Genomic DNA, 1,153,433 nt, shown 5'->3' with positions numbered 1-1,153,433 from the left:
TTGACTCCACTAGCCCCTAGAGCTCTATCTAACTCTCTCTTAAATCCATCCAGTGACTTGGCCTCCACTGCCCTCTGTGGCAGGGAATTTCATAAATTCACAACTCTCTGGGTGAAAAAGTTTTTACTCACCTCAGTCTTAAATGACCTCCCCTTTATTCTAAGACTGTGCCCCTGGTTCTGGACTCGCCCAACATTGGGAACATTTTTTCCTGCATCTAGCTTGTCCAGTCCTTTTATAATTTTCTATGTTTCTATAAGATCCGCCTCATCCTTCTAAACTCCAGTGAATACAAGCCTAGTCTTTTCAATCTTTCCTCATATGACAGTCCCGCCATCCCAGGGATCAATCTCGTGAACCTATGCTGCACTACCTCAATCACAAGGATGGCCTTCCTCAAATTAGGAGACCAAAACTGTACACAATACTCTGGATGTGGTCTCACCAGTGTCCTATACAACTGCAGAAGTACCTCTTTACTCCTATACTGAAATCCTGTTGTTATGCCCATAACTTTCTTAACAATTAAGAGAACTGAATGAAATTTTCAGTTATTATAGATTGAAGCATTATGAAACAAATATGAAACAATCTTACTTGGATGACCTGAAATTAAAGCTTATAATTAGTTAGTTACCTAATTGTAGCTAATTACAAAATAACTATAACTAAACATCTATCCATTTCTTAAGAAAAGGTTAACATTTTTAAATAACCTAAGTGTCCAAATAACATTCACACAAGATTTCACAATATAACATGATTTTTAATTCTCATTGTCACTAATTTATAGGCCAAATGGAAGGAATTTAGTGTTTAATTCCCGTAAATTAATGGGCAATTAAATCATCTTGCGAGTGAGATTTTATGGAACGCGATCGTTTGGAACGTTGCGGTTGCAGTGAATTTAAACCCCATATCGGCAGGAAAAACACTGCCGGTTCGTATGGGGCCATAATCACATTTTTGCCACTGAAATTTGGATTAAAGTAACCCTAAGAAGCAAGTTTATCTGTAAAATAGACGACTTACCTTATGTTTTGTCCCCTACGTGAGATCCGTCCTGTTGTCAGCGTTCACGGCGTTAGAAGTAGCTTTTTTATTTCACTCCAGGGATTAAATTGTCTCGCGATTTTTTTTAAAAACTTCCGAGAACGCTAGTCGGATCGATTATTCTTCAGCAGCTTAACAGCCTGAGAAAGATCGACTCCGACAGGCAGGGGAAAATGGCATTTTAATCCCGCCACCTCCCTCAAAGGCGCCAAAGTCGCGCACACGGCCAGTGGCAGAACTGCAGCGCCGCTGAAGGTAAGTTTTGTAACATACCTATATATACTGTCGAAATAAGGATCTGCAGATGCTGGTATATACCAAATATGGACAGAGTGCTGGAGTAATTCAGCGGGTCAGTCAGTCTGAAGAAGGGAGCCGACCCGAAACATCACCCGTCCCTTTTCTCCACAGATGCTGCCTGACCAGTTGAGTTATTCCAGCGCTTTGTGTCTATCTTTCATATTCAATATAAACTCTTTGTTCCACTCTCTCCATTTTTATGATGCAAGCATTTTGGGCAGCTTGAATCGTTCCTTTGTGTAATTTCTTTCCTGAATCACACTGCCTCGAATGCACGTTGACACATTCTCCACTGGGAGAGCTCACACCTGGCATTCATTATTTCAGTTCAGGCTCAGCATCTGATTGCTGTAATCTCATCTCGTCTGACACCATGTTTCAGTGTTTTTCTTATTTGCTACACAAGATATTGGAATTAGCCAATAATTTAACTACCAAAAAAGGTACTTTACTCATAAAACAACTTACAGAGCCAACAGGTATCTTAGCATTTGGCTCCTTTGCAACAGCCTCCTTCTGGAGCTTTCTATCCTCCATAGACTATTCCATAATATGAATTAATTAGTAACTGAGTAATTAATTAATAACTTTAAAAGTTGTGAGTTTTGGAGAAATAATCTTGTCCATGAACCAATAGTACAGATGATACAAATGTTAACGATTAACGTTACCAAGATCAATATGCTACCTCAATAGGAGTGTAGCAGTTCACTATTCCTCGATGTGTAATGCCCCTGTCCCACTTAGGAAACCTGAACGGAAACCTCTGGAGACTTTGCGCCCCGCCCAAGGTTTCCGTGCGGTTCCCGGAGGTTGCAGGTGGTTGCCGGAGGTTGCAGGTAGTGGACGCAGGTAGGGAGACTGACAAAAACCTCCGGGAACCTCCGGGAACCGCACAGAAACCTTGGGTGGGGCGCAAAATCTCCAGAGGTTTCCGTTCAGGTTTCCTAAGTGGGACAGGGGCATTAGGCTGCACTTGTTTTACGAACAAAGGTTATCAAATTCCTGCTTGAAACGTATGGAAATGGACAGACCAGTTCTGGCCATTAAACCTCTGCTTTCTAGCATTCTGTAACAGCAAGGAAAGGTGATGGGGAGATCATCAATGTTGATCCTGGAAAGGGGAAGCAGATTGTGCTCCACCCACCACAGCCAGAACCCTGGGGCAACACGGCATGAATCTAGAAAACAGATTGGTACACATTCGTGGTACCATCAAAAGCCCTTTGAACCAGACTGATATCTAAAGCTGGGAACAGTCTTGGGCAGATGACTGACCTTGTAAGACACAACTGCTGGAATGCAAATTGACACATCACACACTGGTTGCAAATGTCAGTCAGCACTTTAACGTTGGATGGTCTCCAACCAGAGGGTTGTAACCTACCTCCTGTGCATCTCATCAAACAGGGTCAATGCTAATCAGGTGCCCTCTTTCATTCATGCTCTACCATCACTTACAGCAAGCTGTAAGGACTCGGTAATGACATCCACCAGTCATTCCAGCCAAATGCACCTCATTATTAAGAAATGTATCTCGTCTTTAATCAGTCCAGCTAATTTGTTCCAGTGCTGGTCACTCACAAAATTGTTCCGCCGGTGGTGTGTTAAAGCAATCAAATGATCTGATGCTGCAGTGATATCATGATAATGAGCAGATAATACAGATTATCTAAGCGCCAGGTTCAGGCATGGGTCACTCCTGCGTCAGGGTCACAGCTTGTATTTTCTAGCACCATGCAATTTAGCTCATTTAGTTCTTCCTTTCTGAAAATGGACATTATCATGAATCATTTTCAGTATTCATCCGGTTAGTAAATTATTGTAGATGTTGAATAAGCCAGAACATTTCCAGACCCAGCTTTTGGGCTGGGTGAATTGCTGGCATCTATGCTATTTTCTTTCCAGTTGCTGTTTGTGAAAACGACTACTGCTAAATCTCACTGAATGCTTTATCATTCCCTTTGTCCTTGGAGTTTGCTAATCAGGATCCTGCCTTTATTTATTGAAAGTAATCGAATAATGACTCTGTGCCAAGCCGACACTGAATATTTATGTCCCAGCACGAGATAACTAGCACCAACGAAAACAACGTTGGAAGCAATCATCAATTGCATCAGACTTGATATCTTTATATCCTTTTAGTTGTATTTGTGGATTGCTTTTAGAATGAAGGATCATCACTGATGTAAAAAGGATGGAGTGAGGAGCCAACAACATATTTAATCCAACAGACAAATGATGCGATAGAAATTTGTTTGTGTAACATCAGAGAAACAGATTCTGTCAAGACAAAAAATTGCATTTATACAGTTTTAAGGAATTCTGCTCATGCTTCTGGCAGTTACCGTCAGATGTTGATAACATATGGTCTTTTTGGTGTGAGATTTTTTTTAGCGCTAACATTATTTACCTGGTTTAAATAACAACTCGAGCTGCTCAGTCAGGGAAGAAACAAATTATCTTAATGTTGCAAGCTTTAGTGTTATCTAATGGGTTAGACACATATCTTTCTGCATTCGGAGGCAGAGCATTGTGCATTTCTCAAGCAAACAAACCTGAAGTATAATGACCAAACTTTATCAATCATCACACCATCAGAAAGTTCTACCCTCAGAATGTAGGAACCAAAGGTGTCAGAAGGAAATCTTGTCAAGAAGTAATTCAACGTCCACCAGATAAGTGAAAGGAAAAAAAAATCTAATAAAGCTATCTGATAAAAGAGTTACCAACCAGCAGTTTTTTACAGCTAGACTGCAGGAGAACTAGTTGTGCAGACTAATCTTTCACAAGGTCAATATATCTGTGGTCTCAGAAAAGTATTTCATTGGTAGTAAAAACCTGTCAGAATTATTGTGCTTGTGAAAAGCAGCCTATAAACCTCAAGCGCAAGGTGCCTGAATAATTAACTGAAAATAAAGAATTTGCAGCAGTGTACAGGTGGGGGGCAGCAGAGTGGGATGAACAAGATTGTTTATATCTAGAAGCAGTTACAGACTCGGTATAATCAATGGCCTCTTACTGTGATGTAGCCATTCTGTGATTCTGTGAATTGCAATCATGTAAGGCAGATGTTCCTTCTGTATTCTTGGAAGCACAAACAGCACAACTTAAATATTAAAATGGCCCACCAGTCTACGCCGCATCTGCACCCAGGATGAGGTGTTCCACACCAGAGCATCGGAGATGTCCTAATTCTTCAGGGAACGGGGGTTCCCTTCTTCTACTGTAGATGAGGCTCTCACCAGGGTCTCTTCTATACCCCGTAACTCTACTCTCACTCCCCATCCACCCACATTAACCATTACAAGGTTAATTCCTGGGATGGCAGGACTGTCATATGCTGAGAGAATGGAGCAGCTGGGCTTGTACACTATGGAGTTTAGAAGGATGAGAGGGCATCTCATTGAAACATATAAGATTGTTAAGGGCTTGGACACGCTAGAGGCAGGAAACATGTTCCCGATGTTGGGGGAGTCCAGAACCAGGGGCCACAGTTTAAGAATAAGGAGTAAGCCATTTAGAACGGAGACGACAAAACACTTTTTCTCACAGAGAGTTGTGAGTGTGGAATTCTCTGCCTCAGAGGGCAGTGGAGGCAGGTTCTCTGGATGCTTTCAAGAGAGAGCTAGATAGGGCTCTTAAAAATAGCTGAGTCAGGGGGAATACGACTTTTTGTCGCATCCCCCTTCTCTGCCTCCGTCTGCGCTGTGGCCTAATGGCGGAGCTGGCGACCTCGAGGCTCCGGAGGCAGAGCCTGTCAGGACTCGCCCTGGGCTCGCTCCCGTGAGGGCGGCCTGACGAGGGGCTGAGACTCTCTCGTGAGGGGCTGTGACGCTCCCGTCGGAGTGGCCCAGCTCGAGGTGGAACGGCGCTCCCGTCGGAGTGGCCCAGCCCGAGGTGGAACGGCACTCCCGTCGGAGTGGCCCAGCTCGAGGTGGAACGGCACTCCCGTCGGAGCGGCCCAGCTCGAGGGAGGAGCGGCACTCACGTGAGGGCGATCCGGCTCGGGGCTGGAACGGTGCTCCGGTGGCTGGGACGGCGTTCTGGCGACAGCGACCTGAGTCCTGGGTCAGCCACGGGCCAGCGGCTGCGTCTGCTGGACTGGAGGGCGGCAGCTTCGACCACCCTGGGCTTGAACCAGCCCGTTCGCGGGGTTATATGGGGAGAAGGCAGGAACGGGGTACTGATTGGGGATGATCAGCCATGATCATATTGAATGGCGGTGCTGGCTCGAAGGGCCAAATGGCCTAATCCTGCACCTATTGTCTATTGTCTATTGTCACTCGTAACAAAGGCAGAGTCCCCCTTGTCCTCACCTTCCACCCTACCAGCCGTCACATACAACAAATAATCCTCCGACATTTTCGCCACCTCCAATGGGATCCCACCACATCTTCCCATCTCCTCCCCTGTCTGCTTTCTGCAGAGACCATTCTCTCCATAACTCCCTGGTCACTTCGTCCCTTCCCACCCAAACTACCCCCTCTCCTGGCACTTTCCCTTGCAAACGCAGGAAATGCTACACTTGGCCTCCCACTTTGACTCCATTCAAGGACCCTAGCAGTCTTTCCAGGTGCGGCAGAGATTCACCTGCACCACCTCCAACCTCATCTATTGCATCCGCTGCTATAGGTGTCAGCTGCTCTACATCAGTGAGACCAAGAGCAGGCTTGGCGATCGCTTTGCCCAACAGCTCCGCTCGGCTCAGGACTTCAACTCCCCCTCCCATTCCGAATCCAATCTTTCTGTCCTGTCCTGGCCAGAGTGAGGGCCACCGTAAGAATAAGGGCTAGGCCATTTATAAAGGAGAGGAGGAAAAACTTTTTACCCAGAGAGTTGTGAATCGGTGGAATTCTCTGCCTCAGAAGGCAGTGGAAGCCAATTCTCTGGATGCTTTCAAGAGAGAGTTAGATAGAGCTCTTAAAGATAGCGGAGTCAAGGAATATGGTGAGAAAGCAGGAACGGGTTACTAACTGTGGATGATCAGCCATGATCACAGTGACTGGCGGTGCTGGCTTGAAGGGTCAAATGGCCTACTCCTGCACCTATTGTCTATTGTCTCTGGTGCTGTGAGGCAGTAACCCTACCAGCTACACTGCTGTGCCATCTTCAAAGAGCTGCCTAGTCTGTGACCTTAGAAGCACTCATCAGACTTGAATGCTGCCGCCAGTTCTCTTCAAATCATCTTACTTGGAATCTATTATATAAATAAAAGTCTTGAATCTATTTGCTCCGTCGCGCACCAGTCATTCACTTGACAAACAGGACACAGAGTCAAAGAAATTTAAAAATAAGGAGAAGAAGAAATCAAGTTATTTCATAATGGGTTTTACTGGTCCGCAGCCAAAAATTTGTAAGCCGTTACAATTGCCTTCTGCTTGACCTCATGGGCACCAGAATCCATCAGGCTGTTGACACTTCAGTTATATAGGTAGAGAGGAATTTCTGCCCACTGATGTATTGCATTACTGACCCTTCCATAATTCACAGTATCGGTTCATTACCATATTGAGTGGGTAGCCAGAAATGGTCCAGAAGAATAATATGTTGTTCTGTTAGGAGAGGGGCGGGGGAGGTGCACCATCTTAAAAACCACTGCAAATTAAGGATTCAAGTGAATATCTGCTGCCGCAACAAAAATTGATATGATCTCTCTCTTAGCTTTAGTTGGAGTGCTTTGCTGCAATTATTTGTCATCTTATTGTCATCTTATCTAAGGGGGGATCTTATAGAAAGTTACAAAATTCTTAAGGGGTTGGACAGGCTAGATGCAGGAAGATTGTTCCCAACGTTGGGGAAGTCCAGGACAAGGGGTCACAGTTTAACGATAAGGGGGAAATCTTTTAGGACCGAGATGAGAAAAACATTTTTCACACAGAGAGTGGTGAATCTCTGGAACTCTCTGCCACAGAAGGTAGTTGAGGCCAGTTCATTGGCTATATTTAAGAGGGAGTTAGATGTGGCCCTTGTGGCTAAAGGGATCAGGGGGGTATGGAGCGAAGGCAGGTACAGGATACTGAGTTGGATGGCCAGCCATGATCATATTGAATGGCGGTGCAGGCTCGAAGGGCCGAATGGCCTACTCCTGTACCTATTTTCTATGTTTCTGTTTCTATGTCATTCCCCTAGACTTCACCATGGCTTAAACTGGCAATTAAAGGGATCAATGAAAGTGGTGGCTGAAAGAGCAGAGCCTATGTGTTCTCAGATGCTGATGTACAGACCCTCCTGCATGAGATTTGCTGGAGCGCACAATTTAGCTCACGCAGAAGGGAGATACCAAACAGAAACAGGCAGAGGAATGGACTGTGATGCTAAGCAGCAGTATTCTCAACATTGCAGCAGGCTAATGATGGAACAATGAACTGGCAAGTAAACAGCTAGTAAAGCCTCTGCCTCTTCGCGTCAGAGACATGAGTTCAATCTGACCCCGAGGGTTATCACAGTAGAGTTTGCACATTCTCCCAATGAATATGTGGACATCTTCTGGGTGTTATGATTTCCTCCCACATCACAAAGACATCACAAAGTTAGTAGATTAACTGGCCACTGTAAATTACTCCCAATATGAGGATGAGAGATAGAATCTGGGTGAATTGATGAGATTGTGAGAACATTTTTTTTAATGGGAATAATGTGCAATTAATGTAAATGGGTGGTTAATGAATGGTACAGACTCATAGGCTGAAGGGTCTGTTTCCACGCTCCATCTTTCTACAATTCTAAAGACAGCGGCTTGGTGGCGCAGCGGTAGAACTACTGCCTTACAGTGGCGGAGTTCCGGATTGGATCTTGACTACCGGTGCTGTCTGTATGGAGTTGGTACGTTCTCCCAGTGACCTGCGTGTGTTTTCTCAGGGTGCTCCGGTTCCCTCCCACATTCCAAAGACGTACAGGTTTGTAGGTTAATTGGCTTTGGTAAAATTATAAATTGTCCCTTTGTGTTGGATAGTGCCAATGTACGGGGATCGCTGGTTGGTGCTGACTCGGTGGGCCGAAGGGCCTGTTTCCGTGCTGTATCTCAAAACTAAACAACTAAGCCCACAAGCATGCAAAAACTTTAAACTAAACAGTCTCATGCCATTGGATCCCTTTCCATCATATCTGCTCTCTGTTGTCACTTATCATCCACCTTCATCTGATGCTCTTCCATGTCAATCTGGTGTACAATCCATTAGAGACAAAGATGAAGTGACCATGTATGGAAGAGCACATGGATTTTGAGCAGCAGGTTATTGGGAATACATGTCATCTAGGTGGTCACTGAAAGCAAAGTTTGTACTCCACTATTTGGGACATTCAACTAAGTAAGGAGAATACATTACCAGTACTGTGGCATTTCAAAGATGCAAATTGACTTAGACACCACGACTGCCTCTGTCTGCTCGCCTTCTTTCAGTGCAGAATACAATTGCTTATCCAAATTGCTTTTCTGCACTAGATTCAGCACATTGATGGAAGTGGGGTAACAACCCTTCACTCTTCAAGAGTAGTCTGAAGGTGGCTTGGGGAGTACAAGCTTAAAGGCTTGCTGCAGAAGACAACTCCCTATTGTCGACCATTACCCAAGGTAAATTGCACATCCGGAATAGATGTGTCTGGTGAGTTTATAGGTGTGGCTATGCATAATCGTACATGCATAATCTGTGTCTGTATTCACCAAATCTCTCATACAATACACACAGCTGGTAGCTGTTATCAATAATGCTGTAAGGGAAGCAAGTGATGTAAAATGGACTCCAAGTTATGTTAACCAGGTGGCAGTTTCACCGCTACATCTGGGAACCATTCATCATTGTAAATTAGCCAGTGCTGTCATTAACATGAAGCTGAAACCGGCTGCTACCTTATTCTGCAAGTGCTTCGTTAACTTTTTAGATGTGGAGATCAGCAACTCATTCTCAGAGAACTGAGGACTGCTCAATGATGATGAATAACATTGAGTTTCTCAAAGATCATTCTTAAAGAGTCTGAACCAGGACAGAAAGGATGCTTCTAATCAGCAGAATGCCGTGGCACGACACGCCAACTTGCTGAATTCATGCCAATTTTAACAAAACTATGGGTGTAAGTGTGCAGAGGAATGGATATCAAAGAAGACAAAATGTGTGTTCCCCAGCCATCGATGAACCGTGAGGTCCACTCGCAGGTGAAGTCTGCAACGTTCAAGTTGAATCACCCCAATCAGTGCAAGAAATCTATTTATAACCTTTGCAAAGTCATCAAGGATGCCAAGAGAGAGTTCCAGATCAAGCTGTCCTGAGGCAATGACACAGGCACACACCAATTGTGGCAAGGTTTGCATGATATAAAGGCCTACAAGGTGAATTTGGGTACTAGCATTGACTACAACGTGTCGCTAACCGATCATCTCAACGCATTCTGCATCCACTTTGAACAGAAGGTCAGTGGAAAGATGCCACCCACTCCATTAACCTCAGATCCATCTGTACCAACAGTCACTGTGACAGATGTAGGATCGGACTTCCTGAGAGTGAATCTGCAGAAAGCAATTGGCCTGGATTATTCCTGGCTGCATCCTCAGGACCTGTACAGATCAGTCGGCAGAAGTATTCACAAACATCTGTAACCTCTCAATATTCCATTTCCCTGTCTACTTTAAAAAGGCCACTATCACCTCAGTGCCAAAGAAAAACACGGTAACATGCCTCAATGTCAACTATCCAGTGGCTCTAACACCCACCATCATCGAGTAATGGTGCACATCAACTCCGGTTTTCCAGAGAGCCTTTTCCACAGCAGTTTGCTTACCATCACAACCAGGTCCAGAGCAGATGCCATTTCCCTTGCCCTAAACTCATCTCCAGAACACCTAGACAACAAGGATACCGACATCAGTTCCTTATTTATTGGCGATAACTCCGTGCTCAATATCATAATCCTTTAGATTAGACTTTTTCTAATCTCTTACCTCAACGGAGATGCAATTTTTTCCATATTATATCTACGTCCGCACTGCAGCCCAACATCGAGGAGTTGGCAGCCTTTGCTGGAGACCAACTTTTGAGAGCTCCAACCGAGGGTGCTTGCAGACTTAGAATCACGGAACTCGCGGTCTCTTGTTAGAGACCGACTCTGGGAACGCCAAGCCGCAGGAGCTTCGACTTCCCCGACACGGGAGCTTCGATCGCACCAACAGATGGTTCGACTGCCTCAGCCGCGGGAGAATAAAGTGGAAGAAGATTTGACCTTTTTGCCTTCCATCACAGTGAGGAAGGTGGGGAATCTGCTGTGGTGGATGTTTATGTTAACTTTTATGTAGTTGTTTGGCTTGTTGCTTTTTTTTCATATAGCTGTATGGTATTCGAATATCACTGTATCTTAATTGGTACTTGATACAATAAAAGAGCTTTGCAACCTTTGAAACTTTCTGACCTAAGACCACAATAAGTGAGGATAGTGACAGCACCTCCTCCAGAATAATTCTAAACACTCTGGTGCCCACAGGGATGCGTTCTCAGCCCCATGCTATACTCCCTACACACTCGCGACTGTACACCCAAATTGGTGCTCTAACTCCATCTACAGGTTTGTGAATGATATCACTGTGGTGGGCCAGATCTCAAATAATGACGGTGTACAGGAAGAAGACCCTTCGCCCCATAACCCCTGACATCCTTACCAATCAAGAATCTGTCAATCTCCGCCTTAAAAATATCCACTGGCCTCCACAGCGTCTGTGGCAATGAATTCCACGAAGTCCGAGCACTACTAGAATGTAGCTTATATTAACGCTCCCAATATCATATTTTAATGGCTACTCAGTAAGATCCATTTGAATTTAGCTTCAGCACATTAACCATTTAACATGATGAAATCATCACATTCAAGATATCAAGAAATATCAATTATTTACATACAACCCTGAACAAACATTAAAAATCTGCTCATGTCAAGTGGTTTATTGGTCATTGCAAATCAATTAACACACACCTTGGCCTTCCTGGCTACACCAGAGTCCTAGATCTTGTTAAATTGCAATGAATGCTGTGAATCGAATTTCTAACACATTTAATTGGTTGTAAACAATAAAAGATCAGCAGGTGATATGCTAATCTTCAAGCTAATGTAAATGATAAAGAGCATCAGCAGACAATTGAGAATGTAAACTGAGTAAAGCATTAGCACTCGCCCATTAACGACTTATTTTTTTCCACACCAGACTAAACCTTTTGAATAGACTGCATAATTCACACTGAAAACGTAGCATGGTAAGGTGGAAACTCCATATATCATAGTACATGTATATAGTAAATTCTCACAACCTCTCAAGGTCCAAAGTCCCCACCTGCTTTAAAAAGCATTTGGAGTATTGTGTGCATTTCTGGCCGCCCTATTACAGGAAGGATATGGCAACCTTAGGAGAGAGGGAAGAGAGGTTTACCAGGTCTGAAGAAGGGTTTCGGCCCGAAACGTCGCCTATTTCCTTCGCTCCATAGATGCTGCTGCACCCGCTGAGTTTCCCCAGCAATTTTGTTTACCAGGATGCTGCCTGGATTAGAAGGTATTAGCAAGAAGGAGAGCAGCAGGGTGGCACAGTGTCGCAGTGGTAGAGTTGCTGCCTTACATTGCCAGAGACCCAGGTTCGGTCCTGACAATGGGTGCCGTCTGTATGAAGTATTTTATCTTTCATTTTAGGTGCAGCAAGCAGTGAAGAAAGCGAATGGTATGTTAGCTTTCATAGCAAAAGGATTTGAGTATAGGAGCAGGGAGGTTCTACTGCAGTTGTACAGGGTCTTGGTGAGACCACACCTGGAGTATTGCGTACAGTTTTGGTCTCCAAATCTGAGGAAGGACATTATTGCCATAGAGGGAGTGCAGAGAAGGTTCACCAGACTGATTCCTGGGATGTCAGGACTGTCTTATGAAGAAAGACTGGATAGACTTGGTTTATACTCTCTCGAATTTAGGAGATTGAGAGGGGATCTTATAGAAACTTACAAAATTCTTAAGGGGTTGGACAGGCTAGATGCAGGAAGATTGCTCCCGATGTTGGGGAAGTCCAGGACAAGGGGTCACAGCTTAAGGATAAGGGGGAAATCCTTTAAAACCGAGATGAGAAGAACTATTTTCACACAGAGAGTGGTGAATCTCTGGAACTCTCTGCCACAGAGGGTAGTCGAGGCCAGTTCATTGGCTATATTTAAGAGGGAGTTAGATGTGGCCCTTGTGGCTAAGGGGATCAGAGGGTATGGAGAGAAAGCAGGTACGGGATACTGAGTTGGATGATCAGCCATGATCATATTGAATGGCGGTGCAGGCTCGAAGGACCGAATGGCCTACTCCTGCACCTAATTTCTATGTTTCTATGTTTCTATGTTCTCCCTGTGACAGCTTGGTTTTTCTCCGGGTGATCCGGTTTCCTTCCATACTCAAAAGACGTACAGGTTTGTAGGTTAATTAGCTTCTGTAAATTGTAAATTGTCTCTATTGTGTAGTGCTGGCATGTGGTGATTGCTGGTCGGCACGGACTCAGTGGGTCGAAGAGCCTGTTTCCACTTTGTATTTTGGAAATCTAAAGAGAGGTTCGACAAACTTGGATTGTTTTCTCTGGAGCCTCAGAGGCTAAGGGGGGAGCTGATGTTATGGGAGGTATAGATAGAATAGAGGTGGTGGTAGATGCAGATACCTATAGTGACCTTTAAGAGTCTTTTGGATAGGTACATGGATATGACATGCAGAGATTGGGATGACATGAATTATGTGCAAGTAGAAAGAATTAATTTAATTTGGCATCATGTTCAGCACGGATATTGTGAGGTGAAGAGCCTATTCCTTGCTGTACTGTTCTATTTTCTATATTTAATTGAATTGATTTTTAAACTTGCTTAAAAAAATCTTCTGCACATTCTGAGAAATAGTTTAGTAATAACATCTAAATGAAGGGAGATAATCTGCACTGCTTCCTGTTTGTTTAGAATGGAACTCCCATGCAGAGTGAAACTACATGCAACAAAGGAATTGTTAAAATGGCAGAGGGTATTTTGGAAGAACATTTTATCTTTAATTTTAGGATTTTATAGAGCACCAGAGCATGTGAATATCATTCATGCTTAAGGAAACTAAATGCTTTTTAAATTCGCAGCAACGTGGTTGCTGCCAAAGCACCTGCACCCATGAGCAGGTTAGAAAACCATAGAAAGGTCAGAATTATTTTCTGTTTTTCAGTGGATTTTGTGAGGTAGCATAATTAATATTGCAATTGTTTTCTTATCTTCTTGCAATGGCCTGTTTAATGGGCATCAGGGTACCTGATAATAGGATATAGGAACTTTATAACCATGAAACAATGAGCTTCCAACCCGTACCTCTCTATCACCACAAAACCTTTATTTCCATTTTCATAACATTGTCTGAGTCCACTCCGCCTCTGATTATTGGTTTCTCCTGCCTGTATCCACACCCTCCTCATCATACGTCCTGTTTCGCCTCAAAACATCCTCTAAATTACACTCTTCCTTTTCATTGCTTCAGTTCTTCACTCCACCACTTTGATTAGGCTCTCCATATTCAGGGACTTTTGCAGTTGAACAGAGCTGACCAAATTGATAAACTGCTTGTTGATAAGGAAAGGGGTGATAAAATTGGCAATTCTTTGTTAATGAGGTTTGACTATGAAATTATTTCTCATTTCTCAACTGTTTCATAGCCTGTCTGGCCAAGGCATGCTGAACACAATGAAACAGTCTTACATTAGTCCCTCACATATAAAGTTTTCCCTGTTTCAGTTGAACATAAAAACCTCACCTTGTCTTGCAACTTAGTGCGAAATAATTTCCTTAAAATCTTCTTTCCCACACCACTTACTATCTTCAAATTGTTATTTGTGTAGAATAGACTAAATATGTAAGCAAAGCTGATGTTGTTTTGCCAAGATGTGATGGCTAAGTGACGTTCTCCATATTACACTGACCCAAAGTCCTCTACAGCAGGTAAAAGGTTTTCCATATGCATTGAAATTCATCATTCATTATTAATACCTCAACTAAAAGCTGCTGCCCACTTTAGAATACCCAGTGGAGCCAAGCATAAAGGATGTTAAGAACCAGGATTGTGAAAAGTTAGTAATGGGCCTGTCCCACTTAGGCGACTTTTTAGGCGACTGCAGGAGACTATGCAGTCGCCACATGTCGCCACATGTTTGTGGGTGGTTGCCGGGGGAGTCGCCTTCATGGCCGTGAGGAGTTCCCACATTCTGGGAACTAGTTGCGGCCTCATTATGGCCGTCGCAAATTTTTCAACATGTTTAAAAATTAGCAGCGGCTAGAATGAAGCCGCCATGGAGAGTAGCGAGAATTCTCGTGCCTTAGGTGGGTCGCCAGGAGGTCCTAATGGGTTGCCAGAAGGTTGAAGGTTGTCTTAGGTTCTCGTATGTTGTAAGCCGGTGCAGACCGGTGAATTCATTGGCTCATTGAAGAAAAAAAAAACGTAAGCAGTAGTTTTCAGAACCAAGGATAACTGACCGGTAATGTTAAATGTCCACCGAGCTTCACAGCCGTGTATCTCTGGTTTCTTAAAAGTTGTCCTCCACTCCTTCTCCCCTCTACTACCCCCTCTCTCTCCCCCCTTCTCCCGCCACCTCTCTCCCCCCCTTCTCCCGCCACCCTCTCCCCCTCCCTCTCCCCCCCCTTTTAAAGGACTTACCGTGTGTGTGTGTGTTGTGTGTGTGTGTGTGTGTGTGTGTGTGTGTGTGTGTTGTGTGGTGTGTGTGTGTGTGTGGTGTGTGTGTGTGTGTGTGTGTGTGTGTGTGTGTGTGTGTGTGTGTGTGTGTGTGTGTGTGTTGTGTCTGTGTGTCGGTGTCGGTGTCGGTGTCGGTGTCGGTGTCGGTGTCGGTGTCGGTGTCGGTGTCGGTGTCGGTGTCTGGCTTTTCAGGGGGGGAGGGAGAGAAGGGGGGGGAGAGAAGGGGAGGAGAGAAGGAGGGGGGGAGAGAAGGGGGGGGAGAGAAGGGGGGGGGGAGAGAAGGGGGGGGGAGAGAAGGGGGGGGAGAGAAGGGGGGGGAGAGAAGGGGGGGGAGAGAAGGGGGGGGAGAGAAGGGGGGGGGAGAGAAGGGGGGGGGGAAGAGAAGGGGGGGGAAGAGTAGTGGGGGGAGTAGGAATGGAGACACTTTTAAGAAGCCAGACAACTTTTAATAAGCCAGAGATACACAGCTATGAATTTTAGCGGGCATTTAACATTACCGGTCGGTTTTCCTTGGTTCTGAAAACTCGTGCTTACGTTTTTTTCCCCCCAATGAGCCAATGAAAATGCCTGGTCAGCAAAGGAGATTTAATAAAACTACCTACGGCTACATGGCGACCCCACTACCACTGCACCTACGACTACAGGATTATCGATTTTCTCTATGGCGACCAATTTTTGGTTGCAGAAAACTTTTCATGTTGAAGAATTGGCTGCGACCAAACTGAGACCAACTAGTTCCCAGAATGCTGGAACTCTTCGTGACCATGAAGGAGACTCACCAGAGACCACCAGCGAACATGTGGCGACCATGTGGCGATCATGAGGCGAGCGCAGATTCTCCTGCACACGCCTAAAAAGTCATCTAAGTGGAACAGGCCATAAGGGTCTATGCATACCAAATTCCTACCTCAATTTCTGAATTCAGACATTAGGATCATTTGATACCTGATGAGCCATTGGATAGTCTAGGTCAAGGGGTTCCCAACCAGGGGGTAAATTTCGCCTACCCAGGGGGTAAATTTGTTGATTCTGGATTTGTACATATTTTTTTCTCATTGACTGATTGTGTTTGGTTCCGGTATACCGGTATCTAATCATCATTAGTTGTTCATAAATAAGTGAAATAACATTGTTATGTGCTATTAAAGTTGCCACGAGTAAACGCAACGAAAAAGGTTGGGAACCACTGGTCTAGGATGTGATGCCTATGGCAAGAATCACCATTAACTTAATGTTTATGTTACAATTGCAATCACCAGTACTGTTCCAGAACCAGGTAAAATACTCACCCCATCCTCCCACTTTGATTGTTTTATATGATTTTGCAGATAGAAAAGAAATTGAAGTGCAAACAGTGTAATACAAAAATCAATAGTGAAAAACAACAAATATTTCTATTCTTTTTTTTTAGACAGGCCCTTGAGATTAAAGATGACTCGCTTCAATGCTGTGGGTTCTGAAATGACTGACTAAATCAATATGCAATTGGAAATCCGTCCACGGAAGGGAGAGAGGTCATCAGACAGACAGGTAGGTAGGTGGGTGGTTTATTTTTTTATTTTTTTTTTTTTTTCAATATTTTTATTAGAAGTGATGTACAATAATAATAATATAATTCATGAATAACGTATTACATTTCACGTACAACTTCTTATTTTTAATTTAATAGTAGAAAAAAAAGGTAAGAAAAGCAAGAAATATGGAGATAGAAAGTATTGTATAGCTAGGTGGGTGGTTTAAGAAGCAGTGAACTACTCCTGCTGGTTTCACAAAACTTCTGCATACATTTTGATTTGAGGTTTCACGATACCATCTTGAACCCTCTTTCTCTACTCTGATTGGTCTTGGGTCAGGTCTTCCTAAGAGTCAGCGAGGATTTTGCTATTTTCTAAGGAAGCAATGAAAACATTGTTCAACCTTTTCTTCTATCCACCTTATAATTCCTTCCTATGTCAGAGTTTGGTCTTGCGCAATGTGTTGGATGCTGGGCGTACACATATGTTGGTGTGCTTCCGTGCCAGGGATTTTGGCTCGGCAGTGGACCTGGACATAGGCTCCACTGACTGTGGAGATGTTTGCAGAGACACAGGTGGTTTATCTTTCCTGTGCTGAGAGATCTCAGATACACACGAGGGCCAAAAATGCTACTGCAGTGCCCTCCATAATGTTTGGGACAAAGACCCATCATTTATTTATTTGCCTCTGGACTTTACAATTGGAGATGTAATAGAAAAAATGACATGTGGTTAAAGTGCACATTTTCAGATTTTGTTAAAGGGTATTTTTATACATTTTGGTTTCACCATGTAGAAATCACATAGTCCCCCCCCATTTCAGGGCACCATAATGTTTGGGACACTTGGCTTCACAGGTGTTTGTAATCGCTGTGTGCTCTAATGCCTCCTTAATGCAGGTATAAGAGAGCTCTCAGCACCAAGTCTTTCCTTCTGTCTTTCCATCACCTTTGGAAACTTTTATTGCTGTTTATCAACATGAGGACCAAAGTTGTGCCAATGAAAGTCAAATAAGCCATTATGAGACTGAGAAACAAGAATAGAACTGTTAGAGACATCAGCCAAACCTTAGGCTTACCAAAATCAACTGTTTGTAGCATCATTACGAAGAAAGAGAGCACTGGTGAGCTTACTAACCGCAAAGGGACTGTGGAGTACAGAGGGAAATAAATAAATGATGGGCCTTTGTCCCAAACATTATGGAGGGCACTATATGTGATAGACATTGAGTTTTGTACTAATTCTGAGGTCTTGATCTTCAAATTGTCTTTTCCTCAATCGACCAAAGGCTGTGCCGGTACATTAAAAGCAGTGTGAATTTCATCATGAACTACTGCCTTTGCCAAGTAAAGTTTCCAAATATAAGAGAATTAGTCTTTGCTTTCTTATTGTGTCGTGCTCCCTACATTTTTCTAGGGATTGTTGTACTAAAAAGGCTCAAACAAAATAAGCACAATCATAAATAACCTGCTAACCAGTAATGAGTACTCACCTTGACTAAGTATGTTTGCACAGCTCAGGACATATATTGCTGCAACTTGTTAAAATGTTTGCCAACGAGGCAAAGGAAAAGAAAGCTGAAAGATTGAACAAGTGATAAATTCACAATATTATGTGGGATGAGCCATGCATTAGCCATCAGCATTGCAACACTGAAAAAGAGCTAGTGTGTTTTTTTTTTGCTGCTAAGTGATTTGTTAGTGACCCAGATGTCAAGTGTTCCGAATTTTCTGGATCTTATTAATTGCCTTCATAAGTGCAATGCTGCCAGGAGAACTTTACTATTTCAGAATATAAAATCATGGTACATTGTTAATAAAGCCTTCTAAAGTTGTGTTTAATTTATATTTGAATGTAAGAACAAATGTGCTAAATATATTTTCAAGAAGCCAAATAGAAGATGATGGATTTGGGGCTGCGGGGTTAAATAGAGGAAAGATTCCTTGTTAAAATAGTTTGAACATAATTTTAAAGGCCTTCTCTGTTTATTTTTTCTATGGCCTAAATTTGCTCCTTGCAAGAACTCTCATCTCCAACAGATAGTTGAGCCCCCAAATCCATCATGGTAGTTTCTTTCAGAGATTATCAGTACTATTATGCCATTATACAGTACAAGTATATGGTATCACTGCATTAAATTTCAACAGTACATACAGTACTACACTACTTTCTCTCCATGAAAGTATAAAAATAATTCCTTGGAAACTGAATGTGGCTGCTTGATATCCTGTTATTATTCTGGAGAACCTGAGCAAACTTGATACACAGCCAATGAAAGCTGGTGGACACTTTTCTACCTCAATGCAATTGATGTCTATATTCCAGAGCTGATATTGACTCTCCATTACTGGGAACAATACATGGTAAAGCTCCTCATAAATGGTGGTCTCATCAGAGCATGTAGAGGCTTGGTAGGGTTGGAGCACTTCATCCTTGTCTACCTGCAGGGAGGGGGGATTTATAAAGAGTTACTGTTAGCTTGGACAGCAGTGAGTTAGAAGAATGTACTGCTTAAGAATATCTGATAGTGCTCAATGGAAAGTGCATGCATGGCTGAAGGCATAAGTGTTTCCATGGAAACCACTGTCTAAAATAGACTAATGTTAATCTCAATGGCCCAGATAGTTGAAATAGATTGGCGTTCTGCAGCAAATGGCAACATTTTAGTTCTCCATCCCTCAGACTTGCACAAAGGTGTGCTGGCATTTCATGTTTCATTCAAAAGATGGAATCATGAGTTCTAGAAAAAAAACGTACAAGTTTAGCATGTTATTTTGTATCTTCAGCTCTTATTTTCACTACTATTCTGATTCTTTGTAAATCACTATCCTTCTAGGATGTCCCAAACTGAAGATTTGTATCAACATTAGTTAGATTATTTGCCAGTAGGAACATTACCGGATGTCATTTCCCTAAAACCATCCCAATTAAAGACAATGTGATTTTCAGTTACACTGGTATTCCAGACACTCTGCTCTGCTCTGCCTGTCCTTGGAATTGTTGTAATACATTCCAACAAATTAGCAAACTTTTTAATGTGTAGAATTTGCAATGTTGATAATTAATATTTCATGAGGTGAGACGCATGTATGGAGAGCGCCATGACTTTTAGAATAGCATAAATAATAGCACTTATAATTAATTAGATATTAACTTAGTTAATAAATGTTTAATCTTCCTGAATACATAAAAATTGTCAAATTAGCATAGGTGGGAACATTCCTTGCCTAGACCTGTGGGGTTCACATGGCACGTTCAGACTTGAATACATTATCCAGATAGCCACTTCTTTATTGTGAGGATTGTCTGAAGAAGTGTTCCAACCCAAAACCTATCCATGTGTATCCATGTCCTGCAGAGATGCTGCCTGACCATCTGAGTTACTCTAGCACTTTGTGCTTTTTTGTAAACTAGCTTCTGCAGTTCTTGTCTTGCCATTATTGTGAGGCATGAGTTCTCAGTGGACTCTTAATCTCCAAGGGATTAGGTCATGATATATTATGATGGTACTATTCATTTGGTTCCTCCAAATGCCTGTCCAGGGTTTTCCATGGCGCTATTGTCATGTTCTTTTTTTCAAAAAGCCTTATGAGCAAGAACACATTGATGTGTTATTCTTTCCAATGCTCTTTGTTATGTGAAAATAGTTTGAGTACTTGTGAAAATGACAACATGCAACGTCTTTCAAGAAAATTAACTATATCCTAACCACTATTTTTCCTCAGGAAAAAAGGGCAGAAGAAATAATAAGAATTTCAAGCGCCAGACATGGTCAGACCAAATCCCCCATAACACGAAGAACTGTATCTATCTGTTAGGTACAGTCATCTGACAGTGATGGAGAGAATTACCCTGGAGGCAAAGATTCAGCAGCAAGAATTGATTACAGTGTGTTGTTTACTTCAACCTCCACCAAAAATTGGCAATGACAACGGTTCCCAAGATTATCAAGCCTTTCAACACTCCAGCCCCTCACAGAATATTTGCAGTGGCAGCTAATTTTCTGCTGACGGGCATATAAATTGATGACTGATAGATTGTTAGCAGAGTTACACTTCATCGTTCTACTAAATAGTTTAACCAGTTTTATTGGGTCTCTAGGTATCCTGTCGTACAGAGGATGATTGCTTGCTGTATATTTCACTCCCAGATTTGATCTGTGATGGCTTGTGGCACTTATTGTTTGTCCCTAGTTGTTTTAATGAGGTGTTGGTTTTACACGAATACTGCAATGATATTGATAACACCACGCTGATGGCCAGGTAAGGAATTCCAGGATTGGACTCAGTGAAGAGGACTAGGTCAAGATGTTATACAACATTTAGGGGCGATGGGAGATAATCATGTTCCTCATAATTATATTACTTTCAGTTTTTGCAGTGGAAAAAGACAGGTCGGGTGATGTCGTTCATGGCTAGGAAGATTGTTGCAGTACTTAATGGAGGCTGTATACCCCAGAGCCACAGAGTATTAATGGTGGGAAGAATAAATTTTGAGTCTGATGATTGACTGTGAACCCATTCAACGGCCTCGTCCTGGAAGATTGATCATCTTAAACGGTGTTGTAGCTGCGCCCAGGTAAACTATAAATATTTCATAACACTCCAGAAATGGGTCAGAATGTAAAGAATTGGGCTGTGAAGCACAATTATACATCAGACAAGATGCTGTGGGACCAAGACTCCTGAGCATCTCTGTAATTAGGAAAACAAATGTATCACTTTATCACTGTATCATTTACACCAGAAAGAAGGGTCATTAGGATTCCCTATTCAATGGATCCAGATTAAAATGAGGAGGCAGTTGCTCAGTAGTTCATCAGTGCCTCTAATGTGTAGTAAATAGATGCTACATTGATGTTTGGGGGGAGGATCCACATCAATAACTATGATAAACGTGTAATACTAGGAACCAAGAATAACATGATGAATAGATAAGATTTATTCCTAGAATAGGGATGCATAAAATCTTTATGTTTGGAAGGGCATGTAAAAGTCAGTGCAGCAGAATTTTCTCTAGTACATAATGGTAAATTCCACATAATGTATTAATGCCTGGGTGTAGGATATTCAACAGTGAAAGCAAACGATGTAAAACATTCATTTGATGTCATTAAGATGTCATTACTGAGAGTCATTAAGTGCGGTATTTAACGACAACAAGTATGACTACCACGGTAATCTTTGTACTTGCTTTTGAGATCTGTGCACACTGTGTGTGCTCGCAGAAGTCTGTGTTGTATGGCTGCTTGTCAGTACATTGTCCTGTTTGTATGTTGAGCCACGTCAAAGAAGATTTTCTGTTGCGACAGATAATAAAGTTTTCTGAATCTGAATCTGAATCTGAATGACAAAATACCACTGCACCAACAAAGCCTGCAGGAATATTATAGTATTGAGGTCTACTTTGAGTTTAGCAACAAGTTTAGCAGCATGGAGGTCCTATTGCAGTTATACAGGGCCCTGGTGAGGCCGCACCTGGAGTATTGTGTGCAATTTTGGTCTCCTAATTTGAGGAAGGACATTATTGCTATTGATGGAGTGCAGTGTAGGTTCACCAGGTTAATTTCCGGATGGCGGGACTGACATAAGATGACAGAATGGGTCGACTGGGCTTGTATTCACCGGAATTTAGAAGGATGAGAGGATATCTTATGGAAACATAAAATTCTTAAAGGATTGAACAGGCCAGACGCAGGAACCATTTTCCCGATGTTGGGGGAGTCCAGAACCCAGGGTCACAGTTTAAGAATAAGCGGTAGGCCATTTAGGACTGAGATGAGAAAAAACTTTTTCACCCAGAGAGTTGTGAATCTGTGGAATTCTCTGCCACAGAAGGCCAATTCACTGGATGTTTTCAAGAGAGAGGTAGAGTTAACTCTTAGGGCTAAAGGAGTCAAGGGATATGGGGAAAAAAGCAGAAACTGATTTTAGATGATCAGCCAATAGACATTAGACAATAGACAATAGGTGCAGGAGTAGACCATTCGGCCCTTCGAGCCAGCACCGCCATTCACTGTGATCATAGCTGATCATCCACATTCAGTACCCCGTTCCTACCATCTCACCATATCCCCTGACTCCACTACCTTTAAGAGCTCTATCTAACTCTCTCTTGAAAGCATCCAGAGAATTGGCCTCCACTGCCTTCTGAGGCAGAGAATTCCACTCTAGATCCTCTGGCCACTAGTACAACAGGGAAATTATTTTTGTCTCCCTTAGTGAAGACAGATCCAAAGTACCTGTTCAACTCGTCTGCCATTTCCTTGTTCCCCATAATAAATTCACCGGTTTCAGTCTTCAACGGTCCAACCTTGGTCTTTACTAATTTTCTCCTCTTCACATACCTAAAGAAGCTTTTACGATCCTCCTTTATATTCTTGGCTAGCTTACCTTTGTACCTCATCTTTTCTCTGCGTATTGGCTTTTTAGTTATCTTCTGTTGCTCTTTAAAAGTTACACAATCCTCTGGCTTCCCACTCATCTTTGCTATGTTGTACTTCTTCACTTTTATTTTGATACTGTCCCTGACTTGCTTTGTCAGCCACAGTCGCCCATTACTCCCCTTGGAATCTTTCTTCCTCTTTGGAAGACTGAAGCGTAGGAGACTTTGGCCCCCTCTTCCTACCATCCTACTGGCCAACATACAGTCACTAGAAAACAAAGTGGAGGACTTAAGGGCGAGGCTGCTTTACCAAAGTGAGCTGAGGGAATACTCTGTGTTCTGTTTCACAGAGACATGGCTCACCCCCAGCTCCCCAGACCCAGCGGTCCAGCCTGAAGGATTCTCCGTCCACCGTGTGGACCATAAGCAGGCATCTGGGAAAGGGAGAGGATGGGGCGTCTGCCTCATGGTCAACTCTGTGTGGTGCTCAGACGTTCCAGTCCTATCCAACTCCTGCTCTCCACATCTTGAACATCTGGCGGTGAAGTGTCCTCCCTTCTACCTACCATGGGAATTCTCCTCCACCATCCTGACCGCGGTCTACATCCCAACCCAGGCAGACGTCCGTCTGGCACTGGAGGAGCTGCACGCCGTGATCAACAAGCATCAGACAGCTTACCCCGAGGCTTTTATCATCGTAGCCGGGGACTTCAAAAAGCCAACCTTATGAAATTGCTTCCTAACTTCCACCAACATGTCTCCTGCAGCACCAGAGGACCAAACCCTATTGACCACTGCTACACGACCATCAAGGATGCCTATCGCTCTATCCCTCCCCCTCACTTTGGTAAATCTGACCATACCGCGGTGCTGCTTCTTCCTGCCTACAGGTAGCAATACAGGCACACCCCCAGAGTTGAGGACTGTACAGAGCTGGTCGAGGGGGGCAGAGGAACAACAGGACTGTTTGGAGTCTGTAGACTGGGCAATGTTAAGGGACTCGGCAACGGACCTGAATGAATATGCCACAGTTGCTACAGACTTCATAAAGTAATATGTGGATCACTGCATCCCAACAAAAACCTTCCGAGTGTTTCCTAACCAGAAGCTTGGATGAACCATGAGATCTGCAATCTACTGACGACCAGATCCCGGGCATTCAGGTCTGGAGATACAGAGGTCTACAAGAAGTCCAGATACGACCTTGGTAATGCCATTATAAAGGCCAAAAGAGACTTCTGCTCCAAGCTGGAGGATGAGACGGATGTTCGGCAACTTACCCGACTCCACACAGCGGCTTACCCGACTCCACACAGCTGCTTTCCCGACTCCACACAGCGGCTTTCCTGACTCCACACAGCGGCTTTCCCGACTACACTCTTGCGGACACAATCAGCACGGCTTGTTTACTCAGCCCCGCCTCTGGGGCTTTATTCTCCAGCGGATGCCAGAAGGGGCGTTACCTTCATGGTGATTGACAGGCGATAAGACCAATCTGCTGATCTCGCGCTTTTTAAACCTTCATAACTTTTCTCATATTTCACCAATCGGAACAAAACTGGGTGACTTGGAGCAGAGGAGGGCAGTGAGTAAGGTGGCATAAAAATCCTAGCGATATATGGTAGCGTTTTTGTGCAAATTTAATTACAACGCAGACCGGAAGTGGTCAAGATGAGAGTTTTAGTAATAGTATAGATAGATAATGGGAAACAAAGAAATGGCAGACCAGTTAAATGACTATTGTGGTTCTGTCTTCACTGAGTAAGACACCAACAATCTCCCACAAATACTAGGGGACCAAGGATCTAGTGGGAGAGAGGATCTGAAAAGAATACACATTAGTAAGGAAATGGTGTTTGGTAAACTGTTGGGACAGAAGGAAGATAAATCCCCAGGGCCTGATGGTCTGCATCCCAGAGTACTCAAGGAAGTGGCCCTAGAAATTGTGGATGCATTGGTGATCATTTTCTAATGTTTTCTCGACTCTGGATCAGTTCCTGCGGACTGGTGGGTAGACAATGTAACCCCACTTTTTAAGAAATGAGGGAGAGAGAAAACGGGGAATTATAGACCAGTTAGCCGTGCATCGGTAGTGGGGAAGCTGCTTGAGTCGATTGTTAAAGATGTTATCGCAGCGCATTTGGAAAGCAGTCACGGGATCGGTCAAAGTCAGCATGAATTTATGAAGGAGAAATCGTGCTTGACTAATCTTCTGGATTTTTTTGAGGATGTAATAGGTAGAAAGGATAAGGGAGAGCCAGTGGATGTGGTGTATCTGGACATTTAACAAGCCTTTGACAAGATCCCACACAATTGATTAGTGTGCAAAATTAGAGCACATGGTACTGGGGGTAGGGTATTGACCTGGATAGAAAACTGGTTGGCAGACAGGAAGCAAAGAGTAGGAATTAACGGCTTTTCAGAATGGCAGTTAGTAACAAGCGTGGTGCCGCAAGGCTCGTTGCTCGGACCATAATTATTTACAATATATATTAACGATTTATGCGAGGAATTAAATGTGATATCTCCAAGTTTGCGGATGATACAAAGCTGGGTGGCAGTGTGAGCTGCGATGAGGATGCTATTAGGCTGCAGGGTGTCTTGGATAAGTTAGGTGAGTGGGCAGATGCATGGCAGATGCAGTATAATGTGGATAAATGTGAGGTTATCCACTTTGGTGACAAGAACAGGAAGGCAGATTATTATAGGAATGGTGTCACATTAGGAAAAGGGGAGGTGCAACGAGACCTGGATGTGCTTGTACATCAGTCACTGAAAGTAGGCATACATGTACAGCAGGCAGTGAAGAGAGCTAATGGCATGTTGACCTTCATTGCGAGATGATTTGAGTTTTGGAGCAAGTTTTGCAGTTGTATAGGACCCTGGTGGGTCCCCTAATTTGAGGAAGGGCATTCTTGCTATTGAGGGAGTGCAGTGTAGGTTCACCATGTTAATTCCCGGGATGGCGGGACTGACATATGATGACAGAAGATGCAGGGGAAATGTTTCCAATGTCGGGGGAGGCCAGAACCAGGGATCACAGTTTAAGAATAAGGGGTAGCCCATTTAGGACTGAGATGAGAAAAAACATTTTCACCAGAGAGTTGTGAATCTGTGGAATTCACTGCCACAGAAGGCAGTGAAGGCCAATTCACTGGATGTTTTCAAGAGAGAGTTATATCTAGCTCTTCAAGGGATATGGGGAAAAGGCAGGAACGGGGTACTGATTTTATATAATCAGCTATGATCATATTGAATGGCGGTGCTGGCTCGAAAGGCCAAATGGCCTACTCTTGCACCTATTTTTCTATGTTTCTATGTTTCTCTCTCCTGCTGGAGAGCCTGAGACATCAGATGCCTCCAGTGTTAATGATCACTCGACCATCTGCTGCATTTGTCTCATTTTCTGCCGATCGCCCTTATATATTTATAATGGGAAACAAAGAAATGGCAGAAAAGTTAAACGAGTACTTTGGTTCTGTCTTTACTAAGGAAGACATAAACAATCTGCCAGAAATACGAGGGGACTGATGATCTAGTGGGAGGGAGGAACTGAAGGCAATCTGTAGGGATCGGTACTGGGGCTCAGCCTTTTATAATTTACAAAAATTTGCTGATGGCAGAAAGAAAGGTAGGAATGTAAGATATGATGAGGATGTAAAGAGGCGGAAGAGAAATGTCGGCAAATTTATGTGAGTGGAAAAAGGTTGAGAGTGTAATGTGGGAAATATGAAGCTGTTCATTTTCACAGAAATAATAGTTCTAATAGATGTGAAGGAGTCTTGGTGTCCATTCCATGATTTGTTAAAGGCAATATGCAGGTTCAGCAAGTAATAAGAAAACCTATTAGAATGTTATTCTTTACTGCAAGGGGAATTGAATACCTAAGTTGTGAGGTTATGCTTCAGTTATATCGGGTATTTGAAATACTATGTATGTGTTCCCTTAAAAGCAGGATTTTTTCAATTCTCTTAGAGAAATATGAGCCTTTGGACCTTTCTTCTTTAAAGGGTGATGTTTAATTTAGTTTAGAGATACAGCATGCTCTCAGACCCTTCGGTCCACTGAGTCCACGCCAACCAAATTAGTTCATACTAATTTTGTTATCTCACGTTCACATCTAATCCCTACACACTATGGGCAATTTACAGAGGCCAATTAATCTATAAACCTGCACGTTATGATGTGGGAGGAAACCAGAGCACCTGGAGAAAACCCACACGGTCGTGTGCAAACTCCACACAGATTGCACCTGAGGTCAGGATCAAACCTGGGTATCTGGCGTTGTGAAACAGCAGCATCTGATGGAACCAGATTACTGTGGGTAGATGGCTAAGTGGAACTATGATTACAAACAGATCCCTCCTGACCTTTGCCTTAAGTGGATGACTATATTTTAACTATGTGGTTTTACTTAATGTTGGCGTTTAATTGTGGGGTCAGGAGGCCTATTCCTGCTACTGATTGGTAAATTAATCTACTGGATTCCCTCTGAACATCTCTTAGATTTGACACTCCATCCACATGATCCTATCACCATCCCCATATAATCATCTCTCCAAATTCACCCCAAATATCATCTCTGCAGATCCCTTCCAGAATCTTCACCAGGCCCGTGTGCAATTCATTTTCTGACCTTCATTCCACAAATATTTTATTGCCAACCCCTCCCTCCCCATAATTGTCTTGAGTTATTCTTTGTCACCTGCAATTCTCTCTCCACCCATCATACTACTGTAATTCCACGATACCCACTCTGTGCAAGTAGAGAGAGATGAGAATATGGAACATTTAAATTGACAATTAACCGGGTAGTTTCGGGGAATGGTCTAGATGCATTTAAGTAACTGTGAAGAGAATTTTGTGGATGGATTTTAGTGCCCAGGTGTTTATGAATAAGACTTGGGAAGTTTGACTAGTCTGTGATTGACTTTGCTATGTATGGACTCAGTGTACAGCTCAGTGCCAGGTGGACATTTCGCATTATCCTAGTTCTATTTATAAATAATTTGGATGTAAATGTTGGTTAGTAAGTTTGCGGATTACAACAAGATTGCTGGGGTCATGGACTGTGAGGAAAGCTGTCAAAATATGGAGCGGGATACAGATCAGCTACGGAAATGGGTGGAAAAATGGCAGCGAGTTTGAGGTCTTGCACACTGGTAGGTCAAAGGTAAGGGGTAAATATACCATTAATGGCATAGCATTTAACAGCATTGATGTATAGAAGAATTCTAAGGTCCAAGTCCATAACTCCCTGAAAGTGTCTGCACAGGTCGATAGAATGGTAAAGAAGGCATATAGTATGTTTGATTTCATAGGTTGGGGGCATTAAGTATAAGAGTCAGGAAGCCATGATGCAGCTTTATAGTCAGGCCGTATTTGTAGTATTGCGTGCAGTTCTGGTCGCCCCCATTACATGAAATATGTGGTGGCTTTAGAGAGGGTGGAGGTTTACCAGAATGATGCCTGGATTAGGGGGTATTAGCTACAGGGAGAGGTTGGACAGATTTGGATAATTTTCTCTGAAACGCTGGAGGTTGCCGGGAGACCTGGATGAAGTATATACAATTATGAGAGGCATAGGTAAGGTAGACAGTCAGAACCCCATATCAGAATGTACAAATCAATACTAGAAGGCATAGCTTTAAGGTGAGGGGGCAAAATTTTAAGGAGTGTGGTGAGTGCCTGGAACGCGCTGCCAGGGATGGTGGTTGAGGAAAATACTACAATAGACATTTGGGTAGGCAGGAAATGGAGGGATATGGATTATGAACAGGCATATAAGAGTCGGTCTTGGCATCATGTTGTGGATCGAAGGGCCTGTTAAAGCCCTGTACTGTTCTGTGTTCTAGATTCTATGTTCTATTTTTAATAATGACAATATCCAGCTGAGTAGCTTTTGTTGCCATTTTAGAAGGCACTTTCATTGCTGCAGCTCTGGTGTCATACAGTATACAGGCCAGATTGCTGGCTGGCTGGGCCTAATGTTTAGTTACTTTCTGTTTTTCTGGTGCAATTCTACATAATAACACAGGCAGAGGAAATGCAGCAGCTTTTGAAGAGGTGAATCAACATGGCAAATTTTACAAGATTTCACTTTAATAAAGAAATAATTTAAAGGCAGCATAGGTATTATGAGAACCTCACTAAAGAACTCCGCTTGGCTGTAATCTGCTCAAATAACAAAGCATAGAATCAGAGCATAATCTATTTTAATATGATAAATTACAACTGCTTACCCCATTCTTTCCTAACACCCATTAGGTATATGCATGCATCTTTCTCCCTTCTATTCCAAGGTTCTTCCTCATTGAGATCTGAGAGCCAGCTGGCTCCTGGCATGGTGCTGACTATGACCAGAGAGTCCAACCAGGCAATTTGGTCTCACCTCCCTGCTGACGTGACTCCAGAAGGGAAAGATTAAATCCACCTGAGAGAGGACAGTCACAATTCAACCATTATTGATCCATTAGGCCTGAAACTATGGACCTGCTGGAATTGGCTGGTCTGATGGTATTGTCTGATCCTGTAAAGCCCCAAGACAGATCGGCTGTAACAATCTGGAATCTGTTTCGATTGCCTGCAGTGTAACAGAGCTCACTTCCACAGAGGAACTGACACTAACAGGCACCGAGACCTGCTGCAGATTTCATTCCAGCTGCCAGTTGCAGAATTAGTCGACGAGGAAGACAAAATATCTGAGGTATTGCCACAAAGGAGATCTGAAAGCATGCAAGCTTGTTGCCACACTTCCTTGTCCACAGGGCCTGTAACATGCCTGATGTTCCTCAATATTATCCTTCACAGCAAATGCTCAAGAGGTTTGCCTCTGTCACATTCAGAGCTTGAAGCAATCTAGTTCCAGCCTCCACTATAATTGTTCCTCTCTCTGAAATGGGAGTTAGAAAGGGAGCAGTCATTAAAAAAAGTGTGGCATGTGGCAGGTTACAAATTAAGTGATAAATGGGATATCGTTGTGACAGATAAAGTTTTGAGGTTCTACAATTCAAAGGCTGTGTGTGATTATTGTGTAGGCATTAGCCCAGGCTCTGGATTACTAGGTCAGGAAAAATTATGGCATCATTAATATTACCATGCACTCTTTGATGAAGAATCTAGTAGTTAAATGTGTTGCAAAGGAAAAGAAGCATTAATATAGTTCATTTTACAACGTTGGCCTATACATGGGACATAAAACATTACAGCACAGGAACAGGCACTTTGGCCCACAATGTCCATTCTGGACACAATGTCGTTAAACTAATCTTTACGTGCATGTTATTTCTCAACATTACCTGCATATTCAAGTACCTATCTGCAAGCCTCTTAAATGCCACTATTGTATCTGCTTCCACCACCACCCCTGGGAGTGCGTTCCAGGCACGCACCACACTCTATGTAAAATATTTGCCCCACACATCACCTTTAAAACTTTGTTGCTCTCACCTCAAAGCTATGCTCTTTGGTCTGATACTTCATCACTGGGAAAAAAACTTCTCACTGTTTATCCTCCCGATGCCTCTCGTAATTTTCTATTCTTCTATCAGAATATCTAAAATGTTTTACAATCATTTCGGTATTTCCAAAATTGGAATAGCTGTCAAGCAGTAATGCAGTAATTACCAGATGATCTGCTTAGTTAAGGAACAGATCTACGACAGGGGAGCTGAGATCCTCCATCGTTCTTCTTTAAAACAGTGCCATGGGATTTTTTTACATTTGCCTGAGAGGGTAGACAGGCCTTCGGTTTAACATTTCATGTAGCACTATCTCAGTGCAGTACTGGGTATCAGCGAGGATTATGTGCTAATGATTGGAGTGGGAATTGAATACACAACATTCAGCCAGGGGTGAGATTGATTCCAATGAATCACTGAGGCTGAGATGAATGGTGATGAAAGGGAAGCATGGTGAGTTGCTCTAGTGTCAGTCTTAGTCAAAACACTGAACTTCTTTTGACCGTTTTGCTGTCCTGGGAGTGAGGGATTTGGCAGTGATGCTAATTTTCAGCAGATATCCCCAAGCAATGATGCAGAGTAATCAAACCCAGCCTGAAGTGCTCTTGCCTCAGCCAACATCCTCACAGACAAACTCCGTAGCAGAGTGTTGTATTTTGATGGAATTCAATGTTAAATGGACTCAACGATGTAGCTCAAAGAAAAGTGGGAGATAATCCGTTTTCAGGATCATTATTTACCCTGCATCTAATAGCTGGAAAAGACAGATTATCTAGTCAAGATAAGATTGCTGCTCTGTTCTGAACGTCCCCGTGCACATGAGAAGAATAGAGAGGCTGTGTACAGAACAGAGAGTTCTTTCTGTGTACAGAATAGGGAGTTCTTTACCCAGGATAGGATAATCTAGAACCAGAAGACTTAGGTTTCAGGTGATATTGACATAATTAATAGGAACCCGAGGGACAACTTTTTCACTCAGATGCTGGTAAGTATATGGAACAAGCTGTCAGAGGAGGCTGCTGAAGCAGGTACTGGAAAACTTAAAATTCCTGGACGTGCATATTTCCGAAGATCTGTCCTGGACCCAGCAGACTGATGCAATTATAAAGAAAGCACATCAACGCCTCTACTTCCTGAGAAGATTACGGAGATTTGTGTCAAAGAGGGTTCTCTTGAACATCTACAGGTGTATTGACTGGTTGCATCATGGTCTGGTTTGGCAACTTGAATGCCCAGGAGCGATGAAGACTGTAAAAAGTTATGAACACTGCCCAGTCCATCACCGGCTCTGACCTCCCCACCATCAATGGGATTTATCGGAATCGCTGCCTCAAAAAGGCAGCCAGCATAATCGGAGACTCACACCACCATGGCCTCACATTCATTTCACCCCTGCCATTGGGAAGAAAGTACAAGAGCCTGAAAGTGGGAACGTCCAGGTTTAGGATCAGTTTCTTTCCTACAGTCATTTGGCTATTAAACACTGTAACCTCAAATAAGCCCTGAACTACATATAACTTTTCTTCCTCTCTATATTGTTTACAGTACTATGTTTACATATTCTGTTGTGCTGCCTCGAATAAGAATTTCATTGTTCTATCTGGGACATATGACAATAAAACACTCTTGACCCTCTCTTCTCTCTCTACTATAACAGCATTTGAAAGATACATGAATAGGAAAGGTGGAGAAGGGATATTTAGCCAAACACTGGCAAATGAGTCGAGCTTAGATGGGGTATCTCAAAACGGCATGGTCGAGTTGGGCTAAAGGGGCTGTTTTCGTGCTGTGTAACTCTGACTAACTCTTTTTTTTAATTTATTTTTTTTATTAGAAGTACAGTCAATTACAGTAATACACATCACATATATCTTATTACATTTGTTGTACCACTTCGTTTTTCGAGCTTTAAAAAAGGTAGAAATAAAAGAAGTAAGGAAAGTGAGCAAGAATCGTGAAGGTGCAGGAAAGTGTTGGGAGAAGAAAGCCCCTTGGGGAAGAAATTAGAGAAGGAAGTAAAGAAAGGAAATAAGACCCTAGAAAGAAAAGAAAAAAAAGGAAAAACAATCGCTCTATTGTAACACAAAACTCCGCAAAAAAGGATATACCAACCGTGTTTTAAAAAAAAATTTATTTTATACTTCCCGTTACCAGATCCTGGTACCATTTATATTTTAAATTACTATTGCACCTTATGCTTGTAATAGTTCCGTAAATGCAGACCACATCTTTTGGAAGTGGTCTGCTTTGCCTGCTAGGAGGAGTCTCATCTCTTCCAAGTGTAGTGTTTCGAACACGTTTGAAATCCACATTTTTATTGTTGGTATTGGAGCATTTTTCCAAAATTTGAGTATAAGCTTTTTCCCCATTATTAGCCCGTAATTAAGTAAGTTCTTTTGAAACACATTTAATTCGGGATTACCTTCCGATATTCCAAAAATGATCCATTCTGCTTTTGGTACAAGTTTTATTTTAAATAATTTTGTGAAGATTTCAAATATTTCGTTCCAGAATTTTTGAATTTTTATACAGAAAACAAAAGAGTGCGCTATGGTAGCTTCTTGTGACTGACATTTATCACAAATGTGTGAGACATTGGGGAAAAATGTATTTATATTAGTTTTTGAATAATATAGTCTATGTAATGTTTTATATTGAATTAGAGTATGTCGTACGTTGATCGAGCATTTATGCACATATAGTAAGTGTTTATCCCAGCTCTCTTTTGAAATTTTTATAGCTAGTTCTTGTTCCCAGTCTCTTCTAATACCATCGGTTGTAGGTATTTCTATATTTAAAATAATGTTGTATAAGAATGATATTAGATTTGCTGATTCTGCCTTTGTCTTCATGGCTTCATCCAATAAGTCTGGGGGCATGTTATGATAGTCTTTTGTGTATTTTTTCAGATAGTCACGGATTTGAAGATATTTAAAATATCGATTATTTTTCAAATTATATTTCAGTTGTAATTGTTGAAATGATTTATTTATTTATTAACCTTTATTTAACCAGGAGAAGTCTCATTGAGATTAAAAATCTCTTTTACAAGAGAGTCCTGGCCAAGACATGCAGCAGCACAGTTCCAGTTACAGACAATAATTTAAAAACAACAGAGAACATATAAATAGAGTCACAGTCAGAACATCATCAAACAAAGCATGTACAGACAGAAGAGCCCGCTTCAACATCATTAAGAAGGGATTTAAATGATAATAATTTTCCTAATTCATACAAGTCTCCGAGCGTTTTGATTCCCATTCTTTCCCATTGTGTAAATGATTTATCTATAATTGAGGGTTTAAACGACGGGTTATTGACTATTGGCATTAAAAGAGATAGATTTCTTAATTTTAGATTCTGTTTTATTTGTTTCCAAGTTCTAATTGTGCTATGTATCATTGGATTTTTATTATAATTTTTGTTATTCAGATACATTGGTGAGAGGAGAGTCGCTCCTGTATTACACGGAGAGCAGTCCTCTCTCTCCATTACAATCCAGTCCACCTGCTGGGCAGAGTTGTCCAGCAGGTGAATCATATTTTTTATATTTACTGCCCAATTATAGTACATAAAGTTAGGGAGCGCTAGACCACCCATCTCTTTTGGTTTACTAAGGTGTGCTCTTTGTATTCTGTGGGATTTGTAATCCCATATAAAATTTGTAATGTCTGAGTCTAGTTTTTTGAAAAACTTTTTTGGAAGATATATTGGAATTGATTGAAATAAATATAGGATTTGTGGTAAAAAGATAATTTTTATAGCATTTATTCGACCTATTAAAGACATCGGGAGCGTTTTCCAGAATTTAATTAGATTATTTAGTTTCTTAAGTAAGGGGCATTAATTAGCGTGATAATTTCTAGTGATTTCAATTCCTAAATATTTAAATTTTTCTGTGGCTATTTTAAAGGGGAATTTCAAGAGATGTGTTGAGTCTTTCGGTTTTATCGACATAATTTCACTTTTGTTCCAGTTTATTCTGTATCCCGAGAAAGATCCAAAGTCCTCAATTAGATTTAATATGTTTGGTATACTGATTTGGGGTTTTGTGATATACAGTAATACATCGTCTGCGTATAAGGATATTTTGTTATTTGAATATTTTGTATTATAACCGTAAATATCCGTGTGTGTTCTAATTTTTTCAGCTAAAGGTTCAATTACCAGAGCGAATAACAGCGGTGATAATGAACATCCTTGTCTATTGCCCCTTGTTAATTGGAATTTCGTAGATAGTATATTATTAGTTAATATTCTAGCCGTGGGTTTGTTATATAATAATTTTATCCATGCGATGAAGCTCTCTCCCATTTGAAATTTTTGCAATACTTTAATCATATAATCCCATTTTACTTGATCAAACGCTTTTTCTGCATCCAATGAAATGATAGATAACTCTTGTTCTTGAGGTTTGTGAGAGTGCATTATGTTAAACAGACGTCTCAGGTTATTAAATGAATGTCTCTTAGGTATAAATCCCGTTTGATCCTCATTTATTAATTTACTAACATATTGACAGTCTTCTAGCTAGTGTTTTCGCTAATATTTTTTGATTTAACAAAGCAATAGCTCTATATGAGCCTGGTTCTTCTATATCTTTATCTTTTTTAAGTATTAATGTCATCGTTGATTCTGCTAGTGTTTCAGGTAAGATTTGTTCTTTAAAAGCGTATGTATACATTTTCTGTAGACGTGGTGTAACTATGGGGTTGGACAGGCTAGATGCAGGAAGATTGCTCCCGATGTTGGGGAAGTCCAGGATAAGGGGTCACAGCTTAAGGATAAGGGGGAAATCCTTTAAAACCGAGATGAGAAGAACTTTTTTCACACAGAGCGTGGTGAATCTCTGGAACTCTCTGCCACAGAGGGTAGTCGAGGCCAGTTAATTGGCTATATTTAAGAGGGAGTTAGATGTGGCCCTTGTGGCTAAGGGGATCAGAGGGTATGGAGAGAAGGCAGGTACGGGATACTGAGTTGGATGATCAGCCATGATCATATTGAATGGCGGTGCAGGGTCGAAGGGCCGAATGGCCTACTCCTGCACCTAATTTCTATGTTTCTATGTTTCTATGTCGTAAAAACATTTATAAAATTCATTACTGAATCCGTCTGTCCTGGTGTTTTTCCATTCTTAAGTGTGTTTATTGTGTCTTCTATTTCCTTAGATGTAATTTGTGCTCCCAGTTCCTCTTGTTCCTTCAGTTCTAGTTTTGGAAGTTTACAATTGACCAAAAATTCTGAAACCTAATTATTGTCTATTAGCGTTTTCGATGTGTATAAATTCTTGTAATATTGAGCAAATCTTTTATTGATATCATTAGGTAGTGTTAATAATTCCCCTCTATCTGACTTAATCTTTAAAATTGCATGATCTTTTTCCCGTTTTTTCAGTTGGCGTGCCAAAAGTTTATGGGGTTTATCCCCAAATTCGAAATGTTCTTGTTTTGTAATTTGGAATAATCTTATAATCTTCTCTGATAATAATTTATTTAGCTTAAAGTTCAGTATTAAAATTTTATTATGTTTATCCATAGTTGGGTCTTTAGCATTATCTATATCTAGTTGTCTGATTTGTTCTTCTAATTGTCTTTGTTCATTCTTATTCTTTTTGTTTTGAAAAGCTTGATACGAGATAATGACTCCTCTAATAAATGCTTTGAAGGATTCCCATAATAAAGTGGGCGATATATCTGGTGTATCATTTGTCTCAAATAATAGGTCCATCTGTTTTTTTAGATATATACTCCCTTGTGGGTCTTTCAGAATTTGCGAGTTAAACCTCCAGAACGATTTGTTGAAATCTCCAGAACGATTACCATTGAATAAAACGAGTATTCCCTTCCAGTCGGATTCGCATTCCTCCAGGCGTCTGCTATATTTGTATTTTTTATATATGTATTTAAGAGTTCACTAGTTTTAGATTTCATATTACCTCTTTATTTTTGCATCGATTATCTAAGTACGGATCTAAAACACAGTTGAATTCTGCGATTGTATTCAGGATTTTATTAAAAAATTGAGGATTATCAAAATTGGGCGCATATATGTTTACCAAAGTGATTGGCGTAGCATGGATCTCTCCTGTAACTATAAGATATCTCCCTTCCTTATCTGATATAATGTTCTTTGATTTGAATGGTATTCCTTTGCGAATAATAATTGCAGTGCCTCTGGATTTCGACGTATATGAGGAGTGAAATGTTTGGCCTATCCAATTCGCCCTCAATCTCATCTGATCTTGATGTTTAAGGTGCGTTTCTTGTAGAAAAGTAATGTCCATGTTATATGATTTCAACTGAGCTAGTATTTTGCCCCTTTTAATTGGTTCATTAATATCCCTTATATTCCAGCTACACAGTGTGATTCCTCCCATTTTCTTTTGTTTATCATCTTGCATTTTCTCTGATTTTAATACCCTTATTTATTACGGTGCATCCATACCTCAGGACTCTGGATATTTGGGGGGCGTTTATATTATTAACTTCCTTGGTAGATCACTTTTGCGATTTTCCGTGAAAAAAAACACATAGTAGTGACATATTGTGATTTAAAAAAAAATTGAACAAGTAAAATTACAGTGTCTGAAGTATTCGACACTGTAGTGCGTGTCCCACGCGTCTGTGGGATTCGACATCTATTCGACTTCCGAAGTTGATGTTGTACAATTAGCTCCGCTCCTTTTATTACTCTAAACCTAAGAAGGCGGTGCCATTTCAAAATAAATTATATTTCACCCAATTACACTATATATATATATATATATATTTCATTCAGACTTATCAGATCTGTGTTCAGCTACTGTGAAATTTATTTATCTAACACTTTCATCTACTAATTATTTATAATTAGTTATACCTTTGATAATAGTAAGCTGTTAGCTGTAAGGGTTAACCAGAAACAGGCTCCTGGAATTATGCCAGGTGCCTGAGTCTCCTCCCTTCTCCACACGAACTACATAACACTTAACCTTTCAGTATTATCTAATTTAATTCTAAAATTTGTTATCTCTATATACGAGCTAGTCAGTCTTATTAGCAGATTATTACATTTTGCCCATTATATAGTTCAGGTTAGTTTCCATTTATATTTCTATATTAGTATTGTTAATAGTAAGATTAAACGAGAACTTACCAGTTTGAAGTTTGATCTTTATTTTATGAGGAGTACGTTGAGGGAATACGTGAAGAAGCCCCGCTAGGACGCATGCGTGTCATTCTTCAAAGCAGCGGTGTGGAATCATAGATAACTATAATGACTAAACATAGTAAGATTAGAGAGAGATACCAGTTGAGTATATGATCAAGGGTGGGAGCGGAGGGCACGTATTCCCTCAACGTTACTCCTCATAAAATAAAGATCAAACTTCAAACTGGTTAGTTCTCGTTTAATCTTACTATTTTACTTCGGAGTCACGTGAGTGACTACGTGAAGATTTCAAAGCTCTGTGATTTCAAACCGTGTAACAGTTCATACTTCACTCGCTGCCGAAGTCATTCGAGGGAGGAAGTATGTTATCGTAATCAACCATGAATCTGTTTGTAAAATGTACTCTTTGAGATGTTTTACCACACAGTCGGTCATCTGCAGTCTAGTTATTGAAAATCACTTTTAGGCCTGCCGATCCATGTCTGTTCTGTTTTACCAGTTCCTGGATGTAAAAATGTAAATTTTCCTGCGAACTGGTCATGGTATCCAGCCTCAATTTGTATAGGGACTGCGCCCTTTGTGCTGTGACCAATGCCATCAGCATGACCGTTTTTAAGGTCAAAGTCTGTAAAGACAGGCTAGTGGCTGGAGTCCAGTTACTTAGTAGATTCAGAACGATGCCAACATCCCATATATGGGTATATCTGGCCTTAGGAGGGTTAGCATTGAATATGCCCCTCATGAGCTTGGCTACCAAAGGGTGTGACCCCACAGGCTGTCGTTCCGTTTCTCTCCAGAGGTAGGTAGACAGGGCACTTCTGGCACAGTTGATGGCGCTGTACGTAAGTCGCTCGTCATGGTGTAAATTTACCAGAAATTCCAATACCGGTTGAATGTTTGTAAGTCTGTGGATAATGTTGTTCTGGTTGCAATACCTGTGCCATTTTCTGATATATACTAGGTATTGATTTTTTGTTGACTATCGCTGGGCTCCAGCGATCATGTTCATAGCTCTCGTTGTTAAGCCCAGGTGTAATAAAGGAGCTTTCAGACTCTACAAACCAAAACGTTAATGTGACGGTGACAAGGATGACTTGTCCTAGTTGCTGGATTTACCAGTAGATCCGGTCTGTGTTGAATGGTGATGTGAGGTTCTAATATCATCTCCTGTACCAATGGGAACCATGGTTGGGTAGGCCAATCGGGTACTATTAAGATACCAGACGCAGAGTCTTGTCTTATCTTACTTAGTACCCGACTGATGAGGCAGAAGGGAGGGAATGCATAAAAGAACAATTTCCCCCAATGCAGCGAAAAAGCATCTGTAGCTTCTGCCCCAGGGTCTGGTTCCCATGATACATATTTTGGCACTTGGTGGTTAAGCCTGGATGCGAATAGATCGACATCTGGTGTTCCGTATCGTGCTGTAATTTCAGCAAAAACTTTTTTTTTTTTTGTCCAACATCCATTCGATGTTCTCATTGAATTTGCGTGACCTGGTGTCTGCCACTAAGTTTTGTCTACCTGGTAAGTAGGTAGCTGATATCCAAATTCATCTGTGGATACACCATTGCCAGATCTTGTTTGCCAGATTGTCACATGATGTCGATTTGTTTCCACCCATGTGGTTGATGTATGCTACCACAGTGGTGTTATCAATTTGTAATCTTATATGCTGGTGAGATAACCCTAAGCAATATGACTTAAGGCCGTGAAAAGATCCCAACATTTCTAAGTAATTTATGCCCAAAGTGTGTAGCAATGATGACTGCTATTCATTCCATCTCCCACCACAGCTGGTGATGGAATCCGTGGCACCCCGTCCGAGAGCACTAGCATCCGTTTGTAGTGTGATAGACGGATTGCTGATAATGATTGGATTGGAACAATGCCTAATGTTTTCTTTCCACCATTGTAGTTCTAGTATGGCTTCTTTTGGTAGTACCATAGGTCTATCAAAATGACCTCCATTGTATTTTAGAGCTCTTATTTTTGCCCTTTGTAAATTCTGATAATATAAGGGTCCGAATTGTGCAGCTGGAAAGGCTGCTATTATCTTGCCAATCATTCTCGCCACCTGTCTAATAGATGGTTTTCTTGTGTCAATGATTTTGCCGCAATCCTCCTCGAAGGCTATTGCTTTGTCTTGTGGCAAAGCCACTGACATAAGAACTGAGTTAATGGTAAATCCCAAGAAATCCATTGTTGTTGAAGGTTTCAATTTTGATTTAATTGGATGGATAATGAATCCTAGGCTTTCAAATAATTGTATAGTGGCTGTTATTGTTAATTCTGCTTGTTTTACCCTTTTGCCCAATATCAATATATCATCCAAGTAAGCCATCACAATGTGTTTATGTTCACGTAGGAAAGCTAAGGCTGGTTTTAATATTTTGGTAAATAACCTAGGTGCAGAAGTAAGACCATTTGGTAGTGGTCTGTATTGCCAGCGTTGATCCATCCAATTAAATTTCAAATAACGTCTGTGGTCACCTGTTATGGGTAAGCATCTTTTAAATCAATGCTTGCCATATAGTAACCTTTGGAGATTAATAGTTTAGCAGTAGCAAAGGTTTCCATTTTGAAATGAATATATTTTACAAAAACATTCAAATTACTCAAATCTATGATGATGCGGCAACCACCATCTTTCTTATGTTTAATAAAAATGTTGGACACGAATTCTAAAGGTTCGTGTTGGGTTTGTTCAATTATCCCCAGTTTATGGAGTCTCTGCAGTTCAGCATGTGCTTTTGCTTTATCTTCGCCGTTAAGCCTGAAGACTCTGTTCGGTACATGCTGGACTGGAGGATTACGTGGTTGTAAGAACTCTATCGTATATCCCTGGATGCTGCTTAGGATATAAGTATCTGATGTCAACTTATACCATGCATCCAGAAAAAAGTGTAATCTGCCACCAACACCCATGCTATCGTTAATAAGTAAGGGACCAGACCCACCTACCTCTATGGTTACCAGTGGTCTTATTTCTTCCCTTGTCCCCGAGGACGTTGAGGCCCCGGTGTCTTGATTTGTGTTGTAGATGGGTGCATCTTCCACGAGGGCCGGCCTGGGCCATGTCCTAAAAAAGACCGCTGTTGAATTGGTCTTGCCCTCGACTGTTCTCCGGAGTAGTCCTTGCGACCAATGAGTGCATAGGGGTGGTACTTCTGGGGGTAGCGTTTGGTAGCTTTTATAATTCCCAGGGCTTTGGATTCTTCGTCCAAATCTTTTACCTGTTTTGGTAGGTCCCCTCCAAACAGGTAAGCCTTTTCGGTGGTTGTTTCTGTTCTGCATAATCCCGCAAATTTTGGGTCTAGTACCGGCTGTATACTCTTCTTTCTGATATTATTCAGTTCATATTGGGTATTGCAGAAGAGGGCGAGGGCATATTTGTGGTGTTGACTCATATCTTCCTCATCCAGGGTTCGTGTGAATGCCGTTATCCCTGCGGTGAGGGTTTTCAGTACTTTTTGTAGTAAGACATCCCTGGTCCTGATGCTTGCTCCTACATGCTTCCAAATACATGCGTTCACGGTTGGGACATTAAGGGATTTACAGTTTCCAGGTTGCAAGTGACGCCCCATGGTGTCAATTAGGGCTTGTCCCTGTAGCTGGTTCAGGGACATGTAATTAACACTTGCCGCTAACCTGGCCTGTAAATCATCCTCTGTGAGTTCTGGCTTCGCGAACTGAGCCACCATTTCAAGTAAGTTGCCACTTACCCCTTGTACTGAGTTGTCCATCAGTTCCTGTTCAGGGTCAGTCCAAATCTGCCCTGCTATGCTGTCCTGGGAGGCAATAGACACTGGATACAGCCCTGAATAAGGTACTGCAGAGGGGCTGAATGTCTGCCCAGTAGAGCCAGACCCCCTCTGGAGTATTGCCTCCATCAGCCGCTCCATTTTCGTCCAGTGCTCTCGGGCACCTGGCTCTTGCGGCTTGTCCTGGACCAGCTGCTGCTCCAACGCGGTACAGAGCTTTCGAGCGCTGCCCGCTCGCGGTCGCTGGTCCCGCAGCTCAAACGCATTCCAGTGATCTCGGTCACTGGTCGCTTGCTGCTCCTCCAATTCCTTCAGCCCCACAGGCCCCTGAGCGTAGGTGGCGTGGGGCTGTTCGAAATCCGAGTCATCCGAAAGAACGGCTCGGTCGGTTTTGCGTTTAGCCTTTCCACCCGCCGGTGGTGAGGCTAACTTCGGCACAGGTGCTCCCGACAATGGAGACAGCCCTGCCGTCTGCCGCTGCTGGCTGCCCGTTCCTGCACGGCTCTCCCCCGCCAGCTTTTTTGCAGCTTTGGTCCGTCTTCTGTCCATCCTAGAGGTAAGAAAAACGTAGATCTCTTACCTGTCTTCGCTGGTTGTATACACCAGCCCTTTAGGAGGAACGTCCTTCCTCCATTGAAATGACTCGTGCAATGCGTGTAGCGTAATGACACGCATGCGTCCTAGCGGGGCTTCTTCACATAGTCACTCACGTGACTCCGAAGTAAAATTATTATTAATTCTCTATATTTTGTTAAGCTGTTTTAAGATCTTAAACCGCCATTTGTCCTTGTGGTGTTTTCCACATTCGGCTCTGCTGTTCATCTCTGCGTTGCTTATCAATCTTTCCTTCATTTTGAACAAAGAATGTCCTTGAGTTGAATTCCAAAGCGTCCAAAGGAGATAAGGTGTCTAGACCAGCGCACGTGGAAATTCTCTTCCATTTTAAACTTTTAGAGAATGGTGTTTCTTCCCTTATCTTCAGGTGTTCTCTGTGAAGTAATAAAAGGAAAGAAACTGTCCATATCGTCCCGCTGCCATGATTAATCTTCTGTTTCTGCCACAATTCTTGGGCATATTTATAAGATGCGTCCGAATTAGTGAAAGTTTTCTCTTTTCCCTTGAAAGTAATGTGCATCCTGGCCGGATAAAAAACGTCACATCTGACATCTTTAACTCCATGGAGAATCTGTCTTATCTGTTCGAACTTTCTTCTCTTTTGCATGATCTCCTAGGGATAATCCCAGAGGAGTTTGATAGTGTCGTTTCCAAAGGTCATCTTCACTCCATATTTGATTTTTTTCATCAGCTCTTCAAGTGCTGAAATGTCCCGAAGTTTGACTATGATCTGTCATGGGTGGGCTGGATCTGCTTGTGATCTTGGCTTAAATCTGGGTATTAGATGTGCCACTTCAATTTCCGGTTCCACAGGTAAATTGAGTATATGTTTGATTAAGTTGGCAGTGAACTCACGGGCGTTGTTCCCCTCTGCCCCTTCTGTTACTCCCAGTATTCGTAAATTTTGGCGTCGTGAGCGGGCTTCGAGATCAAGACATTTATCTGAGACTTTCGCCAGTTGACTCTTGAGGCTGTCTAGTTCTAGCTTCATTCCCTGCATATCTCAGCCATTTGATCAACAATTGTTTCCATGTCTTTTATTTCAGTTACATGTGAAGAAACAATTACATGCACAGCCTCAAACTTCTTCTTAGTTTCTACTTCCCCTTTATTAATTCTCCCCATTAGCTCTTCATGCACATCCTCAATTCGTTTTTGTATAATGCCAATGCAGTCAATAACTTTTTGATTACCAGCATTGATGTTCGACATATTTTCCATTAATTTAACATTAATATTTTCCATCATTTTTGAGTTTCCAGCCTCAATATCCTTTCTCAGTTCTCTTACCGAGTTCTTTATCTCCTCCATTTCATTTTTCTCCTTAGTAGCCATCTCAGTCTTGGATCTTGTAGCCATTCCAGAATCCACTTCAGAGGTCTGTTCTTCAGTTTTCTGTGTTTTCAGCAGTTTTGAGATTGTTCTCTGAGGGCTCTGAGCTGAAGACAGTTTTTTCATTTAAAATCCTTTATCCTCCGTTTTAAATCACAGCGCTTACTGATGACGTCATCAGCGTGACGTCCCGGGGCTCCGGTGAGTTTTTGAATTGGTCCCGACCTCCAGACCCGATTTTAACGCGAAAAATCGCGATTTTACAGCAGCGGAGCTAAAAGTTGCGACTGCTAGTCCAGCATGGCGCCACGACTCTAACTCTGACAAGTTGTCTTTTGCATCTTCTCTGGCACACCAGTTACTACCTTTCAAAATTATTTCAACAGTTGTGAAGTGCTTTGTGAGGTCCTGAAGACATGAACAGCTTTACACAAGTTCAAGTCTTTAAAAAAAAAAAAAAAAGACCACTGATGGAAGTAGTTTTTTATGTATCCAAGATGAGCTAACCCAATGTGGGAACGTGCCATAAAATGTCAGGAGACACAAAACACTGGAATCTTGTGCAAAAATAAAGAAATAAATGAGGCTCTATAAGGCGCTGGTCAGGCCGCATTTGGATTACTGTGAGCAAATTTGGGCCTCATATCGGAGGATGGATGTGGTGGCACTGGAGAGGGTCCAGAGGAGGTTTACAAGAATGATTCCAGGAATGAATGGGTTGGCATATGATGAGCGTTTGACAGCACTGGGCCTCTACTCGCTGGAGTTTAGAAGGTTGAGGGACGATTTCTGAAACCTACAGAATAATGAAAGGCATAGATAGAGTGGATGTGGAAAGGATTTTTTTCACTGGCGGGAGAGTCCAGGACCAGAAGTCATAGCCTCAGAATTAAAGGGTGCTCTTTTAGAAAGGAGGTGAGGAGGAACTTCATTAGTCAGAGGGCAGTTAATCTGTGGAACTCAATGCCACAGAGGGCTGTGGAGGCCAAGTCAGTGGATATTTTTAAGGCAGAGATAGACAAATTCTTGATTAAAACGAGTGTCAATGGTTATGGGGAGAAGGCAGTAAAATGTGATTAGGAGGCAGGCATCAGCCATGATTGAATGGCGGAGTAGACTCGATGGGCCGAATGGCCTTGTGAACTTGTGAAATTGCTGGAGAAATTCAGTGGATCAGGCAGAATCTGTGGAGGGAATAAACAGACACTGTTTTGGTTTGGGAAGAAGAGTCCCAAGCCCAATTATTGCCCGTTCCCTTCACAACTGTTGGGTGACCTGTTGAGTACATCCAGCAATTTGTGTTTTTCTTAAAATGTCATAGTCTGTACAGCTGAGTAGCGTGAACTTTGACAGCGTGCATCGTTACTTTTATCGTTAGTTTGAAATTCTGGAAACACATTCTATTGTCCTGACCCAAAACAAAATCTGTTCATATTCTCCACAGATGCCGTCTGACCCACTGAGTTACTCCGGCACATTTTCCCTTTTTTTCCTGGGATGGCAGGACTTTCATATGAAGAAAGACTGGATAGACTCGGCTTGTACTCGCTAGAATTTAGAAGATTGAGGGGGGATCTTATAGAAATTTACAAAATTCTTAATGGGTTGGATAGGTTAGATGCAGGAAGATTGTTCCCGATGTTGGGGAAGTCCAGAACAAGGGGTCACAGTTTAAGGATAAGGGGGAAATCTTTTAGGACCGAGATGAGAAAAACATTTTTCACACAGAGAGTGGTGAATCTCTGGAATTTTCTGCTACAGAAGGTAATTGAGGCCAGTTCATTGGCTATATTTAAGAGGTAGTTAGATGTGGCCCTTGTGGTTAAAGGGATCAGGGGGTCTGGAGAGAAGGCAGGTACAAGATACTGAGTTGGATGATCAGCCATGATCATATTGAATGGCGGTGCAGGCTCGAAGGGCCGAATGGTCTACTCCTGCATCTATTTTCTATGTTTCTATGTTTCTGTAGTCCTTTATATTCTGTGGTTTGCAATTCAGGTTTTTGATATCCAGAATTTCAGGCAAGCGGTTTTAGTTCTCCATGGTTTCCTCTTTTAATGAATTATTTCAATAATGTATCAAATCTTGTGCCCTGATGCATACCTCATGGGATTTATGACCGTTATCCTACACTTACTGTCCTAGTTAGTCACATGCATCACTAAGAGCAGAAAGCCTAAGAAAAGTCAATGATGATGGAGGATCATCCTCTTATAACGCTTAAACGATTCATTCTCGGTGGATAAGCTGATTTAATTTATTCTCGCATGTAGCATTGTGTTGTTTGAATCAACTTATTCCTACCAGTCAGTAATAGACACAAAATTCTGGAGTAGCTCAATGGGTCAGGCAGCACCGCAGCAGAAAATGGATAGGTGACATTTCGAATCAGGATATTTCTTCAGACCTGAAAGGTTACCCATCCATTTTCTCCAGAGATGCTACTTGACCCGCTGAGTTTCTCCAGCATTTTGTGCCTATCTTTGGTATATTCCAGCATCTGAAGATCCTTTTTTATTATATTATTACCAGTACATGTTATATGTTATATGACTGGTCACGTAAATATGGAGAATCATTGTGGATATCATAGAACATAGAACAGTGCAGGAAGGAACTGCAGATGCTGGTTTAAACCGAAGATAGACACAAAATGCTGGAGTAACTCAGCGGGACAGGCAGCATCTCTGGAGAGAAGGAATGGGTGACATTTTGGGTCGAGACCCTTCTTCAGACCCGTCACCATTCCTTCTCTCTTGAGATGCTGCCTGTCCCGCTGAGTTACTCCAGCATTTTGTGCCTATCTGTAGAAGAGTGCGGCACAGGAACAGACCCCTTGGTCCATGCCAAACATGATGCAGGGTTAAATTATTCTCCTCAGCCTGCAAATGATCCATATCCCTCCACTCCCTGCATATCCATGTGATCAGAATTTTACATTGTTAAAATTGAATTGTATGGAAGCAGAATGTCACCACCATGGCTTTTGTTCGGAAGCAAGATTGTTCATTAGACTAAAGTGCTCAGGGACTGGGGATAAGGACATGAATCAAATAAATGATTTTATTCAAATAGTAACATAGATGTTGTGGAATATGTGATTAACATAAACTAATTTGAAAGCCAGGTATATAACTTTCTTTGGAGGAGAGTAGTGTAGAGATCGAAAGATGGGCAATCTAATTTGGTCAAAATATTTTTCTGTCACTAAATGTAATGTGATTTTACAAAGAAAATGATTAGAAATATGGCTTTCCAATTTCAATACAATAATCCCATTAAATTTTCCTGCTACCTGTATTTACTTAGTTACAAATATAATTTATCAGGATGTAATAAATATTTTTGCACAAGAGATTAAAATACACACATAGATTACCCCGGCTGAGGGTATCTCTCTGTTTCTCCCCTACCCAAGTCGTCGTACTAGTTTTACTGTCGTCCTACTGAGTTTCACTCTTTGTATAACGCGTTATCACCTTCTCCACAGCCAACAATGGCCCATTGTGGGCTCCACCTTTCCTTGATCATTGTGCTGGCTTCGATTTGCCCTTTTGAATTCATTTTTTCTATTTACTTTTTCACATCTCTCGTTTCCCTCTCTCCTGACTCTCAGTCTGAAGAAGGGTCTCGACCCGAAACATCACCTATTCCTTTTCTCCTGAGATGCTGCCTGACCCGCCGAGTTACTCCAGCTTTTTGTGTCTATCTTCGGTGTAAACCAGCCTCTACAGTTCCTTCCTACACTTCGATGAACCACTGACATCAATCAGACAATGATTAATTATGGAAGTAATCACCCCGTCTCACTGCCTGGTCACAACCAGACTTACATCTTGGGCAACATGGTCAGTGAATTCAAAGAATAAACTAGTTTAACACTAGATTATTGTAGTGCATTTTTAGGGATTTCCTTCAGAGAAAAATGAAAATGTAAATATTCCTTTAGAAGCATAACAATACCATAAATTGCCCAATAAGAAGCTCAGGTAAAAAGCAATGAAAATAATACAAAATCGCCATGACAACTCAAAAACCATCATGAGATTGCTATTTGAAAATAATCAGAAATGCTATGGTAACAAATAAGATCCAATCACAAGTCAGTTCATTTTGTCTTTGTAAATGGAAACCGGAGCAAAAGATGATAATTCCCACACTGCCGCCTTGGCAGGCCTATCCACTGTTGTGACCTGTCCAGCAGAGTAGGCAGGCAATGAACCGTAAATACAAACATCACGTGTCGGAAATCAACTGTTGCAGTTTCAGTATGAATGCTTACTGCAACAGATGACTGACTGCCCCAAGGTTCATGACCGGTTATAGCCTCCAATGCATCCCCTCACGTCCAGTCCCATCTCCAGTTCTACTGAGTTGTTCCACTTGTGTGGCAGATTTAGTGGCCGGTACTGTGGGCAGAGATTAATTTCACAGATTTTGTTTTCCATGAAGTAAATTCTAACCAAATGGCTCAAAGAAAACTTGGACTAGTACCAAAGCATAAGCAGTGGAGAAATGTAGTTTAGTTTAGAGAAACAGCATGGAAACCGGCCCTTCGATCCACCAGGTACACACCGACCAACGATCACCCTACAATCGTTCTATGTTATCCCAGTTTTGCATCCTACACATTAGAGGCAATTTACAGAAGTCAATTAACCTAAAAACCTGCATGTGGGAAGAAACTGGAGAGTCCGGAGAAAATCCATGCAGTCACAGGGAGAACGTGCAAACTCCATACAGACAGCACCCATAGTTAGGCTCGAACCTGAATCTCTGGTGTTGTAAGGCAACAACTCTACCGCTGTGCCATCCAAAAATTCTAAAAACAAGGATGGGACTGCAATATATGCAAGCCATTTGGGTGCTGGTAGACACAGCTCTAGACACAGTTTGGGAAGTGCTGCTGGTCATTAAGTGATCTGAACTGTCTAGTGTTTGTATTTTAAAGCTTTCTTTGTCGGAGCAGCAGCAATGTTCAGGCATAAGGAAGAAACAATAAGCATCAGACATTAAGACTGGGACAAAGAGAAGTAATGAATCTAACAAGCTAAAGTAGAGAAAGGGAAATCCATACCAGGAAAGGAGGTGGGTATGTGGAATGAGCTGCCAGAAGAGGTAGCCGAGCCGGGTACTATAACAGTATTTAAAAGACACTTGGACAAATATATGGATAGAAAGAATTTAGAGGGAGACAAGACAAACACAGACCTAAGATGGGGAATCTTGGTCGGCATGGACAAGTTGGACTGAAGGACATGTGTTTGTGCTGTATGACTCTAGGTAAACAGAGGGACAACATATTATACAAGGAACAGCTGCAAGGCAGAGAGCAAAGAAGGAAAATGGAATAGCAAAGAGAGTTTTGGACTGAGTGTTCCAGGATAAAAAAAACGACTGTGAATGACCAAGACGAACATATCTGAGTGCCTAGGACACAAAGTCAAACTGCAGAAAAGGCACGGAGTTCACAGTGAAATTAAAATTCACGTGTTGCCTGCTGAGCATGTAATGACAGATTGCACAAAAAGAGAAAGACTAACAAAGCTAATGCTTCAGCTCCAGAAAACCATTGCAGGAGCATGCAGGGACAAGTAGATAAAATGTACCACAGCAAGATGATAGTGTAGAGGTAAGCTGAATTCATATTTGATTGAAGAGGTTCTTTTGTGAAAATAGGTCTTGCCATACTTGTAAGTAATCTTTGTGAGTCAGGGAGTAGGCTTAAAGGAAAGGATTTATAGCCAAGAACTAGGAGCGTTAGAGTGGCAACAAGTTTTTCAATCCCTTGAGCCTTACAATTCTGTGAAATTATGACTATCCATATCATAACTTGATCACTCCATTGGCTCCATTACCTAGTAATTAGATGGTTCCAGTAAAGAATCAATGAATAGGCTGGAGCTCAAAGTCTATAAGCAGTTCCTTCAAGGATCCATTGCAGCAATATTCAGTAGCCACGAGGCCCAATGCATCACAAACTACTCAATAGGTATTGAGTCTGAAGAAGGGTCTCGACCCGAAACATCACCCATTCTTTCTCTCCAGAGATGCTGCCTGACCTGCTGAGTTACTCCAGCATTTGTCTACGTTGGCTATCATGTTCTTCAGAGATGATGCCTGACCTGCTGAGATACTCCAGCATTTTATTTTTTTGCAATTCCTTGTGTTTATCTTCTCTAGATGTACCCACTCACCTCTTCAAAATCCTAAGTTTCCCTATAATATCATTCTTACCCTTCTATTCCATGGAATGTAAATTCAAAGAGTAATGCCCTACAGAGAGATCAAGGAATGGGAAAGGATATGCATCCCTGTCAGTTGAGGAGGAATAAAGAGATAAAAATCGGCAATAAAATGAGCATAGTACAGTGTGCACTGAGAACCTCTGTCCTCTGTCTCCATCAATGGTGTTGATGTTCAGTTTACCAGGGACTACAAATAGCTTGTAGTGTCACTGAAAGAGAAGGGACAGAGCTGCCTGTACCTTTTGAGAAGGCTCCGCTCCTTCGACCTCTGCTATAAGATGCTACAGATGTTCTACCATCAGTGGTAGCCAGTGCCATCTTCTTTGCTGCTATGTGCTGGGGCAGCAGGGCGAAGGCTGCAGACGCCAATAGGATTTACAAACTCATCAGAAAGGCTGGCTCCCTCCTGGGGGAGGAGTTGGATTCATGGGAGTGGTCTTGGAGGGGAGGATGCTCCTCAAACTACGGAGCATCCTGGACAACACAGCTCACCCCCTCCACGACACACTGAAAGGTCTCAGCCCAAAACATCACCCATTCCTTCTCTCCAGAGATGCTGCCTGTTCTGCTGAATTACTCCAGCATTTTGTGTCTATCTTCAGCATCTGCAGTTCCTTCCTACACAAAAAGACAGAAAATTGGCTTCATGAAAGGAAGCAGGGAGTGAGGATGAAAGATTGTTTTTCAGACTGGAAGCCCATGACTAGTGTGTGCCTCAGGGATCAGTGTTGGGCTCATAGCTGTATGTGGTTTTTGGATGAGAATGTGCAAGGTATGATAAGTAAATTTGCAGATAACACTAAAGTGGATGGTATTGTAGATAGTGAAAATGGTTATCAAAAAATACAGCTGGACCTTGATATGTTGAGCAAGTGGGCTGATGAATGGTTATTGGAGTTTAATGCAGATAAATGCAAGGGGTTGTACTTTGGGAAGTTAAACCAAGGTGGACTCTTGACAGTGAATAGCAGGTCTCTGGGGAATGTGCAGAATAGAGGGATCTAGGGGTGCAGGTTCATAGTTCAGTGAAATGACATCACAGGTAGATAGGGTAGACAAGAAGGCCTTTGACACATTGGCCTTCATCTGTCAGGGTAATGAGTATAAACATTGAGATGTTATATCACAGTTGTACATGTTGGTGTATTGTGGAGTGTTGGTGTTGGTGTATATTTCAGGTAGTGTGCTAGTTTTGGTCACCCTGCTATAGGAAAGATGGTGTTCAGCTGGAAAGAGTGCAAATAGGATTTACAAGGATTTTGCCAGGACTTGAGGGCCTGAGCTAGAGGTGGAGCTTGTGCAGGCTATGAATTAATTCCTTGGAATGCAGGAGGATGAGGGGTGATCTTTTAGAAGTATATAATATCATGAGGGGAATTGATAGGATGAATGCATTGTATTTTACCCAGAGTAAGGGAATCAAGAACTTGACAAAATCGGTTTAAGGTGAGAGGGAAAAGTTTAATAGGAATCTGAAGAGCAACATTTTCACACAGTGGGTGGTGGGTAATATGGAACAAGCTGCCAGAGGAGGTAATTGAGGCAGGTACTGTAACAACATTTAAAATACATTTGGACAGGTGCATGGATAGGAAAGGTTTAGAGGGATATCGGCCAAATGCAGGCAGGAGGAACTAGTGTAGATGGGGCATCTTGGTTGGCATGGACAAGTTGGGCCAAGGGGACTGTTTCCATGTTGTATGACTCTATGATGTGACTCTAAGACAGAAGAAAAGCTATCTCTTGAATGTAGTGGTGGAGAACTGCTCTGAAAGCGAGTGGGTATGAAGCCTGCTTCTCTGAATTAGAACGTTTTGATTGGAAAGGTATTTCTACAAAGTGAACAAGTGCAAGAAAAACAATATAAAATTCAACACAGAGAACAATCACAAGGTGGTATTACTGTGCTTGTCATACACTTATAAATTCAATTTCCAGAGTAATTACCTACTTGTTTAAGATTTCAGAGTTCAATTTGATCATAGATTTATAGGGAGTAAGATTTGTTAAATCAATTGAAGAAGTGTTGCAGTGATTTAATGTTTAATCTTTCGGTGAGTAAACTTGATATCCATCCTTTATTGTCTCTCTACTCTGTTGTCCCAGCATCCATATCAACCTCAGTACAGCCAGAGTTCTTACAGCCTTCTACAGCATCTTAATCGTTCTACACCATGTTCACTTATCTTTGGCTCTTACTTTCCTATCACTCCAATGTGTTGATTTAATGACAAGAAGATTTTAAGAATCAAAGCACTTTGGGTGGTATGATATGATTACCTCCTAAGAGAGTTCTAGATCTACCAGGAAGTTTGCAAAAAATCATGTTAAGATGTGGTGGTCTCAGAAATGGCTTCTGCAAAAGTTTCTTTGCTGCAAACATTTCCAGCGCTCTGTGAAGATGCATGTAAACCACAAAGATACTCATCATCATGAATTCTTAATACTGCAAAAGTGATTATTGTTAATGCACGCTACTGCTCCTGACTTTGTGGCTGAGTGGTGCAGACACTCAATCTCTGAGCAAGCTACGCATAACTGTATGCATTTCAACCTTTGATTTGGGTTTTCTGCTTCTCCGTTTTACTGGCATCTGCTGTTGCATTCAAATATCTGTGGAGTTTCACATGGTTATTTAACATTCAAAGTCATGAGAGCTCATTTATAGAGTGAACAGGGCCTGTCTTTGATGAGATACACTGCTCAATCACTGGACTTACACAAGAGACATTCATTTCCCTCTGCCTTTATCCGTTGCCATGGTGCACTCTTGTGGGCTCGAGCTTCTGCATTATATCTTTTCCAAGGCAAAATCTAGCTCAATGTTGCTTAGGTTCCATACAGGAATTCCCTTGCCAATCTCTGAATGGCGGAGGGATGTCCAATGCATCTGAACAGACATCACCCTCATAATGCTTCATTAAAAGGGATAATACAATTCTATCTGAGGGACTCCTGCTCAGAGGAAGTTTAAATGTTACCAAATTGATCATCATCTCCCACTGCTTATACTTCCAGCAGTACCTGAATGAATGAGATATTATGATCAGTGATTATGTCCGATCACCAAATCAGGAATGCATGCCACAGGATGTGGCTATCAGCCCAGTATATCCTCATATTCACACAACACATTTTAAGTAAATTGCACATCTCAGCTCCTGCTCTGACACCCTGTGTGTTCTGTTTTTTTTTCAAGTATTCATTCTTATATATTTTCACAAATCTGCTGAGAGCTTCTGTATCCATCACCACCTCAGGGATTGAGATCAGACTCCCATCACTTGACTCCCTTCTAATCCTTCTACCAGTTCATTTAAATCTGCGCCCTGAGTTACTGACCTCCATAAGGGAAATAGATCTTTATGGTGTATCCTGCCTGGGCATCCTATAATTTTGTGCACCTTAATTAAATCTCCACTTTACTCTACTTTATTCTAAGGAAAATAATCCCAGATTAAACTGGGATTTTCTCCTCAACAATATAATTCACTAGCCCTGATATCATTCTCATAAATGGCCTCTGCATCTTCTTGATTCAACAAACTTCCTCCAGGGACCCGTCTTGACTCACCAGTATTCTACTGAAGAAGTAAAACGGTGTATGATTTTTCCAGCTAAAAAATGGGAGCTGCACTATTGCAAATAGATAAAATGGTGGTAAAGGTGGTTGGCAAGAGCTAAATAAAAATTAAATTGGGAGCAAAGTAAATTGGGAGCAAATGAACTTTCACCTGAGCAATTCTAGATGTGTGTTGTATGTGGACATGTTGATCAATTAATATACTTGAAAATGCTGCTGCATGAATTGGGATGTACTGTATGCCTCCTCAATGTTTGCACCACCAGATAATCTGTTTCTGTCATTCGATGTGAATAATGCTAAATTAGGTGGGTACTAATGTGGGTGGAGATCCCACACAACAAGTGGGAAGAAGAGGAACATTCTGCAGAATCTCTATGTGTCATTGTATTATATCATTTGGGCAAACTAGTTTTCCATCATAATCTAGTGTGAATTCAGACTTTGCTAATTATCAGTTAGAATAATTTGATCTATTGATTGGTGCCCCATCCTCTTCACAATCTATTTCGTTACTTACCTTTTTGTCATCAGTAAATTTAGCAACCATATCTTCAGTCCAAGTTGTTTATCTAAACTGTATAAAGTCGAGGTCCCAGCACCAATCCCTGTGGAACACCATTGGAACATCTTGCTAACTTGACAATTTTCCATCCATGTCATTATGTTACTTCCTACAAAGAGAACATTTATTTTCCACTGTAATCTTATTAAATGCCTTATCGAAATTGAAACATGGCATCCCCCCACCTTTCATCTTTATCCATAGCACCTGCTAATTCACCAAAAAAATCAATTGAATTGTTCAAAAATGATTTCCTTTTCACAAAACCACATGGACTTTGTCTGATTATCTTGATTTTTTTCCCAAGATCCCTACTCCAATATCTTTAACTATATCTTTAACAATAACATTTTTTCTAACATTTATTTTCTTGACGTAAGAGGTTATTGCCCTTGCCATTCATGTCAGGTCATTGAATTTTACATGCATGTTCTCCATGCTTTCCCCTTGGCATCCTACTACCTTCTGCAAAGCACAACATCCAATCCTAACAGATTGACATCCACCTTGGATATTGTCTGGCTTTGTATCCCATTCTAGCATCCATTGGGATCCACAAAGGATAATGCGTATCCCATTACTACAATAGGATAAAGAGCCCGATTAATAGCAAGCATGATACTTACCCTGTGCCTGGATGTAAGAACAAGTAGGAAGCATTACATCCAATACCTTGGTACTAACCTTGATTCTGTGAGGTGAATGTGCTTTGTTTGCACTGCCATTTGCCTTAAAGCTCTCGGTCCACGTTACTTACTTACATTCTGAAATATTGCTGAGATTACGACAAAGCATTTCTATTCAAGCATGTGTGAAATCTGTTGGCCCCAAAGGGTTAATGACCCAGATTAGCATGTCACTGCACAGGGCAGACAAGAAGCTAGTGAATCTGCAGTTGAAAGGCCCGGGCCTGATTTATTACCAGAGTAAATGGAATGAGTGCCATGCAGCAAAGCTCATAAGTCCTTGGGGAATGGCAGCCCTGAGAAGAAAGTCTGATTGCTGGATCTGTTATTGCTTTTGTCGCCATAAATAATACAGAAGAATAAAAATAATAATCAGCCCTGTGGTAAACTCATAGGATTTTATAAATCTTTAACCTTTAGTAGAGTTTGAAAGTCACTCTTGAGTTTCTCCAAGGACAGCCAGCGGCACTTGATGAATTGTGCTGGACTAGGAAGATATGGTGCTTTCTCGTTTATCACTTACTTTTGCCTGAGATGCTGGGAATTTGAGAGGCTGAACTGTAAATCTAAATGCCTGACACAATTCCCAACTGTGCTTCTGCCTCTGATTTTGGTTCAGTAGCACAGACTAAAGCCGGTACTTTCCAGGCCTGTCAATTTTTGCTGCTCAAAATAATCTAGCTCACAAAACTAATTTAACGGGGTAAGTTTTATCTTTGACCACAGGTGATAAATGTGTGCAAGGATGCCTGGTGTTTGTGGACCTTGTCCCCCTGCTTTTGGTTATATATGATGAAAGAATGGATCGATTGGGGTTACAGTATATTCACTGGAATTTAGGATGAAAGGGATCATATAGAAACATATAAAATTACTAGACTAAGTGGGACCCGTTGGGTCCCATGTTCACACGGGATGGCTGGTCCCCCAACGGAATATTCCAGCTCTCCACCAATTCCAATATTGGTGACCAGTGGGGAGTGGGGAGTGGGGGGGGGGGGGGGGGGGGGGGGGGGATTTCTGGCGTGCTAGTATGGGTGTTGTGGGCTGAAGTGACTGGTTTCCACAGGGCTAGTATGGACATTGTAGGCCAAATGGATTCTTGTGTTGGCACCTCAGTCACTCAAGCCTGATGTGCTGGCAGCTCACTCACGGCTGGTGGGCTGGCAGTTGACTCATGGCTATTCCTTGAAATTCCATTTCAAGCTGGGTGCAAAGCCACCAAATTCAAATGCAGTTTCCTACCATTTCAAGCAGGGTCCAAGACAACCAAATTCAAGTGCAGTTTCTTACCATTTCAAACAGGATGCAAGGCCACCAAATTCAAGTGCAGTTTCATACCACTTCAAGCAGGGTGCAAGGCCACCAAATTCAGGTGTAGTTTCCTACCGCTTCAAGCAGGGTGCAAGGCCACCGAATTCAAGTGCAGTTTCCTACCACTTCAAGCAGGGTGCAAGGCCACCGAATTCAAGTGCAGTTTCCGACCACTTCAAGCAGGATGCAAGGCCACCAAATTCAAGTGCAGTTTGAAACTACTTCAAGCAGGGTGCAAGGCCAACAAATGCAAGTGCAGTTTCATACCATTTCATGCAGGGTGCAAGGCCACCACATTCAATTGCAGTTTTATACCATTTCATCCAGGGTGAAACCACCATAAAACCTTACAAAACACCACAAAACACAGCATAAACACCACACTCACAGTTCAGTAGACATTCAGTGTGTTCGGTAGATTCACAGCTCAGACAGTCGTGACCTCTCCATCCCCCATCTTGCAGAGACTGAGCCACACCCACACTTCCGAATTTTATAATCACTCCCCCCTCCCACCGGAAAGGGCGTGGCCTTCATGGCGTGATTGACAGGAGAGAGATTCTCAACATTTTTTAAACACTAATAACACTTTTATTGATGGGAAGAATCCTCTGCACCTGATGAGCAGAGGGGGACTGAGTAAGATGGCCAAAAATCACAGCCATAAGTGGTAGTGTTTTATCTAAAATCAATATACAGTGTAAACAGGAAGTTGTCAAGTTTAGACTTTTAATCATTTGCCATTTCAAACCAACCACCACCTACCATTTGCTGTGCTTTATTTCAAACCAACCACCACCAACCATTTGCTGTGCTTTATTTCAAACCAACCACATTTTCATTTTCAATTTCAAACCACATTAAGGGCACTCAAGGTCAGTAAAACCACATTCACAATTTAATAGACATGTGTTCAGTGTTATTTATAGTTCAGACTGAGAGACGTGACCCTCTCGCTCCCCCATCTTGCAGAGACTGACTGAGGCACTCAACATTTCCGGGTTTTATAATCCGTCTGTAAGGGGTGTGGCCTTCAGGAGAGATAATTTTTTAAACACTAATAACTCTTTTATTTTTCATCAATGGGAAAAATCCTCTTGTCCTGCACAGCGGAGGGGCCAAGATGGCCAAAAATCACAGCCGTAAGTGGCAGCATTTTTTCTAAAATCAATATACAGAACAACAGGAAGTGGTCAAGATCAGACTTTTAGTAATATAGATTAAGGGATTGGGCAGGCTAGATGCAGGAAAAATGTTCCCGATGTTGGGGGAGTCCAGAACTAGGGGTCACAGTTTCATGGTGACACATCACGGTAGCACAGAGGGAGAGTTGCTGCCTTACAGCGATTGCAGCGCCGGAGACCCGGGTTCGATCCCAACTATGGGTGCTATTTCTACAGAATTTGTACAAGAGAGAGAGAGAGAGCGAGAGAGAGAGATAGAGAAGGTTTTTTTCAAATGCCTGCAGTTTCTATATATAAGAGTGACTGTGATGCATTTCTGCTGACTTAAAATTCAAAACCATTGTATTTCATTTAAAATTGCAAAGTCTCACAAGTTGATTTCATTCCTTCCTGAAGACAAAATTACTATAAATATGAAGTGTCAAGTTCCCATTACTGCTACAAACACTTTATGCTGCTTCTGCTTTTGACTTATTGTAAGTCTATGTGCCATGCCAGCATGTATGAATTGGCTGCCCTAAAAAACAATGCAAAGTGCTAGAGTAACTTATTGGATCATGCAGCATCCCTGGAGAACATGGACAGATGAAGTATCAGGTCGGCACCCTTCTTTAGTCTCAAGAAGAGTCCCGACCCAAAGCGCCACCTATTCATGTTCTCCAGGGTGCTGCCCCACCTGTTGAGTTACTCCACACTTTGTGTCTTTTCTTGTAAACCAGCATCTGTAGTTCCTTGTTTTTACATTCTGAATTTATTCCCCTCACTAGTGTCCCCAATTAGTCCTCTCTTTAACCCCATCCACCACCAGCTTATCAGACCCACTGGTGCAAGTGTGCAAGCATGGGTCCATGAAATCACCCCCTGAATTAAAAAATAAAGGTTGAAACCCCACTCCAGAAATTTGAGAGCTCAATCCTAGAATGGATCAGTAGGCGTGTTGCTCTTCTCAGTAAAGTACTATACTCACTGCTCTCTGTGATGAATTACAAGACCAATAACTGGGTGACCGTTTTATCCTCTAAACACCAAAATAGTTGAATTAATTAATTCCCTTCTGTTGTTAGAGGCTGGTTATATTTATCAGTGCTTATTTCAAATGTACTTCACCAGCAATGTGTTTATGAAATGCAACTTAGTAGCAACTGAAACTATTAGACAAGGTTAGTGCTTCTCTGGACATTTGAAGCGGTTTCCTCTTCATTTCCTGAGTAATGTTTATTCAGCATCAGTCATTAATAATGTTATAATCTTATGACTGAATGACTGGACCTAAATGGAATTCTCTTGCTCCAATGAAATTCATTAAGCTAAGATGCACATTATAATAATTAATTCATCTGAAGCTTCGTGTCAAAAAAGTAGGGCATGTAGTAACCCAAACCAATGCCGAGACTGATATTGATTGCAGTCTCGTTGAAATGAATGTCATACATAGCTGCAACTGACAAGAAAAAAATAGTATTCCATCCAGATCAGAGCTTGGTAGGTGCAGAGTACTGAGCCTCTCAGCTGCTCTTTTATACAAACCGTTGCTCCGCCTGTCCTAGACAATCACTGTGAAGATGGCAAAGCAGGTGTCAGTTCCAGACAACAAGAGCTGGGTTTTACTTGTTGGAGATGCCTGCCACTTATCTGGCATGGTTGCCACATTACACATATCACCCGAGCTGAATGCCATCCAAGTCCTGCTCTGATCTCATTCTTGGAGGATTTATGAATGGAGAAAATTGTCAATGAACAGTTAGTTTCATGTGGCAGCTGGCCAACGTCATGTGTTCAGCAGAATGTTTCCGAAACTCACCCAAGGCCATGAAGCTTTACAGAATTCAGAAATAAAGTCAAGCATATTCAGAGTCACCCCTAGTTTATTGAGACTCATCAGTGATAGACCCATATATATTTAACGGTAATGCATGAATTAACTGGTAACTTGAAAATGTATTTAATTCTGTCTTTGACTAAGCCAGTGCTTTCAAGCTGAGCATTAGTCTACTGTCATTGATGAGAGGAAGTTTACAAAGATGACTTAACTCTGGCCCTGACTCTATGCCAAGGTCATGGATTATAGCTCTGTTCACTTTTCTTCACATAATAGAATTTTGGAACAATTGTTTATGACTGAATAGTTACCTTGGCAATGGGCTCAACAAGTTGTCTGGATTTAACACGCACAGCACCACCATCTTCACACGTTGGCTGATCTTCTGAAGCCAACAGGCTTCCGGCAACCCAGAGCAAGGTTCAAGTGGTGAATAAACCTCAGATGTCATCCTGTATCCTGTAGTCGCTAGAAACATAGAACACCTGCTTTTAAAGGCATTTGATCAATTTTGTTAGTAACTCTGATTTAAAATAACTAATACAATAAAAAAAATTAAAAAGTAAACTGTTTAAAAAAAAATCAAAAATAAATATGATTACAACACAACAAAACACAAATTAGCACAATTAAAATAAAATAAAGCGCTTACCACCACTTACATTTTTGCACATGGTTCACAATCCTATTGAAATATAATGGGTCAGCATTTGTACTCCAATCCCTGCCTGCGTAGAGCTGAGGATGTGGAAGGCACCCAGCCACTAGCCTCAACAAATCACTGGTCAATAATGAGTCCTGTAAAGAAACAGCTAGTCAGGGGCAACTCCAACTGACCTGCAGCTTATCTTGGATTTCCATGGCAACCGTTCACGTATGGAAGTCCAAGCTATCATGAGGTGCAAAAACAGAGAGTCAGTTGCTCCCTTTGAATCCTTCAACAATTAGACAACACAGTTTGACCCATTATGCCAGCTACATGCTGCAGTAAAGGTTCTGTGCATAAGATGGCCTCCTACCTACTCCAATGAAATAATCTCATTCCTTTCTGACACCACGTAAGAATTTTGCATTTATTACTGTGATTGGGGTTATGAAATGTAGGCACCCTGTCAAATACCAAAACTCCACACTAGCATGTAGCAGTAGTCTGCAGTAGATTTGCCAAGAGTCCCTTCTGAGAAGCCCTGACCCATGACTGTTCAAAGTGGCAAAGGGGCTTTCTGATGAGTGTTTGTCAGGAGCACAGGAGAATACAGTGGAAATAATGGAAGGAACACTCCTCTTCACAATCTAAGTCATTCCGCTCTCTCAAATTCCCATTAACTTACCATTGGCAAAGACAGTGGCCATATCATCACAGAACCAGAGTGGAAGCTGGTCATCTATGATCCCAAGGGCCCAACTAAAATAATTGCATATTAATTAGTTCACTGTACAAAAGCCTTTCATTGACTTATCAGGATGTATAAGTATATCATTTGTCTTCCTTTTTGTCTCACAGCTTCATATGTCAAGCAAAGATCCTTAGTCACCAGAAGGGTAGTACATCTGGCCATGGAGGAGTTAAGTGGAAGACTGGAGAGAGCAGTGTATGAGAACGAAAAAAATCAGGAAGAGGAACGGCATTGAGTAATGAACGAGTTAACTGGAGAACTGGAGAGGGCAAAGTGTGAGAATAAGGAATCAGCAGAGAAGGCAGTGAAAGCACAGGAAATGCTAATGGAAAAGTGTGCCAAGTCCAGGAAATGCATTCAAAGGCTACAAGGGCAAGTGGAAGACTTCCAAGCTCAAACTCTTCAAAAGGTTAAAGAACAGAGACTGTGCATCACAAAAAAAAGCAACAAAAACTAAGAAGGCGAGGGTGAAAAAATAGGAAATAATTGAAAGCCTCTCAGATACAGGCAGAAGCATACCCAGGGTTATGGGAGGTTGCTGAGAGCTGCCGTGTTTGCCCAATACTCACGACATGTATTAAGGACATGTGTGTGAGTGTGTTTATAGGTGTATAATAGGCATTTGTTTGAAGGAAAGAAGCATCAATCTCTGTGTGCATCCTGGTTGCAGCAAAACAACAGCTGGAAGGAAAGAATAATGTGCACCCCACACATCTGTATACAATAAAAATGGAAACATGATAAAGAAAAAGACGTAATTACTTACATGCTGCATGGGTGTGTGGATGGTAATAGTGAATATAATTAAAGTGGCAAAGTAAAACAGTTGGGTGATCAGTTAGTGAAGGCACATGTGAATATTAACAGCAACATATTGGGACGGGGAATGACGGTGGTTCCTGTGATTTATTCGTTGTGTGGATAGTAGGAAATAAACCAGGAGTATATGTAGTCCTGCATAATATGAGCAGATTTTTTTTAAAGATACAGGTGAGACACTCTCCAAGAACAAGTGGAAGGGAGATGTAATAAAGCATATGGAAAATGTAGAATAGAGATGAGAGAGATAAGGCAGAGGAATTCAGCACATATTAGAACCATGGGCTTGATTGTTTGGGGTTTCCCCTAGGAAAGCAAACATAGAGAGGTAATTGGGAAGAAAGTTTTAGACCTGTGGTTAAATAACTACGATCAGTAACAAGTATCCAGCGGTGTACAAGAGTGGATGGCGATTTAACTTTAGTGCAGGTAAGTGATGGCATGGAACTTACACATTGATGCAGCACTGACACTTAGATGGAAGTGATGAGGAAGAGATAAATCAGACAAAATAGTATTAAAGAATATAGTGTGGAAATTAGATTAGAATATTATGTCAAACCTGTAGAGTGGAAATTTAAAAAATCTAAGAAAGTTCAGGCAGCAAAACTGAATTATTGCCTTTAAGTAGACCAGCTGAGAACTGGATTTAATCCTGACTTTAGGTGCTGTCTGTGTGGAGTTTGTGTGTTCTCCATGTGACCATGTGCGTTTCCTCTGGATGCTGCAGTTTCCTCCCACTTACCAAAGATGTGTGGGTTTGTAAGTTCATTGGCCACTGTAAATTCCCTCTAGTGTGCAGAGAATGAATGTGAATGTGGGTAAACACAGAACCAGTGTTAATATGTGTTCAATGGTCGATATGGACTTGGTCGGCAAAAGGGCCTGTTCCATGCCCTTTCAATCAATTCAATCAATCAAGTTCACGTTTAAATGCATTAGGCCTTATCATATTCTCAATCAGGTGTTCACCTCTCAATATTCTCAATCAGGAGATCACCTCTACAGCCTGTGTGAATTCTCACTGAGAAGAGGTTTCATACTTGTTTGGAAGAAGCAGTAAACAATTTGTTTATAGTCAGTTACAGAATAGATCCATTAACTGATGACCATTTGGGGGATGTGAGTATTACAGGCACATTGAGCATTTATGGTTTATCCCAATTGTCCTTTAACAGTGCAGCTTGATAATGTCCACGATAACATCGAAGACGATAACGACAAAGACCATGTCAACGACATATGATACTATACGATACAATAGAACTTTATTTATCCCAGAAGGGAAATTGATTTGCCAACAGTCATAAAACACAAAATACATGAAACATGAAATTAAAGTGATGAATGGAAAGGTTGGAGATGTGCAAAGATTGCGGGGGGAGGGGAGTCAGTCTACCCCATGACAGAAGGGGGAGACTTTGTATAGTTTGATAACCACAGGGAAGAAGGATCTCCTGTGGCGTTCTGTACTGCATCTTGGTGGAACCAGTCTGTTGCTGAAGGTACTCCGCAGGTTGATCAGTGTCATGGAGGGGGTGAGCTGTATTGTCCAAGATGCTGCGCAGTTTGAGGAGCATCCTCCTCTCCAAGACCACCTTCCATGAATCCAACTCCGCCCCCAGGACGGAGCTTGCTTTCCTGATGAGTATGTTGATCCTATTGGTGTCCGCGGCCTTCGCCCTGCTGCCCCAGCACATGACAGAGAAGAAGATGACATTGTTGGTCTACAATTCTATGTAAGCCTGACCAAATAAAGTCAGCAGGCTGTACTTCATGACAAAATGAGACGAAGTGTTTATACAACAATCCCATTATTGATATTGGATTTTTAATTTCTAGAATTTAAAATTTAAAATTCAGGTCTCTGTATCACTAAAGCAGGTCTCTTGTAGGTAAGCAACTCAATCTGCTGCCGTATTTGAGGGAGATTGCTCTTGGGATAAGGAAACATCCTTTAAATAATGATATGTAAAGGCTGTGTATTGTATAGATTATATATTCTGCATAATCTAGCAATGACACCCGTGCTTTGGTTGGAAACTGTGTCTTGAAGATCAGGTATTTCACTGCAGTTGAGGGAAGAGTGAAGGAAAATCTGGTTTAAATGTTATTAACATCAAGAAGAACCTCAATACCAATGGAAAATATTGACAAAGAGTTTGAAGCAAGGTCCCAACCCGAAACGTCACCCTTCTCCGTTTGTTTGAGATGCTGCCAGACCCCCTGAGTTATTCCAGCACTTTGTGGCCCTACATACAAGCCAGCATCCTTGCTTGCTTCTACAAAATATTGTGGATACTGAGCATCTGTAATTTCCTTGAGGTAGATTGAGAAATTGGAGCATTTGCAAAACATAGCCAGACTCAGTTGTCAGTAGCGAGCACTGGTGGCTGACTGCTGACTTCCAAAGCAAATCTGGATTGACCTTTTTATTTCTGCAGTGACTTCTGAAAGGCAGCCAGCATTGCCAAACATACACACCACCCTGGTCATGCTGATTGCAATCCTGCAATTGGGAAGAAGGTATAGGAGCCTGAAAACTGTGATGTCCAGGTTCAGGAGCAGCTTCTTCCATACAACCATCAAACTCCAACCTTCACTACAAATCACTACAACTAACCACACCGACCTCCAAAGAAGCTCAGAACTATGCAAACTTGGGGGGCATTGTTTTTGTCTTTGCACTACTATTGTTTGTTTTATTATATAAGACATTATATAAGAAGGGTCTCGACACAAAACGTCACCCATTCCTTCTCTCCTGAGATGCTGCCTGTCCCACTGAGTTACTTCAGCAAGAAAGAATTTCATTATTCCATTTCAGGACAAATGACAATAAAACACTCTTTACTCTTGAAAACTGCTGGAGAAGTATTTTGTGATCAGACCCTGCATAGCAATGAGGCCTTTGCAAAATAAAGGGTCAAATGGGGTGACCAAATTATTTCAAATTCACAAAAAGGAAATGTTTTGACAGTGACCTTAATCAAGTTTTCAATTTAGCTGGAACTGCAAAGACTATCAGAATTTAAATGAAAATAACACAATACTAAAAATGAAAAATCTAAAATACTGGAAAACCATTAAAAGATTTCCAATTACTTTTAAACACAATGAAAAAGTGCTCATCAACAATTCACAGGTTTTAAAATATGTTGGAAACATTAGAATCAGTTTGAAACTAAAAACCTACAATAGCAAATGTTTACCCTCTGACTGCTATTGCTTTCTATTTGAATCATGTGGAAAAGACCAGGTATAACTATTAACCAACACAGGATTCTTCACTGAACACAAAACATCGGGAATTTCACCCCCCAGATACAACCCGAGACAGCAAAGTGGAGGTTGACATACATAGAATGGTGGAAGCCATGATAGACACAAAAATCTGGAGTAACTCAGCGGGACAGGCAGCATCTCTGGAGAGAAGGAATGGGTGATGTTTCGGACCGAGACCCTTCTTCAGAAATCTGAAGACAGTTCTCGACCTGAGAACTGAATCCAAATGCCCTTGGAACTATCAGATTGTGATAAATACCATCTGATCCACCGGTCTCATTGAACAAAGGAAGCCAGCTGCCTTGAGTTGGTCAGACGTCACAGTGAGTTTGGATCCTATACAATGTGTTTGGCTTTTAAATAGCTTAGAATTCAGTTTAAGCAAAATGACCACTCACTAAAGGAGTACTTTCACCATACAAATTGCAGTGCTTAAAGCAAATGGCTCACCACCGAGTGTCGAAGGCAATTAAGAATGGGCAATAAATATTGGTCTTGCCAGCTATGCCCACATCCTGGGAATGAATGGAATTTAATCAAAATATTACAGTTGTAAGGAGCATAAAAAAAAATTCTAGATTGATCTTAAGTAAATTTTACAATTTCTGCCCAAAGCATTGGCAATAATAATGAAAGCTATTGTAATGTATAAATCCACCGTAGATTGTAAGAGAGGTGTGAGACTGCTAAATTATTTAATTTTATTTCACTGCTTGATTGAGTCAGTAAAAGAATAATATATCCTCAAGTTCAAGTAACTCTGCCAATATATTAAAGAACAGGTTGAAGTAGCACTGTGGGTGTTAGAGACTGAATATCACAAATATGCTTCCTCGCTAATATCTGTCATCTCAGCTGTGTGATAAAGTAATTTCTCCACAAGGCCCATCTATCACAGTATTCAGGAAGAGAAGAACAGTCCACAAATGAGCAAATGAACCTGACAGAAACATCATCAGTGAGATATTACTCTTCGACTAGAAGCCCCAATACAACAAACCTGATGTCAGCAAATATTTTATCAATGTTCTTGTGTTTCAGACCTAAACCATAACTATAGATAAGCAGGAAGGTCACTGTCTCAGAAAGGTCTTGTTTTTGTTCTATTGCTAATAGACACTGGTGTTTGAAACCATAGGAACAAGAATGATACGGCTAAAGTTTAAAATGGCATACTCTTCGTAAAAACAGTTTGGCAACTTTTCATTATTGTTGGAGAAATATGATCAAAAAGAGATATGTTCGTAAATATGCCTTTTTACAGCTTAAAGCACATTTAAACATTTAAAAAGAATTAGAGCGTTAACATAAAGTAAAACAATAACCCTAACTTAGGGCTGCTGTTTCCCTAACTTAGGGCTGCTGTTAAGAAGCCAGGGATACACCTTGAGTGGTGGACCATCGAGTGTGGCAGCCTCGGCAGAACTGTCTTCAGACTTCTGAAGAAGGGTCTCGACCCGAAACACCACCCATTCCTTCTCTCCAGAGATGCTGCCTGTCCCGCTGAGTTACTCGAGCTTTTTGCGTCTATCATGGCTTCCACCATTCTATGTATGTGTCAACCTCCACTTTTGAGCATCAAAGATGCTTTGAGGGAGCAGTCAACTTCTTTTTAATTGGACTCCAAGAAAGTGTTGGACACATGCTTCACTAAGTGCTGTAAGTAAATAACATTGCCAAGTCAAACGAACCATTAGGGATTGATCAGGAATCAAGAAGACAAACAACCATTCACAGTAATTCATTCTGTTGGGCTGTAAACATGAGATCAATATCATTTGTTTCACATGTTCTATACCTAAATTCAATTGTGATTGACAATTGTCTTGGACATCCGGTGGCGGTGTTGCTAGCTGTCTCCGCCTTCAGTCCGGTATTTATTATTATTTTTTGTTATGTTGAAGTGTGTTTTTTGTGTTTATTTTTAATGTATTTTGTGGGGGAAGAGGGTACGGTAAGGGGGATACCGTCCTTCAGTCGCTTCCTGGAGAGGACGCGACTATTATTCGAGTCGAGTCCTCGCCCTCCCCCCAGCGGCCTACCTACTGGATTGGCGCGGCCTTTCCTGCCGGGACCGACCAGAACTCCAGCAGCGGCGGGGCAGCGCTGATACATCGGGGCTGGCGATGCCGTTTGGAGCCCCGGAGTGCTGGGACTGCAGCACCGACATCGTGGAGCTGTGGTTCGCGGAGCTCCCCACGCGGGCGGCGCTGATCAACAACGCGGAGTCCTGCGACTCCGCCCGGCTCGGCCTGTGGACTTCGGGAGCCGCGGACTCCTGTGGGATGCGGCTGATCTGGAGGTCCAGGCCGCTGAGGATGTTCTCCGTCGAGGTTTCGCCATCGGTGTTCCATCATCCTGAGGGCCTGAGCATCGGGCCGCCCATGGTGGCGATTGCAGGTGCTCGGGAGGCCCCGACCACGGGTGAACATCTGGGAAGATCGGCGGGGAGGCTAGCTGGACTATGGTACCTTCCTCAACTTTGGTGCCACTGTGGGGTTGTGCTGTGTCATGGACTACTGTGTTTGTGCTTTAAAAAAATATATGTTTTATTTATTTATTATTTATTTTATGTTACTTGATTGTAAGGAAAATCCATTTTATTGTCTCTTATGAGATAATGACAATAAATTGAATACAATCCGAATACAATCCAATTTTCACCTATTTTAGCAATTATTCCAGATGTCATGGAGTCATAGAGTGTGGCAACAGGCCCTTCAGCCCCAACTTGCCTACACTGGCCAATATGTCTCAGCTACACTGGTCCCACCTGCCCGCATTTGGTCCCTATTCCTCCAAACCTGTCCTATCCATGTATCTGTCTGTTTCTTAAATGTTGGGATAGTCCCTGCCTCAACTACTTCCACTGGTAGCTTGTTCCATATACCCACCACTCTTTTTGTGAAAAAGTTACTCCTCAGATTCCTATTAAATCTTATCCCCTTCACCTTAAATCTATGTCCCCTGGTCCTGAGGAGCACCTTCAGCAACAGACTGGCTCCACCAAGATGAAACGCAGAATACCACAGGCGATTCTTTTTCCCTGTGGCTATCAAACTGTACAACTCCTCCCCGTTCCGTTGTGGGGTAGACTGACTACCCTCCCCCCTCCTCCCCCTCCCAAATCTCTGCACATCCCCAATCCTGGACTTTCCACTCGTCACTTTAATTTCATGTTTCATATATCTTGTTGTGTTTTATGACTGTTGGCAGACCGATTTCCCTCCTGGGATAAATAAAGTTCTATCGTATCGTATAGTATCGTATAGTAACTCCGTACAGACTGCACCCGTAGTTAGGATTAAACCCGTGTCTCTGGTGCTGTAAGCACCAACTCTACCACCATGCAACTGTGCCGACCCCGGTGCCACTTATTGGATTATTTCTATAACCTTTAATATTTTTTAAATGGCATAATGTCAGATACATTTAATAATTGTTCAAATGTCTCACATCTTTGGCAGGAGGTGATGCTCCGGATTCAGCTTTATCTCTTGTCAATGACCTTATTGAATGATCCAATTGTATTTGATTGCTATCTGTAGGCCTTTGAGAGAGTTAGGCTCAGCGTGGGCATCAAAATCTCTTAATTTCATTCCGAATGAAAATGGATTATCTGGGGGTAGTTTTATAAAATCACACTAGTTAGTGGAGGATAGCTGTTGAGAAATTGCAGACTGCTGCCCATAACCTTAATGGATTGAAAATTGTATGCGGACATTCTTGGTGGCAAATGGTCAAAGCTCCTCAGCATTTGTACGACCTCGAATAATCTATCCTAGAGTGTTTTAATATTGAGGTCAATGCTATTTTACATTAGGGTCACTGTAGAAAATACAATTTCTTGTCTGAACAGACTCAAAGACTTTGGTGGATGATTGACAAATTTGAATGAACTATTGTAAAATTAGACAATAGACAATAGACAATAGGTGCAGGAGTAGGCCATTCAGCCCTTCGAGCCTGCACCGCCATTCAATGTGATCATGGCTGATCATCCCCCAATCAGTACCCCGTTCCTGCCTTCTCCCCATATCCCCTGACTCCGCTATCTTTAAGAGCCCTATCAAGCTCTCTCGTGAAAGTATCCAGAGAACGGTCTCCACCGCCCTCCGAGGCAGAGAATTCCAGAGACTCACAACTGTGAGAAAAAGTGTTTCCTCGTCGCCGTTCTAAATGGCTTACCTCTTATTCGTAAACTGTGGGCCCTGGTTCTGGACTCCCCCAACATCGGGAACGTATTTCCTGCCTCAAGCGTCTCCAAACCTTTAACTATGTTTCAATAAGATCCCCTCTCGTCCTCCTAAAATCCAGAGTGTACAAGCCCAGCTACTCCATTCTCTCAGCATATGACAGTCCCGCCATCCCGGGAATTAACCTTGTAAACCTACGCTGCACTCCCTCAATAGCAAGAATGTCCTTCCTCAAATTAGGAGACCAAAACTGCACACAATACTCCAGGTGTGGTCACACTAGGGCTCTGTACAACTGCAGAAGGACCTCTTTGCTCCTATACTCGACTCCTCTTATTAGAAAGGCCAACATGCCATTCGCTTTCTTCACAGCCTGCTGTACCTGCATGCTTACTTTCATAGACTGATGAAAAGGACCCCCATATCCTTGATTTTGACTTTATCTCTTACATTGCATTCATGCCCCACAGAAACTCTATCCTCCAGCTGTCCTCGCCTTGTTAACCCTCCTTTAACTCACAGAGTTCAACAAGTCAGCAAACCTGATTTTGTATTTGATTCAGCAATACGTTTCTTACAACATGCCACCACCATGACTATTTATTTCTACCTCCCTTTACTTTGCCTGTGTTTGTTGTCACTTTACTGTACTAATAAAGTCATAAGGTCATAAGTGAACAAAGAATTAGGCCATTCGGCCCATCTGCCATTCAATCATGGCTGATCTATCTCTCCCTCCTAACCTCATTCTCTCTATAACCCTTGACACCCGTACTATTCTGAAAGCTTCCTTGGTGACCCTCCATCATCTACTCATAAACGTGAGATCACTAAAGACTTTGTTGCCCATTAGCAAAGCTGCCATGCTCTAGTTATTTTTATTCTAAAATTAGACTTGTGACCTCCTTCCTACATTTCCGTTATTTTCTGTGTCCTAAATAGTAACTGTAGTAACAACAGGTGGCTGTGTCCTTGAAACCCTAAGCTTTCAAATTTCTGCCCTAAACATCTACGCCTCTCTAAAACTCTGCCCGCGGATAAAAATAAAACATGGCCAGAACACAACTCAACCATAGCAATCTGAACCTAACTCACATCTGAGAATGATTAACCCGTTAGGTACCCATCGTTGTCTGCCTGGGCCAGCAGATCTGATCCTTGTCTGCCTGGGCCAGCAGATAATGACACATACCCACTCAGTCCTAGAACACACAGTTCGAGGTGGTGGGAGATGCAGCTATGATAGTGGCTTTTAAGAGGCTATTGGATAAACACATAGAAATGCAGGGAGTGGAGGGATATGGATCGAATGCAGGCGGAGGAGATTAGTTTAACTTGGCATCATGATCGGCACAAAAATTGAAGGCCGGAAAGCCTTTTCCTGTGCTGCTTTACCTATATGCGGTACAGTGGTAGTATTGCTGCTACACAGCGCCAGAGGCCCAGGTTCGATCCTGACCTTGTATTGTTGTGCAGCCTGCACATTCTTCCTGTGACTATGTGCGTTTTCTCCAGGTGCTCCAGTTTCCTCCCACATTTCAAAGATGTGCAAGTTTGTAGGTTCTAGAATTAGTCAGTGTGGGCCTGTTTCCACATTGTATCTCTAAACTAAATTAAACAATATAGGACACCCTGATCTATATTGATATCACATATCACTGATATGTGAATGTATTTCTTTAGACTTAATTTGTGATGTGTTTTATAAATTATTCAGAATTTGGATTTAAGAGATGGTTCAGCATGTAACTGATGGTTTTAATGTTTTTTCAGAGCTGCTCGGACCTGCGCCAGCATTTATAGCTGGTTTCTCTATGGTCACAACCAGGATTTGCACCTTTCTTTGCCTCTGTCCTCCTCTCAAACATTCTTTAAAATATCTAACTTTGGCCATCTGCTCCAATATCTCCTGTGTGATTTGGTGCCAAATTCAATTTGTTAATGCTCCCATGAAATGAATTGATGTCAAGTCAACTCAAATCGAGTTTACAGTCGCAAGTAATCTGAAGTACAGGCACAATAAAAGTCTTGCAGCAACTTCACAGGCACATAGACTCAGACAACACACAAAACATACATTATACGTAAACTATGCATAAATTGTACATACGTGCTACAAAACTGTGAATAGAAAAAGAATGAGCAGAGAAAAATACTTTAGTGCAAAAATACACAATTAGGAAACAAGTCCATCGTAGTGCAAGTAGTAGTCCATTGTGTTTCATTGCTGAGGTAGGATTAGGGCAGTGCAAGTTTCAATGTTGTACTGAACCTGGTGGCGTAGGACTTCAAGTCTCTGTACCTCCTGCCCAACTGTAGCAATGAGAAGAGTCTATAGCTCAAATGGTAGAGATCCTTGATAATACAGTAGACTCTTCTTGAGGCAGCACCACATGTCAATGCCTTTAAGGGTGTGGAGGGCTGTTCCCATGATGGACGAGGCTAAGTCCTCCATTCTCTGCAATCTCTAGTGTTCCTGTTCCAATTAGGATACTTATTATAGTGTAGAAATAAGGAACCACAGATGCTGTCCCATACCAAAGATAAACACAAAGTTCTGGATTAACGCAATGAGTCGCTGGAGAAACAGGATGGGTGACATAACAAGTTGGGACCTTCTTCAGACACAAATCAGAAATGCCACCAATCTTTTTTTCTCCAGAAATGCTGCCTGACCCATTGAGTTACTCCAGCACTTTGTGTCATCATTTTTACATTGCATCTATTACAATTTGTTAGAGTATTCGGTGAAATGACAAATCTCTTTTAAGCTTCTAAGAAAGTAATAGGGGCTGGGCTGCCTTGTGCTCAAACCACTGGAGTGGGAATTTAATTTAGAATCATCCAACCCAGAGAAGAAGTTAACTAACTGTGTTGCGGCTAACACTGGGAGTAATGGCTTAGCATGAATAAGAGCTTTAGGTGCTCATTGAAGCAACTAATTGCTGTGAGATTTACTTAATACCACTCTGAAGGCTCAGTTTGGAAATTCAATTGCAACTTGGCATTAATAGAACCTAAAACACAGAATAGTACTGCTCATGAACAGGCCCTTCAGCCCACAATGTCAATGCCGAACATAATGTCAAGAGTAACTATTATCTGCATACACATAATCTATGTCCCTCCATTCCCTGCATATCCATGTACCTATTGAGGTCTCTTAAATTCCATTATCATATCTGCATCCAGCATGTTCCAGGCATCCACCATGATTTATGTAAAAAGGTGGCCTCCCACATCTCCTTTAAACTTTGCCCCTCACACCTTAAAGCCTGACCCTCTTGCATTGGATATTTCCATCCCGGGAAAAAGGTTCTGACTGTCTACCCTAGGTATTAGTGTTATAGTTCCAGGGAGACGTTCTATTTGGCTAGAGCCAGTCTGAAAAAGTTTTTTTTTCCTGTTTTCAAGACAATATCTAATCAGAAATACAATGAGAAGACTTGGAGGGTGGCACATGGTGCAGCGGTAGAGTTGCTGACTTACAGCGCCAGAAATCTGGGTTCATTCCCAACTACGGGTGTTGTCTGTACGGAGTTTGCACGTTCTCCCCATAACGCATAGGTTTTCTCAGAGATCTTTGGTTTGCTCCCACCTTCAAGAGACATACAGGTTTGTAGGTTAATTGGCTTGGATAAGTGTAAATGGTCCCTAGTGTATGTAGGATAGTGTTAATTTGTGGTGATTGCTGGTCGGAGCAGATGCGGTAGACCTTTGGGCCTGTTTCAGCGCTGTATCTCGAACCTAAACAAAACCTATTGCTAGGACCACCCAACTAAAATGTCCTTAAAATTAAATAAAATTAGCAAATGTGTTTTTTACACAAAAAAACTCCAGCACTTTTTTTGTAAACGAGTGTTAATTCTGGCCAAGTTGGAGATGCCAGGACACTAAAATTGAGTAAAGGCTTCTGGGCTGCTTGGTCAATTTAAATGGGCCTTCTGCAGAAATTGGACAAGCTGCAGAATGGTACCAGCTTGACTAGAGCATAGATAAAAGTTGCAGGGAAAGAATGGGACATCTGCAGAATCTTACAATTAGGTGTAAATTGCATGAAACAAATTGGGTGAATGCAAACCAGACATACACATTGTAAATATTGTTGCAAAGCTTTACTTTGCTAATTGATGATTGGTCAAACTGTTGAGCCTTGGAGGAACTGTCTGAATCTCAGGGCACATGTTGCTATGTTTGCTTCCTTTTAGAAGTTTCTTTCAACTACAGGTGCACAACCTTTTATCCGAAAGCCTTGGGACCAGACACTTTTCGTAATTCAGAATTTGTCGGTCTTCGGAATGGAATTTCTTTTAGCGTAGATTTTAATGGCTGGCTCAGTGGTAGAGTGCTCGGCTCATATCCGCAAGGTCGCGAGTTTGCGCCTTGATCCTGGCAGTTACTCGGTCGCGAGTTTGAGTCTTCAATGTCGTTTATTCTTGCAGAATAAATGTCTGTATGAAATGCAGCGTGTTGAATGAATTCCTGAATTTGTAAATGTGCCCGCAGCATTGAATCACCTCTCGCACTCATGTCACCCTAGCGGGGCTACATGCCCTTAGGCGGCCTAGTTTGCGCCTCGATCCTGGCAGTTACTCGGTCGCGAGTTTGTGTCTTCAATGTAGTTTTTTCTTGCAGAATAAATGTTTGTATGAAATGCAGTGTAGGAGAGGTGTACTGAGTGTGTGGGCAGAACTTTGGAAGTGATTGCCCACCAGTCTAAAAAGCCGTTGTGTCTCCCTGTCCCTGGGATAGCAGGGGGCGATCAAACAGCACAATACCCCCCTCCCCCTCCAACTCCAGAGGAATCCGCTCCCCGATGGGCCGCTACGGCGACAAGTGGCAGTTTGCCCACAGCCCGAGCTGCGCCCCCTCATCCGCCACCCCAAGAACAAGACGTACCTTGCACACCATCAGCTTCTGCCCCTACGTGTTCCTCTGGAGTTGGAGCGGGGCTGGGCTGGAGTTGCTGCTGGCTGTGGGTCTCTGGGATCTCCGTGCTTGCAGTGGGCCTGGGGGTCGGTGTCCCGTTGGTCCTGACGTCTCCGGCCACCCCCCTGGACTGGAGCTGAGACTGGGAGTTGTACCGCCCTTGCCCCCTCCCTCTGCAACTGCAAACAACCCCACTCTCCTGCAAGGGTGGTACAGTTCCCGGAGGATGGCAGGTGGCCGGCGACGTCAGGACCAACAGGAACCCGCTCCCCGATGGGCCCCTACGACGCCCAGAGCTGCGCCCCGTCATCCGCAACCCAGGTTCCTCTGTAGTTGGAACCAAAGATCTTTGGTTGGAACGGGGCTGGGCTGCTGCTGGCTGTGGGTCTCTGGGATCTCCGTGCTTGCAGTGGGCCTGGGGGTCGGTGTCCCGATGAGGGGGCGCAGCTCGGGGAACGGCTTCTGGTGGTCCTGACGTCTCCGGCCAGTTTGCAGTTTTCCTCTGGAGTTGGAGCGGGGCTGGGCTGGGTTGCTGTTGGCTGTGGGTGTCTGGGATCTCCGTGCTTGCGCTTGAAAACGTTCACCGAGGGCGGCCCGAAGAGGTGACAGCGGAACCTCCGGTCGGTCCTCGAAGAAAGGGGAACTAAATCCCCATTCATAAAAGAGAAGGTGAGGGTATATTGCGCGGGAAGGTTAATAATTGACAATCTGCTGCTGCCTGCCCGCTGAGTTAAAAAGTTCCCACGGTAGACTCAGTGTATCGTGAGTCTACCGTGGGAACTTTTTAACTCAGCGGGCAGGCAGCAGCATATTGTCAATTATTAACCTTCCCGCGCAATATACCCTCACCTTCTCTTTTATGAATGGGGATTTAGTTCCCCTTTCTTCGAGGACCGACCGGAGGTTCCGCTGTCACCTCTGCGGGCCGCCCTCGGTGAACATTTTCAAGGACCGAAAAAATGGCCGCTATTCGGAGGTTTTCGTTATTTGGATCTACGGATAAAAGGTTGTGCACCTGTACAATGTATATAAGATTATATTATTGGATTAGGGAACTGTCAATTATGTACTGTTAGAATTAATATGTGTGATTGGTTTGTTGGGGTTGCCTTCCCCAAGTAATGTCACGCCCTTAGTTTGGAGGGGTATAAGAGGATGTGTAATTCTTCGAGGTTTGTCGGTTGAATGTAACTTCTGTTCTGTTTGCACGAGATATTGTAGTCTTGCGTGGGTGGATCAGCAACCATCCCTGCAGTTTGTTCTTCGATAAAGTAAGGTTTTGGAACCAGAGTTTGAGTTAGTGTTTGACTAAACCAGACTAAGGGGGTAAGTCTAGATACTGGAATTTACACGAGCATCTGCAGTTTCTTGTTTCTAAAAAAATATTGTCAGTCTTTATAAAGTAACAGAATGTACACCATGTTTGACAACTGACCAGCTTCAAGGGCATTCAACCAAATGTAAACTCAGGTTGCCTAAGTTTGTAGTTCGCTGGAACCATAATGTTCATGCAGTCTGGTCATGCGAGCTGATATTTCTTTGCAGAACCCTTCCTAAGAATTGTTATTTTCCCATGGGGTGACAAACATCTTTGCTCATTCTATCTTTTCCACACAAAAAGGTCCCATTTATCAAAATATCGATTGGCCTGATTCGCTCACACTGAAGTTGCTTTGTTTGACCTTCTGATTCTGGTTAGAATGATTCAACAGAAAAGGATTTGTCGAATGCTGGAGCAAAAGACAGATGCTTATTGCTGTCTACTTGTGGCAGATGTTTGTTTGGATAGCAGCAGTGCTGAACACCTTTAACAAATTGCTTCTGGTCTGATATTTTTCTTCAAACGTTTCAGATCCAGATTGTAAATTTAAGGTGGACATTAAAGTTCCCACAGCACTATTTTGAAGACGAGCACAAGAACTCTCCGCAGAATTCTGACCAATATTTATCTCTCAATCATCAATGTTAAAAAAAGATTATCAGGTCATTACCACATTGCTCTTCAGTTTGAACAGATCAAGTTTCAGATCCAGATTTCCCATCATAATCATCATTATAATCATACTTTATTAGCCAAGTTTTGCAACATAAGAGGAATTTGATTTGCCATAGTCATACCAATAAAAATCAACAGTACACACAAAATACATTTTAACATAAAAATTCACCACAGTGACTCCTCCACATTCCTCACTGTGTTGGAAGGTGAAAAAAAATTCAATCTCTTCCCTTCTTTGTTCTCCCGTGGTCGAGGGCCTCGAGCCTTCCGTTGACGAGGCGATCTTCGCTCAGGTAACTGTCGGCGTTTGGGCCCTCGCGTCAGGGCGATCAAGCTCCTGCATCAGTGGGGAATCTCAGCTCCCCTGCACCGGGAGATCTGACTCTGGGTCGGGGCTGGTCGAAACCTTCTATGTTGTTTGGAGGTTCCCGACATCGGTCTCTACCCGAGACTGCGAGCTCCTCGAAGGTGAAATCCGACGGCTGCGGTTGGAGCGTCGATCCCAGGCAAGTCATCGGCTCCGATGGTAAGTCCACGTCCCCAAAGTCAGTCTCGAGCAACGCTTCCAGCTCCATGATGTTAGGCCGCAGAGCAACTGGAGATACAATCCAGAAAACAATCGTATCTCCGGCAAGGTAAGAGATTGAAAAAAAGTTACCCCTGACCCGACCCCCCACATAAAACGAACCAGAGAACATTAACACAAATTTTTAAAACACACTAAAAATAACAAAAAGAAGATGAAAAGACTGACAGACTGTTGGCGAGGCTGCCATTGTGCGGCGCCCCCTGGTGGTTCCTACACTACACCATTAATTTCACTTCAAAAGTAACTAATTGAAAGGAACATGGAAGGCATTAAATAAATGTAAACGTTCATTCCCACCCTACAGGTTCTATACCAGCCATTCCCTCTTTTCCCAATCCAGGCAGCCATCCATTCCATGGATTTTCCCACCTCTTTCCTCTCTTCCATCTCTTCCAGTAAAATTTCCAGCACCAAAGACTAGCACTCGATTCTTTAACTGCCCAGTGTTAAGAACATTGCTACTAAAACAAATGCTCTTTGTTGCCCATTGCTGTTGTAGTCTTCAAAACTTCAAGAGTTCAGAGTCTTTCCTTTGAACATCACAGAGGACACTATCAAGGTGTCCCATTTTAGGCCAACATAAACATTACAATTCGTCAGAGATGCTGCCTGATCCGCTAAACTACTCCAGTCTTTCTTAATAAACCAGTTCCTAGTGTCTCACTTGTCTCTTCTGTTTATACTTTCTATAACTGACCTAATAAAGGAAAACTATCTACCTGCATTTTAACCACCTTTTTGACCCACTATTCTCTCACACCACTCATTGTGTCATTGCACATTCCCTTGTCTTGTATTACCTCCATAAATATATTGCCATGCATTTCCCTAGATTAGTTCAAGTTCAAGTTCAAGTGAGTTCAAGTTCAAGTGAGTTTATTGTCATGTGTCCCTGTATAGGACAATGAAATTCTTGCTTTGCTTAAGCACAGAAAATAGTAGGCATTTACTACAAAACAGATAAATGTTTTGTAGTAAATTACAATTGTAATTACATTGTATTTATTATGATTCTACACAGCTGAGCAGACCACCCATATCAGTTTATTTATGCGTTTGCAGGCAGGACAAACTTAAAATCAAAAAAGGTTCATGGGCCACCTACGAAAATAATATTTTATTTAATGCCCCCATTACTGGATATTTTTAGTTATGTTTAAAGATACCTATGCCATATTTCTTGTTGCACCTTCACCTTTATATAGTTGCTCCACTCACTGCCACTCAATTGCTTCCTCATCTTCTCTTTGCATCCCATTGTTGGCGAGTTTAAATCCTGGAATTCTCGACTCAACTAAATGGTGGGCATGGCTTCAGGAGCAGCACCTTAAGACTGCAGCTCACCGCCACCTTCTCAAGGGCAATTAGGAATACATTAGCTTTGCCAGAAAAGCACAGATGAAAGAACAAAAACAAGAGACTGTATCATGAGCCCTTGGGAACACCAGTGTAAGCAACTTTGCCACCATGAGAGCACCCATCAACTTTACTTCCTGAAACTGAATGCAGCTAATGAGAGAAATAAATTGGTAGACGTGTTGGCAGAACCCCCTGACAATTATTGCTATTCTTAAGATCCATTTTTCCATTCTTTCTTGAATGCCATAAGTTTTTACAATTTTGTCAAAATCCCTGCAGATGAAATAAAATTTGACCTCTCTGTTGCCTGTTCAAAAAATGTAATCAAGTTAATCATATAGGAAAGATAGACACAAAGTGCTGGAATAACTCAGGCAGCATCTCTGGAGGAAAAGGGCAGGTGATGTTTCAGGTCAGGACCCTTTTTCAGACACAAACACAAAACGTCAATGGTTCTTTTTCTACAGAGATGCTACCTGACCTGCTGAGTTACTTCAGAACTTTGCGTCTAGCTTTGCAGTTCTTTGTTTCTTCTCTATTCATGTTCATAAATGATAGGAGCAGAATTAGGCCATTTGGCCCATCAAGTCTATTCCATCATTCAGTCATAGTTGATCTATCTCTCCCTTCTAACCCCATTTTCCTGTCTTCTCCCCATAACCCTTGACATCCAAACTAATGAAGAATCTATCCATCTCCGCCTTAAAAATATCCATTGACTTGGCCTCCACAGCCTTCTGCGGCAATGAATTCCACAGATTCACCACCCTCGGACTAAATAAATTCCATCATCTCCTTCCTAAAGGAACATCCTTTAATTCTGAGGCTATGACCTCTGGTCCTAGACTCTCTCACAAGAACAGAACTCCTGCTGGCAGTGGTGATGAGTCCCATTTAGGTTTTAGATAAGACACTAACCTTTCACAGCAATCCAGACCTGAAGGTTTGATAACATTCACGTTGAGGATAATTTGCTCAACTGGGAACTGAAGATTTGAAGTTTCTTCAGAACTTGCTGGGCCTCCCTTTGTTATCAGAGCAGCATGGAGTTATTGTAACATCACTGTCAACTTTTCACAAAGGGTGTTCCAGATGAGTAATTACTGGCAACTCATATTCACGTCGACCATGCAAATCACTCAGCCTTTGAGGGACAAACCATCTGAACGAGAGCTAGGCAAAGTATGTTTTCCATTTTTCCATGTATGCATCAGTATGTCGAACCGTTCAAATGTTTACTAATGTTTAAACAAATTCACCCCTGATGTAAAACATGAGTTTGTTGCAGGAGACAGAATCACTCTAGGATTTGCAAGGTTGGATTTCTGGATTAGCTTGAAATGACCTGGAAATTGTTTTTAACTATTGTGTTTAACTTTGGGCAAAAATCAACCTTCCTCTGTTACAGAGAAAGAAATAGCAGTTCAATTCAACTTTATATGTGAAAAAAGACACAAAGTGCTGGAGTAACTCAACGGGCCAGGCATCATCTCTGCAGAAAAGGAATAGGTGACATTTTGGGCCGAGACCCATCGATACACAATTGAATTCTCAACTTGCAAGACAATTAAATCCATGACAAAGTTCTTCTCCACACTTTAAAGGCTGGACCTTTTGACTTTGTTCTTCCCTCTACCCAATCAAAAATGGATACTACAGAAATCAAAATCAAGGTCAATGAAAACTCTTCTTTCCACAACATAACTTGCTCAAAAGCTTTCTTGACCCAATTCTAATAGGCACCAAATAAAATGATTATATCGATGTGAGCCAAAGCAATTTTAACCCCGAAACGGCAGCAGGCTCTCCAAGGCAAACAAGAAACTTGTTTTGATGAGATTAGAAGACGCAGGTGTACATTTCTTGATGCCACAAAAATCTGCAGCAGTCGTAGATTCCTTATCCCCATTTCTGAAGTCTTCCCAATCTTACTGACTCACCATTTGACCTTGCCCTGGGTTAGTCGACCATTCTTGTACTGGATTTGTACTGGACTAATCCTGGCATTGTCAGGGCACCCAAGTCACTTGAAAACTATGCATTAATCTGAAGGACTATTGGCGTATCTGCTGTTCATGCCCCCCGTTGTAAGCATTTCTTCTCATCTTACATCTATAAAGCCATTGAATTTCAGTTTCAATTTTCACCGGAAAACAAAGTGAAATGTAGAATGTCATTGCGAATTGTAATCTCTGGAGAATGATTCCAAAATGAAAAAGGGATGTAATTTATTCAGGCATCTTGAAGGAATGGTCATGGTCCATTGTTTGTATTCTAGGGTCGATTTTCAGCTGTTTGTAACTTTTTGAACTGATAGCTTTTTACAAACTATCAATCTTTCCAAGTTTTGGTGTTTTGTACATATGCTATCCCCAGGTCTAAAATGACAATTTTATTTAAATGACACTCAAAGGTAACTGATCTTGGAAAGAGAAACATAATGTGATGTTAGCTACTGTGCCTTCTGGGAATGAGACAGGTGAATATCTATTGAATTACTAGCAGAATACATACAGCTCCTCTCCAACCACCTACCAACATTACTATATATTTTCTGAGCTGAGACAGGAATAGGCAAGAACTTTAGTTTAGTTTAGTTTATTGCTACGTGTACCGAGGTACAGTGAAAAGCTTTTTTGTTGCTTGCTCACTTTGTGAATGTTTATGGACTATGGCCCCAAAGGTCCATCAAGCTGCCTAATGCTTCTTTTGCCTTTGAGCACGGAATCCTACCCAGAGCTCATTTTACTCAGTAAAATCTATTTGGATTAGTCTCTAAGAATTACTAAAGCTACATTTAAAGAGGCAAACAGTTGCAACTAAGTAGATGATGGATTTTCTGTGCTGTTTCAATTTCCAAGAGAATTTTCAGCTGATAATTGTGAGAAAGTGGTCGAAGTAAAGGATCAGTTGTAATCTTATCAAAAGACTGTGTGTCAAATGACATACCCCTGTTTCTCTCTCTTCTACAATACTACTTTCTGTTAGTCTTTGACTACTTTAATCTCAATCCTCATTCATTACTCATTTCATTTGAATGGAAAGATCTTCAGTAGCCACAAACCATTGGGTATATTAGACAAACACAAGTAAAGTAGTTCTTCATATAAGGTAATCCCCAGCACCCAGGTCGCATAAGTGAGGTTAGATGTAATGATCTAAGGAGCAATGAATGTACATCAGGAAGCTTCACCTCTCTGGTATAGACTGATGCAGTTCAAAAAAGTTGATCTAATTTAGTTGGTTGTTAAAAGAAAGCTATTTATTCTGGTGAAGGCAATAAAGAACATAAATGTTGAGACTAAGAAATTCAATCACCCTGGATAGAATGCTTAAAAGGTATATCTAGATGACCCCAGAACTGATCGACGTCAACCAAAATTTGTGCATGCATCTTGTGTCGTTTTCTGTTTGAATTTTCAGAGAGAGTGGTGAGTCTGTGGAATTCTCTGCCTCAGAGGGCGGTGGAGGCAGGTTCTCTGGATGCTTTCAGGAGAGAGCTAGATGGTGCTCTTAAAAATAGCAGAGTCAGGGGATATGGGGAGAAGGCAGGAAAGGGGTACTGATTGGGGATGATCAGCCATGATCATATTGAATGGCGGTGCTGGCTCGAAGGGCCAAATGGCCTACTCCTGCACCTATTGTCTATTGTCTATTGTCTAATTTTAGAGATACAGTGCAGAAAGAGGCCCTTCTACCCACCATGTTCACACCAGCCAGTGAACCCTGTTCTATCCTACACACCAGGGACAATTTACAGAAGCTAATTAAGTTACAAACCTGCACGTCTTTCGAATGTGGGAGGAAACCGGAGCACCCAGAGAAAACCCACACAGTCACAGGGAGAATGTACAAGCTCCATACAGACACGCACCGATAGTCAGGATCAGACCCGGGTGTCTGGCACTTTTAAGGCAGCAAATCTACCACCGCACCACTGAATTGAAAAATCTTTGCTCAACTCACTCCTAAATAGCCAATCCCTTATTCTGAGACTATGCCCTCTGGTGTCAGACTATTTAGTGAGGAGGTAGAGCTAATAGGACTTGATGTTTCAATCCCTGTAATAAGTCGGCACTCTTGCTATTTGCAGTGGGATTGGAGTGGTGAAAGGTAGGGTAGGTACATCATCGGGGTCATCAGGTGGGCACCCTCCTTCTTTGACGTTTCATTGATAAGCCCACAACATCTCCAGAGGGATCAACGATGATGCCTGGCGTCCCAGTTACACCCCCCTCAATTCCATACCCTCCTGTCTTCATCTTGCAGCACAATTGTTGTCTCTCCTTTTGATAAAAATCCAATTGCTGTTTTTTTCTGCAGAATTTGATAATGACTTGATTGCTTGTTGGAGGGAGCGACCCCTCACCCCCATTTTCTTTAATAGCCTGGTCATTGATGTAGCAACAAATCCCCTGCATCCCACTTCGACAGGGAAAATCTTGGTCTTCCAGCCATTCTGGGAAGCTTCATTTGCCAGTTCAGAGTACTTGGTCTTTTTCCTCTCATAAGCATCTTCAACACCATCTTCCCATGGAACTGTCAATTCCACAACGTATGCCAACTTGGCTGTTGTGGACCACAGGACCATGTCTGGCCGGAGTGTTGTAGCCACAATGTCTGGGGGAAACGCAAGCCTTTTTTCTAATTCCACTTCTATTTTCTAATCCCGAGCAGGCTGCAGAATGCTTGCATCCATTGATGTTATCTGGTGCTCTGGAGGTTGGCCAGCTGGTACAAATATTGTGAAGTGGACATTTCCTGCCGATGTTGGTGGGGAAGCATTTCTGATCATTCGCCTCTGTTCAAGGATTGATGCCAGCTGTCTGAGAACTTGGTTATGCCGCCAAGTGTAACACCCTTGGCCGAGGCTCATAGTGCATCCTATTAAAATGTGCCTTAGTGATGCAGGTGCTTGGCAAAGGGAGCAATCGGGGTCTTCTCCGAACCACTGCTTCAGGTTCTGGGGTGATGGTAGAACGTCATAAGTGGCTCTGATGACAAAACATAGCCGAGATCCTTCCATTTGCCAGATGTCACGCCAGCTGAGTTTCCTCTTTTCCAGGCTCTCCCAGTTAGTCCTTTGGCCCTGCTTGGCCATCGAAATGGCCTTGACGTGTCGCTCTGCCTCCTCCCGTCTTCTCACCTCCTCCACCACGAGCCGTCTTTTCTGCACTGATGTTGCCTTGTGCCATTGAGGAGCTTTTGAGACAAGCCCGAGCCCGGCTCTCCTGTGTTGGACTTGGCCAACCACATCCCGGGAATGAAGAGCAGACGTAGCACTCTGAACAGCTTCAGATGGGGTCCACTTCCTCCCCGTTGCCACACGGGGGGGCCGCTGTTCGAATAACAGTATCTTCAGATTCAGTGAAGGTCATGACCAACCTTGCTTTAGTGCATTTCAACTCTTCCACAAGTCCTGCAATGGGCAATTCCAATTTTCCACTCCCGTACAGTCCGACAGCACTTAAGCATCGTGGAAGTCCAAGCCACTGTTTCACATGTGTGCTGATCAGTCTTTCCAGCTTTTCCACTTTGTTGATGGGGATTTCATACATAGTTAAAGGCCAGATGATTCTTGGTAGTATGCTAAATTGGAAGCACCACAGCTTGAGTTTTCTTGATGCAAGCTCTTTTTCAGTTGTTCAAACTGCTCGGTGTCCTTGCATCATACCATTGGCCCAAACTCTTCACTGGCATTTCTGAAACAGTTGGAACAGTTATTCCGTCAATATGAAATCTTTGATCCTTGACTTGACCTTTGACAAAGGAGATGCTGCTGCTCTGGGTTTAATCTTCAGCCTTGCCCATGTGATGTTTTGATTAAGTTTTTCCAGAAGTCTCTTGGTGCAGGGGATTGTTGTTGTTAGTGTTGTTATATCGTCCATATAGGCTCGTATCGGTGGCAATCGCTGACCACACTGTAGCCGTTTTCCTCCCACAACCCATTTTGATGCTCTGATAATGAGCTCCATTGCCATAGTGAAGGTCAATGGGGAGATGGTGCACCCCGCCATGATGCCTACTTCCAGTGGCTGCCACGCTGTGGTAAAGTCTGATGTTGTGCGACAAAATTGCAGATCCTGGCAGTTGCTTTTTACCAGATTTGTTATTATTGCAGGCACCTGAAAGAATTCAAAAGCAGTCCACAGTAGCGAATGAGGAACTGATCCATAGGCGTTGGCCAGATCGAGGAACAAGACATGCAGATTATTTCGTTCTTTCTTAGCAGTCTGGATTTGATGCCATATGATGCTGGTATGTTCAAGGCATCCCGAGAAGCCTGCTATGCCAACCTTTTGGACTGACGTATCAATGAAATGGTTTTGTTTCAGATACTTTGTAAGTTTTTTTGCCACCAAATATCCTGACTGCAACTAGCATATTAAGCTTCACAATGATTTTGAAAATTTCAATTAGGTCTTTCCTACTTCTTCTAAATTGTTGAAAATACCCGCACAAACACACAGGAGAGTAAAAGTAGACCGTAGGCCCATAAAATCTGCCCCACCATACAATCTGATCATGACTGTCCTGTCCCAGATCTCACTCCACTTCAATGCCAGTTCCACATAGTCATCAATTCCCTCATCTTTCCAGTGTAGGCCGTGTGAAGTTTGCATATTCTCCCTGTAATTGTGTGGGTTTCTTTTGAATATTCCAATTCCCACCCATGTCCCAAAGACGTATGAGTTGGCATGTTAATTGTCCAGAATATATTGCCCTAAGTGTGCAGATAAATGGTCGGATTTGATGGGAACGTTGAAAAATGAAACGAGATTAGTGTAAGAATAATGTAATAGCTGCTTAATGGTTGATGGGGGCTCAGTGCAATAAATGGTCATACACGTTGTATGACCTCATAACCCAGGGAGGTAGAAAAGACCACTCTCTTAGGGAAGAAATTCTTACACATGTAGTTGTGAAGATAGTAAAACGTCTTGTCACTATTTTGCAAGACTTCATGGATACTGGAATCATTCTTGAGAATTGAAAGGTATCAAACGTAATCCCACCATTCAAGAAAGGAATGAGATGGAAAACAGGAACTACCAACCCATTAGCTGCAGTAACCTAATGGGAAACGTTAGAATTTATAACGATTGATATAATAAAATAGAAATAACTGTGTGCAGAGTCAATGCGGATTTATGAAAGGAAGGTTATGTTTGACTGACCTGCTAAAGTTCTTTGAGGATGTGATTGGTGGAATAGATAAGGAAGAATCAGTGGGTATGGTATATTTTGACTTTTAGATGACTTTTGAAAAGCTCCCGCCCAGCAGGGTGCCATAGAGGCAAACATTAATCGTGGAAGAGATAACAGAGTAGGAAGCAGATAAGACAGTGGCATCAAAGAGAGTTTTAGATAGACATGGACATAAAGGGAATGGAGCATGTGCAGGCAGCAGGGATTAGTTTAAATAGGCACCATATTTAACACCAACATTGTGGGCTGAAGGGTTCATAAGTCATAGGAGCAGAAGTAGGCATTTCGACCCATTGAGTCTACTCTCCCATTCTATTATGGCTGATCTATCTTTCCCTCTCAATAACCCTCAACACCCTTACCTATCCAATATTTGTCAACCTCTGCCTTAAAAATACATAATGACTTGGCCTCCATAGCAATCTGTGCCAATAAATGCCATAGTTTTACCACCCTCCGACTAAAGAAATTCTTCCTCATCTCCATTATAAAGGTACATTATTTTATTCTGAGGCTATACCCTCTGGTTCCAGACTCTTCTACTAGTGAAAACATCCTCTCCACATCCATTCTATCCAGGCCTTTCACTGTTCGGTAACTTTCAATGAGGTCCTCTCTCATCCATCTAAACTCCAGCGAGTACAGGCCCAGTGCCATCATAAGTTAACCCAGTTATTCCAGGGATCATTCTCGTAAACCATCTCTGGACCTTTTCCAATGCCAGTACATCCTTCCTCATATATTGGTCTGTTCCTGTGCTACACTGTTTTATGTTCAATGTTCTATGTTCCAAATGATTGGCAAAAGGCCTTTAATGGAGTACCACAATGGTTAATAGCTAATCATAATCTACAACAATAATTTGGCTGATGGGAACAAATGTCATATTTCCAAATTTGTTGATACTAAACTAGGTGCGATTGTGAGTGGAGTGGAGGATGTGGAGAGGTTTCTAGTGGATATGCAAGCACAGTAAGTGAGCAATGAAAACATGTGAAATTATCCACTTGGGTGCACAAAACAAAAAGGCATAATATTTTTAAATGGTCAGAGTTTGGGTAATCTTGTATTCAAAGGAACTTAAGTGTATGTACTGAAATTCACTGAAGACCAACCTGCACATATAACAAGTGGTTAGAAAACCAAATAATATAAACGCCTTTATTATGAGAGAATTTAGGTACAGGAGTAAAGTTGCTGTATTATAATTGACAGGGGATTTGTCAGACTGCATCTGGAGTATTGCGTAAAGTTGTGGTCTCCTTCCCAAAAAAAAAAAGAATCTGGGAAAGAGAGTGTGGAGGAGATTCACAAGATTAATTCCAGAGATGGGGGGTTTGCTGAAAGAAGAGAGATTCAGCAGATTAGGTATGTAGTCTCTAGTTTAGAAGAATGATAGTGGAGTGTTTCCTCTAGTTATGGAATTTAAAATCAGGTGCCATATCTCAAATTGTGGGGTGGTAATTTAGGACAGAGATGAAGAAAGATTTCATTTTGTACAGAATAAAAAAATAAATGGAATTCTCACAATGCAGGCTGTGGGAGTTCTATCATTGCATTCTTTCACACAACAGATCAATAGATTTTTGAATATTAATGTAATCAAGGGAAATAAGAGTTCAATGGTTCATTGACGGTTCAATGTTAAGGGCCTGTCCCACTTAGGTGACTTTTTAGGCGGGTGCAGGAGACTCATGGTCGCCACATGTTTGCTGGTGGTCTCTGGTGAGTCTCCTTCATGGTCGTGAGAAGTTCCCGCATTCTGGGAACTAGTCGCAACTTAGTATGGTCAACATGTTAAAAAAATTTCTGCGGCCAAAATTGGATAGCATGGAGATAATCGATAATCCTGTAGTCGTAGGTGCAGTTGTAGTGGGGTCGCCATGTAGTTATAGGTAGTCGAGGTAGTTGTAGGAGTTTTACTTAATCGCCTTTGCTGACCGGTCATTTTCATTGACTCATTGGGGGAAAAAAACTAAGCAGGAGTTTCAGAACCAAGGATAACCGATCGGTAATGTTAAATGCCCGCCAAACTTCACAGCTGTGTATCTCTGGCTTATTAAAAGTTGTCTGGCTTCTTAAAAGTTGTCTCCACTCCTTCTCCCCCCTTCTTCCCCCCCCCCCCCCCCCGCTCTTTTAAAGGACTTACTGTACACTGTGCTAGCCGTCTTAATTACAGCGCCAACCTTCCTGTTCATCGCGGTGTGTGCCTGCATCACCTTGCTTTTGCACCATGTGATTTTCAGACAACGTTCCCCCCGCTTGCCCTGGCCCCCGCCTTTGCGATGTGTTTGTGTGTGTGTGTTCCACTCTGACAGTCGCCGTTCCAGTTCCCAGTTTTTCAGGTGACTGCCGGCAACTTGACAGTCGCTGGCAGTCCGCTGAAAAATCGCCTAAGTGGGTCTGGCCCATTATTTTATTGTCACATGTACCTAGACACAGTGAAGTTTTTTTTTTTTTTTTATAATTCAGTAAAATCCTGCCATACCAAAGCACAATCACACAAGTGCAAGAATGAAACTATTGTAGTGTAAGAACAGTAGGTTATACTGAGGCAGTGCATAAAGTATCCACGTTTCCAGTGCCATTTTGAATCATTTGAGTTTTAAAGTTCTTAAAAATATAGACTCTTACCTAGGCCTTAAAGGCCCATGGTCCTAGTGGGTGCACCGGGTCACTGTTGCAGTGGTCGGTTTGGCCTGTGATACTGTCGATGTCCTCCACCGTTAGTCTGCCGCTGCAGGCCACGTCAGATACATGTGGTCATCCAACCACTGTGGGGCTCGAGCAGTTCCTGATCCACACTGGTGTGAATGAATGATCAATGTGGACTCAGTGGGCTGAAGAGTGTGTTTCCATGCCCTATCTCTAAATCATGGACTGAAACTTGGGGAAATTATGTTTGGTATGGAAGATCAATCATGTGGATGAAAAGCAGAGCAGGCCTGAAGAGCGAGTGGCTTACTGCTTTTATTATGTTCTTTTATTCAAAGTAGACATTTGGATAAGTCCAACCTTGGACTCCACATCTTTCATCTTTCTATTACTGTGGAAAGTCTTTTTCATAACGTAAAACCCATTTAAAAATTGACCTTGTGTAAACTGCAGTTTGTGGTAGAATGTTGCAAACTTCTATAAATCCTTGAGTGTAGAAATGTTTCCTAATTTCACTTCTAATCTTTAGCCGATATCTTGTAGTCCTTCTGTGCAGGAAGGCACTGCAGATGCTGGTTTACACCGAAGCTAGACCCAAAATTCTGGAGTAACTCAACGGGATAGGGAGCATCTCTGGAGAGAAGGAATGGAGTCTGAAGAAGAGTCTTGACCCAAAATGTCACCCATTGGTTCTCTCCAGAGATGCTGCCTGTCCAGCTGAGTTACTCCAGCTTTTTGTGTCTACCTTTGATACAAACAATTATCTGCAGTTCCTTCCTACACATTATGTCAGGCACTGACATTATTATACAGAGGGTAGACTAAAAGGGCATCGGAAGTACTGTAAAGGAATCAGGAAAGCACAGATTCGCAAACATTTTGACAAGAATAATCAAAGAAAATCCAAATATATTTTATCAGTACTTGAAGGGAAAGAGAATAACCAAGGAATGAGTGGAGTTTTTAAGGAATCAAAAAGGTGACCAAGTGTAGATGCAGGGTAGGTTCTTGCAGGATATTTTGTGACTATATTTTGAAATTAAGATAATGATGCCAATCATATAGTTCAGATGAACAGTTGTGAAATATGGGATCGGATTATAAAATAAGAATAATTAAGGTGTGTCACATCTTTGAAATTGCAAAAATTGTAAAGCCCCACTGAAATATACCTCAAGCTTATTAAATAAATGCAAGAGGTGTAATTAAAAACGCTCTGACAGCAATTTTGCATTCTCCCTGTGTGCAGGTGCCAGAGGTTCGGCGCCCCACCAATGTTGTACTATTGTTTAACAAGGGAAGAAGAGGTAAACCAAGTAATTACAATACAGTTAATTTAAGGGTAGGCAAATTATTGGAATTCATTCCAAGGGACTCTCATTTGGAAAGACACATGAACAATCAGCATGGATTTGTTTAAGGGAGTTTGTGCCTGACTAATAATTAAATTCTTTGAGAATGTAACATGGAAAGTAATTTGATGTAATTTACATTGATTTTTACCTGTAATTTATAAGATCCCGCACAGCAGGCTGTACAAAAAGCAAAAGCCCATGGGGTCCAAGAGAGATGGCAAATTGGATCTTAAATTAGCTCCAATTTGCAGAGGTGCTGCCATGATTGGAAATCAAGCGATGTTCCACAGGGCTCAGTAGTCAGTTCTTTGCTTTCTGTAATGTAAATTAGGAAGCATGATAAAAAAGTTTGCAGGTAATACAAACATTATCAGTGTGATTGACAATGAGCAGAAAAAGTTTAGACTGCAAGAATATATAGATAATTTGGTACATGGAATATGAGGTGCATAGGTCTTCTGTCACCCTGGCAAATAAATCTAGCTCAATCACTTGCCTTCAATTTCAATTAGCTGACAATCTCTTCTGAGAGATATGATCAGATGTCTTCTGGAGTCTTCTGGAGAGGTGTATATTAATAATATCCATTGAAAAAAACTACTTTGGTTACTTCTTCGTAACATGCAACTAGCTTCCCCATCCATGTTCTGTCCTTTACAAATCTATCCTAGTTCAGTTTAGTTTATTGTCACATGTACTGAGGTACAGTGAAAAGCTTTTGTTGCATGTTAACCAGTCATCGGAAAGATAATACATGATTACAATCAAGCCATTCACAATGTACAGATCCATGGGAAAGGGAATAACGGGAATAACGTTTAATGCAAGATAATGCCAGCAAAGTCCGATCAAAGATAGTTTGAGGGTCTCCAATGAGGTAGATAGTAGTTCTGGACTGCTCTCTAATTGTGGTACGATGGTTCAGTTCTCTGATCAGCTGAAAATGTTCAAACATTCAATCATTTAATGATCAGACGTTCAATCATTAAATATAATTGCCCACAACATCTTTTACAGAGTATTACAGGCTAATACTTTTACAGAGATGTTTCCCTCTCTTACTTTTCTGAAAAAACAGGATGACGTGCAGTCCCATCTCAAGGAATTGTTCCTAAATAATTAAACTTTGCAAGATCAGAGAGCATATGTACTTTTATTACCATTAAAAGATCCATGAAGCTGGGGATTTGCCACTTTCTAGTGCCAGTAATTTTTCCCACATGGTTAATTTGCTAATAAAATTTTAAGTATGGTTTATGGTTTACTACACTGATTGAATGTTAGTTCCTTGTGATGCTTTTATCTTCCTCTATGGTAATACTAATATAAATCAATTATTTCACATGTCTGTCATATCCTTATTTAGATATATGACAACACCATTAATTTTAAAAATATTGTTTTTATCTATTGAATAAAATGAATTGTTTTCTCTTCTGCTTTTGATATCTGTTTGAACATCCTGAATGCTTTGTTATCCTCTGTAGCTCTTTGGATTCTTCCAATAACCATGACTTAACAACTCATGATTTTACTCTAAAAGACTTACCTCTTTAATCAGTGCGGGTTGCATTTCTATGACAATTTTGATCCCAAATGGTGCTCCTAATATATATTGTCATCAGATGACCATTGTGTTGGATGATTTAATTTTTGCAGTTCCTCATTTGCGCGTTAGGTTACATTTTACACACTCAAAATGGGTGAAATCCAGAAATATCAGTCATCAGAGAGTCTTACAGCATGAGAACAGGCCCTTCAGTCCAATTCATCCATGCCGACCGAGATGCCTATCTACACCAATCCCACTGCCAAATCTGCAATTGGCCGATATACCTCTAGCTTTTATGTTTCTTTGTTCATTTCATTTCCACCTAACTGCCTTCAGTAAATCATCAAGAACACTAATTCATCAACAATTTATCCATATGGCAACCCTAGCTAGCCCATTAAAAATATCCCCTTTGTCCTGTCCATGTCTCCCCTACCTTCTCTGCAAGTTAAAACATCCTTGTTTACCCTCTTCGCCAGATCTGTTGAAGGGTCTTTGACTTGAAACCTTAACTCGTTTCTCTTTTCACAGATGCTGGGTGTTTTCAGCATTTTATGTTTCTTCATTTACAAGCACATATCAAGACTCACAAAAGATAATGTGAAACATAACTTTTCTAGATTTTTTGTTTTGTTTATTGGCAGCTGCATACAGTATGTACTTCCAAAGCCCACATTTTTGTGACAATGATCTTAACAATGTGAACTGCATGTGACACATTTTGCCCAGGTCCACTCACCACATATAAATAAATTAGTTAGCTTGCTTTTGGTAAACTTTATCTAAGACTCTATTGGTGCAGCTAATGCAACAGTTCAGTCTTGAAGTTGATCGTGGAACTGAAATAATCTCTGAAGTTAGCTACTTCCAATATCCCACGTAGTCAAGAAGGTACAAAGTTATCAAGAACTGTTTGACAAAACCAATACAGGCACATCCCGGGTTATATTCGATGTGATTTACAAAAAAACTGACTTTATACAAATTCTCCGATACATTTTTAAAGCATTTTTCAAAATAGTGATAATAATAAAGTGTTTCATAGTATTCATTCATGACTAAATACAGTATGTATTATGGATAGTGTTGGGGGTGAATATTCAATGAAATGAAAGAATTATTGCCATATATGTGGAATAATATAATGTGGTTAAATATAGAAAACAGATATTTCTGACACAGAAAAAATCAGCTTATGGGCAGTTCTCGGGAACAGAACTCTTACATAATCTAGGAACCGTTTGTACTCGCATAAGGATATCACTGAATAAATAATAAGGCCTGTTTAGAAGAAGTATCTCATCATCAAAGAAGACAGTTTACAACAACATCAAAAGGACTCTCCACACAAACTCAAGGGGTTCCAAATTTCTGGCCGAGCAATAAGATAGTTGAGATGAAGGACATCTATGATTCTTTGATGCAATCTGTAGGGCACAGTCTTCAGGAAGATCTCCAGTACTGAGGAGTAATAGTAGCACATTATTCATTGACAGTAAAAACAACAAAAAAGAACAAAATAATCTTACATCTACAATCGATAATCATCTATTGGTGAGGAGACATAAGCTAATATCTCCCATGATGTTAATCCTCCATCACTGAATGAAGCAGGAAGCAATTGACATTCTGTCAGATTTCAAAGCACTTGGAGCAGATATTACACCAGCAAGATTAGACAAGGCCAAATACTACCAATAGCTGTGAGAAGCTAAACTCTCACAGTCATTGTAGATTATGCCCGAATTTAAAATGCTGCAGTCATTGCCCAATTATGTAAACCAAAAGGCAACAACAATCTTATAAAAAATATTAGGTCTTATCCAAAGCGTTTAGCCAGCAAAACCCAAGCCAGAATGCTACAGAATCATCAAAATCTTTCAATACTATTACAACCTGCAAGTTAGTATGGCTTCATGGTAGTTGTAACTCCTCAGCTTCAGAAATCTTTCCATTTCCATTGGCTTGACAAAAACATTTGAGACACCATGGAAGAACATGGCGGAATTTGCTGCCTCGAAGGAAATGACTGACTTGTCTGGCTGCAAGTTGGCCTCATTCTTTAATGTGTTTACAGATGCCATTTGTGACTGCACCACCATGTTTGAAATAAGGTATAGACAATAGACAATAGGTGCAGGAGTAGGCCATTCGGCCCTTCGAGCCAGCACCACCATGCAATGTGATCATGGCTGATCATCCCCAATCAGTACCCCCATATCCCCTGACCGCTATTTTTAAGAGCCCTATCCAGCTCTCTCTTGAAAGCATCCATGGAACCTGCCTCCACTACCCTCTAAGGCAGAGAATTTCACAGACTCACCACTCTCTGTGAGAAAAAGTGTTTCCTCATCTCCGTTCTAAATGGCTAACTCCTTATTCTTAAACTGTGGCCCCTATTTCTGAACTCCCCCAACATCTGGAACATGTTTCCTGCCTCTAGCGTGTCCAAGCCCTTAACAATCTTACATGTTTCAATGAGATACCCTCTCATCCTTCTAAACTCCAGAGTGTACAAGCCCAGCTGCTCCATTCTCTCAGCATATGACAGTCCCGCCATCCCGGGAATTAACCTTGTAAACCTATGTTGCACTCCCTCAATCGCAAGAATGTCCTTCCTCAAATAAGGGGACCAAAACTGCACACAATACTCCAGGTGTGGTCTCCCTAGGGCTCTGTACATCGACGACAGCATTGGTGCTACCTCCTGCACACACACACAACTCCCTGACTTCATCCATTTCACCACTAACTTCCATCCGGCACTCAAATACATCTGGACCATTTCCGACATTTCCCTACCATTTCTAGACAAGTCAAGAGTCAAGAGAGTTTATTGACCTCACTATCTCCATCGCAGGTGATAGACTTCTGACCGACATCCTCTATAAACCCACTGACTCCCATGGCTATCTGGACTACACTTCTTCCCACCCTGCTTCCTGTAAGGACTCCATCCCCTAATCCCAATTCCTCCGTCTACGCCGCATCTGCCACCAGGATGAGGTGTTCCAGACAAGGGCATCGGAGATGTCCTCATTCTTCAGGGAACGGGGGTTCCCCTCTTCTACTATAGATGAGGCTCTCACCAGGGTCTCTTCTATACCCCATGACTCTGCTCTCACTCCCCATCCCCCCACTCGTAACAAGGGCAGAGTCTCCCTTGTCCTCACCTTCCACCCCACCAGCCGTCATATACAACAAATAATCCTCCGACATTTTCACCACCTCCAACGGGATCTCACCACTGGCCACATCCTCCCATCTCCTCTCGTCTGCTTTCCGCAGAGACCGCTCCCTCCGTAACTACCTGGTGAATTTGTCCCTTCCCATTCAAACCACCCTTTCTGCTGGCACTTTCCCTTGCAGCAGCAGAAAATGCTACACTTGTCGCTTTACCTCCCCCCTTGACTCCATTCAAGGACCCAAGCAGTTGTTCCAGGTGCGGCAGAGGTTCACCTGCACCTCCTCCAACCTCAAATATTGCATCCGCTGCTCTAGGTGTCAGCTGCTCTACATCGATGAGACCAAATGTAGGCTTTCTCGATCGCTTCGCCCAACAGCTCTGCTCGGTTCGCAATAACCAACCTGATCTCCCGGTGGCTCAGCACTTCAACTCCCCCTCCCATTCCGAATCCGACCTTTCTGTCCTAGGCCTCCTCCATGGCCAGAGTGAGGCCCACCGTAAATTGGAGGAGCAGCACCTCATATTTCCCTTGGGCAGTTTACACCCCAGCGGTATGAACATTGACCTCAAATTTCAGGTAGACCCTGCTTTCTCCTCCCCTTCCCAGTTCTCCCTCAGCCCACTGTCTCGACCTCTTCCTTTCTTCTTATCCCTCCCCCCCCCCCCCCCCCCCCCCACACACTCGCATCAGTCTGAAGAAGGGTCCCGACCCGAAACGTTGCACATAGGAGATTAGTGGGCAAAATTAGGGCACATGGTATTGAGGGTAGAGTGCTGACATGGATAGAGAATTGGTTGGCAGACAGGAAACAAAGAGTAGTGATTAACGGGTCCTTTCAGAATGTCAGGCAGTGACTAGTGGGGTACCGCAAGGCTCGGTGCTGGGACTGCAGTTATTGACAATATACATCAATGATTTGGATGAAGGGATTCAAAGTAACATTAGCAAATTTGCTGATGACACAAAGCTGGGTGGCAGTGTGAACTGTGAGGAGGGTGCTATGAGAATGCAGGGTGACTTGGACAGGTTGGGGGAGTTTGCAGATGCATGGCAAATGAAGTTTAATGCAGATAAATGTGAGGTTATCCACTTTGGTAGCAAAAACAGGAAGGCAGATTACTATCTAAATGGCGTCAAGTTGGGAAAAGAGGAAGTACAGCGGGATCTGGGGGTCCTTGTCTATGAAAGTCCTTGTCTATGAAAGTTAACATGCAGGTACAGCAGGCAGTGATGAAAGCGAATGGCATGTTGGCCTTTATAACAAGAGGAATCGAATATAGGAACAAAGAGGTCCTTCTGCAGTTGTACAGAGCCCTTGTGAGACCACACCTGGAGTATTGTGTGCAGTTTTGGCCCCCTAATTTGAGGAAGGACATTCTTGCTATTGAGGGAGTGCAGCGTCGGTTTACAAGGTTAATTCCCGGGATGGCGGGACAGTCATATGCTGAGAGAATGGAGCAGCTGGGCTTGTACACTCTGGAGTTTAGAAGGATGAGAGGGTATCTCATTGAAACATATAAGATTGTTAAGGGTTTGGACACGCTAGAGGCAGGAAACATGTTTCCGATGTTGGGGGAGTCCAGAACCAGGGGCCACAGTTTAAGAACAAGGAGTAAGCCATTTAGAAAGGAGACAAGGAAACACTTTTTCTCACAGAGAGTTGTGAGTCTGTGGAATTCTCTGCCTCAGAGGGCAGTGGAGGCAGGTTCTCTGGATGCTTTCAAGAGAGAGCTAGATAGGGCTCTTAAAAATAGCGGAGTCAGGGGAGATGGGGAGAAGGCAGGAACGGGGTACTGATTGGGGATGATCAGCCATGATCACATTGAATGGTGGTGCTGGTTCGAAGGGCCGAATGGCCTAATCCTGCACCTATTGTCTATTGTCTATTTCCTTCTCTCCACAGATGCTACCTCACCTGCTGAGTTTCTCAGGCATTTTTGTCAACCTTCGATTTTCCAACATCTGCAGTTCCTTCTTAAACAATTGTCTAACTAAGTTAGTTCCATTTGCCTGTGGCTAAACATATTCCTCCAAACCTTTCCTATCATTGTATCTTTCTGAGTGTATTTTAAATGTAATAATTGTTCTCTACCACTTTCACTGGCAGCTCATTCCATGTTCGCGCCACCCTCTGCATGAAAACGCTGCCTTCAATCCCATCTAAATCTTTCCCGTCTTACTTTAAATCTAGTTTTAGCCTCCCCTGCCCTGGGGTAATGACTGTGGCTATTCATCCTATGTCCAATTCACCTCATCTATGCCTCTGTGATTTGTAATTTATGATTTTTCTTGTCCTGCTTTTATGGAATAGAAGAAGAGCGAAGACAAGTGCACTTACAATGCTTGGGGCAGAGACATCTTTGTAGATAGTGTTGCAGAATATTTCTCTAGCTCACTGAGGAACAAAGACTATTCAGGGAGCTGTAGACCTTCTGCAGGAGAAACTGCAGCCACACTCCCAAAACCACCAGCTTGAATTATTTTAAATTTCTATCCTCTGAACACCAATAGGATACTCAGTATTTTGCCAGTCAGCAGTACAATCATGTCTAGGAATTTAAAGATGGCAGTGGGGTTAACAGGGAGGGTGTGTGCAAACCCAACTCATCTGATTTATTGGTGTGAGATATTATTCTGTAATGGAAAGCCTGATCTCTTCATAAATTAATGATATTCAACAAGGCATTTGCAGTTAAAGAAGTGATTCATGCAAGTGTAAAAATCCAATATTGATAACATCCACTGCTGTTCTACATAACAAAAGACCCTAAGGTTATTCACAGAAGCACTTAGTAAAACCAAGTTCTTTCTTTATTGTATCTCAATGTACTTGTCAGCCATCTAATACTTCTGTAAGTCTTCCGTCTTTTCAGTTTCCTAACAATAATCCACCATTTGGTAGCATCAGCCATTAAAATAAGTGGAAAATAAAAGACTGCACTTTTGTGGGTCAAATCGCTATGCAAATCCAATCAGTATGAAAAAGATCATTTACTTTCTCTATTTTCTGTCATCATTACTTCTCTATTCGTGTACCATGTACAATGCCTTCAATACAATTTGCATATATTTTAGGAACATCGTTTATTTGACACCTTAACAAATTCCTTCTGAAAATTCATTCATGCAATATATTTTGAACTCCATTTAGTCACACATTACGGAAAATTCAATTAAATTGGTGATGAACGACCTTTCTTTTGCAAATCCATTCTGACTCCCTGATTAACCCATGCCTTTGTTAAACAGTCACTAGTTTCAGTAAATATGGATTCTGGGAAGCTTGTCTCAACCAATGTAAGGCTAACTGGCCCATCATTTGTGCAATGTCCCTTTCCCTATTCTTCAACATGGCTACAGCATTTGCTGCAGTTCAGTCATTTATTTACTCTTCAACCAAGCCTCTGGTCACTGCTCCTATCAATTTCTCATGTTGCCCAGTGAAAAACATTATTTTTTGCCAGTTTTTGCTTTAATTAGCTTGAGATGTTTTACTTTGTTAATGTCACCACATCAAGGCTGGTTGTGATCTGCAAACTTATTAATCATGCCTTGTACATACTCATCCAATTCATTGTTATAAACTACACACAGAAATGGGCTCAGCTCCAGTTCCTGAGGCACACCATATGTCATATCCTCCAGTCGGTAAAACATCCTTCCACCACCACCACCTCCTTCCTTTCATGATGCCAATTCTGTACCCATTTTGCTAGCCCTCCTTGGATCCCATGTAATCGAACCTTCCAGAGGAGCCCACCATGTGAAGCCTTATCAATTGCCTGGCTGAAGCCCTAATGGACATCGATGGCCTTGTCCTTGTGAAACCTTTTGGTTAACTTTTCAAACACATTTCAGTCAAATTCATAAGGGTACAGAGAGGTTTTTTGATGATGTTGCGAGGACTATAGGGAGAGGTTGAGCTATAGGGCGAGGTTGAGTAGGCTAGGATATTCCTTGGAGCACAGGAGGATAAGGGGTGATCTTATGGAGGTGTTTAAAATCATCAGCGGAAAAGATTGGGTAAATGCACAGTCTCTTGCCCAGAGTAGGTGAATTGAGGACCAGAAGACATGGGTTTAAGGTGAAGGGAAAAAGATTTAATAGGAATCTGAGGGGTAACTTTTTCTCACAAAGGATGGTTGGTGTATGGAACAAGCTGCCAGAGGAGATAGTTGAGGCAGGGACTATCCCAACATTTAGGAAACAGTTAGACAAGTACATGGACAGGACAAGTTTGGAGGGATATGGACCAAAAGCAGACAGGTGGGATTAGTTTAGCTGAGACATGTCGGCCATTGTGGGCAAGTTGGGCCAAAGGGCCTGTTTCCACACTGTGTCACTCTATGACTCTATCTAGCTGCCAATCCCTAATCAACCTGTGTTTATCCAAATGCATAAATATCATCCGGCACCTCACCAGTGTCCGACAGTGATTCATATATCTCAGCCAGAGCTCCCACAATTTCTTTCCACATATATCCCACAGCATCCTCAGATATATCTGATCAGGTGATTTGCTACCTTGATATACTCTAGAACGCTCCGTACTTTGATTGTAATAGGGACTGTCCTCAAGCTGTCTTCATTAGCAGACTCAAATTGCCTGTCCTTAATTTTTTTCTCCACGTTAAAAACAGCAGAAATATTCATTGAGGACCTTGCTCATCTCAAGCAACTTCTCATAAAGATGTCCGCCTTAGTTTTTGAGGAACCCTGTTCTATTTCTAATTACCCTCTCTTTCTTAATGTAACAATAAAATCTAATGTCCTCAATTTCATTTCAGTGAAATAAATCTATGACAGGATCCTCCAGGATGTCCATTGATTGCCATTGGCAGCTGCACTTTTTAAGAAAGGAAGGAATGGGAAAAGGGAGAATTATAGACCAGGTAGCCTAACATCGGTAGTGGGGAAGATGCTTGCATCGATTATTAAATATGTTATAGCAGCGCATTTGGAAAGCAGTGACAGGATCAGTCAAAGTCAGCATGGATTTATGAAGGGGAAATCGTGCTTGACTAATCTAGGATTGTTTTAAGAATGTAACAAATGGAATGGATATGGGAGAGCCTGTGGATGTGGTGTATCTGGACTTTTAAAAAGCCTTTGACAAAGTCCCACACAAAAGATTAGTGCGCAAAATTAGAGCACATGGTATTGGGGGTAGGGGACTGACATGGATAGAGAACTGGTTGCCAGACAGGAAGCAAAGAGTAGGAATTAACGGGACCTTTTCAGAATAGCAGACTAGTGGGGTGCCGCAAGGCTCAGTGGTGGGACCCCAGTTACTTACAATATATATTAACAATTTAGACAAGGGAATTAAATGTCAGATTTCTATGTTTGTGGATGACACAAAGCTGGGTGGCAATGTGAACGGCGAGGAGGTTGCTATGAGGCTGCAGGGTGACTTGGATAAGTTGGGTGAGTGGGCAGATGCATGGCAGATGCAGTATAATGTGGATAAATGTGAGGTTATCCACTTTGGTGGCAAGAACTGGAAGGGATTAGGAAAAGGGGAGGTGCAACGAGATCTGGGTGTGCTTGTACATCAGTCACTGAAAGTAAGCATGTAAGTACAGCAGGCAGTGAAGAAATGGCATGTTGGCCTTCATTACGAAAGGATTTGAGTTTAGGAGCAAGGAGGTCCTTGTACATGGCCCTGGTGAGACTGCACCTTGAATATAGTGTGCAATTTTGGTCTCCTAATTTAAGGAAGGACATTAATGCTATTGAGGCAGTGCAGCGTAGGTTCACCAGGTTAATTCCTGGGATGGCAGGGCTGACATATGATGACAGAATGGGTTGACTTGGCTTGTATTCCCTGGAATGTAGGATGAAAGGGGATCTTATAGACACATATAAAATGTTTAAAGGATTGGACAGGCTAGATGCGGGAAAAGTGTTGCCAATGTTAGGGGAGTCCAGAACCAGGGGTTACAGTGTAAGAATAGGGGGTAGGCCATTTAGAACTGAATGTTTTATGTTTTCTGTGTTTCTATGTCATATCTATGTCAGTCTGTAGAAGGGTTTCGGCCCGAAACATTGCCTATTTCCTTCGCTCCATAGATGCTGCTGCACCCGCTGAGTTTCTCCAGCACTTTTGTCTATCGTCTCGGTCCATCCAGTTACAGGGTTGCTCTTATCTTTTTCTTCATTCATGACTATCTCTCAAGCTTTGGTACAAAATCGAGCTTGATGGACTTACCTTTTGCATCATCACCGCTTCTATCATGTTCCCTAAAACTTTCCTGTGATTTCCGGTAAGAGTTATAAGAAATGAGCCTCCATGCAGTGTCAGCACGTCATCAACTGGTGCCAGCCATCTTTCACTGGTTCTAGCCCCTCACAAAATTGGACCCTGAGGAAAGACAATATGTTGCACAAGCATGGAGTTTGCAATGACTAAATGCTTTGAGAGCAATCAGACAGAAGCACAAATTTCATGTTTGTGTGATGCCAATTCAAAACAATATGGGTCAATAATACATCTCATTCTCAGAATGCAATTGAAGTGATATCTAATATAATCCTCAACATTTTAAATAATGCCACAGTTCCTCAAAACTGTAGTGAAAAACACTATTAGGAGCAAAAGTATTAAAAATACTTTAATTAGGACGACTGAGATAAATCTGTTAGGGGTCAGTGGTGTGATTGTCACGCAGATGGCATGCTTGATCCATCATACTGACAGCAGCAGGGCTGCTGAAGGGGAATATGTTGACCTTTCTTCCTTCAGCTTGTAAGTTTCTCTGACATGTTCTTCATGTGAAGGCAGCTGTAAAAGGCATTGTTGGGAGTTGAGGTCGTTGCAAGCCATTGAATCATGTTATTTTGTGCTGAACAGGAGTGAAATTCAATTTCAGCAGTTGTACAGAACAGGCCATAGCAAGTCAGCAACCCATTTTACTGCTCTCCCGATTTTCATTTAATTGAAGGAAGATTGGGCAGAGTGTAAACACATCAACCTATTCTCCACTGCCTGTTTTGCACAACTATCAAAGAGACATTTTTACCCCATCTGTATCTTCCCGAGTCTGGCAATAATCAGCAGTGAAATTGTCTAAAAGAGATGTGTCAGTCTGCTTTCTGAGGCTACAGCTCTGATTAGACACCACAGCTGCTACTAAATAAAGCTGCAGAAAATCTTCCGTCTGATGGAACTGTCATCTCTCATATTAAGGAACATTACAAAAATATCAACATCAATTGAATGCACTACAAACTACAGCAAGCCTTGCACACCTTGGTCTCTTTTACTAATACTACTGTCATTGTAGATCAATCATAATATATATACAATGAGTCTGGATACGTTTCCATCCAGCAGCCATGATAGGAAGTTGTGGAATGGACAGTTTTTCCCCCCCAAAATGTCTTAACATGTCTATAACAAACTGTCTGTGAGAGGTATTGAACTGACACCCAGTTTTACTGCTCTGCTTCTTACATTTCAACTGTCAACTAACATTAATAAAATTTGTAAAAGAGGACTTATGGATTTGAACTTAGACTGAACTTTAGAGTAACCTGGAGTAACTCAACAGGTTAGGCAGCATCTGTGGAAAACATAGAGGGGTGACGTTTCGGATCAAGATACTTCTTCGGTCTACCTCATATTACCACAAGATCTTTATAACTGCGTCATACTAACCTCATCCACCATGATCCATTGGAATAACATGACCCATGTTGACTAATGTGCCATTATCACATCCTTACTCAGTTAGGATTAACATTCATATTGTTTCACGTTTGACATTTGAGTATTGTTAAACAGTACAGTGAAAAAGAGGGGTTTTCATTTTGAAAAACTAATTGATAAATGATAACGACCTCTGAACATATTTTGGGTACATGTGAAAAAGTTTGCCTTACGTTCATTGGTGTATCAAAATATGTGAAATAAATGAGTTTCTCCTAGTTTGATACTATTTTTTGGAATGAAAAGCAATGAAGTAACATAATTCTGGCCACATTTATACCTGCCATTGGGATGGATTATCCTTCAAGATGTGCCATCAGCTGGATTTCAGCCCAGAATTCAGGTACAGAGCTTCATCTTCACACACTTGCATATTTTCGGTTGTGCCATTTTCTTCCTTTTCTGATTTCAGGTTTTGTAGGTCGTGAAAGCAACACTGAGCATGACTGACACATTCTGCATCTTTCCCTGCTGTACAATGGGTCAGAGCTTTTTTGAGAGTGGCCCTTGTACATTTTGTCCACATATAGCCCCATATCCAATTTATTAGCCATCAAGCTGTTGCAGATCTCTCAAAAGCCGACACAATTGCATTCTCCTGTATTTCTAGTGCAACAAATAAGAATATTTTGTACAAATATACCACAAGGTAATGATGAAACAGTTTTAAGCTTTACACATTTTAAGGTAATATTTTTGAATGAAGCCAAGTCCACCATAAGAACATTGAAGTTTTAAAGAAGGTTTAATTATACCAATACAAAGAAAGATTTTAAAGCTGGTTTTCTTATTAAAAGTCCCGGGGAGCCGCGCGCGCGCGGCGGGAGTGTCCTGGAGAGCCGCACAGGTCCGATCCACCCTCAGAACAACCACGCTGCCAACCAGAACTCACCCTGGTAGGCCCGACTCACCCCACAGGCCTCCCAGGGGATTGCGGCAAAACCAGGCGACGAGGCCTGTCCGGGCCGAAGGAGTCCCAATGGCGGCAACGATGGGAGCCTCAGTGGCGGCAGCGGGTGCCTCGGTAGCAGAATGAGTCTCAATGGCAACAGGAGCACTGGCGGTGGTGGGAGCCTCAGCGGGGGTGGGTACGGGGGCCTTGGCAGCAACAGGGGCCTCGGCAGTGGCGGGAACCTCTGGGGCGGTGGGGCCTTGCGATTGACCCATGATCAGCGGTCAATGAGCGTGAGGGGTGAAGGGGAAGACAATGGGGACCCAGCGTGGGGGGGCCGCCGTGAGGGACGGTGGGAGAACAAAGGGGGGCCCAGTGTGGGGGAGGTACGCTAGTTTACAATCTCTGCCCAGGGGATAAGTCTGTGTTCGTTTGTGTGTTTGTTCATTTGTTCCGGTGAAGGCACTGTGCACACGGCAGACAGACAACAGTCACTTGTCTTTTTCTTTTTGTTTTCACTTTTAATTTCAAGTTTTCGTGTACCTTGTTGTGTGTTGTGACTGTTGGCAGACCAATTTCCCTCCAGAGATGAATAAAGTTTTATCATATCATATCGTAAAATTACTCTGGATTACAGCATGGTATAAGAAGACTGTTAAAACATTTGAAAAGATGAAAGTTTGGGTTTGTATTAAAAGGGCCATATATATATTTAAAGAAATATAAAATAGCAAGTTGGTGAAGTGTCTATACATAAAATTGTGGAATTTATTTATATTGTTCGTGGTTAAGATGATAACCATAAAATAATTATATCATTCATGCAGGGTTTTTTTACATCTCTTTCAGGAAGTCCAAATTGTTTTGAAGTGAATATGGATCAACTGACATTCTTATCAGAACTAAAATCAATCTGATCCATCTGGCTTGCACAAAACCGTTATCCATCCGGATGTATAGTATGGATTTGACCTGTGCAGATCATTCCGCTTCCTATAATCTACTCTCCAGAAGCAGAGCTGGTCTCTGCTTCATCAGTGATTAGTATTTCTTTGCAAGTTGAATTGAATCAAAATTCATTCTAGTGCAAAAGAAAAAGGATTAATCATGCAAATAAATTGTAGCATGTCTTCATCAAATAACAGTTGGTGCCATTGACTTGTGTAAACAAATGTTGAAACTGCAGACAGACATCTAGTATGGTATGAAGAAAATTTTCTATTTTCATCCCTGTGTAACCTAAACCATCTTTTTCCTTTAATCATGCATAGTCTTTGCGCAGACTGGATAGCACACAACTATAAAGCTTTTCACTGTACCTTGGTACACCTGAGAATAATAATCTAACTAAACAATGTCCCAGAATCCAGACTCAACGCAACCTTGATGTCATGCCTGACATAAATGTCCATTCACAAGCAAGGTACAGATGGTTCCGTGCACTGTTTATGTAGCACCCTTTCTCCAATAACAGTAGGTTAACTGTGAGTGGTTTTCTATTTTTACAAATTGTATTTCATGGCAAGTAAGTGAGTAAATTATCATGGGTATGGACAACTTTATATTGCCTGACATTAGGAATCTGCTGCAAATGTGAGGAGTTTCAACAGCTTAGAATTGGGAAAGCAGGATTAAATGGCAGCCCCACAGCAAATGGTACCAAACTAAAGCAAATGTCAGGAGTAAAAATAAACTCAAGGCACTTGGGAAATAAGCTTCCAGTCAGTTCTTAAGAAGCACCGCTCTTCCTTTTATTCACTTGCATCTTTCCTGCAGTGCTTAGCCATGTTAGCAACTACTATATATGTGCATAATTGCTGCATGTACAGCAGAAATGACAGAAAAATTTAGATGTAAGATATCACAGCTTTAATATTGAGTTGGTGCTTTGCACTCCCCAGGATGTAATGGCAGCAGGTCACTCTTGTCTCAGCTCTCCTGATCACTGTCTAAATGCATGCAATATTCATTGGGAAATCCTGAGCACTGAATTTCTTATCACTCCCCATTCTCCTTCAATCTTTCAACCTTACCCCCAGCTATTTCCATGCCATTTGTGGATGTACATCTCTTTTTCTTCCATTTTGGCGCACTTTAAATTCTGTTTTCCTAAATATTCGTAGATTTTATTTCATCCTTGGGGAAGGTCATGAATAAATAATCCTTATTTTAGGTCACATATATTGTTTCCTCGTAGATATTTCAGCATCCGACTTGCTAACCACTCCAATTCGAACACAATCACATTAAGTTCCTGCACTGGAGCTTTCAATATAGATTAAGAATAGCAATCATTGGAACATTCAAAACAACACTACACATATTTGAACGTCATTCCTCTTGTCATTAATTTTGAGCATGTGCGTAATGTGTCTCAATAAGGTCCTCCCTGGGTTACTGCACGGTTATGTTCCTGCTCTAAACAGTTTGCAAGTCAAAAATGTCGCTATGAAACAAATTCTCACACTACTGAAGATAATAACATGGGTAGGTTGTCCAATACTCCCATAGATAGTCTAGAGAAGGATTTCAAACTTCTTTTACCATTCTAAATAATAAAGTCGATATTAACAAATTTAGCCTGAACCTTTCTCTTTCAAAAGATGTTTCTGCAGATGAAATTTTAAATGTTGTTACTAGTTTTAAAAAGGACATGGCTTGGACACCATTTCTCAGGACAGGATTCTCAAAATGGACATCAATGTATTAATTAGTATTCTTCCTGGATTCGTTGTGGCACAATTCTAGCTGGTGTGAATAACATTTGCCTGCAGCCCTGTGGCAGCCAACAAATCCATCCCGCCAGTCACCCAAACGTTTGATTGTATGTACAGTCTGTTTATAAATTGGGCACATAAACTGAAAATGACATGGAAATTGTTTTTAATTCCATTTTTCTACATAATACAATGGCATTGTCAAATTAACTTTGTCACATGAACAATGGAAACTTACGTAACCACAGAATGTATCACCAGTCAGAAAGATAATACCCTTAATAAAATAATCATCTTGGTCAGAAACCATCTTCTCTTTCTGCTACAATTTAATTATTTACTAGTTTATTACAATATATGTCAGTAGTAATTCTGGTTCCACGATTTAACCATTTTTTGTGTATCACAAATAAGTTTGTACTTTCCTGGATTGAATTGAAAGCTGAGAATATCTGGGTTTGTCCACCATCAAGCAAAGCCAAGCTCAGTCTGTTCAGCATTACATAACAAAAAAGCAGCCAATATCATCAAGATCCACATCATACCTGGCCATGCTATTACCATGGAGAAGAAGGTACAGGAGCCTGAAGGCTCTTGAACGCTATATACCACTAAGATCAGCAATTATGATCTTCTATGCACTATGTCTATGGTTGCACTAGGACTTCAGTTCTTTACTGTTATGGTTACCTTGTATTTGGTTATTGATTTATTGTATTATGAATTATTATATATTTATCTATGTGTTTTTGCATTTATGGGCCTGTTAAGCCGCAGCAAGTAAGAATTCCATTGTTCCGTTGCCGGTACATATGACATTTAAACACTTTTGATTCTCAATCCTTTGGGTTTACTATGAATATTTCTGTGGCACAAACATTGCAAAGTGCTAAACATGTCACCGTGTGATACTTTAATAACAGGCTTTATACCATCTGATTAATACTGCAATAAGCAGCCACTGCTGAAATGTTACACAGTGCGAACTTACTGCAAAGAAAGTGGTCAATCAGTTATTTCTGTTACATTCCTTGTTATTGTACCTCACACTTAAGTAATATCTTTAATATCGTTGGATATTACTTGAGATGCAGAGAGTGCAAATGGTACGTGGAAAGTATTCCCCCTCTATAAGACCAGTTACTCCATTAGTTGCGAAAAGCTGAGTTGCCCGATTGATTTGTTTCACATTTGTAAACAACATACCATAGCCTGTCAGGTAAACATCAGTAACAACTAGGCACCAAGCATACTGAAACAGAGAGAAAATAAGCAGAGACAGAAAGAAAAACAGAGAAAGATATTGAACGTAGAACATAGAAGTGTACAGCATATGAACAGACCCTTCAGCCCTCTGTCTGCACTAACCATGATGCCAGTCTAACTAATCTTATATGCCTACACGTGGTCTGGATCCTTATATTCCCTGTCTAAATGCCTCTTAAACATTGCATTTGTATCTGCCCCCATCCCCTCCCTAACAGCATTTTCAAGGAACCTACCCCTCTGTGTGTGAACATTTTGCCTTGCACATCTCTGTGTACTTTCTTCCCGTCTCCTTAAACACATGTCCTCTCATATTTGACATTTCCACCCTAGCTAAAATGTATTCTATCTATGCCTCTCGTAAGTTTATAAACTTCTATCAGGTCTTTCCTCAACTTCCAATCTGCCAGCAAAACCAATGCAAATGTGTCCAACCTCTCCTTGCAGCTAATACACTCCAATCCAGACAACATGCTGGTAAACATCTTCTGCACGTTTTCCAAAGCCACCACATCCTTTCTATAATGTGGTGACCAGAACTGCACATAGTACTCCAAATGTGGCCTAACTAAAGTTTTAACAGCTCCACATGACTTGCCTATTGTGGACATGAACCCCAATATCCCTCTGTATATCAGTGCTCCTAAGGGTCCTGTCGACCACAGTATGCTTTTCTCTTGTGTTTGACATCCCAAAATGCAAAACCACATACTTCCAGCTGATCTATATCCTGCTGTAACATTTGACAACCTTCTTCACTATCCACAACTTCACCAATGTTGAAGTCATAGAGCCATAGAGTCATAGAGTGATACAGTGTGGAAACAGCCCAACTTGCCCACACTGGCCAACATGTATGTCCCAGCTACACTAATCCCATCTGCCTGTGCCTGGTCCACATCCCTCCAAACTTGTCCTATCCATGTACCTGTCTAACTGTTTCTTAAACAGTTGGGATAGTTCCAGCCTCAATACCTCCTCTGGCAGCTTGTTCCATACACCCACCACCCTTTGTGTGAAAAGGATATCCCTCAGATTCCTATTAAATATTTTCCCCTTCACCTTGAACCTACAGTATGTCCTCTGGTCCTCGATTCCCTACTCTGGGCAAGAGATTCTGTGTATCTACCCGATCTATTCCTCTCATGATTTTATACAGTCATCTGTAAATTCATCAGGCCACCTACATTTTCATGTTGATCTTTTATATTTATATTATGTTTTCACAGACCACTGATAAACACTTCTCCACCACTGCCCTTAAATGACCCAGCAAATTTTGTATCCAACTTACCAGATCACCATTAACCCCATGTGACTTAATCTTCTGGACAGCCTATGATGAAGGACCTTGTCAAATAGAAACATAGAAACATAGAAATTAGGTGCAGGAGTAGGCCATTCAGCCCTTCGAGCCTGCACCGTCATTCAATATGATCATGGCTGATCATCCAACTCAGTATCCCGTACCTGCCTTCTCTCCATACCCTCTGATCCCCTTAGCCACAAGGGCCACATCTAACTCCCTCTTAAATATAGCCAATGAACTGGCCTCGACTACCCTCTGTGGCAGGGAGTTCCAGAGATTCACCACTCTCTGTGTGAAAAAAGTTCTTCTCATCTCGGTTTTAAAAGATTCCCCCCTTATCCTTAAGCTGTGACCCCTTGTCCTGGACTTCCCCAACATCGGGAGCAATCTTCCTGCATCTAGCCTGTCCAACCCCTTAAGAATTTTGTAAGTTTCTATAAGATCCCCTCTCAATCTCCTAAATTCTAGAGAGTATAAACCAAGTCTATCCAGTCTTTCTTCATAAGACAGTCCTGACATCCCAGGAATCAGTCTGGTGAACCTTCTCTGCACTCCCTCTATGGCAATAATATCCTTCCTCAGATTTGGAGACCAAAACTGTACGCAATACTCCAGGTGTGGTCTCACCAAGACCCTGTACAACTGCAGTAGAACCTCCCTGCTCCTATACTCAAATCCTTTTGCTATGAAAGCTAACATACCATTCGCTTTCTTCACTGCCTGGTGCACCTGCATGCCCACTTTCAATGACTGGAGTACCATGACACCCAGGTCTCGCTGCATCCCCCCTTTTCCTAGTCGGCCACCATTTAGATAATAGTCTGCTTTCCTGTTTTTGCCAACAAAATGGATAACCTCACATTTATCCACATTATACTGCATCTGCCAAACATTTGCCCACTCACCCAGCCTATCCAAGTCACCTTGCAGTCTCCTAGCATCCTCCTCACAGCTAACACTGCCCCCCAGCTTAGTGTCATCCGCAAACTTGGAGATATTGCCTTCAATTCCCTCATCCAGATCGTTAATATATATTGTAAATAGCTGGGGTCCCAGCACTGAGCCTTGCGGTACCCCACTAGTCACTGCCTGCCATTGTGAAAAGGACCCGTTTACTCCTACTCTTTGCTTCCTGTTTGCCAGCCAGTTCTCTATCCACATCAATACTGAACCCCCAATGCCGTGTGCTTTAAGTTTGTAAACTAATCTCTTATGTGGGACCTTGTCGAAAGCCTTCTGGAAGTCCAGATACACCACATCCACTGGTTCTCCCCTATCCACGCTACTAGTTACATCCTCGAAAAATTCTATAAGATTCGTCAGACATGATTTACCTTTTGTAAATCCATGCTGACTTTGTCCAATGATTTCACCACTTTCCAAATGTGCTGCTATCCCATCTTTAATAACTGACTCTAGCAGTTTCCCCACTACCGATGTTAGACTAACTGGTCTGTAATTCCCCGTTTTCTCTCTCCCTCCCTTCTTAAAAAGTGGGGTTACGTTTGCTACCCGCCAATCCTCAGGAACTACTCCAGAATCTAAAGAGTTTTGAAAGATTATAACTAATGCATCCACTATTTCTGGAGCTACTTCCTTAAGTACTCTGGGATGCAGCCTATCTGGCCCTGGGGATTTATCGGCCTTTAATCCATTTAATTTACCCAACACCACTTCCCGGCTAACCTGGATTTCACTCAATTCCTCCAACTCCTTTGACCCGCGGGCCCCTGCTATTTCCGGCAGATTATTTATGTCTTCCTTAGTGAAGACGGAACCAAAGTAGTTATTCAATTGGTCCGCCATATCCTTTGTCCCCATGATCAACTCACCTGTTTCTGACTGCAAGGGACCTACATTTGTTTTAACTGATCTCTTTCTTTTCACATATCTATAAAAACTTTTGCAGTCAGTTTTTATGTTCCCTGACAGTTTTCTTTCATAATCTATTTTTCCTTTCCTAATTAAGCCCTTTGTCCTCCTCTGCTGGTCTCTGAATTTCTCCCAGTCCTCCGGTATGCTGCTTTTTCTGGCTAATTTGTACGCATCATCCTTCGCTTTGATACTATCCCTGATTTCCCTTGTTATCCACGGATGCACTACCTTCCCTGATTTATTCTTTTGCCAAACTGGGATGAACAATTTTTGTAGTTCATCCATGCAGTCTTTAAATGTCTTCCATTGCATATCCACCGTCAACCCTTTTAGAATTAATTGCCAGTCAATCTTGGCCAATTCACGTCTCATACCCTCAAAGTTACCTTTCTTTAAGTTCAGAACCATTGTTTCTGAATTAACAATGTCACTCTCCATCCTAATGAAGAACTCAACCATATTATGGTCACTCTTGCCCAAGGGGGCACGCACAACAAGACTGCTAACTAACCCTTCCTCATTACTCAATACCCAGTCTAAAATAGCCTGCTCTCTCGTTGGTTCCTCTACATGTTGATTTAGATAACTATCCCGCATACATTCCAAAAAATCCTCTTCCTCAGCACCCCTGCCAATTTGATTCACCCAATCTATATGTAGATTGAAGTCACCCATTATAACGGTTTTGCCTTTGTCGCACGCATTTCTAATTTCCTGTTTGATACTATCTCCAACTTCACTACTACTGTTAGGTGGCCTGTACACAACACCCACCAGCGTTTTCTGCCCCTTAGTGTTTCGCAGCTCTACCCATACCGATTCCACATCCTGCAAACTAATGTCCTTCCTTTCCATTGCGTTAATCTCCTCTCTAATCAGCAACGCTACCCCACCTCCTTTTCCTTTCTCTCTATCCCTCCTGAATATTGAATATCCCTGGATGTTCAGCTCCCAGCCTTGGTCACCCTGGAGCCATGTCTCCGTGATCCCAACTATATCATAGTCATTAATAGCTATCTGCACATTCAACTCATCCATCTTATTACGAATGTTCCTTGCATTGAGACACAAAGCCTTCAGGCTTGTTTTTACAACACTCTTACCCCTTATACAATTTTGTTGAAAAGTGGCCCTTTTTGATTTTTGCCCTGGATTTGTCTGCCTGCCACTTTTACTTTTCACCTTGCTACCTATTGCTTCTACCCTCATTTTACACCCCTCTGTCTCTACGCTCACACATTTAAGAAACCCTTTCCCTTTAACTCCATCCTCCACTAGCCCATTCGACACCCCACCCCCCTTATTCAGTTTAAAACCACCCGTGTAGCAGTGGCAAACCTGCCTGCCAGAATGCTGGTCCCACACCTGTTAAGATGCAATCCGTCCCTTTTGTACAGTTCCCCCTTACCCCAAAACAGATCCCAGTGATCTAAGAATCTAAATCCTGCCCCGTGCACCAGTTCCTCAGCCACACGTTCAGGTCCCGTATCTCCCTGTTCCTGCTCTCGCCAGCACGAGGAACTGGAAGCAAACCGGAGATAACAACCCTGGAGGTCCTGCTTTTCAGCATTTTTCCGAGCTCTCTAAATGCTTTAACAAAATCCATACAGACAATATCCACTGCCCCTACCCTAATCATTCTTCTTTACCACTTCCTCACAAACTTCAATAAAACTTATGAGACAAGATCTTCCCTGCACAAAGTCATGCTGATTTTCCATAATACGTCTGTGCTTTTCCAAATGGGAGTAAATCTTGTCCTGAAAGTGTACCATGCTTTGTCATACCCACCTTACTCAATGTTTGTGAGACATGGACATTGTACAGCAGACATACCAAACAGTTTAACCACTTCCACATAACCTGCCAGCCTAGGGCACTTGTCAAGTGGCAAGACAAGATTCCAAGCACACAGATTGTGTCTCGGACAAATATCGTTAGCGTGTATATTTTGCTGAAAGTATCATAGATCAGGTGAGCAGGATATGTCAAAAGAATGTTTGATGACAGAATATCCAAGTAGTCACTTTATGGAGAGCTGAATGAAGGCAAATGATCAGAAGTAGTGATTCAAAGGATCTCTTAAAACATCCCTGAAGAGTTTCAACATTGACACACACCAAGCATTGGGTCTGAAGAAGGGTCTCGACCCAAAACGTCGCCTATTCCTTCTCTCCATAGACGCCGCCTCACCTGATGAGTTTCCCCAGCATTTTTATCTATCTTCGATTTGTCCAGCATCTGTAGTTCTTTCTTAAACCAAGCATTGGATCATTCTGTTTGGCATACCCGCATAATAAGTGATGCTACAGCAAGAAGGATCTCGACCCAAAACGTCACCCATTCCTTCATTCCAAAGATACTGCCTGTCCTGCTGAGTTACTCCAGCTTTTTCTTCGGTTTAAACCAGCACCTGCAGTTCCTTCTTACGCAGCATCCTTATATCTCTGTCATCTGTTTGGAAAGAACATCCAAGCCCAGATTAGTCTAATCAGCCATCACATTACACATTATGAAATAATAGATTAAACGTCATGGCCTTACTCGAGATCAGGTGGCGAACAACTACAAAATCCTGAGGAGAGGCTCATTTTCCTGGTTTGTCCCTATTGCCTTGTAAACAAAGGAACACCAATAGCAGGAAGCGAAACAAGGATGAAGAGGGCAAGGAATAAATATTCACGAAAGGCACAATGAAACAAAACAATCACCTCTAACCATTTCTAGCAGAAGACAGAGGGATCATAAATGAAAAAAGATGAAGGGAGAGACCTCATGGGTACGATAAGTAGAAAACACTAACCGATGCAGGCCAGGGCAAAGATTCAGTAAATGTGGGGGGAGTGAAACATTCAGGGAGAATTAATAAAGGATGTGAATCAAATAGAAACAAAGACAGAAAGAGGTTTTAAAACATATGCTCAGATTACAATATGTGTTTAACCTTCTATCGATTTGACCCGTACAAAATTTATGCTGACTGGTCAATATCAAGATGTCAACATGTTATTTAATTGCCTCAGTGCATCACCAGCTTTGGTAAGAGCTATCAAGGTTCAAGCTAACACTGAATAATACAATGCCTTTTAATTGAAGAGAAACTGAGAGAACCTGGGAAGTTTAGGTTAGTTTAGTTTAGTTTAGAGATACAGCACGGAAACAGGCCCTTCAGCCCACTGAGTCTGCACAGATCAGCAATCCCCGCACATTGACACTGTCCCACACCCACTAGGGACTATTTACACTTATACCAAGCCAATTACCCTGCAAGCCTGTATGTCTTTGGAGTGTGGGAGGAAACCGGAGATCTTGGAGAAAGCCCACGCGGTCACAGGGAGAACGTACAAACTCCGTACAGACAGCACCCGTAGTCGGGATCAAGCCCGGGTCTCCGGCGCTGCAAGTGCTGTAAGGCAGCGACTCTACCGCTGTGCCACCATGACCGCCACTGCGCCACCGTTATTCTGAAGACCCAAGCGGCTCCCTGTGAGGGATAATTGAAACATTGTTGAGGATGGGCACATAGACATTCCAGTCCATCACTGTAGGCCACTGTAGGAGATCAAGAGGAGGACAGAACGCCTCTACCTACAGTGGCCAGGAGTGTGTCTCAGTGTGTCATCACATGTGTGGTCAGTGAATCTATCTTTAGGTCTCATCTGTGTGCGCCACTGACCTTCCTATGAGATTGCAGGATGATTATAGAAACATAGACATAGAAACATAGAAATTAGGTGCAGGAGTAGGCTATTCGGCCCTTCGAGCCTGCACCGCCATTCAATATGATCATGGCTGATCATCCAACTCAGTATCCCGTACCTGCCTTCTCTCCATACCCTCTGATCCCCTTAGCCACAAGGGCCACATCTAACTCCCTCTTAAATATAGCCAATGAACTGGCCTCGACTACCCTCTGTGGCAGGGAGTTCCAGAGATTCACCCCTCTCTGTGTGAAAAAAGTTCTTCTCATCTCGGTTTTAAAGGATTTCCCCCTTATCCTTAAGCTGTGACCCCTTGTCCTGGACTTCCCCAACATCGGGAGCAATCTTCCTGCATCTAGCCTGTCCAACCCCTTAAGAATTTTGTAAGTTTCTATAAGATCCCCTCTCAATCTCCTAAATTCTAGAGAGTATAAACCAAGTCTATCCAGTCTTTCTTCATAAGACAGTCCTGACATCCCAGGAATCAGTCTGGTGAACCTTCTCTGCACTCCCTCTATGGCAATAATGTCCTTCCTCAGATTTGGAGACCAAAACTGTACGCAATACTCCAGGTGTGGTCTCACCAAGACCCTGTACAACTGCAGTAGAACCTCCCTGCTCCTATACTCAAATCCTTTTGCTATGAAAGCTAACATACCATTCGCTTTCTTCACTGCCTGCTGCACCTGCATGCCCACTTTCAATGACTGTTGTACCATGACACCCAGGTCTCGCTGCATCTCCCCTTTTCCTAGTCGGCCACCATTTAGATAATAGTCTGCTTTCCTGTTTTTGCCACCAAAATGGAGAACCTCACATTTATCCACATTATACTGCATCTGCCAAACATTTGCCCACTCACCCAGCCTATCCAAGTCACCTTGCAGTCTCCTAGCATCCTCCTCACAGCTAACACTGCCCCCCAGCTTAGTGTCATCCGCAAACTTGTAGATATTGCCTTCAATTCCCTCATCCAGATCATTAATATATATTGTAAATAGCTGGGGTCCCAGCACTGAGCCTTGCGGTACCCCACTAGTCACTGCCTGCCATTGTGAAAAGGACCCGTTTACTCCTACTCTTTGCTTCCTGTTTGCCAGCCAGTTCTCTATCCACATCAATACTGAACCCCCAATGCCGTGTGCTTTAAGTTTGTAAACTAATCTCTTATGTGGGACCTTGTCGAAAGCCTTCTGGAAGTCCAGATACACCGCATCCACTGGTTCTCCCCTATCCACGCTACTAGTTACATCCTCGAAAAATTCTATAAGATTCGTCAGACATGATTTACCTTTTGTAAATCCATGCTGACTTTGTCCAATGATTTCACCACTTTCCAAATGTGCTGCTATCCCATCTTTAATAACTGACTCTAGCAGTTTCCCCACTACCGATGTTAGACTAACTGGTCTGTAATTCCCCGTTTTCTCTCTCCCTCCCTTCTTAAAAAGTGGGGTTACGTTTGCTACCCGCCAATCCTCAGGAACTACTCCAGAATCTAAAGAGTTTTGAAAGATTATTACTAATGCATCCACTATTTCTGGAGCTACTTCCTTAAGTACTCTGGGATGCAGCCTATCTGGCCCTGGGGATTTATCGGCCTTTAATCCATTTAATTTACCCAACACCACTTCCCGGCTAACCTGGATTTCACTCAATTCCTCCAACTCCTTTGACCCGCGGTCCCCTGCTATTTCCGGCAGATTATTTATGTCTTCCTTAGTGAAGACGGAACCAAAGTAGTTATTCAATTGGTCCGCCATATCCTTGTTCCCCATGATCAACTCACCTGTTTCTGACTGCAAGGGACCTACATTTGTTTTAACTAATCTCTTTCTTTTCACATATCTATAAAAACTTTTGCAGTCAGTTTTTATGTTCCCTGCCAGTTTTCTTTCATAATCTATTTTTCCTTTCCTAATTAAGCCCTTTGTCCTCCTCTGCTGGTCTCTGAATTTCTCCCAGTCCTCCGGTATGCTGCTTTTTCTGGCTAATTTGTACGCATCATCCTTCGCTTTGATACTATCCCTGATTTCCCTTGTTATCCACGGATGCACTACCTTCCCTGATTTATTCTTTTGCCAAACTGGGATGAACAATTTTTGTAGTTCATCCATGCAGTCTTTAAATGCCAACGATAGTCCAGCAGGGGAGAACTCGACTTTGACATCTTCCTCTCACCAACCAGTGTTAATATTGGCTAAATTAAATACACCATAAAATGGAGGATCCCTGCACTTGTCAGAATTGTTTAACCCTTGTCAGCTGAACTTTACAGGCTTTGATTGGTGCCAGCCAGTCTAGGCTCAGACTGGTATGCAGGATGGTGAGGGGTCCAGGTGTTCTCCCTGTTTCTCCTAAATTGATAACATGTATAGCAGTTTTACAAACGAACCTTAAATGCAACATTTTGATTGGATTACTGCAAAAGCATTGTATATAGTAAAAATAATGTGGCAAGATGGTCATCCTGTTAATCGATGATTGGCCGAACTGTTGAGCCTTGGAGAAACTGTTTGAATCTCAGGCAACGTGTTTCAATGTTTGTTCATGTTTGCTTCCTTTTGGAGCTTTCTTTCAAATACAATGTATTAGCTACTGTATTATTGGGTTAGGGAAATGTCTGTCATGTATGGGGTTAATCGATATCTGTAATTGGATTGTAAAGAGACCACCCCCATGTGGTTCGGCCCCTCGAGGTCCGGGGACCTATAAAAGTCCGCTGCCACGAGGTCCTGCATCGATCTTCTGGGCGAGCGCTTAGGACTGCGTGACCTTCTGGAGTGTCTCTGTTTGAGCGAGGCCAAGAGGGCTTGATCAGGCAGATACGAGGATCAAACCACAGTTGTTAGGTACAGTAGTTGAAACTGTAATTGTGTTTTGTCAAAATAAAGTTTAGATGCGCAAACGCTTGACTCCGTGATATTTGACTGAAACTAGACTGTGGGGAAGCTTAGAACGAGCAATTTACACCAGTACTTGTGTTCCTTTACCTCCTGTTGTTTTACTTGTGCCTAAAGTTGTTTGTGGAACAATAATGATATCCACAGAAATGGAGACCACCACTTCTGTATAGTACAAGGGTCTTCCAGAGTTGTCCAGATTAAAATGTTGTTAGAGTGCACAAATGGTCAGCAACTCTCACTGTACACCTGGTTTGCTCTTGTAAGTGGGTTTCACAGTGCAGTCAAGAGCCAAGTACAGAGGAACCTAGTGGAGGCAGGTGGTCTTCCAATAGCCAGTAGGCGCCTCAAAGGTGGAGGGCACAGTGAACTATTGTAAAATAAAGAGAGCATGACTGCTACCTAACTGATTTGTCTACCTTCATATATTCCAGAATGTCCAGTACCTCTTTGATTGTAATAGGGACTGTCCTCAAGTCATCTCCATTAACTGTCTGAAGTGACCAAGCCTTCATGTTTATCTCCATGGTAAAAAACAAAGCAGAAATATTCATTTCGGACCTTGTGCATCTCAGGCAGCTTGTGGAACTCCTTAGTATTCAAATCTGGTGCCTTCAAATTTACATGAGTAAGGTTATTGGCACCCTGTACCTTCAGGAAGTCCACATCCCTGAATCTGTGTGCTTCTGCTATCTGCTATCTGTCAATCTGAGGAGATAAAAGCCCCTTTGCATTTGAGTGCTTGTGTGGCCTCCCTAATACAGTGGTGTGCTGCAAAGTTGTGTCCTCCAAAAGATCAAATAACATAAAAGTAACTATGACTTTTCTAACCAGTAACATAAGGTTTTGACTCTACGCTCCAACAGGAATTGTTGCTCCAACAGAGGTAAGCATCTCAAGTGAAGCAGAGCCTCCAAATCCATCTATCATTGCAAAGGTAAAGATGTCCTCACAAACACTCTTGCTGAGCACAGTTTTCTTTGTGAGCCTTTTTCTCGAACGTCCTAGCCTTTTGGTAGTTCACTCTTGTTCCATCTGTCCTCTCTTTAATAATGTTGCACTCTGAAGGGAATTGTCACCAGGGCAACCTTGTCTGTCAGCAAGAGCATTCTACTGAAAACTGGTCAATACACATTCCTTTTAATCTGTAAAACCAGTCAATGTAGACACTGGAGCTGCCAGAAAGTCAGGGGAAAGGCAAATACATAACTTATTCCAATTAACACGCCAGAAATCAATCAACTGAAAATCAACTTGTAACTGAAGATCCCTATAAAAAGCAGTTGATGTGAGGTTGAGTTCAAGATCAAGAGAGAGTTCAAGAGAGTTTATTGTCATGTGTCCCAGATAGGACAATGGAATTCTTGCTTTGCTTCAGCACAACAGAATATAGAAGGCATGAATACAGAACAGATCAGTGTGTCCATATACCATTGTATAAATATATACACACATGAAGAAATAAAACAGATAAAGTGCAAATAAACAGATAATGAGCTATTAATGTTCAGAGTTTTGTTTGAGTTGAGTTCAATAGCCTGATGGCTGTGGGGAAGCAGCTGTTTCTGAACCTGGACGTTGCAGTCTTCAGGCTCCTGTACCTTCTACCTGAAGATAGAGGGGAGACGAGTGTGTGGCCAGGATGATGTGGGTCCTTGATGATGCTGCCAGCCTTTTTGAGGCAGCGACTGCGATAGATCCCCTCGATGGTAGGGAGGTCAGAGCCGATGATGGACTGGGCAGCGTTTACTACTTTTTGTAGTCTTTTTCATTCCTGGGCACTCAAGTTGCCGAACCAAGCCACGATGCAACCTATCAACATGCTCTCCACTGTGCACCTGTAGAGGTTAGAGAGAGTCCTCCTTGACATACCGAATCTCCCTAATCTTCTCAGGAAGTAGAGTCGCTGATGTGCTTTCTTTATAATAGCACAGTGTTCTCGCACCAGGAGAGATCTTCAGAGATATGCACGCCCAGGAATATGAAGCTCTTGACCCTTTCCACCATCGACCCGTTGATATAAACGGGACTGTGGGTCCCCATCCTATCCCTTCCAAAGTCCACAATCAGTTCCTTGGTTTTGCTGGTGTTGAGGGCCAGATTATTGTGCTGGCAACATTTGGTTAGTCGGTCGATCTCACTTCTATACTCTGACGCCCCCATCAGTGATACGTCCCACAACAGTGGTGTCGTCAGCGAACTTGATGATGGAGTTCGCGCTATAACCGGCTACACAGTCATGAGTATGGAGTGAGTACAGCAGGGGGCTGAGCACGCAGCCTTGAGGTGCTCCCGTGCTGATTGTTATCGAGGCTGACCCTTTTCCACCAATTCGAACAGTCTGTGGTCTGTGAATGAGGAAGTCGAGGATCCAATTGCAGAGGGATGCGCAGAGACCCAGTTCTGCGAGTTTGGTAACCAGCTTGGAGGGGGTGAATGTATTTAATGCCGAGCTGTAATCAACGAATAACAGCCTGCCATATGAATTTTTGTTGTCCAAGTGGTCCAGAGCGGAGTGGAGAGCCAGCAAGATCGCATCCACCATTGATCTGTTGTGGCGGTAAGCGATCTGCAGTGGGTCCAGGTTTTTCTCGAGGTAGGTGTTGATTTGAGCCATGATCAACCTCTCGAATCACTTCATCACCACCGACATTAGTGCCAATGGTCGATCGTCCTTGAGGCATGTCACCTTCCTCTTCTTGGGCACTGGTATTATTGATGCCCTTTTAAAGCAGGTGGGGACCTCAGACCTCAGAAGTGAGAGGTTGAAAATGTCTGTAAAAACTCCAGCCAGTTGGTCCGCTCAGGATTTTAGAACACGACCGGGTATACCATCAGGTCCAGGCGCTTTTCGAGGGTTCACCCCTCTGAAGGATTTTCTGACGCCGTGCCTCTGTGACTGTGACTAAATACCATCACAGCGAATGGGGGCTCGAGAAGGGGGCACATCAGTGTTATCCCTATCAAAGCGTGCGTAAAACGCATTGAGCTCGTCAGGGAGTGATGCTACGCTGACATTCGAGATACCTCCTGAAGCAAAAAAAAACAAAGTCTGTAGCCAAATAGCAGTAAGTGAGGGAAAATAAGTGAGTATGTAGAGGGTGTCAACTTGTGGCCTGGGAACTGAGTGCATGGCATTTTTTTAATGGTGCATTTTAAATGAAGCATAGTTATTTTTGCTGAAGTGGGACATAAAAACTACTCCAAAAATGTGACTGGGTACTTCTCCTTGCAATAACAACATGAACCAAAGGCAGAGACACAAGGAATTGCAAATGCTGGAATCATGCATAAAATACAAAGTGCTGGAGTAACTCAGCAGGTCAGGCAAATTTTGAACGGTGGATGCATTGTACAATAATCTTCATCTTTGGGCTGTTGTGGACATAGGACAGTCCCCTGAAAGCCAGTGAATGACTGAATCATAAGAACCTTCCTCAGTCGGATTTCCAGCAGTGGCCAAGGATCTGATCAGGGAAGCTGACTTCAAATATCATTGCATGAAAGCTGATGCCTAATTTAAAAAATGATTGTCCTGGAAGGCTCCCAATTTCCTGGGTAACATTCTAAAAGAATGCTGCAAGGAGAATTACATCATTCTGTAGGTAGAACTTGGTTAGTGCTAGTATATGGGGATCACTGGTCGGCGCGGATTCGGTGGATTGAAGGGCCTGTAGCTCTAAATTAAACTAAATATTCACACATATCCCATGCTCGATTGCCAAGTAAACTGGCAGGAACCTATATTATATGTGTATAACCAAGAGAGAGGGGATAATGTCGCCGATTACATTAAGCTACTGCAATCTCTCAACTCAAGTAAAGAAATAGATCAAAACAGAATAAGATATTGTGATTCATTACATCCCCAGGTAAGACCGCTGGAAGTAGTTCAATTCCCACCAACTGTAAGTGGAGGTCGGCTTGGTGGGGCCATTTTGTCCCACAAAATAATGCATAGAAAGTTGAATGCACATTAATGCACCTGTTAGGTTTCATCACATTAAGGCTTTGTTGAGTTCGTCCACGGTGAAAGGTTGGATGTACCATCCGTCGTTTCGGTTGTTGCCATTAACAACCTTTTGGGGCGGAGGTTTCTTACCACTACTCTTGCTGTTTAGCAACAATTGGTGGGCAACCTGGTTAGCAGTCACATTTTCACATGGTTTATTGGAGGCGGAGTCTTACCGAGACGTCTCAGTGTCGCCCATGCCTTCCTGCTGCTGTGTCGTAGGTCTGTTGTTTCATAGAAACATAGAAACATAGAAAATAGGTGCAGGAGTAGGTCATTCGGCCCTTCGAGCCTGCACCGCCATTCAATATGATCATGGCTGATCATCCATATCGGTATCCTGTACCTGCCTTCTCTCCATACCCCTGATACCTTTAGCCACAAGGGTCACATCTAACTCCCTCTTAAATATAGCCAATGAACTGGCCTTAACTACCTTCTGTGGCAGAGAATTCCAGAGATTCACCATTCTCTGTGTGAAAAATGTTTTTCTCATCTCGGTCCTAAAAGATTTCCCCCTTATCCTTAAACTGTGACCCCTTGTTCTGGACTTCCCCAACATCGGGAACAATCTTCCTGCATCTAGCCTGTCCAACCCCTTAAGAATTTTGTAAGTTTCAATAAGATCCCCCCTCAATCTTCTAAATTCTAGCGAGTACAAGCCGAGTCTATCCAGTCTTTCTTCATATGAAAGTCCTGACATCCCAGGAATCAGTCTGGTGAACCTTCTCTGTACTCCCTCTATGGCAAGAATGTCTTTCCTCAGATTAGGGTTTCTATTAGCTCCTGCCATTGTCTGCGTTTTGCCTCATTGAGTGCATCTGTGAGCTGATTCCCCATCTCAGCTGTTTTGTCTGCGAATGGGTCTTCATCGAAAAGTTCTTCGTACATAGAGAGTAAATCAGCCGTTTCAGCGTCCACGCCTGCAATGTAGTTAAGCCGGCAGCCCCGCGGAATGGTCTTGCATGCTGCTGTGTGGGTCGCATCAACAAACTGGTTGTAGTTGTGTGATGAACTTTCGATATATTCCACAAGTTCATCAGTAGCCTTAGCAAAAGCCTCCCAGTCCGCCTTTCTGAAATTGAATCGTTGTTGGAATACGGGAGGGTGATGCAAATCCCAATTGGTCAATGCCGAGACCCTGGGATTGGCTGTTCAAGCGTTTTGTGGCAATTGGTGATATTTCTTGTGAAGATCAGGTCAGGATTGTAGCTTTTCTTCCATCTACAGCTGTTGAACGGTTTTGGTAGTTTAGCATCATGAAGCAGCGTCAGTCCGCCATTTTCCGCCCACATGCAAGCTGCCTCACCATCTTCATTGTTTTCATTGTAGAGCCATTGGGTGTGGTGGCAATTAAAGTCACCAATCCAGATTTGGGATGCAGCAGTTGAGGCATTCACTGGAGATGGCAGATTCAGTTGCTTTTGCGTTAGTTTGTATACTGATGTGATGGCCACCGATGTGAAGCTTAATGTGATGGTCTCAATACCTCCTTCCTCGGAGACAGAGGTGCTTAAGGCAGCTGGCTTAGACTACATCAGAACTGAGATGTTGCAATATCTGGGTCCCAGAGCACGAGAATGGCTGCTGGAGATGTTTAACATCTGCAGAGCAACCAACTGCTTTCCATGAGTCTGACAGAAATCCAAGGTTGGTGCTTTACCAAAACCAGGCAAAGATGCCAATTTTCCCAGCAGCTACCAGCCTATATCCCTGCTGTGCCACCCATACAAACTGATGGAAAGATGCATACTGAACTGCATCACGCTGGATGTAGACGATGTTTTGATACCTGAACAGGCTGGATTCCGCCAGGGAAAGTCAACAACAGGACACTGCTGAGCCTCACTCAGCACATTGAAGATGGCTTCGAGGGGAAGCTGATCACAGGTGCAGTATTTGTAGACTTGTCTGCAGCATATGACACTGTAAACCACCATACCATGAAAGCCAAACTGCAACAAACACTACAGGACTCTCATCTTGTCCAGTTCATCATGACAATGATGGAGAACCGCCGCTTCTTCGCATGCCTGAATGGTCAAAACAGCCGTTGGAGATGCCAAAAGAATGGTCTACCGCAGGGCAGTGTCCTTGCCCCAACGTTGTTCAATATATACACTAATGACCAACCCATCACGCCGAAAACGAGGTCATTTCTGTATGCTGATGACTTATGCATCACAACGCAATCCTCAGACTTCAGCCAGATTGAGACCATACTAGAGGCTGCTCTGCAGAATATGACAACCTACTACCAACAGAACTCCCTGCGCCCAAACCCAACAAAAACGCAAAGCGCAGCTTTCCACCTCCGGAACCGGGATGCGAAATGTCAACTGCAGGTGCGATGGAATTATGTCCTGTTGGAACACTGCAAAGCCCCAAAGCTTGTGGTCTAGGTGTGGTCCTCGATCGCACGTTATCATATCGCCAACGTTGAGAAAACCAAGGCAAAGGTCAACACAATGTCATCGGAAAATTGGCAAACAGCACATTAAGTAGGTTTTTAAAAAAAGGAAATGGACAGAAATTGGTCACTGCGCTTTCCCAGATTACCCCAGAAGGTTTGGATCAATACAGGAGGATATATATACATGGGTTGAGCAACTGCATATTCTCTACCACAATATGTCAGTAGATTACCTGGGGAAAGCTAGGGGAGAATAAAAAAGGCAGATGAAGATTTTGGTCAGTGACAGATTATCCTAGAAACTTGGCTGGGCCAGCAGATTTCAGACTCCTAAATTAAGGGTCAAACCAGTGAACAGAACCATTTTATATGCCAGAGCTGTGACATTTGCGTAATCTGTCCTATACGTGTGAATGCTTAGTTTAGATTTGAGATACAGTGCAGAAACAGGCCATTTGGCCCACCAGGTCCAAGCCGACCAGCGATCCCCACACACTAACTCTATCTTACATACACTAGGGACAATTTACAATTTTACCAAGTAAATTAATCAACAAACCTGTACGACTTTGGAGTGTGGAAGGAAACCGGAGCACCTGGAGAAAACCCACGTGGTCACAGGAAGAATGTACAAACTCTATACAGGCAGCAACCATAATCAGGATCGAACCAGGGTCTCTGGCGCTGTAAGGCAGCAACTCCACCTCTGCGCCACCGTCTATACCTCAGCTTAGTCAATTCCTCAGAGCAGTTTGCGATCCCAGTCAGATTAATATATTCAATGTCCAATATCTCTCAGTGAACTGATGTTTTTGCTCTCCATGGTCGAGTGGGGAGGTTTATTCACATTCCATCAGTTGGGGGCAAGTTTGTTGAACCGAGGCAATTGTTCAAGAAGCATATTGTTTTGTATTCTGCATGAAAAAGGGCCACGAGTAGCTGGTAACACCATCCCCGCATGAACAGAGCATTACTTCAACACCGGCACGAAAAATCCCATCTTTCTTTAGTCCTTTAATGGGTCCACAATGTAATTTTCATGAGCCTTTTGCACAATCGTGGACTCTATAAAATATTCACAACAAAAAATCTGTTTCCTAACAAAAATAGTTATTTTAAGAAGTGCATCAAGATTTCTGGAAGTGGCAATCTGCCCTCGTTGCTGTCCTTCTAATCATGAACTCTTTGCTGCTTCCTCAGCTGCTCTTGAGGTGCAGGTCAAGGCTCTGCTCATCCTGAATCTCACTAAGAATGCTGAAGAAGAAACACATCCAGACAGGCAGCTGCATCAGATGCCAATGCAGTGTTGCTGAGCTGTTTTCTGTTGATTGATCAGCACAGAGGTTGGGGTTGAGCAAAGCCAGACAAGAGTTAGGTGGAAGCTGGTGGCAGGGGTGGTGTGGTGCTGGAGATGGTGACAAAGGCTGGAGGTGGACAAAAGGACAATAGACTGTAAGATATGGAAAGAAAAGGAGTGAAATGTAAAGCTGGAAGGAAGGATATGGATTGCAGGAGACAAGTAGGAGGGGAAAAGAGGTTGAAAGGGAAAGAGTAGGAAGAGGTGAGACATAAGTAAAAGGAGCAGGGAAAAGGAGGGCGATGGGAGTGGTGGGAGAAACTTAAGCGCACCATTTTCCAATTTTGTTTTTTGTTGTTTAATGCGGGTTTTGGCAGCTATCCCATCTCAACTTTCATGAAAAAAACTGGATGTAATCCTCTTGAGACTGTTACAATCTCACAAGCCAAACAGTTTAATTTCCCTTCCCATGCTAATCTTTATGTCCTATGCCTCCTCCATTGACAGAGGGAGGCTAATTGCAAATTGGAGGAACAGCATCTCATATTTCGTTCGGGCAGCTTATAGCCCTTACTCTAACTTCAAGTAACTCCTGCACTCCCTGTCTCTCCATCCCTCCTCCACTCATCGCACCAGCTTCCCGTTCTCACCTAGCTAACCGCTAACAATGGTCTGTTTTGTTTATCATCGTTACTTTTCTACAAATCTTTCATTTCTTTTGTTCTTTCATCACTGTTTATATCTCTCATTTTCTCTTTCCTCAAATAGTTTGAAGAAGGGTCTCCACCCGAAATATCACCCATTCCTTCTTTCCAGAGATGCTGTCTGTCCCGTTGAGTTAATCCAGCATTTTGTGTCTACCTTCCCTTTAAACCAGCATCTGCAGTACTTTCCTACACTTTACAACCTGCCAGATTGTTCCTGCCGCTTACGGTCATAAAACATCAGAAGGCTGTAAATTTTGGGGTGCTGTTCCCGGAACAATGTGTTACATGAATAAAGTGGAGGTCATTTAAGACTGAGGTGAGAAAAAAAAAATTTATCCAGAGAATTGTGAATTTATGGAATTCCCTGCCACAGAGGGCAGTGGAGGCCACATCACTGGATGGATTTAAGAGAGAGTTAGATAGAGCTCTAGGGGCTAGTGGAGTCAAGGTATATGGGGAGAAGGCAGGCACGGGTTATTGATAGGGGACGATCAGCCACGATCACAATGAATGGCGGTGCTGGCTCGAAGGGCCAAATGGCCTCCTGCACCTATTTTCTATGTTTCTATGAGGAAACGAGCACTAACAGCAGTTACTACAGCAATTTATGTTGATCTTTGATTTAAACCAGCATCTGCAGGTCTTTCCAGCGCAGCCAACAAATATTACCTCATTCACTAGTTCCCACATTCATAAACACCTCTCCGCATTTACCTTGAAAGATCATTAAGGCTTACTATTATTATTGGTTTATTATTGTCATGTGTTCCGAGGTACAGTGAAAAGCTTTTGTTTACCTGCTATCTAATTAAATCACATAGTACTATGCAAGTATACAGTTATAACAAAGAGGAAAATACCAGTGTGCCGATATACTGTTCAGCATTGTAGCATTCAAGTTCCACAATAAATGTCCATGTCCACAATGAGGAAGGTTAGAAAATTGGCACAACATCCGAGCTCATGGGAGAACCATTCAGAAGTCTGATAGCAGAGCAGAAGTAGCATTTCCCGAGTCTGGTGGTACATGGGTTCAAGCTCTTGTATCTTTCAAAACCTCCATTTTGCAACATATCACAATCTTAACTTTTACTGCTTGCCAACCTGCATGTATCTTTTGACAGAAGTAATGAGGTTATGTTGTTAAAGCTGTTTCAATCCACTTCAAGGGTTGTATACCACGTTGGGGTGGACTCAAGTCTGTACACCTCATTCATTAGGAAGTGGGGGTTCCCCTCTTCTATTATAGATGAGGCTCTCATTAGGATCTCCTCGATATCCTGCAGCTCCGCTCTTACTCCCCCTCCCCCCATTCGTATCAAGGACAGAGTCCCCCTTGTCCTCACCTTCCACCCTATCAGCCGTCGCATACAGCATATAATCCTCCAACACTTTTGCCACCTCCCAGTACTGGCCACATCTTCCCATCTCCACCCTTTTCTGCTTTCCGCAGAGACCGTTCCTTCCGAAACTCCCTGGTCAACTAGTCCCTCCCCAGGCACTTTCCCCTGCAACCGCAGGAGATGCAATACCTGTCCCTTTACCTCCTCCCTCAACTCCATCCAAGGACCCAAACAGTCTTTCCAGGTGAGGCAGAGGTTTGCACCTCCTCCAACTTGCACCTCCTCCAACCTCATCTACTGTATCCGCTGTTCCAGATGTCAACTTCTCTAATCGGCGAGACCAAGCACAGGCTCGGCGATTGTTTCACTGAACACCTCTGCTCAGTCCATCTGATCAGCACCTCATATTTCGCTTGGGTAGTTTATACCCAGGCACGTGCCGTCAGGGTCGGCAAGGTAGGCATTGCCTACCCTGACTAAAATTATAACATGGTAATTACTAAATATAAATAGTAAAGGCATGGGAGAATTATGTCTATCTAAGAGATCGATCTCTTAGGTAGGCATAATTCTCCGTGCCTTTCATCCGCAGCGCTTGTAACACGCGAAGGTCTGTGCAGCCCACGTGCCGTCAGCGCTGCTGGAAGCCGTCAATTTCAAGCGGGGTTGAAGGCAGCTGAAACTCTGCCTTTGCAGCACTGTGCAGGCACAGCAGCCTACTGCGCATGCGCAGCGCTAGTTTCTTGGCGGGGTTTTCAAATATGGATTGTCATTATTTTAAGTGTACCTTAGGAAACAAAGAGAGAAGAATGGAGCTTGTTTACCAATGATGTGGTAAGTACATTTCTTGGTGATGTTTTTAAATACCGTATTTCCCAGGGTGTGGGGGTGAGGGGAGAGCTCCTTTCACAGTGTTTGGGGAGTCTGGCCCGGGGTAAAGTTGTGGGGCGGGTAGGAGCATTGAGAAGGAGGGGATCTGGATCATACCAGTAACCCACTTGCGATGCTCCTTGCACGGAGCCACCGCATTGTGGCCGGGGGGCGGGGGGGGGGGAGGAGTAGCTTGGGAGGAGCAGCCGCCGGGCCGGACAGCGGAACCAGCCGCCACCTCAGTGCCACCTCAGCGCCTTCTGCCGGCCCCCGCTCACCTCTGGCAGCTCTCCGTCTAAAAACTTTTCAGCGGACTGTCTGCGACCTTCAAGCTAGGGGGCACTCGCCTGAAAAACCACGAGCTGGAACGACTGTCAGAGTGGAACACAAACAAACACATCGCAAAGGCGGGGGCCAGGGAAAGCGGGGGAGCGCTGTCTGAAATTCACACGGTGCAAAGCCAAGGTGATACCCGCGATGAACAGGAAGGTTAAAGATGGCTAGCACAGTGTACAGTATGTCCTTTAAAAGAGCCAGGGGAGGGGGGGGGGAGAAGGGGGCGAGAAGGAATGGAGACACTTTTAAGAAGCCAGACACCTTTTAATAAGCCAGAGATACACAGCTATGAAGTTTGGCGGGCATTTAACATTACCGGTCGGTTTACCTTGCTCTGAAAACTTGTGTTTACGTTTTTTTTTCCCCCATTGAGCCAATGAAAATGCCCGGTCAGCAAAGGAGATTTAATAAAACTACCTACGGCTACCTCGACTACCTACAACGACATGGCGACACCACTACCACTGCACTACAACTTCAAAAGCATCGATTTTCTCCATGGCGACCAATTTTCAACATGTTGAAAAAAATGCTGCGACCATACTGAGGCCGCAACTAGTTCCCAGAATGCAGGAACTCCTCTCGACCATGAAGGAGACCACCTGCGACCATGTGATGAACATGTTGTGAACTTGTGGCAAGCGCAGAGCCTCCTAAACTCGCCTAAGAGATCACCTAAGTGGGACAGGCCCTTAAACAACCTGTAATTACTTTGCATTATATCTTCCTATTTTGTAAACAATTATATAATGTTACAGTCTTTAATTCTCTTCTGGCATCAGTCCTGTTGCAAGGAATGATTGAAAAATAATGCTACAATTTCTTCCTTTAATTGCCTGGGAGTTGTATTTGCCCCGGACCGCTGACTAATCTGAAAATGTCACTACCCCTTAATTATCCCTCTTTTAACATATTTTCTGTCCAATATTTCTTACTCCTCTTCCTTTCAATATTGACATTTTCAATTTCTTTATGTTCAGACAACTGCAGTGTTTTTCACTGAAAACCTTACCCTGGTCCTTCACTCCACACATAGAAGTCTACCTTGATTCCAAATCCACCCTACTTGATTTTGATATAATTGCACTTGATATAATTATAAAACATCATTAAATTTTCTTTGATTTTCTTTGCCAGTGATTTATCATATTCTGCTATTTCTTTCTTATTTTGTCTTATGTAATTTTGCCCCTGGATGTTGTAGTTCTCCACACTGTCTGCAGTGTTGAGCTCTTGGTTTCTGGCATCAGCTTTCATTTATTGCCATGTGCACCTTGGCATCCAAGATTTGGCATGTCACCCTTATTCCTGTGGGTACATGCTTATCCTGATCTCTTTCTTCACTGCATTATTTTATTTACACAGCAGAAATTAATCCGGAAACACTGGCTACTCAGGTAGAGAGTACTTATTCCAGTCAATATTGTTACAAAACAAACACACCACATGATTGTTCCATGCAACAGGATCACAGCAAGAACACATATAATTGGACTGAGTGTATTATGTTTTTACATATAGATTTACTCTTGTCATCATCCTTTGAGTGTTGCCAGAGTAATGAGCTCTCCCACTCCATCAACATAACATGCTTGATTTCACAGAAGTATTTTCCCATTGTTTGTGCAAATTTCAAGCAGGTTTCTCTGAATCATTTATATCATCTGAATAGCATTTGACTCCTCCAAACCAATGAATAGGTCAAATGCAAAGCAGATAATCAACATCTCATATTCTGGTGGGTCGCTTATGAGCATGGAATGTGTGAGTATGGAATTTTCCAACTTGTGCTAACCGTGGAGTTCTTCTCCTTCTCACATTCGTCTGTCCACCTCTCCCTTTGTTCACCTTTCCCAATCCCTTCCCCCTCACTCATGTGGTTCTATCTACCATCATCTCTTACTCATCTCGTTGCACCCCTCATCTACCAGCCTCTGTCCCATCTTTCCCTCATACTGCTATATACTGGCAATCATTGGGAAAGTTGGGAAAAGGGGAAGTACTACAAGGTCTGTGGGTCCTTGTTCATCAGTCACTGAAAGTAAGCATGCAGGTACAGCAGGCAGTGAAGAAAGCAAATGGCATGTTGGCCTTCATAACAAGAAGAGTATAGAAGCAAAGAGGTCCTTCTGCAGTTGTACAGGGCCCTAGTGAGACCACACCTGGAGTATTGTGTGCAGTTATTTTCTCCAAATTTGAGGAAGGACGTTCTTGCAATTGAGGGAGTGCAGCGTAGGTTCACGAGGTTAATTCCCAGGATGGCGGGACTGTCATATGTTGATAGAATGGAGCGGCTGGGCTTGTATACTCTGGAATTTAGAAGGATGAGAGGATAATTGAATGGATAATTGAAAGGATGAGATAATTGAAACATATAAGATTATTAAGGGATTGGACACGCTAGTGGCAGGAAACATGTTCCCGATGTTGGAGGAATCCAGAACCTGGGGGCCACAGTTTAAGAATAAGGGGTAGACAATTTAGAACAGAGATGAGGAAAAACTTTTTCACCCAGAGGAATCTGAGGGATTCTCTGCCTCAGAAGGCAGTGGAGGACAATTCTCTGGATGCTTTCAAGAGAGAGTTAGATAGAGCTCTTAAAAATGGTGGAGTCAAGAGATATGGTGAGAAGGCCGGAATGGAGTACTGATTGTGGATGATCAGCCATGATCACATTGAATGGCGGTGCTGGTTCGAAGGGCCGAATGGCCTACTCCTGCACCTCTTGTCTATTGTCTATTGCCATTCCCCTTCCCTCTCAGTCCTGATGCAGTGTATCAACCCAAAACATCAACTTACTCTCTTTGTCTCCAGGGATGCTGCTTACTCCACTGAGTTCGTCCAGCATTCTGTTTTTTTACTTCCAGCATCAGCAATCTCTTTTGTCTTTTGAAAACTATGTAGACTGTTTCTAGTTTTTGCAACATTCATGCAATTCAGGCTGTTTGAGGCATGATTTAGTAAATTTGGCCTACAGATTGAATAGTTTAAAATTCTATAATTTTATGCACCGGGACCTCCATTGAATGCTGGCTTTTATCAAGCTGAGATCCTCACAGACAAATATAATAGTTTTATGCAATGTAAATTGGGACAGGGCGAAGAGGAAGGGTTGCTATCTTACAGTGCCAGACACCCAGATTTTATCCTGACTCTGGTGCTGCCTATAGAGAGTTTGTATGTTCTCTCTGTGACCACTTAGGTTTCCCCCAGGTGCTCCGGTGTCCTCCCACACTCCAAAGACAAGCAGGTTCCTAGGTTAAAGGTACACAAAATTGCTGGGGAAACTCAGCGGGTGCAGCAGCATCTATGGAGCGAAGGAAATAGGCGACGTTTCGGGCCGAAACCCTTCTTCAGACTAGGTTAATTGGCTTTGGTTAAAATTGCAAACTGTTCCTAGTGTGTAGGATGGTAGTGTATGTGGTGATTGCTGGTCAGCACGGACTCAGTAGGCCGCCGTATTTCTAAAGTCTAAAAGACACAATATTGTTGTTTGTCCTATTTTGTCTGATATCATTTTAAGTTGGTCTCCTGCCTTAGACATTGGCAGCACCGTCTTCATTCCCTTGTCTGGTTCCCTCAAAGTAAGCCTTTGCTGGCTGCTTTCGAGGTTCTTTACTGTTGACTGTCAGGAGTAGCTGGTGGGGAGGTAATGACATCCTGGTGGTGACCTTTCAGAAACTTCCCTCAGTTCAACCAAATGGATGTCAAGGTGAGAGCGCCACCACAAGGTCAATTAAAAAAAATGTAACAAAGTGTTGGAGTCACTCAGCGGGTAAGTCTGAATGTGGATAGGTGACGTTTCAGCCCAGGACCCTTCTTCAGATTGATTGTAGTATGGTGTCTGTAGCTGGTATAAACCAGCATCTGTAGTTGCTTGTGCCTCGAAGAATAATGTTGGAGGAGCTTTGAATGCAATCCTCCAAATGATGTAGGGGTGAACAACCAAGGTTCCATCTATAATCACTAAATGATGGCCATAGTATAATTAGCTGTGAGCTCATTAATTTTGAAGTGACCTCCCACTCCAGGTTCAGGAACAGCTTCTTCTAGATTCAGGAACAGTTTGTTTTCAGCTGGCATCAGGCAACTGAACAGTCCGCTCATCAGCTAGAACATAGTCCTGACCTCCCATCTACCTCATTGGACATCTTTGAATCGGCTTTAATCAGACTTCAATTGTTATATATTGCACTGAATTTTGTACCTTTTGTCCTTCACTTATGCACTATTGGACATCTTGATTGTCTTCACATCTAGTCTTTTCTTGAACTGGATCGCACACAAAATAAAAACCTTTCACTGTGCCTTGGTACACATGACAACAAGAAACAAAACTAAACTGAAATGGAATCACAAGAGACTGCAGATGCTGGTTTACAAAACAAGACTCCCTGTTCCCATCAGTGTTGTGGGTTTGGCTCCTACACTAGCCTCAGGTCAGCTAGGCTAATTTCCCTATAGTTGACAGCTCCCTTCAGGGAAGCTGTTTGGTCAATTTGCAAATCCAAATTCTTTCATCGATATTTGTATGAAAGAATCAAGGGCTAGAAACGTTCTTCTCCAGTTCTGCTTCTAATGCGAAGAAGTAGATAGGAACTTAAATGTGCCAAATCATCACTGATGTTCAAAGTCTACATTTGCTATTGGAAACACCATCATTTATCCTGTGGTGAGTAATAATCAGTTGAACAAGTCATTGATTTTTCATCAGCAGTCTGAATTTCTTTGATAGTATCGTGCCACTAATGGCATTCACGCAAGCTGAGTAGGTTTACACTCTGATACTGTTTTCTGTCAACAGTCTCTATCTGAACTTGCAAGGGTGTCATGACTTATTATTGAACAGTCTGCAGAAGTATTAGTTCACATGTCAGTGGTTTGGCTTTTGATCAACACCTAAGCTCGAAGGGTGCTAGTACTGCGTATTGCATAGTTACTGTACTGTTGTGGATGAACAACCAGTCGGAGAATGAAGCTGGTGAAGCAGAGCCTTTACTCTCTCTTAACACAAGCATATATGCAGCGGAGATAAGAAAGAGGCGCTCTATGGGAATCAAAATAGTATGTTTTTCTACTTTCTGACAAGGTGTGAAGATAATTGATATCACATCAGATGTGGCCATGACTATTTTTGTTTCAGGTAGCTATCTGGCATCTCTCTCATGGTACGATGCATAAACCTGAGACAGACGGCCCCCTTGATAATCACATGCTAAAATGGTGCATGGTACCTCCATTCTGTCCTTAAAGCTTGTCTTTCTGTATCTTTACTGCTCTGAGCTGATAGCTATTATCAGCCACTGAGTCTAAGTAATTTTCAGCACTATTATACATTTTGCATTTTGCTCCTTTTCTCCTCATTTCATCTTTGGCTCGGAACTTTGATGCGCTTGTCAACCTGCAGGTGGAATCCTGTAAACTCATTCCTTTGGCCAAGAATGCCAGAATGTCTCATTGTAATTTGTGGCTGTCTTTACTGACTTTGATGCAAATTCATCTAAAATTGTGCCAAACACGTATCACCAATGTCCTCCAATAATACCAAAGGAAGGAATACCTGAGATCCTATCATCCAGTGATTTTAATGACTTAGTTGTCATTGAAATCGCAGAAATAGTCTGAAATCTTGTACTCCTTATTATCAATGTATTTTTTAGTTTAGTTTATAGTTTAGAGATACAGCGCGGAAACAGCCCCTTCAGCCCACTGAGTGAGCCAGTGATCCCCGCACGTTAACACTATCCCGTAAGGACAATTTATATTTATACCAAGCCAATTAACCTACAAACCTATACGTCTTTGGAGTGTGGGAGGAAACCAAAAATCTTGGAGAAAACCAACGCAGGGTCACAGGGAGAACGTACAAACTCCGTACAGAAGCACCCGTAGTCAGGACTGAACCTGGATCTCTGGCACTGTAAAGCAACAACTTTACCGCTGCGCCACCATGCCGTCCCGCTCTTAACTAATCACCAGGTTTCAACTCCCTCCACCTCTCTCTATTTCTCTCTCCTCCATAACAGTACAATCTCAGCTCCTCATTGAATTAACTTCCATGCAACAAAAACAGACAAGGCTGGAAACACTCAGTGGGTCAGGGTGCAATAAGAAAGCGAGTTAGTGCCTCAGGTAAATGTCCATTTGCAACAGATGGAGCCGGAACAGCTCCAGTGTTTCAAAAAATTCTGTTTTTATTTTAGTTGTCCAGCTTCTGCAGTTTTTTTAACTTTAAAATTATGGTCCATCAGTCCATTGTCATCTCAAGTTGCCACTGAAATTACTTTCATTTTTTTGTCTTAGCCTCGCATCTGCAGGTTGTCAAAATGCATCTTTTTTGGCAATTGAAACTTTTGACTATTGTAAATTGACGAGATTGTAGAAGGTAACGGCTATTACTGATGGCAACTGAGCAAAATGGTCTCAGTTTTGTCGCCTTCGAGTTTTCTTTAAATCTCTCACTGTGCAAGTAATGAGCAAAAGCTTCTCACATCCTTCATCTGTATCTTGTCACAGTTGCATTGACTAAGTCATTCATTCCCTAATTCATACACAAACCTATTACGTAAGGTCCAATAAAAAGACAACTGAAATGGAATGAAGCAATGCACTCACTAGTTATGTCAACTTCTTTCTGGCTCCTTATTCAACACTAATAACTTTCAGCTATTTCTAACAGCTTCAGATAAAATGATTGTTGTGCTTTTGGCATATATATATTTTGCCTTTGGGGTGTTTGAAGATACTGTCACTAGATTGTGTATATCTCATTATTTTAGATCTTTTCAATGTTATTTTCTTTTTTTGCCTTCATGATAATGCTTGGATTGATTCTTGAGCTTTCAGTATATGCTACACATGCTAAAGCTCCCAATATGACCAACTGGAATACCATGTTGTCCTACAGTCTGGCCATCTGTGGCATGTGCATCTAATAGTGTAGGAAGGAACTGCAGATGCTGGTTAAAACAGAAGACAGATGCAAAATGCTGGAGTAACTCAGTGGGACAGGCAACATCTCTGCATTTCCCATCTCAACCCAAAACGTCACCCATTCCAGAGGTGCTGCCTGTCCCGCTGAGTTACTCCAATATTTTATGTGCATCTAATAGTGATGGATAAACAAGTAGGCCTTGGACAATGAGTTTCCATTTCCGTACGTGGAAGACACTGCAAAAATTCAGTGTTGGTGTTGCAAACTCACCTAAAGCTGGCCAGGAAAGGATCATTAACATCACTTGTTAATGTTGTAGAAAAGTTACCCAAAATCTGTCATCAATTTGCAAACTCCTCACAAATGCATTACAGTAATGTATGTATAAACCAAAAGAGAAACACAGTCATACAAAACTTCTGACAATTAAAGTGGCAATTATATCCACGTCAATTGAAAATGGACCACCCAGGCTAAATCCACACTCCTATCACCAAGTGAACATCCAAGTACTTTGTAAATGTGGTGATGGATTCTGCCTTCACCCCTTATTCATCCAGGTCCTGACTCCAGTCACCATCCAGCTGATAAATATTTTCTTCTTCCACTTTCAACCCATGCACTTCTTTAATCTGCATTTTTACTGGGGGGGAAAGGTAACATAAGAAACATAGAAAATAGGTGCAGGAGGAGGCCATTTGGCCCTTCAAGCCAGCACCGCCATTCATTATGTTGATTCATTGGCTGATCATCCACAATCAGTAACCCGTGCCTGCCTTCTCCCCATATCCATTTATTCCGCCTTGGCCTTGGCCAGCTCCTCTCTCATGCCTTCATATTCTCCTTTGTTTAACTGCAACACTGACATTTCTGATTTAACCTTCTCCCTCGCAAATTGCAGATTAAAACTTATCATGTTATGGTCACTACCTCCAAGTGGTTCCTTTACCTTGACAACACTAAATCCATAATTGCTTTCTCTCTGGTAGGCTCCAGTACAAGCTGCTCTAAGAATCCATCTCTGAGGCACTCTACAAATACCCTTTCTTGGGAACCAGAACCAACCTGATATGCCCTGATATGCCCAGTTGAAATTTCCCATAAGCACAGTGGCATTACCTTTGTTACATGCCAATTTTAACTCCTGCTGCAACTTGCACCCTATATCCAGGCTACTGTTTGAGGGCCTGTCGATAACTCCCATTAGTGACTTCTTACCTTTACAATTCCTCAATTTTATCCACAGCGACGCTACATCATCAGTCCTTATGTCACCCCTCGCAAGGGACTGAATTTCATCCTTCACCAACAGAGCTACCCCACCTCCTCTGCCTACCTGTCAGTCCTTTCTATAGGATGTATAACCCTGAATATTCCTAACCCGATCCTCCTGCAGCCATGTCTCAGTAATCCCCACAATGTCATATCTACCAATCTCGAACTAAGCCTCAAGTTCATCCACTTTACTTCCTATACATCGTGCATTCGCAATAATAATTTAAATCCATTAGTCACCGCACCTTTCACATCGATTCCTATTTCACTTGGCCCTACTCTCCTATCCCTTCGTGAGCTTTCTGCCCCGTTAATTCTGGTGTCTTTCTTAACTTTTCCTATGCTCTCTTTCCCTTTAACTCCATCCTTATATCTCCAATTTGTCTCCTCCCCCCCACTATTTAGTTTAAACCCACCCGTGTAGCAGTGCCAAACCTGCCTGCCAGAATGCTGGTCCCCCGCTTGTTAAGGTGCAACCCGTCATTTTTGTACAATTCATTCTTACTCCAAAACAAATCCCAGTGGTCTAAGAATCTAAATCCCTGCGCTCTGCAGCAGCTCCTCAGCCACAGATTCAGATCCCCTATCTCCCTGTTTCTGCATTTACCAGCACGAGGAACTGGAAGCAAACTGGAGAAAACCACCCTGGAGGTCCTGTTTTTCAGCCATCTTCCGAGCTCTCTAAAGTCACGCTGCAGAATCTCTTTCCTCTTCTTCCCGATGTCATTTGTGCTGACATGCACTACCACTTCCGGCTGCTCACCTTCACCCTTGTGGATGCCCTGCAATCGGTCCGTGACGTCCTGGATCCTGGCATCAGGGAGGCAACACACCATCCTTGAATCCCGCCTGTTGCCGCAGAAACCTCTGTCTGTACCTCGCACGATGGAGTCCCCAACTACCACCGCTCCGCCTGACATCTGCCTTTGCTTCAGCGCCACATTTTGACTCGCAGCCCTGTCCGCTGCTCAGACTGGCAGTGTCTTCTGTCCCGACAGCTTCCAAGAGGGTGAACCTGTTTTCAAGAGGTACATCCCCCGGGGTCTCCTGTACTCCAATCTCCTTCCATTCCTCATCGTCACCCAACTTCTCCCTTCCAGTACCTTCAGTGTAACGATCTCGCTGTAGGTCCTGTCCAGGAAAATCGTTTTCCAGGATGATCCTGAGGTCATCCAGTTGCTTCTCCAGTGCCCCAACACGGTCCTTCAGGAGCTGAACCTGGACACATTTTGCACAGTTGTAGCAGCCAGAGGCACCAGCAGTGCCCCTGACCTCCCACATCCTGCAAGCCTCACACTGAATCTGCTTACCTGTCAGTTCTTCACTGCTTCTCACCCTCTCCATCTTTTGGCATAGTCTCCTCCCTCTGCCTCCGAGCCAAAGACTCGAGCCAAAGACTTTCGAGCCAAAGACTCGCACTTTTTTCACAAGGCACTTCTCTCGACAAGGCCACTCCCAGACAGGCCTCTCCCCTAGAGCAAAGCTTGCTGATAAATTGACTAATTCGAGAACTTACTGATTTGCAAATTACTGTACATTTTTCAGCCAATCCCCGCACCTACTCCTTCTCCTGCCGCTCCTCTGCCGACCCTGAAGGAATGTCGTTAATGGGTGGAACAAAAGTAATGTCTGCAATAGGTTAACATGATATAGCCATCGAATGGCCAGTCAAGCTCCTTTCTCATGTAAGATGGTGCTGCTGTTATGTAGTCTGAGCGATGTTGTGTCTGACCTGCTCCTACATGCTCCTCAGCAGGCTGCATATACAAATGAAAGAAGATTAAGGGGAGAAAAAAGGGAGTAGGGAAATGGGAAACACAAATGGTCGATGAATGGCAACCACAAGTACCCAGTCTAAATACTGAACCCTGGGAAACTCATTGCAAACAGCTTTCTAGTCACTAAAGCATTGATCAACCATTGTAGTGCCCTTTACATCATAGAGCTAATTCTCCAATCCCCAATGAATTCCATGGGATGGCATAGTGGTAGAGTTGCTACCCTCACAGCACCAGAGACCCAGATTCGATCCTGACTACAGGTGCTGTCTGTATGGAGTTTGTACATTCTCTTTGTGACCGCGTGGGTTTTCTCCAGGTGCTCTTATTTCTGCCCACACTCCAAAGGCGTAGGTTTGTAGGTTAATTGGCTTCTGTAAAGTGTACATTGTCTCTGGTGGGTAGGGTAGTGCTAGTGTACGGGGTGATTGTTGGTCAGTGTGGAATCCATGTGCCAAAGGGCCTGCTTCAATGTTGTATTTCTAAAGTATAAAATCCATGGATCAGTTTGGTCAGCCTGCTTGTGGGATCTTGTAAAACTACATGAAAAATCACAGTAAAGTACATCAAACAAAATTCCCCTAATCCACTGGACATGTCACCACCTCAAAAAAAACCATTAAGTGAGTCAAACAAAGCCTTCTCTTAATAAATCCATGTTCATTCTCCTTCATTAATCTGAGCCTCTCTAAAATAGAAACAGTCCAGATTTGATTCCAAAAATCACCCATCACAATTGTTAATCTAAACAACCTGTAAATACTTTGCATTATATGTTCCTATTTTTTTAAACAATTATATATAATGTTTAATATATATAATGTTACATCTTTCATTCTCTTCTGGCATCAGTCCTGTAGCAATGAATGATTGAAAAATAATGCTACAATTTCTTCCTTTAATTGCCTGGGAGTTGCACTTGCCCCGGACCGCTGACTAACCCGAAAATGTCACTACACCTTAATTATTCCTCTTTTAACATATTTTCTGTCCAGTATTTCTTACTACACTTCCTTTCTATATTCACATTTTCAATTTCTTTATGTTCAGACAACTGCAGTGTTTTTCACTGAAAACCTTACCCCGGTCCTTCACCTCCACCCATAGAAGTCTGCCTTGATTCCAAATCCACCCTACTTGATTTTGATATAATTGCACTTGATATAATTATAAAACATCATTAAATTTTCTTTGATTTTCTTTGCCAGTGATTTATCATATTCTGCTTTTCCTTTCTTATTTTGTCTTATGTAATTTTGCCCCTGGATGTTGTAGTTCTCCACACTGTCTGCAGTGTTGAGCTCTTGGTTTCTGGCATCAGCTTTCATTTATTGCCATATGCACCTTGTCATCCAAGATTTGGCATGTCACCCTTATTCCTGTGGGTACATGCTTATCCTGATCTCTTTCTTCACTGCATTATTTTATTTACACAGCAGAAATTAATCTGCACACACTGGCTACTCAGGTAGAGAGTACTTATTCCAGTCAATATTGTTACAAAACAAACACACCACATGATTGTTCCATGCAACAGGATCACAGCAAGAACACATATAATTGGACTGAGTGTATTATGTTTTTACATATAGATATACTCTTGCCGTAATCCTTTGAGTGTTGCCAGAGTAATGAGCTCTCCCACTCCATCAACATAACATGCTTGATTTCACAGAAGTATTTTCCCATTGTTTGTGCAAATTTCAAGTAGGTTTCTCCGAATCATTTCTATCATCTGAATATCATTTGACTTCTCCAAACCAATGAATAGGTCAAATGCAAATCTGAAAATTAACATCTCTGTTTGGGTTGCTTATGAGCATTGAATGTTTGAGTATGGAATTGTCCAACTTGAGTTAACCCTGGAGTTCTCCCTCACTCCTGTCTGTCTGTCCACCCCACATTCGTCTGTCCACCCTGTTTACCTCTCCCTTTGTTTACCTTTCCCAATGAGTACCCCTTCCCCCTCACCCATGTGGCTCTATCTGCCATCATCTCCTGCCCATTTCATTGCACCCCTCATCTACCAGCCTCCGTCCCATCTTTCCCTCATACTGCTATATACTGGCAATCATCCCCCTTCCCTCTCAGTCCTGATGCAGTGTCTCAACCCAAAGCATCATCTTACTCTCTTTGTCTCCAGGGATGCTGCTTACTCCACTGAGTTCTTCCAGCATACTGTTTTTTCACTTCAAAGTTCCAGTATCTGCAATCACTTTTGTCTTTCAAAAATTATGTGGACTCTTTCTATGTTTTGTAGCACTAATGCAATTCAGGCTGTTTGAGGCATGATTTAGTACATTTAGCCTACAGATTGAATCGTATGAAATTCTATAATTCTATGCACAGGGTCCTCCTTTGTATCCTGGCCCAGTAATTAAATATTTTGACCCAAGGTTTGGTTTTGAATGTATTTACGCTGTTAGAAACAACATGAATCACCTGTTGTCACAAAGGATATTTCTCAAAATGCACTGGCCAAAGAGCAGATGGATGATCTGCAGAGATCTTCAGAAAATGCAACTCCAGAGGGCAACCATGCATGGAGTTGTTCAATTGTTCACCGAAACCTTCATAGTTTGTCACAGAGTTAATTACTACTTTAGTTTAGTTTAGTTAAGAAATACATTGCGGAAACAGGCCCTTCGTCCCATCGGGAGGGGGTCCACACCGACCAGCGATCCCCGCACATTAACACAATTCTACATACACTGGGAACAATTTTTACATTTACCAAGCCAATTAACCTATAAAGCTACACATCTTTGGAGTGTGGGAGGAAACTGAAGATCTCGGAGAAAACCCACGCAGGTCACATGACCATGACTACTGATATTGTGTTGTTGATCTGTATAATTACATGAGATGCTTTCATTAATTTCCTTCCATGCATGCATAGGTTTTATGAAGGTTGGTTTATGCTTTTTATAAAAATTGTAGTAATTGTTTTCTATTTTGTTGTCAACAGTCTTTGTGCCTCACTTTGGTGCTGGCCAGTGGGAAAACTTGTTTTACATCTTAGCCAGTTCCACAGGAAGGGAAGTAAGATCATAATTTTTAATCTATAATTACAATTGTGAATTTTTACCAGAAACAGAACATCAGGGTTTTGGTTTCTGGTAAAAAATCTCTGTACTAATCTGTGAAAATAGAGAGCCAATGGACACAGTTTACAGGAAGGAAAGTGAGATTATGATTTTTAATCTATATTTACAATTACATTTTTTTTAAACAGAAACATCAGGCTTTTGCTTTCTGGTGAAAATTATCTGTAGCATTGACTCAAAAATAGAAAGTCAAGGGGCATGGCTCACTGCATTTGTGGCGGATTCAAACTTCTAACACAATCCAATAACCCCATTGATTCTATCTCCATAGCAACATCGATTCCTGAAATATTGCAGTCTCTTTTCACTTTGTATTTCCATGGTAACAGCAACATTTGGATTGGTCTTGTGGAGTTAAGTAGACAAAATATCTGATAAAGCTCCTCACAATGAGTTCTCACAATGCACTCTCACCAAAAGCAAGAAGCAGGGACAAATGGCAGGGCTGTTAATCCTCCAGTCTCAAAAAAGATGCATTAAACCAGAGTTGTGCAGGAACACCCCTCCAGCCCCACTAGTTTCGGTGTCATGATTTTAAATTCAGTTCAAGGGAATTAGACTTAATGTAACTGCCCATCCCTAATTGTCCTTGTGAAGGTGGTGGCAATCTGCCCTCTTGAACTACAGCAGTCCCCGAGGTGTACGCACACCCACAATGCTGTTAGGGAGGGTGTCCCAGGATTTTGATCCAGCGATGGTGTCAGAATGGCAATATAGTTCCAAGTCAGCTTGGTGTGTGGCTTGGAAGGAAACTGCCAGGTGGTGGTATTCCTATGCTTTTTCTGCCCTTGTCCTTCTAGCTGGTAAAGGCCATGGGTTTGAATGATGCTATCAAAACAGTCTTGGTGAGTTGCTGAGCTGCATCCAACTTAATGAACTGCATGAACTCATGTGATGGCACAAACTGCTGCTACGGTGCTCAGGTGGTGGAATGAATGACTGCGTGTGAATGGTTGTGCTTGTCAAGCAGGCTGTTATGTCCTGCAAGGTGTCAAGCATCTTGAGTGTTGTTGAAGCCGTACTCATCCAATCATGGAGTCACAGAGAGACACAACATGGAAACAGGCCCTTCAGCCCACGGAGAATGCGCGTCAACCATTACGCGCCCATTTTTGTCACCAAACTTGCCCTGACCCATTTTATTCTCCCCACATTCCCCCAGAATTCTCCCCAGATTCAATCACTCATCTGCACAAGGGGTCATTGTTATTGCAAATTAACCAACCAACCTGTGCTTTTTTTGGAGATATGTGAGGAAATCAGGTGAAGCCTACGTGGTCACAGAGAGAAAATATGAAGTCCACATGGACAGCATCATCTTAGCTGGTATCACATGCACAAGCCACCCTCCTACCTTAATTACTTTTAGACGTATCTAAATAATGTCCATTGAAAGCAGAATGCGCGTTGCTAATCGGGTTTACACTTGAGAATCGCACAGTTGTAATGATTTTCTGTTCTGCTTGGAAGGTAGCTGCAAGCTTGAAAGCCTCAGGAAAATATACAGGTATCATTATCTGACATAAATCCATTCAATAAGCATCATGGAGTTATTGGTGTTTCTCTGTGTAAAGAATCCTTTGAAAATTAATGATGGGCAGAGAACAAGTTTATAAGGAGAAAGACTTTAAGAGGACAAAATCCATGAAGAGATCAAAAGATTCCAAGTGTATAGAGAACACCCACCAAGCAAAGTTAATTTCATATCTCTTTTAGATTGGCATCCCGACTTTGAAAATCTCAAGTTTTGGAATTATTTCACGATTATATAAGAGAGTGAAACTAAATAAGATGAACACACATATGTTAAAAAGGTGTAACGTTTTATGTCAACTACCAAAGCATGATGATATATGTATGAAAGTGGATTTAGAAATGCAATTTTTGAAGTAACCAATATCATTCAAAGAGGATAAGAAGAATTTGTATCAGAAATATTACAACAGGCTTATACTCTATGTAAGCTTTCCAACTGTTGGCTTGTGCATGACAAAATCATTATCAATTGGAAAAATGATACCTATGACTCAAGGAGATATTATCTGAAATACAACAGTTAGGATTCATTTAATTCTAAATGAAGCAATGATTGAGATGAGGTAGAGTGGAGCAGATCAGGCAACCCAGTAGAAAGTCAAAGCATCACCCAGTTGGAAAATAAGACCACACCATTGTACGATTATTGCAATGTTACAATATTTGAATGCAATATTCTGCAATAAATATTGCGGAAACAGAGTGGAGGACCCTTGAATGAATTGTCATTCTGGATTGAATGTTGGAAAGCTGCAGCAGATTGCAAACATTTGTGTCAAATCTACACAATTGTTGCCGGCACGGACACTTTAAGGAAATGTACAATTTCTTACATTTCTGCAGAAATGCCCGACGGGAGGTAGTATTTTAACTAAAATAATGGCTTAAAAATTCCAGGTGTTACTAACTACTTCCCTAAAACAAAAGTGGAACAGAAACCTTGTATATCCACTCAGCTCATCTCTGGTCTTCCCTAAATTCTAAGACGGCACATTTAAATATTGCCAGGAAAGTCATCATGGAAACTCACCATCAAATGCTTAATTACACTAGGAGATATGGAAAACATGAAAGGTTTAGGATGGGCTGAAGAAGATCAACCCCAGATTACTGCAGTTCAGGAAACAGAAATTCACCCTTATGGAATTGACATAAGGGTGCCCGTACACCATAGCCACTGAATCACCCTCATCAATCCTACTAGATACATCTTACAGGGTTATTCAAACCCAAATTCCTTTCAATAAATTAATGTTGACTCCACACGATCATATTATTATTTTCTCAGTGCCATGTTGATCCTCTGATATAGGTTTCAATCCATTTTTCAACTGCTAATGTCAAACTAGCAGGTTAGTTTTCCCAAGCAGTTCAGTATTGCCATGTCCATAAAGAGTAGGGTCACATTTGCCCAACCTCCAATTGTATGGACCACTCGAGAATACGTGGAATTTGGAAGGTGAATATCACCTATTATTCACAGCTTCATTGTCATTGAATTCTAACTTTTTCACGCACGTTTGATCTTTGTTTTGTGTTCCCTGTATATTGTGAAACACCCAAACTGTAGAAAGTTATATATAGAGAAGACCCATGATACCAACATCAGGCCCAAGAGCAACCTATCAGTTAATATACCACTGATTCATTTGGTATAAATGAAACATTTATTCACCACGATTGTCTTTTAATCTTTCACAAACTACTATCTACAAATGAAACAATTCACCCATAAATTTAACAAATACATCTATAGAGCACCTGAGGAAATGACATGAAAAACCATGCACAAGAAATGTATTGCATTTCATCAAATATAGGTTGTATTTCTTCAGCAAATTCTATGTTGGCTTCTCTCACTTAACCCATTTATCTAGTTGAGTATTAATCATATCCTATATTATGACCTGTTTTGTTCTCTGCCTTTACTGATATTATGCTGATATACATGTCTGCAGTTACTTGTTTTATCCTCTTGGCAATCTTCCAGCCCTCTTACATTTTTCCACATCAATGAATATTAGAAAAGCAAGATGAATGAATCAGGAAATCAGCAGTAGTACAGCGTGCAAACTTCTTCGCTTTGGCATTTATATTACTTGCACATAGTTTATCTGTGTATAATTAAAATTACATCACATCATTGTTCTTTTCTTCCTGGATTTACTTTAATTCGGTCACATATCTCTTCACCTCCTTTTCATTACTTGGCTGCCTGCGTACTCTCGATAGAATAACGTAATTCCATACTTCTAAATAAACAACTTTTACCCCCCCCCCCTATATCACCCTTATGAGCCAGCACTGTAATGGAATGTTTAATCCTGCCTTTTCTCCCTTATTTGAATCCTTTTGTATATTTGTAACAAGGCATGTTTAGCTCACAAAGTCACATCTTTGTCTATTTGTGCTTCCAATTCTTAAATATTACTCCCAATACATGCTTAAAATATCAGGTTGCATAGCATCAAGATTTTGTTCACTAACACAATACAATTTTCATGAAAAATAATGTATGAATAATAATCAGGGATACTACGCATTGACCACAATATTTGTGGTTTTCCTCCCAAGATCTCTCATTCATTTGACACTTAAAGTCAGAAGATCCTGGACCTGAGTGTGGTGGTTAATAGCATGTTTGAATGCTATTTCCAGTATTTGCATCTATGTATGTATGCAGGCCACCCCCATAGAAGTGAACTTCTAATGTGCCTCTGAACATTATTGCTGCATGAATTACAGGGAATTACCCCAAGAGATTTGCAGCCCAATACTGAGAGCAGACTCAGATACATCCCCGTAAGTAACTTATTTGCTTATCTATCCCCAGTCCACAAGAGCAAAAACCTACCCAGCCTCTAAATGTGCATCCCTTGACCAAATCACACAAAAAAATACAATAATCTGATTCAACCTGGCATCCAACCTCAATACTTACGATGCCACTGATCATTGATCATACCCCACCAACTACTAACCCCCTCCTAATGCCGGCACACAGCCTGACCAATGATTACAACTGCCCAATTTGAAACCCTCCCTGACCAAATATAACAATTCCACAACTAAATTAGCACTCCATTCCAACTGCAACCACTTTCTCCATTGACCCAAACAGCCCCTTCCCCTATGTTATCAGGTTTCTGAACAGCCATCCTATAAGCTAGAAACCCCACCTCTACTGCATCGAGGACATTGGACATCGACCATGGAGCTGATGCATTACAATGCTAAGTACTATTTTCTGCCCTCTCTATCTTCTCTTTCGCTCTATCTATTTTTCTATCTATCTATCTCTCTATTGTATTTGGGTTTGCCTTAATTGTATTATGTATGATATATTTGCTCTGTCTGGATACCAAACATTTAGTTCTTACAATTGAATCTCCATAATTCAACAAAATGCAGCAATTAAATAGCAACAATTGGGCAGATAACACAAATCTTTTTTTAAAATATTTTTTATTTTTATTAGAAGTACGGTAAATTACCATACTACACAACACATATGTCTTAATACATTTTTTGTACCGCTTCATTTTTTGAGCTTTAAGAAAAAGATAGAAGTAAAGAAAGTAAAGAAAGTGCGCAAGAGTCGTGAAGGTGCAAGAGAGTGTTGAGAAAAGAAAGCCCCTTAGAAAAGGAAGTAAAGAAAGAAAGAAGACCCTAGAAAAGAAGGAAAAAGAAAGGAGAAACAATCGCCCTATTATAACATTAAATTCCGCAGAAAGGGGACTACCAACCAAGTCTGCTTTTGTTATTTTATTGTGTTTTTTTTGTTTTGTTTTTACCCCCCGTTACCAGACCCTGGTACCTTTTATTTATCTATTTATTTATTTATTTATTTATTTATTTTTAATTACTATTGCACCTTATGCTTATAATAGTTCCAAAAACGTAGACCACGTCTTTTGGAAATGGTCTGCTTTGCCTGCTAAGAGGAATCTCATCTTTTCCAGATGTAGTGTTTCAAACATATTTGATATCCACATTTTTATTGTTGGTGTAGGCGCATTTTTCCAGAATTTAAGTATGAGCTTTTTTCCCATTATTAGCCCATAATTGAGTAAATTCTTCTGAAACACGTTTAGTTCAGGGTTACCTTCCGATATTCCAAAAATAATCCATTCAGGTTTTGGTACCAGTTTTATTTTAATTAATTTTGTAAAGATGTCAAATATTTCATTCCAGAATTTTTGTATTTTTGTACAAAAAACGAAAGAATGCGCTATGGTAGCTTCTTGACACAGACATTTATCACAGATGGGTGAGACATTAGGGAAGAGTTTATTTATTTTAGTTTTTGAATAATATAGTCTATGTAATGTTTTGAATTGGATGAGAGTATGTCGTACGTTGATCGAACATTTATGCACCTGTAGTAAATGATTATCCCAGCTCTCTTTTGAAATTTTTATAGCTAATTCTTGTTCCCAGTCTCTTCTAATTCCATCAGTTGTGGGTATTTCTATGTTTAAGATGATGTTATATAAGTACGATATTAGATTTGCTGATTCCGCCTTTGTCTTCATTGCTTCATCCAGTAAGTGTAGGCATATTATGATAGTCTTTTGTGTATTTTTTCAGATAATCACGAATTTGAAGATATTTAAAATATTGATTATTTTTCAAATTATATTTCAGTCATAGTTGTTGAAATGATAGTAATTTTCCCAATTCATACAGATCTCCGCAGATAACACAAATTAAGTGATCAAAATAAGTGCTCGATTTTTATTTTGCAAATTTTTAAAGTAATTAGTGGCAAATTATACACACTAGGAACTGCAGGTGCTGGTTTACAAAAATGAACATTGAACTGTCCAATTTACCAACAATAACCCCCCCCCCCTCCACTTTTTTCCCCCTCCCCCCCCTGTGCCCCACCTTGATGCGTACCCATTACTCCCACTATCCTTCTCCCCATTTCCCCTTTCCCCTCTATCCCTTCCTCTGGCTTCATATTTGCACCTCTTCTCTCCTTATCCCACAGTCTTTTCTCTGGCCTTTGTACACCCATCTGCAAATTAAAATCCCACTTACTTGTATTCACCTATCACTTGCCAGGCTTTGTCCAACCTCCACCTCTCTTCCAGCTTTCTTCATAATCAGAATCAGATTTTAGTCGCCAAGTATGTTTTGCAACATACGAGGAATTTCACTGGCCATGTCAGTCACACAATTAAAAGCAACCTAACACTAACCCTAACTCAAAAACATATTTTAACATGAACATCAACCAGCCTTTGATGGTAAGTCCGCGCCCTGCAATAGGGCTCACGACAGTCTGAGGAGGCCTCCAGCTCCAGCGATGGTAGGCCGCAGAGCCCAGAGAATGTGATCCAAAAATTGATCACATCTCCGGGAAGGTAGGAACTTGAAACAAAAGTTTCCCCCGATCCCCTCCCACCTCCCCCACATAAAACAAACCGAAGTACATTAAAACAAACTTTTAACAAACACTAAAAATAACAAAAAGATGAAAAAATGAACAGACTGCCGACAGGGTTGCCATCTCCCCGGCACCCCTGGTGTTCCCCCACTATAATCAGCTTGAAGAAGGGTCCCGATCTGAAACGTCAACTATCCATGTTCTCTGGGGACATTGCCTGACCTGATCATTTACTCCACCGCTTTGTGTCTTTTTTAGTGGCAAATCACATTGTGGATGAGAAAAAAAGGCACATTTATTCCTTTCTATTTAATCAAAACCTAGCTACACCAAATAAATTCATAGATTTGTCATTTACAGACATTGTTACAACCTTTCAAACCCAAGACAATCTTCAAAGCACAACCTCATTGTTAGATTTCATTGTCAGAGAGAGGGGTGAAAATCGTTCTCTGGTGATATCAATGCATCTGACAGGCACATGTGTTTTTTGAGCATCCATAGATATTACCATCAGACATCAGTTTGTACATGATCTCCAAGGGGAAGCTTAACACAAATGTCTGTTGTCATAAGGGGATTTGTCTTTTAAGTCAGCCTGTGATATTGCCATGGTTTTGAAAATTACCAAAGAATTAACACACCATTCTGACCAAACCAGAAGGGCTGTTAAAGAGTCCACACAGCACCGAGGCAACACATGCATTTAAGGATCTTGCATCCATTGATGAAATGGAGGGGTGCTCACTTTGTCAACACACAAAGTGAACCCACTCCATTTCATCAATGAATGCAAGATCTTTAAATGCATGCTCCTCAAACAATTGCCTGGCAACACAAACAAGTATGTTACCATTGCGATGAAACACCCTAATTGCATTTCCTGCAGACTTTATCAGGCAAGATGCACAATCATGCAAAAAGGAAACTTACAGAGAGAATCCAAAAGTGCACAATGTACTATGTGCACAGTATGTGATTAAGACCAAGGGAACCAATGAACTTTAGGAAATATCATTAGTGTTATTAAAGATCTTCGCAACTTGAAGAAGTAGAGTCAGGATTTACCACCGGATGGACCTGACAGGACAAATTGTGAGCATGTAGCAGGATACTGGGGCATCAGCAAGACAGTGAAACGACTACAATGTAATGGTCTGAAGAAGGGTCTCAACCCGAAACGTCATCTCCATGGATGCTGCCTCACCCGCTGAGTTTCTCCAGCATTTTTGTCTACATACAATGTAATGGTAAATCACTATGTAAAGGCTGAAACATATCATTGCCCAATACAAAGGATTTATTTTGCCAGTAAACTTAAGTTATTCTTCAAATACCCGCATCTGAAGTTGGATCCCACAAAGGCTGCACCAATATCATCATTTGTGTACAGCAGTTAATTATTACCAGGGAACCTCCGGCGCTCCATGGGCCAGTTTTTTTGCATAGTCTGGACCATTCCTGCAAAATTTATTGGAATACCTTGTCAATTAAATTGATGATCGAGGCCTGCATCCAATTCAAAGCAAAGATGATGCAATTGCTAACACATCTGATCCAAATTATATGACAGAACTCAACTTATTCTTGGATTCATTGAATTAATCTGCCTGGAAAAACAGCAGTTGAGCATCACGAAGAAACTGATGAGGAAGACACCACCACATCCAACATTTTCGCCACCTCCAACGGGATCCCCACATCTTCCCATCTCCACCCCTTTCTGCTTTCCACAGAGACAGGTCTCTCCGAAACTTCTTGGTCAACTGGTCCCTTCCCTTTACCTCCCCCCTCGACTCCATCCAAGGACCCAAACAGTCTTGCCAGGTGTGGCAGAGGTTCACTTGCACCTCCTCCAACCTCATCTACTGTATCCACTGTACAGGTGTCAACTTCTCTACATCGGCGAGACCAAGCGCAGGCTTGCCGATCATTTCACTGAACACCTCTGATCAGTCCATCTTAATCTTCCTGATCACCCAGTGGCTCAGCACTTCAACTCCCCCTCCCATTCTCAATCTGACCTTTATGTCCTGGGCCTCCTCCATTGTCAGAGTAAGGCCCAATGCAAATTGGAGGAACAGGACCTCATATTTCGCTTGTGCAGTTCACACCCCAGCGGTATGAACATTGACCTCTAACGTCAGATAGCCCTTGCTTTCTCTCTCCATCCCCCTCCTCGTCCTAGTTCTCCCACTAGTCTTACAGTCTCCAACTACATTCTATCTTTGTCCTGCCTTCTCCCCGACATCAGTCTGAAGAAGAGTCTCGACCCGAAACGTCGCCCATTCCAACTTTTCAGAGGTGCTGCTTCACCCGCTGAGTTACTTCAGCATTTTGTGTCCACCACATCAAATGTATATTCATGGCCAATGGTTCACAGCCAATTGATACTTACATCTGAAGAGTAGTCAATGTTATTACGTAATCGCTGGGAGATCCAACAAACAGCACGTTGAGGACATGATGGCGAGGTGATAGTCTTGCTGATTGAGATGAAAATCTCCAAAGATTTAAATGCTTAGCCACACTCCCAACCAATTGAGCAACTAGTACTGGCTCAGTAACACTGATTCGGCAAGTTACATTTCTCCCATAAAGGGCATTAAAATCTGGGGATTTAGGCAATATTTTTATCTCAACCAGCAAAATAATTGTATCTTCAAAACTTTGATGTTGCACCAAAAAGGCACACCAACACATCTACTTCCTGAGGAGACGGAGGAAATTCAATATCTCCAATAACTCTAACAAACTTTACAGATGCCGATCGAAAGCAGACTGTTGGGTCGCATCACGACTTGGTTTATGAACACCTCTGCCCAAGACCACAAGAAATTGCAGAGAGTTACGTAACTCAGTCCATCAAACAGACAAGACTTCCCATCATTAACTCCATCTACAATTCAGGTTGCCTCTGAAAATCAGCTAACATTATCAGACATTCCACTCTGGTCATTTATTTGTCTTCCTGATCCTGTCCTGCAGAAGGTACAGAGGCTTGAAAGCACACTCTACCAGACTCAGGAACAGCTCTTCCCTTATGTTATCAGGCTTCTGAACGGTTCTTCCATTGGCTAGGGTACTGTTGGATTCATCTCTACCCCATTGCGGAATTGGATGTTGTCCATGGAACTGGGGCGCTACAATGGAGAACTATATTCTGCACTCTGTATCTTCCCTTTTGCTCTACCTATTGTACTTGAGTTTGACGATTTTATTTTTATGTAGTTTTATCATATATAATTGAATAGATTGCAAAAGAAAGCTTCTCACTGTACCACAGCACATGTGACAATTATAAACCTAAACCTGTTAATTTTAGAGATACAGCGTGAAACAGGCCCTTCGGCCCACCAAGTCTTTGATCACCCACATACTAGTTCCATGTTATCCCACTTCCACATCCTACACATTAGGAGCAATTTACCAATTAATCTGTTAACACTATCTAACACCACACTGCTCCAACCCTGGGTGCTTGCGGACTTACTATCGCGGAACTCAGAATCCCTTTGGCAGGGGTTGACCGCGGAGCTCCAACCGTAGGTGCTTGTGGACTTAACATCACGGAGCCAGCAGTCTCTGGAGAGAGACTGACTTCGGGAACTCCAAGCCACGGGAATTTCGACCGCCCCAACGTGGGAGTTTCGATTGCCCCGACACGGGAGTTTCGGTCGCCCACGACGCAGGGGTTTTGGGAGCTTCGATCGGCCCGATAGATGGTTCGACTGCCCCGACACTGGGAGAATAAAGAGGAAGAAGTTTGGACTTTTTTGCCTTGCATCACAGTGAGGAATGTCGGGAATTGTTTATGTTAACATTTATGTAGTTGTGGATGGTTATGTTAACATTTAGGTAGTTGTGTGACTTGTTGCTTTTTTTTGAATGGCTGTATGATAATTCAAATATCACTGTACCTTAATTAGTTACGCATTCATTGAAAATGTAATAACCTTCTCTTTCACTAGCTGGTTCCACTCCATCACCCTGCAAAACAGAAACCGCCTGTTGAATGTGGTCAAGGTCTGCTCAAAAATCATTGAGCAGCCCGTCCGAACTCTCACTGCCCTATGCGACCAACAGTCTGTAAAGTTAACACGCAGGATTCTTCAGGACCCCTCTCACATCCTGTTTCCTGAGTTTGAGTGGCTCCCCTCAGGACGCAGACTCCGCCGTCCGGGTTGCCGGACACAGAGGAGGAAGGCAACCTTCATCCCCAGGGCTGTCCAGCTTCTTAATGCTGATCACTGACTCATGAACATATGAAATGAAATAACCTTTTATATGCACTTTTTAATTGAAGCACTAAGGAAGCACTTTAAAACTATTACTATGTGTTGAATGTTGATGTGCGGTGTGTGTTGTGTGATTGTGCAGTGTGTCAGTGAAATGCGTGTGTTGGTTGATTGTGCAGTATGTGTGCTGCTTATGTTTGTTGATTGTGTCCCTCTTTTTTTTTAAAAGCTACTGTAATGCGCCTTTTTAAATTGCCCCTCGGGGACGAATAAAGTGCTTTGAATTGAATTGAATTGAATTAGCACATGTGACAATAAAAGATCTTTGAAACCTTTGAAAGGCTGGGACGGCTCTCACACGCTGGCACAGTGAAAAATTGCATTTTTCAAGGACAATGCAGTCGTATGGCCTTCTGCTAATATCAAGTAAGAACTGCAGAATTTGGCATCGGAACTGTTAATAATATTTTGCACATTACAGTCAAAATAATAATTCCAGAATATTCACATGCTACAGAGAGTAAATCAGAAGTAGCAAATTAAGTTGTTTTAATATTTATATGCGGACAACACTTAATAATTCGAAGTCCCAGATTAATATTAATTGTTTCTGAGTAAAAGCACCTTCATCAGAATTTAATATTATGATGCTCCAGCTCACAATGCCTCTGGGAACACTCTCTACCATGGTATGAAAGTTAAACAGTTTTCAGCAGACAGATTAGTAATTCACACTGGGCATTTGAGAATATGCTTCACCAGCTAGACATAACATTCTCTCTCAGAGGGAGCAGTGACTGTCAAAATAGTGGATACTGTTGTAATTAACCACAGAAATCAGAACCTGTGGACCACAGCTGTGCTATAAGATGATCAAAAGTATAGTAACTGGCAAAAATGTAGTGTAACGGCAATTTCTAAACTTTTCAATGTCCAACTTTTAATTACCGATACTACTCGAGGATGTGGTGGAGATATAGTTTACGCAGCACTTGTCGATAAGAAAAAATAATCTTCCAGTCGTTGTTTTTTGATTAATTGGTCTTTTATTGAAGTAATACAAACAAAGAAATAATTCATAACTTTTCGTTCTTACTAACTGTTTCATCCATGTGGCGTCTCTTGAACATGAATGTGAACGTGATCGTGAACGTGATCGTGAACGTGATCGTGATCGTGATCGTGAACGTGATCGTGGTAAAAACTGTTGTCCACACCATCCCTCGAGGCAAATTAAACTCTAAATCTGCGCTAGCCTCTCCAGATGAAGACACACCCCTCTACGTATCAAATCCCACCTACCAGCGTACGTACAGATAAGAACTATAAATATCTAGACATTACTGTAATATTCTGACTTAAGCATAAATGGATGCTACATGTAGTTTTTTTTGTCTTCATGTATCTGCCCATAGGACTATCTGGCAATCTCCCATTAATCGAGATCTCTACCATTCCATCAATGGAGCCTTCCATTCAACCACCCACCCATACATTCAAATATTAACAGATCCAACACTCTACAATTTTTTTCCTTCTCTAGTTCAATTGTCATAAATTATAACTTAGAATAGTTTTACACAGTCTTAGAATAAAGGAGAGGTCATTTAAGACTGAGGTGAGAAAAAACATTTTCCACCCAGAGAGTTGTGAATTTATGGAATTCCCTGCCACAGAGGGCAGTGGAGGCCAAGTCACTGGATGGATTTAAGAGAGAGTTAGATAGAGCTCTAGGAGCTAGTGGAGTCAAGGGATATGGGGAGGGGACGATCAGCCATGATCACAATGAATGGCGGTGCTGGCTCGAAGGGCCAAATGGCCTCCTCCTGCACCTATTTTCTATGTTTCTATGTTTCCATAACAAAATAATGTTATCCAGGCATTACCTAGCTGTCTGCCAATTCCTCCATCCACAGATCTGTCCATTCCACCATTCATCCACCTCCAGGACATTTGCTTGTCATGCAATCCATGCAATTCAATCTGTCAATTACTTAGTTGATCAAATCACCAGATCATCTTTTTCCTGTCAATTTCATATCCTCTCTTCTATTTCACACAGCTGTTGGTGTGTGTATATGGAATGAACTGACAGGGGAAGTGGTAGTGTAATGTTTAAAAGACACTTAGACAGGGTAAGAAAGGTTTGGAGGATATGGGTTAGGAACAAATAGGCCTAGTTTGATTACATGGCCAAGTTGCAAAGATAGTAAAAAAAGCCTGTAGTAACTCAGCGGATCGGACAGCATCTATGGAGAAAAGGAATATGTGACGTTTCGGGTCGAGACACTTCTTCAGACTGAGAGTCAGGGGACTCTCCAAGTGGTCAAGTGAGGTCTGTTTTTGTGCTATATAGCCCTTTGACTATGACTATTATTACTCGCTCGATAATCTGTCAAATTCACTACAGATCAGTTCCCCCATTTACTACATATTAAGGCATCCACCAATTTTCCTCATCAACCATTCAAAAGCTCATCTATTGAAGGATCATTTAGTGCCCCAACTTGCGTTACCATTTGTGCTTTCATTGTTTAATGCATCTATCCCTTCATTGTATACATTGCTCTTGTAAGGCTTATTTACCTGTTGGGTACTGGTCCTCATATATTAATATAGCTTCGAAATGAACAGCTGGTTCATCCACAATCCTGTCTATACACTGAGCTATCTATAAATCCTACATAGATATCAGTTTAACCATCAACAGCTTAATTCACATAACTGTCTACCCATCCAGCAGAAAATAGGAATCATGTGCTTGTCAGAATGGAAGAGGAAAACAGCAGCATTGTAACAACAAATACCAACAAAGTGTCACGTCCTGGAGCCTACTGAATTCTGCATTAATTGTTAGTACTATTTTGGTTCCACAGCATAGCTTCTAGTTTTTTTCCCTAAGGTTCGTTGTACTATATTAAGAAAGTTTTAAACCAGCAGCATTTAATAAACACTCGTGTAGGAAAAATAAATCAGCAATAATGTATGTGAGCACATTAAAAAAAACGTTGTTGTTTCATTCCATTGTGCAAAGTTCTCTCCATGGACTGAGGAGCTGGCTGATTTCGAGAACCCACTGGAGTAATTTGTACGCATATAGTTTCCTGTAAACTTGAAGTAATTCCAGCATGCACCAATCGATTGGGAGCTGAAGATAAACCCATGTGTGTACTGCTTTTCTTAATGCTTCTGGATGATGAAAACATCACCCAAAAAATCAATTTGATTCCGACAGGTTCTCCTGCTAAGGCTCGAATAATAAATAACCCTGATAATTGGGAATTATTCTCCACAATCTGATGAAAAATGGATAATGTGTCTGCAACACTAGCCCAAAACTGAAGGCCTGAGGATTGCTGAAAACTGGCTTGAGGCTTCCGCCGCGCGGCCAGAAGGTTTACCGATGGGCCGCGGCTGTGGACTGTGAACGCGGACGGAGGCCTTTATTGAGGCGCCGCAGTCTCGATGCCTACCGATCCGCGTGGAAGCCCGGGTCGGTGCCCGGCGGGGACCTCGCGGGTCTGAGTCTGGGTCAACGGAGCGGCCGGCGGAGCCCGCGGCTGGGGCCCGGGTCGACACCACGGAGGTGTGAAATGGGGCATCAACAGCAGAGAGGCCTCGGCAGTGGTGAAGCGGCGGCAGCAGTGAAGCCTCGCGACGAAAGGGCCTCGGCGGCGGTGAAGCGTCGACCCGCGGTCGATGGTCGATGAGAGAGTGGAGGACCGTGAGGGGAGAGGGGAATAAGAATGGAGGACCCGGCATGAGGGGACTGCCGTGAGGGGGGAGGGGAAGAACAATGGACAATAAGGGGGGGGGGAAGGAACAAAGGACAATGGGAACCCGGCGTGGGGGAACTGTTGTGGGGGGGGCTGGGAGACAAAAGGGGGGGCCAGCGTGCTTTGAAACTTTGTCAGCACCGTAGGTGGCTGCTATTTGTCATCATATCGGCAGTCACTCAAAACGAGTATGACTGACCTCTCCTCTCCGTAGGGTCGTCTATTTGTGGGTCTGCAGATGTCTATAGAGGCCGATCCGCGATCCACACACCTTGGTGCAACGTGGGCAGTGGAGACTGGTGGTGGTTGGTAGTCGTCGAGTCCCCTTCTCTCTCTTCACATTGTGTGTGCAAGCAAAGAACGTCACTGTGCTTAGTCACATGTGACAATAAAGTATTCCTATTCCTGTTGCCAGGAGTACTGCACCTGCAGGTTCTCCTCCAAATGACACACAATACTCTCTTGGAAATGTAATACTGATCATCATTGCTGTTGCTCAAGAAGAAAATTCACCTTTGTAAAGGCAATTACAGAATTCCAAATGTGAAACTATGCGTGTCACCAGAAAGAGGAATCCAGGCGAAACATCTTACAATATACTTGGTACCACCCTTGAAGAATCCAAACAAACCAAGTATCTGGGCATCAAATTGCAGAATGATCTGCGTTGGAATGGTCAGACTCATCATGCAACGGTGAAAGCAACAGGTGTCCTAAACTTTCTGAGGCGCAACTTTCATAATTGTTCAACTTCTGTCAAGGAGAAGCTATAGTTCACCCTCGTTAGACCTCATTTGGACTACGCAGTTGCAGCATGGGACCCATACACAAATAAAAACATTTCTTCCATCGAACGTGTCCAAAGACAGGCAGCTCAATTTGTTACTAACACCTATGAGAGAGAAGCGAGTGTCACCAAACTTTTGAATTCTCTGGGGTGGAACTCTCTCCAAGACAGACGTGAAGCTCACCGTTTGACCTGTTTTTACAAAATGTTAAATGGTCAGCTCGACATAGACTACAAGACCTACACCAAACCCAAACCAATTAGGAGCAGACGAGGGCAATCGATCCAATTTGTGATCCCAGCTACAAAGACAGATGTGTACAGCAATTCGTTCTTCCCCTGCACAATTAAAGCATGGAATAATCTCCACCCAACTATAGTTACCCAACCAGATGCAACTAAATTTAAAGTAGCTCTTTCTTCCCAATAACTGATTCTTCCCAATATGATTTTATTGAATTTTTAGACAATAAGCAACACTGTGCAGCCCTTTTCATTGACCTATCAAAGGCTTTCGATACTGTGGATCATGCCTTATTGTTACAAAGACTATGCAGCATCGGTTTGTCTGATCAAGCTGTCTGTTGGTTTAAAAACTATCTATCAGGCAGATCCCAGTGTGTGCGAGCAGAAGGTATTACTTCTAGCTCTCTTAATGTATCCAAGGGTGTGCCACAGGGATCGGTTCTAGGACCTTTATTATTTACTATTTATATTAATAGTCTAGATCATAAAGCTCCGAACGCAAATTTTCACTTTTATGCTGACGACACAGTGATATATTGCTCTGCGTCTACCCCAAATCAGGCTCTCTGTCAGCTCCAAACTGCTTTTAACACTGTGCAACGTAACCTGTGTGATTTAAAACTTGTTTCAAATGCTGACAAGACAAAGCTCATGCTGTTCACTAAAGCTAAATCAAAGCCCTCGGACCTCCCTCCTATCACCACTTTGCAGGGCTCTGTGGTTGAATCTGTGTCTCAATATAAATATCTGGGAATTATAATTGACGATTCTCTCTCTTTTAAACCTCATATTCAGCAACATGAAAAAACTAAAGATAAAATTAGGTTTTTACTTTAGAAACAAATCTTGTTTTTCTTTTGAAGCCAAAAAAAGACTTGTTGCTGCAACGTTTATGTCTGTGTTGGACTATGGTGATGTTTTATATATGAATGCACCTTATTTATAAGACTATCCTCGGTGTTCTTCCTTCATACCTGCAGAAGTATGTAATTCGAAAAAGTACAGGAACTTATCAGCTCCGCTCTGAGGACTTGTTCTTACTAACTGTACCTAAAGTCCGTACTGAACTGGGGAAAAGGGCATTTAGTTATGCTGCTCCCTTCGCATGGAACCAGCTGCAGAATGAACTGAAACTTAAGGAGCTGGTTTCTATAAACAGATTTAAATCCCTTCTTAATGATGTTGAAGCGGGCTCTTCTGTCTGTACATGCTTTGTTTGATGATGTTCTGACTGTGACTCTATTTATATGTTCTCTGTTGTTTTTAAATTATTGTCTGTAACTGTGGAACTGTGCTGCTGCCTGTCTTGGCCAGGACTCTCTTGTAAAAGAGATTTTTAATCTCAATGAGACTTCTCCTGGTTAAATAAAGGTTAAATAAATAAATAAATAAAAACCCTTTCTGGCTTAAGCCCTCCCTTCACCACCTCCAGTTTAAATTCCATTTGGAATATTTTGGAGGACCAAGAAACCAAGAACCAAGGGTACTAAATGCTGGCCGTGCAAAGAAACAAACCATTTAAAAAATTGTTTTAAATGCTATGGTTCTGAGCAGGTTTGAACACTAATTGAATAGCTTCACTCTGCTTGCCATGAAAGCCTTGGTCAGTTTGACTAATTCTGATGCAGAGCCTTTGTGTAGATAATTCCAGAAGGACAGAGTGATCTGGGTGTAAATGGAAAAGGGGCTTAATGTGGCTACACAGCAACAGCCTGCATTGTTTCACTCCCCATTAAGATAAATTATTAACATTTATGGCCATCTTGCAGACTGGTGATTGGCAAGTCGCCCAGAAACAGAGCCATGAGAATATTTGGCACACTGCTCTATCTGGTTTTGGATAGATTTGGGTCTCATGGAACAAATATTAAATCTCTGGTGGCATTTCCTAGTGATCTAATACAGTGAAGCTCTGATAATCTGTGATCCTATCATTCAGAAACCCGATGGTTCAGCCATCTAGTTCACCCGGTGATGTTTCTGACACTTTCTTTAAACATATCGTGTTCCTGAATCCCATGCTCCTATTAAACGCTATAGGTTCCCTTTAAACATGCTGGGGTCACTGAAAATTGTATTATAATACCATAAAGTGACTAGTGACTAGTGGGGTACCGCAAGGCTCAGTGCTGGGACCCCAGCTATTTACAATATATATTAATGATCTGGATGAGGGAATTGAAGGCAATATCTCCAAGTTTGCGGATGACACTAAGCTGGGGGGCAGTGTTAGCTGTGAGGAGGATGCTAGGAGACTGCAAGGTGACTTGGATAGGCTGGGTGAGTGGGCAAATGTTTGGCAGATGCAGTATAATGTGGATAAATGTGAGGTTATCCATTTTGGTGGCAAAAACAGGAAAGCAGACTATTATCTAAATGGTGGCCGACTAGGAAAAGGGGAGATGCAGCGAGACCTGGGTGTCATGGTACACCAGTCATTGAAAGTGGGCATGCAGGTGCAGCAGGCAGTGAAGAAAGCGAATGGTATGTTAGCTTTCATAGCAAAAGGATTTGAGTATAGGAGCAGGGAGGTTCTACTGCAGTTGTACAGGGTCTTGGTGAGACCACACCTGGAGTATTGCGTACAGTTTTGGTCTCCAAATCTGAGGAAGGACATTATTGCCATAGAGGGAGTGCAGAGAAGGTTCACCAGACTGATTCCTGGGATGTCAGGACTGTCTTATGAAGAAAGACTGGATAGACTTGGTTTATACTCTCTAGAATTTAGGAGATTGAGAGGGGATCTTATAGAAACTTACAAAATTCTTAAGGGGTTGGACAGGCTAGATGCAGGAAGATTGCTCCCGATGTTGGGGAAGTCCAGGACAAGGGGTCACAGCTTAAGGATAAGGGGGAAATCCTTTAAAACCGAGATGAGAAGAACTTTTTTCACACAGAGAGTGGTGAATCTCTGGAACTCCCTGCCACAGAGGGTAGTCGAGGCCAGTTCATTGGCTATATTTAAGAGGGAGTTAGATGTGGCCCTTGTGGCTAAGGGGATCAGAGGGTATGGAGAGAAGGCAGGTACGGGATACTGAGTTGGATGATCAGCCATGATCATATTGAATGGCGGTGCAGGCTCGAAGGGCCGAATGGCCTACTCCTGCACCTAATTTCTATGTTTCTATGTTTCTATAAAACTTCAAAAAGATAAGTGTAAAATAAGCATTCAGATTTTAACACGGATAAATGTCTAATTATTCAGAAAATCTGTCAACTTGGCACTACTAAGGTCCTGAGTGTGCTGGCTCTTTGGACCTGTACCCTCTGTTCTAACCCAGCATCTCAGCCACATAGATCTCAGCCTCCCCATTCTAAATTTGATTGTAATAGGGATCAGTATGATGCCAAATGCACCCCCCACCCCGCACACCTTCACTTCTTGCACATTTATTTCAGTAATCAACAAAAATACTGAGTTACAGAATTGTGTAAAATAAATAAGCATATTTCCCAACACAAAAATGTAAACCAACTGGGGCACCATTCCCATGTCAAACTCTTTGTCACCTGTACATTAATGTCATACTCTTTAGTGCTTAGTTCAAATTCAATGTTCTAGATTGCACTAAATTGAAGCTCACATTCTGAACCAAGAACATGTTTCCTTCGCCTCTCCTGGCAATCTGCAGAAGGAATCTGATTAGTATTTGCTCTTAGTTCCTTAATATTTCCAAGATTTTCAGTGCCCTTACATTTTTTAGTATAAGTGATTTCTGGCCAATGCTTTGGATGATTTCATCCTGAGTAAGAAATCTAGATTGAAGAGTGTGAACATTAATGTGGATAATTTGGAATCCCCTTCAAGGGTAGCCTAATAGGTACAAAATGCGAGAACTTGTTCCTCGAAAAACAGTCACAGGTTTGAATCTCACTCTCCCTTTGGTCGCTACCGAGCCAGTTTTGAGCTATTGAATGAGGAACAATATTGCAAGGTGACAAGCTTCTTTTTCCATTCAATGGAACCACAACCAGGCAGTAGCACTGATAATTGTTGAAAATATTGACTGAATTCTTCTGAGCAAAGGACTGATGTGAAGCTACATTTTGATGCGACAGTAGGGATTGGAGATTGATAAGATAGCTTACGATACCAAAACAAAGGAAAAAGCAAACATTACAAGTAACAATATCAAAATAGATAGGTTCCCTGACTGGACTGGTTGAACAGACGTGGAAGACTAGAATCTTTGTATTATTTTTATATCATCTATAGGTTTTGATTAAAGTAAATAACTTGCTTTGATATTCTGCTGCCTGGTTGGAATCTTGAGAATATGAGAGGGATGAATTGAATTGCCATTGAAGATGAAATATGATGATCTTTCAATCTGTTCAATCAAAAACATTGAGATGAAAGGACAGCCTGGTAGCTTTTGCACATTCCTCGTGGAAAATAAATGCATCAAAGCCGTCCGCCTTGATTAAAAGAAGCTCTCTTTGATTCATTAATTTAAATAAAGGTCTTTCAGAAAAGGAATATTTAGGACACATTTTGATAACTCCCTAGATATCATAAGGACTAAAATATTAGAAGTTGAGAAGTTTATTTCTTGAATTACATGTTTCTGAAACCAAATACCGTCCAAGAGCAAACTACAAGTGCAGAAGCACTTAACTCATCTGTATTCCATTCATTTATCCTCCATTTTAATGCAGATATTAACCTTTTTGTTTCAAGTGAGTTAAGGCCTCTATTGAAAGCATGGACAAAGAATGTCTAGGCATGTATTTATGAGTTTATTTAGTTAAATACTTTTCATTAAACATTTCCATAACGTAATTAAGCTAAAGGATTTCCTTGCATTAAAAAACACATCATTAAAACATCAGGGGCCAATTTTCCATGTATAAAAGGCATGCAGCAACTAGAGCATCAGCAACACTTTACTAGTAACAAGGGAAAGCCTGAGTAATTTTCGTGGAGCCAGAATCATTTTAATATCAAAGACAGGCTGTCAGTCTGTCTATCCTTGTTGGAAGATGGGATTCTGATGGGGTTCCTGTTATTTAACGGTTGTCTACACCATTTTAAATAGCAGGCACAGATTTTTATAGCTCAGCTTTGGAACAGTATCTCCATTGTTAGATGAATGTGGGCAGGGGGCCAAGGTTTGTATGTGATAAAGGAGGAGTGCTTATCTAGCAAGTTTACAGCGGAAGGGATGGTCTTTCCATGGCCATCAGCTGTCCAGGCAAAATGTAAAGCAGAAGTGGAATGAGGTAGCCTTTCCTTGGATAATCACCAACATCATGTGCAAAACGTGTCAGCGATATTTTTTTAACCTAAAAATGAACTTCATTCAGAAATTTGCCCCTGGGGTGATATCCCTACCCTTGTTTGACGGGTGTTCCCATCGGACTCTGCCCCTCAATGTTCAGCAGCAGAAGGATCCTCTATTGTGGTGCACTCCCACAGAGCCTTCATGTTGGCTGCAGGCTGGAATGGGCCATTCGGCAACATTCCCTGACAGACATATCACTGTGCTGTGAGATCAACAGGCTTCGGGCAGAACAAAGAGCATCATTCACTGAGATGATGGTCTTCCAGAGCCACTTGATGTTCTTCCCTGAATGTGTTAGCTATTCACTGCTCCGGTCTCCTTTAAAACTAAGAATCAGTTAACCCTGTAAAGAATGACACTACCAATATATTGATCAGCATTAAATCCCATGGATTTCTGAAAGCTAATGGCTAGCCTTTCAATGAATAGCCAGTGAAACTACTTGTGCATTGGAAGCTGCCTACGACTGATTGCAACAGTTATTAAGATAGTCATAACCTGTAGTATATCAACATAATTTAACAAACCCCCACTTAATGTTCAGCAGTCTTCCATCTAAAGGACTGGAGAAGTACTACAAAACAGCACTAGAACAGCCGAAAGCATAGGAGATATGGTTTAGAGGATTGCCAGTAAGATTATGTTTGCTTTTGAAAATATAAGAATTTAAGACATTTAAATTTGTGCTTGTGTTATTTAAGATACATAGTCATGGCGTCATACAGTGTGGAAACAGGCCCTTCGACCCCAATTTGCCCACACTGGCCAACATATCCCAGCTACGCCAGCACCACCTGCCACCATTTGGTTCCATATCCCTCCAAACCTGTCCTATCCATGTACCTGTCTAACTGCTTCTTAAATGTTGGGATGTTCCCTGCCTCAACTACCTCCTCTGGCAGCTTGTTCCATACATCCACCACCCTTTGTGTGAAAAAGATACCCCTCAGATTCTTGTTAAATCTTTTCCCCTTCACCTTAAACCTACTGTATGTCCTCTGGTCCTCGAATCACCTAGAAACTCTGTATTATCTAAATGGTGTCAAGTTGGGAAAAGGGGAAGTACAACGAGATCTGGGGCACCTTGTTCATCAGTAAATTAAAGTAAGCATGCAGGTACAGCAGGCAGTGAAGAAAGCGAATGGCATGTTGGCCTTTATAACAAGAGGAGTTGAGCATAGGACCAAAGAGGTCCTTCTGCAGTTGTTTAGGGCCCGAGTGAGACCACATCTGGGGTATTGTGTGCAGCTTTGGTCCCCTAATTTGAGGAAGGACATTCTTGCTATTGAAGGAGTGCAGCGTAGGTTTACAAGGTTAATTCCCGGGATGGCGGGACTGTCATACACTGACAGAATGGAGCGGCTGGGCTTGTATACACTGGAGTTTAGAAGGATGAAAGGGCATCTTATTGAAACATATAAGATTATTAAGAGTTTGGACACGCTAGAGGCAGAAAACATGTTCCCGATGTTGGGGGAGTCCAGAACCAGGGGTCACAGTTTAAGAATAAGGGGTAGACAATTTAGAACGGAGACGATAGAAACATAGAAAATAGGTGCAGGAGGAGGCCATTCGGCCCTTTGAGCCAGCACCGCCATTCATTGTGATCATAGCTGATCGTCCCCTATCAATAACCCGTGCCTGCCTTCTCCCCATATCCCTTGACTTCACTAGCCCCTGGAGCTCTTTCTATCTAACGATGAAACACTTTTTCTCACAGAGAGTGGTGAGTCTGTGGAATTCTCTGCCTCAGAGTGCGGTGGAGGCCGGTTCTCTGGATACTTTCAAGAGAGAGCTAGATAGGGATCTTAAAGATAGTGGAGTCAGGGGAGATGGGGAGAAGGCAGGAACGGGGTACTGATTGGGGATAATCAGCCATGATCACATTGAATGGCGATGCTGGCTCGAAGGGCCAAATGGCCTACTCCTCCGCCTGTTACCTATTGTCTATCTACCCGAGCTACTCCTCTCATGATCTTATACACTATAAGATCACTTCTCATTTTATTAATCCATGCTATTTATAATCTCCACTACACATAATCAGCTTTACACTAACAAGGTCAGCCGGCTCTCACACAAGCCACGGCGAGCTGGATATGAAAGGCTGGCAGTTTAAATATTCCTGATGTCTTATGGAATAAAGATTGATCTTTCACTATGTGTGTTGTTGTGGATTATTCACAAACATGGTGTCAGAATCTTGAGCCACTTCTCCAACTCTTTTGCCTGAATTTATTTTAGTTTCTTTTTTTGACAATGAACCATTGCTCTGTTATCAAGGCAGGATCGTTTCGTAAACCTGATCCTTTGGTATTCGGCAGTGAACTTGCCGAACGCTGACGCATCTTCGAGGTGGAATTCTGAATTTTCATAGACGCTGCCTACCTGGGAGCTGCTCCCCACACCGTGGCATAAATTCTCCTCCACGTAGCAGGCACAGAGGCTGCCCTGCGGGCACAGGATTTCTCCCAGAACATAGCGATGCAGTAACACAGGTTGTGACCCTGGCAGAGTCCATCAGAGACCCCACCTGCCTTCTCTGAAAGTTCTGAGACCTGTGCCAACTTCGCACTAACATTAACATGGAGCACCACAAGTTATTTTCCCGTGGCCAACAAGAGGGCGGGATGGTCGAATCCTACATTGGCGCCCTGAAGAGCATCGCTGCAAGATGCCACTTCCAAGACCGCGACATACTCATCCACGGAAGACTCGTATATAGCATCCTGAATGACAAGGGGAAAAATGAATTACTCCGGGATGAGGAGCTTACACTGGATAAGGTTGAACGTGCCTGCAGAGTAGCAGAATACACTGACACCCATACTAAAGCCCTGGGACCGGGACCCCACTCTGCCTACGATGTCCATGCCTTGTATAGGACCCCGCGGCAAACATTAACAACCCCTCGACAACCACCTACAGCCCCAGGAACGGTAGCCGACCCTCTAGTCTATAACTGTGGTAATTGTGATGGCTCATACCCGACATTTCGCGAGCAATACCTCGCTTATGGCAAAACTTGCCATTACTGTAAAAAGAAAAACCACTTTGTACGGTGCTGCCGCGCTCGTGGCAACAGGGCCCAGCCACAACAATCTCACTATGCGCTCGAGCCCACACTTTCCCACGAGGCACTGACTGAAACAGCAGTTGTAGCAGAACCACGACCGCAGCACCTGCAAGAAGACAGCCAAAACATACATTCCTGTATACCCGACCCACCGTCTAAAAACAGCGATCCCATGACAACGCTCAGTATCAACAATACCAAAGTCGCTGCAAAGATAGATACCGATGCACAATGCAATGTCCTGTCCTTATCAGACTTCCAAATAATTCACAACAACGAAACTGTCATGAAAACAAACTCCACGTTACATCCATTTGGTGAGGGGGAGTAGCAACTGGTTGGTAAGGTCACATTACAATGCCATCTAGCGTCCCAAGTTTACAATCTGGATTTGTAAAAGCTGAGCTGGATATGAAAGGCTGGCAGTTTAAATGTTCCAGATTACTTATGGAATAAATATTGATCTTTCACTATGTGTGTTGTCGTGGATCATTCACAAACATCATCCTCCTGCACTTCAAGGAATAGGGTCCCAACCTACTCAACCTCTGCCTAAAGCTCAAACACTCTAGTCCAGGCAACATCCTCATAAATCTTCTCTGAACCCTTTCCAGCTTGACATTCATTATACTTCATTCATTAGGGCTCCTGGGTTCTCCAGTTTCCACTGTGCTGCAACATTTTATAGTCATATTTAATTTAAATAATGTGCTTTTTCATTCTACCTTCCAAGGTAGATAATCTCACATTTCTCTACATTATATTCTATTGCCAGTTTCTTGCATACTCACTTACTTTTTCTATGTGGCTCAGCAAGCTCTTGTGCTCTCTTCACAACTTGCTAACCGACCTACCTTTGCATCATCAGCACATTTGGTTACAGTACACTGGGTCTCTTTACCTAAATCATTAACACAGATGATAAAAAGCTGAGGTCTCAAGATCTCTGTGACTATTAAATTTGTCAAGCACAATTTACATTTCATATAACCATCTTTACTTTACTTGATTTTCTTACAATATTCTATATATTCTGACTCAATTTCCTTAATAAAGACTTCCAATATTTTTTCAATGACAAATGGCAGTCTAACTGGTGTCTCTCTCTCTCTCTCTCTCTCATTCTCTCTCTCTCTCCCTTTCCCTCTCTCCCTCTCTCTCACTCTCTCGCTCTCTCTCTCCCTCCCTCCATCCCCCTCTCTCTCTCTCTCTTGCTCCCTCGATCCCGCTCTCCTTCTTCCCTCTCCTTTCTTGAATAATTTTGCTACATTTGAAATGTTCCAATGATCTGGAACATCTCGTGAATCCATGGAATTTTGGTAGATGGTAACTAATGCATTTATTTTATCTGTAGCCGCTTCCTTTTAGACAGTGCAGACCATGAGATCAAGAGCACGTCAGCTGTTAGGCAATAAAAAAGTCCCTCACATACTGCTGCTCTGAAAGCTGTTGGTGTGAGCGACACACGTTTTGCACACTAAACTCCAGAGTCTATCCTAACAATGGCAACAGGCATAGGGGCATTGCTCTGGGGCATTGCTTCCTATAGGTTGACGTGCAGTGTAATCTGCCTAAAATTGGCCAAACAATCCAAAGTTAACTTAATTTGCAAATTGCATAATTTTAAAAAAATGCACTGGACACACACCCACAACATTGCAAGAGATCCCAGATCAAAATAATCAAACAAGTCTTAGTTAATTGTATCCATTACAGGTCATTGAGATTCTCGTTAAAATTACATTGTTTTGAGCATAATGACTTTAATAAGCACCTTCTGAATGTTTTTGTTCATTAAGAAAGTTTAATTTACCAACAATGAAACCAGAAAATGACACTGCATAATATTTTGTGATTTTTAGCTATTAGTAACAGATAATGAATTAAACACTCATTAAAAACAGTTTACTCTTTCTGGAAGAGCAATTTCGACTGCAATTTCGACTGCATTAAATAAACTGTTAGATTACCACTTTTTGTACCACTTCAAATGTTAAGGTAGGAAGGTACTACCAGGTCACACTGATGAATTTATCATTTTCAGTATGCAAATAACTGAGAACAATTTAAATTCAAGAAACTTGCATGATTTTGAATGCAGTTTGCATCTAGAATGCTGATGGCTCTTGAAAATAAAACTCCATCCTAACAGCAAAGAGAAGTCTTTCCAAATTATTTATTTAAATTACCGATGAGATGTTGCTCCATATTCTTGCCAAAATAAACCTGGATTATGACTGATTAACAATAAGTCTGCACCAGAAATTAGGTTGAAGTTAGTGCTTGGAGCATAGCATCCCACCTTCTGTAGGCAATGATCAGACTCAAACATAGTGATTAGAATCCATAGTCTTTCATTAGCAACTCTGCGGAGGAAACACAAGGTGCTTTCGTCTCCATGCATTCAGCTAGTCTAACTGGAGAGAGAGAGAGAGCTCACTAATAAGCCTGTGGGCGGACCAGTAGTATGAGTGACATAAGGAATGTGCGGCAAGCATAATCTGTGTGGTAACATATATATTGTATCGACACACTAATCTACACTTTCTATATTCATCTGATGCTCCTGCTTATTTCACGCAGAAGCACGGGATGCTTGCTTCAGCACCCGCACAAATTCCTGTTTTATCTTGAGTTCCACCAATTATTGTTCAACCACTCCCTCATTCTGGCCAGAGAACAAAGGAAAATCTGGTGTTGCCTCGTCCCATTAGTGCATTAATCCAGGATGTTCAATTACCTACATTCAGTGCGGCAACACTGCATTTCGTTGTCTCTGTACTGTACACTGCACAATGACACATAAAGTTGAATCTGAATCTATGGGTTATTGGTGTGTTATTGTGAATGTAGAGTAGATTATTCCAGATTGCTTTTCCTCTTCCTTTTAATGCCAATGCGGTAAACAGTTTCCAAGGACAACAATATACTCCAAATAGTATTTTCTAAATTTAGAAGAAGGATCTTGCCAGAGAATGGAAAAATTAGCTGAGCTGGTTAATGAGGTTCATGTGGTAACAATATGAAATGATCTGATACGATAGAACTTTATTTATCCCAGGAGGGAAATTGAACTGCCAACAGAAATAAAAACACAAGATACATGATGAAACATGAAATTAAAGTGACGAGTGGAAAGGATTAGGGATGTGCAAAGATTTGGGGAGAAGGGAGAGGGGAGTCAGTTTATCTCACAACAGAAGGGGGAGGAGTTGAACAGTTTGATAGCCACAGCACTCCATGCACTCATAACCATGCACTCTCCACATATGGAGCAGGTCCTGGCAGATGGGTCAGGTTTGTGAGGTAGTCCACATCTTTCACTGATTCAAAAGAACCTCAATATGGACTCAATGCTTATCCTCTGATTTTTCGACACCATACTGAATGTTTGTTCTCAACGGAGTGGTCATGCACCAAAGGATCCCAGGAATCAGCAGGAAGCTACATTTCTTCAGAGTAGCATTGAACACCTTTAGAATCTAAGATTTTCACCGTATTTTTGTGCACGTGCCAATAATAAACCAATTCTAAGGTGCGGATGTCCAAGAAGGAATGTGAAGGGCACCATTTTAATCAATGGTTATCTTTCAAAACTTAGACCAAATCTACCTGCTTGGAAATTTTATTGTGGAGAACAATGATTTTACACACTACTCAATAGAGTTTTATTGGAAAAACTAAGTAGCATTGAGTAACCTGTGCCAACATAACAGATTTCCTTAAGTTGTAAATAGACACAACTGGTGGAGAAACTCAGCAGGTGAGGCAGCATCTATGGAGCGAAGGAAATAGGCAACGTTTCGGGCCGAGATCCTTCTTCACCCCGATGTGAGGGTGTTGGGGGGGGGGGGGGAGAAGAAAGGAAGAGGAGGAGCCAGTGGGCTGACGGAGAGCAGAAAAGGGGAGGAGAAAGTAAGGACTACCTGAAATTAGAGAAATCAATGTTCATACCGCTGGGGTGCAAATTGCCCAAGTGAAATATGAGGTGTTGCTCCTCCAATTTACGGTGGTCCTCACTCTGGCCATGGAGGAGGCCCAGGACAGAAAGGTCGTATTCTGAATGAGAGGGGGAGTTGAAGTGCTGAGCCACCGGGAGATCAGGTTGGTTATTGCGAACCGAGCGGACGTGTTGGGCGAAGCGATCGCCGAGCCTGCGCTTGGTCTTACCGATGTAGAGCAGCAGATGCAATAGATGAGGTTGGAGGAGGTGCAGGTGAACGTCTGCCACATCTGGAAAGATTGCTTGGATCCTTGAATGGAGTCCAGGGGGGAATTAAAGTGACAAGTGTAGCATTTCTTGCAGTTGCAAGGGAAAGTGCCCAGAGAGGGGGTGGTTTGGGTGGGAAGGAACAAATTGACCAGGGAGGTACGGAGGGAGCGGCCTCTGTGGAAAGCAGACAGGGGAGGAAATGGGAAGATGTGGCAAGTGGTGGGGTCACGTTGGAGGTGGCGAAAATTACGGAGGATTATTTGTTGTACATGACGGCTGATAGGGTGGAAGGTGAGGACAAAGGGGACTCTGCCATTATTACGAGTGGGGGGATGGGGAATGAGAGTAGAGCCACGGGATATAGAAGGGACCCTGGTGAGAGCCTCATCTATGGTAGCAGAGGGGAACCCCCATTCCCTGAAGAACGAGGACATCTCCAATGCCCTTGTGTGGAACACCTCATCCTGGGTGCAGATGCAGCGTAGATGAAGGAATTGGGATTAGGGGATGGAGTCCTTTGAGGAAGCAGGGTGGGAAGAAGTATAGTCCAGATAGCCATGGGAGTCAGTGGGTTTATAGTGGATGTCGGTCAGTAGACTATCACCTGCGATGGAGATAGTGAGGTCAAGAAATGGTAGGGAAATGTCAGAAATGGTCCAGGTGTATTTTTTTTTTTTTTTTTTTTTTTTTTTTTTTTTTTTAAATTTCTATATTGCACTACTACGGACTGACGCAAAACTGCATTTCATTGTACCCATACTCAGTATTTGTGCAATGACATTAAAGTTGAATTGAATTGAATTGAATTGAAGGTGTATTGAGTGCCGGATGGAAGTTAGTGGTGAAATGGATGAAGTCAGTGAGTTGTGTATGGGCGCAGGAGGTGGCACCAATGCAGTTGTCGATGTAGCAGAAGTAGAGTTTGGGGATAAGGGCCACGGTACGTCTTGAACAAGGATTGTTCGACGTACCCTACATAGAGGCGGGCATAGCTGGGGTCCATGCGCGTACCCACAGCTACACCTTGTATTTGGAGGAAATGGGAGGAGTCAAATGAAAAGTTGTTAAGGGTAAGGACCAGCTCCACTAGGCGGAGGAGTGTATCAGTAGATGGGGATTGGTTGGTTCTCCGGTCGAGGAAGAAACGGAAGGCTTTGAGACCCTCCTGGTGGGGGATGGAGGTGTAGAGTGATTGGACATCCATGGTGAAGATGAGGGAATGGGGGCCTAGAAAATGGAAGTCCTGAAGTCGACGAAGAGCATGCGAGGTGTCTTGAACATAGGTAGGGAGGGATTTAACCAGGGGGGATAGGATGGAGTTGAGGTATGTGGAAATAAGTTCGGTAGGACACGAACAGCCAGAAACAATGGGTCTGCCAGGACAGTCAGGTTTGTGGATTTTGGGGAGAAGGTAAATTCGGGCCATGCGGGGCTGGGTAACGATGAGGTTGGATACTTGGGAGGGCAGGGAGCAGGAGTTGATGAAGTCAGTGATGGTGCTAAAGAGATAGTGGCCTGGATAGTGGCCAAGGATAAGTAGGCGGAGGTGTCTGAGAGTTGGCGCGTGGCTTCAACCTTGTAGAGATCAGTGCGCCAGACAACCACGGCACCTTCCTTGTTGGCGGGTTTGATCACCCAGTCCACTCCATAAGTTATAATGTTACCATTTGGGAATAGGACAAATATGTACACAAAAGCTGCTGGGCAGTGCATCAAATTCATACACCATAAAATATTACTTTTGTTACTATGCTAACATGAAATATGAACTGCAAAATCCTTCAATGAAAAATCGTCTCAACTAGAGACCGTAACGCAAACGGCACGCCCAGCCTATACTTCACTGGGGAAAAGCTTACAGGATGAATTGTTCATTCTAAATGTTGCAGCTTGATCAACACTTTTCGTGACTACTAATCCCCACATTTGATCTCCACTCCAACTCATGTCCTCTGATCTCTCTTGGGTCTTTACCAAATCTTTTGCCTCCTCCACGCCATCAGTCATCTCCTATCCTCCTCCTACAATCTTTTTTTCCAGTACCTCCTGATTTCTCACTACCTGACCCTTCCACCTTGTCTCCCAACCCTGGCACAACCTTACTGCCACCTTAGTCTTCATCTCAGCCCTCTCCAGCTCCATAATAACTCCACCCCAAACAATCCCAGTCCCACCAGTTAATCCTCCCTCTCCCACTACAATCTTCCTCCCAACATTGTGGAAGATTACAGAAGCAAGGTGAATACACATACAAAGCCAGGACTTTCAATTTTGGCCACCAGGCAGGGTATAATAATAGATCCTCACTCCCTCTCTCAAAGTTGATATCCTGGAGATTTAACGGTTGTTATCCCTCAGTAATATTACAATGAGATTATGAGAATATTATCATAATGGTGTTTAAGGGGCCTGCCTGTACAAAAATTGGCTGCTGTATTTTTTAAGCAAACACAAAATGCTGGCGTAATTTAGCAGGTCAAGCAACATCCATGGAGGTGACATTTCGGACAGGGCCTCTTCCTCAGACTGATTATAATTGGGGGGGAGCTGGAAAAGAGAGGTGGGGGCAGAACAAAGCCTGGCAAGTAGACACAAAATGCTGGAGTAACTCAATGGGTGAGGCAGCATCTTTGGAGCGAAAGAATGGGTGACGTTTCGAGTCAAGACTCTTCTTCAGACGTGCAAAACAAAGCCTGGCAAGTGATATGTGTATACTTGTGAGTGGGGGTTGATTAGCAGATGGGTGGAGTATATGATAAAGGCTACAGATGGAAAATAGACAAAAAGGATAATGTAAAGCCAGAGGAAGGGATATAGGAAAATTGTCTCCATTTTGCCATATTTCTTGTCAATTGACTTGCTAGCAGTTTGATTGTCCTGAGGCTACATAAATGCAGTTTTTTAATTTATCCAGCGATCGCAACTGGAAGGAGTGCACATGGAGTAGCCTGTTGGTTTAAGTGCAGTTCTAATGTCCTCATTATCGCATCATCTTATTCTCACCTTTCTTATCTTGAAAAGCAGTCACACGAGATGGATGCTGAAGTACGACTGCTGTCTGTGGAATATGCTGCCTAACAGTACATGGCATTTATGTGAACAAAGGAAATGCCAAAAATCGGACTGCAGCATTGACACTTTTTCCTTTTCACATTTTCGTGTTCATTTAGTTTGCACAAAACTTGAGAGTCTTTAATTTACAACAGAAGTCTTTAATGCTTTACTCAATGCTGGCACCAAGACTCAAAATGGCTGCAAACACACACTGTCTACAGACAGGATAAACTATATACAAAACTTCTCCCTTTGCCTGTGCAGCGCCACCTGCTGCACAGGAGGAGCAACGGGTCCTCCCACCCCACACAGTCCACCAAATATCACATTCCCCCTTTCCAGTTTGAACGTCTCCATTTGGCTGGACCTCGCTTCACTCTTTTTTCCCAGCCTTTTTTGCATTTCACAACCCTTGCTAAAGGCTCAGAATCAACTGAGTTTTCCTCAGTGTTCTCTTTTGAAGAGATATCAGTAACTGCTTTATCTGGACGCTGTTCTTTTTCGACTTGATTGTAGTTTTTCTCGGTGGTCGTCAGCGTTTTAGATGCAAACGCGATTGGTTCTTCCTTGCCGTTCGGCGCCGTTTGTGAGATTACTGCTGCAAGACCAGACGGCGTTGCATCGGTGGCCAGCGAGATCGGCTTCGATGGGTCATAGTGGACCAAACGCCTGTTCTGGGTGAGCATCTCCTTCAACCTGGTGAATGCATGGTCACACTCTTTGGACCAGTGCCATTCGACGTCCTGTTTTTGCAGGTTGTTCACGCATTTACTGACCATGTCGCAATCCGTGGTAGATGACAATGCCATAGTTGATCCATCGTAGATCAAGGCATTCATGTCAAGCTTGAAAGCATGGATCCAGTCGATGGCGCACAGGGATGTACCTTCTTTGCCAATGACGATTAGCGGCAACATCTGCGTCAGACCATTACATGTGATTCACCTGCTGGACAACTCTGCCCAGCAGGTGGATTGGATTGTAATGGAGAGAGAGGACTGCTCTCCGTGTAATACAGGAGCGACTCTCCTCTCACCAATGAATCTGAATAACAAAAATTATAATAAAAATCCAATGATACATAGCACAATTAGAACTTGGAAACAAATAAAACAAAATCTAAAATTAAGAAATCTATCTCTTTTAATGCCAATAGTCAATAACCCGTCATTTAAACCCTCAATTATAGATAAATCATTTACACAATGGGAAAGAATGGGAATCAAAACGCTCGGAGACTTGTATGAATTAGGAAAATTATTATCATTTCAACAATTACACTGAAATATAATTTGAAAAATAATCAATATTTTAAATATCTTCAAATCCATGACTATCTGAAAAAATACACAAAAGACTATCATAACATGCCCCCAGACTTATTGGATGAAGCCATGAAGACAAAGGCTGAATCAGCAAATCTAATGTCATACTTATACAACATTATTTTAAATATAGAAATACCTACAACCGATGGTATTAGAAGAGACTGGGAACAAGAACTAGCTATAAAAATTTCAAAAGAGAGCTGAGATAAACACTTACTATATGTGCATAAATGCTCGATCAATGTACGACATACTCTAATTCAATATAAAACATTACATAAACTATATTATTCAAAAACTAAAATAATTAAACTTTTCCCCAATGTCTCACCCATTTGTGACAAATGTCAGTCACAAGAAGCTAACATAGCGCACTCTTTTGTTTTCTGTATAAAAATTAAAAAATTCTGGAACGAAATATTTGAAATCTTCACAAAATTATTTAAAATAAAACTTGTACCAAAAGCAGAATGGATCATTTTTGGAATGTCGGAAGGTAACCCCGAATTAAATGTGTTTCAAAAGAACTTACTTAATTACGGGCTAATAATGGGAAAAAAGCTTATACTCAAATTTTGGAAAAATGCTCCAATACCAACAATAAATATGTGGATTTCAAACATGTTCGAAACACTACACTTGGAAGAGATGAGACTCCTCCTAGCAGGCAAAGCAGACCACTTCCAAAAGATGTGGTCTGCATTTACGGAACTATTACAAGCATAAGGTGCAATAGTAATTTAAAATATAAATGGTACTAGGATCTGGTAACTGGGGGTATAAATATATATTTTTTTTAAACACGGTTGGTATATCCTTTTTTGCGGAGTTTTGTGTTACAATAGAGCGATTGTTTTTCCTTTTTTTTTCTTTTCTTTCTAGGGTCTTATTTCCTTTCTTTACTTCCTTCTCTAATTTCTTCCCCAAGGGGCTTTCTTCTCCCAACACTTTCCTGCACCTTCACGATTCTTGCTCACTTTCCTTACTTCTTTTATTTCTACCTTTTTTAAAGCTCGAAAAATGAAGTGGTACAACAAAATGTAATAAGATTTATGTGATGTGTATTACTGTAATTTACTGTACTAATTTTTAAAAAAAATTTTTAAATAAAAATTAATGTACTGTGAAAGAAGTACACGGCAAAGTCAACATCAAAGCCATTTTTATAAGGAAGTGGCTGTTGTGATTTCCTTGGTATTAAAAGTTGCCTGTCAAATGAAAAAAAAAAAAAAAGAAAAAGAAAGTCCATTACAGGAAACGGAGACAGTGCATTTGCCTTTCGTGGGAATGGGCTGTCGTCCATATCCTCGCCTTGTTGGTGATCGTAGACACACCGAGCACTTTAATACGGTGTGTCTACGAGAAGTCTTTAATGCTTTACTCAATGCTGGCAGCAAAACTACTCAAAATGGCTGCACACACACACTGTCTACAGACAGGATAAACTATGTACAAAACATCTCCCTTTGTGCTGTGCAGCACCACCTGCTGCACGGGAGGAGCAACGGGTCCTGTGGGGTGGGAGGACTCGTTGCTCCTCACAGTCCACCAAACATCACACACATTTAGATTTTCAACATCAACAACGTATATAAAATACTTTTTGCAGTTGTTTCTGCAAAATCACATTCATAGTCAAAATAGAGAGAACTCAGTTCTCAAGTGGCTCTTCTAGTTAATGAGATTCTTGCTGTGCAGTTGGAGATGAAATTATCACAAGGACATAGCTGCTAGTGACATATATACCATTATCATCTCACTAGCATCCACCTTGCTGCTGCAGTTAGTGGTAATATTTTGATATATAGTAATTGAGAAGCTAACTGTCAAACAAATTCCAATTCCTCAAAAAAATGATGGTAGTAGGCATACATTTGTTATTTGAATTGCTATCTGCAGCATGTATATGGAATTTACTCACTGGTTAAATGTAAGCAATGCAATTTTCTGTAGTGCTATTTTTAGTGCACTGGTTAATATATTTTAACTCAGTCCCTGACTGCGTCATTTAACACAGTTGTAACTGGTTTAAAATAAATGCGCAGAGAAAAATAAACCCTAATAAAGGAAATTTGATTTGGTTGAGCACCTACAACAAGCTGCAGGCCGTAACAATTCCAAATTATTCTGATGGCTGCATAAAGATCAGTAATTCCTCACGAGGGATTCTGAGCAAATGGGGAAGCACCAGGGATCTAAACAGTGCATAATAAAAATCACATTCTGAAAGGATAAGCAGATACCTGGCTCTGAAGTGATCTTATATGGCACTATAAAGCTCCTGAGATGTCCTCTCCTTTTGTTATGCTATTCAAGCAGGTAATAATATAAAAGGTAACTCACAGGAAGGGAGATAACAGGATTACTGAGTCAGCAGCATACATACACGGAGCTGGATGATCATAAGTTTATTCTGCTTCTCTGTTCAGCTATATTTTTATTATTCATTCATGGGGATATGGAAAGATCAATATTTATTATCCATTCTTAATTGCACTCTAAACTGAAAGGCTAGCGAGGCCATTTCAGAAAACAGTTAAGAGTCAACCACAAGGAGGATATCCAAAAGGCTATAGATCAGGCTAAGGATGATAAATAATCTTCACCAAAGGATTTTTCATTCTAAGTTTATGTAAACCACTGAATATGTTTAACAACTGTTTTGGGGGCAGCACAGTGGCGTAGCAATAGAGTTGCTGCCTTACAGTGCCAGAGACCCGGGTTTGATCCTGACGACAGGTGCTGCCTGGACGGAGTTTGTACGATCTCCCTGTGACCGCATGGGTTTTCTTTGGGTGCTCTAGTTTCCTTCGACATTCCAAAGACGTGCAGATTTGTAGGATAAGTGGCTTCTGTAAATTGCCACTAGTGCACAGGATAGACCTAGTGTATGGGTGATGGTTGGTCGGCATGGACTAGGTGGGCTGAAGGGACTGTTTCCATGCTGTATCTCTAAACAAAACAAAACTGATTTTTATCTGGTGACATAAAGGGGTTGTATTAGCCTTGATGGACGCTCAGGACAAGGTCTAGATTGAATGATTGTTATTTTTATTTTACGAAAGTAAAATTGTGTTTACATGAGATGTCCTTCATAGTTGAATCACTGAAATCATTAATTGTCAAATCTTACAAAATGAGACCATTTATTCCAAACAGTGAAATAAATAGAAAAATACCTTTTTTAAAATTATGTTCAAAAACAGACATGTCAAAAATATTGAGTAATATTTTGCAAATAACACATACACTGTCTTGTATCTAATACTTTTCTCTGCACAACAAGTAAATTGCTTTTTGTCTTCTGAGACACAATCATTTCTGAAATATAAAATTGGAAATACTACTTCATGTTTCTATATATGATGCTTCTACAAAAAAAAACTAATCTGGATAAAATTTGAAAAGAGGCACAGGGTTCATAATGCACAATTAATTTGAGCTATTTGACCAGATGCAGACCACAAAACAAATTTGTGTTGCCAACTAGTTAGAATGAATTTAGTGTCTAATTGGCCCTAGTTATGTTAGTGACTCGGCTTGAATGGAAACCTCCACAATGCCTTGCTACATTGGTAGAAGTTAATGTGGTGATCATTGCAATTTGCCAAAATACTCATTCATGTAGAAGAGGTCTTTGGATTTCAGTGTTGAAATGTGTGGGTCTTGATTAAGGAGACAATTCCTTCTTCTTCAAGGTTCTCATGAAAAAGAATCAAAAGGCAGTGGTGAAGAAAGCTGTATCAATTAATGCTTGGAGTCTAGACCCAAGGATATTGTTCTGATAAGGCATTCGCTCGAGATCAAAGAACAAATGTCATCAATTGTCATCAATGTCATCAATTCTATTATATTTGTTTTAAATGTCATCAATTCTATCATATTTTGATTCTGTCCACCACGGACGTAACAGTAAAGGGCCTGTCCCACGAGCATGCGACCTGCATGCGGCAAGCGCGACCAAACCTGAAGCGGGGGCCGCGCGGAGGTCGAGTGATCCCCGTACAGGACCGGTCCCTCCAGCATGCGCCTGCATGCGGCAAGCGCAACCAAACTGGAAGCGGGGGCCGCGCAGAAGTCGAGTGAGTGACGTGAAGTTCGAGCGAAGTCCGCGGGAAGTTCGCGCGTGATGTACGGTGTCAAAACGCTGCGTACTGCGTCGAGACGCTGCGCACGCCCGTCGAGGCAATGTGTATGGCGTCGAGGCGGCTGCGGGCCGGCAGGCCATTGCCGCACGGAATTTTTGAACACGGTCAGTTTTTCGGAGCCCCGCGCGATGTCGGGACCAGCCCCGCACAACTCCATACGGCTCCGGCGATCGAAGTGGGACCGGCCCCGCGAGGCCGTATGGCTCAAGCGACCATGTTAGGTCGCGCTTGCCGCATGGAGTCGCATGCTCGTGTGACAGGCCCTTTACTCTCCAAAAGTCTCAAACAGGACATATCTTTTGCATTCGCATGATCTGCCGCACCCTCAAGCATGCAGTACTGCTGCAATCTTACACCTAAATCACTTGCATACCCTTTCAGCTCTTCCGCAATAATAGGCCAAAATGGGCCTTAATCCCCTAAATAGTGTGGTGAAGGCATGCTTGCCTTCATTAGTATGCAAATTGAGTACAGGAGTTGGTACATTATGTTACAAAGTATTGCCACATTTGGAGTACTATGCACAGTTCCAGTTGTCGAGCTCTAGGGTGGAGGTTATTAAACAGGAAAGAGCGCAGAGGAGAGCTATGAGGATATCACTGGGTCTGGATGGTTGAGTTACGAGAGGCTAGATAGTGTTGTTCATTTTTCCTTTGACCCTAGTGGGCTGAAGGTCGACCTTAGAGAGATTTATAAAATCATGAAGGACATAGATAAGGTGAATAGTTACATTCTTTAGAATTAGAGGCAATAGTTTAAAGTGAAAGGAAGAAGTTTAAAAAAAACCAGAGTGGTAACTTTTTCTCACAGAGCTTGGTGTTTATGTGGAATGAGCTACCAGAGGAAATGGTAGTGGCAGGTACAACTATGATATTTAAAAGACATTTGACAGATTCATAGATGTGAAGGAATATGGGCCTGCCCCCAGTAAATGGAACTAGCTCGATGAGGCAACGATTGTCATGAACGAGATGAGCCAATGGGGCTGTTGCTGTTCCTTGCTGTAAATCTCTATGACTCTATGAGAGAAAAGGTTCAAGATATGCTCAAAGCTTTCTTGATAAAATGCAACATCCTCGCTGACTTTTGAATATCACATTTTGGGACAACAACCCACTCAAAGTGAAGAAGGAGCAAAGAGGATGGAATTGAAAAGCTCGATTCCATCAGTCACGATCACACAGAATCCATTTGTTCGCAACAGAAGCTGCTACCATCTCACAAATGACCAATGTGGCAGGTCAGTCAATCATGTGGAAGTCTGAGGTTCCTTCATTATCCTTACCAGTCAGCTTGGAACCCTTGAAAGCAACAATTAATTCCTGATCCTGAGGACTGCCAAAGAAACATAATTGTGATAATGTGTGAGTGTGAGTGTCAGTATGAGTGTGAATGTGAATTTGAGTATGAGTGTGAGTGTGTGTGCATGTTTGTGATTATCCAGGCGCGCATGCACCTATGTTTATGTGTACATATGCGTGTGCATGCATGAGTAGCCAACAGATGTTTAACTTTGAGGAGACACTGAATGACCTTGGAGGATTTATTTCAAGTAATACTTGAGTGCTTGCTCTGGACGTGATGCTGCCTCAAGAAGGTGGCATCTATCATCAAGGATCACCAACAGCCAGGCCATCCCCTCTTCTTGTTGCTACTGTTGGGCAAGGTGTAAAGAAACCTGCAACACCCCCAGGTTTAGGAACAGCTACTTTCCCACAACTAGTTAGTTCTTAGCTGATCTGCACAACCCTAATCCTACCTCAGCAATGGAACTCTATTGATCACCTCTTGTTCTATCTTGGACTTGTTTTCTAACCATGTATTTTACACTAATATCTTATTTTGTTTTTTTACAGTCTTTGTCTTTTCACTGTGTGCTTGTGATGTTAATGCAAGTAATATTTTAATTGCATCTGTACCTCACTTGCATACATGTGCAAATGACAATAAACTTAAATGGACTTGACTCTGACATGGTTTCATATTACAACAGCATTCTGGGCTGGCACTGCCTGGTACCAGTGGGATTGAAAGTACAAATGCTGCCATTATGAAAAGGTTTAGCTTCTTGGAGGCACTTGCACTGGCTGAGGTGTTAGTCTGCCAATCTTTATAATGTACTCGACAGCAGATTAATGGTCAATTGAAACTCTGGAATGGCAGCAAACAGTTGTATCCTGCACAGCAATAGCAACTGTCTGTTATTCTTCCTTCCTTTCACTCTCATCTCAGCTTCCGCACATTTGTTCCCACTGACTCTGCAATCGTGGCTATGGATTAAGCAATCACATTGATCTACATTCCCTCCTACCACTTCTTCCTTTGATTGAGTGGATTCTAGTTACTCGGGTCCCAGTTGTATGTCCCTATGGGATGCCCTGGCAATGGTTCAGCTGCAGCAGCAAAAGCATTTGAACATATTCCACTGGCACACTCCCTCTTTTTCCACAAGAGGATAGTATGGAATGGTTGGCAGCAGGGCAGAACTTATAGGGAAAGGAAAAAGTGGCAGAAGCGGGTTGAGGTAGTGGGAGAATAAATTATATGAATGGTATGTTTAAATTTACTCAGTGGCAAGAACAGGAATGTGAATTTGATTGCTTTTAGAAGGTTATGTTTTGCTGTCAGGAGTATGTTTTACATGCCAAAGGAATACTGAAGAGTCTGTGCCCTGACTTCTCATTGACTCAATGACTTGTGCAGCACACCTGCACCATTTGTTACGTGAGTGAAAAGAGATTTGAGAAAGCGAGCAAGTGCATTGAGCGAAGGAGGATTGTATACAGTTGCACTATTACTCGATCTGTCTAAATAAGCCAAGCCAAATACTAGACCTCAGGCTCTTTCACATGACAATAGGCACTATCTTTGCTATGGGGATAAATGAAACAGATACTCCTCTCTCCTACAGTTCTTTACTGCTACCAACTCTGGGAGAAGAGGGAGTGTGTCAGTGCAATATGTTCACATGCTATTTTGCTGGTTCACATGCTTGATCTATGGTGTTTTATCATTAATGTTTTGTTATTATTAATGTTTAGTGTTTTCTGAGTCATTCGTAACTGTCACTGTATGTCACGTTGTTACTTGTGGGCGGAGCACCAAGGCAAATTCCTTGTATGTGAATACTTGGCCAATAAACTTACTTACTTACTATTGATGTGACGGCTGAATTGTGTCCCATTGTGTCCCAGTCTCTGTATGAAACTTGAAATCAAGTGTGTGACAAGGAGGTGAAGCAGGTGAACTGAAGGCTGTGTGTTGAGAGTTAGGTGGGAGATGTACTTGCAGTGAATTGAGCAGTGGATTTGGTGGGTGGTGCATTACGATCATTAAACCACATTCTGCACCACACACATGCTTGGAGTGATACAGCTCTACTGTAACCACTCCCTACCACTCTCTGAGCGTATGTTTGCAGATTCGTCTGTAGGAAGGTACATATTACATATTTAAGGCTGATGATTGAGAATATAAATTTCAATCCATTGTTGGAAAATGTTACCATGTTGTATCTTGTCTAACTGTTCCTCAAGGTATCTCCACCAGATGCACTTTTCAAAATCTCCCACAAATTCTTGCAGTGCACCACTGCAGTTCATCTCCACCAGAAAAGGTGAAGCTGTCTTTAACAACTGCCAGACCACCAATGTGAATAACACTGCTAATCTGAATACTAGGCAGGATTTATAGACGTGCACTTTTCCCTCATGTATTCTAAATACAAATGCCAGCAATCTTGAGTGTTTGTGACTTGTTCATGAATTTTTTTAGTAATCCATGCACACAGACTTCTGAGTCATTTTGGATCTCCATTGTTTATGGTGTTTGCCATTTCGAAGATGCAAAACATACAAAATATTTGTTATATAATAGTCAAAAAAGTTGCAAATTACTCATGATGTGGCTACAAAATAATTCTTCTCGCAAAGCTAATAAATTCTCTCACACACTGCTAAGACCAAATGTTTATGGATTATTGCCTCCCTGTTCTGTAGTTCCTAAATTATTATCATGTCTGCACCAGCAAAAATTAAATCCAGAATTCCAGATCTTATCCAAGTTCAACTACTGCCTCCTTCCTATATAACTCTACTTCTGTGGAAAAGTTACAATATAAATGCATTATTTCTTTTGTTTTCCTTTGAGGTGTTAAATTCATGTGTTTTTTTCGTTCCAATGCCACGTCCATTTGGTTTTCCCTCTTTCTTCGTAAATATTTTTCAAAAATCACAAATTTTAAATTTGTAATTTAAAGAATAGGCAGTTACTGTCACAGCAGCCTGCTTCTCCACTTTTAGAGCAGGTATTAAATTATATCCTCATTAACAATCTGATTGCTGCAAAACCACAGGATTGTGGTTTCAGTGATGGCACAAGATTATAACTTTTATGTGGCTTCGAAGGAGGAATGTTGAATTATATTTTCAGTTATCAAATTATCTGTCATTGCCAATGTTCGTCAATTTGCAACAGTCGGAAGGGATTTCGATCGATAGGTCAAGAGATATAAAGTTGTGGATTAGATAGTAGAAATGAGAATGTGGTTTCGGCTTAGGCAGTCCCTCAGGATCAAAGATAACTTACTTTCACGAGTTTTCTAAGATGTCAGTGGCTGTTGAGGGCAATGTGGGAACTGCAGGCTCTTCCTCAGCTGCACAAATAGCTTGTAAATTGGTGCTACTGATAGACTTCAGGCACTCTATAGTTTACTACACGAAACAGAAGCAAAATCACAAGTATGCTGACAACCTTTTGGGAAATGGCAAAGAGAGCTGGTATGTGCAACATGAGACAACGAGAACATTAGGACCAACGATCAGGTACAATATTGAACTGATAAGGTCAAACAAGTCTGCAATGCTAAGAGATAACTAGTTCAAATTGTAAGAAAGGTCAGAAGTGTCCACATTATTCCAATGATAGCAACATGAGATATACCTGCTTTCTGCTCCAGGTGCTATCCAGGAAGGGAGATACAGGTCATTAGCGATATGTGTCAGAAGGTCATGAATTAATCAGATAAAAACATAACTGCACACCAGAGGCCCAAATCCAGTTAAGAACATCCAAACATCTCAGAAAACCAATTAGTAGAAAGAACCACCAATTGCTGTACGTGCATGACAAAATTGCCTGCCAACATGTACTTCAATAAAGATGTAGCATAAGACGTGAAACTCTCGGCGATTCCTCAAGATTATTATATGCAATCTTCAGCCATTCTACCATAATGGGTCACAAACCACCTCCCAGTGCTCTACAGAAAATATAGAAGATCTAATAAATTCTTCAGGTGAACAAGTTTGTGTGTCTGTTGTTCATAACTGGCTTTGCTGCAATCCCGGAGGACAGTTTATAGCAATCATGCAGGAGATTAGTGTTTTTTTTCTTTACTCTTGCCAATTAGTTGAATTCATTGTAATTATGTGGAATGATTTCCTCCAGAGGATAGAGGCCTGATGGTATAAAGACAATTAAAATGTTAGTTTAATTTGCACTATATGCTTGCACAGATTTGTAGTGATTGTCAGGACTGTGAGCAATTAAATGTCCAAGGCATGCACTGGAAAAACAGTTCTGTTGCAGAGACCGATTAAGAAAATTATCTCTGGCCCTAATAGCTGGGCGCAATCTGGTTTCTGTGCGACAAGGGAGAAAAGAATTTCATAATGCGTAGAGCAGCCACCTTTCAGAGATTGACAAATGTGAGACATTGTTTATAAAATAAATGGCAAGGAAGCAGTTAGATACTTGAGAAATAGCATATTGGAAGGAGATGTGAGCCAAAGGCAGTGGGATTAATTGACGAAAAGAATGACAGAGAAAGGAGTGAATAAAGACTGACACATAAATCACAGAGGGGAAGAATTTGTTGAGGCTGAGGATAGATTCACCCTATGAGTGACTAAACATGTGCATTTGACACAATCAGATAATTGGTGAATGACAGATTCACCTCAAAGGGCAGGAGCCAGTTCCTGGCATCAGATAGGAGGGATATATTCCGGTAATCATCATTTATTCCTGACAATTTCAGGCAGTACATTCTACATTATCTCTCTTTTGCACAATCATTAATAATAATAATTGACATTTACATAATAAGCAGCCTGGGAGCAGCAGCAGATAATCTGACACCGAACCGTATAAAATAATGTTATGGCCAAAGGAATGGTGTGGCTGAGGAATTTAGTGTTAAAGGCTGACTTAAAGGAAGGAAGCTAAAATAGTTAAAATATTTAGGCAAGGAGGTACAAAATTTAGTAGAAAATCGCAAGCCCAAGATATTAGTTTTCTATAGATATTTAAGGCTTAATCCAATTTAATATGAGAGTAACACAACAACGGCAGAGGTAGAATTACCTAATTTCCATTTTACAGAGATTTATATGGTCTAGATTAGGAAGGGTGTACAAGATTACGAGGATAAAGCAAGTGAATGGGATTGAAAGGCGAAACTGGATCAGCCATGAATGAATGGTGGAGGAGACTCGATGGACTGAATGGCCTAATTTTGCTCCTTGATTCAATATAGAATGCATACAGCCAGCCTAGCTCATCTCTGATAATGTTTATACTCCATTCCATTTTCCTTATTTCACCCACTTTCAGCACACCTTTCTATTTGTTTTTTTTCTCATATACTCATTTACCAATTATCTAAATTCTTTAACTCAACCACTTCCTGTGGTATTTGGTTCCACAGTCGAATATTCTCTGAGTGAAAAAAATGGCTCATTATTTACCTTTTGGATTTAGTATATCTATATTCAAGCTTAGGAATCATCTGTCACATGGAAATATCCTCTCCACATCTACCCCAACCAATCCCTTAAAAATCCTACCAGGTTATCACTTGGTATTCTCTATTTCTGAAGAGTTGAAATATTTCCTAACAGCTCCAATCTCTATTTTTTTCTGTTCTTTGCAAAGCTTTTATTGAATCTTCTCCAGTGTGTTTTGTAAAGGTGTCCAGTCTGACACACTGTAACTTTACTGAGTCTTTAATAAAGGCACATGTCAAACACGTCCCAGTACTGATTGCATCTAGTCTTCAGGCGTACTGGAAACAAGGGAGGAGCAAGGGGAAGATATCACAGTTATACTGAGATGACTGGGTGTGGTTAGTGGTATTGAGGTAGCTACATTATAGGTTGCATGCATAAACCATCTACATCCTTTCCCTTAGAAATCTAAAATTGAAGTTATAACAGTGGCAGTGTGATTATACAACACATGCAAATTTAACCCAAATCACCGTAGCGGACAGGAGGTTTGACAACCCGACCCGAGCGTGTGCGTATAGCACCATCACCCTCCCCACCAGAAAGAAGAGGAGGCGGAGCAGTAGCAGCCGGGAAGGAGAAAGTCGGCGGAGACACAACCGGGAATGCGGGAGGTGACCCAACCGGCACAGGTGATCCAGGAGGAGGAGACGGAGGAGAAGGAGGAGAAGGAGAACGGGCAGGGGAGGAGATCATCTGCCCGAAAGCAGGAAGGGCAGAGGGAGGAGAACGCGGCAAGCGAACTGACCGCTGAGGGGTAATTAGTAATGACAGGCTTGAAACGCAACGGAGGAGCGTAGGGATCCGCAGGAGGAGGCAGAGGCTCGTTAACGGCCAACAGGTGCTGGCGGCTCCGGCGGTAGACAGTTCCATCAAAGTCCACCAGGTAAGATCTCGGGGAGTCGTCCACACCAACAACGGTCGCGAGTCGGGAGTATCCGGTGGCTGTCTGCATGCGGACGACCTGGCCAGGCAGTAGTGGTGAGAGCGGGCGGCAGGACTTGTCGTGAGAGCGGTGCTGTACCTCATGCTTGTGAGCAATCCGTTGCTGGACGGCGGCAGGCTGGAGGACCTTGGGCACCAGGGATTGTTGGGCGATCGGCATCGGTGGGCGAAGCACGCGGGATATCAGACGCTGGGCAGGGGATCGCATGGTAGGGTCCCGTGAGTTGTGGCGATGGTTGAGTAGACCCAGGTAGAAGTCACCATTGGAGAGACGAGACTGCTCGAGCAAATTCTTGGCACTGCGGACAGCTCGCTCGGCCAGGCCGTTGCTCTGCGGGTATTCGGGGCTGCTGGTATAGTGAGTGAAGTTCCACTTCACAGCGAAAGTCTGGAATTCTGCGCTGGTGAACTGATGGCCGTTGTCGGTCTGCAAGCGGACCGGGGACCCAAAGGTAGCAAAGTGTCGGCGCAGCTTACTGATAACCATTTCAGAGGTGATAGCAGGGAGAAGATCCACTTCGAACCAGTTGGAGTATGAATCAACCAACACCAGGTAGTGCTTGCCTCGCCATTCGAATATGTCAGCAGCCAGCGATGACCAGGGCATAGCAGGCGCAGGCTGTTGCAGAAGTGGCTGGCGCTGCTGATGTGGGGCAACAGTGTTGCAATCAGGACAGGAGGCTACTCGGGCTTTAATGTACTTGGCCATGCCGGGCCAATAGTATTGTTCTTGGGCATGTGAGACGGTGGCATCGGCTCCGGGATGCCCCATGTGGGCAGCGTTGTAGTACAAGTCGTATAGGGAGGCAGGGACGACCACCTTGTGACCCTTGATGATGATCCCGTCCCGGAGCACTAGTTCATCGTGGACCAGAAAGAAGGGGTGGGCGCCCGCAGGCAGTGAGGTGCGTCTGCTGGGCCACCCCCGCTGGATGACAGCTGCAAGCTGTTGCAGGTCGGGGTCGTTGGCGGTGTGCTCAACCAGGCACTGCAGCTGCTTAGAGGGAACAAAGTTGACATTGAGTACCTGCAGATCCTCCTGCTCGTAGGGGTGCCTGTCACAGGAGGACAGGGGGGCCCGGGACAGCGCGTCGGCCGCATGCATCTCAGTGCCCTTCTTGTACACGATCTGAAAGTCGAACCGCTGGAGCTGTAGCATCATGCGCTGGAGTCTAGCTGGAGGGATGTGGATAGGCTTATTGAGGATGGTCACCAAGGGTTGATGATCGGTCTCGACGGTGAACCTGGTACCGAAAAGGAAGTCCTTGAACTTGGAGCAGGCGAATACAACCGCAAGAAGCTCCTTCTCGATTTGTGCATAGCGCTGCTCAGTGTCTGTCATGGTACGCGAGGCATAAGAAATGGGCTGTAGCGAGCCGTCATCGTGGAGCTGCAGGCAGGCAGCACCGAGTCCGAAGCGGGAAGCATCACACGTAATTACAATTGGACGTTGCAGATCGAAAAACTTGAGAGTCTGTGTGCTAATCAGCTTTGTTTTGAGAAGGTCGAAAGCCTGCTGGTGTTGGGGAAACCAGGACCAGGCAACGTCTTTTTTCGTCAGTTGCCTCAGGGGTGCGCTCAACTCGCTGAGGTCGGGGATGAACTTTCCCAAATAGTTGACCATGCCCAGGAAACGCTGCAGGCTGGTCATGTCGGTCGGGGCAGGCAGCTCGGAGATAGCATTGGTCTTCTGCGGATCAGGTTTCAGCCCGTGGGCTGTGAAGATGTGGCCAACATAGGGTACTTCAGCTACGCGGAACTTGCACTTTGACGGGTTAAGTTTTAAGTTGATCTGGCGAGCGCGGTCTAGAATCCGTCGGAGGTTGTGGTCGTGCTCAGCAGCATCTTTCCCATAAACCAGGATGTCATCCACGATAATGGCACACGGCAGGCCAGCAAATAGTTGCTCCATGGAGCGTTGAAACACTTCGCTAGCAGAGTTGATGCCGAACGGCATCCGCAAAAATTTGAATCTTCCGAAGGGGGTGCCAAAAGTGGTTAAGTCTGAGGAATGTTTGTCTAGAGGTATTTGCCAGAATGAGCTCCTGGCATCAAGGACAGAAAACACCGTGGCCTGACCGACCTGGGCAGCAACATCTTCTACAGTCCTCATGGGGTAATGAGGGCGCCTTATTGCCAGATTTAAGTCTTTGGGGTTGATGCACACCCATATCTCGTTCTTACCCTTCTTCATGGTGGCGACCATGGTGGAGACCCACTCGGTGGGTTCGGTGACAGCTTCAAACACTCCCATGTCAACCATGTTCTTCAGCATGGCTTCGACCTTGCCCTTCATGGCAAACGACACCCTGTGTGGAGTACGGACCACTGGTACAACCGACGGGTCAGTTGCGATCTTGTATACAAGGGGCAGCTTACCCAGATCATCATCGAATAGGTCAGGGTACTCGGAGAGTGGATTCAGCATCACCCGCACTTCGTGGACAGTACGGTCAAAGGACACCAGCCCGAGATCCTGACACGCCTGATTGCTCAACAGAGTCACACAGTCACAGTCAAGAATGAAAAACGACAGGGCTCGCGAAGATCTCTTCAGCACACAGTGGAAGGTGGCCCTCCCCACAGGTTTTAGCTCCTCTCCCCCATAAGCACGCAATGTGGAGCGATCAGCAGTTAACAGCTCATTATTTCTTATCTTCCTGAACAGGGATGTTGACATAACATTCACTTTCGCCCCCGTGTCCAGCTTAGCAGTGAAGGACTTGTTGTTGACAGTGACAAGCACAGAAGGATCGGGGAGGCGAGATTGATTATGAAGGAGAGAATAAACACTGGCATCTCCCATGGAAATACTGGGCTCGAGGGCAGTGTCGACAGAAGACTGGGAACCGAATTCGTTATCAACTTGTTGAAGGTTGTTTAAAACTTGTCTGGGAGCTGGAGGAACGTTCCCACGGGAGCGACAGGCAGCTGAGAAATGGTTCATCTTCTTACAGAAATTACAAGCTTTACCAAATGCTGGGCACTGCGACTGCATAGAGTGGACATAATTGCAGTTGGGGCACTTCTTGACAAGCGGGACCCGAGCGGCATAAGTCAGCCGTGGTGCAGGGCGAACGTTGTCTTGCTTGCGACGGGGCATAGCAACACCAGTCAGATTAATAGCCCGATTGTCAGATCCCCTCTGCCCATGTAGCGGGGCAACCACCTCAGCTATTCGGCATGCATGCATAGCCTCAGTCAGGGTGAGATCCGGTCTTCGCAGCAGCTCTGCTAGTAGCTTCTCATCTAGCACGCCGGTGACCAAAATATCTCTGGTGAGCTGATCACGCATGTTCTCGAAATGGCACCGCTGAGCAAGGTAGCGCAGGTCAGCGATAAAACATTCAATAGGTTCATCAGGCTGCTGTTTCCTTGTAAAGAATCTAGCCCGCTCCAATATACGGTTGGAGGGCAAGTCACAAATCTCCGCAAACTTGCGTAAGAGACATACCGGGTCATTGGCGGATTCCGCCGGCTCGACGATCTGGTCGTTGTCATCCAGGACCGCTGGATTGTAAGTGAAAGCCTGAGCACGCTTCATAGCATTGGGACCGGCAAGGTTCAGCAAGAGTGAGGCTTTGACCGCATCAGGGTCGTTTCGGTGCACGATGTTGATGAAGTGGTTATAGTCCATCATGAAAGTAGCCCATCGCTCCGCAATGTCAGTGTCAAAGACAAGGGGAGAGGGCTTGCAGCACGAGAATGCCATAGTAAATAGGGGATTAAACACTAGTAAAACTAGGAGCAAATAAAACCCGATAAACAGGAGGCGTGCATTTAACTTACTGACACCATGTAAAGGTGTCCAGTCTGACACACTGTAACTTTACTGAGTTTTTAATAAAGGCACATGTCAAACACGTCCCAGTACTGACTGCATCTAGTCTTCAGGCGTACTGGAACCAAGAGAGGAGCAAGGGGAAGATATCACAGTTATACTGAGATGACTGGGCGTGGTTAGTGGTATTGAGGTAGCTACATTATAGGTTGCATGCATAAACCATCTACATGTTTGAACTCAGTTCAGCAGTAATTAGGGGCCAATAAACAATACCATTTTCCAGCTCTTTCTTGCACGATTGGTTTTATTATTAAATCTATGGCTAAACAATCGATTTACATTGTCCTTACACACGATACACAAAGGAAATGGTTGCCCTATAATTACTAGTCATTTTAATGCTGGTCCCATTTGTATAATACTGCCTCGCTGGAAGGTCTCACAAGAGGGCCATTCATTATTTCTGGTAATCTTATTGCTTGCTCATTAAACACTTGTTATGGTAGAAAGGTTATTAAATATCTGTAGTTTATAGCAATCACAAATGAAGCGTTACTGATAGCAAATATCTGATCACGCGTTCATCAGTAATGTGACTGAATTTTTTTCTTCTTCTCATGTGATATTTATCGGCTGAATGTTTTGAAGCCTGCAATGTCTATCTAAAGTGCCCTTCACATGCAAGTTGGGATCCCAATCAAATATTCCTTTCTTCACCCCGTACAACCACACCTGTGATTACTCAACATGCGCCCTAATAATCAATTCCTCCCCTGCGTAGGTGAAAGTTATATGGGTTTGGAGAGGGCGAAAGGGTGTGGGACTAGCTGGATTGTGCCATGTAGCACCATAGTAGGACAGTTAGATAGAACGTGGTCTCCTCCATCACATATGATGTAAACCATTCTGTTATTCTGTGACGTTCAGAAATCTCTGGCAGCTTCTCACAGGGTTTCAACACTGAGGCACCATCAGCTGCAAACAAGGAATATTGAATATTTCATTGTAGAAACATAGAAACATAGAAAATAGGTGCAGGAGTAGGCCATTCGGCCCTTCGAGCCTGCACCGCCATTCAATATGATCATGGCTGATCATCCAACTCAGTATCCTGTACCTGCCTTCTCACCATAGCCCCTGATCCCTTTAGCCACAAGGGCCACATCTAACTCCCTCTTAAATAAACTGGCCTCAACTACCTTCTGTGGCAGAGAATTCCAGAGATTCACCACTCTCTGTGTGAAAAATGTTTTTCTCACCTCGGTCCTAAAAGATTTCCCCCTTATCCTTAAACTGTGACCCCTTGTTCTGGACTTCCCCAACATCGGGAACAATCTTCCTGCATCTAGCCTGTCCAACCCCTTAAGAATTCTATAAGTTTCTATAAGATCCCCCCTCAATCTTCCAAAAACCTAAATTCTAGCGAGTACATCAGCAAGAACATGAACAAAGGTCTAGGTTTTGTTTACCTTTTTTATTGTCACGTGCACTGAGGGCCTGTGAAAAGCTTTGTTTTGCATATTATTCAATCAAATCAAATAACACTATACCAAAATACAATCGAGCCTAAGTCAAACAAGATAGTTAGAGCAAAGTGGAATATACAGAGTCTAGAATATAGTTCTCAGCATTGTAGCGGGGTCAAGGAAAGGGCGTTCACGTCGCGGCCCTTTCCACCACCACGCACAAGACGCACAAGAAGCACAAGACAGACACCATTGTGCAGATGCCGAGAAGTGTGTTCAGCTCTGGCTGAACAACTTCTAATCTTGTGTGTGGACTTGATAAGAAGAAAAATTAGCATTGTAGCACATCAGTTCCACAGACAAAGTCCAATGTCCACAATTGGTAGAGGTGAATCGGGCAGTACCCTCGCCTACGGAAGAACCATTCTGAAGTCTGATGACAAAGGGAACGAAGTTGTTCTTGAGTCTGATGTGTGTATCATCTGCCTGACAGAAGCGTGGAGAGGAAGGAATGACTGGGATGGGACAAGACTTTGATTATGTTGACGGCTTTTCTGAGGCTTCTTCCCTTTCTCCATTTTCTCCACCTCCTGCTCCAACTCCTCCTCCTTCACCTCTTCTGCTTCCACTTTCTCCTCTTCCATCTCCATCTCTATATACTCACCCACCTGCTCCTCCCCACTACTTCTTCCTTCTTGTTCACTTCTCGGACCTCCTCCTGCTTTAGCTTCCACTGTCCATTCGGTGCCCTTCTTGACATTTTCTGTAACCCTCATCCATCTTCTCTGTCATCTTCTCCTCCATCTACACCATCCACCGCTGTATTTTATTTGATCTTCTGCTCTCCCTCTTCCTATATCCTCTTTCTCTGCTTTTCCACTACGCCCCTTTCCTACTCCTTTTCCTTCAGCACCTCCACCTATTCCATTTCCTCCTACATCCTCTACCTCCACATCCACTTCTTCCACATGCTCATCCACCTCCTCATTTCCAAACTCTTCCGCCACTTCCTCTACCACTTCCAGGTCATCCTCATCCATACCTTCTACCTAAACCTTTTACAGATGCTGTAATATATTCCATCAACAGGCCATACCTCACGACCTCTCCATGTAGTGTGAAAAGCAGCACCCAAATTCTGGATCCTGAGGGCCAACTCGGGGTCTGTCTGAAAGGGCAAAGGCTTGGAACATTGAACCCAGAGAAGTCCAGCACAGGGATAGACCCTTTGGCCTACAATGTCTATGCTGACCATGATACTCATTTGATAATGGTCAACTAGTGTCCACTGAGCCACATATGGTCTTTATTGACTGGGATTCTGACACATGGCATCTTCCAAATTTGAGACTGATGAGTCTCAACCCGAAACATCACCTTTTCTCCAGAGATGCTGCCTGTCTGGCTGAGTTACTCCGACATTTTGTGTCTATCTTTGATGAGATTAATCTTTGACTCCTGACAGCCCAGGCACGGAAACTGGAAGTGTGGTGAGCCTGATACTCGTAGAGGTTTATCTCACCTTCTTTTCCCCCTTTCTGTCATCTTTACTTGTGGCTATTTACTTTCCCATGTAGATTAAATGAATAAGAATGCAACTTGTACAACGCCCATTGGAGACAGTGGGCGTGGATGGGCAGAATTGTTTGTTCTTGTTTGAGGATGTTACAGTGATAAGGGAAATTAAAGCATTTACAGCACACCTTATTACACTCCTTTTAAACCTCTCAAAGACTGTCACATAATTAATTACATCTAATTGCATTTAGTACTTTAATGTAGAAAAATAAGAGATATACCTCAATGGAGCCTGTTGTGAAAGGAGGACTACAACAATGAGACAAAAGTTATAAACAATAGAGAACAGGTATTTTCAACTGAGAAGTTGGGTTTTGGGGCAGGAGCTAAGAGAGAAGGTCAAGAGTGTTTGATTGTCAAATGTCCCGAATCAGAACAATGACATTCTTACCAATCCAGTATTATCATCCAATAAGTGAGAAGGTTGACAACCAGTCTAAGTTTAAAATTAAAGTTGAAAATTAGTTGAAAGACCTGTCTTCTGCTTGAAACAAACAAATGCAATGTTCTTGGCCTCTTGAGAAGTTTTGATTCTGTGATCAGACTGTAACAATAGTCATGACCTTCAGCGAACAATCCATCAACTTTTGAAATGCCTTAGCTATGATTTGACATATGAAAGACCTTCAAAAACACATCAACAATGGGAAGTTAGATCAACAAATGATCTCCCTCCTAATTAAAAATAATCCTTCTACTTAATAGGCATCTATTTCCAGAATCACAAATGAATGTCCTCGGTTTTTGATTCCGCTGTTTCCCAAAAGGATTATGAGATCATACAGCTCTCAATGGTTCGGACAGTTGCCTATAAGGCAGTCAGTCAATTAAACTGTTGAACATAGCTTCCAGAGGTTAACACTTGACAGCAATCACTCTAATCCCATCAACGGCCATAAAAATGAAATCATTTTAATTTTCCCAACACGTAAAACATACATCTCTTTCTGGGCTGAGAGTGGGCATCATCTACCTGACAAATTGTGTAAAAATGATTCTCATGAGCTGTAATTGTATGATTGAAGGTTTAAAGAGACCGATATCTTTTTGCTGTAATCGAAAACAATCTGCAGACAAAGTTGCTCTGTGTGTCTTTTAAGGGCCTGTCCCACTTTCACGACCTAACTCACGACCTCTGCCGAGTTTGCCCGTGACTCATACTCGCAGCATGGTCATCACGAGGTCGTAGGAGGTCGTAGGAGGTCGAAGGTGGTCATAGGAGGTCGTAGGTAGGTTGTAGCAGGCCGTGATGCTAGTCGTAGGTACTCGTGGCATCAAGTAGGTCGGGGCGTTTTTTCTAGCATGATGAAAAATGTCCACGAGTAAAAAAGGTCGTAAATTAGGTCGTGAAAGTGGAACAGACCCTTCACTTTATTTTCAGGACTTCCCAAGAAATCTAACGTATATTGTTAAACAATGCTTGGAATTTGCCTCCTATCACTTAGCATGACATTTGGCTTCCAGAGACCACTAAGCTTCAATGTTGCTTCACTGGGAGTTACCACTGGGAGTTATCAGGATTACAGAGTTATCAGGATTCCAAACAGACAAACTGGACACACAACCCACCCAACTATTAATCACACAGAATCTTACTAAAATTCATAATGGCCCATCATATAAGGATCTTTCTGAAAAACACATTTAATTCCAGATTGTATGACTGTATGGCAAATCAAATTTCACTGTACCTTGGTACACGTGACAATAAAGTACCATTGAACCATTGATTACTTTATCATTCTCAACCTTCGTATATCCCTCACTGCCTTTTCCATATTGATCTGTAATTATAAGTGTAGTCCTTGCTTTCTCTCCCTTTCCCCTCCCCTTCCCAGCTCTCCCACAGCCCACTGCCTCCACATCTTCCTTTCTTCTCCCCCCCCCCCCCCTCCCCACCCACACATCAGTCTCTAATGTGAGTTTTGCCCATTTTCATTGTTTGCCTACCTGAACCATTCCCGATGTCCCATTGGCCATGAATTTACCTCTCTCTACCACTCCACAGAGAGTCCGGGAGTAGCTAATCAATGGTACATACCTCCTTTGCCGTTATCTTTTCCAATAAACTCTTCATTACCCACCTTCCTTTCCTGTTCACAATCTCAGTTGATTTGTAGATGTTCCTCTCTTCTCATTTACTGTCACTCATCTTTCAATACCACTCACAGTATTTTCTGTATTTTCTGAAGAAAAATCTACCCACGAGCTGTCTTCCTTGGCAACTACCAATCCATCAAGAACTTACCTATTTTTGAAATGTCATTGAACATCCAAGGCCCTTGTCACTCAAACACAATAGACCAGTTCTTGCACTATTAATGCACACAAAAAGGCCTTTTCTCTATTCACTCTGCCATTTTGCAGTACATATAATACAACTAATTTTATTCTAAAAGGTTATCATGTAGTTCACATAAATATTCCACTGAACAAAATAATCTCTGGGCGCTTCTCATTGCTGCTTAATCAATAATCACGGACAATTGAGGCTTGGTAAATGTAAAAATTGTCCCTAGTTTGCGTAGGATGGTGTTAATATGTGGGGATCGCTGATCGACGCACACCTGGTGGGCCAAAGGGCATGTTTCTGCGCTGTATCTCTGAACTGTATCTGCATCTGTATCACTAGAAACACTCAGCACGTTAGGCAGCTTGTGTAAGGACAAAGAAAGTCAATGTTTCAGATGCAACACATTTCAGCAGACCTGGTAAAGGAAATAAAGAGTATTCAGTTGCAGAGAATGCAAGAACACAAGAAAATAGACACAGCAGTAGGGCACCAGGCCCCTAAATATTGCCAATTCATTCAATATAATCTACTCAAGGCTTCAATTCTTCCTTCTATTCCCCAATCAAACCAAAACGCATCTACCTCCACATTAAATCATTACAATGGGCAGGCTTCTATAATGGAGTTGGGAACACTAGAGATTCACTACCTCACTGAGAAGAAATGTCTGCTTTCCTCAGTTAAAAATGACTGGCTCTACATCCAGAAACCCTTTGTTCGAGATTCTCCCACTAGTGAAAACATTGTGGCATCTATTTGTTGTATCTCCTCAGGATCTTAAAAGTTTCAATAAGATCGTCCACCATTCTAAAAAACTCCAAAGAAAACAGACCCAACCTGTTTAATGTCTCTTGATAGGACAACCCACCAATCCCAAGAATTAAGGTACAAGGAACTGCAGATGCTTGAATCTTGCACAAAAAAAAAAACAAAGTGTTGGAGAAACTCTGTAGGTCAATTGGCATTTGTAGCGGGAATGAACGGGCAACATTTTGGGTCAGGAGTCTGAAGGAGGGTCCCTAACTGAAAAGTAGCCTGTTCATTCCCCCACAGATGCTGCCTGAACCGTTGAGCACATATTTAGCTTGGTAAATCTCTTTTGGACAGCCTTCAATGCTGCTATATCATGTGGGACCTAAACTGTGCACAGAGCATGAGGAAGGGATAGAACACGGAATAGCTAAGCATGGTGAGATTAAATTAGTTTATGTGACAGAAGCAGATTATGTTTCTTTGTCTGTGTTGTGTGTTCCTAATACTAGGCCTCTGAAACACGAACAATGGGCCAGGCTATACTGGGAGAACTGCGTTGAATTCATGACAGTAATAACTGGTGAGATCTGACCATAAAGAAAGAGAGAGTTACCCAAAGTTGGGGAATTCAATATTGAGTCTAGAAACCAGAAGAGCCTGCACAATCTGGAGAATGACTTTCAGCATCACAGATTTTATTTCAGATTTTCAGCAGCTTCAGTGTTTTTTAACCATAATCTAATTAATGACATTTTGTGTGTGCCTGCCTTACATACAAACTGAGTTGTGGTGAAGGTTTCTAGTTCTGGGAGTGTTGGGCGTCTCCAAGAAGGAAATTCAATGTGTATTCATTAACTGGTTTTGGAATTACGTGTTTTATTTGGAAGCCCAGGATGACACCAGGTCATTGATTCCACTGGCCATTCCTGCTTCCAGCCAATGCCACATCAGCCTATTGCAAACAGAAAGACTAGAAGAGCTTTGTAGAAAGAGGATATAATCAGTTATCGTGGCTGGGTAAATCCTTTGAATTTGTAGACATAAATTCCAGCAAGATTGCAGCCTCATTTTCATATCAGGTTTAATAGGTGCAAAATGTAATGAGTTTTTATAACACATTCAATGATTGAATATTTGCGTTTTCAGCTTTAATTTTATAATTACATCTAGTGCAGTAACAGCAGATAAAGTTACAATCATTTCATTCTGTAATCTGTCTCTTTTTATTCTATTACAAACCCACTGACTCCCACAACTATCTAGACTACACTTCTTCCCACCCTGCTTCCTGCAACCCCTACTCCCAATTCCTCCGTCTACGCTGTATCTGCCCCCAAGATGACATGTTCCATATCAGGACATCCGAGATGTCCTCATTCTTTAGGGAACGGGTTTCCCCTCTCTCATCATAGATGAGGCCCTCACTCGTGTCTCCTCGGTACCCCGCTGCTCCACCCTTGCTCCCCCTCACCCTAGTCGCAACAGAGACAGAGTCTCCCTAGTCCTTACTTTTTATCCCATCAGCCATCACATACAACACATAATCCTCCAAAATTTCCACCACCTACAACGGGATCCCATCACCAGCCACATTTTCCCATCTCCACCTCTATCGCCTTCTGCAGAGACCGTTCCCAACGCAACTCCCTGGTTAAATCATCCCTTCCCACCCAAACCCCAGGTACCTTCACCTGCAACCACAGAAGATACAACACCTGTTCCTATACCTCCTCCTACGACTCTGTCCAGGGACCCCGACAGTCCTTTCAGGTTAGGCAGAGGTTCACTTGCACCTCCTCCAACCTCATCTACTGTATCCATTGTTCAATATGTGGACCCTTATACATCGGCAAAAGCAAACAGACTGGGCGATCGTTTCGCAGAACACCTTCGCTCAGCCCGCACGAACAAACCTGATCTCCCGGTTGCTAAACACTTTATTTCTCCTTCCCATCCCTACACAGACCTTTCTGTCCTTGGTCTCCTCCATTGTCAGTGAGGCTAAACGCAAATTGGAGGAACAGCCATCTCATATTTCGCTTGGGCAGCTTACAGCCCAGCGGTATGAACATTGATTCCTCTCACTTCAAGTAGCCTCGGCATTCCCTCTCCCTCTATTCCTTCCCCACCGAAGTCGCACTAACTTCTCTAACAAACAGCTAACAATGGCCTGTTTCCTTTATCATTGTTACTTTTTTGCATATCTTTCATTCTTTGTTCTTTATCTCTCTACATCATCGCCTATATCTCTCGTTTCCCTTATCCCCAACCAGTCTCTCCAGAGATATTGCCTGTCCTGCTGAGTTACTCCAGCTTATTGTGATTAACTTCTTATGCAAGACCTGATCAAGACCAACCAAGTTGAGAAAACAATCAGACAGATCTAATAAATTATTCAGTTTGTCTCTGAAAAAAATCTTAAGCTCCAGTTCGCCAACCAATCCACTAGTATGGTGATTTCTCTCCATTTCCTTCCATTCTTCTCCCTTGATATTCCCTTGTTTGGGTGGAGAATCCAGAAAAAAATGCTTCAATTAAAGCTAAAATTGTGCCATTTTTTGAGAAGTAGTGGACCAAATTGACCCAGATTCAACTTGCAGACTGGAATTACTACTTTTATCTTAAGATAGACAAGTTGACACCATCTCCCCACCTCCCACAATTGCACCACTGTCCCAGACCTGAGAAGCATTCATGAGGTGTAGCAAGGGACCAACAGTGAATTGATGCCACGTTGTATATCTTCTGGACTATCCAATGCCTTTTGCAGGTGGCAAGGCACACAGTTGAACTCAAAATTCTGCCAATGTCTGAAGCCTATTTAACAGTAAGATTAATCCAAATTAATCCAATAAATCTATGAACCCTCGTTCAAATCAATAGGGTTGCCAATCATGTACCATCCCTGAGTGGTACAGGATCAATGATGGATTCCACAGTGTAATACAGGAGAATCCCAGTATGATTAAGCTCCATCACCAGATTCTAAAGTGTAGTCAAGCAATGGAGAGGAGTGGCACATATGACCTGGGGGGACTGGGGATTTCACAGCAAATCCGTATGTCTGAAACTTACTTCACTGGAAGTAGTTGGAACTAACAGGTTTCAAGGAACCTTCAAGCAACAAGTTTCATTCAGCCTGTTTAAGTGTAATAATGGGTGGGGGGGGAGGTGGGGTGAGAGGCCAACAGAAGAGTGTGGAAGTGAATGTTTGTAGGTTATTCTCCTGGATGTGATAGTCTGAAATTTCTACTGTCAACTCTAATAATAAAATAGCTATGCCTTAAGTCTACCCTGTGCAAGCTAGGTTATTACCCAGCTATGCTCACCGATAGAATGGCCTAAAGGAACAGCATTGGCAAAATGGAATACAGCTAAAACCGTCATTAACACAACCGACAACTGTATTTTGAAATTGGTTGAGAAATTATTATAATGTTTCTTCCAAATGTTAGAACAGATAATAATGACAACATATAGTTTCATGGCAGAAGGATTATTTGCAATTGTAAAATCTTCCCAAGTTTCATTGCCAGATTACTGCCCAGACAGATAAATAGACAATAACCCCCATTTTCTCTGAATTTAAACTTAGTCTCCATTTCAAAAGTCCTCTATTTCTATCTCTGTAAGACTGCCCACCTCCCACCTCAGTCGATTTATCTGTCAATACCATCATCCAACTTTAATTTTGATTATTTGAATCCTTTTTCTGTGCGTTCCTGCCCTTCGCACTTCATAAATTTGATCTTGTTTAAAGAATATCCTGTCATGCACTAAATCTGTCTCATGAGTTTGGTCCTCTGGTTCCCCAAAATCTTTAATATAAAATAGTGCATTGACTTTTCCCCTCAATTTAATCTCCTCCAGTCTTGATAGATATTAGACAAAGGTGATCGGCACAAAATAATTAGATGAATATTCTGTTGCAAACCCACTGTTTCCTGCACCACAGATGCTGGCAGGTCTGACGAGTGTTTCCATATGTTTATAATATATTAACACAAGCCTCCACCAGGGTCCAAGAGGAAACTTTAAGAAAAAGATAAGTTCCAGTGTGGGCATGCAGTCTAACTGTTCATTACATCATAAACTCGTGGATAGAAGGAAGCTCAGCTTCTGTTAGAAAATGTACAGACAATTTTAGAACTGGTTAACAACGACTTCAAAAGACTACTCTGACAAGATGAGAATTCTGCTTTCTTCACATTTGTAAATGTGGTAGTTAAGTGATATCACACTTGGATTATAGAGAACAGGAACACGTGAAAAAAAGTAATGTGTATTTCACAGTCAGGCATGGGTTTATTAAAATTGTGTTAGAATATGTTGGACATAGATGTAAGAGAATTAGAAGTGGTGTTACAAATCTTTAATTCAACTTAGACAAGGTTGTAATTGTATGTACTTGAAAGGGTTCCTGGTAATATAGAATGGTATAATGATAATTCATTGAGTTTATAGTGTAGTCAATTAGTTTAGTATTTGCTTTACGCTTTGATGAGTAAATTAATTTACAACTGTGAATAAAACTATGCTGCATGCGAAGGCAGTGAAGTGACGGAAAGTAGATCATCTCATTCTGAGATGGATGGATGGATGGATGAGTTCCCTGACCCTGGCATCATGCTCCTGGGTAATTTGCTTCTCTGTTGAGCTGGAAGCTTGGTTTTCAACACCCACTTGCCTCATGTTTATTTGATTTATTAATTTTCAATGTCAGGGAATGAATTTGAATTGTTTGGGACTGGATTATGTTGGGAGACCAGTGGAAGGGTTAATTACAGACAGAATATTTACACAGCACAACTGAATTCTGTTGCAGGCTAATTAAGTGTACCGATTTCACTGGACAGAAACAACCTTTGTGACTATGTGAAAATATCCATCAGTCAGGCTATGTAGTTTCCAGCATACTAACTAACTAAATAAAGACATGTTCAATTCTATTCATCCAGCATGGATGAGTAGCAGCAAAACCTGGCGTATGTTCCCTTTCGTTCAAGGATGCCGAGGGCAGTTGTGGTACCTAAACTGCTGTCCTGGCTGAGTATAATTAACTCAGCAAAAAACAAGTCTTATACCTGAGCCCTTTATGATTCTTTACCACACAAGCTAGACCTTTCTCAATGAATTGTGTGAAAGGCTCCCAAATTAAAATTAATACTTCACATTAGTAGATATATAATTCTGATCTCAAAAATAGCAACAAACCATTTCAGCAGGGAAAGTTGTCTGGTCAATTGTTGCCTCGGATAACCTCTAGGATATCGTCACTGTGCTCATCTAATTAATGTCAATGCCTGTTTTGAAGAATTAATTTATTTCAAAGATATATATTTGCCTCTAATATATTGCAACCTTGTCAGGTATGGAATTAGAGAAAATACATTTGAGTGAATAGCATATTTCTGCCTCACCAATGTTGTTATGTCCTTTCATATCCACCCACTATTGTTCTCTCTTCTGATGTTCTCCTGTTACAGATACTCTCTGTCCCCAGTGTTCTGGAATGAGATTGATATTTTAGTGTGATTTATGTTTCTCTGTGACTGACATGTCTTCGTATATCTAGTTTTCTTTGCTTGAGTGGATTGTGCACAAGGGAGTTCTGCCAACATCAGACACATGAATATAGTTTACTCTGACCTGGAGGCATTCACTTCCCATGTACATAATATCAAATGTATTGACAACAACACCGAAATGGACCAAATCCTGTGGAGCTAGTTAGTAGCACATTCTCCTACAGTCAATTCCACTTTAGGAGGAACAACAGCTGTTTTGTCTCTGTTGGAATGGATATTGTGCATCTCTGTTATCCCTTAAAGGATTCAATACCTGCTATTGATTTCAGTCCAGCATTATTACACTATTGTACTGAGAGCTGCCAACTTAATGTAAACCGTGATGCTCTAACAAGCAGATGAGTGGCAACTCCGTGACTGGCAGTGATTGGCAATCATCGCTACCTTCAAAGTAGGAGATCAGGTTAACTCATTATGGACCAAATCATCCAATAGGCAATAGACAATAGGTGCAGGGGTAGGCCATTCGGCCCTCCAAGCCAGCACCGCCATTCAATGGGATCATGGCTGATCCAGAAATCTTTAACTTTATTATGTCTGTTTTCTCTTCACTTTGCAGATATACATATGGTACATAGAATTCACAATATACAACACTGCCTCTGTAGGGTTATCTTTTTTTATTAAAGAGACTCTGCTCCATAGTTTACCTAATGTCTTTACTGCAAATGATATTCCAAACACCTGTTCTGAATTTCTTTGTGAATCTAATATCCTGGAGAGTTAGAAGAAAAGTTAAATGCTCCTAACATTGGCTTCAAATGCCAGAATGTAAATTAAGAAATCACTCATTTGGGAAATATCGTTTTTCTATCATAGGTACATAGATACATAGAAAATAGGTGCAGGAGTAGGCCATTCGGCCCTTCGAGCCTGCACCGCCATTCAATATGATCATGGCTGATCATCTAACTCAGTATCCCGTACCTGCCTTCTCTCCATACCCCCTGATCCCTTTAGCCACAAGGGCCACATCTAACTCCCTCTTAAATATAGCCAATGAACTGGCCTCAACTGCCCTCTGTGGCAGAGAGTTCCAGAGATTCACCACTCTCTGTGTGAAAAATGTTTTTCTCATCTCGGTCTTAAAGGATTTCCCCCTTATCCTTAAACTGTGACCCCTTGTCCTGGACTTCCCCAACATCGGGAACAATCTTCCTACATCTAGCCTGTCCAACCCCTTAAGAATTGTGTAAGTTTCTATCAGATCCCCCCTCAATCTCCTAAATTCTAGCGAGTATAAGGCGAGTCTACATCGATTATATTTTGTAGATTGAGCATCATGGGTGCACAATTTATTTATGTCTTCCCCTAACAAGCAAGGCTCTGCTTCAGCAAAGCACAGTTGCAATGTTTATTGAAAAATATTACTCTAGAGTGCACATGGCAAACACAGGGGATGGAGATTAATGTGGTTTTATTCGGCACCTATGGCATGTCATACCTGACCTGCACATATTTGATGGGGCAGCACAGACGCAGTTTCAGCCTGCAACTGTTCCATGTTGCTGTTTCTGAGCTGGGATTGTGGGCAGGCAGCATGGTACATTTGACTGTGTGTCGTATTCCCCAGAACCTGAGGAAACTAACACTAAGCCAGCCTACCACCACTGTGAATTAAAATCATAAGTAGATGGATATCTGAATGACTTCATAAATACATTTCATTTTTTAATTGAAATATCAACTTTCACTTGAGAATCATTTTAGTCAATATCCTCCATGGACCACAGGGAAAAATAATTCAGCTGTTTTAAAGGGTATTCTGTAGTTAATGGAAAATCAATAAAATCGCCTCAGCCATATAACACATTACTTAAGTGAGGGAAATGGACATCACATGCTCTGAAAAATTGAAAGAATCTCCCAGCCAGCAAGGTATTAATATGATCCTCCACAGATTAGAAAGAGGTTGTTGCTGGGAATGAAATCTAAATTACTGCTTTAGCGGTACACAGGAGCCATACTCATCCAAACTCAAGCAATCACTTAACCCCAGCTTTAAATCCATATGAATCCATCACAAGTTCAGATTAAAATACCTGATTGTAATGTTATTTTCACCCAAAGCATGAAAGAAGGTTATCTTGGAATTAAACACAGCCACTTTCACAGGGAAATTGAGTGGCTTTTCCCACTGAGCTCAGGTGCAAGAGTCAACTGACATAAATGATTCTGCCTGCATCTTTGGCAATCTTTTTTCTTATTTTTAAATCTTGTCTAAGCAAATAAATATAATTTGTGAACACTTACAAGCACACCAATACGTGCAAAGGGAAACTGCAACACTGAGCACACAAACACTGAGAATATTTTAAATTATGTTTCTATCCTTCAAATGTGGATTTATTAAATGCACAAACTGTTTTATCAAATATTTAAAAAATATGATTATTTTCACGTTTCTCTCATTTTCTCGTAGTCTCTCGTTTTATGAGCAATTGTATTTAACTAATGACATGATCTGATCGTCAAGAAATGCAATGAAGTACGTACCCACATCACACAATGGAGGAAATATTGATGAGAAATTCTACCGTATAAGGCTGTCAACGTTGTGAAACTAATGAATCTTTTTTTCTTCAAATTGAAGCATGAGAAGGACTAATTGAGAGGTTTTGCATCTTGACAGGAAAAGAAAAACAGGAACTTTTTGTGAATGAGTAAACTTGATGAGTGAACTGCTAATGTAATTTCCCCATTGAGCTACATGGGATGATACCAATATCTGTGCAAAGGTCTTTTTTGGATTGTTGTTGGAAATTTGATCCATGTGGATCCTAAAAGTGCACACCCTGTACTGTACCTACACTTAACCACTCCACTGATCTTGCTCCCATCTCCTCATCTGGTTTTGCAGCACGTGACCCAGTATTTACATGACTGTCAGGCTCTAATCTCCCAATCTGTTTATCCAACCTTGAATTTCCAGCCCTTACCTGCTGAGTAACAGTCCTCCGAACTCCATGACTGGCTGAGATCAGGGCCTTGAATTGGACGTCCGTGTGGGTTTGAGAACTCCAGAATATAACTGTGAAGATGTACATAGGAGGGCCAGTGTACTTTTAGAAATATTTAGAAATATTCCCAATACATTGTTGTGCCAGAGATTGTAACAATATACTGTAGCTTGGTCAATTCTTAAAGCTATCCTTGTTATTTGCCTTATTGAGCAGATATGCAAAAGAAGTTGCTGCCTGAGGGAGGTGTAGGGCAGTAATGAGAAGCAAAGTTAATGGAGAATATCGTTTGCTATTTGGATGACCAAGTTAGCGAGCTTAAGAAATACAACTGAATTCAAATATTTGTCCTGTACACAGAACAAATAGAAACGTTCCCGAGGGTGAATAATATAATATGAAATCCCTAGATTAGGATACAGTACAGAGAAATGTGACCACATGTACTGAGAATGCAAACTTGTTACGAGTGTGTGGGGCAGGCACCTACAAGACTTCAATGGTGCAAACCACAGACACGATCTCTTTCAAGGTCAACGCAAACACTTTGAGAGAGCATTTTAACCCAGCTTTCTCAAAGAGTTCAAATCTTGGTACATCCAGCAAGAGACCAGAGGAAAAAAACAAATAGAACAACTACCCATTTCATTGGGTATTTTTAATGCGGAGATTAACAGATACTTGATTAGTGAGGGCGTCAAGGGTTATAGGGAGAAGGCAGGAGAATGGGATTGAGAGGGAAAAATCAGCCAAGATTGAATGGTGGAGTAGACACGATGGGCTGAATGGCCTAATTCTGGTCCTATGACATAAAAATGAACTTATGCGGAAATGCAGAGTGACGTAGGTTTTATTCAGTAAAATCACATGAACATTACAACTGGTGGGAAGGCAAACTAGGAGTTAATGTGGGTGCAAAAGGCATGGGGAATGCAGGTGTAGCCCTGTGTAACTTCATATTAGTTTTTCTTATTAAGAAATTTATATAAGTTTTGCTGTGAATATGTGTTCTGCATTTGATTTGTTGTTAATGAGTTAGATCATTTTTCCTGTGTGGTGATTGGTTTGGGGGCGGGAGCTGGGAATTGTGGGTAATCGAAGTCCAGGGGAGAGAGAGAAGAAGTCCAGAAGAAGACAGAAGAAGCCTAGGCTAACTGCTACCCCTTCAGCTCGGAGGGGTGGATTAAAGACTGTCGCTGTGTGGACTTTGTGATTACGAGGAGAGTGAGAGCAGCGGTTAGCTGAGCCCTGGAGACAACGAGGGAGAAGGAAGATTTCTGCCACATGGGGTCCTCTCTGGTCAGCCAACTCCCCGCCATCTTGTGAGCTTCTGCACTGTGCACTTGTCGGCTTCCACTGTATTTGGCCGCGACGCTCTCCAGCTTCGACCAGGCCTGCAACGTGGGGTTATTCTTGTTTTGTTTTTAATGTTGCCGGTTTGTGTGAGTGAGTGTGTGGGCCCACATAGTAATTAGTACTTAAAGGTACTATAAAAGATTGATTTATTGAGTGTTGGTTTTTTTTTGAATATCTGTGTGAGAAACACCAGTAAAACACCATATTTTTGGTTATTGATTCAGATTCAGATTCAGATTCAGAAAATTTTATTGTCTGTCGTAACAGAAAATCTTCTTTGACGTGGCTCAACATACAAACAGGACAATGTACTGATAAGCAGTCATACAACACAGATTTCTGCGAGCACACACAGTGTGTATAGATCTTAAAAGCAAGTATAAAGATTAAAAACTGTAAAAATAGACAAGATAAAAGTTGTGGATACGTGTAAAGTGACAGTGCGTCAGGGTTAATTTGTTCATTTTTTATTTAAGCTGTTTATGGCAATGGGTATGAATGAGTTTTTATTTTGTATTTCCCTGACCAACATATCATTTATTTTAATTAATAGAATAAATGTGAAGGTAATTCATTGGAACATAGTTGTCAGTTGATTTATTTTAACTGTTTCTACAGTAGGGTATACCATTTAATATTGAAATGAAAGGTGCCCTATTGTCCAAATTAAGAGAGTGCATAAATACTTAAATTAAGGGTTAACTAACACCTATAAGGGAATTAAAGTTTACGAACCTGGGGCGCAGCTCATGTAGAGGGCAAAGAAGCGCTACACAAGTTATGTGCAAAATACGGGAAACCTTGTCATGGATATTCGGGAAACAACTTAGTCTTAGAATGATTGTCAAGGAAAGCTGGCAAAAGGTAGAACACATGGCACAGTGTACAGGTCCCTGAAGAAACTAATCAGGTAAACCTGAGACAGAATGGGAGTGCAGGTATAGATCAGCCCAGCTGGGCTACTGCAAACACAATCAAATCAGAAAACACGGAATTGGAAAGAAAAACAGATTGTGCAACACAAGAAACTACAGATGCTGGAATCCTGAGCAAAATACAAATTGCTGGAGAAACTCATTGTGTCAGGCAGCATCTGTGGAGGGAATGCACAATGTTTCGGGTCAGCTCTTTCTTCATACAGATTATGTGACACTCATTGCATAACCAAAGGGAATGATGTAATGGTATCTAGACAACCACAAGAGTGATTGGGAAAGCAACGGTATCCTTACAGCAAGTTGGTCGGCTATAAGCCAGGACGTGCTTTGGAACTGCATTTCCTTGTCTATTGCATTTCGTTGTCTCTGTACTGTACACTGCACAATGACAATAAAGATTGAATCTGAAATACCTCCACCACTTTCTATTGAGGTAGAGCTAAATGTTTGCAGGCACCTACATGGAACACACTCCTCAAGTTACAGGAAGACAACCCTTTGCGAAATTACAATTATTTTCATATTTATGGGCCAGAAGCATGCAGTAGAATCTTGTGCAGACTCGATGGTGTCATGGATTAGACCAAAGATTCCGAAACATGTTCCAGGGTGCATTCCATCGGCTGAAACTATCTGTTCAGCTTCCTTCTAGGTGAGGAATCTTTTGGATCTAAAATTTTGGATCTATCATGCAGTGAAATTAAAACTCCCCAGTTTGTGGAGAACCTTATCTATTGGGGCACTTGTTTAAATCTGCTCCACATTCCCTGTTCACATTAATGCCTTGGTTCTTGGAGCTTTATGAGTAAGAAGGTGGATCTTTGAAATATTTTGTCAAGAATTTCTTTCTTTCATGCGTCCATGTATTATTTTTTCGTCAAATTTGTCTCTAAGCAGCAAGATATGTTTTAACTCACTCAGTAAACCAACTACCTTTTATACACTAGGTCCCGACTGAACTAGCAAAAAGAAAATTTCAAATAGCAAAGACCCTTCCCTAGGCTCTACCCAACTTCCAGAATTTATCCGTTAAGAAGCAGAGGGAGTTTTCTTTAATGTGTAATGATTAATCATTGTTCATTAAAGGTACAAGGAAAAAACAGGAGGTCACAAGAGTATTCCAGTTTTGAACATTTCTAAAATAAATTTGAAGCCAAAATCCAGAAGGAATCGGCCTTCCTGACTCCTATGACAATGTACCTAATCAGCAAGAAATCTATGATTCAAACTTACCTTCCAGCCAGCTTTGTATTTCTTTCAAATTTATCACCCAAAAAGGATTCTGAATAAAAACTAAGTTTTCCGTTCTTGAGATCAATAGAATAAATAGTTAAGATCATTCATGTCTCACCTTACCATGTAAAAGGTAAATGGAAATGTCATAATAAAAAAGAAGCATTTTTAAGTATCTCACATGAAAAACATACTTCAGATTTCTGGATGGAGCTGCAATAAAGGATCAAGTGGTTCTTGGGAACAGAGGAGACGATATTGGAAGAGCCAGAACTCGACTCCACGAGATTTCTTAGCCTTAAGCCCCTGTCCCACTTAGACAATTTTTTCGGCGACTACAGGTGACTAGGTTGGCGCCACATGGTCGCGGGATGACACCTGTATGGTCATGAGTAGTCTCCTCAAGTCGCCTAAAGAGACATAATGTTTTTCTGATTGCAGCTGGATTTTGAAATGTTCAAAACTTTTCGGTTACTGTGGGCTTGACGTAGCTTGTCGTAGATGCTGTCGTAGGTTGTCGCCAGGATAATGCAGGTTGCCGCCAGGTGGCGTTAGTTGTCGCCGGGTGCTGAATTTGGTGAATTCCATTGGGACTGCCTACATCAACCTACGTCAACCGGCGACAGGTACCGGCGACTGAATTGTCTTCAGTTGTCACCGACAGGGTCGTTGCTTGTCGTGGCTTGTCACGGGTAGACGTAGGTTGACTTTGGTTGTCGCCTGTGTGGTCGCCAGTTGTCGTTGGTGCGGTCGTAGGTGGAAGTCCTAATGGGTCGCCGGTTGTCGGTAGCTTGCCGTAGCTTGACGTCGACTAGGTGGTGGGTTGTCATTGCTTGTCGTAAACATTGTCATAGGGGGGGGTCTAGTCGCCGCTTTTTCGGCAACCTGCTACGACTGTGACAGTTGTCGGCAGTCACTGAAAAAATTGTAAGTGGGACAGGCCCTTTACAGTTTTGGTGGGCACCACCCTAATAAGCTGCACATTAACACTGGAAAGTGTAATACTTAAATATAGGATCTACAGGATGCCAAATAAGTAATGGCAAGTAACTTAAATATGATGCATCATATGATGGGCAGCATGGTGGTGCAGCAGTATGGGTGCAGTCTGTATGGAGTTTGTACGTTCTCCCCATGACCACTTGTGTTTTCTTAGAGAACTTCGGTTTCCTCCCACACTCCAAAGACGCATAGGTATGTAGGTAAATTAGCCTGGTAAATGTAAAAATTGTCCCTAGTGTGTGTAGGTTAGTCTTAATATGCGGGGATCGCTGGGCGTCGCGGACCCGGTGAACCAAAGTGCCTGTTTCCGCTCGGTATCGCTAAACTAAACTAAACTAAACATCAGAACTTTATATGATTAAATAAAGACATTACAACTAAACTAAAAATGAAAAGAGGCTTCCAATAAACTTAAGGCTGAGCATATTAAAGAGAACAATTACTGGGACACATTGGGACCATAAAGTGGAAAGTTAGGATGTTTAATAGAAAATGGCAGGCAAATGCAAATGCAAATGCAAATGCAAATGCAAATGCAAATGCAAATGCAAATGCAAATGCAAATGCAAATGCAAATGCAAATGCAAATGCAAATGCAAATGCAAATGGATTTTTTTTAAATATAGGACACAAAATGCAAGAGTAATTCAGAGGGTCAGGCAGCATCAAGGGGTATGGGGGGAAGGCAGGCACGGGCTACTGATTGTGGATGATCAGCCATAATCACAATGAATGGCGGTGCAGGCTCGTAGGGCCAAATGGTCTCCTCCTGCACCTATTTTCTATCTCTGGAGAATGTGGATCAGTGGCGTTTCAAGTTGGGACACTTCTTCAGACTGATTGTAGTTGGGGGCGAAGGGGGTGAAAAAAGCTGGGAGAAAAGAGAGGCAGGTGAAAGGGGGGAGGGGATTCATACGCAGATGGAAGAAGGCCAGAGATGTAAACAAAAAGATGAGACAAGGATAGAAAAGGTACAAATTGTGAGGCCAGTGGAAGGAATATATGTGGAAGGGGAGGAGGAAGGGAAGCTTATCTATTGGGACACCTGCTCTCTTCCCTCTGCCCTACTTGGACGTGTCCCCATTTCTCCCCTCCCCTCACCTTTCAGCTTTCTCCTCGCCACCCCTGTCCCACCACCACAATGTCTCAAAAATGGTACTGACCCGAAATGTCACTTACATAGAAACAGAAAATAGGTGCAGGAGTAGGCCATTCGGCCCTTCGAGCCTGCACCGCCATTCAATATGATCATGACTGATCATCCAACTCAGTATCCTGTACCTGCCTTCTCTCCATACCCCCTGATCCCTTTAGCCACAAGGGCCACATCTAACTCCCTCTTAAATATAGCCAATGAACTGGCTTCAACTACCTTCTGTGGCAGAGAATTCCAGAGATTCACCACTCTCTGTGTGAAAAATGTTTTCCTCATCTTGGTCCTAAAAGATTTCCCCTTATCCTTAAACTGTGACCCCTTGTTCTGGATCCTTAAACTGTGACCCCTTGTTCTGGGCTTGTTCTGCACTTATCCCTGTTCTCCAGAGATGCTGCCCGACCACTGAGTTACTTCGCACTTTGTGTCTTTTTTTGTAAACCAGTGTCCAGTTGTTTTTTGTAAATAGTTCCTTGTTTCTCCACGGCTTTAATAAACATCGGAAAATAACCAGAATTGTTGAAGAAAGAGTGAGCATTTGAGGTTGAATTAATTTTGGAAGACAAAGTTACAGCGGAAGATTTAAATAAATAACATATCAATTGTTCTTTGCAAATTATGGTGTCACTGAGAAATATGGGAGGAACTGGAAGGATGGAAGTAGCTAACTGTAACAAAATAATTTTCTGCAAAGAAATAAATAAGAAATTGGCCTCTGATGACATACACATTTGGCTGTTAAAGAAAATATGTTAGGGGCCAATAGAGGCTGCAGTTCATTTTTCAATACTGCCTCACTATCTAAATGAGGGATGAAACTCTCTAATCCAGCACTCTTTGGACCCAACCAGTGCAGGGCCACAGTAAATGCTTGAACACAGAAATTATTCCTGATTGTCCTCCTCTGAGCAGGAGATCTGGTCTTTACACACTGGTCAACCTGAGGAATGCCTTAATCAACAGACTGGTTCCACCAAGATGCAATACAGAATGCCACAGGGGATCCTTCTTCCCTGTGGCTATCAAACTGTACAACTCCTCCCCCTTCTGTCTTGGGGTAGACTGACTCTCCCCCCCCCCCCCCCACCCCATCCTCCCCTCCCCCCCATCCTCCCCTCCACCCCATCCTCCCCTCCCTAATCTTTGCACATCCCCAATCCTTTTCACTCGTCACTTTGATTTCAGTTCGTTTCCTGTATCTTGTGTTTTATGACTGTTAGCCGATCAATTTCCCTCCTGGGATACGTGAATATTATTTTCCTGGGAACTGTTTGTAACCCAAAGTTTCTGCTAAATCGTAAGGATTGTCAGCTGAGATTGCTGTTGGGTGATATCACAATAGTTGCAGTGGTAGGTTAATTAGGTACAGGTTAATACAGATCTTCATTAATTTGAGATCCTAATTAGATCTTAGTTAGAATTAACTAATTGTTACAGATCATTACGAGAGATTTAAATCATACCAGATCATGGCATTTGGCAGGCCATAAATTCCAAACCAGAGTTTCAGTCTGCATTGCCATCATTCTGCTGAGTAACTGATGTAACAGCCCTCCTCAAGAAAGACGGAAATTATAAACAGAGTAATTATGGATTAATTTGGGGGCACATTTCAAGGACTGATTTCAAGTCATTCTGCCTTATCTAATTCATATCAATTCCCTGCATTTACTACATTTTTACATCTATTTTTCACTTCTTGTGATTTGGCTTGAAGCGTTCACCTGGAAAGATCAGTGACCTTAGATTATTTACGTTGAAATTCAGTGACATCAATAGGATTCGAGTAGTGAATGGAAAAGCAGAATCACTTGGTGGTGCAGGGCATGAAACAGCATTGGAACTCATGATGGGGAGTCTCAGGAGGCTGTAGTTGGGCCACTGTAAAGCTAAAGGTCTAATTGCAGATATCTTCCCTCACTAGGCCTGAGAGCCCAGATCCGCCTACTTCCCACATCAGGAGGTTGTGCTTCACTAGGCAGTCAGTGATATTTTTACACAGTGAATTACAGCCTACTGTCCCAGCTGACCATGCATTCCCTGCAGCAGTGAAAATTACTGTGATTCCTGTTTCATTGATCTTGAGTGCTCACCAGGATGTATTTGATGCTGGCAGTCCTATCAGTCAGTCTCTGCATCAGCCTGCAGTATCACTACAGGCTTCCCCAAGTTCAAGCTATGATAGATTGTGACTGTGCACCCCCCCCCCCCCCCCCCAAACCCCCCACACTAAGCCAGGTGTCATCTCGAGAAAAGTTTTCTCTCCTCCAGTGCGGTGACCTGTAGTGAATTATTCAACTCTATTCCCATTTTGCTGGGAATGTTCAAGATGCCAAAGCAGAACACAGAACATATACAACAGTACAGCACAGGAACAGGCCCTTCTGCCCATGATGTCTATGCCAAACATGACACCAAACTAATCCAGGCAACATCCTGATAAACGTCACCTCCAAAACCTTCACAGCCTTCCTGTAACATGACTTCCTGGTTCTTATCTCAATGCCCTGATTGATGAAAGTAGGCACATAATATGCCATATTTACCACTCTATTTGTGTTGCCTCTTTTAGGGAGCTATGGACTTTGACGCCAAGATCCTTTTGTATATCAATGCTGTTAATGGTCCTGCCATTACTTTGCCCTTACGTTTTGTCTCCCAAAGTGGAAGACCTCACATTTTTCCAGATTCAATACCATCAACCATTTCTCCGCCCATATTCATAACTGATCCATATTCTGCATATCCTTTGACAGCCATTTTGATTGTCCACAACTCCATCATTTTTTTGTGTCTTCTGCAAACTTACTACCCACCCATCATCCAAGTAATTTATATTTATATCACAATGGTGGTCCCAACACTGATCACTTGCAGAACACCACTCGTCAAGACCTCCAGCCAGAATGACACCCTTGTACCACTACTCTCTATCTTCTCTGGATAAGTAACCTTACTAAGGTCCCTATAGATACCATCCACTGTCCTACCCTATAAAGTGCATTTGTCACCTCCTCAAAATAATCACTTAAGGCTGTAAGACATAACCAGCCCCACCACCAAACTGTCCCCAATTAGCCCACTTACTTCAAAATGCAAATAATTCCTATCCCTCAGAATCCTCCCCAATGGAATCCTCCCCAATTATGGTGAGGGATAATACAAAAATTGGTGTCAATACTCCAGTAATCACCTCTCTCAGTAAATCCCATCAGGCCCTGGGACATACTGTTCAAGATACCCAACACCATCTTTTTTGTGATTCAAAATACTCTAGCATATTAGAATACCCCACACTGATCTCCATGTCTTTTTCCTTGGTGAATACAGATGGGAAGTACTCAGTTAGTATCTCCCCTACACCCCCTACATCCTACAGCATAAATTCCCGTCCTTTATCTGTGGGTGGTCCTACCCTCTTGTTGGTTACTCTCTCGTTTTAAGCTTATGTATAAAATCTCCTGGGATTCTCTTTGATCTGACTAGTTATTAGTATTTCATGGCCCCTTCCAGCCTTCTTTATTCCTTGCATTTTATTCCTCAAAGGCTCGAAAACCTTATATATGCCTCCATCTTCAAGGGAGAGGGCTTCAAAGTATATTCTCATTTTTCACCCATTTCAGTAAATCAGGGATTGTGTGCAGATTAGAAGTTTCAGCCATGAGATGAAAGCAAATTAGTAAGGTCATGGTGACAAGCAGATTGACTCATTCTTGGGGCAAGTGAGGGACACAGGTGAGGAGACAAAAGGACAACAAATGGCGATGAATAGAATTGTTAATGAGAGATGTCGAGTAAATAGCTGGAAGTCCAGAAGTGATCTAAGAATGCATTTTGTTGTCCATGCAGAATAGCATGAAGCACATTAGCATTTGTTCTTGACCATTTTTGTGCGCTATTGACACAATTTCAAGGTAAAGAAAAAATGGAATAGAAAATCGTGAACTGTCTGTGTGGATTTATATGTCCATGTTCACAAACCATTCATCTAGAAGGAGGCCTTCACAACATCAATCAAACATGCTTCAGCAGGACTTAAACCATGTCCACTATCCCAAGTTTGTGAGCATCAAACACTACCTCCAAGAGTTCATCACCAAGCCCTCAAGCATAATTCTCCTATCAATGATTGAACTCTTCCCGACTTTATATTGTATTGTATTGTATTGTATATCTTTATTGTTATTTTCCTGAGTACTCACATACCCAGAGGAAACAAAAAAACGTTACTCAAACCAGTGTCCATTCAGTGTGCAGTAAAAGATAAATAGAAATAAAAATACATATATCATGAACAAGTTTAACACTACTCTCAACTAAACATCAACAGGCGTTCCGATCGGCAGCGGCACGACAGTGGCTCTGTCCAGGTTGGTGGTTGGTGCACGATACTTTGGCAGGGGGCAAAGTCCGTTTAACAGTCTTATAGCCTGCGGGAAGAAGCTGAGGAGCATCCTGCTGGTTTTGCAGCTAATGCTCCTGTACCTCTTCCCAGATGGCAGGATGGAGAATATGTGATGCGATGGGTGGTAGGGGTCTTTGATGATGGAGATGGCTCTGTTGATACATCTCTTCCTGTATATGTCCAGCAAGAAAGGGAGTGGAGCACCAATAATCCTGCTGGCGGTCTTCACAATCCTGTCAAGTTGGTGCTGTTCGTACGCCTTGCAGCTCCCGAACCAGGAAGTGATGCCGTTGGTTAATGTGCTCTCGATTGTCCCCCTATAAAAAGTTTGTAGATGTGTAGTGGGGAGACCTGCTTTACGTAGTCTTCGGAGAGGGTGTAGTCGCTGCTGGGCTCTCTTGACCAGTGCTGTGGTGTTGGTTGTGGACATCAGGTCATCTGACAGGTGGAGTCCTAGGAACTTCACGCTGCTGACCCTTTCCACATCAGCTCCATCGATGTGCAGAGGTGTATGGTGTTGTTTTCCCGCCCTCCTGAAGTCAACCACCATCTCCTTAGTTTTTCCCACGTTGAGAATGAGGTTGTGGGATTTGCACCATCCTGTGAGCAGCTCCACCTCCATCCTGTACGCCGACTCATCATTGTCACTGATGAGACCCACCACTGTTGTGTCATCAGCGAACTTGTTGATGAAGTTGTTATTGAGTCTAGCAGTACAGTCGTGTGTAAGCAGACTAAACAGCAGGGGGCTTAGGACACAGCCTTGGGGCGAGCCAGTGCTCACGGCTATGGTTTTTGATGTCCTACTGCCCACCCTGGCTGTCTGCTGCCGTTGTGATAGAAAGTTCAGGACCCAGTTACTTAACAGATTTCCCCCCTCAACTACAGATTGTTATTTTCCAATTACTCAGCCTCCCCCAATTACAAATTCACCAATCTCTATCCAACCCCAGTAGCTAGCCATCTCCCAGTATCTCTACCTCTCAAAACCACAGCTAATCTTTATTTGGTACATCCACTTTTAGTCTTCTGATTCTTGATTCTCACCTGGGCTGCTCTCTCACAAATCTCTGATTGTTTACCATATTTTGTGGGTAAGGGCCATTTAGCAACCTACAATAACTTGTACCTCAGGAGATACTACCCTTCTCAACTTCAAGTTCACAAGCAAACACATACCAACTGGCTAATGTACCTTCAAAGTTGTAGGCTACAATGTCATGAGCATTGAACAACATAGATTAGACAACCATGCAGAAAAGGCAAGTAATTTGAATGGGGGATGTTAACATGAATGTGGATTGACATGAATGGACTCAACCCTACGAGAAAGAAAATGAATTATTTGTTCAGGATGGGTCTTCTGCAACAACATGCCATAGAACCAATAACAGAGCAGGCTCTATCAGATTTCATAATGACTAATGACCCAGATATGGTTAACAACCTAATGATGCGTGAACATTTGTGTAATGGGGACTGTAAAATGATTGAAATTAGAGGCGTTTGAAAAGGAGTGTGGCACAGTGATTAATTTTCCAGATGTAGGCAAGGTTCACTTTAATATGATGAGACATAAACATAGTCCACAATCAACTGGACAAATAGTGTTCTGATGTAGAGCAGATCACAATTATGTCATTACATTGTGGTAAAGGGGGTAGTTGGTAGCTAGATTCAGAATGTAGAAATGCATGCTGGGAAATTTTCACAGAACTTCTCTTGAATACTACAACAACATTGTGACTAGCACAGGATCAGGTGCTAAAATTGGCTGCATGTGTTGTTTTCATTGCAAAGAGATGCTCTCCACAGGTTCTAATGGGAGCAGTCCGGAACTATCATAGGATTGTGCATATGTTGGCACATGCTTCATGGTGGCTGTCCAGTTTCAACCTGCAGCTGCACTGTACTTTTGCAGCTGCGCGGTTCTCAATGAACCGCTGGCGTTACTTTGAAGCACAGCAGGCTGCAACAATGTGTGGGCTGCAGACAGCAAGTGCCAAAGCTTTATCTATGAACAGCCCTAATGCCCTTTTGGCAGTCCCTACTCTCTGAAGCATTTCACTGCTTCCATATGCCTCTGATGACCAGAGAAGTGCTGGAAATTAACTAATTGAAAAGGACATTAGCATTTAATAAATTTTAAACCACAGGGAACAATTGTTAATTAAGAACATAAATACACTGGAAAGTTTAAGAAAAATAAACAAAACTTATGTAAACTTCCCATTGAAATGAAAATCAGTGACTCTATTCAAATGACTGGCACCAAGCTAGCATCACCAGTAATGCTGGCATAAAACTGAGGGGGCAGGTGATGCAAACATTGAGTCTGAGGGCAGGATGAGAAAAGTGATATGTGTTCATTTGACTTCCAGCCTCCACACTCCAGTGCACAGGCATGCAAATGCAGAGATATTCCGCACTCTAGAGCTCTAGAGACATTCTTGCCGTAGAGGGAGTACAGAGAAGGTTCACCAGGCTGATTCCTGGGATGTCAGGACTTTCATATGAAGAAAGACTGGATAGACTCGGCTTGTACTCGCTAGAATTTAGAAGATTGAGGGGGGATCTTATAGAAACTTACAAAATTCTTAAGGGGTTGGACAGGCTAAATGCAGGAAGATTGTTCCCGATGTTGGGGAATTCCAGAACAAGGGGGTCACAGTTTAAGGATAAGGGGGAAATCTTTGAGAGTGGTGAATCTCTGGAAATCTCTGCCACAGAAGGTAGTTGGCTATATTTAAGAGGGAGTTAGATGTAGCCCTTGTTGCTAAAGGGATCAGGGGCTAAAGGGAGAAGGCAGGTACAGGATACTGAGTTGGATGATCAGCCATGATCATATTGAATGGCGGTGCAGGCTCGAAGGGCCGAATGGCCTACTCCTGCACCTATTTTCTATGTTTCTATGTGTCTATGTTTCTAGTTGATGGTTTTCTGTAGATCATTCCCATAGTTACCAGTGCCCCTGGGGCAGAGAGGTCTTTGACGACATGCAATACCATCAAGGTAAAATGTGAGGTTAACCCATGTTCAAAGGAGTAATGCCAGAAGAAATATGACATCATTAGATATGTCAAGGTGACCCCAACAGCACAATGTGAATGCAAACACACAGTCACAACATAATAATATGCCCTTACAATTTCAGATATATATAAGGCCTATAAATGTATAATAAAAATGGTTATTTCATTCATAACCTCCATTAAGGCAGTTGCTCTCTACACAAAGCCAATCAGATGTGAAGGAACCACTCTAAGGGACCATACCGTACCAAATTGGAGAAGGTCCTGATCCTGAAGGGCAGAGAAAGAACATTAGGTACCCAGTATATAGGTTCTAGTGTTAAATTGTCCCAAATATACTCTTTGCTAGTTTGCACACATGCTGCTTCCTTTTGGACGTGTTTGGGCAGTCTCCAGATTTGAAGGAACATCATTTGCAGAGAAGTGGAAAAGAGTGTGGAAAGGATGAGGAAGAATACATTGACTTGATGGACGTGCCTTCCTTCTTCGTAACAACCTTTTACAATTCTGTTTGAAAGATTACAGAGAGCATGAAACTCGCAGTAAGTCCACGCTTTTCCTTTGCAAATGATGCATTGAAATTTCATCACAAAACACAAAAAATCTTATCAGTGCACCTTTCAATTACCAAAAAAAAAACTAAAAAGGAAGATAATTTTACTCCTGAAATGTTTTTGTCTTATTACAATGACAGGGCAATACATTTCTTTTGATAACCAACAATACCATAATTATATTGAGATTCTTCTGCACTGCTGCAACAGGACTGAAATCCATTTTAACAAAGGCCTGGTGTGTCCAACATTCCTGAAAAATCAAGTTGTACCCCCATAAAATTTCAGGAAGAGGATAATAATAGATACATAGAAACATAGAAAATAGGTGCAGGAGTAGGCCATTCGGCCCTTCAAGCCTGCACCGCCATTCAATATGATCATGGCTGATCATCCAACTCAGTATCCTGTACCTGCCTTCTCTCCATACCCCCTGATCCCTTTAGCCACAAGGGCCACATCTAACTCCCTCTTAAATATAGCCAATGAACTGGCCTCAACTACCTTCTGTGGCAGAGAGTTCCAGAGATTCACCACTCTCTGTGTGAAAAATGTTTTTCTCATCTCGGTCTTAAAGGATTTCCCCTCTATCCTTAAGCTGTGACCCCTTGTCCTGGAGTTCCCCAACATCGGGAACAATCTTCCTGCACTAAGCCTGTCCAACCCCTTAAGAATTTTGTAAGTTTCTATAAGATCCCCCCTCAATCTTCAAAATTCTAGCGAGTACAAGCCGCGTCTATCCAGTTTTTCTTCATATGAAAGTCCTGACATCCCAGGAATCAGTCTGGTGAACCTTCTCTGCACTCCCTCTATGGCAATAATGTCCTTCCTCAGATTTGGAGACCAAAACTGTATGCAATACTCCAGGTGTGGTCTCACCAAGACCCTGTACAACTGCAGTAGAACCTCCCTGCTCCTATACTCAAATCCTTTTGCTATGAATGCTAACATACCATTCGCTTTCTTCACTGCCTGCTGCACCTGCATGCCTACTTTCAATGACTGGTGTACCATGACACCCAGGTCTCGTTACATCTCCCCTTTTCCTAATCGGCCACCATTTAGATAATACCACCATTTAGATGTTACCTCATCACCTCCTGTACAAATGTTTTTGAAAAGGTGTTGTTCAGATTGTGAAAAGCGCACTCTAAACCGAGCAATTATTGCCTTAATGTGGCATGCACACTTGCCATGGCAAAGTACAGTCGCACACCTTTCTCAGGTAACAGCAGTGCCATCTGGAGACCATCAGCACCATGTTGACACTGAAAATCTCCCAAAGAAATATCTGTGCCTCTTCCTCACTTTATCAGTGATAATGTGAGAAGAGATCTTTAATTCACCTACTGCAGCAAAACAACGTATTATTTCCTTTTCACTATGCTGCAGTGCCCTCTTGTGTTCAAGTAATCTTTACATTGACCACTTGCAAGAAGAACTGTCTGTCCTTAAAATCCTGAAATAAAACCATAATACCAGATATAGGAATAGAATTAGGCCACGCGGCCTAACAAATCTATTCCGCATTTCAATTACGGCTAATATATTTTTCCCTCTCAACCCTATTCTCCTACCTTCTTCCTGTAATCTTGGATGATCAAGAACCTATCAATCTCTGCCTTAAAAATACTCTGCCTTAAAAATTGGACCGATCATATTTGCCCCCACAAAACTGCACAAAAAAACCTATAAAGAAAACCCCATAATACATAGTGGAATACGAATTTGGAAACAAATAAAAAAAGATTTAAAATTGAATAATATACCACTCTGCCTTCCCATTGTAAATAATCCTTTATTCAAATCATCCTTTATGGACAAAGGTTTCACACAATGGAAAAATCATGGAATCAAAAATATAGGACATCTTTATGGGAAAGGTACTTTTCTTTCATTTCAAGAGTTACAACTGAATTATGGACTGCACTCAAATAATTTCTTCAGATATCTACAAATTAGAGATTATGTTAAATCTAATACACAAGTTTACAGGAATAGGGAATCAGAAATTCTTGATGAATGTCTGAACAAGCATCCTAATACTGAAAAACTAATAGCTTATATTTATAACACCCTACTAAATAACGAGGTACCACCGACCGAACCATATAGATACAAATGGGAAAATGAAATAGGTCATCCTATCACGAAAGATATGTGGGACGAAAGTTTACAACAAATACATCAATGTTCATTAAATGCCAGACATACTTTAATACAATTCAAGGTCTTACATAGACTACACTTCTCTAAAATAAAACTAAATAGAATCTTCCCACAAATCTCTCCTATTTGTGATAAATGTCTACATTTAGAGGCTAATTTAACACATACGTTTGCAAACTGTATAAAACTTAAACATTTCTGGACAGATATTTTTGAAATAACTTCAGAAGTTATTAATACAAAACTGGACCCAGACACAAAATTAATAATACTTGGAATATCAGAACAAAGCTTAACACTCACAACAAACCAAAGAAACTTCCTCAATTACAGTATAATAACCGGAAAAAAATTAATATTAAAATTTTGGAAAGGCCCTACAACCCCCACAATTAAAATGTGGATTACGGAAATGTCGGAGACCCTATACTTAGAAAGAATTAGACTTGTCTTAATGGACAAACAAGATCTTTTCCATAAAATTTGGGCTCCATTCATTAACTATCTGAAGGGATAGATTGGCACAGCACGAGGACCCAGCTGAAACTTGAACTCAGGAACAGATGAAAAGCTATACTTTATAACCTACGAACCTATCTCCATTGATGTATCTACTTCTAATAAATAAATTAAAAAATAAAAAAATACGCAGTGTCTTGGACACCCCAGCTGTCTATGGCAATGAATTATAACAACTGAGCCCAGTTCATTTCTCTATTTTGTGAAGTGACCAAATAACAATTGAAGGTGGACAAAAATGCTGGAGAAACTCAGTGGGTGAGGCAGCATCTATGGAGCAAAGGAAAAAGGCAACGTTTCGGTTTGAGACCCTTCTTCAGACTGATGTGGGAGTGGGGGGGGGCGGGAAGAAGGAAGGAAGAGGCGGAGACAGCGGGCTCTGGGTGAGCTGGGAAGGGGAGGGGAAAGAGAGAGAGAGCAGGGACAATAATTGAACACACGTTTCTCCCCTCAGATAGATCAAATAAATCTGATGTCTCAATGTTCCTTATAAATGATTTTGTCCTCAAACACTCAAGAAGATATGATTTTCTATACAGCTGTCCCCTGCTATCTGTAATTCACTCTATTGGTTGCAGACCAACTTTATTCTGATAGTCCAATCCTAGTGTGCTAACATTCTAAATCTTAATCTCCAAATGTCACCCTCTTTTCCTAATATTCCATTCAGTTGCCACTCATTGTACCAAGCAACAGACCCAGGACTAAATCTCTGCAATATGAACGTAATCTCTAACCTGTTACTTCACTTCAGTTGCCGTAGCTTCACCCAAATGTGGGAAATGGGGCCGAGGGAACTAGGCTTCCACTCCTGGTCAACAACCAATGATTCCCCACACAACTCATGTGTGGCCATTTGATCAGATGAAGATAAAGACAATGCTCCCTCCTTTGTCAAATATATTCACAGTTTGGATACTTGTCCAATTTTGGCAGGACAACAGTATGCTGTCAAACCAGAGAACAACATCTCAGCATGAACCAAGAGAGGAGTTGGGAAGGACTAAATCTCCTAAAAAACTTGGCATGGAAAGTAATTCGGAAAATATTGTTCAACGCTGTCCCCTTTTTCCTGTATACAGATTTCATACAAGCTTGATTCTTATAGTTAATTCTGATAGAACAATTTCTATGACTTTGTTCATTGTTAATGTATTTTCTGTGTTGCTGTGTTGCTATCCTATGTGGCTATCTTGTTCTTGCCATTTATTAGGAATACTTTAATTGCTCTCCCTCTGGATGATAATATTTTTTGGGTGGATCTATCCATTCACCAACTTTTTCAACCATTGCCTACATCTGTCCTCCATCCTCCAGGATTAACATTCATGATATTCATTTTCACATCATATTTAGGAGACTTGGCAATTTCCCAACTTGACACCTTTTAATGTATCAATAGCACATAAACTATTTTGCCTAGTTCTGTTTCTTAATTGTTTTCAGGAATTTGTTTAACAAGAAAATTAGTTATTTCTATAATTTTAATCGTGCTACTAATATACCAGCACTGAAATCTTGGTATGCTTGGTACAATTTGCATTGGAGCTTTCTTAAGAAGTTTAGTTGCAGACTTTTTTTTATTAATCCCACTATTCAAAAGTGTATTATTACCTTGCCACTGCACAAGGACAGAAAAGGCTGCAATTTCAACACACACAGCAAGTCCAGTTAATATATTTATGAACGGTACGCCGTGTAACCCAAGAGAGTGTTTTTACTGAGTAGTGTGATCATTCCATTAGGAATACAGCAACGGTTGTGATCTCCTTTCCTGTTGTACTTTGCTGGTGAAATACTGTAACTGGAGGGAGCATGTCTGTTTCTTAATGTTTCTCGTGTTCCTTTATGTGCCTTTGACACTGACACCGGCATCTAAATCATTTAATTAATGTCAAAGATTAGGTGCTGACTGTTTAATACTGAACCTCTTTATTCAAGCTGAATGTTGAATGATGCATGATTCATTTGTTAATGCTCCTCGAGGTTAGCAGTCTGTGAATTACCACCAGTAACACAGAGCAAATTCTGCAATATCACAGGCCAAAACAAATGGATTCATTATGCACCAGTCTGGATAAAAGAACAATTGACTCAAAATCCATTCCCGTTGGTAGCACTAAATGCACTACATAATAACAGCTCTGCGTTTTACTCAGCTTACAAAATTATTTCCCATGGAACCAAAAATAAATTGCTTGAGGAACCTGGTGGGCCAAGCATCAACTGTGGAGGCAAAAGGGATGAGTAAACACTTTGGGTTAATACTCTGCATTAAACCCATACAGGGCCTTGAGCCGAAACACCAATACACCTTTTTGCCTGCACAGATGCTGCTTAACCTGCTGAGTTCTTCTTGTGTTCTGTTTTTTGTTCCACATTTCAACATCTGCAGTTTATTTTGTCTTCTTTCTCATTGACCTCATGGTACATTCAGTAGTAACCGTGGGAGGTGAATTTAACTTAAGTGCCGCATGGACGTCTCCCTGTCACTTCCTATAGCAAACTCCTTCTTTCCCTAATACTGATTTTGCTTCATCTCCTACCCCACAGCCCCACCACTAGTGACTGTACTTTCAGTAGTCTTGGATCCACATTTGGAATTACCTCCATTAGCCTCTCTGCCTCTCCACATCTCTTCTTCTTTAAGATCTTCCTTAAAATGCGTCTTTTTGACCAAGCATCTGATCAACCTTCCAAATACTCCTGCTTTTCCTCATCATCTAACGTTCAATTACTCCTCTATGGGATTTTCTTTTGTTAAGCATGTAGGGTAAATACAATTTCTTGTTATGATATTCCAAACTAAGCAGTCATGAAGAGAGGCAGGGTTTACAAGCATCTCAAATATGATGTGATCGTAGGATAATTCTAGATCAAAATAGCTACTCAGAACATTTTACTCCCTCTACCCACATAAATCTACGGACCTATATTAATAAATGGTTATTTTTGACAGATTCCACAAATATCATCTCCATTAGTTTCTTTGGAATTGATTCCTTCCATGACCGACCATGTGAAGAACCTCATGACCACAATCTACACTTATGTTTTATTAACTTCAGCTCGAGCAACAATATTTAAATCACATATCTCTCAATATTTTGTATTCAAATAATTCTGTTCATTGCTTACCTTTTACATGCCTTTGGCTATCATATAAAGTCACCTCTCATACATTTCCTTTCTAACCAAATTTCTCCAGAAGTTCTTCATTGCTAGGCTGTTTGATATCAGAGATCGGCTTCAATGTTTGCATAGACCTCAAGGATTACGTATGTTTCAGTAACCAAAAGCAAACTTGTCTCCAACAAATAGGGGAATTATACATTCAATGACAATACCATCATGATCAATTTCACCTCTTTGGGTCACCATTGAACAGACACACAACAAGATTAACCTATCTTGTTTCACTGCCAGAGCTACTAGAGTTGCTCGTGTACTGAAGCTCCAAAGCCATCCTTGTGATAAGGCTCAAGTCAAGAATGTGATGCACTCTCCACATGCTGAAGTGCAACCAGTAATGAATAACAAATCCCAGTACTGCTGATGATTGATGAACAAATATCAAGTAAAACTGCATCTATTGCATGGCATGTAAATTGATTAGAGTTTAGACCACAGAGTTTGCAGGCACATCTCTCATATTTGTATTTTAATTTTCTGGATGTATTATATTATATTGGAATGGTTCAATGCTGCTCTACATTGGTTCAACTTGTAAAAATATCAAATCTGCTTAGTCCTTAATCCCTATTTCATCTGCCACCTTGACCTTCTCTATATGAAGTATTTAATTATTATATTTCCATATTTGCAATACTTTACATCAACCTGCATTAAATTATATTTTCCATTGTTCCACTAAAAATATGGCCACCATATATGTTGGGGTAGGAGATGCTGTCATAACCCTTGCAAGCAAGACTTCTATCCACTGGTAAAGTGTGCCACTGGCCCTGATAGAATTTATAGCAGTAATGTATCATCTTGTTTACTGAGCAATCAGAAGTACAGTCCCCTGAAATATGAAAGTGATTTGTTTGGGAAATAGAAAATGAATATTTTATGGTAGGATTTACAGGTAGTTAAAAGGAGATTTAAACAGAAAACGTATTAAGAGTTCTTAAACTGGTGGATGAGGGAATGACATTCCCTCTTGTGTGAAAGTCCAGAAAAACTAGGAGTCATTGTTGAAAAAAATAAGGGGCCATTTAAAAAAGAGACAAGATAAATGTTTTTCTCACTATGGTTCACGAGTCTTTAGAACTCACCTTTTCAAGTTTTGCAATTTTGCAATAGCTGAATGTTTTTTAGACAGTGCAAATAAGGTTGATAAGCAAGGGAGTAAGGTTATTTGGGTGAGAAGGGAATGTAAAGCTGAGGTTACTATCAAATCAGGCATGATCTTAGTAAGTGCCTGGGGCCATGTGACCTACTGCTCCCAATGTGTATGTTCATATGTGACTGCAGCTTTCCAGGGACAAGGCACATAAATGGTGTTTTTCGCTGCCGACCTTCGACAAGATTGTTCAACACATGAGATTTTTTTTTAATCGAATACTGCCTCCGTATTCTAAGGATTTCATGGTGTCATATCATGCAGGATCACAAGGAAAGGCCTCAGGCAAGTATGGTAGACTAAAAGGTAAATCTAATGTGAACTTAGAGACTCTTCTTTGTGTGATTTTATGGAAGAAAGCTCACTTCATGATCCTTGGGGAAAGAAGTTGCTGTAATGTCCTCCTCAACACTGTTGGTAGCAGCCTGTTTGTCACCACTGGAGGGAGTTTCATGATGCTAACTCATCGTTACTAGAGAAAACACTCGAGGCAGAGGTAATGAATCAATGGCAAAATCTTGGATTTGATTAAGTTTGCTGCATTTTAAAGAGCTGTCAAATAGTTGGTATAATAAAACACTTCCACAGACAGTGATGGAGTTGGTGCTGGAAAAGTGGCAGCTGTAGATGATTGTGTTCAATGTTGGTAATTACATTCCTGTGGCATTTTGAAACATCAAGCTACCACAGTCTTTTCTCATGTATCCAGCGCTCCCCATCCACTTGGACACCCTCTTTTGGCTTTTTACATTATCTTGATTTTTTTGTTTTCAATTGCCAATGTAAAATTGACTCCACTCACCCACTCCAACCTCACCCCCTCTACATGCACAGTTCACTGATCATTTCACATCCACCCTGGCCTCGTCATCAAAGCCACAGACAAGGATGGCTCCATTGTGGTCTGGCAGACTATCCACTGCTGTGAAAAGACCAAATGGCAACTCTCAGATATCTTCCCAAACCCACCCCTGGACTTTGACCCCACTAACAAACATTACAACACACAATTAACCTCCGAACTGTTTCAGATCTCAGTACATCAGATCTTCCCTCCATAGCCTCCAACCTGATAGTGCTGCAACCCTACACTGCCTGCTTCTACCTCTTCCCCGAGATCCACAAACAGGGCTGCATTGATATTGTTCGTGCCTGCCTTTGCCCACTGTGCCTCCTTTTCGCTTATATACTGGCTATCCTCCCTCTGCACTCTCAGTCCTAAGGCAGTCTCCACTTGAAACATGGACTAAACCTTTGCCTTAATAATTGCTGCCTTACTTGCTGAGTTCCCCCAACATTTTAAATTTTTGCTCCAAGCTACCATTGATTTATAATGTTTAAGATTGAACTGCAGATGCTGGAAAAATTGTAGATAGACAAAAAAGCTGGAGAAATTCAGCGGGTGAGACAGCATCTATGGAGCAAAGGAATAGGCAAAGTTTCGGGTCAAGATCCTTCTGACTTCAACCCGAAACATCGCCTATTCATTCACTCCATAGATGCTGCCTCACCCGCTGAGTTTCTCCAGCTTTTTCGTCTACCATTGATTTCTAATGCTGCTCTTACTATTTACCTTCTGTGAATTGTTCTTATATACTTTTATCTTGATACCTTCACTGCCAGATTCATGTTACTCAGTGTAAAATAAAAATCCCCTCTAAATCCCCCTGCCTTTCACTTTATACCAATCCCCTCTATATTTTAAACACTCACCATGAGAAAAAAGTTATTACCCTCCACATCTTTCCCACCCTCCTCTGCTCCAAGGAAACTAACCCCTGCCGATCCATTTTCCCTTTATAACGGAAATGTTCTAATCCAGACAACATCCTGATAAATCTCCTCTGCACTTTCTCCCAAGCAATCACATCCTTTCTATACAGTGGCAATCACAAATGTGTACTCCAGGTGTGGCGTGACCAGTATTTTATAATGTTGTAACATAATATATCTATTTTAATGCTTTATGCCACGTGACAAAGGCAAGCATTCATGGGTGTCTTCTTCACCACTCTATCCCGCTGTGCTGCCACTTTTAGGCATCTATGGACTTGTACCCAATGACCGTATCCTTACCACACTCCCTAGGCTCCTATCCTCCAAGAATAGATGAATCCTCCTCTTATTTGACCTTTCAAAGTCCATTACTTTCCACATCAGCCAATTTTCATAATCAATATCCTTGCCCTAATCAATATCATCCTAAAATAATCTTCCTCATCTTCTACGACACCTCAATTTTATATGTCATCTACATATTTACTAATTGTCCTGCCCGAATTCCTGATGTTCAATGGAAAGGACTTCAAGTGACAAGTGATGTACTGGTGAAACCTCCATAGCCCAAGGATCTCAGCAAGTAGCTTTTTCTCAATTCTCACATAATGCATCATTGCATCTGTCAGAGCTTCTTATCAACTTATCTTATTGCAAGATCATTGCTGTAAGATGCATTTCTGAAACATCTGCCTGCAGTGTCAGCTCCCTCTTGTCATAAAAATATCTTAACATAGTCTCCGTTGTGATTGCCTCCTTCATTCATTCGATCACTTGCTCTTCAGCATGCAATCTACAGCAAGCTACATCCTTTTTGGTCAGCTGGCAGAGTGACTCACCCATCTTAGTAACTTTATCACAATGGTTGCATATTGTACTCCTGCAACATCTGTTAGACTTACCATCTCCTTCGCTACATTGACTTGGTTTGGTCTATTTTCAGATCATCGTTTGGTGATCAACTGTCCTTTGAAGAATTTTTTTTCATTTTGAACATCAACTTTTACTTTGTCTTCAGTTGCTCATCTCCAAAATGACTCATCGTGGAAGTTTGCTTTAATCATCTGATTTTCTTCAGCTTTTATAATTTTATATTTACCATTTCACAAATATACAAAAAATCCATTGGAATACATTAACAAACTTACTTCAATAACATTAGAAATAATTCAGATTTTTTAAAAGATTAATCTCATTCTCCAACCATATAAGAGCCTCTACTCTACTACACAAGATCAATATTGTATCAATGCTTTTGCTCAACCGAAATTCCTAATAGCAATTATCTTTAAGACCCACATTAATGATCATTCACAGCATGAGCTGAATGTCTGGAAACATTATCCATTTTCTTTCAAAATTATAAAGTGAAGCCACTTGTAGCCACTCTGAATAACATTGTTACATAGCTCTTGATAAACAATCTAGTGATAAAGGATTCATTCTGAGAATATCTAATTTTGAGAAGTACAGTTTCTATATTACTATTCTTGTTTCTATATTACTACTTTCTATATTAGTTTCTATATTACTACTTGCTATATTTAAGAGGGAGTTAGATGTGGCCGTTGTGGCTAAAGGGATCAGGGGGTATGGAGAGAAGGCAGGTATGGGATACTGAGTTGGATGATCAGCCATGATCATATTGAATAGCGGTGCAGGCTCGAAGGGCCGAATGGCCTACTCCTGCAACTATTTTCTATGTTTCTATGTTTCTATGTTTCTGGAAGGTCGTGTTAACCTCAAACAATCAACAAGGTGGCGGAGGTATGCGTTGGGGAGCACTTCGGGTCCAGTGATCACAATACCATTAGTTTCAATATAATTATGGAGAAGGTCAGAACTGGACCTAGGGTTGAGATTTTTGATTGGAGAAAGGCTAACTTTGATGAGATGCGAGATGATTTAAAAGGAGTGGACTGGGACATTTTGTTTTATGGGAAAGATGTAGAAGAGAAATGGTGGACATTTAAAGGGGAAATTTTAAGAGTACAGAATCTTTATGTTCCTGTTCGGTTGAAAGGAAACAGTAAAAATTGGAAAGAGCCCTGGTTTTCAAGGGAAATTGGACATCTTGTTCGGAAAAAGAGGGAGATCTACAATAATTATAGGCAGCATGAAGTAAATGAGGTGCTTGTGGAGTATAAGGAATGTAAAAAGAATCTTAAGAAAGAAATTAGAAAAGCTAAAAGAAGATATGAGGTTGCTTTGGCAAGTAAGGTGAAAGTAAATCCAAAGGGTTTCTACAGCTATATTAATAGCAAAAGGATAACGAGGGATAAAATTGGTTCATTGGAGAAACAGAGTGGGCAGCTATCTGCAGAGCCAAAAGAGATGGGGGATATATTGAACAATTTCTTTTCTTCGGTATTCACCAAGGAGAAGGATATTGAATTATGTGAGGTAAGGGAAACGAGTAGAGTAGTTATGGATACTATGAGTTTCAAAGTAAAAGAAGTACTGACACTTTTGAAAAATATAAAAGTGGATAAGTCTCCAGGTCCTGACAGGATATTCCCTAGGACATTGAGGGAAGTTAGTGTAGAAATAGCCGGGGCTATGACAGAAATATTTCAAATGTCATTAGAAACGGGAATAGTCCCCGAGGATTGGCGTACTGCGCATGTTGTTCCATTGTTTAAAAAGGGTTCTAAGAGTAAACCTAGCAATTATAGACCTGTTAGTTTGACTTCAGTGGTGGACAAATTAATGGAAAAGATACTCAGAGATAATATATATAAGCATCTGGATAAACAGGGTCTGATTAGGAACAGTCAACATGGATTTGTGCCTGGAAGGTCATGTTTGACTAATCTTCTTGAATTTTTTGAAGAGGTTACTAGGGAAATTGTCGAGGGTAAAGCAGTGGATGTTGTCTATATGGACTTTGACAAGGTTCCTCATGGAAGGTTGGTTAAGAAGGTTAAACTGTTGGGTATAAATGCAGGAATAGCAAGATGGATTCAGCAGTGGCTGAATGGGAGAAGCCAGAGGGTAATGGTGGATGGCTGTTTGTCGGGTTGGAGGCAGGTGACTAGTGGGGTGCCTTAGGGATCTGTGTTGGGTCCTTTGTTGTTTGTCATGTACATCAATGATCTGGATGAAGGGGTGGTAAATTGGATTAGTAAGTATGCAGATGATACCAAGATAGGGGGTGTTGTGGATAATGAAGAGGATTTCCAAAGTCTACAGAGTGATTTAGGCCATTTGGAAAAATGGGCTGAAAGATGGCAGATGGAGTTTAATGCTGATAAATGTGAGGTGTTACACCTTGGCAGGACAAATCAAAATAGGACGTACATGATAAATGGTAGGGAATTGAAGAATACAGTTGAACAGAGGGATCTGGGAATAACCGTGCATAGTTCCTTGAAGGTGGAATCTCATATAGATAGGGTGGTAAAGAAAGCTTTTGGTATGCTAGCCTTTATAAATCAGAGCATTGAGTATAGGAGCTGGGATGTAATGTTAAAATTGTACAAGGCATTGGTGAGACCAAATCTGGAGTATGGTGTACAATTTTGGTCGCCCAATTATAGGAAGGATGTCAACAAAATAGAGAGAGTACAGAGGAGATTTACTAGAATGTTGCCTGGGTTTCAACAACTAAGTTACAGAGATAGGTTGAATAAGTTAGGTCTTTATTCTCTGGAGCGCAGAAGGTTAAGGGGGGACTTGATAGAGGTCTTTAAAATGATGGGAGGGATAGACAGAGTTGATGTGATCAAGCTTTTCCCTTTGAGAATAGGGAAGATTCAAACAAGAGGACATGACTTCAGAATTAAGGGACAGAAGTTTAGGGGTAACATGAGGGGGAACTTCTTTACTCAGAGAGTGGTAGCGGTGTGGAATGAGCTTCCAGTGGAAGTGGTGGCGGCAGGTTCGTTGGTATCGTTTAAAAATAAATTGGATAGGCATATGGATGAGAAGGGAATGGAGGGTTATGGTATGAGTGCAGGCAGGTGGGACTAAGGGAAAAAAGTTGTTCGGCACGGACTTGTAGGGCCGAGATTGCCTGTTTCCGTGCTGTAATTGTTATATGGTTATATGGTTAAACACTTCACCGATAATTTTTCCCCCATTAATTTTATATCAGCTAAGATAAGGATCTAATTTCAATATTGTGCTCAGTGCAAATATAGGCCATAATGATTGAATGACAAAGATCCAGCTCAGCTTCAGTTTTATACTGTCTTTGACCTAGCAAGAATTTGGCCTGATTAGACATCTAGAGTCAATGGTCTTATTCCAGCAGTAGAATTTCAGAGAATGGAAATAGCTCCATATAGTAGCATCCAATTGCTGTGCATCAGATTTCTTAAACAGGCCACCAGATTTGATTGTCGCTATGGTAAAATGGCAGACACAAAGTATTTTTATTGATTTTACTCCACTTACGAATGATTATTTCATATTCCTAAAGCAGACAAGTCAATTGCAAAATAAAATACCATGCTATAAGCAGATAAATAAATAACTGGATCAGGTGTTCTAAAGTACAAAAGTCTAACCTAACAATCTAAATAAATATCACAAGATATGAATCCAAATATAGTTTGAAATATGTACCAAAATATGGTGTAAAGCTTAACACAATACTTGATTAAAATATTTTCGGCATTGCTGTAACCTTGAAACACTGCATTTAATATTACACCATTACCAGAAAAAATATTCTCAAAGGGTGAAATCGAAAAAATAATTGTTTCCCCTAAAAAAGGGTAATGACTGAAGATATGTGCTTTCATTCAAATTCATTTGCATTTTCTTTCATCCCTTTCATATTTTGGATTCCATGTCAATTGGGCAAAGCAGCCCAGAAATGCAAGGAATTTGTTCAAATGTAGGATACAAGTCTCACAAAGGACTCCCAATGCCACTGATTTCCTTTTCTCAGCTGCACAGTGTACTGTCTGGTTACGACAGTCACTGGCCACCTAAGTTAGCAAGGTAATAATAATAATAATATTAATAATAATAATAATAATAATAATAATAATAATAATAATAATGGATGGGATTTATATAGCACCTTTCTAGAATACTCAAGGCGCTTTACATCGCATTATTCATACATTCCTCAGTCACACTCGGTGGTGGTGAGCTACTTCTGTAGCCACAGCTGCCCTGGGGCAGACTGACGGAAGCGTGGCTGCTAATCTGCGCCTACGGCCCCTCCGACCACCACCAATCACTCACACACATTCACACACAGGCAAAGGTGGGGAAGTGTCTTGCCCAAGGACACAACGACAGTATGCACTCCAAGCGGGATTCGAACCGGCTACCTTGGTGGGTTTGGGCAGTCATTGTTTCAATGTGGATATCAGTTCTGCCCAAAATCTATCACTATGCTTTGGCAGAGACTCTGAACCAATAATATGATTCTATCTGAATGGATCACTGAACTAAAAAAGAAGTGAAACTTGACACTCTAAAGCCCCTGTCTCACTTTCACGACCTAATTGGCGAACTCTGCCGAGTTTGCCCTTGACTCATACTCGCAGCATGGTCGCCACGAGGTCGTAGGAGGTCATTCGTAACTCTTCCTCGTGCTCGTGAGTGGTCTCCACGTGCTCGTGACCTCAAGTAAGTCGCGGCGTTTTTTCCAGCCTGATACAATATGTCCACATGTAAAAAAATGGTTGGCATGGAAAAAAATGATACTTTTTACTCATAGGTAGGTCGTAGTAGGTTGTGATGGTAGTCGTAGATATTTGTAGGTAGTCGTAGGTAGTCGTAGGTCGGTAACTGGCCTGAGAAAAAAAATGCAAACATGACATCATTTTATCATGTAATCATTTCCACTCGAAGCTAGTCGTAGTTGGTCTTAGGTGTGGAAGACTGAGGTCGAGGGGGGTCGTAGGAGGTCATAGACATAGTTATAGGAGATCGTACACATAGTCGTAAGAGGTCTAGACATAGACATAGTCGTAGGAGGTCGTAGACATAGTTGTAGGAGGTGGTAGGTGGTCTTTTACTTCAGCGAGTCAACATGACATTTTTTTCAAGTCATCTAGGGTCTTCTAAACTCGTGGATTAGGTCGTCCAAGTGGGACAGGCCCTTAACTCAAACAGATTCCTGGTCCAAGGTGACAGAATAGACAGAGATATTTCTGACCACTGATTGCTTGTGTATTTTGCGCTCACGCATTTTGTTTGAAACTGATCGTTGAACGCGAGCTTTTCGTCTCCATGTAGCAAGCGCAAATTTTCCTCGATAATTGTCTCCAGCCAGGAAGTACAAAATAGGGTCAATGCAGCTGTTGATGCTGGCCAGTGGTCTTGTGATTTTATATGTGAAATTCACAATATTAAGTGCATGGCAGTTCTTCTTGAGTACCCGGAAGGTGTAATACATTGTTCTTGTGATGTGAAAAGGTACAAAACACAGAAAAAAGACCAGCAACACGATGATGATAAGTTTAATGGCCTTGTTCTTGACAATGGATGAGGCTGTGCTGTAGTTGGATCCATGTGCTTTGCTCAACTTTCTGGTCATTAAGCTGTAACAGATGGTAATGGTGAAGAAGGGAATAACAAAAAGAATCACCATAATGGCAGAACTGTACAAAACGTACCGTGGAAAATCCTCCCTGCGGGTTGTGTCGTGACAGAGTATGTCATCACCTCGCTTGCTTGTTGTGACAAACAGTAAATTGGGGATGAGGCAGATGATGACAGAAATCCAGACCAGCATACTCACAATCCAGGCACGTTTCACTTTCGTCCACTTGAGTGATTGAATGGGGTAGCACACACCCAGGTACCTGTGGACACTGATGCAGGTAAGAAAAAGGATGCTGGAGTACAGGTTGGCATAAAAGAGGAAGCGGGTTAATTTACAAAGGACTACCCCAAATGGCCAATCGTTACGATTGGCATAGTAATATGTAAGGAGTGGCAGAGATAACACATATAGAAGATCTGAAATGGCCAGGTTAAACATGTAGATTATACTGGCAGTCCATGGCCTCATCTTACACACAAACATCCAAAGTGCTGTTGTATTAAGAATTAGGCCCAGCACACACACTGTTCCATAGGACACTGGCAATAAGATGAATTTGAACTCCTCATCAAAATGACAACTGTCATTTTTACCACCAGAGCCACTAGCATTACCAGAAGCTGTTTGCAGGGACTCATATTCAGGAGGTCTTGTGATTGAGGTTGTTGAATCAGTAGAGCGCAGATGATAGTTCAGAAGTATTCTCCCTGCCATTCAAAACTCTTCAACGTTAAAGACAAACCTGGAATAAAGAACAAGCAATGCTCAGAAATCCCTTGCATGGAATATAATGGTATCAAATTCCATATGAATCTTGCAGTAGAAATAAGTACACCCCATACACTAAGAGGTTTTAAAACTCAATCTTATAGCAGATCGATGTGTTTGACATACATCGAAATGCTGTTGGTAAGAGTTGCTATATCTAACTTAATTCAGACATGTGTGTTGGGTCACAATTTAATTTAGAGGTTGATTATAGAACTGGCTATGATACTAGTGGGTGCTGTGTTGCACTGTCGCTGGCATACACAATGGAAAATTTCATGTCATGAGGAACTGAGTGTATCTGGGGATTCATTTCAATTGTAGGCAGATCTGAGACTGCAACCGTGATGGGCAGCCAGAAGTCAGACTGAAAGGTGTGTGCGGACAGCCAGCCCTTTCTCTCGGGCCCAATGTGGTGTACAGCTTCAATATGAGTGAAAGACTTCAACAGGGTACTCCACACTTGATCCATCTGATGCATCCAATGTGGAGGTGAGGAGAGTGGAGGTGAGGAGAGTGGAGAGTTAGATATGACCCTACTTATTTTCTCCTTCAGATTCCTTGAAAATCTAAATTCATCTTGTGTGATTAGAAACTCTGGAGGAATATTTGGCCTTCTGTTAGGTGAGAATACTGTAAGATATCCCTTCAATTTTTACTTTGTTGTCAGATGTTTTAAGCATATTTCAGATTTTTTATTGCTTTGAGATCACATATATAGTCCATTATTTCTTATGTCTGATTCAACAAAAACAAATATTTTCTGTAGCTTAGTTAGTTACTATGGTGCCATTTGCTTGGCACACCCAATTGCTTTTCAAACAGAGTGTCTCAAAGATTAAGGTTATGTGGCATAATGGAAATATACATGTGATGATCGTTTTCTTCTATAGTACTCCATACCTCAAATAGACAAGGAACAAATAAAGGTACTGTGAGAATGAAATGCAGAGGCATATGTTTGTGTGACAGATGTTGATTAGGACTAAAGCAGCATTAAGATAATCAATGAAGTGTGACATGTTTATACTTTTGCATCCAAAGACACATAAATGATAAATCCTACAAACAAATGAAACCCACTCTGTCAATATTTTATTAGAGTTTTGCACTCTAAAGGATGTGGGCATGGCCAGCAAGACCAATATTTCATCCTGAACCCAACTTTCTCACGAGAGACTAGTGGTAAGCTGACATCTTACATCATGCCAGTCCCTATGTATTTTGCAAGAGGATGGTGTAAAACTTGCAGGTGTTAGTGAACTGTACTGAAAAATGTCAGGTAGAGTTTAATCGTCACAAGTGTGAGGTGAGCAGTTTGGGAGCCCTAAAGCCCTAGGACATATATCAGGTTTTTGCTCGTTTCCAGCATCTGCACCAGTCTGACACCATTATTCATGTACAAAACTGTCAACGTTTTAGGTGAGAAAGACATGTACCATACATTGAAATGAATCACACTTTATTATCGATTTGCTATTCTACAACTGGCTTCAGAAACATGATCTCACCTTTAACTTTGCTATGACTTTAATGGAATTACTTCATTACTACATTAATTTTCAATCACATTCACCAAAAAGACTAGTAATAAAAATCTTATTTTAATAGAAAGGTTTTTTTTTATGGTCAGCCAATTGAAGTACTTTGCCCAGAAAGTGAATAATAAAAAATGTGGTCACCATTCTTCAATTTATAAATTGGTGTTCGAGGTTTTGAAACATATATTTAATTTATTTCATACTGTTTCCTTATTTTTCTTTCTCTTCTCACTCTTAGTCTAATCTTTCTTTTCTTCACATTATTTTTCATTCACTACCCGATTCACCCATACTGGTGTACTCTCCTCTTAATTTGCTTACTTTACAAATTTATTAGAGATATCTTATTTATTGTATTAGTCAGAAAAATCATCAAAATGCCCTGTCATTCTGGTTGTCTCATTATCATTTTTCACTTCCAACAACTTTGAGGACAAAATATTAAAACCTAAGCATGTGAAAACACATTTAACTTTAAGAGCATTCTGAGTGATGCCCAATCCTTGCAAAATATGAGCCATTGTCTGCTGTTTTAATTGTTAGATGGGTGAGTAGAACATTATTCCAATGTGAACGGTAGAACGATGTTCAACTGACGGTTTAAATTATGCAGAATACAAACATGTACAGAAATCAATTAATATTATGCTTAGCCTTGAAATAAGTGTCAAAGTTAATGTACCTCATAACTGCATAAGAAAAAAAATCAAGTTAGATCTGAGTTCTACGCCACATGATAAGGCATGTGCTGCAATAGGGCTGTAAAATGCTCATACACTGCAGGTTGTGAATTTTATTGGTATAATTGAGGAGGGGGAGTGTATGTTTATAAAATATATTACTCTTAGGCTTAAAGCTTTGGACAAATTAATTGTTTGTAAATATTAATCCAAAGCAAGGTAAATAAGACTGCATGAGAACCATCTGTTAACTGAATATTGTAAAATCCTCACCGCCAGCATCTCATGTACTAGGAGGCCATGAATAAAAACCTGCTCGTGGTCATTGCGTATGAATTTACAGAGGCCAATTAATCTACAAACCTGCACACTTTGGAATGTGGGAGGAAATTGGAACACCTGGAGGAAACCCATACAGACACAGAGTGATGCAAACTTCCACATAGACAGCTCTAGAGGTTGGGATCAAACCCAGGACTCTGGCATTGTGAGGCAGCATTCTCTATCAGCTGTGCCACTGTGCTGCCCATTATTATTTTGAATATGAAATTGAACAATTTCAGATAACTTGCTTCCCTGTTTGTAGCAACACTGGCTAGTTCTGATTCATATATTTTAATATTAATTCAGTTCTCAATCTCCATTTATAATGCCGCATCTAATGGGTATTTTGTATATCTTTACATGTATTTCACAGCTTTTACAAGACTTTTGTTCTTGTTTCTTTCTTCAACTGCCCTCGATAATCTCACAAACAAATGGTTTTGTCAGCAATTTATCACCACACGAAATTCATTCATCCCCAACTCACACCCCTGCCTTCACTATAACAAAATTAGATGGCCCAGTGGTGCAGCAGTAGAACTGCTGCCTTACAGCACCAAAGACCTGGGTTTGATCCTGACTACGGATGCTGTCTGTATGGAGTTTTTTCTCTCTGTGACCGTGTGGGTTTTCTCCGGGTACTGCGGTTTCCTCCCACGCTCCAAAGACGTACAAGTTTGTAGGTTAATTGGCTTCTGCAAATTGTCCCTAGTGTGTAGGTGACCGTGGTTGGCATGGACTCAGTGGGCCGAAGGGCCTGTTTCCACACTGTTTCTCTATAACTTGTTTTTTCACTTTCCCAGTTGTGGCAACAGATCTCTGACCTTACACTTGCTTCTCTTTCCACGGATAATGTCTGCTGAATGTTTCCAAATGTTGTTGATTTTAATTCTGACTTTCAGCACATGCTGGTTTTTAATCTTCATTTCCAATCAATCATTGATGGACAAAGCTTTTGCCTAAGCCTACAAACTGACTCATGGTTAAACAGTTTTATTTCATTGGATGCAATTCAATAGATCTATGAACATTATGTTTCCTGTCACAACAAAGGTAGAGTTCAGCTATTGTAAATGTCTATAAAATGTTTGCACCACACCCTCAAATTCCTTTTTTGCAAGAGCATTCAGAACTTTATAATAATTAAACACAACCCTATTATTTCGAAATTGTTTTCTGCGTATGTATTGTAGCTGTTAATGATGCCAGCTTTCCGATTCATAATCTACTTTTGAATCTATTTTTTAATGTTAACTGAGTGAGAAAGATATGTATTGGTGCAAGCCATATTTGCCTCCATAGGACCTTCATGGGTTACTGATATATCCAACTATCAAATGTGAAATCAGGGCCAAATGATTTTTGCAATTATTTTGCAACTTCCTTGAATCCCTTCCTTGTGGCTAATGGGAAGAAGAGGAAGGAGGTTCACCAACGTGAGTTCAGAGAGTTAGGAAGAAGACTTAAAAGCAGGACTTCTAGGGTGGTTATCTCTGCATTGCTTCCAGTACCTCGTGCTAGTGAGGACAGGAACAGGGAGATAGGGCATCTGAATGTGTGACTGAGGGGCTGGTGCAGGCAACAAGGATTTAGATTTATAGACCACTGGGATCTCTTCTGGGGTAGAGATGACCTGTACAAAAGGGACGGGTTACACCTTAACTGGAGTGGGACCGACATTCTGGCAGGCAGGTTTGCTAGGGCTACACGTGTGGGTTTAAACTAAATAATGGGAGGGGGGGGGGGGGGATTGACAAATTGGGAGTATAAAGATGGAGTGGAAGGGGAAGTGAGTACAGGAAAAATTAGAAAAGATTCTTGAATTAATGGGAAGGAAAGTTCGAGAAGGGATAAAAGAATAAGGTCAGGGCCAATTGTAAGCCGAATATGGAGTATACATGAATATGGAGGTCAAAGTGTTATATATGAATGCGCGAAGTATAATAAATAAAGTGGTCGAGCTTGAGGTTAAGTTAGAAATTGGCAAGTATGATGTTGTGGGAATTACAGAGACGTGGCTGCAAGAGGGCCAGGGCTGGGAACTGAATATCCAAGGGTATACCTCCTATCGAAAAGACAGACAGGTGGGCAGAGGGCGTGGGGTAGCTTTGTTGGTGAGGAATGAAATTCAGCCCCTTTCAAGGGGTCACATTGAAACAGGAGATGTGGAGTCAGTATAGATAGGACTAAGGAATTGTAAGGGTAAAAATACCCTAATGGGACTGATCTACAGGCCCCCAAACAGTAGCCTGGACATAGGGTGCAAGTTGAATCAGGAGTTAAAATTGGCATGTAGCAAAAGTAATGCTGGGGTTGTTATGGGAGATTTCAACATGCAGGTAGACTGGGAAAATCAGGTTGGTACTGGACCCCAAGAAAGGGACTTTGTAGAGTGCCTTCGTAATGGATTCTTAGAACAGCTTGTATTGGAGCCTACCAGGGAGAAGGCAATTCTGGATTTAGTGTTATGTAATGAACTGGATTTGATAAAGGACCTCGAGGTTAATGAGCCATTAGGAAGCAGTGACCATAATATGGTCAGGTTTAATCTACAATTGTAGAGGGAGAAGGGTATATCAGAGATGTCACTGTTACAGTTGAATAAAGGGGACAATGGGGCCATGAAGGAGGAGCTGGCCAAAGTTGACTGGAAAGATACCCTAGCAGGGATGACAGTGGAACAACAATGGCAGGTATTTCTAGGAATAATACAGAAGGTGCAGGATCAGTTCATTCCTAGGAGGAAGAAAGATTCCAAGAGGAGTAAGGGGCGACCGTGGCTGACAAGGGACGTCAGGGACAGTATAAAAATAAAAGATAAGAAGTACAACGTAGCAAAGATGAGCGGGAAGCAAGAGGATTGGGTAATGTTTAAAGAGCAACAGAAGATAACTAAAAAGACAATACGGGGAGAAAAGATGAGGTACGAAGGTAAGCTAGCCAAGAATATAAAGAAGGATAGTATAAGCTTCTTTAGGTATGTGAAGAGGAAAGAATTAGTTAAGACCAAAGTTGGGCCCTTGAAGACCGAAAAAGGTGAATTTATTATGTGGAACAAGGAAATGGCAGATGAGTTGAACAGGTGCTTTGAATGCATCTTCACTAAGGAGGACACAAACAATCTTCCTGATATAGTAGTGGCCAGAGGATCTGGGGTGACGGAGGAACTGAAGGAAATCCACATTAGGCAGGAAATGGTGTTGGGTAGACTGATTAAAATCCAGTTTTCTACTGCCTGTCAGAGGTAGATTTCCTCGGGCTGCTAGCTAGCTGAAGAAAAATCGATCTAATTTTAATCTAATTTTACGTTGCGAAAATGTGATTTGGGCCCCATACGAACCGGCAGTGTTTTTCCTGCCGATATGGAGTTCAAATTCACCGCAAATGCAACGTTCCAATCAATCGCATTCCAGAAAAACCCACTCGCAAGATGATTTAAATGCTCTTTTTTTTGGACAATCATATCATAAGTAAATCATCTATATTTTGATTTATTGTCTATCCATAGTCAATATTTTCATACTAAATATCAGTTTTAGTCCCATGTATTGTGCAAAAAAATAATAATTTTGATTATAATGAGTGGATGTTTCTAGATTAATCTGGCATATAAATTCGTGACAGTGAGATTTAAAAATGATGTTATATTGTGAATTCTTGTGTGAATGGGATTAGTTTGTTATTTGAATACTTTTCTTAAGAAATGGAATCTATCCTTTTCTTAAGAAATGGAATCTACAGGACATTCTTAATGGGAAAGTAGTGGGCAGAAAGGCATGTCATGCATGGTTTGAAGAGCAAAAACTTGTAGTTTACAATGCCAAAATTGAAAAGTTGAGGAAAAACAGAGTTGCTTATTGGTTACAATCTGAGGAGTATGATTATGCTACTGATTATGATATGCCAATGTACCAGCTAGCAACTGATCTTCTCCATAAAGATTTGGTCTATTGCAAGAAATTGTAATTTATTTACCTATCTGTTACTGACTTACAGCATATAATACAATAATATTAAAGTTCTGATCTTGAGAATATCACATTTTTGAATTTTCAAGGCAGTCTGGGTGTTTATTACTATTTCCGTCACAACGGTCAATTTTGTAATTAACTACAATTAGGCAATTAACTAATTATATGCTTTAATTTCAGGTCATCCAAGTAAGATATTTTATATTTGTTTCAGAATGCTTCAATCTATAATAACTAAAAATTTCATTCAGTTTTCTTAATTTTTAAAAAAGTTATGGGCTTTTGACTGTCCTCGATCACAGCTTTTGTGTTAAGTCAATGGAAAAGCAATAGAGAACAAGATGCTAATTTCCGAGTATGAAAATGGCCATAACATTTTTAATACTGAAGATATGAAAGCAAATTAGGTGTCAAATTAAACTTATTTTTATGCTTTATCTGATGGGGTAAATTGCAGGCTTGATTTTTAAAATCTCAAAATTTTGTAACATTGCTATCAATACATTTATCTCAATCTGTAGTTGTAAAGGCAACATATAGTCACATCAGGACATTACTGTCTGGCTCAGTAATTGGTTCCACTGAAGTCAATGGAACCAATCTGTCAGTGGAGGCAGAGCACAATACTCGGACAGGATGGCAGTGCATTTATCACCACAAAGTGGGAATACATTTCTAAGCTACCTTTTAAATGCATTTCGGCAACAGTCTTCAAACACACACACTCCCCTGCTTGTAAATGATCTGACTTACAAAAATCTAAATTTATGCAAATTCTCCCATACATTTTAAAGACTTTTCAAGCTATTCATAATAATAAAAAAAATTGCTACATAATATTCATTAATGACTGGAAGCAGTATATATTCCATTATTTTAATTACACGTAGTTAGGATGATTATTCAGTGAAATTAATGGATTATATCAAGTCTGTGCAGAGCGATATGATACCTGTAGCTATAGAAAACGGATGATTTTGTCTTATGAAGAAATGGAGTATGAAGGAAATAGAGAACTTATTAACATGTTGTCAGGACAACAACCTTTCTCTCAATGTCAGCAAGATGAAGGAGCTAGTTGTCAACTTCAGGATGCATGGTGGAGTGTATGCCCTAGTCGGCAACAATGGTGCCAAAGTGGCTGAGAGCTTGGTGCTAATATTACCAATGACTAGTTGTGGACCAACCACTTTAAAGCAACAGCTAAGAAGGCACACCAACTTTTCCACTGCTTGAGGAGACTGAGGAAATTCAGCATGTCTCCAGTGAGTCTTACAAGCTTCTACATGTGCACCATAGAAAGCATATTGCTAAGATGCAGCACCACTTGGTTTGGATAGACGTAAATGCTGGAGAAACTCAGCAGGTGAGGCAGCATCTATGGAGCAAAGGAATAGGTGACATTTCGGGTCGAGACCCTTCTTCAGACTGAAGTAGGGTCTCGACCCGAAACTTCAACTATTCCTTCGCTCCAGAGATGCTGCCTCACCCGTTGAGTTTCTCCAGCATTTTTGTCTACCTTCGATTTTTCCAGCATCTGCAATTTTTTGTTAAACAGCTTAGTTTGGGAACAGCTTGCCCAAGACCACAAAGAATGACAGAGAGTTTGGGGATTACCCAGTCCATCACACAAACTACACACTTTGCATCATGGACTCCATCTACATCACACTGCCTGGGAAAAGCAGCCAACATAATCAAAGACTCGTCCCACGCCAATCATTCCTTCTTCTCCCTGCTCCTGTTGGGCAGAAGGTCCTTGAAGATATGCACCACCAGAGGAATAGCTCTTTCATCTCTGTTACCAGACTTCAAGTTCAAGTTCAAGTTCAAGTTAGTTTATTGTCATGTGTCCCTGTATAGGACAATGAAATTCTTGCTTTGCTTAAGCACACAGAAAAATAGTAGGCATTTACTACAAAACAGATAAATGTGTCCACATACCATGATATAAATATATACACACATGAATAAATAAACTGATAGTGCAAATAACAGAAAGTGGTTGGTAATAATCAGAGTTTTGTCCGAGCCAGGTTTAATAGCCTGATGGCTGAGGGGAAGTAACTATTCCTGAACCTGGTTGTTGCAGTCTTCAGGCTCCTGTACCTTCTACCTGAAGGTAGCAGGGAGATGAGTGTGTGGCCAGGAACAGTTCTTCCATAAGCTAGAGTACTGTCTGATTCACCTTTACCTCATTGTGGACAAAATACTTTGTCTGTGGAACTGGTGCATTACAATGCCGAGAACTATATTCTGCACTGTATCTTCCCCTTTGTTCTACCTTTTGTATTTGATTAGGCTTGATTGTATTTATGGATGTATTATCTGATTTGCATGGATAGCATGATAAACAAAAGATTTTCACTGCACCTTGGTATATGTGACAATGATAAACCTAAACCTCAGTATCTCCTACATTCACATCAAATCATTAATGCGTGTACTGGTCCCAGTACCAAAAGTACACCATTGCTCACAGGCTTCCAATTGCAAATACAATCTTCGCTCATTGCCCTATGTCAGAGCCACAGAAATATACAGAACAGAAATAGACCCTTCAGCTTACTACATCCATGCCACTCATCGCATCTATCTACAGAAATCCCATTTCCACATGTTAGGTCCATAATCTTCTATGCCACAGTGATCCAAGTACTTGTCTAGATGCTTCTTGAATGTCAAGAGTGGTTCTGCCTTCACCATCACTTCAGGCCACACATTCCAGATGTCAACCACCCTCTGCATTAACAAATTCCCCCCTCAGATCCCCTCTAAACTTTCTGCATACTTATTAACTTAATGCTAATATTCTCTTGTCTTGAAAACACTCACCGTAGGAAGAAGATTTTTACTATCTACCCTATCTATCCACCTCATATTTTTATTTACTGTACCAAGGATTTAACAGGGAGAATCAACTTAGCCTATCAAGTTGCTCCAGTTCCAGCAGCATCCTGGTGAAGCTCCTCTCGGGTGCAAACATCATTCCTTTAGTGTGTCGACCAGAACTGCAGGTGTGCAGGTATAATCCATGTGTGCCTAACCAATGTTTTATGAAGTTGCATCATGACGTCCCAGCTTTTATATTCTATGAGAATAAATATCCCCATTCTTTCTTCACCATTTTATCCATCTGTGCTGCTACTTTCAGAGATCCTTGGACTTGTACACCAAGGACCTTCTATTCATGAGCACTCTCTGGGGCTGTACCATTTGTGTATGTTTCACTCTTGTTTCTCCTCCCAAAATTGCATCACCTTGCACTTGCCTGGATTCATTTTTATTTGCCGTTGCTCTGCCCGTTTCGCCGGTTAATCCATGTCAAGGCTTAGCCTTAGAACAAACTTGCTCACAATCAACAATATCACCAATGTTTGTATTTATTATAGCTCTTATATTCACGTCCAAGTTGTCAATGTATATCATAAACATTAAGAGTCCCAGCATCTATCTTAGTTTTTTCACCACTGGTCGCAGGTCTTCATCCAGAAAAGCAGCCCCTCAATAACTGCTGGGTTTTTTTTTATCGTAAAGATAGTTTTGGATCCAATTTACCAAACTGTCCTTGAACTTGGTGGCCTTACCTTTCACCCGATACTAGAACATGTTGGCTATCTTGTTATTTCACTTTTTAATGTCTCTCTCTAGTTGCATATGGACTTATTTGCCAATTAATTAATTGTGCTTGATCCATTTTTGTCATCTCCGTCCTCTTATATTCTTCTTATATATGGAGAGGGTATGTGGAAACTTTTATTCAAGAGCAGCAGGGATAATCCAAGTAATTACAGGCTATTTAGTGTAGCATAAATGATAGGGAAATTATTATAAACAAATTCTGAGGGACAGAACTGTCCTTCAATTCAAGAGGCGATGGGAGAGTGATCAGGGAGAGTGAATATGGGTGTGTTATGGAGATAACCTGTCTAACTAACGTGACTGAATTTTGCAAGGATGAGGCAAAGAGTGTAGTAATTATGGTCCAGATTGACTTCAGTAACACATTCGCTCTTTCGGTGGGCGGCGCGACTTTCGTCAGCAGCGGCCTCTGCAGTCCGTCTGCGTTTTTATTATTTTATGTCTTTGTTTTTATGTAGTTTTTGTTATTTTTTGTTGGGGTATGTGTGTGGGGGGGGGGGGGTGGGGGTGGTGTGGGGGGGAGGGGGTAACTTTTAAATCTCTCCCTGCACGGGAGACCCGACCTTTTCTTTGTCGGGTCTCCGTTGTCGTTGGGGCTGCAACGAGGAGCGGCCTCCAACAGGAAGACCGGGGGCTGTGGTGCCGACTACTCACCTCACCGTCGCGGAGCTGGCCGAGTCCAGAGCGGGTGGAGCTGTGGTGGACGCTGCTGCGGCCCGACCCCCGGAGATTTGGTGGCTGCAACTGCGGGTCTGGCGGGCGGCACCGGGAGCCCGCGGGTCCCTGGGGGGAGACCGCTTTTCGGGGCTTCCGCAACGGCGACTTCTCCCGCCCGAGTTGCGGGGTTGAAGAGCTCCTGGAGCGGGGCCTTACAGCACCGCCCCGCGCGGCTTGGAATGGCCGCGGGACTGCGAGCGCACGCCGGGGGCTCTAACACCAAGACCCGGTGTGCGACCTTGCATCACCCGGCGTGGCTTTAATGGCCGCGGGACAATTCGCCATCGCCCGCCGGGGGCTTCGACTTTGACTCTGACATCGGGGGGGAGAGTGCAGTGGAGAGATAAGTTTTTTTGGCCTTCCATCACAGCAATGTGATGGATGTTTATGTAAATTATGTTGTGTCTTGGGTCTATTTGTTTGTAATGTATGGCTGCAGAAACGACATTTCGTTTGGACCTCAAGGGGTCCAAATGACAATAAATTGAATTGTATTGTATTGTATTGTATTGTATTGTATTTGGCGATGTCCTACATGGGAGACTCATGCAGATAGGAAGTACCCATTGGATTTAGTGCAATCGTCGGCAGTTTCCTTCCTCACATCTCATAGCAGCCTGGGAAACATCTGATCAGGCCCAGTAAATGTATTCACTTTTAATTCCTTGAGATATCTAATAGCTCCTTCCTTTTTATGACAATTTGTCCTAGTACTCCAGTGTACCTCTCCCTGAAATCTCCAACTACTACTCCTTTTCCACAGTGAAATTAAATGAAAAATATTTATCTACATCCCCTCCCACATTCCCAAGGAGTGGAGCATTCCAGTAAGTTGATCCTGTGAGTACTACAGCAACTATGTGTAGCCAGGTATTAGCATGGATGCCAATCTGAGCAACAGCCCATGTTGAACTTGATCATGTCAAATGATTTCATTAGATTTACTAGCAGGTTAAGTGATTATAGTTTAGCTCTCATTCTTATAATTCCTTTTGCAGAGATAGTGAGTTAATAGAAGAAAAACAAACATAGGAAACCTTGATAAAGAGTTACACAGCATACCAGAAACTTTGAAGCACACCTGCAGGATTTTAACCAATTAGAGCTGATAGCCAATACATAAAAGTACAGAGGCCCAATTAGGTTCCTCATAGGCATTTAAAACAGGCAACAGCCTGAAGAAATGTCCTAACCCAAACGGTCACCTATCCATGTTCTCTAGAGATGCTGGCTGACCCACTGAGTTACTCCCACGCTTATTGTCCTTTTGTGCAAACCAGCATCTGTTTCTACATTTAAAACAATGATACCAATTATTGGTATGACTATGGCAAATCAAATTCCTCGTATGTTGCAGGTTAAGTGATTATAATTTAGCTCGGCGAATAAAGTATGATTATGATTATGAGTATGATGATAATGATGAAAGGAGATGATGCAAAGGAGCTATGTAAGACATCGGGAGTTGTGTGCCTTTCGCAGGGTTCAGAATGAAGTTCTATGCAATGATATGGTGATGAATAAATGGTGCAGTATTTTGTACTGGAACACCAATGCCTACTGCAGATATCTGCACACTTTGACTTAAGTCTAATGTTCATTCGGCTGTGGATGTTTGGATATTGATTGTGGCAAATTTATTTTGTTACATTATTCAGTGGTTGTATGTGCCTGCAATAAAACAATTACAGCTCCTATAACACATTTGGTTAAGAAATATTGGTTGCATATGCTTTAAGGAATAAGAAACAAAGAAACATAGAAAAACAGGTGCAGGAGTCGGCCATTTAGCCCTTCGAACCAGCACTGTCATTCAATATGATCATGGCTGATCATCTAAAATCAGATTCAGATTCAGATTCAGATTCAGATTCAGATCTAAAATCAGTACCCCGTTCCTACTTTTTCCCTATATCCCTTGATTCCATTAGACCTAAGAACTAAATCTCAAGGGCCTGTCCCACTAAGGAGACCTAACCAGCAACCTCTGGTGATCTTGCCCACCACCCAAAAAAAAAATCAAGGTTGAGGTGACCTGCAACCTCCTACCACCTCCCACGCATATGTTGAAAACCTTACTCGACTATGAAGAAAACTTCCTTCAACCTACAGCGGCCTCCGTCGACTATGTTGAAGACTGGCTTCGACCATGCTCGTTTTACTCGAGGATGGTCTCTGTTAAATTGTTCAGCTATTGAACACCCCCTTCGACCTCATACAACAAAACTGAAAACCAACAACGACCAGTGTCGACTGGTTACAGCTCAGATGATCACATGATAAAATTATGTCATGAATGGATTTTGTTTCTAACAATAAAAGCCACCCAGGTTGTTTTTTAAAATCATTCTGAACCATGCGAGCAGGGAAGGAACTAGTTAGGTGGATGTGACAAAAAGTACATCTACTGCTGTCAGCAGCAGCCTTTTTGCTTCATCAGCCTTTCAAGAAAGGCAGAAGGGAAAGCACAAGGGTGAAGAGGAAGCACAAGAAGAGGTGTCAGTGGGTGAAGCCCCTCTTGCAAAGAAGATTGAGGCTTGGATAGTATGATAACCTGATGAATGTGCTGCAAGAGGAGGATTTGTCTGCATTTAAAAACTTTACACTTTTGCTGCCTTCAAATGTGGCAATGAAGGATGGGGGGTGGGGGGGTGGTGGGGACATTGACTTCCTCCCTGTTCTCCTCTTCCAGGGGTCACTCATGCAGGGCTATCAACTCATGTTAACTCAAGATTAGTTAAGCATGATTTCCGCTCACAGATCTCGATGCACTTCCCCTTTTCCTAATCTGACACCATTCAGATAATAATCTGCCTTCCTGTTCTTGCCACCAAAGTGATAACCTCACATTTATCCACATTATACTGCATCTGCCATGCATCTGTCCACTCACCCAACCTATCCGTCACCCTGCAACCTCATAGTATCCTCCTTACAGCTCACACTGCCACCGGACTTTGTGTCATCTGCAAACTTGGAGAAGTCACATTTAATTCCCTCGTGTAAATCGCTAATATATATCGTAAATAACTGGGGTCCCAGCACTTAGCCTTGCGGAACCCCACTAGTCATTGCCTGCCATTTAAAAAAGGACCCATTAATTCCGACTCTTTGCTTCCTGTCTGCCAACCAGTTCTCTATCCATGTCAATTCCCTACCCACAATACAATGTGCTCTCATTTTGCACACTAATCTCCTGTGTGGGACATTATCAAAGTCCAGATACACCACATCCACTGGCTCTCCCTTTATCCATTCTACTTGCTACACCCTCAAAGAATCCCAGAAGATTAGTTAAGCATGATTTCCCTTCAACTCAAGCGTCTTCCCCACTACTGATGTCAGGCTAACTGGTCTATAATTCCCCATTTTCTCTCTCCCTCTTTTCTTAAAAAGTGGAGTTACATTGGCTACCCCCCAGTCCACAGGAACTGATCCAGAGTCGAGAGATATTCGAAAATGATCACCAATGCATTCACGATTTCTAGGGCCACCTCCTTGAGTACTTTGGGATGCAGACCATCAGGTCCTGGGGATTTATCTGCCTTCAGTCCCAACAGTTTACCCAACACCATGTCCTGACTAATGTGGATTCCCTTCAGTTCCTCTTTACCACAAGATCCTCGGTCCCCTAGTTTTTCAGAGAAATTGTTTGTGTTTTTCTCAGTGAAGATAGAACCAAAGTACTAATTTAACAGTTCTGCCATTTCATTGTTTCAATTGATAATACAAAGGTTTCAATGAGGGTTTGTATATTTTTCTGTATGTTTCGATAGGAAATAGTCTGTCTCAGCAAAGGAAGCCACTACAAAGAATGCTGCTTTAAAAATGTAAGTCATTTTTCAAGTTAAATAGCTGTAAATAATTATTTGTTAGTTGATATTACTGACTTTTCTCCAATGCGAACGAGCTATGATAACATCAAAGCAAATGAACTTCCAGAAAACAAATTTCAGGATAAATTGCTGACAGCAATCTATATAAATTATTGATAAATGTTGAGTTCTTATACAGAAGTCCAATTGATTTGCACTTCAAAACCTCACTAATCACAAATTCACCACAGCAAAAATAGTAAGGGCCTGTCCCACTTTGGCAATTTTTTAGGCAACTGCCGGCGACTGTCATAGTCGACCGCCCTACGACAATGTCTACGACAAGCTACAACAACTTACCACCTAGTCAACGTCAAGCTACGGCAAGCTACAGACAACCGGCGACCCATTAGGACATCCACCTACAACCACACAGGCGACAACCTACGACAACCAAAGTCAACCTACGTCCATCCACGACAAGCTACGACAAGCAACGACCCTGTCGGCGACAGCTGAAGACAACTGAAGATGGTTGACGTAGGTTGTCGCCAATGGAATTCACCAACGGTCAGCACCAGCGATAACCTACGTCACCTGGCGACAACCTACGTCATCCTGGCGACCTACTACCACCTATGTCACAAGATTACAAGCTACGATCCATGGGGTCAAAACAAATGTCGCCGCTAATGTTGTAAAATTAGCGGCGACCAGAATTACGTTATGACTTGTTGCGAAACTGAGGAAACTACTCACGACCATGCAGGCGACATCCCAGCAAACACCAGCGAACATGTGGCGATTATGTGGTGACCCCATACTCTTCTGAAGTCACATAAAAGATCGCCTAAGTGGGATGTGCCATTTAGGGTCTATGTGGAATTATTTTGGCAATAGTTCACAGCAGCAACATTTTAGTTATAATCAGTGTAAATGTGATTCAGGGAAACTGCAGAATGTGTCAACAAAATTGGTTTGGACATTTTCTGTTTTCTATCAAGCAAATTATTTTTACCTTGTTATGATGGAATTATATCAAAATTAATTGAAATTTTCAATCAGTAATAAGGAATCCATTTTTATTCGTTTCTTAAATATTGAGATTTTCAATTCAACTAGCTTATTAAGAATTTCACATGTCTTTGATGCTGCCAGAGCCAGATAACTGATGCTGAACCCCAATGTGTCCATAGATATATTCCCACAGAATATTATTAAACACATCCTGAATTTAGCTAACCTCAATCCCAACTCTGCAATTTGACACTGCTTTCGGTCTCTCATAGTCATCAGTGAAATTTACAGTGATCACCTTCTGAAAAAAATTTAAAGCATTTATACAAATAATATTCAAGCACATCAGAGTAAGGAAAGAATACCAGACACTCAAAGAAGCTACCTTTCAGATAAAAGATTAAATCAGGAATAAGTCTACCATCTCAGAAGTACATGTCTGATTCAAAGGCACAATTCAGTGAAGACATAAGAAGTTCTCAAACTCTCAAGCTGGGCAAATCAACAGATCACCTTTCCAGATTCATTGGTCTTATACTTAGTTACATTGTGAGACAAACTCACTGTTGTGCCTTTAACTTATTTCATGACTATATTTAGCAATTCTTTGCTCAAAAAAGTTTTGCTATGTCTTTCTTTCCCTTTCGTATGTGGAATACTCACTTATTGATTGAGAATGGTTTAAATTAGTCCATCTCTAATCATAAAAAAGAAACAAGCACATTGAATATCATACTCACCAGGCAGCTGTCACTTGATAAGAGAAGTGATGTAACTGTGAGTCCTAGAAGCCGTCACTGATAATGCTGTAATTCCATAAAACAGATATCATGTCCACGTTGAATTAGAAGCAAATTTTGCTGGCTGGCTGTTAATTAGTCCCACAGCAAAGTGAACCGAAAGTATGTTGTCCAGATCTATATTGCACCCAACAGAAGCAACTTTCAAAAGAGTAAAAAATAAAAGAGGAATTAGTGATTTGCAGTTTGCTAGTTGATGTAAAAATAGTTGGACTCCAGCCAATTAATTTAGAGGAAGGAGAAAAAGTGTTCTGCCCACTACAACTACACGCTGGGCTCCTTCTGAAGTTTTATTACTTGCGTTTCAATTTCAATCTAAGGCTGGTCAATGGCTCTTCCAATCAAAAGCTGAGGTTTAAAAAGTATGACTTCTTCTGTCTGCACCGAGTAAAGTTTCACACAAAGGTCAGCTTCACAGAAATACAGGAATGACAAACCAGAGCAAAATGCACAATCCAATTTACCTACTAACAAAGGAAACTGTCAGTGTCGGGGAGGTAGAAACTGTCAGTGTCGGGGAGGCAAAGCCCAGATATTTGATTACATAACATGGTTTCTTTCAGCATTATGTGCAAAGTAAACAACTTTTCCTCAAGTGTAACATTACTGCAATAATTGAACTTGCGTAGATAATATATTTCCCCTGTCAGACACCCACATAATGAAGTCACTCCCCATGCAAAACGTACCGAGAACAATGACGGGGAAAGTTCCCCATTTTTGGAGCACATTTTTTCTGCCTGTCCAATCCTTTAAGAATTTTATATGTTTCTATAAGATCTCCTCTCACCCTTCTAAATTTCAGTGAATACAAGCCCAGTCGGCCCATTCTTTCATCATATGTCAGTCCCGCCATCACGGGAATTAACCTGGTGAACCTACTCCCTCAATAGCAATAATGTCCTTCCTCAAATTCCCTCATCTAAATTGTTAATATATATGGTATATATATGCGGCACCCCACTGGTCATTGCCTGTCATTCTGGAAAGGACCCGTTAATTCCTACTCTTTACTTCCTGTCTGCCAACCAGTTCTCTATCCAAGGCAGACACAAAATGCTGGAGTAATTCAGTGGGACAGGCAGCATCTCTGGAGAGAAGGAGAGAAGATCTCTATCCATATCAATACCCTACCCCCACTACCATGTGCTCTAATTTTGCACATTATTCTCTTGTGTGGGACCTTGTCTAAGGTTTTTTTAAAGTCCAGATACACCACATCCACTGGCTCTCTTTTATCCATTCTACTTGTTACATCCTCAAAAAATTCCAGAAGATTAATCAAGCATGATTTCCCCTTCATAAATCCATACTGACTTTGACCGACCTTGTCACTGCTTTCCAAATGCGCTGCGCTAATATCTTTAATAATCAACTCAAGCATCTTCCCCACTACCGATGTAAGGCTAACTGGTCTATAATTCCCCGTTTTCTCTCTCCCTCCTTTCTTAAAAGGTGCAGTTACATTGGCTGTCCTCCAGTTCACAGGAACTGATCCAGACTTGAGAGAAGATTCAAAAATGATCACTAATGCACCCACGATTTCTCTTTGAGCACTCTGGGATGCAGACCATCAGGCCCAGGGCATGTATCTGCCTTCAGTCCCAACAGTTCACCTAACACCATTTCCTGACTAATGTGGATTCCCTTCAGTTCCTCCCTACCACGAGATCATCGGTCCCCTAGTATTTCTGGGAAATTGTTTGTGTTTTCCTTAGTGAAGACAGAACCAAAGTACTAATTTAACTGTTCTGCCATTTCCTTGTTTCAATTGATAGTACAAATGTTTAAATGTTGGGGTTTGTATATTTTTCTGTATGTTTCTATAAGAAATAGTCTGTCTCAGCAAAGGAAGACATAATAAAGTATGCTGCTTTAAAAAATGTGTCAGTTTTCAAGTTAAATAGCTGTAAATAATTGTTTGTTAGTTGATATTACTGACTTTTCTCCAATGTGAACGAGCTATGATAAGTAATACAGATCAAAGCAAAGGAACTTCCAGAAAATAAATTTCAGGATAAATTACTGACAGCAATCTATATAAATTATTGATAAATGTTGAGTTCTTATATAGAATTCCAATTGATTTGCACTTCAAAACCTCACTAATCACAAATTCACCACAGCAAAAACAGTAAGGGCCTCTGTGGAATTAGTTTGGCGATAGTTTACAGCAGTAACTTTTTAGTTAGAATCAGTCTAAATGTGATTCAGGCAAACTGCAGAATGTGTTAACAAAATTTGTTTGGGCATTTGCTGTTTTCTATCAAACATATTATTTTCCTTCCTTGTTATGAAGGAATTACATTGAAATTAATTGATTTTTTTCAAACAGCAACAAGGAAACTGTAACATGGAATCCATTTTTATTCATTTCTTAAATATTGAGATTTTCAATTCGACTGGCTTATAAGAATTTCACATGTCTTTGATGCTGCCAGAGCCAGATAACTGATGCTGAACCCCAATGTGTACACAGAAACATTCCCACAGAGTATTATCGATCACACTCTGAATTTAGCTAACCTCAATCCCAACTCAGCAATTTGACACTGCCTTTGGTCTCTCATACAGTGATCACCTTCTGAAAACATTTTAAAGCATTTATACAAATAATATTCAAGCACATCAGAGTAAGGAAAGAATACTAAATCATCAAAGAAGCTATCTTTCAGATAAAATATTAAATAAAGAATAGGTCTACCGTCTCAGAAGTACATCTGATTCAATGGCACAATTCAATGAAGACCAAAGAAGTTCTCAAACTCTCAAAATGGGCAAATCAACATGTCACCCTTCCAGATTCATTGGTCTTTTATCACTTTACATTGTGAAACAAACTCACTGTTGTGCCTTTGACTCATTTCATAACCACATTTAGCAGTAATTCTTTGCTCCAAAATGTTTTGTAATGTCTTTCTTTCCCTTTCGTATGTGGGATGCTCACTTATTTGGTCGAAAATGGTTTAAATTAGTTCCATACTAATCATAAAAAAAGGAACAAGCACATTGAATACCATACTCACCAGGCAGCTTTGTGTCTTGATAAGAGAAGTGAAATAACTGCGAGTCCTAGATGCCTTCACTGATAATACTGTAATTACATAAAACAGATATCATGTCCACATTGAATAAGAAGCAAATTATGCTGGCTGGCTGTTAATTAGTCCGCAGCAGAGTGAACCTGGTATGTTGTCCAGATCTAAATTGCACCCAACAGAAGCAACTTTCAAAAGAGTAAATAAAGAGGAATTAGTGATTTGCAGTTTGCTAGCTGGTGTAATAATAGTTGGACTTCAGCCAATTAATTTAGAGGAAGGAGAAAAAGTGTTCTGCACACCAAAACTACAAGATGGGCTCCTTCTGAAGTATTATTACTTGTTTGATTTCAATCTAAGGCTGGTCAATGGCGCTTCCAATCAAAAGCTGAGGTTTAGAAATTATGGCATATTCTATCTGCACCGAGTAAAGTTTCTCACTAAGGTCAGCTTCACGGAAATACAGGAATGACAAACCAAAGCAAAATGCATAATCCAATTTACCTACTAACAAAGTAAACAAAGTAAACTAACAAAGCAAACTCCCTCTGGATTGGAGGGTAGCTAATGTTATCCCACTTTTTAACAAAGGAGGGAGAGAGAAAACGGAATTATAGACCAGTTAGCCTGACATCGGTGGTGGGGAAGATGCTGGAGTCAATTATAAAAGATGAAATAGTGACACATTTGGATAGGAGTAAAAGGGTCGGTCCGAGTCGGCATGGATTTAAGGGGCAATCGTGCTTGACTATTGCTTGGAATATTTTGAGGATGTAACTAGGAAAATGGACAAGGGAGAGTCAGTGGATGTAGTGTACCTGGACTTTCAGAAAGCCTTTGATAAGGTTCCACATAGGAGACTAGTGGGCAAAATTAGAGCACATGGTATTGAGGGTAGGGTACTGACATGGATAGAAAATTGGTTGGCAGACAGGAAACAAAGAGTAGGGATTAATGGGTCCCTTTCAGAATGGCAGGCGTGTGGTGTACTGCAAGGCTCTGTGCTGGGAACGCAGCTATTTACAATATACATTAATGATTTAGATGAAGGGATTAGGAGTAACATTAGCAAATTTGCAGATGACACAAAGCTGGGTGGCAGTGTGAACTCTGAGGCGGATGCTATGAGAATGCAGGGTGACTTGGACAAGTTGGGGGAGTGGGCAGATGCATGGCAGATGAAATTTAATATAGATAAATGTGAGGTTATCCACTTTGGTATCAAAAACAGGATGGCAGATTACTATCTAAATGGCGTCGTTGCGAAAAGGGGAAGTACAACAAGATCTGGGTGTCCTTGTTCATCAGTCACTGAAAGCATGCAAGTACAGCAGGCAGTGAAGAAAGCTACTGGCATGTTGGCCTTCATAACAAGAGGAGTTAAGTATAGGAGCAAAGAGGTCCTTCTGCAATTGTACTGGTGAGTCCACACCTGGAGTATTGTGTGCAGTTTTGGTCAGCCATGATCACAGTGCATGATGGTGCAGGCTCAAAGGCCTGAATGGCCGAGTCTTGCATCTATTGTCTGTTATCTATTGAAATGTCATCTGTCCATTCCTTCCAAATATTGGGAGTAGACTGAAAGTTGGGTGTTTTTTTTCCTTTCCTGTATAATAGGAAACTTTGGAATGAAATACCAGGTCTAATCATTCTCTGTCTAACTTCTTCTTCCTCGTGTCCGGCCATCTTCAATATCATGTGTTTCCTGTCGGTCAGTGACGATTGCAGAATTGGCTACTTCAGTCAGTCACTGTGGTACAGTTTCTGTCGTCAGCATTGCCCGGGATGCGCCATGTGGAGGCTTCTGCTTGCATCCCTCTGTCTAACTACAAGAGAAGGAAACAGAACTGTACCTGCTCTTTAGGTACACAAAAATGCTGGGTGGGTGCAGCAGCATCTATGGAGCGAAGGAAATAGGCGACGTTTCCGGCCGAAACCCTTCTTCAGAACCTGTACCTGCTCTTTGCTGAGTTGTGACAGGTTTTACAGCAGGCCAGTGACCTGCTGCCACCTCACACAAAGCCGTTTCTGAGGCAGCTTCCACACCCATTGTATCACCTCTCCGGTGCTCTGATCAGTGAACTTTGTGATCAGTAGGCTATACTATTGTTAGTTGCCCTCCTCAAAGCTTTACCATAAGAATAAAGTTTTCAATTGCAAAAAAATAAATCTGGGTTCACTGCTGGTAGGAAGTAACATACATGAAGTTGGTTCACAATTCTGAAGCTCTGATTAAATGGTCACTCTGTTGCCATTACAATTAAGGTACCATCAACCTTGAAGCTTTCAATACAAACAGATGGCATAATCTTATGATGAAGAATTTTCAGAACACATCCAACATGAAGGCGGTCGTGACAAATAAAGAATAAAGAGTTTGTCGTAATTTATCAATATTCAGCATTTTGCTAAATATTCTATCGAGCTTCTACAGGTGGAGACCTTACTGACTGGTTCTACCACGGCCTGATTCAGTAACTTGAATGCCCGAGAAAGAAGGAGGCTGTGAAAAACGGTGGGCATGATCCTGTCCAATTCAGGTTTTGACCTCGCCACCATCAAAGTGATCTACTGGTCACGGTGTCTCGAGAAGGCAGCTAATATCATCAAAGACCCACATCACCCTGGCCACCCTCTCATCTTGTTCCTACCTTCAGGAAGAAGGCACAGGAGCCTGAGAGCCATTGCTTCCAGCTTCTTCCCATCACCATAAGGTTCTTTAACCACCATGCACAACCCTAACCACAACCCTACCTCAGCAATAAACTACGATGGATTTTATGTACGGTTGCACCACATAATTTGACTTGCACTGTTTTGGTTTTGTTACATTCCATAACTGACAATTTATTGTATTATTATTTATTGTACATTAATTCTTTGTATTGTTGCAATAATGTTCCTGTGAAGCTGGACAAGTAGAAATTGCATTGTTCCAGTCCTGATTCATATGTCAATTAAACACTCTTGCCTGTAGACTCTTCAATAAATCTGTAATGTGTAAACAATAACCTTTAACTCTCAAAAATCTTATGCCATCTTCCACCTTCTGGGGAAATTCAGGATAAAGGAAAGTGTTGCAATTCTAAAAACGACAGCTACCGACAGCAATATTTCAGAAGTTAGAACACAGAGAATATCCAAGAAAATCTGACAGAATTGATTGCGTAAATTTTCTTTTATCTTAGGTGAGGTGATGTCTGCCTTAGATCTTCAGTTCTGCCCAAGGGAGTGCAGCATATTATGTAGGCAGACAATGATCTGCAAGCTACGGGAATGGAGTTACATAAATTTTAAAAAAAATTGCAGATGTGGGAAATCGGAAATAAAATCAGAAAATATGAGGACAAGCTCAGCACATCAGGCCACATCAGTGGAAACAAAAAAAGGTGTCAGGTTTAGGACTCTTCATCAGAACAGTGCCACCAACAGTGGCTGCCTTGCCAACAGTCTGTCCTTTCATCTTTTTGTTAGTTTTAGTATGTGTTAAAAAGCTTGTTTTAGTGTTCCTTGGTTTGTTTTATGTGGGGGATTGGGGGAAACTTTTTTTCAATCACTCACCTCGACAGAGATGCAATTTTTTTTTCCATATCGCATCTCCGTCCCCACTGTGGCCTAACATCGTGGAGTGGCGCTGCCTTTCCTGGAGACCGACGGGCGCTCCAAGCCGCAGGAGTCTACGGGAGTTTAACATCGCGGAGCTTGCGATCCCTTTGCCGGGGATCGAAACTCCAACCGCGGGGCCTGTGGACTTTAAGATCGTGAAGCCCGCAGTCTCTGGTCAGAAGAGGCGGACTCAGGAGCTCCATGGCGCCGAGACAATATCAACCGCCTCAACACAGGAGTTTCGATCGTCCCGACGAGGGCTTCGATCGTCGGCTGCGGGGGCTTTGATTGCCCGACTGCGGATGTTTTGACCGCACCAACTGCGGGAGAACAAGACGAAGAAGATTGAATGTTATTGCTTTCCATCACAGTAAGGAATGTGGAATCCATTGTGATATGTTAACTTTTATATGGTTGTGTATCTTGTAACTTTTCACTTAGTATGGCTGTATGGTAACTCAAATTTCACTGTACCTTAATTAGCACACGTGGCAATAAACTGAGATTGACCTTGAAACTTTGAGAACTAAGAAATTATGGAGTTGGTTTGCATTTCCAGATAAGATGAACGAGTAAGGAAGGAGTAAGGAAAGAGGTACTGACAGACTAAGTGGATGACCATGGGATTACTTATTAAAAGCAGGGAGGTGGAAACTTGTGAAAATTCAACAAGACATTCAGAAGTACATTCGGTCTTTATATGTGGAGACACACTAACAAATTACATTTACATTGGCATCATCTGTACTTAATTTCTGTCCCACACAACATGATTGTAAGAATGGTGCAAATAGATTTATTGCTTTTAAAAGCCTTACCCCTTTCCAGGCATTTTGTCTGGGATAGTTGCTTGATGAAAAGATACAATTTTTAAAGATTTTCACCCTCTCTTAAAAAAAGTGTGTTTGTCAAGTAATAATTGGGAAATTACAAAAGGAGAGAAGAGTTGGAGGTACTTAAAAAATCACATGAAAGTTAAAGCCAAGTGTCTCTCTGCCAATCAAACTCCCCAAACTCCCCTCAGCTGTATCCACCTATCGCCCGGTTCCTGTCGCTCCCACCTCACTTTTCTCCCTACAACTACATTCAATATAGTTTCAAACACGAGACCAAACGTAGACTGGGCGATCGTTTCGCTGAAAATTTTCGCTCACTCCATCTGGGCCGACCACATCTCTCGGTTGTCAAAGCTTTAACTCCCATCCCCACATTGACCTTTCTGTCCTGGGCCTTCTCCATTGTCAGAGTGACGCCAAACGTAAATTGGAGGAACAGCACCTCATATTTTGCCTGAGCAGCTTACAACGCAGTGGTATGAATTTGGATTTCTCTAACTTCAAGTAACCCCTGCATCCCCTCTCTCTCTGTCCCTCCCCCACCCTAGTCATTGTACTAGTTTCTTTGTCTTCCTGGTAAGTTTCATTGCATGTAACTCGTGGCTGCTAACAATGGCTGTTTCCTTTATCATTGTTACTTTTTTTGCGCATCTTTCATTCATTTGTTCTATATCTCTCTATATCACCGTCTCTATATCTCTCATTCCCCTTTTCCCTGACTCTCAGTTTGAAGACGGGTCTCGACCGGAAACATCACCTATTCCTTTTCTCCACAGATGCTGTCTGACCCGCTGACATTCCAGCTTTTTGTGTCTATCTTTGGTTTATTCCAGCATCTGCACTTCTTTCCCACACCTTCCACCATCACCCGTCTGCTTCCTACCATGAAGCCAATCCTGTATCCAATTAGCTAGCTCTCCCTGGATCCCATACAATCTAATCTTCTGGAGCAGCCTATAAACGCGAAATGTTATCAAAGGTTTTGCTGAAGTCTATATATAGATTATGTATACCTTGAATTGTGAACCTTCTTGGTTACCTCTTCAAAAAAACAAATTCAAATTCTTGAGATATGATCTGCCACGTGCAAAAACATGTGAACTATCCCTAATCAACCCATCCATCCAAATGCAAGTTCATCATATTCCTCAGAATCCTCTCCAGTAACCTTTCTACCACAGATTTTAGGCTTCTATGATTGTATGACTGAATGACAAATTGTATGACAAATCGAAACAAAATCATGAAATGACACAGTAAAGCAAACTATTTAGCCATTTGGCTTTCTCTCTGATTAAAACCCCTCGTTTGCTCTTTACATAGTGTCCCATTACTTCATTCCCATCAAGTAATTATCTAGTTCTCTTTTGAATGTTACCTTTGAATCTCCTTTCAACGCATTTTATACAAAGTTTTCTAAATGATAAACTTGCAGTTTAAATAAAAAGTTCCCTGAAGAATATAAGAACAAAAGAAATAGGAGCAGGAATATTCTTTCTGCCCCCTTGAGCCTGATTCAAAATTCATTAAAATCATGATTGATTTTCCGCCATAGCACAATTTTCCAGCACTTTCCCCAGAACCTGTGATTCTCTTCATATCCAGTAATCTATTGAACTGTCTTTTGAATGAACATAATGACAGAACCTACCACTCTGTGGTTGGGAATTTCTGAATAAAGGTTTTTCTTCTCATCTCATTACAAATTGAGTTACCAATTATTCTAAAATGCTGTCTCCTGGTTCTCGTCTCCTCATACAGGGAAAACATCCTCCTTCGTTCTAATCTATCAAGCTCTTTAGGAATTTTGTATGTTTTATACTAACCTAGTCTTTCCAAAAAGGTGACTTCCCAGAGAGGTGACTAATTCCAATGGCCCCAAGTTTCTGTTGTACCCACAGATGAGATTAAATGTAAATTAGGAGAACAATATCTCATATTTTAATTGAATAGCTTACAACCCACTGGAATGAATATTGATATGATATGCTTCCTCTTCCCATCAAATTCTACTGAAGACCTACCGCCCTTTAACTTACCTAAAGCACACACCACCACCCTCCTCCCTCTACTCTCCACATACTGCAGTACATTGACATTATTTCCTGTTCCATTAAGCACATCATCTCTTGAGTATGAAATACATGGATTAATAATATTTAGTTTGAGAGCCATTCTGCTGCTATGCTATGTGATACAGAGTTCTGTGTACTTGAAGCATCCAAAGCCTGTGTAAATATTGTACATTGTTCAATATTAAACTGTATTAGGGCAAACATGCCATTGCCCTGAGTGCCTGAATTGTGTTCCAAATACTTAATCCTAAAATAAAACAAAGGCTATTATACAGTAGAGGTTAATATGAAGTTTAAATACTTTAAATGATTTCATCATCTAGGTGCAGTACATTTCTAAACAAGTTTGCTGAGTAGTTGCTTCACTACTTTCATGACTTGCTGTTTTGCTCCACAGCTAAAAGTTTATTTCTGAAAGCTCTCAGCATCTACTTGTAAGAGTAAAAGTGTCCTTCTAACACATGCAGGTGACATGAGTACCGATGCAGTATCAAATGAGTTATTTACCAATTAATGACATTTTAAACAGCATTTGAGTTCATTGTTTGCTTTTACAAACCTGCCATCTCTACAATTTATATAAGCTCTTGCAAATTCACTGTTGCTGAGTACTTCGTTAAACTGCTTCAAAATCCAACTGAGAACAGATTCTAGTGACAATAAAATGTGTTTCATCTTGAATTCTTTAAAGATGATTTTGAAACATTATTGTGACAAAAGCAAACATGATAGATTCAGTCCCAAAAGAGATCTGCATTAAGAAGCCAGGAATTTAGGATCTCAGCTGAGGTAGATGCACTGTATACAATGTTACTCTCAAGAACTGGGAGTGTTGAATTGTCATATGTACCAATAACGGAACAATTAAATTGTTACTTGCAGCAGCGTAACAGATCTGTAAACACAATACACACAGAACATTTACACAAAACACAGAATAATAAACAACAATTTAATAAATTAATAACCCCAATACTAGTGGGGGGGGAAACAAAATCTTTCATGTAACCAAAGACTGTCCAGTATTGTGCAGTATTCAAGGGTCTGATGGTTGTTGGAAAGAAGTTATTCTTGAACCTGGCGGTCAAGGGTTTCAGACTCCAATACCTTCAGCCTTAGAGCGAAAAAAAGCATGGCAAGGGTGGAGTGCTGCCTTTCTGAAGTAGCATCTCTTGTAGATATCTTCGATGCTGGGAAGGTCAGTACCTGTGATGGATGCAGCAGCATCTCTGTAATCCACTTCATTCCTCAATGTTCAAGTTGCCAAACCAGGCTGTGATGCAATCAGCCAATATGATTTCTAGCATACCCCTATAGAAATTCAAGAGTGTATTCATCAACATACCAAATAATCTTCTAAAGTCAGAGAAATGTTTCATTATGATTACATCCATTGTAGTTAGCAATATCACTGCAGCTATGGATCATGAAATCCATTGGTGCTCTTAAAAGAGAAAGTCTGCCAGAGACATCATAAATCATTGCTGGAGTGCTAACCAAGCAGTCAAAAAGTGCTGGTGGACTATTTAATATCTGAGTGGCTACAATGCACATTGATTTTCTCCCCCTTTGTTCTCCCCTTCTCCCGCTCCTCATGCTGGGTACTCCATTGTCCATTGTTCTTTCCCCCCCACACCGGGTCCTCCTTTGTTCCTTCCCTCGGCAACGGCGTCCTCACTTCCACATGTCCGTCCTTGTCTGTCGGTCGATGCCATCATCAACTGCCGCGCCGACCTCTCCACTATCTCCGCCGGGTCCTCTCCAGACGCCTCCGTGGCTGCAACCCGGGCCCCAGCCGCGGGCTCCCCCGACCCAGGCACCGTATTGGCCACGGGCTCAGCCCCACGAGGCCCGGGCTCAGACCCATGAGGCTCTGTCCCGCGAGATCCTGAGCTCCTACCTCAAGGGTCTGGCCACGGCTTTTCAGCGGCAACTCTGGAGGGTGCCTGCCTCAGCAGCACCTCTGGAATTTATCTAAAGCAAGTTCCCACTAATATCAGTCATCTGGCAAATTATATCGGTCAAATACAGTAACTCCTCATTATAACAGGCCATGGGGAGGGGGAGCACTCTTCCTACTCTCAACCGTGAAAGCAGCTTTCTACTAAACTCTGCTAACCCAACCCCAACACTACACTCCTCCCCGCTTCCGCTTCCACTCCCTCACCCAACCACATCCCTTGCCATTGCTTTGTAATCACCCGATCCACAGAATGCAATTTCAGCCTCAGCATAAAAATGCCAATAAATATCAACACCATTAATTCTGTTTCTTTGTAATTAATTGCCAATTATTTCCAGCAGATTCTCAAGGATGTCAAATGTTATTTTGATAGATTAAATTTGAGAACTATTCTTCCTTTTACTTTGGTAGATTCATTGGCATCACTGATTATATATAAAGCAGCAAAGAAAATGAATTTATTCAACAACATTAAGGTAATTAAGAAAAATGTGCTTATGAGGAATGGCAATGCACCAATTGATTGGAAATGTGGTTAACTAAAAGTTCACCTTTTGGCAAGCATGGACATTATGGGCCAAATGGCCCCCTTCTACGTGACAGATTCCTATCATAGGATACCACATGTTTTCAGTCTTTTAATCATTGCACAAAATTGCTTGCATTAATAAGCTTGTAAGTCTAGGCACCTTAACCTTGATTGTAGTAAGGTGTTGGGGATTGTATGGAATGAAGATATGATGGCAACAATTCTATTCTTGGTAATTTGGGTCAGGACCTTTAAACTCCTCAGGCTAGTCAGCAAAGTTCTGTTCTAATTAGAGGAAGATGGCGGCAGGACTGCAGGTTGAAACAGTTCGTCACACAAAATGTGGGTGGCCATGAGTGAATAAAATGAATGGCCTTAAGCACCCATATAAATCATTGGGAAGACTTTTAGAAAGATCTTATTATTGCAGAATGGGGAATAAATGGTGTATTGTAGAGCCTAAGCTTTTCCAAGAGTAACTCTTGCTGACTTTAAAGTTGGATTTGAATATTTAACATAAGACTCAAATGTTTCCAGCTGGTGTGTTTCACACCTGTTGCAATTTTTTTCTATGCAAAAATACAATCACATTATTCCACAAAATCAATCTTTAGACATGATTTAGAAACAGTGAGCAACATTTTTAGTTAGGTTTGTATTTAGGAGGTTTTTTTGTCATTAATTTTTGTCACTTGACTTTTATCTCATTCAAGGTCAATCTCTGATGTGGTATACATCTGCTACATCTGCTACACACAAAAGCAGCATGGATGATTCCTGCTTCATTCTAACCCGAATTCCTGGATGCAATGCAGATTTGAAGCTGCTGTTTGATCAGACAGCATTCAGTGCCTTTCATGTCCAACAGCTAATTCTAACTTAAGAGAATAATGTTAGCAATTGGGTGGAGTTATGGATTGAAAGCTACCTCACAGCATGCCCCCCAAATGTAGACATGCAATGGTCATAAAAAGGAAGAAAATGAATTTAATTCATTTAACTTGTATTTTCCACATTCCCAGCAACATTTCGTTTTTCTCACATCACCTGAGGAATTGAAGGAAAACCATTCTTATTTAGTGCTGAGATGTTGGCAACTTTGCTGAAGAGTGCAGTGTGTTGCAAACACCATACCCCATACTCTATACCTTACAACACTATATGCAATGCCCATCAGGAAATGGAACATCCCATTGTAAAACATGCTTTTACTTAAGATGTAACACAGCAGGGTTGATAATATGAAAAATTCTTTGTTCTTTGAAGTGAGACCTACATTTTGGAGCAGCCACTTCCCTTAAGGTTCTCACTGTGGGAACATGAATTCCAAAACAAGGCTTTAATTCCTGCTGCTATCGGCCACATACATTGGCAAATTCAATGAAACAAAACTCCATTAAGCAGGAATATGCACCAATGAAAAATAACCACAACCAAGCTCTTATATATCAAGATGCCATATTGTGAAATCCAATGTCCTAAAGCGCATTTTATCCACTGCAAAGTTCTGCACATTCTGGAACTTAATGTCTTCAATTGATTATGAATTGTGATTGATTAAGAAGGTGAATGCATTTATTAGTTCATCCTGTAATTTGTTTTTCAGTTTTTCGTCTTCTGCCATGGAATTTTGCATCTGTCCATGCTGCTTATCTCCATTTTTCTCAGAGCCAGCATTTCCAACATCGAGAAACAATTTGGTTTCTCCAGCAAGATGTCAGGGATCCTAGCAGTAGTACATCAGGTAAGAAGCACAGTGGTCTTTCAGAGTTGACACAGTGAATTATGTTACCATTAATAACATTATCAATTGTAGTTTATAAAAATGGTCAGATCATAATTCATGTTGATATATGAAAGACGAGAATTGGTTATTATTGGTAGAGTGGGCCAGTAACTGATTCAAGGCAATGGGCAAAAGAACCACAGGCTATGTGGGTGGGAAATTAATTAAGCAATGATTTATTTTGAGAAGGATTTGGAATGCACTGCCTCAAAGAACAATGGAAACACATCCTATAATAATTTTTAGATGATATTTAAAAATCTATGAAATATGAGAAAGGGTAAGTTGGCATAGTGCCTTCCCAGATAAAGTCAATCAAATGCCCTCCTTCTGAAGTTATTTCATTGTCTGATTTCATGAATCTAACATGGAAAACAATTGTCAATAAGCACTGGGTCATTTCAAAGTTCATTCTTCTCTACAATCATTTGATTCCTGTATACATTTGAGCTTTGAATGCAATATAATTGATATATTTTTTCATTTTATTATTGAGAAATCCAGGTACTTGACCAAATTTCATGGTGCTAAATTCCTCAAGCTAGACATAAAACAGAGAGCAAGGTTGGAGATTACTGTCAGTGATAATGACCAGTGTTATTGTTAGGATATGATTAACACATCCATCAGGCATGTGGAATTATGTATGAGTGGACTAAATACCTATAGCTGAGAAATGCTGTCATGTAGTACTGTACAACATTTTGATGCGTTATTTTACCAATTCCGCCATTCAGGTGCCGCATTCTTCAAGATTTGTGAGCCATCCTCCACACGAATATATAGCAAATCCACAAAGGTGGCTGCATGTGCCCAGTGACATCAATTGATGCATAATATATTTGTAGCATCATTGTTGTGAAGAGTGCTGGGCTCAAACATTACATCCATCTTAACTGGAGTATGAAAGTATTTTCTATCACAATTTAAAAGGCCATTCTTACTTACCCTAAAGTCTTTGAATTGCCTAAAGAGATGATACCTTTAATCAAACAGGATGTTCTCAGTGTAATTCATCTTACAGGTTAAATATTTCTTGATTTGTATTTCTTTTGGAGTTTAGAAGAATGCATACGGGGGCTTGACAGGGTCAATGTCGAGGAGTCACGAGCATAGTTTAAAATAAGGAGCAGTTTATTTAAAACTAATATGGGTTGAATTTATTTTCTCACCAGAGTGAAGCTCTGTGATTCCCTACCCACAAGGGTGCTCGAGACCAGATAATTAGTATTTTCAAAGTGGAGGTAGATCAATACTTGAAAGATAGAGTTATGGGGATCTGGCACAAAAGTAAAGTTGAGGACAAGCTAGATCAGACATAATCAACATTGAATGGTGGGGTATGCTTATGGAGCCTAGTGGCCAATGCCCGATTCCATTTTAGAAATATAGAAACATAAGGTGCAGGAGGAGGCCATTCGGCACTTCGAGCCAGCACCGCCATTCATTGTGATCATGGCTGATCGTCCCAAATCAATAACCCGTGCCTGCCTTCTCCCCATATCCCTTGATTCTACTAGCCCCTAGAGCTCTATCTAACTCTCTCTTAAATCCATCCAGTGATTTGGCCTCCACTGCCCTCTGTGGCAAGGAATTCCATAAATTCACAACTCTCCGGGTGAAAAAGTTTTTTCTTACCTCAGTCTTAAATGGCCTCCCCTTTATTCTAAGTGTGCCCCCTGGTTCTGGAAGACTGTGGCCCCTGGTTCAGTGTTCATGTCTTCTTGTATATCTTCAGCTGGCGAATACCTGACCATCATGTCCCCTGTTTCAAATGTGCACTTCTGAGAGCACCCGGTTTCATTAGCAATCACAAGGAAACATGTATAAAGTAAACAAAAATGATGCAGCAACCATTCTTATTTGATGCACCCAAAACGATGAAGTCGGGCAGCAAATTTAAGTTTGTTGGACTGAACGAGTCATAGCTATTAACGCAAGTTTTACCACTGAGCAAACACAAAACATAGAACATAGGACAGTACAGGACAAGAACAGACCCTTCAGCCCACTATAAAATGATCATGATGCTAATCTAAACCAATCCCAATGGGCCTACACATGGTCACCATCCCTCTGTTCACTATCTATTAATTTGCTTGTTTAATATCTCTAAACAGTTGCTATCAGATCTGCTTCCACAATATCCCCAGACAGCACATTCCATGCTCTGTGTAAAAAAAATCTCTTTCAAATTTTCCCCTCTCTCCTTAAAGCTATCTCCATACTCGGTATTTCCACCTTGGGAAAAAGACTGAATTTCGATCCTATCTGTGCTTCTCACACAATTTTATAAACTTCGAAAAGGTCACAAATAACAGAAAATAACATGTCTTTGAAGCTATTTCTTACCAGGAGAGATAATTGAAGATATTTATCATTTCATTGAATTAACTCAATGAGATCTGATTAGCTGAGCTGCTCAATATATTGGAAATGATGTACCCACCTGCATGAACTGACCAATTCTACCCATTGGGTTTCAGCCTAATCCACTCATAGATTCAAAGTCATAGAGTGATACGGTGTGGAAAAAGGCTCTTCGGCCCAACTTGCCTACAACAGCCAACATGTCCCAGCAATACTCGTCCCACCTGCTTGCGATTGGTCCATATCCCTCCAAACTTGTCCTATCCGTGTACCTGTCTAACTGTTTCTTAAACGTTGAGATAGTCCTAGCCTCAACGACCTCCTCTGGCAGCTTGTTCCAAGCACCCACCATCCTTAGTGTGGAAAAGTTACCCTTCAGATTTCTATTAAATATTTCCCCCTTCATTTTGAAACTATGTCCTCCGGTCCTCGATTCCCCTACTCTGTTGAGTATTTTCTGTATTTTCAAATCATGTTTCAGATTTAAATCATTCGCACTTTTAGATTTTCATTCACTAATTTGGTTTATATTTCCTTTAATCAGTCTGCTCACCATGTCACTAACTTGGAATCCCCATTCCCTAAGAGCATTTATCATGCTTTCAATAATCATTTTTTTGTCTTACTTGACTGATTGCTCAGCGATCCACTAAACATGCTGCTTGATGTTTTGCTTAATAAGTCAATGCCACTTTAATAATCATTTATGGGAAATGGTTATTTAGGTTTGTTATTATTTCTCTAACCAGCTTCATCACATATATATGCAGGTTACCAACACAATATTAGTGCTGTTTGTCAGTTACTTTGGGATGAAGGTGCATCGACCTCGTGTTGTTAGTCTTGGAGGCTTCCTAGTGGCAATGGCTGGATTCCTCACCACCGTGCCACACTTTATCAAGGGACCATATGTTTTCGACCAAACGACTATTAGTAAGTAGATTATGGAGACTTTGTATTTTTTTATTCTACATCTTTGATACAAGAGTTTCACACTACTATAAAGCTATGAGACACAAACGCGATTTCTTCCCCTGGAAAATGTACAAATACACCATATATAACATATTACTTTGTCAAGATTTGTCTATTTGACACTGTCATAAATTCCTAGCGTGTCTAGCTGTCAAACTTATAAAAGTCTATCAGTATCTTGAAATGTCTGTGAACTCTGAAACAGTCTAAAATCTTCAAAAATAAGCAACCATTACTTAAAAAATAAACAATTTAAAACGCAAAATCTCTTAAGAACACTTCATTTAAAAATATCTAAGTTATTTGAAAATTATATTGCAGCTGTTCCTCGCTACAGAAATGAACTGAATTACTGTTTCAATCAAAGGTTTCATTTGGCAGAGGTTCAGTGGATAGACTTCCAGCATAATCTCTGTGAAATTGCCATGGAATCTTGAGTTTGGTGGCACTAATGCAGAAAATACCGATAGCGGCTCATGGAACTGCCAGAATTTTTCTGCAAAGCATGACACCCAATAACTACATTAAGCAATTAATCAGTTACATTGCACATTATCTTATATACAGTAGCTCATTAATAAAAAAGTTGGATTTTTCCAACAATTTTCATGGCAAATATTACTGCTAATTTATTATGAGTACATAAAGGGGGAAAAGGGTAACCAGAGTGAGAATAGGACCCCTAAGGAATCAAAGCAGTCAACTCTGTGTAAAGACACAGGAGATGGGCAAGGTCTTTAATCAGTATTTTTCCTCTGTTTTCACTGTGGATAAAGATATGAGGATTGGTGAACTTGGAGCAGTCAATGGCAGTATCTTGAGAGAAGTCAGCATTACGATCGAGGAGGTGCTGAATGCCCTGGTGCATATGATGGTAAACAAATCTCCCGGGCATGTTCAGATAAATTCGAGGACACTTTAGGAAGCTAGAGAGGAGATTGCAGCTGCCCTGGATAAGATTTACGAGTGGTCATTAAATACAGGTGAGGTGCCAGAAGACAGGAGGGTGGCAAATGGTGTGCTTCTATTCAAAAAGAACTGCAGGAAAAAGCTAGGGAACTACAGACTAGTGAGCCTAACATCTGTGGTCAGAAAGATACTATAGTGGCAGATTATTATATCGTTCAAGAGATCGCTCCCTCTACACCACTTAGGAGACAGCATGGGGTTAGGAGAATGTCGTTTTATGAATGTGAGCTCTCCGCAAGACTTTCAGAGCTTTTCGAAAGATAAATCTTCATAACACATTTTGATTAATAGTTTCTTTATTGTTGAAGATAAACAGTAAGATATTCATCCAACCTTCTTCTTCGACTCGTACACTTTAATCTTTGTCAAACTCCAGCATATTGCTTTTAAAAGTTAGAAAACTCCTCATCTCAGCACAGCTCTATATGGTCGAAGGATATTCAAAACTAACCCAAAAAAATTACTAGTTTCTGCGCGAGAAACCTAGCAGCAAACACGCCTCCGACTACGTCATAAATCCCACCCACATAATCACAGGCTGGCAAAATTTAAAGGCAAATGCCATAATTTATGACACACAAAATAAAGCCAAATGGCCACTACATACCAGCCCCTAATTGTTCTGAGTATATAATGAGGCAATTACTAATAAACATCAAAAAAGTAGCCATGAAGGCTTAACATATATCAAAAGCAAAAAATAGCATGCATTATATATCCGCGTTCAGACTTCTTCAGCGATTCTTCCATCCTCATCATCGCCTTCTTGAAGCAAGCATAACTTGGTTATTGGTCTTATTAAAACATTGTTTTTAGTTTATTATTCGGCAGACTTTCTTGTTTGAAAGGTAAGTCCAGACAATAGTGTCCATCAATCATCTTCACTGAGTAGTTCATAATATCCAAGAACTTTAACTCTTCTCTGAACATTTCTTCAGATTCCTTACTGGTACTTTCATTGAAGTCATGATTGTATTGCTTGATCAAAAGCTTTTCTAATCATGTACCGTACTTGTTTTTCCAAGAAATCCACCAAGTCTGGTAACACGGCGACTCGCTTCTTCTTATCCAATATTCGGCCTGCTTTATCTCTCCACTTTTCTCTAAGTCTTGTGGCCAGCTTTTTAATGATGGCTCTAGTATTACTAACAAGATTCAATTCCTCCATGTAGCCGAGCTTCTTCATCGAGCTGCAACAACCTCTAAGAAATATAATTACTCAATGCATCCACATCTTCTGGTTTGATATCTTTTCAAGCATGGGCCTTCTCCATGTATGTGTTAGGAATCCTCTGTTCATTACCAAAACATTCTTTAAGTAACCTTCTTGCCTTTTTATAGCCTTGGCTGCCAGGCTCATTTTGACAACTTTCTACAAGTATCTTAGCACTTCCGCTTGTGTAATGCACCAGAAATCGTAAGCGTTCTTTCACATCAGTAATTTTAATTTCTACTACTTCGTCCAATGCCCTTATGAAAGCTTCATACCACAAAGGATCACATGTAGGAATTTCTATGTGGTAGAGTGAAAGAGAGATTTTGTTGAGCTATGATCCTGATGAATTCAGCTTGCCTATTCTCCAATGCAAATAATTCATCCTGATGTCCTTGGCTTGCTCGAGCCTGTGCATCAGGCCTCAGAAAAGCATACTCAACTGTTGGTTTGTTCCGAGCCTCTACATTGGCCCCATAAGTAGTTTGTTTCAGTCTAGCACCCATTTGCTGAAATGAAGTTTTACCCATCTTTTGGCTATGTGCTAGTTCTGAGTCACAAGGACGGATATCCTCTGCTGTAGATTGGATTTAGTTGTTGTTTCCTTTTGAGCAGTTCCTTTTCTCAAATAAGAGTTCATCGCATCCGATGCTCTAGAGCTGCATCTTGAACCCTCACTTCCTATTATCTCCTTCTTCGACTTTGTGGCTAGTTCCAGCTGTTCTTCGATAGGGGGCGCTGCACTGGCAGCAGCCTGTCGGCAGCGTGTCCGTCTTTTTTCAACTTTTTTTATTTTTTTAGTATGTTTAAAAGTGTGTTTTTAATGTTTCTTTGTGTGTTATGTGTGGGGGGTGGTGTGGGGGGGTAAGGGGGAAACCGTTTCGGCCGCCTCTTCCATGGGGAGGCGACTTTTTCAGGTCGCCTCCCCCGTGGCCTAACAGCATGGATCGGCGCCGACTTTCCCGGAGACGCGCCCGGAGCTTCAGCGGCGGGCACAGCGTGGACTCTCGGCGCGGAGCGGGTGAGACCTCGCTGGAGGGGAGCGCTCCGTTACGCTGGCCCGCGGCAGCCGGCAGCCTGAAGCAGCGGTCTGCAGAACTCCAGCTGGTGCGGCGTCTGCAGCCCGGGATCCCTCGTGGAGGACCCGGGGGGAAGAAGAAGCTTTCACTGCCGGCCCGCGGCCGTCTTCTACCGCGGGCGTGGTATGGACTTAACATCACCCCTGGAGGGGAGCTTCGACCGCCGGCCCTGCAGACTGCAGTGCTTCCGGCTGCGGCACGGCAGGTACTTTAAAACTTTGACCTGCGGCCTACACCAGCCTGAAGCCGCGGTCTCTGGTTGGGAAGAGCCGATCCTGGACTCACCTTGACTTTGACTTTGTCCCTTACCATCTGGACGCCCGCAGCAACGGCTGTGGAGGGTGGTGGTCCCGACCACGGGGGAAAATGGAGGAGGACTGGCCAAGCTCTGTGCCTTCCACCACAGTGATGAATGCTGTGGTGGATGTTTGTGTAAAATGTTTATTGTGGTTGTGTTCTTTATTATTGTACCGCTGCTGGCAACCCAAATACCACCGACCTTGGTTGTGTGGCAATTAAATTATTTCAATTATTTCAATTATTTCTATTTCATTCTTTCCGCTGCCTCATCTCTACTTTCAGCTGTTCCAATTCTCGTTGCCTCATCTCTAATTCCATTCGAGCAGAGGCCCTTGACGCTGAACTGGCTATTGAACCAGATTCATGTCTTGATCTTCGTGTAGATACATTTGAGATACTATCTCGTGGTATAATCTCCTCTTCCAATTCAGCACCTTGTTGCGTAGCTCTTTCAACTGTTGAGTGCGTAAGTTGTGGTATAATTTCAGATAACCACTCCCCCACCTCATCCATAAAATCATTGAATAACTTCAGCCTTTCTTCCCACCACTGGGTGTATTTTTTGCGTTCTTCCTGAGGCGGCTGTGAACACAGCAGTACACTTTGTTTCTCTCCAACCTCATGGCAGAGGTTGAATAGTTGGCTCAGATTAGATTCCACTTTCTTCACGTTCTTTTCTGATTCTATTCGTTTCTTCTGTTTTTCAATTGATTTGGTAACCTGTTTCCATAACTTGTTTCTCTCCCTCTGGGTTTCTTTCAGGTAGGCAGCTTGGGCCTTATCGGCATCTTCTAGATACTTTAGCCTCACTCTGCCACCTTGTGGCTCTTCTGACCCACCTACTCTTTCTTGCTCCATGGATTTAAACAGGTCTTGGCAGATTGCCAAATCTTTAAATTGGACGAACAAGGACTTCGTCAAATTGCTTCAATCTCATTGATAAACATTAAGCAGAATGTTCCAAAACATTAGATATGAAACTATAACAAACTGGACTTTCAAACAACATCCAAAATATTTTTGAAGTTATTGATGACCAGTTCCGAAATAATGTGTCTTATCTCGACTTCAAAACAACTCGAGGATGGGCACCTGGATGTCCATCCAGGCTGAACTGAAAAAAACAAGCTTCTTGGCTATATCCTAATCTTAGCAAAACTAGCTTATAAATCACTATTCAGAAGGTGTTCGAATTAAAGCATTCCAGCTTTCAAATTCAGAAGTATTATAAAAGCTGTTCTACTCACGATTCCATGATAAAGTCTTCAATCTTCAGATGAGTCATGTGGCTGTCGATAAATCTTTAAGCCAATCTCTGGCTGAGATCTAGTGTCTTCAGTTCCTCTTCTGGAACTGGTTCTTCTGGCTGAACCTCTCCAGCGATCCAGGCCAAGTCTTCTGTCCCTCTTCTTTGGAACGTGGCTTTCACCTCCTGTCTGTGAGGTGTCCTTCGACTCGATATAGTGGCAGATTATTATATCATTCAAGAGATCACTCCCTCTAAGCCACTTAGGAGACAGCATGGGGTTAGGAGAATGTCGTTTTACGCATGTGAGCTCTCCACGAGACTTTCAGAGCTTTTCGAAAAATAAATCTTCATAACACAGTCTTTTGATTAATAGTTTCTTTATAGTTGAAGAAAAACAGTAAGATATTCGTCCAAACTTCTTCTTTGACTCGTACACTTTAATCTTCGTCAAACTCCAGCATATCGCTTTTAAACATTATAAAACTCTTCATGTCTCAGCCTAGATCCACATGGTCGAAGGATATTCCTTCCTCCCATGTTGGCTCCAAAACTAAACAAAAAAATTACTAGCTACTGCGCAAGAAACCCAGTAGCAAACACACCTCCGACTACGTAATAAATCCAACCCACACAATCACAAGCTGGCAAAATTTAAAGGCAAATGCCATAATTTATGACACACAAAATAAAGCCAAATGGCCACTACATATACTAGAGAGTAGTCTATAAGATATATATGCATTTGGACAAGAGCTGATCATCACAGGCATAATGAGCTCGGTTTTGTTCATGGGAGGATGTGTCGAACGAACCTAATTGAGTTTTTTGAAGGTGTGACTGAAAAGGTTGATGAGGGCAGAGTTGTAGATGTTGTATATTTGGATTTCAGCAAAGCATTCGGCATGGTTCCACATGGTAGCTACTCTGGAAGGTTTATTCGCAAGAGATCAAAGCTGAATGGATAGAAAATTGGCTTCTTGGAAGGAAACAGATGGTGGAAGGATGTTTTTCTGACTGTAGGCCTGTCACTATTGGTGTGCCTCAGGGGTTGGTGCTAGCCCCAATACTGTTTGTCATCTATTTCAATGATTTGGATGAGAATGTATATCGCATGATTAGCAAGTTGGCAGGTGGCACTAAAGTGGATGGTATTGCAGATAGTGAAGATGGTTGTCAAAGATTACAGCTGGATCTTCATCAGTTGGGCAGATGGGCTGAGGAATTATTAATGGAATGTGAGGCGTTGCAATTTCAGAAGTCTAACATGGACAGGACCTACACAGTGAATGGTAGGGCTCTGGGGAGTGTTGTGAAGCAAAGGGATCCAGGAGTGCAGGTGCATATTTCCATGAAAGTGGCATCACAGGTGGATAGAGTAGTCAGGAAGGCTTTCAACACAGTGGCCTTCATCAGTCAGAGTATTCAGTATAGAAGTAGGGAGGTCATGTTACAGTTATATAAGATGTTGTAAGGCGACATTTACAGTAATGTGTTCAGTTTTGGTCACCATGTTATAGGAAATACTTTGTCACGCTTGAAAGGGTTCAGTGAAGATTTTCCAGGATGTTGCCAGGACTTGAGGGACTGAGCTAGAGGGAGAGGGTGAGCAGGCTAGGGCATTATTCCTTGGAGCACAGGATGATGAGGAGTGATCTTATAGAGGTGTACAAAATCATGAGAGGAATATATTGGGTAAATGCACAGGGTCTGTGCCCAGAGTAGGGGTTTGAGAACCAGAGGGCTTAGGTTTAAGGTGATGGAGGAAAGATTTAATGGGAATCTGAGTGGTAACTTTTTTTACACAAAGGGTGGTCAGTTTATGGAACAAGCTGCTGGAGGAGGCAGTCGAGACAAGTCATATCGCAATGCTTAAAAAACATTTAAACAGATACATGGATGGGATAGGTTTATTGGGTTATTGGCCAAAAGCATATACAGTAGGTGGGACAAGTGTAGATGGGGCTTGTTGGTTGGAGTAGGCATGTTGGCCCGAAGGGCCTGTTTCCACTCTGAATGACTGAGTATTACTGAAACCAGCCTTCTTCTCAAACTGAATTTTAAATTCTTAAAATATCCAGGTCAAGTCTCAGTTCAAATGTGAAAGATTATAATTTAAAAACTTTGTTTTACCATTTAATAACATGCCAAAAATAGGAGGATGAGAGGTTGTATGAAGTACCGAGAGTCTACCACATAGGCCCAAGTCCCCCTCAGAGTGATTTTGTTTCATTCCTTACTTATTATTATATGGCATTAACTTGCATGTATGGTATAATATGTTAGAAATTGCCTCTATAGATAGTGTACAACATACTCACACAATAACGACCTGTCTGCTATTTAATATCGTCATTTTTTAATTAATTGAAACATGCAGAAAAGTAATATCATGCAATGCCAACAGCTTTTTGAGTGTTTTTTTGTAGATACAACAGACTCTAACCTCTGCCGAGTCGAAGAACCCACGATCCCTTTACCACCCAAAGATTTGGAGTGCACGCAAAACAGAAATACTGACAGCAAAGTGGCTACCATCTTCATATTCACGCAGTTGCTGCGAGGAATCGGGATGGTCCCTCTCAAACCATTTGGACTTTCATATCTTAATGAATTTGGAAGCGAGAGAAACATACCAATATATATAGGTAAGATCGATGCGTCAAAATCTCTGCAATCACAACAAACTAGCCGTACCACTGAATTAGGTAGGCCATCTGGCCCTTCAAACATGCTCCACCATTCAACAAGATCCTGGATGAACTTTTGACCAGTACCATAACGTTGTTGAGTAACTTCCTATGTAGGACCTTATCAAAAACCATCTGACAATTCATTGGTTCCCCCTTATCATTCTATTAGTCATATCATCAAAGGATTCCAATAAAGTAGTCAAACATAATTTCTCCTTCATAATTCTACACTGAGACTGCTCACACTTGTTGCTAGGTGTTCAGCTATTATATTCTTCATTATAAATTTCAGCATTTTCCCGACTACTGATGTAAGGTTAAAAGGATGGTAGTTCAATTTTCTCTCATCCTCCTTGCGTAAATAATGGTGTCACATTTGATATCCTTCAATCTGCAGGAACACTTCTAGAATCTAGCATCTTTGGAAGATGATAACTAGAACATGGGCAGATGCATGGCAGATGCAGTATAATGTGGATAAATTGGAGGATATCCACTTTTTATTAGTCGCCTAATTATAGGAAGGATGTCAACAAAATAGAGAGAGTACAGAGGAGATTTACTAGAATGTTGCCTGGGTTTCAGCAACTAAGTTACAGAGAAAGGTTGAACAAGTTAGGGCTTTATTCTTTGGAGCGCAGAAGGTTAAGGGGGGACTTGATAGAAGTCTTTAAAATGATGAGAGGGATAGACAGAGTTGACGTGGATAAGCTTTTCCCACTGAGAGTAGGGAAGATTCAAACAAGGGGACATGACTTGAGAATTAAGGGACTGAAGTTTAGGGGTAACATGAGGGGGAACTTCTTTACTCAGAGAGTGGTGGCTGTGTGGAATGAGCTTCCAGTGAAGGAGGTGGAGGCAGGTTCGTTTTTATCATTTAAAAATAAATTGGATAGTTATATGGACGGGAAAGGAATGGAGGGTTATGGTCTGAGCGCAGGTATATGGGACTAGGGGAGAATACGTGTTCGGCACGGACTAGAAGGGTCGAGATGGCCTGTTTCCGTGCTGTAATTGTTATATGGTTATATGGTTATATACAGTCAAATAACATTAATTTAGTTTAGTTTAGAGATACAGCGCGGAAACAGGCCCTTTGGCCCACCGGGTCCGCACCAACCAGCGATCCCTGCATTTTAACACTATCCTACACCCACTGGGGACATTTTTTACATTTACCAAGCCAATTAACCTACATACCTGTACGTCTTTGGAGGGTGGGAGGAAACTGAAGATCTCAGAGAAAACCCACGCAGGTCACAGCGAGAACGTACAAATTCCGTACAGACTGCACCCGTCGTTGGGATCAAACCCAGGTCTCCGACGCTGCATTCAAAGAACCTCGGTAGGATGACAAATCTGGAGGATAACAATGAGTGGGCCAGTTGAGAAAACACTGTGAAAATAGAAACTATATGAAAATAGGTGTCATAATGTTGTATGTTAGCAAAAATAGGATAGATGCATCTTGTGGCACAGATAATTGGTGTTATGATCTGTCGAAGAAACATTTTATAAAAGATCGAATAAGCTGTTGATAGATTAGATGCTTGCCTGAATGAACATTGGAAATACTGCTAGAGGAGTGCAAGCAGAAGAATGATATTTGACCAAAGGCAATGGATGTAGAGAAGCACATTCTCTTCACGCCAGGCATTCTATCTTCCATTTATTTTGCCCAAAATGAAGCCAAAAACATTTTGAAAGGTTCATTCATCATAACTAATACAATCATCTTAAAGTGGTTTCACACTGTCTGCTCAACCATGTTCAATGCATAGAACATAGAAAAGTACAGCTCAGGAACAGGCCATTCAGCCCACAATGTCTGTGCCAAACACAAAACCAAGCTAAACTAGTCTCATCTGCATGCATATGATCCATACCCATTAATTCCCTGCACATCCGCATACCCATCTAAATGTTTCTTAAATGCCACTATCATATCTGCATCTTCCACCACCCGTAGCGCTGCATTACAGGCACCCACCATTCTCTGTGTAAAAAAATGTTTCCATGCACATCTCCTATAAACGTTGCCTTCACCTTAAAGTTATGCCCTCCATTGAATTGAATTGAATACTTTATTGTCACATGTGACGAGTCACAATGAAATCCTTTGCTTGCATACCCAATGTATGCAGTCACCCATAAAGTGTGCTTACAAAGGTACAAAATACCCCAGCACCAGGTCCCCTTTTTTATACCCCTCACCCTCCTCACGGCGGTCTCCCCATGCTGGGTCCTCCATTGTCCATTGTTCTTCCCTCTCCCTCACAGCGGTCCCCCCACGCCCAGTCCTCCTTTGTTCCTTCCCTCAGCAGCAGCGTCCTCACTTCCACATGTCCGGCTTCGTCCATTTGTCGACCACCGCACCGACCTCTCCAATATCACCGCCGGATCCTCTCCAGATGCCTCCATGGCACCAACTCAGGCCCCAGCCACAGGCTCCATAGACCCAGGGGCCATTGGCCATTGGCCACGGGCTTTGTCGACTTGCGAGGCTCCACTTCCAACCTGCAAAGCTCCAGCCCACCAGGCCCAGGCTCTGACCCATTAGGCTCTAATCCGCGAGGCTCCGGCCTCGACTTCTCAACGGCACCTCCGGAAGGCGGATGTCTAGTCTTGACATTTTAATCCTGTGAAAGGATTTTGACTGTGTGCCCTATTTAATTTTTATACTTCTAACACTTCTCCTATCAGCCTCAGACACCCCAGACAAAACAATTCAATTTTGTCTAACCTCTCCTTATATCGAATACCATCTAATCCATGTAGCATTCTGGTAAGCATCTTCTGCACCCCTTCCAAAGCCGCATCCTTCCTGTAATGGGGCGACCAGAATTGTGTGCAATACTCCAAATGCGGGCTTACCAAATTCCTATAAAAGTCTATCATGACATTCTAACTCTTACACAATGTCCTGACCCATAAAGGCAAGCATACCATATGCCTTCTTTCCACTATATCTACTTGCGTTGCCATTTTCATGCATCTATGGACTTCGAAAGCATGAGCCCTCTTTTCATTAATGCTGTTAAGGACCTTTCCATTAGAAACATAGAAACATAGAAACATAGAAAATAGGTGCAGGAGTAGGCCATTCGGCCCTTCGAGCCTGCACCGCCATTCAATATGATCATGGCTGATCATCCAACTCAGTATCCTGTATCTGCCTTCTCTCCATACCCCCTGATCCCTTTAGCCACAAGGGCCACATCTAACTCCCTCTTAAATATAGCCAATGAACTGGCCTCAACTACCTTCTGCGGGAGAGAATTCCAGAGATTCACCACACTCTGTGTGAAAAAGGTTTTCCTCATCTTGGTCCTAAAAGATTTCCCCTTTATCCTTAAACTGTGACCCCTTGTTCTGGACTTCCCCAACATCGGGAACAATCTTCCTGCATCTAGCCTGTCCAACCCCTTAAGAATTTTGTAAGATTCTATAAGATCCCCCCCTCAATCTTCTAAATTCTAGCGAGTACAAACCGAGTCTATCCAGTCTTTCTTCATATGAAAGTCCTGACATCCCAGGAATCAGTCTGGTGAACCTTCTCTGTACTCCCTCTATGGCAAGAATGTATTTCCTCAGATTAGGAAACCAAAACTGTACGCAATACTCCAGGTGTGGTCTCACCAAGACCCTGTACAACTGCAGTAGAACCTCCCTGCTCCTATACTCAAATCCTTTTGCTATAACCATATAACCATATAACCATATAACAATTACAGCACGGAAACAGGCCATCTCGACCCCTCTAGTCCGTGCCGAACACATAATCTCCACTAGTCCCATATACCTGCGCTCAGACCATAACCCTCCATTCCTTTCCCATCCATATAACTATCCAATTTATTTTTAAATGATAAAAACGAACCTGCCTCCACCACCTTCACTGGAAGCTCATTCCACACAGCTACCACTCTCTGAGTAAAGAAGTTCCCCCTCATGTTACCCCTAAACTTCAGTCCCTTAATTCTCAAGTCATGTCCCCTTGTTTGAATCTTCCCTACTCTCAGTGGGAAAAGCTTTTCCACGTCAACTCTGTCTATCCCTCTCATCATTTAAAAAAACCTCTATCAAGTCCCCCCTTAACCTTCTGCGCTCCAAAGAATAAAGCCCTAACTTGTTCAACCTTTCTCTGTAACTTAGTTGCTGAAACCCAGGCAACATTCTAGTAAATCTCCTCTGTACTCTCTCTATTTTGTTGACATCCTTCCTATAATTAGGCGACCAAAATTGTACACCATACTCCAGAATTGGCCTCACCAATGCCTTGTACAATTTTAACATTACATCCCAACTTCTATACTCAATGCTCTGATTTATAAAGACCAGCACACCAAAAGCTTTCTTTACCACCCTATCTACATGAGATTCCACTTTCATGGAATTGTGCACAGTTATTCCCAGATCCCTCTGTTCACCTACATTCTTCAATTCCCTACCATTTACCATGTACGTCCTATTTTGATTTGTCCTGCCAAGATGTAGCACCTCACACTTATCAGCATTAAACTCCATCTGCCATCTTTCAGCCCACTCTTCCAACTGGCATAAATCTCTCTGTAGACTTTGAAACTCTACTTCATTACCCGCAACCCCACCTATCTTAGTATCATCTGCATACTTACTAATCCAATTTACCACACCATCGTCCAGATCATTGATGTACATGACAAACAACAGTGGACCCAACACAGATCCCTGTGGCACCCCACTCGTCACTGGCCTCCAACCTGACAAACAACCATCCACCATTACTCTCTGGCATCTCCCATTCAGCCACTGTTGAATCCATCTTGCTACTCCACCATTAATACCCAACCATTGAACCTTCTTAACCAACCTTCCATGAGGAACCTTGTCAAAGGCCTTACTGAAGTCCATATACACAACATCCACTGCTTTAACCCTCATCAATTTCCCGAGTAACATCTTCAAAAAATTCAAGAAGATTAGTTAAACATGACCTTCCAGGCACAAATCCATGTTGACTGTTCCTAATCAGACCCTGTTTATCCAGATGCTTATATATATTATCTCTAAGTATTCTTTCCATTAATTTGCCCACCACTGACGTCAAACTAACAGGTCTATAATTGCTAGGTTTACTCTTAGACCCCTTTTTAAACAATGGAACAACATGCGCAGCACGCCAATCCTCCGGCACTATTCCCGTTTCTAATGACATTTGAAATATTTCTGCCATAGCCCCTGCTATTTCTACACTAACTTCCCTCAATGTCCTAGGGAATATCCTGTCCGGACCTGGAGACTTATCCACTTTTATATTTCTCAAAAGTGTCAGTACTTCCTCTTCTTTGATCCTCATAGTTTCCATAGCTACTCTACTTGTTTCCCTTACCTCACATAATTCAATATCCTTCTCCTTGGTGAATACCGAAGAAAAGAAACTGTTCAATATCTCCCCCATCTCTTTTGGCTCTGCAGATAGTTGGCCACTCTGACTCTCTAATGGACCAATTTTATCCCTCGTTATCCTTTTGCTATTAATATAGCGGTAGAAACCCTTCGGATTTACTTTTACCTTACTTGCCAAAGCAACCTCATATCTTCTTTTAGCTTTTCTAATTTCTTTCTTAAGATCTTTTTACATTCTTTATACTCCTCAAGCACCTCATTTACTCCATGCTGCCTATAACTATTGTAGATCTCCCTCTTTTTCCGAACCAAGTGTCCAATTTCCCTTGAAAACCATGGCTCTTTACAATTTTTACGATTTCCTTTCAACCGAACAGGGACATAAAGATTCTGTACTCTTAAAATTTCACCTTTAAATGTACTCCATTTCTCTTCCACATCTTTCCCATAAAACAAACTGTCCCAATTTACTCCTTTTAAATCCTTTCGCATCTCCTCAAAGTTAGCCTTTCTCCAATCAAAAATCTCAACCCTAGGTCCAGTTTTGTCCCTCTCCATAATTATATTGAAACTAATGGTATTGTGATCACTGGACCCGAACTGTTCCCCAACGCATACCTCTGCCACCTGACCCATCTCATTTCCTAACAGGAGGTCCAGTACCGCCCCTTCTCTAGTAGGTACTTCTATGTATTGTTGCAAAAAACTATCCTGCACACATTTTACAAACTCCAACCCATCCAGCCCATTTACAGAATGTGTTTCCCAGTCTATGTGTGGAAAATTGAAATCTCCCACAATCACTACCTTGTGCTTACTACTAATATCTGCAATCTCCTTACATATTTGCTCTTCCAATTCTCGCTCCCCATTTGGCGGTCTATAATACACCCCTTGCTGCATAGTTTCTCCTTACATTCCACTTTCCAAAGTGCATTCCTCTACCCATTTCTGTAGCTGATCTATATCCTGTTGTATACTTTGACAACCTTCTTCACAGTCCGTAACTCAAGCAATCTTGGTCTCTTCTGCAAGCACCCCATCTACTGTATATTTATGTCCGTTATCTTCTATATTACTAAAAGTCTGTTCTTGACCGGTTTTGGCGATCTGTGCTGCAATTTCCGAGAGAACGCCGCCACCTACGGCCCTCATTTTTAGCCACCTCGCTCAGAGCCCCCCTCCACCACATGTGTGCCGAGGATTTTTCCAGTCGATGAAAAATGACAGAGATATTAATGATTTTACAAAATTCCCCATTCTCTCTGCTGCCCCCGTTGGGGCAGGGGGGAGGGACTATAAAACCAGGAAGTGGTGTGCCTCATTCAGTCTCTTCAAGATGGAGGAAGGCAGAGGGTCACGTTTCTCTGAGCTGTGAATAACACTGAACACATATCCACACTACTGTGAGTAAGTACCCTTAATGTGGTTTGAAAATGAAAATATGGTTAAAGTAAAAAAGCACTGCCTGCAAATGGTTGTTTGGAGGGTTTGGGTTGAAATAAAAAGGCACTCTCTCTCTCTCTCTCTCTCTCTCCACTCCTCTCCTCTCTCTCTCTCTCCACTCCTCTCCTCTCTCTTCCCCCCCCCCCCCCTCCTCTCCTCTCCCCCCCCCCTCCTCTCACACCCCCCTCCTCTCCCCCCTCTCCTCTCCCCCGCTCCTCTCCCCCCCCTCCTCTCCCCCCCTCCTCTCCCCCCCTTCTCCTCTCCCCCCTCTTCTCTCCTCTCCCCCCTCTCTCTCTCCCCTCTTTTTCTCCCCCTCCTCCCCTCCATCCCCTCCCCCACCATCCCTCCCCTAAACCCCCCTTCCCTCCACACACCCCTACCCCTTCCCTCCACCCCCCTCCCCCTCCCCGTTCCCCACCTCTCCCCCTCCCCTCACCTCACCCCCCCTCTCAGCACACACCCTCACTCCCCCCTCTCCCCCCCTCTCCTCTCCCCCCCCTCCTCTCCCCCCTCCTCTCCCCCTCTCCTCCCTTCCCCTCTCCTCTCCCCCTCTCCTCCCCCCTCCTCCCCCCTCCCTGCAATATTCCACCTCTCTACCAATTCCAATATTGGTGGCCAGTAGGGGGGCTTTCTGGAGTGCTAGTATGGGTTCTTGGGGTGGCAGCTCAGTCTCTCAAGCTTGATCTGCTGGCAGCTCACTCACGGCTAGTGGGCTGGCAGTTGACTCATGACTATTCCTTGAAATTCCAATTCAAGCAGGGTGCAAGGCCACCAAATTCAAATCCATGTTCCTACCATTTCAAGCAGGGTGCAAGGCCACCAAATTCAAGTGCAGTTTCTTACCACTATGAGCAGGGTGCAAAGCCATAGAATTCAAGTGCAGTTTCCTACCACTTCAAGCAGGGTGCAAGGCCACCAAATTCAAGTGCAGTTTCATACCAATTTCAGCAGGGTGCAAGGCCACCAAATTCAAGTGCAGTTTCATACCACTTCAAGCAGGGTGCAAGGCCGCCAAATTCAAGTGCAGTTTCATTCCACTTCAAGCAGGGTGCAAGGCCACCACATTCAAATGCAGCTTCATACCATTTCATGCAGGGTGAAACCACCATAAAACCACACAAAACACCAAACACACATTTCAGTAGACATTTAGTGTGTTCAGTTGATTCACAGCTCAGACAGTTATGACTTCTCCCTCCCCCATCATGGAGAGACTGAGCCACACCCACACTTCTGGGTTTTATAACCCCTCCCACTCCCACCGGAAAAGGTGTGGCTTTCATGGCGTGATTGTCAGGAGAGAGATTCTCAACATATTTTAAACACTAATAACACTTTTATTTTTCATTGATGGGAAGAATTCCCTGCACCTGCTCAGCGGATGGGGGACTAAGGTGGCCAAAAATCACAGCCGTAAGTGGTAGCGTTTTATCTAAAACCAATATAGAGTGCAAACAGGAAGTAAGTACATTTGCAGTAGTGCCTTTTAACTTCAAGCCAAAGCACCCGTCGCCATATGCAGTAAGTAGTGCCTTTCAACTTCAAGCCAAAGCACCCAAGCCAGCATTTGCAGTAAGTATTGCCTTTCAACTTCAAGCCAAAGCACCCGCCACCATTTGCAGTAAGTAGTGCCTTTCAACTTCAAGCCAAAGCACCCAAGCCACCATTTGCAGTAAGTAGTGCCTTTCAACTTCATGCCAGCAATTGCAGTAAGTAGTGCATTTCAACTTCAAGCCAAAGCTCCCAAGCCACCATTTGCAGTAAGTAGTGCCTTTCAACCTCAAGCCAAAGCACCCAAGCCACCATTTGCAGTAAGTAGTGCCTTTCAACTTCAAGCCATAGCTCCCAAACAACCATTTGCAGGCAGTGCCTTTTTACTTCAAACAAACCATATTTTCATTTTCAAACCACATTAAGGGGACTCACAGTTGTGTAGACATTTGTTCAGTGTTATTCAGGGCTCAGAGAGGCGTTACCCTTGGCTTCATCCATCTTGCAGAGACTGAGTGGGGCACACCACTTCCTGGTTTTATGGACCCTCCCCCTCCCTCCAGCAGGGGCAGCAGAGATTATGGTGATTTTAAAAAAAACATTAATATCTCTCTGATTTGTCATCGATGGGAAAAATCCTCCGCACCCGTAAGGCGGAGGGGGGCTCTGAGCGAGGTGGCCAAAAATGACGGCCGTAGGTAGCGGCGTTCTGTCGGAAATCGCAGCACAGTGGGCCAAAAGTGGTCAAGATCAGAGTTTTAGTAATATAGATATGTACAAAGTGAATAATTTACAGGATAGCATATAATAATTATTATATTAAGCCAAGTAAGTACAGACAACATGAACATGGATGAGCAGCAAACATTCCCTGCACTTTGTTTTTATACTTCACTGTCAGTTTCTTCTATTTCAGGGTTAATTAACACCATCGGCATTGTAGGGCCAGCTTTGGCCTTCCTACTCAGTTCAGCTGTATTGCAATTCTATGTGGACTTTGAGAAGTCTTTAAACTGTAAGTATTCATTAATAAATGGTTCTCGAGTCTCACTGGTCAATACTGTTGTCTCCATTTGGTGAATGGTGCTATGTCTCACCAATGTATGAGCTGAGGCCACTTTGGTAATTAACATTTGTTTCCCGGTGTTACATACTGACAAGTATTTCCATCATCTGCTGGGTAGTAGTTTTTCTCGGTGGATGGAATTCATTTCTAATTAGTAATTAGTAATGAGTACTGATACACAATTATAGGACTTTTGCTCATTGGTCAATGAAACTGCTATCTTAGGGTCTCACAAATGTTTATACATATGTTCCAATTATGGAAATGCTAGAAATCAGAATTAGTGGAACACAGAAAGTTCAAAAGTTGAACAAGGTTACAGAGGTAAAGTGGGAAAAGACATATAATGATTTGAAAATAAATTGTGTATTTTAGAACTGAAGACAGTAGAGTGTATTTTAACAAGTTAAGAAGCAGATAACAGAGAAAGAACATAAATTGATGAAATATTGAAATATAACACACTGACTGGTGGTGTGGATCAGGGTTCGGTGCTGGGCCATTTATATCAATGTCATCAATATAAATGATTTGGACGAGAACGCACATGGCAAGATTAGCAAGTTTGCAGAAGATACAAATGTGTGTGGTTTTGCAGATAGTGAAGATGGTTGTGAAAAATTGCAGCAGAATATTGGTCGATTAGTCAGGTTGGCTGTAGAATGGCTGATGACATTTAATACAGGGAAATATGAGGTGTTGCATTTTGGGAAGTCTAACATGCGCAGGTCCTATGCAGTGAATGGTAGGGCTCCGAGGAGCATTGTAGAGCAGAGGGATCTAGGAGTGCAGGTGCATGGTTCTTTGAAGATGGAGTCGCTGGTAGATAGGGTGGTCAAAACGGCTTTTGGCACATTGGCAGGTAGTTGAGGCCAGTTCATTGGCTATATTTAAGAGGGAGTTAGATGTGGCCCTTGTGGCTAAAGGGATCAGGGGGTATGGAGAGAAGGCAGGTACAGGATACTGAGTTGGATGATCAGCCATGATCATATCGAATGGAGGTGCAGGCTCGAAGGGCTGAATGGCCTACTCCTGCACCTATTTTCTATGTTTCGATGTTTCTAGGAGGTATTTGAGGCAGGGACTATCCCAAAGTTTAAGAAACAATTGGAGAGGTACATGGATAGGACAGGTTTGGATGGATATGGACCAAATGCAGGCAGGTGGGACTAGTGCAGCTGTAACTTAGCCGGTGCGGGCAAGTTGGGTATAGGGGCAAAGAGGTCCTTCTGCATTTGTACTTGAGGGAGTGCAGCGTAGGTTCACAAGGTTAATTCCCGGGATGGCGGGACTCTCATATGTTGATAGAATGGAGCGGCTGGGCTTGTATACTCTGGAACTTAGAAGGATGAGTGGGGATCAATCCTTTGATTACCTCCAAATTCATGATGATTTTCCATGCACAAAGCATTATCATTTAATTTGGCTTCTGACCACATTTTGACATCACCATTATGCTTGCTCCCTGCTCAAAACCAAAGCTGCACAGGCAACTATGAATGATTAATCACTAAAAAGATTAATTGAATTTACTGCTGTTAATTAATTGTGCCATTAATTACAGATGGGTTAACACCTTCAGACCCACGCTGGGTTGGTGCCTGGTGGCTTGGGTTCCTAATTATTGCTTCACTGGTGACTATCAGTTCTATTCCATATTTTTTCTTTCCAAGAGCAATGCCCCAGGAAGGGGTAAGTAATATTATTTTGTCTGCACATGCTTAATTTGCGGTTTATTGAACTTGGCTGTATTTTTGTGTTCTACGTATTAGCAGCAGGTATAATTTATTCCCCCTTTGTACTTCGTTTCCTGTTTGCATAAATTCATAAGTGATAGGATTGTAGAATTCTTTGCCACAGAAGGCTATCGAAGCCAAGTCAGTGGTATTTTTAAGGCAGAGATATGTTCATATATTGTCACATACACCAATTGGTGTAGTGAAATTCACTGGCCAGGTCGGTCATGCAATTTAAAAAAGCAACAGACTCAGAAAACACATTTTAACATAAACATCCATCACAGTGACACCTACACATTCTTCACTGTGATGGAAAATAAAGTTCCAAGTCCTTCCCTTGTTGTTCTTCCTTGGTCAGGGGCCTCGAGCCCCCCGTTGACGGGACGGTCTTGAGTCCCGTAGCCGGCAGCGTTTGGGCCCTCCGCGTCGAGGCATTCAGCTCCCACATCAGGGGGATGTCAGTTCCCCCGCACCGGGCGATCAAACCTCGCGTCGGTGCTGGACAAACTTTCTGCAGCATTGGAGCTCCCGACTAGCCTCACCCGAGACTGTGAGCCCTTGATGGTAAGTCCGCAGGCCACGGTGGGAGCGATCCCAGGCAAGGGCCACGGTGGGAGCGATCCCAGACAAGGGACCGTCCGAGGCGGCTTCCAGCTCCAGCGATGGTAGGCCGCAGAGCCCGGAGAATGTAATCCAAAACCTGATCACATCTCCGGGAAGGTAAGAACCTGGAAAAAAAAGGTTTCCCCCGACCCCCCCCCCCCCTGACCCCCACATAAAACAAACAGAAGAGCATTAAAACAAACTTTAAACAAATGCTAAAAATGGCAGGGCTGCCATCTCCCTTATCCGCCGCCCCCTACATTTCCTTACTGCATAGATATATTCTTGATTAGTACGGGTGTCAGAGGTTGTGGGGAGAAGGCAAGAGAATGGGGTTAGGAGGGAGAGATAGATCAGCCATGATTGAATTGCGGAGTAGACTTGATGGGCCGGATGGCCTAATTCTATTCCTTATGACATGTCCTTATGAGCAGAATTAGGCCATTTGGCCGATTGCGTCTACTCCGCCATTCAATTATGGCTGATCTATCTCTCAACCCCATTCTCCAGCCTTCTCCCATAACCCCTGACACCATTAATAACCAAGAAACTATCTATCTCTGCCTTAACAATATCCATTGACGGCCTCCACAGCCTTCAGAGGCAATGAATTCCACACATTCACCACCCCTCTGACTAAAGAAATTCCTCCTCATTTCCTTCCCCAAATAAACATCCTTTTATTCTGAGGCTATGACCTCTTGGCCTAGACTCTCCCACTAATGGAAACATCCTCTCCACATCCACTCTATCCAAGCCTTTCACTATTCAGTAACTTTCTATGTCCTCTTCATCCTTCTATATTCCAGCGAGTAGAGGCCCAGCACCGTCAAATGCTCATCATATGTTAACCCACACATTCCTGGGATAATTCTCGTAAACCACCCACTCCAGCGCCCGCAATCCTTCATCAGATATGCTCACAATACTCCAAATGCGGTCTGCCCTTCGCCTTATAATGCCTCAGCATTACATCCCTGTTTTTGTATTCTAGTCCTCCCAAAATAAATGCTAGCATTGCGAATGCTTCCCTTACTACCGATTCAACTTGCAAATTAACTTTTTGGGAATCCTGCACCAACGCTCCCAAGTCCTTTCGCACCTCTGATTTCTGAATTCTCTCACCATTTTGAAAATGGTCTACGCCTTTATTCCTACTACCAAAATGCATGACTCCATACTTTGTTATTCCATCTGCTACTTCTCTACCCACTCTCCAAACCTGCCCAAGTCCTCCTGCAGAGTCCCTGCTTTCTCTACACTACCTGCTCCTCCACCTATCTTTGTATCATCTGCAAACTTGTACAACTGTTTTACGTACAACTGCAGGAACTGTCCTGGAGCCCAAACTGATTTTGAAACATAATTTGTTCCTGATATTCTTGTTGGAACATAATAGAATGTATTTAAGCAACTAATAGCTGACCTAAGCTTCCATATTATTTTTTAAAGATTATATTATTCTAAGAATATTATAAGAAGAAGCTCATAAAATTCATGTATGCAGTATGTGAGGGATTTTTTTCCTTTTCATTGTAATGACTGCATGATTTGTCTGGTCAGCCAGGGCATGGAATTTTGTACAAGGGATTGGATTTAGATTCTTCTTCTTCTTGCGTATGGCGTGCACAGCCGAAAGTTGTAGGAGATTTAGATTCAATGCCACATCTCCCTGAACCAGATGATGTAGAAGACCCTACTATTATCTCATACAGTGTATGAGAGGAAGATTAGTAAATGACTGAATGATCTTCAACGTGAAGTTCAACTTCATCAAGTAAGAAGTCTATAATGCTAGCCAGTTTTTCATTGCATTGCAAATATCATTGTCTATTCTTGAATTCCATGGATAGAACATATGGTAATGCATGAACCCAGTCTCTCTTCCAGTGAAACAGGATACAATTGCAAAATATGGAATTGACATTATATGAGAAAATGATATACTGAGTATCCAACCATAAGAGGTGTGTAATTGTTTCAAGTAACATTTTTAATTTCCCAATAAGAAAAAAATGGGGAGCATACTCAACCAAGGGATGTTTCCCCATTTTGCATATTGTTAAGATACTATGTGTTGGATATTTCATACAACCATTTTTCACCATCTTTGATTTTAGTCAGACAAATTAAAAGGATGGAAATCAAAACGAAAGCATCTGTTGAAATCTCAGACAAGAGGATCAGCACTTCAGAACAACTCTCTTGGAAAATATATAAAGAGTAATGCTCAACTGCATTTTCCTTTTTTTTAAATCGTTTGTCAATAAGAATAACATTTGTGTTTGAACTGTAGCTCTCCTAAAATAACAAAAACCAACTGCTGCTCTAAACCATGCAACTTCTTCATTTATGCATAAACCTTTTTTCCAGATACAGATCTTCCCTATTCATACCATAGTGTGCACATAGTTAACGTGAAATTGTAAGTCTTTGATTGATGAAAGCTGTCTTGCCATCAATCAAGAAATTAAGTGTTCTGCTTGAAAAACAGAATAACTTCATAGTAATCATAATTTCTGTATGCCCTGGCTAACTGATAGAATGACAAAGCGATGAGGATACAATACTGATTTTTTTTCCATTTGAAGAAAGTTTGTATGACAGGAAATTCAACAAAGGTTGGTGTGGATTCCTGCCTCTTTGCGAGAATTTCCCTTGTGAAGTCAGATCTGACCTGCTACCATTATATATGGAATAGAGCCAGTGGGGAATGGATGGGAGGGGACACATCTAAGTGAGACTTTGTTTGCTTGTTCAGAGAAGCGATGCTTTATTGTTCTCAAGATGCAGGATTCCATTATTGGCACGGCACTTTGAAATTTATAGGAGATAGAGAGATTTATAGAGAGGGGCAATATGGTTTGATGAAAATAAAATGAGTAGAATAAAACGTAAGTAGGAAGGTAGATAAGAGGAAGGTAATAGGTACAATATATTTTGTTAAAGTACTTCACAAAAAGTTTTTATTTTAAATAAAGGCTTAAGGGATTGATACTGGCCCAAATACAGAATTGATAAAGGACAGTAAACATAACATAGGAATAAACGAAGGTACACAAAAATGCTGGAGAAACTCAGCGGGTGCAGCAGCATCTATGGAGCAAAGGAAACCCTTCTTCAGACTGACAGGGGGTGGCGGGGAGAAGGAAGGAAAAAAGGAATAAATGAATCATTTTCAAGTTAGCATACTGTTGATAATGGGTGATAAATGGATCAGTAGATTCCTAAAGTATTCACCATGTATAATAATAAATTAGATGGGCTGCATAGTGCCACAGCTGGTGCACCTGCTGCCTCACAGCAACAGAGACCCAGATTCGATCCTGAAACTGGAAGCTGGAAAATGGGGAAGCAAAGGCTAAACAATCAGAGAGTGGTGAATCTCTGGAATTCTCTGCCACAGAAGGTAGTTGAGGCCAGTCATTGGCTATATTTAAGAGGGAGTTAGATGTGGCCCTTGTGGCTAAAGGGATCAGGGGGTATGGAGAGAAGGCAGGTACAGGATACTGAGATGGATGATCAGCCATGATCATGTTGAATGGCGGTGCAGGCTCGAAGGGCCGAATGGCCTACTCCTACACCTATTTTCTATGTTTCTATGTTGAATGGCAGGGCTGGCTGGAGAGGCCATGTGGTTTACTCCCATTTTTAATCCTTCTATTCCAATGTGCTTATGATGTTCAGAATTTATTTTGCTAATAGAAAAGAAGACATATGAGGTCTCGTTTTCTATCATTCAGGTGAGGAATACTTAGGCGGTAACTAACTACTGTGAACTTTGTCATTCCTTCAAAACATTGAGAGTTGCCTGCTGCATTACTGAACCATTGACTGGCAAGGCATAATTGTCTGATAAACTTGACAGTAGTAACTTTCACCAGCAGAGGGGGTGTAATCCTCATTAATGACACACTTTGGAGATCTGACTGAAGCAAGTAGCATATTAGCATATTAACAAGACTATCTCCCTTGCACCATGCCGACAGCCGACCAGAGGGCAGGATTCCAGAAGAATTATAGTCGATACAAAAAAAACACAATCAATTTGAATTTGGCAATAAACTGATGTCAACCATGGCTCCTCCTTATTCGCTGCAAATGTGGAGCTTATATAAGGTTCGCATTATGAAATGCACCAGCAAAGGCCATATGGATCTCGAGTTCTCATACAAGACAAGAGACCAGACAAGAGACATTTATTGTCACATGCACCAATTGGTACAGTGAAATTTGTGGTCACCTTACAGCCATACGAATAAAAAAAAGAACACAGAACATTATAGTCTTTAACATAAACATCCCCATACAGCGGAATCAAAGTTTCCCACTGTGAGGGAAGGCACTAAAGTTCAGTCGTCCTCCGCAATTGTTCACCCATGGTCGGGGCCTCCCGAGCCCCCACCCCCCCCCCCCCCGCTGTCGCCGCTACGTTCAGATCCTCTCGCCGGGATGATGGAACGCCGATGTCGGAACGGGAGAGCATTCTCAGCGGCTAGTAGATTCTCATTCTACTATATAGAATTCGCATTCTACTATAAGAATGTTAAATACGTCTGACATTTTTGCAGCCTAGGTGTACAGAAACACAAACTCTCTACCCCTTAATTGTTTGAACTGTTGTTGTTTCTTGACTAAGATACTTAATTATTATTTGTTGGTATCAGTTTGCACCTCAGACTGAAAGCTGGGTTGTATCATATCATGTGTTTTATTTTTAATTTTCTTGTATTCACAATTCTTTTATTAATCATTCCTTTCAGTAATTAGTACATACAATATCATGACCAATGGGAAGGCAGGGAATACTTACCTGAAATTAAAGATAGGGTCACCATTCTTGTCACAGGTTGAAACTCCTATTAAATTTAGGGTAAGATGGTATTGAACAATTTTCCTCCTCATTTGATTGTGTATGATTGTTTCTAGATTTCCCTGTCACTTTGTTTGGAATGCTCAAGAATCCTGTTTTTCTTTTTACGGTCCTTGCGAGATGTAACCTTCACGCCGTGCTAGCTGGGCAATCAACATTCATAACCAAATATATGGAAATACAATTCTCAATTGCCACTCCATTTGCAAACATTCTGATGGGTAAGGGCTGAGGAGGAGACACCTGTTACATTGTGTGTTGTATGCATTTTACTAATATAAAGAAAATCATTGATGGGTAAATAGAAAAACAAAGTCAAATGTAAAGGAGGTTACTGTTGTGTAATGAGGCCCATACACAGGAGTAACAATATAGTCCTTTATTGTAGCATAAGCGGAGCAAACATTACATGCCATCGTCTCCAAAGTCAGCATCAAGTCTGACCGTGAGATGGTGAAGTACTGTTATCAATAGTCCGGGGTAAGGATGAAGATCTGGACTGGACTTCATATGGAATGTGCAGCATGCATAATATGTGTGGTGATAGATATAGTAAAGGTAGGCTAATATGGTTAATCTACATCCTTCCTCTTAAGGAATTAACTCATAATAAAATGGATATAATAATCAAATGCAAATATATGTGGCACTGATTACATGTGGTAAGTATAAGTACGCTGAAGAGAATAGCACCAAAGGCAGTTCAAACGTAATCCTGGTACTTTGGGGTTTGGGCTTGCAGGTGTGACCTGCACATGTACGGTACAGTAGTGTATTTCCTCCCTTCACCGGAGATGAGATCAGTGGTAGAACAGGAGCAGGAGAATGAAGCAGCATCGCCAGCAGCGAAACTGGAGACCTTGGCAGGGGTCGAGGTGGCGTGGTCGTAGGTGAGGCCATCGGATCAGGAGTGGCTGGCAACGGTGGTATGATCGGGCCAGGGCCATTGGATGGGGATGGAAGTATGCTTGTGTGGTTGGGATGATACAGAGGTGGTGCTGGTTCACTCACAGGCAGGATATACTTTATATTATATCGGTAGGTGCCGCCGTCAACATTGACCAGATATGAATGCAGTTCGGGAGCAGTTCCAGATATTACACCGAGACGGTCGTGACCCTTTTCTGTTTGCAGACAGACTACTTGTCCCTTGGCTAGTGGTGGAAGTGGTCTGCTCGCTTTGTCATAGGGAAATGCAGAACTGTACCGTACACGTGCAGGTCGCACCTTGTCATTGAGAATACCATAGACCAGTCTATCACAAATGAGACTATCACACAAGTTTTCGAACTTACTTCGGCTAGCGATGTGCTTTAAAGAACTGATATAGGCTTCGACTGGCTCACCTTACCTCTGACTGCGTGCACAAAATCTGTGGCGCTCCATTACGAGATTGGTGCGTAACTCACACAGTTGTCTGAACTTGTTCAGTAGGCAGACGGGATCATCTATAGATTCCGCAGGGTTGGCCTGAACACCCACGGGATTAACCTGAGCTGGATGGTTTAAAAATAAATTGGATAGGCATATGGATGAGAAGGGAATGGAGGGTTATGGTATGAGTGCAGGCAGGTGGGATTAAGGGAAAAAAGTTGTTCGGCACGGACTTGTAGGGCCGAGATGGCCTGTTTCCGTGCTGTAATTGTTATATGGTTATATGGTTATAATATGATGTACACGGTGAAGTCCTCGGTGAAGATGCGCCAACGCTCAGCGAGGTCGCCATCAAACATAAGTGGGTCAGGCCTACGACTCATAGCAGCCGTAGCGAAATAACAAACAGAAAACAAACTAAAACAAACTGGAACCAAACTAGGTGAATAAGAGGTCAAAGCTTTCTGACACCATGTTGTGTAATGAGACCCATACACGGGAGTAACAAGTCATAGTCCTTTATTGTAACATGTTCAGAATCATGAAATCTTGATAGTCACATGAGGGCACAAATGCAAAGTAACTGGTGTGAGAATGAGGTTGCAGGAACAAAAAAAAATGGTGGTGTCCATTATTGCCGATTGTCTTCTATAACCAGTTTAATCCAAGGCCAGGTGAGAAGAAATGCACCATCGTTGCAGGGGGGAGTTACACCAGCGGTAATTTAAAAGCTGGGAGCCACAGAGCCTCTGGCCCCACACATGTTGCGCCAGGGATGGGCCCAGTTCTCAAGCCACCTTCATGCTGCTTGCTCATTCTGCTCCAGCAACTGGAAGCATACCTCGTTGCGCCAGCTCATTGGGTAACCTGAAAGAAGCAGGGTCGGTGTAATAGGACCCTTGCGCCATTACCAGGAAACAGAGGCATGCGTTGCCAAGGCGATGCAGGAGCAGTGGTTCATGCAGGTCTGCAGCCAACACCCCAAGATCTCACAGCCGCTGGAAACCAGTGGCCGCAGGAAACCTGTGCCAATGCAAGAGTGTGTTCCTGTTTGCCCTCTCCCCACCACCACCTCTCCACTGCCCAATGCTGCGCTGCGAGCTGTTCACTAACCACCACCACCACAAACAGGCACCTCGGTCCACTATGACCAAAATCCATTACATAGAGGTCCATAATTGCGAGGGTTTACTGTATCTTGCAACAGAATCTGAAAATACTGTTTGAAAAATGATGGGAATAGCTTCCATAGTAATTTTTGAAATATTACTTTAAAGCAGTATCGCTTTGATAATCTGTTATCCTGACTAATTAGGATTCCGATGTTCAGCATCTGAATCACCACAATATGCCTATAATATGTCCAGAAGCTGTCCTTCTACACAATGGGGCCTGAGTCCTCATGCTCCATTGCCACCCACCAGGGCCGCAAGTCCCCATACTTCCTTCCCACTCATCATGGAGGAAGATGATTCTCTGGGTTGTAGGGAAATGCAACTGATAGATTCACCAACAAAAGTACAAGCTGCAGGAGAAATTCAGCGGGCCAGGCAGCAGCTCGGGTAATATTTTGGGCCAGAATCCTCTTCAAACTTGAAAACGATTCACCATATATCCAGAACAGACATATGGGATCCTTTTGCATTGTATCATTCTTTTATCCAATGATAAGCAGTAATGCGGTTTGATCAAAAATTAAGATAACTATATTAACATTTGGAGACTCTAAGCAATTCTCTGACTGTGTTGTAGACGCTAATGTGAAACTAAGAATCTTACAGCCAACAATGGATAATAAAATATTATTTTGTTAGAACATATAATAAACCAATTCCAATACATATCTGATCGTGTCAATGGCTAATCTAATTACAATAATTAATTTAGAGATATTAATGAGAAACCCAACCTACAAATACAAATCTTTGATGTGAAATAATATTCATCTGTGTATTAATATTCATCTTGTGTTTTTCAGGGTCCTTTATTTTACCTATTACCGCAACTGGAATTATCCTTGGTAGTGTTGTGATGAAGAAATATAAGTTCACACAAAAAAAAACTGCTTCTTTCTGCTGTGTTGGTATCTTCATTTCAATCATTGTGGCTATCCCAACATTGTTTCTGGGGTGCTCGACACGAAGAATTGCAGGTATCAATGACAACGGCATCAGCAGGTAATCCGTGTATCGTAATGGCTAGAGAATATGTTGTAAATCATCAATGTCGCACCACTGATGCATTTTAGAACTTGCCTAATTTGCAAAACGATATTTAACTTTTTATTTTGAAGAGGTTTTCAAAAAAGTTGATGAGGTCGAAGTCTTAGACTTTGTCTATGTGGATTTCAGCAAGGCCTTTAGTAAAGGGGCTGTCCCACCGAGGCGACCTTTCAGCGACTGTCTTCGACCATCAAACTCGAGGGCACTCACCTGATAAACCTCGAGCTGGATCGACCGTCAGCGATGAAACCACGAGCTGGATCGACCGACCGCACACACACACACACACACACACACACACACACACACACACACACACACACACACACACACACACACACACACACACACACACACACACACACACACATCGCAAAGGCGGGGGTCAGGGAAAACGGGGGAGCGCTGTCTGAAATTCACACCCGTAATGAACAGAAAGGTAAAAGACGGCTGCACAGTGTACGGTAAGTCCTTTACAGAGCATGGAGGGGGGGGAGAGAGGGGGAGAGAGGGGGAGAGAGGGGGAGGGAAGGGGAGAGAGAGGGAGAGAAGGGGGGGAGAAGGAGTGGAGACTTTTAAGAAGTCAGACAACGTTTAATAAAGTTTAGCAGGCATTTTACATTACCCGTCGGTTTTCCTTGGTCCTGAAAACTCCAATGAGCTAATTAAAATTCCCAGTCAGTGAAGGAGATTGCCTACGGCTGCCCTCGACTGCCTGTAACTACATAGCGACCCCACTCCACTGTACTACGTGTTCAAAAGAGCCATGCCGACCAATTTTTACTCGCAGAAATTTTTCCTCAACCAAACTGAGGCCGCAAGTATGCGGGAACTTCCCTCGAGCATGAAGGAGAGTTCCAGTGACCTCACAGGACCTCCTAGGACCACGTGTCAACCAATCTGCGAGTTGGAGTCGAGGGCAAACTCTTCTAAACTCCCAGATTAGGTCATCGCAGTGGGACAGCGCCTTAAGGTTCCTCATGGTAGGCTGCTCTGGAAGTTAGATTGCATAGCATCCAGGGAGCGCTAGCAAACAGGATACAGAATTGGCTTAGGTTGCAAGGTCATAAGTGATAGGAGCAGAATTAGGCCATTTGGCCCATCAAGTCTACTCCGCCATTCAATCGTGGCTGATCTATCTCTCCCCATAAACCCATTCTCCTGCCTTCTCCCCATAACCCCTGACACACGTACTAATCAAGAATCTATCTATCGCTGCTTTAAAAATATCAATTAACGTGGTCTCCACAGCCTTCTGTGGCAAATAATTACACAGATTCACCACCCTCTGACTAAATAAATTCCTTCTCATCTCCTTCCTAAAGGAACGTCCTTTAATTCTGAGGCTATGACTTCTAGTCCTGGACTCTCCTGCCAGTGGAAACATCCTCTCCACATCCACTCTATCCAAGCCTTTCACGATTGGGTAGGTTTCAATGAGGTTCCCCTTCATTCTTCTGAACTCCAGCGAGTACAGGCCCAGTGCTGTCATACGCTCATCATAAGTTAGCCCACTCATTCCTGGGATCATTCTTGTAAACCTCCTCTGGACCCTCTCCAGGACCAGCACATCCTTCCTCAGATATCGTGCCCAAAATTGCTCACAATACTCCAAATGCCGTTGACCATCACTTTATAGAGCCTCAGCATTACATCCCTGTTTTTGTGTACTAGCCCTCCTGAAATAAATGCGTTTGCCTTCTTTACTACTGATTCGACATGCAGATTAACTTTTTGGGAATCCTGCACCAGCACTCCCAAGTCCCCTAGTCCTAGGTCCCAAGGATTCATGGAAGGAAGCAGACAGTTATGGTAGAAGGTTGTTTCTCGGACTGTAAGTCCTGTGGTGAGTGGTGTACCTCAGGGATCAGTTCTGGGCTCAGTCCTGTTTGTGGTTTATATCAACAATTTGGATGAGAATGTACAAGGCATGATTAGTTAGTTTGCAGGTGACAATAAAGTAGGTGGTATCATAGATAAGCTTCTTATCGTGTCTACATCACAATATTAGAAATTGTTCAGCCGGATCTGCATACAATGGCGTCTTGCGCTTTTTGTGCTTCTTGTGCGTAGTGGTGGAAAGATTGGTGGAAACAGGACCGCGACATGAACGTTCTTTCCTTGACCCCATCATAGAAATAGTGAAGATGATTATCAAAAATTGCAGCAGGATCTTGATCAGCTGGGTAAATGGGTTGAGGAATGGCGAATGGAGTTTAATACAAATAAGTGTGAAGCGTTGCATTTTGGGAAGTCCAACCCGGACAGATCCTTCACAGTGACTGGTAGGGTGCTGTGGATTGTTGTAGAGCAGATGGATCTAAGACTACATGTAGATAGTTCCCTGAAAGTGGAGTCACAGCCTATATAGGGTGGTCAAGAAGGCTTTTGGTACATAAGAAGGCTCATCGGTCAGGGTATCGAGCATAGAAGGTTATGTTAGAAAACAGTGCTATCAGGGTTCAATTTTGATTCCAACACAAATCACATTTCCAATGATTTCTAGGTTAAATTGCAGCATTCATGAAAGTGCGCCATGCACTTGCTATCACAATCCTCAATGCTATTTCTGACAGTCACTCAGTATCTGATGAACTGATATCAGTTCAATTCTGATTAATGTAGTTATGTTATCATTCCTGTCCTCCAGTTTCTACTCACACCAACATAAATTGAAGCTCAAAGCTCAACATAATAATTGTGGAACAACCCCACTTATTCTAGGAGCACTTCACATTACTTTGTTACTTTCCACACTATCTAAATGGGCATTGTAGATCTGACCGGGCAGCCTCAGAGATAACTGCAAGTAGTAGTTTCTCAAGGACTTAGCTCTTGAGATACTTATTCTAATGGTGCCTCAATGGGGACAAGACTGGCAAGACTACAGTAATTGAGACATCACAAAAGATGAGGGTGACATGGGAGTCCCACAGCAGCAGGTAACAATATGCCCAACTTAGGTGATATTTATAGTTTCAAGTTTGTCAGAATGTGGAAATAATGAACGGTAAATGCTAGTTTACAAAAAAATACTCAAGTGTTGGAGTAACTCAACATCTCAGGCAGCATCTTTGGAGAACATGGGATAGGTGACGTTTCAGCACAGGAACCTTCTTCAGATTGATTGTAGAGGGGTGGAGGATGAAAGCAGAATGACAGGAGCCACAGGACAGACCCTGGATTTTATGTGCTCTCTAATAGATGCTTCTCCTTAAATGATAGTTTATGGTGCAAACCAAATGGCCCTATTCACACTACAACCATTGTCATCAATATAATACACCTGTAATCTGATGGGGAGACCCAGATGACAAATAATGTTCTCTCATACGTTGCTTTAGAAAATAGGTGCAGGAAGAGGCCATTCGGCCCTTTGAGCCGGCACCGACGACCCACACTGATTGTAATAATCCTTGATGTACTTATCTGCAAATCTGGCTACAACTGTTTCCTGACTTGGCAACAGTTAAAGAACTCTGACCTCTGTGATATTTTTTTTTCTGAAATGGATTCCACTCTACGGGTGTAAAAAGTAAATGAGAGCTCTCCTGCAACTTCTCTCTCCCCCATGTGTTGCAGCAATGGAGAATGTGCCTTTGAGGTCAAATTAATTGCAGCGTATTTTAAAAGCTGCATTCATTTGTGTCTTATCCCACTGGTTAGTACGCAGGTCAAGTTGCTGTGCATCATTGTGCCTGTCATTCCCCCAATACCATTCCTAATTTGATTTTTGAAGATTTGGCAATAACAACAAATGTAAAAATGTTTAACTGCACCAAAAAAAATGTTTTAATCCAATTTCTGGGCAAATGTTAAACAAAATCCTTTGAGTCTGCATAGTTCATGGTACAGATTTCATAATTTTCAAGCCATCTTTCATGCTATTCAACAGAGCATGGATGCACCTACATCATATAAACAGCTTCCAATGTACATCACAAATGAATCATGATGCCACCAATGCACAGCAGCCTGGACATAGGGTGCAAGTTGAATCAAGAGTTAAAATTGGCATGCCGTAAACGTAATGCTACAGTTGTTATGGGAGATTTCAACTTGCAGGTAGACTGGGAAATCAGGTTGGTACTGGACCCCAAGAAAGGGAGTTTGTGGACTGCCTCTGTGATGGATTCTTAGAGCAGCTTGTACTGGAGCCTACCAGAGAGAGGCAATTCTGGATTTAGTGTTGTGTAATGAACCGGATTTGATAAGGGAACTTGAGGTTAAGGAGCCAATAAGGGCCTGTCCCACTGTACGAGGTAATTCAAGAGTTCTCCCGAGTTCTCCCCTGATTCGAGCTCGTGTAATGTATGTAGAGGGTACGTAGGGGCTCGTACAAGTAAAAAGTAATCATTTTTTTCATCACAAGTATTTTTTTGCTCGTGGACATTTTTCACAGCGTTGAAAAAACGTCACGAGTTTACTGGATTTCCCGAGTACCTACCGTTACTCGTACGAGCCGCAACGTGACATCCACGAGCTCCTACGTACCCGCTACGGACATTACACGAGCTCGAATCAGTGGAATTCTCTGCCTCAGAAAGCGGTGGAGGCCGGTTCTCTGGATACTTTCAAGAGATAGTTAGATAGGGCTCTTAAAGATAGCGGAGTCAGGGGATATGGGGAGAAGGCAGGAACGGGGCACTGATTATGGATGATCAGTCATGGTCACATTGAATGGCGGTGCTGGCTTGAAGGTCCGAATGGCCTACTCCTGCACCTATTGTCTATTGACTAACACATAGCATGCATATTCCTTCCAATAGGTATCATACGGTATTCGTGCAGCCTATATGGTATTATTCACAGAGCAAGCATATCATTTCATGCAATGTTCTCATCACTCTCATGAATATTCCATATAATTAAGACATTTCAAATTGAATATCAGTTGGCACCCATATTCTGCTTTTATTCAATGTTTCTTATTACATTTTTGAGTTTGTGCAGTCTTTATTTCAATCAATCAATCATGACATTTTAGAACAAGAGTAAAATGGTTATTAGCTTTGGTTTTCCATGGAGGTTGTTTTTGTCTCATACAATTCTAGAATGAAATCAGCATACTTGGAGAAACAATACCCATTTGCATCTGTTTTGTTTAGTGCACAAATGAGGCATGAAAGCCAATTTATGCATGCCTTCACAGAAATGTGACTATTTAAATCCCACACATTCCAATTTGAACGGCACACTCCTGGTGTGATTCACTTTAGCATGATTGATGTGTTTTCAAATGTATTTCATCAAGTTATGAGGTCATCAATGTGCACAATATTTATCATTGCCTTAGTGACAGAAATTGAAATGAAAAGTCATTATTTTAATCTCCCAGTAAAACAAGGAGGAAACTCTTCAGTTTAAAGAGATTAATTGAAAGGTCCCCATTGGGACACCGGTGTACAGCTGGTTACATCTGCTTCACTGAGTTTTAAATGCTCTGAATATTTCTCACATCATTACAGGGTCTCACAGTATTCATTGAAGCTATGTACGACATAATTACATGCAATTATGCAGAGTGGTGAGCGTGTGCCTTGCAGTGCCTTGGAGATATTGACAACATAGGACTCAATCTGCACCCCAAGGTGTGACCATACACACTAAAGACATGTGCATCCATCCCTGCATTTGATCTCACCTTCATGGCACGATGGCTGCTATACTAAGGCTACTATGGAGAGCTCTTCAAAGCTGAAAACTGCCTCCCATGATTTTAAGTGGTAAAGGCACGACAGTTGCGCCCCCTGCAGGCATCTGTCATCAAAAAACAGATGGAGAACGCCCGTGCAACAAGCAGGATGATAAGGACCTTAATATTTGTCAAATGTTAATTTTCCCAATTGCATTCCCATTTCTTTTCCCAAGTCGTAGAAAAAAAGGAACTGCAGATACTGGTTTACACAAAAGGACACAAGGTGCTGGAGTAACTCAGAGGATCAGGCAGCATCTCTGGAGAACATGGATAGGTGACGTTTCGGGTCGGGACTCTTCGTCAGAACCATACCTTTCACAGTGTAGCAGACAAATCGAAGAAACAAGCAACTGCAAATGCTGGTTTACACAAAAGGACAGAAACATCTGGACCAAAAGCCTCCTGACCCGAAACATCACCTATCCTTGTTCTCCAGAGATGCCGCCCGACCCACTGAATTACTCCAGCACTTTGTGTCCCTTTCCGAAGTCTTTGGGGATCCCCAAACTAGATATTAATGATAATTGTTAATCAGTTAAAGGTGAACTTGGATTTCAAAGTAAATGCGGTTTCTCTTATGGTTTCACTGTTCTACTGAAAAATGTTCTTAAATTACATAGATACATAGACAATAGGTGCACGAGTAGGCCATTTGGCCCTTTGAGCAAGCACCGTCATTCAATGGGATCATGGCTGATCATCCACAATCAGTACCCCGTTCCCACCTTCTCCCCACACCCCTTGATTCCGCTAGCCCTAAGAACTGCATCCACTGAATCGGCCTCCAATGCCTTCCGAGGCAGAGAATTCCAAAAATTCACAATTCTCTGTGTGAACATTTTTTCCTCATCGCAGTTCTAAATGGCCTTCCCCTAATTCTTAAACTGTGGCCCCTGGTTCTGGACTCCCCAACATCGGGAACATGTTTCCTGCATCTAGTGTTTCCAATCCCTTAATAATTTTATATGTAGATAATCTCATCCGAAATTGTGACCAGCAAAAATATTTTTTTATTATCTGAATTGCGAAGTTGTGAAACAAAGCCGACATCAAAGTTTACAAAAAAAAATTAGATGAGCACTCATGGAATATAAAAATATAAATTGGTTGGGCCAAGAAAGGTTTCCATTATATAATTTATATTTAATTCTATGAAAATCATATTTGTGTTTCAGAAACACAACCTCAAGTCTTGTTTCCCCTTGCAACATGAACTGCCGATGTCTGGCCACAACCTTCAATCCAGTGTGCGGCACAGACGGAGTTGAATATGTGTCCCCATGCCATGCTGGTTGTAAAATGTATTTCTTCAACATCACTGGTAATAAAATTCAGGTAACTTGAAAACATATGACAAATTTATAAATAAACAAGTTGGGTCCCTGTCACACGGGAAGGCTGGTCTCCCAATGCAATATTCCACCACACACAAATAGCCCCCAACTGCGCAGGCGTGACTGACAGGTTGCCGTTGTGATGCCAGAGATCCCCGTTGTGATGCGAGTCATGGCAAGCCTCCCAAAGTGTGCCTCACCATCCCTCTTCCCTATCCTCCTCCATTCCCCCTCATCCCCAGCACTTCCTCCTCCTCTTCACCCTTCCTCTTCTTTGCCCTCTCCTCCCCCACTCCCTCCCTTACCTCTCCCTCCCTCTCCTTTCCCCTACCCTCAGTCACTCCCTTCCTCCCTCCATAACCCCTCTCCCCTCCCTACCCCCCTTGACGTCATTGTGATGTGGAATGCTGCTGTGTTTTTTAGAACAAAGTTTTGAGATCCCATTGTGATGTTATTGTGGGGTGGAACACTGCTGAAGGGCAGTTTATGTAAATGAGATCCCATTGTGATGTCATTGTGGAGTGAAACACTGCTAACAGCAGCGCAAGTGAAAAATAAAGTTTTTCTAGTGTTTAAAATGTCAATAACGTAAAATATACCATCAATGTGAATGAAATTTGTTTAATTGACATCACAGGAGAATGGTGAGTAAGGTGGTGCAAACCCCTCCGCCCCCACAACCCCGCCCTCACACCCCCTACCCCAAAACTCCCTGCCCCCACACCCCCGTGTGGTGGAGTATTGCGTTGGGGAACGGGTGAGTGGTGGAATATTGCGTTGCGGAATGGGTTGCGTTGGGGGACCAGGCCTCGTGTGGTTGGGACTCAACGGGTCCCACTTAGTCTAGTATATTACTAAAACTCACATCTTGTTTCTATATTTCTATATTTGTGCGTACCTATATTTCTATATTTGTGCGTCCCCTCAGCAGTGTTCTACCCCACAATGGGATCTAAAAAGCACAGCAGCGTTCCAACTCACGATGATGTCACAATGGGATCCCGAATTTCATTTACATTAAAAAAAAACGTTTTCAATGGGGGGGGAATAGGAGGGAGGTTTCATTTTTTTTAAATGTGCTTTTCATTGGGGGGGGGGGTGTGGGATGGGGGGGGGGGGGTGTGGGATAGGGGGGAAGTTTCATTTAAAAAACACACACAATTTTCATTGTTGGAGGGTGGGATAGGGGGGAGGTGAGGAGTGGGGGAGCATGGGGGTAGAGGGAGAGAAGGGAGGTTGGTATTTTTTCTATTCTCTCATTACTTTATAAAAAATATCAAATGAATAAAACGTATTGTTTAGCTTTTCTTCAATAATTCCAATATATGTATTATAAAATATTCCTATCTGCTTCCCATCAATATTCCCACACTTCAGGAACCAATGATTTTTCCCAATTCCCAAATCCTACTCATTCCTCTCTAAACTGACAACCAACATAGTCCCAATAACTATTTCTCCAAAAAATACTTGATCCAAATTATCATTCATTAAAATACTGTGGTGATATGGTTTCAATATCAACCGATTTTGTATATTTTTTAACATGCGGACAAAATCAACTAATGGACATCTGTATAAATGGAACACATTCATACCCCGTGGACGGCTTGTACAGTCTAGTAACTTTATACTTTAGGATCTTCTAGGAGGGAAAGGAAAGAGAAGGAAATAGTAAGTGTCATTGAAAGAACTTTGAACAATTTTGTAAAGAGACATCAAAAGGTCTCTGTGAAATCAGTGAATGAGAGTGTATACAGATTATTATATGTACAGGTCGATTATTGTGTCATTGTAATTGACGTTCAAATATATTTTTCCTTTTTAAACAGAATTACACCGATTGTGCATGCAGTGACTTTGCAGAACCAGGGCCATGTCGTTTTTCATGCAACCATTATTTAATTTCATTAATTTCACTCCTTGGATTAATTCTGATGGTCGGCTGTCTGTGTCACACACCATCATTTATATTGGTTCTCAGGTACCACAATAAAATAATTATTTCTTCTGCATTTTCTCCATTATTTCTGGTTGATAGTCATTATATGGCATGTGAAACTTGATGGGATTACTGTACTTGCTGCCTTTCTGTGAGCTATTTTTGAAAGGATCTTGAAGAGCAGCTGATTAGGAACAGTCAGAGACATTTGTTAAATGATAAGCTATGTGATCTCAATGTTCTCAGTGTAATGGCAAATTTCCAACTTTTCCAGTGTCCTTTTTTGCATTGCCATTACTACATAGGTAAGTAGGAGTGATCTTACGCAGACCAAATTGAACAGATCTTCCAGTCGTTATTTCCAGTGGTTGTTTATTGAAATAGTTGTACAAACAAAGAAATGAATGTACCAGGTTTTCCTTATTCTCCAGGCTGTTCTCCCTGGTCTGGTGAGAACTGTATGCTCTCCCTCCCTGTGTCTGTCACTTCCTGTTCCCTATGCCCATATATATATATACGTCACTCTGTGCATCTAATGACTGCCCCAACTATCCAAAATAATACTGCAAGATATATCTAGACAAAATAATATAATATGCCAACAGTATCTAGCCTAAACATAAATGGCTCCTACTATCAGTATTTTGTTTTCAATAGTGCTAAAATTCTGAAAAAATAAATAAGCTTGTGGAAGCTACTAATCATCATAAATATAAGTCTAAGATAAACACAAAAAGCTGAAGTAACTCAACGGGACAGGCAGCATCTCTGGAGAGAAGGAATGGGTGACGTTTCAGGTCAAGACCCTTCTTCAGACTATAAATATATCTAAGTAGCAGCAGTGCAATTCGTTTAAACAATCCACTCTCTCACTCAGAACAGATTGGTTTAAAAATGGCAACCAGAGCCAAACCCACTAAAACATGAGTTTGGCAAAATTGTCCATCCAAAGAACAGCTGCCTAATAGGATTTTTTTTTCCTTTTGGTACTTTTGACATGAATGCAATTCAAATTTTCTTCTGATTCACTTTTCCTTAAACCTACCTGTACTACTAACATACACATATCAGGGGACTCAAGGATAACAGTGGCATCAACATTTTTTTAAATCCCATTACAGGCCCCTCCCTGTAGTTGAATATTAAAATAATAAAAACATCTTCTACCCACTTGCAATTCAACTGTTAACATGTCTAGTGGAATTGAGCTGGGGAATGGTCAACCAGCATGCTCTCAGGAAGTAGATCAGTCATTAAAATATTTTAAGGAGGGTGCGTGCCTCCATTTATAAACTCTTAACTCTAATACCTTTTGTAAATGCTGAGTATTCTGAAGGGAGGAATGAAGGAACAGATATATTAAATAATTACTTTTCCAGCATGACTTAAAGAACAAAAAAGCAGACTACTGTATATACCTACCCCAATAAACTTTTCACCCAACAGAGAAACAGAGATCGCTGTGTATGACTAACCACATATCTCCCCCCGCTACACCATTATGAACTGCATGCTGCCAAGTAATACTCTAAATTTCTCCTTGACTGCCTTTATGATTGATTACCCAGACTGTCAGTATGGTTGGCTGCAACAGGAAAGCTACACAATAAAACGTATATCAAGACTTGCCATTAAATTCATAAGGTTCTGAGGATTAGATGCAAAACTTTCCCCCTCCTTCACACATCATATATATCTCTATTATACTAAAACTCTTCCCTTTGTTCTCAACATTCTAAATGTCTGTGAGCCAGGGTTGTGTTGGCTTTCTTTTAATCTCCTTAATTTGTTTCTTCTCCCAAACACGTGGCCACGGCCTTCCCATTTTCACACATGCTACTCACATTTTCGGCGGCGTAGGTCAGAATGGGTCGGCGGCGCGTTATAAAGTGCAATCATTCCTCTCTGCCTCTCTCCTTCCTCTCTGCATCTGCATCTCTCTCTGCCTCTGCTTCTCTCTCTCTGCCTCTCTCTATCTGTGCCTCTCTCTGTGCCTCTCTCTCTGCCTCTCTCTCTCTCTCTCTCTCTGCCTCACCTCTCTGCCTCTCTCTCTGTGCCTCTCTCTCTGCCTCTCTCTCTTTCTGCCTCTCTCTCTCTGCCCCTCTCTCTGCCTCTATCTCTCTCTACCCTCTCTCTCTGCCCCTCTCTGTCTCTACCCTCTCTCTGCCCTCTCTGTCTCTATCCTCTCTGCCCTCCCTCCCCCTGCCCTCCCTTTCTCTGCCTCTACCCTCTCTGTCACTGCCCTCTCTCTCTGTCCTCTCTATCTGCCACCCTCTCTACCCCCCTCCCCCTTCCCTCTCTACCCCTCCTTCCCTCTCTACCACCTCTCCCTCTCTAACCCCCTCCCTCTCTAGGGAGTGGTGAGTATTGGGACCTATGGGAGAGTGGTGGAATATTGTGTTCGGGGCCCAGCCCTCCCCTGTGAAGCTGCTCGCCCCCCTATGTCTCACTTTCTACACCCCTCCCTCTCCCTCTCTACCCCTTCCCCCTCCCTCTCTAGCTGCGCAGTTGGGGGCTATGTGTGAGTGGATAGGGCGGTAGATGGGGGAAAGGAGCAAATGAATAATATTAATATAATATCAAGGAGAAGGGTTAGTGTGTGTGTGGGGATTAGTTTGTGTGTGTGTGTGTGTGTGTGTGTGTGTGTGTGTGTGTGTGTGTGTGTGTGTGTGTGTGTGTGTGTGTGTGTGTGTGTGTGTGTGTGTGTGTGTGTGTGTGTGTGATTTCGCCTTTGATTCACATCTCCTCGACACTGAAACGATGAAATTTCATATTGCAGTAGAGATTTACCTTATGATTTCAAAACTCCACTCCTCTGTAAATTTGGTTAATTATTTCCTGAGTTTTTTACTAAAATTGTTTATCAAATGGACTTTTTTTTCCAAATCTAACCGCTGGCCAGCTGATGACGTCACAATGCCTTTGCTCGTGGCCCACCCTCCTCCGCACCTCCTCTCTCCCCACTCTTCTCTCCCTACTCTCCCTCCCCCCCTCTACCACCCCCTCTCTACCCCCTCTCCCCTCCTCTCTCCTCCCTCCTCTCTCTCTCCCCTCCCCCCCTCTCACCCTGCTCTCTCCCCCTGCTCTTTCCCCTGCTCTCTCCTCCACTCTCTCTCCCCCCTCTCCCCTTTCCTCCTCTCCCCTCCCCTCTCCCCTCCCCTCTCTCCTCTCCCTCTCCCCCCCTCCCCCTCTCCCCTCCCCCTCTCCCCTCCCCCTCCCCTACTCCTCCCTCCCCTCTCCCCCTCCCCTCCCTCTCACACCCCCTCCACCCCCCCGCTCCCCCCCCCGTGAGTGTGGGGGTGGTTAGAGTATGTGTGACCCCCCCCCCCCCAACGGTCTAGTTAATTTTAAAATGCCAAAATCCAAAGATATTCTTGTAGCTGGTGTTCGGAACTTGCATTGCATGGCCCTTAACATACAATGCTATTCCATTATTAATAATCAATGAGTAGTTATGATAGGAGACAAATTATGTACCCTTTACATCATCTGTTTTCTCATCTATTATAGAGCAGTGCCCGAGGAAACCACATCATTCGCTATTGGGATTCAATCTCTCATCATTCAAGCATTGGGTAACAATTGCCTTTTAAAATGTCACTGGAATAAAAAGCAAAACAACATTTTTCATCGATGCCACATCGTATTTGCCCATTTTAATTCTGAAATTCTATATTTGCACATATTCAGCAAAACAGGAAATACTGGAATCTGACAATACCCAGCAGGACAGCGCATATCTTAGAACAGCCAAATAGTTGCAGGTTGAAAATGTTCCACCCGACCTGAGAAAAGGAGATATAGAGAGGAGAAGACAAAAGAAAACAAACAAAAGAAAACAATTATTTAGAGAAGGAAAACACTGAAGATGCTAGAAGTTTGAAGCAAAAACAAAGAATACCAGAAATATCTGCAGCATACCTTCATTAGAACTCAAAATTTGCGCTGTGCAAAGACTAGTTATCTGAAATTGATAATCCTAAGGGGTGTAATGTGACCACAGAGGATGAAATGCTGATCCCCAGTCTTATATTGGTATTCATTAAACCAGGGCAGCAGCCAGAAAAAAAATGGTAAGAATGTAGGTGGTAGATAATTAAATAAATAGCTCAGAAAATCAAAAAGACTGCAGATGCTGGAAATCTGAAACTAAAACAAAAAATATCGTAAAATTTCAGGAAGCCACTGTGAAAATAAATCATTTGTCAGAAAAAAAGAGCACAGCAGTGATAGAATAATTCAGATTGGTTTAATGGGAGCAGTTAAGAGCACAGTAAGCTTTTAAGTCTGTGCAATGAGTTATTAATGGTCAGGTGGCAGCCCCTGCCTGGCAACCTAAACTATTGAGAGAGTGCAGCATAGGTTCACAGGGTTATTTCCCGGGATGGCTGGACTGTCATATGGTGAAAGAATGTAGCGACTGGGTTTGTATACACTGGAATTTAGAAGGATGAGAGGGTATCTTATTGAAACATATTAGATTATTAAGGGATTGGACACGCTCGAGGCAGGAAACATGTTCCCAATGTTGGGGGAGTGCAGAATCAGGGGTTACAGTTTAAGAATAGGGGGTTGGCCATTTAGAACGGAGATGAGGAAAAACGTTTTCACCCAGAGAGTTGTGCATCTGTGGAATTCTCTTCCTCAGAAGGCAGTGGAGGCCGATTCTCTGGATGCTTTCAAGAGAGTAGATAGAGCTCTTAAAGATAGCGGAGTCAAGGGATATGGGGAGAAGGCAGGAACGGGGTACTGATTGTGGATGATCAGCCATGATCACAGTGAATGGCGGTGCTGGCTCGAAGGGCCGAATGGCCTACTCCTGCTCCTATTGTCTATTATCTAAACTCTTAAGGGTTGATTAAGGAAAACTGAGCCAACATGAAGCAAAAAAAAAGAAAATGGAAAAGGCTAGAAAACTCAGCAGGTCAGACAACATGTGGGGAAATTTTTCTTTTTTCAGCTGACTTACCTTTCATCAGACCTGAGAGAGAAATAAGTTTGTCTGAGTATCAGCGAAATGTGAGTGGAATAAAGCAAATACTTTGAAAGAGTGAAGACATGAATGGCAGGTGGGATCAGGTAGAGCTACTATATGTTGCTGATGGCTTCTGGCATGCTGCATCATGTCCAATAGACGAGACTGTACAATTAGAGGAAAAGGAAAAAAAGATAGCAGGCAGAAATAGTCCTTATGTAGCCAGGGAGAAAGAGAATGTTATTTAAAGTTAGATAATAATCTGTTATCTGTTTACTTCTAGATTTATGGAGTCATAGAACTATAAAATGTTGAAACAGACCCTTCAGCTTAACTTGTCCATGCCGACCAAGTTTGCATTCTGGACTATCCTATTTGCCTCAATTTGACCTATATCCCTCTAACCGTTTTTATCCAAATGTCTTTTCAATGTCATTATTGCATCCGCTTTGATAGCTTCCTAAGGCATTTCATTCCAAGAAAAATACTTTCTGAGTGAAAAAGTTGCCCCTGAGGTCCCTCTTAATTCCCTCTCCTCTCACCTTAAGCCTATGCCCTCCAGTTTTTGAATTATCTACTCCAGGAAAAAGACTGCGAGCATTCACTTTATCTATACCCCTCTTGATTTTCTATACTTCAATAAAGTCATCCTCATACATTACAAAGAAAAAAGTCCCAGCCTATTCAGCCTCGCCATATAACTCATGCCCACAAGTCCAGGTAACATCCTAGTCCATCTCGTCTGAATCCTTTCCAACTTAATGACTTCCTATTTATTGCAAGATGGCCAGAACTGCACACTGTTCTCCAAGTATGGTCTCAACCACGACTTTTTAGCTGTATCATGATGTCCCAACCTTTGTACTTAATACCCATCCAATGAAGTCATGCATGCTAAATGCCTTCTTCACCAATTTGTCCATCTGAATCACCATTTTCAGGGAACTATGTACTTCTAGATCTCTCTGTACTCACTCTCTTGGGCTCTATAATTTATTAAGTTCTGCACCTGTTTAGAATACCAAAGTTCAACACCTCACATTTGTCCGCATTAAATTAAATTTATCATTCATTGTCCTACTGTCTCAATTAATCTTGATCTTGTTGTAAAATTAGTTAACCTTCCTCATCGATCCTCATCATATACCACCAATTTTGGTATCAACTGCAAATTTACTAACAATGTTAACTACACCATCATCCATATTATGAATGTGGATACAAACAATAGTGAACCCAGCACTGATTTCTATGGAACAACACTGGTCGCAGGCCTCTAGTCAGAAAAAACACCCTCCACATCTACCCTTGACTCCGAGCCAATTTGGAATCCAATTGGCAAGTTCATCTTGGATTCCATGTAATTTAACCTTCCAGGCTATCCTACCATGTGGAACTGAGTCAAAGACCTTACCAAGGTCCACATAGAAAACATTCACTGCCCTGCCCTCATCAATCCTATTGGTAACCTCTTCAATAAAGTTAGTGAGGCATGATTTCTTACGCGTAAAGCCTAATCAGTCCTTGCATGTCTAAATGTTGGTAGATCATGTCCGTAAAATTCCCCTCCAACACCTGTCCCACTACTGATGTCCAGGTCACCAACCTGTAATTCCTTGGCTTATTCTTGCTGTCCTTCTTAAATAACGGTACAACATTAACCACAATACATCTTCTTTTACTTCACTTAAGGCTAAGGATGGTGCAAAATATCTTTGTAGCGCCTTCACAGTTCTACCCTATCTTCCCACAGAATACAATTCGTCATGCCCTGGGGATTTATCCACCTTATTGGACTACAATGTGTTTTGTTTTTCCAAATGTTGGGAAGGCCATATCAAGAGCTGAAAATGCAGAGATTCTCATTAGAGCATTCATGTTTTCTTTTCATTCACTTGTAATGGCAGAAGAATGTTTATACATGGTTAAAAAGCACTGTGCGGCACATTTCATTCCACAATCAATGATAGTTTAATTCATTTCTATGTTATTCTTTTTTTTTACAGGTTTATTTCCTATCCCTATCCTTTTGGGGGCTATTTTTGACAACACCTGTATCCAGTGGGATCGTAAATGTGGACGGATAACTTATTGCCAATATTATGATAATGATCTTTTGCGAATAAGGTATGAAGAAATCACACCCCTTGTAAATGGATTATTTCACTATTTAATTCATATTTGAACATCACCTCAAAAAATACAGAGTGAATAAGTGCTGGGCCATTTCACAGAATAAATCGTTGATAAATCAGTTTCAATAATAAGAGTTTTTAATTGAGAACATTCAATTTATTTGCTTAAAACCAGGCAACCACATTTTTATTGACCATATCTGTTCAGGTTCCATCCTATAAACAGCTAAGAAGCAAAATAATAATAATTGCAGGATAGAGATTTAGCAGGAGATTTTAAGTTGGTTCAATGAAGATACTGCCCAATGTTAAAAGAATAGATAAACTTTTAGCAGTCTGCCATCAAGGCTGTACTGCACATTGCCAATAACCCAATTGCCAATACTCTGCCCAATTGCATATTCATAATCAAAGGCAAACATCTATTACGTAGAGAACTGATCAGTGGATGTTGAAGAACATTTTGCAAAGAAAGTGTGATGGCAGAGTCAATGCTATCACAATTATATGCACATTTTTTATTTAACACTAATCATGGATGTTTTATCAGGGCAACCCGATTACAGTGTTTCATATTTCCTTGGGTAATCTTTAAAAGACTTTCAGGACGGATGAAAAATCAGCAGAACCTGATAGAACCCCAAAGCCACCAACCTGATGGTTAATTCACCTAACGATTACAGATGGATAATGCTCACTTTCCTGAGCACCAAGGTTATGCAGAGATGAAGAACTGATGCACTATGTTTCAGGTCTATTAGAATTGGCCCAAGAACCTCAGAGCTTACTTGTGAGTGCAATATTGGAACTAACTGCAGTTTTAGAAATTATTACTATTAGCATGTGTCACATTTCTGACAATATCTCTAAAGCATTCGATCATCAAAGAACTAAACACATAGTAAACAAAATCATCATAAAAGGACAATTAATTACTTTTACCATGTGCGACTATAAGTAAGGGCAATTGCAATCTGCACCTGAAACTGGGTTCTATTTCTGACATTTCTAAACCTTGGAGATGGTGCATTAACTGATTTGGAAAAAGGTTATTTTTTCTAACTATGGCCCCTATATATTGTTAGCAGCCAATTAATAAGATTTGTGCTTACATTTTGGCTTTCATTTACATTTGCCTTGATTTCTGGTGGTCACTTTTTTATCTGTCTGTCCCTTCAGCCTTGGCAAAGTATGCATATGGATTTAAAAACATTTGGTGTATTTCCAAAGGCTTTCAGAACTGTTATCATATAACTACAATAGTTTTCTCAATTTGAATTTCATTATTATCCAGTTCAATTTTGATTGCTTCTATTTGGGTAAATTTCTAATCATTTAGCAATAAACTATGCTCACATTGGAATATTTAGCCAACAATTCAATTTATAAAATAAAATGTATCAAGAGATCTATTTGGATATTTGTCTTCCCTAATCCTCAGATGTTTACTTTCTGCAGTGCCTGTGCCCTTGAACATTTTCACGTTTTTGTATAATTATAAGTAGATTTTCCACATGTCAATTTTACACTAGTTATTAAATTTACATAAGCATATTTCTACATCAGAGTAATCCTATGTAATCAGTACACGCCCAGTTGGAATTCATTGCCTCATTCAATTTCTGAATGTTTAATATATTTATTTAGGAATGCATTTCTCTGCAGAATTCCTGAATGATTACGTATGTTTATATCAGGACGTATTTGTGTAATTCATCTCTGTTTAACATTTGTGTATACATTTCTCCACAATGTTCTTGTACCATTTACTGCAATCTTGACAGAAATAACTTTGAGATGATAGTTTCCAGACAGTAAGCAAACATCTCATGAAGCCCTTAGGTCCTGTTGGTTTTTAAGTTTTATTGGTTTCCACGATAACGAAGCACTAGTTCACCACTGGTTGTTTTGCTAACTGAATGCAGCAATATCCATTATGCATGCCTCCATTGCAGTAGTTAAACCAAGAGCACATTTACTCACAATGTTACATCACTACCCTATGGATTTCTGCCCCAGTATATTCCAAGTGTTCCTTTTTAATCTCAAATACCAAAGTCACGCTGCTACCGCCCATGTTCCATGTATATTTTGAGAACATAGGAACATTAGAAGCAGAATTATGACATATGACCATGCAGGTTAACTCTAATTTTCAATAAGAAAACATCTTATCCTATGCCCTTCTTCTTCCTATGCACTCCACTGGCTCCCAGTGCGGTTCAGAATCAATTTCAAGCTCCTCCTCTATGTATACAAAGCCCTTAATGGGCTTGCCCCCACCTACATCAGAAATTTGCAAACCAACCATACTATCCCCAGGTCCCTCAGGTCAGCCGACTTGGGATTACTGACCATCCTGCGGTCCAGGCATAAGCTCAGAGGCGACTGCGCTTTTGCGGTTGCAGCACCTAGAACTGCCGATCAGAACTGCCCCCTCCATCAACTCTTTTAAGTCTAGACTTAAAACTTATTTTTACTCACAAGCGTTTCTTGAGGTCCTCTGAGGGAGCGCTGTATGTATGTATTTATGTATGTATTGTTAGATCTATGTACCTCTGTTTGTAGAACGTTAGTACCTGCACTGATGTAAAGCACTTTGGTCAACGAGAGTTGTTTTTAAATGTGCTATAGAAATAAAATTGATTTGACTTGACTTCTTTCTGCTTGATCCCCATATTCTCCTTATTCACTGCGTATACAGAATTGGTACATAATGATTGCATAACAGGTTAAAATAGCATGTCATAGATGATTTAATCTTTTTTCCTGTACATTCTCAGGTTCATAGGTTTCCATATTATATTGCTAGTGGTCACCTTTTTATGTTTTCTCATCGTTTACTGTGTTATACGAAACCATCCACCACAGACTGCAGTCGTGGCAGTGAAAGAAAACTATGCAGAGACTGTGGAATAACAAGAAAGAAGATTTGTATTCAATACAAAGAAATTAATAAAGCTCTATCCGCCATGATTGGCAACTTGAGAATTTAAGAACCAACAAATCTAATTATTAAAATTATGTGCATTCGCTGTCCATATACAAATGGGTACAGGTCAATATTTCTTATTGTATGTACAAATTTATTCAAATAACTAATAAAGTCAAATCAATACTATATATCTGTATTTGAGCTGTGTCTGGAAATGCTTTGCTGGAAATACTTAGTAAAAATAAAGGCTACATAAAAGAATTCCAGATAAACCTCAGGTTACTTATCACACTAAATCACCTGGTAGGGGAATTGGATTAATTTACAAAGTACTTTATTGGAGTCAACACACACACATAATAAGGTGAATTTCTTCCTGAGTTTGATTCTGTGGAAAACTGACCAAATGGAGATAACTAATGGATTTCATTTCCAAAGTGCATGCTAATTCCCTGCTTTAGGAAAACTAAATCACACTTTTTCTGAATAAGCATTTCTCCAGACTATAGGATGGAGAATCTGAAGCTGTTAGGTTATTTCATCTATATATTTAAAAGTCTCATCTTGACCACTTTCTGTTTGCACTGTGCTTTTATTTTAGAAAAAACGGTACCACATATGGCTGTGATTTTTTAGGCCATCTTACTCAGAGTCCTCCTCCGCTGCACAGGCCCCGAGGATTTTTCCATCAATGAAAAATAAAAGACTTATTAGTGTTTAAAAAATCTTGAGATTCTCTCTCCTGTCAATTACTGCCATGAAGGCCACGCCCCTTCTGGTGGGAGGGAGGAGGGAATATAAAACCCGGAAGTGTGGGCGTGGCTCAGTCTGTCTGCAAGATGGCGAGGGAGAGGTCACAACTCTCTCTCTGGGCTGGGAAACTACAAAACACTGTGAGTATGCAATGTACTTGAATAAATGATTTGTTGGCCCTTAATGCAAATGAAATGAGTTGTTTGGCCTGCCCTCTGCTTGAAACTGCAATAGCAATGGAAATGAAATGAAAATGCAATCAGCTGCTTAGCTTGAGCCTGCCCTGTGTTTGAAAGTGCAATGGCAATGGAAATGAAGAGAAAATACAATCAGCCGTTTGGCTTGAGCCTGCCCTGTGGTTGAAAGTGCAATGGCAATGGAAATGAAGTGAAAATGCAATCAGCTGTTTGGCTTGAGCCTTCCCTGTGCTTGAAAGTGCGATGGCAATGGAAGTGAAGTGAAAATGCAATCAGCTGTTTGGCTTGGCCTGCCCTGTGCTTGAAACTGCAATGGCAATGGAAGTGAAATGTAAATGCAATGAGCTATTCGGCCTGCCCTGTGCTTGAAACTGCAATGTAATTGGAAATTAAATGGAGTTGTTTAGCCTGCCTGAAACCACTAATTTTGGTCCTCAAGGCCCCTATTAGCCGTTAAAACATTTTGCCCAAAATGCCTGTATTAGCCTGTATTAGGAGGAGCATTTTGGCCCAAAAGGCCCGTGCCAAGCCAGGAAAAGTCCAGAAAAAGTGCCTTTCACTGAGATTTCACTCAGAATTTTTTTTAAAGAGCCCCTTTGGCCCATCAGGCCTGTACTAGCCCAGGAGTCCCTTCAGCCCATAGTAAGTATTTCCCTCTGCAAGTATTAAACCTTACCCCAGTATTTTTCTCCCTCCCTTCATTTGCTCCCTGTGAGATCCAGGCCAGGATAGACTTTCCTCCTTCATTGCTGTGATCTGCAGAAAAAGATGAAAAATGTCTAAAATTGATTCTCCATCCTCTCCCCCTTCTCTCTCAGTCTCTCACCTGTTTTGGGCAGAATTTCTAGCAGCTGCCAGCCCACCAGGCCTGAGTGACTCAGCTGCCAGCCCACCAGGCCTGAGTGACTCAGCTGCCAGCCCACCAGGCCTGCGTGGCTTAGCTGCCAACCCACCAGGCCTGAGTGACTGAGCTGCCAGCCCAAGAATTCATTCGGCCCACAATGTCCATACTAGCCCTCTGGAACCCAGTCCCTTCGGCCCACAACACCCATACTAGTGCTCCCGAAAGCCCCCCCCCCCCCCCCCCACACTGGCCAGCCTTATTGGAATTGGTGAAGAGATGGAATATTGCGTTGGGGGAACCAGCCCTCCCGTGTGAACATGGGACCCAACGGGTCCCACTTAGTCTAGTTACTTGCCTGTAAGATATCAAGCAGCAATGTTAATTCATAGAGTTATAGTCATAGAGTTATAGCTTTGTACAACACAGAAATGGATCCTTCAGTCCACCACATCCAAGCTGATTTTTGCCTATCAAGACCAATCTCGTTTGCCCGTATTTTAAAGACGTATCCTTCCGTGCCTTGCCTATACCTGCATAAGTCTTACTGGTTATTAAATGTAGTAACTGTATCTAATTCCACCATCTCTACTGGCAGTATTCCAGATATCAACTACTCACTGTGTAAAACTCTTACTCCTCGGTTCCCCTTTAAACCTTAATACTGTGCCATCTTGCTTTTGGTATCCTTACCATTTTGACTTTCTACCCTATCTTTGCCTCTCATAATCTTATATATTTATTTCAGGTCACCCCTCAGCTTTCTTTGCCGCAAGGAAAACAAGCCTAGCTTATCCAATCTCTCCCCATAATTAAAGCCCCCCGATCCAGGCAACATCCATGTGAATCTTCTCTGTACTCTCTGCAGCACAATTGCATTCCTCCTGTAGTGTGCTGACCAGAACTGCAGACAATACACCAGGAGCAGCCTAAATGATGTTTTGTAAAATTACAGCATAACATCCCAACTCTTCTATGTACTGTATGCCCCAACCAATGAAGACATGGATGCTATATGCCTATTTCATTACCGTGTAGATCTGTGCTGCCACTTTCAGGCTACGATTGACTTGGATCTCTCTAATCATCACCGTTCCTTAGTGACCGACCATTTACTCTATATGTTCTACCCCTGTTTGACACTTCCAGCCACTAAATTCCAAATGACAATGCACCTTCCAGGTTTAACACCTGCTGTAGCGTTATACAAGAGTCAAGTCAAGAGAGTCAAGAGTTTTTAATTGTCATATGTGCCAGTAACAATGAAATCCTTACATGCTACACAGGGCCGGATTTAGATGAAGAGAGGCCCTAGACTATTCCACTTGTGAGGCCCCTCCCAATCCCCCACCCCCACGACAAGAGGAAGATGGAAGAGTCTACCAGATTGACACAGATGTGCAGTGAGTATGGTCAATGAGATAAGGGCTGGAAAGCTGCGCTTTTTATTTATTGCCAGTGCTAGTGTCAAGTTATTGGCTTAAAACACTATTATTCTGAAATGGAGGGCAAGGAAAATTACTGAAGTGTTGTTTAGAGACTACTATGTGTTGTGACAGCATATGTAAGAAAGGCCTATAAGTGTCAAAAATATTATTCACCAGGCACAAAGCTTTTCAAAAAGGGGGGTGGCATGGCAAGATTACAAAATTTTATGTGAAATAAGTGCACGCAGCGCATATCACAAGCGCAAAGCTCAAAGACCCTTGTGGGCGGGGTCCAGGGCCCACTTAAGGGCCCTGGAAGCTCTGGGGTTTTAGATGCTCTCTGGTGCATTCTGAGCCTTATTTTTGCACCAAATTTATGACCAATATTTCAGAAATAATTTTGGTTGAGTCAAGAGTGATGAGTGGTTGGAATGGGATGGGATGATTGTGGTCATTGTTGTATACATTTTTTTAAATCAAGAATTGAAACTGTCCTTGTTTTAATAATCAAGTAAAATGTAAAATGTTATGTAAAATGTTATAAAGGAGCATGCAAACACTGCAAATAAAATAATGTACGTTTTTGCAGTAAATAACACCTTTTTTTAGAAAATGTTTTGTGTGTTGATTTGATTGCCTGTTACTGTTCGACTGTGTTAGTGGGTGCACATTAAAAATATGATGCAAAATGAAAGTCGCAAACTATGGAATTCATATTTTTCAGTATTGTTATCAAAGAAAAGAAAGCAGTTCCAATTGTTATTATTCATATGGAGGAGGAAATATAATTGTTCTAAAACCTACCTTAATTTTGCAATCTCACTAAAGATAATCCCCCTATCCCTCTCCCCCTCCTTCTTCCCCCTCCCTCTCCCTCCGCCGCTCTCTCCCTCCCCCTCTCTCTCCACCCCACGCAGCGAGACTCCGACTCCGCGCCGCAGACACCGCAGCCCCCCCCCCCGGCCCGGAGAAACGGGTACTCCCGCAACATAATATTCCACTACATACCTGGAGTAGACACGAGGCATCGAGGTGATTGTGGAGTGCAAATGGAGATCTGAACTCGCCTGGGCCCACTGCGCACGAGCGGAGAGACAGCGTCATTTTGCGTCACTACTGCTTCACCGGCTTCCCCCAACTGCGCAGGCGCGGATAGTCGCAATTTTTTTTCCCCAAAACTTCCAGCGGGCCTGAACCAGAATTTTAGGTAATTTCCGTCAAAGTAGAAACTCTGATTGCGCTCCAATTTTTTTTTTCTCTGGATTTTTTTTACTCTGGGGAAAAAAACACCTTGGCCGGAGGCCCCCTAGATTTTGAGGCCCTAGGCTTCAGCCTATGAAGCCTATAAAGCCTATAGATAAATCTGGCCCTGCCAAGGCCCCCCTAGATCTCGAGGCCCTAGGCTTAAGCTTGTGAAGCTTATACGTAAATCCAGCCCTGATGCTGTAGCTTAACAGACAGGTTCATGCAATAGTACACAGATAAATATATACCGATCAATAAATTAATAACAATAATGCTAGGTAACTATAATAGTGTGAAACCAAACTCTGTTGTGCAAACAAAGACACAGTACATAGAAGATCATATTTGCTGAGGGAGTGGTGGAAATGTCATTATCTCCTGACATTTCCACTACCTTCAGTGTGATTCCAGTACTAGGTCATGTCTCCACCTCTTACTGCTTTCCATTCAGACTACTCCCTCCAAAACTCCTTTGCTCTCATGGCTTCCCACTCAAACTGGCCCCTCCCTAGGTCCTGCATCCGCGGGAGATATTACACCTGTCCTGACACCTCCTCTCTCACTTCCATCCAGAGACCCCAGCAGGTGAGATAGAGATTCATGTGAACCTTTCAAACCTCTACACGTGACAATTGCTAAACTAAACTATCACATTCGCTAAACACCTCCGCTCAATCTGCTTAGGCCTATGTGATCTCCCGGCTGCTTTACACTTTAACTCCCCCTCCCATCCACACACTGACCTTTCCGTCATGGGCCTTCTCCACTGTCAGAGTGAGACCCTACACAAATTGGAGGAACAGCATCTCAAATTTTGTTTGGGGTGCTTACAACCCAGCGGTATGACAATTGATTTCCCCAACTTCAATTAACCCTCTCTCTCCATCCTTCCCCCACCCTAGTTCTCTGACTAGTTTTGCTGTCCTGGTTAATTTTACTGATTGGTATTAATCTCTAATTTTGAAATTGTTATTTTTATCCATCACCATTTTCAGTGAAAATACAATGTTGTTTATCAATGACATGCAAACATCCTCTCTGTGATTTTTTTTTTGCCAGCAACTGTTCCATTTTTGGTGGGGCACAGTTGAAATGCCAAACATATGCCATCCTTTGTTTTGTTTGACCTTGAATGGCATCCTTTGATAACATTTATATATAAAAGCAGTGTGTCTTTGTTTTTTAAAATAGAAACATATGACGGCTCTGAGCTGACACACATGTGCTGAAGTATTCCCTATGCAACAATATTAGAGCTTCCCATCAGAGTTGCTAAAAACACACTTCACGCTCATGTGATATGCATTTGACGTCAGGTATTCCGCCACTATGTTTTATCACAGCCAAAATCTCTCTTCATTTTTAGAGACCATTTCTTTTGGAAAAAATTATGTTGTCTGCTGTTTGAATGCTAAACCTTAAATGTTAAGGAACTTGGACTGGATATGCTCATCTTTTAGTCCATGCGCAAACTCATCTCGTGGCACAGAATGAATGAATGAATGAATGAATGAATGAATGAATGAATGAATGAATGAATGAATGAATGAATAAGTTTATTGGCCAAGTATAATCACATACAGGAAATTTGTCTTGGTGCTCCGCCCGCAAGTGACAACATGACATACAGTGACAGTTAGGAATGACACATAAAACAGTAAACATTAATAATAAAACATTATCGATTAAACATGTGAAGTACCAGAGCAAAGGAGGCTACAGATTTTTGGTTATTGAGTAGAGCTACGACTCGTGGAAAAAAGCTGTTTTTATGTCTGGCTGTGGCAGATTTGACAGTCCGAAGTCGCCTTCCAGAGGGAAGTGATTTAAAGAGTTTGTGGCCAGGGTGAGAGGGGTCAGAGATGATCTAAGCGCTTGCTTCCTGGCCCTTGCAGTGTACAGTTAGTCAATGGAGGGAAGGTTGCAGCCAATAATCTTCTCAGCTGATCGGACGATCCACTGCAGCCTCCGAATGCCGTGCTTGGTGGCTGAGCCAAACCAGACCATGATGGAGAAGGTGAGGACAGACTCTACGATGGCCGTATAGAATCAGGCATTACATTGAAGCTGCATTGTCTGATAGTGTGCCATGTTAGAACTTTCTGATCAGGTGCCACAACAGAACTTTTCGAACAGGTAGAAGCAACCCCATGTCACGGCCATTTGACACTTCGAATCACCTTTACAGAATTCACACATCACTGTACCGAAAATTGAGACAAAGTTCAAAATTTGCTCTGACGGAATTAATATGTGAAAAAATAAAGAAATAAAAGATTTTTTTTCAACACATTTCTAGAAGCATGTACGGATGATGCACCTTTGTGTTATGAAAATTGCGATACAGAATAGTTCTAGGAATGCTAAAAAGCCCTCGTAAAGCAGGGATCATCTGTGTAGCGTACCTAATCATCTCACTTCACTTCTAGTAATAAGTTCCAAATATTCCAGTCTCTGATTGATTTGATAGATTATAAATCTGATTGCCCTATGGGGTGCTGATAAGTTTGCATTTATCTTAAATATCTGGTACATTACTATTTAAAAAAATACTTATATATTTCTGATTACTTTCTCCATGTTCTACTTCCATAACATTTGCTGGTAAATATATTTTCATCTTCTCAATGTACAAATTGAAGAGCTCCCCAACCTTATCATAACCACACAGCATTCCGACGTAATAGGTGTACCTTCGATTTTCCAGCATCTGCAGTTCCTTCTTAAACAAAATAATTTATGGTGGGACTGACTTACCATTTTGTATTGTCAATCATTTCACAAGTCAGGCTTGACTTTTAATGTAGAAACAAATAACTGGTGCTGGCTAATACACAAAAGAGCACAAAGTGCTGGAGTAACTCAGCAGGTCAGGCAGCACCTCTGGAGAAAATGGACACACGGGATGTTTCGGGTGGAAGTCAACCTTCTTCAGCATTGCCTTTTAAGCTGCACTTAGTATTACAACCAATTTTGTTTACCCCCTTATTACCAAGTCAGCAGCACCTTCACCACAAGTAATTCTAAGCTTCACATATTCACCCTATACAGTAAAAAAGCGACTCCACACCCTCAATGACTTTTATCACTTTTAATCTGTTTATTCTTATTGCGATTGGAAATAATAATAATAATAATAATAATAATAATAATAATACATTTTATTTATGGGTGCCTTTCAAGAGTCTCAAGGACACCTTACAAAAATTAAGCAGGTAGAGGAAAAACATGTAAGGGGAATGAAATAAATGTAGAGACATGACTAGTACACAAAGTAAAGACAGAATTCAATTCAAAACACAATATGAGGCAATTAATGCACAGATGAAAAGGGAGGGGGACGTGGGGCTAAGGATAGGCAGAGGTGAAGAGATGGGTCTTGAGGCGGGACTGGAAGATGGTGAGGGACACGGAATTGCGGATCAGTTGGGGGAGGGAGTTCCAGAGCCTGGGAGCTGCCCTGGAGAAGGCTCTGTCCCCAAAACTGCGGAGGTTGGACTTGTGGATGGAGAGGAGACCGGCTGATGTGGATCTGAGGGACCGTGAGGGTTGGTAGGGGGAGAGGAGGTCAGTGAGATATGGGGGGGGGGGGCAGATGGTGGAGGGCTTTGTAGGTGAGGATAAGGATTTTGTAGGTGATCCGGTGGGAGATGGGAAGCCAGTGAAGTTGTTTGAGGACTGGAGTGATGTGATGCCAGGATTTGGTGTGGGTGATGAGTCGGGCGGCTGCGTTCTGGACCAGTTGGAGTCGGTTGATGTAGGTGGAGCTGATGCCAAGGAGAAGTGAGTTGCAATAGTCTAGTCGGGAGGAGATGAAGGCATGGATGAGTCTTTCAGCAGCGGGATGTGTTTTGCGATGTGTTTTGTGTTTATGTGTTTTGAGAGTCTGAACATCCAACAAAATAGAATGGTACAGGATTTCTGCAAGAAACCTGAAGAGCACAAAGAAAGTATGTGTGGTTTATTCAAGAACTCTTGCAACCAGATTTTGAATTGTATTACATCTTGCAACACTTCCTCTGAGTCAGTTCCTATGGACAGAGAATTACTTAATTTCACTCCAATTTTGTGAGTTCTAAGGAGACACAAATAAAATTTGAGAATTATAAACATTTTCACAGTAGATTTACTGGTGGGAGGGTCATTTGTGAGCTGATCCACTCTTGCTGCTGCTTACAATGGTCTCTTTTTGCTCTCTCTTTTGCACAGCCTTTAAGTTCTTAATACCATCCAAAGTGCTACTCGCCCATTTTGAGGTTATGGAACAGAAATTTGCGTCCTCACCCAGGCACATTTTTGAACCTTTTCCTCCAACCATCTGTTAATTTCCTTATCATTTTTTCTGAAGTTCGGTGTTGCGTGTCCTAGCCTGCCCAATTTAGACAACTAAGTGTATCTTGGGTTTCAACACTGGAGATGTTGGCCTGGGTGAGGACACAAATCCACCTATCATGCCCGTGAATTTGGGGAAATTTGCAAAGACATCTTTGATGGCTATTTCCCAATGTTTTAAGATGCTTGATGTTGGTAGTCCAGGTCTCTGAAACATTAGAGGGCAATTATCACAATGGCCTTGGGATAACATAGGTTTTGTGTCAGGTCTGAGGTCCTAACTGTCAAGTACCCTTTTCCCCAAAAAGGTATGCTGATGCATTCAAAGCCTTATGCTTGCCTTCACCCAGAGGTGGCTCTAGCGATATGCAAAGTAGTCCACATTTTCAGGATGTCAAGTGAACCTTTACTGTTGAACAGCAATATGAGCAGCAAGGAGAGGTTGAGAGAAGCCCTTTGTCCTACATATGTGAAGCAAAAGACACATTCTCTGGCATATAGTCACCATAGGTTGAATATCTTCCCCTCAGCCAACAATGAACCATTCTACATTTCCTTGATCATCATTTGCTTTGATCTGTCATTTTCACACCTTACTATTCCATATCTCTAGTTTAGTTTAGTTTAGAGAATCAGCACTGAAACAGGCCCCTTCAGCCCACCAAGTCTGCGCTGACCAGCAATCCGCTCATACTAACACTATCCTACGCACAGGCTAGGAGCAATTTATAATTTTACCGAAGCCAATTAACCTACAAACCTGTATTTCTTTAGAGTGTGGGAAGAAAGCAGAGCACCTGGAGAAACCCCACGCAGGTCACAGGGACAACATACAAACTCTGTACAGACAGCACCCGTAATCAGGATCGAACCCGGGTCTCAGGCAGCAGCTCTACCGATGCACCACTGTGCCGCCCGGTCACTACCCAAATTGTCCCTCACGGTTGCCATCTGACTTTACCAAATCTATTCTACATTTTTCTTGACCTACATCTATTTTGATATTTCTTCTCACCTTACCCTTCCTTATCTTTGTGTCTCCCTCTTCCCTTGACTCTCTGTCTGAAGAAGGGTCTCGACCCGAAGCGTCACCCACTCCTTCTATCCAGAGATTCTGCCTGTCCCGCTGAGTTACTCCTGCATTTTGTGTCTATCTTCGGTGTAACCCCTCATCTACAGTTCCTTCCTATACATTACTCAGCCCTCTCCCCCTGACTCTCTGTCTGAAGAAGGGTCTCGACCCAAAACGTCACCTATTCCATCTATCTAGAGATTCTTTCTCCGGAGATGCTGCCTGACCTGCTGAGTTACTCCAGCATTATTGTGTTCATCTTCCTACTATCTAGAGATGCTGCTTAACCCGCTGAGTTACCCCATCATTTGTGTCCATCTTCCTTCTATCTAGAGATGCTCCCTGACCCGCTGTTACCCCATCATTTTGTGTCCATCTTCCTTCTGTCTAGAGATGCTGCCTGAACCACTGTTACCCCATCATTTTGTGTCCATCTTCCTTCTGTCTAGAGATGCTGCTTAACCTGCTGAGTTACTCCAGCATTATTGTGTTCTTCCTTCTATCTAGATGCTGCTTAACCCGCTGAGTTACTCCAGCATTTTGTGTCCATCTTCCTTCTGTCTAGAGATGCTGCCTGAACCACTGTTACCCCATCATTTTGTGTCCATCTTCCTTCTGTCTAGAGATGCTGCTTAACCCGCTGAGTTACTCCAGCATTAATGTGTTCATCTTCCTTCTATCTAGATGCTGCTTAACCTGCTGAGTTACTCCAGCATTTTGTGTCCATCTGAACCTGTGAGGCCCAGACAACATGTCGTCACGGCAACGTGGCGCCTGTCACCGCTTCATCAGCAGCGCGCAGGGTGGGGTGGGGTCGCCGGCGGAAGTGACGCACTTGTTGCTGCGGTGACGGGTCTGCCCTGGCGCTCGGTCCGCTCCGTTTCGCTCATCTCGTTTGGCTTTTTAAAGCACGGTCATTATGTCCGGCGGCGGCGGAGAGTTCGGCAACCCCTTGCGCAAGTTTAAGCTCGTCTTCCTGGGCGAACAGAGCGGTGAGTGAGTGGCTGGCCCTAGGCCCGGAGATGAGCCTGGGGTTGCGGTGGGCGAAGCGGGCGGTGGCAGAGCGCAGGGCGGCAGCATCCGGGCCTCTGGGCGGCTGGGACCACTGCGACCGCTGCAGGGTCCGGTTACAGCGAGTGTGTGGGGGGGAGGAACTGCGGATCCTGCTGCTGTACACTGCAGATGGAGTGACTCAGCGGGTCAGGCAGCATCTCTGGATAAAAGGAATAGGGTCGAGCCGCTTCTCCAGACAGGCCTGGCAACTGACGCCATCCAGCCTTGAGTCTGGTACCAATGACCTCACTGAAGGAGACTCCCTTCTCCCACCTGGAATCTTCAGTGATCAAATTGATCCCGTAATAATGCAGGGGGAGCTTCCCTCGTATGTGTCTCCCTTTCCATCATGGGTTTTTTTTTTGTTTACTTTTAACGGTTCATCCGCCCTTGCTCTTTCCCTTCCCTTCTCAGTGTGCTTCAGAAGTCAGGGACCCTAGTTGTTATTTCTGTTCCATGTTTCCAAAGACTTATCCAGTTAACCCCACATAAGACATCTTTCCCTATTCCTACAAAGGATCAATTAATGCGTTGGAAGGAACTGCAGATGTTGCCTTACACCAAGATAGACACAAAATGTTGGAGTAACAGCTGGACAGAAGGAATGAGTGACGTTTTGGGTCGAGACCCTTCTTCAGACTTCTTCAATTAATGTTTTGGCCACCAAGTTGAACAAGTGGCAAAAACAAATTGTGATTGAGTAATATGTGCTTGTCAAATTCCAGTCCAGTTTCAGGTGAAGTGTTGGCATTATTTATCATCTTCATGCAAGATTTACTTTCATATGAGTTCCTGTCTGCTGAAGCAAACTTTGCCATCAAATTTATGAATGGAAAGGAAATTTAGCCCTCAACTGGCCCTGGATCTCAGATTCAGTTTAGTTTATTGTCACCAGGATTCAATGTAATTCTTTTTTCTACATGAAACTACTGGAGTAAATAATAAACACATTCGAAAAAGATAATGATAATTTCAAATAGGACCCCTTTTATAATCTTAAGGTACCAGGTTCTAAATACTTAATGTTTAGAAGTCCTAAAATATATGCTTGTCTTGTCTGTGGTGTGTGCTGTAGTCATCTGACACCTAAAAATAAATCTAAAAGAAACAAAGATTATGCATAATAAATGATAATATTCCATCATGCAATTTGCTTTACCTTTCCTGTCTTGTGTTTGACTGCTTGATCTTTGGCAATCAACTCGTGTGGGATTTGAATCATGCCCTCTAAAGATGCTCTCTTGTTCTACAAGCCGTTAGTGAAGAAATGCCAGATCCCACAAATTATCCTCCAACCAATTTCTGTTTTTTCTAAAAAGCAGATTTTAGACAAGCCGTCATAGAATATCCATTCTTGATTTTTTTTTTTTCTATGGAAATTGCCACTACCTGGATGGCTTTGGGGTTATTATTTGTGGGATTTCTTGATGTTCAACTTGTAAGGTGGGGGTTGGTTGGTGGTGGATGATTTGGAACCATTGGTTCTATCTTGCTCTTTTCCTTGCCATCTTTGATTGATCAACTGGTAATTTAAGACATCCTAAAAATGTTACTTTTGTTAAAAGTGTTTGTGACATTTTCATTTTCCTAGAGATCTATTTGCTATCTATAACATCTTGTATTAATGGTTCCTACAATGGAACCTTTACATGTACCTGGAGCATCTAAATCATTCCACTGTAGAGCTACCAGTAATCTCCTGTTTGCTTTTAAGAGAAGAGAAACAAATATTAGATGTAAATTAAGATAGATGCCACACAAGCAATTTTTTGGATTGTTCCAGTAGAGAATTTCAAAATGGTTCATGATATAGAAGTTCAAGTGAGGACATCCAAGATGGACAAAAATGCTGGAGAAACTCAGCGGGTGAGACCGCATCTATGGAGCGAAGGAAATGGGCAATGTTTTGGGTCGAGACCCTTTTTCAGGAGTACTTTTTAAGTATTTGAGAGATTTAATGATGTTGCTACTCAGAGGGGGCAGGTCCTTGCACTCGAATCAATGAAAGTTAATAGGTTCAGCAAGTTTGAAAGCAAACAATATAAAGGCCTTTATGGCAAGAGGGTTTGAGTGCAAGAGTAAGGACATCTTGCTCCAATTATATAAAACCCTACTGAAGTTGATTCTGTTAGATTGTGCACAGATTTAGTTTCTCAATCTAACAAAAGATTTACCTGCAATAGAGTGCAAAAAGGGTTTACCAGATCGACTTCTGCTGTGGTGTGTTTATCGTGAAGTGCGATTAAGAAGACACCTGCATTCTAATGAATTTAGAGCGAGAGATAATATTCAACCAAATAAATTCTACAGAGCTTGACAGGGTAGATGCAAAGTTGATGTTTCCACTGGATAGGAAATGTAGAATTAGAGGTCAAAGTCTCAAAGTGAGGGTTTGGCCATTCAGGAAAGACGAGGAGAAATTCCTTCACTCAGAATGTGGTGAGTCTTTAGAATGTACTGCCCAAGTGAGCTGTAGAGGCTCTGTAGCTAAGTATATGCAAGATACAAGATCAATGGATTTATGGCTATTAAAGGAACTGAAGGACATGGGGTTACATAAAGAAAATGCCGCTGGGATAAAAGATCAGCTATGATCATGAGCAGACCAAAAGGGCTGGATGATCTTGGAGCTGCACAGTTGAGAGATGTGAGGTTATAAACCCAATTCGTGACATTTCTACCCTGAAATTAAAATTTGAATATATTCTTTTGTCTTGTTGAGTTCAACAGTCTGGTTTTGTATTTCAGAAACTTGTCAGGTTTTTTTTTCTCAGTCTGTATATCTGGTTATGTGTAGATGATTAAAGTAATGTGTCATTTTTTTTAAGCATCCTGAATGTTGTATATACCTGCAAGTGCCAGAATTTCTACAATAGTACCGCAACACTAATTTTGAGCCATGGTTTCCAAGGTTCCATGCATCCTTTGGCTCCCATCTCAATTTCTGCAACTATCAGTTGGTACTCTCTCCACTTGATCGTTTTGAAATTGTAGCCAATGTACCATGTATACCCAAACGCTCCATGGGCTTTCCCTAGTAACATGTTAAAATCACTCCTTTACAAATTTGACCACTGGTCTTTTGATAATACTGATGATAACAGTCCTGTATTATCCATGCAAAGTGTACATTATGCTTCATGCCACGTACACTGCTATTGCTAAATGAATATTCCAATTGATACCCACAACTGCATACTACCAACAATATTCAAGAGATTACAATGGTGGCAGACTGCACTGAGACATTTTTGATCCCTGGAAAGTTTGGTTTCGCTTTTGAAAAAATAATAATATATTTAATCTTTTGATATGTGGATGAGATAATTGACTTTAGTAATCTTAGCTGGTGAAATGAAACGTCCTCATATTTTCGCAGTGACATCAGCTGATTCATGGAAGAGCGTGTTTGTGATTTATCTTCATAAATCATTGTCCACATACACATTAATTTAAATTATTCAATTGGACACTGGCTCACAATAAAAATATATTTTTTTAAATTGCTGTTTTTTGTTAAAGATTGTATTTAGGCCCACATATTCAGGAAAAAGATCAGACCTGTCTATTACATTTGTGTTTCCGATAACAAATCTGGTAAAGTTAGAACTGTAAACTGGATGTAAACTATATATACTAAAGCTAGAAGTACTTGAATATATGTTTATGAAGTTGCCCTTGCAGATTAGAAATATTACATGCATCTGAATACACCACCATCAACGAGCGCTTGTTGTTTAATCATTTTTATTTAATAATAAAGTTAAACCCAAGATCATCCTAAATCAAGATCCTATCCTGTCAAGCTCTGTAGAATTTTGGTTTGAATATTATCTCTCGCCCTGAATTCATTAGAGTGCAGGTGTCTTCTTAATCGCACTTCATGATAAACACACCACAGCAGATGTTGATCTGGTAAACCCCAAATCATCCTAAATGGGCATTCATAGATGAAATAGGATAGGTTGGATTAATCCTCTCCCAATACCCTTTTCACAAGGGTATTAGTTAAAATCCCTTTTCTGTTTCTTAATTAACAAAAATCTAGTGGCAAGGCGTGCTGCACCTCTGAAAGGGGTAATCAATCTTGGAAGTATATCAAATTCATTTCAGATTTTTAGAATAAAATGTCAATTGCCCAATTATTGGATATTACGGATATTCGTGTTTGCGGATTGTTTTGTTAGCTATCATTCTCCACCCTCCACAAGTTTCATTAATGTGGTAGAGAAACCATTGAATTATCTAGAGGGCGGGGATATGCATCAATTTTATCTTGAGCTGTTTCTACTCAAATCATGATTCAAGTATTTTCTAAAATCTGAGCTGCTTATCAAGGAATTATATTTCCTAATGTTTCTTCCAGAAAATAATACCACTTTATACCAGTACCCATAAATGAGTGCTCCATAAATGGAAGTTATTACTTGCTATGCATGCCATTGTCTGAACTGATTCTAAATACTGTGATAGATTTCTGATGGAAACCCATCTTGAGGCCTATTTGAATATCTGCTTTCTTTATCGATTTATTATTTTATGACCCAGTCTTCCCTTTCTTTACTGGAGGGTATAATTTTTCAATACTAGTATCTTAGAACTGCTTTGAACTTGATATATTCTTTTTATAATTTGTCAACCAAATCTTTACACAATCCTCTAATGTAGTCAAATCAAAGTTCAATTACAAGCGTTTCATAAATTCCCTGCTTTTCCATTTTGTCTGTCAAAACAAACATAATAATTGGTCTGGAGAGAGGACGATGTGAGGTCCTGCTGGTGCTGGCGCATCGCGACCAGGGTGGATCTCAGTGCCCGGTTGGAGAATTGCTGGGTATGCCGGTGGATAGCCAGTCGGTACCGATGGTTCAGCCAGCTTCTTTCCCCCCCCCCCACCCCCCATCAGTCTGAAGAAGGGTTTCGGCCCGAAACATCGCCTATTTCCTTCGCTCCATAGATGCTGCTGCACCCGCTGAGTTTCTCCAGCATTTTTGTGTACCTATAATCATTGGTCTGATGGTTTTGGCTTTTTTAATGTGCACTAATGCTAGTGATTTTTGTATTTGCTCTAAGGGCCTTTAACTACCTATTGTGTCACCCACTTATCCTGTTACTTGTGCCTCATTCTTTAATCTATTATTTGGCTTTTCTTTGGAAGTAGTTTAATTTAGCTAAATTACAGCTTGTGCATTGGTCTTTATTTTTGGTATACTTATTTTTATTTTATACGGAGAGAACAATCTGCGCATGCGCGGTTTAAGATTTTTTTTTTAAAGCCGACTGCCTACCATGAGTAATTCCTCACGGCACGTGCCTGAATGAGATGTGGCACCACCACTAAATGACTCGGAGAATTCTTGATGTTACCCCAAACCTGTTGTTCAAATAGACATGTGCAAAAAGACTGATTAGATTGTTTCAAATTCTTACTGGGATTCCTTCCTTGTTAATTAGAAAGGAATCCACCTTGTAGGAACTCTATCTTGACCGTGACTAAAGAAATTGCTGTTGTGAAACTACAATCAAACTTCCTAACTTGTTTAATGTTTCCTTAGTTCTTTTTTAGGCATTGCTCATTGCAGGAAATGTGGATAGAAAAATATAATTTAATATAACTGAAATACTTAAGGAGTCCACATAAATTCACATATGAATCTTTCAATGGCCTCTACATTTTTCACTGATTTTATTTTTCCTAAAGTATTCAAAAGAACATTTGCCTTTGCAACTGCAAATGTCTTTGCCCTTTCCACTTATACTTAAATTGTTCTGGTAAAGTCATTTCCCATTTATGAAAATGGTATGTTTCTGTACAATATATTTAGAAGCAAAACTTCAGAAATCATAAAAGCTAAAATAGGTTATGGATATTTTGTTGTAGCCCTTTGTTGTGGATAGAGAATGGTGTGCTACAGATCAATAAAATGGCATTGTAGAGCAAATGTGTGTGCGTGTTTATGTATATAGGGAAATGGCTGCATTTGTTTCTCTTAAGTGTGCTTGATATTTCACTATGAATTTTGCTTTATCTACAAAAGTATGGTTCCTAATTCATAAAATTTTGTTTGTGTTGCAGTTGGAAAGACATCGCTGATAACCAGGTTTATGTATGACAGTTTTGACAATACTTACCAGGTTAGTGGCACAGTCATACAGCGACTATAAATAATCTTTTGATGTCAGGGTGTCATGTGTTGTAATGCTCAACTGCTTACATGGTGGCCCCTTGCTATTAGTAATATTCGGGGGGGGGGGGGGGGGGGGGGGGAAGGATTTCTAATGCAACTCTTGCATGAATTGTATTCCTAGACACGTTGACAGTTCAATCTTTATTCAGCATATTTTTGCTTCCATTTACGAACATTTAATGTTTAATTTCTATCAAGAATCTGTTCAGTTTGCCTATAAAGACAAGTGAAGAAAGAAACATGAAGAATTACCTCTAGTTGATTGAGAGTCCCAGAGTTTGATCCTGACCTTGATGCAGACTGACTGAACTTCACACATTCTGCTATGATTGCATGGATTTCCCTTGGATGTTCGAACTTCCTCCCACATTTCACAGCTGTACCGATAGGTAGCTGGCAACTACAAGTTACCCCAGTGTAGGTTAGTTACAAAAGAATCAAGAGGAGATTTGATGGGGAAAAGACATGTCCAAATCAGTTTAGTATATGTTCAGTTTACTTTAGAAACACAGTATGGAAACAGACTCTTCGACCCACCGGTTCCGTGCCGAAAAGCGATCTCCGCACATTAACACTATTCCACACATACTAGAGACAATTTTTACATTTACCAAGCCAATTTACCTACATACCTGTACTTTGGAGTGTGGGAGGAAACCGAAGATCTCGGAGAAAAACCCACACAGGTCACGGGTAGAACGTACAAATTCTGTATAGACAGCACCTGTCGTCAGGATCGAACCTGGGTCTCCGGTGTTGCAAGCACTGTTTTAATTGGATTTTCTTGTACTTATGGGTAGTGTAGGTGATTAGTTCAGGATATCTTGAAGAACCTTTAAGGTGCTAGAATCCAAAATATAAAATCGGTGTTAAAGCGGAGGTGTTCGGTGAAACGATCGCCCAACCTCCGCTTAGTCTCTCCGATCTACATCGGTGAGACTAAGATCTACTAATCGATCTACTAATCTACATCGGTGACACTAAGCGGAGGTTGGGGGATCGTTTCGCCGAACACCTCCGCTCGGTCTGCAAGAACCTACCTGACCTCCCGGTGCCTCAGCACTTCAACTCCCCCTCCCATTCCCAATCCGGCCTCTCTGTCCTGGGTCTCCTCCATTGCCAGAGTGAGCAACACCGGAAATTGGAGGAACAGCACCTCATATTCCGCTTGGGGAATCTGCATCCTGCGGGCATGAACATTGAATTCTCCCAATTTTGTTAGCCCTTGCTGTCTCCTCCCCTTCCTCAGCCCTCGGGCTGTTTCCTCCCAGCCCTCGGGCTCCTCCTCCTCCTTTTTCCTTCTTTCTCCCCGCCACCCTCTATCAGTCTGAAGAATGGTTTCGGCCCGAAACGTCATCTATTTCCTTCGCCCATAGATGCTGCTGCACCCGCTGAGTTTCTCCAGCATTTTTGTGTACCTTCGATTTTCCAGCATCTGCAGTTCCTTCTTGAACACTTTGTAAATTTCATCAGACAGGTTCCTTGATTTATTATTAGGAAGCAATCTCCGCCATGGTTAAATTGTTGGGGGGGGGGGGGGGGGGGTCAGATTTGTTGTTGGGGACTCTTTAATAATCCATTTATTTTTGGTTAAAATTAGCTGCTGTATATGCCTAATTCTTGATATTCTAATATGCTCATTGTTGGCCTGTAAGTGCTTCATAAGAATGTTTTAGTCACATCTCTGTTTTCAGTTGCTCATGAATTGGAAATGCTTCTGCTGGGCATTCATAGATAAAATAGAATAGGTTGGATTAAGCCTCTCTCAATAAAAGATGAGTTTACTTGCCTCATCTTGTTCTCAAGCCGTGTAAATTTATGACCTCTTATCTTGTGATCGGCGCCTTTGATATTTCTGCTCTGATATTTCTTCCCAGGCAACAATTGGAATTGATTTTCTGTCGAAAACTATGTATTTGGAAGATCGGACGGTGAGTATCATTTCATTTACAGCCAATAAGAATTTCCTGTCTCAAACAATTGTCTTAATTTCATATATATATACATTTTATTCTTGCTGAAGTTTGGTTGAAGGGTATTGGTTGCTCTGTGGAGGTTGTTCATTTGCCATGCTGAAGAACATCTATCAATCAACAGAATAAAAAGTAAAATGAAACAATCTTGTCAATCACAGAAATAATTGTACACTGATAATCCGCAAGTAATGAGGAAGAAATAACGTTTTATTATTCTGCAAAATTGCGCTGATTTATCTGTATTTTTTTTAAATTAAGATCTTTACAGCTAATATGAGCTAATGTTCAATGAAAGTAAGGTGCCTTTGCTGATTGATAACCAATAAATACTATATGAATTGGTTAATTATTTACTATGAGATCCTCGCATGAAAAGTGCACTGTTTAAGTCTATTTAACAGTGTTGTAGTGCTGAAATTATTAGATTGCTAATTTTCCACGATGTCCTTGCATCTTCCTCCTCACATTGGTGTGTGATCTTATTCAAACTTGTACAATTTGTCATATTTCATGTCTGAACCTAAATGGTGAATTCCTATTCGCTCATGATAGAAATCACATTCTGTCTTCACCTAATATTGAAATTTAATTTCCAGCACAAGTAAGTTTCTAGTAATAAGAGGATGGGCTTCAGCTGGTTTCGTATTTTCCCCTCTACCACCACAGAATCAGTTCATTTAAATTGACCCATTAGTCAATGCCCCATTACATGGTGCATATACGTCTAACCCAGTTGTAGAAAACACCATCTGCTTTTCATTTGATTTAAAAAAAATAATAGTGATCAGATCTTGTTCTGAAATACAGGGTTTAAATTGAAAACTTAAGTCTCTGTACCACCTTCCACGGTCATCTGCAGCTGTTAACCAGTATAGAGAAGAGATATTAAAATTATTCATAGTAGTTTACAAGGAATAGTTTTACTCCTTGTAAATGTTGGAAAACGCAAATGACATCTTTCGAGGGTTGAATCTCTGCTGAAACTATTCATTACTTTCTTGCCAGGTCATGTTTAACATTTATCAGTCAGGAATGAGACCACAGTGGACATCTCAGTGAGAGACTGAGAAGTCCTTTTGTACAGTTGAAATTGATTGATTAAGCGATGGTGTGTTTTAAGTTGATCTTATTATCTAACAATGCTGTGTAAAAGTTACAATGTGCAGCAAAATGGGATCTAAATTATCAATAATATTAAGGTACAAACTGACCATCATATGCCAAAAAAATTGATTATTTAGTTTTTAGCTTTGGATAAACGAAAGATTAATGTGCTGGAGTCCACAGAATGTCCAGTTAAGCTTGCATTTCAAAATTTAAAAACACCTTGGAGAAAAGTGCTATTGACCCAACTACTTCTGATCTCAACTAAAAATGAATCTAACTTATACCTGGCACAGTAAAGAAAAAGAAAAGTACCGTTTGTAGACCATTGTTTCATCACTAACATTGTCAGCTTGTTTTAGTGAATAAGTGAGTTCCCAGCAGAAATCCTAAGGAACCACCCCAATCTTTCAGTCCATAGCATATTTGTTTAAACTAGTATGCCTTTGATCCCATGTAATTCCTTTGAATATCCTTTAACAAATTTCACTTTCATGAGGTGCCATGCCAGCACATTAAACAACTTCTGAAAATCCAATATCCATGTTCCATTTATCTATTCACTGATTTCCACAAAGAAAAAATATATGTTCAGTTAATCAAACACAGCTTTCATTTTACAGATCCATGATGACCATTCTTTTTAGCAATTAGATGTTAATCAGTAAGACCCCACTGCTAAAGTTCTCTTGACATGAGTGTGAATTAGCAATAGAAATATAGAACTGTGGCAACGGAATAAATTTTATTCCCAATAATTTGCCTGTCATCACAATTAAGACCTAATTTGCTGCATCTTTTATCTCTTATCACTTTATTGAATGGGTTTGTTATTTGTCAGGACTTTAGCCTTCTGGCTATTAGAATCCTGGGATAACTGCCACTTGGGTCATGGTGACTTTCTGGATTTATAGGGGCAGAAATCTTCATATCCCAGTATTGCTCGGGGTTGAATTGATGTTTTTAATCAACTTTGTTGCATCCTGACACTCCATCCTAAGCAGCAACTCCATGTGCCAATGATTGGTATACTTATTGAATCTTTAACAAGGACCGGGATATAGAAACGCGAGTAATAGATGAGGTGAAGATCAATAAAGACACTCGTAATGTTGACTTTGCTTAAATAAGTCAATTGATCTGAGTGGGATGCATGCTAGGCAGCTGAATAAGGTAGGATTGGGAATTTGCAGAAGGGTGTTTCTGTAAATAAGGGTACCAACCTGTGATGTGGGTGGCCAAATTTGAAAGTTATTAAATCATAATGAAATACCACAGCATTAAAAATGGGTCTACCTATGAACCTTTTGAGCTAATTTGTGATCAAAATCAACCAACGTTGAATACTATCAAAATTTGAAGATAAAAAAACGAGAGAATAAAGTTTTTTACAATTTCTTTTAAATATATGCATAAATGAGAAATTATATATAGCCTTTCATCGAATTCGATGTTAATTTACTAGAAATTTGGCCAGAAACAAGTGCATCTGTGTAGACAGGAGCATACTTTTCATGAGACACTGTTATCTGGGACCAAATTATTTTCTTCGATTCCCTTCACTGCAGTGCACACACATTACAGCCACATAGTAACAAGCAATGAAAGTTTCACGGAATTTACGGAATTTAAACAAATTAATCAATTCAACACTATAGTAAGCAAGCAACATTTACGAAAAAAATAACAAAAAGTGCAACAAAAAAAAGACTTATCAGTGAGAACAAGCATAAAACAGTGACCACAGTGTTATGCAGAGCACAGCGTAACCACAGTGTAACCACTGGGACACTGTCCCTCTTGATTTCAAAGCTCACAGTTCACGTCAGCGTCATTACAGTCGCGTAGTTTTCATTCAAAATAATTTGGGACGAGTGCAATAAAAAAGTTATAGCTTTAATGATGTCAGACAATAGGAGGGACTCCAAAATGAGACATTTGAGTTCTATTCGTCATTATGTATTTCCATGGAAAGCTTAAACAAAAAAGTATAAACAACAAAAAAGAAACAATAAATATAAAAAATGGTTACTCTACTTTTTACTCACATCTCACACCTGATGAAAAGGACTTGCACTGTACTGCAACAACTTGGGGCATCAGAAAACCATCTCACTGGGTGATAAATGATAAAAAAAATCATAAGCATAATCAGAATTTGGCTTTTATTCTGTTATATAATTGCAAAATTAATGTAATCTTTCTGGTATAAACTAGCCTAAGCATTTGATGAAATCCAGCTTGAAAAATGTCACCGCAAAAGGCAAGTAAACACAGGGGCACAACTGAGTTTTCTTTGTCAAAGCAGATTTATTTATCTTCGCTTCATCTCATTATTTCGGCTTCACACCATTATCTATACTGCTTAAAATACAGGATATGAAACAATGGGAATATTACCAAAAAAAACAGGAAAATAACCTGGACATTTGGCGACCTACAGCTTCACTACTGACTGCTGTATTTACGGAAACACCCAGAAACATTTACTGCCATCTTTTAATCCAATTACAGTGGAAGTGACAAAGGAGTGAAAATTGACATGCTAGATAACTTTATTATATATTCCAATGCGTGGGGCTGACAGAAGGTGGTTGAAATGTGAGCACAACCTGCAATAGATGACAATATATAGATGTCAATCATGTGGATTTTCAAAAGGCATTTATCAAAAGTGTCACCAGAAAATGGATTAGTAAAAATTAAGGCCATTTAATTCGAAGGGTCATCATAAGCATAATTAACATTGGCTCAAGCTAAAGGCAGAATGCGGTGCTGGCTTGATGGGCTGAATGGCCTACTCCTATTGTCTATTAATGTCAATAGACAATAGGTGCAGGAGTAGGCCATTCGGCCCTTCGAGCCAGCACCGCCATTCAATGTGGCCATGGCTGATCATCCCCAATCAGTTGTGTGAGTGGTGAGTCTGTGGAATTATCTGCCTCGGAGGGCGGTGGAGGCAAGTTCTCTGGATGCTTTAAAGAGAGAGCTGGATAGGGCTCTTAAAAATAGCGGAATCAGGGGATATGGGGAGAAGGCAGGAACGGGGTACTGATTGGGGATGATCACATTGAATGGTGGTGCTGGCTCGAAGGGCCAAATGGTCTACTCCTGCACCTATTGTCTATTGTCACCACTCTCTGTGAAGAAAAGTGTTTCATCGTCTCCGTTCTAAATGGCTTACTCCTTATTCTTAAACTGTGGCCCCTGGTTCTGGACTCCCCCAACATCGGGAACATGTTTCCTGCCTCTAGCGTGTCCTAACCCTTAACAATGTTAAATGTTTCAATAAAATCCCCTCTCATTCTTCAAAATTTCAGAGTATGCAAGCCCAGCCGCTCCATTCTATCAACATATGACAGTCTCGCCATCCTGGAAATTAACCACGTGAACCTACGCTGTACTCCCTCAATAGTAAGAATGTCCTTCCTCAAAGTTGGAGACCTAAACTGCACACAATACTCCAGGTGTGGTCTCACACGGGCCCTGTACAACTCCAGAAGGACCTCTTTGCTCCTACACTCATATCATCTTGTTATGAAAGCCAACTTCCTTCACTGCCTGGTGTACCTGCATGCTTTCAGTGACTGACAAGGACCCCAGATTTCGTTGTACTTCCCCTTTTCCCAACTTGAAACCATTCAGATAATAATCTGTCTTCCTGATTTTGCCACCAAAGTGGATAACTTCACAGTTATCCACATTAAACTGCATCTGCCATGCATCTGCCCACTCACCCAACCTGTCCAAGTCATCCTGCATCCTCATAGCATCCTCCTCACAGTTCACACTGCCACCCAGCTTTGTGTCTTCTGCAAGTTTGCAAATGTTACTTTTAATCCCTTCAGCTAAATCATTAATTTATATAGTAAATAGCTGCGGTCCCAGCACCGAGCCTTGCGGTACCCCATTAGTCACTGCCTGCCATTCTGAAAGGGACCCGCTAATCCCTACTCTTTGTTTCCTGTCTGCCAATTAATTTCCTATCCATGTCAGTACCCTACCCCCAATACCATGTGCTCTAATTTTGCCCACTAATCTCCTATGTGGGACCTTATCAAATGCTTTCTGAAAGTCCAGGTACACTACATCCACTGGCTCTCGCTTGTCCATTTTCCTAGTTACATCCTCAAAACATTCCAGAAGATTAGTCAAGCAAGATTTCATTGGAGATATTTCTAATTGGAAATTAATGCACAAGATATAATTTCAGAATTTGCAGTCAACCTCGAATAGTAAAAGAATATAAGAATACATTGGCTGGAAAAAATGTGCGGAAAAATAACAGACCAAGTATAACGTTTAATGTATAATGCATTTTGTTGGGGGGAAAATGAGAAAAGTATTTGCATGCTTTTAAATGATACTAGACTAAGTGGGACCCGTTGGGTCCCATGTTCACATAGGAGGGCTGGTCCCCCAACGCAATATTCCACCTCCACCAATTCCAATATTGGTGGCCAGTGGGGGGGTGGGGCTTTCTGGAGCGCTAGTATGGGAGTTGTGGGCGGATGGGACTGGTTTCCAGAGGGGTGGTATTGGCATTGTGGGCCGAATGGATTCTTGGGCTGGCAGCTCGGTCATTCAAGACTGGTGGGCTGGCAGCTCAGTCACTCGGGCCTGGTGGGCTGGCAGCTCAGTCACTCAGGCCTGGTGGGCTGGCAGCTCAGTCACTCAGGCCTGGTGGGCTGGCAGCTCAGTCACTCAGGCCTGGTGGGCTGGCAGCTCAGTCACTCTGGCAGCTCAGTCACTCAGGCCTGGTGGGCTGGCAGCTCAGTCACTCAGGCCTGGTGGGCTGGCAGCTCGGTCACTCAAGCCTGGTGGGCTGGCAGCTCAGTCACTTAGGCCTGGTGGGCTGACAGCTCAGTCACTCAGGCCTGGTGGGCTGGCAGCTCAGTCACTCAGAGATGGTGGGCTGGCAGCTCAGGCCTGGTGGGCTGGCAGCTCGGGGCTGGTGGGCTGGCAGCTCGGGGCTGGTGGGCTGGCAGATCAGTCACTCGGGGCTGGTGGGCTGGCAGTTCACTCACGGCTATTCCTTGAAATTCCATTTCAAGCAGAGTGCAGGTCACCAAATTGCCAAACAACTCATTGCATTGTATTCATTGCACTCAAGGGGACATGACTTGAGAATTAAGGGACTGAAGTTTAGGGGTAACATGAGGGGGAACTTCTTTACTCGGAGAGTGGTAGCTGTGTGGAATGAGCTTCCAGTGAAGGTGGTGGAGGCAGGTTCGTTTTTATCATTTAAAAATAAATTGGATAGTTATATGGATGGGAAAGGAATGGAGGGTTATGGTCTGAGCGCAGGTATATGGGACTAGGGGAGATTATGTGTTCGGCACGGACTAGAAGGGTCGAGATGGCCTGTTTCCATGCTGTAATTGTTATATGGTTATATGGTTATTGTCATTAAGGGCTAACAAATGATTTATTGCAAGTACATTGCAGACTCGCAGCTCAGTTGATTCACAGCTTAGAATCACAGTTGTGGACTCTCCTTCGTGATCTTCCAGTGACAGACTCGAGTCCAGGCATCCGGGGTTTTATAGTCCTTCTCGTCCCCCCCGGAAGGGGCGTTACCTTCATCGTGGTGATTGACAGGCGAGTGGACCAATCAGTTGATCTCAAGATTTTCTTTAAACATAACTTTTTTTTCATTGGTCGGTAAAATCCTTGGGGCTGCCTCAGCGGAGGAGGACTGAGTAAGATGGTCAAAAATCATTGCGATATATGGTAGCGTTTTTTCTAAAATCAATATACAGCGCAGACAGGAAGTGGTCAAGATGAGACTTTTACTTGGATGGATAGATAGATAGATAGATAGATAGATAGATAGATAGATAGATAGACTCATGAATCTGGCTCTTGGCATGTGGCAGAGTATGTAGAGTGAACATGAGGGTCCTGGGCTTCATAGGCAGACATAACCTAAATGTTGAACACTATAATACTGTATTTGGAGCACAAATGAAACATATGTAATTCTGGTCCTCACATGTAAAGAAGATATAAGGTCATGGGGAGATTACTGGAAAGGGTATTTAGAGGAAAGCTAGAATTACAAGCTGGTTTGAAAATTTTAAAACGTTGGTGAGCGACATTAGGAAAGTATGAAGAAGATTCGTTAAGGGCCCACTGTACCAGCTAATTCAGGAGTTCTCCCGAGTTTCCCCTGATTCGAACTCGGAGAATTACAGTAATAACCGCTCGTAGGTACTCGGGGCTCTCGTGGACATTTTTCAACATGTTGAAAAATCTTTACAAGCTTACCGCGTTTCCCGAGCACCTGCCGTTACGAGCCACTAAGAATCGTCTCTAGCTCCGACGTAGCCGCTACGTACATTCTACGTGCTCACCATGAATTTGATTTTTTTTTTTTTTTTTTTTAAACTCGGGAGAGCTCTTGAATGACCTCATACAGTGGGACAGGCCCTTAACTCTGCCTTTAACGAAGCAATGGGAATTATTCTCTGGATACTCCAAAAGGAAACAGTTTATTAAGAAAAATAATTTGATGAGCTGTGGGGAAAAATGGGGGATTTGGACTAAATAAATTGTTCCACAATGATGTTAAGGGATTAATAGCTTCATATTCAATAATTGTATTCTACTCTATACTTCTCATTCACTACTTGTAGGCTGCTATGTAATTCTGATTAAATATGGCAGGGCTAAATTTGGTTTCCTTCTCTACTTGCTTAGTGAAGGTTATGGTGTCTCTTGAGGTTCTACTTTTCCTTGATTAATTTTATGTAGCCAATCAATTCTTAATTTCTGCTGATGCCTTTTATTGTGCTTTCATCCACTTTCTTTCCCGTCAGTGTTGAAATTTATCCCGTTCCTTCAGTGCAGCATTTGTTGCATGCAGGTTACATGATCCCCTATACTTCATTAGTAGTTTAGTAACTGTGAACTTGCAAAGTGCCTTCTATTAAGGCAAACTGCCTTGCAAACTGATAATCCAGAAGCTCATAATAAAACCTTTTAACAAATTGTATAAAATTCAATTGAATGGATTTACAGTATCAATAAACATTTTGAGAGGGAATGTGTAAACATAGAATCATAGAAAATAGGTGCAGGAGTAGGCTATTCGGCCCTTCGAGCCGGCACCGCCATTCAATATGATCATGGCTGAACATCCAAAATCAGTACCCTGTTCCTGCTTTTTCCCCATATCCCTTGATTCTGTTAGCCTGAAGAGCTAAATCTAACTCTCTTGAAAACATCCAGTGAATTGGCCTCCATGACCTTCTGTGGCAGAGAATTCCACAAATTCATAACTCTCTGGATGTAAAAGTTAGTTCCTGTAGGAAGGAACTGCAGATGTTAGTTTAAACTGAAGATAGACACAAAAAGCTGGAGTAACTCAGCGGGTCTGCAGCATCTCTGGAGAAAAGGAATAGGTGACGTTTCGGGTCGAGACTGAAGAAGTGTTTCGACCCGAAACGTCACCTACTTTTCTCTAGAGATGCTGCCTGGGCAGCTAATTTACTCCAGCTTTTTGTGTTTATCTTTGCGAGGGAACCCGCTCACCATGCTGAAATTGGGCATCCTATCTTGTAAATTAATGTGATTCCTTAAATACATAGAACATACAACACAGGTCCACCATTTCTGTACCAAGTTAAACTGATCTCCATAGACTACATGTGATCTATATCTCTCCATTACTTGCATATCCATGTGCCCATCTAAAAGTCTCTTAAGCACCACTCCTGGCAGCATGTTCAAGGCACCCACCACTCCGTGTATAATAATCTTTTTTTTAAATTCTCCTGCTCGTCTCCTTTCTCTCTCTAATCTTTAAAACTATGCCCTCTCTGTCTTTGACATTTCTACCCTGGTAGAATAAGGTTTTGACTATCCTACCTATGCTTCTTGATAATTTTATATACTTGCATCAGGACTCCCTTCAATCTCCAACTCTTCAAAGCAAAATAATCTAAGCAAACCTCTTCTGCCTCCTCATCAAAACCACAATTTGTCAAGAGCCATACAGCAAGGAAACAGGCCCTTCCGCTTTATGTGTCATTTGTTGGCCATTACATACCTGTCTGTGTTAACACTGTTTTCTAGTGCTGTCCTTGGTCTTCTACAGCCTGTTTATCGGGTGTTGTGTCTGAAATTTCAACTAAATGTTAGGTGAAGAATGTTCCTCAAATCCCCTAAAAAATCCCCTACCTCTTCACCTTGTGCTCTCTGCTGATACATAACCCTGCTAAAGAGAATAGCGTCTCACTATTTTCACTATCCCATCCCCTCATAACTTTATTTTCCTCCTACCACCTTTGTTCCAAGGAAAACAAACCACGCCTTGTAGCTGAAATGCTCTATTCCAGGCAACATACTGTTGAATCTTTTCTGCATTCGTTCAAGTGTAATTATTTTTTTCCTTTATGTCACTGTTGCATGCTGCAAAACGAATCTTTATAGATAAGTATGATCGGCCTTTCAGATGGCCATCTAGTCATGCATCATAATACAAGTCCTGTAAAAGAGCTCAAAAGGGAACTGCAGATGCTGGAATATCGAAGGTACACAAAATTGCTGGGGAAACTCAGCGGGTGCAGCAGCATCTATGGAGCGAAGGAAATTCCTTCGCTCCATAGATGCTGCTGCACCCGCTGAGTTTCCCCAGCAATTTTGTGTACCTCCTGTAAAAGAGCTTGCTGCATTTGCACGAACAGGAGACTAGCAACAATATTGTTTAAAATTACCTCGTCACCAGTGTTTGGAATAATGTATGATGAATACAGTACAACTTCTTACATTACATTTCCAGTCTGAGGCATGCCTAAAAAGATAATTAGCACTGTATCTTTATTATGTTGTCAGCCAATGCATGGATAGTAAGGAATACGAAGTGCTAGAGAACGTTTGCAAAAGTCTCGATGCATCTAAATTTCTGGTATCAGTTTAGAGAACTTAAAATGTATCCAAGGAAAGATAGAGGTAAAAGCTGATTTTCAGCTTGTTCATGACAAAAAATGAATTCAGCTTTATTGGCCTGAGGTGTATTTGTGGAGAAAAGCAGAAGTCTTCGAAAGTACCATACAACTATTTTCAGAGACTAGCTAAAATCAGTTAAGGAACTTATCCTGGTTATTATCTAGTGATTCCAGCTTTTGACCAAGTGATTTGGCCTCAACTGTGATAACTTAGTAGTTGAATAACATGTCAGCGTTTACTATCTAGCATTATGCCATGAGTGTCTATTAGGGTGAATTATCAGTGGTTGGCATCTGTGGACCAGTACCTCTGCGTGAATTGCCATAAGAAGATATGAAGAAATTACATATAAAGCAATGAAGAATAAAATCAGAAGGTTATAAGGGGCTCATTGAGTATATGTGGCAGATTGGGTCCTAATTCTGTTTCAGTACATTAATGAGATGACTAAGTACAGGGCTTTGATTTAATATACCGCATTTCCCAGCAATGAAGACACAAACCCCCATTTTGAGTTGCTAAATTTTGAAAAAAAGCTGGCAGGTCTGGCAGTAGCGCCCAGGTTGGCTCGCTTGCCCAAGGTCTGGCTGTGACACCAGGATTGGCTGCTTGCCCCGCAAATGGCTGCAGTTCCCAGGTCAGCTCGCTTGCCCCAGGTCTGGCTGTTGCGCCCAGGTCGACTCGCTTGCCCCAGGTCTGGCTGCAGTTCCCAGGTCGCCTGCGTGCCCCGGGTCTGGCTGTAGCGCAGTTCCCAGGTCGGCTCGCTTGCCCCAGGTCTGGCTGCAGTTCCCAGGTCGCGAAAACGAATTGAAATAAATTATGCCTGCCGGCCTAATGAGTTCGGGTTACGGCTGGATCTGGGCCGTAGGTTGCTGACCCCTGTGTTAGGCCTCATTGTGTGTGTCCCCATGTTTTAAAAGCGATTTGGCCCAAGTCTATCTTTCTTGGCTAACAATCTAACCTTTGATCTCCAAGACGCAGGTAAATTTTTTGGTCTTATTTTAGGGTAAAAAATAGCGTCTTCATTGCCGGGAAATACGGTATATTATCTAAAAGGTTTCATACATATTTGAATCTGGGATTAAAACCGTGCTTGAGGTTTCTGATTGTTTTGAAAGACATCAATCTGCTTTTCAGCTTTATAGGTTCCCTGCATTCTTTATTTTGTTTATTTTATCGTTTAGTGTATTTTTCCTATGTTTTTCCATTTGGTTTTTCCCCTTTGCTCCTCCACCCCAGATCAGACTCCAGCTGTGGGACACTGCAGGCCAGGAACGATTCCGCAGCCTCATTCCCAGCTACATCCGTGATTCGGCTGCTGCTGTTGTAGTGTTTGATATTACAAGTAGGTATTCAGTATGTGCGCATTGATTCCAGTACAATATAAACAATTTGTGGACTATCTGGCAATTAACGCACTTTCCCCCCAAAAAGAGTTGCTCTGTTTAAGGGGATTTGAACCATCACCTTCAATAAAATACCTTGCTCTGGGACTAGATATTCATGCAATGTATCAAACAAAATTTATTGACCTGAAGTGAAGGGTAAAACATCCTGAGATTTTCCTTTTTTGCTTTCATTAACAGCATCAGGCAGCCCTTGAAAGCTTTCTACTCCTCTGCAATATATTTTTTAAACTCTCTAACTTTTTTACAGTCAGATTAGATGTAGAATTATTGCTTTCACTCGCTTCTATACAACTGACTATAACCACTATACAACTGTGATACCTACTGCAGAAACTAAGGGAACTTGCTCTGTTATGTGATGGCTCTTTTGCAACAGCTAACCACTGATGATTTGGTTATCCTGAAATCGAAAGTTTGTGTGTTTATGGATCTAGCTGTACAATATTCAGGCATTGCCAGGTGTATATCTCTTAAACAATACTTACCAGTTGCTAAAGAGAAATGGCTCTACCACCTGCATACCCTGAATCACATTGATGGAGCTGCTTTGTTTGAGAACTGCTATTTTTCATCTTTGTCTTGCTCTGATAATTGCATTCAGATTGTCTTAACTCAGCAATCTTTCTGAGGCCTGTGATAGAAAAGATTGAATATTTGATGGACTCATTTGTGCTGTCAAATGAAACAGCTGTGTAAGGGTCATTACATTAGAAGTTGCATTTTATGAAAAGATAACCAGTTTCAGTCATCCACAAGACAAATTGATGGGAATGTGATCTTATCAGGTGAACTGTTTAAAATAGGCATGTGCTAAGGAGATGCAAAGCACATACAGTTGAGAGGTTCAAAGGAAGCTGTATCGGAGTCTTCAGAATTTGTATTGGGTGTAGAGCTAGCTTGTAACTGTTACTATGCCTGAACATTCGAAATATTTGTATAAATTGCAGGCGATTTCAAGTTCAATTTACAAAGCAAATTTAGTGTTTTACATTTTCACAATGATCCATACAAAATGTAATTCTTAATATACATTTGGCACCTGATAAGTCAATTCTCTATGCATCAGAAAAGTTATCAGTGATTTTGCAAAAAGCATGGCATTGTTATGGGGTACAGCACATTTCATTGTGCAGGCCTCAGATGAGATTGATATATAATGCTTGTGGTTGAGCTTTTCAATCTTTCTAACTGCTTTATTTTGCAACTAAATCCAATTATCATGAAACACAATAGTGGAGACTCTTATTCTGAAATGAGAGTTGAGCTCTTACCTACTAGTGGGTGGCGTTCTACTGTGGTGAATGAGATTGGTCCTTGATCCTGTCGTTTTCCCCTTGCCTTTTCTCTGTCTTTGCTGTCCTGGACCTGGTCTCTGCAGGTTCGACTGCAGCTATGGGATACAGCCGGCCAGGAGCGATTCCGCAGCCTGATTCCCAGCTACATCCGTGACTCCACTATTGCTGTTGTAGTCTATGATATTACAAGTGAGTGCAAGTTCCTGCTAATTCTTTCCATTACTCCACTATGTTCTTGTGCATGACATTCTTCTGTTTATCACACAGCTGGTGTGCTTATTAATAACCTTGTGTCATAGAGTGTGGTTAATGTCCTTGTGCTCCACTAATAGTCATCATAAAATATAGCTAGTAGCACCACAGTATTTCCCCCCCCCCCCCCCCCATATGATAGTAATGCAATTACTTCAAATAATGTAGAACGTTTGTGTGCACGTTCCTCTGAACCCTAAAGGTGATGATGCAATTGTAACTGCAGCCTTCGCAGTGCTCGTATTTTTGCAAGAATTAATCATATTGAGCCTTTTCTAATCCAAAGAATGCCAGTGTTTAAAAGTAAGCTTCACAAAAATACAATGGAGTTTGTATGATCGGATTGTTAATTCATTTTCCATTTACAAATTTTTGGTCCATTGTGTACCTGGGCCTAAACCACGTTATCTTGCACTTCATGAATATCATCTTGTGTAACGGGGATACAAATTAAGAACCAGCAAATGAATCACATTGCAGCCAGCGAGGCTTTTTTTTTTTTTTGGCAATCTTAATATTTTACCCTGAACTTCATCTCATTCATGAACATACCGTATTGGCTTTTGAAACCATTTATTATTGTGTGTATTGCTTTCATCGGTATCAATATTCAATGTTTTTCACACTTGGTATGTAGAACGATCAAAAATTCTTCAAACTTTTTCTCAAAACAGCAGCCTGTTTAAAATGGTAGCTGATCCAAGAAGGTAGACAAAAATGCTGGAGAAACTCAGCATCTATGGATTTCTCCAGCATATTTGTCACCATACATGCTGCCTCACCTGTTGAGATTCTCCAGTATTTTTGTCTACCTTCGATTTTCCAGCATTTGCAGTTCCTTCTTTAACAGCCGATCCAAGAAGTTTATTTCTGTATATGATTTAATATCTGCTTGCTTCTGATCATTGGGGAATGAGCTTTTCATAAAATCTTTCATTTTGTATACATTGGTTTTATTCATTTTGGAGGAGAATGAACACCTTGCATGGGTATAATGGACATGAAACCCACATTAAGCAAAGGTAGACAAAAATACTGGAGAAACTCAGCGGGTGAGGCATAGGTGACGTTTCGGGTCGAGACCTTCTTCAGACTGATTCGGAGAGAGGAGAACTTCTTCAAAGCAGGCATACCGTGAGGAGATTTTGCAGTGGATTAGACAAAATGTTTCAGAAAGAACCGCAGATGCTAACATCCAGTGGTAACACTTATCATGACGTGGTTGCATTGATATATTCTTAATTGTCTTTCTTTTCATTTTCCCCTCCAACCTCTAGATCTGAACTCATTCCAACAGACTTCAAAATGGATTGATGATGTACGGATAGAAAGAGGAAGCGATGTCATCATTATGTTAGTTGGGAATAAAACCGATCTGGCAGATAAAAGGTAACAACCTTTAGGATTATTGGATGTGCTTTTGATTTTGATTTCGCACGCTCCACTCTTTAATTGATAATTATGAGATTATTTAAAATGAGCTGTTTTTTTTAAATATTTTTAATAATCCTACTATTAAGCTTGGTAATTTAGTTATAGGTATTTTTCTCATCAAATCTACACCTTGATATTTGTAAAATGTACGTTTTGATGTACTATTTGTCAAACTTCAGATCTTCAAAATAGCATCCTCAGAGGCAGACTTAAGTGGAACCTGATCCAAAATTGTGAACCCACCTTCTGTGTGATATTTAGTATTTTCATGTTTTAATAAAAGTTGACAGTGATTCATGATGGCTGCAGGCTGGATTTGTAGTTAGGCACAACTTGATCCATATGCCTGATGAAGTGTGAGCACAGACCAATTTAATAAAATATCATATACTTGAGGATGAGGCTCCAGGATTATTGGAAAATCTTGTGTTCTAAGGTATTCGAAAAATACTGACATGAGACAATAGTGACTCTGCAATCCATATTTAGCAGCACATTAATTAGATACAAGGATTAGAAAGTGAGCTTGCATGTTAAGCAATGATGAGCTATTGTCTTGCAGATTGTGATTTCATGCTCTTCGGAAATTAAATTATAAATATATTTACTGTTTATGCAAATGTTATAGATATTGCTAATTAACTTCCAATTCCCAAATATTGAAAGAGATTTATTTCATATTACTGCAGATTAATTTACGATCAACTAAATCGTATACTATAATTTGATCCTTGATTAGAAGCACTAAATGTGCTATATTGTGCAACATCAAAACTCATTGTGTTGAAATTAGTAGAATCAATTTCGCCAACAGTCTTTTAAATCAGAGTACATTGCAGGAGAATAGTAACTGTTTATCAGTCCTGATGTCTTGCGCAAATAGGTAAGGGATGATTTTTGTTCATTTTAATATTTCTAAAGTAAAATGTTACTATGCTGCAGCTCCTGCTTTCAATAAGATTGCTAATATTTTGTTGCATTAACATTGTTGTAGGCAGGTTTCGATGGAAGAAGGTGAGAGGAAAGCCAGGGAGGTGAACGTTATGTACATTGAAACCAGTGCTAAAGCAGGATATAATGTCAAGCAGGTATGTCCAGGGAATTTATAATTTAACTGTACCAAACAGCTGCAAGAATTTCATTGTCCTATCTGGGAACTCACTTGACTTGACTGTCTGAATTTACAAACTATTTTTTGTGAAATAGGCGGAGTTGATCTCTGAAATTAATCTATCCAAATATTGCTTTAATATGAAAAATATATTTGTAAATGGCTATTGGCTGAATTGTACTTTTCCTCTAAAATGTATATCCCAAGAGTGCAGTTCAGGTGTGCCACATTTTGCAACCTCAGACTAAAACTGTTCACGATTCTATTAATTTATCCAAGTTTTGCATTGATATTATGAATAAATTACAAGTTTAAGAATTATCTGCTCAAAGGGTGGTCTTATTATTGCTCAACAAACTTGAGCTGTAACAGTTCCCCGAAATAAAATCAACCATTTTAAAGAAGAAAGTAGTAGGATTGCTTATTGCCCAGAGACCAAATTCCCATGGTTTTCCAGCTTGTTTGGATGACCTTTTTTTTTTTTCCTTGGCTCTTATTGATTGTATGTATGCACATGTCTCATTTTGCTCTGCTCCCATCTCATGTTGCCTGCTCCTATCCTCTTCCGTCGTGGCTCTTGCATGTCTGCCCACCAGCTCCCTTCATACCTGCATGTAAGCTGATATCCATGTACTGTTAGCATAAGCTCATTTTGTATAGTTCATAAAATATTTTCCAATGGAAGAATGATCAGATCTGATCAGCAGGATATTCAACTGGAATAATAAACTATTTACAATAGTTACAATAAAGAACATAATGTTGAACTTATTGATAAATAATTAAGGTACACAAAAAAGCTGGAGAAACTCAGCGGGTGCAGCAGCATCTATGGAGCGAAGGAAATAGGCAACGCTTCGGCCCGAAACGTTGCCTATTTCCTTCGCTCCATAGATGCTGCTGCACCCACTGAGTTTCTCCAGCTTTTTTGTGTACCTTCGATTTTCCAGCATCTACAGTTCCTTCTTAAACACGATAAATAATTAAGAATTGACTTGTATATATCTCAACCTGCAACAATGTTTCATGTCTCGTGTAAAGTAGCAACAGATCTAATTTTTAGATACAATATATTTGTTTCAGTTAAAAGAACCAAACACTTGTTTCAGACTTGATCTGAAACAAAAATGCTACACAGCCAGTCTAACTGTATCTAAAAAGAAAAAAAAACAATTAATGTTTTTGGGACAAGGATCCTTCCTGGCACCTCAGCTCTTTTAAAAAAAAAAAAAATAATAATAATAATAATAATAAATAAAAAAAATAAAAAACAAAACCTTCCATTCTTCCCCAGTTCTCAAAAAGGGCTCTTGGCCTGAAATGTTAACAGCTTTTATTTCCATGGGTACTGCATAACTGGCTGAGTTCTTCCTGCATTTGCAGTTTTATTTTCCACTGATCTCCAACTTCTTTCAAAAGTTAATTGCTTTCCTAGTTATCACTTGATCAATTAAGTTACATGTAGCTTTGATGGTTTAGTCAATTGAAAGATGAGTTCAAACATCAAATCCTGTTCTTCAAAGTTCCACACGTGGTCTTTTTCTGCACGCCATCCTCTTTCCTATCTCCTCATTTCCCCTTCAATCGTGCAAGCCTGTTAATGGAATAAATTTTAAGGCAAAATTATGACAGGTTATGACAAGTGTAGGTTGTAAACACTGCTTGTGCATTCCAAAAACAGGTTTGGCTTCTGTTGATCATGATCTAATTGTTCTGATTCTTATCTTCCAGCTTTTCCGGCGTGTAGCAGCTGCTCTCCCTGGAATGGATAATGCACCTGAAAAGAGCAAAGAAGACAGTATCCTTAAAAGAAAATCTACTTGTAGGTCAAAACCAGAGTGGTTATGGTTTTTTTTTTTTATGCTATCTGTCAGAATAGAACGTTCAGGGACGGTAAGTTCAAGACGGTATAAGAGAGTAAGGTCAGGTGAAATAGGAACTGGTGTGAGAGGGGAGGTGAATATCGAATTAAAAGTATTATATACAGGGCTCTCACTTAAGTTTTTTTTCTCTGTTTCCAGCCGGGCAACCGAGGCAGCTTTTTAGGTTGCCAAATCACAGTTTAGGTTGTCATTTAAGACGGCTTGCATGACGCGTGCGATAAATTGCTCGAAGTGCGTAGTTACCAGTCGGAATTATGCTCAATGAAGCATCCACATATTATTTCTGCTTCAAATAAAGTCTCACAAACTAAACATATTCACCAATCAAGACATGATATATAATAATAATAATGGATGGGATTTATATAGCGCCTTTCTAATACTCAAGGCGCTTTACATCGCTTTATACCACAATGACATGCAGCAAAATTATAATACAGTATCTCAACTCTTTTTACACGTTGCAATGAATACAATTTCTATTATTTCTTTCCACTTCCAAACAAAAATGTGGTCGGATTATTCAGCGTATGATCAACCTCGGTGAGACCAAGCGCAGGCTTGGCGATTGCTTTGCACATCACCCCCGCTCAGTTCGTAATAACCAACCTGATCTCCCGGTGGCTCAGTACTTCAACTCCCCCTCCCATTCCGAATCTGACCTTTCTGTCCTGGGCCTCCTCCATGGCCAGAGTGATGCCCACCGCAAATTGGAGGAACAGTAAATTTGCTTGGACACCTGATGATTATCCAGCCACTCCCTCCAGACAAATAAACTAAATATTTTTTAATTAAACTCCAAATTTGAACTAACACCGTTCAGGAATAAGAAGACATTGTGTTCTGTTAGATAGCCCAGTATAAATGCATGGATTCACAGAATATACACAGATGTGTCCCAAGAGGAGGTGAATATGGAAAAACCACGTCCCAACAAGGAGTCAATATATTTGGGAAAGATGATTGGCAATGCAGGGTTTGTGAAATGTCGTCATTTCAAATGTTATGAATAAAGGACCTGTCACACTTGGGCGACCTAATCCGCGAGTTTGCCCTCGACTCGTACTCGCAGCAAGGTTGACATGAGGTCATAGGAGTTCAAAAGGGAACTGCAGATGCTGGAATATCGAAGGTACACAAAATTGCTGGAGGAACTCAGCGGGTGCAGCAGCATCTATGGAGCGAAGGAAATAGGCGACGTTTCGGGCCGAAACCCTTCTTCAGACTGCTTCAGTCTGAAGAAGGGTTTCGGCCCGAAACGTCGCCTATTTCCTTCGCTCCATAGATGCTGCTGCACCCGCTGAGTTCCTCCAGCAATTTTGTGTACCTATGAGGTCATAGGAGTTCTTCATAACTCTCCTTCATGCTCGAGAGTGGTCTCCGCGTATTCAAGGCCTCAGCTAGGTCGCGGCGTTTTTTTCTATATGTTAAAAATTGCCTGCGAGTAAAAAAAGGTCGCCATGGGAAAAATCGATACTTTTTTTACTCGTAGGTTTAGTCGTAGTAGGTTGGCATGTTAGTCGTAGGTAATCGAGGGTAGTCGAAGGGAGTCTAAGGTAGTTGTAGATAGTCTTCATCATAGTGGAAGGGAGATCGAAGGAGGTCGTCTTCACTCTCCACTATCCAGTGTCCAATTTTCCCGAAACTAGTCGTAGCTTGTCAAAGCTAGTCTTCAACATAGTTGAAGGAGGTCTTCTACATGTCAATTTTTTCAAACTCTTCTAATTAGGTCGCTCAAGTGGGACAGCCCCTTAAGGGTTTTTAAAAAAAAAGAGACCCAGTAATTTGTTGACATTTGATGTTGATATTTTTTAAATTGACATCCTATTTGCTAGGTTTTTGTTGAGAATTATTAAGTGGCTGATGGTGCAGCAGTTTAATTATCGTCCTAATGGCCAGTAATATCAGTTAAAGGATTGGGATAGAATTGGGGTGAACAAATGGTTGAATTTGTTGCTTGTGCAGGAAGAATAGCAATGAGAGTCAGGAACAAGCCGCTCATTCAATAACAAGGGGTTTGTTTCATTTCAGTAAAGTGGGTCACAGCTCATGAATGGAGATCGACATTCATCAGATCACTTTTAACTTAACATATATCGTATTAGGGACAGGAGAAGCCCTCCATATTCTTTATGCCCCAACATGCTCCTCTCAAACTTAATTGCAGGCCTATCCTGACCCAACATCTAATGGAATATATTGATGTATACAAATAATATGATATTTTTATACAAGATGCCACAGTGTTACCCAAGCTTGGTGAATACTATTGAGCTTGCAGTGTAGTTAATAATGTCGTAGAGTAGTTGGCTGCTTTTTCAAGGAACTCAAGCATAAAAATCAATTCAAAGAAATGCTAGGGCTGTTTTGAGGAAACTCCTCTTCAAACGTGTTCCTCTGATACAGATGAAATTACAATAGTAGGGAAAATGCATGTAAATCAATCGGTAATGCTGACCTTAAATTTACAGTTGAGTTAATAGACAGCATTGAATCAGGACCTTCGGCCCACCGAGTCCACACTGATCACCCATTCCCACTAGATCCATGTCATTCCGCTTTCGCATCCACTACCTACACAGCAGGGACAATTTACAGCAGTCAGTTATCCTACAAACCCACACATCTTTGGGATGTGGGAAAAAATCTGAGGAAACCCACGCAGTCAAAGGAAGTACGTGAAACTCCTAATATTCTGCTAACAATTAGAACGTTTTTATACGTGGTATGAATTATCATTGCATCTCTCTTAGATTAGATTTGTTTATTGTCATTCTTCAGGCTTATCGTGTGCTTTCCTCGTCAGGGTATTTTACTGCATTTGCCCTTTGTATAGGTGCATTTTTAAGATGAACATTTCCTTAATTTCAACTACACAGTGATTGATATCAAGCTGGAGAAACCACCTGAACCACCAATCAATGAGGGTGGCTGCTCCTGCTAATACTGGCACAATCAAACTCTTCCTTATTGGCCAGCATCACCAATCACATTAGTCATTGACTAGCCACCTTTCTCCCTCTTGATGGTGTGCTGGCTTGGTAATGTGTGAGCGTGCTGCTGCCGCCGAGGTGTCAAACACACCAGGAGCTTCATTCAGAAAATTCAATTTCATTTCCTTCAGCTGCATGGTTTATTTAAGATCTGAGATCGAGTTTGATTTTATGTTATGTATTGCACTCTAACACTGAGCGATGCAGTCCTCTACATTGTACAGAAATATGTGCACGATGTAAAATGTTTGTGTGAATATGCAAAGATGTTGCTGTATCAGATTTTCAAAAAGGAAAAATTGTCTGTGATGAAGTCCTGATGTGAGTATGAGCTGAGCTGAGTTGCGGTTGTTGGTTTGGCAATAGATGAGGGGAGGGTGTGGAAGCAACAAACGTGTTCTGAAAGACTCTTGGTGTCTGATTGATCTGGTATGCTGTCTTGGGTGATTTGTGATGGATACATACCAATAGCAGACCAGAGTTGATTTTTCTACCTTTGAGGAAATTCACAATGCTGCATTAATTACTTGCCTCCTCTGAATATGGCTTATCAGCTTTTGTGCATAAGCATATGGAGTTCAAGTGCAGAAGAGGAATGCAGTGGTGTGATAGCTGCTTATTTAAAAGTTTAATGACAGATTATTGTCTTTGATTAAGTAATTAAAGATTTCCCTCTGATTATTCCTTCCAAAGTAGGCAGTGATTATGGCTTTTGGTACCCTTAAAACGAGATCATGCTATATAAATTAAGTTTGTGATATGGGCTGAAAGTTGAACAGGAGGCATTTCTTACTGTTATTTCCTTAATCTTCTAGATAATATTCTAATAAAGAGCATTCTTTTCAAAAGTCTCAAGTTTCATTTTCCAAATCTGCTTTAATATTCTAGACTAAAATCCCGTTCCCAGGTAGTTTGCATTTGTCGGTATTTTTCTGATTGGGTTTTCTGAAAAGGGATACAAGAATTTTATTTGTTAATTTGAATGTCCAAGTAACCAGGTGCTTGGTTGCAAATTTATGTATTGACCCACACTGCATTGTTTGAGACTAATTAGAATCTGAATAGGGTTGAAAGAATGTTTTAGTACAAGATCAGTGTAATTAGTGGAATCAAGTGGAATTAGTATTACTTGAATTTACAGCTCTGTACACCAGTTTGTTTGCAAGTTACCAATTTACCAGAAAACATTCTCAAGATGAGCCACAATGACAGTTTTTAAAGTTTCTTGGTCTGCACACAGCGTCTATGCCTGTAATACCAAAAGGCAGTGATATGCAACTGCTTGATTTGGGCGAGTCTAACATTTATTGCTTTGTGAACAACTGAAATCTGGTCATTAGGAAGTTTAATTCCACAACAACGTATTCACGTGAATTTGTAATCCTTTTGGTTTTTATGAGATATGCAGACTCAAATGGATTTATGGACAATATTTTGATGAATTTACAGTTTTCAACTAATCTTAAATCTCAACTATTGACTCTTTCACCCTATAAAATTGTGTGCTGTGTACTCCTGATGTTTCCATATTCCCTCCACTATAAATATTCATGTGATGCTGTGCATTAGATCACTACACATTGAGATGCTATGTTAAAGCTAATTTAACATTTTATGTCAGAGACCTAACAGAAGTGCAGATTAAACAGATTCTGGCCAATATTCTTCAATTGAGCATCCATTTTTAAACCATTTTTAACCATGTAGGAAGGTATTAACATGTGATGGTTGGTTTGAACTCTCAGCAGACTCCAAATTAACATTGTTTTGTTATACATTTTTGTACCTGTAACTAGAGAGCATGGGATATCATTGTCCCCTTTCATAACATTTAACCACTGATGATTACAGCTCTTTGGTTTCAGAAAACCCTGGTTTCAGAAAACCCTATCACTTCTGTATCAAACCCTATCATGAAACTGCATGAATAGCTTGAGGAAAAAAATGGGTTATAAATAGTGGGATTTAGGAACCTGGAAATAGTGATGTGTTGTGCACAAATATTGTGACAGAATCCTATGAAATGATTATACCATTAAAACGTAGTAGTGATCCACTTTGTCTCACTTTAAATTTGTATCTCCAATCACACTTGAAATAAGCAGCTTGCCCTTTTCTGGAAGGATAGGAACACGAGTGAGTGAGTTAATTGTGTCACTCAGTGAAATACTCCATTTGAACTTTACCATATCTAATCAGCTTCATTTGATGGTGAAGGTATGCAAGGTTGAAGTTGCAAATGAGATACAAAATATGGCTTTCCTGTTCGTCATGACAATGATTGTTGGTATTCTAATGCAGCCTGTGGAGGCCAGTGATGAAGGACATTCTCTTGAATAATTTGAAAACAGCCTATAACAATGACAATATCTGCGGGCTAGTAGTACCTGAGCATCCTCCATCAGTTGTGTATTTTTTGAATATTTAGAACAGTTGTCTTTTTTGTTGTAAATACTTAACAATTGTATTGTTCTCATGTCTATGTATGCATTTGCCAGTTTAAAATCTTTGGAAAAGCAGTAAGACACTAACCCACTCATCTGTACTGAAGTTTATGCCCTTATCACTTAGATTAGCTCAGCCTGTGTACCTGTGTCTGAAGTCTTTTGCAAAGATTAATGTCACATCACTCAAACAATTCACTGACACCAACTGTGTAATAAAGAAACTGTCTTCATATTTCGAGTAATAAAAGTCGTCTCATTACAGCTAGTTATTAGATTATTTGTATTAAGGTACCACCTGTTGTAAAGTAACATCCTTGTATCACACAATAAAATAAGCCATTTCACCACAGTCCCTTTGTCAGGTTTGTTTGTATATTCATCTGTTTGTCAAAAAAAAGAAGCAATTGATCCAGTTATAATGTACCCTCTATATGGAACTGAGTGCTCTTGGATTTCAGCCAACAGGGGAAAAAAAGTCTCAAACTGAAACTCAAGCAGAAAATGCAATCCTATCTTTTGCAATTGCAATTTAATACTCAGAGTTCATCAGCAATTTGAGACTGCATTCCCTTTCAGTTGTTTGTGGTTAATAATTTCAGAATTACTTTTTCAAAAAATGCAACTGCTTTGGCATTCTATTTTGTGAAATAGTCTGTAGATGTGGTCTAAGAATTAAACGTTCAACAGCGTTTAAGGGGAAGAATATATTAATTGTGTGGACATAAATTAGAATAGCAAGAAATTGCACCAATCCTTTCATTGTAGAGTCTGTAAAATATAAATGCACCATAGTCTGAATATATCTGCTATCTTTAAACAAAATCGATTTGTAGCCTACAAATCAATATCAGTCTTTTTTTACTAAACTATACATAGAAATTTAAGGGGGAAAAAAGAGTAATGTGGTCCCTTAAAAATCCTGAAAATGTGTTCAGCTGCACAATCCTTCACAATCCAAATGCAAGTGAAGTAAAATATCAAAATAAAGTCCAGAATTTGGTATGGGTGATAGAAGGTTGTGGTATGTGTTAACAAAGCTATTTATATGGACATGGAAATTAGTAGTAAAAGGTTTACATATGGAGCCTAATAAAAGCATTACAATTATGTATCATGGACAAGAAGTGGACAAATAAGTGCTCAGGAACACATCATTAAAAGCAGCAGCACTACCATAAACATTTTGGAATTTATTTCTCAAAGGATAGTATTGAAAAGCAGTCAAGTTTATAAAAAAAAAAAAATATATATATATATATATATTGATTAGACCACATGTATCATGCTGTAAAGTTCTGGACAAATTGTGTAAAAAGGGTAGAGATAATTAGGAAGAAACCAGAACTCAGATTATATTCATAAGAGACTGGACAGTGGCTCTTATCTGGAAAACAGAACAATGAGATAAGAGATATTTGAGATTATGAATGGATTTTTATATTGAGGTTGGTATAAGGAAACTATATTGTGTATAAAGCCAAAGCACAAATTAGATCATAATTACAAAGTAAAACATTTTACCCATTGATTAGAATGGAATGTATGTAAATGTATTAAGGGAAAGTAGGCGTTGTTAATGGGAAAACAAAATGAATAGAACTTAGTGAAAACAAGGCATGATGAAAGATTTCCACGAGTCAAATTTACTCTTGAAGTAAAAGCGTTAAACTTTTAAACTCGTTGTAAGAACGTTCTAGCCCGTGTGTTTACCGTAGTGATTCGTGAGTCTGCCATGGGTACTCTTTAACTCAGCGGGACAGGCAGCATCTCTGGAGAGAAGTAATGGGTGACGGGATGGTATGTCACTATGGTAAACTCATGGGCTACTACGTTCTTACAACGTGTTTAAAAGTTAAAAAATTTTACTTCAAGAGTAAATTTGACTCGTGGAAATCTTTCATCATGTTGAAAGATTTTCATGAGTTAACAAGTTTCCCGAGTACGTGCCGTTAGCGTTACGAGTTCCGACGTTCCTGCTACGTTAATTCTACGTGAGTACCACGTGTTTGACTTGTTTTAAACTTGGGATCACTCGTGGGTGGACATGCACCGTGAGACAGGGCCATTAGTGATAACATAGGTCTTCAGGAACCATTGTCCATAGCCCGTTGCTATTTGTTACTTTGACTTCCACACCTGTGTGTTGCAATACACAAGTTGGAGAAGTGTACCTTATGTCCAAGGACAAGAACCAGTATAAAAATATTTCCATCTTGGTCCTAAATGTCAAGTCACTTATTTGAGGCTCGGTTGCCTAATTCTAGATTTCTAGCTGAAGGAAGCAGCCTTTCTTGATCTGCCATATCACTCCTTGTAACTAAATCAAGTTTTGAAGATTTGGAACAATGATGCAACCAAGAACACTTCAAGGTTACAATGAAACTGTTTATTAAAGTATAATGAAATACAGGAAAAGATTAATAAAGTCGCAAGTATCCCTTCGTGGACTCCACTGATACGAGTGGCCGATGACAATGAGACTCGCGCACTTCTATCTATCAGGGTCTCCGCTTGAACAAAGGCCGGTCAAGAGCACTGTATCAGGTACGTTGGTTCCTGGTCCAATGAAGTCCAAAGAGTTATCGTACAACAAAGATGAATTTGAATGTGACGAAAGAATTTAAAATATATTTAAAATACTAGACCAAGTGGGACCCGTTGAGAGGATTGGTCTGGCCTGGTCCCCAACCTAACCCGTTCCCCCAACTAAATATTTCACCACTCACCCATAGCCCCCACGAGAGGCCTTGTCCCCCAACACAACCCGTTCCCCAACGCAATATTCCACCACACCCATTCCCCCAACGCAGCCCGTTTCCACCACTCACCTGTTCCCCCAACGCAATATTCCACCACTCACCCATAGCCCCCAACTGTGCAGGCCTGGCTCATTTCCCCTCACCCCCCCCCCCCCCTGCACTCCCTCCTCCCTTCTCCCTCTCCACTTCTCTCCCCTCCCCTTTCCCCTACCCTCAGTCACTCCCTCCCTCCATAACCCCTCTCCCTTCCCTATTAGCATTCATAGCAAAGCGAATGGTATGTTAGCATTCATAGGCTTGAATGGCCTACTCCTGCACCTATTTTCTATGTTTCTATAGCAAATTTGAGTATAGGAGCAGGGAGGTTCTACTGCAGTTGTACAGGGCCTTGGTGAGACCACACCTGCAGTATAGAAACATAGACAATAGGTGTAGGAGTAGGCCATTCGGCCCTTCGAGCCTGCACCGCCATTCGATATGATCATGGCTGATCATCCAACTCAGTATCCCATCCCTGCCTTCTCTCCATACCCCCTGATCATTTTAGCCACAAGGGCCACATTGCTCTACTGAAGATCTGTGCTGGTGACAATTAAAGATTTCCTTGCAGCTCGAGAACCAGACCACAAATGTTTCAACTATCAAATGTTTTAGTTGTCATGCCTTTATATCTTGCTTAAGCAATAATCATGCTCCCTCTTAAATGTAGCCAATGAACTGGCCTCAACTACCTTCTGTGGCAGAGAATTCCACAGATTCACCACTCTGTGTGAAAAATGTTTTTTGCATCTGGGTCCTAAAAGACTTCCCCCTTATCCTTAAACTGTGACCCCTTGTTCTGGACTTCCCCAACATCGGGAACAATCTTCCTGCATCTAACCTGTCCAACTCCTTAAGAATTTTGTAAGTTTCTATAAGATCCCCCCTCAATCTTCTAAATTCTAGCGAGTACAAGCCAAGTCTATCCAGTCTTTCTTCATATGAAAGTCCTGCCATCCCAGGAATCAGTCTGGTGAACCTTCTCTGTACTCCCTCTATGGCAAGAATGTCTTTCCTCAGATTAGGAGAGCAAAACTGTACGCAATACTCCAGGTGTGGTCTCACCAAGACCCTGTACAACTGCAGTAGAACCTCCCTGCTCTTATACTCAAATCCTTTTGCTATGAATGCTAACATACCATTTGCTTTCTTCACTGCCTGCTGCACCTGCATTCCTACTTTCAATGACTGGTGTACCATGACACCCAGGTCTCGTTGCATCTCCCCTTTTCCTAATCAGCCACCATTCAGATAATAGTCTACTTTCCTGTTTTTGCCACCTCACATTGTGTACTGTTTTGGTCTCCTAATCTGAGGAAAGACATTCTTGCCATAGAATTGAATTGAATTTATTTGTCATTCAGACCTTTCGGTCTGAACGGAATTTCGTTGCCTTGCAGTCATACATATAATAAAAATGACAAAAACACACAATAAACACAAATTTAACATCCACCACAGTGAGTTCACCAGGCACCTCCTCACTGTGATGGAAGGCAAAAGTCTTAAGTTTTTGTCTCTTCCCTCCTTACTCTCCCTGTGCGCCGAGGCAATCCAGGCTTCGGATGTTGTGACCCCGCCGGGCGATGGTAAGTAATGTCAGTCCCGCGGCTGAATCCAATCCAACCGAACGGGCCGGTTCATACTCCGCAGCCCGGGGTGGTCGAAGCTGCCGAGGCTGCGGCCCTCCAGTCCAGCGGACGCAGCTGTTGTTGCGGGAGTTCAGTGGGAGATGAAACGAGACCTGGGTGTCATGGTACACCAGTCATTGAAAGTAGGCATGCAGGTGCAGCAGGCAGTGAAGAAAGCGAATGGTATGTTAGCATTCATAACAAATGGATTTGAGTATAGGAGCAGGGAGGTTCTACTGCAGTTGTACAGGGTCTTGGTGAGACCACACCTGGAGTATTGCATACAGTTTTGGTCTCCTAATCTGAGAACATACATTCTTGCCAAAGAGGGAGTACAGAGAAGGTTCACCAGACTGACTCCTGGGATGGCAGGACTTTAATATGAAGAAAGACTGGATAGACTTGGCTTGTACTCACTAGAATTTAGAAGTTTGAGGGGGGATCTTATAGAAACTTACAAAATTCTTAAGGAGTTGGACAGGTTAGATGCAGGAAGATTGTTCCAGATGTTGGGGAAGTCCAGAACAAGGGGTCACAGTTTAAGGATAAGGGGGAAGTCTTTTAGGACCCAGATGCGAAAAACATTTTTCACACAGAGAGTGGTGAATCTGGAATTCACTGCCACAGAAGGTAGTTGAGGCCAGTTCATTGGCTATATTTAAGAGGAAGTTAGATGTGGCCCTTGTGGCTAAAGGGATCAGGGGGTATGGAGAGAAGGCTGGTACATCACATGCCGCAGCACTCGTGTGTAAGGCAAGGCAGCGCCTTTACCACCTCAGGCAATTGAGGAAATTCAGAGTGTTTCCGAGGATCCTCCAGTGCTTCTACTCAGCGGCTGTGGAAAACATCTTGTCCGGAAATATTACCATCTGGTTTGGGAATTGCTCTGCCCAGGACAAGAAGGCTGTGCAGAGAGTAGTGCGTTCGGCCGAACGCACTATGGGAACTTCACTCGCCCCCCTGCAGGAACTATACATCAGGAGGTGCAACTCCAGGGCCAATAAAATCATGGAAGACCCCTTCCACCCCTGCAACGGACTGTTCCAGCTGCTACGGTCAGGCAAACGCCTCCATTGCCATGCTGTGAAAACGGAGAGGTTGAGAAGGAGTTCCTTCCCAGAGGCCATTCGGACTGTAAACTCTCCGGGGACTAACTTTACTGAACGTTTTTCCTTCCAATATTTAATATGTAAAAGAATATGTGTGTGTTTATGATTGTGTTTATAGTTTGTTTGGTTGTTTGTTTGTTTGTCTTTTTGCACAAAGTCCGCAAGCGTTGCCACTTTTCATTTCACTGCACATCTCGTATGTGTATGACGAATAAACTTGACTTGACTTGACTACAGGATACTGAGTTGGATGATCAGCCATGATCATATTGAATGGCGGTGCAGGCTGGAAGGGCCGAATGGTCTACTCCTGCACCTATTTTCTATCCCCCTCCTCTCCCTGAGCTATAGGGAGAGGTTGGGCAGGCTAGGGACACACACACACACACACCTTCTCAAGACAATCGCCTGGGTCGAATCAGTTTTAGAATAAAAAGCTAAAACGAAATTCATGCAGCTGTAGATGCTACTCTGCCCGTACCCATTTATAGTTGGATATCATAACTTTGTTCCCCCTTACACTCCTCAGAATATTGTACCGTTCGATGAAGACATATGGCTTTCTAATTGTCGCCAGTCTTCCTCACACTCTCATATGGAAATAGCAGAATACGGAGTTATATTTCTGAAGACTGAACATGGCTTTATGAAATTAAAATAATCTTTGACAAATTTGTGAATGTAATTTGCAAGGTAGATAAATGGGAAACCGTGGATGCCATGCAGTTGGCTTTGAAAGGGTAATTGAAGAGTAACAAAAGGTTCCTGCACAAGCTAAAACCACATGGAGTCAGACACAATATATTACTTTGGACAAATAATTGCTTAAATACAGAAAGCAGTCAAGATAAATGGTTCATTTTCAAGTTGGATAGCTGTAACTAATAGGATGCCACAAAGTTCAGCTTTGGAATATTAACAATTTGCCGTCTATTTTTAATAACATTGGGGCGGCTCAGTGGTATATAGGTTGAGTTGCTGCTTTACAGCACCAGAGACCCAGGTTCGATCCTTACTAAGAGTGCTGTCTGTACAGAGTTTGTACATTCACCCTGTGAATGCATGCGTTTTCTCAAAGATCTTCGCTTTCCTCCCACACTCCAAAGACGTACAGGTTTTGTAGGTTAATGGGTTGGTATAATTGTAAATTGTAATATGTGGGGATCGCTGGTCGGTGAGGACTCGGTGGGTGGAAGGGCCCGTTTCCGCGCTGTATCTCTAAACTAAACTAAATATAGATGAGGAGACCAAATTTATTATAGCCAAAATTGCTCACATTACAAAGAAAGGAAATTGTGAGGCACACTGAGTTTGCAAAGCGATGCAAATAAAACAGAAGCTGTTTAACCATTAGCCTTATTAATATGTTACCAAGACAGCAGTGGTGCAGCTGTGTAGAGCTGTTGCTTCACAGTACCAGGGAGACGAGTTTGATCCTGACACACGGTGTTGTCTTTGTGGAGTTTGTATGTTCTCCCTGTGTCCGGATGCTCCGGTTCCCTAACACATTCCACTGACATGCAAGTTGGTAGGTTAATTGGCCTCTGTAAATTGCCCCTAGTGCTCAGGGAGTAGATGTGAAACTGGGATAACAGGACTAGTGTGAACGGGTGATTGATGATTGGCATGGACTGGGTGGGCCGAAGGGCCCGTTTCCATGCGGTATTTTTCAATCAATCAAGTCCGTAAGCCTTTATCTTATGGATTACCATTGTGTGGTGCCTTGCCTTTTAAAATCCAGATAAACTAGATTTACTTGATCCTCCTTATTGATCCTGCTAGATGCACTTCATAAAATCATGATAATACTGCAGCATATTAGGAGTGTCCCATCCTCACGTCCTTTACAATTAATTATTTAATGAGGATGAACTGTCTAAAGAGCCCTATTTTTTTTCCTCCTTTGATTCTTGGTGGCTGTTCATTTTGTTTCCTTTGACGAAGGGTAATTTGCCTAAAACGTCGACTCTTTCTCAGCACATGGATGCTGCCTCACTCGCTGAGCACTTCTGGTATTTTTTTATATAAAAGGTATGTTTTTAGGTCAAGTAAATAGGCCAAAACCTGTATAATGTGAGAAAATGTGAGATGGTTCACTTTCAATTTATTTTTTTATTTTTTGTAAGTATATTGTTTAATAGAAAGAACTAAAGATTGCTTGATCAGTTCAGTCATGATGTCATCGATTGGCAGAGCAAGTTCAAGGGGCTTTTATACAATAATAACATGAAATAAATCAAATGTATTTCTATAGCACTGTCATAAATGTTCACAGAATGTACTGTTTAATCTCAGACAATACATTCCCACTTCAATGGTGAGTATATCACGATTTACTAATTGCTTGCTCTAGCTACACAATTTACTTTGCCTTGGACATCAAGATCCCTCACTAATCAGTATTTACTTGTCTTGCAGTGTTTAAAAAATACTGCTTTTCTCTTCCTCATATCAAACCAATCTTGCATTGACCCATTTTCAATTGTCGGCCATCTTTTTGCTCACTCGCTTAAACCTTATTTTACTTATTTGCAGTGTTTCTGCCCTCCTACCCTGCTGATTTTTCCATCTTCCTCTTTATAATTAGCAAACATGGATGTTAGTATTTTCTGCAAATCATTAATATAAAATTTAAAACAGCTGTGGTGGACTCAAGACTAATCCCTTTAGCACCACACTAGTAACAGTCTGCCAATCTAACGACAAAAATCAATCCACTGTTTTCTGCATTTTAACCAATCCATTCATTCATTTTAATGTGTTACTGCTTCCCCCAAGCCTAACCCCTGAAGACAGTAAGGTTTTGTTTATTCAAAATTCCCTTTTCCAAATCCATTTACTAATTCTGCCTGTTACAACCTTGAAAAAAAATGTTTCTTTCTAATTATGTTCATTACGCAATATTATTAATTTCCAGGTGCTGTCACCATGTTCTTAATGATTAAATATTTTGCCAACAAGAGCCTAACTAGTCTGCGACATTCATAGTTTTCGCAGTCCCTCCTTTCTGACTTAATGGTGACTTTCTATTTACTGGGACTTCAAAAATATGGGCAAATTTAGTCAAAGACCATTAATGCACTCACTAACATGACATCTATTTCTCAGAACACATGGATGCAGATTATCAGGTCCTGGTGATTTACCCTAGTTTGCAGTTTCATCAATAAGCGAGTTCGGTATTCTGATAAACACGAGGAATCATTGGATTTGTCAAAGATCATTCGGGAAAAAAAGCGAATGAAGCGCTGTATAAACTGTGTATAAATTGTTAACTATTCTACCAATTAATGAATCTAGAATTCTATCAACTCAATAGCTTCCTTTCTTGTTCTGCTGTTCACACTACACAGTCCCAGTTCAAGTTCAGTTCATTAATCTGCAATTATGAGATTTTCAAAAAGTTAAAGAATTTATTATTTTCATTTAATCCTTAATGTGTTTGCTACTGGAATAAGAAAATATTACTTGTGTTTGAAACATTTTCTTATCTATATTCATAATTTATGTGTAAAAATATTTAATCTGAGGCAGGCATCAGTGTGATGTGGGCTGTTGCTTTACCTACAGGCGGTGTGAATGTACCGTTGAGGTAGGGGGGTCAGCAACCTACGACCCACAGGCCGGATCCGGTCCGTAACCCGAAATCATCCGGCCCGCAGGCGTATTTTTTTAATAACAAGAATGTTGTTCTTGCCATCAGTGGGACCTTGCCCAGAGTTGTCCCAGTGCTTGGGCAATGCAGTTCTCCGGGACAGTTTTGACTGGGATGGTTTTACATTGTGAAGTTCACCGTGCCTGAGTTATTGATCAGAGTGAACACCCGCTCCTGTGGACATGTCTCACTGTGGAGTCTGTCACAGATGGATTCCACCGCCTGTTGGTCAATAATTAGATCGATCTCCTGAACCAGTGGCCGCGGATCTACCGGCGTGTGTTCTTTCCGAACTGAACTCACTGTGGAATGAATCCATTAACAGAGCCACTCTGCTGCTAAGTTGTTTCTAAGTTGTCCCTGCCTTCCCTCTGGAACCCTCCTCGTCCCCATCAGATGCCGAGTTTTCAGAGCCCTGGTTAAATGCGGTCGGTCACGGTTAAGTCTGTGAAACCGGCCCCATCAGAGGCTGCGGGCAGGATTAACAAAAGAAAAGACCATTCCGCCTATTGTAGCGGGTGGCTATTCGTGAGGAGAGAGAGAGAGAGAGAGAGAGAGAGAGTGGAGAAGTGTGGGGCGAGATTTACTTTCCAGCGGCATGTAAATGATGGACCCACAAGGGTATATAATGCAACAGCAGTAGCGAGAGCGAGAGTCTCTTCCAACAGTTTGTTTATTTTCAGCTGAGTTAAAAAAATAAAACACGATGCGACCTGAATGATCACCGCACTTACTGCTGATGTCCTACATACTGCCAATGATAAAGTTACATTACTATACCGCAAGGAGTGAACAAATCCAAATATATCACGGAAAACTGTAAAAGTTTGTTTGCCGAAGTTTTTACTTAGGCACACCAATGACTGCAATGAGCGTATAACTGTTATACAAGTGTCTCAAACTAACTACTATGTTCAGTAGACATAATATTATTTGAAACAATATTATGTCTACTGAACATAACAGTTAGTTTGAGACACTGGTATAACCATTATACTTTCCGAAGCATAAAGCAATAAAACCAACAAAATCATCGTAGTGTTGTACAAATGAACCATAAGTACACCTAGTTAATGGTTTTGAAAGCAGTATTTTCTTACCTCGAAGAAGCAAAACTAGAAAATACAGATGAAACGCAGGTCTGTATACACGCAGCAGCTCACCTGGTGAGAATGATTATCGCGAATGACCTATGACCTGGGCACGCGCAGTTGATATACCGAACTCGCTTATTTCTCCAATATTTTCATCAATTAATAAATAAATACTTTAAATCCATGTGATTGAGTTCTTTGGTCCCTTCCAATTCTGCTATATTTATTCTGTAGTCTGCAGCAAATTCAGACACAGTGACCAGATCTTTTCAGCTGCCACTTGCCAAAATCAAACAGAGATCAATGAGCAGTTTACCTTCTAATCAGTGGCTTGCTGATGGGGGTTCCTCATCAATCCTTTGTCACATTGCAGGAGCTTCATCTTTGTGATATATGCATCAGCAATAGCCTCCTCTTTCAGTGATCCGTGTATAACAAGACTATGGTACACCAGGACCACTAAGTACTGAGAGGCTTCTAACTGAATGAGTGCCTGGGAAGGACATGGTATTTGGCTTTGACTGCAATGTGGGGATAATAGTGGGTAGGAAATATTGTGCTTAGCTTTTCCCTCTTGGTCAAAGTATATCTACACATTTTCATAGTGAGCAAACTAGACTGCAAGGATTTCAAAGTATCAGGTATTATAGGTATGTGTGGGGGTAGTCACATGACCAAATGCTGGAAATACCCAGCATGACAATCAGCATCTGTGGAGAGAGAAATAGAGTTAGTGTTTCAGAACATTAACCTTTCATTAGAACTGAGAAAAGTTAGAAATGAGCATTTAACCTTTCAGAGAAAGAGCGGGCGGCATTCCAAGTCAGCCGAAAGCTGATAAACGCTAAAATATAACAAATATTGCAGAGGAGATGAATTAAACCTGAAATTGCATGAAGAATAAATTGATGGGCAGAAATTTCCAAAGATGATTGCTCTCTGGGTGTAGAAACTTCTATTCAACCCAGCCCTTAACAGCTGACATCTTATTTTGAAACTGTATTCCCTGGTTCTATAGACCTCAATCAAAAGACAAAATCAAATTTACTTGGACCTGTATGACATTTGTATGTTTCAATGAGTACTATGCAAGACAATCAGGAGTCCAGCAGGGTCACCAAAGGCTTCAGGAATAGCACATGAATGGGTAAGTCATGGATGGACTTTCAATCCAACAATGTAATCTCAAATATTTGTTTAATGTATCATTTGTATCTTTATTCTACATAGTAATTTATCTTGCCGTTGCTTTTCTCGGACTGGGTTTAAACATCAATTTATATTTGTTCTGTTTACAAAGTTGAAGAAACACTTTTTTTTTACATTCCTTGCTAATTTACTCCAATAATCTAACCTAGTGCTCTTATGAATTGATTGAATGGTACACGGTATAAATAGTCCCATTGGCCCACTGAGTCTATGCTGACCATCAATCACCCATTCACACTGGTTCAATGTTGGCCCACTTTCACATCCACTCTCTACACACTAAGGGCAATTTACAGAAGGCAATTAACCTACAAACCCACATGTTTTTGAGATATTGGAGAAAACCAGAACACCCAGAAGAAACCCATGCAGTCAGTCAAAACGTGCAAACTCCACACAGACAACACCAGAGGTCAGGATTGCAGTCGGCTCTCTGACACCGAGGCAGATGTGCCATTATGCTGCACCCTTTATTGTTGCTTTTAAAAATATTTCCATCTCCTGGCTTCCTATCTTTCTCACAACATGACACACCTCTTTTATTCCAGTGTTTATACCAAGCTCCTTGGTTGGCAATGGATGGACATTTTTTCCTTGAACTTTTAATTAATTAATTTAATTTTCAAATAACTTCTGAATATTTATTCATGTGCTCATGATTCTTTAACTGTATAAATCCTTTCCTTCTGGCTTTCCCATCTATTTTCCGGTGAATTGGCAAAGTAGACCAGGAAATTGCAAGATAAATATCCAGGGCAGCTTGTTCCCCAGTTGGCTACATGGCATATTTTTCATGACATATATATAAAAATTTGGTCGGAATCTTTTCTGTAAACTCTTCCTCTGAATCGATTCTTCCATTTTAATTTTGCCTAAATGTATATTCATTATCCTTTTATCTTTGCCAAAAATGTTTCGGTATCAGATCAACCAATGTTCCTTTCATTTGTTTGTCTTCTTATCTCGTCTCCATCCTGCCTGAGCCAGGTTTGTTCCTCACGACTGCCTTTGGGTCATCCAATATTGTCAGAGATAATTCAATTCCTCCTGCTTTCCATTACCAATGCGTTTTGTGTTATATATTAGTGATTACATATTTGTGTTAAATGTAGCACATAAATGTATCATACAATAAATGTAAATAAATTATATAATTTATTTGATTGTGATATATTAATATGTCCATCTTCTGGAACATCCAAGACTGCTTGGTGCACTGCTGTATAAAAATCTGTGCGAGATCCAAGAGTTGATGTTCTCCATGGAAATAACAATCCACTGTTTAGGGTTGTTCGGAGTGTGAGATTCACTGGTTGACAATGGTTCACTGGCTTTCCTTTCATCCGTGTCCTTTTGACATTATATTTCGCAATCTCAGTTTGTTTCATTGCCCACTGTCATTGTCTATTTGTATGGCACTCTTTACTTCATTTCTTTTACGGAGTTTTATTTGCAGCTCATCCTGGTGATTATGTCCCAAAACCCATTTTGGTTAGTCTCACCCCATCGATATATGTATCTACTCTTTGCCGTGTATCTTAATCACATCTATGCTACTGACTCAACTAGTCCGTGTGATAGGCGAGTACATTCTCACTGTTTTTGCTTCGCTCATTGGGTAGTTACTTTTCAATGATTCCTCTTTCTTACACTAGACCATCCTTTCCCAATCTGTGCCTCGGAATGAATGCACACTTACTTACCTGCTGAACCCCTCTCGGTTTATCTTCATGTTATCTGCCTTGCGCCTGGCCTGATATTTCCGAGTCTGGTGTTGTTTTCGCTGGAGCTCCTCTCAGTGCGGCAATCGCGGGTTCGGCCAAATCGCTGAAGAACTAGGAGAGCAGCCCAGGCGGAGTAGCGCCATTCGGAGCAACGCGCCAACGGGGAGCACTTCACGAAGCTCGCACAGTGGCCGTGCTGAGCTGAGCTGAGTGCCCTGGACTCGCAGTCGCTGGCTGGCTGGCTCGCTCGCTCTGTGACTGGCGGTAATGGGGCAGCAGAGGCATCGAGTGTAAAGAAAGGATTGCCACTCAACAATGGTTCACAGACGAGGTGCGGTGCTGTGCAGCATGCTTATATAATACCTGTCGTGAACGCTCTCCGTGCCACGCATGCTTGTTATCTTCGATAAGATGTGTTCCCCGAGTGCAACTGACGAGTTTGTTGTACTTTGTTTTTACTTCATGTAAACAAAACATCGGTCTCGGACTGAAATCCTCTAACCAAGACTGCAGTATGCTTAGTGACGGAATCGCCAGAGCACCCCTCTAGCTCCAAACACAGACGTTAAGGTTACACTGACTATATATATGGTGTGTTTTTAATATGCTGCGTTTCAGGTTTTGGTTGAAGTATGCGTGCACGCGCATTGCTGGACAATGCTCCGGGGCGGAATCGATTTTAAAGTTTCACCTAGCTGTCAACATGTGTGAGGACGAAGAAACAACTCGCAATTAAAGCCAAGTTTTTGTCCTTTTTAAATTTGAAAGGCCATGTGGTCCCGGGGTTATTTTCCAGCAGCCTGCACACATATGGGTTTTTTTTATGTGAAAAACATGCAGAGCAGGCAGCTGGAGCACTGCAAGTGGACCTTATGTGGGTGTAAGGAAAACGTGTACCTTTCTCCAGTTAAGGACGTTTCAAAGCGCTTTACTGCTAATGAAGTACTTTTTTGAAATGTTATCTTGAAATATACGAACGTGGAAGCCAATTAACGCACAGAGCAGCAAAGTAAAGCGTCCAATGGTCTTTTAGAATGACGTTGATTGAAAAATAGATATTGGTCAGGGCAATAAGATTTGCCCCATGGTCCAAATAATAGCACAGACAAAATAATTTGTACAATACAAATAATAGTACAAGAGATGTTTGATTTCAACCCATGAAAGAAGTCAAACCTTGGCGTAGTGTCTCACCTAAAATACAGCATATTTGAAAAGTTTAATAACTTCTCAATATGGGTTGGAATGTCTGGCTACACTTTCCAGTCATCCATCAAAATAGCATATGTCACTATAATTTTATATATACCCATATGTTTTGACATTTCTGTACAACAGGATCCAAGTTCAAGGCGTAAATGTACCCCTCCATCCCCTCAACATGGAAATTGGTTTAATGTGAATCATCATTTTGGTTAATTATTCAATTGCTGATTTATAGAACCTTATTGGTCAAGGTCTATCTTGTAGTGATTGTTTTTGTGTAATCTGTTGGTGGAGTTGATAGTGCAGGTAGAAACTAGCAAGCATTGAATGTTAATTTTGAACAGTCAGTGGCATTTCACAAAAAATGCATTTCATCGAATACACCAGGAAATACTGTGCGTGTCGGAAACCTAAAATAAAAGCATCAAATGTTGGATATAACTTCTGAGACACGTTGGACAACTTCCCCCAGTCATCAACATCATTATATTTGCCATTCCTCACTTGCCTTGTCACCTTTGTTGCAATCTCTTCATTTTATCACTTCGATGGTGCTGGGCTCAAAGCAGTAGTTTCAAGTGAGACAACAATTTACTTTTACTATCTTCAATTTCATATACTAGTTTACTACTCAGCTTGAAGTCTCCATTACATTGTAAAGATCAAATGCTCATCAGTGAAACCAGTTTGCAGAATATTTCTGCTCAATTTACATGCGTGTTTCAGATTTTTCTGCCTGGTACTTATATCTTCCATCCTTTTTCCACTCTGATCTCATCTGTACCTACACTGTTCTAATAAAGCCCACCATTAGTTTCAGAAACAAGCTTTATCATCACCAGGTCTTCTGTAGTCAACTTTGAGTTTAACAACTTCCGTAATCATTTTTACTGTTCCCATTTTCACTTTTGTGATATGTTCATTGGTCTCACCCACTTTTGCCTTGCACAATCATCCCTTTTATCCTTTATTTTCCCCTACCTGAAACCTGATTGCAGCCACCTTACATTTTGCTCTTCCTTTGGCTCCACGTTTCAATAACCAAATTACCTTGTTCGGCTTCCCAGATGCTGTTTGGCTTTCTGAGTAGTTCAGCTTTTACTTAATAAGTGACTTCTTAAGGAGGTTATGATGACAGAGATAGGAAGATGAAGGGTAAGTAGTAAAGTGTAAGGTAGCAGGGAGGTTTCTCAGGTTGAAAATGGGAGTCTTTGTTCAATTGGAATTCTGTTGAGAGTTCTCATTTACTAAATTTATAAACTAAATGTATGCAAGAAAGAAAGGAGAATATTTTCTCCACTGTAAAATTTATGTTTCACGTTTCCCTTGAATTCTGTTGTAGTTGTTCTTATTTACTAAATTTATAAATGAAATGTATGCAGGAGAGAAAGGTGAATATTTTCTCCACTATAAAATTTTTGTTTCACGTTTCCCTCTGAAAGTTGTTTCAGATCAGCCCAGGACCCATATTGGTTTGACTTTGCTTCTTTGGCTGCTGTAAATTGGATCTAGAAAGCCTTGAACGTTGCATAAGCGATCTTAAGATAGCACGCATTTTGTGTTTGTGCAGGTAACAAATATGACGATTGCTCTCTAAATCTGACATTTTCTAAGATAATAACAGGAGTTATTTTTAACAGATTTAAATCTGCATTTATAAATGTATTTATTTTTTGTGTAAATGGGTATAAATAAATGATTGTTAAGGTTTTTAGTAAAGGCCATGGTACTAAACTAGGTCGATAAAACAATGTTCCAAAATCACTGCTCTGCAAGTAACTCTACAGGGCATTTAATGCCAAATTCGAAACGAGAAGGTAAGAACCATTAATAACTTCTTGGAGTGGTAGTTTTAATAGAAATATAGCTTTATTCGAAGTGTCCTCGACGGTTATTAATCATCATTGCTGAGAAGAGAAAAAGGGAAGGGGAGATGGAATTGAAAGCTTAAAAAGGGATTCCATCATAGTGTAAGCCAAAGTGAATACAAAAGTTAAGAAAAAATGTGGATGAGTAAAGATTTTGGAGGAAAATGGTATTCTCACTGCACTACAGCTTGCCTCGATGTCAATATAAGATACCCTGACAGATTCTTATCACTTCTTAGTGATCTAATAATGCACAATGTTTCCATTAGTGGGAGAGTTTAGAACTAGATGTCATAGCCTCAGAATTAAAGGACATTCTTGTAGGAAGGAGGTGAGGAGAAATTGCTTCAGTCAGAGGGTGGTGAATCTGTGGAATTCTGGCCACAGAAGGCTGTAGAGGTCAAGTCAGTGGATATATTATTAAGGCAGAGATAGAGAGATTCTTGATTAGTACAGGTGTCAGAGGTTCTGGGGAGAAGACAGGGTTAGAAGGGAGAGATAGATCAGCCACAATTGAATGGCGGAGTAGAATTGATGGGCCAAATGGCCTACTTCCACCCCTATTCCTTATGAATACTATTCTTAAGTATTTGAGAAAAAGTTAAGAAATGCAGTGGATTTGTACATGATTTTATCTTTTCAAAGTATTTAATTCTATACAAATGTTTAGTCATAGAGTTATAAGTGTGGAAACAAGCCCTTCGGCCCAAACTTGCCCCCACCTACCAACATGTCCTATCTCCATTAGTCCCACTTGCCTGGGCTTGGCCCATATTTTTCTAAACCTATCCATGTACCTGTCCAAATGTTTCTTAAAAGTGTGACACCTCCTGCCTTTATTACCTCCTCCGGCAGCTCGTTACATACACCCTCCAACCTCCATGTACAAAGTTATCCCTTAGGTTCCTATTAAACCTTTACCCCTTCACCTAAACCCAGTCTGGAAAACATTTTAGAATGCTCCCATATTTCCAGGCAGCATAGAAAGGGGCAATTTCAGCCCATCCATGACCATTTCTTAATTACCATGGATGTGAGACCAGAAATGAACGTTGAAATGCCAGCCCCAGGAACCTTGACACAATGTTACTTTTAGCTCCACAACTTCATCTTCATACCCCTAAAGGGCCTGTCCCACTTAGGCGACTTTTTCGGCGACAGTCACTGTCATGGTGTGACGAAGAGAAACCGGCCCCCTACGACAATGTCTACGACAGGCTGCCATCTAGTCGACGTCAAGCTACGACAAGCTACGTCAACCGGCGTCCCAATTCTTTGCGACACACGACATCAACCCACGACAACACCCACGACAGCCTACGACGATATAGACGACAGCCTACGTCAACCTATGTCAGCCCGTGACAAGCTATGACCCTGACAGCGTCAACTGAAGTCAGGCGGAAAGGTGCACTTTTTTTCAAATGACGCAACGTGACTTCTCGAGACGCCGATACTGTCGCCGGTTGACGTAGCATGATGTAGGCTGCCACCACTTGAATTTACCGAAGTCAGTACCCAGTGACAGCCAACATCAGACTGTCAACCTGGCAACAGCCTACAGCAACCTATGCCAGGAGAAGTCACGCAACATCAAGCTAACTGTCGCCGAGAGGTTTTGAACTTTTGAAAACCATGCGGCGACAACAAAAAGGCCACGACACTTGAGGCAACAGCTCTCGACAATACAGGTGTCACGCCGCGTCACCCCGCGACCGTGTGGCGACAGCCTATTTTCCAGCTGTCGCCGAAAAAGTCGCCTAAGTGGGACAGGCCCTTTAATTGTAGACTGGTTAATGGGTAGGTTGCTTTGGAACCAAAGTCCACATACATAATTGATTTGCGTGAAAACCTTCACGTGTTCAGAGGACTTGTATTGTGAATTGCTGGGGTAGAAAAATAGCTTCATGCGTAGGTGTCTTAGCTCATTAAGAGAGTTGTGAACACTACCCGTCATGAGTATCCTCTTATTTTTAACTTGAATGTGATGTTACTGTTCTCAGTTTTTTCCACATTAACTATGTTAAATATAATATTGTGATATAAATAAAAAGTAAAGTGTAAATGAACAGCAGATCTGTCATTTTCTTAAAAGAAGCGATGGGGAAGAGGTTGATAGAAGCTGATGTTTTTTTATCAGTAACCAGTGAAAGCAATTTAATACAATTTATCCTATAAGTTTTCATCATCTTAAAGATCTCCATTATCTGACCTCCGTAATTTTTTTGAGGACTATCTCAACTTGTCAAGCATTTCAGTTTGGTAACAGCATGAAAGACCAAGTTTTGAATGTGTTTAATGTGTGCAAAGAATTTCAAGGATCAACAAACCTCAGAGAAAGATGTTGACCCATAGTTCTGGACTGTTTCACCCGGGGAAACATCCTCACAGAATCTATCCAGTTCACATTCCTCAGGAACGTGCAGCAATTCCTTGACATGCATAAAGGATGAATTCCTGGAAAATGTTTTTGTTAAGCAAAATGCCATCAATCAAAAACATTGAGCAAAATGCTTTCTGTGCAGTCTTTCCCATCAATCGAGTGCCTATTCATAATAGCACAAAATAGCTTCATAAATTAAAAGCGCACCAGTCATATGATAGCAAAATATTATAAATCGAACATTTGTAAGGAACTATTCCTTGTACTATTTACAATGTTTTGTTTTAAAACAATTGACTCTCTGGATATGTGTCCATGATTTTTCAAATCTTTACTTTTACAAACAATCTTTAACAATTCAGGCAAAATAAAATAGTTACCTTTGGAAGTGCATCATGTGCTCCGAAAAGCAAAGATATTCAAAGTATGTGAATAGAAGATCTGAATCAAGTGCATGTGCCCCAGAGTTGGTTTGGTGCCCCTGGTGATCTAGGAAAATCAGTACGTCGACTTGAAAGAGGAAGAGAGTGTGCTGTAATTTTTGAAGTGGGGCGTATGTTTAAAGCCAGCCCTGGCCAGATTAAATGTTTCAATAAGGATGCAAACCTGCACTATGTCCTTTGGGGTAGGTAGCAAATGCAGTTCCTTTGGTGACATATCATTTGAAATGAACCATCAAAGAAGATGCCTACCCTTCTAAACAAGTGTTTAAAATGGACGAAATGGGGCTCTTCATGCAAGTTAATCTTGAGGCTTTAAGGCAGTTAAAGAATGACGCTCTTCACCTTGGTGGTAAAACTGAGAGTAACTAAGCTTAAATCTTTCATTATCTAGCAGGGACTGCAAATTCCAATCTTTGTGATAAGGCTGAACAAAAAAGCCTGGATGACAGTATAGTTCTTCCAAGATTACTCTGTAAGGGTGCATTATACACATTATTATGTATTTAGTGTCTTAATTTAAGATTTACCTGATATTAAGACAAATGATAAAATTTGGTTTCTTGTGTTGATGTATATTTGAATATTTTGGGTATTTTATTGTGATTGTTGAGTCTGGAATACAATCAGAATTTTTACATTGGAAATAATTGGAAGCATACTGTTCATTTAAGAATTTTTACTTTCTTTTAATGCAATGTTTTACAAGAAACCATTTGTAAATCAAGGAACCCATGAAATTATGAGACACAATCCTTCTCTTCTTCCAGACACTGATAAATACAGGGTAATTTCTTCCAAAAAATCATTTTATTTCACATTTCCAGAATGTCTTGTTACTAAATGAATGTTGTAATACTGTTTATTCTATTAAAAGATATATTGAAAAGTTATTTTAATAGCCTTCACCAATGAAAATCCTGTACATATATTGAATAAATGGAATAAGATGGAATATCCATTGATTTTTGTTTTGTAGACACTGAGCGTGCAGTGGAACTACTGAGGGAGTACTACAGTACTCTTCCAGACCCAGAGGAAGGGCAGCTTCGAGCAGCAATTGGGAAAGTCTCCAACATTTTCAGTAGTGACTTGTTCCAAGCACTGTTAGGTAACACTTCCTGCTACATGTTTAAATGTTACTTTCAAATTAGAATTTAAATGCAATGTACGAATTTATTAATTATTGTCAAACCTTTCCACGATTCAGTGCAATTTATTTATCTGGATGAGTGAGAAAGTTGATTTATTTACTTAATGTTATGTCCGTTTCACTTGTATAGTCACCCTGTTATGTGTGAGGATTAAAACATGATGTTAGAAGATCAGATGAGGAACTGGTTGTTCTGACTCTTGAGACTCGTTACTGCTGCTGCTTCCTCTTTGCGTCCTAGTGCAATACCTCCATTATCCTGACTTTGCTACGTTAATCTTTCCTAGGATCGGCCATTTTAAATCTGGTATGTGAACCTTAGCTGCTGTTAGCACACACTGTCTTTCTTGCAAAATTCACAATTTGATATTTGACATGATTAATAAGGCATAATTAATAAGTTTGCTAGTTACAATACAATAGTTGGTACCACAGATAATGAAGATGGTTATCAAAAATTGCAACAGGATTTTGATTAGTTGGGCAAATGGACGGAGGAATAGGTAATGGAGTTTAATGCAGATAACTGCAAGGTGTTGCATTTACGAAAGTCAAACCAGGGTAGGAACTTCACAGTGAATAGTAGGGCCCCGGGAAGTCTTGTAGAGCAGAAGGATCTCAGAGTACAGGTACATCGTTCCCTGAACATGGCATGGCAAATTGATAGGGTGGTGAAGAAGGCTTTTGGCTCACTGGCCTTCATCATTCAGGCAATTGAGTATAGAAGTTGGAACATTATGTTACTGTTGTACGCAAAGTTAGTGAGACCACATTTGGAGCTTTGTGTTTGGTTTTGCTCACCCTACTATAGGAAAGTGGCTATTAAGTTGGAAAGAGTACAGAGAAGATTTATGAGGATGTTGTCCTGGCTCGAGGGTCTGAACTACAGGGAGAGTTTGGGTAAGCTAGTATTTTATTCCGTGGAGCACAGAAGGCTGAGGGATGTCCTAGTCGTAGAGTTGCAGAGCTGTACAGTTTGGATACAGCCCTTTGGGCCACCTCGTCCATGACGATCATGCCAGTGCATTGGGCTGGTTCTATTTACCTGCATTTAGCCCTCAGCTCTCTAATATTTCTATCCATATATCCATCCAAATGTCTTTTAAAAGTCATTATATATGCTTCTATAGCTTCCTCTGAAAGCTTGTTCCATATACATTGAGGAAAAAGCTGCCCTGAGGGAAAAAGTTGCACCCTGCCTTTGAGAGAAAAAGCTGTCCCTAACATCCTTCTTAAATCTCTCCCTTCTTACCTTATGTTTTAGAATCCTCTACCCTCTCATTTTAGAATCCCCTACCCTAGGAAAAAGGATACACCTCAATAAGGTTACACTACCTTCTACTTCCGAAGACTTAATGCATCCATCATACAGCTAGGTGACCAGAGCTGCACACTTGTGGGTGATGTTATAGATGTGCATACAATTATGAGGGGAATAGATAGGATGAATGCACAGGGTCTCTTTCTCATGGTAAGGGATTCAAGAACTAGAGGGCATAGGTAGAGGGGAAAGATTTAATAGCAATCTGAGGGGCATCTTTTATTACACAAATGGTGTTGGGTATATGAAACGTACTGCCAGAGGAAGTAGGTTGAGACCGGTACTATAACAACATATAAAAGACATTTGGACAGGTATATTGATAGGAAAGGTTTAGAGAGATATGGGCCAAACTGAGGCAAATGTTATTATTATTGTACCTGAGTGTTGGTTTGATTGGATTAATGTATAACATTATCTGTCTTGATTGAATCTTATGCAAAATAGAGCTTTTCATTGTACGTGTGGCAATATAAACCTACAATGGCATAGATGGGGCATCTTGGTCAGCATGGATGAGTGGGTCCAAGGGCCTGTATCCCAGCTGTACAGCTGTAATTCTAGATCCATGTAGTGAAATGTTCTCCAGGTTTGACCCTCTGAGTTACTCCAGTATTTTGTGTCGTCTTTTATTTACCAGTAATTAAAATCTTGCCTCAGTACATAATCCTTGAAAATTAAAGGCAAGTATAACTACTGTATTATCTGACTTTAGCTGATGAGTTTACAACAAACCGCTTAAAAAGAAATAAGGAATTTAAACTGCCTCCAAGCTGGCATTGACAATATTAACACTCTATGTGGCAGTTTTACTGGAGTGGTTTGTGTAACGTGGAGAATATTCAAGCCTGAAGAATTATTCAGTTAATAGCTTTAAGGTGGAAGGAAGTCTGGGTCCACATATGTTGGCTGGTTTGACTTCGAAAAAATTGGAAATATTTAGTAGGATAGGAAAGAATGATGATGAATAACAACTGTGATTGATAGAAGGCTGTGCAGTAACTGTTGGTTGGAAAGCTACTGAACACTTAGAATTTCCAGCTTTCCTGTGAACTGTATTGAAAAATGTGTGATCAATTTTTAAAAACAAAAACTGATTTACCGTGTGAAAACTCTGTGAAATAAAACCAGGAAATTCTGGAAATACTCAGCCAGTCAGGGTGCATCTGTGAAAGGAGTCAATGGATATTTTTAAGGCGGAAATTGACAGATTCTTGATTTGTACCGGGGTCAGGGCTTCTGGGAGGAAGGCAGGAGAATGGGGTTGAGAACAAAGGATAGATCAGCCATGATTGAATGGTGGAGTAGACTCGATGGGACGAATGGCCCAATTCTGCTACTATAACTTATGAACTTATGAAGAGACACAACTAATATCTGAATGAATGGTGGCCGATTAGGAAAAGGGGAGATGCACGAGACCTGGGTGTCATGGTACACCAGTCATTGAAAGTAGGCATGCAGGTGCAGCAGGCAGTGAAGAAAGCGAATGGTATGTTAGCATTCATAGCAAACGGATTTAAGTATAGGGAGCAGGGAGGTTCTACTGCAGTTGTACAGGGTCTTGGTGAGACCACACCTGAAGTATTGCGTACAGTTTTGGTCTCCAAATCTGAGGAAAGACATTCTTGCCATAGAGGGAGTACAGAGAAGGTTCACCAGACTGATTCCTGGGATGTCAGGACTTTCATATGAAGAAAGACTGGATAGACTCGGCTTGTACTCGCTAGAATTTAGAAGATTGAGGGGGGATCTTATAGAAACTTACAAAATTCTTAAGGGGTTGGACAAGCTAGATGCAGGAAGATTGTTCCCGATGTTGGGGAAGTCCAGGACAAGGGGTCACAGTTTAAGGATAAAGGGGAAATCTTTTAGGACTGAGATGAGAAAAACATTTTTCACACAGAGAGTGGTGAGTTGGATGATCAGCCATGATCGTATTGAATGGCGGTGCAGGCTCGAATGGCCGAATGGCCTACTCCTGCACCTATTTTCTATGTTTCTATGTTTAATGTTTCAGGTTGAAGATCCTTCATCAAAATAGTGTGGGATCATTTGGGATGGTATTGAGAAGCTTGAGGCCATACACTTCTGATGAAGGGTTTTCATTCTGAAACATTAGCTTTGTTCTCTTCCCGGAAAATGTGACCTAACCCACTGAGTATTTGCAGCTCTCTCTCTATTTTTAGTTTTGGGTTCATTATTGTCATGTCCTGTATACTAAGGTATAGTTAAAAGCTTTGTTTTGCATGCTATCCAAACAGATCAGATAATACTATACATAAATACAATGAATTCTAACTCAATTACCATAATGAAAGCAAAGGGGAAGATATAAAGCGCAAAATATAATTCTCGGCATTGGAAATCAGATCCATAGAGAAAGTTCAATGGCCAATTCCTAATACCCTCATTTATGGAAGGACCATTCAGATGCTTGGTAAGAGAGGGGAAGAAGCTGTTCCCGAGTCTGGTGGTGCATGTTTTCAAGCTTCTGTACCTTCTGACTGATGGGAGCAGAAAGAAGAAGGAATGACCAGGCTGGGGATCAGTGGTACCTAATGGGTTTAGTGGTACTTTAATGTCACATGTACCTTCATACAGTTCAGTAAAAAAAAATCTTACTGTACATAGGCACAATCATACTTGAGTACTAAAGTACAAGAATAGTACAAGAAAAGTAAATTAGAAATTATGTACAACAAAAGTACAAGAATAGTCAATTATAATGAGACAGTACGCAAGAGTCGCCATGTTTCCAGCGTCATTTTGTGTGATTACAGTCAAACATTGTTAACATTACTGTATATACTGTGCAGGGGTGGGGAAACCTGCGGCCTTCTAGGCCATTTAGTGCGGCCTTTTGAATTAATCCAAATTTTGTAGAACAAATCCTTTTATTTTTATTAGTATGTTTTTGTTTGTCTTTTATTATTTTATTTTAATCTTAAAATGAACGTATTTAAAATACTAAAGACTAAAAGAAGATTCAACAAAATAATCCTCCCCGACTGACGGCCACAATAAAAAAAAGTAAGTCAAGAGGGCTATTTTAACAAAATAATCTACATTTTGATGTATGTCTAATTGAAGTTTCTTGGATGCGGCCTTATTAGATTACAGCTAACTTAATGTGGCATTCCAATATGAAAAGGTGGTATAGAGTTTTAACTTTGCCATAAAGGTCTGTTGTCCTGGCGGCAGCACTGGTCGGAGTTCTCCCCATAACTAGAGTCCTCCTATCCAGGCAACTTTCTCTGCGCTCTCTCTAGCCCAGTCACATCCTTCTTATCATGCAGTGACCAGAACAGCACACAATACTCCCGGTGCAGGCTAACCAATGCTTTGTAAAATTGCATTTTTCATTTTAATAAATCCATTTTATAATGATATACAGGAATTATTTTGATGCTTCCCATAGCGTAAAATGGGAACAGTTTGAAATTGATGCTGTTGGCTGTAACATTTGAATTTAATTTGCGATTCTTCGATCTGCTTTTTTAATGGTATTAAACAAGTTGTTTTGATTAAAACATAACTTGCAAATTGTATTGTAGATCGTTTACTACTTGTCATATTTTAAATATATAATCATCCAATGAAGTTATTTTTGTCTTGCCAAAACTGATTTATTTCTCCGATGTCTACCATAGATGAGGCTCACACCAGGGTCTCATCCATACCCCGTAACACTGCTCTCTCTCCCCATCCCCGCACACGCAACAAGGGCAGAGTCCCTCTGGTCCTCACCTTTCACCCCACCAGCCGGCAAATACAACACATAATCCTCCGCCATTTCCGCCACCTCCAACGTGACCCCACCACTCGCCACATCTTCCCATCTCCCCCCATGTCTGCCTTCCGCAAAGACCGCTCCCTCCGCAACTCCCTCGTCAATTCTTCCCTTCCCTCCCGCACCACCCCCTCCCCGGGCACTTTCCGTTGCAACCGCAAGAAATGCAACACCTGTCCCTTCACCTCCCCCCTCGACTCCATTCAAGGTCCCAAGCAGTCGTTCCAGGTGCGACAAAGGTTCACCTGTATCTCCTCCAACCTCATCTACTGCATCCGCTGCTCTAGATGTCAGCTAATTTACATCGGTGAGACCAAGCGTAGGTTGGGCGACCGTTTCGCCGAACACCTCCGCTCAGTCCACAATAACCTACCTGATCTCCCGGTGGCTCAGCACTTCAACTCCCCCTCCCATTCCCAATCCGACCTCTCTGTCCTGGGTCTCCTCCATTTCCAGAGTGAGCAACAGCGGAAATTGGAGGAACAGCACCTCATATTCCGTCTGGGGTCCTTGCGCCCTTATGGCATCAACATTGAATTCCCCCAATTTGGCTAGCCTATGCTGTCCCCTCCCCTTCCTTCACCCTCTAGCTGTCTCCTCCCACCCTCCCATCCGCCCGCCCTCGGGCTCCTCCTCCTCCCTTTTTCCTTCTTTCTTTCCCCACCCCCCATCAGTCTGAAGAAGGGTTTCGGCCCGAAACGTCGCCTATTCCCTTCGCTCCATAGATGCTGCTGCACCCGCTGAGTTCCTCCAGCAATTTTGTGTACCTTCTGATTTATTTCTTGTTATCTGTATTGACAGAATAAACTGAAAGTAATGCTCTTTTTTGTGCTTGTTGAACTTAATGCCATGGCTGTTATTTCTGACAGATGTGGAGGTTTTTTGTGGAAGTTGGACTGATATTGCTAATCATAAGATTAGAAGTGATAGTAGTAGAATTAGGCCATTCGGCCCATCAATACTGCACCATTCAATCATGGCCGATCTATCTCTCTCCTAACCAGGGGCGGAAATCCCTGTCAAACCATGGGACGGACACACACACACACACACACACACACACACACACGCAAGCACACATGCGCGAAACTTTAAGGCTTCGGCCGTGGACCCTGTGGACGGTAATATCGGGAGCTGACCTGGTTGGTGACCGACTCCCAACTCCATCAACAGCAGCTTCGTCCGCCCCGAATCGGGCTTCAATCGGCCCGTTCGCGGGGCCTTTCATCGCCCGGCGCGGCTTAAAACCGGCCACGGGATCGCCCGGCAGGGGCTTCAATATCGGGAGCCTCGATCGCCTTGACGTAGCAATTTGACCGTGGGGCAGTGGATGATCCCGTGGCCGATTTTAAGCCACGCCGGGCCGGGCGATGATAGGCCTCGCGAACGGGACGATTCAAGCACCGCTCTGTGATCTTTGCTCCACCAGGACTTCTCCCTCCTCCAATCACCGCGCCCTATCCTCAATCCCACGCCCCTACATCCGCCTCTTACTGACACCTCCCTCCTCCAATCATCACGCTGAATCATCATGTCCCGCCGCTGCCTGCTGACCGGCTTGTCTCTCGTCCAATCAGCGCCCTCGATCATCAGTCCCATCCCCACCGTCTCACGGAAAGCGGAGATTTTTAATAGATTTTTTTTCACCAAATTCAAAAATCCGGATTACAAAGCATGGGGGGGATTGTCCCCCACCTTTCAAAATATGGGGGTGACGTGTGTGTCCCCCCCCCCCCCCCCCGGGATTTCGTGATTTCTGCCCATGCTCCTAACCCCATCCTCCTGCCTTCTTCCCATAACCTCTGACACCCATACTAATCAAGAATCTATCTATCTGCCTTAAATATATCCACTGACTTCTGTGGCAAAGAATTCCACAGATTCACCACCCTCTGACTAAAGAAATTCCTCCTCGTCTCCTTCCTAAAAGAACGTCCTTTAATTCTGAGACTTTGGCCTCTGGTCCTAGATTCTCCCACTGGTGGAAACATCCTCTCCACATCCACTCTATCCATGCCTTTCACTATTCTATGATCTATGATCTTATGATGTTTACTACTTTTATTGAAATGGCGGGCCTTAAATATTTCTTATGTTAATAAATTTACCAAGTTCAGTTAGGTTTATCTTAAGATAAATCTACTAAATTGGCAAAATTCAAAACAGTAAACCAGAGTACCATACCAGTCTATCCCTTCAGATGCTTTGCAACCAATGAGATGGTTTCGTATGGAGTTGTGATGAACTATCTGCATGGTAGGTATTATTTTGAAATGTAGTTATTAATGAGCTAAAGGAAAGTGGCAAGAAGTATATATAGCTGCTGAGCCAAATCCTGGGATCATTTAGGAGATAAAATGATTCTGTATTATTGCCATCTTTAATCATTAATTGGATTTTGCACAACTTCCTTTTATTGCCGAATCATGAAATTTAATTTATGTTGTGGTATTGGCCTATTTTGATTAAATGAATTGGCATGTTGTACTACATATACAATTCTGATAGATTAATATGATGCTGCTATTAAATATTACATTGTACATATAAATACTGAAAATGAAATGATCTTCCAAACTGCATTTAACTTCTCAATAGTAATATGATTTTGTGACTTTCATTGGCCGGTTTTGACAAGCGTTGGAAATCACTAAGTGAACCTTTGGCTGGTCTGGTGCGCTTTCAATAATTAGGAAAGTAAGTCATTGGTATAATGAGATTTAGTTGTGGGATATGAAAGGTAGTACCTGAGAGGGTCCTAGCCTAGGGATAGTACAGTGGCACAGCTGGTGGAGCTGTTGTTACACAGTGGCAGAGATTCATATTCAACCCTTATCCTGGGTGCTGTTTGTGGAGTTTGCACTTTTCCTCTTTGAGCATGTGTGTTTCTCCTGGATTCTCCATTTTCCTCCTGCATCCCAAGGACGTGTGGGTTGGTAGCTTAATTCTACAAATTACTCTTAGCATGTGGATGAGGAAGAGAATTGGGGTGGGAGTAGATGGGGAGAATAAGAAAAAGATTAATGTGGGAATACTGTCAATAAGTAATAAGAAAGAAATTAGAAAAGCTAAAAGAAGATATGAGGTTGCTTTGGCAAGTAAGGTGAAAGTAAACCCAAAGGGTTTCTACAGCTATATTAATAGCAAAAGGATAACGAGGGATAAAATTGGTCCATTAGAGAGTCAGAGTGGACAGCTATCTGCAGAGCCAAAAGAGATGGGGGAGATATTGAACAATTTCTTTTCTTCGGTATTCACCAAGGAGAAGGATATTGAATTATGTGAGGTAAGGGAAACAAGTAGAGTAGCTATGGAAACTATGAGATTCAAAGAAGAGGAAGTACTGACACTTTTGAGAAATATAAAAGTTGATAAGTCTCCAGGTCCGGACAGGATATTCCCTAGGACATTGAGGGAAGTTAGTGTAGAAATAGCAGGGGCTATGACAGAAATATTTCAAATGTCATTCGAAACGGGAATAGTGCCGGAGGATTGGCGTACTGCGCATGTTGTTCCATTGTTTAAAAAGGGGTCTAAGAGTAAACCTAGCAATTATAGACCTGTTAGTTTGACGTCAGTGGTGGGCAAATTAATGGAAAGGATACTTAGAGATAATATATATAAGCATCTGGATAAACAGGGTCTGATTAGGAACAGTCAACATGGATTTGTGCCTGGAAGGTCATGTTTGACATGTTCTTGAATTTTTTGAAGAGGTTACTCGGGAAATTGATGAGGGTAAAGCAGTGGATGTTGTATATATGGACTTCAGTAAGGCCTTTGACAAGGTTCCTCATGGAAGGTTGGTTAAGAAGGTTCAATGGTTGGGTATTAATGGTGGAGTAACAAGATGGATTCAACAGTGGCTGAATGGGAGATGCCAGAGAGTAATGGTGGATGGTTGTTTGTCAGGTTGGAGGCCAATGACTAGTGGGGTGCCACAGGGATCTGTGTTGGGTCCACTGTTGTTTGTCATGTACATCAATGATCTGGATGATGGTGTGGTAAATTGGATTAGTAAGTATGCAGATGATACTAAGATAGGTGGGGTTGTGGATAATGAAGTAGATTTTCAAAGTCTACAGAGAGATTTATGCCAGTTGGAAGAGTGGACTGAAAGATGGCAGATGGAGTTTAATGCTGACAAAATGTGAGGTGCTACATCTTGGCAGGACAAATCAAAATAGGACGTACATGGTAAATGGTAGGGAATTGAAGAATGCAGGTGAACAGAGGGATCTGGGAATAACTGTGCACAGTTCCCTGAAAGTGGAATCTCATGTAGATAGGGTGGTAAAGAAAGCTTTTGGTGTGCTGGCCTTATAAATCAGAGCATTGAGTATAGAAGTTGGGATGTAATGTTAAAATTGTACAAGGCATTGGTGAGGCCAATTCTGGAGTATGGGGTACAATTTTGGTCGCCTAATTATAGGAAGGATGTCAACAAAATAGAGAGAGTACAGAGGAGATTTACTAGAATGTTGCCTGGGTTTCAGCAACTAAGTTACAGAGAAAGGTTGAACAAGTTAGGGCTTTATTCTTTGGAGCGCAGAAGGTTAAGGGGGGACTTGATAGAGGATCTTTAAAATGATGAGAGGGATAGACAGAGTTGACGTGGATAAGCTTTTCCCACTGAGAGTAGGGAAGATTCAAACAAGGGGACATGACTTGAGAATTAAGGGACAGAAGTTTAGGGGTAACATGAGGGGGAACTTCTTTACTCAGAGAGTGGTGGCTGTGTGGAATGAGCTTCCAGTGAAGGTGGTGGAGGCAGGTTCGTTTTTATCATTTAAAAATAAATTGGATAGTTATATGCACGGGAAAGGAATGGAGGGTTATGGTCTGAGCGCAGGTATATGGGACTAGGGGAGAATACGTGTTCGGCACAGACTAGAAGGGTCGAGATGGCCTGTTTCCGTGCTGTAATTGTTATATGGTTATTATATGGTTATAAGTGTTTGGTTGTAGGCGCAGACTCAGAGAGCTGAGGGGTGTGTTTTGATCCTGTATGGCGCTATATATACTTGTGAAGATCCATCAGTCAAATGTAGGAGCAGGGCTTGGGGTGAGATGGCAGGGGTGATTATTGTTTAAATTTTTCTATATTTTGTGTTAAAACCCAACAGGAACAAAAAGCAAATCTGATTTCTGCCAACAACCAGGTACTGTAACTGTGGAAAAAAAATCGATATAAAAAAATTTGGAACATAATTAGATGCCAGAAAACAAAGGGTTTTCTTGTATAAGTTTTTAAAGTAGACTCAGCTGTTGGCAAAGCCAGATGGTCTTCAGATGGGACTGCAAATCTATTCCAAAACGAAGCCAGGAATTCTCACCTAGTATGTCTTTATATGCCTTATAACATATTGGAAACGTAATTACGGTCAACTCTTCCAAAATGTGCACTGGGAAACCAGTCATAGTCATCCATGCATTACATGCATCCCATTTGATGTCACTAGTACATTTAAATGTGCATTTGCAGGGCTCTCACAACTTTTTTTCTCTGTTTCCAGCCAGGCAACCTTGGCAGCTTTTTGAGTTTCCAAATGACAGTTTAGGTGGTCATTTAAGACGGCTTGCATGACGCATGCGATAATGTGCTCGGACGAAGTGCGTAGTTACCAGTCGGAATAATGCTCAATTAAGCATTCACATATTATTTCTGCTTCAAATAAAGTCACAAACTAAAAAGATATTCACCAATCAAGACATGATATATACCACAATGACATGCAGCAAAATTATAATACAGTATATACAGTATCTCAACACTTTTTACACGTTGCAATGAATGCAATTTCTATTATTTCTTTCCATTTCCAAACAAAAATGTGGTTGGATTATTCAGCGTATGATCAACCTCGGTGAGACCAAGTGCAGGCTTGGCATTGCACATCACCTCCACTCAGTTCGCAATAACCAACCTGATATCCTGGTGGCTCAGCACTTCAACTCCCCCTCCCATTCCGAATCCGACCTTTCTGTCCTGGGCCACCTCCATGGCCAGAGTGCGGCTCACCGCAAATTGGAGGATCAGCACCTCATATTTCGCTTGGGTAGTTTACACCCCAGTGGTATAATAATAATAATAATAATATATTTTATTGTCATTGCACATATGTGCAACGAGATTTGGTAAGCAGCTTCCATCCGATGTCATAACTTAAACAACTAATACAATTTAGATTTAGATATAGATACCCCGAGAAACATGATTTATAAAAAGAACAGTAAAACAGTCAAAACAGTCTAAAGTGCAAATGTGTCTGTGCCTGGTCGATGTGCGACGTGACCATCCGATGGAGACAGTTCATGGGGGTGGGGGGCACTCAGCAGGGTCGGTTCAGAGCAGCTATAGCTCTGGGGATGAAGCTGTTCCTGAGTCTGGAGGTGCGGCCGTAGAAGGCCTTGTAACGTCTGCCGGAAGGTAGGAGTTCAAACAGTCCATTATAATGGTGTGAGGAGTCTTTGTGGATGCTGACGGCCTTCCTGAGGCACCGTGTGTAGTAGATGCCTTCCAAGGCTGGTAGCTGTGTCCCAATAATCTTCTGCGCTCTGTGGATGACGCGCTGAAGAGCTCTCCTCTCCGCCTCCATGCAGCTGAGATACCACTCAGAGATGCCATACGTTAGTATGCTCTCTGTGGTGCAGCGGTAGAAGGTTGTCAGCAGCTGTTGGGGCAGACCAGTCTTTTTCAATGTTCTCAGGAAGAACAGTCGTTGCTGTGCCTTCTTGACCAGCGCAGCGGTGTTGGTGGACCATGTGAGGTCCATGAACATTGGCTTCTCTAATTTCAGGTAGTCCTTGCTTCTCCCTCCTTCCCCTTCCATTCCCACCTCTCCCACAGCCGACTGTCACCGCCTCTTCCTTTCTTTTTCCCGCACCCCCCCCCTCCCCCACCCCCCCCCCCCCCCCCCCCCCCCCCAACATTAGCCTGTGCAAATTCAACACAGACAGTGCCCGAGGACCGGATCAAACACAGTCTGGCGTGTGAGGCAGCAAGCCCACTAACTGTGCCACTATATTTTGTTTTCCAACACACAAAAAATTATACGTTGATAACTTTGGTTACTAAAAAACTATCCATTTTCAGTCTTAAATCTCTAAGTGACGCTATGTCCCCCTTTACAGCTACTGTATGTTTTAATTCAGTTCAAGACTATGGGGCAGCACATTGGCTATAAAGTTGCTGCCGAAAAGTGCCAGAGACCCAAATTGATCCTGAATCTGGGTGCTGTGTATGGAGTTTGCTCCTTTTCCTTTTGATAACATGGGTTTTCTCCGGGTGCTCTTGTTTCTTCCACATTCCAAAGGTGTGCAGGAACCTTTTTCAGACCCAACCCAAAACGTAATATTTTCCTTTTGTCCAGAGATTCTGTCTGACCTGTTGAGTTACTCCAGCTTCTTGTGTCTATCTTCAGTTTAAACCAGCATCTGCAGTTCCTTCCTACATACATGATAATAGACAATAGAACTTTATTAATCCCAGGAGGGAAATTATGTGTATGTGGGTATATATATATTTATAGTTATATATTCATATATATGTATATACATTGTTTTGTTTTCTCGTTTATAACATTGTTTACAGAGTACTATGTTTACATATTCTGTTGTGCTGCTGCAAGTAAGGATTTAACTGGGACATGAGAGAATAAATCACTCTTGACTTATGTCGCTAACGTGTGGGATAGAACTAGTGTACGGGTGATCGGTGGTCGGCGTGGACTCGGTGGGCCAAAGGGCCTGTTTCCACGCTGTATCTAAATTAAACTAAAAACACTAAAACCAGTGGAAATGTAAAGAAGAGTCCCTACCCGAAACATCACCCAATTTCTTCTATCCAGAGATGTTGGCTGCTCCATGGAGTTCCCCAGCACAATTAAAGCATGGAATAGTCTTCACCCTACCATAGTTACCCAACCAGATGCAACTAAATTTAAGGTAGCTCTTTTTTCCCAATAACCCTTTTTTGCTTAAGTCCAAGTCAAGAGTCAAGAGAGTTTTATTGCCATGTGTCCCAGATAGGACTATGACATTCTTGCTTGCTGCAGCACAACAGAATATGTAAACATAATACAGAACAGGAGATAAAAGTTCAGTGTGGTCGGGGAACTGGGAAGGGGGATGGATGGAGAGAGAGGGAAAGCAAGGATTACTTGAAGTTAGAGATATCAATGTTCATACCGTTGGGGTGTAAGCTGCCCAAACAAAATATGAGGTGCTGTTCCTCCAATTTGATCTGGGCCTCACTCTGACAATGGAGGAGGCCCAGGACAGAAAGGTCAACGTAGGAATGGGAGGGGGAGCAAAAGTGTTTAGCGACCGGAAGATCAGGTAGATTTAGGCAGACTGAACGGAGGTGTTTAGCAAAACAATTGTCGAGCCTGCGCTTGGTCTCGCTGATATATACGAGTCCACACCTGGAACAGTGGATACAGTAGATGAGGTTTGAGGAGGTGCAAGTGAACCTCTGCCTCACCTGAAAAGACTGTTGGATGGAGTCGAGGGGGGAGGTATAGGGACAGGTGTTGCATCTCCTATTGTTGCAGGGGAAAGTACCTGGGAAGGGGTTGGTTTGGGTGGGAAGGGACTATCAGGGAGTTCTAGGCTGGGCTGTAATCAAGAGATCTGCTTGTAAAGACAATCTGAAGATTTCTGTAAAGCATATCCAATGTTAGTTGAGGTGAAGAGTTTTACTTTCTTTGGGAGTGAGGAGGAAGATCCCAAGCACACCAATCCCTTGGTGTACATGTTTGCATGATGTCCCATTCTCCAATTGGAGAATCAGTGCGCTCATTCTCAAAATCCACACTTTGCGTCATGAAACTTTGAAAAACCGCAAGTAGTTAAACAGGTAACGGTGCAGGAGGCCAGACATTCAGGATGTTTGGATGTTTACATGCACTTTGACTCCAAGGAGCCCCCCCCAGCCCGATTTCTCCCCTGCTCCCCACTCCTTCCACCGACATGTAATTGGTGTTGGACCTCTACACAGCATTATTTTGGCATGCTGCTTCAGGCTCATAAAAAACTCATGGGAGAATATTTTCTGTTCTCTAACCCAGCTTTTGTGAAAGTAGTTTCTTCAATGCAAAAAGGTGTTCATTATATGAAAATACCACGTAAAAAAGGCACCTTCAGAAATTAAAAGGATCAATAAATAGAGCTAATGGACAACAATGTTTTACTTTGATTATTAATGGAAATAGTGAGAATTGTACATAAGATGAACCTACATGACCAAACATTAGATCAGTTATTCCTCATAAAAAAAAATTATTTCTTTGTCTGGATGAAATTTGTAAATTTAATTTTGAGGAAGGACATCCTTGCTATCGAGGCAGTGCAGCGTAGGCTCACGAGGTTAATCCCCAGGATGGCGGGACTGTCATATGAGGAAAGATTGAAAAGACTGGGCTTGTATTCACTGGAATTTAGAAGGATGAGAGGGCATCTTAAAGAAACATATAAAATTATAAAAGGACTGGACAAGCTGGATGTAGGAAAAATGTTCCCAATGTTGGGGGAGTCCAGAACCAGGGGCCACAGTCTAAGAATAAAGGGGAGGCCATTTAAAACTGAGATGAGAAAAAACGTTTTCACCCAGAGAGTTGTGAATTTGTGGAATTCTCTGCCACAGAAGGCAGTGGAGGCCAATTCACTGGATGAATTTAAAAGAGAGTTAGATAGAGCTCCAGGGGCTAGCGGAATCAAGGAATATAGGGAGAGGACAGGCATGAGCTACTGATTGTGGATGATCAGCCATGATCCCAATGAATAGCGGTGCCGGCTCAAAGGGCCAAATGGCCGTCTCCTGCACCTATTTCTATGTTTCTAACTTAAATCATTAATTTAATTATTTATGAAGAAATCAGTTAAGAATGTCAGGTGAGGTGATGTGTATACATCAAGATAAAATTTAATCTTAGTTTATATGTGATGCACAGCATGTATACCATGAATTATACATACATACATAATTCATATTTTCAGCCTAAAAGACAAGCAGAATTTGGATATTCTTTAAATTGCAACATTTTGGAATAAACTATATATAACAATCGGACAAGTCAACAAATTGAATGTAATGCTTCTTTCTGCTGTGGTCATTGCTGTAATTTGAATAGTTTTATGCAATTTGGATAGTTTGCCACTTTGTCAGAAATTATAATTATTGGACAGTTTAAAGTTATTTTTTTTTAATTAAAATTAATCTCGTAATACAATAGGTGTTCATTTCATCACTTTAAAGTTCTCCTACACCGAAGTGAACATTTATTTTCCAGTTATTTCTGTTCATTGTTTTCATAAGCAGGAATTTGTGACCTCAGCAACTGTGAAAACAATCCGTGTGAGTGAGGAAAGGGGATAATGATAGCATGGGTAAGATGCAAACTTGCATGAGCTCAGGATTTATCACAGTGGCCCTTAGCATAAGACTGGGGGTTGGGACATTGGGGAAGGTGGGAGGGTGGGTTAGAATACTGTTTCAGATGCGGGAAGGTCAGCTCATGAAAAAGCAGATTCCACTTTTTTGCTTGAGCAGCCATAGTGGCCTTCTGCACAATTGTGGTTCAAAATCATAAACAAAGGGATGCAAATTCAGGGTGCTTTAAAGGTAAATGCAGTAACATTTGTGGTCTTCATGTGGTCATAATGTCACATGATTGAATCTAGTCCACATCTACTTACGACTTGGTAACAAAACAGATAAAACCTAGCATTAGTAATGAAAAGTGGTGAAGAGTGTTTGTGCTAATTGAATCATGTGTGCCCTTGAGCGTAGCCATGTGAAAAAAAAATAAAAGTTAGGGTTGGGGATTCCTAACATGCCTTGCTATTGTACTCGTATCCTCATAGACAAATAGAATAATGCATTGCTGAGTAAGCCAGATGCCAGAGTAATGTAGAAGACCAACAACTGGTTTGCTAATCGTTGAGCCAGATACCATTGTTATGGCTCCTAAGGCAGAGCTGGCTTGTCTTCCAAACTGAAATATGGGAGTCAGTTAAAGAATTCTGCATAACCATTAGTTTGACAGTTGACTCTCTATCAAATTATTTCATTAAGTAGGAGGACTAATCAATTAATGCTTACATAGACAGTGGGATCAGGATAACATGCTTCCATTCCAAATGCAAAATGCCGGAGGAACTCAGTGGGTCAGGCAGCATCTGTGAAGGGAATGGACCAACAATATTTCGGCTCTGGACCCTTATCCAGCCCAAAAGTTTTGTCAGATTTGACGTTTTTTCTCATCAAAGGCTTTCAAAATGTTTTTCCTCATCAAAGACTTTCCTGGCACATTGAAGATGGTGGTGAAACTCATTATTGATGCCTGTCCTCACCTAGAGGTAACTTCCAGGGTATAGGAAATGGTCTATGTTCCTCAGGGTATTGCCATATTGTATAAGACAGCATTGTTGGGCAGGGGAAACTTGTTAGAGGACTTCTGTCTTGAAGACATTTGGTATATGGCCCATCCTCTCATATATTTCAATGAAGGACTTAATGATGACTTGAGGAAAAATGTTTACAGGTAGTCAAATTTGAGGAGAGTGTTCCACAGTCTCTCCAAACGATGGAGTCAAAGGTTTCCATAATAAGTTTTTAAAAGGCAGCATTATTATGTTTGATGCTACTCCCAATATTTCATTTGGAGTTGGAGCATTAATTTGAAAATCATATGCAACATGCCTCCAAATAGAGTCAACACAATGATTCAGGGAGCAGCTCTTCAATCACCAGGATTAAGCAGACAGTGATGAGACATCTGTGTGATGAGACATCTGTGTGCTTGCTGCAGTTGTATTTTACTCTTTTATTTAAGATAATCCTGATTGCAGCATGTCTGTGGTCACCTAGTATAGCCTCCTCTTCCCAGATGTAGACAATGAGATTGTGGGTTCGTGAAGCACTTCATTGCTGAGATATAGAACTTCAGCAAGATCATCGATTGTTGAGGTCCTGATGTATATCAATTGGGATTTTGTCTTTTCAACAGCTGATCAGTAAGTGGACTGGGGTTTGAGTGGTTGGGACATTGATGGCACTGGCAGTGCTGTAAAAACTGTGCACTTCATAACTGTAATTGAGTTGCTGTCTTTCTGCTTACTACTTAATTAGCTATAGGGAGAAGTTGGACAAAGTTGGATAGTTTTCTCTGGAGCATCGGAAGCTGAGGGGAGACCCTGATAGAAGTATATAAAATGATGAGAGGGTGGAAATGTCAAAGACTAGATGGCCTAGCTTCAAAGTGAGAGGGGCAAAATTTAAAGGAGATGTGTGAGGCAAGTTAATTTTTTTACACAGAGAATGTCCGAGCAGATGCTACCAGATGTGGTGGTGGCATTTAAGATGCTTTGAGATGGGCACATGATATGCAGGGCACAGAGGGATATGGATCATATGTACGCAGAATGGTTTCACCTGGCATCATGTTCGGCATATCATTGTGGACCGAAGGGCCTGGTCCCATGATTTACTGTTCTGTTTTGTCTGTTTTTTAAATCGTGGGTTTCTGATTGCCCTCTACAATCTGGGGACTGTGAAGCAGGAAACATGGAGCATCCAATGCAACAATAACATTTGCACTTAATTAGCATCTTCCAGTTTCCTCCAAACCAATACCATTCCCTCAGAAGAGTTCTCCTGAACTCAAAATACATTGTTATTATATTCTTAAAAACTGAAGTAGCAGCAGATGATTGAATACAATTTTAACCATTAAAATAGTATGATTTACATCAATGTTGTGAGTGCAGACAAATGGTTCCATTGAATTACATATTTACAATGAGAGCTCAAGTTAAATGACAAGACTGTCAAACACCTTTTTTGAAACAAAGTGTTTCACATAATGGCTTCTGAGGCCAAAAACAACAAACATTCAAAGTTACTGTTGTGAGAGTTGACTCTTTGGATACATAAATATCCCAATTACTGATTGATAGAACAAACATCTCTATGGCTATATTTGATCTGCTACTGTAAATGACAAATAACTAGCTAGGATTCTTCCTTGATCTTGACCACAATGGTGCAAAATATTTTAGCTGAATTTGTCTGATGCCTGGTTTGATATAGTCCAATTAATATGGCCCCATAGTCTTGTACACGGCCTATGCATATGAGAATGTCTTACGGTCATTTTTCAAGCCACATCTCTTACGTGGTCCCCTGCTGAAAGCCAGTGGAGTGCACTGCAGACAGTCCTGTTTGTTTACAAGTTATCCTTATAATGATTACACTCGTATTTTACATTTTGAAATAGCTTACAAAGAATGGTTCTCATTTTATATTAATTTCTAACATACCATAGATGTTACACCTAGACTACAGCTGTTCTTCCCAGATACTAGTTATGACAGACTTCAGGATAGCCCATGTGCTGTGGGCACGATCTCCTGTTGGCTGGGTGTGGACAAGTTATCTGTGAAACGCTACCTGAAAAAAATAGATCCTTGTGAGACTGCTGAGTACATTGATGTTGACCTTGCAGCAACCTTTCTGTTGACAGACATTTTGGGGTCAAGTTATTGGAAATAATAGTGAGGGTTTGTGGTCAGTCCAGTTACTATTCATACACTGGCGTAATATTTGTATATTGGTAAGGTTATACAGGTGCACAACCTTTTATCCGGAGTTCTGGAAACCGAAAAACTCTGAAAACCGGCCATTTTTTCCAGAATGTCGTCTGCACACCAAAGCTCGCGTTTGGCGCCAAACTTGACCCGAAACGACCCATGGTCAACCCAGGTCTGTACTACTGTAGCGGCTGCCTCCTCCCCGGAGACCGGGGAGACACTTAAACATCTGTAAATCATTGCTTAAATGTTAGTCAGTTAGTTTGGAGGGCTTTTACGTGAAAAAAGGGGGGGGGGGGGGGGAGGTGAAGGGGGAAACTTTAATTCTTAGTCCCCTACCTGGTCGGAGAGGCGGGGAGCGGTCAATGCCTTACCGGGTCGCCGTGCAGTAAGCTCCGGAGCGCTGTGGCCGCCAACTCCCAGCTGGGGCTGCGGGCGTTCGGCCGCGGGCGGCGCCGGTTGTAGCTCCGACCCCGGCAACTCTACCCCTGGCTGCGCGGCGCTCCAAATCCAGCGCCGCCCGCGGCTGGACGCCCGCAGCCCCAGCACCGCTGTGGCCGCCGACATGTTGTGTGTCGGCGGCCACAGCGCTCCGGAGCTTACCACATGGCGACCCGGTAAGGCATTGCCCGTTCCCCGCTGGTATCCCAGCGCTGCGACGCCGCCGACTCCCAACATCGCGGAGCTGGGGCTGCGGGCGTCCGGCCGCGGGCCGTGCTGGATTTGGAGCGCCGCGCAGCCAGGGGTAGAGTTGCCGGGGTCGGAGCTCCAACCGGCGCCGCCCGCGGCCGGACGGAGCCCCCAGTCCCGCGATGTTGGGAGTCGGCGGCCACAGCGCTCCGGAGCTTACTGCACGGTGACCCGGTAAGGCATTGCCCGCTCCCCGCCTCTCCGACCAGGTAGGGGACTAAGAATTAAAGTTTCCCCCTTCACCCCCCACCCACCAACCACATAAAATCCCTCCAAACTAACTGACTAACATTTAAGCAATGATTTACAATGATTCCCCGGTCTCCGGGGAGGAGGCAGCCGCTCCAGACTTTTCAAGCCGCCCACGCTACCTACCTAATCTACGCTAAAAATCTTCCATTCGGAAATCCGAAAAATTCCGAAATCCGACAAGTGTCTGGTCCCAAGGCTTTCGGATAAAAGGTTGTGCATCTGTACTAACATTTTTACAGTCATTTGATCAGACTGTGATAGGAGTCCTGGACCAGAACTAATGCGATTTGGTCTTGTGCTCGTCCCGCTGATAAATCAGGTTGTTGGATATGAACAAGCATTTTGATGGTGAAGGACCTCATTGATCGCTACTGCTTCTTTGCCAGTCATACCTTGCCAGAAAGTTGCCACTTCCCAATCTGACATTCAGGTCGCCCAAGGGGATCAATTTGCCTCTCTTGGGATGTGGACCAGCATTTTTCCAAGATTGGAGTAGAAGTCCCCTATGGCTTCATGTATAGTTTCCCAGTTGAGGCACATACATTTGTGACCATAATATGCTGGGTCTATGTCAGAATGAGCCAAAGGGTCATAAAAAAAATCACTACTTTCTATTTCATCTTGAACTGCAAGCAGCAACACGTTTCGATGAAGAGGATAATTTAATCAGAAAACTTTGGTAGAAATAGTGGTAGAAAGCAGATGACTCTAGCCTTATACAACTAATCAAAACATCTAGTTATCATCTCTACCTATGTCCATATTGTTCCCCAATTAAATTCTCATCCCAACATCTGAAGGCTTAACTTATGACACAAAATAAACAGCATTCTTCCCTTCTGTTATTCTGCCCCACCAGTAACTCAGTAACTATTTGGTGAAGTAAATGAATAGTATAGATAAAGAAACTTGTTTTCATAATCTCAGCCTTTCATAGCCAGTACAGATGTAATCAGTGTGGAAAGTAGAGATTCATGCCAATCATCTTGCGCTCTTGAAAGCTCAGTAAATTCCTTTGGGATATATGATCGGTTTCAGTGATGTTGGTTGATGAAAAAGTACTGGCAAGCATACTCGTGAACTCCTTGTTCTTCCTCAAATAGCGGAATACTTTACATTCACCCATGAGAATTAAGAATGCATCGTATCTTCCAAGACTGTAGTATTTCCAAGATTGCAGCAGCCACTAGTATAGAAAAGACAAATTTCATCCAGCCCACTGGAATTTCTGAGAAATTAGCAGTCCACCAGAGGAGACAAATTGTCCTCCTAACGTGTGGCATAGTGAAAATGCATAACATACACGTTGTTTATTTTTACCATTATGTCTACAAATAAATATGGAAGAAAATCCCCAAAAGTATTTAAGAAACCTCTGCACGGCTTCGTTCCAGTAATGCTTAGCAGATAATTAGTTTGAGGATAGGTACAGTCTTACAGCTATTAGATTGCTCAACACAAATGAACATTGAACACACAATTAAGCTGTAGTTTACATTTATGTGGTCTGATATATCAAGTAACTTTTTTAATCACTTTAAAATGACTGTTCTAGCTCTGTTCTAAGTGTCCCCTTAATTCCTGTCAGATCCCACCCTGATCATATGGCCATTCACAATACTTGTAGTCAGATAGATTTCATGCCCGGTAAGAATAAATTGTAGGAACTTTAATAGTTTTGGGTATAAAAATGTTCTTATTATGCCAAATAAGGTTGCGATGTTCATTAAGATGTAATCAAGAGTGACATATAAAGCAGTGGACAAGTTCAGGGACAATTTCTGAACCCTTTTATTGAGAATATGTGGATAAAAATATTAGTCAAAGGCATATATCTTGAAGTATTTGACAATGTGCCACAGAATAGAACAGTACAGTGCGGGAACAAGCTTGTCAGCTCAAAATGACTGTGCTCAACATGATACCAATGTAAACAAAACTCCTCTGCTTGCATATTCCCTGCATATCCATGTGCCTATCTCAAAATCTCTTAAATGCCACTATCATATCCGTTTCCACAATCATCCCCTGGCATTGCTTTCCAGGCACCCACCACTCACTGTGTTTAAAAAAAACTTAACCCAGCGCAAATCCTTTACATTTTGCTTTAGGATAAAGGTTCTGTCCATATGCCTTATCTATGCCTCTCATAATTTGATATACTGCTATTAGGTGTCCATTGTAGATATCACAGTTGTCTACTGTATTGAATTATTGAACTGAACTGCAAACCAGGAGGCTATTTGGCTCATCAAGTGCATCAACTTCCTTGAAGATCTATTTATATAGTTCTGTCCTAAATTTTTCCACACTTTGTTGCAATATTTTTATCTTTCAGATGTTTGTCAGATTGTCTTTAAATGCTTCTATGGAATTTGTTTTCTCTAACCAGTATGGCTATGCAGTCTAAAACCTAACTGTGTGTAATACCGCTAGTCAGCTCTGATTCAGTTACCAGCAACCTTGAATCTCTATCCTCTGGTTATTGATTATTCAGCCAGAATCCTTTTGCAAAAGAAATAGATATGGAAAGCAAACTACTTTCGATGAAAGAACGATCCATATTTACAGCTGGAAAAAAAATTGATGCAGATTGCACCGAGGAACAATTAAAGATTGTGAGGCCTCCTCGCGGCCTACAAACTAGATTGGCGTGGCCTTTCCTGCCGGGGACCGGACCAAAGCTTCAGCAGCGGTGCAGCACTGGATTCACCGCAGAGCGGGCGATGCCTTACCTGGATCGCCGTTTGAAGCTCCGGAGTGTTGGGCCTGCTGCTTCAACATAGTGGAGCTGTGGTTCGTAGAGATTCCAGCGCGGGCGGCGCTGACTTCAACATCGCGGAGTCTTGGGACCTTTTGCAGAGGGCCGCCAGCGTGAATCTCCGCCCAGCGCGGCCTGTGGACTTTGGGAGCGGTAGGAAGTGGCCGATTCGGATGTCCAAGCCGCTGAGGTTGTTCTCCCAGTCCGACGTCGGAGTTCCATCATCCTGGCGAGAGGGCCTGAACATTGGGCCGCCCGCAGGGGCGACAGTGAGGGGTTCGGGAGCTCCCCGACCACGGGTGAACAACAGAGGACAACAGCGGAGGATGACTGAACTTTGGAGCCTTCCCTCACAGTGGGAAACTTTGATTCCGCAGTGTGGGGATGTTTATGTTAAAGTGATCGTGTTCTGTGCTCTTTATTATTCGTATAGCTGTATGGTGACCACACATTTCACTGTACCAATTGGTACATGTGACAAATAAATGTATCTTGTATCTTGCAGATATTGCAAAGTCTCCTGTTGCATTACAACATTGCCATTATCTGAGTGGATAGGCACGGCAAGAGTATTTTGTGACTGTGCTTTGAATGTCTTGTCCCCATGTAAATAGCTTGTTCTAAGCTTCCCCCCCCCCCCCCCAGTCTAGTTTCAGTTAAAAACCACTGAGTCAAGCACTTGCGCATCTAAACTTTATTTTGACAAATCACAGTTATAGTTTCACTACTATACCTAACCACCACGGGTTCAATCGTCGCATCTGCCTGATCAAGCCCTCTTTAGCCTCGCTCGAGCAGAGACACTCCAGAAGGTCACGCAGTCCTAAACGTTCTCCCAGAAGATCGACACAGGACCTCGTGGGAGCGTCCTTTTATAGGTCCCCGGACCTCTAGGGGCCAAACCACATAGGGGTGGTCTCTTTACAGTCCAATAACAGATATCGATTAACACAGTATATGATAAACAGTTCCCTAACCCACTATATAGTGACAAATACAATGTATTTGAAAGAAAGTTCTAGAATGAAGCAAACAAGAATAAACATCGAAACATGTGCCCTGAGATTCAAACAGTTTCTCCAAGGCTCAACAGTTCGACCAATCATCTATTAACTGGATGACCGTCTTGCAACATTATTTATACTATTTACAATGCAGCAATCCAATCGAAATGATGCATTTAGGGCTTGTTTGCAAAACTGCTATACATTTTATTTGATCCCAATGGCTGCCGTGAACCTCCATTTGTTGATTTAGGTCCATTGTCACGGTATGTGAAGCCGACAGTTTTGAACCTGGATTTTAGGATGGACAGTGACTTTAAGTTAGATCACCAAATAGGCGCGGTGGTTAAGTCCAGCTTCTTTCACTTAAGGAAGCTGGCAAAGGTGAAGCCCATTCTCGAGCGGCAGCATTTTGAGACAGTAATCCATGCCTTTATTACATCTAGGCTGGATTACTGTAACGCACTCTATTTTGGAGTTGCTCGTTCTTCACTGGCTCGTCTCCAGTTGGTTCAGAATGCTGCTGCTTGCCTTTTAACTGGAACTCGAAAGAGGGATCACATAACACCAATTCTGGCCTCCCTCCACTGGCTCCCGGTGCACTCTCGAGTTCATTTTAAAATTCTGTTATTTGTTTTTAAATCTCTGAATGGGCTCGCCCCGCCTTACCTCTCTGAGCTGCTCCACCCATACGCTCCTGCCCGGTCCCTCAGGTCAGCTGATCAGCTGCTCCTGGAGGTACCGAGGTCTAAGCGGAAGCTCAGAGGGGATAGAGCCTTCTCTGTTGCTGCTCCGGCACTCTGGAACGCTCTGCCGTTGCACGTCAGACAGGCCCCCTCACTGTCCATCTTCAAAGCCAGTGTTAAAACACATTTATACTCCCTGGTTTTTGACCATGCATGAGACTTTGCTCCTGTTTTTAGTGTTTTTAATATTTCTTTATTTTGAATATCTTTACTTACTCCATCTTTTAATTGTTATTATTGGTGTGTATTAACTTTTTTGTCAATGATTAGTGATGTACAGCACTTTGTTGCAACTATGATTGTTTTTAAAGTGCTCTATAAATAAAATTATTATTATTATTATTATTATCAATTTCGGAGAAACAAGAACACCTGGATCCCTCACCATCCTGCATACCAGTCTGAGCCTAGACTGGCTGGCGCCATTCAAAGCCTGTAAATCTCAGCTGACAAGGGTTAAGCAATTCTGACAAGTGCAGGGATCCTCCAATATGTGGTTTCTTTAATTTGGCCAATATTAACACTCACATAGCAGCATCCAGAAAAGCGAAATTTAAACAAAACATGCTATTGATCAGACATAGCTCAGTGCTTCCTCTGCAAAATCTGTACGGAGATAACCTTTTGATAAGTCACAACGTTTTTGGTTGGAAGTAAAATGAAGGTCTCCTGAATTTTTTACTAGGGAATCTGGCAAGCATCCAGATTCTCAGCAAACTAAATTATTTCGGGTTTTACAGAAGAAAGCAATCATTGCTATTTAAGTTCATTCAAACAATAAGAATACATGGGTATGGAAGCAAAAGTGCATCTGGGAAAAGACAGAGTGGACACTATTAAGATATCATCTGTTAAAGCATTCTTCCCTTGCCTTTGTGCTGTGTTGTTTGGTCCCTTTTATGAATATGACTACAATGATCTGCCAGAAAAGCTATCTTTAGTGTGGAAAGTATAATGAGATTATTTAGTAATGTACTTTTCCACAAAGTTCAATATTGTATAACTTCATAGTGTTCTTTTGTATAGATCTATCTGCAATGCAGTTGGTGATGAAAAGAGTTTTGTAATTAAGCAGAATGCAGCATTATGACACAAAATAGGATTTCAGTCGTATTTCATGTTATGAAAGTATCAACTTGATATTGATATGTAATGCTGAGGCTCTATAAGGCGCTGGTAAGGCTGCGTTTGGAATATTGTGAGCAATTATGGGCACCATATCTGAGGAAGGGTGTGCTGGCTCTGGAGAGGGTTCCAAGGAGGTTTACAAGAATGATCCCAAGGCACTTCACCTTTCCACGTTTCCCCCCCCATCACAAGCAACAGCACCGCTACTGCTCCCCTGAATTCCAAGCCTACATCTTGAACCTTAGCAGCTAACCCTCCATCAAACCATTGCAACCCATCTGCTCTGATTGGTGCATCCCCATAATTTTCATATTGATTTTAAACCTATACGGTTCTATTCGGTTTAAGTAGAATTTATTGTCACTTGTACCGAGGTACAGTGAAAAGCTTTTTGTTGGGTGCTAACCATCATCATAGATCCTTGATCTAGTCCCAGATTTATCTGAAGATTTTTTGATTTGTATGTTACCAACTTTCTCACGGTGGCTTGAACCAAAGACTCATTGGCCAGACACAGCCTATTAAGGGGGGATCTTATAGAAACAAGGGGGGATCTCATAGAAACATATAAAATTATAAAAGGACTGGACAAGCTAGATGCAGGAAAAATGTTCCCAATGTTGGGCGAGTCCAGAACCAGGGGCCACAGTCTTAGAATAAAGGGGAGGTCATTTAAGACTGAGGTGAGAAAAAACTTTTTCACCCAGAGAGTTATGAATTTATGGAATTCCCTGCCACAGAGGGCAGTGGAGGCCAAGTCACTGGATGAATTTAAGAGAGAGTTAGATAGAGCTCTAGGGGCTAGAGGAGTCAAGGGATATGGGGAGAAGGCAAGCACGGGTTATTGACAGGGGACTATCAGCCATGATCACAATGAATGGCGGTGCTGGCTCGAAGGGCCGAATGGCCTCCTCCTGCACCTATTTTCTATGTTTCTATATTCAATGAACCTTTACAAGAAATGTTCATTTTTGCACGTTATATGGTGTGGTCTTCTGCAGATTTAAAAATGAATATAATTTATGTCTCACTGCACACTGGAATACTGGCCAATATTTTGTCTGCCAAAGCATCATAAAAGGCCAGTTAAGCTGTGAATAATAAACCACATTGCTTTATGTCTAAGCTATGGAATTTAAGGAAAGAAGTATCAGGAAAGCTTAGTTTGCTTCGCAGGGCAATTAATCAGCTTCACAGTCGTGCTTACACAATTCTAATTAACCTTTACCCTTTTTACTTCCAAAGTGATTTTTGACAGGTCTTTTGTAAAGAGAGATGAAATCTATTGTACCTTGGTCTTACACATTGGCTATTCAAAATGCGATATTTTAAATTATGTGACAAGTTGAGCTTTGGGCATTTCTATTATGTCCAAATGAGTTTCCAACTGCACGTGCATATCTCATAGAATCAGCATCTTTTCACATTAATAAGCACTCGATGCCACCCTTGCCTTGGCCCAAGTATACCTGAAAACCTCATCCATCACTTAGATACTATTGACTTGAAAATTCCTTTGCACATCTGGATGACTTCCATTCCTCTAACCTTCATTAACTCCAGGTCAAATAAAACATCATGCCTCTTCCATTTCCATCCTTTCATGAGCTTTCAGTTCATTCATCACCCTAGTGCTTGCTGACCTCCATTTCCAGGTTAATTAATGCCTCATTTTCAATGTCATTTTTGTCTTCAATCACACCATCCACCAACCCCCTTCACCCACCTCCCCCACAACCACCACCATCAATTTCTCTTATCTTCTCTCTGCATAACCTGACATGACATATGCACTCCTCGAATTCTTACATCTTGAGCCAGCCACTGGTGCTCCATTGTTAATGCCTGAGCCATCAGCTATCAGTGCTCTTAGCTCCATAACTCCCCCCCTAAATGATTCTGCCTTTCTTCTGCTCCTTACTCCTTTGCCCTCCTTAAAATCTACCTCTTCATCAATCCTTTAGTCATTTGGTCTAGAATCCTCACGTGGTTCCATCTAAGATTTTGTACATAATGCTCCATAGATGTTTCCTGCTTTTATTACCTTCAAGATATATTTGCCTGAGTATGCATTTTGTTATTTGAGCATCCGATGTGCTTCTCATGCATATTTCAAAATGTGCAGTTTGCTATTGTTACACCTCTTCTCCACAGGATGGTGCCAGATGACAGTACATTGCTTCAGAGGGGATACATTCAAGTGCAGAATGAGTACATTGTGTTTAGTGCACCTCACAAGTAATTTGGGTTTTTAAATTATAACTACATTATTTTTTATATTTTTTATCAGCATCCTGCTACCAAAATTGGTGTTTGCTGCTTAGCTGATGTTGAAATAAATTGCTTGTCCAAAGATAAAATTTTAATCAGTGAGAAGCTAATATTTATTTTCATTATTCTGAACTTGACTGGGTCACTGCACAGTGCATTAATCAGCAAGAGAGCATTTATTCTTTAAGCACACGACAGTGGACATATTTGATAAACTAAGCATCATGTCACTAACATTTGAAATTTTGATTTTATCCTAGTTGGTTAGCTTCTGTGGGGTAGAGAGAGTGAGTGGGAGAGAGGGAGAACAAAGAAAATGGAAAGAGAGAGGTAAAAGCAGGTTATTAATAATAATAATTATAATAATAATAATGACGAATAAAAGCAATGGGAAGGGAAACACATGAACCAGCAGAGCATGACAAGGAGAAACAGGCAGCTATTTTATTAATCAAACATGGTGGCATTTACATTTCTTACCATATTTAACCTTGTGAAAAGGAAATGGGAGAATCTTAATAAAAGTTATTTTCATGAAGAAGAATCACAGTCATATTAGCACTGGAGTATGCATTTAATGTGGATGAAATGTACCCATTTTGTATAATTTTCAAATATTTAGTCGCTAGTTCTAAATATAGAGCTGATACAATAGCCAGTCATTGAGCACTTCTATTGATTTAGTAGGGCTCAGCAATGTTCCTGATTGCCAACAGTAGTTGGCCATTTTAAGTTGATTTATTAAGGCGGTGAAAGAAGGCAGTTCTTTAGTGTAAGATATTCAACATTATTCCTGTTATCAAACTTAATGTGATTTTTTTCCTTTTGGGGAAAGTGATATCGTTGGCAAGTTGTGTGTCAACTTTCTCCACAATATCAATTCCTATGTCCACATTTAGAATGAAAAACCCTTACGAAAATTACAGCATTCGGTTGCTATCCAAGAGTTGGTATGCTATATTGATGTTTTAAATTGCTAAGAAAAATTGTCATCTGCCATACTTTTCGAAGTGACTGAATTAAAAAAAAAATCAGAATAAAGACGTCCAAAGTAAAGATGTCCAGAATAAAGATCTAAAAAATGATAATCTGATGAAAATCAGAAACTGTGCCACATATATGACAATAAAATGTAAACATTATCTACCATATACATATTAAAACTCTGATCTTGTTAGTGTGTATATGTATGTGTATATGTGGTTGTCTTTATATCTTCGCGGAAAAATACGCGGTAACGATATCATTTTCCAGTTGAAAATTTTCCCGTCGAGGCCGTGAACACCTTATCTGAATATTTCATGCTTTATTTCTCGACTTATTACTGATTAAAGTTTAAAAACATGGAACAACTTTGAAATTAAAAGCACCAGCTTCAAATGATGACGTCACAATGGCTCAGTTAGCTGAGACCAGCCTGAATGAAGATTTCATTCGCGATTAAAGCTTTAAAAACCCAGGGCATAGTGCAGCCCCCCCGTGACATCCGCGCCCCTCCCCCCCCCCCCCCCCCCCCCACCACTCAATCCCTACTCCTCTCCTCCTCCCTCTGTCCTCTCTACACCCTCTCCCTCTCTACCCTCTCAAACCACGCCTGCACAGTTGGGGGCTATGCGTGAGTGGATAGGACAGGGGATGGGGGAAAAGGAACAAATGAATAATATTAATTTAATATCAAGGGGAGGGGGTTAATGGTGTGTGTGGGGGGTGGTTAGTGTGTGAGTGACGCCGCAGGCCCCCACCCCTGGGCACAGCCCAAGGCCATAGATGCCAATGTATAGGCTTTGTAGATATAAAGGTCTTTAATTTGCCCCTTGAGTGTAGCAGTTATCAATGTGACCAGCCACGCAACCTGTATAAAAGTACGCAGCAATAATCCTCTATTTATTTGACATTGTTCTCTTTTAGAACACACAGCAGGGAAATGTGTCGGCAATATTGTTATCAGACAAAACCTGAGTTATGACTGGACAAAAGAGTAATTTATTATGAATGTGGTCAATTGACATTGTCGCCCTTTCATCCATTTTGAGACAGCATTATGATTTTGTGAGACAATTCCACTTCGGATTTCAGGAAATAGCAAGAGTATTGTTCAGCTTCATTCACTAAAACAACCTGTGGTTGTACTCTGGCGTGCCATTCACTCTCACACCACTGGAGGAACAGGGAAATACAGTTCAGGCACTATTTTGAATGGAAATAAGAATGCAGCTTTTTATTCTACAAGGCGTGAGACAATTGTCCTGATTTTCTTTTGTGTTTGTAATTACTTGTGAACTTAGGCGTGTAATTTTGAATTCGAACATCATGCTGATTTTGTGCTGCCAAGTATGAGTGCACAGAAAGAAGGCCAAGCATTCTTTTCCAATAGCACTTTTGGTGAAGATAGAAGTTCCCCATTGAGTGGAGTGAGAGTGACTGAAGTGATGTAGCGATTTTAAAGCAAAAATCAAAAAAATTATGGACTTATTCAGCTCATATTTAATTTGCTGCCAGTACAATTAGTCCAGTGTTGCTATGGATAGAGCAATGGTACTACGTGAGAACAATTACAGTATAATGTCCAAGCACATCCCACTGCATTGTCGGGATCAGTGATGGAAATAGGGGAGTATGCAGGGGGACGGCGTTCCCCTAGTTTCCAGTTTCCATCCTGTGCGTAAATTTGCAGCTTTATCCTGCGCTACTTAATCCAAGGGCGAGCGAACGAGCGGACAGACGGACGAAAGCAACGACCAGAGTGGAATATGTGACATTTCGGGTCGAGATCCTTCTTCAGACCGAGTCAGGGGAAAGAGGAACAAGAGATATAGACGGTACTAAGGACATAGAAACATAGAAAATAGGTGCAGGAGTAGGCCATTTGGCCCTTCGAGCCTGCGCTGTAATTCAATATGATCATGGCTGATCATCCAACTCAGTATCCCATCCCTGCCTTCTCTCCATACCCCCTGGTCCCTTTAGCCACAAGGGCCACATCTAACTCCCTCTTAAATATAGCCAATGAACTGGCCTCAACTACCTTCTGTGACAGAAGGACAAATGAATGGAAGATATGCCTATATCTCCCATTTTCCCTTCCCTTGACTGTCAGTCTGCAGAAGGGTCTCGGCCCGAAATGTCACCAATTCCGCTATATGGTCGTAGCTTTCATCCATCAGTCCGCGCGTTTGCTCGTTCTCCCATCAGACTCCGCCAAACAAACGCTCACACACACACACACACACACACACACACACACACACACACACACACACACACACACACACACACACACACACACACACACACAGAGTGGAGGTTGTCAATTGATATTTTTAAGGCAGAGATAGATAGATTCTTGATTAGTACGGGGTCAGGGATCATGGGGTGAAGGTAGGAGAATGGGGTTAGGAGGGAGAGATAGATCAGCCATGATTGAATGTCGGAGTAGACTAGATGGGCCGAATGGCCTAATTTTGCTCCTATCACTTATGACCTTCCGACGTTCTAGACCAGTTACGTTTGCGTTTATGGCAAACGGTTGATCTTGCAGGTTGAGCCCTTCATTATCTTCTCTGGCATGCTCCATAGGAATGATCTTGCCTGCTGTGAGCTCTTCAGTCTCAGGCTCAGTCTTTACCAAACACTACTTGTGTCAGACACTCCCCAGATGCAGACTTTGCTGACATGTTGCCTTATCCACGTGGACTGTTGGTGCTTGGGGGGGATAGCATAGATGGTACTGCATAGACACCAGGTATGCCCTTCTCATGTCCTTCTACATTATATGTTCTTTTGGGATTTGGTGCCGAGAAAGACCTGAAAGAAAGGGACAAACGCCTAACGCTAGATTCTGTGAAGGTGGCTGTGAATTCTTTCTTTTGATCACAGAAGTTGTGCAACTACTGACTCCAAATACTACTTAACTGTCTCACTGAACTTACTACTTCATCTGCATGTGGATTGGGTTGCTCCATGCCCTCTCCCTACATGAGTGTTTGTCCCTATCTGTATGTGTTTACATGGGCCATTTTGCCTGGAGGCAAAGTTTTTTTTTAATCATTCATGGAATATGGGTCTCATATTCTGAGCCAGCATGTAATTGTCCATTCCTAGTTGCTCTTAAGAAGGGATTGGGGGTTGGTTTGCCTTCTTGAACTGCTACAGTTCTTGAGATGTGGGTATACCCATAATATTGTCAGTGATGGAATTCCAGGATATTGACCCAATGGCGGTGAAGGAATGTTTTTATATATTTCCAAGCCAGGGTGGTGTGTGGTTGCCCTCACTCGTCTACCTGATAGAGGTCCTTGGATTGAAAGGTGCTATCTAAGGAGACTTGGTGAGTTGTTCCAGTGCATCCAGTGTGGATAGTACAAACTGTTACAACTGTATACTGGTTAGTGAATTGGTTGTTGGTGGAATGAATATCAAGCGGGCGGCTGTGTCCTGCATGGTGTCAAGCTGTTAAACTAAAATCATCCAGGCAAATAGAGAGTATTCTATCACACTCCTGACTTGAGACTTGCAGTTGGTGGGCCTCGGCTTTGTGTAGTTAGGAGGCGAGTTATTCTATGCTGAGTTCTCAGTCTTTAATTTCCTCTAAGTTTTTAGAGATACAGCGCAGAAACAGGCCCTTCGGCCCACCGAGTCCGTGCCGACCAGCAATCCCCGCACATTAATACTATCCTACACACACTAGGGACAATTTACACATATACCAAGCCAATTAACCTACATACCTGTACATCTTTGGAGTGTGGGAAGAAACCGAAGATCTCGACGAAAACCCATGTGGTCACGGGGAGAAGGTATAAACTCCGTACAGACAGCACCCGTAGTTGGAATCGAACCCGGGTCTCTGGCACTGCAAGTGCTGTAAAGGGCCTGTTCCACTGCGGCGACCTAATTTGCGAGTTTAGAAGAGTTTGCGCTTGACTCACACTCGCAGCATGGTCGACACGTGGTCCTAGGAGGTCCTAGGAGGTCACTGGAACTCTTCTTCATGCTCGAGGGAAGTTCCCGCATACTCGCGGCCTCAGTTTGGTTGAGGAAACATTTTTCTCCCCCCCCCCCTTCGCTCCCCCGCGCTCTCTAAAGGACTTACCGTAAACCCTGCCAGCCGTCTTTTACCTCCCTGTTCATCGCGGGTGTGAATTTCAGACAGCGCTCCCCCACTTTCCCTGGCCCCCGCCTTTGCGATGTGTTTGTGTGTGTGTTGACGGTCGATCCAGCTCGCGGTTTCATCAGGCGAGTGCCCTCGAGCTTGAAGGTCGAAAACAGTCGCTGAAAAGTCGTGTTAGTGGGACAGGCCCTTAAGGGAGCAATTCTACTGCTGCACCACCGTGCCTCTTGTAGCCGCATTTTGTATGTGACTACTCTAGTTCAGTTTATGCTCGGTGGTAAGCTCCAGCAAATTGATAGTGGCGGATTCAGTGATGGTAATGCCGTGCAGTGTCGGGGGATGATAACTGGATTTTTGTTTGTTGGTTTGCTTGGGATTTGCGTGGTGCACATTTTACTTGTCAGCTATCAACACAGGCCTGGATGTTGTCCATCCCTTGCAACATGTGGTTGTGAACTGCTTTATTGTGCAGTTCCAAACCCTCACGCTACCCTGAACTACTCAGAGATGTCTTGTGGCTGAGATGATTGCCCTCCAATCATTCGATCATCTTCATTTGTGCTGGTTAGAATTTCAACCAGTGAGTATTAACCAGTAACCAATAACAGCAAAATGCAATATTCAGGGTATTTCTCTTTGTAATGCACGTATTTGCAGGTTGAGGAGGTGTGGGGGGAGAAGAAGCTATGTCTGTGCGAACTGGAAGTTAGTGAGTGGAATGTGAGCTGAGGAGCGATCACAAGAGCAGATTCTGATTCTGAAATTGCCATCAGAATGCTATTAGTGGCTACTGTGAAGGCAACAAGCAAGAGGTTGCTGCAGGAGGTGAAATTGTGTTTGGAATGAGAATGAGAGGCAGTAAAGTGTGTCCTTGATTGCTGTTGATAGATGTATTACAGTGGTGAGAATTGATCAGAGTGCTGGTGGCTGGGGAGCGGGGGTGGGGTGTTAAGGGCTTTTGCCAGTTGTTGATGCACACAGCGAAGTGGAGAGTCATAGTCTGAAATGTATTATTTAGGAAGTTATTGCTGGAATTCATTATTAAGGGAACAGTGGCAAGACATTTAGAAAATCACAGTACAGATAAAGAGAGTCAACAAGGTTTTATGAAAGAGAAATAGTGCATGGCAAATGTATTAGAATTCTCCAAAATAAGAGAGTTCATGCATCAGCAGTGATCCATAGGGCCCTTCAGACGACACCTACTTAGAATATATTTGGGGGCAGGGGCCCTGAAGGTTAATGCTGGGATAAATCCTAAGGATTTTTATGAAGTGATGCAAAAAAGTTCAATGACCCTATGCATCTGGTCGTCCAGAAAGATGCCTTCAAATGTCACATCCCACTAAATGCTTCACTACTCAATGCACTAAGATACTACTATTCACCTTTCAACAGTATTTCTCTATCTAACATCTAAGTTAGCAGTGCTGTAAGCCTCATAATTTGCATGAACAGCCAACAATTTATCCATAACAACTCCATCACTGTAGCATGCTCGTGTGTCTCCCACTTGCATAACTTGAATTATCTCGCAAGACATGAGAATCCATACTTGTACACAATAACAGTTAGCCAAGGAAGAACACATGCAGCTGATTCACCTTGGCTCACTCATTCTCACCAGAGTTGACTCCTTCACTTATGTAGAAGACTGTTACTGGAATGGATATTGCAAAGCACGTGGTCAGTGAATGAATGACACTTTTGTGTCACCTTTGTCCCACTCTCCACACAGCTTTGAACTACAACATGATCAGCTTGTGGTAGAAGAACAAGGGAAGGAAGATGAAGATATACACAAAATACTGGAGTAACTCAGCGGGACAGGCAGCATCTCTGGAAAGAAGGAATGGGTGACATTTCAGGTCGAGAGCCTTCTTCAGACTGAAGAAGGCTCTCGACTTGAAATGGCGCCCATTCCCGAAAAGTCACCCCTTCTGCCTGTCCTGCTGAGTTACTCCAGCATTTTGTTTAAACCAGCATCTGCAGTTCCCTCCTACACACAACGAAGATATGGTGTCTCTTGGTTTAGTATCTTGACCACTACCTCACATGCTGTTATGTAGTATCATTTAGAAATTAGCCTAAAGCTGTGATATCACGAAGTGGACATCAAACATTAACCACTGGAAATTATGAATGCTTCCTTTAAACAACACTTGTATGACTATGTGTAGGAAGGAACTGCAGAGGCTGGTTTAAACCGAAGATAAACACAAAAAGCTGGAGTAACCCAGCAGGACAAGCAGCATCTCTGGGAGGGGGGTGGGGAAGGAATGGGTGATGTTTCGGATAGAGACCCTTCAGACTGAAAGTCACTGGAAAGGGAAATGAGAGATGCAGACGATGATGTAGAGAGATATAAAACAATGAATGAAAGATATGCAAAAAGGTAATGATGATAAAGGAAACAGGCCATTGTTAGCTGTTTGTTGGATGAAAACGAGAAGCAGCTGCGACTTGGGTGGGGGAGGGATGGAGTGAGAGGGAATGCTGGGGTTACTTGAAGTTGGAGAAATCAATATTTATACCACTGGGCTGTAAGCTACCCAAACAAAATATGAGATGCTGTTCCTCCAATTTGTGTTTTGCCTCACTCTGCCAATGGAGGGGGCCTAGGAAGTTCCGGCTTTCGGCGGTGGCGACATCACCACGGAGGTCCGTTGGACTGGAGAGCGGCATCTCCGGCCTGGATCGATTGCCTCAGCGCAGAGGGAGAACAAGGAGGGAAGAGACGGAGACTAAGACTTTGCCTCTATCACAGTGGGGGTGTGCTTGGTGAACTCACTGTGGTGGATGTTTAATTTGTGTTTATTGTATGTTTTGTTTTTATTGGTTCTGTGTATGACTGCAGGCAACATAATTTCGTTTAGACCGAAAGGTCTAAATGACAATAAAGGAATCTAATCTAATCTAAAAATCAGAAAGGTCTGTGTTGGAATGGGAAGGAGAATTAAAGTGATTAGCAACTATGAGATCAGGTAGCTCCAGGCGGACTGAGCGAAGGTATTCAGCAAAATGATCGCTCAGTCTACGTTTGGACTCGCTGATGTATGAGTCCACATCTTGAACAACAGATACAGTAGATGAGGTTGGAAGAGGTGCAAGTGAACCTCTGCCTAACCTGAAGGGACTGTCGGGGTCCCTGGACAGAGTCGAGGGAGGAGGTATTGGGACATATGTTGCATCTTCTGCAGTTGCAGGGGAAGGTACCTGGGGAGGGGGTGGTTTTGTTGGAAGGGATGAGTTAACCAGGGAGTTGCGAAGAGAACGGTCTCTGCAGCAGGCGAAAAAGGATGACGATGAGAAGGTGTGACTAGTGGTCGGATCCCGTTGGTGGTGCCGAAAACGTTGGAGGATTATGTGTTGTATGTGAGGGCTGATGGGGTGAAAGGTAAGGACTAGGGGGACTCTGCCTTTGTTGCGACTGGGGAGCAAGGGTGGAGCTGCAGGGTACCAAGGAGACAAGTGTGAGGGCCTTGTCTATGATGGGAGAGGGGAACCCCCGTTCCTTAAAGAATTAGGACATCTCGGATGTCCTGGTATGGAACACCTCATCTTGTGCGCAGATGTGGCATAGATGGAGGAATTGGCAGTAGGGGATAGAGTCATTGCAGGAAGTAGGATGGGAAGAAGTGTGGTCGAGATAGTTGTGGGAGTCAGTCGATAGTCTATCTCCTGTGATGGAGACTGTGAGATCAAGAAAGGGGAGGGCGGTGTCGGAGATGGTCCAAGTGATTTGCAATAGTCTGATACCTGTTTAACTATACCTGAAAGCGTCTGATACCTGCTTGAATCTTTCAAAAGCTACAATGTGCTAGATAACACTTAAACAAATTAAACTGAAGCAAATAAAGGCAAACAGAAGAACCAATCTTGGAGGGGGAGAGAGAGAGATGGGGAAAAAATACTAAATAATGTGAGTGACCGTGAATGAGGGACATACCTGCAAGCCAGCTAGGAAACCCGTTCAACTGGAGCCCTTAATGACCTGACCCAATTAAATGCAATACCTGTTTAAATCTTTCCCATCCACCAATACATCCAATTGGTTCAAATGGTAATTGTACCCGCATCAAACAGCTTTAAGAAATTCTCCGTGAATACCTTCAGTAATAAATGAAAGCCAAAACACAATTGGGGACACATCGTATTAATACGATGTTAATAGAGACATTTAACAAGCGCTTAACAGTGACACCCCCCCACTGTCTCGCGGAAAGCGGAGATTTTAATAGATTTTTTTTCACCGAATTTCAAAATCCAGATTACAAAACATGTGGGGGGGGGGGGGGAGGATTGTATCCCACCTCTCAAAGCATGGGAGGGGCATGTCCTCCCCCCGCATCCCCCCGGGATTTCCGCTCATGAACATGGCAACACTGGACTCAAATCAGTGTTTCAATTTTTTTGCCTATTCTGCATCCTACCCCCCTCTCCATTCCACTCACAAATCCAAGACACATACTGTCAAAATGGGATATTAATGCCACCAAACATTGCACCATAACATTGCAAGTTGATTAGGTTTGGGGATATGTTGCATTGATGATAGAGTGTAACTCAGTTCGGGTTCATGAGTTTTATTGTTGGTTTAGAGTGACGAAACTCAATTCAGGAAAATTACAAATTGTGTGTTTGAAGGGAGTTAATTTCTTCTTCATGATTTATATTGTCTGTTTTCTTTCCATAGACATCAAGGAATTTTATGAAGCGACCTTAGTTGCTGTACTTACTGATCAGAAGCCTGTAGCAAGCAATCAATTTTCAGCTCAGATGGGGAGGACATCATCAGAAACAAGTATTGAATTTATCAATCCAGAGGTGAGCAATTCAATTATCTCGATCAGAGCAAAATGATAGGTGTTGGAAATTCAAAAATGAAACTACAGCTTGTTTAGGTTAAGTGTAGCTTTAAGAACTTAGTGTATCATGTGTTATGACCGATAAATTGTTGTAAAAGATGCAGCTATTAGTTGAGAGTTCGCCATCTTCATCGATGGATGTTTTGTAGCTATTTCATGCCTGTGCAAGTAGAAATATTAAAGAGGCTATGGATACGGCATTATTATTTAGTGTTCAATGTTACCGCTTGAGAGATGGTCAACATAGAGATGGTCAACAAAGGAAATAAATAATGAAGTCCTCTAAGCCAAACATCTTATCAGCAGATAGCAGACATGGTGGGTATGAGTGGGTTCATCCATTTGCCCTATGTGGGGAAAAGGTGGAAAGTTGGTGGAAATGAAAATAACACAGATGTCCTAGAAGATGAACCTGAAGAGTGCAGCACGGCTGTAAGTGAGAACCAGAAAACAAATTGTTGCTAGTGGTAGGGCTGCAGATAAATGAGATATTGTTGAGTTTTTTGGCAGAAAATCAAGGTCTCATATAAGGTCAGTCTAGGGGCATTCTAATCTGCCACCGCCTAGTACAGGAGCCTGAAGACTGGTTCAGGAATAGCTACTTCCCCACAGCTATCAGGCTATTAAACCTGGCTCGGACAGAACTCTGATCATTAATAACCCATTATCTGTTATTTGCACTTTATCAGTGTATTTATCAATGTGTGTATATATTTATATAATGGTATATGGACACACTGATCTGTTTTGTAGTAAATTCCTACTAAGTTCTGTGTGCTGAAGCAAAGCAAGAATTTTATTGTCCTATCAGGGATACATGACATTAAACTCACTTGAACTTGAACTTGAACTAGTAATAAAAGTGAGGTACATGCATCCTAGTGAGCAGAGGGAACAATTGACAAACATATAATCAGGCAGAAGAATTGCCAGAATGGTGCAACCTCCAGATCTATGTAGATTGGACAATACAGATTCCCAAAATGGGAGCAATGGCAAATGAGAAAATGTAGCTGAAATTGTGAGATGCATTGGACTTCTTGTACGAGGGAAGATGTAGAATAATTGACAGGATAGAGATAGCATTGTCTCTCAGTGCATGATTCTGAGGTGCAAGCAGCAAGTCAGTCTGTTGTAGGCCAGGGCAAATGCAATGTGAAGAATGTATAATGTTTGGTTGCTCCGAGATTTAGACGAGTCCAATTAGCTTTCACGGTTAAGAACCAGTAATCATGGTCATACATTTTATTGAATTATTCAGAATGATTCTGAAAGGTTCAGAGCTTTGGGCAACGTGGAGATCCTGTAAATGCTCACACTTTGGGTTCATGGCTTTACCCAAACAAACTATTGATCAGATGGTCTTGAGTGAGGCTCCAACAAAGTAGATGTAGAAAACATTTTTTAATTGACGGCTATGCAATTTCCCGTGACAGTGAAAGGAAATATAATCCAGGATGAGATTTCTAGGTTCTAACCAGGACAAGTGAAAGACAGTTCATTATGGTTTGCTCATGTCAAAGGAATTATTTGAAGATTGACGTGGTGATCACAGAACAATGGGACTATTTGGAATCTTCAATGCAATGTATTTCAGAGCAAGAGGCCTGTCAGGTTAACAGGAGTAAGTCAGTTCACTGAAGTTTCAGGACAACAGCTGGACCATGAAGGGAAAATCAAAAGGTTCAGCACAAGGTGCTGCAGCGAGGGAATATCAATGTAATCTGGCATTGATAATTCTGATGGAGAAATTGGGACTGTGACTTCTGGGGAAGAGGTCAGTATCTACAAGACTAGTTTTGATTGCTCCACTGCCTATTATCCTGAACCAAGTGTAGGTTGAGCTAGATGCTTTAAGAGGCAATTGCTTTGTGATCTGACAGCAATACAATGCTTTGAGGATCCTACGTGGGGTGTCACAACAAATATAGATCTATTTACATCAGCTCAAAACATTGTAGTCAGGTTCTGGCAAGATCAACTGAAAACAGCCGTGGCAGACGTGTAAACTTGGCGACAATCCATGAGGAAAATCACTGGAGGTGACTTTGTTACTTCAAACACACAGCTGGATTGAAGAAAGGTCCAGTACCTGCAGGGAATCAGCATGGAAGATAGGATGTAAGACAATGTGAAAGCTGAGACACAAGATTAAGAGTCGTAAAAAGTAACCAAAGTAGACATGGTGATGTGTTTAAGAAGGAACTGCAGATGCTGGAAAATCAAAGGTACACAAAAATGCTGGAGAAACTCAGCAGGTGCAGCAGCATCTATGGAGCGAAGGAAATAGGCAACGTTTCGGGCCGAAACCCTTCTTCAGACTGATGAAGTGTTTCGGCCCGAAACGTTGCCTATTTGCTTCGCTCCATAGATGCTGCTGCACCCGCTGAGTTTCTCCAGCATTTTTGTGTACCTTAGACATGGTGATGACTGACTTCACAGAATCCAGTAATGAATCAAATTAAATGTATAATTGTGTTCAGTGTACTTATTGATAAGAATTATTACACTCTTTGCTATAGCTTATGTGAAATTACCTTATAAAGGTGACGTGTAGGATGGTGGTCAAAGATATGTAATACATCTTCAAAGTTATGAAACAATTACATTAAAATAATAATTGCAGAACAGGGCATGAACCCAGATATTTGAAGCCAAGTGATTTACTGAAGTTAAACGTGCCTGCCGTGGATATTTCAGAGATGGCTTGTGCAGCTAGAAGATAAGAGTTCAGTGAATGGAGACACAAGGGATGAAGTGAATTTATAGTTTGTAGAATTTGCAACTGTATATTGATATGAATAGTTGACTGGTTGTACATACCTAATGGTTTGGACAGGTTTTTTTTATCCAAAGGGGAAACAATGTAGTGTAAAAAATGAGTGCACTTTGAGATACGATTTTGATATAGTGCACCAGATATTGTTGTTGGTTCAGAGTTTACCACTTTAGCATCACCTTCACTATTTGCCTTTGCAAGTTGCAATTGAGAGGACCTATAGGCCTTTCATATTTATTTACAGAAATAAAAAATGATGGAAACACAACTGGTCAATCAACTTTGATGGTAAGAATGGACAGGTTACAGGGCTGGATTGTGCTAACTTTCATCCAGCATTTATTCAGGAAGTTATTGGCTTTCAGCTATTTGATGACTGGTGAATGTTGTACTTGTATTTATGCTTCCTGAAGTGTGGAAGTCCCAGATAAGCTGTGGATCAGATGTTGTTTAATTGGACTTTCTATTGGGCCTCTGGACTCATTGCATCTAGCAGTGGAGCACAGATTAGCCGGAGAGAGAATAGATGCAAAACAATACCTGTAAATATTTTCCAGTGTAAATTCCTATATAGAAGCATGTGCAATAGCATGGGAATTTAGGGGATGAGTGCTTGAATCAGACCTCTTTGATTGCAAGGGCTTTCTTGAATTGGACATTTCATTAGGAGATGTGTTCCTAGCTGAGTTTAATAGAAGGACCTGTTCTTCTATTTCACAAACAAATAATTACATTTCTATAGCTAGACTGCATAGGAATGAATTGATCTTTTAACTTATTATTTCATGGGATGTTATATAGTTTACTACATTTAGCAGATCCAAAATAGAAGGAACCAAATATGGTGAATTTATTTTCCACTTGAGACCTATTATTTTTCAGAGAGTATTGTTCAGTGAATTCTGCATATTACCACCCAGTGTCATTACAATGTCGCAAGGAAGTATTGAACTTCTGAGACAACTCAGATTGTTGTAGAACCATGACCAACTGAAAATTATAAATCTAGAATTAATTGATCATCAAGGTAAAATTCTAAAATGCTGCATTGGCTTTGTGAACTCAAATCGCCAGGCTGAAATATTGATGGAAAAATATGAAAAAAGGATATTAATAAACCACTGATCAGTAATTACATCAAACATGCAAGAAACTGAGAGCTTTATTAGACATGGTTTGGGGAAAATAATCCTAGCCTGCATTCTATGACCTGCAGTTTTTAATAGGTGTGGCATCATCCTGTTGTGAGCACTGCCAACTCTGAGTGATGCTGCATTATTGCTTACAGCCATCATTAGAATGAAGTTGCTGGTTGCTTTCAGAACAATGGCTCAGACATAGCTCCGTATTTACCTTCGTGGGTATTTTCAGATTGCATTCTGTCACTGATCTCCATATGTAATCTCACATTGGGACAGGAGCTTGCTGAGATCCTTCTGTACCTTGGCTGGAAACCTGCTGTGAAATCAATAGGCCCATTCATTTCAATGATGATTGCACACCTACAAGGAAGAGAACTGAGAGGATGCTAAGTTATAAATTGAACTACTTGCACTCGCTGTGAATGATTATTTATTTAATTAATTATGTTTTCACATTTTTAGATTGCTTAAATTTGAATAATTTTGAATTATTTTGGGTTGTTTCATTTTGAATAGGGTTTAATGTTTGTGAATCCCAAAGACATTCAGAAGCATTAAAGAAAGCAAGATAACTTTGCTAGACATCACGGCTGGAGTGCAGCTTTACCATCTCACAGCTTTCCAGAGGCGTTTCATGGAGAGTTATGTCCTGATCAATCCAGACGATCAAGTTATATTGTTTGAGGACCACACGCCACACAGAGAGTCACAATTTAACTCTAAAATGGTCATGGCTGTAAGATCAGCCTTGAGGAGCTGAACCAGGTAATTTCAGGACAATGGCAAATGAGAACATTGAATGTGGGAGTGGTTCCCATTCAGTAAAATCTAGGTCAATACCTACTTGCAGCATTAAATCTTTTAGGGATACACAACTACAAGTTTCAGCAGCACAGTTAGACGCAAAAAGCTGGAGTAACTCTGTAAAACATGTAGTATCTCTCGAGAGAATGAACGGGTGACGTTTCAGGTCAAGACTCTTCATCGGTCTGATGAAGGGTCTCGACCCGAAACGTTACCCGTTCCTTCTCTCTAGAGATGCTGCCTGACCCGCTGAGTTACTCCAGCTTTTTGTGTCTATCTTCGGTGTAAGCCAGCACCTGCAGTTCCTTCCTACACTGTACTTGGAGTATTTTGTTTACTCACATGCAGCACTTGATCCACATGTTATAAGAAATGAGTGGCCAAACATTAATTTGCCTCAGCTTTGATCATGTAGTATGCCCCTTATTTCGAGAGTTAAGAGTGTCTTATTGTCATATTTTTACTATGTAAGGTGTCCTTGAGATGTATGAAAGGCGCCCATTAAATAAAATTTATTATTATTATTATTATATGTCCTGAAACAGGGCATCAAAGTTCAGCAGCACAATATATATATATATATATATATATAAATAGTACCTTGTAAACACCATAACAATCAAAAAACATTTATTACTAGACTAAGTGGGACCCGTTGGGTCCCATGTTCACACGGGAGGGCTGGTCCCCCGACGCAATATTCCACCTCTCCACCAATTCCAATATTGGTGGCCAGTGGGGGGGCTTTCTGGAGTGCTGGTATGGGTTCTTGGGGTGGCAGCTCAGTCCCTCAAGCCTGATCTGCTGGCAGCTCACTCACAGCTGGTGGGCTGGCAGTTGACTCATGACTATTCCTTGAAATTCCATTTCAAGCAGGGTGCAAGTACACCAAATTCAAATCCATTTTCCTACCATTTCAAGCAGGGTGCAAGTCCACCAAATTCAAATCCATGTTCCTACCACTTCAAGCAGGGTGCAAGGCCACTGAATTCAAGTGCAGTTTCATACCACTTTCAGCAGGGTGCAAGGCCACCAAATTCAGTGCAGTTTATTCCACTTCAAGCAGGGTTCAAGGCCACCAAATTCAAATGCAGCCATATCATTTCATGCAGGGTGAAACCACCATAAAACCACACAAAACACCAAACTCACAGTTCAGTAGACATTCAGTGTGTTCAGTTGATTCACAGCTCAGACAGAGTCATGACCTCTCCCTCCCCCATCATGCAGAGACTGAGCCACACCCACACTTCCGAGTTTTATAACCCCTCACCCTCCCACCGCAAAAGGTGTGGCTTTCAGGGCGTGATTGACAGGAGAGAGATTCTCAACATTTTTAAAACACGAATAACACTTTTATTTTTCATTGATGGGAAGAATTCTCTGCACCTGCTCAGCAGAGGGGGGACTGAGTAAGATGGCCAAAAATCACAGCCGTAAGTAGCGTTTTATCTAAAATCAATATACAGGAAGTAAGTGCATTTGCAGTAGTGCCATTTAACTTCAAGCCAAAGCACCCAAGCCGCCATTTGCAGTAAGTAGTGCCTTTCAACCTCAAGCCAAAGCACCCAAGCCACCATTTGCAGTAAGTAGTGCCTTTCAACTTCAAGCCAAAGCACCCAAACAACCATTGCAGGCAGTGCCTCTTTACTTCAAACAAACCATATTTTCATTTTCAAACCACATTAAGAGTACTCACAGTTGTGTAGACATTTGTTCAGTGTTATTCAAAGCTCAGAGAGACGTGACCCTTGGCTTCATCCATCTGCAGAGAGTTAGTGAGACACACCACTTCCTGGTTTTATAGTCCCTCCCCCTCCAGCAGGGGCAGCAGAGAGAATGGTGATTTTTTTAAACTTCGCCAAAGCTCCCAAGGCACCATTTGCAGTAAGTAGTACCTTTCAACTTCAAGCCAAAACACCCAAGCCACCATTTGCAGTAAGTAGTGCCTTTCAACTCCAAGCCAAAGCACCCAAGCCACCATTTGCAGTAAGTAGTGCCTTTCAACTTCAAGCCAAAGCTCCCAAGCCACCATTTGCAGTAAGTAGTGCCTTTCAACTTCAAGCCAAAGCACCCAAGTCACCATTTGCAGTAAGAAGTGCCTTTCAACTTCAAACCAAATCACCCGCCACCATTTGCAGTATATAGTGCCTTTCAACTTCAAGCCAAAGCACCCAAGCCACCATTTGCAGTAAGTAGTACCTTTCAACTTCAAGCAAAGCACCCAAGCCACCATTTGCAGTAAGTAATGCCTTTCAACTTCAAGCCAAAGCACCCAAACAACCATTTGCAGGCAGTGCCTTTTTACTTCAAACATACCAAATTTTCATTTTCAAACCACATTAAGGGTACTCACAGTTGTGTAGACATTTGTTCAGTGTTATTCAGAGCTCAGAGAGACGTGACCCTTGGCTTCATCCAACTTGCAGAGACTGAGTGAGGCACACCACTTCCTGGTTTTATAGTCCCTCCCCCTCCCTCCAGCAGGGGCAGCAGAGAGAATGGTGAATGTTTTTTAAACATTAATATCTCTCTGGTTTGTCATTGATGGGAAAAATCCTCCGCACCCGTAAGGCGGAGGGGGGATCTGGGCGAGGTGGCCAAAAATGACGGCCGTAGGTTGCGCCGTTCTGTCGGAAATCGCAGCACAGTAGGCCAAAAGCGGTCAAGATCAGAGATTTAGTAATATAGATGTATGTGCAGATGCTTATGTGTATTTATGTGACGGCGCCTTTGCGGTTGCAGCTCCTAGACTGTGGAACAGCATCCCCCTTCCCATCAGAACTGCCCCCTCCATCAACTCCTTTAAGTCAAGACTAAAAACTTATCTATACTCCCAAGCCTTTCCTGACGTCCACTGAGCGAGGGCTATATGTATATATGTATGTAGTTTGTTTGTTTATACTATTCTTATAACAAATGTAAAGCACTTTGGCCAACGAGAGTTGTTTTTTAAATGTGCTATATAAATAAATGGGACTTGACTTAACTTGACATACAATATATGTATACAATTTCTGCTGACAGTCCATTGCCACGCTGGAGTCTCCAATTCCATGGAATGCTACTTTGTTGTGATTGTAGTTCATCAGATTAACCCCAGTCTCCAATTCCAGTTGCTCACCTATCAGAAATATCAAGTATAAATATTATTTAACCCAAATTGCCAAACACAATAGATTAACTGATCATTTTTAGAATATGGTTGTCCATAATTAATTAATTATTTAAAACACATTGAGACTTTTTGTCGATGTGAAGGTTTTTTGATTCTTTGTGTGCCAGCAAACGCATTGCAGCTCTTTGAAATTAGTACTACAAGACAGCCATGTGAAAATGTCCAATTAAAGAAGGAAGATGGATTATGCACTTAGATGTGATAGCAATCCTTTCTCAGACCAAATTAACCTCTGCAAGAAAGATTTAAGAAATGGCACAAGGGAATAGTGCAAGCTGGTAATCAATTTTTACAATCACTGCCCACTACATCTTAGATTTACCCCACATATCACATGAATTCTGTTTAGGAAGGAACTGCAGATGTTGGTTTACACTGAAGATAGACACTAAATCCTGGAGTAACTCAGCAAGACAGCTAGCATCTCTGATAGAAGGAATGGTTGATGTTTCGAGTCGAGACCCTTCTTCAGACTGAGAGTCAGGGGAGAGGGAAACGAGAGATATGGAACGGTAAGGTTTGAAAACTAGAGATTAAAGGGGACGAAGATCAAGGAATATGTAGAATAATAATAATAATAATAAATTTTATTTAATGGCGCCTTTCAAGAGTCTCAAGGACACCTTACAAAAATTTAGCAGGTAGAGTAAAAACATGTAAGGGGAATGAAATAAATAGTAGAGACATGACTAGTACACAAAGTAAAGACAGAATTCAATACAAAACACAATATGAGGCAATTAATGCACAGATGAAAAGGGAGGGGGACGTGGGGCTAAGGATAGGCAGAGGTGAAGAGATGAGTCTTGAGGGGGGACTGGAAGATGGTGAGGGACACAGAATTGCGGATCAGTTGGGGGAGGGAGTTCCAGAGCCTGGGAGCTGCCCTGGAGAAGGCTCTGTCCCCAAAACTGCGGAGGTTGGACTTGTGGATCGAGAGGAGACCGGCTGATGTGGATCTGAGGGACCATGAGGGTTGGTAGGGGGAGAGGAGGTCAGTGAGATATGGGGGGGCCAGATGGTGGAGGGCTTTGTAGGTGAGGATCAGGATTTTGTAGTTGATCCGGTGGGAGATGGGAAGCCAGTGAAGTTGTTTGAGGACTGGAGTGATGTGATGCCAGGATTTGGTGAGGGTAACGAGTCGGGCGGCTGCGTTCTGGACCAGTTGGAGTTGGTTGATGTAGGTGGAGCTGATGCCAAGGAGAAGTGAGTTGCAGTAGTCCAGTCGGGAGGAGATGAAGGCATGGATGAGTCTTTCAGCAGCGGGAGGTGTGAGAGAGGGTCTGAGTTTGGCGATGTTGCGGAGATGAAAGAAGGAGGTTTTAATGACATGGCGGATGTGAGGCTCAAGGGAGAGGGTGGAATCAAAGATCACGCCAAGGTTGCGGGCCTGGGGAGATGGGGAGACAGTGGTGCCGTCGATGGTGAGAGTGGGGTTATTGATTTTGCTGAGTGTGGCTTTGGAGCCTATGAGGAGGAATTCTGTCTTATCGCTGTTGAGTTTGAGGAAATTGTGTTGCATCCAGGTTTTTATAGCTGACAAACAGGAGTTGATATGGGAGAGGGGGGGGTTGTGGGGGGATTTGGTGCCGAGGTAGATCTGGGTGTCATCAGCGTAACAGTGGAAGTCCAGGTTGAAGTGGCGGAGTATCTGACCAAGGGGGAGGATGTAGATGATGAAGAGGAGGGGGCCGAGTACGGAGCCTTGGGGAACGCCTTGAGTGACTGTGGCTGTAGCAGAGGTGTGGTTGTGTAGAGAGATGGTGGGATCTGTTGGAAAGGTAGGAACGGAGCCAGCTGAGTGCAGAGCCTTCAATGCCGAGGTCTTTGAATCTGGTGAGCAGCATGTTATGGTTCACTGTATTGAAGGCTGCGCTCAGGTCGAGGAGGATGAGGATGTTGAGGGAACCAGTGTCAGCAGAGGTGAGGAGGTCGTTGAGGACTTTGAGGAGAGCAGTTTCTGTGCTATGGAGGGGGCGAAAGCCAGATTGGAGGGGTTCAAGTAGGTTATACGCAAGGAGGTGGGAATGAAGTTGCGACGCAACGATACGCTCCAGGGTTTTTGAAAGAAAGGGGAGGTTTGAGATTGGGCGGTAGTTAATGAGAGCGGAGGGATCAAGACCAGGTTTCTTTAAGATTGGTGTAACAGCAGCAGTTTTGAAAGCAGAGGGGACAATTCCTTGGGACAATGAGGAGTTGAAGAGATTAGTGAGGTAGGGGCAGGGAACGGGGAGGCAGGACTTCAGCAGGGGAGTGGGGAGAGGGTCGAGGGAGCAGGTAGTGGGTTTGGAAGAGCAGATGAGTTTGGAGATTTCAATAGGGGTGACCAGGTCAAACTGGGAGAGGAAGCAGTGTGGAGGAGGGGTAAGGAGGTCAGTGGAGACGTTGAAAGGAGGGGCTTTGGTAGGTGGTGGAGTAGATGCTGGGGAGTCGGGTACAGGGGATAAAGATTGATAGATGGTGCTGATTTTATCAGTGGAGGAATGAGTTGCAGAGATCCGGAGTAGAGGTAGGGAGAGTGTTGGCTCGAGGCTTGAGGAGGTTGCCCACTGTGGAGAAGAGGGTTCTGTGGTTTAGGCAGGGATCGGTGAAAATGGAGGAGCGGTAGGCAGATTTTGCAGCAAAGAATAGATCATTGTCAGCTAGGGTAAGATGACCACGAGGCATAAAATGTAAAATTTAATCAGGAGGACAGTCAGACTGGTCGGAGAAGTAGGATGGGGAGTGATGGAGAGAGAGGGAAAGTAAGGGTTACTTTAAGTTGGAGAAGTCAATATTCATACCACTGGGTTATAAGCTCCCCGAATGAATTATGAGGTGCTGTTCCTCCAATTCTGAATATTGTTCCATGGTTAATTCTTAGGTATATTCATGGCCGTCCGAAGGGGAGGTGCGTTGGGTGCGACCGCACCCCACTTTTTCCCCCAGAGTAAGAAAAAATCCCGGGGAGGAAAAAATAAAAAATCGGTAAAAAAATTCGGAAAAATAAAAATTCCCGCTGGCCCACGCCACCCCCGCTGGGCCCACGCCACCCCCGTTGACCCCCGCAGGGCCCACGCCACCCCCGCTGGCCCACGTCACCCCCGCTGGGATCACGCCACCCCCGCTGGGCCCACGCCACCCCAGCTGACCCTTACTGGGCCAATTTCACCCCCGCTGGGCCCACGCCCCCCCCCCCCCGCTGGGCCCACGCCACCCCCGCTGGGCCCACGCCACCCCCGCTTGGCCCACTCCCCCCCCGCTGGGCCCACGCCACCCCCGCTGGGCCCACGCCACTCCCGCTGACCCCCACTGGGCCCACGCCACCCCCACTGGTCCCACGCCACCCTCGCTGGGCCCGTGCCACTTTCTTCTTTGCCCCCCCCCCCAGAAAGAGGGGTGGGATGTGGGAGGGGGAGAGAGAGAGGGGAAGTGAGGGGAGTAGAGATGGGGGAGGGAAGAGGGAAAGGGGGATTATCTTTAGTGAGATTGCAAAATTAAGGTAGGTTTTAGAGCTATTATATTTTCTCCTCCATATGAATAATCTTAAACAATATCAAATAATATCAAACAATTGGAACTGCTTTCTTTTCCTTGATAACAATACTGAAATACTGAGAATTCCTCTTCTCAGCTCTTTATCGATTAGGTTATCTTTTAACTCTTTAACGATTAGGCTATCGGCTTGACGCATATTTGCGCCCCCCCCCCCCCCCCCCCCCCCGATCTTGAAATGGAAATGGAAAAGGTACTCTGATAAGTTGAGGAGCAAGCTCTCAGCTAGTCACTCTTCTTCAGTTTGGAAGGGCATGCAAGAAATCACCAGCTATAAGAGGAAAGCCCCCCGCTCTTTGGACAATCGTCAGCTGACGAACGACCTGAATGAGTTTTACTGCAGGTTTGAAAATCAGAAACGTAACCCTGGTACCCCCTCCCCAACAAACACAGCCAGACCCCAGTCTGCAAAGAATGGACCCTGCACCTTCTCCTTCCCATTCACCACTTAACACCTACTTAAGGCCTCCAGTATGAAAAGAGTGGACCCTTTCCCACCCCAACCAACACTTCACACCCAATTACTTATTTTTAACCAGTCCCTGCAAAGATGTACTGTCCCTGCCTACTTCAAAGTCTCCACTATTGTCCCTGTACCCAAAAAGGTAAGGATTACTGGTCTTAAAGACTACAGGCTTGTCGCACTGACCTCTGTAGTCATGAAGACCGTTGAAAGGCTTGTGCTGGTCAAGCTGAAAAATATCACAATCCCTCAGCTGGACCCTCTGCATTTTGCATATTGGGCCAATAGATCTGTGGATGACGTAGTCAATCTGGGCCTGCACTTCATCCTCCAGCACCTAGACCGCCAGGGGACCTATGCGAGGATTTTGTTTGTTGATTTTAGCTCTGCATTCAACACCATTGTGCCAGAGCAACTACGCTCCAAACTTTCTGAGTTGACTGTGCCTGAACCCCTCTGTCGGTGGATCACCAGCTTTCTGACAGACAGGAAGCAGCATGTGAGACGGGAAAGCATATCTCGGACCCGCAAACGCTCAGCATAGGAGCACCGCAAGATGCGTACTCTCCCCTCTCCTCTACTCTCGCCACACCAATGACTGCACCTCCACTGACTTCTCTGTCAAGCTTCTCAAGTTTGCGGACGACACAACCCAGATTGGACTGATCCAGGATGGGGATCTCTATACTCTTTTCAGTTTGATATCTTTCCTATAACATGGTGCCCAGAACTGAACACAATATTCTAAATGCGGTCTCACCAACGTCTTATACAACTGCAACATGACCTCCCAACTTCTATACTCAATACTCTGACTGATGAAGGCCAAAGTGCCAAATACGTTTTGACCACCTGATATACCTGCGACACGACCTTCAAGGAACCATGCAACCATCAACCATTCCTCTGCCCACCTGGCTAATTGATCCAGATCCTGCTGCAATCTTTCACAACCATCTTCACTATATGCAAAACCACTCACTTCTGTATCATCAGCAAACTTGCTAATCTTGCCCTGTTCTGTGACGTTTCACAGAGTGCTGGAGTAACTCAGCGGGTCAGGCTGAGTATAGAGGTTGGGAGGTCATGTTGCAGTTGCATAAGAAGGTGGTGAGGCCGCATTCAGAGTATTGTATTCAGTTCTGGGCACCATGTTATAGGAAAGGTGTCATCAAACTGGAAAGGGTACAGTGAAGATTTACAAGGATGTTGCCTGGACTAGAGGGCCAGAGCTATAGGGAGAGGTTGAGTAGGCTGGGACTGCTCATTTCCTTCCTGCTCATCTCCTTCCTAAATGAATGTCTTTTAATTCCGAGGCTGTGGCTACTGGTCCTAGACTCTCCCACTAGTGGAAACATCCTCTCCACATCCACTCCATCCAGGTTTTTACCAGGCTGGGACAGACGGCAACAGCTTCACACCCTGTCTCAAAGCTTGTGTCCTGTCCTGCATCACCCAAGGCAGCAGAGACATTATAGGAGAGGGCAAGCACCGTAACAAAGTAGCTCATGATGGTTTGGGTAACATTCAGGAATGTCTATGCATGTCACATCATGAATATTACTGAAGAAGTCTTGACCCAAGATATAATCTATATCTTTTCTCTAGAGATGCTGCCTGACTCACTGAGTTACTCCAGCACTCTGTGACATGTCATCTATCCATGTTCTCCAGAGATGCTGCCTGACCCGCCGAGTTACTCCAGCACTCTGTGAAACGTCACCTATTCATATTCTCCACAGATGCTGCCTGACCCACTGAGTTACTCCAGCACTTTGTGTCTATTTTCCCTTCACCCATCTGCCCAAGCCCACTCTCCCCCTCCTTTCCTATGTTCCTTTCCACCCATAAACCTCTCTCTGCCTTTACATTTCACTCCTCTTTCAAATCTGCTCTACTTATCTACATGCATTTTTCTTCTTAACTTTATAGTCATAGAATGATGCAGTGTGGAAACCCAACTTGCCCACACGGACCGACATGTCCCATCTAAACTAGTCCCACGCGTTTGGCCCATATCCATCTAAACCTATCCTATCCATGTACGTGTCCAAATGTCTCTTAAACATTAGGATAGTCCCAGCCTTAACTACCTCCTCTGGCAGCGTGTTACATACATACACCCAGCACCCTTTGTGAGAAAAAGCTACCTCTCAGATTCCTGTTAATTTCTGAAATATTGGTCATAAATTTGGTGCAAAAATGCTGCAAAATGAGGCTCAGAATGCATCAGAGAGCATCTAAAACCCCAGACCCTGGCATTGAGGGACTTCACGCTTCGTGCTTGTGATGTGCGCAGCGCGCACATTATTTCACATTTTTTGTAATCCTGTCATGCCACCCCCCTTTTTGGAAAGCTTCGTACGGGCCTGATATTACTGTTAATTGCATTAATGTGCAATGTCAAGTTTTTGGATGATATTGATCTAGGTATGTTGCAAAGCCTACCTGAAGCGTCATTGAAGATCTGCCGCTGAGGTTGTGCGCGATTTTGGCGCCGTTTAGAGGGGGCGGGTTTAAAACGCGATTTTCTCTAAGCTGTTCCAATCGAAAATGTTCAGCCTAGTTAATTATTAACGAAAAATCGCTGATAGACCCCGTCGCAAAAGCTATTATTAGGTTTAAAGGCCTTGAATAATAGTTATAGTAGTTTAAAAATCAATCTTTAAACCCGCGACCGTCAGCAACCGCAGGGTCTCATAAAGAAAATAGCAGAAGGTAGGTTGTATATTTTTACATTCAAAAGGGCTTCTAAAGATCCTTTTATACAAAATTTAATATTGCGAGTAGCTCAATTTGGGCCCATTATATCGCGCAGTATTTTTCTCGGCATTTGAGGCACAAATCTACCGCAATGTGAACGTTCTAAACCAGCGCGTTCCACAGGGACCCACTGGAAAGCTGATTTAAATGGGCATTTATTTACAGCAATTGAACACTGAATTCCTTCCATTTGGCCTATAAATTAATGTAAATGAGATTTAAAAATCATGTTTTATTGTGAATTATTTGTGAATATTATTTGGACATTTAGGCTATTTAAAAATGTTAATCATTTATTAAGAAATGGATAGATGTTTAGATCTAGTAATTGAAGTCTGAAATTAGCTACAATTAGGTAACTAACTAATTATATGCTTTAATTTCAGGTCATCCAAGTAAGATTATTTTATATTTGTTTCAGAATGCTTCAATCTATGATAACTGAAAATTTCATTCAGTTCTCTTAATTTTTAAGAAAGTTATGGGCTTTTGACTGTTCACGATCACAACTTTTTTGTTATGTCCATAGAAAATCAATAGGGAACAAGATGCTCATTTCCGAGTATGAAAATGGCCATAACTTTTTAAATACTTGAGATATGAAAGTGAATTAGGTGTCAAATTAAACTTATTTTTATGCTTTATCTGATGGGATAAATTACAGACTTGATTTTTAAAATCTCAAAATTTTGTAACATTGCTAATTGATCTGCTAATGAATAAATAGTATTTCCAGCTACTTTTATTTTTACTTTATTTAAAATATTTGGTTCAATATTTGAAGTCAAAGTGGTAATTGGAAGACTGCTCCATTTTCTTAATTTACGGTTGGCACAATATTCTCATCTGATTACAATAAAAATGGACAGACTCTACTCTCAACAATTTTAAATTGATACTAAATTTTCCTTGATAGTTTGCTATCACTCAGATATGCAAAACTATGAATTATAGTCACATTTCATGGTAAGCGTACCTGGGAATAATGTTCCAAACATTTTACCATTATTTTGCTCTGAATCCAATTCCTGTTGGATATTCATGGTGCATGAAGCCCGTGTCCCACTTTCACGACCTAATTCACGACCTTTGCCGAGTTTACCTTTGACTCATACTCGCAGCATGGTCGCCACAAGGTCGTAGGAGGTCGTAGTAGGTCTTCCTCATGCTCGTGAGTGGTCTCCGCGTACTCGTGGCATCAAGTAGGTTGCGGTGTTTTTTCTAGCTTGATAAAAAATGTCCACGAGTAAAAAAAAGGTCGGCATGGAAAAAATCTATACTTTTTACTCGTAGGTAGGTCGTAGGTCGGTCGTGATGCTAGTCGTAGGTGGTCGAAGGCAGTCGAAGGTAATAGCTCTGGGGTGAAAAAAAGGTCAGTAGAAAAAAACGGTTATTTAAACAGCAGAACGTCACCTCTGTCACTCCAAGGCATGTTCATTCATAGCTGGAGAGTTTTTTGGAGAGGAGACTTGTAGCAAATGGCACCAAACCAGAGATGGCACCAAAAAGGCAGCAGTGCAGGGGGAGGACACAACCCTAAAAAAAACCTGCCATGCAGGTGTTGCCCACCCAGGAGGAGGAGTGGCAGGAGGTGATGCCACAGGAGGCGATAGTGCAGGAGGAAGTAGCCCTGCATGAGAGACCCCTGGAGGAGTAGACCAGGGTGGTAGTATGTCCCCACCACCACCCCATCCTTCAATGCCTCATTTGAAGGCAGCAAAGCAGCCCTTTCTCCTGTGTCTGACACAGCATCAGAAGCAGATGCCCCATTGGTGGTGAGGGAGGGCTGGGGGAAGGTTATGCCCTACACCTTCACCAGGCAGCAGGAGGGGGACTAGCAGAATGTCCTCCTGTATGAAAAGGAATATGAGGGGTACAGGGACAGGGAAAAGAATGGCATGCTTGCCATCCACTGCCCCACACGTGTGCTTAAAATTCCATCTTTTGTCAAAGCCTAGCGCCACTCTCTTCCAGTCATCTGGTGTACTGGGACAGTCCATCTCATCATCTCCATTCACCCATTGAGACCTCTTCTGGTGCTTCCTCTTCACCCTTGCTGTTCCCCTTCTGCCTTTCTTAAAAGGTTGCTGAAGCAAAAGGGCTACTGCAAACAGCAGTCATACGTACATAGTCGAATCCAGCCTTCAACATAGTCGAAGGAGGTCTTCTTCATAGTCGTGGGAGGTCGTACACATAGTCGTGGAAGGTCGTAGGAGGTCGTAGGTTACCGTGACCGTGAATTTTTTTTTAGGTCGTTTAAGGTCATCAGAGGTCGCGATTTAGGTCGTGAAAGTGGGACAGGGGCTTTAGTACCATCTGATATTAGGCTGAAGACTATAAATAGCAAATAAGTAAAAGCAGGAGTGTGCAATGTCATCTTTTAGAGTATGGTTGGAGGACCCAGTCAGTGTTTATGTAACTTCTTGCCAGTGAGATCAGTAAAATTTTACTGCAAGAGCCTTACCTTAAAGGGTAACTGGAAAAGATCAACTAATTTTGCAGAGCTTCAATTGATGGCCATTTATAGAAGTATTTGCATAGTTAGAACATTCCAGGATTGAGAAGCATATTTAGATTTTGTGTTGCACTTCTGTAAATTAGGGGCGCATTAGTTCTGACAATACTTGCAACTGAATTCAAAATATAAATTATGAACTGGACAATTTAAATGGAATGAATTTATGATTAGTAAAACTGATCAAATTTAATGATTAGTAAGGTTGTAAAAATCTGATTTAATGGAAATGTATCTTAAATTGATCTACTTTAGATTAAAATGTTAGGTTATAAGATATATGGAAAACTATAGCATGGTCCCAATGATTTAAAAGGTATTTAGTGAGCTAATTGGTGAGTAGCTTTTATTTCTCTAGAATTGCAGCAATTCCAAAATTTGGGAAACTGTTGCATTCAAAAATGACGGAGACAGAAAGTGCTAAATGATTGGCCAATTACCTTGACATCATGAGGATCTTTTTTAAAATGCTATAATAGGGCACATGGAAAGATTTAAGATAACTAGGCAAAGTTTCAAGTGGTTTCATCAAAGAGAAATTATGCTTGTGGCACACAACTCATTCCATCTTGCTAACTGGAAACAGAAACAGCTGTTTACAAGCTGCTTTACAAGCTTCTTTAGTCGCCTTTTCAGTTCTGATGAACGATCTCTGACTGGAAGCAGTGACTCTGTTTCTCTTCCCAATGATGCGGCCTGACCTGTTAAGTATTTCCAGCATTTTCTGGTTCTGTTTCAGATTTCCATCATCTGCAGTTTTGTTTATTTTCATCAATTAATACCTACTTTCTGCTCACCGTTAGTCAGTCAACCTTCTAACCATGCCAACTTGTTATCACCCACACATGAAATTTTATTTTCCACAAAAACCTTTGATGTGACACCTTATTAAAAAAAGTCTCCTGGAAATCAATACACTACCTCCTTTCTCCAAAGTATATGTTACTTCTTCAAAGAAGTCAAACATTTTTATAACGACACAAAAAAGGTTTATTCGGCCTGTCGGGCCAATTTGTCAAGCGTTTTGAGAGATTTAGTTTATATCCTTAAAAGGCAATAACTGCAGGTCCGAAAATATACTGAAGGGTTAAGGAACTATAAAAGTAAACCAACATTCTCATGCCAGAGGGAATGTCTGAAGAAGGGTCTCGACCCGAAACGTCACCCATTCCTTCTCTCCAGAGATGCTGCCTGTCCTGCTGAGTTGCTCCAGCATTATGTGTTTACATTCTAATGCCAGATCCTAGTGACTGGGAGAGAACGAGGAACAACAAAAACGTTCACAGATGGTAAACGTTACAAAAAGTGAGCACAGAATAAGTCATGCTATGTTTATTCAAACCAAGCAAAAAAAAATTTAAGGTTGTTAGGAAGAAACATGAGTCAGAAGCATTAAGGGCCCTTTGAAAATTGGCAGTATCATATTGTAAATGAAAATAAGTTGATAAATGGAAAAGCTGCAGTATTTCCAATGAAGAAAAAGCTCAGCAGATTGCATATCTCAGGATTCATCAATAGGTATTTTGGCAAGATAATAATGATGACAATAATGCTAATGAAACTAACTTCATGGACAAGATGGTTTATGTCACTGGATCTTAAATGAAACACCTGTAAACATTGCAAGTACCCTAACTGTAAATTCCTAAAATTATTTTGATTCTGGAAATATCTCTATAGATTAGAAATATACGCAGTACTCTTTTAATGTAAGAAACCCAGGAAACTGAAGTGAGAGAATCTAACATTAGTTACCAATAAATTATTAGAATATATAATGATTGAGAGAAAGTCTTGAAAATGTTCACTTCAGACAGAGGATGTCACACGTGGCAAAACCAATGAATTTTTTGAAGAATTAAATAAAGGACAGCAGAATGTCTGTGGGTAGATTTTTATACAGACCTCTGGTAAGTATTTTATAAAATAGCTTCCGAGAGATATGACATAAATTTGAAGCTCATAGAATTAAAGGCTATGTCTAAGACATTGAACTACATAGGAAAATGATGAGCAGCAGGAGAGAGAATAAGATGAATGAACGGGTACTCTAACTGACAGGACATGACCAATAGCATTCCACGGATATCATTGGGACTGCTAATCTTGAAAATATTTATAAACAAGTTATGGATAGAAAGTCACATTTCTCTCACACCTTCAGATTCTGAAATGTTTTCAGGCCAGAATATTTTCTAAAGTGTGATGTTAGAAACATTTTAGATTTTAAGACTCAGAGATACTTGTACATAGATCATTAAAATGCCAATAGGTTTTGTGCTGTGAATCCACGCAACGTGAAAAATAGATTGAGACTACAGGAAATAGAAATGACGAAAGGAAACTTCCAGAAGAAACGGATCGTCATCTAATAGCTCAGACCAAAAGGGAAAAGTTGACAGTACAACAACTGCAAGTGGTGCATGTTATATTTGGTAATGACAGAAAAGTTACACATAGCACAAATATTGTTTCTGTTTGTAACACAGAATTCCTCATCTGTTGGTCCAAATTCCTCCTTGGATGCGTTTAACAGTGGAGAGATGAAAAGTAATGAATCAAAAACGGTAAGCAGTGCCTCATATCATGTAATCATCAAGAATTGGTTTTCCTGCAAGAAAGACTGCAAATAATTTAATTCCATGTTTTTATTATCCATACAGATTTTGCAATAGCACAGCACTGATCCAAAAATAAAATACCACATATATATCAAATATGAAATAAAAAGAAAAAATACAGGAAATCCCCAGCAGGTTAGGCAGCATCTGTAGATAGAAAAATAGAACTAATGTTAAGGATCAACAACTATTCTCCAGAATGTCATACTGAAATTATTCGAGCATGTTTATTTGTGAATGGATCGCATATAATTGCTTAGAGGTAAGCAGGATCATGACTCAAACCTCGTCTGTCCATGCCCTCCCCAGATGCTGCCTGACCCGCTGAGTTCCTCTAGCATTTTATGTTTTGATAAAGAGGTAAGAGATAGAAAAATATTTTAAAAATATAGTTCTGTCCATTTACTGCTCTTTCCAGCAGTGCTTTTTGAAGTGGCAACAAAAAGGATGACTTGAAAAGCTGTTCCATAGCAGCAATATACACTGTTGATAAATCAATGATACATGTGATAAATTGCAAATTGACAAAGACTTAAGAATTTTAATATTGAATTCTAGTGCATGCAGTTGGGAATTATCTTCAGGGCTTTTCTATTGTGGGAATTATCATATATGTTTTCTATTTTGGTGCGCCATACTTTTTTTATCTATTATTTTAAAACATACCTCAATAATTAATTACTGTAGCCCGATGCTTTTGCCTTCATTTGGTTATGATATTGTTTGTTTTTGGTTTTCCCACGTGCTTTGATGAATGTAAATCCCAATTTTTATCCTTCAAAAACGTACAATTATATTTTTAACCTGGGTGATCCAAATAGTAGCATCTGAATCAGGAAGAATGTTTAATGACAATTTGACATGTCAATAACACATTGACTGTTTGGGTCAATCTGGTGTTCTCTTACATAGGATCCCAAAATTGTATCATTGCACTCAGCTCAGGTCTGGTTAATTTAAACACTTAGATAAATAAAGACGAAATGTAAACTTTGCGAGCTTTGACAGTAATGTAGTTTCAAATGGAAAATCATTGGATTTATTTTCCCACTACTTAAAAAAACAAGAAGAAACTGCTTTCAATGCCCCCTATAAAGTTACCTTGCCAAGGTCAATGGAGAATGGACGGTGACCTACTGAGACTGGTGTTTCACAGCTACCGAAAGAATATTTAGATAACAACAGCCATTCACAGCACAGGAATATTGCAGCTTTTTAATCAAACTCTTCTATCAAGGAAGACAAAAAAGCTGGAGAAACTCAGTGGGTGAGGCAGCATCTATTGAGTGAAGGAATAGGCGACATTTCGGGTCGAGACCCTTCTTCAAACTGATGTCTGGGGGGTGTGGGGGGGGGGGTGTGAAAAAGAAAGGAAGAGGCGGAGACAGTGGGCTGTGTGAGAACTGGGAAGGAGAGGGGAAGGAGGGAGAAGGCAAGGACTACCTGAAATTGGAGAAGTCAATGTTCATACTGCTGGGGTGTAAACTACCCTAGCGAAATATGGGGTGATGTTCCTCCAATTTGTGGTGGGACTCACTCTGGCCATGGAGGAGGCCCAGACAGAAATGTCGGATTTGGAATGGGAGGAGTTGAAGTGCTGAGCCACCGGGAGATTAGGTTGGTTATTGCAAACCTAGCAGAGGTGTTGGGCGAAGCGATCGCCAAGCCTATCAAGGAATCTCGCTGGAACTGCAGATGAGGTTGGAAGGAATATTTTCAGTGCTAGAAATATCATCACTAGACAATTTGGCGGTGCAGTGGTGGAGTTGTTACTCTACAGCGTCAGAGACCTGTGTTCAATCCTGACTAGGGGCGCTGTCTGTACAGAGTTTGTAGGTTCCCCCTGTGATTGCATGGTTTGTCTATGAGTGCTCCGGTGTCCTCCCACATCCCAAAGATGTGCACGTTTGAAGGTTAATTGGCTTATGTAAAAATTGTCCCTACTATGTAGGATGGAGCTGGTGCATGGGTGATCACTGGTCAATTCGGAATCTGTGGGCTGAGGAGCCTGTTTCCACGCTGTGTCTCTAAACGTAACTAAACTAAATTAAACAATCCCAGGAATTAAATAGAAATAATGCTGGATTAATTTAGTGTTTAAGGGTTAGTTTTAGACTGTAGTAACTATTGGGTGGGTGGTCTGTGAACAATATTCAGTGGATGGCTTAAGATTCAGACCTGGGGTATTTTCTCTTAACATGCCAGGAATGTTTCAGCAGAAAAGTGTTGGAGTGAGAGTGGGGAGTGGGAGGGCAGGAGTTCAGAGCATGTCCCCTTGACACAGTAGTGTGGGAAAGGAAGATAGGAAGATCCCATCCAACCACATAATGAAAGAGAGTCCATCATATGTAAACCATTGGAAGCACTTATGCTGTACATTTTATGCAATAAAAAAATAAGTGTCTTGGTTACTTTACCAGAACTGTGATTGGATTAGAACTACAACTGGACAAAAGCATCAGTGCATTACTGTTTTCACTCTTTATACCTAATCTTATATATTTCAGTATAAAAAGATTAAAATGGAATGTACTGTGTTAACATATTGCCAATAGTGATGTTGATGGAAGGTTAGAGAACATCACTCACCCCACATTCAATTCCTTTAGAACCAGCTACACTGTTATAAATATTGCCATGTGATGCCTGGAATTTTTCTCATGGCTGCAGGCATTTTATTCACATACTTACAGATGGAGGTTATTTTCATAATTTCTAAAATGCCTGATTCAGGAGCTATTTTGACAATCCTGAATTTGACAATGTATTGCATTAAAATGCTCTCAGCGTGACTGGATTTTATGTTCCTCTGCCAGCAAAATTCAAGTGCCATATTTGAATGTTCTAGCTGCAGGTTGTAAAGCTCAGCCGAGATGCAAAATGGTGCACGTTGTCTTCTGGAGGCAGAATTGAACATACTTTGAATTCCAACACTGATCGCCACCGCAGTGCAGCAAAGAATTCTGTTCCTAATTGTTACAAAGTAGTGACAAAGGCATTAGGTATCACACCCACTGCATTTGTATGAATGTGTTGTGCTGGTGCTGTACTGATTAAAGTTGACTGGCCACTGGCACTCTGGGTGAATATAAAGAAGGAGAGCAAAGCTCAATCTAAACCCTCAATTTCTGGCAAAGCACATCTCACACTTATTGGATTGCTATGTTCCATCATTCTGAAACAGCTTACAGACTGAACATGAGCAGGTTTGGGGAGCAAATTAAATTAAAGTAAATATGTCACTGCACCAGATTTAAGAGGTTTGATATTGTTTGTTTCAATCCATTGAACTATCTAATATTGTAAACTACATAAGGAACAGTTAACTACATTTTAGAAGTGATTGGTAAACACATGTATTCTATGACCATGGACAGAGCTGACTGTAACTTTCCTGCCTCAGAGATTACTGTGTCCTGATATTGTGTTGACATGGATGTGAATAGTAGCTTTTAGGGATTTGATTTTGTGGGTATAGAGGCAGATAAACACCGTTTGTTTTTTAACCAAAGATAAAAATAAATTATTTTCACTTGTATTCCTTCCCCATCTTTATTAAGCCTGCATAAATTATGGGACATAGAAATCAACTTCAGTGATGTATGCTCATTATGGATCTGTGTCGTAAATGTGTGTAATATTATCAACCGCCTTTAACATGCATCTCCATGATTCCATTGGCTGTAAAGGGCTATTTTAACTTCTGGATCTCATTTACATTTGGAGGATCATAAGGTCATAAGGAATAAGTTTAGAATTAGGCCATTCGGCCCATATAGTCTAATCCACATCCAATCATGGCTGGTCTATCTCTCCCTCTTAACCCTGCCTTCTCCCCATAACATCTGACACCAGTACTAATCAAGAAATCAGGATGGACTACCATCCCAGTTTAACTGCAGAATCAAATACATGAACCATTCAATTTCAATTATGATTGGCAATTGGACTTTTAAGTTGTCATGCAGCTCCCAAAGTGCAAAAGATTGAGGTAGGATTGAATCTAGGACCCACTTCCCACTTTTCCAGATGCTTCTCTGATGATCTGTGGAGGTTATGAGACCTGAAGGAATGTTTTCTCTCTCCAACACCTTGTCAAGGCATTCCTAAGGTTCTTGTCAGGCAATTTGCAATGAAGGTGGTTATTAAGATTGTATACAATAAGACAACCAGCTGGATATTGTGTAGCCAGGAAGATGTTGAATTATGAGTGAATGACCAGATGACTAAGCAAGAATAAGTTTTCCTTGTCATCTCTACATTAATCTCACTCAAACTCTTGTTTGTTTCAAAACTCCACTTTCAATTCTTCTCTTCGCTCCACAAACATTCTTTCCTCAATTATAAATAGTTATTCACCCTCCATCTGCTCCTGACATCTCTTCCTCTACTTATTTTGTACACATCCATTTTAATATTGTGTAAGGATTGTCTTTGCATTCTTATTACAACTCTGCAGCTTCACCACCTCCATTATTTATGAAAACCTGACACGTTTCAACTCACTTCCTCGAAAAAAAAAATCACCCTTGCCCTAGTTTTCTGCAGGGAAAGCCTGTGGAAAATAATAGAGGAACATAGCAGATGGAGCACAAAGCCAGGAAAAGAAGTACTGAACTTTACTTTCACTTGCAGGTTCATTAATGGGAAGGAGAGACTGGTGACCAATCCAAATTGGGTGTTTGCAAGTTACTTTTATTCAAACAGAAAGCTCAACAGTGCCAAATGAATATTAATATCAATATTGATATTCATGTGCAGACTTTTCCTTCCTAATACTTCTCCCTTTTCAGTTCTTACTTGGGCTTCTGCCAACCCTACCATCCTTCACATGCATTTGTGTGGACATTGGAAATCCATGGAAAATTAACTCATCAACTAGAATCTTCACAAGCTGAAAGATGTAGAATGGGTGGACAGCAAGGGGTAGAAGAAAGGCTTGATTTAAAATCCTTGCCTCCTCTAACTTCTGAGGAAGAAAATAATTAAGGACGTAATAAGCCCAATGAGGGGAAAAATTATTGGTTTGCATAATATATGATTTAATATGTTTACAATTATTATTGTGAGAAAAGACCTGCAGAGTAGTTTTCCTCAGAGATCGACTTTATGGCATAGTTGCTCTGATTAAGAGTATATATGATAAACTGGTACACAAAATTGCTGGGGAAACTCAGCGGGTGCAGCAGCATCTATGGAGCGAAGGAAATAGGCGACGTTTCGGGCCGATAAACTGGTGTTTTGCACATGTTCACGTGCACATTTGTAATTTAATGAAGGGATGTCAGCTGGGCCAGTCTCTACAGGCAGCAGCCAGGTTCCAGGAATGTCAAGGCAGGCTCAACCCCAAGAAGACATGAGCTACGGTCAAGACTAATTCTATTAATCTCCCAGTAACTTGTTAATATAGTCCTTTTCCTCCTTTCTAATCCTCCCTCCCTTTCACAAAGTATCTTCATTAATGTTGACAACAGTGCTGCTTTGCTCCATCCAAATGTGTTCTACTCTGACATAATATGGAAATACAATTGCTATCAATGATGTATCATATTTTACCTATGCAGCCAAAAATACCTGCTGTCAGGACAAATGCTGTGTTCTCATGTAGGTTCTACTTACATAGAAAATAGATGCACGAGTAGGCCATTCGGCCCTATGAGCCTGCACCGCCATTTAATTTGATCATGGCTGATCATCCAACTCAGTATCCTGTACCTGCCTTCTCTCCATACCCCCTGATACCTTTAGCCAGAACTTTAAAAAAAAAATTGACAGAGGCTTTCCTTGCAATTATATAATTGGAAAAAGGTCCTTAATTTTGTTCTCCGCTTACATGAAATTCACCAAAAATACCTGCTGAAAAGTAGAAGCCAACTACTTCTCTGTGATTTCTTCATGAAGAAACATTGAGAAAAAGTAGATGAGGATTGAAAGAGGAGAAATATTAAGGGCCTGTCCCACTTCGGCTATTTTTTAGGCGAGTGCAGGAGACTCTGCGCTCGCCTCATGATCGCCACACGGTCGCCACATGTTCGCTGGTTGTCTCTGGTAAGTCTCCTTCATTGTCGCGAGGTGTTCCCGCATTCTGGGAACTAGTCGCAGCCTCATTATGGTCGCCGCAAAATTTTCAACAGATTGGTCGCAGTGGAGAAAATCGATAATCCTGTAGTCGTAGGTTCAGTTGTAGTGGGGTCGCCATGTAGTTATGGGTAGTCGAGATAGTCGTAGGTAGTTTTAGTTAATCACCTTTGCTGACAGGTCATTTTCATTGGCTCATTAGGGAAATAAATGCTAGCACGAGTTTTCAGAACCAACGAAAACCGACCGGTAATGTTAAATGCCCGCCAAACTTCACATCTGTGTATCTCTGGCTTATTAAAAAGTTGTCTGGCTTCTTAAAATTGGGTCCACTCTTTCTCCCCCCTTCCCTCCCCCCATCCCACCTTCTTTTAAACCACTTACCGCACACTGTGCTAGCCAACTGAACCTTCCTGTTCATCGTGGTGTGTGTCTCTATCACCTTGGCTTTGCACCATGTGAATTTCAGACAATGCTCCCCCGCTTTCCCTGGCCCACGCCTTTGTGATGTGTTTTTGTGTGTGTGTGTGTGTGTTTGTGTGTGTGTGGGTGTGTGTGTGTGTTCCACTCTGACAGTCGCTGTTCCAGTTCCCGGTTTTTCAGGCGAGTGCCGTGAGCTTGACAGTCGCCGGCAGTCCGCTGATAAATAGCCTAAGTGGGACAGGCCCTTTAGAGACCAACAAACAACGTCTAAAGACCTTAGTCAGATTTTTTAAAATTTTATTATTTTATTTTATTAGAAGTAAGTACAATCATATGGCACCAAAGTGCCTAATATATATTTTCATAATACATTTTATGTACAGCTTCTTTTTTTTTTGTTATATTAAAGAAAGATTAGAATAAGAAAAAGAAGTTAGATAGTAAAGGATAGAAAGACGTGAGATATATAGTGTGTGAAGAAAAAGAAAAAAGACGAATCAGTGAAGAAAGTTGAGAAAAAGAAAATAGAAAAAAGAGAATAAAACATTTTTAAAAAAAGAAAAAAAAAAAAAAAAGGAGATCATTGTTTATAATCTTGACCAACCCTCGTCCAGTCCTGAAACAGTTATTTTTTACAATTGTGTTGCACCATATGATTCCAAAAAGACGACAAATGGAGACCAACTCGTTATGAATTGGTCTGATTTATCCATTAGGAGGAATCGCATTTCCTCAAGATGTGCGGTGTCCAACATACTTGCAATCCACATTTTAAGCGTTGGTATTGATGTATTTTTCCAAAATTTAAGTATTAATTTTTTTGCTATTATTAAACCATAGTTAAAAAATAAATTTTGAGATGTGTTCAATTTATTCCCATCTTCCATTACGCCAAATATAATCATTTCAGTATTAGGTTCCATTCTTATCTTGAATAATTTTGTAAATATTTTGAAAATATCACTACAAAATCTATAAAGTTTAATGTAGGAAACTAAGGAGTGTGTTATAGTTGCAGTTTGGGATGACATTAGTCAGATTTGATTAACATAAGTTGAATAAGAGCTGGGGCTAGTAGGGGGCAGAAGTAGGAGTTAAGTATGGTGGGAACAGGATCAGGGCAGTGAGTAGATAGTGCCTGTTCATTGGCTGCATTTCTCAACAAGGGTCTAAAATTATGAGAAGCAACCACGACTTAAACCACCTGTCTATCTATACTATTACTAAAACTCTCATCTTGACCACTTCCGGTCTGCGTTGTATTTAAATTTGCACAAAAACGATCCCTCATAGCACTACGATTTTTCGCCACCTTACTCACCATTCTTCTCTGCTGCAAGTCAAATAAATTTTGTTCCAATCGGTGAAATAGTACAAAAGTTATGAAGGTTTAAAAATCATAAAAACCGCACCTTCCGGAGCCCGCTGTCACTAACGCGGCGAGGAGAATAAAAAAGCTGAAGGGGCGCAGTGTGTTGAGCAGCTTGCGGAGAGTCAGCAGCCCGCCAAGACTAAGCATCCTGCGGGCTGCTTCTGCGGCAACCAGCACGACCAGCCGGAAGCTGCTGAGTTGAAGCGGAAGCCTCTGAGTGAAGCCGGAGTGGGAGTGGGACTGGGATCTACTGCGTGAGGCCGAGAGCTGAAGATGCGGGGTAAGCAGAGTATGAGCTGCGTCTGCTGCGACCACCCCCTCCCCCCACCCCCACTTCCCCCAGCCCCCTTTCCCCCCCCCCTCTTTCCCCGCACCCCCCCTTTTCTCACCCCCCCCCTCCCCCACACCAACCCCCTTACCCCCTCCCACCTCACCCCCTCCCCTACCCCTCCCCCACACCCCCTCACCCCCTACCCCATCCCCCCTCACCCCCTACCCCATCCCTCCCACAACCCCTCCCCAACCCCCCTCCCCCACACTCCCCCTCCCCCACACTCCCCCTCCCCCACACTCCCCTTCCCCCTCTCCCTCCCTACACCCCCCTTCCCCACGGTTCCCCTTCCCCCCTCTCCCTCCCCCACACCCATCCTCCCCCACACCCCCCACCCCTTCCTCCCCCACCCCCCTCTGCCACACCCACCCTCCCACACATCCCCCTCCCCCACTCCACCTCCTCCCCCACACCCCCATCCCCCACAAACCCCCCCACGTGTTGGGGGAACAGGTGAGTGGTGGAATATTGCGTTGGGGAATGGGTTGCGTTGGGGGGGACCAGGCCTCCCGTGTGACTTATTCTAGTATTCCCTAAAGGGAGGTAAAATGTGACAGGAAGAAGTGAAGAAGACTATGGAATTCAAATGGGGTTGTAATTACCTGAAATGCTATAACCTATGATCTGAAGCCCCATCACTCATCCACCAAATCTCATAAATGAAACACACAGTTTGATCATACTCTTATAACCCCAAAACAAGTCTCACGTCATATTTATTTAGATTTTGCCTGCTGCCACGATTTAGCAAACAGTATCACTGAGCTCTTACTGATCACCGAACACGTTACATGACACTCACCAATATACTTACCCTGTTTCTCACAGCTCAAGGTTACACCTAATCCAAAGCAGCCAAGGGCTAGCTAGTGATGAAGAGGTATGCCTGATGCTCTATCAAAACAGGATTTTTATATTTATTGACTGCTGGTGGAACAACCAGTGCCCAGTGCTGTGTTCTGCACTATGGATCCATTCATTGAAAGCTAAATCAACTCCACATCTGATTTATCCCACAAACCTTTCTGCCAAAACTTGCAAAACATATTACTCTTGTTAATTTGAGTAATGCAAATATATTTTCATCCATTACTAACAATATACGACGTTGCTTTTGTGAAAATTGAGCCAAGCAGTTTCCTGAAAGCTTGCTTTGATTCATAATGCCATTTGTGGCAGCCAATAAATGGACACTACCGAACCCAATGACTTGTACACAAAATGTTAAAAATTGTTGTCTCAGTTGCAAAAATTTATTGTTCTTCATTTTTCTATTCAGCCTAAATAATGAGAATTGAAGTTCTGCTTTTATCCCTGAAATTTACCATCTGTTTCCTACATAAAAGTTAGTATGGTCATTTTTATTTCCTGGAATTATTGAACGATCCTTAATAGGAAAAGGAATAGAAAGGGTTGGATCAAGTGACGCTTCTAGAATTATGTTTTCTGTGAGACGGTTTTGTGCTGACAGAATATGATGTGGATTCTGATGGTTTGGTTGTAGAATGATTGCAGTTGACTTTCTTCTGTCCATCGTTATCACATGTTTTGTTTGGAAAGTCAACAAACACAATGATTATGTGCTATCTCGCTGCTGAGACAAAAATAATAAAATTGCTGGTTTGCCGAGAATTACATGGTGACCTCACTGACACTTCTGCAGGATTTTAAGCTTGACTGAAAATGTACTTCGATGTTAACTTGATAGTACCTTGAAGGATAAAAATTGAGGGTTGCATTGTCTTTGACTTCCGTCCTTGATTATGCTGGTGACCTTGCCAAGGCAGCATGAACTATAGATGGAGTCAATGGAAGGGTCGTTGATTTGTGTGATGGTCTGCACTGCATCCACATTTCTCTGCATTTTATTGCGGTTTTGAATGGAGCTGTTTCCAACCCTGCTGTGATACATGCCGATAAAATGCTTCCTATGGTGCAACTGTAGAAATTGGTGAGAGTTGTTGGGACATCACAAACTTCCTCAGCCTTCTAAGGAAGTAGTGACGTTGGTGTGCTTTGTGCTTTCTTGGCTACTGCCAAGATATGGCTCGTCCAGGACAAGTTGTTGTTGATATTTCTCCTTTTTTCTTTATTTTTTTCTGTAACTTGAGAACCTGCTGGACATCTTCTTTCTCTGCTTTTTGCCATTTCTCCGTTATTATTTTGACAATGCTCTTGTGTCCATGTTTTCACTCTCCAACTGCTCCCATTTATGTATCGACCAGGTAACGTTGCTTACAGCATAAGCCCAAGGCTTTACCATGCCTGGTTTTACCTTATCAGGCCCATCCACCTGGCCCAGGCCCTGCAGCTTAATGAATCACTTTCCTCTCCTTCCCAAGTCAGACAAAGATTCTTCAACCTGAAACATTCGCTCTGTCGTCTCATAAATACTGTCTGACCGGCTGTCTTATTGGTGTACTTGTAAAATACTTTTGGCTGAGTCAACAAAACCATCATTACTTCCAAAACCAGAACAGCCACTAATAAGGGCTGTTGCACACTTATTAGCATTTTGTGGGCCATGGGTTTCAAAGCTGAATCACTACACTGCTTCTGTAATTAGCCTTTTTGGTTTCATATGCTCATATGGAGATATAGTCATTTGCGTGGAACATTTGATAGGCAGAGCATATTTATAAAATAATTTACATGTAAATTACCCTGAAGTGCTTTGCTGTGGACATGAATCTTTCAAATTAAACATTTCCTTGAGCCTCAGAGATTGCCTGAAGACCAAATGTTTAATTGTATTCAGATAAATTGCTGACACAACCATATGTTGGGCGGAATGCAAATGAAGTAATTTTAATAAGATTGGATTACCTGCAAATGAATAACATAATACAATTAATTATTCCAACATCCAAAGGTAAGTACTGACAAAGAAAGCCGTTAGGCTCATGTCAGTTTAACCAGACAACCAGGAATATTATATCACCCAGTTGAATAAAAGATCCCAGGGCATTGGTTTCCAAAAGATTAAGTAGAATATTAAGTAGAGACCTAGCACTGAAGGCATTATCTAGGTGAAAGGCCGAACAACAGCATAATATTAGGCAGGAACCTGCCTACCACATAGCTTCTTTGTGATCCCTCTACATTCCCATCTTTCTTCCTTCAAAATAACCCCCATCAGACTGCACCCCTTCCCCTTCCCTCTTTCCCCCCCACCTCCCTAACTTGCAGTACTTTGCCTCAGACGCAGGAAGCTGTCTCCTACATGTGATTTCTTACATTTCTATCCTTCTCACACTATGGTGCTGGAGAACTGAATGAGTGAATGAATGACACTTTATTATCACATGTGACATGTCACAGTGAGATTCCCTGTTATCCTATACTCCCACTCTTCATCTATGAAGCCTATTATGACATCCTTACTCTTAAATTCTAAGAACTATAGGCACATGCGTTCCTTCATGCCTATATGCCTTCAAGACTCCTTACCTGCTTGTCCTGCTACTTTCAGGGATCTGCAGATGTGTAGATCCATGTTCCTCTGTTTCAATACCTCAATGAAAATCTATAAAAAAGCAATAGTTTAGTGGAAACAAGTTTGAGGAACTTTGTGAGTCACAGTTTTGAAACTTTTGGGGAATCCATGTGTAACCAAAAGCTGTAAGAACATTTGATTCTGCATTTGTCCAGATTCAGTTAAGTCATGTTTATTTTTTTAATAATTTATTTTATTATTCGCAAGCTGAACCAGCATTTAATTACCTATTTCTGATTGCTCTTTAGAAGGTGGTGGTAAGCTGCCCTCTTGAACTACTACGGGGTGTGGGTATACCCTCAATCCTGTTAGGGATAGAGTTGTAGGACCTAGAAACAATAAAGGAACATCAATATATTTCCATGATGGTGTATGGCTTGGTGCCAACTTCCAGATGGTGATGTTCCCATGCATTTGCTGCCCTTGACTTCCTAGCTGGTAGAGGTTGTGGGTTTGGAAAGTGCTGTCTAAGGATTCTTGGTGATTTGCAGTGCACCCTGTAGATGGTTCAAACTGTTGCTGCTGCTGCTGCTGCTGCTGCTGCTGCTGCTGCTGCTGCTGCTGCCGCTGCTGCTGCTGCTGCTGCTATGCTTCAGAGATGGAGTGCTTTGATGGTTATGGATGGGGCTGCTACAAAGCGGGCTGTATGGTATTGAGCGTCTTGATTATTGCTGAAGCTGCACTTATCCAGGCAATTGGAAATTATTTCATCACACTGCTGACTTGAACCTTGTCACTGGTTTACAGGCTTTGGGGAGTAAGGAGGTGAGTCACTCTAGAATTCTGACTGTCCGTCTACTGAAGGTTCCTCCAGTTCAGTATCTGGTCATTGGTAGCTCACAGGATATTTCCAGTGTGAGATTCAGCAGCAGTAATGCTTTTGAATGTCAGCGAGTGCAATGAATGTTACTTGCCGCCTATCAAACCAGGTCTGGATTTTGCTACAATTGGATGTGGACAGCTTCATTATCTGAGGAGTCATGAACGGTATTGAGCATGCAATGATCAGCAAACACTTCTGACTGTCCTACTTCTGACTTTACAATGGAAGAAAGGTCATTGATGAAGCAGATGAAGATGGTTGAGCTGCTAATCACACTCTATAAACATATGGAGGAGTGAAACAGACCCCATGTTGCCTGGGATCGGTTTCTGTGTTGCCATTGCATGACTGTGGCATTTTTCTTGTGTCCTTTGGAAGGTAAAGGCATGTATCCAAGATAACATTTTTCTGCCTATCACTCTGTTTACAGTGAACAGAAAAACTCCTATTGTTGGTTACCCCAAACCTATCAGACTTCATTTTCAGACAAATCCTTTTCCTTCCCCCACAAGAATTTGTACATTACTGCTGGGTTGTCGATTTCTTCCCCCAACAGCTGTTCTCCCTCTTATTTGATTATTTCCAATAAGGGTTAAATTGTATGTCAACAGTATCACGGCCTGTTGTATATCCAGTTACAACTTGACTGTTTTGTGACATTCCTCACATACCTGTCATATTCCACATCTCTTCGCGGCATACACTAACAAAAGTCCCATCAATTTTTGATCCAAAATTAATTATTTAGCAAGCCAAAAGTTAAATTGCAGATATAACAAATCTGAGAAACCTATCAAGCAGCAGTTGCCAATTGATGAGGAGTTTACCACATTTCTACAACCTACCATCTAAAAGTCCCAACTCTACATTTTTTATTTTTCTCCCTTTGCCTGGATTTTCAAACCAATAGAAATGGATTATACCTAACATATTTTCTTTCTTTCTATCTATCTATCTATCTATCTATCTATCTATCTATCTATCTATCTATCTATCTATCTATCTATCTATCTATCTATCTATCTATCTATCTATCTATCTATCTATCTATCTATTAATATATAAAAGTCTGTGGCTGCCGCCTGCCGTCCGGCTGCCTTTCTGCCTTTTGATTCGTTCCATCGTGTGATGTCACAATGCCCAATACTCACAGATGTCCAATCGGAATGGATCCATTTACATGGACGGCTGCCGGTCGCCTTTCTTCCTTTGATTCCCTGCAACTCCGAAACCAGACGCAGAATCGCCGACATATTTTCCATTTCGGTAGAGATTTCACTTTTCTTTCAAAGTATCCGCTCCTCATTACATTTCGTCGTGTTTAAGTACACGTTTTTAATCAAATCCTTCTCCTCCCCCCCCCCCCCCCCCCCCCCCCCCCCCCCCCCCAATATTTCAAAAAAAACTGGCTCCTCACCCATAGAAGCAGCCCCAGCCCCTGGTGAACGTTCCATCGTGTGATGTCACAATGCCCGATGCTCACAGATGTCCAATCGGAATGGATCCATTTACATATGCCTTTGCAGGAGCCCCAGCCCCTGGTGAACGTTCCATTATGTGATGTCACAATGCCCAATGCTCAAAGACATTGTTGCCATAGAGGGAGTACAGAGAAGGTTCACCAGACTGATTCCTGGGATGTCAGGACTTTCATATGAAGAAAGACTGGATAGACTCGGCTTGTACTCGCTAGATTTTAGAAGTTTGAGGGAGGATCTTATAGAAACGTACAAAATTCTTAAGGGGTTGGACAGGCTAAATGCAGGAAGATTGTTCCAGATGTTGGGGAAGTCCAGAACAAGGGATCACAGTTTAAAGATAAGGGGGAAATCCTTTAGGACAGAGATGAGAAAAACATTTTTCACACAGAGAGTGGTGAATCCCTGGAATTCTCTGCCACAGAAGGTAGTTGAGGCCAGTTCATTGGCTATATTTAAGAGGGAGTTAGATGTGGCCCTTGTGGCTAAAGGGATCAGGGGGTATGGAGAGAAGGCAGGTACAGGATACTGAGTTGGATGATCAGCCACGATCATATTGAATGGTGGTGCACGCTCGAAGGGCCGAATGGCCTACTCCTGCACTTAATTTCTATCATTCTATGTTTCCCTCTCCTCATCCCTCTCCCTCTCCCACCCATCCCTCTCTCCCCCACCCCCCTTCCCTCTCTACGCCACCCCCTTCCCTCTCTCCACCCGCCCCCTACCTCCTACCCTTCTGTCCATCTTCCATCACTCCCACTACCCCTCTCCTCCTCCCTCCCCACTCTTCCACCTCTCCCCCTTCCCCCTCCACTCTCCCTCCCCACTCTTTCCCCTCTCTCCCCCCACCCCTCTCCCCTCTCCCCCTCCCTCCCTCCGGGATGGATCCATTTACATATGCCTTTGCACCAGCCCCAGCCCCAGCCAGATTCCCACCCCGCAACCATGCTTTGGAGGAACAGACCCAATAGACCCAGGTGGTTAGTGTGACGCCTCAACCCCCCCCCCCCCCCCCCCCCCAAACGCGCGTTGGGGAAACAGACCCAACGGGTCTGCACTTGGTCTAGTTATATATTAAAAGTCTGTGGCTGCCGCCTGCCGTCCGCCGTCCGTCCGGCTGCCTTTCTGCCTTTTGATTCGTTCCATCGTGTGATGTCACAATGCCCAATACTCGCAGATGTCCAATCGGAATGGATTCATTTACATATGCCTTTGCACCAGCCCCAGCCCCTGGTGAACGTTCCATTGTGTGATGTCACAATGCCCAATGCCCAAAGACATTTTTGCCATAGAGGGAGTACAGAGAAGGTTCACCGGACTGATTCCTGGGATGTCAGGACTTTCATATGAAGAAAGACTGGATAGACTCGGTTTGTACTCCCTCTCCCTCTCCCACCCATCCCTCTCTCCCCCACCCTCCTTCCCTCTCCCCCCGCCCCCTTCCCCCTACCCCTCTCTCCCTCTTCCACGACTCCCCCTACCCCTCCCTCCCCACTCCACTTCTCTCCCCCCTTCTCCCTCCACTCTCCCTCCCCACTCTTTCCCCTCTCTCCCCCCACCCCTCTCCCCCTCCCTCCCTCCTCCCCTCCCTCCCCATCCCCCACTCCCCCACATCTCTCTCCCCATCCCCCTCTCTCACCCCCTACCCCACTCTCCTTTCCCACCCAAATCTGTCCCGTTTCCTCCTCCTCCTCTCCCCTCCCTCCCCTCTTCTCACCCCCCCCTCCCCCCACCTGTGTGTTTGGGGGGTCGTTAATGTGAGTGTGATGCCGCAGCCCCCCCCCCCGCAAACGCCGTTGGGGAAACAGACCCAACGGGTCTGCACTTGGTCAAGTACTACATTTAAAAGTTTATTCAAATTTCCCCTTCTAGATACAAGTTTGTGAAATCTGTCTATATTAATACTTACAGTACAAACATAATTCCAGTAAATCCTCTTTGCTCTCTCTCATTCTCCATTGAGGCAGAATGGCAGGACAGTGGTGCAGCAGTGGAGCTGCTGCCTAATAGTACCGGTGACCCAGGTTCAATCCTGACTGCAGGTGCTGTCTGTGCGGAGTTCATATGTTCTCCCTGTGACTGTGTGGGTGTTCTCTGGCTGCTCCGGTTTCCGCCCACATTCCAAAGATGTGCAGGTTTGTAAGTTGATTAGCTTATGTAAATTGCCCCTAGTGTGTAAAATGCGAAAGTGGGATAACGTAGAACTAGTATATACTAGACTAAGTGGGACCCATCGGGTCCCATGTTCACACGGGAGGGCTGGTTCCCCAACGCAATTTTCCACCTCTCCACCAATTCCAATATTGGGGGCCAGTGGGGGGGGGGGGGGGTTTGCTTTCTGGATCGCTAGTATGGGTGTTGTGGGCCGAAGGGACTGGTTTCCAGAGGGTTAGTATGGACATTGTGGACCGAATGGATTCTTGGGCTGGCACCTCAGACACTCATGCCTGATGGGCTGGCAGCTCACTCACTCAGGCCTGGTAGGCTGCCAGCTCAGTTACTCAAGTCTGGTCATTTTCATATTTTTCTACAGATCACAGCAATGAAAGATGAAAGTCTATCCTGGCCTGGATCTCACAGAGAGCCAATGTAGGGAGAAAAATACTGGGGTGCGGTTTAATACTTACAGGGAGAATACTTACTGATGGGCCGAAGGTTCTCCTCCTGGGCTAGTACATGCCTGATGGTGGAAGGGACTTAAAAAAAAAAAGAGTGAAATCTCAGTGAAAGGCACTTTTTGTGAACTTTTCCTGGCCTGGCATGGGCCTTTTGGGCCAAAATGCTCCTCCTGTGCTAATACGGGCATTTTGGGCAAAAGCGACTGGTTTCTGGGCTAATAGGGGCCTTGTGGGCCGGAAAGAGTAGTTTCAGGTAGGCCAAAGTGGGCTGACAGCTGACTCACTCACTCATGGCTGGTGAGCTGGCAATTCACTTACTCACTCATGGCTGGAGGGCTGGCAGTTCACTCACTCATGGCTGGTGGGCTGGCAGTTCACTCACTCATGGCTGGTGGGCTGGAAGTTGACTGACTCATGGCTGGTGGGCTGGCAGTTGACTGACTCACGGCTGTTGGGCTGGCAGCTGACTCACGGTTGGTGGGCTGGCAGTTGATTGACTCACAGCTGGTGGGCTGGCAATTCACACGTGGCTATTCCTTGAAATTCCATTTAAAGCAGAGTGCAGGCCACCAAATTCATTTTGTACCATTTCAAGCAGAGTGCAGGCCACCAAATTCAAATGTAATTTCATACCATTTTGGGCTTTATACTCCTGGCCCCCCCGGAAGGGGCGTTACCTTCAATATGGTGATTGACAGGCAAGAGGACCAATCAGCTGACCTCAAGATGTTTTAAACATTCATTACTTTTTTTATTTTTCATCAATCGGAAAAATCCTCGGGGCTGGCTCAGTGGAGGACTGTGAGTAAGATGGCCAAAAATCATAGCGATATATGGTAGCGTTTTCTTTTTCTAAAGTCAATATACAGCGCAGACAGGAAGTGGTCAAGATGAGACCTTTAGTTATATAGTTGTGATCAATGGTTGGCGTGGACTCAATGGGCCAAAGGTCTATTTCCATGCTGTATCTCTAAACTAAACTAAAATCAGACATTTAAGGAAGGACTATTTCAAAAATTGTTGTCTGTAAGAAACCTATTTCTTCTTCTGATTTCACATTTTGCGCCTCTTCTATCTTCATCACCTTATCTCCACTTTTTGACTTTTCATCTCTGGCCTTTGTCCAACCATCTGCCAATCATTGCCAGTCAGCAATTGATCATATTATTAAAAACATACAAAGTATCAAATTGCTTACAGAATCAAGGTTTTGCAGCGCTCACAAGTTTAGAACTGATACCTGAATTTCAGCTTCTTTCTTTTTGGTTACAATTACAGAATCTAATTGAAACAATGAATAACAATGTTATACTTGTTCATTAAGGTCTTTGCAATGCTCTAATACATTTTTTAAAAGCCCATATCCATGTGTCCTTCCCAAAATATAGACATATCCCAGATCTATGGATCTATGAACCTAAGGACTACAGTGTGGCCAGGTTGTTGTATTTTTATAGGTTGTACAGGGTGCATTTTCTCATTACATAGAAATAGCAATTAAATATATAATGTCAAGGCTTATATATTTGCATGTGCTAATATGAATAACTTGTAGGCTTTACCAAGTGAGAAGGTGCTCCCAAAATAAATTGATTAATTTGAATAGATGAAGAGATAAACATTTAACTTAATGAGCCATTCAGCTGTCTGAATTATGCAAGAACATCTGTGATACAGTGCCATATAATTCACGATTCAGAGCACTTTCCGGGCTCATTTAATTCATCAGAACATGGAAAAGAAAAGCTTTTCAATCTTATTCCTCTACTGACCATGCAAAATCTACCCTACTGCAGACTGCTGGAAGAAGGACGTGTTTTGAAAGGCGTAAAGCTACCCCAGGGGACAATGCTGGGGCTGCTACTTTTCACGTTATATATTAATTATTTGGACAAGGGGATTAAAGGCTTTGTGGCCAAGTTTGCAGATTATATGAATTTAGGTGGAAGGGCAGGTAGTGTAGAGAAAGCTGGGGATTCTGCAGAAGGACTTGGACAGGTGGGAAGAGTGGGCAGGGAAGTGGCAGATGGAATATAGTGTAGCAAAGTGTGGTGTCATGCATTTTGGTAGTAGGAATAAAGGCGAAGACTATTTTCTGATGGGAGAGAAATCCAGAAATTGGAGGTGCAAACTGACTTGGGAGTGCTGGTGCAGGATTCCCAAAAAGTTAATCTGCAAGTCAAATCGGTAGTAAAGAAAGCAAACTCAATGCTAGCTTGTTTAGGGCTTGTATACAAAAAAACAGGGATGTAATGGTGATGGTGCTGGTAAGGCCACATTTGGAATATTGTGAGCAATTCTGGGCACCATATCTAATGAAGTTCTGGAGAGGGTCCAGAGGAGGTTTACAAGAATGATCCCAGGAATGAGTCGTTTAGCCTATGATGAGCATTTGTTGGCACTGGGCCTGTACTCACAAGAGTGTAAAAGAATGAGGGGGGACCTCATTGAAACATACAGAATAGTTAAAGGCTTGGATAGAGTGGATATGGAGAGGGGGAGACGGGGAGGGGGGTGAGAGGTGGAGGGAGAGGGCGAAAGGGAGGGGGAGGAAAGGGAGGGGGGGGGAGAGAGAGGAGGGGGCGAGAGGGGGGGAGGGAGAAAGGGGTGGGGGGGGAGGTGGAGGGGAGATGGGGGTGGGGAGGGGTGGAGAGAGAGGGGGGAGATAGTGGGGAGAGGGGGGGAGAGGGGATAAGGGAGGGGGAGGTGGAGTGGGGAAGGTGGAGAGGAGGGGAGAGAGGGGGGGAGAGAGGGGGGGAGAGGGGGGAAGAGAGGGGGGGGGTAGAGGGGGGAAGGGAGGGGGGAAGGGAGGGGAGGGGAGATGGGTGTAGTGTACTCAAAGGTAGGAGTTTCTCTACTAACATAGGCAATTCTTTCTCCTCCCCAGCTAGCCTCTGCTGCGGGATTCCACAAGGTTCCATCCTTGGCCCCATTCTCTTCTCCGTGTATATGCTCCCCTTAGGCCAAGTCATTCAAAGACACGGCATTTCCTTCCATTGCTACGCAGACGATACACAACTCTATCTCCCCCTAAAGCCCAAAAACCGATCAAATCTACTTAACCATAACCGATCAAATCTACTTAAGGGAGGGGAGCCGGGCGAGCGAGCGGGATGCGAAAAGTGGAGAGAGCCCGGGAAGTGAGAGAGAGAGCTCTAGTACAGGGCCCAACTCTTGGCATCTCTTGGGAAACCCGAGTCGAGGTGGATAGCAGCGGGAGGTAGCGTGGGAGCGGGTAGCAGCGGGTTGGAGCCGTTAGCAGCGGGAGGGTGGGGGCGGGGGAGGGGTTGACTTCACTCGCTGCGCGTGGAACATAGCGCAGCAGGCCGCAAGGAGAAATTTCTTGAAAAGGAAGCCAGGAAGCTCGTGAGCGCCCATGACCTCGGAAGAACTTGGGATTTACAGAACAGAGCCCACTTGCTCTTTCTTCCTGCATCTTTTGAAGAACCGGTGGTGACGTGACTTCTGGAAAACAGTGCCCAGCAGGCAGCGCGTTGAAAATTCTGTGCAGTTTGCCGCGAGGAGCAGAGTCATTGTGATATCATCCAGCTCACTTCAGCACGTTAGATTTTAAAAAGATCCCAGATTGGTGAACAATTTTAGTAAAAAAACTCGGGAAATAATGAATCAAATTTTCAGATGAGGAAATTTTCGACATCATGAGGTAAATCTCTACCGGAATATGTAAAAATTTCACCATTAGCGCGTCGGGTTTTGGAGAAGATGTGGTTCACAAGCGATCAAACAAAAGATCAGATCAGAGTTTTATAAGTATACTAGACTAAGTGGGACCCGTTGGGTCCCAGCATCACACGGGAGGGCTGGTCCCCCAACGCAATATTCCACCTCTCCACCAATTCCATTATTGGTGGCCAGTCGGGGTGGGGAGGGGTGCTTTCTGGAGCGCTAGTATGGGTGTTGTGGGCTGAAGGGACTGGTTTCCAGAGGGCTAGTATGGACATTGTGGACCAAATGGATTCTTGAGCTGACGGCTCAGTCACTCAAGCCTGTTGTGCTGGCAGCTCACTCACTCACGGCTGGTGGGCTGGCAGTTGACTCATGACTATTCCTTGAAATTCCATTTCAAGCAGGGTGCAAGGCCACCAAATTCAAGTGCAGTTTCATACCATTTCAAGCAGGGTGCAAGGCCACTAAAGACAGCGAGTTGTGACCTCTCCCTCCTCCATCTTGCAGAGACTGAGCAATGTCCACACTTCTGGGTGTTATAGTCCCTCCCCCTCTCACCAGAAGGGGTGTGGCTTTCATGGCGTGATTGACAGGAGAGAGAATCTCAGCATTTTTTAAACACTAATAACTCTTTTATTTTTCATCAATGGGAGAAATCTGATGAGCGGAGGGGTCAAGAGCCGTACGAGGTAGCATTTTTTCTAAAATCAATATAAAGCGCAAACAGTAAGTGGTCAAAATTAGACATTTAATTATATAGAGGGCAAGGCAACTTGAATTAGGCATGGCAACTTTAATTAGGCAAGGCAACTTTAATTAGGCAACACAGCTTTAGCATTTCCAAAACAAAGGGAACACAGCTTTAGCATTTCCAAAACAAAGGCAGCACAGCTTTAGCATTTCCAAAACAAAGGCAACACAGCTTTAGCATTTCCATACCAAAGGCAACACAGCTTTAGCATTTCCAAACCAAAGGCAACACAGCTTTAGCATTTCCAAACTATAATTTCAAACCCCATTAAAGGCACTGACAGGTCAGTAAAACCACTCACAGTTTAGTAGACATGTGTTCAGTGTTATTCACAGCTCAGACTGAGAGACATGACCCTCTCGCTCCCCCATCTTGCAGAGACTGACTGAGGCACTCAACACTTCCGGGTTTTATAGTCCCTCTGGAAAGGGCGTGGCCTTCGGGAGAGAGAATCTCAACATTTTTTAAACACTAATAACTCTTTTATTTTTCATCGATGAGAAAATCCTCTTGTCCTGCTCAGCAGAGGGGAACTCTGAATAAGATGGCCAAAAATCACAGCCGTAAGTGGCAGCGTTTTTTCTAAAATCAATATACAGAACAACAGGAAGTGGTCAAGATCAGACTTTTAGTAATATAGAAGATAGATTAACGGATAAATATTGGAGGATTATCTCCCATTCAAGTAAATAGATATTATGAAGATAGAAAAAAATTGTAGCTGGCACTTACACTGATGGTTCATCATTCATAGACTATCTTTTATAGTGTTCAAATGGAAGGAGTGAACATACTGAGAAATAAAAATAGCAGTTTGGTTAAACTACCAGATTCTTGCTTCAACATTTGTACAGATTAAGTGATTTATTGTTAAAAAACAAACAAACTAGGAATCAAAGTGCAAAACACCATCAGGAACAAACCATTATGACTTTAAAGATGTATTTTTGTTGGAATTAGTTAAAGAGGAATTTCTGATGTTGGACAGCTAAACAATAAATATCCAAATCGGCTTCTTTGTAAACTCAGTTTACCAAAACGAACACCTTGGACCTTTTGCACTATCATGGATCTGTTACTTTTTCAGTTGCAGAGGGATGCGCAGAGACCCAGTTCTGCGAGTTTGGTAACCAGTTTGGAGGGGATGATTGTGTTAAATGCCGAGCTGTAATCGATGAATAACAGCCTGACATATGAGTTTTTGTTGTCCAAGTGGTCCAGTGCGGAGTGGAGGGCAAGCGAGATCGCATCCACCGTTGATCTGTTGTGGCGATAAGCGAACTGCAGTGGGTCCAGGTTTTTGTCGAGGTAGGAGTTGATTTGCTCCATGATCAACCTCTCAAAGCACTTCATCACCACCGGCGTTAGTGCCACTGGTCGATAGTCATTGAGGCACGTCACCTTACTCTTCTTGGGCACTGGTATGATTGATGCCCTTTTAAAGCAGGTGGGGACCTCAGACCTCAGAAGTGAGAGGTTTAAAATGTCCGTAAAAACTCCCGCCAGTTGGTCCGCACAGGTTTTTAGAACACGACCGGGTATACCATCAGGACCAGGTGCTTTCCGGGGGTTCACCCCTCTGAAGGATTTCCTGACATCGGCCTCTGTGACTGAGACCGAAATGCCATCACAGCGAATGGGGGATCGGGAAGGCACATCAGTATTCTCCCTGTCAAAGCGTGCGTAAAACGCATTGAGCTCGTCAGGGAGTGATGTTACACCGACATTCGAGCTGCCTCCTGGTTTCGCCTTGTAGGAGGTGATTGCATTCAGACCCTGCCATAGCTGCCGAACATCTGTCTCGTCCTCCAGTTTGGAGCAGAAGTCCCTTTTGGCCTTTTTGATGGCCTTACCAAGGTCGTATCTGATCTTCATGTAGGCCACTGTATCATTGGAGGTGAATGTCCTGTGTCTGGACTTCAGGAGAGTGCGGATCTCAAATTCATCCAAGGTTTCTGATTGGGAAACACTTGGAAGGTTTTTGTAGGGATGCAGTCCTCCACACATTTCTTTATGAAGTCTGTAACGACTGTGGCATATTCATTCAAGTCCGTTGCCAAGTCCTTGAACATTTCCCAGTCTACAGACTCCAAACAGTCCTGGAGTTGTTCTTCTGCCCCCCCCCCCCCCCCCCCGACCAGCTCTGTACTGTCCTCACTTCTGGGGGTGCGCTCTTTAATTGCTGCCTGTAGGCAGGAAGAAGCAGCACCGCGGTATGGTCGGACTTACCGAAGTGAGGGCGAGGGATAGAACGATAGGCATTCTTAATGGTGGTGTAGCAGTGGTCGAGGGTGTTAGGTCCTCTGGTGCAGCAGGAGACATGTTGGTGGAAGTTGGGGAGTGATTTCTTGAGGTTCGCCTTATTGAAGTCCCCAGCAATGGTGGTAAATGCCTCGGGGTAAGACGTCTGGTGTTTGTTGACCACGGCGTGCAGCTCCTCCAGTGCCAGACGGACGTCTGCCTGGGGTGGGATGTAGACCGCGGTCAGGATAACGGAGGTGAATTCTCTCGGGAGGTAGAAGGGACGGCACTTCACTGCCAGATGTTCGAGGTGTGGAGAGCAGGAGTTGGACAGGACTGCCACGTCTGAACACCACGCAGAGTTGACCATGAGGCAGACGCCCCCTCCTCTCCCTTTCCCAGATGCCAGGGTACGGTCCATGCGGTGGATGGAGAACCCTTCAGGCTGGACCGCTGAGTCTGGGGAGCTGGGGGTGAGCCATGTCTCTGTGAAAAAGAACACAGAGCATTCCTTCAGCTCCCTTTGATAAAGCAGTCTTGCCCTTAAGTCCTCCACTCTGTTTTCAAGGGACTGTACATTAGCCAGTAGGATAGTTGGGAGAGGGGGCCGAAGGCCCCTGCGCTTCATTCTGACCTGAAGTCCTGCCCGACGGCCATGTTTCCTGACACAATGGAGGCTTCCCCTTTGTTTCCAGGTACTGTACTTGCTGTACCTGCTGTTTCTGCGGACCTGCGCTGGAGCGGGGATTCCCTCACAGACGGCAGCTCCCGCTCCGTAACGAACAGGGGTTCCCTCAAAGTCGGCAGCTCCAGCTCCGTTGTTCCTGGAAGATCCAGCCCGTCAGCTCTGGGGGTCATCCCGGGGTTTCAAGGTACAGTACCTGTGATCCACAGTCGGGTCGGCAGTTCCACAGCCAGCGTGGGAAAGTTTAAAGTCCGGGGTTCCCGCAGCTGCGGGAGACCGCAAAATTGCGAGAGCCTTGAGGTGCTCAAGCAGCTTGTCCGAAACGGCACCGATTTCTGCCATTTTTCTGATCCAGGTAAGTTGTTGGAAGTTGTAGTTGAGCCTTTTCTTTTCCGGAGCTCCGCAAAAGTCGCCGCAGGCAGGCGCCATCTTGCCAATATGGTGCCAGCACAATAACCTGACCCTCAACACCAGCAAAACCAAGGAACTGATTGTGGACTTTGGAAGGAGTAGGAGGGGGACCCACAGCCCCATTTATATCAACGGGTCGATGGTTGAAAGGGTCAAGAACTTCAAATTCCTGGGCGTGCACATCTCTGAAGATCTTTCCTGATCCGAGAACACTAACGCAATTATCAAAAAAGCTCATCAGCACCTCTACTTCCTGAGAAGATTATGGAGAGTCGGATTGTCAAGGAAGACTCTCTCTAATTTCTACAGGTGCACAGTCGAGAGCATACTGACCGGTTGCATCGTGGCTTGGTTCAGCAATTTGAGCGCCCTGGAGAGGAAAAGACTACAAAAAGTAGTAAACACTGCCCAGTCCATCATCGGCTCTGACCTTCCTTCCATCGAGGGGATTTATCGCAGTCGCTGCCTCAAAAAGGCTGGCAGTATCATCAAAGACCCACACCATCCTGGCCACACACTCATCTCCCTGCTACCTTCAGGTAGAAGGTACAGGAGCCTGAAGACTGCAACAACCAGGTTCAGGAATAGCTACTTCCCCACAGCCATCAGGCTATTAAACCTGGCTCGGACAAAACTCTGATTATTAATAACCACTTTCTGTTATTTGCACTTTACCAGTTTATTTATTCATGTGTGTATATATTTATATCATGGTATATGGACACATTTATCTGTTTTGTAGTAAATACCTACTATTTTCTGTGTGCTTAAGCAAAGCAAGAATTTCATTGTCCTATACAGGGACACATGACAATAAACTCACTTGAACTTGAACTTTTTCTAATTGTGGTTTGCACTAATGCATTGATTTAGTTTGCATTGTTCGCTTGTTTTAGAAATCTCATGCTTAATTTGCAGACTTACATCTCTGCATCTAATAATTCATCACATATGATAATGGAAGAAACAATTGAGACATGAGAGTTTGACTGACTGATGTTTTGCTTGTCTTTGATTTTCATCTAGATATGGCTTCCGATGGCTTTAGGAATAACACTTTAGAGAAGAAGGTAAAATTATATAATTGCTGACAGTAACTGAAGAAATATTGACATGGTGCAAACTGTAACACCATGATTAATTAAACAGCTTATTACTAAGTTGCCGAATGTAGATGTTTGAAGTGGATACAAATGGGCAGACTTTCTCCAGAGCTTCATGCCCATTGCAGCATGTCATTCCTACCATCCAATGTACCTCAATGCTGCCTCATACCTGAGAGACCTGGAGATTGAAACCTCTGTGTAACTATGCTAAATAATGTAACAATATTAGTTTTGACTGAGCACAGTTGAGAGACAAAAGGCTGATTAGAAGACAAGCTGTTCTTAATAAATTTCAGCAGTTCTACTGTCTCTTCCCAAGGAAGAGGCAACCAAACAGAAACTGGAAAATATTGTAAAGGCTTTAACTTTTAAGGTTATTGCAAATTATTTTATTGAACCAAGAAATGGCTGGGTGACAGTATTGTTTTTAACAGTCAGCTCATTCCTGTACCTCTGTAAAATTCCTTGTCCCACCAATACTATCCTGCCGTATTTGGTTCTGTGGTGGGTCGAAGAGTGGTGAGAATATTCACTGGGATGCTATGGAATTTTTTTTCCTATACATTTGCTTAATTTAAATAGTAAATTAAAAATATCACCTGCCTGTAAATTTTACAATATAGTGAGTAAAATGAGCGAAATGTATATATTTAAGAAAATTATGTATTTTGGAACTTGCTTTTCATTGTTGAAGGAGCCAAGCCATTTATTACTTCACAGTGAGTTGCTTAGGGGTATATTGCTCACGGAACAACTCACCCTGTCCAATAGAGCAGGACCAAACTGTACTCTTGGTAATGGCAGAACATTTAGAAGCAGGTTTAATTTACAAAAGTTTTTAAGATGCTGACATTAATGTGAATAAATGGAACCACTGAAAATGTTTTTAATTGAGCCCTGTGTCAAGGAGAACTAATGTACACTTGCTGGCTTGAATTAAGGTTCATTGGTTGAAGCAACAAAAGTAAAAATTAAGCCTACAGAATGGCAGAGTTTAATACAAAATCTGATATGGTATAGATGGATGTAAATATTTAATGAACAAGAACCAAACTCGATGAAGTGTTTAATTTCTGAATCCTTTATTCATTACAAGCTAGCTTAAACAGTCAAGTGGATGTGATTGAATCAGTAAAGCCTGCAGTTAATCCTTTAAAGAAGAGGATTTTAATATGAGTATTCAGTAGACGCAGACGAGACTGCCGTATTAGGCCAGATATCAAATAACGATGAGATGGAGTACAGAAAAGAGATAAAGAACCGTGTAACCTGGTGCCAAAACAACAACCTTTCCCTCAATGTCAGTATGACAAAGGAGATAGTGATTGACTTGAGGAAGGAGTCTCGGTATACATTGATGGTGTCGAAGTAGAGATGGTTGAAAGCTTCAAGTTCGTAGGTGTAAATATTACCAACAACTTGGCTTGGACCAGCCAAATCAAAGCAATGGCCAAGAAAGCACACCAATGCTTCTGCTACCTTAGAAGGCTAAGGAAGTTCTGCATGCCATACAGATGATGTAGAAAGCATTTTATCAGGATGCATCACAGCATGGTATGGAAACAGCTCCATTCAAGACCGCAAGAAATTATAGAGAATTGTGGATGCAGCCCAGACCATCACGCAAACCAACCTCCCTTCCATTGACTCCATCTATACTTCATGCTATATACTTCTCGGCCACCAGCATAATCAAGGATGAGTCTCCCCCATGGACACTCCTTCTCCCCTCTCCCATCGCTCAAGAGGTACAGAAGTGTGAAAACGCATACCACCAGATTCAGAGACAGTTTCTTCCCAACTGTTATCAGGCAACTGAACCATTCTATCACCAACTAGAGAGTGGTCCTGACCTACCTTAATCTATCCTGGTTTATCTTAATTGGAGACCCTTGGACTATTGTTAAATGGACTTTACCTTGTGCTAAACATTATTCCCTTTATCCTGTATCTGTTCATTGTGGACGGCTTGATTATATTCATGTATTGTCTTTCCACTGAATGCATAGCATACAACAAAATAGCTTTTCCCTGTACCTCGATACACATGATCATAAACTAAGCTAAATTAAATTCAGTATGAGAACAGGGAGTGCAATGTCATGTTACAGTTGTGGAAGAAGTTGGTAAGGATATATATGGAGCGGTGTGTACTGCTCCATTTGCTTTTTGCAGGATGCTATTAAATTGAAAATACAGTATCTACAAGGATGTTACCAGGTCTGAAAGGTTTGAGCAATAAGGAAAGTAGATAGACTGGGTCGTTATTCCCTAAAATGTCAGAACCTGAGGTAACCCGATAGAGGTTTATAAAATCATGAAGGGCTTCAGCCTTTTCCCTAGGGTGGTTTCTTGACATTGATATTAAGGTGAGAGGGGAAAGAATTAAAAGTGTAGTGGATGGCATTGATATTAAGATGAGAGGGGAAAGATTTAAAAGGGACCTGAGGGGCAATTTGTTCACACAGAGAACGGTGCATGAATGGAACAAGCTGCAATAGAAAGTGGTAGAGATAGGCACAATTATGACATTTTAAAAATACTTGGACAGGTAGAATGAACAGGTAGAAGGGTTTGGAGAGATATGTACCAAGCTCAAGCAAGTGGGACTCGATTGGCATGAACAAGTTGTGCCGATGTGCTTGTTTCTGTCCTGTATAGCTCTGTAACTCTATTCAGCATTGGTGAATTTACTGAAATTGTATTTGATATTATGTGCAGTATTAATATTCAGTGAGGGCTGAATATTAATTCCCCCCCCCCCCCCCCCCCATCCTTCTTGGGATTTTATTTGCATATTCAACTTGGGCTTCTTCAGTCCTTTTTTATCCAATTTTTATTTTAACAGTTGTGAGTTGGATTCTCCTGGTCTTGAAAACTGATATAAAACCAATTTAGTGGATTTTTGTGGTCTGTCAAACAGGGTTTTCTGCTAATTGTCATCAATCATTGCTGCTACAGTCATTACTTCCCTGCCATTTCAACCATCATCAACCCCTCCATCTCTTCCTTCCAAATGTCACAAAAACTCCCCAGAGCAGCAGTAGGCCAGCAAGCCACCACACCAATCTGACTGGCTACAATGGGGAAAACAAGACTCATGTTTTTTTCCATTTTCTGTGTGGATTCAATTGGAAATGTCAACCCTTGAATGTTTGCATGGCCTTAATGTCTTGGCCTTCTAATGCCTTTTCAAGTGCAGGACTTAAATGACAAATAACATAATTTGTCCATTGTGATGATGAGTTTAAAGGAAGATTGTAGAGGATTGTAGAGCAAATATAAACGGCAGATCAGACAGCATCTGCGGAGGTAGATGGATAGCCAACATTCAACCTTTCAGATGGAGGCCCTGCATCAGGGCTGGATATCAATGTGTGATCAAGATCTGTTTGACTTGGGATGCTTTTCTAAAGCAGCTGTAGATATTACAGCAGAATGTAAAGTCATTGAACATACAATCCTGTATGCTGAAGATTGGAGGATTGCAGTAAAATAAATACTTGGAGTTAGAAGTATCTGCTCACAGACAAGATAATTGGGTGCAGCTGGAAGTGCCTATGCTCACTGTCATTCTCTTTCTTTTTGTGTGGTGCTTCCCATGGAGACAAACAAGCACCACATTAGAAGGCATTGTTATACAGTCTTTGCCAATCTCTGAAAATATTGCAAATTTTCAACCTTGGCATCATATAAAGAAGATGAATGGCATTTCATTTAAAATGTCCTTATCATATTTATGCAATTTCCTACTCAGCTACTGAACTCGCTTTGCAAATTGGTTGAGAGAAACTGAACTAAAATTAAATAGCTACAGAAACTATTAAAATCAATTGCCTATGGCACTTGCTTCTGAGTGATGCATTGACCATTTAACAAAGGAAGGATGAATAGTGTTGGCATATGGGAATGGGGTCAGATTACAAAATGGATCTATATTGATATCGATAGCTGTTGGCAGGAGAATGAACTTAAGTCACATAATTAATGCAGTGATAGTTATTAAGTTAATTCTGTCCATTTATTGCCATGGTCAATAATTAATTCTGTGATCAACTTAATGAATATCATTCTGATTAGAGAATGCTTTTAAATAAGGTAATGTTCTGAAGAGCTTTTATTCACTGAACTTTCTGCAAACCTTCAATGAAAGCAACTTTACGTATGGTCTTCAGAAAGAGGCTAATGTGCCTTTGAAAGAAATGCAGAGCTATGGATCTTTGGAGGAATGTTACCGAGAACACAAACAAAATGGTGATACATTACATAAAAGCTTACATAATCTGTAATTGTAAAAAAAATGATTGATGGATTGTCAAATGCCGTAATTATATAGTTTTTCATTCACAGGATATGAGTGTCTATGGCAACTAAATAAGCACAAATTGATATTTCTGAACTCAGTTGTCTCGGCTGTTAAATCAGAAAAGCTCAAGATCATGAAATGGGAATTGCACTATATCTTTGAAATAGTTATCTTTGGTCTCCTATATGATGAGCAATTTGTCAATGCATAGGGTGGGTATGGGGTAAAAGGAGACAAGTGTGTCTGTGCGGGGGGTAGTTAGTGTGTGTATGTGAGGTGGTTAGTGTGTGTGTGAAGCCGCAGGCTGCCCCTCCCCCCTCGCAACCGCGCGTTGAGTGGACAGAACCAAGTGTTCCGGCAGTATCAAAGTTAAGAAAGCATTTGGTTTAGAGATACAGCATGGAAACAGGCATTCAGCCCACCGAGCCCACGCTGATCATCGATCACCCTTTCACACTAGTTTCATGTTATCCCACTTCAGCATCCACTCCCTACACACTAGGAGACAATTTACAGAGGCCAATTCATCTACAAACACGCACATCTTTGGGATGTGGGAGGAAACTAGAGCACCCAGTTGAAACCCACACGATCACAGAGAGAACATGCAAACCACACAGACAGCACCCAAGGTCAGGATCAAACCCTGGTCACTGGCACTATGAGGCAGCAGTTCTGCAAACTGCACCACTGTGCAACCATCATCTAGAAGAGCTGGTAATAATCAGCCACATGAGATAACTACTCCAGAATAGTTAGTTTACACACTATCTGAGATGAGATCCTGACCATTAATTATTTGCAAAGTGATCTGGAGTAGAGCACATTAATTGTTGACTATTTTGCTGCACATTGTGGTTCTAAACCATATATAAATATAATTATTATCACTAATATAGCATTTTTAGACTGTGACATATAATATCAGTATTGAGAGAGGGAGGATTCCTTTCAGCTTCTGAGTGAAATATGCCCCAAAAAGAAGAAACATTGTTGGAAGTTGTATCTGTGATTTTAATGGATCAAAATGACCCATCAGATAGCCACAAAATGCTGGAGTAACTTAACAGGCAACATCTCTGGAGAGAAGGAATGGGCGATGTTTTGGGTCGAGACCCTTCTTCAGACTAGAGTCTGGGGAAAGGGAAACGAGTGATGTATATGGTGATGTAGAGAGATATCTCTCTATATATCGCTCTACGTTATCATCTATATCTCTCGTTTCCCTTTCCTCAGACTCTAGTCTGAAGAAGGGTCTCGACCCAAAACGTCACCCATTCCTTCTCTCCATAGATGCTGCCTGTCCTGCTGTGTTACTCCAGCATTTTGTCTCTAACTTTGGTTCAAACCAGCATCTGCAGTCCCTTCCTACACAAAATGAACCACCAGTTGACTAAAATAATATTGAATTATTACATGGATTTAAAGGCACAAGTAACAGCAGATCATGGAATCTTGAGCAAAACACAAAGTGCTGGAGGAACTCAGCAGGTCAGACAGCATCTATTGAGAGAAATTGACAGACAACTTTTCACATTGGGAACCCTCTTCAGACTGATATATATTACATCTTGTACCTGAACACCAGGACTAGACAACAAAGTTCCATAGGCTTTAGTGGGACAGCACATGGTTGCAGATAAGCTTGCTGCATGAGTGCAGGCACCTGATCTATAATAATAATACATTTTATTTAATGGGCGCCTTTCAGACATCTCAAGGACACCTTACATAGTAATCAGAATAAAAACATATAATTGGAATATAACAAGTAATAAAGACATCACAGAGACACAAATTAAAAACAGAATTCAATCCAAAAACAGAAACTCAAAAACACAGTGTGAAGAGAGAGCAGCCGCAGCCAAAGCGCGCCAGCGTCCACTCTCCCTTCACGGCAGCCATCTTGGACACAGACCTACAGGGCTACAATTAGACAAAAAAAAATCATCCCCCCACAGTGGATAGCACTGTGGAGGAAGGCACAATGTCCAGTCCCCACCCCATGTTCACCCCAAAGTCAGGCCTATTGAGGCCACCGCAATTGCCTCTACGGAGGCCCGATGTCCCTGGCCGTTCTCACCGGGTGGTCTTGCCCCGGCGTCGGGAGAGTCCTTTCGGCGGCTGGGCCACCTGGAACGGCCGCTTCCTGGTTGAAGCCCGCGGCTGCCGAAGCCGACAATGCCGCGGCGGTTTGGAGCTCCCAGGCTCCCGATGAAAAAGTCGGCGCCGCCTCTCCACACCGCCACCTCGCCGCACTGCCGCCGCTCCGCAGAACCCGCAGCCCGGAGATGTTGCTCTCGGCGGTCCAGCTCGCCAGAGCTCCAGCGCATCGCTCCAGCGCGTCGCTCCAGCGCGGCGACCCAGGCAAGGCATCGCCCGCTCCACTCCGCTCCGCTCCAGCGCTCCAACGCTGTGCCGCCGCCGAGGCCGAGGTGCTGGGCGGTCCCCGCCAGGAAACGGCGCTCCAAGCCCGCTGGTAGGCCACGAGGATCTAATTACATAGTGTCATTGCTCACTCTGGTCCCACTTTTTTTTTTTTTTGATATTTTCAGCAGCTGACAAGACTAAGATTGTTCAGAGAGCTTTCTGTGTGTACAGATCAAGCTCCTTACTATGGCAACAATAAAAATTGATATCAATATAACATTCCTAATCTAATAAAGCATTACAAGGAACGTTATTAAAACTGATACTGAACTGCATATCTGACCAAAAATTGTCCAAGTGATAGTTTAGAAGGAATATGATGTAAACAGTGTGATGCAAGTGATATAGGATGATGTTTGTTGGGTTTAGATGAAAGCACATCTGTCAATTATGAAGCAAATAAAATCCAGTGTGAATTTAAGGCCAGTATTGGAAGAGCCCACATATAGCAGAAAGTTCAAGAGCTAGAAGAGATTTCAGCCATGATGGGCTTTGAAAAAACAGGATATTTTTTTTTAAATTGAGGACTTGATGAGAATTGAGATTTGGTCAACTGTGTGTTAGTTCATCTAAACTGAGCAGAAAGTTATCTAAAGGAAACAAATGGATGAAAGCTTGGAAGAAGACGATCCAGTATAAGCCAGGAAAGGAGTTGGATCAAGAGGTGGAATGGACATGGTGATGACATGGACACTTGAATATGTTATCGGAAGCTCATGGCAAGCTCAAATATGACTCCATGGTTGCAAGCATTCTGGTTTAGTCTCAACTATGTGCCAGGGGAAGACAATTTGGCAATACTGGAAGGTCAAGAGAGGTGTTGCTGACACGGAGCTGGATATTAAAACATGCATATGTTTATACTACATCTCATAGAAGTCATGCAATGCATATACAAGGACCCTAGACTTACACTTTCCAAGGTGTTCTGTATGAATCTTCGTGCATATATGGTAATCAACCTATTTGCAATCTCGTCCTAACAATATTTGTGTTAGCAATCTCCACATGGGATCAAGGATCTCAAATCATTAAGCTTTTACTTTTAAATCACTCGTATCTGGTTCTGTTAGATTCTACTTTGTGTGCATCATTGTGGTCTCTCCTTGCTCCTGATTCTGTACAAGTGCCTGCACCGGTAGAATACCAGGTGCTGAGGTTGATGAGCACATCTGAAATAGCTGGAGGTCTCTGCAATACTGGTGTTTCCTTTAAAGCTCCATCTAAGATGTGAAAGTCGGAAGAGCTTGTTCTTCTTCTCACAGATATTGGACAGAAAGAAAACTATTTTACATCCACAGCATTAAGAAGGTGGTTTCAACTTTTTGCTGTAATGACAACTAAAGCCAATAGTTGGAAAATGAAGGCCTGATTTTTTTTCTTTTGAATATCAACGTTTTTGTTCAAATGTATTTTTGCCAATGCATTTTGGTATCCTAACTGGAGCTATTTAGATTAGAAACGTGTGGGCTAATTTTTACTTTATGGGTATTGTATTTACTGGATGCAGTCATCAATTTCCTGTATTTGTATTCTTGTGCAGAGATATAATCATCAAGATGAAGACAATCTGCTGATCAATCATTATCCTTTTTACCAGAATAGCATCAAGGATATGCCAGAGCTCATACGCATCAAGGAAAAAAGAATGTCTGAAGTTAGAAACATTTGTGGCTATGTATCACAGGTGCATACATCCTATCCAAAGGTCAGTAACATTTATTCATTTCTGATTATATATGGCATTGTCAAAAGTCAGAGAATAATGTGGAACATGGCATATGAGAATGTATTTAGTGTGATATAGTTTCACTTCACCACTGGAAATCATGCATAAAATAGGTATATTATAGTTTTGACCTGCTTTCTAAAATGTGATTGAAAATAGGAATCTTACCAATGGAGTGGAAGGATGTTATATTGCTACCATGTGAAATTGTGTTGTTTATTGGAGAAGATTCGTCATTACATCGGGTCTGTCTGAGCTGCACATCAGTGTCAGTCCTTAGTCAGTCAATATAAATGGAGCTTGAAACATTATTGTTAACTGTATGCCTGCACGTTAGCAACTTGCAGTTTATTCCACATTTTAGTCTTTAAAATACTACTGTTTTTACTAATTTAAATTGAATCTGATAATACAACCCTGCATTATTTTGAATTTACAGTATGTGATGTTTAATCAAAATCTTTTGCTATTGAAAATGAAAGCATGCCAATGAGAAATAGTTAAAATAAAATACCTTCCTGATTACAAACATGATACTTGGCTCACAAACCTTGGCATGGGAGAATAATAGAAATCTTGCATAGAAATCTTGTAAACAGACAATATTGTCCGGATTACAAACTGTAATGCAGAATTGGTATTGAATATTTTTAATCCACATTCATTAACTTTGTTTTAGCTGTCGTGCACTTAATAAAGAATTTAATGGTAAGAGTACAGAAAAATATATTAATGGAATGATAACAAAGGATAACATTTACCCCCAAATTGGTTTGGTTTAGTTTAGTTTAGAGATACAGTATGGAAATGGCCCTTCTGCCCATCATATCCAAGCTGACCATTGATCACCTGTTCACACTAGTTCTATGTTATTCTATTTTTGACTATTAAGGAATTTTATCCTATTAAGGGAGTGGCTCTGGAAATCGTGGACGCATTGGTGATCATTTCGCAATGTTCTATAGATTCAGGATCAGTTCCTGTGCATTCGAGGGTAGCTAATGTTATCCCACTTTTTAAGAAAGGCTGGAGAGAGAAAACAGAGAATTTTAGACCAGTTAGCCTGACATCGGTGGTGGGGAAGATGCTGGAGTGAATTATAAAAGATGACATAGCAGCACATTTGGATTGCAATAACAGGATGGAGTCAGCATGGAATTACGAAGGGGAAATCATGCTTGACTAATCTTCTGGACATTTTTTTAGGATGTAACTAGGAAAATGGACAAGGGAGAGCCAGTGGATGTAGTGTACCTGGACTTTCAAAAAACATTTGATAGGAGATTAGTGGGCAAAAATTAGAGCACAAGGTATTGGGGGTAGGGTACTGACATGGATAGAAAATTGGTTGGCAGACAGGAAACAAAGGGCAGGGATTAATGGGTCACTTTCAGTATTGCAGGCAGTGACTAGTGGGATACTGCAAGGCTCCATGCTGGGACCGCAGCTATTTCCAATATATATTAATGAAGGAATTAAAAGTAACATTAGCAAATTTGCAGATGACACAAAGCTGGTGGCAGTGTGAACTGTGAGGAGGATGCTATGAGGATGCAGGGTGACTTGGACAGGTTAGGTGATTGGGCAGATGCATGGCAGATGCAGTTTAATGTGGATAAATGTGATGTTATCCACTTTGGTGGCAAAAACAGGAAGGCAGATTATTATCTGAATGGGTGTCAAGTTGGGAAAAGGGGAAGTACAATGAGATTTGGGGGTCCTTGTTCATCAGTCACTGTAGGTAAGCATGCAGTTACAGCAGGCAGTGAAGAAAGCAAATGGCATTTTGGCCTTTATAACAAGAGAAGTTGAGAATAGGAGCAAAGAGGTCCTTTTGCAGTTGTACAGGGCCCTAGTGAGACCACACCTGGTGTATTGTGTGCAGTTTTGGTCTCCAAATTTGAGGAAGGACATTCTTGCTATTGAGGGAGAACAGCGTAGGTTCACAAGGTTAATTCCCGGGATGGCGGGACCGTCATATGTTGATAGAATGGAGCAGCTGGGCTTGTATACTCTGGAATTTAGAAGGATGAGAGGATATCTTATTGAAACATATAAGATTATTAAGGGTTTGGACACGCTAGAGGCAGGAAACATGTTCCTGATGTTGGGGGAGTCCAGAACCAGGGGCCACAATTTAAGAATAAGGGGTAAACCATTTAGAACGGAGGTGAGGAAAAATATTTTCACACAGAGGGTTGTGAATCTGTGGAATTCTCTGCCCCAGAAGGCAATGGAGACCAATTCTCTGTTTGCTTTCAAGAGAGAGTTCGTAGACCTCTTACAGATAGCAGACTCAAGCGATATGGGGAGAAGGCAAGAACAGGGTTCTGATTGTGGATAATCTGCCATGAATGGCGGTGACTGGCTCGAAGGGCCGAATGGCCTACTCCTGCGCCTATTGGCTGTTGTCATCTACACGTTAGGGGCAATTTACAGAGGCCAATTAACCTACAAACCCCAACATGGGATGTGGGAGGAAACTGGAGCATCCAAGGGAAACCCACGCAGTTACAGGGAAAATGTGCAAACAGCACAAAGATAGCATCAAAGGTTGGGATCGTACCTGGATCTCTGGCGTTGTGAAGCAGCAGCTCAACCACTGCACCACTGTGCCACACTGTAGTCTCAATGATTTTCCTCTAAAGTCATAAATGTCCCATAGTTCTGTGTATGTACTGTTCTCATGTATGTAAATCCATAATATTCATGGCCTTACATTTGTTCTTTATTTAAAAACTGTAGAATTTAATATTCAAAGTCAGGAACTTACCAATTAGCTACTGCACTATTGTCTTTTACAACCATCTGCTGACAGAACACATTAACCCAACATAAATTAAGGCTTAAATAGGTTAGGTGACATACAGCAACATCCCTGACTGTGATTGCATCAGCAATATTCTTTAGGGTAGAAATATGCAGCAATAAAGAAGTCCACAATGATCTGTATGATCATCTGCATTGGTCAAAACATCCTAGATGTGACTTTTAAAAGTACAGTGCCCATCCTATTTTTGTGGCTAACCAGTGGTTTGCATCATATAGTGTAGCCTCTGTATTTCTGTTCATAAAGTCTTCTATGGGCAGTGGTCATTGACAAATCCACACCTATCTTCTGAAGAGTGTTTCTGATCTGTCGGACAGGTGTTCAGGTGTTTGGGGATTTTTCTTTATTATAGAGAAAATTCTTCTGTCATCAGCTGTGGAGGTCTTCCTTGGCCTGCCAGTCCGTTTGCAATTAGTAAGCTCACCAGTGCTTTCTTTCTTCTTAATATTGTTCCAAACAGTTGATTTTGGTAAGCCCAAGGTTTGGCTAATGTCTCTTAACAGTTTTATTCTTGTTTCTTAGTCTCATAATGGCTTCTTTGACTTTCATTGGCACAACTTTGGTCCTCATGTTGATAAACACCAATAAAAATTTCCAAAGGTGATGGAAAGACTGAAGGAAAGACTAGGTGCTGAGAGCTCCCTTACACCTGCATTTAGGAGGCAATTAAACACATCTGAGCAATTACAAATGCCTGCGAAGCCCTGAGTCCCTAACATTATGGTGCCCTGAAATGGGGGGACTATGTATAAACACAGCTGTAATTTCTACATGGTGAAACCAAAATGTATAAAAACACCCTTTAATAAAATCTGACAATGTGCATTTTAACCACAGACGATTTTTTAAAATTATAAATCTCAAATTGTTCAGTACAGAGGCAAATAAATAAATGATGGGCTTGAAATTAACGGTTGCCCTGTTGCCAATGTCCACCTAAAGTCCCGCCGGGCAACCTAAAAGCAAGCCCTGTAATTTTGCCCGGCTTGGCCCCCCTCTCTATCTCTCTCTCTCTGTCACTCCCTGTCTCCGCCTGCCATCTGTGTCCGGGTCTCCGCTCTCCGGCCTCTCCTCATCCGCTGGCACGGCCGGCCGCCTTGCACATGCACACTGCCACGGCCAGCACATCATCGGTCCCCTGCACATGCACACTGCCACGGCCAGCACATCATCGGTCGCCCTGCACATGCGCACTGCCACGGCCACTGGTCGGCGCCGGCCGCTTTCTCCCTCCCTTTGCAGTGTGGGAGATCTGGCCGCCATTGCTGTCCGGTCGCTGCCTCGCCGTGACCGTTGAAACTCAACGCAGAATCACTCCCTGGAGCTGGAGTAACTTCCTGGAGTAACTCTTGCTTCTTGGTTTTCTGGTCCTCCAAAAATATTCCAAATGGAATTTAAACTGGAGGTGGTGGAGGGTGGACTTAAGAAAAAAAGGGTTCTTGGAGAAAAAATAGCTACCTTAAATTTAGTTGCGTCTGGTTGGGTAACTATGGTAGGGTGAAGACTATTCCATGCTTTAATTGTGCGGGGGAACTCCATGGAGCAGACAGCATCTCTGGATAGAAGAAATTGGGTGACGTTTCGGGTAGAGACCCTTCTTTAGACTCCCTTTGGTTTAGTGTTTTTAGTGTTTAGTGTTTTTAGTGTTTAACGCTCCATCTCTGGTATCACTTACCATCAAGTCAAGTCAAGTTTATTCGTCACATACACGTACGAGATGTGCAGTGAAATGAAAAGTGGCAATGCTCGCAGACTTTGTGCAAAAAGACAAGCAAACAAACATCCAAACAAACTACAAACAGAATGGAACAGAATCACATATTATTTTACATATTAAATGTTGTGGGCGGAAGGAAAAAGGGAAAAAAACAGCACATAAAAAAAAAATAGTAGAGTGGTACAGTAAACGTTAGTCCCTGGTGAGGGAGTTTACAGTCCTAATGGCCTCTGGGAAGAAACTCCTACCATTTGCACATCTGTAACTTGACATCCAAACTTTTGTACTCATTGCCCTGACTTATTTAAGGCAAGCGTGGCCAAATATCTTTTTCATCCTCCTGTCTACCCATGTCACTACTTTGTAACTCTGTCTTTCTGTTTTGCCCTCGTTTAGCTTACCAAAATGTAGCACTTGTCCCCGTCAAAATGAAATTTCATCTGCCATTCCGAGACTCACTTTCCCAGTTGATCTTGATACTTTACTAATTTTAGATAACCTTCATTGTCCAGTGCATCGCCAATTTTCATGTCATTTCCAAACTTACCAATCCTGCCAACTACAATCTCATCCAAATTATTAATAGAAATGTCAAACAGCAGTGGACCCAGCATCGATCACTGCGGCATAGCATTGGTCACAAGCATCCAATCTGGGGAAAAACTCCATTACCACCCTTTGATTCCTATCACCATGCCAATATTTTTATCCCATTGGCTGGTTCACCTTGGATGCCAAGTGAAGTGAACTTCCATACCATCATGCCTATCATGTGGAACCTTGTCAAAGGCCTTGCTATATCATGTGGAACCTTGTCAAAGACCTTGCTAAAGTTCATGTCAATCACCTGTCAGTGTTAATCCTCCTTGTCGCCTCTTTAAAAAAAAATCATTTAAATTCATGAAATATAGTTTCACAGCAGCGATAAATTTCTTGAACAAATAAAATATCTCATGTAGATGTTCTTCGCCACCAACCTTTCCCTTTAGCCTCCTTGGGATCACTTTTCCACCCTCTTACACCATTGCAATATCAATTTATTCAGCAGTAATACTTGCCTGTAGCTGGAGGAGTGTTGATTAAAGTGCGGGTGGACACAAAACGCTGGGGTAACTCAGCGAGCCAGGCAACATCTCTGGATAGAAGGAATGGGTGACGTTTTCAGTCGAGACCCTTCTTCAGAGTCTGAACAGACTTGATTAAAGTGCGATTGGTCCATTTAAGAGCCGACATCAAAGTTTGCCCTTGAGTGCGTCATACTGAGGATTTGCCAAACATCAATAGGGAACATTCCTTTCAAGCTGGCAATGTCAGTTTCAAGTTAGGATTCTACAGGAAAATGCAACATTGCTGTTCTGTGAACTTGGTGTTTGAAGTTCCTTATGCAGCTTTCACAAGCAACATTAGACTTACACACAATGCGATATCAATGACTAAAACAGCATTTCTCTGCCTTTTTATGTTTAAGCCTGTTCTTGTATTCTTCATGCTCCAACTTAATCTGCTGCCATCTCGTTAAGTGTTAAATAAAACCTTGTGTTAAAACATCTTTTGCTATTGGGATGTCAGTTGACAGTAATTTCGGGGAGCTAGTTCTAGCTAGCCACCAAATTATTTATGAGACAGATGGCAACTTATTTCCCACTATGACTACGCAAACTAAGGTTAAGAAATTCTAACAGTGAAACTTTTGACCTGATTTTAGAATTAAATCATCCTCTCACAATTCCCCCGGCTTGCTAAATTTTTGTTCTTTACATTTGATAGAAATTAGAGTCTATGGCAGGCATTTCCTTTAACAGTGTAGGCCTGCCTCAGCATTGCACAGGAGAATCAGCCTGTTCAACAGTTAGACTTTAATCCACAGCCTTCCAGTTTAAAGGCAGGAATGTTATTTGCAGAACAACAGCCAACTCATAATAGTAGGTAGAAAATAATCTAAAACCATAGATGCATCATCTGGACAGTGACAAGAACAGCAAATGCAGGTTAGAGAGTAAATTTCAGGATTTATGGCAAATATTATTTCCTCACATGTTGCCAGGAAGAATATGTGATGACATGACAGTGGATTGATTGAAAATTAGCTGAAACCTTAAAAGGATAGCAATCCAATTGTTTTTCTGAAAGAATTAACAGATTGGTTTCCTTGCAACATAAAAAAAATAAAGTCAGGGTCTACGTCACTCATGAATTAATTAGCACATTTTAGATAAGACCATAAGATGTGGGCTTTTAAACCTGCATTTGAGACTTTTCAAAACAATAAAGAGATACTGCTCAGGTAGATTATGGTAGTCTGAGAGGCGAGTAAAGGTATTAGCAAATGAATGGCATGAGTAGGTGTGGGTTTTAATGGACATGCATTTGCATAACCCTAGAATTCCTTTGCCCTGATGCCAATTACTGCCAATCAAGTGCACTTGATTAAACAGAATGCGGCATCATCGGGTCTGGAAAGGGCACAGTGCTCATTTATTATTTCATGATAAGTAAAATACTTTGGATGCTGGAAATCTGTAATAAAAATATAAATTGCTTGAAAAACTTAGCAGTTCAGACAGTATCTGTGGAGAGAGAAAAATACTTAACGATTCCAATTAATATTTCCAATCACTTTGTCCAATCACTCCATGGTCTCAGCCACACCATCTCTGGAACTTAGTGCAACCGTTCAAGATCTGTGTGTTCTTGCAACCCTAATATCTATTTATGTCTCAAATTTTGCTAAATTGCTAACATTCCTGTAAAGCAATTTGGGATGTTCTGTATATCAACAGCATAAAGCAAATGCAAACTGTTATTGGTTGCTGAAGGCACTGAGAATGGATCGGAATGACCAAAGCATATGTTTCTAACCTAGAGGTCCAGATGTGATTACGCAGTATAAGCATTGATACTCGATGTAAAAACGGTGGATAATATATAAACGGTGTAACGAGTTGATGAAAAGTGTAACTGTATGTTTGAAGGAAATAATTGACACCTTCTATCTGCTGAGGTTGTAGTGTCTCAGAGCTGAGATGAATGGCTACTATATATGAATGCTGCTGTCTTGTTTCCCTTTAACCATATTATGGCCAGAGTGTTCCATGGCTGTACACATTCTATTTGTTACATTTATCTATTTATCTATCTATAAATCTATCTCAATATTGGCATTCTGATTTGATTTTAAGAATATTAATGCTTGCTGCAATGAGGTCTGGGTTTGGGAGACGATTGCCATCTACACAATTACTTTAAATAGAAAAGTTCTACCCCTTCCTGACAATGGTTTTCTCAGTGAAGACGGAAGTTAGAGCCAGGATGTTACGGCATTAAAAAACTCTGAAATAGGCAGGCAAAAAGCCATAATAAAATTACAAAAAAGGTACGAAAAAGGCATTTATTGACAAAAAAAGGCATAAAAGCAGTTATTTCTACCACCAAAATATGGTTAAAAATAATAATATTACAGTATACTACATTAAATGACCACGTTGTCTGGTTGCACATAATTACTAGCATGTTTTTCAAATAATCTGGTGTTAAACTATGCCATCTGTCATACAGAATATGCTTCAGTTATGAAAAATGTCTTACTACCTCAGCTGAGGTCACTGGTGCATACCTGAAACAAGCTACATACTCTATATTCATGTTGATATCTATCATTACAACTACCTTTGGGAACTTTGGCTATGTTTTCTATTTCTTCAAGATCTTTCTTTGTTAGCTAAAATCACTCTCTCATATTTTCCTTGTTTGTCTTTACCTACATCGCCAGGAACGTTATGAATATCGTCAGTTCGTTGAAAACCTGCAAGTTATTCACTAATGTTTCGCCACATTTTTCAAGGGAAGTGATAACTTGTGGGAAGTTTGCAAAATTGGAAGCAATAAACACAAGATCGCGCTGGAGGGACTTCTTCTGCATTGTTTCACTGACGATCCTGACTGCAGCAGATTCTTCTTCTTCAAAACAGTTGACGATTTATTTTATCTTTTCAAAATTTGCAGCATAGTAGAGTACAGCAGAGAGCCATGTACCCCACCTGGTCAAAACGGGCTGAGGAGGTAATGGAATCTCGGGTGCCATTTCCTTGAACTGCACACGTGAAGGTGCTTTGAGAAAGAGGTTGTAGTGTCTCAGATGAAACTAGGCGAATGACATTTGGAAACAAGCTACGTATGTGCTTGACAATTCTATGAAGTCCTTGAGCTAAGCATGTCAAATGCAACATTTTGGGGAATAAAACTTTAAGTCACAAACAAAAGAACATTTGCGTGTTTTATACCTTCTGGCTAAAGTACAGCAAGTGAAGATGTAAACAACTGAGCAATAGTTGAGCTGTTTGACTTCTCCAATATTTCCGATAACAACAAATACTCCTTTGATGGTTGACCTGCCTCCAGTGTACTGATGACAACATTGGCAACATATCTCCCCACAGCATCGGTTGTCTCATCTATTGAGATCCATATTTTGTTGCATGCACCTTCATCTCTAATTTTCTGCACAACAATGTTGAAGTTGCTGTCAACATAGTTTTTCCATAATGATGACTAGTTTGGTCTATTTCTCTAAAAAAAAACCTCTGAGAGGTTTGTTTTCTAATTTCCACAGTGGAATTCCAGCATCAATGACTGCCTTGTACAGACCACTCGAAAATGCGGAATAGCGACTGGAGCCAGGCATGGGTATTTCGCTAGGGTAGTCTACACCCAGCGGTAGCAACATTGACTTCTCTAATTTTAGATAGCCCTTGTCTTCTCCCTCCTCCCCTTCCCAGCTCTCCTTCAAGTCCTAGTGTCTCCGCCTCTTCCTTTCTTTTCCCCGCCTCCCCCCCCACCCTCCCACCCTACATCAGTTTGAAGAAGGGTCACGACACGAAATGTCGCCAATTCCTTCTCTCCATAGTTGCTGCCTCACCCGCTGATTTTCTCCGGCATTTTTTGTGTACCTTCGATTTTTCCCGCATCTGCAGTCCTTTCATAAATAAATCTTGGAGAAGATTGAACCAGCGGGCAGCGGCACGAACGAATGAACGACCGACAATGGCGTCCCCGGTTTCGCCCTGGTGGTGGAAGCTTTCTTGTAAGTTATACTATGTTAACACATCAATAATAACATTAATATTAATGTGTTAACATAGAAAACATCATTGTAATCATGGTACAACTGGAGAAAATAGCACTACCTTTTAGCAAGACGGCAAAAAACGCTGATTTAGACACTCGATCATGAAAAATCCTGTTGAAATCATCAAAAAAAGGCATGAAAAGGCACATGGCATTTATGGCAAAATTCTGGCTCTAGTCATGATAAATAGCAGCAAAGTGCCCAAACTTGTCACTTCCAAATATTGCAGTAAAACCTGTAATTGTTAAAATTGCATAAAGAGCAGGCTTAATTTGAATTAACCATTCCACTCATTTACAAATGCTACAGATACACAAGGAAGCTCACTGACAGGTAGTTAACAGACCCAGAGTGGATTTTACCAAAGAGTATGAGCAGGAAAATTAACTTGGTAATCTTGCCAGGAAGGAAGAAGTAGTCCAAAAGGATAGGGGTTGGACAGGCTAGATGCAGGAAGATTGTTCCCGATGTTGGGGAAGTCCAGAACAAGGGGTCACAGTTTAAGGATAAGGGGGAAATCTTTTAGGACCGAGATGAGGAAAACATTTTTCACACAGAGAGTGGTGAATCTCTGGAATTCTCTGCCACAGAAGGTAGTTGAGGCCAGTTCATTGGCTATGTTTAAGAGGGAGTTAGATGTGGCCCTTGTGGCTAAAGGGATCAGATGGTATGGAGAGAAGGCAGGTACAGGATACTGAGTTGGATGATCAGCCATGATCATATTGAATGGCGGTGCAGGCTCGAAGGGCCGAATGGCCTATTTCTGCACCTATTTTCTATGTTTCTATGTCAGAAATTTTAATTTTGTTGAACCAGGTAAAACAAAATAGTTTTCCCATGAAAAGTAGTCTCTCTTTTCCTGGATCTTTATCCCCTTCCTCAAAGTAAGACTCGCCCTTCCCTCCACCTGCAGGCAAACTGGTGGACCCTATTCTTGAATTATTTTGTGGACTTTTCTGGGGTATTTAAGTAAGAGCAGGTTACAATTGCTGAAAGCCTCCCATTTGTGATTGTTGAAAGTTAAATAATCTGACGGAGCCTGTATGCAGAAATCTGCTTCATATTAAAGACTTCCCATGGAAAAGGAAAAATTAGAAATATAACGGTGTATAAAATAGTGAGATTAAACGAGAACTTACCAGTTTGAAGTTTGATCGTTATTTTATGAGGAGTAACGTTGAGGGATTACGTGAAGAACCCCACCAGGACGCATGCGTGTCATTCTTCAAAACAGCGGTGTGAAATCACAGATAACTGTAATGACTAAACGTAAGATTAGAGAAGATATACCAGTTGAGTATATGATCAAGGGTGGGAGCGGAGGGCACGTAATCCCTCAATGTTACTCCTCATAAAATAACGATCAAACTTCAAACTGGTAAATTCTCGTTTAATCTCACTATTTTACTTCGGAGTCACGTGAGTGACTACGTGAAGATTTTAAAGCTCTGTGATTTCATGCCGTGGAAACGGGTTCATGCATCACATCTGCCTTGATTATGGGGAGAATAGTGTTAACATCATTAGACATCAATACGATATTGAAAACCCAACGATAAATATATTAACACCAAATTATAGCCCCTATTTATGGGGTAAAATTATATTACAGAACTTTAAATTGTTTCTGCAAATGTTCCAGGTTCAATGACTGGTTTGTTATAAAATCGTTGGAAAGTTTTCTCCGTTGACCATCCTGGTGTCTTGAGGATTTGGTCCATAGGAACATCCAACTTCATAGCTGCCGATGTAGCTGCAGCCCTGGTGGAGTGAGATTTAAAAATGCTAGTGTCTACTCCAGCCTTTATTAGGACCTGTTTTAGCCATCTAGAGATGGTCTGGACTGTCACTTTTTTGAGTGGCTGTTTGTAGCTGATTAAAAGTGACATTTCTTTGCCTCTGATGATCTTAGTATACTCCATATATAATAGTAAGTGTGTTACAATACAGAGACGATCATCTGTCGGGTAGGCTCTGAATTCTGTTTTTAGGCCTGCTGACCCCTGTCTGTTCTGTTTGACTAATTCATTGATGTGAAAAGTTAAATTTCCAGATGAAATAGTCATGTTGTCCAGCCTTAGTTTCTGTAGCGACTGGACCCTTTGTGCCATGACCAAGGCCATCAGCATGACTGTTTTCATAGTCAGTTTCTGTAGGGACAGAGCTGTAGCTGGAGACCAGTTTCTTAACATGGTCAGTACAATGCTCACATCCCATATTTGGGAGTACCTGGTTCTTGGGGGATTAACATTAAAAATGCCCCTCATGAGTTTGGTTACCAGGGTGTGTCCCAACAGAATGCCGCTCTGTTCCTTGCCACAGGTATGTTGACAGAGCACTTCTGGCGCAGTTGATGGCACTATGACTGAGCCTCTCATCGTAATGGAGGCTTGCCAGGAATTCCAGAACAGACGGGATGTTCATAGATCTGTGGGTGATGTTATTGTTGTGACAGTACTTTTCCCATTTCTTGATGACACCAAGTACTGTTTTTTGGTGGACTGTCTGTGGGCCGCTGAAATAATATCCACTGTTCGGTCCGTCAGTCCCAGGTGTAGTAGAGGTGCTTTCAAACTCTACAAATTAATAGGTTTATATAATTATGACATGGGTAACTTCCCCTTGTTGCAGGATGAACCAGTAAATTAAGTCTATGATGGATGGTGATGCATGGTTCTAATACCATGTCGAGTATCACCGGGACCCATGGTTGAGTAGGCCAATCGGGTACTATCAAAATACCAGACGCGGAGTCTTGCAGTATTTTCCTTAATACTCGACTGATGAGGCAGAAAGGAGGGAATGCATAAATAAACAATATCCCCCAATGCAGCGAAAATGCATCTGTTGCCACTGCCCCAGGTTCTGGTTCCCATGAACATAATTCGATAACTGGTGTGAGCCTGAATGCGAATAGGTCGATATCTGGTGTTCCATACCGTGCTGTAATTTCAGCAAATACATTTTTATCCAACATCCATTCAGTGTTTTCATTGAATTTGCGTGACCTGTTGTCTGCCACTAAATTTAGTTTACCTGGTAAGTAGGTAGCTGATATCCAAATATCTCTCTGGATACCCTATTGCCAAATTGTGTTGGCCAGATTGTCACATGATGTCGATTTGTTTCAATTCAATTCAATTCAAAGCACTTTATTCGTCCCCGAGGGGCAATTTAAAAAGGCGCATTACAGTAGCTTTTTTAAAAAAAAAGAGGGACACAATCAACAAACATAAGCAGCACACATACTGCACAATCACACAACACACGCATTTCACAGACACACTGCACAATCACACAACACACGCATCTCACAGACACACTGCACAATCACACAACACACACCGCATATCAACATTCAACACATAGTAATAGTTTTAAAGTGCTTCCTTAGTGCTTCAATTAAAAAGTGCATATAAAAGGTTATTTCATTTCATATGTTCATGAGTCAGTGATCAGCATTAAGAAGCTGGACAGCCCTGGGGATGAAGGTTGCCTTCCTCCTCTGTGTCCGGCAACCCGGACGGCGGAGTCTGCGTCCTGAGGGGAGCCACTCAAACTCAGGAAACAGGATGTGAGAGGGGTCCTGAAGAATCCTGCGTGTTAACTTTACAGACTGTTGGTCGCATAGGGCAGTGAGAGTTCGGACGGGCTGCTCAATGATTTTTGAGCAGACATTAACCACATTCAACAGGCGGTTTCTGTTTTGCAGGGTGATGGAGTGGAACCAGCTAGTGAAAGAGAAGGTTATTACATTTTCAATGAATGCGTAGTAGAATGTGGTGAGAATGTCTTTGTTAATCCCAAATGACTTCAGCTTCCTGAGTAGGTACTGTCTCTGATGGCACTTTTTAAGGATTTCCTCTGTGTTAGAGGAAAACCTTAGCAGGTTGTCGAAGGCTGTTCCCAGGTATTTGTATACCTCCACTATCTCCACTGGCTCCTGCTGGATGATAGTGGTGGCTGCCTCAGCCATCTGTCTCTGTTGGGGGGAAAAGGTCGCAATCATGTCCTTGGTTTTGCTTATATTTAGCTCAAGACAAGACATTTCACACCATACTATAAAGTCCTGCAGGGCTGAGCTGTGGTGTTGTGTATGGCTGGGAAGCAGAGACAGGAGGACTGTGTCATCAGCAAATTTTACAAAGTGGCAGTTTGGCTGGGTGGATCTGCAGTCATCAGTGTAGAGAATGAAGAGAAGTGGGGAGAGGACACAGCCTTGTGGAAAGCCAGTGAAGGTGATGAGGGTGTCGGACAAGGTGTGGTTCACCAACACCCTCTGTGATCTGTTGGTGAGGAAGTCTACAATCCACAAAGTGAGTTGGTGGTTGAGGTGGAATCGGGTGATGAGCTTCTCACCCAAAATATGTGGTTGCATGGTGTTGAATGCTGATGAGAAGTCTGCAAACAAAAGTCTGGCTATGGTCTTGGGGATTTCCAGATGCTTATGGATGGTGTTTAAGATGAATATTTTTGCGTCATCGACACCCCTACCAGCCTGGTAAGCAAACTGCAATGGATCCATCATCGAGCCAGTTGCCTTGGTGATGTGCTCCTTGATGATCCTCTCCATGGCCTTCATGACCAGGGAGGTGAGAGCCACCGGTCTAAGGTCATTCAGGACCTTGGTGGTGCCCTTCTTTGGGATGGGAATCACTGTTGAGTTTTTCCACATCGCGGGGACTGTGCTGCTGGTCAAAGAGCCCTGGAACAGATGCTGGAACACACCTCCCAGCTGCTCAGCACAGTGCCATAGGGTCCGCCCACAGATGTTGTCTGGCCCTGGAGCTGTGTTCTTTTTAGTCCTTTTGAGGGCTCTCACCACCTCTGATGTGTTGATGTTGAGGCCGGAGTCATCAGGTCTGAGTGTGGAGACGATTGATTCTAGCTGGGTGCTGTTGTCCTTTTCAAATCTGGTGTAGAAGGAGTTGAGATCATATATCAACCCATATGGTTGATATATGCTACCACGGTGGTGTTGTCAATTTGTAGTCTAACATGCTGGTGATATAACCCAGAACAATATGACTTAAGGCCATAGAATGCACTTAACATTCCCAGGTAGTTTATGCCCAGTGTTTGTAATAATGATGCCTCCTGTGCATTCCATCTCCCCCACAGCTGGAGATGGAATTGGTAGCACACCCAACCAAGTGCACTGGCATCAGTTTGTAGTACCATAGACGGGTTGCTGATAATGTTTGGATTGGAACAATGCCTAATGTTATCTTTCCACCATTTTTGTTCCATTATGGCCTCTGTTGGTAGCTTCATTGGTCTGTCAAAATGACCACCATAATTTTTGAGTGCTCGTATTTTAGCCCTCTGTAATTTTTGATAATGGAAAGGTCCGATTTGTGTGGCTGGAAACGCAGCCACTATTATGCCAATTATTCTTGCTACCAGTCTGATGGATGGTTTTGTGATGTCAATGATTTTGCTGCAAGCCTCCATTAAGGCTGTACCTTTTCTTTCGGCAAAGTCACTGACATGTGAACTGAGTTAAGGGTGTACCCCAGATGATCCATTGTGTTAAATAACATCTGTGGTCACCTCTAATGGGTACTGTATGGTAAGCATCTTTTAAATCGATGCTTGCCATGTAGTAACCTTAGGAAATCAATTGCATAGCAGTAACAAAGGTTTCCATCTAGTAATGAATATATAGTACGAAAGTATTCAAATTAGTCAAATCTATGATGATGCGGCAACCACCATCTTGTTTATGATAAAGGTTTTGGACACGAATTCCTGTGATTCATGTTGGGTTTCCTCCATTACTCCTTTTTATAAGGCCACTGTAGTTCAGCATGCGCTTTTGATTTTTCTTTGCCTGTAAGCACGAACATTCAGCTTACATGCTGAACTGGAGGATTATGTTTTTGTATAAATTCTATGATATAACCCTATACTTCTGAAAATATAATTGTCGGTAGCTAATTTATTCCATGCATCCAGATAGAATTGTAATCTCCCACCAACCTCGTAAGGAACCAGACCCACCTACCTCCATGGTTACTATTGGTAGGTTTGTTACTTTTTCGGCATCCTCCGTGGACGTTGAAGCGCCGGTGTCTGGATCTGTAGTTGGGTCGGTGTTGAGGGTTAGCGCATTCCCCAGGAAGGCCGGTCTGGGCCATGGCCTAAAAAGACCGATGTTGAGTGTTCCTGGCCTTTGTGCTTTCACCAGTTTGTCTTGGCCGACTGGTGGTGCGTAGGGTTTTTTAGACATTGCTTTAATGAGCCCCAGGGTTTTACCCTCTTTGTCAAGTTATTTTACCTGTTTTGATAAGTTGCCTCCAAATAGTAATATTGGTGGCTTGGAGGTTCCAGGTTTGCATAGGCCTGCAAATTAGGGTCTAAAGCCGGTTGGATGGCACTTTTCCCTAATACTGTTTACTCGTATTGGTAGTTGGTAATACAGAAACCTCCCCGTGGTGCAGCCTGGGAAACACTGAATGGTATAATCTGATATTATTACCACCAGTAGGCCAATATCTGTATACTTACCCAAGCAATCTACTAGATGACGATGCCGAAGCGCCACAGACACTCGCCCTCCTCGGGGCCTGCACTGTCAATCGCCTCAATCAATATTGAAGGCTTCTCCAGATGCAAGGCAGACATACTAGCGACAGCGGCCAAATGCTTCGACATAGTGTGCATACTGGAAACCCACACTGGCCCAACACAACACCGACCAGCCATCCCTGGAATGAAGCTGGTGGCCGAGATCCGACACAGACAGTATGGGTCAGCTGTATTCAGCAGACCAAACCTCGCGATCGAAGAGGTCTGCACCCACACCACCGAAGGGCAAATGGAAACCGTCACAGTTGCCCTCCCAAACATCTCTGTCACATCAGTGTATAAACCCCCCCAAAGTCCGTTCCTCCACTCTGAACTGCCAGACAGATGCAAGAGGAAATACCACATTAGCATTGGGGACTTCAATGCCCATAGCTCATTGTGGGGCTATGAAGTGAACAATCAAGATGGAGATGAAGTCGAAACCTGGCTCGAGTCGAAACACCTGACCCTGATCCATGACGCCAAACTGCCAAAATCTTTCCACAGTGCCAGATGGAAACGAGGATATAACCCAGACCTTGTTTGCGTGAGCAGCGAACTATCATCCAGAGCTGTGAAAGAGGTCCTGGACCCTATCCCCCATACGCAACACCAGCCAATCACCATAACCATCCGATCCGCTCTCCAAGCAACAACCGTCCCCTTCCGCAGAAGGTTCAATCTGCGGAAGGCCGACTGGCTGTCATTCCAACAGGAGATCGAAGACTCTATCCCCAGCATTCCATCACACCCCAACAACTATACCATGTTCACAGAACTGCTGAAAAGGTCAGCCAGGCGACATATACCAAGAGGATGCCAGACCGAGTACATCCCCGGGCTGTCGGAAACATCCAGCGATCTACTGAAAGCCTACCACAGGGCATACCACGAGGACCCTTTCTCCTCCACCACCATGGAACTCGGAGAGACCCTGTTGAACACAGTCGGGGAGGACCGAAGGCAAGTCTGGAAGGAGTTGATAGAAAACACCAAAATGACCAATAACAGCAGGAAGGCATGGGCCACAATCCGCCGCCTCGATGAAGACCATACCACACCGCCCACGCTCACAACAGTCACAGCAAACTCAGTTGCAGCACAGCTGGTGGCAAACGGTCATAGCCAAATCCGGCGCAGACCCACAGGAGAATACCGCCGGACAGCTCGGAAAAATGCTGAAAAGCAGGACCTCCAGGGTTGTTATCTCCGGTTTGCTTCCAGTTCCTCGTGCTGGCGAGAGCAGGAACAGGGAGATACAGGACCTGAACGTGTGGCTGAGGAACTGGTGCACGGGGCAGGGATTTAGATTCTTAGATCACTGGGATCTGTTTTGGGGTAAGGGGGAACTGTACAAAAGGGACGGATTGCATCTTAACAGGTGTGGGACCAGCATTCTGGCAGGCAGGTTTGCCACTGCTACACGGGTGGTTTTAAACTGAATAAGGGGGGTGGGGTGTCGAATGGGATAGTGGAGGATGGAGTTAAAGGGAAAGGGTTTCTTAAATGTGTGAGCGTAGAGACAGAGGGGTGTAAAATGAGGGTAGAAGCAATAGGCAGCAAGGTGAAAAGTAAAAGTGGCAGGCAGACAAAACCAGGGCAAAAATCAAAAAGGGCCACTTTTCAACATAATTGTATAAGGGGTAAGAGTGTTGTAAAAACAAGCCTGAAGGCTTTGTGTCTCAATGCAAGGAGCATTCGTAATAAGGTGGATGAGTTGAATGCGCAGATAGCTATTAATGACTATGATATAGTTGGGATCACGGAGACATGGCTCCAGGGTGACCAAGGCTGGGAGCTGAACATCCAGGGATATTCAATATTCAGGAGGGATAGAGAGAAAGGAAAAGGAGGTGGGGTAGCGTTGCTGATTAGAGAGGAGATTAACGCAATGGAAAGGAAGGACATTAGTTTGGAGGATGTGGAATCGGTATGGGTAGAGCTGCGAAACACTAAGGGGCAGAAAACGCTGGTGGGTGTTGTGTACAGGCCACCTAACAGTAGTAGTGAAGTTGGAGATGGTATCAAACAGGAAATTAGAAATGCGTGCGACAAAGGCAAAACCGTTATAATGGGTGACTTCAATCTACATATAGATTGGGTGAATCAAATTGGCAGGGGTGCTGAGGAAGAGGATTTCTTGGAATGTATGCGGGATAGTTATCTAAACCAACGAGAGAGCAGGCTATTTTAGACTGGGTATTGAGTAATGAGGAAGGGTTAGTTAGCAGTCTTGTTGTACGTGCCCCCTTGGGCAAGAGTGACCATAATATGGTTGAGTTCTTCATTAGGATGGAGAGTGACATTGTTAATTCAGAAACAATGGTTCTGAACTTAAAGAAAGGTAACTTTGAGGGTATGAGACGTGAATTGGCCAAGATTGACTGGCAATTAATTCTAAAAGGGTTGACGGTGGATATGCAATGGAAGACATTTAAAGACTGCATGGATGAACTACAAAAATTGTTCATCCCAGTTTGGCAAAAGAATAAATCAGGGAAGGTAGTACATCCGTGGATAACAAGGGAAATCAGGGATAGTATCAAAGCGAAGGATGATGCGTACAAATTAGCCAGAAAAAGCAGCATACTGGGAGAAATTCAGAGACCAGCAGAGGAGGACAAAGGGCTTAATTAGGAAAGGAAAAATAGATTATGAAAGAAAACTGGCAGGGAACATAAAAACTGACTGCAAAAGTTTTTATAGATATGTGAAAAGAAAGAGATTAGTTAAAACAAATGTAGGTCCCTTGCAGTCAGAAACAGGTGAGTTGATCATGGGGAACAAGGATATGGCGGACCAATTGAATAACTACTTTGGTTCCGTCTTCACTAAGGAAGACATAAATAATCTGCCGGAAATAGCAGGGGACCGCGGGTCAAAGGAGTTGGAGGAATTGAGTGAAATCCAGGTTAGCCGGGAAGTGGTGTTGGGTAAATTGAATGGATTAAAGGCCGATAAATCCCCAGGGCCAGATAGGTTGCATCCCAGAGTACTTAAGGAAGTAGCTCCAGAAACAGTGGATGCATTAGTAATAATCTTTCAAAACTCTTTAGATTCTGGAGTAGTTCCTGAGGATTGGCGGGTAGCAAATGTAACCCCACTTTTTAAGAAGGGAGGGAGAGAGAAAACGGGGAATTACAGACCAGTTAGTCTAACATCGGTAGTGGGGAAACTGCTAGAGTCAGTTATTAAAGATGGGATAGCAGCACATTTGGAAAGTGGTGAAATCATTGGACAAAGTCAGCATGGATTTACAAAAGGTAAATCATGTCTGACGAATCTTATAGAATTTTTCGAGGATGTAACTAGTAGCGTGGATAGGGGAGAACCAGTGGATGTGGTGTATCTGGACTTCCAGAAGGCTTTCGACAAGGTCCCACATAAGAGATTAGTATACAAACTTAAAACACACGGCATTGGGGGTTCAGTATTGATGTGGATAGAGAACTGACTGGCAAACAGGAAGCAAAGAGTAGGAGTAAACGGGTCCTTTTCACAATGGCAGGCAGTGACTAGTGGGGTACCGCAAGGCTCAGTGCTGGGCTGGGACCCCAGCTATTTACAATATATATTAATGATCTGGATGAGGGAATTGAAGGCAATATCTCCAAGTTTGCGGATGACACTAAGCTGGGGGGCAGTGTTAGCTGTGAGGAGGATGCTAGGAGACTGCAAGGTGACTTGGATAGGCTGGGTGAGTGGGCAAATGTTTGGCAGATGCAGTATAATGTGGATAAATGTGAGGTTATCCATTTTGGTGGCAAAAACAGGAAAGCAGACTATTATCTAAATGGTGGCCGACTAGGAAAAGGGGAGATGCAGCGAGACCTGGGTGTCATGGTACACCAGTCATTGAAAGTAGGCATGCAGGTGCAGCAGGCAGTGAAGAAAGTGAATGGTATGTTAGCTTTCATAGCAAAAGGATTTGAGTATATGAGCAGGGAGGTTCTACTGCAGTTGTACAGGGTCTTGGTGAGACCACACCTGGAGTATTGCGTACAGTTTTGGTCTCCAAATCTGAGGAAGGACATTATTGCCATAGAGGGAGTGCAGAGAAGGTTCACCAGACTGATTCCTGGGATGTCAGGACTGTCTTATGAAGAAAGACTGGATAGACTTGGTTTATACTCTCTAGAATTTAGGAGATTGAGAGGCGATCTTATAGAAACTTATAAAATTCTTAAGGGGTTGGACAGGCTAGATGCAGGAAGATTGCTCCCGATGTTGGGGAAGTCCAGGACAAGGGGTCACAGCTTAAGGATAAGGGGGAAATCCTTTAAAACCGAGATGAGAAGAACTTTTTTCACACAGAGAGTGGTGAATCTCTGGAACTCTCTGCCACAGAGGGTAGTCGACGCCAGTTCATTGGCTATATTTAAGAGGGAGTTAGATGTGGCCCTTGTGGCTAAGGGGATCAGAGGGTATGGAGAGAAGGCAGGTACGGGATACTGAGTTGGATGATCAGCCATGATCATATTGAATGGCGGTGCAGGCTCGAAGGGCCGAATGGCCTACTCCTGCACCTAATTTCTATGTTTCTATGACAGCGGTAACAGACCGCCTACAACCAGCCAGCGCTCTCACCAAGCCCTTCGACCTAGAAGAACTCGAAGCTGCAATGAGCATGCTGAAACCTGGGAAAGCAGCAGGAATCGATGATGTACTGACGGAAATGATACAGCACCTTGGACCTAAAGCAAAGACCTGGCTCCTAGCAATGCTGAACTCATGCATGGCACAGAAAACAACCCCACCTGTATGGAGAAAGTCCAAGACTGTCGCAATTCCCAAACCTGGAAAGGACCCATCATCCCCAAAGAGCTACAGACCCATTTCCCACCTCTGCATCACCTACAAGCTCTACGAGAGGCTACTACTCCAATGCCTTATGCCACTTATAAACTCCAAGCTTACTAAAGATCAAGCTGGCTTCCGCCCTGGCCGCTCCTGTGCCGGGCAGCTACTGAACCTCACCCAACACATTGAGGACGGTTTTGAGTGCAAACTCATCACCGGAGCAGCTTTCATAGACCTCACCGCTGCCTACGACACTGTCCAGCACCGCACCATGATCAGGAAACTTTTTGACATGACTGGTGACCTCGACCTGTGCCAAGTCATCAAAAGCCTTCTCAACAACAGGCGCTTCTTCGTTCAACTAAACGACAAGAAGAGCAAATGGAAAGCCCAAAAGAATGGCCTACCACGAGGCAGCGTACTGGCCCCCCTCCTCTTCAACATCTACACCAACGACCAACCACTTCCCCCACAATGCCGCCGCTTCATCTATGCTGATGACCTCTGCATCACCACCCAACAGGAGAACTTCCAGAAGATCGAGTCTGTCCTGGAAAGCGCCCTCCAAGAGATGACAACCTACTACAATAACAACCACCTGAAACCCAACCCATCAAAAACCCAACTATGCAGCTTCCATCTTAAAAATCGAGATGCAGGAAAACAACTGAGCTTCTCATGGGATGGCCACAAACTCTCCAACCACTTCCATCCCGTGTACCTCGGACTCACACTCGACAGGACACTCTCTTTCAAAACCCACCTTCAGAACACCAAAGCCAAGGTCAACACTCGCAACAACATCCTGCGCAAACTGGTAAACTCAAAGTGGGCCGCTGATCCACCAACCATCCGTGCAACTGCCCTAGCCCTGTGCTTCTCCACAGCTGAATACGCGTGCTCAAGCTGGAGCCGTTCCCACCACACCAAACTGGTTGACACAGCCCTCAACGACACCTGCCGCATTATCACGGGATGCATAAAGACAACGCCAGTCCCGTGCCTCTACGCCCTAGCTGGTATTGCCCCCCCCCATATCAGACGATCCATCGTCGCCCAAGACGAGCGGAGAGCACAGGAGATCGATACCAGGCACCCCCTGCACGGACACACAGCACCTCCACCCTGACTGAAATCCAGAGCCAGTTTCTTGCAGACAGTCCCACCTCTCCAGACAACCAAAGAAACAGCAAGGACCAACATCTGGAAAGATGAATGGAACCAGCTCAACACACGAGCCCACGACTGGATGGAGAGAGGAATCACTCCGACTGAATGCCTCGCCAGCGGGCACGACCTCCCATGGCCAACCTGGAAGACCCTCAACAGATTACGAGTGGAGCAGGGGAGGTGCAAAGCACTTATGAAAGCATGGAACTACCAGGCAGAAGACACATGCAGTTGTGGAGCAATACAGACAATGTCCCACCTACTGGAGTGTGACGACGCCCCCCAGTGCAGCCCCCAGGACCTGGCTGAACCGACCTGACCAGCTGTGACCTGTGCCAGATACTGGCAGAACGACATCTGAGATTGCAACGGACTCGAAGAAGAAGAAGTTGCAAAATAAAGCCAGTGCATCCTGGTGATCTTGTGTCATGTCTTTTTTGTTTATTGTGCGGGCGAAAACCGTAATTCCCGCTGTTAGGACTTTCAGAACTTTCAAGTCCCTGGCTCTGATTGAGGCTCCGACATGTTTTCAAATACACTGGTTGACACTGGGAACATTCAGTGTTTTGCAGTTCCCTGGTGGTAAGTGTCTTGCTGTGGTGTCCAATAATGCCTGTCCTTATAGCTGGTTGAATGACAAGTAGTCGATACTTGCAGCTATTTTAGGTTCCAGGTTTTGGCCAGTTTGGTCGGGTTGAATAAACTGGGACACCATATCCAATAGGTTTTCTTGCACCCCATGTGCACTAGGGGTATGTTCTGCACCCCTCTTCAGGGTCAGCCCAGAATTGACCCCCTGTACTCCCCTCTGATGAGGGAGAAACACTGTGCAGCCCTACAAGAGGTACTGCTGTAGGACTTACTAGCTGCCCACTGTGACTAGTCTCCATCTCCCGGAGCCTGTCACTTTGGAGTACTTGCTCCAACAGCCGCTCCAACTGGCTCCAATGCTCTCGGGCACTGGCCACTCGCGGCTGCTCCAGTTCCTGCAGCCGCTCCAACCGGCTCCAATGCTCACGGGCACTGACCGCTCGCGGCTGCTCCTGTAGCCGCTCCAACCGGCCCCAATGCTCACGGGCACAGGCCGCTTGCGGCTATTCAGAGTCGGACTCATCGGAGTCAACGACTCTGTTAGATTTTTGCTTCGCTCTACCGCCTGGCCGTGGCCGGTGCGGGAGCAAAGTCGGGCACAGCTGTTCCCATTACGGGAGATTGGCGTGCCGTTGGCTGCTGCTGCTGGCTGCCCGCAACTCCGCGGTTCTCCCCCGCCAGCTTTTTCGCAGCCTTCGTGGATCTGGTCAATGTCTCCACCTGTAAATTAAGTGGAAGGAATGCAGAATCTCCTTACCTGCTGTTCCCAGCTTTCAAATTCTGCCGCTAAGGGGAACGTCGTTCCCCCTGCTGTGACTCGTTGCAATGCGTGTAGCGATATGAAACGCATGCGTCCTGGCGGGGTTCTTCACGTAGTCACTCACGTGACTCCGAAGTAAAATCACATTGTCTACTTGGGTTTAAGAGATGGGATTGAAATAAAAACATTAAGGTTTCTGCACGTCTTCCACTAGAGCAATGGCTGTCAAGAGGTAGGATAGCTGTAAACATGCACGCACATGTTTCCACAGAGAGAGATGAGAGATCAGAATAAGTTTAAAAGCATGTTGCAGACTGAAAGCATATGTTGCAGTGTCATGTTTGCGCAGTCGGCCTGCTAGATTCTGATGTTTATGATCAAATTGTTTTGTGTGATTCAGATACAATTAAATTTGCATTATAATGAATTAGACTGCAAGAAAATTGCACAAATTAAGGATCGGGGAAACGGGGATGGAGAGTGTAATAGACAGAAAATATATGCTAAAAAATGTCACAAATGAACAGTTATGCACAGTTATCTGCTTGTTGACTTTATACAATGTCCTTTCCAGTTTTATAATTGTAATTCATCTGCTGGTGGTACCGATCTACTTAATACAGATCAATGCAAATGTTTCTCAGCAGGACTGTACATAGGCCAGTCTCCATCTTGCATCTGAACATCATGACATTTGAGATTCCAATTTGTTCCTCTATTAATCCCTGTAAATTAGAGGCAATAACTTTGTCACTAATTGAAAATGTAACTGTTGAGGACGCTCGCAAAGATGTCAAATAAATAAAGAAACTAAGCATATGGTGATGTGTTTTGCTGTGTGCAAAAACCAAGGCTCAGCAGAGCTGAAATATTGAAGACTGACACAAGACTGTAATTATAGCTTAGACCTTTCATTCGGAGTCATTCATTGTGTGTGTAAATGTGAAACAGCAACGAGCTGCTTCTATTTTGAAGACTAACAAAGTGCTGCCTTTTATGCAGTCTTTAATTTAAGAGATTGAGCAGTCCCTTTGTATTTTGTTTGTACATGGTTCTTGGCAGGTTGATAACAAATTGTGAAGACAAAAATACTTCGGCCGTATGCCGGCCTGCTGCTGAATTAACTATCTCTCCATAATGCGTGAAGAAACGCAGGGGACTGATAGTCGATCAAGGGTACTTGAATCTGTCTCTCAGCGTACATTGTTATGACCCAGTCATGCAGAGATTGCCAGCAGTTCATCACCAATCTGAATAAAGGAAGAACAATGCTGTGCTTACATTTATCTCATTCCGCTTTCTTGAAAACTCATCAGACAATTCTTAACTCTTTTTAGGGAGAAAATCGAATTATGAATTAATCAGATTGAACTATATTTTGGTGTTATTACTCACCTAAAATAATATTTTAGATCTTTTGCCCTCTCTAAGTTTTCACTTGAATCCATAATTAATTTACAAATAATTTACCTAACTAAATAAATCTCAATTCTGACCATCGCGTGTTTTTCTTTGCTCAGGAACACAATCCCAGCTTACAAAAGTTGGGGCAATTGAAATGTTCACGATTTAGACAGATAGATAGGCGAAGAGTATCAAGTGATATGGGTGGAACCATGTAAATAAAAATGAGGCGAAGGAAGGAACTGCAGATGCTGGTTTGCACCAGAGATAGACACAAGATACTGGGAGTAACTCAGTGGACCAGACAACATCTTTGGAGAAAAGATTCGGGTCGAGATCCTTCTTCAGACAGGGTCAGGGTCAGGGGAAACTAGAGGTATGAAAAGGAACAAGGAACAAATGAATGAAAGGTATGAAAAGAACAAATATGCCAGAGAGCAGGAGGAATCACAGAGGGTTGGCAGCGAAAGAGGGTGTTGCAGAACTCTCATCAGAGAGAGGAGGAGAACTTCTTCAAAGTAGCCATACCTTGAGGCACAGCTGATATGATTGAATGGAAAAGAGATAGAATAGATCTGAAGAAATAAACAACCTGCCTCTGCTTGTATATTCTCTCGATTAACTGCATGTTTTATTCTCACATTGCGAGTCAGGTCACATGAATCTTGACTCTCAACATTTCCATTGCTAGCTTCAAACATCGCCCTGACAGTCTGCTGTGACTATTTTTATTATTATTGTCCTTACCTTGTCTTCCAATTTTACAATCGTGTCCAATTTTTCATTTGTATTTGATTCTGTCATGCATTTAATTCAGATGTTTCTTTTTTATAAACAACAATTACTTACGCCCCATTTGCTCAAAATGTACTTCATGGCATTTATTTAACAACTCTCAGCTTCTGTCTTTTGCTCGTAATTTTTCTCTTTAACCACTCCTTACAATGGTCTGATTGTGCCGATTATAAAGAAGAATTCCTCCTCAAAATACTAACCTTTCGATTCATCTCCAACATGACATACTATTTGTTTCTAGCTCTTGTAGTTTATTTATCTTTTTAATATAATTTCTTTATTTATCCATTCTTCTCAGCAGACGTGGTTGTATCTTGTGTTGTGACAAACATCCTTATTTTGGGAGGTGAAGGAAAGGAATGGTGTAGTGCCTGAGCAGACCAGACCATCACTGTGTGGAGTCTTGCCAGTTTCCCCAAACTTTGCAATTCCCATTCTTAGCCAGGTTGATATGGGGAGGCATCTGCCGTGGAGGAAGAAAAATTCAAAGGGAAAGCAATCTGTGAACTGCTTCAGTACGCCATGCAGCAACAGATTTTGAACAGCAGTAGCAGAGGTCTTGAAGCAGTCACCCTCTGCTGTTTTACCCTCAGGTGAGCAAGCTGATTACCCAGTTAACAAAGGGATACATAGTCTCAACCAAAAACATTCACGGGGGATTTTAACCCTGCCCAACTCATGAATCACGGGCAAGCAGGAAGTTGAAATTGCTCATATGACTCACTTGTCAACAGCAGACTCACGGGCACTGAGTTTACCCTGCTCATTTGGGCAGCGTCAAGGCCATCTGGCAGAAACTAGCGGGATCCTTCTTTAAATATGCAGATGATGAGAAGAGGGCTCAGATAATGAGAAGGGAAGCAAAAATGGCTTTTCCACCAAGGACCAGTCCATGGGAAGAATCTAAAATAAGACTAAGCTTTCTGTCTTTTCCAACTTGCTTTGTCAGGTCAGGGTGAATAGAAGTCTTCCTCTAGGGTCTTCACCACCTCCCCTGATTTACTTGACTGATGCCCACTGCAGTCTTTCCTCCACATATCATAAGGTCATAAGTGATAGGAGCAGAAATAGGCCAATCAGCCCATCATCTACTCCAACATTCTTCAATCGTGGCTGATCTATCCCTTTCCTGACCCTATTCTCCTGCCTTCTCCTCATAACCTCTGACACCTGAATTAATCAAGAAACTATCTGTATCCACTGACAGCCTCCACAGCCTTTGTGGCAACAAATTCCACAGATTCACCACCCCTCTGACTAAAGAAATTCCTCCTCAGCTCCTTCCTAAAAGGACATCCTTTAATTCTGAGGCTATGACCTCTAGTCCTAGACTCTCCCACTATTGGAAACATCCTCTTCACATCCACTCTATCCAAGCCTTTCACTATTCTGTAAGTTTCAATTAGATCCTCCCTCATTCTTATAAACTCCAGCGAGTACATGTCCAGTGCCGTCAAACGCTCATCATTGAACCTACTCATTCCTGGGATTATTCTTAAACTTCCTCTGGACCCTCTCCATAGCCAGCACATTCTTCCTCAGAAACGGTGCCCAGAATTGCTCACAATATTCCAAATCCAGCTGTACCAGTGCCTAATAGAGCCACAGCATTACATTCCTGTTTTTGTATACAAGCCCTCTAGGAATAAATGCTAGCATTGTGTTTGTTTTCTTTACTACCGGTTCAACTTGCAGATTAACATTTTGGGAATCCTACACCAGCACTCCCAAGTCCCTTTGCACCTCTGATTTCTGGATTATCTCCCCATTTAGAAAATAGTCTACGCCTTTATTCCTACTACCAAAATGCATGACTCCACATTTTGCGACACTATATTCCATCTGCCACTTCTCTGTCCACTCTCATAACCTGTCCAAGTCCTGGATTTCTGGATCTTGGCCCCATTTAGAAAATATGCTGCAGTCCGACAGTGGTGAACTGTCCCATGAACAGGAGATTCGCATCTCAATTTGAGTTCAATTCCCACTGGTAGAAACAAGGAACCACAGATGCTGGTTTGCAATAAAAGGAAATGATGGGCTGGAGTAACTCAGTGGGTCAGGGAGCATCTCTGGAGAACACGGAGAGGTGACATTTCGGGTTGGGACCCTTCCTCAGAGTGAAGTCTGAATATCACCTATCCATATTCTCCAGAGATGTTGACTGACCCGTTAAGTTACTCCAGTGGTGTTCTTCAATTCCCGCTGCCCATAAGGCAGAGGGAAAGGTGCACGAGCTGTGAATTTAATCTATTAAGGAAATCATTTGGCACTTCTAAGGACCAGTTAAGTTAAAGTCATCCTTTCTCTGCTATTTGAAGTGCATATTTAAATCCATTTGAATTACCCAATCCATCATCAAGGTGGTAGCCCTGTGCATGGTCATGTGTGTGCCCTGTTATTTACCATCTAATTTATAAGAGGTAGTCATTGTTGTTCTTCTTCTCATCGACTGTTGGTCCTTACCTCATTCTCCTCCTCCTTACACCACCCCCTTCATGTCACCTTGCTTCCATCCCGGTTCTGTTGAATCTGCAGTAATTAATGAGGATAATGTGTAACCCATGGACTCTTCTGCATGGGACAGGGGATGCCTGGTGGGATAAAGGTGTGGGTAGTTTGTGAGATGGTGTACTGCTTCCACTGTTTGCATTGGGCAAACTGTTTGCATGTTCCTGATGCATGGACTCAAACCTCTCAGTTTTATCCCAAATGCTCCTTGTACACTTTGAGCAGTCAGGGACTCAGCTCAGAAATGAGTATCTGTTTTGGCAGTCCAATGCCTCAGCATTAAGGACTTAATTAAAAGGCAGATCAATGGCATCTCCAACTTTTCAAGGCAATCATCTGATGGAGATCACAACTCGTTGTTAGTTTCGACAAACAAATTTTGTTTCCTATTGAAGGAACAAATAATTTATGCTTAATGCTCACATGTATTAGAGATTTGACTAGCCCCGACCCGGGGTACGATTGCCCGGCGCGGGGGAGCTGAGATCCCCCTGATGCTGGAGCTTGATCTCCCCGATGCGGAGAGCTCGACCGCTGGCTACGGGAGCCAAGATCGTCCCGTCAACGGAAGGCTCGAGGCCCTCGACTGCAGGAGAACAAAGAAGGGAAGAGATTGAACTTTTTTTTCGCCTTCCATCGCAGTGAGGAATGTGGAGGAGTCACTGAGGTGGATGTTTATGTTAAAATGTATTTTGTGTGTTTTTTTGCTTTTTATTGGTTTGACTGTATGGTAAATCAAATTCATTGTATGGTGCAAAACATACTTGGCTAATAAAGTATGGTTATGATTATGATGTAGCAGAAGTCTGTAAAATGAGACTGAAGGGAAGTTAAACAAATTATCCCAGCCTTACTGCCTGGAACAGGAACTGTGCATATTGCACCACAATATAACGGAACAGTGGTGCAAATATACAGACTTAGAAATTCATGCCTATTTGATCATTAAGATCAATGGTACATTATTGTAGCGACTCCATGCGATTTAAATGGGTTCAATTTTGCCTGCGGAATAGAATATGTAATGTATATCATATATTATGTATACCATATATGGTGCTGTATATAACATTTAGTGCAAGGGAAAGCCAGCTAAATCCAATCAAATATAGTCCGATAGTAGTTCAGGACTGCTTTCTCGTTGTGGTTGGATGGTTCAGCTGCCTGATAACAGCTGGGAAGAAACTGTCCCTGAATCTGGAGGTGTGCACTTTCACACTTCTAAACCATTTGCCCGGTGGGAGAGGAGTGAAGAGGGAGTTGCCAGGTTGTGGCTCGTTCTTGATTACGCTGCTGGCCTTGCCGTGGAAGCGTGAGGTATAAATGGAGTTAATGGAAGGGAGGTTGGTTTGTGTCATGGTCTAGGCTTCATCCACAATTCGCTGCAGTTTCTTGAGGTCTTGGATGAAGCTGTTCCCAAACCATGCTGTGATGCATCCCTGTGATGCATTTGTACATATGCCACATGTAATAACATTTCTACTGTATGACCTATTGAGATGAGATTCTCTATCCCATAAGTGTTACACCCACAACAAGCAGTAACAGTGTTACATGTAGAAATTCATTAAGAATTATCATTTTAATATTGTAGTACAGATTATCATTGCAATTACTGCATAACAGAACAAATCAGACTGTAGAATTTAGACATTTAGATATTTATTCATTATAAATATTTGGCATCCAGCTTCAGCAGATAATAGGATCAATTTTAATGCCGCTCCTGAAAAACTTCCTTTTTCTCGATGTTGCTTCTGTGATTCTGATTGTTTCATCTCCAAATAGATCCCTTGTCCCACAGTGAAAATCAAAGATTAGTAGCTTGGTGGAATTGAATTTGAATCCTGAATGTCTGTCCTGATGAAGGCTCAGTTCTGTCTAAGTATCCTTCTAATTGACAAGTAGGCAACGAAAATAAATTGACTATTTATGGAATGATGATTCTCTTAGCCCATAGTTCCTTTCTTACATGCTGTCACACCACTTTTCTTCTCCTGTACAAATTGACTTTTGCTTTACTTCCTGGACAATTGCACCTTTTTATGCATTATTGTTCTTGTTATTCTAATTCTTGGAACTCTTTTTGAAAGTAATTTTAACATACCTTCCAATAGTATTAGAAAGGTAGATAGACACAAAATGCTGGAGTAAAACAGGCAGCATCTGGAGAGAAGGAATGGGTGACGTTTTGGGTTGAGACACTTCTTCAGAACGGTACCTGACAACTGTAATTCTTGATCTTTGTACAGCTTCCAAAATCCGCAAGTGTGAATCAGTATCTTCTACTTGCCTACACCACTCGCATATCTTTATTATTCAAGCTTCACATTAAATGCAGTTTTATATTGGATGTTTTTTTTCTTTAAATAATATTTCAGAATAGCTAATTTTTTTCTTAAAATATAAATTGGCTACAGATTAGTTTGCAGTTTTTTTGTATAATTGATTTTTACCGATATAGAAGCTTCTCCGTTTCATGCATTTATATACTGTCTTTTTTTGGTTTCTCACAAGTTTGGGAAATGCACAACTTTTCCTTTTTTAGAAGTACCAAGAGTTGTGAAATGTGGCACCTTTGTCATTTGACGATGGGAGATGAAGTCACTGGAAATTTCCATCATTCAGAGATCACGGATCTTTGACATTTAGTAAATGGGAGCGTGTGTCCAACCATGCTGGAGAGTTTGATTTGAAATAAGCAACAGATTTATATTGTGCCTACATATTTAATTTTCACTAATTCTCAAATCTGGAACAGTTTTATTGTTGAATTTTACAGTACAGTCTATTCCTAAGCTTTCAGCATTTAACATTCTGTCAATACAGCTGGTTTCCTGTCTCTTTTTTCACACCTTGAAAATTAGAAAGAAAAAATTAAATTCCCCACCATGCAAATTAGGTTTTTTTTAAACCATGTTTAAAGGACAACATTGATGAAAGAAAGTGAACAAAAAACAACTTGTTTTTTTCAAACTATACTGGTCCTTATAGTAGGTTAGTCATATAGCAAATCTCCCCTTCCTGTTCCCACATTGACCTTTGTGTCCTGGGCCTCCTGTATTGCCAGAATGAGACCAAACACAAACTGGAGGAACAGCACCTCATATTCCACTTGGGTAGCTTACAACCCCTTGGCATGAACATTGAATTCCCCAATTTTAGGTAACCTCTAACTTACCCACCCCCAAACCACCCACCCCTCTCTCCCGCACACATACCCCCCTCCTTTATTTCCCCCTCCTCCCATCCCCTGTGCCCCACCTTGACACCCACCTATTTCTTCCCTCCACTCCTCCCCCCCCCCCACCCCCCGGCACCCCTCTCTGCTACTTATTTCCCCTTTGACTTCAAACCTGTCTCACACCTGATGCTCTTATCACTGGCCTTTGTTCGAACCATCTGCCTAGCCAAACCCACCCTTGCCTATGTCCACCTCTTACCTGCCAATCTTTGTCCTGCCTCTCCCCATTTCCAGCTTTCTTCTCCCACCGTACAATGCGTCTGGAGAAGTATCTCGACCCAAAAACGTCACATATCCACATTCTCCAGAGATGTTGCCTGACCTGCTGAGTTCCTCCAACACTTTGTATCCTATTGTGTATCAACTAGCATCTGCAGTTCGTTGTTTCAGCAAAAAATACTTGTTTATTTCTATTTTGTTATTTGAATGTGAGGAGATGATACATAAGGGAATTGAACAAAATGCTTCAACCATTATGGTCAAAGGTAACAATCATTTGATGCATATGGAGAAGCAATAAATCAGCAATTCATAAACATTTGGACATTGAGCAAAATTGCAATATTGGCATACAATAATTCAGTTGTTTACAAGACAATTCAGCCTTTTTACCAAGAGGGGGAGATAAGCAGATTAGATCTGTAGTTTTCTGTGAATGAAATGGAACCTTGTTCAGTCCAAGCAGCTTTATTAGACTGATTGTGAATTCAGTGTGCCAGGAAGCTTTTAATTACTCAGAGCATATCACTAGTGCCTTCTTGAATTGATGGCATACTTAATTAGGTATGCACGAGGAGACATGTTTGTAACATAATGTATCTGTCCCATCTTTAGGGAATTAACTTCCTTTTGTAACCATATCCCTCGATCCCTTTTCTGTATTGCTAGAATCGCATTCAATTCTTTTGAATATTTCCCCACAGGCTGGTTCAACATCTAATTTGTTCTACAGCTGTAATAGTTAGAATGCAATATTTTTCTGAGACTTTGTTTCACCACCTTTCCTCCTTCAAGCGCTTAATACCCATATTTTAACTTTATCCACTCTTTTGTCTTTCAACATATTGAGTAGTTTGACTTTTACCAAATACTTATACGAGCCCTGAAATTTGAACGGTTGGTGCCCTCATCTCCTGTGGAAGTTATGCATAAAACTAATTTAATTAGGGTAGATCAGGCTAACAGTAATTTCTTTAGGAAGTTGTGGCTATATTACTTACATAAGCCCGGGTATTCCTGTATACAACTCTTCTTTGTGCTTCTTGTGTTTTTCTGGGCACAGAGTCAGGCTATATGTTGCCTACACTACCTTTCCTCCTTCACCGGCATAAGGTGACATTTTGGGGTGAACATTCACAACAAATGGGAGTTTGCTGTAATGCCAATAGAAGCGTTAATGGGGAAGGATAGCAAATTCCATATATGTGAATACTTGGCCAATCAACTTACTTCCTTACTTACCAAAACAGAGTAACATTAAGCCAAAAGATAGGGTTAATGTCAGGGAAGTTGATAAATAGACAAATTTAAAAGCTCTATATTTAAATGCAAGTAGCATCTGAAACAAAATCAATGACCTAACAGCACAAATAGAGATAACAGACATAATCTGATAGCCATTATAGAGACACAGTTACATGGAGATCAAAGCTGGGAACTCAATACCTTTGGCTTCTAGGAAGGATAATCAGGAAGAAAAAGGTGGTTGTGTAGTTCTGGTAATAAGAGATGAAGTAATTACAGTTATGAGAGACATGTAGAAATATAGAGTTAATTTGGGTGAAGGTTAAACAATGTCAAGGCAAGGGGAAATTAAACTAGCAGTAGTGTATAAATAATGACTCCCAGCAAACGCATACCCCATTGAAGACCAAAGATTCGAAGGAGAGAGGAAACAACCTGATTAGAAGTTAGGAAAATGATTAAGCTGAAAGAGAAAATTTACAAGGTGGTAAAAGTTAATGTTAGGTCTAAAGATTGGGATAAATTCAGAATCCAACAATGGAGGAGTTAAGAGGATACTCCTTATGGCAGACGATACTATGTACATCCCACCAATACTAAAAAGTACATAATATTATAGATACAGATACGGAGATACAGTGTGGAATCAGGCCCTTTGAATTGAATTTAATAAAGTTTGAATTGAATTGAATACATTTTATTAGCCAAATATGTATACTTACAAGGAATTTGCCTTGGTACTTTGTTCTCAAGTAACAACATGATATACAGTAGACAATTAAAAATAAAATTATTTAAACATGTGAAGAATGAAATAAAATAGCAGAGCACATGGAGGCTACAGACTTTTGGCTGTTGAGTATAGCTACTGCTCGTGGAAAAAAGGTGTTTTTATGACTGGCTGTGGTGGCTGACAGTCTGGAGTCGCCTTCCAGAGGGAAGTGGTTCAAATAATTTGTGGCCAGGAGAGCAGGGTCAGAGATTATCTTGCCCTTCCAGTGTACAGTTCATTGATGGGAGGAAGGTTGCAGCCAACAACCTTCTCGGCTGATCGAATGATGCGCTGCAGCCTCCGGATATCATGCTTGGTGGCTGAGCCAAACCAGACCATGATGGAGAAAGTGAGGACGGACCCTATGATGGCCATATAAAATTGGACCATCATTGCCTGTGGCAGATTGTTTTTTCTCAGCTGCCGCAGGAAGTATATCCTCTGTTGGGCCTTTTTGACTGGTCGGTGGTGGCCTCCCATTTAAGGTCCCTGGAGATGATGGTTCCAAGTAACTTAAATGACTCCACAGATGTGACTGTGGTGTTCTTAATGGTGAGTGGGGGGAGGGGAGGGGGAGCTCTCCTAAAGTCTACAATCAATTCCACCGTCTTAAGAGCATTGAGTTCCAGGTTGTTGCTATGGCACCAAGACGCCAGCTGTGTCACTTCCTGTCTGTAGGCAGATTCCTCCACATCCTGGATCAGTCCAATCAGGGTTGTGTCGTCCGCAAACTTGAGAAGCTTGACAGAGGAGTCTATGGAGGTGCAGTTGTAAATTGCTCATTCTAAGCTTCCCCCCAGTCAAGTTTCAGTCAAAAAACCCTGAATCAAGCACATGCGCAACTAATCTTTATTTTCACAAAACACAATTACAATTCAATCACTATACCTAACCACCGCGGGTTCGATCCTCATATCTGCCTGATCAAGCCCTCTAGGCCGCGCTCAAACAGAGACACTCCAGAAGGTCACGCAGTCCTAAGCGCTATCCCAGAAGATCGACACAGGACCTCGTAGCAGCGGACTTTTATAGGTCCCCGGACCTCGAGGGGCCGAACCACATGGGGGTGGTCTCTTTACAATCCAATTTCAGATATCGATTAACCCGATACATAACAGACATTTCGCTAACCCAATAATACAGTGGCTAATACATTGTATTCAAACAGTGTTTCTCGGAGGAAGCGAACCTTGCAACATTTACCCTGATCTGCAAGAAAACCAGACAAGGCTCAATACCTCATCCAATCAACATTCAGTAACATAAAGCTTTGCCACATTATTTACAATTATTTTCAAGGTTATGTCTGGTTTGCAGTCATCAAATCCATTCTCTGCATTTTGCACCTAATTGACAGGGTCTGCAGAAGTTCCCATTCCCTTCCTGCAGCTTGGATCTGGGCTCTAGACAGACTGGCACCACTCTGCAGCTTGTTCCAGTTCCACAGAGAGCACTTTCAAATTGACCAAATATTCCAGCAGCCCTAAAGCCTTTACCCAATTTTAAAGTCCTAGCCTCTCCAATCTGGCCAGGATTAACATTCCTTCTTTTTTTTTTATCATATATGATAACCCATCATTTATGATAACCAAATAGTCCAATAATCAGCTAACCAGATATACATAAGTGTGTCCATTACATGTTCCATCTATCAGCAACACAAGATGATGATGTTTCTTCCCAGAATCTTATCAAGCTTCCCGAGTTTTCATGGGCGTAGCTTCACAATTTCCTACTGATGAGTTCACCTCCCGTGTTTTCATGAGTGCGAATTCCCTCCATTCGTGTTGTTGCCCATTCTTCCATCCCTTTCCATAGTCGAACCTATAACCTAAAATTCCTGAAAAACTTGGGACAAAGCAAGTTACCATCATGCACCCATGCTTTCCCATACATTCACTATAATTCTGCCTTTTCCATTTCACTATTCTGGTCTATTATATTCTTCTATATCACTGATTCCTATCGCTATTCTATTCCCTAATATACTCTTTACTATCCTAGGATCAACACTAATCCACTCTCTCCATATTCACATGATGTTATAATATGTATAACTGATGATGGGTCCCCATATAATTTGAGCTGGGTTCAGTCCAGATTTCCCTACAGGCGTGACTCTAATTTAAAGCAAACCATGATAAATGTTCCAATTCAACCAAATTCAGTCTCAGCCTTCAATTTATACTTTTAAATTTCAGTGTCCATCTCATGCTTCCAGTATGCAAACTGCAAGGGGTTTGTGATACTTTTCAGATGGGCCAGCACATCTTTCAAGGGTCTTCATGAATACAGAGGTCAGTGCGACAGGCCTGTAGTCAGTAATCCTTGTCTTTTTGGGTACGGGAACAATAGTGGAGACTTTGAAGCAGGCAGGTACAGTGCAGGTTTGCAGGGACCGATTGAAAATGTCTGTGTAGACTGGTGCCAGTTGTTCGGCACAGAGCTTGAGGGTAGAAGGGGAAACATTGTCCGGTCCTGGAGATTTCCTCCTTTTCTGTCTCCTGTGAGCCCACTGGCTCCACGCTGATCATCAATCTCCTGTACACAAGGTCTATGTACCCCACTTTATTATCCTACGCACTAGGAGCAATTTATAGAAGCCAATTAACCTACATGCCTTTGGAATGTGGGAGGAAATCGGAGTACCCGGATGAAAACCCACGCAGTCACAAGGAGAATGTAGAAATTGTGAATAGACAGCACCCGCGGTCAGGATCAAAACCCAGGTTTCTGGCACAGTTGGGCAGCAGCTCTATTACTGCACCACTGCACTGTTCTAATTAATGAGTACTATTGGCATCTCAAGAGAATTTATATCAACCCAATGAATGGCCAAAGGCGGAATGATTTCCTGGAACGGATGCTTTGTAATTTAGGATCCTAAAAGAGGTGGCCGCCAAAAAAAAGAGTACTTAGATTCTGGAGAGGTACAAAAGGATTTCCAATCTGATACACTTATTCTGAAAAAGACGGAAGGCAAAAAACAGGTAAGAAATGGTCCACTTGCCTTGCATCTACTTTTGGAAAATATTAGGATCAATTTTTGCAGCGGTCATAGCAGAATATTTGGAGGACCATGATCTGATCACACAGTCATGGTTTGTGCAGACAATTTAACAAAAATCTTTGAGTAGGTATTACCCAGAGTGGATAGTGGGAAACACCATCTACCACCAGATGTAATATATTTGGATTTTCAAAAGGCATTCAACAAGGAGCCACACAAAGTATTCCTTCACATGAGCTCATGGTTTTGTAATCTGGAAAGAACAAAGAAAATCAGATTTTAAGATGCAGAGAAAGGAGGAGGGAAAAGCCTCAATTTCAATAAAAAATTGAAGTTTTGATTTAGGGTGGAAGGTTTGAGCGATTAAACTGCAAAGGGATGATGATGCAAAGTGAAATAGATGAGTAATGAAACACAAGGCAAATGTTGAAGAGTAGTCTAAGAGAACCTGAGTCTTTATCTGAACTTACTGACCTGAAATGTCGACCCTCGTGAAATGCCTCCACTGATGCTCCCTGAGTTGCTGAATTCCTCCAGCAGTTCGTTTCTTGCCCAAGGTTCCAGCATCTGGGGTCACTTGTGTCTTCATCTTGCAGAAGAAAATAGCGTGAATGCTGGAAATCTAATGGTGATGACCTGAAATTGTTGAGCTCAGTGTTGAGTCCAGAAAGCTGTAAATATGCTTCCTTGAAAAATGAGGTGCTGTTTAGTTTAGTTTAGAGATACAGCGCTGAAACAGGCCCTTTGGCCCACCAAGTCCACGCCGACCAACGATCCCCACGCATTAACACTATCCTACACACACTAGGGACAATTTACAATTTAACCAAGCCAATTAACCTACAAACCTGTACGTCTTTGTAGTGCGGGAGGAAACCAAAGATCTTGGAGAAAACCCACGCGGTCACAGGGAGAACGTACAAACTCCGTACAGACAGCACCCGTAGTCAGGATCGAACCCACGTCTCTGGCACTGCAAGAGCTGTAAGGCAGCAACTCTACCGTTACGCCACCGTGCTGCTGTTCTTGAACTGTGTTGAGATTTATTGAAGGCCAAGGATACCTGCACTGTTCGCCAACACTAATTCTGCAGAATTCGATTAGTCTTTTTTTCCATTTTAGACTTAAGGCTGAATGTAACGAGGTAGCTCACTCACTGATCACACAAAGGGCCATTTTCCAGTGATTTATTGGATCATAATGAGGTCTATTCTGATTTGTCAAGCTTCAGCACTTTTGATCCATATATTGCTGACAACAAAAGATTTTAACCATTCAGGAAAGATTTTTTATCTTATTTCTTACTGATTTTCTAAATGTGTCTTCCAGTGGAAGTTACCAGCAGAGATAATTATTAGTCAAACCATGAACAATCATTTCTGTTCCTGTGCAACCCCCACCCCATGTAACATGCTACTGAACTGAAAATAGAATCAAAACCTCAGCAGTCACTTTTCTTTCCCCCTGGACTGCACAGAACATTGGTAACTCCCCCAAATAAAAAATGCTGATGTCATTACGAACCCGTTATGCTTCAGTCCAGATGTACTTAAACCAGCACAAATGAAGCTGCAATTAATGCACAAGTCCATAGTCAGTCGTGCAGGGTTGCACAACCCTCTTGTGTTAAGATGTACAGTGGCAATTCTAATCTAACCCAACATGCTTTTGTTTTATCCAAGCTGGTGGGTTGTGAGATTTCAGGTCTGAAGATTTATTGAAAACACCCTTTCATACAATGCAATTTTTTCATGTTTGGAATTAATGAAGAGTTAAAATAAAATATAATATAAAATATCACGTTATCTATAATGATCTATAATGATTCTTTAAGCCGCCACTGGGCCATTCAGATAGTCATTCACGATTTAGAGAGCCCATTTCACTGACCTTTTGATTTTCACTGATCTTCTTGCTTATTGCCACACAGAAGAAGACCATTCGGCCCATCCAATCCATGCTGGCTCTCAGAAAATAAATTCTATCACTCCTACTGCCACTGTCGTAGACTGATACAACTGTGACCAGGTAGAACAAGATCAGATAGGTTTTTCCGTCATGCCTGTTCTCTCCTCACCTGCCACAGACCAAATATAAAGGTAGATAAAAATGCTGGAGAAACTCAGCAGGTGAGGCAGCATTTTTGGAGCGAAGGAATAGGTGACGTTTCAGATCGAAGTGGGGTTGCTGTGGGAGGGAAGAAGAAAGGAAGAGGCGGAGACAGTGGGCTGTGGGAGAGCTGGGAAGGGGAGGGGAAGAGGGAGAAAGCAAGGACTACCTGCTTGTCCTTTCTTTTTGCACTTTCAATTTCAAGTTTTTGTCTACCTTGTGTGTTGTGACTGTTGGCAGACGGGGGATGAATAAACTTTTATAATATCGTAATGTTAATGTTTATCATCAATGCATGGATACTCCATTTGCAGTTTGGAAATCAGAAGAAATTAGAATATAGTACATAAACAGTACAGCACAAAAACAGGCCTTTTGACCCACAATATTTGTGCCAAACATGATGTCAAGACCAACTCATATCTGCCTGTACATAATCATTATCCTTCCCTTCCCTGCAAATCCATATGCCTATCCTACAATCTCTTAAATGTCACTATTGTATCTGCCACAACCACAACTCCTGGCAGCGCTTTCCAGGCATTCACCACCCTCTGTAAAAAAACTTACCCCACATATCTCCTTTAAATTTCCCCTTTCACCTTAAAGCTTTGACCTCCAGTATTTGACTTTTCCATCCTGGGAAAAAGATTCAGGCTGTCCATTCTATAATGCCTCTCATAATGTTATATACTTCAAGCTGGTCTCCCTGAATCCTCCAGCATTCCAGAAAAAAACAGTCTTTAGTTTAGTTTAGTTTAGTGTTACAGCATGAAAACAGGCTGTTCAGCCCACCGAGTCCAAGCTAACCATCATCACCCCATCACACTGGTTCCATGTTATCCCACTTTCTCATCCATTCCCTACACACTTTGCAGTGGCCAATTAACCTACAAACTCATACCCGTTGGGATGTAGGAGGAAACTGGAGCACCCAGAGGAAACCCACTGGGTTATGGGGAGACACACAAACTCCACACAGACCGCACCCAAGGTCAGGATCAAACACGGGTCTCAATTATTGTCAGGTAACAGCTCTACCAGCTGCACCACTGCACCACCCAGTCTGGAATCATCTTGAGGAAGAAAGCAGAAAATGACCTTGACTGTCATGGTCAAAGCAGTCAAAGCACATATGACACCCTTTATTTAAGGTGGTAAAAATTACATATCTCAGTGAGAATAATGAAAGCCGTTTTGGCCCTTTAAATAGCTGGTTTCACAAGGGATGAGGTTCATTAAAAAAGCAGCTTGTTCTCTGAGTAAATGAGAATAATTGCTTTTCCGAGTGAAGTTCAAAGTATCACTTCAGTCGAGTTTTGTGTACTGCCCTGCTTTTGAGAAGTTCACACAAAAAAAGATGCGATGGAGAATGAAAATGTTATCAAGAAATTGTGGAGACATATGTCGTCCTGATGGGTGTGACGGCACCTACAAATGTGTGCAAAATTGCCCTACCGCAAGTCAATATGATTTTCAACTGCTCAGCACCATTTTTATTTGGAGTACATGAACAAATTTGTAGTCCATTTTTCTCTCCCTGCTTTCTAAAGGTTAGAAATCAAATGGGTTTACAAATTTAAAACCAAAGCATGCCACTAGAAAAGGTTATTTTATTTACTTTGACTAAGCCATTGAACTTCCTGAAGTAAAGTGCTGCGAAGTGAAACCTCAGAAAATCTATCAAAAACTCGCGTTACATTATTCAACCTTAACTTGTCAGTTTCCTTGACTTGACATTTCTAAAGTGCCAACAGCTTAGGAATCATTATGTTTCACACAGCATTGAATCAACTTTATCTGAATTTATTCCTGGAACCCTTCAATCTTCTTCCAATTGAAATTTATGTTTCCTAACTGCTAATCCTTTAACTTTTTTCTGTCATTCTATTCATATTTTCACGACTTATGGGGGAGCAAAAAAAAGTGTGGTCCTCCACTTAGTTACAATCAAGGGCATCTATAATTCAAATGATGAATAAAATGTCAGCTTCACTCTTAGAAATCTCAGAGATGACCCATAAGAAGCAACTTTATCATTAAAATAAAATGTAATTCACACCATTCCTAGTCTGGGAATGTTTGATGGGATAGTGTAAAATCACTACACTATTGCTCAACATTAACACTGAATCCCATTAAGAAAATGAACACTTTTCACCTTAAAGAAAGCAACATTTATCATAATAAATGATATTATAGATTAGAATAGGATAACATTTTACCATCAAAGCTATGTTAACTTTTTATCAATATTCTGCAATTTCTCCCTGATAGCTGTCAATAGAATGGTGGAAATCAATGCATTTTCCATCCAAGGTTTGGCTGTCCATAGTTTTTCTGCAGGCCTACCATACACTTTCAATATACATATTTCAACATCTTAGAACAAACCATCAAAAAACTTGACAGTAGGCTAATTTGAAAAGCACAATGCTTTGAAGAAACTGCAAGCTTTACCTCTAAAGTTTCTCAGCTCAACAACATTCCTCTTTACCTAAACATTTAAAGTACATGCTCTACCCCTCCTTGACTTCCCAAAACGCATCACCTCACACTTGTTAGAATGAAATCTCATCTGTCAATACTCCACCCAACTTCCATCTGATCTATATCCTGCTGTAGCCTCAGACATACTTCCTCATTATCCACAGCATCACCAAAAGTCACATCATTCACAAACTTACTCCTACATTCACAAGCAATCATTAATACATTTTACAAAACAACAAGATTCCCAGCACTGATCCCAGTGATACACCACTGGTCACAGACTTTCAGTCAGAAACGCAGTCTTCCCTTCTCCCTTTTGCCTTCTATCATAAGCCAGTTTCAATCCAATTAACCACCTTGCTATTGATTCCATGTACAATACAATACAATACCTTTTATTTGTCATTTCATTTGAACCTCACATGAGGTTCAAACGAAATTTGGTTTCTGCAGCCATACAAGAAAAGAACCAAGACACACACCAACACAATTTACACAAACATCCATCACAGTGAGTCTCCTCCTCACTGTGATGGAAGGCAAAGTCTTATCTCTCCCCTGCTCTCCATTCCTCTCCCGAAGTCGAGGTCAAAGGCCCCGGCGGGCGCTAGCAAGTCCGCGGCCACTCAAAGCCACGCCGGGCGATGTAAGGCCCTGCCCCGGGTCATGATGTTGGAGCCCCGGCGGGCGCTAGCACGTCCGCGGCAATTTAAAGCCGTGCCGGACGTTGTAAGGCCCCGCTGCCGGTCAATCTGAACCCCGCAATTCGAGCGGGAGAAGTCGCCGTTGCCGGTGCCCCGCAAAGCAGTCTCCCACCGGGGACCCGTGGGCTCCCGGTGTCACCATCCACCGGAGTCGGGTCGCAGCAGCTCGCCGCTGCAGCTCTCCACGCTCCAAAGCTGGCTAGCTCCACGAAGGTAGGTCCGCAGCTCCGCGGCTCCACAGCTCCACAGGCTCCGTGACTTGGGCCTCCAGGTCGTTCCGGTTGGAGGCCGTTCCACGGCGCTAGGCCCCAACGGCAACGGAGACCCGACAGGTAAAAGGTCGGGTCTCCATGCAGGGAAGAGATTTAAAAGTTTCCCCCACCCACCCCCCACCCCCCACACATACACATTTAAAAACCAGCTACAAACTAAACCCTCAACGGGACCAAAAAAAAAAAAAATACACAGACAGACTGCAGAGGCCGCTGCGACGTCTGTCGCACTGAAACATTCTGCCAAGCCCAACATGTGACAATTTGCCAAATATTTACTGAAGTCCAGATAGGCATATAGGCTACATCTACCTCCCTTCTTTCATAGATCTTCTTAATTTTCTCCTAAAAAAAACATATTATTGGGCCAATATTTCCCCCTACAAAAGGTCATGCTATCAGCTCCAGACTTTTCTTACATATATAAATCCTATCCCTCAGATTTTCTTCTATAACGTCCCTGCCTCTGATGAAAGGCTCTCTAGCTTACCCCTAATGATTACCTCCTTGGTCCCTGAGTGGACCTACTCTTTCCTTAGTTACCTTCCTACTCGTGATATCCCTGGGATTGGGATGACTTGTATATTAGTATTTGTATAATCTTCATCCTGCATATTTAATTTTTAGGGTTTTTTTTTGCTTTACAAAGCTCATAATACTAATGGAGGATAGTAGACGGCAGGAAACAGGCAGGTGGGTGGAGAAGAGGTGCAGTGAAGAGTAGGAGTTTAGAAGCAGTTTTGGAGGTGGAGATGTGAAGGGCTTTGAAAGCATTGAAAAATGGTTCTGGCAACATTGCAGAGGAGGATTATAACATTTAGATTACTGCGCAGAAAAACACTTGCATGTTTTAGATAGTAAAGCATTCTCATGCACTGCAGAAAAGCATTAACAAACAGATTTTGATGCAGAGTCACATAAATAAATATTAAGACAGACTATTGAAGGCACACATTGAGGTAACATTTAATGAACATGAAGGACAAAAGTGGGTGATGAGGATAAAAAGTTGAGTGAGCAGAACTAAGAGGTTTGTTCTCTGATTGAATGAGTGGACCAATGGCAGCCATCTTTCTGCCCTTTCTCCCATCTCTGCTCCCTTTTTAGTTATATGGTAGCTACGGGTTTGGGAACATTGGATATAATTTGTATGGAATGGAAGAAGAGGATGTGACCTACAGGGAGGGTATGCATTTTAGGATATACAGAAAGTCTTCGGCAGAGGCTCCTAGTATTTTTGGAATATTGGAGCCTAAATTCTGGTGAGACCTGCCAAGATTCGACATAATGGGTTCAGAAAACCTCACGAACCCACTCAAAATCTTTCGGGTCATTTCTGGAACCAGGCTGAAATTATAGGGCCATTATGGCAAGAAAACCAATTAGGAACTGCCTTACATTCCTGGCCACTCCCTATTTCTCCATATACCAAGCAGATCAGCTTGAGAACTCTCTAATTCCTTGCTTTGTACATCCCCAGTTAGTGCCGATGATATCTTAGTGTTCCCCTTAAAGCAGGGCTGCCAACATTGGGTGAGAGTTGGGAGTGAGAAATTGCGAGTACCATTCCAAACCTAGTACTATTCCAGACCTTGACTCTGGATGCAACTTGGCCTTGCTCCTAGCCCCTCTGCACTGACAATAACAACATTTGCTACATCCATTGGTTTCCTTGTTATCTAACATGCTAGTTACTTTGTCAAAGAAGTCATCAATTGGTTGAACACAATTTCTCATCCATAAAATTATACTCACTCAGCTGTATAAGTATTCTGTTACCATTTCCTTCATTTCCCTAACAAACTGGCCTGAAGTCATTTTCAGACCCAATATTTTCAGTATTTTGCTGTCTTCCTCTCAGCTGGGACTTTATCGAAATGCAAACTCCAATAACTATATATTTAAGCAATATTATTCTATTAAATGTGATCTTGAGAGTACATAATAATTTCTGTGGTATTTGTAACACAACAATGATAAAAAGATCTTTTTGATTGCACCTACCAACATTATTATATTACAGTTAATATGTACCGAGGGCAAATATTCCCAATTTATTTTACATTGATGTGATTGAAATCCAAGTGAAGTTTAAATGGCATCAGAAAAATAAAACCTCCGGAATGGATGATATTCATTTCTTTTGCAAGCTTTAGAACCAATTGACATTTTTTTGCAAGCTTTAGAACCAATAGTCTTTTTTTTTGCAAGCTTAAATATATCCAATGAACCAATAGACATTTTTTGCAAGCTTTAGAACCAATAGACATTTTTTGCAAGTTTTAGAACCAATAGACATTTTCTTGCAAGATTTAGAACCAATAGACACTTTTTTTGTAAGCTTTAGAACCAATAGACACATTCTGCAAGCATTTTATAACCACTAAGGGCACTTACATTTGAGTAGACATGTGTTCAGTGTCATTCACAGCTCAGAGAAACGTGACCCTCTGCCTTCCTCCATCTTGAAGAGACTGTGTGGCACACCACTTCCTGGTTATATAGTCCCTCCCCCCTGCCGCCAGCGGGGGCAGCAGAGAGAATGGGGAATTTTGTAAAAACATTAATATCTCTCGTTTTTAATCGACGGTAAAAATCCTCGGCACACATGTGGCGGAGGGGGGCTCTGAGCAAGGTGGCCAAAAATGACGGCCGTAGGTGGCGGCGTTCTCTCGGAAATCGCAGCACAGATGGCCAAAACCGGTCAAGAACAGACTTTTAGTAATATAGATAGATGACATGCAAGATGTCAGGCTGTCTGTCACAACATACAGCCCCAATAACCCGTTATTTCCTTCAGTAAAATATTGGGAAGGTAGCACTATTACATAGATACATAGAAAATAGGTGCAGGAGTAGGCCATTCGGCCCTTCGAGCCTGCACCGCCATTCAATATGGTGATGGCTGATCATCCAACTCAGTATCCCGTACCTGCCTTCTCTCCATACCCCCTGATCCCTTTAGCCACAAGGGCCACATCTAACTCCCTCTTGAATATATCCAATGAACTGGCCTCAACTACCTTCTGTGGCAGAGAGTTCCAGAGATTCACCACTCTCTGTGTGAAAAATGTTTTTCTCATCTCGGTCTTAAAGGATTTCCCTTCTATCCTTCAGCTGTGACCCCTTGACATGGACTTCCCCAACATCGGAAACAATCTTCCTGCATCTAGCCTGTCCAACCCCTTAAGAATTTTGTAAGTTTCTATAAGATCCCCTCTCAATCTCCTAAATTCTAGCGAGTACAAGCCGAGTCTATCCAGTCTCTCTTCATATGAAAGTCCTGACATCCCAGGAATTAGTCTGGTGAACCTTCTCTGCACTCCCTCTATGGCAATAATGTCCTTCCTCAGATTTGGAGACCAAAACTGTACGCAATACTCCAGGTGTGGTCTCACCAAGACCCTGTACAACTGCAGTAGAACCTCCCTGCTCCTACACTCAAATCCTTTTGCTATGAATGCTAACATACCATTCGCTTTCTTCACTGCCTGCTGCACCTGCATGCCTACTTTCAATGACCGGTGTACCATGACACCCAGGTCTCGTTGCATCTCCCCTTTTCTTAATCGGCCACCATTTAGATAATAGTCTGCTTTCCTGTTTTTGCCACCAAAGTGGATAACCTCACATTTATCCACATTATACTGCATCTGCCATACATTTGCCCACTCACCCAGCCTATCCAAGTCACCTTGCAGCCTTCTAGCATCCTCCTCACAGCTAACACTGCCCCCCAGCTTAGTGTCATCCACAAACTTGGAGATGTTGCATTCAATTCCCTCGTCCAAATCATTAATATATATTGTAATTAGCTGGGGTCCCAGCACTGAGCCTTGCGGTACCCCCACCCCCCCCCGGTTGGCTTGGCTTGGGTGTGTCTTGAAATTGAAAGGCACTACTTACTGCAAATGGTGGCATGAAGTTGTAAGGCACTACTTACTGCAAATGGTGGATTGGTTGCTTTGGCTTGAAGTTGAAAGGCACTACTTACCGCAAATGGTGACTTGGGAGCTTTGGCTTGAAGTTGAAAGGCACGATTACTGCAAATGGTGGCTTGGTTGCTTTGGCTTGAAGTTGAAAGGCACTACTTACTGCAAATGGTGGCTTGGGTGTGGCTTGAAATTGAAAGACACAACTTACTGCAAATGGTGGCATGAAGTTGAAAGGCACTACTTACTGCAAATGGTGGATTGATTGCTTTGGCTTGAAGTTGAAAGGCACTACTTATTGCAAATGGTGGCTTGGGAGCTTTGGCTTGAAGTTGAAAGGCACGATTACTGCAAATGGTGGCTTGGTTGCTTTGGCTTCAAGTTGAAAGGCACTACTTACTGCAAATGGTGGCTTGGGTGTGGCTTGAAATTGAAAGACACAACTTACTGCAAATGGTGGCATGAAGTTGAAAGGCACTACTTACTGCAAATGGTGGATTGATTGCTTTGGCTTGAAGTTGAAAGGCACTACTTATTGCAAATGGTGGCTTGGGAGCTTTGACTTGAAGTTGAAAGGCACTACTTCCTGCAAATGATGGCTTGGGTGTGGCTTGAAGTTGAAAGGCACTACTTACTGCAAATGGGGGGGCGTGGGTGCATTGGCTTGAAGTTGAAAGGCACTACTTACTGCAAATTGTGGCATGAAGTTGAAAGGCACTACTTACTGCAAATGGTGGCATGAAGTTGAAAGGCACTACTTACTGCAAATGGTGGCTTGGGTGCTTTGGCTTGCAGTTGAAAGGCAGTACTTACTGCAAATGGTGGCTTGGGTGCAATGGCTTGAAGTTGAAAGGCATTACTTACTGCAAATGGTGGCATGAAGTTGAAAGGCACTACTTACTGCAAATGGTGGATTGGTTGCTTTGGCTTGAAGTTGAAAGGCACTACTTACCGCAAATGGTGTCTTGGGAGCTTTGGTTTGAAGTTGAAAGGCACGACTTACTGCAAATGGTGGCTTGGTTGCTTTGGCTTGAAGTTGAAAGGCACTACTTACTGCAAATGGTGGCTTGGGTGTGGCTTGAAGTTGAAAGACACCACTTACTGCAAATGGTGGCATGAAGTTGAAAGGCACTACTTACTGCAAATGGTGGCTTGGGTGCTTTGGCTTGCAGTTGAAAGGCAGTACTTACTGCAAATGGTGGCTTGGGTGCAATGGCTTGAAGTTGAAAGGCATTACTTACTGCAAATGGCGGCATGAAGTTGAAAGGCACTACTTACTGCAAATGGTGGCTTGGGTGCTTTGGGTTGAAGTTGAAAGGCACTACTTACTGCAAATGGTGGCTTGGGAGCTTTGGTTTGAAGTTGAAAGGCACGACTTACTGCAAATGGTGGCTTGGTTGCTTTGGCTTGAAGTTGAAAGGCACTACTTACTGCAAATGGTGGCTTGGGTGTGGCTTGAAGTTGAAAGACACCACTTACTGCAAATGGTGGCATGTAGTTGAAAGGCACTACTTACTGCAAATGGTGGCTTGGGTGCTTTGGCTTGCAGTTGAAAGGCAGTACTTACTGCAAATGGTGGCTTGGGTGCAATGGCTTGAAGTTGAAAGGCATTACTTACTGCAAATGGCGGCATGAAGTTGAAAGGCACTACTTACTGCAAATGGTGGCTTGGGTGCTTTGGGTTGAAGTTGAAAGGCACTACTTACTGCAAATGGTGGCTTGGGTGTGGCTTGAAGTTGAAAGACACCACTTACTGCAAATGGTGGCATGAAGTTGAAAGGCACTACTTACTGCAAATGGTGGCTTGGGAGCTTTTGCTTGAAGTTGAAAGGCACTATTACTGCGAATGGTGGCTTGGTTGCTTTGGCTTGAAGTTGAAAAGCACTACTTACTGCAAATGGTAGCTTGGGTGTGGCTTGGGTGTGGCTTGAAGTTGAAAGACACCACTTACTGCAAATGGTGGCATGAAGTTGAAAGGCACTACTTACTGCAAATGGTGGATTGGTTGCTTTGGCTTGAAGTTGAAAGGCACTACTTACTGCAAATGGTGGCTTGGGAGCTTTGACTTGAAGTTGAAAGGCACTACTTACTGCAAATGGGGGGCGTGGGTGCATTGGCTTGAAGTTGAAAGGCACTACTTACTGCAAATTGTGGCTTGAAGTTGAAAGGCACTACTTACTGCAGATGGTGGCGAAGTTGAAAGGCACTACTTACTGCAAATGGTGGCTTGGGTGCTTTGGCTTGCAGTTGAAAGGCAGTACTTACTGCAAATGGTGGCTTGGGTGCAATGGCTTGAAGTTGAAAGGCATTACTTACTGCAAATGGTGGCATGAAGTTGAAAGGCACTACTTACTGCAAATGGTTACTTGGGTGCTTTGGGTTGAAGTTGAAAGCACTACTTACTGCAAATGGTGGCTTGGGAGCTTTGGTTTGAAGTTGAAAGGCACTACTTACTGCAAATAGTGGCTTGGATGCTTTGGCTTGAAGTTGAAAGGCACTACTTACTGCAAATGGTGGCTTGGATGTGGCTTGGGTGTGGCTTGAAGTTGAAAGACACCACTTACTGAAAATGGTGGCATGAAGTTGAAAGGCACTACTTACTGCAAATGGTGGCTTGGGAGCTTTTGCTTGAAGTTGAAAGGCACTATTACTGCGAATGATGGCTTGGTTGCTTTGGCTTGAAGTTGAAAGGCACTACTTACTGCAAATGGTGGCTTGGGAGCTTTGACGAAGTTGAAAGGCACTACTTACTGCAAATGATGGCTTGGGTGTGACTTGGGTGTGGCTTGAAGTTGAAAGGCACTACTTACTGCAGATGGTGGCGAAGTTGAAAGGCACTACTTACTGCAAATGGTGGCTTGGGTGCTTTGGCTTGCAGTTGAAAGGCAGTACTTACTGCAAATGGTGGCTTGGGTGCAATGGCTTGAAGTTGAAAGGCATTACTTACTGCAAATGGTGGCATGAAGTTGAAAGGCACTACTTACTGCAAATGGTGGCTTGGGTGCTTTGGGTTGAAGTTGAAAGCACTACTTACTGCAAATGGTGGCTTGGGAGCTTTGGTTTGAAGTTGAAAGGCACTACTTACTGCAAATAGTGGCTTGGATGCTTTGGCTTGAAGTTGAAAGGCACTACTTACTGCAAATGGTGGCTTGGATGTGGCTTGGGGGTGGCTTGAAGTTGAAAGACACCACTTACTGAAAATGGTGGCATGAAGTTGAAAGGCACTACTTACTGCAAATGGTGGATTTCTTTCTTTTTCTTTTTATTTATATAGCACATTTTTAGTCAACTTGCATTGACCCCAAAGTGCTTCACATAATTACATCCACACACACAGGCAAAGGTGGGTGAAGTGTCTTGCCCAAGGACACAACGACAGTATGCACTCCAAGCAGGATTCGAACCAGCTACCTTCCGGTTGCCAGCCGAACACTTAGCCCATTGTGCCATCTGCCGTCCCATTGGTTGCTTTGGCTTGAAGTTGAAAGGCACTACTTACTGCAAATGGTGGCTTGGGAGCTTTGACTTGAAGTTGAAAGGCACTACTTCCTGCAAATGATGGCTTGGGTGTGGCTTGAAGTTGAAAGGCACTACTTACTGCAAATGGGGGGCGTGGGTGCATTGGCTTGAAGTTGAAAGGCACTACTTACTGCAAATTGTGGCTTGAAGTTGAAAGGCATTACTTACTGCAAATGGCGGCATGAAGTTGAAAGGCACTACTTACTGCAAATGGTGGCTTGGGTGCTTTGGGTTGAAGTTGAAAGGCACTACTTACTGCAAATGGTGGCTTGGGTGTGGCTTGAAGTTGAAAGGCACTACTTACTGCAGATGGTGGCTTGGGTGCAATGGCTTGAAGTTAAAATGCATTACTTACTGCAAATGGGGGCGTGGGTGCATTGGCTTGAAGTTGAAAGGGATTACTTACTGCAAATTGTGGCTTGAAGTTGAAAGGCACTACTTACTGCAAATGGTGGCTTGGGTGCTTTGGCTTTAAGTTGAAAGGCACCGTTTTCTGCAAATTGTAGCGGGTGCTTTGGCATTAAGTTGAAAGGCACTGCAAATTGTGGCAATAAGTTGAAAGGCACTACTTACTGCAAATGGTGGCTTGGAAGCTTTGGTTTGAAGTTGAAAGGCACTACTTACTGCAAATGGTGGCTTGGGAGCATTGGCTTGAAGTTGAAAGGCACTACTTACTGCAAATGGTGGCTTGGTTGCTTTGGCTTGAAGTTGAAAGGCACTACTTACTGCAAATGGTGGCTTGTAAGCTTTGGCTTGAAGTAGAAAAGGCACTACTTACTGCAAATTGTGGCTTGAAGTTGAAAGGCACTACTTACTGCAAATGGTGGCATGAGGTTGACAGGCACTACTTACTGCAAATGGTGGCTTGGGTGCATTGGCTTGAAGTTGAAAGGCACTACTTACTGCAAATGGTGGCTTGGGAGCTTTGACTTGAAGTTGAAAGGCACCTCTTACTGCTAATGGTGGCTTGGGTGTGGTTTGAAGTTGAAAGGCACTACTTACTGCAAATGGTGGCTTGGATGCAATGGCTTGAAGTTAAAAGGCATTACTTACTGCAAATGGTGGCTTGGGTGCTTTGGCTTGAAGTTGAAAGGCACCACTTACTGCAAATGGTGGCATGATGTTGAAATGCACTACTTACTGCAAATGGTGGCTTGGGTGCTTTGGCTTGAAGTTAAAAGGCACTGCAAATGGTGGCAATAAGTTGAAAGGCACTACTTACTGCAAGTGGTGGCTTGGGAGCTTTGGTTTGAAGTTGAAAGGCACTACTTACTGCAAATGGTGGCTTGGGAACATTGGCTTGAAGTTGAAAGGCAGAGAATTCTTCCTATCAATGAAAAATAAAAGTGTTATTAGTTTTTTTTTAAATGTTGAGAATCTCTCTCCTGTCAATCACTCCATGAAATCCACACCTTTTCCGGTGGGGGGGGGGGGGGGGGGGAGGGGTTATTAAACCCGGAAATGTGGATGTGGTTCAGTCTCTGCAAGATGGAGATTGGGAGAGGTCACGACTCGCTGTCTTTAGTGGCTTTGCACCCTACTTCAAATGGTATGAAACTGCACTTGAATTTGGTGGCCTTGCACCCTGCTAGAAGTGGTAAGAAACTGCACTTGAATTTGGTGGCCTTATACCCTGCTTGAAATAGAATTTCAAGGATTAGCCGTGAGTCAACTACCAGCCCACCAGCCGTGAGTGAGTGAGTTGCCAGCACAACAGGCTTGATTGACTGAGACGCCAGCCCAAGAATACATTTGGCGCACAATTTGCATACTAGCCCTCTGGAAACCAGTCCCTTCAGCCCACAACACCCATACCAGCGCTCCAGAAAGCCCCCACCCCCCCAACTGGCCACCAATATTAGAATTGGTGGAGAGGTGGAATATTGCTTTGGATGACCAGCCCTCCTGTGTGATGCTGGGACCCAACGGGTCCCACTTAGTCTAGTTTTAATATTACACTTATCCCATCCCCCTGGATATTCCGGATTAATAAATTAAGGTTTTGTCAACTAATTACAAATCAGGCTAATTACAAATCAATAACATTAGCCAACTTCGAAACACGAAGCGCTGAGCATTGGGATCCAGACATCACGGACAAATGGCCTCAGTTCCTGGCTCACATCAGGCAGTGCTCTCGATCTGAATCAGGAGCCATGGAGCTTTTTTTAAAGTGGGGGGGGACGACTGAGTGATCACTGATCACTGGCCTTGTGGGTGCCCAGTGAGGGAGTGGAGCAACCAAATGGGGGGTGGGTGTGGGAGGGGGGTTCCCCCTCCCACGGTAGGGACTTTTTGAAATTTGATGTTTTAAAATCATGTTTTAGTGCATTGTAGAAGTATGATTTCAATGTTTTTTATTTTTAAGAGGTAGCTTTTTAAGGGGTAACTTTTTCCACACAAAGTGTCTTGGGGGTATGGAACAAGCTGTCAGAGGAGGTAGTTGAGGCAGGGGCTATCCCAACATCTAAGAAACAGTTAGACTGATACATGGATTGGACAGGTTAGGAGGGATATGGACCAAAAGCAGGTAGTGCAGCTGGGACATGTTGGCGGGTGTGGGCAAATTGCGCCGAAGGGCCTGTTTTCACACTGTGACTACATTACTCAATGACTACATTATACCTCCATCATGCATGAACGCTTCAAAATCAAGTGGTCGAGTTTTATTGCCATATACTCAAGCATAGAAACATAGAAAATAGGTGCAGGAATAGACCATTCGGCCCTTCGAGCCAGCACTGCCATTCAATATGATCATGGCTGTTCATCTAAAATCAGTATCTCTTTCCTGTTTTTTCCCCATATCCCTTGATTCGCTAGCCCCAGGTGCTAAATGTAACTCTCTCTTGAAAACATCCAGTGAATTGGCCTCCACTGCCTTCTGTGGCAGAGAATTCCACAGATTCACAACTGTCTGCGTGAAGAACGTTTGTCCTCATCTCAGTCCTAACTGGCCTACCCTTTATTCTTGAACTGTGACCCCTGGTTCTGAACTCCCCCAACATCGGGAATATTTTTCCTGCAGTTGCAGTAAGTGAAAATCTAGCAGGCAAGCAGGATGCTTTCTCCAACCACCCCCATTTGAAGGCCACTATCTTCCACTGTTTCTACCCAGTGCGTGGAACCTACTTCCAGTAGCCACTGGTTGTCCTCCAGGATGCACCGAGCCGCAGCCTGATCCATGCCGGTCACCTGGGCGAATTTGGCACAGAGACTCACACGGCAGCGACGCATTGCTTCCGACGCCTCCGATGGCCCGGGACTCTTGCACTGAGGCTGCTCGAAGGCTGGAGCTGCAGCGAACGAATCGCCAGCCCGGCAAACACTCGCCACCCCTGGCTCCCCATCCGCATCTGATCCCACCGCTGCTTCTGCTTCCATCCCTCCCTCAGCTCCGGCTCTCCAACACCCGTGGCCCATGCAGTTGATATGAGTTTTGAAATTTTCGTTGATCACAGAATTTCACACGACAGAGCATGAGAAATTTGTGATCAGTGTGAGAGCGTAAGAATTTGGTGAAATGCGTGATTCTTACACTCAATGCGTGAGAGTTGGTAGCCCTGCCTTAAAGAGAAACCCAGAGCCAATAAGGGTTGGCTTCCATTAAGCTGCCTTGGGCAAACAGTGCCATGCAGTACGCAAAGATCAAAAACTGCAGTCGCTGGAAATCTGAAATAAAAACAGAAAATGCTAGGAACACTCAGCAGATCAGGTAGCATCTGTGGAAAGAAAAACACAATTAACATTTCAGGTCAAAGACACTTTATCTGAACTGGGAACTTGCTGTGGAAGATGTTGAAAGTTCTTCCTGATGAAGGGTATTTGACTTGAAACATTAATGCAGTTTTTCTTTCAACAATTGCCATTTAATCTTCTGAGTTTTCAGTTTTTATTTCAGCTGCTTTAAGACTTTAAGAATGATTTGGTTGAAAGTCAGATACTTCTTGCCCACCCGAATAGTTAGACATTTTCCATGCATAAAGTGCACATAAAAAGTATATTTTTTGTTTTCAAGTGCCTGCAACCATATCTTGTTGAAGTCCGTCTACCATGGAAATTTGACCATGTGCTTTCTATCGCAATTTGGCTCCTACTCATATACTACATATGATGACATTTTAATTTACACTGCTCATTTTAATTAAATAATGACAGAAACTGGATCCAAAAGACATGACTTATTAAATTACATTAATAAATAAATTAAATTAATTAAATCACAACAGAACAAAGTGTGCAATAAACTGAAAATAATATTGTTTTAACGTGTCCACAATATAATTTTACATTCAAGAAATTCTCAAATATTTTAAAGAAAATAACCAGTAAAGAATGGACTGTCTATGAGCTAATATGTGTGTCTCACAGATCTCTTCTTTCATGGACTGATCTGCAACTGATCATTGGGGTCATAAGTGATAGGAGCAGAATTAAGCCATTCGGCCCATCTAGTCTACTCCACCATTCAATCATGGCTGATCTATCTCTCCCTCCTAACCCCATTCTCCTGCTTTCTCTCCATAACCCCTGATACCCCTGGGGCATGGGGCTATCCATGTTCACAGGTCACCATCACAAGTTTGGCACTTGCTCAGAGATTACTTGCTAGTTAAGTGGTTTTAGCAGGATCTTATAGGTAGGTCCACAGACAGATGGAAGGAAGTCATTAGAGAGAGGGGATGTGATTGGGAGATGTTTAAAGCCATCAAGGAGAGCACAGAGGTAAGTAGGAAATAATCAAACTTGACCCTTTTGAATATGTGTCTCTGCATCTATTTAAATGGAAAATCCAGTCAAATATTTAAAAGTCATGATTTTTGTTCAGCAGGACACGAGAAATCACCATATTATAGATTGATCATTAATTTTGTGAGTACTGCATTAAAATTCCTGTGGCTTTACCCTCAGGACTGTGAACCAAACTGAATATCTTGGCTTGTTGATAAATAATATAAATGACTTTGATTCTCAAGGAATCAACATGTGTGAAGCTAATAAAGCAATTTCCTTTTCTTTCACATCTTGTATTGACCTTGAACGTAATTTTAAATCAGTTTGTCGGCCTTCCTGTGGCTCCATTGTTTTTACTATCTTGTGATTCTGTCTGCCTCACTCACCATTTTAATCCATACATTTCCCATCTCCCTTAACCCGTTTTATCTCTCTCCCTCTCTCTATCTTTGTATGTCTCTGCCTTTCATTTCTCAGTCCAGCTTTCTCCTATATTTTTTTGCTTAATAATCACTGTTTTTTTTCCAGTAACAGGCACTCATTGGGTATCTCTTTCCCTTGTCATTTCATTCTGTTTTTCCTGACCTCCCCCCTCCTCTCTAACGAATAAATTTAATCCATAAACACACATTAATGCGATGGATTAGTTACTTGCAGGACCTTTTGAAGAAATGTGTCAGTGTTGCTATCAACACTGTCGAGGTGCGAACAAGAATTCCCTGGCAGTGGCATTTGAAGGGTTTGTGTCATTCATTGTAAGATTGTTTTCGTTTTACCTTGCTGGTTAATTTCTAGGTGTTTATTGCTGACTTTTCTCACACTACAACAGGCCTGTATTTTCAAGGCAGCTTCCTTGCTATTATAAATGATTGAGAAGGTCTGCCTTTTGAGTGTAGTTCAATGAGCAGCAGTGCAGAAGACTGGGATAGGGTTTGAGCTGGTGCTTGGTGTGGTCAAATCAAATGATGCTGTTCAATGCCAAAAATAAATGATAACATACAAACATAATAATAATAATAATAATAATAATATATCTTTTATTGTCATTGCACGTCAGTGCAACGAGATTTAGTGTGCAGCTCCACTGATGTCCAAGAAAGGTAAATAAATACAATACATAATAAGCAAGCTGAATTGATTGACGTGACCATCTGAGGGAGACTGTCCAAAGGGGGTGGGTGGGGGGCACTCATTAGGGCCGGTTCAGAGCCGCTATAGCTCTTGGGATGAAACTGTTCCTGAGTCTGGAGGTTCGGGCGTAGAAGGCCTTGTAACGTCTGCCGGAGGGAAGAAGTTGAAACAAACATGAAGGGAAAGCAGAAAGAGATGAGTGGGTGCCAACTGGAGCCCTAGTTTGTTATGCAGAGGGTGTAGAGTGAGACTGTGGCAAGAAAGAGAAAAGTGAATAATGTGTAAGAATACACATCTTTTGTGACATCTCTTCTAGCATTGCCACCTATAAAGCTCTCGTTCCTGTAATAGATAGCACATGTATTTGCACAGAAGACAGTAAACCAGGGCAGGCTCAGCATCTTCTGGTCACTACCACCTGTAGCCCATTGTTCATGACCTTCTACAATAAAGGGGATAATCTTGAGAAGGGATGACCTTCAAGATGACTGTGTTTTGGTCATCGAGTTTGTATATCATAGTCATAGAGTTGTACATCATGGAAAAAGGCCCTTCGCCCAAATTGTCCATCCCAACCACGATGCTCCATCTAAGTTGATCCCATTTGCCCGCGTTTCGCTCATATCCTGCTAGCTCTGTTAAGGAACGTTTGAGTTGTTGGGGGAGAGGGCTCAGAATAATTGTCAAAATATCAAGGTAAAACTTCTTAAAAGAGAAATGATTGGTAAGAACAGTGAGCAGAGCACGCTGGTAAGTGTACAACATGGGACTTAAATGTTTAATTGCATGTTTCTTAATGCAAGGAGTATAATGTCATGTAGATAGCCTTAATTGGCATGGGGTGGTAACATATTGTTACCATCATTGAGATGTGGTTGAAGAATGGGCAGGATATTCCAGGCCATATCAATTTCAGGTGAGACAGAGGAGGGAGTAGAAGGGGAGTAGATATTGCACTGTTCATCAAACATTGCAGTACTTCATTATTGAAGGAGGATATCCTTGAAGGATCCTTAAATGAGACCATATGCATAGAGATTAGAACCAAAAAAGGTGTCTGTCTAATTTGCTTGAATTCTTTGAGGTGACAAAGTGTATTGAGAACAGAACAATATATGTGATTTATGTGGACTTCAGGAAGGCCTTTGACGAAGTTCCACATGGGAGACTGGTTCCAAAGGTTTGGGCCCATGAAATCCAGGGCAAGTTGCTATTTGGAACCAAAATGGGCTTGGCAATAGGAATCAGAAGGTGATGGTAGTGGGCTATGTTTGCGATTGATTGCCTGTGACAAGTGGTGTCCCTCAAGGATTGATGTATATTACAAACCCTTGCTGTTATATATTAAGTACTAGACTAAGTAGGACCCGTTGGGTCCCAGTCACATGGGAGGCCTGGTCCCCCAAAGCAACCCATTCCCCAATGCAATATTCCACCACTCACCTGTTCCCCCAACGCAATGGTGGGAGCGTTCTGGGGTAGGAGAGGAGGTGTATGTGGGAGAGGGGGGAGGGGTGTGGGTGGTAGGGCGGAGTGTGGGTGAGGGGTTGTGTGGGGGAGGGGTTGTGGGGGAGGGGGTGTAGGGGAGGGGGGTGGGGGCTGTGGGGGAGGGGGAGTGGGGGTGAGGGGAAGGGGGTGTGGGGGAGGGGGGTGGGGAGGGGGTGGGGGATGTGGGGGAGGGGGGTGTGGGAGAGGGGGAAGGGGGTGTAGGGGAGAGGAGGTGTAGGGGAGAGGGGGTGTAGGGGCAGGGGGGCGTAGAGGAGAGGGGGTGTTGGGGAGGGGGGATGTGGGAGGGGGGATGTGGGAGGGGGGGTGTGGGCTCACCGGTTCCCGGCCCAGCTCCAGCCGCACTCACCAGCTCCAGGACCCGGCTCCGGACTCACTCAGCCCCCGCCCGAGGAACACAGCCCACACTACGCTCCTTCAGCTTTATTCTCGACGCCGGTGATTGACAGCGGGTGCCGGAAGGGCTTCACCATCCCGGCGAATAACAGACCAATAACTTTTGTAATATTTCACCGATCGGAAGAAAAGTTGGAGCAGAGGAGAACGGTGTGTAAGGTGGCGAAAAAATCCTAGCGATATAGGGTACCATATTTGCGCAAATTTAAAATCAATGCAAACCAGAAGAGGACAAGATGGGAGTTTTAGTAATAGTATAGATAGCAAGTTATACATCAATGAATTGGATGTGGACGTGGAATGCACAATGAATAAGTTTGTAGATGACATAAAGGTTGTGGAGTTAGGCTGCAGAGATATCGATGTTTTGGTGAAATGGGCTAGTAAATAGCAGATGGAGCTTAATTTAGACAAACGTGTTGATTCATTTTGGGAATACTAACTAAGGCTGGGACATACATCATGGATGGTAGGGTCTCAAGGAGAATTGAACAACATGGAGAACAAATCCATATATCCTTGAACATGGCAACATGGGTCGATAATGTGGTAGGAAGGCAATGTGGGACACTGGTCTTCATGAGACAAGCCAATGAATACAGAAGCAAGGAGGTTATGCTCCAACTTTATAAAACTTTTGTCAGACTCAAAAACGGACAGCACTGGAGTGCGTGCAGATGAGATTCACTAGAATGTTGCCTGGGATGGAGCAAATCAGTTATGAGGAGAGACTGGGGAAGCTAAGTGTGTGAAACGTCACCCATTCCTTCTCTTCAGAGATGCTGCCAGTCCCGCTGAGTTACTCCAGCATTTTGTGTTTATCTTCATACAAAATAACGAGTTGTATAGATAAGATAGACTTCAGGATATCTTTCTCTATATCAGAGAGATTAAATAAAAGGGCATCGGCTTAAGGAAAGAGGGAAGATATTTAGGCGTGATATGCAAGAAATCTTGTTCATCCAGAATAGGTTCAGAAGTTGTAGATGACACTAAACTGGGTGGTATCGTAGATAGTGAAGATGGTTATCAAAATTTAAAGCAGAATCTTCAACAGCTGTGGGCTGACGAATGGTTAATGAGTTTAATGTAGATAAGTGCGAAGTGTTGCAATTTGGGAAGTCAACCCAGGGAAGGTGCTACACAGTGAATGGCAGGGCACTAGGGGGGTGTCGTAGAGCAGAGGGATCTAGGAGTGCAGGTACTTGGTTCCCTGAAAGTGACACCACATGTAGATAGGATGGTCAAGAAGGCATTTGCTGCATTAGGTTTCATCAGTCAGTGTACTGAGTATCGAAGTTGGAATGTTCACTTTTGGTCACTCTGCTATAGAAAGGATGTCGGCAAGCTGAAATAAATGCATTGAAGATTTACAAGGACTTGGGGGCATGAACTATGGTGAGAGTTTGGGTGGGCTAAGACTTTATTTTTTTGAAGATCAGGAGGCTGTGGGGTGATCTTGTAGAGAATTATAAAATCATGGGCAGAATAGATAGGGTAAATCAAGTCTAGGGGTATCAGGAACCAGAGGACATAGATTCAAGGTGAATGGAGAAAGATTCAATAGGAACCTGAGGGCAACCTTTCCATAAAGAGGATGGTGGGTATATGGAATGAGTTGCCAGAGGAGGTAGTCGAGGCAGGTATTATAACAACTTTTAAGGGATACTTGGACAAGTGCATGGATGGAATAGGTTTAGAAGATATAGGAAAATATGACGAGCATAGATGAGGCATCTTGATCAGAATGGGCAAATTGGGCTGAAGGGCATGATTCTGTGCTCTGTGATTCTGTGAATGATTTCACAAAGATCTTCCACCAACTTTGCTAGCTTTGGTGAGTACAGTTCCAACAGTGATCAGCAAAACTGATACAGGTGCACAACCTTTTATCCGAAAGCCTTGGGACCAGACACTTTTCGTAATTCAGAATTTGTCGGTCTTCGGAATGGAATTTGTTTAGCGTAGATTTTAATGGCTGGCTCAGTGGTAGAGTGCTCGGCTCATATCCGCAAGGTCGCGAGTTTGCGCCTTGATCCCGGCAGTAAACTCGGTCGCGTGTTTGAGTCTTCAATGTAGTTTTTTCTTGCAGAATAAATGTCTGTATGAAATGCAGTGTAGGAGAGGTGTACTGACTGTGTGGGCAGAACTTTGGAAGTGATTGCCCACCAGTCTAAAAAGCCGCTGTGTCTCCCTGTCCCTGGGATAGCAGGGGGCGATCAAACAGCACAATACCCCCCTCCCCCTCCAACTCCAGAGGAATCCGCTCCCCGATGGGCCGCTACGGCGACAAGTGGCAGTTTGCCCACAGCCCGAGCTGCGCCCCCTCATCCGCCACCCCAAGAACAAGACGTACCTTGCACACCATCAGCTTCTGCCCCTACGTGTTCCTCTGGAGTTGGAGCGGGGCTGGGCTGGAGTTGCTGCTGGCTGTGGGTCTCTGGGATCTCCGTGCTTGCAGTGGGCCTGGGGGTCGGTGTCCCGTTGGTCCTGACGTCTCCGGCCACCCCCACGCCCTTGCCCCCTCCCTCTGCAACTGCAAACAACCCCACTCTCCTGCAAGGGCGGTACAGTTCCCGGAGGATGGCAGGTGGCCGGAGACGTCAGGACCAACACGAACCCGCTCCCCGATGGGCCCCTACGACGCCCCGAGCTGTGCCCCGTCATCCGCAACCCAGGTTCCTCTGTAGTTGGAACCAAAGATCTTTGGTTGGAACGGGGCTGGGCTGGGCTGCTGTTGGCTGTGGGTCTCTGGGATCTCCGTGCTTGCAGTGGGCCTGGGGGTCGGTGTCCCGATGAGGGGGCGCAGCTCGGGGAACGGCTTCTGGTGGTCCTGACGTCTCCGGCCAGTTTGCAGTTTTCCTCTGGAGTTGGAACGGGGCTGGGCTGCTGCTGGCTGTGGGTCTCTGGGATCTCCGTGCTTGCAGTGGGCCTGGGGGTCGGTGTCCCGTTGGTCCTGACGTCTCCGGTGACTGCCACGGTCCTGCTGCAATCACCGACGTGAAGACAGTGCAAAGCCCCCGCGCCGGTGCAATGGGCGGGGAGCTGGAGAGGGGAGGGAAGGGGTCACACACATGGCCGGGAAGCAGAGGGGTGTAGGTGGGGTGAAACTGAAGCGAGCGACAATCTGCTGCTGCCTGCCCCGCTGAGTTAAAAAGTTCCCACGCAAGACTCACGAAACACTGTGTATCGTGAGTCTACCGTGGGAACTTTTTAACTCAGCGGGCAGGCAGCAGCAGATTGTCAATTATTAACCCTCCCGCGCAATATACCCTCACCTTCTCTTTTATGAATGGGGATTTAGTTCCCCTTTCTTCGAGGACCGACCGGAGGTTCTGCTGTCACCTCTGCAGGCCGCCCTCGGTGAACGTTTTCAAGGACCTTTCTTCAAGGACCGAAAAAATGGCCGCTATTCGGAGGTTTTCGTTATTTGGAGCTTCGGATAAAAGGTTGTGCACCTGTACCTTCAAGGAGAGATAAATCAAATCTCTCAGTATCCTATCCACCACAAACCTGCAACCCCGTGGCAACTGCACGTACCATCTCCAAAATGCACTATAGTGACTCATCGAGGCTTCGACATAGCACCTTCCATTCCCGCAACCAAACCTGACTACAACAATAACTGTGCTCAGTTTGGCCACACCACCATATCCAGTTTCTTCCATGCCACACACTTTCTGATTCAGATGTACATCATCATTCCTTCAGTATCATTTAATAAAAATCCTGGGCTCACTACCAAAAGGTGCCTTCATCACACAGGCAGCAACCGTTCAAAGCGGTGTCTCACCAATTCTCACAAAGGCAATTATACATAGCAACAAATGCAGTCTTGCTGACAACACTGTAATCTCATAACTGAATTTAAAAAAGAGTGAGGTGGCACGAAGTGCGATCGGTGATAAAAAGGTGAAAAGCAACAAGTCGGGGTGGGGGGGATTGTGTAAGTACTTATGGATCAAGAAGTAACGAGTGGTAAAGTCACTGAATATTTTTCAGGTTTGAAGTCATGCCAAAAGTATATTCTGTCTACTTTTCTCCTCATCTACTCCTTCCTATTTGCTTTTGTCTTGCAATCCCGAAGAAAACTTTGCTTGACCCCCAAAATATTAAGTATCAATGGTTTTTTAAAGAATGTATCCAAAAAACCTGAGTATCCTATCTGGATATTTTCTTGACATTTTAGACCTTATAGAGTGGTTTCGCTGCATACAATGCAGCTTTTCTGAAAGGTGCAGGCTGCCTTAAGTGGGGTCAGTGAAGCTAAATCTTCCACCCCTGCAAACAGAAGCATAGTCAATCAGCAGGGCATGTAGTGCTGGCCCAATGCCTGCTTATGATAATGAATTGGCACCACAATGCACAGTGATTCCTCTGACCACACAAACACCCCTCCCCCCATTACAAGCCGATTTTTTAAAATACAATTAATTTCTCATCGTCTGCCTCTGTGAGTGTCTCTACCCGGGTTTCCCTCTCTTTCACTGTTTATTCCTCTCTGACTAGCCTTGTATTTATCCCTTTGGCTCTGAAAATGTATGTCTTATTCTGTTGCTCGTAGTTGGGTACAATGTTAACAGCAGGTCGCCTGTGCACGGAGGTGTTGTACACGTGTCTGTGTTTGCAAGCTGTGGTTGGATTGGAATGATCAGAGATTACTGAGTGTTTGATCTTTTTCTGTCTGAATGCTGTTTAATATTCAAACTGCCTCCTGTGTATGCACAGCAGCTGCATGGTAAAAATTATGTTACTGCAATTGTTTAGAATCACACATTTTGGTTCATATAAACCTAACTTCAGGTCGTTGGAAAGGTCTTATTATTAAGAGAATTAATTGTTCATTTTAGGAGAGAGAATATGCTGGATTTACAGACATGGATTGCTAATTATGCAGCTACACTGACTCGCCAGTGCTGTTTTTCAAAATGAATTTAATATATGTACCTGAAGCAAAAATCAGATCCAAATGATAGCACCCTGTTTCACACCATGCAGGTAATTGTAAATATGTTTCATTTGTAAATATTTAATTTTATGTTGTTACGATATTTTGTTAAATGATCAAATGGCTAGATTAGTCCTTAATTTCACTTGAGAAACTCAGGAGTACTGGCAGAATTTCATGATCTATCTCCCCAATGGCAAATAGAACTGTTCTTAATTTCTGAATGAAGATTAACCTCCACTCTTTAGTGGGTACATTCAACCGGCACATGTATGTTTCCAGACACAGAATTGACTCACATGAACACACATGAACACTAACAGAAGATTTGTTCATGACCTTGTCAATAGTGTGCACCCTGGTGCGCTTGAGATCACACTATTGCCAAACATCTCAACACATAATCTTGTGGTACTGTTTCAAGTAGCTCTCACCGCCCTCGCATTTTCTGTGAGTACACGCTTTGCCCACCTACCAAACATAAATCAGATGGATTCCTGCGACTCCATTGCCATCAACCTTCTGATGCTATGGAAACAGCCAGAAAGCAAACACCACCTCCTTGTAATGAGCCCACTCACTGCTGCTTTACAGCTCTCTACAGCTTTCCTTTTCACATGAAATGCAAACGGTGCCCTGACTCTGGCTAAAACTATGCTCCTGTGTCGGTTACATGATGCAAGTATCAGCAGCAGTGCATCCTGAGGCAAGGTACTGGAGCCAGTGACAAACAAAATGGTTATTCCAGGACAAATTAATCTATATTTTCAACTCCATGTGAAGAAATGTAAATCCAGAGCCATATGGTTCCACCCTGATGGCATCTTCAATCTGCAACCAATTAAAAGCGGTGATTTAAATTACTGCCTGGATCACAACCAGTCGTCTCCTGTTGATCCCCGGTGAAGGAAACAGATACTATTAGCCTAAGGGAATTGAAAGGACAGCTGATTTGGTTTAGTTTAATTTAGAGATACTGCATGGAAACAGGCCCATCAGCCCACGGACTCTGCGCGGACAAGCAATCCCCATACACTAGCACTATCCAACACACTGGGGACAATTTACAATTTTTACCAAAGCCAATTAATCTACAAACCTACAAAAAGAGCCCAAGAAATCGTGGATGCATTGGAGATAATTTTCTATAGACTCTGGATCAGTTTTTTTGGACTAGACGGTAGCTAATGTAACCCCACTTTTTAAGAAAGGAGGGAGAGAGAAAACGGATTTATAGACCAGTTAACCTGACATCGGTAGTGGGGAAGATGCTTGAGTCGATTATTAAAGATGTAATAGCAGCGCATTTGGAAAGCAGTCAAAGAAAGCAGTCAAAGTCAGCATGGATTTATGAAAGGGAAATCATGCTCTACTAATCTTCTGGAATTTTTGAGAATGTAACAAGTAGAATGGATAACGGAGAGCCAGTGGATGTGGTATTATCTGGACTTTCAAAAATGCCTTTGACAAGGTCCCACACAAGAGATTATTGTGCAAAATTAGAGCACATGGTATTGGGAGTAGGGTAATGACATTGATGGAAAACTGGTTGGCAGGCAGGAAGCAAAGAGTAGGAATCAACGAGTCCTTTTCAGAATGGCAGGCAGTGACGAGTGGGGTGCAGCAAGGCTCAGTGCTGGGACCCCAGTTATTTACAATATATATTAACAATTTAGACGAGGGAATTAAATGTAACATCTCCAACTTTGCAGATGACACAAAGCTGGATGGCAGTGTGAGCTGCGAGGAGAATGCTATGAGGCTGCAGGATTACGTGGATAGGTTGGGTGAGTGGGAAGATGCGTGGCAGATGCAGTATGATGTGGATAAATGTGAGTTTTGACACTTTGGTGGCAAGAACAAGAAGGCAGATTATTAACTGAATGATGTCAGATTTGGAAAAGGGGAGGTGCAATGAGACCTGGATGTCCTAGTACACAGTCACTGAAAGTAATCATGCAGGTACAACAGGCAGTGAAGATAGCTAATGGCATGTTGGCCTTAATTGCGAGAGGATTTGAGTTTAGGAGCAAGGAGGTCCTACTACAGTTGCACAGGACCCTGGTGAGACCACACCTGGAGTATTGTGTGCAGTTTTGTTCTTTTAATTTGAGGAAGGACATTCTTCCTATTGAGGGAGTGCAGCGTAAGTTCATCAAGTTAATTCCCGGGATGTTGGGACTGACATGATGAAAGAATGCGTCGAATGGACTTATATTCACTGGAATTTAAAAGGGTGTGAGGGGATCTTATAGAAACATATACAATTCATAAGGGATTGGACAGGCTAGATGCAGGAAAAATGTTCCCGATTTTGGGGAAGTCCAGAACCAGGGGTCACAGTTTAAGAATAAGGGGTAAGCCAATTAGGACTGAGATGAGGTTTTCACCCAGAGAGTTGTGAATCTGTGGAATTCTCTGCCACAGAAGGCAGTGGAGATCAATTCACTGGGTGTTTTCAAGCGAGAGTTGGATATAGCTCTTAGGGCTAATGGAATCAAGGGATATGGGGAAAAAGGAGGATCGGGGTACTGATTTTGGATGATCAGCCATGATCATATTGAATGGTGGTGCTAGCTCGAAGGACCGAATGGCCTACTTCTGCACCTATTTACTATGTTTCTAAAGCTGATGTGACTAGAATGAAGGGCAGCGGTAATATAAACTAGACTAAGTGGGACCCGTTGGATCCCAGTCATATGGGAGGCCTGGTTCCTCAACGCAATATTCCACCACTCACCCATTCCCCCAACGCAACCCGTTCCCCCAATGCATTCTTTCACCACTCACCCATAGCCCCTAAATACCCAGACGCGCTTCCCATTGTGACGCCCCCTCACCCCCCTCGGAGAAAATACGGGGGTTGTGGGGGGGTATCACGGGAGAGGGGGGCAGGAGCTAGCAAGGGGGGCCAGAGGGGAAGGGGCTGGAGCAGACTCACAGTGGTCGCTGGTCTGCAGGTTTGGGGAAGGGGAGGGGGGTGTGGGCGGGGAGGAGGGAGGGGGTGTGGGCGTGGAGGAGTGGATGGGGGGGAGGGGGGTTGGGGGGGCAGGGGGGAGAGAGCTAGGAGAAAATATGGGGATTGCGGGGGTATCACGGAGGAAGGGGGCAGGAGCCAGCGAGGGGGACCAGAGGGGAAGGGGCTCGAGCGGATTCACAGCGGTCGATGGTCGCTGGTCGTTCTCCTCCGCCGAGATCAGATTCTCCGCTTTCCGTTTGGTGACATTTCCCGTGCTGGGCCGGGCCGGGCTGTTCCCAGTCCCTCCGAAAATTGTGTTCGGTTGGAAACCTCTGCCGGCCATCCACCGCTCCAGTAAAGACGCGAAGGCGCAGGAATGGGCGGACCGTCCCGCGGAGCGACAGGAGAAAAGACCAATCCACGCGGCACTGAACAGCAGGAGACGAGATCGATCTGCGCACGCACAGTTTTTAAGATTTTTAAACCTCGCTAAAGTTTACATTAGACCACCAATCGGAACGAAACTTGGAGCAAACGCAGCGCAGGAGAACGGTGAGTAAGCTGGCGAAAAATCGTAGCGCTATCGCGTAACGTTTTTGCGCAAATAGAATGACCGTGCAACCGGAAGATATCAAGATCAGAGCTTTAGTTATGTATAGATGATTGGGAAAATGATAGGAGGAGAGGTAGCGATTTTGTCCTCAGCCTCCAACAGGATTGTAGTCTGGAACCATTTCAAGATTTCCCATACAATGCTACACTCCCAGAGCTTTCCACCAAGTATCTGAGAGGGGCAAAAGGTAAATACAGTTCAGGAGATAGCAGTGGAAAATACTATTGTGCTAATATATTTGTCTTAGGAAGTGGATTGATTAGCAAGGGCTTGTTTCATCTAGATTTAAAAGAATGGGATTGAAGCATATAAAATTGTCAGTGGGCCTGATATGGTAGATATCGAATGTGTAAAACCAAAGCCTATTATCTCAAGACAAAAAAGGGGCAGCCATTTATGAGATGAAAATAAAGTGTCAGAATTTTCATCTCGGATGATTGTCAATCTTTTGAATTTTCCAAATCAGAATTTTCCATATCAGAATCAAAACAAAGATGTATAGATTTTTGGAGACAAAATAAAATGAGGAATAATAGGGCAGGAAAGGCCATTTCTCAAGAGATGTCTTAGTTATACTACAATTTCTCATTTTCTTAGCAAGTGAGTATGAAAGCCTATATCTCCCTGGCTGACTGTGAGTGGTTCCAAAGGAAATCACTGGCCATTAGTCATTTGTACCCATACATGCCTGAAAACTCCCCAAGAACTTCACCGAAAAAGTTGAAGAAAGATGCTCTATTTCCCCTCCCATCTCACCCTTCCTGGGCATGTCTTGTCATCTCTGCTCCTGCTCCACCAGGAACCACTATCGCCCAGAATGAGTGAACCCTCTCCTTTGGGTCCATTAGCCTTGCAGAAACATTCCACTGGATGTTTTCAGTGTAAGTAAGTAAGTGGTGCCCACAAATATTCTCTATGAAAATTGCATTTCATCAGCACTCGAGTGCTGACCTTTCAGGTTCCCCACCCCAGGCAAGTTCAGGTAATTATGTTAATCAGCAATTAGGAGCAAAATTACTTATTAAATCCAGACTTTCGGACAAGTTCATCGTATTAACACAGCATTCATTTAGAGCTTGCTTTCACTCATTCATCAAGCCAACATGCCCTTTGACTTGACATGTGCAGCACCAAGAAAAGATTGATTGGCATCTCATTCAACCTGTGCAAGGTTTATCTATTTGTAAACCTTGATTTCCTGCTCAGATTTTTATTGCCCTTTTAATTTCAAAGTCTTGCTTATGAGGTTTGCTTGTGAAAATCTCACAACAACAGGCATTTGTTGCAATCCTCAGAGTGACGGAATGATGTTTCTTAGTAGGTAGATATAATGCTCTTACTAACATGCACATGAATTTTGAAGAAACAAATGCCCTGTGTAAAACCTGCATGGCATCCTCTTTCATCCTTTCTTTCCCTATTCCTCCCCCACCAATTCCCTCCCCACCCATCCCCAAAACAAGTCACCAACATAATATATCAGGTTGCTCTTGCTCCCTCTAGAATCAATAAGCTGCCATGTAAATTGCCTACGTCCAGAAATAAAGCTGGATTTATGTTGTTGGAAACAGATTGAGTTCTGATGCACTCCACCTGCCTAACACAGAAGTACAGGGTCAAATGGAACATGAGGTCAGTAGTTACAGACAGCTGCCAGCAGAGAGGGAGCAGGAACTATGAGAAATCTCACAAGACTGGGTACCCGGAGCTGCTGCAAGATTTAATGGGAGAACTTTCCTGTATTCCCCATCCCACAATCAACCAAGGGGACGTGACAATCAGCTATTGGACAGAAACTAGTGACAGAAGGCCACAGGGGAAAAGTCACGAATTGCCATGAATTGTAATAGCAGTGAAAGATTGCAAAATGGGACAGAGATAAATGAGGAGGTTGAGGCTATTCCAACATGGAAATCGGCAATCAGTTTAGTGTGGCTAGGACCAACTGGGATTGCTTCAAAGGACAGAGGCCATCAGCCATCACATGGATGGTGAGGAGACGTGCCAGAAGAGGGAATGCTCTGCCACTCCGCAAGGATTATAATAGCGTCATAAAAGATCTGAACACTGCAAGTCTAGCCCCCACCTCCCTTCTATTGCAAGGCATCTCAGCCACTTAAAAATCCATGTGCCATCTTTAAATTGAAATAATGCTCCATTTTCACTCAGCAAGCCTGTTGAAAATGTTAATGAAACATTCCACTGCTCACAAACAGGGTATTTGCACAATATAAAACCCCTTACTATAAATGAAATATCGGAGGACTTGATCTAAAAGGATCCAGAAGTATTTTGTAAGTATATTAACTAAGGGCAGAAGGGGAGCTTGGGAAAGAATACGGGCATTCGAGACCAAAGTGCATGGAACAATTTGATGTAGGTGAGATCTTAAATGAATACACTAAATACTTGGTATGTGTATTCACTAAAGAAAGGACTTTGTTTAGTTTAGAGATACAGCGCGGAAACAGGCCCTTCGGCCCACCGGGTCCACGCTGACCAGCGCACATTAACACTATCCTACACCCACCAGGGACAATTTTTACATTTACCAAGCCAATTAACCTACAAACCTGTACGTCTTTGGAGTGTGTGAGGAAACCGAAGTTCTCTGAGGAGAATCACGCAGATCATGAGGAGAACGTACAAACTCCGTACAGACAGCACCCGTAGTCAGGATCGAACCCGGGTCTCCGGCGCTGCATTTGCTGTTTAGGGTGAGGTGACCAGAGGATAGCAAATATGGTAACATTTTTAGAATCATTAGGAGGTCATGTTGCAGTTGTATAAGACATTGGTGAGACCCTAGTTAGAGTATTGTTTTCAGTTCTGGGCACCATGTTGTAGGAAAAATGTTGTCAAGCTGAAAAGGGTACAGAGAAGATTTACAAGGATGTAGCCAGGGCTAGAGGGTCTGACCTATAGGGAGAGGTTTAGTAGGCTGGGACTCTATTCCTTGGAGCGCAGACGGATGAGGGGTGATCTCATTGAGGTGTATATAATCATGAGAGGAATAGAGCGGGTAGATGCACAGAGTCTCGCCCAGAGTAGGTGAATCGAGGACCAGAGGACTTGGGTATGAATTGAAGGAGAAATGATTTAGTAGGAATCTGAGCTGGGTGTATGGAACAAGCTGCCAGAGGAGATAGTTGAGGCAGGGACTATCTCAACATTTCAGAAACAGTTAAGCAGTTACATGGATAGGACAGGTTTGGAGGGATATGAACCAAATGTTGGCCGGTGTGGGCAAGTTGGGCTGAAGGGTCTGTTTCCACACTGTATCACTTTATGACTCTATGACTAATAGGGATAGCCAAGTAATTACAGCCCAGTGAGTCCAGCATCAGTGGTGGAGAAGTTATTGGAAGCAGAAAAAGTTATTGGAAATGTTATTCACATTTTTTAATTTACAAAATCCAGTTTGCGAAAAATCACAGTGGCAGTTGGCAGCTATGATGTCACAATGGGATCTCATTTACATAAACTGCCCATGAGCTGTGTTCCACCTACAATGACATCACAATGGGATCAGCAGCTTACACCTCAAGGGGAGTGGGGGGGTAATGGAGGGAGGGAGATTAAAAAAAATCAGTTTTAATCTAATTCTTGGGGGGAGGTTTCATTTAGAAAAAAACATAGCGGTTTTCATTGTGGGGGTGGAATAGGGGAGAGATTTCATTTACAAAAAAAATTCCAGAATTTTCCTTTTGGGGTGTTGGGATGGTGGGGAGGTGAGCGCCCCATTCATCTTCCCCAACGTGGGGACAATTGATTGGCTACAGGGAGTGCCGACTGGGGGTAGGGGAAAGGAGAGGGAGGGAGAGGTGAGGGAGAGAGTGGGTGAGGGTAGGAGTCTAAGGCAAACACAATGAATGATGGGGCCTTCAGATGTTTTGAAGAACAGAGGGGATTTAGTGTACGTTCAAGGATCCCTAAACGTGGCAGCACAAGTAGATCATGTGGCTAATAGATGTATAGATATTTACCTCCATTTGCCAGGGAATAGAATATAAGACCAGCGAGATTATGGTGCAACTTTATAATACACTGCTGGGCCACACCTGAAATATTGTGTGCATTTTTGTTCACCATATTGGAGGAAATACATTCTTGCATTGGATAGGATGCAGAGGAGATTCACAATGGAATGGAGTGTTTCAATTATGAGAAAAGAACAGGTAGGCTGTGTTTGTTTAAATGGAGCAGAGGAGGTTGAGACAGGACCTGATTAAGGTGTACATAATTACGAGGGGCATGGATAGGGTAGATGGTAAGAAGCGTTTCCCCATGGCAGAGATTTATGAAACCAGAAGACATGGATTTACAGTGAAGCATAGAAGGTTTAGAGGGGATCTGAGGAACAATGTTTCACCCACAGGATGGTTGGAAACTGCAACATGATACCTGAGGGCGTGGTGGAAGCAGAGACTCTCACAAAATTAAGAAATGTTTAGACAAGCACTTGAATCACGAAGGCAGAGAAGATGAATACCAAGTGCTGAAAAATAGGATTAGTATAGTTACTTGATAGTCTGCATAGAAATAGTGAACACGTTTACATGCTGTTTGACTCTATGTCTCTAAAAATACCAAGGGATGAATATGTAATAGGTTGTGGATGCATTTGTATTATTTAATCCTCTCCAGCCTATGGTGGCGTGGCTAATATCAAGGTCAAAGTGGCCATGACTTTCATTATTCAGTTAGAATTTTTTAAAGGCACGTGCATTCATTTACCTTAAATTGTCTTCCTTATCCCTTGGGTAATCTTCAGAAATAATTAAATTTTCTTTGAAGGATTTTCAGGTACACAGAAATACACACACATGGCACTGTTTATTTAAACAATACGTGTATTAATACGTGTCATTTCTGGAATGGAACAGGGATGCCATATGGAAGCATGCCAATACAAAGACGACTGGGCACATCCTATCATGAATTGTACTAGCTTTACTTCAGAAATTGGGACAGATTGTTTGGAGATGTACCTATCAATAGGTGTTCCCAGAATAACCATGCGTTAATAGTTAATGTTCCTTAAGCAGGCCCAGTCTAGGCCTAAGAACGTGAGTCACGGACGTTTCTTTACTTGGAGGCACAAGAGGCTGCAGATGCCTGAATCTAGAACATCAAAAAAGGAGAGCTGCTGAGATGGAACTCAGCAAGTCAAGCAGCATCTGTAAATGGAAATGGACAGTCATCGTTTTCGATTGAGGCTCTTCATCTGAAAGAGTAGAGGGGAAATGGCCAGTATAGAGAAGTGGGGGAGGGTGGTGGAACAAGAGCAAGAAAGCAATAGATTAATACAGTTGAGATCTTCTTCTTTTCGTGTCTATCTTGTTACAAATGTTGACCTCGCTGTCTTCGTCTGTCCTGAAAGGGACGCAAGCTTCCTGCGACAATCAGTGGAAGCCAGCACTTGTCGCAATAGATGATGGTGGTAGCGGAATTAGCTCAGGATACTTCCAGTTTCCAGCCCCACGAAGTGGACGCTTCTGTTATGGGGCCACAGTTGAGATGGGCTTGATTGGCAGACAAGAATCAGGTTGGCGAAGGAAAGGTGGAGATTGCGGCAGAGGATGGGTGATAAATGGAGAACAAAAAGCAGCAGATTCTAGAATCTGATATAAAAAAAGGAAGGTGAAGAGTAGAATCAAAGAAGGTTTGGTTTTCGGGTGGATACAACAGAGGGCTGAGCAATGGGTAGGATGCAGGGGACAGTGGGAGGAGTATGTAGGTGATGGACAGATGGGCTAGGTGCAGGAAGGGGCAAGAAACAGGGTGATTGGCAGCTGTGGGGCTATGTGTAGATGGTAGAAGGGGAAAGGGGACAAAATGGGTACAAGTTACCTGAAATTGGAGAATTCATCATTCAAGTCATTGGGCTATAGACTACCCAGGTGGAACATGTGCTGCTCCTTTATTTTCCATTGAACCCATCTGGCAATGGAGGAGGTCAAGGACAGGCAGGTTGATGTGGGAATAAAAAGGGGAATTCGGCAAACAACCAAGAGATCCAGGTGGCCATAGTAGACAGCAAAGTAGTCGCATAGTCTATTGTATTTAGTGCTTTCAATGTGGCCTCCTGTGAGACCTAGCACAGACTAGAAGTTCCCAAGTCAGGAAACTATAGTTAAAAAAGTTATATTTTAAACTATTGCCATTTAAACTCCAGTTTAAAATGTGATATTTTAACATATTGCCAATATTTCAAAGCAATATCCGCACCAACCAGCGATCCCCATACACTAACACTATCCTACACACTAGGGCCAATTTACTATTTTTACCGAAGCCAATTAACCTACAAACCCGCCCATATGTCTTTGGAGTGTGGGAGGAAACCAGAGCACCCGGGGAAAACCCACGCAGTCATGGCTTGCCACAACTTTGATAGAGAGCTGGGGAATTAAAAATGGTGCAAACACATTTAGCCTTTTTTTCTCTCAGAATTCATTGGTTCTTCCACCACAGCTAGCGAGTGGGGAAAACCCCTCAGAAATGTCCCTAAGGTCTGATGTAGTATGTAACTCCGTATCGCAGATGTTCTACAAAATGCATCATTAACTGTGTGACACTTAAGTTATTAATGCTCGTCTAACACATTAAACTGAATTTTACTATGTTGTCTTGGCATTTGTGGACAAATATTGAATTTCATGGCACCGTTTCACTCAGTTTATCCATGTCACGTAAAGATGGTGTGAAGGCTGATTCATTGATTAAACTCTTCTGGCAAGAAGCAGCCATTCCCAGCAACAGCATGTCAGGAAACTGTAGGCCCATGTATTTAATTTAGCTGAAAGAAACCTGGTGAGCAATGTAGTACAAAGGTTTATACCGTTTGAAGCAACAGTGAGACTTTATATTGAATATTTCCCACTGCGCCAGCACAGGTGAAAGACAGGCTACAATTCATTTTGCTTTTTAAGATAGTAGAATTTCTTGGTCATAATATGTATTTCATGAAGGTTTCACCTGGTTAATTTTCTAAACATATATTTGAATAAATAGGGAGAATGTTACCATAATGAACATTTGAGACAATTATTTCTAAAACTGCAGGAACATGGCTTGAGTAAAGATACCCTCCTATGTATAAAATGAGGACATACAAGCAGTTGATTAGATAAGGTAGGCCCTCTTCATTCTAGGGTTCATCAACTACAATAGCCAGAGGTGCAGCCTGCTTGTCAGTCTTCTGGAATATAATGAGTGGAACGCCTACTGCAGGAGGTTAAGGCTGCAGCCAGCATTCAGTGTCATTTTAAAAAGTCTGCAGAGGAAGCAATCAGTAAAGCTACAACAGACACCATTACCCTGCCAAGGAATTTGTCTTTCATTTCTTATCATCCACATAAATGCAGAATTCCTTCATAGTTTAACCTCATCTGAAGTAGACCCATGGCTTGCCATTGCTATCCCAGTCCAATTTCACACCTAGGCATCTCTGCTTAAAACAATTTTATGAGACACATGTCCTGGTTACAAACATCTCTAAATGTATATTAATATGCTACCTTCCATGGCAGGCCTGAAAAGTTGCCATAGCAACGGACAATTATTCAATTTAGATATACTTACATAAGAACATTAGAATTTTCAGTAACAGCAAGAAAATTTAGACCGGAAAAGCCTTTTATGGATCTACTCAACTACTCAGCTTCTCTTTTCCATTCACTCTCTTTATGGAAACGTATAATGGCTTCTTCAATCCATTTTTAATTATCCATTCCAATAGCATTTAAAAAAATCTTTGGATGAAAAAATCCGCTCTGAGCTCTAACATGATACTAAATGATGAGGGGATGGAGAAGACTGAGGTACAGAGGGATCTGGGTGTCCAAGAATATCATTTGTAAAAGGCTAGTATGCACATCCAGCAAATAATTACAGAAGCTAACCGAATGTTATAGTTTATTGCCGGGGTAGTAGAATGCAAACATGATTCAATTATACAGAGTTTAGGTGCAACTACATCTGAAATACTGTGCACAGGGATTGTCTCTTATTTAAGGAAGAATATTGATGCATTGGAAGCAGTTCAAAGCAGGTTTACTGGACTAATATCTGGAAAGGGCAGATTGGCCTACAAGGTTGGATGGACTATTCTTGTACCTGCTGGATTTCGGAAGGGTGTGAGAAGGAACTGCAGATGCTGGTTTAAACCGAAGATAGACACAAAAAGCTGGAGTAACTCAGCAGGACAGGCAGCATCTCTGGAGAGAAGGAATGGATGGCGTTTCAGGTTGAAGAAGAAGTTTCTGAAGAAGGGTCTTGACCCGAAACATCACCAATTCCTTCTCTCCAGAGATGCTGCTTGTCCCGCTTAGTTACTCCAGCTTTTTGCGTCTATCTTCGGATTTCAGAAGGGACTTGATTGAAACCAATAAGAAGCTGGGGGACTTGACAGGTTGAATGTGGACATGATGATTCCACTTACAAGAATCCATATCTAAGTTTAATTGTGTGAGACGATGTCACCCATTTAAAATTGTATGAGGCAGTCTTCGTTTCTCTCTCAGATGGCTGATGAGCAAGGGCATGGCAAGTTACTGCAGGTAGATGGAATTGTGGAGTTGAATTCACAATTTCATCAGGAATTATCTCAATATTTGGTGAAGCAGGCTAGAGAGGTTGAGTGGCCCATTACTGCTCCTAATTCATCTATTCATTCATTTATAAAATACTTCACTTCTCTATTATTTTTCAACTAACCAAGATGGCCTTACATTTTTCCATTTTTTTAATATCTTCTGCCATGTTGTTGCCAATTCATATAACCTGTGTCACATGAAGGCCTTATTCACCTTTTTAAAGTAACTATTTTGAGCAATGTTGAGCTGTTAATGAAAGCATTTATTAACATTTTTATACATTGGCTACAGAATTATTTGGACATCGCAATTTATTTGGATCTTGCAATTTATTAATTTGTTCAGAGTTGATAAGCATTGCTGGGTAGGGCAGAATTTATTGCCCATCCCAAATTGCCCTTGAAACAAATTAGCTTGCTCAGTTATTTCAGAGGGCAAATGATTAGTATCAGTGCTAATCTGAAAATCAGATGTCTTCTTCATTCCTCGCCAGTCATTCTATTCTCCTTAACTTGTCAGTTGCCAATCCTGTACACCATATATGTTTGGACCCAAGCAGTCGTTCCAGGTGCGACAAAGGTTCACCTGTATCTCCTCCAACCTCATCTACTGCATCCGCTGCTCTAGATGTCAGCTGATTTACATCGGGGAGACTAAGCGTAGGTTGGGCGATCGTTTCGCCGAACACCTCCGCTCAGTCCGCAATAACCTACCTGAACTCCCGGTGGCTCAGCACTTCAACTCCCCCTCCCATTCCCAATCCGACCTCTCTGCCCTGGGTCTCCTCCATTGCCAGAGTGAGCAACAGCGGAAATTGGAGGAACAGCACCTCATATTCCGTCTGGGGACCTTGAGTCCGGATGGCATTAACATTGAATTCTCCCAATTTTGCTAGCCCTTGCTGTCTCCTCCCTTTCCTTAACCCTCTAGCTGTCTCCTCCCATCCTCCCATCCGCCCGCCCTCGGGCTCCTCCTCCTCCTCCCCTTTTCCTTCCTTCTCCCCACCCCCCATCAGTCTGAAGAAGGGTTTCGGCCCGAAACGTCGCCTATTTCCTTCGCTCCATAGATGCTGCTGCACCCGCTGAGTTTCCCCAGCAATTTTGTGTACCCGCCATATATGTTTGTCTGAGTCTATTCGATCAATTTGAAGCAGGTACTTTCTACTGATTTAGATAACATTATATTTTGAATCATAAAACATGCAATATTATTCTGATAAATATTCGCCCATGGTGAATATTAAACAAGCAATCATAACAAGTTCTCATCAATGTCATTTCTTAACATGGAAAACTTAGATGTATAACAGCCAACCTGAGTGCGGTTTAAATATAATTTTCACGCACTCCACAGAGACGATGAAAAAATTGCTGATATCAAATTATATAGTCATCCTTGGAAGATTTTAGCATTTATTAATTAAAACATTTATGGTAATAATGATGGTGTTTATTTTTATTTAATTTATTTTTAAGAAACAGACTAGTAAAGATGTAAATGATGAAGCATAAACAGTGTCTTGATTTTCATTCTAATGCTGGATTAATTGTGCTCTGTCTGTATTAGCTGCTACAAAACCTCAAAATATATCTAAGTGCTGCTCTATAGGTTTGCTTAGAAAATATTGAGTAATCTTGAGTTACGAAAACAAGTGATGGCAAATCAGCAAACCACTTAATATCTTTACCAATTTTTACTAACGCTGAAGTCAATGGAAAAAAACCCACCGGGACTGATATAAAATGAGCTGTTTATTATATACCACCTGTTTCAACCTTGTGAACAGACAAAATTACTCCCTTTGTGCATTTAACAGACATGTCATGTTTAGTGAAATCCATTGGCAACTGGTTACCTAGTAATTAAAAAAAAGAGGTCTATAAAAAAGCAAACGTGACGTTTCTGAATAAAATGAGCGTAGCCGGGCAATTGATGGCTCACACATGAGAACTCAAGGAACAATTCAAGATTTCTACCTTTTGAGAATTAGTCTGGGGAGAGATTTTTGTCATTTTGGTTCAAATTAGACCTCGCTCTCTCCCTTCATCTGTCATACCATTACAATAGCCGTAGCAAGCAGTTAAAAGGTCCTGATGCTGAGTGGCTAGGATTTACTAATCAAGTCCCGAGTTACCCATCACAACACATTCACCAGTGCAGATGGCTTGTCATGACAACCACGAGACTCGGGCAACAGTTGCAGTCCCCAGAGTCGTCATGATAATGCAGCTTAATGTTGGTGCTGAAATTTCGCAGAGTAATTTTGCTGGGTTTCTAACAGCAGGATGCACTGAAGTAATGCAGACTGTGGATGCTGCTGCTACTGACAGAGCTGGGTATCTGAATGATATCCTGTGCTGCGCATTGATTGGTGCTGCCTGAGAAAAGGTTGCTGGAGGGATGCTCGCATCCTCAAGTCTTACACTTGCCAACATCGAGCGCTCTGCAGTTCCAGCTTTCGCCTCCGCTGACAAGGTCTGCCATTAACAGCAAGAAGCAGAAAGAAGAAGGGACAAAGAAGAGGGACTATTTTCTTCCGGATTGAAAATAAAAAGAAAGCATTTGATTTTTTTGTTTCCTTTCGAAGGTGGAAAATAATAAAATTTGAATTGAACGATAGTGTCAGTCATGAAAGCAAATCTGCACAAGAACCATCACTGCTGCAAGTGCCCAGAGTGCTATGAGGCAACCAGGATGGCAGCACTCCGACGTATGGAACCACAGAATTACACTGAATGGCAGCACGAACCGTATGGATATGGAGGCTTCAGTTCCCAGACACTGCCATCTTCAACAGGAGCTGCCGGCAGGAATAAATCCAAGCTCATCCCAACCTCCCGTGACAGCGGGCCGATTAAAAGCCAAAATAAGAGCGTACCTAAGGTGAATGGCAACAGTGGGGGATGGTGGCCGGAGTGTACTTGTTCTACACGTGACTGGTATGAACAGGTATGGAAAGTGATATTATGTTCTTTCAAACCCTTTTGAGATCTGTAGGCTGAGGGCTGCTGTTCGCTGCAGCACTAGGGTTTGGTGCATTTATCTGCTTGAATGGTTTTTATGATACAATCTGTGATATATGCCTCCACTAGGTACATGCCATTTCAATTCCATTGCAGACGTGAATGTTTGCAATGAATGATTAAATTGGATTTTTATTGTGTAGATGCTGCAATGGTATGCAGAATCTGACTGTAAATCACTAAGGTGCTGTAGTTCCATCTTCTTTTGTATTCTCATTTGCCATTTCAATACAAACAATCTGTATGGTTCAATGATGTTTTAGGGAAAATTCGAACCGCATCTTTAGTTTTTTTCCAGAATCTAATCTGAATAAGTGTAATAAACAAGATATAGTAAACTCTATGGAGTACAAAATAAAATGGAGACTGGAAAATTATTCACAATGCTATATGAATAGGATCTATTAACAGCAAGTGCCTAAAAATATTTTCATTGGGGCTGCTACAAGGATACACTGGGTTTTTATTCAAAACATGTTGCAGTGTTTATTTGTAGCCTGTTGAATTTATTGCAAAATAATTCTGAGCAGAGATTTTTTTTTTTGCTGTAATTTCAGTAAATTATTATGTTGTTTTATTAATATTTAGGATACATCTGATGCTTCATTATTTTTATCGGAATAGACTACATGCTTTGGGTGTTGTTCCAGTCCCCCTCCCCCAAACAACCAACACTGCTGATTATATTAGACTTACATCAAGTGAAGTGTTTGTGCAGGGCTGCACCATCCAGCAGAGAGTGGGGAACGAAACAGTGGATAATCAGCATTCTGGTTTAGAGAGCTGCTGCTGCTGCTGCTGCTGCTGCTGATTAGAGTTCAATAATGTCATACATGTTCAATGCACAAAAAGCAATTTGACCTTTTCTATTATTCACTCTGTGCATTTCAGCGCTCCCCACATTAAAAAAAATAATTACGCAGCATCCTGAGTTCTTTAAAAAATAAAGAGACGACATAGCGCTGATGTGAGACATGGAGTCGCTCATCTGTGATGAGTATGACGTCACTGCTGAGCACATCATGCACACACAGAAACCAAACCTTAACTCATTGAGTGGTCTCTCACAGATGACCATGTCAGATCCAAAATGGAGACTGCTATTAATAAACATTAACTCTCTGCTGGCTAAATTGCACTGTTCATGGAAAGTAAGCCTTTTGCTATATTTCCAGGGAACTGGTGACTTGCAGCAATCTGTACCATTCTGCTGTAACAGCACTGAGGTGAACAAATAGCAAAGCAAAGCTACTGAGATTACATCTTTAAATAATTCAAGAGTTTGATTTCCATTTTTTTTCATGATTCTGATGAAAGATCTTGAACCTGAAATGTTAATTTTGTTTCTTTGCCTATACTGCCTGACCTGCTGAGCATTTCCAGTATTTTCTGCTTACATTTTAGGTACTGAGTAATCAGTTTAAGGGCAAAGTTGATCTGGAAACCTCCTTGTATTTAATGTAATACATGAATCAAGTAAATATAAATGTCCCTAGTTTGCAAATTTCCTTGATGTGTTTATTGCAAGTCATGAAATTTAAAGCATTCAACAAATGGAGCCCCATCTGAAGAATACTGGACATGTCACTCCATTAATCAATACAAGGGGAGGACACATTATGCGGCAGATAGAGCTGCTGCCTCACAGCGCCAGAGACCCGGGTTTGATCCTGACCTTGGGTACTGTCTGTGTGGAGTTTGCATTTCTCCCTATGACCACATGGGTTTCTTCCGAGTGCACTGGTTTCCTCCCACATCCCAAAGACAAACAGGATTGTGGGTTAATTGGCCACTGTAAATTGTCCCTAGTTATGTAGGAAGTGGATGAAGAAGTGAGATAACAGAGAACTAGTGTGAACATATAACTGATGGTTGGCATGGCCACAGTAGGCTTAACGGCCTGTTTCCATGTTGTATCTCTACATTCTAACTAAACATGGGAGGGAGATCCTGAGTAAACCTTGAAGGACTTAAGGGCCTGTCCCACTTGGCGATATTTTCGGTGACTGCCGGTGTCATATCAGTGTCACCAAAAGATTTTGAACATTTCAAAATCCAGCGGCGACAAAGAAAATGTTGCAACATTTGAAAAAACACCGCGCATCATACGTCATCACGCCGCGTCACCGCCGCGCCATACATCATCACGCCACGTACTTTTCGGTGACCTGATACGTCAGTCAATGATGCTGGCAGTCGCCGAAAAAATTACCAAGTGGGCCAGCCCTTTATAAGCTGCCAGTTTTGCTAAAGTATAAGCATATAGTTTCATAGGAACTCGGTATGAGGAGGTGGCTCAAATCATTGGCGGATGCTAATGCTTACATTCAGCATCAGCAGAAAGAGATGAATTCCTCCCACAAAATTTCTCAAGTTAGGCTTCTGAGTAAATCGTGCTTGGTGTTAAGTTCATGGAATTATTGATCCCATAGTATCTTCTGTGTCTGCTCTTTCAATTTCTCCCACTCCTTGCTTCCACCACTGTCCAGCCAACTTTCTTTTTGAATGTTTATCCAATGTTCTTGCAATATTTATTATTGAATCTTCTTCCACAAACCTTCAAATAGTGCTTGTCTAAGTCATGAAACGGGGATCAAAAATGTATTTTCTCTAGAGATGCTGCCTGACCCGCTGAGTTACTTCAATATTTGTGTATTTTTGTGTAAACCAGCATCTGCTGTTCCTTGTCTTCCAAAATGTATTTTATAGATTATGAACTAAATGTATGATATGGAGGAGTAATATATGCATGTTGAACTATGCTTCTATTACTTATTAATTTCAGAAGTGGAGTTTAATGCATTTATTTTGCTACATCACACATGTAAAATGAACAACAATATTTTACCACCATGCGATAACGTACGTTAATAACATTTGGTGAGGACGTTAAAATTAAATTGCTGGGTTGAAAATGCTGGTAGCAGTTATAAAGTTTATTCATTTTTCATCTACATTTACACCTACATAAGGACGTTCAAAGGAACTGAAATTCTTGGCAAAACCCAGTGACCGACAAAATTAATACAGAGGTCAAAAGTCTGTCTGTGGTTGAAACTCCAAACATGTAGTGGCATGTAGTTCCTTGTACTGTGAATTACTGCAGCTTGTTTACACACAGCACTTGAAACAAATGGCCATATTTTTTATTTGGTAGTATTGATTGAGGAATATAGGTTGGTTGGTTCACTAGGAGAACCTGTTATTCACCGAATACTCTTATTGTAAATAGAGAAGTACAGTGGCATAGCATTTAGGGTTTGGTATTTCACAGCTCTGGGGACCCACGTTGGATCCTGACCACAGATGCTGCCTATGTTGAGTTTGCATTTCTTGACGACTGAGTGGGTTTGCTCCAGTTTCCTCCCACTGCCCGATGACGCACTGATAGGATAATTGGCTACACTAAATTGTTGCTTGGTGTGAGGTTAGTTACAAAAAAAAATCAAACGGGAGATGACGGACTTTGTGAAAGAGAATAAATTGTAGAGCTAAAGGAAAATAAGGAGAGGGGAAACAGGAGGAATGGATAGCTGCCCTGGAAGCTATGGGATATTGTGGGATATTTGATATGCATCTGAACAGTCATCAGACATGGCCTGGTTTTAACAATTTGTTTGATAGACAACATTTCATGCAATGCAGATCTCCCTCAGTACTGCACAGAAATGTCTATGTAGAAACGTTCTCACTCAGAATTGAAAAAGATTAATAGCTAAATGTGCGGCATGTTGGAAAATTAGTCAAACACTTCTTTACGCTTTAGTAGATAACCTAACCAAATTGCTTTGAATATTGGCTGCAATATTGGTCAGTGCTTCCTTATCGCTGCAGTAGCTGAGGCTGTCCCAAGATGAGAGAAGAGGTACAATCTGAGCTCTCACACCGCCTCCTTTTCAGAACAATTAAACATTGTACATTTGTGGATGCCCAGCGAAGGTAGACTTACTATGTGCATTGTGTTTACAAAGGACAAATTTCTCTCCATGCTTTGAACTACCTGTATTCCACAATTGTTGTGTGTGTTTGCATTTATAATGGTATTGTCCGAGAAAATCCTCCCAACAACAGACCCACGTCAGTTTCCCAAGTGCTTAGTGGACTGGATCCCTAAAGATTTGAAATAGTAAAATCCATTACACAGATTGGCTGCTGGCTTACAGGACTGAGGATAATGTAGCTGGGATCTGGGAACTATCCCACAGAGACTGTTGTTGATTTCACAGTCCAGTGTCCAAGTAATCCTCTTTTGCAGCTTCTCCAGATTAACTGTTGCTTCTTGCAGTTATGTACTTCCCGTTGAACCAGGACTGGCCAAAAGTGATCGAAGAATAAAAGTGGTTCTAGACCACATATCCTACAGTGATATATGTATATACATTCATCATCACACAGAAGAAGGAGGCCATTCAGTTTACCTGGTGCATGGCCACTTCCAGGTGAGCCATCCCATTCCTCCCAATTCCTCTTTCCTTATTTTCCTTTACCTCCACAATTGTTCAGTTTAGTTTTAGTTTAGTTTATTGTCATGTCTACCGAGATACAGTGAAAAGATTTGGTTGCGTGCTAACCAGTCAGCGGAAAGACAATATATGGCACACTTGTCCGGTCACACATATAGCCCAGGTGGTGGCTATATTTAAGAGGGAGTTAGATGTGGCCTTTGTGGCTAAAGGGATCAGAGGGTATGGAGAGAAAGCAGGTACAGGATACTGAGTTGGATGATCAGCCATGATCATATTGAATGGCGGTGCAGGCTCGAAGGGCCGAATAGCCTACTCCTGCACCTATTTTCTATGTTTCTATTTCCGACAGTCCAGCTGAAGCTCAAGCTGGGGAAATAAAATTATCTGGTACTCTTGATCCATAGAAATAATGCATCTTCCTACCAAGAACAAATTACATTATGCAACCTTAACCCTTTGTTAAGAAAAGTACATAGGAAGGTGCTTACAGGATTTGGCAAAATTGCTACCATGGTAGCATTTATTAACCTTTACTGTTTACACTAATCCTTCGTTTGGTTCCTGTCAAGACAGTGATGCTAGACTTCATTAAAACTTTGGTTCACATGTGAGTACTGAATGCGAGGGTATAAGAGTAGCTACCCTTAACATCAAGTTAACAATAAAGCAACAATGGAACCAACAAACCTAGTCAGAGCAATGTTATAAAAATGCAGGAAAACTCCCTATTGGATGTGGTTGGTGTGGACCATTCATCTCAATCCTCAAGAAAGGCAATAGGACATTCTACATCCAAAGTCCTCAGCCCAACAACCTTTGACCTCATTATAAAATCATTTGTAGTACAGTTTGTTAATAATTGCAGTTGTCCTCAGCTCAACTTGTTGTTCCAATGACTGTTGACGCTCCAGAAAAAATCCAGGCTTGGCTGATTAATGAAGAAATAACCGCCACACTAGATAAGTGTCAGGCAAATAACCTTTTCCAATACGAGATAGACTATCCTCTTTTGGTGATGATCAGCCATGATCATATTGAATGGCGGTGCAGGCTCGAAGGGCCGAATGGCCTACTCCTGCACCTATTTTCTATGTTTCTATGTTTTCTTACATGTTCAAATGCTTTTACAATAGCCAAATCACCCACCAGCAACATTTCAGGGATTACTATTAACCAGAAGCTGAGCTTGGACCATCAGAATAAATATCATGGGGAATAGAGCAAGTTGAAAAACAGATATGTGATATAGGTGGTTCAACACAGGACACCCCAAAGTCTTTATATGGCCTGCAAGGTACAGTTCAGTACTATGATGGAGCACTGACCACTTGCCAGTATGAGTGAAACTGTTCAATTCCATACCAACCCATTGCCTATGGATGCACTGTAGCAAATAGCCAAGACTTTTACAGCAGTACCCTCCAAACTCACAAAATCCAGCAACCAGGGCAAGAGAGCTGGTGCATGGCTCAGTCATCACATCTATGCTCCTTGTACCGCACTAGCTTGGATTTGTCTTGCTATTTTTTACATCACTTTTATAACCCTAGACAGATTCTGGGAGAACCTTTGCCACATGGACTGCTGCAGTTCAAGAGATAGATCTATGAATCCATCCTCTGCAATTGGGAAAGGCAACGAATATCACTTTGTCACTGATGCCCATCTCCAGAGAATGAGTAGACAAATGCTTGCATGTCAAATTCCTTTGACACCAAAGGAAAACAAATGCAACAATGCATATGTACCTGTGTTACAGGGACTGCCACTACCTGATGGATGACACATTTTAACTATGTAATTGAGTATGACCTAAAATGTTAAACATACATTTAGATTAAGTATGAACTCCTCACCACAAAATCCATGGATATTGTAGAAGAGAGACCTGAATTTCTCATAATGCAGTGACTGGATGTCACCACAAAGGATTTAGAACTGAAACTTGGACATCGAGTGATTGAGCATCTATAAAGTAACAAGAATTCACACCAATGTAATAAGATCCTGTCAGTGAATTAGAAGCCAATAACTCTCTGAGAGACAGCTGTAACCGTGCCATGTGGATCAGCCTGTTCCTTTTCCCCAGAGAAGAGTTGGATGCAACGCAATACAGTTGAGTGATGAATAAGTAATTTATTCAGACTCAGCCACAGGTTAGTAGATGATGAACAGCAGCTCCACTCTGCATACAGCACCAAAGAATTCTTTAAATCTGAAGTGGGTGACAGATTCAGCTACAGGAATCAATAAATTCAGTGTATTTTTCTGGCAACATATTAAAATGAGGTTTTATACCATTTGCAGAGTCCCATGTGATAATTAATTATTATTTATTATTGTTAATTATAATAATAATCTTAGAGACACAAGAAACTACAGATGTTGGAATTTTGAACAAATCACAAAGTGCTGGAAGAACTGAATGGGTCAGGTAGCATGTGTGATGGGAATGGACATACAATGTTTCAGACTGAAGAAGGGTACCTTATCTATTCCTTCTTCATGTCCTGCTGGCCCACTGAGTTCTTCCAGTACTTTGTGTTTTGCATTATAACTTGTTTTCTATACAGCCTAAAAAAGAAAAAAAATTGTTAGAAATTCATTGTATTGTCTGCATATTCTATTTCACTTTGGAAATTATTTGGCAAAGCATTTTTCTCTTCCCACGGATGCAGCTTGATCTACTGACTGTCTGCATGCTTGCACCTCAGCTTATGTTAGCTATGTTTCTCCAGTTTTACTAGGACACCCAGCATGGTTCCCCTTCAATTTTGCAAGATTCTTCCATTTCACAACAAGGACTCACAGCACCAGATCCATTGTAGCATCTGTCATACCCCCTTTGTAAACTATAGGACAGTCTGTTTAACCTCCTTGCCTTCCTTATAAGACAACTGTGTAATTAACTTGTATTTCCAGCATTTATATTTGAAATGCCTTCAGGCGCTTTTGAATGTCTTTTGTTATGCGTTGAATATTTACTCATTACACCTTTGTGCAATCTTACACTAATTAGATACTTAACAATTTAAGTGCTTACAAAGAAAAGGATTTTTAAAGAAAGGCAGATCTTCCATTTATATGGTGCTTTCAGCTCTTGTGGACGTCTCAAAGTGCATCACAGCCAGTTAATATTTGATGTGCGGTCACTGTTGTAATGCAGAAAACACATTGGACAATCTACAACCAGATATCTATATTAGTTAATGAAGTTCAGAGATACTACATGTAAACAGGCCCTTCAGCCCACCAAGCCCAAGCCGACCATTGATCACCCATATATATAAGATCTGAATAGAATCGGAATCAGAATAGTACTTTATTTACCAAGTATGTTTTGCAACATACAAGGAATTTCATTTGCCAAGTCAGTCATACAAATAAAAAGCAACAGATCACCCAAAACACATTTTAACATGAAAATGATCAAGGTTATCCCTCTTCCTACACATCAGGGGCAATTTAAAGAAGCCAATTAAACAACAAACCCTCGCGTCTTTGGGATGTGGGAGGAAGCCGGAGCATCTGGAGAAAACCCACATGGTCACAGGAAGAGCGTACAAACCCTGCACAGACAGCACCTGAGATCAGGATCGAACCTATTTTTCAAGCGCTGTGAGGCAACAGCTGTACCACTGCAGCACTATGCCGCCCTTAGGTTATTTTGAGTTTTGGATAAATGTTGCTACAAAGACCAGGAAAAATCCCCTGGTTTTCTTCCAATTATTCTGTAAGATATTTTACATTCAACTAAACATGCAGACATAGCAGTGGTTAACAATTTACCTGGCAGATGGTCCGTATAAAACTCCTTTGGTGCTGCTACCTGACGGAACAGTTAAGCTTGAACTCACATTAACTTTATATATAATGTGAAACTTGATCAACATGACCCTTCTAGGTAATGGACTATTGCCTCGGTTGTTAAGGTGAGGTGTTAGTATCCCCTATCTACTTTGCCTATATCAGTAACGACTATATTAATAGTCAGGGTCAAATGGCAATGATAACTTATGTATATTTCTATTAATTGGTGCTCCCAGCACAGTGGGATTTAACTGCACAATATTTGCAGATAAGCATTGAAGAAGCAGACCCATTAATTTTGCACAATCATGCCATCTGATGTTTCGGCCCAAAACGTTGCCTATTTCCTTCGCTCCATAGATGTTGCTGCACCCGCTGAGTTCCTCCAGCACTTTTGTCTACCTTCGATTTTCCAGCATCTGCAGTTCCTTCTTTAACCATCTGATATATTAGCAGGCACTCCTTTTTCAGGAAAAAAATCTTGAGGTTCTTAGTCTGTTCATCTGTGTTTCCTGTTTTTATCAGACAAGATTGTTCACAAAGTCCTTGGGGTTTGCTTTATCGACAATGTACTGCAAAGTCATAAAATACTCAATAACTGAGTACGCAATCTGTGATAATAATTCTTCAATATTTCTTCATTAAAAGTTAGCTCGCTTTTGTGAAAAAAAAATTAACGTGCAATTGTACAGTTTTTTTATGATCTCTGGAAAACTAAAACTGTTGAATGGAATTTATAGATTCTGCTTGAACAATGTGTTTAGTGAAGATGCTAGGATAGTGTAAAAAAAAAGATACCAAGTGCTGGAACAACTCAACTGGTCAGGCATCATCTCTGGAGAACATGGACAGGAAATGTTTTGGGAAGGGACCTTTCAACTTATAACAGCATGTTTTGTTTGTGCTTTGTTACTTTTCATTTTGGACCTTTATTGAGTACCTTAAAAAAGGTACTCAGTAAAGGTCCTAAATGAAAAGTATTTTCATATTTTATGTATGAACTACATGAAGTGTGAAGTATGTTATGTATGAGGAGGCCTCCTCTTCTTACAACTGTTCAAACTAATTATTATTTAGTATGAAATTTTTGTTTACCATGATAAGAGCATAATCAGATCATCTCTTAGTCTCTTCAGTTTCAATGAATAAAGCTCTAAATTTTATCTCATTTCATAACTGTAATTATGTCAGGCTGTTATTCATTGATTACAGCTCGGCATTTAACACAATCATCCCCTCCAAACGGGTTACCAAACTCGCAGAACTGGGTCTCTGCGCATCCCTCTGCAACTGGATCCTCGACTTCCTCATCCACAGACCACAGTCTGTTCGTATTGGTGGAAATGTGTCAGCCTCGATAACAATCAGCACGGGAGCACCTCAAGGCTGCGTGCTCAGCCCCCTGCTGTATTCACTCTATACCCATGACTGCGTAGCGAACCACAGTGCAAACTCCATCATCAAGTTCGCTGACGACACCACTATTGTGGGGCGTATCACTGATGGGGATGAGTCAGAATACAGAAGAGAGATCGAGCAACTGTCCATATGGTGCCAGCGCAATAACCTGGCCCTCAACACCAGCAAAACCAAGGAACTGATTGTGGACTTTGGAAGGAGTAGGAGGGGGACCCACAGCCCCATTTATATCAGCGGGTCGATGGTTGAAAGGGTCAAGAACTTCAAATTCCTGGGCGTGCACATCTCTGAAGATCTTTCCTGGTCCGAGAACACTAACGCAATTATCAAAAAAGCTCATCAGCGCCTCTACTTCCTGAGAAGATTACGGAGAGTCGGATTGTCAAGGAAGACTCTCTCTAACTTCTACAGGTGCACAGTCGAGAGCATACTGACCGGTTGCATCGTGGCTTGGTTCGGCAATTTGAGCGCCCTGGAGAGGAAAAGACTACAAAAAGTAGTAAACACTGCCCAGTCCATCATCGGCTCTGACCTTCCTTCCATCGAGGGGATTTATCGTAGTCGCTGCCTCAAAAAGGCTGGCAGTATCATCAAAGACCCACACCATCCTGGCCACACACACTCATCTCCCTGCTACCTTCAGGTAGAAGGTACAGGAGCCTGAAGACTGCAACAACCAGGTTCAGGAATAGCTAGTTCCCCACAGCCATCAGGCTATTAAACCTGGCTCGGACAAAACTCTGATTATTAATAACCACTTTCTGTTATTTGCACTTTACCAGTTTATTTATTCATGTGTGTATATATTTATATCATGGTATATGGACACACTTATCTGTTTTGTAGTAAATGCCTACTATTTTCTGTGTGCTTAAGCAAAGCAAGAATTTCATTGTCCTATACAGGGACACATGACAATAAACTCACTTGTACTTGTACTTGTACTTGTACTTGTAATCCTTTGTTCCCATTAATATTCTATATCACCTTTTCCTGAATATCATATATTAGAGTTAACAAAACCAGGCACAATATTTGAAAATGATCAGAATTTTGTACAAATTCATTATTACTTTGTTACAGTTTGAAGTAGGGTTCTGATCTGAAATATCACCTTTCCATTTTCTCCTGGCCTGCTGAGTTACTACAGCATTTTATGTCTTTCCTTAGTAAGCCAGCATGTGCAGTTCATTGTTTCTACATTATTTTATTACCTCAGCCTCTGAATACAAAAAGTAGAGTTATGTTTATTTTGCTATAGCCTACCTTTGCTCCTTTTAAAGTCTTACTATTTAAAGTGTATTAGCATTTGTTTCATTCTTAAGTTAAAAACATTTTGAGACAACTTCCTGTATCGAAAAAAAAACAGCTGTGATTTCACTTGAGGTATTTCATATGCATTTGACTCAGAGACTGCACACTGAAAATGATATTAAAAACAAACAAACTACTCTCCCCTTGAAATCCAGCTGTGCATATTGTAAAGAATAATGTTGATCGGCATGCACGAGAAGCGTTGTTACTTGAATGCATGACATTGCTGAATTGCTTACATTTTGAATCACAGTTTATGCACCTGATGTGTTACTTCCTAGTAACAGACAGTAATCAATGTCCTGGGAGGTATGTATATCCCAGAAGGATTATGAGTTAATAATCTCATCAGAGGTTTCAAACAAAATAAACCAAATAGAAGGTGCTTCCCAAGCAGTTTTGAAACTTAAAATGCAATATTAAGAGATTCAGGCAGCAAAAAAAGTAAGATAAATGGTAAACACTGAAGAATCCTGTCACCTTCATGAATTTAGAAATTTCATGGAAAGCATATTGAAACTGAGTTAAGTTTAAAACAATAATTTTTCATATATTAAAAAACAGACCTCAAATAAGGGTTGGTTAGTGAATCTTACCTTATCCTCTTCCTTCAAATGGTATGCATTTTAATGATTGGGGCAACAGATTCAACAAATCCTTGACCATTTCAGTTGGTTGAATGACAGACAGCATTACTAACAGAGTCATTAGAATTAGCCATTTTTTATATCATATATGCGCATGAGCACTTTCCAATTCAGTGTTAAAAGACTCACATTAAAAGGGGAACTGACCTCTTCGTTGCTAGTCTTCTTTGTCATCTTTCCAATCCAGCTTTTAGGATTTTTAGTGACATTATATGCCTCCTTTAGAAATCCATTCCATATATTTACCAACCCTGTATGTTGTTAAAAATAAGATGATACCTGCTATTCTTTTCTAAGAGCATCTGCTTTTCATATGTGCAACAACAAACACTACATTTCTGAGGCACTTTATCAATAGTTATCAGGATAGAATACTTATCATGTGCATCTCCGCACTCTAATTCCTCGCCAGAGTAAACAATTTCTTTTTTTTTATCTCTCACATTCATCCACCACAAGATTTCAATTTGATTGTCCTTTCCTGTTTCGCTTCAGGTAATATTAACATTTCCTTTCGACATGGAAGGAAGCCACTTTGCCCATCGTGTCTATGCCAGCTCACAGAGCAATCCCATCCCCCACTCATTTTCCCTTTAGCTTTTTTCTTTAAATTCTCATAAATTCTCCACTGATTCTATTACTGATCTACTCTCAGGGCAATTTACAGTGGCCAATTAGCCCTCACTTTTTTGGGCTTTTGGGAGGAAATTGGAGCATCTGGTGAGTTCACAGGGAGAAAGTGCATACTCCAGATGGCACCAGAGATTGAACCCGGCTCACTAGAGCTATAGATGTCATTATTGTATTGCAATGAATTAAATTGCAGACAATACTCATGTCCAGCTGTATTTGGTTACATATGCTCCTCTTTTGGAGGAGAATGTAAACATCAGCCTATTATGATGCAAGTTGCATTAGACACCTTTCTATAGATACTGTTTTACTCTTGGTCTTACTCACACAAATCCACTGTTATGTGTTTTTTTTCACAGCTGCAGTTTAAGTTCCTATTGGTTACTTCCCTTCTTCCACCTTAGTTATTTGCATTTACCACATTAAGGAACATTTGAGAGACAATTCCTATCCATTTGAAGATATTTAGCTATTACCTTTTGTTTGGGAATTCTCAAAACCCCATGTTGTTGGGAAGTTTGAGAATTATAAGGAAGATGAGTAGGTTATAACTTGTTTTGTTTTCATTCACAATCCCTAGTACTTTATGTACAGAGTATACATTCATAACTCCACTACAACTCTTTTTGACATTTCACTAGTGTTTCTCTGCAGTCCAATATCTTTGTTTCCTTGAAGAACTTAAAGAGAGATACCATTGCCTACGTGCAGGACAGACAGGTGGATGCCTGCCTAGTCAGCTTGGACAGGAGAAGGCCTTCGACAGGATATTGCACACGCACATGAGGGACGTGCTCTCCAAAATGGGAGCCAAGGTGAACCGCAGGAAGAGCGAGGCCAAGCTCTTTGGCAACTGTCCCGACCGATCTTCCGTCCCCTTCACCATCAAGCCAGACTTCTTGAAGGTGCTGGGGATCTGGTTCGGGAGGGCTGAGGCGCGTGACAACAATTGGGTGGAGCGGATAGCCAAGGTGGGGAAGAGGCTGGAGCTGTGGAACGGGAAAATATTTGGTTATCAGGTGTGAGGTGCTCTCAGGGCTGCTGTAGTTGGCGCAAGTGTTAGCCTGTCCCTCCCTCCTACGCCACAGGGATCACCCGGGCCACCTTCCAGTTCATCTGGGGGTCGAGGATAGACCGGGTGCAATGGGCCACAATGCACAAGTCGGCAGACAAAGGGGATAAAAGCGTGCCTAACGTCGCCCTCACCCTGATGGCCACCATCGTGTGTGGCTGCATCAGGCGGAGCATAGAGCCAAGGTGCGTGGGCACCAAGTGTCACTACCTGTTGAGGTTCTACCTGTCCCCGGTGTTGCGAAGGATGGGCCTGGCGCAGATGCCACGCAATGTGCCAGTCAGCTGGACATTGACGCCCCATCTGTCGTTTGTGGAAAGGTTCTTCTGGACCAACACCTTTGACCACAAGTCCATCAGGCAGTGGTCAGCACAGAACATCCTTTCAGGCACTGCAGGGAAAGGACTCGATGGATCCGGTGGCGTGGTTCCCAGAGCAGACTGCCCAGCTTGTCTGGCAAAATGCCTCATCGCCAGAACTCACCAACAAGCACCAAGACCTGGCTTGGCTGGGGGTGAGGGGAGCCCACACAGTCAGATCATTCCTGCACCGTCGGAACCTCACTACCAGCACACGCTGCCCTCGGGACGACTGATATGGAGAGGAGATGGTTGCCCACCTCTTTGCAGAATGTGGATTCGCAAAGAGAGTCTGGAGAGGTCTGCAAGGGTCCCTGTCACGGTTTATCCCGAACAACTCCATCACAGAGGACTCTGTGATTTACGGACTGCTCACAGGTACACACACATATACTGTGTGTATATATATATATATATATATACACACACATTTATATACATATATATATAGGAGGGAACTGCATATGCTGGTTTAAATCGAAGATTCAGTCTGAAGAAGGGTCTCGAACAGAAACGTCACCCATTCCTTCTCTCCAGAGATGCTGCCTGTCCCGCTGAGTTACTCCAGCATTTTGTGTCTACCTACATATATATATATATATATATATATATATATATATATAGACACACACATACGTACACACACAAAACTAACAATAATAGTGCAATAATAAAAATAGTCTATTGTAGTTCAGAGCTTATTTGATGTTGTAGTGTTTAATAGTCTGATGGCTGTAGGGAATATTATTATATCTGTACGTGTGTTTCCAATTCTCAGAATGGCTTCTAGTGCCATATTCAAGCCAGTTGTATGCCACAGGGATTCTAGTTGTCTGAAACTTCCATGTTTTCCTAGTTAGTAACTTTCAAAACATGATAAAACACATGTCTAAATATATCTTATAGGTGTGCCAAAGGTGTGACTAAATTTGATGGGTGTCTAATACACTTGTAGTGCATTTCTTTCATTTCATTGGTGAACATCTTGATGAAATTAATATATATTTTTAAACTTTCAATTTAACTATTCCATTCCACCAGCACATGTAGTTGAACTCCATGAGCTGGTTCTGACCACTTCTTAAAGTGATAAGTGTCGCTATTTGTCTAGCTGTTAGTGTGGGAACACTTCAATTGGGAATTTCAGTCAGATTCTCTAGGTGGAGCAGAGGAGGAGAAGGAGGAGCAGACACGACTTACCAAATAAACTAGTTTGTACCTTTCTGACATGGCCTTATGCCAACACTCATGTGCTTCTTGGGACTGGATCAGTCTGAAGATAAGTAGAAAATGTCAGAAAAAGCATGTATGTGAAGATGTCTACTTATATTGACTAAGATTGCCAAAATTAACTGGGGCAGAACAATGCACGTTCATGTAACTGGTCTTAAAGATCCAATCTATCACAAGGGCAACTTCATTATAGCTTTTGTTGTAGGGTCATACCAATCCGATCATAGGTATGTTGTTTTCCAGGACCAGTGAATTCAATCTTTTTATTTAATAGGAAGCAAAAGAGAGCTCTCTACTTCTGTCGCGTTGCAGTTCTCAATTGTCGTGAGCCAGAGGACAGTGAAGGAAACATCTGTGCTACATGTGTAGAACAAATTAACTATGCTGTTCCAATCCGACTGCACACTTGTGTCCTATGTCCTCCTACTGCCAATTTAATTCTATTCATGTAAAGGGCAGCAATTCCTTGAAAATGCAGATGGTCTAGAACCTTGAAAATAGAATCATGTACATCAGTGCTTGTTGCCATAGCAGCTGTAGTATTCCTTCATCCTGCACTGTCAATGGTGCCAGCATTATTTATCTCCAGAGGCGGTTATCGGAGGGCCAAAGATATGCATTTGCAGCCATAGATCACGACTGTTGCACCCAATGAAATGGCAAAAATATTGAATTGCCTCCCAGCATACCAAGGAATTTAACGAGGTTGACGTGGCATAAGAAGAAGAGATAAAAATAATAGAACAACCTCTATGATAAAAAGGAAAAAGAAAATTGATAAACCAACCAAGCAGAGAGAAGTTAAATTGTGGAAGGATTGTGCTTGAGGTATTAAGAGAGGTTAGGGAAAAGATTGCAAAGGGGCTATTAGACATACATAAAAATTAATTAGAAAATGCAATATTGCCAGAGGACTGACAGGCTGTTAATTTTATTTCTATATTGAAAACACACAAAAACTTCAGACCAGTTAGCTAAATATTTGTGGTTGGATAAAAAATAGAATCTTTACATTTGAAACACGGACACAATCATGATTAAGACAGAAAACCCGATATATTTAATCAATAATAAAGAGTGCTCAGGACAGCTTTTCAAAGGGAATGTCTAGCATGATCAACCTTGTTTAATTATTTAAAGAAGTAATAGAACAAACAGGCCATGTTAGTGAAGCTATTATAATTTATTTGAAAGCCTTTAGGTAAGCTACTCCAGAGAAGGTTTATGGCTCATCTCAGACCATGTGGAGCCTTGGAACAAATAGCAAAATGGATATCAAGTAGCTACAAAACAGAAAATAGAGAGGAGGGATTAAGGTGGAAGGCAGTGTTCCAGAAGAATCCATGATGGGACTATTGTTGTTCTCAAATATATGAACATAGGGCATGGGAATTGGAGGAAACATTTCAAAATTCATGGATGATAGCAAATTGCAGGTTTGGTTATTACTCTGGAAGAATTCAACAAAATGCCAATTGAATTAATAAACCTGCAGAATTTGTATGCTATTGGCATATGAATTCCAGTATGGTTAAATGTAATGTGCCTATTTTGGTCATAAAAATAAAAAGCTTGCAGACAACTTGGAAATAATAGCCCATGTAGTTTAAAATAGCAAAGGAATTAGCAGAAAATGGTGGGCACAAAGCAAGTGGATGCATATGTTATTTAAAGAACCTAGCCAGACACACTTAGTGTATTTCCAAAGAAGTAAATTGAAAAGCAGAAAAGTTATTTTCGACCTGTACTTGATGAAATAGCACTTAGAAAATTGTGTACAGTTCCAGTCGTCATGTCATTAAAAAATTCTGAGGCAAAGGAGAAGATGTAAGAATTCATGGGGGTGATTCCACAGTGAAAGGGTTTACTGATCAATAAATACATAACAAACTGAATATCTTTTCTGCAGAAGAGAACTCACAATGGTACCCCAATACAGGTCATTATGATGAGGAAAGAATTTGATAAAGATAAATGGAAATGTTTCCACTTGTAAGAGAGTTCAAAGTTAGAGATCATGTTCATCATTAATGTAGACACAAGGACGCCGATTTACAAAAAAAGACATAAAGCGCCAGAGTAACTCAACGAGTCAGGCAGCATCTCTCGGAGAACATGGATAGGACAGATGGACGTTTTGGGTCGGGACCCTTCTTCAGACTGATCAGAGCCAAAACATCATCTATCCATGTTCTTCAGAAATGCTTCCGGATCCACTGAGTTACTCCAGTACTTTGTGTCTTTTTTTTAGCATTAAGATACTTGTGAATTCAGAGGCAACTTCTTGATCCAAAGAGCGAAAAGAATATGGAATGTTCTGCCACCAAAGTACAATTGCCATATCGAGCATAGACGCATCCAAGATGGGTTGAAGGATAGGGTTAGATAAAGAGAGGTGTGAAAAGCCATTTGATAGAGATTAGAAGATTCTGTCTGCAACAAAGAAAACACTAATGATGTTAAAAATTGAAGTTTAATTTTGAAGGATCACATCTGACAAGTATTATGTTCCTTGAACATTCTTCGTTTCTGATGAATACGAATATAATTCTGAAGGCACCAGTATCCCTCTAAGCATTGGTGGGAACATCCTTAATCTGCCCACTCTCTCATGTGCTGTGAGTCACTGGATGTCACATGCCTCTACTTCGTCAGAAGACTGAAGGGTTTCAGCATGTCTCAAACGACTCTTGTCAATTCCTATAGATGCACCATAAAATGCATTTTAGTAAGATGCATCACAGATTGGTTTGGCAGCTGCTCTGTGCAAGGCTGCAAGAAATTGCAGAGTTGTGGACTCAGCCCATCACATCAGACAAAACAGCCTCTCCCGCATTGACTGCATCTATACCACACTGCCCCGGGAAAGCAGCCAACATAATCAAGGACCACTCTCACCCCAGTCATTCCTTCTTTCCCCCCTCTCCTGTCGGGCAGAAGATATAAAAGATTAAAAGCACATACTATCAGATTCAAGAGCAGCTTCTACCCCGCTGACAGCAGACTGTTGAATGGACGTCTTATAAGCTAAGGATGAATTCCTGAACCCCCAATATATCTCATTGTATGCTTTGTTTTTATCAGCACCTTCTCTGTAGCTGTAACACTATGTTAGGCATACTTTGATTGTATGGATACTTTCATGTCTGAATGTTGTACATGGAAAGCATGAAAAACAAAACTTTTCACTGTATCTTGGTACACATGAGAATAATTGCAAACCACGGTGGCGCAGTGATAGGGCTGCTGCCTTACAGCACCAGAGACCTGGGGTCGATGCTAACCATGGGTGTTGTCCATACGCCTCCCTGTGACCGTGTGGGTTTTCCCCAGATGCTCTGGTTTCCTCCCACACTCCAAAGACATACAGGTTTGTAGGTTAATTGGTTTTGGTAAAATAATTGTAAAATGTCCCTAGTGTGTAGGATAGAGTTTGTGCAAGAGGTGATCGCTGGTCGGTGCGGAGTCGGTGGGCCAAAGGGCCTGTTTCCGCACTGTATCTCAAAACTAGTGAATTAAACAAACAAGCCAACAGTATTTATGTCATAGTATCTGCAGGAGGGGAGTGGGTTCGGCAAGCAATGCTTTGAACAAGTAAAAAGTGAAGTGATTAGAAGTTCAGAGGTGCTGCAGTGGACTCAAAGACAGGCTTGTAAGGGCCCAGGTAACACAGCTAATTCTGCAAAACACAAACTGCTGGAGGACCTCAGCGGTTCAGGCGACATCAGGGAAAGGAATGAGCAGGGGAACTTTTGGGTCAAGACCATTCTTCAGACTCCAACACTTGGTGATTTGCTCAAGATTCCAGCGTCTACATTTTCCTGTGACAGCAGGTAATTGATGAGTGGCTGCTGCTTGATTGCACTGTGCACGTCACCTTCAATTATCTTCCAAATGATTGAGAATATACTGATTAATTGGAAATCAGCTAGGTTACTGACGGATGCCAGTATCAAAATTACACTGCAGCAACTTTCCCAGGGACATTGTTATTTTTGGAACACAAGTTTTCTGTGCCATACCTGAGTTATTGTCTGGTCTCCTAAGCCTTTACTATATCCGGTACTCTAGGCCATTTCTTGATATTACGTTGATGAATGAATTGGCTGAATTCCAGCATCTATGATGCTAGGGATCTCAGGAGGGAATACTGCCTTGCATAACCTGGTCATGTTATTGAATTAATCGTAGTATTTATCTGTCTGCAGCCACGGAGGTGAGAGGATAAATACTCTTGTCTCTTCACATGGCATAAACTAGTTTTATTTTGGAAGTTAGCTCCTGCAGACATGCTGCAAGCTGTCGGTGGTGTGCAATATTTGACTGAAAGATTTTTAAGTCTAGCCTATTGAAATTCAGCGTACTTCTTTGATGCTTGTGTGCTGTGCCCTTGTCTTTTTTTTGCCTGTTCTGCTAGCTGCTCTTGACATTCAAGAAAAATGACACAAAATACTCATGGGACTTCATGGTAGATTACTTAATTGACAAATCCAAGCACGTTGTTATTTACCTTCTGTTTCCCAGCCTGCGTTGAGATTGCTTTTAAAGAGTTCAATCTCATCTTTAGCACATTACTCCTATTCTACGTAAAGTTACTACCAATGACTTCTTCAACGCTGTGCAAATGAGCTGATCTTCCAAATGTTGTGCAAATAGACAGTGAGCTGACACATTCTTATTGTGTAGGAAAGAACTGCAGATGCTGGTTAATACTGAAGATAGACACAAAATGCTGGAATAACTCAGTGGGTCAGACAGCATGTCTGGAGAAAAAGAAAGGGTCGGAACCCTTCTTCAGCAGATGACCTCAGGAAGGGTGGAGCCCATAATGGCCTATTGTTGACTGGGGGAGGCTGTGATAAGAGGGATACAAGGATATGAACAGTGCTACTGTAGGATTACTAGGGGCTGGGGAAGGAGAGGAGATATTGGTCCAAATGGGTACAACTGATTGCAGGAAATTTCAGAGCCTTAATGCCCTACGGTTACTTTGACTGACAAATTTCTTCCCAAAGCACAGAAAGAAACACTTTAGTGCAGTTGAAAATAGGTTTAAATAGAGCTAAACTTCTAGCTACCTCCTCTTAATACCCAGCAGGAAATTCCATCCCTGACATTTCACCATTATTGGTGCTCACAATGTGATTCTTGCATGAAACTCACCCCAGTAATATCTATTTTTAGCTTTCTAGGGTGATCTTCAACCTAACTGGTCTGAAAGACAAAAGTTGTTTATTCACAGAATATCCAGGTGTTAGGTTCCCCTAAAATTATACTATTTAAAGGGTCGAAACTCAAACTTTGTTTTGTTTTTGCCAGACTGTTCCACTGAACTCTAAAGCCTCACTACACAGCTCGCACACAAGACCAAATCTTTCTAACATCTCTGGACTCAAAACTAACTTCCAAGGTAATAAATGCAGAATATGCTGGAAGCATTCACAATGTAAAGCAGAACTCATGAAAAATAATTAATCTTTCAGATTAATAAAGCATTTTTGGGATATTGGCATGGACAGTGTCAGTAGCTTGTGCTGATCAAGGGAAACCTTGTAATTTCTCTGCTGAACCCAACAATGCTTTTAATGCTTGTATTTAATAATGGTTATATTAGAAGATCCTGACAACACTGATACCTCAGAAAACAAAGTCCAAACCTCATGCTGCGCTACTTTACTGGTAGTCGAAGCAGAGGGGTAGTTTCTACTTTTTTTTTAATCAAAAGCATATGAATGCTGGTTAACTCTGTTTTGTCAGTGGCCTTAATAGGATTGTCGGTTGCTTTAACAAACACTTAGTACATTCTTAAAACATTCTCTTGACAGATATTTTAACATAGCTATTAGTTTATTCATTTCAATGTAATGTTACAAACCATATTTGTCCACTAAGCTTACCAAGATTAATTTCCAAACATAAATTTCTAACGTAACAGAAGGCACAGCAAATATGCTTTGACTAATGACAGTGGTCACGTATTGCCTTCGTAGTAAAAGCAGAAAATGCTGGAAATGCTCTGCAGATCAAGCCTCGTCTGTCGGAAAATAAAAGGCTTATTCAGAGGTTTCAGCATGAAAACCTTTCGTCAAAACTGCGATGGACAGAAAAGAAGCCCATGAAGCTGCAAGGAGGGTGGGAGAGAGAAGTCTGAAGAAGGGTCTCGAACAGAAACGTCACCCATTCCTTCTCTCCAGAGATGCTGCCTGTCCCGCTGAGTTACTCCAGCATTTTGTGTCTATCTGGGAGAGATGGATGTCTCTAATAGGATAAAACTGGGGATAAGCCATAAACATGGTTAACTAGTCAATGAGTGAATGAAAACAGTAACGAGCGGGAGCATCGGCAATGAAATATAGACAAAGGAATGTTGGAGTTGTGAAATGCAGAGTAGGAAGATGATGGGCTGTGCATGTCCTCCACTTCCAAAGGAATAAAAATAGAAATAAATGAGCTGAGCTGATATAATGAATGACGGCTGATATTGACTGTGAAATCGTCACCTTTTTCTGTCCCAGAGGAGAAGGGATGAGAATAGAGGTATGGGAAATGGATGAGGTGCAGCCAAGGGCTTTGTTAAAAGCATAGCAATGAGTACTCCTATGGCCACAAACTATGCCTTTCATTTTGTGGAACACTCTTCCATTCCCATCGTTCTAATGGCAGTTTCACTTGCTACTGCAGGTGAAGCAGAATTCACTTAAACGTTTTCCAATATCACATACTGCATTTGCGTTTCACAATATGGTTTCCTCTACACTGCCGATCCAAACGTAGATCTGATCGGTGCTCAGGCCACTGAGGCAACCCCGAACTTCCTGTTTCTTACCATTTTAATTCTCCCTACTCTGACCTATCAGTCTGTGGCCTCCTGTTCTATAACAATGAGGTCTAATGCAAGCTTGAGGAAAGAACCTCATCGTCTGTATGGGCGTGTTGCATCGTTCTGGATTTGAATTCTACAACTTCAAGAAAGGTGATTACTGTGTCTGGATCAGTCATCCATCTGTGACATTGCCTCAGCTTGTGTGTCTGTTTCCCCCCTTATTTCTCTCTGAAAGTTGAAAATCATGTTCACCTCAGTTTCACATCAGAGACATCACCTCTTTTCCCCCCACATCCTCACCCCTCACTTCAACTTTCTCTCCTCCCCAGTTCTGACGAAGGGTCTTCAACTTGAAACATCAACACTTTCTACAAATTCAGACTTTCCAGAGGCTCTGTTTTTATTTTAGAATCACGGGCATTTGCATTTTTTTTGTAAATTTGCATTGTTTTAGTAACCTGAACTTGATTATCAGCATTTGATTGGTTCAAAAAAATTATCATTTTGGCAGAGAAAGATAGATATCCTGTCAAAACTGAAATCGTTAAATCCCCCATGTGTTTAGCAGTGCCTACAATTTAAATTAATCAGTGTTGAACACTGTTCTACAAAACCCATGTGGCTCATTTTGGCAGTGACCTGACATCACAAATCTGTACAAAGATCTGAGCTAAATTTAAGGATTGCCCCAAAAGAGTGAGTACTGCTCTGCGGTTCCTTAAACTATTGTCGCTCAAACTATAGAGCTTCCCAATTTGCTAAACCCTTTGATCATAAGGGTAAAATTGTTTGTATTAACAATTTTCAATAATAACACATCAACTGAACTGCTGCCTTTATCTGTACAAATGCTATCAAGTCCAGGACTTCAACAAATATCTCTTGGTACCAAAGTCCCACATTTGATGACATATTCTGGTGGGCAAATGTGACATGGCTGTGCCACATGGGGTCCAGCGATGGAACATGCACTTGCTGGAGTTTCCCAGAGGTTACACTTGAGAACAGGAAAGGACCAGGTGGTCTTTCGGGTCGAGACCTTTCGTCACCTATTCCTTTTCTCCAGAGATGCTTTCTGACATGCTGAGTTACTACTGCAATTTATGTCTATCTTCGGTGTAAACCACCATCTGCAGTTCCTTCCTGCACACAATCTCCAAGTGGATCCTGGACTAGTTAGCCCTGGTGTAGTATCTACCAGCCTGGACCATTTTACGACAATGAGAAAGAAAGTTAAGATCAAGATAAGTTACATATTTTTAAATTATTTATTTTATTTAGTGGTTTTATTTATTTGTGCTTTCAGGTGATTTAATTTGTTTTTAAATATTTTTTCAGTCCATCAGGCATTTAATTAATTTTTGGTAGTATTTGCTAATGACAATTGTGTTTTTTAGCAGTGAGTGCAGGCAGCTCGCCACATTAATGTTTGCAAAACATGTTTACGGTATCAAAGGCACAATATGGTTACAATTCTCCAATGCTGTTTTAGATTTTCATAAATAGTCTGATCGTTTTAACAATGGGCAAAATACATAGCTTTATGAAAATGAACCTTAAAGATTCATTTCCGTAATGTAAACTGGATACTTGTATTATTATGGCCACGTGCTTTTACAGTCCAAGCAAATGTGGACAAAGCTGATACTTGATGAAAGATATGAGGAGAGATAGATACCGACCTAAAACGTTTGAGGAGGACAGGACCATTTGGCTCCTTCAGGAGCAGCTGGGTCTTCTCTATTGACCAAACATCTCCAGCTTTTCATAATAGAGAATCCTAAAGGTTCACCATCCTTTCAGTGCAAATGTTTCTCCTGAGCTCAGTCCTTTCTGTCTACACCTTATAGCGACTGTGACCCCCCCCCCCCCCCAAGTGTTTAATTCCTAAACCAAGAGAAACATCCTCCCCATAACAACCCCATTGAACCTTCTAAGAATTTTGCTTGCTTCAGTGAGGTCATTTATTTGAATTCCAAAAGCTAGCTCACTCAATCTGTGCCATCTCTGGAATCAGTCCAGTGAAGCAAATTATTTGGATAATTTACTTCACAGGAAACAAAAATGGAGGTACAGGAGGTGCATGGAACACAAACCCGGGTTATTGGGATTCATAGATGTTATTTGGCCCTATCTGCTGGTACCTCTGCTATTGTGCCCACTGCCAAGTTACTTCTACTCTATACAGTGCTAAAGAGGCTCATGTGTGCATTAGTGTATCCACATATTGATTTTGTCCATAACATTTTAGCGAGGGCTTACAGTCATAGTCATACACCAGATAAACATGCCTTTTGGCCCAACTCATTTATGTCTACCTAGATGCCCATCTGTGCTGGTCCCATTTGCTCAAATTGACCCATATTCCTCTGAAATTTGCATTGCACCAGGACCATATGTGATATAATCCTGTTGTGTGCATACGTCAAAAGAAGCCGACCATAAATCTGCTGCGAAACTATTGACAGAATTGCAGCACAGATTTCACTGTCAGAAGCATCCAAAGATTATTTAATACCATACACAATTTAAACATTGACAAATTATATTTTAAGAAATTAAACCAATTAAATAAATTTATGCTTAAAGTATTTTAAATAGTTATCCCCATTACAAACAATACACAAATAATTTAACCTCATGCTCAGGCCTCCATTTGGGAAATATTGTTCTACTTAAAAACAATCCCCACCTTTCAGCAGCATATCTGCACAGTTCATGAAAATACATAAACAACATAATGAAATTAAATTTGGGAATCCTGTGCCTATCCTTGGTACCTGTTATCCTTGGTATCAGTTGACCTGCCAAAAGTCTTCTTCAACTGTGGTTTTCTTGCTTTGTAGCAGCACCCTGGGGGATCGAGGTGACAATTCCATACAGCATGTGCTTCACTTCCCTTTTAAGGAGGTGGTTGGTTATGGTTCTCAGCATGCTATCACGTCGCACACAATCCAAGCATCACGATGCACTGTTCGTTGTGGGTGAGAGCAGGTGCTAGAAATAAGACACATTTCAGCTGGGTCTTTCACTACCTCCTTGCGTGCTTTGCATGAGTCAAGGAACACACTGGTGACGGACATGAAGTGTCTTCTAGTTTCTCCTGCATATTGTTGGCATGTTTCAGCAATGATTGCCTGTGAATGGGACGGTGATTTTCATATCTGTTTCTCTATGTTATGACTTTCTCATCTTGTCTTGTATATTCTGTATTTAACTTTTCTCTGACACTGAGCAGCAATGGTTCCTGCTGTCTTTATAGTTGATGGTATATTGCTAGTTGTGCTGAAAGTGTCATGAGACACTGATGCTACCAATGGTTGAGCAGTAAAGAGCAGCATTAAAATCTGTTCCTGGCCTGCATTGAGTTAGTTACTTGAAACTATTTCAGCTCAGATCAGGCAATGGAGTATTACATTTGGTCTACGATACCTTAAAGGAGGACAGAATCAAGTTGGCAATGATAAGCCTCATGCTTGAAGAGCCCACTGATTAATGTCCACTGGACATAGTATCATCGGATGTCTGGATTTTAGCAATCCTGATATATTTTGTAAAGGATGGATAAAATGATGGTAAAAACGGTATAGGTAGTGAAGACATGTATGCCCTGTTTCTCACTTCATCACAAAACACATTTTAGTAATAAGCCTCATATACTACCAGCTCAGATACTTATTCTGGAGGGAAATCATATGTGATAGGAGCAGAATTAGACCATTCAGCCCATCAAATCTACTCTGTCATTCAATCATGATTGATCTATCTCTCCCTCCTAACCCCATTCACCTGCCTTCTCCCCATAACTTCTGACACACATACTAATCTTAAATATATCCACTGACATGGCCTCCATAGCTTTCTGTGGCAAAGAATTCCACAGATTCACCGCCCTCTGACTAAATAAATTCATCCTCATCTTCTTCGTAAAAGAACGTCTTTTAATTCTGAGTCTATGACCTCTAGTCCAAGACTCCCCCATCAGTGGAAACATCCTCTCCATATCCACTCTATCCAAGCCTTTCACTATTCTGTATGTTTCAATGAGGTCCCATCTCATTCTCCAGCGAGTACAGGCCCAGTGCCGTCATTCATCATATGTTAACCTACTCATTCCTGGGATCAATCTTGCAAACCTCCTCTGGACCCTCTCCAGAGCCAGCACATCCTTCCTCTGATATGGTGCCCACAATTGCTCACAATATTCGAAATGCAGCCTGACCAGCACCTTATGGAACCTCAGCATTACATCCCTCTTTTTGTATACAAGCCCTCTCGAAATAAATCCTAGCATAGTGTTTGCTTTCTTTATTACCGATTTCACTTGCAAATTAACTTTTTGGGAACTGCACCAGCACTCCCAAGTCCCTTTGCATCTCCGATTTCTGGATTCTCTTCCCATTTAAAAAATAACCTATGTCTTTATTCCTATTACCAAAATGCATGGAACCACACTTTGCTATGCTATATTCCATCTGCCACTACTCTGCTCATTCTCCCAACCTATCCAAGTCCTTCTGCAGAGTCCCTGCTTTCTCTGTCCTACCTGCCTCTCTATCTATTTTTGTATCATCCACAAACTTGGCCACAAAGCCTTCAATCCCCTCATCCAAATCATTAATATACAACGTGAAGAGCAGCGGACCCAGCACCAAGCCCTGCGGAACTCCGCTAGTCACTGGCAGCCAACCAGAAAAAGCCTTCTTTATTGCCACCCTTTGCCTTCTGCGATCCAGCCAACCTGATATCCATGCAAGTATCTGCCCTTTGATATCATGGGCTCTCTACTTCTTTGGCAGCCTCACATGTGGCACCTTATCAAAGGCTTTCTGAAAATCTAGGTAAACAACATCAATTGAGTCTCCTTTGTCTGTCCTGTTATTTACTTCTTGGAATTCCAGCAAATTTTTCAGGCAAGACCTCCCTTTCCCAAAGCCATGCTGACTTTGACCTATTTTATCGTGAACTTCTAAGCACTGCGTAATCTCATCCTTTATAATGGACTCTAAAATCTTACCCACCACCGAAGTCAGACTAACCGGCCAATAGTTCCCACTATTCTGCTTTGTTCTCTTCTTGTGCAGCAGGGTGATATTGGTAATTTTTCAATCATCTGGGACCACTCCTGACTCTAGTGATTCTTGAAATATCACTATCAATGCATCCACAATCTCTAAAGCCACCTCTTTCAGAACCCTAGGGTGCAGTCCATCTGGTCCACGTAACTTACCCACCTTCAGCCTTTTCAGCTTCCGAAGCACCTTCTCCCTCATAATAGCCACTCCACTAACTTTCACCCCCTGACTCTCTTGAATTTCAAACACATTGCTGCTGTCCTCCACTGTGAAGACTGATGCAAAAAAGTTATTCAACTCCTCTGCCATTTCCTTGCTCCCCATTATCACTTCTGCATTATTTTCCAGTGGTCCAACGTCCACTCTTGCTTCTTTCTTACTCTTTAGAAGGGATGTGATTGGTTTTGTCATGCTTTACATCTCAAGATGAAGTTCATGGAAATTATAGTAAATCATATAACATATAACCTACCTAGAACTAAACTGCAAAATGCCATATATGTGGAACACTTAATTGCAGTTACAGATTTGAGAATAATTCTCATGAAACCTTTAAATAAGTTCTTACACCCTGTAATTATGCTATCAGTCACTAGCAAATCATACTTTGTTGTAGTAGTGGAATTGATCATTAATCTAAAATACACAGATTATGCCTCCACTAAAGTAATGGAAAGAGGAATTTCAGATTGCCTTAAAAGTGGATTGTATTCAGTTTTTTTGTGCACAAAATATGTGCTCCATTTAGCTCTCATATCCAATTGATTGCTAAAATTGCTAAATATACCTTTAAAAATTGCTAAATATTCCTTTAAAACAACCAGAAAATTAAATATGCACTAAAAACAGCCAGGGTAGTTCACACCCAAAATTAGTAACCAAAATGGGAGCCACGTGGTTCCGAATGGGCCTGTCCCACGTAGGTGATTTTTTGGGCGACTACAGGCGATTGCCATAAAATTTTCAACATGTTGAAAAGTTTTCGGCGACAGTGGCGACAATATTTGCTGTCGTAGGTTGTCGTAGGTGCTGTCGTAGGTTATCGCCAGTCGTAGGTGAATTCCATTAAAACTAGCCCCTGGCAGTCGCCTAAAGAGTCGCCTAAGTGGGACAGGCCCATTTTTGGCACACTAATCACACAAGACACGAGCGTTTACAACATGTCACATTACAACAGAGGAGGACAAAGGGTTTAATTAGGAAAGGAAAAATAGATTATGAAAGAAAACTGGCAGGGAACATAAAAACTGACTGCAAAAGTTTTTATAGATATGTGAAAAGAAAGAGATTAGTTAAAACAAATGTAGATCCCTTGCAGTCAGAAACAGTTGAGTTGATCATGGGGAACAAGGATATGGCAGACCAATTGAATAACTACTTTGGTTCCGTCTTCACTAAGGAAGACATAAATAATCTGCCGGAAATAGCAGGGGACTGCGGGTCAAAGGAGTTGGAGGAATTGAGTGAAATCCAGGTTAGTCGGGAAGTGGTGTTGGGTAAATTGAATGGATTAAAGGCCGATAAATCTCTAGAGCCAGATAGGCTGCATTCCAGAGTACTTAAGGAAGTAGCTCCAGAAATAGTGGATGCATTAGTAATAATCTTTCAGAACTCTTTAGATTCTGGAGTAGTTCCTGAGGATTGGCGGGTAGCAAACGTAACCCCACTTTTTAAGAAGGGAGGGAGAGAGAAAACGGGGAATTACAGACCAGTTAGTCTAACATCGTAAGTGGGGAAACTGCTAGAGTCAGTTATTAAAGATGGGATAGCAGCACATTTGGAAAGTGGTGAAATCATTGGACAAAGTCAGCATGGATTTACGAAAGGTAAATCATGTCTGACGAATCTTATAGAATTTTTCGAGGATGTAACTAGTAGCGTGGATAGGGGAGAACCAGTGGATGTGGTGTATCTGGACTTCCAGAAGGCTTTCGACAAGGTCCCACATAAGAGATTAGTATACAAACTTAAAGCACACGGCATTGGGGGTTCAGTGTTGATGTGGATAGAGAACTGGCTTGCAAACAGGAAGCAAAGAGTAGGAGTAAACGGGTCCTTTTCACAATGGCGGGCAGTGACTAGTGGGGTACCGCAAGGCTCAGTGCTGGGACCCCAGCTATTTACAATATATATTAATGATCTGGATGAGGGAATTGAAGGCAATATCTCCAAGTTTGCGGATGACACTAAGCTGGGGGGCAGTGTTAGCTGTGAGGAGGATGCTAGGAGACTGCAAGGTGACTTGGATAGGCTGGGTGAGTGGGCAAATGTTTGGCAGATGCAGTATAATGTGGATAAATGTGAGGTTATCCATTTTTGTGGCAAAAATAGGAAAGCAGACTATTATCTAAATGGTGGCCGATTAGGAAAAGGGGAGATGCAGCGAGACCTGGGTGTCATGGTACACCAGTCATTGAAAGTAGGCATGCAGGTGCAGCAGGCAGTGAAGAAAGCCAATGGTATGTTAGCTTTCATAGCAAAAGGATTTGAGTATAGGAGCAGGGAGGTTCTACTGCAGTTGTACAGGGTCTTGGTGTGACCACACCTGGAGTATTGCGTACAGTTTTGGTCTCCAAATCTCAGGAAGGACATTATTGCCATAGAGGGAGTGCAGAGAAGGTTCACCAGATTGATTCCTGGGATGTCAGGACTGTCTTATGAAGAAAGACTGGATAGACTTGGTTTATACTCTCTAGAATTTAGGAGATTGAGAGAGGATCTTATAGAAACTTACAAAATTCTTAAGGGGTTGGACAGGCTAGATGCAGGAAGATTGTTCCCGATGTTGGGGAAGTCCAGGACAAGGGGTCACAGCTTAAGGGTAAGGGGGAAATCCTTTAAAACCGAGATGGGAAAAACTTTTTTCACACAGAGAGTGGTGAATCTCTGGAATTCTCTGCCACAGAGGGTAGTTGAGGCCAGTTCATTGGTAATATTTAAGAGGGAGTTAGATGTGGCTAAGGGGATCAGAGGGTATGGAGAGAAGGCAGGTACGGGGTTGGATGATACTGAGTTGGATGATCAGCCATGATCATATTGAATGGCGGTGCAGGCTCGAAGGGCCGAATGGCCTACTCCTGCACCTAATTTCTATGTTTCTATGTTTCTATGTCTCTCCCAGGACAGCTGCATAATAGGCTATCACAGATGTGAGAAGAAATACTGTACAAGGGGAGGAGGACATGGTGATCTTCATTATATATGGGCACCTGCAGATAATTGTCAGTCCTTATTTGCTCACATACTACAGTAACAAGTAACCCCAGGGTATGCTAATTTATGACTCATAGGATGAATTGCACATAGACAAGCCAGTGCCAGTTTCCTAATTGACTTATTTTAATCTGGAAATATTCACTAGTGCAGTGAAAATTGAACAAACAATTTTTGTGCAGGATCTGAGGAAGATAGCTAGGCAAAAAGAGACAAAATGTTGGAGTAACTCAGTGGGTCAGGCAGCATCCCTGGAGAGCATGGATAAGTGACATTTTGGGTCAAAACCCTTCTTCAGACTGATTGTGGGTGGTGGGAGAAAGCTGGAATAGAGATGGGGCATGAAAATGTGTGGCTGGCAATAGGTGAATGCAGTTGGGGTGGAGGGGGGGGGGGGTTGATAGGCAGGTGGTTGAACAAAGACTAGAGATGAAAAAACAGACGCTGTGAGACAAAAGGACTAACGAGTTGCGAATTGTGAAACCAGAGGAAAGAATATAGGTGGAGGGAGAGGTGGAGAGGAGAAATAGGTGCAAGTCCAGGTTGGGCAAAAGGGAGTGGGGGGGGGGGGGGGAGAGAGAGAAATGGGGGGGGGAATGGTGTCTGGTAGAGGTTACTTAAATTTAGAGAATTTAATGTTCATACCACTGGAATATCAGGTGCTGTTCCTCCAATTTTCATGTGGCCTCACTCTGGCAATGGAAGAGGCCCAGAACAGAAAGGCCAGTATGGGAATAGGAATGGCGGTTAAAATGGTTAGCAAACAGGAGATCCAGTAGACCTTGGCGGACTGACCACCAGTGTTCAGAGAAATAGTCGCCGAGTCTACGCTTAGTCTCGTTGATATATAGGAGGCCACATCAAGAACACTGTATGCAGTTGGCAAGGTTAGAGGAGGAGCACAAATTAATCTATTTCGCAGACAAGTATTAGGGTTAGGATGCAAGGCCATATAAACCCAGATACATATTGTGATCCCAAGATTTATTTTTAAGGGGCAGGAACCTTGGGAGGATTTGGAAATTCTATGGTATTAGGATCTCTTCTCACTAGTTTATTCCTCAATATTTGCAAATCTTTTGTATGAAAATTGGAAAAAAGCATCAATTATTGGAGTGAATTTGTGCTAAATAATTAGACCTAATCCTCAATCAACATAATCGTTGCTTCCGAAATTTGGGGAAGGAAGGGAACTGAGTGTATGGAGTTTCTCCATTTTCTCATCATGTTCCCTGCTATTTTAAATACCATCGACGACTCTTCATTTGGTATTTTGCTTCACAATAGTTACTCTTATAATTAGTGTCTTCATGCCTCTTTTTATCTTTCTAATAAATAACATTTGATTGCTCTCTTCTATCTCTGGCTGGGGTTAATTTTTGATTGTACAGTGATAAAAAGACAGGAGTAGCAAAGTTGTGGTGCCGTTTAGATTTCTCCTCATTTTATTTACATTAATGACAATTGAAATAAACATGAACCTAGATTTAAAATGGCTGCCTTTTTACTATCATCTGTTTCAGACTCCTGCTCAGTGAAAATGATCTATTTTTTCTCTGTCTATATCTATGTCTGTCTCTCTCTTTCTCTGTTGGTCATATTGTCTTCTCCAATTACACATTAATTTCTCATCTCCCTGCACCCTTTTCCACCATGCATTGAGTCTGAGATCAACTGCTCATTGCTAGTTATTAGTTTCAGCCTATACCTAGTATTTGAACTTCTTTCAAACACTTGTGTTGTTTCTGAAACTTCGAGATCCTTAGTGTGTGGCAACAGAAATTTCATAATGGATTTAATGGGCATGCCTACACGAATGCAAATCCTAGTTTTTACATAAGGATCTCACAGCATTATTCATACAATAAAAAAATGCTATGTTGGGTATAAACTTACCTACATAGGGCACAACTGTTTTTGTTTAAGAATGGCCACTTTGTAAAACCTGTATATTTCTATTGTTAACATTCAAAATGATATTATTGAGGCCTTTATTTCCATTGGATATTTATTAGAGCTCAACCTGACTTTCTTCTAAAAGATGCTACACTTGTCGCTTTACCTCCCCCCTCGACTCCATTCAAGGACCCAAGCAGCTGTTCCAGGTGCAACAGAGGTTCACCTGCACCTCCTCCAACCTCATCTATTGCATCCACTGCTCTAGATGTCAGCTGATCTATATCGGTGAGACCAAGCGTAGGCTTGGCGATCGTTTCGCCGAACACATCAGCTCGGTCCGCATTAACCAACCTGACCTCCCGGTGGCTCAGCACTTCAACTCCCCCTCCCATTCCGTATCCGACCTCTCTGTCCTGGGCCTCCTCCACGGCCAGAGTGAGTAACACCGGAAATTGGAGGGACAGCACCTCATATTCCGCTTGGGGAGTCTGCATCCTGGTGTCATGAACATTGAATTCTCATAATTCTGTTCACCCTTGCTGTCTCCTCCCCTTCCTACCTCTCCCTCAGCCCTCAGGCTCCTCCTCCTTTTTCCTTTCTTCTCCCCGCCTCCCCCCACCCCCCATCAGTCTGATGAAGGGTTTCAGCCTGAAACGTTGCCTATTTCCTTCACTCCATAGATGCTGCTGCACCCGCTGAGTTTCTCCAGCATTTTTGTGTACCTTCGATTTTCCAGCATCTGCAGTTCCTTCTTAAACAAATTCTTCTAAACCCATTAATTTTTCTTACCTCTTTGAACGATAGATACTGTATGGGAAAAAAATGTATAGAATTCATTTCTTAATCCTGGTGCTGGATGGGTTAAGTAACACAAGTGCTAGCGAATGAATTCATTCTGCTGGCATCCCACATCAGGTAAGGTTAGTTGTGGGAGGTTCTAGCTGTCTTTTTAAAAGCATATAATGACAAGACAATCTGGAAAGAAAAGCAGAAGCTATAATTACACGACCTTGTGACCGTCAAAAGATGATGTGAATTTGCATTTGTGATGCAGTAATCTCTGAGGCTTGGAATGTTGATGCCCACACTCCCCAAGCAATTACAACTATATTCTCTGGCGGTCTTCTCATGTCCAATTCAATGATGAACACACCTGAAGAGTAGGCCATAGATGCAAATGTACTCACTGCTCAACGGCTAAGGCTACAGAAAGCAATCCCGAAAAATAAGGTTTATATTTTCAAAAAAAGTTTACTGTTTTTATTTATTATCTAGATTAATGGTGTTAATTACTTCTCTTGCCTCTAAATTTTGAATTCAATTTGCTTTATCTCTGGGGATCCAGACGGTAAAATAGTGGATAACTCCTCTGTTTTGCAGTTCCAGAGACAGTTTCATCCTGACCTCTATGTGGACTTTGAACTTTCTCCCAATGATTGCATGAGATTCTGCCGGTGCTCAGGTTTTCTTCCATGTTCTAAAATGTGCTGAGAAATTAGTTTAGTTTAGTTTAGAGATACAACGGGGAAACATGCCTTCGGTCTAACGAGTGCACCAACCAGCGATCCCCGCACATTGACACTATCCTACGCACACTAGGGACAAATGACATTTATACCAAGCCAATTTACCTACATACCTGGTAGACACAAAATGCTGGAGTAACTCAGCGGGTGAGGCAGCATCTCTGGAGAGAAGGAATGGGCGACGTTTCAGGTCAAGACCCTTCTTCTTCAGAAGAAGTCTGACATGAAACGTTGCCCATTCCTTCTCTCCAGGGATGCTGCCTCACCCGCTGAGTTACTCCAGCATTTTGTGTCTACCAGCATCTGTAATTCTTTCTTACCTACATACCTGTATGTCTTTGGAGTGTGGAAGGAAACCGAAGATCTCGGAGAAACCCCACGCAGTCACGGGGAGAACCTATAGTCGAATACAGACAGCACCCATTGTCGGGATCGAACCCAGGTCTTGGGTGCTGCAAGCGCTGTAAAGCAGCAGCTCTATTGCTGTGCCACCATGCCGCCCTAATTAATTAATCAATTAATTGGCTACTTTAAATTACCCCTTAATCCAAGTAAGTAACAAAAGAATCACAGGGGAGTTATGTACATGTAAATGAGGAGAGGCTGAATGGAAAGTGAAGTGAGGATTGGCAAGGATGGGATTGTTCTGCTGGGAGCTGGCATGCACTGAATGGCCTCTCTCCATGTTGTAGTAAGTAATTTCTAAGTATATATGAACAACTTTCTCTATTTTGGGACGACAGATGGCACAATGGGCTAAGTGTTCGGCTGGCAACCGGAAGGTAGCCGGTTCGAATCCCGCTTGGAGTGCATACTGTCGTTGTGTCCTTGGGCAAGACACTTCACCCACCTTTGCCTGTGTGTGAATGTGTGTGAGTGATTGGTGGTGGTCGGAGGGGCCGTAGGCGCAGATTGGCAGCCACGCTTCCATCAGTCTGCCCCAGGGCAGCTGTGGCTACAGAAGTAGCTTACCACCACCGAATGTGACTGAGGAGTGAATGAATAATGCGATGTAAAGCGCCTTGAGTATTAGAAAGGCGCTATATAAATCCCATCCATTATTTATTATTATTATATCTATCTTGTAATAAACATACTGACAAAAACACGTTCCTATATGGTTTTATTTGCAACATAATTATTTTACAAACCCAAATTCAGATTTTTACTCATATCTATAGTTCCAAGCTATTTACAACAGCCTTCCCTCAAAGTAGGATATATTTGTGAAAATTATGAAATGTCTTGTGACACTAAGTTTTGTCATAATTTATCAATCTTTGTCCGCATTACCTTATTTCCCCAATTTGCTTAAGCTCAAAGCTCTCTTCCAAAAACTGAATTCTTCTGATTTTTATTAAGAGGTTTACTACGATATGAATTAGGAGTAGGATTTAAAGTTTGATTGTGGAGGTAGGTCCTTAAAATGCTAAATGCATTTGGAGAGGATGTTTCAAATAGCACATCTCACGTAGCTGAATGCCCTCATACTAATGGTAAAGCAAGAGAATGAAGAGAGATTCACAAAGGGGACAAAATCTGAGGAATTGGGTGTTTGGAAGGTCATGAACATATCGATTTACAAGTAAGGGCGGAACGTGGTGTCACAATGCATCTCATAATTTTCACTAATATAAATTACTTCAGGAAAATCTGTGCTGTAAATAGTTTTAGAACTATGAGAAAGACACTGTTTTAGGTTTGCACATTATTTCAAAATCAATTTTTTGCAGAGATGTTATCATGAGTAGATAATATTTAAGATACGGAAAATCGTTTAAACCCAATAAATACATCCTTTCTTAAACTGAATAATTTATACAGGATGCAACACAAACTATAGAAAGCAAACAAAGCAGACCATAAAATTCATCAAAGCCACTTTAGGAGAGCGAGATGATAGAAAGCTTTGACTAATAGATGTAATCTTGGATATTAGTGTTGTTAATGAACATCCATAACACAAGTTAATAATAATCCACTGTTAATGAACAGACTAGTGGAAGGTGTCAATGTTTCTATTAATAAACGTGAAAACCATTGTTAGGGAATGATAGTAGAGGATATTACAAATCAATTTTTAATATGTGTAATCATGCAGAATGTTGTAAACAAGTCATGAACAGCAACAAAAGGAAAGATATTGCCTGGTGCTAACTTGTATGTCAAGAAATTCTAAAGGTATCATTAACCTGTGCCATTGTCCCTAACAAGAGTGAATATGACCATCTCAGTTTAACATTAATTGGCAATAACTTTGCTGAGTACCACACAATTATCATCTTCAGAGCAACTTCAGAGCAACAGAAACTTCACCATCATCAGCAAGTCAGTGCTGGCAAGCCAACAACAAGTGATTAATTTCTTGCTTCTATGTACAGCAGAGGTCATGAGTTGCATAGATACTCTCCAGTTGGTTGAATGAGCAAAGTCAACAGTAGTCTATGGTGTTGACATCATCCAAGACAAACCACATCCTTGCTAACATCCTTGGCACCCTATCCGACATGCTAAATATTAACTCCATCCACCACTAGAGGACTGTGGCTACACTATGTGTACCAACTACAAAATACATCATAATTACCCGCTCAAGCTTCTTCAAACAGCATCCCCAAACTGCAACCTCTGCCACTAAGTTCTCACTTCATGTCATGGACCATCTTGACATAGATGTGGAAGTCTTTCACCATTACTTCATTCTCACTATTTCTAAATTCTGGAACTGCATAATGGCATGATGGCACAGCGGTAGAGTTGCTGCCTTACAGCACCAGAGACACGGGTTCGATCCTGACTACGGGCGTTGTCTGAACAGTGTTTATACATTCCCCCGTGACGTATGTGGGTTTTCCCCTGGTGCTCTGGTTTCCTCCCACAATCCAAGAGATGTACTGATTTGTAGGTTGGTTGGCTTGCAAAAATTGTCCCTAGGATAGTGTTGGGGTGTGAGATTGCTGGTCAGTGCAGACTTGGTGGGCCGAATGGCCTGTTTCCACGTTGTATCTCCAAACTAAACTAAACTTACCTCCCTAAAAATGCCATCACCAGAAGGACTGCAGCAGTTCAAGAAGATAAATCATCATCTCCTTTTCAAAGAAATTAAATCTAGCCAATAAAGTTGGACCTTCTCAATGATCCCTACCAAGCTGAGAAGAAAAATAAATTAAAAAAGAAATGATTGCTGCACCAAGCTCGCACAGCAGTCAAAGGACCCAGGATTAGCATTGTGATTCCTCACATGGTCAGTTCTAGATAAGTTCTGGCAAACTATTAAGTTAAACCTGTGGGAACTGAAGAATTTCAGGAACAGAGAGCTGTTATGACTGTTTTCTCACCCTCTACAAGGAGCTTTGCAGAGAAAAGCTGACAAAGGTAAAACATTAGGTCACACACCTTCTCAGCTGGAAATTGTGTGCAAGATGATGTCTTTTTTTAAATTCAACCTATACCTCTGTGTAAGTTTGTTTGCTCATCTGTATGATTGATACAAATACACCGATAGATGCTCCTGAACACATCATCAGTGATGTAACCTGGGGTAATTGGGTGTTACGGGTCTTTCAACATCAGACACCCTCACCCAGGCGACCCAGCCGTGGTTGATCAGACCACGACTTGTGTTCAGGTGGCATTCGCTCCTCCCCATGGACCTTCTCTCCTGATCCAGAGCCATCTCGAGGCCTTCTCCGCTGTCTCTGTGGTGTTCTTGATGGCTCTTCTCTTCAAGGCTTTGTAGAGCGATTGCCCTGCAAAACCTCTGCAGCCAACCTCGATGGGCATACACCTTGCCTTCCAGCCCTGCTTGCGGCAGTCTATGACCAGCTCTTCATATTTGGCCATTTTCCTCTCGTGGGCCTCGTCCAGACGGTCCTCCCACGGCACTGTCAGTTCCAACAAGACTACAAGGTAACTACTCAAAGGAATAGATAACTGTTCACTTCTTAAATAACAGAACAGATAATTCTACAAAAGGGCAGTCAAAGAAAGTTAAGAGGAAGTGGAAGAAATAAATGGACATGCAATACGGCATTTCAAAGAGTATGACTTAAACAGCAAAATGAGGAAGACAACTATCAAATTTTAAAGGCAATTAACAGATTTAAAATGTAGGAGAAGGGTGTTATGTATTTTGTACAATATCCAGTGTCACACAGTTGAGAAGGTATTGGAAAGAAAGGTTTTTTTAAATTGCACTTTAGATTCCATTGTCAAAAACAAACGTATCCTTAAGGCAACATTTGCAACAAGGAGGTTACATCAGCATAAAATTGTAATTATACCAGATATGGACAAGATACCAAGGCTCATGACTAAGAATTCAATGCACACTTGCATCAGACGGTAGTCAAATTTGAACAGGTAGATTTTTAAATCACTGAGAATTGAAACATGGGTTATTAAAATGAAGGAGTAGACTTCCGTATGCTATTCCCACCCCAATCTAGTTGTGTAGAATTTAAAACTGAAGAATACAATTACATTGGCTTTTATTAAGTGTGCAGATCAGGCAATTAATATCAGGATCTAAATGTTGATTTTATCTATAGCTCCAACTCAGAGGGAGTGGTGACGTTCCCACTAGTCTAAATCTGAGGCCCATTCATTTGAGGGCCCATTTAGTCCTCACTTTGCCAAATGAATTATTCTTAGTGCAATTATGATTAACCCCCCCCCCCCCCCCCCCCCAACCACCACCCATGTACCAACATGATCACAATGATTCCAGATGAATTGTGTAGGAAGGAACTGCAGATGCTGGTTTAAACCAAAGATAGACACAAAATGCTGGAGTAACTCAGTGGGACAGGCATCATCTGGAGAGAAGGAATGGGTGATGTTTCAGGTCGAGTCCCTTCTTCTGACTCATTTACAAAAAGGTTTGGTTGGCATCTCAGCAATCTGCATGCTAATAAGGATCTGTGACTCAAGCTAACTGCGGGGCCCCTATCAAGCTTTCTGAGATTATTTTGTTATAGTTTTAGAGATATTGTGTGGAATCAAGCCCTTCGGCCCACTGAGTCAGTGCTGACCAAGGATCACCCATACACTAGTTCTATGTTATCCCAGTTTTGCCCACTAGGGGCAATTTTCAGAAGGCAATTAACCTACAATCCAGCACGTCCTTGGAATGTGGGAGGAAACCTGAGCATCTGGAGGGAACTTCACGTGGTCACAGGGAGAACATACAAACTCTGTACAAACAGCACCCGCAGTCAGGATCAAACTCAAGTCTCTGGTGCTGTAAGGCAGCACCTCTACTGCTGCACCACTGTGCGCCACTTGCTAGCTCCTGGAATAGAAATCACGAAGAGAAAATCTTGTAGGAAGGTGGCATCGATTGTGTACACACGTCATTCTAATGGTCCATTTAAATAACCTATTCAGAATAAGAAATAAAGAGTGCCATAGTGTCTCCTGGGATGGAGGGCTTACTTTTTTGAGGGTTTTGAGCAGTTTGTTTAGATGCATATCATATTCTGAGCAGTTTTCCTAATAAAGTTGATGCTGAGGGAATATTTCCCCTTAGAAACATAGAAACATAGAAAGTAGGTGCGAGAGTAGACCACCAGGTCCGTCGAGCCCGCACCGCCATTCGCTCATGGCTGAACACTAAACAGACACACTTACCCACAAACAGTAGACACAAGACACAGAACACAAGACACTACCCTCCCCTTTATACCGCTATCACCCCTCTCCACCCCAAGAACCTCGTGATCTCCCGGGGGAGGCAAAAAACCGGATAAAAACCCAGGTCCAATTCGGGAAAAAAATCCGGGAAATTCCTCTCCGACCCCAATCCAGGCGATCGACACTTGTCCAGGAGATCACTCAGGTCTTACTATACTAACCATACCTAGGTCCATATCCCTGCCCTCTCCCCGTAGCCCCTTATCCCCTTGGCAGCTAAAAAACCATCTATTTTAGTCTTAAATATATTTAAAGTTTCTGCTTCCACTGCTCCCTGGGGCAGTGAATTCCATAAATTAACCACCCTCTGGGTGAAGAAGTTCTTCCTCATCTCAGTTTTAAAAGAGCCCCCCCTTATTCTGCAACTATGTCCTCTAGTTCTAGTTTCCCCGATCATTGGGAACATCCTCGGTGCATCCACCCGATCAAGGCCCCTCACGATCTTATATGTTTCAATGAGATCGCCTCTCATTCTTCTAAACTCCAAAGAGTAGAGTTCCAGCCTACTTAACCTTTCCTCATATGTCAATCCCCTCATTGCAGGAATTAATCTTGTAAACCTTCGCTGCACTGCCTCCAGGGCTAGTACATCCTTTCTTAAGTATGGACCCCAGAACTGTACACAGTATTCCAAATGTGGTCTCACTAATACTGTGTACAGCTGCAGCAAGACCTCCGTGTTTTTATACTCAATCCCCCTAGCAATAAAGGCCAAAACTCCATTGGCCTTCCTGATTGCTTGCTGCACCTGCATACTAACTTTTAGTGATTCATGTACTAATACCCCTAGATCCCTTTGCGTTGCATTACAACGCAGCTCCTCCTCATTTAGAAAATAACTTGCCCTATCATTTTTTTTCCCAAAGTGAATGACTTCACATTTATTAGTATTAAATTTCATCTGCCAAGTTGTTGCCCACTCACCTAGCTTATCTATATCCTTTTGCAGACTCTTCCTATCCTCCTCATCCCCTACTTTTCCTCCCATTTTTGTATCGTCCGCAAATTTTGATATATTACACTTGGTTCCCTCCTCCAAATCATTTATATAAATTGTGAACAACTGGGGTCCCAGCACCGACCCTTGCGGAACCCCGCTAGTTACCGGTTGCCATCCCGAGTATGAACCATTTATCCCCACTCTCTGCTTCCTATTTGTTAGCCAATCCTCTACCCATGCTAATATATTACCCCCAATCCCATAATTTTTTATTTTTAGCAATAGTCTCTTATGTGGCACCTTGTCAAAAGCCTTTTGGAAGTCCAAGTATACCACATCCACCGGTTCCCCTTTATCCACCCGGGTTGTTACTTCCTCAAAGAATTCGAGCAGATTCGTTAAACAGGACTTCCCCTTCACAAAACCATGCCGGTTCTGTCCGATGAAGTCATGTTTATCCAAGTGCCCCGTTAGTGTTTCTTTAATAATTGTCTCTAACATTTTACCCACCACCGATGTTAGACTAACCGGTCTATAGTTACCCGCCTTCTGTTTACTTCCTTTTTTAAATATAGGTGTTACATTGGCCATTTTCCAATCCACTGGGACCGTTCCTGCCTCCAGGGATTTTTGGAAAATTATCACCAATGCATCCACAATCCCCACCGCTATCTCCCTCAAGACCCTTGGATGTAATCCATCAGGCCCAGGGGATTTATCCTCCTTCAGTCTCATTAATTTCCCTAATACCACCTCCTTGGTGATCTTAATAGTATTTAGCTCCTCCATTCCTACCGCCCCCTGTTTATCCAGCGTTGGAATATTTTTTGTGTCTTCTATGGTGAAGACTGATACAAAATACTCGTTTAATGCCTTTGCCATTTCCATGTTCCCCACCAACAACTCTCCAGTCTCACCCTCCAATGGACCAACGTTCACCTTAGCCACCCTTTTTCTTTTTATATAGCTATAAAAACTCTTACTATTAGTTTTTATGTTGTTCGCTAAATTCCTTTCATAGTCTATTTTCCCCGTCTTAATTAATCTCTTAGTTATTTTTTGCTGACCTTTAAATGCTTCCCAATCCTCTACCCTCCCACTATCTCTGGCTACCTTATATGCCCTTGCCTTCAGCCGAATACTATCCTTTATAGTTTTACTGAGCCATGGCTGACTGTTCTTACCCTTACCCCTTTTTTTCTTCATAGGAATAAATTTTTCTTGAAGGTTATACAGTATACCCTTAAACGTACACCACTGCTCATGTACCGTCTTATTCTTGAGTCTGCTATCCCAGTCAACTTTGATCAGCTTGTGGGAAAATCAAACAAGGGGGCAAGGTTTCAGTAGCGATGATGCATTGAAGATAGAGATGAAGAAGGATTTCATAAAGGATTGTGAATCTTTGGAATTCCATACCCCAAAAAGCCATACCTATTAAAGACAAGCAAAACTTTAATCTACACGGGAGGCTAAGGTTGTGAGGAACAGATTAATATAATAATAATAATATATTTTATTGTCATTGCACGTCAGTGCAACGAGATTTAGTATGCAGCTCCAACCGATGAAAAAGAAAAGTAAAATAAATAAATAAGCTGTGTGTCGTGACCATCCGAGGGAGACAGTCCAGGGGGGGTGGGGGACACTCAGCAGGGCCGGTTCAGAGCCGCTATAGCTCTTGGAATAAAGCTGTTTCTGAGTCTGGAGGTACGGGCGTAGAAGGCCTTGTAACGTCTGCCGGAGGGAAGTAGTTCAAACAGTCCATTACAGGGGTGTGATGAGTCTTTATGGATGCTGACGGCCTTCCTGAGGCACCGTGTGTGGTAGATGCCCTCCAAGGCTGGTAGCTGTGTCCCAATGATCCTCTGCGCTCTGTGGACGACGCGCTGAAGAGCTCTCCTCTCCGCCTCCGTGCAGCTGAGATACCACACAGAGATGCCATACGTTAATATGCTCTCTGTGGTGCAGCGGTAGAACGTTGTCAGCAGCTGTTGGGGCAGACCAGTCTTTTTTAATGTCCTCAGGAATTGCTGTGCCTTCTTGACCAGCGCAGCGGTGTTGGTGGACCATGTGAGGTCCTCTGAAATGTGAGTGCCCAGAAACTTAAAGCTGGACACTCTCTCCACACTTTCCCCGTAAATGGAGATTGGGGCGTATTCTCCATTATGGGACCTCCTGAAGTCAATAATCAGCTCCTTGGTCTTGGAGGTGTTTAGTGACAAGTTGTTACGTGTGCACCAGTCCGCCAGGTTCTGCACCTCCGCCTTGTATTTTGTTTCATCACCGTTGGTGATCAGCCCAATCACTGTTGTGTCGTCTGCAAACTTCACGATGGTGTTGGTGTCGAATGCAGGAACACAGTCGTGAGTGAAGAGGGAGTAGAGCATGGGGCTTAGTACACAGCCCTGTGGTGTGCCGGTGCTCAGGGTGATAGTGGAGGACAGGTGCGGGCCCAGTCTCACTGCCTGCGGTCGCTCCGTCAGAAAGTTCAGGATCCAATCGCATATCGGCGAGCTGAGGCCCAGCTGGTGGAGTTTGGTGGTGAGCTTGGTGGGGATGACTGTATTGAATGTAGAGCTATAGTCAACGAAGAGCATCCTCACGTACGTGCCCTGTCTGTCCAGGTGAGTCAGGACAGTGTGAAGAGCCAGAGAGATGGCATCCTCTGTTGATCTATTTGCCCTGTATGCAAATTGATGAGTCCAGTGAGGCAGGGATGCTGGATTTGAAGCACTTCATTGGGATTGGAGTTAGGGCAACCGGGCGGTATTCGTTCAGGTTGGTGACTTTGGACTTTTTCGGCACCGGCACTATGGTGGCTGTTTTCAGGCACTTGGGGACCATTGCCAGAGATAGAGAGAGATTGAAGATTCTCGTGAATACCTCCGCCAGCTGTACAGCACAGTCCTTTAGTACCCTTCCCTGGACTCCATCCGGGCTTGCAGCCTTGCGTGGATTGATCCTACGCAGAGCGCACTGTACCTCCTGAGTGCTCAGTGTTAAGGCCTGTCCCTCCGCCATGACCGGGGTTATTCCACTCCTGGTGGTGTTGCCAGTTTCGAACCGGGCAAAGAAGGTGTTCAGTTCGTTGGCCAGTGTGATATCACCGTGGGGGCAGGCGGGGCTGCTCTTGTAGTCAGTGATGTCCCTGATTATGGAGCTGGTCAGTGTGGACACAGTGGGGACGCAGTGGGGACGCAGTTGACCGAAGGACCTGTTTCCGTGCTGTATCACTAAACTAAACTTAACATTTTGCATTGGGCTACGAAGCCAGCAAAATAATACATTTTTTTCCTGTCAAAGTCCGAAAGCATGGATTATTGGCCCGCCATATCCACAACAACATCATGCACTTACCTATCCTGATCCCAGTTTAACTCTTGCTTCCCCATGAAATCCTGCCTACCACAAACTGACTTTCTTGTCATCCATTTGCACAAAGAACAGTTTACAGTAGCCAATTAACCTAACAACCAAAGGTACACAATAAAGCTGGAGAAACTCAGCGGGTGCAGCAGCATCTATGGAGCGAAGGAAATAGGCAACATTTCAGGCCGAAATCCTTCTTCAGACCCCTAACAACCTAACAACCAACATGCTTTTTGGCACATGGGAGGAAACTGGAGGATCAAGTGGAAACCCATATGGTCACTGGGGCAATATGCACATTTTGCACGACTGCATTCAAGGTCATCATATGTGGAGCTGCGAGGCAGCCGCATTAACTGCTGCACCATTGTTTCTCCCATCAGTTTCAACTTCCAAGTGCTGGACCTCATAGAAATGTAAAAATTAGCAATTTAAGTTTTAGTTTTCAAATATGAGATGCAAATTTGTTAAAAGATTTTGTTGGAGTGATTCATTGTTAGTGTGTGAAAGTTGAATCTGCTAGTCTGTTGACAGATATTTCCACACTTCTCTACGCCTGATTGCTTGTCCGTGCTGGTTAGGTTGGTGTGTCTCATGGTGTTAGGTTACACTCATTTGCTGTACATTTCAGCATTAAACACTACACTAGTGTCATTACTTTTTTAGATGTTTTTTAGAGTCTATAAACTGATTACGGTGGAATCAAATTTTATTTTGTGTTTTTACAGGCAAACCCTCCTCCCATTATTGTGAATGCTGACTCCATGGATACTGGGCCTTATGTAAGTAGTTTGCCTTTATTGCCTATATTGTTTAGAAGTCACTGTAAACTGATGGAAATGGCTGATGACACTTGAGAATGGTGAGGCTCAGTCAGTCATTTTCTTCACATTGTATTCACAATACATTTCTTATGATGGTACTACAGGTGAGTATTATGATCTGTAACATGGTGAAACCATGTTAATCTGAATCTTTGCAATGCTTACTTAATTATTACCACAAAATGTGTTCCGAGAAAAATTGATTGCATTGGCACTCATGAACGGTCGTCTGTAGATCACTGCATTATTGTGCATCTGCTGCTCACTAGAATAGAAAAGCTCTAAAAAAAAAAGTATTCAATAGAAATTATGATGGCACAATATTATATGCACATTTATTGATTTATAATGCTTCAGATACGAATAGGAATCTGCCTGTCACTAGTGTGGGGAGACCCTGTAGAGGAGCAGGTACATCTACCCATTGTAACATAATTCAGCAAGTAGATAACTGGTCAAAGAAGATTGAGATTGAGAAGATTGAAGATTGGAACTGGTTACGTGAGCATCAGTGATGCAACTGGGCAAGAAGATTGATTAGCTATAGATTGAGCAGAAGTGCTGAGCTAAGTAACTCTTGGCCAGGTTGAGGGGTGAACATTTTCCTATCCTTGTTTGGTTTCCTACAGCAGTTTTTGCACTGTGCTGATCCCTGACCCTTTATCCATCCCAGAATCCATTCAAAATAAGAAATACAGGCAGCCATAAAGTCTACATTTCTGACAACAAGCTTTGTGATTATATTTAAGCAATCAATTCAGTTCATAGAAACATAGAAAATAGGTGCAGGAGTAGGCCATTCGGCCCTTCAAGCCTGCACCGCCATTCAATATGATCATGGCTGATCATCCAACTCAGTATCCTGTACCTGCCTTCTCTCCATACCCCCTGATCCCTTTAGCCACAAGGGCCACATCTAACTCCCTCTTAAAACTGGCCTCAACTACCTTCTGTGGTAGAGAATTCCACAGATTCTGTGTAAAAAATGATTTTCTCATCTTGGTCCTAAAAGACTTCCCACTTATCCTTAAACTGTGACCCCTTGTTCTGGACTTCCCCAACATCGGGAACAATCTTCCTGCATCTAGCCTGTCAACTCCTTAAGAATTTTGTAAGTTTCTATAAGATCCCCCCTTAATCTTCTAAATTCCTGGCAGGTCATGTGTTTATATTTATATAATGGTATATGGACACACTGATCTGTTTTGTAGTAAATGCCTACTATGTTCTGTGTGCTGAAGCAAAGCAAGAATTTCATTGTCCTATCTGGGACACATGACAATAAACTCACTTGAACTTGAGGTCAAGTACATTTGAGGATTTGGAATACACTAATGCTTTGTGTGAAGGAATACAGGGAAATGGCTTTCTGCATTGTTTTTTATTATATGAATAGAGATTGCTAACAGATGGCAGGTGGAAAAAGGTGTTCTGAAATCATAGGTCCATAATATACATGTAAGTGAGGAAAGCCATTCTGCATATATTACGTCAGTTTTCCATAATACTGGATCCAATTATTTCTTAAACAATTCCAGGTCTTTGCTGTATCCCCCCCCCCCCCCCCCTTCCCCCTTACAAATAATAACATCCTGTATCAGTGCTAATTTTGCTTTTCACTAGTTTGATTCTGTGATCTTTAAATTCTCTGTCAATTTTAAAAGTTTTCTTGTTTAATTATACAATGCAATTGATTCTCTTTTTTAAACTGATAAGATCATTTCTCTTCTCAGTTACCTCCATCATTCTGAAGAAAAAAGTCTGTCTGACTAACTCAATACTGAAACATTTTTAATTGATTAAGTTGAAACTCGTGAGTTTGAGTGCAACGGATGTTTTACAAAATATTAACTCGATGTTGACTTCAATCAATTGCATATCCATTTGCCGACGGAAACCTTGAAAATGGATTTTCCAAAACTCAGATATGCCTTTTTTCCAGTAAGCCATCCCAGAGATAGTGTTAGTCCTACGGATCTAGATGATTAGAAAAGGGCCTAGGGTTCCAGTAAACATAGAAACATAGAAAATAGGTGCAGGAGGAGGCCATTCGGCCCTTCGAGCCAGTACCGCCATTCATTGCGATCATGGCTGATCGTCCCCTATCAATAACCCGTGCCTGCCTTCTCCCCATATCCCTTGACTCCACTAGCCCTGAGAGCTCTATGTAACTCTCTCTTAAATCCATCCAGTGACTTGGCCTCCACTGCCCTCTGTGGCAGGGAATTCCATAAATTCACAACTCTCTGGGTGAAAAAGTTTTTTCTCACCTCAGTCTTAAATGACCTCCCCTTTATTCTAAGACTGTGGCCCCTGGTTCTGGACTCGCCCAACATTGGGAACATTTTTCCTGCATCTAGCTTGTCCAGTCTTTTTATAATTTTATATGTTTCTATAAGATCCCCCTCATCCTTCTAAACTCCAGTGAATACACGCCTAGTCTTTTCAATCTTTCCTCATATGACAGTCCTGCCATCCCAGGGATCAATCTTGTGAACCTACGCTGCACTGCCTCAATCACAAGGATGTCCTTCCTCAAATTAGGAGACCAAAACTGTACACAATACTCTAGATGTGGTCTCACCAGAGCCCTACACAACTGCAGAAGAACCTCTTTATATACTGAAATCCTCTTGTTATGAAGGCCAACATTCCATTAGCTTTCTTCACTGCCTGCTGTACCTGTAAGCCAACTTTCAGTGACCGGTGTACAAGGACGCCCAGGTCTTGAGCACCTCCCCCTTACCTAACCTAACCCCATTGAGATAATAATCTGCCCCCTTGTTTTTGCCGCCAAAGTGGATAACCTCACATTTATCTATATTATACTGCATCTGCCACGCATCTGCCCACTCACTCAACCTGTCCAGGTCACCCTGCAACCTCCTAACATCCTCTTCACAGTTCACACTGCCACCCAGCTTTGTGTCATCTGCAAACTTGCTAGTGTTCTCCTAATTCCCTCTTACAAATCATTAATATATATGGTAAACAGTTGCGGCCCCAACACCGAGCCTTGCGGCACTCCACTCGCCACTGCCTGCCATTCTGAAAAGTACCCGTTCACTCCTACTCTTTGCTTCCGGTCTGCCAACCAATTTTCTATCCATGTAAACACCCTACCCCCAATACCATGTGCTCTAATTTTAGTCACCAGTCCCCCGTGCGGGACGTTATCTGAAAGTTTAGATACACTACAACCACTGGCACTCCTTCATCCATTTTACTTGTCACATCCTCAAAAAATTCCAGAAGATTAGTCAAGCATGATTCCCCTTTCATAAATCCATGTTGACTTGGACTAATCCTTTTACTGCTATCCAAATGCCCCATTATTACCTCTTTAACAATTGACTATTGACTAATAATTGACTAATAATTAATAAAAGATACACAGTTATAGCCCATTTTATTCTTGCACAAATTTATTTTCCACAATGGAATAAAATCTTCCCATTATCGTGATGGGAGCAATCCAACAGGAGACAGGCTCTTATCATGATAATAGGAAGATTTTATTCCTGCATATGGCTGTCCTGCACATGTGCCCAATCCTGTTTTGCTCCATCTCATTGGAAAATGGTTGCAATGTTTCAGCTGTGCATTCTGGCCTCTGACAGACTGATGACTCAGCATTGAAGCTTATTCTCACAGTTGCTTCCTCCATCTATAAAATGATCTTACATGTACCGTTATAATTTTCCTCCACACGCAATAAATAACATTCAGCATTTCCATTTCTAATCTTTACCAGAGTTATTTATTTCATAGACTAGCATTCAATAAAATATATCCTACTCCTTGACAATTTAGGTACAGGGCCATCTTCAATGGGCATTTATAGGCCTTTATCATAGCTATGGGCATGGGCTTTGTTTACACCTTACAAACGTATCCTGGCTGGAATGGCCACATTCTTTAAAGTGCCATCTTGCTACTGATAGATATTTAACCTGCCTCCCCTAAACAATTAATGAAACATATCAGATAGTTTTGCCTGATTTTCTCATTTCCAGTCCAATTGTTCCTGTAACAAAAGTATAGAAAATACGGCTTAAACTGTTTTCTGTGGTATTTGTTGTACGTATCGAACAAGGGAAAGTTTACTCTAGGTTTTCATTATGCTCTTATCTGAGTTTGTAATTCACCAGTATTTCCTATATCTGTTATCCTACCACCAGCAACAATATTGCCTTCCCCTTCTTGTATATAGCCATCTTTTTCCATTCTGTGTCCTCACCTCAGGTTTCAACAGTGTCGTCCACCCTCAGGAGCTTTTCCTCTCATTCAATGTACAGGATAAACAGTTGAGTAAGTTTGTATCTCACACGCTTGCCAATGTATCTGTCACAAATACAAACGTTTTCACTGCTCAACTTTAAGAACTGCATTCTCAATTGCCTTCACGTTGCATCACAGTCCTGTTGCTCCCCCCCTCCCTCCCCCACACTAAAACAAGTAACATCAGAAACTTGATACCAGTATAAATGTCTCCTTTTGTATTTCTGCTTGCAACGACAAATATCTATTATTAATAGATCACCCTTCATTGAAGGAAGTAAAATCCATGGCAACTTCTGACAGAGAGCAGTTATATGGCACATTAATTTCTTACAGAAATGCTGATACTTATTATGACATATCTCCAGAACCTGTGTATTTATGAATTTTCTCAGGAGGCAAAGTTTTCCTCTGGCCAACTTCATGCATGGTGCTTGTTTGCTGTGGTTACGTTGGCAACAGGTACAGAATAATTGCATGTTCAAATCCCACTGGCGTGTGAATTATATCATTAACCTCAACATATTCAGTTCAATGAGGTGATTGCCTTCCCGGACCAAGGGTTACACATTTCGCCCAAAAGCACTCAAATGCCACAAGTCATTTTTAACCTGGAGAAAATAATGTACTGAGATTTTGGTCTCTAAAACCTTCTTTTTCCATCAGGTAGAAGGCCGTAAGATCAGGAGTTTATTCATTCCATTCACATAATGCAATGTTTTTTATGCTATACAGAACTATTAAAATGTAAGTGAAAAGCTGATTGTGTAGGTTGTATGGGTTGCTATTTTTGGTCAGGATTCACCATGCATGTAATCTGCTCACGCATGAAGGTGCCTAAAAATGTGCAGTGGCAGCAACAGGGTACAACGTAGGTTTGGACGTCACTCAGTTAAGATCGATTTGCCAACCGTACGGGATGCTTAAGCAAAAGCAGGTTTTCATAATGAGGTTACTTTCTCCACAAGTTAAAGGGATGCTGCCTTTCCTGCTCTGGCTGCACAGAGTTTGAGACCCTAATCCTTTTGCAGCGGATCTCTTTTTAATTTTAACAAGCTCCTCCAATCTAGCATTGCCCAACACCCCTTCTTCCTCTCGCCACACCTCCACACCCACCCCTCACAACCCCATGGTCTCACCAAGCCAGTCCTTATCATTTCCAACATCCCACATCTCCTCCCTCACTATAGCTCCTAATCTTTCCTAATTGGTAGACCAGTCAATATATTCCAGTAGAGGAAAATTTCCATTTTGCACACAAAGTACACATGACCAATTCTATTTCACACAATTACATAGTAGAATATTATAACGGAATATCAACTAGAGATGTGACAGCTGCACTAGTGCTACATTTGCCAACGGTTTAATATTGCTCTGTGAAGAACAATTTCCAAAGTTCAAATGTTCAAAGGTCAGTTTATTGTCACGTGTACCAATTAAAGTACAGTGAAACTCGAATTACCATTCAGCCATGCCAAAAAAAAGCAACAAGACACACAACTAAATAAAAGTTAACATAAACATCCACCACAGCAGATTCCCCACATTCCTCACTGTGATGGAAGGCAATAAACTCTTATCTTCTTCCTCTTTATTCTCCTGTGGTCGGGGCAATCGAAGACCGCAGACGGGGCGATCGAAGCTCCCGTGTCGGGGCGATCGAAGCTCCTGCAGAGCTGCCAAGTAGTACGGATTTTCCATTTTTTGTACGGAAAGGCGATAAGAATACAGACGTACGAATTTGCTTTGTATAATACGGATTTTTTTTACATCGGCCCGACTTCCTATTTCATCTTGTTGCTTAAAAAATGCAAGGATATAAAAAGTCATACTGTAACTCTAAAAAATCATGGCAGGTTAAATCTATTAGTATTTTAAATTTCAAGATCTGGATGATTATTTTTGTAAGCATTGATCTGCCTATCCCGCCTACAGGTTTATACAGCACTGTCAGTTTAGCGCTATGGGCTCTAATTATAGCGCTACCAGCTGGAGCGCTATTGCCTTTACACATAGTGCTATGGGCTTTACACATAGCACTATGGGCTTTACACATAGCGCTATGGCCACAGCACTATGAGTCACAGACTGTTCGGGGAGGGAGAAGGAGCGAGGGAGAAGGAGAGAGGGAGTGAGGGAATAAGAGAGGGAGGACAAAAAAGGGAAGGAAAGGGGAGGAAGAGAAAGGGAGGGAGGGAGGGAGAGAGGGAGGGAGGGAGAGGGATGGAAAGAGAGGAAGGAGGGAGAGAGAGCGAGGGAGGGAGGTTTCCAAAATGGCTTCTACATCAGCATCTGGTGCTAAAAGCAGGAAGCAGCCGTTCAAACAGAAGTATACAAAGAGATGGCAATGAATGCACTGTCAAGTAAGGTGCGTAGAAGACATGTCAATTGGTAGCAAAGTTATGCATTCTTGTACTCTTACATGACCGCACATAAAAAAACATTTTTTTCAGCAAAATGGCACCGTGTATAAACATAGAAACATAGAAAATAGGTGCAGGAGTAGACCATTTGGCCCTTCGAGCCTGCACCGCCATCCGATATGATCATGGCTGATCATCCAACTCAGTATCCCATCCCTGCCTTCTCTCCATACCCCCTGATCCCTTTAGCCACAAGGGCTACATCTAACTCCCTCTTAAATATAGCCAATGAACTGGCCTCAACTACCTTCTGTGGCAGAGAATTCCACAGATTCACCACTCTCTGTGTAAAAAATGATTTTCTCATCTCGGTCCTAAAAGACTTCCCACTTATCCTTAAACTGTGACCCCTAGTTCTGGACTTCCCCAACATCGGGAATAATCTTCCTGCATCTAGCCTGTCCAACCCCTTAAGAATTTTGTAAGTTTCTATAAGATCCCCCCTCAATCTTCTAAATTCTAGCGTGTTCAAGCCGAGTCTATCCAGTCTTTCTTCATATGAAAGTCCTGCCATCCCAGGAATCAATCTGGTGAACCTTCTCTGTACTCCCTCTATGGCAAGAATGTCTTTCCTCAGATTAGGAGACCAAAACTGTACGCAATACTCCAGGTGTGGTCTCACCAAGACCCTGTACAATTGCAGTAGAACCTCCCTGCTCTTATACTCAAATCCTTTTGCTATGAATACTAATTTCCTCAGCAAAATACAGATTTTCAGGTACTAAAACACTGAAATGCTCTGACAAAACTTGGCAGCTCTGCTCCTGCGGCTTGGAGCTCATGAAGTCGGTCTCTAACCAGGGACCGTGAGCTCCACGAAGTTAAAGTCTAGGGCTGACTCAAGTTCTCCCATTTTACCCAGATAGCAATTCCTGTTATGGATTGTGCTTTGTATAAAGAATTGCAGACTCATATTAGACACAGTTTTTATCAATTTATTTTTATACCACTTATTCTACTGACTTGGCTTTTTTTGAAATACTGTACCTTTCCACTTAACATCCTTGTGAGGTCCTGTCTTGTTCACTTTCTTCAAGACTGGGAATTGTGTGATATTTTCTCATAACCTTCCTAGTCTTTGGAGATTAACCTAGTTACACTTCTCTACACTTCTTCCAGGGATTAAAAATTCCTTTGTGCTTCAGTAACCAGAACTGAGATACTCAGAGTATCTGAACCAATCATTTCAGCACGACAGTTTCAATGTTATACACTGCTGAGCATTGCTTTGCTGATTGATACTGTGCTATAGTGCAGTAAGAGTGTTCCCACATCAGACGCAGGGGGTTGAAGTCAATCTCTACGCCACATGTCTGTGTGTGTAAAATACCAGATACCTCAGCCAAGTACTATGTGAATGTGCCATGGGTGCAGGTGCCACTTGTGAAAGGGGCTCCTATCACAATGGCAAACTTGCTGCTGGTTTGCTTGTATTAAATTGGTGGCTTCAATTCAAAAAGATTTAATGGCCCGGAAGTATTTCAGGATATTTCCTGAATATGAAAGGAGTTATTTAAATGAAAATACAAAGAACTGCAGATGATGGATACTTGAGCAAAACGCAAAGTGCTGGAGGAACTCAGTGGGTCAGGTGTTAATTATGGAGCGAGTGGAAAGGTGCCGCTTTGGATGGGCCCATTCTTCAGACTGTCCATTTCCTCCAAAGATACTGCGTGACTCGCTGAATTCCTCCTGCACTTTGTTTTCACTCTATATAAATGAAATTCTCTTTTTTTTTTGCAATATAAACAATTTTGCAATATGACAGATTTCCAATCGAAGATAGCAACATTTTCTCACACTTTGTAGGATCTTGATCCTAACTTCACCACATTTTTTCGTAATTCTTACTCTTTCATACTTTCGTTTTCATTTCCCTGATAAGATTTTTGGGTGCTTCATTCCCAGCAGAAGCATCCATCATTCATTATATCCTTCTTTAGACCATTTTTGAAAATACAACGGAAGTTAGGATGCCTCACAGTTCAAGCATTATAGGTGTTGGGCAGGTTTCCGGGCCTGTCTTTACAGCCCAAAGTATATTAATCAAACATGCTTAAGAAGGATGTGCTTTCCTCGTATACCTACTGTTTTCCTCAGTCCAAAACCCAATTTTCCTGAGGCATCCGAGTGACAGGATTAATTCTCCTGTCTTGCAGGCTGCATCATACTTACATAACAACCACCCTGGCTGTATAGCTCAGGTGTCAGAAGGAACGGCAGGTGCTGGTTTAAACCGAAGATAGACACAAAAAGCTGAAGTAACTGCTGCCTGTCCCGCTGAGTTACTCCAGCTTCTTCTTGTTCTAGTCGAGTCCACAAGATTAGATGTTGTTCAGCCAGAGCTGAACACATGTCTCGGCATCTGCATGCAATGGTGTTTGTCTTGCGCTTCTTGTGCTTCTTGTGGTGGAAAGATTAGTGGAAACACTCGTTCCTTGTCCCCACTCTAGCTGTTTGGGTCTATCTTCAATCTCATGTGTCACACGGCTAGTTTTCCCCTAATGTAAGTTGAACCTGCACTCCTTTCAAGAAAGTCCTTTGTATCTGTGAGGCACCTGCAAGTGTATATAGCTGTAGTTAGACTACAGTGAACTCTCTTCATGAGTATGATAGACAAGAAAGCAACCAAATAGTACTATTCAGGATGATGAATTCATGAGACTGCCCAATCCAATTGTTCAAGCGATGGCCGGTATGTTGTGCTTAACCTTGGTTCCATTTTGTTCCAATGGAAGACATTCAGCTGTGGATTGTTTTTCCATGGCATTTCATTGCAAGATGATCTTTATTACATGCACCTACCTAGGCCTGCAAACGGTGTTGTGAACTCTTGAAACCCACCATGCACAGCACATTCTGAGTCAGCATCCCCAGTGCCGAACATATGTTTGATGTATTTTAAATGCCAGATGACTCGGATCTGTCACAGGAGACATCTCACCTGTGCAGGAGATCTCCTGATTCAGAAGACAGCAGCAACTGATTCCTCAGCTTCACCCCAGATCTTCTCAACACCCTTTATAACGGATTCACCCCACACATTATGTGCACCCTTTCTACATTTCACGAGTTGGATAACTATGGGCTGGAGCTTCGGAGGGAAGGAGAGACCTGTTGGAAAGGTACAAGAATGAAGAAAAGAGGCCAGGCTCCTCTGTCATTTTCTGATGTGTTACAACAAAAGAAAGTATAGAAAAAGAAAAGACCCAGTGGATTTGGTGCTTTAGAATGAAGCATCCTAATACGTTATAGTCATGGACGTCAGTTGAATCGGGAACCAAACATACATGAAAGGTGGAATTTTCTGTTCATCCTAAATAATGCCCCTGTCCCACTTAGGAAACCTGAACAGAAACTTCTGGAGACTTTGTGCCCCGCCCAAGGTTTCCGTGCGGTTCCCGGAGGTTTTTGTCAGTCTCCCTACCTGCTTCCACTACCTGCAACCTCCAGAAACCACCTGCAACCTCCGGGAACCGCACGGAAACCTTGGGTGGGGCGCAAAGTCTCCAGAGGTTTCCGTTCAGGTTTCCTAAGTGGGACAGGGGCATTACTCTTTCCATTAGTTTCTCACTTCTACGTGGTTAACACCTGGAGCTCCCTGGTGTGAGGGTTGAGAGATCAGAGGCGGAGACTACCTTTTCTTTTGGTAGTTCATCTTTGATGATTCTGGAAACTTTAAAGAATAAACAGAAGTATAAATATCCTGTATTATGAAATACGACTGAAAATGAATGTTTCAATGTGTGTAACTGATATAGGATGAAAATCGATACAATTTTTGTCAATCATTTCTAGATTATGTGCATGAGCCTTTTTAGTAGAAGAAAAGGGTGTTAAGAATGTTGTAGTATCTTCTGACTATTTCTGTCACGATCGTGCTATTGCTCATCAGAAGTTTAAGGTCAGTCAAAATGTGAAATATGGATGTTTCAACCTGTAGTGGTCTCCTTGTGCTGTGGCTTACTTGATGATGTTATTAAATTACTAGGTAGCCATCTGGGGTCACTGTGGTGGCACCATTGCCAACACCAATATCTTGCAGCAAATCGTAGATTAGGCTCCTTTTGTCACTGCCAAAGGACGTGGGTATTATTAAGCATTTATTATTCGTCCCTCCTTGATCATTAAGTGAGTGGCTGGTTAGGGCATTTCAGGGAGCTATTAAAAGTCAATAACAATGGTGTGAGCCTGAGTCGCAAAGCGCTAACCAACATTAGGTATTCTCCCTTGCAGGACATTAGTGAATCAGACACGCTTTTACAATGATCCTGTGGTTTTACAGTCACTACATGTGATACCAGCATTTCTAACAATTACAACAAACCTTTGTTGTAACAGACTTCTTTATAATGGTTTTCAGTTATATTGGACAACCTACCAACAACTGCCCCCACGCCACCCGGCTGCTTGCAACGCCGGGTGCCTGCACACCGCCTCCCCAGCCGGGCATTCTGCCGCCACCGCCGGCCTACACTGCTTCCTTGGTAGACTTGCCACTACCATTCTGCCAACCACCACCCTCGACCCTTACCTGCACTCTGGCCGCCCATGGGCCATGACCATTGACTCCGCTGATCCTCGCCTCTCCCCTGGCTGCCAAAGGACTAGGGTGGTCAACTCACCTGGAATCCAGGCCCAGTTCCGGATTGAGACTGAAGAAGGATCTAGACCTGAAACGTTATCTAGAAACATAGAAAATAGGTGCAGGAGTAGGCCATTCGGCCCTTCGAGCCGGCACCGCCATTCATCATGATCATGGCTGATCATCCAAAATCAATACCCTGTTCCGGCTTTGTCCCCATATCCCTTGATTCCCTTAGCCCTAAGAGCTAATTCTAACTCTCTCTTGAAAACATTCAGTGAATTGGCCTCCACTGCCTTCTATGGCAGATAATTCCACAGATTCACAACTCTCTGTGTGAAAAGGTTTTCCTCATCTCAGTCCTAAATGGCCTACCCCTTATTCTTAAACTGTGACCCCTGGTTCTGGACTCCCCCAACGCCAGGAACATTTTTCCTGCATTTAGCCTGTCCAATCGTTTAAGAATTTTATGTTTCTAGAAGATATCCTCTCATCCTTCTAAATTCCAGCGAATACAAGCCCAGTCGACCCATTCTTTCATCATACATCAGTTCCACCATCCCGGGAATTAACCTGGTGAACCTACGCTGCACTCCCTCTATAGCAGTAATGTCCTTCCTCAAATTAGGAGACCAAAATTGCACACAATACTCCAGGTGCGGTCTCACCAGGGCCCTGTACAATTACAGTATGACCTCCTTGTTCCTAAACTCAAATCCTCTTACAATGAAGGCCATTGGCTTTCTTCACTGCCTACCGTACCTGCAAGCTTACTTTCAGTGACTGCATGCTTACTTTCAGTGACTGATTACCTATCCATGTTCTCCAGAGATGCTGCCTGACATGCTGAGTTACTCCAGCACTTTGTGTCCTTTTGTGTATTAACCAGCAACTGCAATTGTTTTTTCCCCCACTACATATACAATAAAAATACATTACTCTCGATTATAGCGGACAATCGACAATAACGGATACCATTTGCCCCACCTCCACCAAGATCTGTGATAACGAAGGTTACTGTACATGCTTTCAGTTAAATTCACTGGCAGTCCTGGTGGAATACAAACTCATGTCTCCAGGTAAAAGGTCCAGTAACATGACCATTATACATTGATACCATACATATATATTTTATATGTCTTATTTTGAATAATTATACCTCTACAGAGAAGTAAGAAAATGTTGGTGGATCCAAATCTTATTTCATTTCTTTGTTGGACTTTGTAACAATAATTCCCAATTGTTTTATGTAAAGTACATAATTCCACACTCTTTTTCTTCCCCGACAATAGTGTTTAGCGTTTGCTCTGACTGTCAATCTGACCAAGGAAAAGTCAACTAGGTCAATGTCAACTCACATTATCTTTTGTACTTGCAATGATCAACTCCCAAGCAGAATTCATAATGTAGGGCATAGTATAAATCAAGAAATAAACATTAATGTACTTTTATAATCACGAAAGATTGTAATCTACATGTTGATTCAACAAAGCAAATTAGCAATAATAATGTAATGAATGAATTTATAGTGTGTATGAAATTGTTCCTAGATTAATATGTTGAGGAACCAACAGGCTACGTTTGTGTGATAATAAAAGGTTTGTTAATAATCTAGAGGTTAAGAGGCCATTTGGGAAACATGACCATCACATGATAGAATTTTACTGAAAATAATTTAGTTTAGAGATACAGCGTGGAAACGGGCCCTTTGGCCGACCGAGTCTGCGCCGACCAGCGAATAACTTACACTAGCACTATATTCACAATAGGGACAATTACAATCTTTACCAAAGCCAATTAACCTACAAACCTGTACTTCTTTCAGTGTGGGAGAAAAACCCACACAATCACCGGGAGAACATACAATTGTAAATTGCTCATTCTAAGCTATCCCCCAGTCTAGTTTCAGTCAAAAACCACTGAATCAAGCACTTGATCAACTAATCTTTATGTTAACAAACCACAATTACAGTTCCCACCGCTGTACCTAACCAACACGGGCTCAATCTTTGTATTTGCCTGATCAAGCCCTCTAGGCCTCGCTCAAACAGAGACACTCCAGAAGGTCACGCAGTCCTAAGCGCTCTCCCAGAAGATTGACGCGGGACCTCGCGGCAGCGGACTTTTATAGGTCCCGGGACCTTGAGGGTCCGAACCACATTGGGGTGGATTCTTTACAATCCAATTATGGATATCGATTAACCCCATACATAACAGACATTTCCCTAACCCAATAATACAGCAGCTAATATATTGTATTCAAATAGGGCTTCTCAAGGAAGCAAACATAGCAACATTTACCCTGATCGGCAAGAAAACCAGACAAGGCTCAATACCTCATCCAATCAACACTCGGCAAAGTAGAACTCTGCAACATTATTTACAATTATTTACAAGGTGTATGGCTGGTTTGCAGTCATCCAATCCATTTTATACATTTTGCACCTAATTGACAGGGTCTGCAGATGTTCTTATTCTTTTCCTGCAGCTTGGATCTGGGCTCTAGACAAACTGGCACCACTCCACAGCTTGTCCCAGTTCTGCAGAGAGCACTTCCAAATTGACCAAAATTCCCAGCAGCGCTGAAGCTTTTAGCCCATTTTAAAGTCCTAGCCTCTCCAATCTGGCCAGGATTAACACAAACATTGTGCCTACATAGTGCACTAGTGCATAGTGCAAGTACAGGCAGCATCCATATATAACCATATAACAATTACAGCACGGAAACAGGCCATCTCGACCCTTCTAGTCCGTGCCGAACACGTATTCTCCATGATCCTGATCCATAGTCAGGATCGAATGTGGCTCTCTGGACTGTAAGGCAGCAACTCTACTGCTGCGCCACCATACTAATATGAAACTACTGTCTTAAATCGAAACAAAGCATACAATATTGGTATGAGATATAGCTTTGCCATGGTAGTCTGGAAAATATGGTAAAGGTTTGATGGTAAACAATGGCTAACATTTAAAGAATTAATAGAATAGATTATGAATAAATAGTATTCCTTTTTAGGCACAAAAAAACAGGAGAAGTGATCCTGGTCTGGTGAACAAAATTAGCGATAAGAAAAGGTTGATCTCATTGATATTTACAATATTCTTGCAGGACTGGAAAGGCTAAACCAGGGGTGGGGAACCTTTTTGTGTAGGAATGCCACATTACGTTAGCTGTAATGTGGCATTAGTGACTTGGCCTCCCTGCCACAGAGGGCAGTGGAGGCCAAGTCACTGGATGGATTTAAGAGAGAGTTAGATAGAGCTCTAGTGGCTAGTGGAGTCAAGGGATATGGAGAGAAGGCAGGCACGGGTTATTGATAGGGGATGATCAGCCATGATTACAATGAAAGGCGGTGCTGGCTCGAAGGGCCGAATGGCCTCCTCCTGCACCTATTTTCTATGTTTCTATGTAATCTAATAAGGCCGCATCCAAGAAACCTCAATTAGATATACTTCAAAATGTACATTATTTTGTACATTATAAATCTAACGACTATGTACTAACTTCAAGAAAATGAAAACATTTTGTTAATTCTAAAGTTAACTAATCTTTTAATGTCTTTGTTGTGACTGCTTTATGTGGGAAAGCATTTGAATATTTGGTTGCAACATGGAGGTACGCAGTTTCAGCTGATCTTCTAGATGGGTATCCGCCATTTGTGACCTTAAGGGCGTCTTGATTTGGGTTAGGTAGGAGAATGTAGATTTGCAGCAATACGTAGTTGAAAAGCACGTATTTTGTTGAATCTTCTTTTACTCTTTGGTATTTTAAATACGTTCATTTTAAGATTAAAATAAAAAATAATAAAAGATGAGCAAAAACATTTAAATAAAAATAAAAGGATTTGATCTACAAAATTTGGATTCATTCAAAAGGCCGCTCTTAATGTCCTAATGTCTCAGGTTCCCCACCCCTAGGCTAAACACATGGATAATGATCATGGCTAGCCTATTTTGCACTGAGCATTTTGCTTAAAGTAAATGGTTGGTGGTACAGAATGGTAATAAGAAAAAACAAGTGAATCCTTGCAATTGTTTTTGCAAGAAGGCTTTAGAGACTAGTGACTGAACATATTCAAGACAGAGATAATAGTTTTTTTTAAATATTAAGGAACTCAAGGAATATAGAGTTAGTGCAGAAAATTGCATTTAACTAAAAGATCAGCTATGAGGCTATTGAAAGGGGAACAGACGCTAGAAGCCAAATGGCTTATTGGTGCTTCTTCTTATGATGTTATGTTCTAAAAAATACAATTGGAAGAATATCCACCCCCCAATTGATGGGTACCTATTTACAAGGAATGAAAATAATTGTAATTTGATGAATGCATATAGTTTTAAGTGTATTCTGATTTTTTTTTCAGCAGACATTGGCCACTTGGTTCAAAAACATTCAGGAATGTGACTGACTAGTTGTTTGAAAGGTTGAAACTTATTTATTTATTTCCTTCCTAGGCTAATGGAAGCGATGGAATGTACAAATATGAAGAGATAATCCTGGAACGTGTGAGTAGTGTAATTTGGTTCTTCAAGTGATTGGATAATAATGGTTACACTTCTTTCACATGGGATTATAGTAGTGCTTTCTTATAGGATCGTTTTTTTTGTTGCCCATCCGGCAGAAATTTAACCCAATGGGCAGTTGAAGATAACCAGTTTACCTGCCACTCAGCTATCCCCAGGTTCACCCTGCAAGCTTTTGCAAACAGATAACATCATTAAAACATAACTCCCACCATTTAGCTACGAACTGGTAGACAGCCAGGAGCCGCCCAATGGCTGGCGGACACACTGAACCTTTACACGTTGAATCCAAATGGAAATAGACCATGGCATATAAACGAGTTCAAGGATGAAAATACAACAAAGCTCACGCCTAGATTGAAAGCAATCCTCCAAATTTAGTCGCCCATTTACTGATTATTTGAAAAGTGTATTTTCACGTATTAGACAAATATCCTGATTCAATTTTAATATTACAATTCATGGGATTAATGAAGAACAATGCTTTGCAGAGCTCTGCTCAGATGGATGATGCACAGGCAACTCTCTTGTCTCTAGATCTGTTTTGTTCATTAATGGTTCCGTTGTAAATGAAAGTACACAATCGTTAGGGCATAGTGACCACTAATGTGTGCCTTTATTGATAGATGGAAGCATGTTTCTGACCCTTAGATATAATCAATATTGCCACACGCATTCATTTGCTGACCTATTGATTTTGACAAGGGAAATAGACCCTCTATTCTCCCCTTATAGTAGTCGCAAAAGAAATACTCATGGCCTAGTGGAGATTAGATCTATTGTTCAATTCCTAAATGTCAAACGTAGTGGCAAAGTAACTCAAACCTGGACCCTTCAGCCAGAGCTTAGTATTCAGAGAGTGTTCTCATCTGTGGGTATATGCTTAGATTTACAGCCCTATTAATGCAAACTGAAACAGATTCTGCAGGAGGAATCACACTGTATCTTTTAAAATTGGCTATATGCCATGCTGTCTGGGAAGACTCACCTACAGAGATTAATGGATTATTTCCAAGAGCAAGAGGAAAGATGCATTTTAGGAATGGCTCTCACTTGTCAAATGCTCATATGTCAAGTGCTGCAGGTTGGAGAAACAGGGACATCACCGGCCCTTGCAGTTATTATTGAATCTTTGCACTCATTCTGCCCATATATTTGCAATGGTTATTTTCCTTATGGCTCAACATTATAATTGTCTGCACATGTTTTCCCATTACCAGTAGGTTCACAGGTTTCGTTTTCAACGCAGGCTTTCTTTTCCCATATCTTATATGGCTTAGTAGCGATCTTTCATGATTAGTAAACCATTTGTCATTCAGATTTGAGATTTCCAAGGTGACAATAAAACTGCCATTAAAAAAGTAAAACATTTCAAACTGCGAAACAAAATATATTTGAAATATTATAACTTCCACAGTTGGTCAGGTGAAATCAGAATTTCATCTCGAATCCACCAACCTTTGTGTGAAAAAGTTACCCCTCAGATTCCTATAAAATCTTTACCCATTCACCTTAAACCTATGTCCTCTGGTCCTCGATTCACCTACTCTGGACAAGAGACTCTGTGCAACAACCGGATCTATTCCTCTCATGATCTTATACACCTCTATAAGATCACTCCTCACCCTCCTGCGCTCCAAGAAATCCCAGCCTACTCAAGCTCTGCCTATAGCTCTGACCTTCTAGTCCTGGCAACATTCTCGTCAGTATGTTACACTCCTTTTCAGCTTATGAGGTTAGCACCTGTACCTGAATTTTATATTTTTACACTGAACCCAACTAAGTGGCAGATCTGCACCAGGAATCCCCCAGGCAAAGTTTATGGCTAGAGAAGGAAATAGATGTGTATTTTCTTTATTACGTACACACTGCTTCCATCTGTGGAAAATATGTCGTATTCCATCAGAGTTGAATCCCAATTGTAATGAAAGACATGTATCTCACTGTGTATAATTGCAGTGACGGTCCACCAGTTCACATTTCGAGGATAAAAAACATACAGCATTGCCATTTAGTAATCTGGAACATCCAATAGTAATTTCAGGAACATGTCTAACATTAAATATTGTGTGTATATACTCTGCAACAGCAAGGTAAAGAAGCAGACCTTATGGAAAATGCATATTTTCTGAGTCTGTACCATGAAAAATATATAAAAGAGCTGATAATAGAGCATTTTGTTATAATGTAACCCCAATGCTACATTGCAACTGAAAATTATCTTGAATCTGATGCTTAGCAATCCTTAAATCAAAATAATTTATCTCAAAGCCATCATGTGGTGGCTGGCTTAAATGTGGTCACAAATTTAAAAGTCACAGTTGGCATTTATCCCAACCTAGTTCACTTCAAACTGCATTTCCTTGATCTATGTGCTGTTGCTTTATACAGCAGCTTCAATGTTGACTCAACAAGTCAGTGCTCAGCAGGTATCGTGCTCAGGTACCCCTTTTGCTAATTGTTGCAAAGAGCACCTTCAGGGCTTACAGATGGTTTACAAAAACAGATTACAGTACAGTATTACACATTCTACGGTTTATGCAACATGCCAGACAGTCATTTATATTAATGAACATTGAAGGTTACATAACAAACTGAGAACAATTTAAGTCTTTTTTTACCCATTTGCTGTTTTTATTCTAGAGATGGTTTATTTTAAACGATGTTCCAGGTATAAGTTAATTCAAAATAAACCAAATGCCATCAAAGTAATTAATTTGTAGGTTTGAGAATCTTTGTACGGCTATATCCTTTTCTAAAAATGATTTGGTAAACCCAAGTGTCTAGTGAGTATAAATGTTTCTGACTTAGTACGAGTGTATATGATAATGGTGGAATGAACATACCGTATGATTATGGGGAATAAATGTATTTGCTCCCATCTATGAATTAGCAATAATACATTATGGTGTGGGACACAGCCTTCCAATACGTAATCAAGGTCTGTGCCACAATGTAATAAAGGATAGCCAATATTGTCAGTCCTTGTTTAATAGGGCTGAACTCTCGACTAATCTTCAGTCACAGGGACTGGGTCATAAAAAATTATAGAAAACCTTGAGCTCCGCTGTGATGCTATGAATTGAATCCTGAGCCTCAGCTGGCCTTAGTTACCAGGACTTGAATTTAATTTTAACTGAGTGATGTGTTCTGTTGCCAGTTCATTGATTTATTGAGTTTTGGTTGAAATCAACAATTGATAAATTCTGTCCTTTTGCAGGGTAATTCAGGCCTGGGGTTTAGCATTGCTGGAGGAATCGACAATCCCCATATTCCAGATGATCCAGGGATTTTTATTACCAAAATTATCCCTGGTGGGGCCGCCGCGATGGATGGACGACTTGGGTAACAAATTAGTAACTTTCAAAAAAGCATTGTTCAAGTATATTTATTGTTGAATAAGATACCACACCGGCTGCAGCATTGTGAGGTATCTCCACTGTTGGTGACTGGCTTTCTGTATTGCCCCTTTGTGAAGCATTGGTAGTGACAAGTAGTTGGTATATAGCAGGGTTCAATCATAATGTTCATTGTAGGCTGTGGGCGAGGAGCTTTTTCGTTCAAGTTCATGACCCCTCACGGAACTACCTGAATTTTTAACATATTGTGTAAAAATGTATAAATCATACCTGAAACTCACCAAGACCAAAACCTGCACATTTAAAAAAAAGTACTAGTCCAAGTGCAGACCCGTTGGGTCTGTTCCCCCAACGTGCAGTTGTGGGGGGGGAGGCGGCATGCAGCGTCACACACACTAACTATCCCCCCCGCACTCACGCTAATTACCCCCCTTGATATTATATTAATATTATTAATTTGCTCCTTTTACCCCATAACCACCCTATCTACTGACGCATAGCCCCCAACTTGCAGTCACATCTAGAGAGGAGGGGAGGGGGGGGGGTAGAGCGTGAGGGCAGAGAGAGAAGGGGCAGAGACACAGAGAGAGGGGCAAGAGGGAGAGGGGCTGGCGAGGAGGAGAAGAGGGAGGGTGGGTGAGAGGGGAAAGGTGGGGGTGGAGGGGAGGAGAGAGAGAGGGTGAGAGTGAGGGGGAGAGAGGGGGGGAGAGGTGAGGGGAGGGGGAGAGGTGAGGGGAGGGGGAGAGGTGGGGAGCAGGGAGGGTGGAGAGAAGGGGTAGGGGTGTGTGGAGGGGGGTTTAAGGGAGGGACGGTGGGGGAGGGGATGGAGGGGAGGAGTGGGAGAAAAAGAGGAGAGGGGGGAGAGGATAGGGGGGGGGAGAGGAGAAGAGGGGAGAGGAGAGTGGGTTGAGGACAGGGGGGAGGAGATGGGGGGAAGAGGAGAGGGAGGAGAGGAGAAGGGGGGGAGGAGAGGGAGAGGAGAGGGTGGAGAGAGGAGAGGGGGGAGTGAGGGGGTGTGCTGAGAGGGGGGTGAGGTGAGGGGAGGGGAGAGGTGGGGAGGGGAGGGGGGTGGAGGGAAGGGGGTAGGGGTGTGTGGAGGGGAGGGGGGTTAGGGGAGGGACGGTGGGGGAGGGGATGGAGGGGAGGAGGGGGAGAAAAAGAGGGGAGCTGAGAGAGGGGGGAGTGGAGAGGAGAGGAGGGAGGGGGGAGAGGAGAGGGGGGAGAGGAGAAGGGGGGAGAGGAGAAGGGGGGAGAGGAGAGGGGGGGGGGGGAGAGGAGAGGGGGGGAGAGGAGAGGGGGGGAGAGAGAGTGCCTTTTTATTTCAACCCAAACCCCCCAAACAACCATTTGCAGGCAGTGCTTTTTTACTTTAACCATATTTTCATTTTCAAACCACATTAAGGGTACTTATTCACAGTTGTGTGGACATGTGTTCAGTGTTATTCACAGCTTAGAGAAACGTGACCCTCTGCCTTCCTCCAGCTTGCAGACTAATTGAGGCACACCACTTTCTGGTTTTATAGTCCATCCCCCCTGCCGCCAGCGGGGGCAGCAGAGAGAATGGGGAATTTTGTAAAATCATTAATATCTGTCATTTTTCATCGACTTGAAAAATCCTCGGCACACATGCGGCGGAGGGGGGCTCTGAGCGAGGTGGCCAAAAATGACGGCCGTAGGTGGCGGCGTTCTCTCGGAAATCGCAGCACAGATCGCCAAAACCTGTCAAGAACAGACTTTTAGTAATATAGATGACAAAAATTTCAAATTTTCCGAGTAGCAATTGTCCAATCAATGCACGCTTGACATTGAGGTCGGACGCAAATTGACCAATCCCGCACTTTGTTTTATGGTCGCTAGGCAGCGAGGACCCTGGGATCATGGCTGCCTCTTCATTACATCAAAACAATAAAGGGCCTGTCCCACTTGCATGCGATTGCATGCGTTTGGCGCGACCAAACGGAAGCGGAGTTCGCGCTAAGTTCGCGGTAAGTACATGCTAAGTTCGCACGTGACGTAATTTGCGTCATACTTACCAATCAGCTGGGCAGGAGGCGGGCCGACTGAATTTGGGCGTCGCACGGTGTCGGGCGGTGATGTCATCACACAATGCCACGCCGGGCGTTGACGTCATCGCGCAACGCCACGCGCTAGGCGTACGTCGTCAAGACGTTGCGTACGACGTCGGGACGCTGCGTACGCCGTCAAGATGCTGAGTACGCCCTCAATGCGCCTGCGGGCCGACAGGCCGTTGACGCGCAAAATTTTCGGACAGTGCAGGATTTTCGGAGCCCTATGCGATGTCGGGACCAGTCCCGCACAACTCCATACGCCTCCGCGCTTCGAAGTGGGACCGGCCCCGCGCGGCCCGTACGCCTCAAGCGACCACGTATGGTGGCGCCAGACGCATGCAAGTGGGACAGGCCCTTAACAAGGCTTCCAAGGAATAAAGGTAATGCTAACCTTGCTGATAATTTTGTTTTACAATTGATTTATCTTTATAAAGTTATGATGTGAACTGCTAAGTAAAAATGATAAATAACAAATGTAGAACTTGGGTTAGGATTAGGGTCAGGGTCAGGGTGTGTTAGTCGGTCTGTCAGTCGGTCAGTCTGTTGGTCAGGCTTGTCGGTAGGCCGATGGATGCTGTGAAGGATCGGTCGGGCTGTCGGGCCGCCGGGGGGTCGTGAGAGTGGTCGGTCCGCTGGTGGGTGCTGCGATGGGTCGGTCGGGCAGTCGGTAGGTCGGTGCTGCAGCGAGCGAGCGGGCGGTCTGACGAAGCCGGCGCTATCAGGGTGTTGAAGGCAGCCCGGGCGGCGTACAGGGCAGTGCTGTTGCCCACCATGGATCACCACAATGATCCAGTAGGGCTAGCTGGCCGAGGTGGACGAGCTGTACGGAGCCCGCAGCCGGTCCCAAAGCGGCTCCAGCTCCAGCTGTGGGCAGCACTGGAAGGGGGACGAGTTAGGGTTAGGGTTAGGCATTTTCCTGTCAGTGGAAGATGCCTTAGCTTTCCCCCATCCTGGCGCTGCCCAGTCCCACTATGCCCGTGACCCCCACTCTGCACACTGGGGTCAGTGGGGTTCAGTAAACGGGGGAACCCACAGGAACCCCTCATTCATTAATTAGGCTGGTTCAGGAGCCGGACCTCTGCGGCAGTCTCATTCAAAATTATACATAATTAAATATGATTACAGTCATATTCACAAGTCATATATATATGGCCGTCTAGTGTCCAATGCCCATATTACACCATGGGGAGCCTACTTCCGTGTTGCAGTCTATTTAAACCATTAAATCTTTGTTGATGAGAGTTAGAAATATTCAGAATTGTTGAAATAAGGCGCATGCTCTCTGCTGTCTTCGTTCTATTGGATATATGGTTTAAATAGACTGCAACACGGAAGTAGGCTCCCCATGGTGTAATATGGGCATTGGACACTAGACGGCGCTTACTTTTTTGATCTCATTTTCTAATTAGTTTAATTAATTAATGTGCAACTTTTGCATTGACGAGTTATGACTTCCTTCTCAATTATGTTTTATCTAAATCTGTGCAAAATTTCATGTAGTTCCGAGACATGGGTCAGGAAAGTTGATTTCTAGACACATTTATGATGCTCGGCCCACATACTTCTCCATGTGCTTTGAAGGTTACTGCAATGTAGTTGATTTACTTCTATTACTTGAGTCCTCCCACTTTCAGTGTGCACTTTAACTCCAGTTATATTTCATGTTATATTGGAGTTTCTTGTTTGCCAGATAATTACTATATAAATTTCTCTTTTCATCTTTGTTGATGAGAGTTAGAAACATTCAGAATTGTTGAAATAAGGCGCATGCTCTCTGCTGTCTTCGTTCTATTGGATATTTGTTGCAGCCTAGCATAGCGAACAATCTGACATTTCTACCTTAGACAAAAATGCTGGAAAAACTCAGCGGGTGAGGCAGCATCTATGGAGAGAAGGAGTAGGCGAGGTTTTGGGTTGAGACCCTTCTTCAGGCTGATGTCGGGGGGGTCAGGAAAAAGAAAGAAAGAGGCAGAGACAGTAGGCTTGTGGGAGAGCTGGGAAGGGGGAGGGGAAGGAGGGAGAAAGCAAGGACTATCCTAAATTGGAGAAGTCAATGTCCATACCACTGGGGTGTAAACTACCCAAGCGAAATATGAGATGCTGTTCCTCCAATTTGCGCTTGGCCTCACTCTGTCAATGGAGGTGGCCCAGGACAGAAAGATCAGATTCGGAATGGGAGGGGGAGTTGAATTGCTGAGCCACCGAAAGATCAGTGTAGCGGCCGATTTTTATATCGTTCAAGAAATTAACCCTCTAGCTACTAAATGGACAGCATGGTTAAAGGGAATGTCTTCGAAACGCATGCGAGCTCACCCACAGACCTTCAGAACTTCTTCACAGATAGGTCTTCAAAACACAGTCTTTTGATGAATAAAAGCTTTATTGTTGATAGAAAACTGCAAGATACATCCAAACTTCTTCCGACTCGTTGCTATAATCTTCATCGAACTCCAGCTTATCACTTTAAACATTAGAAAACTCCTCGTGTCTCCGTTACACTTCGCATGATCTCCTTTACACCTCGCACGGTCGAAGGGTAAAGCTTCTCCATGGTCTCTCCAAACGAATCTAACACTTAAACTTCTGCGCAAGCTGCATAGCCCAAAACACGCCCAAAAATATGTCATAAATCCCAACCACAATATAACGGGCAGCCTAAAATTTAAAGGCACATGCCATCATCAATGACATGCAAAACAAGCCAAATGGCCACTTTATACCGGCTCCTAATTGTTCCGAGTATATAACGAGGCAATTATTAATAAACGTCAAAAAACTGGCCATAAAGGCTTAACATATATCAAAAAAAAGAGAGATTTTAGTTAATTGATCCATCTCTTATTGCTGAAGAAACGGTTCACTGTCAGTTCTCTGGAAACTTCATTCGCAGAATTTTCTTCTGTGTAAACACATTTCAGTTGTATAACATTAGTAACTCCCAATGCTCTTTCCATTGGCAGATTGTCTCTGTCCAAATCCAACTCTCTGGTTTCTTTGGCTCTATTATCTAGTGGAATGCTTTCACAATTGTCGCTGATCCACTTGGAAAGTGTGAATCCTCCCTTATTGCAAAGAGAAGTCGGATGTTCTACTGGTAAAATTGCTTCCTGCTCAGTAGACATGGATTTTAAGCAATCATCCTTGTAGAAATTATTCTTCAAAGAGATACTTATTTCATGAAATTTAGTATTCTCATCAAACTTGCGTTTCAAAGCCTGGGTACGTTGCTCTGTCTTATGACAATTATTCGGCAGACTAACACTTTCTTGTTTGAAAGGTAAGTCCACACAATAGTGTCCGTCAGTCTTTATTGAGTAGTTCATAATGCCCATGAACTTCAACTCTTGATTCGACATCTCTTCAGATTCCTTGCTGGTACTTTCATTAAAGTCATGGTGGTATTTCTTCATCACCGGCTTTTCTACTATATTTGATTAATGGCAATGGTAGGATAGTTCTTCCTCTGATTCTCGTTTTCATGGTTCCTTTTCAAGGAGCCATAGATAATCCATCCAAGTCGGGTTTTCGTAGCATACGGTCCATCGCCTTGGCTCCTATCAATCTGTATAGGTTCCAATGCCTTCAAAACATTTGTTCAACACTAGAATTTATTTCAGATATCTTAAAATCCTTCAGGTAAGGCCATTGTTTTAAATCTTCATGTGTTGGTATATTTTGACGACCAACAGGCGTGGTTCCATGTGTAAACACTTCAGATATTGGTATGAAAATATCCTCATACAAACTGGATATCTCCATACTCGTAATGTAATGACTCCTGCTCTCTTCATCTTTAGTCATGGTACGTAATCGAATCTTAGTCTCTTCTCCTGTGATGTTCAGTCTTCTCGTCAGGTTTTCTGTGCAAAAGGTAGTCGAACTCCCGTGATCAAGAAAAGCATATGTTTGCAACACTGTATTCGTCTTGCTGTTCCTTACCTGTACTGGTAAGATAGAGAAGATACAGGCTTCAACCCCAGCCCCAATATGAGCAGTTACTTGAGGCGAGGTGATAGCATCACTAGTAGTTGGCTTCTCCTTCTTTTCTGGCTGGCTACTTGCTTCCTTTCATCTCTTATTTTGCCTGCTTCATCTCTCCACCTTTCTCTCAATCTTCCGGGCATCTTGCTATTGATGATTCTAGCATTACTTGCAAGATTAATTTCCTCCATGTGGTCGAGATTTCTCATCAAGCTGCAACAATCTCCCAGAATATTGCATAATCACTCAATGTTTCCCCATCTTCCGGCTTGATTTCTTTCCAAGCATGGGCCTTCTCCATGTATGCGTTAGCAATCCTCTGTTCATCACCAAAACGTTCTTCAAGTAATCTTCTCGCCTTTTTATAGCCATGGCTACCGGGTTCCTTTTGACAACTTTCTACAAGTACTTTAACACTACCATTTGTGTACTTCACCAGAAATCGTAAGCGCTCCTTTTCATCCGTAACTTTTGTTTCTAATACTTCTTCTAATGCCCTTACGAAAGCTTCATACTGCAAAGGATCTCCACCATACATAGGAATTTCTGCTGGTGGTAGAATGAGAGAGGTATTTTGTCGAGCTGTGAATTCAGTTTGACTTTTCACCAATGCCATGTCCCATCATGATAACCTTGGTTTGGCACCACCTGTTGATACACAGGCCTCTGTGATTCAAATTGGCTTGCTCGAGCCTGTGCACCAGGCCTCGAAAAAGCGTGGTCTGCAATTGGTTTGTCTCGAGCATCCACAGACGCTCCAATAATAGTTGGTTTTATTCTAGCACCCATTTGCTGAGATGAAGTTTCACCCATCATCCTCTGCTCCAATGGGTTTTCAAAGCCTAGAAATCTGATGGACCTCGATTGTGGAATTGATCCAACTGCTAATTCACTTTGAGTAGTTTTTCTTCTTGGTCCAGAGCTCATCGTCTTGAACCCTCACTTTCCAGTAGCTCGTTCTTTGTTTTAGCCACCACCATCTTTGTGTTCATTTCCAGTTGTTCCTTTCGTTGCCTCAGCTCTTCTTGCTGTCTTGTCATCACTTCTTGCTGTCTTGTCATCTCTTCTTGCTGTCTTGTCATCACTTCTTGCTGTCACGTCATCTCTTCTTGCAGTCACGTCATCACTTCTTGCTGTCACGTCATCTCTTCTTGCTGTCACGTCATCTCTTCTTGCTGTCACGTCATCTCTTCTTGCTGTCACGTCATCACTTCTTGCTGTCACGTCATCACTTCTTGCTGTCACGTCATCACTTCTTGCTGTCTTGTCATCACTTCTTGCTGTCGCTTCATCTCTTCTTGCTGTCACGTCATCACTTCTTGCTGTCTTGTCATCTCTTCTTGCTGTCACGTCATCTCTTCGCTTATGTCGTCTCATCTCTTCTTCTCGCTCGATCTCATGTTTCTTCTTCATGGCATCCGCTTCTAGTGAGAGAGCAGTCAGCTCAGCTTTAACTCCCAATCGAACAGAAGCCCTCGAAACCGAACTGGCTGTTAAACCAGATCTATGGTCTGTTCTTCTTGAAGATACATTTGAGATACTATCCCCAGGTGCAATCTCATCTTCCATTCTAGCACCTTGTTGCTTCGCACTTCCAGCTACTAAGCTCGTAAGTTGTGGTATAATTTCAGATAATCACTTCTCTGCTTTTTTCATGAAACCATTGAATATCTTTTTCTTGTCTTCTTCCCACTGGGTGTGTCTTCTGCGTTCTTCCCGAGATGGCTGTGAACACAGCAGTACATCTTGTTTCTTGCCAACCTCCTGGCTGAGGTTCAATAGTAGGCTCATATTAGATTTCACCTTGATCACGTTCTGTTCTGATTCCATTAGTTTCATCTGTTTCTCAATTAATCTGGCAACCTGTTTCCATACTTCGTTTCTCTCCTTCTCGGTTTCTTTCAAGCAGGCAGCATGTGAATTGCCTGTTCCTTCTCGATACAAGAGTTTTCTGTAGCTATCGATGGACTCATTAGCTTGCTCCCATATCGAGATTTCCTCTTTCTTAGTTTCTTTAAGTTGTCTAATTGGTCTTTCATTACCACCTCGTTGTTCATCTGGCGTTGCTCTTTCTTGATCTTCTGGATCCATGATTTTAAAGAGGTCTTGGCAGATTGCCAATTTTTTTAAATTAAGTGAACAGACTGTTCTGCTAGTAGGTCTGGCTTTGTTTAGTCAACATTTCCATTAGAACCAAAACAAACCGATATTTTAGAGAACATCTCTCCAAGTAGGGTATGCCTACTTTGAAGCTACTCCACTGTGAAATCTCCTCAAGGTATGCCTACTTTGAAGAAGTTCTCCTCCTCTCTCCGGAGACAGTTTCACAACCTCCTCTCTAACTGCCCCCCTCTCTGTGATCCCCCCTGCCCTCCAACTCATCCTGCGGGCATGAACATTGAATTCTCCCAATTTTGTTAGCCCTTGCTGTCTCCTCCCCTTCCTCAGCCCTCCTGCTGTCTCCTCCCATCCCTCAGCCCTCGGGCTCCTCCTCCTCCTTTTTCCTTTCTTCTCCCCGCTACCCCCCATCAATCTGAAGAAGAGTTTCGGCCCGAAACGTTGCCTATTTCCTTCGCTCCATAGATGCTGCTGCACCCACTGAGTTTTTTCAGCATTTTTGTGTACCTTCGATTTTCCAGCATCTGCAGTTCCTTCTTATCTCTCAAAACACAGTCTATTGATGAATAAATGCTTTATTGTTGATAGAAAACAGGAAGATACATCCAAACTTCTTCCGACTCGTTACTGTAATCTTCAGCGAACTCCAGCTTATCACTTTAAACATTAGAAAACTCCTCGTGTCTCCATTACACTTCGCATGATCTCCTTTACACCTCGCATGGTCGAAGGGTAAACTTTCTCCATGGTCTCTCCAAACTAATCTAAAAACTAAACTTCTGCGCAAGCTACATAGTCCAAATCACGCCCAAAAATACGTCATAAATCCCGCCCACAATATAACGGGCAGTAAAATTTAAAGGCACATGCCATCATCAATGACATGCAAAATTAGCCAAATGGCCACTACAATCAAGTTGGTTAGTGCAAACTGAACAGAGGAATTCTACCTTTGTTGATTTGCAGGAACTGTTAGCATTTATCGGCATTCCATTTATGGTTTCAATAAATATTTCTATTTAGTTCAAAAGTATGCTTTATTCATAATATATACAGTAAATGCATTCAGGTCATGTCTTTCTATACATTAGTTTTCCAATCAATTCAATACATTATCTTATAATGCGTATACAACACTTAGGTTTCCTTAAATGATATGCTCAATATGCAGCAGGACCTTAGATTGTGATCCCCCAGAGCGTTAACAGGAATGTATAACTCCAAATACCTTATGAAAACTGCATAGTTTCTTTGTCAATAAGATACTGGAATCTTAAAATTCCAGTAATCTTACATTTTAAATGGTTGTTTTGTCTTGTTAGAATCACAGTGTGGGAGATTTTTCCCCCCGTCTGCACTGCCTATGAATAAAGAGGAGAAGAAAGGAAATCTTTTGTTCCCAGTGATCAGTGTTTTGAGTTCAGCGGTCCCTCAGGAACAGTTATAAGTGTTTTGACTTATTTGGCCCATTAGCAAACCCATTGCCAGTTGTGCATAGCACCAAAATAGAGGCACCAGTTTATGGAGCACCTGATTATCTGCCCCCACAACAAAGAAGTGTATCCATATTGTTTTAACGTTCTTGAAGTGAACAATATGAAACACTGAGAACTCACAATCTTTGTGCAGCCTCTGAAAAAAGAGTCTCTGAGAAGCCTGTGCACACTGTCTTGTTTTGCCTGAATCTGGACCTATTTGTTGCACACATTTAATCTTGATTATGTCTGTGTCTCTTCATTTTTATCACCTCAGTTTCATTTATGCATTATGACTAACTTTGTAATTCTGCATTCTTGCCAAATAATTTCACAATTAGTCCTTGATATTCATGATAGTTGAATCAGGACCACATGAGAAATAGAAAAAAACAAATCTTGGAGGGACTGGTTGGGTCAGATAGCGTCAATTGAGAGAAATGGACAATCGATGTTTATGGACAATCGATTCTCACCCTGAAATGTTGAATGTCTATTTATTTCCACAGATGCTGCCCGACCCATTTAGTTCCTCCAGCAGTTTGTTTTTTGCTCCAGATTCTGGCATCTGCACTGTTTTATGACTCCACTCATGGGGAATGTTTATTCTGTTGAATCAGATTATTGATTGTTGTTTGTACTTTCAGGGTCAATGACTGTGTACTACGAGTCAATGATGTGGATGTTTCTGAAGTGGTTCACAGTAAAGCAGTGGAGGCACTGAAAGACGCAGGGCCAGTTGTTCGACTATTAGTCCGCAGAAGGCAGCCAGCTGCTGAGGCTATATTAGAAGTGAATCTTTTAAAAGGACCCAAAGGTAACATTTATATTGCTGAGTGCATCTGGAGATGCTGATGTGATCAGTGGTTTTACAAATATGTAAAGGAACAAAAATATGCTTTCACTGACTTCATCTATCTGCCGAAACAAAGAAATGGCTTCCTTGTTATTTTCCTAAAGTAAAATCTCTAGAGAAATGTAGTAACATTACTTGAAAAGCTCCACTGATAGTACACTTTCAGAGTCTACTCTGTGCTATTATGGTATTGGACTTCTTCCAAAATATTACCAATGAATTTTGCACACATAACAAAAATAGTAGCTCGTCGTTCTGTGCTTCACTAACACAAACAGCACCTGGGCTTTCATATTCTTCCTAACAAAAACATTCTCAGACCCATCTGCAACGCCTGCATTTTCTCCAGACACAAGACCAGGCAATCTCAATTTCTGTGACACAAATTCCATGTTACTTCCAGGTTGTACTATACATTGTGGAAACAAGGAATGCAGATGCTTATACCAAAGATTTAGTTTAGTGAATTGTCACATGTACCGAGGTATAGTGAAAAGCTCTTGTTGTGTGAAACCAGTCAACGGAAAGGCAACACACGATTACAATCGAACCATTCCCAGCGTATAGGGAATAACGTTTAGTGCAAGGTAAAGCCAGTAACATCCAATCATAGATAGTCTGAGGGTCACCAATGAAGTAGATAGTAGTTCAGGACTGCTCTTTGGTTGTGGTAGGATGATTCCGTTGCCTGATAACAACTCCCTTTTTTCACCCTTTCGCTTCTCAACACCATTTTGTCTCCTTTAGAACCTTTCATCACCCTTTTGTTTCCCTTTCAACTCTAGCTTTTTAGAGGTGCATAAAATCACGAGAGGAATATATCAGGTAAAAGTCTCTTGCCCAGAGTAGGGGAATTGAGAATCATTTCCTCCTTAAATGATGCGCTCAATTTGCATTTGATAGGCTGTTGGTAGGTTCACCCCCTTAGTGTCCAGTTGCAGCAGGACCTTAGACTGTGGTTCTATCCCCAGAGAACCGGAGCACATACGTTTAAGATGAGGGGGGAAAAATTTAATAGGAACCTGAGAGGTCACTTTTTTACACAAAGGGTGGTGGGTGTATGGAACGACTTGTCAGAGGAGGTAGATGAGGCAGGTACTATCGCCACATTGAAGAAACATTCAGACATGGATAAGATATGTTTAGCGGGAAATGGGCCAAATGCAGGCAGGTGGGACTAGTGGAGATGGGGTATGTTGGGCGGTGTGGGCAAGTTGGGACAGAGGCCCTGTTTCCACACTGTATTTGACTACAGTGCAGTGCCTTGGAGTGGCTGCCATAGGTAACTCATGTTCTCAGAAGCATGTGGTGGAGAGAAATCATTACTGCCTGATAAATCATGAACTCTGTGCAAGGACTAAGGTCTTGATCTTCAATGGTCCTTTTATTTATTCGACCAAAATCTGTGCTGGCGCATTGAAGACTGTGTTAAATTTCAACATTGATGCACTAGCATTCTTGAACATTCAGGTTTTCCATATCTAGTCCTAGAATTGCAGCCTCAACACAGTGGCTTAATTCATAAATACTTACTTAGCTTGTTGGGGTGAAAGATCAAACCCAGCAGTTTGGTTTAGAGTGGGATGAGAAGAATAGGGTCACTGATTGTCCATGAATCCTGCTGATCTAAGAAATGAGAAGAAAAAGTGTGATGCCCATCACACGGTAACTGGTCCTTACCACATTTTAAACACCTGTATTAACATTGATAACAGCCAGTTGGATACTACTGATGCAAATTTGATGTCCTATGGAACCTGTCATTCGCAGGGGTACCCTACTGGGAGGGCATAATAGCAAATCTCACATTCATAAAAAGCACTTTCCAGCTTTGTACGTCATCTTTAGGCGACAGATGTGTTAGAGGAGCAAAGAAGAAGACCCAGAGATTGGACAAACTGGGATGTACAAAAAATCAATATTAATATATATATATAAATTATATATGAATACTTTTGCATGCCACACTTTTCAGTTTTTTATTTGTAAAAAAATTTTGTGAAATAATTTGAAAACCATGTATCATTTTCCTTCCACTTCACAATTATGCACTACTTTGTGTTGGTCTATCACATAAAATCCCAATAAAATACATTTACGTTTGTGGTTGTAACGTGACAAAATGTGGAAAAGTTCAAGGGGTATGAAAACTTTTGCAAGCCACTGTATATATATAAACCATGGGCATGCTTCTTAACTGTTGCTTACTGACAAGCAGGAAATTATTTTTATACTTATCTCTGAGATAACTAATAAACCAGTTTCATAGAACAATTTGAAATTTTATTTTTCAAACAACTGATGTTTCGCAAACAAAAATTGTTATCCAATGGATGTCAAGTTCACAAGGATTGCAAATAAATGTTTTTTTCGGTCTACGAACGTTAATCAGTGTAGTAACTGTAATCTACTTTCCTCTTAGAAAAAACAGGCACCACATGCTCAAACATGCATTATTTTTTATAAACCTATCAAGAAGGAATATAACAATTTGAAGTTTTCAGGATTACAATCATCAGATGATTTCCACAATATTGTATATCTGTTTTATTAGCAAATGTGTGTGGTGCCCCATATACATGTTGGATTTGCTACAAAGTACAAGAGCTGGTATGTTCGATGCCAGCCAGCAGTGAACATTCAGTTTCTACATTATCTAACCCTGGCAGGCTTGATATAAAATGCTTAAATGTTCCCCCCCTCACCTTAAACCTATGTGCTCCAGCTCACTTGTTGTGGAGAGGGATCAGATCCCATTGCTTAGGTTGTGTGGGATCAGAAGAGTAAACTCAATGATTGCCTAAAAACCAGTGGAGGAGGTGTTTGTGGAGGCAAGAATTATCTTGTGGAATGGGATGACGAACAAAAAAAGGTGCGTAGGAATGGGGTTGGTGATCAGTGCGTCCATGAAAAGCCTTGCATGATCACAGTGTCAAGACATAAGGGTGTTTGTGTATCAGAGGATCAGAAAATCATGGGGTTGGTCTGGATGGTGATTTGATGGTTCAATGGTACTTTATTGTCATGTGTTGTCACCGGGGTACTGTGAAATTCATTTTTGTATACAGTCCAGTACAAAAATCACTATACGTAAACACTTAGATTCATCTTAGATTAGCACCTCAGGTACAATGCAAGTGTATAGTAGTAGTTCACTGAGACAGTATACAGAATCTCCAGATTTGGCACAATTTTCAAGTCCCAGTTGTAAGTGCAGGGTTTTTGACCTGACCATGAGGGCCTGTTGTCCTGGTGACATTGCAGGATTGGCCTGGCTAAGCATAGTTGTGGTGTCCTCTGCCGCTCCTCCACTGCTGCAAGCTGCATACGGTCCAGGCGCTCGGCCTCTTGGAGCAGCGCGCAGTTCAGCCGAGCCCCAGGCTGTTGCAGGGCCTCCAGCGATCCACTCCACCATCAAGGCAGTGCACTGCCTCTCGCAGCTGGTCTGCTTACCAGCTCTCCATCCGGCTCCTGCGAACGGGCCTTCCAGATGGGTTCCCAGTCCGTGACACGGGTCCTTAGTCCGCAGTGGGCGAGCGGGTGGGAATTAGTTGCACTGGGGAGTAGTGGGATTGAGAATTATTATTGCAGCGTTAGAGAATGAACAGAGAGATTAAAGGTAAATGTGGAATTCATACAACAAGTCCACCGATGCTTTAGAAGAATCTAAAGAATTGTGACAATCACTGAGTGATTCTCCGATAATGTGGTCTACCTCCAACACATCGCTTCATAAGAAGAATTGCTACAAAGTATTATGTAATCCAGTATGCCCCATTGTGGAAATTGCATCAGGAATATGAAGATGATTCCTGCCTGGAATCACTCCCTCAAATTTTCAGAAAGACAATATTTCATTCCAGTAAATGTCATTTTTAATAGCATGACATTGAGAAAAACAATGTCAAATGAATATCTACAAATGTCATTTACTCAGCCACTCTGAATTTGTTTGTGTTCATGCATAAAGTGTGCCTGGCTCCCAGAAATATTGGTTTACATTAGCCTGCAATAATAATTGTTGTGAGCTGCTTTATTTATAAAAATCCTAAATAGTCTTGTTTCTTTCAAATTCTGTGACAATCTTGTTTCTTTGAAAACCAACAAATACAAGAATCCGATGGGTCCCTTAGAACCTTAATAATTAGCACCTGTTTATCATAGCCTGAATCTTAATTTGAATCTCCCTCGCTAGCTTTGCACTGTAACAAAGTAAATGATGTTGTATTTTACATTCTTTCTCTTAGGCCTCGGGTTCAGTATTGCTGGAGGGATTGGAAATCAACACATTCCTGGAGATAACAGTATCTATATTACCAAAATTATTGAAGGTGGAGCAGCGCAAAAAGATGGTAGACTGCAAACAGGGGACCGGCTACTTGCTGTAAGCACTATTTTATATGTCCGAACTTTAAGGCATTTGATCCCCTTTTGTCCTTTCAGATGTGAAACTGAAAGTATTTTGACAGTACACTGCATCTCAAGAAGAAGAATCTCGACCCGAAACGTTACCTATTTCCTTCGCTCCATAGATGCTGCCTCACCCACTGAGTTTCTCCAGCATTTTTGTCTACCTGCATCTCAAGAAAGCAAGTTTGGAGTAATGATACATTTTGGAAAGATAATGAGAAGCATTGTAGCATTCTAATGTGGGTGGACTGATAATGAGACCTGGGGGCATGCATACTCAAAATTCTGATGATAGCCAGACTAGTTGAGAAGGATGGTTAAAAAAAACTGACATGGCGTCCCTTGATTTATAGATATGTAGCTAAAAGGGTGCAAGAGGGAAGTCATTATGCTGCACTTCTGGAAATCAACAATGGGATCTCATACAGAGTATTTTGCCTGAAGAAGGGTCTCGACCCGAAACGTCACCCAGAAACTTCTCTCCAGTGATGCTGCCTGTCCCGCTGAGTTACTCCAGCATTTTGTGTCTATCAAGTATTTTGTCACCACTCTTTAGGAAGAATGTTGCCTTGCACAAGTTGCATTAGTCACTTATGGAATTGTAATACAAATGAAGAACTCCAGAAGTAAAATTAAGGAAACTGTGATTGTTTTCTTTTGAACAATGAATGTTGGGGGGAAATAGAGATATTCAAAGCTTTATGGCAACTTGAAAGAATAATTGGGAAAACTTACTTCCACAAGTTTCAATAGTTAAAAGTAATATTTGGCAAAAGAACTTAAGATGAAATAATATTATGTAATTAATAACGTGTTTCCAAGGGTTGTGGTAGCAGATTTGATCATAACTTTCAAAAGTGAAAGTTTGCGGTGATTTTTTTGTAAAAGCAAGAGAGTGGATCTCATCTGTCATCTCTCAAAGAGATAGGGAAACCACAAGGGGAAAGTGTGAATTGTGGGGATGCATATTTGGATGGAGTAAATGTAAAGACCTCACTCACTATTTGTGCCGGGCAGGTCAATAACATCAGCCTGCAGGAGGTACGGCACGAAGAAGCTGTGGCGGCTCTCAAGAACACTTCGGATATGGTCTATTTGAAAGTTGCTAAACCTGGTGGTAGTCATCTTAATGATGTATATGCACCTCCTGACTATGCCAGCAGTAAGTATTTACTGTGTATTAGTTATATTTTAGCATTACATATCTCACAGTAGGAGATGAAAACTTGCATAAGAAAGTCTTTGTCTGGAGATTGCCAATAAGTTAGTTTCATATCTGTAATTGGAAGTCAGTTCTACAGTATAGTGGGCGAGTATCTAATTCATACCACCACCCATTAGCCCCAAACTAGCCCAATGATTGCTTTATCAGTTGAAAGTTGCTAAACCTTGTGGCACTCACCTTAATTCCATATTTCTCTGCCTGATCCATTAAGCATAGACATTTTCTACAGCCTTACCCCCTACATACCCATGGTGCATTTCATACTCTCAAAGACATGCACTCAGTCTGACCAACATCACATTCCAATGTGTCATTATTGGCATTTTTGCTTCCCTGGTCTCCATTCTGGCCTGGTCTACCTTTGACTAGATATGGTGCATAGCTGACCACCCTCACAACTGTTTGTACAAAATCAGGGTAATTCTTACTGTACATTCAGAAGGAAATCTGCGCTCTTCTAGATCAGAGAAAAATACAAAGGCTTGTTATTCGTGCATTACCTTTCAATCACAGGACAATTTCCAATTGATCATGAAGTTTTAAAATAAAAAACACTGTTAAAAAGGCCTTAGCCAATTTGTGCATAGCAAGCTCCAGCTGAATCAATATAATAATTAACAGATAATTGATTTTGATTTGTGTCAATTAAGGAATAAATATTGAATACCAAGGATGAGTCCTGTTCTCTTCTTGAAAGTATTGCCATTAGAGCGTTTATATCTGGTTCAGACAGCAGATTATTTCAGCATCATCTCCTAAAGACATCACTTCCAATAATGTAGAAATCTTTCAGCAGTGCATCAGTATATCACCCTGAAATTATTTGCTTAAATGGCTGGAAGCTTAGTGTAGAGACCGTGAGGATCAAGGCATTTCACATTCCAAACAAGCAACAGTTTGCTGCTCCTATACACGAGCATAGGGCAACATGAAAAGGATCACATTTATTCTGGCTAATAAATAACATTTGGATTTAAACTGTTGTTCCTCATTAACTCAATCCATTTATCTTTATGTTGCAGCATTTTCAACCCTCACTGATAATCATGTGAACTCTGGTATGGGTTACATGGGTGGAGTTGAGAACAAACCCACATATCCATTGCCAGCAATCACTTCAGGCCGTTACTCTCCAGTGCCTCGGCACGTAATGGGCGATGACGACTTCACAAGGTCAGTCCCTGCTAATACAGTGCAATGGCATGCAGGCTGTGAGTGTGCACAAATTCTATGAGTGGTTCAAATTGCTCTGGCAGCTCTTGCGATGGAAGAAATATCTTTTGTAAAGCAATGCTTTTGTTCATTTCTTTGAAGTGGATTAAAATCTAAAATTTATGTCTCAAAATTTGATGTTGCACCAAAGAAGATTGGTTCACAAGATTGAAAGATGTGGAATGGAGTAAACTACTGAGTTTAAATAATAAAGAGAAAATAGTGTGCCATATGAAATATTAGCACAAAGGAAAAATAATGATCATGGTATCTTTGAGATTAGAAACCAGGAATTGCTTCATAAAAACAGAATTTCAATCCTGAGTGTAATTTATAAAACAATATATGGAAATAATTTGGAAATAATTTCCATAATATTAGGATGATAGTTAACAAAAGCCTTTAAAAAAAAACTCAATGTGTGTTCGTTAAAGCTTGTTAATGTCAAGCCTATGAGGTGAAGGTGAGGGCAAACATAATAAATATGTTTCCATGAGAGCCCCAAGCTCCTCTCTGGCTGTAAATATTTTACTGGGATTGTCACATGCAAGGAAATATCCAATGCACTGCTGTTAAAACACTATATTTTTAACGTCATTATTCAAGTTGCAGCAGGAGAATATGTAGCATTTCCTAGGGAGTTATCCACAGATGTTTCAAGACATAATTAATTCTAGGATGTGTAAATACGTTGGATTTTTCCACTTCCAGCGACAGCTGCAGAAGCAGAGCAAAAATATTTTAGAATGATTGCAAGGAAGCAGAGCTTATGGCAGAGAAATGATCGGATATGATGTTGTACTGCCATCAGGTATGCTTATGTGAATAAATAAATGAAGAAATAAAGAATGAAAAACTGAGAATCGCTCTAGCCATCAGAAAGGAGTACCTCCACCCAAACCTCTTTCTACCCCCTTTGATCATCGCCTATTTTTTTAGGGCACCAGCATTATGAGGACAGCGGTTTGGATGCTCCCTTATGCCCCTGTCCCACTTAGGAAATCTCAACGGAAACCTCTGGAGACTTTGTGCCCCACCCAAGGTTTCCGTGCGATACACGGAGGTTTTTGTCAGTCTCCCTACCTGCTTCCACTACCTGCAACCTCCGGCAACCACCTGCAATCTCCGGGAACCGCACGGAAATAGTCTCCTATTGATTTTGGTATCTTAATAGAAGCAGATGAAAAAGAGACGCATGGTGAAAAGCAGAATGAGAGAGAAAGCTTGTGCCATGAAAGAGTTTTTTATTCTGCCTACTTGTCTGAATAGATGACAAGCAGGAACCTTGTACTGATTTTTTAGCATGTCACCTTGCACTGTTAGAAGGTGAAGTAAACAATTATAATAATGGTGTATATTTCTTCCTTTAGTTTAGTTTATAGGTTAGTTTAGTTTATTATTGTCACCTGTACCGAGGTAGAGTAAAAAGTTTTTTGTTGTGTGCCATCGTCATTGAAAAATCTAGATTACAAAGGATTGGAATCAAGTCGTTCACAGTGTACAGATACAGGATACAGGGTATAACATTTAGTTCAAGATAATGCCTATTAATGATAGTTCAAACTTCTCCAATCAGGAAGATGGAAGGTCAAGATCCCACTCTAGCTGGTGAGAGGACAGTTTTGGTATGTGACAAATAAAATTGACTTTGACTTTAACTTCAGTGGGATGATAACAGCTGGGAAAGAACTGTCCCTGAATCTTGAGGTATGCGTTTTCAAATCTCTGTACCTCTTGCCTGGTGGGAGGGGGGGAAGATGGAGTGACTGGGGTGAGACTGGTCCTTGATTATGGTTTGGAGGCCTCTGAAAAACTCTTAGCTCATGTCTTTCTGTCCCTCGTCTGTACTGCAAGGTGGAATGGATTGCGATTGGCATCTGGGGATGAGTGCTGCCAATACAAGGAACAGCAGATGCTGAAATCTTGAGGAAAACACAAAGTGCTGGAGTAACTCAGCGGGTCAGGCAAATTCTGTTGAAGGAATGGATAGATGGCAATTCATCTCAGGACACTTCTTCAGACTTCTCCATCTTCTCCGTAGTCATTTGTGAATATCAAATATGAAAATATTATGTGTAGGAAGGAACTTTAGATGCTGGTTTACACCAGAGATAGACATAGAATACAGGAGTAACTCAGCAGGACTGGCAGTATCTCTGGGGAGAAGGAATGGAGGATGTTTTGGGTTGAGAAATCTGAATGTTTGAAGAAGGGTGTCAACCTAACCCCATTCCTTCTATCCATAGAGGCTGCCTGTCCCGATAAAAATATTATCCTTCTCTATTTGCCTTTAGACGTGCCACGGCACTCCCTCTGCTTCCTGGCTTTTTAGGTATTTTCCTCGAATACTTTATATGCTTCTCTATTCCAATGGGACAATGCTACTTCTCTTTCAAATTACATCTTCATTTACAGCCCTTACACCAGTGTTTGATAGGTTTTCATTTATGACCAGCTCCTATCCTGTTCACAACATGCTCCTTCTCCCTGCCAGCCCGCAAGCTCAACAAAGCATGCTGTGAGCACATCTCCTCTCTTGTCTCCACGTCAACCAATATCCGGCAATATGCCAAAAGCCTGCTGTTGGGCACCTGTGGGGCAATTACCACAAATAAATATTTCTGGGGTTCTCATAAATATCAATGGCATCCATCAGCCATGCTGAAACTGCATAAGATTAGTGTCAAAGATAAGAACACTGGGCTACAAACAGCTGAAAACATTGGATAAAAGGGAGGATTTGGATTAGCTGAAGCTTTGTTTAAGCAACTGTCATTGCAGGTAGCGAACAGCTGTCCATATTTACCCTCATCAAGATCTTCCCCATCTGATGACTGAATATTTTCTTTTGATGTGCAGCAAATCAAAGGCAATTGTTGGGGTCAGAATTTAGTATTTTTCGCTGTCTCACCATGACATTGAGGGATGTAAAGAAAGGAGGAAAGGATTCAAGCGGGCGATTTGAAAGGCCAAAAGGGGCCACGATATGGCTTTGGCAAGTCAGGTGAAAGAAAATCCCACTGTTTTTTATACCTATATTAAAACAAGAGGATAACCAGGGAGAAGGTAGGACCGGATAAAGGAAGGAATTTGTGCTTGGAGTCTGAGAATGTAGCCGAGGTACTAAATGAGTACTTTGCATCTTTCTTCAGAAAGGAGCAGGATATGGAGGACAGTGGTAAAGATGGCATATGGTATACTTGCTTTCAAAGATTGTGGCATTGAGTATAAGAGTTTGGAAATCATGAACCAGCTTTACAGGACTTTGGTTATATAGCCCGCTTTAGGGACCTCATTTGGTAGATAATCAAAAATGTTTCCTTGGATAGAAAAGTCAAATACTTGTGGGCATGGTTTTAAGGTGACGGGGCAAAGTTTAAAGGAGATATGCAGGGCAAGTATTTTACACAGAGGGTGGTGAGTGCCTGGGAAACGCTGCCAGTGGTGTTGGTGGAAGCAGTTACAACTGTGGCATTTAAAATACTTTTGGATAGGTATATGGAACTGCAAGGAATGGAGGGATATGGGTTATGTGCAGGTAGATAAGTGATGGCCGTGACATCATGTTCAGTACAGATATCGTGTGCTGAAGGGCCTGTTCTTGTGCTGTAATGTTCTATGACACTACAAATTCCATGCTCAACAGCTAGAAGCAAATTGAACCCAAACTGTGAGATTAACAGTCAGCCTTTGACTTGCCATGTCAATTAGTTCTGGAATGGTTTGGGGTGGCACAGTAGAGTTGCTGCCTTACAGCACCAGAGACCTAGGTTTGATCCTAACTATTGGCGCTGTCCGTACGGAGTTTGTTCATTTTCCCTGTGACTGCGTGGGTTTTCTCCGGGTGCTCCAGTTTCCTCCCACGTACAGGTTTATAGGTTAATTGGCTTTTGTAAAATTGTAAATTGTCCCTAATGTGTGGGATAGGGCTAGTGTACGGGCGATCACTGGTCGGCGTGAACTCGGTGGGCCGGAGGGCCTACGTCCGCACTGTATCTGTATCTCTAAAGTTTAGGTTAGGGTATAGATTTATTATTGTTACATGTACCGAGATAAAGTGAAAAGTTTGTTTTGCATGCTATCCATGAATCATATGCACTTAACAACTCTCAAGTAAATTGTCATGTATCACTATGATGAGGTAGTAGCGATCACACCAAGAGGATTAGGATGGTCAGGCCAAGTTACTGTGGAAAGAAGAAACAGCAGACGCTGGTTTACAAAAAAGACACAAAGTGCTGGAGTAACTCAGCGGGTCGGTCAGCATCCCTGGAGAACATGGATAGGTGAGTTGTGCCTACTTTGAAGAAGTTCTACTCAAGTTATGCCTACATTGAAGAAGTTCTCCTCAACTCACCCATCCATGTTCTCCAGAGATGCTAATTGATCTGCTGAGTTCTTCCAGTACTTTGTGTATTTTATTTTTAGGAGCCAAGTTAATGTAAGGTGCCATGAACACTGTGGCTGTAGTCAGTCATGGTCTGAATTTAGGGTATCCAGAAGTTGTGGCACAACAGCCACGCATTTCCTAGTGGCCATGAGGAATATTTTTAATTATACTGGCCTTGGCAAAAAAAGTGTCACCAACTTGGTGATCAATGATCACCTTCTGCAATCTCAAGCAAGTCTATGGCAAAATTGGCAGACCATGTTATTTACACTGTAATGAGAAAGAGTGGAAGCAGGACATGCTGGGGTTACAGGATTCTCATGGTTCAGGGTGCCTTTGCTGATTTGCACATTCCTGTTATAGCCCACTCTGCCCCATTCCTCTGCTGAAAGGGGCAGCCATGGTCCAGCTGTGAGGGCACCTTACCAACTAAGCATATTTCTTGAAATTTACAAAGCTGCAACAACTTCCAGGGCCACACACTTTGCCACAGAGATAAAAGAGTAATGCAGTACTGAAATTGACCCCCTGGCCTAACTCATCCTTGTCGATCAAGATGTCCATCAAAGTTGGTCCCATTTCCCCGAGTTAAATCCCAATCCCATGTAATTTCTATCGTTGTACCCGCTCACTTCATATCTGCCCCTTCCTCTGTGTGAAGAAGTTGCACTTCAGGATACTTTTAAATCCTTCCCCTCTCACCTTAAACTCTTTCCCACCTAAAGACTTCTTTCCTATAACAGGGTAAACAAAAATCTACACAATATTCCAAATGCAGCACCACCAATGTCTTGTATGACTGCAACATAATGTCCCCGCATGTACTCGGTGTCCTGACTGTTGAAGGCGAGCTTGCCACAGCTCTACACCACTCCCCAGGGCCTTAACAATCACAGGGTAACACTTACCCTGATTTGATTTCCCAAAATGCAACGCCTCATACCTGAATTGAACGACACGTTGCAATTCTGGGCCAATTTGCTGTAATCTGCTGCAATTTGCTGTAATCTGCTGCAATTTTTGTCAACCTTCTTCACTGTCAGTGATATCTCTTATTTTAGTGTCATCTTCAAACTAAATAACCTTGCCTTCTCATCCAAATCATTGAAGTGAATGATGAACGACCATTGGTCCAGCATTGATCCCTGTGGCATACCACTCATCACAGGACTCCAGACCGATAAACATCTTTTCATCATCATCCTCTTTCCTACCATCAAGCCAATTATTTATCCACTTAACTAGCTCTCCCTGAATCTCATGCAATGTACCCTTTCAAAGCAGCTTGCCATGCAGAAACTTTTCAAAAGCCTTACTAAAGTCTATTTAGACGGACCGCCACCCTGCTTTCCTCAACCCTCTTGGTTACTTCTTCACTGAGAAAAAATCAAGCCAATTATGGTTCGACATCGATATTCTGATTACTCGCATGTAACTGTTTCTTTAAATAGTGCTGTCCAAACCGTCTTTGTACAAGTTTTGCTAAGTTGCAGGGTAGAGCACTAAGTTTTATTAAAACCACAACATCACCACATTAAATACTTTAATGGTGCTCCCTGTTGTTTCAAGTGTGCACCTAAACTGCTTTACTGTATTCCTGAGTAAAATGGTGATGAAGTTCCTGTGGAAACCAGGCAGCTAATTCTATAGCCCCATTCAAGTATCCAGAAATACAAATAACCACTTGTTCATCTTCTAACTCTGCACCAGGATACTTCATTCTTGTTCTCTCTCTCGCTCCCTCCCTTTCCTTCTCCCCATCTCTGCCCTCTCACTAGGACTTCAATCCCCTCCCAACCAAAGCTCTGCTCTAAACTCTTTGCTCCCAACTGCACTGTTGAATTTAAATATCTTCAATCTCTCTGAGCCAGTGCATTTAGGTATTCTAGCCAGCGTGATATAGGATTGGATTGTTGTGTGCCTGTAGGTGGAGTGATGGATTATGCAATAACCACTGTGCTACAGGAGTTGTAATCAAATTCACAACGTCGGCTGGAAATCGGAGCTATTATGTCTCGAGATATTCAATACCAAGAGGCTGTGTGAGTAGCAGGATATTTTGTGATATTCTTTAAATGAACAATAAGCTGTCTGAGGCTTACAAATGTAGTAAAATTGAAGCAACAACTAGAGATTACTTCATTTGCATCTTTAGGAATGTACTTCCTGGTCATGGAGCAGCTTGCAGGTTTCAAACAGTTGGGCAGCATTCTATACAGAAACTAGCAAAGCATAAAAGGTACTTATCAGTCACTCCTCGGTAGGAATACTTTTCTCTGAGACTTAGTGTTCAGACTCTAAGCAATCAAGGTATTTAGCATTATCTCCTATAATTCTAGAGCCAGTATTACAAACTGATTTGAGGCATGTAAATATATGTTGAAACTTGAGTTTTAATCCTGTAAAACTCGAAAGTTCACATTCATAATTTCACATGAAATTTCAAGCAATTTGAATGTCCAAATCGGGAAGAATGACCAGTGATATCAAATAGTGAAGTGGGATTATCAGAACTTGTTCCAATGCAGTAGTACTTCAGTACTTTACTAAAACCTATATAATGTAACCCTTGCAAGGCCTCACATCACCTCTGGGCCTTGCACACAGCCAGCATGTATTAAAGAATGACTGTCATGGTGCATGTAGTTTTCAATTTATTGACTTCATTGCACTCTGGCTATTTAAGTATATTTGTACTTTTACAAAGTTTACTTGTTGCATGCGAATTTGACCCCTGTATAGCTAAAGTGCTAATGTACAACTCTAATCCACAACCTGAAGCTGACGAGCTGCATTCTGAGCTGAGATTTTGAGAGTGAGAGACAAATTAACTTAAAAGGGAATATTCACTGTCAGAAAATGATTAATTTTGTGTCTCAGTCCTGAAAAGTGCATCAGCAATATCACACCCTTGGAACATTTACTCTTTGGTTCAGAGAGTCCTGAGAAACAAATGTTGTAAATAGTTTTTAAATTGCAGTTATTTAAAGGAACTCAAAGCACCATCATGCTGGTGTGTGCATGTTGTGATATTGTAGAGTGATATCTTGCAAAGGAGATGTGAGATATTTGTTCTTAAACTTCGCCATAAACTCTTTTTAATCTATGACAGATAAGATATTAGTTTGTTGGTGCTCTTATTTTGGGCATTTTGAGTTTCCAGAAACTCAAAAATGTATTTGGCAGCGCATATATGGCAAATTGTAGCAGACACCTTGTTCATGATGTTATCAATGCATGTGGGGTGAATGTCCAGCACCAGCTTGCAGAGCAGACCAATCACAATGGTAGAGATTGTCCAATGCTGATCTGAGTCCTGTGCTGCATTTTGGAACTCGGTTTTCCAGCATTTAACCTCCAGTAAGTTCTCATGGCACAACACTAGGAAAGCTTCCAACCCAGACAACTCTTCCCAGCCTGGCCATTCACACTCCATCGCCAGCTTGTTTACATAATTAGTAGGCAATTCGCAGGTCAGTTGCTGATTGTTCTATTTTTCTGACTGTTGTGATTATTCTTACGTATCCTTGGCACGCAAATTACGTGACCTCGTGGTCGCGTTGAGGCACACGGGCATCGTATGGCCGCGCGGTGCCGGTCCCACTTAGAAGCGTGGAGGGGATGTAGTTGTGCGCGACATTGCGCGGAGCTCTGAAATTTTTGTAGTGAATGAAATCTTTGCACGCCAACGGCCTGTCGCGGAACTGACGGCCAAAGTGGGACAGGCCCAAGTCCCTGGCGCAACGCAACGTCTCACCTTTAACAGCAGCAGAAACAGGCAAACGATCGCCGAACTCGGCCTGGGATCACGGCCGTTGCGGTCCGGATCCGCCCCCACTTCTACTCCCAGAGCGGGGCCAAGAAAATTGAAGATAGACACAAAATGCAGGTGTAACTAAGTGGGAACAGCAGCATCTCTGGAGAGAAGCAATGGATGACGTTTCGGGTCAAGACCCTTCTTTTCAGACTGAAGAAGAGTCTCGACACAAAACGTCACCCATTGCTTCTCTCCAGAGATGCTGCTTGTCCCGCTGAGTTACTCCAGCTTTGTGTCCATCTTCAAATGACGTCACGCGCTCCAGACCGGTGTGCGTACTCTTGGAATCGCGCCCGACCTTCGCGGGACCGTCTCGGCTCAACGCGACCATGAGGTCGCGTAAATTTGCCAAGGACACTTAAGTGGGACATGCCCTTAAAACTTCTTGGCTCAAGTTGTAAAATTCCAGTGTCATAGAGTCATACAGCGTGGAAACGGGCCCTTCAGCCCAACGTCCATGCCGACCAAGATGAAACATTTACGCTAGTTTCTTGTTTTCACCCATAAAAAACAGTTAACAATAGCATGTTTCTTTTATCATCGTTACTTTTTTGCATATCTATCATTCATTCATCTCTCCACATCACCGCCTATATCGCTTGTTTCCCTTATCCCTAACCAGTTTGAAGAAGGATCTCGACCCAAAACATCACTCATTCCTCCTCTCCAGAGGTGCTGCCTGTCTCACTGAGTTACTCCAGCTTTTTGTGTCTATCTTCGGTTTTAAACCAGCATCTGCAGTTCCTTCTTACACATTTAACCATTTACGCTAGTCACATTTGCCCTTGTTTGGCCCATATCCCTCTAAACCGTTCCAATGCATGTACCTGTTCAAATGTCTTTAAAGTGCTGTTACATTACCAGCCTCAACTGCTTCTTCTGGCAGCTCGTTCTGTATACCCACCATCCTCTGTGATGTATTCAAGAGAGAGTTAGAAATAGCTCTTAGGGCTAACGGAATCAAGGGATATGCGCAGAAAGCAGGAACGGGGTACATAATCACATTGAATGGCGGTGCTGGCTCGAAGGGCCGAATGGCCTACTCCTGCACCTATCTTCCATGTTTCTAAGAGGTTGCCCCTTGGGTTCCTATTAAATCTTTCCTCTCTCACCTTAAATCTATGCCCTCTGGTTCTTGATTCTCCATACTCTAGGTAAAGACTCCATGCATTTACCCAATCTATTCCCCTCATAATTTTATACAACTATGTATTGAGGCATCTGAGGCACACCACTAGTCACAGACCAGCAGTCTGAAAAACAACCTTCCACCATCACCCTCGTGAGGCCAATTCTCTATCCAGTCGGCTCTCTCTCCTCGGATCCCATATGAACTAACTTTCCAGAGCAACCTACCATGCAGAATCATCGCATGCCTTGCTGAAGTTCATAGCTCCAAAGTCTATGCTTCGTGCTCAACCTTTTGGTTATCTTTTTAGGTTACTCCTCATCATAGAAACATAGAAATTAGGTGCAGGAGTAGGCCATTCGGCCCTTCGAGCCTGCACCGCCATTCAATATGATCATGGCTGATCATCCAACTCAGTATCCCGTACCTGCCTTCTCTCCATACCCTCTGATCCCCTTAGCCACAAGGGCCACATCTAACTCCCTCTTAAATATAGCCAATGAACTGGCCTCGACTACCCTCTGTGGCAGAGAGTTCCAGAGATTCACCACTCTCTGTGTGAAAAAAGTTCTTCTCATCTCGGTTTTAAAGGATTTCCCCCTTATCCTTAAGCTGAAATCAAACTGCTTGTTCAAGAGACCTCATGAAGAGGTTTTCATTCACACAAAAAAATCAACCATATCTGTAAAAAGAAAAAAGAAAAACATGTTAAAAAGACAAATAACTTGATAAATAACACTTAAACAAATAAAACTGAAGCAAATGAAGGCAAACAGAACTAACCTTGGAGGAGAGAGAGAGAGAGAGAGAGAGAGAGAGAGAGAACAACACACATAAACTTTTCACAAACTAACAAAAACATACATTAAAAAACTTTTGATAAACTTACAAAAATAAACATAAATATACTTATTTTTATAAAAAAACGTATAAAATAACTAAATGATAGGTAACAATTACTAAATAACGTGGGTGAATGAAGGACTATACCTGCACGCCAGGATGCCCGTGCTCGACCACCGGAGCCTTTAATGACCGTCCAATACCTGTTTAAATCTTTCCCATCCACCAATACATCCAAAGTTCAAATGGTAATTGTACCCGCATCAGACAGTTTTAAGTAATTCTCCCGTGAATTTTATTCTAAGGAAAGCGTCAGTAATACTTGAAGGTCAAAACACAATTATATTTACTGAGGAATGTATGTCGATGTATTGGTGACACATCGTACAACAGTGTTAATACGATGTTAACAGTGGCAGTTAACAAATAATTTTCGGCTCAGAGGAATACACGACTCCAATCGTACTCATTAAACCCGAGAGCTTTTTAAAAATGTAATATTCCAAGGCGGTTTTGCTGCAATCTGTTTTGTGTATTGTATGTGGAATGGATGAGCGCCTTGCTACCATTTATCATTACCAAAGGATGACATAAGCCCTGTTAACATCACGAGATTTCACTAACACAAAAATGACTCAAAAATGCATTTACACATGATTAGCCTATTTATCACTATTTCTCTCGGAACCCCTAGCGACCTCTCGCGGAACCCAAGTGTACCGGGGAGCCGTTGAGAATGCTGCACTAGGTGCTTCAGAAGATGCATAACATACTGAAGACAGTATATTTCACACATATGATGATGCCATTTTGGCAGATTTACACGACTCATTTACATATTTAGATTCAAACATACAACATTGCTTTCTTTCTCTGCAAAACTGTACCACAGATAAACACCATAGATGCTGCATCACCCGCTGAGTTTCTCATGTCTCCATGTTCATATTGTCAAATTCAAAACTATGACTGTCTTGTGTGATCTAAAATTCTTCTTTTTGCTTCTCCCAATGAGTTGATAGATTATATGAATCATAATTTCCACTACTATCTCTGCACTCTATCCTAAATGAACTGAAGTACATTGGTGACTGTAGACAAACCAACAACTGTTCTGCTATGAATTCTGTGGTGAATTGTGGTGCAGTGCTTGAATAGGAAGTTAACTAAACAATGATTCACGATTAAACATGAATAACCTTGGAAAACGTGTCTCTTCAACATTTCTCTGAGATTACGTGCAACCTTTGACCATATTAGGCTGGATGGTATGAGGAAATGAATGAATGAATACATGACAGATACTGTTGGCCCTCTCAAACAGATATAATGTGAATTGAGGTCTGTAAATGACATCTGCAGCTCACAATGTGCTCTCTTTTTTGCATAATCCTATTCACTTTTATACGGAGTACAAAGTACAAATTATTACTCAAGTTATTAACTTCTCCTGTCCATCGTCTGAGGTTTAACTTATTAATAGTACTGACTCCATGGTATGAAGCACCACATGCAAACCTGTTGTCATGTCATAAGCAGTGTATAAGCATTGCTTAACCTAATAAACTGGAGTAACATTGATTCACATCTAAGAAAGTCATTCATATTTCTGCAATAGTGTTATTTGGCAGTATTTGGATGGATACTGAACACATTTTACTAATACATCTCGAGGTTTTATTGCCAATCCTTCATGTAATATCAGATGCTCTACATGGCCAACCATGACTATTGACAATCATGGTCACTAAACACCATAACACATAATACATTTTAATTATCATGGTAGATTTAGATTAGATTAGATTAGATTCCTATATTTGTCATTCAGACCTTTCGGTCTGAACGAAATGTCGTTGCCTGCAGTCATACATATAATAATAAATAACAAAACATACAATAAACTCAAATTAACATCCACTTATAGTACTTCAGGGAGAACATCTTGAGCCTACTCTACTTCTTGTGAATAGTGGTTGGCTGAATTTTGAACATTTCTATCCATGATAGAACAAATGATTGCTGTAGAGAGACACAAAATGACAGAGTAACTCAGCGGGACAGGCAACATCTCTGGAGAGAAGGAATGGGTGAAGTTTCGGATCGAGACCCTTCAAGATGGCTCGAGACGTTCTGGGTCATTTATCATCGTTACTTTTTTGCATATCTTTCATTCATTGTTCTTTATCTCCCCACATCACCGACTATATCTCTTGTTTCCCTTATCCCTAACTAGTCTGAAGAAGGGTCTTGACCCAAAACATCACCCATTCCTTCTCTCCAGAGATGCTGCCTGTCCCGCTGAGTTACTCCAGCATTTTGTGTCTATCTTTGGTTTAAACCAGCATCTGCAGTTCCTTCCTAAATTATTACTGTATATTTATTCATTTAAGCCGACGTCATTTATTTTGTGTTTTAATATTGCTGCTTCCAACCATTTCCACTGATCACATTTCATTCTGATGTGGGTAATTTCTTTCTGAACCAGCTTGGATGGTTTCCAGACTTCTCTCCATATTTTCCTGTTGCACACATTTCCTACAGCAGTTAATTTAGTAACAATGCTCTGGCTAGTTATTTTAATTTGGATCTACATGACATTTGAGAAAAGTCCCTTTGTCTGACTCAAACAACACTTTGTCTCCTTCACGGAACAGACCAGCAGTGATATTGCTTCTGTAACAAGAATCTGTACTATTACACTCAAGCATTGGCTTTATTCCTGGTGGAGCTTTTGCTACTGATTTTTATGATTGATAAGTAGGGACTGCTGCTCTCACTCCCCATCCCCCCACTCGCAACAAGGGCCGAGTCCTCCTTGTCCTCACCTTCCACCCTACCAGTTGTCACATATAACAAATAATCCTCCGACATTTTCGCCACCTCCAACATGATCCCACCAGGTGTCACATCTTCCCATCTCCTCCCCTGTCTGCTTTCCGCAGAGACCGCTCCCTCCGGAACTCCCTGGTCAATTCGTCCCTTCCCACCCAAACCACCCCGTCTCCGGGCACTTTCCCTCACAACCGCAAGAGATGCTACACTTGTCGCTTTACCTCCCCCCTTGACTCCATTCACCTGCACCTCCTCCAACTTCATCTATTGCATCCGCTGCTCTAGATGTCAGCTGATCTACATTGGTGAGACCAAGCGTAGGCTTGGCGATCGTTTCGCCAAACACCTCCGCTCGGTCCGCATTAACCAACCTGATCTCCCGGTGGCTCAGCACATCAACTCCCCCTCCCATTCCGTATCCGACCTCTCTGTCCTGGGCCTCCTCCATGGCCAGAGCGAGCACCACCGGAAATTGGAGGAACAGCACCTCAGACCTTGGGGAGTCTGCATCCTGGTGGCATGAACATTGAATTCTCCCAATTTTGTTAGCCCTTACTGTCTCCTCCCCTTCCTATCTCACCCTCAGCTCTCGGGCTCCTCCTCCTTTTTCCTTTCTTCTCCCCGCCCCCCCCAACCCCTCATCAGTCTGAAGAAGGTTTCGGCCCGAAACGTTGCCTATTTCCTTCGCTCCAAGATGCTGCTGCACCCGCTGAGTTTCTCCAGCATTTTTGTGTACCACACACACATATATATATATATATCATATACTTATTAAAACTCTGATCTTGTTAGTCTGTATATGTGTGTGTATATGTGGTTGTCTTTACATCTTCACAAAAACACTACGCGGTAACAATTACATTTTTACATATTCCGGTTGCCATTTTTCCCGTCGATGCCGGGATCACCCTATCTGAACATTTCGTGCTTTATTTCCCGACTCATTGCTGATTATAATAAAAGACTTTGAAATTAAAACCACCAGCTTCAAATGATGACATCACAATGGCTCAGCTAGCAGAGACAAGCTTCAGTGGAGATTCCCTTTATCTGTATCTGTACAGTGTGGATAGCTCAATTGTAATCATGGATTGTCTTTCCACTGACTGGTTAGCACTTAACAAAAGCTTTTCACTGTACCTCGGTACACATGAAAAATGCCAACTTTCACGAGATTTTTACATATTCTGATTCACATTTTTCCCTTCGAGGCAGAGATCACTTTCACTGAACATTTTATGTTTTATTTCTCGACATTACTGATTAATTACCTTGAATTTCAAGCCGACCAGCTTCAAATGATGACGTCTTTGAATTTCAAACTGACCAGGTTCAGCTGATGACGTCACAATGGCTCGACTAGAGGGGGAAGGGCGAATTGCTATTGCAACACGCAGTCCTAGTGCAATTGGAATTTATTGACGTCACAATGGCTCGACTATCAGGGGGAGGGCGAATTGCTATTGCAACACGCAGGGCAAGTGCAATTGAATTTTTTTTAAAAGATCACTACTGAGGAAGGCAAGGGGAGTGCTGGAATCTTACGTTCGGAAACGGCTTGAGTTGGAAGACCACGCCTCCCGTTGGGGGTTACGGGTAGGGAACGGGTGCGTTGGGGGAGCAGACCCAATGGGTCTGCACTTGGTCTAATATATATATATACACACACATACACACATAATCAAAAAAAAACAATAGTACACTTTATTGCAGACTGACAATATCTAACACTTCTGCTTATGTTATATGTAAACATAATCATCCCACATGCACATGTTGCTCATTTATGTACAGTATTTACATGCAAATGTATGTCACTGAAATTTGCCGCTTAAAGCCACAGCTGTCGTCCCATAACAAGCAACAACTACATTGCCAGTAGCTGTCAAGGTCACTAAGGCCATGAACATTTGCACGTCTAGGCTGGAGTTGAAGATATTTATTGTGTAAATAAAGTCACTAACACCATTATTCATGAGAGTTAACGGCATTTCATTCTCTCACTGCAGGGAGACCTGTAAAGAGAGGCAACACATCTTAGGCAGGATCTCTCGTTTCTCCAAGTTGTGGGTCTGCATTCAGATTATTTTGCAAACTGTGTGACCACTCTGCCTCATATTGAAGCAAAGAAGGATATAATTTCCTCACAACCTTCTAAGCCTTGTCGATCAAGTTGCTCATCTAGATCAATCTTACGTGTTTTGAGAGGCCTTGCCTCCACCACCCACTCCCACCCTGTGTTTCAGAATTCAATCACCCTCTGGGTGAAAAGCTTGCCCTGAGGTTCATATTCAATCTCTTTAGAAGGGTCTCGACCTGAAACATCATCCATTCCTTCTACATTGACAAGAACATTGTTGGTAGATGAGCAGTGGGGGCATGTTCAGATGAGAAATGTCTGTCCATTGATGCCGCAGATAAAATATGGCATATGAAGATGGATTCACTAATACTGATCAAAGTCACCGATCAGTAAATTGTCATAATGTATCTTTTCCTCAGAGAAAGCTGGAAAGAATGCAGAGAAGATTTATAATGCCCCTGTCCCACTTAGGAAACCTGAACGGAAACCTCTGGAGACTTTGCGCCCGACCCAAGGTTTCCGTGCGGTTCCCGGAGGTTTTTGTCAGTCTCCCTACCTGCTTCCACTACCTGCAACCACCTGCAGCCTCCGGGAACTGCAAAGTCTCCAGAGGTTGCCGTTCAGGTTTCCTAAGTGGGACAGGGGCATAAGCATGTTTCCAACAATCGAGGTGCTGAGCTAGAGGGAGAGGTTGGGTAGGCAAGATCTTTATTCCTTGGAGCACATGAGATTGAGGGCTGATCTTATAGACCGTATAAAATCATAAGGGGACAGATAAGGTGAATGCATTAAGTCTTTTACCCAAAGTAGGTGAATCAAGAGCTAGAGAACATAGGTTTAAAGTGAGAGGGAAAAGATTTAATAGGAAACTGAGAGGCGACTTTTTCACATATATGGGTATATGATTCAAGCTGCCAGAGGAAGTAGTTGAGGCAAATACTGTAAGAACATTTAAGAGATTTGGACAGGTACATGAATAAGAAAGGTTTAGAGTTATATGGGGCAGGTGGGACAAGCGTAGGTGTTTTTGTAGATATGGGCACTTTGGGCTGAAGGATCTATTTCTGTGCTTTATGGCTCAATTACTCTAATTTTATTCACAGCATCCATCTCTGTTATATTTAGTTCCCATTGTATCTAGAGATCTTTTTGGTTCTTTGTGGATATGCTACATCTCTTCCACTTACCGCCTCTCTATCAAGGCCTCATTCTTGGTTTGCCACCTTTCATTATTTTTCACATCATTCACTTCATGCACAAATGCTACCTCCAGCTGCATCCACAATGCATCCCCTTTTAAAGAAATATGGTTCAGCTATAAGTAGTGCAATCTAGTATTCACTGGCACTAACCACTCAAAGTGCTGACACATCCAGCCATTGAACAGTGTGGTTGGCATTGACAGAATGCAGTAGTCATTTAGACGAGCAGGCAGCATGAAGTTGGCCTGCTGCCTGCATTGTAATCAGCAGGTGTGGATTAATTGTCTGTTGATCTCCACATCCGTTTTCAGGTTCAATTGAATTCAACTTCACTGATCCCCAACATGACCAGCATCCTGTTCTGATCTCGCAGAACCAGGTTCACTGAGCACAACTTCAGCTGTGTACTCAAACTGGTAAAAGATGCAGGAGGAAATGTTACTCGTCATTGTATTTCTCTCAGCCAGCCGTGCTCTTCTAATTGAGACTGTGGTCTATACTAACTGAATTAAATCTGCAAAAATTACACAGTGTTCTTAATGCATAGAAACTGGAGTGTTTAGCATCAGTTTTCGACAGCTGTTCTTAACAAAATTGCATTATTAGACACACTGCTGCATTCACTCGATTATTATTTATTTAATCAGACTGCCATTTATGGAGCACATAATCCTTATCCTTCCTTTGTCATCTAACCCTATCAATTTATGCTAATGTGTAGGAAGGAACTGCAGACTGGTTTACACCAAAGATAGACACAAAATGCTGGAGTAATTCAACAGGACAGGCAGCATCTCTGGAGAAATAGAATGGGTGGCGTTTCGGGTCGGAACCCTTCCTCATGCATAAGCTAATGTTCTCTTCCCCTTCATGTAATGTAACTGTGCTATTTGTCACAGGTATTTAGTGTATGGTAGGAAGTTATACATTCGAAGCACCTTACAGGTAAATAGTCTCATTGCAAAAAAAGGGTTCTTCACACTTTTGCTCTTCTTATCAGACCCATAATGTATGTTGCCATGATTCCAGGGCTTGGCTGAAAGGGCAGATGACAGGGCCCTTTGTTGTTCAGTTGCTCGATTGATAGGAATTCACAGGAATTTAATTTATTGCTTCGCTGGTCATAAAAAAGAATTCTCGAGTTTCTCAAGAAATATATTTTCCCAGTTTAGCCACAGACGTGTTAGAGCTATTGTAGCGTTGTTTTGTCTGCGTGAATTAGCCAACATTGAATCTGGAAGTTAGGAATTTGATAAGAGTTTTATAGTCAAGATTACGCAGGATTGTGAATCTGTAAGAATTACAGTAGGGACGTAGGGTTGGCAATCTGACAGGGTGAATGCAAGCTACATTATCCATTAAAATGTAGCTACCTTAAAACTGTCAGGCAAAATGATTTTTCTTGCATTTGGAACAGAAATTGCTGCCTATGATGATAAAATGGGGTGTTGTAAAATTCAACAGAAACACCTCTGTGTCCTGGGTTCCCCTGAATCGTAGGTTTTTTACTATCAGCTGGAACTTGTTGGTCAATGTTTTCATCAAAAACGTAATGGCGAATGAAATTACATTGTTACTCTTTGAGAAGCGTATCACCATGAAACATTTGCAGGGAGGAGGATGCAGTCAGCAACCACAGCCCACTGCAAAAGATGAGAAATGCAGTTTCTGAAAAATGAATAGAGTGAGAAAAATTCCTTCTGGACTCCCAGTTAGTGCTCTGTCACCCAATCCAGCACGTAGGTAGTTGTATGAAAATTCTGCAATACGTTTGTTGCGAAATGATATAGGCGGCACAGTCAGCAGTTGAACTGAATGTGCAGTCAGTATTTGCAGTTGTGTGCACTCCAAAGCTGATCTTCAAGTCAGCATCAGCCTGTTTACTGAAATACACTAGAGAATGGGCCTTACACTACACATCCACAAGACAAAGATCCCGTACCAATCTGACTTTACGGGAGTACACTGTCCTCTGGTAATAAAGATTCACAACAAGATATTAGAAAACATGGATCCAGGTAGCCATCTCTCGTCAAAGGAAGGCACAGAGGGTGAAATTCACCATCTCTTTCAGTGCATTAGCACAGTGTTTGCTCATTTGGGGAAAAGGATGTTTGAATTCAAGATCTCAGACCTGGCACAAATTCACAGACTAGAGTAATAGCTTCCCTCTTATATGTCAGGTCTATTGGAAGAATACCACGAATGCCGTCATGGTAGAATTTTCCAAATCCATTGAAGGATAAGCACACTAATGTCAGTATTGTCTCTTGAGCCATTTTCCCCAGCATTGAGGATCTGGTCTCACTCAGGCAGTTACGATGGGCAGCCCATACTGTTTACATGCTCAACTACCGGCTCTGAAAAAAAGACACAAAAGACACCGAGTTAAAATATAAACAGAAAATGCTGAAAATAATTCCAGCTCGTTCTGTTTTTATTTCAGATTTTCAGCATCTGCAGTTTAAAAAAAATATTTTCACACTATTCTGAAAGTCATGGGAAGAGATTTGCAGGAAGACAAAGGCAAAGTTCTGAAAATATACTCACATATTCTTTAATAAAATGCAACATTCCCAATGACCTCTGGCAATCCTTGGCCCTTAAACACTCGAAGTGATGAGGAAAATTACATCCCATCTGTGACAGTTCTTAGTTCCCATGTTGTACTCATCTGCCATAAAACCTAGAGTAGCAGCAAGTCATCTTCAATCACTGTGACTGTGTGGGTTTCTGCCCAGGGCTCCAGTTTCCTCCCACATCCTGGACATGCTGGTAGGTTAATTTAGCCACTGTAAATTATTCCTTAGTGTAGGTGGGTGGTAAGGGAATCAAAGGGGAGTCAATAGGCTGTGAGAGAGAACAAGCCATGATCATATTGAATGGCGGTGCTGGCTCGAAGGGCAGAATGGCCTACTCCACCTATTTTCTATGTTTCTAAATTACAAGACAAACTGGGAAAGGAGAGGGCAAATGGAACAAAGTAGTAAGTGAAATGTTGAATGAGTGCCTTTGGAGAAGTCACATAAAAAACATTTCCTCCATTTGTTTCCCTGATCATAATTACATGGCTATGATGAAAAATAGAATTTCGCTGCAGCCTTGATCATGGCTTCATTGGTCTTTTGAGCCTATTCAAGAGCTCCTTTAATTTAATACCCTCTTACATGAAATTATAATCTTTTTCTGCTGTTCTGCTCGTGTCCTATATGATAGTTTAGGACCAGCATAGTGATTACCATGTACAATGATTAACTAATATACACATTATCAATTGTAGCCATGGCTGGTGAATATTGATACGATACAATATAGCACTAACAATGTGTTGCAGCTAATGTTCTAGATAATCCTAATACTTAACATCAGACTGATTTACAATTCGGTTTAGTTCATAGCATTAGATTCTAAAAATAAATCAACTTCTGATAGATTCTACTAAATGAATTTCAAGCACGGTTTTACTGCATATTCCCCAGTTTTGCACACTCAGTGCAGAAATCCTCATTTTTTCCTGACATATCTCTTTCCATTGATTTGGCTTAAATAGTATTTTAATACAGTGAACATATTACTGCAAATCTCGTGCTCGGTGAACATATTTTAAGTGTAGAAATTTATATATAAATTATGGGAAGCAGTGCCACCAGTTGAATAAATGAAATGGATGTATTTTGTGAATATATGCAGATATCCTTTTTAACCTTCTCCCAGCAATACAAAAAGCAAGTCATGGACGAAAGGCATTAGTTCTGGGAAAACATCCTTTCCACAATACTTCCCCAACATAAGGTCATAAGGTCATAAGGAACAGAAGTAGGATAAGGCTATTCGGCCCATCAAGTCTACTCCGCCATTCAATCATGGCTGATCTATCTCTACCTCCTAACCCCATTCTCCTGCCTTCTGCCCATAACCTCTGACACCTGTACTAATCAATCCAGCCAGAGTTAATCTAGATTAACTAATCAATCCAGCCAGAGAGATCCATGATTGTCCTGAGATATTACTGCACAGGTGTTTCTCTGAGAGTTGGGATTTATTGTCAATACTTCCTGCTTGATTGAATTAGTTGAATGGCCCTTTCTCCTTCCATGAATTCTCCTGTTTGCAAGTAATTTGTTCCATTGGAGCTGCGCACAATGCAAGCAAGAATGATAAAAGCACCTCATTTATTTCTCATTCGGTATGGATTTTCTTGCCCTCCCACTATTTTGCTAATTGGTTCTACTGTATTTTTCTGGGTTAGATAAATCCGCATTGTGCAGTCCTCTGGCAATGTAGCATAAGATGCTCCTTGACTATATGTTGTTCATTATTGTATTGTGCTCCTTGGCTTTGTGGCTGCACATTGTGCACTGCCCCTTGGCTACGTGCTTTGGTGCAGCATGTAATGTTCCTTAGACGTGTATAGTAGCACATTGTGTGAACGTCCTTTGTGCTGTTTGCATCCAAGTGATCTATAACTGCACACCGGGCGTTAGTATAATTTTCTTCTGCTGGTCACAAAATACAGAATTCTGCAAGGCTGCTACAGCTTTATATTGTATTTGTTTTATTTTAAACTGTCAGGTTCTTGTGACTTAATTGAATAAGTGTTAATAATTAAGTTTAACAATTCTTAAATAAAATGGAACCAGTCTTGCTCAAGCACTCTTCTCCCATCATGTTTCCACATATTCTCTCATAATATTCAACAATACTAAATATAATGACCTTATTTTGCAAATATATTATTTCCTAATGTAACTATAAATAAGATATGTATGACAGAATAAAACTGATTTTAGTTACACTCAGTTCAAGTAAACTAGCCCATGTATAGCATTAATCTGATTCCAGAATGAGAATGGTTATTGTATTCCAGGAGTTACATTTCATAGCAAGTTACATGCCCACACTATGAGCTACAGATGCAATGAAAATCTTACACATAGCAGCATTGAAGGGACATAAGCACAAATGCACAAAAAGAAAATTACACATAAACTATACATGAATAACATATAAAATATCTAAAAGAGACTGTGCAAAAACACAATATTAATGCAAAAACAAATGTAGAGATGTGATGGATTTAGTTTGTCTTAAAGCCTTTACTAAGTCAATAAAAAGTTAATGTTCTTGGATAGTTGCTACAATTAATACTGTGCAATGAGATGAGATAGTCTGAGGAATACCAATTAACCTTAGAAGAAAGGACCAAATTATCAATATGCTGGAGTGTAGAGAAGATTTGGAGTGCTAGAATTTAGGCAGTGCTCAGATCTGCCACGTTCCTGCTCTATTTATAATTTAATGGCCACTGGGTGTTATTGATGAAGCTCCCATATTTGGTCACCTTGCTCCATCAATATCCCCTCAACATCATTGATATACGAGTGGTGATTTTCTGGGCGACTTTGGGATTTGATCTGAATCTGTCTGTAAAACCTCACAAAATTCTCATTAGTGGAGAGATGATATGAGTATAATTTGGGATGTAGTAAGGGTCCAGGACCTGCACCAGCTAAAACTGATTAATCACCTCTGAATTGATTAACTCTATAAGGTGACAGTTAATTCACTTGAAACATTATTAAAAGGGCATTCCATTCACCCTTTGGCCTTCCCTCAACCTGTGTAATTACAAAGACTTTGCACGTCAGAGCAATTTGAATTGTATTTTGTTTTAGCATCCAAGTTGATACCTTCAATTTCAGCCATAATGTACAATGTAGAGATGAGAGGCTGTAATAACCAATATTCTGGAATACAGAAAGACATTTAGATATGTTTGACCTAATGTTTCTTTTAAGAAACTATCGAAAATATAGGATTGTATTATACATATATGTGAACATTCAAGAAGTTTTATTATGCATGAACTATTTTACAGTTTGAAGCTTATTGAATAGGAATGCAGTGATGACAAAGATCAGTGCATATTCAATGTATTGGAATAAACAGGAATCAACAAGGAACTGCAGATGATTGTTAGTACACAAAATGCCTCAAAGTGCTGGAGTAACTCAGCAGGTCAGGCAGCATGTCTGGAGAACATGGATAGGTGACGTTTCAGGTCGAGACTTCTTCAGACTGATTGTAGGTGGCTGAAGAGACCTAGAAGAGAAGAGAGGCAGGACAAAAGCATGGCAGGTAATAGGTGGACGCAGCTGAGGGGAGGATTGATAGGCAGATGGTTGGAACAAAGTTCGGAAATAAAACCAGGAGCTGTGATTCAGGCTTGAAGAGTTGTGAATTGTGAAGCAAGAGCAAGGAAAGAAGCAGGAGAGGAGGGGGGAAGGGGAGAAATAGGTGGGAGTCTAGGTGGGGTACAGGGGAGAGGATGGGGAGGGGGAAAGTAAAAGGGAGGTGTGTGCTGGAGAAGGGGGGGGGAGGGGTTGTTGGGAGGTTTAGTAGATGACTATCCAAAATTGGAGAATTTAATGTTCATACCATAGGGTTGTAATGTATTCATTCATTCATTCATTCATTCATTCATTCAAAGCTACCCACGCGGAATATGAGGTGCTGTTCGTCCAGTTTGCAGTTGGCCTCCCTCTTTCTTCTCCAACCTCTGCAATCATTCTCGACCTGAAATTTTCTCCAGAGATGTTGCCTGATCTGCTAAATTACTCTCGCACTTTTGTGTAATAAATAGGTGTATCTCTCAACCGACAAAACTTAGCTGGTTCAAAGACAGATGTTGGGTTCTGCCCTATTCTTCATTAAAATAAGATTTGGAGATACACATGGAAAGATGATGGTACCAAATCAGGGCCAAGGTAAAATATCTGATGGAGAATATGGAGGATATGGACAATTAAGGGTAAGGTAAAGTTGTATGTTTTGCTAACAGGAGTCAGTAATTAAATATATATTAAGTTACGAAGAAGATTAATAGAAAGAGTTACTATTGAACAGATATTTAAAGATGAGATTGTAGATTGTAAAAGCGGAAATGGGTTTCTGGCAAAGGGGCATTAAATCTAAAAATAAAATAATAATTTTGAAGGTACCATTCAGACTGAGTTGTAGTGCTGTGAACATTGATCTCCCGGGACGTATAATGGTGTAATTGTATTCATTGAGAATCATCCTGAAGACTTATGAAGTTTGAGTAGAAGTAATGAATGATTATTTCTATTACTCTTATAACTTTACTATTAATATTAAAGTGTGATGTAAAAAGGAAATTGTTATGTAAAGGATTATTACAAGAAAGAATATATTATTGCAGATGACTATTGAAACTATTTCAATCATAGTATTTAATAGGGTATTGTATAAACACTCAAAGAAGAAGAATAAGTAAAGTTATGATGAAAATCATGTGAAATTGAAAAAGAAGGGTAACACTGGAGCATTTCTGCCAAAGCCACCACAACCATGTATTCTTCTCATAGACACAAGGGACTGTAGATGCTAGTTTATGAAAAAAAAGTGTTGGATAAACTCAGGGGTCAGGCAGCATTTCTGGAGGACATGAATAGACAACATTTTATGTTGGGACCACTTCTTCAAACTGATTTTTCAGACATCCCTTTCTCCCACAATCCACCCCCCGCCCCCTCCCTTTCCTCATGCCTGTCCCCTTCCATCTATATTCCTTCCTCTGGCTCCACCTCCTCATCTCACAGCCTGCTGTCTTTTCATCTCTTGTCTTTGTCCAACCATTTGCCGAACATCTCCACCCCCCCCCCCCCCCCCCCCCACCACCACCACCTGTATTCATCTATCACTTGCCTGGCTTTATCCTGCCTCCACGCCCTTTCCAGCTTTTGTGCCCTACTAAAATTTGAAGAAGGGTCCCAACCCACAACATCGCCTATCCATGTCTTTCAGAGATGATGCCAGACCCGCTGATTTACTCCAGCACTTTGTCTCATATTATCTTCTCCATGATGTAATTTCTAAATAACTTTTATCGTTACTTGTTCTGTTTGGTGACCTCCATGGCTGCAGGTGTTTCCATTGTCATGTTCAGTCTTCCTTGTACATCACCATCTGATCAGTGATTCTTTCTGTATTCACTAGGCCTGAACCTGTTTACAGCACGGTGATCAAACAAAGTGGCCAACGTGAGCCACCTCCATCTCCTAAAGGCTATACCAGTATAATTCGTAACATGCATCCTTGTCTGTCATCTGGTCCCACTCGCAACTGTGTCAGCCAGGGAATTGATATTATCTCCAGCAGGTACTAACGCCGCTTCAAAAGCTTCAGCATATGCAAGCTGCTTGTGCCTAACAGAGATTGATGTGCTGATTAATACCTGCAACATGGCTGCAGTCTAGCCTGCTGTTAAAAATTAGCATGCCTTCACTCTTCAGTTCAGAACAATGGAGTAATTAACAAATACAAAGTGCAAAGATGAATGTTACAGAAGTGTGCCTCCCAGACCATTCACAATGCAGGAAATTAGCACATTTCAACCAAACAACCTGACATCGATATATTTCCCTTGCAAATTGTGAAGTGGGTGCAGCATAAAAACTATCTCCCAAATGGTTCACAGAGTTAATTAAGGAGCAGGCTGCAATGAGAATAACATCTGGGCATTTAAATTAACTTTTTTTTTCACACCCACCTTCTACTGCAAGGAAAATACATTAAAAACATCATGATCAGGCAATGATCAAAAACAGTTTAAAATGATCATACAAAGTTAATTTGTTCCATATCAATGCCACACATCGCATGTGATCCCACCCTTGTATCAAATGTTGATAAATGTCAGTGTTTTGTTTCTGCTGCAGAGAAAATGAAAGAAGATACTATGAAAGGTTCCCACACTAGTTAGTGTGGTAGCGAAAGCATCTTAAAACTATAAAGCTTTAAGTAGTGCTTGAATGACAAATTAATACTGCTGCCATGCGGTAATTTGGCACAATTGATTAGGAAACATGTGTAGATCCCAGTGTCAGGCAGACTGGGATTAACAAAGGCGAAAGCAGAATACAAGAGGATGTGCCAGTAGTTGTGTTATCCATGTTCATACTTCTTACAATTTGCAAACAAAAAACTTAAATTGAGAATTTATCCAACATCAGCACCTCAGTGACAAGAATATTTAAAATTAATATCCAAAAGAGCAAATACTTCAGTTGGGACATGATTTTTAATGAAAAAAAACTGTCATGAATGCCGATTATTGAGATAACGTCTGATTGTCATTTGGAATTAATATTAATTTAATGTTATCATGTCCATTACTTTTAAATGTTTCCTTAAAATGAATGCTGTTGGTACTATCATTGTCAAGATCACTTACCAGACTGAAAGCTGAAATTAAACTTGAGAAGTAAAAATTCATGAAGCTAAAATTATATAATTTGATTTAAATCACTAAATAAAATTTCCTTTTTCCTTGTTATCACAGTCTTGCTGCTAATCATGTTGAAGCAAAAATTCAGTGCAGGGAAAATTATAACTATCAATGATCAGCAAGTTTACAGCTCCATTTAAATAATCATCACTTCATGCAAAGCCCCATATTTTAATCTCACTCTGGCATTCAATTATAATAGTCTCCAAATAAATTCTATTAGATTCATAGAACATCTTGAGCCGATAGCTGTTGAACAAAATGACTATATCAGTCTCATGATCTTCTAATTATAGTTTGAGTGCAATCAGGTTGCTCCAAACTGACAGTGAAAAGAGATCTTACAGAACACCTTTCTGTTGCCTTTGGTGTTTCACTGTCTAAAGAAAACACACGTTTCGCTTCTCCCCTATTTACTCCCATACTGAACCTGTTTCATTCTGTAGTTTCCCCCCATCTTTTCTTTTCAATATTCAAGCTAAACTCATTATGTGGATGAACTTCCCAATGTGTTTGGTTATCTTCTTGTATTGATAAAATCTGCGTTAAAACAAATTAATATTTTTCACAGTAGCAGGGTCAATATAGCCACTATTTTTAGGACACAAAGAAGATTCTGAAAGTTTTGGAGAGGTTGTGGTTAAAATGCAGAATAACTGAATATGCCTTGAGTTCACCCACTTCATATTTCAAAGGAGGCAGGAAGACAGAAGGACAGCTAATCTGCACACAGGAAGTGAATTGGTGACTTGAGTGTTTCAAAGAGATTGCTTGCTTTAATTTTTATCAAATACTAGACCAAGTGCAGACCCGTTGGGTCTGTTCCCCCAACGTGCGGTTGTGGGGGGGGGAGGCGGCATGCAGCGTCACGCACTAACTATCCCCCACCCCCCCCACACTCACGCTAATTACCCCCCTTGATATTATATTTATATTATTAATTTGCTCCTTTTACCCCATAACCACCCTATCTACTGACGCATAGCCCCCAACTTGCAGTCACATCTAGAGGTGGGGGGGGGGGGGGCGGGGTAGAGAGTGAGGGCAGAGAGAGAAGGGGCAGAGACAGAGAGAGAGACACACAGAGGGAGGGGCAAAAGGGATAGGGGGGTGGAGAGGAGGATAAGAGGGAGGGTGGGTGATGGGGGAAAGGTGGGGGAGGAGCGGAGGAGAGAGAGGGTGAGAGTGAGGGGGTGCTGAGAGGGGGGAGAGGTGGGGAGCGGGGAGGGAGAGGAGGGTGGAGGGAAGAGGGTAGGGGATGTGGAGGGGAGGGGGTTTAGGGAAGGGGATGGAGGGGAGAGGAGAGAGTGGGGTAGGTGGGAGGAGAGAGGGGGGAGCGGATGTGTTTGCGGATAGAGGGTGTGCTTGGGTTTTGAGATGATGGGGGAGAGGTGGGAGCAGGGATTCGCGTAGGCGTGGAGGAAGGGTTTTTAGGGTGTGTGGAGTTTTTGTTTTAGGGGAGGTTTCGTTTTTGGGGATTCTTTTCGTACTTTCGTTTTTTGTCCCCAGGATCTTCTTTTTGTTGCCTCTTCTTTGTAGCTCTCGCTCTTTTTTCTTTCTCGCTTTTACTTGATTTTTTCTGGGGTGGTTCCTTTTGAGCATCTCGAAAGCTTTCTCTCTAGAGAGAGAGGTGGGGAGAGAAGGCATAGAGAGAGTGCCTTTTTAATTCAACTCAAACAACCATTTGCAGGCAGTGCTTTTTTACTTCAAACTAACTATATTTTCATTTTCAAACCAAATTAAGGATACTCACAATGCTGTAGACCTTTGTTCAGTGTCATTCAGAGCTCAGAGTGACAGATACTAATTGACAGAGCTCCAGCTTGCAGAGACTAATTGAGGCACACCACTTCCTGGTTTTATAGTCCCTTCCCCTGCCTCCAGCAGGGGCAGCAGAGAGAATGGGGAATTTTGTAAAAACATTAATATCTCTGTCATTTTTCATTGACGGGAAAAATCCTCGGCACACATATGGCAGAGGGGGGCTCTGAGCAAGGTGGCCAAAAATGACGGCCGTAGGTGGCGGCGTTCTCTCGGAAATCGCAGCACAGATGGCCAAAACCGGTCAAGAACAGATTTTTAGTAATATAGATTAGGCTACATCGAACTATAATAAGAAGCATATTGCAGTCCAATTTCAATTTTCCTTAAGTTGAGAACACTGTAGATCATTTCAGGGTGAAGTTACACCAGACATGAAGTTGGATTGAGCATTTCCCTGACATCAGCTGCACACAAAATAACAGAGTTTAGTTCAGTACCAACATAAAATGAAGTGCATACCATGACCACTATTAAACAGGATCAGAATAAGAGTGGATCGTATATGTTTATGACTTGTTCTTCCATTAAATGGATGTTGAAATTTACTTACTTGAGTAGAAACTACAACACCTATTTAATAGAAGAAGGTGTTTCACATTGACTAAAGACAACCGATATCTCTCTTTTCTCCCATTTACCCTCATACTGAAAACTCAAGTAAAGCTCTTGTATATTTCTGGGAAGCAAACAAGAGTCGTTCATCCTGAGTTGATTACACGGCCAAATATTTTCTGAAGCATGCATCGCTCAAAGGAATGGATCCTGGAGAATAGAAGCTCTTTACTTTCCCGGTTTCTCAGACCAGGCCACTCCCCAACAACAGCAGACAAGCACAGATATGCAAGTATCCTGGATGGTTGTGGAAAGCATCATTTGTTTCCATTCCATCAGGTCTTCAGGTAAAATAACATTTATCGCACTAAACCTTGGTTTCAGATCTTCATAGCATATCTTATGAGGCATGAAGTTTACTTCAGCATTGATCCATTATGTGGAAGAAACTAATGCAGCCACCTTTTGCCAGATTATTCTTAAGGTGGACTTGATGAATGTTGATGCACAGCACTATCTCCTGGGTGGGATATATCTTATTGACCAGGACTTGCAAGGTGAGCTTTTAAGGACTGGTCCTATTTTTAAGGACTGATTCTATCTCTGATTGATGTGGGGAAACGGTTTGTGAGATGTGTAAAATCAGCAGGATCCCATTGGGAATCATGGAGATCCCATTTTAATGCTTGTAACCACATGCCATTTCAAACTGGATTTTATGATATTTCATGGATTTTATTGTGTGAGTGAATGATTGGGCACAATCCAGTTTCCAGATAAATTGTCTGAAGAAGAGTCTCAACAGGAAACATCATTTATCCATGTTCTCCAGAGATGCTGAGTTACTCCAGCACCGTGTATCTTTCTAGATAAACATAGAGGGTTATGTTGCCCAGATTCTGGGAAACTCAGCGGATGAAAGTAGGTGCTAAGGCTGAATTAATGAAGTCAGTACATTCACAGCACTGTTCTTTGTCAGGACAAGCAGGTGTATCTGCAGGTGCAGCCAGTTAACCTCGAACTTTCACGTGACCACAGTTTGTTCCTGCTATCAGATTCCACAACCTGCTACCCTAAGAAACCAATCGAGACCAATGACTACAGTTGGACAAGTGTCTATCACGTAGAAGAAGAACTAATCCTTAAACCAGTTGTGCAATTTAGCACATTCAAGAAATCCATTATTCTGGGTTGCTGCAATTTACAATTTGCACAGAACTTTCTAATATATTCTTGAACTCTATGCCCTGAATTGGAATATTTGCAACCTCAGCTCTATAACTGCCAGATAAACTTAGCATATTTCTCCCATTTCCATATGACATGAAAGTGGGCTACATAAATTTACTTTAATTGATCATTCCCTTGAAATGGAAAAAAAAACATAGAACCCATGTAATAGTTAACTGTCTTGGATATTTCTAAATAGTAACCTTCTTAGGCTTCTCTACAACCTTAACATTAATTTTTATTTGACATTCATATTTCCTGTACTACATAAATGACTACACTTGCAAAACAATAATCCATAAATATTTCTTCCTATGTAGATCAATTCTTATTAACTACAACACTGCATGTTTGAATTCAAATTTGAATTGTATCATTTAGTGCAGGCTTTCAGGGCCGGATTTACCTATAAGCGAGACAAGCTTAAGCTTAGGGCCTCGAGATCTAGGGGGGCCTCGCAGAGCCGGATTTACCACTAGGCTTCATAGGCTGAAGCCTAGGGCCTCGAAATCTAGGGGCCTCCGGCCAAGGCAGGACACCTACCATTCAACTCTGGGCGGGGCCCCCCTCTCTATCTCTCTCTCTCTCTCCATCTCCCCCCGCTATCCATGTCCGGGCCGCCGGGCTCCGCTCGCTCCTCATCCGCCGGCACGGCAGACCGCCTTGCACATGTGCATTGCTGCTGCCTGCACGTCCTCCCCCCTGCACATGCGCACAACCACGGCAAGCACATCATCAGCCGCCCTGCGCATGCGCACTGCAACGGCAACTGGTCGGTGTTGGGCACTTTCTCCCTCGCTTTGAATTGTGGGAGATTTGGCCACCATCGCTGTCCGGTCGCTGCCTCGCCGCCAGCGCTGAAAACCAACGCGGAGGGGGCCTCACAAGTGGAACAGCTTAGGGCCTCTCTTCATCTAAATCCGGCCCTGCAGGCTTTCAATTATTAATATAGCCCAGATATTTACTTACAATCCCAACACAAATGTTCTTTTCAATAAAATGAGGATGTTCAAGTCTATGTTATTATAAAAATGGCCTCTGTGGTTTGTTCCATATATCCAGTTTCACGATCTTAGCATTTTGTTGTAGTTTGTTTCCGATGAAAGACAACTGATAGACTTCCCATTTCCTGAAGGCAAACCCAAAGAAATAATTCTGAAATGTTATCGGTTTTGTATAGGCATGCAGGCAGTCTCATACAAACAGAAAACAATATGAACAACATAAATTATCAATTAATCTGTTTTGGATGTTATTGTCCAAAGTAGAAATGCTTGTTGCATTTCAATTGTTTACTGCAACTCTTCTTAGCATTTTGTAAATGAAAATTATATCAAAATGCAAAATAACCTTTTCAGGTTCATTTCAGATCACTGCAGATATTTGAACAAACTCTTCCAGGCATGAGTCAACCTTGTAGCTTGATTGAATTATGATTGGGCACTCTCTGAAGTTTTCCATGCTAGAATACACACCACCATCCGACACAATTCCTGCAGTGTACTTACCTCCACTTCCCATGAACCCAGAACCCATTATCTTCCCCATTCAAATAATTGCTTACCATTTCCACCTACACTTTCATCTGAATAAAATTGGTAAAGACAATAGGCAATAGACAATAGGTGCAGGAGTAGGCCATTCGCTCTGCTATTTTTTAAGAGCCCTATCTAGCTCTCTAGCCCTATCTAGCTCTCCCCCCCCCCCCCCCCCCCCCCCCCCCCCCCCCCCCCCCCCCCCATCCTCTCCCACCTAGGCATGTTACAGACTTCCGGACTGCATATCAACTTCTATAATTTAAGAAAATTGCTTTCTCAGTCTGTCAGAATTGTTATTTCTGCTGCAAGCCAACCATCTGTGATATTGACTCCGTTTTTTTCTCTCTGTTAGCACAGTTTTGCCTGCTGTGCTAGTCCTGCATTTTGCTACTGTTTACATTCTTTTGTTTGTATTCTGATTCTCTGGCTGCCCCTAATTCATAGTTTTGTTCCATTACTTTCTCTCTAACTGCTCCCATTAAACCATCGGCAAGATGACTTCTACAACATCCCCTGGCAAAACTGATCCCATCCTATCAGAAATATTCCCTTTGTCCAGTTAATCCCAAACCCACCTTCTCTGCAATTTTAAACCAACCTGTCTTCCCTCTTTTCCAATTCTGATTAAAGGGTTTTGGCCTGTAAAGTTATTATTTTTCCACAGCTGTTGCCTGACATGCTGCATGTTTGCACCATTTTCTATTTTTATGTCATACCCACAATTTCCAGTATTGATCCATCTCCCAAGATTTGGTCACTGATCCATCCCTCATTATTATTAAAGCTTTATTTCAGACACAGGTCCATATAACACATCAAACAGTACAAAGAATTACAAAGATACATTAAAAAATTGCATATTAGCCTAAAATATATATAAGCTATTGCACCAATGCCGTCTTAGCCTAGAAGTGAATCTATAGCAGCTTTTCAGAGGGCTGACTAGGGCTTCAATTATGTGGTTCTCTGATTTGTGACAGGCGACACATAAAACTAAACATCAGCTGTCTTAAGAGTGCCTCACAGGCTGGCACTCTAGTAGACACAAACAAATGACTGGCACTATGCCACCTAGGGACACGAAGTAGCAACCTCATTGCATCATTGTATGCAACCTTAAGCCTCTGCATACTCTTTTTCTTATAATTAGATCACAATTGAGCAGTATATAACGGTGTGATGTAGGTTCTGAACAGGGAACACTTCACAGAATCAGAGCACATATAAAACTTCCTTATAAGCATGTTGGCTTGAAGATAAATTTTACAGCGCTGTCGGTAGAGGTCTTTGTCATCCTTCCAGTCATCAGATATGACATGACCTAAGTATTTAATTTCCTCACACACAGCAAGAGGACTGTCTGACAAATAAAAGGTCGGAAAAGTTGATTCCCTGTCCTCAGCGCTTCTAATTACCATTATGCGGCTTTTCTTAGCGTTATACTTAATGTCATAATGTCATTGAAACATATAAGTTTATTAAGGGCTTGGACACGCTAGAGGCAGGAAACATGTTCCCGATGTTGGGGGAGTCCAGAACCAGGGGCCACAGTTTAAGAATAAGGGGCAAGCCATTTAGAACGGAGACGAGGAAACTTTTTCTCACAGAGAGTGGCGAGTCTGTGGAATTCTCTGCCTCAGAGGGCAGTGGAGGCGGGTTCTCTGGATGCTTTCAAGAGAGAACTAGATAGGGCTCTTATAAATAGCGGAGTCAGAGGATATGGGGAGAAGGCAGGAACGGGGTACTGATTTGGGATGATCAGCCATGATCACATTGAATGGCGATGCTGGCTCGTAGGGCCGAATGGCCTACTCCTGCACCTATTGTCTATTGCCTATTGTCTTTACCAATTTTTCCCCCCTAATCAGTCAGTAGAAGGGTCCCTGCCCAAGATGTCATCTGACCATTTCCTTCTATGAATGCTGCATGACCCCGTGAGTTCATCCAGCAGTTTGCTGTCTGTACTGTACATCTAATATGAAAAAGTGCAGTGAAAAGAGGTGACTAGAAATGGAAACTGAAGGACCTAACGGTGATGCTGCATTTGAAATGATAACTAGAGCATGTTTTAAACTCCCCATCCAGAGGGATGCATAGTGACATTTATTTAGTTAGATACTAGACTAAGTGGGACCCATTGGGTCCCATGTTCACACGGGAGGTCTGGTCTCCCAACGCAATATTCCACCTCTCCACCAATTCCAATATTGGTGGCCAGTGGGGAGGAGGGGGGGGGGGGTTCTGGAGTGCCAGCATAGGTGTTGTGCATCGTCAAGTCAAGCATAGTAAGTGCAGGGCCAACAATCCATTTCAATCCATTTTATGTCAAGTCAATCCATTTCAAGTCAAGTCAAGCACAGGGCTGGCCAACAATACAATCCATTTGCTTTCAATACAGGTGAGGTCAAGCAAAGCAAAGGCAAAGCAAAAGCAAAAGCACAGGGCAGACCAACCAACTCATTTCATTTCATTAAGGGCTAACAAATCATTTATTGCAACCACATTAAAAGTTAACAAATCATCATTCATTGCAAGCACATTGCTGGCTAACAAATCATTTATTGCAAGCACATGAAGGGTTAACCACATAACCACATAAACCACAGAAAGCGTAGACTCAGTAGACTCACAGCAGAATCAGAGTTGTGGCCTCTCCCTCGCCATCTTCCAGAGTGACTGACTCGCGTCCAGGCATCCGGGGTATTATAGTCCTGCCCCCCCCCCCCCCCCCCCCCGGGAATGGACGTTACCTTCATCATGGTGATTGACAGGCGAGAGGACCATTCAGCTGATCTCAAAATTCTTTAAACATTCATAACTTTTTTTATTATTCATCGATCAGAAAAATCCTCGGGGCTGCCTCAGCAGAGGAGGACTGCGAGTAAGATGGCCAAAAATCATAGCGATATATGGTAGCGTTTTTTCTAAAATCAACATAAGTGCAGACAGGAAGTGGTCAAGATGCGACTTTTAGTTATATAGATTCAGGATTACTAAGTTTATGTTAATTTTAAATCTTATAACCAGTTTCACTGATGTTTTGGAGGGAAGTTGTATAGATGTTTTATGACAGCATTGGTTGTAACCAAAGCAGAGAGTTAAGATACATACTGCCATAAAGACCACTTACCCAGGGGGAAATTTGCTAGTATACATTGTGCAGCATAGATGTACCTTCATTAGCTGCCTTATAACCCCATGAAAGAACTGCAGATGCGGGTAAATCGAAGGTAAACACAAAATGCTGGAGTAACTCTGCGGGTGAGGCAACAATTCCTTCTCTCCATAGATGCTGCCTCACCCGCTGAGTTACTCCAGCATTTTCTGTCTACCTTCTCTGATGTTAAATTGTCAATAATGAAATCATTATTCAAATTTAAGCAAATTAATATTTGGTTAAAATGTGAATAATTATTGCAGCATAAGATGTTATTGGTTCTATTTGGAATACTATGATTAGCTAATTACAGAATAAAATACTGACTTTGAATTAATGAAAGGAAAGCCACACAGAAATTGTCTTCCAAATGTTTTTCACTTATGACCGAGATTATTTATACTGAGCATCTCAGAAGTGTTTCAATTTACTGGCAGTGGGGTCAGGGAGGTGTGTAGATCCAATTATCTAGATAGAGGTATGGATGTTGTTTAGATTACATGACAATCGTGGTATATGTTTTGCTGCTTCAATTATGTAGGAATGTTACAACATTTTGAGATCTAAAAAATCAAGCCTGTAATTTATCCCATCAAATAAAGCATAAAAAGAACTTAAATTTGGTACCTAATTCACTTTCATATCTTCAATATTAAAAAAGTTATGGTCATTTTCATACTCGGAAATTAGCATCTTGTTCCTTATTGCTTTTCAATTAACTTAACACAAAAGCTGTGATCGAGGACAGTCAATTGACATAAAAGCCCATAACTTTCTTAAAAAATAAGAGAACTGAATGACATTTTCAGTTATTATAGATTGAAGCATTCTGAAACAAATATGATACATCTTACTTGGATGACCTGAAATTGAAGTTAGTTACCTAATTGTAGATATTTACAAAATTGACCGTTGTGACGGAAATAGTAATAAACACCCAGACTGCCTTGAAAATTCAAAAATGTGATATTCTCAAGATCAGAACTTTAATATTTTTGTAACGTTAAAATAAATAGTAAATACAAATAGTAAAAAAATCATAATCATCAGTCTCATCAAATCAATTAAATTCTTCTAAATTCAATTACTAGATCTAAACATCTATCCCATTCTTAAGAAAAGGCTAAAAATAGGATGTATCTAAATAACCAACTGATCACATTCACACTAGAATTCACAATATAACATGATTTTTTAATCTCACTTTGTCATGAATTTCAAGCCAAATGGAAGGAATTGAATGTTTAATTCCAATAAACTTTACTCTGTTGGTTTATAACACTGCTGCAAGCAAGGGTAGTTTTACACAGCATTTATTCAAGATCCACAAACATCCACTCTCAAGATAATCAAAATCATTACTTTTTGCACAAACATGTCTTAAGAACATCTAAATTATCTATATTTTGTGTTATTGTCTATCCCCATGATCAATATTTTCATACTAATCCTGACTAAGTTTTCAGTCAGATATTTGGTTTGAAAATATTGATCATGGATAGACAATAACACAAAATATAGATGATTTAGATGTTCTTATGACATAATTGTGCAAAAAAAAAAGAATTTGTTCATCTTGAGAGTGGATGTTTCTGGAGTGTAATAGATTGGAATGTGGCCGCTGCCATGATTTAAGCCCCGCAATATCGGCAGGCAAGACACGGCCGATATAGGGGCCTAAACAATTTATTTTGCATCATCAGATTAAAATGAAACCACACCAAAAAGCAGGATAAAATGTTAAATAAACGACATACCTTTTGTTTTGCCATGCACTTGCGATCCGTGATGTTGAAGGTGTTAGAAGTCGCGCTTAACTTCAATCAGCGATGCAATCGACCAGCAACTTAAAAAAAAAATATGGGAACTAGCAAATACCTCTCCGACAACCAATACAAACCTGCATTTTAATCCCGCTTCACCCCACCCCCAACACACAGCCTCCGGAATCACATGCGCAGGCGTTGGGCAGTTCTGGAACACCACTGATGGTAGGATTTTGTAACAACGCTAAATTATGCTGAATTGGAGATGGTTCGTTGAGGGAAACTACTAATAATTTGTTTCAGACGATTGGTATTTAAAATGGCTGACAAAAAAGATAAATCCCAATATTAGAAACATAGAAAAATAGGTGCAGGAGTAGGCCATTCGTCCCTTCGAGCCAGCACTGTCATTCAGTATGATCATGGCTGATCATCTAAAATCAGTACCCCTAACTCTCTCTTGAAAACATCCAGTGAATTGGCCTCCATTGCCTTCTGTGGCGAGAATTCCACAGATTCACAACTCTCTTGGTGAAAAAGTTTTTCCTCATCTCAATCCTAAATGGCCTACCCCTTATTCTTAAACCGTGACCCCTGGTTCTGGACTCCCCCAATATCAGGAACATTTTTCCTGCATCTAGCCTGTTCGATCCAGAGCGAACATCCAGAGCGAATCAGCGTTCATGATTGTGTTGTTAGAAACCTAATTTCAGTAGATTTAGGCTTAGATTTATTATTGTCATGTGTAGCAAGAAACAGTGAAAAGGTATGTTTTGCATGCTATCCGATCAAATGCAGATAATACTCCATTCAATCAAGCTAAACTCAAGTACAATAGGTTGAGCAAAGGAAAAGATACAGAGTACAGAATATAATTCTCAACATTGTAGCACAACAGTTCCAGAGATCCTTAGTCTGATATCCGCAATTGGGTAGAAGTGAATCAGACAGTACCTTAGTTTATGGAAGGACTGTTCAGAAGCCTGATAACAGAGAAGAAGAAGAAGCTGTTCCTGTGTCAGGTGGTGCACACTTTCAAGCTTCTGCTCAGCAGGAGCAGAGAGAAGAAAGAATGACTTTGGAGTGATAAATCTGACGATGTTGGCTGCTTTTCTGAGGCAGCATGAAAAGTAGAAATTATAAAGAGCATTTGATTACTTTTAAATCTTTGCAGTTTCAATGCTGAAAGCATTGTTCTGAAGAGGTATAGATTGGGAATATATATTAGATTCTATTTTACTATAAATCTGGTACAACTGCAATACAATCAGATATTGTTGAAACTTTCTCTCAGCAGCTCTGCATGTCTTTGTGAATTCCTCTAATTCAAAATCTTCTCTCTCAGATCCCATGTCTGCTTGTGGCTCAGGAACCTCAATTCTGGTCCTTTCTGAAAACCCAAATTGTGGACGACCCTGTGGTTCTCAAGTCCCACGCCAATGTTATAAGGTCATAAGGAATAGTAGAATTAGGCTGTTCGGCCCATCAAGTTTACTCTGTCATTCAATCATGGCTGATCTATCTCTCCCTCCTAACCCCATTCTCCTGCCTTCTCCTCATAACCTCTGACACCTGTACTAATCAAGAATCAAGAGTGTTGGGGGCTCTTTGGAGATAACTCGGGACTTCTCTGAGCATGCCGGTGGTTTGTCCAATATTCAGACTTCACTTCTACCTCAGGAAGACATTGTTCAAACCTCATTCCAAAATGTCATCACATGGTCCTGATTGACCTCAGAACAGGACAGGGTAAATGCCACTCCTCCAGATATGTCACTCAAATAAAATATTAAATGGAAGTTCATCACCCTTTTTCCAATGGGTATTAAGAATTTAATAGTACTGTTCAAAAAATATCAAAGGAGTTCTTCTGGTACACACAATAACTTTCATATCCCAGTTTGCACCTTTGTTGATTTACTTAATTCCTTTTTTGTGGGTAACTTGGATTACAGTTTATCCCACATAATAACCATTATTCCAATTGGAAGGTGATTGATGAAATGTTTTGTCTCTTGGCCCATACTGAGAGTGTGAAAGGCTCCATATGTAATTTGTAAAGTTCAGAATAGATGCAAAACAATTGTAATGTTAACTTAATACAAGGTAGCAACTCAGCTACAGTCTTCTCGCATTATACAGGGGTCCTTTGCAGTAATGTTAACCAAAGATCCTATAGCAAGCAAGATAGATCAGTCGACGAAAAAGATGTAGTACAGTCATGGGCAGATTCATCGGTAATTTTCGGCCCCATTTCCGTAACCGGCTTCCGGATCCGCACCAAAGATCCCATAGGATACTAGTGCGGGGACGGAAGCCGGTTACGGAAACATCCTTGTAAAAATCAAAGTTATTTGGGAGAAAATCTTCTCATTTTCAGAATTATAATTTATTTATTTATTTATTTATTTATTTTAAATTATTTTTATTAGAAGCAATTGTACAAGGATAAAACATTCGACATCTAAAATTATACAATTATTGTACAGCTTCAATTTTAACCTTTTAACCTGAAAATGAGAGAAAAGAAGAGAGAAAGAACAAGAAAGGGAAAAAGTGAGAAGTGAAAAGATAGCTAGAAAAAGCACATAGAAAAGACTCCTAGACTACCAAAGTAGTGTGGCCAAAAAGTGAATAAAGATATAAGAGAAAAAAAGAAAGTGGAGATATACCTGCCCTTCGTCCCCCTGCCCACCTCACCCAACCCAGAATCGGATTTAAAACTAAATTTGTGTTGCGCCATACTATCCTTGTAAGAATTCAGTGAAGGGTGTCCATGTCTTGAAAAATTGATCTGGTTTTTCTGCCAAGACAAGCCTAATATTTTTCAAATGTAGTGTCTCGGATATGTTTGTAATCCACATCTTCACAGTAGGGACTGATGTGTGTTTCCAAAATTTAAGTCTTAGTTTTTTTGCCGTTATCAGGCCATGGTTAAGGAAACGTCTTTGAAATAATGTTAGCTCAGAACAGGTTTCTGACGTACCTAGTGTAATCAATTCTGTGTCGGGGTTCAGTTTTATTTTAAGTATTTTATGAATTATAATTTATTAACACAAACTGTTCCCCCGCAACGCTGATTACACTGCGAGTCGGGTCGGGTTACGGAAATGGATGAAAAAAAGGCCCACGTTCCGCTCCGTTGCGTACTACACGTCAGCCCATTGCATTTAGAAGGAGTGGTCTATCTTGCTTGCTATAGGATCTTTGATGTTAACCAGGTCTGAAGAAGATAAATTACTATATGGGGATTGACAATCGCTATTAATGTGACTACTTGAGTGCAAACCACTGTTCCAAGCTTTCAGAATTCCTGAAATCAGATAAATGATAATAGCATGCTCTAGCCATTTGTTTGGCTTCTGCCTGGTATGTAATCAACTTTGCTGAGCCCCTTGAGCTGCCAAATGTAACTTGAAGAATGGGCAGCAAACAGGTTGTCTGGAAGAATTTGCCCTTCCCCCTTTGTAATCTTTTGGCTAGGAATTTAAGTGGCATGGTGGCTTTTTAATCCTTGACCCAGTTCTTGATAAAGTTTGAAGACGGACACAAAAGGTTGGAGTAACTCAGCAGGTCAGGCAGCAACTCTGGAGAAAAGGGATAAAGTTTGTTGAGTTTCCTATAAGCTCGTTAACAGTTTCTGCACTAGAGTATGCATGCTTGTTCATATCTGCAGGGGTATATTCAAAAAATATTCTGAAAATCTATGCATTTAACTGGTCTGAATATTTGAGAGAGGATTATGGATGTTTTGTTGTTTGAGGCTGGCCTTGAAGCTCTTTCATTTTTCAGAAGGGTCTAAAAAATCAGAAGATGAGGGAGTGATGCTTGGTGTACTTACTAATATTTATACCTTCACTGACACTTCTTAAATAAACTATATGGTCATTGTCACATTACCATTTGTGGCAACATACACAAATTGGGTAGTAGAAACATCAAAATAAACAGGCACAGTGTATATTAATGGAAGACCAATCAAAAAGTAATATTTATGTTTTCTCAAAGTACATTGAAGCAAAGCAGGCTTTGATCAAGATTACATCAGCTTACCTCAACAGTCACTATGAAATGCCCCTGTTTTACTATGACACCTACTGTTCTTATATCATGAACTTTCTATCCTTTGGCTGTTGTACTTATGTGAACATTTCACGCTCTCTTCCAGTTTTTCCTGAAGTAAAGAAGCCACATTTAGTTGGCATCTGAGAACAAAAATCCGATACATTTGCCTTCTTACGCTATTAGAGTTTCGGAGTCCATAGCCTTTGGTGTTTAGGGATCCAGGCCAGACTGGTGAAACTCTCAAGCATAACTGCGGATACTGGAAAGCAGTTTCCATCTGGTAAACGGCACCTGAAAATGAGCTGACAACATCCCAGGTGTAAATTAAAGAGTCTCTCTACATAGGAAAATGTTAGCACAGAGGTGCAACTTGGAAGTAACATTTTCAGCTTCTTTATTTTGGTCATAATATCAATATCCATAAATTGCTAATACAAGGAGATCCATTTGTTTGAGAAACCTAATCAAGATGTGCCAATCACAAATCCGTAACTGATCATAGAGCTGGGTGAATGGGCGCATGGGTGGGTCGACGGATATATCTCCTCTCCTTTCTTCTTTCTTTCTTTTCTCTCTCTTCTCCTTCATCTCTTTTTAATTTAATATTCTGTTTGGAAAATGTTAAAATTGAAGCTGTTCACAAAGTTTTAACATTGTCAAGTTTTTTGTACAATTGCTTCCAATAAAATAAATATTTAAAAAAAGATGTGGCAATCGATCGACATGCTCACAGATTTGTCAAGAATGAATTGGAAGATTTTGTTATGCCAATACCCAGCACTTACCAAACCTGTGATTAAATGCATTTGCGTTGCAGTAAAAAAGGCAGAACCGAGTTTAATTTAGCACTGGCTTCGAGAGGCTGCTTGAGATGCAGAGAGTTATGGAGCAATTAAATGTCATGACATTTTTCTAAACATGAGTTTGGATAAGGCTGCTATGTGTGGAGCCTGCAAACGCATTCATGACATACCATGCACGCAGCAAAGAACAGCAAGGAAAAGATCTTGAGCACCGGTGAGGGTTTTCAGTAAATAGCCATGTTCACCGTCAACATATCTTCATCCATGACAATCTCACCAAATCGGACAATAAAGTGGCAAGGATATCCGAAAGCACAAAGAAAGGTACATCCTAGAAGGTAATGTTACCATTTTATTCAAGTGATAAATATTCACTCAAAGAAATGTTTGATTTGATTCACCTTCAAAATATACATTTTCTTGTATATGCACATGCAATTTATATTGTCCTGGAGGATCGATATATTTTATCAGACCTGAAAATATAATTCACTGCAAGATTTTGCATAAACTTAAAGTAGATTGCTCTGTTTAAATTTTCGAGTGAAAGTTGATGCTAATTTCTATGACGTTCGAATTTGCCATAGTTGCATAGTCTTAAAAATAAATCTTCACATTTGATCTTATTGCCATAACATCTCTGATTTTGGAAATGTTTTTGAAAACAAAATTAACTTCAGATGTGTGTCAAGAATGTTTTCACATGCAAAGAACACATGCAAATGAGTAGGGATTTTTTTTAAACAAATGACATTAATCAACCTATGCAAAATTATTACATGAGACAGGATGAAGGAATCATGTAGTGGAAAAAAGCGGAGCTAATTTCGATTTTAGTAACATTTCTGATGGCCCGCCAATTGTCAGAAACCTCTTGCACCAAAGATTCAGAATCAAAAGCAAATCTATACTTGTTATTATGAGAAGCTGTTTTTATTCTGCAAGAACACTGAAATAATGTGAAAGGCTCAATGGGTTTCACATTTTGTTCAGAACACAGGACATACTGCAAACGATTGTACGTTCAGGTAAGGCACTGTGAGGCATTTTTCTCCACATCTCACGCCTTTAGACAGCCTGCTATTTCTGAGTAACATTTTTCTGATGCTGCGATCAACTGAGAACTGTTTTGTGTCTTTTTGCAGCTACTCCGTTGAAGCCGGTAGAATGTTTAAATATAATCAGAAACTCTGTCTCGTAAAGTGCAGAGAAGAACAAAACAAGGGAATCAATTTATGCAGAGCTTCTATGCCTTGTGTCAATCAAGTGTCCAACATTCCTGGCTCCTTAGATGTTATTGAACACGGCGTTACTAAAAGATGGAATAATACTGGTCATCAGTGTCTGGAGTTACTCTGAATAAAACTTTATTAGAGTCGCTGCTGAATTAAATGAAAGGATATTAGAAAATAAATGTAAGTGCTGATTTTTAACGAGTCAAAGCTCAAAATGAGGAAATCATGCTTAAGGTACTTGGTCAGACTGAAATCTGAGAATTTTTCCCAAAGACACTAAGGTGTGTATAAACATAGCAAAGGAGAAGATTTTGAATTGTGGGTTTAACAGTAATTTAAGAGAAATGGTGAATGGCTGTTTTTTTGTCTGTGACCATTGGCAATCATTCTGTATTGATGCAGCTGAGTGAGTGGCACTTTCACTTCTGAGTCAGATAATTGCGGTTCTGTTGAATAACAGAGACCTAGGCATGAAGTCTAGACTTCAGTTCGTTACTGCAACAGCTGCTGTCTCTGATGTATTATTTTAAACCAAAGCCTGCTCAGGTGGGCACAGAATACCCCATGGCAAAAACAGTAGGATTTCAGTCTAATGCCTATCCCTCAGCAAACATCAATAAAACAAATCATCTGGTTATTATCATTATACCTTGATAATTCTTTATTCAAATTGACTGCTGTGTTTTGTATGTTCCAGCAGTGACTAAACTACAAAGTTGATTATTGTTGGGCATTGTGGCACGATCTGACAGTGTAAGGCTTTGTACAAATAAAAGCTTTTATTTTTCTGTTGTTGGAAGAAAAGAGGAGTGTATAGGATGCACAGGCTATGCAGGTACATTGCATGTATCCTTCACTCTTCAATTCATGCCCTTCATGGAAGGCCCCTAATAATAGTGATCCATACCCAGTCTTTGCCACTATCCTGAGGCAGCCCTAACCTTCCAGATTCTATTTCCCTAACTCTTCTTAGTATCTTGACACCCCCTGACTCCTGTTAAAATATTTGTGCCTGATCAATATTTGCATTAAAAGAAAGACAAATAAAATGAGTTGTTTATTCATGTGTCTTGCTATATATCCAACTTATGGTCTAAGTTTCTCATTAGCAAGTTGAGAAAGGGTACTTGATCGATTCAAATATCTTTTGTGGTACATTTTATTTCACGTTCTAAAATATGAGATATAGAATCTGTAATCATTCAATTTTCACTTATCAGTACATATATTATTATATTCGCCTTTCCTCTAAAATCATCAAGAACTCTGGTCTAGTCCAGTCAAGTTTTTTACTCATCTCTCAAACTTCTCACACATCCCATCTCTTCTGCAGAAGTTATACTTATAGGAATGTGTAATTACTCAGAATCCATACATGAGTATAAGTTGTTTATTTAAGAAAGCACACATAGCTCAGATACATAGGTGCTGTAAGCTCAAGCTCAATGACACATCTAACTAGAGGCTGGACTAGCAGGCTAGATAATATGACACACTCAACCAGATAGCTGTTTGAGTGTACCGTGGTATGCAGTAAAACATGACATGGATCAGGTCAACCAGTACTGACTGATCTACATCCTCCTTCTTAAGTATAATAAATCATGCAACTAAATAAGCATACAACTAAAACTTCCAATGTGTAGTAGGAAGATACAGTGCTTTATAAATCGCGACAAAGCCATGAAGAATATGAGTAAGGAGGCGTACAATGTGGCCTAAGTAATGGAAACCTGTAATCAGTATTTAATACAGTCTTTGTATTTAGGGTTAGGCTGACAAACCCATCCTGTATGCGTACAGTCCAAGCCCTCTGCTGTAGGGTGACGTCATATCAGGTGGCGGATCAACAATCTTTGTAGGAGACTTCAAGGGTGACACCACCGGCAGTCTGATAGGTGATTTCGCCAATAGTGCCGGTGGCTCTTTGGCCATTGGGGAGCCATTACGGTTTGAACCCACAGTCTCTCCATTCGTCTTTGGCACAAAGTCCGGGACACTGACGTAGCCATACGAGAACTGCTGAGATGGTCTTGGTGCACTCACCGGCAGAATATTTTTTCTAATGTGCCTGTAAATTCCTCCCTGATGTGGTCGAGCACCTTTTTCAAATTGTCATCGTGCTCCTGCAGGTCTTTACCCACTACGATAATATCATCCGCAATGATCGCGCAGGGGTATCTGTCAAAAATTTGCTTTATTGAGCTGTGGAATACTTCGCTGGCTAAATTGATGCCGAACGGCACGCGCAGAAATCTGTAGCATCCGAAGGCTGTGCTGAAAGTAGTGATGATTGATTGTCAAGAGGAATTTGCCAGAACGAGCTCATGGCATCAAACACAGAGAACGCAGTAGCCTTCCCACTTCCGACACCATATAGGAATGCGTAATAACTCAGAATCCATACATCAGTATGTTGTTTATTTAAGAAAGCACACAGTGTTCAAATACATAGGTGTTGTCTGCTCAAGCTCAACGATGAATCTAACTAGAGGCTGGACTAGCAGGTTAGATAATATGACACACTCAACCAGATAGCTGTTTGAATGTACAGTGGTATGCAGTAAAACATGACATGGATCAGGTCAACCAATACTGACTGATCTACAATACTCAGCTGGTTTCAGCTTCAATATTACAAAGTACTCACAGTCCAGAAACAGACCATTAAGCCATAAGTCTGTGACAGTACTTGTTTCATGTATTTCACTGAACACCTTTCTCTCTCCAGCTCCATCAATGTTTTACTTTCTCGCACCTGTGGTCATTCAGCATCCTCACCGATATCTCCATGTTATCTGTCTCAACCAATTGTGGTAGAGAAATCAACATTGCAACCGTTTGCTGGAAAAAGCAGTTTCCCTTAAATTCTCCATTAGATTTATTACTGACCTTCTTATATTTATTTCCTTTAATGTTGGTCTTGATTGTAAATGAAACTATCTCCATATCTATCATTTGGCTTTATTCAATAAAACTGCAGATGCTGAAAATTTAAAACGGTTTATTTCTAAAAATATTTACGGGTCTTGCTGCATCCATAGGAGGACACAACTGAGTCAACGTTTCAAACCAGAGACAAAAAAAACTTGTAAAGTTTGTAAACCATGGGTCCAACCACTGCCAAAGGCATCCTAAAATGCCTATTCCCTGTCCCCCTTTCCACCACAAGGAACTTGGATGTCCAGCTACTATTCCCAATTCCCATTGTTAATCAAACCAAATCTCTCAATATACTCTTCAAATACCTACTACCAAACCATCAAACTCTCTTATTCTTTTCCCATTCCCTCTCCAAGTTCACTACATGGGACCCATCCATTGCTCACTGAAACCGATTATCACTAGTCCATAACCACCAACTCTCCACACAGGGTAGCCCTGTAAACATTCATGTCACCTCAGGAACAATTTGTTCTTTTCAAAACCACAATGTTATCCATGACCTTTGTCAATAAAAAATCACTGCTCTATCTCCAATATCCCTTCATTACTATTTTCGTGTATAAATTGGTGTTTCACATTTCCATGTCCATATCTGCTATAGCTCATTGTTTCAGTCCTTCCATGACACCAAAAAAATCACTAAATTCATGAACACCATTCTTTGTGCATTCTTTATCTGAAGAAGGGTCCCAACCCAGGGGATCTGGGGAGAAGGCAGGAACAGGGTACTGATTGGGGATGATCAGCCATGATCACATTGAATGGTGGTGCTGGCTCGAAGGGCCGAATGGCCTACTCCTGCACCTATTGTCTATTGTCTATTGGCTTTACCAATTTTCTCCCCCCTAATCTATCAGTCAGTAGAAGGGTCCCTGCCCAAGATGTCATCTGACCATTTCCTTCTATGAATGCTGCATGACCCCGTCTATTGTCTAACCCAAAACCCTTGTTCTCCAGAGATGTTGCCTGACCCACTAAGTTACTACAGCAATTTGTGTCTTTCTTTAAAAACCAGTATCTGCAGTTTCTTGTGTCAATGTTTCATTGTGCATTATTGGTTCTTATTATTCTATCATTAGACATCTGTTTTTTTACATACTCCAAGTATCTTTCCTTGGCTGCCTGCTCTTCATTATCCTCATGCTATAGTTTAGTCAGATTTTGTGCCGGTAAACCCTTCTAATTCATTTTGACTATCTAGTCTTTATAAACTTGTTAATAATTACTTTCTCTCTTAAAGGGTTCTTTCATTCAAGTAGTATTAGTGCAGTTATTCATCTTCATTTGGAGTGCTTTTTGAATAATATCCAAATCTCTTCAGCGCTTAATGAAGTAGATTTTTGAGAGTATTGCCCATTTGTCTATTTCAAAATATATCTGGCCTATCTTTGCTCTCTGTTCTGTTTGCATAAACCTAGGTTCCACCTGACAAAAAGCCTATTGCCTGTAAAATGTTATCTAGTTCCATTGTAATTGTGGTAGTGATTGTCAATGAGAACAGATTGTGGAGTGGCTATTAATTTTTAACCCTGCGTCACTGTTTGGTGCAGAACAGGATATCTTTCATCCACATAAAATAGTGTGTACTGTTCCAGCTGGGGATATCAAGATTTCTTCTGCCCCAGAGTGAGATTTAGTTCCACACAAAGCAGGCAAAAATAGAATACTGAAGTCATTTTGCATTGTCTTCATAAATGCAAATAAAGCCATCTAGGTATAATTTGTAGGATTACACATTATAAACAACATAAATAGTTTTGATAAAAGTAACATGTTAGATGTAACCTCTAGAATTTTAACGATTTTTGTCATATTCCTAAATGGCAGACTGATCAGGAAAGTAGAGGTTCTATTTGAAAGTTAGATGTTGGATTGCAGATTGACTCAGGAAGCAATAACCAATGGTGATTGGTGGTGTAATTGTAAAACCATTTGAGAATGAAACTCCACTAAATGTTTTCTCCTGTATTTTATGAAGCTTAAAATATTTAGGCTTTCAGATGAAACATAACAGTGAGGCAGAAAACTAAGGAAGAAATCAGTAGCTGGGAGGGCAATAAAAGTGGCAGATGGAATTCAAATGTACTGTAAGGTAATGAATTTCCAGAGAACAAACAAGAGGATACAATGCATAGTATATGATAGGTACAGAAAGATGCAGAGGAACAGAGATAGCAATCTTGAAGGTGCTAGGGTATATAAATAAGATATTTAAGAAAACATATGACATTTTTTTCCTTTCTTAATTAAAGTTATTCAAGTAATGTGTGGCCACACTAAAGTGCTGATTACATACGTGTTTAAGAAGGGTTTTGGCCCGAAACGTTGCCTATTTCCTTCGCTCCATAGATGCTGCTGCACCCGCTGAGTTTCTCCAACATTTTTGTGTACCTGCTGATTACATACAGTCAGTTCACTATATTACAGAAAATAAGCAATGGTGTTAGTGAGAGTACAGAAACTTATAAGGATGGAGATTTTTTATCTACAAGGGGAGACTAGCTAGAGTTAAAAAAAATGTTTGTTATTACAGCCATCTTGGTATATCTCTTGTAATCCTAACTGCCCCATTTTTGATTTATATCACATAATTTTCTTCTGTTCATATTTGGAAATGTGAGAAGATTCGCAGGTATTCCCCAAGAATTTGGTACCATGCTAATTCATAAGTTCTGTGCACTCCAAAGAAAAGTTGGAGCGAAGTTTGCAGATCAAAATTCTGGAGGAGAGGGAGTTGTGATAGAAAGAAACCCAGTAAGTAAGAATCAGGTGTCTGGGACATTAAGCAACAGACTGGATCACTGGCAGGGATGGCAGTGGGTGCTGATAATGGGTGAAAAGAAGATAGTAATTGAGGAATGAAGGAAGGGTACAGTGTTGTTGATGGATCATAATCATTGGAGGAACTAGAGAGGTAGGTTGGAGCTATGGGGTAAGGATAGGACAGGGCTCCAGAATGTGTGGGTGCAGTGGGAGAGGTCAGCTATATGTGGTATGTGAAGGTTAGGATTTTGTAGGAAGGGTAGATTGCGGGTGAGGTTGAGGGATGGCTTTTCCACCTCAGGTGTCCATCTAGGATAGCGCTCACACCTAATCGGACAAGTGGATGACACAAAGCTGGGTGGCAGTGTGAACTGTGAAGAGGATGTTAGGAGGTTGCAGGGTGACCTGGACAGGTTGAGTGAAGTGGGCAGATGCGTGGCAGATGCAGTATAATATAGATAAGTGTGAGGTTATCTACTTTGGCGGCAAAAACAAGGGGACAGATTATTATCTCAATGGGGTTGGGTTAGGTAAGGGGGAGGTGCAGCGAGACCTGGGCATCCTTGTACACCGGTCACTGAAAGTTGGCTTACAGGTACAGCAGGCAGTGAAGAAAGCTAATGGAATGTTGGCCTTCATAACAAGAGGATTTCATTCTAGGAGTAAAGAGGTTCTTCTGCAGTTGTATAGGGCTCTGGTGAGACCGCATCTAGAGTATTGTGTACAGTTTTGGTCTCCTAATGTTAGGAAGGACATCCTTGTGATCGAGGCAGTGCAGCGTAGGTTCACGGGACTGATCTCTGGGATGGCGGGACTGTCATATGAGGAAAGATTGAAAAGACTAGGCTTGTATTCACTGGAGTTTAGACCAGTATACAAGGACACCCAGGTCTCGCTGCACCTCCCCCTTACCTAACCTAACCTGATTGAGATAATAATCTGCCCCCTTGTTTTTGCCGCCAAAGTGGATAACCTCACATTTATCTATATTATACTGCAGCTGCCACGCATCTGCCCACTCACTCAACCTATCCAGGTCACCCTGCAACCTCCGAACATCCATTTCACAGTTCACACTGCCACCCAGCTTTGTGTCAACCGCAAACTTGCTAGTGTTGCTCCTAATTCCCTCTTCCAAATCATTAATATATATGGTAAACAGTTGCGGCCCCAACACCGAGCCTTGCGGCACTCCACTCGCCACTGCCTGCCATTCTGAAAGGGCCCGTTCACTCCTACTCATTGCTTCCTGTCTGCCAACCAATTTTCTATCCCTGTCAACACCGTACCCCCAATACCATGTGCTCTAATTTTAGTCACCAGTCTCCCGTGCGGGACATTATCAAAGGCTTTCTGAAAGTCTAGATACACTACATTCACTGGCACCCCTTTATCCATTTTACATGTCACACCCTCAAAAAATTCCAGAAGATTAGTCGAGTATGATTTCCCTTTCATAAATCCATGTTGACTTGGACTAATCCCTTTACTGCTATCCAAATGACCCATTATTACCTCTTTAATAATTGATTCCAGCATCTTTCCCACCACCGAAGTCAGGCTAACTGGTCTGTAATTCCACGTTTTCTCCCTCGCTCCTTTCTTGAAAAGTGGGATAACATTAGCTATCCTCCAATCCACAGGAACTGATCCTGAATCTATTGAACATTGGAAAATGATCACCAAGGCGTCCACTATTTCTAGAGCCACCTCCCTGAGGACCCTGGGATGCAGACTATCAGGCCTAGGGGATTTATCATCCTTCAGTCCCATTAGCCTACCCAATACTATTTCTCGCCTAATGAAAATTTCTTTCAGTTCCTCTACCCCCTTAGATCCTCTGTCCTCCAGTACATTTCGGAGATTGTTTGTGTTTTCCTAAGTGAAGACAGATCCGAAGTACCTGTTCAACTCTTCTGCCATTTCCTTGTTCCCCATAATAATTTCACCCGCGTCTGCCTTCAAGGGACCCACATTTGACTTTGCTCCTCTTTTTCCCTTAACATATCTAAAGAAGCTATTACTGTCCTTTTTTACATTCCTGGCCAGCTTCCCCTCGTACTTCATCTTTTCAACCCGTATTGCCCGTTTTGTTTCCTTCTGTTGTCCCATGAAAGTTTCCCAATCCGCTGGCTTCCGGCAACTCTTTGCTGTGTTATACATCTTTTCTTTTAGTTTTATTCTATCCCTAACTTCTCTTGTCAGCCAAGGTTGCCTCCTACTCCCTTTAAAATCTTTCTTCCTTTTTGGAATGAAATAATCCTACGTCTTCCGGATTATGCCCAGAAATTCCTGCCATTGCTGTTCCACCGTCATTCCTGCTAGGATCTCTTTCCAGTCTACCTTGGCCAGCTCCTCTCTCATGCCTTCATAGTCCCCTTTATTCAACTGTATCACTGACACTTCCTATTTAACCTTCTCCTTCTCAAATTGCAGATTAAAACTAATCATATTATGATCACTACCTCCAAGCGGTTCCTTTATCTCGAGTTCTCTTATCATATCTGGTTCATTGGACAACACTAAATCCAGAATTGCCTTTTCTCTGGTCGGCTCCATTACAAGCTGCTCTAAGAATCCATCTCGGAGGCACTCTACAAACTCTCTTTCTTGGGTCCTGAACCAACCTGATTTTCCCAGTCTATCTGCATATTGAAATCCCTCATCACCACCGTGGCATTACCTTTGTTACATGCCAGTTTTAACACCTGCTGCAACTTACACTCTACATCCGGGCTACTATTTGGGGGTCTGTAGATAACACCAATTAGTGTCTTCTTGCCTTTACAATTCCTCAACTCAATCCACAGTGACTCTACCTCATCAGTCCCTATGTCTTCCCTCGCAAGGGACTGAATTCCATCCCTCACCAGCAGAGCTACCCCCCCTCCTCTGCCCACCTGCCTGTCCTTTCTATAGGATGTATAACCCTGAATATTAATTTCCCAGGCCCGATCCTCCTGCAGCCACGTCTCAGTAATCCCCACAGTGTCGTATCTACCAACCTCTAACTGAGCCTCAAGCTCATCTACTTTACTTCTTATACTTCGTGCATTCATATACAATACTTTTAATTCCTTATGCATCTCACCATTCACATCGATCCCTATTACACTTGGCCATACTCTCCTATCCCTGTGTGAGCTTTCTTTCCCATTAATTCTGGGGTCAATAACTATTTTAAGGATAAGGGGGAAGTCTTTTAGGACCGAGATGAGAAAATCATTTTTTACACAGTGGTGAATCTGTGGAATTCTCTGCCACAGAAGGTAGTTGAGGCCAGTTCATTGGCTATATTTAAGAGGGAGTTAGATGTGGCTCTTGTGGCTAAAGGGATCAGGGGGTATGGAGAGAAGACAGATACAGGATACTGAGTTGGATGATCAGCCATGATCATATTGAATGGCGGTGCAGGCTCGAAGGGCCGAATGGCCTACTCCTGCACCTATTTTCTATGTCTATGTCTATCCCTTTACTCTCTTTCCCTTTAACTCCGTCCTTGACTATCCCATTTGACACCCCACCCCCCTTATTACTTGGTGTGTATCAAGGTAGTTCTGTGCTTCAATAGCCAGATGTAAGAACAGGATGGGAAATCATAGACGTTATGGACTTCACAGAAATTCCCAGATTTTCTTTGCCATTATATATCTATTGTATTGTGTGCCCCATAATCCTTTGACAGAACAATTTACTGGTCTAAGTATTTCCAGCTACAAAAGAGTTGGATTTTGATTCCAAGACAGTTAGGAACTACATGAACAATAAGGTGGTATATTATAAGTGCTGCCTGGTAGAATGTTTTTTCTATAAAAAATATTTGTATTCACATAAACCATGTAGACCTTTGTAGACCTATTGTATGTGGAGAAATTGGCATGCAGCTCCCAATCGACACCTTGTTATTGTCACAGTGAAATTAAACTAATGTTGTTAAAAGCATAGTGAGTTTTAAGGGTGAATTTGTGATTACGTTTTTTAAAATTCATTTATTTGGAATGTTTGCATTAGTTTAGTTTAGTTTAGAGACACAGCGTGGAAACAGGCAGTTCTGCCCACCAAATCCACATCAACCAGCAATTATTTATACACTAGTTCTATCGTACACACTAGGGACAATTTACAGAAGCCAATTAACCTACAAACCTGCACGTTCTTGGAGTGTGGGAGGAAACCGTAGCACCCGGTGAAAACCCACTCAGTCTTAAGGAGAACGCACAAGCTCCATACAGACAGCACCTGTAGTCAGGATTGACCCAGGTCTCTAGCACTATAAGGCAGCAACTCTACCACTCTGCTGCCACAGGAAGGCAACCATTTAGTGGCCATCCCTAATTGCTGTTGAGTTGTTGGTGGTGAACCACCTTCATGAATTGGAGCAATCTTCTAGTGAAAGTACTCTCATTTTATCCAGGGAGTTCCAGGATTTAAACACAATGATGTTAAATGAACTGAAATATATTCCATGTTAGGATGGTGTGTGCCCTTGGAAGAGAACCCATAAGCAGTAATGATCCCCCCCTGGGCCTGTTGTGCTTATTCTTCACAGTTTTGAAGGTGCTGTCAGAGAGACGAGTCTGGACATGTAACTGCAGTGCCTTGTGTAGATAACATATACTACTGCAATAGTTCGCTGGTGGAGAAGAGGGAATAAATATTTAAGGTGGTGGATGGGACATCAATCAAGTAAGATGCTTTATTCTGGATGGTGAAAATTGATAATTGATGGGCCTACATGCTCCAATTAAGTGGAGAGAATCCTATCACTTGTCTTAGTTGTTCTTTGAAGATGTTGAAAGGGCTTTCGGATGGCAAGGGTGAGCCATAAAATAACCAGTCTCAAATCTGCTCTTGTAGCCACTGTATTAGTACAATAGATCCAGCTGAGTTTCAGGTACATGATGAGCCGAGGATGTTGATGGGGGACAGGAGAGTGGGAAGGGTGGGTGTGATATGCAGCAATGCTATGTTAATGTAATTAAATGACAAAACTAGAATGTTAGACTCTTCCTTTTTGGAAATGTTACTTTTGTATGTCACGAGTGCAGGTTACAGCCATGTCTGAATGTTGGTTGGGTCTTCGCTCATGCAGGTGTGCACTGTTTCACTTCCATAGAAGTTGAGAAAAGAATGGAGCAAAGAGCAATCATCCAACAACTTACCACATCTAGCGTTATGTTGAAAATAGAATTATTAATGAAATAACTGAAGCTGAGTAGGCCTTGGACGTTCCTCTTAATGATATCCAATCCATTCTATACAACAGTAATAGTAATTTTAACATGCATGTGTTCTAAATAGTTCATGTAATTTAAGAAGAATGGTACATCTAGCCAAAAGGAGAGATTTAGGTGGTGATTGAAGACTCGATGGAAAGATAAACACTGGAAAGGGCCCTCAAGGAAGAGAAAAAGATGGAAACCGAGTGTGGTTGATGTAGAGAGTTCTAAAACAGGACCCAAGCAGTTGAAAGCTTGTATCAGAAAACCAAAGAGAGCGCAGACCATTATGAGATCGAAGGATCATAATTTGTCTGGAGAGCAAAATAAAGTGGAATTAATGTTAATGATAGGGAGGTAATTGAAGACCAACCAAACTAAAGATCATGAGTATCACTATGGCACTGCAGGTAGCTCTGCTGCCTCACAACTACAACAAGCTGGGGTTCAATCCTGACCTTCATTCATATATGTGTGAAATTTGCATATTCATCCTGTGACTGTGTGCATATCCCCCATGTCTCAAACAAGTGTTAGTCGAGAGGTTAGTTGGCCACTGTTAGGTACAACTTGCATAGCTGGGTAATAGGAAAATGGAGAGGAACCAATGAGTAGGTTAAAAAGAATAGGTTACTGGTAAATATGTAGGAGAATAGAAATGATGCAATTGTGCTGATAGCTGGCATGCACTTAATAAGCCAAATGGCTGCCTACTATGTTGTAAGAAAAATATAAATAACATTTTGTCTAACGTTGAATGCAATGTGGATGGTACAAGGCATAATGCAGGAGGAGAGTGATTGTGTTCTGAACAATTTACTGTCTATACAAAGAAAATGCAAAAAGACCAATGAGGAGTGTCTTGGTGTAACAAAAGCATGAATAAATGCTTTAGAAGTAAAGATAGGCACAAAGTGCTGGAGTAACTCAGCGAGCCTGGCAGCTGATGCTTTGTGTCTATCTTTGGTATAAACTAACAACTGCAGTTCCTTGTTTCTGCTTTAGAAGTAACCTTCCTTAAACTATTTTTGTTATAATGGGTTAGATGTAAATACTTTACCATTGTTGTTTATCCTTGTTTTTTCAGTCACTGCTGAAATGATTGCATTTGGCACTCTTTGTCCAAGTTTTGTTTTGTATTTATTTCAATCACATTCATAGCTTTTCACTATTTAAGGAGTTGCATTGTGTTTCATCTCAGTTTTGTTCTGCAATGGATATTAAGATTAATCATGTGCAATTCCTCTTCATCAGTTAATCCTCCAAAACTATGAATCACTTTGCTTGCCTTTCTTGAAAGCTATTTGGTCTTATCATTATTTTGTATTATGTCAGTACGTGTTGTATAATGTCAGAACAGCAGCAGCATTGTCAAGTCAGGCTGAAGAGCCTGTTTTTGTGCTGTATAATTCTATGACATGTATTCAGGTATTTGCTCAGTGACCAGGTGCATTCAGGATATAATTTACCTTTGATTTCCATTGATTAATATTGTCATTAAAGACTATATTAGGACCCTTTCAAAGTTATGTTTGATAATGCAGGATGCATCCATATAGCACAAAAGTTGTGGCCAGGTGGTGAAGGCGATGGACTGGAAATCCATTGGGTTTCCCAGCTCAGGTTTGAGTTCTGGTGAAGGAGGCTTTTGGCATGTTAGCCTTCATCAGTCAGGGAATTGAGTATAGAACCTAGCACGTTAGGATGTTTTAGAGGCTGCACGTAGAGCATTGTGTTCAGTATTGGTCACCCTGCTATAGAAAAGCTCCCATTAAACTGAAAAAAACACAGGGAAGATTTAGGAAAATATTGCCAGGACTCAAGAGCCTGAACTATAGGGGGAGATTGAGCAGGCTAGGATTTAGCAGGATGCTGACGGGGTAATCGTTTAGAGGTACATCAAATCATGAGGGGAATAGAAAGGTTGGATGCACAGTCTTTTTCCCAGGGGAGGGGAATCAAGATTTAGTAGTAGCTACACAGATAGGAAAGATTTATAGGGATATATGGGTCAAATGCAGGCAAATTGGACTCGCTTAGATGGGGCATCTTGGTCAATATGGATGAATTGGGCCAAAGGGCATGTTTCCATATATCTGAAATAACACCTTTATCTGAAATACCTCTATCTGAAATATCACCTTTAAACATTGAACAATTACTTTATAATAGGGAGCCGGATATTTTACCCAGATTGTTTGTGTCAGCTCTCTGCTTATTCCAATGCTTCTATGTAGCTTCAATTACTTATCCAGATTTCCCTTTTAAGTGCTGTGATAGACACAAAAGGGCTTGAACTAGTTAGACCAACGAAATCAAAGGCTGAATGAAATGATTGATTGTGTACGGTGTCAGTGAGCAGAATGGATAATGTCTGCCTCAGATATTCTGGCAAAGTCTGCCACTCTCTGGCACAACCAGCTACTGATGAATGCTCAGCATTACTGTTATTAGTCTGATCTCATGCACTTTTGCCATTATTACCCCATTTTAAAAATTAGTTGACGAAATAAACCTTCAAGGGTACTGGTCCAAGTATCAGACTCACGGCAGAGTGAGACCACACACAGATGTTCTCGTCTCTGATACGAGAGGGATGAATTATGAGGATAGATTGGGAACCAAGTCACTTTAAGTAGATACTTATTTAGTTAGTTTAATTTAGTTCAGTTTTGTTTATTGTCACATGTACTGGGATACAGTGAGAAGCTTTTGTTGCGTGCTAACCAGTCAGCGGAAAGACTGCACATGATTACAATCAAGCCATCCACAGTGCACAGGTACAGGATAAAGGGAATAATGTTTAGTGCAGTAAAGTCTGATTAAAGGTAGTCCGAGGGTCACCAGTGAGGTAGATGGTAGCTCAAGACGGCTGTTGGTCGGATGGTTTAGTTGCCTAATGACCACTGGGAAGACACTGTCCCTGTGCATTTTCACACCATGATGGGTGAGGGGATAAGAGGGAGTGACTGGGTGAGACTCGTCCTTGATTATGCTGGTGACCCTGCAAAGGCAGTGTGAAGTGCAAATGGAGTTGAGTGAGGTTGGTTTGTGTGATGGTCTCAGCTGCGTCCACAATTTTCCGTAATTTCTTGCATAGGCCTGACTTATAGGCCCGATACAATGTATTTGGGATAATTTGAGATTGCAAGAAAGATATTATTTGCGTAAAAATGGCACAAACCTTTAGACGCTGTCAAAGTGATTACCTCAATTTACAGTAACTCAGGACTGGAAGAAGTGTAGAAGTTTTATTAGATCATGACCTTGTTCCTTTTTAATTGTTAATGAGGGAAAGTTTCTTGTAATTTATTTCAAGACAGTTTGTTTGGCCTACAATTTGCTATTAGAACTTATGAAGCTGTGGAAACTAGAAAAGGAACATTAGGTCCCAAAATTAAATGTGTTAATCTATATTTTCACCAAATCCCTCAATCCCATCTGTGCAGAGATTCGCCTGATTGCTTCTGACTGTGATCTTGGCTTTCACTCTGGTGGCCTCTACCTGCCCACACCCTACTAATAACAAATTTGGCAATTCCCCAAGAACATGTGACATTTTGAAATGTACATGTAGAACTATCAATGTTCTCTGTAGAACTATTTGTTTCTGGAAAGATCAGTTAACTGGCTGAGCTTGAATGTTTATGGGCCTTGAGAAGTATTCATTACGAATACAATCAACAGCATTTGGGCACCAAGATCACATTCAGTTTTATCACTTGTTCTGATGCAATAATTAAAATACAATGTGCTCCATATATGGTTCACTGGTAAATGCGCAGCTGATAAATTACATGAAATACGGGCCTCATTCTCCTCTATAATCCCACCTTTATGAGACAGGATCGTAATGGAAAATAATGAAATGGGCAGTGTGCTGTTACAGCAAATTCACTAACCCAGCTGAGTTTTCCTTTCACCAGCAGCCCCACCAGCACCACAATCCCGGCTGTGACCACCATTGGGCTAGTATTTCATGCCTGCCATGTTGGCACATAACCCAAGAAAAATTTCCCACATCTTCCCCTCATCCCCATGTGCATTCCCTCAGTGATGTTGAAGCGGTGGCAAGTAGTTGGCGGGATCCTCAAGACCCCATTTCAAACCTCAGCTGGAATCTTTGAATGATCCTGACCTCTTTCCATTGTTTCATTCAACCAGCATTTTACGTTCTGTTGTTACCTCTTTGTAAAAGCAATTCTTCACGCTTAATCAAAGATCCTTCATCAGAAGCAATGGGTGGCTGATCTGTGTTTTTAACAAAAGCTTTGTAAATAAATAGATGGAGGAATGTGTTTTCTAACATTTTTGAATATGCTAAATGGAACTTGAAAAGTTACCAGAATCCCTTTTGATGAAGTGACTGCGAGCAGTTAGGTTGCCATTCGCACTTGAGAGCATGATGGAAAAATATAATGATTCACTGAAGTCAGACACAACAGCAGTGACAACCAAATGCTCTCCTGTATAAAATATGAAGTATATGCTAGACATCTGAAATACAAAAGCAATTGCCAAAATCATATGACAAGTATATCAGCAACTATAAGAAGAGTAACAAGAACGATGTTTTATGTTAGAGGCATCACTTGAACCAGAATGTTGTTGTGTGTTTCTAACTACTCTATTAAAATGTCTTTTCTTTCAGATTTAGATCAGCCTGAATCTCAAATGTTTATTTTGTTTCTGTTTAGCACTCACCCAGTTTGACATGTTCATCACTAGTTGGAAAAGAATAGCGCATTAATGGAATTTACATGGAAAAAACGTCAGGTTTCCATAATAAACTAGAAATATAAAATAGAAATAGAAACATAAATAGAACATAATGCACTGCTCAGGAGCAGTTAGTCGATCCACTGCACAGTGTCAGAGACCTGGATTCAATCCTGAGCTCAGGTGGTGCCTGTGTGGAGTTTGCACGTTCTCTCTATGACCTATTTGGGTTTCCTCCAGGTGTTGTGGTTTTCTCCACTGTGTTGCCCTGATACCTCTATGAACGGTAGAGCCTACAGTTTATTAAGAGTGGTGGAGAGAGTAAAGCCTGGCTACACAGTCATTCTCTGCAGAAGAAGGAAAATGCAGATATTGGTGCCATCCATATGGGTGAATGGCCAGCTGCACAAAAGTATAATTATATATGATTGTATAATTATAACATGATGAAACCATGTCTGAATAATTATCATCAGGTGGGACTCCTTCAGGTAGCACTCTGAATTAATATGAACAGCGTCTTGCCTGCTGTACCATAACTCTGTTGTCAGAAACAATTTATTATTTAATAAAGTGATCAAATGTCTCACTTCCTCAAAATGGGTTGAATCATGAAAGTCAGTGTCATCGTTGCTTATTTGTTACAGTGAAACAGCTTTTTTTTAAATGGCCTCAGTTTGGTCAACCATTGATTGAATCTAAGGCTTGTAGTGGTTAAGAATGGTTATAATGCTGTTTTACTGTGGGAAAACCCACCAGTTTCTCTGTTACTGTGGTGTTTCCAGTTCACTGCTAGATCTACTGTCAGAACTTGGTTCAGTTGTACTACATCTCCCCTTTAACAGGTTCAGACTAGTTTAGTCATTAACTACCGCTAACTGTAGCTACACGTTCTGGATATTGGCGTCCTTCTGGTGCCTCCAGCCAATGGATAATATAGTTACAGATATATAATCTGAGAGTACGAAATTAGACTTGCAATCAATATGAGATGGTTATTCAAGCATCGCAAGCTCAGGTCCCTTGTCATGGTTCTTCATCATTAGGCCCTGTACTGTTTATTCACTGTTTGGCTTTAGAATGTGAAATTGGGTGCCAATTTGGAACACGGGCACTACAATACAAAGTGTTGATGCCAATAGGTGATCTTATTTATACTGACTGTCATCCTTAAGTGCCATGGAAATGTTTATTCCATACTGACTCCAGAAATACTTGAAACACCAATCAATGTTTTGAAGCTTCTGGCAGAGTGATATTATCTGGTGCAAAAGAAAGTAAAGTTTTTACACGTTTAAGAAAGAACTGCAGATGCTGGAAAAATCGAAGGTAGACAAAAACGCTGGAGAAATTCAGCAGGTGAGGCAGCATCTATGGAGCGAAGGAATAGGTGACGTTTTGGGTCAAAACCCTTCTTCAGACTGATGTGGGGGTGGGGGGAAGAAGAAAAGAAGAGGCGGCTACAGCAAAGGTATGCCTACTTTGAAGAAGTTCTCCTCCTCTCTTCCTTTCTTCTTCCCCCCAACCCCACATCAGTCTGAAGAAGGGTCTCGACCCGAAACGTCGCCTACTCCTTCGCTCCATAGATGCTGCCTCACCCGCTGAGTTTCTCCGGCATTTTTGTCTACCTTAAAGTTTTTACATGCTCTTTTTAAATCTCAGGATCACCTAAAAGACTTCACAGCAAAATAATTCCTTTTGACATGCAATCACTGTTGAAATGTGGGGAAATATGGCAGCTAATGTACTCACATTCTACCCCGAGATACATGGTTGGATAGTATGTATTAATGGTGTTGGTTGAAGGATTGGTCGGGATACTAGAAGAATGTTGCTGTTCTTAGTATAGTGCGATACATTTTGCCTACCTTTTCCCTTCATGAATTTGAATGAAATTAAATATAAGATTACATCTTCCAGACTGGGCATTGCAAAGTCTCTTGCACTGCAGAAGGAGACTATTTCGGCCACCATGTGCAAGCTAACTTTAGGGCAATTCTCAACTCTTGGTTCATAGCCTGGCAGATTTCATCTCTTCTAATGTTCATTCATGAACTTTGAGGGTTTAAGCCTAGGCTTAGTTTATGTACTTTATGTTTGTGGACCAGTGCATGACTGAAATGTGATTCCAACCATTGTGTCAAAGTCAAAGTAGCAGAAAAAAAAGCCTTCAAGCAAAGAACAATAGCCGTAAGGCTCTCTGGCAGGTGTGCAAAAGTTGACTGTCAATTGTTTCATTGTCAGTCTGCTGGTCTATGACAGCCTCACTTCACAATTTGTCACAATGACCATTGTACATTTTTTTTTAGAAAGTCTTTGATTTTGGAAGGCCATGAGGGAAGATGAAGAAATGTGACTGAAAACTGTAGCTTGTTCCCACCCATGTATCATTCTGCACTTCGATGCTCTGATAAAAGTCAGGGTCCATTGACTTAATCACATTTATTTGCCACTCTTCCTGACCACCTGCTGCAGTAATCATACACTTTACAAGCTCCTCTTCTGTGAACACGTAACCTTACATTATGATGCTCTAAAATACCCATTGCTGTTCGTTCTCTCCAACTCCTACTTGTATGATTTTCTCACGACTCATCCTCAGCCCTATAAAAAATTTAAATGAGCGCAGTGCAGATGCTTAATCCTTTTGCCCTGTGCATGACATTATTCTCTCTTGATATCCACACATGAACATGGACTGTGGAAAAATAACAAAGATTTTGGCTGTGATGCTGACGTAACTACAGCTACAATTTATGAGGCATGATATACTTATTTTTGTGATGGATGCCCTTCTAAATATGAATCATTATGGTCAGTCAATGAGGTAGATGTGTTGTCTCCTTTGCGAAGGTATCTACAATACTTTATACTTACAGTTCTACTGGGTCTATTAAACAGTTGGTTGCAAAAGGCAAACGGTAGACTGATTTTTCACAGGAGAACTATTGTTCATATTGGCTCTACAAGTTGTCATGAAATTCCAAATGCATAAAATCATCTTACAGTTAAAATCCGTGCTAGCTGAATGGAGGAAATTGATTGACCAAGTAAATGCAGTTACACTGACTGGCCCCTAAACTTGGTGGTAATTGAATACAAAAATTCTGAGGTCAGGAGCAAATATGCTTTTCATTGTAATCATAGCACAGACCTGTCAGAATTTTTGTATTCAATGTGAGAGACCACTTGCAGCATTGTGCACATTATTTGTACCTGCTCTTTGAGGTACCAACTTTCCACACTGGGAGCATAAATGTTGAGGTTTTCAGGCCACTGTTCTTTTCAACAATGATGGAGTGAGTTGGGGCTAGAATTAAGGAGTAAGAAAAGGATTTATAAAGGTATCATAGGTCCCTTCCTAACTCAAGATTGTGAAACTGGACCAGGCACGATCCACGTTAATATGTCAAACCTTCACACAAGGGTGGCGGTTGGACTCACTAAAACTGGAAATGCTCATTTCTTTGCACTTTCGTGGCAGGAATGCAACTTGCCATTTATCATTGATGTTATCAAGGTCATGCTGCATGCTTGATTGCTTCATTTGCTGAGGAGTTGTCTTTTTGTCATCAGCAAACATCCCTATTTCCAATGTTATGATGGAAAGAAGGTCCTCGATGAAGCACCTGAAGGTGTTTGAACATACGATACTGCCCTGAGTAACTCCTGTGGAAATATCCTAGGCCTGGGATATTGACCTCAACAACCAATTTGTTTGTGCACAATATGACTCTCCAATCACTGGAGTATTTTTCATTTGAAGCGTATTGAATTCAGTTCACCAAGGCACCTTGACATCATGCTTCCTAAAATGCTCCTTTGATCTCAAGGGCAGTCACTCTCATTTCACCTATAAAATTTAACTCTTTGGTCCATGTTTGGGCTAGGGCTGGGATGTCAAAATTGTCCTGTCAAAATTAATTCTCAACGTTGATGAATAGGTTATTGGTGAGTAAGTGCCTTGTGACAACATCTTCCATTATTTTGCTGATCATTGAAAGTAGACTGATTGTATTTGTCCTGCTTTTTCTGTTTCCGAGCCTCCCATTTAACAAATATGTCAATAGTGACTCCGCAATCAACATGCCAGGACTGGAGGTGCTTTGTTGGCTATGGATACTAACCCAAAGTAGGTTGAGACCTTGGGGTAAGAGGCCGAGGCTGTCTAAAATTGATGCTTGTGTAGGAAGGAACTACAGATGCTGGTCTAAACAGAAGATAGACACAAAAAAGTTGGAGTAACTCAGTGGGACAGGCAGTATCACTGGAGAGAAGAAATGGGTGACATTTCGGATCGAAATCCTTCTTCTGAAGTAGGGTCTCGACCTGAAATGTCACCTATTCATTCTCTCCAGAGATACTGCCTGTCCTGCTGAGTTAAAATTGATGTTTACTCCTCAGTTGTCTTTGGGGGCAGCATTGCCTTCCTATCTGATGAGCAAAGTATTCATAGACTTAGGCAGGCAGAATTCCTGGCAACCAATGGCGTACAGTGAGGTTCAGCTCCAGGGATCTTTCAATTGGGTCAAAGATAAGGTGTCACTTTTTAATATCACAGTCAATGCTTACAATTGGTTACAAGCATGACCTAATGGGAAGTAAAATCAATTAAATGATTAAGCAAGAGGTACAGCAAATCAAACCATTCTTTTTGATGGAACATGGACTGATCTTATGATGATTTAAAGCGTTCTTAGTTATCTATGGCTACATCTTAGGTTCTTAGGGCTACATCTATACGTTCACATTAACTATGATCAGTTTAATTGAGAGTTTCCTCACTTTAAAAATCCATGTAATTGAACATGTTTAACAAAATAGTTAATTCCTTTTAAGTGGGCATATCCACATTAATGATCATTAATTGAATGGAATTAACTTAAAGTATCAGGATCCTGGAGTTATCAAGTTGTTTGGTTAACTTGCTTCTTTCTAATGCTGTCTATTTCAGAGAACCAAGGAAGATCACTCTCCACAAAGGATCAACGGGTTTAGGCTTTAACATTGTCGGTGGTGAAGATGGTGAAGGGATCTTCGTTTCATTCATTCTGGCAGGGGGACCAGCAGACCTCAGTGGAGAACTACGGAGAGGAGATCGGATTTTATCTGTGAGTGATGACTATATTTATTGAAGAAGAAAATATATCCTTATATCAATAAAATCATATCAAAATAGAGCAACTGCACTTGCAACAATCACAATTGAAACCAACTGGCTTAACAAAACTAGATTTTGCCTTGCCCAAGATAAAAAAGTATTGATCAATATGGCTTTGCCAAGTGCAGAAGGATGGAAGAACAGTGTGAAATAACAGCACAAAATCACCAATCAACTTTCAAATGTAAACACTTCTCTGCTGCTGTATTGCCTTGATTATTAGGGAATATGCCCAAATCAGAAAAAATAACTAATACACAGGAGGTGGGGTGGGCGAGGAGAGGTGTGTAGATGGACCTACTTTTCCTTATAGTGGGGGGAATGTGGCTGAACCTTTATTTGGTTCAACAGTTAGACATGGACTGTACATAATAGAGAGGAAACAATGTTTGTGTCTGTGTCGGTGACTGCACCTCTATATGATGGAGTGAGTGAAGAATTATTTCTAAATGATTACCACATTTACGCCTACCACATACTTACACAAATACTGTCACATGTAACCGACACATACATGAGGTGAAGCAAGTACATTCACAAGTGGGACTTGAGTCATTGGTACAACTTCAAATGTCTGTAGTTGAACGTGTAGGTTTTAAGTCAACCTACAGGAAGTAGTTCATTCAAATTGTCACAACTGAAAGTGAACGCTGCAAATTGGGTGCATTTCTGAGCTTGAGAAAATTATGTTGTGCAGAGTCTAGGGACAGTCACTTTCTATCTAACATATTTTTCTCTTAATCTAGAAACATAGAAACATAGAAAATAGGTGCAGGAGGAGGCCATTCGGCCCTTTGAGCCAGCCATTCATTGTGATCATGGCTGGTCGTCCCCAATCAATAACCCGTGCCTGCCTTCTCCCCATATCTCTTGATTCCACTAGCCCCTAGAGCTCTATCTAACTCTCTCTTAAATCAATTCAGTGATTTGGTCTCCACTACCCTCTGTGGTAGGGAATTCCATAAATTCACAAGTCTCTGGGTGAAAAAGTTTTTTCTTATCTCAGTCTTAAATGGGCTCCCCTTTATTCTAAGACTGTGGCCCCTGGTTCTGGACTCGCCCAACATTGGGAACATTTTCCCTGCATCTAGCTTGTCCAGTCCTTTTATAATTTTATATGTTTTTATAAGATTCCCCCTCATCCTTCTAAACTCCAGTGAATACAAGCCTAGTCTTTTCCGGAAGTGGCGGCGCTGGTGAACGGCTGCGGCTCGCCTGCAGTCCGTTTGTCTTTACTTTTTTGTGTTGTTTTTTTTTCGTTTTGTCTAGTTGCGTTTTTGGTTTTTAGGTTGTGTTTATGTGGGGGGGGGGGTTGAAACGGGGTTTGCTGTCTCTCCCTTGGGGGGAATACGACTTTTTCGTCGTGTCCCCCCTCTCTGCCTCCGTCTGCGCTGAGGCCTAATGGCGGAGCTGGCGACCTCAGGACTCCGGAGGCAGAGCCAGTCAGGACTTGCCCTGGGCTCGCTCCCGTGAGGGCGGCCCAGCTCGGGGCTGGAACTGCGCTCCCGTGAGGACGGCCTGGCGAGGGGCCGAGAATCTCCCGTGAGGGGCTGTGGCACTCCCGTCAGAGTGGCCTAGCCCAAGGGAGAACGGTACTCACGTGAGGGCGATCCGGCTTGGGGCTGGAACAGTGCTCCGGTGGCTGGGACGGCGTTCTGGCAGCGGTGACCTGAGTCCTGGGTTCAGCCGCGGGCCAGCGGCTGCGTCCGTTGAACTGGAGGGCGGCAGCTTCGACCACCCCGGGCCGCGGTGTTTGAGCCGGCCCATTGCGGGGTTTGGTGAGCCGCGGGACTGTTTGTACCATCGCCCGGTGGGGAATCGCCTCAGCGCAGAGGGAGAAGAGGAGGGAAGAGACTGCAGCCCTAAGATTTTTGCCTCCACCACAGTGAGGTGCTTGGAGGACTCACTGTGGTGGTGTTAACTTGTGTTTATTGTTGTTATTATTGTATGATGTATGTATGACTGCAGGCACGAAATTTCGTTCAGACCGTAAGGTCTGAATGACAATAAAGGCATTCAATTCAATTCAATTCAATTTTCGATCTTTCCTCATATGACAGTCCCACCATCCAAGGGATCAATCTTGTGAACCTACGCTGCACTGCCTCAATCACAAGGATGTCCTTTCTCAAATTGGACCAAAACTGTACACAATACACCAGATGTGGTCTCACCAGAGCCCTATACAACTGCAGAAGAACCTCTTTACTCCTATACTGAAATCCTCTTGTTATGAAGCCCAACATTCCATTAGCTTTCTTCACTGCCTGCTGTACCTGCACGCCAACTTTCAGTGACCGGCGTACAAGGACACCCAGGTCTCGCTACACCTCCCCTTTACCTAACCCAACCCGTTTGAGATAATAATGTGCCCCCTTGTTTTTGCCGCCAAAGTGGATAACCTCACATATATGTATATTAACCCGTAAGTAAAGGGTATATTAACCCGTAAGAAACCAGTAAGGGTTTCGGCCCAAAACGTCGCCTATTTCCTTCGCTCCATAGATGCTGCTGCACCCGCTGAGTTTCCCCAGCAATTTTGTGTACCTTCGATATTCCAGCATCTGCAGTTCCCTTTTGAACACTATGTATATTAACCCGATTGATTCATAGTACAAGGTGGAGAAAAAAGTTTACAACATGAGTTGTAAATGTCTGCTGAAACCAGTAACGGGAAAATAGAATAAACTTTACATATTACTACTCTCCCAACCATGCTTTTTGACAAAGAGCAGAGAGAGCTTTATGCTGAGCTATCTGGTGTTCTCTTTAATCCTGGAATGTTTGCTGGGAGAGCATTGCGAGGAGAATATGATTCTGCATTTTGACAGTACCATTCTTGATCTGAGCTTACCTGAATGGACTTTGTCCTTGTCTTTTGTCTGACTGGAGCAGGCCTGATGATAACCACACTAGCTGAGGTTGGACAGAGCTTCCTTTCTCATTGCCGATATTCCATGTTGTTATTCAACAAATATTCCCAGAATTCTTTTGAATCTTTGGGCATATAATGTCGCCTGCAAGATGACTCTTGCTGTTCTATTTATACAGCAACCCTTGTAGGGTATTCACATGAAATAACAAGATTATTGGCTCTGACTCACTGTTTCATTTATGCATTCACAGAATGTGGACTTCACTGATAAAACCTGCATTTATTTTCCATCCATAATATCTCTTGAAAAGGACATGATTGATAACCTTCTTGAATCACTGCAGTCGATGTGGTGAAAGTACTTGCACAGCATTATTAGAAGTTATAATAGCCCTTCCTTTCCCTCTCTATCCACTCCCCCTTCCCAGTTCTCCCACCTATCTCCGACTACATTCTATCTTTGACCCACCCACTCCCCTGACATCTATCTCCGACTATATTCTATCTTTGACCCACCCACTCCCCTGACATCAGTCTGAAGAAGCGTCTCGACCCGAAATGTCACCCATTCCTTCTCTCCAGGGATGCCGCCTGTCCCACTGAGTTACAATAAACAATAGGTGCAGGAGTAGGCCATTCGGCCCTTCGAGCCAGCACCACCATTCAATGTGATCATGGCTGATCATCCCCAATCAGTACCCCTTTCCTGCCTTCTCCCCATATCCCCTGACTCCACTATCTTTAAGAGCCCTATCTAGCTATCTCTTGAAAGCATCCAGAGAACCGGCCTCCACCACCCTCTGAGGCAGAGAATTCCACAGGCTCACAACTCGCTGTGTGAAAAAGTGTATCCTTATACTAAATGGCTTACCCCTTATTCTTAAACTGTGGCCCCGGGTTCTGGATTCCCCCAACATCAGGGACATGTTTCCTGCCTCTAGCGTGTCCAAACCTTTTATAATCTTATATGTTTCAATAAGATACCCTCTCATCCTTCTAAATTCCAGTATATAAGCCCAGCCACTCCATTCTCTCAGCATATGACAGTCCCGCCACCCTGGGAATTAACCTTGTAAACCTACGCTGCACTCCCTCAATAGCAAGAATGTCCTTCCTCAAATTAGGGGTCCAAAACTTCACACAATACTCCAGGTGTGGTCTCACTAGGGCCCTGCACAACTGCAGAAGGACCTCTTTGCTCCTATACTCAACTCCTGTTGTTGTAAAGGCCAACATGCCATTCACTTTCTTTACTGCCTGCAGTACCTGCATGCTTACTTTAATTGACTGATGAACAAGGACCCCCAGATCCCGTTGTACTTCCCCTTTTCCCAACTTGACACCATTTAGATAAAAATCTGCCTTCTTGTTTTTTTGCAGCCAATGTGGATAACCTCACATTTATCCACATTAAACTGCATCTGCCCACTCACCCAACCTGTCCAAGTCACCAGCATTCTCATAGCATCCTCCTCACAGTTCACACTGCCACCCAGCATTTTGTGTCTACCTTTGATCTTCAACCAACATATGCAATTCTTTCTTATCTGTGCATAACTAACTCTGACCGGTTTGCCGGTCTTTCTATTTGCGCAAAAAAGGATCGGGGAGCTTTTATGTCTATTATCTGAATGGCGTCAGTTTAGGAAAAGGGGAGGTGCAACAAGACCTGGGTGTGCATGTACATCAGACACTGAAAGTAAGCATGCAGGTACAGCAGGCAGTGAAGAAAGCTAATGACAAATTGGCCTTCATTTGCGAGAGGATTTGAGTTTAGGAATAAGGACGTCCTACTGCAGTTGTACAGGGTCCTGGTGAGACAGTAAAAGGAGTATTGTGTGCAATTTTGGTCTCCTAATTTGAGGAAGGACATTAATGCTATTGAGGGAGTACAGCGTAGGTTCACAAGGTTAATTCCCGGGAGGCGGGACTCACATATGATGAAAAAAATGGGCCGAACGGTCTTGTAGTCACTGGAATATAGAAGGATGAGAGGGCATCTTAAAGAAACATATAAATTTCTTAAAAGGATTGGCAGGCTAGATGCAGGAAAAATGTTTCCGATATTGGGGGAGTCCAGAACCAGGGATCATGATTTAAGAATAAAGGGTAGGCCATTTAGGATTGAGATGAGGAAAAACTTCACCCAGAGAGTTGTGAATCTGGAATTCTCTGCCACAGAAGGCAGCGGATGCCAGTTCACTGGATGTTTTCAAGAGATAATTAGATTTAGCTCTTCGGGCTAAAGGAATCAAGGGATATCGGGAAAAAGCAAGAATGGGGTACTGATTTTAAATGATCATATAGAATGGCGGTGCCAGCTCGAAGGACCAATTGGCCTACTCCTGTGCCTATTTTTGTATGTTTCTATGTTTACATGATCCATATCCCTCTACTCCCTGCAATTCCTCTATTAAACTTTCTCTCTCTCATCTTATAGCTATGCCCTCTGGTGTTCGACATTTCCACCCTGGGAAAAAAGTTCTGACTGTCTAACCAATCTATGCCACTCATAATTTTACATACTTCTATCAAGTCTCCCCTCAACTTCCAATGTTCCAAAGAAAACAATCAAATTCCATCCAAACTCTCCCTGTAACTGAAACCTTCCAATCCAGGTAATATACTGGTAAAACTTCTCTATACCCTCTCCAAAGCCTGCATAGAAACATAGAAAATACGTGCAGGAGGAGGCCATTCGGCCATTCGAGCCAGCACCGCCATTCATTGTGATCATGGCTGATCATCTGCACATCTTTCCTGAAAAGGGGAGACCAGAACTGCAAGCAACACTAAAAAAAAAGTGGTTGATTTGATGAAAGGAACCTTGAAGAAATACAACATTTCCCACTGACTCTTGGAAATCGCTAGCCCATGACTATTCAAAGTGGAAAATCGTTCAAGATGGACTGAGAACCTCCGAACAATGCGTTATGAGTACACAGAAGCTCTGCATGAGCAACAGAATGACTTCCTCACAAACTCCCAACCTGTCTGTCTGATCAAGCACGTCTTTCCACATTAGTCATCTCAAAAACCACTGAACCAGAGTTGAAGCAAGTCTTCCTCGATTCCAAAGAATTGCCTAAAGAGAAAATGTCACTAACTGCAATGCATCTGCTGACTTCTGTATTACAGGCCAAAGAGGATTTCAAATTCTGCAGTCTTGCCTTTTATATTGATATGCTGGGATACATCAATATTGAGGAAAGAGATTTTCACATGATCTTCCCAACTCCATTAACATTGATAACTGGATGGGACAAGACTTTAGATCTTCAATCTGACCTGAAAACCCAAAATAACTGCTGGTACTAAAAATCTAAAATGAAAATAGGAAACACTATTAACTTTCAGTTGGCATCTGTGGAAAGGAAAAGCCTTTAATAGAACTGATCTAACTTGTCAATTGCATAGTTAATCAGTTCTACCTATATCCATACACATCTTTTGCATACCGTGTATGTAATCCTGTGTGTGGCTTCAACAGGTTTGCACTTTGTTTTTACATCATGGTGTAAATACATCATGCTTGCTCTACACTCCTCATTGAAGCAATGTTTCTCACGATGGCTTGACTGCAATGTTAGGGAGAGGGGTGGAACAGGCTATGACACTACAGACTGTGGTGGAATAAAAAGCTCTGCTCTTGGCGAAGGCTAGGACAGCCATTCAGAGGGGAGTGGGCCGCTGCAAGCCCTGAGGGTCGACCGGACCAGGCGCCACTTCAAGAGGCCGAGCACGTGGACCGGACGCAGCCTACAGCGGTGGAGTAGTGGAGGACACCACAGCAACGCTTGGCCAGGCTGACCTTTTAACGCTGTCAGGACAATGGGTCTTCATGGTCAGATGCACTTACAACAACTGGGACTTGAAAATGCTGCCAAACTGCCGATGCTGTATCCAGTCTCAGTGTACCACTACGATACACTTGTACTGTATCTGAGATGCTTATCTAATATGTATCTAAGTGCTTCTTCTTCTTGCGTATGGCGTGCACAGCCGAAAGTTGTAAGACAACTTGTTCTGTTTGATCTTCTGTTTGTGCACGCTAGGTTGATTGCATTAGTCAAAACAGGGTGGACCACGTGAAGGTTGCAATCTTCCACCCCATCTAAGTGCTTAAGTATCGTGATTCCTGTATTGAACTCTATACAGAAATGATTTTCACTGTACCTCAGTTTATGTGACAAATAAATACCATATCATACTAAGTACCAGATCTGTTTCTGAACTTATTCTATTTATGAAGGAGCCAAACAAGACAATGAAGAATTTCCCCTATGTGAGAGTCAATTCTTGTCTCCACAACAAAGTCTAACGGGGTGAGCTTAGGTTGGCTTTCCCTTATATTGTTTCATATTGTCTACATTTCACGGATTATTAACAAATTCTGATTTTACAATTATAGTACCTGTACTTTGATTAAGGTGTGCATGACTCAGTTTTCCCTCCAACGCCTGTATCATGCAGGTTGCTCAGGAGGAAAACAGCAACACCTTCCTGATGGGGGCAGTTACTTCTCCGCATTTAAAAAAATCATGTAGAGTTGCATTGAATTTGTTGTGTGTCAATTCTGCACAGTTAACAGGTGCTGCTGTAGATATTTCTCTATAAAATTTCTATTTCAAAACCCTGGCCATTGCACATGTTGCAGAGAGGCTGCCAGCTGCTTTGACCGTTTGTGATTCAGAATTAGGATGGAGTTGTTATGGTAACAGCTCTGTTTGAGATTATTATCCTGCCTCTATATCCCCAGTCTTGCATTTATTCAAAATCTAAGAATGATCTGTTATTCATATTAAACTAGAGAGCATGGAGGGGGGAGGGAAGGGGAGAGAGGGGGAGAGAAGGAGTGGAGAAACCAGACAACTACACGTAAGAAGCCAGACAACTTTTAATAAAGTTTAGCGGGCATTTAACATTACCGGTTGGTTTTCCTTGGTCCTGAAAACTCCAATGAACCAATTAAAATGCCCGGTCAGCAAAGGGGATTGCCTATGGCTACTTCGACTGCCTAGCAACCCCAAATCCACTGCACCACGAGTTCAAAAGGACCGTGCCGACCAATATTTACTCGCGGAAAGATTTTCAGCATGCTGAAAACATTTCCTCGACCAAACTGAGGCCAAGAGTATGCGGGAACTTCCCTCGAGCATGAAGGGGAGTTCCAGTGACCTCCGAGGACCTCATAGGACCACGTGTCGACCACGCTGCGAGTTTGAGTCGAAAGCAAACTCTTCTAAACTCGCAAATTCGGTCGCCGCTGTGGGACAGCCCCTTTACCAAAAGAATGTCCATGAGGGTGCTTGCATTCATCATTAATAATTTGTTATTGCATTCATATCATAAACTATTTCTCACCAAGCTGTTCACCTCCCCAGTGCAATTCATTAGATCTTGCATCTGCTGCGGCATAAGGGAACTTAGAACAGTCCAACATTGAAAAAATAAAGTTTTATTCCAGCATGTAAAATTTGTAGGGACATTAACCTCCTTATTTCAGTGCTTTGCCTAAACTCCAATTTGGATACGAAGCCAAGGTTCATCTGAACTACACTCATATTATTCAAGCAGAGATGCTGTTGGATCATGGAACCGCTTCACAGAAAAGACCAAGGTCTATCCCAATTATCTTCCAACAGATTGGGAGTTGTTTAATACAAATGGACATTGACAAATTGGAGCAAATAAACTCAGATTAAACAAAAACAAGTTCCACTGGTAGAGAACTTTCAGAACCTTTCATCGAAGGCTCACCAGCGTCTCTTCTTCCTGAGGAGACTGAAGAAGGTCCATCTGTCTCCTCAGATCCTGGTGAACTTCTACCGCTGCACCATCGAGAGCATCCTTACCAACTGCATCACAGTATGGTATGGCAACTGCTCTGTCTCCGACCGGAAGGCATTGCAGAGGGTGGTGAAAATTGCCCAACGCATCACCGGTTCCTCGCTCCCCTCCATTGAGTCTGTCCAAAGCAAGCGTTGTCAGCGGAGGGCGCTCAGCATCGCCAAGGACTGCTCTCACCCCAACCATGGACTGTTTACCCTCCTACCATCCGGGAGGCGCTACAGGTCTCTCCGTTGCCGAACCAGCAGGTCCAGGAACAGCTTCGTCCCGGCGGCTGTCACTCTACTCAACAACGTACCTCGGTGACTGCCAATCACCCCCCCACCCCCCGGACACTTATTATCACTTATTATTATTTATTCAAATCATTTGCTATGTCGCTCTTCCAGGGAGATGCTAAATGCATTTCGTTGTCTCTGTACTGTACACTGACAATGACAATTAAAATTGAATCTAAATCTGATCTGAAAGTCACGTTCCTCCTGAGCCTGCAGCACTCATATTTCATGTCCCAAATTTATAATATACTGTATCCAAAATGTTTTGGAAGAAATCCACAGAGCATTGTTTTTGGACAAGGTGCAGGATGACAAGTTTCTCATCCTGCACCTTGATGGTGACAAGGCGCAGGATGACAGACAAACTAATCTGCAGACCTGCGAAAATTGAGAGATGGATCAAGAAGGCTTTGGTAAATTGGCCATCCTCAGTCAGGGAGCATAAACATTGAGCATAAAAGTTGTGACGTTATGTTACATTGGTAAGGCTACACTTGGAGTACAGTGTTCAAGCATGGAGAGAACATTCATGAGGATATTGCCAGGACTTGAGGGGCTGAGCTAATCTGATTGAAGGGTCTCGACTCAAAATGTTGCCCATTCCTTTTCTCCAGAGATGCCGCCTGTCGTGCTGAGTTACTCCAGCATTTTGTGTCTACCTTCAATTTAAACCAGCATCTGCAGTTCTTTCCTACACATGTTATAACTAATTCTGTCTGTTTGTTTCAGGTAAATGGCGTTAACCTTCGGAGTGCTACACATGAGCAGGCAGCAGCTGCACTCAAAAGGGCTGGTCAGACTGTGACCATCGTAGCTCAGTACCGACCAGAAGGTAGGATGTATGGAATAAGTCAAATTATTTCATATGAGATCCATGTGTTACTTGTGACGTGCTCCGATTCAACAGTAGTCTATTTTACATTGTGCCCCTCATTGTTAGTTGATCCATTTGAACTTTTAATCTAAAATGCAATACTGTTTAGTTATAATACTGGATTAGGAAAATAACCCCAAGGAGTATTATATATGACCAAACAACAGCTCAAGGTAAGTCTCCAAAGGCAATGTTAATAAATGTGTTTTTATACCATTGCCAGTGCACCATGTTCTAATCCACTTTCTCACTCAAGAAAGCAAATAGGAAACTGTTGAATGGGCTGAATGTTCTGGGCCCTTGGCTACTCCATTATTATATCAGTACCTAAACTTCCAAAGTACTTTATTGATTGTAAAATGATTAAAGCAAGGAAAGGTGCGATATCCTAATGCATGCCCTTTTCCCCTTTACAAATGGTGAATGGTCTCAGAGAACTATGAACCACAGGAAACTCAAAGGAAAGATAATACATCTTCTGTAGCCAAAAGATAAGATAACACCAATGGATATCAGTGAGGCAATTATAAAGCAAGTACATGACTTGAAATAGGGATTGATATGATGAGGTGAAAACTGGAACTGGTAGAGCACCAATGTGATTCTCGTTCATATGTACTTATTTCTTCTTTTTTTAATTCACAGACACATCATTTACAAAAAAAAATCTTTAATGGGGTGTCATTGTTGTGAGTTAAATGCATACGGCATCGTAAATGAAAAACAAGAGCAAAAATTAAAATGGGCAATGTTTTTGTTTTTTGTGATGTCTGGCATACAAAGCTGATCAGGATATGTGATGAATTTCTTGCTTCTTTGGATATGCCATGCATTCTTTAACAAGAGTGAGGGGGATGGGGGATAGACGGTGGTGGAGAGAGCTGAATCACTACTGCATGATTTGCTTTGTGGGTTATGAAGTGGGTGTTGTTTGACATTAGATGTGGTGGGTGGGCGGGCGGTGGGGGGCATGGACTGTGGTAGGACATCAGGAGCACGACTGGGATTTGAGGGGGTTAGAGATTTGTGTCTGTGGCAAGTTTGAAGACGAATACTTTGAACAGCAAATTCAGGCACTATTGATGTAAAGCCACCACGTTCATAGCCACAATATGCAACCCATTGATGATATGTTCAATGTCAGTTCCTTGCTTCTCTGCAAGCCGATCCTGTTAGATGTCTGGTAAAAAGCAGCATGCAGCTTCTGATCTGACAGCTGCACTTACCGTGATAATACCTCTTCTCGCCTTAAAGTAGCTCTTCTTCAGCATCAGGGCTTAAACGCGCAAGGTGGATTGAAAACGCATGTGGATTTAAGCAGGGTAGGATGGGAATTTCACTTGCTTTCTAAGACAAGCATTACTAACCTAGTTTACCAGTTTCAGTAAAACCCTGTCTGTTGCTGTAACCTGATTTCCAGCTGCACTCAGGATTGCCAGCTCTGATTTTAGGAGATTCTTATGGTCTGGCAACTGGCTAGCTCACTGTGAGCCAGGAGGCGAGAACATGGCCAGGGTTGCAGTCTGGACTGTGGGCTATGTTGTGCAGCCAGAGCCAACGTTCAGAACACTTAGGGTCAGGGATGTGGGTAGTTTGCTGTCAGAGCAGGCAGGCAGGGATCTAGAATTATCGCACATTTTCCTATTCCCTTAAAGGGACACAAAATGTAGTTGTAACTCAGCGGGTTAGGTAGCATCTCTGGAGAACATAGATAGGTGACGCTTCCGGTTGTGGTCTGTTTGATTTGATCCTGACTATGGGTGCTTGCCTGTACGGAGTTTGTACATTCTTCCCATGACCCGCGTGGGTTTTGTTCCGGGATCTTCGGTTTCCTCCCACACTCCAAAGATGTACAGGTTAATTAGCTTGGTATAAATGTTAAATTGTCCCTAGTATGTTAATGTGTGGGTATCGCTGGTCGGTGCGGACTCGGCGGGCCGAAGGGCCTGTTTCCACGCTGTATCTTTAAACTAAACGAGACGGCGATGCCGCTGGTCTACACCAGCAAACCCTCCTTCGCCAGCTGCCGCACTGGCCGGCTGATGTGGCTGGAGTTGTGGCTCACATTGTAGCCCCTAGGCTGCAACACTTTCATCAGGCCACTGCCACCAACAGGACGCTTTTGGTCGCCTTGGGGCTCCCTCCCTTCTCACCAGCTGCTGCTTCTTCCTGTTGGCCATCGCTTTGTCTATTCCTTGACGTTTCAGTTCGAGACCCTTCTTCAGTCTCATATTTTCTTCTAGTTTACTTGAAAATTTATTGTAACCCTGCTTAACGTTAAAAAAAAAGTGTTTGCAAATTGATAGAAGTAATATTTAATAGTCTGGAAAATCTACTAATCAACATTACCAAGGTGTCAAGGATTCTGGGTTTTAATGCGCAAGGTTAAATAAATTCATTTGGTTCTGGTGAAAGACAGCTCATTACCTGTATTCGTACAAATCCCACCGACTGAGCTACGCAGACACTTAATATCAAAAATATATTCATAAATATTAATTCTGGTAGTATTCTGATAAAACTGTGAGCCAATTCTTTCCAACTATTTTGCTACAAGTACACCAAGTACTTGCAGCATTACCAAAAGCAGCAGGAGACGTTCTTTCTCATCTGTATTACAGCATAATTTATCTGTCTCTATTAATGTCCACATATGATTCCAACCTGCATTACAGCTTTAGTTTACCTAGGGTAAATCTTTTCATTAAAACAATCAGTCTGCTTTTGCACTTTGCAGATACGTTGCACTTAAATATATCTGCAGGAGTGTGAGATTCCTTCTAGTTTGTAAAGAAACAAAATGCTGGAGGAAATCGTCAATTCGTCCCTTCCCACCCAAACCACTTTCCCTTGCAACCGCAGGAAATGCTACACTTGTCGCTTTACCGTCCCCCCTTGACTCCATCCAAGGACCCAAGCAGTATTTCCAGGTGAGGTAGAGGTGCACCTGCACCTCCTCCAACCTCATCTATTGCATCCGCTGCTCTAGGTGTCAGCTGCTCCACATCAGTGAGACCAAGCGTAGGCTTGCCGATCGCTTCGCCCAACACCTCCGCTCGGTTTGCAGTAACCAACCTGATGGCCCAGCACTTCAGCTCCCCCTCCCATTCCGAATCCGACCTTTCTGTCCTGGGCCTCCTCCATGGCCAGAGCGAGTCCCACCACAAATTGGAGGAGCAGCACCTCATATTTCACTTGGGCAGTTTACACCCCAGCGGTATGAACATTGACTTCTCCAATTTCAGGTAGTCCTTGTTTTCTTCCTCCTTCCTCTCCCCTTCCCAGCTCTCCCACAGCCTACTGTCTCTGCATATTCCTTTCTTCTTGCCCCCCCCCCCCCACCCCCCCCACCTTCACATCAGTGTGAAGGGTTTCGACCCGAAACGTCACCTATTCCTTCGCTCCATAGATGCTGCTTCACCCGCTGAATTTCTCCAGCATTTTGTCTACCTTGGATTTTTCCAGCATCTGTAGTTCTTTCTTAAACAAAATGCTGGAGTAACTCAATGGGCTAGGCAGCATTACTGGAGAATATGGATATGTAACATTTAGGTTCGAGACCCTACTTCCTGAATAACTCCAGCATTTGGGGTTTTTCCTTGGTAAACCAGCATCTGCAGTCTCTTGTTTCTCCTTCTGGTTTGGATTTTTTTTACAGGCTAACGAGTGGATGGTATGGGTAACTATTAATCTGCTGGGAGGTATCTAATGATCCAGGCCTGCCAGGATCTATCGTTTGGTTCTTATATTAATAGGAAGGACTAAGGGAAGAAAAGAGCTGCAACATTTTGCAGGAGAAACGTTAAAATCACAGTTAAAATCAATCCAACATCCGTTTGTACGAAGATATTGATGGTGTAACATACAGATCACTCATTAGTTTAGAATGTATGTGGAGGTTCACAGTGCTAAATGTGTTTGGAGCCAGAGCTGGCAGTCCAGGGTGCAGCCAGCCGCATCCAGATTATCGATCAGTATACAGCCCGAGTCAGGGTTGTGATCGGAATATCAGGTGTCAAGAACATGGGTAGGTTTGTGGCCAGAACTCGGGTCTGGAGAGCTTCTATATTTCCTGATCCTTCTGTACTCACCCCAGGTTCACTGGGATATGTATTGTATTATTGTATAAAATAAATAAATGAAATAGCAGAATATTTGGATATGAATAGGGAGAACATCCAATAGTCAACACTAACATGGTCTAAAGGGTGTGGGAATATCAGAGTATTACTGTAATACTAGGCGATGTCATGCACGCAATGTGGATAATTTATTTTCTGTGAGTAAGAGGAAACAGGAAGGAGAACTAAACTATTGTGTAGGAATACGATGACAGGGAATAGATGGAGAAGGTTTTACTGGGACACTGGGCTTTGTTGTCTAATATACAGATTGTTGTTAAATACAGTTTATATGATGGGAATTATATTCCACATAAAAAGGCACTATCTGTGTTAAAGTTTGGCAGTGTCTGTGTTAAAGTCTATGTTACTCAGAAGTCCACACCAGTTGCGTTGAAGCTGCTGCCAGCAGCACAATTCTCCTGCCTTTAAAGGCCAACCCATCATGTGTGATACAGCAGGCTTTGTGCAGTTGGCGCACACAAAGGCATTTTGTCCACTCATACCTACCATTGTCGAGCAAGTAGAGCAAGTACAAGGTGACTCGGATTGTGGATTATGAGCAGGTGGGGCAGGTGGTTGAGAAGAATTTTGGGAGTTAAGATCAGGATCAGGATTCAGGTGAAGCAGGATTGGGAAGAGATAGAGCAATGTTTGGAAGGAAAAAGGAAGAAGGTTGGAGTTGTAGATTGGTCAGTCATATCAGTTTGTATCGGCATCAGGATTAGACAAAGAGTTTGACAGAAGGAGATTACAAACTCTGAGTACATGTACAAAATCTTTGCAGATTAGTATTTCTAGATGAGTATCTGCAGCTGAGAGGATAGGTGCAGATTAACTGTGCCTAGCTTGCCTCACTTCTGCTCACTTCTCGGAGAAGCAGAGCAGCAGATTAAGTCTCCTTGCTATTTTCCCAAGGTCAAATTTCCAACCTCCATTACCATGACGATATGGATTTTTGTAAGAAATTTACAGTGATCTGAGGTACTGAAAAGATTAACTCCGCTCCTTTCAGCAGCATTGTTGGTGAACGCTCTGACTAACTGATGCAGCAAAGAAAGGATTCTTAAAGAACTTGTAATACATGGTACATGACAAGTGGCACGCTGTCTGAATAAATGATAATGAATCAATAACTAAAGAGAACATTTTAAAACACTCAGAACCAAGAATAGTGTAAACTGCATTCCAATCCTGAATTACATAAATCCGTCTCGTGGTTTCATACATTATATTTCCCTGACCATATTTTTCCTTCCTTTTGTTTGCCTACCCAGTGTTTGCAGCTGCCGTAGTTGATTAGAGCATGCACGGGGTGGTAAAAACTAGCAGGTGGGGTAACCATTGATAGGCACCATGATCTTTTCTTGCCCTTTCTCAAATGTTCATAGATAAACTAAACAGGTATTTTTAGATAATTGGGGCAGAGATCCAGCTGGCTTCTTTGCATTCTGTGCTTTATTTACTGATGTCCAACTTGATCTACCCTCCAGGAGACCACTTGTCAACACAGCATTGTGCTGGTACTGGTGCATTCCTGGTAACCACAGGTGTTACCCGTGAAGCTGATGTGCTAATATAATGGCAGCTTTTTTTTTAAATTATAGGCGTTCTGGAGCATTCCCTTTAGATATTACAAACAATGGAACCTAGAGTGTTAATTGCAGTAGTTTTCTTGCTCCCACCGGGAGGCCCTCTAGTGTTCAATTTACAAGATAAAAGTTTCAGCCAGGAGAAAACCTTAGCTCATCTGTCCACGGTATTCCCCAGGTGCATTGCTAAGAACCCTCAATCTCATTTGTTGACAGGAATCTAATTAGTTCTTTCACAAAATCTAATAAGCTTTCTAGCTGCATCATTGGGATTTGCAATCAGTCACCCATATCTACCTTACCTTTTCCCCGTGATTAAACACCGTACACAATAGAAAGGTACACTTAAATATATATCCAAGCCTTACCTAATTTTAAATAGTTCCATCTCCTCCATGTCTTTTTAATTTAATAAAATCCTCCGTGATCAATCTTTCTTTGTTTGTCATTCCCTAAGTTAATCCATGCAGTCTCCTATCTAGGAACTGAGTACCCTTTTTGAATAAAGTAACCAAAACTGCACACAGTCCTCTTGGTTTGGACTCCCAGACCTCTCAAAGCTTTAGAATACGCATTTTCTGAAATGATATGCTAGAGCCTAACATCACAGAGGCCAAATCAGTGGATGTTTTTAAGGCAGAGATCGATTGATAGATTCTTGATTAGTACAGGTGTCAGAGGTTATGGGGAGAAGGCAGGAGAATGGAGTTAGGAGGGAGAGTTAGACCAGCCATGATTAAATGGCAGAGTAGACTTGATAGGCCAAATGGCCTAATTCTACTCCTATCCTTTATGATCATTTTGTTTACTTTAACAGACCAGAAATATTGTGTTGATGATTTTAATGATGTCCAGTTAAATCCCAAGATCTTTCTTATTCTGATCATATGCACAATAGACCATGGATTATGTTTTTCTACAATCCCATTTAGCAAATAATCCACATCAACTTTCTTCTGTTTATTCTCCGAACCTTTTGTTTCCTTTTATTAATTTGATCTGCCACAGACCGAGCTTGACAAGATCTTTTTGAACAATATTTTTCAGTATTTACCACTGCTCTGAATTTAATATTGTTTGTAGTTTTGGACAATTGGGACATGATTTCTTTACCAAAATCATTTTAAATGATCATTGCAGCTTTAATTCCAGGACATATTTGTTCAGCTGCAAAAGAAAGTACTAAAGGCATAGTGTGGAATCAAAGACCAAACACTGCATGCATAAATATAAAACATAAAACACAGACATTATCAAATATGCAGCAGGCACATGTATGCTCTAGCCTTTGAGGAATTGTGACATAACCCCAAGGAAAAAATATCAGCTTTGACTTTGAAACCAAATGTTTGCTGCTGTGTGTGCAGAGGAAGTTATCAGATTAATGATGAATATAGATCTATTGCTTCTGTTGAATTTTCAGAAATGCTGGAAGTGTGCCTTTAAAAGATCTTGCTCCAGCTACACTGAAATCAGGTGCACCACTATAGAATGCTAAGTGATCCAATACCCAGCAGATCAGCTCTGAAGAGCAAGCACATTCTAATTGTGAATGATGATAGATAATTAAACAACTTTTCATACAGATTGCACCTGAGGTTTTCTAAAATAATCAACCCCAAATAGCTTGAGCCTTCTCTCATGCACTTCCTCAACTAGGAGCTCCAGCTCCTCTTAGGAAGAGATTTGTTCATGTTTCTCTGCAGTATGGGCGGCACAGTGGCTCAGCAGTAGAGCTGCTGCCTTACAACACTAGAGACCCAGGGTCGATCCTGACTACAGGTGCTGTCAGTACAGAGTTTGTACACTCATCATTGTCCGTAATTCATCCAACAACAGCGGTGTCATTGGTGAATTTAAGGATGGAGTTGGAACTGTGTCTGGCTACACAGTCATGAGTATAGAGTGAGTAGAGCAGGGTATTGAGCACACAGTCATGAAGTACCTCTGTGCTGTTGGAACTGAGGAAAAATGGACAACTTCCAGAATTAATGTATTACAATATTTGGATCATGCATCTAAGTACCTTTACCCTAATTCATTATTTCCAGGATAAATATTCCATCTGTAGACAGATTGCAAGCTACTCCCTCACTTGGATTTCCAACAGTATTTCAAGATAGAGAAACATGGAACGTTTTGGTCGGGACCCTTCTTCAGACTAATTGTGGTGGAAGGTGGGTAGGGGAGAAAGCTGGAAGAGAGGAGAGGCAGGAGAAAGCTTGATGAGGGATAAGTAGATACATATGAAGAGGTGGTTTTAATAGACATATGGTTGGACAAAGGCCAGAGATTAAAAAAACAAAGTGTTTGAGATAAGGATAGAGGAAGAGCAAATTGTGAAGCCAGAGGAAGGAATATTGGTGGAAGGAATAGGGAAGGGAAGACATTTGTACATGTCCAGATGGGACACAGGGAAATGAGGTGGGATGGGAGGGGGGAAGGTGGGTGGTTACCAAGATAAGGGACTTCAGTTCTTCTTTGATGCAGATGTTTAAAGTCATGCGTTTCTTTAGAGTACATAAAATAAACTATTTCCTGTGACTGAAGACTAACAAGAGAATAGAAATGGAAGATGCTGGAAAATAGAAAAGGGCAATGTGATGAAATTGTTCTGATTAAGGGTCATTGACCGAAAACATTAATTTCACAGATGCTGCCTAACCCGTTGAGCATTTTTGCGGTTTTTATTTATTTTCAATAAGGAAACAATTATCTTACTCGGGTTTATGAACTAGAATGGACTGTTGGAAAGAGTGGTGACAGTAGACTCAATAATAACTTTCATAGAAATGTGAGTCATTGCATTTTGGGAAGTCTAACATGGGCAGGACCTAGACAGTAGGGCTCTGGGAAGTGTTGTAGAGCAGAGGTATCTAGAAGTGCAGGTGTATGGTTCCTTGAAAGTCGAGTCGCAGGTAGATAAGGTGGTCAAAAAGGCTTTTTGGCACATTAGCCTTTACCAGTCAAAGTATTGAGTATAAAAGTTGGGAGGTCATGTTATAGTTGTATAAGACGTTGGTGAGACCACATTTAGAATATTGCGTTCAGTTCTGTGCTCCATGTTGTAGGAAAGATGTTGTCTAGCTGGAAAGGATACAGAGAAGATTTACAAGGATGTTGCCAGGACTAGAGGGAACTATAGGGAGGGATTGAGTAGGCTGGGATTCTATTTTCATTGGAGTGCAGGAGGATGAGGGGTGATCTTATAGAGGTGTATAAAATCATGAGATGAATAGATCGGGTAGATGCACAGAGTCTTGTGCCAAGAGTAGATGAATCAAAGACCAGAAGAGCAAGGTTTAAAGTGAAGGGGAAAAGATTTTATAGGAATTTCAGGGGTAAGTACTTCACACAAAGGGCGGTGGTTGTAAGGAACAAATTGCCAGAGGAGGTAGTTGAGGCTGGGACTATCCTAATGTTTGAGAATCATTTAGACAGGTACATGGATAGGACAGGTTTGGAGCGATATGGACCAAACACAAGCAGGTGGGACTAGTGTAGCTGGGACGTGTTGGCCGATGTGGGAAAGTTGGGCTGAAGGGGCTGTTCCCACGTTGTATCACTCTGTGACTCTGAGCAAATTCATAAGTGCTAGAAGAATAAATGACTGGAAATGATTATAGGAGGGCAGCTAATCATATAGGTATGATGAACCAAATAGAGTCCCTCTTCTCTGACACCACTATCATCAATATTTCCTTGCAGCTTCTGATAACACTTAAGGTTATTGGCAAAGCATTATATTTTTGCCTTCTATTTGCAGACATATAAATCTGGCCACCTGCCCTACATCCCAATCATTGACGGAGAGAGAGAGAGAGAGAGAGAGAGAGAGAGAGAGAGAGAGAGAGAGAGAGAGAGAGAGAGAGAGAGAGAGAGAGCATATGTTCATAGAAATGCAGGTTTCTTATTTGAGTCGCTCCAACATTGTCAGAATTGCCTGTGAAGATGAAGTATAATGATCCATGGCATGTGACAGTATAGATTTTAGATTGGTTGGAGATGAAAGCCACGTGGCAATGCAAAGACTAACGGGTAGCTGTTCTTCCTTGTCTACTTCCACGAGCTCCTCCTCACCAGTTTGTTTTTACTCATAGAGTAAACACTTCTCAGTCTTGCTAACTATTTGACGTTGGTAAGCAGGTTCAAGGGAATTAAGAAATGCTATCATACTCCAATCTACACATAGCGTTGTCAATCTGCCTACACTAAGTATTCAGGTAAAAAGGCTGTAATCATTTTGGGAACTGCTAATATTAATGAGCAATCTCTTGACTATACAATGGTCCCTACATGTCATGAACTGAGTGTCAGAGACCAGGGTGTTTATTTAAAAAGGTTTTATGGTATGATGTCATACTCTTGTCCCTTGAGATCACACAGCACCTGGTTCTTGTCCCACTACACCAGGGCTCCATTATGTGAACACTCGATAAGTAAAGTCCCTTTCTGAATGGGGTCAAAGAGTCATTTTGGCAATAAAAAGGATGCCATTCAGCTCATCAAATCTATACCTTCTTTGTAGACCAATCCAGTCAAGACTGATTTTTCTGTGTTCACCCCTTTGTGCTGCAAATATATTTCTGTCATGCCTTTCCAATTTCCTTTGAAATCATTGACTAATAAATGCATTTTTTCTATAGACTATTTTTATATGGGTGTTAACTAATCTGTGTAGAAAAAGTGTAAATAGGAATACAATAGATTCAGATTGAATTCATTAATCAGATAGTGTAATTAGAACATAGAACAGTGCAGCACAAGAACAGGCCCTTCAGCCTACAATGTCCGTGCCGAACATGATGCCAAGAGCAATTCTTATCTGCCTGCACATAATCTATATCCTTCCATTATCATTATCCATTCATATCCATGTGCCTATTCAAATGTTTCTTAAATACCACTATCATATCTGCCTCAACCACCACCCCCTGCATAGTGTTCCAGGCACTCACCACCCTCAGCATAAAAAACTTGCCCCGTATGTAAACAACTGAGTCATACAATCTAAAATCCAAGATCATCTTTAATCAGCATTCAAACTACAGTGGTACAGCAGATTGTTAGTTGTCAGAGCATCAGAACCGCTTCCAAGACTGAGCAGTACAGGAAGTGGGTGTTAATATAAATCGTACAGTAGGGTGGGGTTAGTGATGCTATTCTACTGGTTGTCATGCATAAACCAATCTACATCCTTCCCCTTAAAGAGTGAGTATAGTGAGCACACATGTCATAAGAATTTAAACATATTCGCCATATCTATCAGGCGGTTTACTAATACGGCCCGAACGCGTACGAGCCAAGCCCTCTCCCCCTTTGCCAGAAAGATTAAAGGGAGGTGGAGAACCAGGAAGCGAGAACGCAGCAGGGGATACCCGTGGTGGCTGACAGGGGGAGCATGCAGGAGATATAATTCTGTGGTTAGTCATAGCCGCTGGTCGTGGAGGGGTACGGGACATGCTGGGGCTGGTGGAAGGTACGGCAGCAAACGGCTGGAACTGAAGTGGTGGAGCATAAGGACCGGCTGGTGGTGGATGTGGTTCCTTCACGGCAAGCAAGTGTTGGCGGCTCCTGCGGTATATGGTACCATCATAATCCACAAGGTAGGATCGAGGTTCTTCAGCCAGGCCGACAACACTACCCAGATGGGATTGTCCCATGGAAGCTTGTAAACGAATGACTTGGCCCGGTAGTAGAGGCTTGAGTGGTTTGCTGGACTTGTCATGCGACCGTTTCTGAATGTTGTGTTTCTCCTGGATACACTTTTGGATTGTAGCTGGCTTCAGCACCTGTGGCATCAGCTTCTGCTGGGCCATCTGAATCGGAGGTCTCATTGTTCTGGACATCAGTCGCTGGGCCGACGAGCCCAGGGTTCCATCTCTAGCAATGTTCCTGAGATTTAAGAGATCGAGGTACACGTCTGAATTGGCGAGGTGTGCGCGTTCCATTAGATGTTTTGCGCTTCTGACAATTTGTTCAACAAGCCCGTTGTTCTGTGGGTATTCAGGGCTGCTCGTGACATGGTGGAAATTCCATCGGTTGGCAAAGAGCTTGAGAGCGTGGCTGGTAAATTGTCTTCCGTTGTCGGTCTGCAAACGGGCGGGTGCGCCAAATGTGGAAAAGTGTTTCTTTAGCTTTTGAATTACCATTTCTGATGCGATGGAGGTCAGTAGGTCGAGTTCGAACCAGTTAGAATAAGAGTCGACCAGGACAAGATAGTGTTTACCGTGCCATTGGAAAATGTCTGCCGCCAGCGATGTCCAGGGCAGAGCTGGTGGAGGTTGCTGCAGTAAGGGCTGTCTCTGCTGGTGTGGTGCAAGGCTGGGCAGGAGGCTGTACTGTCCCATATGTCCTTGGTCATCCCAGGCCAGTAGAACAGGTTCTGTGCGTGGGCCAGCGTCAACTCCTGGGTGACTGCTGTGTGCCTCTTTGTAGTATTCGTCATGTAACAATGAGGGGATCACGACCCTGTGGCCCTTAACTATGACACCATCCTGTATTACCAGTTCATCGTGGACTAAGAAGAACGACTGCACCTCTGTTGGTACATTGGATTGTCTGTCTGGCCAACCTCTTTTGATCAGGGATGAAAGTATCTGGAGAGTTGCGTCGGCGGCTGTATGTTCGGCTAGGCGACGCAGTTGTTTTGTAGGAACAAAGTCATGGTTATCATGCATAAACCAATCTACACCGCTCCTCTCACCTTAAAACTATGCCCTCTAGTATTTGATTTTTCCATCCTGTGACAAAGATTTTGACTGTCTATCTTATCTATGCTTCTCATAATTTTATATACTTCTATCAGGAATTGTAGAAGAGATTATTGCAAGAACAGAACAGCACAGGAACAGGCCCTTCGGCCCACCCTTTTCACTTGACAAGAGTGCTTGGATAGAGTGGATGTGGAGAAGATGTTTCCATTAGTAGGAGAGTCTAGGACTAGAGGCCATAGCCTCAGATTAAAGGACGTTCCTTTAAGAAGATGAGGAGAAAGTTATTTAGTCAGAGGGTGGTGAATCTGTGTCACAGAAGGCTGTGGAGGCCATCCATGGATATTTTAAAGGCAGAGATAGATAGATTCTTGATTAGTATGGGTGTCAGGAGTTATGGGGAGAAGGCAGGAGAATGGTGTTCGCAGGGAGAGATAGATCAGCCATGATTGAATGCCGGAGTAGACTTGATGGGCTGAATGGCCTATTTCTGCTCCTATTACTTACGGCTTTATGACCGTGACAAATGATGAATATATGGACAGCCACATTCCAACGTTCTTGAGTGATGCTGTTATTTAAGAGGTGCTGCCATGAGGCCATCTCTCTGTGTTTCTGATAAAAGAGTGCGTGGTCATAACAAGGATTTTCTCAGAACGAGAATCAATGAAGTTTGATTTTCCTACTCCTTGCCTTATCACATCTTGCCAGAGGATTTCACCTTTTCTGACCCTGGCATTAACCTTCACCCTCAAGTTTCGTCTGGTGGGAAAGCCACAAACACTTCCCCACTCAGACCCACAGATAACAGACAAGCCCTGATAAGTTCACCGAGCCTTAACTGTGCCTGTGCAGATTTTGCAGATATATTTTGCAGATATACTTTGCAGATGTTGCCACTCAGAAATTGTATCCTGCAGGAATAATGCTGGACATTAGCAGGTGGATTTAATTGCCCAACAGATTACAAGACAGGCAGCCAATGATAAAATCACCCATTTTGTAATTCTATGCAATTTATTTATAACTGTATGAGGAATAGGAATATTGGCCCCTCAAACCCATTCATCGTTCAATAAAACCACGTCTTGATTAACTTTCAGAAAGCCACCAGCTGTTTTTGAATACTTTGGGTAATGTTCTTCCCATTTCTAAATATTGTGCATGAGTACAAAATGACAGTGCCTGTGCCAAATATGATGGCAATACCACACATAACCCATAAACCTCTATTCCCTGCATATCCATATGCCTATCTAAAAGTCTCTTAAATGCCACTATCATGTCCGCATCAACTACCACCTCCCGCAGTGTATTCCAGGCACTCCCCATCCTCTCTGTAAAAAAGACATGATCCCACACATCTCCTTTAAACTTTGCCCCTCCCGCCTTAAAGTGTTTGCAATGTGATTATAAGTTCATAAATCATAGGAGCAGAATTAGGCCATTCGGCCCATCGAGTCTTCATTGCCATTCAGTCACGGTTGATCTATCTAACTTCATGCTGAAACTAAAGGGCCTGTCCCATGAACATGCGACTGCATGCGGCAAGCGCGACCTAACGTGGTCGCTTGAGCCGTATGACCTCGCGGGGCCGGTCCCACTTCGATCGCCGGAGCCGTATAGAGTTGTGCGGAGCTGGTCCCGACATCGCACGGGGCTCCGGAAAATTGAGTGTTCAAATATTCCGCGCGGCAACTGCCTGCCGGCCCGCAGCCACCTCGACGCCGTACGCAACGTCTTGACGCAGTACATCACGCGCGAACTTCCCGCGGACTTCGCTCGAACTTCACGTCAATCACTCGACCTCCGCTTCTGGTTTGGTCACGCTCACCGCATGCAATCGCATGCTGGTGGGACTGACTCTCTACGGGGAATCACTCGACCTCCGTGCAACCCCCGCTTCCGGTTTGGTCGCGCTTGCCGCATGCTCGTGGGACAGGCCCTTAACTCTCTTTCATGTGCTGCATGACCTTCTGAGTGTTTCCAGCATACACCATAGGGAGGTTACATGGCAGTTGAGTGACCCGTACTGTTGCCATGCAACGCCAACTGGAGTACACGAGGTGAACTGCAGATAACCATTTACTATGGCTGCCAGCACAGCGGGCCCTTCTGTCCCAGCATCCGGACCACGCTGACTGGTTCCACACTCGTGGATCCCGGGCCATCTATCCCCGCGGCCGGGTGTTGGGGGGGGGGGGGAGGAGGAGGAGGAGGAGGTTGGGGTGTCAGTGCAGTGCAGTCAGTGACTCTGAGTGGGCGGAGGGACCAGACTGTCCCCAACAATGCTGCAGCTGATGGGGACGTTGCGGGGTTTTCGTCCCCGTGTGTCCGCTGCCCGGAGCTGCGGCCCCGCTCCACCCGGCCTCGTGTGTGGCAGCTGCCGACCCACAGCCCGTGACAGTGCGGACCACAGGGGGAGAGGGGCGGAGGGCGGTCGTGGCCAGATAGCGCTGACCCCGGGGGGAGAGTGGGGGCTGTCCCGAGGGATGCGCTCCTTTGGCCGCTTACACCTTGGTGCTCGGGTTCAGAGCAGATACTTGAGCATTTGTTTCTCAGTCACCCTCCACAATTATTTACAGCGCAAAAATTGCCCATCTCCGCGGTTTTTAACAGGTAAGAAAGTACACGTTTCATGTGTTAACAGTGTATGCCGGAGGCTGCCATGTCCTCCAGACGGGTTGAGCTGCTCCGTGCGTCACGCCCTTTGACCTGATGACCTTACGTTCAACCCCCCCCCCCCCCATTTTTACTTCAGATTTCCAGCAGCTTCATGTTTTTGATTTTCCCAGGTGAGGTGGAAGATCGTGATGGATGGCAGAACGCTGGCTGCCCTCATATGTTCTTGTGTTTTACCCGTAAACACGCGGCTCTCTGGGCCATGTGAACGAACAGCACCGGTTCTAGAGCACCTGGGGCAGGGTTCTGGAGCACCCGGGACGGGGTTCTAGAGCACCCGGGGCGGGGTTCTGGAGCACCCGGGCCGGGGTTCTGGAGCACCCGGGGCTGGGTTCTAGAGCACCCGGGCTGGGTTCTGGAGCACCCGGGGCTGAGTTCTGGAGCACCCGGGGCTGGGTTCTAGAGCACCCGGGCTGGGTTCTGGAGCACCCGGGGCCGGGTTCTGGAGCACCCGGGGCGGGGCTCTAGAGCACCTGGGGCTGGGTTCTGGAGCACCCGGGGCTGGGTTCTAGAGCACCCGGGTCTGGGTTCTGGAGCACCCGGGGCGGGGTTCTGGAGCACCCGGGGCTGGGTTCTGGAGCACCCGGGGCTGGGTTCTAGAGCACCCGGGGCGGGGTTCTGGAGCACCCGGGTCGGGGTTCTGGTGCACCCGGGGCTGGGTTCTGGAGCACCCGGGGCTGGGTTCTAGAGCACCCGGGGCTGGGTTCTAGAGCACCCGGGGCGGGGTTCTGGTGCACCCGGGGCTGGGTTCTGGAGCACCCGTGTCGGGGTTCTGGAGCACCCGGGGCGGGGTTTTAGGTGCAAATGTCCTGCCAGAATGTATGAAGTGCAGGAATCGATGTGACATTGGTGCAGCCGCCGTGAATTGTCAGCAATGAGAGACTTCCTGAGGTATTGGGAGGAGCTGTTCAAGGCGCGGATTACATTGGCTGGCTGTGTAGAGAGCCAGGTTGTGTTTTTACCTTTTTTTTGATTCTCACAAACCAGTTTGCACTTCGCCGAGCAGGAAAGTCAATGATTGACTTGCGCGGCCTCGCCTGGTTCACCCAAGGTGGAGGCTGAAGTGGATCTCTTGCAACCACAGCGCGCAGTGGAACTGCCCCATAGACACCACGGAGTGGAGCGGGCACGGGCTGCGGGGCATCCGGCTGCTCCCCTGCCTCTGAGCGGGTTGTTGGGGGAAGCTGTTCAACCTTCAGCTGGGCTCTGCCTGCATCGGACCGAGGCTTCAAGCCTTGTGCTGAGTTGCTGTTTGCGTCACCGCAGTCTTATAGAGTGGGCAGGTCACAGCCGAGGCAGAACAAAGTCGCAAACAGCCCAGCTTTTTATCCTTCCCTGAGCAGCTCAAATTCCAGCCGCCCGCGGGCAGAAGCAGGGGGAGGGAGAAGGAAGTGATCGCAGAAGCCGGGAGCCCAATCTGGGGTGATGTGTGCGTGGATGTGGGAGTCTCTTCATCCTCCCACGGTGCTGTCCCAGCGCAATTCAAACTTGCAGGCAGTTCCACAGTAACCTGAGCGTTGCTGACACTTGAAGAGGTGGGTGTTTTCTCGCTAATCCTGTGGGGGAAGTGTGGTGTGGAGGCTGAAGATCCTTTTTTCAGCAACGTTTAATTCTGCAGCAGCTGGTGGGGCCTTTGTTTTAGGGATTTGCCTCTTGGAAGCGGCTGGCCACGAGATGTTTTGGGAGATGTCGGTGGTGGGGGAATCGTTCGGCTGAGCCCAGAACACATTAAAGACGTGTCATTTACCAACATGATCACAATGATTCCAGACGAAATGTGTAGGAAGGAATTGCAGATGCTTGTTTAAACCAAAGATAGACACAAAATGCTGGAGTAACTCAACGGGAAAGGCAGCATCTCTAGAGAGAAGGAACGGGTAACGTTTCGGGTCGAGACCCTTCTTCAGACTAAGGTCTCTACCCGGAATATCACCCATTCCTGCTCTCCATAGACGCTGCCTGTCCCACTGAGTTACTCTAGCATTTTATGCCGATAATGATTTCAGATTTGGATACTTAATGAATGGCAGACTTTCCATTCAGTGCAACCTCATGCGATTCCTCTCATACGTAACGTTGCTTCGAGTTACTAAATTATTGCACGCACCCCGCACCTCCAGCGGGTTAGTTGGCACGGCTTGTGGATGCCGATCTCTGGCAGGTGCCCGAGGGGAGGAAAACCAGTCACTTTGGGGTTCCCCTGAGATTCCAGAGTGCCGACCCTCCGCAGCCTGTTTAGGGGTACTGGGAGCGGCACCTGTTTGTCCTTCTGCAGTCAACTCTACCACAAAACAGAAATAAATTCACAACCGCATCTAAAGAATGGGACGTATCTAAACGCGTGTGTGTGTGAGAGAGAGGAGGAAGACAGGGGTTCCGCAAAGGAAAAAAAAACCCTGCGGAGGCAGTAAATCTGAAATAAAAAGAGTCAATTCTGGAACGACAGCGCGTCAGGCAGTATCTGAGGAGATGACCTTTCATCTAAGGTAGACAAAAATGCTGGAGAAACTCAGCGGGCGAGGCAGCATCTATGGAGCGAAAGAAAGAGGCAACGTTTCGGGCCGAAACCCTTCTTCTAGACAGACACATAGAAAATAGGTGCAGGAGGAGGCCATTCGGCCCTTCGAGCCAGCACCGCCATTCATTGTGATCATGGCTGATCGTCCCCAATCAATAACGTGCCTGCCTTCTCCCCATATCCCTTGATTCCACTAGCCCCAAGAGCTTGATCTCTCTTAAATCCATCCAGTGAGTTGGCCTCCACTGTACTCTGGCAGGGAATGCCACAAATTCACACACACCTTTATTCTGTTTTTGGTCATTGAAGAGGTAGATAATCTGCTGACATTCTCACTGACCAGTCATGAAGTTTGATTGTAATACTGTCAACCAGTGAATGCAGTTCGGTGAACGAGTGAGAATGCCTAAATATGATCAGTTTTATCCAGTTATCGAAGACCTTTATCCTGTTGTAAAGCTCACAGCCTTAGTAGTGCAGGCTTGACACTAGTTTAAGGCGTTGGTATAAAGTGTTGTTTGTAGCATTCTCGGGAGCCTGGTTAGATCTTAGATATTTTCTTATATCAGTTCTGGAAATGGTTACATTTAAGGGTGTGCTTCCACTTGCCAAATTCAAATTAGGTACAGGGAGAGAAACTAGACAAGGAGCCATGTCACACCCTAGTGAGCAAACATACAGACATTGCAATTAGAATGATATGTACATACTTCAGAGTTATCCTTGCTTTCTTCACTGAGTTCTCGATTTAAGCAAATTCACCAAGATTTGCAAACCCTGAATAAAGTTGGCCAAAAAGTTCTTGCCAGCACTAGCATGGACTTGTCCTTTTCTAACATTTGTTGCTGTCAAGAATCAGGTCGGGGACAACCTTGGTGTCCACCATCAATAAGTTGTCAAACTAGTTTAAACTCATTTTTACAAGCCAGTAAACCAGGATATGCACTTATATCCTATGCACTTATATCATTCTGTTTTTATCATTTTTAGAGAAAATGAGAATGTCCAAAGCCCTCCCATTGGGTTAAAATAAAAGTTAAGACACCATCAACTTTTTAGAATAAAAAACACTTTAAAAAAAAAAAAAAAAAAAATAGTTATTAGAATGAGAAACTACATATACGTCCGAGAATTATATACATATCCAGAATTAGTCCATGTGACCCATCAAATTCAGCCATTCAGGCAAAACTGGATCTAGATTATGCCCAATCTTTAATAATTATCTTGCACTCAACAAAGATGGGGTTTCAAGGCTTTTTCAGAGTGAAAATACATCATCAGTTCATGGATTATAGTGGGAAAGGCTGCAAAATCAAACGCCCAGTAGAGGAGCAGGGAATCACAGGCAGTCGCTTCTGAATTTCTGTGTCGCCTCGAGATGTTGCTAACAACTTCAGTGTTGCGAAACAACACATGTAAACTGCACTACACCTGTAAACTGCACTACACCTGTAAACTGCACTACACCTGTAAACTGCACTACACCTGTAAACTGCACCACACCTGTAAACTGCACTACACCTGTAAACTGCACTACACCTGTAAACTGCACTACACCTGTAAACTGCACCACACCTGTAAACTGCACCACACCTGTAAACTGCACTACACCTGTAAACTGCACTACACCTGTAAACTGCACTACACCTGTAAACTGCACTACACCTGTAAACTGCACTACACCTGTAAACTGCACCACACCTGTAAACTGCACTACACCTGTAAACTGCACTACACCTGTAAACTGCACCACACCTGTAAACTGCACTACACCTGTAAACTGCACTACACCTGTAAACTGCACCACACCTGTAAACTGCACTACACCTGTAAACTGCATTGTACCTGTAAACTAAGGGCTAGCAACTTTTAGTCGTCCTCCAACATTTTAAGCTTCAAAAAGCCCGAGCCAATGAGTTACCATTTAAAATAACTGAATGCTTCTATTTTAACTTCCTTTGGTTTACATCTGCAAGGAAGGGTCTATGTTATTGAGGTGGTTACTTTTGCTGATATGGTCTAACATGATATTTATTGTCTTTGGTCTGTGAGGAGGAACAAATTCCATGGCATGCAATAGCTATCTTTTAATCAGTCATCTGGTCAAGGTTGAATCCAGGGCAGTTATAGAGGAATCTCTGACTGTGATCTGTCATTCTCCTTGTGTATGGAAGTGATAACAGAGGACACCAAATATTAGTTTAATTTATTGTCATGTTTTACCATGGTACAGTGAAAAGCTTCTGCTGGGTGCTCACCAGTCAGAGGAAAGACAATGCATGATTACAATCGAGCCATCCATAGTGTACAGATACAACAGGTGTTTATTAAAAGGGATCAACTCGGGTAATGATAGGATTAGACCTAGGTAAAGTAGTCAAGTATAGCTAATTCTCACATGATAAAAATGCAAGCATAGTTAATTGTGGGGCGGCACAGTGGTGCAGCGGCAGAGTTGCTGCCTTACAGTGGCAGAGACCCAGGTTCGATCCTGACTACAGGTGCTGTCTGTACGGAGTTTGTGCGTTCTCCCCGTGACCATGTTGGTTTTCGTCAGGTGCTCCGGTTTCCTCCTACATTCCAAAGTCGTACATTAATAGTTCCTCGTGTAGATAGTGTATGTGATCGGTGGTTAGCGCTGACTCGAAGGTCCTGTTTCCATGCTGTATCTCTAAGCTAACTAGTTGGCGCTGGGTTGAAGGTCCTGTTTCCATGCTGTATCTCTAAACTAATCTAAGCCTAATTAAATTCATCAATGTAGCTGAGAGTGCTAATGGAAAATAATGCAGTAGATATGTATTCAGAGGGGAAACATGGCTGTAGTTGCAAGGGGGGGTTAAAATGATTAGCAATCGTGAGATCCAGAAAGCCTTGGCGGGTTAAGAGCAAGTGTTCAGTGAAACAGGTCCTCAAGTCTGTGCATGGTCTTGCTGATGTACAGGATGCCACATTGGGAACACCAAATGCAGTAGATGAGCTTAGAGGTGGTGATCCAAAAGGCCTTCGCAGGCTACGTGCTAGTGTTCGGTGAACCAGAAGGTCCCGGCACCTACTTTGCCTAGCATATTGCAGCTGGCGTTCTCCCAATATGACCTCCTGTATCTTGGTGAGATTGAGCGTAGATTCGGCGACTGTTTCGCTAAACACATTGCCTCAAGGCCTTCTGGATTTTGCTGTTGCTCCTCCTTTCTTCCTCCCCATTTGTTCCCCCATAACCCCCCCCCCCCCCATCATGTGCCTGACTTGGACTTAGAACTACTTCTCCCTTTCCACCTACATTCTTTCACAATTCGCAACGCTTCAATCTTTTTGTCTCACACCTTCTGTCTTTTCATCTCTGACCTTCGTCTGATTATCTGCCTTCAAAACCCCCCTCACTTGTCAACATATTACCTGCCAGGCTTTGTCCTGTCCCTCCTCACTTCCAGTTTTCTCCCGCTTCAATCAGACTGAAGGAAGGTCCCAACCCGAAACTTCACCGACCATGTTCTCCAGGGATGCTTCCTGACCCACTGAGCACTTTGCCTTTTTTTAAACTAGTGAATGAGTGTTTCTATGACCAGAGAGAAGAGTGATTTGTTTTCTTGGACCAATATGCACAAATTAATTTGGCTTGAGTATTAGGAGTATGGTTTTGACAAAATATTTCAGAATATAGTGGAAAATGGTAAGGATATCAGGGGATTTTTGTGGCACATTGGTGAAATGGTGGTCACTTGGCAGTTTTAATTAAAATCCTCCGGAGAACAAAATTAATGTAATTTCAGACACATTTGGGAAAGAGAGAAGATATAGAAGAGGTTCACCAGGATGATAACGGGAATGAGGGACTTGTGCTGAATGATTGAGTGTGGGCAGCACAGTGTAATTTGTTCCCTCTGACTAATGGGTGGGTGGCAAAATAAATGAAGAAAACCTTCATGCAAAGAGTTGCCAAGATCTGGAAGACACAGCAATTGAGGCCAGTTCATTAGCTATATTTAAGAGGGAGTTAGATGTGGCCTTTGTGGCTAAAGGGATCAGGGGGTATGGAGAGAACGCAGGTACAGGATACTGAGTTGGATGATCAGCCATGATCATATTGAATGGCGGTGCAGGCTCGAAGGGCCGAATGAACTACTCCTGCACCTATTTTCTATGTTTCTATGTAAAAGTATACGGATAGTTAAGGATTTCCAAAAGACAATAGGAAATGTAATTAAATAATTTGTTGGGTTGGGAACCTTGGGTGCCGATTAAATGCATATTTCCTCTGAAGAACCATAGCAAACGCGACAGACCAAGAGTCATCTATACTGAACATTGCTATGAATTAACTTTTAAAGTAGACTTTTGAGGATAAATTGGCGTTTAGAACTCAATATCGAAATATAGGACTTTAACAAATCCTTATGTAAGAAAAAATATCCATCTCTTAACAAGACATTTGCACTGTATTATGATCTGTTATGTGGCCCCAAGGTATAACTCTCACCGTAGTAAATTCTCTGTCATTAATCAAGCTATGCTTTACTATAACCTCTGCATACATTTTTTGCCATTGTAAGTGCTCGGTTATAACTCATGCTGTATCCTGATGGTGTTAATTATAACCCCTGCTGTATTATAATGTTCTTGATTACAACGTGTGCTGTTATAACACTTTGTTATTTCCCTTGCTGTTTCTGAGGTTCTTGGCTGTAGCTCACACTGCTTTACAAGGTTTTGAATTGTAATATCCTTTAGTGTAATAAAGGGGAAGCATTGCACTGTCACAGATGCTGTCTCTTGGGTGATGCAAGGGCGACATGGTGGTGCAGTGGTAGAGTTGCTGCTTTACAGTGCCAGAGACCCAGGTTCAATCCTGACCACAAGTGTTGTCTGTATGGAGCTTGTACGTTCTCCCCGTGACAGGGTTTTCCCTGGGTGCTCCGGTCTCCTCCCATACTCCAAAGACGTACAGGTTTGTACGATAATTGGCTTTGGTAAAATTGTAAATTGTCCCTAGTATGTAGGATAATGCAAGTGTACAAGGATCAATGGTCAGCATGGACTCGGTGGGCCGAAGGTCCTGTTTCTGTGCTGTATCTCTCTAAACTAAATAAGGTCTTATCTACCCTTGCTCGTGCCCATTTCAATTTCCAGGTGTTCTGAGAAAGAGCAATACCACGGCTAATGTCATCCTCAACCAACAGCAATGAAGACATTGTCAAACTGCTGATGACTAGTAGGTGGATATGTTGCATATGTCAGAGCATTCTGAATTTCCTTGTAGAAGCAAGGAACTGCAGATACAAAAAAAAAAGACAAAGTGCTGGAGTAACTTGGCGGGTCAGACAGGATCCCTGGAGAACATGGACAGGTGACCCTTCTTAGTCTGAGGAAGGATTCTGACCCGAAACGTCACTTATCCCTGTTTTCCTGGGATGTTACCTGACCCGTTGAATTACTCCAGCACTTTGTGTCTGAATTTCCATACCTATGTACTGCAACACAGAGATAAGTCATTTGTTGGACATCAGATGCACACAGCTTTTCAGCGCTGGCACTGGCCGTTGCATTTACAGGCAACCCCGCATTATGACAGTACAGGTTACGGAAATACACCCTTACAGAATTCACAGATCATTACCAAAAATATGAGATACACAATAACATTTGCCCTCAGAATCTGTGAGAAAAAATTAAAATAAACCAATAGATTTTTTTTCAACTCGCGCATATTGACACGTGTGCAGATGATGTGGATTAGCGTGATGGAAAATTGTGACGTGGCCCATTTTCTAGGATGCAATCCACCCCCCCCCCCCCCCCCCCCTCCCACCACCCCCCCGTCACAGCTCATAGAGCTAGGGTCATCTGTGTTTGAATGGAGTTATTTCTGCTTTTAATGAAGCTGTGGTTATTTAATGAGTTTTTAAGTGAATGTGTTATTTTTTTTTAGAAACCTTTTTAAGAGATGTCAGGAAACAGTTAATGGTTGGGGCCAGCCTTTGGTTGCACTGCCTGAGGTCTGTCTGCCATTCACCGTGCCCGCTGTTTTACAGCACAGTTGTAGCAGCAAGGCCTCAACATTTGGGAGTTGTAGATCTGCAGATGATTAGAGGGGCTGCAGTATTGCTGGTGGTGGCAACTGAGTGGCCACACAGGGTCCAGCATTATTTGTCATAATGGTGATTATTTATTTCATTCACCACTGTTTACAAGATGTAATTCTGTGGTAACTGCCTGCCACATTTGGCAGCATCTATGTATCCCAAAGTACTTAGTTGGCTATAAAACCCAGGGATGTCCCGTGATTGTGAAATCTCCTGTACAAAGTCACATTCCTCCTGCTAGTCATTGTGCTTTGAGGATGAATCTAGGACGCAGTTGCTGAGTATGTTCTCATGTATTGCCTTGAAAGTTGATTGTATATATTGCTGCTACATCTTTGTTCCATGCTCTTCACCCAGAACACTAATTCCACATTAGTATGTTTCAAGATAAAACCACCTTTTGGAGGGAGCAGTTAATGTTACAACTCTTAAGCCTTGTCTGGCCACTAAACCTTTCAGACACTGCCAGGAAACCTCTATTGAGAGGTTGATTTGTGTTTGGAGGATCCAGGGTGCATGTATACCCATCATTGAAAGTTAATATGTAGTTGGTAAACTGGCAAGCAGTTGGTAAAACAATTGTTATGTTTGTCTTCGTCGCAAGGTAATTTGAGAGTAGGGCTGTAAGTAGGCTCCAGGTTCAGACTGCATTTGGAATATTGTGTACATGTCTGCTCTCCCTGTATGAGGGAGGATACACTTTCAATAGAGTGAATGCATTGACGGTTCACCAGTTTGAATCTTGGGCTGACGGGTTTGTTGTACAAGGAGAGATTAAGCTGAATAGGCCTATGTTTGAGTTTGTAAGAATAAGAGGTGTTCTCACTAAAATGGATATATTTATAACAATTTTTAACAGGATAGTTGAGGTGACATTGTTTCTCCTGACCTGGGCGATTGGAACCAGGGGCTCAGGCCTTAAAGTAAGGTGTTGGGTGATCAAGACTAGGATGAAGAGAAATATCTTGACGTGAAGGGTACTGACTTTCCAAGGTACTCTTGAGTAGAGAATTTTTGTAATTCTCTATCAAAGAGTAACTGAGTATATTTGAATCAAAACTCATTAATGTTTTCAGTATCAAGGGATTGAGGGATGGAAGGTTAGACCAGGAGAAATATACAGAAGCAAAAGATCAGTCATCATTTTATTGAAGGGTGGAGCAGTCATGAAGGACCCAATATCCACCTACTATTGCATTATGTTTTTTTAATTTGCTCAAAGGTCAAATTTCACATTATTTGTATGGTTGCATCAGGCGAAGAGAATGCTGTATTTTAAAGTAGCCATTATACTAGGGTTGAGTTAGTATCAATGATCATTTCCAAGGTAAACAAAATTGGATAGAGAAATCTCCTCCCATTGTTGCTAAAAGGTTTGACATTGGAAAAACTAAATACCATTGTATGTCTATTGTATGATCAACATCAGTTTACATGGAAAGTAGTTTTATTGTTTGGCAGATTAATTAGATTTGAAGTCTAGCAAGACTCAATAATGAGTGTTCAATCGCTCCATATGTGCATGGAGATGCATGGAGATTCTCTCAGGTTTCTTTAGTTTTTATTGATGACAAAGAATATCCTTTAACTTTGATGAACTCTGTGTATTCTGCTCTGGGAAATGACATGCAGAACGGCTGCACTTGCAGTCAGATAGTTGTAGGTTCAGGGCCCTACTCAGGGACCCGAACAAGAAATCTCCAGCAAACACAACAGTGCAGTACTTGGCCAGGGAAATACTGCTGGCAATGGCATCGTGTGAACAAGACATTAAACAGAGGCCATGCCTCCACCTGCATCAACATCCTCCCACATTCCAAAGACATGCAGGATTGTAGGTTAGTTGGTTATGTTGGTTATGTACATTGCCCACAGAGTAGAGGATGCAAAAGTTGGATAAGCTAGAACTAGGTGATGAATGGCCAGGGGACTTGGTGGGCCGAGGGACTAGTTGCCATGTTAAACTAAACTAATATATATGCAGTGAGTCAAGACAGAGTTATGTAAAGGCTGGTGAGGAGATGGTAAACATATGGAGAGAGAAGAGGAACATGAATTTCTGCATTAATAGGATTATGGACTGGGCGCTGGAAAAAATTGTAAGCTTTAGTGCCGGCGTGTAGAAAAACCTGCAGGGAATCCCCTCACAATTCCCTGTTTAATTCTCACAAAATAAAGTTGGCTTTGCATGAAATGTTGAGATATTCTACATTAAATATCCCTTAAATTCCATAACTTTCCTTCCGCACGAGCAGTTTGCAAATAAGAAAGCTATTTCTATCATAATCTGATGTTGTTCCTTTTCTCCAGCCACTGCATGTCTTAGACAATAGACAAGAGGTGCAGGAGTAGGCCATTCGGCTCTTCGAGCCAGCACCGCCATTCACTGTGATCATGGCTGATCATCCACAATCAGTACCCCATTCCTGCCTTCTCTCCATATCCCTTGACTCCGCTATATTTAAGAGATCTATCTAACTCTCTCTTGAAAGCATCCAGAGAATCGGCCTCCACTGCCTTCTGAGGCAGAGAATTCCACAGATTCACAACTCTCTGGGTGTAAATGTTTTTCCTCATCTCCGTTCTAAATGGCCTAGCCCTTATTCTTAAACTGTGGCCCCTGGTTCTGGACTCCCCCAACATTGGGAACAAGTTTCCTACCTCTATCGTGTCCAATTCCTTAATAATCTTATATGTTTCAATAAAATCCCCACTCCTCCTTCTAAATTCCAGTGTAAACAAGCCCAATCGCTCCATTCTTACAAAGTATGACAGTCCCGCCATCCTGGGAATTAACCTGGTGAACCTACCCTGCACTTCTCAATAGCAAGTATGTCCTTCCTCAAATTTGGAGACCAAAACTGCACACAATAGTCCAGGTGTAGTCTCACCAGGGCCCTGTACAACTGCAGAAGGACCTCTTTGCTCCTATACTCAACTCCTCCTGTTATGAAGGCCAACATGCCATTTGCTTTCTTCACTGCCTGCTGTGCTGCATGCTTACTTTCAGTGACTGATGTACAAGGACACCAGATCTCGTCATACTTCCCTTTTTCCTAACTTGACACCATTCAGATAATAATCTGCCTTCCTGTTCTTGCCGGCAAAATGGATAACCTCACATTTATCCACATTAAACTGCATCTGCCATGCATCTGCCCACTCACCAAACCTGTCCAAGTCACCTATTGTCTATTGTCACCCAACCTGTCCAAGTCACCCTGCATCCTCATAGCATCCTCCTCACAGTTCACACTGCCACCCTGCTTTGTGTCATCTGCAAATTTGCTAATGTTACTTTTAATCCCTTCATCTAAATCATTAATGTAGATTGTAAAGAGCTGCTGATCCAACCACCCAGCCTTGTGGTACCCCACTAGTCCCAGCCTGCCATTCTGAAAGGGACCCCTTTATCCCTACTCTTTGTTTCCTGTCTGCCAACCAATTTTCTATCCATGTCAGCACTCTACCCCCAATACCATGTTCTCTAATTTTGCCCACTAATCTCCTATGTGGGACCCTATCAAAGGCTTTCGGAAAGTCCAGGTACACTACATCCACTGGCTTTCCCTTGTCCATTTTCCTAGTTACATCCTCAAAAATTCCAGAAGATTAGTCAAGCATGATTTACCCTTCGTAAATCCATGCTGACTCGGACTGATCCTGTTACTGCAATCCAAATGTGCCGCTATTTCATCTTTTATAATTGACTCCAGCATCTTCCCACCGATGTCAGGCTAACTGGTCTATAATTCCCTGTTTTCTCTCTCCCATTCTACTTTCTTAAAAAGTGGGATAACATTAGCTACCCACCAATCCATAGGAACTGATCGTGAATCTATAGAACATTGGAAAATAAATATCAATGCGTCCACAATTTCTAGAGCCACATGCTTAAGTACCCTGGGATGCAGACATCAGGCCCTGGGGATTTATCAGCCTTCAGTCCCATCAGTCTACCCAACACCATTTTGTGCCTAATGTGAATTTCCTTCAGTTCCTCCGTCATCCTAGGTCCTCTGGCCACTAGTACATCTGGGAGATTGTGTCTTCCTTCGTGAAGACAGATCCAAATTACCGGTTCAACTCGTCTGACATTTCCTTGTTTCCCATAATAAAGTCACCTGTTTCTGTCTTCTGGGACCCACATGTGTCTTAACTATTTTTTTTCCCTCTTCACATACCTAACCAGACTGATTCCTGGGATTTTAAAACTTTCATATGAAGAAAGACTGGATAGACTCGGCTTGTACTCGCTAGAATTAAGAAGATTGAGGAGGGATCTTATAGAAATTTACAAAATTCTTAAGGGGTTGGACAGGCTAGATGCAGGAAGATTGTTCCTGATGTTGGGGAAGTCCAGAACAAGGGGTCACAGTTTAAGGATAAGGGGGAAATCTTTTAGGACCAAGATGAGGAAAACATTTTTCACACAGCGAGTGGTGAATCTCTGGAAATCTCTGCCACAGAAGGTAGTTGAGGCCAGTTCATTGGCTATATTTAAGAGGGAGTTAGATGTGGCCCTTGTGGCTAAAGGGATCAGGGGGTATGGAGAGAAGGCAGGTACAGGATACTGAGTTGGATGATCAGCCATGATCATATTGAATGGCGGTGCAGGCTTGAAGGGCCGAATGGCCTACTCCTGCACCTATTTTCTATGTTTCTATGTTTCTAAAGAAGCTTTTACTATCCTTCTTTATATTTGTGGCTAGCTTAGCTTCGTACCTCATCTTTTCTCCCCATATTGCCTTTTTAGTTATCTTCTTTTGCTCTTTAAAAGTTTCCCAATCCTCTGGCTTCCTGCTCATCTTTGCTATGTTATACTTCTCTTTTATTTTTATACTGTCCTTGACTTCCCTTGTCAGCCACGGTCGCCTCTTACTCCCCATAGAATCTTTCTTCCTCTTTGGAATGAACTGATCCTGCACCTTCTGTATTATTCCCAGAAATACCTACCATTGTTGTTCCACTGTCATCCCTGCTAGGGTCTCTTTCCAGTCAACTTTGGCCAGCTCCTCCCTCATGCCTCCATAGTCCCCTTCGCTCAACTACAATACTGACACTTCTGATTTTCCCTTGTCCCTCTCAAATTGTAGATTACATTTTATCATATTATGGTCACTACCTCCTAATGGCTCCTTTACCTTGAGTTCCCTTATCAAATCCAGTTCAGTACACAACACTAAATCCAGAATTGCCTTCTCCCTGGTAGGCTCCAGTACAAGCTGCGGTAAGAATCCATCTCGGAGGCACTCCACAAACTCCCTTTCTTAGGGTCCAGTCCCAACCTGATTTTCCCAGTCTACCTGCATGTTGAAATCTCCCGCAACCACTGTAGCATTACCTTTCCTACATGCCAATTTTAACTCTTGATTCAACTTGCACCCTATATCCAGGCTACTGTTTGGGGGCCTGTACATAACTCCTATTAGGGTATTTTTACCCTTACAATTCCTCAGTTCTATCCAAACTGACTCTACATCTCCTGATTCTATGTTGCCCCTCGCAAGGGACTGAATTCCATTCCTTACCAACAGAGCTACCCCTCCCCCTCTGCCCACCTGTCTGTCTTTTCGATAGGACAGACATTCCTGAATATTCAGTTCCCAGCCCTGGTCCACTTGCAGCCATGTCTCTGTAGATCCCACAACATCATACTTATCAATTTGTAACTGAGCCTCAAGCTCATCCACTTTATTTTTTTATATACTCGCTGATGGCTATAGAAAAATTACCTGTCTGTTCAGGCAGATTCCTAAAGAGGAAGGTCACAAATATTTTAGATGCCTGGTCTTTGTGAAATAACAAGCATGTAACCACAGTGCCTGAGGGACCCAAGAGAGTCTATGAAACGCACTGCCAGGGGTGGTGGTTGAGGAAGTCACGATAGTGACATTTAAGACATTTTTAGATAGACACATGAATATGCAGAGAATAGCAGGATATAGATCATGTACTGACAGATTAAATTGGTTTACCCTGGGGTCATGTTTGGTGCAGACATTGTGGGCTAAAGGGCCTGTTCCTGTTCTGTGCTGTTCGTTGCAAAGCCTCACACTAGAGCATAGTGTCGCAGCTCACTACTGCCTCATGGCGCCAGAGACCTGAATTTGATCCTGAGTCAAGTTTGAGCTGTCTGTGTGGATTCTGTACGTTTACCCTGTGACCACGTGGGTTTCCTCCAGGTGCTCCGGTTTCCTCCCATGTCCCAAAGACATGCAGGTTTGTAGATTAGTTGGCCTCTGTAAAAATTGGTCTAAATCTGTAGGGAGTACATAAACAAGTGGGTTAACATAAAATGAACATGAAGAGTAGGTTGATGGTTGGCGTAGACTCATTTAGCCGAAGGGCCTGTTTCCATGCTGTATCTCTAAACTAGTCATAAATCTGTCTATTGACAAGACTGGCTTGGCAACATTACCAGAGTTAAATTGCAGAATCCTGAAAGATATGTTTGCCAGAATGATAGTAAGTGAACCAACAGAATGGATAAAGTATCTTGACCGTACCAATATACCTGTTGCAGATGGGTCTATGGGTGATGGCATGGGTGCAGGTGACCACAGTGCAGTCCCTGTGTAGAGAAATTCTTCACACTAAGATCATCTGCACTCTGTATTCTGGAATTGTAAGCATGCTAAGAGGAATTGATTCAGAGCAAAACTGGGCATCCATCAGGTACTATTGGCTGCAGATATATACGCTATTACAATCTGTAACATTATGATCCTGTGCATCCACCACTTTACCGTTACTGTCGAGCCAATGAATCAATCCTAAATCAATCACAAGTGCTGAAGAACATACTGGTAGCAGCACTGGGTATACACAAATTATTTAGGTGCCAACCTAGCAATGCTTCAACAGGGACCGTTGCACCATATAACATATTTTCTATGTTGTATATTTACCGACTAAACAACAAAGGAATCATGCAATGAATGGAGCTAAGTGATCTTGCAACGGATCAGATCAAAATTATGCACTTCTACCACATGGTCAAAAATGATGGTGAACAGCTAATGGGTGGAGCAGGCATCACGAGCTACCCAAGTGAATACTGAAGAAAAAGTTGCACCATTCGCAACCATTCAGCCAGAAATGCTAAATAAATGGTCTATTTCTCATTCATCCTGAGATCCGAGCGATCAAAGAATTTGATCTCCAACCAAAGTGATTCATTCCACATGACATTGAGAGCCAAATAAAGCAAAAGACTCAGAACTGAACAACATCCCAGCTGTAGTACTGAAGACGTGCTCCAACCCCAGTTGTGCCTCGAGCCAGGCTGTTGCGTATACACTGGCTTCTACCCAACAATGTGGAAAATTACCCAGTTATGTCTTGTTAACAAAAAAGTACATTTATAATTGAGCTAATTACTGTCAATCAATCTTTTCTCAATCATCAGCAAAGTGAGAGAAACCATTGTTGACAGATATCAAGTGGATCTTACAAATAACTAGCTTAGGTTTTACCAGGACTACTTGGCACCAGGCCTTAGCTGAATTTTGGAGGGGAGAATGACTTCCCTTGATGCTGAGACATTTGACCAAGTATGGCATCAATGATCCCTGGTAAAACTGGAGTCAATTGGGCATCAAAGGAAAAGCATTCCAATGTCTGCAATTATACTACACAGAGATTGAGCTGGTTAAAGCTGTTGGAGGTGAACCATCCCAGTCCCAGAACATTCTTGACATCCATCAATCTGTCCTAGGCCCAAACATCTTCAAATGATTCATCAGTGATTTTCTTTGGATCAGAAAGTATGAAGTTTGAGAGATGTGTACTCATGATCGCACAATGTTCAATTGTAAATCCTTGCCTGCCCAAATGAAGATCTAAACTAGTAACTCCTGCATTCCCTCCCCTCCCCTCTGCCCCCCACCCCTATTCATCCTACCAGCTCCACTGGTCACATCCTTGTTCCCCTCTTGTTATCACACCCTTCCCAACTAACAATGGGCCATAATGGGCTCCAGCCCTCCTGAACACGCACGCACACACACACACACCTCTCTGACATAACTTGCAACTTCTACCACCAAGGACAAAATGGTGCATGTCAACACTGACCTGTCGGCTCCCCTCCTGTCCTGAATTTAGAAATGTATGTTTGGTCCTTCATCTAAATCATGGAACTCTGCCGAAGAGCACCTTGGGAGTGTCTCAAGAGTACCACCATGGCAGTACCAGAAATCTTTTGTGCGTTTAGGAAGTTGGCACACCACTTCTCAAGGGCATTTAGGGGTGAGTAAATGATGCCTGCCTTGCGCAGTGACGCCCAGATCCTGAATATGAATATAACAATTAAGGTGTAGCTGAAGATACCTACTACTGTCTTGGGGAGATCATTGTTGCCATCTGGTAATCATAAATTCATAAGTGACAGGAGCAGAATTAGGCCATTTGACCCATTGTCTACTCCTCCATTCAATCATGGCTTATCTATCTTTCCCTCTCAACCCCATTCTCCTGCCTGCTCCCTATAACCCCTGACACTCGTACTAATCAAGAATCTATCCATCTCTGCCTTAAAAATATCCATTAACTTGGCCTCCACAGCCTCTGAAGAACTGGTTCTTCATCATAAATGTATTTTTTACTTTCTGTTCCTTTCTTATCTTTTGGCAATGACTCGGCTGCCTTCAAGCATTTGGGAACAAAGTCCCAATGAGAGGATTGTGGGTAGCTTATTTAAATATTCTGCTCTCTGGCCCAGTCAACTTAAGTTGCTTCGGTTCTACTGCAAAGCCATAATATATTCTCTTCTTCTTCTAATTTATCGCAGAATACAGCCGCTTTGAGTCCAAAATCCATGACCTTAGAGAACAGATGATGAACAGCAGTATGAGCTCTGGATCTGGCTCCCTGCGGACCAGTGAGAAACGATCACTTTATGTTCGGTAAGTTCAGCGATGGTTAATTTCCCTTGGATATATACTTGAAAGATCCCGGCGGACAAGGTTTATAGTCACCACTAATCAATAAAAAGACCAGCTGATCATTTATCTTATTGTGGATTTATCTTGGCGAAAGCACAGAATGCTACACATTGTTACAATAAAAGGCACTGCAATTGGGGACAAATTTTATAAAAATGGTAAGAAATTTATTAAATGAGGAAAATTGACATTAATTATCGGTTAATTTATCTGCTGGTGTTATCACAAGTGTCATGATAAGAAGACAGAAGGAACTGCAGATGCTGGTTTACCAAAAAAAAAGACACAAATTGCTGGAGTAACTCAGTGAGTCAGGCACGATCTCTGGAGAACATGGGTAGGTAACGCTCTGGTTTGATGAAGGCACCCAACCCGAAACATCATCTATCTATGTTCTCCAAAGGTGCTGCCTGACCCACTGAGTTACTCCAGCACGTTGTGTCTTTTTTTTGTCATTAAATGAAATTGCCTTTGAATTGTCTGTGTGGCATTATGCAATGTAGCTTCACTCTGATGACTTGCCATTCTAACAATTTGAATTACCCACTTTCGGTTTTGTAATGGCAAATTTCCGACTCTTCCAGTGTCCTCTTTTCCGTTGCCATTACTACACTGGTAAGTAGGAGTGATCTTACGCAGACCAAATAGGCCAGATCTTCTAGTCGTTATTTCCAGTTTCATTGGTTGTTTATTGAAGTAGTTGTACAAACAAAGAGATGAACGTACCCGGTTTTCCTTATTCTGCATACAAGTTGTAGCTGGCTGTTCTCCCCGATCTGGTGAAAACTGTATGCTCTCCCTCCCCGTGTCTGTCCCTTCCTGTTCCCTATGCCTATATATATATATATATATATAGTGGCATATATGCCCCCAAGTGTCCAAAATAATACTGCAAGATATATCTAGACAAAATAATATAATATGCCAATAGTAGCTAGCCTAAACATAAATGGCTCAGACAGGTTTCTTCAACTGAAGAAATCTGGGTTCTGCAAGAACAGTTTTAGTCTACAACAATAATATATACATGTTAAAGGACAAAAAATGATTAATGTATGAATATCCAATTAGGTGAAGATCAAATCCATTGTTTTGTGTACCTGCCAAATCATTCCCTTATCACAAATTCCATCTCCTAGTCCAATATCCAAGGCTGAGCCAGACGATTTGGGTAATTTTAGAGTCGAGCTAAATGATGAACCCCATATCCCCTCAACGCTGTTAACCTTGTAATGACACACTGAGTCTGCCACATCACACACTTTAAGCAGATGTAGAATTGTGTAGAACTGACCAATTTATCATGCTGGTATTTGCGCTACACATGAGCTTTCTCCCAGCCTCTGTCTAATTTAATAGAAATAGTATAGGCTGGCACAGTGGTAGAGTGGCTGTCCTACAGAGCCAGAGAACCTGGTTTGATCCAGATTACGGGTGCTAACTGTACAGAGTTTGTACATTCTCCCGATGACAGCGTGGGTTTTCTCTGGGTGCTCTGGATCACACCAAAGATGTACAGGTTTGTAGATTAATTGTTTTCTGTAAATCGTCCCTAGTGTGTATGATAGCGCCAGTGTATGGGGTGATTGCTGGTTGATGTGGACCCAGTAGGCCGTAGTCCCTGTGTCCATGCTATTTCTCTAAATTCTAAAAGTAATGCACATAAAAAACTGAGGTTCATTCTATTTCCATCACCCTCTATTTATCTAGCTTCTCTTCAAATTAATTTATTCTTTGTGAAACATAGAAACATAGAAAGTAGGTGCGAGAGTAGACCACCAGGTCCGTCGAGCCCGCACCACCATTCGCTCATGGCTGAACACTAAACAGACACACTTACCCACAAACAGTAGACACAAGACACAGAACACAAGACACTACCCTCCCCTTTATACCGCTATCACCTCTCTCCACCCCAAGAACCGCGTGATCTCCTGGGGGAGGCAAAAAACCGGATAAAAACCCAGGTCCAATTCGGGAAAAAAATCCGGGAAATTCCTCTCCGACCCCAATCCAGGCGATCGACACTTGTCCAGGAGATCACTCAGGTCTTACTATACTAACCATACCTAGGTCCATATCCCTGCCCTCTCCCCGTAGCCCCTTATCCCCTTGGCAGCTAAAAAACCATCTATTTTAGACTTAAATATATTTAACGTTTCTGCTTCCACTGCTCCCTGGGGCAGTGAATTCCATAAATTAACCACCCTCTGGGTGAAGAAGTTCTTCCTCATCTCAGTTTTAAAAGAGCCCCCCCTTATTCTGCGACTATGTCCCCTAGTTCTAGTCTCCCCGATCATTGGGAACATCCTCGGTGCATCCACCCGATCAAGGCCCCTCACGATCTTATATGTTTCAATGAGATCGCCTCTCATTCTTCTAAACTCCAAAGAGTAGAGTTCCAGCCTACTTAACCTTTCCTCATATGTCAATCCCCTCATTGCAGGAATTAATCTTGTAAACCTTCGCTGCACTGCCTCCAGGGCTAGTACATCCTTTCTTAAGTATGGACCCCAGAACTGTACACAGTATTCTAAATGTGGTCTCACTAATACTGTGTACAGCTGCAGCAAGACCTCCGTGTTTTTATACTCAATCCCCCTAGCAATAAAGGCCAAAACTCCATTGGCCTTCCTGATTGCTTGCTGCACCTGCATACTAACTTTTAGTGATTCATGTACTAATACCCCTAGATCCCTTTGCGTTGCATTACAACGCAGCTCCTCCTCATTTAGAAAATAACTTGCCCTATCATTTTTTTTCCCAAAGTGAATGACTTCACATTTATTAGTATTAAATTTCATCTGCCAAGTTGTTGCCCACTCACCTAGCTTATCTATATCCTTTTGCAGACTCTTCCTATCCTCCTCATCCCCTACTTTTCCTCCCATTTTTGTATCGTCCGCAAATTTTGATATATTACACTTGGTTCCCTCCTCCAAATCATTTATATAAATTGTGAACAACTGGGGTCCCAGCACCGACCCTTGCGGAACCCCGCTAGTTACCGGTTGCCATCCCGAGTATGAACCATTTATCCCCACTCTCTGCTTCCTATTTGTTAGCCAATCCTCTACCCATGCTAATATATTACCCCCAATCCCATAATTTTTTATTTTTAGCAATAGTCTCTTATGTGGCACCTTGTCAAAAGCCTTTTGGAAGTCCAAGTATACCACATCCACCGGTTCCCCTTTATCCACCCGGGTTGTTACTTCCTCAAAGAATTCGAGCAGATTCGTTAAACAGGACTTCCCCTTCACAAAACCATGCTGGTTCTGTCCGATGAAGTCATGTTTATCCAAGTGCCCCGTTAGTGTTTCTTTAATAATTGTCTCTAACATTTTACCCACCACCGATGTTAGACTAACCGGTCTATAGTTACCCGCCTTCTGTTTACTTCCTTTTTTAAATATAGGTGTTACATTGGCCATTTTCCAATCCACTGGGACCGTTCCTGCCTCCAGGGAGTTTTGGAAAATTATCACCAATGCATCCACAATCCCCACCGCTATCTCCCTCAAGACCCTTGGATGTAATCCATCAGGCCCAGGGGATTTATCCTCCTTCAGTCTCATTAATTTCCCTAATACCACCTCCTTGGTGATCTTAATAGTATTTAGCTCCTCCATTCCTACCGCCCCCTGTTTATCCAGCGTTGGAATATTTTTTGTGTCTTCTATGGTGAAGACTGATACAAAATACTCGTTTAATGCCTTTGCCATTTCCATGTTCCCCACCAACAACTCTCCAGTCTCACCCTCCAATGGACCAACGTTCACCTTAGCCACCCTTTTTCTTTTTATATAGCTATAAAAACTCTTACTATTAGTTTTCATGTTGTTCGCTAAATTCCTTTCATAGTCTATTTTCCCCGTCTTAATTAATCTCTTAGTTATTTTTTGCTGACCTTTAAATGCTTCCCAATCCTCTGCCCTCCCACTATCTCTGGCTACCTTATATGCCCTTGCCTTCAGCCGAATACTATCCTTTATAGTTTTACTGAGCCATGGCTGACTGTTCTTACCCTTACCCCTTTTTTTCTTCATAGGAATAAATTTTTCTTGAAGGTTATACAGTAGATCCTTAAACGTACACCACTGCTCATGTACCGTCTTATTCTTGAGTCTGCTATCCCAGTCAACTTTGATCAGCTCAGTCCTCATACCTTCATAATCCCCCTTATTTAGACTAAGCACCCTAGCCTGAGTTTCAACCTGCTCCCCTTCTATTTGAATATGGAATTCGACCATATTGTGGTCACTTGTTCCCAACGAGTCCCTAACTATGACATTTTTAATTAATCCTGCTTCATTACACAGGACCAGATCCAAGATTGCCTCCCCCCTTGTCGGTTCTGCGACATACTGTTCTAGGAACCCGTCTCTAATACATTCTATAAACTCTTCCTCTAGTCTACCCTGCCCAGTTTGGTTTGCCCAATTAATATGAAAATTGAAGTCCCCCATGATTACAGCAGTTCCCTTTTTACATGCGTCAACTATTTGCAGATTTATGTTCTGACTAACAGCGTCACAGCTATTTGGAGGTCTATAAATTACACCCACTAGTGTTTTTTTCCCCTTGTTATTCTCTATCTGTACCCAAGCTGTTTCACTATCCTGATCCTTCAACGCAATATCCTTCCTCTCTATTGCCGTTATTCCCTCCCTTATTAAAAGGGCCACCCCTCCTCCCTTTCTTTCCTGTCTATCTTTTCTAATTGTCGAGTACCCCTCTATATTTAACTCCCAGTCCTGATCCCCTTGCAGCCATGTCTCTGTAATGGCCACGATATCATAACTATATATACTTAATTGCACCGTTAATTCATTTATCTTATTTCGAATACTCCGTGCATTTAGATAAAGCACTTTCAGATGATTTTTACTACCCTTCCTTTCCGTTTTTGCCCCTTTTACATCTAGAGCTTTATCTTCACACATTCTGGATCCTCCTGTCACATTTTGATTTTCCGCTTCCCCACTGATACCCTGCTCTATTTCCTCTACCCCTGCCGTTATTACCCCCCTTGATACCTCCCCCCCGCTACTTAGTTTAAAGACCTCTCTACTGCCCTAGTTATATGATTTGCCAGGACCCCAGTCCCAGCACCGTTCAGGTGAAGTCCGTCCTTACAGAACAGATCCCCCCTGTCCCAGTACTGGTGCCAGTGGCCCAAGAAACCAAACCCATTTTTCCCACACCAGTCTTTGAGCCACGCATTCAGCTTTTTAATTTTACGTACCCTCGCCGATTTGGCCCGTGGCTCAGGTAGCAATCCGGAGATCAGTACCCTCGAGGTTCTGCTTTTTAATTTATTCCCTAACTGCTCAAACTCCTTCAGCAGATCCTCCTTCCTCGTCCTTCCTATGTCATTGGTCCCCACATGGACCACGACCACTGGATCCTCCCCCTCCCTCTGCAAATTTCTCTCCAGTGCCGCAGAGATATCCTTAACCCTAGCACCGGGTAGGCAACACAGCCTTCGGGACATGTTCTGCTGGCCGCAGAGAACCTTATCTACCCCCCGAATAATACTATCCCCTATCACAACGGCATTTCTTCTAACTCCCCCCTCTTGAATGGCCCCCTGATCCACGGTGCTGCAGCCAGGTTGCTCATCCCTCCCACAGTCCCTGATCCCGTCCTCACATTGAGTAAGAGCCTCGGTCATGCTCGTCAGGGACAAGGGCTGTGGCTCCTGCCGCATCTCCTCCTGGTTCCCCCTACCTGCCTCGCTTATGGCCACACCTTCCTTTCCTTGCTCACTAACTACTGAATTAGTTAAACTGGTCGGTGTGACCATCCCCTGGCACAAAACATCCAGGTAATACTCCCCCTCCCTGATGTTCCGCAGCGTATGAAGTTGGGTCTCCAGCTCATCAATGCGGAGCTCGAGTTCCGCTAGCCTCAAACACTTACTGCAGCTGTAGGGATCATCTACATCAATGGTGTCGACAAATTCCCACATCTCACAGTATTGGCACATCTCCTGGCCGCCCATCTTATATAAGTAATTAACTGGTCCTATTTAAGAATCCCCTACCCGGATTACTGTATTGATACACCCCTTATTTATATAATCCTACCTCCTATAAATGGGAAAGTACTCACCCCAGCCGTAAATTACCTACTGGTTTGGCTGTCTAGTGGTAATTCCGTCCGCTCTTCCTGTCTGGTCCACTGCTCCCTTGCAGTGCGTGGCAAACCTCTTAGCCTCTGTTAGCCTCTCGAGCCGCGGCTCCGTCCGTCCTCCCTCGGCGACAGCCCGGGCCGCACAGCTGTGGCACCGCGGTCGTGACGTCCCTGATGTGGTAATGAATTCCACATTTTAGTCACTATTCCAGTAAAATTCCAGTGAATTCTCATTTGCATTGAAGTATTTTATGTTTGTGACTCCTTGTATGTGTACATGCCATTGTCACTGCATGTACCTTTTGATAATCTTAATTTTTTAGTTATGTCACACCTTCTCTAGAGCAGAGACTCGAGCTATTCAAACTTTACTGATCCAACCTCAGTCTAATATAATTTACCAAATATTCTTCAGAGTCAAGAATGTTTCATTGTCGTATGCACTGACAACACAACAATGAAATTCGACTATGTAATTTATCTATTTATTTTTCAACATCAATATATTTAATATAACATATTTACTTTCCATATCATTGTTCTCGGAATGAATTCCACCGTTATGTGCATTACCACGTTTACTGATTTGTGCATCGAACCACCATGCTGTTTTTACTTGTGCAGACCGTGAATATATGGCCTTAATTTTAATGCTAAAACATGATCCCTGAACATTATTTCTGCATTGATCTTTTATAATCTCAGGCTATTTTACAACTACATTTCCGCTTTATGTACCTTGTTGCAGTCTTATTCAGAACTTTCCAAATTTTGAAATGGTAGTCAATCTGTGACGACAATGAATATTGTTTACTCATTGATACTGCTTCCCACCTTTTGCATCTGAACTACTCCCTTTAATGCCGCAGACCACTGTTTTCTGTGTTGTAGCCAGGTGGCTAATCACTTTGCCTTGTCCTCCCAACAATCCATAATATTGATACATCTATCAAAGATTTTTTGAACATTCTACAGCATTGTATCTACTGTGTAGCCTTTGCCTATCTTGTTGTTACTTCAAAACACATTGTATGATATCAAACCTGGCCTTCCCTTTTGAAATCTGTGACATTGTATTGTTATTTTCATCCTCTAAGTATTTCTCTGTGATATCTTTAAGTCAGGAATTCATAATGTTTCTGCCCCAGACAACTTAATTGGTCTATAGTTACTTGGGTTTGCTTTACTTTTTTTTTAAATATATGAATCAGCAATCTGGTTGTAAATGTTTTTTACTGTTACATCTTTTAATACTGTTTCTCTCTCCCTAACTTTTCTAAAATCACAAATGCAAATCACCTGTTGATGGCAATTCATTAATTAGTTTCTTGCCTTCACTTGATCTCTTATAAGATTGTGGCTGCTATCTCAATGGTCTATGCTGAAGTAGAGTTTTAATGAAAAGCAAATAATTTAAGCAAACGGTTTCAGTCTATTTGGAAAGACTGGTAACCAGAAATCAATGAGCATAGTTTTCTTGTGTTTTTGTATAGGATTGAATAAAGTGCCATGATATTGTTCTCAGTGCATCCATTCTTATTTTGAATCCAAGAAGTGCAGGGAAGACAGAGAAACACAATGTGTTTCTGGATCATATGCGACCAGTTTATTCAAGCCTAATTCTGCTGCGCATCTCCTCAGAGACCATATGTCTACATTGCACATTTTCATACAGTCTGCTTTGAAATTATACTAAATCTCGTTTTAACGGATGTTGGTTATAGCGGACAGACCTACCAACGGCTGCCAACACCACCTCTGACTCGCAAGGGTCAGCAATGAGCCTTTCTTTCTTCACCAGCTGCCGCACTGTTGATGTGGCTGTTACAAACTTACAAAATTCTTAAGGGGTTGGACAGGCTAGATGCAGGAAGATTAGTCCCGATGTTGGGGAAGTCCAGAACAAGGGATCACAGTTTAAGGATAAGAGGGAAGTCTTTTAGGACCGAGATGTGAAAATCATTTTTTACACAGAGAGTGGTGAATCTGTGGAATTCTCTGCCACAGAAGGTAGTTGAGGCCAGTTCATTGGCTATATTTAAGAAGGAGTTAGATGTGGCCCTTGTGGCTAAAGGGATCAGGGGGTATGGAGAGAAGGCAGGTACAGGATACTGAGTTGGATGACCAGCCATGATCATATTGAATGGCGGTGCAGACTCGAAGGGCCGAATGGCCTACTCCTGCACCTATTTTCAAGTTCAAGTGAGTTTATTGTCATGTGTCCCTGTATAGGACAATGAAATTCTTGCTTTGCTTAAGCACACAGAACATAGTAGGCATTTACTACAAAACAGATAAGTGTGTCCATATACCATGATATAAATATATACACACATGAATAAATAAACTGATAAAGTGCAAATAACAGAAAGTGGTTATTAATAATCAGAGTTTTGTCCGAGCCAGGTTTAATATCCTGATGGCTGTGGGGAAGCAGCTATTCCTGAACCTGGTTGTTGCAGTCTTCAGGCTCCTGTACCTTCTACCTGAAGGTAGCAGGGAGATGAGTGTGTGTGGCCAGGATGGTGTGGGTCTTTGATGATACTGCCAGCCTTTTTGAGGCAGCGACTGCGATAAATCCCCTCGATGGAAGGAAGGTCAGAGCCGATGATGGACTGGGCAGTGTTTACTACTTTTTGTAGTCTTTTCCTCTCCAGGGCGCTCAAATTGCCAAACCAAGCCACGATGCAACCGGTCAGCATGCTCTTAACTGTGCACCTGTAGAAGTTAGAGAGAGTCTTCCTTGACAATCCGACTCTCCATAATCTTCTCAGGAAGTAGAGGCGCTGATGAGCTTTCTTGATAATTGCATTAGTGTTCTCGGACCAGGAAAGATCTTCAGAGATGTGCACGCCCAGAAATTTGAAGCTCTTGGCCCTTTCAACCATCGACCCATTGATATAAATGGGGGTGTGGGTCCCCCTCCTACTCCTTCCAAAGTCCACAATCAGTTCCTTGGTTTTGCTGGTGTTGAGGGCCAGGTTATTGCGCTGGCACCATATGGACAGTTGCTCGATCTCTCTTCTACAATCTGACATCCCCATCAGTGATACGCCCCACAACAGTTTCTATGTTTCTATGTTGCTGTGGCACATGTTGTAGCCCCTGGCTGACAGCGCTTTCTTCAGGCTGCTGCCTCTGACAGGACATGCTTGGTCACTGTGGATCTCCCTCTCCTCTCACCAGCTGCCGCTTCTTTCTGTTGGCTGTCGTTCTGTCCACTCGGCTTCTCTCCTCCTCCACTGCTGTCTCCTTTTCCTTCTTCTCCGGAGTCGCTGATATACCCCACCTTGGAAGATGTCGGCATCTACGGGGGAGAAGCAGGATGAGGAGGTGTCGGTAGAGGAGGGAGCAGCAGAGTGGACAAAGCGAAGTTGTAAAGCCAAAGAGGTAGTAATCAGAGTGCAGAGCATTAGTATGTGAATAAGTGATGTCTACACAGATCTATTTGTATTGGAATTTGGCATTTTGCTATATTTATCAACGATGGATGAAGAAATAAAAAGCTTTATATTTATGTTTGCAAATAGTCTAGATAAGAGCTGAAACGTGTGAAGGGATACTGATGGAATACATTTGCTTTAGATGTGGTGTGGCAAAGATTCACTGGATTGATTTTTAGTATGAGGGAATCAATCCTTAACAAGATATTGATTTGGATTGACCAATAACTCTTTGTAGTTAAGACAAATAAGAGTTATCATGGTAGATAGTTGAGCCATGTGTCCCAGCTGACGTTTGGAGGCATTATCTCAGATTAGGAGTCACCTTTTCCGAATATTGGGATGAGATGTGAAATTCCTTCACTCGGGGATGTGACTCTTGGAAGTTCCTATCACTGGGTCTTTCTAGAAATTCACGGTCTTCATTAAGATCATGGAATTGCATAGTCTACTCTTGCTCCTATGGTCTTGTGATTAAGTGTATGGTAATAGGATAGCAGATAAGTGCTTCATGTCTGGGCACATGTGATCCAGGCCACAATCATGTATCAGGGACAGCATTGTGGCCCAGCTGGTAGAGGTTCTGCCTCACAGCCTCAGAAACCCAGGATGCAGCTTGCTCTCTATGAAGAATTTGCGGGTAACTTTGTGGGTTCCTCCAGGTGCTCTGGTTTCCTCCCACATCTTATAGGCGGGTAGGGAAATTGGCCAATATAAATTAGGTGTAGATGAGTGAAAGAATCTAGCGGAATTGATGTGAATGTAGGGATATTTATGCAGGTTGATGGCCCAGTGGGTGGGAATAACATGTTTCCATGCTGTGTCTCTTGGTGACTGGTTTCTAAATTGTGAGAAGTTGGAATCTGAACAATAATCAGGGTCCAAGAAAGTAAATCATTCAAAGTTTGTGGACATATACGTTTAAAAATCTCCCAAAATGGAATGCTAACTTTTATTTAAAAAGATGTACAAAAAGATGAACAAACACGTGGGAGTGTGTTTTGTCAGCTTTGGGCTATTCTGCTCAGTTCTGAACACTATTCCTCAGAAAAATTGCCTTACAATGGAAGTATTCTAGTGTTGAATTATAAAGGCAAAATGCGTAACTGATAAGGACAGTTGAGTTGAAAAATTGTGTATTTTGAATATTAAGCTAAAGATTCCTAAAACATACAAGTTCAAGGAGTGATCAGATTGAGAAGATTGAAGATGTTTTTAAGGAAAGTTTATTTCTTCTTGGAGACTGTCCAGAACTGGCTGAAACTTCTCTGAGAATTAGAGCTGACCTGTTGGGAGGTAATTTTAGAAAGCAATTCTATTTTGATGATTGATATGCGCACTTGATCAATTGAAATTTCAAATGTGTCTGATATATTTTTTTTGGGAGAAGGATATTCAGACGTATGGAGTCCAAGATACATGGATAGGATAACAATACATTGGGGTGTAATTGAATGATGGAACTATCTGTAAACGGGTGAATAATTTACTCCTGTTCTTCCTGCCCTATGCGCCAAGCTTAATGACGTTTTCCTGTCCCCTCATCCTGTAATGTTCTTCAGTAGTAATTCTCCGAAATGGGAATCATAAAAAGGTCATACTGGTCTATCATCTAACATTGTATTCTGTATCCCTAGTTTCACTCTTCTTCTTTCGTGTGGCGTGCACAGCCTAAAGTTGTTGGACAACTTGTTCTATTTGATCTTCCGTTTGTGCACGTCGAGTTGATTGCATTAGTCGAAACAGGGCGGCCCACATGAAGGTTGCAATCTTCCACCCCCCCTAGTTTCACTGTAATCAACCTTCAATGCTCGACGTGTCTCCTGGAGGGAGCTTTATTTTGGTTTAACCCATATTCTGCTTTACATGAATACACTGCTCAGAACAAGGTGGGAATCTCTGCAATCCACCTCTGCTAGTGTGAAGCACAGCTCATCAGCATTGCTCTCTGGGAGCTTGTGGAAGGAAGTTATTATTGAAATGTATTAGAAGTTATAGTTGGGCGTTGATACGGTGAAGCATTGCTTTCTTTTATTCTGAGAAATGCTTCATACTGTTCCCTTCAGGAAATATTAAGGAAATGCTTGCATATCTTGGGGTGAGGAGAGGTGAAGGGGGAGGCTGTTAATCATGGTGGCTTCTCTATCTTGCCTGCTCAGAATCCTGCTGCAGTATACTTTCTTGCTGTTTTTGTTCAAAACTTTGGAGAATATGGTGATCTTAAACATATGGTCAGGTACACAGATAGGAAAAGTTTGGAGGGATATAAGCCATGTGCGGCCAGGTGGGACTATTGTAGATGGTGCATCTTCGTCAACAAGTTGCTGTATAACTCTCTGCCTCACAGAGACTGGCAGCAGTAATTACTTTTCAGTGGAGCCGACCTCCAGGGTCCAAGGACATTGTTCCCTGAACTCACTGTAGTATTGTTCCACGTTTATAGGTGTCAGCTAATTTCCCCGGTAACTGTTGCATATTTTTATGCACCTGTTCTGAACTTGTGACATCTCTTGTATCTTTTCTCAGAGCTCTCTTTGACTATGATCGAACCAAGGATAGTTGTCTGCCGAGCCAAGGACTGAGCTTCTTGTATGGTGATATTTTACATGTCATTAACGCCTCTGATGATGAATGGTGGCAAGCCCGACTTGTTACACCTCGTGGTGAAAGCGAGCAGATCGGTGTCATACCCAGCAAGAAACGGTAAGTGAAAAATCATTCCAATCGTATGTCAATGAATTGAATCATGTGACTTTTCAATTTGCTTCCCTCTCACCAAAGGGCACTGAAGCCATCTTATATGTATACATACGGCAATAATGTTGGTGAAAATCAAACTTGGGGTTCCCTGAGCCTCCTCCATCATTCAGAACAATCTTTTACTTCTGCAGTTGTACAGAGCCCTAGTGAGACCACACCTGGAGTATTGTGTGCAGTTTTGGTCTCCTAATTTGAGGAAGGACATTCTTGCTATTGAGGGAGTGCAGCGTAGGTTAACCAAGTTAATTCCTGGGATGGCGGGACTGTCATATGCTGAGAGAATGGAGCAGCTGGGCTTGTACACTCTGGTGTTTAGAAGGATGAGAGGGGATCTCATTGAAACATATAAGATTGTTAACGGTTTGGACACGCTAGAGGCAGGAAACATGTTCCCGATGTTGGGGGAGTCCAGAACCAGAGGCCACAGTTTAAGAATAAGGAGTAAGCCATTTAGAATGGAGACGAGGAAACACTTTTTCTCACAGAGAGTTGTGAGTCTGTGGAATTCTCTGCCTCAGAGAGCGGTGGAGGCAGGTTCTCTGGATGCTCTCAAGAGAAAGCTAGATAGGGTCCTAAAAATAACGGAGTCAGGGGATATGGGGAGAAGGCAGGAACGGGGTACTGATTGGGGATGATCAGCCATGATCACATTGAATGGCGAGTGCTGGCTCGAAGGGCCGAATGGCCTACTCCTGCACCTATTGTCTGTTGTCTATTGTCTACCCGCTTGCTGCCCAATCCCCTTGTGTCATCGAATGCCTAAAAATCTATCTTTGTCAGCTCTGAATATAGTCAATAATTGGACATGTATGACTTTCTGATAAAAAGAATACTTTCTAATTACATCTAAATAACAGTTTGCCTCTGCAGTTCCCAGAAGACAATCTTGAATAGTACTGCTCCTCGGTAGAACAGTTGCATAGCAGAATTTCCATTATTGTTCTGAACTTTCTTCTAAACTCCACTGAGGACTGGCATACCTTACACCATCTCATCCTGCTTTGGCCCTCATGCCAGAAATTGATCTAAATACCAAAGATTCACAGCCTTCTGAGATTACATTTCTTGCCTCGGTTCTTGTCTTAATAGTCTGAAGCTATGCTGCCAAATTCTAGCTGCTCCAGCTGGTGGAAAAAGCCTTGGAGATTGATATGGTCATGCTTAGTCAGACATTTCATGAGATTACCCCTCGTTTTTCTAAACGCCACTAAATACCAGCTACCCCACCTCATCTCACCCTGCACTAGCCTCCAGTGCCATAAATTACTCCAATGAATCTGTGCTGCAGCACTTCTAAGGCAAATTTATTCTTCCTGTGATATGAACAGCAAAGCCGCACATACTCCTCAATAAAACAATGTGCAATTGCATATGATTTACTTTCTATCTCATCCTAACCTCAAAATAAAGACCACATATTAATTGTCCTTTAACTTGCCAGTTGCATCGCCAGGTTAATTATTGGAAAATCCCTCTGTGCTAACATGCACAAGTTCCTCACCACCTAAAAATATTCTCTTCTGCTCTCACTCTAGCAGTGAATCATCTTGTTTTTTACTGTCACCATAATTTTCCATCTGTTTTATTCTTGTTCACTCTCGTAACCTGACCATCTTTTTATGGATATATTTCTAAGTTATCTTCACAACTCGTTTTACTACATGGCTTTGTATTATCAACAAATTAAACTATAATATACTCTACCCTTTCATCTATACCATTGACACAGGTTGTCCTTGGTAAGAGCCAGATACTGTTTCCTGTGGCAGATTACCAGAAAATACCCTACCAACCTGAAAGTGACAACTGTTTATTACTGGTTCAATATATCCTCCAGTCATATTGATCCCAGGTTCCCAATCCTATTAGCCATCACATAACAACAAACTCAAATCCCATTTCTTGGATTTTATTCCCCTCCACCTCTTCATGCTGAGTCAGATTATTTGAAACATGAATGTTCACACCATCTACAAACAGAACTACCAATCCTATTTTCTCCTCTTCATCATGAAGATTGATTACTTCATCAATGAGATCCTAACCAGTGCACCCACCTCCAAATTGTATTCCTTCAACTCTGGCTGATGGCATACATCATGCGGACATATAGATTTCCAACCTACAAGTTTCCAAAATCCTACTGACAATTTTTAGGGCAGAAGAAAAGATACCACTGTATGCAAGTTCTGTTGTAAACTTAATCAGGTAAAGTCTCACAAACTATTGTCCATGACATTTTGAATACATTTGTATGAGCAGCTTATTTTTCACCCATGTAAAATCCTATCAAGTAGCACTGCCAGTCTTTATCCAACTATTGAAACATGATTGTTAGTAGTTGAATGTATACATTTTTGTGGATTGTGCATTTACCTATTTCAGCATTGAACTTTTTTGCATATTCTTTTGTCCTGTATTCTTGTACCTTTATGTTAAGCATTTTTTCCTTAAGTGTTGCCAGTTATTTCTGAATTGCTGTTTACAGCTAACACAATTATGCAAATGGTAATCCTTTTCACTGTTTCCACTATTGTGTTAACCAGGCAAAAAGCAGATTGCAAGAATCCACAATGAGCAAAGTCAGACATCTTCAACCCATTTACAACTCTCTTTGCTCGATCGAGCACCTGCCTTTACAGAATATGACACCTCCAGACTAGAGATCTGTCATTGTCAGCTCTGCTTCCATGCAAACAAACAGTCTGGGCTGTGCCAACTGCTGCAAACTGACTTGCCAACAGCCATGAGGCCCTTTAATTCTGAAGGTCAAACAGCATTGAGCTTTTCATATAACATTTTCTTTCTAGGCCTCTGAAGAAGACATTTGTCAAGCAAGACCATTTGTGAATAAAGCATATGACCGAGATGTGTTTGACACTTTCCCTCAGGGAAAGATAACACTAAATGAAGAGCATTTTTATCACCTGGCAAGCTTCCAAAGTCCAGGACACTAAGATAAAAAACTATACTGCCAACAGGCTTTACATATAATCCTAATGCAGGCATATACAACAAAGGCACATAAAAATGTTTTGGTGGTTTGCGACTACAGAAATATGACCCTACATAGTAATACACATGGATAAATCTTCTGGGCTTGATTAGATATATCCAAGGACACTGGAAAGCTAGAGAAGAAATTGCAGGAGTCATCACTGACTTATATGAATCATTATTAGACACGGGTGAGGTGCTGGAAGACAGGAAAGTGAATAATGTTCTGCCTCGATTTTATGAAGGGCTGGAAGAAAAAATCTGGAACTACAGACCAGTAATGCTTAACATTTGTGGTAGGAAATTCTAATAATTCAGATAAGTGTGAGGTGTTGCATTTGGGGAGTCAAGCTAGGGCAAGAACTTCCCAGTGAATGATCAGGCCCTAGTTATTTTGTTGTAAAGCAGAGAGATCTAGGAGTACAGGTACACAGTTCCCCGAAAGCGGCATCGCAGTAAGAAAGGATGAAGAAGGTTTTTTGGTACATTAGCCTTCATCAGTCAGGGAATAGAGTATAGAAGCTGGGCTATTGGGTTACAGTTGTACTGATGGCGAGACTGCACTTAGAGCAATGTGTTCAGTTTTGGTCACCCTGCAATAGGAAATACGGCATTAAGCCGGAAAAAGTGCAGAGAAGATTTATGTACCAGTATTTGAGGGCCTGAGCTACAAGGAGAGAATAGGGCTTTATTTCTTGGAGCGCAAGAGGCTGAGAGGTGATCTTATCGAATGCATAAAATTATGAGGGAAATTGATTGGGTAAAAGCACAGAGTTTTTTTTCACTGGGTAAGAGAATGAAGAACTAGAGGGGATGGATTTAAGGTAAGAGGGGGAAGATTTAATAGGAAACTGAAGGGCAACTTTTTCACAGAGGGTGGTGAGTATGTTGATTGAGCTGCCGAAGGGAGGTACGATAAGACCAATGAAAGATATTTGGACAGGTACAAGGATAGAAAAGGTTGAGACTGATAAGGGCCAAATACAGGTAGATGGGGCTAGCTAAGTTAGGGTATCTCAGTTGGCATGGATGAGTTAGGCCAAAGGCACTATTTCCATACTGCATGATTCTATAATTTGAAGAAGCTCTTCACTGTTCATCATTATTTAAAGGATCTAAATTAACAGGTGTTTGCAGTTGGGCAAAAGAATGCCCCCAGGATACCATATTTTCTTCCAACCAGACTGATAATTCCTTTACTCCCATCCATCTTCCTTACTTCTATCCAGTTTTTAAATTCCATACTCAAATGTCTCTATCTCATATTTACTATTTTATCAGCCAAACTGAACAACTGAATTGTACATATGATTGTACATCTGAATTGTACTATGATTCTGTGATTTCTGCATCCACTGTTTAATATCGCAAACAAACTATGTTTCTTTTAAGATTAATACTGGCCTGTTTATTGAACACCAACTGCTCCTGTAACCAGGTAGAATATCTGACGAGTTAATCTGCTCTGTCCTATGATGAGTCACACAGCACAGAACAGACCTTTCAGTTGATCACATCCCTGCCGACCATTGATAACTTATTTATACTAATCCCATTTCCCAGCACTTGGCACATGACTTTCCATGCCTTGGTAATTTAAGAGCTTGACCAGATATGAAAAGATAATCAGAATACTTGCTTCCACTATTCCTTTAGTCATAGAGATAGAGACGCAAGTATGGAAACCAGTCTTTCAGCCCAGCGATTCCACACCTTCAGGCAGTGCATTCCAGATTCAATCACCCTCTTCCTGATCATGTCATAATTGATAGGAGTAGAATTAGGCCATTCGCAAGTCTACTCTGCCATTCAATCATGGCTGATCTATATCTCCCTTCTAACCCCATTCTCCTGCCTTCTCCTCATAACCTCTGACACCTGTACTAATCAAGAAATTTGACCTGATCCCCTCTAAACCTTATACTGCTTACCTAAAATCTAAGCCCTCCGATCAAAGAAATCGTGCCAACTGTTTTTGACTAATCCCTGACTTTCCTGGTGTAGAATAATTCTGTCGTCAGTTGGTCTTGGCATCATGTTCGCCACAGCTAGTGCTCTTCTCCTTGGAGTTACCAACCTTATCCCTGCTGCCCTCTTGAATAAAAGTATCACATTTGCTGTCCTCCAGTGACTTGACACATCACCTCACCAGATTTAAAAATCGGTTGTAACCTTGGCAATCTATTTTCTTGCCTCCCAAAGCAGCAGCCTTCACATAGGATAGCAAAATCTACAGAATTTAAATGAGTATCTGCAACTTTTTGTGTGCGCAATCATAGTTGAATTGGTCTTGCACTTGAGGAAATTTGTTTAAAACTCTTTAGGTGCTATATTTAGGTGTGCATGTACATAACAAGAATGAAGTCAAGATTGACTCAACCCACTGTGAACTATGGATTTGTGCTTTCTTTCTTTCTTTCTTGGAGTGAACATTGAATCTGTACAATGCTCCAATCTTCAGATGATATTCCATAATAACAGAGCTAAAAAAAATCAAACAAAACATTGATTTCTTTTCCAGAAACTTAAAATTAAAAATATATCTGATTTAATTCACAAGCATGGTTAATATTTTAAACCTGTTTCTTCATAATGTTCTTTGCTAATGTCTGGGCGTGACAGATTATTTATATACTTTATGATGCGTGTTTTTTAATGTGGAAAAAGCGATGAGAGAATGCGTTGAATTTGTTTCAAAAGGTAGACAAGTAGCCCAAGTTAAAGAAGCAATGCAATCTTAACACTTGAAACAGGCTCTTTTTGTTTTTTGGTTTTTAAGGGAAGTGAGCATGGCATCAACTTGTCCTGCCTTAATTATTTGTTGCCATCTTTTAATACCTCATCAGTTTTCATTTACAAGAAAAAACAAAGCATAAGAATTATTTCCCTTAATTTATTGTTTTCTACTAACTTTTAAATGTTGCCAAGCACACTAGAGGTAAAGCTTCCAAGAAATGTTTTAGGTATCCAATCACAAATTTTGGCTTAAAAGGGGTACCTTTACAGTCCACCATCTAACAGGAATTGGATAATTATTTTCTTATAAGAACAAGACTGCAAATGCTGGTTTACAAAAGGAAGCACACCAAATACTGGTGTAACTCAGTGGGTCAGGCAGCATCTCTGGATAAGATGGATAGGTGAAGTTTTGGGTTTGGATCCTTCTTCAGACTGATTGGAGGGGTGAGGGGGCAGGAAGAAAGCTAGAAGAGTAGAGGGCAGAAAAACAAAGGCAGGTGAGGGGTTGATAGGTAGACGGTTGGACAAACACCCGATGTGAGACAAAATGATTAGAGAGTTGCGAATTGAGAAGATATGGTGATTGATGAAGTTTGAATTGTTTAGGAATGTAGATTGAGGGATAAGTACAAGGTCAGTGAGCAGGAGAGGGGGCTATTGATGAATGAAAAGTGGTGCAAGAGAAAGGAAGAGGGAGCATTTTGTAGAGATTACCTAAATTCAATGTTCATACCATTGGGTTGTAAGCTGCCCAAGTGCAATATGAGGTGTTCTTTCTGCTCTTGTCGGCCTCAAAAGGCAGTCCGTTTATGTTCCAATGTTACAGACCAATTATCGGTTGTCTATTTCTACAAATATTGAGTGTTCCCAGCATTTTGCATTAATATTTCAGATTTTCACTGTGTTGTTTTACTTTGATTTTCATACTTTCGTTCCTTGGTCCATATCAACGTGAATGCTAAATGGTTACCGAATTAGAAAGGCTGTCCATTTTGCATTGTATATATTTTTGTACGGCCTTGAGACCAGTTATCCGGTTGTTCTTGACATTAGTAGGAATGTCTAATCAAGTTCCAGTTGGAAATATCTAATATTTTGTGTTTCTATAGAGTTGAAAAAAAAGAGAGGGCAAGATTAAAAACGGTGAAATTCCATTCCCGTCCTGGAGTAATTGAAATGAAAGGGGTAAGTTGAACTCAAACACAGATAACCAGTATTTGGGAGATTTCAGAAGTTTGTGACCTTTTTTGCTCGATTGTGTGTCATCTTCCAATCGCATCACCATTTCCCAGATCCAGTCACGTTTCACAACTCTGTATGCTGATTGGTAAATTTGTATTATACGGACCTGAAGTACCAGGAGAAAGATCAATTAATAGTAATCCATAAGGTCTGCAAAGGTGTTGTTCATTGTTGTGATGTGTGGATGGAATGAGCAGATGTTAGAGTAGCTTTGCAGATGGGACCAGTTGAAGCCACTTCTCTGGGTGACGAGCACCAAGGGAGTAAGCATGGACTGACAAGCCTTGCCTGATTGCGGTTGCATGAATGCATTGTTCCATCATGATAAAGTTCATTGATAACCTTTTGTTAGCCTGTAAATCTTCTGATTTGTCCCAGGCTTCACCTTAAATTTGACACATGGTCTCGTGCTCCCACTTGAAAACAGTTCTTCATTCTGTACTTTCATTCCTGCAACAAAAACAAAATAAAATGAAACCTCCAAGTTCATAAAAAGTGTTCTGTTTCAGTATCTGGTTATTGAGCTGTTGAGACCAAAGAGACAAGAGATCATAGTCCTGATTTAATAGGAAGAAATATTTAAAAGGAACCTGAGATGTAACCTTTTTACATAAAGGCTGGTGGGTGTATGGAATGAGCTGCCGGAAGAGGTAGTTGAGGCGGGTACCATCGCAATGTTTAAGAAACCTTTAAACAGGTACATGCATGGGATAGGACTAGAGGGATATGGGCCGAACACAGGCAGGTGGGACTAATTTAGATGGGACATGTTGGTCGATATGGGGAAATTGGGCTGAAGGGCCTGTTTCAATGCTCTATGGCTCTATGACTTGAGTCAGTGAAATGTCTTGTCAATATGTGCTCGCATTTATCCACATTATCATATTCGTGCCTTGTCTTGCTCTTTTCTCGGATGCACTCATTCCCACTCTAACACATCACATAGGCCCCCAGTTGAGTTCTCCCTTGCAGTCACTAATTCTCAGATCTGACTCTTCTTCTAACAAATGAGATACATCACCCTCACAGATTAAAGAGAGAATCCCAGATAATGGAAAATTATAACAAGATAATTCCTCACAAGGGCAAGAGCAACCAAATGGATGGGAGTGTAGCTTTGAGCTGACCCTTTCTGGCAGATGCACAGATCCTTCACCAGACAACTCCACTCAACTAGGTGGGTGGCCTTGTAGTGCACCATTCACTTAGCTTAACATCCAGGGACATTTTGAGTGCACTGATTTTTACTCCAATCTTACAGCTTACATTGTCATTTAAAGATAAAGAATCTTCTCCCATTTCTGTTTTCAAACTTGCTTTTCAGAGATAAAAAGTCATAGTGTATTTTAACCTGCATGTGTATGACCATTTTATTATAAATGAATACATCTCTCTTACCTATGAGATCTTTCAGGACTGCACTTTTTCAACCATTATCATTACTCAATCTAAAATCTATTTGCACCTATTAAAAGAAGTTCGGATGCAAGCTTTGACATATCCAAAAATGTACTACCTTGCTGTTTTAGCATGCACCGATCCCAAAATTAATTATTTTATTTCTCATTTCTCATTTCTCAGACCCATTCAAATTGTGATGTCAGTTCTTTAGCTGAGATCAGACTGAATATGGGAGCATAGTCCCTGTATTAACTCTAACATGTGGTTTTGCAAACCCTGGCTAATGTGACCTTTGCTTTCAATAAAAGAAAAGATTAGGTTTGGAAAAAGGAAGTGGTCTATCATTCAGTGACAGTTTTGCTGCCTCCTGGTCCTCAGAGACTCAAATTTAAAATTCACATCCTAATTTTTTTATGATTTAATGGCCTTGAAATCTCAGGATTAAACCATCTTCAGCCCCATAAAACTTCCAAGAAACCTGTTTTTCCATTCTCTCTCCCATCTCCATTGGAAACATCATTTTGTACCTTTTCCATTGTTGCCTAGATTGACTAACTGGGTTCAACTGTGTTTTAATACCTCCTTAAGTACCTCTGCTTTTCCATTCCCCGTTTCCTTTGATGTTCCCTTTATTCACCATTATCATGAACACACTCCCCCCACCCCCATGTCTTTTATTACTGCATCTGTTGTTGACTGATTACGTAACTGCAAAATGCCTTGAGATATTATATTATAGGTGGTGTGTAAATGCAAGTTCTTGGCAATGGTGTACGGCTGCTCTAAGCTCTTTAAATATTTATTGTGAACAGAAAAACTCCTTTAGCAGAATTGCATATTTTCAGATTCTTGCTGATGACACATCCCCATCCATCTAGTACCTGCTCATGCCTGCATGTCATCTAATAGTCATGATTTCCAATATTGTCTTTTGATGCATCTGACTTTTGAGGTTTTTATCGCAATATGATTTTAAAGTATCTGTTTCATTCCAGACCAACATTCTATAAATTTGAAAAAGCAAGATACTATTTTTTTTTTTTAGTAATCTGAAATGAAAGCAGAAGATGTAGGAAGTACGCAGCATTGTATGTGGAGAACTCTGGAGAAAATGTTTTTTTCTCTGTCATGGGTGTTGCCTGACCTCGGTATTTCCAGCATTTATCTGTTTTCTTTCATTTCCAATATTATCTCTGGGTGTGTGAGGAGACGCATCAAAATCATCCTATTCTTTGTTTATCATAGACCTTGGAAATGAGGGAGGAGAGATGTAACTTTAGGGGGGAGTTTATATGTGGTACCAAATGGGGGATATTCCCCTTGGAAGGCTGTAGAGAAATGTACAAGCTGGTGCTAACTATGTGGTGTGTACTATTCGGGGAATGTTGATACATTGTAGTGGGGAGCATCACTCATGGTTCATGTTATGGCATAGAAGCGGTTATTCCTGGGTTGGAAGTAGATGGGTAGTATTATTTGCATCTTTTATCTCATTGTAATATTGTCCTGGGAGGAGTCTTTTTAAGTAATAGATCATAAGCTTGTTAAGTTAAGTTAGAACTTTGGTTTGTTTTAGATTTTTTTTAGTTTTACGGAAACAGGCCCATCGGCCCACCAAGTCAGCGCCAACTAGTGACCGCCCCTTACACTAGTTCCATCCTACATACTTGGGACAATTTACAGGTCAATTAATCAACAAACCTGCATGTCTTTGGAATGTGGGAGGAAACCAGAGCACCCGGAGAAAACCTTCATGGTCACAAGGAGAATGTACAAACTCCGTGCATACAGCACCCGTAGTCAGGATTGAACCTGGGTCAGTCGCTGTAAGGCAGCAACTCAGTCGCCGTAGACACAAAAGGTTGGAGTAACTCAGCTGGACAGGCAACATCTCTGGAAAGAAGGAATGGATGACGTTTCGGGTTGAGACCCTTTTTCAAACCCTTCTCCAGTCCTTCTCCAGAGATGCTGCCTGTTCCGCTGAGTTACTCCAGCTTTTTGTGTCTTATCTTCGGTTTAAACCGGTATCTGCAGTTCTTTCCTACACAACTCTATCGCCAAGCCACTGCGCCACCCAAATGGTAATTAATTAGCAAGGTGATTTTTTGGAATGGCAGAAGCTACTGAAATCAAAATATTTTGCTGCTCTTCTGGCTGTGATACGTCATGGCTACTTTGGATCTACATTAAATGGAATTTTTTTTTCTTGAGTTTCACTAGTCCAAAGCCTTTGGGACTCCTGTCATGGTACTTAACTTCAACAAGAGTATGAAAAAGATTAATGACTTCCTCTGACTGCAGGTTTAGTTGTGATCTTGAAGTGAAATTTGAAGTGATTCAGACTAACTAGGAAGGGAACATTTGCAATTGGCTACACTTGTGCTTCATTTGAATTGGCTCAGTGCAACCAAAGTGCCCGTGCAGTGCAGCTCAATTGCTTAATCCTGCGGCTGGTCTGGAATGGTTTCATCTATTACTTTTTTTTCTATAATGTTATCATTTCAAACATTCCTCTTTAGTTAAATCTTGTAAACCTGGTGATGCAGTGACTTTAAATTGAGATTTTTAAAATACTTCTTCGGTAGATGCCACAAGCAGATATCAGCTTATGTTAAGTAATAGTAATAATGAATGGGGATGGAGGCAGATAAAGGGGATTAGCTGGGTAGGTCTATGGAGTGAGTTGATGCTGTGTAGGTTGGGATCTCTACAGAGTGAAGGAGATCATTAATATCAAGCTATTGACTTAAAAAATCTGCTCTTTGTCCACCTTGGTGCATTTTAATATCTTGTAACTACATGCAACAATTAAATACTCTCTTATATTGAAATTACCTTTGTTTCTGCAATGGTCCAATTTAGAAGATTGAGACCACATGTGTCCATTTAAATAATTTGAAGGTACATACCAATTGGACCACGGGTATTGCTAATTATCTGACTATGGTTGGAAAATCCCGGTCAACATGTACTGGACTGTTCTACTGGTTAGCATGGCTATCTGTTGACATTATGAACCATTCACTGGTCATGGATTTCATTCGTACAATATCAGAAAGACAGAATTCATTTTATACAAGCATCCCAAGCACCTTATAGGGACATGATGTTTCAGTGCAGATCGATCCTACATGAAATGCTGGAAATGGAGGGTGTACATATGCTTGATATTTAATCAATGCTTCAGTGTTTCTAAAGAGCCTAAATGAGTAATGGGGAACATTCATTTATTAAAATGTGACTGCCCAGCTATGTTAAAGTCAAATTTGGATGGCTATCTCCAGAAGATGAGACATGCAGTGCAGAAGCCAAAGTTCACTTGTATCTAGAGGGTCACTTACCAAGTCACTGCTTTTCCATATTTACAACATGTTTTGCATGAATGATACATCCATTTGTCCTCCTGTGTCCTCCATCCTCTTCTCCTTCACAGTCATCCAGAGCCAAGCGTAAAAAGAGCTTCCTCTTGTCTCGAAAGCTTGCCTTCTACAAGAGCAAAGAGAATATTGTGCAGGAGCACACAGGTGACCATGACCGTAAGTAACTGTGTAGGTTTACATGAATTCTGATTGGAAGGAACAGGGTGCTGTAGCCATTAAAGTAACATGTCTGTACTAAGGTTCCAGTGTTCTCATCGGGGCCCCAGCAGTTTCACACTTGAATAGATTTACAAAAATTTTACAATGAGCAGATTGAGACATTGTATTTTCACATTAAAAAAATTGCTTTATTTTATTAATTTGTACAAAAATTGTCATCATAGAGGCAAAATTATATTTGTCCAATCTGTTTCAAAACGAACACACAATTTCAATTTGACATCCTTGCAATTCAATATGAAAGCCGATTGTGTACCAAATAAGAGCACTGACATCCTTATTACTAACTGCAGTGGTCCTGATCTCTGTCTCTATACTGCTCTTTCACTGCAGGTCCAGCTGCTAATTCACTGCTCTCCTCTCTTTCTGTATCTCTGTTTCTGTATTATTTCTAATTTTTTGCTATCCGGTGATTGGATCCAGGAGTTCCCTGGATTGAGTGATGACTATTACGGGATGAAGAACCTGAGTAAGTGAGAGACTAGTATTTGTGAATGTAAAATCACAAACATCTGAGTTTAAACTGTGTTAATGCCACACTTCATTTTCTTGCTTCCACCGTCACCTCAAGTGATTTAATTAATTCTCCCAATGCCATACGTCCTTTAGGCCAGTCTTCCTTTATTATATCATCTTCATTATATAGAGACAACATTGCAATTTAAGCTAGTTAAAAATTCTGGGTTTTATTCGCTGTTTCATTCTACAAAACCATATTGCACTATATACATATTATATTAGTGCAACCTAGATCATAAAAGAGAGAACAATGTCCTTGAGTTTTTAGTTGAAAAATGTATGAATAGTTTCTGTAAAAATATAAGTTTTAGTGACAGTGTAGTTTGTATGCAGTTTATAAAATGAGAATTGAAAAGTGAACAAGAGTCGCTGTTTAAAGTTTTGTGGATATGCTTGTTGACAGGCACTTGCAGTCTACTTGCTGTGGTACTTGCATGTGCTGGATGAGTCACACAGGGAGTGATGCTTACCCTGCCATAAGAACAGTTACAGCTGGACACCAAACACCAGGCCAGGGCAGATTTGCAAGAATAAAATGAACATCGTCTAAATATTGGTGGCATCGCAGAACAAATTAATTTTTCAGTAATGAGTAGTGGAATCAAGAAGCAGAGGACATAGGTTTGTGAGAGGGAAAATATTTAATGGAAATCGGAGTGGCAATTTTTAAAAATGCAGAGTGTGGTAGGTATATGGAACAAGCTGCCAGAGGAGGTAGTTAAGGCAGGTACTATATTGTACAACATTTAAAAGACATTTGGATGGGTACATGGATATGCATTTAGAGGGATATGGCTGAAATGCAGGCAGGTGAGACTAGTATCGATGGGGCACCTTGGTCGTCATGGGCAAGTTTGGCAAAAGGGCCTAATTCCATGCTGTGACCCCTAGAGGGACACTGCTATATTCACACTAAACTAGGAATAGCCTAGATCCTTTTAAAAAATATTTTGGGCCCACAACTGACACCAGGTAAAGGGTAACAGATAAAGTGTCCTCCATAATGTTTGGGACAAAGACCCATCATTTATTTATTTGCCTCTGTACTCCACAATTTGGAATTTGGAATAGAAACAATCACATGTGGTTAAAGTGCACATTGTCAGATTTTATTAAAGGGTATTTTTTATACATTTTAGTTTCGCCATGTAGAAATTACAACTGTGTTTATACATAGTCCCCCCTCATTTCAGGGCACCATAATTTATGGGACACATGGCTTCACTGGTGTTTGTAATTGCTCAGGTGTGTTTAAATGCTCCTTAATGCAGGTATAAGAGCGTTCGCAGCACCAAGTCTTTCCTCCAGTCTTTCCATCACCTTTGGAAACTTCTATTGCTGTTTATCAACATGAGGACCAAAGTTGTGCCAATGAAAGTCAAAGAAGCCATTTTGAGACTGGGAAACGAGAATAAAACTGTTAGAGACATCAGTCAAACCTCAGGCTTACCAAAATCAACTGTTTGGAACATCAATAAGAAGAAAGAGAGCACTGGTGAGATTACTAATTGCAAAGGGACTGGCAGGCCATTGAAGACCTCCACAGCTGATGACCGAAGAATTCTCTATAATAAAGCAAAATCCCCAAACACCTGTTCGACAGATCAGAAACACTCTTCAGGAGTCAGGTGTGGATTTGTCCTCAGAAGATTTCACGAACAGAAATACAGAGACTACACTGCAAGATGCAAACCACTGGTTAGCTGCAAAAATAGGATGGCCAGGTTACAGTTTGCCAAGAAGTACTTAAAAGAGTTCTGGAAAAAGGTCTTGTGGACAGATGAGATTAAGATTAACTTGTATCAGAGTGATGGCAAGAGCAAAGTAAGGAGGAGAGAAGGAACTGCCCAAGATCCAAAGCATACCACCTCATCTGTGAAACAGGGGTGTTATGGCTGGGCATGTATGGCTGTTGAAGGTACTGGTTCACTTATCTTCATTGATGATACAATTGCTGACGGTAGTAGCATAATGAATTCTGTAGTAGCAACATGACTACTTTCATTTACATGACATTGCTGTGTCCCAAACATTATGGTGCCCTGAAATGGGGGGACTATATAATTTCTACATGGTGAAACCAAAATGTATAAAAATGGCCTTTATTAAAATCTGACAATGTGCACTTTAACCACATGTGATTTTTTTCTATTACAAATCTCAAATTGTGGAGTACAGAGACAAATAAATAAATGATGGGTCTTTGTCCCAAACAACTGTAGTTTTGCAATATTAAAAATCAGGTGTTGATCTTTGATCTGAATGTTCTTCAAGTCCACGTGAAAATATTCAGTGTGAGGATTGTGCAGGAACCTACCATGTCACAATTTATTCAGAAATGTGCTCAAAGGACGATCTGGCCATCTGTCATTTGCTCCTTCGTAAGCTGTAATACTGACAATTTGCTTTTTATTTTTACAGAGTGTATGACGTCCAACACCAGTGACAGTGAAAGCAGCTCCAGTAAGTAACTCCTAAGGTATTCTTCATCTATTTCCCATCCTTTATTAGAATTCGGTTATACAGTGCCCTCCATAATGTTTGGGACAAAGTCCCATCATTTATTTATTTGCCTCTGTACTCCACAATTTGAGATTTGTAATAGAAAAAAACACATGTGGTTAAAGTGCACTTATCAGATTTTAATAAAGGCCATTTTTATAAATTTTGGTTTCACCATGTAGAAATTACAGCAGTGTTTATACATAGTCCCCCCATTTCAGGGCACCATTATGTTTGGGACACAGCAATGTCATGTAAAGGAAATAGTCATGTTTAGTATTTTGTTGCATATCCTTTGCATGCAATGAGTGCTTGAAGTCTGCGATTCATGGACATCACCAGTTGCTGGGTGTCTTCTCTGGTGATGCTCTGCCAGGCCTGTATTGCAGCCATATTTAACTTTTGCTTGTTTTCGGGGGTTAGTCCCCTTCAGTTTTCTCTTCAGCATATACAAGGTATGCACAATTGGGTTCAGATTGGGTGATTGACCTGGCCACTCAACAATGTACCATTTTGTAGCTTTGAAAAACTCCATTGGTGCTTTAGCAGTATGTTTGGGATCATTGTCTTGCTGTAGAATGAACTGCCGGCCAAAGAGGTTTGAGGCCTTTGTTTGAACTTGAGCAGATAGGATATGTCTATACCCTTCAGAATTCATTATGTTACTACCATCAGCAGTTGTATCATCAATGAAGATAAATGAGCCAGTACCTTCAGCAGCCATACATGCCCAAGCCATAACACCCCAACCACCGTGTTTCACGGATGAGGTGGTATGCTTTGGATCTTGGGCAGTTCCTTCTCTCCTCCATACTTTGCTCTTGCCATCACTCTGATATAAATTAATCTTCATCTGTCCACAAGACCCTTTTCCAGAACTGTGGTTGCTCTTTTTAGTACTTCTTGGCAAACTAACCTGGCCTTCCTATTTTTGCGGCTAACCAGTGGTTTGCATCTTGCAGTGTAGCTTCTGTATTTCTGTTCATGAAATCTTCTATGGACAGTGGTCATTGACAAATCCACACCTGACTCCTGAAGAATGTTTCTGATCTGTCAGACAGGTGTTTGGGGATTTTTCTTTATTATAGGGAGAATTCTTCTGTCATCAGCTGTGGCGGTCTTCCTTGGCCTGCCAGTCCCTTTGAGATTCGTAAGCTCACCAGTGCTCTCTTTCTTCTTAATGATGTTCCAAACAGTTGATCTTGGTAAGCCTAAGGTTTGGCTGATGACTCTAACAGTTTTATTCTTGTTTCTCAGTCTCATAATGGCTTCTTTGACTTTAATTGGCACAACTTTGGCCCTCATGTTGATAAAAAGTTGTGGAAAGACTGGAGGAAAGACTTGGTGCTGAGAGCTCTCTTATACCTGCATTAAGGAGACAATTAAACACAACTGAACAATTACAAATGCCTGTGAAGCCATGGGTCCCAAACATTGTGGTGCCCTGAAATGGAGGGAGTATGTATAAACACAGCTGTAATTTCTACATGGTGAAACCAAAATGTATTAAAATGGCCTTTAATAAAATTTGACAATATGCACTTTATCCACGTGATTGTTTTCTATTATAAATCTCAAACTGTGAAGTACAGAGGCAATTAAATAAATGATGTTGTTTTGTCCCAAGCATTATGGAGGGCACTGTACCTACAAGTTTTGTCCTTGGATGAGACGGCCACTCCAAAAATTAATGATGCACACATGATGTGGAAACTACTTAACATTTGATGGTTGAAACTGAAATTATGCCATCAGTCCAGGCTACCTTGATCTGAACTAAAGAGGTTTTACTTAGTGTTATTGGAGCTGAATAGAGACAGGTTTTCAACGAACAGTTGACCTGGACCATTTATTTTGATGTATTCCTCCAACATTGAGCAACACTGTGCAACCAATAAATTCTGTGCTGGAATAAGCAGTTCAGCCCAGAAGTTGAAGAAGGAGCACTTTACTGTTTTTAATTTGTTCCACCTTCAATTTGCCTTGCATGAGATATTTACCAGAGACTCAATCTATACCTTTCGGGTTTTTTAAACGACAAACTCTCATGAGCACGTCCATTAATAACTCTTGAGTATTCCAATTACTACGAGCTAAATAGGTAGAAACTAAATTTCTACTGTGCAAGCAGGCAGTACAGAAAATTGATGACTGTTAGATGGGAAAATGGAAGGATGAGGAAGGGATGACAAATTAATGAGAAGAGAACCATTTGTAATGTGTTCCTATTATTTTACAGAGGGCCAGGATGATGCAGTTCTGTCCTATGAGGCAGTGACACGCCTAGAGAGTAAGTAGATATTTTCATTATTTTTAAATTGCAGGAGGTTGTAATATTATGCATCAAAAATAGTGTAATTATTTGGGTAGGTCTAATAAAGTGATGGAATGTGATTTTAGATCTGATGTAAATGTTGTTATAATTTAACAAGAGGATGATCAAGTCTGCAGTGGCTCTAGAAGGCAAATGATCAGCATCTCCTCAAAGACAACTAGGGCTGAAAGGAATTGTTGGCCTTAATAATGTTCTCAGAATGGAATAGTAATTTTCTGAACTAGCCTGGAAACTGACTGTTGTGAACTTTCTGTGAAATTGCAGTCTTGTTCTTAGAGCTCCAGTTTTGCTTGAAACAGCTACCTGTGTAACTGCCTTCATAATAGAATGAGGCTTTTCCTCTTTTGCTGTTGCCAGACAGGCCATCTTGTCCTTCAAGTCTTTGCTACTATTCATTAAGATCATGGCTGATCTTCAATGTCAGTGCAATTTCCCTGCATTTTCACCACTCTTCTTGATTTCCTTATCTGGAAATCCATCAACCCGTATGTTGAACGAAGCTAAATGATTGAGCATTCACAAACCTCCGGGGCAGAGAATTCCAAAGATTTGTCACATTCTGCATGAATATAAGTACATTACTTATGACATCTTCAAGTCAATGTCGTTTTTACCTTGCACACTAACATCCAGTTAATAGTTACACATAAAAAATGGGTGTCTCTGCAGCTATCCCTGGGGATGAAAATTAATCACCCATTACAAATCTCTGCTTTCTATCCTTCTGCAATTTTCATAATTTCCTATCTATCCTACTGCTAATAATGTCTTCACCAACTTTGTTACCACTTTACAAAAAAATACATGGGTTAGTTAAAAGTAGGATTTGTCTTTAGAAATCTTTAATGAATCAGCCATTTCCACTGTCTGTTGTTTTTTAATTTAATTATTATTTCAAAAAGCATCCCCAACACCAAGCATGTAAATCAGCATGTAGTTATTAGGTATGCCGTTGCACTGCTTTATGATCAAGGGTGTCACATTTACCACCTGTTTATTGCTGGCATCAATTCAATTGTGATATTTGTTACATTCGGTGAGAGAGATGTTGCAAAAATAGACCTGTCCCTTGCATGTGAATGGCTGCAAAAACAGATGAATAGCACAGCCTCTGAAAGGAATCACTTCAGGTGATAAACAGATTGTTCTTTAATGTCTTTTAAAGTAATTGAATGAGGTCAACACAACGTACAAGAAATCTACAATTTCAAGGGCATCTGCATTTCCATTGATTTAAAATTATATAGAACATAGAACCACATGGTGCAGGAACAGGCCCATCAGCCCACAATGTCTGTGCCAAACTAATCTTATCTGCCTGTGGATTATCAATACACCTCCATTCCCAGCATTTCCATGTGCCTATCTAAAAGCTACTTAAACACCACTATTGTATCTAATGTGAATGTAAAGTTTGCTTATATAGTTGCACATTGCTAGACAAGAAAATCTGTGCAAACTCCAGAGGAAGTAAAAAAGGAAGAAAGGCACCCAACTCTCACTTTACTGAGACCTTCCAAGTACAGCCTTTCAAGGCTTACATAAGATGGGAAGTTCACTCTTTAGGGTGTTGAGTCTAAAAGACCCGATGTTATCAAACAGACAGGTTTTGAACAGACAGCCTTTATTGTTTTGAAAATTCTCGCAAGAAATTATTTTACATATTAAGTCATGGGATGTGAGTACAACTGAAGATGTAAATTTAACTCTGCGGGCAGTTAATAGTCAATGACATTGGTGCGTCAGGAGTTGCATATAGTTCATGCCAGATAGGGATGGTAGATTTAATTCCCTAAATAAATTTGTAAATCGGATATGTCTTTACGACAGTCGCGTACTTTCATGGTAACTTTTATTGATACAGCCTTTAAAAAATGTTGCCCTATTACTTGAATTCAAATTCCTCAACTACCATGATGGGATTTAACGTTGTGTATCTGGGTCAGTGCACCATGAGTTTCGATGGTACTTCCATATCTTGTTCTTTGGCATTAATTATATGATTTATTTAATGTGCTGTTTGTGATGAGTTGGTTATTGCCCAAACTATTCTCACCAGCAGCAGCATTAAAAAATATTCAACTTTGGACTTTGAGCGTCAATGGCAAAAAGAACATTTATTGCTTTTCCTCAGTTATCCTAAGTAGATGGCTGGCTGCCTTTTCCTTAATAACAGTTAGAGAATCAGAAAGCACAGATACAGGTCTTTCGGTCCAACTGCCTTGTCAACCTTTAAACACCCATTTACACTAATCCCATGATAATCCCATTATTTTCTCCTAAATTTGATATTATATTTGCTATGTCGCTCTTCCAGGGAGATGCTAAATGCATTTCGTTGTCTCTGTACTGTACACTGACAATGACAATTAAAATTGAATCTGAATCTGATCTGAAATTCTACCACAACATCATACATTGGGGCAATTTACATTGACCAATCAACATGTGTGCACCAAGTAACATATTTTGGGATGAAAGAAGAAAGTGGTGCACCCGGGACGCATTGGCGATCATTTTCCAATGTTTTATAGATTCTGGATCAGTTCCTATGGATTGGAGGGTAGCTAATGTTATCCCACTTTTCAAGAAAGGAGGGAGAGAGAAAGCAGGGAACTATAGACCAGTTAGCCTGACATCGGTGGTGGGGAAGATGCTGGATTTGATTATCAAAGATGTAATAGCATCACATTTGGATAGCAGTAACCGGATCGGTCCAAGTCAGTATGGATTTACAAAAGGGAAATCATGCTTGACAAATCTTCTGGAATTTTTTGAGGATGTAACAAGTAAAATGGACAAGGGAGAGCCAGTGAATGTTGTGCACCTAGACTTTCAGAAAGCCTTTGATAAAATCCCTCACAGGAGATTCGTGGGCAAAATTAGAGCACATGGTATCGGGGGTAGGGTATTGACATGGATAGAAAATCGGTTGGCAGACAGGAAACAAGGAGTAGGGATTAATGGGTCCCTTTCAGAATGGCAGGCAGTGACTAGTGGGATGCCACAAGGCTCGGTGCTGGGACCGCAGCTATTTACAATATACATTAATGATTTAGATGAATGAATTTAAAGTAACATTAGCAAATTTGCAGATGACACAAAGCTGGGTGGTAGTATGAACTGTGAGGAGGATGCTATGAGGATGCAGGGTGACTTGGACAGGCTGAGGGAGTGCAGCGTAGGTTCACAAGGTTAATTCCTGGGATGGCAGGACTGTCATGTGATGAAAGAATGGAGCGACTGGGCTTGTTTTCACTGGAATTTAGAAGGATGAGAGAGGATCTTATAGAATAGAAACATATAAAATTAAGGGTTTAGACACGTTAGATTCGAAAAACTTTCCCAATGTTGGGGGTGGTCCAGAACCAGGGGCCACAGTTTAAGAATAAGGGGTAAGCCATTTAGAACTGAGACGAGGAAAAACTTTTTTACAGAGTTGTGAATTTGTGAAATTCTCTGCCTCAGAAGGCAGTGGAGGCCGATTCACTGGATGCATTCAAAAGAGAGTTGGATAGAGCTCTTTGGGCTAGCGGAATCAAGGGATATGGGGAGAAGGCAGGAACTGGGTACTGATTGTGGATGATCAGCCATGATCACATTGAATGGCAGTGCCGGCTCTAAAAGCCGAATGGCCTACTCCTGCACCTATTGTCTATGTATCTGAAAGAAACACATTCATATTGAGATTCTATGAGAAAATGTGCCAAATAGTTGAAGAGTAAAGGGCCTGTCCCACGAGCATGCGACCTGCATGGGGCAAGCGCGACCAAACCGGAAGCGGGGGCCGCGCGGAGGTCGAGTGATCCCCGTACAGGGCCGGTCCCACCATCATGTGCCTGCATGTGGCGAGCGCGACCAAACCGGATGCAGGGACCGCGCGGAGGTCGAATGAGTGACGTGAAGTTCGAGCGAAGTCCGCAGGAAGTTCGCGCGTGACGTAAGGCGTCGAGACGCTGCGCACACCCGTCGAGGCGGCTGCGGGCCGGCAGGCCATTGCCGCGCGGAATTTTATGAACACGGTCAGTTTTACGGAGCCCCGCGTGATGGCGGGACCAGCTCCGCCAAACTCCACTATAAGGCCCCGCGAGGCCGTACGGCTCAAGCGACCACGTTAGGTCGCGCTTGTCGCATGCTCGTGGGACAGGCCCTGAATTTGAACTAATGTTTTCCTAATGCATCTCCAGACCTTGTACTCATTGAAGAGGTTGCAGGTTCGTGAAAGATTCTCATTAAAAAGTTTGGACAGTTATGCAAGGTATTTTGTATACACTGCAGCCCTGCACTGCATACATTGAGTGGAGCTTTACCTGTTTGATCCTGTTGGCTATGTTGTTTTAAGGTTGTCAGTATAAATGTCGGTCTCTAATCTTTGTTTTTAAATTTCAGTTCACTATGCTCGACCAATAATAATTCTGGGACCAATGAAGGACAGAGTCAATGACGATCTTATCTCCGAATTCCCAAATAAGTTTGGTTCTTGTGTACCTCGTAAGTACTACTGAAATTTGATATTGTAAATGACATTAAACTCATCTTTTTTGAATCTGTTATCATGGAACTTTCCACATCTGCATATTTCGTTTTAGACGAACATTTATTTTCTATTCATAGAACATGAATGGGTTAAAATGTGAATCTGAGGGAAGTATAATTTCTCTGTTCATTTATCGTGAATAAACTGAATCTACTGGAAGGACATGTAATTGCTGACTGTTATAATAGTCAATGGGTCTTCCACTGTGCTTCTGATGAGATTAATGTAAGAGCAGGTGCAGCTCCAAGGAAATTCTGGCCAAAGACAGTGGAAAAGAAGAGAAAATGGTCCAAGATGAAAACACAGTCCTGCAAAAAACGTATAAAGGGGGACCTCTAGTGGCCATAATTTGATGCCCAATGTCAGTGCTGTAGTGTAAACCCTAGTTATGGAGGATCATGGGGGTGGGGGGGGGGGGGGATGGTGTCCGTTATTGCCGATTATCTGCTATAACCAAGTAAGGGATTCGCTCCACCACTTAGTTCACTCCGTGAAATAACAGGTTGTTTTCAAAGACAAAGTTCTTTTGCAACAGCTAAAAAATTATTTTTGAAGATAAAAATACTAATGGTTGTTTGTTACATTGTTTAATAGAGGGTCATTGAACAAATGTCGATCCAAGCAATTGCTTGTGAATTTCAATGATCTCCTGTAGTGTAACTAGCAGCCTGTGTTCTTAAAGAGATAGTAGTGTGAGATTACTGTGGGGACGTTCCATCCGCTGGAACCAAAATCTGTTATAAAGAGGTATGTGATAACAAGAGTAGACTGTATTGGATTTTAATTACACATCTTATGAGATGGTCTGTTTTGCTCTTTGTACCAGGTGCCACGTTTGGATAAAAATCTATTTAGTCCCATTTTCCTATCCTCTCCCATTGCAATCTTATCAAAGTAGCACCTTCATTTTAAAATCTATTTGTTTTTTCCCCCCTCCTTATCTGACACCATTTCCAAGCCAATAGCTCTGAGATAAGCGTCCTCTGTTGGAACTACCTGTGCATCTCCAGTTTTAGTCGGCCATCAATTTAGTTAGCCCATCAATAGTGGCTGTGCCTTCTTTTGCCATGTGAATTCTGGAATGCCCTCCTTAAACCTGCCTGCTTGTCTCTCTTTCCCAAGGTACTACTTTAAACCTACTTCTCACTCAATGCCAAATTTTGTGGAGGGGAGAAGGTAGTAGAGGGAGAACGATGAAACTTAGATAAGGAAGAGCAGAAAGAGTTTTTATGGTGAAGCATTTGGAAGAAGCATTAACATTGGCATGGGCATATTGGACCAAATAGCCCATTTTCTTTATGTATATTTTATGCAATTAATTAAATTAAATAACTAATCACATTAATCAACTTGTTTTGCTGCCTTTCAGATACCACCAGATCAAGACGTGAAAATGAAATTGATGGGCAAGATTACCATTTTGTAACTTCTCGGGAACAGATGGAAAAAGACATTCAAGACAATAAGTTCATTGAAGCAGGGCAATATAATGACAATCTTTATGGGACTAGCATTCAGTCTGTTCGAGCTGTAGCAGAGAGGGTGAGTACAGTTGAGGGATATTAAAATGTTTTTATTGACTGTTTACAAAGGAAAGCCTTGTAATTGAAGTTTACTTTAATCATACGCTAAGATACTGCCCATGAACTACAAGGGAAATTGTATGGGAAGCTTCCAGTAAAAAGAAAATCTAGTCTTTCACCATATTCACTTCACCATAAAAATACAGATTCATTTTGTCATTGAATAAAAAAACACATAGCAGCAATAACAATGGTAGAAAAAATAAATAGATGCAAGATTAAATTTGTCTTTCCGGTAAAAGCATCAAAATAAATTGTCTTTAGGATATTTTCTAGTGACCATAGACAGACCCATACAAAATGATACACCTGGCACCATGAAAAAATTATCACCACTGGCAACTGTTTTCACTAAAAATATACTTGTTGTTGTCTACGATGGTTCCAAAGGTAAATTACCTGCATAATGCAAAGGTTCTATTATCCAGACAATCAATATGCTGCTAATTATCAGCTGGCCCAGTCTGCTCCCTTGGTGCCGCACTTTGGCAGCCTGGACTGTTCCCTCAGAAGCGCCAGTTATCAGAGCATTCTGGATTGTAAAATGCCAGACAGCAAAGCTTTTGCTGTTCTTTGAGTACTTTTTTCTGCACATTCTGTACCTTCCTGCTGATCTTCTATTCTTGAGATTTTCACGTTGATAAGTATGCCGAAAAACAAAAAGCCAGAGTCATAGTGAGTCATAGAATCATACAGTGTGGAAACAGGCCCTTGGGTCCAACCTGCCCACACCAACCAACATGTCCCATCTACACTAGTCCCACCTGCCTGCGTTTGGCCCATATCCCTCTCAGTCTATTCTATCCATGTACCTGTCCAAATTATTCTTAACCTTTGCAATGGTACCTGCCTCGGCTACCTCCTCTGGCAGTTCCTTCCATACACCCACCACCCTTTGTGTAAAAAAACAAAAACAAATGGTAAATGTATCCCCTCTCATCTTAAACCTAAACCTATGTCCTCTGGTTTTCAATTCCCCTACTCTGGGCAAGAGACTCAGTGTTAGACACAAAAAGCTGGAGTAACTCAGCAGGACAGGCAGCATCTCTGGAGAGAAGGAATGGGTGATGTTTCGGGTCAAGACCCTTCTGAAATATCACCCATTCCTTCTCTCGAGATGCTGCCTGTCCCGCTGAGTTAGTCCAGCTTTTTGTGTTTATCTTCGGTTTAAACCAGCATCTGTTGTTCCTTCTTACACGAGAGACTCGGTGTGTTTACCAGATCCATTTCCTCACGATTTTGTATGCCTCTATAAGTTTGGTTTGATTTCTTGTTATCATGTTAACCAAATCAGTTACCACTGCTTCACATGCTTTGTGGTCTTAGTTTGGGTGTGAGGTAGTGCCAGAAAGAATATTTGAGTCGGCTATATCTGCTGACCAATCGTAGAAATTAACAGCACAGGAGACAATTGTCATCTGTGCCAGTCAAAAGTGGAACCATGTGAGCAACTCCCACTCCCCATCTGTTGGTCTGTAGTCTTTTAGTAATAGCTCTTCAAGTGCCATCTGGGTATATTATAAATGAACAATGATTCTTGCCACCATTACTCTTTCAGACAGTGAGTGCCAGAATCCCATCATTTTCGGAGTAAATGTTATCATAATTTCTATGCTAATTGTTTCAGTTAACTTTTATGTCCCCTAGCTATTGGTCTCCCAGCCAAGGAAATTGAACCTTCATCTTCATTTTTTCTCTCATAATTTATCACACAATCCCTGTATCATCTGTCTTGTCTCATTGAGTTGGATACTCGGCAACATGCACTTACATTTCCTCTACGCATTCTTGTCTGATTGCATCTGTTGTGTTGTGACCAAAATTGCACACGGCATTCTGGCTATGTCCTTGTGCTTTATATTGTGGTTCTAGCATGATGTCCCTGCTTCTGTATTTGCTTCAACCAATAAAAGTATCCAGTATACCACCTTAACCATCTTAACTACTCATCTTGCTGCACTCAGAGATGTGTATTCACACACTTCAAGATCTGTTTTAATGTACTTTGTAGCATTTTACCATTTAACAACAAGGTATTTCCTTGATTGTTTGCCCTTCTCATTTGCATTACCTCTCACTTTTCCAGAATAAACTCCTTGGTTACTATGGTTGCCACCTAAACAATCCATTGATATGTTTCTGTAACCTTGCATTTTCTTTCTCAATATCACCGAGATTGTCAATGAAACCAAAATTGTTAAGCTTTATATTTTAGTTCAACTGATTAATGTTATTAAAATACACAGGGTCTGGTGCAAAGCACCTTGGAAGCTCATTGCACACAGTCCTCTAAGCCATTAAAACTTGTGTTGAATATTAACCTTTTAAAATTTTCTGATTTATTGCATTTTTCAATGAATTCCATAGACTTTTACTTGCCTTATCTATATCCAATGTGAGACTTACCTTGCTGGGATTACCTTGCTAGGATTCTTGAAGGGAAATTTTTAAATGCACTTGCCTCTTTATTCATTGATTATCAAATATTACCTTGCCTTGGTTAACCCATGCAGGTTGCCCTGTGTGGCTCTAAATACTGAGTTATCCCCCAATTTTACAGGGTTCGATCATGACCTTCTGTGCAGTCTGTGTGGAGTTTGCACATTCTCCCTGTGGCCGTGCTTTCTCTCTCAACCTAAAACACGTGGATTTCTAGGTTAATTGGCCTTTGTAAATTGCTTCTTCTCTGTAGGGAGTGGATGTGAAAGTGGGATAACAAAAACACCTAGTGTAAACAGATACTTGATAGTCAGCATGGACTCGATGGCTGAAGGGCCTGTTTCCATGCGGTATTTTCAATCAATACAATCAATCAAAATGGATTGGAAAATGATTGTTGGAGCTAATAGCATTTTATCAATTGCTTCTTTATGGAATGTAGGATATACAGAACCGTACAGTTCTTGGAAGAGGCCCACTCCACCCACAATACATGATGCCAAGTTAAACTAATCTCTGCCTGCACGTGTCATGTGCCTATCTAAAATCCTCTTCAATGCCACTATCATAACGATACATTTTACAAGAGCTATTTAATGTCCTATGTTTTTCAATTCCAGTATTTGTAATACTTAATGTTTAATTTCATTGTTTGTAATCAGACAAACAAAGTATTCATTTAGAATCAAACATGTCTTCTGTTTCCACATACGAGCCAAAAATGTGTGTTTTTTTTGTGATAGACTATCGTATTCAGCCCTTATGACCTTGTTAATTAGTTTTGCTTTTAGAGATCACCATCAGGATGCATATGTTTAATTAACTTCAGGAGAGGATAGCCAAATATATATATTGATTATCTAGCCTTGTAATCTTAATTTTTGAATTGCAACCCATTTCATTGACTTCACACAATTGACATTGTCACTTTCTTCTGTATAGGGAAAACACTGCATCCTTGATGTGTCTGGGAATGCGATTAAGAGGTTACAGCTTGCACTACTTTATTCCATTGCCATTTTCATCAAACCCAGATCTGTGCAATCCCTCATGTAAGTATGCAATTTTCTCTCTGTGGCTCGAAGAAAGACCATTTTAATTCTAGTATCATGTATTCTAATATTACATTTCATTTATCTGGCTCCTGGGACCAAAGTTGTAAAGAAAAGTAAAGTAGGTAGGTTTACTGAATATTGTCCTCTTGAATAATGCCTTGACGTGAAGCTTTCAACCAGTCACTGTTGGGGGATGAGGATGAGTTGTATTTAGTGGTTATTAAGGTTTTCCCTGTGGCTTGGTATTCCTTAATGTAAAATTTAATAAATTCAGTCCTAAGGAATTAGAGTTGATAGAACTTTATATATTCCTTGCTGGAGAGGCTTCCCGTTAGACTTAAAATAAATTAAACTTTCACTATTCGTTCCTCATTGGAAATTTAGTTTCTTGTTGAGACATACAGTAGTTACTGGAAATTTTTGAATATTTTCGATTGCTTTAAACCTGTGTGAGTAGTAATTAGGACCACCTGGAAGTCACTGACTGCATCTATAAATGACATTCACTCAAATGCCAGCAGGTGAGCTTCCAGCCAACTTATCTTCACAGCAAGGAAAGAAAATGCACTTAATTTCAATTCCGCCTTTACAAATTATCTCTTTCAAGAACACTTCTTGACTTGAGTTCCTAGATCAGTTAGTTACTTTCAATTTCAATTTCAAAATTGGTACTAAATATCTAATATGCCGCAGGTGGTCAGCACTAATTCTATACTCGTGGGCGGGGGGGGGGGGGGGGGGGTGGAAACCAGAGCAGTTGGTCAACAGGGTAGAGTTATGATAAGTCTCAAAGGAATGATAGACAGGGGCAGGTGTAAGAACATGGTGAATTGATGGGCTGCAATGTGGTTATTTTAATGTCAGTATTATGGGTAAAATGGATGAACTTGGACTCTGGATCAATGCAAGGAACTACAATGTTGTGGCCATTACGGAGACTTGGTTGCAAGATTGGCAGCTCAATGTTTCGGGATTTTGATGTTTCAGACAAGATGGAGAGGTGCAGGAGTTGCATTACTAATTAGGGAGAATATTGCAGTGGCACAGAGGAACAAAGTGGAAGGTTCATCCACTGAGCCGATGTAGGTAGAGTTCAAAAATAAAAAAGGTGCAAACACTGCAATGAGATTAAATTTTAAGTTTACATGGAGATAGAGGAACAGATTATGGAAAAGGGTAGTCCCGGAGGATTGGATAGTAACCATGTTTTTTCCTCTATTTAAGAAGGCAAATAGAGATAATCCAGGATATTATGGAACAATGCGCCTCATGTCAATGGTAGGGAAGGTATTGGAGAGGAAGATCGATGAGGGTAGAACAGGAGACGTTGTAGAGGCATTTGATAAAGTCCCTCATCTGGATCTTATCCAGAAGATTAAAATGCATGGGATTCCTCTTCATTCGGATTCAGAACATTTTGCCCCTCTCATCTTAAAGCTATACTTACTCGTAGAAGACAGTTGTGGTGAAAGGATAACGGCAGGTGAAGTTTAATCTGAGCAAGTGTGGGGGTGTGGGGTGTTGCACTTCTAGAGGTTGAATGTAAAGGGAATGTATTCAGTTAATGGCAAAACCCTTCAAAGCATTGAGAGATCCTGAGGTTAAAGTCCATAGCTCCCTGAAAGTGGCAACACAAGTATATAGAATGGTAAAGAAGGCATATAGTATCATCTCTTCTTTGGTCGGACATTGAATATAAAAGTCAGGAAGTCATGTTGCACCTTTATATGACTTTGGTTAGGCTCCATTTGGAGTATTGTGTGAGGTTCTGGTTGTGTTACATTACAAGACGGATGTGGAGGCTTTGGAAAGTGTGCAGAGGAGGCTTCCCAGATTGCTGCTTGGATAAGAGGGTATTCGCTCTGAGGTGGGTTGGACAAATTTGGGATTATTTTCTCTGGAATATTGGAAGCTGAGAAGAGACATGATATAAGTATATAAAATAAGCGCCATAGGTACCCTCAGAATTGGCTTACTCAAGGGTGTTATTCTGACTAGAGGTTTATGACCAGTGGTATTCTTTAGGGATCTGTGTGCAGGGACCTATATAAACAGCTTGGAATAAATGTATTTGGACTGGTTAACATGTTTGCATTAATTGCAGACACTGAAGGACATTAAAGGATAAAACACAATATAGATCCGTTACAGATATTGTCAGTGAAAATGCAGAGGGGAGGAGAAGGTGCCGAACAGGTTTACATGGAAAATAGGCGCAGGAGTAGGCCATTCGGCCCTTCGAGCCATTCAATGTGATCATGGTTGATCATCCAAAATCAGTACCCCGTTCCTGCTTTTCCCCCCCATATCCCTCAATTCCGTTGCCCTAAGAACTAAATCTAACTTTCTCTTGAAACCATCCAGTGAATTGGCCTCCACTGCCTTCTGTGGCAGCTAATTCCACAGATTTACAACTCTTTGGGTGAAAATGTTTTTCCTCATCTCAGTCCTAAATGGCCTACCTCTTATTCTTAAACCGTGACCCCTGGTTCTGGACTCCCCCAACATGGGGAACATTTTTCCTGCATCTAGCCTGTCCAATCCCTTAAGAATTTTATATGTTTCCATAAGATCCTCTCATTAACGGGTCCCTTTCAGAATGGCAGGCAGTGACTAGTGGGGTACCGCAAAGCTCTGTGCTGGGACCGCAGCTATTTACAATATATATTAATGATTTAGATGAAGGGATTAAAAGTAACATTAGCAAATTTAGCAGATTACACAAAGCAGGGTGGCAGTGTGAACTGTGAGGAGGATGCAGGATGACTTGGACAGGTTGGGTGACAATAGACAATAGGTGAAGGAGTAGGCCATTCGGCCCAGCACCGCCATTCAATGTGATCATGGCTGATCATCCACAATCAGTACCCCGTTCCAGCCTTCTCCCCATATTCCCTGACTCTGCTATCTTTAAGAGCCCTATCTAGCTCTCTTGAAAGTATCCAGAGAACCGGCCACCACCTGAGGCAGAGAATTCCAGACTCACAACTCTCTGTGAGAAAAAGTGTTTCCTCGTCTCCGTTCTAAATGGCTTACCCCTTATTCTTAAACTGTGGCACCTGGTTCTGGACTCCCCCAACATCGGGAACATGTTTCCTGTCTCTAGCATGTCCAAACCCTTAACAATCTTATATGTTTCAATAAGATTCCCTCTCATCCTTCTAAACTCCAGAGTGTACAAGCCCAGCCATTCTTTCAGCATATGACAGTCCCGCCATCCCGGGAATTAACCTTGTAAAACTACGCTGCACTCCCTCAATAGCAAGAATGTCCTTCCTCAAATTAGGGGATCAAAACTGCACACAATACTCCAGGTATGGTCTCACTAGGGCTCTGTACAACTGCAGGACCTCTTTGCTCCTATACTCGACTCCTCTTGTTATAAAGGCCAACATGCCATTCGCTTTCTTCACTGCCTGCTGTACCTGCATGCTTACTTTCATAGACTGATGAACAAGGACCCCCAGATCCTGTTGTACTTCCCCTTTTCCCAACTTGACGGCATTTAGATAGTAATCTGCCTTCCTGTTTTTGATACCAAAGTGGATAATCTCACATTTATCCACATTAAACTTCATCTGCCATGCATCTGCCCACTCCCCCAGCCTGTCCAACTCACCCTGCATTCTCATAGCATCCTCCTCACAGTTCTCACTGCCACCTAGCTTTGTGTCATCTGCAAATTTGCTAATGTTACTTTGAATCCCTTCATCCAAATCATTGATGTATATTATAAATAGCTGCGGTCCCAGCACCGAGCCTTGCAGTACCCCACTAGTCACTGCTTGCCATTCTGAAAGGGACCCGTTAATCCCTACTCTTTGTTTCCTGTCTGCCAACCAATTTTCTATCCATGTCAGCACTCTACCCCCAATAACATGTGCCCTAATTTTGCCCACTAATCTCCTATGTGGGAACTTATCAAATGTTTTCTGAAAGTCCAGGTACACTACATCCACTGACTCTCCCTTGTCCATTTTCCTAGTTACATCCTCCAAAAATTCCAGAAGATTAGTCAAGCATGATTTCCCCTTTGTAAATCCATGCTGACTCGGACCGATCCTGTTACTGCTACCCAAATGTGCGGCTGTTTCATCTTTTATAATTGACTCCAGCATCTTCCCCATCACCGATGTCAAGCTAACTGGCCTATTATTCCCTGTTTTCTCTCTCCCGCCTTTCTTAAAAAGTGGGATAACATTAGCTACCCTCCAATCCACAGGAACTGATTTTGAGTCTATAGAACATTGGAAAATTATCACCAATGCATCCACGATTTTTAGAGCCACTTCCTTAAGTACCCTGGGATGCAGACCATCAGGCCCTGGGGATTTATCAGCCTTCAGTCCCATCAGTCTACCCAACACCATTTCCTGCCTAATGTGGCTTTCTTTATGTTCCTCCATCACCGCAGATCCTCTGGCCACTACTATATCAGGAAGATTGTTTGTGTCCTCCTTGGTGAAGACGGATCCAAAGTAACTGTTCAACTCATCTGCCATTTCCTTGTTCCCCATAATAAATTCACCTTTTTCGGTCTTCAAGGGTCCAACTTTGGTCTTAACTAATTCTTTCCTCTTCACATACCTAAAGAAGCTTTTACTATCCTGCTTTATATTCTTGGCTAGCTTACCTTCGTACCTCATCTTTTCTCCCGGTATTGTCTTTTTAGTTATCTTCTGTTGCTCTTTAAACATTACCCAATCCTCTTGCTTCCCGCTCATTTTTGCTACGTTGTACTTCCTCTTTTATTTTTATACTGTCCCTGACGTACCTTGTCAGCCACAGTCGCTCCTTGGAATCTTTCTTCCTCCTAGGAATGAACTGATCCTGCACCTTCTGTATTATTCCTCGAAATACCTGCTATTGTTGTTCCACTGTCATCCCTGCTAGGGTATCTTTCCAGTCAACTTTGGCCAGCTCCTCCTTCATGGCCCCATAGTCCCCTTTATTGAACTGTAACACTGACACCATCGATCTACTCTTCTCCCTCTCCAATTGTAGATTAAACCTGACCATATTATGGTCACTACCTCCTAATGGCTCCTTAACCTCAAGTTCCTTCATCAAATCCGTTCATTACATAACACTAAATCCAGAATTGCCTTCTCCCTGGTAGGCTCCAATACAAGCTGCTCTAAGAATCCATCACGAAGGCACTCTACAAAGTCCCTTTCTTGAGGTCCAGTACCAACGTGATTTCCCCAGTCTACCTGCATGTTAAAATCTCCGATAACAATCACAGCATTACCTTTGCTACGTGACAATTTTAACTCCTGATTCAACTAGCACCCTATGTCCAGGCTACTGTTTGAGGGCCTGTAGATAAGTCCCATTAGGGTATTTTTATCCTTACAATTCCTTAGTTCTATCCATACTGACTCCACATCTCCTGTTTCAATGTCACCCCTTACAAGAGACTGAATTTCATTCCTCACCAACAGAGCTACCCCACCCCCTCTGCCCACCTGTCTGTCTTTTCGATAGGAGGTATACCCTTGAATATTCAGTTCCCAGCTCTGGCCCTCTTGCAGCCATGTCTCTGTAATTCCCACATCATACTTGCCAATTGCTAACTGAGCCTCAAGCTCGTCCACTTTATTTCTTATACATCGCACATTCATATACAACACTTTGACCTCGGTATTCACGTCCCCCCTCGCACCGCTCGCAATTGGCCCTGACCGTACTCTTTTATCCCTTCTCGAACTTTCCTTCCCATTAATTTGAGAATCTTTTGTAATTTTTTCAGTACTCACTTCCCCTTCAACTCCATCTTTATACTCCCAATTTGTCAATCCCTCCCCCCCACTATTTAGTTTAAACCCACACGTGTAGCCCTAGCAAATCTGCCTGCCAGAATGTCAGTCCCCCTCCAGTTAAGGTGTAACCCGTCCCTTTTGTACAGGTCATCCCTACCCCAGAAGAGATCCCAGTGGTCTATAAATCTCAATCCTTGCTCCCTGCACCAGCCCCTCAGCCACACATTCAGATCCCCTATCGCCCTGTTCCTGTCCTCACTAGCACGAGATACTGGAAGCAATCCAGAGATAACCACCCTAGAAGTCCTGCTTTTCAGTCTTCTTCTTAACTCTCTGAACTCACTTTGGAGAACCTCCTTCCTCTCCTTCCCGATGTTGTTTGTGCCTACGTGCACAACTACAGTTGGCTGTTCACCTTCTCTCTCGAGGATGTTCTGAATTCGGCTCGTGACATCCTGAACCCTGACACCAGGGAGGCAACAGACCATCCTCGCGTCTCGTCTGCCGCCACTGAATCTCCTGTCTGCTCCTCGGACAATGAGGTCACCCACCACTATGGCTCTGCCCAACGTTGGTCTCGCTAGTCGAGTCCCATCTCTAGGATTGGAGCCACCGACATGTCCGCCGCTCGGACTGGAAACATTATCTCCCCTGACAGTTCCCAAGAGGGCGTACCTGTTTGCATTAGGCACAGCCACCTGGGTTTCCTGCACTCCACGGTTACCACCCTTTCTCTCAGTCACACACCTTCGTTCTTCCCGTATTCTCAGCGTGACAACCTCACTGTAGGTCCTGTCCAGGCAACTCTCGTTTTCCCGGATGGCCCTGATGTCATCCAGCCGCTTCTCCAGTGCCCCAACACGGTCCTTTAGGAGCTGAAGCTGGACGTTCTTTCCACAGTTGTAGCAGCCAGAGGCTGCATCCGTGTCCCTGGGCTCCCACATTCTGCAAGCATCCACCATCTCATCTGTCCTGTCATGTGTTTTCACAGCGTCCCGTCTACACAAGCTTTTCGCTTAGCCTCCTTTCCTCATCCTCGCCGAAGACTCTCAAGCCAAATACTCACACTTTACTCACAATGCCGCTCGCTTAGAGCAGCCTTGCTCATATTGACTGATAAATTGCCTAATTTACCAATTTACAAACCAAATTCCTCAGTTTTAAACAGTTTTTCCCCTGTGACTTACTCACCTTTCCCACGGGTTTCAGCCAATAAACTCTTCTCCCTGCTTCTCTTTGATAGCTGCTTGTCCAAGATCCACGTAAGCACTGGACAGATGCATGGCAGATGCAGTTTAGTGTGGATAAATGTGAGGTTCATCAGTCACTGAAAGTAAGCATGCAGGTGCAGCAGGCGGTGAAGAAAGCGAGTGGCATGTTGGCCTTCATAACAAGAGGAGTTGAGTATAGGAGTAAAGAGGTCCTTCTACAGATGTACAGGGCTCTAGTGAGACCACACCTGGAGTATTGTGTGCAGTTTTCGTCTCCACATTTGAAGAAGGACATTCTTGCTATTGAAGGAGTGCAGCGTAGATTCACATGGTTAATTCCAGGGATTCCGGGACTGTCTTATGTTGATAGAATGGAGCAGCTGGGCTTGTACACTCTGGAATTTAGAAGGATTCGGGGGGATCTCATTGAACCATATAAGATTATTAAAGGTTTGGATACGCTAGAGGCAGGAAACGTGTTTCCGATGTTGGGGGAGTCCAGAACCAGAGGCCACAGTTTAAGAATAAGGGGTAAGTCATTTACAACAGAGATGAGGAAATACTCTTTCACACAGAGAGTTGTGAGTCTGTGGAATTCTCTGCCTCGGAGGGCGGAGGAGGTCGGTTCTCTGGATACTTTGAAGAGAGAGGTAGATTGGGATCTTAAAGATAGTGGAGTCAGGGGATATGGGGAGAAGGCAGGAACGGGGTACTGATTGGGGATGATCAGCCATGATCACATTGAATGGCTGCTCGAAGGGCCGAATGGCCTACTCCTGCACCTATCGTCTATCCTAAATTCCAGTGAATACAATCCCAGTCGACATTCTTTCATCATTGTCCTATCAGGGACATATGACAATAAACTCACTTGGACTTGATGTCAGTCCCGCCATTCCGGGAACTAACCTCGTGAACCTACACTGCAATTTCTCAATAGCAAGAATTTATCAGGACGCTGCCTGGATTAGAAGGTATTAGCTATGATAAATTGCACACACTCGGATTATTTTCATCGGAGTATCAGTCTGAAGGATGACCTGATAAAAAACAAAATCTAAAATTATGGGAGGCATCTTTAGGGTAGACAGTCAGAACCATCTTCCCAGGTTAGAAATGTCAAAGAATAGAGGGATGGCTTTAAGGTCAGATGAAGATAGTTTTTACACAAAGAGTGATGAATGCCTGAAACGCACTCCCAGGGGTGGTATAAAAAGGGAAGATTGTGACATGTGGGAGGCTTTTAAATAGGCATATAAATATGCAGGGAATGGATGGATGTAGATCACTGAGAATATTAATTTAACAGCATCTTGTTCGACACAGTTATTGTGGGCTGAAGGGTCAGTTCCTGTGCTTGACTGTTCTGTTTCCTTTTATTCTTAAACAGGGTACATTTTTAAAAGGCACTGGTTGTTTAAATTAGTTCAGTAATCCTGTTTCCCTCTTTAAAAACGTTCATATGTGTTCTGTTAGCTCAGTGCGTACATTATTGGATCCAATACAAATTTCTTATGGTCCACAAACAGGCACATGCCCTCCCAGTATTTGCCGATTTCAGAGCATGATCCAATTTTCAGGCTAGTAATGAAGAGGAGTTTTATATTGTAAACCCATTTAAGGACCCTGTGAATGTTAAAGATCCAAAAGAGCTAAATCTTCAGGTTTTGTTTCACTAGGGAAATGAATAAACGACAAACTGAAGAACAGGCAGCCAAAACTTTTGAGAAAGCATTGAAGCTGGAGCAGGAATTTGGAGAATTCTTCACAGGTTGGTGTATTCCCTACAATATTATATATTTTGTTATCACTTGAAAGATTTAACAATCATTTTAATATATAGTTGAGTGGTAGGAAAACATACGAAAGGTGTGAGAAATTTAAACCAAATCCAAATTTCCACTTTACATTTTGGGTGAAACAGGAACCAAGCAAAGAGAAATGTTATCTGTAACTTGGAATTAATGGACCTCTTTTGCTCTAGAATGGATGGGGTATAAAGGGAGATCTACTTCCGTTCATCTTGCCAAAAATCAATGTAGCATCATCAACATTATTATGGTTGTCAAAAATTGCAGCAGGATCTCGATCTGTTGGGCAGGTGAGCTGAGGAATAGTTGATGACATTTAGGTGTGAAGTATTGCATTTTGGGAAGTCCAACATGGGCAGGACATACACAGTGAATGGTAGCGCTCTGGGGGGTGTTGTAGAGCAGAGAGATCTAGGAGTACAGGTACATAGTTTCTTAAATGTGGCGTCGCAGGTAGATAGGGTGGTCAAAAAGACCTTTGGCACTTTGGCCTTCATCAGAGTATTGAGTATAGAAGTTGGGGGGGTCATGTTGTGTAAGATGTTGGCGAGGCCACATTTAGAGTATTGTGTTCAGTTTTGGGCACCATGGAAGTATGTTACAGGAAATATGTTTTCAAGCTGGAATAGGCGCAGAGAAGATGATGGCTCCAGGATTCAAGGGCATGAGCTATAACGAGAGGTTGAACAGGCTAGGACTCTATTCCTTGGGAGCACAGTAGGGTGAGGGGTGATCTATTGAAGTGTACAAAATCATGAGAGGAATAGATCGGGTAAACATACAGCATCTCTTGCCCAGGGGAATCGAGAACCAAAGAACATAGGTTTAAGATGAGAGGTGAAAAATGTAATAGGGGTAACCTTTTTTACACAAAAGGTGATGAATATATGGAATGAGCTGCTGGAGGAGGTAGTTGAGGCAGATACTATCGCAGCATTTAAGAACATTTAGTTACATGGATACGATAGGTTTAAGGCAGTGGTTCTTAACCTTTTTGGCCCCACGACCCCATCAGACATTCTTGGTCAGAACCGTGACCCGCGAAACAAAAATTGAAATAAAACCAGCCCGATTTATTAAAACATGTCTGCCAATGCTCAGTCAATGGGATGGCTGAAATTGCTTCGCTGCCATCAGGCGATCAAAACGAGGAGGAATGCTCGACAGGCAGCACCTCATGTCAGTGTTGATCACAAACCTATTGCGTGCTTTCGTTTTCAGAGTTACCATGGTTGAGAATCCAGCCTCACAGCGATAGGTTGAGGGGGACTGGGCCAATAGGGTCAGAGCCCTCTTCAAAAGATCAGGACAGTCCTTCACTTTCAACCAAAATGTGGCAAGATCTTGTTCCATGAAATCACTCTTGGATCTGCGCATCTTCACAAATTCGGTAAAATTCAACCTTCGCAGCCACGTCAGTATTGCTGATAGCACCGTCTTCAACGGAAAAGTGTCGGACGATCCATTCATCACGAGAGCGGTCGTCCAGTCCGGGGAAGTAACATTCGATGGCTTCGCTAACTGCCAGAAGGTGGGTTGTGATCTCCTCGTGGAAGTGGCATTCAGCATCTGGCGTAGCATCCAGGAGAGTAGTCATCTGAGGGAAGATAGTCATGTCACCATCCTGGACTCTTCTCTGGTAAAGATCTTCCCAGGAATCTTCCTCCTGATTGCTGCCACTTTGTCACGAGCCGTGTGTAGCATTGGGAGGTTTCCTTGAAGTGACAGTTTCAAGGAATTCACCTCGGTGAAAAAGTCAGCCAAGTAGCAACCTTCATCACGAACAATTCATCCTGCATCTTTGCATGAAGCTGATTCTCCTTCTGAACAGCGCTATTTCCTCTCGAAGTTGAATCACACAATTGATAACTTTATCATGCGAAAGCCATTACACCTGTGTGGAATATCAGAACAGTGAAATCGGTGCCCATTTCTTCACACATCGCTCTGAAGATTCTTGAGTTTGTTGCGCTCCCTCGGATGTGGTTCACAATCTTCACCACATCTGAAAGCACTTCTGGAAGATCAGGAGGGAGAGTCTTCATTGCTAAAGCATGGCGATGTATCATGCAGTGGGTAAAGGAGACATGGGGAGTGACATCCTTCACGAAAGCTTTGAGGCCAGATCTGCTTCCGACCATGGAAGGTGCCCCATCTGGACACACCCCGACAAGTCGTTCCCAGTTAAGCTCATGTTTGATGAGGGCGATCAGCATTCTGAACAAATCTTCTACCCGAGTGGTAGTGGCCAATGACTCCGAGAACAGGTACTCCTCCTTCATGGCTTCTCCGTCGAGGTAACGAACGTAGACTAGCAGTTGGGAGCATGAGGCAAGATCTGTTGACTCGTCCAGTTGCAGTGAATACACTGGACTGCTCTTCACAGTGCTCACTACTTGCAGCAGAATATCATTACTCATAATCGAGATTCGACTTTTGACTGTGTCATCCGAAAGGGATATCTCCCTGAACTTGTATGACTGCTGTTCCCCCAGAACCAACTTAGCTGCTTCGAGAAGGCATGGCTTGATAAGCTCTTCACCGATGGTGTGAGGTTTCTTAGTCTGTGCGATTTGATAAGCAATCCGGTATGAAACCTCCAGCGCTGCTTCATTTTGACCAGCGCAGTGACCTGTCGAATCGATGCGGGAACCCTTGAGTGCAGCTTTTTGTTTTTCCATGCCCTTCCCCGCCCGGTCGCTGTGACAACTCCAAATGGATCTTCAGTTTGCTGGGCTTCATGCACTCGTGGCTCAAAACCGTGGCACTGATAACACATTGCGGCTTGACCATGAATTTTTGAACAATGCTTGTGAAGCCGAACTTGAGAAATGCTTCACTATACGTGCGCTTCTTGGCAGACACGGTTCGTGTGCATATAAGTACACACATACGCGAAGAAAATACTGTGTGTGGTATGTACCTTTGTTAGGTTCCTAAAAATGGGCTCAACAAATTGATATGTTATTTATAACCCCCTTCATGACCCCCGGAAAAACCACAAACGACCCCCATGGGGATCACAACCCCCAGGTTAAGAACCGCTGGTTTAGGGCCTGTTTCCACACTGTATTAATCTAACAAATATAGTAGTAGGCTTCACAATCCATTAAGAATATTGAGGTAATAGAGGAGATATATACCTGAATAACTTTGGTTGTCAGTTTTGAGCTCAGCGATTACACAAAGCAGCAGCGGGACAATTTAAAAAGGAGCCAACATGTTCAGCATGAACATTGTGGTCCAAAGGACCTTTTCCTGTGCTGCACTATTCTATGAAATATTAAAACTTGGGAAAATTGAATTGTTTCGATTATAGAGGATAACAAGTAATTTTATGTTGTTTAAAATTAGGAAGGAACGACACAAACTAGACAGGAACAATTTTTGTCATGCTTGAATGATCAAGAGCAATGGTGCATAGATTTAAGGTTGAATTGAATTAAGTTAAGACTTTACAAGTTGTCAAGATTTAGGGTAGAGGGCAGTTGAAATAAAACTAAGGCTACTATCGCTGTGGAAGAATAAATACCAAAGTGTCTTTTCTGACTGAATGGCCTATTTCAGTTTAGTTTTTGCCTGGCATTTCTATTGTTCATCGTTTCATTTAATTCTGTTTCTTGGTTCAGTTGAGTTGTTCGATCATTCCTGATACTTCCTGTCTGCATGAATTTGTATTTCCCCCACCCCCTGTATCCTGTTCATACATTTCTTGCTGTTTATTTTTGCAGCTAACATTTTTGCTGACATTAGTATTTTACATTTTATACAGTTGTACTTTTTGTTTTCCACAGCTATTGTACACGGAGATTCATTAGAGGAGATATATAACAAAATTAAGCAGGTCATTGAAGAACAGTCTGGTCCCTACATCTGGATTCCTTCATCTGAAAAACTCTAAGCATGCCCTAATGTTTAGAGAGAAGATGTTGTGGGGGAAAAGTACCCCCTTTTAAGATATGTTGCATATCAAGTTTTATCTTTCTCATTATGTTATTATGAATCCTCACCGTCGCTGTGGCTGTTTCCATACTGCATGGTTTTATGGAATTCCATCAACGACATGGAAATGCACACCTGAGTATTTTAAAGAACATCTTCAGGAAAGGGGACCAGGATTGCATTGACTTTGTATGTTTGTATTCACCTGAAGATCAGCTACGAAAGTTTCATATGGACTAAGTAGTGGTTTTAAGGAACCAGTGTTCACAGGGTTATCAGTACAAATCCTTAAAAATGATCTTTCTGAAATTTCCTAATGGAGATGGGTTTGAAAGGAGAAAAGAAAACCACTCTACTCCTCGGTGATAACATATAGCAGTGCTTTTAAAGACACACATTGTATACAATTCCTCATCCTGGAGGAGGAGGAAGAGAATGAAAACTAGAATTTAAATCATTGTGGTACTTTAGATGAAAATATAAAGTGATAATTTTCAACATATTAAATTGCACATTGTTTTACACATCAAACCATGGTTGTCTGCATGGACATGTTACTTTTTTTTTGCTGTTTTTTAAAAAAGTGATTTGAGTAAAAGCTGACCGATGATAAAGAAAATGTAAGTTGCTCTGACTGCTGTTCTCAAATGGCTTTGTACGAATGAAATAGTGGAAATGTATTGTGTCTTTGTCCGAAATGCCCTTTTGTAAAATCAATTGGATTTAATTTGAATTTGTGGTCGTGAGGAAATCTACTATATCATTACCCAACAAAAAATAACTACAAATCTGATCTAACTTTTCTGTCAATACATAATGTAAGTACTTAGTTATTTTAATGTATTTATATACAATTGTTGCACAAAGTAAGGGAACCAAGATAAATCATCTGCTTTGAGGTTCTCCCAAATAAAAGTAGAATGACCTAATAGAAACTCTGTGTAAACAACTGAGCCAGTTGTTTTACCTAAAAAGCATGAAGGACAGATAGTTTGGCTTTGTCAAAGGTAGTTTTAGATTTTTTTTGGAACTGGTATCTAAATTGGGCAGACCGAGTGCATTCTTTTTAAAGCACTCTGCCTATTTTTACTCAGAGTTTTGGTATTTTATTGGGGGTGGGATGTAAGCAGGGGACAAATAACAAGGTTATTAGAAATGATATTGATGTATGAAATGCAAGGTGTAATTTTTGAAATATGTGCCAATCCCTTGAATAAGGTGCATCTTTGGGTAGGGCGATCATTTTAAATAGAAAAGCAAGTATGAGAGTTCAGAGAGCTCTGGCTGTCACACCTCCCCTTGCAATAGGTTAGTTAGTTTATCCATCTTTGGAGCATATGACTGACACCTATCTATCACTGACATTGGTTTTAAATTTAAACACATTATCATTTTGCAATCCATAAGATATCAACCTTGCATGTAAACTCAATTATTTATACATTTCTAGTGTAAATAAAACTGAAACTTTGATCAACAAAGTAATCATTAGATATCCCCAGAAGATGACTGTGTTAACACGAAAGTGCAGTTATTCCAGGCCATTTATGTGGACTACTGTTTTATGTTCAACTGTTGTTACCTATAATGTAAAATTTATTTTCTAATGGTAATTGCAACAGTTCACACAGCAACAAATGGATAGATAGATAGATAGAAAGCATTGCTAAATTGACAGAGATGAAGCCTTAGTGGCTTCTATTTTATTTCGTCCAACTTCATATAATGACAGGCTTAGACCAATGTGCAGTAAATAATTCATAGTTTTGGGCAGAAAGGGAGATCAAGTGCCTATGTTGTAACACAGAAGGACATTCTGCATTGGATTCATTTCCCCTCTTCCCTGTGCCACAGGAATAGTTTTCAAATGTTCCACTTTTGTGGTAGGGTTTTGCTTCCTTCCAGATCTGCAAATAACAGGCTATGAAGTTTTATTTTTAATTAAACATTTTTAATTCTCAGGGGTTTCAGTGAAGTAACTTTGATAATTGGCCTAAACCATGTTCATTAGACTGGGGCTTGTATGCCTGTCTAACTAGGCAGCGTTATTGTATATAGTAATAGGAATGACATAAGACTGGAATGTTGACTTGCATGCAGTGGAAGGATACTTACCATTATACAGCAGGTGGACGCCTATCCAATTTCCTATTTTTCTGATAGGGTGAATATTTCACTTCCCTCACAAAATGTCCAAAGTATATCAGCAACTAAGCAGTATCATTTAAATAGATTACTATTTTGGTCTATTACCCCTAGATTTCTACACTGTTATATTCACACTTTCACAGTTGACAATTACCGTACACAATATTATTAAGTGATTATCAATTGCCAATTGGGCAAAATTAAAGATGCTCTTAGTAAAATTAACAAATATACTTAAGACCAATGTGGCAGACCTCAGAGAAGTGTTATGCAATTTGTCAAATGGAAACATCCAAAAGGTTTAATGTTGCAATGTGAGTTCTGAATTTAGAACTTTTGTTTTACACTGAGAGAAAGTTGATTTAAAATAAGCTCATTAGTCTTTTTTTATTGGACTTCCTTTGATTTTGCTTAGTTATCCCAATTCATTTTTTAATTTTTAATTTTGATATCTGCATTGTCATTTTATTTTAAAATAATTGTGGCCTATGTTCATTTATGAAGAACATGTTTAAAAATTATTTTGCCACATTAAAACAATTAAATGTTTCATTTCACTAGTTGTCCTCAGTGCCATAAGTCCCACATTATCATTTTTCTGCATATTACAGGCCAGGCTGTGGAAGTTCCTGTGGTGACTTCTATTTGGCAAGACATTTTGATCTACAAATTGTCTACAATGTAATAGTTACTGAAGTTAGTGGTATTTGCCTCTTCTGCTCCTTTAATATCCAAATGTTAATTCTACAGTCGGGTTTGTTATGCGAAAACTAAGTCCTTGAAGTTGCACTGTGTTTAAGGTCCTTTAAATTACTTTATCCATTGTTTTAAAAAGTGAGATAGTATGATTTCCAAGGTAAAATGTGCTGTGTACCTGCTGTGCTGTTCCAGTTGATTATTGTGCAGTTATATGTATTTGAAATCAGCCTGCACAACGTAGTCCAAGGTGGCAATTGTGATTTTAGGTGGGGAATACTCAAAAAAAGTTATAAAGTTTAAAAAATGTAAGTTTAAATCTAAACTTTAGTATAATTAGAGGGCTAACCATCTGCAATTTATTTTTCTTATTCACTATTTGCAGTACATGGTATCAGGTTGAAAGAAAAATTCTGGCCTTTAAAACAGGATATCTTTTTCAGTTAGTATTTCCAATTCTGCCCAATTTCATAACAAAATGAATATACGATAAACTGAGACAAAAATGTTTTCTATCTGAAGTTATGAAGCTGGACATCTTTTATGTGCACCATACAGTAAAGTACAAGCTGCAGAATATTTTAGTAGGTTTGAAACGGCATTCAGAATGGGTGCTAAATTGTTTTAACTGATGTTTACGCATGATTGCAATTTTTTTTTTTAAATGGAGAATCTTTATCATTTATCAAGACCTACTTACTACATTGGCGAATTACAAATAAACAATTTCCATAGTCTGTAGCTATTAGAAAGATACTAGAGATTTCATCCCTGCTCTATAGTTTTTGCCAGCTAACAATGTGTTACAATTGCTACAAAGGGCTAAATTCTGCATTATCAATGCATTGTCAGAGAAGGAGAATTTGAAAAAATGTAGCCATTTGAACTCTTAACAGTGAAATACTTAGGAATATTAATCTGATGTTTGCACTTTGTCACTAAATAACAATTCTCTTCTGCTATGCTCTGTGTGCAGAAATGATGTAATTTAAGGTTGGAATTGGGAGGAAATATTGCACAGGGAATGTTACTAGTATAATCTAGGCATAATAAATTCACATGGGCATAAAGTGAGCAGGCAAACTTGGTCAAGGCTATCATGCTACTGGGAAAAGTACTGAATATAATGTGCAGGTGAGATCACTGAATCACCAAGAGTATGAACGTACTATGTGGGCAAACAGCATCTATTAGTAACAACTCTTCTTCGTAACTGTGATGTATTACTTACCTTTAGTCCCTGATGTAATGAAAATTCACGTGGTATCCAGGTGGAATCACATCTTTAGCTTTATTGGAATATGAACAGAAAAATTAATACTCAAATGGATTAGTGTGTTACACATGCATATTTTTGAAAGTGTTGATTGATCTGCAGGAGCCTTCCCTGCTGATCATTCAATACACATACTCTTGATCTGACTGGCAATCTGAAGCACAGCTCAATTAAATTTGTTGGTGTGGGATCATTTTACTGATGTTCATTTTATGCCCTGCAAAATAAAAGCTGCCCAAAAGAAAACTGCAGCTTTGGGTTTCTGTCCCTTGGGTCATAAATGTTGTATATTCTGTTTAAGAAAATATAGCTGTTGTTGGGGATTTTCAGTAGTAAATAGTAATGAAGCCATTCTTTCTCTCAGCTCTGCAGTTGTATGCGAATGGTTGGAAAGTTTTTTTACAAAAAAAATCTCCAATTTGGAATTGGTTCTGTAATCCAGGAATTATGATGAGAAGTCTCCTGGCTACAACCGTAGAAGAGTTTTTATAAACCCTTTAATGCATAACAATCCCTGATTACATGTGTGAAATAACTTTAGGGTTCCAAATATTGGAATAATGGCAAATTGAAAGGAATAATGTTTTATTCTAGATTATTTAAAAATAATATAGGCTATAAAAATAAAACCTGTTTACTTTAATTAAAATCAAATTAAATTGTGGTTGTCTCTAATTTCAAAGCCACCCCCAAGATTACTGAATCAAGTTTTACCTGTTATTATTTACACAAATAGGTTTGTTCTTTCCTTATTGCTGTCCAACCTACCTAAATCACAATCAATCATGCAGAATAACCGGTAACCTCCATCAGCAGTAGTGCTCAGTCCCTTACCTTTTTGCTGCTGCCAATGTATTTGTTAGTGTCACATGGACCTTCATTCCAAATTCATTGTCTGAATGTTTCAATTTTGTGAATTATGAACGTATGGATAGTACTATTTCTGTTCCCTCGTGGTATATAAAGCCAAAAACATTTTGACTGAATGATAAAACTCACTCATCGACAAAAATATTGGTAGGAAGTTCCACAATGCAGAAATGAGAACATGTTTTTTAAAAAGGTAAAATGTCATTCATCCACATTGAGTTGCTTGATTGGAGACATTGGACAAGGTCAAAACTGGTCTGTAATAACTTCCCATGATTAAACGGCCTCATGCGAAATAGCAGAGGTTCAGGTTGGGCCAATGCAACATTTGTAAGGTATCTGTGTCTCATCAGAAATTAGTATATTTGACAGAGAAATCTGGAAAAAGAAACAACACAATCTATATAACGTGTGTCGATCAATGACTTCCCATACAGCCATTTTGACCACCCATCTCATATCAGTGAAATTTAAATGCATTTATATAATGCCTTTAACTTAAAAGCCCCAACGCTTCATAGGGGTGTTAGCAGATAATATCCAACACTGTGTAGGTGCGGCAAGTGATGAAGAGGGTCCAACACAGGTACTGACATCCCCACATAATAGGAGCTGCCTCAGGCAGGCAGCATCGTCAAAGATACACACCACCTTGGGCCATGCTCTCAATTCGCTCCAACCATCGGGAAGATGGTACAGGAGCCTGAAAACCATGAACACAAGATTCAATAATAGCATCTTCCCAACAAGCATCAAACTGTTTAACACCACACAACACTGACCTCAGCAACTATGGAGTTCTATGGACTGTGTCTCTGGTTGTACTATAGAATTCGGCTTTCTTGCACTAGCATTACGGTTATTAATTGATTGCTTTTATTTCTTATATTTATTTATGTGTATTGTGTTTATAGGCCTATTAAGCTGCTGCAAGTAAGAATTTCATTGTTCCATTGTCAGTAGATATAACAATTAAATACTCTCAACTTTTTTTACACATGCCGAAAATGCTCAGCTTTATACATTTACTCATCAGACTTCATTCCTTGACCATCTCTACAGGTGCTATCAAATTTTTTGCAGATAAGTTAAATAACAAAAAATAAATCAGTGTTTGCAATCCTGTGGCTATCTAGTCCCAAAGGTTGGACATGAACTACCTCATGGCTGGGTTTATTTTGCATATAATTGAACTAAATTCTGTGTTGCAGAAAGAAAAACTCAGCATTATCCAGAAAGGTGTTCCACCATTTCATACCAACTTGGCCATTTTGCATTGTAACTTTCATCCATGGTCAAACTGGGTTATCCTTTGAGAAAGCATTTCAAAAACCATCTTAGCCATATTTTACTAAACTACTCACCATATTAAATCTCAGTGTGCCATTATACTCATTATACTATACAACCTACAGTGAACAGCTCAAAACACTGTTGGTATGCCTGTACCAACAATTACTTTGCAGATGTAAGATCGGCCTTCCTGAGAGTGAATCCACAGAAAACCCCAGTCTGCATCATCAGGACCTGTGCGGACCAACGCGCAGAGTTATTCACAGACATTTTTAACCTTTCACTACCACATTCCGAGGTCCCAACCTGCTTTAAGAAGACCACCATCATCCCAGTGCCACAGAAAAGCAGACTAGTGTGCCTAAATAACCACCATCCAGCGGCTCTGACATCCAGCATGATGAAGTACTTTGAGACACTGGTGATGATGCATATTAACTCATGACACTCATGAGTTAATGACAGCCCTGATCCATTGCAGTTTGCTTACCATCACAACAAATCCACAGCAGACGCCCTAGAACACCTAGATAACAAGAACAAGGACGTCAGACTCCTAATTATCAACTACAGTTCCTCCATAATGTTTGGGACAAAGACCCATCATTTATTTATTTGCCTCTGTACTCCACAATTTGAGATCTATAATAGAAAAAAAATCACGTGGTTAAAGTGCACATTGTCAGATTTTAATAAAGGCCACTTTTATACATTTTGGTTTCACCATGTAGAAATTACAGCTGTGTTTATACATAATCCCCCCATTTCAGGGCACCATAATGTTTGGGACACATGGCTTCACGGGTGTTTGTAATTGCTCAGGTGTGTTTAATTGCCTCCTTAATGCAAGTATAAGAAAGCTCTCAGCACCTAGTCTTTCCTCCAGTCTTTCCATCACCTTTGGAAACTTGTATTGCTGTTTATCAACATGAGGACCAAAGTTGTGCCAATGAAGTGAAAGAAGCCATTATGAGACTGAGAAACAAGAATAAAACTTTTAGAGACATCAACCAAACCTTCGGCTTACCAAAATCAATTGTTTGGAACATCATTAAGAAGAAAGAAAGCACCAGTCAGCTTATTAATCACAAAGGGACTGGCTGGCCAATGAAGACACCCATAGCTGATGACAGAAGAATTCTCTCTATAATAAAGAAAAATCCCCAAACACCTGTCTGACAAATCGGAAACACTCTTCAGGAGTCAGGTGTGGATTTGTCAATGGCCACTGTCCGCAGAAGACTTCATGAACAGAAATACAGAGGATACACTGCAAGATGCAAACCACTGGTTAGCCACAAAATTAGGATGGCCCGGTTACAGTTTGCCAATAAAAGAGCAACCACAGTTCTGGAAAAATGTCTTGTGGACTATTGAAACGAACATTAACATATCAGAATGATGGCAAGAGCAAAGTATGGAGGAGAGACGGAACTGCCCACGATCCAAAACATACCACCTCATCTGTGAAGCACGGTGGTGGGGGTGTTATGGCCTGGGCATGTATGGCTGCTGAAGGAACTGGCTCACTTATCTTCATTGATGATACATCTGCTGATGGTTGTAGCATAATGAATTCTGAAGTGTATAGACACATCCTATTTGCTCAAATTCAAACAAATGCCTCAAAACTCATTGGCTGGCGGTTCATTCTACAGCTAGACAATGATCCCAAACATACTGCTAAAGCAACAAAGGAGTTTTTCAAGAGTGGCCAAATCAATCACCCGATCTGAACCCAATTGAGCATGCCTTTTATAAGCTGAAGAGAAAACTGAAGGAGACTAGCCCCCAAAACAAGCATAAGTTAAAGATGGCTGCAATACAGGCCTGACAGAGCATCACTAGAGAAGCCACCCAGGAACTGGTGATGTCCATGAATCGCAGACTTCAGGCAATCATTGCATACAAAGGATATGCAACAAAATACTAAACATGACTACTTTCATTTACATGACATTGCTGTGTCCCAAACATTATGGTGCCCTGAAATGGGGGAGGGGGGGGGGGGGGGGCTATGTATAAACACTGCTGTAATTTCTACATGGTGAAACCAAAATGTATAAAAATGGCCTTTATTAAAATCTGACAATGCACTTTAACCACAAGTGATTTTTTTCTATTACAAATCTCAAATTGTGGAGTACAGAGGTAAATAAATAAATGATGGGTCTTTATCCCAAACATTATGGAGGGCACTGTTATAACTCTGCCTTCAACACCATAATTTCATCCAAACATCTCCAAACTCCTATACCTTAGAGTCAGCAGTGTCCTCCACTACTGGTTCCTCGACTTTCCAATTCACAGTCTAGAATCCCAGAAGATAGGTGACACCACCTCATCCACAATAATTCCCCACACTGGTGCCCTGTAAGGAGGTGTTCTCAGTCCTCTACCATACTCCCTATACACTCATGACTGTGTGACCAAATTTGGCTCTAATTTAATCTACAAGTTTACAGATGATACCACTGGTGGGTTGAATCACAACAAATGATAAGGTAAACAACTTAGTGCCATGGTGTCAGGACATTAACATCTCCCTCAGTAAGACGAATGAGCTAATTCACAACTTCAGGAAGCATGGTGGAGTACATGCCAAAGTCAGCATTAATAGTGCAGAAATAGAAAAAGTTGAGAGCTTTACGTTCCTTGGTACCAACGATCAGATGTGAACTAGCCATACTGAATTGAGACAAGAAAGCACACAAACATCTCTTTTTCCTCGGGAGACAGGAAATTTGGCATGACTTACAAAATGTCTAAAATGCACCATAGAAAGCAATCTGTGTGCTTAGGGTCATTGTCCTGTTGGAAGGTGAACCTCTGCCCCAGTCCGAGGTCCAGAATGCTCTGGAGAAAGTTTTCATCAAGGATCTCTCTGCACTTTGCTCCGTTCATCTTTCCCTCGATCCTAACTAGTCTCCCAGTTCCTGCCGCTGAAAAACATCCCCACAGCATGATGCTGCCACCACCATGCTTCATCGTAGGTATGGTATTGGCCAGGTGATGAGCGGTGCCTGGTTTCCTGCAGACGTGACACCTGGCATTCAGGCAAGTCTTGGTTTCATTCAATCTTGTGATTCAATCAGACCAGAGAATCTTGTTTCCCATGCCTTTTGGCAAACTCCAAGCGGGCTGTCATGTGCCTTCCGTCAGGCCACTCTACCATAAAGGCCTGATTGGTGGAATGCTGCAGATATAGTTGTCCTTCTGGAAGGTTCTCCCATCTCCACAGAGGAACTCTGTAGCTCTGTAAGAGTGACAATCGGGTCTTGGTCACCTCCCTGACCAAGGCCCTTCTCCCCCGATTGCTCAGTTTGGCCGGGCATCCCGCTCTATGTAGAGTCCTGGTGGTTCCGAAGTTCTTCCATTTAATAATGACGGAGGCCACTGTGCTCTTCGGGACCTGCAATGCTGCAGAAATTGTTCTATACCCTTCCCCAGATCTGTTTCTCGACACAAACCTGTTTCGGAGGTCTAAGGACAATTCCTTCGTCTTCATGGCTTGGTTTTTGCTCTGACATGCAATGTCAACCGTGGGACCTTATATAGACAGGTGTGTGCCTTTCCAAATCATGTCCAATCAATTTAATTTACGACTGGTGGACTCCAATCAAGTTGTAGAAACATCTCAAGGATAATCAATGGAAACAGGATGAACCTAAGCACAATTTTGAGTGTCATTGCAAAGGGTCTGAATACTTATGTAAATGTGATATTTCCGTTATTTATTTTTAATTATTTTGCAAAAAATTTTAAACACCTGTTTTCACTTCTTCATTCTGGAGTATTGTGTGTAGATAATTTAAAATATGAATTTAATCCATTTTAAAATAAGGTTGTAACGTAACAGAATGTGGAAAAAGTGAAGGGGTCTGAATACTTTCTGAATGCATGTATCTCTGCCCGAGACGGCAAGAAATTGCGGAAAGTTGTGGATGTAGTTCAGTCCATCACATAAACCAGAATTCCCACCATTGATGCCATCTATACTTCACACTGTCTCGGGGAAGCAGCCAACATAATCAAAGATTTTTCTCACCTCAGTCATTCCTTCTTTTCCCTGCTCCCATCAGACAGAACATACAAAAGCATGAAAGTGCGCACCAGCAGACACCATCAGACTTTTTCCCCTCTTATCAGGTATCTGAATGGTCCTTCAATATAGAAAAACAACTAACTGCAGATGCTGGTTTACAAAAAAAAGACACAAAGTGCTGGAGTAACGTTTGGGTAGAGCCCAATTCTCCTCTGCCTCACTGCGGACATTGGACTTTGTCTCTGGAACTGTTGCGCTGTAATGCTGATATTCTGCACAGTTTCTTTCCCTTCGCTCTACCTATTGTACTTAGAAACATAGGTGCAGGAGTAGGCCCTTCGGCCTTTCGAGCCAGCACTACCATTCAATATAATCATGGCTGATCATCTAAAAACAGTACCCCGTTCCTGCTTATTCCTCATATCCCCCGATTCCTTTAGCCCTAAGAGCTAAATCTAACTCTTGTGAAAACATCCAGTGAATTAACCTCCACTGCCTTCTGTCACAGAAGTTCTGTGGCAAAGAATTCCACAGATTATTCTTAAACTGTGACCCCTGGTTCTGGACTCCCCCAACATTGGGAACATTTCTTCTGCATCTAGCCTGTCCAATCCTTTAAGAATTTTATAATATCCCATCTCATCCTTATAAATTCCTGTGAATACAAGCCCAGTCGACCCATTCTTTCGTCATATGTCAGTCCCAACCTCGTGAACCTACGCTGCACCCTCAATAGCAATAATGTCTTTCCTCAAATTAACAGACTAAAATTGCACACAATGCTCCAAGTGCAGTCTCACCAAGGCCCTGCACAACTGCAGTGGGACCTCCTTGCTCCTAAACTCAAATCCTCTTGCATTGAAAGCCAACATGCCATTAGCTTTCTTCACTGCCTGCTGTACCTGCATGCTTACTTTCAGTGACTGATGTACAAGCACACCCAGGTATCGTTGCACCTCCCCTATTCCTAATGATATCATTCAGATAATAATCTTCATGTTCTTGCCACCAAAGTGGATACCTCACATTTAACTGCAACTGCCATGCATCTGCCCACTTACCCAACCTATCCAAGTCACCCTGCAGCCTCACAGCTTCCTCCTCGCAGCTCACACTGCCACCCAGCTTTGTGTCATCCGCAAATTTGGAGATGTTACATTTAATTCCCTCATCTAAATCGTTAATATAATAGTTTGGCTTGATGGAATTTATGTATAGTATAACCTGATTTGATAAGATTGCATGCAAAACAAACCTTTTCATTGTACCTCAATACATGTGACAATTGTAAACCTAAACCTAAACATTGGAGAGATACCTCTAATGCTATCATCACAAATTCTTCCAAATCTACAGGATGGATATGAAAACCAACAACAGACTCCACTCTCATACCAGCATTCCCAGAAAAAGACTCCTGACTTCACTTAGTCAGCACTGTTGGGCAAGCCTCATTGCTCGTATTTTCAACACAAGATTATAAAAACACTTGATTCTGAGCTCTTTCATGATAAGAAATTATCTTCTGGATAAAGGAAATGATTCAAGAATGTTCTCACAGCTATCTTCAAAAAATACAAAATCCACAATGACACAAGGGTACAGAGTGCACAATGTTAGAAACATGGAAAATAGGTACAGGAGTAGGCCATTCGGCCCTTCGAGCCAGCACCGCCATTCAGTATAATCATGGCTGATCATCCAAAATCAATACCCTGTTCCTGCTTTCTCCCCATATCCCTTGATTCTGTTATGTTAAGAAGCAGCTACCTGTCCATCCTTCAAACTGCCTACCTAACAATCGTGAGACATGGGAGCTACAATGGGAATTACAATGGCTTATCTGTTACCTTCAAAACCCCCAAAACAGCATGAGAGCAAGTCATCCTCCATCCTGATGAATTGCCTAAGAACTTTTACACGATTAACATATAATACTGAATTTACAGGTAGAAGATAAATGTCAACAAGCTGTACCTTTACATTTAGATTACACACAAAATAATTTTCTTAGATTAATCAAAAACGTGTAGCACAGCTAAATAAACTAAATAGAGCAGTGACATCACAACCTGCATGGCAACTGAAATAGATGATGCATTTGAATTTGCTTGTGGTCAAATCCAAACAGGGAAATTGACAACTCAAATTTCATGATCATAATACTCCTGATTTGTTTCAAAGAAATTCAAGCAAAAGCCATTACTCTGAATCTCTTTCAATATATTAATGGGGATTTGATCATTTATAATGCTTTTTTAACAGGGGGTAATTAATGTTCAAACAACTGTCCTTCATTCCCTGGAAAGTCACAGTTTATTTTAAATATACGTGCTGTTTGCATGTTATCTACAACAATTGTCTCATACTCTTGACAGTCTAGCAACAAAACATTTACAAAGCGGAGCAAATGAAATATGCTGACAGGTTTGTATCCTAATAAATTACTGTGTTTTCTTCTTAAACATTCTTCTTAAAGTACATCTGGAAAGCCAGTATATTATTCACAAATTTGATATTTGCAACCCAGAATATGGAATACTATTCTTGAAATACTAAATTTGTCATGTAGTTTAGGATTGGATATCACCTTATATTTTATTTTAAACTTCAATGAAATTCAAATAAGCTACAAAGCAACACATATCCTTTTTTAACGTTTTCGTCATTGGTCTTATTGTTTGGGACAAACATAAAATTAATATTAACACAAACATTTCTTATGAAAAGTAACAAATAGAATAGATCATTTAGATAGGTTTACTGTTCCAGAGAACCACCATTCTATATTCCTGAAATGTCCCATGTCCAGTGAATAGAAATTCTGTTACTCTTCAATAGGGAGAATCTTCTTTTCTCTATCCATTCTATCCAAAATTTCAGTGTAGAGTCCCATCATCTGTTGAAACAATCAAGTAGCGCGCCAGTCAAATCATAGACAAGATAGGCAGTCAAAATTTATTTATCTCTCATCTGTTCTATTTGTGGTTTTAAGGAATTCTAATTCATCAAAAAGCTGCATTTAATTGAACTGTCAGTCATCTAAAATCACTTACACTTAAGGGCCTGTCCCACTGTACGTGGTAATTCACAAGCTCTCCCGAGTTAAAAAAAAATCAAACTCGTGGTAAGCACGTAGAATGTACGTAGCGGGTACGTCGGAGCTCGGGACGTCTCTTAGCGGCTCGTAACGCTAACGGCAGGTACTCGGAAACGCGATAAGCTCGTGAAGACTCGTGGAAATTTTTCAACATTGAAAAATGTCAACGAGTGCCCTGAGTACCTACGAGCGGCTATTACCGTAATTCTCCGAGTTCGAATCAGGGGAAACTCGGGAGAAATCTTGTATTAGCTTGTTCAGTGGGACAGGCCCTTAAGTTTCTTGCAGAAACCATAAAGGAATATAAAATTGTGATATTTAGGAGATTAAAGCCTGTAATTATGTCTCCCTCCCATAGTAATAGTAACATTTGTTATGAGTTATAACTCACCATAAACCACCTCACTATTTGACTATTACTTAAATCAAGACTGAATACGATACTTTGGGGTAACCAAAAATCTACTTTATCAGATTTTTAAAATAATAAATCAACAATACCACCACATTTTATCCACTTTCATAAACCAAGTGTTTTTTAAATTAAAATGCATCTATAAAATGTATCCTTCATGCCTATTGATCTTAAACAAAACTACTGCAGCCTTTTTTCAAATGTTTCCAGCAAACAGTGAAGCTTAAGCTGACTGCATCTTTGTGACTTAGATCGATGTATTATCATATCATATCTATATAATTAAAAGTCTCATCTTGACCACTTCCTGTCTGCGCTGTATATTGATTTTAGAAAAAGCGCTACGCTGTATCGCTGTGAATTTTGGCCATCTTACTCACAATCCTCCTTCGCTGAGCCAGCCCTGAGGATTTTTCCCATCGGCGAAAAATAAAAAAGTTATGAGCGTTTAAAAAAACCTTGAGATCAGCTGATTGGTCCTCTCGCCTGTCAATCACCGCGATGAAGGGGGGCAGGACTTCTTGCTCGTGACGTCAGCCCCCCCCCCCCCCTGTACTCGGGCCCTACCTGGAGCCGGCCTCCTGTGGGGGCTACGGGAAGGGGACAGATGCATTGGGGGCAGCCTGCAGCCGGGAGCGAGAGAGAGTAATGCGTTCGGGAAACAGCCCTCCCCTGTGACGACGCCCCCCCCTCAAACTCTACCCTCCTCCCTCTCTGCTACCCCCCCCCTCCCCCCTGGCTCCTCTCTGCCCCCCTCCACCGCTCTGTCCCCTACCCCTCCCGTGGGGGCTATAGGTAGGGGACGGCTGCGTTGTGGGAGCAGACCCGACAGGTCTGCAATTGGTCTAGTAACTATTAAAAGTCTGATCTTGGATGTGTGTGTATTTGTTCGTGTGTGTGTTTGTTTGTTCGTGTGTAATCACATCTTCTCGAAAAAACTATTGAGGGACATTCTTGCTATTGAGGGAGTGCAGCGTAGGTTTACAAGGTTAATTCCCGGGATGGCGGGACTGTCATATGCTGAGAGAATGGAGCAGCTGGGCTTGTACACTCTGGAGTTTAGAAGGATGAGAGGGTATCTCATTGCAACATATAAGATTGTTAAGGGCTTGGACACGCTAGAGGCAGGAAACGTTCCCGATGTTGGGGGAGTCCAGAACCAGGGGCCACAGTTTAAGAATAAGGAATAAGCCATTTAGAATGGAGACGAGGAAACACTTCTCACAGAGAGTGGAATTCTCTGCCTCAGAGGGTGGTGGAGGCAGGTTCTCTGGATGCTTTCAAGAGAGAGCTTTCAAGATAGGGCTCTTAAAAATAGCGGAGTCAGGGGATAAGGGGAGAAGGCAGGAACGGGGTACTGATTGGGGATGATCAGCCGTGATCACATTGAATGGCGGTGCTGGCTCGAAAGGCCGAATGGCCTACTCCTGCACCTATTGTCTATTGTCTAAAACGACGCGCGTAACATTTTTACATATTCCGGTAAAGATTTGTCCTGCGGAGTCCAAAATCTACATCTGAAAATTTTAGGCTTTATTTCTCGACTTATTACTGAAAATGTTTAAAAATACTTTGAATTTTAAATGGTTTTTACTTTAAAATCAGATTCCAACACACTTTGATTCAAACTTGCAAGATAGGAACACTGGCAGGAACACTGAACTTTTTAGCTCAATGGCATTTCACAGCAAGTGCACCCAACATTTGCAACAATGTTGCCATCATAGCTCCTGGCAGGCTGGAGGGGTAGGGTCAATGGGTATTGCAATTTTTTTCCCCAACTCCAGTGCTGGGGGAGGCTTACAAGCTATGATCTTTGCTGAGGAGTGCTCGAATCTTACCTTCAACAATGGGTTGAGTTGGAGGACCACGCCTCCCGTGGGGGCTACGGGGAGGGGACGGGTGTGTTGGGGGAGCAAACCCAACGGGTCTGCACTTTGTCTAGTAACTATTACATGCCTGATCTTGGATGTGGATGTGTTTGTTCGTGTGTGTGTTTGTTTGTTCGTGTGTAATCACATCTTCACGAAAAAATAACGCGGTAACGTTAACATTTTCACATATTCCGGTAGAGATTTTTCCCGTGGTGTCCAAAAGTCTACTTACCTGAAAATATCAGGCTTTATTTCTCGACATTACTGAAAATGTTTAAAAATACTTTGAATTTTAAATGGTTTTTACTTTAAAATCAGATTCCAACACACGTTGATACAAAAGTTGCAAGACAGGAAAACTGGCAGGAACACTAAACTTTTCAGCTCAATGGCATTTCACAGCAAGTGCACCCGACATTTGCAACAATGTTGCCACCATAGCTCCTGGCAGGACAGGAGGGGAATAAAGCACAGCAAATGGTTGTTGTTGGTGGTGGTTGGTTTGAAATAAAGCACAGCAAATGGTTGTTGGTGATGGTGGTTGGTTTGAAATGGCAAATGATTAAAAGTCTAAACTTGACAACTTCCTGTTTGCACTGTATATTGATTTTAGATAAAACGCTACCACTTACGGCTATGATTTTTGGCCATTTTACTCAGCCACCCTCAGCTCATCAGGTGCAGAGGATTCTTCCCATCAATGAAAAATAAAAGTGTTATGTGTTTAAAAAATGTTGCGAACCTCTCTCCTGTCAATCATGCAATGAAGGCCACGCCTCTTCTGGTGGGAGGGGAGAGGGATTATAAAACCCGGAAGTGTGGGTGGGGCTCAGTTTGTGCAAGATGGGGGAGGGAGAGGTCACGACTTTGTCTGAGCTGTGCATCAACTGAACACACTGAATGTCTACTGAACTGTGAGTACGGTGTTTATGTGATGTTTTGTGGTGTTTTATGGTGGTTTCACCGTGCTTGAAATGGTACGAAACTGCATTTGAATTTGGTGGCCTTGCACCCTGCATGAAATTGTATGAAACTACATTTGAATTTGGTGGCCTTGCACTCTCCTTGAAATGGTATGAGACTGCACTTGAATTTGGTGGTCTTGCACCCTGCTTGAAGTGGTATGAAACTGCACTTGAATTTGGTGGCCTTGCACCCTGCTTGAAGTGGCATGAAACTGCACTTGAATTTTGTGGCCTTGCACCCTGCTTGAAGTGGAATGAAACTGCACTTGAATTTGGTGGCCTTGCACCCTGCTTGAAATTGCATGAAACTGCACTTGAATTTGGTGAAGTTATTGCCATGTCAGCGCAGTTGGGGGCTATGGGTGAGTGGTGGAAAATTGCGTTGGGGGACCAGGCCTCCCGAGTGACAGGGACCCAAAGGGACCCCTGGTCTAGTAAATAATAAATAAATATTTCTAAAAGTCTCATCTTTGTATATTTGTTTGTGTATTTGTTTGTTTGTTCCCAAAACTCTGCAAAAACAGTACCCCAGAGCGCTGCAATTTTAGGCCCACCTTACTCACCATTGTCTTGCGATGTAAATGAAACAAGTTTCGATCAACAGAGCCCCCACTTGCCGGCCGCACCTGCGTAGTTGGGGGAGGCCCGTCAGCCCCGCTCGTGCGCAGTGGTGGATCCGGGGGCGGGGAGAGGCCACGTCGGGACCTGGGCGCTGGAGCTAGTTCTGGGGGCGGCAGCACTGCTTCTCCGGGCTTGCGGGGAGTAGCGGGACCCGCGAGGGCAGGAAGAGGCGTCTGGGACCCGAGGCCTGGTCGCTGGGGCTGGATCTGGGGGCGGCAGCATGCTGCTCCTGGCCTGCAGTGAGGGACAGGAGCGGTACCCACGGGGGCAGGGAGTGGCCGTACCTGGGACCCGGCGCCTGGGCGCTGGGGGCGGCGCTGCTGCTCCAGGCCCGCGAGGAGGGAGAGGAGGGGGATCCAGGGCAAGGACTAGGCCACAGCCTCGGCCTCAACCTCCCCCTCCAACGGCTGCAGGCCGCTCAGCCCGTCCCCCACAGCCCCCGCCTGAAGTACAACTTCATCGCCGACGTGGTGGACAAAATGGTGCCGGTGGCGGTTTACATAGAGATCCTGGGAAGGTGAAGGAGACTGGGGGAATTGAGAGAGAGTAGGGGGTAGGGAGGGGGAGGCAGAGGGAGGGGAAAGTGGGGTAGGTGAGGAGGGAGAGGAGGGGAGATAGCCCTGGATCCCAATACTGGGAGGTGAATCAATGCACATGACCATTAGAACAATGCACATTCGGCATATCTTGATCTGAGCTTCTTTCCACAATTTGTCCAAATCTTGCTGCAACATGAATGGAATTGAATACAACATATCATCTATATATATATATATATATATATATATATATCCCCTTCTTGGGGTAAGATGGGGGGGGGGGGGGGGGGGGGGAGGTGCGGAGAGGAAGATGAGAGGAGGGTAGGACAGGGAAGGTGAGAGGTAGGGAATGGGGAATGTGAGTGGAGAGATGGGAGCAGCAGTGGAGAAAGGGAGAAGGGACAGAGGAAAAGGTGGGTGGGGAGGGAGTGGAGGAAGATGAAGGAGTGAAGGACAGAGGGAGGGAAAGAAGTACGCAAGCAACTTATTAGTCATAAAGTCATTTAGCGTGGAAACAGGCCCTTCGGCCCAACTTGCCCACACCGGCCAACATGTCCCAACTCCACTAGTCCCACTTGCCTGCGGTTGGCCCTTATCCTCTAAACCGGTCCTATCCATGTACCCGTCTAATTGTTTCTTAAATGTTTTAATAGTCTCTGCCTCAACTACCTCTTCTGGCAGCTCGTTCCATACACCCACCACTCTTTGTGTGAAAAAGTTACCCCTCAGATTCCTATTGAATCTTATCCCCTTCACCTTATACCTATGTCTTCTAGTCCTTGATTCCCCTACATCTGGGCAAGCGACTCTGTGCGCCAACCCTATTCCACTCATGATTTTATACACCTCTATAAGATTACCCCTCATCCTCCTGCGCTCCAAGGAATAGAGTCCCAGCCTACTCAATCTCTCCCTATAGCTCAGGCCCTCGAGTCCTGGCAACATCCTCGTAAGTCTTCCCTGTACCCTTTCGAGCTTGACCACATCTTTCCAGAACTGAACATAATACTCTAAATGCGGCCTCAACAACATCTTATAAAGCTGCATCATTATCTCCCAACATCTATACTCAATTCTCTGACTGATGATGGCCTTTTTAACTACCCTGTCTATCTGCGACTCAACCTTCAAGGAACTATGTACCTGCACTCCTAGATCCCTCTGCTTTATAACATTCATCAGAGCCCTACCATTCACTGTGTAGGCCCTGCCCGTTAGATTTCCCAAAATGCAACATCTCACTCACATTTATCTGTATTAAAATCCATCAACCATTCCTCAGCCAAGCTAGCCAACCAATCAAGACCCTGCTGCAATGTTTCACAACCATCTCCACTATCTGCAAAACCACAAACTTTTGTATCATCTGCAAACTTGTTGTTTGAAATGTGAGGAAGGGATAAATCAACCAATTGAAAACCAGTTGGTTTTTACTTCAAAAGGTGGCTAATTCTTAGGCACAGTATAATTTACCTTTAAAAAGGATAATCAGCATGGATTTGTCTGCCTTACATGGCATTTTTTTTTGGAGTAACATGGAGGATTGGTGAGGGTGATGCATTTAATATAGGCTAAATGGATTTCAGTGAGGTTTTCAACAAGGTCCCTTATGGCAAGTCAGTCAAAACAGTATGATTCCACAAAGTCCAAATGAGAGTACCGGTCCTCCCTGGGTTATGAACGGCCGACATATGGACATACCATATATACCAAAGCGTGTTTGGGTGACAGGCGGGATGGATGGAGATAGATTATTCTGCTGTTGCAGGGGTGCAGGCATCTTCTGCCAGGTGGGAACAGGGAAATTTCTGTATGCCTTCTCTCTCCAGCCACCCCTCCTGTTCCCACAAGCTGCAACATTTGGCAGGCTGAGTCGAGCTGAGCAATGCTGCAGCACTAACCAGACTCACTCGCTCACTCACTATGGCCAATCTTCCCTCACTTGCTTGCTCTCCTGTTATAGTTGTTAATGTAATCCTTCCCCACAAACTTTTTTTGCTCTTCTCTAATTTATGTACAGTTCAGGTTATGGCCAGTTCTCAGGAACTGGCCAGTAAAACAGCCCGTAAAAACTGTATCCAAAATTGATTCAATGCAGGAAGCTAATGTTTGTGGTTGACAAATGTTTTTGTGATTGTAACAGTTATTAGTGAGACTCCACAGAACAGAGTCCTCAGTTAAGGAAGGAATTGATAACTGATTGGTCATACATGTGACTCCAACTCCATGAGGTTGATCTCGACAACCTGAAAAGGGCATTAATTACTGTACTGTCAACATCTATCAACATTGCCACTGGCATCTCATTTTTCTCATCTTTAATCCATGTTTTCTATGAGCAGCCTATTTTAAATTTCCTTTTAATCATGTTTTACCTCACCTTCTGCTAAAATTCCTTTCTTTGGGTTATTGTAATTTTCTCAATTATGCTTGTGAATTACCCTGAAAATGTTATCTATAATATGAATTCCAAATCATTAAACGGGAAGATTAATTGAGAATAAGGTTTCGTAATTTATCATAACATTGAGCAATGCTATTGTGACAGCTCTCATACCTGACTTTCATAGCTGGCCCGAAGAGAACCCAGATGTTTCAGAAACCTCATTCCCAGTCCACACCATTGTTCTGCTTCAGAATATTTCCCAAAACTATACAAGGAAGCTCCAGTGTTCCAAGCACGAGTCATCAGCCACAGGATCTCTATTTCTGGGTATTCCTCCTGCTATACACAGAAAAATTTATAAAATAACGGGCCTAAATTTATCCTACCCCAAAGTACACGATAAGCACAGTTTCCAACCTCCGGAAGTTTCGCTTATTTTTGATAAGCTTAAAGCCACATCTGTCCATTGTTTCTCTGGATGCTGTCAGAAGCTGAAGCTACAGGAAGTCCAATGCAGACATTCCCCGACTTACTTGATCTGCAACGTACGTAAATTCACACTTACATAAGCAATTTTTAAGCCCACTGATGCCCTTGTGGTCTCTGTGTCAGTGCTCCCATGTGGTCTCCGTGTGGGACCTCCCACACGGTCCCCACTTTGAACAGTAAATTTACGTTCGCACAATAGCACTTTCATTTCCGACTTATGTAACATCCGACTTACCCTAGGGTCCACGGATCAGAACCCTTACATAAGTCTGGGAGTATCTGCACTTTGACATGGATGGAATACACGGATGGGAGGTGGGGAAATAAAACACATTCTGTGGTCTGACTCCAACTAGCAGCACACTAGGTTTATCTAGCAACACAAAGACAAGAATCTGGAATTGAGAGAGTGAAGCAACCTATTAAGCTTTAATGAAATGCTCAAGGAACTCACTGTACCCACATGTTAATGAGTTACAGACCCTTCATGATGTCTAGTTCTTCTTTTGTTGCCTCTACCTCCATACCTACCTCTTCGGCAACAAGTCCACACCTCCCACTGACGACCCCTTCTTCCTCATGGATACCACCTTCTCTTGAATGAGGACTACCATAGTTGATGGAGTCCTCATTCAAATGTCCTCCATTTCCCAAACTTCTACTCTCATCCCTTCTTGCCAATCTGCATAGCCAGACATAGAAACATAGAAAATAGATGCAGGAGTAGGCCATTCGGCCCTTCGAGGCTGCACCGCCACTCATATCCAAAAGGAGCACCATTCAAGTGAGACCAAAACCATGCTAATTTGAAAGGAAAGCGACCATAAGGAAACCACAACTAGTTCCCAGAATGCGGGAACTCCTCACGACCATGAAGGCGACTACCTGGCAACCACCCGCGAACATGTGGCGACTGCAGAGTCTCCTGCAGTAACCAAACAAGTAGCCTAAGTGGGACAGGCCCATTAGCCATCTTAATTACAGCGCCAACCTTCCTGTGTGTCTGTATCACCTTGCCTTTGGACCGTGTGAATTTCACCCCGCTTGCCCTGTCCCCGCCTGCATAAGGGCTGGTGAAGGAAGGGGGGGGGGGGGGGGGTGTGTGTCTGTGTGTGTGCGCGCGCTACTTGACGGCAGTCGCCTGGAAAATCGCCTAAGTGGGACAGGCCCCTAATGCTTTTTCCCGAAGTGACATTAACATGACCTTTTCTTCCATTTTTAACCACTTTACATTTTCTCTTAATAATCCCAATTACTCACCGAGCTCTCAGTAATTATTAATACTTCCTCATAGAAAGACCAAACCTCCTCCAGAATCAAAGGCTCAATTTCAGTCACTCCTGTGGGGAGTGAGATCTGGATCAGACTGTGCAGAAACTTGCTGTGGGGAAATAATTACAAATGCTTATTGACAATCTACAGTTAATAAAAGGATAGAAACAGAATCATTTGTAATAGGGTGCAATGCAGTAATCAACTGACAAAGGATTGAGAGTTGGATGGACTTAAAGGTAGACTTACCTACCTTAGAGAAAAGAGGGACTGCTATGTGCACTGTTTTACATAGACATATCTTCCCCATGCCACACTTTGCCATTCAACCCGAGGGCTTCTCGCTACACTGGGTGGATCCCAGGTGAATCCCATTCAACCTAAGGGTGCAGAGTCCTCGAGCAACGTTGAGGGTGAAAATGTCTGTTTTCTAATGAACTTCGCATGGCGTTCGGACGTTAAGGTCCTGACGAGCTCCTGCTCCCCAAAACTGGAATGTCCTACAGTGAAGTGTCATCCCTATTACCTGCCATGGGAATTCACTTCAGCTCCCCTGACAGCAGTCTAGATCAAAAAGGCTTTAATATGACAGGGAACTCAGTTCTAGTCATCCTTGCCATGAAAAATAATAACTGGATATATCTTGTAAATTCAAATAAGAATGTTTCTATGATTAATTTTCCATTTTTTGAAACTCCAGGTAGTATAAATTGTTTTTTAATTTCTTCTCATTGTGCAATTTCCCCATCCCAGTAATTAATATTTATCGCATTCCCACTATCATAAATAAATCCTTTCTTCGATAAGGAAATTGGTTCTTCACAGTATTCCAGGTGCATTCTCATCAGGGCCTTATACAATTCCAGTTTTTAAAAAATCATCATTTATTAAAGGCCAACACATTGTTTGCCTTCCTAATTGCTTGCTATATCTGCAAAGTAACTTTCATTGTTTTTTTTGTATAAGGATACCAGGATGCCCCCAAATACCAACAATTTTTAATTTTTCATCATAAAAAACATGATCTTTCTTTTCCTATGAAGATGGATGACATTTTTTCCATGTTATATTCTTCTTGCCATGTTATTCCCATTACATTTCAAAAATGGGAATAACCTTTAAATTTGCACAAAAACCATTAAATTTCAGCATTAAGTTATACTATTTACATAGATACACAGAAAATAGGTGCAGGAGTAGGCCATTAGGCCCTTCGAGCCAGCACCGCTATTCAATGTGATCATCCACAATCAGTACCCCATCCCTGCCTTCTCCCCATATCCCTTGATTCTGCTCGCCCTAAGAGCTCTATCTAACTCTCTTTTGAATGCATCCAATGAATCAGCCTCCACTGCCTTCTGAGGCAGAGAATTCCACAAATTCACAACTCTCTGGGTGAAAAGGTTTTTCCTCATCTCAGTTCTAAATGGCCTACCCCTTATTCTTAAACTGTGGCCCTTGGTTCTGGACTCCCCCAACATCGGGAACATGTTTTCTTCATCTAGCGTGTCCAATCCCTTAATAATTTTATATTTTTACCGTATCTTTTTGTAAATATACATTGGAAACTGTTCTGAAAAAAATAATCAATAATATCAACCTTTGACTTCAGGCAATCTACTCAGATACCCAGATTAATGAGGCCAATCCTGTGTAGTCAAGATTGATGATTCCATAAGGCTTCCAGTTACATGGGGAGAGTGGATATGATTATACCATCAATGGTCTATACCATTAAACAGTGTTAAATTGCACAGAAGAGTTCACAGCTCATCCAAAATCTAGTGAAATTCGACACTAGAACTCACAGAATCTCATGACGCATTTAATTTTGCTCTGTTCTGTTTCAACTCGCATTAAAGAAAAGACAGTACTTCCGCTAAATGAAAGATATTGCTAATGAAGGGAAATGGTGAATATCTGTTATGGGATAAGGCAAGGGATGTAATTGATTGATTGATTGAAAGATACAGCATATAAACAAGCCCTTCAGTCCACTGAGTCCACGCAGCCATCAATCACCTGCTTACACTAGTTCTATGTTATTCTACTTCCGTATCCACTCCCTGCAACTAGGGGCAATTTGCCAAGACCAATTAATCTACAAATCTGCATATCTTTAGGATATGGGAGGAAACTGAAGTATTCCGAGGTAACCCATATAGTCATTGAGAAAACGTACAAACTCCATACAGGTAGCACCCGAGATCAGGATCAAACCCGGGTCTCCGGCACTGAGGCAGAGCCTCTATCAGCCCCATCCCTATACCAGCCCTGTCATGGGGATGAGTCGTCTGGCCAAAAGGATTCATGGAGGAAACATAGAAAATAGGTGCAGGAGTAGGCCATTCGGCCCTTCGAGCCTGCACCGCCATTCGATATGATCATGGCTGATCATCCAACTCAGAATCCCATCCCTGCCTTCTCTCTATACCCCCTGATCCCTTTAGCCACAAGGGCCACATCTAACTCCCTCTTAAATATAGCCAATGAACTGGCTTTAACTACCTTCTGTGGCAGAGAATTCCACAGATTCACCACTCTCTGTGTAAAAAATTATTTTCTCATCTCGGGCTTAAAAGACTTCCCTCTTATCCTTAATCTGTGACCCCTAGTTCTGGACTTTCCCCAACATCGGGAATAATCTTCCTGCATCTAGCCTGTCCAACCCCTTAAGAATGTTGTACGTTTCTATAAGATCCCCCCTCAATCGTCTAAATTCTAGCATGTACAAGCCGAGTCTATCCAGTCTTTCTTCATATGAAAGTCCTGCCATCCCAGGAATCAGTCTGGTGAACCTTCTCTGTACTCTCTCTATGGCAAGAATGTCTTTCTGTGAATCTGTGGAAGTTAAGGGTGAATATGCTTTTTTGTCTCTATCATGTCGCTGATAGCTAGGCTTAGCCTGCAGATCAAGTTGTAATAATATTGTGTAAGAAGGAACTGCAAATGCTGGTTTAAACCGAAAATAGATACAAAAAGCTGGAGTAAATCAGCGGGTCAAGCAGCATCTCTGGAGAAGAGGAATGTGACTTTTCGGGTCGAGACCATTCTTCAGACTGAGAGTCAGGGGAAAGGGAAATTAGAGATATAAATGGTGATATAGAGAGATATAGAACAAACTAGACTAAGTGGGACCCGTTGGGTCCCATGTTCACACGGGAGGGCTGGTCCCCATCCGCAATATTCCACTTCTCCACCAAGGCCACCGAATCCAAGTGCAGTTTCCGACCACTTCAAGCAGGGTGCAAGGCCACCGAATTCAAGTGCAGTTTCCGACCACTTCAAGCAGGGTGCAAGGCCACCGAATTCAAGTGCAGTTTCATACCACTTCAAGCAAGGTGCAGGGCCACCAAATTCAAGTGCAGTTTCATGCCACTTCAAGCAGGGTGCAAGGCCACCAAATGCTAGTGCTGTTTAATGCCATTTCAAGCAGGGTGCAAGGCCACCAAATTCAAGTGCAGTTTCATACCACTTTAAGCAGGGTGCAAGACAACCAAATTCAAATGTAGTTTCATACCATTTCATGCAGGGTGCAAGGCCACCACATTCAAATGCAGTTTCATACCATTTCAAACAGGGTGAGACCACCATAAAACCACATAAACACCACACACAGTTCAGTAGACATTCAGTGTGTTTACTTGATTCACAGCTCAGACAGTCGTGACCTCTCCCTCCCCCATCTTGCAGAGATAGATCCACACCCACACTTCCGGGTTTTATGACCCCTCCCCCCTCCCACTGGAATGGGCGTGGCCTTCATGACGAGATTGACAGGAGAGAGATTCTCAACATTTTTTTAAACACTAATAACACATTTATTTTTCATCGATAGGAAGAATCCTCTGTATCTGATGAGCGGAGAAGGACTGACTAAGATGGCCAAAAATAACAGCCGTAAGTGGTAGCATTTTATCTAAAATCATTATACAGTGCAAACAGGAAATTGTCAAGTTACCACCACCAGCAACCATTTGCAGTGCAGCATTTCAAAGCAGTTACCACCAACAACAACCACTTGCAGTGCAGCATTTCAAAGCAGTTACCACCAACAACCATTTGCAGTGCAGCATTTCAAAGCAGTTACCACCACCAACAACCATCTGTAGTGCAGCATTTCAAAGCAACCACATTTTCATTTTCAAACCATATTAAGGGCACTCACAGTTGAGTAGACATGTGTTCAGTGTTATTCACAGCTCAGAGAGACGTGACCCTCTCACTTCCTCCATCTTGCAGAGACTGAGTGAGGCACAACACTTCCGGGTGTTATAGCCCCCCTCCCTCCCACCAGCAGGGGCAGCAGAGAGAATGTCAACATTTTTTAAACATTAATAATTCTTTTATTTTTTATCAATGGGAAAAATCCTCTTTTCCTGCGCAGCAGAGGGGGACTCTCAGTAAGATGGCCAAAAATCACAAAAACCAAGTGGCAGCGTTTTTTCAAAAATCATGAAACAGAAAAACAGGATGTGGTCAAGATCTTACTTTTAGTAATATAGATGAAGGAAAGTTATGCAAACGAGTAATGATGATCAAGGAAATGGTCCATTGTTGATGTGGACTAGGTGTTAACAAGTTATACAATGAAACTCACCAGGTCGACAGTGAAACTAGTACAATGACTAGGGTGGAGGAGGGACAGAGAGAGAGAGAGGATGCAAGGGTTACTTGATGTTAGATAAATCAATATCGATTCTGCAGGGCTGTAAACTGCCCAAGTAAAATATGAGGTTCTGTTCCTCCAATGTGTGATTGGCCTCATGGATAGCTGTAGAAAACACCGTGTATTATGACTCTTTGGGGGCTGGTGTGAACGAGTGAACGTGTGAACTCACTAACTTTGGACCATTGGGTGTTCGAGAGGTGCTCCCTCGAGCTTGGTTACTGACCTGCACCGTATGACATCCATATGAGGCTGCTTCTTTTGCAGAGATAACGCAATCTTCAAGAGTTTTTTACAGAGTGATGGGTAATGAGCAGGAGATTCCATGGATAAGGCTTCAGTTACAAGAAAATAAAATTTATATTATCCTCAATGTAGTAGAGTGGCATTCAATTCATTTAATAACATATTATTCATTCTGTGGCTGGACTAGAAATAGAGGAACTCCAGCAATATTAGATATGCAATATCTTTTCATAGCAAAGAAATATTAAATATAAGCAAATTATGGGTACAAACAGGAAACTCGGGAAGATGACCATGCTATCAATCTTACCTTCTCATCATATATCTCTTCATATGCTCTTTCATCAGAAACATGTTTATCCTGTTTTCTTTTGGCACATTACTCAATAACAAACATATGTGCATAATGGTCCTTCTGAATTGGTCACATTTACAGCTATTTTTTTAAGTTAATTTCTCCATTATTCAATTCAATTAATAGTCAAAGACAACAAAGGCCAAGATAAATGAATAATTTAAGAATATCAAAGTCTGTCAGCTTACAACAAAAGTTATACTTTTTCCCTGTTACTGCCTCCAGTTACCTGCAAGAGTTGCTCAAAAATAATTAACTAAGTTGACACTGAAATATTTCACAACAATTATTATAATTCAAATAATATTTCACAACAATCTAAAAATATTTGTTAAAATAATTTATAGCAGTTATTAAGTGTCACAATTTAAAAAAAAATTTTTAAACTTTAAAATTAAACATTTCTCCGAAACATCATCTTACAGGATTCTACATACATTACTACAGGCAACACAGAATTTGCAGACTGTCTGCCAAGTGCAGCCGAACAGCAAGCAAAATAGAAGGGTAATGAAAGGGAGAATTTCCTTTGTGCTTATAAGAGACATAATCTGTTTGCAAGCTGCTAACATTCAAATAATAATGCAGATCCTTGTCAGAAAGAAATCCCTCAAAATACTTCCCAAAGTAATACTGAATTACTCTGAATGGTAGAGTTGTTACCTGGATAAATATAACAAGCAATGTCTGACTATTTACAATATGACAACTAAAAAACACCTGATACTGACTTTAATGGCCACTTTATGGATTAAAAACAAGTGTCTGATATTAAGGTGACATTAATTGTCAACTTTGCACCAATCCTGTCTTGCAAATTAACAGTTAACTGGGTATCTATAAGTAACGTAGATAAGATGATCAGGGCTAAAAAATTAACTGAGTCACAAGAGATGGCAGATGCTGCCATTTCGAGAAAAAAACTATTTCTGGAGGAACTCGTCAGGTTAAGCAGATCTGTAGAGGCTGAAGGATGATCAATGTTTCGGGGTGATGTGATGCAGTGCCTCAACCTGAAACGGCGACATTCCCTCTGCCTCCATAAATGTTGATTGACCCACTAAGTTATTGCAGCAATTTGTCTTTTTGTTAAAAGGTTGATGCTTACCAGCTAGCGTTTCCAGTGTTTTAGGTTCTATTTGCTTTAGTTGTAATACTCTCTCTAATACATTCTCTAATTCTGGATCATTCAATTTAGCTCTTGCTTCAAATTCATAGAGTAGTAGCAGTGTCTCTGTAGGGTCTTTTGAAATGTCACCTACAGACACAGAGAGGGTGACTGGTGATACAACAAAATGATTACACTACATATATTTTGATTCTTACAGTTGAAAATATTAACTCCAATATTTATGGAATAGCGCTCTAAATAATTTCACAACGATATTTTAACAATAAAGCAGAATTATATGTTGTGTTTAAGAAGGAACTGCAGATGCTGGAAAATCGAAGGTACACAAAAAAGCTGGAGAAACTCAGCGGGTGCAGCAGCAGTCTGAAGAAGGGTTTCGGCACGAAACGTTGCCTTTTTCCTTCGCTCCATAGATGCTGCTGCACCCGCTGAGTTTCTCCAGCTTTTTTGTGTACCTAAGCAGAATTATATATTAGATTATATTAAATGCAATCTGTAAAACAAAAATGTTGCAATCATAAGAAATACTCAGCAGATATTACTGTACTGGAAGCCAGTGACACCAAACATATTCAAGTACCCCTCCACATTATCCATCAGGTTAAAAATGCTGATTTTCTATACTGTTTTGTCATTCAATTTTCATTATTTTGCTTGAACTTGAGAAATATAGCTCAGTAATGTCACTTGGGTAAATTGTTCTTTATCATGAGTGGTACATGAAGGGGGAAACTGCCTTTCAGGGTCCCTACCTGGTCGGAGAGGCAGCTTTTCTCCGGGCTGCAGCTTCGACCCGTCCTCGCGGCCTACCAGCGGGCCTGGAGCGGCGTTTCCTGTCGCGGACCGCCCAGAACCTCGGCTTCGGCGGCGGCACAGCGCTGGAGCGCTATCGCGGAGCAGGCGATGCCTTGCCTGGGTCGCCACGCTGGAGCTCCGGTGAGCTGAGACCGCCGGGAACAACATCGCGGAGCTGCGGGACTGTGGAGCGGCCAGCTGCGGGCAGCGGCGCTGAACTTTACACCGGGAGCCTGGGATCTCGCGACGAGATCGCAAGTTGTGGAGCTCCATCCGGCACGGCCTTGTCGGCTTCGGAAGCCGCGGCCTCCAGTACAGAGGCGGCCGTTCCAGGGTTCCCATGCCGCTGTGAGGACTCCCCCGACGCCGGAGCACCACCACCCGGTGAGAACGGCCAGGAACATCGGGCCTCCGTAGAGGCAACTGTGGAGGCCTCAATAGGCCCGACTATGGGTGAACTGGGGTTGGGGACTGGACTTTGTGCCTTCCCTCATGGTGGGAGCCATTGTGGGGGGATGTTCTTTGTGTTTAAGACTCTCATTGGTGTTATGTCTGTATTCTTTTGTGTACTGCAAAATGGCAAAAAGCATTTCACTTCATTACACCTCGGTGTATGTGAATGTGACTAATAAAAACCTTTGAATACTCTGATGGAGTGGATTGCTTGCCTGTCGTAGAATTCACCCAATTTTCATCATATTGTAATTACTGGAATGAAAAGAGCTCAATAGCAAAGGTTCAATAACAGGAAATAATCCACACCACCAGATCATTACCTATATTTTGAAGGCAACGGTTTACCTCGTGTTTCCTCACTGTCAATTCAAAAGTTGGACATGTGCAGGTCAAGATTATATAACATCTCCGCAGAATTATTTAAAAATCTGTTCATGTGGGAACCAATCAAAAATATAGCCCCATTCCCATTGATTATCTTGCATAAATATAATCCAACAAACTAATATTCTGAACTCTGGTTGCTCAGCAATACAGATAAGGACCTACAAATTTCATACAGGAACTGGAATTTTACCAGTAATTTTTTTTTTGCATATTTAAACTTTTGAAGTAAAACAAATTCAGTTAATGGATTCAGAAATGTTAGAGTCCCTTTAACCCCATCAGCCTATGTCTCTCATCACCATGCAAGCACAGAAATTAGCCATTCATTGAGGTAGATCCAAATTGTCCTTACTCACTGACCTGCAGCTGTGGATTTCATTGTGGTCCAAATTTCCCAACAAACTTGAATATCATCCCGTGCTTGAGTCAGACTTCCTATCTAAGAGATGAGAATAACGATGACTGGCAATTTCCAACCTACACACCATTATATATTGCAGGTGTGCTGCTGTGTGTGCACTAGTGAGAACTCTCTGAACTCACAATAACAATAATTTGTTACAAGAAAACCATAAACATTTTTGTGCACATATATAAATATCCACTTAACTGCAGTTGTCATAAGAAATGTCAATGATTTTATGATTCAATAAAATCATGACAGATCTTTTACCTCAGCGCAACTTTTCTACACTAACACGATATCCCTTGATTGCCTTAATATGTAAAAAAACATATTAATCAGGAATATACTCACTGACTAAATTTCTGCAAAAATTTACTAACCGCAGGGTGAGGAAATTATTCTTATATCCACCTCAAATGACCAACCACTTATTTTGAGACTCTTCCCCAGTACCAGACTGTCCTCCAGAATAAAGTGTTGCCTGCATTTCAGGGATCGATCAGGCTTGGTACAAATTTTAGGCGTTTTCAGGAGACTACCTCCCATTCTTCTCAATTCAAGAGAGCCTAAGCCTAATGCGCATAACCTCCTCTCTATTGATTGATTGATTGATTGAATACCTTTATTGTCATTCAGACCTTATGGTCTGAACGAAATTTCGTGCCTGCAGTCATACATACAATCATACAATAATAAACAACAATAAACACAAATTAACACCACCACAGTGTATCCTCCAAGCACCTCCTCACTGTGGTGGAGGCAAAAATCTTAGGGTTACTGTCTCTTCCCTCCTCTTCTCCCTCTGCGCTGAGGCGATTCCCCACCGGGCGAATCCCCCAAACCTGATTGAACCTTTGTTGTGCTCTCTATATTGCACATATATCTTCCTTACATAGTCAGTCAAAACCTATACAAGTATTCCAGAGACATGAAGAAGGCATATACTGATATCTTCAGTAAAACACAAAGTGTTGGAGTAACTCAGAGGGCAGGTGTTGTTTCAGGATGGGACCCTTCTCTTTCAATCTAACTTGCTAAATTTCAATAAACTTTGCTACCAATATTCCCTTTACCCAAAGACGATAAGGGAATGGAATATGTTACCACCCATCACACATGCTGCTCCCGATGTTAAGTAATTTAAAAAGGGGATTGAGCAACTAGATCTCCTCAACTTGGGCAAAAAAGCCCACTTCAAAATTTAATCGCTACTCTACTCACTCCGACCTGCGCGAGATAACCACTGATGAGGTGTTTGCGCAGTAATCAACCTGAACCAGAACCAGTCTGAAGAAGGGATGTGACCCAGAATGTCCCCTAACCATTCTCTCCACAAATGCTACAGCCTGTCCCGCTGAGTGAATCTAGCACTTTGTGTTTGTTTTTGCAAAGCATTACCAAGGTCTACATAATTAGCTTATTCTTGTTCCCAAACCTTTCGGCAATAAACCAAACATACTGTTAGCCTTGGTAGACACAAAATGCTGGAGTAACTCAGCGGGACAGGCAGCATCTCTGGAGAGAAGGAATGGGTGACGTTTGCAGTATTTGCAGATTTGTACATTGAACTTTGAATCCCAAGTCTAAATCATTTATGTACAGCTTCACTACAGAGTGAATCGTGATTATTACATCTTTGCAAGATTAGCATAACTTTTTTGGCATCAATTGATGTAGATGATTAGTTTGGTTGATAGTGAATTAATATAGATTTCAATTTATACTGAGTTAATACCATTACACTGATAAACATAAGCCACCTCACCTGCTCCGACGTATTTGTTGCTTTTCGACCAATCTCCAGACTAGCTGCTGCGGCCATTAATAAACAAGTCTTTTGACCAACCAAAATGGTCTTGTCAACTGACAGCATCTGTGAAAACTAAAGACATATACAATATACGTTGATTAACTATTAACAACTGATTTATATCTATAACATTGTTTTGGTGTTGGATGCAAAATGGGCAGGAGAAAATATATGATTTTTATTTCAAATTCATAAGGATCAGGTTGACATGTAGGTGAGTTGGTTTTGGCTCATCACGGGATCAAGTAGTTTAGGTTAATTCCACTGAAGTGGAGGGCTGGGTGTGGGGGAGATTGTGGGACTGGGGCCCAAAAGAAAGCTAGTTAGGTTACTATCTTAAAGGGCATTCATCTGAGTCAGGTTCCAATACAGACCTGGGACCTGCTCAGGTATATTCCCTTGAAGTCATAAAGCTAATTTAAAAACATTATTTACAACATTTTGTAGTTTTAAAATGTCACTCTGCTTTGACAGAATCAATGTCGTTACCCCAGCCTTGCCTGCTGTCAAATATTCTGTGGATAGGGCCTCAGTGGTATCTGCCTGCTGGCCCTAATTGCCAATGAAGTCATTCCATTCCTTGCCACTCAACTCTGGGAGTATATCTCACCAACATCTGGATCAGGGGTGTTTTGGCAGGTAGGGCTGCAGACAGTAAATCTAAACAAGGGGCAGAGCCAGGTTGATTCAGCTCATTATGTATTAGTTGCAACTCAGTGAAACAATTATTTATTTCCAGATACATATGCATCCTCTCATGAATGAGAGTCAAATGGGCTGAAGTTGTGATTACAACTTTTAATCGATTTAGTTCAGCTTTAATCTTGATTGAGAAGATTTTGGCTTCACCCCTTGACCCAGGTTCTCGGGTACATAAAACATGATTCCCTTGTAATTAATGGACCTGCCCTGTAAAGTGATATCTGCAGCATTAAAGTTATAAACTGCACCTATTGAGGAGCTCCCTGTACAGTGAAGGTAGCTTGTTGTTCACATATCTAGAAATTACTCTTTTTGATGATTGGGGATAGATACAAATGATAGCATTACCAATGAAATCCACATCCCATTAAATTAATATTTAAAAATAAAAAAAAGATACACTTCCCAAATGCCATAACTCATTTTATAAAGTTAGATAAATTATTTATATAGAGTAATAAGAAAATTCATACATTGCTTGAAAGGAACATTACAAATTGCTCATGACCAGGTTAATACACACCTGATAAGAAAGAGTGAAAAATTCCCTCATTCTTGCTGGGCAATCTTCGCACTGCAGTGCTGAATTCCATGCTTATAGAAATAAAACATATTGATTTTATTTGTAATAATTTAAAAAAAACTATTTTGTTTTAGGTTACTGTAATAAAAACAAACTGATAATTTAATGGATTAATTTTTAAATGTTTCATTTATTCCAAATTCTTTCCGCCTATGCTGTTTCTATTCCATACAAAGTGATCTACTCACTTAGCAGCATTGCCAATAGCTCTAAGGGCACAAAATCTGAATGTATACAAAAACTGTTGTATGTTATAACATGAATTCATGTCTGAACCTTTCATTGTTAATAAACATATTTACATTAAGTTTATATTTGCTTTTTGATTCACAGAAGTGTAATTTTATAGAATTAAAATGTAGAATATTTGGTTTTCTTCTATAACGTTATATAGGGTTGAAATTTAGAATAATGAATTAGACATGATTAGCTACAAAAATTATACGTGTCATTTATCCAGCTTTCTTTTTTTTTAATTCAATTAGATGTCTATCCCCTCTTCCCATTCCCATAATCATTTATTGTTTCTGGAATAGGATTGCGGCCCCTTTGTCTGAAAACATTCCAACAATAAATCCTTTGTTCCTGAATGCATGGACACAATATACGCTTCACAGACAAATTTTATGCGGGTGTGGGGTAGAATTACAGTACATTTAAATGTTGAATTTTACAATGCAGTGGGAAAATATTCAGCTTTGGTCAGCAATGCTTAACAGATAAATCCACATCCAACCCATACAGTTCTATTAAAGTGAATACATCAGTGGCATTTGCACATCTTTAACTCTGGCAATAAAATGGGAATTTAGTTTCCTGTGCATTCACCCAAGTGTTTTTTTAAAAAGGTGATTGGTACTAATATGCATTGAGGTGATTTGCCATCTATCTATTAATATATAAAACTCTCGCCCAAAATTCCGAAACGGAACTCCGTCCGGCTGTCACATTTCTTCCATTGATTCCCTGCAACTCCGAAACTGGACGCAGAATCGCCGACATCTTTTCCATTTCGGTAGAGATTTCACTTTTCTTTCTAAGTATCCGCTCCTCATTACATTCCGTCGTGTTTAAGTACACGTTTTTAATCAAATCCTTCCCCCCCCCCCCCCAATATTTCAAAACTAAACTGGCTTCACACCCACAGAACCTTCACCAGCCCCAGCCCCTGCTGAACGTTCCATCGTGTGATGTCACAATGCCCAATCTTCACATATGTCCAATCGGAATGGATCCATTTACATATGCCTATGCAGGAGCCCAAGCCAATGGTGAACGTTCCATCGTGTGATGTCACAATGCCCAATGCTCAAAGACATCGTTGCCATAGAGAGGGAGTACAGAGAAGGTTCACCAGGCTGATTCCTGTTATGTCAGAACTTTCATATGAAGAAAGACTGGATAGACTCGCCTTGTAATCGCTAGATTTTAGAAGATTGAGGGGGTATCTTATAGAGACGTTTAAAATTCTTAAGGGGTTGGACAGGCTAGATGCAGGAAGATTGTTCCGGATGTTGGGGAAGACCAGAACAAGGGGTCAAAGTTTAAGGATAAGGGGGAACGCTGAATCGCCGACATCTTTTCCATTTTGGTAGAGATTTCTCTTTTCTTTCTAAGTATCCGTTCCTCATTACATTTCGACGTGTTTAAGTGTACGTTTTAATCAAATCCTAACCCCCCCCCCCCCCCCCAATATTTCAAAACTAAACTGGCTTCACACCCACAGAACCTTCACCAGCCCCAGCCCCTGCTGAGCGTTCCATCGTGTGATGTCACAATGCCCAATCTTCACATATGTCCAATCGGAATGGATTCATTTACATATGCCTATGCAGGAGCCCAAGCCAATGGTGAACGTTCCATCGTGTGATGTCACAATGCCCAGTGCTCATAGACATCGTTGCCATAGTGACAGTACAGAGAGTCAGATGTGGGCCGAGGAGCCTTCAAGACAACATGAGATGTTCCCATATTGTGTGAAAATATTTACGTCATTCACCCCTGAACCTCGATAAGAACACCACCTGCACATCTTAATTAAATTAGAGAAAAACGGAAAAGAGGTCGGGCATTTACACTTTTAAGGCTCTGTGTGTGTCGAAGCTTCGTGTGTGTGATGCCGCACCGCTAACCCCCCCACCACCCCCCCCACGCGTTGCCGAGACGGACCCGACTTCGACGACTTCAAGATACGATATTTTAAGACGGCAGGGACCCGACTTCGACGACCAAATCTCCCCTGGGGGCTACAGGTAGGGAACGGTCTTTATGCACTTTTCCAACTCTGTGTGTGGGGGTGGTTAGTGTGTGTGAGGCGCCCGCCCCCCACCCCCCCCCCAGTGGGGGCTACGGGTAGGGAACGGCTGCGTTGGGGGATCAGACCCAACGGGTTTGCCATTGGTCGTCGTGTTTAAGTGCACGTTTTTAATCAAATCCTAACCCACCCCCCCCCCCCCAATATTTCACAACTAAACTGGCTTCTCACCCATAGAAGCAGCACCAGCCCCAGCCCCTGGTGAACGTTCCATCGTGTGATGTCACAATGCCCAATGTTCAAATACATCGTTGCCATAGAGGGAGTACAGAGAAGGTTCACCAGACTGATTCCTGGGATGTCAGGACTTTCATATGACGAAAGACTGGATAGACTCGGCTTGTACATGCTAGAATTTAAAAGATTGAGGGGGTATCTTATAGAAACTTACAAAATTCTTAAGGGGTTGGACAGGCTAGATGCAGGAAGATTGTTCCAGATGTTGGGGAAGTCCAGAACAAGGGGTCACAGTTTAAGGATAAGGGGTAAATCTTTTAGGACCGAGATGAGAAAAACATTTTTAACACAGAGAGTGGTGAATCTCTGGAATTCACTGGCACAGAAGGTAGTTGAGGCCTGTTCATTGGCTGTATTTAAGAGGGAGTTAGATGTGGTCCTTGTGGCTAAAGGGATCAGGGGGTATGGAGAGAAGGCAGGTACAGGATACTGAGTTGGATGATCAGCCACGATCATATTGAATGGTGGTGCAGGCTCGAAGGGCCGAATGGCCTACTCCTGCACTTAATTTCAATGGTTCTATGTTTCCCTCTCCGAAACCCCTCTCCCACCCATCCCTCTCTCCCCCTCCCCCCTTCCCTCTCTACGCCACCCCCTTCCTCCTACCCCTCTGTCCCTCTTCCATCACTCCCCCTACCCCTCTCCACCTCCCTCTCCACTCTTTCCCCTCTCTCCCCCACCCCTCTCCCCCTCCCTCCCTCCTTCCCTACCTCCCCATCCTCCCCCTCCACCACATCTATCTCCCCATCCCCCTCTCTCACCCCCTACCCCGCTCTCCTTTCCCTCCCAAATCTGTCCCATTTCCTCCACCTCCTCTCCCCTCCCTCCCCTCTTCACATCCCCCCTCCCTCCACCCACCTGTGTGTTTGGGGGTTGGTTAATATGAGTTTGATGCCGCAGCCCCCCCCCCCCCCCCCCCCCCCCTGCAAAACGCCGTTGGGGAAACAGACCCAACGGGTCTGCACTTGGTCTAGTTAATATATAAAACTCTCGCCCAAGATTCCGAAACGGAACTCCGTCCGGCTGCCACATTTCTTCCATTGATTCCCTGCAACTCCGAAACTGGACGCAGAATCGCCGACATCTTTTCCATTTCGGTAGAGATTTCACTTTTCTTTCTAAGTATCCGCTCCTCATTACATTCCGTCGTGTTTAAGTACACGTTTTTAATCAAATCCTTCCCCCCCCCCCCCCCAATATTTCAAAACTAAACTGGCTTCACACCCACAGAACCTTCACCAGCCCCAGCCCCTGCTGAACGTTCCATCGTGTGATGTCACAATGCCCAATCTTCACATATGTCCAATCGGAATGGATCCATTTACATATGCCTATGCAGGAGCCCAAGCCAATGGTGAAGGTTCCATCGTGTGATGTCACAATGCCCAATGTTCAAAGACATCGTTGCCATAGAGAGGGAGTACAGAGAAGGTTCACCAGGCTGATTCCTGTTATGTCAGAACTTTCATATGAAGAAAGACTGGATAGACTCGCCTTGTAATCGCTAGATTTTAGAAGATTGAGGGGGTATCTTATAGAGACGTTTAAAATTCTTAAGGGGTTGGACAGGCTAGATGCAGGAAGATTGTTCCGGATGTTGGGGAAGACCAGAACAAGGGGTCAAAGTTTAAGGATAAGGGGGAACGCTGAATCGCCGACATCTTTTCCATTTTGGTAGAGATTTCTCTTTTCTTTCTAAGTATCCGTTCCTCATTACATTTCGACGTGTTTAAGTGTACGTTTTTAATCAAATCCTAACCCCCCCCCCCCCCCAATATTTCAAAACTAAACTGGCTTCACACCCACAGAACCTTCACCAGCACCAGCCCCTGCTGAGCGTTCCATCGTGTGATGTCACAATGCCCAATCTTCACATATGTCCAATCGGAATGGATTCATTTACATATGCCTATGCAGGAGCCCCAGCCAATGGTGAACGTTCCATCGTGTGATGTCACAATGCCCAGTGCTCATAGACATCGTTGCCATAGTGACAGTACAGAGAGTCAGATGTGGGCCGAGGAGCCTTCAAGACAACATGAGATGTTCCCATATTGTGTGAAAATATTTACGTCATTCACACCTGAACCTCGATAAGAACACCACCTGCACATCTTAATTAAATTAGAGAAAAACGGAAAAGAGGTCGGGCATTTACACTTTTAAGGCTCTGTGTGTGTCGAAGCTTCGTGTGTGTGATGCCGCACCGCTAACCCCCCCACCACCCCCCCCACGCGTTGCCGAGACGGACCCGACTTCGACGACTTCAAGATACGATATTTTAAGACGGCAGGGACCCGACTTCGACGACCAAATCTCCCCTGGGGGCTACAGGTAGGGAACGGTCTTTATGCACTTTTCCAACTCTGTGTGTGGGGGTGGTTAGTGTGTGTGAGGCGCCCGCCCCCCACCCCCCCCCCCAGTGGGGGCTACGGGTAGGGAACGGCTGCGTTGGGGGATCAGACCCAACGGGTTTGCCATTGGTCGTCGTGTTTAAGTGCACGTTTTTAATCAAATCCTAACCCACCCCCCCCCCCCCAATATTTCACAACTAAACTGGCTTCTCACCCATAGAAGCAGCACCAGCCCCAGCCCCTGGTGAACGTTCCATCGTGTGATGTCACAATGCCCAATGTTCAAATACATCGTTGCCATAGAGGGAGTACAGAGAAGGTTCACCAGACTGATTCCTGGGATGTCAGGACTTTCATATGACGAAAGACTGGATAGACTCGGCTTGTACATGCTAGAATTTAAAAGATTGAGGGGGTATCTTATAGAAACTTACAAAATTCTTAAGGGGTTGGACAGGCTAGATGCAGGAAGATTGTTCCAGATGTTGGGGAAGTCCAGAACAAGGGGTCACAGTTTAAGGATAAGGGGTAAATCTTTTAGGACCGAGATGAGAAAAACATTTTTAACACAGAGAGTGGTGAATCTCTGGAATTCACTGGCACAGAAGGTAGTTGAGGCCTGTTCATTGGCTGTATTTAAGAGGGAGTTAGATGTGGTCCTTGTGGCTAAAGGGATCAGGGGGTATGGAGAGAAGGCAGGTACAGGATACTGAGTTGGATGATCAGCCACGATCATATTGAATGGTGGTGCAGGCTCGAAGGGCCGAATGGCCTACTCCTGCACTTAATTTCAATGGTTCTATGTTTCCCTCTCCGAAACCCCTCTCCCACCCATCCCTCTCTCCCCCACCCCCCTTCCCTCTCTACGCCACCCCCTTCCTCCTACCCCTCTGTCCCTCTTCCATCACTCCCCCTACCCCTCTCCACCTCCCTCTCCACTCTTTCCCCTCTCTCCCCCACCCCTCTCCCCCTCCCTCCCTCCTTCCCTACCTCCCCATCCTCCCCCTCCACCACATCTATCTCCCCATCCCCCTCTCTCACCCCCTACCCCGCTCTCCTTTCCCTCCCAAATCTGTCCCATTTCCTCCACCTCCTCTCCCCTCCCTCCCCTCTTCACATCCCCCCTCCCTCCCCCCACCTGTGTGTTTGGGGGTTGGTTAATATGAGTTTGATGCCGCAGCCCCCCCTCCCCCCCCCCCCCCTGCAAAACGCCGTTGGGGAAACAGACCCAACGGGTCTGCACTTGGTCTAGTTGCATATAAAAATAAGAATCTGGACCCAGTAAGATTTACTGGTTATCTCTAAAAGATAGGAGATTCACTGAAAAAGAAAAGCAGTTAAAGTATCAAAGGATGCAGGAAGTTTGAGAAGGATAGCCTTAGACATTGATATTTCAGCAATATTTGAAGGTACATGTTTAATATTCAGCCGTACATTCTCACCTATCTTTCGGAACCAATTGGCTTCACTACTTTTCAGCTCAACACTCATCCTCCCTTCAGCTAACTGACTTATCAGTTTCTTATGAGCTATAATAAACAGAAATAAATATTAAATAACATTATAGTATTATCAATTGTCAAGAAAATGATAAATGGGGGTTAGGCAATTATTTAAGTTATTTTCAATGTTTTATATTGAGCTTTACTGTGTATGTTTTGAAGTATTTTAAATGTGCCCCTGGAAAACATAATTTATTGTGTGTCTTTGGCAAACCACAAGGTAATGACAGACATCTATGATCAAATTCACCATCACCTTCAGTGCACCAACACAGCTTGTGGGTTATGGAGAAAAATTGTATTTGAGGGATAAGACCTCTCACAATAGCCACAAAACTGATAGTCTACCAGATAACAGTGAATTTTGTCCTCCTATGTTTTAGGTCGTATCATTTGTAAATCCGACACCAGACTCCTAAGCGATCGACACAAAAAGCTGAAGTAACTCAGCGGGTCAGACAGCATCTCTGGAGAAAAGGACTAGGTGATGTTTCAGGTCGAGACCCTTCTTCAGACTGAGAGTCAAGGGACACGAGTGATTAATTTTAAACTTCATCGTTGGAGGAGATCATTTACGTAGACAATGGGAAAGATTCATGAATGTGCTCAAAGCCTCACAAAAGAAATGCAACGTTTCTCCCGTGACTTCAAAGTGGAGCAGCAATATTTGGAATGGCACTGAGAACAGCTTTGGGAACAGTATAGCTGATTATCAGCCACAATATGCTCCATCAGCAGAAGAGACTGTGGTTCCTGAACCACCTCAGAACTTACAAAATTGGAATGAAAGTAAGTCACCCTGAATCCCAAGCGACTGCCAAAAAAAGTTACATCATTGAACACAACTTCATTTTGTAATTACTATTTTTCCAATAGGTTCCAAGTATTGCTGAATGTTTATGAATTTCAAAGATAGTTCTGACAGCTGATCTGTCTGGAAGCAGAGACCCAATGGCTGTTCAAACTGTTCTGAGTGTCCAGGAAGCTTTCCCATGTTGAATGAGCACATAATCGTCATCTTGGTTCTGCTGCTCCTGCCCAATACAATCCCCCCAAGGTGTCAGCAAATGCTGGAGCCTCTCGCCTGCTGGCAAACTCGAAGGTCTCCACTTCCAAAGAAGCCCGACAAGAAGTGAGGCGGAGCCTGACAAAGTCCATCTCTTCTTCACCATTCTCAGGCCCCCTTTCTAATCCATACACTCCAGTTGATGTAGACAAAGGTTTGTCCTCCACTAAAGTTGGGAAAGCAGTAGGAATTGATGGGATCTACCCGGAATTTCTGAAGAACCTTGGCCCCCATCGACGCAACTGGCTGTTGCTTTTTTCACTCATGTCCACTGTAGGGATTCATCCCTAAGGCCTGGAGAGAGTCTAAAGTCATCGTCATCCTCAAGCCTGGGAATTCTGCTGATGATCCAGTTAGTTACCGACCCATCTCCCTCTTATGTACATCCTACAAGCTGTTTGAACTCCACCTGCTTGCCATATTTCACCATTGGTAGAACCTGTTTTTCCCAGAGAGCAAGGTGGCTTTAGACTTGATAGAAGCTGCGCAGATCAAGTCTTTGCCCTCACGACCAATATAGAGGCTTACCTTCCAACGTGCCCTGAAAATTAGTGTTGCTCTCATCGATCTGTCATCAGCTTATGACACCATGCGGAGACATGGTCTGTTGCTCAAAGCTTCCAGAATCTTGAAGTGCCAAACCACTATGTGTGCCCTCTCATCCATCCTCAGCAACCATAGATTTAGGGTCTCGCTTGGGAACCAGACCAGCTCTGTCAGGACCCTGAAGGATGGTCTCCCCCAGGGCTCTGTCCTAGCTCCCCTACTCTTCAACATTTATGTGAGTGACATGCCAACTACCTCATCCAGGAAGTTTGCATATGCAGATAACCTTGCCCTTACCTACCAGGGAGATGCCTTTGAGGATATCAGCAGAGTGCTCAGCCAAGACTTGAAGGGGATGGAGGAGTACTTCACCTTCTGGTGACTTCACCCCAACCCATCTAAGACAACTGTCACTGCCTTTCACCTCAGCAATCGGCTCGCCAATGCAAAGCTCCGAATTTTCTTCTCCCCTTTTCTTTCTCGCACCCTCACCTATCGTGAACACTTGAAGAGGGCGGCTGATAAACTGAAAGCAAGGGTCAACATCATCAGGAAACTTGCAGGCAACAGCTGGGGATCCAATGCACACACCCTCCCTACCGCAAGCTTAGCCTTAGTCTACTCAACAGCCAAATTTTGCTCAACAGCTTGGGCTCATAGCTGCCACCCCATTAGAGTTGACACTTAACTCTGCAAGCGGGTCATCACAGGGACGCTTAAGTCAACACCTTTGCAGTGGCTCCCTGTCCTCTCTCATATCGCCCCTCCCAGCATACGCAGAAGGGAGAAGATGTTGAAAGATTGGTGCACCATCGAGCCTAACCCTGACCTTCCCATCCATGCTGATTTGAACAATCTGCCCAACATGCGCCTGAAGTCCCACAAACCCTTCTGGTCTTCAGTCAAATCCCTGGAAGACTTTGACTTCAAGACTGAGTGGCGCAGAGCCTGGAAAGATGCCAACACCAACAACAGAAAGATCATCACAGACCCCACAGTGAAACCACCGGGATTTGACCTCCAACGCAAGCAATGGCTAACCCTGAACAGAATCTGCACCCTCCATGCAAAAACAACCCATCACGTGCACAAATGGGGGATGACAGACAGCCCTGCTTGCGACTGCGGACATCTAGACCAGACCGTCCCACACATCATCAATGACTGCTCACTGAGGCTTTCCCCTGGTGGCTTCAAAGCCATCTACCCAGCAACTGATACTGTCCTAGCCTGGATGTCTACCTTGACCTACAACTTTAGGCTGTACACGCCATATGCAAGAAGAAGACTCCCAATTCCTCCGTCTACGCCGCATCTGCGCCCAGGATGAGGTGTTCCATACCAGGGCATCGGAGATGTCCTCATTCTTTAGGGAACGGGGGGTTCCTCTCTTCATTTTACAGATGAGGTTCTCACTTGGGTCTCCTCGATATCCGGGAGCTCCGCTCTTACCCCTCCCTCCCCCCATTCATAACAAGGACAGTCCCCCTTGTCCTCACTTTCCACCCCATCAACCGTCGCATAAAGCATATAATCCTCCAACATTTTCGCCACCTCCAACGGGATCCCACTACTGGCCACATCTTCCCATCTCCACCCCTCTCTGCTTTCCACAGAGTTCCGCCGAAACTCCCTGGTCAACTCGGCCCTTCCCACCCAAACCACCCCCTCCCCAGGTACTTTTCCCTGCAACCACAGGAGATGCAACACCTGCCCCTTTACCTCCCCCCTCGACTCCATCCAAGGATCCAAACAGTCTTTCCAGGTGAGGCAGAGGTTCACTTGCACCTCATCTACTGTATCTGCTGTTCCAGGTGTCAACTTCTCTACATCGGCGTGACCAAGCGCAGGCTCGGCGATCATTTCACTGAACACCTCCGCTCAGTTCGTCTTAACCTACCTGATCTCCCGGTGGCTCAGCACTTCAACTCCCCCTCCATTCGCAATCTGACCTTTCTGTCCTGGGCCTACTCCATTGTCAGAGTGAGGCCCAGCGCAAATTGGAGGAGCAGCACCTTATATTTCACTTGGGTAGTTTACACCACAGCGGTATTAACATTGACTTCTCGAACTTCAGATAGCCCTTGCTTTCTCTCTCCATCCCCTCCCCCTTCCCAGTTCTCCCACTAGTCTTACTGTCTCCGACTACTTTCTATCTTTGTTCGCCTCTTCCGAAGACGGGGTCTCAACCCGAAACATCACCCAATCCTTCTCTCCAGAGATGCTGCCTGACCCGCTGAGTTACTCCAGCATTTTGTGTCTACCTTCGATTTAAACCAGCATCTGGAGTTCTTTCCTACACACACTATCCTCTTGATAAGTAGTTTTAGAAAATAAGATACATGTTGAAAATATAAAATTGAAACAAAATACTACTCGGTAAAAGCAGAAGATGAAAAATAGCAAATTGCTAATATTACCAGAATTTAAACTGATAATATATACTCCATATACTTGTTTTCTCTGGAGTTTAGAAGGATGAGAAGGGATTTTATTGAAACATAAAAGATTATTAAGGGTTTGGACACGCTAGAGGTAGGAAACATGTTCCTGATGTTGGGGGAGTCCAGAACCAGGGGCCACAGTTTAAGAATAAGGGGTAAGCCATTTAGAAAGGAGACAAGGAAACACTTTTTCATACAGAGAGTTGTGAGTGTGGAATTCTCTGGCTCAGAGGACGGTGGAGGTCAGTTCTCTGGATAGTTTCAAGAGAGAGCTAGATAGGGCTCTTAAAGATAGCGGAGTCAGGGGATATGGGGAGAAGGCAGGAACGGGGTACTGATTCGGGATAATCAGCCATGATTACATTGAAAATCATGTACTGGCTCAAAGGGCCGAATGGCCAACTACTGAACCTATTGTCTAAACACATTTCCAGAGTATATATCAGAATTTTTATCTCCAAATGGTACCACCTTTTATAACTATCTAATAGGTCACTGACCCCTTGTTTAAAGTCTCATTCAACAATTTTTTCTACAATGTAGCACTCCCTTAATACTGCATATTACTTATTTGAGGCTTGTGCCCACAACTGTCAGATAGGAGAAAGGGTACTACCAACTTAAAGAAAGTTTAAAAAAGTTAGCATGTGGAATATTTATAATGTTGGAATGAAACACCCCACAAAAAAAAACAAGAACTGCCTGTTGGAATAATATTGAAATTTTTTGTCCAATATTGGCCATTTAACAGCTGACAGCCTCTATTATAAAATCATTTCTGTTTTTTGTTATAAAGAGCTATGTTCACTTTTTAATATTGATGAATAAATTAAGAACTTTAATAATATAATTTAAATGGCTGAGAAGTTACAATACCACTGTAATAACCTCTGAACACAAATGATATTATTGTGCCTACCAGTCTTCAAATACGTTAACAGAGAATCCAGTCGCTCATATCTGCCAAAGTAAATAATTATTCATGGTTAGGTGCTGCTAGTTTAAAATAAGTTAGAAATTATTTTTTACCCCCAAAACATTTTCAGGATAGGGTTTACCAGAGTAGTTTTGGTCGCCCAATTATAGGAAGGATGTCAACAAAATAGAGAGAGTACAGAGGAGATTTACTAGAATGTTGCCTGGGTTTCAGCAACTAAGTTACAGAGAAAGGTTGAATAAGTTAGGTCTTTATTCTCTGGAGCGCAGAAGGTTAAGGGGGGACTTGATAGAGGTCTTTAAAATGATGAGAGGGATAGACAGAGTTGACGTGGACAAGCTTTTCCCATTGAGAGTTGGGAAGATTCAAACAAGAGGACATGACTTCAGAATTAAGGGACAGAAGTTTAGGGGTAACATGAGGGGGAACTTCTTTACTCAGAGAGTGGTAGCTGTGTGGAATGAGCTTCCAGTGGAAGTGGTGGAGGCAGGTTCGATTTTATCATTTAAAAATAAATTGGATAGGTATATGGATGGGAAAGGAATGGAGGGTTATGGTCTGAGTGCAGACAGATGGGACTAGGGGAAAATAATTGTTCGGCACGGACTTGAAGGGCAGAGATGGCCTGTTTCCGTGCTGTAATTGTTATATGGTTATATGGTTTCCAGAAAGTTTCCTGTATGAGGAGCGATTAAGACGAGGCCTACAACGCAAATTTAGAACAAGGAGAGATTTTGTTAAAAACCTACCAAATTCTTACATAGCACAACAAGGTGGACACAAGAAAGATGCTTCCTTGGCTGAGAAGTCAAGAACCAGGAGTCAGTGTCTCACCATCACAAGTCGGCTATTAACTGTAGTGCGGAACATTTTACTTACATTTACTTGAAGGTGACCCTTCAACCTCTCTACCCAATAGCCCTCAGTCTTTGAGTTTACTCAAAACAAAGATTAATAGATTTATAGATTTGAAAGGAATTATGATTTATGAAAGTGTGTACAGGAATATGGAAAATGAAAGCCCCTCTGGCAGCCGGAGGAAACGCGTCAAACTGGAGTGAACGGTTACCTCTGGTTCTGCTTGGCATTCACATGGTGGTGACAGCAGACCGAGGATGTTCGTCGGCGGAAATGGTTTACAGCACAACTCTGAAGCTGCAAGGCGAATTTGCCGAACCAATCGCCACAGTCAGATCCTATGATCCAAGCAGTTATGTCGATCGATTACGGCGAACTATGCAGCCACTCAGGCCAACACCGATGCAGCAAACACCTGCAATGGTCTGTGTCGACTGACCTCCAACGCTACACACATGTTTTGGTCCGACATGACGCCGTCCTCTTCAGCAAGCATACGAATACCAAGTCATCCAACGCCTCCCAAAAGTTTAATTATCTATCGGAACGGAAAAACTGACACCGTATTTGTCGACCGATTAAAGCCAGCATACGTCGAGAACCAACCGACTAACTCACCCACCGAACCGGCAAAGTCACAAGACCCCAACACTTCCTGTCAAAGACGTCCCACACTGCATTACCAAACAAGATCAGGCCGTAAAATCAACCCGGCAGACCGGTACAGGGCAGGACAAAACCAGGCAGTCGCCACTTTGTATGACTCGGTGGCTGAGGGGGTAGCTGTGGCGCCTTCATGCCCACGTTGGTTTTGCATACAGCCTGTCACCGCTGGCAACTCGCCAGCAGCCTCACGAGAAGGTCCAGCACAAGAGCTTAATAACAACTCCAAGGTCAGTCGCACTAATTGGCCTTATCTGCCCAGGGGTTATGATTGATGAGAATGTAGGTAAAAGGTGCTTCTGGAATAAACGTGACACAAGGTGTCTGGCTCAGCTAAGTATTATTTGTTCTTTGCTTTTTGTCGTGGGATTCAGTAGATCCTACACATTCATAATTCATTCAACAAAGGTGGTGTCATCAGCAAATTTGAAGACAGAGTTGGTAATATGTCCGGCCACACAGTCATGGATAAAGAGCGAGTAAAACCCCTGTCCCACGGTACGAGTTCATTCCAAGAGTTCTCCCGAGTTTGCCCTGATTCGAACTCGGAGATTTACAGTAATGGCCACTCGTCGGTACTCAGGGCTCTCGTGGACATTTTTCATCATGTTGAAAAATCTTCACGAGTCTTCCCATGCTTACCTGCCGTTAGTGAGTCATCCCGAGTACCTGCCGTTAGCGCTAAGAGACGTCCCCAAGCTCCGACATACCTGCTACGTTCATTCTCCGTGCGTACCACGAGTTTGATTTTTTTAAAGTTGGGAGAGCTCTTGGAATTAATTCGCACCGTGGGACAGGGCTATTAAGCAGGGTGCTGAGCACACAGCTTTGAGGTGCCCCTGTGCTGATGGTTATCGAGGAAGAAGTGTTGCTGTAAATTTGTACTGATCATGTTCTGTTGATGAGGAAGTCGAGAATCCAGTTACAGAGGTGATGATGTTGAACGCTAAGCTGTAGTCAATGAACAACAGCCTGATGTATGTGTTTATATTGTCCAAGTGGTCCAATGCAGAGCAAAAAGTCAGCAAGATTGCATCCTCCGTTGACCTGTTGTGGACCTTAATAATTAAGACACCCTTTAAAATTTGGTCAAATCCGAATGCCTACCGACACATTGACTTGTAAACACTAGAAAGAGTGCAAGAATCCCAGACACTTTGCCACAATGCTGGCACCCAAGGTTAGAATACAAGTATACTTGAATAATTAAAGATTTTCAAGATTTGCCTTTGGATGTTTGCTTTAGTTGTTACTGGCAAAAATGTTGGTGGTGAGATCAACAATGAAAAAAATAAATCTTGATTCAAATTTCTACTGATGCATAAATGTATGGGAACCAGCATGAAGAAAATCAATATATTTCACCAATGAGCACATTATTACCAGGTATTGCTGAATCTTGCTGAACAGTGCCCTCAGGTGGAAAGCTTCAATAAAAAGTGAAGCAACTGTACTTTTTAATTTTGGTTACTGAAAATAAAGTGTTGCAAAATGATCTCAATAACACTACATTAAGGTCTCAGTGGCACAAAATTCAAAACAATGTTGTCCTTCAGTGGTAAGCATTCAAAGCTGTATTCACCCAAATCGGTAACATTGCAACCATCTTTAACACAGCTCTTAAAGAGAAACAAAATCACTGGAACAAAGCTACCATCAGAATAAAGATAAGGAAATTACCTTACGTTTTTAACATCAGTGTCCGAAATAGAAGGCACAAGGCGAATTAAACTCCTGCTTAAAACAAATTATGGAAACATTCAGAATTTCTCCATATAAAAAAACTGTTCAAATACTGAGAAAACAATGTTCTTACAACTTGGAATAAGGTTCAGCCATTTAACAGCAAGGATTTCTTATATCAGAAGATCATGAAACTTCGGCATTCTCTATCACAGAGTAGCTGAAACACTAAATATATTCAAGGCTGAAATGGACAAGAGTTTATGGGAACAGGAAGGAATGGAGATCAGGTCAACTTTAAATCAGACAGGATCTTACTGAATATTGGAATAGGTTTGAGGAACTAAGCGGTTTTCTTCAGCTATGTTCTTTCATCTACAGGCATTAATATATAATGCCTAGAAATTCATATGCACCCCGAAGAGCTCTCCACAAGATTACTAGCCGTGGCGCCAATAACTTGTTATCAAGAGCCACAGTTGCAAAATTCAGTGGTATTCAACACCTATGGCATTAAAAGTGAATTATCACTGATTGCAAGTTTGCATTTGCATGCTGTGAAATACACACAAATGAAACTATGATGAATGCAGAGCTGATGTTGGGTCCTGGGAGAAAGAGAGGTCTGGTGATTAGGATCTCAGATGCACCTAGAGAGTAAAAAAACAGTGGGGATTGGAGCCTGTGGTGATTGGTGGTCATAGTCAGGATTCTCCATTAAGAATCTAGCATTAAAAAGCACCACTTTAAGTAAAGTATCTCAATGTGAGAACAATTGATCCAGGAATAATCAAAAACTGTTATACCATAGAAGATGTAGACACAAGGAACTGTAGGTGGTTGATTGGCAAATGGTTGGACAATGGCCAGAGATAAAAATACAAAATGTGAGACGATGGATAAGGAAAGAAGAGGCACAAATTGTGAAGCCAGCGGATGGAATATAGGTGGAAGGGAGTGGGGGGGGGGGGGGGGGGGGGGGGGGTGGGGGTAGAGGGATTGGAAAGGGAAATCTGTGTACATCTAGGTGGGCACACGGAGGAGATGGGGACAAAAGTGGAGAGGGGAGGTGATGGGTGTTTGTAGATTACCTATCTAAAATCGGACGATTCATTTATATCATTAGATCGTAAACTACCCAAGAGGAAAATAAGATCTGTTCCTCTCGTTTGCGTGTGGCCTCACTCTGGCAATGAACCCAGGACAGAAAGGTCAGTGTAGGAATGGGTACAGTATAGTAGTATGACAATATAATATTCACTTGAAGCTTCTGCAGCTGACGGAAACCACCTCCCAGAAGCTTCGTGAATATCATATTGTCATACTCTGTACTGATATGAGAGTAGAGCATGGACAATAATTAGACAGAATTACCCTGATGCCAATTTGCATCCTAAAATAACTTCCCATCCATCCACTCTGTGTGCTGCGAGTCAAAAATGAACATTGCAAGGAAGTTATATCTAAAATTTAGTTGAGACTGCCCGGCGAATAACGAGGCGGGACACGGAGTTTGTCCAAACCAATGATTCTTTAATACTATTCTAACAACTCCCTACTAACCACCAAGGCGCGCACGCGATCCCCACCTTAAATACTCCCCATGGGAGCCCGTGACCAGCCCGTGACCTCCACCTCCCGTCACCGAGACACGTGACCCCCCTCAGAGCGGAAGCTTCGCACTGAGCGTGGCTCACCACCAGGGGCCACCACAAGACTCTGAATTGAGGTGTCAATAGTCAAGTCAAAAGTATTTAATTGTCATATGTACCAAAAATTAAATTCTTACTTGTAGAATTCCAGGATAAAGTTGCAAAGATAATTCAGTTTTAGATTTATCTGAATGACCAACAGGATATCTTATTTACCAAACCACATTAATGCTAGTTCTATACCTGAGAGCTGTGAATAATTGAGTGCTGTCTTGGGAATATTCGCATAAATATTCAAATGCTTTTCTGGCAACATCCTCCTGTTCATTCTAAAGATAAACAAGTACAAGTGTCATTGATCACATTGTAAAATATTATGATGTATTTAGATAATTACAAAAGAGAAACATCAGTTAATTCAGAACATTCATTATTAATAATACTCATTTTAACTGTGCTTTGCAATGATACTTTTAACATAGTATTTGTTGATGATAATAATATTTATGCAAAAGGATGTTCACTGGGAATTGTCTGCAAACCGTTAAAGGATAGAAATTAGTTCTCTAGTGAAACCTGGAAATACAGTTGATTTCCACTTGGGACCAGGTTCAAAAGAAGCTCAATGCAAATTTTCTACTTTATATATTTTAGTGCATGCAACCAGATTAATTTTTATCCTTTTACATATCCTAAACATTATCAGTAACACTCAAGTGTTCGAAATAGCTGACTGTACTGTCTGCTGAACTGTGGAATTAGGCGTTTAATGGAGTTTCAAAATAAGCACAGCAGGTAATCACAATGTTTGTAAAGTAAGAGCTTGTTTAATCACCTCTAGGAAATGCTTTTATCAATACAACCCATTTATCAAACATTTAGAGTGCCATTAAGGCCGATCTCTAAGCACCATTCCCATCAGGTCATTCTTTGTACAATAACTGAGCATTGAATAGGATGAAGATATTTTCTTGAAATGACAACACATCAATGACCTTTCTTCATGGGCGGTACCTTAGGGTGAAGGATGACTAGCTTCCACTCCTGGTCTTTGGGTTTTGAGGTGGCTAATCAGGTCAACGTGGGATCAGCAGACTATGACATAAGCTGGGAAGAAAGTGCTTGATGGGGCAAGTAGATGGGCTGTATGGGTGCTGCGTTCCTCCTGTCATCTTAGCTGGGTTAAAACATGTCTGTGACTGAAATCGAGTTAGTGGTCAGCTAATAATACCAGGCTGAGCAAGCTTGTTTAGGAGAAAACAAATAATTAATGAGACCGTGAGGCCTGCAGCTATAACAACATGTAATAAGGAAGTGGGATACGATCAAGTTATTTATGAAAGAAGGTGATTTGGATTGACGATGCCTCATGCAATAGTTTTATATTGTAAATAACTTTGTTTCTGTGTTAGGGTGACTTGCTATTTTTTTCAAATGTAGCTGGCATTTATTGTTTGTAGATTAAGAAAGAAGCAGAGGCTTATTGATTATACGACTGCATGCTGCAAGCAAGCGCACTGGCCGCTCCTTGGGCCAAGTTCCAGAACGGAGTCGTGACCCACAAGTTCTCCAGGTCAAGCCAGTATAGGCAGGAGATCCCAACATATCATTAGAAGGACGTGTCAAACTCATTGTTTTATTGCTGTTTTATTGTTGCTTTAATACTTTTTGTATATATTATTTTAAATGGTTGGTGTTCTTTTACCATCACTGATCCGAATTCTCAAAATATGTTTATATTTTTACAGGTAGATCCTGAGTTTTTTTTTGTCAGGTCTGAGGTCTTGATTTTCAAATATCTTTTACATCATTCAACCCAATGCTCCTGTCCCAATTAGGAAACCTGAACGGAAACCCCTGGTGACCTTGCCCACGACCCAAGGTTTCCATGAGGTTGCCGGAGGTTTTGATCACTCGCCTGGAAAGCCTCGAGCTGGATCGACCGAAGCGTGAGCTGCATCTACCGACCAAAGATCCTATAGGATCTTTGCTACCGACCGCACACGCACACAAACACATCGCGAAGGTGGAGGCCATGGAGAGCGGAGGAGCGCTGTCTGCGCGATGAAGAGGAAGGTAAACGGCTGCCACAGAGTACGGTAAGTCCTTTAGAGAGCGCGGGGGGGAGGGTGAGGGAGAGAAGGGGGGGAGAAGGTGGAGAAGGGGAGAGAAGGAGAGAGAGGGGAGAGAGAAGGGGAGAGAGAAGTGGAGAGAAGGGGAGAGAAAGAGTGGAGACAGTTTTAAGAAGTTTAATAAAGTTTAGCAGGCATTTTACCTTCCGGTGGGTCTTCTAGGTCGTGAAACTCCAATGAGCCAATCAAAATGGCCGGTCAGCGAAGGAGATGCCCTTCGACTGCCTGTAAGTAAATAGCGACACCACTCCACTGGCTTCAGCCAAACGGCATCCTATTTTTAGTCAAGGCCGGTTTTGATTATGTTGAAATAATCGAAGCAACCTAGAAGATGCCTCGACTAGCGGAAACCACTTTCGACCATTAGGGAGAATGACCAAAACCTCCGGCGACCTCATGGAAACCTTGGGTCGCAGGCAGGGTCACCAGATATTTCTATTCAGGTTTCCTAAGTGGGACAGGGACATAAGGCTGTGATGACACATTGAAGAAGTAGTGAATTTCAATATAGACATTTGCCTTTGCCGCAAGGTATGAGAAGTGGTCGAACTTTTCCATGGTCAGTGAGCGCAGGGTGAGAAAATTCTGATCTTGGTCATTCTCTTGTATGCTTTTGTTATTTCATTCTATTAGTGCAACCCTGTATTCCCCACCATTAGATGCTCATCCATTCTTTTCTTAACAAAATGCATTCATTTCAACTGATCCATGTGGTATTGAGTTTCATATTCTTACATTCTTCACAGAGACATTTCTTCTGAATTTCCTATTGGAATTCTTGATGACCTATGTGCTCTCCCACAAATGGAAACATTCCCTCTGCATTGGCTCCACCAAAGAACTTCAATTTAATAGACCATTAGATCTACCCTCATACTCAATATGTATTTCTTTCTATCAATCAGTTCTATCAAATATATGTAAACAGATCTATATCACAGTGTTATGGTAAAGTTTAATGTAGAACAATGTACAAAATATGGAAAGTATGCCAGTTTCCCAGTAGTATGGAATTAACTTTTCATAAATAAATTTGGGAATGTGTACTGTTTACATTAACATGCAGTGTACATTGTTTGCTGAAGTCATTTACAATTTAGAACATTTCTTCCTGACAAATTATTTTTGAAAATCTAATTTATTTTCATTATTCCGATCTTTCAAAACTAATCTTCATTACCTCTAGAGCAACTTGTGTAGCGAGACTCAAAATATCAGTCACTGGGATTCCGCTGGTTAGCATATTATCCTCATGTCCTTCTGGTTTTTCGGCAAGTTTCCCTATTGTTTTAATTGCCTGCACAGCTGAAGCACAATATTTTAATCTTTCCAGTCATATTTTATTATCATTGCACTGAAATAACTATTATTTAACTTAGAACACACATTTTCCTTCTGCAGTGATATATGGTTAAATTTGTGAAAATTTTACATTTCTATTATATTTTATACATACATTATTTAACGTAACTCCACTCAAAAAATAAAAGTACAATTGCATTGTCGTGTATTCATCATCCTTCACATTTCCTTGCAATTCTTCCTAAACATTCCCTGAAGAAGGGTCCTGATCCAAAACATTGCCTAAAAATGTCCTCCAGAGATGCTACATATTCCAGCACTTTGTGCCTTTATTCTCTAAACTACGCTATTCTAGTATGGGTGGGCAATTAAATAGGTTCCTTGCCTTATGTTTTTATTTAACTTTATGCCTCTCCCCTTCCCATCCACATATCGTTCTCCCATCCCACTTTCCCTTCCGTAATCGAACTTGTCTCCCTCATTAAATTTTTTAATAAAGTAAGACTCTCAGTCTATAAATTGACTTGTAATGTTGAGGTAGGTCAACCACTGTGCAGTGGGTCGACAAACAATTTGCTTGTAGATGTGCGAGATGAAATTTATTTAATGTACTAAATGTTTTGCACAAGTGTTTTTCTTTGCATAGTCCATAAGGCAAATTAGATTATATCTAAGGCAAGGAATGAGGGAGGCGGCCGGTCAGCCTAAGGAAAGGGAAACCCAGGCGGGCAGATGCTGAATGGGGGTCAGGGGTCAGGAATCATACTATCCCTGATCAGGAAGTGGATTTATTCTACACAAGGAAGGTCAAATGTAAAAGGGAAGTATACAGTAGATGGCAGGGGGCTTAGGATCAGTGACATACAGATGGATCTTGGTCGGTAATGAAGACAAAAGCTTACTGACCTTCACAAATTGGGGCATTTTTTTTTACAAGGGGGAGCTGCATATATGGAACAAGCTGCCAGAGGAAGTGATAAAGGCAGGTGCAGTAGTGATAATTAAAAGAGACTTAGACAGGTACATGGATAGGAAAGGTTTGGAGATATGTGGACCAGGAGCAAGTAAGTGGAACTAGCTCAGTTAAGCAATTTGGTCGGCAGAGATGAGTTGCGCCAAAGGATCCGTTCCGTGTTGTTAGGTCTGAGTCAAACAAATGCCTTCAAAAAGCAAAATCTACAGATATTGGAAATCGGAAATAAAAGGTCATAGACCTAAAACATTAACTCAAGTTCTCTTCATCATGTAAATTGATTGGCCTGCTCAGTATGTCTAACATTTTCAGTTCTTGCAATAAATACCTTTTGGTACATCATTTTCCAAAATGGCAATTTTGAAGACACTAAACTGTGTGAAGATATTATCGGGGTCAATTTGTTCTGCTTCTTTTATGGCCTCTTTTGCCTAAAGACAAAAAGAGACTAATTATGACACTTAAATAATCCATAACCTAAAAAAGTCTGGTTTCTCATCTCTGTAAGAAGTAAAGTTAGCATGATTATTTCACACAGTTAATAAAAATATTCTGCTGAAGAAGCTGTCAAAGGATGCTTCATTCGAGGCTCTTTCCTAAACAAAATGTTGTTATAGTAGGAGAATCTTATAAATGACACCACTTTAAAACTAACAGAATAAATGTGTAACAAAGAAAATCAGACATAAAACAGGTAAAAGAACTACAGGGAACCACCATGTGACTGGGGTGAGGTAGGGGATGGGTTGTGTTCATGAAAATAAATCCATAACATGGTTTTCCAGAACACAAAAACTGCTTCATTTGTGCATGCGTCAAGAAACAAATTGAAAAATACGGTTGTGTTGATTTATTTACATTTTTTCCACATAAATTCTAAAAGAACGGATTTTATTCTTTATCTTAAATATTTGAATGATGATTTGTAAATATTATAAGGGCAAGTGTGAATGTGTCTGTGCGTGTGTGCCTGTGCCTGTGTGTGAGTGTACGTGTGTGAGTGTGTGTGTGTATATATATATATATTAAAATATTGGTCAAAATCCCTTCATCAGAACTGTTGGGTAAGCCAGACTTTTACTTGAAATGTTAACTATCTTGCTATCTAACCTGCTGAGCATTTCCAGCATCTGCAATTTGATGATTTACATTAATAAAACAACACTGAGCAGAGACTATTGACTAAATTTATATTTGTCTGACAAACAGCTGCCACATAGGACATATGGTAAAACGAACAAGAAATATAAGGAGTTCCTTAACAACAATTAGCTGTTTCATCTGATGAGCACACGATTCTGTTTATATCTCATCATAAGATAAAGCAGCCTAAGTTCGCATGTTGCAAAATCTATAAAAATATTCTGATAATTGGTAATTACATTAGTGCCATAAAGGTTTTTGACAGAAACCAGGTCCAATAAGTGTGATTAGCACTTAATGGCATTATCTCCACAAAAACATTGTTATTGATATCCTGTGGCTTACAATTGACCCAAAGACTCATATGGACCGCCTACAAACACCCTGGCTGCAGAAGCAACTCAATGGCTCGTTCTGCTCCTGTGAATGCGTCACTTACCGATGCCCCAAAATCTTTCCACCATCAACAAGGCACAAGTCCGAGGCTTGAGAGAATATTCTCCAACTGCATTGATTAATATAACTCCATTAACATAAGAAACTCAGCACCGTCCAGGACAAATATTTATTATTTTTAGCACCAGCACACACCATCAATTAAGTATACAGCAATTACTCACCAGGTTACTCCAAGGATTACTTCCTCCCAACTGTATATCACTTTGCTACTACTTCTGTTACATGTGTTTGGCAAGTGGAATAGGACATACCAAAGTATTGGCAGTCAAATTCAGGCAGATTAATGACCCAAGACACCACTATTTTCAATGCGATATGCAAGGTACAAATTTAGGAAGCATAGCTCTGCTCCCAGTTTACCTTATATCAGAGACATTTAGAGGCTGGGACTTCCACAGTTATTTTGCAGTCCAGTTGTAAATTGCTTGTTCTAAGCTTCTTCCCAGTCTATTTTCAGTCAAAAATCACTGAGTCAAGCTCTTGCGCATCTAAACTTTATTTTGAAAAAACACAATTACAGTTCTCAATACTGTACCTAACCTCTGCGGGTTCGATCCTCGTATCTGCCTGATCAAGCCCTCTTGGCTCTTGGCCTCTCTCAAACAGAGACACTCCAGAAGATCACGCAGTCCTAAGCGCTTTCCCAGATTTAATGTATGACTGAAATAAACTATTCATTCATTCATTAATTCATGTCTGGTTTGCATTCATCCAATCCATTCTATGCATTTTGCACCTAATTGTCAGGGTCTGCAGATGTTCCCATTCTCTTCCTGCAGCTCTGATCTAGGCTCTAGACAAACTGGCATCACTCTGCAGCTTGTCCCATTTCTACAGAAAGCACTTTTAAATTGACCAAATGGCCTAGCAGCCCAGAAGCCTTTACTCAGTTTTAGGGTCCCGGCCTCTCCAAATTGACTAGGATTAACATTCCTTCCTATTTATCATATATTATAACCCATCATTTATGATAACCAAATAGTCACTCTTCTAATGCCATAACCCAAAATTTATTTTGATCTACGCCACGAGAAAACTGTCAGTACAAACGTTGCTATAATCACCTGCAAGAACAGAGCAATATAGAGTAAATTTACCTTTTCCTTCTGATTCAGATGTAGATAGCACGATGTTCTGTTTCTCTGCAGTCTAGCTAGATTCTGATCCATTTGTCCAGCAGAAAAAAAACTTGATGAATAATTGTACCATTGGAGTGCCTCAGTATAATTCTGCCTCTAATTAGGAGGAAAAACTTGGCCATTAAAGAATCCCCGACTCTCCAAAACTTAAAAAATGTTTGCATTTTTCAGAACACACAATTAAACTTATGCCAAAACAAATTAGAATGAAGAAAAATGATCTGTTTTGAAAACTGGGAAGAGTGCGACCAAGGAACCATCTAGTTTCACTGAAAAAGAAAAAGGCTGGCTGTAAATGCTCTACTCAACCACGGAAGGAACTTAATGAGTTGACCAGAGTGAACCATACTTTCTATGATTACACATTGCGAACTACAAAGGTGTAAACATCTGTTTTTCAATTTGTTAAGGAGTCAACCAGCTTATCTTTCACATCCATTGTTTTGCAAGACATTTTACATTCTTAACTTTGAAATGTAAATACTAATACCTTCATAGCTATGCCCTCCTTGGAACCCAACTTCAGGAACATTTGAATGCTCTGAGCCTGTACTCGCTAGAGTTTAGAAGGATGGGGGGGATCTTATTGAAACCTATCGTATAATGAATGGCCAGGAGTGGACATGGAAAGGATATTTCCGGTAATGGGAGAATCTAGAATCAGAGGGCACAGAATATAAGATGTATCTTTAGAATAGAGATAAGGAGGAATTTATTTAGCCAGAAGAGGGTGAATCTATGGAATTCATTATCACAGACGACTGTGGAGGTCAAGACATCATGTATATAAAAAGCAGGGATTAATTAGTAAGGGTGCCAAAGCTTACGGGGAATATGCAGATGAATGGGGTTGAGAGGGAAAACTAGATCAATCATGACATCAATCAAGGTAGGCTTGATGGGCCGAAATGCCTACTTCTACTCCAATGTCTTCTGGTCTTATAACTTATGAACACCCCGCACATAATGAATGGTCACTTGGGAGACCAGCAGAATTGATGGTGATGGATATGTCGGCTGCTATGGGGCTGGAAGCATTTTATGTCAGGTGGGAACAGGTCATTTGTGTGTACTCTCTCTCTCTGCACACCATTGACACAAAAATTGGCAGTTATATCAAGCTGAGCAGATTCATTCACCTAGTCAGTGAGGCCAGCTTGTGGCTACTCTTCCCGTGTGCGCTCACTCTCTCATCACAACTGCTCGTGATCCTCTCCCACACATATTTTCAACTTACGAACAGTTCTCAGGAGTGGAATCTTATCGAAACCTGGGATCTTACAGTATCCCACTCAATACCTCATGCAAAGCAGCTGTTCCGTGTTTATACTGTACCATGGCTTCCCTGCTGACCACTGGGCCAAAATAAATCTAAAACACCTTCTGCACATATTGATACTGGAAAAGGTAAAGATTGTGAAGAAAAAGATACTCCATTCTAACAAGGATGCTGGTACTCATAAATATGCATTGATTTTCCCAGTCTCCCATTTTCCTCATCCAAATGCAGATAGCAGATAGAATATAAACATAGAACAGTACAGCAGAGGAACAGGCCCTCTGTCCACAATGTCTGTGCCATACATGATACCAAGTCAAACAAATCACCTCCCCCTGCATGCAGGGAAATGCCAAAGTGCTGTGTCCTGTATAACGAGAAACAGTCTATGTATTTCCAAGAGTTACATGCCGTCATTAAAAACAAGTTTCATTGTAGGTGGGGTTAACCTCAAGTCATTTTTTTGGCCTGCATGGAATCCTTGGGCTGAATGGTTGTCATCTGTGCCATAGATTTCTATGACTCTATGACATGTTAGAATGACACGGCCTGATGCTTCAAGTTCATGGGAGATTCTGTATATGCTTACATGAAAGGGAGTTAGAGCTAGAACTCAATAGAGAAAAAAACTTTTAAAATTGTCCCTTTTGCAATGGTTACCTTGTCATCAATTGTGCATGAGGTTAAAATTCTACCCCACATTTGTCCAAAAACGGATAATAAACATAAAACATAGAAAAGAACAGCACAGGAACAGGCTGTTAACCACAACGTCTGTACTGAAAATCATGTCAAGTTAAGTTAACCTCCACGACCTGCATGTGATCCATATCCCTCCATTGACACTGACATCAATGGTAAAAAATATCAGACCTCACGAAAAATGAATGCAACCAACAAATGGCCACGGTATAAATGTGAATTTAGCATAAACGTGACCAGTATAAAAGTGATCTCAGAATCCCAAGATCCCAAGTCCAGGTTGCATGACTTAACATTTGGTTGGATTTCATGAGGATTCTAATATATCTCACCTCAAAATACTTGGCAGCTCTTTCCCAGAGAACAATGTGAAATTGGGTCAGAATATCAGATGACAGCCTTTTCCCGGTGTAATGACCTAAAATTGTCATCAAAAGAATTGACCACAATGTAAGTAAACTGAAATACCTGATTAATGGAACAAAACCTTTAAAGCTCGGTACTGTTCAATACTTTTCAATGAAAAATATGTTTGCCAAACATTAAATTCCCAGCAAACCAACCCATGTATTACAACCATCTGGAAATAATCATGAAGTGGTAACTTTTGTACAAGCTTATTTGATTTTAACAAACAAATTCTTCATGATACTGAATGTAGAAAACAGACTTTGGAGCCACAATTACTGAAGCCAAGTCATTTTAGAAAAGTGGATCCGTTCAAACTGGACCCAGGCAACTACCCACACACAGAAACATTTCCCAGATATGGAGAATGAACAAACTGATATCTGCATCCGAGAGGTCTCATGTAAAACAGGAACATTCCAGGATTGTCTACTATTGAAGACCCTACCCATGTACACCCTGACAACCTCTGATGGCTCACCACAATCAAAATTAATGTAAGAAAACACAAGCAAATAAATAAAAATACAACATTACAATTATTCAAGCATTCTCACTCTGCAGTGTCAGTAATTTCATTCAAACAAAAGAGTTGTTATGTGTATACCAGCCAACCATAATGTAAAGATGATACCTTGTGCAAAGGGCATCTAAACTCTCCCTAGCACATCAGTAATCTATCACTGGGCTCAATGGCAAGTCTATCATTATTGGCATCTGAGCTCCAATTCATCTTGGAGCTCTGTATTTGGCCAAACAAGGGTAGAAGTCCAAAATAAGCTAAATGCTATTTAATCCTGGTCCTGGTTGAGCCTCTTTTTGAGTCCTGTTCCAAATGAGATTAGAGGCAAGAAAGATATTCAACCATTGCAGGAAGACTAATAAAAAGCTCAAAGGCTAATAGCTGACAGAGAAATGATTTGTGAAAATAGCCTGAAGAAATTTGATTCCCTTGCTCTTGAAAGAAGACTATGAGAAAGTTATGTTTGCCCCTGTCCCACTTAGGAAACCTGAACGGAAACCTCTGGAGACTTTGCGCCCCACCCAAGGTTTCCGTGCGGTTCCCGGAGGTGGCAGGTGGTTGCCGGAGGTTGCAGGTAGTGGAAGCAGGTAGGGAGACTGACAAAAACCTCCGGGAACCGCAAAGAAACCTTGGGCGGGGCACAAAGTCTCCAGAGGTGTCCGTTCAGGTTTCCTAAACTTCAAATTATGATTTGCAAATTCACATGAAAATTGGTGTGTTGTTGATAATGAGGACATTCTTAGGTTACATAGCTAGTAATGTAAAATTTCAACTAGTAACATGACAGACTGAATTGAATCCTGATAGGTGTGAGGTGATGCTTTTTGAGGGGGCTAATACAGATTAGACATACACAATGAAAATTACGACCCTGGAAAGTATTGAGGAACAGAACGACCTTAATGTAAAAGTCCTAGCATCCCTGAAGGTGGGTAGAAAACCTGGAAACATTACCACATTACCAAATTGAACTAACTAACATGGAATTTGCACTGCTTTCTGCTGCAACATCATGAAACATAGAACAAGTCCATAGGAACAAGTCTATAGGCCCATAATGTCAGTGCTGAATTTGATGCTAAGATAAACTAAGTTCATCTGCCTGTACATGATCAACATCCTCAATTCTCTGCATATCCATGTGTCAATCCGAAAATCCTCATAAACACCACAATCGTATCTACATCCACCACCACCTCGTCTGCACCTTCTCCAAAGCGTCAACCTCCTTCCTGTAATGGGGCGACCAGTACTGCATCCACTTTGGTTAGGCATTACTAATGCCTAACCAAAGTCTTATAGAGTTGCATCATTTCCTGACTCTCCTACACAATGACCAATCAACAAAGGCAAGCATACCATATGTCTTCTTTCAAAATAATGATAGAATGTGCCCAAATGTAACAGATGCTCATCAAAAAATATGAATAAGTGAAAACCACAGATCAGAAAAGTTTATGACATATGTTACCCAAATACTGCTAATTTGAGGACTACCAATCCAGTTGATTATTTCTTACCTGTAATAATGTCTTCTAATTTTTGCTTGGCAAGATGCTCTTTGCCTCTCTGCAAAAGTTGCATGAAATGCAACAGCAAAATTTTCCCAATATCATGACAGGTTTCAAACTGCTTGGACAGAGTTGTGAGAAATTCAAAGGACAGTGCATCTCTGTGAAATATTAAGCATTAGTTATTGAGTCAGCATTACATTTATGGCTTTGGTAAAAAATATTTATTAGAGTTAGTACAACCGATTACCAAGAAAATCTCTGCTCTGAATTCTCTTTTAATTATAATAAATGTTTCATAATAACCTTGTTTGCAACTGGCCAAAAAAAAAGTGAATCAAGAAAAATTATCATCAATGCTGGAAGGTGGGCTGTTTTAATTAACTTTTACCAGTTTCAGTAAGAATTTCAAAAATGAACCACTGATGATTAACTCTTGTAAACTCATGCTATCCTTTTCTGGAAAGTCTGCACTGGAATAATGGGCAATGCAATGGACACAGTATAACTCTAACACAATTATTGAGGAAAATATGGGTCACAGACTTTGTAAAAGTGTGGCATAAGAACACAAACCTAATGATAATTAATATTTTATGGTAAATACATGGAAAATGCGATCACATTTTTTAAAAAAAGGTAAAATCCTTTGATTTTGCCTTTTCATTTGCTTTAAATTTTGTCTGGGTATTTACAGGTTTTAAACCATTAGGAAAAAGGATTGGTTCATCAAGAAAGCACAAAACTGATACAAGCACAATAAATACACAAATAGTTTGCTTAAATGGTATGGTTTCCCACAAATCTAATCAGAAAATGTGACAATGAATGAAAGAGTGAATGAATGAATAAGTTTATTGGCCAAGTATTCACATACAAGGAATTTGCCTTGGTGCTCCGCCCACAAAAGACAACATGACATACAGTGACAGTTAAGAATGATACATAAAACATTAAACATTAATAATAAAACATTATTGATTAAACATGTGAATTAAATAAAATACCAGAGCAAAAGGAGGCTACAGATTTTTGGTTATTGAGTAGAGCCACTACTCGTGGAAAAAAAGCTGTTTTTATGTCTGGCTGTGGCAGCTTTGACAATCCGGAGTCACCTTCCAGAGGGAAGTGATTCAAAGAGTTTGTGGCCAGGGTGAGAGGGGTCAGAGATGATCTTACCCGCTCGCTTCCTGGCCCTTGCAATGGAGTTCGTCAATGGAGGGAAGGTTGCAGCCAATAACCTTCTCAGCTGATCGGACGATTCACTGCAGCCTCCGGGTGTCGGGCTTGGTGGCTGAGCCAAACCAAACCATGATGGAGAAGGTGAGGACAGACTCTATGATGGCCGTATAAAATTGGACCATCATTGCCTGTGGCAGATTGTGCTTCCTCAGCTGCCGCAGGAAGTACATCCACTGTTGTGCCTTTTTGACTGTGGAGTCGATGGTAGCCCTCTACTTAAGATCCTTGGAGATGATGGTTCCCAGGAACTTAAAAGACTCCACAGATGTGACTGTGGTGTTGCTGATGGTGAGTGTGGTGAGGGGAGGGGGAGCTCTCCTAAAGTCTACAATTATTTCCAGTGTCTTAAGAGCATTGAGCTCCAGGTTGATGCAATGGCACCAGGACACCAGCTGTGATCTTCCTGTCTGTAAGCAGATTCCTCCCTATCCTGGATCAGTCCAATCAGGGTTGTGTCGTCCGCAAACTTGAGAAGCTTGACAGAGGAGTCAGTGGAGGTGCAGTCATTGGTGTAGAGAGTAGAGGAGAGGGGAGAGTACGCAGCCTTGCGGTGCTCCTATGCTGAGGGTTTGAGGGTCCGAGATGTGCTTTTCCAGCCTCACATGCTGCTTCCTGTCTGTCAGGTAGCTGGTGATCCACCGACAGAGGGGTTCAGGCACAGTCAACTCTGAAAGTTTGGAGTGTAGTAGCTCTGGCACAATGGTGTTGAATGCAGAGCTAAAATCAATAAACAAAATGCTCGCATAGGTCCCCTGGCGTTCGATGTGCTGGAGGATGAAGTGCAGGCCCAGGTTGACTGCGTAATCAACAGATCTATTGGCCCAATATGAAAACTACAGAAGGTCCAGCAGGGGGTTCGTGATATTTTTCAGCTTGGCCAGTACAAGCCTTTCAAGGGTCTTCATGACTATAGAAGACCAGTCCGAGAAGTCGACCAGTAATCCTTGCCTTTTTGGGTACAGGGACAATGGTAGAGACTGAAGCAGGCAGGGACAGTATAAGTTTGCAGGGACTGGTTGAAAATGTCTGTGTAGACCGGTGTCAGAGTAGAGGGGGAAGCATTGTCCGGTCCTGGTGATTTCCGGCTTTTCTGTCTTCTGAAAAGACTCTCCACCTCCTCTATTTTTATTGTTGATGATGGAGAAGTGATGTTGTGCAGCACGGAGGGTGTGGGTGTGAAGTGGTGATTGGAGAGGGGTGGGTGGGAAAGGGTCCAGTCGTTTTAGACTGGAATCTTGCTTTAAATATGTGTGAAGTGGTGAATGGGGAGGAGTGGGTGTAGAAGGGCCCAGTCTTTGCAGACTGGGGTCAGGCTGTGAGTGGGTGTGAAGTGTTGGTTGGGGTGGGAAAGGGTTCAGTCTTTACAGACTGGAGTCTTGCTTCAAGTAGGTGTGAAGTGGTGGAGAGGGTGCAGAAAGGTCCTTTCTTTGCAGACTGGGGTCTGGCTGTGTTTGTTGGGGGAGGGGGGGGGGGTATCAGGGTTACGTTTCTGCTTGTCAAACCTGCAGTAGAACTCATTCAGGTCGTTGGTCAGCTGATGATTGTCCAAAGGGCGGGGGGCATTCTTCTTGTAGCTGGTGATTTCTTGTAAGCCCTTCCAAACTGAAGAAGAGTCACTAGCTGAGAACTTGCTCCTCAACTTCTCAGAGTACCTTTCCTTGGCAGCTCTGATTCCTATTCTCAGCTTGTACTTGGCCTACCTGTAGTAAATAAGTCTTGCAAACAATAAATATATATATATAAGGGATTGACTTTTCACTGTCCATGCATCACCTAAGTTGAGGCTATAAAGGAAAATAGCCAAGCAATATCACACATCCTACATACAACCAATTTTCAACACCAATTAAGTAAAACCAAAAAATTACTGAATCATTTTTACATATGTTTACTGCAAATAGTGGATTTTACTGACCGGCCATGTTCCAATAGTAGTTTTGCAGCTTCAAGACAAACAGTAAGGGACACTTTTCCAAGAAGATCTCTAACAGCTAACATAAATACCAAAATGGAAAACATAAAGGTCAATTAGAATTAGAAACATCAAAACTTTTAAACAAGATTATGTAAAAATGTTTTAAATTTACTTACTCCATTTTGATAGAATGATGCACGATGAAAATACAGAAAGAATAGAGTACGAAATATATTACTCGTGATAATATGAGCCAAAGTGATCAACGCACAGAAAATATTGTATATATATTGCAATATATCCTGCATGAAAATATTGGTCAGATCATTGCCAACCAAGATATCCACGAGGATAGGAAAATAATCAATGTTTTTTTAACTTGTTTAAGAGGAGAAATTGGAATAATGCAAGAATTGTTTTCCCATTATGAAAATATCAAATCCCAAAGATTAAAGAGGGGGGGATTTAAGATGTGTGGATGAAGTTTTTTCTTTTTAGTGTAGATGCTTGGACGCACTGCCATGGGTGTCCATGGAAGCAGATACAATAGTGAATTTTAGAACATGAAAATGTAAGGTATAGGGAGGTACGGATCACATGCAGGCAGAGGGGATTTGTTTAATTTGGCATCGCATTCGGCACCGACATCTTGAGAGGATGAGCATGTTCCCGGTGCTGCTATGTTCTACCTTCTAACCTGTTATCCAGAATCAGTGCATCATCATGCACATTCTACCTTCAGCCATTGTGGTTCTGGATTCAGTGATTCTGTTTATTCTATTAACTAGGCATATAAATATTTGGCATATTGAAATAGTTAATTTTGACTTTCATATTTTGTGGGAGGCAGGGTGTTAATGGGATAATTATTAACAGAGGTGACAATGTGGGAATTGTCATTTAAGGATTTGGGTTTAACATGGGTGGGAGATACTGATTACCTGTAAATGCCATTAAAAATGGTGAGGAAGCATCTTCCTGGTCCATTACAGTACTATCTGAGAAGGAGCTCAGCAGTGCTATTATTGAAGAAGGGGCATCAGTGTGAATTGGTAATCGCAGGAGCAGGAATATAAGCCAAGCAAGGATGATATACGATTTAGAATCCACCTTGCTGGCTTTAAAGTTAAAACAGCTTTCCTAGACTTTTAAGAAGATATATCGGTCAGAGAGGATGTTTTGAAGGGTAGTAGCCATTCATTCTGTTGAGAGCACACAATGCATGTATCACATAAATGATAGACCACATTAAATGCATTAGCTTTGTTCTTAATGAGTTACAACTTATTCACTGTCCAAAGTGCTTCATTAATAGAAACAATTAGAAAACATTTTACTAAGTCTTCTGAACTGCACTCATAAAGGCAAGGAGAGAACATTCTTCCATGTCGCCAGAACACAGAAAATTAATCTTGCAACAATAACTTGTGTATTATGGAAAATGTGCAAATTCATGATTTTCTAAGTGCAATGGAGGTGTGCAGACTTTTAGGGTTCAAAAGCTTTCTGTAATAACACCAAGGACGCAGCAAGTTATATTCACCACACATTCAGTCACACTGTTAACAATAGTCTGGGTGACATACCTACTGGGCTCATAAGTTTTTGCTGTACAAAATATTACATGATCAAAACATGAAAAGAATAACATTAACACAAACAACTGAAATACTTAATTGTGTCAATATTACCATGCCAGTATTGTACTGCCAGAGTTAAATATCATGATGCCATAATCTTCTTCCATTAATTAATGTTCATTCTGGTGGTCCATGTTGAGCTCAAATACATTTCTGCTTCTTACCTGCTGAAACAGCTTCATCAGGAAAAGCACAGCTCAATAGGATTTTTATCTTTAAGAACAGTCCAGCTGGATGGGGATTTTCCTGTTGGATTAAGTAACCAGAACCTCATCAGATAACAGCAAACTTTTTCTCTTAAATCGTGCGTTTCCATTAATTTACTTTGTTTTAGCTATGTCTTACATTGATGACAATATTTCCTGTCTCCCCAACTCAAATGATGATGCTCTCTGGATCCCATGACTCACAGCAAACCTATGCCTTACAGAAACATAGAAAAATAGGTGCAGGAGTAGGCCATTCGGCCCTTCGTGCCTGCATGGCTGATCATCCAACTCAGCATCCTGTACCTGCCTTCTCTCCATACCCCCTGATCCCTTTAGCCACAAGGGCCACATCTAACTCCCTCTTAAATATAGCCAATGAACTGGCCTCAACTACCTTCTGTGGCAGAGAGTTCCAGAGATTCACCACTCTCTGTGTGAAAAATGTTTTTCTCATCTCGGTCCTAAAGGATTTCCCCTCTATCCTCAAACTGTGACCCCTTGTCCTGGACTTCCCCAACATCGGGAACAATCTTCCTGCATCTAGCCTGTCCAACCCCTTAAGAATTTTGTAAGTTTCTATAAGAACCCCCCTCAATCTCCTAAATTCTAGCGAGTACATGCCGAGTCTATCCAGTCTTTCTTCATATGAAAATCCTGACATCCCAGGAATCAGTCTGGTGAACCTTCTCTGTACTCTCTCTATGGCAAGAATGTCTTTCCTCAGATTTGGAGACCAAAACTGTACGCAATACTCCAGGTGTGGTCTCACCAAGGCCCTGTACAACTGCAGTAGAACCTCCCTGCTCCTATACTCAAATCCTTTTGCTATTAATGCTAACATACCATTCGCTTTCTTCACTGCCTGCTGCACCTGCATGCCTACTTTCAATGACTGGTGTACCATGACACCCAGGTCTCGTTGCATCTCCCCTTTTCCTAATCGGCCACCATTTAGATAATAGTCTACTTTCCTGTTTTTGCCACCAAAGAGGATAACCTCACATTTATCCACATTATACTGCACCTGCCATGCATTTGCCCACTCACCCAGCCTATCCAAGTCACCTTGCAGCCTCCTAGCATCCTCCTCACAGCTAACACTGCCCCCCAGCTTCGTGTCATTCGCAAACTTGGAGATGTTGCATTCAATTCCCTCGTCCAAATCATTAATATATATTGTAAATAGCTGGGGTCCCAGCACTGAGCCTTGCGGTACCCCACTAGTCACTGCCTGCCATTCTGAAAAGGACCCGTTAACTCCTACTCTTTGCTTCCTGTCTGCCAGCCAGTTCTCTATCCACATCAGTACTGAACCCCCAATACCGTGTGCTTTAGGTTTGTATACATGTCCAAATGTGCTGCTATCCCATCTTTAATAACTGACTCCAGCAGTTTCCCCACTACCGATGTTAGACTAACTGGTCTGTAATTCCCCGTTTTCTCTCTCCCTCCCTTTTTAAAAAATGGGGTTACATTAGCTACCCTCCAATCCTCAGGAACTACTCCAGAATCTAAAGAGTTTTGAAAAATTATCACTAATGCATCCACTATTTCTGGGGCTACTTCCTTAAGTACTCTGGGATGCAGCCTATCTGGCCCTGGGGATTTATCGGCCTTTAATCCATTCAATTTACCTAACACCACTTCCCGGCTAACCTGGATTTCATTCAGTTCCTCCATCTCATTTGACCCGCGGTCCCCTGCTATTTCCGGCAGATTATTTATGACTTCCTTAGTGAAGACGGAACCAAAGTAGTTATTCAATTGGTCTGCCATGTCCTTGTTCCCCATGATCAATTCACCTGTTTCTGACTGCAAGGGACCTACATTTGTTTTAACTAATCTCTTTCTCTTCACATACCTATAAAAGCTTTTGCAGTCAGTTTTTATGTTCCCTGACAGTTTTCTTTCATAATCTATTTTCCCTTTCCTAATTAAGCCCTTTGTCCTCCTCTGCTGGACTCTGAATTTCTCCCAGTCCTCTGGTAGGCTGCTTTTTCTGGCTAATTTGTACGCTTCATCTTTTGTTTTGATACTATCCCTGATTTCCCTTGTTGTCCACGGATGCACTACCTTCCCTGATTTATTCGTTTGCCAAACTGGGATGAACAATTGTTGTAGTTCATCCATGCGGTATTTAAATGCCTTCCATTTCATGTCAACCCTTTAAGAATCAATTACCAGTCAATCTTGGCCAATTCACGTCTCATACCCTCAAAGTTACCTTTCTTTAAGTTCAGGACCCTTGTTTCTGAATTAACAATGTCACTCTCCATCCTAATGAAGAACTCAACCATATTATGGTTACTCTTGCCCAAGGGGCCACGCACAACAAGACTGCTAACTAACCCTTCCTCATTACTCAATACCCAATTATCTATCTATCATCATATATCATATCATCATCATCTTCATATCATATACTAATTAAAACTCTGATCTTGTTTGTGTGTATATGTATGTGTATATGTGTGTGTGGTTGTCTTTACATCCTCGCAAAAACACCACGCGGTAACGATTACATTATTTTTTTACATTTTTACATATTCTGATTGACATTTCCCCCCCTCGAGGCAGAGAACATCTTCACTGAACATATTATGCTTTATTTCATGCTTTATTTCTCGACTTATTACTGAGTAAACTTTAAAAAAGGTCAAAACACTTTGAATTTAAAACGACCAGCTTCAACTGATGACATCACAATGGCTCGGCTAACAGTGATCAGCTTCACTGAAGATTTCATCCTATATTTGACGTTATTCACGATTAAAGCTTTAAAAAATAGGGAGGGTGAAGAGGAGGGGGAGGGTGCTGGGGGATGAGGAGGAATGGAGGATAGAGGTAGGAAGAGGGATGGCGAGGTGCAGTTGATGGAGGGTTGCCATGACTCGCGTCACAACGGGGATCTCTGGCGTCACAACGGGAACCCCTCAGCCACACCTGCGCAGTTGGGAGCTATGGGTCAGTGGTGGAATATTGCCTTGGGAGACGGGCCCAATGGGTCCGCACCTGGTCTAGTGTTATAGAAATATATCTTCCCAGCATATCTCAATCAGGAATGTTGCCATGCAAAGATAGACATAAAATGTTTAAGTAACTCTCTGGAGAAAATAAATAGGGGCCCCATGTTCAGACTGCTTGTACTGGAGGTGGGGGGACTGGAAGCGAGAAAGAAACCTCCACCTTCTGATTCCCACCACTAATCACATCTTCCCATCTCCACCCCTTTCCACATTTCGCAGAGACCACTCCCTCCACAACTCCTTGGTTCACATCCCTTCCCACCCAAACCACCCACTCCCCAGCAGTGTTTCCTCTAAGCTTTGAAACAAGAGCACAATGAAAATTTATGTGAACACAAAAGGATTTCCATGGATTTTGACATTCAGAAAAAAAAAAATCTCCGCTATAAAATTTCTCCACTATAAATGATAGCAGAGAAATGTTATAGCGGAGACTTTTTTTCCCCCAATTTCAAAATCCGTGGCCCGATCTGGCAGCGGGGCCAGCTGCAGCCCGCTCTGGCTTCGGGGAAGTCCGGTCCGCGGGACGCCGCATCCGGTCCGCACTTCACCCAGGGGAGGGCCAGGGCCGACCTCCTCAAAGATGGTGCCAGTATTTCCATACTGGCTTTTCTATCGTGGGTCTCCTCTATGGCCAGAGTGAGACCACATGCAAAGTGGAGGAACGGCATCTTATGTTTCGCTTCAGTAGCTTACAACCCAGCGGTATGAATGTTGAATTTTCTAATTTCAAGTAACTTCTTCAAACACCTCCCACCCTTTTCCCCATCCCCTCCCTCCACTAAAAAAAGTCCATTAACCAGTTTCACAGTTCACGAAGATGTATCCCTCTTGGGCTAAATTTGTCCTGTTTTTATCCTCGCTTCCAATCTCCCCCCCCCCCCCCCACTACAATCAGCCCAAATCAGCCCAAATAAGGATCCTGAGCCAAAACGTCACCTATCCATTTTCTCCAGACCTGTTGAGTTGCTCCAACATTTTGTATCTATATTTGGTATAAACCAGCATCTGCACTTCCTTTTTATTACACATAGCCTTGCATGTTATGTCCCCAAATATAGCTATTGCTCTTCACTGTTAAAGACTTCCTGAGTATAATATCCCTAGCTCTAGAGTCATAGAATAGGAAGCTGATGGGTGACCTGAAAGAGGTTTACAAAATCACGAGAGGAATAGATAAGGCGAATGGTCAGTCTTTTTCTGAAGAGCTAGAAGGCATTGGTTTTAGATTGGAAGGGAAATATTACAACAATTTCCTCACACACAGAAGATGATGAAATGAGCTGCCAGAGGAAGCTGTAGACGACCTTTGGTCCAACTCATCCATGCTGACCAGGCTTTATGACTGCGTTAGTTCCATTTGCTTGCATTTGGACCATATCCCACTACTTTTCCTATTTATGTACTTGTCTAAATGTCTTTTAAATGTCACAATTATACCACCGTCTACAGCTCCCTCCCGTAATTTACCCATCACTCATGTCGGGCCCACAGCTCTGATTAAATAAACATACGAGCCACCATCCAGTGTTCTGGTTCCTCCTCATGGTTAAAGATGATGCAAATAGATTTGACAGTAGTTAACTAGTTTTAGCTCAAATGCTGAATGGATAATTGGAGAAATTAACAACAGCATTGGGTTAATGGACAGTGCAGATATATAGACTGTTGTCACCAATATAGTAATTGAACACAAGCTTTTTGCTGATGCAATGGGAGCTAATCACAAAGAAAAGGAACAGGTGAAGGATAGAATTCTCAGTTATAGTAAAACTGACAATCCAGATAATCAAAAATTATGCCATTTTGCAAATATGAGAAGCACTCTGAAAGACTGGCATTCAGGGAGACAAATACTTGTAACTGTGTGAAAAGGCAGTGAACAGAATAATAACACACCACAATTGAGAGCAAACAGACGTTCATGCAAAATTAACAGGCATAACATGTGGCATGTGCATTTATCGAATTGTGTAATATGCCTTACTTCATTTGCCAACAGCATTGAGAGCTCTCTCCTGATGTTGCCTGATGTCCCACTCCAGATAAACATTAGATAATAAACGCAAAACTTTTGCCTAAAACAGAGAAATGTCAGCAGGTTATGAATTATATCTCCTATAATTCTTCATTTTGTTTCAATATATTTGAATAGAAAGCTACCTTTAGACGATTCACTAAATGCATAACACAAGAGATGTACTCGGTGTCCCAACTCCAAAATTTGATTGCCTTTAATGAAATTGAATTTCATAACAGGAGTCAAATGAGTGCTGTTATCATATTGCATCGTTAATATAGATGCCCACCAGACAAATTCCTATCACTATACCTTTAACATGACCTCCAATTATGTATGGCACAGCGTCATCCATGCAGTGGTTGAGGATCCTTCAATGCACAGTACAGAAAATGAACAAAGAGGTACAGCAATAATTAGTAAGATTAGCCTTAATAGACGTGGGATTGGAATGGCGGAATAATGGTTTGCTACAGAGTTTAATGAGACCACACTTAATAGTACTTGAAATACAAGCTGTAATTTTCATGTTTGTACCCACAGAAAGGCATTTGCTTAGAAGTGCTGGAACAAAAAATAATAGATAGTTTCTTAAGAGTCACAGAGCAGAATGGGCCTCTCTGTGAAAATTTCTATCAAAAATTAATCAACCTCAACATTAAATATACTCAACATGTTTCTGTCTCTCCCTTCGGGGGAATGCGACTCTTCTTGTCGTGTCCCCCCTTCTCTGCCTCCGTCTGCGCTGAGGCCTAATGGCGGAGCTGGCGGCCTCCAACTGCGACCGACCTCGAGGCTTCGGAAACAGAGCCAGCCAAGACTCACCAGCGCGAGGCTGGCCGTCTTTGAGCTGCGGCGGCGGCGTTCCGGCGTTCCAGTGGCAGCAGCAGGACTCGCGGCTGAGACGGCGCTCCGGTGAGGGCGGCCCGGCGCGGGGCTGAGACGGCGCTCCGGTGAGGGCGGCCCGGCTCGGGGCTGAGACGGCGCTCCGGTGAGGGCGGCCCGGCGCAGAGCTGAGACGGTGCTCCGGTGGCTGAGGTGGCGTTCAGGCGGCGACCTGAATCCGGGGCTCGGCCGCGGGCCAGTGGACGACATCGTCGGGAGCTGGTGCCTGTTTTCCGGAGCTCCCGCGGCAACAGCTGCGTCCGCTGGACTGGAGGGCGGAAGCTTCGACCACCCCGGGCCGCGGCGCTTGAACGGGCCCGTTCGCGGAGCTCGGTTGAGCCGCGGAACTGACTACCATCGCCCGGTGGGGTATTGCCTCAGCGCAGAGGGTGAGTAAGGAAGGAAGAGACAGTAACTTTAACATTTTGCCTCCATCACAGTGAGGAGGTGCCTGGTGAACTCACTGTGGTGGATGTTAATTTGTGTTTATTGTGTGTTTTGTTGTTTATTATTATATGTATGGCTGCAGGCAACGACATTTCGTTCAGACCGAAAGGTCTGAATGACAAATAAAGGATCTAATCTAATCTAATCTTTGTCCACAGGAATAAAACAAAAGTGGAGATGAGAAAGGAACTTGTAAAGCAATTTTAGTCATGATCTAATTATCTGGTAGAGCAGGCTTGAATGTATTCAGTTATTCTGTGTTTATAATAATAATAATAATATCTTTTATTGTCATTGCACATAAGTGCAACGAGATTTGGTATGCAGCTTCCATCCGATGTCATAACTTAAATCTATTATTATATAAAACTCTGTGGCTGCCGCCTGCCGTTCGGCTGTCTTTCTGCCTTTCGTTCCATCGTGTGATGTCACAATGCCCAATACTCGCAGATGTCCAATCGGAATGGCCGATGCTCCCAGATGTCCAATCGGAATGGATCCATTTACATGTACGACTGCCGGCTGCATTTCTTCCTTTGATTCCTTGCCACGCCGAATCCAGACGCACAATCGCCGAGATCTTTTCCATTTCGGTAGAGATTTCACTTTTCTTTCTAAGTATCCGCTCCTCATTACATTTCGTCGTGTTTAAGTACACGTTTTTAATCAAATCCTTCTCCCACCCCCCCCCCCCACCCCCCCAATATTTCAAAAATAAACTGGCTTCTCACCCATAGAAGCAGCCATTTCGGTAGACATTTCACTTTTCATTCCAACTATCCACTCCTCATTACATTTCGTTATGTTTATGTCCACATTTTTCATTAAATCCTTCTTCCCCCCCCCCCCCCCACTCACTCATTTTGTCACCTCCTGCTGGCCAGCGACCATAACGGCTGCTGGCGCCCGCATCTCGCCTCAAAGACGGCATTTAAAACCAGCCGCACTGCTCATTCCTGAGCCGTTTGAGTTGGAGGACCACGTCTCCCGTGGGGGCTATGGGTAGGGAACGGCTGCGTTGGGGGAGCAGACCCAACGGGTCTGCCCTTGGTCTAGTAACTAATAAAATTTAGATTTAGATACCCCGAGAACATGGTTTGTAAAAAGAACATTACAGAACATTACAACAGTAAATAGTCAAAACAGTTCAAACAGACTAAAGTGCAGATGTGTCTGTGCGACGTGACCATCTGAGGGAGACAGTCCGTGGGGGTGGGGGGCACTCAGCAGGGCCGGTTCAGAGCCGCTATAGCTCTGGGAATGAAGCTGTTCCTGAGTCTGGAGGTGCGGGCGCAGAAGGCCTTGTAACGTCTGCCGGAGGGAAGTAGTTCGAACAGTCCATTACAAGGGTGTGAGGAGTCTTTATGGATGCTGACGGCCTTCCTGAGGCACCGTGTGTGGTAGATGCCCTCCAAGGCTGGTAGCGGTGTCCCAATAATCTTCTGCGCTCTGTGGACGACGCGCTGAAGAGCTTTCCTCTCCGCCTCCGTGCAGCTGGGATACCACACAATGAAATGAGACTGAGACTGGTACATTTTTGGACAGGTTTGATAGACCGCAAGGACCACCACTGTTTCTGCATTCAGCCATGATCACAATGAACTCGGCTCGAAGGGCTGAATGGCCTCCTCCTGCACCTATTTTCTATGTTTCTATGTAACATATAAACTGTACATACCTGCACAGGAGAACCTGGGGAATATCTTTTATCCACTTTTCCAATGTCATAGCTCTGACTGTTGGTAGAAAATACAGCTTTAGTTACATTAACAATATTAACAAAATCCATCCAACAAGATCACATCCTCCTTTCATCAAAGGTAGACACAAAATGCTGGAGTAACTCAGCGGGACAGGCAGCATCTCTGGAGAGAAGGAATGGGTGATGTTTCGGGTCGTCACCATTCTTGAGACTAATGTCAGGGGAGCGGGCGGGACAGAGATAGAATGTCATCGCAGGCAGTAAGAATGGTGGGAGAACTGGGAAAGGGAAGGGGATGGAGAGAGAGGGAAAGCAAGGACTATTTGAAGTTAGAGTAGTCAATGTTCATACCGCTGGGGTGAAAGCTACCCAAGCGAAATATGAGGTGCTTTTCCTCCAATTTGCATTGGGCCTCGCTCTGATAATGGAGGAGGCCCAGGACAGAAAGGTCAGATTGGGAATGGGAGGGGAAGTTAAAGTGCTGAGCAACCTCCTTTCATCATCCGGCTAATCACATCCTTGCAGTTAAAGAATAATTAGTGCAGATTCAGAACTATAACTGGAAGGTAACACCAGTTATAAAATCTCTGATGCAATTTGTTTAATGTATGCCTCAAGTCAAGAAATAAAGTTCAAGTTTAGTTTAGAAATACAGGGTGGAAACAGCCCCTTCGGCCCATCAAGTCTGCACCATCAGCAATCCCTGTACATTGGCGCTATCCTACACACTAGGGACAATTTACAGAAGGCAATTAATCCACAAAACTGCACTTCTTTGGAATGTATAAAGAAACGGGAGCACCCAGAGAAACTCCATGCGGTCACAGGGAGTTCATACAAACTTGTACAGACAGCACCCATACTCAAGATTGAACCCGGGTATCTGGAGCTGCAAGGCAACAATTCTACCACTGTGCCGCCACAAAATACGGAAGAGCTAAAGTCATCAAATAGAGTTTAAGTGATTTAAGTTTTATGCACTTCCAAACTATAGCTATTTCAGACTTCTATTAATAGTACAACAAAAAATGCATTTTTAACAATCACTTATCAGAAATTTCGTCAAAGAATTAGCTAAGTTGTATGTAACATTAACTTGTAATGTTTTAGGTCAAAGATCCTATGTCAAAGTAAGCACAAAGGTATTTGCCAAATGTCCATTTTAGATAGGATAGCAGGAGCTGCTTATTTCAAACATATATAAACACTAGACAATCATCGTTCTGATCACAGCAACTGAAAATAATGAGAAGATTGGTAGAAAAAGGTGAAATCATAGATTCCGAAATTAAATAAAGGGGTAGACCAAGAGTGAACTTTTCCTAGTTGGACAATGTTAGAGAACTAATTATTCTGAAACTATTTCAGCATTAAATAGGGAAAGATACAAATCCTTGAATTTCTCTGCTTTCATGGCCATTGGATCCCCATTAAAAAATGGAGTACATTAAAAAATGAAATTGATATTCTGGAATCCCAGGGAATCAAGGCACTTGAGGATCTTGTGGGTCGGTTGATGAGATAGACAGCAAGACCTTAACAGCATTGGTGTATAGAGTCAATAGCTCCTATAAAATGGCAACACAAGTAGATAGAATGTTAATGAAGGTATATGATATCCTTGTCTTCATCAATCGGGCATTAAAATAAAGGTAAGTCATATTCCAGTTTTATGGGACTTTGGTTAAGCCACATTTGGATAATGTGCAGTTCTAGGTGTGCCATTATAGGAAGGATGTATAGCCTTTGGAAAGGGTGCATAATATGTTTACCAGAATGCTGCCTGGATTAGAAGGTATTAACTAAAAGGAGAGGTTCAACAAACTTGGATTGTTTTCTCTGGAACGTCAGACACTGAAGGGAGAACTGATGCATATATGTAAAATTATGAGAGGCATAGTTAAGGTAGACAATCGGTACCTTTTTCCCCAGGGTGGAAATGTCAAAGACAATGGGGCAGAGCTTTAAGGAGAGAAGAGTGAAGACAGATAATAATGGCACTAAAGGGGCTTTTAAATAGACACATAAATATGCAGGAATATGGATCATGTGCAGGCAGAGGAGATTAGTTTAACCTGGTATCATGTTCGGCAAGGACCTGGTAGGATGAAGGGCCTATTCCTGTGCTGTACTGTTCTATATTCTATGTCCATGGTCACACATCAAGGTTGTGTGATAACATTTAATTTCTTATTTTCTTTCTAATTCTGAAAGTATAATAGAGAAAGCTAAAGGTAGGACCCTGTGACTGAGAGCAACTATTACATTACAAAATCTGTTGATACTCTAAGTACACATATGATTTGCAATGATGGATTTTGGGGCACTGGACGCATCAAAGGATAAAAGTGCACGAAAATGAACTAAATGTTGAAGTTCTTACTGGGTGCTAAAATGGTATGGCCTACCTGTGCACTTGTTATGTTGTTATTTTTAAAGGTAGAAGGTTAATAACTTTATCACAAGAGCCTTGTTTAGGAATCCATCAAATTATTAAATAAATTGACTTTACCTCAGCCAGAAAGCACTTTCTTCATATTTCTTCTGCTGATAGGTTTCTACTCCAAAGTTGTAACACAGCAGGGACAAATAACCTGTCTAAAAAAAAAGAACCATGCAGAAAATAAAATTAATAAAAATACCAATTTCTTTTCCAGAAGAAATTAGTAGAGCAAATTTCATATTCTTTGTGTCTCACAAGCCAAGAAACATTCACCTAGCCACTTGAACATAATGCTAGTCAGATAGTTAAAACAGCAATCTCAAAACTAAAAATAGACTGTTTTCAGTTTGAACAAATATTTGATGGTTGTCAAATACATTAATGGTTCTGTGAATCTATGGTCCTTTGAAGTTTGACAATATTAAGAAATTATATGCAAGGCGATTGATAATGAATTAAATACAGAAATGAATCTCCAGGTTTAGTTTAGTTTAGAGATACAATGCGGAAACAGGCCCTTTACCAATTCCTTACCATACCTGTAAGAGTATGAAAACCCAGGATCACAGAGAGACCTTCGGAATAACAGTCACGAGGAGGAATCCTGATTCTGGGACTCAGGAAATAAAGCAAAACCACAAGCCTGTCTAAGACTGATCACCTTACACTTGGATAGGTAGAATGTTCGCCAAGATGCAAGTAATTTTATGTTATTTTTACAATTAAGCATTTAGTTAAAGCAGTTATTCAAAAGGTTGGAGGTCTGTGATTAGTGGAGTTCCACAGGAATCTGTGCTGGAATCTATATTGTCTGTGCTATAATTAAGATTTTTACATAAATATGAATGGGTTAGTTAGCAAGTTTACAGAAACACCAAATTAGCGCAGTTGTAGACATTGAGGAAAGTTGTCAAAGTATATAGATCAGATATAGTTATAGAAATGGAAGGAGAAAAGGCAGATGGAGTTTAATCCGAGCAAGTGTGAAGTGTTGCAATTTGGGAGCTCAAATGCAAGGAGAAAGGATACAGTTAAAGGTATGATCTTTAACAGCATAGATGTACTGAGGGATCTTGGGGTCCAAGTTCATACCACCCGGAAAGTGGCAACACAAGTTGACCGAGTGGTAAGAAGGAGAGGTGGGACAAACTAGATTTTATTGTTTTCTGGAATGTCGGAGGATGAGATGAGACATGATAGAAGTATATAACATTTGAGATGCATTTAGAGAGCATAGATAGTCACAACGATTTTCCCAGGGTGGAAATGTTGAGGGTTAGATGGCATAACTTTAAGATGAAAGGGGCAAAGTTTAAAGGAGATGTTTGGGGCAAGTTTTTGTATACATAGTGTACAGTGGTAGTGGAGGCAGTGGAGGCAGATATGATATTAGCATTTCAAAGGCATTTATGCAGAAACATGGATATGCAGGTGATGGAGAGATATGGATCGTGTGCAGATAGAGGAAATTAGATTAACTTGGCATCATGTTCAGCAAAGACATTGTGTGCCAAAGAGCCAGTTCCTGTGCTGCACAGTTCTGTTCCAAGTATTATTTTCACCAATTGATAGTAGTGTGACTCTAAGTGTGAATTTGGTACAACAACTTTTCTCTATGGCAGCTTCCTAGATCTTTCGGAAGTAACATGTCCCATTTATTTCTAACTGCTAACTTATAATAACTGGCATTGGTATATTATTGTCACATATATCGATATACAGTGAAAAGCTTTGGTTCTATCCAGTCAAATCTTACTATACACAAGTACAATCAAGCTGTATACAAGTGCAAAGAGAAAAATACCCGAGTATAGAATATAGTGTTACAATTATGGAGAAAGTGCAGATACAAATTGCACAAGGGTCAGAATGAAGTAGGTTGGGACTACAACCAGAACTTACGGACCGCCCGGTAGGTGACCATCTAGTAGCATGGAAGAAGCCGTTCCTGAATTTGCTGGGGTGACAGTATCTTCTGCCCAACAAGTTTGGGAAGAGAAAATGACCGGGGAACAAATGGTCTTTGATTACATTGACAAACCAAGCTGTGATGCACCCTGATCAGATGCTTTCTACCGTGCAACTGTAGTGGTTGGTAAGAGTCATTGGAGACATCCTGAACTTCTGAGGAAGTGGAGGTATTGCTATGCTTGCTAGGTTGTAGCTTCAATCTGGTCGGGTCAATGTGGTAGCTTCAATGTGGTTACGCCTAGGAACTTGAAGCTCTCAACCATCTTCGCTTTGGCACCATTGATGCTGACTGGGGTGCATATACCATCTCCTTTCATGGTCAATAACTACCTCCTTTGTCTTGTTGATATTGAGGGGGAGCGTGTTATCTTGATGCCATGTTGCTAAACTCTCTATCTTCTTCCTGTACTCATTTTGCTGGATATATATTGCGATGATTTTTTTCCCTTTTTCCTTCAACCCACAATATGTAAAATAATATGTGATTCTGTTCCATTCTGTTTGTAGTTTGTTTGGTTGTTTGTTTGTTTGTCTTTTTGCACAAAGTCCGCGAGCATTGCCACTTTTCATTTCACTGCACATCTCGTATGTGTATGTGACAAATAAACTTGACGACTTGATTTATAAATGTGTTTGCAAACTAAATGCTTAATACTTTCAGAAGAAGCCCTGTGTATGACACCATATAGAAATTGCATGCCTTTTGTGGGGTGTTTCCCAACATGCACGAAGATGACAAAATATATATACTATTACTAAAACTCTCATCTTGACCACTTCGGTCTGCATTGTAATTACATTTGCGCAAAAACAATCCCCCGTAGTGCAACGATTTTTCACCACCTTACTCACCATTCTGCTCTGCTGCAAGTCAAATAAGTTTTGTTCCGATCGATCAAATAGTACAAAAGTTATGAATGTTTAAAAATCGGAAAAAACTCCCCTTCCGGAACCCGCTGTCAATATCGCGGCGAGGAGAATAAAAAGCTGAAGGGGCGCAGTGTGCAGAGTAGCTCATGCAGAGTAGACCGTGCAGAGTGTGCAAAGCAGCCCGTGCAGAGTGTGCAATGCAGACCGTGCAGTGTGCAGCCCGCGGGGGAGTGCACCGTCCGCGGGGAGTGAGCAGCCTGCGGACAGCTTCTGCGGCGACCAACACAACCAGCTGAGTTAAACCGGAAGCTGCTGCGTGAGGCCGAAAGTGCGGTGTGAGCGCAGTGCGAGCTGCTTCTGCTGCGATCACCCACCCCCCTTTCCCCACACCCCCCCTTTCCCACCCCCGTTTACCCACACCCCCCCTTTCCCCACACCCCCCTTCCCCCTCACGCACCCCCCTTCCCACAACCCCCCTTCCCCACACCTCCCTCCCCCACACCCCCCCTCCCCCACACCTCCCCTCCCCCACATACCCCCCTTCCCCACACCCCCTCCCTCACACCCCCTCCCTCACACACACCCCCTCCCTCACACACACCCCCTCCCCCACACACACCCCTCCCCCACACACACCCCTCCCCCACACACCCCTCCCCCACACACACCCCTCCCCCACACACCCCCTCCCCCACACCTCCCCTCCCCTGAGTGGGGGAATATTGCGTTGGGGAATGGGTTGTGTTGGGGGGACCAGGCCTCCTGTGTGACTGGGACCCAACTGGTCCCACTTAGTCTAGTATCACAATTACAAGATGAAAGCTGTATGTATGTTTTCTTTGAAGGTATAAAAAAAAAAGAACAGTCAGCAAGTCAGGCACTATCTGTGGAAAAATTAACTGAAATAACAGGCCCTTGATCAGGTAGGCTTTGTTTTGTGTTATACTGATGACTCAACTTTGAATCAAATCCAACACCCCACGGATTAGTAGTACTCTATGCAAAATCCACAGAATATACGATTTCAATCATGCCACAATTTGCATTTTACAGTGATCATAATTAGTGTATAAATATAAAATACGCTAGCAAACCTCTTTGGGCATTCTGAGCAGCATATCTTTGCAGCGCTGGATGCAATTCACTGCATTCTTATGATCACACTGAATCACAGCCTAACAACAGAGGGAAAAGTCAATAGAACCTATAAATTAAAACAGAATATTGACTCCCATGAAACCACAAGATACTTCCTCCTTCAGCAAAAATCACCCAAAGCTAAATTAACCAGTGAGCTGGGAAGCTCAGCAAATCTGAATTATGGATTACAATTTGTTAAATGTAACATTCTTGCTGAAGCAACAGAATTGTATTTTTTTTCACTCAGGGGACAGTATGTTTCTTGGATACTAATTCAGCTCACCCTGTACATTCCATCTATCATCTCTCTAGTACTTACAAGGTAATCTGGTCTATAATGTATACTAGAAACATAATATTAAGAAGTCTTGCACATGATTTGAATTTCATGCATACATAATTCATAATTTCTGTTACAATTTTTGTCTTGTTTTATTCTAGACAGCACTCAACTAATAGCTGCTACAAGATAGACGCAAAATGCTGGAGTAACTCAGCGGGACTGGCAGCATCTCTGGAGAGAAGGAATGGATGACGTTTCGGGTCGAGAGAAGGGACTCAACCCGAAACGTCATCCATTCCTACTCTGCACAGATGCTGCCTGTCCCGCTGAGTTACTCCAGCATTTTGGGTCTATCTTCGATGTAAACCAGCATCTGCTGTTTTTTCCTACACATAATAGCTGCTATCAACTGGTATGGTAGATTCAAATATGGAAGCTCGTGAAAAGCGATATCTGAAGCTTTTCTCAAGGAGTATTATTAATATATGTGGGGCAACAGCAAGTTTAAATGCATAAGAAAGTTGATTATTGAGCATTTATGTAGCAGTCCATGGGGGATGAAATCTCAGTCAATGCAAGGCCATTTACAAAATTGAGGTTTTGTAAGGCTTTAGATGAAAACAGGAAAACACTGTAACTTGTTTGGCACACTTCTCAAGAATCTACCAATGTTTTCAGTATGCCCTGGTAAATCCACCTGGGAATGACTGTTATAATAAAGTTCCACTGGAAATGGTGACATTTATACAAATTATTAACTCTTAATGTAGTGTCTCAAAATGTCCACATACTGATTCTGCTTGATAGGAATGCACTTTGAAAAGGTCTTTTTCCACATCATTCTTATGAACATTTACATCTGATATCCCATCAGATCCAGCCGTTAGCTTTGCATATAACATCTCCAAACTCTGTGGAGGAAGTGTCGACACAAGGAAAACATATATAAGTTATTAACTTTCTTAGAACAGGTGGAATATGATTTTTAAACAAGAAATTATCAATCTATTTCATCTGCAGCATATATCAAACTTGAAAATGATTTCTGGCAATTTTTCCAACCACTAGACAACAACAAAATTAATCAGCATCAAAACAACAGTCAGGATCAAAAAAATGAAATTTGAAAAGTGAGGCAATAATGTAATTTGCTTGTCAGCACCAGATTATGGAATTGAAATTTGAAGAGAAATGAAACCTAATCACACCTTCACCTCCCCACATCCCCCCCCCCCCCCTCCCACTTTAACAAGTGGTCAATAACCGTATCTATAAAGAGCACAGAGTATCCACGACACTCATCATTACGCATCAGGAGCTGTGCAAAGTACCGCTTTCAAATTTATATTTTCTGCTAACAAAACACAAATCAGGTCAACAGTTCCCTGTTTGCCAGAACTAAGAGTAAAACACCTTTATTTTTCCAGGTATAATAGCCCGCCTTTTATGGCTCACCATTGATGATCATCAAATTCCCAGGACAGAAAGGTCAGTATAGGAATGGGAAGGGGAGTTAAAATGGTTAGCAAACAGGAGATCCTGTATGCCCTGGCAGACCGAGCACGTGTTCAGTGAATCCTAGTATTGCCTAGACTAACCATAATCATAATAATAATTTATTAGCCAAGTATGTTTTGCAACATACGAGGAATTTGAATTTGAATTTGATTCCTTTATTGTCATTCAGACCTTTCGGTCTGAACAAAATTACGTTGCCTGCAGTCATACACAGTAACAATAAATGACAAAACATACAATAAACACAAATTAACATCCACCACAGTGAGTTCACCAAGCACCTCCTCACTGTGATGGAGGCAAAAGTCTTTGTCTCTGTCTCTTCCCTCCTTGTTCTCCCTCTGCGCTGAGGCGATCAATCCATGCCGAAGATGCCGCTCTCCAGTCCAGCGGACATCCGTGGTGATGTCGCCGCTGCCGAAAGCCGGAACACCGTCTCCGCTCCGCTCCGAGTCGGCCCGCCACAGCCTCAGCTCCGAGTCCCGCTGCATCAGCTCCGAGTCCCGCTGCATCAGCTCCGAGCCCCGCAGCCTCAGCTCCGAGTCCTGCTGCATCAGCTCCGAGTCCCGCAACCCCAGCCCCGGGACACTGCATCAGCTCCGAGTCCCGCTGCAACAGCTCCGGGCCGCTGCCTCAGCTCCAAGTCCCGCTGCATCAGCTCCGAGTCCCGCAGCCTCAGCCCCGGGCCGCTGCATCAGCTCCGAGTCCCACAGTCTCAGCTCCGCGCCGCTGCCGAAAGCTGGAAGGCCGCATCAGCGAGTCGGGCCACCGCTGCCTCGGCCCCAAAGTCGGCCAGCCTCGCGTTGGTAAGTCCTGGCTGGCTCTGCCTCCGGAGCCTCGAGGTCGGTCGCAGGTTGGAGACCGCCAGCTCTGCCATTAGGCCTCAGCGCAGACGGAGGCAGAGAAGGGGGATACGACAGGAGAAAGTCGCATTCCCCCGAAGGAAGAGACAAAAAAACATGTTCCCCCCCCCCCCCCATAACACAACCCAACAAACTAAAACTTAGCCAAAACAAGACAAAAAAAACAACAACAAAAAGTAAAGACAGACGGACTGCAGGCGAGCCGCAGCTGTTAACAGCGCCGCCACTTCCGGAATCAATTTGATTTGCCATACCAGTCTTACAGCAATCTAGGCTGGAGACCAGTGTAAAGGAAGCCACATCAGAAGCACTGAATGCAGTAGATGAGGTCGAAGTGGTACATGTGAACCTCGGTATCACCTGGAAGGGCTGCTGGGATCCTTGGTTAGATGTGAGAGATGTGGTAGAGGTGTTACACGCAGTCTCCTTTACATCTCGGTGAGGCCAAGCATAGACTAGGGAACTATTTTGTCAAATACTTGCACTCCAGGAGTAGCAACCAACACCCTAAAAAATATTCTGACCAAAACCATTCAAATTTTCCTGCTATCCCCCACCCATCATTACGACCTAATTACCCTGCTTTAGTTTGTAGGGTTGTAGTCACCCCCAATCCTGAAACCTTGCATGCCAATTTGGTCATTATTTCCACAGCAAAAACACATAGCAGGCCATAACCTCTGTTGCTTCCATAACAGTTAAACTCCCATTGCTTTGAATCCCCAAATCAAACCATAACTCTCCCACTCTTGGAAATCCCGCTGTACATTACATCTAACATATAGGTAACCTAGCTTTGAAATCTCTTTACCAAACTCAAAGTGAATTGAAAGTTAAAAAACAAAACCAAGTTATTACATAAGTTTGATGAAAAGAGACAAACAATAAGTACAACCTTGTTATTTCAAGTTAATATTCTGTTATTTAAAAATAAACCACAAAATTATGTTTTGAGCACATATTATTAATTGAATGGCTATTGTAGGTAAATCAAGGAATGCAATTAAAGTTAGTAAACAAATATATAAAAGTAAAGTACTGTCACAGCCAAGTCCAGAAATTCATTTGCCAGCAGTGGCTTCGTACAGTCAAGCCAGCTTCGTCCGGTTTTTGTAAACATCTGGAATAGAAAGTAAGAATCATTATTAATGCAATACATTCATAAATTAAATGGACTTCTATTGAATCATTTATGAATGCATGAGCGCTGTTTTAAAAAATGTTAAAGGCCATCTGGTGCAAAAAGACTAAAAGACTTCAGATTCTAAAATGGCATCTGAAACCTTTAAGTGTACTGGGGTTCTAGCTAGTCAGGGCCTTTGAATGACAGCCAAAATTACTAATTGTAAAGGGAGGGAATAATATATTCAAATTAGGGTCCCAAGAAATGTTTTTCAATTCATCATGGCATCATTTTGACGGCTTCACTTCATAAGTTCATAAATTCTAGGTATAGAATTAGGCCATTCGGCCCATCAAGTCCACCCACCATTCAATCATGACTGATCTATTTTTCCCTCTGAACCCCATTCTCCTGCCTTCTACCCATAACCCCTGACATCCTTACTAATCAAGAATTTGTCAATCTCGGCTTTAAAAAATATCCATTTTGTGGAATTCATTGTGGCAATGAATTCCACGGCTGAGACAAATATTCTGGTGAATGAAATAGCCAAGGTGGCAGATGGGGCTGTAAGTTAAATAAGATTGCAGCAAGAGCAAATTTCAAAAGGTTAAATGGAATGGAAAAGTCGCCGGGTGTAGCTGTTTAAATAAATATGGAGTGTCACACAAGGGTACGGAACAGATACCGATACTGTACGCAGTAAAACAATCCGAGTAGGGAGAAATCATGTCAAATTTAAAGTTTCTTTACCTCTGAATCATGGAAGCACTCATAGTTCAATAAATTAATTAGCAGCACAAATGAAAAAATGGATATAACCCAACGACTGTTATAAAAGAAGTTGCAAGCTGGGAATTGAATATTCCAGTAATTGACTATTCAGAAAAATAGGAAAATTGAAAAGACAGAAGTGATAGCTCAGATAATAATAGCTGTTGGAACAGTATTAAGAATGAATCTTGCCTCAGTAGAATAGGAGGTAGAATTAGTTTGGACGGAGATAAATAAGAAGGTACAATCATATTTGTGGGTGTAACATGGTGGCCCCTTTACTATTGGTCAAAGTATCAACTACAAAATGGTGAGTGACTTTAATCTTTCCAATGCACTAAAACAGCTATAGATTATTTTTTCAGTTTACTGATGATGGTGCATCTGGTAGAAGTGTAACCTCACATCTCCAGTGACCCAGGTTTAATCCTACCACTTTGTGGTATTTGTACATTCTCCCTGTGACTGCATTGGTTTGTCCTGGGTGCTCAGGTTCTCATCGCAAAGACAACTTAAATTGTCACACTAAATTGGCCCATAGGTGTATAGATGGGTGATAGAATCTGGGGAAATGTGATGGGATGGTGGAGAATAAAATGGGATTAGTGTAGGATTAGTGTAAATGGGATCTTCATGGTCACAGCTGAAGGCCCACTTCAGTGCTTTATTACTCTACGACAATGAAACATAGCGAGATTCCAAGTGATCTTGAGAGGGTGGATTCAATTTCTTATGGAAGAATCTAGGAATAAAGGGTCAATTATCATATGCTTCACCCATTTATAACCCTTGTTTTTGTAACCCTTCCTCAAAGGCCAGGTATAGATTAGCCTTCTTCAAGACAGATTCTTAATAACCAAGGAAATGAATGATAACCATGTGCAGGTGCTAATGCTGTTGCGATTGCAGTCATGATTTTTTGAATGCTAGGAAGCTACTAAACTAGGGGGGAAATTACAATTAAAAATTTACAAAGAGCAGCAGGGGGACCTGAAGATTGGGATATTTTTTTAGAAACCAGCTAAGGATCACTAAAAAAAACAACTGCAATGAAAAAGTAGAAGGCAATATATGAAAGTACAATAGCAAGAAATATTAAACATATTTATCTTAGAAGTTTCTGAAAATGTGAAAAAGGAATAACAAAAGAGTAAATGATAATCACTTTGTTCCAGAGACTAGGAAATTAATATTGGCAACAAAGGGTAGAGATGTTAACCAAGTAATTTGTATGTCTTCCTAATTGAAAAGCATGCCAAAAGAATAAAAAGTAGAAAAGGTACTAGTAAAATGAATGGAACTAAAAGTTGATAGGTCCACTGATGGGACTATCTGGAATTAGCCTTTGTCTCAGGATATGTGGTCAGCCATTGGACGGCAGTAAGAAGGATGGCATAGAAAACTATTTTTCGGATTAATATTTACTTATGTTTTACTTTGGGATGACAGATGGCACAATGGGCTAAGTGTTCGGCTGGCAACCGGAAGGTAGCCGGTTCGAATCCCGCTTGGAGTGCATACTGTAGTTGTGTCCTTGGGCAAGACACTTCACCCACCTTTGCCTGTGTGTGAATGTGTGTGAGTGATTGGTGGTGGTCGGAGGGGCCGTAGGCGCAGATTGGCAGCCATGCTTCCGTCAGTCTGCCCCAGGGCAGCTGTGGCTACAGAAGTAGCTTACCACCACCGAGTGTGACTGAGGAGTGAATGAATAATGCGATGTAAAGCGCCTTGAGTATTAGAAAGGCGCTATATAAATCCCATCCATTATTATTATTATTATTATTATGTTGATTCAATTAACAGCCTATGATATGAAACATAACATCAAATGGTAATATAAATTATTTTTATAAAATAAATTTGTATGATATAGATAATAAGCATTTATTTGCAATCACATAGGTTTTCATGTTATCAGATAATGTTCAATTTGCTTAATATACAATTATTTTTTATTCTAGTTGTAATGAAATTAACAGTACTCATAATGTCCACACAAGATACAAAAATGATCAATCTGAAATTACTGCAAAGTCAAACCCATATATTCTACTGTTTAAAAACATGTAATAATCTATCAAATACATTGCAACTCACCAGTATTTGTCTTTGCAGTGACACCTCAGTGGGATCAGCACAGCCACTCAAATAGACCATCTTACAAGCCACGTGACGCACTGAAAATTAAAAAGGTACAGAAAATATTGTTAGAAACTGTGCACTAAATATCTGCTGAAGGAACTCAATGGGTCAGGCAGCATCCATGTTACTAAATGGACAGACAACATTTTGGGTCGGGACCATTCTTCAGACTGATCTTCAGACTTCAGAAATACAAAGCATCATCGGTCCAATTATCTCCATGTATACTGCCTGGCCTGAGTTCCTCCAGCATTGCTTTTAGCTCAGAACAATTGCAGTCTCCTGCGTCTCCACTAAGTACAGTGCCCTCCATGTTTGGGACAATTGTTTAGTCTCTTTCTCATCTAGCTTTGTAAAAACCTGTGATGAGGGCACAAAGAGTGTGTAAAGCAATATGACCTCATTAAATATGTGTGCATGAAAATGTGAGATTGAATTTATTGCGGGGGAGAGGTATTTACTTTGGTCGAAAAAACAACGTTTTTTTAAATGACATCAATCATAAATTGATGTTAATTAATCACATAAAGAACATAATTATTGAAATGGCCTTCGGGAGCAGCATGTGCAAGAAAAGCAACACAGCTCATTAAGGAGGAAGGATGCAGGTCCTAAAGGACCATTCTTTGGAAAGAGAACCAAAAATGTCACACATGTTACCAAATGGCATCACATAAAGTAATATATTAAAAAATTATTGTAAGAGATTAATCTTATTCATTGCTATTTTCCTACCTACAGAACTATAATGCATGTCTGCTAAGGATATGAACATTCTAGCTTTTACAGTATATATTTACAGTATATATACAGTACAAAAGAATATACCTGTAATGCTTTCAGAATTACAAGACATGTATTTCACAATTATTCCACATTTTGGTCACACACGTGACTAAGAATGGGCCTAAATCATCATACCTCACAGAGATCTAATTTATCTCACATATGCATCATCTTCATGTTGATTCAAAAAAGGGTTTCTGCAAAGACTAGCTTACAAGAGGGAGAAGGCCAGCTAGTCACAGGTCACAGTATGCCAACAGTAAAAGAAAAATAAATATGCAGCAATGGAAAAATATACTTACATTTTGTTCTTTGTTCATCATTAATTGAAGATTCCAGTCTTTTAGTTACTGCCCAGTTCCACAGATTAATGGCACACTCTTCCATCTTTAGTCGAAGAAAACATTTTTTGACTTCTATCAGAACATGCATTTTGATTATTCATTATGAAAATTTAGCTGATAATTGTAGTGGAACCAAGCACCACAAATTGTACAAAATAGCCAATAATTTACTATTCTCAAAGAACTTTGCAAAATCAGCAAATGAACAACATAATATTGACATAGAATAGGAACAACATATTTAGCCCATCATGCCTGCACTGACCATGAGGCCAATCTAAGCTAACCCCATCTGCCTGCACATTGTCTGTATCCCTCCATTCCATGCTCGATAATGTGTCTCTCTAAATGCCTTTTAGACATTGCTATTGTTTCTGCTTCTACCACCTACCTTGGAAACTACTGCTGTGTTAAACCTGCCCTGCAAATCTCGTTTGAACTTCTCCCCTCTCACCTTAAACCAATGCCCTCTTGTATTTAACATTTCCATCCTGGGGAAAAAAAACTATCACCTCAATTTATGCCTCTCACAATTTTACATAACTCTATCAGGTCATCACTCAGCCTTCAATGCTCCGGAAAAAACAATCCACATTTTTCCAACTTCTTTTAAACTAATAAACTCCAATCCAATCAATATCCTGGTGAACCTTTCCTGCACCTTCTCAATGGCTGTTATATCCTTCTTATAGTGTAACAACCAGAAATGCACACAATACTCCAAATGTGGCCAAACCAAAGCTTTATATCATTGCAATATGATTTCCCAACTTTTATATTCAATGTTCCAACCAATGAAGACAAGTATGACATACACCTCCATTGCTACCTTAAACACATGCTGCTACCTCCCAGAGCTTGCATCCCAATATTCTCCTATACTACTATGTATTCCTAAGAGTCCTGCCATGTTCTGAATACTGCCCTTTTGAATTTGGTCTCGCAAAATACCTAATCTCACTCTTGTCTCGATTCAGCATCTTTTTTCACCCCCCCACTTACCAAGTGGTTTATATCCTGCTGCACCCTTTGACAATCATTATCTCTACCCACAACTCCATTTGCAAATGCACTAATCTGACCTTTTCATTAAAATAATATGTTACAAACATCTGAGCACCTACAACTGCAAAAAACACTGGTCATAGACTGGTCAAGAGCTAGATTTAATAGGAACCCGAGAGGCAACGTTTTCCACACAGGAGGTGGTATCTATATAGAACAAGATGCCAGATAAATGGCTGAGATGGGTACAATAACATTTAAGACATTTGGACAAGTACATGGATAGGAAAGGTGGAGAGGAATATGGATGAAACGTGGGTAAAAGGGACTACCATAGTTGGTCATCTTGGTCGAGTTGAGCCAAAAGGCCCTTTTCTATATTATGTTACTGACTCATTTGCCATAAATTCTCAATATCCGCGTCCTTCCAGTTTATAGATGAAGGCTACAACCTATTACAAATTATGTCCAATTCATACCACAATAATATTTCTTTATGTAGACTGTATACAACTGGTTTGTTAGATCTACCACTTCCAAAAATGATCAGGTCAATTTTTCATTTCACTAGACTGGTACTAACTCAATATCATAAACTGAAATAGGAACTAATACTATTTGTGTTGGCAGTGGTGACTATGTAACTGGTACTAATGTTTTATAAACAGGGAATCGGAAAAACAAATGTCTGCATAAATGGTATTAGTCCTGTAGGAGCCATTCATGCTTAGGCTAGTTACTGTTAGCGTATTATATTATTTTGTCTCAATATTTCTAGCAGAATTATTTTGAATGCTTGGGGGCAAGCATTTGATAGGTAGATGGGCGTGACATAAATGATAGAGGGACTGACCAGATCAGACCAGCCACGGGATTTGGAGAGAAAATAGATCTTACCAGATAGTAAGAACGGAAAGCTACAATTTGTCTAAGAATAAAGAGGATCTGGTATGTTCATTTTTTGTTTAGTAAAACTAAAAAATAAAGAAACAATATGCTGGAATTAACGACTGGAAGATCAGTTTTTTCTTGTCTGCGTACGATCACTCCCACCATCCGTGTAGTAATGGCAACGGAAAGTTGGACATTGGAAACGTTTGAAATTGCTATTACAAGTCCCCTTTTCAATTTATGATATTGATTTAGTATCAATCTAGTTACCAGCTTTAACTATAAATTAAATAAATTGCACTAATTTCCTCCCAAAATTATGCCAAATGCTTGATGCACATCATCTCCACAAGATAATCAATCAACGTAGGCTTCTGGGCAAAGATATCAAGAGTTTTACAAACCTGTGCATCCTTGATTTTGTTAATTTCTACTTCATCCAAAACTGCAACTTTATCAAACAGTGTGTCAATCACTTCGTCTACATTTCTAACTGACTGTTGTTTCAATAGCTCTTCAGCGAACCCTTTAAAAGATAAACAATGAAAGGTTTTCAATTATAATGTGCCTTTCCTTGAAGCACCTCAGAGTATTCTAACTTTACTGCACACACACTGTATTCAATGATATAAGATTGCATTGCATAGATAGCAATAAAATAGCTCCAAAGCTGACAATGTGATAAAGTTGATTTAACCTTTTTTTAAGCGATGCTGATTGAGGGATAAATATTGGCCACTATTTCCCTGCACCTTTGCAAAATAGGGCCATCGGATCTTCTTGAGCCAGCCAACATTTTGGTATCAATTTAGGATCTCATCCACAGTATGGCACCTTCAACAGTCCAACATACTTCATATTGCACTGAGGTACCAACATAGTTCCAGTTCCACCCGAAACATCACCTATAAATGGGTATCCAATGACACTGCCTGACCTGCTGAGTTACTCTAGCACTTTGTGTCCTTTTGTGTATTAACCAGTATCTGCAGTTTTTTGTTTCTAACTTTTTGCATTAAAGTTTATAGAAGTGGGACTTGAACCAATAACTATCGAACAAAGGTGACCCTATGACTGAATGTCTGGGATAGACACAAAGTGCTGAAGTAACTCAGCTGGTCAAGCAACATCTCAGGAGAAAAGGGGATGGGTGACATCTTGAGTCGAAACCCTTCTTCAGACTAAAAGTAGAAGGAGGGGAACTGGAGGTAGGAAAAGGCCAGGACAAATCAGGGCCGGCAACAGATAAACAAGGAAGGGTGAAGCTCATAATGGCATATTGTTGGCTGGGGAAGTGATAAACAAAGCAATATAGGGATGCAAACAGTTTTCAATTGCCTGGATTTTAAGTATTTAAGAAAGTAACAGATTCATTTTATATCAGTTGAATGAAATATGGATGTATTTATTTACAATTTAAATCAAGAATCTGATCACTGCTCAATTCTTGGTCTTCATGACATTTACTTGCATGTTAGCTAAGTATATACACATGGCTGATTGTGAGAAAGGTGGGGGTGAGGGTGGTGAGAAACACAGGTTATGGATTATGAAAACAAATAAATTATTTAACAGAACAATAACATTACATCATTAGGCAGCACAATTTACCAGCCTTTATCGAGCAATGATAATAATAAATGACAACACATTAGGAACAAATTATAATACATCTGCAACGCAATGTAAAAGACCTAACATAGACGTAGAAACAGAAAATAGGTGCAGGAGTCGGCCATTCGGCCCTTCGAGCCAGCACCGCCATTCAATATGATCATGGATGGCTGATCATCCAAAATCAGTACCCCGTTCCGGCTTTTTCCCCATATCCCTTGATTCCCTTCGCCCTAAGAACTAAATCTAACTCTCTCTTGAAAACATCCAGTGAATTGGCCTCCACTGCCTTCTGTGGCAGAAAATTCCACAGATTCACAACTCTCTGGGTGAAAACGTTTTTCCTCATCTCAGTCCTAAATGGCCTACCCCTTATTCATAAACTGTTACCCCTGGTTCTGGACTCCCCCAACATTGGGAACATTTTTCCTGCATCTACCCTGTCGAATCCTCTAAGAATTTTATATATTTCTATAAGTTCCCTCTCATCCTTCTAAATGTCAGCGAATACAAGCCCAGTCGACCCATTATTTCATCAGTCCCGCCATCCTGGTGAATTAACCTGGTGAACCTTCGCTGCACTCCCTCAATAGCAATAACGTCCTTCCTCATATTAGGAGACCAAAATTGCACACAATACTCCAGGAGCAGTCTCACCTGGGCCCTATACAACTGCAGTAGGACTTCCATGCTCCTAAACTCAAATGCTCTCGCGATGAAAGCCAACATGCCATTGGCTTTCTTCACTGCCTGCTGTACCTGCATGCTTACTTTCAGTGACTGATGTACAAGCACACCCAGGTGTCATTGTACTTCCCCTTTTCCTAATCTGACACCATTCAGATAATAATCTGCCTTCCTGTTCTTGCCACCAAAATGGATAATCTCACATTTATCCACATTATAACATATAACAATTACAGCACGGAAACAGGCCATCTCGACCCTTCTAGTCCGTGCCGAACACATAATCTCCCCTAGTCCCATATACCTGCGCTCAGACCATAACCCTCCATTCCTTTCCCATCCATATAACTATCCAATTTATTTTTAAATGATAAAAACGAACCTGCCTCCACCACCTTCACTGGAAGCTCATTCCACACAGCTACCACTCTCTGAGTAAAGAAGTTCCCCCTCATGTTACCCCTAAACTTCAGTCCCTTAATTCTCAAGTCATGTCCCCTTGTTTGAATCTTCCCTACTCTCAGTGGGAAAAGCTTTTCCACGTCAACTCTGTCTATCCCTCTCATCATTTTAAAAACCTCTATCAAGTCCCCCCTTAACCTTCTGCGCTCCAAAGAATAAAGCCCTAACTTGTTCAACCTTTCTCTGTAACTTAGTTGCTGAAACCCAGGCAACATTCTAGTAAATGCTGCATCTGCCCACTCACCCAACCTATCCAAGTCACCCTGCACCCTGCAGCCTCCTCGCAGTTCACACTGCCACCCAGCTTTGTGTCATCCGCAAACTCAGAGATGTTACATTTAATTCCCTCGTCTAAATCGTTAATATATATTGTAAACAACTGGGGTCTCAGCACCGACCCTTGCGGCACCTCACTAGTCACTGCCTGCCCTTCTGAAAAGGACCCGTTAATTCCTACTCTTTGCTTCCTGTCTGCCAACCAGTTCTCTATCCATGTCAATACCCTATCCCCAAAACTATGTGCTCTAATTTTGCACACAAATCTCCTGTAAAACAAGCTGAATCCCTGTCAGCCAAATCTATGCCCTCTGTGAAATATAAAGAGTGATTATTCTTACTGAGTTGCAAACTCAACCACAAACCATCTCCAAAACGTATTAAAAAAGAGCAAACCCACTGATTAACAAAGCAATTAAAGGAACTGTTGTGTGTTCCAAATTATCTACCCTCCACAACAAAAATGTTGTGCTCAGGTGCCACTCACAAATTATTCAGATAAATGAAAATAAAAGGATGCCTGAAACATTATATACAATAACATGGTGTTTTACCTTGTATCTCTGTGAAGATAAATTTTACATCCATTTCTTTCTAAAACAAAAATATGCATAGTTAACAATATAAAACAATCACACCATTATTTATCTGCTAAATAACAATATTAGAGTGAATTCAATAAACATTCAGCAACTTTAAAATGAAAGAATAAACAATCGCACCTTCTGTCTCATTTCTAATAGATACTTACTTTATTCAGTTTGACCATTTTCAACTTTCAATGAAATTAGACATAAATTGGGGATAAAACACTCCGCTAGAGGAGCCCAGCAGGTCAGGCAGCATCTGTGGAGGCAAAGGGATAATCATGTTTCGGGTGTACTTGACTTCCAGATTACAGTATCTGCAGTATCTTGTGCCTTCATAAACTGGGGATATCCTGTGGTTCACAGGATGTAAACAGAAGTTTCATTAACTGACGGATCAGAAAATCCATAGTTATTTGAAGTACAGTTTCTTATGTCATCTCCAATTCCTTTGCCAATTGCTTGAATAAAAACAGAAAAAGCTGGAAACACTCAACATGTCAGACAGCATCTCAGGCAAAGAAACATAATTATCAGAACTGTGAAAGAAGGAAAACTAGTGGGAAGGGTTGGACAGGACAAAGGGAATATATCTGACAGTGAGGCCAGGATTGGGGTAATGCTAAATTGAAGAAGTTAAATCTCACATCTGTGTTCACTGGTGGCCCAAATGCACTTAAAACATTTTATCTTTATTTACATAAATTTAAAAAGCACAGGAATTTAAAACATCGCCTTCAGTGCCCTTCTTAACTGCTCTACTCTAAAAAGCAATCACATTTTATTTGGCAGTTTGTAATGAGTCGAGTCGTAAACAAGTCAAGATACAACACATATTTATTAAAGTCCACTTACAACATTGGTCTGCAGGACATTACAGTAACTAGCAACTACTCAGACTGACTTACGTAAGCAAGCTCTTGGTAATATAAATCGCATATTAGGCGGTGCAACTACTAACAAGCACGACAATTGGTTAATAGGAAATAACCAATTTACATCTTTCCTTGTAGAAACAAAATAAAGCATAGATACGTGGAAACATAGTGGCTAAACAATATAGTAGCCGAAACGTTAATAACGCATATGGGGAAGTATAAATGGTTACACAAAATCGTCGTATCTAATGGGTGACCTGCTAACCCGTCCAGCACATGTGCGATACAAATCCGCATCTCCTCCTTGCACCGGTGAAGTGACTGGGGAGGGGACGAGAGATATGACCGGGACGGCACCAGAGACCCTGCGGGTAGAGGTGGTGAAATAGGCGAGCTGGGCGCTGAACGCCATGGAGAGGCCGCGGGGGACACAGTCTCTGGTAGTGGAGCAGCCGGCCCAGAAGTGAGAGGGTATACAAAACGCGAGACCTCTGGATACGGAGTCGCAGGACGCGGTTCCTTCACAGGAAGGAGATGTTGACAATTGCGTCTGTAAATGGCCCCTTCCGCACTAACCAGGTAGGAGCGCGGTTCTTTGGCAGGGCTGTGGATGTGACCCTGACGGCCATAGCCCTTGTTGGTCTGGAGGCAAACTACCTGTCAAACTAACTGGAGAGAGGTTTAAGTAGCTAACTGAACATATCCAAAAAAACGTTTTTGTGCATCGCGCTTGAATTGTAGTTGTTTCTGGACTGCGGGCGGAGAACGGACCTGTGGCTGCAGAAGTTGCTGGGGAACAGGTAGGGCAGCACGGGTTTGACGAGACATCAGTCGTTGGGCTGGGGAACCCAGTATGGGATCCCTGGCAATGTTCCTTAAATTGAGCAGGTCCAGGAAGACCAGGGGAACCGTGCACAGAGAAATGACGTTGCAACTTCTGGATAACTGCTTCAGATGTGATGGTTTGAAGTAGATCAATGTCAAACCAGCCCGAATAAGAGTCAAGAACCAGATAGTGTTTCCCATGCCCTTCGTATATGTCGGTGGGTACCGTGGACCACGGTAGAGGAACCGGGTGCGGCAGTAAGGGCTGCTTCTGCTGGTGTGGCGTCAGGCTTTTGCAGATGGCGCAGACTTCAGTTTTGTCACGTATGCACTTGGTCATACCAAACCAGTAAAACATGCTCTGTGCCCGTTGTGGGGTTACCTCCACACCGGGGTGGCCCCTGTGGACGGCGTCAAAGTACTTGTCCCAGAGGACGGCTGGGACAACTGCCTTGTGGCCCTTGATTATAATTCCATCCAGTAACACCAGTTCGTCGCGAACCAGGAAGTATGGGCGAATCGGGTGTTGTGTTGTTTATCCGGCCAGCCTCACTGGATGACTGCGGACAGCAATTGTAAAGTCTCGTCAGCAGCCGTGTGCTCTGCCAGCGTGCATAGGCAATCAGTAGGAACATACGATACCTTAATTACTGAGAACTGGTCCTGTTCAGAGGGCTGTTGTTCGCTAGTTTTGCGTGGGGCCCTTGATAGAGGTGTCAACTATGTGCATGTCCTTTCCTTTTTTGCAGACAATGTTGAAATCAAAACACTGCAGCTGCATCATCATCCTTTTTTTAAGATACAACACATATTTATTAAAGGTAGACAAAAATGCAGGAGAAACTCAGCGGGTGCAGCAGCATCTATGGAGCGAAAGAAATAGGCAATGTTTCGGGACAAAACTCTTCTTCAGACTGATGTGCGGGGGGGGGGGGGGGGGGGAGAGAAGGAAGATGAGAAGCTAGGGGGCTGAGGGAGAGCCGAGAAGGGGAGGAGACAGTTGGGATTACCTGAAATTAGAGAAGTCAATGTTCATGCCGCTGGGGTACAAACTTACTTCGCTTGGGCAGTTTGTACTACATCACACGTTCGACTAGTCTGGGTTGCACCTGCACCAATAGTTATCATGGCAGACACAAGGTCAGCATTCAATAAAAGAGTGAATTCATGGAAAGCAACCAGCCCAGTTGCTAGGTACACAAAAATGCTGGAGAAACTCAGCGTGTGGAGCATCTATGGAGCGAAGGAAATAGGCGACGTTTCGGGCCGAAACCCTTCTTCATTCTTCAAGCCCAGTTGCTAACTATTTACACTCCTCTTCCTATAGGGGGGTTGCACGCAAGGTCACCGGGTCAAAGGGCTTGACGCACAGAGCCCCTCAATCCATCTGGAGGACATCCGTAACTTCCGGTATATGTTATTAATGCAAGAAACGTGTACTTTCCTACCTGTTAAAAACCAAAATGTTGAATTTGTGCGCTGTAAAAAATTGTGGAACTCGGGGAAAGCGTGAGAGACATGTACCCAACTTCAGAATTCCAAAAGTGAAGCAAAATGAAGGTAAAGAGAAGCAAGAGCTGAAGGGACAACAACAGCTAGTACAATCCAAGATGGCGGCGCTGGCTTAACAGCTGCGGCCCACCTGCAGTCCGTCTGTTTTTTTTCTTTCGTTTTGTTCATTGTCATGTTTTAGTTAATTTTGTTTTATTAAGTTGTGTATGTGTGTGGGTGGGGTGGGAGAAACATGTTTTGGTCTCTTCCTTCGGGGGATGCGACTTTTTCTTCGGTCGTATTCCCCGTCTCCGTCTGCGCCGAGGCCTAATGGCGGAGCTGGCGACATCGGAGCTGTAGCAGCAACAGCGGCGGCAGCGGAGACCGGACTCGGCACCGAAGCTGTAGCAGCGGCAGCAGCGGCAGCAGCGGCAGCGGAGACCTGACTCGGCCCCGAAACTGTGGTGGCGGCAGCAGCGGCAGCGGAGACCTGACTCGGCACAGAAGCTGTGGCGGCGGCAGCAGCGGCAGCGGAGACCCGGCTCGGCCCTGGAGCGGTGGCGGCGGCAGCAGCGGCAGCGGAGACCTGACTCGGCCCTGGAGCGGTGGCGGCGGCAGCAGCGGCAGCGGAGACCCGGCTCGGCCCTGGAGCGGTGGCGGCGGCAGCAGCGGCAGCGGAGACCCGGCTCGGCACAGAAGCTGTGGCGGCAGCAGCGGCAGCGGAGACCCGGCTCGGCCCTGGAGCTGTAGCAGCAACAGCAGCGGCAGCGGAGACCTGACTCGGCCCTGGAGCTGTAGCAGCAACAGCAGCGGCAGCGGAGACCCGGCTCGGCACAGAAGCTGCGGTGGCGGCAGCAGCAGCAGCAGTGGCGGAGACCCGACTCGGCCCTGGAGTTGCGGCGGAGGCAGCAACCACCCGCGGAGTTTGAACCGTCGCCTCGGCGCAGAGGGAGAACAAAGGGGGAAGAGACAGAGACTTTAAGATTTTGCCTTCCACCACAGTGAGGAGGTGTTTGGTGAACTCACTGTGGTGGATGTTAAATTTGTGTTGATTGTGTGTTTTTGCCATTTTTAAAAATTATATGTATGACTGCAGGGAAACAAAATTTCGTTCAGACCGAAAGGTCTGAATGACAATAAAACGAATCTAATCTAATCTAATCTAAAGTGCTTGGCGAACATTGGCCGTGCAGATATCGGAATTGAAAATATTGGGAATTATCGCGTTTGCTCACTGCATTTCATCAACAGTAAGGCATTATTTGTGGTTTTTCTTGATTCCTTTGGTATCTAAAAAGTCTCAGAAGTGAAAAATCTGGCTGTAAATTTTGCTTCAGAGGCATTTTCTTTTAGTATGTAAAAACCCACTTGAGAACTATGGGCGATTTAAAAATTTTACAGCCAGATTTATCACTTCTGAAACTTTTTAGATGCCAAAGGAATCAAGAAAAAGCACAAATAATGCCTTAGTTGATGAAATGCAGTGAGCAAACGGCCAATGTTCGCCAAGCACTTTGGCTGTTGTTGTCCCTTCAGCTCTCGCTTCTATCTACCGTCATTTCTCCTCACTTTTGGAATTCTGAAGTAGGCTAAATGTCACTCACGCTTATCCCAATTTCCATAATTATTTACAGCGCTAAAATTGACAATTTCGGAAGGTTTTAACAGGCCCGCTACGCTGGAAACAATGGGAAATGCTTACCTGCGGTTCATCGCGTGTACTCCATTTGACATAGCGTAGCAACAGTACAGGTCATGGGTCGTAACCCGACTGCCGTGCAACCTCCCTATACTGACACCACCACTGGACCACCTCCATTGCCAGAGCGAGGCCATATGAAAATTGGGGGATCAGCACTATTCCGCTTGGGAAGCTTATAACCCAACTGAGACACAATTGCTGGAGTAACTCAGCAGGACAGGCAGTATCTCTGGAGAGAAGGAATAGGTGACATTTTGGGTTGAGACCCTTCTTCAGACTCGGTCTCCACCCGAAACATCACCATTCTGTCACTCCAGAGATGTTGTCTGTCCCACTCCAGCATTTTGTGTCTATCGTCAGTGCAAACCATCATCTGCAGTTCCTTCCTACTTATAACCCAATGGCATGAATGTTGAATTCTCCAATTTTAGGTAACAACCCAACCTTCAATCTCCCCCTTTCTTCCCCCACGGTTCCCTGTGCCTCACAGATACACACCAATTTTCCCCCAATATCTTGCTTCCCTCTCCCCTTCGGGTGCAAGGAAGGCTCGCCAGTTTGATTCCTGGAAACCCAAGTTTGTCTTGTAAGGCGTGATTAAGCATACCTATGTGTCTCGAATTTGGAAGAATGAGTTGCAAACTCAATGAAACACAGAATTCTGACAGGGGTTGACAGGAAAAATGCAGAGTTAAAGTTAATTCCGCTACGGTATCTAGAATGAGGTGGTTAGCCATTCAGGCAGAAGTGAAAAAAAAGGTTGGTGAAATTTGGCAATTTTCAACCCAAGATAACTGTGGTTGCCAATTACTGAATAAATATATTCAAGGCAGATATTATAGGAATTAAGCGATATGAGGGTTAGTGTAACAAAAAGGTACCGAAATAAAAGGTCTGCCAATCTCAATGCATTGTGTATAAATGTGTTGCTTATTTAATGCATTAGCTAACTTCTAGTATTTGAAAGGAGGACTGAGTACACCAATGCATAAAGTGACTGACACTCTTACGAACAAAATGTAGTTTCCCCTTACCCAAAGTGTTCAAACGTGAAACGACTAACACGTTCCAAGAGAATACTTTGCAAGTGTGGGAATATTTTTTTGGTAAAAAACAGAATGGTTTTTTTTTTAAAGTGTGGATTAACCGATGGAACCGTTGAAGGACGACGTCTGTAAAGCGCTGCTGTTAATAACGTGTGTGGAGGGAGAGATGTCCGCCCCGCCCGGCGCCAGCCCCGACAAACACGTCTCTCTCGCACCGCGCGAGCGCACGTCTTCGCGCCTTCCAGCGCGGAACCCTTCGTGCACGCGCACACCCGCGGCAGCGCCTCGCAGCCCGGCCGACGTCATCACGCATCAGATCGATACAACCAAAGATCTTATAGCAGAGGTACACAAAAATGCTGGAGAAACTCAGCGGGTGTAGTAGCGTCTATGGAGCGAAGGAACGGGTGACGTTTCGGGTCGAGACCCTTCTTCAGACTGGTTAGGGGAAAGGGAAACGAGAGATATAAACGATGATGTAGAGAGAGATATAGAACAAATTAACGAAAGGCATGCAAAAAATGATATATTTAATTGACTAGAGCTATGGAAGGGTAAGGTAGCAATGTTACAAAATTTTGAGATTTTAAAAATCAAGTCTGTAATTTATCCCATCAGATAAAGCATAAAAATAAGTTTAATTTGACACCTAATTCACTTTCATATCTCAAGTATTTAAAAAGTTATGGCCATTTTCATACTGGGAAATGAGCATCTTGTTCCCTATTGATTTTCTATGGACATAACAAAAAAGCTGTGATCGTGAACAGTCAAAAACCATAACTTTCTTAAAAATTAAGAGAACTGAATGAAATTTTCAGTTATCATAGATTGAAGCATTCTGAAACAAATATAAAATAATCTTACTTGGATGACCTGAAATTAAAGCATATAATTAGTTAGTTACCTAATTGTAGCTAATTTCAGACTTCAATTACTAGATCTAAACATCTATCCATTTCTTAATAAATGATTAACATTTTTAAATAGCCTAAATGTCCAAATAATATTCACAAATAATTCACAATAAAACATGATTTTTAAATCTCATTTACATTAATTTATAGGCCAAATGGAAGGAATTTAGTGTTTAATTGCTGTAAATAAATGCCCATTTAAATCAGCTTTCCAGTGGGTCCCTGTGGAGCGCGCTGGTTTAGAACGTTCACATTGCGGTAGATTTGTGCCTCAAATGCCGAGAAAAATACTGCGCGATATAATGGGCCCAAATTGAGCTACTCGCAATAGTAAACTTTGTATAACGGGATCTTTAGAAGCCCTTTTTAATGTAAAAATATACAACCTACCTTCAGCTGTTTGCTTTATGAGACCCAGCGGTTGGTGACGGTCGCGGGTTTAAAGATTGATTTTTAAACTACTATAACTATTATTCAAGGCCTTTAAACCTAATAATAGCTTTTGCGACGGGGTCTTCCAGCGATTTTTCGTTAATAATTAACTAGGCTGAACATTTTCGATTGGAACAGCTTAGAGAAAATCGCGTTTTAAACCCGCCCCCCTCTAAACGGCGCCAAAATCGCGCACACCCACAACGGAAGATTTTCAAGGACGCTTCAGGTAGGCTTTGCAACATACCTAGGTAAGGTGTGAAAACGACAGCTCAAAGCAGAAGTCTGAAGAAGGGTTTCGGCCCGAAACGTTACCTATTTCCTTCGCTCCATAGATGCTGCTGCACCCGCTGAGTTTCTCCAGCTTTTTTGTGTACCTTGGAATATTTCATTGTTGGCTGAGGTCGCCAGACGCTGGCAGTCACTCACCAAAGGAAACGTACGTCTGACACAAAGGTGCACGACTTATTTCATACCTCAGACGGATGTTCACAATCATGTAATTACTTGTGGCATCGAGTTTAACTTGAAATTGTAGCCATTTTAAACGGAATGGCTGTATTTATTGGAGAAGCCAAGATCAAGTAGTTTTGAAAAATAAACCCTAGATTTGCTTTTATAATTGTGGAGATATTAAAACTGACCATTACAGAGATAACAAGTAATCACTCCCCGCATCACACGTGGTGGAAATCAGGAAGCTGATGCTCAGTGGAGACATAAGGTAACACCCAAGCACCAAGCACCCAAAAAAACAAAGTTCTGGAGTAACTTAGCAGGTCAGGCAGGGGATGGACAGACGACATTTGTGGTCGGATCCTACTTCAAACTGAAAGAGAAGAGGGGAGAGTGTTGTAAGAAAACAGTGAGAGGCAGAATGAGGCAAGACACACCCTTTCTCCTCACTTTTCTCCCAGAGTGCCATCTGCAATAAATAAGGAGCCAGGCGCAGTGGTGGGCAGCACCTGAAGAAGCAAAGAAATGATTAACTTTTCTGGTTAAGACCCTATATCAAGAGTGAAAGTGTAAAGGGAAAATTGTCAATATTGTACGGGCGACCCCCACATCAAGGTCTTTCAGGTTACTGTAATTCACCCTTAGAGAATTCACAAATCACTACCCAAAATGTTGATTAAATAAAGTTAGTTCTTCCATAATTTATTTACTGTTATTTCACATAAACCTTTTTTCAACTTGAATTTCAGTTGTGCTGATGACACGGGGTTCAAGTTAGAAAAAATTGAAAGCAACCCCACATAATGTGGGGGTCAGCTGTATATTAAAGAGAGGAAAGGTGAGGCAGAGGATGATGGGTGGAACCAAATATGTTTGGGATGATGAACAGGTGCAAATATTTGAGGAAGATATGAAGTGAACTGAGAGAAAAGCAATGCAGGTGGTTATATTGGTTGGGCCCCAGTGGCGCAGCAGTAGAATTACTTCCTTACAGCACCAGAGACCCAATGTTCGATACTGACTACAGGTGCTGATGTACCTTTGTACTTTCTCTCTGTGATCATGTGGGTTTCTTCCAATATTCAAAAGATGTGCAGGTATATTGACTTCTGTAATTTGTCCCTAGTGTGTCAGACCCAAATAGAAAATAGGTGCAGGAGGCCATTCGGCCCTTCAAGCCTACACCGCCATTCATTGTGATCATGGCTGATCGTCCCCAATCAATAACCTATGCCTGCCTTCTCCCCATATCCCTTGATAGACAAATTCCAAATTTGAAGGCAAATTCCACGAGCCCATAGAGCTCTATCTAACACTCTCTTAAATCCATCCAGTGATTTGGCCTCCACTGCCCTCTGTGGTATGGATGATCGTTGGTCCGTGTGGACCAAAGGGCCTATTTCCAACTGCATCTCTAAACTACAAAAAACGAAACTATGTGCGTGACAGGCAAGAGGACCCACATTTAATTGCCATAATGCATTGGGACCAGTTCAAAGAAATTCTTCTTTGCTGCAGCTTTACCGGCACATTAAATCCAACAATACATATTAAAAATACAACAAATTATCAGTTATATTAGGTAAAACAAACCATAATAACGCAAGCCAAAGTACATTGTGCTACTAAGTTGCACTGTCCATAGTAATTTGGTGCCAAGGTGGGGTTGACTGTTCTTAAACCTAGAGGTAAGAAATCTCTGGCTCCTATACCTTCTGAGCTATTGTAGCAGCAAGATAACATGGCAAGGGTGGTATTTGTGTTTGTTGATATTGGCTGTCTTCTTGAGGCAGTGCTGTAAATCCCTTTGATGGTAGGAAGATCAAAACACTTGATGACTGGGCCACCACGTTTAGTTTAGAGATAGAGTGGAAACAGCCCCTTCAACCCAGAGTTCACACCCGCTATCCGATACACACAAGGGACAATTTAGTTATAACAAGCTAATTAACCTACAACCTGTACATCTTTGGAGTGTGGGAGGAAACCGGAGAACCCGGAGAAAACGCACGCAGGACAAGCGCCCGTGGTCAGGATCGAATCCGGGTCTCTAGCACTGTAAAGGCAGCAACTCTACCACTGTGCTGCCTATTCTGTAGACTCCACTTCTCTACATTCCCTTGTTTTTGAGCATTCCCATCACTGAACTAAGCAAAAATGCAACATGGTTTGGTGACGCAACTTAGACATTCATCTAGTTTAAGTGATGCATTATGAAATGAGCATTACTTTTAGCATTATTACGAGTCTGAAGATTTTGTTTACAAATGACATTGCACCAAGTGGCAGCAACTTTGGCCATCCTTCTCATAGTGTCACATTGACCACATTTCGAGTTTTACACACTGGCATGACTTCAAATTGTCTAGGGTGCTTCTCAGCCAATGTCTATTTCAATTTCCAGACTGGCTTCCTCCTCTTTCTTCCAGTACACAAAAGATAATTTTCTACAATTGAATTTACATTGACATTCTCACCTATTAATTTAACATCTCTAGTATACTTGGATACCGCGAACATGTGTTCTCCCAAATTTCTACAATGTAACATGGCCACTAGCATGTTAGTGGCCATCTGTGGAGATTTCTTCCACTGTTAAAATTCAACATTTCACCAGTTACCCCAGTAGCTCCCAAACAAGTTTAGTTTAGAGATAGAGCACGGAAACAGCCCTTCAGCCCACTGAGTCCGCACCGACCAGCGATTTCCGCACATTAACACGATTCTACACATTAGAGACAATTTACAATTATACCAAACCAATTAACCTACAAACCTGTATGTCTTTGGAGGGTGGGAGGAAACTGAAGTTCTCGGTGAAAACCCACGCAGGTCACAGGGAGAACGTACAAACCCTGTACAGACTGCACCCGTAATCAGGATTGAACCCGGGTCTCTGGCATTGTAAGGCAGCAATTCTACTGCTGCACCACCATTAAGTGTCCATTAAAGTTAATTGATTATTTTTCTATTCTTTTATTATTTCCCCAAATGCTTCTTTATTGAACAAGATAATATCAATCAAGTAAGCAGACCTGGATACGTGTCCCATCTAAACTATATTGATTATTTTTTATTCTAGTTCATTTTGGGAAAACTAAAATCTACCGATGTTATTTGCTGTTATTTATTTTTTTCTTTCTGAACTTTCTACAAGTCATCATCTTACCTCCATTGTAAGGTGACCTTCAAAATACTTTATTTTAAAGCTTTCCATACATATTCTATTTTTAAATAATTTGATTTATCTGCTCTATATAAAAATGGTCTTCCAAGTTTGATTTTGCCAACAAATTTTAAATTTTAGACAAAGATGCACTAATAAAGGGGAAAAAAAGCAGCATTCTTGTTAAACTTTATTTAATACAACCAGACAACATATTACAGAACTTTTATTAAAAAAAACCCAATTAACATAGATTAGGCATAATGCATTAGGATCAAACTGAATTTCAGTTACTAATTTAACCACTCAAAGGCATAGTTTAATTGTTTAGACTCTCAAACTATCCCAATGTACTCCTTAATTCTCTTTACCCTTTCAACTAACCCAATGACACTTTTAAAGCCTAATGTGTAAATTACTTGAACTGATATTGCTGAGAAAAAAATATTGCAACAGTTCTTCCAACACTCGAATATCAATTCCTCTAGGAAAATGCCTTTTTCTATGATTAATTCATCAATTACAACCATGGGTACACATCTAATTTCTACAAGATTTCATAAACTACTTTCATATACTTTCATTAGCTAATTTCAGGTGGGTTCTCCCTGTCAATTTACACTTTGATCGGCAACATTTTGATATACATACAATTCTGTACTGCAATGAAAGGATGTCTTGATTATCATCTCAAATGCATTTATTTTTCTGATAATTTATATTGGACTAACAAATCAGGTCAAATCTGCTGGTCTTGCATAAGGTGCCTTAAAGTGAACACTTTCATCATAATCCATATCCTGGAAGCTACCATCTGTGCACCACGGTCTTATAAGAGCAATGAGTGGCATTATACAGGAACAAAATTAAAACTACCCATTCTGAAAATTATATATTTTGCACCACTACTGAAAATTTGTAAAAAAGATCAATGCTAAACATCTGCAATTAACAATCAGAATTAAAAGGAAAATTGCAAACTTGGCACAGTATGCCAGTGGTTTAGAATGGATAAATTGTAGCGCATTACTTTGCACCAAATGACAGCTGTATTTTCTTGCGCAAGAACAGTGATTGAACTGTTTTTGAGTGGTGATTTATGAATTTTATTAAGTAATTTATGACGTAATTTTTTAATTGTTAATTTCTTATTTTTCCAGTCATTTCGCAATCAGAAATTGACCTGGCAAGTAGAACGAAAATGTCCCCCAGAATAAATTCCTCTTGGAAAGGTGCAAGGAAATGTTTATGCAAATACAGGACATTCAAATGCGGAATGGGATATCCAAGTTTTGTTCTTAATAAAGCCGAGCAAGATCAGCATCAGGAAACAAAAGCTTGCCAAACAAAATACATCCCATTTTTAAGCATAACAATGCTACAGAGGACGCTCCCGTTCACCTTGTCACATCATGGAAATATTGTAGTATTAAAACTATGTTCCTGTAGGGTTACAGCAATGATTGTAGAACCTATTTTCAAGTGGATTCTTATCATTACAGAAATAAATGGTTATCATCAGTTCAATAAGAACTGCTTGATATTAGGACCGAAGTTGTGAGAGATCCAAAATTTATATCAGCAAACAGAAATTCAACTATCCATAACTTGGTTATCACATTATCACACAAAACAACTGAAATTAATTTCATAATCAATGAAAACAATTAGACCGTCCCAATGAATTTAAAGAAAATGGTCAATTGTGACTGATCTTATATTTAAAATGAAATACTCAGTATTTCAAACTGGAATATTTCCTTGGCAAAAGGGAAAAATACCTGAGAGAATTTCTAAGCTTGGTCAGAACAAAGTAAGGTAATCTTTGTATTGCTGATTGTCTGAGAATGTAGGATACGAATCTTCAACAAAAAGATGTTTCTTGATTTAGGAAGAAGGTGTTAGAGGTCAGATATCTGTGCCTTTTTGCCAAAGTCTACACTTAATTTCCGCATAACCTCAGCATGTTTAAGTCCTTCATTTTCCTTCTTGGTTGAACTATAGTTTTCTTTCACAAACTTAGCAAATGGTGCTAGCTCCCTTTTTGCAGGAGTGGTGTACTTAGAGTTTGATAATAGCTCCATGGACCCTTTGCATATGCCACAAACAAAACGCTGTGTGTCCAGTGACTTGGAGTGTCGGCCAATCCTGTAAAGAAATTACAAGCATGAATACATGGCACAAGTAGCAAAGCTTCTCAATTGCAGCATTTACTTTAATCGTAGATTCATAGAGCTGTACAGCGGACAGGGACCCTATGGCCCATCATGTGCATGCCAAGCTTTTTGTTCTTCCACTCCAACCCATTTGCCTGCATTAGATGCATGTTCCTCATTCCCTTACCTGTTTAAATGCCTGTCTAAATGTATTTTAAACTTGATCAAATCTGATTCCACAACCACATATAACAACGAATTCCAGTTGTCAACCACATGAAAAGAAAACTTGTCTGAAATTCCTATCTCTCACAGGTTGGTTTAAACTAGAATGGTGGAGGTGCAGGGTCAATACAAGACTGAGGCGGGTGAGAAGCTGGATGAAAGGTAAAGGTGATGAAAGAAAGTTCAATCGATAGTAATGTGGCAGCTCGGAGGCTGGAAGTCGGTACAGAAGCATAAATTCTCACAAAGACTCACATGGTTTTGCATCTGCTACACTGGTAGGTGTATTTGTAATTGATTTGATAAGTGTGACACCGTTGCACCATAGGTAATTCAGGATGGATCAATTTAGATTTGTGCGCATAATGCTTCCAGATTGTTCCATGCCCATCACGAATATTATTAATAAGCCAGGTGGCAGCGTGGCACAGTTCATGAATCAGTGTGTCCCTTAGACGTTCTGCAAAACAATAAAATTAGTTTTTCTGATGAATAATGAGTTGTTTTAAATGTTTATTCAATTTTTACTAATCCTTATGTTCAGAAGCTCCAGAACATAAAACAGTACAGTACAAGTTAAAATAATCCCCTCTTCCATTTGATCCATATCCCTCCTCTCTCTGACTATTCATGCACCTATCTAAAAGCCTCTTAAACACCTCTACCACATCAGCTTTTGCCATCAATCCTGGCAGTGCATTCCAGGCACCCAACACTAAAAATATGCCCCACACATAAAGTCTTTTGAGTACGATTGAGTTTTTTGAAGAGGTAGTCAAGAATGAGGGCAGGATTGTAGACATAATCTATATGGACCTCAGTATGGCCTTCGATAACATTCTGAATGGTAGGTTGCTTTGATATCATTCTGCATGGTAGGTTAGATCACATGGAATTCAGGGTGAGCTAACTAACTGGATACAGAATTGGCTTCAGGTAGGAAGCAGAGGGTGGTGGTGGTGGAAAGGTTGGTTATCGGATTTAGGCTTTAGGATTAAAGGATTGGTGTGGCCTTATTGCTGTTTGTCATCAATGATAACAATCTGGATGAGAATGTACAAGGCATAATTAGCAAGTTTACAGATGACACTTAAATACTTGTATATTGTCAAGGTCTATCAAGTAAAATTGTACAAGGAAGCAATCCAGATCGAATGGGGAAAATAAGGAAATTTAATATGAATGCTGTTGTCAGTAAAAAAGTAAAAAAAGATAAACCTAATGAAACCTAAAAACTGTGCAGAAAGACATTAGAAAGGGATTGGTTTACTGACTGCTAATGATGTAGATCTGTCAATGGAGTTTTAAAACTTACTTTTAAGGCATGTAAACTAAATCAAAAAGGCACATTTGTCCAATTATATATTGTTTTCTTCTTACCAGCCGAATCGCACACCTTCTCTGATAATTCAATTCTAGCATACCGAAGCAAACTTTATCCTTTTTCAGTCCAGTGATGCAATATCCAGCTGTTTTTGTCATTTTTTTATTCCACTTGATTTCCAGCTTCTCTGGAAGCTGCAAATTGTACAACAGAAAGCCAATCACATTTGAATCAGCAGTATCTCATTGCATGGCTAGCCAATAATTGATTAATAAAGTTTTACCTTCTGTTGAAAGACAGTTTTATTGTATAAATTATAGAGCTCCTGTGTTAATTGTTCCCGATTTTGCTTGAAATTCCTTACATATTTTGATGAGCTCAGAATCAGGTCCTGAAGGAAACAGCCAGGTACTTTGCATCTAATTAGAGGAAAATGGACACTTTAATGAACATAACCAGAGAGGGACAAAACAGTGCCAGAAATGTGTTCTAAAAACTGTTCTTTGATTAGACAGAAAATATCACAAAGAAAAATATTTGACAAGTTTAAATCTGGAGAAAAATTAATAATAATTATTGCATTTCACCAGAATATATATTAAGAACAAAAAAAACACCCTGTTTATTATGGAACTTTTCACAATCTGAGACTGTCGTACAACAACAGCCGTTTGGCTCTTGATCTATAATCCCAAAGATTAGTTACAGACTTGACAGTATCTGCAAAAAGGGTATTCATCTGTCGCAGCATCCTCAGCTGTCTGGTATAAGAGTTAATGCATATATCCCACAATGTCTTCAATAAAATATTTGCAAATGTACACTTCAAAATACTAGAGCATCTCTCAATATTACCTCTAAAAATACTCTGGTCTCTAGAACCAAGAGATCGCGGTTTCATATTAATACCCCAGAGTGGGTGAGCAAGATAAGAAAGAAGCATTCAAACTGAATATTAATAGTGAGTGAGGGAAAATGAATGCATGGTGACAGATGTGAAATTTAGATTTTTTTTAAACTGCGGATAAAGAGGGAAAATGCTGCACAATGTGAAAAAAAATCAAATAGTGTATTCTTAGAAAATCAACCAAAATCAAAAGCATAAAAACGAATAGGTGAGGGACAAGGCAGAACCTCCAACGAGCAAAGTAGGAAAGAAATTATTAGAGCTAGGCAGGAATACAAAAACAATCTAGAAAATATAGGAGAAAATCTTAGAGCTAGAAAGAAATAAGAATTTATGTTAGAAAACATGTTGAAAGTCGACAGATTCAAATCATATGGGTGACAGCTTAGTATAAACATGAGTAAATTAACCAAATTAGGCATCAAAGCTGGATGGCAAGCCATTAGAGTGGGTTGCACATGTAAGGGATAGAGGTATTAGGAAGGTGCAGGGATTCTCAGTGGAAGGGGAAAGGATAAAAGAGCAGATATTCAAGTGAGTACAGGCACAGGAAGCAAATGGCACATGAAAAATGAAATAAAAGCATCTCACTTTGCTCAATGTCGTACCACGATGTCCGATCAACTTCTCAGATCGAGAGTTAAGAATGACATAGGAAGGACAGAAAGCAATAATGGAAATAATTAGAGCAAAATGTATCTAGTTACTTACAGTCGCTGAACTCCACGTTGGGATTGGGACTCAGAATAACTTGAAGTGTTGAAGGCTGGTACTTGGTTTACTGATGTAGAATCAGATAGTATACTTTTCTTTGGTTTAGTTGGTTGGATAAAGACTGGAACAAAACTCTCATCTTCAGTTAAATGCTTGATTCCTTGAATTTTACTTTTTGTTTTTCGCTTCACTGGCTCTAAACAAAAGTACAACAATGAATATGAATGTCACACACAAAATAAACAATTTCTACCCATTAAATTCAGATATTTTGCAGCTCTTAGAATATAAACCCATTTCTCTGCATTTTTCAACATACCAGTACCCAGGCTATGACAGGATCCATCAGATTCATTCATGTCCTTTCAAGGAGAAAATCTGCCATTATGGCCTAATCCTACCTTTACATGACCCAAGACGCATCCCATGTGGTTGACTCCAAAAAGCTTACTGAAATTATCTATCATGGCATTACTGCCTTATTTTATACACAGAAATAATAAATGCAGATAGACCACCTGACATTAACCTAAACACCGAATTCAGACAACAAAGTCACTTCTCACACAGTTGAATTGAAAAGTCGTTTTTATGTACTTGATGGGATAGGGGTCAAATCTGATAGAACTGTCCACAGATTAGTCATGCATCAGCCTGTCAAAGTTATACTCACAGAATTATTGCTTAGAGCCAAACTTTTCCACCCCACTGCCACCAATTATGTCCTACCCATCAATAGGACGGACTTAACCACACAGTGATTTACAAGTGGGATGTCTTCAAAAATTAACTCCAGACTCAATGAAGGGTCATGGCACCAGGTCAAACATAAGCAAATAAACATTCTTCGGATTATCACCTTCTGTCCTTTGAGCTGTCAAATCAGAGCTCCTCTGATATAGATCAAAGCTTAGAAGAAGCACAGGAGCATTGTAGAAAAAATGCAAAACTTTCCCTGGCAACAGCAGTGGTGCCCGAGGATTGGTGGAGTGCTAAATTGTATTGATTATTTGAAAAGGGAGGATAAATTAATGAAAGGGCGGTTAGTAAAACTTCAGCGGCGGGTAAAAATCAAAATCATAGAGTATAAACATTTAAGGTAATGAAGTGGGACAAAAGTGGTATTAATCTATGAACAACAGTGAAATTGATATATAGACGGAATTCACAGATAACAGACATGCCGCGAAAAAAAGTTCTGAAGGATACCAAATTAAGTTAAAAGGTAGTTACCACAAGCAGTACAACAAAGCAGACCAGGCTCAAAACACATAAAAGCCTACGTTGATTATACAATAACACCAGCAGAGGATACAGTTGTCAGATAATCAGTTTAAGTGCAGCAAATGGCAATCAAATCAAATACATTCAGACACATCAAGGCCGTTCACGAACACTCAAAGAACAATAAATGTAATAGACAGAGATATTAAAGTACAGCTAAATAGGAAGCCAATAAAGGAAGCAAACGGGTACATAGACCTTGACATTACAGACATACCAAACAATCATAAAAATCTGAAGGGAAAGAGCAAGGAATAGTCCATGCAATGGATAACTTTAATCTTGAACTTGTCATGGTTAACTCATGGCCCCTCTATTCAAGGTCAGCCTGATAAGGAAATAAGGAAAAAGGAATATAAGGAACTAAGGAGCAGCTAAGGAAAAAGTATTAGATTTGCAGACCTATGGGGTTTACTGTGAACATACCCAAGAACACATGACAATTTAACAATTGCCACTTTACTCCAATGTTGACTGTCCTGAGCAAGATATTATATAATGTTACACATCAGAGGCAGTAGATAGTGTTCTCAGAAAAGTGCATGCAGGTTTTCACAAAGTATTGCTGCACAGTCTAGATATTTATTCTGCATAATGTAATAAAACAACACTTAGGACGACAAGGGCATGAACTTCAAAGACTGAGACTTTAACCGCATTCATCAGACTGGAATGCAATTGCATTAATAAACATGCACAAACTTGGGGGATGTGCCATCAGCCAGGATGGCAGAACAAAGAAGGACATCCAACAGAGAATAAAAACCATGAATTTCTCCATGAGCTTAAACGTAGTCTGGAAATTAAGATAGTACAACACTAACCTAACTCAAGATAGCATAGTTACATCATTTCTGTAGCTCAGAATATTGGGGAACAATTGAAGTCATGTTATCTTCAATTTGTGCATTTGCTTAAAAAACATCTTTTGGCCAGGTTAATCTCAAATCAAGACACAGACGTGTTTGAGATAGATTGATAGTTATTCAGATGGATTACCAGGATAGCAGTAAAAAAGACTATATTCAAAAAATCAAAACATGTCGCGACCTTTGAGGGTTTCAATTTTATTGATATATTGGTAGCTGGTGGCCAGCTGGTAAATAACTGAAATAAATGAGAACACTCACCAGTAACAGGCATTCTTTTTCCTTTCAAGTTACCAGAAGTTGCAGCTGGTGTTCTTTGGGTGATACCCTTTATCCTATCGATTAGAGACTCAAATTCATCACTTGATGTATCAGATGTATTTGAGATTTTATTCAATACCTTGGAATGCACAGGATAGGATAGGGTATTTTCTCTGTCACAAGTGTGAGGATTAGATTGCTCAGATTTTTTTCTCCATTTGTCCAGGGTCAGACTTCTCGGTTTAGTATCAATAACAAAATCAGTTACACTGTTGTTCAACACTGGCGACATTGATCTTGTTACAGAGGATGTACTGTACACTTGCTCCAGGGTAGATTCATTTGCTGACTCAAGGTTTTGACATGTTGATTCATGTCGTTCTAGCAGAGAAGTGAAAATATTAAAATTAAATTAAATTAAAATTAAATAAAATACAATTTTTAAGTAATAAGCAAACGTGCTGGCTCGAAGGGCCAAATGGCCTACTCCTGCAAAAAAAAAATTTCCCCCAAATACTACACCTTTTCACAATATGTTGTTCAAATACTTCTCAGTAACGTAGGAACGTAGGAACAAATGAACCTAAAACAAAACCCAATTTAAAAAAAAAAGATATAGTGATGAGACACTTGTCAGAAACGTACTAAGGAATTGTAAGGGTAAAAAGACCCTAATGGGACTAATCTACAGGCCCCCAAACAGTAGCCTGGACATAGGGCGCAAGTTGAATTAGGAGTTCAAATTGGCATGTAGCAAAAGTAATGTTGTGGTTGTTATGGGAGATTTCAACATGCAGGTAGACTGGGAAAATCAGGTTGGTACTGGGACTTTGTAGAGTGCCTTCGTGATGGATTCTTAGAACAGCTTGTATTGGATCCTACCAGGCAGAAGGCAATTCTGGATTTAGTGTTATGTAAAGAACCAGATTTGATAAAGGACCTCGAGATTAAGGAGCCATTAGGAGGCAGTGACCATAATATGGTCAGGTTTAATCTACAATTGGAGAGGGAGAAGGGTAGATCGGAGGTGTCAGTGTTACAGTTGAATAAAGGGGACTATGGGGCCACGAGGGAGGATTTGGCCAAAGTTGACTGGAAAGATACACTAGCAGGGATGAAAGTGGAACGAAATTGGCAGGTATTTCTAGGAATAATACAGAAGGTGCAGGATCAGTTCATTCCTAGGGGGAAGAAAGATTCCAGGGGGAGAAAGGGACGACCATGGCTGACAATGGACGTCAGGGACAGCATAAAAATTAAAGCGAAGAAGTACAACGTAGCAAAGATGAGCAGGAAGCAAGAGGATTGGGTAATGTTTAAAGAACAACAGAAGAAACCAAAAAGACAATACGGGAAGAAAAGATGAGGTACGAAGGGCAGCTAGCCAAGAATTTAAAGCAGGATAGTAAAAGCTTCTTTCGGTATGTGAAGAGGAAAAAATTAGTTAAGACCAAAGTTGGACCCTTGAAGACCGAAAAAGGCGAATTTATTAAGGGGAACAAGGAAATGGCAGATGAGTTGAACAGGTACTTTGGATCTGTCTTCACTAAGGAGGACACAAACAATCTTCCTGATATAGTAGTGGCCGGAGGATCTGGGGTGACGGAGGAACTGAAGGAAATCCACATTAGGCAGGAAATGGTGTTGGATAGACCGATGGGACTGAATGCTGATAAATCCCCAGGGCCTGATGGTCTGCATCCCAGGGTACTTAAGGAAGTGGCTCTAGAAATCGTGGATGCATTGGTGATAATTTTCCAATGTTCTATAGACTCAGGATCAGTTCCTGTGGATTGGAGGGTAGCTAATGTTATCCCACTTTTTAAGAAAGGCGGGAGAGAGAAAACAGGGAATTATAGACCAGTTAGTCTGACATCGGTGGTGGGGAAGATGCTGGAGTCAATTATAAAAGATGAGATAGCCGAACATTTGGATAGCAGTAACAGGATCGGTCTGAGTCAGCATGGATTTACGAAGGGGAAATCATGCTTGACTAATCTTATCGAATTTTTTGAAGATGTAACTAGGAAAATGGACAAGGGAGAGCCAGTGGATGTAGTGTACCTGGACTTTCAGAAAGCATTTGATTAGATTAGATATAATTTATTGCCACACAGCCAGGCGGGTGGAAATTTGGGTTGTCTGCAGCGATACAATAATAAAGAACACACAACCACAATAAAACTGTAACACAAACATCCACCACAGCATTCATCACTGTGGTGGAAGGCACAAAATTTGGCCAGTCCTCCTCCATTTCCCCCCCCCGTGGTCAGGACCAGAGTCCAGAGTCAGTCCAGGATCGGCTCTTCCTCACCGGAGACCGCGGCTTTAAGTTTTTGTAGGCCGCAGACTGGCGGTCAAGATTTAAAGTCCTCGCCGCAGCCAGAAGCACCGTAGACTGCAGGGCCGGCGGTCGAAGCTCCCCTCCAGGGGTGATGGTAAATCCATGCCGGCCCCACGGTAGAAGTTGGCCGCTGGCCGTCAGTGATGGCTTCTTCTTCCCCCGGGTCCCCAACGTGAGGTCCCGGGCTGTAGACGCCGCACCAGCTGGAGCTCTGCAGACCGCGACTTCAGGCTGTGACTTCAGGCTGCCGGCTGCCTCGGGCCAGCGAAACGGAGCGCTCCCCTCCAGCGAGGGCTCACCCGCTCCACGCCGAGAGTCCACGCTGCGCCCGCCGCTGAAGCCCCGGGCGCGTCTCCGGGAAAGGCCGCGTCGATCCTTGATGTTAGGCCATGGGGGAGGCGACCTGGAAAAACTCGCCTCTCCGTGGAGGAGGCGGCCGAAACGGTTCCCCCTTACCCCACCACACCACCCCCCACACAAAACACACGAAGAAACATTAAATACAGACTTTAAAACATACTAAAAAAATAAAAAAAGTTGAAAAACTGACGAGCTGCATGACATGGCTGCTGCCAGAGCAGCGCCCCCTCCGAATGGGTCCCACATAGGAGATTAGTGGGGAAAATAAGGGCACATGGTATTTTGGGTCGAGTGCTGACATGGACAGTGGTTGACAGACAGGAAACAAAGAGTAGGGATTAACAGGCCCCTTTCAGAATGGCAGGCAGTGACTAGTGGGGTACCGCAAGGCTCGGTGCTGGGACCGGTTATTTACAATATACATCAATGATTTGGATGAAGGGATTCAAAGTAACATTAGCAAATTTGAAGATGACACAAAGCTGGGTGGCAGTGTGAACTGTGAGGAGGATGCTATGAGAATGCAGGATGACTTGGACAGGTTGGGGGAGTGGGCAGATGCATGGCAGATGAAGTTTAATGCGGATAAATGTGAGGTTATCCGCTTTGGTAGCAAAAACAGGAAGGCAGATTACTATCTAAACGGAGTCACGTTGGGAAAAGGGGAAGTACAACGGGATCTGGGGGTCCTTGTACATCAGTCTATGAAAGTAAGCATGCAGGTACAGCAGGCAGTGAAGAAAGCGAATGGCATGTTGGCCTTTATAACAAGAGGAATCAAATATAGGTGCAAAGAGGTCCTTCTGCCGTTAGCAGAGCCCTAGTGAGACCACACCTGGAGTATTGTGTACAGTTTTGGTCCCCTAATTTGAGGAAGGACATTCTTGCTACTGAGGGAGTGCAGCGTAGGTTTACAAGGTTAATTCCCGGGATGGCGGGACTGTCATATGCTGAGAGAATGGAGCATCTGGGCTTGCACACTCTGGAGTTTAGAAGGATGAGAGGTGATCTCATTGAAACACATAAGATTGTTAAGGGTTTGGACACGCTAGAAGCAGGAAACATGTTCCCGATGTTGAAACATGTTCCAGAACCAGGGGCTACAGTTTAAGAATAAGGAGTAAGCCATTTAGAACGGAGACGAGGAAACACTTTTTCTCAGAGAGTGGTGAGTCTGAGGAATTCTCTGCCTCAGAGGGTGGTGGAAGCAGGTTCTCTGGATACTCTCAAGAGAGAACTAGATAGGGCTCTTAAAAATAGGGAGAAGGCAGGAAGGGGGTACTGATTGGGGATGATCAGCCATGATCACATTGAATGACGGTGCTGGCTCGAAGGGCCGAATGGCCTACTCCTGCACCTATTGTCTCTTGTCTATTCCTTCCTTTTCTTTAAACACCGGAGCTAACCTCTTCGTTCTACTCCAGGTGCCATAAGCCACTATCAATGATGGGGTGGATAGGGTCGAAGAATCTGGTACCCCAGTATCTGCTGTTGGTAGAATCTGTTCAAAGATAGAATCTGCAGGAGTTGTTATAGATTCTGCAGACCTAAAATATTTATTACGGACATAAGTCATACACGGTGCTAGTGAAGCCTGGGAAACGCAAGAGGAACATGGTAGGAGCTGTGAGATTTCACTAGCGTTAACATTTGTCCATTCTTCCAAATATTCATCTCCTTACCCCTCGAAGTCTACTAACATTCCTTTTACCAACAGGAAAGTAATCTACTTTCCACAGACAATAGGTATCAAAATATAAACTCTTGCTCATATACTTCTTTGCAATCAATTACCTAATCAAAGTCACCCCTCAGTACTGTACAAATAGAGTAATAATAAGCACTACTAAGTTAGTCCCAATATATAAAAATAGAGTCACATGCAGATCCAACACCAGCTTTTATCAAATGAATTTTCAATACTCAAATTAGGTTAGAAAATATTGGAATGAGGAATTAGGTATGGGAAGTTTCTATACAGCTGTATGGGAGATAGGGAGAGCTGCATTTGGTACATGGATAAAGGTAAAAATTAGGTGGCAAAGTAGCATAGCGAGAAGAGCTGCTGCCTCACAGTGCAGAGTTTGCACATTCTGTGACTCTGGATTTTCACCAGGTGCTCCAGTTTCAGCTCACATTTCAAAGAAATACCGTTTAACTGCCATTCTAGATTATTCCCAGTCTAAATGTGAGTAATTAAATTAGGGAGAAGAGTTGGTAAGAAGATGGGGAGAACAAACAAAATGGAAACAAAATAGGTTGAGTGTAAATGCATAGCTGATGGTTGGTGCGGACTTGGTGGGTCAAAGGGCTTGCTTCCATGTGACATCTTTCTCTCAACACATAAAAATATAATTTAAATTATAGCAGAAACATATAGCCTTCCCATTGCTTTTCTTAACAACCAATGTTTCCAGATCAGAGAATTAATCTTAAATCATTAATTTTATCATAAAAATGTTACAACAAAAAGATTGTCAATTAATCTTGATGGAACATACCAGTATCAGCATTGCGTTCAGGTTCCACAATGTCCTTTATATCCACTTCATCTAGAGATGAGTCACTTACGATAAAGTATTTAAGGCTGTGTAGAAAATTGTATTGCAACATCGAAATTAAAGGATATGAAATATAGTACCTAAACCTGCAGTGAAATGCCTCAAAGCCAAAATATAACATTACATTTTGATAACAACTGCTAATCATTCATCAGATATCATTTGGCACTGAAGAGATCACAACAGAAAAATATATATATTGGGATAAAATTGGAATATGGAGTACACCCATTTTAACAACATACAGTTCTACTGCAGGAGACAGAAATTATTTTTCTGTCAAATATGACTTTCTCTAGTCGTCGCTGGATATTGTATTATTTATAGTGATCTGGAATCTCTATTTTCAACTTTCAGAAACTTACCTGTCATCATTGTTCTTTGAAGTTCTGTATTTTTGTGAATTTGAACAGGATTTCTTTGTCAGTGTTAGAACTGATGGAAAGAGATTGTTGGTTAACAAATACACATAGATTTCTTCCTATCGATTTGAATCACATTAAATATTCTAGGATTATAGAAAATCTTTACCTGCAGTTATAACAGATATATCCAAGGATAGCATAATAGTTTAATAAACATTAAACATAAAAGTTTAATACTTGATAACCAATCTTCACGAGGACTTCCGCAGCAACATTTAAAGTTCATTAAAAATACATCAATGCAATTTTTTGTTTTAGTTCATATTCTGCACCATATATGCCTTACAACTGATATAAATGGGTAGGTTAGTAGTTTGGGAGTTGGAACAGTGAGGACTGTCAAAGTGTACAGCAGGATATAGTTCAGCAGCAGAAAAGGGTGGAGAAAAGGCAGATGGAGTTTAATCCAAGATATTGTGAGATGTTGCATTTTGGGAGGTCGAATGCAAGGGGCAAAAATATACAATTAATGGTAAGGCCCTAAACAGCATTGATGTTCAGAGGGATCTTAGGGTCCAAGTCCGTAGCTCGCCAAGAGTGGTAACATAATTAGATAGAGTGGTAAGAGAGATATGGTATGCTTGCCTTTATCAGTTGGGGTGTTAAGTAGAAACATCAGGAAGTCATATTGCAAAGTAGGACTTTGTGTTGGCCACATTTGGAGTATTGTATGCAATCTGGTTGCCCCATTACAGGAAGGATGTGGAGGCTTTAAAGAGGGTACAGAAGAGATTTACCAGAACACTGCCTGCATTAGAGGGTCTTAGCTACAAGCAAAGGTTGTACAAACTTGGATTGTTTTCTCAAGAACATCTGAGATTGGGGTATATACAGTGCCTTCCATAATGTTTGGACAAAGACCCATCATTTAGTTATTTGCCTCTGTACTCCACAATTTTAAAATTGCAATAGAAAAAACAACACGTGGTTAAAGTGCACAATGTCAGATTTTATTAAAGGCCATTTTTATACATTTTGGTTTCACCAAGTAGAAATTACAGCTGCGTTTATACATAGTCCCCCCATTTCAGGGCACCATAATCTTAGGGACACGTGGCTTCAGATGCGTTTGTAATTGCTCAGGTGTGTTTAATTATCTCCTTAATGCAGGTATAAGAGAGCTCTCAGCACCTAGTCTTTCCTCCAGTCTTTCCATCACCTTTGGAAACTTGTATTGCTGTTTATCAACACGAGGACCAAAGTTGTGCCAATGAAAGTCAAAGAAGCCATTATGAGACTGAGAAACAAGAATAAAACTGTTAGAGGCATCAGCCAAACCTTAGGCTTACCAAAATCAATTGTTGGGAACATGATTAAGAACAGAGCACTGGTGAGCTTACTGATCGCAAAGGGACTGGCAGTCGAAGGAAGACCTCCACAGCTGATGACAGAAGAATTCTCTCTATAATAAAGAAAAATCCCCAAATACCTGTTCAACAGATCAGAAACACTCCTCAGGTGTGGATTTGTCAATGATTACTGTCTGCAGAAGACTTCATGAACAGAAATACAGAGGCTACACTGCAAGATGCAAACCACTGGTTAGCCGCAAAAATAGGATGGCCAGGTTACAGTTTGCCAAGAAGTTCTTAAAAGAGCAACCACAGTTGTGGAAAAAGGTCTTGTGGACAGATGAGACGAAGATTAACTTATATCAGAGTGATGGCAAGAGCAAAATATGGAGGAGAGAAGGAACTCCCACCTTTTCTGTGAAACACGGCAGTTGTGGCCTGGGCATGTATGGCTGCTGAAGGTACTGGCTCACTTCAGATTCAGATTCAACTTTAATTGTCATTGTACAGTACAGAGACAACGAAATGCATTTTCATTGATGAGACAACTGCTGATGGTAGTAGCATAATGAATTCTGAAGTGTATAAACACATCCTATCTGCTCAAGTTCAAACAAATGCCTCAAAACTCATTGGTCAGCGATTCATTCTACAGCAAGACAATCATCACAAACATACTGCAAAAGCAACAAAGGAGTTTTTCAAAGCAAAAAAGGACAATTTTTGAGTGGCCAAGTCAATCACCCGTTCTGAACCCAATTGAGCATGCCATTTATATGCTGAACAGAAAACTGAAGGGGACTACTCCCCAAAACAATCATAAGCTAAAGATGGCTGCAATACAGGCCTGGCAGAGCATCACCAGAGAAGACATCCAGCAACTGCTGATGTCCATGAATCGCAGACTTCAAGCAGTAATTGCATGCAAAGGATATGCAACAAAATACTAAACATGACTACTTTCATTTACATGACTTTGTATAAACACTGCTGTAATTTCCACATGGTGAAACCAAAATGTATAAAAATTGCCTTTATTAAAATCTGACAATGTGCACTTTAACCACATTTTCTATTTTTTCTATTACAAATCTCAAAATGTGGAGCACAGAGGCAAATAAATAAATGATGGGTCTTTGTCCCAAACATTATGGAGGCATAAGTATATAAAATCATAAGAGGCATAGATAGGGTAAATAATCAGAACCTTTTCCCTCGGGGTACAAATGTCAATGACTAGAGGGCACGGTTTTAAGTTGAGGGGAGTGGGGGGGGGAAATAAAGTTTAAATGAGATATGAGGGACATTTTTAAAAAAAATATAGAGTGGTAGGTGCCTCTTAACACGCTGCCAGAGGTGATTGCGGAGGTAGATGCAATAGTAACTTTTAAGAAGCTTTTGGATAGGCAAATTAACATGCAGGGAATGGAGGAACGTGGATCACATATAGAAAGAAGGGATTAGTTTTACTAAGCATCCTGTCCAGCACTATTTATGTTCTCTGTTCTGCTGAACATAATTAAATCAGGAGTCGAATTACCCATTTCCAAAACGTACCACCTCATCTGTGAGGTGGTATACCACCTCATCTTAAATCTTTCCTCATAGCTAAATAGTATTAACCTGCTGAGGCTCAATTTCTATTCCCTGCTATTTTTCTTGTATGCATGATGGTTAAGCCAATTCTCAGTGTAGATGGTTTATGCTTGCAACCTATAATGTAGCTACCTCAATACCACTAATAACTGTAATATCTCCCCTTTGCTCCTCCCTTGGTTCCAGTACGCCTGAAGACTAAATGCAGTCAGTACTGGGACGAGTTTGACATGTGCCTTTATTAAAAACTCAGTAAAGTTACCGTGTGTCAGACTGGACTCCTTTACACTCAGTATTCCAGATGCAGTTTAAGGACTATTTTGCGCAAACTATGGAGAGGGTCAAAAACTTCAAATTCCTGGGCGTGCATCTTTCCTGCACCCAGCACACTGATGAAATTATAAAGAATTATCAGCGACTCTACTTCCTGAGAAAATTACGGAGATTCGGCATGTCAAAGAGGATTCTCCTGAACTTCTCCAGGTGCACAGTAGAGAGCATACTGACTGGTTGCATCGTGGCCTGGTTCGGCAACTTGAACGTCCAGGAGCGGAAAAAACTGCAAAAAGGTTGTGACCACTGCCCAGTCCATCACCGGCTTTGACTCCCCACCATCGAAGGGATATATCGAAGTCATTGCCTCAAAAAGGCAGCCAACATCATCAAAGACCCACACCATCCTAGCCACACTCTCATTTCACCATTGCCACCGGGAAGGTGGTACAGGAGTCTGAAAATTGTAATGTCCAGGTTCAGGAATAGCTTCTTCCCTACAGCCATCAGACTATACGACAACAAATAAGCTCTGAACTGCAACAGACTATAACTATTATTGCACTATATTTGTTATTTACTGAGATTGAGTATGTGTGCATGTGTATACACACACACACTGAACTTTTTATCTTCACCCGTTATGTACTATGTTTACATATTCTGTTGTGCTGCAGCAAGCAAGAATTTCATTGTCCCATCTGGGACATAAATGACAATAAAACACACTTGACTTGTCTCTTGTAGTTAATCTCATATTTTTAAAACCAGCATGTTACTGGACTATCTTAATTTCATTAAAATTATGCAAAAGACAATGCCTTAGAATCTATTTCTTGCTCAACTGCATTTTTGTGGCTAGGATTAAGATACTGCTCAAGCATACCCTGGTGTGCTGTTTAAAAGACAATTTTCATTGCTGCCTTTGAAGAGGAAAAGTTAATACATTTAAGATACCACTCACATTTTTCAAAATCTTCATCTCCACTGGAATCCGAACAGATTACAGGGGCACTGTCAAAACTGTTGACAAAAAAAAAGAAACAAATGTCATTCTCATGCCCCCGGAATAGAATTTATAATACCAAGCAGCACCATTGAATCCTCTCTCTGGTCCATTGTTCTTTTGCATCCTAAAGGATAAGCTTAAATTTCTTAAATATATCTGCCATCTTAATAAAGAAGCTCTGTATCCTCTTCATGAGCATTGCAAGGCAGATCAATTATTTGAAATTACCAGAGGAAACTGCTGAACCCCGCATCAAGTCTGTAAAACCAATGAAACTAAATAATAAGTTGAAACACTATTTCTCTAGTTTTATGAAGATCAAAACAATTAGGAAATTAAAATACCTATGGCTGGAAGCTAATGGTCATGATTTCAATCTATCATGGCTTCAACCAGAACAAAGGTGCCTCTGTAAATTAGTCAATCTGCATTAGTTGGTCTCAATGTTGAAGAAATCACAAGGAGCAGAAAATATAACTAATTATGCATTTCCTGCCCTTATTTCTAGCATCTTTGGATACATTCTGAAAATGATCCAGCTTCTTCCATGTCTATCTCCTTCAGGCCAATTTTTGTTTACCAGTTGTCACCCTTTTACCTTGCACTAAGCCTTTAGATGCTTTTGATCTCTCCCTTCTACCTCTTTCCAACCCCCATTGTCTCTCTTCACAATCCCACCCAAATTTCACGATCTTAAAACCCGTTTACTTGTACCCTTTCCCAATTTCTATATCCTCAGAAGCTGCCTGATCTGCTCAGTATTTCCAGCTATGTATTTCAGGTTCCAGTATTTGTAACATTTATCTTTGTGCTTTATTAAAGCAAATCGTCTTGCATACATTCTCACCTTTTATTGTGGATTCTTGAAGCTCCTCTTGATTTGAAGTCTGAATTTGATGTCTTCTGATGGGTCAAAGCTGAGAGAAATCATAAGAGTAAGCAGTTTCCAGAATTTCTCAGTAAGCAAACTGGATTGGGTAGTTACATCTATTAAATTAATCCAGAAACATTTGCCTTCAGATATGTCATGCACCTTCCTCAGTCAGTCCTTTGCACAGATTAAAAAAGTTATGGGAATTAGTTTACAAATCCATGAATGGATTTGAATGGATAGGGGGAAAAGAGCAAGGGGCAGTAAAGTGATAGTTGGTTGAGAATTATGGCCCTATGGGCTTTACATTTGATATATAATTTATTCCACTTAAAAAGGTTTCGCTCTACAATTAAATCCTTAGTCACACAAATGCACTCTTTAAACTCAGACAACAGCATTTAAATATTTCTGTACACCAAAGGTTTCACACAATGAAGAGACCAATGTCTTGTAGGTACAGTGAGACTGAAATAATATCTGCCAAAGATTTAGACATTTAAGAATTCCATCCACATGTGATTTCATCATTCATCTCCCTTGGCCCTGTATCCACAAAACATGATAAAGTGCAGGCAGAAGGAAAAATAGAGCCTGTGGATTAATTGAATTATGCTGCACAAACAGTCAGTAATTTATATTTTACAAATACCCACATCCTCAACTACCAACATAAAATTGTCAGACAATTGCACCCTTCTAAAAAAGTAATACTAATGGCATATTCAAGATTTTAAATATTACGCATTCTTTTGGGGTTTTCATCAACATATGACAGCAAAAAAAAAAGCACTAAGCCACGTGACTAATCTTACAAATCTCATAATTCTCATCACTGGAGTCTGAAGCAACTTCACTTCCTCTGTGGATTTGTGGCTTTCCAGCCCTGTTCTTAGTCGCTTTACATTTGCCACGCTCTTTTTGCACATCATCCAGAGAAACCTTTGTGCTTGAATCATCCTCATCCTCTGAGCTAGAGAGTATCAGCTTGCACACACATGAATCATTGGGACTTGGGCTCTCCCCAGTTTCTGACGGTAGATTTACTGCAACATCTTCACAATAATCTCGCTGCTGCTTGGATTTATCGATTTTTTGCTGAAGCTGTGGAAGCAAAACAGTAGAGTTTCAAAGATTCAGTCACATAATCATATGTCAAATACTACACAGGTCTATTTTGTTCGCTCCCTCCTAAATTTAATTCTCATGTTTTCAACTAAATGGTAGTCTCTAAAAGTAGACCAAAGGGAAACCTGTATCCAACTGAGCTATGTAAAAAGCTTATAATTATGAAGTGCTTTACAACTCGAAAATGAAATCTGAAAAAAAATAATAGAAACTACACATTAGTCTGCAAAAGATTAAATCAACTCAATTTTTCCAAGTCTTAATCAAAGGAATGCAAGTAAACCAAGAAAAAGGAACAAACATGGGTCCAGATTGTGCTTAATTACTTTTAATGAAATGCTAGGGATATAAAGAACTTTATATAAATACTGTACTTCACACCTTTGTCAGTACTGAAAAGGCACAACATTTCCAGCATACAACGAGTGACAGAATTGAAGGAATATTACCACTGGAGATTAAATAATTAATTCGCCTGTTTGTTACATCTAGACTAGAGTTTACATATTTTTTTAAGCAGGAGATTCACAGGTAGATAATAATAATAATGGATGGGATTTATATAGCGCCTTTCTAATACTCAAGGCGCTTTACATCGCATTATTCATTCACTCCTCAGTCACACTCGGTGGTGGTAAGCTACTTCTGTAGCCACAGCTGCCCTGGGGCAGACTGACGGAAGCGTGGCTGCCAATCTGCGCCTACGGCCCCTCCGACCACCACCAATCACTCACACACATTCACACACAGGCAAAGGTGGGTGAAGTGTCTTGCCCAAGGACACAACGACAGTATGCACTCCAAGCGGGATTCGAACCGGCTACCTTCCGGTTGCCAGCCGAACACTTAGCCCATTGTGCCATCTGTCGTCCCAAAAAGATATCATCAGTAATCAACCTGGTCCCTTCACCACACTGATACGGTTGATCAAGACAGTGCATCAGCATGTTTCCTTCCCGAGGTGTCTGAGAAGATTCAGCATGTCCACTTGGATCATTTCAAACTTCAGAAGATGCACTTTAAAAAAGTATTCAGATGGGTGCATCTCATTCTGGTTGTATGGCAAATGCTCTGCTCTTGACTTCCTGATCTGCAGTGTGGTGAATACAGCCCAGTCCACCACAGGCTGGTAATTTCTTGCAGCCAGACCATCTTCATGTGTGTTGCATCAGAAAGGCTGGAAGTATCCTCAATGATGCCCACCACCCTGGTTATTCCCTTTTTTATTTTCTGTTGTCTAGAAGAAACAAGCTCGAAAGCCCAGACATCCATACTTGCAGCTTCTTCTCCATCGTTATCAGATTGTTGAACCAATCACCTCTTTAGTAATCCCTTACAGGATATGCTGCCACGCACTCGCATGCAAGTGGGACAGGCCCTTAACTCTACCTCATTTGGCTATTCAGTTATTGTATTTTAGTTTTTTTCCCCCCACACTACTTCAGATTGCATTACAATTTTTGCAACATTTTGTTGTTTTACATTCAAGAGTATTCAATTGCCGTATGTACCAAGAACAGAACAATGAAATTGTTGCTGCAGCTTTACTGAAGACTAACACCATCGTATTGTGGAATAATGAAAGTTCATCTACTTCAGGTGAAATAAAAACAGAAAAGCAGTTTTATCTTTGTGTTTTATTGAAGCAGATCGCCTTGCATACATTTGCACCTGGTGAGGCCACTTGTGCAAAGTGCAGGTATATGTTTCCTTCCACAGATATTACAGTACCCTTTAGTATCTTTGACAAAAACTCAACTTTTGAAATGGATCTTCCCTTGGCCTTTTTTTCTAATGGAAATACAGGTGCGTTTCCACATTTCTACTACTTCAGTGCAGTCCAGGTCTAAAGGCTCTGCCCTCTTATTTTACACAATTTGAAAAAAAAAAAAATCAAACTATCAAATCGCTTAATATCAACACGACCTGACCTTTAATCAATACAATACAATCAGTGCAAGTGAAATGAATTTACCAGCAGCAGTACAATGAAAAACACACAAAAACACAATAAAAATTTAACACAAACATCCACCACAGCATTCATCACTGTGGTGGAAGGCAGAAAATTTGGCCAGTCCTCCTCCATTTTCCCCCGTGGTCGGGACCTCAACCCTCCGCAGCCGCCACTGCGGGCTTCCAGATGAGTGAAAGTCAAGGTAAGTCCTGAAACGGTGCCTCCCCCACCGGAGACCGCGGCTTCACGTTGGTGTAGGCCGCAGGCCGGCCGTCAAAGATTTAAAATCCCCGCCGCGCCGCAGCCAGAAGCACCGCAGACTGCAGGGCCGGCGGTCGGAGCTCCTCTCCAGGGATCCCTGACGAGGGACCCCGCTCCGGATGGTAAGTCCCCGCCCGCGGTAGAAGTTGGCCGCAGGCCGGCGGTGGGAGCTTCTTCTTCTCCCGGGTCCCCAACGAGGGATCCCAGGCTGCTGACGCTGCGCCGGGGCTGGAGCTCCGCAGACCGCAGCTTCAGGCTGCCAGCAAACGGAGCGTTCCCCTCCTCGCCCGCTCCACGCCGAGAGTCCGCGCTGCGCCCGCGGCTGAAGCCCCAGGCGCGTCTCCGGGAAAGGCCGCATCGATCCTTGCTGTTAGGCAACGGGGGAGGCAACATGGAAAAAGTCGGCTTTCCGTGGAGGAGTCGTCCGAAGCGGTTCCCCCCTTACCCCCCCCCCCCCCCCCCCCCCCCCCCCCCCCCCCCCCCCCCCCCCCCCCCCCCCCCACAAAGAAACATTAAAAACATATATTTAAACACACCAAAAAAATTAAAAAAGTAGAAAAAAACTGACACGCTGCTGGCAGGGCTGCCGGCTTGCATAATGTAATCGTGTATATTCATGACTTTAAATTAAATGGGTTGCAATATAGATTTATATCAATAGGACTAGATGTTACAATCCCTAAGGTTTTTCACCACAATTGACATTTGGTATTCTTGGGGACGACCACTAGGTGATTTTGCTACCAATCAGAAACATCTTCAGTTGTGTACCTCAACGTCACTGGGTGTTTCGGTCTTTTATCACAAGACACCCTCAGTCGAGGAAGGCCCACCGCAGGATGATCAGACCTGGGTGTGTGTCTTATGGTTAGCCTCTAGATGGTCATGTGGCAGCCCAGACAGCATCTTTTCTCTTCAGCCACAGCCGGTGACTACTCCATTTGGCTTTTTTTCTTCCATCTTCCTATCCACCGCTAACTGTGGCTGGTTGGGCTATGGACTTGTGTCCGTTGGTGGGACAGTACTTGGTTGAGCTTCGCCTATGGTGCAGATACCCTGTGGACTGTGGTGGTTAACCTGCCACTGGGCTTTACTCGACTGATTTGGCCTATCTCTTAGAAAGTAATGGCCAATGCGAGGCCCCTCACCAAGCTCTCTCAGGCACTTTTTCCTGCCCTGGTGGATCTTGAGACCCTTCTCTGATGTTATATTTTCCCAGCCACAGATGAAGCTTCGTAGCTTATGTCCTACCGGTGCTGCTGCTCTGTCAATTGCTGTGCTAGTTGTCTTATTCATAGTTGATTCCTTCCGTAGCAATATAGTCAAAGTCAAAGTCAAAGTAAACTTTATTGTCAATTCAAATAATGCAACAAGTAGTTACACAGAGGATTGAAATTGCGGGTGGATCCAAAAAGCTGATTACCGATGGATCCTGCTGGCATGAAGAGCTAGCCCATGCCAGCCCCGGTGGGGTCTATTCCCTCCGGTCAGCACTCTCCAGGCCATCACTATGTCTTTCCCTGGTTGTCAGCTGCCCTTTTGCAGTGGTCACTGGTTTGATCCAGATGTTCAGATTGATTAGTAGGACTGGATGTTACAATCCCTATGGTTTTTCACTACAATTGACATTTGGTATTCTTGGGGATGACCACTAGGTGATTTTGCTACCAATCAGACATTTATTACAAGCTACACAAAAATGCTGGAGAAACGCAGCGGGTGCAGCAGCATCTATGGAGTATTTATTACAGTATTTATTACAAGCTGCCTTGATTCCAAGAAATGTGATTAATAATGGATAAGGATTCACCAAAAGCAATGTTAGCATCAGCTTTACCTCTGTTTCAAGGTCATCCAGATCATCGTATTTGGACCAACCAAGTTGATTAGCCAAGCGTTGGAACAAGTTGCACGTTTCATCCATTCCAAGTCAATGATCAGCTGTAACATCATAGAAAATAGAACATTGAACAGTGCAGCACAAGTACAGGCCCTTGAGTCCAAATCCTCCACATCTTTCCGACAATGCGGCAACCAGAACTACACAGAATACTCGAAATGCAGCCAAATACTCAATGCCCGACCTATGAAAGCAAGCCGTGTAGTTAAAATCAAAACTCCCAAACCAGACCATATTCACACAAGTATCACATGAAACCAAATGGAGATTATAAAATGTAAATTAACAATGACACTTTCCAAAAGACTTGGCACAGAATCGCACTGCCCTATGTAACTCAAACCATAAATAGATGAAAAAATATTATATCACTATTAATGTGGGAAACAATAGATGCCTCATGGTCCAAACTTTTTTAGGTTTAGTTTAGAGATACAGCATAGAAATAGGCCCTTCGGCCCACCGAGTTGCACCGACCAGCAATCCCGTACCACTAGCGCTATCCTACACACACTAGTGACAATTTACAGAAGCCAATTAGAGTCTTAGAGTGATACAATGTAGAGATAGGCCCTTCAGCCCAAATTGCCCACAACGGCCAACATATTGTGCCTTTCGTCCATATCCCTCCAAACCTGTCCTGATCAGCTGTAACATCATAGATGTTACCCATTTCCTCCAAACAAAAGGATCGCCTCAAAGCCCTCCGGGTTCTTCCTCGACCAGAGGAGCAACCTATACCCAGCCACTGACACCCTCCTCCGCCTAGGTTGGTAAAGGTTGGTCCTCACCCACAACAACTTTACGTTTGACTCCTCCCATTTCCTCCAAACTTTCACAACCACCCTATTCTATCCATGTACCTGCGTATGAAGAAACTGTAGATGCTAGTTTAAACCGTAGATAGACACAAAATGCTGGCGTAACTCAGCGGGACAGTCATCTGGATAGAAAGAATGGGTGACATTTTGGGTCTAGACCCTTCTTCAGACTTCTATCCATGTAGTGCCCTCCAAAACATTTAGGACAAAGAACCATCATTTATTTATTTGCCTCAGTACTCCACAATTTGAGATTTGTAATAGAAAAATTCACATCTGGTTGAAGTGCACATTGTCAGATTTTAATAAAGGCCATTTTTATACATTTTGGTTTCGCCATGTAGAAATTACAGCCATGTTTATACATAGTCCCCCCATTTTAGGGCACCATAATGTTTGGGACACAGCAATGTCATGTCAATGAAAGTAGTCATGTTTAGTATTTTTAGCATATCCTTTGCAGGCAATGACTGCTTGAAGTCTGCGATTCATGGACATCACCAGTTGCTGGATATCTGGGTCAGGCCTGTATTGCAGCCATCTTTAGCTAATGTTTGTTTTGGGGGCTAGTCCCTTTCAGTTTTCTCTTCAACAAATAAAAGGCATACTCAATTAGGTTCAGATCGGTTGATTGACTTGGCCACTCGAGAATTTACATTTTTTTAGCTTTGAAAAAACAATGTTTTAGCTTTGTTGCTTTAGCAGTATGTTTGGGATCATTGTCTTGCTGCAAAATGAACTTCCGGCCAATTGTTTGAAATTGAGCAGATAGGATGTGTCTATACACTTCAGAATTCATTATGCTACTACCATCAGCAATTGTATCATCAAAGAGAAGTGAGCCAGTACCTTCAGCAGCCATACATGCCCAGACATTAACACCCCCACCACAGTGTTTCACAGATGAGGTGGTATGCTTTGGATCTTAGGCAGTTCCTGCTCTCCTCCATACTTTGATCTTGCCATCACTCTGATACAAGTTAATCTTTGTCTCATTTGTCCACGAGACCTTTTTCCAGAACTGTGGTTGCTCTTTTAAGTACTTCTTGGCAAACTGTACCCTGACCATCCTATTTATGCAGCTAACCCGTGGTTTGCATCTTGCAGTGTAGCCTCCTTATTTCAGTTCATGAAGTCTTCTGCGGACAGTGGTCATTGGCAAATCCCCACCTGACTCCTGAAGAGTTTTCTGATCTGTCGGGCAGGTGCTCTATTTTTCTTTATTATAGAGATAGTTTTTCTGCCATCAGCTGTGGAGGTCTTCTTTGCTTGCTAGTCCTTTTGCGATTAGTAAGCTCACCATGTCTCTAACAGTTTTATTCTTGTTTTTCACTCATAATGGCTTATTTGACCTTTATTGGCACTTTGGTCCTCATGTTGAGAAACAGCAACACAATTTCCAATGGTGATGGAAAGACTGGAGGAAAGACTAAGAGCTCTCTTTAAGGAGGCAATTATTACACACCTGAGCAATTACAAACACCTGTGTCGCAAACATTATGGTGCCCTGAAATGGGGGATTATGTATAAACACAGCTATAATTTCTACATGGTGAAACCACAATGTATAAAAATGGCCTTTATTAAAATCTGACAATATGCACTTTAACCACATGTGATTTTTTTCTATTACTAATCTCAAATTGTGGAGTACAGAGGCAAATAAATGATGGTACACAAAAAAGCTGGAGAAGCTTTTTTGTTGTGTACCTTCGATTTTCCAGCATCTGCAGTTCCTTCTTAAACAAATAAATGTTGGGTCTTTGTCCCAAACATTATGGAGGGCACTGTACCCGTCTGTTTCTTAAATGTTGGGATAGTCCCTGCCTCAACTACCTCCTCTGGCAGTTTATTCCATACACCCACCACCCTTTGCGTGAAAAGGTTAAGGGCCTGTCCCACCGATTTTTTCGGCAACTGCCGGCGTCTTACCCAAATATCTTTTAGCAGAGGATATAGGATATCCGCTATAGGATCTTTGATCTTACCAGGGTCGCCAATAGATTTTGAAGATTTCAAAATCCAGCAGCGACAAAAAAAAAATTTGCGACACCTGAGGAAACATCGTGCGTCAATGCGTCATCATGCCACGTCACGCCGCAACTTTTTCAGTGACCTGATACGTCAGTCAATGATGCCGGCAGTCGCCGAAAAAAATCACCAAGTGGGACAGGCCCTTTACCCTTCAGATTCCTATGAAATCTTTTCCCTTTCACCTAACCTACGTTCTCTGGTCCTCGATTAACCTACTCTGGGCAAGCGACTGTGCGTCTACCCAATCCATGGAATAACTTAGTTCCCAATCACTTATACTTCCCAATCACCTGGATCACCCAGACAGTAGACACTTTTTCAGGGACAGGGCTGGCGACCTGTCACACGTCTATTCCAAGACAACGGGACCAGGCAGCAGATCAAACGTTGAACTGCGACACTGGGATTAAACGACAAGTACTGAAAATCCAACACGCAAACAGGAAAACAGACACAAAATGCTGGAGTAACTCAGTGGGACAGGCAGCATCTCTTTTAAAGAAACATAGAAAATAGGTGCAGGAGTAGGCCATTCGGCCCTTCGAGCCATTCAATATGATCATGGCTGATCATCCAACTCAGTATCCTGTACCTGCCTTCTCTCCATACCCCCTGATCCCTTTAGCCACAAGGGCCACATCTAACTCCCTCTTAAATGTAGCCAATGAACTGGCCTCAACTACCTTCTGTGGCAGAGAGTTCCAGAGATTCACCATTCTCTGTGTGGAAAATGTTTTTCTCATCTCGGTCCTAAAGGATTTCCCCCTTATCCTTAAACTGTGACCCCCATGTTCTGGACTTCCCCAACATCGGGAACAATCTTCCTGCATCTAACCTGTCCAACCCCTTCAGAATTTTGTAAAGAAGGAATGGGTGACATTTCGGGTCGAGACCCTCCTACACACGAGAACAGGAAATGCTGGAAACATTCAACAAGTCAGATGTGATGATTATTTACTGAATTTTCTGTTTTGCCGAATTACTCGAGAAAATAATGATGTTTCGAGAAGAAGCCGACAATACCAGTAGGGTCGTTACAAAATGCTGGAGTCGCTCAGACAGTTACAGCAGCACGTTGCGTCTTCTCTTAGGTGCAAACTAGCATCTGCAGTTCCTTCCTTCACATACCACCAGCGCTTTGGGACGCACCTTGCCGTTGTTGTTGCCGGTGTTGCCGCCGGTGTCCCCGGTCTCAGCCGCTGTAGGTGGGACTCGCCGCGTCACGTGATCCGTCCGGTAACGGCCGCGCCGTTTGAATTGCGGCGCCAGGACAAGTCGCGCGAGTGGACGACGTCACGGATACGGGGGCGGGGCATCGATTACACCACGTGGTCCCCGTCCTTTTAAATGGTGGGCATTTGCCAAGAGAAACGTGCAACGCGGCGAGCAAAACCCAAGCGCAGGGTCGGCGATCGCATCGCTGTACACCTCCGCTCAGTCCTACACGATCGCCCGTTTGCCAAACACTCCCCCTCCCATTCTGAAGAAGTGTCTCGACCCTATGCTATATTTAAGAGGGAGTTAGATGTGGCCCTTGTGGCTAAAGGGATCAGGGGGTATGGAGAGAAGGCAGGTACGGGATACTGAGTTGGATGATCAGCCATGATCATATTGAATGGCGGTGCAGGCTCGAAGGGCCGAATGGCCTACTCCTGCACCTATTTTCTATGTTTCTATGACCCGAAACGTCACCCATTCCTTCTCTCCAGAGATGCTACCTGTCCCGCAGTTACTCCAGCATTTTGTGTCTATCGTCGATTGAAACCAGCATCTGCAGTTCCTTTTTACTCTTACTAAACTCTCTGCCCTGTACCTCCTCGCCAAAGCAAATTGACGAACAGTTCATATTTCGATTGGGTTGCTTACAACCCACGGGTATGACAATGATTTATCTAACTTATCTAAGTGAACCTTGCTTTCCCTCTCTCCCCGTCCCTCCCTCACCCTAGGTACACAAAAAAAGCTGGAGAAACTCAGCGGGTGCAGCAGCGAAGGAAATAGGCAACGTTTCGGGCCGAAACCCTTCCTCTTGCCTATTTCTTTCGCTCCATAGATGCTGCTGCACCCGCTGAGTTTCTCCAGCTTTTTTATTTACCTTCGATTTTCCAGCATCTGCAGTTCCTTCTTAAACACCCTCCCTCACCCTACTTCTCTGACTCGTTTTACTGTCCTGAATAATTTTACTGATTGTACGCCTCGTGGTCTCCTCCCCCTCAGCCAACAACGAACTATTCTACATTTCGTTGATCAGCGTCTGATTTGATTTGTCTTTTCACACCTTACCCTTCCATAACTGAAGGGCCTCGACCCGAAACGTCGCCCATTCCTTCTCTCCAGAGATACTGTGTGGCCCGCTGAATTACTCCAGCATTTTATGTCTATCTTCAGTTTGTTCCTCCCTACACAGGAAGGATATGTTTGGAGGGATATAGGGAGGTTTCACGGCAGTCTGGTCACGACCCATGACCCGTACTATTGCTACGCTACTCCAAATGGAGGACACGCGATGAACTGCAGATAGGCACTTCCCATTGTTTCCAACGTAGCGGGCCCGTTAAAACCCACTGAAATTGTCGATTTTTGCGCTGTAAATAATTATGGAAATCGGGATAAGCGTGTGAGACATTTAGCCTAATTCAGAATTCCAAAAGTGAGGAATAAACAGAGAAACTTCAAATCATGACAGTTGAAGGATTACCAGTATTCCTCAATTCTTCACTGTTATAAAAAGTAATAAAGGTTAGCTTCCAGGGCTGCTTTATTATTATTATTGATTCATGGAGCAATATTACAAGGAAACCAATCCTTCAACCTAACTCGTCTATGGTGACCAAACTGTCATCTAAATAATCCCATTTTACCAGAGACACAAAAAGCTGGAGTAACTCAGTATCTCTGGAGGGAAGGAATGGGATATATTTCAGGTCGAGACCCTTCTTCATATTGTGAGGAAAGAGTTAACAGACATGGTTGATTTAGACTAGGGATAGAAAAATAACTTAGAAAGAAATAAGGTGTCAGCAGAAGCCAGACTGCTAGTAGAATAGAAAGTAACGATATACAGAACAGAGAGAAATTCTAGATAAAAAGTAGCAATAGAAAGACTTCAGCAGGGGATAGCAGATAAATTAGAACAAAGGGGAGAGGGACACGAAGTCACGCTCAACTGCGCATGCTTGATGAGATTCCATGAATATGTACACACACCCACTATGACAAGATGCCTAATTTAAATGCACATGCGATGCATGATAGGGGAGGTGTCTTTGACGTTGGGTGGGCGTTCCACGACGTTCTCGTGGGAATCTGGGCTTTATGTTATGATTGGAAGAAGCTCAATGGGGAGAGATGAGAATGTGATAATAATGAAAAGAAATGTATGAAGATAGAAGACATCCCGATCCTCGGTGTGCCTCTAGGGGACATCAGTGGAGAGGCACCTATTCTGCAGAATATGAAATTAATAAAAACACTTCTTTGTCTGAACTTGTCTCAAGAGCATTTGTGATTTTTGAATCTCACAACTTGGGGGCTCGTCCGGGATCCAATACTCTGGACAGCTGACGGGAGTAGACGGACGAAGGGAAGGTGCACCCTGCTGAGTTCAGCGGTCTCAGACTCCTTGCTTGCCGTCAGCTGTTTAAGCAGTAGTATCCGGACCACACAGAGACTCGACAAAGAAGTGGGAGTAGTCGGAAATCGCGAAAAATCAATCGAGCAATTCCAGTGCATGGAACCCAGGTAGGAAAATAACTATTAAGTACTTCCTGGGCTATTGAGAATGATGAACACGGTACGATGAACACGGTATTAAGAATATAAGTCCTTTTGGTTAACGCCCTGAAGGATTCAGGGGGCTGCAAGGCAAACCCAGAAGGGAGGGGAAAAGGCTGTGGGCCAAATCCCCACATTCTGCCCAATAGTCCGTTGGAGCAAATGCTGGACCCTGGAGGACAGGAAATACCCAGGGGTTGGAGAAGCCAACAATGATAAGTTATAGTCAGTTGGGGAAAATGCAGAGCTGCATATGGGCAGGAAGTACCCACGGAAAATGCAGAGCTGCATATGGGCAGGAGATACCCACAGAAAATGCAGAGCCGGAGGGGGCCAAAATACCCAAGGGAAAGAGAAGACAGGGGCCGAAGATCACCCGGCCAACAGGACGGGGAGTCAAAGGGCAGAAGGGGAAGATAAGAAGTTCGGTAGAAATTAGACCCCTGAGGGAGGTACCTAGGAGAGGACCCTGAGGGAGAAGGGAGTTTGCCTCCTTGAAGATTCATTAGGTCTGACGAGAACAGTTAGATCAATTCTTGAGAGACAGGAAAATTCCTGAGACAGGATGATAAGGGAGTTACTCCCGAAAGTAGCAGATAAGACGGCAGAGGCCGCGAAAGGGGGATGTTTGTAACAAATGGTTGAAATGAGCAAGTTGTAAAATTGAACACAGACGCCCCGTGGCGGAGGTGGGAATTCCCACTGTGTTTGGGCCGTAGGGGATTGCGAACAAGCTGCAAAAATGAACTCTGTATCCTGGTAACCTGAAAAAGAGTTGTAAAAATCGTTTCTTGATGTTCTTTTAGATTTCTTGTCAGTAAAGTTAACTGGAAATAAGTTAATTGATGAAACATGACCAGCTTTTGTTATTTTATGGTAGACATACAAGTTGAGAAACACAGACAGAGAGAGAGAGACAGACACAGAGACACAGAGAGAGCCATATACAGAGAGAGAGACAGACACAGAGACAGCCAGACAGAGAGAGATTTTATTTATTTAGCGAACGCAAAGTCCTTTAGCCAAGCAGTTGCCTCTTGATCTTGACAGCCAGTGGCCTTCCTCTCGAAAATATTAGATCCAGTCTCCAGGGGATGGCCGGGATGCATACAAGCGGTAGCAGCTACCGCAATATTGGTGCAAGAGAGTAGGAAATTAACCTTTGGAGGCACTCTGGTTGTTTCTACACCACACACAGTAAGAACCATACTCACTCAGAAATCCAACAGATGGTTAACAGACTCTAGACTTTTGAAGTATGAGGCCATCCTGATGGAAAAAGACGATTTGATGATAATTACGGATAAGAACCTTAACCCGTCCCAATTCCTGTATCCAGCGGAGAAACAGGGTGACAAGGAAGAGGGCCCAGTACACTGCTGTAGTGAAATAATAGATTTACAGACAAAAAGTAGAGAAGACTTAGAAGAGCAACCTCTGGCTGAGGGCAGCCAGTGGTTTATAGATGGATCCTCCAGGTGCATAGGTGGAAAAAGACATAGTGGGTACGGTATAGTGAACGGGGAAACGATGGAGGAAATTGAAAGCGGCAGACTGCATGGTAGTTGGTCAGCTCAATCTTGTGAATTATATGCATTAATGAGAGCTTTAGAATTATTGGAAAGGAAGGAACAGTATATACCGATTCAAAATACGCTTTGAGTAGTACACACCTTTGGGAAGATCTGGAACGAGCGAGGAATGATAACAACTCGAGGTAAAGAACTAGCGCATGAGCAATTGGTAGGACAGACCTGGAAGCCTTGCAAAAACCAGAACGAATAGCCATAGCACATGTGGCAGGGCATCAGAAGGGTAACACCCTGGAGGCCAGAGGAAATAGGGCAGTGGATGAGGTTGCAAAAAGAGCAGCCACAGAACAGATGGTAGAAATGAAGTCACTAATACCTTTAAGGGAACCAGAGGAAAAGATACCTATCTTTAGTGAGAAAGAACAGGAAAACATGAAAGAAATGGGGGCTCAGCGTACTTCAAATGGGAAATGGTGGACACCAAATGGAAAGCCGCTATTGAACAAAGAAATAATGAGGGAGTTATTAGGGAGATTACATGGACAAAGCCATTGGGGAATACAAGCCCTCTGTGACACCCTCCTCAGAACCTACGCTTGCTGTGGGATGTTTACCATGGCCAAACAAGTCATAAGGGGCTGTGTAATATGTCAGCAAATTAATAAGGAAATCATGAGAGCAGTCCCAGGAGGAGGACAACCATTAGCAGTTAGGCCCTTCCAAAGAATACAGATAGATTTTACCGAGCTGCCCCGGGTACGAACATGGAAGTACCTGTTAGTGGTAGTGGACCATTTCACCAGATGGGTAGAGGCATTCCCCACGGCAACTGCCACCTCACAGGTGGTAGCCAAGATATTATTAGAACAAATTATACCCAGATATGGGATTGTGGAAACAATACTCAGATAGAGGGACCCATTTTGCCTCCAAAACACATGAAATGATATGTGAAGCACTGGGAATAGAATGGAAATTGCATACACCAGGGCATCCCCAGAGCTCAGGAAAGGTGGAAAGAATGAATGGCACCTTAAAGACCCAAATCACCAAGTTGATAGAGGAAACGAGACTCCCCTGGACTAAGTGCCTTCCGATAGCCCTGCTGAGAATCCGAACGGCACCTCGAAAAGACATAGGATATCACCATATGAAATGTTATTCGGGCTCCCATACTTAGGGAAGGTAGGAGTCCCAACAATACAAGGGAACGATGTGTTCCTGAGGAACTATTTACTGGCAGTGTCCCAATCTCTTGCAGAACTAAAAATTAAAGGATTGCTGGCCCAGAGCCCACCACTGGACTTTCCGATTCACTCAGTCAAGGCTGGAGACTGGGTATTAATAAAAATGTGGAAAGAAGAAAAGCTGCAAGCTAAGTGGACTGGACCCTACTTGGTATTACTAATCACGGAGACAGCAGTACGAACAAAAGAGAAAGGGTGGACTCACGCAAATCGAGTTAAGGGTCCTGTGGCGGCCCCACCAGACGATATCAGCCCGTGGACTGTGCGCAAAGGAGAAGAACCATTGACTTTAACATTTACCAAGAACCCGCAGGAAAAATGAAGATTTCGTGTTGGTGGGTCGTGTGTTGGGTGGTTACCCAACTTGTAAGTAATGTAACATGCATAAAAATCACAATACCACAGAATAGAAGGTCCACCACCATCCCATTTAATGTATGTAAAGGAAAATGGTGGTGCGGCTATAGAATGTATGTATGCACCCATCCCTGTAAAGATTGGCACGCGGTGTTTACTTCATCAAAATATGGGTGGCATCGGACCACCTATCAAACTGATAGGTGGAGAGTATATCAAAACCCGAACGAGAAATTGCCAGGACGCATATATGTGAGCATACAGAGTGTCCAAATACAGGAAAGTGGTAGTTATTGGATATGTGCAGATACAACAGGGAAGGACGCATGTCTGAAGTTTGAGATAGAAGTAAAGTGAGATGGGAAGGTGGGAAGATACGAGGATAGGGGAGAGGTGTTCAAGATAGATGACAGTCAGAATAGGGATCCCGGGGCAACACCAGCACCACTAGTAGTTAGCAATGTCATCAGGGAAAATGAGTTTAAGGATCTGAAGATAATGATAGTAGCAGGAGAAACAGGATGAAGGCAGTTATATAAGAAAGGAATACCAACAGGGGGAAAAGGAGCCAACACCTGGCTTGCCTGGATGATGTACACAGCCAGAAGTATGCAACGAACCAATTGTTATGCCTGCGCTGGAGCTAGGCCTCAGCTGGTCCCAGTACCATTCCCCCTGAATTGGGATAGAACACCTAGGACTATGACATGTATACTACAGTTATTCACGAATCCCCTCTTACCAAAGAATGTGATATGCCAGAGTTATCATTACCTATTTCCGGCCAGCAATAACAATACGAAGGGCCGAAGGGAAGACCCTCGACCTCCTCCATTTACCATTCCTTTTGGGGAGGAGGGGTTTGAGTGCCAAACAAGAAATAACCCAGAGGGACAGGACATGGGGGAGGTGCTCAACTGCAATAAGACGTATAACATAACGGCTGAGGAACAGGGGCCACTGTTCAATAGCTCCTGGCTGAAAAAGCAGAGTCAGTAGAGCCGATGTCTGGTGGTGCGGGGAGAATACCCTGTGGCCCCGGTTACCAGGGTCATGGACGGGAACCTGTACCCTCATACAACTGATGATGCCCTTCACCATAGCAGTAGAACATGCTGTAGAACTCGATAAAGGAAGCCGACGACAAAAGAGAAAGGTGAGAGGATCATTCGACACACACATCTATATAGATGCGATAGGGGTGCCAAGAGGGGTACCCGATGAATTTAAAGCCAGAAATAAGATAGCTGCGGACTTTGAGTCCATACTCTTCTGGTGGTCCAGTTAATAAAAATGTGGACTGGATCAACTACTTATACTACAATCAACAACGCTTTATAAATTACACTCGAGATGCAGTTGAAGGATTAGCAGAATTGACAGCTACCAGCCAAATGGCCTGGCAAAATCGCATGGCCTTGGACATGCTACTGGCTGAGAAGGGAGGGGTGTGTGTAATGTTTGGCGAACGATGTTGCACATTCATCCCCAACAACACTGCTCCGGATGGGTCAGTATCAAGAGCCCTAGCAGGTCTCACCTCTCTGTCTATCGAATTGGCTGAGAACTCTGGAGTAGACACCTCCTGGACCGGGTTTCTAGACTCCTGGTTTGGGAAATGGAAGCACATCTTTACATCTACCCTAACATCAGTAATAGTCATGGTAGGGTTATTGTGTTTGTTCGGATGTTGTATCATTCCCTGCGTACGGGGATTGGCTCAGCGATGATAGAAACAGCCCTGACGAAGAAGAGTGCTGCCACCATAATGGCCTTCAGAACACAGTATGACTAGCGAGAGGAGGATATGGAGGCGAAGAATCTTCTGCTAGCATTAGAAAAGGAGGAGATAGTGTAAATCAAGGGTGCGTAGCAAAAAAGAAAAGGATGGATTGTGAGGAGAGTTAACAGACATGGTTGATTTAGACTAGGGATAGAAAAATAACTTAGAAAGAAATAAGGTGTCAGCAGAAGCGACTGCTAGTAGAATAGAAAGTAACGATATACAGAACAGAGAGAAATTCTAGATAAAAAGTAGCAATAGAAAGACTTCAGCAGGGGATAGCAGATAAATTAGAACAAAGGGGAGAGGGACACGAAGTCACGCTCAACTACGCATGCTTGATGAGATTCCATGAATATGTACACACACCCACTATGACAAGATACCTAATTTAAATGCACATGCGATGCATGATAGGGGAGGTGTCTTTGACGTTGGGTGGGCGTTCCACGACGTTCTCGTGGGAATCTGGGCTTTATGTTATGATTGGAAGCTCAATGGGGAGAGATGAGAATGTGATAATAATGAAAAGAAATGTATGAAGATAGAAGACATCCCGATCCTCGGTGTGCCTCTAGGGGACATCAGTGGAGAGGCACCTATTCTGCAGAATATGAAATTAATAAAAACACTTCTTTGTCTGAATTTGTCTCAAGAGCATTTGTGATTTTTGAATCTCACAATATCATCTTCGGTTTAAATCAGCATCTGCAGTTCCTTCCTACACATCCCATTTGTCAGTGTTTGACCTCTACTCCTCTAGCTAATCCTTCGCTATTGTGGAAGGGATAACTTTATGGCTTTGCAAATTTGCTAGCAAATTTCAGAACTATGTGCATTGAAGTCTCTGGTTTCTGAGCTGTTGTCAGGAGTGTGAAGTTGGAGAATTACCTTGAATAACTTTTGGTCTGTAAGTGGGATTGAATTTCTTTACCATGGTGTTGAGAGTTGGCCGTATTACTTTTAAATCATATTTGGTTCGCGATGGGAAGTGTGTGGTAGGGAGGGGCAGCGAGGAGGGAGCACGACGCTGTGGGAGGGAGGGGCGGTGAGGAGGGAGCACTGCGCTGAAGGAGGGAGGGAAGCCGCAGGCGGGCGTGGACCATAGGACCCGAGCGAGGCCACGCGGGCTGGCGTGGACCCGAGCGAGGCCGCGGGCGGGCATGTGTGAAACGGGCGCCAACCCGAGTCATGGTGCCCGCCCATCTCATTGTGATGCCATCAGTCGAAGCTGGTTGAAGAATCTGTGTGAAATGCAGTTTAAAAGGCAGTTTTGTCTTTTTTTTAAAAAATAATTCAACAATAACGTGAAATATAGGATCAAATCTTAAGTGAACCTGATCATTGCGTGGAGGGGGAAAATGAGTCAAAATATGTAAACATTTAAGTGCTACTGCGTAGCATTTTGGCAAAAATACATAAATATGAGACTTTTATAGGTAGAGATGTCATGAAAGAACAATTAAATCTTTACTTGCAGCACCACAACAGATATGTAAACACGGTAATTAAACATTTAAAAAAGTTCAGTATATTCAAAAACAGTGCTAAGACAAAAGTAATGCCCAAGTCTCTGTTGTTCGGAGCTTATTTGGAGGTTGCAGTGTTTAATAGCATGATGGTTGTTGGGAAGAAGTTGCTCCTGAACCTGGATGTTAGTTTGCAGACTTCTGGATTCCAGGAGTGAAATGAAAGTGTGGCCAGGATGGTGCAAGTCATACAGGAAACTGGCCCTTTGACAGAATTCACCGCAGCCAACCAACTTGGCCCATCTAAGCTAGTCCCGTTTATCTACCATGTACATGATCAAATGTATTTTAAATTGTATTATTTTATTTGCCTCAACTACTTCCTTTGACAGCTACTTCCATATACCCATCCTGTATAAAAAGTTGCTCCTCCGGTTTCTATTAAATCTTTCTCCTCCCACCTTGAACCTACACCCTCTAGTTCTTGACTCCCCTATCCTTCAAAAACTGTGCAATCACCCCATCTATTCCCCTCATGAATTTATATACCTCGCTAAAGTCATCATCTGCTTTCTACTTCAATGAATAAAGTCCTGACTTCCATCAGCTCTTATCTGTATGACACAAGTTTTGCATGGGTCTGTGTAGGAAGGAACTGCAGATGCTGGAGTGAGAGAGAGAGGGAATGTACAGGTTACTTGGAGTTAGAGAAATCAATATACCACTGGGTTGTAAGCTGCCCAAGCAAAATATGAGATCCTCCAATTTGCATTTGGTCTCACTGTAACAATGGAGGAGGCCTAGGACAGAAAGGAATGGGAATTAAAGTGTTTGGCAACCGGGAGATCAGGTACATCCAGGCGGACTGAGTGAAGGTGTTCAGCAATACGATCGCCCAGTCTATGTTTGGTCTCACCAATGTACAAGAGTCGACACCTTGAACGCATACAATGATGAGGTTGGAGGTGGTGTAAGTGAACCTCTGCCTAACCGGAAAGGACTGTCAGGGTCCCTGGACAGAGTCGAGGGAGGTGGTATACGGATAGGTGCTGCACCTCCTGCAGTGGCTGAGTTAATCAGGGCGTTAAGGTGGGAACAGTCTCTGCAGAAGGTGGAAAGTGGTGGACATGGGAAGATGTGATCGGAGGTGGTGAAAATGTCAGAGGAATATGTGCCGTATGCGACAGCTGATGGGGCGAAAGGTAAAGACTAGGAGGACTGTCCTGTTGTGACTAGGGGGAGGGGAGCAAAAGCGATGCTGTGGAGTACCGAGGAGAGGGCCTCATCTATGATGGAAGAGGGAAACCCCCCGTTCCCTAAAGAATGAGGATGTCCTAGTATGGAACACCTCATCTTGGGCGCAGATATGGCGTAGACGGGAGGAATTGGGAGTAGGAGATGGAGTCTTTGAAGGAAGAAGTAGTCTAGATAGTTGTGGGAGTTAGTGGGTTGTAATAGAAGTCAGTCAATAGTCTATTTCCTGTGATGGAGACTGTAAGATCAAGAAAGGGGAGGAAGGTGTCGGAGATGGTCCAAGTGAATTTGAGTGCAGGATGGAAATTTGTGGTGAAGTTAATGAAGTCCATGAGTTCTGCATGGGTACAGGAAGTAGCACCGATGCAGTCGTCAATGTAACAGATCCTTCAACCCAACTTGTCTATGGTGACCAAACTGCCTATCTAAATGGTCCCATTTGTCAGCGTTCAACAATTAAATTGAACAACAAGTTCTGGAGAGAAAATGGTTGAAAAATGATGGAAATCTTCCCATTTGTCTGTAATCCCAACTGTTCTCATAATTGTTGAATACTCAATTTCCCTTGCTAAACCATTACTCCCCTCATCACACATCCACTGGTTTACCAAAGGTTTCCTCCAAATATTGGAAACGCTCATTTTGCTCTTTAGTCCCCATCACAAACTACTTTCCCAGCCTGAGACATCATGGCAACTGTCCAAAACTGAACTATTTCATTTGCAATCTCCATATCAGAATTAACTTTGAGATTAATTTGAGCAGTGTTCTGATGAATGGTCCTTAATCTGAAAAGGTGACTATTTCTCTTTTTATGGGCACTAGGATAATAAGATGTTATCAAATTTTACAAAACAATTTTGTAAAGTAACCAGCTGTCACTTGTCTTATGTGAAGAATGGCAGAAAAATGTTTTAATGATGAAGATCACATAAAAAACATCAAAAGGTGAAAAACAAGCCAACTAGATAAGCACCCAGCTGCTTTATTATTGTACAGGTACATTAGATTCTCATTCACATGTATTTACAACTTGATACTTAAACAGCCCGAAATCCAGATAATTCCAAAATTGGAAGAGATCTCTATAGCAACAAATATGAATGAGATGCATGTTAAAATAGCCGATAACCTTAAGAATAACAAAAAAAAACAAATTAAAATATCTGCCTCTGGTCTGTAATATTACCCCCATACCCAGAATATGCTCACCCGTACATGTTGCCATCTTTCTCTCAGCTTTAGTACAAACCCCATCGCCTTCTGCTTATTTTTGTTAAATTTTAAAAAATCAATCCACCAAACATTATGAATCGGACTTTACCCCTCTCCGTGTGTGTGTGTGTGTGTGTGTGTGTGTGTGTGTGTGTGTGTGTGTGTGTGTGTATATATAGCTGTTTGAACTTCTGTTCACTTTATCTTCAGAAAGCTTTTGGATGACAAGAGGGAGAGTCTAAAATTAATATTTACAATCGTGGCTTCTCCCAGAAAACCAATTAACCATCAAGTTGAAGTCATGAGAGTCAAGTTGAAGTGACTGTTGACGCAGACCTGAGAATAAACCCTGAAAACAGTTCTGTTATACTTTTGAGCATGTGGATTGACAGCAAAAGAAAATCTTCTAAACACTTTCACAAAATGTTGGCATCACCGGCTTATGTTAAAAGCATCACTACAAAATATTATTTGTGTTGAGGACTGTAGAATGTTGGTAAATCTACACAATATAAATAACAGATGAGACACTTACCTGGGGACTAAGGAGTGAATCCTTAGCCCTTCATAAATGATCCTACAAAAATCAAATGAGTCCATTCAGTGAAGCAGAAGAACAACCACTCTCCCGATCAATTGCTTTTAATTATTCCAAATGGTTCCTGCACTGGCAGTCTTCAAAACTTCATTCCAGACCCCAGCAGCAGCTGTAGCACTGCTACTCCGCACAATTATTATACCTGCATGTCATGCAAAGAAACACATACTACAGCTTCATTAAAAACTATGGGTCAGACCAGGAAATGCATTTCATTGCATCACGAGTTTGTGTCTGACACACAATGAAACTCATCCAATTGCATTACTTGAGCCACATAGGATAATTGGTAATCCTGCTGCAACATTTGAAGAACTGAAGCGAAGACCAATAAAGAAATTGTCCATTTGGCACTCTTCCTTTTCATAAGGAAAGCAAATTGTCAACACAAACACAGACATTGCAACTAAAAGGTCTAACAAGGCAGAGATCACAAAGGCTACCACAAAAGGAAATCTCTGGTTTATAAAAATAATTTGACAAGACAGGTATAAACATAATGCCACTTCTTTAAATTGTTAATGTAAGGCCTTAACTTGTCTGACCATCAGGCTTTCTGACATTCTAAAGGAAGTCTCTGCGATTTGTAAAGCAATGAGTTGCCAATATCAGAATTTTAACATCAAATCATAACTGTGAGTTCCTGGTTAAATATTACAAATGTTGCATTTCCGCACGTCCTTGGGCCAATCCTGTGTTCACAGTTTAGTTCTAACAAAAACAAGATTCTTGCAATGAACTGGCTCCAATCTTCAGTCACTGGGCTGGTATGAAATTACACCACTGCCAGTATTTCTCATCTTAAAAATCCAAAACGATCATCGCGAGACAAGTCTTAGAGCAAGTCGTCTTGTGTTGTTGCCAAGCTTAACCAATGGAACATGTATTATGCAGGTTCATTTGTCTCCATAGCTTTAAGTGGTTTGATCATATGGTCTGGTTTGTCGCCTGCAGCATAATGCTCCCACATCTGCATGTATAAACGCTCCAAATCCATGGTATATTGCTTGGTGTTGAACAACGGGCTACTCACTCTTTGTTTCCACACCTTTCCGCGAATCTTCTTTAGACTGCACAAAAATTGTACACATTGTAATGTTCAAATTAAATCTCTCTACATTCAAATATTAGTTAGCAAAGTTGATCAAATGTTACATCTACCTATTGCACTTGGCAGCTAAACAATCAAATGGGTACAAGGACCTGGAAAAACTAGTGGCAAAATGTGAGCCTTCTCTCCCCAGATGTATTATATTGTTCAGAAATGCAAGATTCATCTATTTTAAGTTATGAGTATTTCAACTAGATCTGACCTCTAATGCTGCTATAGCTGAAGCCCTTAATTTCCTTTGTGAAATTTCCAAGTCAATTTGACTTTATATGTTTTATTTAAAACTAGCTGATGGTTCCAAGGTTAATGGAAATTTGTGCATCATACTTCTGTATATACTTTGCATAATAATAAAGTATCCTTCAATATAACATCTGTGAAATATTTTCCAATCTGTAATGCTTATATTTCCCAAAATTAATTTGGTGTTCAAATACTATTCAACCTTCAGATAAATCTAGATCATGATTTCCCATTTCACCTTGAGTATTAGAAATGCTACTTCACAACAATAAAAGATTAGTAACATACCTCAACAGCAGTTATTTTGCAAGTTTATGAATAAAGCAAACAACAATTCATTTCAAACATCTGGAGCAAACTTGTATTTCAATTAAATTTTCTCGTGCTCTCTATTACAATTCTCAGCTCTGGTTAGGTTGTTAGTTGGAGAGATGAGGCTGAGAATTCAAGTCTTGAAGAAATTTGAGCACAACACCCTCAATGCTGTGCTGAGGAAATGCTAGACTGATTAGGGATAAAAATGCTCAATGCTCAAAAAACCCTAAAAACCTGGAGAGAAAGACAATTAATGTTTTAGAACATTAAGCTTTCTCCATTTCTAGAGGTAGATTAATAAACATTACAGAGGTGCAAGGAAAGTGGGTGGGCAGGAAAGGAACCCAAAAAATGCAAGTCTACTCAATAGGGAGATAAAATGATTTAAGAAATAATAGCGCAACTCCTTAGCATCTATATAGGATGATAGTGTATGCAGCAGTGCACAGTAAATCCTCAACAACCACAATGATTTGACAGTTTAAAATCAATGATGTTCACATATTCAAGTAACTGAATGCAGACAGAAGTCATGAGTATTTTGTATAATTAAGCAATCCCAAGAAGAAGCAGCAAAGCCAATACCAATCTGATGGACTAATTCATGAACAAATTGCATGTTTGCACTCTCCAAATTATTCATTAAGTAACGCCAGGAAAGCCATACACAAATCAGACATTAGTGAAAAAACAGAATTAGAACATACTATTCCATATCTGTGCCCAACATGACAGCAACATCCTCATACTCCTGTCTCGTCTTTGCTATCAGTTCTGGACATCCCAAGCACATCAGCTGAGAAGCAGCCACGCGAGATGCAAGTGTTTCCCCTGCAAAAATGAGCAATGTAAAAGAATCATTAAATTATACCAGACAAATACATAATATCATAAGCCAAGGTAAGGCTCTTGTTACACATGCTGAATTTTGCTTTGGGCATCTTTTCTTAAAATCAATGCTTGTATTAACAAGTGATTTTCCACTGAATTTTTTAGGCCAAATTTCCCACAAGAACAAATAAAAAAACCAGGAACAAGCCTTTCAGCCCACATTGTCCATGTCAAACAGAATGTAAAAAGTCAGTTTTGTGTGGGACTATCAGTATTTCCCAATACAACGGTCTTGAAGGTACATAAAGACACATTAATGCTATAGCCCCAAACTACCTAACAGCTCTTTGAGTTTGGGAAAGATTCAGTGCTTCCTCTCACAAACTTGGCTTATTTTCTCTGGAGCCTTCGAGACTGAAGGGAGATCTGTTAGAGGTTTACAAGATTATGAGGGACATAGATGGATCGCCACAGTTTTTTTCGCAGGATGGAAATGCCAAAAACTAGACAATATAGTTTTAAAGTGAAAGGGATAAAATATGAGATATGACGGGACTTTAAAAAAAAAATACACATCAGATAGTGGGTACCTGGAATGCGCTGCCAGGAGTGATGGTGGATGCATAAACGACAATGGCTTTTAAGAGACTTATAGATAGGCATGTGAATGCGCAAGGAATAGAGGGATATGGATCACGTGCAAGCAGGGGCGATTTGAGTTTCATTTGACATCATATGCAAAGCTGCCAAGTTTTATCAGAGCATTTCAGTATTCTAGTATCTGAAAATCAGTGTATTGCTGAGGAAATCAGTATTTTTATGGGGTGCCATTTTGCTGAAAAAATGTTATTTTTCTATGTGCGGTCATACCCATGTAAGAGTACAAAAATGCATAACTTTGCTACCAATTGACATGTCTTCTACGCACCTTACTTGACAGTGCATTCATGACCATCTTTTTGTATACTTCTGTTTGAACGGCTGCTTCCTACTTTTAGCACCAGATGATGATGTAGAAGCTATTTTGGAAGCCTCCCTCTCCCCCTCACTCTTTCTCCTTCCTCTCTCTCCCGCCATACCTCTCGCCCTCCCTCTCTCCTTCCCACCCTCCCTCTCTCCTTCCTTTTTTTCTCCCTTCCTCCCTCTCTATCTCCCTCCTTCTCCCTCCCCTCTCCCTCTCTCCACCCCTCCCTCTCTCCCCCTTTAGCCCACCCACCGTTCTGTAAAATCAAGGCCAATCCCAATGTAACTTCAATCCCACTAGTAACCTTTCACCACTATGCTTATCCAGAATTCTACCACTGCCTGAAAAATAAGTAAAGGCTCAACTTCCACTGAGAAAGAGAATTCCAAAGACTCATTGTTATACAAGAATTCTCCCGAACAGTCTGTGACCTATAGCGCTGTGGCAATAGCGCTATGTTTAAAGCCCTTCACTTACAAAAGTAAGTACATTAAGATGAGACAAATATCAAAGTCAGTCACCGTTTGACTGATCATGGTATTATGGTATTACCCTATTACAAGGAATCTTAAATTTATCTTCGTCTTTGAATTGAATGACTTCACATTTGCCCTTCTTGAATTCATTTTCCTATAGTTTAGCCATTCTAATCCAAATCACTTTGTAGTTTCCTTCTCCAATCTGCAGAATTTAGCACGACACTCTTCTATGACCAAATCTATAACATTGAGACATTAATGCTCCCTATGATGCTTACTAATCAACACATCCCCACTTGCCCTTGTCCAAAAGCATTTCATCAGTCTACATCTAATTTTGTGGCCCCTTTTCAAATGTCTTCTCCGCAAAGCTGTTTAGAAACAAGCCTTCAGTAATGATTTATTTCAAAATATTTATCTGGCTTGATCCACCCTGAACAAGAAACAGTTCTAAATGTTCCTAAATAATAATTTATCACATTGAATCCCATCTATCAATATTTTAACAAAGGTGATTTCGTGACATGCCTTCAGATGTACAGTGGTAATTATCATTAACATCACAACACAAATAGATTGTCAAATTTCAAAACAAATGAACATTGTGATAAACATCAAATCGAAAAACAGCACCATACCAGAAGAGGTTAATTTATCTAACTCTACTAGGCAATCAAAAAAAATCAATTGAATGTATTGAAAGTCAACATAATCAAATCAAGATTAGTGCTGCCAGAAAGCAGCTGCTTCAGAAAACAATTAATGGACACCTTCCCAAATATAAATTGAAACATTGGAGAAAGTAATCAAATTATTATTTGTTAACTGTTCAACAATCACATGACAAGTATTAGGCAATTGACAGCATGGAAAGAAGAACAATAATATGGTATTTAAGGTCAGAGTACTCAACACAAATGTTTCCATCAATAATTATGACAACTTATATAATTCTACTAAAAGATAAGTACAAAAATTACCCACCATTGCACATACCTGGCATAGTCACCATTGGTGTTCCAGCCCAAAGTACATCCATGCCAGTGGTGTGTCCATTACATAGTGGAGTGTCTAGACATACATCAGCCAGCTGTCCTCGCCTCACGTGTTCTTCTTTTGGAGCAACAGGTGAAAAGATAATACGGTTTGTAGACAGACCCATGCCCTGGGCATACTGCTGAATATTGGGTTCGCCAACCGCAGGGAATCGAAGGAGCCACAGTACGCTGTTAGGAACTCGCTTTAAGATCTGCAAGGTAAAAGAAGTGAACATTTCAAATTACCTTCATTATGTAAATGCAAAAGTTGCACTAAGAATTAACAATCTACAAATTCTTGCATCCTGCTTGTTTAAAAATTTTAAGCTATTCTATTTTACTATCCAGCCATGATATGCAATCATGAAGAATAAAACTAAACCAAAATGAACAATCTTAAAACTGTTCCCTCAGACAAAATCTTCTAGGTGATAAACGGAGCTGAGGGAATGCTCTGTGTTCTGTTTCAGAGACATGGCTCACCCCCAGCTCCCCAGGCTCAACGGTCCAGCCTGAAGGGTTCTCCATCCACCGTATGGACCGTACACTGGCATCTGGGAAAGGAGGGGGCGTCTGCCTCATGGTCAACTCTGCGTGGTGCTCAGACGTGGCAGTCCTGTCCAACTCCTGCTCTCCACACCTCAAACATCTGGCGGTGAAGTGCCGTCCCTTCTACCTCCCAAGGGAATTCACCTCCGTTATCCTGACCGCAGTCTACATCCCATCCCAGGCAGATGTCCGTCTGGCACTGGAGGAGCTGCACGCCGTGCTCAACAAACACCAGACGTCTTACCCAGAGGCATTTACCACCATTGCTGGGGACTTCAATAAGGCAAACCTAAAGAAATCACTCCCTAACTTCCACCAACATGTCTCCTGCTGCACCAGAGGACCAAACACCCTCGACCACAGCTACACCACCATCAAGAATGCCTATCGTTCTATCCCTCGCCCTCACTTCGGTAAATCCGACCATACCGCAGTGCTGCTTCTTCCTGCCTACAGACAGCAATTAAAGAGCACATCCCCAGAGGGGAGGACAGTACAGAACTGGTCGGGGGGGGGGGGGGGCAGAGGAACAACTTCAGGACTGTTTGGAGTCTGTAGACTGGGTAATGTTCAAGGACTCGGCAATGGACTTGAACGAATACGCCACAGTTGTTACAGACTTCATTAAGAAATGTGTGGAGGACTGCATCCCTACAAAAACCTTCCGAGTGTTTACCAATCAGAAATCTTGGATGAACTTTGAGATCCGCACTCTTCTGAAGATCAGACACTGGGCATTCATGTCTGATGATACAGTGGTCTACAAGAAGTCCAGATACGACCTTGGTAAGGCCATCAAAAAGGCCAAAAGGGACTTCTGCTCCAAACTGGAGGATGAGACAGATGTTCGGCAGCTGTGGCGGGGCCTGAATACAATCACCTCCTACAAGGTGAAATCAGGAGGCAGCTCGAATGTCAGCGAAACATCACTCCCTGAGCTCAATACGTTTTATGCACGCTTTGATAGGGAGAACACCGATGTGCCTTCCCGAGCCGCCATTCGCTGTGATGGTATTTCAGTCTCAGTCACAGAGGCCGATGTCAGGAAATCCTTCAGAGGAGTGAACCCGCGAAAGCGCCTGGACCTGATGGTATACCTGGTCGTGTTCTAAAAACCTGTGCGGACCAACTGGCTGAAGTTTTTACGGACATTTTCAACCTCTCACTTCTGAGGTCTGAGGTTCCCACCTGCTTCAAAAGGGCATCAATTATACCAGTGCCTAAGAAGAGTAAGGTGACGTGCCTCAATGACTATCGACCAGTGGCACCAACGCCTGTGGTGATGAAATGCTTTGAGAGGTTGATCATGGCACAAATCAAATCCTACCTCAACAAAAACCTGGACCCACTGCAGTTCACTTACCGCCACAACAGATCAATGATGGATGCGATCTCGATGACCCTCCACTCCGCTCTGGACCACTTGGACAACTCATATGTCAGGCTGTTATTCATTGATTGCAGCTCGGCATTTAATATAATCATCCCCTCCAAGCTGGTTAGAAACTCGCAGAACTAGGTCTCTGCGCATCCCTCTGCAATTGGATCCTCGACTTCCTCATTCACAGACCACAGTCTGTTCGTATTGGTGGAAATGTGTCAGACTCGATAACAATCAGCACGGGAGCACCTCAAGGCTGCGTGCTCAGCCCCCTGCTATAATCACTCTATCCTCATGACTGCGCAGCCGGTCATAGTGCGAGCTCCATCATCAAGTTCGCTGACGACACCACTGTTGTGGGACGTATCACTGATGGGGATGAGTCAGAGTATAGAAGAGAGATCGAGCAACTGTCCATATGGTGCCAGCACCATAACCTGGCCCTCAACACCAGCAAAACCAAGGAACTGAGTGTGGACTTTGGAAGGAGTAGGATGTGGACCCACAGTCCCGTTTATATCAACGGGTCGATGGTTGAAAGAGTCAAGAGCTTCAAATTCCTGGTGTGCACATCTCTGAAGATCTTTCCTGATCCGAGAACACTGATGCAATTATTAAGAAAGCACATCAGCGCCTCTACTTCCTGAGAAGATTACGGGGAGTTTGTTTGTCAAGGAGGACTCTCTCTAACTTCTACAGGTGCACAATAGAGAGCACGCTGACCGGTTGCATCGTGGCTTGGTTCGGCAACTTGAGCGCCCTGGAGAGGAAAAGACTACAAAAAGTAGAAACACTGCCCAGTCCATCATCGGCTCTGACCTCCCTTCCATTGAGGGGATCTATCGCAGTCGCTGCCTCAAAAAGGCTGGCAGCATCATCAAGGACCCACACCATCCTGGCCACACACTCATCTCCCTGCTACCTTCAGGTAGAAGGTACAGGAGCCTGAAGACTGCAAAGACTAGGTTCAGGAATAGCTACTTCCCCACAGCCATCAGGCTATTAAACTTGGCTCGGACAAAACTCTGAACATTAATAGCCCATTATCTGTTATTTGCACTTGATCAGTTTATTTATTCATGTGTGTATATATTTATATAATGGTATATGGACACACTGATCTGTTTTGTAGTCAATGCCTACTATGTTCTGTTGTGCTGAAGCAAAGCAAGAATTTCATTGTCCTATCAGGGACACATGACAATAAACTCTTGAATCTTGAATCTTCTGGAGGAGTTTATAATTAATAAGTAATGGAAGAACTAAGAATCACCAATTGCAAATTATAGAATAACTCAATCTATGAAAAATTATTTACTGGACATGAAACGTATAAAACAAATATGCTTGTTATTTTTCAGAGGCAGATATAGAATAGAATGGAGTAACAAAACAATGTTAACATTCACCGGAAAGAACAATATCGAGCAATAAGATCAGAAAAGCAGTTCTTTCAATATGATGTCAAGAATGTATCATAGTCAGAACAAAGTCAGGAACCAAATCCTCAATTTTGCACTAATTAATGCAGTACTTTTTGGTGCCCAATAGAGGTCAGAATCTACAAATAGTCGAAGTGTAAGAACTGAAATTTTACAACTCAAAAGGACAATGAATTTTTGTAATTTTCTTCTCCAGATAGCTGTGAATGATCAGATGCCACATATAATCTAGTCATCAGTTTTTGGACATCAAAGTAACCAAGCAATGAGGTGGTGGCAGAAAATTAGGAATGATGTACAGATTGAACCAGGATCAAGAAACTTCACTGATCCTTTTTAACCAAAATGCAAAGTAAACAATGGATCCAAATGTCACAACTACAACCAATAATAAACTGTTGAGATAATAATACTTACACTAGCCCACATTTGGAGGGTAGACGGATCAATCTTATACAGCTGGTTGAAGTTACAATAAACAATAGCATCTTCAGGTAGGCCATACTGTGATCGCGTTGTAACAATAATTGTACGTGGAACCTCTTCTCCAGTTGCTGCCTTGTTGTTAATCTGATGAAAGATTGAATACTTGATAAGATAAAGTTTCATTCAGTATAGTATCACCATAGCCAGGAAAATTTCAACACATTTCTATTCAGCTGAAATCTGCCAACTGCTAGGATAGTCCCATTTCACCAAATAAAGAAAGACATATCCATCAAACCCATCCAAACTTTATACTAGAAGAAAAATCCGTATGATCAACAAATCCATTTCTTTCAAGGTACCTCCGGCTCAAACATAATTCTACAGCTGCTTGGAAATGTTATTCCTTTGGTTACCATTAATAATTTTATTCCCCATCCTCACATCCCCTCCAAAATCGCATTGTTATTCTGTTCACTTACTTGTGTCGTTGCCAGTCCATTGCTGACTGTGAAGTTATTGATTGTAACCTGTATTTGCCCCTGATTGATCATGTTGATAATGGCTTCAGCTGCAGTGTTCATTGGAACAACAGGCATTGAAAGCGCAGAGTTTGTATCAGAGTTGTCCCCCCCATCAGGGCACTTGAGCTGTAAACAAAATTATAAGGGTCAATGCACAAGAGAAATTCAGAATATACTTGAAATCCAAAATAATAGAGAAAACTGGAAGCACTTAGCAGGACAAATAGCATCTTTAGAAAGAGTCAATATCAACAATTCAGGTCAAGAATTATTCCATTGGAAGGAGCAAAGTGAGAAAACAATCATATGTTGCTGAGTGAAGGAGCAGTGGGAATCTATGGAGTGTTTTTGATAGGTGACAAAGTTGTCACCTATCAAAACACTTACCTTTAGAAAGTAACAGCTTAAGAAAGCAGAGACAAAAATAAAAATTGAAGTAATAATACTGCCACACCTCGAGGGTGAATACAGAAGAGTGGCTAAGAAAGATTGTTAAATTCAAAATTAAGTTTCAAGGGCTGTAAAAAGCCGAGAGAATGTGGTGCAGTTCTCGAAATTACATTGGGTAGAAGGCCAGAGGGGAAGTAGGAAGTAGGACAGAGTATTAAATTGACAGGCAACTGAGAGCTCAGTGTGCCCTCTGGATTGTGGAGCCAGTCACTAAACTTCCATTTATCCACGTATCTCCCTATGTTCAAGAGGTATGACACTACATTAGAACTAATTAGCTGACTCGTCTGTAAAGCTGTTCTGAGTGTTTTTTTATAGGTTTCTTACAGATGAAAGGGTAGGTGTTGCACATCCAGTAATTACTTGGGAGTAGTGCCAAGACTTTACAGGACTTTTATAGAACACTCGTTTTAAAACTCACAAAATCATACTGCATCTTTATAGGACATTGATTGGGCAACATTTGGAGAATTGTGTGCAGTTCTAGCCACCCCATTACAGGAAGAATGTGGAGGTTTAAGAGAGGGTGCTGAGGACATTTACCAGAACTCTGCCTGGATTACAGGGTATTACATAAAAGGAGCGGTTGGACAATCTTTGATTGTCAGAGGCCGAGGAGAGAGTCGAGAGAAGTATATACAATTATGAGACCTAGGTAGGGTAGACAGAACCTTTTGCCCAGGGTGAAAATATCAATGACTAAAGGGCTTTAAGGCGAGAGGGGCAAAGAAGAAAGCAGACGTAGAGCACAATTTAAAAAAGAGAGTGGAGATGACTGTAACATGTTACCAAGGATGGTGGTGAAGGCAGATACGTTAGGGCATTTAAGAGACTTTTAGATAGGCACATCGATTATGCAGAGAATGGAGGGATATAGATCACATGCAGGCAGAGATTAGTTTAACTTGCCATCATGTTCAACACGGGCATTGTGGGACAAACATATTGTGTACTGTTCCACTTTTTAAAGAGAGTAAACTGCCATCAGGAATTAGTGCATGGAATAGTACCTTTGGAATGTTGAAAATGTTGGGAATGAAAGATGGAAATCCCATTGAAGTTGGCAGAAATTTTGGGGATTGATCTGTGGGTGGTGATATGGTGGAAGGAAGCTTCAAATGGAAACCCTATTCTTGTTCTAGTTTAGTAGGAAGTGGAGGTGGAAGGTCAAGAGCCCTCCAAATTATGGGAGAGTAGCAGTCACAGTTAAGTAAAGAGGCACATTTTAAAAGCACTATTATGTAAAATCTTGTCAGCAATATGATAGAGAGAGAAAATGGAAGAGTGGAAAGGTGCTAATAAGAACAGGGTGGGAGGTGCTGCAGTTGAAGTAACTGAGGGAGTCAGCGAATTTGTAATCGATATTGGTTGTTAACCTGTCACCTGAAACAGATATAAAGATCTTAAATGAGAACTGTTATATTAAAAAGGAAACTTGGGTGAAAACTGGCAACAAAGGAAATGAAATACAAATTCTGTATGAATACAGGAAGCATCATATACCTAAGAAGGGTTGAGCAAGGAGACAAAATAGAAACCAATGAAGAATTGTTCCGAGTATTCAATAAAGAGATATACGAGATGCACAGCTCTTAGATTTGGCACTGATAGTAAAAAAAACACTTAAAATCATCCATATTACCACAATTATTTCATTTAATTTAGTAAAATACAGGTGTACAATCCATGCAGCATAATCTTTATATGGTGCAACTTCCCACTTCTTACCTTGACTACTTTGACATCAGGGAGGCTGTCTAGAAATGCCTTCAGATCAATACCATTAAGAACAATCCTGTTATCATATATGTGTCCATTTGACTTGAAGTCGATAACAGCCTTTTTCTAAAGCCAAAAGAAAAAATTAATACACCTGGTCTTTCAGTAAACATTAGGTGGCTCAGGATAATTGGAGGCAGGAAACATTGATGAGATCCAATAGGGAAAACAGAAATGAGGGCAGGTGATTACTTAATAGCCAGCATGAGCGTTGTGAGACAGTTTGTGTGCTGTACGACTATGACAATGATCATCCATAAAATACAAACTAAACAGCAAGAGCAAAAGACAAAATTGCAGTCATGTTAGACAGATGTGAAAATGTAGCAAGCTAGGAAGATTCCAGACTGAAAAAATGCCTTTACTCTTCTGGGATGGCACAATAGCTCAGGGCCTTTAATAAAATCTGACGTGCACTTTAACCACGTGATTTTTTTCTATTATAAATCTCAAATTGTGGAGTACAGAGGCAAATAAATAAACAATGGGTCCCAAACATTATGGAAGGCACTGTAGGTTACCTCAGAAAATTAGTGGGAGAATGCAGGTGTTCTCTGAACTGGTGGGCTGAAATGGCCTCTAATCTATTTTGTACATATGATGGCGGCGCCTCGCGGCAGCGGCTTCTGCAGTCCATCTGTCTTTTTTTTTAAATGTTTGTCCTGTTGAGTGTATAGTTTGGTTGTAGTTTATATATTGTTTTTAGCTGTGTATATGTGGGGGGGCGGGGAAACATTTTAATCTCAGCCCCGTATGGGGGACCCGACCTTTTCCCTGTCCGGTCTCTGTTGTCGTTGGGGCCTAGCAACGTGGAGCGGCCACCAGCCGGAACGACCTGGGGGCTCCAGTCGTGGAGCCTGCGGACTCACCATCGGAGCGTGGAGAGCTGTGGTGGCGCGTGGCTGCGACCCGACTTCGGACCTCGGAGGCTCCAGCCACAGGCCCGGTGGACGGTGACATCGGGAGTTCGCAGGTCCCTGGTGGGAGACCGTTTTTCGGAGCTCACGCAATGGCAACTTCTCCCGCCCGAATTACGGGGCTGAAAACGACCCGGAGCGGGGTCTTACATCGCCCCGCGCGGCTTTAACGGCCGCGGGACTTACCATCGCCCGCCGGGGGCTTTAACATCGGGAGAAGAATGAAAAACAGGGGAGAGACAATGACTTTGCCTTCCATCACAGTGAGGAGGAGATTCACTGTGATGGATGTTTGCGTAAATTGTGTTCATTGTGGATCTTAGTTTTTTTTCTTGTTGTATGACTGCAGAAACCAAATTTCGTTTGAACTTCATTTGAGGTTCAAATGACAATAATAAACGGTATTGTATTGTATTGCAAAGGTAAGAATGGCTTATATACCCAACTATGCCATGAACAGTGATGATCAGAAAGTGGATTCAATGCATCACCTTAAGGTGTGGGAACATATTGGCGTGATCTCCAATAAAGAAGGTGTTGGGCATGTAAGCCAGCTTCTCGGAGTACTGCTCTGCTAGATCAAGTGGTGATGTTTCCTTATCAGTGATAATATAATCCATGAATGGAGCTCCACTTGTTCCAGGATAACCAAGCCACATTGCCTGAAAAAACAACAAATACACCATTAAAAAAAATTCAACAATTACAGCCCAAAATCAAATGGCAGAATTCTGGAATCAAAGATATTGCTTGAAATTCTCAACAAATTGGACATTTATGAAGAAAAAATATATATATTCTTTCATTTTTATAGATCCAAAATATATTTCTTGATTCAATGATGCTGCTCCATAAATTGACATTTCCAGCTTTTCCTTTAAATATAGCTACACAAATCACATCAAGTGTTGTTATCAAGAATGGTCGCAACCTGAAACACTTCTATCCATTCAGGAACTCAGCATATCGGGTGCTACATGATATGCCAAGTTCCTCCAAGCACTATTTTGCTCAAGGTTCAAGCCTCTTGTGTCAGTTGTGGTTTTCTCATTATACTACTTGGGAATAAGAATGATTACATCTTTGAAACAACTAGAGTGATTACACACGTAAACTGTAAGAACAACACCTCATATTCCGCTTGCATAGCTTACAACCCAATGGTATTAACAATGGATTCTTTCATTTCAAGTAATATACCGCCTACCATCCCTCCCTAACTCCTCCCTACTTCCACACAAAACCTCCCTCCAGCTTTACTTTTTACTTCTCTTATTTCCTTTTCTGGCACTGTCTTCTTTTCACCTATAGCCTTTATCACTTACTCCAATCACCACATACCGCCCCCCGCCCACCCACCTGTATCCACCTCTCACTTGCCAGGCTTTGCCCCAGCCCCACCTTTCCTGATTTCTCCCCTTAGCTGCCCAAATGGCTGTGTTCCTCCAGCACTTTGGTTTCTGCTCAAGATTGCAGCATCTACAATTTATTGTGCCTTCATCCAAGAATTCTTCATCCCAATAAAACTTTAAAAGGTAAATGGTACATTCATGGCTGTTGGAAATTAAAAAGAGTCTGGAAAGAATGTGGAAATAACCTAAGAGCAGATGGCAAGGATTTAAGGGACAAGTAACAAAAATTGAAGAGGGCATTTCACAGGTTTCCGAACCTGTATAGGAGCTGGCCTTAGAGCAAATAGTTCATTTCGCGCTCCTTTAGTGTATCCATTCATGTTTACAAGAATGTGAATTCCATCCTGATGAATACGATCTGCCGCTTTGCCATTGCATGGGATCTGAAAAAACATTGAACATGAAACTGAAAGCAATCCTTCGTTCTGCACTCTATTACAACCGAATATCTAACTGGCTTAATCCTTCATGGCTTAATTAAAAAAATAATTAACAACAAAAAATGGTGACATTAAAGGACAGATATTCAAATAGCTCCAATTAAATCACAAACTAGGCTATTATATGCTATTGAAAAACTTCTGAAACAATTTCTAGAACCTTTACATTAAAAATTGAAAATGCCGAGAGCTCTCCACAGTTTAGGCAACATCTATTAATAGAGAAACAAAATTAACAATTCTGACAAATGGTCTTTAACCTGAAATGTTTCCTCTTTCCATGGCTCATGCCTGGCCTGCTGTATCCTACCTACAATTGAATTTAAAGTCAGATTTCTAGTATTTATTTATTTTCCCTGTTCGTGTTGGCACTATTAAATCACTCTTGGTGACAGACATTTTGACCTTTCAATATTTGTTCCAAATTATATTCCAAACTAATTTTGTGCTAAAGCCAGAAAATACAGATCCACCACCAATTTTCTGGCACCCTTGGTTCCAGAGCCATGCTGGATTATCCATTTTGCCAGACCATAGGTCACGGCCTCAGAGGTACCGGAATTGCGGTGTCTAGGCTTTCAGAGAGGGGGGTCGAGATACCGGCCCACAAAGCCAGCTGCATAAATTAGCTAAGGGTAGGAATCTGCCAACTCTGGCCAGGCCGGAATTCCACAATATGGCCTCACGGGTGAAATTCAATGTGCCGATCAGCCAGGGAAATGGCTTATACGAAACAGACCAAAGAACACATTGCTTGATATTTTATGTTGTAAAAGCTAAAGGCACTCTGATCTTAGCTGTGTATTCAACAGCAGACTAAAAGCTTGACACAAGCAAGTCAAGGTAAGTAACAGCTTTGGAATTATATTTGGACTCCTACAATGTGTTTTAAGTTGTGCTCAATTTGCACATTCCACTGGCTCTTACCTGTGACAGGTCCACAAAATGATTAGCTTCAGCAACCACCTTTACACGAAAATTAGTGCCGTCATCAGAACTCAGTGCATAGCAAAAAACCTATCCAATAGAGAAATATATATATAAAAAATAAACTGATGCACTTCAAATAGTGATGCATAAATATATTATTATCTAGAAAAGCTACAACAAACAAATTTTCTCTGATGCTCTACACCAAATCTGCAACCGATACTTTGATGGCTGGATACATTTGACTAGTTCATTAACAAGTTGCAGCACCCAAATTTAAATTGGATTCAGTCCCTGCCCATAAATCAGGCCATGTCATGACCTCCAGCTAAATAACAGTAATGAAAATATAAAAGACTGAGAACATAGGACCAGATGATTTCCAATACATTATGGTGGAAATAGAGCATTGGGAATGCTCTGAAGCTGGTAACTCAAGTAAATCACGGGACAAATGTGCTTTATTATTACCATTATTGAAGGAGCTATTACAATTTGTCAAATATATCTGCCAATCCATAAATATACAAGGAAACAAGTAATTTTGATAATTTCCGTAGGCAGACCCAGCATCACTGCCATTAGAGTTAGATAACTAAAAGATTATCTTTTATACTTCAGATAGTTCCATGGAGTGAAAATCATGTTGTTAGCTATTAAGCATTTAATCATTTCAATTAATCTACAACCAATATAATATGGAGAAGTAAGGAAAAGACTTAGCATCTTTAGTTTAAAGATTACTGTTATTCTGTCAATAATTTGTATGGATCATATTTCAAATGATTTATGATATTTAAAGAATTCAACCTTATTTTCAATGAAATGATTACCATGCTTATATCATCTGATGTAATTGATCATTTTCCCGGAAGCTGAAAATCAATGGTTTTAACCACACTTCTACCTTCTTAATTACGTCCTCATCTTAACTATCAGGTTGAGGTCCACACCTCAAAAGAGAATGTTTGGATGTTCTCCTTTCGCACTGTAATAGTCTCAAAAGTTCCAATAACTTTTGGAGAGTGTATTTCAAGATTTAATGGGACTATTTTGAGCAAATAAGATTAACACAGCATCTTAAAAGACCGTGCATCCTGAAATCATAATATTTGTAGCACATACATATATAAATTAAGGATCCCATACATAACAGCTTGTCTCAATGTCTGTTCCAAATTTTTTTTTTTTTTTAAATCATGAAAACAATTTAACACTATGCTTTACAATTGAATTCCATGTTATTCAGCTTCAAGATGCAAATGGCCAAATCATTCATGCTGCACAACTAGTATCTATTTCAAAGCATTTAATTCCAGAGTTCTGGAATGAATCATTCAGGAATTGAAATTACCTCAAATTTTTCAGAATTATGCATCCCAGGGATTGATTGCATCAGATGAGATGTAGGGTGGTTCCCAAAATCTGAGCTCACAAAACCAATTTTCAGACGCCCATTACTAGCCTTCAAATCTTTTGCATGTTCATACGGTGGCTTGTGAAGCACATTAATCTGCAAAGAAAAGCCAGTTATATTACATGGATAAATCTCATAGATTTTCTTTCGGGTCGGGGGGGAGGGTGGTAAGAGGAAGGACGATGATCATTTCTGAAGCCAACATCATGAAACCCAAAAGCAGCTCATAGTAGACTTTGTCTCTTGGAAGCATAGACATTAAACAAAGTTAATTCCATCTGTATTATTACAACTAACCATTACATTTGGTGTAGCCACATTACGTGAAGGAATTAAATGTAACGTATCCAGGTTTGCGAATGACACAAAGCTGGGTGGCAGTGTGAGCTACGAGGAGGTTGCTATGAGGCTGCAGGGTGACTTGGATAGATTGGGTGGGTGGGCAGATGCAGTATAATGTGAGGTTATCCACTTGGTAACAAGGAACAAGGCAGATTATTATCTGAATGGTGTCAGATTAGGAAAAGGGGAGGTGCAACTTGACCTAGGCGTCCTTGTACACCAGTTCCTGAAAGCAAAGCATGCAAGGTACAGCAGGCAGTGAAGAAACCTGACGGCATGTTGGCCTTCATAGCTAGAGGATTTAAGTATCGGAGCAAGGCGGTCCTACTGCAGTTGTACAGGGCCCTGTGGAAACCGCACCTGGAGTATTGTGTGCAGTTTTGGTCTCCCAAGGAAGGACATTCTTGCTATTGAGTTAATTCCCGTTAATCCCGGGATGGCAGGACTGACATATGATGAAAGAATGGATCGACTGGGCTTATATTCACTGGAATTTAGATGGATGAGAGGGGATCTTATAGAAACATATAACATTCTTAAGGGCAGGCTAGATGCAGAAAAAATGTTCCCGATGTTGGGAGAGCCCAGAACCAGGGGTCACAGTTTAAGAATAAGGGGTAGGCCATTTAGGACTGAGATGAGGAAATCGTTTTCACCCAGCGAGTTGTGAATCTGTGGAATTCTCTACCACAGAAGGCAATGGATGCCAATTCGCTGGATATATACAAGTTAGATATAGCTCTTAGGGCTAACGGAATCAAGGGATATGGGGGGAAAAGCAGGAACAGGGTACTGATTCTCGTTGATCAGCCATGACCATATTGAATGGGTGCTGGCTCGAAGGGCCGACTCCTGCATCTATGTTCTATGTTTCTATGTTAAATTTAAGCATGAAGCATCCCTTTGGTTCCAAGGGAGTGAGAAATACAAGAAGTGGGAAACTGAAGTTCCTAAAAAGGGACCACCACTATTCATACTTAAAAGGACAAATCAGCATTCAGAATGTTATCACCAAACAGTGAAAATTAAGAAGCACTTAAAAAAAAATTTGCATCTACTTTTGAGTTCCTGCTGCACACCAATTCTTAAAACTACATTCACCTTCACTCCAAAACATTTTTTCATACAGTCCTGTAAAGGTTCCTCCAAAAGATAAATTAATTAAATTAGGACAAATTTAACACTGTAAAGCGATATTAACCAAGTTTGAGCTTTTCTTCAGTCACTTATAAATATCCAATGCAAATGCGCTGTCAAAATGAAAAAGCAATTACATCCAAATATCTTAAATGTAGAACAACAATGGTGAAGAGCAGTCGATGAAGGTAAGAGACATATTCAGTTACCAGAAAAAGTAGTAACGCTAGTTTTAAGACTAAGAGTTTAAGTGCAAAAACACATTTTGAATATATACCTGCAAAGTATACCAAAGCCATCGGCAAAAGGAAACATTAGTGAAGACAGAGAAACAAAGATACTGCAGATGCAGGAATATTGAGGAAATTATATATTTTTTTGTTTTAAATCAAAATGCTGGAGGAACTCAACAGATCAGGCAGCACAAGATAGGGAAACGTACAGACAATATTTCAGGTCGGGTCCCTTACTCAGACTGATAGCATGATGAGGTGATGGGAGAAACATGTGCACACGTTTCTGGGGGAAAGGGAAGAAATGGGGACCAGGTCAGTGGGTTTTACTTGAAATTGGAGAATTCATTGTTCATACCGTTGGATTGTTAGCTACTCAAGAGGGAGTACAGAGAAGGTTCATCAGACTGATTCCTGGGATGTCAGGACTTTCATATGAAGAAAGACTTGATAGACTCAGCTTGTACTCGCTAGAATTTAGAAGATTGAGGGGGGATCTTATAGAAACTTACAAAATTCTTAAGGGGTTGATCAGGCTAGATGCAGGAAGATTGTTCCCGATGTTGGGGAAGGCCAGAACAAGGGGTCACAGTTTAAGGATAAAGGGGAAATCTTTTAGTACTGATATGAGAAGAAAAAAAATGTACACAGAGAGTGGTGAATCTCTGGAATTCTCTGCCACAGAATGTAGTTGAAGCCAGTTCATTGGCTATATTTAAGAGGGAGTTAGATGTGGCCCTTGTGGCTAAAGGGATCAGGGGGTATGGAGAGAAAGCAGGTACAGGATACTGAGTTGGATGATCAGCCATGATCATATTGGCGGTGCAGGCTCGAAGGGCCGAATGGCCTACTCCTGCACCTATTTTCTATGTTTCTATGTTAATATGAGGTGTTGTTCTTCCAGTCTGTGGCCAGTATGGGAAGGGAAGATAAAATGGCCAACAAATGGGAGCTCTAGCAGACCTTGCAAGTTTTCAGCAAAACCATAACCTAGTCTATGCTTGGTCTCATCAATGTAAAGGAAACGACATTGAGAGCTCCGAAAACAGTAAAGATGACCTCTGTATCACCTGGAATGTCTACTGGGGTCCCTGAATAGATACGAGAGAGGTAGCATAGGGATAGGTAATTCCAAACATGGACTACCCTTTGAGCGATCAAGTTGCCCCTGAGGATCCTCTTAAATCTCTTTCATCTCACCTTTAGGCTATGGCTCATCACCCCAGGAGTCTCTGCCTCCAACATATCATTATCATCCATGTAGTACAAAAGTTGGCATGTCATGTTGCAGCTGCATAAGTCGTGGGTGAGAGCACACTTGAGTACTATGCGCTGTTCTGGTCACCCAGCTATAGGAAGGATATCAAGTTGTAAGACGCTATATGTGATGGATAAATGAGCATTCAATCTTTTTGCCCAGGGTCGAAGATTCTAAAACTGAGATTAGTCTACCTTCGAAGATTCGAAGATTCTAAAACTGAGATTAGTTTACCTTTGATTTTTCCAGCATCTGCAGTTCTTTCTTAAACATCAAGTTTAACTAACTTGATGCACAGGATCATAGGGATAGGTAATTCCAAATATGGACTACCCTTTGAGCGATCAAGTTGCCCCTGAGGATCCTCTTAAATATAGGGCAGAGACAAAGACAGGCACAAATGGATGTCAGAGAGTGACCTAGTGTAGCTAAAGCTTATCTCTAATTTGCCATCATTTTCAATTGATAAGGTTAGTTGGGAAAATATAGAAAATAAATGTAATGCGAATCAGACAATACATTCCAACTCAAGAATTGTATACAATATACAATTAAAATACTACCTTGTCAAGGCAAAGATTTCCATGTCGTTCAGCTATGGCTTTACGGAAGGCATGGGACAGTGGATACAACATGCTGTGGTGTGGATGCACAGATGGTAATCTATTTTTCTCCAGCTGATCAGCAACAATACTGACCAATTTCTTCATCCGTTCATCATAATCTGTCCAGTCACACACAATCTGAGAAATGAATTGATATGCAATTTATATTTTAAATTATAAAATCTTGAATCATGCATGCATCGGATTACAACATCAATGTGCCGTGACAGTTACCTTTGCTCCTCTGACTATAAGAACATTTCCAGTAAAACCATTCAACAAGAAATGTACTCACCCCAAGTGAGTACATGCATTTGTGTTCTCTTCGTTTCTCCAATTAAAGATTTAAAGAAGACTAGACCAAGGGGGACCCGTTGGGTCCCGTCCCCTCAACGCGCGGGGGGACGGCTTGCAGCGTCACACACACACTAACCACCCCCCTTGATATTATACGAATATTATTCATTGGTTCGTTTTGAATTGAATTGAAATTGAAATAATTTAATTGCCACACAACCAAGGTCGGTGGTATTTGGGTTGCCAGCAGCGGTACAATAATAAAGAACACAACCACAATAAAAATTTTACACAAACATCCACCACAGCATTCATCACTGTGGTGGAAGGCACAGAGCTTGGCCAGTCCTCCTCCATTTTCCCCCATGGTCGGGACCACCACCCTCCACAGCCGTTGCTGCGGGCGTCCAGATGGTAAGGGACAAAGTCAAAGTCAAGGTGAGTCCAGGATCGGCTCTTCCCAACCAGAGACCGCGGCTTCAGGCTGGTGTAGGCCGCAGGACGGCGGTCAAAGTTTTAAAGTACCTGCCGTGCCGCAGCTGGAAGCACCGCAGTCTGCAGGGCCGGCGGTCGAAGCTCCCCTCCAGGGGAGATGATGAGTCCATACCGCACCCGCGGTAGAAGACAGCCACGGGCCGGCGGTGGAAGCTTTTCCCCCCGGGTCCCCAACGTGTAGACGCCGCACCAGCTGGAGTTCTGCAGACCGTTGCTTCAGGCTGCCGGCTGCCGCGGGCCAGCGTTACGGAGCGCTCCCCTCCAGCGAGGTCTCACCCGCTCCGCGCCGAGAGTCCATGCTGTGCCCGCCGCTGAAGCTCCGGGCGCGTCTCCGGGAAAGTCGGCGCCGATCCTGCTGTTAGGCCACGGAGGAGGCGACCTGAAAAAGTCGCCTCTCCATGGAAGAGGCGGCCGAAACGGTTTCCCCCTCACCCCCCCCCCCACACCACCCCCCACACATAACACACAAAGAAACATTAAAAACTGACTTTTAAACATACTAAAAAAATAAAAAAAGTTGAAAAAAAGACGGACACGCTGCCGACAGGCGCTGCCAGTGCAGCGCCCCCTACCTTATTTTACACTTGTTTTACCCCATTCCCTCCCGATCTCAAGGGGCAGAGAGAGTGGGGCAGAGAAAGAGAGAGAGGGATGGGGTGAGGGAGAGAGAGAGGGGCAGTGGAGAGGAAAGGGGGGAGAGAAGGGAGGAGGGGGAAGAGAGAGGGAGAGGGCGGACTTGGACTCGGCGAGCAGATGGCGCGGACGGGGCCAACTGCGAGCGGGCGGCGAGCCTCGGCAGCTCTCGTGAACTCTTGGGACCTCTGACACCCTCGGCCGAGTGCAAGTCGACTCCGAGCGGGAGGCGGCAAAATGGCTGCGAGTCGAGGGGGGGGGGGGGATTAACGTACTCGCAGCTCGTGGAAAACAGAGCCCAGCAAGCTGCACATTGAAAACTCTGCGCAGCTGGCCGCGAGGAGCAGAGCCATTGTGACGTCATCAGCTCGTTAGCTGGAGGAGGGCTGGGCGGCAGCAGCCGTTGGGAAAAATGTCGGCGTTTTTGGAGGAGAGCCGGGCGGCAGCAGCCGTTATGGTGGCTGGACAGCAGGAGGCAAAAAAATGAGTGAGGGGGGGGGGGGTCCCCACAAATCTTACTTCCACGAGTAAGCCAGTTCAGAATCCAAACTACCAAATCACCATGTTTAAGAAGGAACTGCAGATGCTGGAAAATCGAAGGAAGACAAAAATGCTGGAGAAACTCAGCAGGTGAGGCAGCATCTATGGAGCGAAGGAAATGGGCAACGTTTCAGGACGAAATTTTGCCTATTTCCTTCGCTCCATAGATGCTGCCTCACCCGCTGAGTTTCTCCAGCATTTTTGTCTACCAAATCACCATGGATGTCTTGCATCTTAATCTTCTGGATCAGCTTACCATGAGGAACTTTATCAAATGCTTTACCAAGACCATGTTGACAACAGCCACTATCCTAGCCTCATTAATCACCTTCTCAAGTTTGTATGGCATGACCTGCCATGGACAAACCTACGGTGGCGTTCTTTTAGGAAGGTAATGAGGAGAAATTTATTTAGTCAGAGGCGGTGAATCTGTGGAATTCTTTGCCACTGATGGCTGTGGAGGCCGTCAGTGGATATTTTTAAGGCGGAGATTGATGGATTTTTGATTAGTACAGGTGTCAGAGGTTATGGGGAGAAGGCAGGAGAATGGGGTTAGAGGGAGAGATAGATCAGACATAATTGAATGGTGGCGTAGACTTGATGGTCCAAATGGCCTAATTCTACTCCTATCACTAATTACCTTATGATCACGTATGACTGTCCCTAATTAGACCATTCTGTTCAGAATGAGACCAAATGCTAAGCAGTAGAATTCTCCCCAATTGCTTCTCTAACTCTGAAATGAAGCTCACTTGCCTAGAGATTTTTGGTAGCTCATTCCATACTCCCTTTTCCCTCTGGTTCTCAAAAGCCCTGTCTGATTCTTAATCTTAAGATAAGCTTCCTTTTCCTGTTTGACCAAATTCATCCAAAGCTCTCTTACTTTGCCATCCTTATCCCTCCTCTTATTGAAACATGCCAGTCCTCAAGTCTGATCAGCTGGCCTTGAAATGTCTCCCAATAACTCTGCCTAGCTCCTACTTAATAATCCTTATTCCAACTTAGTACCTTCTCCCAAGGTCAAGATTATCCTTAATTATCCTTATGCAATGGGCAATGACCATGAAATAGAGTATTCCCTGGTATAACCATAACCAAAGGAAATATTGTAGCAGAATCGAGTTGATAAGAATTAATGCTACCCACCCCGAGGTGCTCTGTCCAGCACAAGATTTAGTTCAACTGGTAGAAAACTTCCACTTTAAGTCAATGCATCTGTTAAAGCCCAAATATAGTTTAACTGCACTTGCTCTCTTTTCATGGGTTATCAGTTACCTGTAAACAGTGTGCCAGGTTGCAATAGGCATCTGGGAAATCTGGCTTCAACTTCAGGGCAGTTCTGTAGGAAGCAATGGCCTCTGGAATATTACCCGAATCCTACAATAAAAGGTAAATTATGTGTTTAAATGCCTACAGCACAATTCCCATTTATTAGTAATTAGCAATTCTTGTAGTTATAATTGCATGCGGTAAACATTATTAAAAATATTCAACATCTTGTTAAATAATACTAAGAATCATTTGCCCAGTTTGTGGATTAAGTTTGGTAAGAATGCTGCAAACTTCCTCAATCTTAAAACATTGCAAGCCCTTACCTTATGAATTGAGGCTAGGTTGCTGTGAGCATCAGCAAATGCGGGATTGATCTGTATTGCACGTGTATAGCACTGCAGGGCACCCTGTACATCTTGCATTTCTTTAAGTGTGTTCCCCATGTTTGAGTAAGCATCAGCAAATGTTGGGCTGATTCTGCCAAATTAAAGATGACAAATCATATTTATCAGAACATTACTTGCTGTTTCCGTATTAGTAACTCAAAACTACAAACTAAAAATGCACTCGAAAACTAAAAAGGTTAAAACATCTTAGGAATACATTAATTTTTTTAGAAAAAGGAAAACGATCAGCTGACTAAAATACATTGCAGATGTGGAACAAAGCCGAACACAAACTTCACTCTCTCGGTTTAGGTTTCTGATATTGGACAATGCCAGTACGCATCAGCTATTAAGCATTTTCATATCTTCCTTTGATAATTTTCATCTGGCCTAAAGATATTTCACAATGAGTGCAGATAAATAGCTCTATTAAGAAATACTCGTTTTCTCAAATCGCATTTTACAATTATGGGAAGTGCTCATTATAACATCTCAGTATTTTTTAAATGTTTATAATTGGCAATAATGCATTTGTTCTTTTTGGACTAAATTTAACACGATTAAGCATTTAAATCTGTCCCATTGCCAACTTTCCTACAAATTACAGAAATAGAAAATAGGAACAGTAAACAGCTATTCCATGTTGCTCACCATTCAACATCATCATAGTTCATTATCCACCCCATACCAACCCTCTACCCATACCCCTTGAATATTAACAAACATTAGTCTCCTTGTTGACTATAATGATGGCATTCACCCCATTTCCCTCAGTTACATAATCAATGAACTCCACAAAATCAGTAGTTCTTAACAATGTTGTTAACAACAATAGATCTTAACATATGTTGTGTGTAGGAAGGAACTGCAGATGTTGGGTTCAAACCAAAGATAGACACAAAATGCTGTAGTAACTGAGCCGGACAGGCAGCATCTCTGGAGAGAAGGAATGGATGACATTTCGGGTTGAAATCCTTCTTCACTGAAAGTAATGGGAAAGGGAAACGAGAGATATAGACAATGACGTAGAGAGATATAGAACAAATGAAAGATATGCAAAAAAGTAACAATGATAAAGGAAACAGGTCATTGTTAGCTGTTTGCTAGATGAGAACGAAAAGCTGGTGTGACTTGGGTGGAAGAGGGATGGAGAGGGGATGTACGGGTTACTTGAAGTTAGAGAAATCAATATTCATACCACTGGGTGCCCAAGCGAAATATGAGATGCTGTTCCTCCAATTTGCATTTGGCCTCACTCTTGACAATGGAGGAGGCCTAGGACAGAAAGGTCAACGTGGGAATGGGAAGGCAAATTAAAGTGTTTAGCAACTGGCAGATCAGATAGGTCCAGGCGGACTGAGCAGAGTACTCTGTCACTGCTTCTCACGCCTACCAAAGGCAAATAATCAAAGAATCACAATTATTCAGCACAACACACAGAGATTCTTAAGCTATGAATTTATACTACACAAATTGGGTCAGGACAAATATGATGGGCAAACAAGTGGGTAGTTACCTGATAGCCTCCTTATAATGCATTAATGCTTCCTGTAGCTTTCCTTGCTGCTGCAGTACACTGGCGAGGTTTGAATGGGCAGCTGCAAATTCTGGAAACACCTATAACATCCAAAATACCCTGATGACTCCATTTTCATTAAAATATTTTCATTATATACAAATAAATATTAAGCAATAACAAAAATTCAAGCGCACTATATTCAGAATATTGAAACAAATGAGGTGACAGACTCGCAATCAAAGCACATCAGAAAAATGCACACAAACCTGAAGCAGAATTTTGTAATAATTTGTTTAAAATGTTTAGATTGTTTTCTAGCTATTTTCCTCGTAGAGTAATTTTGAGTTTCAGCCATCAACAAATTCATTTGGTGAAGGCTGCATATAGTTCAACCTGATAATGCTTATCCCTCCTGAATGGGAATCTCGCAAATATACAAAGTAGGAACTAGTAGGGTTCAGTTCTTCATCCCTGTTCTACCATTTAAGATTATGGACAGTCTAAATGAAATCTTAATTCATAATTTCCCTATGATCTTTCCACTCAATTGATTACCAAGCATTTACCGACAAACTAGATCTAAAAATATTCAACGATTCTGCTACCACCACCCTTTGAGGAAGAGTTTCCAAAAAAATGTACACCATGGAAAATCATGTTTTAATGTGCCTTAACTGAGCATTCAATCTTCAAGCATTTACTCCTATCTCTAGAATCTGTAAGAGGAAACATTGTTTTCACATATACCTTGTTATTACACTCTCAGGATGTTTTAATCATGTGTGGATATCACACAAGAAAGGTCAGGCTAATTCATGGTGCTACTCCTATCCCAAATCCCCCTCACATATCAGATTTTAAGTTAAGGATTTGTACCATGAAGTGCCTCATTCCCTAGGAAATATATCTAAAGCAGCAGCAGCACTTCAGAACACTGCAATACCTCAGGGATAATAATTAGCTGGACAAGGCATTGTAGAAGACAATCACGTGCCTTCTAAATTAGGAAGTAGTCAAGTACAAGACACTGTGACCACAGAAAAGGCAAGAAGCTATATCCAGAGGGTGGTCCCAAGGAGCTTTGATCCTTCTTTCCCTTGTCTATCAGGTACAAGATTTTTGTTCCCTGTTGGATGAGGATAGAAACTGAAGAAAGAATGTGCAAATGGAATGGACTGAAGTGGCCAAGTGATCCCCAAAATGCCGCCCCTCAATAGGTCAAAGAATAAAAGGGGAAATATCGTGGGCACATATGACGTGAACTACAAATTTTAAATGGGAGATTTTGTTTGGACAAACCAAATTAGCAAGGGCATCATAGATGAATTGTGCACCAGTATTGCTTTTTAGAAGTAAATTCAGGAATGGGCTATTTTAGATTTGGTCTTAAGCAATGAGAAAGGATTAACAAGACCGAAGAAGGGTTCCAACTCGAAACATCACCCATCCCTTTTTCTCTCCAGAGATGCTGCCACTGAGTTACTCCTGCACTTTGTGTCTAATTTTAATAAGATATCTTGTGGTTACAGATCCCTTCCGGAGTAGTGACCACAATATGATAGAAAATCAAAATGCTGTTTGAGGATGAACACCATGGGTTCATAACCAGTATCTTCAATTATAATGGTATAAGCAAGAAGTTGTCCAAGGTGGACTGGATCAACGAGCCAAGTCACAGGTCAGTAGATGAACAGTGGTAGATATTCAAACAGGTGTGTACAATGCTCAGCTAGAATTTATCCCAATCAAAGTGTTAAACTGAAAATAAAGATAACCACGACAAACTAAAAATGAATGTTGAGAAAAAAGAACTTTAATGTAAAAATACAGTAAAGTTCCTATAGATACATAAATAGAAAGAGAGTAGCTAAAGTAAATGCAAGGCCTTGTGTGAACAATATTCATGACTTAATAAATACAAAGAAATGCCAGATATGTTGTAAAGGAAGTGGCAGCAGATGCAGTGCACCCATAGGATGAAATTGCCCATAAACTCTGCAGTTTCTTGTGATCTAAATACAATTAAACCCAAGTGAACATGATTTGTTCAAACTTTTGAGAAAGTAACAGGGCGAGTTGTAAGAGGAGAATCTGTAGAGATAATAATCAGATTTCCAAAAGGTATTTACAAAACTGTTGCATAAATTAAAAGTATAGGGTATCAAAGATTAGCAAATGAAGTTTAATGTAGTGAAGTGCGAGGTCATGCACTTCAGTGGAAGAAACCAAAAGACAAAATTATCTAAATTAAATTGAGAGAGATTGCCAATGAATGAAGTTCAGAGAGATCTGTGTGTTCTCGTGCATGAATCACAAAAAAACTATTATGGGGAATGACACTTTGGCCTTATTGTAAAGGGATTAAGGTTTAAAAATGGGGGGTGGGGGGGTTGCACTTGTAGCACATTGGCTAGGACACATCTGGAATACTACATTTAGCTTACTTCCCTCAACTAAAAAGGTTATTAAATCAGACGCAGTATAAAAGAGTTGCACCAGGCCAACTTCGGAGATGAGCAGATTGTCTTACCAAGACAGACCAAATAGTCTGGGGCCACATTCCTTGGCATTTAGTAGAATAAAGGGTGACCTCACTCAACATACACGGTTCTAAGGAAGCTTGACAGATGTAATGTTCCAACAGTAAATATTTGATTAGATTAAGGAATTGATGGTTGTGGGGAATTGGCACAGAAGAATTGACTTCAAGGGCCTAATGGAATATGATTGTTCCCATTATTTTATTCTTGTGTTCATGTAAAATGTGGAAGTAAAATTAAAGTCAGCACATAACATTTCACATTCCAAAAACACAGGATCATTTATTAAATATAAAACACATTATTCTGGTATCATTTGAAATACAATCATACCAGAGACAGAGTGCACGAATTGCTCCCTTTCCGTCTTACCTCCAGAGCCTTTCGATACAGTTGTACAGCCTCCTCAATGTTACCCTGTTCCCTTTTGATATTTGCTAAATTGTTCAGAGAGTCAGCATGAGTAGGACAGAGACGCAGGGCTGTGTTGTAGCATTCTTCTGCCTCAGCAACCTGCCACAGAAGAACCAGATCAGCAGGTAACAGTTATGGGGGTAGTATGAATTTAAACAAAGCAATCAAGAGCAAGTGGAAAACCATAACATGATTACGCAGTATGGTTTTTATGAAAAGGAAAATTATATTTAACTGTGTCCTTTATTAGAATACATTAAAGTGCAGCCCATAAAGTGTGGCTTTGGATGTTCAGAAACATACAGTGGGATTCCATGGCCAAGGTTCCTTACATGGCTGTAAAATCAAGATAGCAAATTCCAATGAAGGTTTGAGACTGCTTAATAGATAATGCAAAGCGAGGATAAATAGATAATCCTTAATAAAAAACAAAATACTGGAGTATACTGCTAAAGCAGCACCTGTGCAAAAAGCAGATTTTACATTTTTGAGTTAGCCGAACACTTGAAATCCAAGATAGCATCCCGCTAACAACACGTCTTTGACCTGTAACATTAACCGTTTCTCTTTTCATATGCCTCCTGACCACAGATTGTGTTTGCAGATATTTAGCATTAAAATTTTGTTAACTAATAAGCTGCCTCCGCTTTTACATTGCATGTTAATAACTTGCTTATACTTTATTTTGCTAACGAATAAGTGGAAAAGTGAGCTGCAAGGAGTACAGATCAGATTGTTACGGTATACACCAGGGTGTAATTAAATTGCATGCTTGCATGAAGCTCCGTGTAAACGGGATGCATAGTAAATGATAAATACAACAATAAATACAACAAAATGGTACAAAGATTGGAGTGCAAAAAAATATTGCAGCGCCACAATGGAATAACTGAATAAGAGGTAGACAAAAATGCTGGAGAAACTCAGCGGGTGAGAGCATCTATGGAGCGAAGGAAATAGGCAACGTTTCGGGCCGAAACCCTTCATCAGACAGGTAGATTAAGAATGAATGTACATGGTAGTCTCCCCAGGAAAGGGGGTTTGGAAGAGGTGATTGTTTCGAGAGTTTGACAGCAGTTAGGAAGAAGATCGAGGAAGAAGCAGTTTTAAGTCAAGAAGTCCATGCTTCAAGCTCTTGCAATTTCTCCCAGAAGAGAGACGAGAAAAAACAGGACTGGTCAGGATGGCAAGCATCCTTGACGATACTTTCAGCCTTCCAGATGTAATGCACTGTAAAGATGGGCTGGATGGAAAGATATGACGGGCTTGTGATGAATTGGACTGTGTTCACCACATTGCAAAAAAAAAACTTGCTCATTTCATTCTAGGCACCTTATCCCACCTTTACACCCAACAAGAAAATTAAATATAAGGAAGTAAAAAGTTGCTGATAGCTTGCTGTTAAACCTCGCATCACTAAATTTCTCAAATACTTACATTTCCCTTTTCCTTTAGTGCATTGGCTAGATTGCAGTAGGCATCTGGAAAGTGAGGCTGCAGCTCAATGGCTCTTCTATATGTATCAATAGCAAGATCAATGAGTCCTTGTTCATAGTAGACACAAGCCAGGTTTCCATGGACAACTGCATGATTAGGACTTAGACTCAAAGCTCTCAGGTATGCAGCCACTGCCCTAGAAAAAGAAAAACACATCATAAGCAACAAAACCTATAGTAGTAGGTGGACAAAAAAACTGGAGAAACTCAGCAGGTGAGGCAGCATCTGTGGAGCGAAGGAAATAGGCAACGTTTCGGGCCGAAACCCTTCATCCTTTGCTCCATAGATGCTGCCTCACCCGCTGAGTTTCTCCAGCTTTTTTTGTCTATCTCCAATTTTTCCAGCATCTGCAGTTCTTTCTTAAACCTACAGTGTTAGATACTTAAGATAGACACAAAAAGCTGGAGTAACTCAGCGGGACAGGCAGCATCTCTGGAGAAGGAATGATTGACGTTTCGGGTCGAGACCCTTCTTCAGACTGGTTAGGGATAAGGGAAACGAGATATAGTGTGATATGGAGAGATAAAGAACAATGAATTAAAGATATGCTAAAAAGTAACGATGATAAAGGAAATAGGCCATTGTTAGCTGTTTGTAGGATGAAAATTAGAAGCTAGTGCGACTTGGGTAGGGGAGGGATAGAGGGAATGCTGGGGCTACCTGAAGTGAGAGAAATCAATATTCATGCCACTGCCCAAGCTGCCCAAGCGAAATATGAGATGCTGATCCTCCAATTTGTGTTTAGCCTCACTTTGTCAATGGTGGAGACCAAGGACAGAAATGTCTATGTAGGAATGGGAAGGAGAATTAAAGTGTCCAACAACCGGGAGATCAGGGTGGTTCACGCGGGCTGAGTGAAGGTGTTCTGCAAAACAATTGCCCAGTCTGTGTTTGGTCTCGCCGATGTATAAAAGTCCACATCTTGAACAACGGATACAGTAGATGAGGTTGGAGGAGCTGCAAGTGAACCTGCCTAACCTGAAAGGACGGTCGGGATCCCTGGACAGAGTCGAGGGAGGAGGTTAAGCGACAGGTGTTAACATTTTCTGCGGTTGCAGGGGAAGGTACCTGGGGAGAGGGTGGTTTGGGTAGGAAGGGATGAGTTAATCAAGGAGTTGCGGAGGGAACAGTCTCTGCGGAAGGCGGAAAGGAGTGGAGATGGGAAAATGTGGCTAGTGGTGGGATCCCGTTGGAGGTGGCAGAACTTTCAGAGGATTATGTGTTGTATGCGACGGCATATGGGGTGGAAGGTAAGGACGAGGGGACTATCTCTGTAACAACTAAGGGGAGGGGGAGCAAGGTCAGAGCTGCGGGCTACCGAGGAGACACGAGTGTGGGCCACATCTATGATGGGAGAAGGGAACCCCCGTTCACTAAAGAATTAGGACATCTCGGATGTCCTAGTATGGAACACCTCATCTTGGGCGCACATGCGGCGTAGATGGAAGAATTGGGAGTAGGGGATTCTTTACAGGAAGCAGGGTGGGAAGAAGTGTAGTCTAGATAGTTGTGCGAGTCTCTACAATTTTACAATTTAAATATTCAAATGACATTGCTACACAAACTGAATGAAGGATATAGTGGTTCACAATTTAATACCAGCAACTAGCTGACCACTTATCATTATACAAATAACACTACTAAACAGTTGCACCCTTGTCAAATTGGTGCCAAATACCATTAAGATCCTCAATAATCATGCCCTGCAGTGCGGCAGCATCATGAAATACTATCATGTGCAGGGGCCAGCTTGTTATTTTTTAAACCGCGCCGGACGCTGAAAGGCCCCGCAAACGGGCTGATTCAGCCCTTAGAAAGCCTTCAGATAAAGTCCGGATTACAAAACATGGGGGGGGATTGTCCCCCAACTCTCAAAGCATGGGGGGGATTTCCACCCATGCTCTAAGCACCTAGTCTTTCCATTACCTTTGGAAACTTTTACTGCTGTTTCGTAAACCATTATGAGACTGAGTAACAAGAATAAAACTATTAGAGACATCAGCCAAACATTTGCCTTACCAAAATCAGCTGTTTGAAACATCATTAAGAAGACAAAGAGCACTAGTGAGTTTACTAATAGCAAAGGGACTTGCAGGCCAAGGAAGACCTCCTCAGCTGATGACAGATGAATTATCTCTATAATAAAGGAAAATTCCCAAACACCTGTCCGACATGTAACAATAGGATTGTTTATTTAAGTACTGTTGTACGGGGGACTGGTTTAGAGGTGACACCGGGGGCGCGGCCCAGTTCGGAGGATGACTGCACAAAGACAATAAAGTTCAAGTAAGCAAGACTGCTTTAATCGTCCATTATGTATAGTCCAGATAGAGACAGAACATAATGAAACATGGTGGCAGCGGTGGGATGGACGTCGAAAATTGTCAGAATTAACTAGAAAAGTGAAAGTTTAGCTAGCTAGCAGCAGGCTAACGTCAGCCTTACAGAAGCCGGCAAAGAAGAAAATGCAGTTGAACAATTGAAGCCAGTAGCTTGTTTTCAGTGGGCCCGTAGCCAACAGCACACCAAAGACACAACAAAGCACAAAAGATAAGCAGTTAGCCTTCAGCATCGGCAAAGAAAAAACAACAGCTAGCTGACAGCGATGGAAGGGCTAAAACCCCCTGGAACTTTGGTTTTGGACTCCAACAACTTGGCGAAGTCATGGAAAAGTTGGAAGGAGGAGTTCACACTGTACATAGACCTTACCATGCCAGACGCCGAAGAGACCACAAAAGTCAAGCTATTCAACTATCTCATCGGAGAAAAAGGCAGAGAACTTTGGGCAACTTTGTCGAGTGCTAGCCCTTCAGCGAGGACCACAGTGAGTTCAATGATCATACAGTTTGACGAGTACTGCAACCCAAAGGTAAACGAGACTGTGGAAAGGTACCGATTCTTCATGAGGAACCAAGGATTGGATGAAAACGTGGACAGCTATATAACAGACTTGAAAATACTTGCTAGTAGTTGCAATTTTGGGGACATTAGAGATTCATTGATTAGAGATCGACTTGTGTGTGGTACAAATAGCTCAGCACTGAGGGAGCGATTACTCAGGGAAGAGAAGCTGACTCTGGAGACATGCCTGCACATTTGTAGAGCTACAGAGCTGTCAAGGGAGAATAGCAGAACACTGCAAGGACAGACAGTGGAGGAGGTACATGCACTGAAACAGGCAGAAGAGAGACAAAAAGACAATGAGATACTGTGCAAGTTTTGTGGTAGAACACACGAGAGGAATAAGAAAAAATGCCCAGCTTTTGGGAAAAAGTGTAAGAAGTGTGGAAAGGAAAATCATTTTGCAGCTCAGTGCAGATCAGAAATACACTTCAGGAATCAGGTGTGGATTTGTCAATGACCACTGGCCGCAGAAGACTTCATGAACAGAAATACAGAGGCTACACTGCAAGATGCAAACCATTGGTTAGCTGCAAAAATAGGATGGGCAGGTTACAGTTTGCCAAGAAGTACTTAAAAGAGCAACCACAGTTGTGGAAAAAACTCTTGTGGACAGATGAGACGAAGATTAACTTATATCAGAGTGATGGCAAGAGCAAAGAATGGAGGAGAGAAGGAACTGCCCAAGATCCAAAGCATACCACCTCATCTGTGAAACACGGTGGTGGGGGTGTTGTGGCCTGGGCATGTATGGCTGATGAAGGTACTGGCTCACTTATCTTTCTTAATGATACAACTGCTGATGGTAGTAGCATAATGAATTCTGAAGTGTATAGACACATCCCATTTGCTCAAGTTCAAACAAATGCCTCCAAACTCATTGGCCCGGCGGTTCATTCTACAGCAGGACACTGATCCCAAACATACTGCTGAAGCAATAAAGGATTTTTTCAAAGCTAAAAATTGGTAAATTCTTGAGTGGCCAAGTCAATCACCCGATCTGAACCCAAATGAGTAAGCTTTTTATATGCTGAAGAGAAAACTGAAGGGGACTAGCCCCCAAAACAAGCATGCTAAAGATGGCTGCAATACACCAGAGAAGACATCCAGCATGGGTGATGTCCATGAATCGCAGACTTCAAGCAGCCATTACTTGCAAAGGAAATGCAATAAAATATTAAACATGACTACTTTCATTTACATGACATTGCTATGTCCCAAACATTATGGTGCCCTAAAATGCGGGGGGGGGGGGGGGGGGGGGAGAGACTATGTATAAACACAGCTGTAATTTCTACATGGTGAAACCAAAATGTATAAAAATGGCCTTTAATAAAATCTTACAATGTTTACATTTAATCACATGATTTTTCCTGTTACAAATCTCAAATTGTGGAGTACACAGGCAAATAAATAAATGATGGGTCTTTGTCCCAAACATTGTGGAGGGCACTGTAACTAATAGGATCTGTCTGCATGTGGACTCAATCTCTCTCTTCGCTGCTTCTTCACTTTGACCCATTATGGCCAAATTCCTATATCACGTTTCATCAAGAATCCTGATCCTCCAATCCCTTCCATTCCCTCCCCCCACCCCCCACCCCTCCTAATATCCCCACTTCCTAAACACCTAAATCTACGGGCCTTGCAAATCACTGAAAATGCCTTGCAGTTAAGGGTGTGACAGCTCATATTGAATGGGACGTGGCAAAGGAAGGTCTCAGCTGTGGCTGCCAACCAAATCAACACGGTGATTTCACATCCAATATCAATGCCCTATAGTATTGAGTGACTAAATAATGACAAAATTCTATTGTTTTTTTCGCATGACCCACCTCCCGAGCGTTATGTCGGCCACAGCTGTGAAATAACAGCACTGGACCACTTTGTTATTGCTAATAAAATGATTTAATGAGAAAAATGGCTGATTCAGAATTATATATGGGCCTGTACAGAACTAATGCAGTTACATACGAATGGTGAAATAATATCCAATGTACTATGCACAGTAAGGATCTTTTTTAAAGGATACAAATCCTTTGGAAGCAATTCAGAGTACGTTTACTGGATTAATATCAGAAAGGGCATATAATATATTATCATGACAAGTCAAGTTTGTTGTCATGTGCACTAATAGTGATGTAGAGGAACAATGAAAATCTTGCTCACAGCAGCATCACACACACATAGATTCAGGAATGCGTAAACAGGATTGGTTTGCATTTGGAAGCAGTATCTTTGAATATATTCAAAGACAGAATGTAGATTGGTTATTTTCTACTAGCCAATCGTAGTGCTTGTTAGTAGTTGCTCCGCCTAATATGCGTTTCATATTAACACGAGCTTGCCTACGCCATTCAGTATGAGTAGTTGCTAGGAACTGTAATGTCCTGCAGATCGATGCTGTAAGTAGATTTAATAAACATGTGTTTGACTCGACTCATTACATGGTGTCAGAGAGTGAGTCTTACCTACTCCGTTCACGTTCATCGGGGTTTTTTTTTTTTTAATTAGTTTATGTGACGGTTATCTATCATGGCAAACTCGTCTCACCGTCCTAGTCCTCTGATCTTTGACTGACATTGCTGAACGCTGGCATCTTATCGAGCGTGACTACACTCACTATGTTCGCATCGTTCATCGCAACGACCCTCCTGATGTGTGTGCTTCTGTATTACTCAATTTAGCTAGCCCAGAGGCAATGAATCGTGCCGACAATTTCACATTTGAGCCTGCCATTTTAGATGCTAATAGACAGGTCCTAGTGCCTGCAGAGACGATTGATGACCCTGCCGTCTTACTTGCAAAGCACGGACAGTTGTGTGACCTGCCCTCGAACTACATTATTGAACGTACCATGTTTTATGCTCGGATGCAACATATTGATGAACCGATTGAACGTTTTATCGGTGGCTTGAAACACATGGCGCCAGTTTTGTGATCTGGGCGATGAACTCATCCGTGACAAAATTGTTCGAGGTATGCTTGATAGCAAGTTAAGGGATCAACTGCTCCGTAGCACTGACCTGACCCTTAATCAAGCCGAGCACGCCTGTCGGATTGCCGAGGTAACATCTTCTCACACTAAGTCTGTGCCCTCCGGTCAGCGTTCGCAGTATAGTGTCAACCTTACAGACACCTCCTCTTCTGACAGCCGCTCCCAGCCCTCCCCTGGCAGCAGAGAGAACCTGCTGTTCAATGTCAAAATTGCAACTATTTTCATGCTACAGGTCGACAGTTCTGTATTGCTTATGGTAAAACCTGTCATTTCTGCAAGAAATTAAACCACTTTGCTACATGCTGCTGTTCCCGTGTGACTCAACCCGCCCCAAGGACAAGCCTGCACCTGTTACAACATGAGCTTGCTGATAACGAATACCAAGAGCCTGAATTGCCATCCCCCGCTCAGCTCTCTGAAAGCACAGACACCAGTTCAGCCATCCACTCTCTCCTCCCTTCGTCTAACGGAGGGGGCGCTGCACTGCAGCAGCCTCTACCTACAGCCAGTCTGTATTTCAATCTTTTTTTTAATTTTAGTTAGTCTAAAGTGTTGTGTTGGGGGAAACTTTAACTTTTCTATGTGGGGGAGGGGGGCAGGGTAAGGGGGAAACCATTTCCCAGTCGCTTCCTGGCGGGGACGCGACTATTTCTCCGAGTCGCGTCCTCGCCCCCCACCTCGCGGCCTACCAGCTGGATCGGAGCGGCCTTTCCTGCTGGGGACCGGGAACCGGACTAGGGCTGCTACAGCGGCGACGCAGCACTGGAGTCACTGCGGAGTGGGCGATGCCTACCTGGGTCGCCGTTTGGAGCTCCGGAGCGTTGGGCCGCTGCTCCAACATCGTGGAGATCTGGTGCGGAGAGCTTCCAACGCGGGCGGCGCTGAACAACATCGTGGAGTCCTGGGGCGCCTTGCAGAGGGCCTACAGCAGCAGTCTCCACCCGGCGCGGCCTGCGGACTTTGGAAGCCGCCGACTCCGGTAGGAGGGGGCCGACTGGTGTCCACGCCGCTGAGGACGTCCCGCAGCCCCGACGTCAGACTTGTATCACCCCGGCGAGCGGTCCTGGACATCGGGCCGCCCGTAGCTGCAACTGCGGAGGGCTTGGGGAGGCCCTGACCACGAGGAACAGTGGAGGAAGAGACTGACTTTGGTGCCTTCCCACACAGTGGGAAACTTTGATTCTGCTGTGTGGGGATGTTTTATGTTAAATTCTATAATGTGTGTTCTTTATACCCTTTCTGGCTTAATCCCTCCCTTCACCACCTCCAGTTTAAATTCCAGTTGGAATATTTTGGAGGACCCAAGAACCAAGAACGAGCAATTTGACCCTGAGGTAAACATGTTTGTGAATAACAGACCTTTGATCGCCAAGGTTGATATGGGCGCGAAATGCAACGTCATCTCGTTATCAGAGTTTTTAAAAATCCGTAATGCCGAACGTTTTTAAAAGGCCTCGGCCACACTTCGGGCCTACAGGGATGTTCTACACCCACTTGGACAAACTAATTTAAAATGCACCGTAGACACGCAGCCCCATACCCTGAAGTTTTATATCTTCAAGGGGGATTCAGAGACTTTGCTCGGTATCAATGCATGCCACGATCTAGGCCTGGTATGCTTTAGCCGCGCTGTCCATCAACTTTTTCTCACTGACAGACCCACTCAGCATGTACCCTCTCAATACAAAGAACTGTTTAACAACGAGCTTGGCAAGTTGCCCCTCAAATACCACATTGTCGTTGATCCCAATGTCACTCCTGTGATCCGAGCACCACCTAGTGTTCCGCATACCTTGCGTGACAGAGTACACAATGAACTCAATCGGATGGTCTCCATGGGTGTTATAGCTGAAGTTAAGGGCCTGTCCCACCAGCATGCGATTGCATGCGTCTAGCGCGACCAAACGGAAGCGGAGTTTGTGCTAAGTTCGCGGTAAGTACGCGCTAAGGACGCGGTAAGTACGCGCAAAGTTCGCGCGTGACGTAATTTACGTCACACTCAGCAATCAGCTGGGCAGAAGGCGGGCCGAATGAATTTGGACGTTGCACGGCGTCGGGCGGTGACGTCATCACGCAACGGTACGCCGGGCGGTGATGTCATCGTGCAACGGTACGCCGGGCGGTGACATCATCGCGCAACGCCACGCGCTAGGCGTACGCCGTCAAGACGCTGCGTACGCCCTCAATACGCCTGCGGGCCGACAGGCCATTGGCGCACGGAATTTGTCGGACAGTGCAGGATCGTCGGAGCCCCGCGCGATGTCGGGACCAGCCCCGCACAACTCCACACACCTCCGCGGTTCGAAGTGGGACCGGCCCCACGCGGCCGTACGCCTCAAGCAACCACGTTTGGACGCGCTAGACGCATGCAATCGCATGCTGGTGGGACAGGCCCTTTACCGACCCATCTGACTGGGTTTCCACCATGGTGGTCGCAACGGAAAAAAAGGACATCCGTATCTGCATAAACCCCAGAGATCTTAACACTGCTATCAAACGCCCGCACTGCCCTATGCGAACAGTAGAGGAAGTTGCTGCTCAAATAGGAAACAGTGTTCTCCGTTCTGGATGTCAAAAGCTCGTTTTGGCAGATTCCACTGAACCCAGGCTCGTCCAATCTTACTACGTTTGGCACCCCCTTCGGCCGCTACAAATTTCTGAGAATGCCCTTTGGCATCAACTCTGCCAGCAAAGTTTTCCAGCGCACGATGGAACAATTGTTTGCAGAGTATCCATGCACCATCATTGTTGATGACATTCTCGTCTACGGAAGCGACCTGGCTGAACATAATGGCAATCTGAAGAAAGTATTAGACCGTGCCAAAGACATTCAGCTCAAACTCAATCCCCTGAATTGCAAGTTTCGAGTCCTGGAAGTTACCCACGTCGGACACGTTTTCACAAGGGATGGTCTCAGACCAGACCCATCAAAAACTACAGCTATCACCGAAATGCCGGTTCCTACTGAAGTTCCTTGGAATGATCCTGGGGAAATTTATTCCCAACCTCAGCGACATATCTGCCCCCCTGCAAGAACTGACACACAAAGATGATGAATGGTCCTGGTATCCGCAGCACCAACGAGCTTTTGACACTCTCAAGTTGCAGCTGGCTAGCGCACCGCCTACTTTGCTTTGGAGTTACCAGAAACGCTCACCTGCAATGCGTCCCAGTACGGCATTGGCGCTGCTTGCCTGCAGACCACTACCGATGGCAACTGCAAGCCTGTTTCTTACGCCTCTCGCACACTAATTGACACTGAACAACGTTACTCCATGATCGAAAAAGAATTGCTCGCAGTGGTTTTCACTTGCACAAAATTCAAGGGCTTTATTTTTGGGAAGTCTGTGACTATAGAAACTGACCACAGGTCACTATTTTGAATAAACCCATTCACGCTGCCCCAGCCCGCCTACAACGGATGATGATGCAGCTGCAGCGGTTTGATTTCAACATTGTCTATATGAAAGGCAAGGACATGCACATAGCTGACACGCTATCAAGAGCCCCACGCAAAACCAACGAACAACAACTCTCTGTACAGGACCAGTTCTCAGTAATGAAGATATCGTATGTTCCTACTGATTGTTTGAGCAGCCTAGCAGAACACACGGCTGCTGACGGGACTTTACAATTGCTGTCTGCAGTCCTCCGGCGTGGCTGGCCAGATAAACACAACACCCTGCTCACAATCCGCCCATACTTCCTGGTTCGTGACAAACTGGTGTTACAGGATGGGATTATTGTTCAGGGCCACAAGGCAGTTGTCCCAGCTGTCCTTGGGGACAAGTACTTCAATGCCGTCCACAGGGGCCACCCCGGCGTGGAGGCAACCCTACAACGGGCACAAAGCATGTTTTACTTGCCTGGTATGACCAAGTATATACGTGACAAAACCGAAGTCTGCGCCGTCTGTAAAAGCCTGACGCCACATCAGCAGAAGCAGCCCTTACTGCCGCAACCAGTTCCTCTTCTCCCATGGTCCACATTAGCCACTGATATATTCGAATGGCATGGGAAACTATCTGGTTCTTGTTGACTCTTATTCGGGCTGGTTCGACATCGATTTACTCCAAAACATTACATCTGAGGCGGTTTTCGAGAAGTTGCAGCGTCACCTCTCCGTGCATGGCTCACCTGCACGTATTCTGTCCGACAACGGCAGACAGTTCACCAGCCAATTTTTCAAACACTTTGCAAAACTATGGGACTTCCGACATATTACCAGCAGCCCCGAGTTCCCGCAGTCCAACGGACTCGCCGAACGAGCCGTCCAAATAGCAAAACAACTAATGGAGCAGTCATATCTTGCAAAATCTAGACCTGCTCAACTTAGGGAACATTGCAAGGGATCCCATACTGGGTTCCCCAGCCCAACGACTGATGTCTCGCCAAACCCGTGCTCCCCTGCCTGTGTCCCAGCAGCTTTTGCAGCCACAAGTTCATTCTCCGCCTGCGGTCCAGAAGCTACAATTCAAACGCGATGCACAGAAACATTTTTTTTGACAAATCCAGTAAGCCACTTAAACCTCTCACCAGTGGACAGGTGGTTCGCCTCCAGACCAACAAGGGTTATGGCCGTTTGGGGCACATCTACGGCCCTGCCAAAGAAGTGCGCTCTTATCTGGTTGAAGCGGACGGAGCCATTTACAGACGCAACCGTCAACATATCCTTCCAGTGAAGGAACCGCGTTCTGCGACTCCATATCCAGATATCTCGCGTTTTGTATACCCTCCCACTACCAGTCCTGTTGCTCCTCTATCAGCGACCGTTTCCACCGCGGCCTCCCCGCGGCGTTTGGTGCCCAGCTTGCCTATCTCACCACCTCCCCGCCCCGTCGGGTCCCCGGTCACATCCCCCCTTCCTCCCCGGTAACTTCCCCGATGAAAGGAGGTGAGGCGAATTCGTACCGCACACGTGCTGGACGGGTTAGCAGGCCACCCATTAGATACGGTGATTTTGTGTAACTATACAAACTTCCCCATCTGCGTTATTAACGTTCCGCTACCTATATTGCTTAGCCACCATGTTCCTATGTACCGATGCTTTCTTTTGTTTCTACAAGGAAAGATGGAGATTGATTATTTCCTACTAGCCAATTGTAGTGCTTGTTAGTGGAAAACTAAATGAACAGAAATGGAATGGAAAACCTGGTGTAATAACTATCTTGCTATTCATTTTACATATAGCCAATTGGATTTCAGCCATAGAAATTAACACTGGATGACCTGCAACAAGTAAAAGAACATATTGAAATGTTGCAATTTTAATTTGCTCACCTGTCAAAAATACGTGCCTCCTTTAAAACATTTCCCAAGTTGATGTAAGCATCCAAGAAGTTTGGATCCAAAGTAACAGCCTGCAATTTAATTAACAAGTCCAATGAAAATAATTCTACACAAAGACTTTCTATTGATTCAATGTTGGGATAAACATTTTCTGATATTGAAGTTAAAAAAGCCAAAGAACACAATGTGCTGGAGTAATTGAGTGGGTCAGGCAACATCCCTGGAGAACGCGAATGGGTGACATTTTGGTTAGAGATCCTTTGTACGAATTGTGTGTGGTGGGGAGGAAAACTAGCACAAGCAGAAGCATACAAAATGTGTAGGAAAGAACTGGAGATGCTGGTTTAAATCGAAGATAGACACAAAATGCTGGAGTAACTTTGCAAAGCATCTCTGGAGAGAAGGAATGGGTGACGTTTCAGGTCGAGACCCTACTTCAGACCGACAGGTATGGCAGGTACTAGGTCGACATAGGCAAGAGGGGGGTGTTAAGGGTTATGTCATAGAGTGATACAGTGTGGAAACAGGCCCTTCGGCCCAACTCACACCGGCCAACAATGTCCCAGCTACATTAGTCCAGAGCTGCCAAGTTTTGTCAGAGCATTTCAGTATTCTAGTACCTGAAAATCAGTTTTTGCTGAGGAGATCAGTATTTTTACGCGGTGCCACTTTGCTGAAAAAAGTTTCTTTATGTGCAGTCATACCAATGTAAGAGTACAAGAATGCATAACTTTGCTACCAATTGACATGTCTTCTACGCACCTTACTTGGCAGTGCATTCATTGCCATCTCTTTGTATACTGCTGTTTGAACGGGTGCTTCCTGCTTTTAGCACCAGATGATGATGTAGAAACCATTTTGGAAGCCTCCCTCTCCCTCCCTCCCTCGCTCCCTCTCTCTCTCTCTCTCTCCCTCCCTCCCTCTCTTATTACCTTCCTCCCTCAACGCCTTCTCCCTCCACTCTCCATCCTCTCCCTCTCTCCACCCCTCCCTCTTTCCCCCTTGAGCCCACCCAAAATCAAGGCCAGTCCCAATGTAACTGCAATCCCACTGGTAACCTTTCACCACTAGGCTTCTCCAGAATTCTACCACTGCCTGAAAAATAATCAACGGCTCAACTACCACTGAGAAAAAGAATTCCAATTCCTGAACAATCTGTGTGACCCATAGAGCTGTGGCCATAGCGCTATGTGTAAAGCCCATAGCGCTCCAACTGGTAGCGCTATTTTTAGAACCCATAGCATTGTAGCCGACAGCTCTTCGTTTAAATTCCCACGTGTTAAACTGACAGTGCTCTGTTTAAACCTGGAGCGGGACAGGCAGCCTGAGAGAAACAATGGGTGACGTTTCTGGTCGAAACCCTTCTTCAGACTGAACTGAACTCCGTATTTCAAATCCATACTTAACAACACAAAACCACACATCCGTATTCTAATCGCATTTCCGCACAAAATACGATAATTCCATACCACTTGGCAGCTCTGCTAGTCCACTTGCCTGCGCTTAGTCCCAGCCTCAACTACCTCCTCTGGCTGCTTGTTCCACACATCCACACACCTTAAAAAGTTACCCCCGTGGATTCCTATTAAATCCTTTCCCCTTCACCTTGAACCTATGTCCTCTGGACCCCTACTCTGGGCAAAAGACTGTGCATCTACCCAATTTATTCCTCTCATGGTTTTGTAGGACAGAAACACAATAGTATCTATATTGGGTTTATGAGCATTGCTTGGGATGCAGACTGAACCTAGTTTAGCCAAGCAAAACATAAAATTCGCCCTTTCATTGTGATTTACATCAGAGTGGTGCCGCCTTTTCCAAAAATTGCACAACAATCCATTTTAAAATAAGGCTGTAACGTAACAAAATGTGGAAAAGTGAAGGGGTCTGAATACTTTCTGAATGCACTGTAAATCCTTGATTCTTCTTCCAGTAAATCAGTAATTTCAGTGCAGTATTCTCCCTCCTCCCACAAACTGTAAAATTGTCAATGTATACTGTAAATTAAGCAATGCCTCAAATCTTTCATCCTCATTTACAAATCCTTCCATGATTTGATCTCCTTCCAGCTCCACAGTCCCATTCGTATTCCTCCAGTTCTTTGCGAGCTAGCTGCGGAACTTTAAAATTCCCTTCCAAAACCCACAGCACCAAATTAGTTTAGGATTCTCTCAATTATACCCTCAAGCTCCGGCATCAGCTTTAATTACTCTGCAGTTCAGTCTTAACATTTCTTAAGTGCTTCATAAGATACTACACAAATACTAATTAGTGATTTAACTACTGAGCAAAAGATAGATGATTCCCCATGAGTTATTCTTAACTAAGATTAGCCACCTGTCCAATGTTTCGAATTATTAAAATATTTTCCAAAATACACATTTTTATCATACTTTCTAGCTCTATGACAGTTGCCCAAGTTACCATTCAGTAGTCTAAAACTGCAGCACATTAATTATCTGCTTAACGACAAGCTAGATGACTAAACTGACCACCAATCTGTGCTCATTTATCACATCAGAAAAACATCACAACAAGCAGTTCAAAACGAGTGATGGAGCAAAATACAATTGGTTCGAGCTTTGTCCTCGAGTGGAGTGATATATCAAAAGGGTATTCCCTTACCTTTTCAAAGTGGTGTATAGCTAGCCAGATTTCTCCCTGGGCATTAAACACACACCCAAGATTACTCCAGGCAACAGCGAAGTTGGGCTGAGTTTCAATCGCTTTCAGGTAACAAGCCTTTATTATTTTAATTGAAACAAGGGCAAGGGAGGGAAGGAGTATCAGAAAGATGGGATGGGAGATTTGTAACAAAGATTGAAAAGAGGGGAGGGGAGGGGGGGGGGGGAAGAAAAACGTTATTAGTGTTCATTCTAAAACTAGACAAAAGTGAACCTGCAGCAAAGGCTAGCGCTGAATTTGCTCACTGGCCCGAGAGCATGCGCAAAATAAAACCTCAACCCACATACAGCCAGCCATTTTTCAGTTATGCCGTGCCGAGTTAAAAATGGCTCTTCCACTTCAATAATCAGATATTTTTTAAATAGAAATGGATTACAGCAAGGACCTGTGCAGAAATTTTAAAACATAGCTACCTAATTCGAGTACTTTAACACCCAATGAATTTGGGAGGTTTTTGAGGAGAAATTATCTTTAGAAATTTTAGCACTTTAACCAACCTAAACTCGACTGAATGTACTATTTATTTTACTAAAGATTTTTAAAGGTTTAGGCCACACACATCAACAACCAAGTGTGGGGTAGCTAATATAAGTGTATTTCCAGTATCTGTAAAAATCTATTGCAGAATGAAATGCACAACCTCAAATGACAATGCAGGATGAAGATCAAGGTCCCTGTAATGCAAAGCGCACTTGCCAATGCGCCATGCACTGCTCTGCAACAAGTTGCAGCGGCGACATCAGCAGTTCGCAGGCGCAGATTTGAAAAATAATTAATTAAAAAAAGAAAATGCAGCACAGCGCACTGCATCCGCAGGCGCGAAATTGCTGAGAGTAAATAGCCAACTGAGATTTTACCATAGATGGTCAGCAGCACCTCTAAACTCTGGCACAGAACCACAGAAATCGCTAGGTATACAGGTGCTAACTTGCCCAGACTACGTGGACTGCACAACTCCAATTTTATTGAACCCAAGATGAAATCAATCAACATGAAATTGAAATGTTACCATTTCAATAACATTAAAATAAAAGGGAAAATAAAAATAAAAATACACCACTGCATTTTAGTAGCTCTTCAAGGCCATGCTGCAGACATGATTCTATTGATTTTCGTCAGGATTAACTGGGGACAAGGACAACCTGAACATCTCATTCAGAACTATCGAAGGTAAACACTCAGCCAGCCATCCACTGATTAACGCTGGCGCACGCAAGCGCTTCGCTGCGCAGCCTATGCGTTACTGCAGGCTCACAGCGCATGATCAGTAGAGCAGAATGCTGCAAACCAAACAAAGAGGAAAGAAATTAACAAAATCAGTAGTTAGAAGCATTACTGGTACTTTGTAGAGCTATTGCCAATTTTACTTATTAAACTAATTTTGTCTAAGACAGTGGCCATTTTAAAAACATGTATCAAATTGAAAATTCTCTCTTCCAAATTACAATCTTTCCCATTTAAAAAAAAGTAAATATAAAATACTTAATTATTTAGACACTTTTTTGGAAGCCACGTGACAGAAGAACTCAGGCATGGAGGCAAATTGTTTGTGGCAGTGCTACAAACCCGTTACCATTATTTCATCTCATTTTCAAGGTAGTCGATGGTGGGAAGAGCAGACGGTGTCACCCCTAGATCCAGGCCTCGAGCTCCGGTCAGCGAGGCACCTACAAGGGAGAGCTTTCACCCGCCTGAAACCTTCTATGTATAATATCAATCATGAAAACGAAAAAGACAAATAAGAAAGACAAAATAGTTAGTAAAGAATCCAACAACATTTTCCTGGATTTGTTCTAAAATGCAATCTTCTGAAAGAAAAGAAATAGATGCAATTTCACATTGAAATTCAAATGTAGTCCAAGTGTTCAGATTCAGTTCATGCAAGTGAAGTGCTGCAATATATAACTGCATCTGATAATCACATTATCAAAACACCAACTTTGTGAAACATGATGGGAGTCGAAAAACTTCTGGTCAATCAACAAAAATATAGCAAATTTAAAAAAAAGTATGGTTTCTCCTTTTCCTTTTAGAGTGTAAATAATTTTTGCCTATCCAAATAGTAAACAACACCTAGACATGAGTGTCCAAGTGGGGAATGCGTAAATCCCTTTTCGTGCCAGACAGCTTCAAATTCAAGGAAGAAAGGAACTTAATATATTTTAAGAGTTCATTCTAATTTAGAACCCAACTACACTGTAGGTCTGCTGGTTTCGTCTTTTAAATGCACCGATCAGACCTTGAAATTAAATCTAATTTTATACTTCATCGAACAAAACTGCTAACTATCACCTTCCACCGCTGAAATAAAGAAGTCAGCATCCAGGAGCAAGCGCAGTCTCACTTTATACAGGTTGAAGCTGCAGTGGAATGCACTGAATGTTAGCTCTCCATTCAACGGCCTGTGGGCTGAGATTCTCTTTACCCCAATGATCTGTCACTCCCTGTATTATCCCCCCTCCCCCTCCCCCCCCCCTCCCCCCTCGCCCCCCTCCCACCTCCCCCCCCCTCCCCCCCTTAAGCACACATACACAGTCAAATGGACAGCTACACTGCGCAGACACTCCACTTTGCAAGCGCGCGGGACTCAGAATGGCAGGTCAAGGGACTATGGACAAGGTCCCTTTCTCCTCCCATTCTTTGCCCCTCAGTGGCTTTTCATAAGGTGGCTTTTAATGCTCCAAAAAGGTTACAACTATGTGTGTATACACACATACATATAGATAGAATTTACACATATCTGCATACACATACGTTAACAATGAGACTTTAAAACATGGGTGATTAACACCATTTCGAACTCGCAACTAAACCATATCGGAAAAAATTTGCTAGAAGCCACCTTATTAACTAAGCAAATCTGGTACATCGGTTCACTTAGAGACCAAACCAGCAGTGACGGAAAAGCAAACCATAACTCAAAATTTGGATACTTGGTTTTCGACTTCTGAGGCGCTATTGCAGCCTTTCTTCCCATTCACGTTGATGGTCTGCACCAGGGGTGGATATAATAAAATAGATGAAATGTATCTCTGTAACAGAGAGGGCTAAAAAAAAAGGATGAATCAGTCTGCACCAAGTCAGACCATTTCAGCCGATCTTTGCTCAGGAAGTGTCTTCAGGTAGCATGGGGAATCTTATTTTCTTCCTATACTTGTTCAGTCAGAATATTCTGTCAGCTCTGGTGCTAAAGTGTATATCTGATTATTTTGCTTGGTTACTATCCAGTCAATGTTATCTAACCAGTCAGGATAATGGATTTCTATTGTGAATCATGTGGAGGTTTATCTTCATGATATGGTCCAATTAGCAACAACAACACTTACCTTGGCTTCTTCTAAGCGACCAAGGGCTTTAAGGAGATTCCCTAGGTCACTACGAACACAATACAAATCCTGCAAGAGAACACCAATAGGTATATTCATGATTCATTGAAGTGATTACCCAAGCCATTCTTAACTAATATTTCTTCTAAAACTCAACCAAATCATTTAGGCATTTATTTCAATTCTTATTCTAATTTTCCATTGCCTTTCAACCAATTTTCTGCCAATATGTCCTGTGTTCTGTCACCTAGAACCCCAATCTTTAAATATGTACAAATGTTTTATACATAAAATTATTCTGTACAATGATCCTGGTTCCATATTTTCAAATACATCATTTAAACTAGGTTGGATCCAAACACTAAATTATAAAACTGTATTAATAAACTAAATTAATACCCAAAACATCAATTTAACTATTCCCCTCACCCCCGAACAATATGGCTTAATTATTAGATTTAATTAAACATTTTATGCAATTGTCAAATGGCCTTGGCTCTACTCATTGTCTAAGAATGCCGTTATTCCTTTGTGGATAGCATGAACAGCACAGATTTAAAAGTTACTAATTTGCTCAAATGCAATGACTTGCTATATCAAAACACAATGTTCCCTCTGAACAGTTTGATGTTCAAAATTGACTGCAAATTGAGACAATGCAACTAATCTGCTGGCCAAAGAAAATGATTAGGATGAAACATATTACATACAGTGGCAATCCGACTTCCGTTCCTGATTTTTTTTTTTTTTTTTTTTTAAATCGCAAGACAATTTAATAATTTGATTAAAATAAAATGCGACTTCTAATGCCCTCAACGCCTACAACGTGAAGGATCGCCAGAACGGGACAAAACAAAGGGTAAGTCGTCTATCATTCTATATATAAAACTGTGTGGCTGCCGGCTGGTTGTGTGTGTTTCTGCCTGACTTGTGGCTGCCCGCCTTTGATTCGTTGCTATGCCAACACCCGACCCAGAAACGCCCTGATTTTTTCCATTTCGGTAGAGATTTCACTTTTCATTCCAAGTATCCACTCCTCATTAAATTTTGTCGTGTTTATGCACACTTTTTTAATCAAATTCTTCTCCACCCCCCTCCCCCCACTCACTCATTTTGTCACCTCCTGCTGGCCAGCGACCATAACGGCTGCTGGCGCCCGCATCTCGCCTCAAAGACGCCATTTAAAAACAGCCGCACTGCTGATTCCTGAGCCGCTTGAGTTGGAGGACCACGTCTCCCGTGGGGGCTACGGGTATGAACGGCTGCGTTGGGGGAGCAGACCCAACGGGTCTGCACTTGGTCTAGTTTTACATATAAACTTGCTTCTTGGGATGGCTTTAATCTAATTTTATGTTGCAAAAATGTGATTTGGGCCCCATACGAACCGGCAGTGATTTTCCTGCCGATATGGAGTTCAAATGCACCGCAAATGCAACGTTCCAATCGATCGCGTTCCAGAAAAACCCATTCGCAAGATGATTTAAATGCTCTTTTTTTTTGGATAATCATGTCATAAGAGCATCTAAATCGTCTAGATTTTGTGTTATTGTCTACTCATAGTCAATATTTTTATACTAAATATCAGTTTTAATCCCATGTATTGTGCAAAAAAATTTTTTTTTGATTATATTGAGTGGATGTTTCTAGATTAATTTATGGGAATTAAACATCAAATTCCTTCCATCTAGCATATGAAGTCATGACTGAGATATTAAAATCATGTTATATTGTGAATTCTTGTGTGAATGGGATTAGTTTGTTATTTGGATACTTAGGCTATTTAAAAAATATATCCTTTTCTTAAGAAATGGAATCTACAGGACATTGTTAATGGGAAAGTAGTGGGCAGAAAGGCAAAACTTGTAGTTTACAATGCCAAAATTGAAAAGTTGAGGAAAAACAAGGTGTACAGAGTTGCTTAATGGTTACAATCTGAGGAGTATGATGATGCTACTGATTATGATATGCTAATGTACCAGCTAGCAACTGATCTTCTCCATAAAGACTTGGTCTATTGCTAGAAATTGTCATTTGTATCTGTTACGGACTTACAGCATATAATATAATAATATTAAAGTTCTGATCTTGAGAATATCACATTTTTGAATTTTCAAGGCAGTCTGGATGTTTATTATTATTTCTGTCACAACGGTCAATTTTGTAAGTGACTACAATTAGGTAATTAACTAATTATATGCTTTAATTTCAGGTTATCCAACTAAGATGTTTGGTATTTGTTTCAGAATGCTTCAATCTACAATAACTGAAAATTTCATTCAGTTCTCTTAATTTTTAAGAAAGTTATGGGCTTTTGACTGTCCTCGATCACAGCTTTTGTGTTAAGTCAATGCAAAAGCAATAGGGAACAAAATGCTAATTTCCGAGTATGAAAATGGCCATAACTTTTTTAATACTGAAGATATGAAAGTGAATTAGGTGTTAAATTAAACTTTTTATGCTTTATCTGATGGAATAAATTGCAGACTTGATTTTTAAAATCTCAAAATGTATTCTGATACAACCTAAAAGTGTGGCAGGTTATTCAGAATAAGTGGCTACACATTTAAGATGAAGACACCATGTCATTAAACGTAGAAATTTGCCACTCTAGACAAACGAGTGCGAGTCACTGAATGTATTCAATTGTGAGATTCATACATTTGGATATTATATTTAAATACAACTCAGCCTGACCTCTTGTCCATGCCTGCACCCCTGCATTTCACAATTTTTCATGCTCCTAGTTTGTATTCCCACTGTACAACCCCATTAACTGGATGAGTTCTATAACAACCCCCAACCCAACCTCAATCTAGCTTCACCTACCTGCCTCCCAGCCACCCTCAACTTACTACGTTTATGTAAAATTTTCTCTTTTATTGTTTCGGGATGATGCTCCTCAACATACCCATGACATGGAATCTTCAAGATGGAACAGTAACCGTTACTATTTCCACAAATGTTACCCAATCTGCTGGGTTTTCCTAGCTTTATCTTTATTCCTTCACATTTTCAGCATCTGTATTTTTATTGCCATAACTTATACTATCATTTCAAAATCATTTGCTACTATTGTTACTGGTAAGTAGTATATAGATGCCATTTGAGAAACGTGCATTTTCCCCAGAAAAAGTCAAATTAACGTCACATTTTTGCCTTCCTAGAAATGAAAGGGCATAAAATTGGGCTACACTAGACGGACATACTTGACCACTGAAAACCATATTGTTAGGGGGTATCCTCCATTTCTAACTAGTGGAATGAATATGCATCAATTACTCCAGGATGGACAAGCAGAAGTTTACCAAGTTGTTGTATTCAACTTCCATTAAAAGTGTAGAAGTTATCAAAATTCTCTGAATTCAATAGAGGTCCAAGGATCGGAAAACTTAAATATAACCACTATTCAAGAAAGGGGGGATACCAAGATGGGAACTACAGGGCAGTTAGTCACCTTGTGTCACAGTCATGGGAAAATGATGGGAATATACTGCAGTCATAACAGGATATTTAGAATATATTTAGACAGTCAAACAGAATTAACAAGGTTTAATCAAAGCGTAGGAAAAAAATTGTTGGAATTTATTGAAAAGGTTACTTTATTTATTGAATTTATTGAAAAGGTTATTGAAAAAGACTGAATGTCTAAAGACAGCCTGAGCCCAAACAACATTTGGAAATAAGAGAGAATATCTTAGTGAAGCACAAGATTCTGAGTGGGTTTGGCAGGGTGGATACTGAGAAGGTGCTTCGCCTTGTTGGAGCATTCAAAACTAAAGGGTAATCATTTCAAGAAACATTTCTTTTCCCATAGGGTTGTGAATGTGTAGATAGCTGTGGCGGCAGAATCACTGCCTATAATTAGTGTGAGGATTGACAGAAATTTAAATACAAGAGAGTCATTGGGTGTCAGGAAATAGTGGGATAGCAGTGAGAGGTCAATACGAGAACAGCCATCTTCTTGAATGGCAGGGTAGGTTTGAGAGGCCAAATGTCCCATTTCTGTTTTTATTATGTTCTTACCATATGTAGAATAAAATCTGCTTATTCTGATACATCCTAAAATTGTGGCGGGTTATTCAACTTGCATTGAAACTGAAATGGATATGATTAAGTTAAGCAACACAAAAAGCATGTGGCAACTTACAGGATTGTACTGCAAAGCAGATACATAGGCTTGTACAGCTCCCTCCATGTCGCCCGCTGCAACCAATGCTGCTGCCAGATTGATATATCCATCAATGAAGTCTGGTTTTAGCCGGAGGGCATGTCGATAATGCTCAATAGCCTCCTGAAGTTGGCCACGCTCTTTGTAGACATTCCCCAAGTTTGAGTAGGCTTCAGCCAACATGGGGTTCTGTTTAATAGCCAGCGTGCTAAAGTGAGCAGACCTAAATTGAAAAAATAAATCCTGGTAGAACAGGGTATTTTTTGTAATTACATCCACATTTCTCAGCCCTTCCAATCAAATGTAGTTTCTATGTTTGTCATCAAATTCAATGATTAATAACTTTATCTTAAAAGTGCAAAATAGCTAGCCTTAATTTGAGTACAGAAACTCTCATATAGTAAGGAAATATTCCTGATCTTCCAATCTGCTTGCGTGGAGGCCACTGTACCTATTTCTTAACCTTAACTCTTTAACCTTAACACTGCATTCTGCAATGTTTCCTTCCTCTTTTTGCACTGCCTGTTGCACTCACATTTGCCTGGATAACATGCATCTGTATCACAGTACATGTGGCAATAAACCACTACCAAATTACAAGTGATACTTGTGAAATAATTTTCTGCTACATTGCCAATAAGCGAGTTTGGTATTCCGACTGCGCATGCCCAGGTCATAGGTCACTCACGATAAACTTTCTCGGTAGCTGTGCTGCTACTGTGCAGGCCTGCGTTTCGTCCGTGGTTGGGGTCGGGCCCGGGTCTCCGGTGCGGCGGGTGCTGTTGAGTTGCTGCTGGGCAGTCCCCGTACCCTCTCGGGTGTCCCGTCACTGTCCAAGGGCGGCCGGAGGTATCTGGAGCAGCCCTGGGCTGGCGGGGCACCGGCCTGGGGCAGTGGCGGACCCGGGCTTGCAGCCGGCACGGGGATGGAGGCGCTGACTCCGGCTCGAATCTGCCTGCCCCGCAAGGTTGGCCGGCAGCCCTGGACTGGCGCAGTGGCGGCCCTGGACTTGCAGCCGGTGCAGGGGGGGGGGGGGGGTCGCTGCTTCCGGCTCGGCACCGGGGGGGGGGGGGTCATTCCCCGGCGGGCCAAGGCCTCACGCCTTGTCCAGTGGCTGTCGGTTCGCCCACTCGGTGCCAGCGGGGACCAAGCACCAGTCATTGGTGGGGATGCATGCAGGGTGCTGTGGTGGCTCGGCGGGTCAGGCAATATCTCTGAAGGGTCTCGACCTGAAACGTCACCCATTCCTTTTCTCCGGGGATGCTGCCTGTCCCGCTGAGTTGCTGCAGCATTTGTATTCCCATTGATGGCTTTCGCCGGCGCCGGGGGAGGGGTTGACCAGCATCCGTCAGGTGGAGCAGGGGGCACGGCTGGCGGTCGTTGGCCCGTCAGGCAGCAGGTTCCTCGGGAGTTGGAGCGGGGTTGGCGCTTCTTCTCCATCGGTCCGGGGCTGTAGGTTGGCCCGGTGGGGCAGGCAGAGTTGAGCTGGGGTTGGCGCCTCTTCTCCGCACTGGCTGTGGGCCTGGGGGCCGCTGCTGCTCCGGATCGGTGTCCCGTCGGTCCGAGGTCGCCCCAGACGTCTCAGGCCGCCCCCTGGGCAGGGATGGGACACTCGGGTGGGGGGGGGGAATGGACGACGACGATGACAACACAGGGACGGGCGGATGATCCAGTGGCGGCGCTGGGGATCTGGGTTCGATCCTGGCTGCGGATGTGGCGCAGAACTGTACACACGCAGCAGCGCAGCTGCCGAGAATGTCTCTCCATCGATCCAGTCTCTCCCCGTCTCCCAGTCGCATCTGCCCTCCTCTTGCTCGCTGTTACACCCCGCTCTCCCGCTACCTGGCACCCCCGTTCCTCAGGTCAAATATATTTTTAGACATAAATTATGAATAAAGATAAGAATTTATAGACAGTTTATACAGCCAGCGCTTCGTTCGCTTTTTCTTTATCGCAAATTACTTTTGACAAATCCCATGAATCCTTGCTTTTTTGGAATAGCGAACTCACTTATTGAAAGGGCCCCGAAGAGCTTATGAAATAGATATGCATTTTGCACATTACCTGTCCAGTCTGCGACATTGGAAATGAATGGAAGAGAGAAGCAGTAGCACACCAGTATTGTCAGGTTCCTGTCTCCAAAGCTGCATACAGTGCCTCTCAGCTGCCTCAAAATCTCCTGCTTGATATTCACGATGTGCCAACTCTGCTAGCCCTGGAATGAAAGCATGTGCCCTGTTAGTTCTGGAATGATGAGCACAAAAAGACACTAGGCTTTTATATTAAAGTGTGCGCACCCCTGAATTTGGGGGGGAAGAAAGGAGCAGTCACACACAAAGCCACAACTTCAGACAAGCTGTTTCAGCAAATTAACAATACTGGGATTATCCTGACAATACAGTGCCTGGTCTGTCCGGTTCAGAAAAATTCAGTTGAATCCTATGTAGTCAATGCAGTCCTTTACATTTTAATGAGAAAATCATGGATGCCATGAAGAGGCACTTACTTTTGTTACCAGCTGGATAACATCTGGTATCAATTGCACCAGACCAAGTTACAGACCTTGCAATCTTGCCAAAGAATACCAACAAATTGTAACTGTTCCTCATATCAAACATCATGTGAGCCAAATCAAGCACCCCTCCCCCATAAAACTAATCAACAGACATGAAGGGGAAAAACTTTTCCCAAACCTTTAGACTCAAACTTTGCATAAACGATTACTGTGTCTGTTGGAGATTAAGCGTCCAGATCCAGGAAATAGTTGGTGAGTATATAGTTAAGCGGCAAGGAAAGAGGCCCAACATGCCAACTCGTCATTTTACCAACTGGGATATTTATCTTCAGTTTAAACCAGCTGCAGTCCCTTCCTACAGGGTGCTAGTCCCATTTGTCTGGGATTGGCCCCTTTTTACTTTAAACCTTTTCTATGTAACCTGTCTAAATATTGTAATTGTACCTCTAGAGCAGGGGTCGGGATCCTTGTTCTGCATAGGGGCCTGTCTGTGTATGTCTGTGAGCGGATGGCGGGCCACAGGTATCATGGATACACATGGATCCCGCCCCGATGGCAGGCATCAAATCACGTGTTCACAGAAGGTAAACAAAAATGCTGGGGAAACTCAGCGGGTGAGACAGCCTCATGCAATCCTTGCATGTCTCACCCGCGGAGTTTCTCCAGCATTTTGTCTACCGTGGATTTTTCAAGTATCTGCAGTTCTTTCTTAAACGTGTTCACAGAAGGTGCGCAGCCGTGCCGGCGGTTTTGCGCAGGATGCAGTACAGCCAGAGCCCGGCCGCTGCTGCTCGGTGTGCTCGTCCGCTCCTCGCGGCGCCCGGCATCTGCTCGGGTCGCCGCTGCACGGGGTGCCCGGCCGTCGGCGGGCCGGATGATTACGGGGAAAAACATCCGCTGCGAGCCGGATGATTTCGGGTTACGGGCCACATTCAGCCGTAGATTGACGACCCCTGCTCTCTAGAGTATCCACTAGCAGCTTAATTGCTATACCCACCACCCTGTGTGAAACAAATGTCCCTCACATTCATTTTAAATCTTTCCAATTTCACCTTAAAGCTACGCCCTCCAGTTTTTAATGCCTCCCCTGACCACTCTCCCCCATCCTCCTCCAACAACAATCCCAGGAAAAAGACTAACCATCCATCTTATGATTTTATTAGCCACAAGATCACTCAACCTCAGATGCTCCATTAGAAAACACTCAGACCATCCACACTTTCCTTTTAACATATGCCTTGCATTCTAGCAAATCTTTTCTGCAGCCTTGTCAGCTTAATGACATCCTTCTGGATGACCAAAACTGCATGCAATACTCCAACATCTTGCACACCTTAGTTAACATAGAAACATAGAAAATAGGTGCAGGAGTAGGCCATACGGCTCTTCGAGCCAGCACCGTCATTCAATATGATCATCCAAAGTCAGTACCCCATTCCTGCTTTCTCCCCATATCCCTTGATTCCGTTCGCCCGAAGAGCTATATCTAACTCTCTCTTGAATACATCCAGTGAATTGGCCTCCACTGCCTTCTGTGGCAGAGAATTCCACAGATTCACAACTCTCTGGGTGAAAACGTTTTCCTCAACTCAGTCCTAAATGGCCTACCCCTTATTCTTAAACTGTGATCCCTGGTTCTAGACTCCCACAACATCGGGAACATTTTTCCTGCATCCAGCCTGTCCAATCCCTTAAGAATGTTTATGTTTCTATTAGATTCCCTCTCATCCTTGAGGCAACACAAAAACTAGGAAAACAGCACCACATTTTCCATTTGGGAAGCTTGAATCTCCCCTCTCTTCCCTGTGCCCCACCGTGAATTTCATCCATTTCCCTTCTACCGTTTTTCTTTCCCTTGTCATCACAATTCATACCTCTTCTATCCTCATCTCACATCTTTTGTCTTTTCATCTGGGCATTTGTCCAACCATCTGCCTATTAAAATCCCCCCTTACCTGTATCCACCTATCACTTGCCAAGCTTTGTCCCCTACCTCTCTTCCAGTCCACACTCCCCCGCCCACCACAATCAGTCTGAAGAAATGTCCTGACCAGAAACATTACCTATCCATTCTCTCCAAGATGCAGCACTGTTTTTTTTTGTAAGCCAGCATTTGCAGTTCCTTGTACTCCTACCATGCCAGATCTTGCTAAAATCCATGTTAACAATGTCTACCACCATGCCCGCATTAATCTTATTAATCACCAAAAAGTAAAAACTCATATTTGAGTGACATGATTTACTATGTTCGGAGACGTGCAGACTATCTGAAATCAATCCTTGCTTTTCCAAATGATGGCAGATCGGTCGCTCAGATTCCCTTCCAGTAACCTTCCCCCTCAGAATGCCTTGTGGTAACTTGCCCTCAGTTCCTAAGAGCAGTGTCCAATCTCCATTTGCAACATTTCGGCAAACAAAGCAATTGATGCTGCATGCATTAACATCAATAGTTTTCTCACCAACACCATTCTGGAGGTCAGCATAAATCTGAAATTGAACTAGGCTGGCCATAAATGTTGTTACTGTCCCCAGATTGGAAGCTGACTTTTCTGTGACAAATATTCTCAATATTTTTATGGCAGGAGAATAACTCTCTATTTACCTGAATGAATGCAACTCCAACAACTCTGAAGAGCTCAACACCTTTCAAACATAGAAACCAGTTTCTTTGGCCCCACATCAACTGCATAAAACATTATAACTATCCAACATCACAATAGCACACCCTGGGCCAAGCACACAATGTCCTGGGTCGCCTCCATTGTCAGAGTGAGGCCCAGCAAAGATTGGAGGAACAGCACCTCATATTTCGCAGCATATACCCCAGCGGTATGAATATTAACTTCTCTAATTTCACGGAACCCTTGCTTTTCCTCTCTCTCCATCCCTCCCCCTTCCCAGTTCTCCGACCAGTCCGACCGTCCCGATTACATTTTATCTGCTTTGTTGTCACCTTCTCTGAGCTAACAATGGTCTATTCCACATTTTTCTTGATCTTCATCTCTTTTGATCTCTTACACTTCCTTATCTCTGTGACTCCCTCTCCCGACTCTCAGTCTGAAGGGTCTAGACCAGAAACGTCAACCATTCCTTCTATCCAGAGATGCTGCCTGTCCCGCTGAGTTATTCCAGAATTTTGTGTCTATCACAATAGCAGAGGTGAGTGCCAAATACAAAATGTATTCCAGTTACCCATCAAGACGATTCATTCAATACTCCCAAATCCACAACCATCAAGGAGAAGTGCCGCAGTAAGAAGGGAACATTACCCCTGCCACTTTCCAAGTTATATATTAATAAAACTTGAACATGGGGTGAGAGATTGCAACCTTCACGTGGTCCACCCTGTTTTGACGAATGCAATCAACCCGGCCGGCGTGCACAATCAAATAAGATCAAATAGTACAAGTTGTCCTACAACTTTAGGCTGTGCATGCCATTCGCGAGAAAAAGAAGAAGACTTGAACATATCTCTATTCCTTTGCTGTTACTTCTAAACAGTGGATTTAACAATACATCTGAGACCAATGTGAACCTTAACACTGCTTATAGATAATGAATGCTGGCCTTGCTTGAAAAGTGGAATGTAAAAGTAAATGAAAAAAAATGGATTTGACTCACTATTTTTAGAGTGAAATATCAGGTGAAATGTTGGATGCTGCTCCCAAATTGGTCAGTAAATTATCTTGAAGTGTGACCTGGAGCTTACACACAGAATCAATGAATGTAGCTGTGCTACAGATTAACAGGTAGTCTCAATGATGAAAAAGATGAGTGCCTTATTATAGCAGCAAAACATTCAGTCCAGAAGATCCTAAATTAATTCCCTGCTATCATAAATCAAATAAGGAAATCTGAGTATTACAACTGATCTCAGCACAATTCTCATCTGCAGAGCAAAAAAAAAAACATGAGCTGAGAAATGTATTCCTGATCACCATGGATATAGGACGTAAACATGTACAAAAACAGAACAAATCCTGTTGAAAAACTGTCCACAAATGCTATCCACAATGCTATTAAGATGCGTATTCAAAATGCATCCAGAGAACTTGAATGAAAGCAGACAGAATTCAATACCCATAAAACTGCAGCTTTGCAAGACCTTTAGAAGGCAAGATCATAAATCTAACAATTGTAAAATAGATTCAATATATTACAAAAAGTGACGGTATTTTTTCACTATATTCAGCTATCATAAAATTGACATTTGAGAAATAAAAAGCATTAAGATAAAATTACCAAAAGAATAAAACTGTAAAGGCATATTTAAAAGAGTTAGCACACAAAAACAGCATTCAATCTATACAATCGACCAAGAATACTTTTTCATATAAAGTTAGAAAATGTCCACTCCATTTGTTTTTAAAATTCCATGTTTTGAAGCATTTTCATCTAACTCAGTCTAATAAAATGTGCATCGTGCCATTTTAAGCCAGAATTGAAACTACACTGGCCACATAAACCAGTTCTACAAACACTCAGCTTCTCTGCTGTGATTTCTCTAATGTTGTACTTTAACTTTATTTGTGATAAACCTGCCTTAGTGATTAACGTCAGTATTTTCATCAGTCAACATTTCACAATTCAACTCATTGTTACCAGAGAGCAATAAAGGCAATTTAGATTATAAACCTATAATCTACAGTTGAGAGAATCTTTAAATTAAAGGGACGACATGTCCTAAGATTGCAAACCAGAAGCTGTCAAAAACATGATGCTGCTGGTTTGCAGAAATGGTAAAGGATTTCAAATGGATCGAAAGGAACAACAAAATGGAGACATCACCTCGAAGTAAAGTAAAGCAAAATGTTTGTACTGACAAACAAGGGGAGAAAGAATGAGGGCAATTGTCAAAAAGTGACACGATTTAAAATAAACCGTTACTATGGGTCTAAAAATTACATTAACTCAATAACATAAGGTCATAAGTGATAGGAGCAGAATTAGGCCATTCAGCCCATCAAGTCCACCATTCAACCTTGGCTAATCTATCTCACCCTCCTAACCCAATTCACCTGCCTTCACCCCATAACCTCTGACATCTGTACTAATCAAGAATCTATCTATGTAGGAAGGAACTGCAGATGCTGGTTAAAAACGAAGATAGACACAAAAAGCTGAAGTAACTCAGCGGGGCAGGCAGCATTTCTGGAGAGAAGGAATGGGTGACGTTTTCGGCCGAGAATCTATCTCTGCCTTAAAAATATCCACTGACTTGGCCTCCACAGCCTTCTGTGGCAAAGAATTCCACAGATTCACCACCCTCTGACAAAATAAATTTCTCATCTCCTTCTCAAAAGAACACCCTTTAATTCTTTGGCTATGACCTCTAGTTCTAGACTCTCCCACTAGTGGAAACATCCTCTCCATATCCACTCTATCCAAGCCTTTCACTATTCTGTATCTTTCAATGAGGTCCCCCTCATTCTTCTAAACTCCAGCGAAGACAGGCCCAGTGCCGACAAATATTCATCATAGGTTAACCTATTCATTCCTGAGATCAATCTTATAAACCCCTCTGGACCCTCTCCAGAGCCAGCACATCCTTCGTCTGATATGGTGCCTAAAACGGCTCACAATATTCCAAATGCGGCCTTACCAACACCTTATAGACCCTCAACATTACATCCCTGTTTTTGTATAAAAGTCCTCTTGAAATAAATGCTAGCACTGAGTTTGCTTTCTATATTACTGATTCGACTTGCAGATTGACTTTTTAGGAATCCTGCAACAGCACTCCCAAGTCCTGTGCACCTCCAATTTCTGGATTCTCTCCTCATTTAGAAAATAGTCTATGCCTTTATTCCTACTACCAAAATACATGATTCCACACTTTGTTACTCTATATTCCATCTATCACTTCTCTGCCCACTCTCCCAACCTGTCCAAGTCCTTCTGCACAGTCCTTGCTTTCTCTCTACACTACCTGCCGCCCCACCTATTTTCGTATCAACTGCAAACTTGGCCACAAAGCCTTCAATCCCCACGTCCAAATCAATATACAACGTGAAGAGTAGCGACCCCTGCGGAACTCCGCTAATCACTGGCAGCCAACCAGAAAAATACCCCTTTATTGCTATTCTTTGTCTTCTGCCATCGAGCTAACCAGATTCAGATTCAGATTCAACTTTATTGTCATTGTGCAGTGTACAGTACAGAGACAACGAAATGCAGTTAGCATCTCCCTAGAAGAGCGACATAAATATGAGCAATAAATAAATCTGTTTACGTGCAAACAGTCATAGTAATTTTTTCCTGGTGGGAGGAGTGTCCGGGGGGGGGGTTGATTGGCAATCACCGAGGTACAGTGTTGAGCCGCAGGGAAGAAGCTGTTCCTGGACCTGCTGGTCCGGCAACGGAGAGACCTGTAGCGCCTCCTGGACGGTAGGAGGGTAAACAGTCTGTGGTTGGGGTGAGAGCAGTCCTTGGCGATGCTGAGCGCCCTTCGCAGACAACGCTTGCTTTGGACAGACTCAATGGAGGGGAGTGAGGAACCGGTGATGCATTGGGCAATTTTCACCACCCTCTGCAGTGCTTTCCGGTCGGAGACAGAGCTGTTGCCATACCAAACTGTGATACAGTTGGTAAGGATGCTCTCGATGGTGCAGCGGTAGAAGTTCACCAGAATCTGAGGAGACAGATGGACCTTCTTTAGTCTCCTCAGGAAGAAGAGACGCTGGTGAGCCTTCTTGACCAGAGTTGAGGTATTGTGGGTCCAAGAGAGATCATCGGAGATGTTGACCCCCAGGAACCTGAAGCTGGAAACGCGTTCCACCTCCGTCCCGTTAATGTGGATGGGGGTGTGCGTGCCGCCACTAGACTTCCTGAAGTCTACAATGAGCTCCTTGGTCTTCTTGGTGTTAAGGGCCAGGTTGTTGTCAGCGCACCATGCTGCTAGGAGCTGGACCTCCTCCCTATAGGCCGACTCATCGTTGTTGCTGATGAGGGCAATCACCAGCTATCCATGCTAGTATTTGCCCTTTGTTCCGTGGGCTCTCATCTTCCTTAGCAGCCTCACATGTGGCACTTTATCCAAGCCTTTCTGAAAATCTAAGTAAACAACATCTACTGATTCTAGTTTGTCTGTCCTGCTATTTACTTCTTCAAAGAATTCCAGCAAATTTGTCAAGCACCTCCCCTTCACAAAACCATGGTGACTGCAGCCTATTTTATCGTGAACTTCTAAGTACTCCGTGACCTCTTCCTTTATCTATCTATATCTTCTAACCATAACTAAAACTCTGATCTTGTTATCTTTTGGTTTGCGGGATATTTCTACTTGCGTAAAAACGATACACGGCAGCGCTACGATTTTTCGCCAGCGTACTCACCGTTCTCCTCTGCTGCGAGTGCACCAAGTTTCGTTCTGATCGGGGGTCTAATGTAAAAGTTATCGAGAGTTTAAAAATCGCGTGTGCGCAAATAGATCTCCTCTCCTGCCAGTCGGCGCCCCGTGGATTGGTCTGTTCTCCTGTCACTTCGCGTGACGGTCCGCCACTTCCTGCGACATCGCGTCTTTACTGGAGCTGAGGGAGGCTCTGGATGGCCGGCGGAGATCTCCAACCAGACAGAAGGTCCAGAGGGACCTGAAGCGGCCCCGCCCAACCCCGCCTGGCACGGAGATGTCGCCGATGTCGCCAAACGGAAAACGGAGACTCTACTGGAGCTGAAGGAGGCTCTGGGTGGCCTGGTCTCCAACCAGATGCGGTGTCGGAGATGTCGCAAGGCGGAAAACGGAGACTCGGATCCCGGCGCAGAACGTCCAGAGAAAAGCGCCTGGGGTGAGTCCTCAGCGCACCGTCAGCTACAGCCCCCTCACTGGCTCCTGCCCCCGTGATACCGCCCCTCTGCCTTGTCTTTTCTCCGTGCTCTCTTCCACCCCCCCACACTGACTTTCGGAGGGATCTGAAGCAGCCCGGCAATGTCGCCAAACGGAAAGCGGAGAGTCTGATCCCGGGGAAGGAGAGCATCCAGCGCCTGCTGTGAGTCCCAAACGCACCGCCATCACCACGCCCCGCAGCTCCACCCCTTTCCCCTCTGGTCCCTCTTGCTGGCTCCTGCCCCATCCCCCGTGTTACCCCCCTCACCCCATGGCTCTTCCCCCCCCCCCCCCCCCACCCCTCCCGCCCACATGCCGGCGCGGCTGTAGCTGCTGGTGCTACCGGGCCCGACAGCTGATGCTCCTCCGGGGCACGCAAGAAGGGAGAGGAGCGGCAACCTCAAGATTCTGGGGAGGGAGAGTGGGGAAGGAGAGGGGATAGAGGGAGAGGAGTTATGGAGGGAGGGAGGGAGGGAGTGACTGAGGGTAGGGGAAAGGAGAGGGAGAGGTGTGGGATGGATTTGGGGAGGGGAAGAGGAGAGGGAAAAGAAGAGGGCGGAGGCGAGGAGGGAGAATGGGGTAGGAGGGGGGAATAGAGGGAGAGGAGGGGGAGTAGAGGAGGGGGAAAGTGGGGGAGGTAGGGAGTGGGGAATAGAGGGAGAGGAGGGTAGTGGGTTGGTGAGGAGGGATAGTGGGTGAGGAGTGGGGAGATGGGGGATAGAGGGATAGGGAGAGGTGTTATGGTGGGAGGGAGGGAGTGACTGAGGGTAGGGGAAAGGAGAGGAAGAGAGAGGTGAGGGAAGGATTGGGGGTGGGGAGGAGGTGAGGGAAAAGAAAAGGGAGAGTGGAGGAGGGGCAGAGAGTGCTAGGGATGAGGGGAAATGAGCTGCGCCTGTGCAGTTGGGGGCTATGGGTGAGTGGTAGAATATTGCGTTGGGGGACCAAGCCTCCTGTGTGACAGGGACCCACTTAGTCTAGTTTAGGTTAAAAGTCACCTATCCATGTTCCCCAAAGATGTTTCCTGACCCACTGAGTTACTACAGCGCTTGGTGCCCATTTATGTAAATCAACATCTATAGTTCCTTGTTTCCTCCCTTGACTCCCACACGGACATTGATTCCTACACATCCTCTGTTCTGGACTTTATAAACTCCACCATCAATAGTGTCACCTCCCTCAAACGGGTGACCATATTCCCGAATCAGAAGCCATGGATGAACAGCGAGGTCAGGCTACTGCTGAAAGCACGGAACACCGCTTTCAGGTCAGGCGATGCTCGAGCCTACAGTTCATCCAGGGCTAACCTGAAGAGGGGCATCAAGAAGGCCATGCACTGCCATAAGCTCAGGATTGAGGAGCACTTCAACAACAACTCCGACCCCCGACGCGTGTGGCAAGGCATCCAGGCCATCACGGACTATAGACCCACCAACACCACCCCCACATCCAGCGACGCCTCCTTCCTTGAGGAGCTTAACCACTTCTATGGCCGCTTTGACAGGGACAATCTAGAGACAGCCATCAAGGCTGTGCTCCCTGCTGATCACCAACCCCTCACACTCACCCCCTACGACGTGTACGTGGCACTGAGTAGGACTAATGCACGTAAGGCTGCTGGTCCTGACGGCAACCCCGGGCGCGTCCTCAGGGCCTGTACTGCGCAGCTGACAGATGTCTGGACTGACATCTTCAACCTGTCACTTGCCCAAGCAGTTGTCCCCACGTGCCTTAAAACCACCTCCATCGTGCCAGTGCCAAAACACTCCACTGCGGCAAGTCTCAACGACTTCCGCCCAGTTGCACTTACTCCCATCATCACCAAGTGCTTCGAGAGGCTGGTCCTGGCACACCTTAAAGGCTGCCTACCCCCCACATTGGATCCCTATCAGTTTGCCTACTGCAAGAACAGGAGCACGGAGGATGCCATCTCAACGGCACTTCACTCCGCCCTCTCCCACCTCGACAATAGAGACACTTACGTAAGAATGCTGTTCATCGATTATAGCTCAGCATTCAACACCATTATACCCTCTAAACTGATCACCAAACTCGGTAACCTGGGCATCGACCCCTCCCTCTGCAACTGGATACTGGACTTTCTAACCAACAGACCCTAGTCTGTTAGGTTAGACAAGCACACCTCTTCAACCCTCACCCTGAACACCGGCATTCCACAGGGCTGTGTGCTGAGCCCCCTCCTCTACTCCCTCTTCACCTACGATTGCACACCTGTACCTTGTACTAACACCATCATCAAGTATGCAGATGATACAACGGTGATTGGCCTCATCAGCAACAACGATGAGTCGGCCTATAGGGAGGAGGTCCAGCTCCTAGCAACATGGTGCGCTGACAACAACCTGGCCCTTAACTCCAAGAAGACTTCAGGAAGTCTAGGGGCGGCACGCACACCCCCATCAACGGGACGGAGGTGGAACGTGTTTCCAGCTTCAGGTTCCTGGGGGTCAACATCTCCGATTACCTCTCTTGGACCCACAATACCTCAACTCTGGTCAAGAAGGCTCACCAGCGTATCTTCTTCCTGAGGAGACTGAAGAAGGTCCACATGTCTCCTCAGATTCTGGTGAACTTCTACCACTGCACCATCGAGAGCATCCTTACCAACTGTATCACAGTTTGGTATGGCAACTGCTCTGTCTCCGACCGGAAAGCACTGCAGAGGGTGGTGAAAATTGCCCAACGCATCACCGGTTCCTCGCTCCCCTCCATTGAGTCTGTCCAAAGCAAGCGTTGTCTGCGAAGGGCGCTCAGCATCGCCAAGGACTGCTCTCACCCCAACAATGGACTGTTTACCCTCCTACCATCCGGGAGGCGCTACAGGTCTCTCCGTTGCCGGACCAGCAGGTCCAGGAACATCTTCTTCCCTGCGGCTGTCACACTACTCAACAATGTACCTCGGTGACTGCCAATCACCCTTTCCCCCCCCCCCCCCCCCGACACTCCTCCCACAGGAAAAACACTATGACTGTATGCATGTAAATAGATTTATTTATTGAAATCATATTCTATGTCGCTCTTCCAGGGAGATGCTAACTGCATTTCGTTGTCTCTGTACTGTACGCTGACAATGACAATTAAAGTTGAATCTGAATCTGATTCTACATAATAATAACTGTTCAATTGGCACAATATTTCACATATCTTGCACATCGGCATGAGAAGTCCACCCTGAACAACTATCTGCAACAATATCAAATGACTGTAAAAGTAAGTCATTCTCCTCTGACCATCCTGTCATTCGGCGGTAAGGAAATTACTTAATCTTTTCTCTCTCTCTCGAGAATCACAATAGTTTCTCTTCCCGCTACTTGAATGACTAAAGCATAGCCTGATCCCAGGCACAAAATGTATTTGCTTGTTACATCCACCATCATATCCAACATTTGTGTAGTGAAATAAATGTCTAAGAAAATGCAGCATTCTAGCAATTGAGTGATAGCATATTTCTAAGATGTCCGAATGTGTTTTAGTACAGCAGACTTTACGACAGCATAGCAAAGACTAGAGATGGTCATTATGGCAGGGTGTACTATTTCTCCGTTAGCGTTTACAATGGCGATGTAACTAGTGATTAGAGCATCACAGTGGCAGGAAGGACGGACTGTGCCTCCCTCCAATCAGGGCCTATATGGATGATATGACCTTGGTGACCGCAACAGTAGCTTGTGCAAGAAGGTTGTTAGAGAAGTTCAATGATAATCGTAAATGGGCTAGATTGAAGATTAAGCCTAGTAAGTCACAGAGTATTTCTTTGGCAAGAGGGAAGGTTGTAGAGAAAAGGTTCTGTGTAAATGAAGAAAAAATCCCGTCTATAATGAAGAAACCAGTTAAAAGATTGGGTAGGTGGTATAACAGGAAGTTGGATGACAATGAACAGGTTCAGCAACTTAGAAAGGATGTTACTGACAGATTAGAAAGGGTAGAGAAATTTTCAGGGAGTAAGAGTCAGAAGAAGGGTCTCGACCCGAAACGTCACCCATTCCTTCTCTCCAGAGATGCTACCTGAGTTACTCCAGCTTTTTGTGTCTATCGAGGGAGTAAGGATACCTTAGTTAGTAATCTGGTGCCAAATGTAACTAGAGGGAAGAAGTGGAGCTCAAAGCAGGCAGTAGAAGAAGCACAAGAAGCTCTGAAGCATACGGACATTGTTGGTAGGGTGCAGCAAGGGAAATAGGCTGTGGGCCGAGGACCGTTTTCGTTCAAGTTCGTGACCCAACTCACGGAACTAGCTGAATTTTTAACATATTGTGTAAAAATATTATATAAATCATACCTGAAACTCTCGTCAAGACCTAAACCTGCACATTTTTTAAATATATGAGGAAAAACCTCAAATTTTCAGAGTAGTAATTGTTCAATCAGTGCACGTTTGACATTGAGGTCGGACGCAAATTGACCAATCCCACGCTTTGTTTTATGGTCGCTTGGCAGTGAGGACACTGGGATCATGGCTGCCTCCTAATTATCTCAAAACAATAACAAGGTTTCCAAGGAATAAAGGTAATGCTAACCTTGCTGATTATTTTGTTTTTCAATTGATTTATCTTTATAAAGTTATGATGTGAACTGTTAAATAAAAATGATAAATAACAAATGTAGAGCTAGGGTTAGGATTAGGATTTTGGTCGGTCGGTCAGTCAGTCGATCAGTCTGTTGGTAGGCCGATGGATGCTGTGGAGGATCGGTCAGTGAAGAGGCAATGAATATTGAAGCTGACTCACAAAAATTAATATCATATTTATATAATAGTATTCTAAATATAGACCTACCATCGACAGAGGTACTTAGAGAAGAGTGGGAACGGGAACTAATGATAAAAATTACGAAGGTTAAATGGGAAAAATACCTGATATATATTCACAAATGTTCAATTAATGTAAGACATAATTTAATTCAATTTAAAATTGTACATAGATTATATTATTCAAAAACAAGATTGAACAAATTTTATCCAAATATATCCGCCACTTGTGATAAATGTCTAGCCCAAAAGGCAACTATAACACACTCCTTAGTCTCCTGCATAAAACTTTATAGATTTTGGAATGATATTTTTGAAATATTTACAAAATTATTCAAGACAAGAATGGAACCTAATACTGAAATGATTATATTTGGCGTAATGGAAGATGGGAATAAATTGAACACATCTCAAAATCTATTCCTTAACTATGGTTTAATAATAGCAAAAAAATTAATTTTTAAATTTTGGAAGGGTACATCAATACCAACGCTTAAAATGTGGATTGCAAGTATGTTGGACACCGCTCATCTTGAGGAAATGCGATTCCTCCTAATGGATAAATCAGACCAATTCATAACGAGTTGGTCTCCATTCGTCGTTTTTTTGGAATCATATGGTGCAACACAATTGTAAAAAATAACTGTTTCAGGACTGGACGAGGGTTGGTCAAGACTATAAATAATGATCTCCTCTTTTTTTCTTTTCTTTTCTCTATTCTCTCTCTCAACTTTCTTCATTTACTCGTTTTCTTTTTTCACACACTATATATTTCACATCTTTCTATCCTTTACTATCTAACTTATTTTTCTTATTCTAATCTTTTTTCAGTGTAACAAAAAAAAAAAAGAAGTTGTACATAAAATGTATTATGAAAATATATATTAGGCACTTTGGTGCCATATGACTGTACTTACTTCTAATAAAATAAAATATTTAAAAAAAAAAAAAAATTAAAAAAAAACAAATGTAGAGCTAGGGTTAGGATTAGGATTTTGGTCGGTCGGTCAGTCAGTCGATCAGACTGTTGGTAGGCCGATGGATGCTGTGGAGGATCGGTCGGGCTGTCGGGCCGCCGGTGGGTGCTGAGAGTGGTCGGATGGCCGGTGGGGGCTGCGAGTGGTCAGACGGCCGGAGGGGGCTGCGAGTGGTCAGTCGGGCTGTCGATAGGCTGGTGTTGCAGCGAGCGAGCAGGCGGACTGACGGAGCCGGTGCTATGGGGTGCTGAAGGTGGCCCGGGCGGCGTGCAGGGCAGTGCTGCTCCCCACCACGATGATCGAGAAGGGCATGCTGGCCAAGGTGGACGCGCTGCGCGCCCACACGTACGGAGGCGGCAGCCAGTCCCAAAACGGCTCCAGCTCCAGCCGTGGGCAGCTCTGGAAGGGGGGCGAGTTTTCCTGTCAGTCGAAGAAGCCTTAGCCTACCCCCAAGCCTGGCACACTGGCAGTCCGTGAGGTTCAGTAAACGGGGGAAACCACTGGAACTGTCCTCACCCATTAAATAGACTGGATCAGGAGCCGGACCTCTGCGGCACTCTCATTCAAAACACCCACTCACAATTATATTCATTGTATTATTTTTATATAATATAATTATACATAATTATATATGATTACAGTCATATTCACATCATATATATGACGTATATATATATATGGTATAACAATATATGGTTTAAATAGACCGCAGCACGGAATTAGGCTCCCCATGGTGTAATATGGGCATCGGACACTAGATGGCGGTTACCTTTTCGATCGCATGTTCTAATTATAATTAATTAATGTGCAACTTTTGGCACTGACGAGTTATGACTTCCTTCTCAATTAGATTTGATCTAAATCTATGCAAAATTTCATGTAGTTCCGAGACATGGGTCACGAAAGTTAAATTCTAGACACATTTTCGATGCTCAGCCCACAGCTCAGCACAGGGAAACCAGTGTGGAGTATGGCAGGTCCAACTGAGAGAAGGAAATTGGTTGTAGAGCAGGTACGTCTTCAGGAGAAGGCAGTGAGATGTGTTAGGGCAGTAGCTTAGGTTAAGCAGGGACAGTGGATGAACTGGGAAAGTGTAGAAAAGAGGATGTTTAGCTGGAGGGACCTGTGGTGCATGGAGGCGAGTCTTGTAAGTTTCCTTACACGGGCAATTTATAATGTGCTGCCATCACCGCAGAACATTAAACAATGGATAGGTGGGGACCCGGCGTGTCCCTTGTGTTGAGGTGGCAACGTTGAGGCATATTTTATCAGGATGTAGGACTAGGGTCGGTATACTTGGCGTCATAACTAGGTATTAAAGTGCATAGCTGCAGCAATTGAGAGGAGAGTACAGATAAATTCAGTAGGTATCAGGACTGGGAGTGTAACAATTTGTTTTGTCAGTGAGGGAGAGAAAGGTAGAGGAGGGAAGTTTGCAGATAGGCATGAGTCAGGCCAGTTACAGGGAGCCAATGACTGGGAGATGCGGGTAGATTTCATTGTCCTATCTTGGACACATGACAATAAACTCTCTTGAATCTTGATTTAAGAGGAAAGCTTGTTGTTCTGCAGGAAATAATTACCACTAGTTTGAGGCCTGATATAGTATTATATGGTTAGTTAGTCTGCGGATAATGTATTTTATAGAACTGACTTGGTGGATGAGGCTTATGAAAGGAAAAGGCTTAGATATGTAGTTGGCAGCAGAAGTTGAGCAGCGAGGATGAAGAGCAAGAGTACGTCCAGTAGAAGTGGGTTGTAGCAGTTTCATAGCGAGATCAACCACGTCGCTGTTTGGAGCACTTGGAATTCGCGGACAGAGTTTGCGTCAGGCTGTAAAGCAAATGTCAGCGGCAGCAGAGCAATGCAATAGGTAGATTTGCTGGAGAAGGTAATATTACGGTTGTTTTGGGGGATTTCAACATGCAGGTAGACTGGGTAAATCATGTAGGTACTGGACCCCAAGAAAGATAGTTTGTGGAGTGCCTCCGTGATGGATTCTTAGAGTAGCTTGTGCTGGAGCCTACCAGGCTGAAGGCAATTCTGGATTTAGTGTTGTGTAATGAACCAGATTTGATAACGGAACTTGAGGTTAAGAAGCTTTAAGGAGGTAGTGACCATAATATGATGTTTTAATCTACAATTTGAGAGGGGGAGGGGTAAACGGAGGGGTCAGTGTTACAATTGAACAAAGGGGACTATGGAGCCATGAGGGAGGAGCTGGCCAAAGTTGACTGGAAAGATACCCTAGCAGGGATGATAGTAGAACAACAATGGCAGGTATTTCTGGGAATAATACAGAAGGTGCAGGATCAGTTCATTCCAAAGAGGAAGAAAGATTCCAAGGGGAGTAAGTGGCAACGGTGGCTGACAAGGGAAGTCAGGGACAGTATAAAAAGAAAAGAGAAGAAGTACAACATAGCAAAGATGGGAAGCCAGAGGATTGGGTAACGTTTAAAGAGCAACAGAAGATAACTAAAAAGCCAATACGGGGAGAAAAGATGAGGTGCGAAGGTAAGCCAGCCAAGAATATAAAGGAGGATAGTAAAAGCTTTGTTTAGGTATGTGAAGAGGAAAAAATTAGTTAAGACCAAAGACCTTGAAGACTGAAAAGGGTGAATTTATTATGGGGAACAAGGAAATGGCAGATGAGTTGAACAGGTACTTTGATCCGTCTTCACTAAGGAGGACACAAACAATCTTCCTGATGTACTAGTGGCCAGAGGATCTGGGGTGACGGAGGAACAGAAGGAAATCCACATTAGGCAGGAAATGGTGTTGGGTAGACTGATGGGACTGAAGGCTGATAAATTCCCTGGGTATTTAAAGAAGTGGCTCTAGAAATCGTGGACGTATTGGTGATCATTTTCCAATGTTCTATAGATTCAGGATCAGTTCCTGTGGATTGGAGGGTAGCTAATGTTAGCCCAATTTTTAAGAAAGGTGGGAATGACAAAACAGGGAATTATAGACCAGTTGCCTGACATCGGTGGTGGGGAATATGCTGGAGTCAATCATAAAAGATGAAATAGTGGCATATTTGGATAGCAGTAACAGGATCGGTCCGAGTCAGCATAGACTTACGAAGGGGAAATCATGCTCACTAATCTTCTGGATTTTTTTGAGGATGTAACTAGGAAAATGGACAAGGGAGAGCCAGTGGATGTGGTGTACCTGGACTTTCAGAAAGCATTTGATAAGGTCCCACATACAAAATTAGTGGGCAAAATTAGGGCACATGGTATTAGGGGTAGACTGCTGACATGGATAGAAAATTGGTTGGCAGACAGGCAACACAGAGTAGGGATTAACGGGTCCCTTTCAGAATGGCAGGCAGTGACTAGTGGGTGCTGGGACCGCAGCTATTTACAATATACATCAATGATTTGAATGAAGGGATTCAAAGTAACATTAGCAAATTTGCAGATGACATAAAGCTGCGTGGCAGTGTGAACTGTGAGGAGGATGCTATGAGAATGCAGGGTGACTTGGACAGGTTGGGAGAGTGGGCAGATGCATGGCAGATGAAGTTTAATGTGGACAAATGTGAGGTTATCCACTTTGGGATCAAAAACAGGAAGGCAGATTACTATCTAAACGTTGGGAAAAGGGGAAGTACAACGGGATCTGGGGGTCCTTGGTCATCAGTCTATGAAAGTAAGCATGCAGGTACAGCAGGCAGTGAAGAAAGCGAATGGCAAGTTGGCCTTTATAACAAGAGGAGTCGCGTATAGGAGCAAAGAGGTCCTTCTGCAGTTGTACAGAGCCCTAGTGAGACCACACCTGGAGTATTGTGTGCAGTTTTGGTCCCCTAATTTGAGGAAGGACATTCTTGCTATTGAGGGAGTGCAGCGTAGGTTTACAAGGTTAATTCCCGGGATGGCGGGACTGTCATATGTTGAGAGAATGGAGCAGCTGGGCTTGTACACTCTGGAGTTTAGAAGGATGAGAGGGCATCTCATTGAAACACATAAGATCGTTAAGGGTTTGGACACGCTAGAGGCAGGAAACGTGTTCCCGATGTTGGGGGAGTCCAGAACCAGGGGCCACAGTTTAAGAATAAGGAGTAAGCCATTTAGAACGGAGACGAGGAAACATTTTTTCTCACAAAGAGTTGCGAGTCTGTGGAATTCTCTGCCTCAGAGGGCGGTTCTCTGGATACTTTCAAGAGAGAGCTAGATAGGGCTCTTAAAGATAGCGGAGTCAGGAGATATGGGGAGAAGGCAGGAACGGGGTACTGATAGGGGATGATCAGCCATGATCACATTGAATGTGCTGGCTCGAAGGGCCGAATGGCCTACTCCTGCACCTATTGTCTATTGAATGTGGCCCGTAACCCAAAATCATCCGGCCCGCAGGCGTTTTGTTTTTCCGGTAATCATCCGGCCCGCATACTTCCTTCATCTCCAATACCTCCCGAGCCCGAGGCGCCCAGGCGCGGTGACGCAAGGAAGTCTGCGCTTGCGGCTGCAATTGTGGAGTCGCCGAGTGCCCGAGTTCTGGCTGTATCGCATCCTGCGCAAAGCCGCCAGCATCGCCATGCACCTTCTATGTCTGGGCTTCGCTGTCGGGATAGTTTGTCAATAGGCTGGGGACAAGTGAATGGGAGTATTTGAGCCACCGCCTTCAGGACAGACAAAGGGGTGGGATCTATGGGAACATGTGATTTGATGCCTGCCATCCGGGGCGAGATGATGTGAACATATGATTGATGTGGCCCGCCATCCGTTCAGACATGCGTTACGGCCCCTATGTAGAACAAGGTGCCCACTTGATAACCCCAATGATGTACAGGATTTGTTGGGAGGAAGGGGGGGGGGGGGGGGGTTAAACAATTAAAATGTAGGTAGCTGGGGGTTTTTTGCATTTGAAGTCATTTATTGTAAGTTGGTGTATTTAGGTACATAATACTTTGGTTTTGGGCTTGGTTTTCTTAGTTGAGCGTTTATCCTGGAGTTATAGCACCAAGTACTTTGTGTTTTAATTGTAATTTAGGAGTTCATCTACAACCGTAATTTTTTCTTGTCTAGTTCTGGAGACTTCCCAACAAAGTTCTCCAAATAGTATACATAAGAATCTTTGAATATTTTCAAGGATAAGATAAATTAACAATAAACATGGAGATTAAAGATTTTTTGAAGTAGGCAGGTTTGCAGAGTTGAAATTACAATTTGATTAGTTGCAACCTGCACAAGTTTGAAGCACAGAACATTTGTAAATAAAGGGTAAAACATAATCCAACATGAATATTCAAAGATCCAGGATGAGATTTATCAGTACAAACATTTTTGAGTCAATTTATTTTTCTAAAGAGACCTAGAGCAGCATCTTCCAATTAACCCCATCTATTGAAATACTGATTAAAAAAAAGGTTTTGTGATTCCTGTACACGGTTGTAAAACAAAGTATTTGCAAATACAGATCAACAAATATATTGTAATGGAGACGCAAGGAACTGCAGGAACTGGTTTCCAAAAAAAGACAAAGTGCTGAAGTGCCTCAACAAGTCAGGCAGCATCTCTGGAGACCATGAAGTTTGGGGTCGAGACCTCCAATCCCAAAGGTCATCTCTCCATGTTCTCCAGAGATGTTGCTTGACCAACTAAAACTGGTTTTAGTTTAGTTATATTATTCTGTGCTTATGAATCCCTGCTAATTTTATGAAACATACATCATTTTATTCACCAGTCTAGATTTCATTAATCTTAGATCACGTTTTATGCATTCGACGTTTATGTACATCTAATACTCTGTAAAATTAATTGGAGAACAAGATGAACCTTTTCCAATTAGTTTCCACGCTCATGAAACCATTTCCAAAGTAGCTTAAATAGTCCCCATGTTCTATTCTCCCGCTTCCTTAAAAGTGGTCGTTATCCAATAGTTCCCATTCCACCAATGAAATATCCTTTCTCTCCAGATGCCACCTTCTTCTTCTTCTTGCATATGGCGTGCACAGCCTAAAGTTGTAGGATAACTTGTTCTATTTGATCGTATTTAGATGCCACCTAACCCGCTGTTTAGTGTCACGCGTACCTATGCACCGTGAAAAGCTTTTTTTTTCCTCCAACACTTTGTGTTTTGATCTTGATTCCAGTGCCTCTCTTATCCACAATGAAATGTAGTTCTGATTACTTCTGAAGAAGGATCTCGACCCGAAACGTCACCCATTCCTTCTCTCGAGATGCTGCTCTCCGGACGTGCTCCAGCTTTTTGTGCCTATCTCTGATTTACGTAGCTCTGTATAAGCAATCAGAAGCTGAATGCCTGGTTGCACACAGGAAAGCAACTTCGTCATTAGATTGAGGCCCAAATTGATCCTGATCTCCTCTGTGCTTTCTCACCTGTGCTATCGGCCACACCGCCGACCGACGCCGCCATTTGCCTGTCCGGGGTTTTCCTCGTTCCGGGCCGCTTCCACTAGGGGAGAGTTTTCCTTCCGATCAGAGGCTACGCCCGAAGCCAAGGGCCCAGACACTATGAAAAGGCCTTCGCTTTATACTCTTCCTCCCCCAACACTCCGTTACCACGGACCCGTGTCCACTAATAATCCGATTTTCGGCCACAATTTCTCTGTTCCTATTGCCACATTGCCGATTGCCGATGCCCGGCCCTGAATGATGCTCGCACCGAGACTGTAAACTCGCCGTCACCTCCGGGGAGCTGGCGGTAGCTCCGGACTACTTTCACAGCAAAGAGTCCTCAATCTCACGAAACAATAACCCCGTCGCTTTTAACGCCAATGTTCAAACTTCTGCCCCTTATCCGATGAATTTGTTTTCACTACTGAGAATCCAAGCAATGTGATTTTCCTGTTCTGAACGGATTAATTAATTTCACAATTCATAACCTTTTCGCGGAAGGGGCTTGGCATTATAAACATGAAAGTTGCCTCTTCCCACTGCTTTACCAGTTGGTATCGCTGCGCGGCAGCATTGCGACGGTCTGGTCATCGCATGCGCAACAAAGGTGATTGTGTGGAAAAGTCCAGAATATTCGCGCCACCGCCGCGGTCGCCATGTTGTGACGGAGGATGCCGACCGAGGGCCTTGTTTTAAAAAACAATGACAACAAAAATAACCAACGCTTGAATTTTATTTTATATTTTTAAACACACCACTTTAGAGCTTTTGAAATGAATGAATGCACCAATGAGGATGGTAAATATAGGATCAATATATATGTAGCAGAAATACTGTAAATTAATTGCGGCGACACTGGATCAACTATAACTTATCGGAAGGAAGTGCAGACGTTGGTTTAAACGAGCTTGACTGCAAGGTGCCCTGATTTGATAGAAAAACAAATATTCGTCCTCCAAGCACCCTTCCCCTTCTTAAAAACAAAAATGGGTGCAGGAGTAGCAGCACCGCCATTCAATATGATCATGGCTGATAAGTACCCCGTTTCTGCTTCCCCCCCACCTTGAACGTATACCTTTAACTCCCAAGAGCATGAAACCACGTTGGAATAAGGTGAATGGATATATAACACTTCTTAAATAAAATTAAAAATCTGCAAATACTCAGCAAGTAAGGTAGCAAATGGGGAAGGAGAAATTCTGCAGACTCCAAAAAACTGCTGATACTGGAATAGGGGGGAGACCATTCCATTAACCTGAGAAAGGGTCCCAACCTGAAACATCATGGGTCCATTCCTTCCACCGATGCTGCATGACCCAATAAGTTCCTCTCACACTGATGTTCAAGGAAATTCAGCATTTTAAACCAATTTCTACAGATGCATCAAAGATAATCCTATCCAGATGCATCACAGTTTGGTTTGGCAACTGCTCTGTCCAAGACCGCAAGAAATTGCAGAGAATTGTGAATGCAGCTCAGTCCATCACAACACACCTTCCCACCCATATCTATACTTCATACCCTTACATCATTCTCTCTTCTTCCCTCTCTTGTCAGACAAGATACAAAAACTTAGCACGTATTACCAGATTTAGGACCCGCTATTATCAATCTTGAATGGATGTCTCATATTTGGATAAGTTCCTGATATTCCAATCTACTTTGTTATGGCCATTGCACTTTAAAAAAAAACTGGACTTTCTCCGCAACTGTCAGGTGCACTCTGACCTCGATTTGTTTTCTCTTTAGCAGGTACAGCAGGCAGTGAAGAAAGCGAATGGCATGTTGGCCTTTATAACAAGAGGTATTGAATATAGGAGCAAAGAGGCTCTTCTGCAGTTGTACAGAGCCCTAGTGAGACCACACCTGGAGTATTGTGTGCAGTTTTGAAACGTAAGATTGTTAAGGGTTTGGACACGCTAGAGGCAGGAAACGTGTTCCCGATGTTGGGGAAGTCCAGAACCAGGGGCCACAGTTTAAGAATAAGGAGTAAGCCATTTAGAACGGAGACGAGGAAACACTTTTTCTCACAGAGAGTTGTGAGTCTGGAATTCTCTGCCTCAGAGGGCGGTGGAGGCAGGTTCTCTGGATGCTTTCAAGAGAGAGCTAGATAGGGCTCTTAAACATAGCGGAGTCAGGGGAGATTTACTAGAATGTTGCCTGGGTTTCAGCAACTAAGTTACAGAGAAAGGTTGAACAAGTTAGGGCTTTATTCTTTGGAACGCAGAAGGTTAAGGGGGGGACATGATAGAGGTCTTTAAAATGATGAGAGGGATAGACAGAGTTGACGTGGATAAGCTTTTCCCACTGAGAGTAGGGAAGATTCAAACAAGGGGACATGACTTGAGAATTAAGGGACAGAAGTTTAGGGGTAACATGAGGGGGAACTTCTTTACTCAGAGAGTGGTGGCTGTGTGGAATGAGCTTCCAGGGAAGGTGGTGGAGGCAGGTTCGTTTTTATCATTTAAAAATAAATTGGATAGTTATATGGACGGGAAAGGAATGGAGGGTTATGGTCTGAGCGCAGGTATATGGGACTAGGGGAGAATACGTGTTCGGCACGGACTAGAAGGGTCGAGATGGCCTGTTTCCGTGCTGTAATTGTTATATGGTTTATATCGGGAGAAGGCAGGAACTGGGTACTGATTGGGGATGACCAGCCATGATCACATTGAATGGAGGTGCTGGCTCGAAGGGCCGAATGGTCTACTCCTGCACCTATTGTCTATTGTCTACCTGATGTAATATTTTATGGTATGATTTTCCTGGATAGCAGACAAAACAAAATTTTCCACTGTATTTCACTACACGAGACAATTTAAAAAAAAAATCAAAATGTTTTGGAAATACCTTGTAGGCTATGATTTTCCACAAAGAGGGCAGTGTCATTTGGAAAAAGCTTCCGGTGGAAGTATATGCTATGGTAACTTTTTAAAGGCATTCAATCAGGCACAGACATTATGAACTGAAGTGCTTGGATAGGAAAGGCAGAGAGAAATTTGGTTCCAATACTGACAAATAGGATTAGCATAGAGAGGCATCACAGTTGACAGATGTGCGGATGCAAACTTTGTAAATACTTGAATTATTTGCTTATATAAAACATATGGCACATAGGCAGAACAGCACATGTACAGGCCCTTCAGCCTCCTAAAATAACCCAATCAAGTTAGTAAGGCATAAACTGTCATGGACAAAGCAATGTTGTATAATTATCGCATTCTCTTCCAAATGGGAGTGAATCCTTTTCCAAATAATCCTCTCCAAGAGCAGCCCTCCTCCATTGACATGAGGTTCGCCATCCTATAATCCCTGGATGATCCTCACTTCCCTCCTGAAACATTAGTTACTCTCCAGTCTTCCGGGCCTGTGGCTAGAGAGGATTCAAGAATCTCTGTCATTGATCCTGCAATCTTCACCTTCGACTCTAAACAACGTGGGATAGATCCCATCAGGCCCTGGGGATTTATTCACCTTAATGTTTTTCCAGGACACAGCACCACAGACACAGCAATCTTAATCTCAAACTGCCCTCGCATATTAGTATCTCACACTGATCCCACTATCCTCCATGTCCCTCACCTTAGTGAATACAGATGCAAAGTACTTGTTTAGTTTATCGCTGACATCCTCTGACTAACCCTAAATTCTCTCTATTATCCTTGACTGATCTGACCTTCTCCCTGGCTACCCTCTTGATTTTTAATGTACATATATAAAAAGCCTTGGGATTTAAAAAAATCTGATTTGTCAATAACAGAATGGGCAGAGGAGCCATGACAATTGCCTGCTTGACCCACTCTGCTCTTTTTTATAATCCTCAAAGGCTTTTTCTCAATATTTGCCACCTCTGGTCACCCGAGCTTCCCTCACCTTGCCATCCTTATCCCTCCAACCAACTGAAATTTAAACAACTTCCACATGTCTGAACACAAATTCAATTCAATTCAACTTTATTGTCATTGCACAAATACGAGTACAGGTACAACGAAATGCAGTTTAGCGTCTGGTCATAGTGCAAGATAGTAGAAATAAAAATACTGGTTAACAATGTGTGGACTGTGGATGAATTAAACTGGTACAGAGGCAAATAAATGTATACGAATGGGAGAGTATAAAAGATAGCTAGCGATGGGACTGTGAGTTCAGCAGTGTAATGGTGTTATTGAAAAAGCTGTTCCTCAGCCTGCTTGTGCGAGACCTGAGGCTCCTGTACCGCCTCCCTGATGGGAGGATGGCAAATAGTCCATGATTAGGGTGAGAGGGGTCCTTGATGATTTTCCCGGCCCGTCTCAGACACCGTTTGCAGTGGAGGGCATCCATGGCAGGGAGCGGGGCACCGATGATGTGCTGAACGGTTTTCACCACCCGTTGCAGTGCCTTCCTGTCAGCTGTGGTGCAGCTGCTGTACCAAAGTCTGGAGTATCGCAGCGGATCCAGCATCTCTAGAGAACATGGACAGGCGACGTTTCGGGTGAAGAGCCTATCCAAAACGTTGCCTATCAACATTCTCCAGAAACGCTGCCTGACCCACTGAGTTACTACAGCACTTTGTGTTCTACGCAAGATGCCAGCATCAGCAATGCCTCGAGTCCCATTTGTTTGATGTGGACTTACTTCAAACCCACTCATGTTGGACTATCCACATAATGTTTCAAGGAACCTTACACAATGTACAAAATAATAAGATTAAGAAGGATAACTTCTACAGATGTGAATGACTTCTGACAGCAAGTACAAAGGTTACAAGTATTGGTTTTAAGTTGCTACAATGTACAAAGAGGTTGCATGTATCATAAATATTTCTGTGGTCATCCCAAAGTTCTTCATACATTTTCAGTTTATCTCCAATATATTGTACACATCGCTTCATTGTTATTATCAGAAAAAAAACTGCACTGAACCATAAATACTAAGCTGAGCTCAGAGGTTTTAGACCATCTTGAAAGAACTTTAAAAAATGCTGGAAAATAGAACTCTGTACAATACTGGCCCCTCCTACACTAGATTCTCATTTCTTGAATGAATGAATAAGTTTATTGGCCAAGTATTCACATACAAGGAATTTGCCTTGGTGCTCCGCCTGCAAGTGACAACATGACATACAGTGACAGTTAGGAATGAAACATAAAACATTAATAATGAACATTATCGATTAAACATGTGAATTAAATAAAATACCAGAGCAATAGGAGGCTACATATTTTTGATTATTGAGTAGAGCTACTACTCATGGAAAAAAAGCTGTTTTTATGTCTGGCTGTGGCAGCTTTGACAGTCCAGAGTCGCCTTTCAGAGGGAAGTTATTCAAAGAGTTTGTGGCCAGGGTGAGGGGTCAGAGATGATCTTACCCGCTTGTTTCCTGGCCCTTGCAGTGTACAGTTCCTCAATGGAGGGAAGGTTGCAGCCAACAACCTTCTCAGCTGATCGAACGATTCGCTGCAGCCTCCGGATGTCGTGCTTGGTGGCTGAGCCAAACCAAACCATGATGGAGAAGGTGAGGACAGACTCTACGATGGCCGTATAGAATTGGACCATCATTGCCTGCGGCAGATTGTGCTTCCTCAGCTGCCGCAGGAAGTACATCCTCTGTTGTGCCTTTTTGACTGTGGAGTCGATGGTGGCCCATCATTTAAGGTCCTTGGAGATGATGGTTCCCAGGAACTTAAAAGACTTCACAGATGTGACTGTGGTGTTGTTGATGGTGTGGGGAGGGGGGGGCTCTCCTAAAGTCTACAATCAATTCCACTGTCTTAAGAGCATTGAGCTCCAGGTTGTTGCGATGGCACCAGGATGCCAGCAGTGTCACTTCCTGTCTGTAGGCTCCCCATCCTGGATCAGTCCAATCAGGGCTTTGTCATCTGCAAACCTGAGCAGCTTGACAGGGGAGTCAGTGGAGGTGCAGTTTCTTACTGGTATTTTCAGTTAGTATTATTGATTAAAGATTAAATTACTTCATGATGGGAGGTAAAATGGTGAACAAAATTCAAGACAAAATTAAGAACTTTGCACTAAGCTTTGGTTGCAGCTGTGAATCTCTAATGCAGAGATTAAAGCAAAGTGATTTAAGTCGAGTATTTTAACTTGTGTGTGGATTAAGACATTAGCTGCATATCCAGTTCTCAGTGCCTTTCAATGAAGTCTAGGAGCTGTGGTGATTGAACAAACTACATTTAATATTTAACAAGACAAGGTTGCAGTTATCAGCCCAATGGAGTCATTTCATTTATGAAATGAATGCAGAAATGTGATCAAGTTTAATTTTATATGCTACTGGGGAAACATGTAAAATAGCGACCAGGATTTAAGATTAAGACAGGACTAAGTTTAGCATGATATGAGATTTCCCCAGTAAAGTGTGATAAGCTGTTAATGACAAAACTAACAATAGGTGGATAGTTAGTGAAGTTTATAGCGGCAGATTTTTATATTGTTCAAGAGATTAGTCCCTCAAGCCGCTAAATGGACAGCATGGTTAAGGGGAATGTCTCCGTACGCATGTTAGATTAGATTAGATTAGATTAGATTCGTTTATTGTCATTCAGACCTTTCGGTCTGAACGAAATTTTGTTTCCCTGCAGTCATACATATCATTTAAAAAATGACAAAAACACACAATCAACACAAATTTAACATCCACCACAGTGAGTTCACCAAACACCTCCTCACTGTGGTGGAAGGCAAAATCTTAAAGTCTCTGTCTCTTCCCTCTTTGTTCTCCCTCTGCGCCGAGGCGACGGTTCAAACTCCGCGGGTGGTCGCTGCCTGCGCCACAGCTCCGAGGCCGAGTCGGGTCTCCGCTGCCGCTACCTCCGCCACAGCTTCGGGGCCGAGTCGGGTCACCGCTGCCGCTGCAGCCGCTGCCGCCGCCACAGCTCCAGGGCCGAGTCGGGTCTCCACTGCTGCTGCCTCCGCCACAGCTTCGGGGCCGAGTCAGGTCTCCGCGGCCTCCACCACAGCTTCGGGGCTGAGTTGGGTCTCCGCTACCGCTGCTGCTGCCGCTGCCGCCGCCACAGCTCCAGGACCGAGTCGGGTCTCCGCTGCTGCTGCCGCCGCCACAGCTCCAGGGCCGAGTCGGGTCTCCGCTGCTGCTGCCGCCGCTACAGCTTCGGGGCCGAGTCGGGTCTCCGCTGCTGCTGCCGCCACCGCCACAGCTTCGGGGCCGAGTCGGGTCTCCGCTGCCGCTGCTGCTGCCGCCGCCGCCACAGCTTCGGTGTCGAGTCGGGTCTCCGCCGCTGCTGCCGCTGCTACAGCTCCGATGCCGCCAGCTCCGCCATTAGGCCTCGGCGCAGACGGAGACGGGGAATACGACCGAAGAAAAAGTCGCTTCCCCCGAAGGAAGAGACCAAAGCATGTTTCTCCCACCCCACCCACACACACACAGCTTAATAAAACAAAATTAACTAAAACATGACAAGGAACAAAACGAAAGAAAAAAAACAGACGGACTGCAGGTGGGCCGAAGCTCACCATCAGCGACCTTCAGAGCTTCTTCACAGATAAGTCTTCCAAAACAGTCTTTTGATTAATAAATTCTTTATTGTTGATGAAAACAATAAGGTACATCCAAACTTCTTCCGACTCGTTACTATAATCTTCATCGAACTCCAGCTTATTGCTTTAAACATTAGAAAACTCCTCGAGTCTCCATTACACTTCGCATGGCCGAAGGATAAACCTTCTCCCTGCTCGTTCCAAACTAAACTAAAAACTAAGCTTCTGCGCAAGATACATAGCCCCAAACACGTCCCAAAATACGTCATAAATCCCACCCACAATATAACGGGCAGTCTAAAATTTAAAGACACATTAATGACACGCAAAACAAGACAAATGGCCACTAATTGTTCCGAGTATATAATGAGGCAATTACTAATAAACATTAAAAAAAGTAGCCATGAAGGCTTAACATATATCAAAAGTAAAAAATCAGGGAATAGAACCCCTGGCTCCTCGTCGGGAAATTGAACCCCGGTCTACCGCATGACAGGCGGGGATACTAACCACTATACCAACGAGGAAAAATAGCATGCACTATATATCCGCAATCAAAATTCTTCATCGACTCTTGCATCCTCACTTTCGCCTTCTAGAAGCAAGCATAACTTGATTATTAATCTTATTAAAACACTGGTTTTAGTTCAAAGTCATACCGTGCGCACCAAACCCTTAAAATCAGGCATGATACCCAGTATATAGTCCAAAACATAACAGTCCAAAGCTTTGATAGCATGAAACGTCTTCCCCATGTCCGATCAACTCATGGATGTGTTGTAACAGTAATGTTGAAGTGTGAAAATCCTTCAAAGGAATAACAGGATCTTTAGCAATAAAGTTTACCGTTAGGTTTGATTTAATTTCTGGATCATTAGCTGAGATTTCAAATCCCAGCTCGAGCTTTGGCCTTTCTCTGTCTGGCTTGCAGAGAGACTTTAGTTCATTGATCCATCTCTTATCGCTTAAAAAGCAGTTCACTGTCAGTTCTCTGGAAAACTCATTTGCAGAATTTTCTTCTGTGTTAACATATTTCAGTTGTACAAAATTAGTAACTACCAATGATCTTTCCATTGGCAGATTGTTTTTGTCCAAATCTAACTCTCTGGTATCTTTGGCTCTATTACTAGTGGAATGCTTTCACAATTGTTGCTGATCCACTTGGAAAGTGTGTATCCTCCCTTATTGCAAAGAGAAGTCAGATGTTCTACTGGTAGAATTGCTTCCTGCTCAGTAGACATGGATTTTAAGCAATCATCCATGTAGAAATTATTCTTCAAAGAGATTCTTATTTCATGAAATTTAGTATTCTCATCAAACTTGCGTTTCAAATTCTGGGTACATTGTTCTGCCATACGACGATTATTCGGCAAACTAACACTTTCTTGTTTGAAAGGTAAGTCCACACAATAGTGTCCGTCAGTCTTTATTGAGTAGTTCATAATATCCATGAACTTCAACTCTTCATTCGACGTCTCTTCAGATTCCTTGCTGGTACTTTCCTTGAAGTCATGATTGTATGGCTTCATCACCGGCTTTTCTAATTCATCAGTAGATATTTGATTAACAGCAATACTAGGATAGTTCTTCTGATTCTCGTTTTCGTTGTTCCTTTTCAAGGAGCCATAGATAACCCATCCAAGTTGGGTTTTCATAGCATACGGTCCATCGCCTTGGCTCCTAACAATCTGTGTAGATTCCAATGCCTTCAAAACATTTGTTCTGATAAGTAGATCAACACTTGAATTTATTTCAGATATCTTGACATCCTTCAGGTAAAGCCATTGTTTCAAGTCTTCATGTCTCGGTATATTTTGACGACCAACAGGCATGGTTCCATGTGTAAACATTCAGATATTGGTATAAAATTATCTTCCAGACTGGATATCTCCATACTAGTAATGTAATGACTCATGCTCTCTTTCTCTTTAGTCATGGTATGTAATCGAATCTTAGTCTCTTCTTCTGTGATGTTCAGCCTTCTCGTCATGTTTTCTGTGTAAAAGGTAGTCGAGCGTCCGTGATCCAGAAAAGCATATGTTTGCAACACTGTATTCGTCTTGCTGTTCCTTACCTGCACTGGTAAGATAGAAAAGTTACAAGCTTCAACCCTGGCCCCAATATGAGCAGTTACTTGAGGCGAGGTGATAGCATCACTAGTAGTTGGCTTCTTCTGTTCTGTTTGCTCCGGTTCATCCTCTTCTATTTGCTCTGATAGCTCATCATCCGTTTGTTCCTGTTCTTCTTCCCAGTACTCTGGTAGCTCTTCTTCAGTGTGAAGTGCTTCAGGATGATATTGCCTGCACTTATAACAAATCATAGGACTCTTACAGTCTCTCACCATATGTCCTTTTTCCAAACATCCAAAACCGATTCCCTTCTCTTTGAAGAAATCCATCTTTTCTTCATATTTTTTCATCTTGAATCTTCGACACCATCTTATGGTGTGACCAACTTCATCACATAACAAACAAAATACTATTTGCTTGCAAGTAGACACATTTCCTTTCTTTCTATCAGTCTTTTCCACAGGTCTGGTTGTGATAGCAAAAGTACTTCTCTTAGGTTCTGATATTTCTTCAGTTTTGGTAAAGGTAGAACCTTTGTTAGTTGCAATCGGTTTGTAATCTTCAATAGTCCCGTAGTGTTGCTCTAACATGTACAGTACTTCCCTGTCCAAGAATTCCACCAGGTCTGGTAGCCTGGCTACTTGGTTCCTCTTATCCATTATTCCGCCTGCTTCATATCTTCACCTTTCTCGCAGTCTTCTGGGCAACTTGCTAATGATGATTCTATACAATACAATACAATACAATACAATACAATACCTTTTATTTGTCATTTGAACCTCACATGAGGTTCAAACGAAATTTGGTTTCTGCAGCCATACAAAAAAAGAACCAAGACACACACCAACACAATTCAATTCACATAAACATCCATCACAGTGAGTCCTCCTCACTGTGATGGAAGGCAAAACTTGTCTCTCCCCTGCTCTCCATTCCTCTCCCGAAGTCGAGGTCAAAGCCCCCGGCGGGCGCTAGCTTGTCCGCGGCCACTCAAAGCCACGCCTGGCGATGTAGGGCCCTGCCCCGGGTCTTGATGTTGGAGCCCCCGGCGGGCGCTAGCAAGTCCGCGGCAATTTACAGCCGCGCCGGGCGTTGTAAGGCCCCGCTCCAGGTCACTCTCAACCCCGCAATTCGGGCGGGAGAAGTCGCCGTTGCCGGTGCCCCGCAAAGCAGTCTCCCACCGGGGACCCGCGAGCTCCCGGTGTCACCATCCACCTGAGTCGGGTCGCAGCAGCTCGCCGCCGCAGCTCTCCACGCTCCGAAGCTGGCTAGCTCCACGGAGGTAGGTCCGTAGGTCCACAGCTCCACAGCTCCACGGAGGTAGGTCCGCAGCTCCCCAGCTCCACAGGCTCCGTGACTTCAGCCCCCAGGTCGCTCCGGTTCGAGGCCGCTCCACGGCGCTAGGCCCCAACGGCAACGGAGACCCGACAGGGAAAAGGTCGGGTCTCCATGCAGGGAAGAGATTTAAAAGTTTCCCCCACCCCCCACACATACACATTTAAAAACCCACTACAGGTACAAACTAAACCCTCAACAGGACAAAAAAATAAAAAATACACAGACAGACTGCAGAGGCCGCTGCGACGTCGGTCTAGTATTGTTTGGAAGATTCATTTCCTCCATGTGGCCGAGATTTCTCATTGAGCTGCATCAATCTCTCAGAAATATTGCATAATCACTCAATGCCTCCCCATCTTCTGGCTTGATTCCTTTCCAAGCACGGGCCTTCTCCATGTATGTGTTAACAATCCTTTGTTCATCCCCAAAACGTACTTTAAGTAATCTTCTCATCTTTTTATAGCCATGGCTGCCTGGCTCCTTTTGACAACTTTCTACAAGTACCTTAACACTTCCACTTGTGTACTTCACCAGAAATCATAAATGCTCCTTTTCATTCATATCTTTCGTTTCTAATACTTCTTCTAATGCCCTTACGAAAGCTTCATACTGCAAAGGATCTTTCCAACCATACGTAGGAATTTCTGCTGGTGGTAGAATGAGAGAGGTATTTTGTCGAGCTATGAATTCAGTTTGACTTTTCACCAATGCCAATTCTGATAACCTGATAGATCTCGTTAGTCATGGTATGTCATGGTATGGTATGTCAAGATCCATCCTGATAACCTTGGCTTGGCTCCACCTGTTGATAAACAGGCCTTTGTGATTCAAATTGGCTTGCTCGAGTCTGTGCACCAGGTCTCGGAAAAGCGTGGTCCGCTATTGGTTTGTCCCGAGCATCCACTGACGCTCCAATAGTAGTTGGTTTCGATCTAGCACCCATTTGCTGAGATGAAGTTTCACCCATCTTCCTCTGCTCCAATGGGTTTTCAATGCCATGAAATCCGGTTGACCTCGATTGTGGAATTGATCCGACTGCTAATTCACTTCGAGCAATCTTTCTTCCCAAATCGGAGTTAATCACCTTCGATGTTCTAGAACTGCATCTTAACCCCTCACTTTCTAGTAGCTCCTTCTTGTCGCGTCATCTCTTCTTGTCTTCTTATCTCTTCTTTCCTCCGCTCAATTTCATGTTTCATCTTTATGGCCTCTGCTTCTATTGAGAGAGCGGCTAGGTCAGCTTCAACTCCCAATCGAGCAGAAGCCCTTGATACCAAACTGGCTGAAGAACCAGATTTATGTCTTGATCGTCGTGGAGATACATTGGAGATATTATCTCGTTGTGTAATTTCATCTTCCATTCTGGCACCTTGTTGCTTCGCACTTCCAGCTACTAAGCTCGTAAGTTATGGTATAATTTCAGATAACCACTCCTCTGCCTCCTTCTTGAAACCATTGAATATTTTCAACCTGTCTTCCTCCCATTGGATTTGTCTTCTGCGTTCTTCCCGAGACGACTGAACACAGCAGTACATCTTGTTTCTTGCTAACCTCCTGGCAGAGGTTCCATAGTTGGCTCATATTAGATTTCACCTTGATCACATTCTGTTCTGATTCCATTAGTTTCTTCTGTTTCTCAATTAATCTGGTAACCTGTTTCCATAATCTGTTTCTCTCGTTCTCGGTCTCTTTCAAGCAGGCAGCTTGTGAATTATCTGTTTCTTCTCGATACATGAGTTTAAGTTGTCTTATTGGTCTTTCATCGCCACCTCGTGGTCCCTCAGGCATGGCACTTTCTTCATCTTCTGGATCCATAATTTTAAAGAGGGCTTGGCAGGTCGCCAAGTCTTTAAATTTAATGAACATAGTCCTCTGCTTGTAGTTCTAATTTTGTTTTGTCAACATTTCCATCAGAACCATAACAAACTGAGGACGAGGAAGGAGGATCTGCTGAAGGAGTTTGAGCAGTTAGGGAATAAATTAAAAAGCAGAACCTCGAGGGTACTGATCTCCGGATTGCTACCTGAGCCACGGGCCAAATCGGCGAGGGTACGTAAAATTAAAAAGCTGAATGCGTGGCTCAAAGACTGGTGTGGGAATAATGGGTTTGGTTTCTTGGGCCACTGGCACCAGTACTGGGACAGGGGGGATCTGTTCTGTAAGGACGGACTTCACCTGAACGGTGCTGGGACTGGGGTCCTGGCAAATCATATAACTAGGGCAGTAGAGAGGTCTTTAAACTAAGTAGCGGGGGGGAGGTATCAAGGGGGGCAATAACGGCAGGGGTAGAGGAAATAGAGCAGGGTATCAGTGGGGAAGCGGAAAGTCAAAATGTGACAGGAGACAGAATGTGTGAAGATAAAGCTCTAGATGTAAAAGGGGCAAAAACGGAAAGGAAGGGTAGTAAAAATCATCTGAAAGTGCTTTATCTAAATGCACGGAGTATTCGTAATAAGATAAATGAATTAACGGTGCAATTAAGTATATATAGTTATGATATTGTGGCCATTACGGAGACATGGCTGCAAGGGGATCAGGACTGGGAGTTAAATATAGAGGGGTACTCGACAATTAGGAAAGATAGACAGGAAAGAAAGGGAGGAGGGGTGGCCCTTTTAATAAGGGAGGGAATAACGGCAATAGAGAGGAAGGATATTGCGTTGAAGGATCAGGATAGTGAAACAGCTTGGGTACAGATAGAGAATAACAAGGGGAAAAAAACACTAGTGGGTGTAATTTATAGACCTCCAAATAGCTGTGACGCTGTTAGTCAGAACATAAATCTGCAAATAGTTGACGCATGTAAAAAGGGAACTGCTGTAATCATGGGGGACTTCAATTTTCATATTAATTGGGCAAACCAAACTGGGCAGGGTAGACTAGAGGAAGAGTTTATAGAATGTATTAGAGACGGGTTCCTAGAACAGTATGTCGCAGAACCGACAAGGGGGGAGGCAATCTTGGATCTGGTCCTGTGTAATGAAGCAGGATTAATTAAAAATGTCATAGTTAGGGACTCGTTGGGAACAAGTGACCACAATATGGTCGAATTCCATATTCAAATAGAAGGGGAGCAGGTTGAAACTCAGGCTAGGGTGCTTAGTCTAAATAAGGGGGATTATGAAGGTATGAGGAATGAGCTGATCAAAGTTGACTGGGATAGCAGACTCAAGAATAAGACGGTACATGAGCAGTGGTGTACGTTTAAGGGTCTACTGTATAACCTTCAAGAAAAATTTATTCCTATGAAGAAAAAAAGGGGTAAGGGTAAGAACAGTCAGCCATGGCTCAGTAAAACTATAAAGGATAGTATTCGGCTGAAGGCAAGGGCATATAAGGTAGCCAGAGATAGTGGGAGGGTAGAGGATTGGGAAGCATTTAAAGGTCAGCAAAAAATAACTAAGAGATTAATTAAGACGGGGAAAATAGACTATGAAAGGAATTTAGCGAACAACATAAAAACTAATAGTAAGAGTTTTTATAGCTATATAAAAAGAAAAAGGGTGGCTAAGGTGAACGTTGGTCCATTGGAGGGTGAGACTGGAGAGTTGTTGGTGGGGAACATGGAAATGGCAAAGGCATTAAACGAGTATTTTGTATCAGTCTTCACCATAGAAGACACAAAAAATATTCCAACGCTGGATAAACAGGGGGCGGTAGGAATGGAGGAGCTAAATACTATTAAGATCACCAAGGAGGTGGTATTAGGGAAATTAATGAGACTGAAGGAGGATAAATCCCCTGGGCCTGATGGATTACATCCAAGGGTCTTGAGGGAGATAGCGGTGGGGATTGTGGATGCATTGGTGATAATTTTCCAAAACTCCCTGGAGGCAGGAACGGTCCCAGTGGATTGGAAAATGGCCAATGTAACACCTATATTTAAAAAAGGAAGTAAACAGAAGGCGGGTAACTATAGACCGGTTAGTCTAACATCGGTGGTGGGTAAAATGTTAGAGACAATTATTAAAGAAACACTAACGGGGCACTTGGATAAACATGACTTCATCGGACAGAACCAGCATGGTTTTGTGAAGGGGAAGTCCTGTTTAACGAATCTGCTCGAATTCTTTGAGGAAGTAACAACCCGGGTGGATGAAGGGGAACCGGTGGATGTGGTATACTTGGACTTCCAAAAGGCTTTTGACAAGGTGCCACATAAGAGACTCTTGCTAAAAATAAAAAATTATGGGATTGGGGGTAATATATTAGCATGGGTAGAGGATTGGCTAACAAATAGGAAGCAGAGAGTGGGGATAAATGGTTCATACTCGGGATGGCAACCGGTAACTAGCGGGGTTCCGCAAGGGTCGGTGCTGGGACCCCAGTTGTTCACAATTTATATAAATGATTTGGAGGAGGGAACCAAGTGTAATATATCAAAATTTGCGGACGATACAAAAATGGGAGGAAAAGTAGGGGATGAGGAGGATAGGAAGAGTCTGCAAAAGGATATAGATAAGCTAGGTGAGTGGGCAACAACTTGGCAGATGAAGTTTAATACTAATAAATGTGAAGTCATTCACTTTGGGAAAAAAAATGATAGGGCAAGTTATTTTCTAAATGAGGAGGAGCTGCGTTGTAATGCAACACAAAGGGATCTAGGGGTATTAGTACATGAATCACTAAAAGTTAGTATGCAGGTGCAGCAAGCAATCAGGAAGGCCAATGGAGTTTTGGCCTTTATTGCTAGGGGGATTGAGTATAAAAACACGGAGGTCTTGCTGCAGCTGTACACAGTATTAGTGAGACCACATTTGGAATACTGTGTACAGTTCTGGGGTCCATACTTAAGAAAGGATGTACTAGCCCTGGAGGTAGTGCAGCGAAGGTTTACAAGATTAATTCCTGCAATGAGGGGATTGACATATGAGGAAAGGTTAAGTAGGCTGGAACTCTACTCTTTGGAGTTTAGAAGAATGAGAGGCGATCTCATTGAAACATATAAGATCGTGAGGGGCCTTGATCGGGTGGATGCACCGAGGATGTTCCCAATGATCGGGGAAACTAGAACTAGGGGACATAGTTGCAGAATAAGGGGGGGCTCTTTTAAAACGGAGATGAGGAAGAACTTCTTCACCCAGAGGGTGGTTAATTTATGGAATTCACTGCCCCAGGGAGCAGTGGAAGCAGAAACTTTAAATATATTTAAGACTAAAATAGATGTTTTTTTTAGCTGCCAAGGGGATAAGGGGCTACGGGGAGAGGGCAGGGATATGGACCTAGGTATGGTTAGTATAGTAAGACCTGAGTGATCTCCTGGACAAGTGTCGATCGCCTGGATTGGGGTCGGAGAGGAATTTCCCGGATTTTTTTCCCGAATTGGACCTGGGTTTTTATCCGGTTTTTTGCCTCTCCCAGGAGATCAAGAGGTTTTTGGGGTGGAGAGGGGTGATAGCGGTATAAAGGGGAGGGTAGTGTCTTGTGTTCTGTGTCTTGTGTCTACTGTTTGTGGGTGAGTGTGTCTGTTTAGTGTTCAGCCATGAGCGAATGGCGGTGCGGGCTCGACGGACCTGGTGGTCTACTCTCGCACCTACTTTCTATGTTTCTATGTTTCTATGTAGAGAACATCTCTCCAACATCCATGGGCTTAAAGATGACGATAATTTAAAAGGAATGTGTGTTTATCAAAAGATTCAAAACAATCCAAGGTCGGTCTCGTTTCTCCAAATATACTGGAAAAAACATATTTCTGGCTCTTCTTCAGAAGTCTTTTTTAAACTAAAACGTAGCTTCAAATTCAAAGAAATATAGTAGATTTTTACTCACAATTCTGTGATATGTCTTCAGATAAGTCTCGATGCTGTCGATAGACCTCAAGGCCTTCTCTGGCCGAGATCTATTGTCTTCAGTTCCTTGGTTGGAACCGGAATTCTGGCCAAACCTCTCAGAGATCTTAGTCAAATCTTCTGTCCCAATATCTGGGACTGGTATTTTCTTCAGTTCCTCGCTGGAACCAGTCTTCTGTCCCAATCTCTGAGACTGGTATTTACCCCTTTGCCGGAGGTATTTTTCGACTTAATGGAGTGGCAGATGTTCATATCGTTCAAGAGATTAGTCCCTCTAGCCGCTAAATGGACAGCATGGTTAAGGGGAATGTCTCCGTACGCATGCGAGTTCACCATCAGAGACCTTCAGAGCTTCTTCACAGATAAGTCTTCCAAAACACAGTCTTTTGATTAATAAATTCTATATTGTTGATGAAAACAATAAGTTACATCCAAACTTCTTCCGACTCGTTACTATAATCTTTATCGAACTCCAGCTTGTTGCATTAAACATTAGAAAACTCCTCGTGTCTTGTTACACTTCACATGGTCGAAGGGTAAACCTTCTCCATGCTCATTCCAAACTAAACTAAAAACTAAGCTTCTGCGCAAGATTCATAGCCCCAAACACACCCCAAAATACGTCATGAATCCCACCCACAATATAACGAATGGGCAGTCTAAAATTTAAAGACACATGCCATCATTAATGACACGCAAAACAAGCCAAATGGCCACTACAAAGTTAACAGTGCAAACGCAGTTTATACAGCTCAGGGACAACAATGATCAAAGCAAGGGCAATGTATAAATCAAATAATGCATGCAGGTTAGGTACAAAGACCAAAAGATAACAAAACAATCCTTTAATTAGGTATAAATCATCAATAGCTATTAATGTAAATAAAAGCAAGACGATGATGAACATGTTAAATTATTTTGGTTGAGTATTAACAAAGCAAGGGCATGTAGCTTGCCAGGTGTCCAAAGTAAACTAATGAGAATATGCAAAAATAAAATATTAATAGTCAACAACATACTGGAACACAAACAGTAACAAGCCCTTTAAAGAAAGCATGTGGCGCCACCTGTTAGTTAGGCCACTTACCGAGCGAACCCTTGGCACTAGGACTGGCAGGGTCACATGACTGTGTTTGGCGGGAAGAATTCATCACGTGGTTGAGGGGTGTGCCCTGGTATATCGTCAGAACTCTGGGAGAACCCTCCCCAGTCGCGTGTGTGTGCTGTTCTCTGTATTACTTAATAAAGATCACTTTTAATTCATAACGCGTGGCTCGCTATAGTGGTGACACCGATGAACCAAAACGGTTATTTTGGATTTGCATAATGGATGCAGCCAACGATTTACCCCAGCAACACGAAATCGGCATCAATCCAGCCCAGCAGAATGCCGTCTCTCTTAAGCTGCCTGTGTTCAAGATATCGCAGCCCCAAGTGTGGTTTCAGCAGGCCGAGGCCCAGTTACACATTAGACGTATCACGGCTGATGACACTAAGTACTGTTATGTGGTCGGCGCGCTGAATCAGGAGACGGCCGGTCACCTGGTCCATTATCAACCCCCGCCGCCGGCTGAGGACAAGTACGAGGGCCTCAAAGCGCTCCTCCGCCTGCTCCTCGCGGGTGAGAATTTTGCTGACCTCCTGCAGCTAGCGGAACGTGCGGATGAGCTGTGGCAGTCCAAGCAGCAGGGCGGCGCTTCGATCGATCAGGTGTCGGCAGGGCCTTGGAAGGCCCAGCGACCATGCCCTGTATCCACCGGGGGTTCGGCTTTGCAGTCGGTCCCGGGCGACGACGGTAAAGGGAAGTGGTGCTACTATCATCAGCGCTGGGGTTCCGCAGCCGTCAGTGCCGCCCGCCCTGCTCGTATCCGGGAAACGCCGGGGCCGGCCGCCAGTAGTTGCTGTGGCGGCTGGCCAGAAACACCGCCTCTACGCTTGGGACCGACATTCGGTCGACAGTTCCTCGTTGACACGAGTGTGGAGGTTAGCGTTTTGCCCCCATCGGGGGTCAACACTCATTCTGGCACGCGGGGGCCCTCTCTAACCTCAGTAAATGGCAGCTCCATTGGACGTATGGGGTTCGTACCGTCCGCTCATCTTTGGCCCCTGTCATTTTACCTGGACTTTTACAGTTGCCGACGTTTCCCAGCCATTGCTGGGCGCCAATTTTCTCCGGGCTCAATCCCTGTTGGTGGATGCGAGGGAGGGGACAGGGCCTCATTCGTCTGCCGGTTCATTTTCTTAAGGATTGTTGACTTTTACCTCGTTCTAATCATATCTTTTAATCTTATATATTACTAAAAGTAAGATCTTGACCACTTCCTGTTTTTCTGTTTCATGATTTTTGAAACAGCACTGCCACTTACGGCTGTGATTTTTGGCCATCTTACTCATCTGACCCCCTACACTGTGCAGGACAAGAGGATTTTTCCCATCGATGAAAAATAAGAGTTATTATGTTTAAAAAATGTTGACATTCTCTCTGCTGCCCCTGCTGGTGGGAGGGGGGAGGGACTATAAAACCCGGAAGTGTTGTGCCTCACTCAGTCTCTGCAAGATGGAGGAAGCGAGAGGGCCACGTCTCTCTCAGCTGTGAATAACACTGAACACATGTGTACTCAACTGTGAGTGCCCTTAATGTGGTTTGAAAATGAAAATGTGGTTGCTTTGAAATGCTGCACTGCAAATGGTTGTTGGTGGTGGTAACTGCTTTGAAATGCTGCACTGCAAATGGTTGTTGGTGGTGGTAACTGCTTTGAAATGCTGCACTGCAAATGGTTGTTGTTGGTGGTGGTGGTAACTGCTTTGAAATGCTGCACTGCAAATGGTTGTTGCTGTTGGTGGTGGTGGTAACTGCTTTGAAATGCTGCACTGCAAATGGTTGTTGTTGTAGGTGATGGTAACTGTTTTGAAATGCTGCACTGCAAATGGTTGTTGTTGGTGGTGGTGGTGGTAACTGCTTTGAAATGCTGCACTGCAAATGGTTGTTGTTGTTGGTGATAGAAACATAGAAAATAGGTGCAGGAGTAGGCCATTCGGCCCTTCGAGCCTGCACCGCCATTCAATATGATCATGGCTGATCATCCAACTCAGTGCCCTGATCCCTTTAGCCACAAGGGCCATATCTAACTCCCTCTTAAATATAGCCAATGAACTGGCCTCAACTACCTTCTGTGGCAGAGAATTCCAGAGATTCACCACTCTCTGTGTGAAAAATGTTTTCCTCATCTCGGTCCTAAAAGATTTCCCCCTTATCCTTAAACTGTGACCCCTTGTTCTGGACTTCCCCAACATCGGGAACAATCTTCCTGCATCTAGCCTGTTCAACCCCTTTAGAATTTTGTAAGTTTCTATAAGATGGTGGTAACTGCTTTGAAATGCTGCACTGCAAATGGTTGTTGGTGGTGGTAACTGCACAAATTCCTGTTTGCACTGTATATTGATTTTATATAAAACGCTACCACTTACGGCTGTAATTTTTGGCCACCTTACTCGGTCCCCCTCCGCTCATCGGGTGCAGAGGATTCTTTCCATCAATGAAAAATAAAAGTGTTATTAGTGTCTAAAAGAAATGTTGAGAATCTCTCTCCTGTCAATCACGCCATGAAGGCCACGCCCCTTTTGGTGGGAGGGATTATAAAACCCGGAATTCTGGGTGTGGTTCTGTCTCTGCAAGATGGAGGAGGAAAAGATCACGACTCTGTCTGAGCTGTGAATCAACTGAACACACTGAATGTGAGTGTGGTGTTTATGTGGTGTTTTATGGTGGTTTCATCCTGCTTGAAATGGTATGAAACGGCATTTGAATGTGGTGGCCTTGCACCCTGCATGAAATGGTATGAAACTGCATTTGAATTTGGTGACCTTGCACCCTACATGAAATGGTATGAAACTGCACTTCAATTTGGTTGTTTTGCACCCTGCTTGAAGTGGTATGAAACTGCATTTGAATTTGGTGGCCTTGCACCCTGCTTGAAGTGGCATGAAACTGTACTTGAGTTTGGTGGCCCTGCACCCTGCTTGAACTGGTAGGAAACTGCACTTGAATTCAGTGGCCCTGCACCCTGCTTGAAATGGTAGGAAACTGCACTTGAGTTTGGTGGCCCTGCACCCTGCTTGAACTGGTAGGAAACTGCAATTGAATTTGGTGGCCTTGCACCCTGCTTAAAGTGGTAAGAAACTACACTTGAATTTGGTGGCCTTGCACCCTGCTTGAAATGGAATTTCAAGGAATAGCCGTGAGTCAACTGCTCGCCCACTAGCTGTGAGTGAGCTGTCACCCCAAGAATCCATTTGGCCCACAATGTCCATACTAGCCCTCTGGAAACCAGTTCCTTCAGCCCACAATACCCATACTAGCGCCTCACCACCACCACTGGCCACCAATATTGAAATTGGTGGAGAGGTGGAATATTGCATTGGGGGACCAGCCCTCCCGTGTGAACATGGGACCAATGGGTCCCACTTCGTCTAGTAATATCATAGATGATCACCTTCCATAGATTTATAACAGTTAACTCTACTTCACCTTCAGCTGTCATTCCTATATTTTGTTATTGGACGGCATATATGAGCTCCAGTTTCCTACATTTAAGCACTGGCAAGGTAATACTATAGGTTCCCCATAAACACTAACTTTGCCACTGATAACATCACCTTCCTAAGCCAGACGCCACTATCTAGTGAAGAAATGAACCCCAAATTGATTTGTTGGCCCCCTCCTCATTGCAAAGGCCATTGAATTTGTTTATCTGCCCAAGACGATAAATTTACTGAATCTCTTGTGTGGTATGACAATTTAAAAACTCTATAATCTGTTGTTATTTCTCTTGTGTGTTGAATTCCTCAATTTCTAATCTATTCACTCACCCCACTGTTTTGGCCTCCACCTAAAGAGCTTGTCCCACCTTCCCGGGTTACTCACAAATTCTCCTGAGTTTTCCCCTTGATTCAAACTCGGAGAATGTCCATAACGAGTCCGTAGATATATCGTAGCGGCTCGTTATGCCAGCCGTAGGTACTCGGGGCATCAGGTAAGTCGGGACGTTTTTTCGGCCTGATGAAAAATGTCCACGAGTAAAAAAATACCCCCGAGTACCTCCTACGGACTCGTTACGGACATTCTCCGAGTTTCAATCAAGGGAAAAACTCGGGAGAATTCGTAACTCGGGAAAGTGGGACAGGCCCTTAACTCTTCTGATTTTTATGTAATAGCCTTACCAGGATTTGTTTGGTAACATTCTTCCACATTACATATGTTAGTGGCTACATTGTTAAACCTCAACAATGTAACCACTAACTGCAAAGAAAATGGAGGTGAAAAATGTAAACTATATTACAAGATGCCTAGCCAGCACGTTGAAGCCTAGCTAACACACAGAAGTATCTGCCATTTTTGAATGTCCCATTGCATCTTTAAAACTACTTTTTTCCATAACCTATATAAAACCCTAATGTGCTGACACTGTAGCAAATGCTTATGTATATCCAGGTTTTAATATCAAAGGAAGGAACTAAATGGTGATACACTTGGTTTAGAAAAGTTAGTCATTTGAATTATTTATTAACTGAAAAGGCCCAAAATCTGTGTACAGCAATGTCTGAGGAATAATTATGAAACTAAAAAAATCTTCCCCCAAATAAAAATATTTCCACAAAACTGATTTTAAACATTGAGAATGTTATTTGTTTCTGAAAGACATTCAAATCAAAAGTACCAAACACTCTGCAAATGTAACTCTACCTGAGATGTTCACAACACACAGGTTCTTTCTATGAAAATAAAATTGTGTTTCTCCAAATGTTGACATTTCAATGGAAAACTGCATTTCAAACAATAGTTTTAGTTGGTCATTCACAAAATAGAGGAATTTACAAAATTGCAATATGTACAGCATAAAATGTAACCAGTAGAATCAATAGTTTTGTTTGATCATAATTGTCAAAACACTAATCATGATATATTTTTCCCCCACACAAAGTCACTGACCCTTTGTTCAGTTTTTGAAGTACCAACCATACTGCAAAACGTATCCAAGTGGCCTCTCATAAGAATCCAGACACTAAATACTCACAGGTTATATTTCACTGCAGTGTTGATCACGGTTCAAAATAGTTCTTACCCAGGAATTCTCGTTGAAAATACCGAGAGAAGAACAGGAATTCCTGATTCAGAATACTGAATCAGGTAAATAATCAAAAAATTATGAATGATAATATATCATTAACCTGGTAAGAATTAGAATTACAGAAGGTAATACTTTTATTGTCAATTGGGAGTACTATCATGATAAATGCAAATCAAATTAAAAACATATATGTACAGAAAGGATCAACATGTTTTCCACAAACAAATAATCTCAATTAACCACCCAAGACAAGTACAAATAGCTACAGCTCACCAAAATTTTTACTGTGAGGGTATATTTCCAAAAATATATCAACTTTACCATTACTTATGGTCTGAAGTATTTTTTACTTCAGTACCAGCAGTTCTTTGTATTTTTAATCTGGGAGTGACAGCTCGATTATCATTCTTACATCACTCTGGATTTCCATATTCATTCACTTTCCATTTTCTCGTTGACTTAACCTTGAAGTAACATAACATTGGGCAGACAAGTATCCAACTTTTCCATAATAGGTTGGTGTCTTAATCCATCCTTGTATTCGTAAATTCAAAGTGCAATATTGTGTTCAGCCTGGAATTAGGCAAAGTTTTTAGTTGCTCACGTTTAAAAAAAAACCAAGTACTGCGATAACAGCAAAAAAATGGCTTACATTAAAGAAAATGTACTTTAACAGCTGCAATTACACCAGGGGCTATAGATTTGGAAATAACAGGCTCATCAGCTGCTAGATACAAATAATGTGTTCTGCTGGAGTGACAAGATTAATTTTAGTTTTTGGGAGCGATTGAGAGAAGCCATTTAAAGCAGTGATATTTAGTCTATGATACATATTCTATGATACACCATCACTGATCGGGAACATTCTTTAGGGCTACCTCATGAAGAGAATAAAAATTCAAAAACTCTTTTTACATACAATCTTTTTACAAATTCCAGGAACCACCATATATACAGTTTAATGTGTTTTGGCATCAAAAACAACCTGTGATAGACTTTGTATTTTCTCATAACTTTACAGAAGATTCCTATCCATTGTAAAAAATGTATTGCAGGAATATAGCAAATAATCGATCGTATCTTCTCTTTCAAGTGTAAAGAAATGTTATAATGACATTTGCCTCCAATGAAATCTGTCCGCATGTCGATGAAATTGACACTGGAGTTGATGCTACTTAATCTTGCCAACAGGTAGTAAAATGTAATCATCAGCTCTCGATATCTGAGTCCACGTCACTGTCCCCTCCAATGGAATGAAATTCTTCACTATCATCCTCGTCTTCACTCAGTTGAACCTCGTTAAGAACACTTGGACCGTGCCTCTGTTCATCATCCTCCTCCTCCTCCTCATCTGACAACTCATAATCACATCCTCCACTGCTGAAGGTTGTATCCCGAATATTTGACTTCAGTTCAGTTTCTTCGTAGCTCTCATAACTGGAGAAAAATAAAGCTGTATTCAATTTCAGAGGAAAATGATTTGACAAAATCAGGAAACAAGTAAAGTTGGACCTAATCAAGCCATACAATGAATACCATAAATTTGTAAATATCTTGTTAATTTAGCGTACAGTAATTTGTTAAATATAATTTTCTATTCAAAAAACATTTTGATTACATCCCTGGTGCCTGCATGATTTCATATGAAATATCAAAACTGCTCTTCCATTTTATATCTACTTGTTACACTGCAGAAGTGATTGGTTTCAATGCAACTACCAAAGACAAGGTAAAAACTCAACTACTGTAGTGAAGGATATCATCCTCGACACCTATCTGCGATTTTATCCCATCTCTCAATGGTTCCCTCACTACAAATTGTGCCCAGATGATACTTCACAAGGCAGACCAATTTTCTGTTCCATTTTCAAACATTGTAGCCAAATTTTAAATATTTAGATTTACTATTTCTTTCTATCCACTAGCTCAGTTCTGATCACACATCATCAGCCTGAAACATTAACTCTGTCCTCTCTGCACAGCTGCTGCCTAGTCGAGCATTTTTCCATTTTTATTTCAGGTATCCAGCATCTATAGTTTTAGTATTTTGGCCTATGTTTATGTTTACCCACTGGGCAGTTTTCACATTTTGTCTTACCTCATTGCTTCTCATAATCTATGAGTTACTTTTATTAAATGTAGTTGCTGTCCCGCACCACATTATATTCTACCAATGATCCTTAAAACATACTTCTGTGCGTCTGTTACTCAGCAGAATATGTGCTACATCATGATTTGTCAAATTATTGAGATCTCATGTCTGTTAATGGTAATATAGTTAAGAGTAAACCAACTGTTGAACTTTGTAAGTTCATGGTATTCATGGATAAATCTGGGGTGGGAGATTGCAACCTTCACGTGGTCCGCTCTGTTTCGACGAATGCAATCAACCTGGTGTGCACATTCAAATAAGATCAAATAGAGCAAGTTGTCCTGGAGCGTATCGTTGCGTCACAACTTCATTCCCACCTCCTTGCGTATAACCTATTTGAACCCCTCCAATCTGGCTTTCGCCCCCTCCATAGCACAGAAACTGCTCGCCTCAAAGTCCTCAATGACCTCCTCACCTCTGCTGACACTGGTTCCCTCAACATCCTCATCCTCCTCGACCTGAGTGCAGCCTTCGATACAGTGAACCATAACATCCTGCTTACCAGACTTGGGGACCTTGGCATTGAAGGTTCTGCACTCAGCTGGCTCTGTTCCTACCTTTCCAACAGATCCCACTTCATCTCTCTCCATAACCACACCTCTGCTACAGCCACAGTCACTCAAGGCGTTCCGCAAGGCTCCATACTCGGCCCCCTCCTCTTCATCATCTACATCTTCCCCCTTGGTCAGATACTCCGCCACTTCAACCTGGACTTCCACTGTTACGCCGATGACACCCAGAGCTACCTCGGCACCAAATCCCCCCACAACCCCCCCCCCCTCTCCCATATCAACTCCTGTTTGTCAGCTATAAAAACCTGGATGCAACATAACTTCCTCAAACTCAACAGCGATAAAACAGAATTCCTCCTCATAGGCTCCAAATCCACACTCAGCAAAATCAATAACCCCACTCTCACCATCGACGGCACCACTGTCTCCCCATCTCCCCAGGCCCGCAACCTTGGCGTGATCTTTGATTCCACCCTCTCCCTTGAGCCTCACATCCGCCATGTCATTAAAACCTTCTTTCACCTCCGCAACATCGCCAAAATCAGACCCTCTCTCACACCTCCCGCTGCTGAAAGACTCATCCATGCCTTCATCTCCTCCCGACTGGACTACTGCAACTCACTTCTCCTTGGCATCAGCTCCACCTACATCAACCGACTCCAACTGGTCCAGAACGCAGCCGCCCGACTCATCACCCACACCAAATCCTGGCATCACATCACTCCAGTCCTCAAACAACTTCACTGGCTTCCCATCTCCCACCGGATCACCTACAAAATCCTGGTCCTCACCTACAAAGCCCTCCACCATCTGCCCCCCCATATCTCACTGACCTCCTCTCCCCCTACCAACCCTCACGGTCTCTCAGATCCACATCAGCCGGTCTCCTCTCCATTCACAAGTCCATCCTCTGCAGTTTTGGGGACAGAGCCTTCTCCAGGGCAGCTCCCAGGCTCTGGAACTCCCTCCCCCAACTGATCCGCAATTCCGTGTCCCTCACCATCTTCCAGTCCCGCCTCAAGACCCATCTCTTCACCTCTGCCTATCCTTAGCCCCACGTCCCCTTCTCTTTTCATCTGTGCTTGAATTGCCTCATATTGTGTTTTGAATTGAATTCTGTCTTTAATTTGTGTACTAGTCGTGTCTCTACTATTTATTTCATTCCGCTTACATGTTTTTCCTCTACTTGCTAATTTTTTGTAAGGTGTCCTTGAGACTCTTGAAAGGCGCCCATTATTACAACTTTAGGCTGTGCACGCCATATGCAAGAAGACGATGGACAAATCTGAATGCGCATATCCAGAAAACAATAATGGGAGGGGGGTTAATGTTACCTTATATTACTGTCTTCCATGATCTGGGAAGTCTCACCACCATCTCCCTCATAAGACATCATACTCTCCTCATTTTCTATTCCCATGCATGTGTTCTCAGGTATTAGATGAAGTTTCTTTGGTCGCATGGCAGTTGTTTCAACCTCAGAGTCACTGCCACTCTCACTAAGTTGAATGGCTGAATGAAACAAGGAAGGATTTGAATAAACCAACAAATGTTCTTAATACTGCAATATTCAGAGAAACTCATAGCATCTGGAAACAACTCTGCTGCAACTGGAGTATATGTAACATGGATCAATATGGATCAATTTAACATAAAAGTACAAGGAACTGCTATTTGCCAATAAAATAGGAAATCAGCACCCCAGTGCATATTATTCAAAATAATTTGGTATGCCAACATCAATGCACTAATGTTACCTTCCAGAGAGTGGTTGCGACCTGAACTCAGTGTCAAGGTGGGAGAAGCAGAAACTCTCACCGCATTTGTGGAGGAGGATGACTAAATTTGGAGCCTTCCCTCACAGTGGGAAACTTTGATCCCGCTGTGTGGGGATGTCTGTGTTAAAGACTATTGTGTTCTGTGCTCTTTATTATTCGTATGGCTGTATGGCGACTACTAACAATGTCTGCCGGAAGGGAGAGTGAATGCTGGAGCGACTAGCTGCCGCTGCTCTCTCTCCGAATTATGTATTATTGCCGTATATGTTGTTTTTGTTTCATTTAAATTATATATTTGTAATTTGCTTGTTTTAACTGTAAGGTGTCCTTGGGTGTTCTGAAAGGCTCCCATAAATCAAATGCATTATTATTTCAGTAAAACGGATATGTACTTGAAGAGCTGCACCACTACAAGCCAATACCAGAGAGAAGCACATAAGTGCAACAGAATTCTTAAAATGCTTTCAAATGAACCTTATGGTTCAATGTAGCAAGTCCAAAAAGAGTGTGGGTGTTGGAGATGAACCTCAGGGGTGAATATGGGCAAGTGGAATGTGGGAGAGCAATAGACAAGAGACAATAGGTGCAGGAGTAGGCCATTCGGCCAGTCGAGCCTGCACCGCCATTCAATGTGATCATGGCTGACCATCCACAATCAGTACCCCGTTCCTGCCTTCTCCCCATATCCCCTGACTTGATCCTGATTTGGTTAAATTTAGCATAACTATGAAAAAAGGAGAAAGTAGGAATAAAAATTCAATATTGGGCAAAGACCAAAATATGCTTTGGTTAAAAAAGTGGACAGGAAAACACCACTTGAAAGAAAACCAGTGTCACATAAGGGAGACACTCGAGCATGATTCACACCAAGTTCGTTCCAAAAAATAGTAAAGGGCACTTCTCAAATCTTCAAGCCTCAAGGATTTCAAACATAAAGACCAGGCCAAAAAGGCTAGTTCTACATGTAGCTTTGTTACAAAACCTACCATCAGTGGCACTACAGATCTGCCACTGCCTGTGCGTGCGATTCCGGAGGCATTGGGGGGGGGGGGCACGATTAAATGCAGGTTTGTATTGGTTGTCGGAGAGGGATTTCCTCGGGCTGCTAGCTGATGAAGAAAAATTGTTCGCACTTCGGTCCCCGTTTAAAAACAAAAAATTTGCTGGACGATTGCGTCGCTGGATTGAAGTTAAACGTGACTTCTAACGCCTTCAACATCACGGATAGCAATATCAGGACAAAACAAAAGGTATGTAGTTTATTTAACATATTATCTTGCTTTTTGGTGTGGCTTCATTTTAATTTTATGATGCGAAAATTTTTATTTAGGCCCACATACGAATCGGCCGTGTCTTGCTTGCTGATATGGGCTTAAAATTTATGGCAACGGCAACATTCCAATCGATCACATTCCAGAAACATCCACTGTCAAGATAATCAAATTCATTCTTTTTTGGCACAATCATGTCATAAGAACATCTAAATCATCTATATTTTACGTTATTGTCTATCCATGATCAATATTTTCATACTAAATATCCACAGTACAGTTTTAGCCAGATGTATTGTGTAAAAATAAAGATTTTGATTATCTTGAGAGTGGATATTTCTGGATTAATTTATGGGAGTTCCTTCCATTTGGCATATAAATTCATGACAAAGTGAGATTTAAAAATCATGTTATATTGTGAATTCTTATGTGAATGGGATCAGTTTATTTGTTATTTGGATACTTGGGCTATTTAAATTTTTTTGCCTTTTCTTAAGAAATGGATAGATGTTTAGATCTAGTAAGTGAATTTAGATGAATTTAATTAGATGAATTTAATTGATTTGATGAAACTGATGAATATTATTTTTTTGTTGGGTATTTACTATTTGTTTTAGCGTTTAACTTTATTATTTCTACCATTTTTCTAAAACTGCTAATAATAACAACTTGTTTTTGTTAATGCTGTTCAGTGTTTATTTTCTTTACATTTTTAACAGATGTCTCCGAAGAAGAAATGCAAACTTGTCAATCCAAATGCCCAGCAAAAGAGGCTGATTTAGACAGCTTTCGCAGAGATTATCCGAATTTGGACTATTCCAAATGTGATGATCTACAGGACATTCATAATGGGAAAGTAGTGGGCAGAAAGGCATGTGATGCGTGGTTTGAAGAGCAAAAACTTGAAGTTTACAATGCCAAAATTGAAAAGTTAAGGAAAAACAAGGTGTACAGCTTATTGGTTACAATCTGAGGAGTATGATGATGCTACTGATTATGATATGCCAATGTTCCAAGTAGCAACTGATCTTCTCCATAAAGACTTGGTGTTTTGCTAGAAATTGTAATTTCTTTACCTGTCTGTTATGGACTGTTACGGACTTACAGCATATAATACAATAATATTAAAGTTCTGATCTTGAGAATACCACATTTTTGAATTTTCAAGGCAGTCTCGGTGTTTATTACTATTTCCGTCACCACGGTCAATTTTGTAATTAGCTACAATTAGGTTACTAACTAATTATATGCTTTAATTTCAGGTCATCCACTTAAGATGTTTCATATTTGTTTCAGAATGTTTCAATCTATAATAACTGAAAATTTCATTCAGTTCTCTTAATTTTTAAGAAAGTTATGGGCTTTTGACTGTCCTCGATCACAGCTTTTGTGTTGTCAATGGAAAAGCAATAGGGAACAAGATGCTAATTTCCGAGTATGAAAATGACCATAATTTCTTTAATACTGAAGATATGAAAGTGAATTAGGTATCAAATTAAAGTTCTTTTTATGCTTTATCTGATGGGATAAATTACAGGCTTGATTATTAAAATCTCAAAATTTTGTAGCATTCCTACTACATGTGGTACCAATTAGGAAATATTATTATTATTTATATTTATTATTTGGAAGAATATTATTAATCTAGAAATCATAGTGGCAAACAGCATGGAAATTGTTGCATTGGCCCACTGAGTCTGAGCCAGCTATTATGCACCCATTAATTGTATTTTATTTGTAAATATTACATTTCCATCAACCCCCAGATCATACCATTCACCTGTACACGAGGGTTACAGTTGCCAATTAACATCCCATCTCACAAGTCTTAGGGACAGGAGAAGAAACATGTGCCTCTACATGGTTACAGAACAAATGTGCAAACTCCATGCTTACAGCACTAGAGGTCGGGATTGAACGCAGACTGCTGGAGCTGTCCTAAATGGTTCAAAGTTTGATTTAAATTGTCAAAACATCAAGGAATAGTATGGAACATCCTACTTACACGAGAATGGATTGTCACCTTCTTCCTCTTCACTGTGATCCTCATCCTCTCCATCTGACATCAGTAAATCTTCATACAATATACTTGCCTGACGATGTGGTACAGAGATCTCATCCTCATCTTCCATTTCACATACTCCCTCAGATACTTCCTGTCACAGACCACAGAATATTTATGGTTAAATCAGAAATGTACAAAATGTAATTCAAAATCAGATGAAACATTCAAGAATCATAATGAAATATTACATGCAGAGGATGGTAAAAGTCACTTGCTGGGGCAGGGGTTTTTGGTTTGCCATCATCATCTTCCTCAAAACCTTCGACATCTACATCAGATTCCTCCTCACCTGTTCTTAAGCGTCCCTCACGGAAATGTCCCTAAGAAACAAACAGACGACATGAAACTTGAAATACTTTAAAGGACTTTCTGCCAGTAGAATCTCTGGACCAATCCATGGTCAATGCAAAGGAAATTGTATTCATCCAGTGACTTAACGAGTTCTACTTTTGGCTTCACTATGTGTTTTTAGAAAATATTTAGGGGAAAAAAAACCCTTACAATTTCTCTGCAGTGACCAATGCTATGTTATATGTACAAATGGTCAGACAATATCAGGATTGCTGATGTTAGTCACACATTTTGTTAGTGCTGAGTAATACCCTTTTTAAAGAAGATAGAATCTGATTAATACCCTTTTTAAAGAAGATTGATCTTGATCCAAAAACATCTGATGATTTCTGAAACTTTGCAGTAGCTTTGATGAAGGAAATTTGATAGTTGGTAAAAATTCAATCATTTGGAAATAATAAACACTCGGTGTATATAACCCGACTGAAACCCTAATTTCAATAACCCAGCAGTATAAAGTTCTCAATCCAGCCTCAAAGCTCCTGACTGTCCTTCAAGGCTATATATTGTAAATATTTATATTTAAGTTGGAAATATCTATTATATTTTTAGCCATTTTAAGCGACAGCAATGTCATTGAGTGCATAGTAGTATTTTAATTCCATATTCAAGTTAAATAGTACTGTAATGTTTTGATTCTGCCCAAGATAATGATGTGTACTGTGAACAAAACAAAATGTTATAGAGTAACTTTATCAAAGATTAAATCAGAATTAGTTGAGCAGTACTTCAGGCCTTGGAGAAAGTGAAAAAGCGCATCATGCTGATTTTTAATTATTCAAACAAACTAAATATAGCCTGGTTTTGTACTATTTCCAGAATTATCCAAGTAGTTCGACTTAAGGGCCAGAGCTGTAACAGAATCCATTTCTATAAATGCAATAATTTGGGCTTAAAATACTGTTGAATTCCAGGGGGATCATGATGATTCTGAAAAATAGCAGAATTGCAGAAAGCAAAAAACAACTTGCTATTGTTAAGGCCATACAGAGTTAAAGCACCAAAAAATTTCACTATTTTAACCCTGGCATGAAAACAATTACACGTTGTGAAAGAACAAAGGAAGACGAGAGAAACATTTTGTATCGTAAATCATGAAATTACCCAGGCAAGAATATAAACCAATTAAGAAAACACATATATACATCAAAAGACACTAAGTGCTGGAGTAACTGCGGGTGAGCCAGTATCTCTGGAGAGCATCCAGAAATTCTGCCTGACCCACAGAGTTACTCCAGCACTTTGTGCTTTAAAAAAAAAATGTAAACAGGATCTGCAGTTCGTTGTATCACCTTGTTTTAAGACTCACCTGAGGAGTATGAGGCCCTGGGGTCAGTGGTTCAAGACCATCAAATTCTGCAGCATCAAGCGCAGCCTCCTTGGCAGAAGCAATGTCTTTTTCCAGTTGAGTCAGGTGTTCATCATACTATTTTTTTTTAAATGAAAAAAAATCAAAAACAAAATGAACCATAGTGATCAGCTAAATTTAAGCTGTGTCAACTATTTCTACCTAAGATATAGACTTACTTAGAACCATTCCACTTGATTCAAGCAGACTGAATTTGAAGTCTGCTATAAACCATTACATTAGCTACAAATAGTTCTATTGAACTGCCAATGTTGACTGTTCCAAGTGTACTTCAGAATTAGAGACGTAAAGGTATGCAGATAAATTAATCTGTGTCTTCTTGTGGCCATGCATGCATTTTACACACTTGAACTATTCTTATTTCGAACAGCATTGTGGATTTTGATAATTTTATGCAATACAAAGAAAAAAAATGATTTCTACATAGATTAGGCAAAAAAAAGATTTGCCTCAATTTAGCTTCCGACAAATGGAAATTGTTGATATTTGTTATCTTGGGTTAAGTATCAGATCTAGTCATTTAGTCATGTACAAAAGGTATCTCACTGCCTTTTAAACTGTGCTCTTTCAGGAAACTGGGGAGGAAATGTGTGGAACACTATTAAATGATAAATCACAAGATCGCAATTTGGAAAGGAAAAACCATCATTAACAAACAAAAGAAAGGACTTCCAATAAATTTCAACCAGGTGACAACAATCAGAACGGTTAGTCATACAGAATGGATCAGGCCGTTCGACTGAATTCGATCATGCCAACTAAGATGACCATCCACACTAGTCCCACCTGTCTGTATTTGGCCTATATTCCTCTAACCCTTTCCTATTCGTGTATCTGTCCAAATATTTTTTAAATATTGTTATAGTATTTGTCTCAACTACCTTGTCTGGCAGCTTGTTGTGTATACCCACCACCCACTGTGTTTCTTAATTCACTGATTTTTATTCCTGTGAAATTGAATTTAAATTAAGGATTTTTGAAGATTTCTACCTCAGACAAAGTCTGATGACAGACATTCACAATCTCCTGGCCAGTTTTTGAATATGGACTATCTGTGCCTGCAAGTGAAAAAAAAGAAACAATTGGTTAGTTTACCTAGGACACTCGCCTACCATACAAGTAATCTCCATTATAAAAATAGAAAAGATGAGGGTATTGTTATAGAATCATTGAGAGATACCACATGGAAACAGGTCCTTCAGCTCACAGAATCCACACCAACCATTAAGCACCCATTATTATAATATTTTGCAGCCCAAATTCCCATCAAACACTCAGTAGATACTACCTCTCATTTACACACTAGGGGCAAGTTACAATAGCCAATTAACCTACCAACCCATGTGTCTTTCAGATGCAGGAGAAAACCAGAGCTTAGAGGAAACGCACATGGACAGAGAATGTGCAACTCCACACACACAGCACCTGTGGTCGGGACTGGCCCTGGATCACTGGCATGTTGAGGCAGAGGCTCTATTATTTATGTCACTGCTCTCTGCTAACTTTGTAAGTTTGGCACATGGTACTTTATGCTAAGATTCATTCTAGTATTTATACAAAGATAAATGATTGTCTTTTAAAAACAAAGTTGCACAATGACAATTGATATTAAACTTTCAGTATGTTTTAAGTAAAGATTGGAATCCCATACTTTATTCTGGATGTATGACCAGATAGATTATGAAGCTCACAAGTATCTTTGTTAATAATATTTATTTTGAATATTGTGCATAAAATGAAAAGGTGATTGATTGTAGGGAGTGGGAAACTAAATACCGAGAATGAAATAAAAATTGAAAATGCTGGACATACTCAGCAGGTTAAGCAGCATCTGTGGAAAAAGAAAAATACTTAATGTTTCAGATTAAAGACACCTCACCTGGACTGGGAAAATACGTTGTTTTATATTGCAGAGGGTAGGGAGGGATTGACAGGACAAAGAGTAGGGCAAGACCTGGGTTGTCATGAGCATGCATTATACACATCCAGTAAATGGGTTAAAGTGGGCAGTTAGAGAAAGAAAATGAACAAAAGCTATGAGATGGAGAGTGGGAATACAAAGAAACATAAAAATTTCAAAGTGCACGGTTGTAGGACATGCCCAGCAGGTCACTGTGCTAATGGAGAGTGAAAAACAGAGCCAATATCACAAATGGATGACGGAGAAAGCAAATTACCAGAAATTATAGAATTTGATATTGAGTGGGGAATGCCGCAACATGCCAAGATAGAAAGTGAAATGATGTTTCCTAAGCTTACAGCGGGTCCCCTTGTCACAGTGCAGGGGTTCATGGACAGTTAGATCAATGAGAGAGAAAGATAGAGCTGCTAGTTACCCCAGTATACTGAATGCAGATGTGCTGCAAATAAGTATCCAATCTGTGTTTGTTTTTTTCAAAGTAGGGGGTTCACCAAATGCAGTTCACTAGATTTGAATCACTCCTTCACTTGGATAATGTTTCACGAATGGCAGGCAACACCCATAAATGGCAGGCCACACTCTCCATATATGTTGCCACATCGTTTTGGCCTGTTAGTAAGTTTGCTGATTCGCTTCTTATTTTTCTGCCCTCCCTCCATCACCCCACCCCAGCCTTGCTTGCCCTCCAACTTATGAGTAAAAGAACAGGCAGTTAAGATATTTACCTCAATATTTAAAATCCCAAGATCCCATTTGACAGCCTTGGTTCCGTGACAGCAATTTTGCCTCTGTGGCAGAAGGTCCTGGATTTAGGCACCACAACAAATGCATTCTGACAGGCATATTGCACCCCTTCGGGATTAATTGTCAAATCAAGCCCCAGTCTCCCTCTGAAGTAAGTAAACTTGTCACATTCTCCCAATGCTTTGGCCACCATTGATTGCCCCAATTGGCTGGACAGTGGTGCTCCACAAAGCCATCACACAATCTGCAATTTGTTTCTCCTGTATAGTAGAGGCCATTAGTACTGGATGCACTATTTAGATTGGAGGAACTACAAGTGAATTACTGTCTGATTTGGAGGTACTCTTAGGGTACTTGGATGGGGGGGGAGAAGATTAGTTAAAGTAGAAAGTAATAAGGTCTTTAAAATGCTCAGAACAGCCTACTGATATTGTCATTTACAGCATTCCAGTTAACCTTCCAACATTCCCTTTTAATCATTATCCTGTTGGACAGTAACATATTGAACCAATGCATAGAATCAGTTCTTGTCAATGTTTACTCTCCCTCTCACTAGATTCTCCTTTCATCTGTACACCATCAGTCACGCAAATACCATTGTGATCTATTACTCTAACATTTATCAAAGGATTTATTTTGTGGTACCTTCAAAAAATGTTTCTCGAGTCAAGGTGATCACAAATCCCCCAAAACAGACTAGCCTCTCCTTTTTACAACAATTAAATTGTAAAAGGGCTATCCTTTTCCATTTTCCGGTTCATACCATATCCATAATGAGGACAAGCCAAGAGGAGCTTGAGATACATCATGGAAACAGGCCCTTCACAGCGACCATCGATCACCCGTACACTAGTTCTATGTGCTCACACGAGGGACAATTTAAAGCCAATTAACCTACATCTTTGGAATGTGGGAGGAAATCAGAGCACCCGGAGAAAAAACATTTGCTCACAGGGAGAACATGGAAACTCTGCACAGACAGCATCCTTTAGTCAGGATCAAATCTGGGTCTCTTGTGCTGTGCCACCCTAGGACTTGAAGTGGAAAGGATCTGCAAAAATTGGAAGCAGTCAGCTACATTTTGTTTCCATTTCATAACCATTTACATGTCAGTACTGTAAGCGTTTACTGGTGGTCATATTTGGGAACATTTTTGCTTGCAAAATTATATTCTTTTCACCCACTGTTAACTCCCATCCACCTCTTCCAGAATCCATGCCTCGAATTACAGCTGCACAAAAAAATGCACACCAAATCAACAAAACATTGACAATATAGTGATGAAATAGAAAAAAGGTGCAGGAGTAGGCCATTCGGCCCTTCGAGCCAGCACCGCCATTCAATATGATCATGGCTGATCATCCAAAGTCAGTACCCTGTTCCTGCTTTCTCCCAATATCCCTTGATTCCATTAGACATAAGAGCTATATCTAACTCTCTCTTGAATACTTCCAGTGAATTGGCCTCCAATGCCTTCTGTGGCAGAGAATTCCACAGATTCACAACTCTGGGTGAAAAAGGTTTTCCTCATCTCAGTCCTAAATGGCCTACCCTTTATTCTTAAACTGTGACTCCTGGTTCTGGACTCCCCCAACATCGGGAACATTTTTCCTGCATCTAGCCTGTACAATCCTTTAAGAATTTTATATGTTTCTAGATGATACCCTCTCATCCTTCTAAATTCCAGTGAATATAAGCCCAATCGACCCATTCTTTCATCATATGTCAGTCCCGCCATCCCGGGAATTAACCTGGTGAACCTATGCTGCACTCCCTCAATAGCAAAAATGTCCATCCTCAAATTAGGAGACCAATACTCCAGGTGTGGTCTCACCAGGGCCCTGTACACCTGCAGTAGGACCTCGTTGCTGTTAAACTTAAATCCTCTCGTTATGCAGGCCAACATGCCATTAGCTTTCTTCACTGCTTGATGGAACACTAATGAAAGGACAGGCCATGTGTTTTACCATTATATTTGATGCTGTTTGACAAAACCAGTTCCACATCCTGCAGGAAAACGTCACGATTCTGATATTTGTGTTTAGAAATATTCTGCAATGCCAAGAACAAGGAAACATTTTAATAACTGCAACACAAAGAAACAATCAAATGCATACATTATGCACAACTATTGCCAAAAGATTTTCAATTTAATTTTCATACCTTTCTCACTGATTCAAGGTCCATTGGATTTATAATTACTTTGTAATAATCAGGAACAAACTTCTTATTAACGGGATGATGAAAGGGCCAGGACTAAAAGATGGAAAGAAAATTGTTCACATCATTACAATACATGTTTAATTTGAATGTGTGCTTTGCAAAAGACAAAGAAACAGTCTGACTTACATCTGCAACAGCCATCATCTTTTGAGTGACAATATTATCCAGTATGAAGGAGAATGCAACCTGGTCATCGTCATCCAGAAGAGGATTGATGGCTTTCTCCAGGCGGACCAGTTTATCTTCTTTCTAATGAAAGCAATTAATATTTTTATTATAATAGACTTCTTCCCAACTGATACCATCATATTACAAACTAAGTGAATACAATTTCAAGTTCTAAAGTTGGTGCCAGGTATTAGGAACAGAATTTTAAAGCCCTAATTTAAGTGATATTCATACCTGGATTCTCTTCATTTAAGCCAATGGACGGGAACGGAGAGAGGTGGAGAGCAGACTTACCTAATGTTCAAAAGACAGGCAACTGTGCCAGAGATTTAAGCAGTACATCTCGGCTCACATTCCTGTGCAGCATTAAACCAATGTAGGTGAATGTTATACTGTGGTACGATTTTAAAAGAGACGAGGGTAACTCTCGCTAAAGCCCAGGTCAATATTTATTCTTACCCAACATATATAATACTAAATATCCGTAATTTACTGCCTTAATTTGGATAAAGTTGCAGTCACGTTTAATGATGATTACTCTTCCTAGGGGCTTTTGGTTGGAAGTGATAGATAGGGTCATTCAACCTCTGGATGTTGAGCAAATGAGTAATTCAACATCTCAAAAAATTATGCTTGAAAAATGGTCAATTTGATTCTCATCTATTATAAAGAAAGCTTCCGCATGTGTATAGAATTCTCACCAACATTACATGAGAAATATTTTAAATGACAATAACTGCTTGACAGAAAAGTTTATTTCAGAAAATTAACACATGGAACATAACTCTTCTTTTATATGTACCTCCAGTTTTATCTAATTTTTTACACATTTTAAAGTCTGATCTTAAATTGTAAAAAAAACAGCTGCTATGGGTTGCAATGAGAAAGTGAAGTGGTACTAAATAATCCAAAAGCACAATGAAGCTGATGCAGTAAATCTGAAATGACAACAGTATATGCTGGAAATACTCATCTGTGAATTGAGAAACAAAAGTTTATATTTCGGATCAGTGATCTTGCAACAGAATCGAGAAAGGTTAGAAGAATTTCTTACATTTCCCAGTTCTGATCAAAGGTCATTGACAAACGTTTCTCTTGCCTTGGATACTCCCTGACCTGTTAATTATTCCAGAACAAGGGGTCACAGTTTAAGGATAAGGGGGAAATCTTTTAGGACCGAGATGAGGAAAACATTTTTCACACAGAGAGTGGTGAATCTCTGGAATTCTCTGCCACAGAGTTGAGGCCAGTTCATTGGCTATATTTAAGAGGGAGTTAGATGTGGCCCTTGTGGCTAAAGGGATCAGGGGGTATGGAGAGAAGGCAGGTACAGGATACTGAGTTGGATGATCAGCCATGATCATATTGAATGGCGGTGCAGGCTCGAAGGGCCGAATGGCCTACTCCCGCACCTATTTTCTATGTTTCTATGTTTCTATTCCCATTATTTTCTGTTTTTATTTCAAATTTACAGCATCTGCAGTTTTGTACCTTTTGAAGTCTAACAACTCACCTCTTTGAATTTCATGTCACAAAGGTCCACCATACTTTGGGCAATTTGGGTCAGAGGATGCTTCACACCTGCAGAGACAAACAGATGCTTAGTAGAGCCACTCCACAAATCACTTCAATGGCATTATACCAAGATACATATAACCCACCATTGCACCATCCTCATACAACCATCATCATCCAAGCCATAGACTTTAGATTTTAATTTAGACTTTAGAGATACAGCATGGAAACAGGCCCTTCGACCCACCGAGTCCACGCCAACCAGCGATCACCCTGTACACTATCACTCCTACACACTAGGGATAATTTACAAATTTACCTAAGCCAATTAACCTACAAACTTGTATGCCTTTGGAGTGTGGGTGGAAACTGGAATGCCCGGAGAAAACCCACGTGGTCACAGGGAGAACGTACAAATTCATAGACAGATTCCATAGTCAGGATCAAACCCTGATCTCTGGCGCTGTAAGGCAGCAGCTCTACTGATACGCCACCCTGCCACCCTTGACTTGGAAAATCTCTAATATACTTACTTCCTATAAAATGATTATATCGTACTATTCATCTGAATGGAGTTACAGCTCAATTACACAAAGCGACAGGTGAATTGTCCCTCAGGTTTTCTTCAGATAAGCCATGTCATACAGTGTAAGCAAAATCACCAACTTGTATCTCCTCTTGTAGTCTCCATTTCCAAGTAATTATCTAATTTTCATTTCGCAGAATTTATAGACTATTTAAGTAATTCAACTGTGTGATCACCTTGCCACAAATATTGCGTGTCTTCATATTACTGTCTTACCAATTATTGAAGTTTTATACAATGCTCACAATCATCTTTTTCAATAGATTGTCCCTTTAGCATCTCAATCTAATGAAAATGGTGTCACATTTTAATTCCTCACAACAACATTTTTACCCCGTATCCTCGCAAATAAATATATTTATATCAGTGCTTGTATATCCTTCATATATTGAGGTCCCCAAAAATGTACATATTATTTCTAATAAAGTCTAAATATTGTATAATTTAAATATTTCATTTTAAGGAAGCCCATTTCCTCATATTGTACGATCTAATTGTATTCTTATATTCTTATAGTAGAAACAAGGGACTGCAGATGCTGGTTTATAAAGGACACAAAATGCTGGAGTAACTCAGCAAGTCAGGCAGCATCCCAGAATAACATGGATAGGTGATGTTTTGGATCCCGACCCGATATGTCACCCATCCATGTTTTCCATGGATGCTTCCTGACCCGCTGAGTTACTCCAGTTTTTTGTGTCCTTCTATATTCTTATAGTGTTTCTTTTGCTCTTCTGATAGAGGTTTGCCATGAGCTGTAACTCCATTCAGATGAATAGTACGATATAATAATTCCTTTTCTCATTCTCATTTCACAATTTTTTCCCCAAAAGAGCATTTCTGCTGTTGTTTGCTCATCCATTCTAATATTAGTTACTCAATTACTAGGTACACAACGCTACCACCACAATTACTATTTTGGCAGAGCAGATTCCAAAAGGAGTATTGAGAAACAGAAGCACTCTAAAATGTAATTACAACTGTGAATTTAAGCAAAGTTACTGCTCTCACCATTATAAGTAGCACAGTTTTTAACAATGAGTTCTACAAGCTCTCGGAATTCTTCCCGTGAATGACACATTCGTTTGCGGACATTCTCTCTCAACGTCTGCAAGTCCATTGGTTTAGTGATAATTTTGTAATAATCTTTTACAACCTTTGCATTAACTGGTGTATGGAATGGATAAGTCTGGCGGAGAAAGAGAAAAAATTAATGCAGAAAATGCAATGAAATTCAAGTGTCTCTCTCATCTGAACTAACATGTTATCTGCTGACACAACTACATAAAACAATTTAATAAGAAAATTGAAACCGAATACTATTATGCAACATGTTAACATAATGTTCCAAAGGGTTGTATATCCAGTAGATACTATTCCAAGAAGGTTCAAAGATTGCATTTTAGGGGCCTCTATGTCTCTTATGTCTCTAGCTAGTGTCCACTGCACCAATTTAAATCATTTTGCGTGATCCAGCAAAATCCACGAAGAACTGGATCAAGATTCCCCGAACTGCCAATATTGGACTCATACAACCCGGAAAAACTTTTATCCAATCAGTCTGAAATGAATTTTAATAAAGGCGCAAGGGAACAAGACCTCAAATTTAATTTCTTATCAATAGAGCATTAAAATGGATATGGATAGGGCCTAATGGCACCTGTCATTGGTTATTGAGTGGGGCAAGAGAGAACTTTGTATCCTCCCGAGCCACAGGCGAGGCTCCAGAGGACAAGAGAGGAGCCAATATTATTGCTTTGTTTAAAGTGGGAACTAGAGATAATCTAGGAAATTATAGACAGGTGATCCTCACATAGGTTGGGACGACAGATGGCACAATGGGCTAAGTGTTCGGCTGGCAACCGGAAGGTAGCTGGTTCGAATCCCGCTTGGAGTGCATACTGTCGTTGTGTCCTTGGGCAAGACACTTCACCCACCTTTGCCTGTGTGTGTCCTTGGGCAAGACACTTCACCCACCTTTGCCTGTGTGTGTGGATGTAATTATGTGAAGCACTTTGGGGTCAATGCAAGTTGACTAAAAATGTGCTATATAAATAAAGAAATTTTAAATTTAGGTTGGAAGGCAGCTATTGGAAAGGATTCTTAAAAATAGCATTGACTCACATTGGTAAGACATTCCGTACAAATTTGATTGAGTATTTTGAGGTGATCAAGGTGATTGATGAGAGTAAGTCAGTAATTTGGACTACATAGATTTCAGTAAGACATTCAAAAAAATCCATCTTGTTAGGTTGATTAGTAAGGTCAAGATGTATGGGATCCACAATGACGCTGGTTTGGATTCAGAACTGGCTTGCCCACACTGGACAAGGGATAATGGTGAAAGGGTGTTATTCTGGCTGGAGGTCTGTGAAGCTAGTAATTACACATACATGACTTGTACAAAAATGTAGATGAATTGGTTAGTAAGTTTGCAGAAGACACAGACATTGGTGGAGTTGCAGATAGCAAAGAACATTGTCAAAGGATACATATCAGTTACAATTATGGTGGTGGGGGAGGGGGGGGGGGATGGGATGGCAGATGAAGATAATCTGAGCAAGTGTGAGGCGTTGCGCTTTGGAAAATCGAATGTAAGGGGAAGGAATATGATGATATGCTTACCTTCAAGAATCGGGGCATTGAGTGCAAGAGTCAGGAGGTAATGTTGCAGCTATATAAAACTTTGGTTAGGCCACATTCGGAGTATTGTGTGCCGTTCAGGTCACCCCAATTCAGGAAGAGGTGGAGGTTTTGGAGAAGGTGCAAAAGAGGTTTGCCATGAGGCTACCTGTATTAGAGGGCATTAGCTATAAGGAGAGGTTGGACAAACTTGGACTGTTTTCTCTATAGTGTTGGAGGATGAGGGGAGACGATTGAAGTATATAGGTTTATGAGAGGCATTGAAATGGTAGGCAGTCACAATCTTTTTCTCAGGTTGAAAATATCAAATACTAGAGGGAATAGCTTTAAGGTCAACGGGGGAAGGTTTAAAGGAGATGTGCGGGGCAGGTTTTTTTGCATAGATCGTGGTCAGTGCTTGGTGGTGGAAGCCGATACTATAGTGGCGTTTAAGAGTCTTTTAAAAAGACACATGAATTTACAGGGACATGAATTTACAGGGAATCGGGAGATATGTATTACATGCAGTCAGGCGAGATTAGTTTAATTTGGCATCATGTTCGGCACAGACATTGTGGGCTGAAGGGTCTGTTGCTGTGATGTGGCAAGTTCTATGTTTCTAATAATTGGCCTTCCCCCTGATGAGGTTAAATTATATTACATCTATAAAACTCTCACATTTGCTAGGTCTCGCATCTCATTGATAACTCCTTCCAGTATGCTTGACAGGGTCACCATCGGGTCTGTCCGCCTTCTATGAATGGACTTGTGAGGTCTCTATTAAGAGAAAACAAAAGCAAAATTCAAGATCTTTGCAGTTCCCTGACTAAACCAAGAATAAAATTCAACTTTAACTGAATAATTTCCTCATGTATATAAACATTTTGTTCCTCACCAGAAAATCTAGTACAGAAGAAGCACAAACTTTCTTTAAATTAATAATGTTGAAACAAAGATCATCCTACTTGGCTCCTGTCAAACTCTGTATCTTTTGGCTGACTTCATCCCCATCAGTCTTTTCTCTAACCATGGCAATCTTGGTCTCCTGCTTGACTAAGTTTCAAAGTTAAAGTTCAAAAGTTTTATCCTCTCATCAAAATAATCTATTCCTCTGGAAAATTACCCATCGCCTCTCATATTTAATCATCATCACCACTTATATAATCTCTGGGCTAGACACAAAATGCAGGAGTAACTCAGCGGGTCAGGCAGCATCTCTGGAGAAAAGGAATTGGTGACATTTCGAGTTGGAACCCTTCTTTAGAAGAGAGTGATGGGCTCTGGGCTCACTCTTCTCCCCTGCACCTCTAAGCAGACTTCATACCATCCAACTTTTCTCATTTTCATTATCATCCTCAATTAACAAAAAACCTGACTTTCCTCCTTGCCCCATTCACAAATGTTTTCAGACTTATCTAAATCGACTGTCGCCGTTTCTATTATTTATCAGTCAATTCCCTCCATTCATCAGTCATGTCAAGTGCTCATTCTACAGTATCAGATGCGACCAACTCAAAGGTTATTATTCTCAATGGAAACATGCTAACTTAGCACACAAAGTATCTTTCTGAATACATTCACACCAAGCATCTGTGGCAAAACATTGAATTTTAACAAATGAAGTGCTAAGAATGAAACATAAGGAAAATCATAGTCTAAGCTAGGTCTATTTGCCCATGTTTGGTCCATATCCCTCTAAACCTTTTCCTATTTTTGTGCCTATTCAAGTGTTTTTTTAATTATGTTACAATACCTGCCTCTACTACTTCTTCTGGGTGCTTTTTCATATGCCCACCACTTATGTGAAAAATTTGCCCATCAGGTTCCTATTAAATCTTGCCCCTCTCACCTTAAACCTATGTCCTCTGGTTCTTGATTCCTCTGCCCTCAGGTAAAGGACTGTGCATTCACCCTGTCTATGTCTCTCATGATTTTATATACCTCTTTAAGATCACCCTCAGTCTTCTGCATTCCTAAGAATAAAGTCCTAGTCTGCCATTAAACTCCTTTAATAATTCATAAATTGTTTTAATGTTAGCTCAGACAATGATAGTTGCATTAAGGAAAGCCGTACAAGTGAAAACACTTACATTCAGGTAATCACAGTGGACGGTCGTTCCTACCCTTCTGCGGCGTTTTGGAGGAAGCTGCTGTTTGGGGAATTTGAGGACCAAAGATTTCCTGCGCACTTCATCTGCACTTTAGTAGCAAAGAATAAAGTAAAGTACAAATTAGAGAAAGGATATAGTTGAAGGATGCGTCAGAAATTAAGATACAGAAATATTTGTGTCACATTTCAGATGAAACTTTGCTAATGCACAATGCCATGTGCCATAGGCAGATTTACGTAGATTTCACATGCAACTGAGAGCGCAAAAAATTGATGTTCAGATATGGTAGCATTTTATCTTCAGAGGCATGCATTAGTTACTAAACAATATGAGCTGTTTATTTTGCCTTCCAATGTTTTGGTTGTTGTTTGATATAATAATGGACTTAAAAACAATCATGAAAATTAATTCCAAATGAGGAAAATCCCGGAGACAATGTATTCATGAATCTGAAATCCAAAGATTATTTTCACTCAAGTCTGTTACATTTCAAATCTCAAAGTAATGAGAAGTTGTGTTCACAAATATTGCTTTCGGAATGAAAAACTTCTTATTTACATTTGGACAATTAATGTTATCTGCTTCCCCATCTCCCAAGGAAGCTTTTTCCAAAGAATTATCCCACATTCAATGCAATGTTTCCAGAAATCTGTTTTCAATTTACTGCATTTCATGATGAAGAAACTGTTCTATTGCTCTGGAAAAATGTGAACTCTTTATGCTAGACATTATAAATCCACTTGGAATCCACAAAACAGTATTCACATTGCCACTTGAGAAATAAAAAATATTTTGGACAAACGTTCTGTAAATCTCAGTAGGTCAGCCAGCTTTATCATATCAAGAAACAGAGTCTCAGATTGAATTCATTTCAGCTTGAAACAACCACATCAGTTTCCCCAGCTGCTGCCAGGCTTGTTGAATATTTCCAGTGTTCTTTTTTTCACTTAACATGAGAATTGTGCCCAACACAATCAATTACCATAATTCATTCCACACAATTTGTTTTACTAAGAATGATACAGTATGGAAACAGGCCTTTCGGCCCAACTTGCCCACACCAGCCAACATGTTCCAGCTACACTAGTCCCACCTGCCAGCATTTGGTTCATATCCCTCCAAACCTGTCATATCCATGTACCTGTTTAACAGTTTCTTAAACTATGGGATTGTCCCAGCCTCAACTACCTCCTCTGGCAGCTTGATCCATACATCCACCACCCTTGTGTGAAAAAGTTACCCCTCAGATTCCTATTAAATCTTTTCCCCTTCACCTTAAACCTATGCCATCTGGTCCTCGATTCACCCACTCTGAGCAAGAGACTCTGTGGATCTACCCGTTCTATTTCTCTCATGATCTTATACACCTCTACAAGATCACCCCTCATCCTCTTGTGCTCCAAGGCAGAGAGTCCCAGCCTACTCAACTTCTGCCTACAGCTCAAACCCTCTAGGCCTGGCAACATCTTCGTAAATCTTCTCTGTACCATTTCCAGCTTGACAACATCTTTCCTATAACACGGTGCCCAGAACTGAACACAATACTCTAAATGTGGCCTCACCAATGTCTTATACAACTGCAACATGACCTCCCAACTTCTATACTCAATACTCTGGCTGATGAAGGCCAATGTGTCAAAAGCCATTTTGAACACCCGATCTACCCGTGACTCGACTTTAAGGAACTATGCAACTGCGCTCCTAGATCCCTTTGCCCTACAACACTACCCAGAGCCCTACCATTCACTGTGTAGGTCCTGACCACGTTAGACTTCCCAAAATGCAACGCCTCACATTTTTCTGCATTAAATTCCATCACTCAATCCTCAGCCCACTTGGCCAATGGATCAAGATCCTGCTACAATTTTTCACAACCATCTTCACTATCTGCAAAATCACCCATTTTTGTATCATCTGCAAACTTGCTAATCATCCAAATCGTTGATATAGTTGACCAACAGTAACGGGCCCAGCACCGAACCCTGAGGCACTCCACTAGTCACAGGCCTCCAGTCCGAGAAGCAACCTTCCACCATCACCATTTGCTTCCTTCCATAAAGCCAATTTTTTATCCTTCCCACGTGATCTAACCTTCCAGAGCAGCCTACCATGAAGAACGTTGTCGAAAGCTTTACTGAAGAAAATATTATTTTATAACATTCTTTGAAATGTTGCAATATTCTTTTTGTACTGTGGTAACCAGTAGTCTTTACCTGTATCCATTATTTATAAAGTGGGCAGAATTAACTTAATATTTTTACTTACTATTGCCCTCTATTACATGTCAAAAGTTGATTTTCTGTGCTCCCTGTCACTATAAATGTTCCAATAAGTTTAATTTATCAGCCAGCACCGCCGATCAAATTCTTTGTAAATGTACCTTACCTTCTTTTCATAGAACATAGAAAAGTACAGCATTGAATTAGCCCTGAAGCCCATAATACTTGTGACAAACATAATGCCATGATAAACTAACCCCATCTGCCTTCACATGATCCGTACTCTAACCTAAAACGTATTCTATCCATACCTAAAAACTTCTAATGCCACTATCGAATCTGCCTTCAGCAATGCCCCTGGCAAAGCATTCAAGACATTTAAATCCATTGTATATTAAGTAACTTGCACAAGAACTTAAGAAATACAAGCAGAAGCCCATTCAGCGCTTATGCTGCTCCACCACTCAGTAACGCCACGGCAGCTTTCATCGAGATGCACCACTTTTCTGTGCTGTCTATGTCTTTCATATGCACACCCATGAATAAACATAAATTTTAAATGAGTTGAAACTTTTATGATGACAGTGTTTGCTGCTGAAAAGAACGCACTAACCTTGTAATGACATACTTCAGTTTAATTCTATAGGATGAATGCAAAACAGCATCCTTCTTTTGCATAACGCTCATCCATGCAAAAGGAGCCTCAAGCTCATTATCATACCAAAAACAATGATACTTTATAATTTCAATACAAAAGTTATTGTGAATTTTTTTGAATGGAACATAGGCAGATACAGTGCCCTCCATAATGTTTGGGACACATACCCATCATTTATTTATTTGCCTCTGTACTCCTCAATTTGTGATTTGTAATAGAAAAAAATCACGAGGTTAAAGTGCATGGACAGGTTTTAATAAAGACCATTTTTATATATTTTGGTTTCACCACGTAGAAATTACAGTAGTGTTTATACATAGTCCCCCCACTTCAGGGCACCATAATGTTTGGGACACAGCAATGTCATGTCAATGAAAGTAGTCATGTTTAGTATTATATTGCATATCCTTTCAATGCAGTGACTGCTTGAAGTCTGCGATTCTTGGACATCAGCAGTTGCTAGGTGATTTTTTTGATGATGCTCTGCCAGGCCTGTATTGCAGCCATCTTTAGTTTATGCTTGTTTTGGGGGGTAGTCCCCTTCAGTTTTCTCTTCAGCATATAAAAGGTATGCTCAATTGGGTTCAGAATCAGGTGATTGACCTGGCCACTCAAGAATTTACAATTTTTTAGCTTTGAAAAAGTTTTAGCTTTGTTGCTTTAGCAGTATGTTTGAGATCATTGTCTTGCTGTAGAATGAACCGCTGGCCAATGAGTTTTGAGGCATTTGTTTGAACCTGAGCAGATAGGATGTGTCTATACACTGCAGAATTAATTATGCTACTACCATCAGCAGATGTATCATCAATGAAGATAAGTGAGCCAGTTCCTTCAGTAGCCACATGTGCCCAGGCCGTAACGCCCCCACCATCGTGTTTCACAGATGAGGTGATATGCTTTGGATCTTGGGCAGTTCCTTCCCTCCTCCATTCTTTGCTCTTGCCATCACTCTGATATAAGTAATTCTTCATCTCATCTGTCCACAAGACCTTTTTCCACAACTGTGGTTGCTCTTTTAAGTACTTCTTGGCAAACTGTAACCGGGCCATCCTATTTTTGTGGCTAACCAGTGGTTTGCATCTTGTAGTGTAGCCTCTGCATTTCTGTTCATGAAGTCTTCTGCGGACAGTGGTCATTGGCAAATCCACACCTGATTCTTGAAGAGTGTTTCTGATCTGTCGTACAGGTGTTTGGGGATTTTTCTTTATTATAGAGAGAATTCTTCTGTCCTCAGCTGTGGCCTGCCAGTCACTTTGCGATTATTAAGCTCACCAGTGCTCTCTTTCTTCTTAATGATATTCCAAACAGTTGATTTTGGTAAGCCTGTTTGGCTGATGTCTCTAACAGTTTTATTCTTGTTTCTCTGTCTCATAATGGTTACTTTGACTTTCATTGGCACAACTTTGGTTCTCATGTTGATAATAAACAGCAATAAAAGTTTCCAATCATGATGGAAAGACTGGAGGAAAGACTAGGTGCTGAAAGCTCTCTTATACCTGCATGAAGGAGGCAATTAAACACACCTGAGCAATTACAAACACCTGCAAAGCCATGTCCCAAACATTATGGTGCTCTGAAATGGGGGAGACTTTGTATAAACACAACTGTAATTTCTACATGGTGAAACCAAAATGTATAAAAATGGGCATTATTAAAATCTGACAATGTGCACTTTAACCACATGTGATTTTTTCTATTATAAATCTCAAATTGTGGAGTACAGAGACAAATAAATAAATGATGGGTCTTTGTCCCAAATATTATGGAGGGCACTGTATACAAAATATGAAATTAAAAAGTGATCCAACTTCATGCCATGTAATTTCAATTTTATTTTATTTCAATATTATGACAGAGAGACATTCAGTCATAAACCAGCAATGGTCGTTTTGCACCATTGGTTCCTCAGCTCACACATACACCAAATATCTGATCCTGTGGTTCCTCGTGTATGAGCTGGATTACTGTTGCGACAACACATCATCAGTAGGATAGGACTAACCTGTCTCATGGTAGGAAAACAACAATTTACCTAACCAGCAATCAGCATTGTCACAATGTGATATGGTCTGCCTCATGGCCACACATGTGAGCAAGCGAGACCATTTGCAGACTGAAGAGATGGAATATCTCAGGATGTGATACTGATTAAATTTCTCTTCCAGATCTGGGAGTATTTGAGAGAGGGTAAACTGGAAAAACAGAGAGAAGTGAGAATTTTCCTTGCATGATACCACCTTTGGGGTAAATCTCATGGATCATTCAGCACCAAAAAGGCCCTGTGGTCTTTAATCAAGAGGCCACAAACCTGCCACACACATTTTTGTTCTAATTCTATCAAAACATATACCCATTTTCTTTTTCAATACTGCCTTGCAGAGGTCAACTACACTGAATTCATCAATTGCTGTTTTTCATTAAAAAATCAAAATTTATTTCTTACCTCTCAATCAACTGTTTTCCCAGAACAATTTTGGTTCCTTCTACTTTAATAAGTTCCTCGTTGTCAATCGGTATAACAGTCTTTTCAAGTTCCTCCTCTTGTTCTTCTGTCATAGCAACTGGGTTACTTGGTGGAGCATTCGTTTGATAATACAGAGGACAAAATTTATTGGTCCTCATGTGTCCAATGGCACCACAAGCACCACATTTTAACTATTAGAAAGGAAAAGAAACAATGAGATTTGAGTTTCATGCTGAACCACCAATTGCAAATGGTTTTAGAAACCACATTTTGACTCCAGAGGTTATTTATAAACTAGCTCCAAACATGGTTCCTCTATGCGCCAAGTACAAATCTGGTGTATGCATACAGAAAGGATAGAGTCATTTTTTATTATTCTTTGCTTAATATATGTGCTCTCAGGACCACATCCTAAATGCAATTCCAACCTGCCTTAAATTTGCTATTGACAGTGCTATTTTCCCAGAACAATCGCTGGGAAAATAGATCCAGAAAAGTGACTAAAGGAAAGGTGGTGCGAAAATCACCCACACAATAAACAACTTCCAAATCAGGTGGTATCCGATTTGCAGGAAAACCTGCAAGAATGTCATTTAACATGATCTCATTAGTCTATCTCATTTAGCATTTTGGGACATCCACACAATAACATGTCCTGAAATCAAAAACAAGATATGGTTTCCATTGGGACCAAGCGGTGGTCACTCCAACCAATGCACTGCAGCTGGCACAGGAACACTGGTGGGAATGTTAAATAGGCTGATCTTTTGCAGCTGCTTTTCCCGTTCCCTGCCAGGATTTGGGCAGCACACTCAATAGTGATGCTGACACTCTTTGATGATGGACAATGAAGTCCCCCACTCAGAGTACATTCTGGAATTAGTTACCTTAAGGTCAGGTCTTTCTTTGACTTTTTTGGGTTTCTTTTCTGGTGGTCCTTTTAATTTCTCCTTCTCCTGATTTCGTTTGAGTCTCCTAAGCTGCTCCTGAATTCTGCGACGTTCTCGTCGCATTTCCTCACGATGTTGTTCATCAAATAGTGCAAATTTACGGCTATGAAAAATAAACACCAAATCTTAAAACAAAACATAATGCGTCCTTTTCTTTCAAATGCCTATGTTTTTGAGTTCTGTGTCCATTGCCTGCTTAGACCATTACATGGTGATACAACATTTTCAAAATATATCTATTCCTTCCATCCAAGAGAGATAATGTATCAATTTGTCATCGCATCCCACAGATTGCATCTCCAACAGTGCAGCATCATCCAACAGTGCACCATTGCATCATTCACTGCTGATTCTGAACACAATTGTCCTTCAATGAACTGTTGTTACAAACCTACCCAAAGAGTTAGTTTTATTTTCTAATAAATTCCTTTGCAAAGTTCAAGCCAAACATTACATGGCTCCAAATGTAAATTTATGCTCCATGCACAACGATGAACTACAATTACTATGCAGTGCAAGTTGAATTTACATTATTGCAACAAAGATTTAACCTACATAAACTCTTCATCCTTTGTTGTCCGAATTCTAACATATGCATCGATAACAGCAGCTTTCCTAACAGTCTCGCATCTAACGTACTCCTTCCCATCTTCATCTCGGAATGTACGATAGATCTTCAGCCGTCGTCCTGTGGCTGAGGAGTTAAGACTGGTAATGGAGGCTGTGTCATCATCTTTGTGAAATATTCCTGGGGTGGGTGTGCTACATGCTAAAAAAAAGAGAAAAAATGTGGATGTCACATTGCTAATGTTACCAGGCTTTATTGTTTATAATCCAAACAAAATAATAAAAAGCAGTTCCTGATGGAATAGTTGGTTGAATACCTAACTTTCCACTCTCCCCTGGATCCAAATACAGTTCAGACAAAAGAGATAAAAGTCAAATTACTATGATGCAGTCAAATCCTGTATGAAACAAGTTTAGGCTGTCCTAAATTAGTTCCTCCTTTCAATGGCACTTCATAGCAAAACATAGAAAATTTGGCACTGAAATGCTGTTTCACCAAACAGAGCAGAGGATGGCTATTGTGGTGTTTATCTGCAATGCAGTAAAATATGATCAAAATAGACAAACTTAAATCTGTTAGTTCTATTGTTGTGTATTTTAGGCTTGATATCAGTACCAGGGGTGAAATTGTTAAAAAATATATATATTCCCTGACTCTCATATCTCATATAAACAAAAAGAATGGAGGGATAAAAATAACCTTATGCAAAGAATGGCACAGCAATAAAATATATGGCAATGAGTTCAATATCCTTTGTATTTTGGAGAATGCTGGTTGATATTCAGTACTCAGAAGATATGGACTCAGTTCCATGGTATCAATTGCCCTCGAATATCTCACTCATGTATGAATCTAAGCATTGTTACATAAAAGATTAAGACACCAACATTGGTAAAAAAATTGAAGTAATTCACTCATACATGTTACAATCTCTTAACTCAGCATAGTTAATCTTATTCAGGATGGAAATATGGGCCTTCACTCAGTCATATTATGCATAAGCTCTGTAATATTTAAGGGAAATTCAAATGTGTTTACCACTCTTGATCACTGATCAGCCCATTTCAAGAACTCCCACAGTTTACCCCACATTCTTGGCACAAAACTTATATTTTGCTGAAGTCCAGTGTTGCAGTGCTAATTCTTTGTGTTAAACAGGGGCGTCATTTCAGGTTTTGCTGTGGCAGGGGGGCAAGCTGGTCTCCCAAGAGGGTCAAACAAGATTATAGCCTATCACTACATCCCAGTGTATAACGAGTACAATAAAACATATAATTTAATAATATAACAAAATATTGCATGATTGCACATTAATTATCATGAAATATAATTATCAAGCAAGTAAAGAAAAATGCCATAATCATGTATTTTTATAGAGGTGCCGGCCCGGCACCAACTCGCCGGTCCCTCCACTGACACTCCTTGACTTGACCGCTCGCCCGCCCGGTGCTCCACCGCTGGACCGCTGCACCGCCTGCCCGACCACCTTGGGGCCGAGATGGCCACCACGAGGAGCAGCAACAGCATCCACCGCCTCTCCGACCCTCACCGCCTTCCAGGCTAAACCCAGACCTGGACTACCGAAACTGCCACGGCTGCCGACTCTGACCTCCTCCCTGGGGCCAACGCCGCTGTCGCCGTTCTTCACTGTCTTCCCGGGACCACCGCCGCCGTCGCCAACTCTCACCGCCTCCCCAGGACCACTGTTCTTCGCTGTCTCCCGGGGCGACCGATGATGCTGCCACCGACCCGTATCTCCACTCCAGCCCCCCATGGGCCTCCACCAGCGACTCCGCTGGACCCTCGCCTCAGCACCCCCGTGTGCCTGGGTCCTGGACTTTCTCACCGCAATGCCCCAGGTAGTCAAGATGGGGGGAAATACATCGAAGTCCCTCACCCTGAGCACAGGATCCCCCCAGGGTTGCGTCCTCAGCCCCCTACTGTACTCCCTGTACACACATGACTGTGTGGCCAGGTTCAGCTCCAACTCTATAATCAAGTTTGCTGATGACACTGTGGTGATGGGCCTGAGTGTCTCTGAGGATAGGCCTGAGTGTCTCTGAGGATAGGCCTCAGTGTCTCTGAGGATCCTCCAGTGCTTCTACTCAGCGGCTGTGGAAAGCATCTTGTCCGGAAATATCACGATTTGGTTTGGGAACTGCTCTGCCCAGGACAAGAAGGCTCTGCAGAGAGTAGTGAGTTTGGCCGAATGCACTATGGGAACTTCACTCGCCCCCCTGCAGGAACTATACATCAGAAAGTGCAACTCCAGAGCCAACAAGATCATGGGAGACCCCTTCCACCCCAGCAACGGACTGTTCCAGCAGCTACGGTCAGGCAAATGCCTCCGTTGCCATGCTGTGAGAACAGAGAGGATGAGAAGGAGTTTCTTCCCAAAGGCCATTAGGACTGTAAACTCCTATCTCTCCAGGGACTAACTTTACTGTACCATTTTACTGCTGTGTGGTGTCTTTTTAAAATTGCTGTTTTTTCTCTCCTTTTTCTTCTCTCCCACAAATATGTCATATGTGAATATGTGATTCTGTTCCATTCTGTTTGTAGTTTATTTGTTTGTTTTTTTGCACAATTCGCGAGCATTGCCACTTTTCATTTCACTGCACATCTTGTATGTGTATGTGACGAATAAACTTGACTTGACTTGAGCACGTGGTCTGACTCTGGTGGGTCCCATTGCTCCCCCCCCCCCCCTCCTCCTCCTCCTACATGGAACCTCAGTAATGATGGGTCTTCCCCATCCCACTCTTTTAACCAGGTTACCCCGACCACACACCCGCTAGTTAAAATTACCCGGTTTGGTTTGGCTTTTTTTTATTTTTACAGAGGTGCCGCCAGCACCGCACCTCTACCGAAGACCAATCACTTATGTCTATTAAAACAAACTCTAACATCATGAAAGATTAAAAATATAAATAATTTCTACATATTTCACACCAAAAAACAATGTACAGTTCTGTTCACCTATCTCTGATATTTAAAAACATCCATTTTGAATAACATAGGCATGGAGATTTTGAGCATTTTCATTCAAGAAACAAGTCAAACCTATCGAGCTTCGATCAACATTTGCACCTTGATCCATTTAAGACCAGTGGTACTTGTCGTACCAGTTTTCACCATCTACCCTCATGTACTGACGCATCACATGTTCTCCTTCAGACTCACTTGGCATTGGTTCTTTCTACTCCAGCACCAGTACACAAATAACATAAGTTAAATGGTACCAAATATCTCTCCTGCAACAATACCAAGCAAGTGTCACTCACATGAACCTTTCCTGTCTTTCTTCTCCTTCTTATCACGGTCTTTATCATTTCCAATTTCTTCTCCCATTAACATCCTCTGCAGTTCTTTGCGTTCCTGTTCCTCACGCTCACGAGAAAGTTGTGAGCTTGTTTTCTTATTCTGTAACATGTTTTCAATATTTTTTCCCATTTCCTCAAAATCACTGTCTTCTGCTGAGCTGCTGTCTGTGTCTGTAGAGAGAACCTCAGTTGAAGACAGGACCCTAAAAGTGAATAAAGGAATTCAGCATTCTGAATTACACTTGTCAATCGTGTGAAAAGCATTTATTTTTCAATTTTGAAACCACTAACGGAACTGTCAAACAATGCAATCTTCAGCTGGCTCGGAAGTCAGCCCAAAGGTCATCTCGACAAACTGAAGATCAGTCCAAATCCTTTCTTTGGCATTAGCATGAAGAATTCCTGTCACAACATTAGCATTTGAATTGAGTAGTCAGATATTTTTGAAAACAAGTTGATGGATGGAATTCTTGTGATCCCCAGGGTGTAAATGTGTAGATTAAGTATTAGCATCCTTTACAGTGACAGTCTACTTCTATACTGTATTCACGTCATAATGTGAGAGAGATACAGCAGGAAAACAAGCCCTCAAGTCCACACCAATCAACCACATGGTTACACGAATTGAATGTTAATCCCATTTTTTAATTGAGATATTATGAAGTTGCAAATCATTTCAATCTTTAGAAAATATGACTAACTGTAAGGATCAAAAAATTGTTAGATAGGAGCATGTTTCCAGTCTGAATAAAAGAGTAACCCAACAAGTTAAAAGATTATCCTTCAGTCATAATCATTCAGACCTAGTTCTTAGGCTAATTTTAAATCCATTGTATACCCTTCATAACTTCTACACACTTGCATTATCAAAAGATAGATACCAATATCTGATTCTATATTTGATTGAAGTTTACACCTAAAGTTAAGATATAATGATAACAATTGTTTCCTACTTGTTCTGAAGATCAAAAATGCGCTGACATTCCTCCTTGTATCGCTCCTGATGTTCAGCCACTGAAAATCGTGATCCACGGGCAAATTTGCTCATGGGAGTATCCCCTGACCTGGCTTGCTCCGTTGACATTGTACGCACAACATCGATCACTTCCCATCGAGAGAGCTTTTTGATCTGTCATAAAATGAAAAAAAGATTTAATTGAATATTTCAGATTTACAAATTTTCCGCATAAAATTAGAAAGAATTTTGTATCGCAGTGCTGGCATAATTAATTTAAAAAAAGTTTTATTAAAATAACCTGATATCTAAAAGGTTCTAAAAATCAATGTTACTTTTGTTCCAGCAGAGACCAGTGAAGGATGCATTGCTGGTATAGCTACATACTGGAACAACTTACTTCTTCCTCTGGAACTCCAAACTTCCGAAGGAGCTGTTTGGCATTTTTCAAAGATAGTCGCCTGAGGTCAGCATCTGTTCCTGTAACTGTCTTCTTTACTGGTTGAGGCTGGTTGTCATCCTAGAAATGTAAAATAAAAATTTTATTTTAATTTTGAATTTAATGAGGCAACATAAATTAATTTGCGATACATGAAACAAGAGGTTCAATGTTTATCTTCACTAATAAAATTAATAAAACTGCAAGATAAATTGGAATCTGCAACTCAAATTTAATTTTTAATAAGCTGGAATATAAAATCTTAAGATTCTGTAAAAGCAGCTGCAGGTCCTTCAGCAAAACAAAAAATACAGGTGTATTTGTGGTATAATCAGACTTTCTCTCTATTCTGATATCATGTACAGGCTTTTGAATAACAAATGCAAAGTCCACCACCCAGGCTTGCATTTAAACAAATTCTGTGTGTCAGTATTCTACATTATCCAATGTTCATTTGATTAGTAACAATAAGTTCACCATATTTGTCCAGAGCTACCACATCAAAAATTACTAATTATTTTGTGAGGAGATCCATGAAAATTCCTAGATGGAGACAAAAAAGAGTTGGCCACTCTCTGCTCCCAGCACTGAGCATGTTATTTGATACAAATCCATCACAGGGGATAAACTATCGACTGACATCTATTATCTACTGACTCCCATATCTAAACTACACATCTTCAAGTCAAGTCAGGTCAAGTTTATTTGTCATCCCACAATTAATATGTGGATTACGGAAATGTCGGAGACCCTATACTTAGAAAGAATTAGACTTGTCTTAATGGACAAACAAGATATTTTCGATAAAATCTGGGCTCCATTCATTAAATATCTGAAGGGATAGATTGGCACAGCACGAGGACCCAACTGAAACTTGAACTCAGGATCAGATGAAAAGCTATACTTTATAATCTACGAACCTATCTCCATTGACGTATTACAGGTAACCCATGCCACCTCCTGTTTTTCTGGGGTTTTTTTAATTTGTAACTTTCTACCCTCTTTTTCTCTCTCTTTCTATAAAAAATAAAAACACTAGAAGCAGAAGTAATTGATAATTGAAAATTTTAATAATGTATGACTGATGTATATGAAAAGTTTTTTTACTATAATATGTAACTATACTTTATAATATGTCTACTTCTAATAAAAATATTAAAAAATAAAAATAAATAAAAAAAGATAATTTTAAGCCCAAAAAAAAAAAAAAGTTTATTTGTCACATACACATACGAGATGTGCAGTGAAATGAAAGTGGCAATGCTCGCGGACTTTTGTGCAAAAAGACAAACAACCAAACAAACTATAAACACAATCATAACACACATATACCTTTACATAATAAATAATGGAAGGAAAAACGTTCAGTAGAGTTAGTCCCTGGTGAGATAGGCATTTACAGTCCGAATGGCCTCTGGGAAGAAACTCCTTCTCAACCTCTCTGTTCTCACCGCATGGCAACGGAGGCTTTTGCCTGACCGTAGCAGCTGGAACAGTCCGTTGCAGGGGTGGAAGGGGTCTCTCATGATATTGTTGGCTCTGGAGTTGCACCTCCTGATGTATAGTTCCTGCAGGGGGGCAAGTGAAGTTCCCATAGTGCGTTCGGCCAAACGCACTACTCTCTGCAGAGCCTTCTTGTCCTTGGCAGAGCAATTCCCAAACCAGATGGTAATGTTCCCGGACAAGATGCTTTTCACCGCCACTGCGTAGAAGCACTGGAGGATCCTCGGAGACACTCTGAATTTCCTCAATTGCCTGAGGTGGTAAAGGCGCTGCCTTGCCTTACTCACGAGTGCTGAGGCATGTGATGCCCATGTCATATCCTCGGAGATGTGGACTCCCAGATATTTAAAACAGTTCACCCTATCCACAGGATCCCCATTTATCCTCAATGGAGTGTACGTCCTCGGATGATGTGCCCTCCTAAAGTCCATGATCAGCTCTTTCGTTTTTTTGATGTTCAAGAGGAGGCTGTTATCCTGGCACCAGAGTGCTAGATCAGCCACCTCCTCCCGGTAGGCCTTCTCATCGTTGTCTGAGATCAGGCCCACCACCACAGTGTCATCAGCAAACTTAATTATTGAGTTGGAGCTGAACCTAGCCACACAGTCATGTGTGTACAGGGAGTACAATAGGGGGCTGAGGACGCAACCCTGGGGCGATCCTGTGCTCAGGGTGAGGGACTTCGATGTATTCCCTCCCATCTTGACTACCTGGGGCCTAGCGGTGAGAAAGTCCAGGACCCAGGCACACAGGGAGGTGTTGAGCCCCAATTCCATTAGCTTCCCGGCCAGTCTGGTGGGGACTATCGTGTTGAAGGCTGAACTGTAGTCTATGAACAGCATCCTCACGTAGCCCCCCTTCTGGCTGTCCAGATGGGAGAGAGCGGTGTGCAAGACCTGGGAGACCGCATCGTCCGTGGATCTGTTCGGACGGTATGCGAACTGCAACGGGTCCATGTTCCGAGGGAGGAAGGCGCAGATGTGTTTCTTCACCAGCCTCTCAAAGCATTTCATGACTACCGAGGTAAGGGCCACCGGACGGTAGTCATTCAGACAGGCTGGGGAGGCATTTTTAGGTACCGGTACAATGATAGATTTTTTGAAGCAGGCAGGGACCACGGACTTGTCCAGGGAGAGGTTGAATAATGTAGTGAGCACTGGAGCTAGCTGCGTAGCACAGGACTTGAGTACTCGCCCCGAGATGCCATCGGGGCCTACAGCTTTTCTCGTGTTCACCCGTGTCAGAGCCCTCCTCACATCGTGCTCGGACAGCGAGAATGTGTGCACATTCCTCCCTTCAGCTTCAGCTTCACCTTCCCACCCTGCTTCCTGCAAAGACTCTACCCCCTACTCCCAATTCCTCCGCCTATGCCGCATCTGCGCCTAAGATGATGTGTTCCATACCAGGACATCCGAGATGTCCTTTCTTTAGGGAATGGGGGGTTCCCCTCTTTCATCATAGATGAGGCCCTCACACGTGTCTCTTGGGTACCGCACAGTTCTGCTCCCCCTCCCCCTAGTCGCAACAGGGACAGAGTCCCCCAAGTCCTTACCTTTCACCCCATTAGCTGTCATATGCAACACATAATCCTCTGACATTTTCGCCACCTCCAACGGGATCCCACCACTAGTTACATCTTCCCATCTCCACCCCATGACAATAAACTCTCTTGAATCTTGAATCTCTTGAATCTTGAATCTTTCCGCCCTCCGCAGAGACCGTTCCCTCTGCAATTCCCTGGTTAACTTATCCCTTCCCACCCAAACCACCCTCTCACCAGGTACCTTCCCCAGCAGGAAATACAACATCTGTCCTTATACTCTGTCCAGGGACCTTTCAGGTTAGGCAGAAGTTCACCTGCACCTCCTCTGACCTCATCTACTCTATCGTTGTTCAAGGTGTGGACTCTTATACATCGGCAACACCAAACGTAGACTGGGCGATCGTTTCACTGAACACCTTCGCTCAGTCGGCTTGGACCTATCTGATCTCCCCGTGTCCAAACACTTTAATTCACCTTCCCATTCTCACACTGACCTTTCTGTCCTAGGCCTCCTCCTTTGGCAGAGTGAGGCCAAATACAAATTGGAGGAACAGCATGTCATATTTCGCTTGGGCAGCTTACAATGATTATTGTTGATTTCTTGATTTCTCTAACTTCGAGTAAACGCTTACATCCCTTCTCTCTCCATCCCTCCCCCACCCAAGTCGTACCAGCTTCAAAGTCATCTTATTAAGTCTCATTGTCTGTACTCGTTTTCACATAACACACAGTTAACAATACGTTTCCTTTATCATCGTTACTTTGTTGCATATCTTTCATTCATTTGTTCTATATCTCTCTACATCACTGTCTATATCTCTAATTTCCCTTTCCCCTGACGCTCTGTCTGAAGAAGGGACTCGACCCGAAACGTCACCTATTCCATTTCTCCAGAGACGCTGTCTGACCCGCTGAGTTACTCCAGCTTTTTGTGTCTATTACTGGTACTGAATGTAGCCTGTCGAAGGGTGACAATTTCTTTGTCATCTTCATCCAAAGACTGGCCTACTAGTTTAGGTACTCAATGATTATATGCTATCCGCCTACATCCCTCCTCACATTATAACCACAAGGTCAGTTACGAACTTGTGGTGTTGAAAATTAATGACTAATGTAACTAAACTGTCTGTACGTTTGATCCAAAAATAGAATCCTAGAGCATACTACACTGGATATTACTGACTGCCCTGTCAAAAAACAAAAAAATGGTTTCAGTTAATAATACCAAAATGCACTCAAATCAAACTAATAATATAGTAATATTATGTTAATGATTTCATCCAAGTAATTCTGGCTTGTACTAATGGAACTGTTTTAATTTGAAACTTTGTAAATAAATTGAATAGATGAGCAAGTAGGCACTTAAGATGCATTCCATACATCTACTGATGCTACAAATAACAAGCAGTATGAAAAGTAAAATGGTTGCTGCAATGGTTGATAAAAAGTTTCCATTGCAGTAAATAGTCAGTAGAAATAGAAGAACAGTACTCAAACTCCAAGATATTACCTTCTGCTGCTGTGGTTTGTTGGGAACCTTGACATAGGAAAATCCTTCACCACAGCCAGTAGGATCAGCAACTCCTGTAACCTCCAGTAGGCACTTGCCCTTCATTGCAGCAATGAACGCCCGAGTTGTATTCCAAGGTGCCGTTCTGACCTGCAAGAGGGTGAGATGATGGAAAGGTCAGCAAATATGCCCTTGGTCTTGTCCTTCAAGATAACGATGGCTATGGACTTAGGACAGGATCTATGCTGGTGTGCAGACTGTAGGCTCGCCTCCCGTGCCCTTGGAGGTGCTGTGGTTGTTCCGAGGTTGACTGTGAGAAGCGCCCCAGTGCAAGGTGGCTGAGGGGTGATGATGACGATGATACATTATTGTCACATGTGACAACTCACAGTGAAAATCTTTGTTTTGAACAAGCAAGGTATTCCATTTTAACACAGCCCACTTTTAACACATTTCATTTGTGGTTCCCCCCAGTTCTTGTACGAGGGATAGCGCATTCGCAGGTCGATGTGTCTATAAAGTGGGCAACTGGAGGCCCTGCAGCAGCCTGAGGATTGCATGGATCGGGAGCTAATCAAGGATTTATCCTCTACTGATATCTAAACTAATCCAATCATCAAGTTTGCTACTTTGTCTGGCAAGCTTATATGACACCGCTCAGGATCTAATACTACCCTTGACTTTTTGATCCATTTTGTATCCTTACGTCAGACAGGAATGTACAACAGTTATTGTACAACTGTCCTACATCTGTTCCCATACTTCAACTGTTTTTGAGTGCCTATGATTATCCTGAGGCAGAGTTGCCACATGATCATTGCATCCCATGGGAGTACCATGCAGTGACGTCTAGAGCTTATGTGCATTATTATAATTTCAAGCGTTGAAGTTTTTACTTTAAGGAATTAAGTGTCCTTTCTGATACCTCATCATCAATCTTCAACTGAAATTCTTCTTCATTCTCCTCCTCTGGTGCAAAGAATGATTTTTCACCATATCCAGCATCCTGCAAGTATTGAATATGTAAGTTAGTGCAGTCAATCAACATTCAGTGATAAGTTTATTTGATAAAATCCAATAATTACTTTCAAACAGAGATTTATTTTAGAAGCAAAACATAGATTGTTTTCATTTGAACAATGTATTTTGCCTGCCGGCGTGAATGGTATATAAATGGAACACAGAGTACTAAACTGAATGTTTCATAATTGCTATGTTTCATCTAACCTTTAAACGCTGCTCTGCTGCTAACATGCTGTAATATGCACAGCACTGCTCTGGAGATACCATGGCTCGAATCTCTTCTTCAGTTGGTAATCGGAAGTCTGGTTTTAGCACCCACCAGTTTGAATCCATCCCTTCAAAGGCAGATTGAAGTAATGTAATGTAATAAAGTATGTTTATAAAGTAACACAGAAGGCTCCTGTTCAGTACATATACAGTAATTTGGCTACAAGCCTTACAATACTGAAATAATATGACCGAGGTTCTTTCTATTACTGCTGTAACAATAGTCAGCTTTACATTACTATAATACAACTAGGCCAAAGTGCGGACCCGTTGGGTCCGTTCCCCCAACACAATATTCCTCCACTCACCCATAGCCCAAACTGTGCAGGCGCGGATGACATTTTTAAAGTTTAAAATGGCAATAATTTAAAATATAAGGTCAATGTGAACGCATCTCACTCTCCCTCTTCAGTCCCTATTCGCCTACTCCATTGTCCTCTCTCTCCCTACCCTCCACCAACCCTCCTCTGCTTCCTCCCCTCATCCCCTCCCTCCCCTCCTCCATTACCTCGCCATCTCTGTTCCTACCCCGATCCTCCTCCATTCCTCCTCATCCCCCAGCACTCCCTCCCCTTCACCCTCCCTTCTTTCCCCTCTCCTCCTCCCCTCCCACTCAATCACTCACCCCTCCCTCTTCTTTCCCCTACCCTCAGTCACTCCCTCCCTCCATAACCCCTCTCCCCTCCCTACCCCCTCCTCTCCCCCTATCCCACCCCCCACTGCCCTCCTCTCCCTCTATCCCCACTCCCTACCTCTCCCGCTCCCCCCTCCTCACCCTCTATCCTCCCCTCCACCCCACACTCCCTCCTCCTCCCACCCTACCCCCTCCTCTCTCTCAATCCCCCCCAATATATATATATATATGTTGTAATAATTTTGAAGTAATGCATGAGCGCATTACTGTGTACATTCAAAAGCTTATACCTGTCCGTTTAAAGTCTGCACACAACTTTAATCGCTTTCTGATGCTGCTCTCAGAATGGGAAGGAAATGCCTTCTTTATGTCCTCCATGCGGATTCGACGTGGGCGATCCTTACTTTTCCAGAAAAGACGGTAAATAAATACCTATAAAATGTTAGCAAATATTGTATATCAGTCTTATAAAGGGTTACAATTTACAAGCTAAGTTAGCTCTAAATTAATGGGCATGTGGGACAGATTAGGTTTCAGGAATGTAAATTGGGGAATGGGGCTCATGGGAAAGTTCTGAGAGCTGGGGTAGACCTCATGGGTCAAAAGGCCTCCTTAAAATGAAATATGAGAATTATTCAATATTATCATCATGCTTACCTGAAGAAAATCTCGCACATGTGTGTTTGCACGTTTTGAATTTGGACCAGGAACTTCATAAAGCGGACATTGCTGGCCTACAACAAATATATCAACTAGCTCTCTAATATGATATCCTTGACGAGTTCGGATTACCAGAAAATCAGTTTCTGGCATCTTGTGTAGGTATATTGGACAACGGAAGAGGTTGTTTTCAAATGCCTGTCAAAACAAATGAAGAGCCATCAATTAAAACTCAAATTATTCTATTTATATTTCAACGACCTATGTTCAGTGTTGTCCCCTTCTTTATCGACTTAGTTTACATTTCGGAACTTCACAAATTAATATAATTTAGGAATCAATGAACCTCAAATGTAGACCAAACTTGAAGACAAAGCATCACCGGTGAAGATTCATATCACAAAGTTACGATACCATGGTTATTTTAAAACTTTTTTCATTGAAAAAGGTCTTTAAAAATAAAATAATGGATTAAAGATGTATGCCAGGACACAGCACCCATCGTGTTCTGTCCTATATCTGGATTCTACTCGCACTATCATGGTTCTAATTTCATTAAATGCTAAATCCCTCTGCTGCAACTACTTGAGACATCTCTGTTTAGGTGACTTTGTCTCTCGTTGAGTTGTCTGTAGTCTCATCGCTATTGCCTGGTTTTTTAATCAAAAGATTATGGCTTCAAGGCTCAACGTTGGAATCTGAACAATAAATCTAGTTCTTGTAGTACAGAAACTGTATTGTATTATCTTCTTTCTGATGTTCTATCAAACCCAGACCCTATCCTAACTTAATGTAAATATGCCATTCCATGTCATCTATAATCAACTAATTTGCAGTAGATTTGTGCAGGACATATTAAGCAGGTGGAATGAGCCAAAATCTTCAACTTAAACCTGAAAAATAATTGTAATATGCCTTTTAATACTGGAAAGGCGAGTAGCAATAAAAATATGTTCCCAGCATTGAGTTGTTCAAGTGAGTATAAGCAAACTGATAAATATGAACAATGACAACGATCACTGTGAAACGCAAAATATGATATGTCGAGGATGGTTCCACATCGGTTTCTAAAGGCATGAACATTGAATTCTCCAATTTTAGGTAATTTACTGACAAACAACACCCCCCACCCCCAACGTTTTTAGTTACCTAAAATTGGAGAATTTAATGTTCATACCGTTGGGTTGCAATTTGCTCAAGCAGAATATGAGGTGCTGTTCCTCCAGTTTACGTGTGGCCTCACTCTGGCAATGGAGGAGGCTCAGGATAGAAAGGTCAGTTGTTTCTATTGGAATCAAGGGATATGGGGAGAAGGCAGGCACGGGTTTTTGATTGGGGACGATCAGCCATGATCACAATGAATGGCGGTGCTGGCTCGAAGGGCCGAATGGTCTCCTCCTGCACCTATGTCCTAGTATGGGAATGGGATGAAGAGTTAAAATGGTTAGCATGCAGGAGATGCAGTGGCCCGAGGCAAACCGAGCGCAAATGTGTGGCTTGCGCTCGACCCGCCTACTGAATCTTCCGGTTGAAGGAACAGAACCTCATATTCCGCTTGGATAGCTTACAGTATGAACAACAATTTATCACAGGTCCTGACCTCCCCATCATCGAAGGGATCTACAGGAGTCGCTGCCTCAAAAAGGCAGCCAGCATCATCAGAGACCCACACCACCCTTGTCACGCTCTTATTTCATTCCTGCCATTGGGGAAAAAGGTATTGGAGCCTGAGAAGCTCTGAACTACATCGACTTGGAGACATTGTTTTTGTCTTTGCACTGTTATTTTATTTTTGTTGTTGTGTATAATGGTGTTTACAGAGTTCTGTTTACACATATCTGTTGTGCTGCTGCAAGTAAGAATTTAATTGTTCTACTTCGGGACGTGTGACAATGAAATACTCTTGACTCATGATTAAATTCTCTAATTTTGCTCATTAGAACCCGCCCCTTCTCCCTTTCTTTCCCCCCCCCATCCCTCTCTCCCTTGTGACCCACCTAAACTCACACATATTTCTCCCCCCCCATATATTTCTTCCTCTCCTCCTCCCACCCCCTTCCACCTATATCCCTTCCCCTAGTAATTTTTTTTACAAATAGCAAAGGCTTTGACAATTTGCAACTCCTCAATCTTTTTGTCTCACACCTTCTCATCTCATCTCTGACCTTTCTCCAACCATCTGTCCATCAAACTCCCCCCTCAGCTGCATCCATCTGTTAATTACCAGGCTTTATCCTGCCCCTCTGCTCTTCCAGCTTTCTTCCCCCCCCCGCCCAGAAAAGCTGTCTGACTCGCTGCTACTCACAACTTTATGTCTTTTGTTTGTAAACCAACATCTGCAGTTCCTTGTTTTTATTACTTGCTAGGCAATGTCCTGCCTCCATGTGTGATGCAGCTTTATTTCCCTACCACAATCAGTCTGAAGAAGGGCCCCGTCCTGAAACGTCATCTATCCATGTACTCCAGAGATGTTACCTGACCCGCTGAGTTACTCCAGCACTGCATCTTTTTGGGTATTGTTCAAATTACCTAATATTTCATTTTAGCTGCTCATCATTTTGCATTCAATCTAATGCAGAATCATACATACCTGCAATAACTGGCCTGGATGTAAAGATCCCAGAAATGGAGAAGTGTGGCAATAAACAGTCTCTCCATATTTACAGTCAGGTGCACCAGGATCCTTGCCTGGCTTCTGTAATGTAAAATAATACAATCCAATTACATAAATGGCATATTTAGCAATTTTAGAATTTCAAAAATTCAAACATTTAGAAACATAGAAAATAGGTGCAGGAGTTGGCCATTCGGCCCTTCGAGCCTGCATTCGATATGATCATGGCTGATCATCCAACTCAGTATCCCATCCCTGCCTTCTCTCCATACCCCCTGATCCCTTTAGCCACAAGGGCCACATCTAACTCCCTCTTAAATATAGCCAATGAACTGGCCTCAACTACCTTCTGTGGCAGAGAATTCCACAGATTCACCACTCTGTGTAAAAAATGATTTTCTCATCTCGGTCCTAAAAGACTTCCCTCTTATCCTTAAACTGTGACCTCTAGTTCTGGACTTCCCCAACATCGGGAATAATCTTCCTGCATCTAGCCTGTCCAACCCCTTAAGAATTTTGTAAGTTTCTATAAGATCCCCCCTCAATCTTCTAAATTCTAGCGTGTACAAGCCGAGTCTATCCAGTCTTTCTTCATATGAAAGTCCTGCCATCCCAGGAATCAGTCTTTTGAACCTTCTCTGTACTTCCTCTATGGCAAGAATGTATTTCCTCAGATTAGGAGACCAAAACTTATGTAAACCAAAACTTTAAATGTCAACTGAAATGAAATGCCAGTTTCAATGAAAGGTTTCTCTACTTGTTCTCCGGTTTGAGTCATGAATCTGTACTCAGAGTGGATAAAGTAAACATTAATATGCATAGTACCTTTCCTGTAAAATAATTCTGTAATAAATTTCAACTCACTCGTTTGTAATAATTTTTGATTTTAGTTGCCATTCCAACTTGCATCATAAGTGGTGGGTATTCTTCACTATACTCCGCAAGAATGAGGTCACCGTCTTTACCAGTCAAATCTTGAGGAGTTCTCATGAAGAACATTTCTCCACCGCCAGAGGCCTGACGTTCTTGCTCACGCATCTAGAAGTAAATCAGAAAGAGGACATCAGCCTGATCAATTTTGAAAAAACACAGAGCATATTATCAAACAGAATAGAAAGAAATACCAAAGAAATGTGCCAATGAAGTGCAGATACTAATATTTTCACAGATACTCATATTTCCTTATGAAATAAAATGAGGCCATACAACCCATTGAGTAAAGCAATATTCTCCCCACTTCCCTGTGCTCAATTTTCTCACACAAGGCCAGGTTTCTCCCAACATCTGTTGTTGGGTCGTGATTTTGTGGACCTACAGAAGTTCAAACTAGTTCAACTTTTCACTTGATTTACTTTTTTACCCCATAAAGAAATCTAACAACAAAAATGTAAACAACTTTGAGAAATCCCTTGGTCTGTTTATCCTTGACCAGGCAAACAACTTTATGAGCTGATACTGAAATTTTGTACACCAACTTGCATTTATCAACATAAAATATTATTGCTCTGTATTCCTTGCTATTGCTATGCTCATCCTTGCAATTTGATCTATTTACCCGAATTTCCTTTGTATTTCTGATAGTGTTGGACTTTCAGCATATTGTCAAATACTAGCCATCCTCTATTATTTATGGTTTGTACATAAATGCACTAGAAAAGGACAATGCATGGTTAATGGAACTGGAGTTGAGGAGAACATACACAAAGATATTAGGATGGAGAAAGTTCAAAAGTTATAAGTAGTATAAGATCATTTATATATTTAGAAATGAGGATGAAAATCCAATATCATTGATGTAGATAGTCAATGGATGCCCAGTAAACATTTGCTGAGGCAAGGCCAGTGACTGAGCAATAGCACAGCAGTGCAGAAAAATATCAATGGAATAATTTAAGCTTGCAGAGGAATAGAATATGGATGAACATCCCATCAGTAACGGAAAGGATACTGAAAAAGGGCCAAGTATTACTTAATGGGGGGGGGGGTGTGTGTGTGTATGTTTTTATTTGTTTATGTCTGATCACATCTACTCGAAAAAACGACGCGCAAACGGGAACATTTTTACATATTCCTGTAGAGTTTTATCCCAGTGGAGTGCAAAATTGTCTTATCTGAAAAATTCATGTTTTATTTCCTGAGTTATTTATCAAAATGTTCACAAATCTGAAATCTCTTTGAAAATAAAACCGAGCGCCTTTGGCTGATTACGTCACAATGGCTCTGCGAGCTCTGCATGCTGCGTCTGTGCTGCGAGTGACGTCCCCCCGCGAGCTGCTGCCACCACCACCTTCCAGTAACATCAGGGGGAGGGGCCTCATTTCAAACAGTTTCATCAGCTCCCCAACGCACACCATTGGGGGAGCAGACCCAACGGTCTAGTCAACAATAAAATATCCAAGATTGACATAATGGGTAAGGTCTTATTTGTAATGTGAAGGCAGTTTGTAGACAAATCTAGAAGAGGACAGGAGGTCCATTCCGAATTATCGGAGTGAGGAGGTAGCTGGGATAACATTGAAGTGGTTTACACCCAGAGAAGTGTTGAATTTAACAAGGTTTTTTTTTGCAGTTACATAAGAGCAATCTTTCTTGCTCTAGAGAAACTGGATGTATTATTAAAGGAATGACATGAAACATACAGTGCCCTCCATATTGTTTGGGCCAAAGACCCATCATTTGTTTATTTGCCTCTGTGCTCCTCAATTTGAGATTTGTAATAGAAAAAAAAATCACATGTGGCTAAAGTGCACATTTTCAGATTTTATTAAAGGCTATTTTTATACATTTTGGTTTTACCATGTAGAAATTACAGCTGTGTTTATATATAGTCCCCACATTTCAGGGCATCATAATGACGAATCGGATTATTTTACGTCAATCTAGTTCAAGAAAACTTGACTCAAACACTTGTCTCAGCTTAATACTTCGTTATTGCAACGCTGCGATAATTCTCTGAACCTGCCAACGGCTCAGGGGCAAGTCAGGAGAACTCTCTCTCTGGTACAAAATCAAGGCATTATATAGGTATTAGACAGTCGCGGTACAGAGGGTATGGCAAGCTATTTACGAATCATCTGAGTCCTTCTGGTGATTTGCAACAGTTGTAGTCACATGACCCCTCACTGGCTTCTTTTTAACCCTTCTTTGCCTCGTGGTTTTTACCTTCTTTGTTTAGAATCATTTCATTTCACAAAGTGAAACCACAGAAAAGTGGGCTCAATTCTCAGTGACCACCCCTCAAAATATAAGACACATATAATACAACAATCACACAATTCATACAAACAAGACACATGTTCCCATTCTCGGGAATAAAGTTATTTTTAAAACTACAGATCTAAACAAGGTCTAATGTTTACAATCCTAATTAAAACACAATACATTTCACAAATGGTTTCACTACAAATTACATAGTTAAAATACAATCACCTATGTATTACAAACATTAAATATATAAGTTTGCCTTATCTTTACAAAGTCTACAAAGATTTGTAAGTTGATTCCAATCACACACCTCCTAACTCCAAGCACACCGGGGCCATATAACTGTCCAGCTTGTTGACGATAAGTGTTTCTTGCCAAGCTCAAATTTAGCTTCATTCTAACTTACAGTCTCCCCCTCTCCTTTTATCTCTCGGGGGGGAAAAAAGAGCTTCAATCTCATCTGTTGGGCCTCTTTACGACTGTGTTCCTCACTAATAGCATTACAGAGCAATTGCAATGTTACAGCTGCAGACCACAATCACTATCATCTCAGAGCAAAGTCGCCTTCTCCATTTTCTATAAACATAAGAAGTCAAACTTATACAAAGGTCACATAACCATCACCTGAACACCTTTCCCCTTCAGGCGACCCTAACTCCCTTGCACACGTCTTATTTCTTATCTCAACATAAGTATAATTAAATGTAGCAAAAGAATGAATCACATAATCCATTATCTTTCCAGCCTTGTTGTCTTTGACTTAGTATAAACAGTCATAAACCCTGAGCCATGTTGTTACAGCACTACACAGGAATGTGACATCGAGAAAGAGCAAATGGGCTCTGGCTTTTAAGATACAACTTCTTTTCAATACAAGATTATAAATTCCTTGCAACTTTGTAACTGCTTCAGAGCAATAAACGAGGCCTCTATAACAACAGTGAATTATGTGTTTGGCCAATGCATGTTTGGATTAGCGTTTTCATGTTTTGATAAACCATCTGTGCCCTGTGTGTGTGTGAAGGTCTTTGTGCTCTGTTTCTACAGGGCCATGTGTTTTTGAAAACCTTAAGTTCTTTCTCTTGCAACATTAAAACCATGACATAGCTTACTTTTATTTTCTGAGCGGTCTTATTGTACAATATTTCATCAATAATGTTTGGGACACATGGCTTCACAGGTGTTTGTAATTGCTCAGGTGTGTTTAATTGCCTCCTTAATGTTGGTACAAGAGAGCTCTCAGCACCTAGTCTTTCCTCCAGTCTTTCCATCACCTTTGGAAACTTTTATTGCTGTTTATCAACATGAGGGCCAAAGTTTTGCCAATGAAAGTCAAAGCCATTATGAGTGAGAAACAAGAATAAAACTTTGAGACATCAGCCAAACCTTAGGCTTACCAAAATCAACTGTTTGGAACATCATTAAGAAGAAAGGGAGCACTGGTGAGCTTACTAATCGCAAAGGGACTGGCAGGCCAAGGAAGACCTCCACAGCTGATGACAGAAGAATTCTCTCTATAATAAAGAAAAAAAAACAAACACCTGCCCGACAGATCAGAAACACTCTTCAGGAGTCAGGTGTGGATTTGTCAATGACCACTGTCCACAGAAGACTTCATGAACAGAAATACAGAAGCTACGCTGCAAGATGCAAACCACTGGTTAGTGGCAAAAATAGGATGGCCAGGTTACAGGTTGCCAAGAAGTACTTAAAAGAGCAACCGCAGTTCTGAAGAAAGGTCTTGTGGGCAGATGAGACGAAGTTTAACATATTAGAGTGATGGCAAGAGCAAAGTATGGAGGAGAGAAGGAACTGCCCAAGATCCAAAGCATACCACCTCATCTGTGAAACACGGTGGTGGGGGTGTTATGGCCTGGGCATGTATGGCTGCTCACTTATCTTCATTATGATACAACTGCTGATGGCAGTAGCATAATGAATTCTGAAGTGTATAGACATCCTATCCAAAGGACAATAGACAATAGGTGCAGGGGTAGGCCATTTGGCCCTTCGAGCCAGCACCGACATTCAATATGATCATGGTTGATCATCCACATTCAGTACCCCCGTTCCTGCTTTCTCCCCATATCCCCTGAATCTGCTATCTTTAAGACCTCTATCTAACTCTCTCTTGAAAGCATCCTAGAACTGGCCTCCACTGCCTTCTGAGGCAGAGAATTCCACAGATTCACAACCCTCTGTGTGAAAAAGATTTTCCTCATCTCCGTTCAAAACGGCTTACCCCTTATTCTTAAACTATGGCCCCTGGTTCTGGACTCCCCCAATATCGGGAACATGTTTCCTGCCTCTAGTGTGTCCAAACCCTTAATATTCTTATATGTTTCAATAAGATATCCTCTCATCCTTCTAAATTCCAGAAAATACAAGCTCAGCCGCTCCATTCTATCAACATATGACAGTATTGCCGTCCCAGGAATTAACCCACGCTGCGCTTCCTCATTTAACAAGAATGTCCTTCCTCAAATTTGGAGACCTAAACTGCACACAATACTCCAGCTGTGGTTTCACATGGGCCCTGCACAACTGCAGAAGAACCTCTTTGCTCCTATACTCAACTCCTCTTGTTATGAAGGTCAACATGCCATTCGCTTTCTTCACTGCCTGCTGTACCTGCATGCTTACTTTCAGTGACTGATGAACAAGGACCCCCAGATCTCGTTGTACTTCCCCTTTTCCCAACTTGACACCATTCAGATAATAATCTGCCTTCCTGTTTTTGCCACAAAAGTGGATAACCTCACATTTATTCACATTAAACTGCATCTGCCATACATCTGCCCACTCACCATTCCAAGTCACCCAGCATCCTCATAGCATCCTCCTCATAGTTCACACTGCCACCCAGCTTTGTGTCATCTGGATATTTGTTTATGTTACTTTTAATCCCTTCATCTAAATCATTAATGTATATCGTAAATAGCTGTGGTCCCAGCACCGAGCCTTGCGATACCCCACTAGTCACTGCCTGCCATTCTGAAAGGGACCCGTTTACCCCTACTCTTTGTTTCCTGTCTGCCAACCAATTTTCTATCATGTCAGTTCCCTACCCCCAATACCATGTGCTCTAATTTTGCCAACTAATCTCCTATTTGGGACCTTATCAAATGCTTTCTGAAAGTCCAGGTACACCACATCCATTGGCTCTCCCTTGTCCATTTTCCTAGTTGATCTGCTCCTGAATCTATAGAACATTGGGAAAAGATCACCAATGCGTCCACAATTTCTAGAGTCACTTCCTTAAGTACCCTGGGATGCAGCCCATCAGGCCCTGGGGATTTATTAATCTTCAGTCCCATCAGTCTACTCAACACCATTTCCTACCAAATGTGAATTTCCTTCAGTTCCTCCGTCACCCTAGATCCTCTGGCCACTAATACATCAGGGAGATTGTTTGTGTCCTCCTTAGTGAAGACGGATCCAAAGTACCTGTTCAACCTGTCTGCCATTTCCTTGTTCCCCATAGTAAATTCACCTGTTTCAGTCTTCAAGGGTCCAACTTTGGTCTTATCTAATTTTTTCCTCTTCACATACCTAAAGAAGCTTTTACTATCCTCTTTTATATTCCTGGCTAGCTTACCTTCATACCTCATCTTTTCTCCAGTATTGCCTTTTTAGTTATCTTTTGTTGCTCTTTAAAAGTTTCCCAATCCTCTGGCTTCCCGCTCATCTTTGCTATGTTATAGTTCTTCTCTTTTATTTTTATACTGTTCCTGACTTCCCTTGTCAGCCACGGTTGCCCCTTACTCCCCTTGGAATCTTTATTCCTCTTTGGAATGAACTGATCTTGCAACTTCTGTATTATTCCCAGAAATACCTGCCATTGTTATTCCGCTGTCATCCCTGCTCGGGTATCTTTCCAGTCAACTTTGCCCAGCTCCTCCCTCATGGCTCCATAGTCCTCTTTGTTCAATTGTAATATTGACACATCCGATTTTCCCTTCATCCCTCTCAAATTGTAGATTGAAACGTATCATATTGTGGTCACTACCTCTTAATAGCTCGTTTACCTCGTGTTCCCTTACCAAATCCTGGTTCATTAGACAACATTAAATCCAGAATTGCCTTCTTTCTGGTAGGCTCCAAAGACTATTTTTTAGCTCAAAGCTAAAAAATGGTAAATTCTTGAGTGGCCAAGTCAATCACCCGATCTGAACCCAATTGAGCATGCCTTTTATATGCTGAAGAGAAAACTGAAGGGGACTAACCTCCAAAACATGCATTAGCTAAAGATGGTTGCAATAAAGGCCTGGCAGAGCATCACCAGTGAAGACACCCAGCAACTGGTGATGTCCATGAATCGGGAGACTTCAGGCAATCATTGCATACAAAGAATATGCAACAAAATACTAAACGTGACTACTTTCAATTAGATGACATTGCTATGTCCCAAACATTATGGTGCCCTGAAATGGAGGGACTATGTATAAACATTGCTGTGATTTCTACATGGTGAAACCAAAATTTATAAAAATGGCCTTTATTAAAATCTGACAATGTGCACTTTAACCACATGTGATTTTTTTCAATTATAAATCTCAAATTGTGGAGTACAGAGGCAAATAAATAAATGATGGGTCTTTGTCCGGAACATTATGGGGAGCACTGTAGGTTGGAGTAAAAGACAGGCCGTCATACATTTAGGAAGGGAGTAGGCATTTATGAAGACACGGTGGCACAGCGGTAGAGATGCTGCATTACAGCGCCAGAGTTTTGGGTTAGATCCTGACTACGGCTGCTTGTCTGTACGGAGTTTGTATGTTCTCCCCGTGATCTGCATGGGTTTTCTCCGGGATCTCCGATTTCCTTCCACACTCCAAAGATGTACAGGTTTGTAGGTTAATTGGCTTGGTATAATTATAAATTGTTCCTCGTGTATACAGGATGGTGTTAATGTGTGGGGATCACTGGGCGGTGCGGACTCGGTGGGTTGAAGTGCCAGCTTCCGCGCTGTATCTCTAAATTAAATTGAACTAAAAATATGTTGTGTGGGAAAGCACTGCAGATGCTGGTTTAAATCCAAGTTAGACACAAAATGCTGGAGTAACTCAGCGGGACAGGCAGCATCTCTGGAGAGAAGGAATGGGCGACATTTCGGGTCGAGACCCTTCTTCAGTCTGAAGAAGGGTCTCGACCCGAAACGTCACCCATTCCTAAAAATATGCTTATCTACAAAGTACCTGAATTGTAGATTGTGACAGGAAAGGAGTGTGAATATTCAATGAAAAGGAAGAGCCAAAATAGAAATGTATGGGAAGATGAAAGGCAAGAACACAAAATAGAATGGAACCACAGAACAAAGAATGTCTGCCAATTATTACAATCAATGCACATACAAATCATAATAGAGAAAATACCGTCAATAACATGAAAGCAAACACTGTATGTGGCTGACGAGAATCTTTACCTTGGCTTTCTTCTTGATATGTTTCAGAAGTGGATACACAGAATGTGGCCCAGGCTGCGACAAAGCACCAAAGGAATACTTTTTGAGTGTCGGCCGATGATATTGTCTGAGTTTCATTGGGCCCATATGAGTTGGGAAAAATGGCTGCCGGAGCTCCACAGCAGGAATAGAGTGCTGCAACAGAAATCAATGTTTAATCTATATAATAGAAACACGTTCCAATATTTCATATCACATACCATAAAGTAATTCAATGATAATAATCTCACTTGGAAATAAGAAAAATATAAATATACTTTAAATATACAAAGTTTAACACCACACTAAAAACATTCCACTCCTTAGATACTTACCTCATTTTCAGACATCCTACATTGTCACTGGAAGAACTCTTTTCAATTCACATTGTCAATTGCTTAGTTTTTGGCTCTCTATCTTCCCCAGAACCTTTGCACTGTGTCAATCTGCACAACCGCTTATTTTCCCGATCATTGATACATTTGACGCAAACCAAAAACTTATTTCCCTCTTTTCCCTCCTTTCTCCAAACCATTCCTACCCAGTGCCATGCTACTCCAAATGCAGTCATGCCTTCCAATTTTTCTCTCCCAAGAATCAATTTTGTTTCCCTTGATCTTATGATGAAAGAATGGGTCGACTGGGCTTGTATTCACTGTAATTTAGAAGGATGAGAGGGTATCTTATAGAAACATATACAATACTTAAAGGATTGGACAAGCTAGAGGCAGGAAATGGTCCTGATGTTGGGGGGAGTCCAGAACCAGGGAGTCACAGTTTAAGAATAAGGGGTAGGCCACTTAAGACTGAGATAAGAAAGAACTTTTTCACCCAGAGAGTTGTGAATCTGTGGAATTCTCTGCCACAGAAGGCAGTGGAGGCCAATTCACTGGATGTTTTCAAGAGAGAATTAGATTTATCTCTGAGGGCTAAAGAAATCAAGGGATATGGGGAAAAAGCAGGATCGGGGTACTGATTTTGGATGATCACATTGAATGGCGGTGCTGGCTCGAAGGGCTGAATGGCCTACTCCTGCACCTATTTTCTATGTTTCTATTAGGATATGCATATCATCAATTCAAAAATCCAATTGACTGCATTAAACAATACCAGTAAAATTTTCTTCTAAGATTGCTCAAGGATGGTCCTAGAGAACATACATCCCACAGAAGTATTCTCCTTAACTACCTGGATCCTTCTCAACTATCTTCATCGATTACACCCACCAGTTTTATCCTTAATATGTTCTTTGTCACCAAAACTGCCTTTGCCACTTTCCCTCCATGGCCATATTATCTTACAAATTAAGTCCTCACTTATAACAGTCTTTCCCCTTCAGTCCTCGAAATGTCTTGAATTCCACAGCCTATACACATCTTTTTTGTAACTTATTTGTTTGAAACACTCCAATCAGATGTTCTCTGGTCACTGCCTTATTACCACTGGAATTCAAGTAAAAATTCTTCCTCAACTGCAGACTTCCCCTTGGCAACATTATCCTCAGACATTGGGTCAGCTTCCACATGTGCACAGTCGGCAAGCAGGTCCACCTTCTTAATAATCACTGCTCTCAACCTTTCATCTGAGGATATTTCCATGGGTTTATTCCTTGATGTTTCTTTATCATTTTTCAGCCCTACAACCTCCCCAAACACCTTAAATGTATTATTTCTACTCAGTCCCATATTTTGTTGGACACACTATATTTGGTATAATTTGCAAAATAACGTTCTATATTTTGGAATTTTAGGCAATATTTTCACCTTCCCATCTATTCCCTTTCCTCGTTAAAACCCCTCTCTCATATCTTCACTCTAAATATCTCTTTATTGGCTCATAGTCATTTCATTTTATATAAAATCTTTGAAACATCTTGGGATAATTTTCTATGGTAAAGGCGCTACATAAATGCATGGTGTTATTCTTGTTGGGTGTAAACTGACCTGTCCCAGTGCCTTATCAGTTTTCTCCCTCTCTTCAACTGATTTACTTCTCCACAATGTCCCACTATTACCCAGAAATCTCGTCTGTTGGATAAACAATAATCCCACTTTCTTCCTTTGGGACGAATGGTGAACTCATTTGAAGATTCTCCTTAAGCTGATCTTCTACAAAATGTTCATCTTAGGAAAATAGAAATAGAAATTACACCAGAAGAGGAGACCAATCAGCCCATCAACCAAAACTAACTACTCTAATCCTATTTTTCTGTATTATTCTATATTCTACCCGTACAAAACATTATTCCAGTTTTGTTTTTTCAAATGTAATTTGTCATTAGCTCATTGCAAAACAAGAAACAGAAACGCGGGCTATGTTTGAGGATTCTCTACACCACTAAGTGCTCTCACATTTCCTAATCCAAACAGTGGCGCCTTTAGTTTTACACCAAAGTGAGTTCCACCATTCCCCTTTTTTGTTGGTATCTGACCAAACTCCCATCATTGATCCTAATGCCCCTGACCCACTTAGGAAACTTGAACGGAAACCTCTGGAGACTTTGCGCCCCACCCAAGGTTTCCGTGCGGTTCCCGGAGATTTTTATCAGTCTCCCTAATGGTCGAAAGTGGTTTCCGCTTCCTCTATGTTCCGGCGATTATTTCAAAAAATTAAAAACCGGCCGCAACTAAAAATAGGTTGCCGTTCTTAAAATCGGTAATTTTTTAGTCGAAGCCGGTTGCGATGCTCGTTGAAGGTGGTTGCCGGAGGTTGCAGGTCTTACCTTCCACTACCTGCAACCTATTTTTAGTTGCGGCCGGTTTTGAATTTTTAGAAATAATCGCCGGAACATAGAAGAAGCGGAAACCACTTTCGACCATTAGGGAGACTGACACAAACCTCCGGGAACCGCACGGAAACCTTGGGTGGGGCGCAAAGTCTCCAGAAGTTTCCGTTCAGGTTTTCTAAGTGGGACAGGGGCATAACTATCCAGTGGTTACCATCACTACATATCTCTCCTCTTTCAGCTTTTTTCTCATTCTCCTGTGCTCCACTGATCTCACCACCCATTCAATGTATCGATGATAGATCTTGTTCATCAATAAACTCATCGCTTCCCTCTCATCTTCTTTCTTTCCTGGCTAACATCACTTTTCATAGCACAACAAAAAAAAACTACTCCCAAACTTTGATGTTCTCTTCTCTGATTCTCCATTTGTTGAAATACCTCTATTATTGTTAGCTTGCGTCTTCAACTTGGTTTTAAAAATGCTTCTGTCCCATTATATCATACACTTGACAGAATATGTGTTCTATTCAAATTGACAGGCTGAAAGCTTAATATAAAAGAATTGGAGCATAGTTCTATTATTGAATATCGATATTACATTGATACTCAATAAAATAACTATACTCTAATTTTTTCAAAGTCCAACTTATTTTCTGCAAGACTAATTATGTTTTCAAATACAGGTGCACAACCTTTTATCCGAAAGCCTTGGGACCAGACACTTTTCGTAATTCGGAATTTGTCGGCCTTCGGAATGGAATTTTTTTAGCGTAGATTTTAATGGCTGGCTCAGTGGTAGAGTGCTCGGCTCATATCCGCAAGGTCGCGAGTTTGCGCCTTGATCCCGGCAGTTCCTCGGTCACGAGTTTGAGTCTTCAATGTAGTTTTTTCTTGCAGAATAAATGTCTGTATGAAATGCAGTGTGTTGAATGAATTCCTGAATTTGTAAATGTGACCGCAGCATTGAATCACCTCTCGCACTCATGTCACCCTAGCGGGGCTACATGCCCTTAGGCGGCCAAAGGCGACATTTTCACACTCTTATATCCGTGTGCAGCAGAGGCGACGTGCGTTTGGCGCCAAACGTGAGCTTTGGTGAGCTTTGGTGTGCAGACGACATCCTGGAAAAAATGTCCGGTTTCTTCCAGGTAGGCGATATACCCTCCCGGGCAATATACCCTCCACTTCTCTTTTATGAAGGGGATTTAGTTCCCCTTTCTTCCAGGACCGACCGGAGGTTCCGCTGTCACCTCTGCGGGCCGCCCTCGGTGAACGTCCTGTCTCCCTGTCCCTGGGATAGTAGGGGGCGATCAAACAGCACAATACCCCCCTCCCCCTCCAACTCCAGAGGAATCCGCTCCCCGATGGGCCGCTACGGCGACAAGTGGCAGTTCGCCCACAACCCGAGCTGCGCGACCCCAAGAACAAGACGTACCTTGCACACCATCAGCTTCTGCCCCTACGGGGAGCGTGTTCCTCTGGAGTTGGAGCGGGACTGGGCTGGAGTTGCTGATCTGGGATCTCCGTGCTTGCTGTGGGCCTGGGGGTTGGTGTCCCGATGAGGGGGCACAGCTCGGGCTGTGGGCGAACTGCCACTTGTCGCCGTAGCGGCCCATCGGGGAACGGTTTCTGGTGGTCCTGATGTCTCCGGCCAGTTTGCAGTTTTCCTCTGGAGTTGGAACGGGGCTGGGCTGCTGCTGGCTGTGGGTCTCTGGGATCTCCGTGCTTGCAGTGGGCCTGGGGGTCGGTGTCCCGTTGGTCCTGACGTCTCCGGTGACTGGCATCGCCGACGTGAAGACAGTGCAAAGCCCCCGCGCCGGTGCAATGAGCGGGGAGCTGGAGAGGGGAGGGAAGGGGTCACACACATGGCCGGGAAGCAGAGGGGTGTAGGTGGGGTGAATTTGAAGGGAGCGACAATCTGCTGCTGCCTGCCCGCTGAGTTAAAAAGTTCCCACGCAAGACTCACGATACACTGTGTATCGTGAGTCTACCGTGGGAACTTTTTAACTCAGCGGGCAGGCAGCAGCATATTGTCAATTATTAACCCTCCCGCGCAATATACCCTCACCTTCTCTTTTATGAATGGGGATTTAGTTCCCCTTTCTTCGAGGACCGACCGGAGGTTCCGCTGTCACCTCTGCGGGCCGCCCTCGGTGAACGTTTTCAAGGACCTTTCTTCAAGGACCGAAAAAATGTCCGCTATTCGGAGGTTTTCGTTATTTGGATCTTCGGATAAAAGGTTGTGCACCTGTACCTCACTCTCACATGAACCTGCAAACATCCTCAATAATGAGGCCTTATATTATAACCTCCTGTATTGCTTGTTAACATTTATAGCCGTCTTACCTTTGGCACTGTCCCCCGTCCCTTTGCAAAACTCTGCTTGAACTCTGCTTTCTTTCACTCATTTTGACAAACCATTCTCCCACCCTTCAACTGTGATGCTCTTTAACAATTCACTGATTTCCAAAACCATGCCCAAAATCACGATCAAATTTTGTTTTCAGTACCATGATTGTTCTGACCAAGTACATAAATAATAATGTATTTTACTTAAAATGTATTTATATTGCTCTGCAACTTTAACTATCATAACTTCCTCAACATTCACCCTCCTGAATTGCCTTGACTTTACTGCCTAGTTGGACACAACTACTCTTGTGCAATTATACCTTGAGCATTGCTTTCTTTTGACAACATCAAGCATACCCTCAACATCCCAGTTACGTCTGTGCTGTCAGGCCAAGTCTGTAACTTGTTGAGCATGTCAGAATTTTGCCCAGTAAAATTTTAAAAGACCAAGTCAGTATTTTCAGTCTCTACCATAATCACTTATCCTGGCCATGGACTGAATTTTCTTCCTTTGCCAAGCTAATATTCTAACTCTAATCTTGTGTCCTGTTCAATACCCCAAGCATCACCCAAACCCAAACTTTAATCCTAAATCAGCTACATGTCAACAAAAGCTTTTTTCATGCTTTCTTCATATTTAGACATGGTAACTACAAAGTTTTCCTTGTTGTTTGGTCTTCTGGACCTTTATTAGCAAAAGCTTAAACACCCAGTCCTTGATTTGCTCTCTGCAGATGTGCATACTCAAATGTTGGAGAGTGGGTAAAAAATGCCCCAGAGTTCTCTTCATTAGTGTCTGAGTCTTAGGGGGACTACTCCTTGTGACTTCCTGGGAAACAAGACTTTCTCATAATCTAATTATGTGGCCAGAACAGGGCTCTGCTCTGAATGAGAGTTGCAACATCTGGAGATTCTGACAGTCTTCCGAACTTTAAACAAAACATCAGTGTGGCTCCAAAAGTAAAAGAACAGTGGCAATGAGCCAATGGTATAAATTGGGCCTGTAGGTTTTGAGATGACTGCAATTAAGAAAGATTATTTTGGTGCGGGTTGCCATGGAAATAATGGAGAATCTCAGCAAGACATCTTTCCTCCATCACCACCAAAGTATATTTTAAGCTTCTGGAGCTAGGAACAGGAGACATCTACTCATGTTAATGCTGTTACATAGGAGAGGGCCTCAGTGGTATTCCTACTTTTTATGAACCACAGAATGTTTGTGCCCCTCTCCCTCTTGGATAACTAGGACCAAGTATAATATATCTGTGCTGGTGCCCTGGCATAAATGATGTGGCAAACTTGTTTTGGAAGAAGAATCTAAAGTATCTAAAAGTGTATCATTTACTGCTCAATTTATCATGGGCCAACTGAAATCTCCAGTAACTTTTAGTTCAATGAGACTTCTATTTGAGCAGAAACCTTTGATGAAGAAGCATTTAACCTCAGCTAATTTTAGAAAACCCACAGATGCTAGAAATTTGAAATAAAATCTGAAAATATTGCAAATGCACAGCTCAATATCTACGAGGATGAGAAAAGATAAGTTCATTATATTTTGTCAGAACAAACCTTGTATGTTTAAGGCTTTTTTAAATTTCAATTCTAACTTGATCTCCTGATGATTCCACTGACAAAAGTTACTTGCACATGGGAAGTCAAGGGTTGAATTTATGTTTGGTTTCTAATCTCAACTAGGTGACTAGTCATTACAAATACTTCCAGTTACAAGGTAGGCAGGATCTCCTTTCCTAATTACTGTTTGGCTACCTTAACTATAAAGTCATTAAATTACATTCACTTCCCCATCTCTATTGCACATTTACGAGTTTGTGACTGGAGCATGACTAAAATGAAGCCAGAGTTGAAAAGAATACAAATACACAGTTCCACTCACCTGAATGATGTTCCCTCCAAATGTCCCTCGCAGACCTTGCTGTTTGGGGTAGTAAAACTCATCATTGGATAGGTTCCATGGGTCCTTGACTTCTGGTTGTGACATGTTCTACCAAAGACATTGGGGAGAATGAGGAAAATACATTCTTGTGTGTCATTGCAATGGTTCACATGGTTTAGTAGTTTATAATTTAGAATGTGAATCACAAGTGTATATAATACCACATCAACAGTCCTGACAATAGATCTTAACATTGCACTTCATTTCAGGCAAGGGGTGGGTACATTTCTTAATATGTCCAACTTGAGATGGGTGTATAGTTCTCTCACTCCATAAAATATGCAGTCTTCTCGCCAACTATGATGCCCTTCCTGCTATGTTTGTAGAAATGTGGATTTCACCCCCCCCCCCCCCCCATAAATATTCAATGGGGATCCAAAATCTTACGGTTGAATTTAACTGAGAGGCCCCCTCATCAACTTCATTCAGAATCTAAAGCAATTAGGAGATATGTGGAGCTCCAAATGCTGGAATCTTGCATAGAACGCACATGCTCAGCGGGTCAGGCAGACTGAAGAAGTCTGAAGAAGGGGCCTGACACTAAAAGTAATCTATCCATGTTCTCCTCACCCTGACCCATGCTGCCTGACCTGGTGAGTTTCTTCTGAACTGCCTCTTGCTGAGAAAAAAGATGACAAGGAGATAAAAGGATGTCAGATAAGGAGAACTGGAGTGAGAGATGAGTGAAAAGTAAAGCCAGAGAGGGGATGGGGGATGGGCGAAAGGAAGTCAAGATCCTGGTAAAAAGTTGGGGGGGGGGGGGGGCTGGCAGGGGGACACAGGAAACAGAATGGGGAAAAGGGGGGAGGGTGATACCTAAAATTGTTCACACCATTGGGTTGTAAGTTACCCAACTGGAATATGAGGTGCTTATTCTCCAGTTTTCAGTTCCTGTTCTGAGTCTCCTCCACCGTCAGAGTGAGGCCTCACTCTGACGGTGGAGGAGACTAAGAACAGAAAGGTCGGTATGGGAAGGGGAGTTAAAGTGGTTAGCAATTGGAAAATCCAACAGGCCTTGTTGGAATGAGTCCAAGTGTTCACCCACACAGGTTCGCCTTGTCTATGCTTGGACTTCCCGATTTAAAAGAGGCCACACGAGGAGCACTGAATCCAGTAGATGAGGTTAGAAGAGCCGCATGTGAATCGCAGTCTCACCTGGAAGGGCTGTTGCGATCTCTGAATGGAGGTGAGAGCGGAGGTGTAGGGACAGGTATTACATCTCCTGCAGTTACAAGCGAAAGTACCTCGGGAGAGTACAGTTTGGGAGAGAATGGATGAGTGAACCATGTAAATATGGAGTAATGGTCTCTTCGGAAAACAGAAAAGGGTGGGGATGGTAAGGTGCGACTAGTGGTGGGATTAAGCTATTGGTTACTTTTTAATTAAGTTCATATGTTTGGAATGTATACAGATAACAGCTCACCATGAGACAGGCAAAATGGAGGTCAGATGAAGAAATATTTGAAATGGTGTGAAGCTACACTCTGGAGTTTAGAAGGATGAGAGGATATCTTATTGAAACATATAAGATTGTTAAGGGTTTGGACACGCTAGAGGCAGGAAACATGTTCCCGATGTTGGTGGAGTCCAGAACCAGGAGCCACAGTTTAAGAATAAGGGGTAAGCCATTTAGAACGGAGACGAGGAAACACTTTTTCTCACAGAGAGTTGCGAGTCTGTGGAATTCTCTGCCTCAGAGGGCGGTGGAGGCCGGTTCTCTGGATACTTTCAAGAGAGAGCTAGATAGGGCTCTAAAATATATCTAAAAGATCAGGGGATATAGGGAGAAGGCAGGAATGGGGTACTGATTGGGGATGATCAGCCATGATCACATTGAATGGCTGGCTCAAAGGGCCGAATGGCCTACTCCTGCACCTATTGTCTATGGATGGCTGTGAATGGTGTTTATCAAATGGTTCAAACACTGATAGATCTAGCCTTCTCTGTAAGCAATTTATGAATAGCTACCCTCTATCAGGCAAAAGGCCTTGAAAGTAGCGAAGGTAGTGGCTATACCCTCATTGTCCAATCCTGGAATTCTGCTGCAGTCTCTCAGCCTTACATTGCAAACAGATTGTGTTACATAGAAGATTCTGAAAACTATTAACAACTGAAATGAGGAATTTATTATATCATGGGTCATCTGAATAGAAGGCTTTATTTATCCCTCTCCAACTAACCTGTTGTGGCTCATCTTTGATGACCCCAGTTTTTCCTAACAGGATCCTACTCTTCCGAGCTGATGATTCTTTCTTATTCTCCTTGGAAGGAGAGTTAGAGGTCATCTCTTCTTTCTCATCAGGAATTTCTGGAATAATGCAGTGGAGACATGAATGCACACTTAGTAACTGACTGCAGTATTGTTAAGTGGACAATGCAACAAAACATCATATAATGAAACAGAAAACATCACATTATCAACTGCTGATTCTAAAATTTCAGAAATCAGAAAGGCATTCTTATCATCATCAACAAATGACTGCCTTTATTCTTACATTAACCTCCAAGACTATAAACTTACTTAAAGAACAAAGGCACTTCCAAAGCAATTAAATATATGTTTACAATGTTACTGTGGTAATTTAAGGATACAAGGCAACTAGTTGATTTCACAATAAGGTCACAAACAAAATTACAGTAAATTATTTTGGTGTGCTCGCTGATTGAAAAATATTAACCAGAAGAACTGCAACAATGCTCTTTGAATTGTATAATGTACATCAGAATGGAACGATGGATCCACGACTACATATCTCATCTTAAAGCAAACATCTCCAATACCACACACTTCAATATGATAGAATAGCGATTACCTAACTTTTCATTATGCACCCACTCTCATATTTAATAGGTGCCCATTATACTTTATATATTTTAATGTCAATTTATATTTATTTTACATTGTTAAATAAAACATGCCCAGGGTCTTGTCATCTATTATGAGGGGGGAAATAGTGTATTAGTTCATCTTTTCAGTAGTGATTTACTTGTCCAAAGTCTCTTGCTGCCCAATCGCACACCAAAGCACTACTGATCATCAGCCTAACCTTCCCATCCAGTTAATGGTCCTCCATCATCCCCAAAACATTGACCCACTTATCCTCTCTACCCAAGGCCTTCGCTTGAAACTGTCTGCCAATCTATCACTAGTTTGTTCACTCAACACCACTACCCACATCTCCACTATATCTTCATGACAAAAATCCACAAACTTACAGATGTCCCACATTTCCATGCTGTCCACATTGTATGCACAAACTGTCAGGGAAGTACTTGCAATTGGACGGCTTGCTTCATAGTGTCAGGACAAGGGATCAGACATTTCAGACTCAGAGAAAGTGAAGTTTTAGTAAACAAACTGGTATAAATCTTTGAATTTTCAACCTTAAGAGAGCTATTATTCAGGGCTGGGAACCAATAGACATGGATACTAAGAGCATCAGAGCATTTGAAGACTCAGCATAAATGTCAGCCTGAACCCAAGATCCCCAAAGAAGCTTGAGTAATGAAAAATCCCTTTCCTGGTTCTACTTCCTACATGGCCTCCCAACATGTCAATTTTTTGATAACTTGATATGTCAATTTCTATCCTGCACTGTTTTCCTGTAAAATGATTTTCTTAGACCATACCAAGAATAATGTTTTCATCATTTGGGTCAAGAGTCAACACTGGTGGTTCCAAAAATTTATCCATGGCCTGGTCATCCCAGATGACGTTATCTTCCCACCTTCCATACACCAGTTCCTCGTTGTCAATTGGAAAGATGGAATACCATGTCTTTTCATCTTCCTGGGAAACTATTTAAAGAAAGAGACAGCAAAACAAATATTAATTACTGATTTTGTGGATTTAACCACTCATTCTAATGCAACATAAAATATTAAACATCAACTTATAAAGAGTGTAGGAAGAAACTGCCATTGCAAGTTTACACTGAAGATAGATACAAAATGGAGTAAGTCAGCAGGACAGCAGAATCTCTGGAGAGAAGGAATGGGTGACGTTTCACTGTGAAGAAGTCTCGACCTGAAATGTCACGCATTTCTTCGCTCCAGAGATGCTGCCAGTCCCGCTGATTTACTCCAGCATTTTGTGTCTAACTTATAAAGAGTGCAAATTAGTCTAGGAAAGCATCAAAATAGTTAATTCACTAAGTATGAATTCAGCAGCACATCTCGGGAGATAGGGAAAAGACATGTGATGTTATGAAGGTTGAATTGGGTATTAGGTATTCTCAGTGATAATAACCTTTATTTAACCAGAAGTCTCATTGAGATTAAAAATCTATTTTACAAGAGAGTCCTGGCCAAGACAGGCAGCAGCACAGTTCCACAGTTACAGACAATAATTTAAAAACAACAGAGAACATATAAATAGAGTCAGTCAGAACATCATCAAACAAAGCATGTACAGACAGAAGAGCCCGCTTCAACATCATTAAGAAGGGATTTAAATCTGTTTATAGAAACCAGCTCCTTAAGTTTCAGTTCATTCTGCAGCTGGTTCCATGCGAAGGCAGCAGCATAACTAAATGCCCTTTTCCCCAGTTCAGTACGGACTTTAGGTACAGTTAGTAAGAACAAGTCCTCAGAGCGGAGCTGATAAGTTCCTGTGCTTTTTCGAATTACATACTTCTGCAGGTATGAAGGAAGAACACCAAGAATAGTCTTATAAATAAGGATATGCCAATGATGGAGTCTGCGGGTGGACAGGGCAAACCATCCAACTTGAGCATACAAAGAGCAGTGGTGCGTGAGGGTTTTAAAATTAGTAACAAATCTCAGTGCTCCGTGGTAGACCGTGTCCAAAGACTGTAGGCATTTTGAAGATGCATTCATATATAAAACATCACCATAGTCCAACACAGACATAAACGTTGCAGCAACAAGTCTTTTTTTGGCTTCAAAAGAAAAACAAGATTTGTTTCTAAAGTAAAAACCTAATTTTATCTTTAGTTTTTTCACAAGTTGCTGGATATGAGGTTTAAAAGAGAGAGAATCGTCAATAATAATTCCCAAATATTTATATTGAGACACGGATTCAATCACAGAGCCCTGCAAAGTGGTGATAGGAGGGAGGTCCGAGGGCTTTGATTTAGCTTTAGTGAACAGCATGAGCTTTGTCTTGTCAGCATTTAAAACAAGTTTTAAATCACACAGGTTATGTTGCAGTGTTAAAAGCAGTTTGGAGCTGACAGAGAGCCTGATTTAGGGTAGACGCAGAGCAATATATCACTGTGTCGTCAGCATAAAAGTGAAAATTTGCGTTCGGAGCTTTATGATCTAGACTATTAATATAAATAGTAAATAATAAAGGTCCTAGAACCGAACCCTGTGGCACACCCTTGGATACATTAATAGAGCTAGAAGTAATACCTTCTGCTCGCACACACTGGGATCTGCCTGATAGATAGTTTTTAAACCAACAGACAGCTTGATCAGTCAAACCGATGCTGCATAGTCTTTGTAACAATAAGGCATGATCCACTATCGAAAGCCTTTGATAGGTCAACGAAAAGGGCTGCACAGTGTTGCTTATTGTCTAAAAATTCAATAAAATCATTTACTACTTTTAAAGCAGCTGTTGACGTACTATATTTTTTCCTAAAACCAGATTGAAATTCAGATAAAATACTGTTAGTTGATAAAAAAGTCCTTCAGTTGTTGGTTTACAATGGATTCCAGCACCTTAATTAAAACAGACAGTTTGGAGATGGGCATATAGTTGTTTAGCACAGTGGGGTCCCCCCCTTTTAACAGTGGGAGAACAAAGGCAGATTTCCAAATAAGGGGAATTTCGTTTGTCTCCAGGGATAGATTAAAAAGATAAGTCAGAGGCAATGCAATAAAATCAGCGGCTAACTTTAGGAAGTAAGGCTCAAGGTTGTCTGGACCTGCCGATTTCTTTGTGTCTAAACATCTCAGGGCCTTATGCACCTCTGAAAGTGTAACAGCGTCAAAAGTAAAGGCTTGTCCCTCAAAAAAACAACTACTATCAGAGCAAGCAGAGGAGCCTTGAGCTGTGTTTTGAGAGTTGAAAAGTGAACCAGAGGCAATGAAATGCTCATTAAAACAACCAAGCATGTCAGCCTTTTCATAAATTTGGGTAGAGTCTTTGACAATGCATGGAGGTAGCTCAATAACATTTTTATTTCCAGTTATTGATTTAATGGTTTTCCAGAATTTCAACGGATTGTTTAGGTTATTTGAAGTTTCAGTAAGGAAATGATCAGCTTTGGCATTTCTAATTGCAACTGTGCTTGCATTTCGCAGCTGCCTAAAGAGCAACCAGTCTGATCCAAGACCAGTACTCCTGGCTTTAGACCATGCCACATTGCGCTCATGGAGTAAAATGGATAACTCTGACGTGAACCATGCATTATCCCTGCCCCTTATTCTATACTTCCTAAAAGGAGCGTGCTTGTTAACAATTTCAATAAAACCATCATAAAAGAATTTCCAGGCATTTTCAACATCAGGAATTACATTAATTTTCTCCCAGCCAAAGAGAAACAGGTCATGAAAAAATGCTTGCTCCACAAAATGTTTCATGTCCCGCTTTATGATGACACGCGGTTTGGTTTTAGGAACTTTTGTATTTCTTACTGTTGCAATGACACAGTGGTCACTGATGTCATTGGCAAAAACAGAAGCAGCAGAATATTTATGAGGAATCTATGGAGACAGCTTCACGTTAAGGTTTAAAAAAAGTGTGGTTCAAACGTAGGGAGTGGCTGGGGTGGAGTTGTCAATAGGTAGAAGTTGAAGACAGAAAAGTGAATTAATGTATTTCCTTTACAAGTGAACACAAGATTGAAAAATCTCCCTGTCATTCCTTGCACAAATGGTACGATACAGTTTCTAAAATTTGCGACCATTTTAATCCCTAGTTGTATTATGCATCGCTTCACATTTCAAGCTTTAAGTATGAAAAAGGGCCTCGACCCGAAACGTCACCTATTCCTTCGCTCCATAGATGCTGCCTCACCCGCTGAGTTTCTCCAGCATTTTTGTCTACCTTTGATTTTTCCACCTTCTGCAGTTCTTTCTTAAACAAGCGTTAATATATATGTTATTTTCTCGATTCCTCCGAAGTGCAACTCTTCTCCTCAGCCTCAGTCAAGTAAAAGACTGTTGTAAATAATCTGCATCCAGTGATATACACACACACTTACTCCCAGAACAACACATTCTCTTTCCCTGCTCTGTTGGCTTCACTCTGTACCATACAGATTCCCAGTCAATGTTCTTTTCACTCACTACTAAAACACATGTGCTATTTGCTGAGATGGTGTACCGTGCTGCTCTGGTGCATGCTTGTCCTTTCCTTTGGGTGGGATTGGAGGACCTGGCATTGCCGTTTTCTGAACTGGAGATGAAGGTACAGGATTCGACAACCAAGTACCACCACGACTGAGCCCTTAACAGGGGAAAAATAACATTGCACATCATGATGTTGGAAAGTACATCGTTTCTAAAAATAGAAATAGTGAATATATAAAAATATTAACTAATATTACAGTGGTGCACCAATAGAGTTGCTGCCTTATTTAAATTAATTTAATATAAAATTATTTAATTTGAAGCAAAGAATAAATCCATTGCATTTTATTATTCAACTTTCACTGATAAGTTGCCTTAAAATTTTCGGGACTGAGCAAATCTCATACCTTGTTGTGCATTGTACGCTGTGGCATTTCGAGTCATACTGGATGGCAACCAGCCTGCTAGACTGGCTCGCTGGGATTTTGTCGTCTTATGTTTAACATCCTCTCCATTCCAAATAATGTCCTCTTCCCAAGGCAGCTGAGTGACCATGAGAAAGTGCTCATCCAGAAGAGCCTCCAATTCATTCTCAAACTCCTTCTCATCTGTTGATTTTGCCATATCTTCAGGAAGCTCCTATGATCACACATGCACATATTTACAATCAAAGACATCAACTGCAGAAATATCAACTGAAGTACTTTTTTGGAAAAGGAGGTGCCATAATGAAACATGGTAACAATGAACAAATAATTAATTTAATTCAAAGGCATTTTAAACCCAATAAATGTTTAAATTGCAATGTGTATTTTTGTTCTCTACAAATCCTATAAAGATAAGTGATTAGTTAATCAGTTTTTGTGGCATGTGTAGGAAGGCACTGCAGATGCTGGTTTAAACCAAAGAGACTCAAAAAGCTGGAGTAACTCAGCGGGCCAGACAGCATCTCTGGAGAAAAGGAATAGGTGATGTTTTGGCTCGAGACCTTGAGAAACCGCTGAGTTATTCCAGCTTTTTGTGTCTATCTTCAGTTTCTTTGACAACTGAGCAGACTATATTTACTGAAGAAATCCCCTGCTTTTCTCTGAATTGGGGCTTTTTTTTTTAAACTTAAAAGGTTAAAACATAACCTTGAAGTATCAGATCATTGAAAAGATCATCTTATACTGCTGCACCCCCTCTCTGTATTGCCATGAGTTTATAGCCTAGAAATAAGCATGAATCTATGGTTTTCAAGTGCTTCTATCCATCAAAACCGAGATGATTGAAAGAAAATAATCCAAAAATATCTAAAATTATATATAATTTAATATTTTTGATCATGTCCAATGGCAAAGATAGCAGGATGAGAAATAAATAAAACCTTTCATGCCAGAAGTGGATGACTGTAGTAATGCAGGAAATATGACAGCCAATTTGCAATATGCTAATTGTCCGAGCATGTGACGATATTGATTGACAAATAAATATTGGCCAAGACAAGGAGAACTCCCTGTGTAGGAAGGAACTGCAGGAAATGCAGATGCTGGTTTATATCAAAGATAGGAAGGAATATGTGACATATTGGGTCAGAACCCCTTTTCAGACCTTTTCTCCAGAGATGATGCCTGACCCGCTGAGTTACTACAGCATTTTGTGTTTATCCTTGTCTCCCCTGCCCTATGTTCTTCTGAGATTACAAATAAATCTTGGTTTAATATCTCAACTGAAAGTTGCTCTCTATCAATGTACACATTGATTCACTGCTGTCCAGGGATGTCAGTCCAAGTGTTTTTGCTTTAATATCTGTGAGTAGGGCTTGATCTAAGAGCTAAGTGTGCACCTGCAATACATCTACAATAGAGATATGAATGAGAGGGATGTAAACAAACTCAATAACAGGAAGTGTTGAGAATGTGGGGAAGGAAGCTCGTCTGATTGCGGAGACACAAAAGGACCATATGATTTATACTTAAATGATTTATGGGGTTGAGGTTGAATGTAACGTAAAAATAAGGAAAAGGTAAAATTCATAATAAAAAATGCAAAGATTGCTAGTACGTCTATTGTACAAGTTTATTGAATCATCAATGTACGGTCAGTCAAAATAGCTTTTGATGGCAAATGTACTGAAAAGTGTTGAACCAAAGCTTTTGAAGGATAGTATAATTAAGCAGCAAGCTATTTCAGATTCAAAACCTATGACTCACATGATTATCTAACATTGTTTAAAAAAACATACTAATTTATTAGTTATCACACAAAATGTAATAATAAACATATTTGACAGTGCCTAAATTAGATAATGGACAGAACTCACTTCATTTCACAGAATTTTTTAAATGAACAAGAAAAATATTTATATTTGTGCACAAGTTATTCAATTAAAAAAAGGAAATAATTAACAAACTGCAGGAGCAAGACAGCGCAACTAATGAAAAATGTATATCTTGTAATTCTCCAATATCCAGATTCAAATATAATATGAAGATCCTGTTATAATCTATCTTTAATAATAACTCGGATAAAATGCTAGTTTGTTCGTGGCAACAAACAGTGCTCAGTTGGTCTCTGCAGCACCCTTAATGTAAAATTATTTTGTACTTGTTTAAACCTGGATTTAAACTATATTTTGGAATACAGCTCTTGCCTGGTTAGGAAACATTTACACTTGTTTTACTCACCTGTACCTCCATCAGGCAGGTTAATTTATCCTCCAATACATTTTCTTGCTCTGTTGTTTGCTTCAATTTGAAGCCATAATCAAATCCTTCGCCATCCTCAGGCACCCCCAGCATATCATACCAAAGTTGTGCAGGTCCATAGCGCCATTCTGCAACTTTTGGTCTCATGTCCATTATATTATCAGTGTCACCAGCGGATTGTGAGAATTTGGACTCCACAGGGGCCATCATGGTAATCTGAAAGTTATAATCAGAAATGGCAATCTTGGCGGCTCAGAATTATTAAATGGCATTAAAGGTAAGAAGTCTAAAGTATTATCAATGTTTAATTAAATAAATATTTATCAGCACATGTTCCTTCAAGCACCTTGCATTCCTGTAACATTCACTCTTTTGCCTCTCTCCAAAGAGAAAAGCGCAGAAATACGACTTGCTGTCTTATCCAACCAATATCAATGGTTCAGAGAACACTGCTACAGCATGGTAGGTTGGCAATTTATATCATCATCATTCATTGTTTGTGCTGCAATATAGTTTTACATACCTTCAGGCTGAGAAATATATAAATGTGTAATATCTTCTGCTATTATCAGAGCTGATCATTGTTGAGGAATGCACCTCAGAGGTATAGTCAGGAGGGATGGAACGGATGGTATTCTGAAGATGTATTTTACACTAATTATCACAGTGCTGTGTATGTGGTTCCACTAAAAGGTAGACTTGTATCTATTTCAGATTTGCAATTGATAATTATGTATATTGTACAAGTGTAGCAGAATCATGTCTTAGATTTTTCAAAATACAGTTTCCCCAATTACAACATCTACTTATTTTGCATATTACACACTTCATCATCAGAAAGGCACTGTTCAGGCGGTGGAGGCGCTGCATAATGATACTCCCAGCCAGATTTTGGGTCCCTGGCTGTCTCTTCTCCTTCTCCCTCCTGCGCCGGAGCCTCCGGCAGACGTTCACGATGTTTCTTTTTTCTTTTCCTCCTAGCACTTCGCCAAACTGATGGAATATTCTTTCCAGGTCCAAAGAGGCGCAAAAAACGCAACACCTGCAAAATTAATCTTGCTTAATATTGCAACAAACATCCCAACGCGCAACAAAAAAATCATCTGAAAACCTGTCCACAATGGGAGTTAATTTATCTACTAAAATGTCTCTCCATAATCCATGAGAGAAACACAATGTTCCCATACACCAACAGAGATCTGGTAGTTGTAGAAACTCACATAGTTGATCTTTATCATCCATCACTAGTTTCTTGGTATAGCATTTGCAAATGAAGGGGGAATGAATGGACACAAAGTGACAGAACTATACAGCATGGAAGAAGGCTCTTAGGCCCAATGCGCCCATGCCAATCATGACGCCAAACCGAGCTGATCTACTTACCTGCACCTGGCCTATATCAATCTAAGACTTTCCTCTCCATGTACCTGCCCAAACATTTTTCAAATGTCATAATTGTATCCGCCTCTCCCCATTTCTTTGGCAGTCGATTCCATATGTGTATTGCCCTCTACGTGAAAACCTAACTCTATTCAGCTTCTCCTTACAATTCAAAGCTTCCAGGCTCGTAACATCCTTGTAAATGTTTTTGCATATTTTCCAGTTTAATAGCAAATATGAACTGTTAGTCTAAGCCACTAACAGTTGTGACACAATTGGAATTTAATTATGTATGTATATTTATATTGGTAATTTTGGCTATTGTCACAATGAGAGCAATCAGCATTCATCATGAGTGAGATCCTAAATTGTGTAATTAAATATATAATAGTGTAACTCTAGGTACCCAATGATGCCCCATGTTTATTGTAAGGTATTAATGGGCATGAATTCCTCATGAGTAATGAGGAAGGATTTACAAGAGATCTTGTGGTTAAAGATGCGCTCAAAGTTAGTGACCACAATATGTCAGAATTTTAGATGCAATTTGAGGATACATATCACAGGACCAAAACAAGTGCCTTTAAGTTAAATGAGGAAAATTCGAATGATATGAAGGTAGAGTTGTCTGAAGTGGACTGTGAAAATAAGTTAAGAGTCACTGTCAGATGAACAGTTGCAGATATGCAAATAACTGGTTTACAACACTCAGGAGGAATTTATTCCAATTAGAAAGAGGGATTCCATAGTAGGAGGCACAATCTATGGAGCTAGTTCCTGGAATTGGAGGATTTTCCTATCAAGAAAGATTAGACAGTTGATGTCTGCATTCCTTGGAATTTATGAATGATGGCTGACCTTATTCAAATATACAACAGTAAATGTTGAGATGTTTTCATGATCAGGAGAGTCATGAATAAGGAAACATCACTACAAAATAAGGGGCCAGTCATTTAAAACCGAGGTGGTAGAATTTTTTTTCCTTAGAGATTTTCTGATAAATTTCTTTCTCAGTAAATCTCTGGAATCATGTTATATTTAAGATGGAGAAATATAAATATTTAAAAAAGCGAGAAAATTAGTTTATGGCACAGAAAAGGAATCAAGACCAGCATTGAACAGTCATGATCATCCTGATCAGCCGAGAAGGCTCAAGGGATCTGGCGGCCTTTGCCCGTTCCTATTTTCTTGTGTTCATTAACGATATTCTCGGTTATAAATTAGAATATGGTCATAAATTATTGGAACTTTCAAAATTGATCTTCACTAAAATGTGTTGGCTTAACTACATTAGATGTATTGGCTTAACTACATTGGATGCCAGGGGATACTTTCCTTAGAAGGTAATAGAACTACAACTTTCTGGATTCCCTGATTGTCATATCAGCTTTATTAAAGTTTCATATAGATATGCATATATGGAAACATGTATACCAGCAAGGAGTTCAGACCAAAGCATTCCTCTCACAATATTCCGAAACCCAACCATTTGCCCGTCCAATGATCCAAGACCATAGCTGTGTTTTTTAACAGACACGTCACTATGTAATTCACTACACAATATTTACACATCACTATGTAATTTACTACACAATATCCGAATGTATAATCTTTCACCTGTCCTGGCCGAAATTCTGGAAAGAGTTCTGTGACGTTGGGCAGCAGCTTAGTTGAATCATGCTGCATGATACCCGCGAGTGGCAATGTGAGTTTATCCTCCTTCTGAGATTCATTCGGCCTTATTCGTGAAACCTGTCGATCTGTCTCAGACTCTGAATCAGAGGAACTGCTAAATTCAACCTTGTCCGACGAGGATGAAGGAGCAATTATGGAAGGTAAAATTATCCCATCATTCTCATCAGCTACCGGACTAGGGAATAGACTGTCGGAAGCACGAGATCCTCCAACGGTGCCAGAATTGGGTAATGCTGAATTTACCCCATTTGCTAGAAAAATAAAGATGAAAATTAGCAAATCAGATTTTGCACAGCAGAGATAGCAGATGGCTCACACTGCTCTACTCTCATGCACCTGTGAATTTTCTATTACAGTGTTATTATACGCTAGTTCTAATTTTAAGAAAGGTTCTTCCTTTAAAGTAAAAAAAACTCAAAATTATTATCCTGCATATAGACCTGTCAGGAGTTATTGTCAGGATAATATATAATTGTCAGGAGTTGCTATAAATTGGAAGGTGTTGTCAACAATCATGAAACATAGAAACATAGAAATTAGGTGCAGGAGTAGGCCATTCGGCCCTTCGAGCCTGCACCGCAATTCAATATGATCATGGCTGATCATCCAACTCAGTATCCCGTACCTGCCTTCTCTCCATACCCTCTGATCCCCTTAGCCACAAGGGCCACATCTAACTCCCTCTTAAATATAGCCAATGAACTGGCCTCGACTACCCTCTGTGGCAGAGAGTTCCAGAGATTCACCACTCTCTGTGTGAAAAAAGTTCTTCTCATCTCGGTTTTAAAGGATTTCCCCCTTATCCTTAAGCTGTGACCCCTTGTCCTGGACTTCCCCAACATCGGGAGCAATCTTCCTGCATGTAGCTTGTTACATCACTATATGGAAGATCTTCTACAATTAAAAAAACACAAAATGCTGGAGTATCTCAGCGGGTCAGGCAGCATCTCTGAACAACATGGATAGGTGACGGTTTGGGTCGGACCTTTCTTCAGATTGATTACAGGATTACTGGACTACAATTACTGGACCAAAAACAAAACATAATAGTTCCATATTATCAAAAAAAGTTAGGTGGACATATGGGCCATCACAGAATAGAATAGACTCGAGTATACATGATGGGTCGAATGGCCTACGTCTTCTCCTGACTTATGAAAATAGTATTCAGTAATTTTTCCTTCCTTACTTAGCTCTCTCTCTCTAAAGGACCATTCACCTGTACTCACCACTTGATTCCTGAGAACCTCCCTCTTCTTTGCTTAATGGAGGTGGTGGTGGTGGGGGTGGCATGAGCTTTGAGTCAACATCTTCATTGTCTGCATCATAGTCATCGTCGTCATTGTCTTCTGTAGCCAAGAAGGAAAAAAATGATTGAATGAATTAGTAAATGTCATATTTCAAGTATTCTCTAATACAAAAGTAAAATACTATTGAAACTAGAAATTGGAAATAAAAACAAAAGGTGCTAAAAATATTCAGCACGGCAGTTTGCGTATTGCAAGGTAGTTTGATAACCTTTCATCAAAAATCAAAAGCAAAAGTAACTTTCTTTACTGCAGTTACAATTCCAGCTTTTTCTGTGTTTAAGTTAAAACTTTCCTAAATTCTCCTGAATAATTAATATCATTAACAGTCAAAAAATAATCTTTTGCAATATATTCTTATTCCCCTGCAATATGGCTTACAAGTTAATCATGTTGACGATGCAGTGAAAATCACACAGTGCAGCAGTGGCATTGTGGTTAAATTATCATACCAGAAGCCTAAAAACCTAAACTATCAATCCAGAGATCCAAGTTCAAATCCCACGAGAGCAGCTATGGAGTTGAAGGTCTAAAATTTGGAGAGCAACTAGTTATAGCAATGACGAAGCAAAGCATTTTTGTTGAAGCCCATCACAAGGATACCCCAGGATATATCTTGCCCACCAGAGGGAGCAGCACAGTGAACTACAAGTGGGAAGATTTACACTCATAGGTGGGTATATGGAATGAGCTACCAGATGACATAGATGAGGCAGGTATAACACAACATTTAAAAGACATTTGGGCAGGTACATGAATAGGAAAGATTTAGAGGAATATGGGTCCAACACAGGCAAATGGGACTAGCATAGATGGGGCATCTTGGTTATCATGGATAAGATGGGCTGAAGGTCCCATTTCATGCCGTATGTCTCTATGACTCTTTACGACATATTAAACGCAACAATACAAATAATGTTACGTAAACAAGATCATAATACCACAAGCCAAATGCATAGTGTATGTTCAATATATATTATTTCTTGCCAGACTATAATAATGCAGCCTTTGCTATATATTACAATATAATCAGTGTTATTTTTGCAAGTTAAATAAGTCATCAAAGTAGACATTCGTTAATAGAATTATCCTAGTTACCCAATTTCCTTAGAGGTTGAAGATTCCCCATCGCTTGACGGTATCTGTGGGTCTCATCTTCTGCTACCTCAGTGATATCCGAGTAATCAATGGCATCATCTTTACTTTGAATCCACCCTAAATAGAACAGGATAATTATTACTCACTTCAACCAAATGCAAGCCCAATGTGCGAATAACACCTTACAGCTCTGTTCCTAGGTCTTCAGGAAAACATGAAAGTATTTCGCATTTAAACAGGGTCATGCTTTTTGCACAAGCACAAAAAAACATGGGCACCTGGCAACAAAAGAAGATAAACACAAATTCTAAAGGTAAATGGGTTGAAATCACAATGTCAATTGGGAAATTGTGCAAGTCATGCAACAGAGTAAGAGGAAAGGTAAGATTCATGAGGATAGCGTTAGATGGCTTTAGAATGATTGAATCCAGAAGCAACAACTGAGCTTCAGCAGAAGGTATTAAAAGTAGAATACAGCTAATGTTCAGAGATGAAATTGGACACACACTTTGCACTAAAGAGTAAAGCTTTTCCATTTGATTTGGTAATAGTTGTGCATCCATGTAGATTAATACAAAAGGCCACAACTTACACACTTGATTGGAATGCTGGCTGGCATTTACATCAATCAATCAATCAATTTTATTTATATAGCACATTTAAAAACAACTCACGTTGACCAAAGTGCTGTACATAGAAGAATTTGGGTTGCCATACAGCCATACAAATAAAAAGAAAAGCACAACACACTATAGAACTTAACATGAACGTCCCCCCACAGCGGAATCAATGTTTCCCACTGTGGGGGAAGGCAACAAAGTTCAGTCCTCTTCCTCTATGTTCACCCGTGGTCAGGACCTATTGAGGCTCCGCAGTCGCCACAGCGGAGGCCCGATGTGTCAGGCCCTCTCGCCGGATGATGGAGCTCCGGCTTCGGAAGAACACTCTCGGTGGCTTGGAGTTCCGAATCGGCCGCTTTCTACCGGAGACCGTGGCTTACATAGTACCTTTGTTTGCTAGAAGCATCATCCTGAGCCTGTTCATGGTTGTTGAACTAAGGAGAGGTTATGAGGAATGACCAATGACTTAAAGAAGAAACTTAAAAGAGATGGAGATAAAGGTTTGAGAGTGCCCCCCATATACCCTTATTAGAGTGAGCCCCATGACTGAAGACATAGCAATTAATAGTGGAATACTTTTTTTTTTTTAATGGAAAATGCCCAAAAACCCAGATTAAAAGAGTTGTACGAAGGTAAGCAGAGAGAGGGCTATGACTATAAAAAGCAAAATGAAAACTTTTACATGATTGGCCAACATGAATCAGACTGATAAGGAAGCTGGTGTAGGATAGGACATGCACAAAGATTTAGACATGCTAGAGTTTATGGAAAAGTAAATGCAAGTCAAGCAAGGAAAGCATTGGAGTTGTAAATTATGTAACTGACCTTCAAATATGGATAAAGCTGGAGAATCTGTACTGTTAAATAAATTATAACCTAGCTCTCATGTCGACTTTGTCATTCAACAAGAATATTGGCCGATATACCTGATAACTCAATTTCCATTGTGATATGTAAACCTTTGATGACATTATCTCAGCCCCCAGTATAACTTAGACTGACGTGCAGGTCTTTAGCTTTGAACCTTCCATAGATTCACGATCATCAGAGAAGAAACTCCTTTCCTTTCCTTGTCCCTATCTTGAGACTATGACCCATAGCTCTGGAATCTCCCTGCATCTCTAAACCACATGAAACATACTCACTGTATCTGCTCACCCCCTTAAAATTATTTGTGCAAAAAAAAAAAAAAAAAAAATTGGAAGAGCACAAAATATGCTTTAAAAGATAAAGTTGGAAAAGATTTCAACAGAAATTGGAGCTAAATCAAACAGGAATTAAAAGTTTATGACCATCAAGCGAATAAGAGCAAAAAAATAAAATGAGCAACAGTACTGAAATACCTTCAAGATGGTTTATGATGATCAACAAGTTCATTCTTTAACACAAATACATTACACACCCTCTGAATTGGTGCTCTCTTCATCGGACTCCTCTTCATTGGCTGTGATTTCCTTGATTAGGGTGCCGAGGCCCAATGTCCCCAAGCCATCCAGATGCTTCTTTGACTCCTGACCGCAAAGAGTGTACACGTTAGCCCACCTTGAATGCACATGTTTCAGCTAATTATGCACACAGGTACATCAACAAAACAAAACTGTTCTTTGGATCCGTAAAATTTGCAGAAGCAGAAAAAAAAAATGCAATGAAGATAATGATTAAAATCCTAAAACAACTGAACGTTTGAAGATTTTAATCCTGTTCTCTCCATTTCAATCGTATGTTCCATTCTTTGGTTGCAAATGGAAAGCTGTTGGCAATATAACCCTGATCAATCCAGCAAAAGAAAAATAGATGAATATTCAAATTAGTCGAAGAATGTCTTAACTCTGGAGCAGGGATGATCTTGATTGATTTTTTTTTAAATCTCACAAGCAGTGCTCCATAATCACAAATTGTTCTACACAATTACCCAGTGAATGCAGTCTTTTTACTCATGGTAGGGGAAAATCAAGAACTAGAAAGCATAGGTTTAAGGTGAGAAGAGAAAGATTTAATAGGAACCTGGATGGTTAACTTTTACACATAGAGGGTGTGTGGGTGCATGGAACGTGCTGCCAGAGGAAGTGGATGGAGCAGGGGCAAAAACAACATTTAAACGCCCAAGACTAAGAAGGCTGCAGAAAGTGGTGGACAATGCCTGGTCTATCACAGGTATTGACCTCCCCACTATCGAAATGATTTACAGGACATGCTATCTCCAAAAGACAGCTAATATAGAATCACACCACCCTGGCCACATTCTCATCTTGCCGCTACCATCAGGAAGAATGTACAGGAGCCTGAGAACCATGGTCTCTGGGTTCAAGAACAGCTTCGTCCCATCCCATCAGGCTCTTGAGCTACACTGCACTACCCTATCTCAGCAACAATCTACTGTGGACTTTGTTTAGGTTGCACTCCGCACTGCAGATTGCACTGTTATGCTCAGTTTACCTAATATTATTGATAATTTATTGTTTTATTGATTATTGTAATTTGTTGTGTTATTGCGTTAATATGCTGTAAAGCTGCAGCATGCAATAATTTAATTGTTCTGTTCTCAGTGCACGACAATTAAACTCTCTCGGACAGGTTTAAAGGGATATAGACTAAACACGGGCAAACGCAACTAGCTTAGATGGGGATCTCAATTGGCATGGATAAATAGGGCAAAAGAGCTGTTTCATGCTGTATGACTATCATAAAAGAAACAGTAAAGCTCTGATAATCTGGTACTCTACAGACACTGGTATGTTGAACAAGCAGATTTTCATAACTACTGAATGTGACTCCTACTGTTAGAGATTATTCAGGATTTATAAAATTATGTGGAAGTAGCGGCCATTATTTCAAAACAAGAATGAGTCTTCAGATATCTGTTCTAACGTACATTGGACGCAGTCATTAGTTTCAAATTAACAACAATAATTTTGGGTGTCCAGATTGTCAGTTTTCAGAAGCTTTTAGATCATCTATATGAATTACTTTGTCCCAGCAAAAGTGTTTGAACATTCAGAGGTGGCTTGTCAGCCACTCTGTAAATGTATAATTCAATGGAACCTTTTATCAGACTCAAAATATCAAAGTAAATGATATAATTATAGCTATTAAAACTTGATGTAGTTTAATATTTAAACATTTATTTCCCCCATATATTGTACAGCAGAACAATACATTTTCCAGTGAACCTGGTAGGTTAAAAATGAGCGAGAAATATGCACACTCTCTGGATCTCTACTACAGCCACTAACCAACCCGCGTTCCACACCCTTGGTGCTCAGAACCCCAATCCTCAATTCTGGAGCCACAGGTGACATTCCAGACTAAAGATTGAGCCATCTGCTGAACCATCGGGATACCCAAACAATCCCATGCCACATTATCAAAGTTTTACTGCACAAATTAAATGAAAATCATTGCAGATTAGTTATTAACGCAGGCAAAATATGAAAACCAGATGGCTAATTTAGAAAGATTATTAAAAATACCAATAGAGATACCAAAATACAAAGAGATAATGGAACCATGCCGAAAATTCCTTTGCAACATGTCTCTATAAAACCTCTTTTAGGTGAAGCAAGGATTTATAGAACAGAAAGCAGAAAATGGGCAGTAAAGAAAGATAGGCAGCCAGGAGAGAAGTATACTTAAACTGAAATATTGTTCAAAACCAAAATGTGGTACTTAGTGAGTGGATTCTCTAAACCATTAGCCTAATTGCGAAAAGTAACTTTAATAATGGAATGGGAAAAATGGGAAACTGATCATAAGGAGTGGAAGGTGATTGAAGTCAGATAATTATCAGTGTAAGTTACTTACATAGATAACATTTTAAATATTAATTCCATAGGATTAATGATAAAAAAAGGTTGGATTCTGCCTATCAGAGGATTGAACCGTTTGCATGATATAATTGGTATTCTGCATATTCTACCCTATTATGATACAGTCATTATTCCCAATGATGTGCATACCTTGTCAAGAACACTGTCATCCTCCAATTGTCCATCCTCATTGATATTTCCAAACAGAAAACCAGCGAGAGAAAATGGTTGCTCATGGTCCTCATCGCTGTCTGAATCCGACATTTTCAGAAGTTCTACCAATCTATCTCTGGGAATGAGAGAGAAAATAAGTGTCTGAGTGCACAATTTGTTCAGCATAATGACCCACAATCATCTTAAATTATTAGGATAAATGCAAATATTCATTCCAATGTCCTACCTTGAATGTAATGAATATTGATTTTAACTTGCTCAATCAGAGGTGCATGGTAGAGAATAATTATATAAGGTGTAACATTGCTAAGTTTGAGAACTCATGATGTACCACAACTGGGAAGTCTCTTCCAATCTCAACCCGATCAATCACTATCACCAGTAGTGGGCATCTACAATATCCCTAAAAGATCTGTCCTCCATGTTTTCTTTCCACCTACATGTTGTCATTTAGCCAAATCATCCAACAGTTCGCATGTATCCAGACAACTTTTGCTGCTTTAATCTCACTTTCCTTGCCAACATTGTCAGATTGCTTCTGCAACTTCTGTTGATGTAGAAATATCCTTTATCATTGTTAATTTTTTTGCATATTTCATTCATTTGTTCTATATCTCTCTCTCGACATCACCCTCTACAGTGCCCTCCATAATGTTTGGGACAAAGACCCATCATTTATTTATTTGCCTCTGTACTCCACAATTTGAGATTTGTAATAGATAAAAAATCACTTGTGGTTCAGATGCACATGGCCAGATTTTAACAAAGGCCATTTTTATACATTTTGGTTTCATCAGGTAGAAATTACAGTTGTGTTTATACATAGTCCCCCCATTTCAGGGCACCATAATGTTTGGGACACAGCAATGTCATGTAAATGAAAGTAGTCACGTTTAATATTTTGTTGCATATCCTTTGCATGTAATGACTGCTTGAAGTCTGCGATTCAAGGACATCACCAGTTGCTGGGTGTCTTCTCTGGTGATGCTCTGCCAGGTCTGTATTGCAGCCATCTTTAGCATGCTTATTTTGGGGGCTAGTTCCCTTCAGTTTTCTCTTCAGCATATAAAAGTCTTGCTCAATTGGGTTCAGATCGGGTGACTGACTTGGCCGCTCAAGAATTGACAATTTTTTTGCTTTGAAAACTCCTATGTTTGGGATCATTTCTTGATGTACAATGAACCGCCGGCCAATGAGTTTTGAGGCATTTGTTTGGACTTGAGCAGATAGGATGTATCTATACACTTCAGAATTCATCATGCTATTACCATCAGCAGTTGTATCATCAATGAAGATAAGTGAGCCAGTTCCTTCAGCACCCACAGGTGCCCAGACCATAATACCCCCACCACCGTGTTTCACAGATGACGTGGTAGGTTTGGATCTTGGGCAGTTCCTTCTCTCCTCCATACTATGCTCTTGCCATCACTCTGATATAAGTTAATCTTCGTCTCATCTGTCCACAACCTTTTTCCACAACCGTGGTTGCTCTTTTAAGTACTTCTTGGCAACCTGTAACCTGGCCATCCTATTTTTGCGGCTAACCAGTGGTTTGCATCTTGCAGTGTAGCCTCTGTATTTCTGTTCATGAAGTCTTCTGTCATCTTCTGTCATCAGCTGTGGAGGTCTTCCTTGGCCTGCCAGTCCCTTTGCGATTAGTAAGCTCACCAGTGCTCTCTTTCTTCTTGACGATGTTCCAAACAGTTGATTTTGGTAAGCCTAAGGTTTGGCTGATGTCTCTAATGGCTTATTTGACTTTCATTGACACAACTTTGGTCCTCATGTTGATGAACAGCAATAAAAGTTTCCAAAGGTGATGGAAAGACTGGAGGAAAGACTAGGTGCTCAGAGCTCTCTTATACCTACATTAAGGAGGCAATTAAACACACCTGAGCAATTACAAACACCAATGAAGTCATGTGTCCCAAACATTATGGTGCCCTGAAATGCGGGGACTACGTATAAGCACAGCTGTAATTTCTACATGGTGAAACCAAATTGTGTAAAAATACCCTTTAATAAAATCTGACAATGTACACTTTAACCACATGTGATTTTTTCTCTTACAAATCTCAAATTGTAGAGTACAGAGGCAAATAAATAAATGATGGGTCTTTGTCCCAAACATTATGGAGCGCACAGTATATATTTTTACAGAAAGACCTGAAGGGAGGCAACATGCAGATGTTTCCCTTTCCCCTGACTCTCAGTCTGAAGAAGGGTCTCGACCCGAAACGTCACCTATTCCTTTTATCCAGAGATGATGTCTGACCCGCTGAGCTTTTTGTGTATATCTTCGAGAACCTACCAACCCGGGTCCCCTCATCAGTCCTACTTTGACTATTGTATCAGGTCCCATTTGCTATCTAGGTATCCTATCTTCTCCGAATAGAAGTTCCAAATTACCAAATCTCGTAGTTTCAAAGAACAGGACTTTTTAAACATTATTTGCACGGGATCTTTCTCTCAGTCTCAGACCCTGGGTTAGGGCTCCCGTCAGATCATTAATTTTCACAGCTCGGACCCGCTTTTCTTTGCAGTTTACACCAGGGGTAGCAGCGGCCCTTCCCAGCACCGCTGCCTCAGTCCCCGGCCTCCTGCACGTCCCCGCCAGATCGCCGTGGTCAGGCCTCACTCATCCCGTCCCGTCCCTGCAGCACCCGAACAGTTTGCTCCACTCTCACCGCCACCAAAACACATCACATCTCACCTCAATCCCGCGGCTCCTTCCCCAACACGACCACACAAAACCCCCCAGCAACCTCCGGCTGGAGCGCCCCCGCGGCGCCGGAGGACCAGCGAGTCCTCCCATCCCTGGACAGGACACAGCGCCCCCGTGGCACCGGCGGACCAGCGAGTCCTCCCATCCCTGGACAGGGCACAGCGCCCCCCGTGGCACCGGCGGACCAGCGAGTCCTCCCATCCCCGGGCGGGGCACAGCGCCCCCCGCGGACAAGCGAGTCCTCCCATCCCCGGGCGGGGCACAGCGCCCCCTGCGGCGCCGGCGGACCAGCGAGTCCTCCCATCGCCGAACGGGACACAGCGCCCCCCCGCGGCGCCGGAGGACCAGCCAGTCATCCCATTGAAGTGAGACAAAAAACTGGAGTAACTCAGCGGGACAGGCAGCATCTCTGGAGAGAAGGAATGGATAACATTTCAGGTCGAGACCCTTCTTCAGACTGAGTCAGGGGAGAGGGACACTAGAGATCAAAGATCTTATAGCGGAGCAAGATAGGCCACTCCTGCGAAATGCAATGGGCTGACGTGTAGTACGCTACGGAACGGATCGTGGGCATTTCTTTCGTCCATTCCAGTAACCGGAACCTACCCGACCCGACTCGCAGCGTAATCAACGTTGCGGGGGAACAGTTTGTGCGTGTGATATTGGGTTAGATTCATAATTCTGTTAGTTCTTTTTAAAGAATAAAATGTTTATAAAATTTGACTCTGGTAATTTTCTTTTTTAATGTTTTTTAAATAATGTCTTTTTAAATGGCTCATATGCTGTGTTTGAGCTGATTTTGTATTACACTTGCACTCTGTAATTCATTCATCTAATCACACTGTTCACAACTGCAGTATTTGGGGAAATAATAGCAATATGAAGATTCCAGTTGCTCTAGCCCTGGAATGTTACTTAATGTTTTTGTGTCTATGGAGTTGTTTCTCAACAATAAAATGGGTCTGGTCTTCCCAATAGCCAGAGAGTGGCATGAGATCTGTCTGTAAATGGTGGGGTTATCTAAATTAAGTATTTCACAAAATTAAATTTGTTTAAGCAAGATTTACAAATGATGTATAACTTAAGGATGGTTTTATTCAGCGAGCATACAACTGATTAGATTGTGCTGGAAAGAACACACATACATGAATGTGATATAGGATGCCATCTCAATGGCACTTCACTCCGCTCTCTCCCACCTCGACAACAGAGACACTTACGTAAGAATGCTGTTCATCGATTACAGCTCAGCATTCAACACCGTCATACCCTCTAAACTGATCACCAAATTCAGCGACCTGGGCATCGACCCCTTCCTCTGCAACTGGATACTGGACTTTCTAACCAACAGACCCCAGTCTGTTAGGTTAGACAAGCACACCTCTTCAACCCTCACCCTGAATACCGGCGTTCCATAAGGCTGTGTGCTGAGCCCCCTCCTCTACTCCCTCTTCACCTACGACTGCACACCTGTACATGGTACTAACACCATCATCAAGTATGCAGATGATACAACGGTGATTGGCCTCATCAGCAACAACGATGAGTCGGCCTATAGGAAGGAGCTCCAGCTCCTAGCTGCATGGTGCGCTGACAACAACCTGGCCCTTAACTCCAAGAAGACCAAGGAGCTCATTGGAGACTTCAGGAAGTCTAGGGGCAGCACGCACACCCCCATCCACATTAACGGGACGGAGGTAGAACGTGTTTCCAGCTTCAGGTTCCTGGGGGGTCAACATCTCCGATGACCTCTCTTGGACCCACAATACCTCGACTCTGGTCAAGAAGGCTCACCAGCATCTTCTTCCTGAGGAGACTGAAGAAGGTCCATCTGTCTCCTCAGATTCTGGTGAACTTCTACAACTGCACCATCAAGAGCATCCTTACCAACTGTATCACTGTATGGTATGGCAACTGCTCTGTCTCCGACCGGAAAGCACTGCAGAGGGTGGTGAAAATTGCCCAACGCATCACCGGTTCCTCACTCCCCTCCATTGAGTCTGTCCAAAGCAAGCATTGTCTGCGAAGGGCGCTCAGCATCGCCAAGGACTGCTCCCACCCCAACCACAGACTGTTTACCCTCCTACCATCCGGGAGGCGCTACAGGTCTCTCCGTTGCCGGATCAGCAGGTCCAGGAACAGCTTCTTCCCTGCGGCTGTTACAGTACTCAACACTGTACCTCGGTGATTGCCAATCAACCCCCTCCCCCCCAACCACCAGGAAAAAAATACTATGACTGTATGCACGTAAATAGTTTTATTTATTGCTCATATTTATGTCGCTCTTCTAGGGAGATGCTAACTGCATTTCGTTGTCTCTGTACTGTACACTGCACAATGACAATAAAGTTGAATCTGAATCTGAATCCGATTTGAATATAGATGTATATAATAATATAACACACACATTTACATTTCTTCCGATTTTTATATCCAACTTTATTTCAGACTAGACAAGGGACAAAATTAAATAAAAAACACTGTAAACCTCCTCGCAACTTCACTTTGGTGTCTCGGTCGTGCTGATCCGGGCTAGACTCCCCTCACGCTGTGGAAAGAACATCTTTTCGTTTTTATTGTGATTTATTTCTATTTTTAACACTGAATATCTGATAACGACACATTAGCAGCATATCGCACCAATATTACACCAACCCACTCAATTTTAAATAGAAGTCCATTAACATGGTTAACACTTTATTTCTGACATGCATAGTAAGATTTACATAATTCACATTATTCTGTGCACGAGATATACAGGGTTGCAGTGATCAGCATATCAGCTAACCAGTGAAAGTGATGTACAATTCAACATATGTAACACAATGATAGCCCCACCCCTGCTTACACCAAAGAGCAAACGTCCAACGTAGATACAATAATAAATAAATCGCCATTTGCATTGTTTTGCGCAGCTAACAAATCACAATTTCACACAATGTACATAAGATGGCAGTTATTTGACAAATACTCCGCAGTTCAGTGTGGGAGATCATGTCGGCGAGTATTCTGGACACACTGTCGACATCTGAAATTACAGAAAATATCATGCAGTCAATATGTTCTTCTGCATTAAATAACAGAGAGGTAGAAAGAAAATGCTCTTGAGAAGATTTTTACAAGGATGTTGCCATGAGGCAACTAGTACACCTGCACCTATTCCAGCACTATCTAAATGGCGTCAAGTTGGCAAAGGGGTTAGTACAACGGGATCTGGGGTTACTTGTACATCAGTCTATGAAAGTAAGCATGTAGGTAATGGAGCAGCTGGGCTTGTACACTCTGGAGTTTAGAAGGATGAGGGGATCTTATTGAAACATATAAGATTGTTAAGGGCTTGGATACGCTAGAGGCAGGAAACATGTTCCTGATGTTGGGGGAGTCCAGAACCAGGGGCCACAGTTTAAGAATAAGGAGTAAGCCATTTAGAACGGAGACGAGGAAACACTTTTTCTCACAGAGAGTGGTGAGTCTGTGGAATTCTCTGCCTCAAAGGGCAGTGGAGGCAGGTTCTCCTGATGCTTTCAAGAGAGAGCTAGATAGGGCTCTTAAAAATAGTGGAGTCAGGGGATGTGGGGAGAAGGCAGGAACGGGGTACTGATTGTGGGTGATCAGCCATGATCACATTGAATGGCGGTGCTGGCTCGAAGGGCCAAATGGCCTACTCCTGCACCTATTGTCTATTGAGGCCTCGACTGTACCTGAGACAAAGGGGAGCACCCAGCTCTAAGATCTAAACTATAGTGAAAGTTCGGGCAGACTTAATAAAATTCTCAGTACAAAACAGAGTCAATATGTTCATATTCTGCATTAAATCAATCAATCAATCAATCAACCTTTATTGTCATCTTGCAAAGCAACAGTTGTACAGTGCAAAATGAGAAGACGAGGGAATACCGGAGCATCGCACATAAAACTTAAAACATTTCACACGTAATAACAATAAAAACAATCCAGTCCCTGATGAAACAGTATAAATAGTTAAAAGCAGGTAAAACAGCAACATTAAAATACAGTAAAAACAATCATTAAAATGTCCAGGGCAGCTGATTTGAGTGGCCAATGCCAGAATTATTAAAATGTCAGTACAAAATTCTGGAACGAAATATTTGAAATCTTCACAAAATTAATTAAAATAAAACTTGTACCAAAAGCAGAATGGATCATTTTTGGAATATCGGAAGGTAACCCCGAACTAAACGTGTTTCAAAAGAACTTACTTAATTACGGGCTAATAATGGGAAAAAAGCATACTCAAATTCTGGAAAAACGCTCCAATACCAACAATAAAAATGTGGATTTCAAACATGTTCGAAACATTACACCTGGAAGAGATGAGACTCCTCCTAGCAGGCAAAGCAGACCACTTCCAAAAGACGTGGTCTGCATTTATGAAACTATTACAAGCATAAGGTGCAATAGTAATTTAAAAAATAAATGGTACCAGGATCTGGTAACGGGGGGTAAAAAAAACAAAAAACACGGTTGGTATATCCTTTTTTGCAGAGTTTTGTGTTATAATAGAGCGATTGTTTCTCCTTTTTTCTTTTCTTTCTAGGGTCTATTTCCTTTCTTTACTTCCTTCTCTAACTTCTTCCCTAAGGGGCTTTCTTTTCCCAACACTTTCCTGCACCTTCACGACTCTTGCTCACTTTCCTTACTTCTTTTATTTCTACCTTTTTTAAAGCTCGAAAACAAAGTGGTACAACAAATGCAATAAGATATATGTGATGTGTATTACTGTAATTTACTGTACTTCTAATTAAAAAAAAAAAAATGTTTAAAAAATGTCAGTGCAAAGCCGCAGAATCAGGTGACTGAGTACAGAGTGACTGTTTAGCAGCCTCACAGCCTGTGGCAGGAAGCTGTTTAGCAGTCTGGTAGTCCGGGTTTTGATGCTACGGTATATCTTGCCTAATGGCAGGAGATCCAGGTGTGTGTGTGGAGGTGGTGCAGTTTGTCCTTAGCTATTCTCAGAGCTTTTTTCAGACATCGGCTCTGGAACAGTTCTTGTACCGAGGGTAGGGAGACACCAATAAATGCTGGTTCTTTAGTAACTTGTCAGTTTCTTTGTTGAACTAAATTAAGGCGCATGTTGCAATCAAAAGCGCTTGAACAATTGGTTGGGAAGAAAGCCAAACTGTAAGACCTATCTGCTCCCCTCACTACCCTCTGCAGAGCCTTCCTGTCTGAGCAGTTGCAGTTGGAGTACCATGTGTTTATACAGTACGTGAGTACAGACAGGAGGTAGAATGAAAATGCTCTTGAGGAGAAGATTTTTAAGAGGATGTTGCCACAAGGACTCGACTATCTGAGCTCTATGATCTAACTACAGTGAGAGATTGAACAGACTAAATAAAATGTTCAATATGCCACAGAAGTAATAAATGTTTTCTTACCTTTCCTCCTTAACAGGGAACCTGGAGAAAGACAAGTTGGGTCGCCTACATTGCCGATTGGAGCAACTTACAGCAGAGCAGAATGCAACACTAGTAGATGTGGACGCCGCCATGGACAAAGCGAAGATTCTTTAGATTCCAGAGCGGAGGCGGAAGCAAAGATCCGATCTTTGGCCGGAAGCAAGATGGCGGAGGCAGGTTGCTAAAATGGGTCCTATAATCGCCCATGAATCTGCCCATGACCGTACTACATATTTTACGTAGTAGGTCATCTTGCTCCGCTATAAGATCTTTGCTAGAGATATGGAAGTGTGAAAACGACAGATCAAAGCAGACAATGTTCAAGGAAATGTAGATTGGTTCTCATTGTTGCCTGATGGGAAGGTGACAACGAGGCATACAATCAGTGAAATGAAATAATGTTGACTGTTTTTCTTCCCATAGATGCTGTCTGATCTGCTAAGTTTCTCCAGCATTTTCTTTCTGTATTTCTTGTCGGTGAAACATCCTGACGATTTTCAACAGCACCATAAATCCATTAAAGCATAAATGAAAAAAGAGGAATCGGACGCATCGTTGCAGCTGGAACAGCTGGAAACAAATGTGTTCTCACCCCACGTCTGTGAGCAGTAACAATGCTGACCTCTGGGGCTGTGTGTGTGGGGGTGCATTTTCACTCTATGGCTCCCAAGGTTGTCACTAGGGGCTCCTTTCCTCCCACATCTCAAAGACGTGTTGTTCAATTATTTGCTCCACGTTGTAGTTAAGCACCAAAAGAACCAAAGGGGAGTTCCGTATGTGAGAGAAAATAAGTTGCAGCTGCCGTGGACACAAAGGGCTTCCTTGGCAAAGAAAATGTTTGAAAAATCTACATGGAGCCACAAGAGACTGCAGATACTCTAATTTCAAGCAAAAAAAAAACACAAAGCATTGTCTGAAACAAACTGCTGGCTGAAGAAAGGCCCCGGCCCAAAACATCGCTGTCCATTTTCCTGCACAGATGCTGCCTGATCTGCTGATTTACTCCAGCAGTTTTTTTTTTTTTTGCTGGAAAATCTACATCCTTGTAACAATAATTTTGCTTCGATAATTTATTGGGTATTCTGCAGGAGGGCATGGTAAGCACCTTTAAGGTGTTGGCAGACTGGTGTTTACTGAATCTTCTATGCATTTATATTACAAATGAAGCTTTGAATAAAAGACAACCTCCAGCCAGAAGCCTTAACTTTTGAGAATTATTTGATAGAATAGAATGCCATTTATCGTCATTCAAACAGACATGGTTCGAACGAAATTTCGTTCCTGCAGTCATAACATCAAAAACAAACCAAGACACACAATTAACACAATTTACATAAACATCCATCACAGAGAATCTCCAAACACCTCCTCACTGTGATGGAAGGCAAAAGTCTTGTCTCTTCCCTGTTCTTTATTCTTCTCCCACGGTCAAGCAGTCCAACTCCTGCATCAAGGCGACCGGGGCTCCCGATGTTAAAGGCCCCGGCGGGCGATGGTAAGTCCCGCGGCCGTCAAGGCCACGCCGGGCAATGTAAGGCCCTGCTCTGGGTCTTGATGTTAGAGCCCCCGGTGGGCGATGGTAAGACCCGCGGCCGTTAAAGCCGCGCCAGGCGATGTAAGGCCCTGCTCCGGGTCATTTTAATCCCACGATTCGGGCGGGAGAAGTCGCCATTGCGGGAGCTCCGAAAAGCGGTCTCCCACCAGGTAGCTGCGAGCTCCCAATGTTACCGTCCACAGAGCCTGCAGCTGGAGCCTCCGAAGCTCCGAAGTTGGGTCGCAGCCGCGCCCCCCCCCACCCCGCCCCTCACATATACACTTCAAAAAAATAAAACCAAAAACATACATCTAACGGGACAAAAAGAAAGATAAAACGGATGGACTGCAGTCAAGCTGCTGCCACAAGGTGCCGCCACACCGAACTGGCTGAAGAAAGTCACCCCCATGAATCATTATTAAAATCATTCATATTTAAAAATATACAATGTTAGTAAGGCCAGCCTTGATATTTCCTTAATTGACCTTGAGAATGTTGCTTCTTGGCACAACAGCGAGCTTTGCTATGGAATGTTAGTGAAGAACAAAAACATTCTTGTGGGCCCAGAGTCACATATATGTCAGACTGAGTAAAGTCAGCAAATTTCTCTCCCCAAAGAACAATGATAAACTAGATAAATTTTTCAACAATAAGCCTGCTTCATAGTGACCATAATAATTGGATGTAGACAAAAATGCTGGAGAAACTCAGCGGGTGAGGCAGCATCTATGGAGCGAAGTAATAGGTGGCGTTTCGGGTCGAGACCCTACTTCAGACTGATGTGGGGGGGAGGGGGGGGGCGTGAAGAAGAAAGAAAGAGGCGGGGCCAGTGTGCTGTGGGAGAGCTGGGAAGGGGAGGGGAAGGAGGGAGAAAGCAGGGACTACCTGAAATTGGAGAAGTCAATGTTCATACCGCTGGGGTGTAAACTACCCAAGCAAAATATGAGGTGCTGCTACTCCAATTTGCGGTGGAACTCACACTGGCCATGGAGGAGGCGCAGATTAATTGTATGATAATTGTATGTCCTGAGATAGTGAAAATTTTTGTTTTGCTTGCTATCCACGCAGATCATTCCATACATTTACATCTGACCACTCGCCCAACTTGTCCAAGTCACCCTGCATCCTCCTCACAGTTCACACTGCCACCCAGCTTTGTGTCATCTGCAAATTTGCTAATGTTCCTTTTAATCCCTCCGTCTAAATCATTAATGTAGATTGTAAATAGCTGCGGTCCCAGCACCGAGCCTTGTGGTATCCCACTAATCACTGCCTGGCATTCTGAAAGGGACCCATTAATCCCTACTGTTTGTTTCCTGTCTGCCAACTAATTTTCTATCCATGTCAGTACCCTATCCCCAATACCATGTGCTCTAATTTTGCCCACTAATCTCCTATGTTGGGACCTTGTCAAATGCTTTCTGAAAGTCCAGGTACACTACATCCACTGGCTCTCCCTTGTCCATTTTCCTAGCTACATCCTCAAAAAGTTCCAGAAGATTAGTCAAGCATGATTTCCCCTTCGTGAATTGCCGATGGTAGTAGCATAATGAATTCTGAAGTGTATAGACACATCCTATCTGCTCAAGTTCAAACAAATGCCTCAAAACTCATTGGCTGGCATGGCAGTTCATCCCAAACTTACTGCTAAAGCAAGAAAGGAGTTTTTCAAAGCTAAAAAATGGTCAATTCTTGAGTGGCCAAGTCAATCACCCGATCTGAACCCAATTGAGCATGCCTTTTATATGCTGAAGAGAAAACTGAAGGGGACTAGCCCCCAAAACAAGCAAATACTAAAGATGGCTGCAATACAGGCCTGGCAGAGCATCACCAGCGAAGACACCCAGCAACTGGTGATGTCCACGAATCGCAAACTTCAAGCAGTCATTGCATGCAAAGGATATGCAACAAAATACTAAACATGACTACTTTCATATACATGACATTGCTGTGTCCCAAACATATGGTGCCCTGAAATGGGGGGGACTATGTATAAACTCTGCTGTAATTTCTACATGGTGAAAATAATACTGTTTTTTTTAAAGCAGATGGGAAGCACTGTTTGCTGTTGGGATAAATTAAAGATGTTTGTGAACATTCTTGCTGGCTGGTCAACATAATAAATTATTAAAGATTAACTCTGTAATGTATAAAACATTAATTAGTGGAATCATAATTCCAAAACAAATAATATCCAAAACAACATTTTATATTAACACCCATAAATGAAAATGTATAGCTCTCAAACAATATTAATTATCAAGCTAAATTTCCTGTTTTGGTCAATTCTTTATTGAACAGTCCATTTGCAATAATTTTTGTTCTCATTCTTTCCCATTATTAAATTTCTTCCTCTGTGCCTTGTTCCAAATCTGCACTCCCGTGGGATGTCAGATGAAATCTTTAGTGACTCAATATATTTGACAACCTCAGGGAATAAAGGTGACTTTGTTCTCCCTTTTGTTTAATCTGCGGGAGACTAAGCTTAAGATTCAAAATTAACTATATGTGGTGATATGTAATGAATACAGAAAATGCTAGAGGTACTTGGCAGATCGGCCAGTATCAAGGACGATAGAAGCAATTAATATTTCTGGTTGATGACATTTAGACAAAATTACAAAAACAGGCATGTTTAATTTGCAAGGAGAGGAGAAGGGTGATAGAGCAAAGGGAACAATTGCAATGAAGTGGGATCCAAGTGAAATTAAATAGTGCAAATAGTGGAGGTGCCAATTGAGAGAGGCAGGTGAACAATTTAGAAAAATGTAAATAGGGACAGAATATAAAACTGTACAGCACAGGACCAGACCTGCCAGCCCACAATATCTGTGCTGAACCATGATGCCAAATTAAATTAACCCCTTTTTTCTTCTTGTGATCCATATCTACAGAATCTTTCAATTTCCTGCATATTGACATGCTATTGAAAATAAATTAAATACCATTATTGTTATCTGCTTCCACCAGGGTATTCCGCCAGGGCCTGCTGGAGCTCCCTTTCATTCCCCTTCTCGTTCCCATTCCAGCTTTTCTGTCCTCGGCCTCTTCCACTGCCTGAGTGGGGCTGCACGCAAATTGGATAAAGAACACATCATATTTCACTTGGTTAGACTGTAAATGACAGGGATACTGATCAAATACTCCAATAGACAGATTGTTACAGATAGTTTATTTCCACAGGCATTTGCATTGCTGTCTCAACCTTTCAATATAAGTTAATTTAGATCACAGGATATAGAGTTGTATGTCACCAGGTGGCGCTTCGATGGCAGCCTCGCCTATATCCTGTCTGTCCTTTTTGTATATTTTTTGTTATTTTTAGTGTGTTTAAAAAGTTTGTGTTAATGTTCTCCGGTTTGTTTTATGTGAGGGGTGGGCAGGGAGTTAGGGGAAACGTTTTTTCAATCTCTTACCTTGTCAAAGATGCAATTGTTTTCTGGGTCGTATCTCCGGTCGCTCAGCGGCCTAACATCATGGAGCTGGAGGCCTTGCTAGGGACTGACTTTGAGCCCCACCGCAGGGCGTGGACTTACCATCGGAGCCGATTCCTTGCCTGGGATTGATGCTTCAACCGTAGCCTGCAGTCTTTAACATTAGGGGCCCACAGTCTCGGGAGAAACCGAGTCGGGAAGCCACAAAACTGCACGACGTTGGACAAGCCCTGACCCGAGGTAGATCACCCGGCACAGGGATACTGAGATTCCCCCCCGATGCAGGAGCTTGATCGCCCCAACTAGGAGACCCGCCGCCGGCTAAGGGAATAAGATCGTCCTGTCAACGAAAGGTTAGAGGCCCCCAACTGCTGGGGGACAAAGGGAAGAGATTTAACATTTTTTTCACCTACCATCACAGTGAGGAATGTGAAGGAGTCACTGTGGTGGATGTTTATGTTAAAATGTACTGTGTGTGTTCAGTTGCTTTTTATTAATATGGCTGTATGGCAAATGAAATTTCTCGTATGTTGCAAAACTATGAGTATGTTGCTGTTTGCTGTTGACATAATTGGATTGCGAACATGTTTGATTCTGAATGGCTCCCTGGATTCAGGGAGCTAGAAGGAAGAGCAATAAACACTGATGTTGAGAAATGTCCACTTCTCATGTAAATCTATCTATCTTCTATCTATATCTGTCTATCTATATCTATCTTCTATATCTTCTATTATATATTATATTATATATTATATAATATTAAAACTGTGTGTGTGTGTGTGTGTGTTTCTGCCTGTCTTGTGGTTGTCAGCCTGTGGGTGCCAGCCTTTGATTCATTACCAGACCCACAAACGCCCAGATTTTTTCCATTTCGGTAGAGATTTCACTTTCATTCCAAGTATCCACTCCTCATTAAATTTTGTCGTGTTTATGTACACATTTTTAATAAAATCTTTTTCCCACCCCCCCCCCCCCCACCCCACTCGTCGCCTCCTGCTGGCCAGCGACCATAACGCCCGCCTCTCGACTCAAAGACGCCATTTAAAAACAGCCACACTGCTGAATGCTCGAATCTTCAGTTGGAGGACCACGTCTCCCGTGGGGGCTACGGGTAGGGAACGGCTGCGTTGGGGGAGCAAACCCAACGGGTCTGCGCTTGGTCTAGTACATTTTAAAAATGTAAAAATCTAGAGTTAAGTACACGAGGTGAATTAATTTTTGGATTGACAAGAAATAAATTTGTGGATCATTGCACCCACTTCACCATGTTTCCACACACACCAATATTTTTAACATCACTTCTGCTGTGCCAACCCAGAAGCATTCACTCAGCAATACTGATTAGGGATTATCCCAGGGTTGAAGAACCAAAGAGCCCTGATATTTTCTCACTTTTGCATAACGTGTTAATTTTTACTCAATTGGAAAGCTCCGAAAATAATTAACACGTACTTCAGGGTTACAGTGCTGGGTAGGCTCGATGCTTTTGCTATCCTCCACTTAGTTGTTATACAATTAAATAGCCAAAAATGGGAAAAGTAGGCATTCGAGGTAATTCCATCATTCGCAATCATTAAATAATCCACTTCAGTACATGAAACTCAAGAACATGCATATGGAAATTAGAAACAAAAAATGTTGCAAACCGGAACTCAGGAAGAATCTATGGATAAAGAAACAATTAATATTTAATTTCAAAATCCATTCATCCACTTTAGGACTCTGTCCCTACCTTCTCCAAACAATGCTTGATCTGTGACATTAAATACATCAATCTCTTTTTCTAATGACAGACTCTGCTGCCTTCTATAGTAGAGAATTCCAAAATTTCATTCCCGTTCTCCCTTCTAAACAGCATACCCTATATCCTGAGACTCTGACCCCTGGTTCCAGTCGCCTCAGCCAGTAGGAACATCCTTACCATATCCTACCTCGCTAGTCTAGTCAAAATATTATAGGTCTCTATGACATTCCCTCTTATTCTTCTGTACTCCAGTGAATACGAGGCAAACTTGACAATTTCTCCTCCTATGCCAATCCTGCCACCCCATGGATCAGTCTTAGTTGCATTCTCTTCATGACAAGAACATCCCTTCTCAGATAAGTTGACCCAAACAGCACTCAAAGCATCAGGTTGGAATCTCACCAAGGTGCTATACAACTGCAGCACATTCTTGCTCTTGTACTCAAGTCATCTTGCAACAAATCCAGCACAACACTTATCTGCTTCTTCCATCTTCCTTTCCCTCAATCTACTGCCATTCAGATGGGTTTTTTTCTACTTATAACAAAAGTGAATAAACTTACATTTATCCCCATTAAATTACATTTTCCCTGTATTTGCCACTTGCCCATTATGTCCAAATCATACTGGTGTCTCTAAGCACCCTCTACACAACTCTATTTACCCCACCCCAGCTTTATCCCATCTGCAAACTCTAAATCGAGTGTACATTTAGTTCATTGATCCAAATGAATACACCTGTATAGCAAGTTTCTGGAACCTAGGCCCTGATCCAGGTGCAATCCACTGATCACCATTTACCATCGAGAAACAAACTCCTTCCTGCCAGCCAACATTTATTTATTTATAGTATATTACACCAGTTTTAGTTCCTTAATTATTTTCCACTGAAACTTTTACATAGGATATTATAAAACACCCAAAATCAAAAAAAACTTTCAGTCTGCATTTTAGCCTCAAGGCCAAAACAGGTAATCCCTCTTTATAGCGATACAATATTGAAATATAATCAACACAGCAAAACACATGCTGACAGTCTGTTACTGGATTGGGTTAATGTCATATCTTTTCCATTACCAGCCTCAAAGTGTACTTGAATTATGTTTCTGTAGCGTTATCATTTTCAGCAATTATAAAATTATAAAAGATGAATTAGCAGCATATTTAGATAGCAGTAGCAGGATTGGTCCGAGTCAGCATGGATTTACGAAGGGGAAATCATGCTTGACTAATCTTCTGGAATTTTTTGAGGATGTAACTAGGAAAATGGACAAGGGAGAGCCAGTGGATGTAGTGTACCCGGACTTTCAGAACGCATTTGATAAGGTCCCACATAGATTAGTGGGCAAAATCAGAGCACATGGTATTGCGTGTATGGTGCTGACATGGATAGAAAATTGGTTGGCAGACAGGAAACAAAGAGTATGGATTAACGGGTCCCTTTCAGAATGGCAGGCAGTGACTAGTGGGGTACCGCAAGGCTTGGTGCTGGGACTGCAGATATTTACAATATACATTAATGATTTAGATGAAGGGATTAAAAGTAACATTAGCAAATTTGCAGATGACACACAGCTGGGTAGCAGCGTGAACTGTGAAGAGGATGTTATGAGGATGCAGGGTGACTTGGACAGGTTGGGTGAGCGGGCAGATGCAGTTTAATGTGGATAAATGTGAGGTTATCCACTTTGGTGGCAAAAACAGGAAGGCAGATTATTATCTAAATGGAGTCAAGTTGGGAAAAGGGGAAGTACAACAGGATCTGGGGATCCTTGTTCATCAGTCAATGAAAGTAAGCATGCAGGTACAGCAGGCAGTGAAGAAAGCAAATGGCATGTTGGCCTTCATAACAAGAGGAGTTGAGTATACGAGCAAAGAGGTTCTTCTGCAGTTGTACAGGGCCCTAGTGAGATCACACCTGGAGTATTGTGTGCAGTTTTGGTCTCCCAATTTGAGGAAAGACATTCTTTTTATTAAGGGAGTGCAGCATAGGTTCACCAGATTAATTCTCGGAATGGCGGGACTGTCATATGTTGATAAAATGGAGCGGCTGGGCTTGTATACTCTGGAATTTAGAGGTATGAGAGGGGATCTTATTGAAACATAAGATTATTAAGGATTTGGACACGCTAGAGGCAGGAAACATGTTCCCAATGTTGGGGGAGTTCAGAACCAGGGGCCACAGTTTAAGAATAAGGAGGAAGCCATTTAGAACGGAGATGAGGAAAAACCTTTTCACACAGAGAGTTGCGAGTCTGTGGAATTCTGTGCCTCAGAGAGCAGTGGAGGCTGGTTCTCTGGATGCATTTAAGAAAGAGCTAGACAGAGCTCTTAAAGAGAGCGGAGTCAAGGGATATGGGGAGAAGGCAGGAACGGGGTTTTGATTGTGGATGATCAGCCATGATCACATTGAATGGCGGTGCTGGCTCGAATGGCCCACCCCATGCACCTATTGTCTATTATGTATCTCCTCTGCCTGCACGTGATCCGTATCCCTCCATTTCCTGCATATTCATGTGCCTGTGTAAAACCCTCATAAATACCCCATTGTATCTGCTGCCACTACCACCCCTGGCAGCACATTCTGGCACCTATCACTGTAAAAAGCTATTCCCACACAGCTCCTTTCAACTTCCTCCATCTCACCTTAAAACCATGCCCCCGAGCCTTCAACATTTCTGTCCTGGGAAAAAGGTTCTGACAGTTACCCAATCACGCCTCAATTTTATTCACTTCTTTCAAGTCTCCTCTGAGCCTTCGGTGCCCCAGAGAAGAGAGTTTACCTAACCACTCCGAATAGCTAATACTTTCAAATCCAGATAGACACAAAAAGCTTGAGTAACTCAGCAGGACAGGCAGCATCTTTGGAGAGATGGAATTGTGATGTTTCAGGTCGAGACCCTTCTTCAGACTAGTCAGGGGAAAGGGAAACAAGAGATATAGACAATGTAGAGAGATAAAGAACAATGAAAGATATGTAAAATAGTAACAAAGATAAATGTAACAATTCATTGTTAGCTGTTTGTTGGGTGAAAACGAGGAGCCGGTGCGACTTGGGTGGGGGAGGGATAGAGAGTGAATGCCAGGGTTACTTGAAGTTAGAGAAATTAATATCGATACCACTGGGCTGTAAACTACCCAAGTAAAATATGAGATGTTCCTCCAATCTGCATTTAGCCTCACTCTGGCAATAGATGAGGCGTAGGACAGAAATAATTAAACTGTTCAGCTATGAGAGATCAGGTAGGTTCAAACGGACTGAGCAAAGGGTTCAGCGAAATGATCGCCCAGCCTATGTTTGGTCTCGCTGGTGTACAAGAGTCCACAACTTGAACAACGAATATGTAGATGAGTTTGAAGGAGGTGCAAGCGAACCTCTGCCCAATCTCAAAAGGTCCCTGGACGGAGGAGGTACAAGGACAGGTGTTGCATCCCCTGCGGTAGGGATGAGTTAACCAGGGAGTTGCGGAGGGAATGGTCACTGCGGAAGGCGGAAATGGGAAGATGTGACTAGTGTTCGGATCTAGTTGGAGGTGGCAAAAAAAATGTCAGAGGATTATGTTGTATGCGACGACTGATGGGGCGAAAGGCAAGGACTAGGGGGACTTTGTCTCTGATGTAACTAAGGGGAGGGAGGGAGGGCAGGGGCAGAGCTGCGGGGTACCGAAGTGACACGAGTGAGGGCCTCATCTATGATAGACTAGTCTGTAGAAGGGTCTCGACCTGAAACATCACCTGTTCCATCTCTCCAGAGATGCTGCCTGTCCCATTGAGTTAGTCCAGCTTTTTGTCTATCTTCAGTTTAAACCAGCATCTGCAGTCCCTTCCTACACTCTCTAACCAAGGCAGCATTCTGGTAAACCTCTTCTGCACCCTCTCCAAAGCCTCCACGTCGTTTCTGAAATGGGGTGACCAGAGCAGCACACAATTCTACAAATGCAGCCTAACCAAAGTCCCATACACGACTTCCCGACTATTATACTCAATGCCCCAATCCATGAAGATAAGCATACCATACACCTTCCTTACCACCATCTACTTTAGTTGCTACTTTCAGGGGGCTCTGGACATGAATCTCAAGAGACATCTGTACATCAATGCTGTGAAGGGTCTTGCGATTTACTGTGCCTTTATGGTTATTAAACTGCAAACTATAAACCTTCTCACTTAATCTTTCAATATATCTGAAGGCCCAAATTTGTGCACAGATTTAAAATCAATATTTGAGCACAAGGCAATTAATCTCAAGAATATATTTCTTAATATGCCAATTCTAATGCAACATTTGTATCCATTTAATATGATGCAGCTCAAGCAACTTTGTGTGATTATGCTCTGAAATGAGCATCATTGCTAAATATCGTTCAAATGCAACATTGCACCCAAGTGATAATTAACCTTGGACCTTTACAATCAGTGGTGAATGCACATGCATTATACTGTTAGATATTTTTTGATTGGAAACAGTTTTATAATGGTAATAAGATAGTAAAAGGCTGAAGGGTTGCAGTTTATATAAAATTTCAAATTTTGCCTTGTGGTTAGTTCGTGGATTTAGTTATAAGCAACAATTTTAGATGGGAATGAATTCATTTTACAAACATCTGAAAGATTGAAAAGACTAGGCTTGTATTCACTGGAGTTTAGAAGGATGAGGGGGATCTTATAGAAACATAGAATTATAAAAGGACTGGACAAGCTAGATGCAGGAAAAATGTTCCCAATGTTGGGCGAGTCCAGATCCAGGGGCCAGTCTTAGAATAAAGGGGAGGTCATTTAAGACTGAGGTGAGAAAAAACTTTTTCACCCAGAAAGTTGTGAATTTATGGAATTCCCTGCCACAGAGGGCAGTGGAGGCCAAGTCACTGGATGGATTTAAGAGAGTTAGATAGAGCTCTAGGGGCTAGTGGAGTCAATGGATATGGGGAGAAGGCAGGCACAGGTTATTGATAGGGGACGATCAGCCATGATCACAATGAATGGCGGTGCTAGCTCAAAGGGCCGAATGGCCTCCTCCTGCACCTATTTTCTATGATTCTATGTATACCTAGAAATGTGGTTTGTTTTCTCCAAGTAAAAGATATGGTTTAAAAAAAATTTTTGGAAGTTTAGATGTTCACGCCAAGGATTGAATAGAAAGTGATAGTTGAGTAATTCTGCTAATTTTGAAGACGGTTAAGCACCCAATTCTCAGATATGGAACTGATGTAGGCGAGATCAGAACTCAGTAAGCTTGCTGTGCAGTTAAATATCTGACTAAAAGCAAAAGGTTTGATCCAAGTATGACCACAAACTTGAGGTCTGTGTAACACTGAAAAAAAAAGTACAAATTCAGGAACCGAAGCATCGTAAACACATTTTGTTGGCCTAAAAATTAACAAGCTCTAGGTGTTGTTGTAAAACTGATTTGAATTGCAATGGCAATTATGCAAAACATTTTGAAAATTTAAAAAATATTTTAATTTTGTTATAGTCTTGCAAGGCATTTACAGTTCACAAAGTTAGACGACACAATTATGAATGAAAATTAAATTTTATTTCAGCAGTAAATTTTTTTATAAATCATTTCAAAACAATGCAGTCTTAATTTTTTTTAATTCTAAAAACACAACTCAGGTTTCTAGTGCATAGTAATGGCATTACCCACCGTGGTTACAGCGCAGTGAAAAGCATGATAATGACAAAACAAAGGATTTTTACATTCCTCAATCCTACTCTTAGACTGGCAAAATTTTTCTTTGTCTGCTTCACCGATATCAATGTACCAATAATAATAGCAAACGTCAGTTATTGGATCCCATTTAAACAGCACTGTAATTAGGATTGGGTCATTGTAAAACCGCAAATCTAATACAGGCTCCGAATGCTGTACTGAGAAAATGCATTAAATCTCCTCTACAATAGGACGTGGAATAAATTGGTTTGATTTAACTATGAGATACGATTTCAATGATACAGTTGAGGAATAGAGTTTTGAATGACTGGAGAAAACAACTTTTAGTCTTTAAATTGGTTGAATGCTGCGCAATCTAAATGCACCGTCAGTTTTCCGTTTCCATCATGTTCTTGCATTGGTCGTGTACGCCTCACCAAAAAAAGTCAGACAGCTAATATGCCTACATTGATCTGTTCAGTTTAGCTCACTTCTGGTCATCCCTTTCTGTTAAATACTACAAACAGGATATACTTTGTTTATCCCACAGAGCTAACTAAACACAGATCAAAGAATCCTTTAACACCTTAGTATCAAAACTCAAACAACAGAAGCTGAAAATAAAGTATCACTGTTTCTCAAGAACAATCAGATTGAAATGATATGGATTATATGGATTGGGATTTGATGGTGTAAACAAAATGTTGGAAGGTCTCCACATGGAAGAGTTGAAGGCTGAGGTGGGGTTGTCAGTATTTAGTCACTGAGTTAATCTTAAACAATAAGAGCTGTGCAACAAATGTACCACTATAGGTAGAAGTGTACAATACAATACCAACAATTCAGACCATGCTCAAATACAATTCATATTAGCCATCTTCTTGTTACGTATTGGCAAATGTCAGTAATTTCTAATTTTCCCTTTTATCCTATGTCAGTACCGCCTGCAATGGAATAAACACCTGCAAATTCACACACTATGGCATTGATTCTAGAATTCGTACCTCGTCAGACCTTGCAGTTGTGCAATATAGAAAGTGACTTTTATACACAAGAAAAAAATTGATTGAGTATTATCCAAACTTAATTGTTTTTGGTGTTGAGGAGCATATTAAAGTAAGTTGGTCATCAATTGAAATCTCATGTATATAAAACTACAACACCCAGTGAACTTTAACACAGTTATTTTGTACCAAATGTATTGGGGACACAAGGCCAGTTTTATAAAATTTAAATATACTTCATAAAACAATATCTACTAAATGTGACAAATGTAAATATCATTGCATTTTGTCTACTGTGCAGTAGGTGTTTTACCAAGTCTTTTGACAGTGCCAACACATACAAGGACTGTATTTCATTAAGATAATAGTAAACAGTAGTAGGTATTAGTTCAGGATTTCACATGAAATCTGCCCATGATCATTTTTGATTCCAGATTAGTGCCAATGTGTGAAAGCCACAATGCTTATTAATCAGTCAGAGTTCTGAAAGCCAACATCAACAATTTGAAACCTGAGCAATGGAGAAAAGCAATGGCCATTTGTTTAAAAAGTGATCAGCACATGTTTGTCGTGAACAAACAGTTATATATCAAAAAAAGCCAGTGAGTAAAGCTATAATTTTTTTTTTTTTTTAAACGGATTAAGATGCTTAAAAAAGATCTTTAAAGCAGCTGTTAAAAGGCAATCGGTTTAGCTCCGCTCAGGGACAATTATTGCAAGCTAGAAAGTCCAGTGCTATTATATCAGAATAACTCATTAAGGGCCTGCATTTCTGTAAAAATAACACCCAGCCAATAAAGCAGCATTTCAACAGTTTCCAGTTTCAGTCATACAAACTTGTTTTGTGCAAGATCCTTGCGTTACACCACAATGCAACCGAAGCGCAGCTGATCCATGGCTTCCAATCCATGTGCAACCAAGATGTTCGTGTATTCCGGCTACAAAAGCACACAATTTTTGCTTTTCTTTTTTCTGTGAGGATAAAGGACTGCTCTCACAGCCTCCACAAACACCTCTCTGATGCCCTCCTGATTGAGTGCTGAACATTCCAGGTACTTAACCGCTCTAATCTGTTTGGCCAAGGTCACTCCCTGATGCATGGTTGTCAGGGAAAGACTTTGCTCCTTGAGCTTTTTTATGGTTTCAGAATCATTCCTTAAATCCTTCTTCGTACCAACCAAAAGTATGGGAACGTTTGGACAGTGGTGCAAAACTTCAGGTTGCCATTTATGGCGAACATTGGCAAAGGAAGAAGGGCTAGCAACGGAGAAACAGATGATGAACACGTTACTCTGTGGGTAAGATAGAGTGCGAAGTCGGTCGTACTCTTCCTGCCCTGCTGTATCCCAAAGGTTCAGGCTTACAGTCCTTCCATCAACAGTCATCTGTGCACTATAGTTGTCAAACACAGTGGGGACATATTCTGCAGGAAAAGCATTGGTTGTATAACTAATGAGAAGGCAGGTCTTCCCAACTGCACCATCTCCAACAACCACGCATTTTATAGTCTGCATTATTCATGCAGTATGAAGGTCACACTCTGTTAACAAAAAATTAACAGGCATTAAAACACAGTTCAGTATCCAACATCCACTCCAACTACTGAGCTTTATGGCTCCCTTCCAATCAAGGTCAGCTGCAAAGCAATTAGGAGTCAAAGTCAAATGGCCAACAAATTAGACAAAATGATGGAACATTTCACAGAAATGTAGCTTTCAAACCTGTAGCTATCATAAGTAAAATTCAATTCTGTAGATTTTACACACTGTGCAACCTTTTTACAATTTTAATTAATCAGAGTGGCAACTGCCTTCTGCTGTTTGTAAAATGGCAACCATACTGGGCCAAATTTTTAACAAGTTGAAATTGCTAGATCTCCCTGGAGCAATTCTGATGGGCTGTTGCTACTTTAGATAGAAAATAAAAATATTATCAGCTTAATTAAAGCAGATTTTATTTTGCTGGAACAATGCAATCGGGTTCTCAGGTCCTAATTTACCCAAAAAGTGAAATTACATTATAATAAACACCTGAAGTAAATGAGTAACAATTTAGATTGTACTTGGGAAATAATTATCAATTACTCAGTGGTTTTAACAAAGATCTTGCTTGTGAGCAGGTAAGTGCATATTTCAACAAAATATCAAATTGAATTCCAAAGATAGACACAAAGTGCTGGAGTAACTCAGCATATCAGGTGGCATCTCTGGAAAAAAAAAGATGGGTGATGTTTCAGGTCGGGAACTTTCTTCATTGAATTGAATAATTTCTATATTTCATGGAAAATGTTTGTACATAGAACAGCTGCCTCAAAGGAACCAAGCAACATTGGTTCAACATTGACTAAAGGTACTTCCCCTTTCTGTTAATGTTCTCTACCGCAGCCCACACATTACTGTACTTCGTGCCCTTCCATTTCGCACCCACCCAGTTACATTATCCACCCACAGAATGTAGTCTCTCTTTTTCCTTACACTGTCTCCGTTTACATATCTGTTGCGCTGCTGCAAGAATGTAATTGCTCCGTTTCGGACATATGACAATAAATACACTATTTGACTCCATCGACTCCTTCTCTTACCTCAAATCACATGAATCCTCCACTGCTCCTGACTCGGTCAAACCCTTCCTCCATAACTTCGCCACACCCATCAACTATATCTTCCTCCGAGACTGACACAAGCTGAGACTTCCAAGCGGCCACTCACCCTCACCACCCAACCCCACTTGTCCATCCTTACTCGCCACGACCCAACTTTCAGTCGCCCTCCATCCTTGTCTCACTGCAACTTTACTTTCGGTTTCTTACTTCCCGCTCCCCGGAACCCGACGCACCTTCAGTCCGCTCCGTCTGCGCGTGTACCCGTCCGGGCGGGCAGGAAGGCGGCGGCGGGTAACCACCTCCCTCCCCTCCTTCCCTTCCCTCCTCCCTCTCTCTGTCCCCGAGGCCTCGGGCAGACTCGACCCCAACTCCAACCAAAGCCGCTCACCTCAAGCTGCCCGGAACAGGCTGCATCCGGGACCTTCATGCGCTGCGTGCCGGGAACTGTAGTCCAAACCGCAGCTGCTGCGCCTGCGCAATAAAGCGGGATGGGTGTGTGGGGGGGCGGTGAGCTGCTCAGCGCAGGCGCACAGTCACAATGATACAGAGAGACGCAATGATACATACTGGAGTAACACAGCGGGACAGGCTGCATCTCTGCAAGAGAAGGAATGGGTGGCGCTCCCGGTCTGAAACTGTCAAAAAATGACAAATTGATATCATTAGGCGCAGGCAGTGCAACAGGGACGTGCACTGAACTGAGGGATGAAGTGTAAATCAATCAAGTGTATGGAAAGTGCTGAATTAACAACCTTGAAGGGAGGAGAGGGAACAATACCTCTTGTACTTAATTGAACGTGAAACTTTCCAAGAAAAATAACAAGTTGCAACATATGTGACACATCAAATGTTATGGGACAATAATTGTTTGTTTTAGTAATGCCGCTCTTTTAGCGGTCTGAGAAACGACTACTGGAGTTTTCAACAAAACTTTATTCGATAGCTCAAGTTGCAGCATACAGGTTTATCAGACACGTCTGCCCACATCGGTGGTCAGTGCTGAACTAATGCGCGCAAGGGAAAAACCGCGAAAACAACAGCCCCTCCCGAGTCACGTGACCGCGGCTTCCGAACCCCGGGTTCGATATCTGCGTGCGCTAGTAGGCGCCGCTACATGGCCCCCTCCAGAATCCGCAGTACGAAAACGCGCGGGTAAACGGACAGTACGACCGGAACGCATAGTCCGAGGTCGCAGGGGGTGCGTAACATTTGGGACCGGTACAACAGGACCGGAGGGACGTGAAAAACGTGGAACGAGGGACGGGCGTCACAAAGGGGACCGGAGAAACGCGACCGGAGGAATCGGGTGCAGAGGGCGGCAAAACAGCAGGTGGACGTCCTCTACGCCGTGTAGCCACTGTTACTGGGCTATCCTCGTCAATGTGTGCAGTCTTAAGGTGGCTCACAGAGACAAACTCCTCCTTGCCACCCATGTCCAACGTGAACGTCGAAACACCAGTACTGAGCACCCTGTACGGACCCTCGTACACCCGCTGTAACGGCGAACGATGAGCGTCTCTACGGAGAAAAGCATAAGCACAATCCCGTAACATAGTAGGGACATGCACCGCAGACGAACTATGCCGGGAAGGGGGAACCGGGACCAAAACGCGTGCCTGCTCGCGAAGGTCCGACAACAACTGTGAGGTTGGAACCTCCTGGTCCGGAGGGACAGGCAAGAAGTCTCCTGGAACCTGCAAAACTGAGCCATAAACAAACTCGGCCGAGGAGGCTTTGAGGTCCTCCTTAGGCGTTGTTCTGATGCCAAGGAGGACCCAAGGTAACTGGTCGACCCAATCAGGGCCGGTGAGTCTGGCTTTTAACGCCGACTTAAGGTGCCGGTGGAACCGCTCAACCAACCTGTTAGACTCTGGGTGATAAGCGGTGGTCTGGCGCAGCTTCGCCCCGTACAGCTGCGCCATACCACACCACAATGAAGACGTGAACTGGGCCCCCCTATCGGTGGTAATATGTGAGGGGATCCCGAAACGGGTGATTCAATGGGATACCATGGCCCTCGCGCATGCATCAGCAGAGGTATCCGCCAACGGGATTGCCTCCGCCCACCTGGTAAACCTGTCTACGATAGTCAGTAAGTGGGTAGCCCCGCGCGAACAAGGCAAGAGACCAACCAGGTCTACATGGATGTGCAGGAACCTGCCGTCCGGGACGGCGAAATCCTGGACCGACGCGTGCACATGTGTCTGCACTTTGGAGGTCTGGCATGGGATGTAGGAACGAGCTCATGCAGAGACCCGCTTCCTTAACCTGTGCCAGACGAACTTCGCCGCGACCAAGGCAGAGGTGGCGCGAATGGACGTGTGCGCTAGGCTGTGGATGGTGTCGAAAATCCGATGTCGCCAAGCGACCAGGACATTAGGACGGGCTTTACCGGTGGAAATATCACAAAGGACTTGCATGCCAGAGGCGCCACATGGCAATTTGACCAGCTTCAGTCCTGATTCAGCATTGTGATAAATCTCATAACGGCTGCCAGCTCCTCGTAATCAACGCCGAGACTAAGCGCTGAAACTTCGGGCAGTGCTGGACGGGACAATGCGTCGGCCACAACATTCAGCTTGCCTGCCACATGCCGAATGTCAGATGTGAATTCGGAAATGTAGGCGAGGTGCCGTTGCTGTCTGGCAGACCAAGGGTCAGAAACCTTGGACAAGGCGAAGGTTTACGGCTTGTGGTCGGTGAACGCAGTGAAAGCGGGCCCCTCCAGGAAATAACGAAAATGGCGGATTGCTAGGTAAAGCGCAAGGAGCTCCCTGTCGAAAGTGCTGTATTTAACTTTGGGGGCTTGCAGTTGCCTGCTGAAAAATGCCAGCGACACCCAGCGATTACCTGCCCGCTGCTCGAGGACGGCGCCTACCGCGATGTCGGAGGCATCCACGGTGAGGGTCGTTTGGGCTGAAGCCCTAGGGTGTACCAGCATAGTGGCGTTGGCCAATGCGGTCTTAGCCCCCTCGAACGCCTTCTGTGCCTCTTCAGACCAGATCAAGTCCTTGGGCTTACCGGCCAGTCATTGGAACAACGGCCGCATGATGGCGGCTGCAGACGGGACGAATCGGTGATAAAAGTTAACCATCCCGATAAACTCCTGCAGACCCTTGACCGATAGAGGCTTGGGGAAATGACGCATAGCGTCGACTTTCTCGGGCAGTGGTTGCGCTCACTGAGAGGTGATGCTATGCCCTAAGAACGAGATGGAGCGCAGACCGAACTGGCACTTCTGAGGGTTGATCACCAACCCGTGTTTGTGCAGCCGTTCGAAATGTAGGCGGAGGTGCTTGGTATGCTCTGCATGCGAGCGGCTGGCTACCAGGATGTCATCTGGGTAGATGAAAATAAACGGCAAACCACGGCCGACCTGATCCATTAGCCTCTGGAACGCCTGAGCTGCGGTCTTCAAGCCAAAAGGCATTCTGAGCCACTCGAAAAGGCCGAAAGGGGTAATGGTGGCCGTTTTAGGGACGTTGTTGGGGTGGACCGGGATTTGATTATACCCGCGGATAAGGTCGACCTTCGAGAAGATGGTCGCACCTTCCAGATGGGCCGAGAAATCCTGGATGTTCGGGACTGGATACCTGTCGGCTGTAGTTACTGCGTTCAAATGCCTGTAATCGCCTCAAGGTCTCCAGTCCCCGGATGCTTTGGGCACCATATGTAACGGGGAAGCCCAAGGGCTATCCGACCGCCGGACAATTCCCATGTCCTCCATAAGTTGGAACTCGTCTTGTGCGATGCGCAACTTATCGGGTGTGTGACGGCGTGCGCGAGCGGTACCAGCTGACCCTCGGTGGGAATGTGGTGGACCACGCCAAGACGAGGCGCGGCCCCGTCGAACTGGGGCGTGAGCAACCCTGGAAAGTCGGCGAACAGGGCTGCGAAAGGTTGCTGGATCTCAGCTACTTCGACGAGTTGCTGCAGGGGCGTTGACGGGTTGCGCGGCTTGGCAGGGCGCAGGCCCGACACAGGGATCATGCGACCACCCCGTACATCGACTAACAGGGAGAACGCGCGCAAGAAATCGGCCCCCAGGATTGGTTGGGCGACGTCAGCAACGATAAACTTCCACCTGTACTGGCGGGAGTCGAAATTTAATTTTGCAGTCCGCGTGCCGTAGGTGCGAATATCGCTCCCATTAATGGCCGAGAGGACAGGTCCCACCTTACGAGCACGAATGTCTCGGGCAAGGGCACTGGAGTCCTCCAGGAAACGGTGGCCGGAATGGCGATCACGGACAAAGAGGCATATGTTGGGGCCGATCGCTTTCGCCTCTATGGACGACCGGCCTGGGCGTTTCCTGGAAACGAACAAGGGCTCCGACATCTTCGGGCTCCTGTTCCGTATCGTTGGTGGTAGTAGCACCATCTGCGTTGGCTGTAGACCACTGGCCGCGGCGATCCGTCTTCGAAGCTGGGCTGGGTCTCTTCTTCTTCCCGATGTCGGTTCGGCTGCACCCGTTGTGTGACCATGGGGCGGGCGACGGCGTGTACGTCCCGCCGTCTGAGCGCCGACAGCTCGTCGGCTCTTTCCGCGAGCCACTAGCATCAGCTGCACTTCGTCGGGCATCTGTTCTAAGAACACCTGTTCGAAAAGCAAGCAGGGGCGGTGCCCGTCCATCAGGGCCAACATCTTTGCCATGATCGTCGATGGCCTTCGGTCGCCGATGCAGTCCATATGTAGCAGTCTTGCCGCCCTGTCTCTACAGGAAAGACCGTAGGCGTGAAATAACAGGGCCTTCAACCCTTTGTACTTGCCGCTGGATGGAGGGCCTCTGATAAAGGGCAACAGCCTCGAGGCACAGTCCTGTGGTAATGCTCCTACCACATGAAAATACATGGTGTCGTCGTGGTCGATGCGGTGTAGATGAAACTGTTCCTCCACATGGGCAAACCACACCTGAGGTTGATCAGGCCAAAAGGCTGGCAGTTTGAAGGCCGGTGAGCCCTGCCTCGTGCTGGCCGATTCTGCGGGAACACTCTCTTCCTGCATAATTCTTCATGTCTAACGACGGCTAGACAGGTCGGGGTCACCAATTTAGCGGTCTGAGAAACGACTACTGGAGTTTTCAACAAAACTTTATTCGAAAGCTCAAGTTGCAGCATACAGGTTTATCAGACACGTCTGCCCACATCGGTGGGCAACGCTCGCAAGGGAAAAACCGCGCGAAAACAACAGCCCCTTCCGAGTCACGTGACCGCGGCTTCTGAACGCCTGGTTCGATATCTGCATGCACTAGCAGGCGCCGCTACACTCTTTTAAATATTGTTTTGGCTGTAACAATAATGTGCGTAGAAAGTTTAAGAGGCACTCTGAAACCAAAACGATAAAGTAAGAAGCACTTTAAGTAAAATCAATACAGAGAGGAACGGGCAGTGTTTGAAACAAGGACCCTGCATCAGATTATTTTTTTTAAACAGAACTTGCTGAAGACACTCAACAGATCAGGTTAGCAGATGCAGAAAGTGGAACAGTCAATGGTGCTGTGCTGACAGAGGATCTGTGGCTTGAAATGTCTTGAAATCCCTTTTGACAGATGTTGCTTAACTTGCTGAATGTTTCCAAAATGTCCTATTTTTATTTCAGATTTCCATAATCTGCAGTTGAAATAGAAAAATCCACATTTCATCAGAAATAGAAGTGGGCAAAACTAAGAATGCTTTAAGTAGCAGACCAGGGAAGAGGTGGAAAAAAGAGGGAAAGTTGTGATAAAGTGCAGCTAATGTTGTCAAGATAACAATTATCTTCAAAAACCAAAAGTTAGGGACAAAATGAGAAACAAAAACAATTGAAACTGCAAGTTATAATCATATCTTAAAGCAGTTATAAGCCAGAAAGCCTCAGAAATATATTTTGACTACAGTTGAAGGCATAGTTCTCAGTGTCGAGGGAAAAATAATCAGGCATTCAACTAAGCTTTATAGGAAAGTGGTAGATATCTTCGTGTGTCTATCTCCAGCTTTTTGTGTCCATCAAAAGTGGTGGTGCTGGATGAATGCTAATGCTAGGGGTAAAGACATAGAAGGAACTTTTTCTAAGGGTTCAAGAGTTAATGACTGAGAGCACTAAATAATTCACTTTAATTATTTTCAATACGTTCATTGCACATACAAACACAATGCATTCTTACTCCTAAAAGGAGACAAAGCAAGTAATATTTTGATAGATAGACCAGCCAGACCATCATTTTGTCTGAGTTTCTATGACAGTTAGGTTTCCACATTTAGGCCCAAAACCAAATTCACAAAATCGTTCTACCATTTCCAACTTCCAACAAACACATTTCCTCTATGGTATATACTCTGGTGAATTCTTAGTGCAGCGACTAGCAAAGTGTGCAGAAAGGCAGGAAACATGATGAGCTGTAAAAGGTCACGGTTAGTTATGAAGCTTCTCAGACTCTGTTCATGCACATAATGATTGACGTAATCATAATGTCATGAATCATATCACAAATTTATAAATATCATGTTGCTTGCCCCCTTTAAAGTAAAGGAAGTGTGATGTAAATGTTGCAACATTTACAAATTTAATTAATTTGCTGATCTTCAAACTCTTCAACTTTCTTAACTATGTTAAGTGCTTGTGCTGCTTTTGAACATACATGTTATTGATATAGCATTCATTTCAGGACTCATGAAAATTCTGGTCTCTTTTCAATTATGTCCAATGTCTACTCTTCTACTATTGATAGATCCATTTCTGGAGTGTTTTCAAAAGTACAATTTAAATATTTTATTTCATAGGGTTCTTGCACTTACGGTAGAGTCATCCACATGACCTTTCTGAATCTCTCATATAACGTCAATTTTTGAAATGCATATTTAAAAATTCTCTAACCCCCTGCTATGTCCCATAACATGACAATAAAGGTAATTCTAATTCTAATTCTAATATCTCATGACCCTACACATTCTGCCTCGAGCCACTTATTGTCCACTGACACCCATATATTATCTACATCTCTGTAACTGTAATCTATGTGAACTCAGCGGAATAATCTTGTAGCCTATTTCCCCATTGGAATGGTACTCTCAGTCCCATGGTCGGTACACAAAATTGCTGGAGGAACTCAGCGGGTGCAGCAGCATCTATGGAGCGAAGGAAATAGGCGACGTTTCGGGCCGAAACCCTTCTTCAGACGTTTCGGCCCGAAACGTCGCCTATTTCCTTCGCTCCATAGATGCTGCTGCACTCGCTGAGTTCCTCCAGCAATTTTGTGTACCTTCGATATTACAGCATCTGCAGTTCCCTTTTGAACACTCAGTCCCATGGTCTGCAGTTTTGATAATCTGTTCTAATACATGCTAGTTTTACTGGATTCTTATCTATGATGTGCCAGCAGAAAAAAAAAAGCTATATTTTTGCTTTCATGTTAACATTGCCCAGATCTTGTGAATGAAGTTCTTCTATTATTATTCCTCATACTCAATATAGCTACTTCACAATCGATGTGGCCTGAGTTACTGACAATGTACAACATCTGTGGTGAAAAGGCTTTGTATTCCAGCTACTCAAAGTATAACTATATGCTCACTTCAGAACCGGGACCTTCTAGAACAGTCTCACTGTTCAAGGAAAGTCATCCTCTACTGTCAGTATCTTTGTAAAACAATTTTGAGAATGCACAATAAGAACGTTGTGATCCAAATAAGGTTGCTAATGCCTCCTTACCTATCTGGGCATATTTTGTTCTCAATTTTCATTAATGTAAGTGGCACAAAGAGAGTTGGCTCTTCTGCTACAAGGTGTCTTTTCACTGTACCAACCCCATAACTGGAGGTATCGCACAAGGTTTCAGGGCTCAGATGGTGCCACCATATACCAAAAGAAGACTCACTGGTGAGACTTGTCTTGCAGTGGGTGTATATCTCCCGCTGTTCTTTCCTTATTCATCCTGCTTTAACAACTTGTAAACAGCATTGTAAGATGTGGCAGAAACCTGAAAAGATATTAATGTCAAATGAATGTTGGACTTCGGTAGATCAGGCTTCCTTACTCTCACTTCTTGGGCGGTAGATTATTTTTATCTAACCTCAGGCCTCAATAAACCACCTCTTCCTTCACAAGGTATTTTACTTTTCCGGAGCCTGGCATAACTTATGGAGCTTACTGAATACTTCATTAAGCTTACAGAGATTTCCCTCCTCATTTGTCACATAAATAGAATTGGATTCCTTTTAATAGTTGTTAATTGTGGTTTGAAATACTTTAGTTAATAAACTTCACTCTATAATCAACCATATATTAGCAATGTTACAAAATTTTGAGATTTTAAAAATCAAGTCTGTAATTTATCCCATCAGATAAAGCATAAAAATAAGTTTAATTTGACACCTAATTCACTTTCATATCTCAAGTATTTAAAAAGTTATGGCCATTTTCATACTGGGAAATGAGCATCTTGTTCCCTATTGATTTTCTATGGACATAACAAAAAAGCTGTGATCGTGAACAGTCAAAAGCCCATAACTTTCTTAAAAATTAAGAGAACTGAATGAAATTTTCAGTTATCATAGATTGAAGCATTCTGAAACAAATATAAAATAATCTTACTTGGATGACCTGAAATTAAAGACTATAATTAGTTAGTTACCTAATTGTAGCTAATTTCAGACTTCAATTACTAGATCTAAACATCTATCCATTTCTTAATAAATGATTAACATTTTTAAATAGCCTAAATGTCCAAATAATATTCACAAATAATTCACAATAAAACATGATTTTTAAATCTCATTTACATTAATTTATAGGCCAAATGGAAGGAATTTAGTGTTTAATTGCTGTAAATAAATGCCCATTTAAATCAGCTTTCCAGTGGGTTCCTGTGGAACGCGCTGGTTTAGAACGTTCACATTGCGGTAGATTTGTGCCCTCAAATGCCCAGAAAAATACTGCGCGATATAATGGGCCCAAATTGAGCTACTCGCAATAGTAAACTTTGTATAACGGGATCTTTAGAAGCCCTTTTTAATGTAAAAATATACAACCTAACTTCTGCTATTTGCTTTATGAGACCCTGCGGTTGCTGGTGTTCGCGGGTTTAGAGATTGATTTTTAAACTACTATAACTATTATTCAAGGCCTTTAAACCTAATAATAGCTTTTGCGACGGGGTCTTCCAGCGATTTTTCGTTAATAATTAACTAGGCTGAACATTTTCGATTGGAACAGCTTAGAGAAAATCGCGTTTTAAACCCGCCCCCTCTAAACGGCGCCAAAATCGCGCACACGGGCAGCAGCAGATCTTCAACGACGCTTCAGGTAGGCTTTGCAACATACCTACATATATGGAAAAAAAAAGCTTCCTATGCATATTGACCATTAGATAATACTGGCTTTCTTTATCCATATTTAATTGTAACAAAACAAGAAATCCACCTAACATGATAAACATCTTGGCCCCTTCCAACTCAGAATACAAACTCTGCCACTTAGACAAAAGATATTATACAATACCCTCAGCTTGGCTGAAGTCACTTTATGACCCCTGCAAAGCCAGACAATTTTGTAAAGCCAGAACAGAGAAATTAGGTTTTGAAATCTTGACCAATATTCTATATTTGAGTTTCTTCAATCTATCTTCTTCTTGAGCTGTCAATGTATGTAGTTCCAGTCTAGGTTTACAGTTGATTAGCTTGACACCTGACTCATGTTCATGTCAAAGGAGTAGAATTAGTACATCCTGACCAAACAGGGTTTATCCCCAAATGGTATTCATTTTTTAATCTGAGAAGATTATTTAATATTATATACTCCAATAGAATCCCCAACGCAGAGCTAGCAATTATCTCGTTAGATGCTGAAAAAGCATTTGACCAGGTAGAATGGCCATATTTATTTTCGGTGATGGAAAAATTTCAACTAGGAGAGAAGTACTGTACATGGGTTAAATTGTTATATTCTAACCCAACAGCTAGAATATTAACAAACAAAATGTTATCAACTAAATTTAATCTCTCTAGAGGCTGTAGACAAGGATGCTCACTATCACCACTATTATTTGCTCTTGCAATCGAACCCCTAGCAGAAAGCGTTAGAAACCATCCAGGAATATTTGGATACAATACTAGAGATACAAGGAATAAAATATCCTTATATGCAGATGATATATTAATATATATTACAAAATTAGAAACTAGTATTCCAAACCTATTAAATCTAATAACTCAATTTGGTCAGTTTTCGGGATATAGAATCAATTGGAATAAAAGCGAAATCATGCCAATAACAAAATTCAATTTACATACAATACAACAATCCCCTTTTAAAATAGTTAAAGATAAATTTAAATACTTAGGAATCTGGGTAACTAAGACATATACCTCTTTATTTAAACTAAATTTCCCACCCTTACTGAATAAACTACATAAGAATATTCAATACTGGAAAACACTCCCCATTTCAATGCTTGGGAGAATTAATGCTATAAAAATGATTTTTTTACCGCAACTACTGTACCTACTTCAATTAATTCCGATATATATCCCAAAAACTTTTTTCAAAAAAGTCGACTCCATTGTTACAAGTTTTGTCTGGGATTATAAGAATCATAGAATAAGTAAAAAACATTTATGTAAATCAAAGATAAATGGAGGTCTAGCTTTGCCAAATTTCTTATTTTATTTTTGGGCAGTCCATATTAAAAACATGAATTTTTGGCTGGAAGAAATGGACCAACAACCAGATTGGCTAATGATGGAAAAGGAAGACTGTATACCTTTTGAAATTGGACCGATCATATTTGCCCCCACAAAACAGCACAAAAAAACCTATAAAGAAAACCCCATAATACATAGTGGAATACGAATTTGGAAACAAATAAAAAAAGATTTAAAATTGAATAATATACCACTCTGCCTTCCCATTGTAAATAATCCTTTGTTCAAACCATCCTTTATGGACAAAGGTTTCACACAATGGAAAAATCATGGAATCAAAAATATAGGACATCTTTATGGGAAAGGTACTTTTCTTTCATTTCAAGAGTTACAACTGAATTATGGATTGCACTCAAATAATTTTTTCAGATATCTACAAATTAGAGATTATGTTAAATCTAATACACAAGTTTACAGGAATAGGGAATCAGAAATTCTTGATGAGTGTCTGAACAAGCATCCTAATACTGAAAAACTAATAGCTTATATTTATAACACCCTACTAAATAACGAGGTACCACCGACCGAACTACATAGATACAAATGGGAAATTGAAATAGGTCATCCTATCACGAAAGATATGTGGGACGAAAGTTTACAACAAATACATCAATGTTCATTAAATGCTAGACATATTTTAATACAATTCAAGGTCTTACATAGACTACACTTCTCTAAAATAAAACTAAATAGAATCTTCCCACAAATCTCTCCTATTTGTGATAAATGTCTACATTTAGAGGCTAATTTAACACATACTTTTGCAAACTGTATAAAACTTAAACATTTCTGGACAGATATTTTTGAAATAACTTCAAAAGTTATTAATACAAAACTGGACCCAGACACAAAATTAATAATACTTGGAATATCAGAACAAAGCTTAACACTCACAACAAACCAAAGAAACTTCCTCAATTACAGTATAATAACCGGAAAAAAATTAATATTAAAATTTTGGAAAGGCCCTACAACCCCCACAATCAAAATGTGGATTACGGAAATGTCGGAGACCCTATACTTAGAAAGAATTAGACTTGTCTTAATGGACAAACAAGATCTTTTCCATAAAATTTGGGCTCCATTCATTAACTATCTGAAGGGATAGACTGGCACAGCACGAGGACCCAGCTGAAACTTGAACTCAGGAACAGATGAAAAACTATACTCTATACTTTATAACCTACGAACCTATCTCCATTGATGTATCACAGGTAACCCATTCCACCTCCCTTGTTTTTCTGTTGTGTTTTTTTTTGCTTTCTTTTTTATTTGTAACTTTCTACCCTCTCTTTTTCTCGCTTTCTATAAAAAATAAAAATACTAGAAGCAGAAGTAATTGATAATGGAAAATTTTAATAATGTATGACTGATGTATATGAAAAGTTTTTTTTTTTCTACTATAATATGTAACTACATTGTATAATATGTCTACTTCTAATAAATAAATTAAAAAAAAAAAAAAAAGGAGTAGAATTAGGCCATTCAACCCATTGCGTCTACTCCGCCATTCAATCATGGCTGATCTATCTTTTCCACTCAACCCCATTCTCCTGCCTTCTACACAGGGCCGGCCTTAAGCCAATTGGACCAATTGCTCCCAATTGGGCCCCGCGCCTAAGGGGGCCCCGAGCTAGACTGGTGGGCAACACACTCTATCCCCTCAGCAGCGACCCCAGTAGGTGAAATTCCTCACCGACAACAACACAGCCCCGTGGTTAACTCTCAATACTGTCACCAGCACCAGTGATGGAAATGGGGGGGTACACGGAGGGACGGCGTTCCCCTACTTTTCAGTTTCCAGCTTATCACTTGATTCAACTGAGACAAAAACGATTTGTTAACTGCCACTGTTAGCACTTGTTAACAGCCAGTAGTTAACACGTAGTTATACAATGTATCACCAATGCATCGATCTGCATTCCTCAGTCAATATAATTGTGTTTTGACCAAGTATTAATGAAGCCGCGTTCCTTTGAATAAAATTCCTGGCAGAATTTCTTAAAACTTACTGTCATTAAGGGCTCCAGACTGCGAGCACGGGCTTCTTCTGTGCAGGTACAGTCATTCACCCACGTTATTTTAAGGAGGAACTGCAAATGAGGAACAATCGAAGGTAGACAACAATGCTGGAGAAACTCAGCGGGTGAGGCAGCATCTCACCCGCTGAGTTTCTCCAGCATTTTTGTCCACCCACGTTATTTAGTAATTTGTACCCGTCATTTAGGGATGTTATATGAATTTTTCTTTTAATGTTTATGCGTGTTGTTTTCTCTCCTTCAAGGTTAGTTCTTCTGTTTGCCTTTATTTGGTACAGTTTTATTTTGTGTTATTTATCATGTTGTGGTTGTAGCTTTGAACAATTTAAACGTATCGGATTTTTAAAATTCATATAAATTCATAGCGTTGCCCGAGCGCCAAATCCCTTCAGCTGTACCTGCAACTGAAGAACTGAAGAACTGAGGTGGATTAGTAGACCTTGAAGAGGCATTGACACTTTGTTTCTATGTAGAGGGGTAATAGAGACCACGAGCTCACCGGACCGTGAGCTCACTGACTGAATGATACAGACGTCTGGACTGAAAATCACACCCCTCCGATCAATTATTTTAGGATAAGCCTTTCGAGAGAACATGCTACTTTTTGCTTTGCCCATTTTCAAAATATAGAATTTTGAATTTAGCATTTGATTGGTACAAGGAGACTACAAAGCTCATAATATCTATTTTTTTTACACTGTAACTTTCTACATTTCTACTTTTGGGTATGTATATGGCAATTATGGCTCATGGAATTTTCTCCCACATTCGTTATAGTTATATTCGTAGCAACATATTCAAATACATGAAATTTTCGATCTTTCACAACCCCTTAAAAAATGCCTGAAGAATGGACCCGACCCTAAAGGTCACCTAGCCATTCCTAGATACAAAAAAATTATCAAGATAATAATCAAGAAAATTATCAAGATTTGTGAACCACGAGATCCGCATCTTCTGAAGACCAGATCCCAGGCATTCAGGTCTGGTGACGCAAAGGTCTATAAGAAGTCCAGATACGATCTTACTAAGGCCATCAAAAAGGCCAAAGGGGACTTCTGCTCTAAGCTGGAGGATAAGGCAGATGTTCGGCAACTATGGCAGGGCTTGAATGCCATCACCTCCTACAAGGCGAAATCAGGAGGCGGCTCAAACGACAGCGAAGTATCACTCCCTGAAGAGCTCAATGCGTTCTACGCATGCTTTGATAGGGAGAACACCGATGTTCCTTCCCGAGTCCCCATTCGCCCTGATGGTATTACAGTCACAGTCACAGATGCCGATGTCATTAGATGCTTCAGGGGAGTGTACCCCCGGAAAGCGCCCGGACCTGATGGTATACCCGGTCGAGTTCTCAAAACGTGCAGACCAACTGGCGGGAGTTTTTATGGACATTTTCAACCTCTCACTTCTGAGGTCTGAGGTTCCCACCTGCTTTAAGAGGGAATCCATAATACCGGTGCACAAGAAGAGTAAGGTAACATGCCTCAATGACTATCGACCAGTGGCACTAACGTCTGTGGTGATGAAGTGCTTTGAGAAGTTGGTTATGGTGCATATCAACTCCTACCTCATCAAGAACCTTGGCCAACTACAGTTCGCCTACCGCCACAACAGGTCAACGGAGGTTGTGATCTCACTGGCTCTCCACTCTGCATTGGACCACTTAGACAATAAAAACACTTATGTGCTGTTTATAGACTACAGCTCGGCGTTCAATACCTTCATCCCCTCCAAGCTGCTATTTGTCTAATTAAAACTGTAAAGAGAGTCTGTAATTTATATCTTGAACATTGGGAGTGGTGTCGATGGGAAAGAAGGATTAATGCCCAGATACTGAATACTGGATTTGATTTAGATTGAGATTTAATTGATCCAAGTCCACTCCTCACTGACCTCCTTCACTCCAAGTGAATCTCATACGCTATCTCTTGAGCTATTCGAGATCAGCTTTGCCTCTTCTTTCTAGTTCTTTCTCCAACTTCCTACGTCACTTGTTCATTGTTTTATTCTCACCATCTCTGAGGTTCTGTTCAAACTCTCTCTTGCTGCTGTTTTTACACTCCTGTTTATATTTTCACATTTAACTGGTCTTTCTCTTTCCTTTCCTCTCTCTCTCTCTCTCTCCCTCTCCTCTCAGTTGAGCACGGTCAGTCTGCCCTGCGATGTTTTTGCCCTCACTCTGCCCCAATGGTTTTTTATCCATTCGCATCTGTTTGTTGAGCACTGGTTTCTAACATCGACCAGCACAGGTCACTGAGACCAGACCAGATTTTACCCAATGTTGGTCTTTGCTGTTTGGATTCAGTTTTTCTTTATTACAAGAATAATGTTATCAGTTTTTCTTTATTACAAGAATACTTTATTACAATGTTTACAAATACACAGGACTAAATGTTAAAAGCCAAATATCATTTTACTCCCGATGGTGATGGGAGCCTTCTGCACTCACCTATGCTCCTCCGATGTTGAGAAAGGCTAGGCAGACACGTCATTGGGGTTATCAAGTGGGCACCTACTTTCATCGACGTTTCGCTGATTGAACCCACGACGTCTCCAGTAGGCTCAGCGGTGCATTCTGGCATCCCAGAACCACCCCCTTCTGCATCTGACTAGTCGGTTATTTGGGAGACCAAATGGAGTCTTTCATCTTCAGCCAGAGCCACTGGCTACTCCCCTCTGCCACCCGTGATGTTTCTTTGATGGCCTGGCGTAGGGCTTGTCCGCTGATTCCCAGGTCCTTCATCAGTCTTAAGGTAGATGTTGCCACGAATCCTCGACGTCCAACTTCTACCGGGCAGATCTTAGCTCTCCAGCCCCGCTGTTCAGCCTCTGCTGCAAGCTCTGTATATCGCAGTTTCTTTCTTTCGAAGGCTTCCTGCACAGCATCCTCCCAAGGGACTGTGAGCTCCACAAGTTCTTTTGATTTTACTCTGACATCTTTTTTACTTCAGTAATTTGGGAATAAAACCAGTGCAATTTGCATCCTTGCTTGGCAACTGTTTCAAGAGCGAGGTAATCTATACCACCTTACAATACAAAAGTGCAACGGCAAACACCAGAAGGAAATACTATTATAACATTATTGCAAAACTGAAGTATGAAAAATCTGCTGACTTGAAACTCTCTGAGCTTGAGACTGTGTCAAATTAGTAGTTATCCCAAACAATTTGGAGATAATGTTTATCAATGGTTTCAGAATTTTAGGAAGGTGTGTTTCTAATATATAATCTAACTTCTTTGATCTCTCATTGCACCTCTGGTGTCTTATTATTAATCTGTGTTCAGACGCTTTTATCTTGATAAAAATAAATAGAAACACCAAGTTATTATCAAGTTTTGTTGAGGCTTTTATCTTGATAAAAAGAATTGGAAACAAAGATTTACAGCAGTGTGAACTGCAGAGTTAGCTCAGGACACCTGTGAATATTATAGTTAAATAAGTTCCGAACGTTGAACATGGGCATGAAACAATGTTGCACAAGTGCTGTATTGTTCTGACACCTCATTTCAATTTAACTAAGTCATAAACAGGAAAATTAACATGAAAAGGAAGGAAATGACAAAAATCAAGAAACAGGAGAATGGCAGGCAGAAAATAATAAGTAACAGATAAAGAAAGATGGAGGCAGAAAGAAATAGATAAATGGATGTAACCAGTTACATCAATATACGCTCAGCCCCAGCGCCACAACTTCAGTGTTTCAATAACATTCACAATAAAATTCTGATATTTTTAGCAAGATGTTGGGAGATCTCATTCAGTGATTCTATTTGTTTGTAATTAGAGCCATTAATCTGAGGGAAAATGACAAATTAACTGAAGTTTTATTTTATTGCATTAAGAGAATGAAATGGCTGATTTGCTCTTTTTATTTGCATCAAATCAGTGGTCGGCAGGTGCAGTTTGCAGTTGAATTTAAACCACAACCCCATCTCGACCACATTCCATCCCCATACAATTTGAATTTCTCCTTACCTGGTTCAATGACTGGATTTTAATCAAGGATCCCGTCAGAAAAATAAAGCAAATCTATGGGATCTGACTCAATAAAAAACTTATGTAAGCATTTCAAGATAGTAATTTCATGTCTTTGAAAAAACTACTCAGAGCATTTAATGTGCCTGGGGCATTTGCAAATAGATACTGTGCACAATTGGACTTGATGTTGTTGGGGAGCACACCCTGTCTTATTGTACAACAAACTATTATTTTGTGCATGATCTCCACAGACATACTCATCACCTGCCCTTCTGTAATCATTATTTTTCTTTAAAATACAGCATTCCAGAGAAGTGTTAATTAACTCCACTCATTGGCTGTCACAGTTTGAGAATTTGATTTTTAATAGGACCTTTCAAGGTTGCTGTTCAAAGATGTATTGTCACTTGTTTATCTATTTCTGCATAATTTCATTTGGGGAATGATTGGTGCTGTCATATCACAACCTTAGCCATGATTATGCATAATTGTGCACCTGGAATGAAAGTTTGAAAAGCACATGGCGTGTTCATGAACAATTTTAATGATGACACTGAGTATACATTCAATTCAAACAACGGGATGACATAACCTGTAAAAAGATTTGACTCTCTTGATGAAGCTGAATTTTAGTTAAAAATATAAGAAGATATTAAATTGGCTTCTGGGCTAGCTTACAGCTTATATTTAGTCTCAAATTAGGCTTGCCTCAGGTTGCAGTGTGTGGGATAATAAACACCATAACATTGTCTCCCAAGGGACAAGCAGAGAGAAACAGCTAGTCACATCTTTGAAGTAAGATGCCATAAACCAAATGGCCTATGTTTATGAAGGACCAAATGACAGAGAGGAAGCAGCGAGAGCTAGGGTGATCTCTGTGAAGATAAAATGTCGTAAACCAAATGGCCAATGTTATCTTGTACTATGTAAACGAAAGGCCTTTGATGTGATGCATTCTGTGGAAACCTTTTCCTGTACCTCTGACCATGACTAATGTCTGTGAAATGTGCTAAGGGGACAAAAAAACCCTATTTAAGGCAATGTAATTCTGTTGTTCAGAGAGGTGAACGGAGGACGGTCAAGTGTCTGTAATGGTCACTTGACTGGAGTTCTCCCTCCCTTCCATCGGCCGATAATAAGTAAAGTTGTGAACTGGTCTACCAAACAGTTTGTGTGGTGTCTGTTTATTAAGAAGCGAACCTGGTTTAGTAGTTATAAAAGTAGCTTTTTCACTCTTACCAGTTATGTGAATTAAAAAAAACAAAAGTGGATACCTGCTTATCTTTTGGTCATCTGATCATTGAGCCAAGGACCATGTTTAAATGGAACAGTATATTGTTGCCTTATTCCTTAATCATTTGTAAGTTGAACATTTAAACAGTGTGGGCATGTTGGGCTGAAGTGCCTGTTTCCACACTGTATCACTCTAACTGATAATTAAACTCTTCATTGCCCATCCCCAGATTTAATGCAGTGACTATTAAAACTTATTTGACCAATTAAAACCAGCCTAGACATCCTAAAAAGGAAAGTAATATAAAACTATAAATACTACAATGACTAAAAGAAGTGTTGGAAATTTGTTTAAGGTAATTCTGGGCTGTTGTTCTTCAAGCAAGGGCACTGCACTGAAGATTGACATCTCAGATCTGGCATAAAGCTTTTATGGTCTATGAGGCAGTAATAATCCCTGCTTATCAACAGCAAACAGTTCAGGGCACAGGGAAAATACAACCAACACTGTCTTTGCAAAATTTTCCAAATTCACTTGAAGGAAAAGCACTCAACAACAGTGTCCTCTCTCAGGCAAGCATTTCCAACACTGAGGCTCGAGTCACTCTCAGGTAGCAATGATGGGCGAGCTGCCATTCACATTCCCAACATCCCACTCCCAAACCAGACACTCTATTCCAAACTCTGTTGTGGGAGATTACCAGGCAGACAGAGAAAATGAATCAAGTTTTCAGTTAACGTCTTCTTTAAGAAGCGAGGGGGATAGATGGGGTGAATGCACATTCCTTCACCACAGTAGGGGAATCACAAACCAGAGGACATGTTTAAAGTAAGAGGGGAAGATTTAACAGGAACCCAAGGGGCAACTTTTTCGCAGAGGATTGTGGGTATATGGAATGAGCTGCCAGAAGAGGTAGTTGAGGCAGGTACCATAACAACATTTAAAAGACACTTGGACAGGTAAAATACATTTGGAAGTAGAATGAGCTCTGAGCGCACAATTCCTTGTTAACTGTATTTAAGATCCTTAATAATGATCAGGTATACCAGCAAACGATGTCCACGCTGAATAAATAAATGAGCCACTTGGCACTGCAACTGTGTATCAGGGTAGATAGAACATGTTCAGAAAGTTGGTTACACGATTTTAGTTATGTGCTGCTTGCTACTCCACAATTAACACTGTTAACAGATTTAGAGATACAACTACCCAAAATCAACCTATGCAGCTGGGTGTGCCTGCATGTATAAATTGGGTGTGAACACTTTTTTCTGTCTCTGTTTATGTCTGTTTCTTCTTTGTATGCAATGCTTGATTGATCTTTCAAACTCACCTGCATTAGAAACACACTTTGAGGACAGTATTTTAGAACTCTAGGATTCTGTGAAGTGTTTAAACATTTCCCCTAAGGACGTCCCTTTTCACTGATTGTTCTATTATATTCCATTCTCAGATTGGACCAAGTTGTTTTTTTGATCCACTTCAATGACACATTTACCAAGCACAATAACAAAGGCAATAACTACAGGACTGATATGTCTGTGGATGCAACGTATGAATTGGATCCAATTGTCATTGTATATTTTATTTGTTTTTGAAGATAAATTGACATATGATGCCTTCTGAAATATCTTCTTTTTCACTCAAATTTATTTTTGCTACATTGCCTGCCACAAAGAAAGGAAAGGCAGAGTAGAATCACTGGCTAACCATTTTATTGATTGAGAATGAGATAATTACTGAAAGAGTGTAACTGAGCACGTACATACTGGTTACAAACTGTGCAGGATGCATTGTTATTTTAATACTAAAGCTTATTTTTTTACTTGGTACTTTCCTACATCTGATTATATGAGAGAATGCTATATACTTTTTAAGGTAACTCCAATTGTATCCTCTCCAGTTTTCCAGAGGTGGTAAACTGTGGTAACTCATGGTTAACAAGGATTAGAGCTACTGCACAAATTGTAAATCAGAAAAAAAACATCAATGACACTTGTAGTTGTGCAGAAAAAGAACAGAGGATGGAAAAAGTTACCAGCGGCAACAATGAAAACTTGTTTTTCCGGAGTCGGTTCTTCCACAACAACTAAGGAAAGTTTCTGTCTAGTTTATAATCTACAAAAAGCATCTGGTACCTTTATGACAAATGCCCCTCTGAACATGGCTTCCCGCTTGCTTCCAGTTATACTTTCTAATGTTCCCGATGCTGGGGGAGCCCAGAACCAGGGGCCACAGTCTAAGAATAAGGGGTAAGCAATTTAGAATGGAGATGAGGAAACCCTTTTTCACACAGAGTTGTGAGTCTGTGGAATTATCTGCCTCAGAGGGCGGTGGAGGCCGGTTCTCTGGATACTTTCAAGGGACAGCTAGATAGGGCTCTTAAAGATAGCGGAGTCAGGGTATATGGGGAGAAGGCGGGAACAGGGTACTGATTGGGGATGATCAGCCATGATCGCATTGAATGGCGGTGCTGGCTCAAAGGTCCGAATGGCCTACTCCCGCACTTTTTTGTCTAATGTCTATTGTCTAATTCCAAGTACTTCCTAAAATCACTGAAAAGCCGCACCTTGAAAATATCAACTAATTCGATGCACATTTGTGAACATGGTATTAGATTTGTTGGCCCCTTCATCCTCTATCTTTTAAGAACAACAATTAACTTCTGCCTTTAACATGATTCACTTTTTATTCTACTGCCTTTTGCTGAGTTGTGCTGAAATAAATCTTTGTTAAGGAAAATAACATAAATATATCTTGTGGCTGACAAAAGGCCTTCCTTTCCATTCTTGGTAGGCGGTTGGTGCCACTTTGGATCATTCTCTCTGCCCTCTTTGGGGCCTCCATGTTGAGAACTATTTGTAGTTTTGCAGCAACCAACCTCTCCAGCCAGTTTTTAACCAGAGTAGATGGGAGAGGATTACAGGCAAATTAAAGAACCATGAATGCGCAGCATGCTAGTTGTGTGCTCTGTGACATCCCAGGTGGTTGAATCAAAACTCATTGCAGCAATGCTCAACTGGTGTTGTCATCTTCAGTTGAAGATTGGAGTGAAATGACTCAGCAGCAACAACATTCAGGAAGCTGTGACTTGTTTATATACATCTATTACGCAGTCCCCATGGGAAGGTGGGCTGAGGGATAGGTTTCAGATCAAAATAATTATTCACAATTTCTATCTTGCAGTGTGTGTACATACTACTCTCGTTCCGACTCAGCTGAAGATACATGTTTTGGTCTGTCTGTCCTGGTGCAGGGGTAGCAGTAATCAGGTGTTTCTAGTTTACTATAGTGGTAGTTGAGTTGAGATGAGTTGAGTTTAGTTTTGTCACATTGTCTTTGTTGCATGCTAACCAGTCAGTGGAAAGATAATACATGATTACAATCGAGCCAGCCACAGTGTGCAAATATGCAATAAAGGGAATATCAGAAATAATGTTTAGTGCAAGATAAAGTCCAGCAAAGTCCGATCAAAGATAGTCTGAGGGTCTTCTGAGCTCAGGACTGTTCTCCAGTTGTTGGTAGGGTGGTTCAATTGCCTGATAACAGCTGGGAAGAAACTGTCACTGAATCTGGACTTCTTTACCTCCTGCCTGATGAGAGAGGGGAGAAGAGGGAATGGCCGAGGTGCAACTTGTTCCTTTCTTCCATCAATAAAACAAGAAAAAGGACATTTTCAATGGGAAACCTTTAGGATGGAGATAGAGACCAGGAGATCAGACTCACTAAAAGCACATTTTCACAATAATATAAATTTCTTTCATTCTTTGTAAAGGACTAAGTGGGCTTTCAATTTTTTAGCATTTAGTTGGACCCAATGTTCTTGGTTGCCCGCTTTACATTTGTGAATTTGCTGCCGTGTTAATAGTATTGTAATGTTGAAATCATGATATATAATTTTGAATCATATTGATATTTCCTTTCAACTTTGCAGCCTAGATTTTCAGTGGGTATTTTCAGAAAATGATGGTTGAAAATGGAAGAACAACAATGCAAGCAAGGAACCTGCACAACTAAATTATTATTCATTCGAGGATGTAACTAGTAGAGTGGATAAGGGAGAACCAGTGGATGTGTTATATCTGGACTTTCAGAAGGCTTTCGACAAGGTCCCACATAAGAGATTAGTATACAAACTTAAAGCACACGGTATTGGGGGTTCAGTATTGGTGGATAGAGAACAGGCTTGTAGACAGGAAGCAAAGAGTAGGAGTAAACGGGTCCTTTTCACAATGGCAGGCAGTGACTAGTGGGGTACCGCAAGGCTCAGTACTGGGACCCCAGCTATTTACAATATATATTAATGATTTGGATGAGGGAATTGAATTCAACATCTCCAAGTTTGCGGATGACACGAAGCTGGGGGGACAATGGTAGCTGTGAGGAGGATGCTAGGAGGCTGCAAGGTGACTTGGATAGGCTGGGTGGTGAGTGGGCAAATGCATGGCAGATGCAGTATAATGTGGATAAATGTGAGGTTATCCACTTTGGTGGCAAAAACAGGAAAGTAGACTATTGTTTGAATGGTGGCCGTTTAGGAAAAGGGGAGATGCAACGAGACCTGGGTGTCATGGTACACCAGTCATTGAAAGTAGGCATGCAGGTGTAGCAGGCAGTGAAGAAAGCGAATGGTATGTTAGCATTCATAGCAAAAGGATTTGAGTATAGGAGCAGGGAGGTTCTACTGCAGTTATACAGGGTCTTGGTGATACCACACCTGGAGTATTGCGTACAGTTTTGGTCTCCTAATCTGAGGAAAGACATTCTTGCCATAGAGGGAGTACAGATAAGGTTCACCAGACTGATTCCTGGGATGTCAGGACTTTCATATGAAGAAAGACTGGATAGACTCGGCTTGTACTCACTAGAATTTAGAAGATTGAGGGGGGATCTTATAGAAACGTACAAAATTCTTAAGGCGTTGGACAGGCTAGATGCAGGAAGATTGTTCCCGATGTTGAGGAAGTCCAGAACAAGGGGTCACAGTTTAAGGATAAGGGGGAAATCTTTTAGGACCGAGATGAGAAAAACATTTTTCACACAGAGAGTGGTGAATCTCTGGAATTCTCTGCCACAGAAGGTAGTTGAGGCCAGTTCATCGGTTATATTTAAGAGGGAGTTAGATGTGGCCCTTGTGGCTAAAGGTATCAGGGGGTATGGAGAGAAGGCAGGTACAGGATACTGAGTTGGATGATCAGCCATGATCATATTGAATGGCGGTGCAGGCTCGAAGGGCCGAATGGCCTACTCCTGCACCTATTTTCTATGTTTCTATTAAGTCCAAAGATCATATTTAATGGAAAATTCAGGAGGTAGTGTCCAATCCCTTGTTGGAAGAGCATGAAGCTATGCTCATTGCAAGTGAAACTAGAGGAAGCATTTTAAGAAGAATGGAAGAAGATTGGAGGAATGAAATTTTAAAACACGATTAAAACAATCCTTAATACTTCACAAATGCCTGATCAATAAAGGATACTGAACCAAACTGATGGGTGTTAGAAGAGAATCGGGGAGGAATTGAAATTAATCTTAAAGGAGGAATGAGTGCTGGAGATATTCAGGGATTGAATTTTAGACCTTTGGCAAATGAATGCATGACTGATGATGTTGTGGAAAAAGGAAATAGGTTCTCAGGAAACCTGAGAAAAATAAGATTCAGAGAAGTTTGTGGGATAAAAGTTTACAAGGCAAGAAAGAGAGAAAGTAAGGAATAGGTTTAGTTCAAATTCAAGTTCAAGTTCAAATCGTGTTGCGCCGCAAGCCGGCGGCCTCGCCGGCAGCTGTTCATCCTTTCGACATTTTTTTGTTTTTAGTATGTTTAAAAGTGTGTTTTAGTGTGGGGGAATGGGGGGGGGGGGGGGAGGAAGAAGGGGGAAACTCAGTCACTTACCTTGGTCACTTTCTCCTAGTCACATTTTCGCCCTCCCTCGCGGCCTAACAGCTTGGATTGGTGCGGTCTCTCCCGGAGTCAGGCCCAATGCATCAGCAGCGGGCGCAGCGCGGAATTTCCATCGTGGAGCAGGGTGAACCCTTGCCGGGGATGGCCAGCAGAAGTGCTCCGATTGCTGGCCAGCAGACTATAACATCCTGAAGCCGCGGTCTGATGAGGTTCTAGCCGCTGACGCGGCGTGGACTTTCCATCGCGGAGTCTGGGATCCCTCGCTGGGGAACGCCAGAGAAGAGCTCCGACTGCCGGCCTGCGGCCTAAAACATCATGAAGCCGCGGTCTCCGGTAGGAAGCGGCCGAATCGGGACCTCCAAGCCGCGGTTGTCTGTCCGTTCCGACGTCGGAGTTTCGAGCATCCCGAAGAGAGGGCCTGTACATCGGGCTGTCCGTAGCGGTGACTGCGGAGGGTTTATGGCCCCGACCACGGATGAACAAAGGAGGGAGACTGACTGAACATTATTGCCTTCCACCACAGTGCAGAATGTTGATTCCACTGTGGTGGATGTTCATGTTGTATTCTATTGTGTATTGTGCTCTTTTGATTGTGTGGCTGCATGGTAAATCAAATTCCACTGTACCTTAATTGCATGTGGCAATAAATATGAACTTGAACATGTAGTTCAAATTTAGGTACGGAGCTTTTGCATTTTTCAGTTTGAAATTGTGCAATCTGGTGCATATGCTAGCAAGTCTAACTTACACTTGAATACAATATTTATGCTTTAAATTGGATTAGCTATGAATTGTATTGTATTCAATTTATTGTCATTATCTCATATTAGAGACAACGAAATGAATTTTCCTTACAGTCAAGTAACATAAAAAGAAATAATAAATAAATAAAACATTTTTTTTTTTAAAGCACAAACACAGAAGTCCACGACACAACATAACCACAACACAACACAGTGGCACCAAAGTTGAGGAAGGTACCATAGTCCAGCCAGCCTCCCCGCCGATCTTCCCAGATGTTCACCCGCAATCGCCGCCACGGGCGGCCCGATGCTAAGGCCCTCATGCCGGGATGATGGATTAACAGGTGCAGTACATGAATGATCTTAGTATATTCATGTATGGAAATCAGATTATAATCAAACACTTGGCCCATAATGACCAACCTGAGTCTCACTGCACACCTGATACTACTCCTGACCCTGACTCCAGTTGCATACCTTCTCTCATTCCTGACCCTGAGTCCAGCCTTACACCTGGCCCCCTATTCTACTCTGATCAGAGCTGCTTACCTGCTTAGGTTCCCAGTGCTGAACACTCCCATTGTCCCAGCTTTGACTGCACACCTGGTACTATTCCAGACCTTGACTCTGGATGCACACTTGGCCTTGCTCCTAGCCCCTCTGCACTGACAATATATCTGGCCCACACATAAAGCCCCATATCTGACCCCTTTGACTTAACCTATTATGTTCAAGGCCACAGGTGCTTATCTAATGCAGTAATCTTTTATGGTGCACTTCACAGACCAAATTTTGTATAACAAAATTTGCTACATCCATTGGCTTCCTTGTTATCTAACATGCTAGTTACTTTGTCAAGGAAGTCATCAATTGGTTGAACACAATTTCTCATCCATAAAATTATACTGTATATTCTGTTACCATTTCCTTCATTTTCCTAACAAACTGTTCTGAAGTCATTTTCACCCCCAATATTTTCAGTATTTTGTAGTATATTCAGTATTTTCAGTCTTCCTCACAGCTAGGAAATTACAAAAATGCAAAAGTCCAATAACTATATAATGAAGCAATATTTTTCTATCAAATGTGATCTTGAGAGTATGTAATGTTTTCTGTGGTATTCATAACACAACAATGATGAAAAGATCTTTTTGTTTGCACCTAGCAACATGCATACATTATTATATTACAGTTAATATGTACCTAGGGCAATTTTATGTTCCAATTCTCCCCATTCCCAATTACTTTTACATTGAAGTGATTGAAATCCAAGTGAAGTTTAAATGGTATCAGAAAAATAAAACCTCCGGAATGGATGATAGTCATTACGTGGTCGGTTGTAGTCAGTATCAGCACAATTAATATATTAAACTTTGAATCTTCAGATGTCCTGGTTCAAGCTAAAATTAATGACATATAATAATCTGCTCACACATTCCCCTGCAAGTATCTCTGTCACTCCTTTGAAATATGCGCCTTCTTTGAACAAGCTCTTAAACATCGCATCTGAATCAGTTTCCATCTGATTACACTCTTTGAGGATGTTCATCTACGTGTTCAATTAATAAAACAACGAGATTGGGGACATTTCTATTCAACCTGTCAAAGGAATTTGAGTGGGGGGTTTAGAAATAGTCAGTGAGGAAAACAAACAAAATAGTTGAGTGACAAATGACAATAGTGCTAACTTCCCAATATTTGACTGAAGGAAATAATGGGTTATCGGGGCTGTATGTTGTGACAGACAGCCTGACACCTTGCATGTCATTTTAATATTTCACTTATCCCACCTCCCTGGATATTCCAGATTAATAAATTAAGGTTTTGTCAACTAATTACATATCAGGCTAATTACAAATCAATGACATTCGTCAACTCCAAAACACGAAGCGCTGAGCATTGGGATCCAGACATCACGGACAACTGGCCTCAGTTCCCCGCTCACATTTGGCAGTGCTCTCTGTCTGGACCAGGGGCCACGGAGCATTTTTGAAAGTGGGGAGGCTGAGCAATCACTGATCACTAGCCTTGGGGGTACCCGGCGAGGGAGTAGTGCAACCGAGTGGGGGGAGGGTGTGGGAGGGGGGTGTCCCTCCTCCCACGGTAGGGACGCAATGCTTCCGACGGCCTGGGACTCCTTCACTGAGGCTGCTCCATGGCCGGAGCTGCAGCGAGCGACTCGCCAGCCCAGCAAACACTCGCCAGCCTGGCAAACACTCGCCCGCCTGGCAAACACTTGCCAGCCCCAGCCCCGGCTCCTCGTCCACATCTGTCCCCGCCGCTGCTTCTGCTTCCATCCCTCCCTCAGCCCCAGCTCTCCAACACCCGTGGCCCATGCAGTTGATATGAGTTTTGAAATTTTTGTTGAGCGTGAGAAATTTGTGATCAGTGTGAGGGTGTGCGAATTTGGCAAAATGCGTGATTCTCACGCTCAATGCGTGAGAGTTGGCAGCCCTGTTATAGGGTATACCACGTCTCGGTGCTGGGACTGCAGCTATTTACATCAATGATTTAGATGAATGGATTCAAATGAACATTAGCAAATTTGCAGATGACACAAAGCTGGGTGGCAGTCTGTACTGTGTAGAGGATGCTATGATAACGCAGGGTGACTTGGATAGGTTGGGTGAGTTGGCAGATGCATGGCAGATGCAGTTTAATGTGGATAA

The 1,153,433-nt window shown here is 42.0% G+C and overlaps 9 protein-coding genes, 1 long non-coding RNA gene and 1 pseudogene across 23 annotated transcripts; 4 read left to right on the top strand and 7 right to left on the bottom strand.

The window, feature by feature from the left end:
- Positions 1-231,239: 231,239 nt before the first annotated feature.
- On the bottom strand, positions 231,240-249,175 carry p2ry4 (pyrimidinergic receptor P2Y4). The gene is made up of 2 exons (XM_033030973.1): positions 249,101-249,175; positions 231,240-232,627 (listed from the first exon to the last, which is right to left on the bottom strand). The coding sequence occupies exon 2, from the start codon at positions 232,597-232,599 to the stop codon at positions 231,445-231,447; it is 1,155 nt and encodes a 384-aa protein (XP_032886864.1). The 5' UTR covers positions 232,600-232,627; positions 249,101-249,175; the 3' UTR covers positions 231,240-231,444.
- Positions 244,939-266,775, top strand: LOC116979301 (solute carrier organic anion transporter family member 2B1-like). Its single transcript, XM_033030910.1, has 5 exons — positions 244,939-244,978; positions 261,090-261,154; positions 262,814-262,951; positions 266,134-266,296; positions 266,660-266,775. Exons 1-5 carry the CDS (start codon positions 244,939-244,941, stop codon positions 266,773-266,775), a joined length of 522 nt encoding a protein of 173 aa, XP_032886801.1.
- A 6,744-nt stretch (positions 266,776-273,519) lies between these two features.
- Positions 273,520-313,043, top strand: LOC116979300 (solute carrier organic anion transporter family member 2A1-like). The gene is made up of 11 exons (XM_033030909.1): positions 273,520-273,793; positions 283,080-283,178; positions 284,794-284,921; positions 287,692-287,794; positions 290,501-290,665; positions 293,797-293,995; positions 300,914-301,073; positions 302,905-303,056; positions 306,525-306,589; positions 309,996-310,116; positions 312,908-313,043. The coding sequence occupies exons 1-11, from the start codon at positions 273,520-273,522 to the stop codon at positions 313,041-313,043; spliced, it is 1,602 nt and encodes a 533-aa protein (XP_032886800.1).
- A 10,685-nt stretch (positions 313,044-323,728) lies between these two features.
- Positions 323,729-355,372, top strand: rab41 (RAB41, member RAS oncogene family). Of its 2 annotated transcripts, none has more exons than XM_033030633.1 (8): positions 323,729-323,918; positions 330,056-330,114; positions 332,045-332,098; positions 343,439-343,544; positions 346,433-346,544; positions 347,584-347,677; positions 349,432-349,498; positions 352,463-355,372. In XM_033030633.1, the coding sequence occupies exons 1-8, from the start codon at positions 323,846-323,848 to the stop codon at positions 352,525-352,527; spliced, it is 630 nt and encodes a 209-aa protein (XP_032886524.1). In that variant the 5' UTR covers positions 323,729-323,845; the 3' UTR covers positions 352,528-355,372. The 2 variants fall into 2 exon arrangements, with proteins under 2 accessions (XP_032886524.1, XP_032886525.1); XM_033030634.1 differs by lacking the exon at positions 343,439-343,544 and adding an exon at positions 344,987-345,092 and having other exon boundaries at positions 323,745-323,918.
- Positions 355,373-368,372: 13,000 nt separating this feature from the next.
- Positions 368,373-786,726, top strand: dlg3 (discs large MAGUK scaffold protein 3). 9 transcript variants are annotated; one of them, XM_033030627.1, is made up of 25 exons: positions 368,373-368,574; positions 375,120-375,251; positions 412,659-412,789; positions 432,498-432,575; positions 466,409-466,573; positions 588,520-588,573; positions 604,363-604,413; positions 607,652-607,776; positions 618,081-618,250; positions 622,537-622,673; positions 623,717-623,861; positions 624,947-625,097; positions 687,517-687,673; positions 697,456-697,558; positions 730,101-730,215; positions 742,362-742,538; positions 749,441-749,516; positions 754,997-755,042; positions 757,514-757,555; positions 759,834-759,884; positions 764,319-764,420; positions 765,836-766,008; positions 769,431-769,540; positions 778,196-778,287; positions 782,122-786,075. In XM_033030627.1, the coding sequence occupies exons 1-25, from the start codon at positions 368,559-368,561 to the stop codon at positions 782,226-782,228; spliced, it is 2,706 nt and encodes a 901-aa protein (XP_032886518.1). In that variant the 5' UTR covers positions 368,373-368,558; the 3' UTR covers positions 782,229-786,075. The 9 variants fall into 9 exon arrangements, with proteins under 9 accessions (XP_032886518.1, XP_032886516.1, XP_032886515.1 ...); XM_033030624.1 differs by lacking the exon at positions 754,997-755,042 and adding an exon at positions 754,408-754,510 and having other exon boundaries at positions 368,384-368,574; XM_033030626.1 differs by lacking the exon at positions 754,997-755,042 and adding an exon at positions 754,408-754,510 and having other exon boundaries at positions 368,385-368,574; positions 466,466-466,573.
- Positions 786,727-794,934: 8,208 nt separating this feature from the next.
- Positions 794,935-876,495, bottom strand: tex11 (testis expressed 11). Its single transcript, XM_033030908.1, is given in 29 exon segments — positions 794,935-795,496; positions 802,669-802,833; positions 804,247-804,367; positions 809,154-809,262; positions 810,637-810,786; positions 812,659-812,737; positions 814,473-814,589; positions 815,743-815,813; positions 822,150-822,236; positions 827,185-827,225; positions 830,404-830,457; positions 832,302-832,387; positions 835,371-835,495; positions 836,794-836,896; positions 839,165-839,302; positions 841,520-841,605; positions 843,639-843,790; positions 846,787-846,862; positions 848,591-848,672; positions 853,644-853,739; positions 856,692-856,749; positions 859,228-859,313; positions 863,094-863,174; positions 864,214-864,333; positions 866,843-866,923; positions 869,798-869,877; positions 870,931-871,015; positions 873,273-873,394; positions 876,462-876,495. Coding segments are annotated over 29 exon segments (2,757 nt in total). The 3' UTR covers positions 794,935-795,424.
- Positions 876,496-876,629: 134 nt separating this feature from the next.
- Positions 876,630-882,480, bottom strand: LOC116979130. The gene is made up of 2 exons (XR_004413633.1): positions 882,425-882,480; positions 876,630-876,753 (listed from the first exon to the last, which is right to left on the bottom strand). It is a non-coding gene; the product is annotated as an uncharacterized LOC116979130 (long non-coding RNA).
- Positions 882,481-887,582: 5,102 nt separating this feature from the next.
- On the bottom strand, positions 887,583-915,341 carry gcna (germ cell nuclear acidic peptidase). The gene is given in 14 exon segments (XM_033030620.1): positions 887,583-889,555; positions 890,044-890,248; positions 891,169-891,219; positions 891,222-891,306; positions 891,396-891,531; positions 892,731-892,929; positions 895,148-895,528; positions 900,356-900,441; positions 900,781-900,850; positions 904,966-905,024; positions 905,858-905,927; positions 906,697-906,985; positions 911,065-911,168; positions 915,132-915,341. Coding segments are annotated over 13 exon segments (1,965 nt in total). The 5' UTR covers positions 911,152-911,168; positions 915,132-915,341; the 3' UTR covers positions 887,583-889,308.
- Positions 915,342-926,347: 11,006 nt separating this feature from the next.
- ogt (O-linked N-acetylglucosamine (GlcNAc) transferase) lies at positions 926,348-1,001,161 on the bottom strand. Of its 3 annotated transcripts, none has more exons than XM_033030618.1 (22): positions 1,000,814-1,001,161; positions 980,458-980,608; positions 978,373-978,616; positions 974,226-974,294; positions 970,840-970,956; positions 968,206-968,285; positions 956,967-957,162; positions 955,488-955,628; positions 952,573-952,673; positions 950,994-951,147; positions 950,674-950,775; positions 947,392-947,571; positions 943,796-943,954; positions 942,439-942,528; positions 941,329-941,454; positions 940,151-940,321; positions 938,692-938,808; positions 936,472-936,639; positions 935,981-936,133; positions 932,151-932,403; positions 929,588-929,711; positions 926,348-928,281 (listed from the first exon to the last, which is right to left on the bottom strand). In XM_033030618.1, exons 1-22 carry the CDS (start codon positions 1,000,848-1,000,850, stop codon positions 928,098-928,100), a joined length of 3,117 nt encoding a protein of 1,038 aa, XP_032886509.1. In that variant the 5' UTR covers positions 1,000,851-1,001,161; the 3' UTR covers positions 926,348-928,097. The 3 variants fall into 3 exon arrangements, with proteins under 3 accessions (XP_032886509.1, XP_032886510.1, XP_032886508.1); XM_033030617.1 differs by having other exon boundaries at positions 926,360-928,281; positions 932,139-932,403; positions 1,000,814-1,001,160; XM_033030619.1 differs by lacking the exons at positions 974,226-974,294; positions 978,373-978,616; positions 980,458-980,608; positions 1,000,814-1,001,161 and adding an exon at positions 972,473-973,365 and having other exon boundaries at positions 932,139-932,403.
- A 21,889-nt stretch (positions 1,001,162-1,023,050) lies between these two features.
- Positions 1,023,051-1,104,890, bottom strand: taf1 (TATA-box binding protein associated factor 1). 3 transcript variants are annotated; one of them, XM_033030614.1, is made up of 40 exons: positions 1,104,789-1,104,890; positions 1,102,055-1,102,193; positions 1,099,501-1,099,609; positions 1,097,479-1,097,595; positions 1,096,303-1,096,422; positions 1,094,996-1,095,324; positions 1,092,825-1,093,040; positions 1,091,978-1,092,214; positions 1,089,719-1,089,950; positions 1,089,346-1,089,468; positions 1,085,679-1,085,846; positions 1,084,229-1,084,356; positions 1,081,989-1,082,096; positions 1,074,997-1,075,170; positions 1,067,232-1,067,405; positions 1,066,344-1,066,448; positions 1,063,751-1,063,951; positions 1,063,384-1,063,525; positions 1,062,397-1,062,527; positions 1,062,095-1,062,175; positions 1,061,170-1,061,319; positions 1,056,575-1,056,694; positions 1,056,173-1,056,348; positions 1,055,181-1,055,422; positions 1,051,884-1,052,097; positions 1,051,266-1,051,431; positions 1,050,358-1,050,569; positions 1,045,017-1,045,125; positions 1,043,605-1,043,703; positions 1,041,316-1,041,493; positions 1,039,717-1,039,784; positions 1,038,162-1,038,284; positions 1,037,976-1,038,068; positions 1,037,780-1,037,864; positions 1,034,138-1,034,205; positions 1,033,088-1,033,204; positions 1,031,616-1,031,747; positions 1,031,368-1,031,518; positions 1,027,648-1,027,825; positions 1,023,051-1,025,086 (listed from the first exon to the last, which is right to left on the bottom strand). In XM_033030614.1, exons 2-40 carry the CDS (start codon positions 1,102,166-1,102,168, stop codon positions 1,024,858-1,024,860), a joined length of 5,919 nt encoding a protein of 1,972 aa, XP_032886505.1. In that variant the 5' UTR covers positions 1,102,169-1,102,193; positions 1,104,789-1,104,890; the 3' UTR covers positions 1,023,051-1,024,857. The 3 variants fall into 3 exon arrangements, with proteins under 3 accessions (XP_032886505.1, XP_032886507.1, XP_032886506.1); XM_033030616.1 differs by having other exon boundaries at positions 1,031,643-1,031,747; XM_033030615.1 differs by lacking the exon at positions 1,104,789-1,104,890 and adding an exon at positions 1,102,305-1,102,683.
- A 17,556-nt stretch (positions 1,104,891-1,122,446) lies between these two features.
- LOC116979126 lies at positions 1,122,447-1,126,570 on the bottom strand (annotated as a pseudogene).
- Between the last annotated feature and the right edge of the window lie 26,863 nt (positions 1,126,571-1,153,433).

The sequence above is a fragment of the Amblyraja radiata genome, chromosome 12 (genome assembly GCF_010909765.2).
Source record: "Amblyraja radiata isolate CabotCenter1 chromosome 12, sAmbRad1.1.pri, whole genome shotgun sequence".
NCBI lineage: Eukaryota > Metazoa > Chordata > Chondrichthyes > Rajiformes > Rajidae > Amblyraja > Amblyraja radiata.
This window is presented reverse-complemented; position numbering and strand designations above follow the sequence as displayed.

Coding starts and splice junctions, on each gene's coding strand:
- taf1 (XM_033030614.1), bottom strand. CDS start 1,102,168: ATGTCGGATTCAGACAGCGATGAGGACCATGAGCAACCATTTTCTCTC. Junction 1,063,952..1,066,343: donor ATCCAGGCCAGTTATTGCAG/GTATGTATGATT, acceptor TTGTTTTGACAG/GCATTTGAAAACAACCTCTT. Junction 1,031,519..1,031,615: donor ACTTTTACCATCCTCTGCAT/GTAATATTTCAT, acceptor GGTCTGTGACAG/GAAGTATCTGAGGGAGTATG.
- LOC116979300 (XM_033030909.1), top strand. CDS start 273,520: ATGCAGAAAAGTAATATCATGCAATGCCAACAGCTTTTTGAGTGTTTT. Junction 273,794..283,079: donor AAACATACCAATATATATAG/GTAAGATCGATG, acceptor CTTCTATTTCAG/GGTTAATTAACACCATCGGC. Junction 283,179..284,793: donor CTTTGAGAAGTCTTTAAACT/GTAAGTATTCAT, acceptor CATTAATTACAG/ATGGGTTAACACCTTCAGAC.
- p2ry4 (XM_033030973.1), bottom strand. CDS start 232,599: ATGGCAGGGAGAATACTTCTGAACTATCATCTGCGCTCTACTGATTCA.
- dlg3 (XM_033030624.1), top strand. Junction 754,511..757,513: donor GCACACAGGTGACCATGACC/GTAAGTAACTGT, acceptor TTATTTTTACAG/AGTGTATGACGTCCAACACC. Junction 759,885..764,318: donor GGCAGTGACACGCCTAGAGA/GTAAGTAGATAT, acceptor TTTAAATTTCAG/TTCACTATGCTCGACCAATA.
- LOC116979301 (XM_033030910.1), top strand. CDS start 244,939: ATGATGATAATGATGAAAGGAGATGATGCAAAGGAGCTAT. Junction 261,155..262,813: donor ATTTATTCAACAACATTAAG/GTAATTAAGAAA, acceptor TTTGTTTTTCAG/TTTTTCGTCTTCTGCCATGG. Junction 262,952..266,133: donor TCCTAGCAGTAGTACATCAG/GTAAGAAGCACA, acceptor ATATATATGCAG/GTTACCAACACAATATTAGT.
- rab41 (XM_033030633.1), top strand. CDS start 323,846: ATGTCCGGCGGCGGCGGAGAGTTCGGCAACCCCTTGCGCAAGTTTAAG. Junction 330,115..332,044: donor GTTTTGACAATACTTACCAG/GTTAGTGGCACA, acceptor ATTTCTTCCCAG/GCAACAATTGGAATTGATTT. Junction 343,545..346,432: donor TGTAGTGTTTGATATTACAA/GTAGGTATTCAG, acceptor TCCAACCTCTAG/ATCTGAACTCATTCCAACAG.
- ogt (XM_033030617.1), bottom strand. CDS start 1,000,850: ATGGCGGCGTCGGTCGGCGGTGTGGCCGATAGCACAG. Junction 943,955..947,391: donor GAAATCTTTGCCTTGACAAG/GTAGTATTTTAA, acceptor TTTTCTTTGCAG/ATTAATGTGCTTCACAAGCC. Junction 938,809..940,150: donor ATATGTTCCCACACCTTAAG/GTGATGCATTGA, acceptor TTTTGGCTTTAG/AAAAAGGCTGTTATCGACTT.